Here is a 1,108,437-nt window from a genome sequence, read left to right on the forward strand (position 1 = left end):
TTGTCCTATTACAATTCACTATAGCCAAACTTGAAAGGCATTTGGAACTCTTTCCATATCAGAGACAGAGACAACTTCAGAACAACACAGTGATATTCACACCACACTCCATTACATTATGTTCTCAGAGGCAACACCAATATGAAGAGTCCAGTATCTTCCTTGAGGACTCCATCTTGTCACTTTGTCCAGTTCTAATGAGAAATTTATATGAGATGGATTCATTTTTTGTGCTTTAGTTGTAATTTTTAAACTATACTTGTGAGCTTACAGGATCTGAGAAATAAACCAGCAGATGGAAGATATTTCGGTGTGTCTCTCACACTCTTTCTTGTAAGCTCTGATTTCCAAATAAATAAATAAATCTTGGAAAAAAAAAAAAAAAAGAGAGGTCCTAACCCCTAACCCCTAACTCCTAGGTCAGAATGGTGATTTCAGGTCACCACTGGGGGAGCAAAGGGTAACCCTGGTGCCTGACAAGGCTGTGCACAGAAAGCACAGAAGACACAAAAAGGTTGCACATTGGGCTCTTCCCGACATTTCTTTCTCTCTCTCTCTCTCTGTGTTCCCTTTACTCCAGCGCCTCCCTTTCATGGCAGCTTTATGTCCAGACTCACTTCCTCTTCTGCACAAACACTTCTCCCTGTGGGGCAGCCTTGGGGCAGAAGCATTGGCACAAGATGGCGGCACCATCTGTGCCTGTGAAGAGCCTGACTGGAGACGGAGTCCTGAGAGACTACAACAGCCAAGGAGCTGGAGAAGCACCTGGCTCCATGGCGTGTCAGTGGCCCCTGGCAAGCCTCAGACACAACCCAGGCCTGTCAATTCCTGCTCCACTCGCTCCCCTCCTTGCCTCTCTCCAAGGCCTCCTGCTGGCCCTGAAATGGTGCCTCTGGGGACTGAGGTCAGCCAAACAATCACTGAGAATGCGTATGAAGACGGTATTTTGACACCACTTTGTAGAAACCGTTCCCTCATTTCCTGGTCACGACAGAGCGTCCCAAGGCCCCTCTCAGCCAGGATGGGTGTTCACAGACCTTCACCTGACCTCCTGGCAGGCAGTGGGGCCTTTTCTGCCAAAGGCCGTTTGGCTATATATACTACCGCTCTGGGGCCATACAAACCTATCAACCTAAAAATTAGCTTGCTGTAGATTTACTGTCTTCTGAGTCTTGCCTGTGGTTGGTTACCTTGGCAGGACCCGACCAAATGATTTCACAGTCCTTATACTACCCCAGGTCATGTGTTCCATAACCCTGTTAGGGGAAATGGTGGGATAAAGTCTGAGGAGGAGGATGGAACACAGCTCCCAGAGAAAACCTGAGAAGACTGTACTGCCCCCAAAGAAAATAATTGATTCAAAAACCCAGAGTAAAACCCAAGTCTTTCCCCTACTCTGTCAGCCCCATTAGCTACCAGAAGGAGCACTTCCAATAAGCATTCAGAAAAACAATCATTTCACCTCTAAACTGCCTATAGTGTGAGTTAGAAATAAATTTTAAAGGCCGTTTATGGCAACTAGCATTGTGAAGTATGCCAGTTAGTGGAAACTCCAGGAATAAGCCTTGGCTGTGCTAATGCCTCACGGGGCCTATTTCGTTTGTCTTTTTCAACAAACACTTATTGCAAGCCTGCAAAAGCTAAAAAAGCATAGTCAACCATGCTCTGGCTCTGAAAACTTCTGGATCAAAAAAAACAAAAACAAAAACAAAAAACCCTGTATTATCCTCTATGCTCTGATTTCACTAAACAATTAAGCAAAACAGTGGCCATGGCCAATTTCAGGATGCATAGATTATTCTCCCAGGGAAAAAAAAACACAAAATATTTGAAGACAGTTAGATGGTCCACAAGATTCCAGGCTCTGAGACAATATTGTGCTTCATCTGTTTTAGCTAAAAGGAGTTAGGACCCTCACAGACAAGCCATCCAGTAAGAGCAGGCAACCACAGGTTGTCATTTTTCAACCAAAGCTAGAGACATCCTAAGACATGAGTGCTGATGAGCAGCACAAGACAGAAGAGCTCTTTGGAAGATACTTTTTTCATTTCTGAGAATTCAAGGATATATAGACCTGAGCCCTTTTGGAAATGACCAAGATACTCCACATAGTAGCAAACATTCAACCAGGAAGTTGTACACTTCTAAGGATGAAAAACAATGCCAACATGATACCTATTCTTGTCCTTCTGGAAGCAGAATGATTTAAAAATGTATATATGTGTGTAGATCTGATTGTGTTTGTCTACCTTTCTTCCATCTTTCAGTGTACAACTTACCATTGCTTAAAATACACCCATGGCTTTCCACTGACTTTTACTCTTAACAATAAAAACATTCATTCTCTCTTAGTTCTTTAGCAACTGTATGATCCTCACAATCCACAGAGCCATTCCACAAGCTGTTTCAATTGCTGGAATGACCTACACTCCCCTTCATCTAAATCAGGTAATTCCTCTCTGAAGACTAAGTGTATCACCAAACCACAAATGTAGCAAAGGACCAATCTATGCTTTGGAAGAAAAACTCTAAGTACGGGAAATATCAAGCCCAACTGTCTAAAGATTCAGTGCCTGATTTGCAGCTATACTTTCAGAATGTTGGTACCCAAAATCCTATTGTTACGTGCTCCTGTATGATTTTTTTTTAAATGTATTCATATTGTCTGTTTTCTAGATGATTACTTCTAAATGCACAAGGGCAAGAACTGTGTTCAATTTCTGCTCACTACTGAATTCCCTGTGTTATTATATCTGATACACAAAACGCGGGAGATCCTTGATATACGGTAAAATAAATGAAGAAATAATGGCTAAATGAATGAATGATAAGGCAAATCTCCAGATGCTCATACAGGTGTTGTCTTCCCCCCCCCAACCACATACTAAAATGTCACCTCTAGCAAGAGTCCTTTCCCTGAAAATGTGAAAATTTCCACTTGAGGCCCATTTTTTGGCTAAGACAACAAGTCCAGTAAGTTCCAGAGAGTGTCACAGAAGCTGCCCTCTACCACTGATGGATAGGGAGTCAGAGAAAAAATAAATTCTTCGTCATTTGAATGGGATAACTCTAAAGCAGTGGGTTTCTCAGTCCTGAAGAATTTTCCCATCAGGAAACATTTGGCAACGTTTGGAGACTTTGGGGGTTGTCATAGCATGTAGGGGAAGTAGACAGGGCTATTCTAGCTGCATGTCAGGGATAGAGGCCAGATGTTGTTAAATATCCAACAGCACACAGGCAGTTCTCTGACAAATAATCATCCAGACCAAAATATTCATACTGCTAAAGTTCTAAGGTGTGTGGTCTACACAGTCTCCCACAAAGTCCCCACAGAACAGAGCTTCAGGTACCCACAGTGGTAACTGATTTAGTAACACAGCATTTATAGATGTCCTTCACGTACCTGCCTCACACCACCACTCCACAACTGATCTTTTCTTGGATCATCTACCAAATAAACCATTTGCCCTCAAGTTCTCATTTCAGATTCTGCTTCTGTAGAAAACCAAACCACAAACTTAAGGCACACAAACCTTATGTACCTCAGCAACCTGTCTCTTCCCCTGTTTGTTTATGTAATAAGCCACAGGAGCTGGCCTTGGAAATCCGAGCAATAAAAAGGGATGCTGGCATCTGAGCCTGGCAGCAGCTGTGCTGTAGCTCTTACAGGAAGGCTGTGCCATCTAATAAACTGCCTTGTGGAATGGATGCCCTTCCCATGGACATTTCTGGAGAGCCACTCCGTTTGGAATAGTTACCTGTTTCATTCAGTGGAAGGAAGAAACAATGTCGGGACCTGAAATGAGGGACCTGGTGCCAATCCTGCTTCTATTACTAATTAGATTTCTCCATGGCCAACTTCTCCCTAATTTCAAAAAGTTCTTAGAAATGCATGTGTGTGAAAAATATTGGATTTTTATTTTTTTGTAACAGAATTAACTTAATTTTAATTCCATTTTCCACACACTTCTTGACCCTCCCACTGTACTGTTTCCACCAACTTTAGGATGTTTGAAGATGCTTAGCGAGAACTCTTCAAATCCTAGCATTCTATAAATGTGATGACAGACCAGTCACCTTTCATGTCCCCTGCTCTGTGATCCAAGCCTTGGTTTCCTGCTCAGAGGCCTCTAGCTGCCCCCTGGAATCCTCCCACCCAACACGATCATCCCACAACAGGATCCAGTTGGCAGACCTCCTGCCCTCTTCTCTCTGCTAACACTTACATGATCCACACACATGCAGTTCAGCTCAGTTATGAAAATTCAGCACATCTCTCGGCTTTCATTTCCTAGAGGCAAATCAAGACATAAAGGAGTTTGTTCACTTTTTCAAGCTTGCAAGTTGCAAAACTTAAGGTTCTAAAGTTGCAAAAGTCAAGGTTTAAACAAGCACACAAATATGCCTCAGCCAGCACTGGCAATTTACTAGGTATAAGATCTCAAGTGCAAAGGAAAAATCATTTAACCCTTTCTCCTATTTAACCAAAAAATAAGTAGCAATCACATGTGACAAGTAGAATTATCAAGTGTAAGTTGTATAGGCACCAATTTTGGAAGAATTAGAAAACAATTCAAAATGAGAGCACAAAAGCCCATATTCTTTGCAATCCACACCTCACATAAATAATTGGTTTCTTGATGGTTCCAAAAGCATTTTAAGGGGCAAAAATAACAAAAATGACTGACATTGGTTTACTGCCATTTGTAGTTCCAGTTTTGAAAAGGTTTGTGTAACATTCAAAAGATCTGAGTGTGTAATTTCAGTGAAGATATAAGCATCAAGTCAAAGCTAGAGAATCCGGGAAAACAAACTGTACTTTTCTCAGTGAGAACGTAAGTTTGTTTGTCCACCTTCCACTTATATTTGACAAAAATAGCTATTATTCTAGAATAATAAAAGGTGGGGCCCACCTTTCAGGTGGGTGCTGGCTGCGTGAATCCCGGGGTGGGGAATCTGGTGGGGCTTGGGTCTCCTGGTCTGGGTCCCAGGGCCTGCATAATAGGTGGGTGTCGGATTCGTGACCCCCAGACGTGAAGGATCTGGCGATGCTTGGGACACCCAGTCCAGTTTCTTGGACTCACCAGCAAGAACATACCCTACTTAATGAAGCAGGCGGGGCAGTGGACACAGGCCCTGCTGTAAAAGGAGAATAAGGCAGCACATTTGGCGCTGTAGCAGAAGAACAGAACTAACTGGACAACAACCTCAAACGAATGATGCCAGCAAATAATCTTGGTGAATGGAGCCAATGGATGTTGGAAGGGCAACATCATTCTTGGATTGGTGAAATCGGCAGCATTTCAGAACTATCGAAACCACTTGGACAGAACCCTCAGAATATGTACATTGAGACTCTGGATCGATATGTGGTGACGGTTCCTCATCCCTGGGTACTGGGATGTGCGGAAAGTCGTGAGTGGTATTCCCCTTTGTTTCGCCCCTTACCCCAGTAACTACAAGAAGAAATAGCAAATTTGGAAGCAACAAATTCACCCAATTTTCCCTAAACCTTGATCCTTCCCAGCCTGATCAACCATGTAATCATTATTTTTAAAAATAATAAATTATAAAAAAGAAAAAAGAATTATACAAATGGACAAACGTAGAAAGTAAAAAGGGTTTTATAAAGAAATACTAAATATTCTGTGACTGAAATGATATTCACTAAATTAAAAATTTTAAAAAGAGAAAAAGCATGAAAATTAAAATCACCTACAATTCATACCTAGCTATCATCATTATTTAAGTTTCAAACTTCTATCCAAATAGTTTCTTCCAATATTTTCATTTATAATATCATATGTCTCAATTTATATCTCAATAGCATTTAAGCAAAGATTTTTCACTTTTTAACGAAGTACTTAAAATTTCCTTTGTCAATCTGTGGAAAGCTGATTTAGCCCCGCCCCTCTTGCTGAATGTTTAGGCTGAATCATTTTTTCATCTTTCATAGAAATCTCTCTGAATTTTGATAGACTTGAAGAAACACACTCATTGGTTCAAAGCACTGAAAAGGGGTTTGGACGAAGCTTAGCAGAAATAGAGACCATTAACTATTTAATATGTTTCTCATTCATCCTTACCTAACAAACATGAATGTTACCCTGCTCTAATCCATAGATATGACTAGAATTCTTCCTCTAATGGGGACTTTTTTTCCAGTGGTCTTTGTGGACACTGACTGTTCCTGAGAAGTTTAGCGTCAACATTTTGGGCAGGGGATAATTTCTGGAGTAATGGTAATGTTCCTAATCTAGGTGGACTTTCATAGCTAAACTCAGTTTATGAAAACTTGCTGAGCAACTTCGTGATTTGTACACTTTTCTGTGTGCTTGTTACATTTCAACAACATGTGTGCTTACAAGAAAGTTCTTATACCTCAAAGTCACTGAGTCTGAATTTTCTCAAGTGAATCTTTGCTGTCTTGGGAATAAACTACTGTGAATATCTGGAAATGAGGGTTCTTTCCTGTCTATATATCCTCTGATTTCCTCCACACATAGGGAGTAAGAGCCCATGTAGTCAGGCCACTCCAGACCCTAGGTCTAGAATTCAGAATTCTAAATTTAAGATTACCCCAAGACATACATTTTAGCAAGTTCCTTTTCTGGCTTTAGTTTATTACCTATAAAACCTGCCTTGGTTTTCCCTGAAAAAGGTTAACATCATACAGTTGCAAGGACTGCTCACTGGCGCAGTGGGCACCTGGCTAAATTACCTAGGATGGATTGGTATTAAGTTCTCACCAAGTTAGGGATCTTAGCCAGGGATTTTTTCTAATTCAAACAAAGACACCAAATGGGATGCTGAAGCCCTGCCTTTTGGATCTGACCTCTGACATTCTGGGATTTAGGTACATGAATCCATGTTGCCACCTCACATGTCCTAGCTCTACCACTTTTAGGCTATTTTTCATGGGTGCTCTGGACTGATTCTTCCATGATAGTACATATCATTTAAGCAAGAAATCACAATCAAGCAGAGTATATTCCCACAAATATACAACACAGATATTGATTCTAGTTCTAAAACAGGACCTGTCCACCCTGTGCTCTGTACATGTATGTGACAGTTATTATCTTAGGTCAGCTTAGCCAGACTATGGAACTCAGTGCATTGATCGAACACCAGTTTAGATTTTGCTGTAAATGTTGCTTTGTAGGTGTGATGAATATTTAGAATCAAAAGAATTTAAATAAGGTGCGTCACCTTCCTGGTCAGCCTCATTCTGGTGGTTTTACGGACATATGGATGACAGATATCCTACTGAGTATGCTCTCCTGATTATTATGCTGCATCTGAGAACTGCAGCCTGCCTGGAGGAGCGCAGCCTGCAGAGGAGGCTCCTTCATGTTTTCATGATACTTTTCACTACAAAAAAAAATGTCAAGGAGCATAGTGATTCGGGAAACCCATAAAAGCAGAGACCTCAAATGGCAGAAAACATACTTAGCCTTCATTTTAGAGGTCTTTGCCAAGCATGATAAACACAAGCTGGCAACAAGCCACTTTTAGGAAATAACCAAATAGGTAAGGTTCTGGAAGTCAGGATCTGACAGTGAATACATGACTATTTTTAATCTTTCAGAATGTGCTTTTTTCCATGCATGAGTTCATTTGATCTGGCAGTACCTCTCAGCAATAGAGGCATAAATTCAATTCTCATAAAATTTTGGTCATTTGAAATCCACGGAATGAAACATGGGGAGAAGCAGATTGTGTTCTGCCACTGGAATCCATATGATTTCAGAAGAGTTTGTCTGGCTCACTGGGCATTATGCTTTTTAAATAATCTATGTCATTCAACTGATATTAAAAGCAAAGTGAATGTCTAAAAATAGTTCAAAAGAGAACATCTTCCCTGGATTTTCATGAGCAGGCCCAGAGTTTGAAACAGCATGTAAAGTCTACCCTAAAAAAAAAAATCTATTTAGAAATTGCAATCAATCATTTTCTTTCCTCTCCTCCCTTCCTCCCTTAATCTTTTTGGCAAATTAATCTGAAGAGCTCTGCCCCAACCACCTCATTTCCTGTGTGCAAACACCCTCTAGATACAGACAAATAGATCACTATCACCCTGGGAGTGATCGCAGGCCATTTGTTATTTTCACCTTCTCTTTTGGAAGACTCAGGCTGTCAATTTGTCCTTCCCATCTCTTGGTGTTTTTTTTTTTTTTTTTTTTTTTTTTTTTTTTTTTTATAATCTTTTTTATTGTGTTGTTGTTGACAATCTTTACATAGTTAATTACAGTTAAATCTTGGTGTTTTTTGAGACCATCTTCTTTCAGGACTGCCTTTCTCCTGTCAGAACTCCCCTGACAAACAGACAGCTGCATTCTAGTGTTTGCTAGTTTAGGAAATTGTTTACTCACAGGGAAAATCCGTGCAGTCTGATAGATACTGGGATCTGAACATTTTACTCTTTGAGACTCATAGTTGGGGCTTAAACCCTGCTTTGAGATTTAAAGCAGGTAAAAACCTAATCCAATTTTTTGGGGTTGGGGCCTTTTTGGGTGGTTGGGATTAGATAGGGTCATGAGGGTGAATGTTCCCAGGACTGAACCCTGGCAGCTTTTTAAGACAGAAATGAGAGGACATATATGTGTCCTCTGGTCCCCCACCATGTCATGCCCTATACTCCCAGAGGATTATGCCAGCAAGGTGGCCATCACTTAATGTGGCCCCTGACCTTGAGTCTCCAGAACCATCTGCCAATACGATCCTCTTTAAAACTTAACAAGGTTGTTCTATCATATTATTACCAACATAAAATGAGCAAAGACAACAGTGTAACTCCAATTATCATCTGTGTATGCCAATGATCATTAAGATGATAAGAATAGATAAGGAGGGGTGAGAGGAAGATGATGAAAAGAAAGCAGAGGAAGAGAGGGGACAAAATGGAAAAGCAAATATATCTAATGGTTTCTTTCAGATAGGATCTGGGTCATGTTCATCATTTAATCCTTGCCCCCTTTCTTTTGAAGGTTTGTTGCAGAGTGCGAGAGAGATCACACTGGACCCAGGTATAAATGTTAGGAGGAGTCTTTATTTCCCAAGCTTGGTGACAGCAGCTCCCACTACACTCCAGGAGCTACTGTGCAGAGCTGACAAAGTCAGGGGTTTTTAAACTCTGATCCTCCGAACAGATTGAGAGCCATGCAGTACAAAATTTCAGGCAGGAAGGGAGTTATCAGAGCCCAAAGTTGCGGTTACCTATCCTACCTTAGCACAGCAGAAGGCAGGAGGGGCCAGGAGTGCAGAACCTCCCCAGTAATTTCCGTGCCATCAGTTGTTCTGAATGGTGCGGAAGGAGGAGCAGGGTGCACTCTTCGCGCCTTCAGTTAACTTGAATGGCAGGAGGGGATTAAGAACGACGTTTCTCTGCCCTGTCTGCTGTCAAGTGGGTGTGAGCCATCAATGGCAGCGCCGCATTACAGGTTTATTCATTCATTTGTTTGTTTGTTTATTCAGAGTTGCAGAGAGTGACATGGAGAGACAGAAATAGATCAGTACTGGTTCAACCCCCAGGTAGTCCCAACAGCCAGGTCTGGGCCAAGTCAAAGACAAGAGCCAGAAGCGTCATCCAGGTCTCCAATGTGGGTGGCAGGACCCAAACATTTGGACCATCTTCTGCTGCTTTTTCCAGGCCATTATCAAGGAACCAGATCAGAAATGGAGCATCAGGATACAAAGCGGTGCCCTTACGGGTAGTCTTGTGTTGCAAGCAGCGACTTTACCCACTATGCCACAACGCCAGTCCCCAATCCTTGTCTTTTAACATCATATCCAGCACACAACATGTACTTGTTCAATGTATGAAGAGCTAAGTAATATAAAGAAGAACAAACATGTCTGGAAAATAATGTAGGGAGGAAGAATGGGTGATAGGAAGATGGGTAGACTGGTTCCTATATGGTAATACATAAAGCCCAGTTTTTTGGAGTCAGGATGAATCTTAGTTCTGGAACTAATAAAAAGTTGTGTCACCTTCAGAATTTGGCTAATCTTCCTAAACATCGTTTCCTCATAGGTAAATTAAGGCTTATTATAACCACTATTCACTGTGCCGCTGCGAGGATTAAGTACTACAGAAAAAAAAATTGTTACTATGTTCATGAGTAGCACCATAGCATGAGTTAGAATACCAGCCGAAAGCTAATAGGTCATTGATCTTAAAGTCAGTCTCTTATTCCAGAAATACCTTAGTTTGGTAACCAATGAAAAATTAGGAAGTCTGTTTTGAGGATGGCTGCAATCTTAGGTGATTCAACATGTTCATTTCATGTTCTGACAAGTGCCTCAGAATATAGCAGAATACATTAAAAACTGCTGAACTTTCGGTTTGATCAATGAATTGAACATTTCTTCTGAATATGCAAGGCATAATATAAGATTGTGAAAGGGATGCATCTTTCATCACATTATTAATCCATTACCATGAGTTTCCACTCTCTAGTTAACAATAGAACGTTCCCTGACATCCCAGAGTATTTCCAAGAGCCTCAACACACACAGGTTTGTCAGGGACTCAAGGATCACGGTGCTCACTCAGCTGACAAGTAATCACACTACATGTGCAACAAAGAGGAATTCCCTTTTTGATGACAGATGCTTTGTAGGCACACACCTGCTGGGTTGGGCACAGTCTCATGACCACTCCTGGGAACTGACCCAACAAGCTTTCCAAATAGGCAGGCAAACATTGGTTCCAGCCTATCCATCCGTGTCTTCAATGAAATGAGTGCAGAGCACTCAAGGGATTTGCTAAAGATGCTGAGTGGCAGGAAAGATCAGAAAAAAAAAAAAAAAAAAGCACAGTTGGAGCCCTGGTGCAGACAGTCTAGTGGCTAAATCCTTGCCTTGCACATGCCAGGATTTCATATGGATGTTGGTTCATGTCTTGGCTGCTCCACTTCCCATCTTTGTGCCCTGGGAAAGCAGTAGAGAATGCTCAAACCCTTGATACTTTGCACCCGCATGGGAGACCCAGAAGAAGCTCCTGGCTCCCAGCTTCACACAAGCTCAGCTCTGGCTGTTGCGGCCACTTGGGCAGTGAACCAGCGGATGGAAGATCTTTGTCTCTCCTTTTCGCTGTATATCTGCCTTTTCAATAAAAATAAATGCTAAAAAAAAAAAAGAAAGAAAAAAAAAGCGCGGTAGCCTAGTGACCAAAGTCCTCACTTTGCACACACCAGGATTCCATATGGGTGCCAGTTCGACACCTCACTTCCTTTCCAGCTCTCTGCTTGTGGCCTGGGAAGCAGGGAGGATGGTCCAAGGCCTTGGTGCACTGGCACCCACATGGGGGACCCAGAAGCTTCTGGCTCCTGGCTTCGGACCAGCTCAGTTCCAGCCTTTGCAGCCACCTGGGGAGTGAATCAGCAGATGGATGATCTTTCTCTCTGTCTCTCCTTCTCTCTATATATCTGCATTTCCAATAAAATAAATTTAAAAATCTTTTTAAAATGCATAAGGTCTATGTCTGTTTTTATTATTACTCAGGCAAGAGTGCAAATGCAGTCCCCACTACTACAAATTATGCAGCCGAGTTTCCCACAGTCTATGTCTTAAACCCATACTTACTCATCTTCTACACCTGCCTCCTAATCACTCAACAGTAAAACACTTCCTTTAACAAGAACTCCTGAGTCACCACTTCTTCATCCATTCCATTATTTTACTGATTTGCCACCCCGGGGTTATAATTTATATTGGTATTTGCCACTCCCTTGCCTTACCTAGACTATGGATTTTATCTAACCACATAACCTTTCCCCTAGATCAGAAGTGGAGAGATAGAGATTTTTTTATCCCAAAGCAAAAGAAAAATAATCAATGGCAACCTTCGTGATGGTGCATCACTGTTTGTGTCTGATTTTTAAAAAGCTTCCTCCTATGTCTATGGCTCCTATGTTCCAACAGTCTTTCTTTGAAACTCCAGGAACGAAGCCTTGAATGACAGCAGTTCATCTCAGTTGTACATAAGGACAATGACAGCATTTGATGTGCTAAATTCTAATCAAAGAACTCTATTTCCATTTATATAGTTGTATTTTGGGCCTGGTACAGTAGCCTAGTGGCTAATCCTTGCCTTGCATCCACCAGGATCTCAAATGGGTGCCAGTTCATGCCCTGGGTTGCTCCACCTCCCACCCAGCTCCCTGCCTGTGGCCTGGGAAAGCAGTAGAGGATGGCCTAAAGCCTTTATACCCTGTATTCACATGGGAGACCCAAAAGAAACTCCTGGCTCCTGACTTCAGATTGGCTCAGTTCTAGCCACTACAGCTACATGGGGCCAGCAGATGGAAGATCTTTGTCTCTCCTTTTCTCTGTATATCTGCCTTTCCAATAAATATAAATCTTTTTTTTTTTTTAAAAAAAGAGTGTGTGTCTGTCTCAGAAAAATGTCCTACTCAATAAACAGCAGGCAATAAGGGAAATTTTCCTTTGGCATAGACTGCCAGGAAAGGGGTTTAGACAGGACGTTGGATCCTCTGGGGCATCCTGCTTATCTGAGGCCAACATTTTGGAACTCTTTAGCTGTAAGTTCTGCTGAAAGGTCAATCCATAATCATGGTGCTGGATGAGCTAGAATCTGGTGCCACAACAGCAGGAATTGAATCCCTAGATCTGCAAGTCCAGAGTGAACTTGAGCACCTCTCAAACTCCCTGTGGGGGCCAGCACTGTGGTGCAACTTATTAAGCAGCTCCCTAATATGCTGGTACCTCGTATCAGGGCACTGTTTGGTTCCATTTCCAACTACCTTGTTTCCAATCCAGCTTCCTGCCAATGCAGCTGGTAAAGCAGCAGAAGTTGGCCCAAGTGCTTTAGTCCCTGCCACCACAATGTAGACTAGAGAGAGCTGTGCACCCCTAGCTTCAGTCTGGATTAGCCACTACTGTTGTAGCCATGTGGGAAGTGATTCAGTGAATGAGATCTCTCTCTCTATCTCTTTGTGTGTGTGTGTCCCCCTTACCTCACTCTTTCAAAAGAAAAACTTTCTGTGGCCTGTTTTTTTCTGAGAAATAGGGAAAATGCCTACACCACAGCACAGTGAGGACATCTAATAAACTAGTAAAATAGCTGACTTTCAACTAGAGCAATCAGAGAAGACACCATGGCAGAGGAAAGTTCCAAACTGAGCCTTTTAAAGAGGGCAGGATCTCCACAAGAACAGGGGAGCAGCATGGCAATGCGGACTGTCACAGGAGCAGAAATAGTCAGGTCCAAGGAGTTGATTAGATCTATGGGCACCAGGCAGCACGCAAGAGTTCCAAAACAGAGGTCTCCAATTTATCCTTGAGTTCAGATGTCCATGAGGATTTTAGGATTAGCCTTTTTGCAAAGCAGGATTTGGCAGATGTATTTGCACCATTTGATAAAATCTTAAACCACACAAAACACCAACTTTCACAAAGACGTGTGAGTTCCTGCCCATTTTGTTCAACATGCAACCTTCCCCACAACTATGCAGCCCCTGTTCTGTCCCTCAAATCACTCAACAAGACTTTCTCCAGTGATTCCCAGGACAGCAGCATCAGTATAGCTGGTGTGGTGAGCAGACTGATGGCTACCTACCTCCAACGATGCCTGTCCCCTAATCCCTGTGACCCGTGAATAGATTACGTTACACAGCAAGAGAGAATTAAGTTTATGTATGAAATTAAGGCTGCTAATCATTTTATTTTAAAATAAAGAGATTATCCTGGATTATCTGGATAAAGCCAGTGTAATCACAGGTCTCCTTTAAGGCAGAAGAAAGAGGCAGGGGAGTTAGAACCATAGAGATTCAGTCTTCCTCTAAGAAAGACTGAATCAGCTATAAATAATTTTGAAGATTAAAAGGGGCCAAAGGCCAAGGGTTGCATGTGATGAAAATGCAAAAAATAAAAAATAAAATAAAATGGTTTCTCCCACTGGAGTCACCATAAAGGAGTTCAACTCTATAAATACTTTGATTTAAGCCCAGTGAGTCTCATTTTGGACATGAGCCCTCCCATGCAACACGGTGGAACAGAGGTGTTGTTTAAGCCACAAAGCTTGGGGTGATTTATTATATCGGCCACAGAAAACTAATACAACCTAGCAAAGTGTTAGAAGAGTAAGTACTATCACTGCAACCTAGACTTCTTCAGCAGAAAATCTAAGGGTGGAGCCCAGCAATTTGTCTTGAAACAAACCCTCAAGGTGATTCTGATGCATGCTGAAGTTGAAGAACTGCTCACTAGGCTAAGCAATCACAATTTTTTCCCTGAAGCAAATGTATTCAGACACAGATTTCCAAGAAAACCCAACACCTACAGCTAATGACTTGATTATCCATGATCCAATCTACCAGGCCCATGTCCTGCCTGGACAAACATACAATAGGAAAGGCAACCATATCCTTGGTGATTCAGATTCCTTTCCAGTTCAGGAATTCTTCATTTGGAATTCCAGTGGGGGATGTGCCTGATGCTCCAAACCTATCCTGAACTCATTTCTGCTTCCAGCTAGACTTTTGGTGGCAAGAGTCATTTCCTCTTTCTCACTAAAAGAGGGTAGTGGAAGATCTAAGTAAATCAAAGATTCCTAGTTACCTATTCCCAGATGAAATGATAGACTAGATTTCACAGAACCTAAGACATGGAGAGGTGGAGATTCTTGCAGGTTTCTCCACCCTGAGTATAGGGCATGCTCACCAAAGCATTGCCCCAAAGTGAGTATCTCTAAGGATACAAACCTCACACCTCCAGTGGTAAAACATTCCGTTTTCCGGGAGTTCTAAATGTTGCACCTACAAACTCTTCACCCTGGCAGTTAGTTGTCTTTGGCCCTCATGCTTGATTTCACTTTGGCCTATGCTAACCTCTTTGAAATCTCAGGTGCACACTCACATGCAAGATTGAATCACCATCAGGTTGCAGCCTCTACCACAGACATTTGCTTGTTTTCTCAGCACTGTTAGCCTCCACTGACCTCAAACGGAGGCATGTGTGTAAGCTGGGCAGGAGGTAGGCATAGGCCCTGTTAAAGGCAAAGTGCTTTAAAAGCCTTTGATGAAAGGCATTAGGGCTTGAAATGGTTGTTTCTGAAACACTACACCTCCCTTTTAAGAACTCTTAAGATCTAGAAGGTGACACTCTCTCACCCCAGAAGAATTCAAGCATGAATGTTCTTAGAGTCTCCAATTAAGAATCCAATTCCATGTCCCCAGATACTCATTTCCACCAAAATTACTGAATTGGACCTTTTTTTTTAAGGGACAGACCAAGTCATGCCAAACAGTATCTCAGAGTTAAATAACATATAGTGCTGACAAATTAAGATATAAAGGCTCAATAGCTTTACATCATATACATAACTGTAAATCAAAAGAAAATCACAAACCATTGTTGTGCTACTCACTAATTTACCAACCCAGTTTTCCTGTGCACCTATTATATAACAAGCACTAGAAACCACAACATGTTAATGAAGTACAAAAACACAAAGGTTATATTCCCAGGGCTTTGAAATTCCATTTAAATACCAACTCACCTATCCAGTCATATGAGGTTTTGATCTTACGTTAAAGAATTTCTAGAAATGTACTTGTGGAGCTGGAATGTACCTAGATCCTTGATTCAGATGGCTCAGTGATGTGATGTTATGTACTATTTTTAGGAAAGGAAGCTAGAAACTCAAGACAAATACTTCCTGGATTTCCTAAATGTTGTATGTTAAAAATATCAAACAAAACTTGTTCATGTACACTAACATGCACTGTTAATATAAATGAATAAGTTGTGTCTAAGAAGGAATTATCCAATAAAATGTAATGGGTGTTTTGTTTCATATTTATGTCTTGATGTTCAGCAAGAGATTAAACTTGACAGCTAGAGTCATCACCTACCAGAGTAATCTGTGACCCTGTAATATTCCCTGAAACCTCAACCAGCCATTAGGAGATTTTTCTTCTCATTCCATTTACTAGTAAAAAAAAAACTGTAAACCACTAACTAATGTCATAACATTGACCTTTACTTTTACCCTACAGACTCTACATTCCCAATCCTGGACGATCAGAACATCATTAAGACACATGGGAACCTTCTATAAAAGCAAACTTGCTTCTATTCTGGATTAGAATGTTTGGTTGCAACTGAGACCCCATGCAGCATCTTAGATAAGGACCCAGTTGTCTTCTCTAATGTGAACTAGAACATCAGCTCAAATCTCAAAATCAAAACCACAAAACCCTCACAGTTCCTTTCAGAAACATTTGTCAAACACAAAACTTTCAAAAATTCATATTTTCAGTGTTTATCCCAAGACAGAAACAAAATTGTCCTTCCTGCTATCTGAAATGCAACTTCCTTATGTAACGTTTCCATGTTGTATTTATCAGAATTCTCCAGAGAAACAGAATCTAGAGGATGTATGTAGACAGAAAGTGAATGTGGAGATTGGCACATCCAAAATCTACCTGGCAGCCAGCAGTCTGGAAACCCAGAGAACACCTGATGTTGCTGACCAAGTCTAGAAGCACATACCGTTTCTCATCCTATTTCTTTCATTCTATTTCTTGGGACCATCAACTGATCAGATAAGATTCATCCAGAGACCTCATCCCAAATTTACTGATTTAAATATTAATTCCATCATTTAAAATCTCTATGGCAACACTTAGACTACATTTAGCCCCATAATGGATATTGGGGGGACTCCAGCCTGGGCAATTTGACCCACAAAATTGACATCTTTAAACATCCAGGACTTTTTGAACAAATCATGATTGCATCACCCAGCCATTCCCTTTCCTAGGCTGAATTAAACTGGTCCTTTTGGTCCTTTTCCACAGCGGCAGTCTAGCCTCTCCCTATCCCTTTCCATCATCCCTGCCTCCCTATGTTCATGCTTAGATCTTATTTATGTCTCCACAGCCATCTTCTGGCTTGTGAGCCATTGCATAGACTCAAACACAGTACAAAATACCACAGTGATGAATTTGTGTGTCCCTTCCTGCAATGGTAAGACAATGGTTTCTGTTTAGTGTCCCATATTTTTAAATGATGTCCAAGGCTTGGATTTTGCAGCCCATGTCTTCACTGGCCCCCCTTTTCTAGGTTGTTTCTGGTCATCCAGAGGTTATTATTCTACCTGTTACTTTCTCACAAATTCAAGACCTCCTCCATTTTGAACATGAAAATGAAGAAAAGTTACGACTTGCAGAACACTACACCTTGATATGGAATCAAAGGCAAAAGAAATTATATCTGAAAGCACTGGTGAAACTAGGCATCATGGTGGGAGAACACTCCACAGTCCCATGGGAACAAGTCCACAGGCAAAGAGGCTCATGCAGCAAGAAAGAAACTAAACTGTTACTCCCAACCTAGAAGTCATGTGAATGAGCCACCTTGAAAATTAAGCCTGCAGCCTTATTCAAGCCTTCAGATGGTTCCACTCTGCAGAGTCCTCCAGTGCACACTGTGAGCCCTACAGAGCAGACAAGTCACTGTGCTCACCTTCTCTGAATTCTTGGCCCACAGAAACTACAACATAGAAAGTGGTCCTTGTTATTTGAAGCCACTAGAGTTTATGACAATTTGTTAAACAACAACAGATAATGATTATAGCATATATGTGTGTGACAGTAACTCCTCTTCAATAAAGCAATGACCTAACCGGCTCCAGTCACCCAAAGATCCTACATTGCTACACCAGACACCAAGCTTTCAGCACATGAAATCTTCCAAAACAAATCACATCTATATCATCAAAACCATTAGAATAAATGATCCCCCAAAACTCCTGCTTCCTAAAACACTTAAGAATTCTGTTGCCTTGTAAAGCCATATTGTTGAGCCTAGCATATGACAGGGCAGGTAAATTTAAAAGGGCTTAAAGCTATATCACAAAACAAACATCTCTTAAGAAAGGTCTAAATATTTATTGTCAAGAATGATGAATATTCTGACAATACTAAGCAACACAATTCAGGCTTTCCTTCCTTACTCCTATTTCAGAACCCACCTGGCTTACATTCTTTCCCCGGGAATCTGACAAGAAATTTGGCTAACTCGGGTAATGAATACTAAATAGAAACAGTAAGAGAGGAACTGTAGAGTTGAGACATTTTCTGCAAAAGGTCAGAGTCGGAGAGAAAGTTTCACAAGACCTCCTGGTGGGAGTCTGTAGCGCTATTTGCCTACCCTTGTCTTTGCTCATCTGTATCTAATGCTAAGGCAAGAGCTGTTGAGGCCTCTCAGCAGTGCCATCCCCAGGGTCTCTCTCCTCTCTCCTCCATCCATTCTGCTTGGTCAATCAGATGTCAAGTGTTGTAGGTCAAGCATCAAGATTGAGACCTCTTTCTCCCGGCCATGATGAATTTCAGGCATCAAACGACGTTCTTGCACAATCTTCTTCCCATCCACAGTCCCCTCCAGGGCTACCTGGACCATCACATTCACACCTGGCAGGAAACCAGGTGTGATGTTTCCTGCAGCCAACATTTCATCATTGTTGACTTCAAACATTAACCACCGAGTCCTCATCTTTCACCCCAACGCTGGACTTTGCTGTCAGCCTCAGCCAATTCTAATTTCCCACCAAAATATGCCCTTCTGCTACTAAAGAATAATAGAAGGGAATAATTTTTAAAATATGTGTGGGCTCAGTAGTCTACTTATAGTTCCTCAAACTGATCATGCTAATGAGAGACTTAAGATTCAAAAATCACAAGGATTTCTGCAACGTGCAATTCCAATATCACTCCTGGAGCAGGATCCACAGAAATGAAGGTTGCCATTCCTTTCGATCTTTTCCCTCTAGTGCTTCATGAAGAGATTTGCATTTCCAAGACAGAGCCACGCAGCCACATTGTGTCAATTTCTAGATGCTCACATTGAGTTTGAAAGATTTTAAACAGTGCCAAGAAAGACAAGTAATACTCTTTGGGAGAGAGAAAATCTACACAGCAGGATAGAAACAGTTTCTGCTTCAGCTGGCCCAGAAATCAGCAGCCAGTTTCTTCCAATAGTAAAAATAATTTCAATCGGACTCCTCCTATTGCAAAAACCATTACATTTGTTTATGGATCAGCTTCCCCCCACCCATGGTCTGGAAAATAATTCTCCAGAGCTTTTATAAACAAGTTGAGCGGAGGAGACTCAAAGCCATCCTCTTTCTCTAAAGGAAATTACACCCAGGCCCCAAACCCCAGTGTGCATGAACTCAGTGTCGAAAGAATTTGAGCTAATCCATGCCATTCTCAGTGGCTGGGCCTGCTGATCCAGGCTGGGATGTGAAAGAAGTGGGTGTTTGGGCCCAGCGTGGTAGCCTAACAGCTAAAGTTCTCACCTTGCATGCACCAAGATTCCCATATGGGCACCGGTTCTAATCCCTGCAACCCGCTTCCCATCCAGCTCCCTGCTTCTGGCCTGGGAAAGAAGTCGAGGATGGCCCAAAGCACCGGGGCCCTGCTCCCGCATGGGAGACCCAGAAGAGGTTCCTGGCTCCTGGTTTCAAATTGGCGCGGCTCCAGCCACTGCGGCTGCTTGGGGAGTGAATCATCAGATGGAAGTTCTTCCTCTCTATGTATCTGACTTTGTAATAAATAAAGTTTTTTAAAAACAAAACAAAAGAAGTGGGTGTTGTCTCGTGAAAGAATTGAGCCTATGAAAAGTGGAGTCTCTTCCATTTATCATGTTACCACTTTAAAAAAAGGGGAGGGAGATAAAAGACAACATCCGATGTTCAAATTCTTTGGAGAACGTTGGCCTATTACTCACCCAGCATTCCACATGTTTCATAAGCAGACCTTGGGCAAAAAGTCCAGCTGAGTGTTCCTTAAGTCTTCTGCCAGCACCAATCTGTTTTGGCCCCTAAACCCCAGTCACACCTTGTTCATATGCCAAACCTCTTACTCAGTCCCTATCTGGGATGCCTTCACCAGCTTTGAATTTTTTTTCCAACATTCAAAGTCCAGCCAAATGCTCACTCTTCCTCCTTCACACCTTTTGTAAGCATTCCTGCTAGAAACATCTACTTGCTATGAAAGTTTATAGATCATCCACTCTTTATTTCTACCCTTCACTTTAAATACATATATCATACATAATATATACATATGTATATTAGGAAGGCAGAATTACAGAGCAAGAGAGATGAGACTGAGAGTTTTATCTACTGGTTTATTTCCCAAACAGCCACAACAGTCAGACCTGGGCTAGGCTAGAACCAGGAAATTTATCCAGGTCTCCCATAGGATGTATGGGCCCAAAGACTTAGGCCATCTTACTGCTGCTTACCCAGACATTCACAGGGAGCTGGATTGGAAACAGAGCATCTGAGACTCAAATCTGTGCCGCTATGAGATGTTAGTGTCACGCCTGATAACCCATTGTGCCACAACATCACCTCCTTTCAACATGTTAGTTTTATATATTAGTTTACTAAATTTTTATATATTAATATTAATTTGATTTATTTGTGGGTTTATTCAGTAAAGTTTACTATTTACTAAGCCCTGTTGACAACGTTTGCCTAACCAAGATTTTAAAGCAACCAAAATATGCTGGTAAATGTAGGACTATACTGCTCTTTCTAAAACTGCTAATCTATATATTCTGAAGCTTGTCTTGTTTGAGCCAAATTCCAAGAAAATAAAAAGCTTCACAAACATCAGTAACTGTCTACTTGAATTCACATTTTCACAAATAATGAGGTTGAGATCCAGAGGGTTCCTGCAAAGTTATAGGTTTGTGATTAGGGCTACCTCATGCTTTGTGCTGAGAACCCTTGAAAAGTTCCACATTTGGGATTACTCTACTGAGATCCTAAAGCAGAGAAAAGAACCATCTCTCCAATCCACAATATCCTCAATACTCGAGGTTAGGGAGGTCCTAGTAATCTAGGAGTTCCAGGAGTAATCTAGGTTAAAATATGCATCTAATTGAATGGCTTTTGTATTAAAGGCTTCATTGTCAAATAATGAAATCTAAATCTAGTTAAGATGGGGAAGGGGACAATAAATGGTATCTGTGATTATCTCATAATTTTTTCTTTGGTGCTTTAATAAAAAGTAGGGCTTGGAGCTGGCCTTACCATCGCCTGTAACACCAGCATCCTATATGAGCGCTGGTTCAAGTGCCTGCTGTTCCACTTCTAAGCACCCTGCTAACACACCTAGAAAAGCAGAGGAACATGGCCCAAGCACTTGGGCTCCTGAACCCATGTGGGAGATCTGCCTGGAACTCCAGACTCCTTGCTTAGGCCTGGACCAGCTTCAGTTGTGGCCACCTGGTAGTGAATCAATGGATAAAAGTTCACTCTCTCTCTCTCTCTCTCTCTCTCTCTCTCTGGTTCTCCCTCATTGCCTGTAACTCTGCCTTTTAAATAACTAATCTTAAGAGAAAAAAATAGAGCTTACTTAGAGACAATACTTGGAGTTATGTAATTCTCATGACTCTAGGTCTTCAACACCTAGCAAGGATATATCCAAAGATATCAAATACACATGGATATATTATACCCATGGATAGATTAGATTAAGTAGATGATATAAAGAAAAGAATTGCCATCTCCTGGACTGTGCATTACAAATTTTCCTTGCTTTGAGTGATAATACTTGAAAAAGTAAGAAGTCTAACAATTGTGCTTGCTTTCAACATTATTTGAAAATCATCTTCACCTATGAAATTCAAGGTCTTGGAACTACTGTATAACTAAGGGAGACTTCACTAATTTCAGTGCCCCATGCTGTGTTTTGCCATTTATTTTCTTTCATAGTGTTATCTAAATTATTAATTATGAAAGTACTCATTTGGTATCTATACTGTATCAATCAGCATTAGAGACAAGTGCAAGTAGGGTAGACAAGGAGTCTACAGTCTGGGGAAGAGGCAGAAAAATAAACCATTACCCTGTAAAAAGTCATTGCTTTCCATCTCTAATAGATTCTAGGAGGGAGCATCTGTTCCTGCAGAACTCAACATTGCATCCTTCTAATGGACGATGCCCATATGCACAGTACTTCTCCATTCATTCTTTTTAAATGCTTATTTTTTTTTTTTTTTTTTTGGAAACCAGATTTTACAGAGAAAGGATGACGCACACAGAGGTCTTCCATTGCCTGGTTTATACTCAAAATGATCAGAGCTGAGCCAGTATAAACCAGAAGATTCCTCTGTGTATCCCACATGGGTGCAGGGACCCAAGGATTTGAACCATCTTACACTGCTTTCCCAGGTCACAAGCAAGGAGCTGGACCAGAAGTGGAGCAGCCAGGACACAAACTGGTACCCATTTGGGATACCAGTGCTTCAGGCACAAGCTTAGCTTGCAATGCCACAGTGCTAACCCGTTTTCTCTATTTAGTTTTTAAAAATATGTATTTTTATTGGAAAGTCAGATCTATGGAGAGAAGGAAAGAGAAATATCTTTCATCCACTGCTTCATTCTGCAAATGGCCACAACAGTCAGAGTTGCCCTGATCCAAAGCCAGGAGCCAGGAGCTTTCTCCTGGTCTCCCACACGGGTGCAAGGTCTCAAGGCTTTGGGCAATCCTCAACTGGTTTCCCAGGCCACAGCAGGGAACTGGACAGGAAGTGGAGCAGCTGGGACCCATGTAGGATCCCAGCACATGCAAGGTGAGAACTGTAGACGCTAGGCTACCATGCCAGGCCCTCTATTCATTTTTAAATAAGGGGTCTGAGAGTTCCTTTGCAGTGTCTAGTAAATAAGAGCCCTACGTTCATTTTTACCTTTCTGCTTCCTTCAATCCCAGGAAGCCCTTCAAAAGTCAAAATATATCACAACCTTGGCATCCCATGATTCTCCCCAACTCAGGCACGTTTTAGTTGTGATATGTTGCCCCTGAAATATTTATTTTACTGTAAGACACAGAACCCTTTCCTGAAGGAGATTCCAATCAAGGTACAGACAAAAATAATTACTAGGTCATTCAAAAAGGAAATACATGGCAAGTCACAATCATAAATTGAAATAATCACAAGAGCAATTAAATTTAATGAAACAAAATGGAAAAAGCAATAAAACTGCTTCTTGTGCACAGACAAGATAAGAAGTTTGTCTATTCCAATTTCCATCTCACACTCCAAGTGGGATTTTGTGGCAACACTACCCTTGAACATTTTCTAGCCACTTAGGGTTTATGCAGTGACCCAGTGAGGGGTAGGCTAGCTCACTGACAAAAATAAAAGAGACGATTTGTGGTCTTTGCCAATTTCTGATGAAACCAATAATTCCACTACATCTGATTTTCAAATTTAAACTATTTGGCAACTGACTCACAGAACTCCTGACTGCTTAACTCTGAGTTCTCATCTGCCACTGTGAGCTAGCTCCTGCACACACCATGGGATGACTGGAATTGAAAAGCCACTACTCCACACCTCGACTTCCATCAGTATGCAAGATGTAAGGCTTCTTTAAAAAGCTAAAGTATCTCCTTGAGGAAGGCAGCAACAAGCTAGTATCTCAGTGATTCACTGTTGTTACAACTCTGAAGACAGGATCCAATTGACAGCTTTGGGACCAAAGGAAAAGAAGGCAGGATCCGAACCTGAGCAGACATTGTACAGACCTTGGTAGGGAGATGGGCATTAACTACAGGCAAGCTTCAGGGTATAAAGGGAATGGAAGAGGCTTACAGAGGGAAAGGAGCAATGCTAAAAGTGAAATGATAGAAGAGTGGCACAAAGAGATTTTCCAGAAGAAGAACCAAGTAGAAAATGGACCCATATCATTCCTTTACCTTCAATCGATACAACTGAGTTCTTTATCAAAATCCATTTAATTTCCTAGGAAAACAGAAAATGTTGTTTTCTTCCTGTGGTCTGTCTCCCCAAGAACATGGCCATAGGAATGTGAACTCAAGCTGATAACTCCTTTCTACACATATGGAACAGCTTTGGGATGGGAAAAATTTATTTTTTGAGACTGAAACAAACAAAACAAAACATTCCTGAAGAGAGAAGCTTGGCTTTTGGTTAATGGGCCTGATGACTTGAGAGGGATGAGGAATGGGAAGCATGGGAAAAAAAATTTTTTAATACAAATTGCTCTTCCTATAGAATAGGGCTTTATCATTTGGTTGATGGAGGTCCACTTGTCCCCTAAGCCCCAAGAGCTAGGATATGCTTCCCGAAGGCCCTCTCCAGAGAATGCTAGAATTCTGAGGGCTCCCCGAGTGTTTACTTACCCAAACATACACACATATGCCTCTTTAAGAAAAAAATAGCTAAACAAATAACTATAGGAAATTGGAGAATTGCTAAAAACAAACAGTGAGAAAGCTGCAGTTACAGAAAAGATTTTTGCAAGATAAGATGGCAGCAAAACTCAGATAAGTGATTTTTAATCTTTGGGGTTCTGATTCATTTGGAGAAAAGTCAGGATATTAAATGGTTTTTTCCTGTTTATTTCTCTCTTTACAAAATATTCTTGATCATATGTTAGAATTTTTGTCAGTAGAAATGTTTTAACACATTGTATTTTGCACAAAATTTCAGTAATCTTTCATGGATGTACCTATTTCCTGAATTGGGGATGATGATTTGATTGTTCTCTATAAAAATTAATTAAAATTATCAGTGAAATGCATGCATGCAGCATGTGAGAATTAATGAATAAGGGTTTCTTTCACATATTACACCCCATTCCCTCAGCTCCTAGGGGACCCTCCTTCTACTTTCTCTTGGGAATTCACATCCTCCCTGCAATGGGTAGCAATGCTACTCAGATTTTCATCCAAAGCATGGACTCTGCTCTGTAGCCTGGCCAGCCTAGTGGATTTTTCCAAGTTTCTTTAGGAACTTTTTTGTAAGTCTTCTCACTACAGGTGATATACCATTCAAAGTCCCTGTACAGATACACAGACACAGATATGAGATGCATGGAGATGTATTTTAAGGAACTGCCCCGTACAACTTTTGAGGCTGGCAAACCAGTTTGTAGAGCAGGCCAGCAGGCTGGAAATTCAGCAGAAATGGATGTTAAAGTCTTAAGGCTGAGACCTGTTGTGATGCTCAATGGCTAAATCCTCACCTTGCAAGTACCAGGATCCCATATGGGTGCCAGTTCATATTCTGGGTGCTCTATTTCCTATCTAGTTTCCTGCTTGTGGCCTGGGAGAGCAATAGAGGATGGCCCAAAGCCTTGGGAACCTGCAACCATGTGGGAGACCAAGAAGAAGCTCCTGGCTCGTGACTTCGGATCAGCTCAGTTCCGGCTATTGCAGACATCTAGCGAGAGAACCAGCAGATGGAAGATCTTTCTATCTTTGCTTTCCTCCATAAATTTAATCTGTCTTTCCAGTAAAAATAAATGAATATGTTTTTAATTTTAAAAAAGTCTTAAGCAGAATTTTTCCTTCCTCAGGAAACCTCCAATTTGTCTCTGGGAGCCTTCAACTGGTTAAGCAAGGCCAAAAACATTGTGAATAATCTTTAAGTACACAGATTGTGAATGTTAATCTTATCTGTAAAATACTTCCACAGAAGCATCTGGACTAGTATTTGGTCAAATAACTGGCACCTAGCCAAATCAACACGTGAAAATTAGGCATGCCCTCTCTGACCCCAGACAGGAACTCATTCCCTACAAAACCACAGGGCTTGTAGCTACATAAATGCAGCAGTTATCACAATGGCCCACATCCAGCCGGCTCTCTGTGTCTTCTAGAAGCCCCCTCCTGCCTTCTGCTCATCCCCACCTCTGTGTGTTCTCTTCTAACACATGGCTCTAGCCTGCTTCAAGGATGTGTGTCTTTTGTCCTAAATTTGCATCTGGGTGCTCAGGAGTAAATACCACTACCCAGAGTGCCTTCTCCATCAAGTCAGCTCTCTGCAGGAAAGCAACAGAAGAGAGTACACATCACTTGCGGGCTCCCAGCTGTGTCATCCTGCTTCCTGACTCCAGGATTTGGCCACTCTGCAACCCTACCAGTAACCAGAGCAGAAGGAACAAGACAGGCACTCACTTGGAGCTTCCAGCTGCACATCAATTCTCAAAGCATGGACTAAACCACATTACATGGGCCTAGGAAACACAAGGAGCCACCTTCCCACCTTGCCATCAGGAGAGCTGGGAATATCTGTTGACCAGCACTAATCATTGTCACAAGTCTTCAAGATATCTGCTTAATCATAGCAGGTTGTCATGTCTTGTCTGATCAGATCCCCAGTCTCTTCTCTCTGCTGCCAGGTCCTCCTGAGTCTCCATCATGTGCATACAACAGTTATTCCCTGTCCATACTTTTCTTTCTCTGCCTTTCCTAAGTATCCCGAATCAGTGCTGGATTTTATCATGGAAACACAATTTATACAAACAGCAGCAATGTGTTTCCAGATATAGTTTGCTTTAGATGAGGGTTGCTTGACTTTGGTTTTAGTTTTGCCCAACTAAAATTCATTTTCTTGTAGATTAAACTTTTTAATGTATTTGAAGAAGAGGACAATTTCTGCCCAAGTTTCCTGATCCATTGTCCTTAACCTACACTGCAAATCTACCCAAGACCAACGACCACCCTAAGCTTAACATGGCCCTGTGTTTCTAAAAATAAGCACTTTGACAAGAAGAAATTCTTGTGATAAAATATAGTAAGTAATTAAAGCAATATTTTGCAATGCAGAATAACCCCAATGTGCTGAAACAAAATATTTATAAAACACACTTTATCTCAATTAGCCTCTCAGAAACCCCAAATGTCAGGGATTATTTTAATGTGCACTTTGTGGACATGTAAACAAAGATTCTGCAAGTCCAAGTGCAGCAATGGAACGTCATGGATCAGGCCATGGACTCAGAAGCCCACCAGCAAGCATTTGAATCCTCCCCTCAGCCTAACATTAGTATGTTCTATTACCCCACATGTCTCAGCTTCCTCATTAGTGACTGAGGGCAACATTTATACCTTGCTTATGAGGCAACGCTGTTATTCCACAACAAGGGCTTAACAAAAATTGCCACATGTCAGTTCATATTATGAAGGCAATGGACCACTGAGATCATGGTCAGAAGGTGGTAGGGCCAAAGTTGAAAGGCCAATGGGCTTGCCCGGAGCTTCCACACACTTAAAATCAACTGTACTCTGGACAGTGTGGCCTATCTCCTTCCCAAACAGCACCCTTCCTGGGCTGGTCCTTGTTAGGCGACTCGAAGGCATCCTAATTGACATTTGAAGTTTGGAATCTTCCCTTCATTCAGGGAAGCACCATATTTTCAACAACCCTATATCCATACATACTTCTAAGCAGGCAGAAACCAAAACTATAACTCTCTGAGAGTACCCTTCGCAATCAGGAAGAGCTGGGAGCTGTCTGTGTGGGGCAGAAGAACAGACAACCTTCATGCCCGGTCAAGCCACACACGAAGTTCCTTAAAGGGGCTGCCTCCCACACCAAGGACCACTCTCCACCAGGTCTGAGGCAAGCACCTAGCTACAAGAACACTTCAATGGACACCACCTGGCCACCCCCATAACCAATCTGCTGTCCTGCAGGCAGCTACAAACATGTTGGACCTGCAGAAACCAAGAATTTTGGGCCTTGCCTTAAATGTTGATGCATGTCCAATTTGGAAGCTTAGCTGAAGGAAAAAAGTCAACTCTTCCAGCTGACACCAAAGCTGAAAAAAGGAAGTGCAGGGCCTGTGAGCACGAGCCCAGACAGAAACTTCCTCTCCCTGTTCAGTCTGGGGCTAACTGCAGAGGCCTAATTACTGCCATCCACATTCCAAGTGACTTAAACAACTTCAGTGCTGCCTCAAGCAGCAGGTGGAGTCAAACTTTCTCCTCTGAGAGGTGTAAGAAATCCCAGCGGTGCAATGGCAGACTTTGAGATTAAGCCCTTAATCCATCAACTGCCAGCTGGATAACCTGGGGCAAGATGGTTTGTAAAATGAAGATGCTAATACCTATTGCATGGTGTGAAAGGGAGTTCTCAGGATTTCCTAGCCCCTATAGAAGGAAATCCAGGTGGCCCTTCTAATGAATCAAAATTTTTATTACCTCCATTGTATGTTACTTTGATCACTTGAGGGAACATGCTGGCAAGGAGGGTTATCCAGTCCCTCCCAGGGTTAGCCAGCTTCTAGAGACAGCAAATAGGTTGCCTTTGAACATGTGTCTCATGTGCAAATCAAGGAATCTGGAGCCTGTGTCTCAGCCATCTACTTCCTCTAACTCCCACACATCAAGCCAATCTTTCCTCTGCCCTAAATCTTGCCAGGGCCAGGTACTGGCAAGCAAAGACCATTAAAATTACAGGCCAGAGCCTGCCAAAAAATGACTCCAGCTATCCAATTCTACTCTGCCCTACCTGTGTTTCATGAAGAAATTACAGTACAGGCTCGCCCCATCTGCCTTCAGACTAATCCTAATACTTCCACACGTGGCCCTGCAGGCTGTGATGTGTCTCCTCTTGGTAAACTCTTCTTTTTACAGTAGTGATCTCTCACTGTCATCACCCAGTCACCTCTATTAATCAAATTGCTGGCACAATCAAACACTCCTGCTACTCAAAACTCCTTCTATTCACTCTTGAAACTCTGAAACCAAGTAACTTCATAAAACCTGCTCTTCCAATTACAATTCCAAATAATGCTTGTAATATGCATTCTGGGCCCTAGAGCCCTTAATAATCAAAGATGCTACTGGATATCAGCAGCTGTTTTCACAACTGTCATAAACTGGGTCACTGTGTGGAGCTCCTTCTAGAGACACATATATGTGTATTTGTACGCACCAAAACTCTGTGCAACTGAAGATATCTGATAACCCCAAATGTGGACATGAACAACAGTGCCTCATCAAGTTTGTGGAAAAATGGAATGCAAAGATAAGTTAATTTTGATGCAAAAAGAATTTAAACCCATGAATTTTTTCATTTCAAGTATATCAGTAAAATAGAAGTCTAGAGATTTGCTTATTTTGTATAGCCCTTCTCTGTTTTACTGTTGGTCAGTGGTCTATTTTTAACTTGTTGAACTCTTTGCTTACTGGAGAATCAAGTCTACAACTATCAAGTCAATTAAAAATAGGTCATCACAAAAATTTTCAAAAGAGGAGCTGGTGTTGTGGTGTAAGCCAGCAAAGCCACCACCTGCAATGTCAGGATCCTCTATGGGTGTCAGCTTGAGTCCCAGCCACTGCACTTCTGACCCAGCTCCCTGCGGATGTGCCTAGGAAAGCAGCATCCATGAAAGACACCTGGATGAAGCTCCTAGCTCCTGAAGTCAGCCTGGCCCACTCACAACCATTTGAGGAGTGCATCAGCACTCTCAATCTCTCTCTCATTCTGTGTATGTATGTAGGGTGGAGAGCTCTGTCTTTCAAATAAATAAATCTTTTTTTTTAATTTCAAAAGAAAGAAGATGGAAAGGAAGTATCACAGTCTTAGAATGAGCTATGTGATATCTGTTTCGTATTAAAGTTCTAAGTTTTTTTAAAAAGCATGTTTTTTAAAAGTATGTTTCTGAACTTCTTAAGATCCTTCACAATTTATATAACACACATTAGGATTTATAAAATATACAGTAATACATGAAAATTACCAAATATATTATTACAAGTTCAGAGCAGCAAGAAAGCATTCACAATGTCAGCATAAGTCAATGGAGAACCAAACGTAACAGCTTAAGGAAAACAGAATGTTCTAGATTCAGGCTTAATCTTGAGGCTCACAATGAAACAGGAAACAATCTCTTGAGGTGCTTTGCCAAAAATGTTTCTATACATTCATGAGAAAAACCTTCACTGGGCAAGCTAACACTCAGTGCTCAGCTTCCTTCTTAGAAGCTCTCTCCAGCCAGAATACCAGATCCTGAGTTGTGGCCATACCTCCCATGGGTCATGATACCCAAACCACATTCCCATGACACTTTGAGCCTCTCTTCATACCAGTGTCAACCCATTTTAGCCCATCATCTCACAGTTGCCTGGTGCCCATCTTACTTCTCCCTGAGAGAGTATGTGTATGAGAATGCATTCTAGGATACAGGCAGGGGCATATACCCAGGCTCTGTCATTGATGCTTCACCCACAATCACAGGAGTCACCAAGAAAACTGCTCCAGAAGTTAACCTTGCCAATCAGAATTGGGCCCAGCAAGCTGTGCTCTGCAGTGGCTTTTTTTTTTATTGTTAATTATTTTGCATTATGTGACAGTTTCATAGGCTCTGGGAATCCCCCCATCCCTCCCCCTCCCCTCCCCCGGGTGGATTCCTCCACCTTGATGCAGTATTACAGTTCAAATTCAATCAAGATTCTTTCATTGCAAACATATACCAAGCATAGAGTCCAGCTACTTATTGTCCAGATGGGTTGAACAGTTTCTTGGGGAGACCTTTTCTGGTCTGAAGTTTGAGCTGGCAGAATATCATCACAGTCAATTAAGAGTCCCAATATAACATCAACAGCAATTTGCAATGTTATGGAATTGACATGGTTTTGAGTAACCAGTGTATTAAAAAGAAAAAAAAAAAAAAGGAAAACAAGTCCTAGCCACAACCTATGATTAGCTCATTGACATTTCACTTTTAGTTCATATACAGGACCGGCTGCTCTATACCTTAAAATGGCCATAAGGCATCATTCAGCTGTTTCATGTCCATTTCATCTTAGTATTTAGCCAGTTGTTGTGTTGAAGTAAAATTTTGCTGATCTTGGCAGATTTTAGGATAATCCAAACTGGCTTGTAACTCTAACAAGATATATGTCAACATTTTAGGTGCAGAACATTTTTTTTTGGGGGGGGGTGTGCAGGAAAATCCTCAACACCATGGTGAGGAGTAACTAATCTTTGTGACCCACCCAGCGAGGCATGAGCCAATCCATGCCAGCTCTTTCCTGTCAGATTTCAAGCTCTACTTTCTGTTGTTTATTTATTTTAGGTTTTTGTTTTTTTTTTTTTTTTTTTTTTTTTTAGTTTGTAGGATTGCTTGCTGTGAGGGGTTTTCGAAGAGATCCCGATGGTCATTGCGAGGGAGGGGGGGTCCAGAGGTGGAGCCAGGCTCGGACCAGAGAAAGCTCTCCTCCCTGGGCCCGAAGGACGTTTATTGTTCTTCTGTTTCTGCAGACCACTCAGGGCTTCTGGTTGTCTTTCCAATGACGTTGGTTTCTGCACGGTAGTGTTTGGACTTCTTCCATCCCCTGTGGAAGCTCCGGTTGAGGGTGGGTGACCTCAGAGTACTCGGCCTCCGAGGGCATCCAATTCCCTGTGGCCTCCTTGGCAGTTGGGATATAGTCCTTGTTGCTCGTATTAATAGTTTGTGGTGAAGGTCTGGGAGTCTTCATGGTTGGGATCCAAGCTTCCTCCTTACCACCTGCTCCACTCTGGAGTGCTCCCCTGCTCCACGCACATGACCTCCTATTAAGAGGTTGTCAGGATCGCACCCGATTCCCCCCTCATGCATTGGTATAGTAGTTTTATTGTTGTTTAGTGCTGCTTTGAGTCTGTTATCTATGAATTACCAGATTTGATCTTGATAGGCTATATTGTACTTTTTTCTCACTCTTTTTATGGTCCTGAAAGATTTCCCTGCACTCCCCCCCACTACAGGTAAACATAGCGTATTGAGGGTATAGTAGGTTTTACAGTTTTTCGATGTAGATCTTAAGTATTCTGACATTAATTGTTGGTTTATAGATTATATCGCGTTATCTTATTGCATTGGATACAGGTTATAAGAGATTGCACTAATATTACAATATACAGGTACTATTTTCCAAGTTGTCCTCTTTTCATCTCAGATGAAGGCAAACATGTGGTATTTAACCTTTTGGGATTGGTTCATTTCTCTTAGCATGATGGATTCCAGTCGGGCCCATTTGTCCACAAAGAACTGCATTTCGTTTTTTTTAATAGCTGAGTAGTATTCCATGGAGTAGATGAACCATAGCTTTCTTAGCCAGTCTTCCGCTGATGGGCATTTTGGCTGCTTCCAGGTTTTTGCGATCGTAGATTGTGCTGCTATGAACATAGGCGTGCATGTTGGTTTCTTGTGTAGGAGATGTTTTGGATATATCCCAAGGAGTGCTATTGCTGGGTCATATGGTATGCTGATTTTGAGTTGTTTGAGTATTCGCCAAACTGATTCCCATAGAGGCTGTACAAGTCTGCACTCCCACCAGCAGTGGAGAAGGGTTCCCTTTTCCCCACCTCCTCGCCAGCAAGTGTTGGTGGTATTATGTATGTGTGCCATCCTTACTGGAGTTAGGTGGTACCTCATTGTTGTCTTCATTTGGATTTCCCTTATTGCCAGGGAACTTGAGCATTTTTTCATATGCTTGTTTGCCATTTGGGTTTGTTCTTTTGTGAAGTGTTTGCCCATTTCCCGTGCCCATTTCTTGAGCAGTTTGTTTGTTCTGGTGTTTTGGTTTCTCTGGAGATCTTTGTATATTCTGGAGATTAGCCCTCTATCACCCAATGCCAAAAACCCAATGCCAGCATCATACTAAATGGAGAAAAACTGGATCCCTTCCCACTGAGATCTGGAACAAGACAAGGCTGCCCACTATCACCACTGCTATTCAATATAGTCCTAGAGGTACTTGCAGAAGCCATAAGACAAGACAAAGAAATCAAAGGAATCCAAATTGGAAATGAAGAAGTCAAGCTTTCACTATTCGCAGACGACATGATTCTCTACATAGAAGAACCAAAAAACTCAATACAAAGACTCCTAGAACTCATACGAGAATTTGGCAGAGTGGCAGGATACAAGATAAATGAACAAAAATCAATAGCCATGGTGTATGCAAATGGCCGCAAGATGGAAGAAGATCTAACCAACAAGCTACCATTCAAAATAACAGAGAAAAGCATGAAATATCTGGGAATAAATTTAACCAAAAGCGTAGATGACCTTTATGAAGAAAATTACAAAACACTCAAAAAACAAATAGAACAAGACCTCGAAAGATGGAACAACATCCCATGCTCCTGGATAGGCAAAATTAATATCATCAAAATATCTATACTACCAAAAGCAATATATACATTCAATGCAATCCCAATCAAATTACCCACAGCATTCTTCATCGAACTGGAAAAAATGATACACAGATTCATCTGGAAACACAAAAAAACCACGAATAGCCAGAACCACTCTGAAGAACAGGCACTTAACGGGGAATCACAGTACCGGATCTATGGACATACTATAGGGCAGTGGTCATCAAAACAGCCTGGTACTGGCACAAAGATAGAGAGGAAGATCAGTGGAACAGAATAGAAACAACAGATGGAAACCCACACAGATACAGTCAATTAATCTTTGACAAAAAGACAGACAACAACCCAAGCAAATGGAAAGGTCTGTTCAATAAATGCTGTTGGGACAACTGGTTGATAGCCTGCAGAAACAAAAAGATAGACCCACATCTCTCACCATACACCAAGATCGAATCTAAATGGATAAAAGACCTAAACCTACATCCAGAAACCTTCAAACTTTTGGAAGAAAATGTTGGAAACACACTGCAACACTTAGGGGTAGGCCCTCACTTCCTAAAAAAGACTCCAAAAGCAGTAGAAATCGAGACCAAAATAAACAATTGGGACCTCATCAAACTAAGAAGCTTCTGTACAGCTAGAGAAACAATCAACAAAGTAAAAAGGCAACCCACAGAATGGGAGAAGATCTTCGCGCACAACATAGGTGCAGTGGCTTTTTTAAGTTGCAGATGGGATGTCCCTTAACTGCACTATATATGACTGGCTTTTCCTCAAGAAATGGAAAGCAATCTGAAGAATTCTCCATGTCCAGTTAGATGCTAAAAACATGTCTCTAATTTGATCTTTACTAGACTTCTGCAAACTGATGGTTGTTTGGTTGTCCTTGACAAGAATCATAACAGCAATGCATCACTACAAAGCTTTGTTTCTCCTAAGGCTGTATGTGGTAGAATAAGCATGGGTTGAAGAATCAAAATTAGTTGGGATTACTCGCTGGTTCTGCCTCTCCTCCAACTTGGAGAAACTGAATGTGTCACCTAAGCTGCCCAGAAATGGGAATAATATTCCTACTTCATAGGGTTGTAGTGAAGATTAAGTAACGTAAGTGAAATCCTTAGCAGAGTTCCAGGGATATCACAGGTACCCAGAAATATTACATTTTCTAGCCTAGTACTAGTTAGCAAATACTTTTAAGCTCCTACTTTAAAAAGAACATAATGATATTATCCTTGACTTCAAAATAATAGTAAAAGGATGAAATGATAAGTACATGGCTGTATGAAGGTATATTAGTCAGAATAGATTAGGATATGCTGTAATAACAACTCTAACATATCAGTAATTTAAAATAATAAGCATTTATTTCTTGCCATATCATGCACTTATAATGTATAATAGGCCAATTTCACCCTCAATATCAGCTAGTGAACTTCACTACTGCCGTGGCATGATTCTTATTCATTCATGCTCTCCTTCATTTTCTATCACTTTCTCTGCCTCCCTCTCTCCCTGCCTCCCTCGCTCTCTTTCTCTGATCTATAAATCTGCCTTTGAAATAAACACATCTTTTTAAAAAGATTTATTTGTCTATCTGTTCAATCGACAACTATTTTTAAGTGTTTACCAGTAACAAGGCACTTGTTGAAGGATCTGGAGTTCTGTTGGGAGCAAGGTTTACGTTACTTTGAAATTCAAATTCTAACATAAGGGAAGGCATTGCGGGCTGGCATGGGAAATGGATTAGAAGGGACTGGCTGAAATAAGAAAGTGAAAAAAGAAAATTTTTCACAGTAGTATAGTTCAGTTAAGTAATAGCTAAATGTAGCAAGAATGAAGAATGAATAACTGAACATAAAAGTTAAAGCTGAATGAGTTAAGAATTCCCCATTTCTCTGCTTGAACATCTACATGGACTTCAACACCATTCACCAGGATGGAGAACTCAGAGAGGAAAGAAGGAAGGTGATGAGTTTGTCATTGTTTTTGAATACAGAATTTGAGACATGGCTACATGCCGAATATTCCTAGGAACAAATCAAAGGGAGCAGATATCATGCAGGAGGTTACAGATGAATGATAAGTGCATATCTCTCTCTCCCAAGGCCACGCTAGGGTAACATTAGGGTACTTAAGAAGATATGAATGCAAAAAGACAAGGGGAACACTGACCAACATATTCAACAAATAGTGGCTAGAGGAAGGAGAAAAGTGATAGCTGATGAAGGCCTGGCAGCCATCCTCTCCAGAGATGCCAACTTGGGCAGCAGGCATTCCCGCATCAAGTCACCCTCACAAGAGACAAGAAAGTCAGGGGAGAGGTCCCAGTGCCCAGTTTTAGTATAATTAGAAAACGCATATCAAAGAAGATAGGAAGGGACAAGCTGTCACCTTCCACCTTCTCCAGTTTCAAGTAGTACAGCACAGAAAGAAATGCTTCCAACTTGGGCAGGGAGCAATAAACAAAAAATAAAGATTAGACTTCAGGCTTGAAACCCAGTGTCAGGTCTGCTGCAGTGGAACCAACAGTAGAGGAACCCACAGCCAGTGAGCCCAGACCAGAACCTGTGGTCCAAGCCCTTGCCCAAAGTTGCACCTTCACCACCTCATCATCACTCTCTGATACTTAGCACAGCAAGAATCCAGTCCTCGGGAGAACGGAAAAGTGATATTAGGGCTGTGCCTTGAAGCTCAGGATTGGCAGTAAGCACAGACTTGTAGTCCAGGAGAACTGGTTTACGTTAGCCTATGTCAGTGCCTATAAAGCACATGCCTGGTGCACAACCTGAGACTATGTAGGGCCTGGAAACTGAGACTGATGTGTTGCCTAAGAGACCAAGGGACTGGTTTCATAACTGAACACAGTTGAGCAAGACCTCAGCTGCCAGGTAGTAGGTAGAGATGATGAATTTAGAACTTTGTCTTCAATCTCATAGCTAAGCCAGGCATGCTGAGATGCAACAACATATGAAATCTAAATGCCTTATTCTGTAGACCAGCGTTCAAAGATGTAGCATCTAGGTGTGCCCTGGTATCAGGCAGAGACCTGCATCCTAATAGCTTGGATGCTTCAGTCTGCATCAGATCCAACCTCTTGCAAGCTTGATGAGCATTCATAAGATAGTGCATAGTGCAGTGGCTGTGACACATAGGTGCAACACAACGCAGTTCAGCCTGTATGGTCAAAGGACTAACTTTATTACCCCTCCCCTAACTGTAAGGGAGCAAGACTCCAGCCACTGGGGAGCAGGGCACCAATCTAAGTACAGACCTGCAACCTGGATCTGGTAAAAGCATCACTGGGCTATACTAAATGTCACTGGCCCCTGTTTAGTGCTGGGGAGGGAGCCCCCTGGACATGTCCAGTCCTACATAGAGACCCATAATGCCAGTCAATTGGACTTATACTTGAACCAGCATCATCAGTGATGCCTTGGGCCCAACCTCAGCATGCAACCCATATCAAAGTGGGACCTGTCCCTGCCCCGCACTATGTTGCTCTTACAGTTGTACGTCTTGAGTGGGCCTAGTGGTCACTCCATTTCTCCCCCAGCCTATAGCAACATAACACAGAGACAATAATTGTCTGCTTGGGGAAAGAAAATGTAGGTGGATACCAAGATACTGCCTAGAGATCTGAGACATAAGGGAATCTCATGCCCCTGAGAGACCATCCGCTGGTGTTACTATGTCTGTGACAATGATCCTGTTAGCGTGGTTATCTGAGCAACACTCTGGGCCAGCACTCCCATAATCCTAGCCAGAATAAACCAAGGATTGACACCTCTGCAACCTCAGACCCTATGCAACAGGCTACTGCTGAGACACACACTGCTACTGAGTCTGAGAGAAGTACCTCATGCTGCCATCGTTTGTTGTGGAATAATATGTAGGGACACCATGCAATAGTATCCAGCTGGAAATAAACTGAAAAGTGCCTACTACATTGGCATTTGAAGACATACCTTTAGGAAAAAGTCTTATCACAAAAGGCAGTAGATAAAAGTGACAGAAACAAAGGTCAGGCTTGTGGGATAGAGAGTCAGACTGTTGCCTATGATGGCAGCATCCCATACGAGCACCGGTTCACATTACAGCCAGTGTATGTATGTATATGTATGTGTCTGTGAGAGAGAGAGAGAGAGGCGAGAGAGAGAGAGAGAGAGATCCAGCTTTCTGCTGATAACACTTGGAAAGGCAGCAGAAGGTAGCCCAGATCCCTGAGCCCCAGCACCCAAGTGGAAGACCTGGAAGAAATTCCTGGTTTCTACCTGGGAAACCTTGACTGTTGCAGCTACTTGGTGTGTAACCCAATAAATAATCTCTGCCTATCTCTTCCTTTATCACTGACTTTCAAATAACTTCATACATCCTTTAAAAGCTAATAGAGGGCCCAGCGTAGTAGCCTAGTGGCTAAGGTCCTCGCACACACCAGGATCCCGTATGGGAGCTGGTTCTAATCCCAGTGGCCCTGTTTCCCATCCAGCTCCCTGCTTCTGGTCTGGAAAGGCAGTCAAGGAGGGCCCAAAGCCTTGGGACCCTGCAACCACATGGGACACCCAGAAGAGGCTCCTGGCTTCAGATCAGCACAGTTCCAACCATTGCAGCCACTTGGAGAGTGAATCAACGGATGGAAGATCTTCTTCTCTGTCTCTCCTCCTCTCTGTAAATCTGTCTTTCCAACAAAGATAAATAAATCTTTTTAAAAAGCTTTAATAGCAGAAGCGTCATTATTTATCAATAATAATCTTCATTTTAACTAAGATACAATTTAAAAATAGAGTAGATAAGGGATCCCGGTGCGTTCAAGGCGAGGACTTTAGCCACTAGGCCACGCGGCAGCTCCACTTCCCATCCAGCTCCCTGCTTGTGGCCTGGGAAAGCAGTCGAGGACGGCCCAAGGCTTTGGAACCCTGCACCCACATGGAAGACTCGGAGGAAGCTCCTGATTCCCGGCTTCGGATCGGCATAGCACCAGCCGTTGCGGCTCACTTGGGGAGCGAATCATCGGACGGAAGATCTTCCTCTCTGTCTCTCCTCCTCTCTGTATATCTGACTTTGTAATAAAAGCTAAAAAAAAAATCTTAAAAAAGTAGCTAATTTATTAAAAAAAAATAGAGTAGATAAATGGATTAAAGAACAAAACCCAGTGATACGGTACCTACGTGGAATGAACTTCACCAGAAAAGATTCACACAGACTGAAAGTAAAATGAAAAAAAAAAAAAGACATTCCACAAAAAGGAAACTAAAAGCAAACTGAAGTAGCTATGCTTACACCAGATAAAGCAGACATTAATAAAAAAGCTCTACCAGGAGACAACTAATAAAGAGATTAATCAAACCAGACATACAATCTTTGTGCATTTACATGCGTCTAATGTCAGGGAATCCAACTGAAGTCTAAAGGGAGAGATAAGTTTCAATTCAATGATACTGGGGGACTTTGACAGCTCACTTCCATCAATGGATAGATCAGCCAACTCATCAACAAAGGAGAATCAGAGGCAAATTACAAACTATATACCAATTGGACCTACTAGAACATTCCACCTAACAGATGCAGAATACACATTCTTTCCATCAATACCTGTGGCATTCTCTAAGATAGAAGCACTCGTTAGGTCACAAAGCATGTCTCAACAAATTCAAAACAACTGAAGTTACATCTCATATTTTTCCTGACTTCAATTGAATAGAAGTACAAATCAACAACAAAAGAAACTCTGGAAATAACACACAGAGACTGGAAAACATGTTTCTGAATTAATGATATGCCATTGCAAAAAAAAAAAAAAGAAAAGAAAAAAATCGAGAGAAAAATGTTTAAAGGCTTTGAAACTGCTGCAGGTGTTTGGCCTGGTAGTTAAACTGTTAGTTGGAATACCTGAGTTTCACATAGTAGTGCCTGAGTTTAAGTTCTAGCTCCAACTCCCATTTCAGCTTCCTGCTAATCTTAGGAGGCAATACATAATGAATGGTTCAAGTGACTTGGTTTCTGCCACATTTTTTAGGAGACATGGAGCAAGTTCCTAGCTTACCAGCTTTGGCCTGGCCCAATTCCAGCTGCTGCAGGCATTTCAGGAGTAAAGCTTGAGATGGGAGTTCTACACTCCATCTTATCTCTGTGTTTATCTTTCTCTGTTTCTTATATAAAGAAAATTCTTTGAAGCAAATGAAAATGAGAACACAGGGAAGGGCCCTGCATTCCTATCAGAGTACATGAGTGGAGTCCCAGCTCCACACCAGATTCTAGCTGGCTGCTAATGCTCCAAGAAGCAACATGCAGTTGAGGCCCAGAACTCAGGTGACAGACCTGGACTAAATCCCTGGTTCCTGGCTTTGCTTGGTACAGCTGAGCAAAGAACATTTAAAGGGTGAACTAGCAGATGAGAAATCTCTCTAGGTATCTATCCAGCTATCTATTTTCCAAATAAAAATAAGTAAACAAAAAACTTTTTAAAAAAGGAAATAGAAACACAACATGCAAAACATACAAAAAAATGCTGAATTAAGTGCCTCCATTGAGAAAAAAATAAAACAACATAAGACAGCTTAGCAAGGATCTAGAAAAAAGCAACAAAAAAGAACAAAGTTAATGGAAGGAAATAATAAAAATCAGAGTAGAGAGAAATAAAATCTAAAAAAAATACAAAAGATCAATGAGCAAAAAGAGTTGTTTTTTTAAAAAAAGATAAGGATCAATATATTTTTATTTAAACCCAATAAAATTTTAAAAACTCAGATAAAACCAGACATGAAAAAAAGAATATTACAACTGATACCACAGAGAAACAAAGGATCACTAGGGATTATTATGAACAATTATTTACCTACAAATTAGAATGACTGGAATAAATGCAAGGAATTAAAATTTATGAGTAATTTTATGAATTTATAAAACTGAACAATATTAAGACATGAACAGACCAATAATGAGTAACAAGATTGAACCAGTTATCAAAAGTTTTCCAACAAAAAAAAGCCCAGAACAAGACTGACTCACTGATGAATTTTGCCACATGCTCACAGAAGAATACTGATTCCTACAAAGCTATTCCAAAAAGTCAAAAGGAAAAGTACCCTTCCAGGCTGGCATGGTGGCTCAATAGGCTAATCCTTTAATTTGCGGTGCCAGCATCCCATATGGGTGCTAGTTCGATTTTCAGCTGCTCCTCTTCTAATCCAGCTCCCTATTTATGGCCTGGGAAAGCAGGAGAGGATGACTAATTCTCTGGGTCCCTGTACCCACTTTGGAGACCTGGAAGAAACTGGCTCCTGGCTTCATATCAGCTCAGCTCTGGTTACTGAGGTCATCTAGAGAGTGAACCAGCAAATGGAAAAACTCTGTCTCTTCTTCTCTCTGTAAATCTGCCTTCCAAATAAAAAATAAATCTTTAAAAAAGAAAGAGTACCCTTCTAAATTCCAAACCTTGACAAGACACAGCAAGAAAGTAAACTACACATCAATATATATAATGAAAGTACATGTCAAATTCCTTTAACAAACCACGAACAAATTACATCCAACAAGTCATCAAAATGATTATCCCAGGGCCAATACCATGGCATATCAGACTAAGCCTTTTCCTGCAGTGCTGGCATCCAAATGGGCTGGTTCCAATCCTGATTCCTACACTTCCAATCCAGCGCCCTGCTAATAGCCTGGGAAAGTACTGCAGGATTATTCAAGTCCTTGGGTCCCTGCATCCACTCAAGAAACCCAGAGGAAACTACTGGTTCCTGGCTTTATTCTGGCCCAGCTCTGGCTTTCGTAAGCATTTAGGGAGCAAACCAGCACACAGTAGATTTCTCTCTCTCTCTCTCTCTCTCTCTCTCTCTCTCTCTCTCTCTCTCTTCCCCTCTCCTCACTCTGCAACTCTGCCTTCCCAATAAAAATAAAGAAATCTCACCAAAAAAAATTATCCATCATGTTCACATATCTTCCAGGGATGAGGAATAGTTTAATATTTGTGAATCAATAAATGCCAATACATCACATCAATTGGATAAGGAGTAAAAACAAAATTACCATCTTAATAGGTGCAGAAAAAGCATTTAACAAAATTCAACACTGCCTATAGCCACTGCCTGTAGCACCAGAATCCCAAATGGACAGTAGTTTGAGTCCAGAACTTTCCAATTCTGATCCAGCTCCTTCTAACATGCCTGGGAAAGCAGCAGAGGACAACCTAAGTGCTTGTGTCCCTGAACCCACTTGGGAGATCCAGAAGCAGCTCAGGGCTCCTGGCTTCTGGCCTGGCCCAGCCCCAGCTGTTGCACCTACTTGGGGAGTGGACCAGCAGATGGAAGACCTCTCTTTCCATCTTTCTCCTTCTCTATGAAACTCTGTCTTTCAAACAAATTTTTACAATACTAAAACACACACACAAAAGTAGTAAGTTCTAGTGTTCCACAGCATTGTACAAAGAACTACAAAAGAGGAACTGCTACGAAAAATTAATAATGAGATACAAAGGTTATTTGGTTTGATTAATTTATGCAATTGTGCTGAAATACTATATGGCACCCTATAAAAAGTATACAGATTGCAAGATAATCAGAAATGATTTTTTGAAAACAAAAAAATTTTATTTTTAACTGAAAGTCAGATTTATACAGAGAAGGAAAGACAGAGATCTTTCATCTGCTGGTTCACTCCCCAATGGCCACAAGAGCTGGGCTGAGCCAGGCCAGATGTCAGGAGTATGGGACTTCTTTTGGGTCTTCCAGGTGGGTGCAAAGACCCAAGGCTTGGGCCATCCTCCTCTGCTTTCCCAGGCCACAAACTGGCATTCATAAGGGATGCCAAAACTACAAGCAGAGGTTTAATCTATAAAGTCACCATTCTGGCCCCAATCAGAAAGTTTTTTTAAATGCTATTTTTGGGGCCAGCACAGTGGCACAGCAAGCTAATTCACCATAAGCAGTGCCAACATCCCTATGAAAACCTGTTTGTGTGCTGGCAGCTCCACTTCCAATTCAAGCTCCCTGCTGATGACCTGGGAAAGTGGCAGAGGACGGTTCAGGGCCTTGGGCCCCTGTGCCCACATGGGAGCCCCAGAGGAAGCTCCTGGCTTCAAGCTTCAAAATGGCTCAACTCTGGCCACTGCAGTCATTCAGGGAGTGAACCAGAATACAGAAAATCTCTCTCACTCTCGCTCTCTGCCCTTCTCCCTCCCTCTGTCTTTAGCTCTGACTTCCAAGTAAATGAAAAAATAATAACAATTTTTTCAATAGCTAAAGCAAAACTAACTGATATTCTCAAGTACTTACGGAGGAGCTCATTGGTTCCTCAATGAACATTATTAAGGAAAATTAAATGCTCTCAGAAATCAAAATGATAATAGAACAAAAGCAATAGCAAAACAGGATGGTCATATTGAAAGATATCCTAGAAAGTACATCGAAGTTCAAAGAAATGGAAAATAAGAAAGTCTTAAAGACTTGGTGAATCAATCATAGATGTTCAACAGCTGACTAACAAGAGTTCTAAAATGACAATGGAGTGAGATGATGGAAAGAATTATCAAAGAACCATACCCAAAAGACATCCTAGAATTGTGGACAGATTTCCACATTAAAGGGCCCATTCAAGTACATACAAAGTAATTAAAAACAAATCTGAATTCAGTGACAATGAAACTTTGAAACACTTGAGTTAAAAACATAAATTAAAATCTGCCTGAGAGGAAAAAAAAATAGCATTGTTCATTTCCAAAAGAATGGTAGTTTTAATGACCTAAGGTGGCAGATCACCCAAAAAGGAAACAATGAAAGTTCCAGAAGAAAATGTAGATATCTTTGTGTAGGCAAAGGTCTCATTAAAAAGGACACAAAATACACTTTTTTTCAAAAAATGAATAAGCTAGACTTAAATATATCATTACCATAGTCTTTGTGAACATTGTGTCAATACATAGATCTGACACATTAATTGAATCCAGAATATTGGAAGAATTTCGTCCAAACAATTAAAATAAATAGGATATTCATAGAAATCCACCAAGCTATATATTTAATAACAATTGCCTTAAATTTTTGCATTTTATAATGCTATAATTGGTATTTTTAAGGAAAAAAGTGGCATAAAACTTACCAATGCTACACTGGAATCTAAAAGTCCATGAAGGAATGCACCCAAAATTCTAAAAGAAAATGTTTTTGAATGTGGGATTTGACACTTTCAAAGTGTAATGGATAATTAAAGAAATGTCTCACATGAACAAAATTCAAAAACTTTTTGAACATCCATGCACCCTTTCTATCAAGCATATCCAGAGAATGGGGGTATCAGCATGAAGAGAGAACTCTGCAGAAAGGTACTTAAGAAAAAAAGAGAGAAAGAGAAATGAAACATTTCTAGACATGAGTGAGCACTTGGGAAAAACTAATGATAAATCTGTGACAGAGTTCAGATGAGTAGCTGTTGGTGAGTCTGCAAGAAAGAATTCAGGCTTGTCACTAACAATGGATGGAACATGATGATAGTGGAAAACAAAGAGTACCATAGTCTTCTCCTTGGATCTAGAATTCATCATACAAATGTAATTAGAGTTGATGGTTTCACACACACAAGAAAATAACCATTTGAAAGGCGATCAGAGAGAAAATTGGGGAGATCCAGAGAGTTTTTCTATGTTAGCCTCAGACATTAAAGATGATACTGGAATTGTTGTACTTAAGGTATTATCTTTTGCCATGGTAAGCAAGGTCTTTAGAAAGCAGTTTGACCAAATCCCTCAAAAATGGGTTGACCTTCTGTCAGTTGCTGACTGCCTGACCCCTGCCACGCTGCCCCGTGGAGTGTGACCTTGGGCTCCTATCTCTCCTTTCTTGGCTTACTCTGGCTCCCATTCAGACAACCTTATGCTTACTTCATCCTGAGGCTGGGTCCCTTGCCTCTTGCCCCTTGTCCTTCTCCAGGTGCCTGTCTCAGTGCCACCTTATCTGCTCTTGCAGCTGGCATGCCCACCTCCTGCCACACCTTCAGGAACACTTCAGCAAGCAGAGGTGGCTCTGCATTTCCTGACAGCATGCCAAACCCACAGCCGTAGAGCTCATCAACAAACATTCTTCAATGAAACTGCTATCCAGCCCAATAACACAGTCACTGTGTTCACAGACACAGCAATGTCTTGCTGGAAATAAAAGTACCAGTTCCTCAGAATAGGAAGCAAAATAGGGAGACTGGCCATAATAATGCCTCCAGGCTGACCCCTGAATGAGCCAGAAAGTTCTATAAATACAAAGGAAAGTCACAGAAAATGTCAACAATTAGCACTTATGAAATTAAGGACATACCAGAGAAACACGCGGCTGATCCAAATCACCAGATGACTTGAATGGACATGTTATTTTTGTAAAGAAGCTGAAGACCAAGGGAAGCTATGTAAATATAGAGGTATCTACTGAGTGCCTGCAATGTGTCGCATTGAGAATATTTGCCTGGATTAGTGTACTTAGCCTCCCCAAACCATGCAAGATCAATATTATTATTCATATTTTACAGACACAGAAACAGTTAGCAGACAGGGTATGTAATTTGCTCCAAAATCCCACATCTAAGAGACTGGGGTTTGAACCTGAGCTATCCCTCTCCAGAGTTACACTCACAAACTCACACTGCAATGCAAGGAATATAGACCACATGCTCTGCAAGGGTTTCCTGGCTTGGAAGCCACCTAGCTCTATGAGAAATAGACTAGAAAGCCTCTAACAGAAGATATGGGAGCTGACCAAGAAAATGAACCTTGACACAGGTACCCAGTTTCTGCTCGGTGAAATTCTGGTAGAAAATTCTGGAGGTAGGCATACAGGTATTTGTAAACATGCAGCTAACAAAGATACTTTTAAATCATTTATTTACTTATTTGAAATGCAATGACAGAGAGGATGAGACAGAGGGAGATTTCCAATTCATTGGTTCACTCCTCAAATGGCCACAATGAGTATGGCTGGGCCAGGCGGAAGCCAAAACCTGGAATTCCATCTGGATCCCGCACATGGGTGACAGGGACACAATGCCTGGATCATCTTCCACTGCTTTCCACGGCATGTTAGCAGGCAGCTGGAACCAAAGTAGAGCAGCCAGGACTCCCACTGGCATTCATATAGGATACCAGTGTTCCAGGAGGCATCTTTTTTTTTTTTTAAGATTTATTTTTATTGCAAAGTCAGAGAAGAGGACAGAGAAGATCTTCCATCCAATGATTCACTCCCCAATTGAGCTTCTTTTGGGTCTCCCATGCAGGAACAGGATCCCAAGGCTTTGGGCCATCCTCAACTGCTTTCCAGGCCACAAGCAGAGAGCTGGATGGGAAGCGAGGCTGCCAGGATTAGAACCGGCACCCATTTGGGATCCCAGCGCATTCAAGGTGAGGACTTTAGCTGCTAGGCCACCACGCCGGGCCCTCCAGAAGGCATCTTAAGCTGCCAAGCCACAACACCAGCCCAGTCATAGTAAAGTTTAACCTAGCACAAATGAAACCACAAAAAACCTTGGCAAATATTTCTGCGCCTATGCAGACGAGCTCCTCATTGTCGGTATAGATATCCTGCAAGGTTACTTATCCTGATACAAGCTGTAGCCTTCAGAAGTCCAAGGGTCCAACATTCAGGAGAATGTTTGTGAAATTTATCTCAAACCTGGAGCCTACCATTCAGAAGGCTTTGTGTGCATTTCTACAGAAATTTCTTCAAATAAATTTTATTAAGCAATCAATTCACATCAAACATGATTCATCTGGAACTTTCTGATGAAATTGCCCAACTTAACTGTACAGTGTATAGCCCTAAAGAAATCCATCTCCCCCAGCCCCTCACTCCCATTTGCCATAGGGAGGGTACTGAGACCTGTGCTGACCAGCACAATTCTTCCCAGGAAGGGTTCTTGGCTCAGCACCACTGAGCAGAGGGCCTGTGGAGCTTGGACTTCAGCATTAAAAAGCCATGTGGCTCCAGTCGTTCTTCACTTGTTCTTAGCTCAGGACCTGCAAGCAGTTAAGGTTAGATTTCACAGCTGGTTCCTGAACGCAGCAAGCTGTGAGCTCTCCTACCAATGATCCAGAGCCCTCTGCGGAAGGTGCTTCCTGCCTGACTTAGCCAGGGTAGAAGTACACCCTGTTGGCCACAGAGACAGAGTGCTCTGGAAAGCGTCAGCCCACCCAAAGGGGGTGCAGGTCCCTTTGAAAACATTTCTCTGAGCCTGCTCAGAGCTGAAGACAAAAACCGTAACACATGGGAAGGACCAACATCCCACGCATGGCTGACTGATACTATCTGGGTGTTCTGCTTTCAAAAACATTTGGCTTATACAAGGAAAACGTGTTCCTGTCACTAACTGTACCCGGAGAAAGTCATTTACCCTTTCATTGTCTCAAGGATCTCATCAGGAAAAGTGGAAATTGAATTCATGACTGCTGAAATCTACACTGTTTAGTAATGACAATTATCAAAAATGATCCCAGGGGACCAGCACTGTGGTGTAGCCGGTAAAGCCACCACCTGCCACCGCCAGCATCCCATATGGGTGCTGGTTCTTGTCCTGGCTGCTCCACTTCCAATCCAGCACCCAGCTAATGGCCTTGCAAAAGCAGCAAAAGATGGTCCAAGTACCTGGGCTCCAGCTACCCATGTGGGAGACCTGAATGAAGCTCCTGGCTCCTGTCTTGGGTCAGGTTCAGTCCTGGCTGCTGCACCTATGTCAATAGTTAACTAATGAATGGTCTCGGGGCTCTGTGTATGTTTGTGTGTGTGTGTGTGTCTAACTCTGATTTCAAATAAATAAATCATTTTTTTAAAAGTAATCCCATATTGGCGATTTCATGGTTCAATACACAAACACAGACACACACTGTGCACACACCCTCACAAACATTTACTCATTCATTTGATAAATATTTATTGCCTGCTGTTCAAGACACTGAAGATTCAGCAGAAAACAATGTCGATGAAGTCCTGCTTCATTGGCACTAACTTTCTAGAAGGAACAGATGTAAACAATAAACAAATACATGCCAGGTGACAATAACTGCTATGAAGTAAAATAAGAAGGGCTAGAGGGACAGGTGTTGGGTGCAATAGTTAAACTTCTGATTGCGATGTCCATGTTTTTGTTAGATTTAATTATTTTTAGTTGAAAGACAGGGTTACACAAACAGAGAAGCAGAGACAAGATGAGACACTACAAGAGAACAGAGAGCAGGAGAGAATGAGTGAGATTTTTTCCATCTGCTAATTCACTTCTCAAATGGCTGCAACAGCCAGAGCTGGGCCAGTCTGAAGTCAAGATCCAGGAGCTTCTTCCAGGTCTCTCAATGTGATTGCAGGGATGCAAGCACTTAAGCCCTCCTCCACTGCCTTCCCAGGCCATTAGTGGGGAGCTGGATTGGAAGCGAAGCAGCCAGGACTCTATCAGCACCCAGAGGGGATTCTGATGCCACAAGCAGAGCCACAGTACCAGCCCTTTGTGATGACCATACTTTACAGGATTGCCTGGGTTCAATTCTCCGCTTTGCCTCCCATCCATCTTCCTGCTAATGTATACCCTTGGGGCCAGCAGGTTATGACTCAAATACTTGGGTCCCTTTCACCCAAATGGGAGACCTGGATTAAGCTCCCAGCTTCTTATTCAACCTGGCCCAGCCACAGCTGTTGTGGAAATTTGGGGAATAAACTAGCAGATGGAAGATACCTCTCTGCTTCTCCCTTTCAAATAAGAGAGAGAGAGAGAAAGGTAGAGAGCAGAGCAAGGTACAATGGGGTTTTTGGCTATGTGATCACAGAAGGCCGCCTGGTCTAGTGACATAATGAGAAAATACACATTTCTAGAAAATACATGGTAGGAAGTCAGCCATGGAATATTTTAGGCAAGGAGGTCCCAGGCACAGCAAAACCACATGCAAATCCCTGAGAGGGAACCATCTCTATCAATTCATTATTCTGGAGCCTGCAAAAAAACTCATGTGGCTGAGAGAGACTTGACGGTGGGGAAGACATGGACATGGAAGAGAGACCAAGAGGCGGAGTGGAAGGAGGTGATGTCAGAAAGATAATCCAGGCCTGATAAAGTCTTGCTATTACCCTGAGTGATTTTTTTGTTTGTTTGTTCATTTGTTTTATTTTTCATGGAAAATCAGATATACAGAGAGGAGGAGAGACAGAGAGGAAGATCTTCCGTCCAATGATTCACTCCCCAAGTGGCAGCAACAGCCAGAGCTGCGCCAATCTGAAGTCAGGAGCCAGGAACCTCTTCTGGGTCTTCCCACATGGTTGCAAGGTCCCAAGGCTTTGGGCCGTGTTCGGCTGCTTTCCTAGGCCACAAACAGGGAGCGGGATGGGAAGTGGGGCTGCCCGGACATGAACTGGCACCCGTATGGGATCCCAACACCTGCAAGGTAAGGACTAGGCTACCATGCCGGGCTCTGTTATTCTGTATGAGATAGGAAGCCCCTGGAGGGTTTTGAGTCTTGGAGTGGCATAATCTGCCACCCCCAAGCATAGACTCCTTCTGCCCTTTGGGGTAAACAAACTTAGAGAGACAAAAGTAGAAGCAGGGAGACCATAGGAAGGAACAGGATAATTCAGATGAGAATTGATGGTAGCTTGGACCAAATGCCAACAGCAGAGGTGATAGGTGCTGGATGTTTGAGTGTGTTGGAAGTCAAGGCAATGGCATTCGCCACTGTGTAGTCTGTGGGGTCTGAGCTAAAAGGAGGGGTCGAAGATAACACCACGCTTTTTGGCTTGGTCGATAGAATGAGCAAGTGTCCATTTCCTGGACTGGAAAAGACAATTAGAGAAATGTAATTGGGATGGGGAAATAGGAGTGTAGATGTCTATCTTTTGGCACATGAAGCCTGAGATGGCTTTCAGAGATACCTTATGAAAATATAATGTTAACATCACATGTTTCTAGAATCTTCTTTGGAGAATAATCTGAAACAGAATCCCCTGTGATGACATCTTTTACTTGGAAACTCCCCCAGATTCTACCTGTGACAGGTGCCAAACCGGAAAACATTTAACTATCTGTTATCCAGGCGGTGAAAAAAAGCACTAATGTGTAGCTTTCACCCATTTCCATGGTGTAAATACCCCCCACTAAGGCCAGTATCAAGTTGCCAAAGGAGTCCTTGGATGCAGACAATGGGATGATGATCTGCCCAGCTGGTTTCAGCAGCAGCTCCAGCATACTCCATGCAGATTTCATCTCCAGGCTTTCCTCAAATGGAGGACGAAAAGACAAAGTAGGAAGAATTTCAGGAGGGAAGGTGATAGCCTTGAGGCATTATCCTTTAAACACCTTAACAGCAATTTTGAAAAAATAATAATAATAAAGCAGGTTATGTGAAAGCCAGAGGCATTTCTATTACAAACAGCTGCCTTCCTGTGGCAAATAGATCGAAGATCTGACATTAATTATCTCTAATGTAAAACAAATTTACTCTCAAATTTCGATGGGGGTAAAGCAGGCCAGGGGAGGATGGGAAGCCTAGCCCAGTCGATGGTCCTCCAAGTCCTCATTTCTGGTTTTGGAGTCCAGTGTTCCTTTCTGAATTAGTCAGGAAATACCTGAATCACCTACACATTTAGGATGAGCAAAGACATTGCTCCAGGCTCTAACTTACTCCTGGAGAGAACTATTTTCTCAGGTTGAGGAATGACACTAGGTTTGCATTAGCAAACTCTGTTGTCTGTTCAGCAAATTAAGAATTATTAGGAAAGGCTTTATTTCCTCCTCCATACTGGAACAGGGAGATTTAAATATCTCTGCAGATGGGGGCATTTTGGTTTTTTTTAAGCAGTTCATGTCAGGCCCCACCCTCAGAGATTCAGGTTGCACGGGGCTAAGGTGAGACCTGGCCAAGGATGTGTTTTAACTGCTTCCCTGCCAGTCCTACATGGAGTCAGGGTTGCGCTATACTAAAAGACCAAGTGATGAGCAGTTAGAGTCACACAACAATTTTTGGAAAAAGTGCTCAAACACAGAACACAAGTTAACTTGGTGAGATCGAAGAGGATGGGACTAAGAATTGGTGAATCCCACGTTCTGGTCCTATTTCTAATATCTGGCCCATGCTGCTGGAAAAGCTACTCCAAAACTAGGGACTTCAGGCAGCTTCCAGCAGTACTCATGCCCCTAAAGGCCCCTAACAGGTATGTCTACTAAAGTCAGTAAGTCACAGGAGCTCACTTTGGCACCCACTAAACAGGTGACCTGTGGGACCCAAGGGTGGGTTACCAGAAGAATGACAGCATGGTTGTTGTTTGCAACTAATCAGAGAACACCAGCTCTTTGATAACAGGACTTCTCCTGCGAAGGAGTGTCCAGGCAAAGTCAGGTTGAGCCAAATGACTGCCCCAAATAAACCAAATAAATCCTCTGCCCAGTATAAAGGGCCCAGGTTGACACAGTATCCTGGGTCTTCCCCATTCTCACACCTGGGCAGAGTTTCCTAGTCTCCTCACCTCACAAGGACACAATAAAAGTGATGGGAATCCAGTACTCTTCCAGCCACTAAAGTTCCATCTGGTGCCCAATCTAAACCATAAAACAACAAAGGTCAATTAAGGAATGCTTTCTAACATTAAATAATACTTTACTGCCTGATCTTCTGAGCTAGTAACCATAGAGTTCCCTACCATGAACTTGATCATTAATGGCTGCTCACACCACAATCCTCAACATAATGGCAGTCTGCATGTTCTCCACACCTCCTGTGCTTCCATTCAGACCAATCCCATCCTCTATCTCCACCCCACACATCTTTCCCCAGTTCACATGTAGATTCCAAAGCTTGGATCCAAACGGACAAGGAAAACACAGCAGACAAGAAAACAGAATGGATGGAGCATGGCTGGCCAGGGCTGGTGCCTTAATGAAAAGAGAAAGGCCCAGAAAATGAGTATGAGGATTACAAGACTGCAGACAAATCTTCATAAATGTAGCCCAGGCAAGGACAATCAGGATGTGGTGCCTGGCACCCCTGGAGGGACACAGCCACTAGAGGAATCACAAGTGACTCCGGGAGGCAATAGCAACCTGTACTGATTGCATCGGAGACATTCCAGCCCATCTCCCTTCTCCAAGCGTGTCTCTTGGGGAGCTGGAGAGGAAGGAAGGCTCAACTGCCAGTAGTAGCAGAGGCTTTTGATTAAGGAAAACAAATGGAATGGAAGCTTTGTCTTTTAAATCCCCCTATACAGTTTTCCAGAAGAATAATGTCGATTAAAAAAAAAAAGCAGCAAAAGAAAAAAACAAGTAGACACATTCAAGGCTTCAGCCTGGAAGGCCAGATGGGAGAAGCAAATAAATTCAAAGCTTTCAACAAGAGAGCCGGGCAATGCTGCCAAGCCAGACAGGGGAGGGATTTCTCTGTTTTCCTTACCTCTTTTCTCATCCAAGAGCACAAGCTCTGAATTTCATGGAAATAGATGGGGGATTGAATCAGTCACACTCACCTGTGAATCCTTCTGAAACACAATGGTTGGCTTAGCACATCTGGCCTTTGGCCTGTGCTTGGGCCTTCTGCCTGAAAATATGCTTTGCTTCACCCTTGGGACTCACGTGTCACCTCCCCCACAGAGCCTCCCCAGGCTCCCCCAGGTAGTCTCTTTTCTCTCTCACTGGTTCACTCCCCAAATGGTTGCAATGACTGGAACTGAGCTGAGCTGATCTGAACCCACAAGCCAAGAGCTTCTTCCAGACCTCCCATGCGGGTGCAGGCCTCGCAAAGCTCCAGGCCATCCTCCACTGCTTTCCCAGGCCTCGAACAGGGAGCTGTATGGGAAGTGGAGCAGTGGGACACAAACCAGCACGCACTTGGGATGCCGGCACCTTGACGTGGAGGATTAACAAAATGAGCCGTTGCACCGACCCCATCCCTTCTCTTTTGTTTTCAAGGCCGTGATACATCTCCCCCAAAGATGTACTGTCATACTGTCATCTAGTTATATGTCTGTCTTCCCAACTAAGCTAGGGATTCCAGGAAGGCAAAAGTAAAGTGCTGCCCATCTTCTCATTTTTTATGCCTAATAAATTTCCACTAAAGGGAGCAGAGAATTGGACAGACACAGGTGCCAGGGGAACTCAAAGGGAGGCTATTGTCCTAAAATTAATTTCTTCAGAGGGTGGCAGAGCAGCCAGCCTACAAGACTTTCCTACAGATCCCAGATCTTTTCTTGCTGGAAGTTTGGAAGGACTGTCAGCAAGATCTGTGCCAGTCTCCTCTGTCTCCATTTATCCCTGCAGTCAGGAGACAGGAAGAGAGCGACTGCACTCAAGGACAATGAACTCAAGGACAGCAAACACCTTCACTGCATTTACTGCTGGCAGGCATCCCTGGCGATTAGGTTTCCTATAGAAAGTAGCCACTGAGACAGGAACATTGCACTCCTCAATCCTGGTGCTGTTTTCACAGAAATTGACAGAAACTTTAAATATCTGCTTTCTAGTCCTTATGTCGTCAAAATCCACCCTTAAACAAGCAAACAAACAAACAAAAAAGCCAATAGATATTGCAGAAGTTGCTGACACCAAGACTCCAGGGAGGTTTCTTAACTGAAGGGGTAACCGAGTGTAGACTGTTTTTGTTTTTTTTTTTTATCAGCAAAGAGGACACTAAATCAGTCTATCCATTATTTTAACTATGTAACAGACCAAGTAAAAAAAAAATCAGAAAAATACTTGGGTTTATACTTAATGGATCTGAAAACAGAGAAGTTCTGTGAGATTAATATGAAAAGCATATTAAGTCAAATTGCAAACACCTCAGTATGCTCCCTTTAGGGGAAAGAAGCACAAGGCTCCAGGATGAAGCACACACGTTTGAGTGTAAGACAGACCTGAACTACCTCCTGCTCTCCAGCACACCAGCTGGGAGACCCTGAGCAAGTTGCCCAACCCCTCTGAGCTTCAGTTTATCTTGTTATTAAACGGGGCTGTTGGATGGCTGACTAGGGTGCTCTGCACAGAAAAAATTTCAGCCCAGTGTTCACCCAGACAAAGCAGATAGGTGCCACTGTTAACAGAAATTGTCAGTCATTACTATCATCGTTGTCATAACAAAGCAAATGGAGCCAGCAGGAATTCAGGAAGAAAGAACTGGATCCACTTTCAAAAAGAATCTCCTGAATTTTCTGCTCTAGCTCTACCTTATGTTTATCAAATACATTGGTCTGTCTTTTTGCAGGACCCTCAGTAATGAAAGAAAGATCCAATTATGGTCATGGAATTTACCAGGAGAGCAGTCACACATGGGATCTAATGGTTGAAGCAAAAGTGTTTCTCTTCTGAAGATTCGATGACCAGCACACCCCATGGCTGCAGAGTTCTGTGAGATTTAATTATTCATCAGCTTCAGGAAGCCCAAGGGACCACCTACAAGGTAAATTTCTCTTCAGAAGTCACATCAGAGTTTCCACCCACCCTGCCTTCTGCAGTCTGGAGGAGCAGCATACATACTCCAAGAGGAGGATTGGAGGGCTATTGGAAATAAAGTGCCATTGTCAATCACTCAATCCAAGTTCATGAACTTCAGTGGTGTCAATCGCTGAGGACAGCCCCCGCCACTAGAAACTTGAAATATTGAGCACAAAAAAAAAATCATCCTCTATTTTCTTCTAGGTTTTCAAGGGCTAAAGCCCAAACATTTAAATGCAGCATATGGGGGGGTGGGTATGTGTGTGTGTGTATGTGACAAAAGTGGGTCTGAGGATGATGAGCCATGTCTCAATACCTAGTTCTGCCCATCACATCAAGGGCACTCCCGACATGCACAAATCATGTCATTCATGTCAGAAAACAACAATTAAAAAAAAACAGCCAATATACACATATCAGGTACTCATAATCATATAGATGCAAATGAATGCCAAAGGTAGATTTCTATGACCCTCATTTTCATCTGACTTTAAATGTATAGCCAGGCAATTGGATCATCAATTTTTTTTGCCTTTCTTTTTGCAGCTAATCAATATTTACTTTTTTTAGTAAATCTCAATTACAATATAATTGTACTCCATTTGCACAGGCCAAATAATGATTGTTGAATTATACTTGCTAAGAGAAAGTAACCTTCCTTTGATGAAAACCACTCTGGATAAAACGGTAGATAATGACTTACCATGTATCTGTCTCCACAAAAGCTATACAGGTGTGCATATCTGAATATATGCATATATGTAGTAATATTATGTGTCTGTGTTTAGTTATACACTCATACAGATATATAGATGGAATTGATTTATACATATACTTATATTTATAGGGACAATAATGTATGTATATATGTATGGACCTATGCACCCATACTAGAGGGATTGAATAAATTCCTGTGTGTGAACCATATACATGTGTGTTCTTGTGAAGCTTCATCCTCACAAAAGAATTTGTCTCACGAACCCTGTCTGTTGCTGACATACGGCCCTGTTTTAGGAAATATGTTTTCCATTTGTATGGTTTATTATCCCCTATTGTTTCCTTCCTTGAGTAAAGAAATGCTGACCCTATGGCTTCTTTCCTTCTCCCTGCAGGTCACCTACCCTCACCAGGCAAGGCCAAGTTTTTCCCTTTCTTAGAAGACAGTGACACACCATCCTTCCCCAGGCTACATCAGAGAACTCCACCCCAATCCCAAGTGACTCTAGCTATGGATGACCATTTCTTTGCCCTCAAGGACCTTTCTTAGCCCTAGCTGAAGGTTCACACAGGCAGCCTCTATGGGACGTATGACATCTAGACCAATAATGCCTTATAACAAAGCACCTCCTATAGCCAGAGAGCAAGTCACATCCATTAGGGTCTTAGTGGAAGTCATCTGTCTCCCTGTGTTAGAGTCCCTTATGAGGGCATGGGTTTAAGCTCTGGCTTTTCTATAAATACAGCCATGTCACCCGTCCAAAAATACGGAATATTCTCCAGCTTGTAATGGATTTGCATTCTATAGAGATACATGCTCAGTTTCCTGAAGCCAGATATGTAGGATGCCATGCCTGGATTCTCTCTCACTGGCCTGGGGTTCTCTCCCAAGCACATGGCAGTCTTCCTTCCACTCCCTCACTACCTCAGCTTCTTGAGATAAGAGGACGACTGTGCTGCACACACAGTGCCACCATCCCATTTCCCAGTCATGCTCTCAGTAGGTGTCAGCAGGGTTCACCCTTGTCCTGCCCCAGGCAGTTGTCCTTAAAAATGCTCCAACAGCCCACCTGTACCTCCACACCTCTTCCAGGACTTCCTGCACATCCTCAACCTCCCAGTCATGTCCTACAGGACTCCACAATTCTGCATTCTCTTTACACCTCCTTTTCCCTCACCACATACCTATCTGTCTGCTGAGTCCCCCATCCTTAGAAGTGATGAGTGACGAGGCATTACTCAATTTCATTATCACCCTATATGCTTGCTAGTGAAGTGTTAGCCCTTATTCGAAAATAAATAAATAAATAAATAAAAGATCCATAGAGGTTAAAATTAGAAGTGAGATTGTAGGAATGCAGGGCAGGCTTAAAAAGGGTCATTAGAGAGTAAAGTAGTATTTTAGCCCTCTTATGATACTCCCCGAAAATAGCTGCCGACTCCATACCTAGCAGCGTCGGGAGAAGGCACAGATGACCACAGGAAAACACTTCTCTGAAAAGACAAAAGGAAATGTTCCCAGTCCTCGCCCCACCACTGACCTCTCTCCAAGCCACACAGGAAGCCTCTCTCTGCTCCCACGTGGAGGGTGGGCTTCTTCACAATGTGGTAAGGGAGTCCGGCAGACAAACAACACTCGAGGGGCCAGCAAGCCTCATGTGCTTTCCCCCAGGGCATCGCAAAGGAGCCCAAGTGCACGAACTCAGAAGCCAAGCAATCAAAAACACTTTTGGCAGGAATACGAGGGCCATCAGGAAACTAATTTAGATCCTGCCTGCCTGGCTGCCTGGAGTCTGGAAGGAACAGAGAAGGAACAAGAAAATTATGTAGTGAATTGTCAGAAGGCAGGAAAGACCCAAGGCCTTGGTCTTAATCAGGTTCCATGTGAAGAAGTTCTGGCATGGTGCATCCATGAGACCTGCCAAACCTTGAGTAATGGGAACAAACATGGGAGGAGAGTGAGAAACGGCTGAGAGCAACTTGGTGGGGTGGGTTGGGGAGGATGGGAAGTGAGGGCCAGTCTGTGTCTAGGTAGTGCCAAACATCTGGGTAAATTGTAAAATGTGTAAGCCAACAGCTGGTCACTTTGTCTATAGAACAGCAAACATCCCATGTGACAATGTCTAGGTTATACCACTGGGACTTCATTTGGTTTTATGCTTCGATGTTTGTACAGATGCTCAAAAGTTCCTTGAGGGCACAACCAAGGTTTATTTATCTTCAAGGGTCTCCACATTCCAAGTACTTAGCACACGTCTCACCCCTAGTAGTAGATGCCCTATGCAGGTATGAGGAAGAAGGAGGAGGGAAGGAGAAAAGGAGGAAGCCCTGTGTAGATGAGCCTCCCAACTCTTAGTTATTAGGTGACTAAATAATTTATTATCCAAACTGGGACAATACTGTGAGAGTAAAAAGGAATGTTGACAATGGCTCAGAAAAACCTGGCCATATGGTCACCCTATGTATAGAACAATGAGCTGTTTAAAAAAAAACTGTCTTCCTTGTTTTCCAGCTTATTTTCTTTTTTTTTTATATTTTATTTTTTTTTATTCATTGATTACATTGTATTATGTGATACAGTTTCGTTGGAACTGGGAATCACCCCACCCCTCCCCCCGCTTCCAGCTTATTTTCTAACTATAAATAACATGAGCTTGGAGTAGGTGAGGCACAGCAAGGAGATCAACATGGCAGAAGTTGGGATGATAAGTCACACAGACTTCACTGTAAGTGTGCTGAGGAGCCATGGGAAACCAGGTCAGCTACATGAGGGAGAAGGTCTGACTCCTCTTTTAAGAGTTCTGTCAGACTGAAGTATGGTGAATGAGTCACAGGGTACAGGTAACAACAGGCTGCGATGGTTGTCCAAGTGGCAGAAGATGACAGCTTGGGCTGATGGTGGGAAACATGAATGTCGCAGAGGAGGTGGAAAGGGGGTGTGGTTTGGGAAAAGCTGGTCTACGCTGAGTTGCCAGACTTTGTTGATGTAAGGTAAGGAAGGGCATCGGGGGAACCCCCAGATGGTAGTGGTGTCCTTTACTCATTTGGAGAAGCCAGGACAGGTCTGTTGTCTGGTGCCGGTGAGCAGGTTTCATTGGTTTTCCTCTAAACATGGCCACTATACTATCCTCTTAGATCTGGCCATCATGCATAACAGATTTTTTTTAATTGATCTATTTTTTATTAGAAAGGCAGATATACAGAGAGGAGAGACAGAGAGGAAGATCTTCTGTCTGATGGTTCACTCCCCAAGCAGCCGCCAATGGCTGGAGCTGAGCCAATCAGAAGCCAGGAGCCTCTTCTGGGTCACCCACACTGGTGCATGGTCCCAAGGCTTTGCACCGCGCTGGACTGCTTTCCAGTCCACAGGCAGGAAGCTGGATGGGAAGCGAGGCTGCCGGGATTAGAACCGGCACCCATATGGGATCCTGGCAAGCTCAAGGCAAGGACCTTAACCGCTACGCTATCGCGCTGGGCCCCATAATTGATTTTAATAGGTTTACTCAATTAATCTCTCCCATCAGATTGCTGTCCCCCTGAAGACAGAAACTTTGCATTACTCACCAACAGACCTAGCATCTAATATAAACACAATAAATGTTTGCTGAAAATCAAGATAAGTTTTAAAACGACTTAATTTGAGATCTACTATATGTCCAAGGACCAGTGAATTGTAGGACTTTTGGACAAGTCACTGGGCCTCTGTGGTTCTCATTTCAGTAAAATATTTGAACAAGATGTTTGCCCATGTTCCCTCTAACTCAAACATTCTGGGACCATGGTTATGTTCTTTAATGGATCCACATAAACTAGAATGAGTCAAGCCAAAGTCTGGTGTCCAGAGTCATCCAAGCAATTTTTGATCTAGAACTTGAAAGGGAGTTGAGCTCCGGTGCCCAAGCCTTCAAACTAGTGAGTATAGATAAATATACCTCACAAGGAAGGCAACACATCAGGTCTGGCTGACTCCCTAGGGTCTTTGCAGGAAGTACATTATCCTTACCACATGGCACCAGCCATATACCACTTGTCACCATCTTTCCAGAGCGTTATATGTTGTGGTCTGAATACCTTTTTTTTGCATCCATTCCTATTGTTTAATGTTTTGCATATGGTTTACATGCAACAAGCAAAATTACCTTCACACTATAAATGATCGAGTCTGAGATCCTCTGACAATAGAGTACACAACTCCTATCTCCTGTCCCCTGTCCTTCAAGTCCCAGCTCCCAGGTGAGCTTTAAAACACCTTCAAGGTTACTGCTGTGCCAGCAGCTCTGTGATCCCCGGGTCTCCCTGAGTCTACATTTGGTATTCCCAAGTGCCACGGCTCCCTTCATCTTTCCTCTCTCCATGTTAACAGAAAAGACAGAACATGCATAAAAGGAAACCAACCAAGCACCATGCTCTACTACTTAAGACATCCTTGGCTGCTCACAAGAACCAAAGTTCCTGCAAGGAAAGTTCTGAAGCCTGTACATACATGCTGAGTTGACCAGAGTTGTAATGCTATGTACTATAATTCTAAGACCTGCCCCTTGTTCTCAGGGTTAGCCCATGCCAAACAAAAGATCCTGAAAATAAGAATCTGAACCAGATTGCTGCTGAAGGTTCCACTCTTCTTTGTCCAAACTTTGGTTCCAAGCCCAATTCCACATCTAAAGATCAGGACTCTACCTCTGTGCCATCCTCCTGTTCACTGGACCTTTGACACCAGGCCTTTAACTACACTGCCTCTGTCCCTGGTTGACCTGCACCTCTGTTAACACTAGGCATACTGATTTAGCTTCTTTTGGAATCCAAGAATCCGAAGTTTTGCAGGATCACCAGTTCCACTCTACTCTGTACTTTGCCCCTCTGTCCCATGATTGCTCAGTCGCTATGGTTTCCCATGCAGAAGCAAGATCCCAAGGCTTTTGGGCCATCCTCCACTGCCTTCCTAGGCCACAAGGAGGGAGCTGGATGAGAGATGGAGCAGCTGAGACACAAACCAGTGTCTAAATGGAATCTCGGTGCATGCTAGGTGAGGGCTTTAGCAAGTAGACTACCATGCTAGTTGGTACCCCAGTTGTTTTTTAAACACACCAGACATGCGCCTCCCTCAGGGCCTTTGCACGGCCCTTTCCCTTCCCAAAAATAGTCTTCTCCAGATAGCAGCTGGCTCTTTCCCTCTGTTCCTTCAAATTTGCCCAAATGACCTGTGCTTTCATCTGGAAGTCCAATTCCTTTTATCTTGTTCTTTTTTTGATATCTCAATCACATTCTAGCATACTATATCAACTACCTGTCTAGTATGCTAGTCTTTTTCTGTTCCCTCTGATAACATTTAAGTACCAGAAGGGAAGAATCTTTGACCATCTTGTTCAGTGCTTAGAATAGTGCCTGGCATGTTAAATGATTGAACAGATTAACCAATATGAGTTGCATCAGTAGTTAAGAGGCCAGACTCTGGCCTTAGCACTAGGTGAAAATCTCAGCTTTACTCTTTACCAGCCATGTGACATCAAGCAACTTTGCTAACTTTTATATGTCAGTTTATCCCTCTATAAAAATGTAAAAATAACATAATCACTTGCAGAATTGTCTATGAAAAATGTCTCATAGTCTGCTTAGCACGGAGACTGGAATGAAGAGTGGTGTTTGAATGGAACCTCTTCTCAACGATGATGGACAAGCTAAACCTTGGAAAATATCAAAAGCCACCTGGTAGCTGAAGTGGGCAATTTTGTTTATGTTCCAAAGCAAGATGGGAAGGGATCAATATTGTAGCCCACAGGGTTAGGCCACCACATGTGACACCAGATATTCCTTATCATGGTGCCAGTGAGTCTCAGGAACCCTGCTTCCAATCCAGCTCCCTGCTAACATATCTGGGAGAGCAGCAGAACATAACCCAAGTGCTTGTTTCCCTGTCACCTACATGGGAGTCCCCGATGGGATTCCAGGATCCTAGCTACAGTTATCTCTAGAGTGAACCAGTGAATGAAAGGCCTCCTACACACCCTCTCTTCTGCCCCCATCACTCTGCCTTTCAAATGTAAACTTAGAAAAAGATGCAAGGATAATGCAGTGTGAATGGTTCTCTTTTGCGGTTCATCAACCAGCCCTAAAAAGTAACCCTGGGGAAAAAAAGACTAAAGAAATCCACATTCATATTTGAAACAAGAAAACTGCCAATGTGCCCCCTAGAAGGGCCCCCTCCATCTGACTCTGTAAGTCCTGACATTTGTTCATCAAAATCCCAATAGCAGAGATAAAAGACCCTTCGAAGTCCTCTGCCATACCTCTGCCTTCACTGACATGCTTCACGTCACTTCTTTTTGCTAAGGAAAATCAAGTGTTCCCTGAGTATCTGGGTCAAGAACCTCTGGGGAGAGGGTGTCATACATTCTGTAGAGAGGATATCATGGAAAGCGATAGCCTGCCCCAAGCGACACAGTAACCTGAGTGCTGGGAAGGTCTCAAAACCTGATCTGGACAGCAGCAATCCGACCTGGGAACAGACTTTCTGGGGCCCAGAGGCATAGTGGGGGCAGACTCACTCCCAGGGGAGCTGGCCATCAGCCAGGTCCTAAGACTTCTCCATCTTCCTCTTCTCATCTCTCTCAACATCTCAGGAACAGAGGGGTGAAGACACAACCAAGGCCTAGAGTCACACACTCAACCCTGGCAGCCTGAGATGCTCTCCCACCCCAGGTGTACTTTCTGCAGTTTCTAGGGCCAAGTGCTTTCTTCCAAGTCCAGGAGCAGCTCAAGAAGGGACTTCCTCTGAGGAAGCAAGAAAGGTTCAGAAACAGGGTACAGGTATGGCTGACACAATTGGTGACCCACCCACATCCCTTCAGGGCACCCTAGGGGATACATGCCGATGTTCTGCCCACCACTGACTTCACACATCCCCCTGGAGCATGTTGAGCCTGCAGGTGTTACAGAGGAGTTAGCACCTCAGCCCACCCTCCATTTCCTAGAGCTTCACAGAGCTCCTTCCAAGCAGGATGGAGTCCCAGTTGCTTTGATGGGCAAACCTGCATCATCACACCCTCCTTATGAGCCCTCCTCCTTCCCTTGTCCAACCCCCCACTCTCTCAGCAGATCCACTATGTGTCCACTAGGAGAGAGGCCTTCAGAGTTGTGCGTGCACAAGCCAACCCAGACTGCTCCAAAGAATAAAGTTAGTTTAGTGAGCTGCTGTAAAGCAAAACCATTATTGAAAATTCAGTTATATGCACTGCCATGGCCTGAATTTCCTCCAGTAGTCATGCTTTGAAACTGGACCCTCAATGCATTGGGGCTGAGGTGCAGTCTTTGGAGAAGGAATTAGGTTCTAGGGAAAGGGGTACCCTCAAGAATGGATTACCCACATAGAAGAAGACTGCAAAGGCCCCCTTTGCCCTTGAGCTTCATGCTATGCAAGCATACAGCAAGAAGACCTTCACCAGTCACAGACAGCAGATCACCTTGGTCCAGGCCAGAAGTTAAGATGCCAAGGGGGACAAACGTATCTGAAATTGGATTTCTAGGTTCAAGTCTCAGTTCCTCTTCTGATTCTATTTTCCTGCTAAAGCACACCTTGAGAGATAACAAGTGATGGCTCAAGCACCTGGGTTCCTGTTATCATGTAGGAGACCCAGATTGAGTTCCAGGATCTTTTGCCTAGTCCATCCTGGCTATTGCAGATATTTGAAAGGAATGAATCTGCTGATGGATGAGATTTCAACCTCTGTCACTGTCTCTTTCCTGCTCCCTCTCAAATAAAATAAAAATGAAATTTTAAAAGAGAGAATATTATCATCAATGTATAAATAATGCTAACAATAACAGAAGCAAGTTTTTTCACCACTGGAAAACAGAATTATAAATACAGAAAGGAAAAAAAACCATATAATGATTCCTCACATTGGATTTGAGCCAGAGGTAACTATGTGAATATGTGATTATCAACAGAGAGAGAGATGTCAACACAAAACCATAGCCCTGGGCCCTGGCCAACTGAGAGGGCCTGGGAGCAGCAATACTCCACCAGCCTTGAGCATACCCAGTACTCAGCTCTTGGCTTCTAAGCACCATATTCCACGAAAAGAAACCAGGGCTCCCTAAAGAAATAGCTGATTCTAGGGCACAGGAAGTACAAAGGACCCTCTTTGTTCCAGAAAGTTCACAAGTGTTCCAAAGAATGATGGGGTTCATGTGAAAGGAAGATAGATACCAGCTGCAATGAGACCCCATTAGCCAAAGCAGGGACAAAGTGAGCATCAGGATAAGAATTAAAAGCCATTCACTATGATAGGAAATCATGATTCTAATAGAGGAATAATTAGAATTGAATCTTTGGTAAGAAAAGAGATATTTGTTTCAAAATACTTCCTAATGAAATTGGACAATTTCACAAGAAAAAAATAGATTTAGAGTGGGAACATTCAGAAAATACCAATTTAATCAAGTAATAAAAAGAAACAAAAGCAATAGCAATGGTGTGAATTCGTGTTAGTTGATAGGACAGAATGAAAAGAACCAACTTCTGGATTTCACTGCTAAAAATGTATAGTCTAAGTATAAGCATGAGGAAGCATCAGGCAAATCTAAACTGAGGAATGTGCGACAAAAACAAACAAAATAAAACAAGAAAACAAGCAAAAAAATCCTGCCTTGCAAATCTCAGGGGGTGTCAAGATGATATCAGTTAAAGAATGTTCCAAAATGAAGTCTCAAGACAGATAACATCTATACACAGCAGGTGATTCTGGAAAACAACCTTTTTGCTATAAAGAAGTTACCAGGATCATCAGCAACTCTCTGGGTGTCAGGGTTAGGTAGACTGTAAGGCACTAATGCCAGTTTCCTGATGTTTCATGGTCACATTGTGGTTACATTAGAAAATGTCCTTCTTTGTAGAAAACACTGTCAGCAATATTCCAGTCTTGGATACAGCTAGAAATTTGCTTTTAAAAGGCTCATGGATGGAAAAGTTCTTGTTTTAATACTAGAAACCAAGACAAAAATATCTATGGAATCTGCCAAGGACAGGGAAGGAAATGTGAAATGAATGTTTGAAAACAACTAGTAGAAAGATAGCAGTGTGATTTTCTGCTTCTCCCCAACTCTGAACCCAGGTCACCCGCTTCACTATTATCCTGTTTATTCTTTACCTTGGAAAGTTGGCCTTTACTGTTGGTCTAAAGGAAAATGACCCCAACACAAAGCTTTCTGGAACTGAGCACAGCACCTATTGGGCATTCTGGCCTTGCAGAATGGGGTAATGCACCACACCTCACCTCTCCGCATGGGTCGTCAGTGAGCAAAGACCACCAGGTAGAGAACAGCAACTAATCAAGAGTAACAAGGCTAACGCCAGTTGCAGGATACTTGTTTTGCTTGTCATGGCTTCCTGAAAGAACCACAGCTCCAGGGAGAATAAGCAGGGATGGGGAGCTTCTTCCAATACAGGAACACTGTCAGCGCTGAGAGAAGTTCAAAAAGAAAATGTCCTTAACAGAGATGCTGCCAGCTCGAGACTCTGCCCATGCACCCACTGCAGAGGCCCTCAACCTTGACGCATGCTGAAACCATCTGGGAACATTCCTTTCATTTCCTTTTTCCTTCTTTCCTTCCTTCTTCCCTCCTTCCTTCCTTCCTCCCTCCTTCCTTCCCTTCCTTCCTTCCTTCCCTTTCTTCTTTCCTTCCTTCTTTCCTTCCTTCTTTCCTTCCTTTCTTCACAACTCCACTGTAATGGACTTTGTTACCTGTCACTTTGAAGAAAAGTATCTTGTCTCAATTACAAATAACCCCAGAAAGATTTGGCCAAACATGAGTCTGGCCCCCAAGAAGTAATTTAAACGAAATATAAACAGATCAACGAACATTCAGGCATGGCCTCCCACACTAAGTACAAAGACAGAGGAAGAAAGATGCATCTTCCTGGTGCCAGTGGTAAATGTGTTCACTAAAAGTGTTTTTTTTTTTCTGGAGTTGGCAGAGGTCAGCAGCAGTCCATCTCACCTACATTCATTCTTTCACCTGGTCCTCTGTGAGAAGAAATGCACACTAGGTACTAAAGTTGCAGTAAGGGGGAAAGACATTGGCCCTACCACAGGATTGAACTAGGCTTTGCTTCCATACTGAGTCAACTAAGCCCCAGGTTGTAACATTTCCACCAAGTCACTGAAAAGTCAAAAACAAAGCAGTTTGAAAATTCTTCCTTATTGAAGAAATAAAAAGTAAAAAAAAAAATCAAAATCCATGAGATATAGCTTCCACTGATCTTTGTTGGTGAGATATGTCTCCTGTAGGCAACAGATAGATGAGTTTTGTTTTTAATCCAATCTATTAACCTATGACGCTTCATTGAGGAATTTAAGCCATTTACATTCAGGACTAGTATCAATAAGTAGTAATTTGGTCCTGTCATTTTTAGCAGTGGGTTGTTCATTGTTTGACTTAGTCTTCTTTTGTTGTTTTACTCGGCTGTTCTTCATATTTGCCTTTGGTTTTGACAGATGCTATTGCTTTCCTCTGTCAACAGAACATCTTCAAGTATCATTTGTAGGGCAGGTCTGAAAGAGGCATATTCTTCAAGCTTTTCTTTACTGTGGAAGAATTTTATTTCATTTTCTCTTTTTTTTTTGAAAGATTTATTATTATTGGAAAGCCGGATATACAGAGAGGAGGAGAAACAGAGAGGAAGATCTTCCATCCAATGGTTCATTCCCCAAGTGAGCTGCAAGGTGCCGGTGCTCGCCAATCCGAAGCCGGGAACCTGCCAGGAACCTCTTCCGGGTCTCCCACGCGGGTGCAGGGTCCCAATGCATTGGGCCGTCCTCGACTGCTTTCCCAGGCCACAAGCAGGGAGCTGGATGGGAAGTGGAGCTGCTGGGATTAGAACCGACGCCCATATGGGATCCCGGGGCGTTCAAAGCGAGGACTTTAGCCGCTAGGCCATGCCGCCGGGCCCATTTTATTTCATTTTCAAAGACAAATGAAAGCTTTCTTGGGTACATTATTCTGGGCTGACGATTTTTTGCTCTTAGAATCTGCAATATGTCTCTCTATTCTATTCTGGCCTGTAGAGTTTCCTGTGAGAAGTCAGCTGTGAGTCTGATTGCCATTCCTCTTCAGGCCAATTGATTTTTTTTTCTCATGCACATTTAAGGATCTTTTCCTTATGTTCGATTGAAGAGAGCTTGATTATCATGTGTTGTGGCGAAGATCACTTTTGGTTAACTCTATTGGGAGTTCTGTGCCCCTCCTGGATGTTGTTTCCCAATTCTTTCTTCATATTAGGTAAGTTTTCCTTTATTATTTCATTGAATATAGCTTTAAACCCAGCTTCTCTTCCTGTGCCTTCTGGAACTCCCATAGTGACTTTTAATTATTGAATACTTTTTTTAGCTTGACCCAGCTCTGCTTCCACCTTTTTGATTAATTTCTCATGGTGACAAGAAATATCTTCCAATTCTGAGATTTTTTCTTCTGCTTATTCATACTATTCTTGACAACAGGATGCTGGACTCTGCCATTATCCATGTCCACTGTGATGGACTTATGATTGTTTATAGTAGAACTATACTATTATAATAATATAGGAGAAATTTGTGGTGGGGAGGGGTTTTGGGGAAGGGGTGAAGGAAATCCCAGAGCCTATGAAACTGTATCATAAAATAATAATAATAATAATGGAAAAAATTCTTTCTTTTAAGGGACTTGGCATTATTTAACCTCAACATCACTTTCAACTTTCATCCTAATTTCTATATCATTCTTATTGTTTCTCTATTATGCACACTGAATGAAAATGTCTAGATGTCTCTGTTCAGAAGTCAAGGTCATGGAGCAGCTGTGGAGCCTAGCAGTTAAGTCCCACATCACAGTACCTGGGTCCAGTTCCTTGCTCCTGCTCCAGATTCCAGCTTTCTACCATTTCAGACAAGGGAAGTCAGCTGTGAAGGCTGAAGGAATTGGATTCCTGACATCCATGTAGGAGACACAAATTGAGTTATAGGTTCCTGGCTTCTGCCCAGCCCATACCCAGTCACTGTGGGCATTTAGGGAATGAACTAGCAGATGAATAATTTCTCTCTCTTTCTCTCTCTCACTGAGTGGTTCACCACTGAACCCCCTTCACATGGCACAGAGATGGACACAGGTGTTCAATAATGGGTGCTGAATGAAGGAAACATCTAGTAGTAGTTCTGTAGTGAACCTGTTCTCAATCGGTCACAAGAACATTAACTTCCAACTTTCAAAATATGTGACCCACTGTTTTCATTACTTATCCATTTTTCATTTCCAAGTCCAAATCCTAGCCAATGCACATAAACCACACAGGGAAACAATGTCTTAAAAAAATTTCCCCAAATCTTCACATGACTCTGTGCCCACCACACAACATGGTTTCTCTCCAGCTGCCAAACTGCTTCTGCGAGATTTTGAATCTAGCCAATAACAGTAGCTGGTGTAAAAGCTAATCTTAGAAAACACACATCACTTCTCCACCCCTGTAATTAAGACCAGAAATCTGTAACTGAGGCATTCGTAAAACTTGGGTCTCCATGTGCCAGCTTTGCCTTTGGAGTTCTCCTGAATGGGCTAGAGGAGGGGGGGTGCATGGCCAGGATCATGTCATGGGGAAAAAAGTGGACTCAGTATGGGTGCTAGCCAGTGAGAGTTGACCCAACCCAGGACTTTCTGAAGGCCTCCTCTGCTTGATCCATGGTTCACTATTTCTCTATTCATCTTTAATCACGATTTAAGTGCTACAGCTAATCAACTATTTGCAAATCCACAACTTACAAGAGCAAATATCGAAGGGATAATGATTAGTAATGTGTTAGTTTCTTTGAAACTCTGTATTAATGTCTCCAGTAGCCACTTGTAAACACAAAGGCTTTTAAGTTTTCATAAATATATTTCTATTTCACTCATTTTCTCTATCACAGAAGAGACAAACTTCAACCAACTGTTTTCAGTCCTGATACTTGGATTCAAGTCAGAGACAGTTATTAAACTTATTTAGACAGAGCTTATTACTGTGTCCTGATTTATTAACATGTTTACTTAGACAAAGCCATAACCGCAGCTAGGAAGGTACAGCCACTCCTTCCCAGCATCCAAACTTTACTTTTGACTTTAGACACTGCAGTCTATCTGGATGAAGTAGTGATATTGGCAGGATATCCCTGAATGCATTTCAGGAGTGTGTTTCTTTGATATAGCCAAGAAGGTAAAACTGCTGCACTCACATGTGTCTTCAATTTCAAAGATAATCTTTTCCCACTGCTTCCTACTGTGGAGACTTTTTCAATCTGTTTAATACTAGGGAGGAGCCAGGTTGCTATTTTGGGGCTAACTGAAATATTTATGGAGCTCTAATTTACCAAGAGCTATTTGAAATGCTGGAGCCTTAGGAATTGGATTGTTTTTATTAAATGGAGACCCGCAATTGATCATCTAATGGGAAGAGGAAGAACAAATGCCATTCTGATTGGAAGGCTGGTGCACTAGGCAACACAGCCTAGAAATACCAAGAGGACAAAAAGGGTAGCTTGTGGGTGTCTTCCCCATGTCTGTGAGTGTAGCATGTGAACACTGGATAGGACCTTCTGCAGATTTTGCATGTTTTAGGAGAAAACTAAGAACCCAAGACTTTAAATGAGCCATTAAGGATCACACAATGAGTGGCAGAATCAGGACTGGCTTGTTGCCACATTTTTTAAAATTCCAGCAAACAACCACGAACACTACCAGCCAAGAGTATGTGACTGCTGTTCCACATGAGTCAGAGCACAGGGTGGCTAATGTTCTCACCTCCACTCTAGACCCAAGTGAATATTCACATCAGTGGTATTTTTTGTTATACAAATTTGTTCCCAGAAGTGCAAAATCTGCTGTTCAGAGCAGGGTTTCTTAATGTCAGCACCACTGACATTTTGGTGTGGATTATTCTTTCCTGGAAGATTTTTGTTTCACAGAATTATTGGCATCTACCCATTAGACGCAAGCATCATCTAGCTGGATCTCCATACTTTGCCAAATGTCCCCAGGGTTGCAAAGCACCACCCCCTACTTTAAAACTACTAGTTTACAGAGAAGTTAATTCCATATTTTTTGTTCAAGCTTCTCCATAACCATCACTGTACATATACCATGTATTCTATTAGCAGTGAGAAAAGTGGAAGACATAGATTTGAAGAGATAATTGTTTACTGTTCTACTCATTCTTGTGTTCTCAAGTACCTCACACACTAGTTACTACAGAGATTCTATATCCCAACATCTTAGAAATTAATATGGTTTGTACCATTTATTACAAATAGCAAACATTTGTTTGTTAAGTAACTTTCTTTCACTTTTCTTACTTCTAGGAAGTATTCTTTTCCTAATGACCATTGCGTGTTTCTTTTAACAATTCAGAGGTCAGCATTATGACACTGTAGGTCAAGCCACCAACTGTAACACCAGCAGCCCATATTGCGGTGCTAGTTTCGGTTCCTGCTGCTCTGGTTCTAATCTATCTGCCTACTAATATACCTGGGAAAGCAGCAGAGTATGGCTTGAGTGCTTGGATTCCTACATCCACACAGGAGACCAAGATGGTGCCCTGGGCTCCTGGCTGCAGTCTAGCACAGTCCCAGTTATTACAGCCATTGGGGGAGTTAACCAGCAGGTAGAAAACACTTTTGTGTCTTCCCCTGTCTATCACTTTGTCTTTCAAATAAGTTTTTAAAACCTTTTATAAAACCTCATATCCTGAAGAGTACATAAAGAACACAAATGGGGAACTGAAAGGGAATTTGGATAACAGGAACCAAATCAGAGTTAGTTAGCTAGTTAGCACAGCATGGGGAAGGTACTATAGTTCACGATAAACTGGTAAATGTCATATAAAGGGACAGAGAAAAAAAAGCTCCAAAGGGTTTCACTGGTGTAGCAAGAAACAACATGGCACTTAACAGTCTTACTTTATTTTCATTACAAATTCTCATTTTGAAGCAATCCCAAAGGTCTAGGGAATGTGGCGGTTTGTAATTGTGCTAAGATACCAACTTGTGGCTGGTAGGTCCTAGACAGTGGTCAAAGGTGCTAAGCCAACTGACTAGCAGCCAGCAGTCAGTTCCACTCTTTGCTACTCATTGAAAATGTCTACACTGTAATTCAGGCAAACAACTTTCAAAAATGCCTTTTTACTTTAAAAAAAATTAGTCATCAAGTAAGTGATAAAACTTCAGGGAATGTGAGAAAGGCCATTAAGTATAGTTAGTGAGCAACGTGAGGAAAAGCCCAAGAACATTCAACTCTCAGCAGAGAGGCAAATTCAGAGAAAAGAAAGAACTTGTGAATTCTCTCTGATCTCAAAATCTTGGGAAGTCCAGCACATGGTCCTCTGAAATGTCAGGAACTATTATAAACTCTTGCCCAAGGACACCCCAGGGAAAGGTCGGCTGAGTAAGGGCCAGGGTAAGGGCCTTAAGAGCTGGGCTTGGTGAGGAAAGTATGAGTGGGTGGGAGCCAAAGAGCTCTCAGAACTGTCTTCCAAAGGAGTTCTCATTTACCTTCAGTGCAGAAGAGATTGCTGCTGGCACGGTGAGTTCACTGTAGGATGACAGGTGTAAAAGACAGCCAAGTTTTCTGCCTCCCAGACCCATAAGAAGCATATTAGCTACAGAAGGATGCTAACCCTAACATCTGAAAAATAGATCAGGCATGGCAAGTCGAGGAGACTGACAGAAGGTTAAAAATCTGTTTTGGGGCCAGTTCTGTTAGCACTGCAGCATAGTGGTTTAAGCCACTGTCTGTGGCACTGGTAGTCTATATGGACATTGCTTTGAGTTCTGGTTGCTCAACTTCTGAACCAGTTCCCTGCTAATGCACCTAGGAAACCAGAGGAGGATAGCCCAAGTAATTCGGCCCCTGCACCCATATGGGATAAATAGATGAAGCTGCTGGCTCCTGGTTTTGGACCAGCCCAGCTCTGGCTGTTGTGGTGTTGTGGCCATTTGGGCAATGAATTAGCAGATAAATTCTTTCTCTCTCTTCTTCTCCCCTCCTTCTTTACATAATTATGCCTTTCAAATAAATATTTTTCACAAATGAAAGAAAGAAAATGCTTGTTCTGCCTAATCCTAGGCGAAGGGTAACAGATGTATTTTCCAAGACTCACCAAGCTTTTCTGATCATCTTCCCCATAAAGGGCATCACCAAGACCCAAAGAAACCAGACCCAGTAAATGGGCTGTGCAATTCCCTGCCACGGGCCTCTTCACTAAGACCCAGATGAACAGATCAGCTGCATATCTTAATCAAATGAATGAGGAGTGGATTGTCTGCCTGGCTGCATTCCCAACAGATCCAAATCTCCAACAGTGGCTCCCACATGAGCCAGCAGGGAGATATTCATATTGGACTCCACAGCCATTCACTAAGCTGAAGAAAACCCTGCAACTCTGCTTCCTGAAAAAGATTCACTGTCCCATTATGTGCCAGGTAACTTACCCAGTTTTATTTATACTTTGTGACAGCAACATACATATTTATAAATGAGAAGTTAAGTAATTTGCCCAAGGTTACACAATCTGTAAGTGATCTGGCTGGGACGGAATCAAATCTAAAACCCTGTGCTTTCTCTGTGACAGCAAGAGATGTCCAAGATTCAAGAAAGATGCAGCATTTAGGACAAGTCTAAACAAGAGGCTAAGTGAGAAAGACCCGGGAAACTTCACCAAGGCCATATATCCCCATGAGGCCCATCGTGTTGATGTCATGAGAGCACTGTCCCAAGTGGCTACAAGCACTCCCTGTCCCCTAAACCTGCGCTTCCTACTGTAGCCAATCTGGAACCTCCAGGGACTCAATACAGTCAGCCATAAAGAAAGTCAGCCCAGGGTCCCCCAGCAAGACTCCCAGCATGCAGAACTGTTGTTGGAGTTAGGAAAAAATAACTTTTGTCTGACTCCAGGAAGTGCAGGAGGAGGAGGAGGAGGAGGAGGAGGAGGAGGGGAAGGAGGAGGAGGAGGAGCAGGAGGAGGAGGGGAAAGGGAAGAAAAAGCGTGGCTGGCCACTCCGAAGCCTCTTTGACTTCAGGCCTGGCGATGGCATCTCCTTCGCCCACACACGCTCTTACCATTGTGGCGCCATCCACTGTAAAGACCTCCTTGCAACTGAGCTGACTGTAGGGGCCATGCCCTCAACCTGCAAAACCCTGAGCTGAATAAATTCTTTTTCTTGAGAAAGTTTCCCAGCCATGGGCACAAAGGTATTTCATAAACCAGAAAAAATAATTAAAGGAGTTTATTGTGGTGCAACAAATTTTACAATCCATGCACCATTTTTTTCATACTACATATCTCCCATGAAATCTGTGAAGGTGCTCCCTTAGCTTTCATCATAGTGATGGGAAAGCAGCTAATACACATGGTATCACACATCCTCCACAGTCACATCCTCCCTCCTATTCTCTTGTGCCTCCCTATTTTTTGTTTAAAAACTTCATTTTATTTGTTTATTGGAAAGGCAGAGAAAAAGAGAGATCTTAGCCTATTAGTTCACTCCTCAAGTACCTGCAAAAACTACAGCCAGGCTAAAGCTAGGAGCCAGGAACTCCACCCTGATCTCACACACCTTCACAGGTGTATTAGCAGGAAGCTGAATCAGAAACAGCAGCTAGGACTCAATCTAACACTCTGATATGGAATGGCAGTGACACAGGTTATGGCTTAACACGCTGTACCACAATGTTGGCCTTTCTCTCTCTCTCTTAAAAATGATAACTTTATCTATTTGAAGGAGAGAGAACAAGAACACTTGTGATTCAGTTGGATCCACCCAGACAATTCAGGTTGACTTCCCCATGCCCATTTCAAGGTCCTTAACGTCAGCTACAAAATTTCTTTTACCATGAAAGGTAACACATTCTCAAGCTCTAGCATTTAGCACATGAGCATCTTTGCGGTGGGGGCATATCCCATAAATCCTTACCATTCTTGCATCCTGCAGTGTTAGTGTTTGCACAGCTCTGGCCCAGGACTGCCTTGGATTGTGAGCAAGTTGAGGACAAGACCACTCCGGTCTTACTAACAAGTGTCTGACCCATGGAAGGAAGTCAGTGGGAGCTGACGCATGCATTAAGTGCCAAGGTAGCCAAACGTCTCTCCCAATGCTTTTATACCCGGTGAACTGAGATTACTCACATCTCCCTCCTGTCAGTGACTTACTCTCAAAACCTAAACCCCCTGATCACAACTCCTCACTCCCGACACACACCCTCAGCAGGAACAGGGGTTGAGTTCACCCATCTCAGAGTTCCCCTGGCCTTTAGAAAGGGCAATACTGAATGTGAAACGTTTACAAATATTGAGATACTACCAGGGAAGACAGCCCTCAGAAATTCGCCATCCTACCCCAGAATCTCAGGGATCTGAATCAACAGGTGAAGTAGCTCTGTAGTCTGGGAAGCATTGATTGGCTCTACCTTAGAAAGCCCCCAGGGTAAAATTTAAACCATTCAAAAACACAAAATTATTCTGGCAAACAGGTCTGTACATGGAGCTCCACAGTGCCACTCCACATCTGTCTCCTGTTCACCTCCTAGTGTCCCCTCCAGCATTTCCCACCCTCCCAGGAAAAGGAATAACTACATCACACCTTTACCCCCAAGATTTTGTACAACCTTCTGGTAAACTAATTCAGCTTTGAAATGAGCAAACCAAGACTCAGTGACAATAAAGAACTTGCCCAAGGTCATATGACATACAAATAGGAGAATCAAGTTGGATTAGCATAACCCAATCTGGCTTTACTTTGTTGTTGTTGTTGTTTGTTTGTTTGTTTTCATTTTCTTTGAAAGGCAGAGAATGAGAGAGAGAGACAGGGAGAAAGAGAGAAATAACATTTCCATCCGCTGGTTCACTCTTCATGTCTCTAGCAGACATCCAGGACTGAGTCAGGACAGCCATGAGCCAAGAATTTCATCTGTATCTCTCAAGGAGTGGCAGGGACCCAAGCATTTAAGCCATCACCTGCTGCCTCCCAGAGTTTAAATTTAGTAGGAAGCTATATCAGAAGAGAAAGAGCTGGAGCTCAAACCCATTCTGATATGGGATGCAAGTATTTTCATTGATGAGCCAAATACCAACTCCTCTGTATGACTTTGATAAAAGATGAACTTCTGCCTCATTACATAACCTCCAACAGTGTGATGATATGGGTCACTATATAGGCTTTATCGGGTGACCAGAAGCATCCACTTAACGCAGTGCTGTCCTGGCACGGTTACTGCAATATGATTTCTGAGTAGCCCCTGTCCTCCCCTAACCCATTCCTTCTGTGAACTTGGGAACCAGAATTCCTGTGATTTCTAAAACTGCCTTCTCTCAAGATTTACATGTACAGAATAAGGGATTAGGTCAGAACTGGAAGAACTTGCCCAAACGATAAGGATCGGGTTAGATCGTTGTATTAAATGTCCTAAATATAAGACTAAAGCACTAGAAAAGGATTACTGAATCGCCTTTCTTTAGAATCATGCGCAACAGGAATCCAGTGGCTAACTAAAGCTGTTCTCAACTATCTCCAGAGAAAACAAGATGGTAGAATACGGTAAGGACACGTTTAAACAGATGGAGAATCATTAGCTAAGGTGAAGCAGAGAAGCCACAATGGGAAATAGAAGACAGGTCAATGGCAGACGGATACCTGGAGATCCATGGGCATAGAGAATCAGCAGATAGTGGAACGGTGTTGCAGTGACCAGATACCCCAGCAATAGTCAGCATTTGGAGCTCCGCCAAAGGCCTGGTGGAAAGGGGATTCACCAGGAGCTCAGGAGTTCAACCCAGGCATAAAATGTCAGAATTGGAAGACATTTCCATCAACAATGGGAGGAAAATTAAAAAGCTGAAAGAGAAACTGAGTCAAGCTAAGAAGAGTATCCAAGAATTAAGGGACAATATTAAGAGGATTAATACAAGAGTTATGGGAGTTCCAGAAGGCACAGGAAGAGAAGCTGGGTTTAAGACATATATTCAATGAAATAATAAAGGAAAACTTACCTAATATGGAGAAAGAATTGGGTAACAACATCCAGGAGGGGCACAGAACTCCCAACAGGGTTGACCAAAAGTGATCTTTGCCATGACACATGATAATCAAGCTCTCTTCAATCGAACATAAGGAAAAGATCCTTAAATATGCAGGTGGGGGGATCAATTAACATATAGAGGAATGGCAATCAGACTCATAGCTGACCTCTCACAGGAAACTCTACAGGCCAGAGTAGAATAGAGAGACATATTGCAGATTCTAAGAGCAAAAAATTGTCAGCCCAGAATAATGTACCTAAGAAAGCTTTCATTTGTGTTTGAAAATGAAATAAAATTCTTCCGCAGTAAAGAAAAGCTTGAAGAATATGCCTTTTTCAGACCTGCCCTACAAATGATACTTGAAGATGTTCTCTTGACAGAGAAAAGCAATAGCATCTGTCAAAACCAAAGGCAAATATGAAGAACATCCAAGTAAAACAACAAAAGAAGACTAAGTCAAACAATGAACAACCCACTGCTAAAAATGACAGGACCAAATTACTACCTATTGATACTAGTCCTGAATGTAAATGGCTTAAATTCCTCAATCAAGCATCACAGATTAGTAGACTGGATCAAAAAACAAAACTCATCTATCTGTTGCCTACAGGAGACACATCTCACCAACAGATAGGCAGAAATTGAAAGTCAAAAAATGGAAAAAGATACCAAACCAGCTTCCAGGGGACATGGGGGTTGCTGGTTCAGGGTCCACACTCTGGGAACAATTGATCTTAACTTTTACAGGCTCCATCTCCTTACAAACACTGGGATTTAGAAGAGATCTGAGCTTCTGCCCTTGCAAGGGCCTGTGAAGCACCCCAGGGTCAGCCTGGCCGCTAAGGGCACTTTCTCTACCACCACCAGCTCTTTTGCGGGACTGCAATCTTTGAAGCGGGGCTGTGGCACTCTCTCCCCATGCCAGCTGTCAGTAGGGCTTATCTTGTCTCTGAAAAAGACACTAATCACAGAGGCCTCTGTTCACCAAACTACCACCGACTTGGCACCAAAATTTGCTTAATCTTGGCTCAGCTGCTGTCTTCTGAGGATTTTCTTGTCCCACTCTTGGCTGAGCTGTAAATCTTTCAAGTTCAGTCCTGAAAGCCATTTATTTACCATTTGGAGGAATCTACACTCTCTTCCTGCACGTGCTCTTCCTGGATTTCCCTCTATGGCCATGCCCCATCATGTAGCTGAATCAGACGAGGGGACAAGACCGGCCCAACGTACCTGCCCCAGCAGGCGGGGGTACTATAACATTTACTGCTTACAATTATTGGCACATGGTGATAATAAAAAGCAAATAAGAAAGTTTGTTTTGCTACTGCTTTCAAATTTTCTACAGACCATGTACCCCTACTCCCCTAGTCTGCACCAGGAACAGATGGTTCCAACCCAATTCCACCTGGAAAGATCAAAGGTGGACTGTGATTGTATGATCAAGTCCCAGTCATACAAGGGCCATTGCCACAGGGACTCTTTTTTTTTTTTTATTAATTATTTTGCTTTATGTGACAGTTTCATAGGCTCTGGGAAATCCCCCCCCGCCCCCCCCACGCCACAGGGACTCTTGAGGGACGAACCAATCTATAGAGATGATTCCCAGCTGTTACCAAAAACTTTGGGCCCACTACCATCACCACCCACACCAGCCAACCTCAGCACCCAGACTTATTGTCACTCATTCGTTCTCTACCTGAACCCTTCCACCTTCCACCAATTGACTCAAGGATCTATCAAAACCTTTCTCCACAGGCCTCCAAAGAAAGGTAAGACTTCTCCCAGACCTTTTCACCCTAAAAAACCAATCTCCCAGACAGGGCATAGTCTATTGACAAATCATCTTGCTGATGGTGACAATGAAGTCATTCTAGGATTCAGTAAGGATTAATGGAAAAGGCAGCCTCTGGTCAGGTCCTCTCATCCTCCTGCATGCGAGAAACTGTGAATGTCCTGTGACACCTGCTTCCTTCTAACATCCAAACAAAAGGGCCTGAGCCTCATCTCAGGGATCACATATCCCTCCTCAAGAATCCTGAGTGAAGGCTTGGGGAGAATGAGGGTTCTTTTAGGGACACCACACTTATGGGGCTCCTGGGTTCACCATGTTGCCTCTGCTTTTATAGTCTTGTCTGTTCCCAAAATGATGGAGAAAAACTTGTGTGTAGTCACATTCATACTACAATCTGGGAAAGAGAGAACAGGGGATAAGATAAGACTGAAAATGACTCATCCTTGCCAATGTCCTTAAAGTTGCGACTAACTACTCTGTTTCTCTCCCTGGGGCTTTCCATTCTCACCTTCTCCTAGTTCTCCAGTTTCCAAACCCTTATTTATTCCCTCTGCCTCCAAACTATTGGGGGAAATTGAAAAGCACTGGTTTCTTTATTACACTGACCTGTGAAAGTCTGTATTCTTCGCTTTCTAGGAGCTTCCTCTGCTTAAATATAGTCTCCTAAAAGCCACCTTTCCACAGCACAAATTCCAAGGCTCCCAGTATACAGAGGGTCTGCAACAGGCATTTCTGCTTTAAAACAAGCATTCTTCCCTTCCCTGTTACAGCCAATTTCCTCGTCTACCTACAGACCTCAGTTTGATTCTTAAAGCCTAAGAACCATTTCTTTGTGTCAACTCACTATCCGAAGTTACTGACAAATATCTAGTTTTAACTTTATAATATTGTAAACCCATTTTGTTAATTATTGTGAGACAAAAAAAAAACCATGACCCAATCACCCTAACAATTTTCATTTTTGAGAACCGACATTCTAACTTCTGTTCACACACACGTACTTCCTGAAACATCTATGTTTTCCTTTTCTACTTTTGTATTTTCACATGATGCTACTCACAACTTTCCACGTCTTCAATGTTATTGTTTTAGAAGTTGCATAATATTCCACTGAGCTGTTGAGTTACAGTTTATACATTTCTCATTATCAAAGCAGGGAAATTTTGTCTTGTTTGTTAATATATTCCAACCAGTCCTCAGTACATAAAAGGATCAATACATGATCATTGAGTTGAATGAGTACAATTTGTAGATTAATATGTTTTTAATTTCTCATTGTTGTAGGTAGGATGCAATAAACATTTCCTTTGGCATAATTATTTCCCTGATATGGAATCCCAGAGTTATAATAATGAAAATAGCCTCTGCAAATATAATACCAAACCTTTATTACTCAGATTCAACATGCCATGTTCTGTGCTAAGTAACTCACTGTATAACATTATTGAAAACAGCCTTTAAAAAACCCTAATTATCCCAGTTTTATAGATGAAACCAAAGAACTGAGTCACTTGTCCAAAGTTACACAGCTTGTACAAGGCAGAGACTGGATTTGAACTAAGCCCTATCACAGTCCAGACTCTGAGGTCTTAATTTTTACAATGATATGTGGAGCTAACGGTGTGAACAAGCTCATGTCTCTTAGTACATACCTTGCTTTCAGAAAGGGGTATGCTCATTTACAAACACAGATTAAAAAGTTCATACATCCTTATTTAAGATATATCACTTTAAAATACACATACTTTAAGTTTTAAATTTTATTCAATCTAATAACTTTTACCCTTCACTATTTAATTCATTAACATCTAATGTAATCATTGGCTCATTCAAATTTAAATAGCTCATCTTACTCTTCAACTATCCTTTGTTCCTTTTCTCTTTTTCATGCCCTCATCTAAATTGATTTTGCCTTTAAAACTTTCTTCTAGCCAGGCAGATATTTATGCGGATATTCTCTTATTGTTACAGAAGAGGGATTCTATCATAAAATCTGCTTGCATTCAGTAGTAAACACAGCTATTAACCTGGTTTGTTAAATGCTCATTACAGAAGCTAAAACGAATTGTCTAGCAGAGCCCTCTCTGCCCCACTGGCACTGTGGATCATAGATTCAAGTCTCCTAGAGCATGACAGTGAAACTCTCTTAGCTGAGGCAATGCCAGGTTTGGGCACTAAAATATTAAGCAGCTCCTGATGTCCTCAAAGGAGTTCTATCCAGCACAAACAAACAAGCATATTACTTGATACCCAAATTCAGATGGCCATCAGTGAAGAGACACAATATGAGCACAGAAATGGCAGAGATCGCCTCAAACCCAGTTTCTGCCACAGACAAAGTCAAGCCTATTAAAACACCTTTGTAAAATCCCATAAAGACTTCAGAACCACCTCTCTATGATCTGATCTAAAATGTTGCTCATTATTCCAGAGATCACTTCACTCCTGATATTGTAGTCCTTTATTTATTCACTGGAAGACAGAACACTTTTGGCTCTGGATGATGGTTCTTCATTTGTATTTGAAGTGTTCTCAAAGCTTTTAAATAAAACCGTGTTGCAAAGGGCTGGAGGGAAAAACAAACAAAATCTTACAAGGTGCCTAAGATCTTCCTCACCTCTCTCACCTTCCCTCTCTTCATTCTGCAAGTAATACATGCAGACTTAGGGGTGGGAGTGCCAGTCATAGAAGACTGCCCAGCATCTATGCATGTATTTCCATAGTAAAGTACTCCAGGAATTCCTGAAAATTACCTCCCTGGCATCTCATTTGTGACCATGGATGCCAATAATGAGAATGGAAAACATCTTTGGCCAGGGAAGCAAACTGTTTCTGTTCCTTTATTTTACATCTGTTAAGCAAAGCTCTGCTGTCTGGTCTGGAATTAGAAAGGTCAGTTTAAGGTTAAGCCCAAGTGAATGGTCCATCATGGAGTAAACATAGCGAACCCAGGACTATGCGCAATGTTATTCTTTCACCTTCTTCCTGGAATTCCAGAAGTTTTCCAAATGAAACACGAAAATGGACCAAATAATGTAACACTACAAAAATAATGTCAAGAAGAAATGTTTACTTAGGGATTCAAAGAAGAAATGAAGCACACTCACGCTTAAACTATGTGTCCATCTCTGCCTCCCAGCTCTTGTGCTTGCTTCAAGCAGCACATACACTAAAACTGGAAGGATCCCTCCCAGCTCTGGAGCAGTCCCTTCTTCCCTCAAATACAAAAATCCTATAGTTTCTTTTACCACTATGCTTTCCAAAAGCCTTTCATTTCATCCCATTCTGCTATACACACAGAGAGAAAGAAAGAACAGAATAGGAGAGTTGAAAAGTCTGCAAATCTAGTACTTTTCAAACTTGTTTTAAACCAAACAAGTACATTATAGGCAAAATGTATGTGTAAGGTGTATTAGATGGCTATGGTTACTAGAATAGCTTTCTATAAGTCAGTTTTGTGTTACTATAATAAAGTACTTGAGAAAAGAGTTTTATGAGCCAAGGCAAATTTATTTAATTCACACTTAGAAAGGCTGAAACTCCAACTCCATAGCATGGGTTCCTGGCAGGTCTCTCCCTTAGCAGCATCACCGCAGGGTGCACAGTAACAGTGGAAGTACACACAGGAGGAAGCCACAACCCAAACCAGGAAGCCAGAGTCTGGGTGGGGGCCAGGATCAGGCTTTTAGCACTAACTAAAGTGCCCTAAGAAATACTTGAATCCTTTAACAGAACATGCCCCCAATTGACCTATGACCTCTTACCAGGCTCCACCTCTTAAATGTTCCATTCCCCTTGAACTGTCACCCTGGGGACCAACCTCCCAACACATGAAACACTGAGGGAACAAACAGCACCCAAACTATAGCAGGCTTGTAACAGCATGTGTTCTCATGCTGACAGATCTGCAGGTTGATGCTGAGTTGACTTAGGCTACACATAGATGCAATGTTTCAAGATGCAATTGTTTCAAGATATAGGTTTGATTTAGGTCTGTTGCATGCCTGTCATTTTTCTTGGCCCAGTGGCTGCCTCCTGATACACAGGCTTGCAATAAACAGAAGAGCACAAGAGGCCAGCAAGCACACTGAAAGCCTCTACTTACACCCCATCCCCTCACACCCATTAGCCAAGCCCAAAATTGGTAAGAAGCGGAACATAGCCTTCTCTTAGGAGAAAAGAGAAATGAGTAATTATTTTCTGATTAATAATCCAATCTCACTTTAAGTTTAAAAATAGACATAAGTGGCCCTTCACTAGTTGAAAGAGGGATGGCTGAACAACATCTTCTTCCTCACTCCAAATTTCCAGTAAGCCCTCTGGTAGCCCTCAAAGAACACAGCATGATATTCTCTCATTGCACAGATAAGAAAACTGAGACACCAAGAACTTTAATAACTTGTCCACAACCTGAGAAGTATCGGGCACAAGGCCATAAGCAAAAGGATCCTTTCTGAGTTTCCAAACCTGATGACAACTGGTCATTTTCCAGTTTGTATTCATAGTTACAGGGGATTATAACAGTTACATAGTTTACAATTTGTGTAAATTGCTTGCAGCTGTAGAAAATGTTCACAAACCAGGTAGCATAATACAGAAAGAAAGAGAGCAAGCAAGGAATACAGATCTGACTACCGAATCGCGGACTATCCATTTCAGAGCACAAAACTCAGTATCAGCTGCTCCCATTATTGTCACCCACCCATGATTTCATGTGTAGCGTAGAGCAGTGACAGAAAAAAACAAATGGGAAAGGGCATAGCTGAGCTAAATTCTAAATGCATCTTTGGTAGAGGAAAACATCAAGAGGGAGAACACAAAAATCATGTTCCATGTGTTAGAAATGAAAACTTTAAGAGCCAGAAAGACTAGGAAGAGAATTAAGGCTTTCCAAAGGCTCTAACTGGTGAGCACTAGAGTGCTGATGGTCTAAAGATCTCTCTCTCTCTTTCTCTCTCTCTCTCTCTCTCTCTGCCTTTCAAATAAATACATAATAAATAAGTTAACTTCAAAGTGGGAGCAGCAGAATGGGCATTATAGAGCATCAGTTAAGCTTCTGCTTCGTCCACCCAGTATCCGTATCAGACAGTCTTGGTTCAAGCCTAGACTCCACTTCCAACCCAGCTTCCTGCTAACATGCCCCAGAGTTCCAGACTGCTGAATCTGGCCTGGCCCAGCCCTCTCTCTCTCTCTTATTCCTTCAAATAACTAAAAATAAATAGCTAATAAGACTGTAAAGATGTTAGCTAGTAAAGGCACCTGTTAGGTATGGTTAGAGAACTTAGAAGAAAAACAGAAAATAGGATCAATGCTGAGAAAAACAACCACTTCAACAGACACCAGAGGAGCTGATGCTGTGGCAAAGTGAGTAAAGCCACCTCCTAAATGCTAGCACACCATACAGGCATTGGTTCATGTCCTGACCCCTTCTAGCTCAACCCAGACCCTACAAACAGCCTGCAGCAGCAACAGATGATCGCCCATGTTTCCGGCCTCTTCCATGCATGTGGGAAAACCAGATGAGGCTCCTGGCTTCAGCCTTGCCCACCACCAGCCATTGTAACCATCTGGGAATTGAATCACCAGATGGAAGATAAGTCTATTTCTCTCTCTCTCTCTTTCTTTGACTTTAAAATAAACAAAAAATCTTTAAAATAAATAAATAGACACCAGAAGCTGAAGGCATAGCAGGAATCCAAAGAAGGTCAGATATTTTCAGTCATACCAAATCCCAAAGTCAAGAATCAGTGCAGGCCTGGCACAATAGCATACTGGTTAAAGTCCTCACCTTGCACACGCCAGAATCCCAATGGGCGCTGGTTCTAATCCTGGTGACCTCGCTTCCCATCCAGCTTCCTGCCTGTGGCCTGGGAAAGCAGTCCAGCACGGTGCAAAGCCTTGGGACCATGCACCCACGTGGGAGACCTGGAAGAGCCCCTGGCTTTGGATCGACTCAGCTCCAGCCATTGGCAGCCACTTGGGGAATGAACCATCGGACAGAAGATCTTCCTCTCTGTCTCTCCTCCTCTCTGTATATCTGCCTTTCCAATAAAAATAAATAAATCTTAAAAAAAAAAAAAAGAATCAGTGCATGAGAGACTCCCCCTCAGCAGTTGGGTGTTTCAGGGAATGCTAAACACCCAACTTCAGAGAAGAGATGAAAATGGTGAGGCTTTTCCTTGACCTAAGAGTACAAGAGCTCCTGCTCTGGTTCAGCTCAGCTCTCAGCACCTCTACCTCACCTGTAGAGTACACAGCTTGGCCTTCCTGAGTACCTAAGCCGCCACTCTATTCTATGCAAGGACCCCACTGTGGTGATGTGTGCTGTGTATAAGAACTCAGCAGAAATTCAAGGGAACTTCAAAACATTCATGGAAAATGGAACTTTAAAACTGAATTAAAAGATAAGTTTATTCTGTGCCAATTCCAGTACAAAGTCTTTCAAAAGTTCATGGGAAATGTGTATGATGAAAAAACAATCAACTTTTCTTCATCTCCTTCCACCTTTCCACCTTCACAACAGGATGATCTAGGCAATACTGCTCTATTGTACAAATGGGGATAAATTCAGGAACTTATCAGCAGGCAAGGAGTGACTTAAATCCAGGTTCAACCTCACAACCCCATTCTTTCATTACAGTCTCACAGGGCAAAGAGTTGAAAAAGACAGAAAAAAGTAAAGCTATTCTGATCACAAGAAGAACCGGGCACGAGACAGCAGCTACAAGGTATCAGGTGGGCAAAGAAAGGACAGATTGAATCCAAGCTGTCAGAGCAGACATGGGGGTTGGGGGACCACATGGTGGCCTGCCTGAGGTTCAGTGAACAGTGGCTTTGCTCCAACAGACCTTGAGGGCAGAGGCCCAGAGGAGAGCTCCCCAACAGTGTAGGGGGCTAGAAATCAGAGTCCAAAGAGTCAGTGAGTTCAAAGGTGTCGGGGTCAGACACAACTAAGGAGAGCATCTGCAATGGCCACCAAATGCCCTAGCCAAGGCGTCTGCCCCGGCTGTACAAAAAACACTTGAAGACTTTTAAAACTTATTACTGCCCCCATCTCACTCTCAAAAGCTTTAGCTTTAAAAAAAAATGTGCCTTCTTTCATCCTAATACACAAGAACTAAAAGGCCATCACAATTCTGAGATCATGGTTTTCTTTACATTTGAGTCCATGGAATTCCTCCACACTCTACTTGGGTTTTCAATTCAGAGTCCCTGGGTGCTGGCTGATGGTAAAGTGAATGAAAAAAAATTCTCCCCAGGATGTAGAAAAGATGAGTATAATTTTAAACCAAGGAATCTACCTGCTTCTAATTTGGAATGGGACCAAAATAGAGAAGGAAAGGACAGAAAACAGTAATTGTTAGCATTTGCTGGGCACGTATTACGTGGTAAATTCTTTATATGAATTAACTGCCTTAATTCTGGAGGGAACTCTGTGTAATGTATGCCTGCAGTCAGCCCACTATGGATGAAGAAACTGAAGCACAGGGAGGGTTAAAAACAAAACAGAAACAAACAAACACAAACAACTTGTCCCAGTTTGCTTCGGTGTTAGAGTTAGGCTTTGGATCCCTGGAATAACCCTGCAGAGTCCACATTCCTCAGCACTGCCACCCTGTCCTCTCGCAGACTACACAGGAATCGCAGGGAGCAGCCTTTCAAAATAGCTGCCTTTTGAACAACCCACCCCAGACCCAAACCAGCATTGGCATGTGTGCCAAGACTGAAAATGACACGTAAATAGAAGGAAAGGGCGAATCCAGCCGGGCTCTGGATTGGCCAAATGTCTCAAATTATTTGTTTCAAACATTTTGCAATTGGCAAGACCCAAACCGCATTTTTCCAAGCATTCCTGTCCCTGCCCCACCCCCACACGGCCCTGCTTTACATCGCAAGCCCATGTGTGTTTCCTTCAAAAATGCACTCCATATGTCTCTGATCCGTTTACACTTAACTCATCAAATTGTTGTTTGGGAAGAGCTGTTTGCTGCCCATGAGTCCTTCTGAGACTGTCTGTGAGGCCTTCAAAGGGCTCTGTTAGCCTCTTTTCTTAGAAACAGGAAACTACATTTAGCCAAGGGCAAATGAAATTGAAAATGTTGGCAGTGAGAAGGAAGAGGCTGCCAGGCCAAACAGTTTGTTGTTTTCAACATAGCAGACCACAAGGAGGGTCCCCCTGAGGTGATATATATAAGGTCCTAAAAACTTGCTCTCTGGGAACCAAGTTTGGGTTCAATATTGTCTTCAGCCACATTCACAGTCTCTCTGCTGGCCATGGTCCCTAAGTGTCTGGAGAATAGAGCTGGGTCACTAGTGATTCTGGTGGTACTGACATCTTTGGCAGAGCTAAACCCATATCCTAATTTTCTTCCCAAGAAGTTAAGATCTTGTATGTTCTTCTTTTCTATCTGCCTTTAAAACACACACACACACATACACACACACACACACAGACAACAAACCAAACAGTTCTCGAAACAAAACCATTACATCTGATATGGTTTAACTCATCCATGTTTTTGGCTTTAGAAAAGGGTTCTAGTTTTGTTTTATTTTTTTAATTGCTTAAGTTCAGCTAACTTATGTCCCTTGGGGAAACCGATCTATGTAAATGTGATTTAACTAAAGGCGGATTGAGGCACTCACATGTGTTTTGCATTTTCTCATCATCCTGAGCTCTGTACATGGTGAGCAGACTGAAAAATGATGGTGGTCTCATTTCAACATCAATTTTATCCATTTTATCTCCCAGGAATGCAGAATGACGGCTGAGAGAATCTCACTTCCTATTTCCTGACAATCAGAAGCTGATATGTATGGAAACTTTGCAAGTGTGCAAAATTGATTGCATGAATAGAAGATCCAAGAAGATGGCAGGTCTTTAAGTCATCTACATGCTTTAAAAGTTGACCAAAACTTTAGTCAAAGTTTATTTTCAATATTTCATTTCCCTGTTTAAATCAAATCCAACAAACACTGAAGAAATGCCTACCATATTAGTTTTCTGTCATTGCGTATCAAGTTAGTGGCTTAAAACAACATACATTTATTATCTCATAATTTATGCAGGTCAGGAGTCAAGGCATGATGGCTGATTGGTTCTCTGCACGGGGTCTCTTTAGGTAACAATTAAGGTGTTGGCTCGATTGTAAGGAACTGGCCACTCATATCAGGAAGCTTCAAAGGGGGAAAGATCAAATTCCAATTCCGTTTGGGTCATGGCAGAATTCATTTTGTTGTGGTTATGCAGCTAATCACTGTATTTTCTTATTGGCTGCTGACTGGGAACAACTCTCTTATCCTAAAGGCTACTCCTCAGGTCCTTTCTACATGTACCCCTTCACAGTTTCTCTTCAAACCTGACTGCTTACAGAGCCATCAAACTGATAGGTCCCAAGCACATTCAAGAAAAATAGACTGCGTAGGATATGTACACAGAAAGTGCTTCTTGAAAATTACAGTAGCCTTTATGTCAACTTCACAATACTTCTTGAATCGTGGGGAAGATGGGAATATTATAAACAAAAATGCAATCATCTGCCAAGTGGTTTGAGTCTGAATGTTCCATTTTAATTTCAAGAGGGATTGGGAACCTTAGAAGCTCTTTTAGAATTCTGCACAGCACAGTTTCTATGTGCAAATGTAGGAGACGTATCAACTATGAAACCTGACGGAGCAGACACAAGTCTGGCTCCCCCATTAGAATTCCCAAATTCAGACTCTTCCATGACCTTTGTACGGCATTTCCACAGACCTTTTGCATTTGGTTGGGTCATCTGGTGAGATCAGGCAGCCATCTGATAAGATCCAACCTTCCTGCATTCCTTCTCAGGGAGACAAAACCTATCAAGTTTAAAAATGTCCATGAAACACTATTGTAGCCCTTGCCCACTTGCTCATTTCTCCAAACCCCCCTAAAATCATAAAAGGTCCAGCCTGCAGAAAAACTGGGCCTCTGCTATATATGTGCTGCTTCTATCCCCACGTTGGTAGCTGGTCAACTCTTTGGATTTACTTCTCAAATATTAAAACCAATTTGGCTGTGAGGCCACTTGCATCTTTTCTTTGTTCTGTGGCTCTTTCCCAACAAAGCCTACCTTCAAAACACTAAGACTGATAAGGGTAATAGAGACATAACAACAACTGTTCCATGAGATAGAATCCATAACAGAGGTATGTCCAGAAATAGTACAAAATTGATAATATCAACACTGGGCTTTGTAAGATGAATAAGAGTTCACCAGACAAGTAGATATGGGGGAGGGGAAGGGAGGAGTTAAGTAGGATTGTCTTAAAATGGTATGCCGTAATTAACAAATTACCAAAATTTGATTTTGCTAAGAGTTAAGCAAATGTGCTGAGAATTTTTATTTGCTTTTTTTTTTTTTACTGATTTCTCTTCTTTAAAAACAAAGAAAATTGGATGCCTTGAAGCCAGCTTGAAGGATTATGTGTATGTGTTTACAGTATGTTGCCTATGATTCATCTACTTACAACAGTAATGAAAATAACAGTGAAGGAGAAAATGTATGACAAATTAATTCGCCCTGCAAGAAAACATGCCCCTGATTTTCTTCAGACCGTACTAACCTCTTATAGTAAGAAGCCATCCCATCCAGTTCCCTGCTAATGGCCTGGGAAAGCAGCAGAGGATGGCCCAAGTTCTTAGGATCCTGCACATCCATGTGACAGACCCCAGAAGAGGCTCCTGGCTTCAAATCAACTCAGCTCTGAATACTGTGGCCATTTGGGGACTGCTCCTTCACTCTCTAAATCTGCCTTTCAAATAAAAATAGATATATATTTTTAAATGCCTCTAAAAAATACAGCAGCATGCATGTCGACTCTAGAATCCTTCCTGAATGACAAGGAAGATGACAATACTGCATATGAAAATACATGCAGGTGAACTGGATCTAAGTGTTTCGCTTCCATTGCCAACAGGTTAACATCAAATATCTTCTGATTGCTCAGAGCTGTTCTAATTAATCTGCAACTTTTTGGCCTCCCTCCCAAGCCCATGGCAGAGGCACGAGCACTGAGACACAACATGAAGAGACATGAATTCCAAGCGCAATTCAATGTATCCTTTCATTTACCCAGGGTTTTTGGAGGACAAGTGACTTTTCCACTTGCTGGATAAGTAAATTTTCCAGACAAATGAAACATTTTTTTAGCCACAAGATGTTTGAATTTTTATTGTTTAAATATGAGAAATTCTCATAAGATATGGAGTATATTAACAGCATGGGTCCTACAGCCAGGACGCCCAGATTTGAGTCCCACTTCTACCTCATGCTCATTGTGTGATGCGGGGCCGATGAGTGAACTTCTCTGTGCTCTAGGGACAATAACAGTTCCTACTGGATAAAGTAGTAAAGATTTTATAAATTGCCTTATAATAAAACACTTAGAAGAGTGCTTGATGCATATAACTCATTTTAATAAGTATCACCTTCATTACTAGAGTAAAACAATAAAACATAAGAGAGACTCTCCTCAGGATCCTTCATATAAACAGTAAGCAAAATACTGTGTATATGCAAATGCATATGCATATGTATATACATACAATACACATGTACATATTGACACTGCTAATCACTAACTATATAACAGATATGCAGATATAATATATGCATGTATGTGATATATACATATGTGTATGGGAGATATACATATATGAACAATTTACTTTAAATGACCCAGAACACAATTTTTAATGCCTTGTGTTTGCCTTTTGTCTCCTCTCTCACTGGTCCAGATGTTGACAGCCACGTCTGACTGTGTCTGTCTTCCCTCCCTGAGTCGTTCTCTTTATCTCTGGGGAACCACACTACAAAGCCCATTAGAACAGCAGTTAAAATTGAAAGTGCAAAGACCTTAACAGGACTTTCAGAGGTTCCTTTATGAATCAAATGTATGGGCTCTGACATTTGAACAGTGTGTCACCCATTGGGGCTGATTCCAGAACAGTGTTGAACTTGCATGCTAGATCCTGAACATGATCTAAATCTAGTTTCCAGTTGCACTCATAGGTCCTGCAGGCTCTGTGGACAAATCACAGACTCAGATCACATGCTACATCTGGAATGATGGAGAAAGTGGAAGTGAGAGGAGCTTTGACCAGTGAGGCTGCAAACCTTCCTCTTCCATCTCAACCAGAGAAGTGCTGATAAGCATTTGACATCATGAGGTTCTGCCAATTGATAAAGTGTTCCACTCCTCAATCACTAAAGTTGACAACTGCTGTGCTACAAGGCTATGTGTGCCAGACAAATGACATTGAGATATACACTATTTTCTGTACATTTGAAATACTTCAAACTTCAAAAATGATAAAGTCACAAGCCAAACCATCACTAGAAATACACACAAAACAGAGACGAGCATCTATAGAAACTATTTCCAAGTAAGCTACCAACCTATGGCTTTTACAATTTTTTAATGAGCTTAGGCAAACTCAATATCACATTACCAAGTTAAAAGGATATAAATTTTAAATAATTTATAATTCTGAGAAGTCCAAAATGTTAACAATGGATAAAAATCGACAAGATTGAGCTGCATGGTTGGGAAAAGAATTGTTGAAAACAATTTTTCCAGTTTCTTTCTCTTATTTTTTTCCAGAACCCATGCAAAGAGATTCCAACAGCTGACACCAGGCAGAAACACCCCTACCAGGAGGATGGATATTAACATCACAATGATGTTAATGACCTTTCAGCAGCACTCAGCTCACCAGTGCTTTCATTCAATCCTTGCTTATTATCAGTCAGGACTGTTTTGACTTTAAGGAAACAGCAGCATGTGAAACAGTGGCATTTTAAACAAGATCAAGATTATTTCTCTCCCACAGTTGCTGATGTCCGGAGGGGGCTAGTCCAGCTGTGGCATGGTACTTCATGGCATCAGGAACCCAGCTCTTTAATGCCCTGCCTTTGGTGGCTTCCATTCGAAGGTTTTCTACAGTCCAAAACAGCTGCCATAGTTTTAGATGTTCAATTACATTCCAGGCAGCAGGAGCAAGAGGAAGGAATTCCCTCTCCTTGCAAAAACTTCTAAGAAGTTTCATATACATGGATTCCTTTTTTGATAACTCAGCATTTGACTATTTTGCCCAGATTACTTTTTTGAATATCGGTTAAAGACTGGTTCTTTAAGCTCTGAAAATGGCAGCACCTTATTGCTTACTTAGCTTTTGTAATTATATTTTTCTGAGGAAAACAATACTCTATATTGTGAATAGTTAATACATAACTATTGTATGCAAATCTGTGACTGCTGGCAATGTCATCGCCAAGGATAAGATGAATAAAGTTTATTGACTATAAAAAGAAATTTTTATAGTGAATAGAATGCATTCTACTTAAATCATACTAATTATAACTTAGTCACATGATTGCGTATAACATGATTGCATATAACTAAGGATGGGTAATATAGTCTTTGTTCCAGAGAGTTCTATCCCTGGCCAAAAATCAGACATTCTATTGCTATGAAAGAAATAAGAACAGGTGCAATAGCATAGTGGTTAAAGTTTTCACCTTGAACGTGCCAGGATCCCAAATGAGCGCCGGTTCTAATCCCGGCGGCCCCGCTTCCCATCCAGCTCCCTGCTTGTGGCCTGGGAAAGCAGTCGAGGATGGCCCAAAGACTTGGGACCCTGCACCCACGTGGGAGACCTGGGAGAGATGCCTGGCTCCTGACTTCGGATAGGCTCAGCTCCAGCCGTTGCGGCCACTTGGAGAGTGAATCATCAGATGGAAGACCTTCCTCTCTGTCTCTCGTCTCTGTATATGTGGCTTTCCAATAAAAATAAATAAATCTTTTTTTAAAAAAAAAGAAAGAAAAAAGAAATAAGAACAGACATAAATGACCAAAAAAAGTTTCTTCCACATCAACTCATTTTTTACTTATATTTTGAATTCCTGGGTGGCCCTCCTCTCCTGAATTGGGTGGGATTTCATTGTCCACTCTTCTTTTTATTCTATTTTTTTTAAATGAATTTTCAAGTCAATAAAAGACTGCTAACAGTGAGCTAGGTCATGAGTCATACAATGCGAAACTATTTGGCAATAAAAGGGAATAAAGCACTAATGCATGGAAGAATAATGAACATCAAGATAATTATTCTGAATGAAAGCAGTTTCTTTCCCTGAGAAAGTAATTAAGCACATGACACACGATTATATTTATAAAAAATACTAGAAAATCTAAACCAATCTAGAGTGAAGGCAGATGAGTGGTTGTTAAGGAACACTCAATGTGAAGCAGGGGCAAAGGCTTACAATGAAGCACAGAATCTTCGAGACTGCTGAAAATCTGCATTATCCTCACTGTGCTTATGGATTCATGAATGTATGTGTATATCAAAATTCACTAAGTGGATGGGGTGGGCCTTGTGGTACTTGCATGCCATATTAGAGTGCCAAGAACTGAGTCCCACCCAGAATGCCAACCCCGCTTCCTGCTAGCACACACCCTTGGAGGCAGTAAGTGGTTTCAAGTGCCCGCGTCTGTGCCACCCACCATTCCCATGGAGTCCTTGACTACTGGCACTGATCTAACTGTTGCTGGTATTCAGAGGGTGAACCGGCAGATACAAAAACTTACTACTGATAACCTAATGGGGTATAGCAAAGGACAGTACAAGAAGAATAATGACAATAAACGTCTTAAGTGCCAGCACTTCTTAAACAATCTAGAATGAAGTGAGGAATTCTTCCGTACAAAATCACCCAATCTTGATTCCTTCCAAATATTGAAACCTTTTTAAAGGATCTATGATTCAAAACATTTCTTTCACTTTTATTCAATTTCTTGGTAAAAAGACAACTCACTCTCATTGTGAAACTCAATTTATTGGCATTTGAAGTGCATTTTTCATTCATGTGTGATTGCCCTAATTACACTGGCACGTCCCACGCCAAGGAATCTTGCTCATGAAAACAATCTCTGTTGAACATTTCCTTTTGGACTGGGACTGTCTGTGCACTCAAAACAGGCTTTCAGGGCAGGTAGGAAGGTTTGTTGTGATTTACATAATAGTTTGGGTGTCCCCCAAAGACTCAAGAATTGGGGGTTAATGGTTAACAAAGTAATGTTGATCGTTAACAGATGAAAGGTAGAGATGTGATCTAATTATGGCATCTAGGAAGTAGACTCAGTGGGAGATCTTCAGGCCACCAGTGCAGGCCCTCCAAATGAAGTTCTTCTTAGAAGTTGGTTATAGGGCCCAGCATGATAGCCTAGTAGCTAAAGTCCTCACCTTTCACACACCAGGATCCCACAGGGGCGCCGGTTCTAACCCCAGCAGCCCCGCTTCCCATCCAGCTCCTTTCTAGTCATCTGGGAAAGCAGTCTAGGATGGCCCAATGCATTGGGACACTGCACACACGTGGGAGACCCGAAAGAGGTTCTGGGATCCTAGCTTCAAATCAGCTCAGCTCTGGCCATTGCGGCCACTTGAGGCATGAATCAGCAGATGGAAGATCTTCCTCTCTGTCTTTCCTCCTCTCTGTATATCTATCTGACTTTCCAATAAAAATAAATAAATCCTTTAAAAAAAAACTTCATTCATGAGAAGACCCGAGTGAATATGGAAGGAAGGAGAGAGAAAGCAGTGACAGTTCTATCTATTCTTTAAAGAAAAGCAACTGAGCCTCCTGACACAGTGTTTGAGGGATCCACTCACTCCTGAAGTCCTTCAGTATAATGTGGCTTTCATGAGTACCTTATTTCCCAGGGTTCTGGGAGGTACAGACAAGGCAGACGTGTCAGAAGATGGTCATCTAGGCCTTCTACTGCAAAGCCTCAGCCCCAGTGTTTTACAGAGGCATGTCCCAGGACTTGCTGCATCACCTCGGAGAGCTCCCAAGGACATCCACATCTAGTCATGCACCCTTGCACAAATCATTATGTTGACATTAAAAAAAAAGAAGTCGGGGTATGAGACTGAGACCACTCCAGTCTGTCATGATCTATCCAATATTTGAATCCAGTCTGGTGGAATTCCCTTGATTCTTCCCTATTGGCTATACTCTGTTTTGATTAGTAGTTCTTTATGGCATCACTCTTCAAAATTCTGCCCAAGGAAGCCCACTCTGATCTTATTAAATACAGTTTCCATGAAAAACAGCAGGTAAAGGCCTGGTGTCTGCTAAATCAACCTTCTAATATCATCCACAAAGAATGGCCTAGAACTATAGCATGATTTTACAATCACAAAAAAAAAAAAGAAAGAAAGAAAGAAAGAAAAAAAGGAAAGGACACATTTTTAAAGATACTCATACTGTCATTTCTTATTATTTTTTTATTTGTATTATTTCTATTAATTTGAAAGGCAGAATTATAGAGACAAACAGAAATAGAGAGAAAGTGAGATAGAGATCTTTCATCTGTAGGTTCACTCCCCATTGACCACATCAGCCAGAGCTGGGCTACACCAAAACCCAGAGCCAGGAACTCCATTCAGGTCCCGTGTGGGTGAACTAAGGGCTACCATCTACCATCTACCATCTACTGCTTCTCGAGTGCACTAGCAGGGATGAAGAGAGTATCTGGGACTGGAACCCACACTCTGATATGGGATGTAGCCATCTCAAGCAGCTGCTTAAGCTGCTATGCTACAACACTTGTCCCATGTTTTGCTTCCTGACTCATACATAAGGAGTCCTCAAAAAGCTCACAGAAAATGTATTATCGGGAAATCAAGCATCTATTTCAAATTTTTTGCACCAAGACAAACTTTTAACTCCATTTCTGATGAACTTTTGAAGTACCTTCATGGGTTTTTGTTTGCTTGCTTTTTTTATTATTATTATTTTTATTACAGCCAGATATACAGAGAGGAGGAGAGACAGAGAGGAAGATCTTCCGTCCGATGATTCACTCCCCAAGTGAGCCGCAACGGGCCGGTGCACGCCGATCCGAAGCCGGGTACCAGGAACCTCTTCCAGGTCTCCCACGTGGGTGCAGGGTCCCAATGCATTGGGCCGTCCTCAACTGCTTTCCCAGGCCACAAGCAGGGAGCTGGATGGGAAGTGGAGCTGCCGGGATTAGAACCGGCGCCCATATAGGATCCCGGGGCGTTCAAGGTGAGGATTTTAGCCGCTAGGCCACGCCGCCGGGCCCTGCTTGCTTATTTTTAAAGGCAGATTTTTAGAGAGAAAAAGAGACAGAGAGAAATATCTTCCATTCACTGTTTCACTCCCTGAATGGCTACAACAGTCATGGCTGAACCAATCAAAACCAGGAACTTCTTTTGGGTCTCCCACATGAATGCAAGGCCCAAGAACTTTAGCCATCCTCTGCGGCTTTCCCAGGCCATAAACAGTGAACTGGATCAGAAATGGAGAAGCCAGGACACAAACCAATGCCCAAAAGGAAATGCTGGTGCTTATAGGCAGAAGATTAGCTTTTCGAGCCACCACACCAGCACAAAGTACTTACTCATACCTTGCCTTCTTCCACAGAGTGTTTGGGAGCAAAATTCAGGGAACAAATCATTGGCCTGTTTGTTCATCACCTCAGAGGAAAAGCATGATAATAATTTTGAAAAACTGACACATAAAAATAAAAACAGCAACACATACCATGTGCAAAGCTTGAGGAACATACAACAGGTGTTTCTGTACTTTGCCTGGCCCACTGAGAGATACATTTCTCAGTGGGTCCTGGAAAGGATAAAACTGACTCATCTCGGCTCCCCAGCACACCCACACAAAGAACCAACAGGCTGCCTACAACCTTTCCAGGTCTCCACAAAACAGACAGACACCCAGCAGAAACTCAAGCCCCATTGGACAGAAACCCTCTCACAGTTTGCTCCTCATTGCTGTCTTGATATTTGCCTCTGGTTGCTATGGCAAAATCTGGCATTGGAATTTTTCTTGGAACAAATAGGAAATAGTTGTGGGGGAGGTTCAAGACCCTACGCACATTTAGGTTTGGTTATAAACACTCATAGTAAAATAAAGCATTGACTCATTAAATCCAAACAAACAAAAAAAAAATATTTCTTTTTCAATGCCCATTCAAAAGTGGGTCCAGAGGTGAACAGCTGGAGAGATATTTGGTGTTGCCAAGTCACCAACAAAGTGAACTGACAGAAGGCAGTACTGGCCAGTTGGGAGACTGGCCACCCTGTGCCAGGACACACCCTGCCGTGTGAGTGTGTGACTTCCTCAGCTACGAGTGCTAACATCACACAGAAGTGATTTTCCATTTGGAAGTTGATTCTTTTGTGTGGCCTCTCTGAAGAGAATACCCAGGACTGTAATCATTCATATTCCAGCACCAAGAAACTGGAGAAGTTTATGAGGGTATGCAGGCCATGTGAGACACTTTGGGCCCAGATGTGCTGGGTGCTTCTGTGGTTCTGTCCTTACCTAAGGTCACTTCAGTGTTGTCCCTGAATCTCATTTCCCAATTCACATGCACTCACTTGCCTCTTAGAGACAGCTTAATATGTGGGAGGAAGCACCACCAGGGCTCCAGAGAGCTGTGAAGAGCACATGGAAGTCTCCTCTCCACCCTCATGGGCCAGCCAGAGCGGCTGCTGTCAAAATGCAAAGACTGCGACGAGCTGGCCTTGATCCTTTGGCTGGCCATCTGGTTCTAGCTTATTTGGTCCATACTCTCCCCAAAGGTTCCCCAACACAAGCTCTACTCCAGGAAAACTCAGCAATGAAATGTGGGCATAGACCTGACAATCTTAAAACAAGGAAAGCAGGGAAAACAGGCAAAAGGGAACAGGGAGTGGAGCTAAAGAGGTAGTCCATGTGCAGCTGCTTTTCCAGTGCTTACCACTGGTCCCCTATATCCATCTCTGTATGTGTAGCAGCACCTTTTTTATCACACCACAATCTTATGAAGTAATTAAGAACAGTACCCTCACTTTACACATGGAGAAACCAAGGCCCCAAGCGGTACCACAACTTGCCCAAAGTCATCCAGTTAATGAATAGTGGAAATAGTGACACCCCACCTCTAGAATCTTCCTTGGGCCACTCTCCTCAGCTACCTCAGTGCATTAGCATCTGGTCAAAACGGAGGAAGAATGGACCCTCACAGCAAAAAACGAAAAGGAACTTATAAAATACAAGAAAATGTCAATGTAAGACAAAATTATTTTAAGTGCTTCTGTGAAAGAAAACATGTTGCCAATCATGTTAAGACACACTATCACAGCAGGACAGATTCTGGTTTAAGAGATATCCAATATTTAAATATGAAAAAAAAAACGAATCTTAGCAATGATGAATTTGCTATTGAAGTAAGATGTGAACCTGTTTACCTTGGGATGTCCAATGTTCAAAATCTTCAAAACTCTCTATAGTTCTCACTTATGCTATTGTATGTATGGATTCTTGTGGGGAAATGGTAACAGAGAAAAACTCATAGAAACACCCTGAATGAGTGTGGTATGTATATACACACGCACCCATGAACACAAGTGAACAGACATAGGACAATTTTAGCAAGTACAAACTTATAGTTACTCTGCGTTCAGCTACACAAAGAAAATTTAGTTTCACTGATTCCTATAACTCACCTGATCTTTCTCCTGAGCCCTTCATCTTATGAGTGGACAAAGAAAATTCAACATCATCCAATGCAATCATGTCAACAATCTCCAAGGTATTTCAATGGTGCAGTTTTTCTCTCCTGGTTTCCCAGTCCTCCTCTAAGATGGTCCCTGCGGAAGTGCTGACCACTGGCAGCAAGACAGAGGCAGGAGGTCCTTGATCCACATGATTCACATATGCAGGTCCCTGTACCACCCTCCAGTCTCTTCAGTTTCCACCCTAACCAGTGCTGAAGCCTGTGACTGACCAATGTCTCCTGAGTGCTGTCCTGGTGTGGCCAGGGCCTTGCTGACTTAGCTCCTTGAAGTCCCTGTGTGAGATGCCTAACCTCCTGAGATCTGGCTAGGCTTCCTATCTGCGCTCCATTCTGGGCAATCTCCGTGGTGGCAAGCCCTAACTAAACACTCATTGGGCAAAGATATTCATGGCACTCACAGCAGGCTTGCTCAGGGAGCATGAGTATGGCTTCTGAATCTCCACCACTGTGCCTGCCAGCCACTCCATTCAAGTTGGCATACAAAATAAACTGCTTGCCATCCTGGATCTACTTGTGATCCCCTGAGAGGTATGCTCATTGACAGTTGCCTGTGCCCAGAAGACACTAATCACCTGAAGCGGAAATACAAACACTATGTAATCCTGCAATTAGTACTAAAGGATTTAATAAAGATCCCTATCATGTACAGAACAAATTAACATGTATTGCACCCCTAGCGGGATATTCAATAAATTTCCAGCTTAATTTATGATTTAGGCTGGGATTCCATGCAGCTGGGAACAATGCTTATCTTGTTCATAATTATATCTGTGTGTATTGTAAGAATACATAAATATTTATCCAATGTACACTAAAGTTGAGTGAATGTAGAAAAGCAAACCACTGGCATTGAAGAATGATGTCTAAGCCAATGTGTCTTAACAGGGAATAACTTTCCCCCAGGACACATTTTACAACATCTGGAGGCATTTTACATTGTTATAACTAGAGACGTGGGTACTACTAACATTCAGTTCTTAGAGGCCAGTGATGTCACTCAACATTCTACAATGCACAGTCACCCCACCTTGACCCAAATGTCGATAGTGCTAGGCTTAAATAATCCTGATCTAAGGATTAGAGTTAAAGATTATAATGTTCTGATAAATATTAACCACAGGGTCTCTGGGTGAAGGAGGGAGTTCTTATTTACAATGTTTACTAATTTAAATACTACAACCATGCTTGACTTCAAGCTCCAAGACAATACCATGAATGTAGACTTGGAAAAAAGGACATAGTAGAGCCATATTTTATATATTATTTCTACCATATTATGGTTACAATAGTCATAAATAACCTCAAGAGCATAGATAACAATAAAAAAGTATTTAGAAAATTATGAACTCTGAGTACTAAGTTGATAATGAAATGTATGGCAATGTAAGTTTAATTTAATTTAATCTTATAAGTAGCTGTGTTTGATAACTGGCTCACAAAAAAAATCTAAAATTTGGCATTTGCCCTTCAGCACAGCCCTGATTAGGGAAAGTATAATGAAAACAGAATCATGGACATCGTGAAAGGAGGCAACAGACATGATGCAAACACAAAACCATGTCCCAGGCCTTTGCCATGACACTGGGTTGAAGAGTAATAGCAGGGAGACATCTTGAAGCATGGAGTACTGGAATTGCTCAGAGAGGAAAAGACACAGATGTCTATACCCTAATAGTTGTCCCCACCTCTCTGTTTCAAAACATTTATGATCCAGCTTCCTTTCTGTAGCTATCCCCAAGCAACTGTAAAAGATTCTTATTTACCTCTTGTGATGATTAATCTTAGTGGTCAACTTAACTGGGTAAAGGGAGACCCACATATCTGGCAAAACATTGTTTCTCTGTATCTGTGATGATGTTTCAAAAAGAGATGGATATTTGAATCAGTGGCCTGAATAAAAAAGATCTGCTGTCACCTAGTGTGGGAGGATACCAGCCAATCAATCGAGTGTCAGGATAGAAGAAAAGGACAGAGAAAAGGTGAATTCATTCATATTCTCTCCATCTCATTCTCTTGCTCTCTCACTGTCGCTCTTTCTCTCCCACTCTCTCCTTGAATAACACCCTTGGACACCAGGACACCCTTGGACACTTCTCAGGCCTTCAGCCTTGGACCAACAGTTATACCACTGGATGATATAATTTAAAGGCCCCATATCTCAGGCTTTTAAAAAGTAATCTTCAATATGTCCCTTAACACAAAGACATTAGCAAAACTATAAAGACATACAGGGGGAATCAAGAGCGATCCTGACAACCTCTTAACAGAAGGTCATATGCACAGAGCAAGGGGGAGGGGGTACCCCAGAGTGGAACAGGAGGACAGGAGGAGGCTTGTATCCCAACCCTGGAGACTCTTGGATCCTCACCTACGACTATCAGTACAGGCACCAAGGGCTATATTCCAACTGCCAAGGAGACCACTGGGAATTGGACTGCCCTCGTAGGCCAAGACCTCTGAGGTCATCCACTCCCTTTTGGATCTCCCACATGGGATGGAAGAAGTCCAGATCCTTCCTCACAGGATCTAATGTCATTGGAACAACAGCCAGGAGCCCTGAGCGGTCCTCAGAAACAGAACAGTAAACTCCCCTCAGGACTCGGGAAGGGAGCTTTCTCTGGTCCTTACTTAGTTCCAACTTTGGATCCCCACCCTCTCTTGCAATGACCATCAGGGTCGCTCCGGAGGCTCCCCCCGCCAAAAAAAAAAATTAGATTAGATAGACAGAGACCAATAGAGAAAATTAGAACCAGACAGGAAATGGTCATCTTGGACTCACATATACCTTACTAGGTAGGACACAAAGATTAGTTACTCCTCACTAAGGTATTGAAGATTTTTCTGCATACTTCTCCTAAAACTGTTCTGTGCCTCGATGGTTAACATATGCCTTGTTAGAGTTATAAACTGGTTTGGACTATCCTAAAATTCGCCAATTCAGTAAAAATTATGCTTTAATACTATAAACTGCTACATATAAAAATGAAAATAGACATGAGACAGCTGAATAGTACCTTATAACCATTTTAAGGCATATAGCAGCCGGTTATGTATAACTAAAATTGAAAAGTCAATGAAGTAGCCACAGGATGTGGTTAAGAATTTGCATTTTCTAACATATTGGTCACTCAATACCATGTCAATTAACTCCATGATGTTGTTCACGCTATGTTGTGACTTATCGTTGGAGGGGATGATATTCAGCAAGCTCTACTTTCAGACCAGGGATGGTCTCCCAAGGAAACAGTTGAATTTATCTGAACAATAAGATGCCGGACTTTCTGCATGGTCCATGCCCGCAATGAAGGAATCATGACTGGATATGAACTGTACTACTGCAACAATATGGAGGGATTCAATATGGGGGGAGGGCATGGGAAGGGGTTGGGGGAATCCCAGAGCCTATGAAACTGTGTCATAAAACAAAATAAATCATAAAACAAAAAACACAAAGGAAAAAGAAAGCAAATGGGAGAAAAATCTATACATAATTTCTGATGTTTTTAAGAATAAAATGTACAAAACTATCTGGTACAACATCCTACTACTTAGTGCAGCTTTAATAAATGCTAATCACTGGTAGATAGTAAGCTATCTTTTCTGAAGGAGAGAAGAGAACGCATTCCAGCAGGGACACAAACTGTCAGGATTAGTAGTCTTATACCCAACTCCCCGTTTGGAAACCAGATAGTGAAAGCAAGCATGGCTTATATACACCTTCCAATTTATACAAACTTGGATTCCCAGGCTACACACGTGAATAGCATAAACAACTGGTATTGCTGAACTGGATATATTTCTGGACATTAGGAACAAATCCACCAAAGTCTTCAGACAGAAGGTTGGGGGTGGGGGGGTGGGTAGTGTACCTTCACTCTGCAGAAATCAGAGCTGCTGGAGGTCAGAGGGTCCACCAGACCCGGGAAGGTCAGTGTGTCTCTTTCCTCAACCCCATTTCCTCCCTTTTGCTGATATCTTGATATCTGCTTTATGCCCACCTCAATTGACCCACCCTCTGCTCAGTAAGGAGGGGTCTGACTTTCATACTTGCTTTTGTAAAATTTCTCAGTTGGCCAAATCTCTAAAAGCATAGACATATGACAGGGGGAGTTACAAGAGAAATAGTGGATGGAGGTTCACTAAACATTGCTGGAGCATTTCTGGTTATACCCCTTTCCATGATGTGAGTGTAGGGGGCCATGAGGATGTATTCATTTGGAACATGCATCTCCTCTTCCAGATCATGCCTTGGATACCAGGATTGTGAATTTCCAAACACACTGGTCTCCAGATGATTTCCAGAGACTTCTCCAAGCCCATTCTCTCAAAGACCAACCACAAGAAGGGACCAAGGATGACTGTTGCAGGAATACAGCTTGGATGTACAAGCTGCGATATCCACACATGTGTATACTGTACCTTTTTGGTAGGCCTCCCAGGGTAGGATCAGCTAAGAGACAGGCCACAAGCCATGCACTGAGATTCTGTGCTCTCTGACCACCACATTCCACATGGATCCATTAAGAATTCATAAATCCTGGGCCCAGTGTGATGGCTCAGTCACTAAATCCTCACCTTGCAAGTGCTGAGACCCCATATAAGTGCTGGTTCATGTCCTGGTTGCTCCACTTTCCATCCAGCTCCCTGCTTATGGCCTAGGAAAGCAGCAGACGACCTTCCAAAGCCTTGGAACCCTGCATCCCAAGTGGAGACCTAGAGGAGGCTCCTGGCTCCTGGCCATTGTGGCCATTTGGGGAGTGAACCAGTAGAAAGATTCTCTCTCTCTCCCCTCCTTCCCTCCCTCCTTCCCTCCTTCCCTCTTTCTTTTCCTTTCTGTCTCTCCCTTCTTCCTTTCCTCACTCCTTCCCTCCACCATTTTCTCTTTATCTGTAATTCTTTCAAGTTTTTCAAGTTTTTCAAATTTTTCATCAAAAGGCTTGAAATTGTGTGGTGCTCAAAACGGCTTCTGACACATAGTAATCAGTTAAATATTTATTGAAAGAGAAACTATAAGTCTTCAGCCTCACTTTTTCACTTGTGTGACACAACAGACTTCAACCAATGACGGATGTAAATAGGTAAAAACTCTATATATCTTTCACCTAAAAGTGACAAGAAGTAGATGACTCTAAGGTGCATTATACTGAATCTCAGCAGGGTCACGTTCCGGTTACCATCAGTGATAACTTGCTTAATGATGGAACCTGTGGCTATTTCACAAGTGTGCGTAAGTATGACTGACCCTGCCAATTACTATAGTTAGCATTCCTTTTAAATACTGTCAACACCTGTTAAATATTTTTAAAGTCATCATTTAGCCAACAGACTATTCTCATAAATGCTTTCACAAAACCGAACCCAACAGCAATTTCATCTAATAAATTATCATTTATTGTTTTTTTCTCCTTCTTCCAACAATGCATGGCATTAAAATTCAATAGTTAAGTGAAGGAGAATAGCCAATAAAAGGTCAATCAGTGCTACCACTCATATACAAAAGCCAGACAACACCACATAGTTTGCTGTCGGAAATTTTCCTGTATGTTTCAACAAAGTTCTGTGACTTCATACCATGAATCAAATAGTGCATCTGCTCTCAAGTACTTCTGTACTTGGCAGTTACCTCAGAGCTTAACAAATATGCTGTGTCAATGTTTTTATTTATTACCTCATAACTCTTTGGATGGTGACAAACTCTGAGATGACAACAAATATATTGTGATCTCAATAGGAATATAATGTAACAAAAAATGATGACCTAGATCTAAGGCAGGTGAATACCAACCCCAATAGTGGTTAAACTGGGCAATTGTTTTCAATTAGGTCTGATGAAAAAGTTTTAAGCACAGCATTTCTGAAAACCCCTTTGATGTGTGTTGTTCTGTGAAAGTGTTGCTTGTAAGGGGGTTCCCAACAGGAACCAGTCAAAATCCTAAGGGGAGCACGTGACTTCCTATTTTGACTTAAAGTCCATGCAGAGTTCATAACTTTAATTCCCAGTCTCTACGCACATAATGGGATGGCTGGGAAGTCACCCTGGCCAAAAGGACATCTGTAAAATCAGGGAAGTGACTTGAACTTGTGTTCTGTTGGGTTGCTGCCCTCTAGAGAAAAGTAGATGACAAAAATAAAATGGTGCTTATTTGGTCAATAAGGCATGTAAGAGCATTGTCTACTCCAACATAAAAACCCTACAAGAGGAAGAACTTGGGCTTGTCACTGTATTCCTAGTACCTGGACTGTATCCAGTAGGCTGTCAGTAATGTAGCTAAATTAATGAATGGATATTTACTGGATGAATGGAATAATAAAATTAATAGATACGTATGCTTGGAAACACAAGCTAATTTCCCTAACCCACGTAAGCACGTATAAAACACACACATAAAGGGAAGATATTATCTTAACTCTAATTATCTTGTTGATGCTGCCTATTCACGAATAATTTGAGATTTAAATCTTAGTTTCATCTTTTTGCATGTGACAAAAAAAAATCTTGGATATGTAAGGTTTGGTTGAATGCACCAAAACTGTGTGTGTGTAGCACATTGTATTAAATACTCCTACATGAGGACCACTGAGGGTGTTAAGGTCCACAGTCGCAGAAGAAAGGCATATGAGTTCCTGTTTCACTCTGTGTGGATGCCTAAAGTGCTGCTCCAAGACTCTCCTTTATGTCCAAGAACCATCCCACAAGTGAGTTCTGAAGAAAACACAGGGGGCCATCTTCCTTCCCTTGTGCCTGAGTTTAGCTGCAAGGTGCGGTACATTGTTTCTTATTATAATGAGGATTCCCCCAAAGTCCCAGACAATGCCTCTGGGATATATTCGAGGGATCTTCTTATTAACTGCCACCCTGATGATTCTGAGGCAGATGAGGAACTACTTGGGACCCTTGGAGAGCATTCTGGAAGCAGAAAAACTTCTACCCCAGGAGCTTCCTGGAAAGTAATGTCCACATCTGGTTTGGTACCAATCCAGGGCATCCTTCAGGGAAGTCTTCAAGCATTCTCCAACCAGACTTTTAAGTTAATCAATTCTTGACTATGGTAGTCAGGGACACACACACACACACACACACACATATTCCATCAACTGACAGTTTTTAGCTTCCTAGAAGTCTGAAAACTCACTTTGAAACAAAGAACGTTCAAGCACAAGTGGGGCTACACACCCACTCTTCCTCCATAGAACACCCAGTTCTCCATTAAGAATGCTGACATTTCAAAGTGTCACAGAAACAAAAGCAAAGATAATTAGAAAGTTGTCCTGAGGAAAGCCAGTGCTAAAGACCAACAAGGGAGAGGAACAGAAGTTCTGACATCTGAAACTGCCTCTATGATGAAGTCCCAGCACAAAGGGGAGGCCCCAGACAGAACGAGATTCCAGAGAAGTACTGGAGTGACAAGTTCCTGCAACCTGGTAATTTAGAGACGTGTAATGCATCTGTCCACACAATCGCTAATTTCAGAGTCAATGGTATACTCCTTGTAGACAACCTGGAAACCTGCAAAATCCAAGACAAATGGTCTGTTTTCATAAAGGATCTCGACGGTTTAAATCCTCGATCTATCATGCCTGCATGAAAGGATTCTTCTGTAAACAAAGGAGCAAGACCACACTGCCTTATATCAAGACCTTTTCAGCTTGTTTAAAAGGGGGCATTATTTTCCACTGGGCATGTGCTTTCCTCACAATCTCTCTCTCTCTCTCTCTCTCTCTCTCTCTCTCTCTCTCTCTCTCTCTCTCTCTGTCACACACACACACACACACACACACACATACACACATACACACTGCTTTTCTGTGCACAGGACAGAAAATTCTTTGGCAGATAGTTGTACTACTGTATTGCGTTGGGAAGCTTAAGCCTGCAAATTAGATCAATGCTTCTATAAAAGTGACTTCAGTCTTTGTACGAGTTTATCATCAACATCTATGTCATTTCCTTTGCCTCCCTCCCATGCAGCCAATGATCTATCTGCTCCTGGATTTCTCTGAATAAACAAGGATACTCATGCTTCTGTTTACTTGCCCGCTAATATGAATTCAAAACTTATCTTATCGATTATATATACAAGAGACTCAAATCTGGTTCTACTGACTCAGAACCACTAGGCTCAGGTCAAAGGCTTTATGACTCTGATGGATACAGATATGCTACCTACAAATATTAGGAGGAAGGAAGGCAGAAGGACGTCAAGCGGTCATAACAGGCTAGCTTATGCTGTTTCAACACTTCCAAAACCTCCAATGAAAATAAAGAGATTTCTTGTGGCAGATCCTGTAGCACATCAGCTAAGATGATCACATACAGTACTAGAGTACCTGGGCTTGCTTCCTTGCTCTTCTTCAGATCTAGCTTCCTATTAATGCACACTCCAGGATGTGCCACACGATGGTCCAAGTCCTTATCCCTATCACCCATACGGGAGACTCAGATTGAGTTCCAGGCTCCTGGTTTTAGTCTGGCCCAAATCTGGTTGTTGCAGACATTCAGACAATGAACCAGCTTGTAGAAGGACAGCTGATGGAAGATAGCTCTGTACCTGTCTCTCTGTTGCTCTGCCTTTCAAATAAATACATTTTTAAAGAGAAAAAAAGAGGCATTTTTCCAACCTACTGTATAGCCATCATTTTTTGGCAGGATAGCATTAGGATATGGGGCTGAACCATATCTCCACACTCCAGGGAACACTCAGGCTGAGGATGTTGGCAACCAACTCCCATGCAGGCATGTAAGAGCCAGAAAGAAAGTTCTACAGAGTCTCACACCAGCACACTCTGGTTGTGACATGCACTATCTCCATGCATGTTTTATTGCCCAAAACTGATCATGTGGCCCAACTGCCAGTCATCCAACTAGGAAGTAACATCCTACTTTGTGCCACAAAGTTTAAGATCCAGAGAGATTTGGGCAACGGCACTAATGAACACCAACAGGAAGATCCAGAAACTGGTTGCAATGAAGAATACGCCACTGGCTTTACTCTAGAGCAGAGTCAACAGCATCTGCCATTGACTATAAAATCCTTCACAGCAGAGAGTATATCCCAAAACATAATTCAGCCTCCATTCCGACATGTATAAAAACAATCATGAACTTTGAGTTTGCCACGATGGACCAATTGGCTAATCCCTACCTCACAGATGTCAGAATCCTATAAGGGTACCAGTTTGTGTACTGGCAGCTCCATTTACTATCCAGCTCCCTGCTTATGGGATGGAAAAGCAATTGAGCATAGCCCAAAGCCTTGGGACCCTGTACCCAAGTAAGAGACCCGGAAGAAGCTCCTGGCTACTGGTATTGCATCAGCTCAACTCTGGCCATTGCAACCAACTGGAGATTGAACCAGCAGGTGGAGGATCTTTCTCTCTCTCCTCTCCATAAATCTGACTTTCCAATAAAAATAAATCTTTAAAATATTACTTATGTATTTCTTTAAGGTCAAGATTTAGCAATACATATAAGTTGCTCTGTAATTTTTTTAAAAAGAGATTTTTGTGAACTATAAGATCTTTTCTAGATGTTTTCATTTGCTATAAAATAAACATTCTCATATGCTAACTTTAGTGACAAAGTTGGTCAGATATTTCTGGCACTTGGATAGGCAAAAGAACATTTGAAGGATTTCATTATCACTTGTCCCAATCACTCTACATCTACAAATTAATTCCAAGGCAATAAACATGAATTAAATAATGAAGATTTATGCAAAAGGATATTTGGATGGCATTATCATTAATATTCTAAACTGGTAATAACAAATGCTGAATAAAAGTACTGCTGCATTCATGTAATGGAATTTCAGGTAACTATTGGGTAAAATAACTGAACAAGCTGGCATGTTACTACAACAGACTAATATATTACCATTAAGAATTAATCATTATTATATTAAAGTATAGAAAGAACTAGATGAGGTAGCAGGACCAAGTAGAACTCGACATATCATACATTAAAATTCTACATGACTTAAACTAGATCTATATCAAATTCAAACGGTTTAAAGCATCTATGAGGTTTCAGTGGGTTCCACACTTCTAACAATTTCAAAGTTGTGTTCAGATGTCTCACTCAACTCTTGTTTGGTGAATGAAAGGAGAAAAGCAAGAAGGAATGGGAAAGAAAGGAAGTGGAGAGAAATAGGAGAGGACACAGAAGCCAGAGAGAAAGTACACATAGAGAAGAATGGGGGTCGGGGGGGGAAAGGAAGATGTCGACAGCTCCCTATGGTGACTGACGTGGCTTCCCTAGGCTCTCCGACCCTGAGAAGCCCTGATCAGCCTCCTCCGCTGTGGACTACAAAACAGCAGGAGGATAATTTCAAATCTGCCACATGCAAGGACCCACATGAGAAATACAGAGAAGGTTTTGTAACACCTCTGCATACACTCGCAGTTATCTGTCTTCCTAGCACAATGGGATTTAGCATCTAATCAATGCCATTTGAGAGGCTCAACAACTTCCTGGCAAACTGGCTAATGTTTCTAGGATGAATGGCGCTTGGTCTGGCCAATTCCAGGTCAACAGCAGAGACCAGAAAGGTTGAGCCAAGTGTGAGTCTGGGCTTAGTAAAAAAGAACTCTGGACAGTCATTCTTAGGGGTAAAACACAGAACCTAGCAGCTAGCAGAAAACATTCCCAATCAAGCAAGAAACTTGTTTCAACTCAGGAGGCCGCCAATAACGAGACACCACCTCAAGGCCACCAGGACGAATAAGATTTTAAAGACTGATAATATCAAATTTTAATGAGGAAGTAGGGCAGTTGCAACACACACTGCTAACAAAGTGTATAGAATGGAACAAGCACTTTGGAAAACTGGCCCTTTTAATATAATTCTATCCCTGGGTATATATTTAAAGAAAATGAATGCATATGTCCAAGAAAAGAATTACATAAGAATGTTCATAGATAGCCTAGTCATACCTCTTCAGACTTATTTTGCATGTCTCTTTCACCTGACATGAGTGACCACCCATGATTTTCTTATAATACAACTTGGGAGCACAAGATGGCAGAAGACACTTGGCATGTCTGTTTAAGTCCCTCAGAATTGACACACAGTCATTCTTGACTTCTTTCAATTAGCTAAGGCAAAACATATGACAAAGGATTTACTATTGGCCTCTTTTATTCTTCGTCATCTTTAAGAAAAGATGGTGGATAAATTCTCTTTTATAGATGATGATGATGAAGCCGAAAATAAATTTTGCAAGACAACAAGCCTAGTAAACGGCAGGATATCAGTGCAAAAAACTGTATTCCAACAACTCTCACATGGAACCGGAAGATGGCAGATCCTACAGCAAGCTCTAACTTTACTTGTGTGCTTACCACAATGTGCTCTGCAGTGGATTGAGATGCAAACTTTTAAGTAACTTTAAAAAGTCACATACCGTGTAAGATGAGTTATTCTAGGTTTATCTCCAAGCTTATTTCCAGGTATAAATTTAATTCCAGGATTCTGTGATTCACTGGAACACTGACGATGAATCTGTCAATGGCTGCAAATGGACGATTTGCTGATCACAGGGAGTAAGTTTCAATCTATCACTGATTTCAAACTGAGAGACCGTATTCTTGGAGGTTACAGTGAGATGATGAAATCTCTCCATGTAGTGAAATATCTCTCACTACTTAGGGGCCAACATTGTGGCACAGCAGGTTAAGCAACTTCTGCCTGCCATACCAGCTTCCCATATGGACACCAATCTCAGTCCTGGCTCTTCCACGCCTGATCCAGCTCCCTGCTAATGTGTGCCTGGGAAATAAGCATAAGCTGGTCAAAGTCTTAGGGCCCCTGCATCCATGTAGGATATCCAGATGGAGTGCCATGCTTCTGGCTTTGGTCTGGTCCAGCACTGGAAAATGTAATTCATGATTAAAAAAATAAGTGCCTCAGTTTAGGCAAGATTTCTCCTTAGTTTTCACTACAAGTTCCACCCTAGGGGAGCAGTGTACTGCCACTGGCCCATGCCTCTTCTCTGTGTTCTGTGCCTTCCCCACTGGGAGAAAGCAAAGCAAGGCCAAAAGTCCTCTGGGTGTTTGTACAGGCAGCCCTCATTCCCGTGAGAGTAAGAGCAAGTAACAAATCTCCCTCATAACTGTTATTCTTTAAAACAACCACTCAGGCCAGTGCGATGGCTCAGTGGCTAAACTCTCACCTTGTATTCGCTGGGTTTCCATATGGGCACAAGTTCTAATCCTGGCTCCTTCACTTCCCATCCAGCTCCCTGCTTGTGGCCTGGGAAAGCAACAGAGGATGGCCCAAAGCCTTGGGACCCTGCACTCGCGTAGGAGACCCGGAAGGAAATTCCTGGCTCCTAGCTTCGGATAGGCTCAGTTCCAGTCACTGTGGCCACTTGGGGAGTGAACCATCGGAGGGAAGATCTTCCTCTCTGTCTCTCCTCTCTATAAATCTTCCTTTCCAATAAAAATAAATACATCTTTCAAAGTAAACTATTAATTTATGGATAAGTGCATATAAGAATAATGGGCTGTGAACTTGCAACTTCGTTATAAAGTTATATAATTAGCCGGGTTCGGTCGCAACAAAAACCAGGGCACAATACGTAATGCCAAGGTGAGGTTGCCTGTACAGGACATTACCGCGGCGCCCAACCAGCACGCGTGAGAACCAGGAAGGGAGGGGCGGAGCCAGCAGGGGAATTAGGGGTGGTTCCCTTGCTGGACAGCTACTGCCACTGGAGAGCATGAACTGGGATTGGGGCAGACCAGACTGGGCAGGGCTACAACACCTGTGCGCTTCATGCAGACCACATCAGGGAAAAGCCAGGCTGGGCTGATTATTCCTACTGGTGCAAACAAAATTAGAGTGGGTGAGGGGTGTTTGGGCTTAGTCACAGCATCAGCTGGCAGGGGCTGGCACTGGGGTCTAATTCTGTCAAGTCAAACCACAGAACTACCTGGAGAGTGCATAATCCAGGAGTGGGAGAGTACTGGGAGGGAAATAGTGGGCTCCTCCCTCTTGGGTTGCCACTTCCACGGGAAGGCACGAAAACTAGGACAGGGGCTAGGGTGGCTACACAGACACCCAACAGCATCTGTGTGGGCTGCATAGTGGAGCTGGTTAGATGGAACAAAGCTTTAATACCCATTAACATGTACGAGAGCCGAATGGGGTGTGAGACAGACTGGACTACTGCTACACATACTGGCAAACCAGAGTAGGGGGCGGGCCTGGTGGGGGTTATTGTGGGTCGCTCCAACTAGGCTGCAGCCCCCCTGGTTTATGTGAGGGCCGAGTATGTGCTGGGCAGAACCAGGCTGGACTGCAACACCATTGGTTACAGTGGAAGTCGGGGCTGGAGGCAGAACCAACCCAGTGATCGCAACCACCAGCTGATCAGGGCGATGGACTGTGCCGGGCCCTGTACTTGCTAGTACATACAAGAATCTGGTTTGAGAACACCTCAGACAAAGTTTCTTTGGAGATCTCCCAAATCAAAATGCTGGACTCAGAACCCTAACCAAGAAAAGACAGCAGACAGAACAGGTCAATCAACCATATCAGCTATATGTTGGCAGCGAAATATGGGGGCAATGGAGACTCTATGATGGACTATGTCAATCAGTGGATTCTTCAGAACTCATTGTGCTTGGAGTGGCAAGATTGGCAATGATTCATAACTAGTGAACTATCAAAACCACTTGAGCAAGAAACTTGGAGCATGCCCTACATCTGGGACCTGGGAAGGGTGGGAAATTGGGTGGGCCTTCTCCCTTAAAACCCCCCTTTAAACATGAAGGAGACAATATGGGAATAATAGTCTTACCCACTTTCCTATAGCCCTTGAACCTTTTTACCCTAATTAACTATGTAAAGATTGTCAAAAATATAATAAAAAATAAATTAAAAAAAGAAAAAATAATAAAGTTATATAATCACAGAATTACAGTGTTAAAGAAAACGGAGTTTCAAGTTCAAATGGAACCCAGTAGAATAAGAAAATCCTGAGACATTTTTAACTTAACCTCATACACAATGTGGGAATACATGAATTATATGACATTAGCCTATACTAACAAAGTTTTCTCTGGGAGAATGGGAGTTGATTTTTAGAATAGGAGTTCAATTTCTTGGAAAAGTTATTTGATATGCTGCTGTAAATCTCTAAAATGTTTAATTCAGTTTACACTAGTGTACACTCTGTATTAAAGGATTATTATTTTATACATTTTGCAATTAATCAATTTATATACGTAGCTCAATGTGCTATAATAAATATACTGCATATAGCATGATATAAACTAAGATTAAAATCTGTGGAGATATTTTCATCAATGAAATTATTTACAATGCACATAAGTATACCGTTATTTAAAGAAATTTTAAGATAATTTTTCCATAAAATGAATACTTTAAAATTCACACTGTTCTCCAATATTGATTTATATTTTGTGAATTTAGATTCTGAATCCAACTCAGCTTTCTGAAAATATGACACAGCTGTAAAAGTGCCTTCAGTATTAGATTTCACAATGAAGAAACGCATCAGAAAATCGCATATTTTAACATTACGCATAATATGTGAGGATTAAATTGGCCCTTTCTAGTGAGTTCAAAAGTCATTATAGATAACCCTCAGATTTCTCCCTTTGTTTCCTTCTCAGATCAGTGTTGGCTGATACAGACACTTGGTCATGATGAGGCCTCAATTCACAGCCTGGTGCTCTCAGCAAACCATGATGGGCTTCCTCTGTATGGGCCTACAAACACAGTATTATGGTATCTTGGAAGGCTCAACAGCTGTTACTTAATATGATGCTAGACACAATTTGTAACAGGGAATAATAACAGTGCAGCACCATTAGTTGCTCCCCCATTTTCTTTGTTGGCAGAACACTGAGCATCCATGCAATTTCATGACCAGTCCCAGAAGCTGATTCCCAGGCAGTCTATAAGCCAGATATGTCATCCTCTTCTCCTTTGCCAGTGCATGCTCGGGGATGGGCATATGAACTGGTTTGACCAATGAAATGTGAAGAGAAGTTGACTTGTGATTGACAAGAAAGACTTTTCTTCCACATCAAAGCAAAAAAACTCCTTTTCACTCCATTCCCCACTTTCTTCTTATTAGAGATATTGCCATATAAAGACAGAATTATGACATCCATACCACACCATTAAAAAAAAAAGCATCACCTACTCTGCTAGCTCTGCCTTCAGACCAGAGAGGGTCTACCTAAGAAGCCGTTGAACTTGACTGGACAATAAGATGCTGGACTCTAGGTTTGGTATATGCTTGCAACAGGGGAATCTCAACTGAACTTGAACTGTGGTTATGCAACAAGGTGGTCTACAAGCCAAGGCACAGCAATCAAACTAAGAGTTTTCTTTTCTTTTCTTTTGTCTCATTTTTATTTTTTTGCATTTTTAAGTGGCTGTAAAAAGTCAATAAGACAATACTCATATTTCATGGCATGTGAAAATCATGAGAAATTCAAGTTTTAGTGTCCATAAACAAAGACTTCATGGAATACAGTTATGCTCAGTCAGGTACATATTGTCTATGGCTAGTTTAGAGCCACAATCGCAAAAGTGAGTGGTCATGACCAATTATACACCTCGCAAAATCTAACGTATCTGCTGCCTGATCCTTGGAAGAACAAGCTTGCTGACCTCAGTTTTAGTCCTATCATACTCACTTGAAAAAAAATCATTTTTCAATTAAAAAAAACACTGTGCAGAGAAATTAGGACATCATATTTTATACTCTAGCATCGTGAGCTGAAGTTTGGTTTGCTATTTGTCATTTTTTTCATCCTCTGACTATAACCTACTGACAGGTTCTAATCCCCAGACTACCCAGATGGGAGCAGAGAAAAGTCTGGACTAACTGCTAATGAATGTCTGGCTTGAATTCTTCCCTTGGTAAACACCAGAACACATCTGTTTGAAACAATGTTTTGATAAACAGTCCCTCAATCTAAAAGAAAAAACCACCAGTCCATGTCTTGGATACTGCAGTCGTTTTTCTTGTCTGAGATTTGCCATCATATGAAAAGCAATGAAACGTGCTAAATCTGATTTAAAATCTACACGAGTTTTGAGAGAGATTTAGACAATTATATTATGCAAACCATACACAGCAGATTAAAACAATAAATCACTTGGTTTCTTAATTATGTTATTTTGATCCTTTTACATTTGGTGAACAACATATTTTGCTGCATGAGAAAATATATGCAAGCATTTAATACAGTACCTAATACACATTTGTCTTAAAATTAGTTGACCCTGAAAGTGCATGAACCATGAGGAAAAAAGAATATTTGCAAAGCAGTTAATTATTAAAACAGAAAGGGAATATGTATGCAACTTTAATACATAAATGCCAGGAGTTGGCAATCTCCTAGAACTCATTTGAAAATAAATTTTGTTTTACATTTTTGTGGTTTTGGTTTAAAATACTTCATAGAACCCCCAAAACATGCCTTCAAAGATACAATGCCAATTTTGCTTCATGGCATGCCAACATGGTTTTGCCAGTTTATAAATCCTCACATTGTTGGAAAACAGCATAGCATGTTTATCTGCAAAGGATCCCTTTAAGCACGTTAAATTAAAAGAATGTTCATCCCACTGTCACCATTAAGTGCAGGACATGGGCTCACTGTGATACAAGGTCCCTCTGCTGGCTCCCTGTCATCCTAAGACCTCAGTATTTTGAGTTTATCTGCTCCCTCTGCTGCCCAGTTTCAGCGCAATTACCAAACTCTTAATGCTGGTCTGACATCTCATGTGATGGAAGTACACAGGCAAAGAAATAAACACAAACAGCTGTGTTAATTCCAGCAGCTTTCCAACCTCAAACAAGTCGCGGAAAAACTGCTGAATCAAAAGGCAATGAACTCAGAAGCAGCGGCTCAAAACATTCAAGTGGGGGAAAAGCACAAGGGTTAAAGGCAGGAGGTCCTAGCACCCAGGTGGAAAAAAAAAAAAAACCTGTAGAGCGGGCAGGCTTTTAAAAATGGTTGAAGATATTTTCCAGATGAAAACTTTAATGATTACAACATCTTCTGGAAGAATTGATAAGAAACTGCTGATTGTGTTGTTAGGCTCCAAAATTGCCCAAGACGTCACTTCTTACGGACAATTTCTTTGCTCCTTTTGAAAGAAGACATGGGCACTGAATGATTGCCTTAATTTTTAGTTAAGTTTTTCAAATAACTTGTTACCCAACAAACATACAAGTATGTTTAGTCAGAGTTACAAAAAACAACCAACATTGGACATGGCTTTATTCTTTCATTCTTGCAACTCCAATAAATATACTAGATACAAGGGAATCACAAATAAAAGATTTGGTTCCAGTCTTCACAGACCATTTTGTTCCAACAGAGCTGTGACCATGCGTGCACGTGATGGCATACAGTGAGAACAAAGTGCAGGAGGAAACATGCCACAGCTTCCCAGCAGCCACCACAAAAGACCATTCACCTATTAAGGAAGGTTGGGAGTTTTTCTCTGAATGGTTGACAAGCTGCTTCTATCATCTAGTCCCATAGCAATGCTGCCTGAGAGTCACAAAATCCCAGTGTCATACAACAAGCACAGACAGTTTCCAAGTTACATAATGACTACTCAACCACACCATAGTCCAAAAGCAACATACACTCAGCAGACCCATACTATCAATTTTGATCTTATTCCAGGATGGTGATGCTGTATTGTTATGCCAAACAATGGCAGCAAACCACAGCTTCTTGCCAGCCACACAATCACACAATTACTGCACACATAAAATAGGCTTTGTTCTCAATTTGTTTTGCTTTGTCCAGCTGTAGGTTAATGTGTGTTCTGAGCATGTTTAAAGTAGGTTAGGCTAAGATATGACATTCAGAACATGACATGTATTAAATGCATTTTTGACTTAGGATATTTTCAAGTCATGATTGTCTGATCAAGATGTATTAAGTCGGGCCCGGCGGCGTGGCTAGCGGCTAAAGTCCTCACCTTGAAAGCCCCGGGATCCCATATGGGCACCGGTTCTAATCCCGGCAGCTCCACTTCCCATCTAGCTCCCTGCTTGTGGCCTGGGAAAGCAGTTGAGGACGGCCCAATGCATTAGGACACTGCACCCGCATGGGAGACCTGGAAGAGGTTCCAGGTTCCCAGCTTCGGATCGGCGCGCATCGGCCCGTTGCGGCTCACTTGGGGAGTGAATCATTGGATGGAAGATCTTCCTCTCTGTCTCTCCTCCTCTGTGTATATCTGGCTGTAATAAAATGAATAAATCTTTAAAAAAAAGAGAGAGAGAGATGTATTAAGTCGAGGAGCAGCTATGCTCCTGGCACATGTCCAGAGCCATCAGCAAGGCGGCTCCTGGGGACTTTACTAGGCCCACTTACAAGGCAGCAGTACAGGCACACAGGTCAGTTGGCCCTCAGCTGATGTGAACTGATGTTGGTTGTGACTTAACAGGATGGGGCTACTCTACTCTACAGGTTTTTAGACCTCCAGCAAGCTGGCCCAGATGTGTTCTCAAGGTCACAGCAGAGGTGTACAAGACCCAGGGGAGAAAATGTTACCCTCATGGCTCTTGGCTCAAAACTATCACACCCTCACTACTGCTGCATTCCATTGGCCAAAACAAGTCACAGTGTTAGCTCAGATCAAGCGGGTGGGAGAAAAAGACACATCATTTGGTTAAAGGAATTGTGAAGTCACCTGGCAAACAGCATAGATTCAGAGGATACAGAGAAGTATAGAGGACCGAAGCCATCACTACAATTGCCCACCAGGAGAGCCATCTCTCAATTACTTTCTCCTGTTTTTAACCCACCTCTATGATTGGGATTAATTGCAGATGCTTTGGAGTTTGCCTAAAATTAAACCCACCCTCAAAATTCAGATAAGTGTGCCACCCTTGAATACAGATATTCTGTCTCTTGCATCTTTACGTCCCTTGACAATTGCTAATACAGGGCTTTATAAAGATGATGAAATGATATTTGTGGGACCGTTGAACAGCTATGTCTGCATCATTATAAAACTATTTTCAGTAACAGTTGCACATGACAACAGTCTCCTCAGATGATTGTTTTGAAAGATGCCACATTCCAACATGTAAGTGCTCCTGGGTTTGCATCTTGAAAAAAATGACCCATTTGATTTGGGTCCCCTTCCTACCATTCAAGATGGTAAGACAGGTACTTATTACATGGACGCTATGTTAATCATTTGTTTTCTACTCCAATTTCTAAAGCATACTTCCCAATCTTTCATCCATTATATTCAAATGGTGAGGAAATTTGGCAAATAAGCCATTGCCTAAGCTCATGCTGGACTGATTCTTCACTGGCTAGAGAATGACTGTGACAAGTATACAAGGACCTACCTTGCAGGACAGTGGGAGGTTACATGATGCATTCCTTAAAGAAAAGCCTGCAGACACTCCTTGTGTAATATTAATGCTATATATTTCTAGAGCCGACTTCTTTCAGAGACCTCTAAGCAGTTCGTATATGGTTGGCCAGATCCTCTCAGAGTGTAAATTATGCCCCAAGGGCAAGTTAATTGCTTGGAAAGAAGCATTAACTGTTTCAGGTCAGTAGGGTTCCACTTAGAGCACTCCAAGAGGGCAGTAATTTACCAAATAGCACCCCAGTGGCTAGGAAGAATATGTGCAATATAAATGATTCCCAGGAAGTAATTTTAGAACTCCAAAAATCTGGTTAATCGTCTTCTGTTCACACAGTAATCCAACAAGGGAGAGAAGGGGCAAGAAGAGAAAAATAGGTAAAAAGAGGTGAGGCTGGGGATGCTAAGCTTCCCAGACTCCCACAGCTTGTCAGGAACAGAGCTCCAACTCAAACTGCCTCTTCATCCAGCATGATATCTTCCCAATTAGCACTCCAGGATTTGAGGCTTCCAAATTAAAGTTTCTGCAAATCAGGCCTGCAATTAGGGTGAGATAAAGTTGCCCAGAATGCAAAATTCAGGTCCTGCTGATAAATCAGTGAAACTTGTATTAAATGCTTGAGACACTCAAGGAGTCACAAAATGCACACTTGGTTTTATTACTTGCTTCTATTAAACCCATAAATATTAATAAAAAGTGGAGGAGGCAATGGGAGAAGGGGACTAAGAGCAGAGAAGAGAGGCTGTCATATTGCTCCATTGCCATAGTTGGAGATGGTCAAATAGTTCATCTATTTTAGGTAACAGGAGATGAGTCTAGATTGAAGTCTGTTTGTTACATAATTAATACATATTTTGGATTGAAGGTCCAAATATTGAGTCCTTGTTCCAGACTCAACTAACCGCTATGGCAATATTCTTTAACTGTGACCTACAAATTCCATCTCTTTAGGAAGGTTCCAACAGCTCTGCAGAGGTACTAGGTGATCTGCAAAAACCATTAGGAATATAGATATGTTGATTCTTCACTCAAATATCTCTATTTAGCTATCTCTCCCTGCCTATCTCTTCTTCTCCCACTCTTTCTCCCTCCCCTCTATCTAAAAGCAAATCTAGGACTATAATGGCCTTTTAAGGAGAAAGAAAAAAAAAAACCTGATGCTTGCTATGCCTTGGAAGCTCTAGTATGCCATCAGAAACTTCTTTTCAAAATTCAACTCCCGTTCACCTTAACCCCAGCCACCTATAAAGACCCTGAGTGATTTCTTTGAACTTTCACCGATTTCTTGCCTCAATTAAATACACTACTAAATCACAACTGGAAAGAAAGTTGATACAACAGGTGCCCCAACTGCTCCTTCTCATAGACACACACACAAACAATGGTGAGTTGACTTGATATTTCACTTACTTGAACAGTAATGAGTGTGTCACTCCTTTTAGATAAATCACTTCGCCACTCTTTGCTTCTGTTTTCTTGGACATGACTGGAAGTCTCAAGCCCCTCTTAGTTCTAGAATTTCATAATTCTACAGCTGGTATATCTCCTCAAAGTTACAACTTGAACCTAAACTGCCATCGGGAAATTGTAACCTTCAGGACCAAATCATACCCCGTTAGTTTTTGGATGTTCCATGAACTTAGATAAGAGTGGCCTTTAAGCTTTAAGGCCATGGGAGGGGAAAGATAAAAAGAATAATAGCCATGACATGTACAACAGCACATAAAACTCAAATGTTGGTGTCCATAAATAAAGTTTTATTGGAGCGCAGACATGTCCACTCATTTCTATATCTATAGCTGCTTTTGTAACACAAGAAGAGAACTGAGTGGTTATGGCAGAGACTGTAAAACCTGCAAACAAGACCCAAACAGAAAGTGAATGGATAATTAGATGATCTGAACCATTTAAAGAAACAGTCAGAGATCACTGATTGATAAATTTACCTTGCTAATGTCAGGACAGATTTTTTTTTTTTTTTGGTCAGAAATAACTGATTTCAAAAAATTATCTCTTCTCAACACTTTAGAATTGAGAGAAAAGCCTTTTCTCCCTTTCCTTTTTCTTTTTTAAAGTGGTCTGAAGGCAAACGTGTCTTTTCTCCATAAACAAAAGTACTGCTAGTGAAAACGGCCATTAAAAGAGCCAGAAAAGAACAAATCCCTGCCCAATAAAGCAGCAACTTTGAAAAGGAAATTGCCTGCCTAAGTGATGGATTTGATTTCAGCAGTCAGGACCCAAGTTATGAGGGAGTCCAGGGACCCAGGTCCTGGCCCTTGCAGGCAAAGCAGCTGCAAAGCCTCTCTGGGAATATGCAGAGGACTCTCCGGAGATAGCCAAAGGCTGACCCACTTGCTCTATGAACGACAGTCCGAAGGTCCCCAGACTGAGCAGAAGTTATCACTAAGCACTGAGTAGCCCACCAGGGCCCTTTCCAGCCCCCTCAGAGCTCCCTCCTCTCTTGGCCTCCTGACCCCAATCAAGGCCTATTTTGAGTTTCATGGTCTCAGGCTACAAAATAACTGATTTTTGCTTTTTGCTACATTACCTTTGTGTTTTCTCTACACAAGGTCTACAAGATCCTCCATCACAGAGAATGCAGACCACATAGAGACCCACATGAAATTTCTATGAAAAACAGCACCAATGGTGAGATGGGACATTGGTTGGGTTTCAAAGATTTTTCCTCACAGAGAAAATGGGATGCTGTCTCTTGGTTTTCGTATGGATTTCCTATACGAAGGGTGAGAGTGAAGGGCAATGTGCTAGTTCTTAGAATCTGTTGCTGCTGTTGTTGCTTTATCAGAGGATGCTCTTCCTCTTGGGAGCAAAAGCCAGGCTGCAAATGGTTCCCTGCTGGACTTGGCTCTGACCCCACCACAGAACCAACACACCTGGGCATTCTCGAGACCAGGGAAGGTGGAGCACTGGAGGTGTGCAACTGGAGCGCTCAGCTTTGTGGGGTGTTGACACTGGGACATCAGGTCACCCGCTTGTCCCCTGCTGGACCTTCATTCCATGCTGTATCTTCAGATGGAACTTTGGTTTTCATTCATCTGCAGGCGGTAATCATGTGCATAAATGTTCTCTCAAATTTACAATCAATTGAATTCTAGAATTGACTTAAAACTTTTCTTTGAATTCCTGTTTTTAAGACGATCTGCAGGAATTATCCAAAGAAACTTAATGATATGAAAGGGTCTTTATTCTCCAATCTATTAAAATATGGCATACTTCCTCCCTTTACTTTCTGGTCAATGTGGTGGGGGCATACTAATTTTTAAGCCTGTGGGGTCTTTAAAAATATCAACTTCTGGATTTCACTGGTCACGAGATTCTTCTCCAAGAGACAGCCTAGTCTGGGTATGTTTTACTTTGTTTTGTAACCTCCCTGGGGTTGCATAGGAGGGCCACATTCTATCTCCTGAACACCAGTGTACACCTCAGCGAGACTACCTGCCACTTCACATGATGATTACAGGGCACATGTCTGTCTCTCCTTGCAGACGAGAAACTTAGGGAGGGCCTGGGCTTGAGTCTTATTTATCTTTTAGTGCACAGGGCAATGCAGAAATCCCAAGTATTCACCAGAACACTGCACTTCCTAAAGAGGGAAAGCCCCAGAGGAATCCTAGGAAGCTTCTTAATCAAAGGTGGCCAGCTTCTATACCTGTGGCATCAACCCCCCCACCCCCGAACACCAAAAGAACACCAACGGCTGGCCCAGAAATAGGCCCACTCCCACCTCACTCTGACCCCAGGTCTGCTGACCCCAGGCCTCTTAGGAAAAGATCCGTCCATCCCCAGCACCTGGTGAGTACCCAGCAGGGCCAACTAGACTGTTCTCCCTAAAGGAGTAAGATCAACAGAGCTGGGCAGTTGGTAGCAGAGGCTGAAGCCAAAAGGTTTGGGCGAGAGAAGAGCTGAATCACCTTGGCGGCTAAGCCTGTTAGTAGGGATAGCAGATGCCTGCCGCTGCAGGGGCCACCAGTGCACCCAGCCACAGAGCTGTATCCTGAATGACCTTCCAGTTCCTGAACTTCAATCCAGTTTTCGTGAGGCCTGGCTCGGTGGCTTTTCCGGAAGGCTTTTCAGACACGTGGCTGAGTGGTGGAGATTCCGGTCAGCCTTCCTTCCCTAGTATACTCCCATTACTTAGGGTCAGCTCAGAGGTATCAGTCTCCGGTAACCCCAAAAGGACCCATCAGCACAATGCCCAGGGTCTAGCATTTTGTTTGGTATGCAGCAAATGCTAAATATTTGTAGGTGCCTGGACGGTTTGATCATCCCCCAGTGAAAAGCCTGCAGAAGGTAAAAAAAAAAAAATCAGTATGGGGCATTGGGGGGTACTGATTACTTTCACCTTTTAATTTCCAAAGCAACAGTGAACTTCGATACATGCCCGAAACTCATTCCATGAGCTGGTTTCCAAACCCAGATACTTCTCTATCACAAGCCTCTCCAATGGGGGAAATGTCACATTGCGCACAACTGTCGTTCTCATCCTCATTTCAGTGAAGATATGCTTGGATGACTTGATTTTCACTGCACTTAATCTTACATCGTGGTAACATTAGTAAGAACAATTTTCCACCCACTCTCTAACTTCACTGACAAACCTGCAAAGTAGCTGATCTGTGACTTCTAAGCTTCATAATACATGATCCTCTCCTTCTTCAGCTACCCCCCTCCTCCACTGCCACACGCGTTTCCCCTGTCTATTGTCTGTCCCAGCTACTTGAAGAACACACGCTCCCCAACAACCGGATGAGTCATAAAGTAAGAGGTACATGCACGTAAACTGAGCCTGTTTATGCTCTCCCTGGCCTCGGCTAGTAAAATAAAAGAGGTCCCACAGAATTCTGGGCCAGTGGTTTCCGGAAAGCAAGTTTCTGCTTAGCAGAGACATACCTTATTTAGTAAATGACTCAAAAGGTAGCACCAGTTCCACACTCTACCCAGCCCCCTGCGTGTACACATATATCACACACACACATATGCAGCCTGTGAATGCAGCGTGTTTGTGGGTACATCCTCCATACAAGGTGGGGAAGAATGTGCCCTCCTCCTCTCCTCTACCAAAGAAGCTGCAGGCGGCTTCGGCTTCTGCGGGTAGAGAGGGAGTTGGGGAGAGCTAACTAACAAAAGAAACTTCCCAAAGGTCTCACCTCTCCCGTTCAGAAATCTCTGGAAAGGGGACTGGCTACGTCCCTTCTCCCGGGAAACTTAGCAGGTGTTTGCTTTAGGTTCCCCGGCTATTTTTTTTCCCCAAAAATCGGGGTTGAGGGGAAAATAAGAGAGCAGGTTTAGCCCAACCTCCCCTGACCTGTTCCTGATAAAGTGGCCTGGCGCCTCTGGCACCAGGATTTTGAATGTATGTGTGTGTCTACCCCGTGGCTGCTATTGGATTACAACAGCATGAAAATGGAGCCTAGGACGGAGGAGCCCGCCAGCCTCAGAAGCCTTCTTCATTGCCTGCCGTGTAATAGATGATATGCAAAGCCTCTGACTTCAGCCAGCAGATATTTGGAGACCGTGTTGGCCCTAGCATGGGGACTAAACTAATGTGTGTTTAGGTCAGAAAGCGAATCAGAAAAGACACTGGAGGGCACGTCACGGAACGAGAGCCCTATAAATTCATCCTCACTCGCAGTCTCCCCTGGCAAACCCTCGGCTTCCCTCCCTGGGCCGCTCCACGTCTCTCCTTCGTGGACGTGCTAAGGAGGATTCGGCCGCAGCTCCTCGCCTCCTTTCTGCCTTCTGCCTTGCAGAAACGCGAGAGGGCGAGATTCAGAGTAAGACTCCAGCCCTCGACAGGCGCGAGGAAAAGCCCGAGGTAGCCCCGCACCGGTGCAGAGCGCCTTCCCTCCGAACCAGCGTTCGGCTCCCAGGTCAAGCCCCCGCGTGGGAGCAGCGGTCAAGTTCGGATTGCCCCCCTTCAGTCGGGCTGAGCGGAGCTCCGCACGTTCCTCCGGATCTACCCGGCCAGGGCAGGCGCGAGCCGGGCGGCGTCTGCACGCGCTCAACGTTCTCCCTGCACCCCAGGGAGGGGCGTCTCGCGTCACCCACTCGCACCCCCGCCTCGGGAGCTCGGCGCCTCCTTGCTGCCCTCGTCTCCCTCCCCCACCGCCGGCCTCGCCGCCGCCCGACCCCTCCCCTCCCGGGGCCCCGCGCCTCCCCTCCCCCCACCCGGTTCCCGGCCCCGGGATCTCGACGACCAGCCTGCGCTCCTGGCGCCCTCATGTCTTCACGGGACTCCCCGTGCCGGTTGACGTGGTGTTGTCTCGCTCGGATCTCCAGGCAAGACCTCGGCTCCCGTGGCAGCATCAGACAGGCTCGTCCTGTGCTCCCAGCCTTTGCGCCCCAAGGAGGCGCAGAGTGCGGCAACCGCCGCTGAGCCGCCCGCACCGCCCCAGGCCCGTGCAGCCCCCGCCAAGAGCACGGCGCGCGCAGCCGTGTCGCCCCCCACCCAAGGCAGGGGCAGCGGCTGCTCGGACTTGGGCTTCTGGGAGTACGGAGGTCCGACGCGGGAGGTGTCGGCAGCCCTCTCCCTTCTCGCGGCGGCGGCGGCTGGAACCTTGGCCGCCGCCTCCGGCGTGCCCTCGCAGCCTCGCGCAACCCCAGGATTGCGAACTCGAACCCCTGACCTACGGGGCGGGGCTCCGCGCTCCTGCCCTCGGCCCGGATGGGTCTCCTGGCTGGGACTCGGGGCACCTGGAGTTAATGTCCAACTGGAGGTCTGCGGAGACCTGATCCGAGGTGAGCGAGCGGAGCAGGCGGGGAATGGGGGGTGAGGGGAGGTGTTTGCGTCGCCGGCGGGAGCAGCGGGCTGAAGGGTGCACTAGACTGAAGGGTGCGGCTGACCCCCGGGGCGGGCAGGCAGTGAAAGCGGGAAGACTGAAGGGAGTCCTGGGAGGGCGGAGAGAGAGGAATAAGTTGGATGATACAGAGCCAGGCCAGCAACACGGAGGGGCAGGTTGCCTTTTCCACGTGGACGAAGATTAGTGGGGGCTCTGACCCCTGCAAGACCCCGCCATGCCGCAGAGAGGGGCGATCTCCCGCCCAGACTCGATGTGCGGCTCGGGTCACCTCGGAAGCCATCGCCAGCTGCGGAGTGTCCGCGCCAGCTGCAAAGAAGCTCACTGCCCCAAGTGTAACTTAACTGTTGAGCTACTTTTGATCTGTTCAGAGGGAAAGCGCAGGCCCCGGGGAGCGACTTGAGCCGAAGGTGCTGCGATCCTAAAAATAGAGGGCAGCCTCCTCCGGCCAGGTATTTGCAAAGTCATATCCCCTCGCCCTTTTGGGAATCTGGTCGTTAGCGCGCGTGCTCCCGTGGAGGGTCGAAGAGGGAGGGGGCCCTGGGAGGTCCCAGACTCAAGTCCTTCTCCAACAGACTTGGGACTCCTCAGGGTCTCGCCTAGGCCCCCCCACGTATTGGTTCGTGACCTTTTTTGCCCCGTGCTCAGTGCCTCCACCCCAGTAACACCTGCCTACCCACCACTGCCTGGCACCATCTGAGCAGCTATCTGAGTGGTGGTTTGGTTTTCAGCAAAACTGGTGGGAAGAAATCCCCTCTCTCCAATTCTCGCCAGGAATGCACACCTGGGGGTTCCCCCAAACCTCCGGATGCCTCTCTAGTTTTCAGCGCAAGGCTGAATCCGTCTGCAGAGCTGAGGGTGCGCTCCCTGGAGTGCGGGCAGAGGGCTTCCTAGACCCTAGATTGCTGGGCCAGACACAACACTTCCGCCCCCAGCCCCGGTGTGCGGGAGCGCGTGAGCCCTTCCAACTCAGGGTTTTGAACCCTGCAACTTTCCAGTGTTTCGAGGAAGAGCCGCAGCCCTATCACTTCACGCACAACACCGCGTCCCGCAAAGGCCCTTCCAAGTGGGAGCCACGGAGCTTCCGCTCGGCCCCATCGCGGTTTGGCTGAGTCTTCTCCTGGGCGTGTGGGAGGTGTCGCCTTTTCAACAAGTGACAAGTGTCCGGGTGTCCGGGAAGCGCGCCATAGCCCTCGCCCACCCCCGCCTCAGGAGGTTCGGCTGCCCCGGGACCTGGAGCCTGGCCTCGCCTCAGGGCCGCCTCTGCGGCTAGCCTGCGAGCAGCACCCGGCCTTCTTTTTCCTGGCCCCGCCTCGGGGAATCACAGTGGTGGGGAGCTAAGCATGTACACCCCCCCCCATCAGCCAAGGACACCCGGCGCAGTTCAGAAAGGCAATGGATCTTTCTGTAGTTTCTGTCCCTGCGGCCTGAGGAAGCTGCCAAGTTTATAGCCAACACTGCCCCCAAACTCAGCGCCCCAGGCTTGCCTTTTCTTTCCCTAAGACCTGGGTCTAAGGCTAGATGCAAACGCACCTCTAGCCGGGCAGGTACGGGGAGGTGCGGGGGACGGGAGGTTGGGAGGGGGCTCTGGAGCCGGGAGTGCCGCCCCGCTCCGAAGCCGCCGCGGGGACACAGGGGAGGGGCCGCAGAGGGGGTGGCGAAGGAAGGTGTCTAGAAGAAGCAGGTTGCCAAGAAACCACGCAATGGGAAGGGGGAAACCGGGAGAGAAAGAAGAGGGAGCCTGAGCTGCAGGGATGTCGGCTAGGACACCGCAGATCCCCAGGGCTGCTTCGGATTTAAAGAGAGTGGTGAGGCCAGTTATAGTTCTCCGGTTTTCTACTTAAAATGACAACGCAGTCTGTCGGCCCAGTGGACACAGTAGGGACTCGGGCGGTTTCTGGTGCCCCCTGGTGCCGGGAACTCAGAAGCGTCCCGCGGCCAAGGGGCGGGCGGGAGACGGAGCTAGCGAGCAAGCGGCGGGTCTGTAGAAACCGCGGGCTTTCCGGGACTTGCACTCCGCCCTACCCTGGGGGACCCACCAGGTGCCCTACTGGAAAACATTTGTCCAGACCTCACCGGAGGATCGACCTTTGCCTAGCGCAAAAAAAGGGTGCGGGGTTAGCTGGCCCCGACGACTTACTGCGGGGGAGCTGGGTTCTCGCACATGGCGGCGTGTGAAGCGACAAGCATGCGCAGCAAAAGGTGATATAGTTGCGGGGAGGTGGGGGAACCGTAGGAGCAAATTGTACATGAGTTGGGGGCAAGTGATACAGACTCAATCTGGGAAGGCACTGGATGAAGAAGACCCCGATGGACCCAGGGGAGTTGGTTGCATGCGCCATTCCGGGAACCCCTCTCCCCGCGCCCCGCAAAAAAACGGGGGACTGAAGAGCCATTCTGACTGGATGGGGCCCTGGCGACACTTGGAGCAAGGAATGCGCCCTCCCTGGTCCTGGGACGGGAGCTCTTTGGGAACGCTGGCGACACCGATAACAGGGCGGGAGCTGGGAGCCTCCTCTGGCGGGGCGAGGAGTTTTCCACTGTGTCCTCTTCTGCCAGCTTCGCCACACTTGTAATTGAGGATCTCTACGTCCAATTTAAAAAGCCTTCGATAGGCCAAGTGAGGGGAGGAAAACAAAAACAAACAAAAGGGGGAGAAGAAGACACTTTTGGAATGGAGCATTAGCCCTGCGCCTCGCTTCAGGTCTGCATTGCTAGCCATTTTTACATGCACCCGAGACCTGGCACCCAGGGGGGACAGGAGGCACACCTGGCACGCTTGTCTTGAGCCTGTGCACCCTGAGTCTGAGACGCGGCTTTTCCCAGGGTTTGCAAACCTGTTTAAATTTTCCCAGTCCCCACACTCCCGGAGCCTAACAGCTGCAGAGCGAACAAACGGATGCCCCAGGGCTGGGAAATGAATTCATCTCCGTATTGGTGGGAGATGGCGACTAAATTCAGCGCTTTCCCCGAGTGGCTTACACCCAGCCTTGACGCTTGGGGTTCCACGTGGAACTTGGAGGCTAGGGCTATGGGGAGTTCTGGAATGGAGACAGGTGCGCCTGGTTCTTAATGTAAAGAAAAAGTTTCTACATTTAACTGGAAAGTCTTCTCTCCACCACAGGGGGAGGGGGAATCCCCAAAATCCTCTTTACCTGGAGGAGGAAGTTGTTGAGCACAAGTAGCACCTGCATAAATCCCCCAGGATTCTCTGTCTATTCCCCCTGGAGAGGAGAACAGCAGGAGCAAGAGCACAGGTGGCAGTTTACCCCTAGGTGCCTCGGCCCCTCCTCGCCTCCTCACTGGCCCCAAGTCTAGGGTGACTTTCTTGCCACCCCTCTCCCCGCTGCCTATGAGGCCTTCTTTTTAAGGGGTGTGGGGCCCGAGAATCTAAACAGAGACCCCTCATTCACTCATTCTAACAAAGGGAGCCCCAACCCCGCTCCTGGGGAGGGGCAACCTAGGCCAGGTTGCCAGCGCACTTCCCAAGCTGTGGCGCGGAAATACACGTCCAAGCGTGGGTGGGGCTCTGGGAGGGGAAGGGATTAGAACCAGAATCTCGCAATGCTGCATAAATAAGAATCAATAGAGGGTGTCCTGGGGGTGAAAATGGCAGCGGCCATGTTGAGCGCTTCCTGTATACTCCTCTGGAGCTCCCCGTGCGCTATTTGATGTCCATATCCTTAAGAGATGGAACTAGTATTTTAAGTCGAGGCCATGCTTCGAGTAATTAAGTAACTTTAACCCAGATACTCCCAGGTGGGCCCAGATTCTCCAGGTCCCTACTAACTTCTTTTTCCCCCTCAGTAGTGTCTTATCTAGGTGGGAGGGAAGAAGCAAGGAAAAGAGCGCAGTCAGCGGCACCCCTGCCCCAGTCCTCAGCCTTGCCCCGCCTATAGCTGGGAGCTTGTCGGGACCCAGCTGTTTTCACCCAAGGACAAGGTCCTGGGAGCCTACGAGTGTTCTTAGGTTGGGAGAGGAGATCTCTGGTGGGGGTATATTTGGTGTTGGTGTGGGGGGGGTGGACACCATGTAGAGTGTGCCCTCCAGGAAATGGGAGGAGGCGTGCGTTTGCAGCGAGGACTGTCCAGGAATCTGGGTGTCCTGTTGCGGTGTGGAACGGAGAGGGTTCCCAGCCTAGGGGTGCGGGTGGCAATGACTTTGCTTGAAAATCTGACCCTTGGGGCAGGGTGGCAAAGGAGAAGGTCAGGCGCGGCCTGGCCAGGGGAGCAAGAGCTGCTTCTGGGTCACCCCTGGGAGAAGCAAGTGAGGAAGCAAGTGAAAGGAGGGCGGAGAAGAGCCAGGGGAACAAACTGCATGTGTGCAACGGTGCTGGAGGAAGATGGTGACGAGTTTTGAGGGGCCCCGCAGGGACCTGAGGGACGGGGGGGATATCGCGTCCTGGGCACCCGAGCCTAACAAGTCTTCTGCCGGTTCTCTCCTCCGTCTCCCGCTGGCCCGCCCGCACAGGTGCCGCCGCCGGACGGGACTCTAAGATGAAGTTATGGGATGTCGTGGCTGTCTGCCTGGTGCTGCTCCACACCGCGTCCGCCTTCCCGCTGCCCGCCGGTAAGAGGCCTCCCGAGGTGCCCGCCGAAGACCGCTCCCTTGGCCGCCGCCGCGCGCCCTTCGCGCTGAGCCGTGACTGTAAGAACCGTTCCCTCCCCGCGGGGGCGGGGACCGCTGGTGGATCCCCCTCGCCGCCCCTACCCGCCGCCTGCACGCACCTGGTGGATGCCATAGCCCCCCCCGGAAGTGCACCCTCGCCCTGTATGCCTTGCCTGTATAAGCCACGAGCTGCTTTGCTCAGCAGTTAGGGTGGGACGTTCCCCCAGTCCCTTAAACTGCCTGGTGAACAGAGATTCAGACCACGACAGGAACACGCCCAGGTGCCCCCACTTTTTCCCTACCCCATACACAGCTCCACTCCGCCATTTCTAAGTTCTTTCCCTCCCCTTTCAACCCCCCACCAAGCTCTTTATCCGTTTTGTTGTGCCTGCCCAGCCCTGCTTCGTGCTGAAAACAATGCACTTTTATCCTAAACTGCTTCTGCAAGGGAAGAGGCCAGGTTTTTCACAAAAGCTAGAGACAGAAAAAGAAAAAAACGCACAAGGTCCTCAATTTCAAGAACAAATATCTGGAGAGTGTCAAATATGTTCAGAAAAGTTCAGTTCTAGAGAGCACAAGGGGAGATTATGCCGGCTGGAACTAAGGGGGAAAGCTGTAGTTCACCAATGAGTGTGGAGACTAAGAAAATTCAAAGTCAGGGCTGTTCTTGTTAGAGAACGGATTTGTGCCGCTTGCAAGTTGACAGGTTTTAGAATCAACTAGGGCATGTCAACTGTGATCTAATAATGATAAATTTACCAACCAATGGTCAGAAATGTGTTGCTTAAATGGGGTCTTCCTACATGAAGTTATAGTGGCTATCAAAGAGGTATGTGATATTAAAAGGTAGCAGTTGAAACGTTGACATAGCCCCTGAAATAGGGCAGGCGAGCTGTGTGTCACCAGAATTCACATGGTTACTCCTTCTGCCTTCCCCCACTCCCACCCCACACACTGGGAACTATCCCACCAGGTGTTCTGTACTTAATACAGAACCATTAGGATTCAGATGACCCAGTCCAAGTCAGCCATCAGTTAAGAATCCTCCAAGGCAAGGGACCCAGGGGGCAGGAAACAACCCAGGAAATGGGATATTTTATGCTTAATAGTTTCCCAGAAATCCCACAACAAAGAGTGCAACTTTGAAAACTAGGTAGGTTATAACTTCAAGAGTGATTTAGGATTAAAGAGGACATGGTGATCCCTTGAGATCAAGATCCATGAAATTTCATCAGTTGCCTGTATCAGCCTATTTGTGAAGACTTTCCCTTAAGTCACAGTTTAGTGTCTATATCTACATGCACAATGCTTCTTCGGAGCCGCACGCCTGAGAGCTCAGGACCTGGTGCTCCGTTCAGGGGCCAGCCAGGCTGTAGCAACAAAAGGCAGTGCAGGAGGATGGGTCTCCAGCATGGCTGTTCAGGGAAGAAAAATGAGAGTGTCGATCAATTCATGGAGCCTCAGCACAGAGTATCCTGGCTGCCTGAGTTTACTTTAATACTGACTCCTTGTTCAGGTTCTGTGTTCACCTAGCTGTGGGGTTAGAGATGGGTTACTTTAAACTCATTGGACCTTTATACCTGTTCAATAAGAGGCATCTCTGATCCAAATCATCAGTGGCTCTGAGATCTGCCCCTTGGCCTGTATAGTCCTATCCCAGCCAGTCTTTAGGACAAGCCCATGCTCATCGGAATCACCTGGGGAACCTTAAAGACCAGTACTGGATCTAACCCCAAGAGGGTCAGATTTACTTGGCATAGAGTGGTCCTGGGTTTCTGGAAATTGAGAACCTCCCACCCCCATCCCACTCCCAGTGAACCTGATGTGCCACCAGGGTTGTGTCACTAATAGCTTGATGATATCTAAAGAGACACAATCTGTATCTCACCCAAGGTACAAAACGACAAAGCAAGCAAGGTGTTATTTATTGCACTGGGCGGAGGAGGGGAGGAGGCACATTGTAGGGAAGGAGACTGGCTTCCGTTTTCCAAAACTGATGTGAAGTCATCAGTGGACAAGTTTCTGATTACTCAATCTGCATTTGAACCAGCAGAACACACCCAATTCTGTTTTATCTATGGGAAGACCTAATTGATCCTAGAGGAGACCTGAAAGAGAAACATTCCTAAAGAGAAACTCAGCGGCATTCTAAGCCAAATTGATTTCTTTCCAGGTATGTTCAGTTCGGTAGCAAGCTGTCAGTGCAACGAAGGCCAAACAATGACAGTGTGCAGACTTTGGACACTCCACCAGTGTCAACACGCCCCTGTCACAGTACTGACATTTATATCCTGCACTGTACACGGAGCAACTGGCTAAGGCTTAGGTAGAAAAACATTAAGTCATTGCATTTCATTTGAAAATAGAAAGTACCATAAATTCTCAACCCTCTAGTTCCCTTCAAATCTGTGCAGCTTAGGGATCAAGTGAGAGGACTTTGATGTCACATTAAGCGTCCTGTGCTGTTCAAAAGCACTGGTCCCTGACCTGTCTGCACACTCGCCCTTGAGGCTCTGTGTATTCTGCTGGCTCCACTGTGAATGTCCTAAATTTTCACAGTAGGAACTAACCAAACAGGATTCACGGTTGGCCAACTGGCTTGCCTGCTGACTGGCTATAACATGGTCAACACTGCTCCTATCGCACCTTGTAAGTAGTCTAAACTCACAGGCTAGTGGTTTCCTTCACTTCCCCTCTCCCCCACCCCCTCAGACATTCAAGACTTTTCCCTTTAGCTATCCCTGTACATTTACTTTGCTTTTTGCCAGTGTCTTTTGCAAAGGGTGATTAGAGCAGGTGTGAGACGAAGCTGCAAAGTGAATCTCACAGATGCCAGAGCATCTTAGAGCTGAATGGAAATCCTTTGCAGTCCTCAGACTGAAAGCGGTAAAACAGCTAGTTTGAAGGGCCCAGAGATGCATTCATAAGGAGAGTCTGCCAAGCTGGCACCAGAGTTTCCCCAAACCATCAAGATGCACTTTGTATGGAGGGGAAACACTTAAAATGGGAAAAATTTTAAACTAGTAACTAAAACTACATTGCACTGTGTTGTCTGAATTCATTAAAAGCTCATTTTACTCACAGTCACCATCTCAATTCTAGATGTATTTCCCAAGTAAAAGCATAAAGGGTATGTGGTTTTTAAAGCTGTAATCTAAATGAGTCATATATTCATTCGGCACATACTTTATGTGTGCTGAGTACTGTCCTAAGTGCTAGGAATACGTTGGTAAATCTGGTAGTCAGAAGTGGAACATACTTAACAATACATCTGACAAATAAAGCATTAAGGAACCTTGGGCCAGGATGGCAGCCTTAATTTGTGTGTAACTGGAAGCCAAATAGAAGGAAATTAGCATTGTTAAACCATGATTACACCTAAATCCAATTTATTGTAATATAGTGGAATTATATTCTGCTACTTTGGTAGCAAATCACAGTACTCCCTGTAGACACAACCTCTTAAACCAAGCTGGCAAGTTCTCAGGCTATCACACAGAAAAGAAACCCTGTGTAAACCATGCTATAGCTAAAGTATAATTCACAGGGTCACTGTGATGGTCTCCATGCTGTGTCTACAGAAGAGCAGAGTAGAGAAATCAGGGAAGTGCAACAAGCAAGAGCTCAAAGCAGATTAGAGTCAGGATCCCTACCTGTGGAAGGTGGGGAGCATGTTATACCTGCCTCATGACACTGACACGAGGATGAAATAAGAAATGTTTTGGAAAGTCTTTGCTCCATAGACACACACCATAGGGGCCACTTGCCCTCTCCTACTGCTGGCTGCCTCTCCAGGGGCTCGCAGTGAACCCCTTTCTACCACAACATCTGCCAGTCAGGCCACTGCTCTAAATGGGGGCATTTCAGGTAGCACGACCTAGCACAGACAGGAGAGTGGAAGAAATGCAGGCTTGTGAGGAGGCTATTTTGGGCCCACAGTGGGTTGGCCAGCACATAGGCAGGCCAGTCTTCTCCGGGATTCTGCCCCCAGGTCAGCTGCCCTAGCTTTTCCTAGGTGACATAGCTCCATCCTTTCTCTAGTCTCTCAGCCCACATACTTCCCATGGAATTCTTCCCACTGGACCCTCCATGCTCATGTTAGGGAGACCCTCTTCCTCAGGGTGGAAGGAACCCAGGGAAGAGTCACATCCTCCTGTATAGGTAGTAGGAAGCTGTCTGTTTGAGTCTACCTGCATGAAGACAGAGTGTTTCTGTTTTAGATAATCTGGCCAGCCACTGAATGTGAGGTGTTTCATTAAGCCAAGTAGAAAAAAATTTAGTATACCTTCAACCTACCATTTCTCAGCTAGGAAATCTTTTAGTGCAGTAATTGGATTAAATGTTAACCTTTTAAACCTAATGCTATCAGATACAGAATTCAGAATACATATAGTTGATCTACCCATTACTTGTTATTGCTTATGAACCACTTGAACAAATGATACTGTACTAGGTATCTACCTAAACCGGAGGAGGGCTCTGACACTTGGAATTTCATGGGATCAAGAATCTGCATGTCAGTTTGTGGTTTCTTTTTATGTTGTTTAAGAGGCAGAAGGAGAGCAGGCATGCCTATTGACTGGTTCACTACCCAAAAATGCCTGTATGGTAGGGGCTGGGCTGGGTCAAAGGCAGAAGCTATGAATACAATCCAGGTCTCCCATGGGGGATGGCAGGAGTGCAATTACTTAAGCCACTGTTGTTCTGTCTTAGGTACTGACTCAACAGGCACCTGGAGTAAGGAGCCAGAGCCTAGATTCACACATACCCAATACTTCAACGTGGGCTGCAGGCATCTTCAGTACTAAGCTACATGCCCAATCTAGCATTTCTGAGACTTGTAGGGAACACTGATATCTTACTCAACATCCAAGGCCAACATCTCACTGTGCCCCAAGTCTAGATATCTATTTCAAACTCACTGTTTGGAGAAATCTTTTCCTTTTTTGAAATGCAGAAACACAGATAGTCTTGTACCTGCTAATTTACTCTCCAGTGACTATAACACCTAGGACTGAGCCAAGACCAAGCCAGTAGCCAGACATTCAGTCGGGGTATCCCATGTGACAAGAACCCACATATTTGACCAATCACCTGGTTCTTCCCCAAGTGTTCATTAACAGGAAGGTAGGATCAGAAACAGAGCTGGGACTCTAGTCCAGATAGTCTGATAAGAATTACAAGCTCCCCATGTGGCATGTTGATTGCTATGTCAAATGCAGACCTGAGAAAACCACTTAAAGCTGACTTTGAATTCCCAGGCTGATCCAATATCTTGTGCAATATCCTCAAAAGCTCCTGCCTTAGCTGATAAAAGGTATCTGGTATTTTCCTTTCCTAATTTTCCTTTGATCTTAGTTTATTTAGTACTCATGGTCCATAAGATCTTCATTTGATTAAAATGCTTATTTTTTAGTTAATTACTTGAACTTAAACCAAAAAGGAAGTATTAAATGTCTTTCCTGTGCTAGGTGCTGTACAGACTTAAAAGGCAAATTTATGACCTTAGATAACCTGATCTATTTGTAAACCATGGCAGATGGGTAGATGAGTTGGTGGATCAATTGTACAAGTTGATTTAACTGTCATGAGGGTTTTATATGAACCACAGACATGGCAAGGAATGTTAGCACTGAAGTCACTTGGCTTGGAAGTTCAGAGCGCAGAATTCTGAGTTGGTACAAGAAAGATGAATCTTGGGCAGGTTTGGAGAAAGGAAAGGGTGGCATTTTAGTCCAGTGAGCAGGATAGGAGAATTTGTTTCCATGAAATGGAGAAAGGGTAGATGACAGATCCAAGGAAGACAGACAAGTCTCCAAGTTCCTAGCAAGAGGTGCTTAGAAGAGACAGGAAATTCACAGTGTCTTGGCAGGTGAAAGCCGAATTCTGAGATGCTATAAAATTCAGTGGCAGTGGGTGGCTCTGGAGCTGGAGGTGACAGAGAGTAAGAATTTGACTTCAGAGCTACTTTGCACCAAATGCTCTCTAAAGTACTCAGACTGTGCGTGAGTAAGGTTCAAAGCACAGGTATGTCCTGCATTTTGAATATTCTCTAATTTATAAATAGTTTCTAGGCATAGGGCCAGCTGGGTAGCCTATTAGCCCTCAAGTAAGAAAGTAACTGCAAATAAAAACTTACTCTCAATGTTCATGCCACACACCCCTTGCTCTGCCCATGTGGGTAGCTCAGTTTTAAACAAAAAGGTCAAAGTCAGGTAAGCCTGAGCTCTCCAGAACCAGAGGAGATAATGTTTTCCCCACTTGAAAGGTGAAGAAATGATTCCTAGAGAGAGCCCTTGGAGTTCACAAAGCTTGGGAAGCCAGAATTTAGCCAGTAATTTTTGGCTTAATAAAGACTGTGCTCCCAGTTTCATGGACTTAACAGAAGCAACTGGCTTGCTGGAGACAGGTTCACTATCCCTGAAACACAGGTTTCCAGGAAAACCCAACAAGCAAACTCACAGAAAGGAGGAGCAGGGATGCTTACATTTCCTCCACGCTGTATCTTTGACTTCCTTCTGGGCTGCATGGGCCTGCACAGTATTACTTCAGTGCTCAGTCCCGGTTGTTTTAAGGAGAAAAGAATATAGATTTCTCTAAGTGTCCATATCAAGCGAGGAATGGATGCTTCTCAAAATGAAGACAAAATCCCAAGTTTTTATACCCATGAGAAGTCTCCTTGGATAAGCGCATTTGGGAGGGAGATACTGGATCTCAGATCACTCCCATTCTGCCTAGGAAGAGGGGACATACACATGGCACTAAGCACAACCACAAAGTGCCACAGCAGACATCCTCGTGGGAACTGGGGTCCATCTACTCAAGCAAGGACTGAGTCACCACTGGGAAAAGCCCCCAGGGTTAGCTCAGGAGAGCCAGAACCCACTACTCCAAGGCTTTGGTGAGGTAGGCGAGGTGGAAAGGCATGTTTTTATGTGTGGGTTTTAAACAGTGTCCCTGCAAACTAGCCAACAAGAAAGCTGGAAGAATGACTGCACCCTTTTAAGTGGACATTTGAAGTTTTCCCGATGAGTTCCCACTTAGAGACTGTTAATACACTTTAAACAGATTTTTGGTAAGACCTTAGTCCTGCCAATTTAACTTGTTTCAAAATATCTACTAAATCTGTTGGCCCGAATATGTTTATTTTTTGGTTCAGAAAAGGCCTTACCTTCATTTTCACTTCAAACATGCATATTAATATTGAAATGAAAATTGTCACACTTTGGGGACCTTAATTATAAGATGAATACACAGATGGGTAGAAGGACAAGGCAGATAAGCCTCATCACCTAGTCAGTTTTTCACGATTCATATGGGGTTCCAACTCTGCCAGTATTCAACAAGGAACACCCAAAACCCTTTACTGAGTGACCTCTTTGGGGCATTTGTCTCATTTTTTGCTGCTGAACCACTTGTAACATTCAGTACAGACCTTCTAAGAATAAACAGGAGGTCTTACATAACCAGTTTTCAGTCTCATGAAATTTAGCATGTATGCATGTATTCTGCTACTACTCTTGGGAGCCCATACTCTCAACTGTGACAATAATGTTCTTTAGGCTTCTTTTTAATCCCTAATCATACATTACACTTTTTTATCTATTATCTTTATCTTTCTTTTATCTAGAGTAGTTCCCAAGCCTATTCCCCTTCCCTCTGACCTTGACATTTTTGTATAGTTTTGATTCTCTTGCTACTGTCTTCCAAATTGCCCTTCCACTTAGAGCCATCTGATTACTTCCATTTGATTAGATTGGGGTAACACCCCTGGTCTAACGTTCATAATGCCCTGTGCTCATATTATAAAGCAACACATGGTATCAGTTTGTTCCCAGGAGCCCTGCACACCTGAATGTCTTTGGGTGGCACCTGAAGTTGTTTGCCTGGGGCCAGGGCCCCACAGTGAAATGCAGGAGATAGAGGAGAAGCACAGCTCTGTAGGTGAAGTGTGAGGGCGAAGATAAGGAATGTGGGGGAGGAAGGGCACACTGCTTGGGCACTGCCAGGCAGACCAGTGCTAGGGACTGCACCTGTGCAGGTGAAGTAGACCGTGGGTCCCTCATTGCCACCCACACATGCTGCCGAAATTTCACATATTCCCAGAGGGACACTGCTTCAATTCAAAGATACAAAGACATATAGCTTGGTCTGTGGATTCTAAAACTTGTGTGGTTAAATGTCAGGCATTTCCAAAAACTCAGAAGAGACAGCACAGATCCCAAAAGACCTGCACATTCTGCCCCCAGACCACCATGCCAGGGGCCCCAAGCTATGGGCAGAAGCCATAGCTCCCATAGAATGAGCTAGACTGAAAGGAAGCCAAAGTTTGGTCCCCTTTGAGGGTGATCTTGCCTTGTCCAGAGACTACAGGGTTGATCTTTGGGCTAGAATGTAGTTGGAGAATTCTCACAGATGTGAAAAAAGCCATGACACTGGCTTGTCTGAAGCACTATTTGTCACATCCTTTCTGTGGGCTGGATATGGAACAGAATTCTTTCACATTACCATATTCATCTTGACCTGCAAGTAAAGTGTGGCTCTCCCCATTTTAAAGAAAGGGAAAATGGGGCTTACAGTGACTCAACACGATCTAGAGGCAGAGTGTCTGATCCAGTGTGGGATGCTCAGATGTGATTCTCCTGACTGCATCCACAAGTCAACAAGGAGAAAAATCAAGCATTGGAGTTTTGCAAGTGCAGTTATTTTAGAGTGTGCCCATACCTGACTACCTTTACAGTCTTTTGAGATTTCAGTACATTTGTTCACTGGGCAGTAGAAAGTCCCTCCTCATAACCAACCAAAGGCATTTATCAACCAAGTTTAAATAACAATTTTCCACTCTTTTTTCCTGTCATCTTTTAGTCCTTCTTCTCATGCAAGCCCCTAAGGACCTCAGGGTTCTTTTTACCCACTGTTTACCTAGTCCCTTGGGAAGGGTGGAAGGAAGTAGATCACAGAATTCCAGTGGGAGATGGTGGCCTCTCTTTGGGAGGAAGAAAGCTTGACTTCCTACTAGGTTTCTTTGGAGGCTCAAGGCATTACTTGCCCCTAATAATTTTTTTGTGCCTTACTAGATTTTTCACAAAGGCTGTAGCAGAGCTCATGGTGTGCACTTGTTATCACTGGGTGTTTATTGCCTACAGTAGAGTGCTTTTAGCTCACACCAGGGAATCCATGAATTAGCTAACAAATGGACGCCCTGTTGAATGTTTTCCTGCTTTAAAAGCAGAAAAAAATGGGCATTTTCTCCCTGGGGGTTGGGGATGTATTATATTACTGTAAAATTATTAGCATAACTATAATAAAAGTATGGGCCACATAGGCAGAAATCAGAACAGAGCCACTGGATTCTGAGTAGTGAAATGAATACACTGTTCCCCAATGGAATGTTCCTGGCTATTTGTATTCATGGGGTAATTTCCAGCACATTTATTACAAGTTTTCTTAGCTGAGTTATAGGATAACAGTTTCAGATATGATAGAACTAGTAAGAGTGTGATGTTGGGCAAAGTGGCTAGGGATTACAAATCAAATAGCATTTTAGTGGGCAGAGTAGTTTTCACAAGTGCATCCGAGGTTCCTTTTTCTATATTCTGGAGTGGTGTGCATTCTTGATGGTCTTTTTTTCTTCTGTCTTGAAAGAATCCAGAAATGCTTTTTTAAAAAACAACAAAACGCTGCTGTTTTTACAAAGCAAATACTTTTACTGATGTCGTGCCTTACTGTCAACAAACCACTGGTCATGGAATGATTGCACTAGTAGTTCTGGAAGTGGTCACAATGGCTTAGGAAAAGTCACAGATGCCAATTGCCTTCAGGAAAGTGAATGTCGCAGACCCCTCTTATAGTTAGCCTAAGAGAGCAATGACCAGGATGCTCTGTCTGATGCTGGATGAATTCTGTGTCCAAAATAGGAAAGCAAGGATGCTCCTTGCATAATTTAAGATGTGTCAGCATTCATTGCTTTGTGACTAACAAAAAAAAGTTTGAATAAGTGACAAATTCATCATTTTGAAGTAATAGCAGATGGCTAGCAAAACTTCACAGAATTTCTCAGAAATCCAGAACATTCTCCTGGATGACACAGCACACTTCAGGGGTATCTGCTAGTCAGAAACAAGCAGGCATTGACAACCCACAGATGGCCTTCAAGTGCTGGCAGTGGCCACGTCACAATCCATTTTGTACCATTCGCAGTGGGCAGGACTAGCTTCAGTCATGAATTGGAAATGACCTTAACATATTTTAAGCAGCAAAAACAGAAATAAAGTCATGAATACAATTGAGAATTTTCAAATTTTTTTTATTTTAAAAATTAAGAATTTAAAGATAACATTGAGATTCTAAGAAAATGGCCAGTTTGGTGATTTGACTTTTGGGTGCTATAGACTGCCGGAATGCTAGCATGTTGCTGGTCGTAGGATGTGCTCTAAGAGGTCCTTGGTCTATTGCTACTTTTGCATGGAGAAACTGGGGTTAAAGAATGCGTCACACTGGAATCTGGGAGCTTAGAGCTGTGCATGCAGGGTTCTTTCTGTGCATCTTTCCACCTCTCTTAAATAGAGCCCAGAAAGATGACTGTCTAGATGGCTTGAGAGAGGATTGGCTGCGATTATTTCAAGCATAACAGAGATGCTGAGCCAAGAAGTAAAACAAAGAGACTGAATCCTGCTAGATCCTGAAATATCTGCTGTCGGGTTAAAGAGCCTTTGGTGGTGGCTGAGCCACAGTGCTGCCCAGGCAGGCACTTAGAGGTGGTCTCCCTGGCAGAGGTGACTGAAAATCAGTATCTGGCAACACTTTCTAGCCACAACACAGCTTGTTTCCCCCAGGAAGGCCCCAAAGACTAGCATGTTGACCTTCTGTGAGTTAAGGGACTAGTCCAAAGTCACACATCAAGGCAGCAGCTGACCCTGGCCTGGAATCTCAGGCTCTGTCCTCTCCACCTCTGTGCCGAGTCTATCGTTCTGTGCCAGTGGGAGCTAGTGAAGCTTCCGGAGCCAGGGCCTCTCTGTCTGGATCTGCCGCCACTGCTGGCGGCTAGTTTTCCGGTTTTGCCTGGGAAATTGCCAAACCTGCCCCTGAGTGACGTGCAAGAGCCAGCGCACCAGAGAGACACTGCTTGAGTGGCACGGCTTTTCCCTTCGCCACAGCAGCCTGACTTCAGGTCCTACTTAACGTCACCCAAGTTCACACCAGATTTTTGCAACAGCAAATGTATCTCTCACTTCCTGTGCTGCAGTCAGTGAATGTGTGCAGGTGAAAGCAACATGCCTTGCTCTGGTTTCAGTGTTAATGACACCCATGGCATGGGTCATGAAAGGCTGCCTGGGAATGCAATTTTTACTTAGAAACTAAAACAAGTTGGAACTGTGAAACTAAAACAACTAAGTCCACATTTTCCGGGGCCTGGAGCAAAGATCTGTCTTCTCTGAGCCTTAGCTTCCCAACCCTTCAAGGAATTCTTGAGCCCTACTTTCACCTCCCAGGGATGTATCAGCTTAAATTTCATATGAAAATTAGCCGCCGCCACCACCATCCCTGCCCTCCCCCCGGCATCCACCCGAATACTGATTCTCTTTCAAGTGCTCCCAGAAAGCTACTACGGAAGGTAGAGCCTGATAAAATTCTGTTATATGAGGAATTCTAAAGATGAGCCAGTCAGATAGTTCTGAGAATTGTATTTCGCTATTAGTGAAATAAAGCACAGTTTTATCTTTTTGAAAGAGAAAAATAACTGCTCCTCAACTTCTGACATTCATGGGATTCTTCTGCGGTGGTTGCATCCGTCCTCAGCTGGCCTTTCCTTTTCCCATACATATGTAATGTGTGTGTGTCTATGTGGACATGTGTGTGCATGGATGTGTGTATGGACATGCAGAGAGAACCTGTGTTTTGCAGATGCTGGACTTGCAGAGCAATTTGTACTTTACCTGCAATACATGCAGGCAAAGCAGGCCAGATCAGAGGCTCTGCAAACAGCCCTTTCTGGGAGGCTGTGCATGTCAGGACAGACTGCTTGGAACCATGGCAGTCCATGTACTGTGCTCTGTAGCCTTGTCCCCAGCATCAGGCCCCTGAGTGAGGCGTTCCAGGTAGTGGTTGCAGATACAGCTCTCGTCTCTCGTATGTGTGGCCCTGATTTGGTCCTTTTCCTCCCAGGTCCCTGAAGCTTGAGTCTCTACAAGGCAGTAGACAGGCAGAACCTTCTCCCCATCCCCCACAGTAAGAAACATCTGGGGCCTCTCGCAAGCAGATGGTAGACAGGTCTGCAAGACCTGTCTTCTAGAAGAGGGGTCTGTGGGTAGCAGGGCCATGACCCCTTCTCTCTTGGAATCTTCTGCCCTCAGAGTCTATTTCCACCCTAGGTAGGGAGTTAGGCCTTCACCCTTTTGCAGCTTCCCTCTTGGGGGTCACAGGTTGAACATTCATACTGAACACCAGGACACAGAGGGAGAAGGACACCCAGCTGGGAGCATCTAAGTGACTCTGTGATTAGAAGATAATTAATCTGTACTGTTTATTAAGTGCAATCTGATATTGTAGGAGAATATATCCTGTATCATCCATGGGTGCCAGCTTAGCCGAGTTAGTGTTTTCAGTTACATAATTTTGAGTGCAGCTAGTAACGGAGTATTTGGAGTCCTCACCGTAGTCCCTATGAAAATACAGTCAACTCTACAAAGTGGTCCCTATCCCCGAGCTTTGTTCCCAAGGCGACATTACTATTTTGTTCCCCCATAATCAAGGGAGGGCAAGTCTTTGCCATGAAGGGTTTGTCCCGGAGTTTGTGCTCCAGTGCGAGGTTTCATTTGTTTAAATAGCACTGTTTATACAAAGGACACACCAAGGTTAAACCAGTGTAAATAGCTGAGTGCCAAAATATTTGGTCACACTCTGAAGGATGACTTAAATGCATTTGAGCATCCTGATTTTTCAAAAACCTTAGCTTTTAAATGGACATGTTTTCCAAGATAGCTCCTCCAACTGGATCTGGAAAATGAACAAGTGTTGACTGTTTTTTTTTTTTTTTTTTTTTTTTGAGGTTGACAAGTTCTACTATTATGGTTAAGACCAATGAGCGCTGTTTGTGTATGGCATCCAGCCAGGTTCTTTCAAAGAAGACAGTGATACATCATTCAGTCTGAAGTTACAGAACTAACTCAAACCTACCCCTCAGCTTAGTGAATTCCTGGAAAATGGAGGTTGCTGTGTGGTTCTCAGTTTGGGGGAGGTTCTTTGCCTGGACTAAAATAGATACTTCTGCAGAATTCTTCAGGACAGGCTCAGTGAGGTCTGCCTAGCACCCACCTCTGCAGATGTATTTGGCTCCTAGTGATTCCCAGATGCCTAGTACTAATATATTCAGGCTTTCTTTATCATGGAATGTAATTGGCATCAAAGGGCTTGGGATTGTGAATTTAGCTGAGAGAGACAGCACTTATTTGTTCTGTGGTTTGGAAAACACAATGTTGTCATTTGTTGGTTTGCAGAAATCTTATTCTAAAATGTCAAATTCAAATATTTGCTCTATTAAAAAGAAAAGTTCAGTAAGGGTCACCTATAGCCTGAGGTCAGACTTAACAACAAGGTGTTCAAGAGATTTTCGCCAGGGTAAAGAGGAGTGTTCATCAGCTATAGCCTTGTTGCGTGCTTAACTGAGGGCTTCCCAGGTTCCAGCAACACTTTTTGATAAATGTCTTTTATTTTCTTTGTTTGAGCTGTTTTGGGTTCATAACAAAATTGAGAGGAAGGTACAGGGATTTCCCTCATTGAGCCACCTGCTCCCAGACATACCAAGCCTCCTCCATCATCAGCATTCTCACCAGAAGGGGACATTTGCTGCAGTCCCTGACTTGACATTGAACCCGCATGACAAATCCTTATCACCTAAAGTCCATGGTTTACAATGGGATTCACTTTCGTGTTAGACAGATTATGGGTTTAGACAGATTCACTGACATGAATCTACCCATACCAGAATACCTTTTAACTACTCTACCACAGCATGCAAAATCTAAAGTCATTTGTGCATTCACAGAACTGTATGGCATTAATCCAAAAAGCCCAGGTAGAATTCAAAATAAGGACAGGACTAACCCTCCTCAAAGTGAGGCATAAGTATGTCCCAAATATTGTTTTCTTTGTCCCTTGCAATATTTGGGGTTATTTTAATTTAAAAGTATTCAATACCTGGAATTCAAATCTAACTAGACTTTTCTGAGAAACGAAGCCTATGGCATCCACAGAATCAAAATGTCTGAAGAGAGAGAAATATTTTTTGAGAATCTAGAAAATATTTTAGGATAAAAAAGAACACGAAAGTGCTAACTCTGATGGTGTGAGCTTATGTAGCTTATAAGAACTAAAGAGACTCTATACCAGTAACATGGTTCTGTGTAACTCGAATGTTCTCCCACTGATTCATATCAGTTTAGTAACATCTCATCTTCCTTTGTGCTCACTCTTCCGTTGATTGTGAATTGTTCTGAACTTCAGTGTTCTCAGACTCCTAAATCAAGTAAGGAATTCTTGAACAGAGCCAGGGACCCCAGGATGTGAGAATCCTATTATAAACTGAAGAGTTGATGCTGTTGTAGTTTTGGAACTCAAAGATTTTTTGTGTCTTGACTAATCATCTCTAACATATCTGTTGTAGCAGTTCAGTTTTCTCTAGAAGTATCTTTTTTTTAAAAGGCACACCTGTATTTTCCCTATAATTATTTATTTAAAGAAATCACAAACAGCATTAAATATTTCATTTTATTAAAAAAAAGTTTGTCTCTTTAGATCATTTGATTTAAAGGTTTCTTTTTAATTTTTTTAAGGAAGCCTCCTAAAGCAAGGTGAATTAAAAAGCAGTTCAGGGGCCCAGCGCGATAGTGCAGTGTTTAAAGTCCTCACTGTGAACACACCAGAATCCCATATGGATAATCACTTCGTGTCCCGGCGGCACTACTTCCTATCCAGCTCCCTGCTTGTGGCCTGGGAAAACAGTCAAGGACAGCCCAAAGCGTTGGGACCCTGCACCCACGTGGGAGACCTGGAAGAGCTCCTGGCTCCTGGCTTCGGATTGGCTCAGCTCCAGCCGTTGCGGCCACTTGGGGAGTCAACCATCAGACGGAAGATCTTCCTCTCTGTCTCTCCTCCTCTCTGTATATCTGCCTTTCCAGTAAAAGTAAATACATGCTTAAAAAAAAAAGAAAAGAAAGCAGTTCAAAGGAAATGACAGTTCAAAGTTTTCTCCTATTGGCCCAGTCCCCTCTCCCAAATGGAACTTGAGTGCACTGAAATGACAATGCCACTCAGGGCATCATAAGCTCTCTAATGTGATGCAGAGGCGGGCTGTTCAATCTGTAGCCTTTCATTTTCTCACAAAATGAGCCTCAACTGGTTCTTTGAAAAATTGCAAATTCTTTTCCCCTCCTAAAGCAACTTGATTCATTCAGCAAACACTTTTAGAGGCCCCAGAGAACAATTCCTACTCTGAGAACTTGTGGTCCATCAGTGAACCAGTCAGACCAAGTTCCTGCCTCTTTTCATTGGCATTTGATCAGAAAAAGACAAGTAACAAAGGCAGAAATAAGCTGGACCATGTGTTGGGATGTAGTAAGTATGTGGGGGTAGGCGGCAGGGCAGGGGGATCTGGATTAGGAGTTGAGGGAGTGCATTTTAAACAGGGAGGTAAGGGCGAGACTTGTTGGTGTCTGCACTGGAGCAGAGACCAGAAGGAAACGTGGGAGTGGTCCCTGGTGCTCTGGATAAGCAGAGATCAAGGCTGAACACAAAGGCCCATGTCCCTGGCTGTGTCTGAGCTGTACCTCTCAATCCAGATTATTCTATCCCTTAAAGGATATTTGGCAATTTCTGGAGACACTTTGGTTTGTGGTGACCAAGATGAGGGCGCTACTGGCAGGTGCTGGTAGGGGTCAGCATTGCTGCTAACCATCCTGTAGTGTGCGCAGGGCAGTCTAGCCCCAACACCAGCAGGGTTGAACTTGAGAAACCAGGATAACAGGAGGGACAGTAGGAAGAGAAGTAGGAGGGGAGGACAGAGGTAACAAGGTGGAGGAAACAGAAGTGGCCAGGTTAGACAGGGCATTGTGGACCTCAGCTTTTACTGGAGGAAACATAGGGAGCATTGCAGATTTTTGAGTGTTGGGGAGGGCATGACCTGAGTTCACAGTTTAAGTGCATTCCCCTGGCTGCTGGGTGGAAAATAGATCACATTAGAGCAGAGGATGAAGATGGAAGGCGGAAGATCAGGTCGGGGCTATTGTAGTTACACAGGAAAGAGATGATGAGGCTTTAGCCAAGGCCAAAATAGGTTATTACCTCTACAAATGGAATTTTCCAATGTTAAATTTCAGCTACCAAGCAATGAAGCAATCTAGGATTGGAGTCCTCAACCTTTCCATTATATATTATCCACTCACATTATACATAGCAGGCTGCTTCAAAGGGTTTATGGAGAAATGGAATCAAACAATAAGTTTAGAAGTACTGCTTGGGAATTCCCACATCTCACACTAGAGTATCTGCGTTCAAGCACCAGATTCCATCTTCCTGCTAAATGCATACCCTGGGAGGCAGCAGGAAGTGAATCTAGCAGCTGGCTACTGTCCACTCCTGTGCTAGTTCTCTATGGAGTTCCTGACCGCCAGCTTTCACCCCAGTCCAGGCCTGGTCACTAAATGCTTTCAATGATGGGAATTCTATCTCTGTCTCTCTTTTTTAAAATAAGATTAAAAAATAAGCTTGCTTTTGTATCCCAAATTTTGAAATTCATGTAATATACATTTACATGAACTTGCCCCCTCATACATACATATATGGGATATGTGCATGTTTGTGAGCATAACTATACATATAGATATCTATTACATGCGTATACATAGGGTTAAGTTGCCTTAGCTAGGTTTTTTACATATTAGGATACCTGATGTGATTTATTAATTAGGTTTGGTTTATATAACAAAAGAGTTTGACATAGGTTACATATTATTTATATTTTATTTTAACACAGACTTGGGGGGGAAACCCACCTTTATTCTTGCTAACAACCCTTTTGAGATACATATTTCTAAATCACTCAGAACCCAAAACAAAGTAAATTCCCTGAAAATGGGATAAAAGAAGCATAATGGCTTACTACCTAGCAAACAGGGGTTTGAATTTCTTTCTTCTTTTAAAAATCCATTAAGTTGTTCCCAGCATTGGTCTTCTACTCAACCAAAGCAAGCAGCTGCTGAGACATGGCAGGAAACAGCAAAAGACTGCTACTTAGTACTTGCACCCACGGGTCTCAGATGATGGACCACCCCCTCATTGCTCCTCTAAGGTGCCTTCCTGGAGTACACATCTCTTGTCCTGTTTGCAGCCAGGCAGTAAGACCATGTGGCAGCCCACATGTGTCCCCATGCTCAAGTCTGGGGGCCAGCCAGCCACAAACAGTGGTTCTACTTGTTTGTGGCTGTAAGTCACTAAAACCCGTTGGAAGGGCCAATGTTGTGGTACTTGGAACTCCCACATCACATGACAGAGCACTGATTCCAGTCCTGGCTGCTCTGACTGGCAGAGCCCTGACAGGTGTAGGGCATGTGGGAAGTGAACCAGTAGATGGAAAGTTACTCTCTATGTGTCTCTTCCTTTCTCTGTGTCACTTTTAAGTAAGTAAATAAGTCAATTTTTGGAAACAAATAATAAATGCTGTTGGAAGGAACCACTATCCTTTTTCATTAGAGTCAAGCTACTTCAGTAAGTGGCAGGTTCATCTCATTGTTAGTAAGGGACCAGTTGTTTTGCTTTTTCTTCATTTTTTTCAGGAAGTTCTGGAAAAGCATGGAATGCATGAGCTCTGCCTGAGTTCTGTGGGGATGGCTCTTGCATCACATAATCATGTGGCATCACAGACAGTTTCAGTAGACTACTCCGTATTCTAGATGAAAGCAGTCATGTTGGGAGCCTTTAGCCTTTGCCCGCTCTAACACCATATTTCTCAAAGCTTGGACCTTGAATATCAGAATTCCTTGAGGGCTTATTTTAAAAATGCAGATTCATTGGTCCCTCCTCAGACCAAGTAACTCAGGGTATCTCAGGGCAAAGCCAGGAAACTGCATTGCAGTGAATCTTCCGGGGCATTCCACACGTTGAGGTGTGAGAACCGCCACTCTCAGCTACATGAACAGGCCCAGATTTCAGCCCTAGAGGATGGGCCTGCTCACGGCAGCCTCTCTGTAGACTTGTTGCAAATGACAGGTACACAGCTAAAACTTTGTTTTCCACAGGGTAATATGTCACCCACCACGTGAGTCTGCAAAGCACTGCAGGGAGCATTTTGGTCCCTATCTGGTGGGAATAGAGTGGAAGGGGACAGTTACAGTAGTCACTTAGCTCAACTGGCTGACAGTTTTGCTGTGGGTCCCATCGTGGCTGACTCTCAGGGCACCTTGTTCTCGAAGCCTGCCTGGCATGATCACTATGATCTCATGTGACATTTTCTGTTTTCTCCTTGAACAGCAAATATGCCAGAGAATTATCCTGATCAGTTTGACGATGTCATGGATTTCATTCAAGCCACCATTAGGAGACTGAAAAGGTCGCCAGATAAACAAATGGCAGTGCTTCCTAGAAGAGAGCGGAATCGTCAGGCTGCAGCTGCCAACCCCGAAAGTTCCAGAGGAAAAGGTCGGAGAGGCCAGAGGGGCAAAAATCGGGGTTGTGTCTTAACTGCAATACACTTAAATGTCACTGACTTAGGTTTGGGCTATGAAACCAAGGAGGAACTGATTTTTAGGTACTGCAGTGGCTCTTGCGATGCCGCTGAGACAATGTATGACAAAATACTCAAAAACTTATCCAAAAGTAAAAGGCTGGTGAGCGACAAGGCAGGTCAGGCATGTTGCAGACCCATCGCCTTTGATGACGACCTGTCATTCTTGGACGATAACCTGGTTTACCATATTCTAAGAAAGCATTCCGCTAAAAGGTGTGGATGTATCTGACTCTGGCTCCAGAGACTGCTGCGTATTGCATTCCTGCTACAGTGTAAAGAAAGGGACCAAGGTTCCCAGGAAATGTTTGCCCAGAATGGAAGAAGAGGACCAAGAAGGAGGAGGAGAAGGAGGAGATGGAGGAAGAAGAAGAAGGCAGCAGGCATGGGAGCCTGGTAGAGGAGGATCCAGCCACAGAAAACTGGACAGAAGAGAGAGAGAACAAAAGGCTGTCAGGACTCTCCAGGATGGCCGCCCATGTCAGCAGAAGCTCGGGGCTGGCGTCCCTGGCTGCCTGTGGCATCATCCATTGTCACCAGTCGCCGGTGCAGGTGCGAATGCGCTCAGAGAACCACATTCGTGTATCTCTTGTGGTTTGCATTCATATGTCAAGAGATATTGGGGAGCCCATCCACCTGAGGTCCACCCTTTGTCATCACGTTTTCCTGCTCAAAGTCAGAAAGGAGCATTTTCCTATCACTCAGGGATGATATCCCCTGGAAAGGAGAGGTGGGAAACGATTGGAGGAGCAATAGTAATAGCCTTTGAATTGGAAAGGTGAGGCCTGGGGTTTAGTATTACCAGCATTGTGGGGAGGATAACAGTTGGTGGTTGACCCTGAACATGGTGCAAAGGGTGAGAAGAAATTGTTTAGGAATCCAAAAGGCTGTCCTCATGATTTCAAACACACCTGAGAGCATTTCCTTTCTGTCCTTGGAAACAGAAGAGTTGTGGTTTCCGGTGATGGCAGCAGCACTGGTATAGGAGAGCGAGTGGGGAAGACCCGGCGGCTGCCCTTTGGGCAGGCAGCCCAGCCCCCCACCCTGGCCTGTCAGTTTACAGAGAGACAGACGTTACATACCCAGCTCCACTGATGCGTGGTCACCAGTGACCAGACAAGCTAATCGATGCAATGCATCTTGTTTCAGATACAGAAATATAGAGAAGATATTTATTGAGATTTAAGTTATTGTTATTTATTACCATTCACTAATGAATTTCTCTCTCTTCCCTTATTTATTAAAGTTTCTTTTCAAAGGTGCCAAAGTATATGTGCTCGCAAAATGCAAAGATAGGTGACAAGAGGAAATTTTAATGGGGGACGAGGGTCCAGATTTTTCAAAGTATTAACAAGTCTTTCACTAGGCAAAAATCACTTACTTTACCTTTTAAGAAAATCCCAAATCCCAGTAGCTTCCCTAGGTTTCAGTTTTTTCCATTTTTTTTTAAATATGTCAGAAGGAGCATCTCAGGCCATCCGTGTTCCCAGGAGAGCTGTGCAGGGGCAGGGGCAGGGGCACTGGGCTTGATTTCTCCAAGGCCTCACCGCCAAAAATATTCACCATGAGTCAGTCCACTTTCTGTTGATCTAAAGTCTTAGCCCCTCCATGTCTATCTCTCAATAATATGCATAGCCATATTATTATATGCACACACATACACATATAAGGCTAAATTCCTCTTCCTAGGTAATCCTGGATTTAATGCCACACTAAAAATGAACAATTCTGTCCAGGGGGCCAAGGCTCGGCCCTGAGTGTGGGACTCTCCCTCTGCCTGCCAGCTCCCTCAGAAACACTCTGACTATCCAGTATGGCCAAGTGTGTGTGAATGGCCTTCAGAAGTGCAGGGCATCTGTCTTGGCTCAGCAATTGCTGGTGCTGTATATCCAAGATCTCCCCTGGGCAACAGGGGCTGAGGAGGGTGGGGTGCACACATTGCAATACAAGTGCACAGTGCACCCCCCTATGCTCAGAGAACACTGCCTTCCCATGAAAGGAGGGGCATGGGATGGGACCCCTCCACCTCCTGGTTGTAGATTTGCCTGGCAAGAGATGCTTACTCAGTACATATTCAAGAAAGTGTATAACCTTTTTTTTTTTTAATGCTGTTCAGACGGGGGTTTTATCCAGGAGACAATCACTCACTCACTTAGTGGCTGTCAGCCACAAAAAGAGGGAAGGTTTAGCAATTCAGCGACCTCCTGGCCTCCCACAATCATGTTAATTTTACAAAGTTACTAAGAAGCAAAAGCTACCAGATGTCCCCTCTCTGTCACCCTCAAGATCCAAGTTCTCCACTATTCTGTCCCTCTCTGACCTTCCTGCTCTGTCACACAACCAGAAAAAAAGGAGGAAAGGGGCTGCCCTCTCACCCTGTCACTACTCATGGCAGTCACAGCGCCAGGCATCTGGTCATTTGAGAAACACACTCTGGATGTGGCCCTGGGAGCTGTCCATGTCAGAGGACCCCGCTGAGGTGCTGGGTGACATTCTTAGCTGCCTGTGGAGGGTCCCTGTCCAGAGGGGCAGTTGAGTTTAGTGGGTGTTGACAACATGTTCCCAGCATCAACTACACACCATAAAACCATGCTTTAAAGAAGCAAATTGCTATGCCCAATCCACAAAAGGGTAAAGTTTGTGATTGCCATTTGATACCGTAAGGAGTGCACTTCTTTGGAAGTTCTGACTTCTCTGATCTGTCTCAGTCATTTGTGTTATTCAACCAAAGTTCTCTACAGACTTTATTTTTGTACAATATCGTTTTGTAACTTTTTACAAATAAAAACTCATTTATATCGCGTTCTGTATTTCTGTGCTCCCTCACATAGCAGTGGACCATTGCTGCCATCCAAAGCATTAAGAGCCACCCGTTTCCCCACTAGGAAAACCACTGGTTGGTCAATGAGCATGCCCATCAACTGCCAGCATCTAATCATTGCCTAAGTTAGGGGAAAAACAAGAGTTGTTCTTCATTTATTCATTCCATAAACAAATCAGGCCCATACTGTACCAGACATTGCTTGAGGCACTGGGAAGCCAACAGTGGCCAAAACAAACATCTCTGTCTTTGTAGAACTGATATTTCAGGTGGGATGGAGTGAGGAGGGTGGGTGTGTGGTTAGACAGATACCATTTTTAAAAAAGCAAAGCATGTAGCAATACAGGTGAAGAGAAAAGTCATAAAGCATACAACTGCATATTACAATAGAAAATAATAAATTAATACTTAGCTAATAAAAAAGAATCTTCAATAACTGAAGCAGGGGTCCTGCTTTAATCAGAGGTGACATTAAAGCTAGACTTAAGAAACAGATAATTCTGGCCTGGTACTGTAGTCTAGTGACTTAAGTCCTCACCTTGCATGTGCTGGGATCCCATATGGGAACCAGTTCATGTCCCGGTGGTCCAGGTTGCCATCCAGCTCACTGCTTGTGGCCCGGGAAAGCAGTCAAGGATGGCCCAAAGCCTTGGGAACCTGCACCCACATGGGAGACCCAGAGGAAACTCCTAACTCCTGGCTTCAGATCAGCCCAGCTCTGGCCATTCTGGCTACTTGGGGAGTGAACCAGCAGATGAAAGATCTTTCTGTCTCTCCTCTTTGTTAAAAAAAAAAATCTTCCTTTCCAGTAAAAATAAATCAATATTTTTTAAAAAGGAAGAAACAGTCTCAACAAATCAGGAGCTTCCAAGGGCAGAGGAAGTGGCTTATGCACAACCCCAAGGCAGGGAAGAGCATGGATAGAGCCAGCACTTGGTACAACCCTGGGTGATAACATGTCACTTCCCTATTACATTAAGCAGAATCCTGGGATGGCACAAAACGTGGCTAAGAGTTGAGAATATTCTGGTGGCAAGAAAAATAGAGTGAAGAGAGGAAATGTGAACACCAGGGTCAAGGAAGAGCTCGTGCATCCCTCTCAGGAGCACACCCAGGTTATGTCAGACCACCGTGTGATTGTAAAAGGTGGTCCTGTCTAGTGTTCTTATGGTCAAGAGGGGGCACTCAGTGTAGCTTCGTCTGGGATGCCATCCCCTTCTCCATGCAGCTGCTTGCAACAGCAGTCAGTGGAGCCTCTGGGACTCACTGTGGCCTCAAGCATTGAAGATCTCTCTACCAGAGCTACCAGAGAGTGGTGCTAGGGCCAGAAGCCAGAAGTCTAGTGCAAAGTGACCTAAGGAGAAGATGCCAATAAAATAGGACTTTTTCTCACCTTCATTGCCTTTTTTTCTTACAAGATTTATTTAATTTTTTTAATTGGAAATGCAGATTTACAGAGAGGAAGAGAAACAGAGATCATTGCTGGTTCACTTGGTTCACTCCCCAAGTGGCCTCAATGGCCAGAGTTAAACTGAGCCAAAGCCAGGAGCCAGGAGCTTCTTCAAGGTCTCCCACATGGGTGCAGGGTCCCAAGGCTTTGGCTCATCCTCTACGGCTTTCCCAGGCCACAAGCAGGGAGCTGGAAGAGAAGTGGAACAGCCAGGATTAGAACCGGCACCCATACGAATCCTGGCAGATACAAAGCTAAGACACTAGGCCATCGCAACAAGTTCATCAGTGCCTTTTTTGAGCCATTGTGCTAAAGTTGTATTCCCAGGGTTACCAACTGGGTAAAACACAATCCAAAAATTTAAAAATGTGAAATGCTTAAATGATTCTCTAATCAAGTAAGTTTGCAAAACACTGTGTTAAACCGTTAAACAATATCCACCTTTTTTTTTTCTTTTAGAGTGAACATCTCAACAGTTCAGAGGGGGCATCCAGTGTGCAGGGTTCATACAGTGGATTTTGACCTTGAAATTGTTCAGTTTTATTTTATTGCTCATTAACATCTACTGCATTTGCTGAATTGCCTGCTCCTTTGAGCTTTGGAGTGAGCCTAGAGCTGGACTAGACTATCAATAAAGAAGCAAAAGCTATGGGACAGCTCACCATCAAAAGGGCATGTAGTTACACACACATACTGAGGATTTAGACACTCTGGTTCCATGTCCAATATGAATAACAAAACGATTATCCAGCGGTCAAATTTGGAAATTTCATTCAACCCATAAAGGGAGAATGTGTTGAAAGCTGGGAAATCCTTTAGCAATATATATAAAAGGAAACTTTCACTGTAATTTCCCCAGAAATCCTTTCCAAGCTCAAGATGCTTCTAACCACTTGCACTTTAATCAGCCTTAGTCATGAGGGCTTGCTCCCCCTCACAGCCTTCCACGAGGCAAGGCTGCTCTTGCTGCGCATCTGCTTCACACTCCTGGTGCTGAAAGCACTGGAGGAAGAGCCTGGCCACCTGGGCTGTCCACCTGAGAACATCTCAGGTCAGCTTTGCACAGGTAGCTTGAAAGGCAATAAGGACTGAATGAGATACATAAAAGAACCTAAAGGAATAGATCCACTGACAAGATAGAAATAAAAAATTAGAATTTCCTACACCTAAGAAAGACAACCCCATCCTCTTAACCCACCTGGGCCATGAAGCATCTGCTTATATGTTAAGAGGGAGCCTGAGCATTACCCACCTAATCCACTCACCACCACCCCAACACACACACACACACACACACACACTGCCCTTGCAGGACAACAGTGGGCAGACCCAGGTCTCAGTCAAGAGCCTCTGTCTTTTTCCAGTCAAGTAATTAAACGTCAGTCCCACATGTCTTCTTGGAACACATCTTTGTTAACAGAAGTGCTGCCGTGATCCCAGGAAATAGTTAACTCGTCTCTCATCTATCTCAGCCACAAGGCATCCTGAATGAAATTAAAACCAAAGGCTGCCAAGTCATCCCTGCAAATATACAATTGGGAAAATAAGGGAAAATCACACACTTACTCATCAATTACAAGGCATGCACTTCCACATCCCCAGCTCAGGGCAGGTGAGTATAATGCTGATGGGAATGCAGATGCAGGAGTGTCCCCAGATCTTTCCTAGGTGACATGCTGGTGACTGAAGGGTATAAAAAGTGCTAGATTGTCCAGCCAGAGGAACATGTGCGAAGAACTGAAAGGAAAATTAATCATAGACATCTGTAGAGTAGGTTACCATATGAAATACAGGGCACCCAGTTATACCTGAATTTCAGATAAACATGCATAATTTCCTAGTAAAAGCCCATCTCATGCAACATTTGGAACATGTGATGTATGCGACACATCTGATTCTCAAATATTTGTTATTTATCTGAAATTCAAGTTAAGTTGGGCATCCGCATCCTGTAGCTGGATCTGCTGAACTGGGCATGAGGAAGGGCTATTTGAACTTTCTCATGACTATGAACGAGACTCTGATAAGAGGACAGAGGCTGAGGGCAAGGGCACAACTGGGTGTGGGAACACACAACACAACAGAAGGAAAACTATGACCCCCACAGGGGCACTGAATGCTCAAGGAACGGCAGGCAGGTTGTGGGTGCAGAATGAGCTGAGGCATTAGCTCAGAATTCTCAGTGTCTTAGAGTCACAAGACTTTTAAGATATATTGCACATGCATTTAAAATTTATTTTACTTTCAACTGATGGATAATGAATGCACAAATTCATGGGGTACAATGTGATGTTTCAGAATAAATGTACATTGTGAAAGCAAATCAAGCTAAGTATGATTTATATGAGTAAATATGATTAGCATATCTTCCACCTTAAACTTTAATATTTCTTTGGATAAAACATTGAAAATCCTCTCTTCTAGCTCTTCTGAAGTACATTAGATCTAACATAGTACACTATTATTAACTATAGTCACAGTCCAGGGCAACAGAGCTCCAGAACTTAATCCTACTAACTAGAACTCTGAATCTATTTAATACTTTTTAAACCAGAACAAAAGAGAAGATACCAATAGCTTATGCATAATCCAGCCTGGATTATTTCAGTCACATGTTTTAAAAAAAAGATTTATTCATTCATGTGACAGAAAAAAGGAAGAGACATTAAAAAAAAAACCCAGAGAGGCAGATCTATCTTTCATCTGCTGGTTCACTTCCCAAATAGTTTCAACAGCTGGGACTGGGCCAAACCAGAGCTAGGAGCCTGCAGCTCCAACCCAGGCAGCAGGGGTCTATGCACTTGGGCAGTTTTGCTACTCTCCCAAGTCTGTTAGTAAGATGCTGAATTACAAGTAGAGAAGCCAAGACAAACTGGTGCCCATGTGGGACAGTGGAGTCTCACGTCACAGTTTAACTTGTTATGCGCAAGGTCAGCCCCAACTTTTAAGTTGTCTTAGTGGAGAAGGGGCCTACAAAGGCAAAGTACCCAGAATCCACAGAAGCCATGATGCAGCCTGGGTGGGCCACTAACCATGAGTTTCCTGTGGCCGCTGTTACTAGTTTCTTGCTGCTTTTCTCTTTCTTATCTATCATTCAGACCTACCTTGTACCAAACACCTCTACCTGGCCACACTTACAGTGAGCTTGTCTTCCCAAGATGCTACATCTCCTTCCTATTGATGGCAAATAAACGCAGCCATCTCTAATCCAAGACTCAACCATGTGTTTTGAGATCAGAAAACCTGAAGCAGGTGTCTCCAAGAAGAATGGCCACCAGGGAATGGCAACAGAGAAAGAACTAATCAGTTGGAAGGTGGACCAAGTAGATGGGTGGTGAAAGCAGCAGAGAGAAGACCCTAGCCTTGAGGAACTCAGTAGGGATGATTAACAACAATGACAACGACAATGCTGAGAATTTCAGACATCCAGAATAGATACTCTTAATGGGAAATTATTTAGTGTCTGTAGAGGATGTTAATCTACTCTCCATATTTGGATCTTATTCAGTTAATTAATTATTTGAGCATCTATGCCCTGTGGGGAGGGGAGATATATAATGACAAAGCCCCTCAGGGGCTCCCTGATTATAAGGACAGAAACAGAAACATTAAAGCAGAAGGAGGGCACTGATAACAGGCACCGGGGGAGAGAGAGAGAGAAAGAGTGTGTGTGTGTAAGAGAGAGAGAGAGGGAGAGAGAGAGAGAGAGAGAGAATGTAGGGGCTTCCTAGTGGGACTACTGAAGGATGAATGGGCATGTCCCCAGAAAGGCAGCAGGGAGGAGAGGGCTCTTTGGGCACAGGGTACTGTGAAAGCTCAGCCTTGGAGACAACAGCCTGCAGTGCTATGTGCTTGAGCAACCCTAGAGCTTCACTGGCCAGCAAGCAAAAAGAGGAGAGCACCTCTCCCAGGAAGGTCAGGGGGCGAGCATCCATTCCTGGGAAACAATCCTGTGGCCCCTTCACACCTGCCCTCTTCCTTTTAGGTACTGTGTTTCGCAGAGCCCCAGTCTGCACTGCCATCTGTCTCCCCTAGAGATGCTTACTTCCCATGGAGTACTAACAAGCCTGAAAAGGCTTCCAGACCCACACAGCCCCAGATGAACCCTGAGATGCTCTCATGGAAACAGTGGTTCCTTAATTCTAAAGACTCAAGAAATGCTATGCATTCCAGTTGCCTCTTAGGGAGTGACCACACAAATCAGTGTATTAATCAAGGCTCTGAGAATGACTGCAGAAGAAAAATCCACTCAATCTTATTGATCCAAGAATCGCAGAATCTCACTGGACCAAGGAGCACCTGTTAATGACTAATAAAAGTATTCTGCTGTACATAACATGGAAAGTGTTATTCTGTAACCAAAGAAATGAATCTCTAATGCAAGAAGTATGGCCATCATAAGATATCTCCATGCAAGGGACTCTTTCCAGTACACTTTCTGTGTTAAGCCTCATTGGCCTGAAGAACCTGACTGATGGCCACCAAGCTTTCTTATGTGCATTACTGGATGGGCCCTGTGAGCAGCCAGTTTCAATCAAGTTCTCATTTCCTCTGAAGATGGGATAAGGTCACTAGCCTTCATCCTCTGGCTTCACATTCCTCACCCTGGCTGACCCTACCATGGGTCACTGTTGTAGCTGCCATTTTGACTGTGCAACACACACAAATCCTTTCCACTGCTGGACATGTGGTAAAATCACTCTTCGGGTTCCCTCCTGGTTGGCTAAGACCAGCATCTGACCAAGGAGCATGAGCCAAACTGCTGTCTGTTTCTTTTGTGTCTAGCACTTAGTTGCCATTGTGAGACAGACTAAAGTCTCTTTTTTTTTTTTGCCTCTGAGATACTAGCTAGCAGCATTCAAGATGGTGACTCTTGTCAATATTAACTAACTGTGATGAAGACAGCCTCTCTGCCAGGCCAGACACAGCATGGGGAATGAACTATGAGCTTCACTCATTCCAAACCACGAAAGCTTATGGACTGTCTGTCACTGCAGCACAGCTTAGCCAATCCTGGCAGACTCAAGCTTTCAGTGTGATGAGGAACCTGAGGGACCATGAAGAGTAGGAGACAGTCAATCCAAGACAGGAAGAATAGCAGGTGTCAAGACTGAAAAACAGGGTGGGGAGGGACACAGGGAAGGCAACAGAATTGAAGAAGTATCAGAAGGGAGCAACCATGAAGACTCTTCTGGAGCATAATGGCAAGATTTAAGCCATCAGAAAGATTTTGAAAAAAGGGATACATGATTTGCTGTATGTTTAAGGGCTTATTATAAGGGCTGAGTTGGGCAGAGATAATAGAGGAGCAAAGCATAAGGAAGACGATTGGCTAGGAGGCTGTGGCAAGAACCCATGTGAGTGAAGATGGTGACCTGGACCAGGGCATAGCAAAGGTGGTGATGACACCATCTATTCAAGCATGAGTGTGAAGAGGGCAGGAGAGGCTGAGATAGGATGAGCATAATACTGAGTCTGAAGGCAGGGCAGCAGTATCTCTAAGAAGGCCAAGTTAAACCAATCCCTTATGGAAGAGGGATGGAGTCTCATCCTAGACCTTTTCTGCTGGGAAAAGTGGAAAGATAGCTGCTCTCTCCTGACATCCTAACTCTGCAAAAGGTAAAAGCCAGAGCAGGGGCAAGGATCTGAGGGAGTCTGCCAGGCCCTGAGGTCTGGAATGCCATTAAAATTGTGCATGCCAGGCGGGTTGGCTCACACTCCGGGATGAATCTGCCACTGCTCCCTCTGACAATGTTTAGCATGAAATAAAAAGTATGGCTTTCAAATGATACCACGCGGAAGATTCTTGAGCAAATATGGCCAAAGCTTCTCTGCAGAATGTTCTCGGAGCCTGGGATTCCACCCACCTCCAGCCCTCTTTTTCCATCTGGTCCTTCCAGCCTTGCTCTACGGTTCAGCTGGACTGTTGCAGTGGTCTAACAGGGCTCCCACATCCAGCTGCCAACTCAGACACATTCCCAGTCAGAGCCACCACAATATGATTCAAATATGTCTTTTCTCTAGTATTGTTGATGATGTGGTTTTTTGTTTTTTTTTTTTTTAATTAATTTTGTTGTTCCTTTGAGATCTTTCCTGTCAGCCTAAACTCTGCCCTCACTAACTATGGCTATCCTATAAAACCTTAAAACACACTGAATCTTTGTCACCATCTCATTCCGGTACCCTTGCCCAAGCCATCTCCTCTGCAGAGCAGAATGTCCCTTGCATCTTCAGTGGTTCAAATTCTCACCTACTGGTAATGACCACTCACTTCACTGTGATCCTGTGGCCAAAGCCCTTCATGTAGGGATCAGACTCATGCTGAGTCTCTTCTTTTGGTTATTTCTTGTAGCTAACATCTTGTCTTCCTGTGGAATGGGACTCTGCTAACTTGGGGGCTCCTTTAACGCAGAGGCAGTGTGTGGCTTGACTTTAAATCTCTTTTTTTTTTCCAATTAAGTTTCTGCTCTTTTTTTACTGAATTTTTAGAAACATTGTGAGATACAATTCGCTAAAATTTCCACAAGTTTGTCAACTTTTTACAATTTTTATAACGGAAATTAAACATAAAATTACATAGACAGATATTAACATTTTCCTTATTGTTTCCAGCCTTCAAATCAAAGTTAGAAAAGTCACCCCTACTCCCAGGTTCAGAAAACCTCATCCTTTTGCTTTGTTACTCATGAAATTATTTTTAAAATTCATAAAGGAATTGTCACCTGCTGCTATTTTTAAGTAATTTTCATGCTTTTTAAAATAAAAAACAATTAAAAGCTTTTACTACCTTTTTTTCAGACTGAAAAAAAAAGTCTACTTTCCCTTTCTTTACAACTTGGACAATCTTAGGTCTCTTTCTAACTCGAGATTTCTAATTCACAAATTTGTAGCTGTGAAATCTATCTTCCTACTTTAAAATTAAATGAGAAATTCATTTTGAAACACTAATTTATAGGTTAAGACTAACAAAAACTGACATCTTTATGTCAAGATTTTTATATAAAAATGAGTTCAGTCTCAGAATTCTTGCCTGTTTCTAGAAATTGGCACTCCTAAGCCCTACCAGCCAATAAGGAAGGTAGCAGAGTGCCCTCTCTCACGTGGCCCTGGAAGCTGGCATCCTCCAGCCCTGACAACAGCCCACAGATGGACAATCTTCTTCCTCCACCAGTTGACAGTTTACAAGTGTGACCAGTTTCCTTTGCAATGGGAGCCCCAGCACACTATGGTTCAAACTAGCTACACATTTACTTCCATTCAGTGGTTTTAAGTGGAGTGCCAAATCCTCAACACATTTCTTTGTAATCTCTCTGTAAATCTCATGGGGTTTACTCTCATCTAAATTACTGAACTTTATCAACTAATGATCTGGTCCCTGGGCTCCAATTAATTGAAGAAATGCAAAGTGGAAGGAAGCACATTGATGTTTATGCTAATGGCGGTCTGGTCAAACCGACAAGCTTTTCGGTGAAGTTTATTCAGGCAGGTCTTGCGAACAGTGTAGGAACAACCTAACCCGATGGGTTTGTGCACATTCTCATCAAATTCATTAGAGCAGATTGGATGCGACAGAAATTCTGCCTATTGAGCTGCCTGCACAGGCATTGTGGAAGCTACATGCTCAAGTTAGCAGTCTAGTAGATTATTATTTTGCTATGTTTTGTATGCTGAGGGGTCCTGGGCAGGGGGTTCCTAATGTGGCTCCCAGGAGCCCCGTGATAGTGCAGCTCAGCCTGGTCTCCCTGGGACAGAGCTCAGCAGTGGTTTTATAGTCTCAAACTCCATCAGGAGCTTACAGAGACAACCCTATTGGCTCTGGTGGAGGCCATGACTGGACTTCCTCTATTTTCTCCTCCTCCTCCTTCTCACCACAGAGGCAGGCCTGCAGGTCTTCAAATCCTGAAGAGCCCTAAGCATAAGCCTCATAGGTGGCATATCCTTCATAAGCACCCATACTTGTCAGTTACAATGAAGAGAAACTCAAGTCAAAGTGCCTTAAACAATGAAAGGAATTGATTGGCTCACACAACTGAAGAATCCTGGGGTAGATCTGCCTTCAGGAAAAGGTGGATCCAAGTGATCAACTGATGTAATGAGGAATATATTCTTTCTCACACTATCTTGGCTGCAAAAATATACAGCAGAAACTATAGGCCTAGATCTCACCCTCTAAACTACTCCAGTAGCAATAATGAATTTATTATTTGAAAATTCCAGCAGAATCTTAGGGAGGGCTAGTTGTTTTACTAGAGCCAAATGCTAATTTCTTGACCAATTACAATGGTGTAATGGATGAATCATTTTGTCCTAGCCTGTAGTGCACAGGAGAGCTAACCCTAGCTGAGCTGAATGAACTAAGAATATGGGAAAGCAAGATTCTTGCTACCATTTAGATAAGCTTTACCCTCAGTGGAAGTGATGAAAATTGGGTCCCTGGTTTGGCAGTGGTTAGTGAATAAAAGCTTTAAAAGGTAGGGTCTAGTTAAAGGTAATTAAGTCTGGGGACTTTACTCTCATGAACGGATCAATGGTGTCTTATCAGAATGGGTTGTTATAATGAGACCACCCTTCACCCTGTGACGCTCAAGGAATTAGCTCCTATTCCATGTCTCTGCCATTTTATGACCCATCCAGACACCAGCACCCCTGCTGTTTAGACCTTTCAGCCACCAGAACTGTGAGCCAAATAAATGTCCTGGATTATAAAGTACATGATCTCAGGTATTTTTTTATAGCAACACAGAACAGAATGATTCAGTTCTGAAAAGGAAATTGGGTTCTATTTCCTACAGAAAGGGCAAAGAATGTCAAGCAAGCAAAAACAACACGATGACAGAAACTTTTTTTTTTTGGTGATGGAACGTTCCAGAGACATAAATTGGAACTTCTTTTTTTCAGATTGATTGTAACAACAATTTGCTCAAAGAAATAAATGTTTCCATCTTGGTGGACTTGTTGGTCCCTAGCAGCAAGTTCAAATAGCAACAAAAAGTTGGTTATGGTTCAAAATAAGAAATATGAATACTGACCTTTTTTTTTTTTAATAAAAAGGAATACTAGGGTCCCAGCATGATAAATTTAGTGGCTAGAGTCCTCACCTTGCATGTGCCAGGATCTCATATGGACACCAGTTTATGTCCCAATGGCCCTGCTTCCCATCCAGCCCACTGCCTATGGCCCAGGAAAGCAGTCAAGGATGGCCCAAAGCCTTGGGACTCTGCACCTGTGTAGGAAACCCGGAAAGAAGCTCCAGGCTACTGGCTTCAGACTGGCTCAGCTCTGGCCATAGCAGCCATTTGGGGAATGAATCATTGGATGGAAGAACTTCCTGTCTGTTTCTCCTCCTCTCCATATGTCTGACTTTCCAATAAAGAAATATCTCTTAAAAATTTTTTTTTACGAAAGGAATAACAAATGGATGGATAGAGAGATGAATTATTAGTTTAGTTATTTGATTGTGCTACTTATCAGATAGATATTGCTACAATAGACACCATTATTATGACCAGTCAAAGGAAGTTCAATTAACGGAATATCCTACCACAACAGCTCTAATAGGGGTTTACTTATCTCACAGATAAGTGTGATATGTGTGAACATATATAATAATATATGCTACAGAAATAATATTTTTTTGCAAGTAGCTGCACTAATTTGGTATCGGTGTTAATGAGCAAATATTTAACAAAATATTGAGAAGCAAATATTTGAGGAGAAAAGGACATCTGAATAATCTTAAAATATCTCACCCAAGATATCTGTTAATTACAAAGGAGAAAAGTCTAACTTTATAGTAGAGAAACTCACCAGGCAATACCTTAACCAAGTGATCATAGCTAACCTCACCAGTAATAAGATAAATTGATCATATCCCCTAATCAAACATGAACTGAGGAAGGCATATCACTCCTGCATTGTTTTTTTTTTTAATTAAATTTATTCATTAATTACATTGTGTTGTAATTACATAGAATCTGGGATTCTCCCCCCCACCCTTCCCCCAGCATTGTTTTTATAAAGGAAAAAAAAGAAAGGAGAGGAGAGGAAAGGAAAGATCTCAATATAGTCTTGATAAAACATCAGACAAACTCCAATTGAGAGACACAAACATTCAAATCACAGCAGATATTCACGGGGAAAATGGGAAATTTCATTAGGTTTGCAGTTTAGTTAATAGCATTGTATAGAAGTTGATCTCTTGATTTGGATCATTGTACCATCACTGTGGAAGATCTTAGCATTGGAAGAAAATGGAGAAAAGGAATATGAAAAATCTTATTTTTATAGTTATTATGTTAGTCTAAAATTATTTGAAAAATTAAAAGTTAAAAAACAAAAACATCGTGTGAATCTTTAGTAAACTTATAAAACAATGGCTACCACAAAATAGAAATTTTTATAATCATAGATAGACACATGTTTGAGTTTAAAGAAAAAAGAGAACTGTGTGAGTGGGAACCATCGTTTTCTCTAGGAAGGACTTAAAGCCAAGTGATGGCTTTATAAGTATGGGTAAAATTTTGTGGTGTATCCTAACAGAGCAAAGACATGGAAATGTGAGTGAATTAACATGGAATATTCTGAAAGCAATCCAAATTTTTACATAGCAGAGAGACAGGCTTTGGGTTCTAATTTGATCTAGCACTCTACAATTTCAGATTTGGCAATTATCTGGGGGCCTATACAATAATGAGAGAAAAGAAAGCTGCAGCTTGAAAGACATCAGTTGAGAAATGATTCAAAATTTGAGGTAAAGCTCAATCTGCAACAGAAGTCCCCAGGAACCCAAAGGAGATAATGCCTTGTGGTCTTCAGTTCTAGTTAGAATCTTTGGGGAGTAGGACTTGGGAGAACTGAGAGATTCACTCTGAATAAGGGAGTCAGATGGCCTCCCCCCAACCCAACCTTCTGCCTTTAAGATACCCTAAATGTGTCTACCACCTCCAGGTAGACTATCCTTATGGTGAGTAAAATTCCCCTGAAGAGCAAACCTAATCCCACAGATCAATTCACTTCAGCCTCACTCAGAACATGGCGTTGTGCATTCCCCATATTTGGGAGATTCTTCCTTACAGTAGCCTTATTTCTCCCCAGATTTCTAAATCATGGCCACAGACCTTTAACAAGCCCATTATATGCCTCCCAAGTTCCTTTCCTGAGTTTCACTGTCCATCCACTGCCGTGGTTTCTGGGCCATCCCTCAAGCGTGGATCACACGCTATGGACCACAGAACCTGCCTACCCTCCTAGTTTCTTCTCATCCTACCACTTTCTGAGCATTGAGGACAAGAATCTTCCTGGCTCCATCGCCATCTTCCTAGTGTTTACTTGACCTGCTCTTACTAGCTGTTGCTTGAGAACAGCTTCCCCCTTCCTCATCAGAATCCGAGCCTCTCGGGTCCATAATCACTGATACCATTTTGAGATAAACTGCAGAAAATGTTTTCTACCAAGCCCAGACCCCTTCTTCCTAGATTCTGATGAAGATGGGAGCAACAGGGCATAGCCAAAATATTCAAGAAGACAAATGTAAAGCAGCTATGAAAGCCACATCCAGGGGTGTTCAAAGGAAAATTTTCGACAAATTTACTATAGGTTCTTTGAGCAAAGAACAAAATTTACAACCTGGCCAACACTCAGAACCAAAAGAAGGTCCATTCTACAAAATGGTTATGTACCAAAATGGAAGACAAGTACACAAACAGCTTGAATATGGCTAGAGTTCTGCAATTGCATGATCTGGATATGACTTGATCAGTTGGCTGCCTGTGATAGGCTGACATTCCGCTCTTTGTTCTGCTCCTACATCAGGTTTTCAGTTTGTTTTCATACTTAGTTTGCAATTAGGCAGGAACAGAAAGAATGGAGACAAGCTCTTGCTTAATTAATTCAACAAGGGTTTCTCTGACTCCATCTCATGCCACCCAGACCTACAGGTAATTTGCAAGGCCCAGTGGCTCCTTGTTCAAAAATTATTAAGAATCTCAACAGCATTGTATTAAACCAAGCCTAGTTTTTTGAGGAAAATCACCCAGGACCCATTGACTGTTCCTTGAATGAGGTGGACATGTTCTAATTTTCTATGTAAGTTTTGAGGAACCATCAAACGCCTCCACCATTTTACCTCCTCCATATTGCCTTATCAACATTATTATTATTACTATAGCAACTGATATATACTAGCTTATAATAGACTAGTAGTATGAACAGGACGTCATCATCCTCACTCCGTAAATAAGGACATCTTACAAAGTAACTTGACCAAGATCACTCAGCTCAGATGAGAAAGCTTTTTGAAATGCTTCGACTATGACTATGCATACTGGAGAGGGTGCACAAAGGAAGGGTGACTTCAACAAATCCATCAGGGAGCTGCCAGGTGGTGTGTGCTCCATGCTGCCTCTGGGCGTTTATGATATCCCATTTATTGTAGTAACACTATTCTTTGCCTTTGCTATGGTTTGTGCCCCCCCAAAAGGTGATGCTAAAATCTTGTGTTGTTTAGAGCAATGGAAAACAGACGAAGACAGACTTTTTTCCTTTATACACAGACAGTATTTCAAGAATATGCAAACGCCTTAACTTCTTTGCCATCCTGATTATGTCACTTAGTACCTTGAATTCATTATTTTAATCCTTAGGGAGTCCATGCCTGCACGATTTTGTGGAGAGCAAAAGCTTTGTCTTCTTGAAGGAAAGAACACACCCCTCCAACTAGAGTTTAATGGGAACAGGAAGGGGACAGTGAGCCCTGGTGGATGCAAGTGGGAGCAGTGGCCTCCCAAGACGGGGCAGCCTGGGCTTGGGAAATTCCTGCCTTTGGGCCCTGGTGGCAGGGCTGACTCAGATGCTCTCCCACCCCACCCCCTTCAGACATTCGAGTCCCCTATTCCCCATGTCTGCTCAGTGCTCCCATGGAAGGAACTCTGTGTGCCAATATGAGATTCCAGGCCTTGTCACGGCAATTTCTCACTGAAAATTAACTGATCCAGCTTTTGCTTTCATCTCAGTCTTGGGAGCTTAGGGAGGATGGGACTGCCCCTGGACTTGCCCTTGATCTGTAAAGTACAATGACAGAGCCTACAGCCTGAGGCCCAGCTCTTGGACTTGAGGAATCCCTCAAGGCATGACCTCTGCCTGCCAAGGAAGCCTCTGGGGCTCTTCTGCCTTTGAAATGTCCCCAGGGACACCTGGTGCTTTTCAAAAATTTTTTAGGTTAGTTAGCCCCCTCTTCCTGAAACCACTCCTCCTCTCTCCTGTGAAGAAAAATGGTCATTTGAAAAGGACTGCCAATATGAAAAGAATGCCTTTTATTTGGGGGGGGCGGTGTAGAGGAAGGTACCACTTTTATTACAAAGAGTCTCACAAAAATGAAAATAGGATCTCACTACAGTTTTTTTTTAAAGATTTATTTTTTTTATTTTTATTACAAAGTCAGATATACTGAGAGGAGGAGAGATAGAGAGGAAGTGGAGCTTCCGGGATTAGAACCACCGGCCATATGGGATCAAGGCGAGGACCTTAGCCACTAGGCCACACTGCTGAGTGAAAATAAGATCTCAAAAGGAAGCTAGCCTGCCAACTTCCACCTGCAGAATTGGGGAAAGACTGAGGGGCAGGGAGTGCAAGTTTTTTTGGCTTACCTGAGGCTGCAGGGAAGGCACTAGAAGAGAGTCACCTAAACATGTCTAATGTTACCTTGGGAGTCTGAAATGGCCATTTAAATGTCAGCAAGGAAAGAATATTGGAATTGAATCACTTTTAGCTTGACATTTTGGAATGGTGTTTCCAGCTTGGGGAAAAATGTACTGATAAAACAATAGCACCAGGACCAGCACTGTGGCACAGTGAGGTGAGCTGCCACCTGTGATGCCTGTGTTCTACAATAGCACTAGTTCAAGTCCTGGCTGCACCACTTGTAATTCAGCTCCCTGCTACTGAGCCTAGGAAGGCAGTGGAGGATGACCCAAATATCTTGGCCAGATGCAGTTCTTGGCTCCTGGCTTGCATCTGACCCAGCTCTAGGCCCTGCCATTGCAGGTGTTTAGGGAGCATACCAGCACATAGAAGTACTACTCCCTCCCACCCTCCCTCTTTCCTTTGCTTCTCCCTCTTTCTCCCTCTTTCTCTGTAATCCCACCTTTCAAACGAATAAATAAATAAATAAACATTTTCTAAAATGAAAGTGTTTACAGTTCAATTACATAAGTTGCTGGATACACCATTGCTGGACACATTTTGAGAGTCACAGCTAAGAAAAACACAAGCTCCAAAGTGACTTCAAGAAAGGCATCCTTCATTCCAGAGGAAAGTAGTGACCAGTACAACGAGGACCCCATAAGCACATCTCAATCTGTTCCTCTTACAAACGCATTGCCTGTGAGGAAGAGTTCTCTGACTCTGACTCCTCCAACTTCAAGAAGGCCAAAAGAGTCAAAATAGAAGATGACTAAGATAAAGATCCAGAAGAGAAAACCAAGGAGGAGAAGCCAAAAGCCAAAGGGGTCAAAGAGGAGATCAAGTTGGCCTGAGTGTAGCTTTCCAGGTCTGGCTTCTGGCCAACTTCCCCACCTTTCTCCTTTAATTTCCCCATCCTCCCCACCACTCCATCAGATTTTATACCTTCTATTTCTTTGTATTTATATAAAAATATCTTAAAAATAAATATCCCAAGGACTAGATAAAAACCAGGGCCCCAAGGCCAGGGCAGCCAAGCTGGGTACACTCTTACAGCAGCTGCCTTGCCAGCCACCTCTCTCCATTCTTCATTTTTTTAAGCCATGAAGGGTGCCAGGCCTGGGCAGAAGGATGCTCTTTTACACCAACAAAACATCACAAGTGCCAAGGTGTCTGCCCAGCAGGTGTAGAAAGGGCTCCCACTGAGCACTCTAGGAGGGTAGAGGCGGCCGGGTCCTCAGGGACTCCCAGTTCTTTTCAGACTCCCAAGGTAACATTAGACATGTTTAGGTGACTCTCTTCTAGTGCCTTCCCTGCAGCCTCAGGTAAGCCAAAAAAACTTGCACGCCCTGCCCCTCAGTCTTTCCCCAATTCTGCAGGTGGAAGTTGGCAGGCTAGCTTCCTTTTGAGATCTTATTTTCATTTTTGTGAGACTCTTTGTAATAAAAGTGGTACCTTTCTCTACACCCCCCCAAAAGGCATTCTTTTCATATTGGCAATCAGATTTACTTACAAACATTTTATCATATGTTTTGTAAAATCTTTATCTTAGCACAAAGATGGGAAACAAGACAGCTTGTGTAGAAATGTGCTTATTCTCCAGAGGTCTGGGGAGCAGCTGGGACACTGTGTGGCCCCATTCCTGCTCTCAAAACCTATGAGCAAGCACAGAGAGACACACGTGTGCATGTACATGGTAATGGGCCTGACGTGTGGGGACACAGACACAGAATCAGGAGGTAACCCCTAAGACCCGTGGCTCATGCACAAGCCACAGACGCCTGCAAACCTGCTGCTCCTGGCTCCACTTCACCCACTGATGATGCTCTGTGCTTCTGTCCAGTGGCTCAGCTTTTCTGACATTTATCTTCTCAGATTCCTTTCAAGAGTTAGGATAGATAGCTTTAAAAAGGATATTGAATGCTCTTACTACAAGGAAATGCTACATGTATGAGAAGATAGATATAATAAAAGCCTTTGTTTGATTATTGCCTAAAGTACATAATTTATTCTCTGTACCCACAGGTCTAGTATTTGCAGATTTAACTAACTATGGGTCAAAACAATCCAGAATAAAGTTGAAACAAAAGATCTCTATAATCAAAATGATTAAACGTTGGTGAAAGAAATCATCAAGGATACACACAAAAAAGGAAACACATTCCTTGCTCTTAGATTGAAAAATCAATATCATTAAAATCTCTATATTACTAAAAGCAATCTACAGATTCAGTTCATTCTCTGTCAAAATAACACTGACATTCTTTATAGAATTAGAAAAAGCAATCCTAAAATTCATATGAAGTCACACACACACATACAAACACACACACACACCAAAAATCCCACAGAATAGCCAGAGTGAGACTGAACAAGAAAGGTTAAGTTGAAGGCATCACAATACCTGACTTCAAAGAATACCACAAAGGCACATAACAAAAACAGCATGCTAACACACACACACACACACACAAATCAACATGCTACTGGCACGGATACCACTACACAGATCAATGGAACAGAATAGAGAGCCCAGAAATTAATCCATATACACAAAGCCAAATGATTTTCAACAAAAGTATTCAGATCATACAGTGGAATAACGATAAACTGTTCAATAAATGGTGCTGGCAAAACTGTATATATACACATCCAGAGTGTGTGTGTGTGAGTGTATTCTACATGTATATACACATATACATGCTATTCTATACATGATAGCATGAAATCAGATCCTACCTCTCACCACAAAAAACCAACTCAAGATGGACCAAAGACTTAAATATAAAATCTGAGACTACAAAAAAAAAAAAAGATCTGAGAATACGAAGCTGCTGGAAGAAAATGTGGGGAAACACTCCAAAACACTGTTATAGCTGATGACTTCTGGGTAAGACCCCTAAAGCATGGGCAACAAAAGCAAAATTAAACAGATGGGACTACATGAAACTCAGAAGCTTTTGCACAGCAAAGGAATTCCGCTGTCAATACAGTGAAGAGACATCCAACAGAACAGTAAAAACTCTTTGCAAAACCACTTACCTGACAAAAGATTAACATCCTGAGTACATCTGCAACTTAAAAAATTTGTAGGTGGGGGTGACCTAAGTTAAGTCACCACATTCACTCTCTTACAGATGAGGAAGATGAGGCAATAGAAATGAAACTCAACATTTTCTATAAATCACAATATATAACACATTTTTGCATGCATATAAACAGGCCTGTTAAAATCGCATTTTAGGGACACTGAATTCATTCCTTAGCTTTATGTTTTGACTCAATTTCTCAGTCTCAATTACCCCATCTGTGAAACATGGCCATGGAGCCCAACGACTGCAAAGCTCCTATCTAGCTTTGATATCCACCAAATCAACAAGTGTTGCTAACTCCCAGGAAAAAAAAAATGACCCTGGAAGCAGCAGGTCCAGAAGAGGGCTGCAAAAGTGGTGCATTAAACCACTCAAGGGGCTCAGGCTGAACCCAAAGCTGGAGCCAGGGTGGTGGGCACAGACACACAGAAACTTGTAGAGAGCAGGCAGACACCTCAGGAGTAGAACGTTCCTGTAGCCTGGGTGTGGGAAGGGACAAGGAGGGATTCCTGCACTGCACTGCACCAGTACTTCACAACCACAGCACTTGGAATATGTCCTCCAGAGCTCTTGGAAACCTAAGCCCCAGGGCAAGAGTACTGAGAAACTGAATGTATAAGGGGTGACTAGGTCACCTGAGCCCTACCCTTGGGAATGAATGAATGCTGGCATTGCAGGCGTGGCCTTGGTGTTGTAGGAAATGGCTCCTACATGATCAGCTCTATGGCTCTCTTACCATCACACCTGCCCCAGGGGATAAAGTAGCAAGAAGCCCTTTGTCAGAGCCTGATACCTTGACCTTGGACTTTGCAGCATCTGAAACTGTGCGAAGTAATTTTTTAAAATCTAACTACCTAGCCTGTGACATTCTGTATTAAGATTAAACACACTGGGGCAGCAGGGGATGCTGGTACCCATAAATCTAACTTTCAGGGGTTCAAACAAGGTCTTGGGAAAATGAAGTGACCCTTGGGGTGGAATGGCTAAAAGTGGGATTCCCAGAACTCCTGGTACATGGGCCATAATGATTTCAAGTATGTCCCTAGTGACTCATCCTAAGGGCTATCATTACTTCCTGGAAAACTCAGTGAGCGTCTGACTTCACGTGTGTCGCATTCCAGCCACCTCACATGACAAGAAGGAACCACAGGAAAAGAGTGACATCATGAGCCCGTCAGTCAGTATTCAAGCGTGCCCCGCGGACTCCTTACCCAGCCCCCTAATTATAGACCCCAAGGAAATGCTGTGCAAGCACACTTACCGTGTGGAGAAGCCGGTGAGTCAGGCGGCCAGGCCGTTCCTAGAATCCCCGTCGATATTAGCAGGAGGCTTGGGGTAGGGAGGGTCAAAAAATCAATAAAAGCCCTCTCAAGTTTGCTCGACTCAGCAAGGAACACCATTCAAAGTGTCCCTGCCGGCTTTCTCCCCGCAGTCCTGAGATCACGTGAATACGGGCCATGTGACACACCACAAGCCTTTCCCACACCGCGGCTCCTCTGAGGGCGCTTTCTTCCACATGACCTGCAGTCCAGGCCCACCGTTAAGGAACTCTTCCAACGTCAACAGACCCCCCCGCCGCCGGACGCCCCGCCGGGGGTGGTGCTGAGTCCCTCGGAGCACAGGCCCGGCCTTCCCTCGCGGCTGTGCCGCCTCCGGGCCTAGCGGGGCTTCCAGGCCGCCTCGCAGGGCCGCCTCGCAGGGCCGTGACACAAGCCCCACGCAAGCCGTCAAGGCCAAGGAGTCCACTTAAGAGCGAAGGCGAATGTTCACACTTTAAACAACCCCTCGACACCAGCCTTTCTGGTGTTCTTGCTCTGCTCGTTGTGTGAGGCGCAGTCTTCTTCCTGGTCGTGCCCTGCCTCAAATGGAGACCACAGGCGGGACTGGCTAATGCCCTCAGCTCCCAAGTGCTTCGGGCCCTCCTTCCTGGTGGTGGCGTCCCTTGAGTGCTGTGTGCGGACTGGGAGGCTGGTCACTGCCGTCCTGCGGCTGCAGTAGGGCTGCGGGATCCTAACCGCCCTGCCCCCACGCGTAGACCGGAAAGCGCCGCGAGCCCCACGCGGGCAGAACATTCCAGCTGGTGGGGAAAGCGAGCGAGGGGGATTCTGGGAGGGAAAGCCCACCTTTCCCTCAGTCTCACCACCTGGGGAAGACCCAAGAGCAGGCCCACAGTCAGCCTACCACCAGGGACGCTGAGAAAAAGAGTTCGTCCAGGCGAGTGCGTGGAAAAGGACACGGAACGGGGTCCACAGCGCGGCGCCGCCCCGCGTGGCTCCATTTCAGAGAAGCACCACGTGAGGAGGCCGAACTGGCCCCCTGGCGGCTGACAGGCTCCCCTCGGCTCACCCTGTCTGCTGTCCTGGCTCTATCACTTTCCTCCATCCTGTCCTTAGCTCCTGTCACCCAGAGCTGCTTCTCCAGATGGGAGGACTGGCAACGAGCGCCTCTCCCCTTGTGCAATCTAATAGCTCACCCTGAAGATATGCTGAGCGCCGTCTGGCCTCGGCTCAGCCCTGCCGGTTCCCAGCCCAGCTCTCGGCCAGCCAGCAGGGTCCAGCACCCACCAGCTTCCAATTAAAAAGGAACAAGTGTTTCTCCAGACCCCCACTGCGTTCCTAGAGGGGCAACAACAGGCTGCTGTGCAATGGGCTGCTGGGTCTCAAAGTGGCTCGGCCGCTTCTGGAGCTAAGGCCACCAGGCTGGTCTTCCAGAGAGCAGATTCTAGAATTACTGGTAATTACGACTAACCTTGTCTGAGCACTACTGCTCTCTAATGCCAGCCAAAGAGAACGTGAATATATCTCTGGAATGGCGTTCCATAGAAGTGGGAGAGGGGAAGGAATGCCCATGATTTTAATGTGTTGGAGCTGCAAAAATAAAAAATAATTTCCTGTCTCCCTCAGGTTATGAAAATTTACATAATCCTCTCCAGATTGATCACATTGAGCAGCATGCTATGGCAATGTAAACACTTCTGAAAATAAAACAGCTTTTCTAATTAAAGGTCTGGAACTAAAAATCCACCCAAACTCGAAAGGCATCTGGGAAAGAGCAGATCCCCAACCCAAAGTGGGAGGGGAGGTTCTGTGCAGCCTGTCCCAGCTGCAGGAGGCCAGGATGGTCCGGCCTGGGGGTCACATGTGGGCTTCTTCCCCTAAAGGCAGGGATGCCATCCAAAATACTTGACAACTGTTATGGCCCAGGGCAGGGCCTAACGAGAAACTGAATGTTGGACTTCGCACTGGAGTAGGGAGCTGGGGGCCTAGAGGTTCCAGCTGGGCCCTCTTTTACAGTCAGAATATAGAGAAGGGAGTTGGGGAGGTGCAGTTTGGGGTGGCCCAGAGCCTGGGAAACACACTCAGGAAGCTATTTACCCATGGGAATAGAAATGTCACAATGGGCTCAGCCAAGCCAGGGTCTTCCCACTGAGGACTGCGTCTGCTCAAAGGGACCAGGCAAGAGTGCATGGAGAACAAATTCTGAAGCATGGCCTGCTAAGTGGCCAGTTATTGCTGCCACACCTGGTTTTTAATGAGAAATAAACCTCCATATTCCAGTGTGCAAGTTGGTCCTTCTGTGAACTCTAGTGGATATTGCACAATGGGTGACGAAAGGAATTGGAGTCACTCGGGCCCACAGGTGCCACAGAAATGTCAACGCACCAGGTGGTTTCAAAATTCTAGTGTCTCTCCTCTTCCACAGCCTGTGCCTGGCTTGGGTCATTTCTTGGCTCACCTGCGTCACCTCCACAGATTCCAAATGTATGGACACTCCCCTGGTATCCCAGATTGCTCCCTCCCAAGAGTGCCTCGTCCACCTCATCCACAGGCTCAGTTTTATTACTGTGTCTGTAGGACCCAGCATGGAGCTTGGCACCAGTAGGCCCCAACAGGAAGGAAGAAGGAAAGTTTTGTTCAGTTCTCTTCAGTTCCTTTACTGTGATGCTGATACGTGCTACTGCAATCTAGCTTTGTTGGACATACAACATGCTGTCTTACCTAAAGAGGAAATAAATAAGAATGTGCTATCTAGAGATTTCATATTACAAGAGCAAACTGAAATTGTAATAGTCATGGCCACCATGTTGATGCTTTCTTTTCAAATTAAATTATTGAATAACAATTTAAAAAACCATAATGCAGCTCTAATTCTTTCATAATAATAATAAAAAAAAACAAATAAAGGCAGTGGTATGGCATGGCTCAGTAAGTCTCAGCCTGTGGTGCCAGCATCTTCTATGGGCACCAATTCAATCCGTAAGTGCTCCACTTCCAATCCATGTCCCTGATGATGCCCTAGGAAAGCAGCAGTCCTTGGGCTTAAGTCCTTGGCCCCTGCACCCACACGAGAGAAACAGAAAAGTTCCTGGCTCCTGGCTTTGCATTGGTCAAACTCCAGTTCTTGTAGTTATTTGGGAAATGAACCAATGGATGGAAGATTTCTCTTAGGTGAGCCTATTCTTGTATCTCTGTAACTCTGCCTTTCGTATATATAAACAAAATTTAAAGCTTAAAAAAATAGATTTTCAATTTTGGAAAGCAGGTTTATAGCCCTCTGACCTGCAACATTTCACTTCTAAAAATTCAGATATTTTTCAGGTCTCTAAAGAGGTTCTTAAAAAGAAATGTTCCTTGTTTCACAATAATGTGTTTAATGCTTGCAAATGTACACACCTAAAAATAGGATAGTAAACTCTATGTTTTTACCACAATGAAAAAGTTTATTCAAAAAAGTAAAGCAGAAATTATCCTCAACCACCTTGCTTGTGATGGAGAAAGTTGGCACCAGCACAAGATAAAGGGGAATAAGGAGAAACTGAGATGGGTCCCATGTTCTTGGTTCTGGCATTGCACGGTCATCTTGGGAACTGTTGTACTCTAGGGCAAATCCTTTTTTTAGTTTCCCCAGTCCCTTTCTACAGGGATGTCCACTCGTTTAGTGGACAGTTGTTGAATGTCCACTGCCTAGTTCTAAAGATATCATGAAAGTGTAATTTCTGCTCTCGGCTTACTCTAAGTTGCGATCCCAACATAGTTGGCATTGAAGTTACAGTCGGTGGTTTCTATGATTCGTCAGTCTTTAGCCACATTCCTGTGTTGGTCCTCACATCCCTGGGCCACAAGGAATCCAGCCCCATCCTGCCTGTAGTTAGGGATACTCACTAAATTGTTATGCACTTCTCAGGCATGAAAGTATCCAATGCCGCCTCCTTAACTTTCTCCTGACCATGTTCTGTTCCAACTAGAGGTTCTTGGCTTCCCCTGCATAGCCAAACAAAAGCTGCAAGCAATGAGCATCCGTGTGATCTGGACACAAGGAAATGTAAACATATCTCACTCCCATATTTTTCCTAAGTTATGCTTGAGCCGCTGCGCTTCTGGGGATTCACCAAGAAGTAACACCCTCAGGGCTGCTGTAGCAAGTAAAGGCTACCTGCCACACCCACATCCTGAATGGGTACTGTTTCAAGTCCTGGCTGCTTCACTGCCAATCCAGCTCTGCTAATGCACCTGGGAAAGCAAGCAATGGAAGATGGGCCCAGGTGCTTTGGAAGACCCAGAATATCCTGGTTCCTTGCTTCGGCCTGGTCTAGCCTGAACTGTTACAACCATCAAGAGAGTGAACCAGCACATGGAAGATATCTCTGTGTGTCTCTTTATCTCTGTAACTCAGATTTTCAAGTAAATCTTATAAGAATTTCATACTTTCGGGCCTGGCATGGTAGCCTAGTGGCTAAAGTCCTCATCTTGCAAAAAAAAATTGAAGATCACGGTTGCGGGGAAGGGAAGGCAGGACAGCAAGAGCCTTTCATCTTAGATCAGAAACCCATTCTCTCAAACAGTCCATTACACCACAGCTTTCCTGAAGTTCAGAATCACAAGGAACATGAACAGTCTGCTGTCCCGAGAGTGCTTCACAGAGCCGTGTCTGTGACCTCCCATTTCAAAGTCCCCTGGGACATCAGTTGCAAATGCAGATTCCGAGGTCCTTAAGAAACCTAGATGACAGGGAACAGTTCCCAGGGTTTGCTATTTCTAATCATCTTTCCCAGGTGACCAATGGAGGCTAACACTGTAGAATCACTTTCTCCTCATCTTGGACCACCACCCTTTTCCATGGAGCTCACAATCTCTGGAAGTCTGAATCCGTAGAGGGCTGCCTTCCAGGCAAAATGCTTTCAGCAACTTGTAGGACTCCACAAAGCACCATAATGGGCTGTGTGGAGAAGAAAGTCACCATTGACATTTAGGATTTCAGACAAGGGAAGGGTCCCACTCCTGTTTCCCAAAGAACGACAAACGGCTGAGTGAGAGGTTAGTAATGCAGCCTCAACCACAATCATGTGCCACCCAGACAGAAGCTGCCCATGGCCATGACTTACATCCCAGTTATGGCTCTGACGCTGGCAGGGTCTTGGCCTGCATTCTTGTGAGACCAGATCACCTTTCCCGCCTTCCCCATCTGAGGGTTAACAAGAGATTTATGAACAATGTCCATAAAATGCCACCTTGAGGGTACAGGAACCCTTGATCTCAGGGTCAGCTTAGCTACACCTGCTAGTTTAAAAGTACAGTTTAAATCCCTGTGCCTGGGTTTCTTTAGAAGCAAAACAGAAACGCTCTCACCACCCTGCCTCTGAGGGGAGAGCCGGGATAAAGAGGCAGGATTTGCAGAAAGCTGAGTGAGTAGATGACAGGCTTCAGCTCACAGATGCCCTTGTGTGAATTACACACTCTGGGATTTAGGGGGAAATCAAAATGGATTCCACCTGCCGTGGATCACACTTGGGGTCTGGCCGAGCAGCACAGGCCAGGGAACAGAACCAAAGGGGACCAGCTGCCCCTTCTCATCCTGCACCGACGTCTCCAGCACTTGGCCTTGCATTGTTTCATAGTTTTTGCACAGTGAGCTCAGCTGCCTCCTGTCCCTCCTGCTCTGTGCCCTCAGCGCTAGGTGATTCACAGCCAGGATTACACCGTACGGAGAGAATTGTCTGGATTGATCCAGAGAGGAGACAACAACAGCAGTCCTTGCCACCCAAGCACCCAGTCAGTGCACTGCTCCCCTCTCTGTTGCTCCTGGGACACTTTTACAAAGCAGCCTTGACATTGTGGGTGGTTTCCAGAGAGGAGGTTTGAGAGTGATCTGTGCTCAAAATCCTCGAAACTCCGAGGGCTTTCATGGGGCCTCTGACTATTTGCATTCTCCAATGTCTATTTTTAAAAGTACAATCTGAATTGTCTCAGCTTAATGGAAAGGCTCCAATCTGACCAATTATGGTTGAGAAAGTTGCCAAGAGACAAGGAAGAAGCAGACCAGCTTCTCTCATCTGCATTTGAAAGATACAATGAAAATAGTAGAATATGATACACTCCGCTTCTCAAAGCCTTTCAAAGACAAGAGGGGCAAATCAAACCAGAGAAGGTTAGAACTACTAGTGCTGGCAAATTCACTTGATTTGTGCCAAGCAGATGTCACCGTAGGGTGATTACAGTGTGCTTTATTGGCCCTTTGCATAACCATCAAAACTGCCATCTACTGTGTCTGGGCCATTGGTTAGGTCTTTTCTTAAATTACCTCATTTAATCTTGACAGTAACCCTACAAATATGAATGTTTCATATTTGCAGATGGAGACAGTATTAGTTTGCTACAGCAGCAATAGCAAGTTAGTACAGACATGGGGCAGTTAACATCAGAAACGGGCAGTGTTACGGATTCAGAGGCTGCAAGCCCAAGATGCAGGTATGGGCAGGTATGGCATGGCCTGAGGACTCTCTCTTTGGCTTGTAGATGATCTGATTCTCATGCTGGCTTCCCTCTGTGCAGGCCATTTCTGGAGTTTTTTCTTGTATTCCAATTCTTATAACCAATCAGAATGGATGTTTTAGTTGTCTCTTAAAAAGCCCTGTCTCTAAATACAGTCACATGTCAAGGTCCTGGGGTCAGTGTTTCAAAACGTGAATTGGAGGAGGTAGGTTCAGTCCATAACTGGGACAATGAAGCTTGAAGAAGAGAGATGAATCCATGGCAGAACAGGGATCTCACCCCAATGAGTGATTATAGGTCACCGAACCCCCAAGTGTAGTGAAGCTAAGGGTACACTGGGCAGGTCAAAGATTTTGGATTTGAGCCTGACTCTGCCCACCCCCATTAGCTGACAACATATCCTGGCACTGGAGCCTAATCCTCAGGGACCCTGTTTTCTCATCCATGAAATATGGGGCTCAGCACAGATGATCATCAACATCCTTTCCAGAGTAGCAGTCTCTAGTTACAGCTTTGCGGTCCCATTATTCTAAGGCCATCTGCTGCCTTCTCTGGACTTCAGAATGCACGATTACTCATAATGATGAGCTCTAGGGTACTCAGGCCACAAATTTATCGGCTTCCCAAGTATCACAGTACTTCTACCAGGAAAAAACAATCTTCTTGGCAACTGCAGACTTTGACACAGCACACACAATGACACAGGTTCTGAGGCACATCAAGACAAAGGTAAGGCATTGATTGTCAAGCATCTTGAGAGATGAAAACAGCAACACTTGCTCTCCCTGCTGCTCTGACTTCTCCTGACTCAGAGTCCTGGGATTCTCAGCAAAAACAGAAAACGGAGAGCTGACTGCACATAAATTAGGGAATCCTACTCATTGGTGTTGACTGTTTAGGACCCAGGACTTGGAAGACGGGAAAAAAATCTTACCCTAACTACATAAGGACCTCTCATCTAGCACTGGAGCAAATTCATGAGCCTCACCTGTAGGCCATATTGTCAGGGAGAGGGGAAAGTCATCCTGGGGTGCTGGCAAGCTTACCAGATGAAAGAAAGAACATGGCTATGGGGGACAGGGCTGGGCAAGAGAAAGGCTCAAGGGATGGCTCACACACCAGGATCCAGCTCCGAGGAGGGGCCAGAACTGTTGGCAGAACAAAAACCAGAAAGGGTTGGGGTGAAGAAATAGACCTGTGACCTGTTCTTTAACCCTCCTCGTTTCAGATCAAAGCCACATAGGCCAGGACACAGTATTTGTAAGCAGCATTTGGAATCTGAGTCCTTTGGCAAGCCTGCCTACCACTGCCTGGCTTCTCTGAGACAGATGCAGTGAATGTAACACTGGTGTAGTTTTATTGGTCCAAAGGTTACCCACTGTGCCCCTCACAGCATTCCCAAGTCACCAACACTCCAAAAATGTCCTGTATACTGATCTATGGTGGATTTGAACTCAGATCTCCTGACTCCAAAGTTTTCCTCTATATTACATATCTTTGAATAATATTTCCCCCAAGGGGGGAGGAAGGAGTGTTCTTCTTTCAAAAACAAAAGAAAGAAAAAAGTTCCTGGATTTTGGAGGCAAGACTGTTGCTGCCCATTTGTCACGGTTGACACTCTGTTCTTCATAAACAAGGGACAACAGAGTCAAAGGGAAAGGTCGCACAGCACCCCACAAAGTGAACACAGCGCTTTTTAGTACTGGGCAGAGACAAGAGCAAAAAACGGAAAAGGCAGCATCAAAATAGCATATGAGAAATACAGAGGACAACTTTCCCATTATTCTAAATTTGGAAAGATTACAGATGTTACCACAGACATGACCATGAGGGCCATTGTGTCCAACTTGGCCAACAGTGTGGTACAGGAGCTAGGGCAGGGTCACATCTGGCCCCTACGAGAAGCAAAATCAGCAAAGGCAGGGTCCCACCCAAGAAATCCTTAGCCAGATCTCAGACAACCCCACACTGGGTAGCATTCTAACAGAAATGCACAATTAAGGTCTCCCTCTTGGTCGAGTCTCCGATGCCACTGCCATGATTTGATGACAGAGCTGATGTGTTTTCTAAAAAATATGCCCTTCGTGTACGTTCACTCAGTTACTATTGCAAACTACAAGACGTAACAAAAACTATATTGGCATCACATGGTTAGCAACACTCACTCCTGATCTCTGTTCCCTTCCCTCCCTACTCTCTCTCTCTCTCTCACACACACACACACAACATCTCCCTAATTGAATCATAAAACATCTTTTTGAGTGTAGACTGAACGGTTCCTATTGCTTCCATTCTACACAAGTTCACAGTTTCTGTGATGTCCCTGATCTCATAAAAGTACTTAAGGCAGGGTAAATATCTACCCTAGTGATTAAGATATTCCATCCCATATCAAAGTACCTGACTCCAATTTCTTTGTTTGTTTGTTTATTTTTGTTAATTGGAAAAGCAGAGTTACACAAAGAGAGAGGAGATAGAGAGAGGTCTTTCATCTGCTAGTTCATTCCCCAAATGACCACAATGGTCAGAGCTGAGCTGATCCAAAGTCAGGAGCCAGGAGCCTCCCTGGGTCTCCCATGAAAGCTCGGGGCCAGCCTACACTGCTTTCCCAGACTATAAACTGAGAGCTGGATCATAAGTGGAACATGTAGGGCACGACCTGGCATCCATATGGAAAGCTGGTGCCACAAGTAGAGGATTAACCTGCCACTTGTGCCAGCTCCTGACTCCAGCTTCCTGCTAAGCAGGAACCTTGAGAGGCAGTAGTGATGGATTACATAATTAGTTCTGTCACACACATGGGAGACCTGGATTGCATTCCCAGCTCTTGGCTTTGGCTTTGTTCAGCCCTGGTCATTGCAGGCATCTGAGAAATAAATTGGTGGAAAAAATTGTTCTCTCTTCTCTTTGTATCTCAATTAATTATTTTTAAAAACCCATAAATAACAACGAAAAACATGAATCCAAAACTTCTTACTTCATAATTTATGCTACTTCCAAGACACCAGCCATACTGCTCAAGACACTTTGATTAATGCAGTAATTACTATTGTGTCATATGTTTATTGTTTGCCACGGCTGAGGAACTTCAGGGATCTGAGTGAGACACGGCACCATCATCTGGGCACATCAACTCTGTCAGGCACATATGAGTCAGGCAGATATGAAAGAGTCCACTTTCTGAGCCAGCCACGCCACACAGTGACTATAAACAGCAAAGTCATCACCCCATTCTAGGCTTTAGATATCCTGGAATGATAAAGGCAGGGAGGAAGACTTAAATTGGTAGGCTACAACCTCTTAGATGCTGAAAATTAGCAGACCATAGTGCTGGATTGTCCCTCTGTCCCCAGAACAGAAGGTTAAGCTTGAGTGTAGAAGCCAGAGCAGGCCAGGACTGTACAGTAGCACAGCACGTTGGCTGAGGGGAAGGGAGTAGCAGTTACACGGAACTGAAAGCACTAAGCAAAGAACATCACCGTTACTGCCTTATACCCTCTGGACTGTCACAAGTGGCTCAGGACAGTCTTTCCACTCTATGGAATAAACTCTCCATCCCCTCATCCCATTAAGAAAAGTCAAATGATCTCATTGCCTTAAGACAAATTCTTCAAGGAATTTGGAGTTCAAATGTATTCATTTCTAGATAATAGATAACAAGTCACTTTCAGATCTGATGTTTACATTTTCAGCATGTAACATGGATTGGTTGCACTAGAAATTGTGTTATGACAGGTGTTTGAAGCAGCAGTTAAGTCTTTTTTTTAAATTATTTATTATTTTTAATTCATTAATTACATTGTATTATGTGACACAGTTTCATAGGTACTTGGGTTCTCCCCACCCCTCCCCAAAACCTCCCACCATGGTGGATTCCTCTACCTTGTTGCATAACCACAGCTCAAGTTCAGTTGAGATTCCCCCATTGCAAGCGTATACCAAACCTAGAGTCCAGCATCTTATTGTCCAGTCAAGTTCAACGGCTTCTTAGGTAGACCCTTTCTGGTCTGAAGACAGAGCCAGCAGAGTATCATCCCAGTCAATTGAAAGCTCCAACATACCATCAGCAAAAATTTAGTTAAGTCTATAATAGAGTAGGTTTGAGACCCTCCTCCGTGTCTGATGTAGCCTCCTGATAAGGCACATTCTGGGAAGCAGCAGGTGCTGGCTCAAGGAGTTAAGTCCCTGGCACCCTTACAGGAGATCCAGATTTAGTTCTTGGCCTCTAGCTTTGGACTCAGCTGGGTTCAGCCTGGGCTACTGAAGGTGTCTGAGGAGTGACCCAGCAGACGGACGATCTCCCTCCCATCCTGTATCTTTCAAATTAATAAAATAAGTGGAAATTAGTTTTAAAATTTATTAGTTGCTATTCCTGCATAAAACTGCACCAAAATAAGTGGACTTAAATAACAATCACAGTATCTCAAGAGCATCCTGGGGGCAGAGAGCAGAACTCCAAGCTTTGATGGTGGTCTCTGGGGGTGTCTTGTGGTCAGTGTCTTTTTTTGAGTTGTGTTGAGTTGTGATGATGGGCAGCCTTGAGATGCCTTGTCAGACAGCAGGTGCTTCACACATCTTTTTTAAAGTGCAGTCATTTCCCAGGCTTTCTTGATAAATCATTTCCACTCAGTGGCTTCAAACAACAGAAATTTATTCTCTCAGAGCTCTGGAGGGTAGGAGTCTGAAAATGAGCTGTTGGTACAGCCAGGTTCCTCTTTAAGGGAAGCACCTCTTTGCCAACTTCTTAGCTTCTGGTGCTACTCTATGCACACAAAGTTCAGGCATAACATAGTCAAAGCAGCATTATTTATAATAGCAAATCTACAAGCAATTTAGTTTCTAATATGAAAATGGTTACAAATGCCAATATAGCTACACAACAAAGTAACCACTGAAATTATATTTGAGGTTTACAATAAGGTGGGAAACTTACATACCCATCTTAAGTAAAACATACCATAAATCTTACAAATGTGTTTTAAGATGAGAAGAAAATAAATCTCTAAGCTATGTATAAATGAAAGAAAACTGGAAGAAACCTCATCAAAACAGTAGTTCTGTTATTTAAATGGCATGTTCTGGGTAATTCTAGCATAGCATCAATTCTGCAAGATTCTGTTGGCCTAACTATCACAAACTTTGTTCAGATCTGAGACAAGGGGTTTTCTCAGTGGGAGGGATCAGGGAACTGTGGCCATCCTCAGTCTATCATTGTTAAGTCAGTCACAATTTTTCCATGCGTATTATTATAAGTAGGGGCATGTCAAATGTGTTTAAAATGATTTTAAGAAGAGAACACTTAATATAAACTCTGATAACTCAAAAAATTACCAAGAATAGCAAACTTTACTTGTTGCCCCTGAAGCTTCTTCTCCAGCTACACACACACACACACACACACACACACACACACACACTCCAGTGGCAACCTCCCCTTGTCCCCAATCTTCCTCTCAATTTTTTGGTGAAAGAGTATGAACTAAAAACTATAATGAACCTTTACTGCAGCTTGTGGTAGACATCATTTTATTCCCTTTCAAGGAGAATTCTGTTCAATCCTCTTTCCCATTTCCTGCCTGTCTTGCCTGAATGAGGCACAGCTGCTCTGCAGAGTGACCAACCCAAGCTAAGGGAGAGGCTATGGCAAGCAGGCACATGGGCTGCCAGCCTGTCTCCTGCCCATGGGGCCCACGATGGTTACACTGTTTCTTACACGCCTTTCTCAAATGGACTGGAGTCTCATCATACTGGTGTTTAGATCTCATAAAAAAGGATCCACCCTTGGATGCTCCCCTCATGTGATCATGAAGCTGAACTCTTGTTTTTCATGGGACAGACGGCTAATTAATCCTTCTGGGAATAAATATTAAGCTCTAACCACAAACAATATGACCGCCTACAATTGCGAGGGCCAATGCGCTCGAGATTGTAGTTTGGCCTGAGCAAAGCCCGCTGCATAAGACTAGAAAGTTTGTAGACACCCTGCCTCAGGTCAGAAGACCTGGGCTGGGATTTCTCAGAATTTCTTGGTAATTCAGGGTCCCGGACTCCAGTAGAGGAGGAGTAAAGCAATAGGGATGTGGACCACTCTTGGATGTGAATCATCCTCTCACACCTCATTCTCTTCTCATCCCTTCCTCATCTTTATATCTTCTTCTGCCAAGGAATATAAATATGGATAGAATATGCCTTGTTAACTCATTAAATGAATTTGTTGAATATTTCAGAACTCAATGCTTTTTTTTAAACAATATATATTCTAGTGTGTTCACACACACAAACTATACCCACAATCCATGCACATGTATGCATTTATCATGCAATATGAAACACTACAGTAGAGAAAGATACGAGAGCAAAAGAAGGAAATGGTCAGTCCAGGCAGGTCATGGAAAGCTGATTAGGGAATAATTTTATTCTGGTCTCCAAGAAAAAACAAGGAGCTTCTCTGAAAGATGGAGACAGGGAACAAGGCTAACATGCACATAGATATTCAGGGACCAAACAACAAGGTTCCATTTGGGTTCAGTGTGGCCGCCTATTAGAGACGTACGCCACACCTGCAGGAGTTAAAGCAAGAAAGAGAGCGAGAAACAGGGTCCTGGATGACCTTCTGTGCCCTATAAATGAATTAACACTATTGATCTGAAAGTCTTGGCAAAGCAGTTAAATGGATCCATTTTGGTTTTGGAAGACAAACTCTGAAGGCAGCAGGAAAGATGGACAGGACGAGGGTGGCAAGAGGAACACCCAAGACAAAGGTCCTTGAGTGGTCCTGATGACGGCTAAAGTCTGAAGTCTAGAAGGGGTGGTGGAGAAAAAGCAGGAGGAAGGCCTACATGAGAAACTCAGAAGATGACACAGGCAGAAACACGCTAGAAACCACATGGGGTAAAGGGGTTATTCTGCTGATGTTCAAGTCCTTTCTTCGAGGAACTAAAAATACAGGTGACCAAGGCAGAATACTACAAGGTTGTGTGGAGGCAGACAAAGGGTCTGAGGGACGGCCAGCTGATGGCATCCATCAGGACAACAGATGAAAACTCACCATTTATCCAGGTCTGACGTTACAGCTTTCCTTCACCAAATTCCATACTGAATCTTTGTGTATTTTATTACTCTCCCATGTGCAAAAACGAAATCTTCATAAACTTCTCTAGGATGTGGCAGATGATTGCAAACCTGTAACGGTCCACTGGTGCTGTGGGTAACAACAAGAAAATCATCTTCATGTCAAATGTGTCTTCCCTCCCCTTACATCATCACAGACCTGGCTGAGATCATCTCCATCAGGATTTTACTCCTCCCCTCATCCCTCCACTGCTGGACTGTACATACACACACTTCCATGGTGCAATGTTTATATTAAAATGGGCAAAAGATGAGAAGCTTTAGGTGAGTCTTACCTAAGAAGCAATACACTTATAAATCCTAAACAGCTGCAACAAAATATTGGTCTGTAATTGATTTGGGATGAAGTGTGTTGCAACAGGAGTAGAAAACATGGGGGTGGTTTGTTAACTACTGCTGTTTGGAGATCTGGGGTCACTTCATTTGGGCCTTCAGTGGCTATGACCTTAGACTGACATACTGAATTTCGTCTGTTCCATCTGTAAAGCGGGTTTAACAATTTTGCTTACTCATGGGGATTTTGCAAGGATACGATTCACTGATGCAAGTAAACAGCCTAGACTAGTACTCATCACTTAGTTGGCCCACAGCAAATGTTAGCTCTTTCCCTTATCACCTGCCAACCATGGGTTATGCCACAGGGAAGGGAACTAAGATGAAGATGGAGTGGGAAGGAAAAATGACAGAAAAATGGTATTGATTATGGAATTTCTGAGGCCTTTCCTACAGAAGAATGCCCAGTGCCCCTCTGGGAGGCATAAAAGCAATATAGCAGTGGTTTTCAAAAAGGTCTGCAGAGCCAACGGACAGAGTACACGAAGCTCATGGAAACAGGAACTTCCTGACATATTTTTTGGAGAATCATTCCCTTTCATAATTACTTGACTCCACAGAAGAGAGCAGGAGGATAAAAGGCAGTAATTAAAAAAAAAAAAAAAAAACTGGAGGGAACTATTTAACATGCAAAACTATCCCATGTCTGTGAAATCAGTCCACAGAATTTTATTCTATTGACTCATTATTACTTTGGACAAGCTGCCAATATTTGTTTTAGTTTCCTAGTCCCAAAAAGCAGAAGAATCTGATTAACATCCTCTGCTTATCTAGCCTTACATTTACAAAAACACTTGGATGCCTCTCTAATTTAACATCAATAAAAATCAGGTAAAGATGACATTATCAGACTTATTTTTGTAAATTCATTTTTAAAGACCTTTTTCTACAAAATGTTTATTTTGTTTGTGTGTGTGTGTGTGCGTGTGTGCTTTAAACTTCCCAAATGCCCACGATAGCCAGGATTTGGCAAGGTCAAATCAGGATCCAAGAACACATTCCAGGTGTCCCTTGTGGGTGCCAAACATCCAACCCCTTGAGCCATCACCTGCGCCTCCCTGGGAGCTGCATCAGCAACAGGCGGGACTGTAAGCAGAGCTGGGACCCGTAGTGTGTTTATCACCATACCAAATGTCCACACTACCCCTATTTTTCAGAAGTAAGTAAGTTGTGTATATGTGCTGTGTGCCCTTTACTATACCAAATATTCTATTAAGACTATCTGCTTCAACTTTCCTGATCAACCTGCCAGGCAGGTACTGGTATCACCATGGCAAAAAAAGAGAGAAATTTAACAACTCTCCTATGGTAACCTAATCAGTAAAGAGCAGAGCCAGTACTTGAACTCACACTGCCCTGACTTCACTGCCCCTAACCGCCACATTATACTGTTGGAGGATAATCAGACACATGTTCTTTCCTAGTATGGTAATGATCTGGTTTGAACTCAGCCTAATTATTTACAGTCATGTAAACAACTATTGTGACATTATACAGAAATACTAAACTTCTTGATCTTTATTTCCAAATTATGTTGCTAGAATAGCCCAATGCAGATGAACATGTCTATGTACATGTTGCCCTCCAAGGTTATGAGACTCTGTGTAAGATCAGTAATTAACTGAATAGTCTCCAAATACCCTGAACACTCATACTTGGTGATGGGTTTAGAATCTGTTTCTTGTTTACTTGTAATACAGCTTAATAACAGTAGGCAAGAAAATGTAAGCATAACTTTAGTGGAGAACAGCTACTAATCTTTTCAAATAACTCAATAATGTACAGGACAAAAATAGGTTCATAAAAATCTTTTTATTATTATTTTTTTATTTCACAAGCATTAAGGAAAAAATCTTGCTCCATATCCATCCTACTCATGTTGAAAGTCTTCAGATTTTACGTTTTTTCCATTCTGGTTCATTCTTTGCTTCCTCGTCATCAGATTCGACTTGGGCAAACATGGTTTTGGGCTGAGTCCTAAGAGAAAATGTTAAAGAAGAAGAAAAATTTTAGTCTGTTATGTTTGTTATGTTAGACTTTGCTTCTCTCACTGAGTGGGAGGAAAAAAACCTGAAAAATCGATTACATTTAGATTTTTAAATGTAAACCTTTAAACTGCTGGCAAAGAAAAAGGAAAGTGGATATCTTATATTCAGAAAAATAGTCAAAGATTCTTTTAAGATTTTCCTTCTGCAGCAGACTATATCCACAGTTCTCATCTTAAAACGGAAATGCACCAAATCTGGGGGAACCACAGACACACACACACACACACACACACACACACACACACACACACACTTTCTCTCTCTCTCTCTCTCTCTCTCTCTCTCTCACTCACTCACTCACCATCTTCTACCTCATTTTCAAAGACTAATTATGGTCACCAGGTAAGACTCAGCAGGATCTTTACGAACAAAACTCTGGTTGCTCCCGGATTATGGCACAGACAGGAGTGTTAGAGTTAACAGGTTCCTCACAGAATTAGTTCAAGATGACAGCTACTATATATAGCAATTTGAAGCAGAAAACAAAACAAAATAAAAACATGGCCTCTCCTACACCCCCAAACTCGGAGCAATGCATGGAAACCCAAGCACCGAGGAAGACATCACTGTTACTGGTGATCAGATTCTTAAACCAACATCATTGCCAGAGGCCACCGAGCACGCCAGGAGTCTTTGCAGGAGGGTTTTCTATGACTTGGACACACACACCTGGTTCAAAGGCATTCCTTATTATACCACCCACGTAAGAAAGAATTTCAAGGAAAATAAGCCCTTCTTTGTCAAACTACTGCTGATTTCCTTTTAAAAGCAGCTATATAAAATCATAAATATATATTAAAACACTATATTTTTAGCTTACATTTATATTGAAATATAAAATTTTTTTGGCTTATATCTTCATTTCAACTCATTGTATGAGGGTATTTCCAGAATGCTGTGAAAATAATGACAATTCCTTTTATTTGGCAAGTGAGAGTAGGGCTGAAACTTCACATTATCTCTATTTCTTTGTTCTTTTGGGGAAGAAGGTGAAATGGCCCACAATTCAGGCTGATGTTCTCTCACTAGAGTCATGTTTGAGAACTCCCCATGCATGGTTTTGCCCATTCTCTCACACAACAATACAGGGCCCAAGCTGTCCCCAAATACACTGTCGTCAGTTAAACTTCTTGCTGTCACCTCAAAGCAGTGTCGCGGCATCCACACACAGGTCACAGCTCTGACATTTCAAAAAGCAGTTGTGGATTTTCATGAGCCATAAGTTGCTGAATCACTAGAAAGCAGGACCACTGGGTTTTCTCATGCGTTACAGCAAGGCAATTACTGGTGCTTGTCACATACTTCATTTTTTGGCAAAGACACTGACCAGTTAGGTACAGACAAAGCTTTACAGGAACAAGTATGTCTAGTTTAAAAATATCCTTTGAATAGATGTTTGATACCTAGGAAGAGAAAAGAGGTTTTCCAAAGATATATAACGATGTTCCACAGGATGCCGGTTCAATTTTAGCTGTAATGAGATTTAAGTACCAAGAAAGTACAATATCACTTTCTGAGTTTAAAACAAAACAAAAATATGATGGCAGATCACAGGAAGAAAACTGAGAGCTTTAAGAAGATATCATATTCCATCAACTTCCAAAAGCAGTTAGTTTCATAAGGTTAATGACGCACAATGAGGAATACTGAATTAACAGAACTACTTAACGTCTGGTAGAAAAAGAACTATAGAGAGGCCTGAGGGGACATTTTAGATATGTTCCCCCATGGAATAAAAATGTTCTAAAGTCCTGATTAGAAGGGATGATCACAGAGGTATATGTGTGTCTGACAGAATTTAAAATGAGTACACATTGTACTTCATTGTATGGAAACTGTACCTTTTTTTTTTTTTAAAGATTTATTTTATTTTTATTACAAAGTCAGATATACTGAGAGGAGGAGAGATAGAGAGGAAGTGGAACTGCCGGGACTAGAACCAGCGGCCATATGGGATCAAGGCGAGGACCTTAGCCACTAGGCCACACCGCCGAGCCCCGAAACTGTATCTTAATAAGGTTGATTTGTAAAGGTCAAAACAAAGCAAATGAGTAGAAGGTCAAGAACTAAAGAATGTAAAGGTATGTATCCAAGAGCAAACTTTGGCACTTAATTTCCCTAGCAGCCATTATAAAAAAGAAAAATGCAAAACCCACAAGGTTTCCAAAGGAAATACTTTCCTCTTGACCCCTTAGTCACTGACCTTGATAAACTTATGAAGTAAATGCTTACATTACAATCATGTAGCCACAACACTTTCTTGTCCTTATAAGGAATTTAAATTTGGTGGATCTGAACTTGGGTGATAAGGATTCTTTTTTTTTAAATTCCATAATTTAAGCTAATCTTCATTTCTGGATTATTCACAATGTTGGCAGCAAAGTGGCCATGTTATATGTATATAATATCAAATTATGAGCTAACATTCAACTTGCCACAGTCCCCCCTTCCCCACACTACCAAAATCAAGGCACAAACCAGTGTCCAAATTTGTCCAGGGCATGTTTGCCATTTCTCCTTTCATTGTGATAACCAGGTAGGGAATACGTAAGTGTAGAAGCTAGGATTCTACCAATACATAGTGTTGGCCAAAGTACATACCCACACACAAAGGAGCTGAACCATTATGTAATATATGTAATCCTTATGTAATATACAAAAATCAAAATGAATCAAAGACTCAATATCAATATGAAGACCATAAAGCTCATAGAAGGAAACATAGGGAAGAACATTATGACACTATATGATATCTTGGGTATGATGCCAAAGACAAAATGAGAAAATAAATAAACTGGACTACACCCAAATTTAAAACTTTTGTGAAGGAAAGGACACAAAACACAGAGTTAAAAAATCTATGGAATGTATGTTATATGTTGTGTATAAACTAAAATTGAAATGTCAATGAGGTGGTCACAGAAGGTGGTTAAGAACTCGCATTTATTTTTAACATATTGGTTACTCATTACTATGTCAATTAATTCCATAATGATGTAAATTTTTGCTGATGGTATGTTGGAGCTTTTAATTGATCGGGATGATACTCTGCTGGCTCTGTCTTCAAACCAGAGAGGGTCTACCTAAGAAGCCGTTGAACTTGACTGGACAATAAGATGCTGGACTCTAGGTTTGGTATATGCTTGCAATGAGGGAATCTCAACTGAACTTGAGCTGTGGTTATGCAACGGGGAGGAGGAGCCCACCATGGGGAAAGGGTTTGGGGAGGGAAGGGGAGAATCCCAGTATCTATGAAACTGTGTCACATAATACAATGTAATTTATGAATTAAAAAAAAATCTATGGAGTGAAACAAAATATTTACAAATCATAAATCTGGATAAGGGATTAATATCTATAAGATATTAAAAACTTCTACAACAAAAAAACCCACACAACTCCATTTAAAAATGAATAAAATATTTCAGTAGGTATTTTTCCAAAGATATAGAAAAGTTTAATGAGTCCAAGAAAAGAGGCTCAGCATCACTAATCTTTATGCGAATGAAAAGCTAGACCATAATAAGATGCCATCTTGCACTCATTAGAATGGCTACAATAAGAATGACCAGAAAATACTTGTGGCCAGGACATGGAGAAACTAGAAACTTTTCACACACTTGACGGGAATGTAAAATGGCACAGCTATGATGGAAAACAGTATTGCCATCTTCAAAAAACTATCAAATGGAATTACCATATCATGCACCAATTCTACTTCTGGGTATATATTGCAAAAGAATTGAAATCTCAGTGTTGAGAAGATATTTGCACATCCAAATTCATGCTTAGTGGGTAAAAAGAACATAAGTTCTTTCTAATTCATACAAGAATAGATAAGCAAAATGCAGGATACACATACATGGAAGAATAATCAGCCTGAAAAAGGGAATTTTGAAAGCTGCTTTCCCAAAGCTGAACCTTGAGAACCCTATGCTTAGTGAAAACAAGTCAGTAACAAAAAGTAAATACCACTTATAGGAGGCAATTACAATGGTCAAGCTCACAGAGACAGAGACAAATGGTGGTAGCCAGGCAAGGAGTAGAAGGCTCCTGGCTTCCGATTGGCTCAGCTCCAGTCATTGCAGTCACTTGGGGAGTGAACCATCGGATGGAAGATCTTGCTCTCTGTCTCTCCTCCTCTCTGTGTATCAATCAATCTTTAAAAAACTAACTACTGGAGACAAATAACAAAGGAGATCTTTTCCAGAATCTGTGTGCTATGGAAAAATGCCAGAACCCAAGTCCATTTTCAGTGTTTCTAGATGAAGGAAATCTTAGCATAGAAACAAGACAACAAGACAAGATTCTCCTGCAGTTTCCTCCAAGTGCATTTTGGGGTGCATTTGTTTTCATGAGCCATTCAAATTATGAGTGCTTCTGCTCGTGTCTCTCATCTGACTAGGCTTCAGCCTCTGTCTTCTGTACTTCTGCTCTAACGCTCATGCCAGAGTGAAATCATCAAAATATTTTCAGCTGCAATGGAAAATCCACAAATTTTCTTTCATTATGAGTGTTCTGATATGATTCATTCAAAAAGCATAAAGCAAAAAGTGTCTTGGGTACAAGGGGAAATCACTGGTTTTACTTAATCATCAGTGTGTAAGTATAAACCACAAGCTTTTTTGGCTCAGGGCCCATTGTTTATTATGAAGGAAAACCTCAAAGCCAAAGTCAATTATAGCCATGACTTGACAATCTGACACACTTATTAACCCCATTAGAATGAATATGGCTCAGATGACCTCTGACCCAGTCATCACAATTGCAGAATTATTAACATCAAATAAAAGCCTTAACTGAAAGATTCCTCTTGAAGTGATTCTTCCTAGGGAATAGCCAATCAAAGACTTAAAAAAAAAAAATACTGGGGACACATAAGATGAGAGACAATAAGATTTTTCTAGATAAAGTAATTTCTATTTTTGTTAGGATACAAATACAAAATATTTTGAAAATAAACTCAACTTAGATCCCTTAATAGGGCACATTTATGCACAATGCTGTGTGTGAAGAGTTGAAAGACTGTGTGAGGATGGTAAGGAACATAAGTGGAAATTGTGGAAACAGAAAGGGAAGGAAGCAAATAAAACACTATAAAAAAGGCTATCAGCTGCCTCTTGAAAAGCCCTTTATATCTTTTTTCATCAAATGGTAAGTATTTAGAATAATAAGTCTTTTAAAGACAACAGACCCGAAACAGCCCACTCAAGCCTGGAATCCCATTTATAGAACACACAACTGTGTGCTACCATTTCTTTTCAAAATGATCAGCAGAGCTGGGCCCTGGAACAGCCCTACCCACTCCCTTCACAGGAGAAAACTGCATCTGGTGAAACCTACTGCAGAGTATGGCAGCGCAGGAAGTGATCCCAGACTTGTGAGTCCAGGTCCAGTGCTCCCTTTTCTACACCAGGCTGGCTTCATATCAACACTTTGAACATCACAGCCACTCAGTTGTTCTGTCTCTCTTCCCCTCAATTTGGTAACACTTATTTCCTGGGATGTAGGTATCACTTATCTTAATTGAAAGGACAAAGTGTTGTCCATACAGTTCCCAGTCCAGATCCTCTCCCTGAAGCTGGATCCACGAAGCTCCCTGAGGGAGCCGCCTTGGCTGCATGGAATGTGGAAATCCAGCTTGCAACAGCTTTCCAAAGGCAGTGTGCACCAGGGGTCAGCAATGTGGCACAGTAGGCCAAACAACCACCTGTAACGCTGGCATCCCATACTGGAGCACCAGCTCACTGTTAATGAGCCTGGCAAAGCAAAGGAGGGCCCAAATGTTTGGGTCCCTTCCACCCACATGGGAAATGATACAAAATTCAAGGCTCCTGGCTTCAAACTGGACTATATCCATAACCAATTAGAGAATGAAATGGGATGAAAAATCTCTGTATCTCTGTCTCTGTCAAATGAATAAATAAATCTTTAAAAACAAAAAAAGGAGGAGAGGAGAGTAAGAGGAGGGGTGGTGAGCACTGTCAGCTACCCACCTCTCAGAGGAAAAGACGGTTACTTTCTTAAGTTTAAAAGTGTGTTTTTAGGGCCCGGCGGCATGGCCTAACAGCTAAAGTCCTCTCCTTGAACACGCCGGGATCCCATATGGGCGCCAGTTCTAATCCCGGCAGCTCCACTTCCCATCCAGCTCCCTGCTTGTGGCCTGGGAAAGCAGTCAAGGATGGCCCAAAGCATTGGGACCCTGCACCCGCGTGGGAGACCCGGAAGAGGTTCCTGGTTCCCGGCTTAGAATAGGCACAGCACCAGCTGTTGCGGCTCACTTGGGGAGTGAATCATCGGATGGAAGATGTTCCTCTCTGTCTCTCCTCTTCTCTGTATATCTGACTTTGTAATAAAAATAAATCTTTTTTTAAAAAAGTGTCTTTTTAAAGGGGTAAGAAGCTATTGATCTAGAAGGCAGCGGTTGGAGATGAGGGGCCACTGGTTGGACAAGAGCTCTGCTTAGGTCCCCACAGGCAGAACATTCCTGCAGGGTCTGCTCACCATGGAGGGCAGGGACTAGACCGACCCTGGCCTGCCTGGGGCAGGAGGCTCAGAGAAGAGGCCTGCCAGGCTTGTGTTTGAGCTCCCGTCCTGGGTAGAGACAGCAGGACTTTCTTCTCACTTTCCTGGACAAGGCCACGCTCTAGACAAGGAGGCGCTTTTGCTGCTTATGGCTAGCTGCTAGCCTCCTGTCGGGGGCACCTGCTCCTTACCCTCCTATCCTCCAGTGCACAGCTTACCCTCGTCTCCTGCCAGCTTCCTCGTGCTAATAGCTTCTGAGTCTCCCTGCATGTACACCTCTGCAGCCACAGGGGAGATGGAGTCCTGAGGAGGAGGGGACTCCACATTCACCTCACTCGGGGCACTGCTGCTAGCGCCAAATTTAATTATTTGTCCTGCTAGCATGTTTTCCAAATTTCCACTGCTTATTAACCAGTGTGGGAATCAACAGCAGTTTCCTCAAAGACCAGGAGTCCTTGGTTAGGAGTGAACAGAGAAGGGCCAGGTCTGCATTAGCAGTGTCTCCTGTGGCTCGGGCAGGTTTGTCTTGTCCTTTCTCTGTCTCCTGCCTTCTCATTCTTATAGCTGCAACTTTTCAGATAACTACTCCAGTCAGTTTGTCATGATAAACATTGTCCTGCTGGATTCTGAAGCCAATCTGCCTGCACTCAAACCCCAGTTCTGCCACCTACTTCCTTTATGGCTTTTGGTTGAGTTGCAGTTTTCAGTTACTGTGCCCCTAAAACAGGGATGAGAACACCACTTACTTCTTAAGACCACTATGAGAATTAAATGGATGTTATATATGCAATTTAGTCTGGCATAGTATAAATAATACAATAGAAATGTCATTTTGGGGGCGTATGTTTGGGGCAGGAGTTACCTGGTGAGGGATGCCCGAATCCCATATCACAGAGATTGGGTTTGAGTCCTCACTCTGCATCAGATCCAACTAGCTGCTAATGTGCACCCCTGGGAGCCATCAGGTAATGGCTCAAGCACTTGGGTCCCTGCCAGCCACTTGGGATATTCAGACGGAGTTCCAGGCTCCTGGCTTTGGCCTGCCTAGCACCAGCTACCACGGGCTTTTGAGGAATACAACCAACAGAACAGAAGATAACTTTCTTTCCACCTTTGTCTGCATTTCCTATAAATCAATCAATAAATAAATAAGTAAAACCTTTAAAATGCCATCATTATTACATACCTTGCTTTAGCTATCAGGTCTTCCTCATTTCATGTGAGAGATGCATTTTCACAAAGTTGTGTATGAAATATATATTTGGCAAAATAATTTACATGTTAAACAGAACACAGTAGTCTTCCCTTTTTTTTTAAGTCCTGGAGAAAAGTCTTTGTTATGTAAATATTCTTCCAGCACTAGGAATGTATGCAATTGGAATAATCTGTAAGTCTGAATTTTCTTAACGGGTCATCACTTACGGTCTGTTTTCAATGACTGCTTTTCTATCATTAACAAGGGATTGTATGCAAAACAACCATGTAGGGGCACATTTTAAAATGCAGAATTCCAGCTAAGACCCACAGACTGCTCTAGGCACTCAGGGATGGAGTCTAGACATCGGAGTTTTCATCAACACCCCTCTTCCACCTGCCTACTGCGGCACCCAATACAAACTTGACTTGATGAAGGCCCTCACAAAAACCACTCTAAGAAACCCTGTTCTCTACACAGAAATATGGCAGACAGTGACAATTAGCCACCTAAATATAACTCTGGAGGGGAAAAAAAGAAGATATTTTCTCACTGTGGATTTATATCTCTTGCTGACACAAGTAATACATAAATCTTCACTTGCTCAAAGTGACCTCCTCAAACATTACCTACTAACTCAACATGCTCAACATGTGTTAGATAAGACATGCACACTGAAAATTAAATTGACTGAAGCAGCAGTAATGACAGTTTATCTCGCAGGAAAAATGACCATAGTTGACAGAGCTGTCAGCCTGGCAGGCTGCTGGCTGGGCGCCAGGCTCCCACACACATCTATCCCTGTCTGATGTGTAAGCTAATAGCATTCTGGATCCACATCCTGCCCACTCCCCAGCCAGCTCTGTTCTCCTGCCCCCCGCAGCATCTTTTAACAAGCCACTGTAACCGAATCTGCCTGTGTGTGGCTGAACAAGAGTCCCCTGTGATCACGCTATGTTTGAAACTTACATGGCTATTACATTGCTAGTGCCAGAAAGAGAACTCAAATAAATGCCAAGTGTGCACAGACTCCTCATGATCATGACAAGAGAATACAGGTGAGCAGGTGCCAAGTGCAGGCAAGTAGAACTGTGGCATGTCTAACTGTGTTGTTCTGTGATAAATATGAGATACAGTAAATAAATCTTCATTTCATCACTGACAGAAGGCAATTGCAGTGAAGAAAAACAACCAGACACATATTCTCAATTACAGTGACCTTTAGAATATTAGCTTCCCTTCAAACACTTGGCAGTAACAGTGTATATACTCTAGTAGGTGAACACAGGAGAAACAGCATGGAGAGCCTGTCTAACAAAGTGCATGCCCGAGAAAGTGCCATGAACTTTGTCAGTTAAGGTGACAAAACTGGGTGGGAAGAAAGAAATGGAAGCAAGCACAGGGTATGAACGTGTAAGAGAAAGCACTTTATCTGAAAAGTTTGGAATGATTAGGAGTCAAGGAAACTGGTTTTACCCCTGCTAACTGCAGATTTATAAACTGTAGCCCTTCTTCACAAGAAAGATGAGGATATCACAAGCAAGAAGAGGATATCACAACACCTGTTCTACCTACCTTGCAAAGCTACTATTGAGTCAGTACATCATTCAACAGTAAATATAACTAACTTACCTAGAGTACAGAAAAAAAAAAAAAAAACTCAGGTAATGGTCATCAATGATCCAAAATAGCATCAACCTCAATTACTTCTTTTTAAATAAAGGTGAAAACTGGGATGCACCAAGCAGTCTCAGAAGCATAAAAAATCCAGAGAATATTTGGGAAGGAAAGAAATTAACAAATTTCTACTCAACTTCCACTCCATAAAATGACCAGAGTTTCACAGAGTTACAGGTGAAATGTAACAATTCTTAGAAAAGAGATAAGTCTGACAGCATTCAAAATAGCTTGAAGCTAAATATAGAAAAGAAAAACATTCAAGAAATTTTAGGGAGCTACCCTAACACAGGCCAAAGATAAAAAACAACCATGGTGGGGGAGAGGAGAACATCAAAGATGCTGAAAGGGATTGCATTAGGAAATTCAGAAACATAATTCATCAGATTCATGATCTAGGTGAGAAATCGTAGGATCACTTCTACACAGGTCAAGGAACTCAGTGAAGTTCAGCACCCCTTGAGGATGCACACACTTCTGGCTTTTGCAGGGGGTTTTCTCCACATAACATGTTCTTCCTTTGATCTCCGGTTTGCTCTCATTTCCCTAAAGTCAAAGACCACTTTTGCAGAGGTTCCACCCAGACTATCATAGTCCAAATTCCGTTGTCTTTCTCCACCTAATTATTGTATGCCTCCCAGCCCTGTTATAGTTTCTTTCTAGGCATTGACTACCATTTAACATATACAGATTTACTTACTATCTATTAGAATACAGGCTTCAGGGCAATGGTTCAATGGCTAAATCCCGGATCCCCTATCGGTGCTGATTCATGTCCCAGATGCTCCACCTCCCATCCAGCTCCCTGTTGATGGCCCAAGGCCCTGGGATCTTGCACCTGAGTGGGTGACCAAGAGCTCTTGGCTCCTGGCTTTGGATCAGCTCAGCTCAGCTCAGAAAATTGTAGCCACTTGGAGAGTAAACCAGTAGATGGAAGATCTTTCTCTTTGTAAATCTGCCTTTCTAACAAAATTGAATAAATCTTTAAGAAAAACAAAAAGAGTACAAGTTGCAAAATAAGGACTACAGTCCCATATCCTAGAATTGTATCTGACACAGTAAGTGTTGAGTAAATCTTTGTTGAATACACAAATAAGAGATTCTTTCTTATCATCTTCTGTGTGTTTTCAAAGTTATTATGCTTTATGTGGAAATACCACTGGATTGAATAATATGAAGCTGTGATATTTGACTCTTTTCACTTATCATAAAACAAAATTTCATGTGGTTGAATCTAAAAGAATCATTCTTATAAAGATCAAAGTGAGGAACAGATGTGTACTTTCACTGAAATGATTTAGTGCTATTCTAATGACAGTCAACACAGATAGATAAAGAATTAGCAGGTATAAGAATTGAAAAGGGGGAGGCAAACTTTGTATTATTTGTATATGGCCTAATTTTATACCTGTGAACTGAAAAAAATTAAATAAAAATTATTCAAAACAATAGGAAAGTATAATTAATGGTTGGATGCAAAACCAATATACACATATACATAAATAACAAATTTATATAACTGTACGGCATTTCCAATAATAAAGAAGTTATATATCTGGTGGATGAAAAGATGATAGCACAGAAAAATAAAAACAATTAGAAATAAACTTAAAAGAAAAGCTGAAAGATATATGTAAACAGAACTATAAAATACTAACAAAAGATATGATGTAACTAAGTAGAAAGATACACCTTGCTCTTAGTTGGAAAGAATTAATATAAAATTCTACCTAAATTATTATACAAGAAATATAATTCCACAAAGAATGGCACCAGTAATTTTTTTGGAGGGAGACTGTCAGAGAACCTGAAATAAATCAAAGAGACCTGCAAGCATAAACTGACAGATTCTGATGAGAAGAATGAGTTTGGCAGTTGGGTGGTGCAGCCTGGGGGCACAGGATGCCTTAGCAGTGGCTACAGAGGTAGAGGTACCCCCAATGTCACAGCTCCAGTGCCGGTGCAGCCACCCTCGTTCCCTCTGATCCTTCTCTCTTCTCTTGAACCAGGGCTGATTAACCTAACGAAGAAAATTCAAGGAATTTGATAAAGCTGGTGATGACAATCAACACAACAAGAAAGTTGCAACTGCTGAAGTCACTGACTGGTTCAAAACCCAACAAAAGCTAACTGTATGATATGATCAATGAAGTAGGTGCTGGTGGTTAACATCACAAATAAATTTTGGCTATTGTGGGTAGAAAAATGAAAGACACAGAAAATGAAGAGGAGATCCACGAGACATTTCAGGTCTTTGACACAGATGGAAATGGTTACCTCAGCGCAGAAGTAGCTCACATTATGACAAAGGTACATAAAAAACTAGCAAATAAAGTAGATGAAACGACCAGAGAAGCAGATACTGATGAAAACTGACAAGGCAACTGTGAAATTCGTACAGAAATGCAAAATGAAGGCCTACTTTCAACTCCTTTATCCCTCTAGAACATCAAATTGATTTTTTTTAACTTATATCTTACAAAAACAATCATATATTCATTCCTTTTTCTACATAGCAAAACTGAATGTCAGAAGTACCTTCTACACACACACACACACACACACACACACACACACACAATCTGCATGTATTGGTTGGTGGTCCTGTCCCTGAAGAGCAAGTCACACATCTGCTTCACACTATAAATACTTGTACTATAAGCAAGCACTTGGTGGACTCCTTCAAATTCCATTTGCTGCTGATGAATAATAAACTGTGTAGACTACCCAGTTTGTCATGCATGCAGCCTGATGATCAAACAAGCAGGCATTTGAACTAAAAACAAAAAAATGAAAAAAGTAAACTCACTCAATTGGGTTCTAGTCTAGTTTGGTAGGGTTAACTGTCCTAATTGGTTTACTGAGAACAAAAGCATTTACAATTGGTTTGTACCAGGACGATAAGTAGTGAAATGGGTGAAAGAGAATTTGTTGAGAAAGCCCCAGTAGCAGAATGGTCCTCTTGTACTTCTGTGTGCTCCCACCATGGTGACAGACACAGTCTGGTGTCATGTCCACATGTTAGCTTAGTGCTGTATGCATTGTTCTAGAAGGCAACAGGTGTTAGGCTGTCACTATTGACACAAATTTCTAATAATAAACCTTTCCCAAAGAAGATCTTTAGACTTGTTTTTTTCATTTGTTTGTTTGTTTGTTTTTGCAGAAGGCTGGTCTAATTTTTTTCACATTTTATTATTATTATTTTTATCATTTTATGATACAATTCCATAAGCTCCTGGGATTTCCCTTATCCCAGCCCCAATCACCCCACCTAACCTAGTTCCCCTATATCATTACTCAAGTATAGTTCTTCATTAACAGTCATATGCCCATCATTGAGGGCATGGACAATGGCAGAGAGTCCAGCATCCTATTGTCAAGATATAATAAACAGTTTCATTGTAAGTCCATCTTTGTCTGGAAGTAGAAATGCAGACTGCATTCTATCCTCACATCTGGATATGTTAGTCTCCATTTCACAGCTACTGGACATCCCCTCAAATGAAAAGTCATAATACAAAATCAACAATAGAAAGAAAAATAGAAATTTACAATGCCATGAAGTTAAATAACATGTTACTAGATATGACAGTCTCCATTACACAGCTACTATACATCCCCTTAAATGAAAAGCCACAAAACAAAATCAACATCAGGAAGAAAAAAGAAATTAATTAGACTTGGTTTTTAAGCCCTTCTGAAGTATGACTTGGAGTTGACAGAGTAGGCTGCAGTTGTAAACTCTAGCAGAACCTTCAACATCGAAAGTTTATGTCCATTCCAAATTATAAATGTTAGTCAATTTTTTCCAATTAAAAAAAAAACCACTAGCAAAAGAATGAATCCTAGGTTCTCTAAAACAGCAATAATTATTTGCTAATGATCCTTGAAAAAAACAGAACAATTAATAGAACAGAGTACAAAATTAATTCTCATATGTAAATACGTTTTGAATAATATTTCAATTCAATGAGAAAAATTAGGTTATTCAATAAAAGGTGTTAAAGCAACTGTCTGATCCATGGGACAAGATTAAATTGGAGTTCTGCATGATAGGCTTTTATTTGGTCCCCTCAAAAATACTTACCCCAAATCCTTGGAACCTGTGAGGTTACTTTCTCTATTATGCCTAGTGAAATAATCCAGTCCCCAAGAGACAAATATCATGTTTTCCTTGATTTGTTGTAACTAATATACAGAGAACAAAAAAAAAATGTAATGTATATCAGTGAGACTGCCATTTTGAGATTTGATTATTGTTTATACCCCTCATCTATATTCTTGAACAAGTTTTTTTTTCCTACTTGTTATTTGTTGAATTCTTTACCTGATGAACAGTCAAGCCTATGCTTATAAAGTGAATTGAAAGTATGTCATTGGAAAGAAGGGAGGAAGAAAAGAGGGAAAGTGGGAGGGAGTGTAGAATGGAAGTATCACCATGTTCCTAAATATTGTGAAATACATGAAATATATTCTCGTTATATAAATAACATAATTAAAATAAAAAGATAAAAAAAATGCAGCCAAAATTCAGATCAGAGTCATGATAATGACGGGAAGAAAGAATTCCCTAAATACTTGGTAGTCAAGTATGAGTTAACTTTTGTCCAAATATACAATAAAAGTAAAAATAAAATACAGTACACCAAAAAAATAGGAGAAATACCATCTGCAAAGTAAGATTTAAAATAACTGGGCCCGGCGGCGTGGCCTAGCGGCTAAAGTCCTTGCCTTGAAAGCCCCGGGATCCCATATGGGCGCCAGTTCTAATCCCAGCAGCTCCACTTCCCAACCAGCTCCCTGCTTGTGGCCTGGGAAAGCAGTTGAGGACGGCCCAATGCATTGGGACACTGAACCCGCGTGGGAGACCCGGAAGAGGTTCCAGGTTCCCGGCTTAGGATCAGCACACATCGGTCCGTTGCGGCTCACTTGGGGAGTGAATCATCAGACAGAAGATCTTCCTCTCTGTCTCTCCTCCTCTGTGTATATCTGGCTGTAATCAAATGAATAAATCCTTAAAAAAAAATTTAAAATAACTGAGAATATTTGTGATACCTGACACAGAAAGAGTTGACTTGCCTAATTTAAGGAAGTTTTACAAACATGTAAGAAAAAAACAATAGACCATTAGATAAATAAGAAAAAGATGTGACCAGAAAATTCACAGAAAAGACTGAAAAATGACATGAAAGATGCCCAAATTTAAAAAAAACAATTAGAAAACTACAATGACTTACAATTTTCCACCCAATGGATTAGCTGAGATACAAGTAATATTAGCAAGGCTGAGGAGAGCAGGACCCTGGATTAGTTAGTTAAAAAGTCTCTTTTGGAGGAAAATTTGGCACTATCTACACAACATTAAAATGCAAATATTTTTTGACTTAGAAATTCTACCTGTGTTTTCAAACAACAACTGTATCTCTATGTCTGTCTCCATGGAGACTTTCTTTGGGAGGATACAGAGGACCTGGAGCACTTGGAATGCAGCAACCAGGGGTATGTGCAAGGAGGGTTTCTAAATGTCTGCTGTCCACCCTTCAGTACTGCCGTGTTCTTAGAACATGATAGGTATTACATTAAAAATCAGACATAAATTACCCACTAAATTGAAGTTAATCCTTTATCAAAATAATTACTTGTTAGGTTTTATAACTGTAACTTGAAAATTCTAAGGTCAGGTTCCTGGTCTGGGTTGTACAATGACTCTGTACCCAGCAGATTTTCTATTGTTCTCTTCTCAGCGTTTTATTTTAGTCAATGGTAAATTAGGAGTTTGATAGCTCCCATCCATCACATAATTTCTAATATCAACCAATTATCATCAAATAGCATTTTGAAAGTAGTTTGGGAGATAGCTTCATGGTTTTTATGTGTAAATATACAAAACACATTTAGAGCAGTTATCTATCAAAACCATGCCCACAATGTTCAGCAAATGTTAAACAATGGCTCTGTTTTCTTTCCTCTTCTAATCTATGGTATGTTTCTAAACAAATTTTTTGAAGTACTAAAAAACTAATAACAATGTGTCAACAGAAGCATAATTTATAAACTTATCTAACTGCCAATAATGTGTTGACATATATTAGCTTATACACACACAAAGACTATAAAAAAAGGAGGCTAAGTGCATACTACAAGCTGGCCAGCCTTGACATGACCCTCTTAGCTGCTGTAATATTATCCAACTTATTGTTCAGAGATGTTCCATCTGTGCTGCTTGGTTATTAATACATACTGTAAACAACTACCACTGTCTCTACACAGTAAAAGCCTGTCCTGTTACAATTTCTCCAGCAGAAGACACACTGTGGCCCCTATCTATCTCCTCTCAAATCCTATTAGCATTTTCTAGGTAGCTGGCTTTCACTCACAGCAATGGCATCTATCTCCAAAACTCTGGACAGCGAGAGGCAGGGCCCCATTAACAGCCATTACCAATGATCAATAGATAAATGCTTCAGCTGCCAGGTTCTTACCCAGGACAACTCTGTCTGCAGTCTCAAACATTAAGCTGTGGGACGAACCGAGACACTCCTCGTCTGGCACCTGGCTGAAATTTATACACTTACCTGGCTTTAGTACATGCCTCTACTCTGCTGCTGGCTTTCTCTAGGGGCAAGTCACCTAGACATGAATCTTCATCTCAGGCTCTGTTTCTAGAGAACCAAGGCTAGGATGCTGTGCTGCTTTTTGATGAAAGTAACTCTTAATGATCAGCAGCTAAGGGCCTGATATCAGTATACCATGTGAGTTGAGTTGGTCTATGCAGGACATTCTTTTCCAGCATGTGACTGGAAAGGCTATCAGTGTCCAGTTTTCTCATAAAGAAAGATACAACTTCAGCAATATATAGACATCGAAGAAAAAACTTAACATATGTACAACATGTACCTATATAGATAGATAAACAATATATATACAACATGTATAAAAATGCATTCACTGCAGCATTGTTACTAATTGCAAAAATACTAAAAAAACTTAAATACCCCACATAGGAGAGAAGTTAACTAAACTATGATACATCCATACAATAAGGACAGCATAAGAATGAGGGTAACTTCTATGAGCTGACAGGGAGTAACTTCCATGGTATACTGCTAAGTGAAGAAAAGAAAAACAAAAAAGATTATATCAAGTCATATATCTTAAATACACACAACTGTAAAACGTGAACTACATCTCAACACGGAGAGATGTAAACTGGTAAATTCAAATGCTGTAATAAAAAGTAGTTGACATGTTAATAAATAGCATTTCCAGACTTAATTTAACATTTAACTTCATACTAAAAGGTTAATGAAAGCATTTACATAACCAATTATTTTGTGGATTTGTAATAAAGTTGAACTTGACTATTATTATGTTAAGATTAATGGCATTTTACTTCATATATGTTCACACATTGTAATTATACTCCACCATAGATTTTCATATAGAACTCAATAAAAAGACAATGACAGGATTTATACTGTGATACTCTTCATGTAAGAAAGAAAGAAGTAAAAGGCAGTCAAGTATCAATTCTTTGTGACAAAAAGGAAAGATAAATGAGAAACTGAAGAGATTGATTAGTAAAAGGAGGGTATGGGAAAGGTGCTGAAAGCAGAGAGGACTGAGGTAGAGACATGGGAGCAGGGCAAAGAGGGAGAGATACCTCTGACTACATCTCTGTAAAGCTTGGACTCAGGGTTGGCATTGTAGTGCAGTGGGTTAACGCACCATCTGCAACACCAGCATCTCATATGGGCACTGGTTAGAGGCACTGCTGCTCACTTCCCATTCAATTCAGTTACTAATGCAAAAGACAGCCCGGGACCTTGGGCCTCTGCACCCATGTGGGAGACCAGGAGGAAGTTCCTGGCGCCTGGATTCAGCCTGGCCTAACCTTGGCTGTTACAGTCATCTGGTGAATGAATCAGCAGATGAAACATCTCTCTCTGATATCTTCAAAAAATAAAAACTGAAAATAAAAGCTTGGACTCCTGGCATCACCATAATATTTCACACACCACAAAATACAATACTGGGAAACCCTAAAAAAAGAAATGTAAATGGTAACAAATGAGCTGACTGCATTTCAAAGGAACAATGTAATGAATGAAAAAGAATGAAAAAGAAATGAAAAAGAATGAAAAAGAAACTCTCTTATCCAAATAATTTTAGAAAGTAGTATCTTGACTGGATACTGTATGGCTAAAGACAAAAGAACTACACACAAACGCTGTGATATAGATAGAAAAAGTGTTTTCTCACAGGAGTGTGGGTCGGCAATTTTGAAACTACTACATTCGCATACTAGAATTGAACAAATAACAGCTAATTATCTCGCTACTAGAGAAAGATGTCAGAAATACAAAAAAGGGCAAGATCAAATGTACAGGACTAAAATCAGATAAACCAGTTTAAGCTTACAGTTTTAGATACACATATAGAAATGAGATGTGTGTATGTGGAGGCTGATGGATATGCATTTTTCTCCTACATTTGTTAGAAGACAGGACCTATAAACAGTGGCACTGCACCAGCAATGAGCACATCTAGTATTTAGCTCTTGGCTTCTAAACACCATTTTCCAACAAAAGGAACTAAAGCCCTTTGGAGAAGTGGTCAATTTCAGGGATAGAAGGAGGCAAAACATAGATGAGCTTAAAACATCTTGTGAGACTACAATCAAGGAATTTCTCTAAAAACATACTGGAGAACTTATTGAAAAAGACAAGTGAGACCAGTGTTGTGTTGCAGTGGGCACGGTCACTCTCTGCAATGCTGGTATCGCACATGGGCTCCAGTTCATGTCCCAGCTGCTCCACTTTGATCCTGCTTATGATCTTCCTGCTTATGACTTAGGAAAAGCAGTTGAAGATGACTCAAATGCTTGAGCTGCCATTCACATGGGAGACCTAAAGGAAGCTCCTGGCTCCTGGCTTTGGCTTGGCCAAGCTCTGGCTGCTGCAGTCATCTTGGGAGTGAATCAATGATTAACTTTCTCTGTCTCTTTGTAATTGACTTTTAAATAAATAAATCTTTCAAAAGAAAGTGAGAGAAAGAGAAAGGAAAGAGGGAGGAAGAGAGGAATGGAGGATGAAGTAAAGAAAGAAGAAAAGAAGACAGGTGCCACTGTGAAGAAGTTTCTTTCCAAAACAAACAATATGAATAATAAGCTAAATAAACATAGCATGAATACTGGATTTTAGCCTACAAAATACGCATTTAAGAAACCACTAAAAATATCTGAAAAGTTATTAACATGAAGGAAGAGACAACTCTTCTTTTAGGCAGACTTGCATTTATTTACTATAAAAGAATTGGGGGAAACAGAAAAATCGCCATTAGGCAAACTCCACAGTAATAATGTTATAACCAAATCCAGCCAGGAATGTTAAAACTAGACAGCAAAAATTAGAAGAGAAAAAGAATTTTCACAATTTTAAACTATCACCTCTCAAGAAAATATTGGCCTGAAATATAATAATTTTACAGTGGAAACACTTGGAAGACACTGCCTTAACCAAGTGACATGTGACCAAACACTAATAAGATATTTTACCACCATGAAGATTTTTATGTGTTACACTGAGTAGAACGCATTACATGTGTGTGTGTGTGTGTGTGTGTGTGTGTGTGTGTGTGTGTGTTGGTGGTGATGATAGTGGCTTTTTTGCCAAGTATGCATAATTTCATGCTAACATTACAAAAATATCAACCCAACTCAAACTGAGAGAAAGTCTACAAAATAACTCATCAGTATTCATTAAAGGTGTCAAGGCCATAAAAAGCAAGAAAAACTGAGAAACTGTAACATAGAGAGGACTAAAGAGAAATAACAACTAAATGAAAAATGAGATCCTGGAATCAAGAAAAAGACATGAGCAGAAAAATAGGTGAAAACTAAGGCAAGTAGTTTTAGTTCACTGTATTGTAACAATGGCAATGTCATAATTAATTACATGAGTTATATACATATTAACATTAGGAGAAGTTGGGTGAAGTGCATATGTGAATTCATTGTAGTAATTTTGCAAATTTCCTGCAAGTTTAACATTTAGTGAAAATTTCAAAAATTTAAGGGCTGTTATGCATCAAGGTGAAGGAATTCACCATGGGGGAAGGGTTTGGGGTGAAGGGGGTGGGGGGAATCCCAGTACCTATGAAATTGTGTCATATAATACAATGTAATTAATGAATAAATGAATATATATATAAAAAATTTAAGGGCTGGAAATTCTATAGCAATGGAAGATTAATGCAGCTGATTTAATGGCTTTATGAACAACCTCACATCCACCCATGTGAAGTTATCCAAGGCAATCTGGACAGGTAGGGTTTCCTATGCAGTGATACCTCCATATGCAAACTAAACCTAAAGGCTGCTCCTTAACAACCAACCTACAAGCTGCTCCATTTGATTTATCTTTAACTCTTCTCAACCAAGGAAATGCATACAGGAAGTGTTGTCTTAATCAGACATAGAATTGATTTCACATAGTGGTTTAGAATTCTTCATTTTAAGCGTGAGAATTTGCACAGAGGTTAAGAAGTTGCTCAGATGCTTGCATCTCACATTAGGATCCTAGACTCAAGTCCCAGCTCTGATTCCAATTCTATCTTCCTGGGAATCCACAACCTGGGAAGCAGCAGGGAATAGATATCTGAGATTTCTCTCTGTCTGCCTCTGATTTTTTCCCATAAACAAAGTAAATAATTAACAAATCTAAAATAAATAAATAATAAAACACACTATTTTAGAGTCTTAAGATACAAATGCTTAGGCTTTAAGCCTATCAGGACCTGGTCCTATTTTTCATGCCTAAGTGTGAAATAAGAAAACGGAGAAGTTAGAATTTGCAAATGTCATTGTTATGCTTTCCAAATGCATTACACATCTCAATTTTCTACTTCACAGTTATTTTCTTACTTGGAATATGCTGGGGAGACCCAGTATGGGTTGTCTTCTGCGGCTTTGGCATGACGCAAAATGGCTTCTCGGGGATTGCTGTCATCAGTCTTGTCCAAAGCAATGTTCTTCACAATGTAGGATGACAGAGTACCCCCGTGGGTTCCAACGCGGCCACCACGGCCTGTCTCAAACAGAAAAAACTCAATCAGAAGCTGAGAGAACATGGCAATGCACAGTCACACCTGTGATTATCTGAGCTTCGTCTCAGAAGCACAAACAATAGCTTTTCAGTTTACACTCATCATGATCAGAATCAGAGAAAGAAGTTGCCAGACTCAGCTTAACTATGACATCTTCAAATAGGAACAACATTTAAAAAATTACTAGTAGAGGCTGGCATTTTGTTATAGAGGGCTAAGCTGCCACCTACAATGCTGGCATCCTATGCTAGCACATCATTTCAAGTCCAAGCAGCCCCACTTGCCATCCAGCTCCCTGCTGATATGCTGGTTGGGCCTGTTACCCACACAGAGGACCTGGACGGACGTCCAGGCTCCTGGCTTCCACCTGGTCTAATCCTGGGCCATTTGGGAAGTCAAACAACAGATGGAAGATTGATTGGTCCCTTCCTTCCCTCTCCCTTCCATCCCTATACCTTCTCCATTTCTCTCTTCCTTACTCCTTTCCAAATAAATACATCTCAAAAATTTTTAATGTATTCATTGCTTAATTTACAGAATACCAATATGGAAAAATTATAGCTTGTCACATTTTGCCCTTAAAAAAATCCCTCCAATATGATCATATTAAATTAATTAAAATGACAAATATTTTATTGCAAAAATTTCACAGCCTCCCTCCCATCTTTCAAGTGTCTAAGGGTACATGACTATAGCTATCACAGAAAACCAAACAGCTGAACACATAAGGTCACATTATTCAGCTGGAATACAGCTGCCTTAGTAGACAGAGATTCTAGGGGCAAAATTTTATGCCCTGCTAGATTCCTAATGGCTAAGACAAAATCAAATGTGAAAAGTCAAAGAACTCTAAAAAACTAATCTTACAAATCAATATCAGAAGAAACTCAGTAAGTCGGGAAATAGGCAAATGCCAGAGAATCTGTATGGCCAGTAACTGTTAGCAGCCCCTAAACCGAGAGAACAACACTTAGGCCTGAGGTGGCCGAGCTGGTGTCAAAGTAGGAGAGCAATGGGCTGTAAGGATTCCAAGGTGGGTTACTGACAGACTGTAGAGAACTTTTAATCTGAAAATACAGGCAGACAGAGGGAAGCCTATGAAGGTCTGGGGGCAGTAGCAATTTGAGAACCGGAGGAACTGGGGGTCAAAGCTGTGAGCTAAATGAACGGAGATGGGGTGGGGTGAGGGACCAAGATAAGACATCTACTTCAGAGGGTTCACAATAACCCAGGCAAGAATATGACACATAAACTCTTTCTGAGGTGGTAGCTGAAAAAATGTTTAAATAATAATACTTGAGATATCTACGTGAAATGCTTTTACATTAAAATGGTGGGTCAAGGTGATGCAGGCTGAGAGCTCAGGCTCAAAGAAAAAGCTGCAGGCTTGGGAGGCTGGGACAGATGGACATTAATCAGGTGACAAAGGGAAATGGAATTCCAGCAAAGGTATGTGCTATATACTCTCTTGGATTAAGGGGGGGTTTGTTTTCTTCTGGGACCCACTTTCTTAAAATTTCTAAAGATGTTTATTCCTCTGCTAGTGATAGGAACGGCTCCCTTACTTCAACATACAACTGAATCATGGCCTCTTTCTGCCTTAGTGTGAAACCTAATCCAACTTGGATTCTGGTCAAAGTACCCCATGTGTATTAAGCTGGTATTGACAGAAGTGACTTTAATATTGGATTCCATGAACCCAAGAGTTCTTCCAGGGCCACCACTAACAGGGCTCAAGTCAGTCACAGCAGAAAACACCCAGACGCCCTGGGTAATACAGCACAGCAACTCCAATCTTACCAGTTGCACTCTACTACAGACCTTGAAGCAGAAAGTTATGGTGCTAAAAAGAAAATGCTTGAAAACCTCCCTGCAGATTAAAACACATCCAGGTCCCAAAGTCGGCCCCAGTTGCATTTCATTTACCCCACTCTATCCCTCAATTCAGCCAGATCACAGTCACCTGGGCCTGCGACAGGAGGTTCGGGTTTGTGCGACTTCAGGGGATCCAGTCTGTCCTTCTCCAGCTGTTTCCTCGTACTCCGCTGGCGGGGCTCACGGAACATAGGCAGGGCATGCGCTATGAGAAGTCACATTTAAAATTTTTCATTATAATAACATTTCCATTCAACAGCATAGCAAGAGCATGACTAAGTAAAGGACAAAATGGAAGTTATAATGATGGGCTTCATCTAATAATGGAAGACAGTCTTACTGTAACCAATTAGCCACGTTTGTTTGATACCAGACTTATGGTTCACCTCTCCTGGCAGGCAGTGGCACTCAGGAAATGCTGTCAAACACTGTCACGGGAACAGTGTTGAGGCTCCCCATCTACCCCACCGCGAACAGCACTGGAAACTTCCTTTCTGCGGTTTTGGAAAAGAAACGCTCAATAGGGGCAGCTTCTGATTTCTCTTACAGGACCCAGATGTGGATAATGCCAATGGCTTGCCAGTCAGCCCTGAAGTCTCCTCAGATGCCTCATAAACACTGGAATCACTTCACACGTTTCTGAAATGTGACTACCTCACAGGAGGAGCTGACAACACTGAGTAACCGGAAGGGAGGAACACTTAGCCCACTGGAACTGGGATAAAGGTTGCCTGGAAGGCAGGAGTGCCCACATCACCTGGCACAAGGACTCCAGGGGTCTTGTCCCTCCTCCTAGATGATGGACAAAACTGGCAGATGTCAATCAGAGAGGGGTTTGTTTGGCTGCTGTTTGTTGTTCACTTGATGTGGGAGTTAAACTTCAGAATAGGAACCAGTATAAAAGTTAAAAGGGGAAACTGTACAATACTCTAGGGGAAAGGAAGAGTTAGCAGAAAAAATATTAACTACTTTTTAACCAAAATAAATAAGTAATAAACCCACTAGGATAATTTTTTTGACTCTCCCATGTAGGCTGAAACCTCTTAACAGAAATTTCTTCTTGAGGCTAGAGGAAAGGAGGATCAAGGTTTACAGGGAACTTATAGCTTGAATGAAATGTCTGTAACATCTCAGAAACTCCACCAGGGTCTTCCCCCACCCTCTGCCCCCTTTGCCCTGGGAAGCCAAAACCACACAGCACTCCTGAGAACACACTTGCCTCGAGGCAGGGGAGCTGAGAAACCTAGCCGCCCGCCACTCTGGCGAGCAACACGACACAACAGTATTTTTAGGAGGAAGAAAAATAGCTTTTCACTTCAAACGACCAGAGGAATTTAAGTAGGCCGCGTGTAATTACATGAGCTAGTCTGGTTATGACACCGCCTTTAACACTTCCACTCTTGCAAAAAGTGTCATGAGATCTCTGTTGACCACAAGCTCCAGGGGACTTGGTCTTCGGTGAGATCCACCCCAAGGGGAGAGCCCAGCAGGACAGCGCCCCCTGCACTTTAGACATGGAGAAATACAACAAGGCCATCTGCTCATGGTAATCCCTGTCACAGCCCAGATTCCCCTCCTAGCTGCACCTGTCACAGGTCTCAGACTGTTAGCTCTGGCAGCATGTATCTGCCAGACTGATGAGGTTGTGTGACAACCCTGAGAGCAGCCACTCCACCCAGGGAAGCTTTCTGCTCTCAGTCCAGGTTGTTAACGTGACCTATAAATGCCTCTGAGGCAGTCCAGTCTGCGATCGCAGAATTTGGGAGGGAGCTGGAGGAGAACCCTTATCTAGTCCCGCCACTCTACTGATGAAGTTCAGTTGCTCAGCATTACACTGTGAGAGCCAGGCCTGCAGACTGCAACGTCAGTGCTCCTTCTTGTTTATTCTTTAAACAGACTGTTATTCTTTGAAGGACTGCTATGGAGTCAGGCAGTAGGCTCAGATGAGGCTTTTTTAATTCCCTCTGGGGCTGAAAGAACAGACGAGACAACCTCAGATGCAAAAGGTGTAGCTGTTCCATGGCTCACACTCCTGTTCTCACGCTTTTATCATATGTGCCTAAGAGCCGGGGGCTTGTGGATTTTTTTTCCTCAAAAAACATACAATCAACACTACATGAGAGGAGAAGACATGCAAACAACTTACGGGTGATGATGTAGTCCTGGGTTAGGGTCTCGGCTTGTTTCGCCTTCCGCTGGGTTTTAACCACACATAATTTTGCTCCTCTGAGAGGCATAAAAGCAAATTATTTCCTTTATTTGGTCTTAGAAATGGAACATCTACATCAAAAGCATTAGATACTTTTCAGAACACACACTGGTACGCTGTTTTGTGACTTTCTGAGAGATGGCAACAGATGGGGCCCCAGTGGTAAGGGATTAAAACTGAGGGGAAAGCAAGTCTATCAGCCAGTGGTTACAACAACAAAAAAAGGGTTGTCTAGAGCACAGGGTTTAAAAAAATTCCTATAGCAATTGTTTACAAAATTAAGATTCTAAGGAAATATTAACAAAATTTACCCTTTTCACCCTTAAAGGGCAGTGTTCAAATTCTTGTTCATGTCCTAGATGGATGCAATATGGAGGTCTACACCCCAAGTGGCTTATGTTCACATTTCAAACACAAGAGTACAAGCGTCAGGAGTGTTCACCTAGCAGTGTTGCACAAGCATGGGTGGAACACACAAAAACTGCTTTGAACACTTGTCTTCTCAACAATTCATACCTAGCCCTCTCAGCAGAGGCAAATACAAATAATCAAATTTCTTAACACAGGGATTTCACAGAAAGCAGCTTCCAAAAGTACTCATCATTTTCTCAGATGAAACAGGCTCTCTCTCTTCCTAATTACACTGGCATTTTCAATTTCCATATTTAACACACACACACACACACCCACCCCCCAAAATCTTACTAGTCCTTAAGTACCATAATGTACATATAATCTTATTTTATAGGTCTAGGGCTCCAAATCCAGTTTAGAAAACTCTGAAAGAAGTTGGGGCTGTTTTTATTTATAGCAAAATCATGGCCACTTAATATTCATTAACAAAAGATGACTTTCCTTTCCAATCCCCAGAAAGGAAGTAAGATCTCAGAATAGGTTTTAGGGTATGTCAGTGAATTTCGTATGTGAGTGGAAAATTTCAGACCTTGGGAATACATGGAGATTCTTGATTTTGGCATTTGGTGGACCAACGATAAAGTGAAAAAAAAAAAGTGATGCTGTTTCTTCCTGCCTGGCAGAGGATAACACATGACGTGCAAACCAGTAAAATGCTGAAAGTCAAAGAAAGCATCGAAATGGAAGAGCCATTTCCATTCCCCGTAAATGGTCAGGTCCTTGTTTTGCTAATCCCTTACATGCATCACTGCTAACACCACTGTCCAGGATGGCACGCAGAGTGGGCAAGCCCGTTTCCCCCCTTGCTCTCAACATTTCAGCTAAAGAACTGCAAATCCCCAGGAAACTTCCACTTTGAATTCAGTACGGATTAAGGGTGATACCTAAAGCCTCTTTAAAGCACAATATAAGATGTTTGAAGCTTTACCCTGTGCCAGCTGCATTTTCTAAAACGGTGGATTCCTCATCAAAGGGGAAATTAAATGAAAGCAGGGGTGAAAAAAAATCCTTCCCTCCAGTTGTTGTCATCCATCTGAAACAGGCAATACTTTATGAAATACCTCTGACTCTTGTTGGGGTCATAATAGACTTTAGCCAATCCGTTTCCAGTTCCAACCATGATCTGGTTCAGTTTGGGATGCCACAAGCAGCGGACAACACTCTGTGAAGAAAAGGCACTTGTCAATTAAAGAGGCCAAAGGAAAACAGAGAAATCCTGCTAGTACTCTGATGGCTTATTTACTAAATCATATATATCCTACTAGTTACCAGCAACTTTAGGATGCTTTCTTCTAAACTATCACTCAAGATGTACTCTTTAAAGTTCCATTCCATCACTGATTATTTGTGTGAAACCCTATAAAATTAAAAAAGATGAAGGTAGAATTTGGACTGTCTGGGTGGAACCACAGCTCTATTTGCAGTCCAACTTCCTGTTTATGCCTTTGAGGAAGGCAACAGATGATGGCTCAGGAGTTGGGTTTCTGCTGCTCACATGTGAGATCTGCACTGAGTTTCTGGCTGCTGGCTTTGACCTGGGCCAGCCCTGGCTGTTGGAGTGAACTAGCAGATGGAAGACACCTCTGCTTCTGTCTACCTTATCTACCTCAAAAAGAAAAAATAATTTTTCTTAAAAAAAAAAGTTCCCTTCCTGAAAATACCCTCTTTTCCTGATAGTCATGGGACCAAACAGTAAGGTTTCCCAGCTCCATTACCATCCATGTGAGGCTGGCACCACGCAGTGCTGAAGCCACAACATGCAGTCATGCTTCCCACCAGAACAGATTTAGATCTCTGTGTTTCATGCTTCACACACACAGTATATCCCTCTGGATAGCAGATTGAGGCCAGGTGGTTACTGTTTTTAGTTTATAAAGATCTAAATCTCATAGTTTTTTCAAACAGCACACATACTTGTAGGCATATTATAATCTCTCCCTATCTATGAGATAAAGCAGCAGCACAACAACAGAAGGAGAGCAGTGATGCAGAATACACAGACTCAGTATTAACCCAAATGGAAAGCTATTTGAGAGAAGGTTCACTGGCAGCCACGGTCCTCTGAAGCCATTACTGCTGAGAAAAGTAAGCAGAGCTATGGGGTCACAAAGAACCATGAGTTCCCAATGAGAACCACAACTTGCTTTTGTCTGTATCAAGAGGGTAAAAGTGGGAGGGATACTATGAAAAAATTAACCAGAGAAAAAAGATGAAGCCAACAATAGTGGGGCAGAAACACCACATGTCAGGCTCTGCAGAATTCACTCTAACTGAGCAAGAAAGGAGTGTGGAGGTATCAATTCAATGCTCCTTAATAATCTACCTATTGTCAAGCCACATATGGAAGCTAAGCATAAGTATAATAGTCACATTTTCTTCCCTAATAAAACTGCCCACGGTTGGTAAAACGGAATAAAGTGTAGCACCTGATTATGATCTGAAAATGTGAAGAGCAGCCAGACTTCCTGATGCTCCACCACTAAGAATAATTTGAGGACCATGCCCAGACCACAGAAATTTCCAAATAGTCACTGGCAGGTAAATGGAAACAAGAGAGTCATAAATATGACTTCACACAGTCACATTTATGTAATTCTACCTAGGACAAGCTCACCAGCACCAAGATTCAGTTCTTTCAGTCTTTGCTTCAATTTCATTCTTTTCATATCACCCTACATAAATGTATGCTCATGACTTTCCTTTCCTTACTCTTCTTCTCATGGCATACAACACCTCCGAACACAGTATGTGATCTGCTTATTAACAATGTGTGTTGCTTGCCACCTTCACTGGAACATAAGCTCCGTGGACACAGATCCTGATGAATTCTGTTGGAGGCTGTATGCCTGGTGCCTAGATTAATGTCTGAAGCTCAGCAGATGGTCACCACTTACATCCTGCCTCAATAAACTGCTCTGCTAGGTACATGTGAAGAGAATTTTTAAGGCAAAAATCATGACTCTCCATCAAGACTAATCTGATTTATCCATATCATTACATGGGACACTCGGATATCCCACAAACGTAGCTGGTTTAGTTAGTTCCATCCTAATGTGGACCAGCAGAGAGGATGGACACGATGCAATCTGCCAGAGAAGAGAATGAGAGGGGTTTTCAAGGACCCAGAGAAATCTTGAAAATATAGTGATCCCTCTCCCTTGGTTCTCTAGAGGTCTAAGCAGTCTAAAATTGCTGGTTCTGAAATACATTTTCAAGTGAGAACTGAAAAAAAAATCCACAATGTAGGGCAGCAGGCTACCACCACTCTCTTCCTCCAGGGTGAGGGTCTACATGCTAGAGTCAACTGCCCAGGCCAACAGACCCTTGTCTGACTGCTTTCCGGGGAACCCAAGCACCTCTATTCCTGTTCAGGCACTTTACCCTTTAGGACTTAAACCTACACATGGCTGATCAGCGTAACTTCTTCTGGAGGAGCACATTTGCTTCTCTTTCATGTCAAGGCAGAGAGAGGCAAATAAAACCCCTTGAACTAAACAGCCATCCCAGAACTCTGTCCTGTGTGGCGATGAGTCAAAAAAGTAGCTAAGCAGGGACCTATGAGCTGCAAAGGATACTTAAGTCTCAATTGCCCCAAGACTGGTTATTAATCACATACTACAGAGATTCCAAAAACACAGAATGAAGAAACAGAATTCAAAGTTAACGGTGAGTAGGCCTTTTTTTGTGTTTGTTTATTAATACTTATTGTGTGTTTGGCTAACCTTTGTAAACTTTACAGATAACGTGGCTCCACATTTTGTCCTGCCAAGGAAATGCATCTTACAGCAGTGAGCTGGCCATCTGCCAAAGCAAATAATCCCTGAGCCAGGGGCAGAGCTGGGGAGCAAGCAGGACTGCCATGCTGCTAACTTGTCAAATAGACATACCAGTCTTTGCCTAACAAAGGCCCACGTGCCTGCTAGAAGCCTAAAGAACCCTCAGCAGACAAACGAGCTATAAATAGAGTGTAATCACTCAATCAACCAACCATCCCAAAACTTCCTTCACCCTGTTCTTTACGAGATGACTCTTTTGAGCTGGGGACTTGACACCCTCAGACCTGCTGAGTTACTGAGATGGCAGCTCCCGCAGGGGTGGGAGCACTCCTGAAATGCAGGACCCCAGAATAACATCAAGACGTGTGATTTCCAGGGGGCAAAGGCAGAGTTCTCCCATTTTATGGTAAGATTCAAACAGCAGAAAACCACTGTAGCATAAAGGACTAGAATCTGGAATTAGTCTTTTGGTGTTAATCTACCCATTTACTTAATAAATAAATGAATAAATGTTTTATTTTTACATGAATCTACTTCATCTTACAAAACACGTTGACCCACAAATGGCTTCCCTCAATTTATAAAGCCAAATTCCATTTCATCACAAAATCAGGCTCATTCTTTGGAGTCAAACTCCACTTTGATATTACAGTCTTATAAATGGGCAACGAAGAGTGACCATAAACTGCCCCTCAAGAAGAACTTGGCTCCAGCAGCAGCCTCTAGAAACAATGACCAGACCCAGGAGTAACACACAACAGCACTGGAAGGAGCAACAAACTCTCACCGTGCCCTATACAAACACCTTTCCTGTCTGGAGAGGCCAGAGGAAAATACGGGTTTGGGTCCAGGAAGATGGGAGCATCACATTCAGTCAGCAATATTAAGATATCTGTTGACTGAAACAAAACAGGGATTCTGCCCTACAAATGATACTTCAAGAAGTTCTCTTGACAGAAAAGAGGAATAGCACCTACCAAAACCAAAGGCAAAGGTAAAGAACATCCCAGTAAAATGACAACAGAAGATTAAACCAATGAACAACCCATTCCTAAAATGACAGGACCAAAGTAACGCCCATGTATATTAAACTCTGAATGTAAATGGCTTAAGCTCAATCAACGCCATAGATTAGTACACTGGATTAAAAAACAAAACCCATCTGCTTAATTTCTGGAGGAGACACACTTCAGCAAAGATCAGCGGAAACTATATCACATGGGTTTTGTTGTTTTCTGTTGTTTTCATCTCTTCAAAACACTTCCTTCTGATTAAATCATTCAATGACTCGTAGATCATGCAGTGGCATCATTTTCTTCAAGAAGGTTCTTGATTTTCATTTCTTCAGCTACACATTAGTCATTTAATAGCATGTTGTTTAACTTCTTGATGTTGTTAACTTCTTTTTTCTCCCGGATGTTGATTTTGTTTTGTGGCTCTTCATTTAAGGGGATGTATAGTAGTCGTGTAATGGAGACTGTCATATCTAGTAACATGTCATTTAACTTCAGGCATTGTCAATTTCTATTTTTCTTTTTATTGTTGATTTTGTATCATGACTTTTCATTTAAGGGGATGTATAGTAGCTGTGTAATGGAAACTGTCATATCTAGTAACATGTCATTCAACTTCATGGCATTGTAAATTTCTATTTTTCTTTCTATTGTTGATTTTGAATCATGACTTTTCATTTAAGGGGATGTACAGTAGCTGTGAAATGGAGACTAACATTCAGATATGAGGATGTAGGGTGGTATGCATTTCTACTTCCAAAGATGGACTTACAATGAAACTGTTCACTATATCTTGACAATAGGATTCTGGACTCTCTGCCATTGTCTATGCCCGCAATGATGGACATATGACTGAGTATGAAGAACTATATGTTAGTAATGATATGGAGGAACTGCGGGGGAGGGAACTGGGAAGGGGATAAGGGAATATGAAACTGTATTATAAAATAATAACAATAATAAAATGTTTAAAAAAAACAGGGATTCTGAAATTGCCCTTTAAAAAAAGTGAAAAAGCTAAAAAAAAATTCCAAACAGTTTATTTCCTTGGGTAAAAAATTTACTTTTAGAAGCTAAAAAGGAGAGAAGGAAAGACAGAAACAGGTTTATATTTTGGAACATACTGATGAGAGAGCTATTAGGTATCTGGAATTTTACGCTTTTTAATGTAGTTTGAGGGGCCTGGCGCCGTGGCCTAGTGGCTAAAGCCCTCACCTTGAACGAGCCAGGATCCCATATGGCTGCCGGTTCTAATTCCAGCAGCTCCACTTCCCATCCAGCTCCCTGTTTGTGGCCTGAAAAAGCAGTTCAGCAAGACCTTGGGACCCTGCACCAACGTTGGAGAACTGGAGGAAGTTCCTGGCTCCTGGCTTCAGCTCGGCTCAGCACCGGCCACTGCAGTCGCTTGGGGAGTGAATCATCAGACAGAAGATGTTCCTCTCTGTCTCTCCTCCTCTCTATATATCTGACTTTGCAATAAAAATAAATAAATCTTTTTTAAAAAATGCAGTTTGAGGTCTCACAATACTACTACTAATACAGCTCTCAATTTCACTCCATGTCACAGATGAAGAAACTGAGGCTGTTAGAATAGATAAATTTCCCAAGGTCACATCACTTATACAGAGGAGATGGGATCAGTTGGCAGGTTTCTCCAACTGCATGGTTCATTCCCTTATTTTACTCACAAGGCAAAACCCTATTTGGAAAGATGGGAAGGAAGGGAGGTAGGAGATTTTTAATCATTTGTAAAGTCATCTAACCCAGAAGTAGAAATCTTAGCAAGTTTATATTTTAAAGCAGATGGTATTACTAAAACCATAAAAGAAAAAGCCTCCTAGATCTCACTTCACAAATGTTACTATAAAAGACAACAAAGCCTGTGCAACATCTTAGATGTCTGTAATGCATGTATCCAAACACCACCCTTAGTCTCTTAGTCTACATGCTAAAAGAAGCCCTACATCGTTCATAAGTTTACACCTTAAACATGATTAGGTTGAGACACTATTTCCTGATCTTTCCCAGCTGCTGACCCACACTGTAAACCAAACTGCATCTGGTTTGTTTTTTTTTTTACCATATAGTACAAAATGGATAGGTTAATTTAGTGATTCCTTGGGAGAATGAGCCACTTTTCTAAAATAGTAGTAAATAAATACACACATACATACATAAAACAATTTCAAATTAAGGGTCTGCCATCAGCCCATGCAAAAGACGGTCACACAGCTTGGCAGACCAGAGGACAGGCAGCCTCAGAACGATGGACATTCCCAGGACCATCCAATGCATCTGCACAGACATGTGTGCACCCTTAACCCCAAGGTTAAGGATGTGTATCAAGATATGGGCCACAGAAAAGTTTTTAAAAGTCAGGTAAAGCCAGAAGGGTACCAAATCAGAGCTTTGTTCATGCTTCCACAGGACCAAGATTTATTTAATTCAAATAAAAGAACAAAAATGTTTTCTACATTAAAATATTCAACCAGGGAGATGGAAGAATCAGATGAGAATTGTGTTGTCTTCTCCAGGTTATCAGTTTGGTCCTGGTTCCCTCCACTCTCTCAAAGCCTTGCTTTCCCCAAACTTTGAATGACTCTCCAGAATGAATGGGCCTTGGGGGCTGGGCTGCCTCCCTTTCAGTTCAGGAAGCACACCGGGTGAGTAAACTTCAGTCCTCAAAAACAAAGCAACAGGTAGCTGTTGTCCCCAGACTTCTCTCAAACTGAGCACAAGCCTGTCCCTTCTTTCTCCTCTATATTCCTCTACTCAGGGAAGGTTTGCTACAGAACAGAGTTGGAGCAATGGTCATTTTTTTTTGCTGGAAATCTCACCAATCTTCTCCCTTTCCTGTTCCAAATCATTTCCTTTTCTGATAAGCCTGAGAGCAGCCTTACAGTGAACAGAAAAAAAAAAATCTACAGCACTTTTACAAATGTCAGGATGGCTATAGAAAAGTGAGGAAATGTACTACTTTGCACCAGCCATAAACAGTTGGTGCAATGCATGGATTCAACTTTTAAAAAATTGATGTCTAATTACCAGATTAATTTCCATCAAGCCCATGTAAAATGTTTATTAAAATCAATCCACTTATGGTCTGTGCTTTGAAATTTAGGTAACCGCTAAAGCAGCAAAAAATCTGGAACCTGGTAGTTGTCCCTGGCACTAAATGAATCACATCTGTGTCTGATAATAAGCTTGCCGAAGGAATTTCATCACGAGAAAAAGTTCTCAAAGAAAACAGGTCTCTTGGGCAAGGAAATTAAATGCAATTTTCTTCATCTAATTCAAAACACTAAATGTTAGCTCCAATCCCGTTACTTAATGAGAATTTATGAAGGCAAAGAAAGCCCAACTGACTGAAGAAAGACTGCAGTAATTATCCTCATTAACGACACTCCAGCAGCAGCAGACTGAAGCTGGAGTCCACAGGGGGGTGGTCGCCCTACAAGGCACTCCAGCTGGGGCTCTACTCAGTGAAGGTTCCCACTGCTGGCACAGGGTGGGCTACAGGTGTGCCAAGACGTGCAGTGCCCCCCCCCAATCGCTTTTGGCGAAGAGGAGTCCTGCCTGCTGTACCACAGGTTCTAAAAAGGCTTGGGAAGCACTATGAATGGTCATGTTTTGCAGTCTGTTCTACACAGATCCAGGCTGCTTTATCCCTCATTTAAAAAACAGAAATGAGTAAAACTATAAGAAGCATCAAACTTTTGTTTATATGAACAAAATGTATAATCCTAATTCTCTAAGATTAGAAATGTCTGTGGTCAAATCTTACAAATCAAGTATTGAAGCTAAAAAAAATTTTTTAAAAACAAACTACATAACACATGTAAAACTTTATTTTAATACAGTACAGGTGAAGATGTTTTAAATAACATGACAATCTAGCCCTTTGAGAGTTTTACAGTTCCTCCTCCCACAAAAATATTATCTATCACTCAGAAAAGGAAAAACACTATCCTGGGATATATGCTAATTAGAGACCCCCTTCGTCCCCACACTATATATAATTGTGAAAGTTCGGCCTGAGTTCTGAAAGAACAGCTGGAAAACTTATTACCATAGACTATTTATCAGATTCAGGTCTGGAGAAGAAAAATTGTCAGAGAATCCTACATGAAGGCCTTTACTGGCGCACCAGTGGGATGCTTACAACAGAGCACAGACATTATGACATGACTCTATTACATGTTTACACATAGGAACAATGGTATGCCACTCTGAACATTGTAGGTATCTGAAAGTTCAGATTCTCTTCCTCCGCCATCCCCACCCCTCTTATTTTGCTGAGGATGTAGGGATCTCTTCCTCAGGATTCTGCTCACATTAGGCAGTGTTTGCCTCATCACCCAACTCAGCCACTCATAACAATCATATTTACACAAGGAAATATAAGTTTAAATACCTAATAAAATATCAAAATTCAGGGTAGAGAAAGGAGGGGAAAGTTACTATTTAATTAAAAAGGAAACACTGACTATTCCTATACCTCAAGGAGTAGAGACATAGAAATAGATACTTACTTCCAGCTCCCTGCTTGTGGCCTGGGAAAGCAATTGAGGACGGGCCCTGCACCCCTGTGGGAGACCCAGAAGAGGCTCCGGGCTCCCGGCTTGGGATTGGCTCAGCTCCAGCCATTATGACCACTTGGGGAGTGAATCAACGGACAGAACATCTTCCTCTCTGCCTCTCCTCCTCTGTATATCTGACTTTGCAATAAAATAGAGAGAGAGAGACAGAGAGAGAGAGAGACAGAGAGAGAGAGAGAGATTTACTTACAAATACTGACATCAGGGGCTAGCACTGTGGCAAAGAGGGTTAAAGCCATTGTCTGAGACACTGACATCTCATATGAATGCTAGTTCAAGTGCCAGCTGCTCTGCTTCTGATCCTGCTCCCTAAAAATGTGCCTGGGAAAGCAGAAGATGGCCCAAATACCTGGACCCCTGCCTTCTACGTGGGAGATCCAAATGGAGTTCCAGGCTTTTGCAAGTTCATCCCCAGCCATTGAAGACATTTTGGAGGCGAACCAGTGATGGAATATTTCTCTCCCCATCATTCTTCTCTCCTCTTTCGCTACTTCCCCGCAAAACCTCTGCCTTTCAAATAAAATAAATATTAAGGAAAATGATGGCATCAACAAGGTCCAGACTTTTATGGGGTTGAATAACACTAGACTATGGATTAATAGTTATTAAACTGGACAAGTTCTTTTTTTTTGGGTTTTTTTGTTCATGAAGCTGTAGTCAACATGTGATTGGTCTTTCATCTCACATAGTAATTCCAAATGAGATCACTGTCAAATATTTGACCACGGGAAAAGATTCTTCACTCCAGGCTTTGAATCTGTAATCCCACCATAAATACTATTTGAAAAAACAGAATGCTGGTTTAAAAACAAATCATATTGCTGGCATGGATTGGCTCATGCCTTGCTGGGTGGGACACAAAGATTAGTCACTCCTCACCATGGTATTGAGGATTTTCCTGCACAGCCCCCCACCCAAAAAAAAAAATGTTCTGCACATTAAATGTCGACAAATGTCTTGTTAGAGTTACAAGCTAGTCTAGATTATCCCAGAATCTGCCAAGATCAACAAAATTATACTTCAACACAACAAATGGCTAAATGCTAAAATGAAATAGACATGAGACAGCTGAATGGTACCCTATAGCCTTTTCAAGGTATATAGCAGCCAGTCCGGTCCTGTATATAAACTAAAGTTGAGATGTCAATGAGCTAATCATAGGTTGTGGTTAGGACTTGTTTTTTGTTATTTTGTTCTTTGATTTTTTTTTTTTTTTAAACATACTGGTTGCTCAGAACCATGTCAATTCCATAATGTTGCAAATTGCTGTTGATGTTATATTGGGACTCTTAATTGACTGTGATGATATTATACCAGCTCTGACTTCGGACCAGAAATGGTCTCCCCAAGAAACTGTTCAACCCATCTGGACAATAAGTAGCTGGACTCCATGCTTAATATATGTTTGCAAGGAAAGAATCTTGATTGAATTTGAACTGTAATGCTGCATCAAGGTGGAGGAATCCACCAGGGGGGAGGGGAGAGGGAGGGGGATTCCCAAAGCCTATGAAACTGTCACATAATGCTAAATATTAATTAAAAATAAAAAAAAAAATAAAAAAAAAACAAATCATATTAAGGGAGACTAGAGATGCAGAAAAAAAGTGGTAAGTGTATCAGCATTTGTTTCCCATTCTAAGGAAGCATGATTACATTTTTAACAAAATATGATGTCAAAGTCCAATAAATAAATTTTTACTTCAAAGCACAGTATTCTTTGCAAAATAGGTCCGATGAACAGATCATATGCCTTAACAGTACAACAAAAACAATTTATATTCATTAGAATGTAAATTACCAGTATTTTAAGCATCTGCAGTAAATTTGTGTTTCCTTTGCTGAATTCAAACACATTTATTTTTAGTAAGTATAAAAATGGATCATCTATCTCAAGTTTTAAAGATGCAAAGTAAAATGTGTACTTCTTTCATAAAATATCAAAGGAAACATTTATCTCCCGAAATTCCAAATTAATCTAAAAAAATCTATTAATAAAAAAAAGAAAAACAAAACACAAGGGAAGATGAGAGAATAGTCATTACAGTAAGTCTCAACAAGAATATGTAATTAAATGTAACAAAAGGTAAAGTACAATTAACAAATACATTTCACTGAACAGCCACAATATGCCATGTACTGTGCTAATAAGCACGGGGAATATGATGCTCTTACTACACATACGGCACCATTAGTCCTGAGGAAAGCCTTACTCCAATCGGGTCACTAGAGAATTTACAAAAAGCTGAGGGTAGGAGCAAAGATAACAGAACCACTGAGAAAATATGATACACAAGGAAATGTCAATGAAGAACAAGCTTATATTACGTCCTCTTTGACATCAGAAGACTGCGCAGTAACTTTACAATCTTGAGGAAACAGGATGTTGGCCAGCTGCTCTTCAACTCCATGAGGACTATAGGAAAGGATATGGGCTCTAAACATGAGAACGTGAGGCTTAACATGAAGAAAAAAAACCAAAACCCTTCAGGGAGGTTGTAAAATCTTCTGTTAAAGCAAGTCTGATTTTTACACAGAATTAAGCCATAGATCTCGCATAGGTAAAAAGAGACAGATTCTGGAAAATAACATTGAGAACCAGAACAACATGTATTCAACTACACTGGTGGCAGCTGTGTCAGGGCAACACAGCAGCAGAGTAAGACATGACTCCCATTGGGATCAATGACATGATTTTATTTCCTACCATATGGATGTCCATCCAAACGTGCAACTAACTTAGCCACTTCCTCCCGGGGGCATCTGCTGCCATGTGTGCTGTTTCCTCTTGTGCTTCCTATCACCACGGTAATGCCAAAGAGCTTCTGGTCCTCAGAACCAGAAGAAAAACAATCCATTGAGTCTCTCCCTCCGAATGCTGCACAGAGGCACCATAGTCCTGTCTGAGGACTCTAGGAAGTAAGCAATGGTTGGTATGGCAGAAAGAAGACCAAAATTCAAAGTATTCCTAAAGCACAAGCTTGCTCCACTCCAGTTCTCCACCAGCATAATAATAAGTAATATTAAGATAGTAATTGATGACAAATATCAAAATTTTAAATAAGAATAGGGTTTGTCAAAATGAGATTTCCTTTCAACACAGGTGCCATAAAGCCTTGCATAGTTCTGTAGTTGACACCATACCTCAGTATTTTATTCATTATAGACATCTTATATACTATTTTTGTTACATAACCTTTCACTGATCACAGAGTTCTTGGGTATCCCATTGAATTCTGCGTTCGTGGTAAGTGTCTCTAACTTCACCTTAGCCCTGGCCCTTTCCTTGACTTACATGTACTCCATTCTGTTATACACAAATTCACTTAAAGTGGATCACAGAACTAAATGTTACACAGAAAATTATAAAACTCTCAGGAGAAAATACAGAGATAAATTCTGCAACCTATGAGTTAGTCAAGTAATTCTTAGATGACACAATAAAAGTATACAATCTACAAAAAAAAAGGATAAACTTGGCTCTATCAAAATGAAAAATTGATGCTTTGCAAAATATATTGTTAAAATAACAACAGGTGGGCCCAGCGGCGTGGCCTAGCGGCTAAAGTCCTCGCCTTGAAAGCCCCGAGATCCCATATGGGCACTGGTTCTAATCCCGGCAGCTCCACTTCCCTTCCAGCTCCCTGCTTGTGGCCTGGGAAGGCAGTCGAGGACAGCCCAATGCATTGGGACCCTGCACCTGCGTGGGAGACCCGGAAGAGGTTCCAGGTTCCCGGCTTCGGATCAGGGCGCACCAGCACGTTGCGGCTCACATGGGGAGTGAAACATCGGATGGAAGATCTTCCTCTCTGTCTCTCCTCCTCTCTGTATATCCGGCTTTCCAATAATAATAAAATCTTTAAAAAAAAAAAAAAAGAAGAAGAAGAGGAAGGATCTCAGAAAGTTTCCAGGCCAGGAAACTAAAAGATGAGATTAAGTTGGTATAAATTTTTAAAATTCAAAAAGATTTTTTTCTCTAGTTTAATTCTTCACTGAATCATAGGTCATACAGCAACATCACTTTCCTCAAGAAAGTTTTTAATTTTCTTTTTCACTTCTTCAATGACACATTGGTCATTCAGTAGAACGTTATTTAACTTCACATTGTTGTAAATTTTCTATTTTTCTTCCTGTTACTGATTTTGTTTTATGGCTTTTCATTTAAGGGGATGTATAGTAACTGTGTAAGAGTCTATCATACCCAGATGTGAAAAAACAATACAATAGGCATCTCTACTTCCAAATCAAAGATGGACTCTCAATGAAACTATATATATATGAAATATATATGAAATATATCTGGACAATAGGAGGATGTACTGTCTGCCATTGTCCAGATACACTTAGCTGACACTGGCAGGATACATTTAAATAGCATAATGATAGGCTTATGACTGTTTATAAAGGATTCTAATATTATAAAAATATAGGGGAAATCAGTGGGGGGTTGAGGAGGGGATGAAAGAAATCTCAGAGCCTATGGAACTGTATCATAAAATAATAATTAGAAAAAGAAAAAAACTTTACTTTGTAAATTCAACAAACAAAAAGACTAACCAAAAAGAGGAAGCTCTCATCTGCTGATACGTCACTCAAATGCTCACAGCAGCCAGTGTTAGGTCAGGCTGTGGTGAGGGAGCTCAGTCCAAGTGTTCCAGGTAAGCCTAGTAACCTAATTCTTGGCACTGTTACTGATACCTTTCAGGTCTACATTAGCAGGAAGTCAGAGTGAGGAGCTGAAGTCATGTATCACACCCGGGAATGCTGAAGCAGGACACAGGTGCCTTCACCAGCATATTCAACACTCAGCTAAGTAGCAAACTCAGTGCAAAATAAATCAAAACCTATGCAGCATCTGGAAAAAATTTACAACACATACGATTTTTAAAAAACTAGTCTTGGATTTCAAAACATGCAAAATTTCAAAATTAACGTATCTTTTGATTCTGTTTCCACGAACTTTTGCAAGTACCCTCGTACCAAGAGTAAACCCCTGTGGAGTTGGTAGGTTTTTTTTACCCCCTCTTCTGCGCTCAACTGTACTGTTTAAATCCTGAAGATTATTGTTCATTCTGAAACATTCGTAACATGATACCTTTAGGTTCAGTGAGCACCAAGAAGTAATTTAGTCAAGTCTTGGTGATACTAGCCCCTCCAGTTACTGTCCAAATGACATGTATATGGGTGCTGGAGCCATGGTGCAGTGGACTAAGCTTCCGCCTATGGCACTGGCATCCAATACAGGCACTGGTTAGAGTCCCACCCACTCCATTTCCAACTCAGCTCTGTGATTAAGGCCTGTGAAAGCGTCAAGAGTATGGCTCAAGTCCTTGGGCTCCTGCACCCACATGGAAAACCTAGAAGAAGCTCCAGGCTCCTGGCTTTGGATCAGTTCAGCTCTAGCAGTTAAGGCTATTTGAAGAATGACCCTTCATGTGGCAGATCTCTTCTCTCTCTTCTCTGTTCTCTCTTTTTCTTCTCTTTGCAATCCCACATTTCAAATAAAACTAAATATTTAAATAACTAACTAAATTAAACCCCATATGCATGGTGCTTGCTTGAGTAAATTCCAAGGAGAAGATTAGTATCTTTGTGATAGTCTCATAATGCAAATTAAGAAGGTAGTAAAAATGCAATTTATTTCTCACCACATCATACTGTTATCTCTGATTACAGAAAATACTATAGAAAATAGTGTTGACATCATTATCTTGACAGTGGAATAATATCCCAATAGCCAAGGTAGAATTAATACAAGATTAACTGCTGCTAAAAAAGAAAATAAAAAAAAGATATATGTAACTGCTATGGTAGCCGACTTGCATTAACACTATTATCTCCTACTTACTCCCAGGTTCGCTATCAAACACTGGCATCTCTTCTCAATCAGCAAATGCTCCCTATACCAGCACTGAGTAAGTACATTGTCTTATCACTTGACTATGGCAAACATGGGATGGATGGATGGATGGATGGATGGATGGATGGATGGATGGATGGTTGAATAGATGGATGGATGGATGGATGGATGGATGGATGGATGGATGGATGGATGGAGAGATAGATAGATAGATAGATAGATAGATAGATAGATAGATAGAAAGAAAAACATTTTATTACATAAAAAGATGCTTAATGGAATTCCTTTGGGATCTGCATTGTTTAATCTTCCCAAAAAATGAACTACTGTAAAATTCCTTTAGGCTGATATCACTTTATTCAAAATAATATATAATTCAAAGCAACTGTTATCCCTAGTCCACAGCTGCCTGATCACTCTTTAATAAAAATCAGATAATGGAAAGCTAGTTAATCCAAAGCCTATTTTTTTCCATTCCCTTGTGTTTTACATTAAGAAGGTATTACTGTGTTTTAGAAGGCACATAAATGCCAAATACAGTTTTTCAAATTTATTTTCTGTTGGCATTTGCACTACCAATAGCTCTAATCTTTTGTGTATTATTCCTTGTACAAGTCTGGGGAAAAAAAACACTGCTGGACTTCTTTATTTCTAGAAAACCTTTAAGGATATGTAATTCTGACTGAACTGGGACTTTATATCAGTAAGACAGATGATTAGTCTATTCCCAGTAAAGGACAGAAGACCAGGTGAACTCCTTAGCTCTTTGGGAGTCAAGCTTTCACAGGCATGGCTTCATTAATTTGTTTGAAGTGAATTCCCAAATCAGAAATATCTGTATTCAAATGCAAGAACAAAGATATATTCCAAAGCAGTTCCAAGGACACCTGGAATAACCATTTATCTGAAATACCTTTCTGCTCTCCACCATATGTACAAATAACAGAGTCTGGTCATGGCCTGAATGGTAACTGTGCCTTTTACCTGGGTCCCTGAAGGGACTCTTTCCATGGCCCTTTTGTATCCATTTATTCTTCCTCCTCAATCCTTCTGAATTTAAAATAGTAATATTCTTTTTTTACCAGCAGCATAAAAATTCTTTTATGTGAAATGAAATATATAACATTTCATATTATATACATATTACTGTATGTTATGTTTATGTGTAATTCTTTATATCTTGTACATCATCTCACATTTACAGAGCAATTTTCTTAAACATCAAAATTCATTAATTTAAACATGGGATAATCCATAGAAGATAGAGTTAGACAACATTTACTTTCTTCACTGTTTTTGTATCTTTGTCAATGTTTTAGATTTGATAGTTAAATACCCCTTTGGAAAATATATGCACTTTAATAAAATTTTTACAATCTCACACACACACACACACACACACACACACACACACATTCATGAGAATAAGGAGTAGGGATGCAATAAGCAGGCAAATAAACTCATCTCAATCTCACTGTTGATGAGACCCAGTGAAGACAAGAGCTAATACCAAGTAAAAAATTCATTAATTTTTTTCCACTTTCCTCTGCTTGATGAAGAGGAAGATAACTGAAGATGTTCAGCACAGCAAGTCCAGAACACATGTCTACTGCCTCAAACCACAAAGCTTGCTCCCTGACAAACACCACCACAAAAGCTCACAGTGACAGAAGCACCAATGGCTCACACTGTGTAAGTTCTAACAAAGAATATGAATGAGATGTGTATAGTCTAGGTGTATTCTGGAGAACAAGTTGTGATGGAGAGAAGCACAAACCGGAGGTGATCAAATATTCTTCAGATAATCACAGATGGATTTTTTTTCTATAGGAGACCTTTACATTTCTATTACTTATGTTCTATGGTTCTATGGTTCTTGATCAGCTTTGAGAAGCCCAAAGTGGCTAACTAGTTGGCAATTTCCTTTCCTTTTCCTTCAGAGCCCACATCAGTCATGCAAGATCAGTCATGCAAGGCACTTTAACTGTGTGGCTTCTTTCCTATCTTCATTTTGTTCACCAAGTGTATTTACAAAAATAAAGGCTCCTCAGCAAAAAATAAAGGTACTCCTCAGTACCTAAGCAAACAAATGAGAAAAGACATCAGGTTTAGGCACGGACTTTCTGGCCTATTTCATTTTCATTTTTTCCTCTTTGCTCAAAGGAATGCATGCTATTTCCTTTAAATTGCTGTCAAAAGCAAATGATGTGAGGCTGCTACCATCTCAAACAGCACCCAGGCAAAATAATTTTATTAGCTATGTTTAGGTTAAAAGGTATACATGGTAATATGCTGGTACAACTGCGGCCATCTTGGGAGGGAACCAGCAGTCGCAGGATCTTTCTCTTGCCTCTCCACTCTGTAAATCTGACTTTCCAATAAAAATGGGTAAACCTTTAAACAAACAAACAAACACACTGTGTCAAAAACATATATAAAAGAGCCTCACATTGTGATGTACTGAGTTATGCTGTCTCCTACAGGACAGGCATCCTGTCCTGGCCACTCCACTTCCATTCCAACTCCTTGCTGATGTGCCTCAGAAAGCAGTGGAGAATGGTCCAGATCCTTGGGCTCTTGCACTCACTTGGGAGAACCAGATCAAGCTCTGCTCCTGCTGGCTCCTGGCTTCAACCTGGGCCCTTTGGGGAGTGAACCAGCATATAGAACATCTATCTCTCTAACTCTGTCTTTCAATAACATAAAATAAATATTTAAAAACATAGAGAAAAGGCATTTAGTATATTTTAAAGAACTATCTTTGTGACAATTATAGGACAATTTTAGTCAATGGGGAACTAACTGCATAAATTGCTAACATACTCTTACTGAAAATGTTTAGTTCCCTATATGCAGCTTAGTGTCCTAGAATGTAACTACTCAAGGGTTTATTTTGTTTTAGGAGACAGTGTGGGAAGAATATAACCAATAATATCTTACTAAGGTTAATGGATGCACTTAGGATGGACTTATAGGCCTCAGTGTTCCAGTGTCTCATTCCAGCAGCTATTGGTATTAAGAATATGAGATGTTGCCTTTTATGTGAATTAAAACTCAACACCGTGAACACTTTACTACAATGGAGTGTGGTATTTCCAGAGTGATGACTATTCTGATTTTTAAGAGCAAAGTGTCCATGCTTCATTTGTTTCAAGAAACGCAATCTGTTGATTTTTCGTACATTCTGAGAAGCCTTAAAACTAAACACAGCAGGTAAAGGAGGAAATTTAAAGATCCTTTAAGGGAACATTTTACCATATAAACAATAAACAATGGTGTCTGATATTACAACAAAAACAACAACAAAGCCCCCATAAAACCAATACTTTAAAAAGCCTCTTCACGGTACAGAGTTCAAAGTTCTCTGTTCATCATCCATTAAAATGAACCTCAAAGTCTCTTTCTTGACTATTCTAAGAGAACTGAATCCGAACATGTGCTCTATGCATTTACTGAAATTTTTCCTTTGTTAGCTTCTCTGCATTATCTCATCCTAGAGAAACTCACACAAAAAAGTGAGATTCCAGATACTGATAAACAATTCAACAAGGAGACAAGAAAGCCTATACATTGATTTATTTCATATTCATAAAATTATAGCCTCATCATCTAAATAATATATGCTTTGAAAAAATTGCAATTTTCCCCTGCAACTTTTTACCATTATTGTAATACATATGGGTCTAGTCTTAGAACATGGAAAAATGGAATAATGAACAAATTAATGTTGGTATTTTTGTATGTATCTACATCTGTAAAGAAAACTAAATGTTTTATGTTTTCAATGTAGAAGATAAGTCTGAAATATTAAACTTCTAAATAACTGTATCACAAGTTTGGTAGAAGCTGAACCCTACCTTAATGGCTATAATTATGACAAGCAGAATTTTGTCAAAGTTTTCAGTTTTAAGAAACAACGAGAAACCTTGTCACTTTCTGTGAGTATAGCTTTCATTTCTGTCCACAATCCCAGGATCTTCACAAAGTGCACATTGTGAAATTTCTTCTGTTTCCTACATGATAGTCAGCATTTTCTCTTTGCAAATGGGTTAGCACAGAGGGGAATGACATCTCTGGCCCATTTGAAACTCAGATTTAAGCACAGACACACACCAAAAACACTTGCTGGGCAGAAGAGTAAATCGGTCAGTTGGCAATGTACTGATCATTTCTGTGCTTTTTTTTTTAAGTGAAGGTGGGGGGAAGCATCTATCGCTGAGCTGTAAGGGTCAGGGCTTATGCTCTATTAAACAAACAGTGTGGTTCAATGGGTTAAGCCTCCACTAGCAACACAACAAATCAAGCCACCTCTTATGATGCTGGTATTCCATTTGGAGTGCTGATGGAGTTCTACTAGCTCTGCTTTTAATCTGGCTCCCTAAGAATTCCACTAGGAAGGCTGCAGGTGATGGCCCGAGTACATGGGCTCCTGCCACCCACAGGGGAGACCAGGATGGAGTTCCTCACTCCTGACTTAAGACTGACTAGACCCAGCTGTTGCTGTCATTTCACAATGAACCAGTATATATAAGATCTCTCTGTCTCTCCCCTCCCTCTGTCACTCTGCCTTTTAAATAGATAAATTTAAATAAACAAACAACTTCACTTCGTTCTCATGAAAGAGTATACATACTGCGTCAGTGATATCCATTTCAGACACCCTTTGGAAAGTCCTGCGCTCAAAGAACACAAGTTTGCCACTGCCACATCCTCTCTGAACAGATGTACCAGTGACAACGAGTTTATCATCTGGACTGAAACAGCAGTCGGTCCTATGGACAGAAAGAGTTTGTAAGGAAAAGCTTATGTTCCCCACAACAATGCAGTAATATAAATGAATGAAATGAAGCATAAATATTACTGTAATAAGAGCCAACTCCTATGCAGGGTTTAATGTCAAGCATTTACAATCACTTGCTAAATCTTTACAATAATCCTATGAGATAGATGTTATCATCTCTTTTTTATTAAAGAGAAAACTAAGGCAGAGAGGTTAAATAAAACCTGCCTGTCATCACAATTCAAACTTAGGCAGTCTCACTCTAGAATTTTTGCTTTTTAGTTTGTATATGTTAATATTTTTACTTTAAAAAGACTGTGGGAAAAACTCCATATAGGCACTGAGAGTTGTCCGTGGACAAGTAAGTACATGTATGGTTAATGCTAAAAGTAGTGGCTTTCTGGGCTAAGTAGTAGTCACTTTCTGGGCTACTTTTACTACTACTACCATGACTAATATTATTCCCAAATAATTTCAGTTTTTTCAAGTCAGCTTCTTCATGACACAAGGACTGTTGACACCAAATTGATAGCTATTATTCAATAACTCCTGTTATCAGAGCTCAGACCACAGGATTGTGAATAATCAAAAACACAACTCACAGAGGTTATTTAGTTAACATTACTCAAAGCAGGCACAACAACTCATAAAATATCTATGAAATACAAATTCATGTCTGTCCATCTCTTCACTTGTTCTTAAATATAAATGCTCTGTTTTTATAGTTTCCTTCATGAGATGTTTGCATTATCTTCTCACTCTCCCTGTTGATCATTATTTAATAAAATTTCATTTCTAACAAAAGAAAAATTTTCCTAGGGGCCAGCAGTAGAACTTAGATGTCAAGTTCCACCTCAGTTGTCTCAGCAAAATCTTTAAAAGTTGACAACATTGTAAAATGAAGGTAACATTGTTCAACTACCCAAAGGAAGACTGTCAGAACAACTAAAAGACACATGTACACACGAATACACACACAAATGTCATTCTAACTTTAAAAAAAATGTTATCTGAGTAACAGAAGAAATCAACGGAAAAAATAAAATGCACCTTAACAAATGAGATTTCAATCACTTCCTAAAAGATGGAGGATATAAATTAACTTTAAGGTAAAGAAATTTCTTTTCCATTTTTTTTTTGTTGTTGTTGATCAGATATTTCAAGTACCCTACTTACATTGGAAACATGGTGGGAAGACCAGAGGCTGAAAAGAGTGGCTTATTAAATTGTCGAATATCCCATAACTTTAATGTATCATCACCTAGCAGAGGAAAATACAGGGGAAAAAGTCAAAAAGGTGAAATTTACAATAAGAACTCATTCAAGTTTAGAGTTTGCTAAACTTTTGTGAATGATTAAAAGGAAGGACAGCAATGAAGGGAAGGAAAGAGGGAGGGAGAGAGCAGGGAAACAAAAGAAGGTGGTAGATGCATTACAAGCATAGCTTATTTTTTATTAGCTGATCAGGGAGCTTGAAAACAGCAGTAGTTGCAAGAACGGTTGGAAGCTATTTGATAACGAACCAACCTTCCAGACACTACTTCCCCAATTGATGGAGTGTCTGAAGCAAGTAGAAACCCAGACACTCTACAGCACACTTTCAGAGCAGATGGCAGTTCCCCCTGGTATACTTGAGTATAACCTGACTTCTTGGGAAGATCATAATTTAACAGCCCTCAAGACCAACAACAGATTCTTTTTCCCACTGGTGTGTGTGTAAAATTATCCATTAACATTAATGAAGGTGAGCAATGTGACTTCCCTCTGTAAGTGTAATTGTACCTTGCGGCTATTATTCTTCTCTCCACTGGGGAGGACAGCTTTTTCAAGCCATTTAAAGCATAATGAATATCCTTTTGGGGATTCATTTTATTATACTTCTATTGGGCTACTAATTTGTTGCCAGAACACAGACAAGCTCATATAAGAAATGTCTTTGCTGTGATTTGTCCCCAATGCTCACAGCTGATAGCTCACTTGATCTCTTGGGTCCAATAAGGAATCAAGAATCAGGTGAAAATGAGGTGACTGGAGAATTCAATGAAAATCCCTCTCTCCCCAATGACCCTTCCTCTAAAACACAATTTTGGGAGGTACACAAATCTACAATTGGCTGGATTTGGGGCCTACTTGTATTGGGAGAACTTAGTAAGGCTCATCTTTGGAATGTTGCCATATTGGCTTTGGTCTCTAAGAGGGAATAAAAAGGAAGAGAGGCTTATATCCTCAAAAATTAAGAGAACATTCATCTGTATTAATTTCAGATAATCTATTAGGTTCTGGAGCTGACAGTAACACTTATAAAACCCTAGAGACTGTTGAATGGATTTTCATCTACCAAAATCTCTAAATCCAGAAAGGAAAATTGTTAGAATGCATTACATATTGAGAGTTAACTAATTAAATTGCCCAACAGCTATTACAGGGAGTGTTAACAATTATTGCCAAAATAGCACTGACTGAAATACAATTAGTCCTTATAGTAATGATCAATTGGTTCAAGGATTGGATATTTTAGAATTCTTTGGAGAGTCACTTTCTAGCTACCGTCATGTGATTTACTCTTCCATTTAAATACAACCTCACATACTTGGGTGTCCCATATTGATGAGATCTAAGGGTGGCCAAACACATTAACATGAGCATATCTAGCTTTACAAACTGCTAGGATATTTGTTTGACATTTGTTAATGTTATATATCATAATTTTATATATAGAAACACATCAAAAGAGTTTTTAACCTACCTCCACGAGAGGCAAGGACATTACCATCATAGGAAAAAGTCACGCAAGAAGTGTCTGTGCCTGGGATGTGAGCTTGTTTATAGTGAAATTTAGGATGAACCTGTTTGTAAAGGAAAGTAAAGTGTTAACATCTCACCTCAAATCAGATGAGAACATTTTGGTGACAAGAACATTTTATTTTATCATGTGGAAAATGATATATTCTTAACGACAAAGTACTAATTAATCTGATTACAGGTCACTTCATTCCAAATAGGTATCTGTTGGGGGAGGGTTTAAAACTTTCCCTTCTTAAATAAAGAAAAGATAAGGTAAATTCTAGTAGGATACAATTTTCATACTCCCTTAGCAAATGCTGAGCAACACAAGATTGTAGCATTTAGTTCTTGGTATTATGTTTATGATATCCTTGGACTACTTCCCCTATTATTCTAAAAGCAAATACAAATAGTCTAAATAAATACATTATTTATTTACCTAAAAATATGTATATACCAGATATTATAAACATGGTTGTAGATTTTAAACCATTTTAAATGTGCTTGTTGGAAGATGATGATGATAATAATAATACTCGTAATAATACCAGCTAACTCCAACATAACGCTTATTACATCTTAGGCAGTCACACCACTGGGTTTGCCGCATCCCATACTGAAGTGCCTAGTTCAAGTCCTGTGCCCATTTCTGACCTGGCTTACTGCCTGAAAAGCAGCCAGTAATGATTTAAGAGCCACCTAGGTCCCTGTCACATATGTGGAAGACCCATGCTGAGTTCCTGGTTCCTGGCCTCAGTCTGGCCAAGCCTTGAATGTGGTGCAATTTGAGGAGTAAACTAGAAGACTAAAAATCTCCCTCTCTCCTCCCCCGCAACACTCTACCTCTTTCTATTGCCCAAGTAAAAGTAAATGTTGAAAAAATTGTTGCTGAAATACAAACTCTATCACCAAGATGGAAGCAAGCACAAGGCTACATAGAACTCATGTGTACTGACACTTGAATGCCTCCTCACATTTATTTCTATAGAACTTTTCTTTCTCATTGGGATTACATTACAAGTAAACAATTCTAAACAATTCTTCATGCCCATTCATACATTACTTGTTACATTACTTGTTACACCAGAATTAAAAATCTGCTAAGACTATTAATAGGCTAAGACTAAATAAATAAATAAATGCAGTCTAGACTGCTATAACCTCGTCCTTTCCCTCTGATTTTGAAGATAACTCCCCAAGAAACTATTCAACCCATCTGGACAATAAGTAGCTGGACTCTATGCTTGGTATATGTTTGCAATGAAAGAATCTTGATTGAATTTGAACTGTAATACTGCATCAAGGTGGAGGAATCCACTGGGGGGAGGGGAGGGGGAGGGAGGGGGGATTCCCAGAGCCTATGAAACTGTCACATAATGCAAAATAATTAACAATAAAAAAAAAAAAGAAGATAACTGGAATGAAGTACAACAAAATATAGGAATTATCGTATAAAGTGATTTGGAAAAAATCTCTATTAATTCAACTAATAATTATATGCCATATACTGTTACAGGCATTGAAGGATTTAGCGGTGAACAAAATAATGGCCCTGTTATCACAAAGCCTTCATTTTTAAAGGATCGTGTAATGATCAATTAACGTAACAATGAAATTATGGTGACTAAAAGGACAGGTTGTAGAGCCAGACTGTCAAGTTCAAGTTGTTGCTCTACAATTTACTCTCTGTATGACGCTGGGCTGGTTAATCTCTGTTTGCCTATATCTTTCCTGTAAATGAGAATAGCAACAGGACCCCTTCATGTTAGGAAAACGTAATTATACCCATACACTAAGTTAACACAAGTATGGCAAAGCTCTCTGCAGTACAATTCTGCTGTTCCTTTCACCAATATGTAGTATCTATTTTTCTATGCTTTGTATCTAGGTACAGGAGTGAGTCACTTCAGCTAACAGGATGTGCAGCTTTGAAAACATGTCACTCACAGGCCCAGCACAGTAGCCTACTGGCTAAAGTCCTCGCCTTGCTTGCGCTGGGATCCTATATGGGTGCTGATTCGTATCTCAATTGCTCCACTTTCTTTTCTGTTCCCTGCTTATGGCCTGGCAAAGCAGTCAATGACAGCCCAAGGACTTGTGACCCAGGACCTGTGTGGGAGACCTGGAAGAAGCTCCTTACTCCTAGGTTCAGATTGGTTCAGCTCCAGCTGTTGTAGTTACCTGGGGAGTGAAACAGAGGATGGAAAATCGCCCTCTCTGTCTCTCCTACTCTCTGTAGATCTGGCTTTCCAATAAAAACAAATAAATCTTAAAAAAAGAAAAAGAAAAAGAAAGAAAATATGTCACTTAGATCTCCCACAGTGAAAATGCCTGACAAACTCACTTCCCTACTACTAGGCCATGCTTCCCAATGTCTGCTCCCACCAAGGCCAGACATAGGTGCAGGCTATTAGAGAACTCCCAGTTAGCCAGACTGTAACATTTTGGTAGCTCTGTACTGTCCTCCAAACTCTGCACAACCTTCCTATGCTTTACTTTTAACATTATGATTTTTATCAAGACATGGCTTACATGCAATTCAATCTGCCCACTTAAAATGTGCAGCTGATATTTCTTAGTCTATTCAGAGTTGTGCAACCATGACCACAATAAATCTGACTATTTTTACCATTCCAAAAAGAAACCCTCTACACAAGAGTATAGGTCCCCATTTTCTCTCGCCCCTTAGCACCAAGAAACTAGTACTGTAGGCTATAGATAGGTCTATTCTTAATAGTAGTACAAATGAAACCTTCTAAGATACTATCTTTTTACATTCTCAAGGTTCATCCATGTTGTGTGGATCTACCTTTCATTTCATTTTATGGCCAAATAACATTCATTGTATGAATGTACAACATTTTATGTGTCAATTCATCAGCAGACAGACATTCAAGATTCCATTCTTTCCTCCTCTTTTACAAGGGTCTGATCTTCATCATGGTCTGACTTACACTTGTCTTCTCTGGATCCTTGCCAACTTTCCCATATGGCCGCCTCTCCAATAAACCTCTTCAGTGTTTATTCCTGTTCGGCTAGCTCCACCTCAGAAGACCCAGACTAACATAGTAGTGCCACAAGTGGTCCAACAACACACATGGTAAGATGGAAATCACTAGCTTTTGGGCAAAGAAGGTGTTGTGCTAAATAGAGTATGAGGCGCAGACAGACCACAGCACTTGGTAGTGGTCCAACTGCTTCAGATCTCACCAGAGACAACCTGAGTGGAGAAAATATCCTTAAGGATGTAATGTTTTAAGCATTTAAAGAGTTATGGGAAGAAACTCCATCTACAAACACAGCAGTATTGCTGGTTACTACTAAATCATACTGACACTCTGCTGAGAGATGATGAGAAATTGAGGGCCATTAACAGTTAAACATTAAGTAGAAGAACTAGAGGACCACTTCGCAGCTTTCAAGGAGACTGTCGTGTCCTGCTGTGGTAGATTGAATCCAACTGAGCAACAAACAGAAGATTTGCTAGACAGACTTAACAAAACTTCAGGGATATTTAAAAACTCAGCCTAGATGAGTCAGGACCCTAGATAAGGGGAAAAAACAAACCTGGACCATGTAAAAAAATGTCTGGATAGATGCCCCACAGCACAATGGATCCATAACCACACCCTTGAGCCCCTGTAACACTCAGTTTAAACAGGGGCTTCACTCCTTTTGAGTACTCACTCTTTCCTAGAAGCTGGGAGATACTATAAAGGACTCTCCCACAGTTAACAAGTAATTCCTCTTAGCACCTGTACCTATCACCTCTCCTGGATGCCAGGACAATAAATAGGGTTAAATTTCATTATTACTCAGCTGCAAAAATGTTGGGCCAGATAAAGGAGGAAAGAGATTATAAAGAACTGCAACAATTAGCTGCAAACTACTGGCAGGACCTATAAAATATCTCGAGTTTGGATCTTGAAAGTTGGGGTATAATACTAGATGTACTAAAAATTGGGAACCAATTTTTAAACACAGGCTCTAACACTCTGGCAAGGATCACAGGGGATGGGGCAAAATTGCTGCTACAAGCCTGTTACAGGCCTACACGTGCCAGACAAGACAGTCAACATTGTTCTCTGTTTTTGCCCGCCCACCCGACTCTTTTTTTTTTTTTTTCATGAAAGTAAGATTTACAGAAAGAAAGAGAGTCTTCCATTGACTGGTTCACTCCCCAAATGGCCCAAACAGCGGGAGCTGAGCTGACTGGAAGCCAGGAGCTTCTTCTGGGTCGCCCACATGGGTACAGGAGCCCAAGATCTTGAATCATCTCCTGCTGCTTTCCCAGGCCATTAGCAGAAAACTGGATCAGAAGTGGAGTAGCTAAGATTAGAACTGGTACCATATGGGATGCTGGCTCTGCAAGACAGAGGATTAGCTTACTGAGCCATCACACCAGCCCCTGTAGTAAATGTTGTAAAGTAAAAATATCGAGGGCTGGCATGTTGACTTAACCGGCTAACTCTCTACCTCCAAGCACCAGTATCCCATATAAATGTCAGCTTGAGTCCTAGCTGCTCCACTTCCCATCAAGCTCCTTGCTTATGGCCTGGGAAAGCAGCAGAGGATGGCCCAAAGCCTTGGGATCCTGCACCCAAATGGGAGATCAGGAAGAGGCTCTTGGCTTCAGATCAGCTTAGCTCCAGCCACTGCAGCCATTTAGGGAATGAAGCAATGGATGAAAGGTCTTTCTGTCTCTCCTTCTCTCTGTAAATCTGTCTTTCCAATAAAAAAATAAATATTTAAAAAACAACAAAAAATTTAAAAATAAAGTAAAAATTCCATAATCACCATTGTATGGATTTCAGAAAATAGCAAGAAAGGGGCATTCTAAAATAGATAAAATTTTGTCAAGCCACAAAAACAGAGAATCGTATTTTTCATGTGAAGGCCCAGAGAAAATGCCATTCACCAAAGCCATCAGGAATGCAAAGGGATGAGGAAACCAACTTCAATGGCACAGCTCTCTTCTGTAATCCACTGCTAGTATTGGAGCTGGGTCATTAAGAACCATGAGAATCACGGGGCCAGGGGAAAAAAAAAGCCAGTTTTCACTGTGTAAATACCGAAACTAGGAGGGTAATGTTACAATGACTGGCAATATTAGACAGGCAGTCCAGAGGGCTTGATGTGCAGGGAGCTAGAGATATATAGGAAAAAGAAACAAACATGGCATCCCTAGAGACAAAGCAAGAATCTTAAATAATCTGCAATTTTAAAAAATGGAATTGAAGAGCAGGAGATGGAGGGGGGGAAATCATTCACCCTAAAAACGGCTACAGCCCTTTGTGCTGTTTCCCATATCTGAGCCAACAGCAGATCAAAGGTCTACCAACATCAGGGAGAGCTGGGTTCCAAAAAGAATGAAGACTCTAGCTCTTTGGTGCAAGAACACACAGTAATGATTCCCCCATCCTTCCACAAACAGAGGGATAACTGCTACCAGCTTAATAAAAAGTTTCAATTGCTGTTCAGTGTGAGTGCTAAATGAGACATTATAACTAAAGCAGATTAACAAAGTCCTGCAGTGACTTTGACTTGAGGACTTTCATTAGCCTGGCCAAACCTTTCTTAGTACTTCGTTGCAGTTTGAGGATCTTCCTACCCAGTGCTTCTTTCCTTCCACTTTATTTCCTGAGGGCAGATTTGTAGAAACACCTGACCCTCTTCAACTATAATGGGGACTTCTCTCTATTTCCTGGAATTCAGCTACCTTGTGAAAGCATGGTTTAGGCTTCCTAGTTGATCAGATACATGTGCTCAGTCATTCCTACACCACCAGCTGACATTTAGACAATGTCACACACGTGAGTGAGGCTATTGTAGGCCATCCAGGACCAAACGAGTTGTTACTTACAAGCAACAAAGAGCCCAAAAGAAAACAGCCAAACCAGTCCAGACCAGAAGTGCTGCCCAATGCTGTTCAACTGATCAAAAGAATTGTGAATTCAATAGCACGGTAAGCTACCACCTACAATGAAGGCACCCCATGTAGACGCCGGTTCTATTTCTAGCTGTTACACTTCAGTGGAAGACGAACCAATTACTTGGGCCCTTGTACACATGTCGGAGATCAAGAAGAAGGTCCTGGCTCCTGGCTTCAGCCTGGCTCATCCTTGGCCACTGTGGTCACTTGGGGATTGAACTAGGGGATGAAAGATCTCTGTCCCTCTCCTTTCTCTCTGGCTCTCCTTTTTATACCTCTGCTCTTTAAACAAACAAATCTTTTTAAGGAAAACTTGTGAGAATTTTGTCATTTTAAGTCCACTAAGTTTTAGGGCATGGCAAAAACCAATCAAAGTCACATGCAAAGCATGTAAACAATGTTTGGCATATAGTACATGTAGTAAACAATATAGAGATGTTTGTCATTATTATAAATCAGATGATTCTATGGGACTATAATCTTTTTTAAAAGGTTGATTGTATCTCCCCTCCTCAACATTCTACCAAATAATACCTAGCATATATTAAAACCCGTGGCCTTGTAATTTAGATTTATTCAACTTCTCTATGTCTTGTACTGGATATAATTATTATACATCTCTCTTGCCTTCTTTGCACCTGCTTGTGAGAATAAGAATTCTCACTAGTAATGTATTTTAATCCTTGCTGTGGTTGTCACTGGATAATCATTGTCCCTAGGAAGTTACAGTCTGTTTCCAATGAGTTGCAGTTCGTTCTTTAATATATTCTCTAACATCAAGTAAAATGATGACTACAGCAAATAATACAGGAGGAAGTTGGGGGTGGTGGTGCTTGGAGATAATTCAGTCTTGGCAGACATAAAGAAGGAAGAATTGCGCTTACTGGTTTTTCTGTGTGGTACTCTTTCCCTACATTTCTAATCCTTTCTTTCATAATTATGGGGCCAGCACCATGGTGTAACAGGCTAAGCCTCTGCCTAAAGTGCCAGTATCCTGTATGCACTCCAGTTGGTGTCCTGGGTGCTGCACATCTGACACAGCTTCCTACCTGTGGCCTGAGAAAGCAGTGCAGGATAACCTAATTGCTTGGGCCTCTGCATCCACATGGGAGACCCAGAGGAAGCTCCTAGTTCCTGGCTTCGGAACAGCTTAGTTCTAGTTACAACTAGAACCATTTGGGGAGTGAACCAGTGGATGAAAGATCTCTTTCATGTTCTTCTCTGTGTAGTTCTGCCTTTCAAATAAAAATACAATAAATCTTTTTTAAAAATGATAATTATGAGCCCAGCACAGTAGCCTAGTGGTGTCTGGAGTCCTCACCTTGCAACCACCAGGATTTCATGTGAGCGCTAGTTTGTATTCCAACTGTTCCACTTACCACTCAACACCCAGCTTGTGGCCTGAGAAAGCGGTGTAGGATGGCCCAAGCCTTTGGACCCTGCACCTGCATGTGAGACCCACAGGAGGCTCCTGGCACCTGGCTTTGGATCAGCTCAGCTCCAGCTGTTCTAGCCACTTGGGGAGTGAACCAGCAGATAGAAGATCTTTCTCTCCGTATCTCCTTCTCTCTTCGTAAATGACTTTCCAATAAAAATCAATAAATCTTTTTTAAAAATGCTAATTATGTTTCATGTAGAAATGTTTTCCTCTTCCTTCTTTCCTTCTGCAGGAATAATTTAAAGATAAAGACAATGAAATCTGACAAAACCTTCCCAAAAGTCCTTCATCCTCCACAATGTGAGATCATGAAATTCTTAAAGACTGTACAATGAAAGTTTGCTATTGTTCAAAATGTGATTTAGTTCCCCCAACACATACAGTGTTTAAGTCACAAAGTTATGGACTGAGTCGAGGTTTGACTCACTTAGGGTGTCTGGAAAGTGGAGACGGCTATGTTGAATTAGGTTGCTGGGGTGGAAGGCAAAGGGACGAAGTCATTCTGCCTTTGTAAAGGGGTCACATAGCTACACTGAATGTGCTCGCTGACTCTCTGCTTCCTGCTTCATCATACAATCCTTCTCTGCTCACTCTCTGCCAACCATCACCCTAATCAGAGGCTAGACCAATAGGGCAACCTGACCTTGGCCTATGAATCTCCAAAAGTATGAGAAGAAATAATAAAACCTCTTCCATTCTAACTAGTTTCACTCAGTTATTTGTTAGAGACAAAATCTGACTAACGCTCAATGTCAACCACATTTACTGAGAACTCATCTATATACAACACCAAGGTTGGAAAAGGAGGAAAATTTGTAAGACCTCATATTCTTTCATATTTACTGTTCCACCTATAAGCCAAAGATTGTGTCTGGTTTGATGGACACCAAAAATATCTTCAGAACTTCCTGTGCCACAAGCAGAGATGCTCACAAGTTAGAGAGAAAAAGGCCAGGCTGCACTTTGGGCAGGGTTCTCCACTTTTAGCCCAATTTGGTGCAACTGCTGGGATTTCAGCAAACAGCCACAACTTAACATTTATTTTTCATCTAACTTTAACAAACAGTGCAGCCTTCATTCATAACTGGACTGTTGCAATTATGTGCTTGTTTGGTCATCTCAAACCAGGTGACTGCAGTGTGTGACTACCTAAGGCTGTATCTGACGGCCAGCTGGATGCTGCAGCTGCGAGAGAAAGCTCAGCCGCTGAGATGTGTGAGTCACAGGCAGAATATGACGCCACCGCTCTGGAATCTTCTGGCTCCCCATGTGCTTGCAACTTGAAATTCAAGGTGTTTACTTTAGTCCATAAAACAAACCCCTTATGGCTAGGGCACAAGTTACCGTCACATTAATCTCTCTTCTTATAAACCCTAACTGAGATCAGCTGGTATACCAGTTAGGCATTCTGGATTTATACTTCAGAAATCTGCATGCGCGCGCACACACGCACACACACACACACACACACACGAGGAAAAAAAAATCCCTATAGAAGATCCATGCTTTTGGAATTTCAAGAAGTCATGAAACAAAACTGTCTGTCTTGAATTCTGAGAAGTTAATTTATAATGCTGAAGCATCCTACAAAATCATGCATAGACAGGAATGTTATCTGATGAGACTATTTAAATATCTGGTATATTTATTCTTATTTTAAACAAAGTACAATTTCCAAAGGGGACAAATCAGACAACTAGTACAGAATCTTGCAGGCTGGTCTGAGTATCCAAATGAGGATACCATTTAATCATAAGGAGCTATAATTTAGGAAGAAAGTCAGGGAAAAGTAGGAATTCCCAGAGAATGTTTTGTGTAACATCATCATATGGGGGGGTGGGGATGATGGCCAAGTAAGCCTGGGAAACTAGAGTTTATTTGCATACCATGGTCTTGGCTCAAAGATACACAACACACACCAGTATATTAAAAGCCAGAATCTTTTAAAGTGGTAGTCCTGGAATAAATCAACCGCTTTAACTTTTCCAAAGGTTATTTGACTATGACAGCATTTTCTTTTCAGATAGTATATAGTAGTTTGGGTCGAACTAACATTCCCTGGGCCTTAATTGGGGAAACACATATTTAGAATAAGAGTTGGCCAACTTTTTTCTGGAAAGGCCCAGAGAGTAAATATTCATGGGCTTTAAGGACCATACAGAGTTTGTCACAATTATTCACTTCTGCTGCCTAGCAATAAAGCAGCCAAACACAACATATAAACAAATTAACATGGCTATGTTCCAATAAAATTTTATTTACAAAAAGAAGCAGCAAACTTAATTTGTCTTAGGATTAACTTACCTCTGATCTAGCAAGAACATAACCCTTAGGAAAAGGGCTTCTAGTTGCCAAGTCATTGTTAGGTAATGTTTTGTTATTCGACAATTTTAACTTGTAACACTGATGGTACTGACAATAATCATAATAACAACTATGACTGTTACATTTCTTGAACATGTTGCTACTCAGTACAACAAAAAATATGCATTTTCTAATTTCATCCTTAAAAAAGACTCATGAGCCAATCATGATGATCATCTCACTTTACAATCAAGAAAATTTAGATTAAGAGAGGTAACTTAGCCAGACAGGCATGACTACAAAGTACCAGAGCAAAATTCCAAACCCTGATTCTAATTCCAGAACCTGTACTCTTCCCTAAACACCCCTTCATAGTAAATGCCACGGTTCTTCTTTTGGGGGTACACGTTAATTATTATAGTAATGGGCCCCCACTGAATCAAGTCTCCTGTGTCCCCAGGGACAGAAGTTCAAGGAGACAGATAAGAAACATGAAACACATTCTTTGTGTTACTACTTCTCTAAAAACTCAATTATAGGGGCCCGGCGCCATGGCTTAGCCTCTAAAAGTCCTCGCCTTGAACACACCGGGATCCCATATGGGCGCCAGTTCTAATCCCGGAAGCTCCACTTTCCATCCCGCTCCCTGCTTGTGGCCTGGGAAAGCAGTCGAGGACAGCCCAAAGATTTGGGACCCGGAGACCTGGAGGAGGTTCCTGGTTCCTGGCTTCAGATCGGCACAGAACCGACCATTGCGGTCACTTGGGGAGTGAATCATTGGACGGAAGATCTTCCTCTCTGTCTCTCCTCCTCGCTGTACATCTGACTTTGTAATAAAAATAAATAAATCTTAAAAAAAAACCTCAATTATAATTCAATCTAAACTAGCAGTTAGCAGCTCCTTATCTCCATAGGAGTAGTAAAGTAGTAAAACCTTCCTCTCTTCCTAGTTAATATGAGCTGATATACAATAATTGCTAATATTTAGTTGGTGCTTACTATGGGTTAGCATGTTAAGTACCTAGGTCATATGAAACACATATTGTCATCCTCACAGCCCAGGAAAGATATGAAATGCATAAAAGGGAAATTAATCACCTTAGATATTGTGACCAGTAAGTGGTAGAACCAGACTTTGAACTGAGTCATCCTTTACTCTTAACTACAGTTCCACAAGTCACATGCTCAAGGATCTACTACTTTCCACATCTGCAACTAAAGCGCTCCCAGACTATGTCCATGCAGCTCCCTTGTCCCCTTGCTCTTCCCTCTCTAGTCCAGTCCACTCCCAAAATCACCAATAAGATTTGAACGTGAAAAGAGAAATGGTGCAGCAAGAGTCAAGTACAGGATGGCAAGTGAGCACTGTACCAGGAAACAGATAAACTTTCATCCATGACTACACCAAACTCCAGGGCATTAGCTAAAGTCAGTCCATAAACACAGACTGATTAGCACAGCAAGAGCACTTCAAGAGCACAGCAAGAGTGCTTGACAAATTTAAAACTTGGTAAATGACACGGTAATAAACTGCCAATAAGGAAACCCTGTTCACTACTGTGGGTCTCCTGAGCTGCCTTCATGTGATGCTGCCTTTTCCCTTCAATCTTGAACCCTCAGTTTGGAGTAGCAGGGGCTAGGGTTTTAGACTGTCTCTATCACAGAAGAAATACAGATGAGAACACAAGTGTAGCTCCCAATGCAGCTCTTTAATTGAAGAGGAACTTGAAAGCCACTAGGCCAACACCGGAAGCATAGCGCTGTGGAATGACCTGCCTAGACAGGAGGGAAAGCCCGGCGGTGCCCCCCTTTGAAGTCCAGCTGCCTGAGATTCACTGGCAGCCAACCTTCAAAGAGAGCCGATGCTTCCTTCCCTCAGCCTGGCCGCCAAGCTTCCCGGGCAGCTGGGCAGATTTAGCCCCTCTGTGCCCAGCTGTCTGTGAACTCTGGCAGCCAGTTCAAGTGAGGGATAGAGAGCTGCTAGGGAGGGGAGGAGGAGGGAGAAAGAAGAGAGGGTGGCGGGCCCAGTGGCGCCAGGCAAAAGAGGATGCTAGTTTCCTTAGAGTCAACCTCATCAAAGTCATTCAAAAAACCAAGTTTACAAGAGGAGGACAACCTATCTATGCTCAAAGCAACTTTCTAGGGATCAGAAAAATTCAAACACTTCCTTTCAAAATTCAAATAAATGACAAATATACTCTACTGGAGCTGGCCTAGTTACCACAGCAAACAGTCCCACCTCTAAATAGGGATGCAGGGAACAAAGCCAAGGTCAAGAATCAAAAAATGTATAATCTATCGTATTGGGATTTTCCAGCAGCATTTAGTTAATGTTTCTTGGACACATTGGGTTGATTGTTGGCTTTGTTTGGCAGCCCTTTGGCTGCCTTGGCTGCCAAGAGCTGTGACAACTTCTCTGTGTCTCATGTCTGTGCGGCAGATGCTTGAAGAGGCCAGGCATGTTTCACACACATAACACCAACGTGCTGTTATGTTCATCCATTTGAACCATGCATGTGGAATAGAGAATAGTGTATATTCCCAGTTGCAGATACAAAAGAGATACAGAACAGTCCCATTAGTGACAAGCAGTGTTCTAAAGAAATCTAAGCAAAACCAAGATTTTAAATTTGGTAAAAGGGAAGACTATCAAATGACTAGGACAAAGGTAAGTAGAGGCGCTTTCCTGATGGCTCAATTGCCTAATCCTCAAGCTCCAGCATCCCTTTTTGATATCGGTTTGTGTCCTGGCTGCTCTAGTTCCCACCCAGCTCCCTACTTGTGGCCTGGGAAAGCAGTGGAGGATGGCACAAGTCATTGGAACCCTGCACCCATTAGATACCTGAAAGAAGCTCCTGGCTCCTGATTTCAGATTGCCTCAGCTCCAGTCATTGCAGCCATTTGGAAAGCGAACCAGTGGATTGAAGATCTTTTTCTCTGTAAATCTGTCTTTCCAAAAAAAAAAAAAGTAACTGGAAAAGTAGAACTTGGGGGGAGAGAGCAGCGCAGTGGCATTTGAAGCATCTGAAGTTGCCTAGGGCATCAGTATCCCATATGGGCTCCAATTCCAGTCCTGGCTGCTCCACTCCTGATACAGCTCCCTGTTTGTGACCTGGTAGGGCAGCCAAGGATGGCTTAAATCCTTGGGCCCTGCACCAAAATAGGAGACCCAGAAGTAGCTCCTGGCTCCCATCTTCATATCAGCTCTGACCAGTGTGGCCATTTGGGGAGTAAACCAGAAAACGGAAGATAGATCTTTCTCGCTCTTTTTCAAGCAAAATAAATAAATAAATCTTTTCAAAAATAGAAAAGTAGAACTGAAGGTTATGAGCTAAAGAGCAAATCATCAGATTTGCATTTTAGATGGAGTTTTCTAACCACCATATGTTAATGAAGAAGATAACTGAAAGTCAGTAGAAAAATGATCATGACTTCACAAAAACTTCTCTCTAAATTCAGGACAATCTGGCTAGAAAACAAATGCAAGGATAAGCTGATACCTTATACTATGACAAAAATATTCAGAAAGACTATTTTATTAAGATAATTGCTACAAATTCATGCTCTCTGCTCTTCAAATATCTACATGACATGACAGCAAGCAATACATTCAGTGATAATAGAGGCAACATGCCAAACGCATTGGTTAAGTTGAAAAACATAATACTTAGCCCATTGCAAGAGCACCAACTTGTATTTGTTGAAATTCATTCATTCTACAAAAATCGCCATATGAATAGCAGTGTTACAAACAACATCAGCAAAACGGTTCCTCACTCTCAAGCAGACTGATCTTAAAAGGCAAAAGTAAAACCAAACACCTACAATAAACTGCTAATAATGGCAATGTTCACAAGCTATATTAAACTGATAAGAACAGATACTACACTTGATCTTAGCCAAAAGGCCGAGAAGTGATGCAGTGTTCACAAGCTATGTTAAGAAACCATTAAAATGTCAGCTTTTCTTTGGAAGAAGGAATGATAAAACAGAAAAAGCATTGAGAGGATGTTTGGTTGTGGTCTCTGAGCATTAAGTAGGAGAATTCTAAGGATACAGAAGATCTGACTACACTAGAGGACCCACCATATAAAAACCTAGAGTGTGAAACAGCACTGTGCTTCCAGAAGATCAGGTGGGTCTCAGTAACAGAGTAGGGAAGACTTGAAAAAGCAGAGTTCAAATCACTAGTGGCCTTCAATGCTTTTTTTTTTTCTTATGTTGTGCAATGGAGTGAATTTGTGAATTTAGGTGTAGCATTATTATGTTAATATGCTGAAAGAGCACCATGCCGTGATGGAAAGGACAAACTGGAAAAGAGAGAACTGAGGGCAGGGAGATGAGTCAAGAAAGTCCTACAGTAGTTCAGGTGAGGGTCTGAGGCTAGCTAACAGGAGCACATAAGAGAGCAAGTTAAGTTGCAGTCAGTGACTTTGGGGTAGGCAGCTGCAGTTAATTTGTGAAGTAGCAAATATAGTCTATTCTGGGTAGAAACCTGGCAATGAAAGAAGGAGAAGGCTTTGGTTAAATACAATAAATAAAAAGCAGAAATTTGAGCATATTCCTAGGAGCCAATGGGGATGAAGAGGATAACATCACAGGAAAGAGAGTAACTGATAGACTTGGGTCTCAAAGGCAGCAGGAAGGACGCGATCAGGCACACAGATGGAAGGATTAGTAAGGAACTAGAGAGAGACCTCTTCCTGGGAGACTGCAGGCTGGGAGACCAAGGAGAAATGGAGACACGGAAATTTATATGAGCATACAAAAACACAACAGAAATCCAACCTATTCTCCCATGTAATAGAAAGGAGGTAACTGAGTGTGCAGGTGGGGCCTTATAAAGCAGACCAGAGAAGAGCCGAGAAAGTTTCCGAAAACATCCAATGAGATGAATGACGGAGCTGATGAACAAGAAAGAAGGAAGGGAATTCCAAGGTGAGAGGGACTCACAAGACAAGCAGGCCAAAAATCTGCAATGGACCCAACCTATGAAACTGTGCTTTCTGAAGTTGGACTTAAAGGTAAAGCAAAGAAGCCAACAGATCACACTGCACTGACTGTGGAGCAGAAAACAGGAAACAAAGTAATTTACAAATCTTAGTGAAATGCATACTGTGGAAGCCAAATATCTTCTGCCTTGACTCCAAGGGCTAGGTCCCAGAGTTAACTGATTTAAATTTGCTTTTTACAACCAACCAAAGTTGAAATAGTGGTTAATAGAACAGAACTTTAACTTGATGACTTTTTTTGTTTTTTAAAGTTAAAACCATTTTTTCTTTATTAGAGAAAATTACCACATAATAGCGAGAAATGGATGACCAATATTTTGTTCATTCTGAGCACCACTATAACTTATTTTTAAAAAAGAGAGAGAGAGAGAGGGTTCCAATTTCACTCATTTGAAGCAAATGTTTCTTGGTTGCTTTTGAGATTCTCAGCATTTTGACATGCTTGGGAGAACAGACAGAAAACATAATCCCTGCCTTCAAGGAGGCTGAACTATAATTCATATTGTAAGTGTTTTAATAATTCTCCCTGTTAAAATGTCTTGTATTTAATAACTAATAATGTGACCTTTCCACTAAAACCACAAATGTTGACCAAGTAGTAGCTGTCACTGAGAAACTAAACTATGCTTTCATTTTTCATTTATTCTTTAATATGAGGAAGACAGCAAAGAGAAGAAATGAACAAGAACTTTTAACAATCTACAAGCACTCAAGAGATTAGTTTTCTGGTTTCTCCAAATACAAACAAAAAAATTAACACTTCTGATTACCACATTGTGACAACAAAAAACAATGATGGAAAAGAGGCTTAACTTGAAGTAAATAAGATATAAATTATTTACATTAACAAATCAACAGATATAAGCACAGGGATGAACTGAAACAATTCTAATTAAGACAGGCCATGTCATTTTCTCCTACGGGACGACAAATGCCTTTGGGATGAACACTAATCAGTCTTTAGAAGGGACTTTAGCAAAGTCCAGACCTAAAGGAAATTTTCTCCAAATAAATCTTTAGTATTCACCTCTGTCCTGGAAAACATTTGTTCACATGTAAAACTGTTACTGCCATAAGCTCAAAACACTCTTGTAGACTCTCCCGCTCACCTAACGGAAAACTTCTGAAGCTTTGCTATTTACCAATATGTTAAGTTCTGAAACAGGATAGCCACAAGTACGTTTTACCCCAAGACCCTGCACTCCATTCACTGATGGTGGGCATACACCATGGCCAGACACTATGTTGACATCCAGCAATAACTACTACTGACCAAGGATCAGACAAAACTCCACAATTCCTTACCCCTTCATTGAGAAAGGGAAGGGATAAGACACTTACTCTCACCCAACAATGCCTACAGACACAAAGCGGAATTTGGCAGCCACACAAATCCACTGTTCGCTAGATCCACACTGCCCAACATGTTAGCCACTTAGACTTGTAACTGCTGAGAACCTAAAAACTGATTACTATGAATAGGAATTCAATTGTAAATTTCATTTTTTAAAGATTCATTTATTTTTATTGGAAAGGCAGATGTACAAAGACAAGGAGAGGCAGAGAGAAAGATCTTCCTTCCACTGGTTCATGCCCCAAGTGGCCACAATGCTTTCCCAGGCCACAAACAGGGAGCTGAATGGGAAGTGAAGCAGCTGGAACACAAACTGGAACCCATATGGGATCCGGACAGATACAAGGCAAGTATTTAGCCACCTGGCTATCGCGCCAGGCTGTGAATTTGATCTTTATTCAATTGCATTTAAATAGACACACTGAATAGCACAAATCCGAATATTCCAATTAAAAATCAAGATTGTTATATGGGATTAAAATAAAGCAAGACTTAAAAAAAAAGCAAGACTAAACTATAGACATTTATAAGAAACTCATTGTAGGTTAAATACAAAAAGAATGGGAAAATATACACCAGGCAAAATTAAACAGTGGTTGTTCTAAAAAACATTACTAGGACTCAAAACATAGTAGGTAATAAGGAAGGAGTCAACTTAGCAAATACATGTAGTTCTAAATTTGTAGGTATACAATGAAAGAGCCTTATAATAGTAAAAGAAAAAAAAAAAAAGATCTGGCTCAACCCTGGCCATTGCAGTCATCTAGGGAGTGAATCAGCAATGGAAGATCTTTCTCTCTCTCTCTCTCTGACTGACTTTCAAATGGATCTAATGGACAGAGAGAGAGAGAGAGAGAGAGAGAAAGACCCCATCACCTGTCCACTTTCACTCTGCCAGTCATGCTGAGGAGACAGTGAGGACACCTACAACCCAGGAAGAATATCTTCACCAGCAACTAACTCTAGAGGCAGATGAAATGTGTATAGATCACTGACAGAACACATGACTGATACTAAGGAGAAGCTTCTACTATAGAGATGAAGGCTTGATTAGCCCAAATACAATCTGTGTAGGCCTGTTTCAGGCTCTTGCTAAATGCTCTTTGAGTGAAAAAAAAACACTAAATATCAAACTCCAAATGTTTAATTTTAGTTATGTAACTGTTACTACAGCACCATACTACTGTAGTAATATGGGAGGAAATGATGTGAGGGGAAAATGGGAAGGAAAAAAGGAGAGGGCAAGGGAGGAATCCCTATACCTATAAAAATGTATCATAGAAAATAGTTTTTTTAAATAATTTTTTAAAAAGCACAAGAAAACAAAGCTGGAAAATGATTGTGGGAGGAGGTCAGTAGCCTATCAATCTTGTCAAAAATCTGGAATCTCAAGCATGTGGTTCTCTGTATTATCCATTCATTAATATTTCCATTCTGTAAACATCTGAAGCGCCTAAGCACTTTTGAAGCTGGGAGAGAGCCAGACTACACTGATACATAGTGTTTGGGATAAGCAAACAAAGAAGACATTATTTCTCTTCTGGTACACTAGTTCAGGTTTCACAAAGATACCATTTAAGCTTGGCCTAAAAGTGAGAGGGATTTTTCCATAGTCACATCAGGTGAGGCAGGAGAAGTTATCAAGGCTGAGGGAACTAGCTAATGACAGACAGAGAGGTGGGAGGATGCATGACATGCTTTGGAAACATTGTGTAAACTTGTTTGGTTAAAAAATATAAACACAAATCAGAGAAAACTTTACCAGCATCAGACTATCAGGGACCTTAAAGACCAGGCACCAACTGCTGAATCCTACCAGATAAGCCTGCTGCAATGCCTATGCTAACCGACTGGACTATGTTGACACCTTCTCCCAAGGACTACATCTACTAAAGGATCCTCAGCCTTTCTCATTCTCCAGGCAAGCTAAGTATCAGAGTCTTCAAATCTGTACAAATGAAGCAGAAGAGAGAGCTAACTAAAGATGACTCCTGTAACAAGGTAGTGGGAAGTGACCAGTTAATTCTTCTTTGCCCCTATAAAAATAAAGCATATACTGTTGAGTGACATTCTGAAAGCCCTGAAGGAAGACCTGTTGAAGAAAACGCTGTGGTTTCAAGGCAGGATAAAAAGAACCCAAAGTGAGTAGGTAGATGGGCAGCAAAGGGAGTTACAAAAGAACACTTTCTTATCCTCCTCAAAACAGGGCATAGAATGAATGAGGTGGAGATTCTTGAGAGAGTAAACACATGCATAGTTTTGCAATAAAATTTGTGCTCTTCGCTCCATATCCACTCCCCCCGAAAGCTCAGGAATGCAGAGACCAGAAACAGCCCCAAGTCTGAAGTCCAATCTTACACTATTTCATATTCTTCTCTCACCCAAAGCTTTTTTATCTCTAACGATACTGGATGTCTCCACTTAAGATGGAACTTCTTACCTGATATGTATCCATTTCCTGTGTCCTTCCAATCCTAAATCCCTTATTGCCCTGTTAGAGAATTTACCACCTTCTGGCATGCCCACAATGTCTCAATAGGAACATTATGTTATCTTCCTAGGATAATGATCAACTCCACTACTTTTAACTTTATGTGAGCACAACACTCAACAACAGTGGCTAAAGTCTTCACCTTGAATGCCCCGGGATCCCATATGGGCGCCGGTACTAATCCTGGCAGCTCCACTTCCCATCCAGCTCCCTGCTTGTGGCCTGGGAAAGCAGTCAAGGACAGCCCAATGTATTGGGACACTGCACCCGTGTGGGAGACATGGAAGAGGTTCCTGGTTCCCGGCTTTGGATCGGCGCGCACCGGCCCATTGCGGCTCACTTGGGGAGTGAATCATCGGATGGAAGATCTTCCTCTCTGTCTCTCCTCCTCTCTGTCTCTCCTCCTCTGTGTATATCTGACTTTGTAATAAAATAAATAAATCTTTTAAAAAAAAAACCTCAACAACACCTACACAGAACACACAGTTCAGTCCACATCAAAGTGTCACAGTCACATACTGGGGTAGGTAAGAAACAACTCCAGGCCAGGTGTGGAATACAGGTGTGTTCAGGGAAATCATATCACCTCCTCAAATCCATAATAACACCTGTTCAACTTACAGGAGAGAGTTGGTGGGCAGTTTTTCCATGCTGTCTCCCTTGTGTTCAGGCATAGCCCCCCTATAAATTTTTGTTTGTAAGTGAGCAAAAGAACCTGGAGTCAGTAACACTAGAAGTAAACACAAACAGTTTTTTAACAATTCTTGTTTGAAAGATAATCTCAACATTTTGGTTCACCTTCCAAATGCTAACAGCTGGTACTGGGTCAGGCTAAAGCATGGAGTTCATAACTCAGTCTGTGTCCCACACAAGTGGCAGGGACCCAAGACATGAACCATCATCTAGTACATCCCAGGATATGAGTTCCAGCAAACTGAATCAAAAAAAGAGCACACAAGGGCCCAGCATGGTGGCCTAGCAGCTAAGGTTCTTGCCTTGCACACACCAGGCTCCCATATGGGTGCCGGTTCTAATCCCAGCAGCCCCACTTCGCTTCCAGCTCCCTGTTAGTGGCCTGAAAAAGCAGTCAAGGACGGCCCAAAGCCTTGGGACCCTGAACCCGTTCAGGAGACCCAGAGGAGACTCCTGGTTTCGCAATGGCTCAGCTACAGTCGTTGTGGTGAATCATCAGAAAGTAGATCTTCCTGTCTCTCCTCCTCTCTGTATATCTGACTTTCCAATAAAAATAAAATAAATCTTAAGTTAAAAAAGAAGAAAGGTGGGCCCGTGCAGTGGCCTAATGGCTAAAGTCCTCGCCTTGAACACGCCCCGGGATCCCATATGGGCGCCGGTTCTAATCCCGGCAGCTCCACTTCCCATCCAGCTCCCTGCTTGTGGCCTGGGAAAGCAGTTGAGGACGACCCAAACCCTTGGGACCCTGCACCCGTGTGGGAGACCTGGAGGAGGTTCCTGGCTCCTGGCTTTGGATCGGCTCAGCATCAGCCATTGTAGTCACTTAGGGAGTGAATCATTAGATGGAAGATCTTCCTCTCTGTCTCTTCTCTTCTCTGTATATTTGACTTTCCAATAAATGAATAAATAAATAAATCTTTAAAAAAAAAAGAGCACACAGCACTCCAACCAGGCACTCTACTATGGGATACCGACACCCCAGTGGTAACCTAACCACTGCACCAAATGCCCACCCTGAACTTCCATCTTTTTACCTCCACGATTGCTGACAGTCTAACCTTCCTTTCATTAATCTACTATACTTCTCTCTTGTCACTAAACACCATCCTTGATTCACCATGTATTTCTTGACATAATGTGTCTCTCACATCCAACAGCTTCTTTCAGAAACCAGTACAACATCCACACCATCTGAGCTGCCAATAAATGTTTTAGTGCTATAATAAGTAATATTCTCCTAGATGCATATGTGCTTCACAGTTTACAAAAGCACTTTCATGCATGCTCTAAAATTGATGCTTAAAACAACCAATAAAAGAATGTAGAAAAGATATTTCTACCACTCTTTTAAAGATTCATTTTATTTTTGTTGGAAAGTCAGATATAACAGAGGAGGAGAGACAGAGAGGAAGATCTTCCATCTGATGATTCACTCCCTAAGCAGCCACCACGGTTGGAGCTGAGCCAATTCATAGCCAGGAGTCCAGAGCCTCTTCCATGTCTCCCACGTAGGCACAGGGTCACAGGCTTTGGGTCATCCTCAACGGCCTTCCCAGGCCACAAGCAGGGAGCTGGATGGGAAGCAGGGCTGCCAGGATTAGTACCGGCACTTATATGGGATCCCAGCGCATGCAAGGCGAGGACTTTACTGTGCAGAGCCTCTCTAACACTTCTATTGTGCAGATGTTGAAACCAAAAAGGATCAGAAAGGTGAACTGAATCTGCTCTATATCATGAGTCTCACTTGCCAAATTGTTCCTTTCTTCATTCCAAGGTGAAATACAATCTCCTTATGTGCCCTGACCAAATTATCTTCCAAAATTCTTTTTTTTTTGTAAAAATTTATTCATTTTATTACAAAGTCAGATATACACAGAGGAGGAGAGACAAGGAGGAAGATCTTCCGTCCAATGATTCACTCCCCAAGTGAGCCGCAACGGGCTGGTGCGCGCCAATCCAAAACTGGGAACCTGGAACCTCTTCCGGGTCTCCCACGTGGGTGCAGGGTTCCAATGCTTTGGGCCGTCCTCAACTGCTTTCCCAGGCCACAAGCAGGGAGCTGGATGGGAAGTGGAGCTGCCGGGATTAGAACCGGCGCCCATATGGGATCCCGGGGCATTCAAGGTGAGGACTTTAGCCGCTAGGCCACGCCGCCGGGCCCCAAAATTCTTTATTGATCAAGCTACTTCCTCATGTTACAGATTTTCAACGACTGACATTGTAAATAAGAACAAAAACAAGTGTTCAAAGTCAGTCACAACAGTACTCATGTTCTCCTCCACAGTCTAGTTCCAACAAAGATTTCTGGTCTGATGCCTATGCTCCCGGTGAAAATCCCCCACTCTAAATAAGCCTGAATGAGCAGTATCTCTGGGAATGACTTTCATCTTCCACAGCTCTTGCCTAAGCTGTTCTTTCCTCTGGGAATCTGTCTGCCTCTTCTTTCTCACTACATAATTAAAATTCACAATGTTTAGTTTTACATCACTTCTAAGTGATTTCTACAAGACGTTTTGAAGGACATTTAAAGTCCATTACTAACTGTGAAAAATTAATGTATTAAGAATAATTAATAAGAAAGAAAATTCAGTAAGATCAATGCAATTTAAAAATGAAAATAGGGCCCGGCGCCATGGCTTAGCCTCTAAACGTCCTCATCTTGAACACACTGGGATCCCATATGGGCGCTGGTTCTAAACCCGGCAGTTCTACTTCCCATCCAGCTCCTGCTTGTGGCCTGGGAAAGCAGTCGAGGATGACCCAAAGCCTTGCACCCACGTGGGAGACATGGAAGAGGTTCCTGGTTCCTGGCTTTGGATCGGCTCAGCACCAGCCATTGTAGTCACTTGGAGAGTGAATCACCAGATGGAAGATCTTCCTCTCTGTCTCTCCTCCCCTCTGTATATCTGACTTTGTAATAAAGATAAATAAATAAATCTTAAAAAAAATGATAATAAAAAAACAAGAAAACGTCTTGCCCTAAACTATCATTTTTGTATATAAAATGAAAACTTCATGGGCCCGGCGGCGTGGCCTAGCGGCTAAAGTCCTCGCCTTGAACGCCCCGGGATCCCATATGGGCACCGGTTCTAATCCTGGCAGCTCCACTTCCCATCCAGCTCCCTGCTTGTGGCCTGGGAAAGCAGTCGAGGACGGCCCAAGGCTTTGGGACCCTGCACTCGTGTGGGAGACCCGGAAGAGGTTCCTGGCTCTTGGCTTCAGATGGGCGTGCACCAGCCCGTTGCGGCTCACTTGGGGAGTGAATCATCGGACGGAAGATCTTCCTCTCTCTCTCCTCCTCTGTGTAGATCTGACTTTGTAATAATAAAAAAAAATAAATCTTTTAAAAAAAAAATGAAAACTTCACATTTGAAAATTCATTATTTTTCATTTCATGAAAGGCTACTATGTAGCTACAATTCAAAATTCCAGGAAAAGTAAACCACAAAGTAGAAAGTGTTCAACTTCCCCATGTTGCCTGGCTGAAAGACAAAGAAATATCTCAACCCGACACTACCATTTTTGTCCATGAACTCCAGATGGCATAAAATTGGTAAAGAGCATACTTACTGAATTTTACTTTACAATGATTTCTAACAACTTAGTTATTAACAGGTAACCACTGAAACAGGTTACCACTTTTTTTTTCTGAGGGAAAAAAAGTTATTAACTAGTTCAAGTCAATACTGAAATAAACCATAGTGTGCTTCTGAGATATGGCATGGCTCTTTGTGGTGAAGTACCTGAACACAAGAGCTTAGAGGTAGGGTATAATACCTATGTGACAACATTACAACTTTGGTATAGGAGGGTGTTCAGGATGCTTACTCTGAAACATTCATAGAGGGCCAAGCCCTGCTCAACACTGTATAAAAAGACAGAAAATTATGATAATTTAAAATATGTTCTACAAAAAAACAGACAAAACAGTTGAAGGGAGTGAAAGGCATAAATCATTAAAGATGGCAGTAAGAAAATGAACTATAGTTATTTTTTAAAATCACAGGTTTAAATTTTAGTTTCTATATTATCTAATTTGGAATTCAAGTTCAGACAAATAACATTTTTAAATTAGTTGTTTAGCTAAAGATATTTTAAAGAGACTTGTATTTATAAACTGCTAATATGAAAATATCCAAGACATTATTAGCACTATTTAACAAATAGCAAAATTCCAACTGTAAATTCTAAATATTTACAAAACTTCCAAAATAGCCAAATTCAGGTCAAATATTCCTAAATATAAATTTTAGTATGGGGGGACATAATGGCTAACAATTTTAAACGTTCTCTTAAATGAAAACAGGGACAAAAGAGCAAAACTGAAATTTTTAAAGTTTTCAAAAACATTTATTTATTTTTAGTGGAAAGGCAAAGAGAAGCGGAGATGATAGATCTTCGATCTGCTAGTTCCAACTGAAGTGGTGACAACAGTTGGAGTTAAGCTGATATGAAGCCAAGAGCTAGGACCTTCTTCTGGGTATCCCATGTGGGTTCAGAGTCCCAAGGCTTTGGGCCATTATCCAATGCTGCTCCACGCCACAAACAGGGAGCTGGAAGGGAAGTGGAGCAGCTAGGACATGAACCAGTGCCCATATGGAACCCCAGTGCTTATAAAACGAGGATTTAGCCATTGAGTTATCATACTGAACAAAAACTGAAAATTTAAATCCCTTGATGTTACAATAAAGACCACCACTGGAACAATTATCACTGGAGATGTTTCTGAAACTTTCAGAATACTGACAACTCAAGTACAATTTCATTTCCTGAGAACAGCTGGGACATTCAGGATTTTGTGTTACACAGTTAGCACATGAACATTTAGATGTTACAGTCAATAAAGGGCAGTGTGAAATCAGGAACATTGGTCAAGTGAGTTTAAAGAGTGACAGACAGAATACATAATGAAGTCATTAAGCTTATTCTACTGATAGACGATTTTTTAAGGATAACTGTCTGCTGTTCTTGAACACACTTTAACAAGCAGCAAGCACAGTGTTACAATGCTGGAAACACCAACAGATGAAGAAGAAGCAGAGCAGTTGTTTTCTTTCGTGAATGATAAGCTACCTAGAAGAGCAAGCAACTCTCACTTGTGCAGATCCCATGAGAGATTTCTAACATTAGGGCGGGCAGCCTTTTGATGGATGTATCTGGTTACAGTCTGTGTAGGATCAACATAGTCACACATTATATAAAACATAGCTGGGAAAGACCCCCATGGATTTCACTATTTTTTCCGAAATTGCTTAGCAGCAACAAGCACTCAAACAAAATTCAAGCCTTTCAGCAATAAACTTCAAAAACCGTTGCCTATTTTTCTTTTTCATTTGACTAACAGAACAATGCATTAAAAAGTTACAAAAAATTGGGCCCGGCGGTGTGGCCTAGCGGCTAAAGTCCTCGCCTTAAAAGCCCCGGGATCCCATATGGGCACCGGTTCTAATCCCGGCAGCTCCACTTCCCATCCGGCTACCTGCTTGTGGCCTGGGAAAGCAGTTGAGGACGGCCCAATGCATTGGGACCCTGCACCCACGTGGGAGACCTGGAAGAGGTTCCTGGTTCCCGGCTTCGCCCGTTGCGGCTCACTTGGGGAGTGAATCATCGGACGGAAGATCTTCCTCTCTGTCTCTCCTCCTCTGTGTATATCTGGCTGTAATAAAATGCATAAATCTTTAAAAAAAAAGTTACAAAAAATTGACAAACTGCTAAAGAAAGGCAAAAGTAATAATAATAATAAAAGCCTGACAAGATGTTTTTTGAAACTGTAATGGTCACTTCTTAATGAATAGTGACTTTTTAAAATTAGTTGATATAGTTTCTTTGATACAGTTAATACAGTTTAGTTGGCATTTCCACTGCCAAGTTCCCTCCCCATCCCTCTGTTCTCCCCTTCAGTCTTCTAATGAACAACAATTTACCTCTTACCTAACAATGTACTTGGCAGAAGTAACACTTGTCATTTTAGGTTCAAAATACTTCCAGATTTATTAATTAACTAAAAAACAAGATAGCATTCTATTTAGAATTATTTCCATAGTTTCATCTGGATCATGATCTGAAGAAAGCAATGGACCTAGCAATAGCATTCATGCAATAAATACTGGTTGGAATGAGGATGTGGGTCAGTGTCTCTATTTATAAACATCTGATGAAATTAATTAAAGCTAGAAGAATGAGAAAGAACTGCTGAAATACTGAAGACTCATCTTCAGGGAGACTATTGCTCATTCTTTATGCTCTTCCTTTTTCCTATGCCACTCTTCTAGTACTTCTTTTGTATTTCTTAAATGAACAAAATAAAGACAGCCTTCTTACTTTCTGTAATTTAGGAATCAGGACTTGGGAAATTTCACGAAAGACGCCCATTGTGAGACTGGAGGTGAAAGCAGAGGGAAGGGGAGGAAATTTGGGAGACAGAGAAGGGGGACTCCAACACCAACTAAACTGTATCAAAAAACAATTTTAAAAAATTTCTCCTGAAAAAAAAAAAAAGGAGCTCATTGGTACAGGAGACTAATCCTTCATGTGTGGCATCAGCATCCCACATGGGCATCAGTTCGTATCCTGGTTGCCCCACTTCCAGATCAGCTCATTGCTAATAGCCTGGGAAAGCAGCAGAAGATAGCTCAAATGCTTGAGCTCCTGCAGCTTCATGGGAGACCCAGAAAACTCTCATGGCTCCTGGCTTCAGATAGGCTTAGCAACAGCCATTGCAGCCATGTGGGGAGTGAAGAAGCAGATGGAAGTTCTCTTCCTCTCCTACTCTTTGTAAATCTGTTGTTCAAATAAAAATGAGATCTTTAAACACACACAAAATGCACGAAGTATTCCTAGCCACTGTACCCTCAGCTGGATTCTCTTTTTGGATTTGATTATATTTCTTCATTTTCTGCTTGACAGGACCAACTGGTATGTATCTTTTCTGGAAAGTTTCATCCTGGAAATACTCTATGGTAGCTATTAAATAGTATTTAGATACATGATGGAAGTCTTTATGCTAATTTTAACTACATCATTTTAAATCTTGGCAACAGACACTAAGATTACAATGTCAACAATACACAATAAAAATAAAAAATATAGTCCTTATTTTCTAAAAGCAAAGAAGATTATTACTTTCAGTAAGTAAGGCGACAAAGAAATGGACAAAAGAAGAACTCCACTATGCATTTAGAAAGGAAAAACAAGAGTTAAGAATAAAGCAGGGCAAGGGCAGAATGGGTGTTACCAGGGAAAGTGGTGGAGGCAGTATTAGCACAATGACAGAATTAAATTGAACTGATTTCTCGCCAGTAAGATGATCTTGAAATAACCATGTCTACTTTGTGTGATGGCAGGAAGGTGGTAGAATAAACATAGTCCAGGTAAGCTGGCGCCACACTCCCAACAATCATCATATTTGCAAAATTAACATAAATATACATAAAATCAAATGTTACATTGAAAGTTTGCCAGATTCAAGACTTTCAAAGTAACCTTTAGTAACTCCCTCTATCCGCCCCCCACAAACCAACTCTCTAAAACAGTTGCCATGTACAGTAGTTCATCTTACTGTATGGAACAACAATCATCAATTTGCAAATATAAGTGTGTTGCCCACCACAGCAGAGAAAGAGAAGTATTTGCATTTACTAGAACGAGGTAGTCTAGAGCAGGGGAAGCTGGAAGAGAAATTTTAAGTAGAGAGTATGCTTGAATCCGGCAAGTACAGCAGGCAGAAGGACGTTCTTTGGTGGTTGGCAGTGCTGGTAAAATGAAGAAAAACGAGTTTCAAAGATTGCTCCAGGTTGTTTTCTTGTCATGCATAGCATATTGGGAAGTAAGTGAATTGATGAGGATGCTAACTCATGAAGGGACGCTTGACAGGGTGCAGCCACAAACATCCTTGGACTGTTCCTGAGAAGTAAGCATCTACTTCTCTACCTTGCACCTGACTCATATCACTATCTCATCACTAACATACAAAAAGTTTCAATTCTTCAAGGCAACTTCCTTGAAAAAAACAGGAAAGTGCCAAACTTCTTTAATTTTCTCCTTTAAATAACTAATAATTTCTCATCTCACACAGTACTTACAAACTGGAAATGACAACTTAAAATATACTAAAGTAAAATGTAAGTGCAGTTTTAACAACAAAAGGTAAGCGAATACAGAGAAAAAGTACCCATTCAAAGTTTAAAACCAAAATGTAACCTACTTTTAAGACTTCATAGTTGGGCTCGGCGGTGTGGCCTAGTGGCTAAGGTCCTCGCCTTGATCCCATGTGGCTGCTGGTTCTAAACCCGGCAGCTCCACTTCCTCTCTATCTCTCCTCCTCTCAGTACATCTGACTTTGTAATAAAAATAAAATAAATCTTTAAAAAAAAAAAGACTTCATAGTCTAGGGGAAAAAGTCTTTAGACTTAAATGCCAGCATGTTCTTTTAAATTCATTATTGTGATTATTTTTAACTCTATCATTCTCTCAATGAAAGAAAAACCATACAATATAGTCTATTTATCAAACACTAGTGAAAGTCACATCACAAAGAGTAAGGAACATATCTACAGAAGCATTATCATGAAAATACAAGATGGACCAGCACTGAGAGCAGCTGACAGAAATGTTCATTCCCTATTTTAAATCACATTAGGAAATCAAAATAAAAAGCTTTCTTTAACATTAAAGTTTGTTTGTTTATATTTGTCCTAAAGAATGAAAACAAATCAGTGAGATATTCTTGATTTTCAAGATAATACAACAGGGCCTGGCATGATGGCTCAGCAGCAAGTGTTAGGATCCCATATACCGATTTATGTCCCAGCTGCTCCACTTTCCATCCACCTCCCTGCCTATGTTCTGGGAAAGCTGTGGAGGATGGAGAGACAGAGAAAGAAATTTATATCCACTGGCTCAATCCCCAAATGACCTCAACAGTTGGAGCAGGTCTGCTCCAAAGCCAGGAGTTTCTTCCAGGTCTTCCATGTGGGTGAAGGGGTCCAAGAAACTGGGTCCTTCTCTGCTGCTTATCTAGGCCCTTTGCAAGGGGCTGAATTGGAAGTAGAGCAGCCAGGACTTCAACCATCACCCATATGGGATACTGGTGCCTTAGGTGGAAGCTTAGTTTGCTATACATGGCGCCAACTCTGTTTATAGGCATCTTAACTGCCAGGCAAAATGTCCACCCTAATGCCATAACATAATCTTTTTTTCTTAAGATTTGCTTATTTTTATTGGAAAGGTAGTAGATATCCGGAGAGAAGGAGAGACAGAGAGAAAGATCTTCCATCTGCTGGTTCACTCCCCATGTGGCTGCAACAGCCAGTGCCGGGCTGATCCAAAGCCAGGAGCCAGGAGCTTCTTCCAATTCCCCCACACAGGTACAGGGTCCCAGGGCTTTGGGCCATCCTGTACTGCTTTCCCAGGCCACGAGCAGGGAGATGGAAGGGAAATGGAGAAACCAGGATACAAACCAGTACCCATATGCGATCGCGGTGCATGGAAAACAAGGACTTTAGCCACAAGGCTACTGCACAGGCCCTAGAAAAAAACTTTTAAAGCATATTGAAGATTTTTTTCTTAATTGGAAAGGCAGATTTACAGAAGAGAATGAGAAATAGAAAGAGAAAGACCTTTCACCTCCTACTTGAAACCCAAATGGTGGCAACAGCCAAAACTGAATCAATCCAAAGCCAGGAGCCAGGAGAATCTTTGATGTCTCCCACATAGGTGCAGGGTCCCAAGACTTTGGGTCATCCTCCACTGATTTCCCAGGCCACAACCATGAGATGGATGGCAAAATACAGCAATCAAAACACGAACCAGTGCCCACATGGGATGCTGGCATTTGAAGGAGAAGGACCAGGATGTTGAACCATGGCACCAGTCCCAAGGAAAAAAAAAATGTTTACAATATGTACTTCAGAAACCTGAAAGAATCCATAGCACATGCAAGGGGCCAGAGAAAATCACAATAGAATTGAGAGTATTGCCTTTCAAGTCAGACAAACCCAGATTCTCAGCTTAGTTGTTTCTAGTTGGATGACAACAGGAAAGTTACTTAGCCTCTTTAAGTCTTAGTTGTCTTATCTACAGAATGACAATTACAGTAATAATGCAAGCGTAGGCTGTGGTAAGAAATATTAACTATGAAGAGTTCCAATGCACTTTCGGGATGTAGAAAATGATAAACAAACAATAATCATTCTTTTATGTGACATAGGCAATTTAGAAGCAGATGATGACTGAGAAACCTCAGTTGCCATATTATTAATTCTCAGAATTTGATAACCAGAAGTCAAGGGTATATCTCAAACCAAAGGAGTAAACTACCTCATCTTATGATCATCATCAAAGAGTGTGGCAGGACCCAAGCCAAAAGAGTCACTACCTCAAGCAGCTTGTAATCCAAAGCAGATGATCCTGGCATCAACTGCTTGTAAAAGGCCAGAGCTATGGACAGGAAACTGTACAACAAACTTAGACCAGACAGAGGGGAAAAGCCAAAAAAGTGAAGGAATGAAGACTTAAAAATATTCATGCATAAGTAGAGTTTCAGGGTGCACCAAAGGGGCAAGGAAATTATTTAGAGAGTAGTCCCAGAAAGTAGTCTAGCTTTCCTTTGACATACTGCTTACGACAAGAAAACATTCAGGAGAGTTTTGACAAAGCTTCAGAGATGCATAATGATGATGTCTATAACCATTAAGGGGAAAAAAAATCACACTCATATTATACTGATTAAATTATCATATGCCATGATGTGTGAAGTGGTGAAGAAATTTCTCAGGTTTTTCCATGGCATTGTTATGATCATTCTTGAAGGAAAACTCATGGTAATAGACAACTAAGGAAAAAATGACAAAGCCCCTGACACAATGATGCTCTTGTTCGTCATTTAAATGAATACTCTCTTTAGCTTTGTTTTTTCCAACTGAATGTTCCAACTTACTCATACTTTGGGGCAATCAATGAACAAGGAATAACTCGAATTTATTCTCTAAACTTAAAAACAAAATCCATTTAATTGGGGTTGATTCAATAGTTTAATTGGCTAGTCCTTTGCTTACAAGTGCCGGGATTCCATAGGGATGCCCATTCATGTCCCAACTGCTCCACTTCCCATCCAGCTCCCTGCTTATGGCCTGGGAAAGCATTAGAGGATGGCCCAAAGCCTTGGGACTCTGGACCCACATGGGAGAACCAGAAGCTCCTGGCTCCTGGCTTCTGATAGGCTCAGTTGTAGCTATTGTGACCATTTGGAAAGTGAACCAATAGACAGAAGATCTTTCTCTATGTTTCCCCTTCTTTCGGTAAATCTGCATTTCCAATAAAAAAATAAATCTTTTTAAAAAGAAATCCATTTCATTAAATTGGGCATCTTTAAATGTCATGTATATGAAACTAGAAATACTTTTTAAAGTATTGAAGGTGATATTTTAGACTTGTTTCTAGAAAATACAAATTCAATTCCTCCTGAAATCTGTCAGTTATATCTCACCATAGCTGAAAATTCAGATACTGTATAGATTCTAACCATGTCTGGAACAGATTTTATTCAGTAATACACCAACTCACCAAATCTAATCAAAGATCTCAAAAAAAAGATCCCTGGGGCCCAGCGCAATAGCACAATGGTTAAGTCTTGCCTTGCACACCCAGGATCCCACATGGGCGCCAGTTCTAATCCCAGCACCTCCACTTCCCATCCAGCTCTCTGCTTGTGGCGTGGGAAAGCAGTCAAGGATGGCCCAAAGCCTTGGGACCCTCCACCCACATGGGAGACCCGGAAGAGGTTCCTGGCTCCTGGCTTCAGACTGGCTCAGGTCCAGCTGTTGCGGCCACTTGGGGAGTGAAACATCGGATGGAAGATTTTCCTCTTTCTATATCCTCCTCTCTGTATATTCTCCTTTCAAATAAAAATAAATTAAAAAAAATCTCTGGAACACACAGAGAGAATTAGCAAAAGGCACTGTAGAAGAGGACTCAGCATATAAACTCAACTGAAATACAAGCTTCTGTGGCAGTATGAGAAAAAGAATCGTAAAAACAAAAACTGACATTGAAATGCAGAGTTTACTACCTGCCATACACTGCTCCAAGCACTTTAATAGGGGCCAGCCACTTGTGCCATCTTCCACTGCTTTCCTAGTAGCATCAGCAGAGAACTGGCTCAGAAGTAGAACAGTCAGGACTTAAACTGATGTCTATATGGAATGCTGGCATTGGAAACAATAGCTTAACCGACTGTGCCACAACAGCAGCCCCAGTTGTATTACTATTTTTTTAAAGATGTATATATTCTATTGGAAAGACAGATTTACAACAAAATTGGATATACAGAAAGATAGAAATAAAATCTTCTATCCACTGGTTCACTTCCTAAAAGGAAACAATGGCCAGAGCTGAGCAGATCCAAAGTCAGGAATCAGGAGCTTCTTCTAGGTTTCCCACATTGGTGCAGTGTCCCAGGTGTTGGGCCATTCTCTACTGCTCTCCCAGGCCATTATCAGGGTGCTGGATAGGAAGTAGAGCAGCAGAGACATGAACGGGCACCCATATGGAATGCTGACACTTGCAAGGGGAGGATTAGCCAAATGAGCTATTATGCAGGGCCCTGTCCAATCATTCTTTCACAATTATTGGAATTCTATAAGAAGATTAGATATTTTTCTCTATTTATTGCGTATTTTTTATATAGAGTCATGGACATACAATTTAATGCACATTTAACTTTAGTATAAATATCTTTTTAAATATAGCAGTTCTTCAAAAAGCTCATGCACATAAGAAATTAAGCAGCTGAAAATTTTCTATGAATTTTTTGAAGCCCTGCTATATACTGGAAATTTTATTTGGTGGCCACAGCTCTGTCACATATAATCCTCATGTCACAGCTGACTCAGCAGCTTTGAAGAAGCGCTAGCATTAAGAGTGAAAACAGTGCTATTATTCTACACTGCAGTGTTGGCTCCTCTACCTGGTTTGAAGAGTAGTTCACATATATATTCAGAAATACAACTCTAGTGAGATTAATCATGCTGTCTCACTCAAATCAAGCATCCAGAAGGAAATCTAATCCAAAGTGAATAAGGCAGAAAAATACTAGAGTCCTAGTATAACACAGAGCCAGAGGCTCCAGCAAAGGGACAGTACAGACATAGGAGGCACAGGGTCAAGGCAGGAACAATCAATCAGCTAAAACAAGAAAATTAGCCAAGGGAACTCGAGAGGAAAGAATGAGATCTTGGTGAGGTTTGGAAATAGAAATCAAGACTTAGTTCAAAAAAGTAGGTGTGCTTTATCAGGAGTCAGTGAAAGAGACTAATTGGCATGAACACAAGCCTCAAATCTGTGAATCCATTTATTCACTCATTGAGCTGAGTTACAGATGGATTTGAGAACTCTGACACAACATATCAGAAACTAAAAACATCACTACCACTACCTTCCCTTTTTCTCCTTCCTCCACAGGCAGTTCTCCTCACTGTTGTAAGTACCTTGAGCCTCCTGCTGCTCACCGACATCCTATATTCCTGTCATATCATACGTAAGGGTGTACTCAAAGTCTAAGGATTTAATTCCACTCTACACACTTGTTGAGGTTCTTATCACTTCTCACTTGAGACTGGACTCACTAGATAGCCCTTCATAAACCTCCCCTCCATGCACTAGCATCTTGTGCTTAATTTCTTGCAGTGTGTCTTCCATAAAGTCAACACAAGGACTCCTCGAGAAAGTAAGCATGATCATGCATATCTTAAGCTTAAGGCCATTCATTGACATGGGAAAAAACAAGTTTCCAGCTCCACATCATTCCAATACAATTTCACCAGGGAGGGATGGTAACTCTTTGTAGGCAAAGGATAGACATTAATTCGAAAAAGCATATTCACTCTATCAACTGCTTGCTGCCATAAAAAAAAACAGAAAGCAAAACCTAAAGTTCTTCTTAGGTAACAAAAACCATAAAATATTGTATTTGTTTTTTTAAAAAATTGAAAAACAGAGTTCAACCTTGGCAGCTCGGGTGACAGCAGCCCTCTGCAGTGGTAGCAACTTGCTAGAGAAGAGTACCCAGGCCAGGTCAGATCCAATTCCTGGGAGTTGGCCCATGGGCACTGTCACCACACAGTGACCGAGTCCTGGCTGGTAGGAGGCCAGTATGCCTATTTAGCGCCAGGCTCTGCCTGCTGGCTCTAGGGTTTTTAGGGTATGTAACTACTGCCTAGGGACATCCAGGGATAAGGCTAGTGTGAGTGTAGGTGAAGGATGAATTCTGTGTGATTCCTAGCGATGGGGTCACTGAACCTGCTTGCAAGCTTGGGGACTGAGATTTGAGGGTTTGGAGGGGAGAGTTCATAAGTTCTATTTGGGCCAGACTGATTCATCAAGTCACATGGGAATCCTGAGATGGGCTGCTAGCATGGAGACTCTCTGACTGCCACACACCAGTCCACATGAAAGCTATGGCTGGGATCCTGTCTGGCAGGGCTAGGTACCAGTAGCTGACTGAGTGGCAGGAATGGGGGATGGGTCACATCTGGCAGGGTCAAGACACTAACCAGCATGCGACAGAACCAGATCCGAGGGTAGATTCAGTGGGGGAAATGTGGGCCCAACCCTGTGGAAATACAAGTCCTGCTGGTTAGCTCAAGAGTTGGGGTGGTGATGAGCTGAGTTAGGTGTGACCATGAAACCTGCCATCACTTACGGGTAAAGAAACTGACAACAATCTGGGCAGGTCAAGGCAGCAGCACCCATACGTGCATCCTAAAACAGGATCTGGGGTGGGCCGAGCAGCAACTGGAAGGGGCGGACTAGGCAGGGCCAAGCAAACCGTAACTCAAAAGGAAGAACAGAAATCAGGTTGGAGCACAGGTCATGCCAAGCTAGGCTCTTACACTGACTGGTCTGCATAAGCCAGGGACACTAGGCCACAGCATCTGAGGTAAACGCTGAGACAGGTGAGGGGCTATACCAACCTGGGTCACAGCAACCACTGGCATGCGCATGATCTATGGTTGGGAACAGGCCCCATTGGGGAGCTAAGAAGATATCCAAACTGGGTTGAGATTCCCTCTGGTGAGTGTGGGGGCTGCAGGGCAGATGCATTCTGGTCTGGACATGGCTGCAGTCTCCATTGGCACAAATGTGGACTGGACTGGATGCACCAGGCCAGGCTACACTCCAGCACCATCTGGTGCACTGAAGAACCTGGGTAGATGTAGGATGGACTAGACTAGGTCTCTGCCCCTACTGAGCCATATGTGAGCCATGTCTGGGTATGGATAAGCATTGGCTGGGTTGAAACATCCAACAGTAAGAACTGGAATGGGTTGAAGGCCAGTCAGGAAAGGCCACTGTTCCTGCCAGGACAGGAGGTGGACTAAGTAGGGCCGCCTCATGAACCCATCAGTAAGCACAAGATCTGGCAATGGGAGAGGTTTTGATGGAGGATCCTGGGCAACTCCTCTGGCAGGACACAGTCCCTGCAAGTAAGTGCAAGAACCACAACAGGGAGCAGCCCAGACAAGGCCAGAGAAAGATACTCAACAGCATACATTTGGAATAGGTCAGGGGAAGACCATGCTGAACCAGTTTACATCAACCACTGGCGAATCCGAGCACCAGAACAGAGAGTGCGCCGGTTCCGGTATGGTCGCAACACATATCAGTGCACATTACGGCTGGGAGAGGATGCCTGCTGGGCTGGGCTAGGCTATAACCCTCACAAGCATCAGCTGGAATTGAGGGTGGGCCAGGCCAGGCCAGACCAGGCTACAACACCCACTGGCAAATGTCAAGGTGAGGTGGGCTGTGCCAGACTGGGCCACAGCGCCAAACCAGCACATGAGACAACCAGGGAGTGAGGAGGAAAAGCCGATGGGTGCGGGGGAATGTGGAGGGCTCCACTGCCAGACAGCCACTGCCACTGGAGAGTGTGAGCTGGGATAGGGACAGACCAGACCAGGCAGGGCTACAACACCTGTGGGCCTCATATGAGCTAGAACAGCGAAAGTCAGGCTGGGCCAACTGTTCCTACTGGTGCAAGCATAAATTAGAGTGGGTGAGGGTTGGCTGGAGTTTGCTGCAGCATCAGCTGCCACTGGAGGCTTATTCTGTCAAGTTAAACCACAGAACCACCCGGAGAGTGCATGATCCGGGAGTGGGAGTGGCCTAGTAGGGAAATAGTGGGCATCTCCCTTTTGGGTTACCACTCCCACTGGAGAGCATGAAAACCAGGATAGGGGCAGGGGTGGCTAGACAGAACAGCACCTGCCAGCGTGTGTGTGGGTTGGATAGTAGGGAAGGTTGGGTTGCACTAGGCTTCAATGCCCATTGACATGTATGAGAGCTAAATGGGATGTGAGACAAACTCAACAAGTCTGCTGTACATACTGGCAAGCATGGGATTCAGGGTAGGGGGCAAGCCTGGTGGGGGTCATGGGGAGTCTCCTCGACTAGGCTGCAGCTCCCACTGGTTTGCGTGAGGGCCGAGTATGAAGTGGGCAGCACCGGGCTAGACTGCAACACCCATCGGTTCACGTGGAAGACAGGGCTGGAAGCAGAACTGACCCAGCAAGTACAACCACCAGCATTTGCATAAGCTTTTTGGGGTGATAGACTGTGCCGGACCCTGTACTGGCAAGTACAACACAACAATCAGGGCTGGGATCACCTCAGATGAAGTTTCTCTGGGGATCCCTCCAACTGAACTGCTGATCTCAGAACCCCAATCACAAAGAGGCTATGTCAGCCAGTGGATTCTGAAGAGTGTTCATCGTGCTTGGAACAGCGAGATTGGCAGCAATTCAGAACTGCTGAACTATCAAAACTGCATGAGCAGGACCCTCGGAGCATGCCTCACATCGGGAACCTGGGATGGGTGGGAGGCTGGGTGGGGCTTTTCCCTTTGTCTCTCCTCTGACCCCAGATACAGAAAAAATAATATTAATGTGGAAACAATGGTCTTACCCACTTTCCTGTAGCCCTTGACTCTTTGTGTCCTAATCAACTATGTAAAGATTACCAAAATATAAGAATTTTTAAAAAAGAAAAATAAAGCATGCATTAAAAAAAAGAAAAACACAAGTAGTTCCCTATATGATAAAAACAGAGGTATTTGATCCAAATGTGGAAACCTATGTAAATTAGCAATCATGACCAAAGTCTCGCACACAGACACACAGTCCTTATGCTTTATGCTTACACATGACAAGTACCATCCAAGAATTTAGATTTAGCAATCAGTGGATAACTTTTATTACTTTGACTTATATCTTGTCTAACAACAGTGCACTCTTTTATCATTATAAAAATAGTAATTATCACATACTATTCTGCAACCTCAAACTACTATTTCAATGAATATCTAAAATATCTTCCTATCTTTGAAACACATATTTTATGTGTGGGAAAACATTCAAGCCCATCCAAGTATCTTTAGTATCTCCATGTGTTTCAACTCACAGAATTTGGAAAGCTTGTCCTGCTACTAAATGGTTTATAGGCAAATCTTCCTAGGTTTAAAAATAAAAACAGCAAGATGTCATCTCGCTACTAGGTCTAGTCAATGATAAAGAATACCATTTAAATTATGGGCATTTAAACTTAGCAAAAAATGTTTTAATTATATGCTATTTCTATAATCTTGATTCACTAGCTCTGTGATAAAATATATAATGCATAATATATGAATTATTTCCTTCAATGTATAAAGACTTGACATAAGATTTTCCACAGGGGAGCTAGATATAAAATCTCAAAGACTTCTAGTACAGTTCATTTAGGCCAGAGCACTTGGGCTTATGGCGGAGGGAAAACACTCACTGCCTGCTTACAGGCTCAAGTCTACACTGGTCTCTTCTTCAATGTGTTTTCCATTTTCATTCTTGTTAATGAGGACAGATGACCTATGTTCCCCTCCTCCTCTATTTTTTCTGCTTCTACTCCCTGCTCAGCCCCCTTGAAGGGAAACACATAAGAAGTAGGACTTTGCAATGTGAGCATTCTGCCATTGATAACAGGCATTTCCTTTGGTAGAGTACTCAACCTCAACAAATTCATCTGTAAAACATGACTAAGAATACTAACCTCACAAAGCTGTATAATGAGCAAGCACACTGAAAACATTTAGAACAACTTCCAGTATCGGGTAGATAAAATATTAGCTGCTATAATAACTATCATTATTATTATTATTACTGCCACCATCACCATTACCAATGCTGAGGTAGGTTAGCAGTGAGAAGAAGGTGAATTCTCTGACCTAGCTCCGGATGTTACATTAGAACAAATCTAATTGATTTCTTGCAGCAAACTGTGTTGATGCAGCTCAGTAATGCATTAAGAACATTTTTTTCTTTCTCTTTTTTTTAAAGATTTATTTATTTTTATTACAAAGTCAGATATACAGAGAGGAGGAGAGACAGAGAGGAAGATCCTCCGTCCGATGCCTCACTCCCCAAGTGAGCCGCAACAGCTGGTGCTGCGCCGATCCGAAGCCAGGAACCAGGAACCTCTTCCAGGTCTCCCACGCGGGTGGAGGGTCCCAAAGCTTTGGGCCATCCTCGACTGCTTTCCCAGGCCACAAGCAGGGAGCTGGACAGGAAGTGGAGCTGCCGGGATTAGAACCGGCGCCCATATGGGATCCCGGGGCATGTTCAAGGCGAGGACTTTAGCCACTAGGCCACACCGCCAGGCCCAAGAACCTCTTGACTGGGCCCAGCGTGATGGCCCAGTGTTTAACTCTTATGCTTGTGTGTGCCAGGATCCCATACGAGTGCCAGTTCTTGTCCTGGTGCTTCACTTTTCACCCAGCTCCCTGCCTGTGGTCTGGGAAAGCAGTGGAGGATGGCCCAAAGCTTTGTGACCCTGCACTCATGTGCAGAAGACATTTCTGTCTGTCTGTCTGTCTGTCTCTTAGAAGAAGGAGGAGGAAGAGGAAGCGAGCAGAGGGGAAGGAGGGGGAAGAGCAGGAGGAGGAAGAGAAGCAGGAGGATGAGGAAGAGGAAGAGGAGGAGAAAGAGGAGGAGGAGAGGGAAAAGAAGGAAAGAAAAAAGAAAAGAAAGAAAGAGAAAAAGAAGGCAAATTGTGACTATGAATGACTGAATAAATAAGTAAAAGCACTTAATGATCTTCAACTAAGCACCAGGCAATTATGCACCCTCACAACAGATATCTATTTAATCGCTACAGCCAAGCGAAATACTATTCAGATAAGGAGACTGAGGTGTGCAAGGCACACCAGAGCTGCCTCTAGGAAGCTTATGGAAGAATATATAAAGAATAAGTAATATGGGCTAATCTGGAATGTTCACAATAGCTAATATTAACATTGCTTCTATGAAAAACAGTGTTCCAGGCAATCTAATCTATGGACTTTCAGAATATAATCCACTTACTCACTGACTATAATCATTCTATTTTCTAAGTGTTAACTGTGTATAAGCTGATTTTTACAACAATGATTTAAATTATTTGAGAGTTGGGCCCGGCGGCGTGGCCTAGCGGCTAAAGTCCTTGCCTTGAACGCCCCGGGATCCCATATGGGCGCCGGTTCTAATCCCGGCAGCTCCACTTCCCTTCCAGCTCCCTGCTTGTGGCCTGGGAAAGCAGTCGAGGACGGCCCAATGTATTGGGACCCAAAGCCTTGCACCCACGTGTGGGAGACCTGGAAGAGGTTCCTGGTTCCTGGCGTCGGATCGGCATGCACCGGTCGTTGCGGCTCACTTGGGGAACGAATCATAGGACAGAAGATCTTCCTCTCTGTCTCTCCTCCTCTGTGTATATCTGACTTTGTAATAAAATAAATAAATCTTTTAAAAAAATTATTTCAGAGTAGAATCTGTGTTTTCTCTTTAAAACTCAAGCCATCTAGTTCAGTTGAATAACTAATTTTATATAATTAATAATAAAAAAAAAACACCCACAGAAGGAATAGACATAGTTCTTCCTGAATCTCCGTTCCCCCAAGACAGAAAAGCTGCTATAAAACAGAAGCCAGTCTGGCTTCCAGTCTTGCTCTTACACGCTCCTGCCATGATGCCATCCTCCAAGATGTGACACAGCCACAGGCCCCCCACCAAAGTTAGCACCAATGCCCTTGAGCCTCCACAATGTCAGCAAAACATGTCTGTATTCTTTAGACATAATTCAATGTTAAATAAACTGCAATGATAATGATAAGAGGACTAATACGGTAGAATATGACTCTAAATTCCACAGATTCAGTTACAGAATACTCTACATCAAGATAAATGCTAGATGGCAAAGGGAATAGCACCAAATATCAGTGAGTCTCAAGTAAGAAAGTTCTATCTCTTAAAAAATCTCTTTCAATTCTTCCAAATATACTAAGCATAAAGGTTTGAATTGATATTAATTTACCTTTAATATCTGCATCAGAACTTGTTAATATCACCTTTTTTTTAAAAGATTTTTATTGTTATTGGGAAGCCGGATATACAGAGAGAAGGAGAGACAGAGAGGAAGACATTCCATCCGATGTTTCACTCCCCAAGTGAGCAACAACGGGCTGGTGCGCGCCAATCTGATGCCGGGAACCTGGAACCTCTTCCGGGTCTCCCACGCGGGTGCAGGGTCCCAAAGCTTTGGGCCGTCCTCGATTGCTTTCCCAGGCCACAAGCAGGGAGCTGGATGGGAAGTGGAGCTGCCGGGATTAGAACTGGCGCCCATATGGGATCCCAGTGCGTTCAAGGCGAGGACTTTAGCCGCTAGGCCACGCCACCAGGCCCTAATATCACTTTTAAACATGGAAAAATATTCAACAGCAGAGTCTTTGGCAGATAAAAATATCTAGCTAGTAAGTGCAACCATTTCATTTTTTATGTATTTTTCAAAGTTGTGTTCTATTAACACCAACATATTTTTAAAATATGTGGTAGCATCATAATGTTTCCTTTAGAGATGGGACTTTGTGGAATGATTACTTAATAGGTATGCAGTGTTTTTGTGGGTTGATGAAATAGTGTTGAAACCAGAGTCAGCTGGTGGTTGCACAATACTGTGAACCCACTAAATACCACAGAATTACGTGGCTTAAATGTGTGCTCTAAAAGGTTAATTTTGTGTTATGTGAATTATAGCTCAATCTTTAAAAAGTACTTAGATGTTATATAAGTCATTTTTGTCAATCAAGTGAACCAGATGGAGACATACAGACATGTCAAGAATTAACGTCAGCTGTGTGTGCAGACAAGTGATGTCGAAGAAACAGACTGTCTTAGAGCAACTGAATTGAATCAAGACAGATGAGGTAAACTATATGAAGCTAGTAGGTAGAGTCTTGTATACTGATTTGGTAGCTTTTCAAGACACCAGCAACGCAGTAGTGTATTCTAATCACAGATTTCTGGTGGTTAGAATACACGTATCAGATTTCTTCAAAAGTTTAGGCCAAAGTCCCAAGGCAGGAGAAAGATGTTGCATTCATCTACCTCCTGTTACAAACATCTGCAGCTCCTCCTCTTCCCTCACCACTCAAGCACCTGCTGCCTCCATGATGACCTCTGCTCACTCAGTGCCTTAGACCATTGCTTCTATCATGGATTCTTCAGTTCAACTTCTATTTTCTACGTCAAGAGGCTTTAGCTATGGTTTGAATACACACTAAACAAGGCTGCTGGGAAGACTGAATTATACTTGGGGGAATGCTTAAGAAATGTTTTTCAAAGTCTGGATTTTAACTCATTAATAGGTAATAAAATCAATTCAGCAGATTATGATCAACATTTAAAAACAGAAGAATAGAATGAAGGAAATATCGGTGTTCACTGCACGTTGCAAGATTAGGAAATGTTATGGTGAACTTTTTCAGTTTTTTATGTCTCTGTGTGTGCCAAGATATGTGTATAGTCTGTCCCAAATAAAACTCAATTTCTTCTAGTTAAAAATATATAGTATTGCAAGACAAGTGTGTATATTTTCAAATAGAGAGGTGCAAGAATTATTCTTCAGGAAAGAAACAAAACAAAACAAAACAGGGTCACCATCAGACGAGGATAGTGACTAGCTCCTTCTTCACCTTCCTCATGAGCATAGTGCAGCTAGACTGTTTTCACACCCACGACAGACCTTCCCCACAAAGGAATACTTCTTACCAGATCACTCAGAGTGAAAATAATTCTTTCTGCAAGTTACTATAAAGAAATTTTGGCAGTAACTTTAAAAATGAGTCTTAATTAAAGTTTGATCCTTGTATGATTTTTCAAGACAGAGCTGAAAGCCACAAAAAAAAACTGATGAAGACGAAAACTGATAACACTAATATCTAGAGTTTTCACGTATCTAACATATAAAGAAAGGTTCTGAGAGAAAATGTGGTCAGGTATTAAAGTTTGGGAAATTAGTAAAGGAAAACAATACAGACAGGACCTACTGCAGTGCCCTTTGGTTTGCAAGCTCAAATTATCACTGATTGCATCACTTCTCCAGTTGCAATGAATCAAAGAGTAGGTTAAAAAGGAATGCACACAGACCACAGGACTGTTTCACATTTTTGGCTCGGGCTTTACTTTCTGTATATAAAAGCCCTACTAGTGGCTCTATTAAATGAACATTTAACATTTACTATTTTGTTTATAATGGTTAAAGCAGTAATGTTTGGCCTCATCAGCTTACAAAATAAATCATAGCTGTCCTGAAGCTGAGAAACATGGCCCAGGAAGTATCTCTACTACAGAGAGGCATCCCTTATATAGGCTTTCTAGAGACTATAGTACCCTGCACAGAGTCTGACCATTTTAGACGACCTAACAGTCCTATCGGGACAACTGCAGAGGACTCTGTACATGTGTCATGATATCAAGTCTTTTGTTGTTGTTTTTGAGAACTAAAGAGTACTTTCTCCAACTGCCAGTTGATAAAAGATATGAATAGCTGAGTAGTATTCCATGGAGTAGATGAACCATAGCTTTCTTATCCAATCCTCTGTTGATGGACATTTTGGTTGCTTCCATGTTTTTGCAATTACTGATTGTGCTGCTATGAGCATAGGAGTGCATGTTGGTTTCTCATAAAACAAGTGTTCTGGATATATTCCTAGGAGTGCTATTGCTGGATCATACGGTATGTTGAATTTGAGTTGTTTGAATATTCTCCATACTGATTTCCATAGAGGCTGTACCAGCCTGCAGCCCCACCAGCAGTGGAGTAGGGTTCCCTTTTCCCCGCAACCTCGCCAACAAGTGTTGTTGGTGCTTTTATTCATGTGGGCCAGTCTTACTGGTGTTAGGTGGTACCTCATTGATGTTTTAATTTGGATTTCCCTTATTGCCAGGGAACTTGAGCATTTTTTCATATGTTTATTTGCCATTTGGGTTTGTTCCTTTGTGAAGTGTTTGCCCATTTCCCGTGCACATTTCTTGAGTGGCTTGTTTGTTTTGACTCCATGGAATACTACTCAGCTATTAAAAAAAACAAAATGCAGTTCTTTGTGGCCAAATGGGCCAAACTGGAAACCATAATGCTAAGGGAAATGAGCCAATCCCAAAAGGTTAAATACCACATGTTTGCCTTAATTTAAGATGATATGATGTTATGTATAACATGTTATGTTATGTATGTTATATGTTGTGTATAAACTAAAATTGAAATGTCAATGAGGTGGTCACAGAAGGTGGTTAAGAACTCGCATTTACTTTTACCATATTGGTTACTCATTACTATGTCAATTAATTCCATAATGATGTAAATTTGTGCTGATGGTATGTTGGAGCTTTCAATTGACTGGGATGATGCTCTGCTGGCTCTGTCTTCAGACCAGAGAGGGTATACCTAAGAAGCCGTTGGACTTGACTGGACAATAAGATGCTGGACTCTATGCTTGGTATACGCTTGCAATGGGGGAATCTCAACTGAACTTGAGCTGTGGTTATGCAACAAGGTGGAGGAATCCACCATGGTGGGAGGGTTTGGGGAGGGGTGGGGAGAACCCAAGTATCTATGTAATTGTGTCACATAATACAATGTAATTACTGAAGTTAAATAATAAATATAAAAAAAAAAGATATGAATAAACATAAAATTGCTCAAAATTAGCTCAAAAAATAACAAAATCAAAGCAGGCTTCCACGTTTCACAACCTCTAAATTCTCAAATCCCAAAAAACCTTCTTATCATTAAAAAAGCAGGTACCATATGGGAATGATGAAATGCAATCATTCCCCAAATTTAATTCTGTTTTATGTCAGTACACAACTACTTTAAAGGGCATAATTATGAATACTGTGCAAGAGTGAGTTTTACATTAAACGCCATTAGTCAACTCTAGCTTCTTCAAAACCATCCTCAGGATCTACACATCACATTCTACCATCACTATGCTCATCCAGGAAATTGCCTGGATGTCTGAAATGAACCCAAAGAAGTCTAGCTGCTTCCACTTCTCTACATACATAGGTACCCTCCATGCAGAAGAGCCAGGATGACTACTTGAAACATGAAGCATGGATCAAAGCATTCCTCTTCTAAAATCCATTGAATGGCTTCAGAAAGTACCCAACTCTTTTCCATACCTAACCAGCTCCTGTGTGTGGTCTGATATCCTCTCACTCCAACCTCTCTCATTCACTCTTTGTACTGATTTGTGAAAGTGGAAAGAACAACTGAAAATGCTTTACTTCCACTTTCCCCTTGGGTGCAAACTTCTTAGACATTCTCTTCTGCTCCTCAATGTCCTAAGACTTTCTGGGGCAGGGTGGCTAAGTCAATCTTGGTTTACACTGGGCGGACAAATCTGTGCTATTCTAGCAATTAGTCAGCAGGAACTCCTGACCTTAATTCTCCCTTTCTATATGTAATAAAAGTAAACTTGGTTTTCATCTGCTATCTTTTAGTGATTAGTCTTATTTCTCAATCTATTTGAAAACAGGTAGAGAAGAAGTGTGCTAAATACAAACACTACTAAAACCCTTGGGTTCAGCAATGTGGTGCAGAGGGTTAAGCCGTAACGTGCCAACTGTGGCATCCATATCAGAACCAGTTTGAGTCCTGGCAGTTCTACTTCTGCTTCAACTCCCTGCTCATGTGCCTGGGAAAGTAGCAGAAGATGGCTCAAGTGTTTGGGTTCTTGCATGCATATGAGGGACTCAGATGAAGTTCTAGGTACATAGCTTTAGCCCAGACCGCCCTGGCTGCTGTAGATATTTTGGGAAGTGAACTATCAGTTGGAAGGAAGCTTGCTTTCTTTCTCTTTCACCCTCTTCTGTTCTCTCTCTTCCTTCCCTTTCTTTCTGTCACCCTTTCAAAAACAAGCAAGCAAACAAAACACCTATACAAACAAACATACAACGCATATGCAAGGCGAATGCATCCTATATGGAGAGTACAGAAAACCGTGACATATTCATCTATGGAGGGTATAGTTACAGGTAACTTATTTTGCTCATATGCTTTCCTATATTTAGATGAATACTGTGCAAATAAGCATGGCTTCCTCTTAAAATCAGAAAAAAAAAGCAAAGTTACCTTCATTTGCATGTCATTAAAAAGGACAAGGCTTGGACCCAGGATTTCAGAAATCATCATGACCCATGTTTCAGATACATAATGTAATGAAACTGAAAATACTTATCAAATGACTGTTTCTAATTATGACTATGCGCAAGGCAAATAAAAATATCTCACATTTTGCAATAAATAGTTCATTCTGATCTTTAAATTTTGGTTAAATTCCAGTTAACAAACAGTGACAAATCAGAATTATATTACTTTCTTGATTCTACATAGCCACTTTCAATACAGTGAAAATAAATAAAAATTAGACTAACTGTTGTACTTGTCATGTTTACACTCTATAATAGAAACTTTCATTCAGATATTTAAACTGGAACTTTTGGTTTAAGACTGATTTCCATTTTACCCATCCTGTCAACACACTTCAATAAATATTCATATGTTTTGTACTCCTATCATAGCATGAAATTTTAATTCATCTAGCTTTATATGAGTTAAAATTAAGAATGCATTTTTAACATCTTTATAAACACTTGTGTTAACTGAATTTTAATTTATCTTCACACAGTTTCATCAGTGAGTGATTACATTTACATTTCATCCTTTCTACTTGCTAATATCTATGCATGTAGACAGTGTATAATTTTCCCTTTTTAAGGATACTGCACAAACTCTACATGTCAAAATTAGAGTATGAAAGCAACCTGCAGGTAAATTTAGGCTGCAGATAAATTAAGCTGTTATAATTTAATCTAAAAATTCTTATCAATCTCCTACTTTGTATGATTCACATACCAATGCATGCAAAGTAAAAAAAGGAAAACATCCTTCTTGCCCAAGAGCTCACAGCACTGACGGAAACTTTGTCAATTTAGGCAGTAGAAATTATTGCCTACCTAATCCCATATTTCAAGGATTTAAAAATTCCATTGTAAATACAATTTTGAAAACAATATAATTCTCCTAACAATGAGAATAGATGAAAGAGGGGCCTAGCATGGTAACCTAGTAAATAAAGTCCTTGCCTTGAAAGTGCAATGATGCCACATGGATGCCAGTCTGTGTCCTAGCTACTTCACTTCCCATTCAGCTCCCTAGCTGGAGGCCTGGGAGGGCAGTAGAGGACAGCCAAAAGCCTTGGGACCCTACACCTCCATGAAAGACCTAGAAGAAGCTCCTGGCTCCTGGCTTCAGCTCAGCTCAGCCACAGCCATTGCAGCCACTTGGGGAGTGAACCAGCGGATGGAAGATCTTTCTCTCGGTCTTTCATTCTCTCTGTAAATATGACTTTTAATAAAAATAAATAAATTTTTAGGAAAAAAAAGAAAAATAGACATAGCAGCCCATACAGTGTAGCAATCTAATTCTCTGCCTGAGGCACTGATATCCCATATGACTGCTGGCTCAAGTCCCAGCTGCTCCACTTTCAATGCAGGTCCCTGCTAATGCCAGCAGAGGAGGACCCAAGTACTTGGTTCCTGTACCCATTAGGGAAACTCAGAAACCTCCTCGTTCCTGGCTTTGAACCAACCCAGCTGTGGCTGTTGTGGCCATTTGGAGAGTAAACCGTAAGATGGAAGATTCTTTCTGTGTCTCTCCCTATGTCTATAATTCTGACTTTCAGGTAAAATATATCTTTCAAAACTTTCTTTTTTTTACAAAGGATAGATATAATTTCACTTTTTTTAGACATCTTTATCGAAGTATGATTTGCAACAGTGAAAGTCATCTAGCTGAAGTCACTAAATTCACATTTTACAAACAGGATCACAGTTTTAGAACATTTCCATTGTGGTCATGCACATCTAAGCCATAAAGCTATGCAATGCACAGCTGTTGGGGCAGATTTTTGAGAGAGAATTCTGGCTTCTTAACTCTCTGGCTGCATGACTATGGACAGGTTGTTAAACCTTTCATTATACTACTTTAGTTCTCTCATCTAAAATATGTGGTTAATGGTAGTACCTGCTTCCTGGTACTGTCCTGAGAGCCACGTGAACATGTATATGAAACACAAGTGGAAGTCTCTGGGACAAAATAAGTATTCAACAATATTACTGATTGTTAATATTATAGGCTTTAAAACCTAGTCACTGGAGAATGATAGGTTGAAAACATTATCCATGCAAATAGGCACCACTACATAATGAACCAAAAAATCTATTTCAATATACTTACTTGATGACAATAAAATGTGATGAATAGTAACATTATACTTAGAAATAAGATAAGTAAAAACCAATTTAAGATTAGACCTATGATGCTCTAACAGTGTTCATTATTCAACAAACATTTATTGGTACGCAATGTCATCTTAGGCTTAGGGAAACGGCAAACAAGATTTTTTTAAAAAGCTTAATAGGTGATAACATAAAAATAAAAAATAAAACAAAATTGTTACACAATTTTAAGTTATATGTTAGGAAGACATACAGCAAAGCAATGGGGCAGATACCAGGACAGGGAGAACACATGGGCACTATTCTAGTTTGGCAGTTTGGTCCTTCAGTCTTCATACCCTCTCTCTCTGCTACTACAGCCCTTGTGGTGTTTTGAGATGACATTTCACCAAAGGACAGAATGAGAAGTTAGCAGCCATGCCCGCGGAAAAGCAATAGAAAATGCATATATGCAGCAGAGCTACCAAGTACAAAGGCCTGAGATGTGACCAGACCTGGTAACTGATGACCAGAAAGAAGGTAGTTTGGGACCTGCACCATAGCGTAGTGGTTAAAGTTCTCGCCTTATACGTGCTGGGATCCAATATGGGTGCCGGTTCTAATCCTGGCAGCCCCACTTCCCATCCAGCTCCCTGCTTGTGGCCTGGGAAAGCAGTCGAGGACGGCCCAAAGCCTTGGAACACTGCACCCGCGTGGGAGACCTGGAGGAAGTTCCTGGCTCCTGGCTTCAGATTGGCACAGCACCGGCTGTTGCGTTCACCTGGGGAATAAATCATCGGACAGAAGATCTTCCTCTCTGTCTCTCCTCCTCTCTGTATATCTGACTTTGCAATAAAAATAAATGAATCTTTAAAAAAAAGAAAAAAAGAAATTAGCCTGGAGTTCCATGAGCTACAGATTGGTGAAATGGCCTGGACAGCTGTACTTTCACTATTTGAACTAAACCACCACCACCTATATAACAGTTTCAGTCAATGTCACATCACTAACAAATCTGTTGCCTGAGCAAACTGATTGTCCTCGTGGGCCAAAGCATGACAAAACACTCTCAACTTATTAGAAAGAAGAGAATTTAAGGTAAAACATCTAATTGCTTATTTATTTGGAAGGGAAGCGCTGTTAAAGGGAAGGACAGACAGAAATTCACTCTTAAAGTGCTTGCAATAGCTCCCAGCTGAGGCCAAAGCCAGAAGCCAGGAAGCAAATCCAAGTCTCCCATGTGGGTTTCAGGGACACGATTATTTGAGCCATTTCTGCAGCCTCCCAGGGTACACACTGACAGGAAGCTGCAGTCAGGAGTTAAGTCAGGTGTCATCCTCAGGCATTTCAATATAGGATGTTAGACATCCTAACATGACATAGAGGTATAGGGAAAATGAACAAGGGTAAATGAGAGGACAATTATAAGGAAACAAAGTATCACCTAGTCTGATTTTTAAAAGAAGGTTTTAATACTGGGCAAACGGAGACTCTATGATGGACTATGTCAATCAGTGGATTCTTCAACGACCTCATCGTGCTCAGAGTGGCAAAATTGGCAGCAATTCATAACTGGTGAACTATCAAAATCACCTGAGCAAGAATCTCGGAGCATGGCCCACATCTGGGACCTGGGGTGGGTGGGAAACTGGGTGGGGCTTCTCCCTCAATATCCCCCTTTACCTCAGATACATGAAGGAAACAATATGGAAATAATAGTCTTATCCACTTTCCTATAGCCCTTGAACCTTTTTACCCTAATTAACTATGTGAAGATTGTCAAAAATATGATAAAAAAATGAAAAAAAAATAAAATGTTTTACATGTAACTGGCAGTACTTGAAAGGAAAAGTAGCTAATTACCTGAATTCAATTATTATACACTGTACACATAAATCAAATTACAACACTGTACTCTATAAATAAGTATAAATCATATACAATAAGGAACAATGGTTTTTTTAAATTATTTTTTACCTAAAGTCACAGTAAGAAAGAGAGACAAAGAGAAAAAAAAAGAGAGAGAGAGAGAGAGAGACATCTTCCATTCATTGGTTCACTTCCAGATGGCCCCAATGGCCAGAACTGAGCTGGTCTGAACTGGAAGTCAAGAGCTCCTTCTGTGTCTCCCACAATGGCGGAGGAGCTCAAGGCCTTGGGTTATTCTTCCCTGCTTTCCCGGACCATAAGCGTGGAGCTAGATCAGGAGGCGGAGCAGCTGGCGCACAAACCAGCACCCACATGGGATGCCAAGGTTGTAGGTGGAAGCTTAGCTCAAAAAACAGGCTTTAAAAGAGTTTTTCTAACTATATACAAAATGAGGAATACTCAAAGTTCGGAAAAGGATATAAACTAAAAAGCTGTAGTGGCATTCTGAGTAAACACACTCCACAAGTAGTCAAGGATACCATTGTAGTGAAGACTGTTTAGGACAGAACAAAGAGGAACACGGCCAGTCAGCAATCACTATAAAAGTAATGATGACTAGAATTCAGAAGTTCATCCCCTCTATAGAAGACTGAGAAGGATGACATCCTTGACCATGTATGGAGCCAGCAGGAAACACAGCCAGGGAAGCAGGCTAAGAACAGAAAGGCAGTGTTGTCCCTTGTTTAGGACAGGAGGAAAACTGGCATCAAGAGACCATTTCAAAGAATGAGACTGTAAAGGAGGGAAATGCCGGGGGTGGGGAAGACACTCAAAATTTAATTTATGAGTCTTACGACATATTTTAAAACTACAAAATTGTTTTGAAGAATGACTCCTGATAAAGCCTCAAAATACTAACATTTCGCCTTCATATCTCTCTTTTCCTTGTGGTGGTCCTGAAGTGGGATGACCCTGATGGAAGGAACAAGAGGATTCTCTCCTTTCCCACTGTCATCCCTGACTGCTCTTTGCTGTCCTTCCTATTGAGCTAAGAGTCCATGGTCTTACATTCAAGTAACTGTCTCATCAACATTCTAAATTACAAGACTGCATTATTCTTGTATGGTTCCTATTATAGTTTTTCTTGGCCAAATTTTAGCATCCTGTCTATATTCCTGGTATCCCTTCCCATCTGGACAGTCACTGTTTTCCAGTTCTGAGACTTTCTCAGGGCAGGGACTTACTTAACTATGCCTCACCTTAGTCCATCTTTTTTCCTCTATACTTTTTTTTTTTCAGAACTTTGTAAACAATTACTGGGCTTGACCCTTTAACTCTCATAGCTTTTCCACTCATTGCCTTTTTTAGTCTATCTGCTAGTTTTCCTTGGCCACATTTAATTTCTAGAAGATACCAATGTTCCTATGGACTTTACTTCCCTGCTGTTTCTATTTTCCAAGACCTCTCACTTGATTACTTTTTTTTGGTATTATTCTTAGTTTCTTAGTTTGCATCATTCTCTCTTTCCTCTCTCAGAATATTAATCATAGAGGCTTTTGTTCCCTTAAAAATGTCTTCTATTTCCTACATCCTCCTTCCCCTTTTTTCTCTCTCCTTCTACCCTACAGAAAAATAACACAATCATTTAAAAATACAAAAATCTTTCTTCGCTTATAGACCATACAAAATCAAGTAGTGGGCTACATCTGGCTCCTTGGTGGCAGATTTATAATCCCTGGTATAGGCTTTGGAGACAGGCTACCGGGACTGAGTCCTGGTTATGCCACTGTAGCTCCTAGGCAATTTAAAATCTGCAGCTGGGTCTCCTCATTTATAAAATAATAACAATACTGACATCACAGGTTTGATATAAAGATTAAGTGAAACAGTACATAAAACGTGTTTAAAATATTATCTGGATAGGGCCTGACACAGTAGCCTAGTGGTTAAATCCTCCCCTTGTATCCACCAGGATCCCATATGGGTGCCAGTTCGTCTCCTGGCTGTTCCACTTCCCATTCTGCTCTCTGCTTGTGGTCTGGAAAAGAAGTGGAGGATGGCCCAAAGCCTTGGGGCTCTGCACCCACTTAGGAGATCCAGAAGAGGCTCCTGGCTCCTGGATTTGGATCAGCTCAGCTCTGGTTGTTGCTACCATTTAGGGAGTGAATCAGCAGACAGAAGATCATTCTCTCTCTTTTTTCATCTATTTATAAATCTGATATTCCAGTAAAAATAAAAAAGGACATATTATCTGGATAAAAGTAAGTATTGTGAAGATGATAATTACTCTGACAATGGAAAAGGGAGGACAGGAGGAAGGACAGCTTTATATGAAAGTTTTCACCCATCTCAGCTTTACCTGGAATACAAAGCCTCTCTAACAGACTCCCTGTACAAGTACCATTTTGCTCTTTACTGGTGAGGAAAGACCTGTGGTCTGGATGCACATGGAAGAGCAGGGATTTCCAAGATAAACCAGCTCACGCTTGTCTCTCTCTGTCTCTCTCTTTCTCTCTCTCTCACTCACTCACTCACAGATTACCCACATGACGGGTAAGCTTTCTCCAGCTGGCTAAGTCAGTTACCATTTATGTATCTGGTTTACAGCTTCCAAATGTATCCTGACTTTTGTCATCTCTCTGCTGTCATCTTCTCCCTGATTCTCTTCATCAATACAGAATTATGCTTTTAAAAATGCCTTTCCTATTATTTCAGTGAAGTTTACAGAGGGAACAGGATTAAATGAAAGAGTTTAACCTATTCTGTTTAGCCAAAAGCTTTAATTCAATTATTATATTATCCTTGACCTCAAATCACAAAGTTAAAAACTATCTATTTAATGAGAACTTTTTCATATAACTTTCCCAAAAGTGAGGGTTTTTTTCATTTGACAAATGTTAACCAGAACAACATCATTAAAAGTTAAGAGCTTTCATTAAAATAACTGACAGAAATTTAAGTGTAGAGTCTGCAAGTGATTTTGCAGTTATGATAGTTATTTGTGTTTTGAATCAATGAAATATCTTCCTGAAAAGTAATAATTGAAAATCATGGCAGTGAATAATACTAAAAAGATGGTCACTCTGAGCTGTTTTCTCTTGAATATCCATAAAAAATAATTAAAATTCAAGTATCTTCTCAGACATAATTAAATTTCAGGTCCATAGCATTTTAATTTATTTCTTATTAATTTCCGTGGATGCCTGTGGTAACAAGGGACCTATGTTGTCACCTTCCTAATCCATATTTCTAGTACCAAGAAATCTGTGCAACTGGATTCCTAAGACTTCTACAGACAGAGTTAATAAACAGTATCCTGAGATCTAACTTCACCTTTCTGCAAAAACTGTAAGCAGGCTAGGACCTACGAAGCAAAAGGGGTCAGTGCAACAGATGGTAAGGAGCAGTGTGTTATGGCCTGACTGTTTTAAATACATTGCCCAAAATCAGTCTCCTAATAACCCGACGAGGTCTTATTTCATATATACAGAAAGTGAGACACAAAGTACATAGGAAACTGAGGACAGACTCTCATAAAGTTGCATATAAGGAATAAAGTAATCATGTGTCTCATGCATTGTTTATAAAATATGCTACAGAAGCATACAGCTCTATGCAGACTTCTGGCTGTACATGCATGGTTTTCTAGACTCCCATTATTAGGCCTATCGAAAACACAAAAATGTTTGAATTTTTAACATTGTTCTTTGTATTTTTCAGAGACAGACCACTTTATTCTTCTAAAAGTTGGACAGGCGAAAACAGGAATTTGCAAAATAAACCAGTTTGTGTGTTCTCTCTCTCTCTCTCTCTCTCTCTCTCTCTCCTCTCTCTCCCTCTCCCCACCTCCTGCCCCCATGTCTTCCTCTCTGCATGTAACACTGTCTTTCAAATAAATCTTAAAAAAAAAAAAAAAAGAAAGAAAGAAAGAAAAGAAGAACCCTTCTTTATGAAATTCTTTCTTCTCACTAATGGTCAATGTTAAAACACATACTTACTGAACCTCCCTAAAAGTGAAAACTGTGGCTATAACAGCTTTCTAAGAATACCCCCCAAAAAGGATTTACAATAATACCCATTAAACAAAAGTAACTAGAGAAAACAGAAAAAAAAAAAAAAAACAACTGTGAGAATTTAGCTTGAATGAGTTTGAGGTATGAAAGAAAAATCAGAACTACATTATGAAAATTTAACAGAAAACACTGAAAAAACAAGTTTCCAAATCTTGAAAAGTATCTTTAACAGAATAAATGCATAGCGGATGGCATCCAACAGAGAGAAGTGAGGTACTCAAGGGCTATTTTCTCCCCAGAACAGTCTTTTATTCTGCCTTATTTTTATTTTTGGTACTTATCATCATATCAAATTGGCTTGCTGCTGCTTTTAAAAGACTGAATCTCAAAGGAGCCTTTTCAGTGTAACTTTTTATGCAGAACAGCACTGTTCTGCTTCGTTAAGTAAAATATCAACATTATCATTCTGCAATCCCCATTAATCCTGTTGCTTATTCAAACTGTACACTTCCCAGGGGCCCAGACTCTGATTGCCAGCCTGGCCTCCATCTTACTTAACTCTTCTGCATTTGGGGCACAGCCCAAGTTACCATGTGGTCATGAATTATGTTGTAGATTATTCTCTAAATTTTTTTTTAACAAATTAACTTTCTTTTGTGTGGTTCTTAGCAAGGTGGCTGATACTCCAAAATCCTATATGAAACGTTTTATAGGTTGAAAGACACAGATACACAGATGTGGAGAAGAGCACAGAAAGAGACATACCAGGTAATTATTTGATGGTAAGGGTGGAGAAGAGAGGCAATAGACAAAATAGTAAAAATTAAAAGTTTGAAAATAAAAATTCTTTAAAAAACCACATATTCCATGCCATATAAAATTATGATTCTATTTAAAGAAATTTTGAAAAAAATTACAAATTAAAAGTTGTATATAACTATGTAAAGATTGTCAACAACACAATAAAATAGATTATAAAAAAAAAAAAGTTGTATAAATTCATTTACAAGGCTCGATTTTGCTATCCAAAGAATGGACTGCAAATTATCTGTATAAGTTAAGTTGACATTTTTAACCTATATCTTTGTAAACATGCAAGAAAGAAGAGAAAAGGTACAGAAGGACATAAACCACATCTTTAACACTGGTTATCTGACAACAGTTAGAGACATTTAACATTTGTGGTGGGCTGAATCAAACCTATTACTGGTGACTATCTCCTATATTCTCTCTTTTGTGCCTGTTCTCTTACTCACCACGGGTGTGTTGTTGAGAAGTTAATCTCTTGGTATGACTGCCAGTCCTAGCCTCCGCATTCTCTGATGCATTTCTTGGCATGGCTGAGAGTAAAGGAACCGACATGTCACTGACCTAGACAAATGTCCCTGTGGTATCGGTAGGCTTGGAACGTAAGTGTTAAAGTTTTGTGGTGTGTAGTGAATTTTCAAAGTGTCAGCCCTAAGATATGGGCAAGGGTTGCTGGTCAAAGGACAGCAGGATATACTCAAATCAAGGATGGGTTACATTGGTAGTGCTTAGAGCCAAATCACAGCTGAAATATTACTCCCTCCTATCACTGTGTCTGGGAAGGAAGAGCTCCATGGATAGCATGGGTCACCATTTGAGTGACAAGAGTTCAGCCTATAAAATGACTGCAGAGTAAATACAACAAATCGTTTTAGTAAAGAGTCTGACTTACCGATAGCTATTATAAAACAACAAAATTGTTTTGAGCAGAGTAAGCCCAAAAATTAAATTTGAAAGTTTTTTACATGAACAGAAGAAGCTATCAGATATTCATAAGACTTTACATGTTAAATTACTTTAAAAGCCAGAAATTATACTTTAACAAGACACAAAAATAGTTCTTAAAAATTCACCTATTATTAAGGTAATTGAAAATCTGTAGTGCATTTAGACATCATTAAGACTGATAAGAGAGGGCCGGGAGCAATGGCTCAATGGCTGAATCTTTGCCTTGCAAGCTCTGGGATTCCAAGCAGATGCTGGTTCATGTTCTGGCTGCTCCACTTCCCTTCCAGTTCCCTTCTTGTAGACTGGGAAAGCAGTAGAGGACGTCCCAAGACTTTGGGACCCTGTACCTGTTTGGGAAACCCAGAGGAAGCTCCTGGCTCCTGGATTCGGATTGGGTCAGCTCTGGCCACTGCAGCCACTTGGGGAGTGAATCAGCAGATGGCAGATCTTTCTCTGTCTTTCTCTGACTTTCCAATAAAAATAAATAAATCTTTAAAAAAACAAAAAAATTAAGGAGAGCAAAACTTGTCTTAAAATATTTCCTCTAACCACCAAGATTAATGCACATGAACATGTTTACACACACACACACACACTGATTGCATCTTTTCACAAACTCAGAATCGTTTCATGAATCTTATTATTTTGTAATGGCTTCTTAGAAAGGAATTGGCCATCTCATTTTATGCTACCTTTATTGGAATACAGGTATTCACTAATTCATTCAAAAAATAGTCACTGCAAATCTACTATGTACTAGGCAGTATGTTTTGTTATAGGACTACATTAGTGAGCAAAAACAGACATTTATTTCCCTCTTGGAGCCAATATTACACTGGAGAGAAACAGCCAATAAAAACACAAAAACAGCATGTCAGTTGGGGTTCAACATGGCAAATGAAAACAAGAGGAGCAGAGAGTGTAATTGGAGGGGAGAAGGCTGCAATTTTAAACAATGTGGTCAGAGAAGCCTTGATGAGAAGAGGAAACTTGCTCTCAAAGAACTAGGAAAGGGGAAAAGTCGTAAGAACATGTGGAAGAAAAGTTGCAGAGTGAAGAGTTTAACAGGAGCATAAGCCCTGGACCAGGTGCACACTGTTACTTCTCCAATGTCTTCTCCCACTGTTCTGCTCCTCCCTCACTTTACTCCAATTAGGAACTGCCCCCCTTGTTATTTCTAAAATAATTATACTGGTGAGTACTGAGTAGGGAGACAGTGAGGCAGTGTGGACTTGCAGAAGCCTCTCGAAGGGGTCTTTCTCACCCTGAAAAGCAGGGCATTATTCTGTGAAGGAAAGGAACCCTTGGCAAAACAAAACAAAACAAAACAAAAAAACACCATCACTCCAATAATACTTGAAAGACATGTTTTATATCTGTGCTTTTCATTAAGTAGTCATTACATGAAATTGTTGGGTATTTCAGTGAGGAACTGAAAGATTAACTGTGTTTTACTTTAATAAACTGAAATGGTCAAATGTAGCTACTATCTAGTACACTGGCCAGCATAATCCTTCAGGATTCATCTTTAATAGAGGTACATGACATTCGCAAAGATTTAAGTTGGTCTAATGACAATTCTATGGCCACACCTGGCAACTGTAATAACTTAATCATCACAAGGCATGCATTAACCATTATCTGCCATGTGATTCTTTGGCAACTAAATTTAAAAATTGTTTTTAACTACTGTTCAAAGGCTTTCTTATTTCAGTTCTAATGTTTACCTGTGATCAAATTTTTATTGAAAAAAGAGTTAAACTTTTTCATTTGTTTTCATATCAAGTTGTATTTCCTGTTGCTAACTTTTTCTTCTAAATCTGATTTGTTTTCATTTGATATAAATTAACATACAAACAAAAAATATTTAAAATATAAATATAACAAAGAGGAATGGAAATAATAAGGCACACATTGATGTGTTATTAAGTTCTAACAAAATGAGATCAAAGACTGAAGTGTAATTACTAAAATGGTTTAAGTAGTCACATGTCTATTTTTCACAAAATAAAGTATCAGAAAGAGATACTCATATTTCAAGACAAGTGCAAGGTTAACCTTCAAAAACCATATTAAACTGTTTAAAAGCATACGGTTCTAAAACAAAGGCACGTGCATACACCCTACATTAAAATATTACTACTAAAGCAACACAAGAAAATTGTGTATTTTAGAATTTCTACATTTGAATCAACAGCACCCAGAGACGATGAAAGCCAGCTACTAAAAAATTTATTGCTTGGTAAAAACTCAGTTTACAATTCAAAGGAGTTTTAAAATCTCTGTGCTGTTATGAAGCTTTATGGGGTTTACAGAGGAGATGAAAACAGAAATAAAAAGATCTGACAAACAGAAAATGCCATAGATATTTCCAGCATTATCAGCATGGATTCCCCCACACTACCCCACCATTACTGTCTACCTTATTCCAACACAACTGATTTTAACTCATCTGCCTGAAAAGACAGCTGGTTTTCTAGATGTTAATGTTCTATTAACAAAGCTGAAAAGAATATAATTTTTATGACTTGAGAAAACAAACTAGAATGTAAACTCTCTGAGGGCAGGAATTTTTGCTAAGTATTCCCAAAGCCATGAACAATGCCTGGCATATAGTACATAGCCAGTAAATACTTACTGAACTAATAACTTGACCAGTTTTTTGCTAGAATAAAAAATCCAAATTATGTCATTTGTATAAACATGAACAGTGATAACCGAGAGTCAAACTTTCTCATGTTACCACTGAAACATAAATAAAGCCCCTTTTAAAGCACAGAGTAATTTACAGAATGAGTCAAAGGTTTTTCATATGCACTATATCTATGCCCCTTCCAAGTCTAAAATTCACATATCTGATTTATGAACTAGAACTGTATAAGAAAAACCTAGAAGCTATTCAAGTGGAATGTCACAGAATATTAAAATATTATTTGGATTACTATACAAATGTATCATCCTGGACTATTCATTCTCTTGTATCTTTTAAAGAGTATTTTCTAGCTTTCTGCTTAGGCTTCTTTGATAATACTGTCAAACCCTTTACTTTCAAAAAAAATGGAGATGTTACATAATAAACTGTACTGTGATTTTTAAATTTTATGCCAGGAGAGAAAATTCATTTTAAAAGTAACATGTAAGACACCTTGGAAAATACTGAGATGGAATGCTCACTGAAATGTTGTTTACTGCAAAAGTTCCAATGTTTGATCAACTAACACTGAAGTTTAAATTAGGCCTAAACTCAGGAAATTGACCTTCATAATATTTTAAAGCGATGTTTGTCTTTATAAGGTCTCCTAAGAAAGATTTAAATGCCCTTGACTTACAGTCAGATTTCGATCCCAGATCTGGATGCTTCCATTCTGGCAGGCAGCTGCGACAAGGTTTCCATCTCTACTATATGTGCAAGTCGTGGGAATCACTTTTTTACCCTGCACTGTCCGTGGTTTAAACACACTTTTCTGCTTCTTTGGATTTTCAACTTCCCATAGCCTTACAGTCCTAAAAAGAAAGAGATGCTCATTTACAAAGGAGGATTTTAAAACAGGGAAGACTCCATAAGCAGTGCCTTGTCTTTTTAATACACATATCTAAAAATCACTAAAAGATAAAACAAGACATGCTCCATGAAACATTTACCATTTATAGATGAGGTTACCAGCAGAAATCATGTGAGCCATTTACTTCAAATCTATCAGTTACTAGCTCAGACCCTCTCAAGTGGTGATTTCCAATTTCTTCTTAACTATGTCTAGATCAGTAAAACTGTAACCTGCAATATTTACAAGAAAATTCAATCTAATAATTACTTCAACTGAAAATAATTTAAAGCTTCAATTAGAGGGAAAAAATTTTGGATGTGTTTGAATGGAAGCAAAACCCAAATACAGCATGTCATAAATATGTCAGTAGGGGCAGGTGCACTGCTGTGCCAGCATCCCATATGGGACAGGTCTAGCTCCAGTTACTAGCTATTGTACTCATCTGGGAACTGAACCAGCAGACGGAAGAGTCTCTCTCTCTCTCTGTGCTTTAACTCTGCTTTTCAAATAAATAAACCTTAAAAAAAAAATAGGTACATATTCTCGCAGGTTATTTGTTTTCTTCACTGATTGAAACAAGTTAAAACAGAAGAAAGGAAAAAGAGTAAGCTGCAAACAATATAAAAACTACATCAACATCAGACAAGACTTCAAAACAAGAACATAATCAGAGTCAAAAAGTAAAATTACATAATAATCAAGACTCAGTTGGTCAAGATACATAACAACTCTAAATGCATATGCCTCTCATTACAGACTTTCAAAATACAAGAGTAAATTTGATGGAAAAAAGGCATACATCCACATAGCTCAAGACTTGCAGAAACTGTTAGAAAAGAATATGCATCAACTTCCTCAATCAGTAAGCACATAGGACACCTGAAACAGAATATCACCTGACTTGAGCTGATGTTCTTGCACAGCAACTGGATTTACATTACTTTCACGTGCACAGAGAATATACATCAAGATAGACCAACCTAGACCATTAAGAAAAAAGGCTGAAACCATACAAGGTGCATACACTATCAAAAACTAATAAGCAATAATATCTAGAAATATATTTCATAATATTTAGAATTAAGGCAATATATTTCTAAATGATCCATGTGGCAAACAAAAATCATAAAGGGTACTACAAATATTTTCTAATATAAATATGTGAATACAATGTCTCAAAAGTAACACTGTTCTGCTAAAGCAATACACAGTACAGCATTCACTGCAAATATTAATAGGGGAGAAGAATATCCTCAAATCAACTTCCAGAGGAAATCTTCAGAAATTGATTTAAAGGGGATGGCAAGATAAAATCCAAATCAGCAGAAGGAAAAATAACAGAATGAATGAAACAGAAAAATTGGAAAAGAGAGAGAGAAAGAAAGAGAGAGAGAGAGAGAGAGAGAGAGAAAGTCCAAAGTTGATTATTTGGGCAGTGAACCAGTGAATGAAAGATATTCTCACTCTGCCTCTCCTCTGTAAATCAGCCTCTCAGATCAAAATAAACAAATCTTTTAAAAAAAAGGTAATGGAAAAAATTTACAAACAACTTAACTCAAGTATATTTAATAACTTCCTTGAAAGACACAAACTATTTAAATTCATTCTTTAAGAAGCTAAATACATTATTAAAAATTTTTTCAGAAAGAAAAGTCTAAATGGATTTTCTCTTGAATTCCAACATTTTGAAATGTTTGACAGCATTCTATACAAATTATTCCACACAATTCTTTACAAACTTTTCCAGAAAGTAGGAGAAAGTTTTCTCAACACGTTCTTTAAGGTCAACAAGACTCTCATGAAAAAGTCCAAAGTGCCTACAACAAGCCTATACACCAATATACCCATTAAACAGATACAAAAATCCTTAGCCAAACACCATCAAATTCAAGCCAACAACTTGAAGAAGCCCCAGCTTGCATTCATGAGAAGACCTCTGAGAAACCTAGGAATACAGGGGACTTCTTCAACCAGGTGGAGGACACCAAGGAAAACTTAAAGTAATATATTTGAAGCAGAAAGGGTAGATGCTTTCTTTCTCTGCTTGAGAACAAGTCCATGATGCAAACTTAAAGCATGTCTATATTCTGGAATTGCCAGTCAGAGAAATAAGGCAAAATAAAGAGCAAATAAAGACTTTAGGATTAGAAACAAGAAATAAAAATGTCTTTATTAAAAGATCGCATAATCATGTATATATATAAACAATCTCAAGAATCTACCAGAATATGCTTCAACTAATAGGTGATTTTATTAGCATAGTCACAGGATACAAGTTCAATAACTGTAAATTTTAAGCTTTTACTTATTTGTATTCATTATTTGAGAGAGAGAGGCAGGCAGACAGGGACAGGCTGAGAGACCGTCCCTCTGCTGCTTCATTTCCCAAATGCCAGAACCAAACTCAGCCTGAGCTTCCATTTAGGTGACAGGAACACGGTGCTGGGTTTTCCCCACTGTCCTCCAGGGCATACATTAGCAGGAAGCCAGAACTGTAAGTAGAGAGAGGATTCGAACCTAAGCATTTAGACACGGAATTGAGGGTGGGCCAGGCCAGGCCAGACCAGGCTACAACACCCACTGGCAAATGTCAAGGTGAGGTGGGCTGTGCCAGACTGGGCCACAGCGCCAAACCAGCACATGAGACAACCAGGGAGTGAGGAGGAAAAGCCGATGGGTGCGGGGGAATGTGGAGGGCTCCACTGCCAGACAGCCACTGCCACTGGAGAGTGTGAGCTGGGATAGGGACAGACCAGACCAGGCAGGGCTACAACACCTGTGGGCCTCATATGAGCTAGAACAGCAAAAGTCAGGCTGGGCTAACTGTTCCTACTGGTGCAAGCATAAATTAGAGTGGGTGAGGGTTGGTTGGAGTTTGCTGCAGCATCAGCTGCCACTGGAGGCTTATTCTGTCAAGTTAAACCACAGAACCACCTGGAGAGTGCATGATCCGGGAGTGGGAGTGGCCTAGTAGGGAAACAGTGGGCATCTCCCTTTTGGGTTACCACTCCCACTGGAGAGCATGAAAACCAGGATAGGGGCAGGGGTGGCTAGACAGAACAGCACCTGCCAGCATGTGTGTGGGTTGGATAGTAGGGAAGGTTGGGTTGCACTAGGCTTCAATGCCCATTGACATGTATGAGAGCTAAATGGGATGTGAGACAAACTCAACAAGTCTGCTGTACATACTGGCAAGCATGGGATTCAGGGTAGGGGGCAGGCCTGGTGGGGGTCATGGGGAGTCTCCTCGACTAGGCTGCAGCTCCCACTGGTTTGCGTGAGGGCCGAGTATGAAGTGGGCAGCACCGGGCTGGACTGCAACCCATCGGTTCACATGGAAGACAGGGCTGGAAGCAGAACTGACCCAGCAAGTACAACCACCAGCATTTGCATAAGCTTATTGGGGTGACAGACTGTGCCAGACCCTGTACTGGCAAGCACAACACAACAATCAGGGCTGGGATCACCTCAGATGAAGTTTCTCTGGGGATCCCTCCAACTGAACTGCTGATTTCAGAACCCCAATCACAAAGAGGCTATGTCAGCCAGTGGATTCTGAAGAGAGTTCATCGTGCTTGGAACAGCGAGATTGGCAGCAATTCAGAACTGCTGAACTATCAAAACTGCTTGAGCAGGACCCTCGGAGCATGCCTCACATCGGGAACCTGGGATGGGTGGGAGGCTGGGTGGGGCTTTTCCCTTTGTCTCTCCTCTGACCCCAGATACAGAAAAAATAATATTAATGTGGAAACAATGGTCTTACCCACTTTCCTGTAGCCCTTGACCCTTTGTGTCCTAATCAACTATTAAAAAATTATCTGTATCTATATTTATAGATACAGAGAGAAAATTTTAGAAAGCAAAGAAAAAAAAGAAAATATTACAAATTCCAAATATTCTGAAACTCAAAATACTTCTGCTACCAAATATGTCAGGTAAGGGATACTAAGCCTATACCAAAGTTCACTTTTCAAAGCTATCAAATCCACTGCCTGACAAAATCTTAAGAATTGTACTAATCAGTGGCTGGCAGAGTGAAGTAGCAAGCTACTCCTCCCCCTATGACACCAGCATCCCATATGGAGTCAGCTCTAGTCCTGGCTGCTCCATTTCCAATCCAGCTCCCTGCTGATGAACTAGGAAAGCAACATAGAATGGACTAAGACATTGGACTTCTGCACTAATGTAGGAGACCTAGAAGAAGCTCCTGGCTCCCAGCTTATAACCAGTCCAGCTCTGGCTATTGTGGCCATTTGGAAAGTGAACCAGCCAATAGAAGATTGTCTCTTTCTCTCTCTCTCTCTTTCTCTCTTTCTCTCTCAGTGTCTTTGTCTCTCTTTCAAGTTACAATAAATAAATCTTAGGCAGGAAAAAAGAATTGTAATGACTAAATTTTTAACAACTAAGGAATAGCAAAATATAAGCTCACATAAGGGTTTGTGCACAGAAAGGCAGTCATCAGAGTAAAAGAGATACTGTTAGCTGCAACATTCCAGTATGCAGTCTCCTTTCTTAAAGTTCTTACTTTCCAGCATCCCTTGCAGATACATACATGGGATGAAATGTGCCAACTGTTTGAACTAATGAGGTTCCAATGAAACAGTACTACAGGACTTGGAAGAAGTCCTCTAAAAGATGGCTTCAAATTCCTCTTCATTCCTTCCTTTTTCAGCAATTCAGATATGATTAATTAGAAACTAGTACATCTTGCCTAAGCAGCAAAAAAGATAGTACCTGGTTCTTGATGACTCCAGAGCCATCAAACCAGCTTTGCTGTGGCTGACAGTAGGCCTCTCTTAGAGACGGCAAGTACATTTGGTTATATACATATATGTACGCAAGTCAGGCTTATTGGAGAATAATATACAAAGAACACTCATAACTTAAAATCTACAATTGTATGTTTTTAACAATACATGACTTTAATCTCTCAGAAACCTGTCTTTATAATATCCCTTTAGAGATTACTCTATTTCACCTTTAATTCTTGGCAATTAGTAAGCTATTTTATATCCTTACGATTTGTATAACTGGATGTATGCAACTAGCAGGCATTTGAGCCTAGCTTCTTTAATTTAGAATATATCTAATTTTGTTTTACATATCAGCACATCATCATTTCTTTTGTTGTTGAATAAAATCCCACCATATAAATAAAGGATGAAGAATGTCTGGTCTGTGGGCAATGTTAAGGCCAACTATATCATGTGGTCTGTCCCTGTAAGCAAAACTCAAAATTCAATACACCTAGAGCATGCTCATTTTAATGTAAATAGCTCCTTTTTGTCCCATGCATGATGGTATAAATATCAAAATGGTTCTTAAAAAAAAGTCCCAACACAGGAAAAGCACATTTTACTAATTCATTTTTTTTTCCTCCTAGATCAAACACCTAGAAAACAGCTGGTCATAAAAACGTATATATGTCTAACTTAATAAAAAACTGTTTTCCAACATGGATGTTCTGGTGTGGACATCTGGAGTACTGGGGTTAACATCCCATTTGAGATGCCCACATGCTATATATATCAAAGTGTCTGCATTTACATTCTGCTTTGCCCAAAATGCTGTCTTCATACTGAAGCATACCCTGGGAGACAGTAGGTAAGGCTTACGTAGCTTGGCTTCTGCCACCCATGTTGGAGATTGGATGGAGTTCTCAGGTCCCAGCTTTGGCTCTGGCCAATTCCCAGTCACTACACACATCTAGCAAGTGAATCAACAGATAGGAGTTCCCTCTCTGTGTGTCTCTATCTCTTTTATCCTTCTGTCATTTTAAGTTTTTTTTTTTTAATCGCATTCCCATTAAGAATATATAAGCATTCCAATGGTTCGACATCTTCATCTGCACTAGACATGAAGAGTTGTGTTTCTGAAAATCCATTCCAATAGGTATACTGTGATACTGATTTAACTTCTATTTCCAAAATAACTGGTGAGGCTGAGGATCTATCCATGCACTATTGGCACCTGTGTTCTCTGCTTTGGTGAAGTGTCTCGTCAAGTCTTCCAGTCACTTTGACTATGTCATTTTTTATTTCTAATTATTCAATTTTAGTAACACTTCACATATTCTGGATACGTTATTGATAAGATAAGGTTATGGCAAATATTTTCCAAGTCTGTAGCCTGTTTTCATTGTTTAAAACCATTTTTTGTAACAGCACACATTTTAAATTTTGATAAAATCTACTTTATCACTATTTTAGGTATTGTATCTAAGAACTCTCTGCTTATCCCAAAGTCATACTCTCCTGCTTTCGTACCAAAAAAAAAATCATATTTTTAAGTTTTAGAATAGCTCTATGATATCACTGAATTTATTTTTAGATATAGCATGAGAGAAATGGGAGAAGGCCGATTTTCTAGCATGTGGATACCCAACTGTTCCAACACTATTTTCTATCTGAACATTGTAAAGTATTCCTGGTATTATAAAGTATTCCAAATGCATTCTGTATTGCTTACTTGTGTTTTATTTCTGCTCACAGTATCTCTCCTAGTAAGTACAAAAAGATGAGAATTACTGTACATCTTTTTACCCTTAGCTCTACAACAGTGAGAATAAATTATGATAGTTTCTCTTTTTTATAACTGAACATCTCCAAATGTCAGATGGTACTTCAGAATTATGATATGAACGGCCCCACACAAGCCTGAAGTATCATTATCTGGCTTGTTTAAAGTTTTTCATCTCTAAGACTGGGATAATAATACCAACAGTGAGGGGCTGTGAAGATTAAATGAGATTAGGGGTGTAAACATATCTAGGACAATCCTTGGAACACAGTGGGCACTCAATAAACACTAGTTCCTTTCTGCTCTTCCCTTGGACCATAAATGAAATATCAAAGCTAATAAATTCAACAATGAAGTATCTCCACTTATTTTAGTGGTATATTAACAGGTTTGAGCTAGTTATCAAAATAATGGAAAGGACAAAAGCAGTTTATTTAGCGTAGGGATGCATGAAATATAAATTAATGCAGTATCTGATAATGACTAATTACACTATGATTTTATGGCTCTGATTCTCTGAATCTGTGCCTAGAAAAATGGATGGTAAAGTGCTAGGCCATTAGGTAACTGTCAAAACATTTTATGCTGAAGACACATATTTTGAAACTTGGAGTGAAATCTGGTCTTATAAAATTAAAACTGTGTTTTGTAAAAAAGATTTAAAAATAGAAAAAGTATCTGCCTGGGCCTTTCTGAACCTATAATGAAAACATCTAGAAGACAAGAAAAAGACACAGGTGGGGTCATTATACTGCCCCAGGCACAAATGCTTTCTATCTTAAAATGTTGAATTCTTTCCAGATGCAAGTTCTAAACTTTCTGGCATCTGCTGCATAAACGCATCACGGCATTTGGCAGAAGTCAAGGGAAGCATTAATTTTGCATGAAAATCACTTAAAAGATCTTGGTTTAATTTTTCTCAAAAGACTACACAAGCAACTTGAGTGATGTAACAGTCTGAAATTTGTTGGCACTCTTGGCATAACAAATCTTACAAAACTTGTTTGCAAAAAATGCTCAAATATTAAGGTGCTGAAATTCTACAGAAATTGGAAAAATGTTCTGGCTTCTATATAATGCCATAATAATCTTTCTAAACACGCATCTGATGTGGAATTCATATACATATACATAGTACATACACACAGTACTTGCAGCAAGAATACAACCTCGTACAGCAGACATTTACTTGAGGTTAATGTTATATTTACTGAAACTGTATGCTTCTAAAACATTCTCATGAAATCTAGACTTATAAGCAAATGGTTCAAGAAATACCCAGTTTATCTCTTTCATTTATGGCTAAGTAATTTTTATCAAATGTGCCACAACAATTCAAGACAACAACAACCTAACAGTCTTCACAATAACTGAATCTAGCATGGTGGTTATACACGCATGAACTGTGGTTTTAGACCTCACTTCACACCATATAAAAATGAACTCAGACCTGGATCAATAGCTCGATTGGCTAAACCTCCACCTGGCAAGAACCAGGATCCCATATGGGCAACAGTTTGTATCCAGCTTCCTGCTTATAGCCTGGGAAAGCAGCGGAGGATGGCCCAAAACCTTTTAGATCGGGCTCCTGAGTTCAGATCGGCTCAGCTCTGGCCATTGCAGTTACTTGGGGAGTGAACCAGTAAACAGAAGATCTTTCTCGCTGTCCCTCCTTCTTTCTGTAAATCTGCCTTTGCAATAAAAAAGAAAAATTTTTAAAAACCACAGGCGCTTCTGTCACAAGTGGGAATGCATGGATTTGAGATCCAATTTCATTCCTGACTGCTATTTCTTGCTAAAACAATCTCTGAGAGGTGGCAATGATGGCTCACGTTACTGGATTGGATTGTGGGAGACCTGGATTGAAATCCTAGCTCCTGGGCTCGGCAGTGTGGCCTAGTGGCTAAGGTCCTCGCCTTGATCCCATGTGGCTGCTGGTTCTAATCCCGGCAGCTCCACTTCCTCTCTCTCTTTCCTCCTCTCAGTATATCTGACTTTGTAATAAAAATAAAATAAATCTTAAAAAAAAATAAAAATAAAAAATGGTTCCCTTAAAAAAAAAAAAAAAGAAAGAAAGAAAGAAATCCTAGCTCCTAGCTCCAGCCCCAGTCAAGAGCCCTTGGGGGAATCTGGAAAGCAGGAGCAGATGGTATCACACTCACTATCTTTGTGTCTCACAAACACACAAAAAAATTTAAAACTCAAAAAAAAAAAAGGAACTAACTCCAAATGATCATAGCTCTTAAATAAAAGAACACAGAGGGGTAAATATTTGGGCTGTGCTCACAGTTCTAGATGCAGGGAAGTCTAAGATTAAGTTAGCAGCATATACAGAATTTGGTGAGGGTCCACTTCACAGACATTAATGTGTGCATTGCAACTTTTCATAGCAGAAATATATTTGAGGGCATAAGAGAACTAATCCTCTTCCTAGGGCATTGAGGGCATAAGAGAACTAATCCTCTTCCTAGGGCATCTGTCCTCATGCCTTAATCATTTCCCTAAGGCTGTACCAGATAACACAGGTTGAACACTCCTTACATAAAATTCTGGCACCAAATGCATTTCAGATTTCACCATTTCTCAAATTTTGAAAATTTCCAATCCCCAAATCCCAAATCCTGAATATGCCAAAACCCAAAACTTTATTTTTGTCTCAAGATGTGTCAGATGTGCTTTGTGGACGACAGATGCTTAACCTGTATCATCTCCTAGGCTTCAGGATCTTTTTTTTTTAAAGATTGATTTATTTTTATTACAAAGTCAGATATACAGAGAGGAGGAGAGACAGAGAGGAAGATCTTCCATCCGATGATTCACCCCCCAAGTGAGCTGCAACGTGCTGGTGTGCGCCGATCCGATGCCAGGAACCAGGAACCTCCTCCAGGTCTCCCACGCAGGTGCAGGGTCCCAAAGCATTGGGCCGTCCTCGACTGCTTTCCCAGGCCACAAGCAAGGAGCTGGATGGGAAATGGGGCTGCCGGGATTAGAACCGGCGCCCATATGGGATCCCGGTGCGTTCAAAGCGAGGACTTTAGCCACTAAGCCAAGCCGCCGGGCCCTCAGGATCTTAACATAAAAATTTGGTAAAGACACAAAGAGTCACTTCCAGCACTGACTTACCACATGACTCAATAATTTCACTTCTAAGATTCTATACAAAAGAAGTGAAAGCATACTCCACTCAGCAACTTTTACATGAATATTCATAACATAAGAAATATTTATTCATAACAGCTAAAATTTCAAACAACCCAAATGTCTGTCAACTGGTGGGCAAGTAAAACATGAAACTGTTTCAAACGGAATATGGCAAAAACAAAAGAGGCAAGGTAGTGGCTAAGTAAGCTTCCCTGAGGCTACCATGACCCTCCATAGCCAAGTAACTTAAAACCAAGAGGAGAAATGTGTTTCTTCACAGATAGAAAGATTATTAACCGACTTATTTCAAAGTAGAGTCACACAGAGAGAGCTAGAGAAAGAATGAGAAGGAGGGTGGAAGACAGAAAGAGAGAGGGAAACGGGTAAATGAGAGAGAGAGAGAGAGAGAGAGAGAGAGAGAGAGAGAGGAATATCCAGTGGTTTGCTCCCTAAATGGTCACCGTGGCCAGGTCTGCGATAGGCCAAAGCCAAGACCAGAAAGTCCATCCTGGTCTCCATGTGAGTGGCAAGAGTGTAAATAAGGCCATATTCCACTGCTTCCCAGGCACACCGGAAGGAAGCTGGATTGGAAGCAGAACAACTAGGACTGAACTTAAGACTCAAATAGTGGCTTCATTCACTGCCACAACGCTGCTCCTCTACCTCCATCTGTACATGGTTTTACCCCTGTGTGTTGTTTTCCTTTCTGTTTCTTTTTTTTTTTTAAAAGATTTATTTATTTTTATTACAAAGTCAGATACACAGAGAGGAGAGACAGAGAGGAACATCTTCCTTCCGATGATTCACTCCCCAAGTGACTATAATGGCTGGTGCTGAGCCGATCCAAAGCCAGGAGCCAGGAACCTCTTCCAGGTCTCCCACACGGGTGCAGGATCCCAAAGCTTTGGGCCATCCTCAACTGCTTTCCCAGGCCACAAGCAAGGAGATGGATGGGAAGTGGAGTTGCCGGGATTAGAACCGGCGTCCATATGGGATCCCAGAGTGTTCAAGGCGAGGACTCTAGCCACTAGGCCACGCTGCTGGGTCCTCCTTTCTGTTTCTTATAAGAAGACTTGCTGCATATAGTACCCAACAGATAAGCTAGGGTGGCCCCATCAAGAAACTTAAGAATTATCTGAAAAAAAAAATATTTTTCCAAATTAGATGGATCTGATGTGGACATATATTCCAGGCATTTCCATTCAACATGAACCTCAATGTCTAACTCCCTGATGATGCCCTCTGACACTAAGAAAGCAGTGGAGGATGGCCCAAGTACTTAGTTCCCTGATAACCACATGAAAGACCGAGATAATCTTTGTAACTGTTTGGGAAATAATCAAATGGATGGAAAGCTCGTGCTTGCTCGCTCGCTCTCTCTCTCTTTAATAAATAAAACCGACACATCCCAAGCTGAACATAGAAACAACACAATACTGGGCCCAGCACGGTGGCATCCTATATGGTTGCTACTTCGTGTCCTGGCAGCCCCACTTCCCATCCAGCTCCCTGCTTGTGGCTGGGAAAGCTGTTGAAGATGGTCCAAAGCCTTGGGAGTCCCAAAAGATGCTCCTGGCTTTTAGCTTCAGATTGGTTCAGCTCCAGCTATTGTGGCCACTTAGGGAGTGAGTCAACGGACCAAAGATCTTCCTCTCTGTCTCTCCTCCTCTCTGTACACCTTACTTTCCGATAAAAATAAATAAAACTTTAAAAAAAAGATCATCATACTACACGACAGTATCTGCAATATCAATAAACAGCAAATATGTACAAAGAAGATTCACAGGATGTCTAGGGTTAGAGACAGAAACAGGGAATGATTACACATGGTCTCTTTCTGGAGGTGACAGTTGTAATAAACCAGACTATTGTCTGTAAATATATCAAAAATCATTGAATTATCCTATCCTCTTCTAGTTTCAGCTGGAGTCATTACAGCTGAAAATCTCAAAAATTCCCATAGGCAACATTTCCTTGGGTCAAACATGAAAAAGTTAATGAAAGAGAATTGTAAGATACTATCAATTTAGTATATACAGCAATATTCTTAACAGACAAAAATTATTCCGTCTTTTATAAAACAAATAACTCTGAAGTTCCTTATGAAGCATTTTTACAGTCTTTTAGTTCATTGAATAAAAGTGTTAAGAGAAGTCAAAGCTTGGAATTTTTTTATTTGTAGGATTTGGGGCAGATGGTAAGCCTAGCTTTTAGACACTATTTGGGATCCCTATGAGTCACACTAGAGCACCTAGGCTTGAGTAATAACTCTACTTCTGATTGCAGCTTTCCACTAATAAGTACCCTGGGAGAAAGCAAATGATAGCTCAAACACTTCGGTCTTAGTCACCCATATAGAGACTTGGAATGAGTTTGGCTCTAGGTTCCAGCCTCTCCCAGCAAATGGTAGCTCTTACACATGTACGCATTGTTTCTCTTTTTCTCTTTCCAAAAATTAAAATAAAAAACATAATAGCATCAAAGAAATTAAGGATCCTATAAAACACTGAGTCCCAGCCCAAGTGATCTGTTAGATCATGTTAGAAGAAATAATACTCAACAGCTTTCTACCAACATTAAGTTAAAACCCTGTAAGTTCTTTGCACAAATAGAATACTCTCACATCAAAAAGCTTATGGAAAATATGGATTACCTTTTCATTCCACGTTCACAGATTTTTGCAAAGTTCTCTCATATATAATACATCATAACTATATCTCAATAGGTAACATTAATTATAGTAGAGGAGAAGGGAGAATAAAAACGCAAGGTGAAAAGCGGAGGAGAGAAAGGTGAAAGGCAGGGCAAGGTGCTCAGAGGCACATCCCAATATGTTGACAAGATAGGTTCCTTTTGTCTCCAATAGCTTCTTTTAACTTAACCTATCATTAGGTTCATAAAAACCTAACCCACTGTTCTAGAATAATATCCACAAGGAGATACTAGGAACTGTTCTTCCTAGACTTACAATAAAAAATGTTCCACATCTACTTCAAAAAAACACTATATAGAAACCTTCATAGACCTTGTACTCATATTTTCTTAATATCTGGCATAAATTTATACAAATAAAATGCTTTCAACAAAATTAAGCTCCTATACCAAATGTCTATAAATTAGTAAATATGAAGGTACCTCAAATATGTAATTAAAATGCACAATAAAAAAGTGTGCACGGATTTGAAGTTTCTTGCACCAAAACAAACTTAACATTCAGTTCAATTTCCATGAATGTTTTGAATCCTCTCATTTTATTTTAAATTAAGATTTATTAATTTTTATTAGAAAGTCAGACTTATAGAGATAAAGAAAGATATATTGATCTGCCATCCACTGATTTTCTTCTAAGAGGCCTCAACAGCCAGAGCTGAGCTGATCATCGAAGCCGGAAGCCAGGAACTTTTTCCACGTTTCCCACATGGGTGCAGAGTCCCAAGGTCTTGGGCCATAATCTACTGCTTTCTCAGGCCACCAACAAGGAGCTGAAAGTGAAGTGGAGCATCCAGGACACAAACTGGCACTCATATGGAATACTGGTTCGTGCAAGGCAAGGATTTAATCACTGAATCAAAGCACTGAGCACGAATCCCGATATTCTACATCAGTATCATCAACTCTGTTCCTAAGTTTCCCTGATATGTTCTTTATTATAGTTTGCTTTTGCTGGGTCATGAGCATTGTTATGAATCTGAAGAAACAAAGATGACTATGACAGGCCCTATCTTCAAAGAAATCACATCCTAGCAATAAGCAATAGGGCAACAATTTGGCAAACTTCATTAAATACATTCTGTGGGCCAGAGAATTTGGTAGAGACAGTGTGACAGATAAGTATCTGTCCTCCTAAAATATGAAATCTCCTAACAGAAAAGTGGAAAAAAATGCCATCAGAGGCAGCCACCAAAAGAAAAGAAAACAAGGCCATGGGAAGGAGTCCACAGAAGTGTGACTTTGGAGACAGCTGAGATGCTGTGGATAAAATTCACAGATTGCTAGTGGGAACTAAATCCTAGAAATTGATTTAGAGGCTGCAAAGATGAGGGGGTTCGAAAAAGCAAAGTCTGTTTGAGGAATAAAAAATAGATTTCCTTTGACAACTGGATATAGTACATAGCAGGCATAAATGGAAGATGAGATTGCAAGAGTTCTTGGTAAAAATCAGATTACAAAGGTATCCTGTGAGATATATAGGGTTCTGGGCTCTATATTCCGGGGGGCTGCAGAGCCACTGGATAGTTATAAAATCAGATAGGTGTTTCTAGAAAATCACCTGGACAGCAGAGGAGATGTTGGCTTGAGGGCACATGTAGTAATGATTCTGATGGAGGAGGCTAACAGCAGGTTCAAGTTCAAATGCACCCAGGTGGGAAATCTTATTATATAGAATGGGGTTATAGCAATACAATCAACATGTGGAGATATAACTGTGGGAACTGTGCAGGCAGCACCCCAGGAACAGAAACTCAGAGGACATGCATCAAAAAGGAAAGCAATTGGAGAGAAGAAAAGGAGGTAGGAAGAGAGGTAGGACCAGACAGTGTCAGGAAAGCCAAGGCTGGAAAGGCATGTGGAACAGAAAGAGTCAAATTCCACAGAAACATGCAGTGGAAGAAGTGAAAGGTCTCACAAATACGTTCAAGAGCAATGATATGAACAAGAATCAGAGTTCCATGGAATGAAGAGTAGGAAGAATCTTGGGGACAACCAGGCAAGAGTTCTACTTAATTGCAGATGTGGACCAATAAACGCTTGATAAGACCAAGAGGGGTGGGAATACGGAAGAGAGATCAAGAAGATGAAACATTCTATTTCACTTCTAAAATGGTAAGGAAAAGACTTGTGAGGTACATATGAAGGACAGAATTTATAGCAGATGAAAAACCACAATGGAAATCACTGGCAGGAACAGTGAATGGAACAGTGTGGGGGAGGGAGGGTGTGTGCATGCACATGAACACACACCTGAAGACGGAAGTGGAAACAGGCTGGACTAGACTGGAAAGGAACAAACAAGGGCTCGGGAAGAACCAGACTGAACTCCCTCCCTGCACAGTGTGCCCCAGAGCCTATCTGGGCTGATACGCCAGCAACGAGTCAGGAGAACAGTCCTGTTGTTCACACAGAGAACCTGAGAAGACGACACTAGGGAATGAACTTAAAGTATGCAAGGTGCAGAAGTCCTAACAGTATACATTTCTGACCAATCAGAAACGAGAATGTAAAAGTCACAACAGAAATCAACTGTTCTGGAGCTGAAATAAGGACATACAGAAAATTCCTGTAATTCTCCATGCTCTTCCACAAACTTGACTAGGGAGCAGAAAACTCACAAAGAATCTAACTACAGCATAAAGCAAATTGTTCAGTTCTAGCCCACTAAAAATTACTCTCACAACATATATCAAAATAAGAAATGGTGGATTGATTTGGCCTCAATCTGCGGAGATAAAGAATGCCTGTAATCACTGATGACTGTTCTATATATGTTAAGTAGTAATGCTATTTTACTACCTTGTGACAATAACAAAATAGGACGGCTGGTGATACACAGTACAGGAGATATGGGGGCCAAGGAGAAATTACCGTGGTTGCCACAGGATAAAATGGGCATCGCCGTCCTTACAAAAATTTGCCTCTACCTGCCCCGAACCACATGTGCTGCTCCATTTTTGAGAACTGCCTCTGAAATACAATACATATACAAAACTCGGATTCAACCAATCAAGTGTAAAAGCAGCAGATTTCACATCTGTAAAACAGATTCTAACAAAAAAAAATTATGTGCCAAAGGGTGGTTCAGTGCAAATTTGAAAATGAGATAAATATTCTTCTTTTGAAATGGAATGGATGGTTCTCTTGACCAGAAAATTAAACAATGCTTAATCAAGTTGTAGAGCTAAGAAGTGAAGTCAATGTTACTTTGGAAGTTTACACTAAAAATAGTGAAACATCCAATATTTCTAACAAATTAATCTACAACAGAACTCTTGTACTGGAGGAGTATTTCCAGAAGCCATGAAAAGGCAAAATGTGTTTGATAATGAATCCAGAAAACTGGATTCATAGAATTGAAAATAATCTTCATAAAAATTAAGATCTGGACTCACATCAGTCTGGCTAACATGTAAGTGTTCATAATGTAGCATGCACTGATTACAACTGTCTGGAGAATAATAATAATATGATATTATCTCTATTTTACAGAGAAAACTAAGGCACACAAGGATTAAACAATGATTATTTCAGTTGATTGGAATAATCAACCAATAAACTTTCTGTCAAGCTACTTAGCTATCTACCTTGTATTTTAATCAGTAAAGCCTTGACTTTTTGGACTGATGCGCTATATTATTGATTCAAGCAATACTTTTACTAAAGAAAGAACATTGCAAAGCTGCAATATATGTAATACTAATGCAAATAAGGCTGAATATAATCTATATTTTGCATCTTTTAAGAATTTTTTAAAATCTTACTACTGCAAAATTTATTAGAATGCAAGAATATAGATGTGGGGCAAACGTAGTGGCCTACCAGGCTAATCCTCTGTCTGCCAGCACTGACACCCCATATGGGCATCAGTTCATGTCCCAATTACCCCGCTTCTAATCCAGCTCTCCGCTAATAGCCTGCAAAAACAGCAGAGGATGCCCCAAATCCTTGGATCCCTGTACCCATGTGGGAGACCAGAAGAAACTTCTGCCTACCAGCTTCAGACACACCCAGCTCAGCCATTTTGGTTATCTGGGAAGTGAAACAGGGAGATAAGCTCTCCCTCTTTCTCCATCTTTGTCTGCAACTCTGACTTCCACGTAAAAAACAATGTTTTTTAAAATTCCAAAAATAAGAATACAGATTCACCTATTCAACAAAATACCAACTTTCCTTCTCCCAGTGAAGACAGCACTTTTCAAAAGAACACAAAAATAATGGAGCCCACCCTAGAAAAGCCTGTTTTTTCCAATCCCTTAAACTTCTCCATCTCCCAGATCTTGCAGATTTTTGTTCATAAGACAAGCATTTTATTCTTGAATAAGCTCTATTCTACTCTATTTAAATATCTCTATAAGACAAATTTTTATGCATAGGGAGAGTGGAATACCACATAGGAGGCACAAAGTTCAAATGGGGGAACTAAAAAGTAGAATCCAGACAAGGATTGAAAATTCATAATAGCATAGCTTAAACCTTGCAGGAGCTGTAGACTACCAGAATGAAGAGTGCAAGTGGAACTATGCAAATGGCATTTCTGATAAGAAAAAGAAAAGCTACTTGGGAAATGGCTACACACAACCTCAGGTCACGCAGATTAGGGGTGAACTTAGCACACTCTCTATCTACTTTCCCTTGACTTAAGATCTTTGAGATTTCACTGAGAAGCATGAAGAAATGTCTGCTGTTTGCAGTGTTATTAAGTACAATAATAGCACTATGCTAGGAGACTGACTGATATTATCTACTTTTAAAGGTTTATTTTTATTTATTTGAAAGGCAGAGTGACATGCCCACATGCCACAACACTGCCCCTCACTATCTGATTTTAAACTCACCATTATGAGACTGGTGCCACAATCACTCCAGTTTTACAGAGGAGGTATAGGAAGTTACATAACAGTCACACAGTTAATAGTGAAAGTGTTAGGACTCTATTCCACATCAGCCTGGTTGCACATCCCTTACCTCTACCTAAATACCTATAGCATAACCTCAATCTCTGGTTGAATAATCACTATATAAAACTGGGCCAGACACTGTTAACTAAGAGAATACTTTTGGGCTATATTACTACTGATTTTATTTTCAGGAACCATGAAGGGAAAAGGACTATTGAGAGTTATTCATCTGGCTTCCAAGGGTTATATTCCACTATAAGTCTCCCCAAAACACGAAAACTCTTAACCTCATAATTTGGTTTTCTCCGATCCCAACAGCTAACTAGGCTACATAAAGTGTACAGTACTACATTTAAATTGATTCCAAGAGACACAAAGAACAGAATACAACTGTTACAATGATCTGTCTATCCTATAACTGAGTACTGATGCCATCAAACATAAAACATTCTAGTAAGCAAAGTACTGCTCCACAAATTAAAAACCAAAAAAGTTTTCATATCCTTTGCCACCCACAGGAGATCCCACATTGGGATCTAGAATTTGAAATCTAGGGAAATATCTCCTGACTCATGGCTTAAGAAGGAACATACCACCCAATATTCAGCAGTCAGCTAAAGAAAAAGGAGCTGTTTCCATTTAACTTCATATTCCCTGGAGTAAACTGCCAGCTTTAGCCTGTTTCCCAACCTTAGATCTATAGTTTTTGCACTTCAGTTGGGGTGAGGACAAGGTTCTACGAATTGCCTACAATGGTGTGTGTGTGTGTGTGTGTGTGTGTGTGTGTGTGTGCGTGCACTTTTGCAGAGATCTACAAACACACACACACACACACACACACACACACACACACACACACACGCAAAGGCTTAAGGCATAGCTCCAGGTAACATAAAGCTTACTCTGGGCTCAAGTAAGACTTTTTCAAGAGGTGGTTTTATATTTAGACTGCATTGCTTTGATCCTCTCCTAGAATACCTTTTCTTGAATTATATTTCTAGGTTCTGTATCGACTTCCATTAAGGGGTTTGACAAAAACAGCAATATGAATATAACATGCGAAATTACTAAGAGTGAGGATAATTAAGACACATATGCCTACTTCAAAATCCTCTCTCCCATCAGCAGAACCTGTAGGATCTTATTTGGAATTGACATTCTCTATTGTAATTTTGTTGCTGTTTATTTTTAAATTTTCTTTTTGTTTCACTAGAAAAGAAAAGATGCTCAGTTTTAAACGTTAAAAAAAATATCATTCTCTCCCAATTTGCTATGTGATCTTGGACAAGTCAGTTAGGTTTTCAGAGCCTCAATTTCCCAATCTGAAAAGAATATTTCAGATTTTAAGGAACTGAACAAGAAAATATACATAAAGTATTTAACTCAGCGCCTTGTGACTAGTGCATGCCCAATCAGCACAAAATTTTCTATAATGTATATTAAGGATACTCTACATCAGTCAGTGTTGGCTAGATGAGGGTCCTTACTTTCCCATTGCCTTGAACATTGTTCAAATGTTGTGTCACACTATTATTTTGACCATCTTCAAATTATTTTTTAATGAGGCAAGATGCATGAAAACATATAAGCAAACAAACTAATAAATCAACAGAAAAAAATAGCAATATCTGTGAACTGAGTTCTCTGTCTACTTGTCAAATGGCCCTTTTCCCCAGGATATACCCTCCCTCACCTGGACTTGGGGTAGGTAACATGCATTTCAATTCTTGATGCCCCATTCTTATCTAGCTGCTGACGAATCCTACAGAGGATGGCCCAAGTGTGTGGGTCCCTGTCACCCTGCTGGGAAACCCACGTGGAATTCTAGGCTGCTGACTTCAGTGAACTAGTAGATGGAAGATCTCCCTGTCTCTTCCCTTCTGTCTGTAACTCTGTCTTTCAAACAGAAGGAGGAAGAGGAGGAGGAGACAAAGAGAGGACAACAATGAAGATGAAACATCAATAACTTCCTAATTCATAGATTGGATTTTTTAAAAAGATCTGTTCTGGAACAGTTTAATCTTTCAAAGCAAAGTTGAGTCAAAAGTCAAAAAAAGAAAAAACAACAAATGACTGATGTTCATGAGAACTAAAAACAAGCTGATGAAGTCATGACAGACTCAGTAACATGCTATTCCTTTGAGGTGAGTGCTTACATTCTAAAACTTAACTTCTACAATTCAATGAAGAATGCCTCAAAAAGCAGTTATTAATTTAGGATAGTAAATTTACTTGCATCAATTCCTGGAAAAGAAAAAAAAAACAGTTTCCATCTTCCATTGTACATACTGGAACCATAGTAACGGCAGGTAATATCCAGGCCGACTTAAAGTCCTCTTCCTTTTCTGACCCAAATAAATGGGAATGTGCCATAGCTATCGTGTGTTAAGCAGATGGGATACTAAAGGGGTTGAGCAGTTGGCCAAAGACAAAGGGGAAAAAAATTCAAAATGTAAGCCAAAGAAGCTTTCCATAGCTGCTTGGCAGTACAGCTTCCAAATAAACTATCTTAATTTGATTCACATGTTGACAGTGAAAAATTAAAAACAGAGCAATAAAAAAGGTCATTAAATAGATAAAATTATAAAGCAATTTTAGTACTACACATGTTGATATGAGTTTCCATGGATACTGTAATTCCATATTTATAAGAAGATATACATTGACTTGGGGATACAATCAATGGTACACCAATTTTTAAGAAACAAGTATTTTAACAAAAAGAAGGGTATGACTTCTAAAGAACTGGTAGAGTAAAATCCACTTTAACTACATTATACAAAATCTTAGAACAAAATTAAAATGGAGTGCTAAGGAAATACAAAAATGAAGACAAAACGCAAATGATCTAAAGAAAAGCATGCTGTAAAATGTTTGAGGGATTTCCTATTTGCAAAAGCTGCTGTTTATCACAAAAATTCCATGGTGAGTGTCCAGTCCACTGAAAGTTCTAGAAAAGAAAATGACACTATCTTGGATTACTCATAATTATGAAACAAGTAAAGATTAAAACATCTGAAATTTCAGACTATATTCAAATCTCTATATCAAATGTTGTCAAAATTGTATTTTGTGTCATTTTTCTTTTCTAAAACCAAATATACTAAAAAAAAAATACTTCTCTTCTTCCTTTTCACCCTCCCTCCCTCTTCCATTCAGTCAAAAAGTATTTATGGTTCTACTTATATGCCAAGCACTGCTCTAAATGCAGAAAACATAGCACTTACCAAAACAGGCAAAAATTCATATCCTTTTGAAGCTCAGAATCTCGTTATTTGCAGTAACTCATCTGCTGTTTCCTTCATTCAAGTACCTTTTGATAGTGTGCCTTCAAGGAACATAGAATATGAAGAAACACACTAGGAATCTAAACAACCTGAGGATTAAAAGTATGCAGGAAAAATAATACTCACTCCTCCCTCTCTCATCTCTCCATCTCTCAAACAAATAAATATTTACTCTAAACAAGCTATTTAAATGAAAACAAATATGCAGAAGAGACAGGTGAAGTTCAAGTTAGTGCCCACTTAGGGAAGGAAGCAACTCCTGACTTCTCCAGGTTGAATAGATCACTTCTGTGTTTCTAGGAGATTAAATGAATTAACATTTCTTCCATGAAACTTGTCACACCTTAAGACATTTTATACTTGGAATTATCTCTTCTGAATTACACTGTGAACTCCACTGTCCAGCTTTGAACTCTCTCTGTACCTAGCATTCAAGATCTGTGCCTTTCAAATAAGCTCAAATAAAAGTACATTGAATCAATTATCCTTAATTATACGAAGAAAATTACCCAAAATGTTATATGTTCATGAATAAATAAGAAAACCAACACAAACTTTTCATTTCAATAAATCAGGAATTACTAGGTAGACAGTCAAGAAAACAATGTGTTACTAAAATGTCATAAATAAGATGCAATTACACCTGAATAATTAACTACTAGGGGACTACTTCCGCATGCAATTACTGCTACTCTGTAACCTTTCCTGAAATCCCTATGGTCTCACAATAAAACAAAATAACAATGCTCTCTGATGCACAGCCCAAAGGCAAAGCAAAAATCTTAAATGTTGACATGTTTATAATTCTTAAAGTTCATTAGTTTCGTTCTTCCTCTTCATTTTGCACATTTGATTTCTCCCTTATTTGTACTTCTCTAACATTTTTTGCTGTATTTCATATGCAACCTTGTTTTCCCTCACTCAGCCATTTTCTTGAAACTAAATTCTGTAAGATCAGCAATGACTATTTAACTTCCAAATGAAACAGTTATGTGCATCCCTGATCTACCTGCCTCTTTCTACAAGTCTTTCCTTCTTCTTTCAATTTCCTGTCTTGTGCTGAACTGCATGACTTTCATCTTTAAACAAACAAACAAACAAGCAAACCTGGTTGTTCTGAGATAGAGTACAAATCCCTATAGTTTTAAATACCACTTATGTAATGACTCTTAGTCCTAAATTTACTATCCTAGAATCTATCTTCCTGGCTGCAATTTTAAACTATCAACCAGATACACTTTTTCTGTAGGCACCTAGAACTTGATGGCAAAAACAGAATGTAATGCCTTTTCCTTTAGACCAGCTTCTTTTCCTAACCCATGTGAGAATCAGTTTTAAAGAAATTACTCAAAGCAGGGGTCTCATTCATCCTTGACTCCTTCCTCTCCATGCTCACAATGTGTAAGTAGATCTAGGATAAAAAGCATCAGCTTGCCTCACAGGTTTTTTTCTCTTTCCTGTGTTCTCAACCAAAAAGTTATTTCCTTGGAAAACAAATTTTCCCTAACTCTATCTAATCTCTATTTTGCATATTTTCACTATCATCATTATCATTTTGTTCTAGTCTACCTTACTGCTTTAAAAAATTTTTTAAATATCATATTTTATTTGAAAGGCTGAGTGACAAAGAAAAACAGACTGAGACAGAGACATAAAGAGAGATCTCTTCCATCTGCTGGTTCCCCAAATGACCACAATGTTTCAGAGGTGAATCAGTAATATGGAAGGCCAGCATTGCAGGTGGCAGTTTAACACAATGTGCCACAACTGTAACACTAACATATGCTTGATTACAATCCACAGATATCAATTCACTAATATGGTTCTCCCTTGTAAGATCGGAAGTTGTCTTATTCACTAGGATCCCATAAAATCAAGCCCAGAGTGAGACACAGAATCGACAACAATAACTCATGACTGAATAGATAACTAATGAGAAGGCAGATTGTGATGAAACCCATCCTGAAAAGCACCTCACTTCTATCCCTTTTTATGCCAAATGGCCACCAGTATCCTGAATTGAGTCATCATTATATGTCACCTACACTTAGAATAAGCCCTATGATTATTATTTTTAAGATTTTTTAATACGTTTTAAGAGTCTACTTTTTAAAAGAAGACTCCCAGTGGAACTTCTAAATATATCCAGACAACAAAATATTAAAATTTCTACCATCGGCTATACCAACCGTGCCATGACCCATGTAAAAAACAAAGTTGGATTCATTTCTCTTTCATCTCTAATTGTAAGTGGTTGTTCCCTCATGATGTACTTTGTTAATATGGCTAAGAGGTTGTTTTGCTCATCTTCTTAGAAAACAGTTTTTTTCTTGTTTCAATTTGTGTTTTGTTGTTTTGTTTCAAATCTATTTTTTTAGAGATTTATTTATTTTTATTGGAAAGGAAGATATATTGAGAGGAGGAGAGACAGAGAGGAAGATCTTCCATCCAATGGTTCACTCCCCAAGTGACCGCCAGAGCTGGTGCTGCACCAATCTGAAGCCAGGAGTCAGGGGTGTCTTCCAGGTCTCCCATGCATCAGTGCAGAGTCCCAAAGCTTTGGGCTGTCCTTGACTGCTTTCCCAGGCCACAGGCAGGGAGCTAGATGGGAAGCAGGACCGATGGGATTAGAACCAGCACCCATATGGGACCTCGGCGTGTACAAGGCCAGGACTTTAACAACTATGCTATTGCGCCGGGCCCCAAATCCATTTATTTTTGTTGTGATTTTTACAATGGGATGCTGAACTCTTTGCCTTTATCCTTACCTTCATTGTCAGGAAACACTTAAATAATGGAATGATGGACTTGTGACTGTTCATGAGGGACAGACTACCCATTGCAATACTAAGAAATCAGTGGGGGAAGAGGATTTGCGAAGGCTAAGGGGAAATCCTAGAGCCAATGGAACAACATCATTAAAAAATAATTTTTAAATTTATATAAACATTTTAATGATTTATTTATTATTTTCATTATAAAGACAGATATACAGGGAAAAGGAAGGACAGAAGATCTTCAATTTGCTTGTTCACCCCCCCAAGTGGTCACAACAGCCAGAGCTGAGCTGATCCAAAGACAGGAAACAGGATCTTCTTCCAGAACTTTCACATAGGTGCAGGGTTCAAAAGCTCTCAGTTGGGTGTTCAGAGGCTCTGATAGAGCTGCACGATGTTCAGAGGTGCCTGATCCAGTTCCTAGCCCCTGACCTTTCACAGACGGTAGCCTTGGTCTGAAGCTGTGGCTGTCCTTGTTTCCTTTCCCTGAATCTTTCACAGGAAATTCCTGCCCCCTCTCTCAGCACCCACATCCTGGAAGACCATATGAAACAGTAACAAATAACAAGAGGCAAGAAGAGAGTTCCAAGGAGGAAGTGGTCCACTTCGAGGAGGATTGCTGAGAAGTCAAGTCAGCTACAGAGAGATGACTAACTAGTGAATTTGGCAAAATGAAGGTTATCAAGAACCCTCAAGAGATCACTTGCAGCACAATGATGAAAAGCAAAGTGAATTGGAATGACAATGAGTAAAGAACAAGCAACTATCCACAACAAACTCACTGTGGAAGTTTTGCTGTGGGGAACAACTGAAGGGTGAAGTTAAAGGCGAAAGAAGATCTCCTGTACTTTCTACATTAAAGCCAAAACATTAAAAAAAAAATTAGCATTGACCCAAAGTGAGCCAGTAAAGAAGAATGCTGACATGCAGAAAGGTGAGAATGGCAGATATAAAGCCCTTAAGTCAAAACAGCTCACTTTTCTGAGCTTTTAAAGTAGCGGAAGAAATCGCAAGAGAAAGATTCCAGATTAGCTTACATAACACCTCGCTATAACAAGTGCTGTGAAAGAACAGTACAAGAATTTCAAAAAGTATAACAAAAGAATTTAATTTAGACTGAGGAAGCAAAGTTTATCAGAAGAATGGAAATAGGAGGGTTCAAGGAAGGGGGAAGAAGAGTAGGTGATCCAGCCAAGGAATAAGAAAGTATGAGTTATTAAAGGACTAGAAAAAAAGGACCAATTTATGCAAGGTCATGTGAGAACTGATAAACATCTTAGATCTTAGCCCAAAGCCTAAAGATTTTAAGTTAGGGAATTATAAGACTTGATTTGTGATTTTTAGAAAATAACACTACATTGACAGTAGGGAAAAAACAGAAGTGAATGATCTATGGAAAGCTGATAGTGTTGAACTTGGGCAAGTGAATGCATTCATTCATTTATTCAAATCAAATTGAATAGCAAGAGAAAGGAAATTGATTCAATATGTATTTCTGAATGTAGATACCCCATGACTGGTGAATTCTAAGACTGTAAGAAAGGCAAGTTATCAAGAATACTTCCTAGGATTCTGCTCATGCAACTGAACGAAACTGGATAAGAGGCTCAGCATGGCGCCCTAAAGGCCACAGGTATCCAGTAACCCCCAAGGCTGTTCCAGTCCTACCTCAACAATCCCACCATCAAAGGAATTCACAGCACAGGCTTACACAATGTAATTCTGCTATAACGTTCAACCATCTCACTTCACGCTTGAGGGAAGGCATTGCCTACTAGAGTTGGAATCTGGTCATGCATATTAATGCTGCTCTCTTGACCTTTACATATAACTTTACACATATTTCATTGACAGGCCATAATTCCTCAGCCCAGCAATTTATTTATGGGCAGTTTCTGAAGCTGTTATCACTAGCTTCTCCACTAGCTTTCACTGAAATTAGAAATCCTAAATTAACCTGTGGAGGTCTTTCCTTCAATTACCTAAGACTATCATCAAACTTCATAAATCAGATCTTAACAGTCCTTGACCTTTTGTTTTTCACTGCAGAGGTCATTTTTCCTACAATTCTAAATATTCTTTATGTAGAAGTACAAGAAATTATCAAGTCCCAAACACTGCATCAATAAAATATCAGAAAAAGTATACTAAGAAGATTTCGAGTGAATGAAAATTTTAACTACCAGAAAGGATGGAGAAAGAATATTACAAATTTTCAAGATTACAACAAAATATCTAAGGGAAACAAATTTTTTTGCATTCAGTGTTGCCATTGTTGCATGTTGAATCGAAGGTAACAATTACTCACAGACATTCCTGTGGACTTTAAAGTGACTCTCACGCAATGTAAATTCATGGAGCACCTTAATTATGCAGCATGAGATGGTACAATGTGCTCAGCCCAAACCCTTATACAGACTTCATCCTCTACAAGCCACGGACTCCTAAACTCGTAACAGGAATAGACTCCTGTATACTTTGAAACCTTCATGAACGACCTTTTGTTCTTGTTATTTCAAAGGCACAACTATAAGAGGTTCCAGGAGAGCCAGAGAGAAACTGAGACAAGAGATGGCCCATTCACTAGTTCACTCCCCAAAATGCTACAAGTGGGGCTAGATCAGGCCAAAGCCAAGTGCCTAGAACTCCATCCTAGTCTCCTACATGGGTGGGAGAGGAGCAAGTGTTTGGAGCCTATTCTACTGCTTTCCCATGTGTATTAGAAGAGACTTAGATAGGAAATGAAGAGCTGGGACTTGAACAGGCACTCATACAATATACTACCATTACAAGTACTAGTGGCCTAACCCACTGAGCCACACCAGTCTCCTGAAAGATTCTTTGTGACTCAGAGGCTTAATACAGAGAATAAGGATAATCTATTCTCAATCATTCAGTAAAATTCCCCTATTTACTTCCAACTCTCCAATGTTACATAATACATATCATAAAATGGGATACAGTTTGTGCTATGTCTGCTATTACAAAAAAGAACATGCAATAAAGTTCACACAGACTTAGAAATTGTGCTTTTTTAGTGACTTTTAATATACAATACTAAATGTGTTTTCTGTCTAAGACTTTATTCGAAAATCAAGCATTCAAATTCACAAATAGGGGTAGGCATCATGGTGCATCCCATATTGGAGTGCTAGCTAGTTTAAGAAATGGGTACTCCACATTTAACTTAGTTTTTTCTGGTGTGCCTGGGGGGCAGTGAATGACGGCCTAAGCACTACTGTTCCAGTCACCACAGCAGAACTTGACGGAGTTCCTGGCCATTGGTTTTGGCCTAGCCCAGTCCAGGCTGGTGTAGGAATTTTGGAAGTGTGCCAACAGAAGAAAAATCTGTCCCTCCCTGTCACTCTATCATTCAAATACATATATAAATCTTCCTTTTAAAAACTAACTTAAGGCCGAGTGGCGTGGCCTAGTGCCTAAAGTCCTCGCCTTGAACGCACTGGGATCCCACATGGGCGTCGGTTCTAATCCTGGCAGCTCCACTTCCCATCAAGCTCCCTGCTTGTGGCCTGGGAAAGCAGTCGAGGATGGCCCATGCTTTGGGACCCTGCACCCGTGTGGGAGACCTGGAAGAGGTTCCAGGTTCCCGGGTTCGGATCAGCGCAGCACTGGCCGTTGCGCTCACTTGGGGAGTGAATTATCGGATGGAAGATCTTCCACTCTGTCTCTCCTCATCTCTGTATATCTGCCTTTGCAATAAAAATAAATAAATCTTTAAAAAAAAATAACTTAAAGTAACTTACAGGCGCAGCATGGTAGCTTAGTGGCTAAAGTCCTTGCCTTGCATGCGCTGGGATCCCATATGGGCACCAGTTCTAATTCCAGCAGCGCCACTTCCCATCCAGCTCCCTGCTTGCAGCCTGGGAAAGCAGTCGAGGATGGCCCAGAGCCTTAGGACCCTGCACCCGCGTGTGTTGGAGACCGGAAGAAGCTCCTGGCTCTTGGCTTCAGATCAGCGCAGCACCAGCAATTGCAGTCACTTGGGGAGTGAATCATCAGACAGAAGATCATCCTCTCTATCTCTCCCTCTCTCTGCATATCTGACTTTGCGACAAAAATAAATCTTTAAAAACAAAGAAATAAAAATAAATTATTTTTAAAAAGTAACTTACTACAACTATAAAAGAAATTTTTAAAAAAATCATAAACAGGGGTTCAACAATGTAGCCTAATAGCTGAAGTCCTCGTGTTGTACTCCAGGGATCCCATATGGGCGCCGGTTCATATCCGGGCTATTCCACTTCCCATCCAGCTCCCTGCTTGTGGCCTGGGAAAATACTCGAGGACAGCCCAAAGCCTTGCGACCCTGTAATCACATGGGAGACCCGGTAGAAGCTCTTGGCTGATGGCTTCAGATCAGATTAGCTCCAGTCAATGCAGCCACTTGGAGAAAGATCTTTCTCTCTCTTTCTCTTTGTAAATCTGACTTTCCAATAAAGAACAAATTAATCTTTAAACAAACAAACAAAAAAAGGTATCACAGTATGCCAGTCCTAAATGAATGAGTACATATTTGATGAACTCAGGAATTTACTATCCTGTTAGGATACACAAAGATACCGAAAATCAACTGAGAATCTTAAGCAGCTATAAATGTGACATAGCTTTGAAACTAGAACAAATAATTTTTTTGGAGGAAAGGTTCACAGAATAGAGGACATCTGAGAAATATCTTCAAAGAGGAATGGAAATACAGTCAGTACAAAGATGGTTAAAGAGCATTCTAAGTGTAAGGAACAATTTGTACTTGGAAACACAGGGTATGCACATGCCTAAAACCAAAGGACATTCTTCAAAATCACTTTACTTGACCTCAAAAAAAAACTTTTGGCCCTAATCACCATCCTCATAACCCTGATTTAGGAACTGTTGTATTCCTATGACTTTGCACTCTCTTAATTTTCTTTCTATCTCTCTGCTGGAGCTTATTCAATGTGCTTGTTAGATTTCTCTTTGTTTCTTAAATATCATCATTTTCTCAGTATTCATTCCTAGGCTCTGTTTTAACAAGTAAAACATACCCTGCCCAGCTGATCTCATTACCTTTCCACAGTTTCAACTATCATTTATTCATGATTGTCAAAGACGGATCTCCAAAACGGGTTATTTCCTGAATTAAAGGGTAATCAAGAAGCTATGTATTTAGCCAGGTACTGGCACAAAGATAGAGAGGAAGATCAATGGAGCAGAATAGAAACACCAGAAGGGAACCCACACAGATACAGTCAAATAATCTTTGATAAAAGGACAAACTATAATCCAGGCAAATGGGAAGGTCTCTTCAATAAATGCTGTTGGGACAACTGGTTGATAGCCTGTAGAAACAAAAAGATAGACCCATATCTCTCACCATGTTCTAAGATCAAATCTAAATGGATAAAAGATCTAAACCTGCATCCAGAAACCTTCAAACTTTTGGAAGAAAATGTCGGAAATACTCTGCAAGATCTAGGGGTAGGTCCCTACTTCCTAAGAAGGACACCAAAAACAGTAGAAATCGAGACCAAAATAAACAAATGGGACCTCATCAAACTAAGAAGCTTCTGCACAGCAAAGGAAACAATCAACAAAGTAAAAAAGCAGCCCACAGAATGGGAGAAGATCTTCGCGCACGACATAGGTGATAGAGGACTAATCTCCAGAGTATACAAAGAATTACAAAACAGCCAAAACACCAAAATAAACAAGCCACTCAAGAAATGGGCACGGGAAACGGGCAGACATTTCACAAAGGAACAATCCCAAATGGCAAATAAACATATGAAAAAATGCTCAAGCTCCCTGGCAATAAGGGAAATCCAAATTAAAACATCAATGAGATACCACCTAACGCCAGTAAGGGTGGCCCACATGAAAAACACCAACAACACTTGCTGGCGAGGTTGCGGGGAAAAAGGAACCCTACTCCACTGCTGGTGGGGCTGCAGATTGGTACAGCCTCTATGGCAATCAGTATGGAGAATATTCAAACAACTCAAAATCAACATACCGTATGACCCAGTTATAGCACTCCTAGGAATATATCCAGAACACTTGTTTTATGAGAAACCAACATGCACTCCTATGTTCATAGCAGCACAATCAGTAATTGCAAAAACATGGAAACAACCAAAATGCCCATCAGCAGAGGACTGGATAAGAAAGCTATGGTTCATCTACTCCATGGAATACTACTCAGCTATTAAAAAAAACAAAATGCAGTTCTTTGTGGCCAAGTGGGCCAAATTGGAAACCATAATGCTAAGGGAAATGAACCAATCCCAAAAGGTTAGATACCACATGTTTGCCTTAATTTAATATGATATGATGTTAAGCATATCATGTTATGTTATGGATATTATGTCATTTGTAGTATATTAACTAAAATTGAACTGTGAATGGGGGGTCACAGAAAGTGGTTAAGAAATCGCATTTATTTTTAACATGTTGACTGCTCAATACCATGTCAATTAATTCCATAAAGATGTTAATTGTTGCAGATGGTATATTAGTGCTTTTATTTGATCGGGAAGATACTTTGCTGACTCTGCCCTCAGACCAGAGAGGGTCTTGCCAATAAGTAGCTGGACTTGTCTGGACTATGGGATGTTGGACTCTATGCTTGGCAAATACTTGCAGGGAGGGAATTTCAACTAAACTTGAACTATGGTTATGCAGCGGGGTGGAGGAGCCCACCATGGGGGAAGTGTGGGGGGAAGAATCCCAGATTCTATGTAATTACAACACAATGTAATTAATGAATAAATTTAATAAAAAAAAAAGAAGCTATGAAGCTATGTATTCATCTCTATCAAGTATCTGTTTAGCATCTCTGTGTTTATCTATCTTTAAAGTGAATGGGATAGTAGACCATGCAAGCTGCATTATAGTAAAGATGTTTGTTTTGTTCATTGACACACTTCTAGTGTCCAAAGCACACTAATAATAATAATACATGCACCATTAATTCTTGTGAACTCCTGACTGATGGAGTACTTGCTGAATGCTGCTTTGTTTTTAAAGATTTTTTTATTTATTTGAAAATCAGAATTACAGAGTACAAGGAAGCACAATACAAGAAGCTTGATCCAGGTCTCCCATATGGATGGCAGGTGACCAAACAATGGCCATCTTCTGCAGCTTTTCCCACGCCATTAGCACGGAACTGGATTGGAAGCAGAGCAGCAGAAGCATGAACAAGTGCAGATATGAATGCTGTCGTCACAGGTGATGGCTTTATCCATTACACCACAACGTTAATCCCCCTGCAGCTCTTCTGGCTGATACAGTAAGTGCACAGTCACTCTGCATCTCCCACAACACTTAGAATTATATACGTAAAGGGCATATTTGAGATATGGATCAGTCACTTTCCAATTGCTGTGTGCCTGTTACTCTTACTATACACTTCCCCTAGGCAGAAAATGCGTTCTTCATTTCCTTTGTACTGTGTTCAGGGGGAAAGTTGTACATGCTACCAAATAGACTATGAGATCATTAACTAACTGGTAAATAATACATTGCACTTACTAAAACCAAAAAGAGTAACCAACAAGTTGCCTGGTAAACATGCCTTAAAAGATTCCCATATACTTTTTTAAAAAGATTGATTTATTTTCATTGGAAAGGCAGATATGCAGAGAGGAGAGACAGAGAGGAAAATACTCTGCCCACTGATTCACCCCTTAAGTGGCCCTAACGGCCAGAGCTGAGCCAATCTGAAACCAGGAGCCAAGAGACGGAGCTTCCTCCAGGTCCCCCACACGGGCACAGGGTCCCAAGGCCTCAGGCCGTCCTCTACTGCTTTTCCAAGCCACAAGCACGCAGCTGGATAGGAAGGGGAGCGGCCGGGAATAGAACCAGAACCCACAGGGGATTCCCACACATGTAAGGTGAGGATTTGAGCTACTGGGCCACCGTCCCGGGCCTCACATTTACTTTTTTTCTAAAGATTTATTTTTGTTGCAAAGTCAGATATACGGAAAGGAGGAGAGACAGAGAGGAAGATCTACTGTCCGAAGATTCACTCCCCAAGTGTGCGCAACAGCCAGTGCTGCGCCGATCCAAAGCCAGGAGCCAGGAACTTCTTCCAGGTCTTCAACACAAGCGCAAGGTCCCAAGGCATTGGGCCATCCTCGACTGCTTTCCCAGGACACAAGCAGGGAGCTGGACAGAAAGTGGCGCTGCCGGGATTAGAACCAGCACCCATATGGGACCCCCTGCATGTTCAAGACCAGGACTTTAGGCACTAGGCCACGCCGCTGGGCCCCTCACATATACTTTTTAACACATTGAGAATTAAAATGTCTTCCCCCCAAAACCTTACTTGGCTACTATGATATCCAATCCCGTCAGTGATAAAACTTTGGACAGCAGCCTTAACTCTTCCCTCTCCAGTATATTTTCCACTTTTTATTCTGTCCTATGGATTTTGCCTTTTACTTGAATTCATTCATTTCTCTACAAGTCAATTTCTGGTGTCTTCACATATAGTACTATCACATTTAGCACAAATCACTTCAATATATTCCTAACTGGTCTTTCTGCATCTAGTCTTGATTCCTTTGTTCTAGCTTCCCCAGAAAGATATATCCCATAATAACTTGCGTGGTCTGGTTTCTAATATATGCTAGATTCATTGCTCACCAATAACCATTTATTCTTTATTCCCAGCCACATTTAACAATTTATCATGTCTCAGGTCTCTACATTTCCATGCCTAAAATGCTATTTCTGTTCCCTCCTGCTAACTAATTCCCACTCACCCTGCAGACTTAAAATATCATTTCCTAGGGAAATCCACTGATACCTCAACTATCCCCCCTATTGCTGCTGTCATAAGAAATCCCACCCCACTACATTTTAATTTGCTGTTCACTAGTCAGAATTTTCCTGGACTATAAGCTCACAGAAGCCATTGGCACAGAGCCAATGCATAGTCTAAATGCTCAAAATAACGTGTTATGACTAAACAAACAAGAAAATCCTTAACATATTTCATCAAAACACTGAGCACACATAAGATTAAAATCTTAACACCAACTAAGAATATCGGGGTACACTTAAACAAGAGATTGACAGAATTATGATTTCTTATGAAGGACTACACTACTGTAGTAAAATTGAGATAATCCGTCGGGAGTGGGAGTCGGGGGGGCGGGAAATCCCAGCCTATATGAAATTGCACCACATAATTCAAAATTCAAAATAAAAATATATTTTAAAAAAACTTAACATAGCATGTAAGACAATCCTGAGTTCCTGCTTCTAATAACGTCCCCAAAGCAAATAATACATGAAATGCTGTTGTCAAAGGAGAACAAAACATTATTTGCAAGAGGGTAGTTTAATCCAACAACAATAACAACAACAACAACAACAACAAAAAACTAGAGGTGGCCAACAACAATAGAAACAAGGTTTTTTTTTCCTTAGGTTCATTAATTTTGTAAAAATATCATTCAGAAAATTTTTTTGGAATAAAGTAAGTGGCCAAAAGCAAGCTGGTGTCATTTGTGTTAGTTAGACACTGCTGAATAACAACCCCAAACCTAGTAGATTAAAACTACACTTAGTGCTCTTAATTCTACAGGCCAGCTGGCAATTCCATGTTGGTTGTGCCCTCATAGCTCTACAATAGAATATCACAGGTTGACAGCCACCCTTGGAATATTTGTGGCTGCCTGGTTCTTTAAATATTTTTTAATTTATTTTATTTTATTGGAAAGTCAGATACACAGAGAAGAGGAGAGACAGAGAAGAAGATCTTCCGTCCAATGATTCACTCCCCATGTAGCTGCAATAGCTGGAGCTGTGCCAAACAGAAGCCAGAAGCCAGGAGCGCCTTCCGAGTCTCCCACACGGGAGCAGAGTCCCAAGGCTTTGGGCTGTCATCCACTGCTTTCCCAGGGCTGCCTGTTTCTTGAAGCGACATGGTCGAACACACTCAGCAGCTTATTCCAAGCTGTTTCTCATGTCATCCAGACAGAGTTCCAACAGCAAAAATGTACAAGGCTTCTAACGCTATTGACACATCATCTCTGCCACAGTAAGTCACAAGGTCATCCAGAGGCAAGAAATAGGACCTTATCTTTACAGGGTCACATGACAAGGGTCACAGACACAAGGAGGCAACAACAAAGGCCACAGTTTTTGGCAACATTCCACACACTATCTAATTAATACCTATCTGGCCCTACACATACAACTACATTGAGCAGTTCTGAAGATTCATAATGAGTATGCTATAGCAAGAAGTTAAACAGCAGTATAGTAGACAGAGAAGTATATTCAAAAAGACCTCACTGATCATAACAAAAGTTGAAAGACTTATGCCAGATCATTTACTTTATGTGGTATCATTCCCTACTAATTTCAGAGAATAGCATATGTACAGCAATGCATTCTGTTCACTATTTTTAATTAGGCTTGAGAAATGAATACGCTAGCAAATTGTATCACCAAGGAAAGGATTCAATTAAAATAACCAAGGGCTAAACCAAAGTTAGAGCTTTTTATTCTACAGAATATGCATAGAAGCACTCACTATATCCTTGTACCACATGGAGGAGACAGGTAAGTTGACACATACGGCCATATGCAGAGTTCCTCTGACAAATACATATAAACCTGGCACCTACCAGAAAGAAAATTAAATAAAAATGAAAAAGTACTTTAATATGCACCAACTGATAGAGTAAAGCATTTTCACCAACACTAAAACTGTGTTGGGATTGAATTGGTAAACAGAAACCAGAACCAAATTACAGATAAGCTTAAAAGCATGCAGATCTCCAAATCCAAGTGATATTACTGGGTGCACTTGATCCTTGGACTATGTGGCCTAGTTTTGCTGGATGACCCTCTAATTTCTGAAAAGTGCCACAGGATCCTACCAACAACGACCTCTCCTAACTCCAGCATGGGAACTCTCAGCATTTCCGATGTGGATTTTAGAGACAAAGATAGAACACTTAAATCTGCCAAGGCTGAAAGGCGTATCACTTTCAAAGGTTAAAAAAAAATCCACCCCACCCCCCTTTTCTGACGACTACCCAATTACACAAGCCAGGCATGATAACTACAAGCAGTGAAAGAAATCTTCCTTAGGTATGAACAAATCTGCTTATTCAAATTCAGGAGAAACGTGTGAGATCACAGTGATAAAAGGCATCTTTCAGGGGTTACAAGTGGAGGAGCTATTCTAGCACAAGGGCAGGGGTGTGGAGATTAACATAAAACCTGAATATACTGCTAGCACTTCTTATTAGAATCTGTTTTATGTTTAAGCAGTGTAGCTTCTTAATTTTTTATTTTACATGAGCATCAAATTATATAAGAGATTTATTATTAAAATTCTGTAGGCAGAACAAAATTTTGTAAAGTGAAACCCATTCTTCCTCTGAGAGCTATTATAAAACCTAACATGTGTATCTATCTATAAGCATGCCCCCAAGATCATGGGTTTAGGTTAGATTTTTGTATAACAACAATAAAGGTTGCAATATGATGCCCTTTTACATGATGATATTTGTTTTTCTTCCTGCCCAGCTGATCTAGGTTCTATGTACCTCTGTCCAGTAACCAGTAAGTACAATATGTTAGCCCTCTCGTTTGTTATTTAAGATTCAAATGAATGTTTTAAGTTTTAAATTCAGAGAAGTAATCTCAGGTACGAATTAAGGAATGAAACACATGTTCAACCTATGAGTTCTTCCAGCATCTTGACTGTTGAAGGGATACTCCATTATAACCAGAGAAATAATGGGAGAAGGCATCTCAACTACAGGAATAATCACATTAACAACTGCTATGGTTAATTTCTGGAGATCCCAAGAAGAAGCAGAGAAGCCTTACAGTGATGTTCTTTAAGCATGTCTTTCTCCTGGAATTTTTATATAGTCAATTTTTCAACAGCTTCTTCATTCCACAGACATGTTAACACAGTTTTACACAACAGTTTTAGGATGACTCTGACCGTCCCCAGCTAAACTGAATTCTAAGTGAACTGTAAAGCAGATCTCCACACTAACAGAATCTTTGGTATAACTACCAAACTTTCTTTCTCATTTTCAGCTGCACAAAATTAGTTTTACCCTTCTATTACAAGTACATAGTTGTGATTCTTAATCCGCTAGTCATTCAAACAATCAGGTTCCCAAACTGCACAATTAGCAACGATCTACTCTGGTGGGCAAATAAACATGATCTGTAAAGAATGTCAATTTCTTGTGTGCAGAGAAATTTTAAAACTAAGAAAAAATGTAAAGTTTACTTTAAAGATTTTTAATCATTACCTCTATTATAACTACCATCAAAATATTTATTTGTATCATTAAGTGTACTCCAAGTAACCAAAAAAAAAAAAGTCATTGCATTTATCCCTATAGATGATATTAAAGGAAAGAAATCCTCACCTCAAAGTTTCAAAACTAAAACGAAGTAGATTCAACAAAATCATACTAAACAGCACTAAATAATAAGTGATACACCACTATGCCAAGTTAAAGTACATAGTGATGACAATCTGTTGTTTATAGCAGGAGGAAAGCAGAACCTTAGCAGCAGATTAAATATTATAAATATTTAATGCAACTAGAATGTAATTACATAAATCATTAACATGAAGAAATTGTATTGTCAAATTACTATCTATTTCTCCTTCAGTGCATCATTTAAAAATTCCTAAAGTAATGAGAAGTAAATTAGTGGTTCTCATGGGTCATAGCGGAAGAGAAATAAGGAAGCGACCACACAAGGGAAGAGGTTGCCTTTTGGAGTGATGGAAATGTTCTAAAACCGGGAGCATACTAAAACCACTGAGTTACACACATTAAAAGAGTAAGTGTTGTAGCATGTGAATTATATCACAATAAAGTTATTGTAAAAGGCAAGTAATACTAGCATATTAATTATACTAAGAACTCATAAAAACAAAATGCAAGAGGATATATGCTGAACATATTTAAATCTTCTACCTATAAACTGTTTTATCACTGGAAGCATTACTACTTTGACCTAAATAAACATAAACTTTTAACAACTTTTCAAAACACAAAATGACACTAAATAATCGAATATTTTAACATCTTGATGGATCCATTTGAAAAAGGGGAAGGTGTAGTTAAATTCAAGGGGGCCACATAATATAAAGACACCTGTTTTCCTGGGAATTAACATTGTAAATACAGACAACATAAGTAATTTCACACATCAAGTTGATGTTCAATGAAACAAATCTACTCAAGTTTCTTCTTTCATCAAGATAACAGTCTCTAGATAAATGACTATAGCTCATCTGAAGATCAAAAGGGAATGACTTTTGCAGCAAAATATGCCTGCCAGCTAAGCTATTTCACTAGCTCAGTTACTAATGACACAAAAGCACTCTTCCATGAAGCAGCACACACAAAAAAAAAGTACATACCAAGAAGGGATTCTTAAAAGAGCTGACTGTCAAGGTTATAAATTGGTTTACAACTTTTATTCTTTTATTTAGATTACAGAGTTTGATGTATGCACAGGGGTAATATTTTTGAATTGCACTGACAAACAGCACAATGTATTTTTCCTTAACTGTACATTCTTCCCAATTAAATTCAAATCCAGCCAAACTAAAGGTTTCCTTTCCTTCTTACTATTACTCTACAATATGAGTATGGCTCCAACTGGGACATCAAGAAACAGCAAACTCTGTAAGGCCAACATCTTTTGCTCTCATATAAACTGGTTCAGTTTTATGCTAATATTATTTATCAAAGGCTACAAACTTTATTTAAATTATAACTACATTAGTTACTACAAATGTTTATGCATAAAAATGTGAAAACATTTCCATCACTTCAAAAGGCAACCCTTTTCCCTTGTGTGGTCGCTTCCCTATCAGATACGCCATCATTACAAAAGGCATCATGATGCACTTTTCCATTCAAGTGCAGATGGAAGCTATTTTTGAATGCACAACTTGTAGGTGGTGCTTGGTACAGCAGTCAAAACACCACTTGGGACAGCTGCATCCAAATCAAGAGACCCTGGGTATTGAGTGTTTGCTCCCCTTGTGAATACAGCTTCCTGCCTATGCACACCTTGGGAACAGAGGTGGTGGCTCAAGTGCTTGGATCCCTGTAACCCATATGGAAGACCCGGATTGAGTTCCAGCTCTTGGCTTCATCTCTGGCTCCAACCCTGTTACTGTGATCATTTGAGAAGCAAACCACCAAGAGGAAGAACATTCTCTAACTTTCTCTCTCTCGCCCTCTTTCTCTACCTCCATCCCTCTGTCTGCCTCTCAAATAAATAAAACCTTTTTGAAAAGAAAATACAACTTAAATTACATAAAAGGTTGTATAAAAATTACGTAAGGTGATGTTAAAATCTGACGTTTTGGGATTATATAAAAATGAGTAGAAAATAGATGAACTTTACATTGACGGATAGTTCCACATTTTAAGATTTACAACAAATATTCTTGTGATACATCAAAAAAATTCCTAATTGTAAAAAGATAGGAAAATCCACAAATTTATAACCAAACATCAAGCATTCTTCTAGTCACTCAATAAACGTTATTTGCTCTAGGTCCTGAGACTTTAAAACATTTTACTGTGCTTTATCCTGAGGCTGTAGAATATGATCAACTATGAGTTATTCATCAGTTACAGTCTTAAATCTTAATATTCATGTAGGCTTACATCTAAATTTTTAATAAAATAAAATCATTTCAATCTTTTGAAATCTGCCAGCAACTTGATAAAAACTAGTCAAGAAAATGATAACCACAATTCATTTTTCATAATAAAACATTGGGTAGGTGACAAATCATGAGGCTTTTCAACTGAAATCTCTAACAATGCCAGAAAAAAATGTGTGGCAGATCTTCTTTCCATGTAAATTAATCATGGAAAATAAGCCAGATTTTGTGGCCCTCAGGACAACGATGATCTGGGGAAGAAAATTAATTCTAGCTGCCTTACATCATTATCGTGTTCTAATATTTCTCTTCACTGGGAAGAAACTGGTCTAGCACGGGGAAATGGAGTGCCTTCGGAGAACAAGAACTCTGAGGTCACCCACTCCCAATTGGATCTACCACATGGGATGGAAGAAGCCCAAATCCTGCCTTGCAGGATCCAAGGTCATCGGAATGACAACCAGGATCCCTGAGCGGTCAGCAGAAACAGAAGAACAGTAAACTTCCTTCGGAACTAGGGAGAGGAGGTTTCTCTGCTCCTTGTCTGCTTCCAACTTTGGGTCCCCACCCCCTCTCGTAATAACCATCAGGAGCGCTCCAGAAACCCCTCAAAACAAACAAACAAGCAAACAAAACTAGAATAGATAGAGAACAACAAGGAAAGCTTAGAACCAGACAGGAAACGGTCAGCGGGGATGCACTTATAACTCACTGGATGGGACACAAAGATTAGTTACTCCTCACTGGGGTATGGAAGATTTCTCTGCACACCCCTCCTAAACATGCTCATCTAAACTGTTGACATATATCCTGTTAGAATTATAGAGTTAGACCACCTGAAAAACAGCCAGGTTCAGCGAAAACGTGCCTCAATGCTATAAACTGCTAAATACTAAAATTAAAATAGGCATGAGACAGCTGAATAGCAATCTAAGCCATTTTAAGGTGTATAGAACACGGTTGAATGTAAACCAAAATTGAAATGTCTATGAAGAAGTCACAGGTTGTGGTTGAGAACCTGCATTTTCCTATTAACATATTGGTTAATCAATACCATGTCAATTAATGCCACAATGTTGTAAATGGTTGGAAATATTATGTTGGGGCTTTTAATTGATTGGGATGATACTCTGCCGGCTCTACCTTCAGACCAGAGATGGTCTCACCAAGAAACCATTGAACTTATCAGGACAATAAGATGCTGGACTTTATGCTTGGTAAATACCTCCAATGAAAGAATATCAACTGAATTTGAACTATGGAAATGCAACAAGGTGGAGCAATCCGTCGGGGGAGGGTGTGGGGAGGGGCGGAGGGAATCCCAGTGCATAAAAAATGTATCACATAATGCAATGTAATTAATTTAAAAAAATGAAATGCAATAAAAATATGTTAAAAAAAAAAGAAACTGGTCTAGAATGAGTGAATTAATAATGTATCTCTGCAGCAGGTAGACTAGCTGAGGGGATAAAAGGCAGAATAGGAACAGATCTCAACAGCAAAGAATCCTGATCATTGTAGGACTCCCCAAAGTCATATGAATGTTTGAACCCCAAAGTCTCATGCTAATGATTAATGGATTAATGCTGACAGTTGGTGGATTATGGTGGAGGAATGATTCAATTGTGGCATCTGGAAATAGGGTATTGTTTGGATTGGATTAGATTCTTAGAGGGTGGCACACTGTAACTTAATCATGAAGGCATTATGAAGGGAGACCAGCCTGCTATGATTATTTCTCCAAATCCACCTCACTATTGCCAGCCTCTGTCAAATGCCAGAGTAACAGAGCTATCTAACCTTGGACCGTGAGCCTCCAACTGAAGGCCTTCCCAAGAAGCTCCTCTCACATATTTTACAGCAACAAAAAGCTGGCTAATACATTCTGACATAGCAAAGTAACATAGACTGGGTGATCTGAACAAGAGCAATTCATTTTTTTTTTAGCTTTGGAGGCTATAAGCTCTAGCTCAACATCAGCAGGATTGGTTTCTACTAAGGTCCTCTCTACTTAACTTGAAGATGGCCACCTTGTTGCTCAGTCCTCATGTCTCTACCTTTGATATACATGCCTCTGCCTCTTCTGAAAAGCCCAGCTGTCATGGAGTAGAGGTCAGCCTTGCAGTTTCAAAATCATCTTAACTTCTAAATATACCCATACAATTCCTTCCTCAAATACCGGGATTTGGGCTTCAAAACACTTCAGGTCAACACACACTCAAGTCTGAAATGCCGTAGCAAAGAATCATAAAAATCATAAGCATCAAAAAACTCATTAAGCTGAAGATGTGAATATGTTAAGTTTACTTGCTATAGAGGCAGAAGCAGTCCTAACAGATCTGAGCCAGGCTTGAGATACAAATTACTGGGTAAGCAATGAAAAAACATCACTCGAATAATGTAAGAATGTGATTCATTCATCAGATGATTCATTCATTACCATTTTTAGAGTGTCCATATTTATCAAATCAAACCTTACACTGTGAGCTAAAATCAAAGCATAGAATAAAAATATATAAACATTAGGACTCCTACTTTATTTCCAAGATTTGCTATACAAATATTTCTTGTAAAAAACCCTAAAGTTATGAGTATGTTGGATAAACTGTCAGTAATACTCACGCATCATTTGAGCAAGTCATAAATTCTCCCTTTATTTTAGGATGCCATGAGCCAGTATGAAGCATTGCTGTGTGACCCTTAAAAATATAAAAGAAAAGATGTTTTTAAAAGGTATGATAAAAAACTGACTAGAAAGTGACATACGCTTAAAACTTTACACTCTTCTAAAATACACACCGTTTTAGTTACAAACTACAGTCACTTGATTCCAAATGTATCTGATAATATACCTTACTTATTTTAATTCACTTGAGTACCAATTCATAGAAATTAACACGGTGCTTATACAAAACAGGTGCTTAATAAGTTGGAAACTGAGTAAAATATGATATGCACTCCTTAAGAAAAAACCAGAAATAAAAAAAAAAATTACCATGAAAGACAAGCCTTTCTTAAAAGATCCTGACTCTCCCTCAATGAAAAGCAAGATGAACAGAAAGTACTTAGAGATAGCTAGGTGAAGGCTAGAGTTTGGGGTAGAGGTGGAAGTGGGGAGAAACAAAGATTAGGGAACAAGGAGTTGTAATATCTGATACTGTACAAACAATCTTCAATCAACAATGCATCTGTAAGAATAAACACGTGGACACAGCACGATATCCTAGTGGCTAAATCCTCACCCCGCATGAGCCGGGATCCCATATGGATGCCGATTCATGTCCCAGCCTGCTCCACTTTCATCCAGCTCCTTGCTTGTAGCCCAGGAAAGCAGTAGAGGATGGCCTGGGAAAGCATAAAAGGATGGCGCAAACCCTTGGGACCCTGCACCCCCATGGGAGACCAGGAAGAAGCTCCAGGCTCCTGGCTTTGGATTGGGGCAGCTCCAGTCATTGTGGCCTTTGGGATTGAACCAGCAGATGGAAGATCTCTCTTAATCTCCGTCTTGCCGTATATCTACCTTTCCAATTAAAAAAAACAAGAATCTTAAAAAAAAAAAAGAGAGAGAATCTTTTAGAAGCATAGAAGATAGACAAAAAGAAGGCTATGTAAAGATGGAGGCAGAGACTGAAATGACACCATCATAAACCAAGAAACACATAACTCACCAGTAGCTCAAGAGGCAAGATCCTCCTACTGGAGGAAGCAAAATCCTGCCAACACCTCAACTTTCCACTTCTGGCCTCCAGAAAAATAAAAAAATACATTTCTCTTGTCTTAAGTCATGAATTTGGGTTAATCAATTAATATACTCTTTGTCTAAGATCAAAAAGATCATTAAAAACACTGAATTCTGGTTAATACATTTGTTTCTTTTTTTGCAGTGGTATGCATTGCCAATCCTGAAACTGCTTTCAATATAATGAAGAATTCGGCCAATGAGGAAATATGTTAAGATAACGGGAGTCAAGTTTCTCACTGTTAGAGGAAAGTGACAAAACTAGAAAAGGAAAAGAGAAATGAACTCTGGTGTTTGAAATTAGAAATATCAATATGAACTGGTGATTGTTTTAAGAAGTATTTGCTTTTTGTATTCGTATGCAATATCTGTTCACATTTATGGAGGCAGAGTGTCAGATTTTAATATCGGTATACATTGCTTAAAAACCAGATGAGGGTACTTGGTAAAACTGGAACCTCAAACATCTATCATTTCCTTGCATTAGCAACATACAAAATCACTTCTACCGGTTATTTTGAAATATACAACGAACGGTTGAACATTAGAAGTTATTCCACCAGGGGATCCAATCACAAAGAGTGGGACCCAGCTTTAGGGACAAAGAGGTACTACGTCCCTGTACTCATTACCCATCTCCATCTCCAATACCCTTCCTCACCTCTGGTAGCTACTACTTTACTCCTGACTTCTATGAGATCAGCTTTTTTAAATTCCACATATAGGGGAAAACATGTGGCATTTGTCTTTCTGTGCCTTTTTTATTTCACTTAACATAATATCCTCCAGCCTATCCAAGTTGATGCAAACAATAGAATTCCATTTTTATTATTGTGAAGTAATATTCCATTATCCAAACACTGCACACTTCTCCTTTACTCATTTTTCTGCTTATGGACATTAGGGTTGATTCTGTATCTTGGTTATTGTGATAGTGCTACACTAAACACAGAAGTGAGTGATATTTTTTCAGCGCACTGATTTCCTTTCCTTTAGTTATACACCCAGTAGTAGTGCTAATAGATCACAGGCTACTCCTGTTTCCAGTTTTTTGAAAAACCTCCATACTATTTTCCACAATGGCCATGTTAAGTTACATTTAAATCATTTTAGAACTCATGAATTTTATTGGGTAGATATAAAACAGGTGTCTGTGTTTGAGTACACAAATTTTCTCACATGCTGAGAATGTCTATAAACAGTACATTCCTGCAAAAGAAGCATAGAAAATCTACTTCCCAATTATCACTCCTAACTAAAAGAAACTAGGACTCCTTGAGGAACTTTCCAGATAGTAGGAAAAAAAGCAAGATAAATATGAAACTTTTTATTGCGCTAAAAAGTAAAAAAGTACTATGAAAATTATTGGCACATGTTAAAAGGATAAAGCCCAGAGAGAAGGAACTTCTGCTGGCTAAATACGGAATAAGGGTATCAAAACAGTGCTACTGTTGCCTAGAATTAGAACCTTGAAAGCAAACTACTACCATACAGAACATGCCAACAGATGCAAATACTTCTCTCTCTCTCTCCCTCCCCCCCTCCCTCTCTCTGCTTTTCAAATAAATCTGAAAACAAAAAAAAAAAATTAAAGCTAAGATTTTTTTTTAAAATGTACTACCTGTGAGCAAGGGGACAACATAATTACACGTATTCTTTTCTAGCCATGAAAAACATAAATCCCTTCTGTTAGAGAATTCCGTCAAAAAACTGAGCCTTATGGAAGACAGAGACTGTCTTCAGATACAACACTGCCATGTAATCTAGCTTTAGCCATCAGTTTACACGAGCTGTGTGCAGCAGTACTGCAACTCATGATGCTTGAAAGTGGCAGTGGTCTCGACCATGGCATTCAATTGTGGCCATCACAATATCATCAGCAAACCAGCCCCACACCATAGTTAGAACTGTTCCTGCATAGCCATCTTGTGTGTAGCTCCCAGCCTTTCCAGCACTCTTATTACTTACAGATCAAACAGACCCCAAATTTGCGACATGCACCTGATTATGAGTACCGAAATTCTGCTTCCAACCACAGAATGAGTCAAAATTTCCAAAAGTTTTGGAAAATTCCACTTGTACTCAAGATGCAATTCACACACACACTCCACCCTATTCCTCCAACTGATTTCAACAACAACAAAAAAAACTCAGAACAGAATATATAAGCAACTACTAAAACATTTGTGAATGGTGGATGGAAGAGGTAGAAAATTATGAGAAAAGGGCCTTAGAACGTCCAAGTAAAACTGAATATATCTGGGACTAGTGTGGTAGCCTAGTGGCTAAATCCTCATATTGCATCCGCTGGGATTCCATATGGGTGTGGGCTAGTGTCCCAGCTGCTCAACTTCCCATCAAACTCCTGGGAAGGCACCCAAGGACTGACCAAAGCCTTGGGACCCTGCACCCACATAGAAGACCTGGAAAAAGCTCCTGGATTGAGGTCAGCTCAGCTCCAACTGTTGCGGCCACTTGGTGGGAGGACCAGTAGATGAAAGATCTCTCTCTCTCTCACCTGCTCTTTGTTAGTCTGACTTCCCAATAAAAATAAATTTACATATAAAAATGTGTGTATATATGTATATATGAACATTTATATATGAACACATACAAAGATATAATTGGTGTTCATGTGCTCTTTCAACAATGGAAAACACAAGTAACCAAAAAATCAACAAAGATAAAGAAAGCATGTATAACTATACTGAGCAACTAAACTGGCAAATATATTTCATTTAGCAATTGCACAAAATGCATTCTTTATTAGTAGAAGCAGAATACTAGCAAGATAGGTCATTTTTTTAAAAGATTCATTTATTTTTATTGGAAAGTCAGATTTACAGAGAAAAGGAGAGACAGAAAGAAATATCTTCCATCCACTACTTCAGTAGTCAAGTGGCCACAAAAGCCAAAACTGAAACGATCCAAAAGCCAGGAGCCTAAAGCCTGCTCCAGGTCTCCCACACAAGTACTGGGTTTCAAGGCTTTGGGCCTTCCTCCACTGCTTTCCCAGACCACAAGCAGGGAGTTGGATGGGAAGTGTAACTAGCACCAGGTCTCCTGGCCTGAGTTCTTAGACCCACCCATGAGGTAAGTGCTGAATATGTGAACACTGAGGGCAGGAGATCCGGCAGGGGTCAGGTCACCTGCTCTGGGTCCTGGAGCCTGCCTACAAGTGTAAAAGACAGAGCAGTGATTACAGACCCTGATGCACTGACCTAATGGAGAATATGACAGCTCACTGGCTACCACAGCAGAGGAAGGAGAACTAAACAGATTAGATAACTACCCTAACCAAACAATGACAGCAAAGATCTGGGTGAATGGTGACTTGAGGTCAAATATGACAGCCAATGGACATTGGGAGGCTTGCCCCACCCTTGGATCAGCAAAATCAACAGCATTTCTGATCTATCAAAACCACCTAGGCAAAACCCTCAGAACATGTACCACACCAGGACCCTGGGTTGATATCAAGTGGTGGTTCCCCATCACTGGGTACTGAGACATTTGGGAGGCTGGGTGTGACTTCTCTCTTTCTCTCTCCCCTTCCCCCAGAGACAAGAAGAAGAAACAGAAAATTCTGAAACAATGATTTCACCCACTTTTCCCTAACCTTCGATCCTTCCCACCCTGATCAACCACATAATGATCACCAAAAAATAAAATAAAATAAAATAAAGAACCAGTGCCCAGATGGGACCCCTGTGCATGCAAGGTGAAGACTTTAGCCACAGCGCTATCGTACCAGGACCCCGCTTTTCTTTTTAAGATGTAATAATTTAGGGGCCTGGCAGCGTGGCCGGGATCCCATATGGACGCCGGTTCTAATCCCAGCAGCTCCACTTCCCATATAGCTCCCTGCCTGTGGCCTGGGAAAGCAGTCGAGGACAGCCCAATGCTTTGGGACCCTGCACCCACGTGGGAGACCCAGAAGAGGTTCCCGGCTTCGGACCGGCACAGCACCGGCCGTTGCGCTCACTTGGGGAGTGAATCATCGGACGGAAGATCTTCCTCTCTCTGTCTCTCCTCCTCCCTGTATATCTGACTTTGTAATAAAAATAAATAAATCTTTAAAAAAAAAGATGTAATAATTTATTTGAAAGGAAGGCTACAGAGAAGAAGAAAAAACAAAAGGAGTTCCTTCTTCCTCAGGTTTACTCCCCAAATGGCCACAACAGCCAGAACCAAGCCAAAGCCAGGTGTCCTCCAGGTCTCCAACAGCTACAAGAACCCAAGGACTTGGGGCGTCCTCTGCCACTTTCCCAGACACACTAGGAGTGAACCAGATCAGATAGAAAACATTCAGAACATCAACTGGATTCCACACTGGATGTCAACTTCACAGACAGCGTCTCCAACTGTTGTGCCACAGTTCCGGCCCCAAGAGACATAATGTTCTAGGTGACAAAAAGTTCAGTACATGTAAAGGAATTAATTAAAAATGCTCAAAATATGTTCCCAGACCCTGAAAGAATTAAACCAGAACTTAATTACAAAAAGAAAGCAGACAAATTTGCACATTCTGGATATAAATATCATACCACTACTTCATCAATGGTTCAAAAACACAAGCTCAAGACAATCCGATAAAAATGAAACTACAAGGCTCAGTGGTTAGATCCTCTCCTCACACGTGCCAGCATCCCATATGGGTGTCAGCTCATGTCCTGGCTGCTCTACTTCCCATCAGGCTCCCTACTTTTAGCCTGGGAAAGCAGCAGAGGATTGCCCAAAGCTTTGAGATCCTGCACCTATATGGGATACCCAAAAGAAACTGCAGACTCCTGGCTTTGGACTGGCTCAGCTCCGGCATTGTGGCCACTTTGGGAGTGTACCAGCAGATGAAGATCTTTCTCTCTGTCTCTCCTTCTCTCTGTAAATCTGACTTTCCATTTAAAAATAAATAAATAAAAATTAAATTAGAAAAAGAAACTAAAACATCAAAAAGCTTGTGAGATGCAGCTAAGGATATTGGAGTAAATAGTATAACACTACACACTTCAATCAGTAAATACAGGTTTCCAAGTAATTAAGTATCCATTTCAAAAAGTTTAGGCAAAGAAAGCAAGGAGAAACAAATCTAAGGGGGAAGAGCTGAAATCATTATTACAAAGAAAAAAGAAAGAAAACTAATGATAAAAAAAGTTTATTCTTCTAAAACAATGAACCAAATTGGCAAACTTTTCACTAGATCAATGAAAGAAAAGCAAAGCAAGATACAAAATATCAATATCAAGGAAAAACAGGCAGTGTATCACTACTGACTAAAAAAAAAAAACACTGCTAATAACTATACACCTAAATTTGATAACCAGAAAAGGACATGTTCAAAAGATGTTACAAATGATCATAACTGTCACAAGAAGAAAGAACTTGAATGGTCTTACATCCATTAAATATACTGAACTCATATTTAAAAGCTTTCAAAAATAGAAAACAGAAAATTTCAGGCCCAGATGGCTATACTGGCAAATTCTACCAAACATTTAAAGACATAACAACACCTTTTCATAATACTTTCCAAAAATAGAAGAGTCTGGTTGGTATAGTTTCCGATTCATTTTATGAGACTAGCATGATTCTGATAGCATTATCAAACACAAGATAACCTTAAAAAGCCATAAACCAATGCTTATCAACATAAAAGCTAAGTCTTCACAAAATATAACATACCATAAAAAAAGAATAATATAGCAACCAAAAGGAGTTTGATCCAAGAGTAAAAGTCCAGTTTAACAATAAAAATCAGACCATGTACATCCATTAAGGAAAAAAAATATATAGCAGGAACATATCTCAACATAATAAATCCAAGCATAACAAACCCACAGCCAACAGCACAATGAACAAGGAAAAGCTGAATACATTTACGTTAAGACCTGAAATAAGACAAAGACATCCATTCTCAAAGCTTTTACTCAGTACAGGACTAACAGTTTTAGCTGAGCCATATAGGCAAGAGAAAGAAATAAAATGCATACAAAAATGAAAAAAAAAATCAAATTATCTCTGCAGATATTTGTTTCATACAGACAGATGTAGATTCCTTCAAAAGACTACTTGAACTGGTAGATACATTTAGTTAAGTTGTAAAAACAAAATATATAAAAACCAGTAAAATTTTTAAACACTAGTAATAAACTAAAGGAAAAAAACTATATGCAAGAGCAATCCCATACACAAAGCTACAAAATGTGACCAAAGTGTAGCATAGTCTGTAAAGCTGCCACACGGTCCTAACTGCTCCAATTCTGATCCAGCTGCCTGCTAACGTGCCTGGGAAAGCAGCAGATGAACACTGGAGTACCTGCCACTGTCATAGAAGAAGCAGACAAAGTCCCAACTTCCTAGTTTCATCCTGGCCCAGTACCTTCCCGAGCATCCATTTGGAAAATGAACCAGCAAATGGGAAGATGGGTAATGCTCTCCTCTTTCTGTCTTCCTCTCTTCCAGTAAATTTGCTTCTCAAATAAATCTTTGGGGAGTAAACGTTACAAAAAAATATGTATAAACTTGGAAAAATATTAAACGACCTATACGATGAAAATTATAAAACACGACTAAAAGAAATCGAAAAAGAAAAATGAAAAAAAAAAATCTCCCATGATCATGAATTGAGAGAATACCAAATGTCTATAATATCTCAAGCAATTTATGTTCAATATAATTCTCATCAAAATAATAATTACATTCTTCTCATAACTACAAAAATAACATTAAAAGCCTTTAAAAAAAAAACAAAGGACCCTAAATTAGCCAAAACAATCTTGAAGAAAAAGAACAAAACTAGGTTTGGATGTTATGGGAGGTCAGATTCAGAGTTAACCTGGAGTTGTTTAGGATCTCTCCAAGGAGAATTCATCTGTTTCACTGCTCACATAATGAATTGGGACCACAGGCTGCAGCTTCCTCCTTACGGGTTCTGTGATTCTGTGCTATTTTTAAGAGCCATTCTTTCTTACTAACCCTGCAAAGTCAATAGGCGGACTTAGAGAGGATAGTTCCTGACTCCCAGGTTACACTGGGCATCCTAGGTCTGGCCCTGCTGTGAATGTAAACACAGCCCCTCTAGTAAGTATCTCCGGTGCTGGCTGAGAGGGTATTGAGAATACCGCTCAGACTGCAGCTCCGGTTCTTTCACAATGGATCTCTTGGCCAGCCAATTAAAACTTTTTGGGGGATGAGCACAGCACAATTGCTCAGTGGCTAAATCCTCACATCACACGTGCCAGCATCCCATATGGGTGCCAGCTCGTATTCCAGTTGTTCCACTTCCCTTCAAGCTCCCCACCTAGGGCCTGGGAAAGTAGCAGAGGATACACTAAAACCTTGTGACCCAGCACCCCATGTGGGAGATCCAGAAGAAGTTCTTAGCTCCTAGCTCCTGGCTTCAGATCAGTTCAGCACCAGTCACTGAAAACTTGGGGAATGAACCAGTATACGGAAGATCTTTCTGTCTCTCTTTCTCTCTGTAAACCTGCCTTTTCAATAAAAAAAGAACATTTTTTAAAAAATAACTTTTTACTTATAAGAAAAAAGTTTTAGTACAATTAGGCAAGAAAAAGAAATTAAAAGGCATTAAGCTTATATGGGAAAAAATAAAACATTCATTCTAAGAAACTATGACTCAGCCCAGCACAGCAGCCTAGCAGTTAAATCCTCGCCTCGCATGCACTGGGATCCCATATAGGTGCCAGTTCTAATCTCAGCGGCCCCATTTCCCATCCAGCTCCCTGCATTTGGCCTGGGAAAGCAGTAGAAGCTGGCCCAAACCCTTGGGACCCTGTACCCACATGGGAGACCCAGAAGAAGCTCCTGGCTCCTGGCTTCAGATCGGCTCAGCTCTGGCCACTGCAGTCACCTGGGGAGTGAACCAGCAGACAGAAGACCTTCCAATCTGTATTTCTAACTTTCTAATAAAAATAAATAAATTTAGTAAAAAAAAAAATGCCAAGGAACCTTTAAAAAAAATTCCTAGAATTGATAAATGAGTATAGAAGGTTGCATGGTACAAGGTCAACAACAAACAGTGCTTCTATATACCTGAAAGCAAAATGAGAAACAAACAAACAAAAATTTAGAAGTGTCATTTGTAACAGCTCAAAAACCAAAATGCTTAGGTGTAAATCTATTTAAGCATAGCATCTATGTCAAAATCCATAAAATCAAAATAAAAGAAACAAAAAACTTCAGTGAGAAAGTGTACTATGGGCTAAAAGACCCAATATTACTAAAATTATTTTCTCCAAGGTGGTCTTTAGTTTCAAAATAATCAGTCATAATTCCAACTGGATTCTTTATGGATATGGACAGGATGGTTCTAGAATGCAACTAAAATGCAAAAAAAAAAAAAAAAGAATCAGCAAAAGTTTTTTTTTTAATTAATACAAAACTGGAAGAGTCATCCAAATTAATTTTAAGAAATACTAAAAAGCAACAGTAAACAAGACAGGGCAATATCAGTGAAAGGACAAATGCAAATGAAGTGAAAATACAGAGACCAAAAATAAACCCATGCAATTACAATCAACTGCTATTTGGCAAAATTGAAAAGACAATGAAATAAAGGACTATCTAAATTGCGCTAAAGGGGCTGACACTGTAGTGTGCCAAGTAAAGCTGCAGCCTGCGGTGCCAGCAACCCAGATGGGGCTTAGTTCAAGTCTCAGCTGTTCTACTTCCAATCTAGCTCCCTGTTAATGCACTTAGGAAAGCAGCACCACATGGTTCAAGTGCTTGGTGTCTGTACCCATCTGGGAGACCAGGAAGAGGTTTCAGGCTCCTGGCTTCAGCCTGGTTCAACCCTGACCATTGTGGCCATTTGGGAAGTGAACCAGTGGATGAAAGATCTATTGCTCACTCTCACATGCTCTGTAATTCCTTCAAAAAATAAAAATAAATCTTAAAAAATATATATTGTGCTAAAGTAACTGGTCAATCAAGCCAATACAAAACATGTAACAGTAAAACACCTACAAGAATATTAGAAAATCTTTGTGACATTAACTTGGGCAAAGATTTCTTAAGAATAACCAGATGTGTCAAAGGCTGAAGAGACTGAGAAAATGAAGAGTACAGATCATTGGATAAGGCATGACAATAGGGCACCACAAAGAAGCAAATTAACTCTGCACATACTATACTAAGATACTGAAAAACTAATAATGAAATACAGTTGGCTTACTAAAATCCATAAGATTTTCAGGATCCTTCTGAACAGGGAGATTTGCCAGCCTATTCTTAAGAAAACAAAATAGAATGTTAAGGACTAGAAGTTTGTAAATAACTGGTAACTTTGCTCCATGAAATATCTGCCTCTGGGTCAAGGCACAGCTCTGGATTTATATTAGAAGGGGTCCAACAACCTAAGATGGGCCCAGCCTTTAGGACTTTGGTACCATACTGCTTTGGTCTTCCCAGTCTTGCACACTACTTCAACCTTCTCATTCTTCCTGCGTTTAGCTCAGCTTCTCGGCTGACATCTCCACCTGACATCCCAGCCAGTTCCTAGTGTCCCAGTATTTTTCTCCTCACTCGCAGAATCAGGGACTCCTCTACAACTGATTGTCATTCAATTCAAGCCTTAGAATCTGACTTCTAGGGCCTGGCAATATAGCATAGCGATTAAAGTCCTCACCTTGAACACACCAGGATCCCATGTGGTCGCCAGTTCAAATCCCGGCGGACCCAATTGCCATCCAGTTCCCTGCTTGTTGCATGGAACAGCAGTCGAAGATGGCCCAAAGCCTTGGGATCCTGCACCACGTGGGAGACCCTGAAGAGGCTCTGGGGTCCTGGTTTCAGATTAGCTCAGCTCCAGCCAGACAGAAGATCTTCCTCTCTGTCTCTCCTCCTCTCTGTATATATGACTTTTTAATAAAAATATATAAATCTTTAAAAAAAAAAAAAAAGAATCTGACTTCTAGATTCTGCCCAAACAGCAAGTTAACACTTCATCCAGCCCAGCAAGCCTTGAAGGCAATCCCCAGAAATAGGGCTTTCAACCCCAATATTTGTTGACTCCTAGGATATGAGGCGTATTTTCTAAGAGGATCATAAGAAAACAATCCCTATTAAAAAAGACATTAAGACAAAATAAACCTGGGGCCACCTAAACTGTCGAGAACCCAGAATAAGAACATTAAAAATAAATAAAAGAAAGAACACTAGTAGTAGGTTACTGAAAAAAATCTAAAAGACCATGAATGTTGTTTCTTGTTTGTAAAGATAGGAACATGACAAAGGCAATGGGAATGTTAAGTGCCCTTGTGTTAAAACAGTGACCAAAATCAGTCATAACAAAATGAAGTTCAACCAAGGATTCTTAAATGAATCTAAACAAATTCAGTACCATGCTAACATTAGTGGAAACATTTTAAAGTGACACCTTTAAAATTAGTTAGTTAGTGATGAAAGCACTTTCTTTTAATCAACTAAACTAGTTTGCTCCATCTAAACAAGACACTCCTTAAAAAATAATTACTTCAATAAACATTCATAACTGAAAATAAATTAGAAGAAAGAATAAAGCAAATAGTTGTTTCTTATAACATGTAATACACTGAATAAAGAAAGGCTTGGGCTTGGCGGCGTGGTCTAGTGCCTAAGGTCCTTGCCTTGATCCCATATGGCTGCTGGTTCTAATCCCGGCAGCTCCACTTCCTCTCTATCTCTCCTCCTCTCAGTATATCTGACTTTGTAATGAAAATAAAATAAATCTAAAAAAAAAAAAAAAAAAAGGCTTTTACTTGGCTATGATCAATACTGGTTTATCCAAAACACACACACACACACACACACACACACACACACGTGTGTGTTAATCTGTACTTATGTCTCCACATTTTGTGGCTGCCCCAATGACAACAGCCATGTTAAACAGCTGCTTGCTGCAATGTCACTTGCAGTCACCAGATGAAGTGAGGCTCCGTGACTCACAACACAAAGCACCCAGAACCTACTCCTACAAAGAGATGAAATGCAGCAGAGAATACACTGTAAATCGTCACCCAAGAGTTATTCTTAAACGGAGCCTATGTGTTAGTTTTCAGGAAAAAAAAGATATCTCCTAAAATTGTCAGCAAAATTTTCTGTAATAAGTTTTACCAGAGAAAATATTAATTGGCATATTTATTTCTCTACACAGACATGTTTTAGGCTTTGTGAGCCAAATGGTCTCTGACACAACCACTCAGCTCTACCACTGTCACATGAAAGGATCTGCAGAAAATATTAAATGAATACATGTGTATATATTTTGTCACAAATTTTCATTTACTAAAAATGATATATGCTAGATTTGATCCAATGGCCAGTTTGCTAACCTCCATTATAATCAGTCATTAAATGGTGACACTTTCTACTTCAAATTCCTCTGAAGCCACCAACTGTATAAACTCTCTGCATGGGCCCGGCGCAATAGCCTAGCAGCTAGAGTCCTCACCTGTCCAGAAACCTTTGCAAAAGTAGTCTCCTTTCACCTATAGTGCTTATTGATGCAGCTAAGGGGCAGTATACTTGCATACTCCCCACATGGTTGCAATGGCCAGAGCTGAACTGGTTCAAAGCCAGGAACTTGGAGCTTCTTCCAGCTCTCCTACACGGTTACTGGGGCCCAAGGACTCAGGCCATCCTCTCCTGCTTTCCAAGGCACATTAACAGGGAGCCGGCTCAGAAGCAGAGCAGCCAGGACTTGAACTAATGCCCATATGGGATGTTGGCACCACAGATGGAGGCTTAACCTATTATGCCATGGCACCAGCCCCACAAAAAAAATCTTCTTTGTGTTAGCATTCTTTACCACCTACATAGACTAAACATTAATGAAATCATGCATTTTGGTTCCCTTTTTTACAAGACTTCTTTCAACTAATCTTTCTTCTCTCATATTTCATTGTAAACAACAAGACACCAAGCAGCACCTTCAATATTTTGCTTACAAACCTCCTTAACTATATTTCCAAATTCATTACTCACAGGTTCTGATTCCAGCTTCAAATAAAGTAGCATTTTCTCTAAAATCAAATCCTTTTTATACTTAAACTCTCTTTTGCCAGGAAGAATTCAATTGCTTCTCTTTTTTTTTTTTTTTTAAGGGAAAAAAAAGTCACAGAAAAAGAGATTTTGATTGGTTGGCTTATTCCTCCTCCTAGCCAGGTCTTCTGAGTGGAGAAGCAATCACATGCCTCTACCCGCTTCCTGCAGCAGTGAGAAGATCCAGTATCCAGACCTGGATTTCTAAACTGAATTCCCTACTAGAATGGGTGGGGAGTGGGAGTTTGTTGTAGCAGTCAGGGCACTGTTTGCAATGCTGGTATCCCTGATAAAAATGTCTGGGTAATGCCCCAAACACTTTGCTTGTGATCCAGCCTCCTGCTAATCTGCACACTAGAATACAGCTCAACGACCTGGGTCTCTGTCATCTAAGCTGGACATGTAAATTGACACTGAGGGGCAGGGAGATTTGTATTATTGGAATCCCATATCAGAGCTGCAGTTAAAGTCCTGGCTACTCTACTTCCAAGGCAGCTCCCGGGTAATAGGCCTGAGAAGGTAGCAGAAAATGGCTTTAGTACTTGGGGCCCTGACACCTGGAGTTCCTGCCTCCTGACTTCAGCCTGTCCCAGCGCTGATGATTGTAACATCCATGTTGGGAATGAGTAGCAAATGGAAAATCAGTCATATCTTTTTCTCTCTCTTTTATACATACTCCAACTTTCAAAGTCAGATATATGGACAGGAGGAGAGACAGAGAGGAAGATCTGTCCACTGATTTCGCTACCCAAGCAGCTGCAGCAGCTGGCGCACGCCAAGGCAAGGACTTTAGCTACCAGGCTATCATGCCGAGCCACCAAATAAATCTGTGAACTGGGTTTACAACCCCTGGCTTTGGCCTGGCCTGCATCTGGCTATCATAAGCACTCAGAATATGAATTAGCCTTCTCTCTCTCTCTGTCTCTCTCTCCCTCTCTCTCTCTCTCTCTCTTTCAAATAAAAAAAAAAAAAATTTAAGGAAAAATGGAAAAAAGTTGTCGTGGCTCACTGAGGAAACAGGTAATAACAGCTAATACCTTAGTAGGAACAAATACAAGATGAGGGAACCATGTGTAGCTCCTTGACGCCTAGGGAGTCTGAGCACATTTTCATACGTCTATTAGCCATTTGAATTTGTTTATTTCCTTTTCCTATTTCTTCACAGGATTGTTTGTTCTCTCTGATATAAGGCAACCTTCAGGCAAAATATAAGATTAATAGCCCATCTGATACTGTTTTTGATGCAACACGTGGGTTTTGATATTTTTGTTTTTTATTTTCATTCCTTCAAAAGTTTTTCTCTTACTAAATTCTTCACTGACTCACAAATCATACAGTAGCATGATTTTTCTCCAAAAAGGTTTTTTTCCTTTTTCATTTCTTCAGCAACACATTAGTCATTCAGTAGCATGTTACTTAACTCCATGGTGTTGTAAATTTTTTAACTTTATTTTTATTGTTGATTTTGTTTTATGGCTTTTCATTTAAGAAAATGTATAGTGACTAATAGAAACTATCATAACCAAATGTGAAGATACAATGAAGTATGTGTCTCTACTTCCAAATCAAACACAGAATTCCAATGAAACTGTTAAATATATCTTGACAAAAGGATGCTGGACTGTCTGCCACTGTCCATACATGCAGTGTCAGGACACACTAACACAGCAGAATGATGGACTTACAACTGCTTATGAAGGGCTATATTGATATAACAACATAGGGGATATGAGTCAGGGGAGCAGGGGATTTGGGAAGGGGGCAAGGTAAATCCCAGAGCCTATGGGATTGCATCATAAAAACAAAATAAAAATAAAAGATGAGCCTGAAATATCTTTTTAGAAACATGAAAACATAAAATTCCAGAATCACACACACACAAAAAAATAGAGACATACCAAAAGGACAGAGCCAGTGTTACGAAGTTCATATTAAACTAAAAATTCTAAACATTCAGAAAATGGAAAAAAGCACAATATACTTCAAATCACTGCACTATTCAGAGTTAAGTATGTGTTAAAATAATTCCTGATTGGGATCAGAGTACTAAAATTCAGGTTAAGAATAAATGATTTCGGGCCCGGCGGCGTGGCCTAGCGGCTAAAGTCCTCGCCTTAAACGCCCCGGGATCCCATAGGGGGCCAGTTCTAATCCCGGCAGCTCCACTTCCCATCCAGCTCCCTGCTTGTGGCCTGGGAAAGCAGTCAAGGACGGCCCAATGCATTGGGACCCTGCACCTGCGTGGGAGACCCGGAAGAGGTTCCTGGTTCCAGGCTTCGGATTGGCGTGCACCGGCCCATTGCAGCTCACTTGGGGAGTGAAACATCGGATGGAAGATCTTCTTCTCTGTCTCTCCTCCTCTCTGTATATCTGACTTTGTAATAAAAATAAATCTTTAAAAAAAAAAAAGAATAAATGACTTCCACATCACTTATAAGTGACATGATATGGCTTCTGACAGCATCCCTGTTAACTCACGTTAGATCTGTTGAAAACAAGATCCACAGAAATTCCCTATTTAGAAATATTGAATGTGAGCTCAGGAACATGTTAAATACTGATTTAAGTCTAACTATTGCAAAACATACATGTAATATCAAAAGTTATTCTTTTTAAAAAATGATTTATTTGAAAGTTAAAGTTACAAGGAGCAAGAGAAAGAGAGAAAATTTACATTTTTATTCTGTTGTATATGCTATTTTACCATTATTGTGAAAATGTATAACTGATACCTTTGGTAATATTAATATCAGATTAAAAGAATAAAAAATTGTAGAGTAACGCATAAAAAAAAGAAGAAATGATTCTTGAACAGAATTCCAACATATGAAGCAGACATGATGGAAACTTCTCTGACTTCCAGGTTTCTCCAGTTGTTTCTAAAAATGTAGTAGCTGCAAAACCTTGTTTTTCCTGCCCACAGCTTGCAGCCTACTCTGGGTTTATTAGGGCTCCATTTTAGGCTCTCATATGTGCAGAAGGTCAGCTTTTGGCTCTTCTTCCTAACAGTGGAAACAATGCCAGCTCTGTGGTCCCTGCTTCTAGGCCAGGGCTGAGACATACAGGTGCCTCAGGTGCCACTGCCTATGGGTTGCTGGCTTAAAAAGAAATTCTGTTCATTAGTAAGAGCTCACAGCCTTTTCTATCCACTCAGTGTGACGCAAAGTAGAGAATGAGGAAGGGGATATTCACCTATCCCAGTTAGGAGGAGATAAAATGGGTGAGTTGGTTATTGGAGCAGATGCTTTGGGAATTGGCTCTGGGGGCCAACCTGGTAGGATTTCTGGAGGGCCTATCCTACCAGTGACAGACTAACAGGTAAGTATGGTAGACATGATAGGCAGCAGTCCAGACCAGGCTACACACCCACACAGAAGTGTGAGAATCAGAGCTGGGGGTGGACCAGGTAAGGTGATCTTGCCAGGAACAGGCCCCCTGAATCAGAAGATCACTTTAGACCAACAAGCTCCCCAGTCTCAGAGAACATCCCATAGACAAGTGGTCTGACCATGGAGAACATGTTGCAAGACCAGGCCACCTCCAATGCTGACTCAGAAAAAGATGAAGAACATATCCAGATGCACATGAAAGGCAACTGGCTCCTCTAATCCAACAGAAGACCTCAAATGTCTCTTCAAAAGGTGGAAAGTAAAGTAACTAGTGTAACACTTCAGGCCAAGTTCTACAGAAAGCACCTAGGCCTATGGATACTCTGAAGTAGACATGGACTAACAACAAGCCTTAGAACTTATACAGAGAAAACAGTTAAGAGTCCCTGTGAGGATAAAAGGAGTATGTCACCTCTTATACAATGAAGCCAACAACATCTTTGAGCAATCAAGATGATGCAGGGCACCCAACCATAGCCACTGAAGGAAAAAGATCCAGCCAGCAATAAAGATTTACTAAACAAGGGTCAGAACCAAGACAACTACGCACCAAGCTTAGGGCCACAAGCCAGAGGTCACACCTCCCCAGCTCTATGCCAATCCTACCCATTTACCACTCAAGTCACAACCAGAGGACATTCTTGACCACCCCTTCAAAGCCCCTGAGGCAGCATCAAGAGACCTCTTCCATCCCACAGCACGAACGCAGTCAAACAAGGAGCAGTGCACTCTCTTCTTCCATTCCCTGCACACACAGTTCTCTGCACCTCCCCACAACCCTCTCCATTCCAATCAGTGGCCAACCTGGGTCTGCAATACCCCCACCTTTATAATGAACATTAAAAAATAAATTTTAGAAAAATCACATTGTAGCCTATCAGTATATACAATTTTATATTGTTAAAATTTCATAATGAAAAAAGAAAATTAATTTGCAACAACATGAATGGAATTCATGATCATAATTTTAACATAGTTACAGAAAGGCAAATATCAATCAAATGATTCTACTCATCTGTGGAATATAAAAAAGCTGAGTTCATGGAAGCTCACAGCAGACTAGTGATCACCAAAGAAAGGTGAGGCAGAGGGTAACGAAGAGGAGGAATGTGTTCCCAGGCACAAAGTCAAAGCTAATTAAAAGGAAAAAGTTCTCATGTACTATTACCTTAAGGATGTATTTTTCCTAATAACATTGTACAATATAATTCAAAATAGCTTTAAGAGGACATTAAATATTCTCACAAAGAAATGATAAACATTTGTGGTAAGATAACATAAATATCCTGAGTTTATTATTTTTTTAATTGCAAAGTCACATGTACAAAGAAGAGGAGAGACAAAGAGGAAGATCTTCCATCTGCTGGTTCACTCCCAAAGTGACTGCAACGGCTGGAGCTAAGCCAATTCAAATCCAGGACTCTGGGTCCTCTTTTGGGTCTCCCACACCGGTGCAGGATCCCAAGGCTTTGGGCTGTCCTCAGCTGCTTTCCCAGGCCACAGGCAGGGAGCTGGATGGGAAGCTGGCCTGCCGGGATTAGAACCAGTGCCCATATGGGATCCTGGCACATGCAACACAATGACTTCAGGCACTAGAATATACCAAAACATCATATTATAATCCACAAAGATGTACAATTACTACCTTTCAATTTAAAAAAAGAAAAACCAATGCTTGAAACTATAATCCTCACTAAGGTTAAGTGACACTTCACTGGAGTCAAATGCAAAGCAGTCTGAAATATACCGCACTAATTTACATCCAAAAACTCCCTGCGGTGCTTGAATTAGAATTGGTTCTCAAAATTTGTGATAGTTATGGTCTACAAAGTTCTATCAACTCTGAATTAGCAAATTAAGACATATGTCCCTGCAAGCACCACGTTTTCTTCAACACACATTGCTTCATGTGTGTTTTTACTAAAGAATGTCTCCTTTAATAGATACAGACATGCATTTTATAGTTGCATCATTAACACTGAACTTGTAGCGAATGATGCTAAAGTTCAAGCCTAATGAAACTTTTCTAATACACTTATTTTCACAGACTTTTTCCTCCTTGATAACACTATACATCACTACAGCATTTCAACACTATGCATAGTGGTCACTTCAAACAGCAAAATCATCACCAAAAAAGCATAAAATCAGAAAAAATCTTGAAACAAAAATAGGTCACAAGAAGTAACCTGATCACAGAGCTAACACAAGAGGACAGAGTATTGTCATGTTCAAACTCAAAATTGCTGCCAACTCTGTAAGGATAATCATGGAAGTGTGACGAGCACTGATATGAAAGTGGCTATAAGAGTATCATTTGGTCAAGTTCACAAATACCAAATCCACAAATAATCAGCATAAACTGTAATTTAGAATATCAAATTTCAAGAAAGTTTGACTAGAAATAAAGTATAGAAATTTGTGTATCAGAAGTGTCAGGTGGGGGAGGCACTATGTGGCTTAGAAAGTAAAGCAGCTGCCTGGGATGCCAGCCTCCATATGAGTACTAGTTAGAGACCTGGCTGCTCCATTTATGATCCAGCTCCCTGCTAATGATCATGCAAAAACAGCAGAAGATGGTCCAAGTACTTGTGCCCTTGCACGCATGTACGAGACCTGGAAGAAGCTTCTGGCTCCTATCTTCAGTCTGGCCCAGACCCGGCCATTGTAGCCATTTTGAGAGTGAAGCAGCAGATGGAAAATCAATCTCTCTCTCTCTCTCTCTCTGTCTCTGTCTCTCTCTCATTCTGTGTGTGTGTGTGTGTGTGTGTGTGTGTGTCTTCTCTCCCTAACTCTGCCTTTCAAATAAATAGAAATAAATCTTGAAAATAGTGTGTCAAGCAAGAAGGAAAAAGATTTACAATTAAGGCCCCAATTCTGCATCAATCATATTTACTGACACTTTGATATATCTTTAGTAGGTTGCAGCACTGTTCCCAATCTATCAAACTTCCCTATATACCAACGTTCACCTTGTGATTCTGCAGCTCCTCCCTAGCAACCCCCTCCACATTTCTCCACTGAATCGATGTTAGGCACAGCGATGATAGTTGCTTTGGCTGACTGAATGGTACCACACATGACATAAGCAAAGACTTGAAATGTACTTTCAGATCTGGAGCTTCCTGGTGTTTCTGTCCTTACTATGAGAAAAACATGCCCTGGGCAAATCTTCGAACCAAGGCACAATAAAGACTCATAGAACAGACCTAGACTCTATCATTTGGAGGCAGGAACAGTCAACCTGTAACATGCTGGCAAGAACAGGAACTGCCACTTTAAAAAAAAGATTTATTTTACTTACATGAAAGAGTTACAGAGGGAGAGATATAGAGAACATATCTTCTGTCTACTGGTTCACTCCCCAAATGGCCTCAATACCCAGAGCTGAACAGGCTTAAGCCAGGAGCCTGGAACTCCACGTGGGTTTCCTACATCAGTGTCATGGGGCCAAGTACTTGGGCCATCCTACACTGCTTTCTCAGGACATAAGCAGGGAATTGGATCACAAGTGCAGCAGCTGAGACTCTAAACGGAACTTACTTGGGATTTTAGTATTGTCCATGATCACTTAACCCATTATGGTATGATACTAGCCCCAACAAGTGCTATTTGAAGTCATCAGTATTCTAGCATTATAGTGGCTACAGATACATCTAATGCACTTACACATCAATCTCAAAACATCATTATCTCATTAAAAACTTTATATATCCTCTTTCCTTCATGTCCTATAATAGCTGCAAATTTCCAAAGATAGCTGCTTCAGTATCCCCCACAATCTTTTAGTTTCATCTTGACATTCACAAATCAAATGGTGGACTTTATCTCTCCTCTTCATGAAGTTTACCTGATCCTGGGATGTTATGTAAGAACTGAAGCCTGGGGCCTGCTGCAATAGCCTGTTGGCTACATCCTTGCCTTGCATCAGCTGGGGTTCATATCCCAGCTGCTCCTTTTCCCAACAGGCTCTCTGCCTGTGACCTGGGAAAGCAGTATAAGATGGCCCAAAGCCTTGGGACCCTGCACCCCCGTGGGAGACCCAGACCATGTGGGAAACCCATGAGAGAGACCCAGAGGTTTCTGGATCCTGGTTTCGGGTTCATCAGCTCTGGCCACTGCAGCAACTTTGGGAGGGAACCAGCAGACTGAAGATCTTTCTGTCTCTCCCTCTCTCTGGAAATCTGCCTTTATAATAAAAAAAATCTTTTTAAAATTTTTTTTAAAGAACTGAAGCCCGATGTAAAGGTATCTATAGTCTCCATGTACGTCTTTCAAGGAAGCCAGCTTCTAACTCGAGGACTAATTCCACCTAGACTAGCACAACAAGAATAAACTAGACAAATGGAGAGGGAGTAGATGGGGGAGACATAGAGAAGCAGTCAGCCTGAGAAAAAGGCTAAGAGTGCAAGCAGGTAAAAGATAAATAAAAAAGATGCCACAGAGTAGAAGAATGATCGCTAAAGATCTCAGTAATGCCATTTTGAACTTTACTGACATCCAAGTGCCCCAGCTGACAATATTCAAATTAGCAGATTCTCCCAGAATAAACTTACTGTTTTAATACACTAACATTTATGGTGAATTATGACATAGAGGTTCAAACAAGCCATTAATAAATGTGTGCTGAAATCATCAAGCTCATTTAAATATTCTGTTTTGTACTTACCTTGGTGTTGGCCATGTCCACAATATATTGGTCTCCCTTTATACATTCCATTACTTCAAAACCATCTCTGTCAATCACCTTGGCCTGAGAGCTTCCAGATACAACAAGTATCATGTCTCCCGTGTTACTATATTGTAATGATTTGATTTGATGGCTATGCAAAAGGAAAAGAAAATAACCTGGTAAGACTCTGAGCATAATATTTACACTTTAAACCAACTTAAGTGCTGCCAGAAAAAAATGTTACACAGCTGCACAAATTGATAATTTTACAAAGTCAGAAACATGGACCTCAAATGGACCCTCAATATACACTGGTTACCTGTGTGAGCACTCTCTTCTCATTCTGCATAGTAATCTATTAAAGCATACTCTACTAACCTTGTACCTTCAACCCAGCAAATTTTCCCTATGTGAGCTGTTGAATCTTCTGGCTGTAAACTAGAAGAAACAAGCAGAAACTGTCTCAGCTCTCTCATTCCTTGATGGTATAAATTTATCTGCACCCCTCTTTTTACCTCCTGTTCAATTACAATGGTGAAAATGAACTACTTCCTGGCAAAGGCAAGTCACAAGACCTATATGCAGGATCCCCTCATTCGCAGTTTTTCAGAAACTTCTATGTTGTCTCTTATTCCATTCACAGTTAAATAATTTGAACGAATGTTCAAACTTCCTAATCTCTTTCTTTATTTCTCTGATAAAATACTATCCTTCCCACCCTCACCATTCCACTGAAACCTACCTTGTTACTGTGGATGTTGTGTAGACTATGATATACTACCTGCAGAATTAAAATACTCAGTTTCCTAGCTTCTAGAATTCTGTCTACTTAAATTGAACAGATGAATCCTTAGGAATACCCCTGAGTTACAGAGAGTTGCCCTCACCAAAGGGTGTGTTACTCTCCCAGAGCGGAAAGTCCAGCCCTGCACACTGCAATCCAGGGTATCTCAGAAAGGTTATTCTCAGTTTAGATTTCCCACAGAAATAGCTGAAGATGTCGAACAACTCAATTTCTCTATCATCCTAACACTATTTCTTTTGCAGCCTCTTTCATACAGGTTAATCTCAGAAACTGCTGCTTAACACACTTCCTACTTGCAAATCTTGAAATAACAAAGTTTGTTCTGGGGAACCTGACATGAAAGAGAAAATACCAAAAGATGCCCTGTGAAGGTCCAGTGTGGTAGCCTAGTGGTTAAAGTGCTTGCCTTGCACGTGCCAGGATCCCATGTCGGCACTGGTTCTAATCCTGCTTCCCATCCAGCTCCCTGCCTGTGGCCTGGGAAAGCAGTTGAGGATGGCCCAAAGCCTTGGGACCCTGCACCCGTGTGGGAGACCCAGAAGAGGATCCGGGGTCCTGGGACTGGCTCAGCTCCAGCCACTGTGGTCGCTTGGGGAGTGAATCAACAAATGGAAGATCTTCCTCTCTGTCTCTCTTCCTCTCTGTATATCTGACTTCCCAATAAAAATACAATAAATTTTAAAAGATGCCCTGTGAAATTGAATTCAAAGTGAGATTTTGATATGTACAAACCACTAAGTAGCTAGCAATGAGGAACCCACCACTGGTGTTAACTAGTCCCTAATATGCTGTAACAGTGCAAGTACAATTGTTAAAACTTCTGTTGGTGAAAGAGAAAGCATGGCAGGTGCAATATTTCAGGCATTTGAGAAGTACAGAGAAGTAATTAAAAGACTAGGAATTGGATAGCCGTTGCTAGGAGCAGTCAATTCAATAGAGGAAAAACAATGAAAGCCTGAATGTGATAAATCACTGATTAAAGACTATACAGTAAAAGCAAGCATATATAGACAGGGTTATGGGTCTTTGACAGCTAAATGGTACGCAGTCTTTTAATGTGGTAAAGTATGGCCTCTTCTGCTGAAAAGAATTAGAACCACATAATATATTTCTTTCTGAACCAAGGCTATATGAATTTTTCTGTCCTCAGTTTGAATACATTTTTAAGAGACCCAGACAACATGGATCATCAAGACAAAAACATCAATGATGCACAATCTTAACAAAATCATGTTAATTAGATGAAAAGTGACAAAAACAATGGTGAGATACAAGTTCCCCTAGAGATCAAAGATAATCCCTAGAAAAGATCAAAATACTGAGTCAAGATGGATATGAACAGACATATGAACTTAAAGACAAAGTTGAAGGGCTCCGTATCACATATTAATCCCAGGACCAACCTCAAAACAGACGATATATACCAAGCAGATGAAATTACTTCACCAGCTGAATGAATAACAGCAAGCTGTTGTCATTATCTACCCTTTTGCTAATGCAGTAGCCTTACAAATTAAATAGCTAGGGTGGTAAAATAGAAGTTAGCCACGGACCCAACATCAATTCTCCACAATCATCTGCTACTGCTTCTTAAAATACAATCTGCCAACAACAGAGGCCTATGGTGAGCTCTCCCTTCCCAAACTTGCATAACTACTTAGCCTTTTATAAGTTCAATGTGTAAATTGTAAGACATTAACATAAAGGCTTATGTGTTTGAAATATAAATTATATATGCATACGTGCGTGCGTGTGTATTGTTAAACATGCAGTGAACTGACTGGTGATGTCTAATCATATGTCGTGCAATGCAATTAATTTATCCAGACTGCATTATTATACAGAACAGCACACATTATCCCATACCTCTGTGTCCTCTTTAATACCTAAAACTGTGTCTAGAAATTTCACCTGTCTTCAAAAATGATATACCTCATGATATCCATACTGTTAATTTCTCTGCTGCTATTATGTATTAATAACTTTTAAAGATTTATCTGCTGTTATTGGAAAGGCAGATTTACAAAGTGAAGGAGAAATAAAGACCTTCCATCTGTTGGTTAATATCCAAATGGTCAAAACACCCTGAGCTGAGGTGATCTGAAACCAGGAGCAAGAGCCTCCTCCATGTCTCCCATGTGGGTACAGGGTCCCAAGGACTAAAGCCCTCCTCTGCTGCCTTCCCAAGCCATAAGCAGAGAGCTGGAGGGAAAGTGGAGCATCCAGGACATGAACTGACACCCATATGGAATACTGGCGCTTTCAGGTGAACGATTAACCAGTTAAACCATTGCACTGGTTCTGTAGTGATTTTTTAAAGTATAAGACATATTTACTACTTAACAATGAAACAATGGGCCTGGCACAGCAGCCTAGCAGCTAAAGTCACTGCCTTGCCTGCAACGGGATCCTTTATGGGTGCTGGTTCTAATCATGACAACCCCACTTCCCATTCAGCTCTCTGCTTGTGGCCTAGGAAAACAGTAGAGGATGGCCCAAAGCCTTCAGACCCTACACCTGCCTGGGAGATCCAGAAGAGGCTCCAGGCTCCTGGTTTCATATCAACGCAGTTCTGGCCATATGGCCGGTTGGAGAGTGAATCAACAAATGGAAGATCTTTGCCTCTCTCTATAAATCTGCCTTTCCAATAAAAATAAACAAATCTTTAAAAATATATATATGGGGCCCGGCGGCGTGGCCTAGCGGCTAAAGTCCTCGCCTTGAAAGCCCTGGGATCCCATATGGACACCAGTTCTAATCCCGGCAGCTCCACTTCCCATCCAGCTCCCTGCTTGTGGCCTGGGAAAGCAGTTGAGGACGGCCCAATGCATTGGGACCCTGCACCCGCGTGGGAGACCCGGAAGAGGTTCCAGGTTCCCGGTTTCAGATCGGCGCACACTGGCCCATTGCGGCTCACTTGGGGAGTGAATCATCGGATGGAAGATCTTCCTCTCTGTCTCTCCTCTCTGTATATCTGACTTTGTGATAAAATAAATAAATCTTTAAAAAAAAAAAAAAGAAATCTACCCCAAGAAGACTCTGCTAACCAGAAGTACAATGACCAAGAACAAAAGGAGAGACAGAGGCACAATGAATATTACTGAAGACTCCTTTGCAAAGGATTAGAAGCGTTTGCCAACCCCAGAATTAACTGAGGAATATATCAAAAAAACCAAAGGCAAATGTGCACAACAGCCCATACAGAAACCAACGTCATCGGAAAGACAACCAGAAGCCCTGAGCGGTCCGCAGAAACAGAAGAACAATAAACGTCCTTCGGGACCAGGGAGGAGAGCTTTCTCTGGTCCGAGCCGGGCTCCACCTCTGGACCCCCACCCTCCCTTGCAATGACCATCAGGATCGCTCCGAAAACCCCTCATAGCAAACAATCATACAAACTAAAAAAACCTAAAATAAATAGACAAACAACAAAAAGTAGAGCTTGGAATCTGACAGGAAAGAGCTGGCATGGATTTGCTCATGCCTCGCTGGGTGGGACACGAAGATTAGTCACTCTTCACCGTGGTGTTGGGGACTTTCCTGAACACACCCCCCCCCAAAAAAAAATGTCCTGCACCTTAATTGTTGACAAATGTCTTGTTACAGTTACAAGCCAGTCTAGATTATCCTAAAATCTGCCAAGATCAGTAAAATTATACTTCAACACAACAAATGGTTAAATACTAAAATGAAATAGACACGAGACAGCTGAATGGTACCTTATAGCCCTTTTAAGGTATATAGCAGCCGGTCCTGTCTACAAACTAAAATTGAAATGTCAATGAGCAAATCATAGGTTGTGGTTAAGAACTTGTTTTTTGTTTTTTTTTTAACATACTGGTTACGCAAAACCATGCCAATTCCATAATGTTACAAATTGCTGTTAATGTTATATTGGGACTCTTAATTGACTGGGATGATATTCTACCAGCTCTAACTTTGGAACAGAAATGGTCTCCCCAAGAAATTGTTCAACCCATCTGGACAATAAGTAGCTGGACTCTATGTCTGGTATATGTTTGGTCCACCTTGTTGGGAGTTCTGTGCCCCTCCAGGATGTTGTTTCCTAATTCTTTCTCTAGATTAGGGAAGTTTTCCTTTGTAATTTCATTGAATACATTTTTAAAACCCAGCTTCTCTTTCTGTACCTTCTGGAACTCCTATAACTTATATTTGGCTTTTAATAGTGTCTTATAATTTGTGAATACTTTTTTTTAGTTTGACCTAGCTCTGCTTCCAGCTTTTTGTTTGTTTCCCCATTGTTGAAGGAAATGTCTTCCAGTTCTGAGATTCTTTCTTGTGCCTCATTCATTCTATTACTGAGAATCTTATATTTGCTCTGTTGTATCCTTCATTTCCAATAATTCGGCTTGATTTTGTTTCAGTGTTGCTATTTTCTGTATGACATGTTCCTTAAGTTCCTTGAACTCCTATGTTATGTGCTTCTCGATTTTGAAAAGAAGCTTTAAAACAAGTGGTTTGAATTCTGTATCCCCCATTTAGTATTAATAGTATTAATTTTAGTTTTCCCACAATTAATACTATTAGTAGTATTACTAACATGAATAGTATTCTTATATATTATAGAATTAGTATGATTCATTTCTCAGCGACACTTTAGTATTCAGTAGCACATTTAACTTCACGGCATTGCAAACTTTTTTCCTCCCGTTGTTAATTTTGCTTAGTGGCTTTTCATTTAAGGGGATGTATAGTAACTGTGTACTAGAGACTATCATATCCAGCGGCATGTTAACTTCACAGTGTTGCAAATTTCTTTTTTTCTTCCTGTTGTTTTTTGTTTTTGTTTTGTGTGTGGCGTGTCCCTTGGGGGAATTTATAGTGACTGTAGTGGAGACTGTCATGTCCAGATATGAAGACATTCTCCACCTGCAAGCAGTGGCATCTCAAATGAGCACCAGTTCATGTTCCAGATGCTCCACTCCCATCCAGCTCCCTGCATCTAGCCTGGGAAAGCAAGAGCCTGTTGCCAGGTCCTTGGACTCTGATGCCAATGCGTGAAACCTGGAAAAGTTCCTGGCTCCTAGCTTTGAATTGGTTCAGCTCCATTCATGTGGCAATCTGGCGAGTGAACCAGTGGATGAAGATCTTTGTCTCTCCTTCTTTCTGTAAATCTCCCTTAGAGGTCCTGGTGCAGTAGCCAAGCAACTGAAGTCCTTGCCTTGCAAGCACCAGGATCCCATATGGGTGCCAGTTCATGAATGAAAACATTAAATATTCAAAAAAGAAAAAAATATATAGAAGGCATCAATACTAGAATAAAGCAGCAATGGACATTTGGCATAACAGTTATTTACCCCCTCACTTGGGATGACCATGCTCCACATCAGAATGCCTGGCTAGAGCCCCAGTAACTCCATTTCTAATCCAGCTTCTCACTAAAACATACCTGGGAGGCAGTAGAGTAAGGCACAAGTTTCTAAAACCCATGTGAGAAACCTGGGCAAGATCCAGGTCCTGTTAGTGACCTGAGAAACATTGTGGCCACTTGGGGAATGAACCACTAGAATGAAGATCTTTCTGTATCTCCTTCTCTCTGTACATTTGTCTTTCCAATAAAAAATAAATCTTTTTTAAAAAGACAATTTCCACATATTATTACATGTGGAATCTAACAAAATTCGAGAATGCTACCATAGTTTTCTGAGGCTGGAATGATTAACATGATAAGAAGGGACAGGGAAAGGGCAATTAATTAAGTTATAATTTGATAAAAGAAATAAGTTCTGGTGATCTACTGCAGAGTAGAGTGACTACAGGCAACAACATGGCACATGTTTTTCTTTAAAATAAAAGCTAGAGAAAGGTTCTGTTGATAATCCTAAATTTAAATTAAACCACAAAGTGGTACCATGAGACAAAAAATTACACAATCAAATATGCCAGTTATCAATTCATGATCTCTTCACTCCAAATTCACCCTTCATTGCCTGCTATGCAAAAATGGATTTGGGCCCTTTAGATAATTTTTTCCTTCTCGGTTGGCATGACATAAGCTTATCAGTAGAAAATGCTGGAAAGACATTTCGGGAGGAAGTGGTTTTTCTCCCGTACCTACTGCACTCACCATGGCAGGCTCCTGTACCACACACAGCTTCTCCAGGACCCACATCCATCACCAAATGTGCTTTCTCCACTGTCAGACTCTTAAAGTGCATGGCAGTCAGCAACACCCAGCAGTTTCCCCCAGCACCCAGCTAGCGTGGTGGCAAAGTAACCCTGGTGGGACAGATTTGTGGCAAGTTCTATCTTAACTGCATCACAAAAACTTCATGTTGAACGCAGCCATGATTTCTCAACCAGGGTCAAGATTTTCAACCCACATGGCCTCTTTCTTGAATGATATTTCTTAGTCTCTGAGGAAGGGGACGCTCCTTTTATTTTTCCTTCCTGTATTCCTTAGAATTCTTCTTATTATTTACTAATCAGTCACTCATTAGTCCAAATCCATGCTTTTGTTAATAATTCTCTATGTTAAACTTCTGCTCAAACTATATGTGACTATATGTGACAATAAAATCAATAAAAGCAACTCCTGACAGATCAAATTTCAGACAATTAATCCAGAACTGAAAAAAATCATGGGTTGTTTAGTCATAGATACACACACACACACACACACACACACACACACACGGTACTAACTCAGTCTCCCTGCAAAGAATTAGACTTAACTATTAGCTAACAAGGTATATCTGTTAATGGTTACTCCCATTCTGGGTAAATGGTGACTAGCAGTATGATCAAGTACTATAAATGATTATGTTGGATTCTGGGTTTATGTGTCTATCTTTGTGAATTTCTATTTTTAAGTCAAAGTGAAAAGCTAACACAACAACAAAATTTAGTAAGAGAAAGGAGTACAAACAGTGGCTCCATTTCTCTGGCCAACAACTCTACCAAATTGCCCTATTTACATTTGAAGGAAAACCCACAATCTCAGCAATCCCACACTAATACCCATCTTCCTTTTAATCATTTCCCTCTGTTTTCACTGTTCATGTGCTCTCTGTAGTCCGCTTTGTCAACATTAAAATGAAACATTCAGCATCAAGCTCACCATTCCTATCCCACTTCACTCTTAATTCTGCTAGTCACAGAGTTAAAAGGATGGGATTAAGAGTCATTAGACACAGTATGAAGGCGAATTAAAAGTCCTGTTAAAGGGGTATAACATCTGCTCCTCAAATTCCTGCTGAAACAACTAAGATTTTGATCAAAGAGAAGAGAGAGAAAGCCAATCTGACAGTGAACTGGAGTCATGAGGAAGTGAATTTTCTCTCAGGGAGTAACTCTGACACCATAGGAAGGCGTAGTGACACTGCACAATTCCTTCTGTGAAGTTATTCATGGGGTAAGTGGGAGAACTTGAGTGTAAGTGGAGGGGAGTGGGAAGGTGAAGATTGAGGATCCTTTTAAGTAGTTTTTGCTTGGCTAGCAAAACAAGCTGGGACATGCAAGACAGATAAACACAGCTGTTTGGGGCTGTCACTTGGGACTCGGGAGCCAAGGTGTCCTGCTGTAGTGAAAAGTGCACCGAAATGTGAGTCCAAGTAGTTGCTCTCTTGCTAACTGTCTGTGTGATGGTGAGCAAGCCCTTCAGCTTCACAAGACTCTGTGTCCTCATTCTATAGGAATTTCACGGCAGAGACAAGAAGGCAGCGCTGTGGAGAAAGGCTCTTGAGCCACCAAATCCATTTTACTAGCTGTATAACTTTGCTGAACCCTGGTTTCCGCTATTGGAAAAAGGGGGAAAAAAAGACAAAAAAATAATACTTATAGATTTGGACAAGAATCAAAAATAATAAATATAATGGCCCTGAGCAAAGTACTTAAAACCAATATTATATTTTTTCCTTTATGTCCAGGGTCTCTCTAAGATTATTTTAGCAGTTAAAATTTTATTAGTCAAATGAAATGTTTTCCAAATTCATTAGAAGTAAGACTCTGGCACATGTTTTAATTATTACTAACCAAATACTTGGAAGAAATGTTTTGACATCTTTTCTGATTTCCTGCACCTGCCCTAAAAATTCAAGAACTGTATCACATGTGGCTAAAAAATTCTTGGGAAAACAAAGCAATAATGATGAAAGAAAATACAATCAGACTTGTATGCTATCTTCCTATTACTTCTGATGAAACTATTCCTTCTAAGCATGCAATCCATATTATCTAGTGCTTAGAACAACCCAAAAAAGCGAGAGACATGACACAAAACCATTAGGCTTCTGTATGAGATTATGAAAAACACTAATTTTTACAAGTCAAAAATAAATCTTTAGCTACTACAAAATTGTATATTTCAAATTTAAGAGCAGATTTCTATTACAAAATTAATTGAGTGCATATCACCTATTGACTTAGCATACTAACTGGCAAGCTAGTGGCAACTTCACAAAATAATATTTGCCAAATAACACTAAAATCACAGAAAATTTCTACCCATGTTTATGCATAACAAACAGAATCTATAATACCTTTCATCAAAATCAACATTCTTACATGGAAAGGAGATAAAATGACCATACAAATCAAGTATAAATCAATAATTCATGACTTTATACGATTTCACAGTAAAGTAACATTTTAACATAGGAAAATAAGTGCCAATGACGAGATCTAAATGCATTTTTATTCATTTTTTAAATTATTATTTTGATTTCTGATGATTTTCATATAATTGATTAGGGTGATCGTGATTTGGGTCAAGGGCTATGGAAAGGTGGGTGAGATTACCATCTCCACATTTTCTTTTTTTCCTTCCTGTATGTAGGTGAAGTGGGGAGACAAGGAGAGAAGCCACATCCAGCCTCCCAAATGTCTCTGCACCCTAGGATGGAGGACAGCCATGCTAAACCACTCCAGGGACCCCGATGTAGGGCACGCTCTGAGGGTCCTTCTCAAAGGTTTCAATAGTTCAACAGTTCTGAATTACTGTCAATCTTCCCACTCCAAGCACGATGAAATCTCTCCAGAATCCACTGGTTGACACAGTCCACCTTAGAGTTTCTATCTGCCCAGTTATTCACTGCCAACACTTAGCTGGGGTAGTTGATTGATTTGTTCTGTCCTCTGTCCTCTGTTGTGGTACCAGGTATCCTATGCAGACTCCAATGTACTACAATATCCTTCATGTGCATCTGGATGTTCTCTTGACAGAGAAGAGGAATAGCACCCACCAAAACCAAAGGCAAATGTGCACAACAGCCCAGTAAAATAACAGAAGACTAAATCAATGAACAACCCATTGTTAAATGACAGGAACAAATTACCACCCATTCATATTAACCCTGAATGTAAATGGCTTAAACTCATCAATCAAACATCACAGATTAGTAGACTGGATTAAAAAACAAAACCTACCTATTTGTTGCCTTACAGGAGACACATTTCACCAACAAAAATCAGCAGAAACTGTACCTCATAGATTGATATTTTTGTTGTTTTGTTAGTTTCGTCTCTCAAAACAGTTTCTTCTGCTTAAATTATTCACTGACCCACAGATCATACAGCAGCATCATTTTCTTTTTTTTTAAAGATTTATTTTCTATCAAAACCACTCTGCTGGCTCTACCTTCAGACCAGAGATGGTCTCCTCAAGAAACTGATTAACTTATCTGGACAATAAGATGCTGGACTTTTTGCCTGGTAGATGCTTGCAATGAAAGAATCTCAACTGAATTTGAACTGTGGTAATGCAACAAGGTGGAGGAATCCACCATTGGGGGGGGGAGGTTTGGGGAGGGGTGGGGTAATCCCAGTGCCTATAAAACCGTGTCACATAATGCAACGTAATCAATAAAAAATAAATAAATAAATAAAAACAACTAATTAAAAAAAGATTTATTTTATTTTTATTGCAAAGTCAGATATACAGAGAGGAGGAGAGACAGAGAGGAAGATCTTCCATCCAATGAGCCACTCCCCAAGTGACTACAATGGCTGGTGCTGTGCTGATCCGAAGCCGAGCAGGAGCCAGGAACTTCCTCCAGGTCTCCCACATGGGTGCAGAGTCCCAAGGTTTTGGACCATCCTCGACTGCTTTCCCAGGCCACAAGCAGGGAGCTGGATGGGAAGTGGAGCTACCAAGATTAGAACCGGCACCCATATGAGATCCCGGTATGTTCAAGGCAAGGACTAACCACTACGCTAGGCCATGACGCTGGGCCCAGCAGCATCATTTTCTTCAATAAGTTTCTTGATTATCTTTTTCATTTCTTCAGCAACACATTAGTCACTCAGTAGTATGTTATTTAACTTCATAGCATTTCCAATTTCTTTTTTTCTTCCTGTTGTTAATTTCATTTTGTGCTTTTTATTTGAGGGGATGTGCAGTAATTGTGTAATGGAAACTATCATACCCAGAAGCATGTTATCTAACTTCATGGCATTGTAAATTTCTATTTTTCTTGCTGTTGCTGATTTTGTATTGTGGAGTTTCATTTAGGAGAATGTATAATCACTGTGTATTGGAGACTATCATATCCAGATGTGAGGCATGCATCTCTACTTCCAGATCAAAGATGGACTCCCAATGAAATTATACCTTGACAATAGGATGCTAGACTCTCTGCCATTGTCCATGACCGCAATGTATAAAGAACTATACTATAATAATAATATAGGGGAACTCAGTGGATGGGGGAGGGAACTTGGGAAGGAGGTAAGGGAAATTCCAGGGCCTGTGGAACTGTATCATAAAATGATGATGATGATGATGATGATGATAAAAGAAGTAAAATTTTAAAAAGCACATAAAATAGAAGTGACCGATGCTGTGGTGAAGCAGGTAAAGTTGCTGTCTGTGGTGCCATCATTCTATATGGGCATCAGTTCAAATCCCAGCTGTTCCACTACTCATCCAACTTCCTGGGAAAGCAGCAGAACAGGGAGCAAGTGCTTGGGCCTCTGACCCATATGGGAGACCCAGAAGCAGCTCCTGACTCAGACCAACTCAATTCCAGTTGGTCCCCACATCATTTGGGTAGTAAACCAGTAGATGGAAGGTTTCTCTATCTTCCTCTCACTCTCTGTAAATTTGCCTTTCAAACAAATAAGCAAGACACAATGAAAAAACATCTTGTATTCTAATGAAAATAGAAGTCAAGAAACCTACATGCTATTATTATACATAAAATACAAAATTGTTCCTTGGTCATTTCCACATATGTGGAAGGTCTGACCAGAGGTCTTAGTAGCGAGTTACTGGATCAAATGATGTGTGTGTAAGTTGGAAAAGATTAATCGCCCTCTACAAAGTGGTATCAGTGTACAATGCCATCAGCACCAGTGCTTGTGCCATATATGGTCTGAATGTCCCCACCAAAACTCACATTGAAATATAAATCTCAACTCCTCTGGCAGGACACAGTCCCTGCAGGTAAGCGCGAGAAGCATGATTGGAAACAGCCCAGAATAGGCCATGGAAAGTCTCCCACTGGCATGCATTCGGCATGGGTCAGGAGCAGACCAGGCTGAATCAGTTCATGTCATCCTCTGGCAAATCCGATCACCAGAACAGAGTGTGGAATGGGCCGGGTTTGGTTGCGACAAAACCAGTACACATTCTGGAACGCCAGGGCGTGGTTGCCTGTACTGGATATGAATGCAGCACCCATCCAGCACACGTGAGATCCAGGAAGGGAGGGGCAGAGCTGGCGGGGGGGTTAAGGGGCTGGTCCCCTCGCTGGACAGCCACTCCCACTGGAGAGCGTGGGCTGGGATAGAGACAGACACGACTAAGCAAGGCTACAACACCTGTGCGCTGCATGTGGACTAGATCAGGGCCACAGCATCAGCTGGCAGAAGCTGGCACTGGGGACTAATTCTGTCGAGTCAAATCACAGGACCACCTAAAGAGTGCATAAACCGGGACAGAGAGACCTGGGAGGGAAAAAGTGGGTTCCCCCTTCTTGGGTCACTATTCCCGTGGGAGGGCATGAAAACTAGGACGGGGGCTGGGATGGCTAGATAGAGAGGTACTCAACAATATCTGTGAGGGCTGGATGGTTGAGTTGGTTAGATAAAACTAAGCTTTAATACCCATTGACAAGTACCAGAGCCAAATGGGATGGGGGACAGATTGGTCTTCTGCTACACATACTGGCAAACCAGGGTAGGGGGCGGTCTGGTGGGGGTTATTGTGGGTCGCCCCAACTAGGCTGCAGCTCCCACTGGTTGATGTAAGGGCCGAACCAGACTGGACTGCAACACCCATTGGTTCCAGTGCAACTCGGGACTGAAAACAGAACCAACACAGCAATTGCAACCACCAGCTGATCAGGGTGATGGACTGTGCCGGGCCCTGTGCTTGCTAGAACATACAAGAAACTAATCTGGGAATACCTCAAAGTATCTTTGGAGATCTCCCCACCTGAACTGCTGGACTCAGAATTCTAACCAAGAAAAGACAGAAGACAGAATAGGACAATCATTCATCTCAGCTACATGTTGGCAGCGAAATATGGGACAAATGGAGACTTCATGATGGACCATATCAATCAGTGGACCACCTCATCGAGCGAAACTGGCAGTGACTCATAACTGGAGAACCTTTAACTCCACTTGAGCACATATCTCAGAGCATGCCCCACATCTGGGACTTGGGGTGGGCGGGAAACCAGGTGGGGCTTCTCCCTCAATATCCCCCTTTACCTCAGATACATGATGGCAACAATATGGACATAATAGCATTGCCCACCTCCCTATCCCCCTGAACCTTTTTTTTTTCTTTTTCTTGTTTTTCCTTCAACTATAGTTAACTATGTAAAGATTGTCAACAACAATACAATAAAATGGATAAAAAAAAAAAAAAAAAAAGAAATATAAATCTCTACCTTAACAGGTTAAACCAGGTGAGATCTTTGAGAGGTGAATAGGTCACAAAGGCACAGCTCTCCACGTGGGTTAACCCATCTGAGTTACAGGTTAATGGCCCACTTCAAGGGCATTTTTGTTTTTGTTTTAAGATTTATTGATTTTTATTGGAATGGCAGATTTACAGAGAAGGAAAAAGGTCTTCCATCTGATGGCTCACCCCACAAACAGTTGAAATGGCCAGAACTGAGCCAATCCAAAGCCAGCAGCCAGGCGTTTCTTCCAGGTCTCCCACGTGGATGCAGGGTCCAAAGATTTTGGGCCATCCTCCTCTGCTTTCCCAGGCTATAAGCAGGGAACAGAACAGAAAGTGGAGTAACAGGGACATGAACCAGCAGCGCCCATACGGGATGCCAGCGCTTGTAGGGAGGGGATTAGCCAAGTGAGCCATTGTGTTGGCCCAAGAATGGATTTATTAGAAAAGCCAAAAAGCTCCGTATTTTACCTGAGTACCCCTCCAGCCTAGGACAGCTTGTGTCACCATGGGACAACAAAGAGAGTCTCTAACAGTAAGAAGGCCCACTAGGTGCAGCACTCAATCCCGCCTCCAGAACCACAAATTAATCAAACTCTGTTATTTAGTGACTACCAAGTTTGTGATATTCCATTACCGTAAAAGAAAGCAAATACAGCTTTTTTTATCTAAGTCTTAACATCCATATTTCACATTTTGCTCCTGGATAGATACTTTCAAATTGTTCAATGGGGAAAGGTTGAGTGATCACGTTCTCTCCTCCCTGGATAGTATACGATCTTTCCACTTTGGCCCATCTACAAGTAATAAATGTGGTACCTGTAGGCATTTTAAATTGTCCTTCATCAATTGCTAGTGAAGTTGAGTGTTCTTATCATGTTTAGTGACCACATGCATTTCTTCTGCTATAATCTATTAATTAATTTTCTTTGACCAATTTTATTTTATTTATTTATTTCTCACTATCCTTACAGATTTACAAAACTATATGCATTATGGACACCAGCTCTTCACTAATCATGAATGAAATTAAAACCCAGAGACATCTCAGTACATAACCAAAAAGAATGACCAAAGTTTAAAATATCAATAATATTAAATGTAGGTAAGTAGCTTACACAACTAGCACTCTTACAAACTGCTGATAAGAAAATGATATAGGGCCTGGTGGCGTGGTCTAGTGGCTAGAGTCTTCATCTTGAACGCATCGGGATCCCATATGGGCGCCGGTTCTAATCCCGGCAGCTCCACTTCCCATCCAGCTCCCTGCTTGTGGCCTGGGAAAGCAGTCGAGGACGGCCCAAAGCTTTGGGACCCTGCACCTGTGTGGGAGACCCGGAAGAGGTTCCAGGTTCCCGGCTTCGGATTGGCACAGCACCAGCCGTTGCGGTCACTTGGGGAGTGAATCATCGGATGGAAGATCTTCTTCTCTGTCTCTCCTCCTCTCTGTATATCTGACTTTGCAATAAAAATAAATAAATCTTTAAAAAATAATAAAATGATATAGCACTTTGAAACAGTTCAGCACTGTTTCACACAGTTTATATTTATTATACAACCCCACAATTCATACTTAGCCACTTACACAAGGATACTAAAACATCTTTCCACTAAAAAAAAACCTGTACAGGATTATTTACAGAGCTCTATACATAATACCTAAAAACCAGAAATAAGCCAAATGTCTATTAGCTGATGAATAAATAAATGATACTATAGCCAGAGGAACGAAGACTGCACAGCAAAGAAACCAAAACTACTGAGGGAGGAAAGAACCAATCACACTGATGAGGACCTACAGGTCAGCTCAGACAAGCAGACTGACTACGAAGGGCCTAGAGGGAGCTCAGGGCATAATGGGATTTTTTAATCTGCTAATTGTGACAGTAGTAACAGAATTCTACACATTTCTCAAAATTCACAGAATTATAGTTAAAGAGAGTAAGTTTTATTTATGTAATTATAGCTGAAAAAAATGACTTTTTAAAAGGTCATGAAAAGCAATAGGGCAATGAATAGGTATTCAACAACAGGTTGTAGCCAAAGAAACAAAAAACAAATAAAAAAGGTAACCAGAATTGAGTAAGAAAGAAGAGAAATGGACAACTGATAGGAGAGTCAAAACTAGATAATTTATACTCCTAAAAAAGAAATCAGGACAGAGTCATTCGTTCTGATTTCTAGAAATAAAAAATTTTGCATTTCTGAATATAGGACGGCTCCAGAAGGTGAAATAAAAGGTAAAGATGTTTTCTTCTTCCTTCAAACTTTGAAACTGAAAAGACAAGTGCAATGTGCTAAAAATAAGCTTTTGCTCTACTCAACAGAAAACAGATCTTATAATATGAAAAATTCTATTATTCCCAACTTATTTAAAAATATTAACTTGCTACTACATGCCAGGCACTATTCTCGGTGCTGGAATACAAGTAAGCAAATGTGAAAAACATTTTATTTCTGACAGTTACAAGTGTTACGAAGAAATAAATCAAGGAAATGAGAGAGAGCAGGTGGCGCTGTAGAAGTGTGGAAAGGAGCTGTTTTTGACTAACGGTTAGGAAAGAATCAGACATTTGAGCTGAGACATGACCCAAGAGAAGGTTATTGGTCCTTAATTAAAAGAATATTCTTAAATTATGTAACCTGATGGCAGTTGTAGTGGTCAAGAAAGCTAAGGAAATAAGTAAAAAGCTATCTTAAGTTTATAAGCAAAGAGAGGGCGTATCACTTTCAGGTAAACAGTGTGTACCAGAGAGTATTAACTGTTCTTCCTATGTACCTTCCCACTTCATTTCAAAGTACTCTGAGGATGCACAAGGACAACAACCCCATAATGAACACACTAAAAATTCTTCTTCACTTGGAAAATCACAGGAAAGCTCTGTGCATCCCCAAGGCTAACCTGACCTGCAGGAGAATGACCTGGAATCTCATAAGCCCACTAACTTCACAGCTGCAGGCATCTGAACCTCCACCTTTACCTTTGCTTTAAAAAATATTGATTGATGTACTTCAGGTGGCCTGCCTGGGGTCTTCTCGCCTCTGTACAGCTGGCAGCAGCAGAGGTGACTCCAGATTGAGCCCACCTGGAATCATCTTGATCCTGCTTGCCCGGCAGGAGCAGCATTTGACTTCACGGGGCCTGCTCGGGGTAGATGTGAACTGTGGATGGAAACAGGTCTGGCTGGGAAGCTAATGGGAATCCCACTGGTGAGCACAAGCACCAGATTGAGGACAGCAGCCTGAGCTGGACACGGCTACAGCCTCGCTCGCTGTGGGTGTGGACTGGATCTGAGGAGAGACACACTGGGCTAGACTCAAGCACCCGCTGATACTCATGAGAGCCCAGTTAGGTATAGAACGGGCTGGGACAGGTCTTGACTCCCACTGAATCACGCGAAAGCTGTGTCTGGGTGTGGACCAGGAATGACTGGTCTGCAACACCCAATAGTAAGAACCAGAATGGGTGTGGGCCAGTTGAGTGAGGCTACTGTTCCTGTCAGGACAACAGGGGGACAAAGTCAAACTGGGCAAAGGACCCACAAGTGTACCCGAGATCTACCACTGGGCGGAGACCTGAGAGAGGAGCTTGGGAAACTCCTTCATCAGTATGCAGTCCCTGCAGGTGAGTGCAAGAACCAAGGTAAGCAGCAGCCCAGACCATGCCAGGTTACAGTACCTGCCAGCACGCATGTGGGTCAGGTCTAGGGGCAGACCCGGCTGGGCCAGTTCATCTGCTGGCAGAACTGAAAACCAGAACAGGGTGCAGGAAGGAACATACTTGCTGGATTATTTTAAAATAAACTAGGCAAGGTTAAAGCTTGTACATATTTTTTTTTAAAGAAAAGAAAAAAACAGACTACAGGCAGCTTTTCGACACAACAATTAACTTGAAACTGGGATGCCCACCCAAGTTCCTAGGCTCAAGTCCTGCCCTCACTTCTGATGGCAGCTTCCTGAGAATGCACGCCCTGGGAGGAAGCAAGTAGTGGCTCAAAGTGGTAGGTTCATTATCACTTAACTGAGAAACATGGATTGCTTCAAAAACATGGACTTTATTTGGGAGTTATCTCTGTCTCTCTGTCTCTCTCTCTCTCTCTCTCCTGTCCCTCTCATTCTCATTCCATTTCTCAAATAAATCAAATAAATTTCTCATTAAATTAAATAATGGTGCATATCCAGCTTTCAAATTTTTTTAAGTTAATGAAACTGAAGAAAAGAAACATACATTTCATTTTACATTCATGGAGGCAGTACAGTCATAGGATATACATCATTACAGATGGAATTCAAATGAAAACAGCAACATATTAAATCAAGTGACTACATACCACTCACAGGGCTGAAGAGATCGAAATGCCTTAAAAGAAGCATCCATTCCAGCAAAATCCCAAAACTTCACATCATAGTCATATCCTCCAGTCACTAAGCGGGCACCTGAGGGATCCAGACCCAAAGCAGATACCTGGTTTGAAAACACAAAACAACTAGTCAGAACAAAATTACTTCCACTCTTAGAATTATATCTACAAAATTCGTGAAATCTGTTCCCTATACATTAGTAATTTTTAAAGTATTTTTAAAAGTCACCACGGATCATTTTTAAAAAATGAAACTCAAGTTTAAACTATTTTTACATTGAAAAATTATATTTTCAAAAGAAAGAAGAAGTGGTTTTTTAAGCACCATTTTGGGAGAAAAAAAAGAAAGATGGAAGCTTCTCTATCCTTAGTGTAACATAAGCAACAACACAGCCTAACAAATCAGATACATATTTATATACCTATATTTGTAAGTCAGATACACATTCTCCTCTGTCAAAAAAGGGTAATAGCATAAATACAAAGTTGATTATTCTCCCAGATAAAGGCAGAAGATGCTAAGTTCTACAGCAAAGTGACAAAATGAGAATACTACTAGAATTCTAAATATTTTAAACTCTTTTACATTTACTGCACAAAACATCAAATCAAATAAAAATAAAACTCTACCAACATAAAAAACAGCATTAAAATGTACAGCTTTTACCTTTCGCTAAAAGAACTAATTTTTTCTGGTCCCACTGACTGCATGACCCAGCTGGGTCGGGGCCTGGGGCCTAGGACATGAGGCCACACAGGCAGGGGTAAATAAGGAGGACCATGAGTACCAAGTGGAACTCCTCCAGTTTATGAGATGGACCCCTCAGATGAACTAGAAATAGGTTTCTGAACCTGCAATAGGCAAGGCCTACATCCCCAATCCTTCAGCAAACTTTGATTAAAAGGTCTGAGCTTTCTGAGGGCAGAATGAAATGGCATAGGCAGGTAGGTACCTAGCTAATGGTCACAAGAGGGAAGCCAAGCCTCCCCATACTCTATGTAATCCTATCTACCTACCTGTCAATCAAATGGCTCCTTGCCCAGGATATACTTCCACTCACCTGGGCCCTGGTGCTGGATCTAGGTAACTACTTCCCTTTCCAGGCTCATAAGCCTGGCAATGGAGAGAAGTGCTCTCTCTCTCTTTTCCAAAAGACCACAGCATAGATTTCCACTGTCTGGAACATCAAATCAACCCAAAATAAGTTGGCATAGATCTGGAACCTTTCCTACCAGTCTGCATCAAAAGTCAGACAGGCATGCTGCAGCAGCTCAGCTCCGCGAGATGTGCACCGGCTTCCTGCTTCTGGCCAGGGAGAAACAGTCCATGACATGGGCCCCTGCCTTGCCCAGGGGAGACCTGAATGAAGCTCCTGGACCTTGACTTCAGTTTAGCCCAATTCTGGCGGTTAAGGCCATCTACAGAGTAACTAGCAGATAGATCTATCTCACTCTCTCTGTAACTCTTTCAAATAAATTTAAATAAAGAGAAAGAATTCACTTGTGTCTCCCTAGCCTTCTTTCAACAAGCTTTAGACTTTAACGCAAAGTCACTCAACTGATTCAATAACATATTAACTATATAAATGGCTACTTACCATTTTATTCTATGATTATAAATCATTTACCAAAATAGTAAAAATATTTCTAAAAAATTAAGCGATTACAAGAACCATACTTCAACCTTTGTTTAGGAATCAACACTAAATTAAAAATCTTCCAACTCATTATCCTTTACCCATTTTTTAAATCAAAACATTAGAATAACTCTCTAGGGCCTGGCGGCGTGGCCTAGCAGCTAAAGTCCTCGCCTTGAACGCGATGGGATTCCATACGGGCGCCAGTTCTAATCCCGGCAGCTCCACTTCCCATCTAGCTCCCTGCTTGTGGCCTGGGAAAGCAGTCAAGGATGACCCAAAGCTTTGGGACCCTGCACCTGCATGGGAAACCCGGAAGAGGTTCCTGGTTCCCGGCTTCAGATCAGCACAGCTCTGGCCGTTGCGGCTCACTTGGGGAGTGAAACATCAGACGGAATGTCTTCCTCTCTGTCTCTCCTCCTCTCTGTATATCTGACTTTGTAATAAAATAAATAAATCTTAAAAAAAAAACACTCCCTACCTAATTCCCACTTAATAATATTTTCGTCTTCTTTGTGAGTTGCCCAACAGCATCCATTTTCACTACAGCCTGCTCCAAAAGATAGGCTTGGAAAGAAATTTGGCCATCAACAAGAATATTAGAAAGGAAGAAAGGGCCCAGCGTGATAGCATAGCGGCTAAAGTCCTCCTCTTGAACTCGCCTCTGGAACCAGCCATATGGGCGCCAGTTCTAATCCCGGTAGTCCTGCTTCCCGTCCAGCTCCCTGCCTGTGGCCTGGGAAAGCAGTTGAGGACGGCCCAATGCATTGGGACCCTGCACCCGCGTGGGAGACCCGGAAGAGGTTCCAGGTTCCCGGCTTCAGATTGGCATGCACCGGCCCGTTGCGGCTCACTTGGGGAGTGAATCATTGGACAGAAGATCTTCCTCTCTGTCTCTTCTCCTCTGTGTATATCTGGCTGTAATAAAATGAATAAATCTTAAAAAAAAAAAGAATATTGTTTTCATAAAAATATTTGTTAACTGCAAAAATTATTATTCCAATCAGAATGTAAAAATACATAGATAAAATATCTTAATTTTAAATATTAAGTTTTTTTTTAAGATTGATTTGTTTTTATTGGAAAGTCAGAATAATAATTTTTGCAGTTAACATAAATATTTTTATGAAAACAATATTCTTTTTTTTTTTAAGATTTATTCATTTTATTACAGCCAGATATACACAGAGGAGAAGAGACAGAGAGGAAGATCTTCTGTCCAATGATTCACTCCCCAAGTGAGCCGCAACGGGCCGGTGCATGCCAATCTGAAGCCGGGAACCTGGAACCTCTTCCGGGTCTCCCACGCGGGTGCAGGGTCCCAATGCATTGGGCCGTCCTCAACTGCTTTCCCAGGCCACAGGCAGGGAGCTGGACGGGAAGCAGGACTACCGGGATTAGAACTGGCGCCCATATGGGATCCCGGGGCCTTCAAGGCGAGGACTTGAGCCGCTAGGCCACACCGCCAGGCCCCGAAAACAATATTCTCAAAAGAAAATATTTTATGAGAAAAATGACAATGTTTTAACACCCATGTCTGTTTATCATTTACATAATTTCTAGTTCTGTCTCAACTGATGTTTTCTCTCTTAATATGAGATGATTTTTGTACTTCTTTATATGCCATTCAGAAAAAAAAGTAGTTTCATTGAAAATGAAAATATGATTTTATCCTTTCATTTCATATGCATATTTCACTCATTCAGTAACATTCTAGTGCTTTTACAATAAAATACAACATTCATCTTATATCTCGACTATGATATAAATTTTTCAACAACATAATTAAATTTAATTATAAAAATAGACTCTATATACTAAGTAATACAGACTGTTTTTAAAGTTCATTTCTTATCTGAACTTTCTTCTGAAAAATGAACAAACTCAAGCCTTTTACTGATACAGAAATAAAGTGTATTAAGAAGTTTCCCACACACAAAAAAACAAAACTGTATTTGAGTTTCATTTTTTCTTCTACTTATACTGTTTCTGTATCAGTGACAGGGAGGCATAGTAAAGCCAACAATAATAATGGCAATAAGGGTTTCTATTATAAATGAAAGGCAACAGCTAATTTGACCAAACATAAAATCTTTCTCCTTGCTTTAATAGCTATAGCTTTTACGACATAACTGATTGTGCAACTAGCCTTAACACAAATATATCTTATTAGTTCATTTGTCCATGACAGTCCGGTTGTTAAGAGAAAAAAGGCTCATCTTTTAACTTACTGTTTTAGTGCCATGCCGCAATGTTATCTCATGTGAGTCAGGAATCTTCCGGATAGGATTCTGAAAAAAGAAAATTCCATGGTATTAACAAATAATATAGTGTCTTGGAGAATAACTTCACATCTCATTCAAAGGAAACACAATGCTAGAAATGCTAGAAAATTGCATCATTGGATTGATTTTCCTACACAAACCTTAAAGAAGTAACACCAAAAAAAAGGCTAAAATGCTCTTCTCAAATATTTCTACCTAAAAAATACCTAAGAAACTGCAGACTGTAGGAAATTATTTCTTTGTTTTAACACAATTTAAATTGTTAATGTATTCCAAACATTTTTTAAAAATCAGTACTTGCTAATAATATAAATCATTAAAAAAAATCAGGAAGGGTTTTTTTTCTTATATTTTTTCCTCCATTAAGTTACTTCCCATTCAGCTCTCTGCTTCCGGCCTAGGAAAGCAGCAGGATGGCCCAAGTTCATGGGCTCCTACACCCACATGGGAGACTTCACGGAGGCTCCTGGCTTCTGGCTTTGCTTCAGCTCGGATCAGCTCAGTTCCGGCCATTATGGTCAGTTGGGTAAGTGAGCCAGCAGATGGAGGATCTATCTCTCCACTGAACTGCACTTAATAACTACCTTAGGAGAGTTAGGGCTCTCAGTTTCCAAATTTGTGAACTACAAATAATAGGTCTAACAGGTTACTGTGGAAAAAATGCTTTACAGGTCCTCACAGAGTTTGGAACGTGTTAAGGCTCAAAACGTGACAGTGACTATTTCAAGGCTTATCTCCTAGCTCTCTGCACATAACATCCTTGTCTTTTTCCCAGGGTTCTCTTCTCTCTCTCTCCTAGGTAAAGACTCAATTGTGATGTAACCTGCCCCTGGAAGTACTTTTCAACATTTCAAATTCTGATTAAATGACCCTTGTATATAAACCCTGACAATCTTATATTTATATTAACTAATTAGCAAAACTTATTCCCAATACATTGCAATTTGTGACCTTTCACCCTGTCCACCACTCATTAACCAAGTTACAAAATGAAATTTCTGAAAGATGATATATAGATCTACTAATTCTGGACTCCGGTCCACAAAATAGTTGATATAAGCAGATATTACAAATGGATACAGTCCAATGTCTAGCTTGTTGATCACATCAGAGTGTAATTTCAAATGTATCCTCAAATATTGATTAATGATTATATCCATTAAAAAAAAACAGGCTCAGTGATATCAGCTCAGGCCTGGTGAAAGGCAAAGAGCAACTGAGTGTTTCCAAAAAATTAAAACCTTTTTAAGCTAAATTATTGTATCCTAAACTAAAACACAACTGAATCTAGAAATAACAGCAAAATAAAGAGATTTTTTTTTTCAAACAGGTTTCAGCTGAAAAGTTTGTATTACCTTACTGCTGTAGATAACTGAAGCAGAGATGAGGATCCATGAGGTCACTGAAGGCCTGGCATACTAGCTTAGCGGCTAAAGTTCTCACCTCGCACACACAAGGATCCCATATGGATGCCTATTCTAATTCTGGCTGCTCTACTTCCCATCCAGATCCCCACTAGTGGCCTGAGCAAAGCAGTCGAGGATGCCCAAAGCCCTGGATCCTGCACACGTGTGGGAGACTCAAAGGAAGCTCCTGGCTCCTGCCTTCGGATTGGCTCAGCTCTGGCCATTGCGGCCACTTGGGGAGTGAACCAGTGGATGGAAAATCTTCCTCTCTCTCCTCCTTCTCTCTGTATATCCAACTTTCCAATCAAAACAAATAATCTTAAAAAAATAAACTCTGGACTATTCTTGAATTGAATTATCTAAAACACTGCTGCTTTTTAATTTGACAACAATGCAAGCAACAAAAGATCCTGTGTAAGAACTAAATACTCTTGCAAGAATCACAACTGTTGAAATGTTTCACTTAGAGAAGATTCTATTATTCCAGTCTATTTATTTATTTATTTATTTACTTTTATATCATCCAACATATAAAAATCCCACCAAATTACTGGGATAAAAATTATTGTATTTAATTCAATGCAGAGATAATTTCTAACATTTAGAGAAAACAATTACATGAACAGAAAACTTAATATTTACATTAGGAGTGAATTAAATGTTTAAGTAAATATTTGTATGTCATATCAAGATTTTACTGGAAATCATGTAGGCTTATAACTCAAAAGAAGCCCATATAAATGGCATAACTAAATTATCTAAAATAACAGCAATACATCTTTTGATACCATATCAGTTGACACTGACTTACTTCTCCAGAACTTTCACTAACGACTTTTTGAAATATGGTTTTGTGTGAAAATTGCTGTAACAATAAAATATTTTTACGATTTTCCTGCCAAAGAACATGTGACTTCAATGAAGTAATTTATTACCACAATTCATAACAAAAGCTACAGTCTTACTAGAAGACGGGAAAAGATATTTTTTATTTTCTTTTGTCAAGTTTTTCATTCATTGGCTTTAAATGTCAACCAAGGACTATTTCAGTTTGGGCCCGGTAGCGTGGCCCAAAGCCTTGGGACTTTGCACCCGTGTGGGAGACCTAGAGGAAGTTCCTGGCTCCTGGCTTCAGATCAGCACAGCTCTGGCCATTGAGGTCACTTGGGGAGTGAATCATCAGACGGAAGATCTTTCTCACTGTTTCTCCTCCTCTCTGTATATCTGACTTTCCAATAAAAATAAATAAATCTTTAAAAATATATATTTTCAGTTTGAAATGAGACAACAAATCTAGCATGAATTTCCTGTTCCTTCACAATTTGGCAGGTTCATTCCCAGACCAGGTCGCAGCACCCAACCAGCACAAGCAAGACCCAAGCGGGGAGGGGACAAAGCTGGTAGGGCGATGTGGAGGGCTCCCCTGCTGGATCACCACTGTCACTAAAGAGCGTGAGTTGGGACTGGGGCAGACCAGACGGGACAGAACTACAACACCTGTTGGCCTCATGTGAGTTGGACCAGGGAAAAGCCAGGCTGCACTGACCGTTCCTACCGGTGCAAGTACAAGTCAGAGTGGGTGAGGGTTGGTTGGACTCTGCCACAGCATCAGCTAGCAGATCTAGGTGTGGGGATGGGCCCAGCACCTCCCTCAGTGGGCACCTCCCTCCTGGGTTGTCACTCTGTCTGAGCTTGAGAACCAGGACTGGGGCAGGCATGGCTAGACAAAGAGTGGTACCCATCGGCAAGTGTGTGGGCTGGAAAACGGGGCTGGTTGGGTTGAACTAGGCTTCAATGCCAACTGACTTGTATGTGAGCTGAATGGGATGTGGGACGGACTAGACAAGTCTGCTGTACATACTGACAAGTATGGGAACCGGGGCAGGGAGTGGGCCTGGTAAGGATTATTGGGAGTCACCCCAAGTAGGCTGCAGCTCCCTCTGGTTCACGTGGCTAAGTGTGTGGTGGGCAGGATTGGGATAAGTTCCAAAATCCATTGGTTTGTGTAGAAGACAAAGCTGGAGGCAGAATTGACCCAGCAACTGCAACTAACCAGCATATGCATAGGCTGACAGGAGCGATGGACTGTGCCAAAACCTGTACTGGAATGCACACACAAGAATCTAGTCTGGGATCACTTCAGACAAAATTTATTTGGGGATCTCCCACATTTAAACTGCCAGACTCACAACCCAACCATGACAAGAATTGCAGGTTCCACGGTCTGACCGTGGAGTCCAAGTGTCAAAGCTGAGATGCCTCAGTGGCTCACACAGAGCAGTGAACAGCATACCAAGGTGCACATGGAGAATATGGTAGTACATTGGAGCCTGCATAGGACACCTGGTACCACAACAGAGGACAGAACCAAAACAGAGGACAGGTCAACTATCCCAGCCAAGTGTTGGCAGTAAAAATCTGGGCAAGTGGAGACGCTAAGGTGGACTATGTCAACCAATGGATTCTAAAGATTTCATCATGCTTGGAATGGCGAGATTGGCAGCAATTCGGAACTGTTTAACTATTCAAACTACCTAAGCAGGACCCTGGGAGTATGCCCCAGGGATGGCTGGGAGGATGGGTGTGGTTTCTCCCTTTTTCCCTCCCCTTCCCCCAGATACAGGAAGGAAAAAAGAGAATGTGGAAACAATGGTCTTACACACTTTCCTATAGCCCTTGACCCTTTGAGTCCTAATCAACTATGTAAAGATCGTCAAAATAAAAAAAAAATTTTAAGTCACAATTCCACTTTTACCTAGCCAAAATCTTATCCCATAATTAAATTTTCTCAAAAATGCAACAATTAGCATGAGTTGTTTTTTTCTCAATTGTACAATCTTTCATTCTATAACCACTCAATATAATCATACTACGCAAAAAGACAAGGCAAGAAACTAGATTCTACTACAGTATTAAGAAGAAAAGATCCTGGATGTGAGGGTGATCTGGCTGCAACATCTATCACCCCACTGATCGCCAGGGTTAATTCGGCTGATCTGGCTGGCTAGGCGGGAGTGCCCTTCCTCCCTCACCGCTCTATGTGCGTCCCTCCCGAAGCTGCGCGCTTGGTCGAAGAGGATGACCATCCCCGCTAGAGGAAGCCCGGTCTTCAGTCAAGGGCATATGAGTAGCTGCACTCCCTTGCTAGAACCTCCAAACAAGCTCTCAAGAAGAAACATCTCCTAACCTATCTAGTGTGTAAGTAGTTAAGGTAGAAAAAGGAATAAAATCTAAATGGTACAGAAGTTTCTTTTCGGAGGATTAGACAGTGATGACCATTACACGACTCAGTGAAGAAACAAACATACCTACATTCTATACTCAAAAGTGGTGAATTTTAAGATGTATAAATTATAATCTCAATAATTATAATAAAACATGTAATAAAGGCAAATCATAAATCCAAAGATTGTCCAAACAAGAGGTATTCAATTGTACTTCTGTGAGTCACTGAAGGCTTTCATACAGAAAGTTCTCTTTTCAGAGAGAAAAAGCGAGATCCTGCACAATGACAAAGTTCTTCCTCAGTGAAGGAGACAGGACTGCCACGGTGCACTCTGTAAGGGTCTCTGCTTACATAAACAGCCATTCGAACGGAGCTGTACCCAGGACTGGCCAGCATCCAGATGAGGCAAAGCATGTTGGAATGCATACCACAGTCACAACAAGGACTTCATACTTTATAGAGAGAGAGCACGAGACAAGTGCATGGCAGATAACCCTGAGAAAGACAGTTCATGACCAACAGCAAAGTAGGCCAAAATGACTAAGGACGAATTTGGAACAGATCCTTGAATTTCAAGCCTGGCTTCACCGTAAATGGTAAATTACGGGTGGCCTTGGGGAAGTCAATCAGCACTTTTGGGTGAACATCAGTTTCCCTGGCTGCCCCAAGGAGATAGTGGTACCTTCATTCTACAGAGGAACTGAGAGAACTAATTTATCTGGAGAGCTTGGAAAACTGCTGCAGGAAAGGCGTAGTCACTAGGCCACTAGCCACTAGCTGTCAGCATTATCATCTGAGTCTAGATGTAAGCACATGCTTTATGGTAAGCGAAATAAAAGAGGCCTACAGATATAAAACTGTGGGTTCACAATGATTTCCACAGTTACCAAAGCATCACTTTTTATGACGGCGAAAACTAAAATAATGCCACTAATTTCTTCATTTAATAAAAAAAGCATTTAATCCTGATATATAGCACACAAGAAAATGTGGGATGCCCAAGTGAATAGACTCCCTGATTTTAATCCAGCTCAGAAGGGACAAAATTATCATCCAACAGCTGCCTGGTAGGTTATCTGAATCAACTTGGTGGTGTTGGTTTCATTTCAAATTCACAATTAGCTGCACTTTTAGCTTCTAGAACTAAGTAACAAATAGCATGAACATGCCTTCCCAAGTAAGGATCAAGGTCCACAAACTAATGGGAAAGGTTTTGTTGGTACTGTTTTTAAAGTTACGTTATCAGTTTGGTATCTCAAAAATATAAAATTAAGATACAAACTTTATAATCACAAAAAGAGGAAAGTTCATAATTCTACTGAAAGACAAATCATATCAATGTTGGCCATCATCTGAGACAGTCAAAGATCAAAATATCAAGAAATCTTTTTCAACAATCTCATAGGCAAATCTTGCACCTTTACACATGTAAACAGAAAGGGCAGAAGATCAAGGGAGCTGTTTTGCTTTCAAACACTGTGTTTATATCTCCTAAGCTGAAAAACTGATACATCTGGTTCTGTGGCTATTTTCAGCAACATTTAGAGAAGTACATAAAGTAATTATGTGATTTTGCTCTTCTTTGGAATACTTGGGTGGGGCCCAGCACAGTGGCCTAACAGCTAAAGTTATCACCTTGAATGCGCTGGGATCCCATATGGGCCTTGATTCTAATCCCAGCAGTCCTGCTTCCCTTCCAGCTCCCTGCTTGTGGCGTGGGAAAGCAGTCGAGGATGGCCCAAAGCCTTGGGACCCTGCACACATGTGGAGACCTAGAAGAGGCTCCTGGCTCCCGGCTTCAGATTGGCTCAGCTCTGTCCGTTGCAGCCACTTGGGGAGTGAATCATCAGACGGAAGAACTTCCTCTCTGACTCTCCTCCTCTCTGTATTTCTGACCTTACAATAAAAATAAATAAATCTTAAAAAAAAAAAGAACACTTGGGTGAGGGCGAAAGCTGGTGCTTTGGCATATCAAGCTAATCCTCTGCCTATGGCACAAACATCCAGTCTGAGTACTGGCTTATGTCTCAGCAGCTCCACTTGTGATCCAACTCCCTGCTAATGGCTAGGGAAGACAGCAGAGGATGGTCCAAGACCCTGGGCCCTGCACCTGCATGGAAGACCTGGAAAAGGCTCCAGGCTCCTGGCTCCTGGCTTCAGATCACCTCAGCTCCGGCTATTGCAGTCATTTGGGAAGTGAACCAGCAGATGGAAGATGGATTGATTGATCGATCGATGGATCTCCTCCCTCTTTCTCTGACTCTTCCCTTCTGTCAGTAATTCTGACTTTCAAGTACATAAATCAATCTTAAAAAAAGAAAGAACAGAACAGAACACTTTGGAGCATGTGTGTTGTGGTGTAGTAGATAAAAGCCACTGCCTGCAATGCTGACATCCCATATGGGTGCCAGTTCAAGTTCTGCATGCTCTACTTCTCATTCCAGTCCTCTGCTAACGGCCTGGGAAAAGTAGTGGAAGGCGGTCCAAATGTTTGGGCCCCTGCTGTTAACATGACACCAGGATGGCACTCCTGGCTCCTGGATTCAGCATGGTCCAGTGCTGCCCATTGCAGCCTTCCTGGAAGTAAACCAATGGATAGAAGGTCTCTGTCTCTCTCTCTCTCTCTGAGTTTAAAAAATAAATCTTTCAGGCCCGGCGGCGTGGCCTAGCGGCTAAAAGTCCTCACCCTGAACGCGCAGGGATCCCATATAGGCACCGGTTCTAATCCCAGCAGCTCCACTTCCTGTCCAGCTCCCTGCTTGTGGCCTGGGAAAGCAGTTGAGGACGACCCAAAGCTTTGGGACCCTGCACCCGTGTGGGAGACCCGGAAGAGGTTCCTGGTTCCCGGCTTCAGATCGGCACAGCAGTGGCCGTTGCGGCTCACTTGGGAAGTGAATCATCGGATGGAAGATCTTCCTCTCTGTCTCTCCTCCTCTCTGTATACCTGACTTTGTAATAAAAATAAATAAATCTTTAAAAAAATAATAAATAAATCTTTCCAATTTAGAAGGCAGAATTTCAATGAAAGGCTCAGAGGGAAGAGAGTAATCATGATCACAGTCAAGGATAGCCCTTCAAATTTTCCTCTATGCCACTGTGAACTCAGTAGTAAAAGAGACAATGTGACTGCTCCCAGAGAACTTGTATTCTTGTGAGACAATCAACCAATTAACAAAACTGTCAGATCCACATACCACAAAGCAATAACACGGAAACCAGTGCAATGGGTGGGGGGTTATTAGATAAGGTGGTCAGAGAAGATCATGCCTGAGCAAAAATCCCAGGAAAGGGTAAACAGAAAGACTGCCTAGAAACAAGAGCAGCTGTTCAAAGAAAAGCAGAAAAGTCAGCGTGGCTAGAGAATGAGACAGGGAGCGGAAAGGGATTTACTCAGTGGGACTTGCAGAGGCCAAGTCATGTAGGACCCTAGAGGCCAAAAAGGCCAGAGCTTGGATTTCTTGACAGTGTGACACGAACACAAAAGCAGAAGGCTCAGAGCAGGAAAGTGACAAGGCCTGACATATATTTTTAAAACTCTGGGTTACACTGATAATCAAAGAAATAAACGTTATTTGATGTTGTAAATACAAATCTTAAATAATGAAGACTCTATCCTTAAAATTACTGCCACTAAAATGCATTCTGTACAGGTTTTATCCAAAAAGGTTAAAGAATCTTTAAATATCTGTGTCACAGTTGTGTCAAAAAGATTTTAAAACTATCCCAACAATAATCAGAGCCTCAAACTTACGTGTCTCAATCTGTACAAGACATTATTTATAAAACATGGGATTTGGGGTTTTTGGTTTTTATTTTCCTCCCACTATAGACAAGGAACCGTTGGGGGAACAATGGATTCTTGCCAAAATGCTTCTATTGCCCCCTAGTGCCCATTCTAAAGAATGAAGACCTTCACATAACAGCAGCTTGGAACCAGGAACAAATCACTAAATCTTGGAATAGAGCTTCTAGCATCCTCTGCTGACAAAATCTTGCAGGTGTAATTAAAGTGCTGTTTTAAACAGTATTAATTCCCCCATGAAGAGAAAATCATTAAGCTTCTGTACGCTATTTGTTTTAAGCTTTAATTCCCAGTCAGCTTCAATTAAACTAAAAGTGGTCATTAATCAAATATTGGTAATACTGATGAGAGCAATAAACAAATACCAATTTGCAGTGGCTAATATGCCAGCCCCTGGGCTAACTGCATGTGAATCATCTCACTGTTACCAAGTCCTTGTACACTAACACAGATTTTTGTTCCACCTCGAACTCTTCAAACATTCCCTATCTAGGAGGGCAAGAGACTGACTGATACAGGTGGTTGGCAAGAACCATGACTGAGAGGATGAGGCACCTCGGCCCAGGAGACAGGGCAGCACAGTGGCAGCCCAAGCTTGGACTCGCCCCTGCAGAACGTGCCAGCCAGGGAGTCAGACAAAGTTCATGAAAAACAGGTGCTCTCAACTAAAAAGCCACTGCTACAGCTAGCCTTTAGTTACAGTCATAAAAATCCAACTCCCAGCTTTCTGTAGTAACAGGAACCAGAATAGCAAGGATAATAAAAATCCTCAATAATCCCAAAGTCTCCATTTAATTACGTGTTACAATCTTCTTTACCTTAAAAAGACTAAGGAACAGACATTTGGCCTGAAAGCTCAGATGCAGCTTGCAATGCCCATGTACCACTTCTTAGTGTCTGGGTTTGGAGATCTGTTCTCAGTTCTTGTTTTCTGCTAATGCACAACATGGGGCATATGAAGCAATGACTCAACCAGTTGAGGCCCCTGCTACCAACATGAGACCCTGAACTGAGTCACCAATCCACAACTTCGTATTAGGCATCCGAAGTGAACCAACAGCTTGGAAAGCTCAATTCTCTCTCACTGCCTTTCAAATAAATTAAGTAATTAAAAAAAAAAAAAGAATCATACACAAGAATGGTTTAAAAATACTTTTCACCTTTCTCTGACTCTTTGCTTCTAAATTTTTGTTACTTACAGTTCCAAGAAAAATAGCAAACTTTCAAATCTATTTGAAAACACAATTTTATTACCAATGTAGATAAGCAAAAATGGAAAAGAAAATTAAAAAGCTTGTCATCAAGAGAAATTATGGTAAACATTACAATAATCAACCCAGTGACTTACACTGTCAGTAACTGAAATAAAACGCATAAAAAATAATCACATTCAGGTATTACAGTATATGTCTACTATATGTACTCGGGAAATTTTCCTTCTGATTCCAGGGGCAGGTGTTTGACACAGCACACAGGACACCACATGGGATGCCTGCATCCTAAGCTAGACTTCCTGGGCTCAAGTCCTGGTTCTGCTTTCAGTTTCAGTTTCCTGCTAATGCACACCCTGCAATCCACAGGTGATGACGACACAAGTCCTCTGGACCCTGTCACCCATGTGGAAGACCTGAACGAATTCCAGGCTTGTGGCTTACCTAGACCAGTACTAACTGTTGCGGACATTTGGGAAGTGAACTATCAGAGGGAAGGGCTCTCTCTGGCTCTCTCTTGTCTTTCTGACTGTTAAATAAGCTTAAAAAAAAAACACACACACACACAAAAGAAGAAGAAAATTTTATGATTCACTTATTTTTATTTGAAAGGCAGGGTTACAGATACAGAAGCAGAGACAGAGCTCTTCCATTTGCTGGTTCACTTCCCAAATGGCCACATCAGTTGGAGCTGCACTGGTCCAAAGTCACGATCTGGGTTTCCCATGTTGGTGCAGGGGTTCAAGGACACAGGCTAGTCCCTGCTGCTTTTCCAGGCCATTAGCTGGAAGCTGGACTGGAAGTGGAGCCACCAGGGCTCGAATCAGCACCAAAATGGGATGCTGGCACCATAAGCAGAGGCTTAGCCTACTACACCTGTTGTCACATCCCCTTTGCTTTTTTAAAGATTTAGTAAAAAAATATTTTTCTCAAGATTTACTTATTTTCATTAGAGAGACAGATTTACAGAGGAGAGACAGAGAGACAAAGACCTTGCATCTACAAGCTCACTCCCCAGATGGCAGCAATGGCCAGAGCTGAGCCAATCTGAAGCTAGGAACCAGGAGCCTCCTCCAAATCTCCCATATGGGTGCAGGGTCCCAAGGCTTTGGGCCAACCTCTACTGCTTTCTTAGACCACAAGCAGGGAGCTGTAAGGGAAATGGAGCAGCTGGGACATGAACCAGGACTGATATAGGGTCCTAGCACATGCAAGGTGAGGATTTATCCACTAGGCTATCGTGCCAGGCCCTACAATTTTTTGTTAAAAGACTGATTTCATTTCCTTAAAATAGAGAGAAGGGAGAAAAAGACCTTCCACTCACTGGTTCACTCCTCAATGACCGTACCAGCTAGAACTGGGTCAAAACAATTCAGGAGCCAGGAATTCCAACTGTCTTGTGATAGTGGCAGCAGCCCAAGAACTTGAGTCATCTTCAGTTGTTTTCCCAGGCACATTAGCAGGGACTTGGTTCAGAAGCAGAGCAGCTGGGGCTCCAACAGCATTTATCCGAAAAGCACACTGTGCCACAGCACCAGCTGGTATCGCCACATTGTGAAGCTATCCGCATTACCCACCATCTCTACACTAACTGAAACACTGGTGGTCTTTTAAGTTAGAAAAATAAAAGGAGAAAAAAAAATAAAGGAATTCTCAGGACTACTTTGTCTGCCCTCTGAAAGTTTCAGAATTAACTTAATTTATCAAGCTTTGCAATACCAATTAGTGCATACTTGTAAAACTAAGAGTTGTCACAAACCACTAACAGCTTTGTCTTAATTTCTATATAATTTTAGCAATATTTTCTTTTAAATACATTTATGAAAGACACGACATAACCATTAAGAAAAAAATTTGTTTCAAAAGAGAACCACTGTGGCATGGACAGGCTCTGGGGTATGCCAGTTTGGGCTATATTCCACCATCCACCAGTGCTCGGGACAGCCAGAGTGGGTTTGGGACAGGTTGGGCTAAGTTTCCACTTGCACTGCGTCAGGGCACGGATTAGGTTTGGCTGGGCTGTAACACCCAACAGTAAAAACCAGATTTGCAGGGGCCCTGGCACGATGGCCAAGCAGCTAAAGTCCTCGCCTTGCACCGAGATCCCATATGAGTACCGGTTCTAATCCCGGCTGTCCCACTTCCCATCCAGCTCCTTGCTTGTGGCCCGGGAAAACAGTCAAGGACAGCCCAAAACCTTGGGACCCTGCACCTGCTTGGGAGACCAGGAAGAGCTCCTGGCTCCTGGCTTTGGACAGGAGCAGCTCTGTCCGTTGCAATCACCTGGGGAGTGAATCATTGGGTGGAAGAACTTCCTCTCTGTCAGTTCATAACACCCACTAATCCGAGAACCAGGATGGGGTACAGGATAGGCTGAGTCTAGCCATATCACCAGCCAGTTCACATTAGGACTGAGACTGGGAGCTGACTGGGCTGGGCTGGGCAGCAGCTCCAACCAGCATCAGCTGGAATGTGAGCAGATCAGGACAGGCCAGACTATAGCACCCACCAACAAATCCCAAGGTGACACAAGCTACGCCAGACTGGGCCACAGTACCCACCAGCACATATGAGACCAGGATGGGAGGTTGAGCCTGGTAGGGGAGCAGTGGGGACTCCAATGCTAAGTCACTACTCATGCTGGCGAGCATGAGAGTTAGAACTGGGGGCAGGGGCCCGGCGGCATGGCCTAGTGGCTAAAGTCCTCGCCTTGAAAGCCCTGGGATCCCATATGGGCGCCGGTTCTAATCCCGGCAGCTCCACTTCCCATACAGCTCCCTGCTTGTGGCCTGGGAAAGCAGGAGAGGACGGCCCAATGCTTTGGGACCCTGCACCCGTGTGGGAGACCCGGAAGAGGTTCCAGGTTCCCGGCTTCGGATCGGCGCAGCACCGGCCCGTTGCGGCTCACTTGGGGAGTGAAACATCGGACGGAAGATCTTTCTCTCTGTCTCCCCTCTCTTTCTAATAACAATAAAATCTTTAAAAAAAAAAGAACTGGGGGCAGACCAGACTGGGCAGGGCTACAACACCTGCTGGCCTACATGTGAACCAGGTTAGGGGGAAAACCAGGCTGGGGTAGCTGACTATATCCACTGGTACATACGTGAGCCAAAGTAAGGGCAAGCGAGTTGGGCTTTGCCACAGCATTAGCTGGCTAGTGCTAGGACTGTGCACAAGTCTTGTCAAGCTAGACTGTAAAACCACCTGGAGTGTGCAAGATCCAGGGTGGGGATTGGGTCCAATGGAGGGGTTGTGGGCTCATCTCTGATGGGCTCCAATTCCCACCGATGAACATGAGAACCAGGACTGGGGGTGGGTCTGGCTGGACAAGCAGTAGCATCCACAGAAATGGGAGTGAGCTGGAGGGTGGAGTCAGCTAGGTTGAGTTAGGCTTCAATGCCCAATGACATATAAAAGACACCAATGCGATATGGGGCAGACCAGACCAGTCCACTGTACATGTTGACATGCACAGGAACTAGGGCTAGGGGGCCAGTTCAGTGGAGGTTATTGGGGGTTGCTCTGACTGGGCTGCAGCTCTCCCTGTGGTACATGAGGGCCAAGCATGTGTTGGGCAGGGCAGGGCCAGGCCACAACACCCATTGGTTTGCTGAGGATGGAGGACAGAACAAATTAATCAGTTACTCTAGTGACTCTTGACAGCAAATTGCTGGGCCAAAGGAGACTAAGAGGTGGACTATGACAGCCAATCAACCTTGGAAAGATTTCCTCATCTGTAGAGCGATAGCAGCAGCATCTCAGAACTATCAAAAACACATTAACAGAACCCCCAGAAAATGTTCCACAATGGGGAAGCTGGGATGATATCGGGTGGTAGTTCCGCAACCCCCAGGGTAATGCAATGGTTGTGAGGCTGGGCATGCTTTCTCCTCTTGTATCCCCCTCTCCTCCAAATACGAGAAAAAGAAGAAGGAAATGTGTATACAAGGATCTCATCCACTACCCACTGATCCTAGACCCTTACCACTCTGATCAACTATATAAACATCATCTAGATAGTCTAGTGGCTAAAGTCCTTGTCTTGCATAGGCCAGGATCCCATATGGGCACCAGTTCAGGTTCCGACAGCCCCACTTCCCATGCAGCTCCCTGCTTGTGACCTGTCGGGGACAGCAAGGCCTTGGGACCCTGCACCCACATGGGAGACCTGGAGGAGGCTCCTGGCTTTGGATCAGTTCAGCTCCTGCTACTGAGGCCACTTGGGGAGTGAATCAATGGACGGAGGATCTCCCTCTCTAACTTTCCTCCTCTCTGTATATCTGACTTCCCAATAAAAAATAAATCTTCAAAAAAAAACTAAAGAAAAACCAATAAAAATAAATAAACAAAAAGAATCATTGAATATGATCTTGAGAAAACCAGAAAGCTCTTGAGCTCCTGATAAATGTGAATCACAGCTAGGAAAGGTTACAGTTCCCACATGGGCCTCTGAACCTCCTACCGTCACACCAACATTTCTCTACGTAGCTGCACTTTCGGTCTACTCATGGTATCAGCTCCGAGTCAAAGGCCTGACCTTTTCCAACTCTTCCTAGTAACAGCATATTTTCCCATCATCAAAAATCCAGTGTTGCACACTGGGTCTTTGTTTCTTCTGTTCACTCTTTCTAGACATTAACTGACCTTCCCCACCAAAATGTAATCTTCTGCAAGGATCATCTGAAATTCACCTTCTCTGTGAGCACTCTGGTAGAACAACATATAAATTCCACTTCTTCCAGAAAATACTCATCATGTTCTGGATCTAATCTCATCATCTTTATCTCTCTACTTTCCCCTAGCAGAAAATATTCACACACTGTTCACTGACATTTCACCATTCCATCTGTACCTGCATACACTTTAGGTTTTGCTAACATGATTTCTTTATTTATTCACTGTGTTTGATTGATAGATTTATTGTATTAGAAAGACGGTTTTCAGAGAGAGGGATAAACAAGGTGGTATCTTCCATCTGCTGGTTTATTCCCTAAATGCCTACATTTTCTTCTTTTTTTTTTCACTTCTACTATTTTGAGGTTGTATGTTTTCTTTATAAATCTTTGGGCAGTTACTCTGAAAAAACTGTAACTTGCATACTGCACTTAAATTTAGCTGAAGCTAACTGAATACCTAGCCTACTCCCAAACAATATAAAAACCTCAATTTATTGAACTCTTGGAGTGGGCAGTTGATAAAGTGGTATCTCTGCCACTTGGGACACCCACATGAGGAATGGAGGGTTATAGTCCCGACTCTGGCGTTCCACTAGCCCTCCCTGCAGGGCAGCATGTGGAAGCCCAGCATCTGGGTCCCTGACACAAACATGGGCACCTGGAATGAGTTCTTGGCTACTGACTTTGTCCTGGCTCAGCATCTGGGGAATGAAGCAGTAGACTGGCATTCTGTTTCTCTGCTTTAAAACTATTTAAAAAGAGGAGGGGGAAATGAAGTCTGATTCCACTGATAGAATCTTCCACTTCATCGTAGATGATAATTAGATTTGTTTGTTTTTAAATCTCCCTGAATGTATTTAATATTCTTATTTACATTCAATGAATATATAGGTATAACAGAATATTTTATCCATTTCTATTTATCATATCACTTCCTTCTCTCCATTGACTATTTCTGGTTCTAAAGTTCTTTCAACAAGGGCTGTCAAAAGCTAATTCAGATTGTTTTTCACTTATTTTTAATTTGTTCTCTCCTATGAGAATGATATAGTAGGAAACTAACCACTATACAGTTTTAAAGATATTCCTCCAAGGAACTCTTAAATTACCACTAAGACTTACTTCTTCATCATCATCTCCTTCATCATCACCATCATCATCATCGTCATCTTCATCACAAAGAGGTGGAGGCAAAGGACCCAGAATATCTTGGTCCATTAGATGATCTGGTTCCCCTACCACTTTAGGAGGCAAGGGAGGGCCAATTAACTCATCATCAGAAGAATCCGAACTGTCTTCACTTTCACTACTGCTTGTATCCCTGAAAATACAGAAATAAACTCTTACCTCTGCTGCAACAAAAGACACACCCTGGAGAAAATACTGATTTCTCAGGAAAATCTGCCTTTCCTTTTCACAACAAATGGGTTTCTAGTATTGTCAAGAATTATTGTGTATTTCAAAGGCTAAAACATTCCAAAGTTTAGAGGTCAGCGCTACGGCACAGCCAGTGAAGCCGCGACCTATGGCAAAGGCATCCCATGCAAGTTGGAAATCCAGCCACTCTGCCTCTGATCCAGCTCCCTGCTGACGGCTTGGGAAAAGCAGCAGAAAATAACATGAGTGTTTGGAACTCTACAGCCATATAGGAGCAGTGAGGGCAGCACCTGGCTCCTGACTTCAAATTGGCCCAGCTCTGGCCACTGTGGCCATTTTGGTCATTTATTGGATCCAGCACTATGGCTCAACAGCTTAATCCTCCACCTGCAAGCACTGACATCCCATATGGGCACCAGTTCATGTCCAATATGCTCTACTTCCCATCCAGCTCCCTGCTTCTTGCCTGCAAAGGTAGCAGAGGATGATCCAAGTCCTTGGAACCCTGCACCAGGAAGCAGGCTCCTGGCTCCTGGCTTTGGATCAGCTCAGCTCTGGCCACTGTGGCCATTTGAGGAACGAGCCAGTAATATTTCCCTCAGTCTCTCCTCTCTATAAATCTGCCTTTCCAATAAAAATAAATAAACCCTTTAAAATTTTTATTTACTTATTCGAAAGATCAATTGAGAGAGAAGGAAAGACAAAGAGAAAGGGAGAGAAGAGAGTGAGAAAGATCTGCCACCCACTGGCTTACTCAGCTGGCTGCATCAGCTAGCGCTGGGCCAGGCTAAATCCAGGAGCCAGGAGTTTTATTCTACTCTGCCATTTTTGGCTGCAAAGAACCAAAACAAATGATAGTGAAGCATTTGTTTAAAGATATTTTCATTCTGATTGGATATTTTATTTAGATTTGTTTTATTTACTTTTTACAGATTTTTTAAATTTATTTTAAAACAGTTACTAAGAGACAGAGAGGTCTTCCATTTACTAGTTAATTTTCCAAATGGTTACACTGCCCAGGGCTGCACCAGGCTATAGCCAGGAGCCATCAGCTTCTCCCAGGTCTCCTATATACTACAAGCACTTGAGCCATCTTCCACTGCCCTCCCAGGTGCATTAGCCGGGAGCTAGGTAAGAAGCAGAGCAGCCAGCCCTCTCTCTTCTGCAGCCCTTCCCCACTTCTCTCTCTCTCTCGTCTCTCGTCACCTCCACCCGTTCCTGCCCCACTGAAATAAAACTTCCTACAGTAATTAAAAAAAAAAAAAAGGAAAGCAGCCAGGTCTTGAGTCAGCACCTATATGGGTTGCTGGCTGTGTAGTTGATTTAATCTATTATGCTACAATACCAGCCCCTCATTTTCTTTTCTAAAACCAATTTCCATGAAGAATCTTACCCAAAAAGCTTTGTAAAAACTTGGGGGAAATGGAAAAGACAGAAATGTCTAAATAAGCATGAGAAAATGTGCAAAGCTGGGCAAATCTCTTATTTTATATGGTTATATCCTACCAGAAACAAATATCGACTTAAACATTATCTAGAATATTTTTTGAAACTCAATCCATTAAATCACAAGTTATTTTCATGTCCTAGGAATACACACTGCTTAAAATAGGAATAAAACCACACAACCTTTTAATATCAAGAATTTTGACTCGGGCCTGGCACCGTGGCCTAGTGGCCAGCTAAAGTCCTTGCCTTGAATGCACTGGGATTCCATATGGGCACCGGTTGTAATCCCGGTACCTCCACTTCCCATCCAGCTCCCTGCTTGTGGCTTCGGAAAGCAGTCGAGGACAGCCCAGAGCCTTGGGACCCTGCACCTGCGTGGGAGACCCAGAAAGAAGTTCCTGGCTCCTGGCTTCGGATCAGTGTAGCACCGGCCGTTGCGGCCACTTGGGGAATGAATCATCGGACGGAAGATCTTTTCTCTGCCTCTCGTCCTCGGTGTATATCTGACTTTGCAATAAAAATAAATAAATCTTTTAAAAAATAAAGAAAGAATTTTGACTGCATAGTGCTGGGAATATCTAGAATATTATACTGCAACAAAAACTTTTAAAGAAAATCTGGTGGGGCCAGCATCATGTCATAGTTGGTGAAGTCTTCATTTATGGTGCCGATAACCCATATGGGTGTTGGTTTGAGCCTCATGTACTCCACTTCAGACCCAGCTGCCTCAAAATGTGCCTGGGAAAGCAGAGGAGGGTAGCCTAAGTCCTTGGGCCCTTCACCCACATGGGAGATACAGAAGAGGCTCCAAATTCCTGGCTTTGGAACAGGCCACCTCAGGCTGTTGCAGCCATCTGGGAGTGAACCAGCAGATTCAAGACGTCTCTGTCTCTACACTCTCTGTAAGCCTGCCTTTCAAAAATAAACAAACAAATCTTTCTGGAAAAAAAAAAAAAAAAAAAAAAAAAGTACCTGGAAGATGCTTTGGAGCAATCTCTAACTGCATTTGAACTTGAAGATGTTGGTTCAATATCTTCATTTTGTCTTCTTAACTCTTTCTCTCTGTTCATTTCTTCCTCTTTTTCTCTTGCTTCTGAAAATATAAAAGAAAAATTTCCAACACTTAGAATTCAGAACTTGTTAGTATTAGAAATGCTCAAAATTAACCATCAGAAAGATATTAACATACAGTGCCACCAGTAACAGCAAAAAACTACCAACCAGTAGCCAAGCCGTTGTGAAAGAATATTGCAGTTTCACAAAAGGTTAAACACAAAATGACCACCTGATCCAGCAATCCAGCAAGGTTTCAAAGACATCTTTGCACACTCATGTTTAAAACAGCACTACTACAATGGCTAAAACGTGCAAGACACCAAAATGTCCATCTATAGACAAACGAGTATGGGAAGGGTGATATAGTCATATGATGTAACACCAATACCACCCTGAAGAGGAAGAAATCCTGCTGTATGCTGTAACTTGGCCCGACTTAAATGACACAGTTATCACTAGCAGTAACTGAGAATGCTCAGAGACAAAGCAGAGTAACAGTAATGAGAGTTGTCTTAAATGAGTATAGAGTTTAGTTGTTGTTTTGTTTTGTTTTTGTTTTTACCAGATAAACAGTTACAGAGATGGACAACACTGATGGCTGCACAACACTGTAAGAGTTAAGATGCTAAAATGTAGAGTCAGCACGGTGTTATCGTAAATAAAGCCAGTACATAGGATGCCAGTACATAGGATGCCAGTATCCTATATAGTTTGCATTCCAGTTATTCCACCTCCAATCCAGTTCCCTGCTAATGTATCTGGGAAGGCATAGGAAGATGGCCCAAGTACTTGAATCAGGCTCCTGCTTTGTCCTGGCCCAGCCCTGGCTGCTGCAGCCATTTGGAAAGGGAATGCTAGGATGCAGGATCAATCTAACTCTATCTCTGTCTCGTTTTCTCTGCCTGTAACTATAATAGAAAATAAAGAGGAGTCAGCTCCCTGGCAAACAGGCTAAGACTCCATCTGTGGCACTGGCATCCCAGTTCAAGGGCACCAGTTCAAGTTCCAGCTGCTCCACATCTATTCCAGCTCCCTGCTTATGGCCTAAGAAAATAGCAGAATAAGGCACAAATCCTTGGGCCTCTGCTCCTATGTGAGAGACCTGCAAGAAGCTCCTGGCTCTTGACTTTGGATTACCCCAGCTCTGGCTGTGGTGGTCATTTGGGGAATGAACCAGCACATGGAAGATCTCTCCCTTTGTTTCTCCTCTCTGTAACTCTGCCTTTCAAAGAAAAATGAAGTAAATTTTTAGATGTATATAATATAAAGGTTAAGTATTAAGACATACTAAGCAAAATCAGCAAGAGTGAATAATATGTGAATTATGATGGGGTCTGAATGGCTGCATGACAAGCTAATCCCTTTGCCAACACAGCCATCTGCAATGCTGGACCAATCCAGCTCACTGCTGATGGCCTGGGAAAATAGCAGAGGATGGCTCAAGGCCTTGGGCCCCTGAACCCAAAAGCAGCTCCTAAGAGATCCAGAATAATTTCCTACATTCTGGGTCCGGAATGGTTCAACTATGGCCATTGCAGCCATTTAGGGAGTAAATCAATGGATGGAAGATTTGTCTCTACCTCTCGCTGTAATTCTGACTAAAAGTAAAATAAGTAAATCTTCAATGTTTATATAAACTATGAAGGGACAATGTAAAGTCAGGTCATATGTAAAAATGAAACATTCAAAGATAAGATTTTAAGTAATTCATTTTTAATTTTTAATGCTTTCAAACCTAATCCAGTACTCAATTCATAATTCCTGAATTTTCTACACTGGCTTTTTAGTCAGAGATCATAGGGTTGTTAACTTTGGAAAAACAACTATAATTTCCAACTTTTTAATAAATTTTTTCCACTGATAATATCAAACCACTGAGAAGAGGTCATAAGGAGTGAAATTTTAGGAATAGCTTCTCAGTTGCCACAGTCCTCAATATCCAGAAATAATCTATAACATTTTCTTCCTCCATTAAAATATGAAACACAATACACTGAAAATTAAGTAGTCCCAGAAGACATTTACCAATTGGAATGGGTCTTCCTGTTGCTAAGAAGCTAAGGATGAGCTGTGAGAAAGTGGGACATGTCCTTAACATCAAACACACAGACAGACCCTTTAGGAAGAGGTAAGTAAGGCATCAATCTGGAGCTCTAGTTTCTATTGGTCAGTCTATGCTCCCCAAAGGGCTGCAGTGGGTCAGAGTCAGGATGCAGTGTCCAGATTTAAGACAGCCTGCGCAGCTCCAACCTCACCGGGCTTTTTCAGTGGATCCTCTACATCCTCTCAAGGGAGAGTGGAGGGCATTGAACCTGAGGGATCAGCTTCTCCCTCAGGCGTCAGGGCCATTTCTGTTCTTAATCAGGAAGGAATACTGAAGCAGATGTTATTAGCAGACTACTTCACTGGTGTTCTCTTCATATTTCTTGCTAGGAAAATGACAATTTCCAGAGGCAGCACTGTGGTGGAGCAGAATAAGCTGCCACCACCCATGACACCAGCCTCCCACACTGGAACATCAGCTCATGAACCAGATGTTCTGCTTCTGATCGAGTTCCCTGATAATGCACTTGGGAAATCATCACAAGATGGCCCAAGTACTTGAATCGCTGCCACCCACATGGGAGAGCTAGATGGTGTTCTGGGCTCCAGGTTTTGGCCTGAATCGACCCTCACCATTGTGGCCATTTGAAGAATGAAACAACAGATGAAGATCTCTCTCTTCTCTATCACTCTGCCTTCCAAAACAAATCTTGAACAAAATCCTTATTGCTAAGGCAAAACAGTCCCCCTTCTGGCTATGGTCATCTGCACATAATTAAATCTTTTGCTAACCTGGGAACAGCTTAGGACAAGTCAATACCCTGCACCAGGCACAGCAAAAGAATGGGAAACACAAGTTCACATCCTTCACTTCAGGACCCAGGGAAGAACTGCATTCTACAATTGTCTTCTGAGAAACATTTTCTTATTGGAACTACTTTTAATTTTGCAATTTTTATAACTTTAACCGAAGTAACCAAACGTATCTTATCCAAAAAATAAGAGCAAATACTATGGACATGTGGCCGTGTATATAGGACTAGTCTAAGCACTCCTTGAAGCTGGTGTTGTGTGTTGCAACACAGCAAGTAAAGCTGCCATCTGCAAGCCAACATCCCACATAGGAGCCAATTCCAACCCAGCTCCCCGGTGATGGCTTGAGACTAGCAGTGGGAAACAGCCCAAGTGCTCGTGCCCCTGCTATACATATGTGGGAGACCTGTAAGTTCCTGGGTCTGGCCAAGCCCTGGTGGCTATCTAAGGAGTAAAGCAGTGGATGAAAATCAATCACTCTCTCTCTCACTCTCATTTTCACATAAATAACAGAATGACAGAGAGAAGTACTTCTTTAATTTTCAAAGCTATGTTAGTAGATACTATTATCCCTCTGTACCACTGTTCTCAGGAATTCAAGACATAAAGATAACTTGTGCAATTAACAGTGGTATTTAGTTAGCACAGCAGCAGACTGAGGTCTGTATTCACAACTGGATCCTTACTTTATGGGATCTGACCTACTAGGCTATAAACTTACCACCAAGCCTGCCCCCCCGAACGCTTGTAAAGTGCAGGCTGTAACTGCGTGCTTATATCTCAGACTGCGCTGAAACTATGATTTCCCATCTGGTTTTCCTTACAAGCAGTAAATACTACAAAGTATCTGCCTCATGCTAGTGAAGCACCTAACTCTTAATTTAATATTTTAATGCTACCAAAGATTCAATATTTTCTATTCACAGATGTTGCCATTATTAACTAATGCTCCATGAAAGAAAAAAAGGAAGACATTTTAGAAAAAAGAAATTTATTTTTTCTCATTGCAGATTATGAATACAAATTCAATGGACTAAAATCTCTGAGATATTACTCATTATTACCCAATGTGGACGAAGGAACACTATAAAAATTTATCTTTCCTTAAGAAAAGCAAATTAACTCATGCCCTAACAGCTTTTGTTCTTCCAATAAACTTATTTTATGATATTAACCTATTATACTTGCAGATTGATACATTTTAGACAATCCATATTTGCAAAAGCATTTTATTTGTATGTAAATTTGTCCAAGTTAGCAATACTATCAAAACGGCCACATCCCATGAGGACTAATCATCACACAAAGAAACTACAGCAATCATTTAACCAGGACAAAAATGAAAAACAAAATTAAGCAGAGAGTTAAAGTTACCAGATATGAAAAAATAATTTTTTTCTAATGGTATTCTTTTCACCCGTAGGAAACAAATACTACTAAACTGTTTCATTTATTTTAATTTCTAACAATTCACTGGCCCACCAATTTTACATAACTTTAGACCTGCTTAATGACAAAATAGTATAAAGCAAAATATTAGGTGGGAACTTATCTGTATTAGTCATATTTCTTCATTAAATACTTCAGTTTGGCACCCAGCATAGTAACCTAGAGGCTAAAGTCCTCGCCTTGAACATGCCCGGATCCCATGTGGGAGCCAGTTCGAATCCTAGCACCTCCACTTCCCATCCAGCTCTCTGCTTGTGGTGTGGGAAAGTAGTCAAGGATGGCCCAAAGCCTTGGGACCCTGCACCTGCGTGGGAGACCCAGAAGAAGCTCCTGGCTCTGGCTTCAGATTGGATCAGCTCCTGCTGTTGCGGCCACTTGGGGAGTGAACATCAGGTGGACAGAGGATCTTCCTCACTGTCTCTCCTCTCTGTATACCTGACTTTCCAGTAAAAATTAAATAAATCTTTTTTAAAAAATTTAAGTTTCTAATTACTACATAGTAAGCTGTTAGACATATAAGAATGAAAAACAATTTTCTATCCTCAAGAAATGAACATTAAATTAATAATAATTCTTAAACTGTTATTGAAGCACAGGCAAAAACAATTGCACCCAAACAAAAGCGGAATTACTAAAAATATGTGAGCCATGCCTGGCTGAATGAGGAAGAATTAGAAAGAAAATGCTTCAGGTGAAAAAAAGGAGTTTCTAATTTTTGTGTATTTACTTTCATCTTATAAAGCCAGAGTGACAGATAAAGACAAGCACTCAAAAATTCACTCCCACAATGCCTTCAACAACCAGGGCTGAACCGGTCAATGGCAGCAGCCTGGAGCTCAGCCCAGACTCCCCACTGGCAGCAGGGGGCCACACTGTGCCACCATCCACTGCCTCCTACAGTGTGCATTACCTGCAACTTGAACCCAGTCACTCCAAAAGGGGACGTGGGAATTCCAAGTGGTGATTTAACTGCCACCCCATAAAGCTTTGTGCTAATGAACACCCTGGAAGGAACCTACTGAGATGAAGATTCAAGTGCTGAGGTTCCTGCCGTCCATGCAGCACATGCACTCTGTGAGTTCGGGATTCATGGCCGCAGCCTGGCCTACGACCAGCTGTGTGCAGAGAGAACTAGTAGACGGAACTTCTGTCTTTGTCTTTGTGCTTCAAACAATAATGAAACATTCTTTTAAAAAATTCTAAACTCATCAAATTTAACCAGAAAGATTTTTCAGAATAATTAAAGCATTTTGTCCATCTTACAAATCCTACCTTGCATCATTTATTTTCCAACTATGTAACAGGGAAAGTTCATAATCCCTCCAAAGCACAAAATCTTCCCACCCACTTATCTCCTCACAACAATGCTAAAAGAGGGTCTACATCTTTAACATGTCACAGATATTCTTCACGCTTCGATGAGACATTAAAGATCATACTGTATACTTTACTAAGATCTTATAATACTTGACCATTTTTATTAGAATATTAGCAATCAAAACAGTTCATACACAAACTAGTTATGCTCCTGGCTCCTGGCTTCGGATCGGCACAGCACTGGCCGTTGCGGCCACTTGGGGAGTGAACCATCATACGGAAGAACTTCTCTCTGTCTCTCCTCCTCTCTGCATATCTGCCTTTCCAATAAAAATAAATAAATCTTTAAAAAAAACAGAAAAAGAAATTTGGGCAACTGCAAAACGGGACTGTTCACCAGAAAGATTAAGTTATTTGGTGATTGAAACTTTGATCTCCTCCCATCAGCCTCTGGGAATAGGGGCAGCAAGAGATTCAGCTCTACCTGCTGTATATGATGGATCTCAGAACTGCTGACCATGTGGAACAGGGGCACTGCACCCAGAGTGGACACTCCATACAACCCCAATCTCACACCGGCTACGCAGGATGGGTCTCAGCATTGCTGACCATGTGGAAGAGTGGCACTGTACCCAGAGAAGACACCACCAATCTCACACCTTGCCGAATTAATTATTTCACCCTTGGGTGTTCACCTGTATGCTCTGTAATACCATTTATTCTAAACCAGTAAGCATAAGCCTCACTAGCAAATTACTCAATCTAGGAGGAACACGGGAACCCAAATTTATGGCCAAGCAATCAGAACAAGTCTTCATGCAGTATCTGTGATTAGCATCTAGAGGCAGTTTTATAGGAATTTTTAGGTAAATGAGGACTGAACACACACCTGCTGTCCACTGTAGAACCACCTGATGGATGAGGAGAAAATGTGAGCACATCTAGTGTGTCAGGAGTGGAGGGAAAACTCCAACATACCATGTGTGAGGAATGAAACAATGAGTGAAGAATGTGAGAGTAGACCAAAGTGTGACTTTTCCTATTTCTTACAGGTATTACAGTTAACTTTTTAAGAATTCTCATCCTTCTAAGAAACACACTACCGGGCACATGTTGTTCTATGGGGGCTGAGCCACAGTTTATGATGCCACCTGATATCCCGCAACAGAGGGTCAGTTTGAGTCCCGGGTACATCACTTCAAAACCAGCTTCTTGCTAATGTGTCTAGGAGCACAGCACATGACATCCCAAGTACTTGGGGTCCTGTCACCTGTGCATTGAGACTGGCTCCTGGCTTCAGCCCAGCACAACTGGAGTTATACTCACCTGTGCAGGAAAGCAGCAGATAGGCCTCAGTCTTGCCTTCATTCTGTCACCGTGTTTCAAATAAGCAACTTTTTTTTAAGAAACACACCAAGTTATTTATGTACAAAATGGTATGTCTAGAATTTGCTTCAAAATTATCTGATACTGGGAAAGCACAAGTAAATAAACACTTGCTGTTAATTGTTACAGTAGGATGCAAGTCAGAGCAACACAGTATGGTTCGTTACTGTACTTAGGTTTTTAAAATTTCAAACAATTACACAGAGATGTTTTTGGGGGGAGGGGGTTGTTTGTTTTTAAAAAGTGTACATAGACAGCTGTTTTTTCATCTCTTACAAATATTTATCAGGAGCAGCACGGTTGCCTAGCAGCTAAAGTCCTTACCTTCCATGTGCCGAGATCCCATATGGGATCCTGGCCACCCCGCTTCCCATCCAGCTCCCTGCTTGTGGCCGGGGAAAGCAGTGGACAGCCCAAAGCCTTGGGACCCTGCACCCGTGTGGGAGACCTGGGAGAAGCTCCTGGCTCCTGGCTTCGAATCAGCTCAGCTCCTGCTGTTGCGGCCACTTGGGGAATAAATCAACGGACAGAAAATCTTCCTGTCTCTCTTCCACTCTGTATATCTGACTTTCCAATAAAAAAATTAAATTAAAAATTCTTCCTATGCCCAGCACAGTAGCTTAGCACTAAGTCCTTGCCTTGCATGTATCAAGATCCAATATGGTCATGTCCCGACTGCTCCACTTCCCTTCCAGCTCCGCTTGTGGTCTGGGAAAGCAGTCAAGGATGGCCCAAAGTCTTGGGACCCTGCACCCACATGGGAGACCAGGAAGAATCTCCTGGCTGCAGACTGGCTCAGTTCCAGCTGCTGTAGCCACTTGAGGAGTGAACCAGTGCACGGAAGATCTCTGTCTCTCCTCTCTGTATAGCTGAGTTTCCAATGAAAATAAATAAATTATACATATGAGAAAATAACTAAGTTATTTATATATATATACACATATATATATAAAATCCCCCACCCCGAGGCCAGCACCAAGGCACAGCATATAAAGCCACCATCTGCAACGTCAACATTTCATACGGGGCCAGTCCCAGCTATTCCATTTCCAGGCCAGCTCCCTGCTAATACACCTAGGAAAGCAGAGTAAGATGGCCCAAGTATGTGAGCCCCTGCACCCAAGTGGAAGACCCAGAAAAACTTCCTGGCTCCTAGCTGTGGAGGGGCCCAACTCTGGTTGTTGAGGCCCCCGGGGAAGGAATCAACAGAGAAGATTTTCAAATACATTGATAAATCTTTAAGAAAAAATAAAAGTTTTAATGAAAAAATATTCTTAAAAAGATAAGAATAATTTCATGTCAAAGGCACTGCCTAAACAGTACATATTATTGCTATACAATTTACAATTTTTAAAATAAAAAATAGCACCATAATAATTTAAATAAAAGTTTTCCCAAGAGTGCTGTCAGTGTAATTTCCAGCCCCTTCTACTCTATCAAGTTACACCTATTCTTTTTCTAATGCAAGAATGACCCATGCTGTGGTATAGAGGGCTAGGCTTCCACCTGTGGTGTCAAAATTCCATGTGGGGTACCAGTTCAAGTCCCAGCTACCCCACTTCTGATCCAGTTTGCTGCTTATGGCCAGGAAAGGGTCACAGAATGGTCAAATCCTTGGACCCTTGACTCCACATGGGAGACCTGAAAGAATATGGTTTTGAACTGGCTCAGTCCCAGCCATCGCAGTTATTTGAAAAGTGAACCAGCAGGTGGAATCTCTCATTCTCTGTCTCTCCACTCTGTAACTCTGCCTCTCAAATAAAAATAAAATAAATCTGGCACCAGCGTGGTGGTGGTGCAGCATGCCAATACTCTGCCTGTGGCACTGGCATCCCTTGTTCTGGTTGCTCCACTTCCCATCCAGTTCCTTACTGGCCTGGCAGAACAGCAGCGAATGATCCAAGTCCTTGGGACTCTGCACCAACGTGAAACACCCAGAAGAAGCTCCTGACTTCTGCCTTCAGATCAGCTTAGCTCCAGCCATTATGTCTATGTGGGAAGTGAATCAGTGGATGGAAGATTTCGCTCATTCTGTTTCTCCTGCTCTCCATAAATCTGCCTTTCAGACAAAAATAAATAAGTCAATAAGTCTTTAATAAAAATAATAAATATTTTAAAAAGAAAGCTCTGGGACCTGATGCTATAGCCTAGTGGCTAAAGTCCTTGCATTGTGTGCACCAGAATTCCAAGTGGGTGCCGGTTCATGTCCCAGCTGCTTTAAAAAAAAAAAAAAGAAAAAAAGTTCTGAATCAGATTCACAGAAAGCAATCTCTGCGGATGCCCCTGGGATAGCACCTAGACCTGTCAACACTCTGCTACACAAGCCATCTGGAACGCAAGCTTGCATTATAGGGCTGACACAACTCATTAAAGCAAGGATTCAAGAGCAGCAGTCACAGTCAGTGTGTGTCCCAATTTCTATACTGTCTGGGTCATATTCAGTGGTGTACACAGCTCTGAGAGCCACCGCTGGCCCAGCCTTCCAAATACTGGTTCCGCTGTAAGCAGGAAAGAAAAAATGAAACGAGAGTCAGATCAAGGTGAGGAGAGGTAATAACTGCTGTTCTGATTCCAATCAACTGAGAATTCTTGTTAGTTTACAGAACACACCCTAAACAACTTCAGCACTCAGACGCTGAGTACTCTGATCCTATTTAGTTGCCACTTCTAATATTTTTTTTTTAAATGTCTTCAAGTTCTGCTTCCAAAGGAACCAGCACATACGGTCTTTCAAAAATACTGAAACGTTTTTTAACTTTTTTAAATTGTCACCTTACTGACATAAAGTACGTACAATATTAAAACCAATTATAAGACAAGTGGAACATCTTACCCAGTGTTTTCCGACTTCTTTCCACAGCTGTTCTTCGAGTTTGCTCAAACATTGCTTCCAAGTCAAATGTGCGAGCTTTTTTACCTAAAACAGGAGGAAGCGGCAAACTGATTATCTTGCAATAACCTGGCCAAATTTCACATACTCAATATTTACAGCTTTTGAGCAATAACCACTTTATCTAATTTGCAGTTAAGTTGCAATGTTATCATAAGATCAAAAAATGGGCTGGTGTCATTGTATATGATACAAAGTGTCACCAATATCCCACACGAACATCAGTTCAAGTCCTGGAAGCTCCACTTCTGATCCAGCTCCCTGCTGGTGGACTGGGAATGTAATGGACGGGGGTCAGAGGGCCCCTGTACTTATGTGGGAAACCCAGAGGAAGCTCCCAATTCCTGGCTTCAAACCACTCCAGTCCAATTGTTGCAGCCATTTGGGGAGAGAATCAGAAGATGGAAAATTTCTCTCTCCTTCTCTCTAAAACTACTTTTCCAACAAAAAAAATAAACCTTTAAAAAAAAGTTCAAAGAACCAAGATCACAAAGAATAGTTAATGAAATCTCATCACTAAGTACGATAAACCAGCCCAACTTCCCCACCTCTTCTAATTTACTGAAATTCATAGCCCTCCAAAAAAACCTGCTGGGCCCAGCGCCATAGCCTAGTGGTTAAAGTCCTTGCCTTCCATGCACCAGGATCCCATATCGGAGCTGGTTCGTGTCCTGGCTGTTCCATTTCCCTTCCAGCTCCCTGCTTGTGGCCTGAGAAAGTAGTCGAGGACAGCCCAAAGCCTTGGGACCCTGCACCCACATGGGAGACCCAGAAGCCCCTGGTTCCTGGCTTTGGATCAGCTCAGCTCCGGCCACTTGGGGAATGAATCAGCGGAGGATCTTTCTGTCTCTCCTTCTCTCTGTAAATCTTTCTAATAAAAGCAAATAAATCTTAAGGAAAAAAAAAACACTGGTGTGAGGGCAAGAATGAAGAACATCCATACCTTAATCCTCGGAACCTGTGAAGCTTCACAGAGCGTGAGAAGGACTTGGGATACCGCAATAGGCTTAAAGATGAAAGGACGAACTTCAAGAGCCATACTTTAAGGAGCTACACACAGTCTGAGCCACAGGAAGGAAAGAGACCACAGTCCTGCTGCAGACTAAGGAGCCTGCCATGACTCTCCACTGCCCCTCCTGCCTCCAACTAACCCCTTCACGTCAGCCCTGACGCCCAGAGCAGACCAATCAACAGAGCTCATCTGAATCTGAGGCAATGAATCTGTGGTGTTTTCAGTTGCTAAATTTGCGTTTACTATAGCAGCCACAAAACAAAACGATACTAAAACCTTCACAACATTATCTTAATCATAATGAACCAAACACTATATAATGAACCAAACCATGCGTCAGGGGCCCATGGACTCTGACCCCGTCCATTACCTTCCCAGTCCACCAGCAGGGAAATAAATGTATGAATTAAAGCAACAGAACTGGGCCTGAGAATAGGTTCTGGCGCAGTGCTTAGGACATCACCTGCAACACCTGCATCCCTTTAGAGGCTCAGGCGCCAGCTCCTCCGTTCCTGTTCTTTTATGTAGACTCTTTGTTTATTTGAAAGTCAAAGTTACAGAGAGGGAGAGTTACCTTCCATCTGCTGGCACACTCCCCGAAGGGTCACAAATGGTCAGCACTATGCCAGGCAGAATCCAGGAACATTTTACTTGGAATGCTTTTGACAAGCCTGGCTCAGTGGCCTAGTGGCTAAAGTCCTCACGTAGAATGCATTGAAATCCCACATGGGCTCCAGTTCTAATCCCAGCAGCACTTTTCATCCAGCTCTCTGCTTGTGGACTGAGAAAGCAGTCAAGGGCAGCCCAAACCGTTGGAATCATGGATCCACATGGGAGACCTGGAGGAAGTTCCTGCCTTCGGATCAGCATAGCACTGGCCGTTGTGGTCACTTGGGGAGTGAATCATCGAACGGAAGATCTTCCTTTCTGTCTCTTCTCTCTATATATATATTTATCTGACTTTGCAATAGGGATAATTAAATTTTTATAAAAAAAGAAAAAATGTGTGTTTTCTAGATTTTCTATGATTGTCTTTTTAAATTAAAGGAGGAATTCTGAACAAAAAGCAAACAAAAATAAGCATTATTACTACTTTTCTGCAAATGTAACTATCCACTAAAAGCTGGAGGAAGGCCTTTAGCCTAGTAGTGAGGACATATCAGAACCCCTGGGTTCCACACCCACCTCTGAATCCTGACCCCAGCTTCCTGCCAGTGCAGACGCCTGGGAGGCAGGTCCAGCAGCTGGGGACCCACCACCCACAGAAAAGATCCCTACAGAGCCCCCGGGGCAAGTAGGTGGCAAGTGAACAGCCCACGGAGGGACACCATGCTGACACGTGTGGCATGCATCCTCAAGGCATGCATGGAGTGACTGCATGAAATGAGAAAGCAAATATTTACAACTTGGTTTTTACGAGGTTCCTGTTTAAATGTGAGACTACCACGGCTGAAATCTTTCTGTCTGCCTCCCACCGTGTTCCAACTACGATTCACACAGACTCAAGTGAAGATTCTGGAGGAGAAAGACTTGAATAAAAAAATCCTGAGCAACCACTATCCTGTCCACTTCATGGCCCGCTGGTGAACACGACTCACTCCTTTGCTATCAATCTCTCCCACAACAAACCTCCTCCTCTACCTGGGTCCCCTAAACCATCTTCTGGCTTCCCGGGTCCCCTCTGTTGGTCGCACCATGGAAGACAAACAAACCGTGTACAGAAACAAGGTCTACACTGCGGTCAAAGTGAATTCGGAGCCGCCCCACTGAGAGGTGCGCGCGGCCGCCGTGTCAAGTCGGCCTGTTCCCACGTCCCCCGACCCCCGACCCAAGGTTCTGGGAACCCTACCCGGAGAACACTGGGGTCCTCCAGTGGGGAACTCACTCACCGAACCCCGTGAAGCCCATCGTGACCGCTAGCTGCGGGTCCGGACTCGAACCGTCTGCGCCAGTCGCTGCGGTGAAAGACAAAGCAGGCCTCGTGAGTGCGGCGCTCCCCAGCACGGACGACCCCCGCCCACGAGCGCCTCACAGAACCCACCTTCGCCGGGTCCCGAACCCTCCATGGCCGCAGAGCTCAGAAACACCGGCAACCCAGACAGACGCGGCGCGACCGCCACTAACCCGGCAGGAAGTCACGCCGCCGAGCGTCCGCGTCGCTTCCAGCGCCAAGAGCGGCGTCTTCCACAAAAAGACGGCGGACGCTGGAGCAGCGCCGCCCTAGTGTGCGGGCGGGGAAATGCGGCCGAAGGTGCGACGCTGGGCGGAAAAACTAGCCTGCACGCTTCTTAAAGAATGAGATTTACCGCAAAAAAAAAAAAAAAAAAGCACACAACTCTAAAAAGAAGCCCTCGAGCTCCCTCTCCTGGCGTTGTATCCTTCTCTGTGGAAAGCCCTCGGTAATTCTCCGGAATTTTCAAATATTTTGACTCATTTATGTATTTATTTCAGAGGCAGAGAAAGAGCAAATTCCTATCCACGAGTTCATTCGCCCAATGCCCAGGAGCCCAGAACTCCAAATCCCCCAGGGGGGCCATGCAACCTCACAGGGCACACCTAGCAGAAAACTAGAATTAGAAATGGAGCTGAAATTCTATTCGGATCAAATAGCAGATGCTGGTGACTCAATGCGTGTCATACTAATGTTCAAAATACATATTCCAACTCCACCCTCTTTGAGTGCACCGTAATGAAGAGATGAGTATCCACTCCATGCCTTTTAAGGTAATGCTGAAGGAAATCAAAAACATCTGAGTAAGCAAAAGAGTTATTAGAAAATGCTCTTTGGGGGCCAGGTGCGGTAGCCTTGAATGCACTGGGATTCTATATGGGCGCTGCTTCTAATCCCGGCGACCCTGCTTCCCATCCAGCTCCTTGCCTGTGGCCCAAAGCTTTGGGACCCTGCACGAGCATGGGAGACTCGGGAGAAGCTCTGGCTTGTGGCTGCAGAGGAATTCAGCTACAGCCATTCCAGCCCTTTGGAAACTAAACCAGTGGGTAGAAGATCTCCATCTCTCTAAAAAACTGCCTTTCCAACAAAATAAAAATTTAAATATATATAGTTCATGATGTGGCGAGCTTGTAAACAACTAGCTCATCTGAACAATCAAGTAATAGAGCTCAGCATTGTGGAACAGTGAGTTTAACCACCTATCAAGACTCCTGCATCCTGCGTCAGACTGCTGGTTCAAGCTCCAGTGCCCAGCTGATGTCCATGAAAAGCAGCTAATGATGCTTAGCTCCTCCCAGCAACATGGGAGGCATGGTGTTCCGGGCTCCTGGCTTTGTTCTGGCCCAACTCCAGTGGTTGTGGATATTGGGGGATTGAACCAAGCAGCTGGAAGGGTTTTGTCTCTGTTTCTGTTTCTCTACTTCTCAATTAAAACAAATAAAAATATTTGAGGATTTGTGGTAAGAAATGATGAGGATTTGTGGCTTGAAATGAAACAAAACATTTAAAACATCTAAGTGCTAAAAAAAGAAAAAAGTAGCCTATAATCAACCGATGGTAAAAGACAATTATGATCATTAAAGAAAAATCACAAGATGTCATCATGATGGAGAATGAAGGCAACAACTGCACCACTGAAGATTTCTATGGCACACCAATTTTTTTCTGCTTGTGTTTGCATGAAATATATTCATAAACAAAATTTTTAGTTTACATTTTATACTTTGAGAAACTGATTTTTTTGAGCAAAGTGAATTTTTTCATATCAAACAATCAGGAGGCATAATATTAGGAACCAGAATTTGTGGGATTTGATAATGTAATCATGAATGAGTTACTTGGCTTCTATGTGCTTAAACATTCTCATTCTTAAGTGAATAATAACAGAAGATATCACATCATGATTTTTCCAGCTGCTTAATTCCAACAAGTCAGAATGATACCTGGTAACCAGTAAGTGTTTGCAACTGTTAATTTTGGAATTGGAAGACACATAAACCATCCTTGATACTGCAGAATTTTCATATTATTGATGAGAGTATTATTTAGTTGTTTATACCCATGGGAAGCCAGTTGGTCAACTTAAAATAAAAAATAGGAAGCTACACCAATGTTGATGCTCACGGTATGGATTATACACTCCTTAAAGAGTATCCACCATATCAAAACTATTCTCATAGGGTAAGACATAACTCGTCTTTTCACTCTATTAACATTGAACTTGTGATGCAAAAAACAGTGAAGTTAAAAGGTAAAATGAGGAACAAGAGAATTTTAAGAGTTTAGTTGAGCAAATAGTGATTCATGAATCCTCTACGGCATGCCAATGCTTGGAGGTGGAGGATTAGCCAGTTGAGCCAATGTGCCAACCCCTAATTTAGAAATCGACAGTTTCTTATGGGATAAATCAAAAGGAAAGTTCCTAGAGCTTAGCTGGGTAAGCCCAAGTACTGCGGAGAAGCATAAGAAAAAGGAGCAATGGCTGACAAGAAAGGTTTCCTTTCTGCAAGTGACTTGAGGGGATAAATCAAGCTGCCTATCTACTTATTTAAAGGCAGAGTTAGAAAGGGAGAGGTACAGAGATCTTCCTTTACTATTTCACTCTCCAAACATCCTGGCATTTTTAAGGAGGGTCAGCTGTGTAAGCATCATCCAGATATATTCTTCATAATCTGGTAAATCAATAACAAATTTATTCTAAATCGGCCCATTGACTTAATTTTATTTATTTATTTTTAAGATCTATTTATTTTTTTTGAAAGGCAGATATACAGAGAGGAGGAGAGACAGAGAGGAAGATCCTCCGGCCAATGGTTCACTCCCCAAGTGACCACAACGGCCGGAGCTGAGCCAATCTGAAGCCAAGAGCCAGGAGCTCTTCCTGGTCTCTTAACACGAGTGCAGTGTCCCAAGGCTTTGGGCCGTCCTCTCGACTGCTTTCCCAGGCCACAAGCTTGGAGCTGGATGGGAAGCAGGGCTGCCGGGATTAGAAGCGGCAACCATATAGGATCCTGGGCGTGCAAAACGAGGACTTTAACCACCACGCTATCACTCCGGGCCCAGCCCATTGACTTCAATATTTTTGCTTCTGCAAGTACAATCTTAACTAAACTTCTGTATATAAAAATACCTGTGTTGGATCTGGCATCATGGCAGAATGGATTAAGTGATAGCCTAGGAACACATAGATCCCATATGAACACTGAGTCAAATCTTGGCTGCTCTACTTCTGTGCCGGACTTCCTAATCTGGGAAAGCAGCACAGATGACTCGTGTGTTTGAGCCCCTGGTCCTTGATTCAGCCTAGCTCAGCCCCAGCCATTGCAGCCACATGTGGAACGAAACGGCTTTGGAGGGTTTCTCCCTGTTTTTATTTTAGCGGAAAGTGAGATATACAGAGAGGAAGAGAGACAGGAAGATCTTCTGTCTCTCTCATCCACTAACTCAGCCTTTCAAATGAAATAATTTTTATGTATTTATTTATATATATCATTATTTATATATACATATATTTATATATTTATATGAATTATACACAAATATACAAGATTATATTTTATATTTATTATTTCTATGCATATAAGAATATTATTATTCTTATTATTATTTTATTAATTATTTATTTAACCACTTGGGAAGTGACTCAGTGGACAGAAGATCTTCCCGTCTCTCTTTCTCTCTGTATTTCTCACTTTTTTTTTTAAAGATTTATTTGATTCTATTACAAAGTCAGATATACAGAGAGGAGGAGAGACAGAGAGGAAGATCTTGCATCCTATGATTCACTCCCCAAGTGAGCCGCAACGGGCCGATGTGCTGCGCTGATCCGAAGCCAGGAACCAGGAACCTCTTCCAGGTCTCCCACGCGGGTGCAGGGTCCCAAAGCATTGGGCCGTCCTCAACTGCTTTCCCAGGCCACAAGCAGGGAGCTGGATGGGAAGTGGAGCTGCCGGGATTAGAACCGGCGTCCATATGGGATCCTGGCGCATTCAAGGCGAGGACTTTAGTCACTAGGCCACGCCGCCGGGCCCGTATTTCTCACTCTTTTATAAAAGGAATATTTTCAAAAAAGTTTTATGTTACTAATATTATTATTCTATAATGTGAATTTATACTACTCATATACTAGAAAAATTTAGCTTTATTATTGACATATAAATACTTGGTTATCTAGTATGGTCTACAGCTGACAATTTTTATTTGGTAGAAAACACACTGAAATGTGATGCCCTGGCTTGCTGCTTTTGATTTGCAACAAAATATACAACTGAAACGTTTTAATTCCACCAATTGGGCAATCTAGCAATACTGGTCTAATATAGTTGCAAAGATAGAAGGTTTCCAAAGGTTTCACTATTACTCATTTACATGCTACCTCCACTACAACATTCAAGCTGAGTAGTGAGTTCAAGGACCACAAGGCCACAAAACCCGGTTTTAGTGTCTGGCTCTTTTTTTTTAAAGATTGTATTTATTTATTTATTTATTTATTTATTTATTTATGTATTTATTTATTTACTTATTTGGAAAGGCAGATTTACAGAAAGGAGGAGAGTGACAGAGGAAGATCTTTCATCCACTGATTCATTCCCGAAGTGGCTGCAATAGCCGGAGCTGAGCCTATTCAGGTTTCCCACATAGGTGCAGGGTTACAAGGCCTTGGGCCATCCTCAACTGCTTTCCCAGGACACAAACAGGGAGTTGGGTGGGAAGTGGAGCCACAGGGACACAAACTGGCACCCACAGGAGATCCAATGTGTGCAAGGAGAGAACTTTAGCCACTAGGTTTCCTTCACTAGTACAGAGATTCTAAAATGTTTTGGTCTCAGGACTTTCCAAGAGCCTTAAAAATTATCCTGTTTTCAACGTGTAAGAGACATGTTTTATTAAATTCTTAACTCATCCCTGCTTGTGGCCTGGGAAGGCAGTTGAGAATGACCCAGAGCCTTGGGACCCTGCACCCGCATAGGAGACCAGGAAGAGCTCCTGACTCCTGGCTTCAGATTGGCTCAGCTCCGGCCGTTGTGGTCACTTGGGGAGTGAACCATTGGCCGGAGGCTCTTCCTTTCTGTCTCTCCTCTTCTCCGTGTATCTGCCTTTCCAATAAAAATAATTAAATCTTTAAAAAAAAATCTTAACTCATAGCATAAAAATGTAAACTCATTTAAAAATCGAAAAAAAACCTAACCTATTGTCATAAATAACACAATTTGATGTGAGGTCATTATAGTTTCTAAAAGTAAAAGCGAGAAAAATGGTATTTCGCATCTTTATGAATATCAATGTCTTGATTTAATGAAAGCTGGATTCTTCTTATCTATCTATTGTCAATTTATACACTGACAGGGAGAGACAGAAAGCTTTCATCTCTTACTTCATCTCCCTCATGGCTCCAGCAGACAAGTCAGGGCCAAGCAAATTCTTGAGCCAGGGATTCCTTCCTGATCATCCAAATGGGTGGTGGGAACCCGAATCCCAGGGACATGAGTTGGAAGCTGGATTAGAAACAGTTCAGTCAGAAGTTGAGCTGACAATCTGATATGGGACTCTGGTCTTGTAAGTGGCTTGGCTGCTTAATCCAATGTGCCATAACACTAGCCCCTGCTGTCAATGCATTGGGACCTTTTGTTTAACTTGAGCGTATAAAGAAAAGCTGGCCTCAGTTTTGTAGTTGGAAACTGGAGAGTAATTGCAACAGTCTTTTAAAAACACTCTATTTGGGCCTGGAGCCATAGCCTAGTGGCTAAATCCTTGCCTTGCACACGCCAGGTTCCCATCTGGGTGCCGGCTTGTATCTTTGCTGTTCCACTTCTCAAAGAACTCCCTGCTTGTGGCTTGGGAAAACAGTCGAGGACAGCCCAAAGCCTTGGGATCCTGCACCCACATGGGAGACCAGGAAAAAGCTCCTAGCTCCTGGCTTCAGATGAGCTCTGCTCTGGCTGATGCGGTCACTTGGGGATGGCAATCAGTAGACAAAAGATCTTCCTCTCTGTTTCTCCTCCTCTCTGTAAATCTGACTTTCCAATAAAAACAAATTTAAAATAATTTTAATAAAGAACACAGTATTTATTCTTTGCAAAGTGAAATTTGAAATCAAGGTTCTGACTCCTCCACATACTAAAAAGCAAAGCTCTAATTTTATCGTTACCAAGAACTGTCCATTGTTTTTCTTCAAGTGACACTAATTTTCAAGAAAACCTTTGCGAAGTGCATCTAAATAGTTATACTTTGTGTGTCCTTTTTTTTTTCTTTCATTAAAACAGGCCACACCACCAAAAAACATCAAAGCGCAAAGAGAAAAGTCTAGGAATGTTCACACACAGCTAACTCCGTGAGGAATGTCGCCTAATTCTGGTTTATGTGCAATCTGCTTCTGACAGTTCCTGACTACCCGTGCACGCCCGGAAGAGGCATTCGCCAGAAGCACCACAGTAACTGCTGCGCGGTACTCAGGCAGGAAACGTTGAGATTCGACTCCGAAGCCTCTCACGCGCCCAAACCCACCGGCATCCCGGCAGCCTCCACTGCTCGCCCGCAGCTCCCGTTCCCCACATCCCACCCTCCTCCTCCCCATCCCGTCCACCCCTGTCCCGCCCCTTCTCTCCCACTCCTTCTCCCTTCCCTTTATCCCTTTCCACCGACCTTCCCTAGACAACCTCTTTGCCTTTCCGCTCCCTCACTCCCCAAGCCTCTCTATCTTTCCACTGGAACGCGCCTTCCGCCCCCTTGCTCCTCCTCCAACGTCCAGCTTCAACTTCCCAGTCCTGAAACGGAGTCTGCCACTCCTCCCCCGGAGGAACCGGAAGCGCGTCATGACCAGGCGCCAGAGCGCTCGTTTGGCGCGCGCGCCGTCGGCGGCGGTACTGAGATAGTGTCTTGGTTTTTCTCTCAATTGTGTTTTGTGTTTGATTTCTTTCGGACCTTGGTACCTAGAATTTTGGAGATGCCGTCGTCGTTGCTGGGCCCGGTGGTGCAGGCTTCCGCATCGGCTGCAGCCTTGCAGGAAGCGCTGGAAAATGCCGGGCGCCTCATCGACCGGCAGTTGCAGGAAGACCGCATGTACCCTGACCTTTCCGAGCTGCTCATGGTGTCTGCCCCGAGTGAGTGATGGGGGGTTCTTTGTTTCTTCGGTCATCCCTCTTACTCAGCCAGAAGGACCCTCGCCTGTTTAACCGTGGTCCTTGTCTTCAGAGTTGGTCTTGGCAAAGAATCCTGGGAGGTTGAGGGCGATGTTCTAATGTAACTTTAAGGAATACCTGTCGTTGTCAACCAGCCGTTTTCACCCTCTTCTTAGGAGGTTGTTGGGAGGGCAAGTATGAAGGATAATTTCCCAGTTGGAGCAGAACCCAGCAAAGACCCAAACCCAATCCCGGTAATAGAGGATCCCCTAGCCAGAGTCTTGTTCTGGCTCATTCCTAGTGTTAGCATCTCAGTGAAGAAGAAATGCACTATAATATCTATATATATATATTTTAAATGTAGAGTTTGTGTAATATGAAGTAGTGAAAGATGTTGGAAGAACAGCCAAATGAGGTGCAGATGAATAGGGAAGGTGAAGGCAGAGAGAGAGTGCTTTATAGATCCCTAGAAGGGAGTCTGGAGAGTAATTCGTTTAATAGTTTTAAATTATGACCAGCTTGTCTAGGCCAAAGGAATTACAAAAAGTGACCCCATTGTGAGGTGGAAATTGTGGGAGGGAAACAAGTGTAGGAAAAACACAAGGTTTTTTGAGTAAGCAAGAACCAAGGTAAGCTAATGAAGACACAAGTTGAATCAAAGACACCTCTCTTGATTTATGAAAATTGTTCAGTGGTAGACTTGTTGTTAGACAAATATTAGAAGCGAAGATAGTATTTAACATATTGGTTACTCATTACTATGTCAATTAATTCCATAATGATGTAAATTTTTGCTGATGGTATGTTGGAGCTTTCAATTGACTGGGATGATACTCTGCTGGCTCTGTCATCAGACCAGAGAGGGTATACCTAAGAAACCGTTGAACTTGACGGGACAATAAGATGCTGGACTCTATGTTTGGTATACGCTTGCAATGGGGAAATCTCAACTGAACTTGAGCTGTGGTTATGCAATAAGGTGGAGGAATCCACCATGGTGGGAGGGTTTGGGGAGGGGTGGGGAGAACCCAAGTATCTATGTAACTGTGTCACATAATACAATGTAATTACTGAAGTTAAATAATAAATAATTAAAGAAAAAAAAAGATTTTTTATTTTTAATTGGAAAGACATACTTAACAGAGAGGAGAGACAGAAAGATCTTCCATCTGCTGGCTCAGTCCCCAGGTGGTCACATTGGCCAGAGCCGAGCTGCTCCCAAACCAGGAGCCAGTAGTTTCTTCCTAGTGTCCCACGTGGGCCGTCACTACTGCTTCCCCAGGCCACAAGCAGGGAGCTGGATGGGAAGTGGAGCAGCTGAGATGCAAATCAGTGCACATATGGGATGCTGGTGCTTGCAAGGCAAGGATTTGGTCACTGAGGTTTGGTGCCAAGCCGATAGTATTTGTTCGTGATAGTTACATACCAGATTGCCTGTTAGCAGCTGTCATTTTGGCGACATTACTTGTCATTGTTACTTGCTTTGCCTTCTTTTAGGGTTAGCATTGTGGTTGTAGGCCACCAGCATCCCATATTGGTGCCAGATTGAAATATAGCTGCTCCAACTTCTAATCTAGTTCCTGACTAGTGTGCCGAGAGAAGCAGCGAAGGGTGACCCAGGTGCTTGGACCACTGTCACCAGGTACAGGCTGAGTAGACTTGTACTGAGTAGCTACCTGTTGCACTTTGCAATAGAATGCTTGATGAAAGTGCTTTGTAAAACTGGTTGTCCTTGCATCGAGGACGGTCCAGTGCTTTGGGACCCTGCACCCATGTGGGAGACCTGGAAGAGGTTCCTGGTTCCTGGCTTCGGATTGGCACGCACCGGCCCGTTGCGGCTCACATCGGATGGAAGATCTTCCTCTCTGTCTCTCCTCTCTGTTTATCTGACTGTAATAAAATGAATAAATCTTTAAAAAAAAAAAAAAAAAAAGAACTGGTTGTCCTTCCCAAGAAGACACTCCTCGTAATTTTTTAAAGATTTATTTATTATTTTTATTGGCAAGTCAGATTCACAGAAAGATGAGAGAGAAAGATCTTCTGGCTGCTTGTCAACTCCGCAAGTGGCCTCAACAGCCAGAGCCGAGCTTATCTGAAGCCTCCCGGGTCTCCCATGCAGATGCAGGGTCCGAAGGCATTGGGCTGTCCTCGACTACTTTCTCAGGCTACAAGCAGGGAGCTGGATGGGAAACGGGGCCGTTAGGACACAAAATGGAATCCATATGGGATCCCGGGCTTACAAGGCGATGACTTTAGCCATTAGGCAACTGTGCCAGGCCCATTCCTTGTAATTTTTGCATTTATCATATTCATAATGGGGAAAAGTCAAAATTGAAAAGACTTGGGTTATTTTAATGTTTAAATGGGGAAGATAATAAGCTGTTATTCCCTATATGTGACTTTTATTGCCTGGTTATTATTTTTTCAATGTACAGATTTCTCTATATTTTCCTGTTGAGCCTTACTAAAATAACTGAGAAGAAGCACTGAGCTTTTCACTTAAACATTTTCTGTGTTATGGAGTAACCTTCCATTCAGGACTGCCACCAATAATTGTCCCCTGGTTAACTGGGGATTTTTCAGGCCAGGCGTTGTGGTGTCACTTAGATACCTGCGTCCTGGATCAGATGGCTGGTTGGTGTCCTGCTGCTCCGCTTCTCATCTGTCTTCCTGTTAGCACCCCAGGGAGGGCAGCAGAGTATTAAAGACTTTGCTGCTTGGGCCCCTGCCTCTGTGTGTGTGTGTATGTTTCTATGTCACTCTGCCTTTCAAATAATTAAAAAAAAGATCTAAAAAGTAGTTTGCAAAAATGAAGTGCTCTGTCACTGAAGAAAGCAAATATTCTTGGGCCTACTTTGTGTCTTGGCTCAGAACTATCATTCCTGTCACCGTGGAACTCTCATATGCCCACTACAGTATTCGGTGGCTTGCTGTTCTCCGTGCCCATTGATGAGCATTTGTTAATACAAATACTCTTTTTTTTTTCCCATTGTAGATAACCCCACGGTTTCTGGAATGTCAGATATGGATTATCCTCTGCAAGGACCTGGTTTGCTCTCTGTACCCAATCTTCCAGAGATCAGTTCCATCCGAAGAGTTCCTCTCCCACCTGAACTTGTCGAGCAGTTTGGACGTATCCTTGTAGCTTGTATTTAACTATTTGAGAAATGTGAAAAGTTGCTGTTTTCAGGATTAGAATCCTTGTATTACTGAATTGTATGTAAGTTCATTTAAGGGTTTTATTTAAAGTATGTGTATGTGCATGGATGTTTTGCTGCTTTTCTTAAATGGTGAAATGATAATGATTATTGAACTCAAGTGAAAGTTGTAATCGTTGAAACACATTCCAAAGAATGAGACTGAGCTCTTTGTGCCTTACATCCACACAACCTCAGATATGCAGTGTAACTGCATGATGGGTGTGTTCCCTGCTGTCAGCAGAGCCTGGCTCACCATTGACAGCGACATCTTCATGTGGAACTATGAGGATGGGTACGTATCGAGGCCTTTACTGCGAGTACAATGTCATATCCTCCTTATTGTGGCCAGCGTCCTCATTAGAAGCTCCCTGATGCTTTATGATTCGTCACTTAGCATCTGGGTCACTGCTTCTCGATAGACATACTGATCATCTGGGGATATTCAAACGTGGAGTCTCCATTAGTGTTTTGAATGAGGCCCAAGAGCCGCCCTTTAGAAGCTCCCAGGTAATGCTGTTGGTCTAGGTTTTTCTCTATTTAGTAGCAAGGATCTTGGTCTCAAACTCTTAGCCCAACAATATGAAATAGAATTTCGGATATGACTTTGTTTTCTTGTGTGTCTAATGTTTTTTTCTTCAATTGTTGACAGAGGAGACCTTGCCTATTTTGATGGACTCAGTGAAACTATTCTTGCTGTGGGGCTTGTGAAACCAAAAGCTGGTAAGAAATAAGACTAGAGATGAGGAATGGCATTTTGAATTGAAATTTTATTCCAGATTGCTTCTGATGAGAAATATGTGAACTGATCAGTGCTGTAACGATTTAGTCTCTTTAATTGTAAGCTTCTGCCTTTTAAATGTTAAACCATGTTCTAGAATTGTATTCTGCTTTGTGCTGCTCTTTCTTGGCTCATCTAAAGTTTTTTACATTACTGAATTTTGTCTCCACGTTATTTTACTCTTGATAGTTCATATCCGTGAAAGCAGATTTGAAAATAAAAAATCTTAGAAAAGCTGTGTTACTTAAACAGTTTATTGACTTACTAATATTTACTTATATAAATCTTTACACATAGTAATAGATTACACAGTAATAGATTAAGTAATGGAGTCAAACTTTTTTATATTATTTAATCAGTAACTCATTTGACTTGAAAAACTGGATTTTTTTTTCTTTTAATAATTTCTGTATTTTGTCTATTTTAAGGCGTCTTTCAGCCGCATGTACGACACCTTCTGGTTTTGGCAACCCCGGTGGACATAGTAATTCTTGGACTCAGCTATGCGAATTTGCAAGCAGGTATAACAGCCCACATGTTTTTAGTTATTTCTAATTAATTAATTTATTTGAAAGAGGAAATCTGGTGAAACAAAGAATGAGCTCTTCCATCTGTTGCTTCACTCCCCAAATTGCTGCAGGAGCCATGGCCAGGCTGGTAGCCAAGAGCTTCTTTTGAGTCTCCCACATGGATTCAAGGCGCTGAACACTTGGGCCATCTTCTGCTGTTTTCCCAGACACATTAGCAGTGAGCTGGACTGGAAGTGGAGAATCAGAACTTGTTGAATACAGTGGCCTAACCATCTAGGTCACAGCACCAGCTGACATATATGTTTATTCTTTTTTTTTTTTTTCAGATTTATTTATTTCTACTTGAAGGGAATTTCTTTCTCTTTATACAAAGAGAAAAACACAAGGTCCTTCACTCACTGATTTCACTGTCCAAATGGCTGCAAAGGCTGGAGCAGTGTTGATCTGAAGCTGGGAGCCAGGAACCTCCTCCAGGTCTCTCATGTTGCTGCAGGGTTCCAAGGTATTAGACTGTCCACTGCTTTCCTAGGCCATAAACAGGGACCTGGTCTGAAAGTGGAGCAGCCAGGGTGTGAATTGGTACCTATGTGGCATGCTGGAGCTTTCGGGAAAAGAATTAGCTAGTTGAGCCATTGCACCGGCCCCCTTAGGTTTTTTTGAAACAATGTGCTGAGGCCTGGTACAATGGCTAATCCTGGTACAGTTGGCTAATCCGTGGCTTGTAAGTGCTTCCATCCTATCTGGGAACCAGTTCATGGCCTGGTTGGTCCATTTCCATCCAGCTCCCTGCTTGTGGCCTGGAAGAGACCTTGCACCCACATGAGACCTGGGGGAAGCTCCTTGCTTCCTTCTTCAGATCAGTTCTGGATCGGCCATTGCTGCCATTTGTGGCACGAGCTAGTGAATTGAAGATCCTTCTGTCTTTCCTCTCTGAAAGTCTGCCTTTTCAGTAGAATTAAGTGAATCTTTAAAAAAACTAATTAAAGAAAAATCACAATTTGTTGGTGATTAAAGTTAAGATCTGGATGAATTAAGTGATTTCAGTGATTCGAATGATTATTTTTATTAGCTTTTTAGACTCCTTTCCAAAATTTATAATTTGAGTTTTTAAATTTAATTAAGTTTTTTTGCTGTATTATTGCTACATTTTGCATGGTGTCTTTTTTTTTTACTATGTAAAATAAAAGGTTTTGTAATACTTTTACTGTACATCACTATGTGTGTACTTATGCAAATACTGTAGCTCACATTTAACTTGAATTAAATTATTTGAGATTTCTTTGCCTTAAAGTATCTTACGTTTTCAAGCATTTTAATAAGAGTTCAGTAGGAGTCAACAGTTCTGAAAATAATCTAGAGGTCATTTTTTTAAACTTTGTAGAAGCTAATAAGTGATTGTTGTGTTCTTTCTTTTAAAAAATTAGGTTCTGGAATTCTTAATGACAGTATGTCTGGTGGGATGCAGTTGCTTCCAGATCCTTTATATTCTCTTCCCACTGATAACACATACTTGTTAACAATAACGTCCACCGACAATGGCAGGATTTTCTTGGCTGGAAAAGATGGCTGCTTGTATGAAGTAGCATACCAGGTAAGTTTTCCCTCTGTTTTTGTGTGTATATACATACAAATAAATGCATAGTGTACTTGTGCAAATTTTGTCTTAATTGGATTGTTTTGCTTCTCAATTGACTTTCTGTATAATTAGGTTTTAAAAGTCTGTGTTTCATAGATAGTTTTGATTATAGGTCTAACTCACATTTCAGTAATAATGTCCTAAGTTTTTTTATAATAATTTTATGAAGATTGGAGAATTTTATTAAAATCAGTATACAGTAGTTGTTATGAAGAAGTTACTTACTTGTACAGTCATCTTTGTCTTTCTTCTAAGGCAGAGGCAGGTTGGTTCAGCCAACGATGTAGGAAAATAAACCACTCGAAGAGCTCACTTTCTTTTCTTGTTCCTTCTTTACTACAATTCACATTCTCAGAAGATGGTAAGTAAAAAATTTCTCCAGATGTGTAACACATCTTAGTATTTTCTTCAGAAATTACCACCCACTGTTTCATTCCCTAAATAGCCTCAAAGGCTGGAACTAAGATCACCCAAAGATAGGAACTAGGAACTTCTTCCAGATCTCCTAGGTGGGTGCAGGATCTCAAGTCTGTAGAACATCCTCTGCGGCCTTCCCAGGCCATAAGCAGGGAGTTACATCAGAAGAGAAGCCAGGACACAAACTGGAGCCTGTATGGGATATTGGTGCTTGAAGGTGGAGGATTAGGCTGTTGAGTCATGACACCAGCCCCATTAATTGACTTTTTTTTTTTTAAAGATCGATTTATTTGAATTGAAAGGCAGATTTACGGAGAAAAGGATAGACAAAGATTTTCTATTTGCTGGTTCACTCCCGAGTTTGCCACAGGCTGGAGCTGAGCTAATCCGAAGCCATGAGCCAGGAATTTCTTCTGGGTCTCACATGGGTTCAGGGTCCCAAGGCTTTGAACCATCTTCTACTGCTTTCGCAGGCCACAAGCAGGGACATCAGCCAGTGTTGATAGGGGATCCTAGTGCTTGCAAACTGGATGATTAGTCAAATTGAGCCATTGCATCTTGTCACCTAAATTGACATTCTTAATCAGAATTATATAAGAAAGATTTATGTAGTTTATTTGAAAGGCGAAGTTACAAGAGAACAAAGGACAGAAATATTTTATCTGCTTGTTGACTGCGAGGAGCCAGGAATTCCATGGTGCAGGGTTCAATTGCATGGTTGTTCTCTGCTCCATTTCCAGGTTCATTATCAGGGAGGTGGATCACAAGTAGTGTAGCCAGGAATCGAGCCAGAGTTTATATGGGTTGCTGGTGTCACAGATAGCAAGCACCTTAATTTGCTGTGCCACAGTGCTGGTCCTGGAACTATGTTTCCAATTTTTTTTTAAGATTTATTTATTTTTATTACAAAGTCAGATATATAGAGAGGAGGAGAGACAGAGGAAGATCTTCCATCTAATGATTCACTCCCCAAGTGACCGCAACGGCCACTGCTGTGCCGATCCGAAGCCAAGAGCCAGAAACGTCCTCCAGGTCTCCCATGTGGGTGCAGGGTCCCAAGGCTTTGGGCCGTCCTCAACTGCTTTTCCAGACCACAAGCAGGGATCTGGATGGAAAGTGGAGCTGCCGGGATTAGAACCGGTGCCTATATGGGATCCCAGGGCGCGTTCAAAGTGAGGACTTTAGCTGCTAGACCACCATGCCGGGCCCAACACCAGTATAATGGAACTGAACTACATGGTGAAGGACAGGGAAGCCGTTGTATGCAAATTCTAATTTAGCAACTGACATCTGTTATAAGTGGTTACTTTGTTAATTTGTTAACTGAGTTGTTTTTCCTTTTTTTTTTAGATCCTATTGTTCAAATTGCAATAGATAATTCCAGAAATATTTTATATACAAGATCTGAGAAAGGAGTAATACAGGTATTAACATACTACCATTAAAGGTTAAAATCCCTGCTTTTGTGGTTTTGCTTTTTTGTTTTTTTGACAGGCAGAGTAGAGAAAGGACACAATTGTCATTCAGTGATTCATTCCCCATGTGCCTGTAAGACCTGGGGAAGGTCCAGGTCAAAGCTAGGAGTCCAGAACCCAACCTGGTTACTTGCACCTTAATTGACGGGGAAGTATTTTAGCTCTCACCTGCTACCTTCCACAGCTCAGCTTAGCAGGAAGCATGATTACAAGGGTGTGTTTTAACCAGTTTCCCCAATGTCTGCCCATAAATTTTTTTTTAAAGATTTATTTATTTTTATTGGAAAGGCAGATTAACACACAGAAAGATCTTCAGTCTGCAGGTTCATTTCCCAATTGACTCAAGAGCTGAACCAATCTGAAGTCAGGAGCCAGGAGCTTCTTCCTGGTCTCCCACATGGATGCAGGGTCCCTAGGCTTTGGTCCATCCACTGCTGCTTTCCCAGGCCACAAACAGGGAGCTGGGTGGGAAGTGAAGCAGCTGGGGCATGAACTGGCTCCCATATAGGATAATCAGCACTTGGAAGGTGAGGTTTTAGCCACTAGGACATTGCACTGGGCTTCAGATCCCTATTTTTGACGAAGACGAATTTCCTGTGAGTTCTGTGTTTGAGGAAAAATCAAAACAACTTTTAGGGCCTATTATAATGAAATTTAAAATCTCTGATGTTTACAAAGGTTTAGATATTAGCGAATTAAAGGATCCTTGAAAATGTATTTTAATATAATACATATAGTACATGAACATGTGAAATGAGAAGGTGAATTGTTTTTTTATTCACAGGTTTATGATTTGGGCCATGATGGACAAGGAATGAGCCGAGTTGCCTCAGTTTCCCAGAATGCTATTGTTTCTGCTGCTGGGAACATTGCTAGGTAGTAATGGCAGTGTGTTGTAAGGTTTCATTTGTAGGCACAATTATACTGTTTTTACCTGTAATTATGTACTAAAAGTGTCCCATCCTCAGAATATATCTAAAAGTTGAGGAAAATTAAAGGTGATAATGTAGTAGGATTTGCTTCAAATGGTTCTGTGAGACATTTATTTTTGTGTTTGAAAATGGGATAAATCTTACAAATATGAATGCAAATACACCTTGAGAGAGTTTTTACCAGCTTTTGCCGATGTATTATTTTCCTTTAAAAATTAGTTTTAAACTATTCAATTATTAATTATTAATTAAAATTCACTTTAGTAAAAATTTTGATGGAAAATATTGCTTAAAATTTTTAAGATACTTAAAATACAAGGTTTTGTCTCTTCCTTATTTTAGAACCATCGATCGTTCTGTTTTCAAACCGATTGTTCAGATAGCAGTGATAGAAAATTCTGAATCCCTGGACTGTCAGTTACTGGCTGTTACACACGCAGGTATGTCGTTTTATTCATAGGAGTAGGTCTGGTATTGCTGTTTTGGCACTGTTTATATTTAGAAGTTTATGATTAGAAATGTTTTCACTTCTGTAATAGTTATCAAACTGTCTTAATAATTCATCAAATTAAAGTTTTGAAAGAGGAAGCTTTGTCTAATCTTGTCTCCCCATTTTGCAGCATGAAAAGCCAACAGCCTCGTATTTAGTGAAGGAGCCTGAACTGGAACAGGCTCCTTTAGCTTGTTTCAGTATTCTTCTGCAAATGTGCTAATTCAGCTCTGAATTCCAAGAGACATTTTCTTAGAAATATTTTTCAGCTACTTTTCTATATGATAAGATTAATTAGGAAAGTGTTAATATGCATTTTACAGAGATTTGTGTTTTTCTGTTGAATTGTTTTAATACACATGATCCTTTATTTTCTGTTGCTGATAAATCATCTTATCTTTTGTTGAGGTGTTCGGTTGTATTTCAGCACTTGTCCATTTAGACAGCCACTAGCCCGTCCTAACACACTCACCCTGGTTCACGTGCGTTTACCTCCTGGATTCTCTGCATCGTCAACTGTAGAAAAGCCCTCAAAAGTACACAAAGCCCTTTATAGCAAAGGTAAGTTATAAGATATTCTGATTTTAGGTGGGATTCTTAAATATTTTTAATGAGAGGATGTTTTGAGGCATTTTAAAATATATTTTAAAATTTAATTTTTAGTTTTGATGGTGTTTACATAGTAGACCAGAATGAGATCATTTTCTAAATCTTCGTCCCCCCTCTTTCCTCCTGTATCTAGGGGAAGGGAGAAATTAGGGGAGAAGCCACACCTAGTGTCGCTGCCACCCGAATACCAAATACCCACCTGATGCCATCCCAGGGTCCCCAACTGGGAGTGTGCTCTGAGGGTCCGCTAGAGTGGTCTTGATAGTTTTGAAATGCTCTCAGTCTCACTAATCCAAGGATAAAGAAATCCTTCCAATGTTCATTGGTTGACATAGTCCACCTTAGTCTCCATTCACCCGGACATTTGCTATCAACGTTTGGCTGCCGTAGTTGTCCAGTTTGTTCTGCTTTTCTTCCTCTGCACTGGTACTAGATTTCCTCTGTAGGCCTCAGTGCACTGCCCTATCCTCCACGTGCATCTGGGCATGCTTTCCAGTGTTCTGTCTTAGCCATTTAGGAATTCCAGTTCTGACACTCCTCAGTCAGACCACAGGTCCTACAGTTCTCCCCATGGTTGTAGTTCTGTGTCCAGCAGTTCATTTGGGAGGATCCCCACAGAAACCTCATTTGAGGTGATCCCAGATCTGATCTTGTGTGTGATTGTCAGTACAGGGTCTGGCTCAGTCCATCACTCATGTCAGCCCACACAGTGGTAGTTGTAATTGCTGGTCAGTTCTATCTCCAACCCCATCTGTTACATAAACCAGTGAATGCTGTGGCCCAGCCCAACTCTGCCCACCACACACTTGGTCCTCACATGCAAACAGTAGGAACTGCGACCTAGTTGGGGCAACCCCTAATACCCTCACCAGTGCTGTTGGGTGCTGTTGCCCAGTCTGGCATGGCCTACTTCAGCATTTGCCAGCGGGTGCTGAAGCCTGGTCCCGCCCTACCTGCCTTCAGTTCCAGTTCATGTTGGTGGTTGTCACCACCTAACCCAACCCTAGCTAGCTCTAGTCTAAACCCTAAGGTAGACTCAGCCTATTCTGCTTCCCATCCTGGTTCTCAGATTTGCTAGTGGTTGTGATGTATCGGCCCAGCCTGGCCTGCTACCAGTCCTGACCCATAACCTGGCCTGGCCTGGTCTGGGATTCTCCCAGCCTTGGTTTTGTTGTCACCTGCAGGAACTGCATCTTTCTTTTTTAAAGATTTTTTTTTTTTTAATTACAAAGTCAGACATACAGAGAGGAGTAGAGACAGAGAGGAAGATCTTCCGTCCGATGATTCACTCCCCAAGTGAGCTGCAACGGGCCAATGTGCGCCGATCCAAAGCCAGGAACCAGGAACCTCTTCCAGGTCTCCCACACAGGTGCAGGGTCCCAAAGCTTTGGGCCGTCCTTGATTGCTTTCCCAGGCCACAAGCAAGGAGCTGGATGGGAAGTGGAGCTGCTGGGATTAGAACCGGCGCCCATATGGGATCCCGGGGCGTTCCAGGCGAGGACTTTAGCCACTAGGCCACGCCGCCGGGCCCAGGAACTGCATCTTGACAGGAGTTTTTTTGAGGCATTTAAAAATAGTTTATAAACACATTTTCTAATAAAGTTTGAAATTTCTAGTTTTTATCTGGATGTTTTTATTATATATACTGATGTACTTTGACTATTTTTAATTACTTTATATGTTAAAATTTTTTTATCCAGGGTTTTTGATTTATTTAATTTAGCATGTTTTCAGCTTTGTATTTGAACTCACTTGTCAAAATCAGAATTATACAGAATGTAATTGATGACTTAGTCAGTTCTTTTGCAGTCTTCCTTTGACATATTATAACAAATTGTACATATTAAACTTTCAGGTATTTTACTAATGGCAGCTTCAGAAAATGAAGATAATGATATTTTATGGTGTGTCAATCATGATACATTTCCTTTCCAAAAGCCAATGATGGAAACCCAGGTACATGATCCTGAGATTTCTTTTTTTTTTTCTTTAATATTCATTTATTCATTAATTACATTGCATTACATGACTGGGATTCCCCCCCCTTCACCCCAAACCCTTCCCCCATCATGAATTCCTTCACCTTGATGCATAACCACAGCTCAAGTTCCGTTGAGATTCCCTAATTAAAAGTTTACACCATACAGAGTCCAGCATCCCACTTGTCCAGTTCAAGTTCAACGGCCTCTTAGGGAGGCCCTCTCAGATCCTGAGATTTCTAAACTTGGTACTATTTTAAGTGAAGATCAATAGTCTAAGGAGGCGTATCTTTTATTTTACTGTGTCTTCCATATTTGTCAACTTTTCATCCCTACACTGAAATATATGAGAAAACCAGCTTTGTAAAGAGCAAAGATTTATTTCGCTGCAGTTTTGTAAGTTCATGTCCAAGCTCGGTTAACGCCTTGTACATTTCCAAGATAAGTGTAATCTGTATTGGTAGGTTTGGTGCTCATATTTTGCTGACACATAGACTGTAGTTCTATAGGAAGTTAAATTTGGTTTTTAAAAAGTATTTTAGTCTAAAATACTTCACCATATGTAATTCAAAGTATCCAAAAATATTATATATATGTATGTATACGTACTGTGCAGTCTTATACAGTACCATTATGATACTAAAGAATGTTAACTATTTCCTAATATAAATGAATGCCTACCTCATTATATTTCCTCCATTGTCCCAAATTTCTGTAGGTGTTTTTGGAAACTAGAACTTAACCATATGCTGTTTTATTTTTTTTTAAATAATAGTCCATGTCTTTGAGAACTCAAGTATTGCATAAAATAATATGATGTATAGTATTTAAGAAAAAAGTTAAGAGTTGGTGCTGTGATGTAGCAAGTGAAGGTATAGTAGTGCTGCTTAAGATTTTAGTAAGTGTTCACATTTATCTTAACATTTTGCTTCTGTTCTTTACTGAAAAGTTGGGCAGTATGAAGATACTTGATTTAAAGAGTAGGGTAGTGTTACTTTATATTCATACTAATTTACTAATAATTTTCAAATCTACATTCACAAAGAAATTGAGTTTGTACTTTCTTTCTGTAAGCTTTTGCTTTGTATGACATAAACAAGGTGAGTAAAATGTTTATTTTTGTTGCACAGATGACAACCCGTGTCGATGGTCATTCCTGGGCTCTGTCTGCAATAGATGAACTGAAAGTAGACAAGATAATTACACCCTTAAACAAGGATCATATTCCAATAACGGACTCGCCAGTTGTTGTACAGCAGCATATGCTACCTCCAAAGAAGTTTGTTCTTCTCTCAGCACAGGTGTGTTTCTATCCTATTGTGGAAGAGAAGCAGTACTTAATGATTTTCTCAAATCCTCCAAAGTAGTCACTTAATGAAATTTTTCAGAATCATTTAGGAGTATTTTATCCTAGAACTTTCAAAGGAATAGTTTGTAAATACTTAAAAAATAAAATGCTAAAGAAAGACATCTTTTCTGAATTAGTGTTTCTGACATGTTTGGCAACAATAAGTAGACCCTCAGGTAAATTTTACTTCTACTAGTAAGTAGATGTTTCTTAACAATTTCCTTATTAAAAACAGGATAATATTTTAATTTTTGAACAGAATTTTAAAAAAAGTAATAGGCAGTATACACAGTGAAATCTCATGCCAGACATATTGCCTCTAGGCTTCCGTAGTGTCAGTGTTTGAGTCCTTGCAAAGATTGTTATGGATACACAAGTAATACATATTTCAAAGCAAAAGATAGCATAGTGCATACACTATTGTATACTTTGCACTTTTTAAAATGATATTTGTTTGTTGTTTGTCAAAGTGCAGCATCAAAGAAAGAGGGCAGGAGAAGGGAAAAGTGAAGGAGATGTCTTCCATTCACTGCTTTGCTCTCCTAAAGACTGCAATGGTCAGGGCCTTGTCAGGTTAAAGCCAGGGTCCAGGAACACCGTCTAGGTCTCTTACGTGGCTGGTAGGGACCCAGGGACTTCGGTCATCGTTCACTGCTTTCTCAGGTATTTTAGCAGGATGCTGGGTCAGAAGCCCAGCAGCCAGGATTCAGACTAGAGCTCCAGTGTGGAATACTGGTGTCCAAGTATTATCTCAGTGCTAACTCCTTATATTTCTTGCATTTCAAGCATCCATTTTTGAGCTCTTTCTATATTAGTTTATACTATGCTTTCTAATTCTGTTTTATATTTGAAAGATATTCCTGTGTATGGATGTATCTTATTGGACCTCTATTAATAGATTATCTCTTGGAATTAAAAGCACAATTGTGGAGCAACCATTTAATGTAGTAGTTTAGATGCTTGTTAAAAACTTTGAAAAGTTGGAATGGCTGGGTTTGGCTCTCCTTCTCTCCATAAATCTGACTTTCCGATAAATGAATGAATAAATAAAGTTTAAAACTTCTTGTTTGTATTCATTGGAAAGGCAGATTTACAGAAAGGAGAGGTAGAGATCTTCCATTCATTGGTTCACTCCCAAAATGGCCACAGTAGCCAGAATTGAGCAAATCCAAAGCTGGGAGCCTGACCTAGGAGCTTCTGGGTCTCACATGTAGGTACAGTGTCCTAATAGTACGTGCCATCCTCTGCTGCTTTCCCAGGCCATAAGCAGGGAGCCGGATTAAAAGTGGAGCAGCTGCTGGGGCCTGGCACATTAGTCTAGCACATTAGTCTTAAAGTCCTTGCCTTGCACGTGCTGGGATCCCATCTGGGCTCATGTTCATATCCCAGCAGCCCTGCTTCTCATCCAGTTCCCTGCTTGTGGCCGAAGAAAGCAGTGGAGTATGGTCCAAGTCCTTGGGACCCAGCACCTGTGTGGGAGACCCAGAAGAGGCTGCTGGCTTCTGGCTTCTGGCTTCAGATCAGCACAACTCCAAACGTTGCGGTCACTTAAGGGAATGAATCATCAGACGGAAGATCTTCCTCTCTGTCTCTCTTCCACTCTGTATATCTGACTTTACAATAAAAATAAATCTGTATATATAAAGTGGAGCAGCCAGGATGCAAACTTGTGCCTATATGGGCTGTTGGTGTTTTTAGGTGAATAATTAGCCAATGCACTGGCCCCTTTGCTCTTCAGTAAAACAAACAAAAAAATTAATGCTTCTGTCAGTTTCTTTTTGTTTTATCTTGTACTTTAAATCATGGATTTGCTTGGTATGTGTATATTATAGATATGGATCCTACTTGTTTTTCTTAAATAATACAAATATGATTGGCTAATAATTAACTGCAATAGATTGGCTTGAGGGGCAGATTTAGGAAAAGAGCAGTGTTTTCTTATTTTCTGTGTGAATATAGAGATTATTCTAGGCGTGAGTTGAAATATAGATGATGTTTTTTTCTTTGTATTTAAGTTATTTTGTATGTATGTTATTTTTGTTGTTGTTTATTCAGTAAGTTAGTGGACAAACTTACTACTGGCCAAGCTTGGTAAATCTGTTGTTCTCTTTTTTATGGCTTTGTAGGGGAGTCTTATGTTTCATAAACTTAGACCTGTAGATCAACTGAGACATTTGCTTGTGAGTAACGTGGGTGGAGATGGAGAAGAGATTGAAAGATTCTTTAAATTGCATCAGGTAATTATACTTTTTTAGTTTTATGATGTTTTGAATAATGAAACAGTGTGAATGGTAGTTGAACTTAATGTAACTCAAGAAAAAACACTGCAATAAATAGATAATCTTAACAATCTGTATGTAATTATATGTGTACAAAATTTTGAGCAAGATTAATGCTACAAACATAAAATCAGATTTTTTTCTGTTATTGATAAGTTCTTGCTGATGTGTTTTGGTATTCAATTTATGTGATAGATGCATTTTTATTAAGCACAAAATCACAAATCAACTTTATGTGCTTAAAGATCGAGAAAGAAATTTGAGATAATAATTAGGAGACATCTACTGGTTACGCAAAACCATGTCAATTCCATAATGTTACAAATTGCTGTTAATGTTATATTGGGACTCTTAATTGACTGGGATGATATTCTACCAGCTCTAACTTTGGACCAGAAATGGTCTCCCCAAGAAACTGTTCAACCCATCTGGACAATAAGTAGCTGGACTCTATGTTTGGTATATGTTTGCAAGGAAAGAATCTTGATTGAATTTGAACTGTAATACTGCATCAAGGTGGAGGAATCCACCAGGGGGGAGGGGTGGGGGGATTCCCAGAGCCTATGAAACTGTCACATAATGCATAATAATTAATAAAAAATAAATAAATAATTAGGAGACATCAGTGTTTTAGAGCCATAATTAGAAATCCTGAAGTAATGCTGAGAACACCTAGCTTAAAATAAAGCATGTCAGATATATAAATTAAATATGTAGACTGGTTGAAATCACTTCTGTTAAAAATTGCAGTCACACTAAGGTAGATTACTTGGATTCTCTGGGATTCAGTGCTACTAAAAGGGTGTCGTATGGAGCTTAGTATATGCTCAACTCTACACATAGTGCCTGACCCACGACAAGTACTCGGAGAAAAAGGAGAGCCAGCAACCAAATCCAATGCTAAATGAGCAGAGAGCATCCTTTACTACTACTACTTGTGAGAAACTTTAAAACAAGAATCGTTAACTCTGGTGTTTAATAGTTGATTTCATTTTATCAGAAAGTATTTATTGAGCAACTATTCATTGCCTGGCACTGATAGAAACACTGGCTGCACCACTCAACACCTTTTAAAATACTTAGTATGAAGACAATAATATCTTTTTTGTATGTTTGTTTAAAAGGAAGATCAGGCTTGTGCAACTTGCCTTATCCTTGCTTGCTCTACTGCTGCCTGTGACCGGGAAGTATCTGCTTGGGCTACTCGAGCTTTCTTCAGGTGAGTGAGTGTTGTGGTGTGCTGGGACACTTCATTGAAAAGGTTACACGGTTGTTTTGATCATTCAAAACCTGGTTAACCAATTAAGGCATATATTGACAAATTACTAAAATATATTTACAAAACGGTGACATCTGGAAAAATTATGTTAATGGAAGTGATGAGATTAGCATCGTGTGTCTGATTACTCTTACTGTGCATTATGATGCCTACTTTGTAGTTTGTTTAAAATTCATTTATTAATTGAAATGTAGATTTTTCTCTGGGTCTCTTTAAATCTACCTTTCCATTAAAAATAAAAAAGTATTTAAAAGAAAAAGTTAGTGAAAGAGGAGAGAAATCTCATGTCTACTTATTCACTCCTCAAGTGACCACAACAGCCAGAGCTGAGCCTATCTGAAGCTTGGAGCCAGGGGATTCCTCTAGGTCTCCTACATGGCTGCAGGGGCTTAAATGCTTGGAACGTCCTCTACTGCTTTCCCAGGCCACAAGCAGGGAGCTGGATGGGAAGTAGAATAGCCCAGATAGGAACCGGCACCCATGTGGGATCCCAGGGCATTCAAGGCGAGGACTTTAGTCATTAGGCCACAGCACCAGGCCCAAAATAAATCTTTTTAAATATAAATAAATAGGGCCAGGTGGCGTGGCCTAACGGCTAAAGTCCTCGCCTTGAACGCCCTGGGATCCCATATGGGCGCCGGTTCTAATCCCAGCAGCTCCACTTCCCATCCAGCTCCCTGCTTGTGGCCTGGGAAAACAGTCGAGGATGGCCCAAAGCATTGGGACACTGCACCTGTGTGGAAGACCTGGAAGAGGTTCCTAGTTCCCGGCTTCGGATCGGCACGCACCGGCCGTTGCGGCTCACTTGGGGAGTGAATCATCGGATGGAAGATCTTCCTCTCTGTCTCTCCTCCTCTCTGTATATCTGACTTTGTAATAAAATAAATAAATCTTTAAAAAATAAATAAATAAATAAACCATGGTACTAGCCTAATTTTTAAGTATCTATCCCACGTTGTTTTGTTTTGTTTTTTTAATTTACTTTCTGTTTCTTTAGTTGCTAGGCTACCATGCAGCACCCTCTACCTTGGTTTTTATGTTGTTTCTTTTTTTACTTTCTCAGACAATATGAATTTGTATTTATTTACCGTCAGTGTTGAGTGAATCTGAATCACTTTAAGGACACATAGTAATCCAGGAGATCTGTACGTTGTGTTTATTGAAAATGCAGAATGATAGAGAGTGGGAGAGTTAAAGTGTTCATTCACTGGTTCATCATTCCAGATACTTGTAACAAGCAGAGCCAGGACCAGGCCAAAGTCATGAGCTCCATCCGGATCTTCTGTGTGGTAACAGGAAGGCAAGCGCTGGAGCCACTGTCTGCTACCTTCCAGTTGCGTTTAAAGGAAGCAGGAGTGGGAGCAGAGTAGCCAATATTTGTTATCACATGCAAAGCATTCCAAGTAGCAACTTAATACACAGTATTCAAAAATGTTTATATAATATTGTGTAGCTGTAATTTAGTATTAGAAATCATAGTGCCACTTACTCATCAATTACATACACTGCAGATCTTTTTTTAGAAGTTGCCAAAGTCCTTTATGATTCTTCCTGGTAGCAGTTTGAAATCCACTTTTACTGAATATGTATTTATTTTGTATCTAACACTGTCACCATAATACTTTGAAATCTGTAATGCTTAAAATACTTATTTAGAAACTGAACAGGACTAGAAGCAATTCCACCTGTTAGGATGGATAGTTTTTTTTTTTTTTTCTTTCATTTTTTTAAAATTTATTCATTAATTACATTGTATTATGTGACACAGTTTAGGATGGATAGTTTTACTGACTGAACACAGCCTCTGTTGTTCTACAAATAGGTACGGTGGTGAAGCACAGATGAGATTTCCAACCACTCTTCCCCCTCCGAGTAATGTTGGCCCCATCCTGGGATCTCCTGTCTATTCTAGTGAGTATGATATAATGAAATCAAATTGCTGCTACTATAGTTTGTAGGTTGGAAGCTATATTTCAGTCAACAGAGTTTTTCACTATTTGCTGGTTTTATCTAGTGATGATGATACTAATATTGAAACCCTATTGTGTGCTAATGAGCATAGTATGTACCTAGTAATATTTATGGAACTCATTTGACATTTATTTAGTGTGACAGAGAAGTGTGATTTGGTGAAATGTGTTTTCCAGTGTGAGGAATGTGAGTTACTGGGAATGAGAGGAGTCGCTGAGTTAGGATTGTCTTGTGAGTGCTACTATTCCTCACTTTCATGCTTAGATACATCTTGTTGGCAGACTTTTGATCAGAGTGAAGAGACTAGGAAATGATTGTATAAATTTTCATATTCTTGTTCCTTTACTTAGGTTCTCCTGTCCCAAGTGGTAGCCCTTACCCAAATCCATCCTTTTTGGGAACACCATCTCAAGGTATGTCTTCTTGTTGTTTGAATTACTGATTCTGATTTTCCGAAAAGTTAACATTATGTGTCATCTGTGATGTTTAGTGTGAATATTACTGACTTGCAGTCTTGCCTTGAAAATGAGTGTCATCTTTCTGTACCAGCAATGTCAGGGCACACTTAAATAAGAGACTGATGGAATTATGACTCCTTATGAAGGACTATACTATTGTAGCAATGTGGGGAAAACCTGTTGAGGGGTGGGAGTGGGGACTAATCCCCAAGAAAATAAAAGAAAAAGAAAATGAGTGTCATTCAGGTTCTAGCGCAATAGCCTAGGGGCTGAGTCCTTGCTTATATCCATTGGTTCTCATATGGGCACCAGTTCATATCCCAGCTACTTTAATTCCCATCAAATTCGGCTCTCTGCTTGTGGCCTGGGAAAGCTGTAGAGGAAGGCCCAGACCCTTGGGACCCTGCACCTGCAAGGAAGAAGCGGTGGAGGCTCTAGGCTCCTGGCTTTGGATCAGCTCCGCTCCGGTTGCGGCCACCTGGGGAGTGAACCAGCAGATGGAAAATCTGTTTGTCTCTCCTTCTCTTTATATATCTGCTTTTACAATAAAAAAAATTTAAAACTCAGTAAAAAATATGTATATAAAGAAAGAAAAGAAGTGTCATTCATAGAAATTATATCCCAGCAACTATTTTTGGTCCTTGAATTCTTTTACCTCAGACAGCCAAGCTCTGGCCATTGCATCCCTTTGTGGAGTGAACCAGCTAATGGAAGATCTTAGTTCTTTGTCTCCTTTCTCTATACGATCTGCTTTTCAAATAAAAATTGTATTTATTTAATTATAATTTAAAAATTTATTTATTTTTATTTTAAAAGCAGATTTACAGAGACAAAAATCTGCCATCCACTGATTCACTCCCCAAGTGGTCCTAACGGCCAAAGCTGAGCCAATTAAGAGCCAGGAGCTTCGGGTCTCCCATGTGGGTGCAGTGTTCCAAGGCTTGGACCCATACTCTACTGCTCTCCCAGGGCACAGGCAGGGAACTTGATGGGAAGTGGAGCAATTAGGACACTAACCAGTGGCCATATGGGATCCCAGCACATGGAAGGCAAGAACTTTAACTATAAAGCTATCACACCTGGGCCTAAAACTAAACATTTTTTTAAGAAAATTAAATTAAGTATTGATTTATTCCATCGATTGTATCATAGTCCAATCTTTCTGTTAAGATACAGCTTGGGATTTTGATAATTCTGAACTTTTGTGAATATATTTTGATTATTTTTTACATCTATGTGTGTGTAAGGTCTACAGCCTCCTGCCATGTCAACCCCAGTGTGTGCTGTGGGAGCCCCTGCAACTCAGGCCAGCAGTGTGGGTTTGACTGGACCAGAGATTGTGTACTCTGGGAAACACAATGGCATTTGCATATACTTTTCTCGAATCATGGGGTAAGTTTTTCATGAATTCTGCTCAGCTCATCCTCCTTTGAGTAGTAAAATATGTTTAACTCTGAAGTTGGTATCAAAATCTGTGTGTCTACATATTAGAATATAGCATTCAGGCTGCCCCCATCGGCTCCGTGACATGTGTCTACTAATCAGCTGGGCAGTTCTGATCTGGCTGCTTGCTCAGGCATGAGCACTCAACTGTGACGCTCCAGAATGCTCTGTGTGTCGTGGCAAGACTATCACCTGTTGAGCTTGATGTCTGTTGCTGATCTAGAACATATCTTGTCCTCCAGCATGCCACTTGATGGTGACAGAGGACTCTTTGATTTACTTGGCCGAGTGTCTTGATGCCAAGGCTCAGAACTGGCCTGCCACTCACTTTGCCACATTCACTTGGCCAGAGGGAAGTCTCAGGTCCAGCCCAGATTTGGAATGTGGGAAATTGACTCTAGCTCTTTGTGGGAGAGACATTGAAAATCATGTTGAAGGTTCAGTGCAGTAGCCTAGTGGCTAAAGTCCTTACCTTGCACGTCCCAGAATCCCATAAGGGCGCCAGTTCATGTCCAACAGCCTTGTTTCCCATCCAGCTCTCTGCTTGTGGCTTGGGAAAACAGTAGAGAAAAGCCCTAAGCCCTTGGACACTGCATTTCCATGGGAGACCAGGAGGAGGCTCCTGGTTTTGGGTTGGTGCAGCTCCAGCCATTGCGGCCGCTTGTGGAATGAACCAGCAAATGGTTCATCTGTCTCTCCTCTGTATATCTGACTTTCCAATAAAAAAACAAATAAGTCTTTAAAAAAAAATCATCTTGATTATGATTGGATTTGAACTGTAACACTGCACGTAGGTGGAGAAATCCACCATGGGGAGAAGGTACAGGGAGGATTGGGGGAATCCCAGAGCCTATGAAACTATGTAATAAAATCAAATGTAATAAAATAAACAAAAATAAAATAAAAATAATCTTGGAATGGAATATATGTAAGGCAAGATAAAATATTGTGACCATTTGTGTAGTCAGTCTTTATTAGCTCTCATCTAGATTTGAGGTACGTTCTTTCATCACATTTGCTTAAAAATGTGAGACATTGTAGTACCTTGTTTATTTTATATCTATTCATTGATTTGTGTATTAGAAAAGGAGAATGGGGCCCGGCAGCATGGCCTAGCGGCTAAAGTCCTCGCCTTGAATGCGCCGGGATCCCATATGGGCTCCAGTTCTAATCCCGGCAGCTCCACTTCCCATCCAGCTCCCTGCTTGTGGCCTGGGAAAGCAGTCGAGGACAGCCCAAAGCCTTGGGACCCTGCACCCACGTGGGAGACCCGGAAGAGGTTCCTGGTTCCCGGCTTCGGATCGGCACAGCAGTGGCCGTTGAGGTCACTTGGGGAGTGAATCATTGGATGGAAAATCTTCTCTCTGTCTCTCCTCCCCTCTGTATATCTGACTTTGTAATAAAAATAAATAAAATCTTAAAAAAAAAAAAAAGGAGAATGACAGAGAAGAACGAAAGAGGGATCAAGAGGTCTCACTTCTGCTGGTTTGCGCCCCACATGGCTACAACGGCCAGCACTGGAACAAGCCAAAGTCAGGAGCATGGAACTTTATCTGACTGTCCCACGTAGGTGGCTGGGCCTGGGTGTTTATGGCGTCCTCCAGGACTTTTGAGAGACGGGGAGTACATTAGCCAGGACTCAACTGATGTTCAGATGTGGTGTGCCAGCATTGTAGAATGGGACTTAACTCACTGCCCAACAGCAGCTCCTAAAAACTCTTTTTAAATTTACTTGTTTTCATTATGAGCTCCTTACTTGCTGTGTTATCCATAGCCTTTTGATTCTTCAACAGTTTCTCACTCTTCAGCAAAACTTGTTGGGAATATCACATTTGGACATTTTCCTGTTTTCCGTTTTTGTGTATAGCTTAATGTGAAATGAAATCCATCAGTAAGAGTTAAAAGCTGAGTAAAGCAATTACCTTTCTATGGAAAGAATACACTACATACCTTAGTTGATTTTGTCTGTAACACAATCCATTAAAACATTTTTTGTTTCAGAAATATCTGGGATGCCAGCTTAGTTGTGGAGAGAGTGTTCAAGAGTGGCAACAGAGAGATCACTGCAGTAAGTGTGGAATGGTTCTGCTATTTATACAACTAATTGATGGAATTAATGATTGGCCAACTTGATTAACATTTCCTGATGTTACTAATCAGAAACAATGATTATTTTGTGTACATTTCTGTTCAACAAACTACCCATCCTTGGGTTAAATCAGTCTGGGTTAAACTGTCTGAGTATATGTAAAATATAATAATATTTCCAAGCCTGATACTTCATTGTAAAATGCGAGACTAATGTAGCTCACTTGTAAGTTTGTTGAGGACTGAATAGAATCATTGTTCAAAATTTTCCACTTAATATTTTGACATATACGTAAAAACTTCTTGGATACAACATGTATTTCATTGCACTGGTATTTTCTCTAGTGCATAATTCATATGATTAAAAATTAAAGTAGTAAGATTTTTTTCTTATTCTAGAATATAAACATAATTTGGAATAAATGTCTTCCTATAAAATGAAAATACTGACATTTTTAAGCTACTGTATCCTTTAATTTTTACAAATTTGTTCTTTTTAAAAAGTTTTGTGAAAAAGCTAAGTGAAAAACATAGTGAGGGAGATCTCTCAATCACTTCTTTACTCTCCAATTGCCCGTAAGGACTGGGCTGGACCAGGTCAAATCCAGGAGCTGGGGACTCATTCTGGGTCTGGATGAGATGGATCTAGCTCCCTGAGCCCAGTGTACGTGTTGTTAGGAAGCTGAAATGTGGAGAGGAGCTGGAACTCAAACCTAGACATTCTTGAATGGGATTTAGGTGATCCCTGCCCAGGGGTGTTGTATCGAACACATTTTCAAGAAGAGGAAAGTATTTACCTGACACAGTATGTGATTTAATTTATACGATGTTACTGTTGTTTCTTTAGACTGAATGACTTATTTAAAAGAGTTATACAGAGAGATACACAGAGAGGCCTCTGTCTGATGGTTCACTCTGTAAGTGGCTGTGATGGCTGGACTGGGCCAGTCTGAAGCCAGGAGTCCAGGAGCTTCTTCCAGATATCCTATGTGGGTAGAGAAGCCCAAAAATTTAGGCCATCTTCCACTGCTTTCCCAAGAACATTTGTAGGGAACTAGGTCAGAAGTCCAGGAGGCAGGGCTCAAACTGGCACTGCAGGTTTTACTTGATACACCATGACATCAGCTCCTAAAGGAGTTTTGAGAACAGAAAGACTAAATGTGGTAAACGTGACCCCTCCGAGACAGGCTGACTACTGACTACTATGGGCATCAAGAAGCTTTCCTGGTGTTGGAAATAGTCTATATTGTAATCTTGGCAGTGTCTGCAATCATGTGGAAAGCAATCAAGATGTTGGTTTTTGTATTTGCATCAGTTTTCCTGGAAAAGGAGGGGAAAGTTATGTGTATCCTTTATTGTCCTTTATTCCAGTTAGCAAGTGTGAATTGATTATTAGAACCATCTTCATATTTAAATAAAATATATGTCAGTGTTAAAATTATTACAGTCCATTGTATGGTATGTGTTTTTTTTACATATGCTTTTTAGTGTTTCTAAACATGATCTTTTCTTCAGATTGAAAGTAGTGTTCCCTGTCAGCTGCTGGAATCAGTGTTGCAGGAACTAAAAGGTTTGCAAGAATTTCTGGACAGAAACTCCCAGTTTGCAGGAGGACCATTAGGAAATCCAAAGTAAGAATAAATCAGATTTACTTATTTGGTTTTTTTCGTTTTGTATTGTAGTTTTTGTGATATAATTCATATAGCATAGAGTTAACCTTTCAAAGTCTACACATCAGTGTTTTTTAATGTATTTATTAGGTTGTGCAACCATTATTATTGTCTCCTTCCAGAATCTTCATGACAACGAAGTACTATGCCCGTTAGCACTCACTCACTACTTTCTCTCCTCCTTTCCCTGTCAACCACAAGGCTTATTTCTTTCCTATGGAGGTGACTATTATGTATATTTTTGAAGTATGTTCTAAATGAACTTTTTTAATGAAATCATAACTTAGATATCAAAACCTTTTAACATATCATTAGCATATTACAGATCCATCTCTTTCTTAGAACATAAAATCCTGGACATAATTTTAACAGACCAAGTCTAACAGTACTTAAAAAGAAAAGTATATTATAAGCGAGTTTTATCTAAAAAATTTAAATTTGGTTTAGTATTTCAAAAATCTGCACTTTGAATGTTTGGCACTGGATCTAAAATTATGTAGAATGAGCAGTGTATCAACCTGATGCAGGTAGGAGTGAAATATTTCTCTGCCTCACCATTGAAAGAGCTCTTTCTTAAAATCATTAAAGCATTCTTTCCAAATTATGTTTCTTGGAACAGTGAATCTGTGTGGGAAAAAATACATTGGAAACAAATGAATTAGGTAAAACCTTCATACTACACACTTCACTTCCACTTTGACTTATTGGAGAGAATGATATTGTGTATTATAAATATCCTGGAATATACTGTGGTAAAGACACTTGTTTAAGCCAGGATTGTTCCAGAGTGTAGGAAGGACAGCATCTTGTATTGCTGTGCTTGTTACTAAATAGTAGAGCTAGTGTTGCATGACATGCACAGTAGGGAAAGCTTCTCTAGGGTAACCAAGTGTCTACACAACAAATGATCTCTTACAAAGAGTTCGCATGTACTATTTATTTGAAAGGCACAGTTACTAAGAGTAAGTGGTACAAATAAAGATTCCATTTGCTGGCGCATTTCCTCAACGGCTGCAGTGGCCAGAGCTGAGCTGATCTGAAGCCAGGAGATAAGAACTTCTTCCTGGTCTCCCACGTGGGTGCAGGGTCCCAAGGTATTGGGCCATCCTTGCTACTTTCCCAGGCCACAAGCAGGGAGCTGGATGGGAATTGGAGCAGATGAGACAGAAACTGGTGCCCTATCGGATCCTGACACTTAGAGGTGGAGGATCAGCCAGTTCAGGCAATGTGCTGGTCCCCCAAAAAATTTTTTAAAAGACATGTTGTGGGGTGGGCATTTGGCACACTAGTTAAGAGTTGCCTTTCTGGTTATCCTCATCCCATATGGAATTAACTCATGGCTCAGGTCTTGACTCCTGCTTCGAATGTAGCTTTCTATCAGTGTGCATGCACCCTGGGAGACAGCAGATCCTGCCTCAAGTACCTGGGTCCTTACTGTTCCATTTGGGAGACCATGGTTAAGTCTGGCATCCTCATCTTTATCAGCTCAGCTGAAACTTACCTGAGGAGTGGACCAGCATTTGGAAGATCTTTGTCTGTCACTATATTTGTTCTATATAAATAGAGAAAGAAATTTTAATTCCATGAGCTCTTCCTTATTTGCCAGTTTTTCCTTTTTATGGAAAACAGAACTTAGAATGATAACCAATTTTTTTTAAAGATTATACACGTGAAATTGTACACTATATGTGTTGCATCTCAATAAAATATTGGAAACCCACACATGCATATTCTGCAATTTCTGTTTTCAGTACCACTGCCAAAGTGCAGCAGAGGCTGATGGGATTCATGCGTCCTGAAAATGGGAATTCCCAGCAGATGCAGCAGGAGCTGCAGAGGAAGTTTCATGGTAAATTATGGCTTTTGATCAGTTACATGTATATGACCCCAGGAAGGAGTTTGAATAGGAAACTGGACTTCTTCAAGATGTCATTGACCTGGTAGCACAAGTTGGTTTTGTTAAAATGTCATCAATAAGAATGGGAAAGTGGGGTAATTTGTGTACCAGATACTTCCAAAACTTTTGGCTGTGCATTTTAAATGTTTTTTTTTCTCCACCAGAAATCATATGGTACACAGCTTATTTTCTTCTGCCTTGCCTTACTCTCCCCTCTCCTTTTCTCCCCTCCCCACCCCTTTATTCACATGAAAGGCCCCTTGCTAATGGCCTGGGAGAAACTGGAAGACGGCCCAAGTGATTGGGTTCCTGCTTACTCATGTGCAGATTGGAAGAAGCTCCTGGCTCATGGCTTCAGCCTGGTCTAGTTCTGGATTTTGCAACTTTCTGGGGAATGAATCAGCAGATAGAACACTTGTTTCTATCTTCCCTCTCTGTAACTCTAACTTCCAAATAAATCTTTAAAAGAAAATAAGCATACACAAAACTTACTTGAAAGTCAGAGTGACAGCAAGAGATCTTCTATCCACTAGTTAACTTTACAGATGGCCACAGTAGCTGTGGCTGGGCCAGGCCAATGTCAAGTGTGACAGACTCCACCCAGATCTTTCCCCATGGGTATCATGTGCTCACATACTGACTGCCTTCCTCCTCTGCCTCCCAGGTGGATCAGGGTGGTATGTACATACAAGTACAGTAGCCAAGACCATTTTCTGTTGCATTGAGCATAGGATGCTGATGTTACAGGAATCATCTTCACTCGCTGCCTTACCTCACTATCCCCACTTTTTTTCTTTCTTATTTTTTGCAAAACCTATGTCATTTTGTAAAACTTCATTAGTTGTGTTTTTTTCTTCAGAGGCTCAACTGAGTGAAAAGATTTCACTTCAGGCGATCCAACAATTAGTTCGAAAATCATACCAGGCACTGGCTTTATGGAAACTGCTTTGTGAGCATCAGTTCACTCTCATTGTGGGAGAACTTCAGAAGGTAGGATTCCGTAAATAAGAGACTGATGGAATTATGCTTCCTTATGAAGGATTATACCACTGTAGTAAAATGGGGAAAATCTGTCGGGGTGGGGTGGGAGTTTGGGGGGAAGTCACAGTCTATACGAAATTGTAACACATAATTTAAAAATTCAAAATAAAAACATATCTATATAAAAATAAAAGAAGGTAGGATTCCCTCGCCCCTTTAGGATCATACTATTCATGATACAAGCAAATTTTTTTTTGTCATAAGTTTGTTATTCTATATTTGGACTTAGGAGAGGGTTATGTTGTTTACAGTAAAGTGTGTTATAAGAAGATGCATGAAAGCAGGATAACTTTATGCTACGATTTTGTTAAATCTACAGTTTATAGTAATTTAGTGGGAATGTGAGAATTATTAAACAGTGGATTGTAATTTTTTAAGATTTTATTTATTTTTATCGGAAAGGCAAATATACAGAAAGAGGCAGAAAGATTTTTGTCTGCTGATTCACTACCTAAGCAGTCGCAACGGATGGGGCTGAGCCTATCAAAGCCAGGAGCCAGGAGCCTCTTCCGGGTGTCCCGCGTTGTTGCAGGACCCAAGGCTTTGGGCTGTCCTCGACTGCTTTTCCAGGCCACAAGCAGGGAGCTACATGAGAAATGGAGCAATTGGGATATGAAGTAGCACCCATATGGGATCCCGATGGAAGCAAGGCGAGGACTTCAGTCACTAGACTACCACCCAGCCCAATTTTAATTTTTTATTTTATTTACTTACTTTTTAACGATTTATTTATTTTTTTATTGGAAAATCAGATATATAGAGAAGAAGAGAGACAGAGAGGAAGATCTTCCATCTGATGATTCACTCCCCGTGCAGCCACAGCAGCTGGAAGTGACCCAATCTGAAGCCAGAAATCTGGAGCCCCTTCCAGGTCTCCCATGTGGGTGGGTGCAAGGTTCCAAGGCTTTGGGCTGTCCTCGACTGCTTTTCCTGGCCACAAGCAGGGAGCTGGATGGGAAGCAGGTCCACTAGGACATGAACCAGTGCCCATATGGCGTTTGCAAGACGAGGACTTTAGCCACTAGGCCATCGCTGCAGGGCTTGGATTTTAATTTGGAAACTTGATGAGATAGCACTCCTCATCCTTAAAGAAATGTGTATAGATCCAAATTTTGGCATGTAGTTACCAATAACCAGCTACGTAGATTAAGCAGTCCTACTTTAAATAACAGTGTTTCTTACAGGAAATGAATGGAGAAATAGAGAAAATCTTCATCTGTTGGTTCACTCTGCCATATGGCCACAGTGGCCATTTTAGAAGTTGTTCCCCTAGTTCCTTTCCAGTAGTGTCATGTGAGTGGTTTGGGGTTTTTTTTATTGGTAGTTTTGTTTCTTTTAAACAGATACTTTATTTTCTTTTTAAAAAATTCAAACTGCTATGTTTTTAATTATGGAAAGCTCCCTTTCTGGGGTGGTAATTGTGAGTTTTTATTGGGTGAGGATAAGTTGCTTTTCAAACTAGGTAGTATTTGTGAACCATCTTCAAAGCTCCTTTGTTACCCCCATTATGTGATCAAACAATGCAAATTGTTGTCCAATTTTGAGTATTTGTTGAAAAATAATTGTTGAAGTAAGAAGAGGTAATAGTGATATTGCTAGATGAATATTACAAATCACATTAATACTTTATGTTTTTAAGATTTATTTGAAAGATTTAGAGAAATTTTCTACCTATTGCTCACTCCCCAGAGTGAAACAGCAGCAGGATTTGGCCAGGCTAAAGGCAGGTTTTGTGTGGAAATAAATAGCTTTGTAATGTTAATGTAATGATCTCCTTACACTACTAGGAGTTTCAAGAGCAGCTGAAGATCACTACCTTTAAAGATCTGGTAATCAGGGACAAAGAACTCACCGGGGCATTAATTGCTTCTCTGATCAACTGCTACATCAGAGACGATGCTGCTGTTGATGGCATTAGTTTACACTTGCAGGATATCTGCCCCCTTCTGTATAGCACGGATGATGCCGTCTGTTCTAAGGTATGAGGCTTTCTTACCTATTTTAGTGTTTTCTCTGGGAACTGTTCTTGGTATGACATAAAACACACTATAATGGGAATTAATTACTTGGTTTACGTGAAGTATGGCCTCAGATAAATGTTTTCATCTCTCTTGACCCTAGAATCCACATCTAAAAAGAGAGTTGTTAGATCTATGCCAACTTTTCATAAAGACTCTTTGATAGTATTTGTTAGTATTTAATATGTTACAAATTAAGAAAAATCACTAAGTGTGAAATGAAGGAAATTTGATACTTAGGGTATTTCATTAGAAGCTAAGAAAAAAATTACTAAAACTTTAAACAAATCTGTATTGAATAGAGTTAATGGGGCAATTTTTATTGATCCTTTCCTACAGGTGGAAAAAAAGTAAATGAGTATCACATGGACTGCCTGCTGACCAATAATACATTGACTAGGCAAAAGAATTGCCTGACAAAAGCTATCTTTCTTAACATATTTGTGAGAGGAATTAAGAATAGCTAGGATTTTTTGGTCAAAATTTTTTCTGCCTAATATTAAGAAGAAGTAAGTTTTGTAGTGTTGTTTTTGTTTTTAAAGAAAATAAACCATTTATTAATGTAGAGATGCACAAAAATTTATGTTGACAAGTTCTATCACTCTGCTTAATTTAATGTATTTTTAAGTTCTTGTCATCTGTTCTAGGCAAATGAGCTTCTGCAGCGTTCCCGACAAGTTCAGAATAAGACTGAAAAGGAAAGGATGTTAAGGGAATCGTTAAAAGAATACCAAAAAATTAGCAGCCAAGTGGACCTCTCCAGTGTCTGTGCTCAGTATCGCCAAGGTGAGAAACAAGACCCTTGTCACATCTGTTACGTAGAGGCTGGAGGACAGCGTGTGACTATCACGAGGTGCAGATGAAGGCTCAAGTGAGAGAGGCATGCTCCATTCTGCTACTTGATGATGATGCTGTAACGTCGAACAGAAGTTTTCAGGCTGCTTTTTAAACTTGAAATATGTAACTTTGTAACATTGGAGCTTTAATTTTTTTTTTTTTTTAAAGATTTGTTTGTTTACTTGAAAGAGTTATGAAGAAAGAGAGACACAAGTATAGATAGACCCCTTCTATCCACTGATTGCCCTAATGGTCATGGTGGGGCCTGGCCAAAGCCAGGGACCAGAAACATCATCCAGGTCTCCCACATGGGTACAGGTAGCCCAAGCACTTGGGCTGTCCTTGGCTGTTTTCCCAGGCACTTTAGCAAAGAATTGGATTGAAAGTGAAACAGTTAGGACTCAAACCAGTGCCCATATGGAATGCTAGTATTGCAGGTGGCAGCTTAAGTGGCTATACCATAACACCAGACCTTGCGAGCTTTTTTATCCCCTTAAACTACTGTATCTATTAGATTGCTTCCTTAATTACATTTTTTAATTTTCTTTTAGAGATTTATACAGATAAAGGGAGAAGCACTGAGAGAAAGAGATCTCCCATTTGCCGGTTCATTCTTAAACAGCTGCATCAGCTGGGGTTGGGTGAAACTGCAGTTGAGAATCAAGAACTCCAGTTGTATTTCTCCCATGGGTGACAGGGCATGATGTATTTGGACCATCTTCTGCTTTCCCAGGCACATTAGTAAGGCGCTAGACTGGAAGTCGAGCAACTGGGACAGGAGACACACACACACACACACACACACACACACATACATAACGAAAAGAAACAATAAAAGAAAATAAGAAAGAAAGAAACAAGAGATGGAGAGACTGCACATGCACTGATTCCCTTCCCAAGTGTCCGTAGACAGGTGTGGACTAGTTTGAAACCAGGAGCTAGAGATTCAATGCACATCTCCCATGCAGTTGACAGGAACCTAACTGAGCAATCATGTGCAGTTTTTCACATTGTACCCCAGCAGGAATCTAACAGAACTGGGACTGGATCCTAAGAACGCTGACATGAGTTGTAGGTGGAGGCTTAACCCCTAGACAAACACCTGATTCTTTAAACTTACTTTAAATCAAATTTAATATACCTATTACCTATTAACTCAGGTATTATTTTGGATTCTAACATTATTTCCAATGAAGGAACTGAAACGCTCCTTTTTGTCATGTGAAATATGAAAGTATTTTCTAATGAAGGAATACATTTAGTAGCTGACTTAATATAAGTATGTATAGTATATATACTTGGATCTTTTTTATGTGATGGATTCATCAAAATATTTTTCAGCCCTTTTCAAAAAAACACTTATTTATTTATTTATTTATTTATTTATTTGAAGATGAGTCTTACAGAGAGAGAAAGGGACAGAGAATGAGATTTTCCATCCTCTGGTTCATTATCCAAATGATCACAGTGGCTAGAATGGACTTGGTCCAAAGCCAGGAGCTTCTTCCAGTTCTCAACTTGGATTCCATGGTCAATGTACCTGGACCATCTTCCTCTGATTTTCCAAGCAAATTGACTTGAACTAGCACCCAAATAGGATGCTGGTGCAACAAGCAATGTCTTTACTCAATGTGCCACAAGTTTAGGCTTTACTCACTACACCACAACACCAGTCCCCATCAGAAATATTTTATAAGGGCCTAGCATTGTGGCATGATGTGTTAAGCCACGGCCTGTGACTCCAGCATTCCCTGTGAGCACCAGTTATATTTCTAGCTGCTGAGGCCAACACCTCAGCCCGTGGTGCTGCTCTCACATGTGGATGCTGGTTGGAGTCCCAGCTGCTCCATTTTTGATCCAGCTCCCTGCTGTGGCATGGGAAGGCAACTGAGGATTGCCCAAGTCCTTGAGCCTCTGCACCCATGTGGGAGGAAACTCTTGACTCCCAGCTTTGGATCAGCCCAGCTCTGGCTGTTGTGACCATTTGAGGAGTGAGCTAGCACTGAAAGATCTCTCTCCTTCTCTCATTCTTTCAGGCAAAATAAAAAAAAAATCTTTTAAAATTAAAAGTAAAATCTTGGGGTCAGCATTGTGGCATATCTGGCTAATCCTGTGCATGTGGCACAGGCATCCCATATGGATGGCTATTCGAGTTCCAGCTGCTTCACTTGCAGTCTAGTTCCCTGCTAATAGGAAAGCAGTGGAAGATGCGCAAGGCGTTGGGCTGTGCACCCAATTGGGAGAGCCAGAAGAAGCTCCTGGTTTCCAGGATGCTGGCCCATCTCTGGATGTTGCAGCCATCTGGGAAATGAACCAACAGGTGGATGATCTCCTTTTTGTCTCCCCTTCTCTTTCTGTAACTCTGCCTTTGAAGTTAATCTTTAAAAAACAAAAACATGTTTTATGCTGTCTGTCATTACTTTGTGGTGACTATTGTACAATGGAGTTATAACCATGACTTATTTTTATATACCACATAAGAAAAAGTATAATTTGGTAATATGCTTTAAATAAAATCTTTGTACTTTTTCTCTCGTTAGTGCGTTTTTATGAGGGTGTAGTAGAACTTTCTCTAACTGCTGCCGAGAAAAAAGATCCTCAGGGTCTTGGACTTCATTTCTATAAACATGGAGAACCAGAAGAAGACATAGTTGGACTGCAAGCTTTCCAAGAAAGGTGGGTTTTATTACCTTAACAGAATGACACCTTTAGAGCTACTAACTTGTGTGTAAAGTTTTGATTTACAGTACGAGGGAATTAATATTTCCAAAACAATTATTCCAAAATAAAATTATTCTTTCATTTACAAAATGACTTCTTGTTCTTTCTCAGTTTTAGTTGGATTTTTTAGCCTAGCAATAAAATTTTAGTCTGATAAATTCTTCCTGGCTTATAAATATTTTTAAACCTGCCTTTGTCATTTTTTTTTTTTTTTTTAAAGATTTTATTATTATTGGAAAGCCGGATATACAGAGAGGAGGAGAGACAGAGAGGAAGATCTCCCATCCGATGTTTCACTCCCCAAGTGAGCCGCAACGGGCCGGTGCGCACCGATCCGATGCCGGGAACCAGGAACCTCTTTTGGGTCTCCCACGCGGGTGCAGGGTCCCAAAGCCTTGGGCCGTCCTCCACTGCTTTCCCAGGCCACAAGCAGGGAGCTGGATGGGAAGTGGAGCTGCCGGGATTAGAACCGGTGCCTATATGGGATCCCGGGGCTTTCAAGGTGACGACTTTAGCCGCTAGGCCACGCCGCCGGGCCCCCTTTGTCATTTTTTGAAGACTTTATTATCTTTTCATAACATCACTGCTTTCTTGTTCAGTGTGAACATTTGTATTTTCCTTTAAATGGTAATTTATAACTTTTCATAAATTTGCACATACTGTTGGAAAAATGTATAAAATGTATAAAATGTGTTTTGCTAATGTTTTTATGATTTTACTCTCAACCAAACATTTCTCAAAGTTGCTGAAAAAGTATGTGATGTTTATTGTTTTCTATTTAAAGATTTTTCACTTAGTTGAAAAGCAGAGTGATGGACAGGGAGGGAGAGATAGGCACTGATCTTCCACTGCTGATTCATTCACTGTGACTGAAGCTAAGCTGGACCAAAGCCAGGACACAGGAACTGCACCTAGCTCTTGAGAATCCAAGTGGGGTTCACGTATTGGGCCGTCATCTATTGTTTTAGAAGGCATATTACCAGGATGCTAGATCGGAAGAATGACAAGTAGTCAAACCTCGCTCTAGTATGGGATGCTGGCTTTGCAAGCAGTGGACTTAACTCGTTGCACCACAGGGCCAGCCCTGATTTGTGTTATTTTTGATAGCATACATACTGTATGTATTCTTCAAAATGGACCTTAAATTCTTTTTATTTAAATTTGAAAGGGTTAACACATTGGTTTCTAGTTTGGCAATATAATCATTCTTTTCCTAATTTTTTGCAGATTAAACAGTTACAAATGCATTACAGATACACTTCAAGAACTGGTAAATCAAAGTAAGGCTGCTCCTCAGTCTCCCAGTGTACCCAAAAAACCAGGTCCCCCTGTTTTGTCATCTGACCCCAACATGCTGAGTAATGAAGAAGCTGGACATCATGTAAGGAACATGACATATTCTTTCTTTCTGCAGCAGTATACTATATTGGAAGTCCTGTGTTCAAGTGAGAAAGATGGTTGATAAAGTTACCATTTGAAGATTTTTTTTCTTGATTTTGCACTGGGATTTGTGGGGGCTAAAATGATACAGTGTCTGGAAACAGAGCTTTTAACTATGCTAATTTTTGCTATTTTCTTTTAGTTTGAACAAATGCTTAAATTGGCTCAGCGATCGAAGGATGAGCTGTTTAGTATTGCTCTTTATAATTGGCTAATACAAGCTGACCTTGCAGATAAACTGCTACAGGTACAAAAAAAATTCTCATGTTTTTAAGCAGCATAATAAATAATCTTAACACATATATACTAGAAATTCAGTTTCTCATCTTTTGCCTACATTTCGATATTAGTATGCAGCTAAGCAATGTATCTTTTCCAGAGGGGCAAAGTTGACAGTTGCTCACTTTTTCTTACTTTTTGAGTGCTGGTTAGGATGAGCTCCAGCGTTAAGTTTCTTTGTGATTTCACTTATAACCTCTGACTGTTGACTTAGTAATTCTCAGCCTGTGAAATAAATACAGAGCACCTGATAATTTCAAGGATACCTTTACACCCAGAGTCAAGAAATAAATAACTATGTCATCAGTTACTGTATGATTCATACTGTGGTAAATGTTTATCAGTCTAACTTCCATTTAGCTATTGAAACAAAATTGTACCTTTTATAATCTGTTAATGTTGTATTTTTTATTTCATGAAGCAAAGCAAAATTGTAGTTGTTTTAAAGTATACTTTCTACGTATAAACAACAAAATGTTCACATTTTTTGCTCATCTATACCATTTCCAGATTGCCTCTCCATTTCTGGAGCCACATCTCGCTAGAATGGCCAAAGTTGATCAAAACAAAGTCTGTTACATGGATTTACTCTGGAGGTATTATGAGAAGAACAGAAGCTTTAGTAGTGCAGCTCGTGTTCTCTCCAAATTGGCTGACATGCATAGGTATGATACACTCACTGGAAGGATCATGTGAAGACTAACTGAATTTCAGAAAGAAAACATTTAATTTGCATATACATTGGTAGAATTTTTATGCTTATAGAGATTTACCTAATGGTTCCTATTTTTTAAATTAAATTTTATAAACATATGAGAAGCAGTAAAGGAGTATTCATCAGAACCTCTCTATTCAATACTTTGTGAATCTTTTTTATTTCAATTTTTATGTATTTTAAGAAAAATTGGACCCGGCACAGTTGCCTAGTGGTTAAAGTTCTTGCCTTGCATGTGCCAAGATCCCATATTTGTGCAGTTTTGTGTCCTGGCTACTTCACTTCCCTTCCACCTCCCTGCTTGTGGCCTGGAAAAACAGTTAATGACAACCCAAAATCTTAGGACCCTGCAGCTGTGTGAGAGACCCGGAAAAAGCTCCTGGCTTCAGATAAGCTCTGCTCTAGCCATTGCCGCCACTTGGAAAGTAAAGCTGCGGATAGATCTTTCTGTATCTCCTTCTCTGTAAAATATGACTTTCCAATTTAAAAAAAAAGATTTTCCATCTGATAGTTCACCCTGCAACAACTCAGGGGTGAGCCAGGCTAAAACCATGATCCCAGATCTTAATTTGGGTTTTCCTTGGGTGGCAGAAATCTGGCTATTTAAGTCATCAGTTGTCTCCCAGAGTATGTCTTTAGATTCTTTGTTAGTAACAGCACAGCAGTCATTTTCTTTTTCTTACGATTTATTTATTTTTATTGAGAAGGCAGATTAATAGAAACAGACAGAGAAAAGGATCTTCCATCAGCTGATTCATTCCCAAAGCAGATCCAAAGGCTGTAGGATCCTCTTTCAGGTATCCAGTGCAGGGGCAGGGTTCCAAGGACTTGGGCCATCCTCTGTTTTCCTAGGCCACTAACAGGGAGCTGGATGAGAAGTGGAGCAACCAGGACATGAACTGGTGCCCAGATGGGATTTCAGTGCTTAAAGGGGGATGATTAGCCAGTTGAGCCATTGTCTTTTGGCTGCAGTCAATGATTTTTAATGAACAGAAAGATTGTGTTTCAGAGGGTTTATAATTATGTTTTATTAATCAAAGATCAATTTCTTCCTCTGTCTCAGCTTAAATTGCTGAAATGATCTTAAAGCCTGTGTATTGAAACTTTTTAAGATTCCTGTTTAGATATAATTGAGATTTCTAAATAAATCTATCATATCAAAGACAATTGTATAAAATATTAGCAGACTAGAGCGGAGATGTTCTAAAGCCCGGAGCCAGGAGCTTCTTCCTTGTCATCCACATGGTTGCTGGGTCCTGAGGCTTTTGGTCATCTTCTACCAAAGCAGGGACGAGCCACAAGCAGGGACGAGCGGGAAGGGAAAGGGAAATGGAGCAACTGGGACACGAACCTACGCTCATATGGGATCCTGGTGTGTACAGTTTGAGGATTTTAGCCACTAGACTACTGCACTTAGCCCCAGTTTAGTTCATATTTAAGTGGTCACTGTGTTATAGTATTCAAGATGAAATATGATAGAGCCAATATTAAGGTACAGATATGAATATATTGTAGTAATAAGAATTTCCTTAACTTTCTTTTAATAGAATTTAAATATAGTTACCTAAAGTTTAAACACAAGAAGTTACTTTCTGTATATAATCATAAAAATTACTTTGTTGTGGGCCCGGCGCCGTGGCCTAGCGGCTAAAGTTCTCACCTTGAACACACCGGGATCCCATATGGGCACCGGTTCTAATCCCAGCATCCCTGCTTCCAATCCACCTGGGAGGGCAGTGGAGGACAGCCCAAAGCCTTGGGATCCTGTGCCTGCGTGGGAGACCTGGAGGACGTTCCTGGTTCTTGGCTCCGGGTCGGCACAGCACTGGCCGATGCAGTCACTTGGGGAATAAATCATCGGACAAAAGATCTTCCTCTCTGTCTCTCCTCCTCTCTGTATATCTGACATTGTAGTGAAAATAAATAAATCTTTTAAAAAAATTACTTTGTTATGAATCAGTCTTACTAATCAGATTTATTTGGAAAAAAATGATAAATTTTCAAATTCAAAGTCATTTGGTTTACAGTAATGCTTGACATATTGCTGCTTTCCTAAGAAATCATGTAAAAATACGATTTTCTCTCTTAGCACAGAAATTTCACTTCAGCAGCGGCTGGAATACATTGCTCGAGCCATCCTCAGTGCCAAAAGCTCCACTGCCATCTCCTCCATAGCTGCAGATGGTGAATTCCTACATGAGCTGGAGGAGAAGATGGAGGTAAGTGCCGGGATACAAGCGCTGTGTCCACAGCCATGCAGGGATTCTGCTTTCTAAAGAAGTCATTCTTATTAATTTCCTTCCACATAATTTCATTTTCACCCTTAGATAAAGATCTTAGATTTTCAGGATACTAATATTTAAGACATAAAGACTTTAACATCAGGTGTTAGTAGTCACTCCTCAAGTACCTACTGATATATCATAGGATTCTATTTTCTGCCCAAACTAGGTTGCCAGGATCCAACTTCAAATACAAGAAACTCTACAGAGGCAGTATTCCCATCATTCTTCTGTGCAGGATGCAGTTTCTCAGTTGGATTCTGAGCTAATGGACATAACTAAGGTAATAAAAAAAAGCAAGTGTAATTCTTGTTTATGTATTGATTTAATTTATTTAGCAAGAGTAATTATTTCAATGCTTTTTTTTTTTAAGGTTTATTTATTTTTATTGGAAAGGCAGATATACAGAGAGGAGGAGAGACAAAGAAAGTTCTTCCATCCAATGGTTTACTCCCCAAGCAACCACAATGGCTGGAGATGAGCCAGTCTGAAGCCAGGAGTCCCTTCCAGGTCTACCATGTGGGTGCAGGATCCCAAAGCATTGGGCCGTCCTCGACTGCTTTCCCAGGCCACAGGCAGGGAGCTGGATGGGAAGTGGGGTTTCCGGGATTAGAACCAGCGCCCATATGGGATCCCGGTGCGTTCAAGGCAAGGGCCTTAACCGCTCTATCACGCCAGGCCCCCTCAAAGCTGTCTTAGTATTGAAACATTACTTGTTATTTTTGCATTGTGATTTCCTGGTAACGATTAATCCAGCAGGCCTGGCGTGGTAGCCTAGCAGCTAAAGCCCTCGCCTTGAATTTCCATATAGATGCTGGTTCTAATCCTGGCAGTCCCGCTTCCCATTCAGTTCCCTGCTTGTGGCCTCAGAAGGAAGTCAAGAATGGCCCAAAGCCTTGGGACCCTGCAGCCACATGGGAGACTTGGAAGAAGCTCTGGCGTACTGGCTTTGGATAGGTTCAGCTCCAGCTGTTGCGGCTGCTCGGAGAGTGAATCAACAGTTGGAAATTTTTCCTCTCTGTATATCTGACTTTGTAATAAAAATACGTAAGTCTTAAAAAAAAAAAAGATTAATCCAGCAGTGTAGAGAGCAGTGGATGCCTGCTCCCTCTGGGACTTGGTTTGGGGCTGAGCCAGGCCATAACCGAAAGCTGTGTGTTACTAAATACATACATACATACATACATACATACATACATATATATACACACACACACACACATATATTCATTTACTTATTTATTGAAAGACAGGGCCCGGCGGCGTGGCCTAGCAGCTAAAGTCCTCGCCTTGAACGTGCCGGGATCCCATATGGGCGCCGGTTCTAATCCCGGCAGCTCCACTTCCCATCCAGCTCCCTGCTTGTGGCCTGGGAAAGCAGTCGAGGACGGCCCAAGGCTTTGGGACCCTGCACCCGCGTGGGAGACCCGGAAGAGGTTCCTGGTTCCCGGCTTCGGATCGGCGCAGCACCAGCCATTGCGGCTCACTTGGGGAGTGAAACATCGGACAGAAGATCTTCCTCTCTGTCTCTCCTCCTCTCTGTATATCCGGCTTTCCAATAATAATAATAAAAAAAAATCTTTAAAAAAAAAAAGAAGAAAGACAGTATCACAGGGAGAAGCAGAGAGAGAGAGAGAGATCGATCTTCTCCCCTCTGGCTTCTCTCAGGTGCTCCACTGCCAGGGCTGGACCAGAATCTTCATCTACCCCTCATGTGTGGCACATTGTTATTATTATTCCAGGCACATTAGCAGGAAACTGTATCAGAAGTGGAGCAGCCAGGACTCACACCAACTTTGTCACTGCAGACAGTGAGTGGCTTTATTCACTGCACCATAGTGTCTTTGCCACCCCCATTGTACCACTCTGAGCAGTTCCTACATCAAATATATGCCGCTGCTTTTCTGTTGTTTTCATTGAGTACTTAATTAGCGATTTCTAAATGGTGACCTGTGATTGGATGTTTAATTTTGGATTTTCTCCCACAGCTTTATGGAGAGTTTGCCGACCCTTTTAAACTTGCAGAGTGTAAACTTGCAATAATTCATTGTGCTGGTTACTCAGACCCAATATTGGTGCAGACCCTTTGGCAAGATATCGTAGAGAAAGGTGAGTGCTGATTCACATATTAGCATACACCATTTAGTGACTTACTGGAGGAGCACAAGCTGCTAGTGAGGAATATATATAAGGTCCATGAAAGTCATCTTTACCTTGGTATAAAGTTAACATCTGGGACATCTGGGTGGGGTGAGAGTGATGGTACCTGAATGTTTGGGAGGATGCTCAGTGAAAAGGGTGCCTTTTTTTTTTTTTTTCTTTTGTACTGCCTAATGAGGAATACTAACACATCTTCCTCAGAGTTTTATAAGCAGTAGCATGGTCATAGAAAATGTATCAGATGCTAACAGAAACACAAAATATGCTAACTAGGTTGATATGATAGTCCTGAAGTATTTTGGATACTGAAGCAAAGTGAAATTGCTCATGTTCTTTGTAAGCGTTTTGGATTTTTAATGACATGTTTCTTTACAGAACTGAATGACAGCGTAATGTTGAGCTCCTCAGACAGAATGCATGCGCTTAGCCTCAAGATCGTCTTGCTTGGCAAGATCTATGCTGGCACGCCTCGATTTTTTCCTCTAGGTAAGTAGTAAGTAGATACTAATTGTTTTATTTTGCTTTTGATGGTTTTCAACAAAAATGAAAAACAATAATAGTCTTTACAGTGACTTTGTTACTGTTTAATTTAGCTCACTGTAATTGTTATAGTTTCCTTTTATGAGGTCTTTGCTAACCTTCGATGTTTTCCAGTTAGAAAACAATGAATGCCACATTGATCCATCTGTGAAATAGAATATTATGTACTTTTTGTGTTCTGAAAAATAATTCAGAAACATAAAAATTGTCAAAATACAGTCTTATTTTGTCTTTCTTGTTTGTTTATTTAACACCAGTCCAGATGGAGAGCTCCCAGCCTCTGACCTTCTCCCTGTTACAATTAGATACTTTTTCTTGTTGGTTCAGTATTAAATCAGAAAAATATTTTATCAGAAAAATAAAATAGTATGCACATTTACATATACACACACATATGTTAATAAGTATATGCTGTGAAAGGAATAGTTACAGCAAGAAAGATAGGGAGAGATTGTCCCTCCGACAGCTCAGTCCTCAAATGGCCACAGAGGCCTGGGCTGGGCCAGACTGAAGGCAGGAGTCATGGCGCTTTATCGGAGTCTCCCACATGAGTGCAGGAGCCCAAGTACTTGGACCGTTTTCCTCTGCCTTCCCAGGCACATTGGTGGAGAACCTGGTCAAAAATGGAGAAGTCAGGACTTAAACCCACACACAGGTCTGCACTCCAGGTCATGTCTTAACCCACTCTATCATTATGTTCGCTACAAGGTGCTTTATTTTTTCTTTAAGGTAAAAAGTAAATATTTTCTTAAATATTTATTTTTATTGCAAGGGTAGATTTACAGAGACAAGAGTCAGAAATATCTCCCATCTGCTAGTTCTCCATACAAATGGCTCCAGTGGCTAGAGCTGATTCGATCTGGTACAGGATCCCAACCACTGTTTTCCCAGGCCACAAACAGGGAACCGGATGGGAAGTGGTGCATTTGGGACACAACCTGGCACCCATATGGGATCCTGGTGCTTATAGACAGGATTCGTCTATTGAACCATCCATGCCATTTCCCCTTCCTCCCCCCCCCCCTTTTTTTAAGATTTATTTATTTTCACTACAATGTCAGATATACAGAGAGGAGGAGAGACAGAGAGGAAGATCTTCTGTCCGATGATTCACTCCCCAAGTGACTGCAATGGCTGGTGCTGTGCCGATCTGGAGCCAGGAGCCAGGAGCCAGGAACCTCCTCCAGGTCTCCCACATGGGTGCAGGGTCCCCAGGCCCCAGGCCGTCCTCGACTGCCCTCCTAGGCCACAAGCAGGGAGCTTGATGGGATGCAGGGCTACTGGGATTAGAACCAGCGCCCATAGGGGATCCCAGCCACTAGGCTACCACGTCTGGCCCTAGTTATATTTCTCGGGTTATATTTCTCATCTCTTCCTATCCCCAAGCCCTAGGCCACCACTGTTCTATTTTCTGTCTCTATTTATAATTGTTTCTAATAAGACCTTCTATTTATAATCAAGAGATAATTTGTAGGTCTGATGTTATGGTGTAGTGAGTGAAGCCACTGAATGCAGTGCAGGCATCCCGTATGGACTCTGGTTTGTGTCCCTGGCTGCTGCAGTTCTAATCCGGCAGTTCCTTGCTAATGCCCTGGGAAAAGCAGCAGAGAATGCCCAAGTGTTTGGGTTCTGCCACCCATGTGGGAGACCTGGATGAACCTCCTAGCTCATGGCTTTGGCCTGACTGAGCCCTAGCCATTGCTGCTATCTCAAGAGTGAACCCAGAGATTGAAGAAAACATTCTCTGTAACTGTTTCAACATAAAAATAATTCTAATGTTTAATCTTTTTTCTTCTCTAGATTTCATAGTACAGTTTTTAGAGCAGCAAGTATGTACTTTGAATTGGGATGTGGGCTTTGTAATACAGACGATGAATGAAATTGGAGTGCCATTACCTCGACTCCTGGAAGTCTATGATCAGCTGTTCAAATCACGGGTAAGGAAAATATGAAATAAAATAAAACTTTTCAGTGGATATGTCATTAAGGATTGTCAGTATGGGCACCAAGGACCATATACCGACTGCTAAGGAGATCACAGGGAATTTGAGTGCCCTCGTAGGCCGAGAACTCTTATTTCAGCCATTCTCTATCAGATCTCCCACACGTGATTGAAGCAGCCCAGAACCCTCCTAGGGCCTAATGATATCAGAACAGCAGCCGAGAGCCCCAGGTGGTCCTCAGAGATAGGAGAATTGTAAATTTGCTTCTGGACTCAGGAGAGCAGCTATCTGTTGTCCTTACCTAGTTTCAATCCTGCCCCCCCCATCTCTCTTGCACTGTCCATCAGGGTTGCTCCGGAGCCCCAAAATTAGCTCAGATAGGCAGAGAGAGACTAATATGGAAAGCTTAGAACAGTCGAGAAGAAGTCAGCTTGGGTTTTCCTAGACCTCATTAGGTAGGATGCAACGTTCAGTTACTCCTCACTAGCTAAGTTCCTGGAGATTTCTCTGTGCACCTGCCTAAGACTGTTCTACTCTTCAGTTGTTAATATATGGCTTGTTAGAGCTATAAGTCTGTTTTGATTATCCTAAAATGCATGAAGTTCTGTAAAACCTCGTTTGAATACTATAAACTGCTAAATATAAATATAATAAAATAGGGCCCGAGGCGTGGCCTAGCGGCTAAAGTCCTCACCTTGAATGCCCCGGGATCCCATGTGGGCGCCAGTTCTAATCCCGGCAGGTCCACTTCCCATCCAGCTCCCTGCCTGTGGCCCGGGAAAGCAGTTGAGGACGGGCCCAATGCATTGGGACCCTGCACCCATGTGGGAGACCCGGAAGAGGTTCCTGGTTCCCGGCATCGGATTGGCACAGCACCAGCCGTTGCAGCTCACTTGGGGAGTGAATCATCGGATGGAAGATCTTCCTCTCTGTCTCTCCTTCTCTCTGTATATCTGACTTTGTAATAAACTGAATAAATCTTAAAAAAAAAATAAATAAAATCTTTTGGAAGAAAAAATAAAACTTTTATTTAATAATAAAATGACTTTTTGGATAAAGTCAGGTAGTTTAATTGGGTAAGTACCTTATCACTCAATCTAGTGGGAGTGGTAGTACAGATTTGTTTCTTTGGTCAAGTTTTAAAAGTTATACTCCAGACTTTTAAAACTGATAATGGGAGTTAGACTGTTGTATATCAAGATTAACATGGAAGTTTTAAAATTACTAGTATATGGTCCTGGTGCCATAGCATAGTGGTTAAAGTCCTCGCCTTGCATATGCCTGGATCCCGTATGGGTGCCAGTTCTAATCCCGGAAGCCCCACTTCCCATCCAGCTCCCTGCCTGTGTCCTGGGAAAGCAGTCGAGGACGGCCCAAAGCCTTGGGACCCTGCACCTGCATGGGAGACCCGGAAGAAGCTCCTGGCTTCAGATTGGCTCATCTCCAGCCATTGCAACCACTTGGGGAATGAACCATTAGATGGAAGATTTTCCTCTGTCTCTCCTCCTCTCTGTATATCTGCCTTACCAATAAAAATAATAAATACATCTTTAAAAAAATTACTAATATAATTGCATATACTTTGCTGTTGGTGCAACAGATATTGCAAAACACATTGCATCAAAAATTTAAAAGAACTGGGCCTGTGTGATGGGTCAGTGGCTAAATTCTTGCCTTGTATACATTGGAATCCCATATGGGCATTTAGACCCTAATGACTACTTTAACATAAATCAGTGTATTGGCCTTGTCATGGTACAGCCAGTTAAGCAACCTGTGACTTCAATATCACATATGAGTGCTACTTGGAATCCTAGCTACTGCACTTCTAATCTACCTCCCTGCTAACATGCCTGGGAAAGCAGCAAAAGACTCTTTAATATTTGGGTTTCTCACAAATGGAAGACCTTGACAGAATTTCAGGCTTCTGGCCCAGCTTTGACTGTTGCAGCCATTTGGGGAAGTTAATTAGCAGAGAAGAAATTTTAACATTCTTTCTTTTTTTTTTTTTTTTTTAAAGATTTTATTGTTATTGGAAAGCCGGATATACAGAGAGGAGGAGAGACAGAGAGGAAGATCTTCCATCCGATGTTTCACTCCCCAAGTGAGCCGCAACGGGCCGGTACGCGCCGATCCGATGCCGGGAACCAGGAACCTCTTCCGGGTCTGCCACGCGGGTGCAGGGTCCCAATGCATTGGGCCGTCCTCAACTGCCTTCCCAGGCCACAAGCAGGGAGCTGGATGGGAAGTGGAGCTGCCGGGATTAGAACCGGCGCCCATATGGGATCCCGGGGCTTTCAAGGCGAGGACTTTAGCCACTAGGCCACGCCGCCGGGCCCAACATTCTTTCTTACTGTGTAAATCTGCCTTTCAAATAAATGAAATGTTTAAAAAGGAAGATCAGCTGATACCATTAGGCTTCCAACTCATTAAATAATATCTTTGCCAGGATCCGTTCTGGAACAGAATGAAGAAACCACTGCACCTGTTGGATTGTATACATGTACTGTTGACAAGATATGTTGAGAATCCTAGCCATGTCTTAAATTGTGAGAGGTAAATATAAATTAAATGTTGAATTCTTAAGTGTTCAAACACTTCTAATAAATACCTTGGTAGCATTTTTGGAGAGAATATAGGAAGAAGTATATTTCAATTAATCATCTATAATCATGATATTCTAATTATGTTTGTGTCATATTATTGGCCATTTCAGTGGATATTTTTAAGAAGCCAAAATATAAATAGTTTTAAAAAATTCAGCTCTTCCTACTTCCTTTTAGTATAATCTTTTTAAGTTTTATCATACTCTGGTGAGTTTATTATGAAGTTTTTTTTTTCCTCTGTTTTCATTCAGTTGCCATTTACTTAGTCATGCAATCCTTAACCTCTGTGGAATTCTAAGTAAGATTTAGCAGAAGTTGGAGGGGAAGAAGTCTTTAAAAGGAAATGTTTGTAAGTTACAGTAAGTTAACCAAGTGTCTTCCTTCACAGGAGAAGGTTCACCAACCTCTGTCTGGATGCCGTGTGTGGCTACCTGGTTGAGCTCCAGTCTATGAGCTCTTCAACAGCAGTGCAAGCCATCACGGGCAATTTCAAGTCTCTTCAGGCCAAACTGGAACGGCTTCATTAATACTGTGATGTAATTTCATATGTGCATTTTGATCTGTAAAATAAAAGCTGTGTCCACACACTAAATGTTCTAAGACTTTAAGAAGAGTTTTAATAGAAATGGGTTTTTAAATAAGTGACTAATGTCTACAAATAATGCATTTGTCAAATGACTTCTTTTTTGTTATCACTTTCCCCTTTGCCCCGATAATTGGGTTGAAAAATCAACTGAAATGGGGCTGGTGCTTTGGCATAGTAGGTAAAGCTGCCACCTCAATTCCAGCTCCCACAAGGGCTCCAGTTTGAGTCCCTAGGACTCCACTTCTCCCAGGGCACACTGGAAAGCAGCAGAAGATGGCCTAAGTCCTTGGGCCCCTGCACCCACAAGAAAGACCCGAAAGAAGCTCCTGGCTCCTGGCTTCTGTCTGGTATAGCCACCTGGAGAATGAACTGGTAGATGGAAAATTTCTGTCTCTCCCGTCCTATATAACTCTGCTTTTCAAATAAAACAAATCTTTCAAAATAGTAATAATATTAAGAGTTTAACCTAAGGATAAAAATATTTTAAAACCATGGTTTAAATCGTGCTTCAGTAGGCATATAATTTTCTTTAAAATTTTTTCTTTGAAGATTTATATATACATGTTTGAACATCTGATAAACTTGTAAGTAATGTTCTGTGTCCTGAAAATATGTGGGGGGGTCCTTCCCATAATATCTGCTCTTTGGTATCCTGACAACTGAGCCCACCAACGCTGTTCCAAATGTGTGCTTCAAAACAGTAGTGTCAGAATCACATGGGGTTCCACTTCCGACCTGCTTAGTCAAAAACTTTGGGGTTTTAACAAGCCCCCAGGGAATTCTGGTACTTGTCAAGTTTGAAAACCTTCCTTGTAAAAGATACTGCTGATTTCAGCTTCCTATCTGACGCCTCCTCCCTGCTCCAGAGTAACCACAATATACAAGGGTTACCCAAGCTACGCAACTGCAAGAATAAAGCAAAATTCCTAGTTATGTTGTTTTTGATCAGTCTTTAACAATTTTGAAATAACTAAACAAGTGACTTATAAACAAGGAAGGAGGAGAGTGGCGATGACTAAGATCAACCAAAAGGTAAAAGTTGAACTCCTTCACTTCTTTTAGGAAAATAATTGTCTTTTACTTATTGTCACTATTGCCTGATTCATAATTTTTAAGTATATTTAGAAAATAATTTTTCTTAGTTTGTGCTTTTACGGAACCCAGAGTTCTCCACATTTTCTAATTTAGCTCCATTTCTCCTTTAATCTTATAATAATGTGTAATGAATTGAATATTACTGCCTCTCACAATTTCAGCTTTCTAGTCTGTTTAGAGTTTATATGAATATGTAAAATAAATGTACAGTATAATCAGTTTTGTAAATTTAAGGTTCTGTTCTGCTCAAATCAAAGCAAATGCTTAAATGCAGCAATTTTAGTATGACTCCATTTCTGCTAAGGATAGGTAATGTATAACTTCAGTGTTATTTTACACACATTTATATAGCAGCATAGTAATCTATATATTAAATATACTCAGCTCGCAGTGTTGAAGGTCATCTTTAGTAAGGGTTATACATTGGCACATTGGATGGTTGGAATCTGAGCCCTGTCCCTCTTATTCACATCAAACACTTTGAGAAAGAGTAAAAACTACAGCACCATGGCAGATACAATGTCCTTTGTGGTGTAAGATCTCTATAAGAAAAGAAATTAAGTCTCCTAATTTCTAAGATGTTAACATCTAATTACTCAAAAACGGTGCACATTAGTTCTACTGCCTCCAAATCCAATTAGCTATCAGTTAGTTTTTACATTTACTTAATACCTCCATATATGTCTAGTTATTTTTTTTAATGATTTATTTTTTACTGAAAAGGTTGGTTTACACAGAAAAGGAGAAACGGAGAGAAAGATGTATCATCCACTGGTTCACTCCCAGAATGGCTATAATGGCCAAAGCTGAACTGATCTGAAGCCAGGATCTCCTTCTGGATCTTCCATGTGAGTGCAGGGTTCCAAGGCTGGGTGCCATCTTCCTCTGCTTTTCCAGGCCACAAGCAGGAAGCTGGATGGGAAGTGGAGCAACCAGGACACGAACTGGTGGCCATATGGGATCCCAGCACTTGACAGTGGAAGATTAGTCAATTGAGCCATCGTGATGCCTACCACCCCCACCCCCACTCATTGTCTTAAATTCAGGGTTTATTTTAGTTAGCCATTTTCATTTGGGTGCTTATAATGGTGTCCTGCTTCCAGTTTGATCTCCTTCTTTCATTTTTCCAGTTGAGGAGCCAGTGTTCTTTTAAAAATGTAAATCTTTAAATATATTATGTCCTCTTCTCCCTCAGAATAAATCATATATACCTAGGATAGCAGATAATAATTCCACTGCAATTTATTAAGCCAAACTAAAAAAAAAAAAAAAAAGTGAATTTTGACAAAGAATAATTTATTGATCTCCAAACGACAAAGTCCTCGCAGTTCCGAACTATTTGCACACGGCTAGATCCAGAACCTCCATGCTTACCTTTGACTAGCTCAGCTCTGCCTCTGTGTTTGTGCAGTTATCTCCATACTGCTTGGGAGAACCTGAGCAGTGTAACATCAACTAGCTGATTGTAACTCAGAGGTATAATTAACAGAGAAGACCTAGGAAGGGCTCTGTCAGGGACTGAGTTAAAGGCTCAGTCTGCAGATTTAAGGGTGTAAGATTATCACCCACACTTCCCTAAAGAATTGAGTCCTGGGGGGGGGGCTGGATACATTGGCTCAGTTAGCTTAATACTTCACCTACAATCACAGGCATCCCATACGCGCGCCAGTTCGTGTCGCGGCTGCTCCACTTCACATCCAAGTTCCTGCTTGTGGCCTGGGAAAGTAGCAGAGGATGCCACAGAGCCTTGAGACCCTGTGCCCATGAGGAGGAAATCTGGCAGAAGCTCCTGGCTTCGGATCTGCTCAGCTCTGGCTGTTGTGGCCGTCTGGGGAATGACCAGCAGATGCAAATTCGTTCTTTCCTTCTCTCAGCAAATCTGCCTTTCCAATAAAAATAAATAATTTTTTAAAAAACAAACAAAAATCTTCTGATTTCCCAGAAATGTGAGCAGGGAGCTAGATTGGAAACTGAGTAGTTGGGACTTGATCTAGCACTCTGATAAGGGATGCCAAGATAGCTGGTGGTGGCTTAACCCATTGCACAACAATACTGTCCTCCTTCGAGGATATTTTTTTTTCTTTGTTTTTGACACACTTTACATAGTTAATTAGGGCAAAAAGTTTCAAGGGCTACAGGAAAGTGGGTAAGACTATTATTTCCACATTGCTTTTTTTTTCATGTATCTGGGCAGAGGATATTTTAATACACTTGGGAATTAATTTTATTATATTTGTTAAATTTTGTGGCCTCACAAACTATCAGGATTCAAAGAGGCACTGAAAAAGGTGTGTGTGTACATGTGTGTGTCTGTCTTTACAGTGATTTGACTTCATGGAGTCATGGGATCTGGCTTAAACAGTCTTTGCATTTGATGCTGGAACTTGAAGTTCAAATGCAGTCAGGCTGCACGGGAAGATGCAGCAGATTCAGAGTACGGATGGGATGCGACCCTCAGGAATGAGCCAGAGAGCTTTGGATGGTGGACTAACACATCAGTCCTCACTGCTTCCCCACTTGGTGGCGTTGTTGTCCTGCAGAGGCTTAGGGCCTTCATGGAGCTAGACTTAACACCTGCCAGGAGATGGAGGCTGAAAGAGCCTCAGGGAAGCTGGAGCAGATCCAAGCCCTGACTGTCTCATAGCAACTATATAGGCTTGGATATAGTTGATAAGCCTGCAAGTGTGTGAGTTGCTAAACAGCTGCTGCTTCACTTCCGGCCTTCAAATCTCCAGTAAGAACTTTGACTAGAGGCCCAGCACAGGAGCCTACTGGCTGAAGTCTTCACCTAGCATGTGCCAGGATCCCATGTGGGTGCTGGTTCATATCCCGGCTGCTCCACTTCTCATCCAGCTCCCTGCTTGTGGTCTGGAAAAACAGTAGAGGATGGCCCAAAGCCTTGGGATCCTGCATCTGTGTGGGAGACCCAGAAAAAGCTCCTGGCTTTGGATCAGCTCATCTTTGGCTATTGCAAGCACTTGGGAAGTGAACCAGTGGGTGGAAAATCATTGTCTTTCCTTCTCTGTAAATCTGACTTTCCAATAAAAAATAAATAAGTAAAACTCATTAGAAATATTACTGCTAGTTGAATCGAAGAATAAATGTACAATATATAATACTTGGTAAATCACTATGTTTTTGGCTTGTATTTTCCTATATTTAGAGGACATACATTCTACTTAAACAATGTGTTGGGCTGCTGCCTCATCCCTTTCCTTTACTGTCTCCTGCCTATATCGGGGGCCAAGTGGAGCAAATGACTGACACCTAATACCCGAGAGTACACTGTGATGTTCACATTACAATGAATCACCTAACTATATCTCAGACTCTGATAATCACCTAACAATTTCCTAGAGTCTACCCAAGTTGTAAGAAAAGTCTCACTGTAAATTGAAGAGAAGTCCTTAAAAAGTGCAGGGAGCCTGGCACAGTAGCCCAGCAGTTAAAGTCCTCACCTTGCATGTGCCAGGATCCCACATGGCTGATTCATGTCCCGATTGTTCCACTTCCCATCCAGCTCCCTGCCTGTGGCCTGAGAGGGCAGTTGAGAATGGCCAAAGGCCTTGGGTCCCTGCACCTGCGTGGCAGACCCAGCGGAGACTCCTGGCTTTGGATCAGCTCAGCTGTGGCCACTGTAGCCACTTGGGGAGTGAATCAGCAGATGGATCTTTCTGTCTGTATATCTGACTTTCCAGTAAGTAATAAATAAATCCTTTAAAAAAAAAAAGTGCAGGGCAGGTGAGGCAGAGGCTGAAATTGAGCTTTCACGCTCTCTGGCTGCAGCCAGAGACTTGTGAACTATGAATCTGATTGGTCATCACATGGCTCCACCTGAAAGTCCACCTGGAGCACCACCACATGGCTGTACCTCTAACTGCTTCAAAGCCTCCTTAAGATATTTCTTGTCTCCCCATATCCCAGAGACCACAGTTGTACCTGGAAATATTACAGTCATGACATTATCACCAAACTGTTAATAACTCAATCTGGGTCCAGTGCGGTAGCCTAGTGGTTAAATCCTTGCCTTGCAACCAGTGGGATCCCATGACACCAGTTCATGTCCTGGCTGTTCATCCCATCCAGCTCCCTGCTTGTGGCCTGGAAAAGCAGTAGAAGATGCTCAAGGCCTTGGTACCCTGCACCCATGTTGGAGACCTGGAAGAAGTTTCTGGCTCCTGGCTTCAGATAGGCTCACCTCTGGCTGCTTGGGGAGTGAGCCAGTGGACAGAATTTCTTTCTCTGTCTTTCCTACTCTATAAATCTGTTTGCAATAAAAGTTTAAAAATAAAAATATATATTTTTAAAATCCCTATTGGTCTGTTTTGAACTTGCTTTTTGAAAGGCACAAAACAGAGATACCTCCAACCCGTTTGACTCCCCAAATGTCTGTAATGGCTAATACTGGGCCAGACAAAAGCTGGGAGCTGGGCACTCCATCCAGGTCTCCAACATGGGGGTAGGGATTCAAGCATTTACAGCATCACCTGCTGCCTATGAGATCATGCATTAGCAGGAAGCTGGAATTTGAAGAAGAGCCAGGACTCAGACACTTTGGCACTCTGATGTGAGATCAACAGGTGTCTCAAGCAGTCTGCTCAGAGCTGGGCCAAACGCTTGCCTCGTGACTTTTGAATAGAGAGAAAACTCATCCCCTCTTCATGGTTATCATTATTGTGATACATCACTCCCATGTTACAAGTGTTGTGTAATTTTTTTAAAACAAATCACATTCACAAATCAAACCGCCAGCACTGCCAGAGCTGAGCAGGAGTGATTTTTTTTAAAGATATGTTTATTTTTATTGGAAAGTCAGATATGCAGAGAGGAAAGAGAGAAAGGCCTTCTGTCCGCTGATTCGCTCCCCAAGTGGCTGCCACTTCATACAGATTACATCTCAAAACTGAGTTGATGGTACTAAGGAAGTGGAAATGTAGTTCACTTTGGATGTCCAGGAGGTAGACCTGCTAGGAGGAACTCCTTAGCACCTGGGGATGTGCCCTAGCAGGGTACTTCTATGAAAGAGTTTGTTCTATGAACCTGAATTGGGCTCAGTCGTTCTCCCTGCTTCCTGGCTCACCTTGTGAAGGTCCTTGGCTTATGCTCCACCATCCCCACCCTCACCAGACTGGAATCAACAGATCCTCACCAAGAAACTTTGGACCATGACATTTCAAAAGCACAAGCCAAAGTAAACCTCCTTCCTTCTCAAATATCTTGATTAGGTTTTTTTGCTATAGCAGCAGAAAGCTAACCCACATTCCCATTTTTATTTACTTAACATTTACATGGAGAGAGATAAAGACAGAAATTCAGAGCTGGGACTTCAACCATTGTCTTTTGTTGGTGGCAGGAACCCCATCACTTGGAGCCATCACTAGTGCCCTCCTGGGTCTGCCTTAGATTAGAACCAAATGAGAGCCACATCTGGGGAATCTAGGCACTCCATGAAGGGTGAGAACACTGCTGGGCTAACTGCCTACCCCTTACATTTTAAAAGACTCAATAAGTGTATGAAACAGCCAAAACCCAAATTACATCAATTAATCCATTAGCCACACACAACAAAATCACAAGCCCTGGCAGACAGTCAGAGGTCCAAGGTTTGTGGGACAACCAAGATTGAGTTGCAAAGTTTTACATCACGTTGGGACGACAGTGCCTCAACAAGCAGCAGGTGGATATGGCTCAGAGGTTTTTAAAATTTGTTTTGTATACTTTGGGGTTTGATGAGCTCAAAGAGGCAGTTGTATATTGAAGGTCTTGGGATTGCCAGTCAGAACATGTTCAGGGCTAGGACACTGTGATGCGGGATGCTATGTTCTTAGGAAATCTCTAAGATAGATATGAAGAGTTCTTGCAAGGAGTCACAAAGGTGGGAAAAAAGAACAAAAAGGAAAAACCTTAGCTGAATGTGCATTTTATTCTTACCTGAAAAAGGGGTGTGGGTCCTTCTAACATGTATTCTTTTACTTTTCACACCTTAAGACCTAGAAATGGAAACAGACTTGTGAGGGAAAGGTCAGAATTTCTTCGCTCCTCAGTTTTTTTTTTTTTTTTCCTTGAGAGTTGTGATAATTCTAGCAAGATTTAAACAAGAAGTTCATGAACCACATTATTGAGCTCTGTGCTGAGACGTTAGTGTCCCAGGTGCAACTTCATCCTACACAGCTGGGAGTCTTCCTGCAGGAGTCGCTGGTTAACTAAAATGAATTCAACATAAGAGAGCTCCATTGGAAGGGGCTGGGCCTAAAGAAGAGTATAATAAGGTAACGCCTTCAACAGCTAGGCTAACAGAACAACGACATGGGAAGATGGTGCACGGAGAATCGGGAGCAGGACACTGCTACACCAAACGCTCTTCCAGGCCAGCTCTTCTCTTCCAGCTCTTCTCGGGCTGCCCATCTGTGGATCCCTTGCAGGAGGTAAGAGCAGTGTAGTAAATCAGTTCCTAGGAGGGCGGGTACTGCTTCCTCGGGGTTCTGAGTGGCCTGCCAGACACACGGAGGGCAGTGTACACCCCTCTCAAGGTCTGTGTGTGGGGAGATCTCCGCTAGGGACGCAATGTCCTGTTAAGTACGTATTAGTTCCCTGCTAAGAGCAGCAACTCCAAACAGGAGGGTCCCTGGGGCGAATACTGAGTGCCTGACGGGCGAGGGGAAGGCAAGCGCGGGTTTCAGGCAACCAAACCGAGGACGCCGGATTCTTGAGGGAAGGATTGGACGGAGGCGCGAGGCAGCGGCAGTAGGGAACAAGCCGGCGCCGGCTTCCCGCCCGCGCTTCCGGTGGCCCGGAGCAGGCGCCCTGGCGGCGTCCGCGCCGCTCCCCGTCCTCCGCCGTCGCCAGGGCGCAAGCTGCCGCCGGGCGCGCGACGCCGTTGCTCGGTCCAGTTTCCTCGCCCCGCTTTTCCGGCGTGGGGTGGACTCGGCTCCGGAGGAGGTAACTGCTCGCTGGTTTCTTCCCCCTACGCGCTCCGGCCCTTCTGCCCACGCCATCCGGCCCTAAGCGGCCTCGGCCCTCTCCATACATCCCTCTACAGAGCACGGCCGCGACCTGCCTCTTCCCGCGCCATCGCCAGGCGCACCCGGCCGCTCCTCAGCCTGGCCCTCCCGTTAGGCTCGCCCCGCCGCTTTGTGCCGCCGCCGCCGGGGCACACGAAGGCTGACGGGGTCTGGGGTCCTCGAGGGGTCGTCCTCAGCCTGGCGTGGCTCGGTCCAGGTTCGCCGCTTTCGTGGGTGTTCCAGTGCCCGGGCAGTACCCGGTCACCTCAGACGTGTTCTCAGGGGATGACGGGCGCAAGGCTCTTGTCTCCTGGAAGCTTCTGACATCACCCTCACTGGTGATCTGGGGATCCGTTGAGTGCTGAGAAAGGGGCTTGATATGCCGGGCTTGTGAGCGGTGGAAACGCTGAGCTTGAATGACTCTTGTGAAATTGAGTTTATCACCAAAAAAAGATCTTGTTACCTTTTTTGTGAGGGAGGTATTCTTCCTGACTTTTTGGGGGGGAACATCCCTGAGTTTATTTCCCTTAGGCTAATTTTATGTGTTTGTGTTTGTTTCTTATGTATAAGAAGCATTGTTTTGAGAGGCACTTAAATATATAGCAGAAAATAAACTTTGCTTCATCCCAAAAGGTGTTTTTAAGAGTTCTGAGAGATGGGAAGGTGAAGTAGGTGGGTTTTTTTATTTAACATATTAATTACAGAAGTTCTGTTGAAGTGTATATATTATTCAGTTAACTTATTTGAAAGGCAGAGCGGGCATCAGAGCTCCCTAAAAACAAGAGCTGAGGCCTGTTCAGGCTGAAGTCAGGGTTCTGGAAGTCCGTCTGAATGTCCCTCCTGAGAAGCAGGGTCCAAAGTACCTGCTGCCTCCAGGGTTTGCACTATCGGGAAGCTGAATGTTGGAAGTGGAACAAGGACGATCCCAGAGGCTCTAAGGGAGTGTGTATCCCAAGCCATGTCTTCCCGGCCCGCCCTTTCACAATGGGATATGTCAAGTGGAATTATAAGCTTGTTTCAGTGCAGAATAATTTGAGAAAAATGTCCCCAAGCCCCCATCCCCCAAGTTTTACAACTGTATTATGACCAAACTGGAGGGTTTCAAAAGTTTTTTGTACCAGAACAAACTTTTAATGCTAAACTTTCTGTGTGCTTAATATGTTTGTTTGAAAGACGGGTTTTGTCCTTAAGTGCCTACGACAGCTTGGCTGGACCAGTCTGAAACCAGCAGCTTGAAGCTTCGTCCAGCTTCCCTCTTGGGTTGTAAGGACCCCCAAGTCCGCGTTAGGAAGCTGGAATTGGGAACAGAGGCAGGTCTGGACGTAGGCATTCCGATGTGCAATCTTGGGTAGCAACTGTAATCCACCCCAGAGCTGCCGCTTCAAATATTTTAAAAATTACTGTTTTTAAACAATACTTGGAAGGTAGAGTTTGAGAGTCTGAGAGAGGGGTCTTTTATCTGGTTATTCACTCTGAAATAGAGCTGGGTCAGTCCAAAAGTGAGAACCGCAGTAGAGTGGCAGAGACCTGAATTAGCATTGGCAGTGGATGCCAGTGTTGCTGGTGGCAGCTTAACTTTTTTTTAAAGATTTATTTATTTTTATTACAAGGTCCAATATACAGAGAGGAGGAGAGATAGAGCGCAATGGCTGGTGCTGCGCTGATCCGGAGCCAGGAACCAGGAACTTCCCTCAGGTCTCCCACACGGGTGCAGGATCCCAAAGCATTGGGCCGACCTCAACTGCTTTCCCAGGTCACAAGCAGGGAGGTGGATGAGTTGCTGGAATTAGAACTGGCGCCATATGGAATCCTGGCGCATTCAAGGCCAGGACTTTAGCCACTAGGCTACTGTTCTGGACCCAGCACGTTAACTTATCACACTACCATGCTGATCCTCTAGGGAAGCTTTTTTTTTTCTTCAAAGATTGTAAATCTGCCTTTCCAATGAAAATAAAGAGAGAAGGAGAAACAAAACTATCCTCCATTCCACTGATTGACCCCCCAAGTGGTTGTAATGGCCGGAGCTTAGTCTATCCGGATCCAGGAGCCAGCGGCTCCTTCAGGTCTCCCCCACAGGTGCAGGGTCCCAAGGCCTTGGGCTGTCCTCTGCTGGGGTGTCCAGCAATACAGTCATGGGATCGTGGTGGTTGCAGGTGATCTAGCCGCGGAGCATCACACCAGGCCCAGCAATGCTTCTGGATTTGCACTAGTTTGCACTTTTTTTTCATGATTTTTGGGGTGAGGGCAGTTTGAATAGTTTACAGTGTGCTTGAAGGCTTTGTGAGTTATTCCAGGGAGCAAGCTACATTACCTTTTTTTGTTTTCCTTTGTGGATGAGATTTTATTTGGTAGTTTATACACCTGCCACCCCCTCAAATGAACGTATCTTAGGTCGTGAAATTCACCCTAGGCCAAACAGAATGTCAGTGTCTGGTATTTTTCTGTGACTCGGCCTAAATACATTTTTATCTTCTCCAGGGATCCTTTTGTACTGTATGTGTGGCAGGTGCAGTTCGAGTAGCCGACAGCCTGGGTTTGAATCCCGGCTATGTCAGTTGATTTCCAGAGAGTGACCTTGGGTCAGTTACTTAATTCTGTGCCTGATCTGTAAAATGGGGGTAATAAGGGTAAGTGCTATGACCCAGTGGGTTAGGCTGTGGCTAACGTCCCAGCTACTCACCATTTCCACTCCAACTCCCTGCTGATGTGCTTGGGAAAGCAGCAGCTAATGGACCGGAGTACCTGGGCCTGTGTCACCCAGGTTGGGAGACCTGGATGAAGTTCCAGGATCCTGGCTTCAGGCTGGTGTAGCCTCGGCTGGTGCAGGCATTAGGGAGTGAGTAGAGGTCATTGAATTAAACAAGCTGACACGTGCACAGAGGTTAATGTCTCCTGAGATGTTTGAAATTATCATTAACCTTGATCTACCTGACCATGTGTGTTTATACTGAAAAATTTTTTCGAAAGACTTTTCTTTCCCTTTTGGTCAGAGGTAAGGTCTTTTTTTTTTTTTTCCTGTTTCTGGGGCAAGGAGGGAGATAAAGGGAAAATCCCCACCCAGTCTCCCACCCAGTCTCCCACCCATCCCAGGGTCCCCGGCATGGGGCATGCTCCGAGGGCACTGCTCAAGTGCCCTCAAGATAGTTCAACAATTCTGAATTGCTGCCGCTACATTACCTTTTATGATTTAGTTTTGGCAAATGCATAACATTAGTGCTGTTATACACTGAATTGGAATAGTCAGACTTGTAATTTCATGGGAGGAGGCAGAGAGCAGAGTGTTCAGTAGGAGAAATGCTGGTCACACTGTGTGTGTGGAGTGGGAGGCGCTGTGGCTGTCTTTGAGTAACACAGTGTGCCACACCAAGGCAGATTCCATAGAAACAGTCCAGATCCTTCTCTATTTCACTTGTCTTTGCTTCCTGTTCGGAATGAGGTACTGAAGATATTTGACAGTCATGTAAAAAAGAGTTAAATTAAGTCGTTGAAAGATTTAGCAAACATTGGGAATTTCTGGATTAAGAACTAACTAAATATGGGCTGTTGATAATTGCTATCCATTTGGCAGCATCATGTGAGTGGTTTTACCTGATCCGTATCTGAAGCATGGAGATCAAATTAGAAGTTCTAACATCAACAAGTATCAAGCAGAAGAAACCTTGGCCACGAGTCTCCTGGTTGGGGCAGGTATATTTTTCTTTATGCAGAAATACTGGTTTTATATGTGTTAAATGTGAGTTTGCCTGTAAAATGTAGCAATGTTCTGTGCCTTTAAAGAAAGAAATGAAGCATTATCACTAAAAAGATTATTGGTCCAGTGAGCAGGGTTTTATTAGCCCGGGTTTTCCTGTATGTTAAGTGTTCTTTCTTGAAGAATACCTTGCTTTCCAAAAAAGCTGTCTTTTTTTTCATGTGTTTAAGTACGTTGGGATTTGGGATGGCATATATTACAAAGGATTACTTAGTCTTAATTTTTCTCTGCTGGAATAGGTAGTATATGCCTACCCTGCTGGTTTTCCTGAGTGTTCTTTTTAATGATTTATTTACGTGAAAGGCAGAGTTGACAGAGAGAAAGGGAGAGACAGGGCTTTTTCATCCTTGGTTCGCTCCCAGGATGGCTACAATAGCCAGAGCTGGGCCAGGCTGAGGCCAGGAGCAAGGAGTTTCTGTAGATCTGTAATGGGGGTAGCCGGGGCCCAAACACTGTGGCCATCTGATGCTGTTTTCCCCAGGCCACTAGCGGGGAGCTGAGTGGGAGGTGGAGCAGTTAGAACATGAACTGGCACCTGTATGGGATGCCAGAATCGCTGGTGGAAGCTTATGCCACTACACCACAATGCCTGCCCTAAAGCATCCTTATAACTGGGAGAGGTGAGATAGTCACAATGTTAAATATCCAGGGATGGCACACATGATGTCTGGGGATTCCTCACCTTAGGGACAGTGGGAAAGCCTGTAAAATCCTCTTATAATTTGGATAATGATTATTGAGATTATATACCTTACTGTGAGAAATTTTTCAGTTACCTTACCCTGGGAAAGATGTTCTCAAACGAAGCTTCATGAGAAGTACTTGTGGAGGTTATGAAAAGACAGCTGGGTCCTGCTCCTGAAGTTTCCAGTTTGGTAGCTCTGATACGCATTTGGGTGATTTTTTTAAGGTATTGTTTCTTTGAAAGGTGGAGTTAAAGGAAGAAACAGAAATCTTCTGTCACCTGGCACACTCCCCAAAAGGCTGCAAAAGTCACACGTGGGTTAGGCTGAAGTCAGGCCATTCTTATCTCCATCTGGGTGTAGGGTCCCAACTCCTTGGGCCATCCTCTGCTGCTTTCCCAGGCACGTGGGCAGAAAGCTGGATCAGAAGTGGAGCAGCCAGGACTCAGACTGGCATCTACACTGGCTCCCTGTGTTGCAGGCAGCAACTTAGCATGCTGCATCACAATACTGGTTTCTGGATAATTTTTATATATAGTTTTTTAAAAATTTATTTTATTTGAAAGAGTGAAAGAAAGACAAGAACAAGAGATTTCCCATCGACAGGTTCATTTGCTTGCAACAGCTAGGGCAGGGCCAGGCCAAAGCCAAGAGCTGAGAACCCAGTCCAGGTCTCCCAGCTGCGTGGCAGAGACCCAAGTATTGAAGCATTACCTGCTGCCTCCTGAGGTGCACATCGTCAGGAAACTAGAATGGAGAGCCAAGGCTTGAACCCAGGCCCTCTGATTATCACAAGAAGCATCTTAACCATGATACCCAAATGCTTGCATAATTTGATTTTTTTTTTTAAGATTTGTATGTATTTGCTGCTTAAATGCCTGCGGAAGCCAGGTCTGTGGCAGAGTGATGCTAAGTCTGAAATTTAATCCAGGTTTCCCATGTGGTTTTTGAAGACCCAAGTAATTGGGTCATCATCTATTGCCTCCCAAAGCACTCATTAGCAGGAAGCTGGAATTACTCAGGTCTCTGAGTATATACTCAGACATTCTGATAGGGGTATGGCGTCCTAAGTGGTATTTTAACAAACTGTGTCAGATGTCTGCCCCACAGTAAATAGTTTAAAAACTTGCTTGTAGTGCTGTTAAATCAATGAGAGATCAAACTACAGGTCGCCCCAAATTGGAAAATATTCATATATTGTTGCACTTCAAAGAAACTTAAGTGCAATGATTAGATCATCTTACTTAGTAATTTTTTTACAAAATTTATTTTTATTGGAAAGGCAGATTTACAGAGAGAAGGGGAGATACAGGGGAAGATCCTCCATCTGCTGGATCACTCCCAAAATATCTGCAATGAACAGAGCTGAGCTGATCTCAATCCAGGACTCGGGAGCTTCTCCTGGGTCTCCCACACAGGTCCAGGGTCCCAAGGCTTTGGGCCATCCTACATTGCTTTCGAAGTCCTAAACAGAAAAGTGGGTTGGAAATGGAGCAGCTGGGACTAGAACCAGCCAGGACTAGAATTAGAACCCCGTATGAGATCCATCACCACACACAGATTAGGCTGTTAAGAGATATTTTTTAAATAAAGAACAATCTTTAAGATACTTTAGAATATCAGCCTAATCTTATGATTAATGGTACAAGTGTATAATCTTAAAGGTTATATTGTCTTCCTTTCTGGAGTACTTTAGATAATACATTGAATTAGCTTCTGGAGTCTCTTAAGGTTGTCACTTGTTTTTATTTTTTAGGAAAATGAAGCTGTTTTTCTGTTGGATAATAAATTCATAAATGAAATTAATCTGCTCTCAGGAAGGACGAAGAAGAAAATTCCTAGTGTGCAGCCTGTGTTGAAGGATGTTACTGTCCTGACAACCTCTAGTAATGGTGAAGTAATACAGATATTCTCAAAAGGCTAGGAGAATTTTAACAATTTAAGGTAACATTGAGAGAAATGTTAGATTATAAAAATTGTATTTCATTTCTGGGAACAGCTGCCTGGCTGGCTGGGGTACTCGCTACAGGGGACCTTTTTATTTGGAACAAAGATCAAGATTGTTTGAAAACCATACAAGTCGCTGAAGAACCTAAAGAAATAATTAAAGCTACTGTAGGTAAGAATTCTTATTTAAATTGGCTTAACCAGGAGAAATAGGAGAAAAAGCTGCAGAAGCATTTCCCTGTCACTGTTTTCAAACTCTGTCTGTATGTGTGCCTGTGTTACTTTTGTGTAGATTCAAAAAATGTGTGGGGTATTTAGTTGTGTTACCTAGATTGAGCTTCAAGATGGACGGTCTGGCCTGTTGTTTAACATTTCTGTGATAGCAATGGATTCTTGGTATCAAGTAATAAGTATTTGATAAGTGATTCTACTATTTGTACTTTTATTGCAGATTTCTTAGTGTTGACATCCTGAATGTAATGTCAGTGGGTATCTTGTTTTAAATTGAGAGAAAGTGTTTACTTCCTTGCAGGAAATTTAGACTTCAGAAGCTTTTTTTTTTTCCCCAGCATGCTCCTTCAGATTATACTTGTATGTGTCTGGAAATGGGAAGAGAATTCTGCTTGTAACTCTCTCTGGATGCATTTTTCTCTGGGAGCATTCTGAATCCTCGACAATCTTCTCTTCTAAAAGCCTGTCATTAGTGGGCCGATGGTCCCAGATCAGACCTGGAGAAGCAGTTCTTTTGCCTTCCCCTGAAGATAAAGAAGCTGTAGTGAATGCTGTTTTTGTAAAAAATGAGGTAAAATCCAAATGAGAGAGGATGCTATGGGAATTGGAAGTCTCGTCAGGAAAGACACCCTGTGTGATACCTTTTTAGGAGAGTATAATGGCAATGCTGTCAGCAGTTACCATTAACTGTCATAATTGTATAATGATACAAAAGATGTTTTCATGTCTTAAATCACATTGTAAAAAATATTTTTTATTTGACAAAGAGAGATCTGTGTTCATTGCTGGTTCACTCTCAAAGCAGTCTTGGTCGGGGTGGGATCAGGCAAAGACAGGAGCAGAGAGCTCTCTCCAGGGTTCCCGAGTGGGTGCAGGTGTCTGAGCATTCGGGCCATCCTGTGCCAAGCACATGAGCTGGGAGCTGGGTTGAAAGTGGAGCAGCCAGAACTTGAACAGGTTCCTGTGGGATGCTGAAATTGCAGGCGGCAGCTCAACTTGCTGGGCTACCGTACTGGCCTTTCAGATCACATTCGTCAAAAAGATGTTGATTTTTGAACTTAGAACTTTTTTCTTTTTTACAAGAAAGATTTGTTTGAAAGGCACAGTGTCAGAGATGGTGATACTCCATCTTTCCTCTGCTGGGTTCCTCTCCACATGTCTGCAGCTGGCACTCATGTGTTGGAGGTGCTTGAGGTGGCAGCTCAACCCACTGTGCCACAATCTGACCCTTTCTTGTTTCTTAGCTTAAAACTATAAGTTGTTTAGTAATCTCATATGTTAAGATTAGTGATACAGTATTAAATAAGCCACTGAATTCCCAACAAATAAGAAATTCATTAAATAAATGAATTTTTTCCATAGTTGCTGGATATTCTTTGAGTACATAGATTAAAATTATATTTTATAATCTATTGTTAGAAATTTGAACATTAATTATATCCCTCGCTTCTTGGGGTAATGGCCTAATTTAGTATAAAATTACTAAGAAGAAAATATAATAAATGCATTTCTTCAAGTTAAAGCTACAGTAGGGGCTGGTGCGATTGCTCGGCTGGCTAATCCTCTGCCTTACCTGCCAGCATCCTATATGGTCTCTTGTTTGTGTCCTAGCTGCTCCACTTCCCATCCAGCTTCCTGCTTATCACCTGGGAAAACACTGGAGGATGACCCAAAGCCTTGGGATTCTGCACACATGTGGAAGACTTGGAAGAGGATCTTGACTCCCAGTTTGGGATCCACTCAACTCTAACCATTGCATCCATTTGGAGAGTGAACCAGTAGATGAAAGAGCTTTCTGTCTCTCCTCTCCATAAATTTATCTTTCCAGTAAAAACAAAAACATCTTTAAAAAAGCCACAGGCCCAGCATGGTGGCCTAGTGGCTAAAGTCCTTTCTTTGAATGTGCCAGGATCCCATATGGGCGCCAGTTCTAATCCTGGCAGCCCTGCTTCCCATCCAGCTCCCTGCTTGTGGCTTGGGAAAGCAGTCGAGGATGGCCCAAAGCCTTGGGACCCTGTACCCATGTGGGAGACCTAGAGGAAGTTCCTGGTTCCTGGCTGCGTATCGGTGCAGCACTGGCTGTTGTGGTCACCTGGGGAGTGAATCATCAGACAGAAGATCTTCCTCTCTGTCTCGCTGCCTCTCTGTATATCTGCCTTTCCAATAAAAACATTTACTGTGGCTTTTTTTTTAAATTTTTTCTTAGAACTTGAACTGAAGTCTGCTTTTCTATTTGGGACAGGCTCCTGGCTCAGAACAAAATATTTTATCCTTAATGCTAAGAATAAAAGCATACACATTCTTTATGAAGTTCATGGAAAATGAAATTACAGGACTTTGTTTTTGGTACATAAAATTTTGAAATTCTTGCAATTTTTTTATTTTATTTATTTTATTTTATTTTTTCTGATTTTTTTAATTCATGCAGTTTTTGCACAATAAATGTTTTTTGGTATACAGGCAAGAGCCTCGTATTTTTTGTTTTATTTATAATTAGAAATCTATGCTTTTGTCTTTATAATTAATTTGGAAATTAAAATTTACTAACGTGTATTTTATTTGCAGCTGTTTGGTGACTGCTGCCTCTGTGCGTTTAGCTTTTACTCTGGGGAATGCCTGAGGCTAACATTTCTGGCAATTCGATGGCAGGAGAATGTGTTTACGCCTTTAAGGTAAGGCAAATGCTTCTGGGTCATACATACGTAATAAAACTTGTAATTGTTACAGATTTCATCTTCTGCGGCTTTACAAGTCCTTGCTTCTATGATTTCATTTCTTTTTTTTTAAACATTTTATTGTTATTTTATAATACAGTTTCATATTCCCTTATCCCCTCCCCAGTTCCCTCCCCCCCAGTTCCTCTATATCATTACTAACATAGTTCTTCATACTCAGTCATATGTCCATCATTGCGGGCATAGACAATGGCAGAGAGTCCAGGATATGATTTCAATTCTCAATATTTACCCCAGATGTTCTTCGTATTTTGGTTGTGTTTCTCTTCTTGAAAATGAAAACCCACAAAAGAGAGAGATTGTATCTTACAGGAATTAAATTTAAAAAGAAATATTTGGATTTAATGTTGCACCTGTTAAGTGTTCAGGTTTGGGGCATGGGTTTGGTCCATCTTTCAGTAGAAGACCACTTGGGTGACCTGCTTCCTATGTTGGAGTGCTTGGTGTGATTCCTGATTGTACTGCATCCAGTTTCCTCCTGATGCACCCAATGAGAAGCTGTCATGATGGTTTGGGTGCTTGACCCTTGCCCCCCATATGGGAGATTGGTATTGGTTCCTTCAGCATGGGCAGGACAAGCCTGGACAGTCCTGGATGTCACAGGTTTTTGGAGTGCACTCTCTACCTTTCAAATGAAAAAAATTATTTTGCAAGCTTAACAAGATTTTTAAAAAGTGTTCTGAAAAGCCAATAAAATAGAAAAGATACATTAATAATTCAACAAAAATGTTTAAGTAGGACTTGTTAAATGTTTTGTTTGCTTTTTCTTGTACTAGCACTTTATTAAGGTAGTTTGCCCAAAGGAACAAATAGTAAGTGCCCAACTAAATGGACTTTGACAAACAGACACCTGTGTGACCATCACTGAGATTCAATGTAGAGCATTCACACTGCTCCCCAAAATGCTGTTTTCTACTTCTAAAATTCTCAAAAAATGTTTGCTACCGTGTGAAAGGATGTCTGTAGAACTTCAGCAGAATGAACTCTGGTTGTGAAGTTATTTAACAGCTGCTCTTCTGTGGTGTGTTTGAAACTTGGGAAAGATTGCTAACAATCCTGAGTACATGTGACATGTCAGGATTTAGGCAATCTAAATTTGTAATGGACCATTTATTTAAAATAAAAGTTACTGGGACTGGCAATGTGGTACAGTGGGTTAAGTTGACACTTGGAATGCTGGCGTCCTGTGTTAGTGGTGATTTCAGTCCTGGCTGATCTGCTTTGATCTAGCTCCTTGATGATATGCCGAGGAAAGCAGTAGATAATGGCTCTGAGTACGTGGGCCTCTGCCACCCATGTGGGGCCCCAGGGCGGAGTTCAGGATGGTAGAGGTCTGGCCTTCTGATCTGGCGGAGCCCTGGCTGTTGTGGTCATTTGGGGAGTGAACCAGTGGGCAAAGACATTTCTTTCACATTTTACTTTTCAAATAAATAAGCTGATAAAAAATATTTTTAAAGTGATTATACTTCGTTTGCACTAATATTGTTTCCTTAGATTACCATTGCACGTCTGCTGGGCGCAGCACAATTGTGCTCTGTGCGATCTGAGTCCTAAGTGCGCGTCCGTGAAGTCAAGAGGAGCTCTCATTTCTGCCTTTTCGAGAGATGGCCTTACCCTGGCAGTAACTCTGAATCAGAAAGACCCGAAGGTCAGTAAATACAACCTGTCTTGGAAAGTCATCTATGAAGAGGAGAGTTTATTTTTGAGAGATTTTCCATTAAATTTTTTTTTTCTTAGTACTCCTTTTCATTCTTTATACTATTGTTTTTCTCATCCAACTTGACATTATGGATTGGTGGAGTTATTAAATTGAGCCGCCAATGTATTTTTAAAGTTGGTGTATGTAAATAAAGAGGATAAGTGGCCCCTTTTCTCCCTTTCCGGCTTCGGTTCCCCCTCTTATTTCCCTCACCCCCCCTCCTTCCCGAGCCCCAATTAAAAAAAAAAAGGGTAAGTAGGGCGGTGTTGTGGGTAGTTCTGTCTCCTGCACCACCAAAACCCCATTTGGGTGCTAGTTCACGTCCTAGCTGCTGCTGACGGTGTAGGAAAAACAGTGGAAGATGGCCCAAGTGTCTTGGCACCTGTGAACCATGAGGGAGACTCAGATGAAGCACTCTGGTGAAGCTCTTGGCTCCTAAGAGCCAGGAGTGAATGCAGACAGTGCCCACTTCAGGATGTGGGAGAGGCTGCTGAGTAGGACTCTGGCAAGCTGTGGAATCAAGAGTGGCCTGGAAGGATCTCAGATCTTCGTTGTGGATTCTGATATGATTCAAGTTTGTTATGATTTAGTGTGGTCCAGTGCTGGTTTTGAGGGCAATCCGGGAAATGATCCAGTAGGTAGAAGGTCTGTTTGTCTCTCCTCTCTCTCTCAGTAATTCTGACTTTGAAAATAAATCTTAAAAGAAAAAAAAATCCTTTTTTTTTTTAAAGACTTATTTATTTTTATTACAAAGTCAGATATACAGAGAGGAGGAGAGACAGAGAGGAAGATCTTCCGTCCGATGATTCACTTCCCAAGTGACCTCAACGGCCGGTGCTGTGCCGATCTGGAGTCAGGAACCAGGAACCTCTTCCGGGTCTTCCACACGGGTGCAGGATCCCAAAACAATGGGCTGTCCTCGACTGCTTTCCCAGGCCACAAGCAGAGAGCTAGATGGGAAATGGAGCAGCTAGTACACAAACCAGTGCCCATATGGTATCCTGAGGTATGCAAGGCGAGGACTTTAGCCACTAGGCTATCATGCCAGGCCCTTTTATTTATGTTTTTAAGGTTTTTTTTTTTTGGGCCCAAGGCGTGGCCTAGTGGCTAAAGTCCTCTCCTTGAACGCCCTGGGATCCCATATGGGCGCCGGTTCTAATCCTGGCAGCTCCATTTCATATCCAGCTCCCCGCTTGTGGCCTGGGAAAGCAGTCGAGGATAGTCCAAAGTCTTGAGACCCTGTACCCATGTGGGAGACCTGGAAGAGGTTCTTGGCTTTCGGATCAGCTCAGCTCTGACCATTGCGGTCACTTGGAGAATGAACCAGTGGACAGAAAATCTTTGTCTTCTCTCTGTATGTCTGACCTTCCAATTCAAATAAAATTAATTTAAAAAAGTGACAGAAAAGGAGGAAAGAGTGATAATCTGTTTTTTGTTTCTTTGAGGAAGTGTAAATATGTTGGACTGACTGGTTTTCATTGCCTAGCAGGTTGGGAAAGACTCCCTGGATAGTTCATTTATGGTTTCTTGATGTGATTATGTTTCTAAGTCTCTAGAGTTAGTAAATAATGATTGAGATCATTTGAGTAGTTTTGTTTTTATTATCGTTCTAGGCAACTCAGGTATTATTTATAAACACAGTGAATTTTGCTACTGTTTCTGGTAGCCTTAAAGGCTGTAGTAATAAGAACCCCGTGGTTCCAGCTACGCTTGTCAGGTAAGAACTCTTAGCTATTTTACGTAGTGTTTGTATTTTTCATTTCCAGTAGCCTGACAAATTGAGCACTATAATAACTCAGTAGGTTCGTAGAGATACAGAATTCAACCTGTCTTCAGTGTTTGTGCTTGAGAAAGCCTTAAATATTGTAAGGAATGAGGAGATGGTCTGGAGGTGTGGAAGACAAGTCAATATGTTTTCATTGCATTTCTGTGTCCTAGGACTGACTGGAAAGTCCATGCTTTTTTTCAGGAAGGTTGGGGTGGTTACTGCCCATTACAAAGCTGTCGTCCTTGCATACTGATCAGTAGCAGCATTGGTGATTTTGGATGGCACGTGAACCACCGCCAGGACCTGTGGAATTGCAGAGTGTGAAGATTCCTCTTGAAGCCCTGACTCTGTTTTCTTAGCAGTTTCCCATGAGGTTCTCCATATTTTCAGAATTTTCAGGTCCAACCTGCTTGGCCTCTTCATTGTTTTTTTTGCCTTCCCAAAGTTCCTTTGTGAAAGCATCGCTGATGTCCCTTCAGAGGTCTGTTGGACTTAGGGTGTCTAAAAGGAGAAACTACTTTTTGTTCTTACAAAAGGAAGAGACCAGGTCTGCTTTGGGGTGAGGGAGGATCTGGCAAGCTTGCAGACACATAGGTGGCCTTGAAATCTGTCAGTCGATACTGAATAACCAAAACGCTCACCTCTTTAAGGAGTACTCTCACTTTTAGACTTGGCTTATGGATCCAAGTATATTTTCAGTTACAATTTGTACTAGATGTTCATGAGCAAACATTTTCTGTTATAGGAAGTGACATTCATGAAATAAGTGTGGCAGTTCCCACCTAGCCATTGTTTTGCCCTCTTTATTTGAAATGTCTTGCCCCTACTTGGTATAAGTTTCGTACAAATTGTCAAGGACAGAGTCCTTTCTAACATGTCCTTTGCTCCTTCCAGGTCCTATTGGATAGGTGACATCAGCTGGACTCATGATAGTCTTTTTCTGGCTTGTATATTAAAACGTGGCTCCTTGCTTATATTGACGTGCCAAGGTGAATTGCTAACGTTAATGACCTCTGGTTGCTCTATAGAATTTGGGCCGGCAGAATTTATTCCTCTTCATCCTCTAATAACATACAGGTGAGACATTGAAGTCACTGGAATTGATATGTAGAAGTTTCAGTTTGTTTGTGGAAGTTTTTCTTTTGTTATTTCTACTGTGTATTTTATTTTTCACAAATCTTTCAAGTTGTCTTATTCTTTCAGTCTGCTGTATCAGTATGTTTGTTTATATTCTTTTATTTCTTTTTGTGGCTTAATCCTGGTGACAGTTGACATTGTGACTATGTAAGTACAAGCTATTTAACTATTCAGTACCACTAAAAATTTGATTAGAATTGTACTTAGAATTGTATTTAAAATTTGGCATATAGGTTTTCCACTTTTTGCCTAATGGGAAAAAGTTCACAGTAGATAAAACACTTTAAAATTTAGCATATTTTAATTTTCAAGATGATTTGTTCAATTGGTTTGATAGGCAGAGTCAGAGTCTCCATTCTGCTGTTTTATTTCCCGAATGGCTTGAAGGACCAGGACAGGGCCAGGATCCAGGAGCTGTTTCTGGGTCTCCCATGTGGGTGTGGGTGCCCAAGTGCTTGGGCCATCCTGTGTTGCTTTTCCAGGCACATTAGCAGGGAGCTGGATCAGAATTTGAACATTTGGATCTCGAACTGGCACCCAAATGGGATGCTGGCATTGCAGGTGCAGCTTACACTGCATGCTGTGTTTTAGTTAAAAACAAAACATAACTCATTTCAAAAGGTAGAATAGCAGAGATGGAGATAGAGATTAATCTTCCGCTAGTGACTGGTTTGCTCCCTAAACACCCACAACAACCAGATCTGTGCCAGGATGAAGCCTGGTTCTAGAAACTCCGAGTCTCCCTTGTGGGTGGCAAGGACACAAGTAGTGTTTGTACCTTCAACTGCTGCCTCCTAGGTGCATTAGCTGGGAACTGCAACAGAGCAGCATACCTAAGACTGGAAACAGCACTAAAGGGGTGCAGGCGTCCCCACTAGTTGCTTAATACAGTGTGTCCCAAGTACAAGAGTCAAGTATTGGTTCTTCTATTTAATAGTTGTGTGACATTTTTTTTAGCGTTTTTTTCTTTTACTATGGAAAGAGAATCCTCTTAGGGTTGAGGGAATGAAGTGAGGTAGTGCTGGTATGTAATTATAAATCACCTAACTATTCTATAGAGTAAGTGCTCACTAAATATTTGTTACTGATTTTGATTGTATTGTTTTTGTGTGGTTAGTTCTGTATATTCAGCTATTAACAAAATGGAAAATTGAGATGTATCTATTCTCTGCTTTATGGAAAGGAAACTGAAGTGAGATATGACCTTGATTTATGTTAGCAAAAGGTAATGCCCAATTTTTAGTCATAGATGCAACAAATGGGGAAAAGTCATTATTTCCTGCAAAGTACTTGTTTTCCTTCTTCGGGTCCAATTTATAATTGACCAGAATTTCTTCACACTCTTTAAAGGGATTTAAAAATTTCTTCACACTCTTGAAGCCTTTCAAAATTGTTCCCATTATAAAAGTAATAGTCATTATTTTACTTTAAAAAGTTGTTTATTTAAAAGATCTTAAATAACAGAGCTCTCACCTGTTGATTTCATTTTCCTAATGCCTGCAATGAACCGAAGCGAGGAGCGAGGAGCTCCAACCGTGTCTAGTGTGAGTGCCAGGAACCCAGTTACCAGAGCTGTCAGTATTGTCTTCTACGGTGTGCGTTTGCAGGAAGCTCAAACCAATAGCAGAATCTGGTAGTCTGGTATTGAACCCAGGTTAAACGGAAAGATCGTAGAGTGTAAAGTCTTGTGGTTACAAAACTAAATTGTGTAGAAGATGAAAGACTTAATTTTCCTGTTCAGGCATTCTTTTGTAGTGATTTTGTAGGGTTCTAAAAAATTTCTTTCATGATGTTTAATTACCTGAAAGAGACAGACACATGTAGAGACAGGAAAAGAGAAGGGTAGAGGGGTGTCTTTCATCCTCTGGCCCATCCCCCTAATGGCTGCAAGGCTGGGGTTGGGCTGGTCCAAAGCCAGGATCCAGGAGCTTATTGCAGGTCTCCCATGTGGTTGCAGGAACCCAAGGTTTTGGGCCATCCTCTGCTGCTTTCCCAAGCACTGCAGCTGGAAGCTGGACCAGAAGTAGAGTAGCTGGAACAGAACTGGGGCCTGTATGGGATGCTGGCATTGCAGGTGGTGGATTTATCTGTTAAACTACAGGGCCAGCTCTGGTTGTACAGATTTTTGTGCCTTGTATGTTGTATAATTTAATACATTACATTTGAATTATTTCCTAACCAGAAAAAAATTAGTGTACTAAGATGATTTGTCAAATTTATATAGCCCCATGCTTTATAATAGGTGGTATCAATCAGAATCCAAAATAACAGTAAATGAGTAAACTTAAGTGGATACTCACTGAAATTTAATCTTTTTTAAAGATTTATTTTTATTGGAAAGGCAGATATACAGAGGAGGAGAGACGGGAAGATCTTGTGTCTGATGGTTCACTCCCCAAGTGACCGCAATGGCTGAAGCTGAGCCAATCTGAAGCCAGGAGCCAGGAGATCTTCTGGGTCTCCCACGCTGGTGCAGGGTCCCAAGGCTTTGGGCAGTCCTCAACTGCTTTCCCAGGCCACAAGCAGGGAGCTGGATGGGAAGCAGGGCTACCAGGACTAAAACCGGTGACCATATGGAATCCTGGCACATGCCAGGCAAGGACTTGAACCACTACGCTATTGCGCTGGGCCGTGAAATTTAATCTTAAACTGATTTTAATTTTACTTGTAATTGACCTTTGCATAAATCCTGTTTCTTTAAAGCACTTGTGCTGAAAGCTCTTAGTTGTGTTCCTGTAAGTATATTTAAATATATTAAAGAAGTTGGGCTTGGGCGGTGTTGAAGCACCCACAAGGGTTGCCTGCCTTACATACTCAGTTTCATAGTGCTTGAAGTAAGTCCTGGCTCCACTCGTGATTTCTGTCTCGAAGTGGTGCATACCCTGGGAGGCAGCAGGTGGTGGCTCAAGTCTTTCAGTTCATGCCACTCACGTTGGGAGACCTGGATGGGTTTCCCAGCTCCCTGATTCAGTCTGGCTCAACTCTGGCTGCTCCGATGTTAGAGGTGTGAACTAGCAGATAGGGGATCTCCCTCATTCTCTGTAACTGTCTCTTATGAAAGGTAACTGCTTACCTCCTTTTAATAATAAAGGTAGACTGCTTTAATTCTTTTCTGAAATAGGTGGAATATGAATTGAAAGCAAAGTAGAATAAAAACAATTTGGGGGCAAAAATCAAGAACACACAAACTGAAATATTATGTAATCACATTTTCCTGATATCCGGATATGTATAAATACACACCCTTAACCTTTTTGTGTGTGTTTCATCTGCTTGCTTCATCATAATTATGCAGCTTTTATTTAGCTTTTTGTTTGGATAAGTTTGTTTCTGTCTCATTGATTCTTGAATTTTGATATTTGTTTGCTAGACCACAGCATTTCATGGGTCAAGATTCAAAGAATTCCGTAGATTCATCAGCTTCTGAGAATGACCCTATGAGACAGAGATTTTCTGTAAAAACACACTCTCAGCTACCCTACCTCATTGCTTCTGACGGTTACATGGTCACAACCCTGCGGTTTGTTGATAGACTGTCTCCATCCTTGCTCATGAGATCACTGCTGCTGGACTCGACCCTGAGGCTTGAGAAGGCCTATCAACGTATGTCATCCCTGAAGGTATCGTGCTTTTTGGTTCCACTGGTGAAAGTCCACTTCTTTATTCTTAAAATTAAAACTTGTATTTATATCTATAGTTAAGTATAGCTATCCATAGTTTCTCTTATTGCATGTAATAGAATTACATATATAATTTCATCTTGGAAATCTCTTCTCCTATAGCCAAAAAGCAAAGGGTTGAACTTACGATCACTGGATTCCCTGAGGTCTAGCCTATTAAAACACCACGGAATTGAGAGTTCAGTGGATCACACTGTCCCCAGGTTTTTGCAAGCAAGAGAGACAATGAACTTGAATGGAAACACAGAGGAAGTTCAGGTACCTGTTCACTTTGAGCATTTCCATTTTGACTTTTGAGAAACACATTTCACATTTCCCCTATTGAAGGGAAGAGAAATTAGAAAACAGTGATTCCAGTTACTGGTATTAAGTGATACTAAGTAGATACCTTTTTCTTTCATAATTAGGACTTCGAAGCAGAGGAAATGAATGAAGGCAAATACTTTCCAAACCAGTTATTTTCTTTTTGGAACCAAAAACCTGACGAGCAGTTCAGTAGTATCAAGGAGGGAAGATTGGAATTTGCGTCTATGTTTGATACGATACATGCAAAGGATGACAGCAAGGAGGCAGACAGACCTGTTAGAGAGCTGCATGCCATCCAGAGAAATCTGCTGTCAGCATGGGCCATAGGCATTTCAAAAAATGTGACAGAAAAAAATACAATGTTAAATTACACAGTGGTTTGTATCACTCATTTTTTCTACGTTCTTCAATTTATAAAGTGTCCTTTTCCTAAACTTGATCTTCCTTTAAGTGAGACCAGAAAACATAATGCGTGGCTGCTTTGTATCTTTGAGTTTTTTCTTCAGTGTTTGTCCATCCAGTATTGGGATGTGAGGTACAGGCAAGATGTGGGATATTTGATCAAGCTGACCTCAAATACCATCAGACTTTGTCTGGATCAGCAACAGAAGGGTCGGTTCTCAGAGAAACTTTTAGCCTGTTTTTATTTACTGAGAATGGTAACTGACAATTTAGATGATGTGTACAGCCTTCACCATGAAGTTATTTCATCAGCTGACGGAAATAGGACAGCAGATCAAGACTCGTTGGTGGTGCCTGTTTTTCAAATGTTGCAAGACCGTAATTCTCATGGAAACTGGACATGGAAGTCATCTTTCAAGATTCATCCACAAGTAACACGTGTTCAACAGCCAGGACATAGGTATAAGTATTTACGTTAATATTAGGAAACCATTATCATAGATTTTTTTTTTTTTTGCTGTTTTAAAAAACAAATTTCATACTGTAAAATTCACTTACACATATTTCAGTAGATTGTATGGTGAAACCATTAGCACTAATTCAAGAACTGTTTTTATCTACAGAAAAGAACCTTGTGTCTGTTAGGGTTAAACATTTTTTATGATTGATTTTATTTGGAAGATGGAGTTAAAGAGACAGAACGTTCAGTAGTTTATTCCCTAAACGGCCACGATGGCGAGGGCTGGATCAGGCTGGGGCCTGGAACTCTCTCCAGGTCTCACACCTGGGGGACAGAGTCCCTACTCTGTGGTCTTTGCATGCTGCTTTGCCAGGCACATTCGCAGGGAACTAGCCTAGAAGTGGAACAGTGGTGACTCGAACCCGTTCTCATAACAGATGTCAGATTCACAGCAGAGAGCTTAACGTGCTGTGCAACAGTGCTGGCTGCGGGCCTGGCGGTGTGGTCTAGTGGCTAATGCCCTCGCCTTGAACGCCCCAGGATCCCATATGGGTGCTGGTTCTAAACCCGGCAGCTCCACTTCCCATGCAGCTCCCTGATTGTGGCCTGGGAAAGCAGTCGAGGACAGCCCAAAGCCTTGGGACTCCTGCACCCACGTGGGAGACCTGGAGGAGGTTCCTGGCTCCTGGCTTCAGATCGGCATAGCATCGGCCGATGTGCTCACTTGGGGAGTCAATCATCAGATAGAAGATCTTTGTCTCTCCTCCTCTCTATATATCTGACTTTCCAAGAAAAATAAGTCTTTTTTTTTTTTTTTTTTAAAAACAGTGCTGGCTGCAAACCTCTGTGTTATTTAAAAACATGTATATTTAATATATCATGTTCCTGATAAATACAAAATCTTTGCTAATTACATATTTTAGGATGTATACCAACCATACATACACATACACACATAGTCTTTATAATCAATGGTGAAATTCAAAGACCCTGGTTAAGTACTATTGAAGACTGACTGGAGATGCGTTCATCAGTTGTGCAGGTGTATTTTTTGTATTTACTTTGCTTTGTTTAATTATTGGACCTTGCACTGTGTTTAAATCTGATCAGTTTTTCTACGTATTATTCCATATTATAGGGTGCTATTTTGCTTGTCAAAGGTAGGCTACCAAGGGCACTAAGCAGGTGTGAAATTTTTTTTAATGATGACCTTATTTTATTTGCAGATTGGTTGTTCTCTGGAGATTATTGTACCAGAAAACTTTATGGTATCAAGCACAGTTAGGTCAAAGAGTTCCAGAAGGTGATAGACAGTTAATTGAAAAGATGGCGTTTGAAGCATCTACTGTCAAGTCCTTGTTGTGTTGCATACAGGCTAACTTACAGACTGCTGGAGACCGTTTGAACCACACCTTAGAACTTACACCTATCAAGGGTCAGTGTTTCCTTGTTTTTTTTTTTTTTTTTTTTTTTTTTTTTTTTTTTTTTTTTAGATTTGTTTATTTGAAGGGCAGAGTATTACACACAGACACATACAGATTTCCATCCGTTTGCCCGAAGTCAGGAGCCTGGGATCCCATCCAGGTCTCTTAGGAGGGTAGCAGGGGCCCAAGTAGTTGGGCCATCATCTGCTGCTTTCCTAGGCACATCAGCAGGGAGCTGGACTGGAGCTGGTGCTCCCTGGTAGGATGTCGGCATTGAAGGAGCAGCTTTCCTTGCTGCACCCAAATACTGACCGCCGCGTTATCTTTCTAGCAGTTTCTCTTCTAACCAGGTTTGCTTTCTTAAATTGCTTGTAGTTGTTTGTTTTCAAACATTTTTTTTTTTTTACTGAGTTGTATCTGCTGAGTTTTTAAATGAAGTTCCAGAAAGCAGTGTAATTAGGGCTACCTGTTTGTTCAACCTTCCCAGGTGAAGAGTGTTTCCTGTTAGGTGAATATGAAAAGTGTGTTGATTGGTGGAATCAGGCACTACGAGAAGCCCAGGAGAAAGGTAGGAGAGTAATGAGAATGATATGTGTAATGATTTTGTTGGGAACAGGTTTTTTTTACTTGCTTTAGAACTTAAGCATAATTAGAAATTTCCAAATGATCACAGCTCCTTAATTCCCAAATAGAGTGTATGTTATAGGCAACTAGACTTGGAAATGTTTAAAATTTGTCTTGAAATTCGTAGCATGTAGAGTATTCACAGGGATCTCTGGGTCAGTCTTGTATCCTTTGGTTAGTGATGAAAGTTGTGATAATCGACGTGGAAAAATGGGATTTAAGTCATAAATACAAGATTTTTTTCTGTACTTAGAAGGATTGCAGATTATCTAAAAGGAAACTATTGGTACAATATTTCACCACCTTCTTACAGACATAGAAAAATTACAAAGCCTCTTTAATTTAAAAAATTTCCTATTACACATTGAGCTAGTTTGGGCTACATGAAATATTTTTTATTGGAAAATCGGATTTTACAGAAAGATCTGTTCACTGATTCACTGCCCAAATGGTTGTAATGGCTAGAGCTGAGCCAATCCAAAGCCAGGAGCCTGGAGCTTCTTTTGGGTCTCCCATGTGGGTGCAGGGCCCCAAGGTTTTGGGCCGTCCTCCACTGCTTTCTCAGGCCACAAGCAGGGAGCTGGATGGAAGTGGAGCCGCTGGAACTGGCACCTACATCGGATCTTGGTGCATGCAAACCAAGGATTTAGCTTGTAGGCTAGCACGCTGGGCCCTACATGAAACTTTTGTGAAATGCATAGGGTTGCAGATTCTGTAGATAATAAGGCTCTATTTGCAGATGAAATGAAATTCTCAGATTGTGACCCTGAAGATAACCCCTATTACAAACTGTTATATGATCAAATTTGGCTAAAAACTGCATTTCTTAACTGCTGTGGTTCTGTTACTCATTTACCTACTTAGGCAGTATTAAGTTTGAGAGAGCTAGAAAGAGTTCCCATCACTATTAAGGATCTTCATGAAGTGCTCACCTCTGTCTTCCAGGCATTAGACCAAGAGTATTGCCAACATACTCTTAGGGAAGCTTAATTATTTGCCGTTTCAGGAGGAAGGAGGACGTGTTTTCTTCAGACGCGCTATTATCTTTCTGTATTATACTGCTACCTCTATAGTTATAATTTAAATGATGCTCAAGGATTATGTGATCTACTAGTGAGGGAGATACTGAGATGGTCCCAACTGCCTGTAAATGAACACGACGATTGTCCAGGTATGTCCTTTTCACCTGTAGTTAGATTGTCTGTGTATCAGTTGTCTGTACAGCCTGTTGGGTGAGGAAGCTTCTATGATGACAATTCTACGACATTGGATGTAACAGGAATCGGGTTGAATTTTTGGTTTTCAGCGTTTTGCCTTAGGATCCTCAGGTTGTAGCAACAGCTGCCGGTTGAGCTGGTATAGTTGTTTTCTCACAACCGTATTTGTTAGATCTAACATTACATCCTCAAGTATTTTTATACCATGTTGTTATGTTTTGTTTGTTGTGGAATGTTACGAAAATCATTTCTCTGAGACGTTCTAAATCTTCTTTTAATATTGAAGAGTCCCCAGGTTATGTGGATAGCCCTTTTTCAAAGAGCTGCGTTTCAGCTAATCAGAGGAAAACATGAATTTGAATGAGACCACTGATAATGACTAGAGGATGATAGATCATTGGATGTGTGTACTATCCAAAGGAATGTGTCTGAAAGACTAAATGAGACACAACTATGTTGGTGAAGTCGATCTTAAATGTTTAATGATTGTTGTGGAAGAAATTTATACTCATTTTATATTAACAGTATGAGAGTACAAAAATTAAAAGTCTACTTTTTTCCTCTACGGTCTGCCAGCTTATGAATATTATCAGAGATGTTTAGTTTTGTCATCTTTTTAAGTTTAATAGCATGAGTATTTTCCATTTTTGATAAATATTCTTCAAAAAAATTTTTATTGGAAAGACAGATTTACAAAGAAGAGAGTCAGAAAGATCTTCCATCCACAGGTTTACTCCAAAAATGACCACAGTGGTGGTCAGAGCTGAGCTAATTTGAAGTCAGGAGCCAGGAACCTCTTCCAGGTCTCCCACGTGAGTTCATCATCCCAGGCGTTTGGGCCATATTCCACAGCTTTCCCAGGCCATTAGCAGGGAGCTGAATTATAAGTGGAGCAGTGAGGACTTGAACCAGCACTCATATGGGTTGCCTTTGTCACAGGTGGCTGTTTATTCCACTGCACCACAATGTTGATCCTAAAGATGTGTGACATTTTAAATGACTGAAAAGTTCATTTTATGGTAGTATTATCTTTACATGATTTAACTTTAAAGATTAATTTAACCTGTAGTTGCTAATTTGTTTAAACTTCTCAAAAAAGTACTATTTCCCCCCTTAGTTTTTATTAATTTTGGTGTCAGATTTTAGAGGCAAATTTTAGAGGCAGAGAGAAATAGAAAATGTGAGTAGCTCACTTTCCAGTTTCCTGCAGCAGCCAGAACCGGACCGGTTTGAAGCCAGGATTCCAGTCATGTTGAGTCTTCCCCTGGAGTGGCGGAACTCAAATCCCTAAGCCCTCACCTTCTGCTTCCCAGGTATTAATGGGAAGGTGGACTGAGAAGCAGATCTGGAACTTGAACCCGGGCACCCTGATGTGAACTGCAGGCATCCCAAGCCCTGTCCACCACACTGTTAAATGGCCACCCCTACATAATAGAATTTAATTTAAGACTATTTGCCCCTCGCCCCTTGCGTTAGCCTACCAACTAAAGTCCTCACCTTGCATGCACTGGGATCCTGTATGGGCATTGGTTTGTGTCCCAGCAGCCCCGCTTCCCATCCAGCTCTTTGCTTGTGGTCTGGGAAAGCATTCGAGGATGACCCAAAGCCTTGGGACCTGCACCTACATGGGAGATCTGGAGAAGGCTCTTGGCTCCTGGCTTTGGATTGGCTAAGCTCTGGCTGTTGTGGCTACTTGGGGAGTGATTCATCGGCCGGAAGATCTTTCTCTCTCTTGGCTCCTCTTTATATATCTGACTTTCCAATTTAAAAAAAATCTTAAAGACTGGTTACCAAGTGATTTTCTGGGAAAGAAACATACTTTTCTATTGTTGGAACTACATAAGCACTAATGTTTAGTTTTTATTGTGTTGAGTTTTTAAATTTATTTTAAAATGTCAGTTTTCATTCTTAGTGTATTTGGTTTCCTGTTGGGTCTGGCACACATGTCCTCCAGTCCTGCTGATGCTTTTCAGAATCAGCCTGGAAGCTTAAATGTGACTTCTCCCTTCTCCAGGCACTCACCTTCAGCTTGCTGCTCCTTCTAGCCATGCGTTTTTTTTTAATTCAACTCAGCCACTGATATTAATAAGTGTAACTCCCAAACCAAATGGTACAGGAAGAAATACTAAAAATCCCTGTTTGACTGCTTTTCAGATTTTGCGGAAGAGCCTTTTCTGCCCCATACCAAAAAATGTTGAGCATGCAAGTCTTTTAAGGATGGATTATTTCATGTATATTTCTCCATTTAATAAAATGGAAAAAATTGTTTTAATCAGAAGATAGAGAGACATGGAAGGAGATTTTCCATCTGCTGATTTAATTCCTAATAATATCTGTGACAACCAGGTCTGGGTCAGGCTGAAGCCAGGAGTCAGGAAATCCCAAATGGATGGCTGGGCTGTTTCCAGTGTCTTCTCAGGCACATTTGTAGGAAGTGGGATCAGAACCAGGACAGGTGGGACTTCAAGCTGCACTCATACATGGGATGCTAGTATAATAACAGGACCTATAAGATAGCTGTTGTTATTCTTATCTTCAGGAAATATAAATACAGGGTAGTTGGTACAGTCCTTAGGTGGCCATTTCAGAAAAATGCTGTAACTGTCATTTTCTTTGCGTATAATGTTGGGAACTCACGTGTAACTATTTTCTACTGGTTGGATCAGAACTCCTCTGACAATTGGCTATGTTCCTTAGTTTCTGAGACGTGTCTTAGTGAGTTTGGAGTGACTGGACGTGTCCATCCAGAGGCAGCAGTCAGAGCTGTCCAGGCCATGGCTCGTTTCATGGCTGCCTATTTCACCAATCAGCTGCTCTGCATTTTGCCACCTCACAATGTGAGTGTTCTTCCTCCAGTCCATATGAAAACAGGTAAGGCAGTAAACAAAGGACTCACTTTGCTCTTGCCACTTGTTTTAAGTGTGCTGTTCCCCAGCTGACCTTGGCAACATTCTTGCCTTCTCTGTCTCTATCCTATTCTTGTGGGTCCGTATCTTGTAAATCTATGTTTGGATTTATTTTCCTTTGTGTAATCCAAGGATCTGTAAATCATGCCAAAGTCATTTGTCTCTCCTGCCATCAACAAAATGGATTCTGTTTTGACTCTTCCCCTCCCTCACCCAAATTGCTAACTGAGGCCTTCTGAAGGTTGAGGGCACCAGTGACACCTCTTCTCTCTGAAGCAATCAGGTGATCATGACCTTCTGGTCTGCAAGATTACTGGATCATTAGTGATGTCAATCCTCAGGTACCCATGGAGAAGCTGGATATAATTATGTGTAATACATATAATAATTAATACCTTATAATGTAATTATTCTATGGAAATAGTTCAGTGCTAGGATCATGCCTGACATATTAGAGATGGCTCAATGACTAATTCTAAATGGAGTGTAAGTGGTAATGGCTTTGATATGTTATTTTTTGTAAGTTTTTTTTGTTATTTGTCTAGAGTTACAGAGAAGCAGCTGTCCCATCTGCTGGTTCACTGCCCAAGTGGCCACAAGAACTGGGACTGCAATAAGCCAGAGCCAGGAGCCCAAAATTCTGTTTCCTACATGGATTGTAGGAGCCCCCAGCCCTCAGCCATCTTGTACTGCTTTCCCAGGTGCATTAGTAGGACCTGAATCAGAACTGGGACTCAAACCAGTGCCCATATAGGTTGTATGGTAGCTTAACCCAAATTTGATTTTGTTGCACGTGAATTTGTTTGTGTTTTTCTTTTAAAGACTTATTTCTTTATTCAGAAGAGTCAGAAACAGACAGGGAGGGGCTGGCATGATAGCTCAATGATTCGTTCTTTGCCTGCATCCCATTGGGAACCAGTTCGTGTCCCGGCTGCTCCACTTGCCATCCAGCTCCCTGCTTGTGGCCTGGGAAAGCAGCAGAGGATGGCTCAAGTCCTTGGTTCCCTGCACCTGTGTGGGAGATCTGAAAGAGGGAGCTCCTCCGTCTATGACTCAGGCATCCCTTATGGTCTCTGGTTCTAGTCCTGACTGCTCCAGTCCTATTTAGTTTGCTGCTTACAGCCTCGGAAATGCGGTGGAAGGCTCAATGCTTTGTCCCTGCATCCAAGTAGGAGACCTGGGAAAAGCTCCTGGCTTCAGCTTTGGACCAAGCCAACTCTGGACTAGGCCAGCTCTGACCAGTGCAGCCATTTGGGAGTAAACCAGCAGATGGAAGACTGCACCCCGTACCCCGTATTCTGTCTCTCTGCTTCTCTCTCTAAATGTACCTGTCAAATAAAACTTAAAACCAAAAACAAAGCTGTTGCCGCACTGGTTTAGTGTTACTACAGCCCATTTTGTGAGTAATTGCCTTACTGTGGCTTTCTATAGGAACTCTCAATTCAAGGGATAGATATACCCATGTAGGGAGTTATGCTTTTGGATACACGAGTTTGTAATTACAAATATCCATGTTAATCTTTGCTCACAGAGCAGTCCCTGCGACTTATACCTCTGCAACACTCTAAGGTGGCCGCTGCTGTTAGAACTCAGAATCTCTCCAGTGTGTGGACTGTTGAATACGCCCTGGAATTACTGTTTATTGGTGGCCTGATTCCTGAGGCTGTGTGGTTGGCACATAAACTTGGAGATTGGAAGACATCTGTTTCGATCGGTGTGGCTTTCCAGTTCTGTAAACATGATAGCAATTTCACAAGGTATGTATTTTTAGCGTAGTATAAGTTACAATGCAATATAAAAATGTTCATTTAAAGATTTCTTACATCTCTTATTGCTAGCATTTATATGCTAAATGGAATCCTTTGGTTTAGTTTGTCCAACAGAACTTTGTTTACTGATAGAAAAGAGCTTTGTTTGCTGTCCAATATGGTAGCCATTAATACAGGATACTTCTGAACCCTTGGAATGTGGCTCATTAGATCCAGAGTTTAATTTTTAATTTAATTTTAATTAATTTTTAATAGCTTCATTAGTTAGTATTACTGTGTTAGTTGTGTCTAATTTAACTCATTTTTATGTTAACAATGCCCTTTAAGAATTTATAGTCAGTGTGGAGTATTTATCCTGAAATAGGATTTGAGTTTTAAGCAAATTAAACTTATTTCTAATTTTAACGTTTTGATTATTATGGTACTGTTGTCTCTTATGTATTTTTCAGTTCACCATAATATTAGTTGAAAGGCAGAGTAAGAGAAAAAATGAGTAGGAAGGTGTTTAGAATATTAATTGTGGCAAGCAATACAGTGTTTACTCAAATTTTTATTTTCAAAATAGGACAAATTCCATTGTTTTGTAAAATTTTATGATTAGTTCTTTTATGAAATCTTTCATTTTTTAAAATTTGGATTCATTTTTCTTAATATAATGTCATTTTAGGTCTAGAAAAAAGGATCTGAATCTCCCATTAAGTATGACTCCAGCACAGGTTTTCCAGGAAAAACTGAAGGGTTTTTTGGGTCAGCCAGCCTCTGTGGAAGCAAAAAATGAAATTCGTTCAAAATGTAAACAATTTACAGGTGTGTTATGTGCATAAGGTGTGATAATTGTATCAGGTTACAATAAACCCTGTAATTTTTTAAACCTTGCTAGCATGTATGAGTATACTAACACTTTGAAATAACCTTACCAAACATAAAAGTATGATATTTATACTTCATTCTGGGATCAACCAAAATTTTTGATGGCTCTAAATAGGAGTATTAATGACTGAATGACTTTCTGATTTTCCATACTTTTCTCCCCATCTCAGGTTTATTTGTATAGACAACACAGTACTCCAGGGATTCACACCAGTTTTTGTGTCTGCACAGTGGCCAGCAAAGGCTGTCACTACAGAGCCTTCATGGGGGGAAGGGCACCTTTGGGAGGAGGCCTAACTAAAACTGTGCTACAAGTACAACCTGAGCCTGGGCATTGGACTGGGTTTGGGCCTAGTCTTTGCCCTTGACCTGAGGAACTTTGAAAAACGTACAGTTGCAAGTCTCACTCCTTGATGAAGTTCTACCCCCTCCATTTCCTTGCATTCTCTCTGTGGAACATGTTCACATATATACAGATGTTATGTAGCTGAAGTCATATCTTACATAGGGCCATTCTGTATGTATTTTTGAACTTCCTCAGTAGATCTTATTAATTTTTATCAGCGTGCAACTGTGATAGACTAAAGAAGGGATGGGAATTTAGCCTCCAGGGGCCATGATGCCTGTGTTGCATGTTGCAGTGCCTGGGTTTGCTGCCAGCTCCTGCTTCTGGCTCCCCGCGTACCTCTTCCTCTGCCTCCTCCTCATGCAGACATTGGGGCCATCCATGTGAAAGACCTAGGTCGATCTCCCAGCTGCCAGCTCTGGTTTGACCTGGTCCTGGCCATTGTAGATATTTGAATGGTGAGCTAGAAGATAGAGTGCTCTTTTTCTGTCTCTATGATATTCAAATACATGACATAAAGAAGAGAAAAGGAAAATAAATTACTATTCCATGGTTTACAAATTCTGTTTTGGAGTCATTCTTGGCATTCTTTTTTCTAATAATTTTTAGTATTTTTTGACAGTGTCATATGCCAAGAATATTTTTAGTGCATAGTTATGTCTTACATAATTTGGGGTAAAAAGTTGCACGTGCTGATTTTCTCTAAGTTTAAAGTAGCAGAATAGCATGTTGGCCAATACGTTCATTCGTTCTTGTGAATCGACTTTCTCAGATTTGAAGTTTTATTCTCCAACAAAGATCGAACAGAAGTTTTAACCAGATTTTGTGTTTGATAGATCCCATTGAGGAGGAAGATGCAAACCTGCTGTTTGGTTCAGTGCAGGAAGTGCTGAAAGCGTCGGTCATGGCGGATGCGGATGTTCTCTCGGAGCCATTGCAGCTTCTGATAGACTCCGCCAAGGACTTCAGTAGGAGGCTCTGGGGCTTGGTGCCAGTGGGCATGTACCTCCCTGCTCCACCGTTGTATTGTCCCCAGCCAGCTGTGCTTAGTGAAGTAAGTGTAGTATATTCTTGTGATTCATTTGAAGTGGATTTTGTCTGTTTTTTTAAATAAGAAACTTGTATATTGTCTGATAGTTTACTAAGCTACTGTGCAACTTTCTCTATACAGTGCAGTTGATAATAGTAAAAGTTGAATAACTCTTTTCTATAATGCTTGGGCCCAGTAGTCTTTCCTGATTTGGAAGTTTCTAGACTTTGGAATGATTGTAAAAACATAATGAAATGCCTTGGACGTGGGTCCTAAGACAAATAGTTGAAATTCACTTAACTCTGTTATATACCTTTATATGCATATACCGAAGGTGATATTACACAACATTTTAATTCAATTTTTTATTGATTTATGTATTTGAAAGGCAGTGAGGCAGTGACACAGATAGTGGCGGGAGGAAAGAGAAACAGACACTTCCATGTGCTGATTCACTTCCCAAATGGCCACGGCAGTCAGGGCTGGGCCAGACCGAAGCTGGGAGCCAGGCGTCCTGTGCTAGAAAGGGAAGGCGCGTTCTTGACAGGAACTCTTTTAGCTTTTGTCAGTGGAGACGAGAGTGCCTGGGTGTGGCTGTTGGAGCTGGAGACATGTGACTGAGGTTAGCTTAGGCCTTGGCATTGCTTGAAGGGAGAGAGAACACTCAGCATAGCCATAGATGAGATCTCAGAGCCTGTGCCTCTGCATTGCTTCCGCTGTCTTAGGCACGTTCTCATCTGAGAAGCCCTAAACATTAACCTGGCTGTGTTTTCGCTTTAGATTTTCATGTCTTCTGAATTACCAGCCACTGAAATGATTTCATTTTCCTTAGGAAGATGGTGATGATCTTCCTCTAAAAGCTGAAAAAGACAATCGCCAGAAGGTGTCTGGAATCCTCCAGCGTGTTCTCCTGCTTTTCCGAGCTGCTCGGTGTTCCGTTCCTGTGGCACAGTGGTATATCTTGCAGCTGAGATGGGCAAGAAAAGTCATGCAGAAGGTATGGGAGTGTCTGGGTCACTTAGGTACCACACTGAACCATTGAGGTGTTTGGGTACGAGGGTCCTGAAAGTGTTCATGGAAAACGTGTGTTGTAAAACAGCTGCACCTTTTTTTTTTTTTTGCTTTTTGTTTTAGATTTATTTTTATTGGAAAGGCAACTTTACAGAAAGGAGAGTCAGAAACATAGTTTGCTGGCTCATTCCCCAAGTGGCTACAAGGGTCAGCTGAGCCGATCCAGATCCGGGAGCCAGGTGCTTCTTCCAGATCTCTCTCAGGTGCAGGGTCCTTAGGCTTTGGGCCACCCTCGACTGCTTTTTCAGGCCACAAACAGGGAGCTAGATGGGAAGTGGAGCATCTTGAACTAGAACTGGTGCCCAGATGAAATGCTGGCACTTGAATGCAGATGATTAGCCTGTTGAGGTATCGCACTGACCTCTTATAATTCCATTTTTGGAATATTTCATTAAAGTACCTTCAGAATTATTCTATAACTTTTTAAAGATTTATTTATTTGAAAATCCAGCATTACACTTTTTAAATTGTGTGCATTGCAAAGGTCGAGTTAGAGATTTTCCACCCCCAAATGACCATAAAGGCCAGAGCTGGACCGGTTTGAAGCTGGGAGCTTCTTTCAGGTCTCCCATTTGGGTGCAGCTGCCCAAACACATGGGCTGTTCTCTGCTGCTTTCCCAGGCACATTAGTAAGGAGCTGAGTTGGAACTGGAACAGCCAGGACTTGAATTGATCCCATATGGGATGCTGACGCTGCAGAAGTGTCACTACACTGGCCACCATATCTGAACTCTTCAGACATCGAAATGTGGACTTTGTACTGTATTAGATTTCTCGCTTTTAAAAGACACTGGTTTTTTAATTCTGGTTCAAAGTATTTTAATAAAAATTTCTTATTTCATTTTATGACAGAGTTCACATTGATTTTAAAGGAATTGTTACATGGGAGGAGAAACTTGTATCTTCCATCTGCTGATTCACTGTTCAAATGGCCACACAGCCAGGACTGGGCAGGACTAGGCGATTTTGAAACCCAGAGCCAGGAGCTTCATCTGGGGCCTCCACATAGAACCAAGTGTTTGGACCGTCTTCCATTGTTTTTTATCAGTCATAGTAGAGGGAGCTGGATTGGAGGTGAGGCAGCCAGGTTGCAAACCAGTGCCCATATGGGTGGCCGTTTAACCAACTGTGCCACAACCCCAGGCCCAGTTTTCTCTTTGTATCCTAAATAATTTGATACTTTTAAACGTATTTATTATCTCAGTGTCTGTGTATCAGAAGTCTAGACACAGCACGGCTCAACTGGGTCTGCTTAGGATCTCAGAGTAGCAGGACTTCTAAGCTCCCCTAAGCTTTAGGGGCAAGTTGTTTGTAGGTTCTTGGTGGTGGCACAAATCAGTTCCATGTGGCTTTGGCCTGGGTTTTCCCAATTGCTTGCTGGCTTGATCATTCTGGCTCCTACTGCTAGCCTGTTCACGTATCTGACCACCCTTTCTAGGTTTGTGACTCTTAGACTTTTATGTATAACTGCTCTCGCCCTTTTTTTGCTTTGTTTTGTTAAGAGACACCAAGTAATTTGTCCTGTGTCAGAGTCTTGTTTGGTCATTTCTTCAGTAAATGTTTGTGTTCTGTCCTTTTTGTTTCCTGTTAACCATTGGTTAGTCTCTACTTACACAGGTAGAGAGATTTGGTAAGATTCGGATTGTCTTCAGAACAAGTGCTTCACAAGTGTGTGTTAATTCCCTGTTGCAGCTTGTTAGGTGGTGCATGGGCCTGTGATTTTATTGAGGGTAAGTTTGGGTCATGTCACACCTTCCTTCCGTCAGGTTCTTCAGCAACCCTTGGCTTTCACCTGTGTCACTGCTTTACCGATGATCCTTTCTTGAAGTCATGGTTTTCAGCTTTTGCTAAATGGTGACTTTCTGTCATTACTTTTTTTTAAAGATTTATTTTTATTACAAAGTCAGATATACAGAGGAGGAGAGACAGAGAGGAAGATCTTTCATCCGATGATTCACTCCCCAAGTGAGCCGCAACGGGCCGGTGCTGCACTGATCCTATGCTGGGAACCAGGAACCTCTTCCGGGTCTCCCATGCGGGTGCAGGGTCCCAATGCATTGGGCCGTCCTCAACTGCTTTCCCAGGCCACAAGCAGGTAGCCGGATGGGAAGTGGAGCTGCCGGGATTAGAACCGGTGCCCATATGGGATCCCAGGGCGTTCAAGGCGAGGACTTTAGCCACTAGGCCACGCCACTGGGCCCTTTGTCATTACTTTTAAAAAGTTTGCATCTGTAGACACAGGCTTTAAAACTTGTTTTTAGGTATCACACATAAATCTGTGTTGGATAAGATTTAGATGCTTAAATTTTAAAATTTTCTTTATTTTGCCTGTGGGAAAAGCCAAGGGCAGATAGCGTAGGAGTCATTTGTAGAGGAAAAATGGGTAATAAGAGAGTGTTAATGATACTGCCTTTTCCTCTTTTTGAGATATAATCTAATGCTTTGTGTTAAGATTGTGAGCTAAGTTTCTGCAAGGACAGCTAGCCTCGGTGTGTTTTCCTAGGTCTTAGAGGAACTGTTTTTTTTTGTTGTTGTTGTTGTTTTGTTCTGTGTGGTTGCTCTCACCTGCCTTGTTCTTTGTACTTCCCTTAGAAAATGATTTACATGACTGACAGTCGACATATTGTATTGTTGTTTACTTTCAGATTCGAATGAAAGGATCCCTTCCTGCATTGGGTCCTTTCCCTGAATCCTTACTCAGTTACTGTAAAGGGGGCATAGCATTCTTTAGACCAGGAGCGACTGGGGACCGCAAACTTGATGAAGTTTCCATCACAGCAATAGGTTTGTTGCAAATGAATCTCTGACTTAGAAATTTGGTTCAAATATAGATAATCATCTATAGTTTTTTTATGTGAAAGTTTCTTAACCTATTTCCTTTGTTGCAAAGTATATTAGGTGAACTTTTGTTTTTCCTAATAAGTAATTTATTCTAACAGCTGTGGAGGTATTTTTTTTAAAGGATAGTCAAACTTTATTTAACAATAAATTAATAGCAAGTCAAATATTGATAACACATGCTATATAGCAGACACTTTTTTTTAGGGTTGGTTAACCTTCACATCAGCTGTGGAGGTATTAAAGAACTTCAAATATCCTCAGTAAAATCAAAGTTTAGTTTTGTGCAAAAAGCTTATAGAATGCATGAGTAGTTTTTCAGTAATATACATTTTCTTTTTTTTTTTTTTTTCAAGATTGATTTATTTTTATTGGGAAGGCAGATTTACAGAGAGAATGAGAGACAGGAAGATCTTCCATCTGCTGACTCACTCCCCAAGTGGCTGTAATGGCCAGAGCTGAGCAGATCCGAAGCCAAGAGCCAGGAGCTTCTTCAGGTCTCCCACGCGGGTGAAGGGTCCCAAGGCTTTGGGCCATCCTCTACTGCTTTTCCATGCCACAAGCAGGGAACTGGACGGGAAAGTGGGGCCACCAGGACACGAACCGGTGCCCATACAGGGATCCTGGCATGTGCAAGGCGAGGATTTTATCTACTAGGCTACCATGCTCGGCCATTTAATACTTTTTTAAAAAACATTTACTGATTTTTGGTATTGTGTGCTATTGGATGAAGCTTCTGCTTGCAGTGATAACATCCATGTGAGTGCTGGCTTTTGTTCTGACTGCTTTACCTCTGATTCAGTTCCTTGCTGACAACCAGATCGAAGCCAGGGTCCAGGAACTCCATCCTGGTCTTCTGTAGGTAGCAAGGGCCCAAGGGGGCCTTTATACACTGCCTTTGTAGGTGCGTGAAGAGGAAGCTGTTCTGGAGGTTGGAATATTCAGAACTTGAGCTGGCACTCCAATATGGGATGTTGGTATTGCAAATGATGACTTAACTTGCTGTACTTCAACACTGGCCCTTATTCTGTTTCTTAAAATAATATGACAAATCTTAACATACTTTAATTTGTAGGGAAAAAAGGCAATTTATATTATGTATTTTTTTGTTATTTTGAAAGTGTTTTCTTTGAAGAATGTGTTTTTGAGAAAAAACTGTCATCTGCTGGCTTACTTCTCAAATTCCTGCAGTGGCTTGGGCTGGATACGGGCCTTAGCCAGGAGCCGGGAATGCGATCCAGATGTCCCACGCGAATTAGAAGGAGCCTGGAGTTAGCACCCAGCATAGGTACTCCAGTGTGAGATGTGGGTATCTTCATCTGCATCTTAACCAATAAGCCAAATGGCCATCCTGTACGCTTTTATTAGGTTGTTTGCGGGCATCATTTACTGTGTATGTTTTCTAGTGTCAATCAGTTTTCTGTTAATGGTCTAAAAGTTCATCAAGCACTTAAGATGTCGTTTCCACTCCTGCAATGTTATCAGAATTTGATGGTGAGGGAGGTGGGCTGTAGTGTAAAATACCTATAAGGTAATCCTGATCTTCCCCCTGGAACTTACAGAATTTTTAGAATATCTGCATTCTGTTCAGTCTCCATGTCAAATTACTTACAAGTAATTTCTTTAGAAATTGAAACTGCTGAGTTACTATAGAAATACACTCATTTAGAAAAGTCAGGGGTTAAAGGAATGGACAGGAATTTGAGAGGATGGTATTTCTCCCTGCCTAGGAAGAGTTTTTGTTAACCACAGAACAGTAGAGAAAATATGCATTAATTGCTCATACTTAGTTATAGTAATGAAGTTTAAGATTGACAGAGCAGTGGAAATTTTGGTTTGCTGGTTAGATTGGGGACCTGTGATTGTGCATAGTAAAATCATGTTGTACAACAGAATGTTGTACTCATAGTAAACCCTTTAATATGTGTTTTGGGGGCTGACATGGTCATATAAGAGACTGAATCCTCTACATGCAGCCCAGCATGGACACTGGTTCGAGTCTTGCCTGTTCTGTTTTTGATCCAGCTCTCTGCTTATGGTCTGGGAAGGCAGCAGAGGATGGCCTAAGTCCCCAGTGCCATGTACCCAATTGTGCAACCTGGAGGAAGCCCCAGGCTCCTGGCTTGGAAATAGCTCAGCTTTGACTGTTGCAGCGGTTTGAGGAATGATCCAGTGGATGGAAGATCCCCTTCTTTCTCTGTCTCTCCCTCTCTTTGTAACCTTGACTTTCGTGTAAAAATAAATAAATCTTTTAAAAATTGACTTAAAAGTATTAGCACCTTGATAGGATATTCAACATATATTAGATAAAAAAACAAACAGGTTACATACAAAACCAAAATAAAACAGAAAATAAAAATCTTCAAAGTTACAAACCAAGTAAAATGATAATATAATTGATATTTTATTTACTTTACAGATACATTTTCAACATTTTCATGCTTTTGAAATACATGAAATATATTCTCAAATTCTGGAAGATCTTTGACTTCCATATAAGATGTTAAAATGAGTATGTTTTTCTTTCATGATCAATGAGGTGGAGATACTTATTTTTAACAGCACTTCATTTTTATGGTGTTCATGTATGAACTGAGTGTCCCTTCATATGTGCACCCCTGCTTCAGGTTGCTTCAGGGAGCTCTGTGCGTTGTGTTGGATGCTGCACGTCCGTGATAAGTTATCCTATAGTTGCAGACAGTATCAAAAAGCAAGAGAAAGCATCAAGACAGAAAAGGTACTTGCCTGCTCAAAAATAAGAATGAATAAATATAACTTGGGAAATTACCACATAATGGTTTTATTTGTATCAGAGTTTTCTTTTGAACTCATCTTGTTTTATCCCTCTAAGCTGGAAGGGGAATGACTCTTTTCAATCTTCATTCAGGACCTGGAAGTCGAGTTTGATTCTTGTATGGTTGAGCACTGCCTCAGTGCAGTAGATTGGGCTTACAGAATGCTGCCTTTTTCTCGGTTTTTTAACATTGAGGAACTTATTCAGGATATAATTTTGAGCCTTCTTGGAGAATTGCCACCAATCAGAAAGGTAAGATGATTGTAATCAGATTTTAAAGGATATTTTAATTTTTAGTGACTCATTTGGGCGGCAGAATGACAGAATAAAAGGAGAAACAGAAGTATTCTATCCACTTGTTTACTTCCCAGATGGCCACGACCACTGAGACTGGGCCGACTCAAAGCCAGGAGTCAAGAAGTTTACCTGAGTCTTCCATGGGGGTGTCAGAGCAGGGAGCTGGACTGCAGGCTGACACTGCAGCCGTACTCTGACGTGGGGTGTTGGCAAGTTGTGCTCACTGGGTACCTTTGTCCTGATAGTGAAAAAGTAGTAATGAATATATTTGTGATTTGAACTCAGATATTTGAGGAATGGAAACAAAAAATATTGTTCATAAAACTCAAACTTCTTTTTCTGAAGGTAGCAGAAGTATTTGTGAAAGCCTTCCCCAATCCTGAGGACATAAGGGTTCCTTTAAGAGAGAAATACCATTCTCTTCAGCAGCGACTCCGGCACTGTGTTGTGAAAGGTATTTGTTATCTCTGTCTCAGATAGGCAAGGTGCTGAAGATTTTCCTTTAGTTTTGAACGCATTTAATTTTATTCCTTACATGCCATAGCATTTTTGCCTTTCCCAACAGATAGGAGTATGAGACAGTAAAGACACTGGCTCAGTGGAGAGCTGATTCTGTTGTTTTAGGGCAAGACAGAGCTGATTCCATGTCCTGGCTCTGTGGCTCAGTGACTGTGTGACACAGGGCAGCTTGCTCAGTCTCTCTGGTCCCTGTTTCTTTTTCTGTAAAATGGATATAGTATTACCTGTTTTGCTGGTTCTTTCCCCAAATGGCCACAGTGAAGCCCGGAACCTGGAGCTGCTTCTGCTTCTTCCATGTGACTAAGCACTTTGGATGTGCTCTGCTACTTTCCCAGGCTGTTATTAGGGAGCTGGACCTGAAGTGGAGCCGCTGGGACTTGAGCTAGTGTTCATAGGGAATACCAGTGTCCTAGGTGGTGGGTTAACTAGCTGTGTCACAGCTCTGGCTCCTCTGATGGCACATTAATTCATTAACTAACTTTATTTGTGATTTATATTTTAATATTTTTTGATATCCTGTAAAATGTCCTGACTATAAAATTTATTTTTTTATTTATTTATTATTTTTAATTCATTAATTACATTGTATTATGTAACACAATTTCATAGGTACTTGGTTTCTCCCCTGACTATAAAATTTTTAAAAAAAAGCAGCTTAAAAATTTTTCTGTAGGTATCCTTGAAAATCTTGTTTTGCTTTTAGCTATTACTTGTACTAAGAAACAAATTCTTTTTAAGATCACACTCCACTCTGGAAACAAACTGGAAAGAATGCTTGTTAATCATTTAAATAATTACATCTCTGATTTTTTGAAATTGTTGGATAACTCCAACCTGTGCACACTGCCCCCTGCCAGGCATTTTTCTTCTAAGGAAGTCTGAACTGTTTGTTTACCTTCTGCAGGTCTACTGTAAAACACCACTGATCATTTTTCCAGCACACAAATAAGATGACTTGACTTGTGGAAATGTGGAAATAAGCCTTAGTTTTTGCATAGGTTGCATATTCCCAGGACGTGCCAGAATTGAGGGACCCTCTTAGGCCTTGAGTTGAAGCAATCTTTTCTTTTTCTTTTCCTTTCCAGGTCCCCAGACTGAGGAGATGATGTCTGTCATCATGCATTCTGTCCGCAAAGTGAGTGTGAAAGCCCTCAAACGCGTGCAGAGAAACATCGGGTCGTTCGAGATGAATATATGGGAACCTGCTGAAGAGAAGCCGGAAGAGACTGGAGGTCTTGACAGGTTCTCCCTGGGGACCAGCCTCAGTAGGAGCACCCTAACGGATCTGGGGAGTTCCCTGACTCACAGTGAGGCCGACACTGCAGAGACGCGCTCGGAAGCGTTTTCTGTGGAAGGGAGAAGTAGCATGTGTCTCTCTCAGAGGTACAGTGGGATCTCCCCAACAGGGTCCACTTCTCTGGGAAGCTCAGCGTTTTCATAATCTTCTAGTTCCAGCAACCCTCCCTGTTGTTGGTATAGCCGTAGAAGTGACAAGTGCTACTTGTCCTGGCCCGAAGAGTATTAGGAGTCAAGGGAACACTGTACGTCTAAAGTTTGTGTTAAGTAATTGAGATATGAGATTATATTACTGTCTGAAATCACGAACTCAAAATGAGTGGAGCATTGTTCATTATTTCAGTCATTAAGTTGTTTGTGATTATTGGAGTGACCATATTATTTTTAAGGATTTCCAAAGAAATACATTATACATTATCTTTCAGCCCTGTCTATAAATTGTTGGAAGACTCTCACTCGTTTAGACTCCTTTTACTATGATTCAAGCTTATTTCTTTAAGATTCTAGTATTTTCATTTCAATTTATCTTTCTTATGACTTGGAGCTAACCTTTATGAGTAAAATTATATCTACTGTAACTATGTGCTTAAATCATATCAACCATTTTTAAATGCCATTATTCACCTTACAAAGCAACTATGCTTAAATGTTATCCTAGGAATACTATGCCAGTTGCTTATTGTGCATTTTCTGTGACAAAAGATGTGATGCCTTTAGCCCATGTGCGTAACATCCCTTCTCTGTTGAACGAACTGAGGACTGCTTGAAGTAAGGTGCCTGTCCAACAGGTTTCATAAATGCTGCGAGAGACCACGCCTCTTGTGTGGTCCAGCAGAAAAGGGCGGTCCTGCTGGTTGCACTTGGGATGAGCAGACCTGAAAGGGATGGCCCTAAGAGGAAAACTAGCAAACAAACCCTAAATTAAGATGGATATTCATGGCTTGTGATTCTTATTTATGAATTTGTACTTGTATTCATGAATGCGGCTCTACTACAGCACTATTTTGTTCCTCCCGGAAAAAAAAAATCTTTTGTTCTATAAGGAGATTTCTGTGTATTTATGTAAAAGGTGGTGAGAAAGAGGGAGAGATTTCTCATCCATTGGTGTGTTTCCCAAATCCCCACTAGAGCTAGGGCTGGGCCTGGCAGGAATCAGGAACCCAGAATTCACTTCCACGTGGTTGACAGTGACCCAAGTACTTGAGCCATCGCCTGCTGCCTGTCTTGTGTGCTCAGAGGAAGCTAGATCGGGGCAAAGCCAGGGCTGTACTCCGGGCACTCAGCTAGGGCGTGGGCCTCCCATTGCAGTGCAGCCACAGTGCTAAGCACCGCTCTGTGATTGAGGCACAGAAATGATCTGAGACTTAATGGAGAGAATTTTTAATGTCAGTTCTAAGTTCAGTGATAGTAATTAAAGAATCTTTAATTTTGCCTCTTACCTTTTTGTTGTAGAAGTGCCACCAATCCTATGGACTGGACATGGATTGGCAAGCCTGGTGATAAGAAGGAAAGCAATCAGAACCTACAAGGAAACACTCACAGGAAAGATGAAAAGTTACCACAAAATGGTCTTCCTGTGATAGGTGTTTGGGAATTTGAACGTGATGATGATGAATATATTAAATTCCTTGATCTCTTCTTGAGTTATGTTCTGGAAAGAGACCTACAGAATTCCAGGAATCCCGGCATTCCATTGCTCACCAGCTTTTCTGGACAGCTTAGAGAACATGAGCTGAATTCTTTACTTTTTGATGTACATACAACATTGAAGCGACGCCAGGGCAAGACCAAGAGCCAGAGTGTGTTCAGAGCTGGCTCTTGCTTTGTTGTCTCTCCCGAGTGTCAGGATTCGGAGAAATTTTCCTCCTTATGCGAGGAAAGCGCCCTCCATTTAGGACAGCAGGCGCTTTCATCCTCAGTTCTGGTTCATCCGGGGATCAGGCCTCTTTTAGAGAACCGTATAAATGAAGTCAGTGGAAACGAAGGTAGGAATGGATTGTTTGGTTTAAAACAAAATTCAGTTTACAGAGTACAAGCTGATCGTCGAGAGAAGCTGCAGACCCTGAGATCATCAGACCTGTCTGGAGCTCCCAAGGGCACCAAAACAAAGAGATCTATTTTCAGAGCAATTCAGGAGGGTGACATGAGCCCTCAGGAGGACCTTCCTCTAGCACTCGGCGACACACTGGGCCGGGTGGGAAGACTGCTGGAGTGGATGATAAGGTGGTCTGACAGGAGACTGCTCTGTGACCCTGGCACACTGCAGTCATCTTGTGGGTATAGACCAGTGATTCGTGTAAGGACCTCTGCAGCCGCCATCCTGACATCACTGTGGCTTCTGGAACAGCCCTATTTTGCTATGTACAAGGCAAGAAATGCCAGTATTAAGGTATATGCATCAGTTGTTCAATTACAAATGAAATCTTGTATTTTGCATTTTATTCTGCTAAAGAATCACTTGGTAGTGGGAAACAAATGACAATGTTCATTGTAATTTATATCACCTCTTTTATTTTTTTAAGATTTATTTATTTTTATTGCAAAATCAGATATACAGAGATGAATAGTCAGAAAGACCTTCCATCCAGTGACTCGCTCCCCAAGTAACCGCAACAGCCAGAGCTGAGCTGATGCGAAGCAGGAGCCAGGAACAACTTCTAGGTCTCCCACATGGGTGCAGGGTCCCAAGGCTTTGGGTCTCCCTCGACTGCTTTCCCAGGACATAAGCAGGGAGCTGGAGGAGAAGCAGGGCTGCTGGGAATAGAACCGGCATTCATATGGGATCCTGGCACATTCAAGGCGAGGGCTTTAGCCGCTAGGCCACCTCACTGGGCCACCTTTTTTGCCTTCAATGGTTCCTTTCATTCTTTTTTTTTTTAATGATTTATTTTTATTGGAAAGTCAGATCTACAGAGAGAAGGAGTTACAGAGAGGAAGATCTTCCATCCGATGATTCATTCCCCAAGTGACCTCAACGGCTGGTACTGTGCTGATCCGAAGCCAGGAACCAGGAGGTTCTTTTAGGTCTCCCACGTGGGTGCAGGGTCCCCAGGCTTTGGCCCGTCCTCGACTGCTTTCCCAGGCCACAGCAGAGAGGTGGATGGGAAGTGGAGCTGCTGGGATTAGAACCAGCGCCCATATGGGATCCCAGGCACGTTCAAGGTGAGGACCTTAACCATTACACTATTGCGCCAGGCCGATTCCTTTCATTCTTAAACGTCATTAGTGAAGTCTTCCATACAAAATGCTGGTTTTTTTTGTTGTTGTTGTTGAATGAAGTGAATGAAGCCTATTTTTTTGTTGTATGAAAATGCTATCTTGTAGCACAGATGTAGTTCGGGTTCTCTGCGCATTCTTGCTTGAGTCTTTACCAGGTGGGCAGTGAGTTCCTTTTCCAGAGATTGGGGTTAAGGAAGTTGTGGTCTTGGAGATGATGTCAAAAGTGGCCATGCTGCCCCTGGTGGAGGATCAGGCTTTGTGTCTGGCAGCCATCTGCAGCAGCTCCAGCTCCTTAGGCACTGAGGCCTCAAGGTCAGGTGCAGGAACGAGCTGCACCACCTCAGAACGCAGTGGCCCGACCCATACAGGGGACAGTGTAGGGCTTGCTGATGTTCCCATGGTATTCTGTTGCTGATGTTATTCCTGTGGCATGGGAATGATGGATAGCTTGGCCGGCATGGTGGCGCTCTCAGATGAAAGAGGCTGCTGGCCCTGGAACACCCAGCACCCAGGTCAACATGGCCATTGGTCTCTGGTGATGTGTGTCTCTAGCCTGGTCCACTGACCAGCTTGAGTTGATTTTTATAGGCCTACTCTTCAAAATGTCACGCTTTAAGGTATGCCCCCAGGAAAAAGTGAATGACCTCTGGTTCTTCGATGGAGTCTGGTCTTCATGTCCTTGCCCAGGCAGGCCATTTTGGTCATGGGGATCCATTCTGTGTTACTGGCCTTGCCTCTGCAAGCTCTGCAACCCTGGCCACAAATGCTGCTGTGGAAGCCTCCAAAGTCTCCCTTTCAGGGCCTCTGGGGTCCCGTGCTCCTCTTGCGGCCTTCGAGTTGTTCACTGTTTCTCATGTTCTTAGAGAAGAGTTGTGAGGTTTTTGAGTTCTGTGTGTTTCTATTTAAAAAAAATGAAAAGGGAAGGAAGGGAAGGAGATAATTATGACTGATACTACTTTGAAATTTTAAGTTACAGGTTTGGATTCAGATGGAGAAGCAGGTAGCTGCCTAGATTTTATTACTGGTGTTTCATCATATGCATTGGGGGGGTTTTAAAAATTATTTATGCAGAAAAGGGTGGAGCCAAACCTTAGGAGGGCAGATGAGTGTCAGAAGAGCTGATGATACTAGCTGATTTTTTTTTTCTCATCTGTAACCAGTGGCAAGTACTTTCATTCTAAAATAGTTGTAGGTTAAAGCACATGAATTTGGGGGCCAGTATTGGGATAGCTTGTGAAGACACTGCCTATGCTATCAGCATCCCCCATGGCTGCCTGTTGGTTACCCCTCTGCTCTACTGCCAAGGAGCCTCTTTGCTAATAGCCTGGGGGAAAAGCAGCAGAAGATAGCCAAGTGATTGGGCCTCTGCCACACTTGTGGGAGAACTGAACGAAGCTCCTGGCTTTGTCCTGGTGCAGCTCTGGCTCTTGCAGACATCTGGGATATGAACCAGCAGATAGAAAACATATCCCCATCTCCCACTCATTAAAATCAGTCAATAAGTCTTACAATACAGTGTGAATTTAAGGATTTTTTGGGGGGGAGGGGTATATATTTTCTGAGATTAGTTTCTATTGCCCCAAGTTTCTCTGTGTAAGGTTTATATAACACTGTATTTTTCCCCTTAATATTTGTAAGTATTTCTATGTTGTGGATGCATCAGTTAAGTGCAAGTAAAGAGATAAATTTGTGCTATTTTTAACAATATTTTTCTTGCTGCCACATCAACTCGGAATAACTATTGAATATCTTTATAAAAGCAAAGAGAACAAAAATGAGAATATTGCATTCCTGTTGCCATTGTTTTGTGACCTGAGAACAGTGACAACATACATATCTTAAACATTTACAAGGCAGATTTCTGTGGAATAATAGTTAGGGAGTCATTTTCTTTTGCAAGTAAAGATTTGACAGTTGTCTTAGCATCGCATGTTGAGTAGTAAATATTTCATACAGAAATAAAACAATCAGCAGAAGGTATGCACAAAGTATGAGTAGTCTTAAAATATGGTGAAAAATAAGGGGTCCAGTAGTAAGCACTACATACTGTAAATGATTTTGCAGGTGCTAGGAAATCATTCCGCTGGGTCTCAGACTGGACTCAGTCCTGGGAGGGAGCTCAGAACAGATGCTGGCTGTTCAGCTGCAGCAGCTCCGCATGGAACTGAGGCAAGAATTAATCAGAAGCAATCTTGTTCCAGTATCTACAAGTAAGTTGCTGATAAACACTGTGCTTTTCAGTAGAAGATACCTGGTTTGATGGTGTTCGGGCTTGAGAGTTAAAGGAATGAGCATTAACTAGAGAAGTAGGAAATGAGCTTTCTGAAGTGCATCAACTGTCATTATAAACCTTCCTTTCCTGTTGGTCTACTGCATCATTTGAATAAGAACTGAGTCATCCTGAATGATGCCTTTATTATATGTATTTCCCATTTTTTATTTTAAAGGAGTATTAGGCATAATGTTCTTGAGCATCAAGACAAAAGTCCTTATGGCATGAAGATTATTTTCTGAAAATAATTATAAATGTCAGTTATCTTAATATTTTGAGTAAGTAAAAATGAGACTGTTTAGGCATTCATGGAATTACCTCTTATGGAGCTGCTACTATGTACCAGAAACATCTGTTTGAAAAAGTGTGAAAAGGTTTTTGCTTTATCTAAAAGGATGAGTCAAGTGAAAGCAAGCCCTGTAGCTCGCAAGAGTGAATTGTAATTTTCAGTGTTGCATTTCCATCAGAAATCCAATGGAAGCAGAAGCCCCTGAAATAGAAGAAACCAGTGACGAGATTATCTCCATCTCTTGTAACACGGAAAAGGAGCATGTATGTGTCACTGCGGATGTGTTAGAAGTGGAAACATTTACACAGGAGGAAGTGGGTGTGCACTTATCAGACTGTGAAGGTCAGTTCACTTGGTTAATTTGAAATTGGTACATGATATTGTCAGAGTTAATCTTGTCTAGTCTAATGGCCAGGGTAGTTCGTAGTCCAGAATGGAAAACTAGAGAATGTGGTATTTATGAAATATAGATGTCGAACATACTCATTTGTAACCTTTCTTAAAATTTTTCATCTACTGGAGTCAGCAACAAGAGAGAGATCTTGCTTCTGCTGATCTTCTCTGCAAATGCTCACTACAGCCAAGGCTGAGGCCAGACCAGGGTCTGGGAACTCCGTTTGGTTTTCCTGTGTGAGTGGCAGGAAGCCAAGTCCTTGCACCGTCATCCACTGTCTTCCCAAATACATTAGCTGGGACTTAAACCAGGTGGTACAATATGGGATGCAGGTTTAACCGCTGTGCCTCAGTGTCTGCCCTACATTCTTTGGTTTTAATAAAGCAGGACGGTCTAATGTATTTTTAAACTTTGGCCTTTTTTTTTCTAAATGACTATTAGTCTTCTTACCTTGCTTACGTAATCATTACAGTTCTCTTAATTTCTGTGAACAACCTCTATGAACCCTTCCCCCTGCTCATCTTCCTTAAGATCGTCACTATCTTTCAACAGAGGGCATTTGGTCTAGGAGTTAAGATGCTAGTGAAGATGTGGCATTTGGGGCAGCAGTTAAAATGCTGTTCAAAGCGTGAGTCGGGATGGGGGCAGATCAGAATAGGCAGGGCTGTTACACCTGTGGGCATCATGTGGGCTAGATAAGGGAAGGGCCATGGTGGGCTGACTGTTCCGACTGGTGCAAGCAAAAACTAGAGTGGGTGAGGGCTGGTTGGGCTAGCCACAGTACTAGGTGGCAGAGGCTGGCACTTGGAGCTAATTCTGTCAAGTCTAATGCCAGAACTACCTGGAGAGTGCATAATCTGGGAGTGAGTGTGGCCTAGAAGGGAAATAGTGGGCACCTCCCTCAGGGCTACCATTCTCATTAGACAGCATGAACACCAGGACAGGGACGGGGTGACTGGACAGAAGGGCACCTGCCAGTAGGTGTGTGGGCTGATTAGTAGGTTGGTTGGGTTAAGCTGGGCTTCAATGACATGTGCGAGAGCTAAATGGGATGTGGGACAGACTTGACAAGCCTGCGGTGCATACTGGTAAGCATGGGAACCAGGGTAGGGGGCAGAACTGGTGGGGGTTATGGGGAGTCGCCCCAACTAGGCTGCAACTCCAACCGGTTTGCATGAGGACAGAGTATGAAGTGGGCAGGATCGAACTGGACTACAACACCCATTGGTTCACGAGGAAGACAGGGCTGGAAACAGAACGAACCCAGCAATCCCAACGACCAGCATGAGCATAAGCTGATTGGTGTGACGGACGGTGTCGGACTCTGTACTAGCAAACTCGCACAAGAATCAGGCCTGGGATCATCTCAGATGAAGTTTCTTTGGAGATCCCTCCAACTGAACTGCTGATCTTAGAACCCCAACCATGAAGAGACTGTCAGCCGGTGGATTCTGAATAGGGTTCATTGCGATTGGAACTGAGATTGGCAGCAATCCAGAACTGATGAACTATCAAAACTGTATGAGGAGGACGCCTCAGAGCGCGCCTCCCGTTGGGGATCTGGGATAGGTGGGAGGTTGGGTGGGGCTTTTCCCTTTGTTTTTTTCCCTGACCCCAGATACAGGGTAAAATGATATTGATGTGGAAACAATGGTATTACCCACTTTCATCCTGTAGCCCTTGACCCTTTGTTCCCTAATCAACTAAGTAAGATTTTTTTTAAAAGATTTATTCATTTTATTACAGCCAGATATATACAGAGGAGGAGAGACAGAGAGGAAGATCTTCCATCCGATGATTCACTCCCCAAGTGAGCTGCAACGGGCCGATGCGCGTCGATCCGAAGCCGGGAACCAGGAACCTCTTCCGGGTCTCCCACGCGGGTGCAGGGTCCCAATGCATTGGGCCGTCCTCGACTGCTTTCCCAGGCCACAGGCAGGGAGCTGGATGGGAAGTGGAGCTGCCAGAATTAGAACCGGCGCCCATATGGGATCCCGGGGCTCTCAAGGCGAGGACTTTAGCCGCTAGGCCATGTCACCGGGCCCAGTAAGATTTAAAAAAAAATAATTAAAAAAAAGGTAATGAAAAAAATGCTGTTCAAGATTCTCACATTCTATAACCAATGTTTGGGTTCTACTCCGGCTTCTCTTTCCATCCTGGCTTCCTGCTAATGTGTACCATGGGAGGCAGCAGGTGATGGCTCAAGTTCTTAAGCCTCTGCCATCCACATGAGAGGTCTAGATAGAATTCCTGACTTCTGGCTTCAGCAAAGCCCAGCCCTGGATGTTGTAGGTATGTGGGAAGTGAACCAGCACATAAAAAGTGTATGTATCTCTAACCTTTTCATTCTAATGTTCTGCGTTCTAGTAGTTGAAGTTAAGTAAAATTAAAAAGTTTAGGAGGGGCTGGCATCATGGCATGGCAAGGTAAAGCCTCCACCTGCAATGCCAGCATCCCATGTGAGCACTGGTAGCAGTCCCAGCTGCTCCCTTTCCAATCCATGTCTCTGCCACACGGGAAATCAGCAGAAGATGATCAAGTACTGGGTCCCTGCACCCACCTGAGACTGGAAGAAGCTCTTGGCCCCTGGCTTTGACCTGGTGCAACGCAGGCCTGTGGAAGATACTTCTCCTCTCTAATTCTACCTTGTGTATAAGTAAACTTTAAAAAAACATTAACAAAATTTTTTGGGGGGTGAGGGGCATATTTGTTACATAACTTGTTTCTTGTTAATATTCTGAACCATGTAAGATTCAGTAGATGGTTTTTCAAGTAATTTTCCCTTTTTTTATTTCCTTCTAGAATATGCTAGAGATACTGGAGGAAATCTCCAAAGTCCCAGTGTTGCCATTTGCAAACTGACTTCGCCTCAGAAGTTGGAAAAAGAAGTAAGTCAATCAACAGTGAATACAATTGCTCGTCTTGGGGCTGCTGCTTAGCCTGGTGACTGGAACATTTGGGATGCCTGCATGCCACATCTGTGTCTGGTAGAAGTCACAGCTCCAGCTCTTGTTGCCAGCTGCCTGCTATTGCAGACTCTGGAGGCAAGTAGCTTCTGTGAAACTCAAAATACCCATGACAGTAATGTGTCTTTGTTTCACTCTGTTTTGGGGCACCATGAATTTTCACAGCGTTTCACAAAATTGCTCCAGTTCCCCAGGGATGAACCATCAGAGACCAGTAAGGAGGAAGACCAGACTGGCCTGGAAAGGTAAGGTGAGACCTGCAGGAATTGTGTCAGCAGCTCGTTTGCCTCAGTGGAGCTTCCTGTGGACTTTTTCTTCATACTTTATGATACATACTTAATGGCAGTTTTGTTTTTCAGTCAAAATGTGATTTGTAGCTGTGGTCAGTGACTTTTTTTTCAGTGATTCTTGTTTCTCAGTGATTTTTTTTTTTTTTTTTGTTATGTTTCTGTATTATGGTAGAATAAGCAATGATGTCCAGAATGCCTTTTGTTCTCTCATTATCAGCCTTATCAAAGTAAAATAGTCTTAGGTAGACAGGAATATATTCAATTTCTACTTATAGGACCACTTTCGCATACCGATTACAGTTTTAGTTTTTCATTTTTAACACTAACTTTGTTATTTGAAAGTGTTAGAGAGGGACAGAGGAAGATCATCTTTTTGTTAGTTCACTCCCCAAATGGCTGTCGCTGCTGGGGCTGGGCCAGTCCAACCCAGGAGCAAGCAGCTTGTTCCTGATCTTCCATATGAGGGAAGGGGCCCAGATACTTGGGCAATTTCTTTCTTTTTTTTACTGCTTTTCCAGGCATATTAGCAGGGAGCTGGATCAGAAGAACAGTGTAGACTTGAGCCAGTGCTTATATGGGATGCTGGTGTTGCAGGCAGTGGCTTTAAGTGCTGTGCCACAGTATCTGGTTGATTTTAAATGAATACAGGAGCCAGACACTCCATTCAGGTCTGTCACATGAATGGTGGGGGCACAAGTACTTGGGCTGTCATCTGCTGCCTTTCCAGGCATATCAGAAGTCCTTGAATGTGGCCTGGAAATAGGGTACTGGAACTCAAATTGATACTCCAATGTGGAATTTGGATATCCCAGGCAGTGGCTTAGCCTGGTACATCAGAATATCTACCCATTTATTTATCTGAAAGAGAGAATGATATTTTCCACAAATTTAATTCCCAAGTGCCTGCAACAGTCACGTCTGGATCAGGTTGAAGCCAGGAGCCAAGAACTTCTGGATGTCTCGTGTGGGTGGCAGGGCCCGCGTACCTGAGCCATCATGTGTCTTGCAAGTACATTAGCAGAGATTTGAATCACAAATGGAGTAGCCGGAACGTGAACCAGTGCTTGGATATGGTGTGCCAAGCAGCGGCTTAACTTGCCACGCCACAACAGTTGTCGCAGTTGCCTTTTTGTGGACTCAGAGAGCACGGATTGTGCACCTGTCCCTCACTGTTGGGCAATGTGCAGCCGCCAGAGCACATCAGGGCTGTGATGCACATGTCCTCTGCTCGCTCACTTCTGGCTTCAAGATGATTAAAAGGCAGTTTTTCTGTGTTGCGGTTAAGATGTGATTTCTTACTGTAGGATTTTAGAAGTTTTAGAGGTACCTTGGATAGGAGAGGCAGCATAATTACTTTCCTTACTATTTCAGCATGCAGTTTTGTTTTACTATGGATAATTCACCAAAAAGAAACACTTAATATCATATACCAGTATAACTAATTAGATATTACTGTTCATAAAAGTTAATCTTAGAGCTAGTGTTATGGTGTTGTGGTTAAAGCTGCTTTCTGCAGGGCTGACATCCCAAGTGGCTGCTGGTTCATTTTTCCATCTGTGCTGTTTCCAACTCTCTGATAATGGCCTGGAAAACCAGTGGAAGCTGGCCCAAGTGTTTGGGCTCCTGCCACCTACCAGGGAGACCTGGATGACGCTCCTGGCTTCAGCCTGGTCCAGCTTTTGCAATCATTTGAAGAGTGAACCGTAGGTGGAAGATCTCCTTCTCTTCACTCCAGCCTCTTCTGTACCTGTGTCTCCTTGTTTGTAACTCCTTTTTTTTTTTAAGGTTTATTTATTTTTATTGCAAAGCCAGATATATAGAAAGAGAAGGAGAGACAAAGATCTTCTACCCACTGGTTCACTTCCCAGGTGAATACAGTGGTCGCCCCTAAGCTGATCTGAAGCCAGGAGCCAGGAGCTTCTTCTTGGTCTCACACGTGGGTGCAGGGTTGCAGAGCTTTGGGCTGTCCTTGACTGCTTTCCCAGGCCACAAGCAGGGAGCTGGATGGGAAGTGTGGAGCAGCCGGGACACAATCTGGTGCCCATACAAGATCCCGGCACTTGCAAGTCAGAAAATTAGCCAATTGAGCCTTCACACTAGCCCTAATAAATACATATTTCAAAGGCTGATTTGTACAGCTTCAGTTGTGAGAAGATGCAGGTATGCTGAGCGCAGTGTTTGTCTCCGTCAGAGGGAGCCTAGGTCCCAGTAGTCCTCTCATGTCCTCTTAGTTTATACTCCGTTTTCACTACTAAACAGGAGGGTTTAAGTTGCATGTTAAGTCATCCAGACTTATTCTTAGCTTTTGTTTGGATCTGTGACTAATTGCTATGGAGACCAATGTAAACAGATGGTAATTATGAGCTAAGCATTGCGTGGGAGGAGAGGCTGTTTATACTTCAGATGGGTAGTTATTAGATCACCTGGACTTGTGATAATTCAAAGAGTATCTTGCTTCCTAATGACTAATTTTTATTTACAGTATGATTGACGCCCTCGAAAACCCTGAACATGCCATTTCTCCCTCTTTTAGGGCAAATACAAACTCAGAAATGTCTAGGTAAGTATTTTTGCCTTTTACAAATCAGTGAGGGAATGCAGTGATGCGTACTATACCATTTTGAAATAATTACTGTTTTAACTAAAACCAAGAAACGGTGGAAGCCAGTGAGGCGTTGACAGCGCCCTGGACACATCCTCGTTTTTCTGTGGTAATGTTGGATTTTTTGTGGCATCTATGTTTTCAAGAAACTGTTAAAATAGCTGATAAATCAAGTTTTTTCTGCAGTTAGAAACAAAGGAATAGTGTCTTGTGCATTATAGAAACATGTAACTGGTGTTCATTTCTGGCTCTTCACATTTCTAACTGCATTGGAGAAACTTCTCCCTCCTGCAACAGTTCATCCACGGCTGACTTTTAAACTTGCACAGAGGGCCCGGCATGATAGCCTAGCGGCTAAAGTCCTTGGCTTGTATCCACCGGGATCCCACATGGGCGCCAGTTGTAATCCCAGCTGCTCCACCTCCCTCCAACTCCCTGCTTGTGGCCTGGGAAATCAGTCAAGGACAGCCCAGAGCCTTGGGACCCTGCATCTGTGTGGGAGACCTGGAAGTAGCTCTTGGCTCCTGCTGTGGATTGGCTCAGCTCCGGCCACTGAGGCCATTTGGGGAGTGAATCAGCAGATCAAAGATCTTTCTCTGTCTCTCCCTCTCTGTAAATCTACCTTTTCAGTTAAGAATAAAATCTTAAAAAAATAACACACTTGTACAGAAGTTGCACATTGTGCTAAGTGTTGAATCTTGTCAGAATCATAGAAATTTAGCGCAAATTTACTCAAATTTTACATAACTATTCTCCTTGCTCCTTTTTGAAAACACAGCACAATAAAGTTGTCTGAAAATAGGCAGATCAATTACAGTGCCGGCTTTTTGTGGATTTGCCAGGTAGTTTTGTTATTAAGTTAATTAAGTACTTGATGAAAGGCACATATTACTGTTGAATGAGTGAATAAACTTAAATGCAATTTAGTATGTTCTTTTCATTTTAGAAAGTTATCGATTTATTTTAATACCACAATTGCCTACTTCCTTGTTTAATTTATGACATTTATTTACCTAGAAAATATTGAGCACCTGTTAATGTTGAAGGACTCATTCTTCCAAAGTTATATTTAAAAACCAGAGCTTGTTTTGACCTTAGTGTTCATTTCTTAAAGTAAACACTGAGGGTTTTTTGGGATTGATTCACAGTTTTTTGAAACAGATTTATGGGTTTGAAAGGCAGAGTTGCGGAAGGAGAGGGGAAGAGGCTATGGCCTCTTTCATCTGCATAAGTCTTTTTTTAAATTGGAAAGGCAGATATACAGAGAGGAGAGAAAGATCTTCCATCTGCTGGTGCACTCCTCAAGTGGCCGCAACAGCCGGAGGTGAGCCGATCCGAAGCCAAGAGTTTATTCCGGATCTGTCACTCTGGTACGAGTCCCAAGGCTTTGAACCTCCTTGATTGCTTTCCCAGGCCACAGGCAGGGAGCTGGATGAGAAGCAAGGCCGTTGGGACAAAATTTGCCCATACCGGATCCTGGTGCATGCAAGGCGAGGACTAGGCTACCGCGCTGAGCCTCATCTGCAATAATTTTACTAATGCAAAAATTAAGTATTTTTGGGCCCAGTGCAGTAGCCTAGTGCCTAAAGTACTTGCATGCACCAGGATCCTGAAGAACCTCAGTGTTTTCTGCTTTTGTGATTTCTGCCTTGCTTGGCTGGGGGCTGTGTGAACTCCCGGCCTGATGGCCTATGTGACACCTGGCAGGCCACCTGGCAGGTCACGTAGGCAGAGCACTCCTCAGGAAGGACGTACCTGGTGTTAGATAAGACTTAGTGTCCTGGACCCGAGGCGTGGCCTAGTGGCTAAAGTCCTCGCCTTGAACGCCCCAGGATCCCATATGGGTGCCGGTTCTGATCCTGGCAGCTCTACTTCCCATCCAGCTCCCTGCTTGTGGCCTGGGAAAGCAGTCGAGGACGGCCCAATGCTTTGGGACACTGCACCCGTGTGGGAGAGCTGGAGGAAGTTCCTGGCTCCTGCTCGGCACAGCACTGGCTGTTGTGGTCACTTGGGGAGTGAATGATTGGATGGAAGATCTTCCCCTCTGTCTCTCCTCCTCTCTGTATATCTGACTTTGTAATAAAAATAAATAAACCTTTAAAAAAAAAAAAGACAGTGCCCTATAGCCCATCATTTGTACTTTTTGCAAGTTGCTTGCTTCAAACATACCAATAGAAGCCTGCCAACTTGCTCTTTTTCAAAGTTAACAGATAAACCAGTCATGTCTGTATGATTAAATGGAATTGGCCTGAAATGTATAAGAACCCTGTGCTGTTTAACCTTGCCCCCTTTTTTCTGCCCTGCTGTTCCTGCTGCAGCTGCTCCTCCCCCCCCCCCCCCCGCAATCCCCCAGTGGGCTGGAGGGGGGATTGCTTGGAGACCTAAGTTAACCTGAATAAACCGCCTTTATGCTTTAGCACCGACTGTAGACTCGATATTTCCGGGGAATCTCAAAATCCAGCACAACAATCCCATATGGGCGCACTGGTTACTGACTGTGGCCCGGGAAGGCATTCAAGGACTGCTCAAAGCCTTGGGACCCTGCACCTGCGTGGGAGACCCAGAAGAGGCTCTGGCCTCCTGGCTTTGGATCAGCTCAGCTCCGGCTGTTGTGGACACTTGGAGAGTGAACCAGGGAAAAGAAGATCTTTCTTTCCATTATCTCCTTCTCTCTGTAAAGTTGCCTTTCCAATAAAAATACATAAATCTTTAAAAACTAAACGTTTTTAAAAAATTTATTTTTATTTCAAAGTCAGATATACAGAGAGGAGAGACAGAGAGGAAGATCTTCCATCCAATGATTCACTCCCCAAGTGACCACAACAGCCAGTGCTGTGCCGAGCAGGAGCCAGGAACTTCCTCCAGCTCTCCCATGTGGGTGTAGGGTCCCAAAGCTTTGGGCCGTCCTCAACTGCCTTCCCAGGCCACAAGCAGGGAGCTGGATGGGAAGTAGAGCTGCCAGGATTAGAACCAGCACCCATATGGGATCCTGGGGCGTTCAAGGCGAGGACTTTAGCCACTAGGCCACGCTGCCGGGCCCTAAAAACTAAGTATTTTTAAAATGCATTCTTCATTTACTTTTTCAAGCTTCTATTTTATTTATTTTTTAAATGTTATTTGAACATCAGAGTTAGCCTGAGAACCAGAGAGTGAGTTTCTGCTTGCTTGCTCACTCCTAAATTGATTGCAATGCCTGGGGCTGTGACAGATTGTAGCCAGGAACCAGGAGCTTCCTCGAAGTCTCCCACCTGGTATACAATCTCAAGCATTGGACTCTATTCTATAGCTTTCCCAGGTTCATCAGCGAGCTGTGGAGTCTTTACAGTTTATTGCAGTGATTGGATATTTCTCAAATCAGATGTCTACAGACACCAGACAGGTAAAGTGTGAACTGTTCTAACAGCATAGGTAGGGACCACTGCTGACCAGACAGGGTCCCCAAAAAAGGTGTTGAGATGACCAGTCAGAGAAGTTCAGGGACTGATGGGTGCTAGAGAAACGGGCTTCATAGTCGAGAGTTTTCTGAAAGCTGAAGTGGTGTCAGCATGTTTAGATCACAAACATCCATTTTTTATTGGTGATGTTGATGAATGTATTTTTTTGTTATCTCAATGCTTTCACGTAGTGCACAGATTTCTGCACGTAAAGCGGAGTCTCCAGCCCCACCCCCAGTACCAAGTGGAATCAGTGTTGCTTCACAAACACCTGCAGCTCCTCAGCAGACACAGGACCACGAGCATGTGGCTCTGTTACCAAACCCTTCCGGTTCTGTTAGCCAGCTGCTCCAAGATGAAATGTTGAAATTGGTTCAGGTAAGCATATGGTTGTATAAATACACAAGTTTTACATAATATGTATGTAAATTGAAAATATTGATAAGCTTGTGGACATATACAAGATGGAATTAAATTGCAGCCAATTTCTGTGCTTTGAGTACTGCTCATCATCCAGAAATTGCTTCCCTAGGGCCTGGAGTCTAGGCTGAGCTCCCCGTTTCTCACCTCTTAGGGCTGTATCTGCTCACAGTGGTGAGGTGGGGAAATCAAACTATGGGCCTCTACTCCAAAGTCAGGGTTATGTTGTGACACAGGCTATTGCCTCCTACATGAACTGGCCCCTACTCTCCTATTTTAAAATCTTCAGGGGCTCACCGTGACTAAATCATTGCCTTGCATGCATCGGGATCCCATATGGGCATCGGTTCATGTCTCAGCTGCTTCATTTCTCGTCCAGCTGCCTGCTTGTGGCCTGGGAGGGCAGTAAAGGATTGCCCAGAGCCTTAGGATCCTGCATTTGAGTGGGAGGCCAAGAAGAAACTCCTGGCTCCTGGCTTTAGATTGGCTCAGCTCCAGCTATTGCAGCCACTTGAGGAGTGAACCAGCTAATGAAAGATCTTTTTATCTCTCCTTCATTTTGTATGTCTGCCTTCTCAATAAAAACAAATAAATCTGTTAAAATTTTCACTAAATTTCAGGTGCAAATTTGTATACTCTGAATCAGTTTTTAAAAGATTTATGTAGTTATTTGAGGACACAGTTACAGAGAGAGAGCATCCATTGCTGATTCACACTCCAGGACTGGACCAGAAGGAAGCAAGGAGCTGACAGCTCCTTGCAAGTCTCACAAGCGGGTATTGGGGACCCAAGTATTTAGGCTGTCTTCTGTTTTTTTTCCCCCAGGCCATTAGCAGGGAGCTGGGTTGGAAATGGGGCAGCTGGGACTTGAACTGGCACCATGTTTGATATTGGCATTGCAGGTGGAAGCAAGCTAGTAGTGTATATGCCAATACTTCCCAAGCCTTTTTGCACTTGAAAATTTTCAGGTCATCTTTTTTTTTGTTTTGTTTTTAAGATTTTATTTTACTTTCATTGGAAAGCCAGACATACAGAAAGAAACAGAGGAAAATCCTTGATCCATTGATTCACTAGCCAAGTGGCTGCAATGGCCAGAGCTGTACTGATCTGAAGTCAGGAGCCAGGAGTCTGTTCTGGGTCTCCCACATGTGTGCAGGGTCCCAAGGCTTTGGGCTGTCCTCTGCTGCTTTTCCCAGGCCACAAGCAGGGAGCTGGATGGGAAACTGGGCTGCCAGAAGACAAACTGTTGCCCATATGGGATCCTGGCGGTGCAAAGTAAGGACTCTACCTGCTGGGATTCGCACCGAGCTCAGTTTCCAGAATATCTTAACAAAGTTTGCCCTTGGCTACTTTCCCTGTTATTCTGATATAGCGGTTAATGAGTGACTTGCCTTTGGTGCATCTTCAGGCTGCAGAGATGATTCTAAATGTGCAGCAACATGTGGAAATCGCTGTTAGCTGCCTTTGCCTCTCACCCAGGCAGCCCTTCCAAGTCTTCTGTTTATTTGAAGGGTAGGTTACAGAGAGAGAATGAGATTCTCCAACTGTTCACTCCCTGAAGGCTGAGGCTAGTCCAGGTGAGAGAGCCAGGAGCCTGGAACTCTGTCCCGTTCTCCCACCTAGATGACACGGGCCCAAGGACTGGATGCATTTTCCTTTGCTTTCTGTGAAACATCAGCAAGGAGCTTTGTTGGAAGTGGAGCAAGTGGGACTCAAACCTGTGCCCGTAAAGGATGCCAGTTGCAAGAGTCTGTCCCCAATCCCTCACTCTTCACCTGTGTGCGACTGTTGTCTTTCTAGGAATCCATTCGTCCATCTTTCCCATTTCTCTGCTCTCTCCCCTCCCTCCCTCTGTTGTCTGTATGTCCTTCTCTCCATCTTCCTGCCCACCTTTCTTATTTGAAAGACAAAGCGAGAGGAAGAGAAAGGATCAAAATCTTTCATTAATTCACTTCTCACATCCCTGCAACAGTTGGGCCAGACTAGAGCCGGTAGCCCAGAACTCAGTCCTGTTCTTCCACAGGAATAGCCAAGGCCATCATCTCTTGCTTTCCAGGGAGCTCCTTAGCAGGAGGCTGGATCACATGTGGAGGAGCTGGGACTCAAACCACGCATTCTATTATCGGCATTTCAAGCAGCATTTTAACTGCCGCACCCAATGCTCCTTTCTGGGACTCCTTTAATTGGCTTTCACTGCATTGCATCCTTCTCTAGTCTGGATGTTTATAAAAAGTATAAGTCGCAGGTCTCATTCATGAGTTAATATTCATTCTCAGTTAAGAGGAAGCTCTTTTGTTTTCCCTTAAAAAAATAAAAAGCAACGTCAGAACGGGGGTTTGGCCTAGAGTTAAGATGTCAAGGTTCCCACAACCCAAAGAGGAGTGCCTGGGTTACATAGCCAGCTGCGGAGTCCAGCTTCCTGGTGTTGAAGGACCGAGACACAGCAGGATGATTTGGGGCTGGGTTTCTACCATCCGCCTTGGTGTCTGCTGGCTTCAGGCCTAGCCTGTCCTAGCTATAGTGGGTACTTTGGGAATAATCCAGCCAATACAAGCTCAGTGTCATACAACCTCCATCCCACCTGACTCTGTCTAATAAAGCCTTGGTATTGTATAAAAAGAATTCTTGCTTTACTGCCTGCTGAGCACTTTTGAATCTGCCAGATGAGACGAAAGTATCCCTATTACAGTATATTCAGATGATCATTGCTTTTCTATTTTCATTAATTTTTAACATGTCTCTGATTTCTGTTTTGTTTCAGCTGCAACAGATCAACTTCTTGAGCTTAATGCAAATAGTAGGATCTTCCTTCTCTAACCTGCCAGATATACATCAGCTTCTACAGCCGTCTCAGCCTGTGTGTTTACAGGGAAGCCAAGCATCGAACCCCACAAACAGGAATGATTGTGTTGAAGAGAACAGCAGAAATCCTAAGGAAAGTTCTCGTATGAAGCCACATTCGATGGGAGGGTACAGCAAAGAACCTGGCAAGGATAGCCCTCACTGCCAAGAAGGAATTACCCAATCTGATCAAAACAACGATGGGAATTTACCGGTAATGCATAGGACAATATCATCCGTGTCCTACTAGTTCCACTGTACATCCCCCCCCAATACATATTGAATGTCTCCCAAATAAGCAATGTGTAACATATGCTAAACTTACCCAATATCACTCTTCTCTTCCAGAATGTTCCACGTGGGAGTATTCCTTCAGTTCATTTAGGCAGCCAAACCCAGAAGAGAGAACCAACTCCAGCATCTGAAAGCTTGCCACCCTCAGGGTCTGCCGTAGCTCCTGTTGGAAGTACTCACCTCTACCTTCTGTCCACACCTTCTGTTTTTCCGAAAACACCTAGACTCCTCCCACCTGCAGAAACGTTTAGTCCTAGTGATGGTTTTCCTTTGCTTCAGTTTCTGCCTAAGCAGGAGTTCAGACCCCTTTGCTTACCTGCAGTTCCCATCAGGCCTCTGGCCCAACCAAGAGAGGCTTGGAGAGTCTCGGATTCTTTGCAGCCTCCTCTGACCCAGACTGTAATGTGCCCTCTGTCAGTATCTCCTTGGGATGGAAGCCAGCATAATGTGGAAGCCGCCTCAACAGCTGCTGGGAAATGGGCACACACTGTGGCTAGAGAGATCCCTAAGCAGGTGAACTTGGATTGGGATGCTGGACCTGCAAATGTGACACCTCAGCAGGATTCTTCAGTAACGTTAAGTCCCCCCAAAATACCTAATATTCAACTGGGGCCCCTGGAGATTCCTCCTCAGAATTCCCTTGGACTCCCCTTGTTACACCTACAACTTCCTCCTCCTATAGTCTCAGCGACCTCCAGGGCATCAATTGCAGTTCCTGCAGTACCCATCAGAGCTGTTGCAGAGGAGAGCAGATTTTCAGGACTATCATTGCTTCATTCATGCCTATCTCCAGAAAATACGGTAATTAGTTCTTGTCCATTGAGGATGCAGAAGCAGGCATTCTTCATGTCACCAGTACTGTATGTTCAATGAAGAGCTGTTACACATTTCTATTTTAAAAACAGTGCTTCTGTTTATGGCAATCAACATAAAAACCAAGTTCAAATAATACTGTATTTCAAAGGTATTTGGTTTATCTGGCCTATCAATATGTTTATTCTCAGCTACTTGAAAGGCAGAAAGAGATCTTCCATCTGCTCCATTGCTTCCCTGTGCCTGCATCAGCCAAGACAAGGTCAGGCCAAAACCAGGAGGCTGGAGCTCCACCTGGGTCTCCCCTGTGGCTGGCAGGAGCAGTGCTTGGGCTGTCTCATGGTGCATTCCTAGGAAGTGGAGCAGCTGGGAGCCAAATGAACACTGACTGGGGAAGCAGGTGTTGCAAGTGGCAGTTAATGTGCCGCACCATGTTGCTTGCCTGCCCATTACTGGACTCATTCATAGTAATTTGTTCTACTCAGAGAAGAAATAAGTACAGTGAATTGCCCGCTAATCATACTCTTGTGTGGGGTGCATGTGGAGGTAGTGACCCAGCACACATATTGATCAAGGTTCCTAGCCCTTGTGATATGGTTTTCTTTTTTTTTTATTTTTTTTTCCACGCCGCCGGGCCCGTGATATGGTTTTATTTGAAGCATTTGGAGGTTATAATCATTCAGTGATCCTAGGGTTTGTTTCAGCTGTACCTAAAGCAAAATGGTAGCTTTATGACCCTGCCTCTTGAAAGATATAATCCTTGATTTATTAAAATTCAAATTGTTTAGGTTGCAGCTTTGTAGTAGTATCTTACTAATTCATTCTTCTTGTGTACTTTTAAGCTTTGAACATGCTAGTAGAAAAGTAAGTTACTCCCTTTTTTATTTTTAAAATTTATTTATTTTTATTGGAAAGGCAGATTTACAGTGAGAAGGATCTTCCATCTGCTGATTCACAACCCAAATGGCCCAAATGCTTGCAGCTAAGCCGATCCACAGCCAGGAGCCAGGAGCTTCTTTTGGGTCTCCCACTCAAGTGCAGAATCCTAAGGCTTAGGGCCGTCCTCCACTGTTTGCCAGGCCATTAGCAGGGAGCTAGATGGGAAGTGGAGCAGCTGTTACAAGAATCAGCGCCAATATAGGATGCCAGCACTTGCAGTCTGAGGATTAGCCAATTGGTCTGGCCCCAGAACAATTATTTCTTAGAAAAAAATATTTACCATGCCTCCTTTTTGTCTGAACACAGGACTAGAAGGTAAACAGATTAAAAGAGTGAAATAAGAGATTTTGAGAATAATTTTTAAAAAGTATTTATTTGAAAAGCAGAGTTGCAGAAAGAGATCTTCCCTCTGTTGGTTCACTCCCTAAATGCTGCCAACAGCTGGACTCGGTCCACATTGACGTCAGAAGCCCTGGGTTTCCTCCAGGTCTCTTCGTGGAAGCAGGGGTCTGAGGACTTGGGCTGTTTCTGTTCCGTTCCAAGTTGCATTAGGAGGAGATGAGCTGAAATTGGGATAGCAAGAATTGGGGCTGATGTCCATATAGGACGCCAGCATTGCAGGAGACGTAATCTAGTACCCTGAAACGTTGACCCTGCGTAGACAATTTTAAAAGATTTACTTATGAGCTAGCTTTTAAAGTTTTATTTATTTGAAAGGCAGAGTTAGAGATTCACCTTTCATGCACTGGCTCGTGGCCTGTAACAGCCAGGGCTGGGCCATGGTGAAGCCAGGAGTCAGATCCAGCCTGGTTCTCATGTGGGTGCAGGGGCCTAGGTACTTGGGCTGTCTCTGGCTGCTCTCTCAGGTGTGGCAACGAGGAGCTGGATCAGAAGTGGAGAAGTCTGGTGTTAAAGTGGCACCCCTCTGGGGTGCAGGTGTCATAGGCAGCAGCTTCACCCACCATGCCACAACGCCCCCTCCTGCCATGCCCTGAAGAATTTTTAAGCACAGGTTTTGTTTTTTAAAGTTCTCCCCAAGTTCTCATGACCTTGCTTCAGGAGTTGTAAGCACGCTACTCAACCGTTCTGGATCTCTAGGCTTTTACATCCTCCCTTTGAAATCACCTTAAATGAAATGTCAGACATTGTTCGTTCCTGTTGCTTAAAAAGATCAATATTGCAATATGGGAATAGAGTGTGGAAGGTGAGGATTTCTGTGCGAGGACGCGCAGGGCGGTCTGGAGTGCTGGGCAGCGACACGGGCGCTCGCCTCGCCAGTCCACATCCGTGTGGCACATGTGATTTGTTCTGCCTCTTGTACATCAATCTGTAGAAATGTTTTTCTCAGTTTCTTAATATGTGGAACAATTGAGTTTATAATGCTTATTATTTTTTTGATGTTTCTTCTAGTTTAAGAAGCCACAACTCATCCCACTGGAAAACCTCCTTGCGCTGAAACAACGCCAGCAGAAGCTGACACAGAATTTATTTGAACAAGGTGATTCTGCGCAGCTGCAGCTTCTGAAGGCCAAAATCGAATCGTCTGAAGTAAGGCAAGAAAAGGACAGTAAAAAAAGGCAAGGTTTAAATGGTATTTCAGTGTCCTGTGCCACCAAGTTCATTATTATTTACACTCATTTGTCATTAAGATGCAGTTTATCTGGTTTCGCCTTGTACACTCTTAAGTAGTTTCACATTCAGTTTCCTGTTCAAGTGTCATTTTTGAATATATCTTGTAGTGAGCAAAATTTCTGTACTGTGGTGCTTGGCACCGTGGCATAGGAAGCTAGGCTTCTGCCTGTAGCACCGGCATCCCATATGGAGCCAGTTTGAATCCCAGTTGCTCCACTTCTGACCCAGCTCCTCGCTTATGGCTTGGTTAAGCAACAGAAGTTGGCTAAAGTCCTTGGGTCCCTGCACCCGCTTGGGAATCCTGGAGGATGCTCTTAGCTCCTGGCTTCAGATTGGTTCAGCTCCGACCATTTGGGGGGTGAGGCAGTGACTGGAAGATCTCTCTCTTACGTGTTTGATTTTTCAAATAATAATAGTCTGTTTTGACAAAATGTTATATTGTAAAGCAAAAACTATCACTTTCTCGAGGAATTTTATCCTGCTCATAGGCTGGAGTACTTTACTCTTTTCTGTAACAAGATGCATGTTTGGTGCCATACGATAGTCTTGGTGCTATCTTAGATTTGATGCAGTATCTATCAGGTGTATTGTTTCCTTATTTTTAAAGATTTACTTATTTGAAAGGCCAAACTAGAGGGAGAGGGAGAAATCTTCTGTCTGATAGCTCACTCCCTAAATGACTGCAGCTGCTGGGCTTGGCAAGACCAAAGGAAAGAGCCTGGGACTTCATCTGGGTCTTGGACCTAAATACTTGGGCCATTTTCTGCTGCTTTTCCATGCCATTAGTAGAGTTGGCACCCACATGGGACACTGGTATCGCAGGCTGGTATGCCACAGTGCTGGTCTACTCATCATTCCATATTCTCTTTTTTTTTGAAAGATTTATTTATTTTTTTTTATTACAAAGTCAGATATACTGAGAGGAGGAGAGATAGAGAGGAAGTGGAGCTGCCGGGATTAGAACCAGCGGCCATATGGGATCAAGGCGAGGACCTTAGCCACTAGGCCACGCTGCCGAGCCCCTCCATATTCTCTTAAATGAAGATTCTCAAATGAAACAGGAGCATTTATGAAGAAAATCGTTTAAACATACTGTGAAAAGTGCATGAGAGCAAACGAAGCTGTGACAGGCTTTTGGTGTCGCAGTTAGGGTCCCAGCATCCCCCACTGAAGTACAAGGATGGGATGGCTGGCCCTGAGGCCGGAGTCCTGCCAGTGTACGCCCTGACAGGCAGCAGGACTGGCTGAGAGTCTGAGCTCTTGCTACCTGCATGGGAGACCCAGGCTGGGTTTCCACCTTAGTTCTGGCCACTGCAAGCAGATAGGAAATGAACCAGCAAACTAGAGCTTTCTATATGCTCCTCAAATCATTAACACAAAATCTGCAGAGCTCTTAATACAGCATTTTACTTACAGTGGGTGTTCACTGCTTACATAAAGCATTAATGAATCTAGGAAATAATTTTTAAAAGATTTATTTTATTGGAAAGGCAGATTAGATTTACAGAGGGAAGGAGAGAGAAAGATCTTCCATCTGTTGGTACACTCCCCCAAAGGTGGCAATGGCCAGAACTGAGCTGACCAGAGGTTCTTGCATCCACCAGAGATTGCCTCGCCAGGTCATCAGCAGGAAGCTGGATGGGAGGAGAAGCAGCCAGGACACAAACTGTCACCCATATGGGATCCCAACTCAGTGAGGCAGAGGATTAGCCAGTTGAGCCATTATGCTGGCTTTAGAAAAGAATTTAAAGTTATGCATTTTCAAACTAAAATGATCACACATGCTATTTCTAGAAATGGTTCATTCCTCCCATCTTTTCCACATCACTCCATCTTGAAGCTGTCCCTTTACTGTTTGGTTATCTGTTTCCCCTCCAGTGGAACCTCAAATAGGGAAGTGCAGTCATCTGGTAGGATTTTTGCCACCAGTTTTGAACCCGCAGTAAATAGAGTTGAAAAATGCCATAATGGTTCTAACACAATAAATACAATGAAAGATATAGCCTGTTCCAAGATTTCCATTAGTAATACCTGCTGTTTCTTTGAAAGATTTATTTATTTTTATTGGAAAGTCAGATATACAGAGAGAAGGAAAGACAGAGAGGAAGATCTTCTGTCTAATAATTCACTCCCCAAGTGGCCGGAATGGCAGAGGCTCAGCCATTCCGAAGCTAGGAGTCGGGGGCCTCTTCTGGGTTGCACACACAGGTGCAGGGTCCCAAGACTTTGGGCCATCCTCGACTGCTTTCTCAGGCCACAGGCGGGGAGCTGGATGGGAAGTGGAGCAGCTGGGACACAAACCAGCACCCATACAGGATACAGGTGCATGCAAGGCAAGGGCTTCAGCTACTAGGCTACTGCACCGGATCCAGTAACATTATTAACAGTAATGGAGTAAGTTAATGTAAATTTCACATTTCTTTGATTTTTTCCTTATGTTTTTCTTTCATCAGAAAATGTTGCTCGTATAATTAAATACTACTAAATGTAACGCAGCATAATATTGCTCATTGTTCCCCTGCTGTGATACAGACATAAAACTGATGATACTATGGCGAGCGTGAGTGTGCTCCATGCTGTGCTGTTTTGGTTAACAGGCAAAGGCGTCGAGCCCTGAAAGAGCTGCAGGCAAAAAGCTCCGAGAAACTGAAAAGAAACCCAGCTGTCACTTCACAACCAGAGGATTCACTCACTAAGAGCGCTCATCTCCAAGCGGCTGTGAAACCCCAGGTATTAAACAACCAGGTTCTTTCCCGATTGGCGCACACACAATTTGGCTTGTGTTTGTGATTTATTTCATCTGATGGCTGTTGGCCTTGGACTGTGACTAGGACAATGCCGATGTCGCTCAGTGCGCAGGTTCCTGCTGTTCCTCCCTAAACCATCAGGCCCTTGGCTAGGGGTGTGAGAAGCAGCTGAAGGGAAGGCTGGAACTGCAGTTAAGAGCCTGTCTGCGATTTTTCCCTGTGTTTTCAGTCATCCTGCTTTGTCTTGTGACACCCTGATGTGTGTGGCATGTTACCAGGGCTCCTATACAGTCTGACGTATCTCTAAGGTGCCTCTGGGATTCCCAAATACAGATTTGGGAAACCGACACTATTTAACCTGTATTTTAAGTCCGATCTTAAACCCCTACGGATTTTTTTAAAGGCCTGCCTCAAGAGTGTGTGTAGAGGCATGTAGTCAGATTTCATTGTTACAACTTTTCAAGATTTTATTATGTAAAAGTCAAGATGGCACAAGGAGAGGGAGCCAGAACCCGGAGATCTCCCATGTGCTGATTGTCTCCCCAGAAGGTCACCGCAGCTGGGCCAAGCCATAGGAGCTTGCGGCTTCATCCTGTTCTCCCCTGTAGGTGTCAAGGGCCCAAGGACTTGGACCGACTTCCTCCTTCCCAATTGGATTAGCAGCGAGCTGGGTGGAAAGCCAAGTGATTGGCACTCAGCCCATGGGATTACAAGTGTTACAGTCGCACATAACTTAGTAACTTCACACTGAATTGGTTGACTCATGCATTTCATGAACTCTTTTCTAAAGTAATTTGATGGCACATAACTTGATGGGACAGATAATGATGCTCAGAATGAAAGTGAGCCTGTATTTAAGGATTCTACAGTCTTCCTAGCTATTGGATTTTTTTCCCAAAATAATAGATTTCTTCGAGTTAACCATAGTTTGTTTATTTGGATATTCATTTAGGAACAGCAGGAGCATCACGCTTCCCAGCCTGTGGATGGGTTTGATATTCCTTTTGGTATGTATACGCGTGATTTACATTAATACCTAAGTTTAGAGTTAAAAATCAGCTTCTAGAATTGTGTACCAGAATGTGTTTATTATCTTTGGCAAGGCATAGGGTGTGTGTGTTTGTTTCGCTCATGTAATTATTTTGGGAGGCCAAGAGACGCACAGTCCCACAGAGCAGGAGCGCTCTCATCTTCTGGTTCAGCCCTCAGATGCTGGCAGTCGTTGAAGTGGGAGCAGGGAGTAGGGAGCTTGGCCCAGGGCTCCCTGTGTCTGACAAGTGACCGCCTGGGCCTCCAGGCCGTGTGCTGCTGGGAACCCAGAACTGGGGGTCGGAGCTGGGCAACGAGCCCAGGTCTCCTGTGAGGGATGTGGGCGTTTTCCACCACGAGGCCAAATGCCCATTCCTGTGTGTGTATGGATTGCTTATTCATTAAAGCCGTGCTGGACAGGGTGTGGCCCAGGGACCAGGTCTGAACCACTTGCGTTTCTGCAAATGAATATTTGTTGGAACATAATCTAGTCCATTTGCTCACTCACGTCTGCAGTAACTTTGCACAGTTCAGCTGGATAGCAGTTACCACCGAAACCATGTCATCCTTTGAGTCTGAACTATGTATGATCTGGCCCTTGACAGAAAACACTTACTGACCCTGGCAGCGGAGCAGTATGGTTACTTAGGATTTCTCTCTCTTTCTCTATTTCCGTATTTTTTAAAGATTTATTTAATTTTACTTGAAAGGTAGATTTTTACAAAAAGAGAAGGAGAAGTCTTCCATTTGTTGGAACTGAGAACTGAGTTGATCAGAAGCCAGGAGCTTCTTCTGGGTCTCCCACGTGGGCGTAAGGTCCCCAAGGCTTTGGGCTATCCTTTGCTGCTTCCCATTCAGCTCCCTGGCCTGGAAAGTGGAGTGGCCAGGACTCGACAGGCGCCCACATGGGATGCTGCTGCCACAGGGTGGAGGATTAGCATGCTACACTTCAGTGCTGGCCCCAGTTACTTAGAATCTTAAATAAGATGTATGAGCTCTGAATGGAAATCAGTTATGGCAATGTCTGGGACTGATTTCATTACAGAAAATAGATTCACATTAAATATAGAAAAGCCACTTAAGGAAAAATAACTGATTTTATGGATATTGAATTGTTTTTTTTTTTTCTTAAATTGTCATTGTGTTTCTAGATAAGTTTAGTTCTTAATACCTTCTTCTCAGTAACTCCTGTACATCCAGCATGCTCATTGACTAACGGCCACTGGCTGATTTGCTCACCTGTGCTTGTAGGCTTTTGTTCCTATGACTAAAGCTTTGCACTGTTTTTATGTAGTCTCTCATCTTTGTTTTGTACTTGTTCCTTAAATTCAGTTTGTGCAGGTTTTAAAGTGGCCTCTTCCTGTTAGTAATACCACCATTCTATTGATTGACCCCAGTTTTTCCTTTGAAATTCACCCTTGATTTATCTGTCAGCCTCCCCTCCCTGCATTCATTTAGTTTTTAAATGATGGGGGTCCTTTCTTCCTCATTTGGTTCTCTCTCCCTTTTATTTATTTATTTGTTTAATCAGTTTGCTGTGAACCAAATTTTGTTTTTCTTTTTGCAAAGATATTGCTTACTTACAGGAGAAAATTTAGCAACTAAGTGTCAGAATATTAAAAGCACATATCTTGTCTCGTGTTAACTGGTATTACAATGTTTTCAGGCCTGACACCTGCGTTTGTATGTATCTGCATTTATGTGTAACTGACATGGTTTTATGTACCAGCATTAAGTTAAATTTTCCAAAACACTAGGTATCCTTCCATAATGGTTTTTTAATTTTTAAAAAAGATTTAATAATTTATTTCAAAGGTAGAGTGACAGAGTAGGGGATATAGAGAGATCTTCCATCTGCTGGTTTACTCCCCACAATGGCTTCAACAGTCAGAAACCAGGAAAAGGGAGCCTCCTCCAGATCTGCCTTGGGACTTGGGCCATCCTCTGCTGCTTTCCCAGACACATCAGCAGGGAGCTGGATCAGAGGTGAAATAGCTGGGACTTCCACCACTGCCTGCATGGGATGACAGTGCCAGAGGTGGCAGCTTAACCTACCAATGCCATGGCACTGCCCCCTCACTTTTAAGAAAATATATATTTATTTTTACGTGAAAGGCAAAGTGACAGAAGACAGGGAGACGGGGAGAATGTCACGTTTTTTAGGGACTGCATGGTACTCCTGTGGCTGTGTGTTGTAACTGTAGTTCTCTGGCACTAACTGGTGTCCTGCTGTATTTACTTGCTCTGACGCTGCCTGCCTGCAGTGAGTGCAGGTGCCGCAGCTGCAGCGCTCAGTCCTGCAAGAGTGCTCTGCTTAGGAGCCAGCTGCGACCCAGTCACCTGCATGTCTGCTACCATGAATGACGAAAGAATTCCTACCGCTCAGGAAATCCCAAGAGTCTAAGGAACTCACAAACCAAGGTCAAAGGCTAAATACGTCTTACCTTTTATTCTATCACAATAGCTGATTCGAATCCATCACCCCCTCCCTCTCTGCCTAATTATTTTCTCCTACAGTCCCCATCTCCGTCTGTGCTCTCTCCAACCTAATCTCAGAATAACATATTGATACTGTAACTCTTAGTTTCTCCTCTGTCTTCCATCCTTCACCACTCCTAGGTACTTACTCCATCTGTTGTAACAGCCTCATTTTCTTCACATACATTTTCTCAAAAGGCAGAATGACAAAGACTCGCCCATCTGTCATTCACCAAATGGCTGCCATGCCAGAGATGGGCGGTGCCAAAGCTGGGAGCCAGGAACTCCCTTTGGTTCCCTATCTGGATTGGAGTGGCCTAGTGCTTGGGCCACCTTCTTGCCACCTTCCCAAGCCCATTAGTAGGGAGCTGGATCAGAATTGGAATATCTGGGACTTCAGCTGGCACTCCAGTGTGGGATACTGGTGTTCCAGGAGGCAGCTGGTAGCGTGCTGTGCCATGGTGCTGGCCCCCAACCTCATCTGAGTGATTTCCTTCAGTTTTATTGACTCAAAAGGTTGAGAACAAACTTTTCCATAACAATAGCATGACCACACTATTTCTTCATTTCACTGCTCCCAGATCTGCTTTAGTCAGAGCCCATCTCTGTTTCTGGCCTGGATGTACACTTTTCTCTGAAGTTCAGTTTTGGTCCCACCTCCTTCAGAAAGTCCATTTTTGTAACATCCTAAGACTCCATGCTCACCTCTTGAGCTAAGTACATTGTTTCTGGGCTTCCAGAAAATCTTTTGGATTTTCACGGATGGCTTCTGATATTTTGTTGTGTTTTAGAAATGCTACAAGATGATATTAATTCTTCAGCTGGACTGCATTTCATGGCTTCTGTAAGAAAGAAAGCTACAGGAAGCCAGGATGCAAGTACAAATACAGACCCAGGTAAAGTGCTGTTTCCTTGTTTAAAAATGTATGTGTTTCATCATATTTAACATATGTAAACTTAAGGCATTGTCTTTAAGGCTATGATGTAAAAGGAATTTTTAATCATTCTGCCCTTCCCAGGTATATGGTATATGTTTTGATTCTATGTTAACTTCAGTTAAAAAAAAAAAAACAGATAGTTATTCAGAACGGACATGGACTCCCACCTAAGTCAGTAGGAATAATGCTTTGAATCAGATTCTCTCTGCCTTTAAACTTCCTTGGCTGGAATTCCGTGCGTCAGGTTGCGAGGCCCGGAGCTGAGGCTGGTAAAGATTGAGGAGGATACAGGTGTTCTTGCTGCCAGTTCACTCCCCACATGCCTGCAGTAGCTGGTGCTGGGCCAAGCTGAAACTGGCCCCAGGAACTCAGTCCTATACTGCCATGTGGTGACAGGGGCCCAAGCCTTGGGTCATCATCTACTGCCTTTCAAGGCATGCTAGCAGGAAGCTGGATTGGAAGCAGAGTAGCTGGGACTTTGACTGGCGTTCCCAATATGGGCTGTGCATATCACAGTGGTAGCTTAACCCACTGCACCTCGGCACCCGCCCTAGGAATAGTATTTTGGATGCTGTTTTAGTCATCTGTGTGTTTTGCATATTTAGATACAGCATATGCCACAAATTCTTCCTTTACTCTCTGAACCACTCTTCTAGAAATTGCTCTTTCCTGTGGTTTTCCTGTGAGAATTTAACCTACATTAGGTCCCAGTGTTTCTTTTTTCCAGGTACCTTTAAGCACTGTTTAGAATGTATCTTTTTTTTTTTAATTCATTTTATGTATTTGAAAGAGTGTTGGAGTGCCCAGTGCAATAAACTAGTGGTTAAATCCTTGCCTTGCATCTGCCGGATCCCATAAGGACGTCAGTTCATATCCTGGCTGCTCTACTTCCCAGTTAGCTCCCTGTTTATAGCCTGGGAAGGGAGTAGAGGATGCCCAAAGCCTTGGGACTGGCACCTGCACAGGAGACCTAGATGAGGCTCCTGGCTCCAGATCGGCTCAGCTCTGGCCATTGTGACCCCTTGGGGAGTGAACCAGAAGTTGGAAGATCTTTCCTCTCTTTCTCTCCTTCTCTCTGTATATCTGCCTTTCCAATAAAAAAAAAATGAATCTTAAAAAACGGTGATGGAGAAGGAGCAACAGATAATCTCCCATCTGCTGGTTCATGCCCCTAAATGATGAAAACATCTGGGGCTGGTCCAAGTGGGAGCCAGAAGCCTGAGACGGCATCCAGATCTTGCCATATACGTGGCAGGGCCAGCTGCTGCTGCTTTCCCAGGACCTGAGCAGGGAGCTGGATCAAGCTGAACAGCTGGGATTCAATAGTTGCAGAAAAAGCTTTTGACAAAATCTAATGCCACTTCATGCTAAAAACACTAAAGTAGACACTGAAGGGACAATCCATAACATAATAAAAGCAATGTATGAAAAACCCAGTGCCAATGTCATATTGAATGGGGAAAGATTAGAAGCCTTCCCGCTAAACTCTGGAACCAGACTAGGATGTTCACTATCACCACTGCTATTTAACATAGTACTGGAACTCACAAATGCTATTAGACAAGAAAAGGAGATCAAAGGAATCCAAATGGGAAACGAGGAAGTCAAGCTGTGTTTGCAGATGACGTGAGTCAAAATAGGAGAACCAAGGGACTCAAAGAGTCAGTTACAACTTACACGATAGTTCAGCAAAGTCGCAGGATACAAGATAATGAAGAGACATCAACAGCCATCGTATGCGTCAACAACCCCAAGGCTGGAGAACTAACCAGCATGGTGCCCTTCAAAATTAGAGCAGAAAACAAAATACCAAGGAATAAACCTAACAAAGGATGTGGAAGATCTATATGAGGAAAATTACAAAACATTAAGACAAGAACTAGAAGACTTCATGCTCTTGGATGGGCAGTCAGCATCATCAAAATGTCCATATTACCAAAAATAATGTATACATTCAACAGAGTCCCAATCAGAAAGGCAGATTTATAGAAAGAAGGAGAGACGGAAGATCTACCATCCGCTGCTTCACTCCCCAAGTGGCCGCAATAGCTGGAGCTAAGTCAAACTGAAGCCAGGAGCCAAGATTCTTCTGGGTCTCCCATGTGGGAGCAGGATCCCAAGGTCTTGGGCTGTCCTCTAATGCTTTCCCAGACCACAAGCAGGGAGCTGGATGGGAAGTAGAGTAGCTGGCCACAAGCAGGGAGCTGGATGGGAAGTAGAGTAGCTGGGACGCGAACTGGCGCTCGTATGGGATCCCAGCGAATGCAAGGCAGAGTAATAAGTAATGCCTCAGGGAATATGCTCTTGCCTAAGAGCCTTGGTTAGTCATTGATTTAGCTCACTAGTTGTTTTTTTTTTTTAAAGATTTATTTATTTTATTACAGCTAGATATACACAGAGGAGGAGGAGAGACAGAGAGGAAGATCTTTCATCCGATGATTCACTCCCCAAGTGAGCCGCAACGGGCCAGTACGCGCCAATCCGATGCCAGGAACCTGGAACCTCTTCCAGGTCTCCCACGCGGGTGCAGGGTCCCAAGGCTTTGGGTCGTCCTCGACTGCTTTCCCAGGCCACAAGCAGGGAGCTGGATGGGAAGTGGAGCTGCCGGGATTAGAACCGGCGCCCATATGGGATCCCGGGGCGTTCAAGGGGAGGATTTTAGCCGCTAGGCTACGCCGCCGGGCCTGCTCACTAGTTTTTTTTTTCTTTGTCAATTTGGATCAAAAAACAGCATTGTTTTAAAATTTGTGTGTTTTTTTTTTTTTTTTTTTTTTTTTTGTCTGGATGAGGTTGAACCATGTGAGATGTTTTTCATGTGAACAAAAGCACTGCCTTTGTCTGCGTGTGTCTTGGAGCCTCAGAGGTTCTTTGTCTTGACCCTGTCTCATCTTGTCAGTCTGGACAGCTAGTTAGTAATAGTTGATTGTTCACCTAGGCCAAAGCCCAGCAAGTAAATAGAAACAAAATCTTCGTTTCTATCATTTTCGGTTGTTAAGTATACCTTTCTTCCTGTGTTTATGTAGAATATGTGATTATCTATATTCATATGTTTAATTTTTCCTTGTGTTTGCAAAAATCCTTTGTTTTTTCTTATGCCCATAAAGCACCTAATGTGTTAGAGAACAAGGAAGCAGCTTCTCCCGTACTTGCTCCTGAAGGTGGAGAAAATCGACACGTCACTCCTTCTCCTCCAGGTACAGCTTGTGTTTTCTCCGAGAACAGCTGCCTACTTAGATGGCGCATATGCATGCACGCTGGTGAACAGGTCCGCATCGCCCTTGGAAAAGAACCAGCGCCTGGGTTGGAGGCAGTGGCACATAAATGCTTTCATTTCATGTTTGTAAATGTTTTTTATCAGTTTATGCTTTAAACTCAAGCTTGTCGGTAAGTTTCTAGTATTCAGTTTGACAGTGAGTTGCAACATGAAATGCGGACATAATGCTTTCTTAAAGATAAAATGCTCATGACTGGTGGTTGGTGCAGTGTCCAAATGCCGCTTGGGGTACCCACATCTGAGTAGCTGGGTTTGAGCCCAGCATGTGCTCCCAGTTCAGCCTCCTACTGGTGCAAACCGTAGGATGAGGTGGGTTGGTCACTTGCTCGCCTCGGTCATTGCTAGAGGGACCCACATTGGTACTTGGTTCCTGGCTTCAGCCTGGCTCATCTTCAGCTACTGAGGCAGCATTTGGGGCATGAACCAGCAGTTGGAACATCTGTCTGTCTCTTTCAAATAAAAGTAGACAAAATGCTCAGAGATGATCAGAGTCCTAGAATCAAATGCACAAAGTTCAATTGCTAACCAACTACATTGAGCCTATTTGTTGTTGAGTGAGAATAAGTACTTTTTTGAGATCAGTTTTTACCTATTCATTTATTTTTATTTGAAAAGCAGCATCACAGAAAGAGAAGAGACAGATGTTCCACCCACTGGTTCCCTTCTCACATGGCTGCAATGGCTGTAGCTGGGCTTATCCACAGCCAGGAGCTGCTTCTGGATCTCTCAAGTGCGGGCAGGGATCCAGGGACTTGGTGCATCCTCCACTACTTTCCCAGGCCAGTAGCCCAAAGGCAGGAGATAGGACTGCCTCTAGGCTGGGTAAGGAAGACCAGCAGGGCCTGTTTCAGTTGATTGTTGCTTCCTTTGTGCAGCATTTCCTCAGCCAGGGTGTAGGGCAGGATCTGATTTGAACTGAGGAAGATGTTAGCAGCTATCAGAGAAAGGGAGGAAAGTTCCGGTGATCCACCTTGGGGGACAAAGTTGAAAGCCAGAAACTTTCATCACAGTGAGAAAAATGAGAGTCATTTTGTGTTGAGCTAGGAAGTGCTCTGGAGAATAAACAGCCCTAGAACGGAGGAGCTGGGACAGTGGCACAGCAGCTTGTTCTCCACCTGTGGAGCCAGCATCCTGTTTGGGCGCCGGTTCTAATCCCGGCAGCTCCACTTCCCATCCAGCTCCCTGCCTGTGGCCTGGGAGAGCAGTGGAGGATGGCCCAAAGCCTTGGGAGCCTGCACCCATGTGGGAAACCTGGAAGCGTTTGCCTGCTGACTTTGAGTCAGCTCACCTTCAAGCACTGTGGTGTTTGGGAAGTGAAGCAGTGGATAGAGGATCTCTCTCCTCTCCATAAATCTGCCTTTCAAATAAAAGTAAAATAATGCTCAAACCAACTTGTATTCTGTTTTCCTTTATATATATATATAAACTTATGAACATGGAGCTTCTATTTAGATCTCCTAGTATTTTACAAAATGTGGTACTAACTTGATATTCCTGGTCTTTTTTTTTTTATTATTTAACCTCTAGAGCATGAACCTTTGCAAATTCCTCAGCAGTTGGTTCCAGATGTATGTCTAAACCCCGAATTTTCCCTGGAAGTACAAGAGAGGGCTTCGTCACCTTCAGCCTTTAATATGACAACAAATTCGGTTTGTGTTTTATTCAGAAACTTTAATTTGGCTTTGTGCTAATATGGGTACTGGTCTTGTAGACATCATGTAACTGGGTGAAATGAGTAGCTTTGACGGAAAGGAAAACATCAGACGCTAAGACGGAGCGTTTACTTGCTAGAGCTTTCACTCAGGCAGCACACACAAGCTCTGCTGGCCTCATGGTGCGAATGAAAAAGTCAACCTTGTTTTGCAGAGCAGCCATGGAGAAGAAAGCAGCAGCCGCCTCTTTGACATTACTTCGTGTTTTGACATAGGCGGGCCACGCTTACCTGGATGTGATGGACATTCAGGCTGATGAGCTGCTGCAGGAGCTGGCCGTCACCGAAGGGCCTTCCAGTGACAGCATGCCCGTGCAAGCCCCGTCAGGTGCCGAGCTGCACCACCTGGCCGCGTCAGTTACTAATGCTGTTCCTCCACACAAGTTCAACAGCCAAGGTCAGGGTTGTCCCCTCCTCCTTAAATAAGTACCTTTTGAAAAATTTAGTTAGGCATTGTTACCCTACTTGCAGCTAGGCCCCACAGTACTTTTGCATGTTGATGTTCACGGAGGGAAATGTTGTGTTAAACCTTGTTTGAATGCTTGTGTGACTTTGATTATTCCGAATAGACTGTGCCAGTTCTGCTCTGGGTTTACTCATACCTGCAAAAGAGACTCCAGGACTTCTGGAAGGAAAAAGCTGGAGAGAGGCTGTTACAGAAGTGAAGGAGCCCAGCTTCTGCTCAGCTGTACCACCAGCCAGGCTGCACGAGAGAGGTGAACGGCCGAGACAGCCCTCCCTGCCCTGAGTTAGTGGCCGCCGTTGTGGTCACAACCGCCACTGGGCGTTCCAACACTGGCCCGCCTGCAGTGTGTAAAATCTGTAACTGTTGCTCTGTGTGTTTCCTACAGTTTGGAAAGGTGAACCTTTTATTTTTAGAAATTACTTTAAAAAAAATATTTATTTTTATTGGAAAGTCAGATATACAGAGAGGAAGGTCTTCTGTCCACTGATTCACTCCCCCAAGTAGCCGCAACAGCGTGGATGCAGTGTCCGAAGGCTTTGGGCCATCCTCAATTAGTTTCCCAGACCACAAGCAGGGAGCTGGATGGGAAGCTGGGCTTGCTGGGATTAGAACTGGCGCCCATATGGGATCCCAGCATATGCAAGGTGAGGACTTTAGCTGCTAAGCTACAGCACTGGGCTCGAGTTATTTAGTTTTTTATTTTTTTTAAAGATTTTATTATTATTGGAAAGCTGGATATACAGAGAGGAGGAGAGACAGAGAGGAAGATCCTCCATCCGATGTTTCACTCCCCAAGTGAGCCGCAACGGGCCGATGCGCGCCGATCCGAGCCGATCCGAAGCTGGGAACCAGGAACCTCTTCCAGGTCTCCCACGCGGGTGCAGGGTCCCAAGGGTTTGGGCAGTCCTCAACTGCTTTCCCAGGCCACAAGCAGGGAGCTGGATGGGAAGTGGAGCTGCCGGGATTAGAACCAGCGCCCATATGGGATCCCGGGGCTTTCAAGGTGAGGACTTTAGCTGCTAGGCCACGCCGCTGGGCCCGAGTTATTTAGTTTTTAAGATTTTTCTTTTCCCTTTAAAAGGCAGATTTATAGAGATGGGAGAGACAGAAAAGGTCTTCCATCTGCCAGTTGATTTCCCAGATGGCCATAATGGCCAGAGCTCAGCTGATTTGAGGCCAGGAGCTAGGAGCTTCTTCTGGGTCTCCTAAATGGTTGTAGGGGCCTGAGGACCTGTGCCGTTTTTTGCTGCTTTCCCTGGCACATTAGCAAGGAGCTTGCTCAAAAGTGGAGCAGCCAGTACTTAAACATACTATGCCAAGGCACCACCCCAATATTTTTATACCAGCCAACTCTAGAAAATTAAGAGAAAAAGCACCCAGGAAATATTAAAGGAAAATATGAATTAGACTCAGAGCTTTGAGCCTGCTGAATTTGAGAAAATTAAAGTTGACTGAAATGGAATGTTTGTTTAATGAAATGGTATGCTTTGATCCTGGAGAGGTGGACAGGAAAGCTTGTGTGTGTCTTTTATCCTGTTGAGCCATTTGGCTGTTGGCAGGATCCTGGGATACTGGGGATGCTCTGAGGGGCTCAGAGAAGGAGTAGCAGCACATTGGTGGGGTCTCAGATTTTTTCTGTGTTTTATTTTGTTTGAAAGGGAGAGCCAGAGGAGGACAGGCAGAGACTAGAAAAGATCTTCTGTCCGCGAGTTCGTTTTCCAGCAGCCCGCAGCAGCCCAGGATGGGCCCGGATGAAGGTGAGAGGCAGGAACTTTGTCTCCCACGGAGGTGGCAGGGTCCCTTTAACTTGAGCCATCAGCTTGCGGCTTCCAGGATGTGCACTGGCAGGGAGATGGAATTGCAAACAGCCTAGACTCTGCCCCCGGCACTATGATGCGGGAAGTGGGCCACCCAGACGGTGCTGGTGCCATTCCTGTGGTCTGGACTGGTCTTCTGTCGCTGTGTAGATGCAGCCAAACCGGAGCTCAGAGCGCGGAGCACGGGAGCCGCCTGTGCGGAAGGGGAGCTGCTGCGGAGCCGGCCGCGGGAGACGCCTGCGCCTCGGCCTACTCCCAGCCCCGCGGCCCGCTGCCTCCAGCGCCTCGCCGCCAAGCTTCGGGAGATTGACGAGCAGCTGCTGGCGGTGCAGAACATGGCCCAAAGCATAGAGCAGGACTTCCCCGGGCCCGAAGTGCTGGGTCTCCACAGTACCCAGGTAGAGTCTGGCCTTTTGTTCTGAAACTGAGTTGTTAGATTTGTAGGGATGATGCAGTTTGAGACACTTGATTTTTTCTTTTCTTACTCTCTTTTTTATTTGAAAGTCAGAATTACAGAGAGAAAGGAAGAAACAAATACGATGTATAATGACTTGTAGCTTGCACTATTTTTTATTTTACCTGTAGAATTATAAAGTGTTATAAAACAAAGTAATATGTATTTAAAACATTTTGCCATGCATAGGCTACCTGTGTATTTATTTGTTCCTGATACACCTGAAATAAAAACTTTAAAGTTTATATCTATTCCAATATCAAGAAAACAAGAATGATTATAAAGTAACAAATATAATAAAAGTATTCTTTTTCTAAAAAACCCAGAATAACAGCCATTGACCATCTGGTCCTGGTTCTCAGCTTACGTGACACTCAGCGAAGGTGCAAGGCAACATCTCGTCTTCTGGATTGATCTGTCATTTTAGCGCGTATTGGATATTCCCATTTTCTTCATTTGTTGCATTAATAAGTTTAAAACTTACATTAAAAATATTTGTCATTTTGAATATCAGTGTGTGAAATCTGTAACTGCTGCTCTGTGTTTCCTGCAGGTGAACCACAGTGAATTGTCTGCTGGCTTTGAATTTGAAAAACCATTCCCTTCAAAAACCATGAGCGTTTCTGAAGAAGGTGTGTTGCGGGTGGCAGGGCCTGGGCGGACACCTTGTTGGTTGGTCTGAAAGAGCACTGTTCCTTGGCCTAGGAGAACCGAGAGGAGTTCTGTGGAAGCCCAACCCTTCCACCTCCCAGTTTTTAGTTGAGGATTATTTTTACAATAATGTTATTGGCTGCTCCCTCTGGCCCTATTCTGCCCCCTGAGAGGCCGGTCGTGTCCCCCAGCGTGGATCCCGGGGTGGGGCAGGCTGAGCGGTGTGTCCCTGGGTCCCACGTTCCTGGCTCCACGCAGCCGAGGGTTGCCAGGGCTGCTGCTGGCGTGGCTGTGGCTTGGTGACGTCATGTCAGCTTGCCGTCTGCGTTCTGGTTCAAGGGCTAGACAAGGATTGTGCTTGTTTCTGAAAGGATGAGCCTGGAGTGGTGATGTTTAGTTGTTTATACCTGCACTTACTTTCTCATACAGTCTGGCCAAAAAGAGCTTTTCAGTCTTTTCAAAAAAATCATCTCATCTGATACTGTTTTCTAATATCTTAGGTCTACCCTGTGGTTTTAATTTTTTTAAAAAAAGATTCTAACTCTGCCTTTCAAAGAGGAATAAAGAGATGAAGAGACAGAATGGAGAGAGATCTTCCACCCGCTGGTTCATTCCCCACCCAAATGGCCGAATGGGCTGGAGCTGAGACGATCTGAAGCCAGAAGGCAGGAGGCTCTGCCAGGTCTTTCCCAGGCCCAAAGAAGGGAGTTGGATCAGAAGTGGAGCAGCTGGGACCCTAACTGGTGTTCTTACAGGATGCCAGCGCTGCGCACAGCTGCTTGATATGCTTTGCCATGGTGCTGGGCCTGTATAGCCACAGCTTAAAAGATTTCAATTTCATTATGTAGAGTCTGTGAGTGGCAAATTTTCCCTTTTTTTTTAATAACTCACTGTGCTATAGTTTTTTTGTGTGATAGCTTATTTATTTTGTGGTAGATTATTTAAAACAAAACTCTAGGATGATCATTGGTTTCCAACACCACTTTGAATATATCTACTGCGGTTTCCCTTAAAAATTGGGGAGCTGCCACTGTGTGGTAGTTTACACATAGAGGTGCCTGCATCTCAAATGGGTACTGGTTCAAGTCCCAGTTGCTCCGCTTCCAATCACACTCCCTGCTGATGTGCCCAGGAAAGCAGGGGAGAATGGCTCAAGTCCCTGGGCTCCCTGTGCTCACTTGGTCTAGTGAGTGGAGGGGATCCCAGTTAACCCCCAGGATTCATAGCACTCAGATTTTGGAGTTGGGAGTGAAGGCGGATGTGAGGCCCAGGTGCTCTCCGTCTTGGATGTGCATGTCTTAACTGGCTTCTTAATCACTTGGCCAAATGCCTGGCCCTGTCTACTGACCACCTGTGTGCTGGTAGTCTTCATGCCCTGTTATCTCCAAATGCCCTAACAAGTGTTAAGTTTCTCTTGCTGTTTTGATGCAGTATGTCCGGCTGTCCCTCTCCCGACGAGTAGCGATGCTGCCCCAGTTGGATGGTTTCCCACTGGGAAGTTTTCTTGTAGCGTGCTTGGGAGGACTGCGCCAGCCTGTTGTTCGCTCTGAAAACGCTCATTATGGACAGCTGAGAGCTCGCTCTGTTCCTTAGCTCTTCTGGGCACTGTTCATTTCCGCCTCTTCTGTCTTGGTGGAGTAGCTGGGGAGGTCTGGGGAGCTCGGTGGAGTAGCTGGGGAGGTCTGGGAGCTCTCGATCTAGTTACCGCGTCTCCCTGCGCTCCTCTCAGCTGCTTCACCTGTTCAATCCCTATGACTTTGTTTTCTGCATCTACATTTTTAATATTTAAAAGTTCTACTTTTTTTCCAAATCTAGCTCTTTTAATGTCCTATTCCATTCTTTTATTATGGTTTCTATGCTTTATTAAAATTTTATTATAAGGGGATTTTAAATTTCATATTTCTGTATTATTCTGTAGAAATCCGTCAGAATACCATATTAAACCTTCTGACCTATCTTTGTTGCCTGTGAAGGTATTAGCGATTGTTACACTTTAATAGGTGATTTCGGGGTCGGGGTCTGTTTTCTGTGAAGTATAATTTATACTCTCACTCAGTGCAAGTCCTGGCTCCTGGGGATGAGGAAGATCAGAGTGACCAGGAGGAGACTTCAGCCCAGCTGTCGGGAGCAGAGCCTCTGTGTCCTCAGCAGCCCCGCGTGCTTCCTGGTGCTGACGCAGCGGCCAGCCCCTCCAGTGGGCAGCACACGCCTTCTCCCGGTACTGTGCCTCGTCCCTGCGAGCCCTGCCCACTCTCCGTCACAGTGTTCCTGAGCTGTGTTGGCTGGGCCCGTCGCTGTGTGGGAGGTTAAAGCTGGTACACAGTGTGCAGTACTGGAATGCAACTGACTTTCAAACAGCGCAGTACATCATCAGTCCCTGAGGCTCTGCCAGGCTAGACAGCCCTTGTGACAGACACGATCCTGGTGGAAGCTGACCCGTGGCATACTTTTGTTATCTCTGTCTTAGGGTTGAAGATGTTGAAATGTGGATTCAGTGCCACTTTTGGTTCCGTTACACCCAGAAGGGAAAATGACGAGTGATATGCTTTTGTATTACTTGACATATTTTGTCATGACCAACAGGATATAGTAAATGCAGCCTTTTAATCTCAGAGTATCTTGAAAATTTTTTCCTTAGCTCTCAGATGCTGAGGGTCAACAAAAATTATTTTACTGAGTGTTTGTTATCATTAATAAAGTAACATGAGCAGTAATAATACCCTCTTTAAATTTTTTTTAAAGATTTTTTATTTTTATTGGAAAGTCAGATTTACAGAGAAGACAGAAAAAAAATCTCTCTCAAAAAAAATCTTCTCTCTAAATCTGTCTGCTGGTTCACTCCTCAGGTAGCCACAACAGCTGGAGCTGTGCTGATCTGAAGCCAGGAGCTGCTTCTGGAACTCCGTGCTGGGCCGTCCTCAATTGCTTTCCCAGGCCACAGGCAAGGGAGCTGGATGGGAAGTGGAGCTGCCGGGATTAGAACCTGCGCCCATTTGGGATCCCAGTGCGTGTAAGGCGAGGACTTTAGCTGCCAGGTTATTGAACCGGGCCCAATAATACTGTTTTTAAATGCATTGCTGTTGCTTAAAAAAAAAAAAAAAGCTATTAACAGGATGACTTTAAAAACTTAGGAGTTTTCTAAGTCCTCCTGAGGGCGATAATGGTTTCCCCTCGCCTAAGCCGTGTGTGACTGCGTGTCCAGGGCAAAGCCCCTTGCTGGGCGTCTGCTTCCTTTCTATGTGTCCCGGTCTCTGGCGGCTTTCCTCTTCCCTCCCCGGGGAAGGACTGACCCCCCAGGTTCCACAGGACCTGTGATGCTGGGGGAGCATAGTGCTGAGTGTATCTGAGGATGTTACACTCTGTCTTTTACCTCAGAGTTCATGGAGAATGCTGGGCAGAGATGGACAAGGCCTGGGGAAGTGTGGGGACACAGTGTGGTAGGTCTGAACTTAGCTGACCTTCGAAAGAATGAGGCCCTGCAAAGCACTGTGGGAAACAGAAGAAACATGACATTCTGAAATACAGCTGGAGGTATTCAGCGACTAAATGGCTAAAGAGGAGGTTAACCAGCTGTTCAGTATCGCCAGATAGGAGGAGCAGAGTGACTGTGGTGTCCACCTCTGGAGCATTCCGAGGCCCAGCCCAAAGGTGAAGGTGATCCCAGCTTAGGGGTGTGGCCGCATTACCGCCCGAGCAGGCCGTTAGATGAAGAGATGGGTGCGGATGGACGTGAAGGCCTGAAAGACCATGTGAAAGAGCCTGTCACTGATTGCCTGTTCAGACCCAAGTGTCTGTTCTTTGCAAGCAGGAAGGAAAAAGGGGAAACACCAAGACCCCATCCTGTGAACTGTTACCTGTTAGAGAGCCCGAGGAGATCCCAAGTGAGACAGGCGAATGGGCTTGGTGGAAATCTGTAAGAAGTGAGAGGCTAACACCTTCATGAACATCATAGTCAAGAATGAGGAAGGAGTCGTAGGGGCTTTCAGTGTAATATCAAGTAGATGTCGGATCTGGTGCGATAGCGAAGTGGTTAAAATCCTCACCTTGAATGTGCTGGGATCCCATATGGGCGCCAGTTCTAATCCCAGTGGCCCCGCTTCCCATCCAGCTCCCTGCTTGTGGCCTGGGAAAGCAGTAGAGAACGGCCCAAAGCCTTGGGACCCTGAACACATGTAGGAAACCTGGAGGAAGTTCCTGGCTCCTGGCTTCAGATCGGCGCAGCACCGATTGTTGCAGCTGCTTGGGGAGTGAATCATTGGATGCAAGGTCTTCCTCTCTGTTTCTCCTCCTTTTTGTATATCTGACTTTGCAATAAAAATAAATAAATCTTAAAAAAAAGAACCTCACATGCTCACCCTCCTCCCTTTTTTTTGAGAAGTGATATCTGTGCTTTTTTCTCTGTATTAACATGTTTTCCCAGGTTAACCTAGGAAGATTAAATAAATTGTCTGCTTTGAAGACACATACTTGATACTGAACAGGTTTTAAAAAAAGCATTCCTTTCTGTTTGAAGTAAACTGTTCCTTGGATTTAAATTGGATATTTTCCAGAAGGTGTGTCACACTGCTGGAGGGGCTTTGTGGCTATCGTGCTGTTTGAAAGCCAGTTCATTCCAGTACTGCACACTGTACTGAAGACACAGACATCACCTGGGCGACTGCAGTACGCCGGACACAGATCAGTACTGCAGACTCTGCCTTAGGTGTGAGAGCTACAGTGAAAACAATGCATGCAAGGAGAACTCAGATGCTCCAGAAGGGTTGCACCCCAAAGGTATTGCACAGAGCACGCAGCATGGAAAAGCAGCAATCCTAACATGTAGGCCACGTTTACTACCAAACAGCATATTCAGTATATAGTGACATACATATCTTTTAACAAATGTGGAGGTTTAAAAATATGTAAAATTCTCAATGTGGAAATATATTAATGACTTAAAGAAGACCTGAAATTTTTAATTGATAACATTTCTTTTTTTTCAAGGTGCAAATAACAGTGAGGAGTTTGCTGACAGGTAAGTATCACAAGGGTTCATTCTGGATTTGGAGTCCGAGTGTTGGGAATGTGCTAATGTGTATGTGCGCTCACGCTGCCCGTGTTCAGGGAATGTGGTCAACTCCCACTGAGCCGAGAATTGTCAGGGACCTTTCTGTTGGAACAGAAGCAAGTAGACGATGGACTCCGTATGCTACAGTTTCCTTTACTCAGTGTGTATTAAGTTTCAGCAGCGAAATTTGTAGAAATTCTTTTCTTGGTCCCTAAGTTACCTTTTTAAACACATCTGTCAAGTCATTAGCTGAGAGATAACGGAGAGACAGCAGCCACAGTAGATGTGTTCATCATTTTGTGTTCAGATCCTCTGGCAGGGCGTAGTTTCAGTGTGTGCTTCTGCATATGTAATGATGCTGTGGAAGCTGCTTTGTTTCTCAACTTGCACCGGCCAATGCAGCCTTTCCGTAGATGCTCTCCAGGTGACTGGGCTGACGGACATCGCAGACATTATTGATGATCTTATAACCGGAGGTGGAGTTTCCAGTGAAGAGCTTGGCCTAACAGAACAGCAAGCTAAGAGTATCTCCAGGTAAACTTGGGAGCATTCACTTATTTCTTTTGAAAGGCAGAGAGAGGGTGACAAACAGAGAGCAAGCAAGGGGTGTGCGGGGGTTCTCCCGTGTATTGCTTCAGTCCCCAAATGCCCGTGCTAGATTGGCAGAAGCTGAGAGACAGACTCTGTCCAGATCTCCCACAAGGGAGAAAGGATCCTGGAGTCCGGCCCTTGAGCCAGGAATCAGCCGGAGGCACTGATGGGAGATGTGGGTGGGCCTGCTGATGGTAGTTAAATGCTTACCTCCAAGAACTCACTTTTAGCCTATTAAAAATATTCCCAGTTTTTGTGTTTGTGCTGCATCCGGAAAGACCAATAGAAATGTGTAACTGAGAGTTGCAGGGGACAGTCTGGGAGTCAGAGATGTGAGGAGCAGTGGAGGGGGAGGATCAGATGTGGCTGCACTGTGTGCCGGGGAAGCTGGCTGTGAGGACCCGAAGCCCCGAGTTCTTGCCTGTAGGTGCTGGGGTCGGGGTCAGCAGAGGGCTTTAACGTTGAACTGGAAGCCAGCAGAGAACCTGCTGCGGGACTATGGAGATGACAGAGCAGAATGCAGGGTGCAGGTTTGAGTAAACACTAGAGACTGTCAGGCAGTGAGAATGACAGCTTTTCCACCTGGAAAAGTTGAGTTTGTGGTGCTTTTTCTTTTAGCAAAGTAGAAAAATTGTCACTTTTACCCCTTTCACCTAATCCTGACTTTTTTCAGCCACTTGACAGCAGACAGGGACCCAAATAATTGAGCCATCATGTGCCACCCCCAGGGGTGTGCGTTAGCAGGAAACAGGATCGGGAACAGAGGCAGGACTTGAACCCAAGGCACTGCAGTGTGGTGTGAGGGTGTCCCAAGCAGTGACTCAGCCACTGAGCTACCTGGCTGCCTGAGAATGCAGTTTCAGATGTAAGGTGCTGGGACAACATTCAGTGGATAATATCCACTATATACTAGTCTTAGGTCTTCTGAGAAGCAGATGCTAAGGTGAGATTTAGATGAGCGAGAACTTAGAGAAGCACCTGTGAGGGCAGTGGTTAGACTGCGGGGCTGACGTGGGTCTGACCCTGTGCTGGTCTCCAAGCTCATGCCCAGGTTCAGCATTTCATGAAGAGGACCCATAGAACCCAGCACAGAGTCACATTCAAGGCTGTAATTTATTACAAAGCTAGCTGAGGAGGAAAGTACACAGGGTAAATGCCAGGGGAACACGGCACAGGTCTCCCACATCCACGCCCCTTCCCAGTGAAATCACGTGGGATACAGTTCCCCCAGCCACAGCTGTGACCTGTGTGAACGGCTCCTGGGCACATGGAGTTCAACTGAGGGGCGCTGTCTGGCTTTTACCAAGATTCCAGACTCCCAGAGGGAAAACAGGTGTTTACATCAAGCCATATTTTTTGCATTTGTGGCCTGTCATCACTGTCGGGTGGTGTCTTTGCTACACACTGGCCGATGTGTCTGTCCCAGACCTCCAGCTCACACTGCTCATTTTCACAAGCTACTCCAGATTCAATTTGCATTAGTTTGGATCCTCTAAAAGTAAAAAACCAGGAGCCCTAATAAGATCAGGTACAGAACAGACTGGTGAAGTACGTGTGAGTAGAGGGAGAAATCGGGAGTGGTAACAGGCGTCAGAGCTTGGGGAGGGTGTGAGCAGTGCTTGTTTAGGAGAGAGGGCAGAGAGGCTAGTGCAGGCCAGAACTACAGACAGCGCTGGAAAGGTGGTCAGACCTGATCCAGAGTCACCACGAGTCCCCTGTGTCCTGCAGAATGGGCCAACCCAAACACTCCTGCCAGGGTAGTCAGTGGTATGGCCAGACTCTGTGTTCTAGAATCTTGTTACCAACAGGAGCTGGAGAGACCCAGAAGAGCTTGCTGCTTGCAAAAGTCTCCTGTATACCGCAGGAAGTGAGGGGGTCTGGGACATAAAAGATAGATCAGAGTCCAAAACGGAGATCTGAGAGAGTGAAAGGCAGGGCAGGAAAGGAGCCAAGGTGGGAGGCCGCTTGTGTTGAGACCCAAGCAAGGGACCCAAGTGTTGTGGTTCAGTCCCAGCCACCCTGCTTCTGAGCCAGCTCGCTGCTACTGTGCCTGGGAAAGCAGCAATGACCCAAGTGCTTGTGTCCCCTGGCCCTGTGTGGGAGGCCCAGAGTTCCTCACTCATGGCCTCAGCCTGGCCCAGCACCACCTATTGTAGCCATTCAGGAATCGAACCAGCAGATGGAAGTCCTCTCTCCCTGTGCCTCTGTCACTCTGTCTTTTTTTTTTTTTTTTAAGATTTATTACGCAGAGAGGAGAGACAGGAAGATCTTCAGTCTACTGATTCAATCCCCAAGTGGCCATAACGGCTGGAGCTGTGCCAATCTGAGTCCAGGAGCCAGTAGCCTCTTCCAGGTCTCCCATTCAAGTGCAGGGTCCCAAGGCTTTGGGTCATCCTCAACTGCTTTCCCAAGCCAGAAGCAGGGAGCTGGATGGGAAGCAGGGCTTCTGGGATTAGCCCATATGGGATCCTGGCATGTGCACGGCAAGGCGTTAGGCACTAGACTGCTGCGCCAAGCCCCTCACTCTGCCTTTTAAACAAGCAAATAAGTAAACTTTTTTTTTTTTTTTTTTTTTTTTAAGATTTATTCATTTCCCTCACTCTGCCTTTTAAACAAGCAAATAAGTAAACTTTTTTTTTTTTTTTTTTTTTTTTTAAGATTTATTCATTTTATTACAGCCAGATATACACAGAGGAGGAGAGACAGAGAGGAAGATCCTCCGTCCGATGATTCACTCCCCAAGTGAGCCTCAACGGGCAGGTGCGCGCCAATCCGAAGCCGGGAACCTGGAACCTCTTCCGGGTCTCCCACGCAGGTGCAGTGTCCCAGTGCATTGGGCCGTCCTCAACTGCCTTCCCAGGCCACAAGCAGGGAGCTGGATGGGAAGTGGAGCTGCCGGGACTAGAACCGGCGCCCATATGGGATCCCGGGGCTTTCAAGGCGAGGACTCCAGCCGTTAGGCCACGCCGCCGGGCCCATAAGTAAACCTTTTTAAAAAAGGAACCACTCATAGGGTTTGAGGAAGGTAGAATTGAAAGCAGGTGTTGGTATTTCTTTTTTTTTTTTTAAAGATTTATTTATTTTTATTACAAAGTCAGATATACAGAGAGGAGAGAGAGAGAGAGAGAGAGAGGAAGATCCTCCATCCGATGATTCACTCCCCAAGTGAGCACAATGGCTGGTGCTATGCCGATCCGAAGCCGGGAACCAGGAACCTCTTCCAGGTCTCCCACGCGGGTGCAGGGTCCCAATGCATTGGGCCGTCCTCGACTGCTTTCCCAGGCCACAAGCAGGGAGCTGGATGGGAAGTGGAGCTGCCGGGATTAGAACCAGCCCCCTAAGGGGTCCCGAGGAGTTCAAGGCGAGGACTTTAGCTGCTAGGTCACGGTGCCGGGCCCAGGTGTTGGTCTTTCTATGAACCCCTTTTTCAGCGAGTTTCCGGGACTGACTGGACTGACTGACTTGCAGGTCCGGGTGACTGCTTTCCAGGAGGGGCGGACTCTCAAACTAAATGCTGGTTAGTCATGATATCTGCTGTGTACATGAAAATTTAGGAGCCAGTGAAACCTCGTTTTTTCTACATCTCAGGATTCAGCGTTCTGGCAAACGTCCACAAAGAACTGAGAAGGAGAGGAGAGAGATCCAAGTGTGGATGAAAAGGAAGCGGAAAGAAAGGATGGCAGAGTACCTGAGTGAGCTGGCGGAGAAGCGAGGGCAAGAGCATGCGCCCTTCTGTTCCCGAAGCAACCCAGTGAGTCTGCAGGTCGGGGCGATGGGGTCATCATAGAGCGTGCCTGGAGTTTTTGTTTTGGTGCCAAGACCCAGAAGCTGTGTCTGGTTTGCTCCTGTCAGATACTCAAGAAAAGGGTTTGTGTAATTTGGGTGAATTTTTTTAATCAGAAAAGTCAGTATTTTTCTCTAGTCAGAAAAGTTAAGATTTTTCAGAAAGTGTAGCAGGATTTTGTACAGACCATGCTCTTGCTTAAACTAGCTCCAGTGCCTGCTTGTTTGCCCAGTCTCATGGTTGTAGCACTCACGGAGGCTCAGTGGGTGGGAGTCAGTAGCAGCTGGATGACTGTATGTATAAACGATGTTTCAAACGTTCTGCATTAGTTATCTACGAAGAATTTTAAAAGTAACATTGTCCAATCACGTACCTGCAGAATAGTGACTGTGTGTGTGTGTGTGTTGGGGAGGTTACTTTATAAAGATTTCAGGGACTGGTACACAAGCTAATCCTCCATCTGTGGTGGTGGCATCCCATAGGGGCACCGATTCGAGTCCCAGATGCTCCACTTCTGATCCATCTCCCTGCTGGTGGCCTAGGGAAGCAGTGGAGGAAGGCTCAGTGTGGGGACCCTGCATCCATGTGGGAGACCCAGAAGAAGCTCCTGGCTTCGGACTGGCTCTGCTCTGGCCATTGCAGCCTTTTGGGGAGTGAACCAATGGATGTGTCTCTCTAACCCTTTATGTGTCTCTCTAACCCTTTCAAAAAACTTCCTTTAAGGGACCAGTGCCATGAGTATAAGTTCTGAGTCCCTGCTGCTCCACTTTGAGTTCAGCTACCTACTGATGTGCCTAGGGAAGCAGTGGAGGATGACCTATGTGCCTGGGCCTCTGTACTCACGGGAGAGAACCAGTGGATGGAGGATCTCGCTATGTGTCGTTCTCTCTGTGTTGGAACTCTGCCTTAAATAAGTTTTTGAAAAGATTGCTTTTATTTTTTGAAAGACAAACTGATACAGAGTTCTTCTCTCCTCTAGTTCATTTTGCAACTAGCCCCAATAGCCAGGACTGGGCCAGGCTGCAGCCTGCCACTGCTAACTCCATCTGTATCTCCCATGTATGTGCAGGTGCCCAAACCCCTGGACCAATTTCTTTTAAGATTTAGTTATTTTTATTGGAAAGGCAGATATACAGAGAGAAGGAGAGATAGAGCTGGACCATTCTGAAGCTGGAAGCCAGGAGCTTCCTTCAGTTCTCCCCAGGCCACCAGCAGGGAGTGGGACTGGAAGTGGAGCAAGCAAGACTCGAACTGGCACCCATATTGGTTGCCTGCAATGCAGGTAGAGGCCTACCATGATGCCAGACCCCGAAAGGGTGGTTGCAAATGTCTGACTCATTTTTTCTTCACCTAAGTTCTTGGTCAGACCACTCATAAGAGTGAGTATAACATAAGAATTTCCTTTCATAAAATATTCCTTTTTGGGCCCGGCACCGTGACCTAGCAGCTTAAGTCCTTGCCTTGAACGCCCCAGGATCCCATAGGGGGCCGGTTCTAATCCCGGCAGCTCCACTTCCCATCCAGCTCCCTGCTTGTGGCCTGGGAAAGCAGTCGAGGACAGCCCAAAGCTTTGGGACCCTGCACCCGCGTGGGAGACCTGGAAGAGGTTCCTGGTTCCCGGCATCGGATCGGCGCAGCACCGGCCGTTGTGCTCACTTGGGGAGTGAATCATTGGATGGAGGATCTTCCTCTCTCTGTCTCTCCTCTTCTCTGTATATCTGACTTTGTAATGAAAAATAAATAAATCTTTAAAAAATATTCCTTTTTTTCTGATTTTAATACAGGTAACAACTCCCCTTTTGCAGTAATGCAATAGCTAGTAAAACAAACTGCATTACATTTATTAAGTTGGATTTTACTTTTTTGTTAGTTGTATAAATTTTATTTTTGGTTCTTTTTACATATTTGATTAGGGTGCGAAGGGTCAAGGCCTAGAGGCTTTGAGATTCTTTTTTCCTTCCTGTATTTTGCGGGGGTGAGGGGCCGGTTTTACTTTAACTTACAAATTTTAGTATTTTCATGTTTTGTGCTAGCTAGGTTAGGGGGCTTCATCAAATGTTTACACTGTTTCCTAGGAGCAGAATCCCACCTAGTGATTCAGTGACTAGGAAGGCACTAACAGGTTATTTCTTGGCAGTTTTATATGACCTCAAGGGAAATCAGACTGAGGCAAAAGATGAAGCGCGAAAAAGACAGGTGAGTGTGGCTGCACCCTGAGTGTTTCCTGGAGCCCGTTCTCCCTCAGCTTAGAAAATGCCTGAAGAATTCTGTTTTCCAGAATATTCTCTTTTTTGTTGATAAACAGAAAACTGCAGGATATATCACTGCAAGGAAAACCATTTGACTCACTTCCAGCTATTTCTAGAATTTGCTTTCAAATATTTCTTCCCAACAGTTGTTACGACTTACCTTTGCTGTCCCCATTCCAACCCCAGTGCCGTACTTTCGGGAACTGTCCAAAGTACAAGTACTGTCAGTGATGCACTTGCTGCAGACTGATGAACAAGAGACTTTGAAAACACTGAGGAAGTAAAAGCGCAAATGCCAGTTCCTCTTGAAGTGCTGTGTGTCCTCAAGAAACTAGAGTGTGAAGTAAACGATGCTTCATGTTTGCCCGAAGGTTGCTGCTGTGTGACCACTACAACCGTCGGATCTCACAGGCATACACTCTGATGAACGAACTGCTGTCTGAGTCAGCTCAGCTCCCGGGAGCCACACACACACCACCGCCCCCCAAACCCAGCCCGGCGCCGTCCCCCAGGTGGCACCATTGCCCTTCTCCAAGGAGGTAAGACGAGGTCAGCCTGTCCGTCTGGCTGTGCGCAGCCCTGATGAGAAACGTGACAGTTTGTAACCACATGTTTTCCACCTACCTAAAGTTAAGATGGAAAAGAAAATAATAGCTACGTAAACATGAAGTTTTTTAGGTTTGTAGAATTAAGGAAATAAGCAAAAAAATGGTATTAATTTTCTAAGTAAGGTTTAATAAAGCACTTCAGTATGCCTGTTTTGTTAAAATTTGCTTCCGTAATTTTGCTACTACTTTTTGTCATTGTCGCTCATAGAACCGGCAAGTCTCCATGAGCTAACCAGTTCTTTCTGATTCCCTTCCCACTCTGCTGTCAATCTCACTGGAAGCATAGATATTACTATGTATGTGTAATTTCGCTTGCAGCAAGTTTGGAGGGAGTCATTAGGCAGGAATTGAGCAGAATGCTAGAGAAAATTAGTGTGCATAAGTGATTAATAAATACATAATTGTGTCATTTTTTAAAAATAAAAATTGGAAAAATTCTTATGGCAAATAAGTATGTATGCAAATTATGTCTTGTGATGTGAACATGAGTTGGGAGTACACAGTGTTAAAAATTACTTCCTTTGACAAAAAAATGTATTAGAATTAATACTTGCATAACTTGAGTGGCTAGAGGAAATGCCACTAACACACTGTCATCACTCATGTGTCACTTGGAATGGACTCTGAATACCAGAGATCTCCTTTGAGCCTCTTCTAGAATGTACGGGGGAAGCGTGCACATGCATAGCTGCCAAATACATAAAGATCAGAAATAGGGAGAGATTACTAAACACGTCCTGAGAAACGGAATGAGGTTTGAGGTTCAAGGATCATTGGTTGAGGGTTTTGTACATTGTCACTGAGGCACAGAATAAGCAGTATCAAGTGGACGGACTTGTTAAATGTGGACATGTAGCTGATATAAACTTTTAACAACACGACAATCTACTTTAGGGAGAATCAGCACAGTCACAGCTGTCCAGTAAACCGACCTGGAAAATGCAGATATACAAGAAAACCAAGTTGCACCAATAAGAAGAAACCTTTTGGGCAACTTCAGAGTTCACCTTGGGCACATGGTAAGAATTAACAGCCTTTCTGTCTTGTGTAATTTGGATCACTTCCTTCTTGTCTATGAAGATGTGTTATCAAGAAAGGCTGTGAATCTTAGCAAAAAAGGAACTCTGATTTCAATACAGAGTCAGAGATCGATAGACATAGCTAGAGGAGGATTTTGTGTCCTGGCTTTAGAATAAGCAGGCCCTAGGAATCCTTTTAAAATTGTATTTGAAAAATAGAGGAGAGCCCGGCACAATGGCTCAATGGTTAAATCCTCAGCTTGCAAGTGCTGAGATCTGCTGGTTCGTGTCCCGGCTGCTCCACTTCTCATCCAGCTGCCTGCTTGTGGCCTGGGAAACCAGTAGTGATGGCCCAAAGCCTTGGGACCCTGCACCCCTGTGGGAGACCCAGAGGAAGCTCTTGGCTTCAGATCAGCTCAGCTTCAGCTCTGGTGGCTACTTAGGGAGTAAACCAGTGGACAGATCTTCTCTGTCTCTATTCCTATTTATCTGACTTTGCAATAAAAATAATTTTTTGAATATGAACTCCTTAAAAAAAAAGGTGGGACAGCCAGTAGTCAAAATGTCGCCTATTTGACATGTTGGCCTTGCAGGAAGTGGCTTTACCCACTATGCCATAATGCTAGTCCCTCAGCCTGCCTTTAACAAATTTTCCCGTATTTGGGGTTTGATCACTAAAGTACAATGTATTTATAAAATTATTACACATTCAAAATAGATACAGCTAAAATTCATAACAGCTAACTTATGAGCCAAGTTCTTTTTAAACTCTTCAACTATAATCTTATGAAATAGGTTCTGTTGTATTATTTTAAAGATGAGAGGGGCCCGTGCGGTAGCCTCACAGCTAAAGTCCTCACCTTGCATGTGCCCAGGAACCCATATGAGTGCCAGTTCTAATTCCGGTGGCCCTGCTTCCCTTCCAGCTCCCTGCTTGTGGCCTGGGAGAGCAGTCAAGGATGGCCCAAAGCCTTACAAAAAAAAAAAAAAAACCAGGCCTTGCGTGATAGTTCAGTGGTTAAATCCTTGCCTTGCACACGCCAGGATCCCATATGGGCACTGGTTCGTGTTAAAGCTGCTCTGCTTCCCATACAGCTCCCTGCTTACGGCTTGGGAAAGAAGTAGAGAATGGCCCCAAACTTGGGGACCCTGTACCTGTGAGAGACCCAGAGGAAGCCTTTGGGAACATGAACAGCACATGCAGGCGTCTCTGTCAACAGATACCATCTTCCACCCGGCAAATAAATAGAAACCTTAAAAAAAAAAAGACCTCATAGTTATTAAGGAGTACAAAAAATATTCTCTATAACATAGATAGCAAATGGTTGTTGCGGATTTTAAGAATCCTTAATCATTCTCTTGATAAAATTTAACTGAGGCATTGACCTAAGTGTTCCCTGCTCCTAGGTTTCTTATAGCCCTGGCTGTTCCAGTCGCCAGTGATGTTGAACACAGTTAGCTTGACAAAGGATGCTAGCCTTCATACTCGGGGATTCGCTTGGCTTGGCTTCTTTGGTTCAGATCAAGCACCAGTTACGGCTCCTACTGGGAGCAGGGCTTGGGCACAGACAGAGGGGTCAGGCTTCTGTTTGCAAGGCCTCGCCAGTATGTTCTGTGGCAAGTCCTGTTTGCACATAAGGCTGTAGAAGTGTGTCTTTGCAGGATCCGCCACCTGGACCACACAAGAAAGAGCTGGCAGTGCCAAACCTGCAGGAAGGAAGCCTATGAGGTCCCCAGTCACCCTCCAAAGAGGTAAGCATAAAATAATCTTTTAAAAAATTTGGTGCTAACCCTAAAATCATAAAAATAAAAAAGTCCAAACATTCTAGAATGAAGGGTGGCTGTGTTGTACAGTGATTCAGAGAAGCTGCTTAGCGGTTATTTCATTTGGAGTCCTACTTCACCACCTACTCTGTAACCTTGGGCAAATTTCGTGTAAACTTAATTTTTCAATAATTAAACTTTGAACAATAGACAACCAAACAGAAAATTACCAAGGAATTAAACTATACTAGAGGCAAAAATGGAGTGAACAGTTAATATATAGAGCTTTCCATCCAACATCAGAGATCGGGCGCGTTCAGGGTGGCATGGCCGTAGACTCCATCCAACATCAAAAGAATACATATCCTTCTTAGTATATCTTAAACATTATTCAGGGTAGTTTTTAAGTTGGGACATAAAATAAGTCTGAAAAAATGCAAGAATAAACCTGGCCCAATAGCCTAGTGGCTAAATTTTCACCTTGCATTCACTTGGATCCTATATGGGCACCTGCTAGTATCCTGGCTGCTCCATTTCCATGGAGAGCTGCCACCTCATGGCCTGGGAAAGCAGTAGAGGATGGCCCAAGACTTTGGGACCCTGCAGATTCACAGAGACAGGAGTTGAAAGATTCTGTCACCTGGCTCATTCCTCAAGTGGCTGCAATGGCCAGAACTGAGCCGATCCAAACCAGGAGCTTCTTGTGAGTCTCCCAGACAGGAGCAAGATCCAAAGGGTTTGGGCCATCCTTGACTGCTTTGCTGAGCCCGAAGGGAAGTAGAACCACCAGGATATGAACCGGTGCTGATGTGGGATCCCAGCAGATGCAAGATAAGGATTTAGCCACTAGGCTACCGTGCCGGGCCCATGCTGCAGATTTCCATGAGGGAAGCCAACAGAGGTAAATTCTGTATTAAAAAAGACGGCAGGCAGGTTGCAGTTCTGTGACATCCTGTCATTCACCTGTCACTGGGGACACCTCATCCCACACTGAGGTCTACCTTCGTTCCTTGTCCACCTTCTGAGACACAGATGAAGTTCTGACCCCCTGGCTTCAGCCTTGCTCTAGCTGGCTGTCCCGGTCACTGGGAGAGTTGGCCAGTGGATGAAGGGTCAATCACCTTCTCCCCTCCATTGCTGCACCCCCAGATGGACTAACACTGTGCCTGAACAACAGAAAAAAACTCAACTCGAAGAGAGGAGGATATAAGAATGCTAGAGAACAGAGAAGCCATAGAAAATACCCATGAACCTAGATTTTTGAGACAGTAAAAAACTGACAAGATCTTAGATGAACTTAAATATGTAAATTCAGAGCTGATAGTGGGAATAATTATGCAGAGATTTCATAAACTAAAAGTATGGGTCAAAAGGAACTATTCTATGCCAGTTTAATAATTGAATGGAGGAAATTGAATAATTCCTGGACAGACAGTCTACTAAGTTTGGATCAGAAAGCCTAGATAGATCAATAAGAGATTTAAGATTTAAAACTCCAACAAAAAGTTTAGCACCAAATGTCTCTATAGCTAAATAAACAATAAACTTTTAAAGACGAATATCAGTATATCAGAAGTTTTTTAGTAAACATTTGTTTTTATTTGAAAGGTAGAATTGGTGTGAGGATGGACAAGATATTTCCCACCCAGTGGTTCACTCCCCAAATGCCCTCAGCAGCCGGGACTGGGCTGGTGTGAAGCCATCAGCCAGGAGCTACTGCTGGTCTTCCAGCACTTGGGCCATCCTTCGCTGCTTTCCCAGCCCATTATCATAGAGCTGGATTGGAAGTGAAGTATCGGGAGTTGAACTGATGCCCATATGGGATGTTGGCAATGCACTAACCCCCCAAATCAATAGTTTTTAATCTCTCCCAAAAAATAGAGCTGAAGGGGATACTCTGAACACATTTGGGGATTCTAGCATTGTTTTAAAAACTACCTGACACAGCCACTGGGGAATATTGACGGAAAAACACTCAGTAAAGTATTAGCAAAGTTAATTAAACTTTTGGAAAGTTTATTGATTAGCATGTATCATCTTTCCAATGTTTAATCAAGCAGGGTTCATCCGCAGCATACAAGGCTGGTTGTTACACACAAATCAGTGTGTTACAACATAGTAGTAGGCTGAAAGACAAATGACCAGTTGACATGGTCAGAAATAAACAGAGGGGCTGGTGTCGTAGCATGGTAGGTAAAGCCTCCACCGCAGTGCTGGCATCCCATATGGAGGCTGGTTTGAGTCCTAGCAGCTCCCTTCCAGTGCACCTGGGCAAGCAGCAGATGATGGCCCAGATGGCCCCCATCCTTCGGCCCCTGCAACCCTGGCTGAAGCTCCTTGCTTGGTCCTGGCTTGGGTCTTGCTATCAGAGCCATTTGGTGAGTAAACCAGGATATGAAAAATTCCCCATTCCTACCTCCCCAATTCTGCCTTTTCCTGCCTCAACTTCCTTGTCATTATTTCAAATAAAAAGAGGTAGCCAGAATTCGGTTTCTACTTGCACATTGCCAGACAGGGTATCTGAGATCTCTAAATGGACTGTATCCAGAACTCACAACTCACATTGTAGGTAAAATGTGACTGCTGTTTTTGTTTTAATGATGAAAGTCACAAATTAACAAATTAATATCAGTCTCCATTCATTTATGCTTTGTTCTTTTCCCTTGAGTTCAGGTTCTAATGTTGCACATCATAGTTGGCAACATACAATAAAACGAGGAGGTGCTGGGCTTGTCCCGCGAACGCAGGAGGCACGTGTGGAGTGTGAGAGAGAGGAGGCCGTGGTGAGTCCCTGGACGTTACCTTCCGAAGTCCAGGCGATCCTTCAGCGGAGGCACGGCTCCCTCTCCCCGGTAAGCGCCGGTCTAGGCTGCACTTTCTGGTGTTACAGCTGACTTTTTGTTCTAGGGGGAAGGAAATGTGGAAATACCAAATGATGAGTTGGATCATTTTGAAGTTGTGATTAAGGTGTGCACCTTCTGGCGTCATACTGGAGCGCCTACCTTCTGGAATCCTTGCCTTGGGGGGCTTTGGATGCCCCACCCGTTTCGGGGTGTCTGCACTTGAGTCTTAGCTCTACTTCCAAGCCGGTGTCCTGCTGGGGTATATTCTGGGAGGCAGCAGATGGCTCAAGTATGTCCTGGAAGGAATTCCAGGCTCCTGGCTTCAGCTGGGCCATCAGCAGCTGGTGAAGGCATTTGAGAAGTGAACCAGCAGATGAAAAGCAGAGAAAAATCGTCCAAGTTAAATTTAAATAGAAAGAACACACACAAATCTCCCATTAGTTTATGCTTTTAAACTAAAAAAACAAGGAAACCATAGTAACATCTCATAACCAGTACCAAATCCCATGTGTGCCCTCTGATTATGTCAGATGCTGTTCACTGTACCTTCAGTCCAGGCATGACTGACCATAGCCAGCTTCCTTCCCTTAAGGAACGAGCAACTCTAGAACCTTCAGAAACCTTGATTCACATTTTAGATAGTCCCGAAGGGAAAAAACTAAGACCACAACTGACTGTTTTCCCCATCTCCTAGGATTTGTCAGCAACTGAAGGTGAAGAGCTAAAGCTGCCCTTTGGGGCCAGGGGCACGGACAGCGTGTCTGAGAGCACAGGCAGCATCCTGAGCAAGCTCGACTGGAACGCCATCGAGGACATGGTGGCCAGTGTGGAGAAGAGTCCCTCTGTGCGCTGGCCGCTGGACCTGTGAGCGTTGGCCAGCATTCCTGAAGACAGGCCAGCCCCTCAGGAACGGGACCTGGGGAGCAGCAGCGCAGGAAGCAAAACGACTTGCCAGCCCGCGCCCTGTGACTACATGGGGGTAGTTCCTTCAGGTGGATAATAAACATGGACCAACAATTCCGACTACTTGGAGGAAAAAAGTTAACTATAAACGTTATGTTCTTTGACTTGTCTTTAGATGTAGTTTAAAATATATATACCTTTCGGAAGAGTTTACATAATATTAAACTACTTTTAATAAAAACCTTATTTTTTGCCTCCTTTTTTGTTACATTGAGTTTTGAGAGCCAGCCTTGAATGGGTGAACCTGATTGTAACAAAAGTCAATACTGTACCGCTTTATACTTGATATATTATACTTTCACATTATCCGTTATACTTACAACTAAACTAGTTTAACAAAAGGTCTTCTTTGTAACTATTCTCCCATTAATGTGTAAAACTTCAGCTGTCAGAGCAAGTCATTTCCACTGCTTTTTCCTTTCCTGTCAATTTCTATGTAATATTTTCCTTCAGCTTAAAGAACATTAACATTTCTTGTAGCATAGGTCTTAAAATGTCTGACTTCACTGACCCAAGCATTTCCTTATTTTACTCTTGGCTTTAAAAAATTTAAATTTTCTTTTGTATTACACAAGCCATACAACATGTTTTGACATGCCATACTGGCACCGGCCTACGTCCCGGGTGCCCGACTGTGACCCAGCTCTTAGTCTAGGACAGCAGCTGCCTGAAGGCGAGTCTCGCACAAAGTGCCATGCTTCTGAAGCTTGCATCCCATGAGTCCTGGCTGTTCCATTTACAACCCAGTTCTCTGCCAATGTGCTTGGGAAAGAGCAGATGGTCCAGGGGCCGTGTGGTAGTGTAGCAAGCTAATATTCGCCCTGAAAGCACTAGCATCCAATAAGGGCAATGTTTAGTATCCTGGCTGCTTCACTTGCGATCCATCTCCCTGCTTATAGCTGCAAAAACAGAGGAGGATAGCTCAAGTCCTTGTTTCCTTGCACCCACATGGGAGACGGAGAAGAAACTCCAGCCTCCTGACTTCAGATCAGCTCAACCCTGGCCATTTTGAGGAGTGAACCAGTGACTGGACAATCTCCTTTTCTCTCTAAAACTCTAATAAGTAAAGGGTACTGTTTAATGTTTAAAAAGCATAAAAAGGTTGGGCTTCCAACTTTGACCTGGTCCAGTTCTGGACACTGCTGCCATTTGGAAGGTAACATAGCAGTTGGAAGATCTCATTGTCCATCTCTGTAACTCTGCCATTTAAAAAATAAGGGTTTTGTTTGTTTGTTTGTTTTTTAAACTTACCTAGTTGTATTTGAGAGGTAGAGTTATAGGGAAGCAGAGACAGCGAAAAATCCTATATCCACTGGTTCACTGACTAAATGGCCAAGGGCTGGAGCTGGGCTGGTCTGAAGCCAGGCGCCCTCCCTGGGTCTCCCACGTGGGCACAGGAACCCAAACACTAGGACCATCCTTTGCTTCCTTACCAGGTCAGCTGGGAGTTCCATTAGAGGTCAAGCAGCCAGGATTTGAACCAGTGCCTATATGGGATGCTGTTACCACATGCGAAGCTTAACTTGCTGTGCCACAGCATCAGCCTCTAAAATAAATCCTCAAAAACAGAACAAAAGCCTGCTGAGGTCCTACAAGATGCTCAGCCTTGTCCCTGAGCCCTCTCCACAGGAAGCAGGAGGGTAGGCGTCCCTGAGCAAGCTGGCCCGGGACTCTGGGACACTGACACGCCTGGCACACCCCTTGGGCTCAGGCTGGTGCTCTTGCACTCGCATGGCCCACCACTGGACACAGCTGGCATGAATCTGCCCTAACTAAGGATGCAATCCCATCAGCCCTGCAGTTCAGCCCAACACTGATTACAGCTGAAGCGGCTACATGGAACACTAAATTGCTTATCTAGAACCACAGCAAATACAGCACATCCAATCAACATCCTAGAACACATTACCAGCACGGAGTCTTTAATAGAAAAAACATGCCATAAAACTGGAAGATTAACTGACTCACTAGACATGCTAAAAAAATATAGGGACACAGGAAACATTAAGGGAAAATAAACATGATGTCACCAACAAAATAACCTGAGCAACAGATGAAGAAATTGAGATCGATGAATCACAAGAATATTTTTTAAAGATTAATTTATGGCCCCAGTGCGGTAGCCTAGCAGCTAAAGTCTTTGCCTTGCACACACCAGTATCCTATATGGTTGCCAGCTCTAATCCTGCAGCTCCACTTCCTATCCAGCTCCCTGCCTGTGGCCTGGGAAAGCAGTCGAGGACAGCCCAAAGCCTTGGGACCCTGCACCCGCGTGGGATACTCAGAGGTGGTCCCGGGTCCCTGGCTTTGGATCGGCACAGTTCTGGCCATTGCAACTGCTTGCGGGGGTGAATCAACAAATGGAAGGTCATCTTCTCTGTCTCTCCTCCTGTCTGTATGTCTGACTTTCCAATAAAAATAAAGTTCAAAAAAAGATTCATTTATACATTTAATTGGAAGAGCTTCCATCTGCTGGCTCACTCCCCAAGTGGCCACAACAGCCAGGCCTGGGCCAGGCTGAGTGAGGAGACATGACCTCCTCCTCAGTCTCCCAAGTGGGTAGCAGAAAATAAAGTACTCCAGCCATTGCCCACTGTCTCCAAGAAGCATAGCAAGGATACAGACTGAAAGTGAAGCAGCCAGGACTCAAACTGCACTTCAAAATGAGAAGTTAACATTCCAACCTAGTGGTTTAATCTGCACCGCAATGCCCACACTCTCCAAACAATTTTTAAGGAACCAATAAGATAAATCATAATAATTCAACAGCATTAGGAAGACAGTTTATGATAGCAATGAGAAATTTACCAAAGAGAGATCATAAAAAAATTTAACCTGAAATCTTAAAGCTAAACCATTGAATGAATGAAACTAAAATATGTTTCAAGCCTCATTAGTAGAAATGAGCAGGCTTCAGAACTTAAAGACTATTTTTTTCCTATTCAGGCTAAAAAAAAAAATGAGGAAGACCTTTAACATTTATAAGACACCATCAGATACGCATTCTGGGTGTTCTAGAAGAAGGGAAAAGCATATGAAACTGCAAAGTCCTGAAAGAAATCCATGGCTAGGCAGTCCAAAGGAACGCGAATAAACACTCGCTCTCCGAGACAAGCCTAACAAGTAAAATCAAACAAAATCCAAGACAGAGAATTCTGAAAGCAGGGAAAGCAAAGTATCAAGATATCCATAAGGAAAGCCATATTGAATTAACAGCTGCAACCCTATAGGCCAGGAGAGAGAATAGGTTGAAATTTTCAATGTCTTCAAAAAATTGCTGACCAAGAATACCAGTACCCAGCAAAGCCATCCTTTGGGAGTGATGCACAAGTAAATAATTTGTACGACAAACGCAATTGCAAGAAATTTACAACCACTCCACGGGTTGACAAAAATGTTTAGAGGAGTTCACGTTAGAAGCTAAAGCTCACCACTACCGTGAAAACACAGCAAAGCACAAGCCTTGAGGCTAACCCCCACCTGCATTGTTGACGCTGTGGGGCCAGTTGAAGTTCTGGCTGCTCTGTTCTACAGTAATGTGCCTGGGGTAGCAGTGTAAGGCGGCCCAAGTCTTTGGGACCCTGCACCCATTTGGGAGACCCAGAAAAAACTCCTGTCTTCCAATTGGTCCAGCTCTGGCCATTGCAAGCCATCGGAGGAGTTAACCAGTGAATGGAAGATCGGTCTCTACTTTTATCTTTGTAAATCTGCCTTTCAAATAAAAATAAATCTTTGTTTAAAAAAAAATCATCATTTATGGAATTTCTTTTTTTTTTTTTCATTTACGGAATTTCATTGTTGGTTTCTACTGAATCCTTTTTTCCTGGATCTTGGGTTACAATTTCATATGTTTATTAATTTTCCATTGCATACAGTGTATGCCAGATTAAATATAATAAACTCTTGATTCTGTTAGGTAGCCTGAAATGGCATTCTTTTCTTTTCTTTCTTTTTTTTTTTGAGACTAATCATGTTAGTCTAATGTATATCCCAAATCTCTCTAAATTGGTAGAAGACAACTTTCAAAATATCTTTTCTGTAGATATTTTCTGGGTTTGGCATTAGGCTTTTAAGACCTTATTCTACAGCAAAATTTTAATATGAAGACAGGCCCTCCTGGAGTATTAATGAGGTGTTGGTGCCACACTGTGACTAGACTGGGTCCCCAACAGCCTCTCCGCTCAGCCTTTAGAATCCCTGCCCTCACAGCCTGGGAGCGCCTATTAGAGTGCTGCAGCTAAGCCAAGCAGCTTGTCTCCCAGGGAAGTCCTACCTGGACTTTAGGCAAGATGATGTCAGGTTTGTTAAGGAAAAGGCAACAGTTTAGAGCGCAGAGAAAGGAAAGGTCTTGTGGTGAATCAGGAAACAGATTAGTTCTGTGTCACTTCTATCTTACAGGGCAAGCTCCACCTTCGAGTGGAGCAGCTCTGAGCACCATTAACTTAAGACTTGGAGTTTAAACATCTGTATGAGAGGGAGGCATTTAGTTCAATGCGTAGGATGCCATTTGGGATGTTTGCATCCCATACTGGAGTGCCTGTATCCAGTCCTGGCTACTCCAATTCACATCTAACTTCCCACTAAGGCACACACTGGCAGGCAATGATAATGGCTCAAGTACTTATGTTAGCCACCTAGTTCTCACCAGAACTATTTCTTGCTGTTGTGGGGAGTGAATCAGTGGATGGAAGATGTCTCTCTGTCCAACTCTCTCTGCCTTTCAGATAAAATGAAAATAGATGTATCCGATGAGTTGGGGAACAATGTAATTTTCGATTAGAATTATGATGAAGAAAAAAAAAAGCCCCATAACTTTGAAATACTCTCTACCTAACTTTCTTTCTTCCGTTGACCTACTCTATAAATTCCAGCCACTGATCCTCCAAAACTGGCTTTGCTTCCTCAGTTCAATGAGAACATGCAGTCTGCCTGGACAGGAGCTCATTGTGGAAGTCAGGAGAACATCATTAAGCATTGTGGCTAAGGCATTCACAGGACTTACCTCTTGAGCTTCCCAGATCTCGTATGCCACATACTGTCCAATGTCTAACAGGATTTGTCCCACATATATTTGGCCCAATTTTATGGTTACTGCAGCTCAGCGAGTGAGGTACTACTAGTCATGGCTGGAAGAAGTCTTCTCTTTATGTCCACACAACAATCCTGAGACAGAAGAAAGAAGGATGAATGTCAGCAGAGGACCAATAATCCCAGGAGATCCTCCGTTTGGTTACTATATGTTGTCTTCCTTGACTGACTGAGACCACTTGGCTCAGTGTGTCTGAACACACAGCCAACACCTAAATGAGTGTTTTAGATGTTCTGCTTCTGTGGAAAGGCCACTGGATGTCACGTTCTCCACACGTGAAAGAAAAAGCAGTTTCCACAAGTAGACTTGAAGACTTACACCATGCCCAGGCTTGAAAATTGCTCAATTCAGCTTCCCAAAACCTTTTTAACTATTTGAAAATAAGTTATATGTCTATCAATATGGTCTGTCCCTAAGCCAAACCCATACTGTGTGTCCTGCTGTCTGTTCTGGCTGGGTCTGGAATCTGTCAGTAGAGAAAGCTCAGGTGCACGGTCTCTGTTCCAAGGATTTTAACTCTATGCATTGATGTCAGCCTTACCTTCTCACTTCAGCAATACATTTATGGCCAGCACTATAACAGGAAATGCTTGATGAACTAATGGCAAACCATTATAGTTTTTTCCATTTTCTACTTCTCAACATGTCAAATAATCTTACACCATGCTTTGTGTCCTGTTAGAAAAATCTTGCATTTCTTGGAGAAAAGCAATCAATAAACTCCTCCTCCTCCCAACACTGCTCATACTCTTACCATTCATGTGAACTGAAACTCTATACAGTTAAGAAGATCTAATATTTCATTTTCATGCAAAAAAAAAAGAATCTGGGGAATACCTCAGGAAAAAAATGCCTTGTTAGTAAGGTTAATTTCTGAGTTATGAATCAATGACCTGACTTGCAGGTCTGGGGCCTTCTGAGAGAGAGTTTTTTTTTCCCTTAGTTTTTGTATTTGTTCTTATTTTATTTGAATGATGGGGTAGGTGGAAGAAGAGAGAAAGCGCTTCCATTTACTGATACATTCTTCAAAAGCCAGCATCATCCAGGACTGGGCCAGGTTGATACCTGAAGCAAGGAACTCCACCTGGGTCCCAATGTGAATGGTTGGGACCCAAATACCTGAGTCATTACCAACTGCCTTCCATGATGCAAATTAGCAGGAAATTGTACTGGAAGCAGAGCAGCCAGGACTTGAACCAGGCACTCTGACATGGGAAATGGATGTTCCAAGGGCATCTTAATTGCTATTCCAATGTCTGTTCCTGAAGAAAGAATTTTTACATAGCATTAAGAACACCCAGCACACCAATTTAAAAAACAGCATTGGGTCTGCTGCTATGGCTCAGTGGCTATATCCTCACCTTACAAGTGCCAGCATTCCACGTGGGTGCTGGCTCTAATCCTGGCCGCTCCACTTCCCATCCAGTTCTCTTCTTGTGTCCTGAGAAAGCAATAATGGATGGCCCAAAGCCTTGGGATCCTGCATCCAAATGGGAGACACAGACGCTCCTGGCTCCTGGTTTTGGATTGGCTCAGTTCCAACCATTGTAGCCTTTTGGGGAGTGAACCAGCAGACGGATCTTTCTTATCTCCTTCTTTCTGTAAATCTAACTTTTCAATAAAAGTAAATAAATCTTTTTTAAAAAGCTAGCATTTAAAATATGTTCAGAGTCAGCCAACATAAGAACAGGCTGATGGGGGTGAGGGGCTTATATTGTGGCACAGTGGGTTAAGGCCACTTACTATGCCAGCATCCCATACTGCAAGCTGGTTTTTAAGTTCTTGTTGTTCTGCTTCCAATCCAGCTTTCTACTAATGCACTTTGCAAGGCAGCAGATGATGGCTGAAGTACTTAGGCTCCTGTCAGTAATGTGAGACCAGGATGGAGTTCTAGGCACCTGGTTTCCACCTGAGCTGCAGTAAATTGGACAGTGAATCCAGATGGAAATCCCTTTCTTTTTCTGTCACTCTTTCAGACAGGTAAATTCTTAAAACTGGAATTAAAATAACATCAATGTTAAGAATTTTCTTTGTTTTTTTAAGTATTTCTTTATTTTTATTGGAAAGTCAGATTTACAGAGACAAAGGGCTTCCATCCACTGGTTCCACTCCCTGAGTGGCCGCATTGGTTGGAGCTAAGCCGACCCAAAGCCAGGAGCTTCTTCTGGAGGAAGCACTTGAACTCAGACAAGCTAATATGAAAGGCTGATGTCCCAAGTGGCCATTCAACTTTTGCAGCACAATGTCTACCTCAAGAATTTATAGATTCTATAAATCAATGCAAACAAATAAAATGTTGTTAGAAGACAGCCAGACTATTAGAAGATAGTTAAAGAAGCAGCAGATGTAACAGAGCCACAAACAGTGTAAGTTGTGCTAAGCAGCATGTTGAAGTGTGAGTTTGAGACTCCAATCTGACAAGCACAAAGAAGTGGTTGATGAACAGTCATGGCTGTAGTCTACACATGCAACAGCTCTAACTCATACCTGGAGATCCCAGCAGCAAAGCCCGTGGCAGAAGCGGATCTTCCCTGGCGGATTACCTGGAACGGATGTGAGCACTCTGGTCCACTGGCCAAACCTGGTCCACTCCTTGTTCTTGCAAGAAAGGTTTTACTGAAATACAACCGAACCATTGTTTAGACAGTGTCTCTGGCTGCTCCTATGTAACAGTCTATGACAGAGTTGTAACAGGGCAACACAGACCTTCAGACACACTAAACCTAAATTAGTTTCTCTAAGGTAAGTCTGTTGACTGTTGCACTACAGGGGAGACCACCAGGGCCTTCTATACACTTTAAAAAAAAAGATTTATTTATTTTTATTGGAAAGGTGATGTACAGAGAGGAGACAGAGATCTTCCGTCCGATGGTTCACTCCCCAAGCGGTGGCAATGACTGGAGCTGAGCCAATCTGAAGCCAGGAGCCAGGAGTTTCTTCCGGGTCTCCCACGCGGGTGCAGGGTCACAAGGCTTTGGGCCATCCTTGACTGCATTCCTAGGCCACAAGCAGGGAGCTGGAAGGGAAGCGGGGCTGCTGGGATTTGAACTGGCACCCATATGGGATCCCAGTGTGTGCAAGGCGAGGACTTTAACCGCTATGCTATTGTGTCAGACCCCTTCTATAAACTTTTTAATACCTTCATCTAAAACCTAACTGGACAGTTAGGCACTACTATATTCATGGAGAAAAAACTCACCATGGAAAACAAAAGCCAAATTAAACAGGCAAAATAATAAACAAACCAAATCATGGTAAACAGAATCAATTTTCAGAGATTTGTTTTTAAGATTTTAATCTGAAATGCAGTTTTATAGAAGGAGAAAGAGAGAGAGGTCTTCCATCTGCCCGTTCATTCTCCAAATGGCCGCAATGGCCAGCTGAGACAATCTGAATCCAGGAACCTGGAGCCTCCTTTGTCTTTTATGTATGTTCTGGTGCTCAGGCACTGGAGCGGTACTCTGTTTTTACAGGACTTAAGCAGTGAGCTGGATTGGAACTGGAGCAGCCAGAACACAAACTGGTGCTCCATATGCGATGCTGCCCACACAGGTGGAGGCTTAGTCTACTGTGTCACAGCACTGGCCCTAGAATAACTTTTAAAAATTAAATTGGCATTCTCAGACAATAAATGATTCTCAATTCTCATATTTCTATAAGGCTGTTCCTGGCAGAATGGCAAGAGTCTGATACCGTTCTCTTTTCTTACATAAGTATACATTGAAAGCCAAGGAAAAGTGAGCTTATTCTCTCTGACCCTCATCTTGGGGATTGAGACAATTAAGTGACAACAGTTTCTCTTGGTAAGCTGCCTCTACAGGCGAATATCTGCCTGGCAGGTACTCCACGTAGCAGATGGACTGCAAAGTTCAGATCTGGGAAAGATAGCCGCCAGCTGGACTATAGTTGATGTAGGCTACAGTCCGTTCTTTACTGACAATAAACCTGGTAATTTTATATCTGTTTGACTCCAATTTATTGATTGGAATCACAACTCCAAGGAATATCAAAGAAGGATCCTCATTCTATTTAAATCTGAAAACCTGGGACCAGTGCAATGACCCAGGTAAGGTTGCCACTTGCAATGCAGGCATCCAATACGGGCACCATTTCAAATCCTGTCTGTTCCACATCTGATCCAACTGTCAGATAATGGTCAGGAAAAGTAGTGGTAGATGGCTCAAATCCTTGGGCCTCTGCTTCAATGTACAAGACAGAAGCTCCTGGCTTCTGGATTTGGTCTGGCTCAGTCAAGCCATTGCAGCCATCTGGGGAATGTATGAGTGAGTGGAAGATTTCTCTCTCTCTTTCAAGTAAGTAAATAAATAATTATTCTTAAAAACAAACAAAAAAAGGGCATGGTGTGGTAGACTAGTGGCTAAAATCCTCACCTTGAACACACTGGGATCCCATATGGGCACCAGTTCTAATCCCGGCAGCCCCACTTCCCATACAGCTCCCAGCTTGTGACCTGGAAAGCAATCGAGGACAGCCTAAAGCCTGGGGTTCCTGTACCCATGTAGGAGACCCAGGAGAAGCTCCTGGATCCTGGCTTCGTATTGGTGCAGCTCTGGCCATTGCGGTTGCTTGGGGTGTGAATCAACGGACAGAAGATCTTATTCTAAGTCTCTTCTCTCTGTATCTAACTTCGCAAGAAGAATAAATCTTAAAAAAAAAATTGGACAGTTGATGTGTTAGCTATGACTTGTCTTTCAAATAAACTTGAGGATTTTTTAAAAATTTGATGAAGTTACCGTACGAGAATAACAATTATAGAACAAGAAAAAGCATTTCAAAATTTAAAATAAAGTGAAGATAAGTTTAACAGTTAATAGATGTTTGAGAAACTTCCAAAAAAGATCCAGCAAAGAAAGAAGGTAACAAACAAAAAAACCAAAATTTAACTGGGAAAGTCCAGGAGGAATATTTTAGTAACAGAAATTTCATAGAGGATTGCGAAGAAAAAACAGCGGGGGGCGGGGTTTAAAAAATAGAACCAAGGATCCAAATAGAACCAAGGAGCGGGGTTTAAAAAATAGAACCAAGGATCCAAATAGAACCAAGGAGCGGGGTTTAAAAAATAGAACCAAGGATCCAAAATAGAACCAAGGATCCAAATCCAAGCATCCTACAGCAGGCCCTGTCCAGCAAATTTCCAAAAGAGATCTGCAGGGAGGGATATCATTATAAAATTTTGCAATGACAAAAGCAAAATTATCTTTAAAACCTTTGCAGAGGGAAGACATAGGTAACATACAGGAGACAATAATCAGAGTGGTATCATCTCACTTCACAGCAACAACACAGGTTAAAAGAGTGAAATTTTTAAAAAGGAAAACTCAATTTTGAATTCTAGATCCAGCTAATGGATTATGAAGGGTACTTAAGGGCAACTTCATGACCCAAAGATTCAGAGAATTTATCCCTGTGCACCCATTTCTAGGAAGTTCCTGCAGGACATACTCAAGTACATAGAATACATTGTTTTTGGAATTATTTATGTGAAAGTTAGATCTACAGAGAGAGGGGGAGAGATCTTCATCTGCTAGTTCACTCTCTAGATAGTCACAACTGCCAGGGCTGGATTGGGCTGAAGCCAGGATCTTCTCACAGGTCTCTCATGAGGGCGGCAGGGCTCAACAATTGAGCCATCCTCTACTGCTTTTCCAGGCCATAAGGGAGCTGGATCAGAAGTGGAGCAGCAAGGACAGGAACTGATGCAAATACGGGGCCACTGCGGCTTTCCCTGGTGTACAACAAGCAGGCCCACTAATTGTTTGGATTTGAGTCCCCTGGCTTTGTTTCCAATTCTGGCTTCCTATGACTATGCACCCTGGAAGGTGGCAGTGGTGGCTCCAGGATCTGAATTCCTACAGCCTGCATGGAACAGCTGAGGATTTGTTCCCTACTCCTGGTTCTGACCTGGCCCATCCCTGACTATTGTGGTCATTCAGGACATGAAATAGCAGGTAGAAGAGCTCCATTTAGGTTTCTACTTTTTAAGCAGATAAAAAAAAAACTTTAAAAATACTTCTTTTATTTGAAATACAGAGAGAGGGAGAGGAACAAGGGAGGAAGGAAGGGATGAAGAGGAAGGAAAAGGGCGGGAGAGAATCTGTCACCGGTTTGCACACTTCCCAAATGGCGGCGATGGCCAGGGCTGAGGCAGTAAGAAGCTGGAAGTCAGAAGCTTCTTTCAGGTCTTCCATGTAGCTGCAGGAGTCTACGGACTTTGCCACTTTCTCAGGCCATTAGGTGCTGGAAGTAGAGCAGCCAGCACCAAAACTGGTACCCATATTGTATGCTGGCGACACAGGAAAAGGATTAGCCCATGTTGGTCCTCCAAATTTTTGGTAAACAAGATGTCTGTGCTTCCTTGTTTATTGTAGTATCTATTCATGACACCACACTATGGACTCAATCTACGGGTCAACCACTACAGATCAAGAAGCAAGTGCTTGTTCATAATGGGATACAGAAAGATGAAATCCTAGCATTTGCCACCACATGGGGGAAATCCAGGTGATATTAGGTTGGGTGTAATAAGCTAAGCTTACAAACACTCCAGTGCTGGTCCCTGGAGTGCGTATTTGTAATTTAAAGGTTGGGAATAGGGGCTCCAGAGAGGTTGTGTGTCCACATGGAAAAGAGAATGAAAAATCCAGTACAGCTTTGTTATAGCCCTAGAAAAATCAGTCTGAATTGGTGCAAAACAACAGTTCCAAAAACATTGCTGAAGGGGAGGTAGGTCAAGGCACAGTTACAGGCAGGCAAAGTCTTGAAAAATTTGTGCAAAATGTCAACATTCTTGCCTTCAGGTTTAAGCTGCAGCGTTGTTGTTTTTTTTTAAATGATTTACTAATTTTTGGCCTTGGCGTGATGGCCTAGCGGCTAAAGTCCTTGCCTTGAACACCCCGGGATCCCATATGGGTGCTGGTTCTAGTCCTGGCAGCCCCACTTCCCATCTAGCTCCCTGCTTGTGGCCTGGGAAAGCAGTCGAGGACAGCCCAAAGCCTTGGGGCCCTGCACCTGCGTGGGAGACCTGGAAGAAGTTCCTGGCTTTGGTTTGACACAGCACCTGCCATTCCAGCCACTTGGAGAGTGAACTATAGGACATATCTTCCTCTCTGTCTCTCCTCCTCTCTATATTTCTGCCTTTCCAATAAAATCTTTTTAAAATATTTACTTATTTTTATTGGAAAGGCAGAGTTAAAGAAGGGAGAGACAGAAAGATTTTCAATTTGCTGGTTCATTCCCTGGATGGCTGCAATGGCTGGAACTGAGCTGATTTGAAGCTGAGAGTTTCTTTCAGGTCCCCCAAGCGGGTGCAGGATCCCAAGGTCTTAGCTCATTTTTCTCCAGATGCTGCTTTTTCAAGCCATATGTGGGAGCAGAGTGGGAAGCTGAGACATGAGCCAGCACTCATATGGGATGCCAGAGCTGGCAGATAGACAATTAGCCTGTTGAGCCACTGTGACACTGCTGGTTGCATATTGAAGTGCGAGTTCAAGTCCTGGCTGCTCTGCTTCAGAGCCAGCTCCCTGAAAATGTACTTGAAAAGGCAGCAGATTACTCAAATGCTTGGTCCCCTACCACCCACTGGGAATACAGGACAGAGTTCCTGGCTCCTGGATACAGCCAGCCCCAGCCCCAGCTCTTGTGGCCATGGGGAGACAAACTATTGGAGGTTCATTCTCCCTCTGCAGTCTGCCTTTCAAACCAACCAATCATTCTTTTAGATGAAAGCATTTCAAAGGAAGTAAAAATTTCCATTGTTGATTTGGCTATTAAAAAAGCAAAACAGGAGCTTGTGCCATGGCATGGTTGGTTAAGCTTTCACCTGGGGAGCCAGCATCCCATGGGGCAATGGTTGATGTCCCAGCTTCCCCACTTCCCATCTGGCTCCCTGCTTATGGCCTGAGAAAGCAAAGGAGGATAGCTCAAATCCTTGGGCCATCCACCCATGTGAGAGACACAGAAGTTCTAGGCTCCTGGCTTTGGATGAACTCAGCCAAGGCCATTTTGACTATTCAGGGAGTGAATCAGCTAAAGCACAATCTCTTTGTCTTCCATTCTCTCTGTAACTCTGTTGTCTCAACTGTTCCACCTGCAGTCCAGTGCCTTGCCGATGTCATAGGAAAGCAACAGAGGAGGATCGCCCAGGTCCTTGGACTTCTGCACACAAGTGGGAAGCCTGCAGGAAGTTTCTGGCTCCTGACCTCAGACCAGCCCAGCTCTGATTGTTGAGACCATCTTGGAAGGAACCATAGTCTGGAGGATCTATCTCATTCTCCCTTTCTGTAATTCTGCCAAGTAAAAATAAAACTAAGTCCCCTCCCTTTTTTAAAAAGTCAATTTCAGTAACAGTAACAAAAAAGTAGACAAGAAAGAAAACGTGTAATTCATAGCATGCTAAGCAGTAGCTCAAGCAATATTTAGACTTGTACAACACATTAAGGCTGAATAATATACGGATAACCATATGGAGAGGACAGGTAGGAGAGCCAAGTCATAACCTAGCCTAACATTCTTAACAATAAGAGAATTACTGTTTTTCTCCTTTCTTGATAATTTCATATCTTTTAATTCCTTTCATCACTTCAAATTATAGTTGTTCCTCATGTACAGTTCTTCAGATTAACCAAGGTGTAAGACATGTTGTCTTTTATGTGGATACATTACCCTGAGACTTACCTTATTCACCAAATTTTCCTAAGAGAATTCCTATTACCTCACCTCAACTTAAATAACCAACCAAAGCTATGACTGAAACAGATACAACTACTCTCCTTATCCTACCATCAGTCTATCCCAAGTGATCATCTCTCATGTGGGTTACTATGACCTCTTTGTTACAAATTAAGTTGTACTTGACATTTAAAATTGCGTACTTGGAACTAGCATGATAGCCTAGTGATTAAATCCTCACCTTGCATGTACTGGGATCTCATGTGTGTGTCAGTTTGTGTCCCAGCTGCTCCACTTCCTATCCAGCTTTGTTTGTGGCCTGGAAGGGGAGCAGGGCATGGCCCAAAGCCTTGTACTCATGTGGGAGACCCGGAAAAAGTTCCTGGCTTCAGATCAGCTCAGCTCTAGCCATTGCAGCCACTTGGGGAGTGAACCAGCAGATGGAAGATTTCTGTCTCTCCTTCTCTATGTAAATCTGACTTTCCATAAAAAAAAATCTTCTAAAAAGATATAATTGCAAATTGAATTCCATACATGCAAATTGTTGTTCCATCCCCACGAACTTTACTTCCTTACTTGCTTCCCATTGCTTGTATGATCATTCTTAACAAGGCTTGAAGAAGTGGGAATTGGCCCTTGTTTATTTCCTCAGCCTCCTCATTCTCTCAATTTTATGTCCATCTATAGGAACTGTGAAGCTTCTGAAAGCTATATTCACTTCTCTTTACCGCCTTTGCAAATGCTTTGACTTCTTTTTTCCCCCTTCTTTTTTTTAAGATTTTATTATTATTGGAAAGCCGGATATACAGAGAGGAGGAGAGACAGAGAGGAAGATCTTCCATCTGATGTTTCACTCCCCAAGTGAGCTGCAACGGTGCTGCGCCGATCCGAAGCTGGGAACCAGGAACCTCTTCCAGGTCTCCCACGCGGGTGCAGGGTCCCAAAGCTTTGGGCTGTCCTCGACTGCTTTCCCAGGCCACAAGCAGGGAGCTGGATGGGAAGTGGAGCTGCCGGGATTAGAACCGGCGCCCATATGGGATCCCGGGGTGTTCAAGGTGAGGACTTTAGCCGCTAGGCTAGGCTGCTGGGCCCGCCCCTTATTCTTTGAAACTAAATTATCATGCCCTGCAGGGGTAAAATACTAGTTGAAATGGTATATATTTATATAATTATATAATATAATAACGTATAATTTCCTATTTTATACTAGTTCAGCCTACATATAGTATCCATGTCCCCGATTAGGTATCAAGCATTATATGAAATTTAGGTGCATTCAGCAAGTATCTATCAAATAGGGAACCTATAAAAATTTTAAAAGTTGGGTCCACTGCAGTGGCCCAGTGGCTAAAGCTCTCGCCTTGCATGCACTGGGATCCCATATGGGCACCAGGTCATATCATGGCTGCTTCACTTCCCTTCCCGCTTTATGCTTACAGCCTGGGAAAGTAGTCGAGGATGGCCCCAAACCTTGGGACCCTGTGCCTGTGTGGGAGACCTAGAGTAAGTTCCTGGCTCCTAGTGTTGGATTGGCTTAGCTCTGGCCAATGTGGCCACTCGGGGAGTGAACCAGTGGATGGAAGAGTTCCTTCTTTCTATAAATCTGACTTTCCAATAAAAATAAGTCTTTTTAAAATCTTTAGGAAATCATTGTTATATGTCATTATTCAGATTTCCTAGTGAAACCACTAGCGTAACAGTTCAGAAGCAACAAGTCAATGTTTTGCTTCAGTTAGAGTGCAGAATACACCTTGCTACTACTTGTATTTCTTCAATGCTAAACTTTATCTCTTCCCTTTAATTTGCTCCCAAATCAACACACTGTGTCTTTTGCCTAGAACAGCTCTCTCAGATACCTTATCACTCAGGGGCCATGAGTTTGGTGCCATGGTTAAGGCCACTTGGGACAGTATCATACCATTTTGGAGTGTCTGGATTCAAGGCTTGGGTCATTCCTATTTTAACTTCCACTAATATGCACCAAGGAAAGGAGTGGGTGATAGCTCAAGGGTCCTCTCTCAAGTGCCACCCAAGTGTGACACATCTTGAATTCTTGGTTCCTGGTTTCACATTGCCTGATTCCAGCCATTGTGGGCATCTGGGGAATGGGAAACCTGTATCTACACTGGATATAAATAAAATCATATATATCCATTTTTCTGTATTATCCAATTACTTCATTTATTACTCCCATTACACTAACTCATTTATTTTATGGAGATTTCTGAAACCTCAATCCAACTTTTTCAAAGAATCTCTTCAATCTCTATCAATCCCCCAATCCTGGCTCATGATAAATCACTTTCTATGTCAGGCACCTGAGCGTTACTGGACAAAAACAGCACAAAAATGCAGTCTGGCATCACCACAAATTTCCACACTACAAGGTCTGAGTTCTTTGTATGCTCCAACCTTAAGAATATTGTGTCCTGTTGAAGGTCTTCCTCCAGTTCTGAATGTGGCTCTTAAGATCCTTTCAATGCTTTCATTTGGATTCACTTAGAAATTTCACTATCTTTAACTCCTCTTTTGCCTTGCCACTCTCCTTCAAGATTTTTATTTCTTAATTCTCATTCATCTCCTGCTGTCCTCTCTGAAATTACTCAATTAGGGTTACATCCAGAATGTCAGATTAAAAAATTTGGGGTCTGGCATTGAAGCACAGTGGGTAAAGTTGCTATCTGTGATGTAGGCATCCTTTATTAGGTGCCAGTTCATATCCCAGTTGTTCCAATCTAGTTGTCAATGACCTGTAAAAAGCTCCTGACTTGGGCCTGGCCCAGTCCTGATGTTTACTGCAATCTAAGGAATCAATCAGCAGATTAAGATGTTTGTTATTCTTTCAAATAAATCTTAAAAAGTTCTCAAATCTAGTACTTCATCTTATGTTACTCTTTGTTGAAACTGGTTCTTTGATTTCTGCATTCTTCCTTCAGTCTTGTACTAATTTCTCTGTATCTCCTCCAAACTCATTTTCTTCTACCGTATTTTCTATTGGCAATCTCCACCTTTTTGTGTGCTGCTCTTAATCTGCAGCATATGATGAAGACAATCTGCTTGCCCCAAGTGTTGACATTTTAACACTTTCTGAACATTTGAAGTTCCCATACTCACTGACTTTCTTTTCTAAGATTTACTTATTTTCATTGGAAAGGCAGATTTACAGAGGAGACAGAAAGATCTTCCATCTGCTGGTTTATTCCCCAAATGGCTACAATGGCCAGAGCTGAAGCCAATCTGAAGCCAGGAGCTTCATCTGGGTCTCTAATGTGGGTGCAGGGTCCTGAGCACTTGGCCCATCCTCCACTGCTTTCCCAGGCCTTAAGCAGGGAACTGGATGGGAAGAGGAACAGTTGGGAAATGAACTGGTGCCCAATATGGGATGCTGGCACTTGAAAGTGTAGGATTAACCATTTGAGCCATTGTACTGGCCCTCCATTTACTTTCAACATATTTAAAATTGTCTAGTCACTTAACTAAAATCCCAATTAACTATTCTTAAACTTGTTTTCATTTATTCCAAATATTAATTTCCATTTTTATTTCCTTATTATATAAAAAAATCAAACTTCATCTCTACTGCCATCATCATCCTAGTTCAGACTCTTCGAAGTCTATGGCATCATTATCTCTTAGAGACTTCCAAATCTATTCTCTATATAGCATGGTGAGCTTTCATTAATTCCTGTTTTTAAATAAAAGCCCTACAATCAGGGCTGATGTTATGGAGTAGCATGTAAAGATGCTGCCTGCAGTACCAGCAACCCACATGGGTGCTAGTTTGAGTCCTGGTTGCTCCACTTCCAATCCAGCCTTGGGGGAAATCAGCAGAGGATGGCCCAACTGCTTGGGCCCTTGCATACATGTGGGATATCTGGAAGAAGCTCCTTAGTTTGGACCTGCCAAGCTCCAGTCATTGAAACCATTTTGGGAGTGAACCAGAGAATGAAAACTCTCTCCTTCTCCTTATGTGACTTTTCAAATCAATCAATCAATCAATCAATCAATCAGTTTTAAAAAAAAATCCTCTTTCAGCTATGCATTAAAATCAATGACATTATTATAATATCAAAATTCATTTCTCTATTAATTTGTTACAGTTCTTTTCTGACATTATACTGTATGGCTCCCAGTTTTTCTACTTACCATACTGTTTCAACTTCTAGATTTCCATCCTTTGTTTCCTGGAACATTATAATGACCCAAATATATGCAATATAATTATGCATTTCTTTAAGAAAATAATGTGTTAAATTGTTTTATTTATCAAGCTGCATTTTACAGTTGTTTCTGAAAAACACTGATGTAGACTATGTGTTCTGATTTCAAAGACACTTTACAAATCCAAGTTTTGGTCTTCTATATCAAACCAGATGATACAGAAAATAGTTAAAAAATAGAACTAACACAATAAAAATATCACATTTACTCTTCTTCATTTATCTAACAGAACTGCAGGCATCACAGAATTTAAGAATATAAAAATGGATCTTTTGAAAAGGTATTAAAACAACAACACTGTCACTAAGCAGCCTATACTCAAATCTTGTATCAGAAGACTGAATGAAGACCTTCCAAGAAAAAACTGATCTCTGTAAGAGCAAATGGTAGGGTTGCTAAACTCTGCTGTTAAGACATATGTAGCTAGGCCTGGAGTGATGGCCTAGCAGCTAAAGTTCTTGCCTTGCATGCACTGGGATCCAGTTCATATCCTGGGGTGCAGCTCTACTTCTCTTCCAGCTCACGATTGTGGCCTGGGAGAGAAGAGAACGACCCAAAGCATTGGGACCCTGTACCCATGTGAGAGACCCGAAGAAGCTCCTGGCTCTGGATCAGCTCAGCTCTGGCCATTGCAACCCCTTGGGGGGAATGAACCAGTGGATGGAAGGTCTGTCTTTCCTTCTCCCTGTAAATTTAACTTTCCAATAAAAAACTAAACAAATAAATCTTTAAAGCACACGCTCGCGCGCACACACACACACACACACACACAAACACACACACACAGGCATGCAACTTTTGAGTATGAATTCACTTCTCAATTAATTTTACCTCCTTCACAGGATGCATTTTGGTTATAACATGAAACCTAAATATGTAGCTCATAGATTCCCAAAACAGAATAACAGAATTGAGGTGGGGATGAGCAAAATACTATGAAATTGTATGCATCATTCTACATATGAATTTGCTCCATTTTCTAAGGAGGTATTTAACAGCTCTCATTAGATTCTCAAGGGGATTCATCAATTCAAAAGTGCTTAAGAACACCTCAAATAATTAAATAATTTTTCAAATCTATCATATTTATGAATCCATAAATATTTTTAAAACTATAAATATGGATATCCATTATTGGTTTAGGGCTTACAATAAATTTAGATTAAAATGATTCCTTTCTGTTCTTTGTTCCAGGATCCAAATCTAATGAAGCTAACCCATAAATACATTTTATATATTGAACATTTATACTACTACTTTTTAGAGGAAAAAAAGGCTAAAAACAATGTGATCAAGACAAAGTAACTTCTAATTTCCAAGTTTCTACATGTTTCAGACTAATCAACAACTGAAAAGGTCTTAAGTTAAAAAAAAAAAAGTAGGGGAGCTAAGCATGTGCCATATGATTTGGGTGCCGGTTTATTTTCTGGCTGCTCCAGGTACTAGTTCTCTGCTAATGGCCTGGGACAGCAGCAGAGGATGCCTCAGATCCTTGGGTCCCTGCACCCCTGTGGGAGACACAGCAGAAGTTCCTGCCTCCTGGCTTTGGATTGGCTCAGCTCTGGCCATTGCCACCATTTGGAGAATGAACCAGGGAATGGAAGATCTCTGTCTCTCTTTCTAACTCTGCTTTTCAAATAAAAATGAAATATTTTTTAAAAAGATAGGGACAAAATTCTGTCAAACAGAAACATTAGTATCTGTAAGTTTTATAATAAAAATTACAGCCTGCTCAAATTCATTTATTTCAACAAGTATGTAACACAAAATTAGTGACCAAAAAAGGAATTTTGATTATAGGCCATCCTCTGGCATTCAACTTCAACTTCTTTACTTTAATTCTTTACCTCCAATTGCCCACATGGCATGTCAACTCAAAGGATTGTACACTGGTTACCATCTTTCTGAAAACTAGATCTACCTCTTTATTACCATTTTTAATGAAACTTTTGTTCAGAATTATGAATCTGGAAAAACAGATCTATTATCATACATCTACTGTAAGTTTAGAAAAAGGATTTAAGAATAAAAAGGCAGAAAATGGGGACAGGTATTCTACCTGGTGGTTAAGACACCATTGAAATTCTTGTATTCTCCATGGGAGTCCTTTGGCTTGACGCATGGGTCTGTCTCCTGACTCCAGCTTCCTGCTACTGCGGCTCCTGACTAGGGCTGGTTGTGATTGCTCAGCTAACTGGGTTTCTGGCAACCCACAGAGACTGGAACCTGCACAGAGCCTGTGGCTCTTGGCCTCAGCCTGTCACAGCTCTGGATCTATGATGGGTATCTGGAAAATGAACCCACAGACTGGGAAACTAGAAAACAACTGTTATGCCTGTATTTAGAATCAATTATTTTCTTAAGAAACTAAGGAAAAAACAATTCAATTTCTTCGAAAAAGATCAGTAATGGAGAAATAAAGGGCAAGTTTTGTATTTACATGTTTGAAAAGCAGAAAGATACCTAAAACACACGCACATATTTCTCATCCACTAGTTCACTTCCGCAAGTGCTTGCTATAGGCCTGGGACTACGCTGGAGTGAAGTCAGGAGTCGAGAATTTAATCTAGCTGTCCCATTTGCCCCCTCTCCCCCAGAGTTCACCAACAGGAAGCTAGAACTAGGGACACACTCAGATCCTGAATTCTGGCACTCTGGTATGAAATGCAGGAATTTCAAGTTGCATCTCCCCTGTTGCACACACCAAATGCCTGCCCTGGTAAGTTCTATAAAGCTGTAGAGTGACACACTAAAAAAACTGATTAATACTCAAAGGTAACATACACAGAATATGCTTGTTTCAGAAAAACAGACTGTAATACCTGGGGCACAATTCAAACTTGATCACAAATTCAGAATGATTTTAACACATACATGGGGGTTTTCCTAATAACATTCTGGAGTAATTTAAATAAACTGATGAGACAAAATAATTATGTGCGCAAAACATCACTCTGAAAACATACAATCAGGGCCGTTGAAAGAAAATGGTGAGTTGATGGTACTGACCCACACCATCAGGTGAAACAGATTTCCCGACTCCTTACACAACAGGAATTTGGTCAGCGGCTTTTCTTTCACACCAACTGTCTAATACGGTTAATAGCAAGGGCTATGGTCAGAAAAAACTTCAAATAAATAAAACCAGTAAAATCAATGTATAATAAATAATATGCTTCTTTTGACAAAGATGGGGATTAAACTTTGAAATGAGAAAGGCAAAACAGCAAGAAGTTCAAACAAGTAGAATTTTGAAGAGCAAAAGTCACATCATATTACATTATTTCATGGGTTTGATGCGTTTTGCACTTACAAAACAACCCAAGATCAACTTAAGAATCTTATCAACGGTTCAGAAAATACAAGCCATCTGGACATTAGGATAGTGGCCAACATGTGTTTTTGGTGTAACCAGCAGTGGTGTGAGGGAGAGGAAGAATACATATATTCCTGGTTAAGTTCACTTTCTGCATGAAAATATTACAAATTTTCTTGTTGAACATCATACTGGACAAATCCATAGGGGACAAAATTCAGTTTGACTTACCTGTCTTCAGGAGACATATTGCCTGTGTGCTTCATTTACCTGCCAACAATTCAAATATCAGCATATCAACAAAGTAAGCTATACCTGACTCTTCTCTAAAGGCTCAGTATTTCTTCCACTAGACCTTACAAAATTCAGTTAAATTTTAGACTGAACTTTTTGCAATGTGTGTTTTGGTACACATTATCTTTTTAACAGTAGCTTTTTTTTGTTAAAATAATAAGCAATTTGAATAAGATGCTAAATTTTCAAATTTATATATTTAAATAGGTTTCTGAAAATTTTTATATACAATACAAGTTTTCAATATAAAATAAAACATGACACAATTTACTACATCTCAATCTACGGAAACAAATCAACACATTACAAATTAACTTTGTTAATCTTGAATATATTTGAATGATTGATTTTGTGTATTTGATTACCAAGACCTTAACTTTTTTTTGTTAAAAGCTAAAAAGAATCTGAGAAATTATCAACTCTTTGAAAACTTTGGTTTGTATATTCAAGAGTTAAAGGCCTATGCATCTTATAAAAAGTGGAATATATCAGCGTTAATAGGTAAAATATTGAAGTTTAGAATATATGAGAAGTCACAAAACTAACAATTCATTAAATTCTAATGCATGGCAACCTAACAATTCACTGATTATCTAATTAAGGCAAGAAAAGTGTTACTGTTATTCGGCACCCACTTTCAAAACAGGATTCCCAACTGTATATACTACTAGGATCTTCCATGAACTGGTTTACTTTCAGTAAGGAAACACTTTCTTAATGTTTGATTTTCTTAATGTTTGACTAGACTAGTGTGATACAGTTTCTTCACATTTAAACTTAAATTATTAGAACATTTATTATCAAATTCCTGAATTTTTGATCCTGTATTCCTTATCAACAAAAAGTGGGAAAAATATTTAACTAGCAGTTTTTGTGAGAATTAAATGATAGGCACATAGCTTTCAAAACTTACAGTTTTACTTATATTTTTATTCGTTAGTATTGTCTAGGCTAGATTTATATACATATATGTTCTAACATTTTCTCTAAATGGTATTTCACTCTTTTTTATATATTAGGTTTTCAAATGCTACCTCAAAATTTGATAACAAACTCCAAGGTGGGGCATAGTTAGCTTTGTTCCAAAGAGTTCAGGGTACAAGAGGGGGAAAAAACATGTAATTAAGTGGAAGAAAATAAATAGAAAACATTTTTTAAAAGAAAGTATTCTAAAAGGGTTCTACCTAGGAAAAAGCTGCTGGAAAGTTATTTTCACAGAGATTTCAATAGGTGTTTACAAAAACATAATTTATGGCTATGTCACTATTCCTCACAAATTAAATACCTTCACTTTTTGTCAATCTCATAAAATTCAGCATTTTAGAAGTCATCTTTTCCAAAGTGATTAAAAAACAAGTACACACTTGTAAAACAAACTGAAACAGAAGTCATTCACTATTTTTCTGGTGTCAACCTACGCAAATTAATTAGTTTAAAAAGTCTTTCCCAACTTCAGTTTAAGGTATTTGTCATAAGCAGTGTAAAAATGACAACTATTCTCAAAAGATTTGTGATAAAAACTTTTAGAATAGGAAATGAGTAGGTCAATTAGTAAAATTACCCTTTTAGAATTAAAATTAATTTGTGAAACACGAAAATGTGAAGTATCGTACGCATCAGAACTCTACTGCTAAAATAACACGACATCATTTTAATCAAGAGAAACACTGATATCCAAAATAGCAGTTTTTTACCTTTCCCCAAGGTTTAAAAAATAAATAATACCATCATGACATCACTAGAAAGAAACTGAAGCATACAAGGAATAAACTATAGTTTCTTTTATATCAAAATGTACTCTTGCAAATGTGTTTGGCACAGTGCTAAATTATATATAGTTAATGCTAAATATTGCAGGATACAATAAAACCCTGGCATTAATTACTTCAACCTCTTATGGGAATGAAAATAAGACACCAGTTATTCAGAAGTCAGCCTATACAAACTGTATAAACAATATTTTATGTTTTGCTTTGAATACCAGTGATATAATAAATTTTACATTGAAGACTGCAAAATAATATAAATGGATTTAAACAGATCTTTACAGTAAGAAATTCAAATGGAAACAGACAAGTAACAAAGAGAAGTAAAAAAATTTATTGCAGTATTCGCTCCACCAGATTGCCTGGGGATCCCTTTTCTTGTATTGTTTTCAGGGTGACCTAATACATCAAAATCTACATTTACAAAAACTCCTTCTGCAGATAGGTCATAGATACTGCATGCTTTTTTTTTTTCAACAGAATAAATTATATATCCAGGAGATTTTTGCCATTTTACAGCCTGGAAAAAAACAATGCTTCCCTGGAAACTGGGCTAAGCTAAAGAAAGCCATCCGCTGCTAGGTTAAACTCCAAGAACACTTTATTAAGAACATTAACAGACTAATTTCCAACATTCACTTGTTTATTTTTTTAAACAGAAAGGTTTTTTTTCCAAGATATAAACAATTTTTGTTAAACTATAATACAGTGGGAGTAAAAATGAACTGAGAATCTGTTTCTGCTGCACAACAGCGAAGGGAGCTCCCACAAAAATGTCTGCCCAACATTTCCTTCTTGGTTCCTGCATCCCAGGTTCCACTCTTCAAAAAAATCGATTTTTTTTTGCCAGAATGTTGATATTTCAAGTTTTTCTGCCATTAAAAAAATTCCTGTAAATTTGGCTGCATGTACAAATTCATTAGCTGGAAGTCCCATCCTTGGCGGCATACAGGGATCGTAAAGTCTGAACAACTTTATTAGTCAGCTTATTAGCACTCGTTAGAGCAATTTTTTTGTAAATAATGTCTGACTCTTTTATAGTGTCTACCCAAGGCACCAGTTTGCGGCCATCACGGCGCTTAGCCTCAGTCCAGGAGCCACTGTAGGAGCCTGCCATCCACTGAACACTGAAGCCATTGCTGGTTTTCTGTACTACTCTTGCAATTTGTGGTCGATCTTTGTACTTTGGACAGCAAATAGCGATGACATCCATGACGTCAACACTTTCATTCATCTGTGCTGCCAACTCCGTAGAGTCTGAATTTCGTTTTGACCTTCTCAATGACTAAAACATTGGGAGGGGGAAAAAAGACCAAGTGTTACACAAAATAATTTTAGTGAAATTATTGTTTTTATTGCTTTTAATCCCTTGACGCCGGGAGCTGGGATTTCCCGGCACACTTCCATTGCCGGCAATGAGACGCACCGTGACCGCCAGCGCCAAGGGGTTAACATATACTTGTAAAACCATATAACTCTTAATTTTGTACCCGTGTCTTTACTCTTAATGATATATAAAATTATATATACATATGAACCATAAAGCTACATAAAACTTAGCAACAATAAAAAGCATAACACACATTAATACAATTCAAAGAAAAATTAATAATCCTTTATGCTGGATAAATCTTATTTCTTTTTTTATTGTCTTTTATGTTAAACTTTCTACAAAAGGATGTATAAATGGTTAGGTAGAGAATCTCTATCTACAAAATTTTTGCTCTTAGAAGTATTACATTACTTGGTGTACATTTAATAGACTGACATATATAAGCACATAAAAATCATTTTACGTAATACGCTGCGAAATACGTTGACTCCTCCTCCGCCTCACCCCTGAAGTGCCTCCTCCTCTATCCTCCCCATCACTTTCATCATCTTCTGTCTCTGCTGCTGTATTATTTTTAGGGCTGCCTCCTCCAAGCAGCGAGGTAATTGCTTTGTTCCGAGCATTTGTACTAGCTGACACCTCCCCTTCTTCCTCTTCTTCATCAGGGTCTAGATGTTCCATGAGAAGTTTGAACTACAAGAAACAAACATCAATTCAGAGCTCTAAGTAAAAAAGAGTCAAGCAAAACTGCCAAATTTGTTAAGTGGTTCCTAAGGTAGTAGTTTGGAATGGGTAAAACAGACCTTCATTATTGTCTGAATTGGGGCTGGTAAAGAGTTTCTGTAAAAGGTTATGATCATAGTTATTTTGGCTTTGCAGTTCATTCGGTTCTAGTCACACATAACTCTGCCACAGTAGTGTGGCACCTATAGACAATACATAGAAAGTAGACAATACAATGGGCATGGTTGTTGCTAAAAAAAAAAAAAAAAAAAAAAAAAAAAAAAAAAAAAAAAAAAAGCAATATGCTGGATTTTGCCCAAGTCATGGTTTATTAACTCTTGGGCCAAGTCATTACTCAACCAGGTAATAATAATTTCAGATTGTCATCTTTTAATTCTCTATCAAGATAAGATGATTTAAGTAGCAGCAAGGATGGTGAAAAATTTAAGTGAGAACAGACAATCAAATTTAAAGCACATGGTTTGTCAAGTCCATGAACATTAAAATCACAGTGTAGATGTCTTTTGTGGTTAAAAAATAACAAAAACAAAACAAGACCTTTATTTTCATGTTCAGATACTTGCTTTAAGTAGATTAAGTTGTAAATTTTTAGTTGTATTTATTACGTCCTCCAAAGACTTTACAAAAACATTAATTCTTTATGCAGCAAAATAAGCATGTAACATAGAATTTTGAGTGTATAATTTATTGACATTGTTTATTCCCAATATTGTGTAACCAGTACCAGTATCCACTTTCAGAGCTTGCTCATCACTAAGATACTTTATACTAAGCAAAAGCTGGGAACTGGAAACAATTCAGGTCTCTCATGCGAGTGGCAGGAGTCTAATTACTTGAGTGGTCAGTATTGCCTCCAGCAACCAGGGTCAGGTATTGAATCCAGACACTCCAATATGGGAAGCAGACATAGTAACTAGTACGTCAAATGCCTGCCCTCACATACTTCTTGAGTGTGTGTAAGCATATGCTTGTATTATTTGTGTAAGAATAAATGAAACAGTAGTACCTCTCTAAAAAGAAGAGGAACAGAATGTCCAAACAGCACAAGAGGACAACTGTTACTATAACTTTTAATTTTTGTTAAAACAATTAGTGGGATGCTGTCCCCTGCTGGTAAAAATTATGATACAGCTGGTATAATGGTAAGGACAAGCTTACATTTAGCGACTCATTCAAACTAGAGAAATACATTATCTTGATAGGTCATAAAGTTTACAGGAAAAAGGCATGTCCCTTCCAAAAATGGGTTTTTCAAAAACTCCACAATGAGAAGGTTTTAGTACTCACATCTAGATACTGTTTCACTATGCTCCTCTTCACATCTTCAGTAATTTTGGAATTAGCCATATCACTTCGTAAGAAGTCCAATGTTTGTTTGGGATGAAAATGAACTCCTGTTTTTCGGTTTATCGCTTTATCATATACTTTCGCAGATTCAGATGGAGAGTATTTCTGAATTTTACTATTTTGGGAAAACAAAATAGAAATCTTTGTGAACTTTTCAGTACTTACTTTAAAATAATTGTAGCTAAAATCTTCTGTTACCAGATTGAGTATCTTAATCCAAAATGCTTGAGACCAGAGTGTTTTGGATTTTAGACTTTTTTTCTGTTTTGGAATATCTGCACATAAACATTGATATATAGTGGGGATGGGACCCTAGTGTAAACAATTTTTCCCAAACTCAGGCCACATCTTTTTATGGGCAGCAAAGATCCAACTAAGTGAGCCACAGCTTGTTGCCTCCCAGGATAATGTGTAACAGAAAGCTAGAATTAGGCATTGAGCTAGGTTCGAGTATGTAGGTACTCTCACGTGATATTCAGGTGTTTTACCCACAAGGTCAAATTCCTGATTAGTACCTGCAACCCATCATGAAGTTACGTGCAGAATTTTCTACTTGTGTTGTTATTCTGGTACTCAAAAAGTTTTGGATTTTGGAGCATTTCAGATTTTGGACTAGGGATGCTCCGCCTGTAATTACACTGATGTTACACATATTTCAAGAGATGAATTTGACCGTTAACAATTACTAAATGGAAATAAAGAAATAAAAATGAAAATAAAAGATACTATTTTCTTAAATACAGGCCAAGTGATGGAAACACAGAAAAGAAATCTAGAGAAATCCAGTAACAGATAAGCAGCACTGTCTCAATGACACTCCTCGTGCGTGTGACCGTGATACAACTGCAACACTTACCAGACTGGCTCACTGCCATCTACTCCATTGTCCCCTAACTACTCATTCTTTGCAAGCAGCAAGAATGACTTCATAAATTCTGCTTCAGATTAGTAATTTTGCTTATACCATTTCCAACTCCTCAGCATCGTCTCAAAATCTTAAGAGGTTTTAAATTACATTTAAAGCATTTTTTTAATTGAAAAAGATTTACATAGAGAAGGAAAGACAGAAATATCTTCCGTCCACTGGATCTTCACTCCCCAATGGTTGCAACGGCCAGAGCTGAGCCGAAGGAGCCTCTTCCCCAAGAGTTTGGGCCATCCTCTGCTGCTTTCCCAGGCCATAAGCAGGGAGATGGATGAAAAGTGAAATAGCTGGACACAAACAGGTGCCCATATGGGATCCTGGTGCTTGGAAGTGAAAGATTAGCCACTTGAGCCATTGTGTCAGCCCCTCTAATGTAGATCTGAAATCTCTGTTGTTTCCTAAAAGAGTAGAAGTACTGGCCACTTTATACCCCTCCTGTTATACTGCAACAGATGCTGGGAACTTGAGAAATGTCTATTTAAATCACATTCAATGACTTCTTTATACAACATTCTTCCCAGCTGCCTTGGTGTACAGGAATCACTTCATTATCTGACTTGCTATTAATCTTCAGCTTTGTGATGGCTAAACTAACGAATGCCACAAATGACCAAAATATCACAGGTTATAGGCAGAAAAGAAATAGTTATAGTGACTAGATGTTGGTAAAGCTGTGAAGTATTTACAATCATGACTATTTTTTTTTCTATATCTTACTTTATTTAAAGCACATTATTGTACTATTTGGATTCTGTCAGCGCCCAGCCTGTTTTTTTTTGTTTTGTTTTGTTTTTAACGGTTTTTACTTCATTGTTCTTTAAAAGTCAAATTTGTCATTTACTTTAACATTAGTCCTTTTCAAGGAAATCAACAAAAGTAGTTCTTCATTTTGTAGTGCATTATCTGTCACGAGGTAATGCAGTATGTTTCCCTTTAAGAATAGAATGGTTCAATTACTTTACATTATAGAGAATATTATATAACAATAAAAAGGAAATCAACCTTTCCTAAAAGGAACATTTCTAATGTTAAAGTAAACACAGAATCAAAACTGATGTCATATTTATTTATTATTTGAACAGGGCAAAGTTCCCCCTCCCCTCATTGCTTACCTATCAGAAAATCCACAGAGATTCTTCAAATGTTGCTTTAACATTAGAAGCAATAAAATACCCTGGGAGACATTTGCAAATTCAATTAAAGGAGCTGAATTTTCTGGTAAACATTTCATCACTGAATTTATATCATCTTCTGAATCTGAATCTGAATCCGAATCTACACGCTTTCGTGACTTCCGAGGCCTGGAAATTTCTTCTTCACTCTCACTTGACTCATTTTCTTTACTGGGTGATGATTTTCTCTCTTTCCTTTTGTCCTTTACCATAGACTAAAAGAAAGAGGAAATGATTTGGTTTGAAAAATGATAAAAACAAAATGCCAGTAAAACTTTTTAATAAGTAACTGGAGATACAACTTTTGGGGATAAAAATTAATCAAAACAAAATCATCTCCTCACCCAGAGCAACTCCCTTGAGAAAATCTTGAGAGACATGGGAGTAACTTAAAAGGGAAATATTTTTTAATACAGATAATAATGAAATATTAACTAGGGAAAGTTACTAACTTGGTACATGGGTAAACTACTATAGAAATAAAAATGATTATAATGAGATTGAGAAAAATACAGTAGGCTTGACCATCTCCAGTTTCTATCTAATTTTCCATTTCAAGAACTTTTAGCAAGACAATATACAGATTCCTTAAGAATACTTTAGTCCTAGTTTTTTTGTTGTAGTTTTTTTTTTTTTTTTTTGGTACTCCATGAAAATGTTAGCTATTAGAAATAAAATCAACTGATTGTAATGGGTTAGGAGAAGGACCACATTAACAAAAACAATTATGCAAAATGCAATTGTTAAGAAGTATAATCCCGGGAAATTATTAACTTGTCAAATTTAATGTGAATATAACACTTGGGATTTAAATGCAGGCTGTTTTAGTGATTCTACTTTGGAACCTGTGATTGGAGAGCTTGCTTGAGGCCAGTTCTTTGGTTGTTTCGTTTACACTGGGAGGCTTTGGGATACTGCTGCAGTTTCAATCCTTAGGTGTCCTAAAGAATTCCCCTAATTAATAGCCTGAGATTTGAGCACAACAATTTTGCAGGGTGAAATTTACTGGTATCATCAGGAACATAGAAATACTCCAACCAAATTATGAATAATTTTTATAGTGCTTACTATGTGCCTAACATTACACTGGGTGCTTTCACAATTAAAATTAAATCAATTTTATTTTTTTCTAAAATTATGGCAGAACAGTTTTTTTTTTTTTTCTTAAAAAAAAAACACACAGAAATTTAGTAGAGTTTGGGTACATGATATACCAACTCCATCTTGATGCTGTTGTGGAGAGAGCAATGATGCTATGAATTTTGCTTTGTTCTGTCTATCAATATACATCCTGATATGCACTTCTGTGATCCACAGCATTACGACATTTATGGAACAGCAATGTGCTATAAATGGGGCTTAAATGGATATATGAATGGGCAGGAAGCAAAGACTAGTGCTTAGAGTGAGAAAAAACAAAGGAGTGAGATGATTTAATGATAGAACAATTTATGTATGTATGCCAGTAGAGCTAAATGATCTACTCATGAAATTGCTTTAGCTCTTTTTTTTTTTTTTAATTTTATTATTATTGGAAAGCCGGATATACAGAGAGGAGGAGAGACAGAGAGGAAGCTCTTCCATCCGATGTTTCACTCCCCAAGTGAGCCGCAATGATCCGAAGCCGGGAACCTGGAACCTCTTCCGGGTCTCCCACGCGGGTGCAGGGTCCCAAAGCTTTAGGCCATCCTCAACTGCTTTCCCAGGCCACAGGCAGGGAGCTGGATGGAAAGTGGAGCTGCCGGGATTAGAACCAGCACCCATATGGGATCCCGGGGCGTTCAAGGCGAGGACTTTAGCCGCTAGGCCACGCCGTTGGGCCGCTTTAGCTCTTTTTGAATAAAAATGAAATGGTGACCTACTTCCTCTCCTAATTAAGTGAAATTTAGAAGGATTATATATACCTGTGAACATAAAAGAATGGGAAACAAAAGAGTGAAAATAGCATGCCTGTACTTTTACAGATGTATTAAGAATAGTAATGTGTGTAACTTACCTCCTTGAATGACTGCAGTAGGTTACTACCAGAAACTGAGAGTGTAATGTCTATATGATGCATTATAAACAACGGCTCTTCCTGTGTCTGGTATGGAAAACAGGCTAGATTGTCTGCTATATACAAGAGCATAGTCACTTCTGTTTTCTGTAAATTTAAAAAAAAGAGGCACAAATATTTAGTGGATACTTTAGAAACCCATCCAAAAAACTTTTTTCGAAAAAATACTACAGGGCACTTTCACCTCAGTTAGTGAGACAGAGAGAAAGAGAAAGAGAGAAAAAAAAAAGGAGAGAGAGAGAGAAAGAGAGAGAGGCAGAGGAGACACACAAAGAAAGAGGGATAGGACTGAGTGTAGGGCTGGGAGCAATGAGCAGGGAGAGAAAATGAGATTTTTTTTAAAAAAGGAGGCAGGAGATCAGAAATAGATTCTACAAAATAGTCTTATAACCATTTTAGGAGAGATTTTGTAGTCAGTTACACCATGCTACCTCAAGAGGGATGAGGTGAAATTTTTAGTGCACCAAAGCAAAATTCAATGACATTTTTCTTAAGGAGTATATGGAATCTTTAGGATAAATCCATACCATATCAGAAAGTATACAAATGAGTTCATAATTGCTATTGTGTTTTGAAGAGTTTAATCCATATGGAAGATCAGTTACACACAGTTACTATTCTGCCCTCTAAAACATGTGGCAATTATAGTACTCTAGGTGGGTTGAAAAAAAAAAACTCCCAAATTCCCATAATCATATATTTGTCAGTTTCTTCTATATGTCTAATTGAGAACATCAGAATTTTACTGACAATGTTGTCAGCTTTATACTCCCAAAACTCTGAGGCAGGCAAAATGTAAGCAAAAAATCAAGTTTAACACTAACTGTTCACATTCAAAGTAACTCTAAACCAGGACTTTCCAGATTTTAAATATAGAATGCAAACAGAAAGGCATTATTACTCAAATTTCTGGGGCAGGCATTTGGCACAGCATTTAAATTGCTACTAGAGACACCTGCGTCTTGAGCACCTCGTTTGATTCTTGCTCCTCTACTGCTGATCCAGCTTCCTGCTACCGTGCACCCTTGGAGATGGCAGGTGAGGATTAATGCATCAGGGTCCCTGACAGCTACATGGGAGACCAGGGGTTCCAGGGTCCTGGCTTTGGCCTGGCCCAGCCCTGGCTGTTACAGAAATTTCAGTGTGAATAAGTAAATAAAAAATCTTTGTCTCTGTGAAATAAAAGCTGCAACAAACAAAATCAAATTTATAAATTTATAACTCAAGAAAAGATAAAAGTAAAAAAAAGTAAAAACCAAACAAATGTCCCCCAGCCATCTACGACCTCACCATTCGGACAACAAAAAATCTAACACCAACAGTAGCAGTAACAAAAATTTCATAGGTGAGATGGTATAAACTTGCTATCAATATTCAGAAGAGATTCTCACTTTTTCATTTTAAAATATGTATTAGTACGTACATTTATGGTTGAGGAAATGTAGACATAGAACCTACCTTATCAGTTTTAACACTGCAATTTCTACATGTATACATTTCCTACTTAACACTTTATTAAAACTCTCTGAAATTCTTTAACTGTGGTTCTTCCCATTCAAAATCAAACTTCTTTCTAAAGAAATACGCTGCTCCCTTCATATCTTCTCTGCCATTTCAGGAAAATCTGCTTTTGCCCCTCACAGCTTCACTATTTCTGTCTACCAAGTCTGTTAAACACCATACCTTGGTTTTCACTTGGTATTCTCCTTGACTTCTCAGTGGAATCTAACTGTTGTTTTATTCCTGAAATTATGTTTTTCCTTAATTTTCTCTTCGAAGCTCTTTGACTATTTCCCTTCTATGTCCTTCTCAATTGAACTCTTCTTCAAACTGCTTTCAGCAAGGGTCCTGTTATTTTCTCAAGTATCCAAGACAAATGTATTCCAGTTGTCCTTTGATTCTCTCTCTCTTACATAGATATCCTCAACCTGCTGGAGCAGCTGAGGCTCAAACCAGAACTCCTATACAGGATGGTGGCTTAGCCTGCTGTGTCATAATGCTGATCCATTTCCTATTTTTATCACAGAAACATATATCTTATTTCTGCTATAAAACATTAATGTCCTTTCCTGCTATTTATTCTGCTATGGTATTGATCCCTAAAACCTTTGCTGTAATGTTCCTAATGCTTTCTTTAGGACTTGTCTACATGATTTTATTAAAATGGTTTCTATTGCTCTTCATGATACACACATACATATAATTCCTCCATATGATTTCTCTATTTCCCACAGATTGTTTACACTGTACCTTTTTTTAAAAAAAATTATTTTTATTGAAAAGTCAGATATACAGAGAGGAGGAGAGACAGAGGAAGATCCTCTATTTACTGTTTCACTCCCCAAGCAACCACAATGGCTGGAGCTGAGCGTATCTGAAGTGGAGCCAGGAGTTTATCTCTGGGTCTCCCACAGGGGTGCAGAGTCCCAAGGCTTTAAGCCATCATACTGCTTTCCCAGGCCAGAGCAGGGAGCTGGATGGGAAGCGGGGCTGCCGGGATCAGAACTGGCACCCACATGGGATTCCGGCATGTGGGATTCCGGCAAGGCACTTCAGCCGCTAGGCCATAGAGCTGGCCCTACACTGCATCTTTAGTTATGTTTTCACACATGTCTGTAGTATCCTTCTTTCATGATCTACATAACAGATCCATATCATCTAATCCCTCTAGATCTTCAGTCATTTATTCCTCTACTGACATCTTTTGTTGGAGATAGTCAGAATAAAGCACTGCAATATGAGAGCTGACATTTTTAGTACAGCATTTACATGCTGGGATGGCAAGATTTTCCAACTGATGACATAGAATGGGTAGTGATGCCACACAGGAATGAAACTCAGAAGAGACCCAATGGAAACAATGTCATCAGTATGAACCAATGTCACTTAAGATATGCAGATGTCAACCACTATTTATTTGCGCTATTTTGTGTGCTATTCTATAGAGCAAAGCACTCTGAGGGTAAGAAAAACGACATTATACTGTGTTGTACTCTCAGTCCAATGTCCTGTATATTATGAAACCTTATGATGCAATGATGATGATGGTTATGATAAATTATATTCTAGGCATTTCTGAAATAAGTCTCTGTAATATTTATTTACTACATTATACATTCAATAGCTTCATGGAATACTTTAGAAAGAGTTCTAATAAGATACCCAAATTCTGCTAGTTATAATTGTGTTTTACTGAAAAAAGTTGATGTCAAGGTAGCAAGTTACTGAAATAAGAAAGCATCTTTTGTTCTCTTTAAAGCAGCTATACACACGTACTCACTTGTTACTTTGATGTGGGTAGATAGTACATCTGCCTTTCTTATTTAATCCTCTAACCTCAGGGCAATGGCTTATATGGTAACATTTGTTTAAAATGAAGTATTATATTAAAAGATAAAGAAAGAATAAAATAGTCTTTTTCCTTGCTTACCATTCTGGCTAGCATAACTAGTGCAGTATAATAGCCAAAAGTATCAAAAATGGAACTACACAAAAGTGACTCAGGAAGTTAAGTTGAACACAAAGAATCTCAACAGTAAAAACAGTAAAAACTTGGAACATTTACTCTCAAGCAATATTTGGGTTCTACAGAAATGAGGCAAATTCATCTGACTTAAATGACGGAATAGTGATGGACTGTATTTGAAGATATGATGTGACAGAACCTATTATCAAAGCCTACAAAGTATCCATTATAAACAATTACATGCTTATTCCTCATATTTATTCTCACATAAAAATTTCCACTCCACTCCTGTTTTAACTGTATACTTTGAAGATAACTTTAAGGATTAAGGAAATACATTTAATACGGTAACTGTCAATACACACACAAAATGTGCAGAACATTTAGTTGCTTTAAAATAGTAATTTTTGATGCTTACTGCTGTGTCATCAAAGAGGTTGAGTAAAGAAATAAGGAACGCTCGTCTGTGTTGGCGGTTTCCCCGGATCATGGAGTAGAGGTGTGAGCACAAAGCGCTTGAGGACTCATCTTGTCGGAAACCCCTCACAGGGTCTTGTAGGCACGTGTTGATTGCTTGTTGCACCTGATAAGACATCTTCATGCCAGCCACTGCTTTCATCTGAAATCAATAAAAGCTTCATTCTCATCAGGAAAACTAAAGTCAAGTTAAAAAATATATTCTGAACATGACATTCTGAGCTACCTCATTTTTTAGTTTTCTTATTTAAAATACTGAAATAGCAAAATGAAGTGCTGGAAGGAACATTAGTGATCATCTACTACCACTACTTCATTTACTGAATGAGAAAAATGGAAGCCTGTAAGAGCTGTCACTGCTAAGACCACACACATATGGTGGAGAACCCAAGCTCGGTATTTTTCATTTAGTAATGCTTACAGACTGTCATCCTACACCATTCCTTTTCAAAAGCACTTTAATTATGAATGGGTGAGGAATATTTACCAAAGAAACGGTTTATTTAAGAAAGACGCTTAAATTTAGGTTCTAAAATTTAAAAATACATACATGAATGAATCCAGCATATTTTTTGTCTATTTCCACAAGCTGCTGATCAGCCTTGTTCCGCATAGCAGGTTCTGGATCTGTTCCCATAGCAATTAAATATGGGACACACTGGAAATGAAAACAAAGGATTTATAAGACATTACAGTAGCAAAATTGTTTATCTCAACATATGTGAAAACTTGTGTATCTGGGATAAATGAACTTAACTATACAGACCTTTCTATTATAGCTATATTGTTACATTCTTTAAAACATGATCTCTAGTTCAAAATAAGAAAGTATCAGCAAAAATATTTATGTGACATTTGAACAACCTCACAGTAAATTTAACAGTTTTTCACATATAAATTGCTTACACACTAAGAATAAACATCTAAGTTTATATCTCAAAGTAGAATCTCATGTTTCTAGCTTTAATACAATAAACAAGTATTTATTTTCTATATTTAAAACTAGGAAAACATAATTTTACCAGCACCCATATGGGATCCTGGTGAGTAGAAGGAAGGATTTAGTCACTAGGCTATTGTGTCAGGCCCCTCTTTATCTTTCATTTAAAAAAAAAAAGATTTATTTTATTAAAAAGACAAGTATACAGAGAGGAGAGACAGACAGAAAGATCTTGCATCTGCTGGTTTACTTCGCAAGTGGTGGCAATGGCTAGAGCCAAGTCAATCCAAAGCCAGGAAGTAAGTGCAAGGCAAGGACTTGGCTATCATGCCAGGCCCCTTCTTACTTTTTTTAGAATAAAGATTTATTTATTTTTATTACAAAGTCAGATACATAGAGAGGAGGAGAGATAGAGAGGAAGATCTTCCGTACGATGATTCACTCCCCAAGTAACCGCAATGGCCAGTGCTTTGCTGATCCGAAGCCAGGAGCCAGGAACTTCCTCCGGGTCTCCCACGTGGGTGCAGAATCCCAAAGCATTGGGCCGTCCTCTACTGCTTCCCAGGCCACAAGCAGGGAGCTGGATAGGAAGTGGAGCTGCTGGGATTAGAACCAGCACCCATATGGGATCTCGGGGCGTTCAAGGCGAGGACTTTAGTTGCTAGGCCACACCGCCGGGCCTCCCTTCTTACTTTTTAAAAATTATTTAAATCAATCAATCAATCAATCAATAAATTTATATCTGAAAAGCAGTTACAGAGAACAGGAGAGAGACAGATCTTCCCTCTGCTGGTTCACTCCCCACATGGCTACAATAGCCAGGGTCGGCCTGATCAGAACCCAGGAGCCAGCAGCCTTTTTGGGTCTCCAACATGGCTGCAGAGGCCCAAGGAGTTCAGTCATCCTCCTCTACTTTCCCATTCCTTAGAAGGGAACTGGATCAGAAGTGGAACAGCCGGGACTTGAACTGGCTCCATATGCGATGCCACCACCATAGGCAGATTCAGCCTATTATGCCACTGCACTGCTCTCTCATTGTTCCCCTAAAGTCAAGGAGTGAAGTGGATCTGAATCAAACAGCAGTGAGAAAGTCATAAGTACTAACACAAACATTAATCATAGATGTCAATATGTCACTAATCGAAAAGGATTATGAGATTAAATGTTGGATTGGGAAATAAAAAATGTATATCCTACGTGACAAAATTTCAAAATGAATTTTGTATTAGATAATGTATCAATGCTAAATTTCAATACATTATTGAGCCATTATTGCATTATGTTTGTTAAAAAATGTATTTTTAGAAAATATATGCTGTAGTGTTTACAGATAAAGATCCATAATATCTGGAAGTTATTATGAAATGATTCAGAAAAAAGTCAATATATAAAAAATGGTTAATACAGGTACAAAATAAAAAGTAATTAATTCATGAACCTTGTGTGCAATTTTTTTGTAACCAGCAAATTTTTTAAAAAGTAAATATAAGACCAAGAACCCAGTAAAGAAGTCTAACTATTTAAAAAAAGTGCCTCAACACTGTGAAAGTAGTTTTAATGATAACTCTGAGTCACAACAACTGACTAAATACTTATTAACATGCTTTTTTTCCATGATACAACAAAGAATACAGCATCTTTAAATACAGCATATTTTAGAGAAAGTTCTTAGAAAAAGTCAAGGTCAGATTTTTTTTGTTTCCAATTGGTTTCATTACAACTGTGCGTATAAAATAGAGTATATAGCATCAAGGTGGAGGAATCCACCAGGGGGGAGGGGTGTGGGGAGGGGTGAGGGGATTCCCAGAGCCTATGAAACTGTCACATAATGCATAATAATTAATAAAAAAAAATAGAGTATATATTTATTCATCTGTGTTCTGTCCTTTGTTACTTAAAAAAAAGTAAGGACTTTTTATTCTCCATTACCCAAACCAATCCCTCAGAGACAACCAGGTTATTCTGAGGAGCTCAGCCTTGAAAAGGTTAATAAGCATGAGCTTTATAGATTAACAGACCTGTTAAACAGCTCTACCTCTAGCAAGCTGTGTGGCTTTGGTTAAGTTATTAATTTTTTTTAAGTTATTAAATTTTTAAAGGGAAAAACTGATAAAAATTTCATTTTTTAAATTAATGGTACACTCCTGATTATAAATTTTAACAGCATCAGCTGTCACGTCAGTAACAACATATAAAGTGTTTTTTTTAATCATTTACTCTTCTGTTTGAAAGGCAGATTTACAAAGGAAAGAAAAAAGAGAGATCTTCTATTTGTTGTTTCAGTTCTCAAAGGGCCACACTGGCTGGAGCTGGAACAATCTGAAATTAGGAGCTTCTACGGGATTTCTCACTCAGGTGCAGAGTCCCAAGGCTTTGGGCCATCCTCTACTGGTTTCCCAGGCCACAAGCAGGGAGCTAGAAGGAAATGGGGTGGCTGGGACACAAACAGGTGCCCATATGGGACGCTGATTCTGTGGGTAGAGTATGGGTTTGCTGTGCCATCATGTTTGAAAAAGATTTTAAACATCTTACTCTTTCATTTATTGAAAGGCAAAGCGAGAAAATGAGAGAGAGCGAGACGGAGAGAAACAGATATTTTCTGGCTGTTGTTCATTCCTCAAATGTCCGCAATTGTCAATGTTGCCTCAGGTCAAGGCCTGGAACTAAACTCCATCTGAGTCTCTTATTGGATGCCTGGGCCTAAACACTTGAGCTGTCATCCATGGCTTCCTAGTTTGTGCATTAAGCAGAAGTTGGAAACAGCTGCAAGTTGAACCCTGGCATGCCAAATGATAAGTGGGCATCTTCAATGCTAGATAAAATGCCTGCCCCACTAACATGTTTTTATTACATTATCTGGTTCTCCTATCAATGCTTTGAAGTATTGACTGGCTGATGTTATTTCTTATGTAAGCATGAAAAATGGAGTTTAGATTATGTAATTCACTTTTCTGTGAATTAAAATTTTACCTTGATCAACAGATTATGGTTTTAAATCAGTTAACTCTTGACCTTATATACCACCAGTTCATAGCAGTAAGGGTAGATACTGGTTAAAATGAATCTGTCATTTCCGCTTTGAAAATTTACTCGAATACTTGATCTATAATAGACATTGGAATGAATACACAAATATGGATTTTTTTTAATAGTAAGATACAGGAATCCTTTAGCACAAGTAAGAGTAAAGATTAAGAGGAATAAAGAAAATACTTATTCTCTAAGTAACATCATAAAATGACGATTTTGCTATTTGAGTTAAGTGCTGCTGTTACAAAACATGCTTACCTGAACTGGATGAATAAGACCTTGGTTTAGAGTCAAGGCAATGACATTCAGGGCAAAATGGCGTACACTGGACTGGGTGTGAAAAAAGGCCTCAAGCACCTGTTTGAGGTAAAGCTGCATGATGGAACTACTCATCCCTGAGGAAACATCACCCATTTCTTTTAAGTCTTCCTGTTTTGCAACTTTTTTCCCTACAAAAATAAACATAGAAACATATACCATATATACACAAACTACATACTCCCCAAATATCAACAAAATATCACAAAACATTACAGCTAGCGTTCTCCCTCAATTTTTAATTTTTTTCAAAATTTACTTGAAAGTTGTGGGTAGAGGACAGTGAGGAGAGAGATCAATCTTTCCTCTGTTGGTTTACTACCCAAGCGCCCCACAAGCTGAGGCTGGGTTAGTTAGGAGCCAGGAGCCATGAATTTAATACAGTTGCCCCTCTTCAACTGCTGCTATTCAGGGTATGTGCCAGCCAGAAGGCTAAACTGGAAAGGGAGTGTCTTAAGTGAAGCCATAACCACTATGGCAAACACTTGCCTTCTATCTGGTGTCTATGTCAGGAGGCCCCCTTGAGATGACTCTTTTTTCAAAAAGTTAATGCTTACACACATATAGTTAACTGAATTCTTCATCTCAATATTTAAGGAAATTTAGATAGCTGGATTAAAGCAAATGAGTCACAGAGGATCATACTGTACCCTATTTTCACTTTTCACTTACAGTCTCTATCTGCCTGCTGCATTCGTGTGTCCTCTTCTTGTAGATAGGTCTGGAGGTTTTTTAACACTTGAATTTTTAAGTTTACGGAGGAGTTTTTATCAGACAAAATATTATTATACAGATTCTTCACTTCTTGCTCAAACATTAGACTTGGATGCTGAATAAAGGCAAATCCTAAAAAGAGGAAAAAACTTCATATATTTATATTAAAATTTAACATAACATTTAATGAAAATGTTGATAAATGATATAAACAGCTCCTTATTTCAAAAAATGAAAACTTAAAAATGACTGGAAGAATATGCTGGTGGCCTTACCTAGAGCAGTATAACAGCAGGCACTTCTTTCCCAATGAATTAAAAACAAGAAATTGCATTTCAAAGGAGAATTTCAACAGAGGAAACCTTGAGGGAGCAGGGCCTAGTGGCTAGGGGAGTGGATTAGGAGTCAGGAGTCTTGGGTTCTATTCCTGGCTCCACCACTGACTTGTAGTGTAACCTTGGGAGAGTCACATAATCTCTCTGTGCCTCAATTCTCCATCTGTAAAACGGGGACAATAACACTTACCACCCACCTACCTCAAAGGGATGTTTACAGGATTTAAGATATTAATGGCTGCAAACACTTTTCAGATTTCTCAGAAGATACTACATTGACAGTAATTACTAAAAATGTACACATGTCCATTTTATGAAACAGATGAAAACAAACTAGAGATTAAAAATATCTTCCTTTTTCTTCTATATAGCCTTACAATTTATGAGGCCATTATGCTTAATTCTATAACCACTAATCATGAAGTATTATTAGCCATGTTTATTTATACACATGAAATTATTTGTTACAAAAGTAATGAATGCCAGTAATGATATTTTTAATATCAAACAACAAACTAACAGCATAGAGTGATCAAATAACTAGCCCAAGGTCACACAAGATAACGATGGCCCAGGCAAGATAGCTTTTAAAAATGTTCTGGAGGGACTATTTTCTGAGAAATGCTGTTTCTTTAGATAAAATTTCATCTATTATTTATTCTGAGCCTGTTAATTTTGCCATTCGATATATATATATAATCAGATTTAACATCTAAAGGTTTATATACATTGGCTTGAAGTTACTAATATTGTACTACTACAACTTCCTAGTAAGCAATGTCTGAATTCTTACCATGTTCTCTAGGCAGTTTTCTGGAAGATATGGAGGAGAAATGCAGTAATAAGATTTCAATTTATGTTCAGATACTATAAACATGTTTTAATGAGGGAATAGTACAGTATCTTTTACTACTTATCTCTGCTTAAAAGAATATAAGATTAGTTAAATTATAAGTCTTGGGGCCGGGTGTGTTAGCCTTGTGGTTGGGGTTCTCGTCCTTCACGTGCTAGTGTTCCACATGGACACTGGTTCTAATCCTGGCAGCCGTACTTCCCATCCAGCTCCCTGCTTACGATCTGGGAAAGCAGTTAGAACAGCCCAAAGCCTTGGGACCCTGCACCTGTGTGGGAGACCAGGAAGAGGCTCCCGGCAGGCGCAGGTCCAGCTGTTGTGGCCACTCAGGCAGTGAATAATCGGATGGAATATCTTCTTCTCTGTCTCTCCTTCTCTCAGTATGTCTGACTTTCCAATAAAAATAAATAAATCTTTAAAAAATTATAAGTCTTGAAAATGTTTCCAAAATCAAATTTTCAATTAAGTTATTGAACTTATACTGTAGTCTTACATGTATCTGAACGAAACAAAAATCTAAAAGCTGGATAGATTACTCCTCTTGTAACTAAAAAAAACCAGTACATTCAATTAGATGCTTAGAGGCTATCCTCTTCCCCTTTTCTAATTCTTTTTCAGACAGTCCATGCAGGTCTACCTGTAAAACATCTTTTTATTCTATTAATGCTCCTGGAGAAATAACAAATAAGTATGCATTTAAACTGTCCTCTTGATTTGGTTAGCATGTAAAGAAATTCTTGTTTAGATTGTCCATTGTTTTAACTTGATATGGCATGTAATGACTAAGCTCTGCAATGCAAATGTAAAATTCTTCTACATCATTTTCCTTTATCAAAGTGCTCTAAAAAGATGCCCTATGAAGTAGGGGTAGCAGAGAGTAGTATTATCTCTGCTAAAGAAGAACTGATGAACAGAGAAATTAAGTGGCTTGCTCAAGGTGACCCACAAAGTTATTGGCTGAGCCAAGAATGGAATCTAGGTGTTTTAATACCTCAGAACTCCATTCTATTGTCAAGAGAAACATATTTAAATGCATTAACATTTTATATTAACAATATTTAAAAATTTGTTCCAATCCTTAAAGAAATTTAAGCTTAACTTACCTAGACCAATGATGGCTTTTGTTTGCACTTCTTCATCTGAATGTTTTGTAAAATACATTAATAACTCAAGTACTTTATCTTTTATGTTAACCTAAGAAGGGAAAAATCACTTTTAAGTATTTAAGAATGATTCACATCAATTTTCAATTATAAAGGAAAAAACAGTATCTTAAACAGAATGAGAATTTCTAGATGTGAACTTTACTAAAAATAAATTACCAAGTCCATTTACCTTAGAATAGTGGCATTCAAATTATCACTATGTGGCAAAACTTGTGCCACAATGTAAATTAATGTATCACTCCATTCCCTGAGAAACTGAAAATCATGTCAGTTGTTTTCCCTAAGTAGTACCTGTACTGTTACAAAGCTGATGGAAGTGATGATAAGTTCACATCTTGTCACACACCAGTAACAAACGGTACGAGTTCAAGAACCACACTTTGAATAGCAATGTTTACAAAAATTCTCAGTAAAGCAGACTACACAAAAATGCTGCATCCATTCTGGGTCATTACATTCATTCTCACGCCACTGGAGCCACACAGTTCTATCTTACAGCATACTAAGTAAAATTATAATCTTTACCTTACTGTTCCCTTTAAAATCCTCCAAATCAAAATCAAAATGCCGACATAGAGCTCCAACAGTGAAAAGAGATCTCAGAAGTGCTGGTTTATTTGTTAAAAGTGATGTGTTATTTGGGTCTTCTTGATGCTGACTTTTTAATTTTGAAATGGCACCTAAGAAGATAAAGTCATATTTATTTATTTATTTATTTATTTATTTATTTTTTAAAAGATTTATTCATTTTATTACAGCCAGATATACACAGAGGAGGAGAGACAGAGAGGAAGATCTTCCGTCCGATGATTCACTCCCCAAGTGAGCCACAACGGGCCGGTGCACGCCGATCCGAAGCCGGGAACCTGGAACCTCTTCCGGGTCTCCCACGCTGGTGCAGCGTCCCAATGCATTGGGCCGTCCTCGACTGCTTTCCCAGGCCACAAGCAGGGAGGTGGATGGGAAGTGGAGCTTCCGGGATTAGAACCGGCGTCCACATGGGATCCCGGGGCGTTCAAGGCAAGGACTTTAGCCGCTAGGCCACACCGCCGGGCCCAGTCATATTTATTTATAATAAGCCCCTTAGCCTTTGTGGGTTCAAGTACTTAACAATAATGAATTATAACCAGTTTTTACGTAAGTATTTTGCCTGAGCATTAGATATATCTAGCATTACGAGAGCATTCCTTAGAGCAACTAACATAATAAAAAATTTTAAAATTTTATCTTAGAGATACCTATGATGAGATAAATTTCCAAAGTAATGATCATGTGACCTTTAAAGGGATACAAGACATATCTGATACTGCTTCTAACAGTGGACCAAGGAGGACAATCACACTTTTTTATTACTATCTGGATGTTACATTTTATTATATGTGTTAAAAATAAACTGGACACTCTGAAGGACTCAGTAATAAAATTTTGAACTCTGGGCATTGAACTTACCATAGTATCTATTGAAGCAGGCCCACACAAATTTAAAATTTTGTGTCACTTTATTTACAACAGCCCCAAGACAGCTCACACAATGCTGCACTACCTAAAAGATACAGAATGTTATAATTTGACCAAAGTTAAAAATGAACTTGCCAAATTTTAAATTTTAATATTTGCTTAAAAACATAAAGACAATGGAACTTAATTCTGACATACAGTATTTTAAAAGTTATTGCGAATTACATATTAATCAGCACAGACACGGTCAACTAAATGCTTACAGTCATGCCATATTTGATGATTAGCTTCATCAGATCTTCTTCAATAGTGGCAAGGAAAGTTTCACTTGGATGTTCCATCAGTGGCACAACTAGTTCTAGGATTTTTGCAACATTGCAGATAACCATGAAATCATTTTGTGTCTAGAAGGACAAAATTAATGCTTTATGAATATCTCAAAAAGAACTATATATGTAAAACTTAATTTGTGGGCGGGGTGGGACATACTTTTCAAGTTTCTGTTTTAAAACAAGGCCATTAGAAGGCCCAGCTGTGCACAGCAGATCAAGCTGCACGTGCATTACAGGCATCCCATCATGGAGTGCTGCTTCCAGTTCGGGCTACTCTAATTCTGTTTAACTTCTTGATGATTCCTCAGAGTAGCAGATCACCACTCACATGGAAGGCGAGAATGGAGATCTTGGCTCTTGGTTTCAGCCTGGTCCAGATCTGGCTACTACAGCTATTTACAGAATGAATTAGTTGACAGAATATCTGTCTCTGTCTCCCTTTCTAACCGTCACTCTACCTTTCAAGGATACACATTAATAAATCTTAAAAAACAAAGTTATATACATATGTATACACACACACACACACACACACACACACACACATATATATATATATATATACACCCCATATAAATCTGATGTAAAAAGTTAGAAAAATAACTTTTCAAGGTATGGAAGAGCACTTGATAGTGCATCAGGTATCCGGATTTCAATTCTGCCACTAACTTTGCCATGTGCTATCCTAAAGTTACTTTTTTTCCTAAAATGCAATGTGAGTCAATTCTTCTATTTTAAATAAACTATTTATTTATTTATTTATTTATTTGAAAGGTAGATTTACAGAGGGAAGGAGAGATAGGGAGAGAGACCTGCTGTTCACTCCCTAAATGGCCACAACTGGAGCTAGCTGATTTGAGGCTGGGAGCCAGCGGCATCTCCTGAGTCTCTGCCGCGGTTATAGGGGTCCAAGGCTATCCTCTGTTGTTTTCCCAGGGTATAAGCAGGGAACCAGACTGTAAGTAGAGCAGATGGGTAACAAACTGTGTCTCATATGGGATGCCAGTGCTAGCAGGCAGATTATTAGCTTATTGAGCCACAGTGCTGACCCAATATAATTCAATTCTAAACAAAAATTTTAATGCCCACATGAATTTTACAACTGGCACATGGGTTACAGGTACTAGGTTAACCTACTGACAACAGTGACTATTTAATGTATTTCTCATCTTCTGCTACTCTCCTCAAATTTTAACTTAAATTTTCAATCCTAGAATTTGTAATTATTTTTTCATTGAATTTTTTTTAAATCAATTTATTTGATAAGCAAAGAGACAAAGGCACACAGAGAGAGTTTCCATTTGCTGTTTTGTTTTTGTTCTTTCTAGTTTTATTTCAACAAGTTACAGAGAAGGAGGGAGAGATCTGTCTGCTGATTCACTCCCTAGATGGCCACAATGGACAGTGCTCAGCAAGGCTGAAGCCAGGAGCCAGAGTTTTTCATATGGGTCTTCCACGTGGTGGCAGGGTTATATTCCAATGCTTTCCCTAGGCCATTAGCAGGAAGCTGGACAGTAATGAAGCAACTGGTACAAAAATTGGCACCCATATGGGATACTGGTGTTGTAAACAGCTGCTGTACCAATATGCCCCTAGGCTGGCCCCCTTACCTGTAGATTTATTGCCCAAAATGTACATTATGGCAGAGACTAGGCTGAGATTGATGCTAGGAGCTAGGCACTCAAAATGATAACACTCATGTTGGTGGCAGGAATCCAGTTATGTGAGATATTAATGCTGATTTCCAAGGTCTGCATTAGTAAGAAGCTGGAATTCAAAGCTACAGCCAGATTCAATGCAATGTACTCTGAGATGGATGCTGGTACTGGCAAGTGTTTAAGAGTACTTTCAAATCTCATATTACTTAAATGTCATTAGCGTATTGTTAATAATTTGAGGAGTAGAGATGAGACACACATACACAAACTCCCATCTGCTGAGTTTATTTCCAATATGCTTGCAATGGCTCCTATCTGAGGTGAAACCCAGCAGCCAGAAATTCAACCAAGGTTTCCCACATAGCTGACAGGAAGCAAAACACTTGAGCCATCACTGCTGCCTCCCAAGGTTTGCATTAGCAGGAACCTGAATTAAACCAGAGTTGAATTCAAGCATTCTAACATGGGACACTGGTGTCTAAATACTTAGGCCAAATACCCACTCTGCTATATTATTTTACAGAAAATGTTTACCTTCCACATTTTGTTTTATACAAACAAGGATATGCTAAGGTTAACTAAAAGTTACAGCTTAACATGTTTGGTATGATACTATATTTTCCACATTCATTATACTATTTTATTGGAAAAACATATTTTATATGAAAGATACCAAATTAATAAAAACAGGAACTTTGCTTCTTTCATCTTTGAAATCTTAACAACTGCAGCATTTATTAACCATTTACTGAGGGTTTAGCTAAAGGAACTTAGACAGATGGAGTCAACCTTATTTATGATACATCTGAAAACTGATATTTTTAGATAACTTGCTACATTATATTAGAGACCACATATTTGAATAAGTGATACAGTTGATTTATCAGAATGTGAGACACATTGACTCTTAAATTGAAAATCTTACATGTTTCATATAGGAAAAAAAAAAAAGACAGCTCTGTACTTACACTACATTTAGTGGTAAGGTATGGCTGCATAGTCATAGCATGTTTAACCATGAGTTGGGGTCTTATTTTGCTGAATAAGAACAGAGTGGTTATGCAAGCTACCAATCTTCCAGAATTCACGCCTTTATTGTCAGAGTCTGAAAAAACAGAGAAATAAGAAACTAAAATACAACAATGATACAGACTATTATTGAAATTACTTAATATTATCCTCTGTAAAAATTCAGAGTAGGTCTCAAAGTAATGGATTGGTACTTCTTATGATACCGGTATCACTCTATCCTCCATTTTGTTCTATTTTATTCCATTTTGCTTTATTTATCTATTTTTCAAAGATTTATTTTTATTGAAAGGTGGATATAGAGAGGAGCAGAGACAGAGGGAGAACTTCCATCTGTTGATTCACTCTCCAAGTGGCCACAACGGCTGGAGCTGAGCCAATCCAAAGCCAGGAGCCTGGGGTTTAATCCAGGTCACACACGTGGGTGCAGGGTCCCAAGGCCTTCGTCCTTGACTGCCTTCCCAGACCACAAGCAGGGAGGTGGAAGGGAAGCAGGGCCACTGGGATTAGATGCAGAGCCCGTATGGGATCCCATTGCACGCAAAGAGAGGATTTCAGCCATTGGGCTACTGCACCAAGTCCCTCAATTTTATTATTATGGAAACTTCATATACTACAGATAAAGGACAAAGAGGTAACAGTGTGCAAAGCAAATTTTCCACTAGGAGCAGTAAGCCTGATGTTTGAAAAAAAAAAAAAAGGCAACCTTGCCCCACCCCCAAAAAACAAAAACAAAAAAACCCAGAAGTTGGAAAGTTTAGGATGGGCTTTTGGAAAACAAAATGTTCATCATTAAAAATCACATGGGAATAAAGACAATTTTAACTGAGGCAATAAAATATTTCAGGTTATTGCAAAAACAGCTTTCACTGTGGGTGAAGAAACTTAAAAGAGTGATAAATGGCGAAATTAGTCTAATGTTTTCCTAGACAAAATGTTGCTTCACTGGACAAATGTTATTGATGAACAATGATTTTCAGGGGTGCTAGAACAAGGATAAACAGAGGTAAGAGAATAAGATAATAAGGAGAGGAAAAGTTACACACAGAAAACAGTAGAGAAAAAAGCATTAAAGAAAGAAGCTATAAAAATACTACTGTCGTTGGCTGTTTTTCTAAGTCATACCAGTTGTTGACCTTGTTTCATGGTTTCTCAATTATGGAAATGTGTAATGGTGAGTACTGGGGTCTACCACATCCAGATGTGGAGGTATAATGCAACATGCGTCCCTGCTTCTGGATGAAAGATGGATTCCCAATCAAACTGTTGGACATGTGTAGACAATGGGATGCTGACATTGTCTGTACCAGCAACGTTGGGGTACACTTAAATAAGATACTGATGGAATTATGATTCCTTATGAAGGACTATACCATTGTAGTAAAATGGGGAAAACCTGTTGGGGGGGGTGGGAGTTTGGGAGGAAATCCCAGTCTACACAAAATTGTACGACATAACTCAAAAATTCTACATATATACATATTTTATCAACAGTTTCCTCAGATACTAGGAATAGTACTTTTTTAAACCTTTTTGAGGCTACTCACCCCTAGTTTTGGAGAATGACTGAGTCTGACTGTTATTAATCATTAATGTGCATTAAGAAGCCGGGAGTATTGTTAATATTGTGTGCTTTAAGCAATGAGCTGCCACTCCTATATTTTTACATATTTGGGAAAATTCACATTTATTACTGATAAGCAGTGTGGCAGATGATACACAATGTTAAGTACTCAAAGAAATTGTGATTTTTGTTTCAACATACATCTAGTTCAAGTTTAAAAACTTGGTATAACAATTATAAATAATATGAAGACAGTACCACAAGTCTTAGAAATATTTTTATGATAAGCAATTTTATTTTCAAGTAAAGCTTTATATATATGATTTTACAGATATCATACAGGTTTCTGGTGACTATCATTTGCTAAATAAATATGAGCTCCTAGACTGAATTTTATTCCTATTGAATGTATATCTACAATTATGTTATTGAAAGATATGTAAACAGATGAAGACGATGGTTTTATCATACAGCTCTTGATAATTTTAGTCAGCAATATAATCTTGGATATAATATCAGACAGACAATTATAGAATAAAACACAAAACCAACAGCACTGAAAAGTAAAATCATTAATTATTAGATAAACAGAGTCACAGGCTGAAAAGAAAAAATGTACCCAAATTATTTTAAAATAGTTCATAAAATTAATGAAAGAACCAGTATGCCTTACTGGTAAAATGCCTTACCAGCTAGAGATTCTTCATATTTGAGAATGTGCTCAACTAGATTATCAACAAGTTGAGTACAAGCCTTCTTCACAGGTTTATATGAGGAATCCTCTTCAGACTTCAGTAACTACATACGTACGTTAAAAAAAAAAAAAATCAATGCACAATTATTCATCAGTGAACAATATTCTAAAAATGTTAAATGTGTTCATCAGTAATGTACTTTGTCAAAAACAATTTAATAATGAAAGTTTAAGTTAATAAAAAAATTAACACTTGGAAATAAAACCCAGGGGTTGGTGCAATGCTTCAATTAGCTAGTCCATCTCCAAGCTCTGGCATTCCATATGGATGCTGGATTATGTCCTGGTCTTTCCACTCCAATCCAGCTCCTGCTTATGGTTTGGGAAACGAGCAGAGGCTGGCCAAAACCTTGGAACACTCCACCCATGAGGGAGACCTGGAAGAAGCTCCTGGCTTTGGATCAGTTCAGATCTGGCTGTTTTGGTAATTTGGAAAGTGAACCAGTGGATTGAAGAACTTTCTGTTTCTCCTTTTTCTATAAATCTGCCTTTCCAAAAAAAAAAAAAATCTTTACATGACTACATGTGAAATTCTATAAAAATATAATCAAGTAATTAACAAACACTTTCAACTTTACTATGAAGTATTTAAATTGTTGTGTATTGGATCACTGCTACACAGGAAAGGTGACTTTTCCTTTACTCTAACCAAACACAGGATTACTGAAACTACATGTAAATTATACATTAAAATTTCTAAGTATAAAACCTAATGATGGGGCCCGGCGGCATGGCCTAGCGGCGAAAGTCCTGCCTTGAACGCCCCGGGATCCCATGTGGGCGCCGGTTCTAATCCCAGCAGCTCCACTTCCATCCAGCTCCCTGCTTGTGGCCTGGGAGGGCAGTCGAGGACGGCCCAATGCTTTGGGACCCTGCGCCCGCGTGGGAGATCCGGAAGAGGTTCCTGGTTCCTGGCTTCGGATCGGCACGTGCCGGCCGTTGCGTCTCACTTGGGGAGTGAATCGTTGGACGGAGGTTCTTCCTCTCTGTCTCTCCTCCTCTCTGTACAATATCTAACTTTGTAATAAAGTAAATAAATCTGAAAAAAAAAAAAAACCTAATGATGGATATCTTATATTTTGCCTAACAATTATTATTTGTCTAATAACCAATTAGTATCTTTTCACTAATAAACAATGGTAGAAAATGTTTTGATAATGAGATGAAGATAGAGATCAGCCTAATTATATCTAAAAAATAAATCTGAAAGCACAGTGCTGTGTGCATATACATAGAGATTTTCCATTCTTTGATTCAGTCCCCAAAATGCCTGGAAAGGTTGGGCCAGGTTGAAGTCAGGAGGCGGGAACTCTGTTCAGGTCTCCCACATGGGTAGCAGGAACATATCTACTTGGGCATTATCCACTGTCTCCCAGACCCATTAGAAGGAAGCTGGTCCAAGCTCAGAGTACCCAGAACTCAAATCTAAACTGATATGAAATGTGGGTGCTCCAAGGGGTGATTTAACTTGCTGGGCAACAATATCCATCCCCAATTCAACAGTCTATGTTTTGTTTTGCTAACAGTCATCATTGATATACTTCTGGTGTATTAAAGAAAGGCAGTTTGCACTGATTTCTTTGAACACTTTCAGTGCTATCAAACATAACTTTCTACAGTAATGGCAATGTTCTCTGTGCTGTGCAATATGAGTGTACCTGAAACATGATTTATGTGATTGAAGAATTGAAAGTAAAACTTCATAAAAATGCAGTTGACTAATCCTTGATTTCAAGAAGTTAATCTTTCTTGATGCAGCCAGAATAACAAAAACAGAGCTTCCTCCTCTAATTTACAAAAGTAATTCAAATAAAGTAGACAGCTACATTTTTTAGGGCTTTCAACATAACCATCCTTTTCCTATTCCATAACTCAGTCTCTCTTACCCTTGTTTTTCCATTTTCTTACTCACAATTTCAAGTATACACAGAAGGATTACTCAAAAGAGTTGGCTTCTGATACATCTAAACTTGCATATTTCTTTAAATTTCTTAACAATGCTATATAGTGAAGCCAACTCCAGAAAAATTCTAATAATGTGTATTCCCCAATGTGCTCCTTCCCTATCTTTTCTCCCTGTACTACTTTCAAGCACCACCAGCAATCAGTTTTTAAAAATAATTGCTTATGGAGAAACAACTGTTCCATGCCTGTTTCTTCTCCCCAGAATGAGAACTGTCATTTTTCTTTTATAGGAAATACATACATTATATGTAGGCTTATCTTCTGGGTCTATTTAGCACTGATACATTTTACTATTCTACCTTAATTGCTCTATCTTTAGTTTTAAATTTTATCATATGACAGAAAGAGCTGTCATCTTGTGGCTCACTCTTCAAAATGCCTGCAATGGCTAGGGGTGCAAGGTGTTGCAAAGCCAGGGGTTAGAAACTTGTTCACTCATGTGGGCAGAAGGTGACCATTTCCTTAGTATCACTGTTGCCTCACAGGGTCTGCATTTCATTTGGGTTCTAACAGGAACAGATGAAGTAAAGATTACTTTCAATTGCACTGCCTGCACATTTCACATAAATTAACAAAAGGCCGATCTTGGATCATAGGCAGTTAAAATACAAAGACTTTTAAGAGCAAATAAAATTTTAGGCAGCTATCCTGACATGACAGGGTTTTCTGAAGGCTTTTATGCAGATCTTCTTAGGACTTCTACTGAATTTAGACAGTGGTTTATATAACAAGGATTCTGGGAATACTGTATTTAATGAATGTGCAAATCACTGACCTTTTAAAAAATCAATCTATTCTCCGAACAAAAATTAGAAATATCTAGAATTGTGTTGGATAGAATGAATGTATGTGTATGTACACACATGGAAAAAGAATGCTAATTGTTCTTTACAAGAATTTGCAATAAAAAATTAATCTTTCTATCTTAGTTGTTAAAATTTCAGCACATATATTGAGATAATCACTAAGAGTGGTTATGTCTGTCACATATACATTTATACATTTATATGAGTTTTCCTCATTTCTTTAAATCAAATTTTGCTGCTACATGAAATTGTACCATAAAATCTCAGTGTCACTAGTAAACAGAATTGTAGACAGAAACTAAAGTAGGAAAACAGAATAGAAACAAGCATTCATTGAATGGGTAACAACTGACTAAACACATCTAGAGAATAAACATGCAATAAATGTAAAACTGCTACTCTTCATACTTGTCAATAACTGTAAGTAAAACATATTTTATTTTGTTCTATGATACAGTTCCACAGGGTTCTGGGGTTGCCAATGCCCTTCTCCAAGAAAACTTATTTTTTAAAAAGCTGAATAACTGATTAAACAAAGAACAAGAAAAATATTTAATCTAAAAATAAAATGAAATTTTCCTAACAAAAAGCAAATACTTTGTACAGAATTGAGGTCTTTTAAATCATAAAGTCTATGAAGGAATGATCATCTATTAGATTTCATGTTATCAAAATTTAATTATTAAAACAATACTCACATTTTGAAGTAGTTGCTCAAACCAGTCATATCCAGTGTCTCTACATGCAGCAACCTAACAAGGAAAAGATGTTAAATTATCAATATGAGAAATCTATTTTTACAATCTGAAAAAAAAAATTCGTACTTTTCAGTACAAAGTGTCTTTTCAAAAAGTTCATTTTCAAGTAAATAGTATTATCAACAATCCAAACACTAACCAATGTTACATAATTTTATTTATTGGGATGAACTCATTCCATTTCTTCTTTAACTAGTAAAATCACTGAAGGAGAATCTTCCAAAATGCCTTCTATTGGGTCAGCATCACCTTAATTTCAAAACTAGATAAAGATACAGCAAAGAAAGAGAACTACAGACCAATATTCCTGATGAACATAGACATAAAAACCCTCAACAAAACACCAGCTAATCAATTTCAACAACACATCTTAAAGATCAAAAACAGGAACCAAGGAGAATTTAGAATTTAACCCAGGGTTGTAACAAGTGCAGTTTAATAATAAATCAATAATTTGATATCACATTAATAAACTGAATAAAGACCATGTGACTACGTCCATAGATGCAGAGAATGCATCTGATAAAACACAACATCCTTTCATGATAAAAATATCAAACAAATTGGGAATAGAAGAGACATATCTCAACACAATTAAGGTAATACATAGCCAGCATCACACTGAATGGAGAAAAGTAGGAAGCATTGCTTCTGAGATCTAAAACCAGAAAAATTTGCCTACTTTCACCATTATTATTCAATACAGTTCCAGAAGTATTAACCAGAGCCATTAGGTATGAAAAAGAAATCAAAGGGATACAAATTGGACAGCAGGAAGCAGAACTCTGCGGATGATGTAATCCTTCATAGAGAGGAACCAAAAGACTCTAAGAGACTGCAAAACTCGTAAGAAGAGTTTTGTAAAGCTGTAGAACGTAAGATCAATACACAGAAATCAATAGCATTTGTCTTACACAAATAATGCCTTGTCTAAAAAAAGAATCTGAAAGATAAGTTCCATTAATAACAGCTACAAAAAACATTAAATGTTGTGATAAATTTAACCAAGGATGTGAAAGAGCTCTATAATAATTACAAATGCAAGAAGATAGCACCCAAAAAGGGAAAGGAATAATTTATGTTCATGGATAGAAGAGTTAAAATAATCAAAATGTCCATAATACTCAGAGCAACTTTCAAATTTAATACAATCCCAATCAAAACTTCAAGGATATATTTCTTAGATATAAAAATTGGTCCTAAAAAGCATGTGGGGAAAAAAATGAGATCCTGAATAGTTAAAGCAATCTTAAAACAACAAAACAGATTTGGAGGCATCACAATACAAAATCTGAAGACACATTACAGGGCAGATATAAATAGCCTTACAAAGTCAAAAAACAGAAATGTGGAACAATGGAACAATGAGAAACTACAGAAACATAACCAACTAATCTTTGACAAAGAAGCTAAAAACACCGAGAAATCAGTTTCTTCAATAAATGAGACTGGGTAAACGGCATTTCTGCATTATGAAACAAGGCCTTTATCCTACACTCTACACAAAAATCAACTCACAATGGATCAAGAACTTAAACTAAGATCAGAAACCATTAAATTATTAGAGGAAAGCAAAAGAAAACACTGTACTACACTGGCTTAGGAAAAGACTTCTTGCTAAAGACTTCAGAAGTGCAATTAGTAAAAAAGATTATAAAAATTGAAAAATGTCCATCCCAAAAAAAATCTTCTAACAAAGTTAAGAGGCAACTGAAAAATGGGAGAAAAGAATTCAAACTATACATTTCTGATGAAGGATAAATATCCAGAATATAAGGAACTCAAACTCAACAATAAAGTAATCTGGTTAAGAAATGGACAAAGGACATGAACAGGCATCTTTCAAAGAATGAAATAGAAACAGACACATAAAAAAATGTGCAGGATCACCAGCCCTCAGAAAATGCAAATAAAAACCACAATGAGGTTTCATCTCAGCATTGTTAAAATGGCTATCATCGAAAAATCAAAAAGCAGCATTTGCTGGTCTTTGGTAGTGGGTGTAAAGTCATATAACTGATATGGAATACAGTATGGAGAGTCCTTAAAAATTTGAAAATAGATCTACTATATGAATCAGCCATCCCACTCTTGAGAATTTATCCAGTGGAAATGAAATCACATGAAAGAGCTATCTGTTCACCTGTATTATAGCATAATTTAATTAGTAAGATATGTAATCACTCCACATGTCCATCAAGTGATGAATGAACAAAAATGCAATACATATATGTAATGAAGTACCACTCAGCCATAAGAATCAAATCCTGTGCTTTAGAACAAAATGGATGTCACTGGAGACTATTATTTTTAGTGAAATACACCAGTCTCAAAAATATCAATACTATAATTTCCCTCTGATTGTGGTAACTAATATACAGTAATAACAAAAAAGTAATGTATATGAATGCAACTGACATCTTGAAGTTTGATTGCTGTTTATAATGCTTGTTTACACTCTAATGGAATAGTGGTCTTTCTACATTTTATTAGTAGAGCTCCTGGTTTACAACAACACTGAGTTTTGATTACAAACTAAATGAGAGTACGTTATCATAAAAATAAGGGAAGTAAGACAGGAAACAGGGAGAGAGAAACGTTATCACTTTATTCTTGGAATAATGTATGAAATTCATAAAATGTATTTTCTATATATTAATAACGTGAAAAAAAATTAAAATTTACATCACATGTTTAATAAATACAATAAAACTAATCTAAATTCATATTTTTTGGATAAAGACAGAATTATTACATTTGCTATTCCTGAACTGTATCTATTTTTCCTCTTTCCTTCTCCCTGTTTTCAGCTGTTGCATAAAAGGGAAATTTTCAGAATTAGTACTTCACATTAATGAACATGAAAAAGTTTGGCTATGAGAACAACCTCACTTTACTTGCCTCTTTTTAGTAGCATCAAAATGTAAGAGGAAAGAAACATAACTGTATGTCAAAATTAATCAAATATCTCATTAATAAAGGATGATTTCAATTAGCTGTGCATCAGTGACCATACACTTATTTGAACTTTTCTTACCACATCAGTGATATTTAAAATTTTCCTTGTCATTGCCTCTTTGTCATTGTGTGGTGTTGGAGTAAACCAGAGTTTTTGGAATGTTTCATTCACTAATTTCTAGAAGAAAAAGACATACAAATTACCTAACTAACCACAAGGAAAGGAAATTTTCAACCCCAAGTTCTCAATACAGTTCAATACAAAGTTGTAATCACTAATGAAAACACCAATTGACAGAAATTTTTATGATTTGCATCACAGTTTTCTTAAATGATCAACTAATTTTTCAACATTATGAATTTTTAAAATTTGGCAAAAAATTTAAACATTTGAATGAGTGTTAAAACAATCTGAATGAAAGTTTTACATGGTACACCCTCACGGCTTTTATTTTTAGGTAATTTTATTTGATTTTTTTTTTTAAATATTTGAAATGCAAAGAGCTCTTGTGGTTAGTTTAGTCTCCAAATGTCTGTAAGGACCTGGGCTGGATCAGCCTAAAGTCAGGGGCCAATCTGTGTCTCCAAGTAGGTGCCAAGGACCCAAGTGCAGGAAAGCTATTTTTAAATGCTTCCCGAGGTGCTCATTATCAGGAAATTAAATAGAAAGCAGGGAAATCAGGAATACATTTTACTGTTTTTGGAGAACTTATTATAGAGTTTTTTAAGCTTCAGAAAAAATAGGGACAACCAAATCAATGACAACACATATATGTTAATCACGAATTAATTTAGGATTAAACTTTTAGCACAGTTTTTATTGACTAGAAAATTAAGCACATAGCATTTGAAAATCAGTTTTTATCTGATGGCTAATGTTTGAATAATAATGCAAACCTCTATAATGACATAAACAAATATCACAATTGAATTGGTCAAGAAAGAATAATTTATGTATTAATACAAAATTTAGAACTTAAAATTTAAATTTTGACATCAAAATTGTTGCTTCATTTGTAAAGTTTTTAATGCACATTAAAACCAACAAAATTTAGCAGCAACAAGTATCTAACTTATTTCCGATATTTAAGAAAGTAAGTGTTAAGGTGACTGTTTCATCTTACCTTAATGCCTTCCTCATCATTGACTCTACGAATCATTTTTACACACATTTCTGTAATTTTTGGAAATGTTGGTTGTTCAATGCAGATATCTCTTAGAATCTTTATTACCCTTTTCCTGACACTGATACCAGTATCCTAAAATCAGAAAGGTATTTTTATGTGTTAGCAAAACTGAAATGTCTTAAGTGTACAAAATTTGATAGAATGAACTTGGAAAATAAGGATCCATTATAGTCAATACACATACTCACACACACACACACGATTTATTTACTTGAAAGTCATAGTTAAAGAGAGTGAGGAAGAGACAAAAAGAAATTCTCCATCTGCTGGTTCATTCCCTAAATGGCCAAAATGGCCAGAGATGGGTCAGTCCAAAGCCAGGAGTTGGAAGCTTCAATCTTCGTGTTTTCCCAGGCATATTTTCAGGGAACCGGATAGGAGGTAGAGCAGTAAGGCTATCAGGTGCTCATATTGGATGCCGGCACTGTAAGCGGCAGCTTTACCTGTCATGACATGATTCTAGTGCCTATATTCAATATTTATTAATGTGATAAATGCAGTTTATATCATTGTTCTTTGCATGTTGTTTTATCAAAAATCATTTGTTACTGTACCACCCTTATATAACATTACTTATTAATACTATTTTTACTTTATTTGAGAGGCAGGAAGATAAAGACAGAGAGACAAAGAGGGACTTTCTGTTCATTACCTCCCCAAATAGCCACAACAGCCTGACACAGGCTGAAATTAAGAGCCTGAAGGCCATCCTAGCTTCCCATGTGAGTGGTAGAGCACTAAGTACTTGGGTCATCAAGTTCTGAAGGTATATATGAGCATGAAGCTGGGTTGGGAGTGGAAGAATTCAGGCACTCTGAGATGAGATGCAGGTATCCTAATGAGCAACACAAAATGCTGAGCCAAGCATCTGCTTTGTTTTATTTTACTTATAAAATATGACATACAAGAAACGAAACACATTCTCTGGTTTTACAAGATAAGTGATTAAACTGTAAGCTTGTCTGGCACTTAAACAGCATAAGACAATGTGTGACAAAAAAGCTTAATCCAGACTTAGTGCTAATTTAACATTTAAAGAAAACATAAGAAACAAAAGTACAAAGTAAAATAAATGACAATGAAATAACAAAACTGACCTGGTCTTTTAAGTAGAGTCAATGTTGTGGGGAAGTACATAAGAGTAGGAAGATAGTCATCAATTTTAAGCAATGACCACCAAATGTCATGTGAAAGGCACCATAAGAAAGAGAGAAACTGACATCTACTTGCTGGTTCACCACAAAAAATGGCTGTTCTCCCTGGGGTTGGGGTAGGCTAAAGCTAGGAGCCAGGAAACTCTAATTCAAGCCTATCATTTGGGTAGCAGGAAGTACTAGAGTTATACCTGCTTCTTTCCCGGTGTATCATCAGGGATCCAGATCAGAAGTGGAGTAGCCACTTTGGGGACAACTGAAAAATCTAAATATGAAGTGGCTGGTTGTTACAGCTTACTTTATATAGGATAGTATTCTTGTTTTTTGATGACATTGAAGTATCCATGGAAAATGTCATAAAATATTTGTAATTTAATTCAAAAGAATCTAACACGAACAGATCAAATATGGATGTGAGTTTACTATATACTTTTTCTTAACTGAAAATACTGTTGTGGTTGATTATGTGGCAAAGGACGCTAAGCAGGGTTAAACTGTTGGCTGTGATGCCTGCATCCTATACTGAAGTGCTGGTTAAGTCCTTGCTTTTCTGTTTTTGATTTAACTACCTACTAATTCACCTACAAGGGCAGTGGAAAACAGTCCAAATATTCAGGATCCTGCCACTCATGTGGGAAATTGGGATGGAGTTCTTGGCTTCCGGCTTCCACCTGATCTGGTCCTGGTTGTGGCAGATGTTTGGGAAGTGAAGCAGTGGATGGAATATCTTTCACTCTCATCTCCTCCTCACTTTTCCTTTTGAATAAATAAATAACTCTTTACAAAAACAAAGAAATATTCTTTAAAAAGATTTTGATAGTAGAAATTTACTTTTGAAAAACTAAACTTTTCATTTAGTTCTCAAAATGTAAATGAAAGGCATCAAGCAATAAGCAAAACCACTAATTTCCATTATGTGGCCTCATAGTCCCTAAGCATTTTAGGACATTTTGTTAGAGTCAATGCCAAATTTCATTAGGTATTTGAAAATCCTGTTAATTATTACTCTTTGGTTTTGAAAAGACTGAAAAACTAAAAGTAAAAAAAAAAAGGCCTATTCAAACTATTTTAAATACTTTCTAATTTCAAAATATTTTTATTCAGAGTGGGAAAGACATTCAGACAGAATTCTCACTCGCTGGTTTACTCCTCAAATACCCACAACAGTTGCAGGTGGCGAATGCAGCAGACAGCCAGGAATTCAGTCCAAAGCTAACTTAGGCATGGAAGGAAACCAATCACTTGAGACATCATCCCTGCGTGTCAAGGTCTACATTATCAGGAAGCTCAAGATCAGAACGTGGAGCCAGGTATTGAATCTGGTATTGTGAACCAGGTATTGAAGCAGGGATGCTGATGTACTTGCTAGGCCTGCTCTGTTTTTTATTGTTTTTGTTTTATTTAATAGGCAGAAAGACAGAGTTTTCATTCAATAGTTCACTTCTGAAATTCTAGCAATGCTTGGGATAAGCCAGGTTGCAGCTGGGTGCTAGGAAACTCCCCAAATGTCCCGTGTGGATGACAGGACCCCAATTATTTGAATTATCATTAACAGAGAGAGATTAGGAGCTGCAGCCAAATATCAAGGCCAGGTATTTCAACATGGGACCATTAGGCTAAATATACAAATTATTCTTCAACAAAAATTTTATGCCTAGCTGAAGCTGAAAATTTTCTCAGTCACACAATAATCTTAACCCTTGGTATTTTAAGAATACCCAATCTTATGCACTAACACATAAATGAATATGACTATGATAGGTCATGTAGTGATTTCAAAATTCTTTCTTAATACTAATGCTACCTTTTTATTTTTTATGAATATGGTACAGGGCAACAGAGTTCCATGATGCAAGAAAAGTATCTTAGAGCAATACTTCTTTAAAGTTTACGTTTAAGCATCAAATAACTTTCTGTGTTAAACTGCAGATACCTGAGCAAACGATCCAGCAATAACAATACTAATATTATGTATCTCCACTAATATACTTAGATATAGGTGTATGTTAATATTCTAGGTACCTATCTATATATATTCTTCCAAGTGGTTCTGATCATTTATTCGTCACAACCTGAAATAGTCAAAAAGTAATAGAAACTGAGAAAAGAAATTCTGCCAAACGTCTGCTTTATGATACTGAGCAGTGGTCCACTTGAAAATACATGCTTTATAGGGCCCACCGAGGATAGCCTAGTGGCTACATCCTTGTTTCACACGTGCTGGGATCCCATATGGGCACCAGTCCATGTCATGGCTACTCTACTTCTCATCTAGCTTCTTCCTTGGGGTCTGGGAAATCAACAAAGGATAGCCCAATGCCTTGGAACCCTGCACCCACACAGGAGACCTGGAAGAGGCTCCTGGCTCCTGGCTTTGGATTGATTCCACTCTGGACATTGCAGTTACTTGGGGAGTGAACCAATGGAGGAAAGAGTTTTCTGTCTGTCTCTTCTTTTTTCTGTATATTTGCCTTTCCAATAGAAAAAAACAAAAAAAAAAACCCTCAACAAAAAATAAAATGTATCCTTTACACAGTGCAGAGATTAAAACTACACATATATAATTGACATACTGCTTTTCTAGCTGAACATTTTAAAAGCAGATAGTCAAAAGGCAAAATTATATTGATGAATCACAAAAACATCAAACATACCAATATTCGTTCAATTAACATGTCATAATACTGTTCAGCAAGCTGAGGTCGGCAAAGGACAAATCGACCGAGTAATTCTACAGCAGCTTCTCGGACACTGGTAGAGTTATCCATCAAACGTCCATGAACTCCTCGCTGCATATCAAGCTAAATAAACATAAAGATAATTTATACTTAATAAAGCTATATTTTAATGGAAATAGAAAACCCAATTAAGAAGAATTATTTTTGCTCTCTTTACCCTTGCAAGGATACTGGGGTCTACAGCAACAACCTCAGATAAACACTTCATGGCTTTTGTTCGAACGGCAATTGCATTTTCACCAAGAACTCGTAGGATCTGTCAAGCAAATATTGTTATTTTTGTAAATCTTAGAATATGTAACACTTAACAAAATATATTATGAAAAACTGTCTCCTTTACATCTAAAGAAATATTGATATAAACTTGAATGTATATGTAAATGATTGTAAATTATTTACTGATCCAAAACTGTAAAGATTAGCACACAGGGTAAGTGAGGAAGGCATTTCTGTACTTTGGGGACACTGTTTTACTTTGGCCTTCTCAAAACTATTTTTGTTGGTCTGCTTCATTTTCAAGAATATTCAATCTCTCTAAAAGTTCATTACGTGTATATCTTTCATTAGGGACATTTGATAACTGAGTATTTTTTGTAATACCATCCATTCTACCCTATGATATGTGTGCATATTCATATATACATATCCACTTATTTTAAAACAAGAATCGACATGTAAAAGACAGTAGAACGGGGCTCGGCAGCGTGGCCTAGTGGCTAAGGTCCTCGCCTTGATCCCATATGGCCGCTGGTTCTAATCCCGGCAGCTCCACTTCCTCTCTATCTCTCTTCCTCTCAGTATATCTGACTTTGTAATTAAAATAAAATAAAAATTAAAAAAAAAAAAAAAGACAGTAGAACAATTTTAACAAATATGACATACAGAAATTCTATAATCTGTCCATGCTTAGTAATGGACAGACACAACTCCTCAAGCAACCAGACTCAGAATATTAACATCTCTGTATGGTAAGCATTGGCCTGGTTTACCTGTGTCAAATAAATATCAAAGCTCTGGGCAAACGGCCTCATGGAGGCCAAGTATCGAACAATTAAGCAAGCATCATCATAGTCCACAGTATCAGAGTTCATCCTGCAACCAAAAAATTCACCAACATTTATTAATTTTTAGTAACTTATGTACACAGATATCAAAGAAATAATAGAAAACATAAATACACTTTCTGTCTGGGCTCTTACTTCAATGTGCTGAACTGAGAAGGTGTGGTTTTAATAATGCTTCTAAGAAATTTTTTCCGGTTTTCAGCTCGGTGCATAATTTGACCAGTTGTCTCAATTTCTTTTGCATGATGTGTTCCTTCAGATGATTCTTCATCTTTTTGTGATTTCATTGCTTTCTCTGTTTCCAGAGTCGTGTCACGGAACCACTGGGCTATATAAAATTTACGAGAAAACTGGAGAGACATTAACCAAACTTGAGCATTATGAACTTAGCAATAAAATTTCCCAATCATTAGTTAAACTATGGTACTCACAACTAGGAACACAATTTTAAAGCTTAAATTAAAATAGTTTTCATCAGATAAGAACAGCTTAAGATTGTCCAATGTTTTGGAATATACTTAGTGACAGAAAGCATGCTTTATTTACTTTCAATACTTGTATCAATGATATAAAAGTTTTGTTTGAAAAACAAATGGAATAAGCACAGAATACTACTATCAACTAATTAGCCAAGGATATATCACTGAAGACAATGAATTCAGATGGGTGGTAAGTCAACTGTAAGTTTGAAACAAACGGATAAAATGCTGAAGGTGGAAGACTCCATCTGTTTTCAAATCCTGCCTTACTTCTGTGAGAATACATAGTCTGATGATGATAGAAATAGATGAAAGTATGCTCCTTTGAACGCAGATCAAAATCCTGTACTAGACAGCTGGATAGTTTGGTAGTTTCTAATCTCTTTTAATTATATATTTCCTCATTAAAAGAGTAAAAATAAAAATACCCATGTCTATTTTCTAATATATACATTTTATTACAAATCTATTACATTAATAAGTTGGACACATCACATAAAACATGGAATAAAATTTAAAAATGAAGACATAAAAATATCTGGCCCTTATGTATACTGAGCCATCAATGACCAAGCCAAGATTCAGTGGTAACCTATGGTAAGATTTCAAATATTTCTTACTACTCAAAGTTTGGTATACTACAATAGATATAACCAGGTTTCAATGTAAGACAAACTAAATCATAACTGCTAGTGTCCCTTTACTTTAGAATCAACATTCCAGACAACTTTACTGTTATTATTCACATCAATTTCAATTATTTTCAGAACTAAGACAAACACATATGCAACATCCCATCTCCAACAAGAAGAGAATCCTACCACTAGTGAAGGGTCAGTCTCAGTGTTTTCATCTAGGTAATCAAGTAATGCCTTTTGCAACTGTTGGATTTCATCTTCGCCTCCTGAGACCTACAGAACAAATCAAGTAATAAAATAGATATCACTGATGTGCTTCTAAAAAATCATCTATTTGTTTACACAAACCCGAGGAGAAAACTGACATGTGAAAAGTGAAAATGTCACTACAGAAGGTAAGAGGAAGAAACAGAAAGTTGCTTTTTATTCAAAAAAAAAATTTTTTTAAAACTACATGCCTTCTTTTTTTGAAAGAGCCCATTAGTAGATGATAAAGATTACCAGAATTAATGTGCTAAACCTTCAGAGGTAGGAACCACTGGCACTGGTTTTCTGTTTGAAATAAAGTGAGAACCCCAAACTTCAAATCGCATAAGTGGTAAATGCTATTATCAATGTTTCGTCATGTGTCAGTGCGTTTTATAGAATGGGGAAGTTTTTCGTAAAAAGAGTATGTTCCTTTGAAACATTATTTAAAAAAGAGCATTGTGGAAGGGAATAATTAATATGAAGATAGCATATTTCATGTAAAACATTAAATATTCAATGGGTGATGCTATTTTTCCATCTAGGTACAGAAAGGAACAATCTTTTAAGTTTTATCAAGAATTCCACAGACAGAAATTATCTGTGAACTCATGTTCATCCCCATACCATGTGAAATGTCAAATACGTACATAGATACGTAGCATACAGTCTGTCGAATTGATTATATCAATCTACATAACCTAATTATATAATATATTAGAATATTTCCAAGTTGAATACAAAGACCTGAATAACCATGTTCTGGAAGTACAGGGAAACTGATACATTCAGAAATTGGTCATAGCACTATGAGTAGGCACACTTAAATTTCCAAAGGCAACTGAGAAACGTGTTAAAAGCCACAAAGATCTTTAGGAATAATACTCTTCTTGAAGTTGTACAAGCACAATCTACATAGCTATATGTAGCAGAAAGAGGTCTAAGGAACACACTGAGGAAATACTAAAAGCTGTATATACTGAACACCATGGTGTCTGCATTACCATTCACTGTCACAAAGAACCAGAATTCCTTGGAGAAACAACTGATCCAAGGGCTGGGGCAGGGAAAGCAAAAGATGGGTCAGGAAGCAAAGGGCAGGACAGAAAGAATCTTCAAAAAACTAAGGGGCTATGTCAAAGATCATAAAACTTGTTTACAAAGGACTTCACTGGTCAAATAATGTACTATAATCTATTAAACAGAAGAGGAATGGCAGCCTCAAATGAGGGTTAGTTGAAAAATTTCAAGATACTTATTTTTTTTTGGGCCCAGCGGCATGGCCTAGCAACTAAAGTCCTTGCCTTGAATGCCCCGGGATCCCATATGGGCACAGGTTCTAATCCCGGCAGCTCCACTTACCATCCAGCTCCCTGCTTGTGGCCTGGGAAAGCAGTGGAGGATAGGCCAAAGCTTTAGGACCCTGCACCTGTGTGGGAGACCTGGAAGAGGTTCCAGGTTCCCGGCTTCAGATCGGCGCAGCACCAGCCGTTGCGACTCACTTGGGGAGTGAAACATCGGACGGAAGATCTTCCTCTCTGTCTCTCCTCCTCTCTGTATATCCGGCTTTCCAATAATAATAAAAATCTTAAAAAAAAATTAAAAACATAAAAAAAAAAAAAAGATACTTATTTTTTGGGAAAAAGACCTGCAGGTGGAGGATTAGCCTGATACACAAGTGTGTGGGTCACAAGACTTTATTTCCCCCCTAGGGAGGATACTAAGAATTCATACATTTTTTAAAAGATTTATTCATTTTATTACAAAGTCAGATATACAGAAAAGAGGAGAGACAGAGGGGAAGATCTTCCATCCGATGATTCACTCCCCAAGTGAGCCACAACGGGCCGGTATGCGCGCCGATCCGAAGCCGGGAACCTGGAACCTCTTCCGGGTCTCCCACGCGGGTGCAGGGTCCCAAAGCTTTGGGCCGTCCTCAACTGCTTTCCCAGGCCACAAGCAGGGAGCTGGATGGAAGTGGAGCTGCCGGGATTAGAACTGGCAGCCATATGGGATCCCGGGGCTTTCAAGGCGAGGACTTTAGCTGCTAGGCCATGCCACCGGGCAAGAATTCATATTTTTAACAAATTTGCAAGTGAGGTCAACACTGGGGCTGCTAGTCAAAGGGAATTGTACTTTGCAAACCATTTTACAAGAAAATTTTGGGGCAGTGGTGATAACATGTCTGAAACTTTAAAAGACAATCTAAAAACAAACATGCATTTAAAGACCCACATACATATGTATTTTGAGGGAATGACAATGCAAATGCTATAAATCAAATAAGGGATTCAATGGAGACGTAATGGGAGTTTTTTTGGGACTACTATTACAATTGCTCCATAAGGATGACATTACAAAAAATAAAGTGAAATAGTTAAGAGGCCTTTCCATTAAAAAAAGTGCAGAAGCATAAACTATTCCCTCACTTATTTTGAAGGAAAAAAAAAAAATGAAGAAATAAAATGCTACCCCTGCAAGAGGAAAATTCTCTTTTATAAAGGGAAAGAAGGCCCTCCTTCCCACTCCTCAATATAAAATACACACAACTACCAAAATAACAAACTCATCTGACTGGACAAGCTAAAATTATCTCAGTAAATTAGAGATTAAAGAAACCAGTATTTATACAAAACATGCAGAAGTGCCCACTGTATTTTACCCTTTTCATTCTTTTAGAATTATAAGATTTTTAATCTACAAAATGAAATGAAAACCCTCTAAGAATATTTAAAGAAAGTAATCAACTATTATCCCCCAGTTTTAATTCTTTATTTCAATACCTGCTTCAAAATTCGTTCTATAGACCCCTGATCCATTTTGCTTGTAACAGCATCTTTTCTTAGTCGAGCAGCGACAGTTCCGAGGTAATCAAGAGATGCCACTCTTAACGCCATCTCGGTAGATTTATTACTGAACTGATGAACCTAAACATCAAAACAGTTTTCCATTAAGTTAACAGATCTGTAATATCTCTTTAACAGAAATAACAGGCTCCCATTTATGCTTTAGTGTTCAAATTTAAACCATTTTTCTCCTTGTAGAACTCCATAAAGTAATTTTTGCCTTCTTTATTTGATTTTTTGGAGTCTGAGAATTTTTACTTGTTAACAAAAAAACAGATTAAGCTTCCTTAAGAACACAGTAATTAAAAAAAAGTTCAGCTGTTTATGCAAATGGAAAACTGCTAATAAAAATTTCTTACAGTATAATTTTAATGCCTATGAATCATAATAGTTTCAGAGCAGTATTAACATAAAAATAAAGACAAATCACAATATTTCTTTACATTTGCTTACATTACAACTAGAAATTGTCTTGTAATTTTAGAAACACTCTTAAAGGTGATAAGAGTTAACATTAACTGATTTCATGCTTTGGAATAAAGTATGATACATTTTGACTTAGTGCTGAAATATTTTTAAATAATAACATTTCCACACCCTCCCATCCAATATTATAAAACACTATTTTCTTACATAATTAAATGAAAGCACTAAAACTCACAATATTCCAAAGTTTTTTCATAGAGTACAATATTATGCAGTTATGCACATGCAAGAATAGAGATGCAATGTTCATATTTCCTTACACATTCTTAAAGAATTCATCATCTGTGAACCAGAGTACATCCTCATTATGTTGTCTTCTAGTAATCTAATAATCTTTAAATGCTATACTCTTACCAACAGTCTCCCTAACAAACTAAGGAGTAGTTCAGCAGCTGGCCATTCAGGCTTATTGACTGTTGAAAGAAGGTCTTGAACAAAATTTTCAAACAGTGGTCTGTAATCTTCTTCACCTTGTTTACTACCACATCTGTTTAAAAAGAAATAACAAAAATTATGTCAACTTTTGTGACATGTCTAGCAACATGCTGAAATTTTGTTAACTAAGTCTTTTTTCCTGTATTTTGTATAAGGCATGAGAGTACACTAAAAAGTTTTAAAAATATTTCTCAAATACCATTTCCCCCTAAATTTAAGAAAATACAAAATTTTATATAAATACATAAAATACATTAACTAATATTAAACACTACTTTCTGGTAACACATCTTACAATATTTTTTTCTTCTCCATAGATTACCCTAAATTCTTAAACAGGTTAAGAAATCTCTACCAACTCTTCTATCAAGTAAAATACTCCAAATTTTGCTGATGAAAAATAATAGAATTCTGAATGTTTACAGAATAATATCTAAGCAAGTTAAAAAAAGTTTAGGCTTTCAATACTCCAATTTGTCTTACTTTAAATCACATCAGAAATTAAGGACCAGAGAGATGTATTCAATATTCAGGGTAATAAATGAACTATTCTGCATACTATGGAATATATAAAAATCAGGTTCCCGTTACTTTAACTCACTTTTTAAGGAAGATAGAAAGGAAGTTTTGGGCTGTTCGCATAGCTGTTTCATATGAATTAGTAATGACAACATCCTGGTCAACCTAGGGAGACAACAATGGATTTATAAAGATAGAAGAAGTAATTAACAAACAAGCTGGCTCAGTTGCAACTGCAATAAAAATATCATAATTCATTTTAATTTATGAAATAATCTAAGAGTGACAAATATGGTTAACAAATACTCTTATAATCTAGCATGGCAGGTTTGTTTAGTATTATCTGTTTTTTAAAATTTATTAATATGAAGAAAAGAGATTTTACATTATTTCATAGGTAAAATTCCAAGAAGACAACCATATTTCCCTCTCCAAGAAGACAACCATATTTTCCCAACCCCCTTCTATCTTCCTTTTTAAAAAGTTTTTGCAAAAACAATTTCAATCTACTCTATAATCACAGGATTAATGTACCATCAGACATAATGCTGATGAGAATGATTTGTATGCCATATAGATATTAAGAAATCCAAAAGTGCTAATATTTAACAAGAAGCTTAAAGCTCCTAATAAAAATCTTTAGCTTTCTACGGATACGGGTGTCTCCCTACATAAAAGTATAAAGACATAAAACCTTGAAAAAATATTCCTTACTTTTTTATTGGAGTCTTCTTCTGAATTAGAGTCCTTTTCTGATGATGGCAAGTGTACTACACACTGAATAAGTTGTAAAACCAGTGCTGTAACCATCTGAATATACATTGGTTCTCCATCCATATCACTACTGTTTAACCTTTAATGAAGAAAAAATTTAAATTATATGAAGTATGAGGATAAGCATTTTGATTTCAAACAGCACCTAAAAGCTTCAGGATGCTTTCTTTTTTTACATTTCCTGGCATTATTTCTTTATAATAGCACTCTCAAATTTATTTTTCATAAATTAGGAAAATAAATGCTGATGCATGTCATATAATTACAATGTCAAAGAAAAAAATGCAAGCTTTAATATAAATCTCTAGCCTTTTATATTTTTATATACTACAGAAGAAAATTTATAATGTAAAATGAGGGATGCATCTTAAAATTGTTTTTAAAAAAATTATTTGTGGGCCTGGCGGCGTGGCCTAGCAGCTAATGTCCTCGCCTTGAAAGCCCCGGGATCCCATATGGGCGCCGGTTCTAATCCCGGCAGCTCCACTTCCCATCCAGCTCCCTGCTTGTGGCCTGGGAAAGCAGTCGAGGACGGCCCAGTGCCTTGGGACACTGCACCTGCGTGGGAGACCCGGAAGAGTTCCAGGTTCCCAGCATCGGATCGGCATGCATCGGCCTGTTGCGGCTCACTTGGGGAGTGAAACATCGGATGGAAGATCTTCCTCTCTGTCTCTCCTCCTTTGTGTATATCTGGCTGTAATGAAAAAATGAATAAATCTTTAAAAAAAAAATTATTTGTGGGCCTGGAACAATGGCTCCGGGGCTAAATCCTCACCTGGCATGAGCCAGGATTCCATATGGGCACTGGTTTATGTCCAGATGATCCACTTCCCATCCAGCTCCCTGTTTGTGGCCTGAGGAAGCAGCAGAAGACAGTCCAAAGCGTTGGGACCCTTCACCCACGTGGGGGACCCAGAAGAGGCTCCTGGCTTCGGATTGGCTCAGCCCTGGTCATTATGACCACTTGGGGAGTGAACTAGCAGATGGAAGATTGTCCTCTCTGTCTCTCATTCTCTTTATAAATCTGCCTTTCAATAAAAAATAAAATAATTCTTAAAAAATAATTGTTTATATATTTAAAAGGCAGAGTAGCACAAAGAAATAAGAGACAGTAAGGGAGAGAGAAACAAGTCAGACTGTGTTAGGTCCCATTCACTGGCTCCTTAGCTCAAAACAGCTGGAACTAGTCAGGCCAAAACCAGAAGCTGGGAACTCAACCTAGGCATTCTTTTTTTTCCCCATCAAGATTTATTTATTGGGCCTAGCGGCATGGCCTAGCAACTAAAGTCCTTGCCTTGAACGCGCCAGGATCCCATATGGGCACAGGTTCTAACCCGGACAGCTTCACTTCCCATCCAGCTCCCTGCTTGTGACCTGGGAAAGCCGTAGAGGTTGGCCTAAAGTCTTGCGAACCCCGCACCGGTATGGGAGACCTGGAGGAGGCTGCTGGCTTCAGATCAGCTCAGGTCCTGCCATTGCGGCCACTTAGTGAGTGAACCGGCAGACAGAGGATCTTTCTCTGTCTCTCTGTAAATTTAACTTTCCAATAAAAATAAATAAATCTCTTTTTTAAAGATTTATTTATTTTTATTACTAAGTCAGATATACAGAAAAGAGGAGAGACAGAGGGGAAGATCTTCCGTCCGATGATTCACCCCCCAAGTGTGCACAATGGCCGGTGCTGTGCCGATCCGAAGCCAGGAACCAGGAATCTCTTCCAGGTCTCCCACATGGGTGCAGGGTCCCAATGCATTGGGCCGTCCTCGACTGCTTTCCCAGGCCACAAGCAGGGAGCTGGATTGGAAGCGGGGCTGCCGGGATTAGAACTATTAGAAGCTCCTGGCTTCGGATGGGCACAGCTCCAGCTGTTGCAGCCACTTGGGGAATGAATTAACAGATGGAAGATGTTCCTCTCTGTCTCTCTCCCTCTATATATATGTGACTTTCCAGTTTACCAATACTAACGATTAAGTTCAACTCCTTTATTCTGGTTCATGAAATAATTTCAGAACTGCCCTGACTCTATTACTCCTCTCATAAACCAGCAATGATTTTGCTTTCCAGTTCAGTTTTGGTGGCCGGCACTGGAAGAGGGTGGGCAGTCTGTGTTTAGACATCACAGATGCTGCTGGTTGTCTTGTGAGGCACAGGACAGACCAGTACAACAAGGTATGAGCTAATCCAAAGTGTTAGGCTGAGAATCCCTTTGGTAGATCTTTGCAGTTGAGGATTACAGAATTTGTTTCCCAAAGACATCATCCTATTTCACACATCTAACTGTTCTTTATGCTTTATTGATCAAATTCTCTTTCAGTGTTAAAATAGAAATCAGACACTAGGAAGAACAGATGTTTGATGGTGACAATATAATGGCATTTTTTAGTATACTTGATCTCTGCAATCAATTAGTTACCTGAAGTTCCTCAAACTCCTCTTGCTAGTTGGCAATCTTGCAAGTGAAGTAAAAATTTCTTCCAAAATTAACTGCCTATGTTTTTCATATCTTGAAAATACCTGTTAGTAAGTATAAGATTCCAAAGTAAACTTGCTTGACTTAGTAATAAAACTGATATAATAATAGCAGGTGATAAAAGATATTTGCCATTTAGAATGAAACTATTTCTAACATATTGTATAATGACTTCAGATAATTAGGTCTATTTTTCTATTATCAATTAAAGTATTTTCTTTAAAAGTCAAAGAATACTAATTAAACTAGAGGTACAAAATATCCTGAGTATAGAAAGACAGGATATGATTTTTAAACCATGCTGATTTATAATAAATATTAAGGAATTATTAAGTGAAGTAATTTTAGTGTATAAACATCTGATAGGACACAGCCAAACTGTCTTTATAATGAAGTAAATCAACTAGAAAGCAGGAATCTGCACTGATGTTTTAAAAGTCTGCATTAAATGACATCAACATTATTTCGGAAGCACAGTAAACAGAAACCAAACTGATGGTACTTACTGCAGTGACTAACTTAATGGCACATAACTGTAGTTCACTGACATTTTCCACAAAAAATGGTGTTATTCCCATTGATGAAACCTGGGGAGTAGAGGGGGAAGGAATCAGTAGCCAACTTTGATTTTAGTAACATTCAATATCATCAAATTCCAACATACTCATGAACTTATAGGGAAACACTAGAAGGACATTTTCCCTTGCCTCATTTAAGCTATGTTTATTCCTTTCTTTGTAGCCCTTTATCTTCCAGCACATTAGAACATACACAAGGCACCCTGATTCATAGCTGCCACTTCTCTAGCAGTCACTTTTCGATTTATGAATGCCACAGGGATATAAAGAAACTAGCATCTTGTCCTGGACGAAAATATTTTGGCATATCATAAAGGGTATCTTCCAAACAGTGGTGAGTTTGAAAATTACATTGTATTCACCTGTCTTCTCTACAAAATATTTCTTAAGCTTCTCTTAACATTTATTTTCCAATTTAGATACAACATACTCTGAACAATAAAAGTTAACAGTGTTGCTACTATCATTCAGTAAGCAAAATACTAGATTAAATCAGATTCTCTTCTTACACCATTTTGTCTGAAAATACACAAAATGCTTACCAAAAAAAAAAAAAAAACAACAAAAAAAACACCAACAATAACCAAAAAAACTTACCTGAAGAATTGTTGTGTCTGTAAGAAGCTGTATCTCCAGCAGTTCTGATAAGCTGCTAACAATGTCACAAACTTTGTTATAAAGCATTACTATTACTCTCTGCTTATGAGTAGAACACTTTGCCCGTTTGGCCTTTGAACTTAGTAAGCCTCCTAAAATGCAAAAATTTCAAGACAAGAAAAATAACATGTCTTTTGAATTAAGAGAATATACTTGTTTTAACTAAATAAAAATTTAATATTTTAAATAAAACTAGTGATTAAAGAGAATTTATCATCTCTATATTAGAAACAGTCATAATAACAATATAATGGCACATATTCTGAATTCTTGCTAACTAAAAAGTATTACAATACCTTTATTTCTATTTTTTGTCTATTGAAGCAAGATAGTAAAACTGTACTTTAATTATTATGAAATAGGTTATTAAACATAATCATTCCTGAGCCTCAAATTAACCTTCCTCTCTTTAAACAGAGAAGTAATTAACCATCTGATTTTTTTTTTTTTAATAAAAGTTGACAGCAAAATAAAATGAGATGAGCGTTCAGCCTAGTAATTAAGGTGTCAGTTAATACAAATGCATCCCACAGCAGAATGTACAGGGTTGACCCTGGTTCCGGCTCTCAAGTCCAGCTTCCTGCTAACATAGGGAAGCAAGGATGATAGTCAGAATAACTTGAGTCACGTGGGAGACCTGGACTAAATCCTCAGGACTTAGCTTCAGCCTCTGACAATCTCCTGTTGTTACGGGCATTTGAAGAGTAAGTCAACAGATGGGGGCTCGTTCTCTCTCTTACTCTCAAAGAAATGCCAATTAAAAAAAAAAGTGTATACATGTAGAATCAGTCCAAATAAGATAAACATTGGATAAAATCAGGGAGGAGTGTAAATGGAATTGTAAATTAGCATTTGCGATTTTCCCTAACCAGCAGAAAATTTGTACTGGGGCAGATATTATGGTGTAGTGGGCTATTCCTCCACCTGTGGCAGCTGGTTTGAATCCCAGCTGTTCCACTTTCTATCCACCTCACCGTTGGTGTGCCTGCAAAAAAAGCAGGATTACACCAGTTCTTTGAACCCCTTCACTCATGTTGGAGACCTGGAATAAACTCCTTGCCCCAAGCTTTCAAACAGTTCAGCTCTGGCTATTACAGCCATTTGTAGAGTGAATCAGCAGATGGAAGATCTCTGTTTCTTCTTAATTCTGTTTTACAAATTAAAAATATATGTATATTTGTAACTTCTTTAATATAAGTTGCTATCTTTCAATGCTTGTAACCAGTTTTTCAGATTCGGAGTTATTTGAGTTTTGCAATATCTGAATAGGTTTTACCAGTTGAGCACTCTTATTCTGAAAATTCAAAACATTCTGGACTTTTGGCTTAGGGACGCTCCAACCTGAGGTGGCTAAAAAATTTACAATTAAACAAGTACTATACTATCAGTTCTATGTTCTAGTTAAATCCAAAATCAAGGTCAGCATTAATCACAATTTACGTAACCTAGTAATTTTGATGTTATTCTAAATTAAGCCAGTCTGACTCAGGAACATGGCAAATATTTACAACATATAGAAATCATCAACATAAAAGAGAAAACTAACCTCCATGAGGATCTAATCTGTAAACAGGATCATACTGGGGATAAAGTGTATTTTGCAAATGGAATTTAGTGTATTGTATAACTCTTTCAATTACATCCTCAATGTACACAGCTTTTGGCATGTTAGGGGATGTCATAATGTTGATAGTTGTAAGACAGGCATCTGCTGATTTTGTAACTCTTTCCATAATAAGGTCTCTCCACAGCCTTTCTTCTTCTTCAGTATCGTTATTCTAGAAAACAGCATGATGTAGGTAAAACAGAAACAAACTGATTTGATGATTGAAAATCTAAAGTAAATAAAGACTTTTCACTGATTAAAAATAGGTTTTTGATGCATTTATATTCATTGGTATTTTAAAAGATAATGTATTCTGCCAATTTCACCTCTTGATGATACTCTCCTGACAACACTATAGCTACTTTCATCTTCTAAGAATCTTAGCCAGATCTATGACGTTAGCTGATGACTAGAACTGCATACAATTTAAGTTTGTGCTTTGGATACAAACATTATGTTAGTTAAAAAACTATAACATCTGTGCTTACTTTGACAGCGCTAACTAAAAAACTATAACACTTATTTGCGGATGTAAGAATAAACCAATTTAACAATGGAGGTTGAGACTTTATTTAGACAGTAAAAAGTTGACTGGATCATGCTTAATCACCTTTTTTTAAACAGCACTGTATTTTGAAAAGTGGTACTAAAAAAATAGTATAATGTGGATTCCTGAAGACTTATTGTCTAAAATGGGTCATTCAAATAACTGACAGAAGACTTCATTTTATTTAATAATCAGCAACCTGACAATACAATCAGGAAGTGCTTTTAGTCTTACAATGAAGGTGAAAATTTTATCATACCCTTTTTTTAAAATGAAACATAGACTTTATATTCTGGGACTACTTTCATATATGCTTCCGATAGCTTATATGCTGGGAAAGCAAACAATAGTGCCCCAAAATCTGGTTACATTTCCCCACTGTTTATTTTTTCTTATTGTTTAAATTACATGTATACGGGGCCCGGCGGCGTGGCCTAGCAGCTAAAGTCCTCGCCTTGAAAGCCCCGGGATCCCATATGGCCGCCAGTTCTAATCCCGGCAGCTCCACTTCCCATCCAGCTCCCTGCTTGTGGCCTGGGAAAGCAGTCGAGGACGGCCCAATGCATTGGGACCCCGCACCCGCGTGGGAGACCTGGAAGAAGTTCCAGGTTCCCAGCATCGGATCGGCATGCATCGGCCCGTTGTGGCTCACTTGGGGAGTGAATCATCGGATGGAAGATCTTCCTCTCTGTCTCTCCTCCTCTCTGTATATCCGGCTTTCCAATAATAATAAAATCTTTAAAAAAAAAATTACATGTATATGTAAAAAAGAAAAAAAGATAGCTTGTCTTTCGGAAAAGTCAATTAAGAAGGTTCATGATTCCTGCCAAACATTAACATTATAACATGTTAAACATCACTAAGAGTTTGTGCCATGAAAATAATTCTACTGTGACTGAATCATTTTTCTGAAACTCTAGATTACTGGTATACCGGTAAGTATCCAGAATTTCCTGGTAAAACATTTAACTTTGTTTCTGTGATTTAAAACTATTTAAGAGAGATAGTAATTGAAAGTAAAGATATTTAATTACCTATAGAACTAGTCCACCCTATACAGATCATTTAGCAATCCTTAGGGGGGAGGGCTGTAAAAACTAACATTTCTCACAGAATAAAATGAAGTACATATACTAAATATAAGAGAACTTCAAAAGTTCATGAAAATGTGCCAGCGCCATCGTTCAAAAGGTTAATCCTCCGCTCACAAGTGTTAGCTTCACATATGTGTTCAGGTTCACATCCCAATTGCTCCACTTCCCAACCAGCTCCCTGCTAATAGCCTGGGAAAACAGTGGAACATGGCACAAGGCTTTTGGAACCTGCTCCAGCTCCTGGCTCTACACAGGCTCAGTTCTGGCCATTTCAGCCATTTGAGGAGTAAACCAGCAGATGGAAGATCTTTTTCTCTGTACTTTCTGTATCTCTGCCTTTCTAATAAAAATAAATAAATCTTAATAAAATAAAGTTGAGATATAAGGATTAGCATTTTAGTGTATTTCAGGAAATCAACACAAAGTTCTAAGGATGATCAACAAAAAGAATTACCATGTACTATCACCTTATCAATGATGAAGACATTAAAGAATAGCTTTCCAAACGGAATAAATTTAAATGTCTTTGCTAGTTCTTTATATCAAAGCTGCAAATTGACAGTGTGTAAGATTAATTTTTAATTACTAAAAGAGAAATTTCATTAGCAACATAAATGGACGTAACTAGCAACTTCTGGTAACAAGATCAAATCAAGGACATGTGAGATTTTCCTTACAAAGCAAAGTAGCCTAAGACAAAACTTTTTACCTTAACCACATTAAGGGCAAAGTTAACAACAGATTGTACACTTACATGGTTTAACAAAGTGGAAAGCTTGGAGCCATCCTGAATATTCTTCTCTAAGATATTTAGGACTTTCACAGTTTTTTCAGTTGAAAGCTAGAATGCAACATAAATGTTTAAATCAATCACTGGCAAAACTAATCACTCAAGAAACATCTTGTACTATTATTTTGAGCTCTAAAATGCATAACTATTATCCGTTAGATATTTTATTCAAGTTGAATTATGTACAAAATTAATCAGCTGTTTGTGAAGAACAAAAAGATGCATATAGAATGGGCACATACATGTTACTAGCTTAATTCCCATTCATCTAAGATAGACTGAGTTTATACTGATGTCTACACTTCTCTTGTGACAGCGATGCTAAACTGGTACATGAACACACTGAAGATTCTAGCCACTGAGTTAACCATCACATGACCTCCATACTATCATGTAAAGATAAACAATAAAAACTGTGGATGATAACTTATGTTAAATAACAGTGCTTTAGTTACCATGTAGCTTTTAAAATATCTACTTATTTCTTACATAGAAGGCTTTCTGTGTTCAAAAAAATTATACTTAATTTGGAGTTTGTCAAGAGGTAAAGGAATTGACATTCTCTTTCTAGATACTTAGCATGGTTCTAGGACATTCAGTTAAATAAATTTCATTAGGAACTCAATGGGAGATCAAATAGCAACTAACATTAACTATAGTTTCATTAACTTGTACTGATGTATACAGAAAAAAACTTTCCCCATATATGGTTTTATTTCACAACAGGTTAAAACTGCTGAGACTTTTGACAAAATTTTCTCACTTTGAAAACAGTTGGCAAATTTGCCTTTTTAAAGTTAGCAGTATAAGGTATATATAATTATGGAACTTATCAAGTCTTACCAAGTAGTCCCTAAGAAAGGCAATGACACTTCATAAAATTGCTGGCATGGCCCTATACATTAAATAAACCAACACATTTCTAAATAAACACAGTAAGTCACTGTGACCAGCACACTATCCTTGGTTAACAAAATAGTATATGGCTAAAAAAAAAAAAAATCAAGTTCACATTAGAATTGCTACTTAGAATATAAACAATATTTAAGCAAATGAAAAATAAATAATCGGTTATATTTAAAGCTTGTAAGAACATCAAAATGGGGATGAGCAATGTGGTTAAGTCACTGCTGAGGGATGGCAGCATCCATTTTGGAGTGCTTCCACTCCAGAAGCAGCAATGACAGGTCAAATTCTCTAGTTCCTGCCACCCATGTGGGACACCTGGATGCAGTTTTGGCACCTGGCTCTACCATGGGGAAAATAAATCAGGCAATGAAAATTCATTCCATTTCTGTCACTCTGCCTTTCAAGTAAAGAAACAAAGCAACTGCAGAAAAACATCAAAACATTTTCCAAGATAAAGTTGTTCAGATTCAACTCCATTAATCTTTCATTAATTCTTCTACTAGTTTTAAGGAAGAAATTCTTGGGACCACCACAGTAGCACTGCAAGCTAAACCTCCACCTACAGGTGTTGGCATCACATATGGGTGCCAAATCATGTCCCGGCTGCTCTAGCTTTGATCCAGCTCTCTGCTTAAGGTCTGGGAAAACAGCAGAGGACAGCCTGAGGTCTTGGGCCCATGGACCCAGGTGGGAGGCCAGGAAGTAACTCTTGGCTCTGTCAAGCTCTGACTTTCAAAAACAAACAAACAAATAAAACAAAAGAATAAAGTCTTATTTCTACATTATGTACAGAAAGCTAAGAGCAGTCCTGTATAATTTTGGATAAGCAGGATTCTGGTTAGTAAAGTAGAGGGAAACTGTCTCAAAATTGTACTAAGCGACTTCAAAAAGTTTGTAGAAAAATCGAATTAAGTTGTTTTAGTGCAAGCAATTTTAAAACTCATGCACAATATTTTAGAATATACACCTTTTATGAGCTTTTTGAAGACACTTCCTATGCCAAAAGTGCAGGTATTAAGTGGTGGCTTGATAAAGATCGTGTGAAGCACACCCTTGATGCTACAAGTGTCTGAAGGCATTAACAGTGAAAAAAATTCTCTGCTCTTACACGAGTGCATTAGAAGTAATGTGTTGAACCTGCCCTTTTACTCTTTCATGTATCCTAAATGACTACATAATGTCAAAAAATGCACTGTATTTATGTATTTAATTCATGTATTTGAAAAAATAACAACTGTGAAGAAAATTAACTTATGCTTTTTTCAACACAGTGCATTTTTAGTATAATTTGCAGAGTATTTATTCAACAATTTTGAAAGAATTTATTCAGAATCTCATAATGCAATCAGCTATTAATTATTTTATGCAACCTTTGTAATTTAACCTGAAAATTTTAATTTGAAATGTTAGCTTTAACCAAATTTTCAATTTTACTTTAGTGAGATACCTTATCCATTATACCCATTGCTTTAATTTTGGCGGATTCACTGCCAAGTTCATTAAGCTGATGTTTTCCTAAGAGCAGTTCCTGTGGAATTTCATCATCATCACCTGAAAAACCAACCAAACAAAAACATTGTTTAGGTAAAATAAGTAGCTCAAAATGGTAAGTTTAACTTTAGTAAAAATTTTGGACATACAAAATATACACACAAACACCACAATAACAACAATGACGCCTCCATAGACCCTTAAGAGATAGAGAAATTAAAATTAGGGTTGTGAGTTGTGTAGATGTTTTAATCTTTACTGGTTTAGATATTCTACTATTGACTCTTCTCAATCATGCTCTGTGCCCAGAGGCTGACTTGCATGGGCCACATCAACAGTGTCCCATGCTCTTTGTTTTGCTTTAGGGTTCAGCTGGTGAGGTACCCTGTCAGAAGATCAAGGACAAGCAAAGTTAGGTCAGGATACTTATATTCTTTGTAAGAACTTCCCAGGCTGGCTCGGTCCTATGACCAAAAGTACTGCTTCTTCCAAGGCAGATATTACTCTATGCTTTTTCCTACTACATGCGTTCTGGTAACTTCTTTAGGGAGTAGGGGTAATGACAGCCTCACGCTGTTAATCCTGGTTTCTGGCCCTATTTCCTCCCATTTTCATCAGTAACTCCTTTCCAAAACACCCTACAGTGAGAATACCTCCCTTTTTGGACCCTAATGATACAGAAGACCATATCTTCATACAGAATTGGAAGTTTTAGAAAAGATGAAACTGACACTCTAAATCAAGAAATATATTTATAAGAATAAAATCTCACCGAATAAATATAGTGATCTATTTTTTACTTCATTCTTGACTGGATGGACTGATTTTAGAATCAATGTATTCTATATGGCTTTTGTATAATTAGGGATTAATATGTTTTTTAAAAAATTGTCTGTTTTCATTTGTTTGAAAGGCAGAGACACACAGAAAGACTTCCATCCACTGGTTCATTTCTCAGAACAGTTAGGGGGCTGGGCCAGGCTGAAGCCAAGAAGGCTTAAAAACAATCCACATCTTCCCCTTGTGGGTGGCAGGGACTCAAAGCACTTCACCGCAGCCTCTCAGGGTGAACAATAGCAGGAAACTAGAATAAGTAGAGCCAGCAATCAAACACAAGCACTTTGATATTGCAGGAGCTCCAAGGCAAAGCTTAACCACTATTCCAACTCCTGTCCCAGATTTGAAGGATACAGCGAATAGATCATGTTCTGTATCCTCTAGAATAAACAGCAGACAGTTAGACACAGCACAAGTAAATTATACTTTGTTTTACCAAATGCAGTAAAATCCATATCTTCCAAATTGTCCAATATATTCTCTATCGAAGCTGTGAATCTTTTAAAAGTTGAAGAGTCCATCATTTCTGAAAGAGATTAAGAGAAAAAAAAACTTACATCCACATTCCAAGTAGACAACTTAAGACCATGAATGAATAAATTACATAAATTATTACCTTCAGGTGTTAGTTTTGGTTCATAAGCTTTCCTTTTCTTCTGTTTTTCTTTTTTCTTCATTTTTCTAGCAACTGAAGTGAACAAAAAGAAATGCTTAAATGCAGCAACAACTTTCCATTTAAATTTCTAAATTCTTCCTGAACATTTGTTACTTATACAACCACTGCAAATCCAAACTAAGTATATACTTCTTAAAGTTTTTACCCTAACAATCAGGATTTAATTAACTCATAAAAAGATATTCCACAAAGTTGAAACCCTAAATTTAAATCAGTTTATTTAAAATATTCATTCACACTGATGAATTACCCTCACTAAGGCTGGGAGGAGGAGAATAATCTTCCATGTCAGAATCTGACGGACTTCGGTTCCGATAACGACCACCACCTGAGCTCCTTCTTCCTTCATGAGAGTGACCACTTCTCCTATGATCCCCGGAGCTTCTTCTGTCACGCTCTTCATACTCCCAAGCTTTATCATCATCTTTTTTATGTCGTTTCCTAGAGGCTAGAAGCAAACCCCCATGACAAATAATTTACCTCATTTAAAAAGAATATTAAAATCTCTACTTTACAAATGAACCCCATGGGAGAGACACTTCATTCTATGGGTGTAAGAAATTCTGGATAGTTCTGCCTATCCAGAAATTTAAATTATAGTGTACAAGTAGTTTCCCTAATATTAAAATACTCTGTCCAAATGTAAAGATTTTTTACATGAATTAGGGAGTGCTAGTAAATTCACATAGGATCTGCATATTAAACCACTGTTCAATGAAATGTATTCAGTTATTTCAATAAAGATTATACCTAAAATTCAAGAATAATTAAGGCTTGTAAAGTAGCCTTTATTTAGATTTGGATGAACAAAAGAATTATTTGAAAGCATTTAGATTATGAACAAGGTTGTGCAGGGTTTGGAGAAAAGGTTTTAAGGAAATGTCACAAAATATAGGCAATCATGCATATAATCAATTAACAGCTAAGTTAAACCTACAATGAAGTAATAAATTCCACAGACTCTTGCAAATAGCACAAGCCTACAGACACAGACATGGAGTAAACTTGTATGGTTGTAAATATTAACCTACCAAATTAAGTTCTCCAACAATGGACTTGGAGATAACCTAAGCTTATGCATGCTACATAAGCATGTTTATATATGTTACCTTCAGTCTTTCCCCCATCCTTCCAGAGGTCCAAGCATTGTGTTAAAAATCACCAGTACTGACAGGAGCCTCTGGGCAGATGTGGCAAACAGATTTCATCTGATACATCAATCTGGTCAACTGGTAAGAGTTGCCTAAAACATTATGTTGAAAATAATACTGAGCCTTGAGAAAGCATTCAGCAAGAAAGCGAGAGCTGAAGGGCAATGCTAATGACCATATTTACCATACTCACTCTGAGGTGTAGGCATCACCATGTTAAACCATGGTAGAGAACTGTGTCCTACCAAGATCATACACTAGTTTTAATGGTGTGACCACTGCTGTTGACAGCTATATACTTTCTACTCTGTTGTTGGACTCCTTGTGACCACACTCCACCCATCCCAAATCCTGAACTGTGATGAAAACACAAATGGCTAAGACAAATCACCTGGGTCCCTTACTTAGTTTCAAGGATGCCAATCTCTAGTCCATGCACTTCACCCAGGCTTTTATCACTGTGTCTTTATGTGTCGACAACGAATGTTTGCACCCTGATTAATCTTGCCCTTACATGCCACCCAAAATATTCCTATTCAAGAATGTAGTTTGGTTTCTGATTCTGGACACTTCTTCCCAAATTGGGTAGTATGGCATCCAAAGAAAATTTTCATTTCTTCTTTGTGGTCATAGGTTTGGCATAGTAGCAGAATTCAAAATAAGACCAAATTTAATGGGACAGATTGAAATATTCAATTATTTTAATAATTAGGCATAAATTTATTTAAGAAGCATGTGAAGAAGGGTGATATTGCCTCTCTTCTTTAATCAGAGTGTGTCCTAATACAAGGAATTATTGCATATACTAATACATGTAGTAGTTATGTGTAAGTAGAAATAGGATTTGACAAGAAAATTTTTTCAAATATACCGTGATCTCAAACATGAAGTTTTATGGTACCAAAATGAACATGACCCAATTCAGTCTTGAACTTTAATTCATTTTAGAAATCTAGTCCAAGCATTCAATCTTATAAATAGAAAGTGACTGAAAAAAAATCATTATTGATTATGCATAATATACTACTGATAGTAACTATTTATAGGTCTTGGGGATTTTTATTTCACATTCTTGAAACTTGAGGCAATTTGGATAAACATGAGGTGGCAAACAAAACAAAAAAACTTTTATGACATATTTTGTTGGCAAGTGAGGTTACTAAGATCCAAACTCAGAGCAGCTAGATTGTTTTTTCTCCATTTCTCTTATTACCTTAAAACAAGCAGAGGAGGGCAAGGGGCTCAACAGAAGACATGTAAAATACAATTTGGGTGTTTTTCACCTTCTCTTTCTGAGTTTTACAACTTTCTTTGCTGAATATTTCCTCTTTCCCATTTTTCCCAGGCACCCAAATGACCCTGAATTTATGTTACAGCTACTGAATTATGTGGGTCAACTTTTACAATCTTTTCCCCTATGTTTCAACAAAACTATTTCTGCAAATTTTAGAGTCTAGAATGGCAACTGGATTAAATTGCAGAAAAATTCTAAACTTCAAAATAAGTCTCTTCCTCTCAAAATAGCATAATGCTTGCAACTAATGTTCTATGATTTTACAGTAGGTATTATGTGGTAATTTTCATTGATTTTTGTTGTGGAAAAAATAACAATTTGGTTGTTTATGTCAACTAAATGGACTATTTTAACACTCAAATATATGGCACAGTATCCATTTTTTTTTTACAAATGTTATTTGTATCAAAGTGAATCAAGAAAAACAGAAAACTACACTGAGATTTATTTTAAAACACAGAAAAACTTTCCTTTTTTTTCTAGCAGAGGCTGAAACTCCTGCTCCTACTTCTTAACATTAGTTTAGGAATAGCCATAATGGGAGGCATACTTTGAATACGAAGCTATATGCTCCCACACAAGAGATAGTATCTCAGAATATCAAGGAAGAGAATACTGGCTGTAACAGTGACAAACACATAGCTTCACTCTTGTGTATCTCTATATCTGATAGTCATATTTTATTATTCTATCCTTTCTACTTAACTGTAACATAACTTCAGAATTTTTAACAACTTGGCAAGACAGGCAGTTAAAGTGGAAGTTAATATCAAACTATAATTAAGGAATGACTTCCTAGCTATTGCAGAAATGTATAATATTTAGTGAGAAGAGAAAGGGTAGAGGAATGTGTACAAAAAGGAATGAATTTCTAGGTCACCAAATTTCTCCTCTCACTTTGCAGAGGCAATAGTCCCCATATGACCAAAATGTTTGATTCTAATTCAAAAAAAACTTCAGCAATTTTTATACTGCATATAAATACATCTCACAACACAATATTGTAACAATTATACACATATTTCAATGTCAGAATAACTTTGCTGTATATTTTATTTCAACTTGAAAATTTGTTCAAATTTGTTCCGCATTCATATACTATTATCACTCAATAGCTCACAATTTTAAAGCTCAGAGTATATGAACATTGATTAAAAACTCTGCAGAAGGTGAAGGGCTTCCATCAACATACACATTTAAGTATGGCAGCATGCATCTGTCCTTCCTGCCCTTGCTGGTCACACCTCAATCTACAAACACTAGGTGGAAAAGGTAGAGCACAATGGTGGTCTTCCCACTTCTTTTGGTCATATGACTAAGTCAGTTGGCACACAAGTGAAGATCTCCCATAGTCTGTTTCCACTGAATGGCGTTTAAGTCAAACAAGGTTGCTGACCCCTCTTGGCTAGGCTCAATTCTGTTGCTCCAGAAGAAGGAAGATAGGGATAAAAGAGAAGAACTTTTTCAGTGGACCAGTAGGAAGACAGGCGAGGTATAGCAAGTCTAGTGCAAGGACAGGTGGTCACAGTGTTGTAGAGAGGTAGCTGTGTAGTGAAGAAGCCAGCTCTGGAAAACAGTGAAACAAGGGAGGAATTCCAGGACACAGCTGGGCAAAGGAGAAGCCAGGTCCAAACCACACAGATAATCCGCAATGTGGCTAATCCATTCATAATTTAGTGCGAGTATGGTTTTTATAGTTCTTCATCTGGCTATCTCCTATGTGTCCTTCAAGACTCAACTCAAGTCTCACCTCTTCCAGTAAGCATTCCATGAACCCCCAATTCTAACATTTTTAAAATGTCAGTCCAGTGTGTTACCACAGCACTCTGGACTTAAACTATTAGCATTGCACTACAATACTTCATTTACATATTTCCCCCATTAGACTGAAGATTCTTTTTTTGAGAACAGGGGCCAAATCTTATTTGTATTTTTATTATTAATGCCAAGAATACAATAGGAGGTCAATCAATGTTTGTTAAATTCTTAGACACGTATCTGGTTTTTTTTTTTTATCACTAATTCTAACTCATTTAAAATTTTTTTCTTGGTGCCAACTGATCTCATCTTTCGCATATTCTTAAGGAAAACAGCCGACTATACTTTATTAAGAAGTCATTTTTCTTTTGCTACCCCCCAAAATTACAAATAAGACACTCTGTTTTATATTTCCAAGTAATAAAGTAATACTTACATTCAAAGGCTTCATCACTATCATTATCTTCATCTGAACTGATTTCAGCATATTTTGGCTTTTCATTAACTGTGCTACGCTTGCGTTTGTTCATTTTCACCCGTTCACAAAGTGGCATTGTGGATTCAATTTCTGCCAGGAGTTCAGGGGGTAATTCTTTTAACACTGATTGATCTATACTACCTATTAATAAAAGGCAAGAAAACAATTTATATCTGAATATCAAAGAAAAAATTTTAACTAAATTACTCACAAAAGTGTTCTTTATTTTCTAAGTGACTTATCAAAATAAAACATGCTCATTTAAAGTTATAATGCTCTAAGCCCTAAAATTAATTTGTATATATATGTAATTTAGAACATTCATAAAAATGGCATTAAAATATGGCTTTTAGTGTAAACATTTTGAAACACATGTACAGTTTTCTATAATATACATTTCTATGAACTTTTGAAGACCCCTTGCATGCAGGAATTTCATGTGCTTTTCTGGCACCTGAAAGAAAATGTTTTATGGCTTATTGACTATTATTTTTAAATGTCTATTAACTGTTGTTGGAAAGGCACATCTGCAGAGAGGGGAGTCAGAAAGGAACATCCTCCATCCACTGGTTCACTCCCCAAGTGGACGCAATGGCCGGAGCTGAGTCAATTCGAGGCCAAGAGCCAGGATCTTCCTCCAGGTCTCCTGTGTAGGTGCAGGGTCCCACGGCTTGGGCCATCTTTACTGCTTTCCCAGGCCACAAGAAGGAAACGGGATGGAAAGTGAACAGCAGGGATATGAACTGGCACCAATATGGGATCCTGGTGCATGCAAGATGAGGATTTAACCATCAGGTTATTGTGCTGGGCCCTTTTGTATGGTTTATTTTTAAAGAGCATGAGCAGCTCCCAAAGATTCTTTAAATCTATTTTCAATGAACTTCTTGAAGTCCCTTGTATATATGTAGAAATATGTATGTATGTATTTTTCTGACATAGTAACTTAAAAGAAACATGACACTGCTATAAAAATGAACGGCAGTAACATCACCAATTTTTGATAAAATGTATTCCTTGACTAGAAATATTCTGAATATGTTAGAGATCACTAGTATCAGCAAGTGGATTTGTGGTAGATATTAAGTATTTAGCTTACATTCTCTTACTACTCTAATTTGTGTTACAAACATCTGGAGTAGACCTGTAAACAGTTTCAAATTAATGTTATTTCTCAGTACAACTAAGAAAAGCTGAAGGGCAAGCACCACCTCCTTTTTTCCTCTACAATCTCAGGGTGGCTGGGACAAAAGCTTTACATATGCTTTAATCTGTCACTATCTAAATGAGAAACATGATAATGCTTTCAAAACATGATAATCCATTATGAAGACTTTCTTCAAACAGACAAAACCAATACATACAGAGGATAACAGACACAGATAAAGCAAATAAGTCAAAATATTAGAAAATGCAAATATCTATAACTAAAAATAAGTTCCATATTGTTAAGTTCATATCTTCCTTTCCAAAGAGTAAATAGAGTAAAAATATATAAACATGATACAATAATAATGAATTTTCACACTAATCCTACCTGCGTCCATACAATTTCTATAAAGAAATTGTAAAATTCTGACAGTTTAAAAATAGAGGAGTAGTAAAGCTATTTATTCAGACTATTCTATCTTAATGGCTAACAAAGATGACATTTTTGCTTTACTTACTCATGCAAAATTTTTAAAGAAATAAAGTCTTACCTGATAACTGTTATTATGAATTAGAGTAGAGTAACACAGAGGTTTATAGAAGAAAATACTAGCAACTTATAATCAATATTAACACCTTCATTTATGACACTCAAGTGGTAGCAGTGGTTATATAAAGAGTAAAAATAAACCATGACAGAAAACTAAGGAGGCTCTAATTAACACATATTTCAGTACCTTGACAATATACTATCAAATAATTCAAGATATAGAAAGCAAAGTATTCATTTTAATAAAATAATCCTTTTTATATTTTTGAAGCTTATTCATGTGCACAATTTCTTATATTCACTTATAGATATTAATTCCTGCATTGTTCCTAAGCTGCTGTATTTTACAGACAAATACAGACATTTGCAACATTTTTAAAATGGACAATTGTTTCTGTAGTATTCTAAATACAATCTTTTACGGTTATAAATATGGGTAACCCAAAGTCTTTGCCCCTTAATCCATCACAAGTCATTTTTCTTTTTTGTAAGTTTAATATCAGCAGAATGTAAACATGATTTTGTTAAAAAAAAAATTTAAAGGCAAAAGAGGAGAGAAGCAACAGATAAGACCACTCACTATCTTAATCCCTAAATATCCACCAAACAAGGTTCAAAAGTGTGAAGTGGGAACTAATCACAGGTCTACTACTGAGATGGTAGAGAACCAATCACGTGAGGCTTCACTGCTGCCTTCCAAGGTTGGCCTGAACAGAAGCTAGAACCAGGCCCTAAACACAGGCATTCCAATGTAGGAAGTGAGGATTTTTATCTGAGTTACATTCAGCACACAGGATTTTTAAACAAATTTCCCTGATAGTTTCACATTAGTTAAATTCACATCACAAAAGCCATAATGACTCGTTAATATCCCAGAACTAAAATTATCTTGCAGACAAGTACTCAATGGGTAATCAATGGTTAATGCATGTGTGTGTACTTATACTCTCCATAGTGGATCAGGATGCTACTAGAGCAAGCACTCCTTTTACAAAAATTGTTCCTTCCTGCCGCCGCCGCCGCTGAACCGCGCGGAGGCGAGGCCCGAGTGCGTTCAAGATTCGGCTTCACTCGTAACCCACCGCCATGGCCGAGGAAGGCATTGCTGCTGGAGGTGTAATGGACGTGAACACTGCTCTGCAAGAGGTGCTCAAGACCGCCCTCATCCACGACGGCCTCGCGTGTGGCATCCGTGAAGCCGCCAAAGCCTTAGACAAGCGCCAAGCCCACCTCTGTGTGCTAGCATCCAACTGTGATGAGCCCATGTATGTCAAGTTGGTAGAGGCCCTGTGTGCCGAACACCAGATCAACCTCATTAAGGTTGATGACAACGAGAAACTTGGGGAATGGGTAGGCCTCTATAAAATTGACCGAGAGGGGAAACCCCGTAAAGTGGTTGGCTACAGTTGCGTAGCCGTTAAGGACTATGGCAAAGAATCTCAAGCCAAAGATGTCATTGAAGAATACTTCAAGTGCAAGAAATTAATAAATAAATGTTTGGCTTTAAAAAAAAATTGTTCCTAATGATCAAACACTGATATTTTGGGTCTCCTATTCAATAATTCACATATCAACATTTATTTGTGGCAGAAGGGACCTCAAAAGTTCATAGAAAACTGAAATGAAAGAAAATCAGAATTTTCTTTGAACTTATTGGACTTTCCTAAATTAACAAAGATTCTATCAAGTTTCATAGCATTGCTACTTTCTAGATCATTTTAACCTCTGCACAACTTGCAAAGTTAAAATCACATAGTGTAAGAACCAAATGTTTTATTTCTGATTCTGATTTACTTAATTTCAACAAGAAATTCAGCAATGTATTATCCTAGAAACATGAATACTATTTTATTCTGAATGGAAATGTCTAGTCCACATACTTTCTTTGTATGAAACATTCATTTAAGTTGACTAAGCTAGGTCCCCTGATTCAAACATGAAATACTTGATTTTCCTATTCTCAGGCTCAAATTTTTTGATACATTGTATCAAGGATCTCAAATGAATAAACAATGAGTACTTAAAAAAATGCTTCTAATGTTTTAAAATTATTTCTCCTGAACTAGAAAATAATCCTTTAAACACAAGCCTGTTTCACTCTTTTTTTAACTGATTGACAATTTTGTGGGAGGCTGCTGTCTGCCAAGCTATTTGCTTCGACACTGCAGACTACCAACTACATTATTTACATAAGGAATTGACCACCATCAAATTTTAAGTTATTGTCTTCAGGAAAAATGCTATTTCATCACAATTTTGTTAGGTACCATATTTTCAGCATATATGAACACACATATAAGTATTCAATTAAACACAATGCATCTTTCTATATTACTGTTGAAGTTATGATTAAGGAATGCATTTACTGCTCAGTGTACCACATTTTAGAAATCGTAGATTTCCAGTACATATCAATTATAATTAGTACATTGCTAGAATACTTAAACCCTAAGTAATTAAAAGACAAAGTTGCAAAGATTCACTAATTTGATAACTAGCACTGTGGTTTGCTTTTGAAAAACAGGAAAACAAATTTGAGGTTAAAATAAATCACCTCAACTAACAAACTCTTTTGTTTCAGCCAATGGAAATCAGCTATGCTCAGAAATAATACTAAGAACATGTCATAGAAATCTTCAGATTTTATAAATATCCCTAAATCCTGGGCAAGCATTAGTATTAGTTCAGTGACTTTTTTTGCACAGCTACCAAATAACTTAGGAGTATCAACAAACAGAGTTTTAATTTCAACTATAGGTAAGCAGCGGCAAGAAGAACAAAAGGCAGAAATCCAACAATGCACACTATCACTATGTCCTCTTTTGATTGTAAGTGAGCCTTAACTGTTTGAAAATACAAGCTTTTTTTTTTTCTTTTTGGTAAATGGTTCCTAAATGCAAAGTTGAAGCCATTGACAGTGAGTACATTCAGGACTACACACTGATGACAGAGCTCTGAAAAACAGCAGTTGAGAAGCAGAAACAAAGGAGGCAACCTGAAGATAAACTGGAAAAAAATGGAATTTTAAACATGACTGGGACACTGAGTATTCTTCCACCCTGTCCCAATCCTGTCCCAAACACACACACACACACCCCAAACCTGACGGTAAAAAAAAAAAGAGGTATGGCACTCTGTTATGCTCCAAAATGTACAGTGAATGAAGGGAAATTGAAAATGAGACAATGAAAGTTTCTGAGCTCACAAAACATTCGCTACAGAGGAAGAATTTAGATAAGCATACTTAAGCAGTTTTTGAAAAAAAAAGGCAATCAAAAATTAAGATATCAGCTTTTGCACTAAGAGAATGAAGATGAGTGCAGTGAAATTCAGTAAATATCACCAGTTGGCAGGGTACAGAGGGGATCTGTTTATAACTGAAGGGGCAAGGTTTCAATATACAGAAAAGAGGATCACATATTCTAGGAGAAAAAACAGTAGATAAATACTGGTTTCCACTTTATGTAATGGTTCAGGAAAACTCAAGTGATTCATGGTTTGACAATAGGGCATTGAACAGTCTAAAATTTGGTAAAGAGACAGAGACTCCAGGTAGTAGCTACAAGCTGGCCAATCATACCTCTCCTGAAGCAGAGGTGATTAGGGTCAAAGCTGAAGCTATTGTTTCTAGTATCTCTGAAAACTCTTGAACAATAACCTGAGACTAGCAAGTCTCTTTTGAACGTTTTCCAGTATCTGTAAAGCTGCAAATTGTGACATTTAAAAACACATTGTAAAATCTATTTTGTGGGTTTTGATTAGTGGTTGCATTTAAAATTTTAATTTTTACATCTAAGGCTCAGTGATTTCTTACCTGTAAATAAAATTTTGTTCATTCTATAATAAAATTGTATTAGAATTCAGTCACATACATTTGTTTACAAATGATCTGTTGTTGTTTTTAAACTACATTAAAGATAAATGGTTCAGAAAGCCCAAAATAATTGGCTCTTTGGTTCTTCATGGCAAAAGTCTGCCAACTCCTGATCTATACACATCATTTTTTTTTTAAAGATTTATTTATTTTTATTGGGAAGGTGGATATACACAGAGGAGGAGAGACAGAGAGGAAGATCTTCTGTCCGATGATTCACTCCCCAAGTGAGCGCAACAGCCGGTGCTGCGCCTATCCGAAGCCAGGAACCTGGAACCTCCCCCAAGCCTCCCACATGGGTGCAGGAACCCAAGGCTCTGGGCTGTCCTCAACTGCTTTCCCAAGCCACAAGCAGGGAGCTGGATGGGAAGTGGAGCTGCCAGGATTAGAACCGGCGCCCATATGGGATCCCGGGGCATTCAGGGCGAGGACTTCAGTAGCTATGGCCACGCCTCGGGCCCAAATACACATCATATTTTATTAAGCATAAATAAGATGCCATTTACCCTGTAAGTGCAGTTAACTACGTTCTACAGTTTAGATAACTGAAAATGGTTTATCTAATGAAGACAAAGCTTGTTTGTAGCAACTCGAAGAAAATTTAGTGAAAAGGATAAAAGATTTTAAGAAAATCCAGTTTTAAGCTTTGTAGTTTGATACCATTTCATCATTGTTCAATTACAAAATTACTACAAGGTAGAACTAGAAAATGAAAATGTGCTTTCCAGAAAATGTCCTATTTAAATAACAATTTACTACTTAACATGGACGGTAGATGGCAGAAATCAAATGGTTCTTTTGTTGACATGTATATACCACAATTAAAAATATATATTGTTGCAGTAATATATTTAAAAACATACTAATTATGAAGAAAATATACATGAAGAAACTGATTCCAAAAAATTACTTTCTTCATTAGATAAATTCAGTTAAAAGGTCAATAATCTCCATTTCCTAGAGAGCGGGTAAGAATTGGGTAGACTTTGGACCTAATTTTAACAACATTCATTTTGCTCTCTTAACCATGTTAATAAGGTGAATGGATACTGGTTTCTCTACCATAAAGTGAACTAAACCTTGAAAAAACAATTAATATTTACTTAGGATTTTCAGCACTTTTTTTGTACTATAATTTATAGTGAGTTTAAAACAGAATTTTCAAAAGAAGGTCCTACATAATCCTGAGAATACTAATTTTTCTTTTTTGGTATTTATTTATTTTTATGGGAAAGGCAGATTTACAGAAGGAGGAGAGATGGAGAAAGAAAGATCTTCCATTTGCTGGTTTACTCCCCAAGAAGCTGCAAAACACGGAGCTGAGCAGATCTGAAGCCAGGAACCAGGAGCCAACTGCTTCCTTCAGGTCGACTTTGGGCCATCCTCAATTACTTTTCCAGGCCAAAAGCTGGGAGATGGAAGGGAAGCGGAGCTGCTGGGATACAAACTGGGGTGCCCATATGGGATTCCTGCACAAGCAAGGCAAGAACATAAGCTACTAGGCTATTGTGCTGGGCCCAAGGATATTAACTTCTTAGGAGGAAGGGAAGTGATTCTCTCTCTCACAAACACAAATTTTTAATTGGAAATTCAGATATACAGAGAGGAGGACAGAAATATCTTTTGTCTGCTCATTCACTCCCTAAGTGACCACAACGGCTGGAGCTGAGCTTATTAGAAGCCAGGAGTTTCTTCTGGGTCTCCCACGTAGTTGCAGGGTCCCAAGGCTTTGGGTCATCCCTGACTGCTTTCCCAGGCCACAAGCAGGGAGCTGGATGGGAAGCAGGGCCAGTAGGACACGAACCAGCACCCACAAGGGATCCTGGAGTGATCAAGGCAAGGACCTGAATCACTAGGCTAATGCACCGGGCCCCAGTTAACCATATTTTTTTTTTAAAGATTTATTCATTTTATTACAGCCAGATATACACAGAGGAGGAGAGACAGAGAGGAAGATCTCTGTCCGATGATTCACTCCCCAAGTGAGCTGCAACGGGCTGGTGCACACCGATCCGAAACCGGGAACCAGGAACCTCTTCCAGGTCTCCCACACAGGTGCAGGGTCCCAAAGCTTTGGGCCGTCCTCAACTGCCTTTCCAGGCCACAAGCAGGGAGCTGGATGGGAAGTGGAGCTGCCGGGATTAGACCCGGCGCCCATATGGAATCCCGGGGCTTTCAAGGCGAGGACTTTAGCTGCTAGGCCACGCCGCCAGGCCCTCCAGTTAACCGTATTTTAAAATCCACTTTATTTATATTATATTCATAATATATTCATAAGATATTCATCATATTAATATCTATTATCAGGCCTTTTTAAAGGATGGCTTCATTTACTTTTTTAGAGTAAGAGGGAATTTAGTACCTTAAAGATTATTTCTTTCTGATTTTGAGAGAACCTTTATCTATTTATGAAGAAATAATTTTTAACATACTAAGTTTTGGCCAAAGTTTTCTACATAAGGAAATAATGTGCACACATTTTCAAAACATCGTCCTGAAATTACACTCAACAATAGGAAGGTACACATCATGTCAGCCTCTGCAAAAATTATTCCAAACACTTCCTAAAGCTATCATTGATACTGTCTTTAATTCAGCATTTAAAGTTACATTTTTTATTTAAAAGGTAGAGAGTGACAAAAAAATTTTCTACCTGCTACTTCCTTCCTCCAAATGATCACAGCAACCAGGCTGGACAAGGATAAAACCAGAAGGGACTTCAACCTGGATCTTCCACAAGAGTGGCACGGACCCAAATATTGGAGCCATCTGTAGCTGCCTTCTAGGGAGCAGGGAGCAGGATTTAAAAGTCAACTAGCCTTTGGGGATTCAAAGGAGGTACCCATTGATTTGAGATGTAGCAAACAGTTGCTACATAAAATGCCCCTACTTAAGCATTTTAGAAACGCATCTTATAAAACAATCAATTGAATTAAAATAAATTTCCACTGCAGCATCACTGAGGGCTAGTAAATATTACAATCTACTTCAAATAAACCAAGAACTTTCATAATTCATAAACTTATGCTATAACTCCATTCTCAGAAACAGAACTTACTCTCAAATTTACAGAAGAGTCTTATTGTTGATTTTGCAATCTTATTTAAAAGACAGTAACAGACGAAGAGCCAGAAAAGAGAATAGGTAGGAATGAGAGAAATAAAAAAAAGACCATCCACTGGCTCATTTCTAAAATGCCTGCAACAGCAAAGGCTGAGACAGACCAAAGGACCAAGCAAAGTCTCCCATATAGATGGCATGGACCCAGCTACTTGTGAGTCATCTCTGTTGCCTTCCCAGGTCTATCAGTACAAAGCTGGATCAAAGAAAGCAGGGTAACTTGACTCAAATCAACACCTCTATGTAAGGTGGGTGCACTCTAGCAGTGGCCTAAGGCACATAACATGTACTCAAAAGCTGAGAGTCTTTAACATAATCTGTTTAAATTGCTTAGCGGTAAGTAAAAGGCAAACAGTTAGTTGTGTGTTTTGGTGACCAACTCTCAGCAGGATAGCTTCTACAGTAGATAACAGAGGTTTAACAGCCGCCCCTAAAAATGACTACAATCACAAGCTCATCAAATGAGCAACAGAGTTTAACCATTGCTGATTATTAGAGCTGCTACGTACATTCCTAGTGAATATAATTTCAGCAACTGTTTTCCCTTTTAGTTTAAATGACCATAAATAAATGATCATAGAGTGTTTCTTGAACTGAGTTCAAGTAATGGAGACCAATACACTAACTGCCAGGGGCAGGAGGAAGTAAAGCTGTATATAGCTAACATATTTTGACAGTCTATAGTTTTTCATTAAAACTAAAAAAAAAAAAAGTACATTGTAATTACTGACATCGGCTGTTAAGATACAAGCATTAACAGCTGATGAGGGTCTCATGACCACTAATTTAATTTGGACAAAAATTGTACATTAAGGAACTATTCTGATAATCAAAGGTTAACAACAAAGTAGTTATGGGGCACTTAATACTTTAAAAGGAGATATTTTATTTACATGCATTCTGAAATGAATCTAAGCATTGTAATTATATTTTTTGATAAATAACCTCCCTTACATTTGCAAATTACAGTACGTATTTGTATACAGAAGCATGCCCATGTACACACACTCTAAAATCACTCTAAAAGGCAGACACCCAGTTTTCTTACAGACACGACCAAATGAGGTATATATAATTGTATTAGTAGTACACTTACAGTGAAATTTGTGTTAGTGTCAAAAAGTCATTCATAGGCAATGAAATCACACATGAAAAACCCAGTAGAAATAAAATCGCTATTAATTAAGAACTATAATTCTTGATGTTCTTTAAGCATTTGTAGAAGATAATTTGTGAGAACACAGCTCAGAAAGCAAGGCTAGTACAAGCTGACAGAAGGCAGGGAGGAAAGGATGGGCCACAGCCAAGAGACCAGAGGGTACCACTTTCCATCTTTCATCTAGACCTTCTAAAACTGTGTAGTTACACTCTTTTACATTATCTCCAAACTTTAACCAAAAATGTTTAAGTAAAATCTGGATTCATAAGCAAAACAAAACAAAACAAAACACTACTGCTGGTGCTAGCCCCCACATTGTACAATCTCTTTCATATTAACAAGAAATTTTGAAAAAATACATTGACAATAAAAGGCTACTTAATAATGCAATGTTAAATGAACTTTTGTATGTCTGATAGTTATAATTGAAAAGGTAAAAGTTTTGGCAATAATACTGATTAGGAAGGCAAAAGCTTTTGGTTTTGAAAGATAATCAGTAAAAAGTAAATATTCAATGAAGACCAAGGAAGAATAAAAAGAGTTTAGTCAAAAGTCACTTCCTGGAATATACTGTTATTTATAGTAACACTGTTTTCAAAGAGCTTTCGTCGGGTAATCAAGACACAATAATAGCATAAAAACATAATAACTATTCCACTTTGCACATCTCCTTAAACACTACAATGCTATATAACACCACTTCGTGCAATAATGCAAATATTCTCTATCTGTGACACCCAATAGCTGAATATGACTGCAGAAGAAACAGTTAGGTAAACTTAATTTCTACTTAAATGGCCAAAAAGGGGCTACTGGCTGCAATTCTGATGGCATAATGACAGAATTCATATATCTGATACATTTACATTCTAATGAAATCTCACAGAATTGAACTTCAGAATCAAACATTTATTCAGCTCTACTGCTTTTAAAACTATTATCTTGATATTTTTAGAATTATGGTACATATAGGCTTTGCCACATAGTGCCATAAATATATTTTAAACCCTGAGGACAAATAGAAACACCAAATTACATTTTGTATACAAACTAACAATGTATTTGAAGCATTTAAGATCCTTCCAGCACAGCTATTGGGAATAGTACAATTTGAAGACAAGCAACTAATCAGAAAATTTACTTCAGTGATCACAAACACATTACCAAATACCCCCACTCCCAAATTTTATTATTTAACCCATGAGACAAATATCAATCCACATTGTCTTTGCATAAAAAGAGTAAATAATTTCCTAAATAAAAATGCCTCTCCAGAAAATGAATTTGACGTAACTTTCAAAAGTTAGGAAAAGTCAAACTATTCAATAACTAAAACAGAGATATGTTTGAAAGAATTACATATTTAACATTCTTAAGAAAACATATAGTAATGATTTTCATATACCATAGAGCTTTGCCTGGACACTGGACATTAAAATTCAATTTATTACCTCATTACAGAATAAAACACTCTCTAGCCAATATAATTTGCTAAATACATTTATTTCAACATCTCATCCATTTGATCAATAAGCAACTTTTAAAAATATCTGAAACAACCAAACAACAAAAGAATTTATTCCTGTGTAATAAAACAGAAATAAACCTGAAGAGAACCATGAGTAGTTCCAAGAGCTGGGAGAAAAAGAGTTCACTCAGAACTTTTTCAGCAGTTCACATGACAACTTACCTATATTTCTGGAAGTAACTCAAATTATCTTATTAGAAAAATTTTAATCAGCTTTTAAACTTTTATTTTTAAAATAATCAGCAGTCTTACAGCTTAAAACTTGTGAAAGACAAATGACATCAGAAATGTTCTTACCTTTGTTTGATTTTGACGGCTTATTCTTGATAGGTTTAAGCGAACTTCTTGATTTATCCTCTCTATCCTTAATAAGTTTCTGAACATCATCCAAAGACAGTTTTTGCAGAACTACTACAGGCTTAGCTCCTTTATTTAGATCTTCAACTAGTCCCATTTTTTCTACTTTGTCTTTCTGATCTTTCATATCCAATTTTTTTGTTTCCTGAGTAATATTGCCATCTTTATCCCTCTTGATTTTCGGAATAACAAAATTTTTCAATGCACCAGACCTGCCCCCCAACAAATAACTTGGAAATTCTGCCTTATTGTCAGGATGTGCTTTATTACCGTCTACTTTACTCTTGTTCCCCTCTGTCCTTTTGTCATCTTTACTATTTGGTGACTTAAAACTAGGTTTATCAGGCCTTGATTTATTAGAATCTCCTTGTTTAACACGAGGACTGTCAGGTCTTGATTTTTGTTCTCCCGAAGACAGTCTTTCCCGTGAGTCCCCTGATTCATGCCTATGTTTTCTTTCTAGTTTATCAGTTTTTGAAACATCAGATTTAATGCCATGCTCGTTTCTACTAGAGGATCTCAATGTTTCTGGTCTTCGAACTCTAGACTGATCCCCTCGATGTCGCTCTGATTCACCTCTGTCATCTAATTTTTGTTTATTATCATGGTCACGTCGTAGTGACTCAGAAATAGATCGCCCATCAGGTCTCTGCTTTAAGGCTTCAGCTCGCTCTGACTTTAACCGAGGTGATTCAGATTTAATATCCTGTTTATGTTTAGACACATCAGGTTTTTTCTCTGTTGACAGTTTTCCAGAATCCCTCCTATTTTCATGCCTGTGTTTTGGTGTTTCTGGTCGACCCTCATTTTTCTGCTTTGGAGTTTCAGGCCGGCTCTCACCTTTTTGCTTTGGAGTTTCAGGCCTTCCATCACCCTTCTGTTTCGGGGTTTCAGGACGCACATCACTCTTTTGTTTCGGAGTTTCAGGGCGGCTTTCACCCTTCTGCTTTGGAGTTTCAGGTCTTGATTTTGTTGTTTCTAACCTGCTATTATTTTGTTTGTTATCATTTGGTTTTGTGTCAGATGGTCGGTTCTCATTCTGTTTAGGCTCGCCTATGGGGTTCTCATTTTGTTTGGATTCAGTTGTTCTGCTCTCACTCTGTTTAAGTTCTTCTGTTTGGGTTTCAGTTTTAGTTTCTGTTTTATTTTCATTTGATTTTGTCTCTACCAGTTGGTTTTCATTTGGTTTAGATTCTGACAATCTACTTTCATTTTGTTTCATTTCACTTTTTGAAAGCTCTGAATCAGACTTTTTTTTAGGTGTCTCAGGATGGTTTTCTGGTGTAGACTTAAGACTGCCAATAATGTCTTCCTGAAGAACAGAAATAGGTGCATCATTACATGGTTTGATTTCTTCAGGCTTTTTTATGGAGTCTGAATCCTGAGATATAGAAGCCTGAGAGTCCACTCTTCCTGCCTGATGAAGATCAATGCTAACCATTAATGCTGGCCTTGACCCATTTCCCGTAGAACCCGTCTCCTGAGAAGCTGGTCTATTACCTCCTGTAGCACCCCCAGCCTCCTGTGGGTAAGAATCTTGTTTTCTTTTTTTCAAAGGCTTATCTGAAATTTAAAGATAAATATTCAATATCAGTAATAGATATGTATTCTTGATTATTAAAAACCATATGGACTCTGACCATCTTTTTAAAGTCAAATTTTTTAAATGTAGTGAGTATAAATACATTCATATAATAGCAAGCATGAATTACATATGCTTTTAAAACCAAGAATTGTGAAATATTCATGTTTGCTGGAATTCAGTATCACTGAGAATACTATAAAGAATTTATAGTATACTTTTTGAATATATAAATAAAACTATACCATGACGAAATTCGCTACATCAAATAAACATATGCTTATACTTGTATGTGTTAAGAAAATTGAAATTCTTTCTCTAAGAATAAGGCAAACTTGAAATAGGTATACTACCAGCAATAAGGTAAATGAGGGTATTAGTAAAACAAATAATTTTACTATTGTTCATAATTCTTTGATCCAGGATTCAAATTATTCAATGTGTTGACAGCAGAGAAGCAGTTTAAAAGCTAACACACAATGTTAGAAAGAAGCAAATTTAAAATAAGGAGCAACATATATTGAAAGTACAATCCATATAGCATGTAGGAACTTTTAAGGTGAATTTCATCCTAAGTAACTTCCACTAAAAACTGCTTCTGTTTTAAGACAACAGTTCTAGGGGGCCTATGATGGCTTTATAAAGAAATAATTACAGTTCCATGGAAATGCAAGCATGAACATACACACCCTACTGGATAAAATGTCAGGATATTTTTGACAGCTCTATGTTTCTAAATATGATTCCACTTCTAACACAGAGATTTCCAGGTCATTTTCTACAAACTGAATCTTCAGTTCACACCTTGAAGTTTCATCAGCTTTTATTCACTTCAATTCTTCACTGTGCTTTAAAAATAATTTCTACTAATTTTAAGAAGAACCTCTACAATCTCACATTTATTACTGTGATTTATCAATTAAGGAAAATAGTACCACAAAGTTAGAGGACTGACAACTTTTCTAAAGAACAGGTCCTTATTGTTAGTGAATCAAATTCTAACATAAATTTCAAATGTTAATGTTTCTTTCATACAACAATGTTCTATCATTTTGCAGTCAAAGTGAGAAACAGTTTATTTTAGCTAAAAATACAGTGCAATACAGTTAAAGTTTGCAAAGACAATAATAAAACTGAGTCATTCTGCTCTGATTACTCATGAAGGTCAATTGGCAAAATGGACTTAGTAAATACCAAAATTAGTTATTAGATTGCTTTCTCTAATTAAAATAAACACGATAAGAATTTACAGAATGCCTTCTGCATGAAATCTAAGAACAAAGCATAAAGAATACTAAACTTATAGAATCCTTTTAAAAAAGCATCTTTTCTATGTATCATTTTTTTAAAGATTTACTTATTTTTAGTACAAAGTTAGATATACAGAGAGAGGAGGAGAGATAGAGAAGATCTTCATTCCCCAAGTGAGCCGCAATGGGCCGGTGCACACCGGGTGCAGAGTCCCAAGGCTTTGGGCCGTCCTCAACTGCTTTCCCAGGCCACAAGCAGGGAGCTGGATGGGAAGTGGAGCTGCCGGGATTAGAACCGGTGCCCATATGGGATCCCGGGGTGTTCAAGGTGAGGACTTAAGCCGCTAGGCCACGCCGCCGGGCCCTCTATGTATCATTTTTAATTTATTTGAGTAGCAAAGAGATAGGGAGGGAGCAGAGTGAGAGAAACAGAGTAAGATGAACAAGAAGGCAACAGAGGGCTCCTATACACCAGTTCATTATCCAGTGGGCAGGACTATAATTCAGGTCACTTCAGATAGCGGGTGGAAGCCCAATTACTTGAGCTGTCACTGCTGTCACCCAAGGTCTGCACTGATGGGAATCAGGAACCAGGAACCAGACAAGAGAACAGAACCTAGGCACTATGACGTGAGGTAGGCACCTTATCCCTAAGCAACATGTTGGATCCACTAAGTGCTCCTCTGTTTGAAAATTAGGTCACATAAAATAAACTTTGCATTTTGCCAGAGAGCATAATAAATAATCACCATCTCCTAGACAGAATTTTAATTACAATTCCTTAACCTTCATGACAAAAATCTAAAAGTTCATACAGTATAATCTAAGATTTCTATATTTTCAGTAAAATCGGATTTAGGTATCTAAATTTAGGATATTTAAGATGTTTGTGGTTTCTTCTGTTAATGTAAGTGATCTGGATTTTAAAAAAAATAATATATTTTACAGGAGTAAAATCTAAAGAGTTACAAAATACTTAAGAGTGTATAAATCATTAAGCTCAGTTCAATTTACCCTCTGCCAATAAAAAGCAAGTTTCACAAGTAATTTAATTCTAAAGATATCAAAATGTTTTATTATTAAACTATGGATCCTAGTATTATTTATTTTAAAAGTACAAGAAAGTTGGGCTCGGCAGCGTGGCCTAGTGGCTAAGGTCCTCGCCTTGATCCCATATGGCCGCTGGTTCTAATCCCGGCAGCTCCACTTCCTCTCTATCTCTCCTCCTCTCAGTATATCTGACTTTGTAATAAAAATAAAATAAATCTTTAAAAAAAAAGTACAAGAAAGCTTATGCACATAAGCAGAATATTAAAATGAAAAAGATAATTTTTCTACATTATTAAAATTGCTTAAGTTCTATCTTTTTCAGTTCCTGGAAAATATTTCACATCTAATGTAAAATTCAGAACATTTTCATCATTTGTATTTGAATTCTTGCCTACCTCAAGAGCATGCACATTCACTTTCTGATTCAATTCCACTATGAACTTACTCTGTAAGGTGGCTCATTTCTGTCCATCCATTTTTGTTACCAGTCTTTACTACGTCTAACCTTCATCTAGTGAAGGTTATTATTCTAGCAATAATAATAGAAATAATTGTAAGAAGAATAATTGCTCCAAGAAGTATAACTGTAGTATTTGGGAAACTGATTACCTTTAAACCCTCTTCATCTTTGGAGATTGTAAGATTAGCTATTAGAATGCATATATTCTGAAGAAAATACATACAAAAGGATATAATAATTTTAAAATCAACAACTCTTGTCATCAAGATACGAATATTTTGAAGAAATATCTGCCCTTTAAAATTTTCTGAATTCAATTACGTCTGTAAGAAGGAAACTTACTATTGTATACAACTGCATGTGATAACTGGAAGCATCTAATGCACAAAGCACAAGAGTCACATACATGATACGCAATCATGAAAAATGAAAACATCTCACCCTTTAAACCAGGCCAAACCATTCTTACCCCAAATCTCAAACTCTTATTCCAAATAACAGTGGATAACATGGATTGAGTATTACATATTAAAATGGTTGGGAATGAAATGTTTCAGATTTTAATTTTTCAGATTTTGGAATATTTGCATATATTCTACTGGCTGAGCATGCCTAACACGAAAAGATCTGAAATACGAAAATCTATCAACATCCAGAACATTATATATTTCAGATTTCCTGAACAGATATGTTCAAAGAGTAATTTATTTCTTATGAGGGCTACAGTGCAAGATTATTATAACATTTTCTAACACACTCTTATTGAAGCTAGATCACTCATTGCACTTATAACATGGAAAGTGGACCTTGGGAAAAGATGAAATAGGCAAAGATGAACAAAGGAAGCCCCTCTTTGACAAAAGAAAGAAGAAATTTTCAGCAAAGGAGATATTAATGTCTGTGATAGGTCACCTCAGAGGCAAAATGAAGTCTTTTAACATTAATTGATGTAATGATAGATGTTAAAAGTATGAGCAAAAGGATTGAGAAAAAGTCCTCTTAAGATACTATAAAATACTGGGTTACAGAGTCACCGTATCAATAAAAAGAACTGTCCAAACAGATAATAGACCAAAGGGACATACATATCCAGCAGCTAGAGTACATTAAGAACCATCACAGCTTAGGCAATATGTTCTTTAAGGTTACTCCTTGTCTTGAGTTACACAATTAACAGCTATATTTTTTTAATTAAATAATCCCATTTATAAGATAAAGCTTTGGGTGTCTGATTATTGAAAAGAATACTTCACTCATTGCAAATGAATAAACTGAGAAAGTTATGACCTAAAGCAGAGCTCACAGTAAAACTCTGTAGGTCAAACAAGTAGTCTTTGTTTTGTATAACCAATTACACAATAGTTGCAAAAAAAAAAAATCCTGACCACATTAAATATTAACCTTACAGTTTAGTCCTAAAAAGCAAAAACTGACAATTTTGAATCATTATATTGAATAGTTATGAATTAATTTTTATAAAACTCCCACCTCAGATAAATTTTCTTTTTTCTATGAATCCTCATCTGCAATCTTTCATCTTTCTAACACCTTAGGTAACTTCTTAGATTAAATTACTATCATACAACACAAAACTAAATGCAAAATGACAGGTGTCTAAAGTGTTAGGTTGGTACTTAATCCCAAGTTTTCAAATAAATCCACGGAACAACAGGCGCATGTCTTTCAAAAAACAAGTTTAAAATGACAAGAGTAATAAGACATTAACAAAACCTACTTTCATCATTACAGTACCAGATAACTATCAAATTTATGACAACCCTGCTCAACTTTTCAATTTTCTCTGCGCTAGCCACATATTATAGAGTACAGAGCAAACTGTTTATAGATTACTAAAACAATTACGAATTCCTATAAAAATGATGTATAGTACATTTTTATTTACCCAAAGAAATAGCAGCAGTACAAAATAAGTTTGCTAATGCATTTAGATTTATTTATTTATTTGAAAGGAAAGATCTTTGATCTTCTGGTTCACCACCCTCATGGCTGTAAAGGCCGGTTGAGCCAGGTCAAGGCTAGGAGCCAGGACCTTAATCAGGGTGTCTCACAGAGAGCAAAACGGGCCCAAACACTTGGGTTATTTTCTGCTGCTTTTCCCAGGCCATGAAAGAGAACTAGATTGGATGTGGAGCAGCCGGGACAGAAACTGGTGCCCACATTAGATGTGGGCTATTTTACAAATAGCTATATCAAAGCATCAGTGCCTGACCTTATTTTCATTCCACTTCTAAAAAGTAAAAATTGATTTCAATCAATATCATTCAATAAAAATTCAGGAAAGTACAAAAACATTTATGATTTTCTATATTTTTGCATGAACAACAAAAATCATCTAAAGGGTTCAACTTCTTTGGAGAGTACAATTTTCCATAACAAGACATAATGTCACACTAAATTCAGTTGTCAAGCCAGCTAATATTTCTTAGTTAGGTAATCACAATTTTGGTTTTTTTTTTTTCCCAAAATTCTCATTGGATTCAGGAATCCTGAGAGGATTAATATAGAAGAAAGCAAAACAATATTGCTCTCTTAATCTGATATGGATAGGCCTCTAAGACAGATTACAGGACAAGTTAAGGGTATTTTTAAAGTTTTTGAATAACTGATTTTAAATCATTGCATACATAAACTTCAAACTTTTTGTTTTTGGTTTTAATTCCACTTTTCATAAATATTCTAATGTAACCTTATACTTAAGAACCTGTACACTGCACACTGCAAACTAAAGACAAAAAAAAAACCCAAAAAACAAAAAACAAAAAAAACCAGGCATAATGTCAAAGACCTTCTAGTTAAAGAAATTTTGTTCAATAATTACCAAGAAATAAAATCTATCAGGTCACATATAAAAACATAACTAGAATGTTTCAATCATAAAATTAAATCACAAAGTTTGTCTTTGGTTTGGATGACTGTATGAATATAAACATTTGTAAAGTCATCAAATTCCTCAACCACCAAGTCAATCACTAATTCCTCAGGCTCTTAAAATATTCAAGGGAGTGTGTACATAGTGTATGGCAAATAATCTAGAACACAGTAGTACTACGTTTTTTGGTAACAAAGCACAACAAACCCATTACTACGTCCATTCTAACATACTAATCAAGTAAAAGGCATTCTAAGATTTGCTATTTAGTATCAACTTAAAACTCTTCCTGTGTTTTACTCCCCCTCCTTGTTAAAAAGTACTAAGCAAAGTAAAATAAAAAAACCAAAAATAAAATGGAAAACACATTGTTAACTTCATAAATAAATATAGTTCTCTAGTAAGCATATATGTTAACTTTCCTTAAATGTATCAGATGAAATAATCCTATAGCACTTAATCCTTGACATCAAAAGCTGAAAACAAACATCTACGTTAACTTTATTTTTCATGTAATGGAATTTAAAACGCATATTCTTTAGCAGAAAAGCACAAATAAGAAAAATCACACACTATATAACTGATGAGAGACCTGCCATAGAGAAATATAAATCTTAGATAAAGTGAACTATGAATATTAGTACTTCAAATACACAATGAGTCCTCAAAAAGTTCGAGGTAAATGTTTAAAATAAAAATCATCTCACAAGGTTTTAAATGTCTTGCATCATTTTGTAAAAATATGTATTTATTTATTTGAAAGTCAGAGTTTCAGAGACAGAGAGGTCTTCCAGCACTGGCTCACTCTCCTGATGGCGACAGGTGGGACTGAAGCAGGCAAAGCCATGAGGCAGAAGCTTCATTTGGGTCTCCCACATGGGCTGCAGGAGCCCAAACACTTGTAATCCTAGGCTGCATTCCTCATACCATTAAAACGGCACTGGATTACAAATAGAGCAGCAGGGACACAACCTGGGGTCACAAGCAGTGGTTTTACCCACTATGCTTTAATGCTAGCCCTTAAGGATAACTTTTAATTCCATTTCCCATGAATGTTTTGAAGAATCAATGTATTTGAGAGGACTAAACATAAAAATATAAGAAAGCAATTAAAAAAGTATTCAAACATTGTAATTATCCATTTGATCAGATGATGGAGTAAGAGATTATTTTACCTTTATCTTGAACTTCTTTTGAAAAGCGCTCCCTTTCAATGGCTGATTCTCTTTCTATTCTTTCAATTTCAGCCAATGCATCCAATTCCACTTCATCATATATAGGTCCCTGTTGTGATACCTGTTGCTGATTCTGTACCACAGAGGTCTGGGGTGGTTTTGTAGCAACTGAAGTGTTCTGTTGTAAAACAGGCACTTGATTTGCTGGAAGGAATGCTGTTTGTTCTTGCTGCGACAAACATTGAGCAGCATTTAGTGGGCGATTTACATCCTGTGGAGTAATGGGTGTTTTTGAAGTCTGTCCTGGATACTGCACATTAAATGGAATATCATTTTCTGAGACATTGCTATTTTCCATACCAGAAAGCATATCTTCTTGCTGGTCCATATCTGAAGACCTTACACGAGATAGTCTTAATGTAAGTTTAGTGGAGTCCTTGGACGGGGAACTAATTATATCATACATTGCAGCTTTCTCATTCTGGTCTTTTTCATCCTTGCCTAATTTCATTTTCTTCTGTTTCTTTTGTTTTCTTTCTGGAGAATCTAGCAAGATGTCTGGGGGAACATCTCGAGGTGATGAACAAGGTAGAGACTGAGACTGTAGAATTAAAGGTGGTCTTGATCCTAGGAAAATAATTTGACAAGAATGAACAACTGTGCTGGTTTTATATATTCTTATAGTGTGACAAACTTTTGTGACAACATAGTAATACTAGAATGAATATTAACTTATCTAATAAAACATTTAGTAAAAGATGAAAAGAAGCCCTCAAGTCTTGCCCCGCACAGTTGTTAAGCTAGTTGTTAGACGATCTAGGTTTGAATGTATCGAAGTATAAATATTTAGCTATAAAAGGGCAAAAGAGCGTATTGTTTGTAAAGACAAAACAACTCGAGTATTTTACCTATAATCAACTTTTGCTAATTAAGAAAATGGATAATGTCCCTGTATCTAAAAGTAACATTTGGTACTTTGTCAAGCTGCACAAAAATAAGAAATTAATTCCAGAGTTCACTGACATGAGTATTACTAAGAAATTGCAGAAAAATGATAGCTATGAGAGCCCTTCATTTACTTAAAAAATTGGTAATAAAATACTGAATTATGCCTTTATGTGGGTCTTTTTTCCATTCACTTATCATTATTCACATACTCTTTCAGCTTGCTATCCTCCTCAGAAAAAATTTCAATTCCAGAAAATCTTAAGGCTCAATTCTATATGATACAAAAAAGTATAGAAAAATACAACACTCAAAAAGAAAAAAATCTCCTACTTTAAAAGTATTAGGTGACGAAGAAGGGCATTCAGGAAAAAAAGTAAACTATATCTGAGTAATATGAAATCTGTAAGAAATTATTTTAAAACATCAGTCATTGTGGTGCATATTAAGTGGTTCCCTGCAATCCTAGCTTCCTATACTGGATGCTTATCAAGTTCCATCTGCTGTGCTTCAAATTTAGTTTCCAGTGAGCTGATCTGGGAATACAGCAGAAGACAGGCCCTGCCATTCAGGTGGGAGATCAGCATGGATTTACTGTCTCTTGGTTTTGGTTTGGTCTGGCTCTGGCTGTTACCATCTGGAAAGTGAATAAGATAAAGGAACATCTCTCTTTCTCACTCCCTCTCTGCTATTCTGCATTTCAACAAACATATAAATAGTAAAAATTACTCAAGATAATAGCTTTACATAAAGAATTACACCTAGATCTGTTTAAAAAATTTTCATGACTTGTACATCCTATCTCGCAATAATGATGTATGTTAAGTGTTACATGAAAAAGTAAATTTCAAGAGAGTTTGGCTCACAAGTAAAAGATGTGATAAAGATGCCCTGAGACTGCTTTAGTACAAATACTAGTTTCAAGGTTTATTAATCAGGAGGTATTAACTGAGCTTCTAAGAGACATCAAAAATGAACCGACACTTCTGGACAATTGGATTTGTGTCAACTGTATGATGTGTTTTGTATGTAAATTTTTAATTTCAACAACATTCTTGAAGATTTTCATCTACCACCATTTAACGGAAGACATTTATGAAGCTTACAGAGGTTAAAAATCTGCCCAAATATGTAGGCAGTAAACTTAAAAACTTAACCATACTTTTCTAAATCTGAACTATATACTACTATGATTTTCTATTAACTGTACGTTTTGGGGTCAGTCTGTTGACACAGTAAGATGATCCGCTGCTTGCAATGCCATTATCCCATGTGAATGCTACTTCAAGTCCTGGATGCTCCAGTTGCAGTTCATTGTCCTACTAATGTGCCTGAAAGCAGCAATAGTGCTTGGGCCCCTGTAACTCACATTAAAGCAGAAGTACCTGGCTCCCAGCTTCTGCTTGGCCCAAACCAAGCATTTTATTTGTGAACCAGCAGATGAAGATCTTTCTCCCTGGTTCTTCCACACCGTCAGGGACAGATGAGGTTGGTTAGGATGCTGGGTGTGGCCCACTCCCCTTTTCACCCCCCTTCACTCAGATACAGGAAGAAGAAAAAGAAAATTGGAAACAACTGTCTCATCCACTTTCCACTATTCCTCAACCCTTCACACCTAATCAGTGGTCCACAAGGCATGAATCCTCCTAAGTTACGTAAACATCATCAAAAATAAAAATAAATATATTTTTTAAAAAAGTTCAGGCTTCTGCTCAACAATGTATGTATGAGATTGAGTTTATCTAAAGTGATCTGCCCAGCTACCTACCTACCCACCTATCTCATCTTTAGAGTCTCAAGGAAAATGGTTGGTTCCCTTAATGAACCACGCTGCCATATTAACCCTCCCCGACAGTCTAACATGTGCAGGATAAGCACCCTACTTTGACGGCTGACTTACAAAACCAGAGTTAACCTGGAAGCTGCTTCCTCTTTTTCTCCTTTAGATGCAAAGTTTTTAATATTGAAACATAAATACAATCACAGAATTAAAATGGTTCATAAAAGTTCAACTTTCATTTCACGAAGAATGTCCTCAACTATATCTGAAGTACTATTTATGAAAAGTGTATCTTCACAAGACCAGGATATGTTTTAGATGCCTGCAGTTAGAAATTATGATGTATTAAAATAAAATGTTATCAGCTATAATTAATTACAGCAATTTTTATAAAAGCAAAATATTTATTTCCATGATTACCAAACTCTAATCTCAAGTTTTTTTTTTTAAAGATTTAATTTTTATTGAAAAGGCGGATATGTAGAGCGGAGAGACAGAGAGGAAGATCTTCCGTCCGATGGTTCACTCCCCAAGCGGCCGCAACGGCTGGAGCTGAGCCAATCCGAAGCCAGAAGCCTCTTCCAGCTCTCCCACACGGGTGCAGGGTCCCAAGGCTTTGGGCAGTCCTCAACTGCTTTCCCAGGCCACAGGCAGGGACTAAATGTTACAAATCTGTGAATCTGTTGTAGACAGATGACCATGCAAGTTTCTTTGGGATTCAAATAATTGAAGCTAACACATGTTAGTATATGGTAAGTTCTTGGAAAATGGTTGCGATGATTAGGGAAGGACCAGAGATCATTCATTTAGCTTAGAATTAGAAGATTTTAATTAGTAGAGATAAAGTAGATGTGAGAGATTCAGAAAATTAACAGAATTGGCTAGACTTGATAAGTGACCATAGAATTGAGAGAGTACTTTATAATGATGTCAAGTTGGTTCAGAACTGCAATGTCATTAAGAGAAATTTGAATGGTAGAGAGAAGAGTTAAAATAATTCTGAGAAGATATTTGGCAAGCCAGTGTTGCAATGCAGTGGGTTAAACTGACACCTATGATACCAGCATCCTATGTGTGCAGGTTAGAGTCCCACCTACACCAATTCTGATCCAGCCAGCCACTTGCTGATGTGCCTGGGAAAGCAGCAGAGGATGGGCCTGTGCTTGTGTCCCTGCCACACATGTGGGAGATCCAGATAGTGCTCAGGCTCTTAAATTAGGAGCTCTGGCCCTTGCAGCCCTTTGAGGAGTGAACTCATGGATAGACGATCTCTGTCTTTTTCAAATAAAAAAGATAAAGCTTTAAACAAAACAAAAAAAGAATTTGAAATAGTGTATAGAAATGGAAAATTACAACTTGAGAAGTAAAACTACAGTCAAAGACAGATGTAGTAGGAGTTAATATTATAATGCAGTGGGTTACACTGATGCGTTCAACTTTGCCACCCCATATCACAGTGCTGGGTTGAGTTTTGGCTGCTCCATTTCCCATCCAGCTCCATTCAGATACACCTGGGAAAGTAGTGGAAAACTGCCATGATAGAGACCAGGATCGAGTTCCTGGCATCCAGGTTCAGCACAGATCTGGCTGCTGCAGCCATGTAGGGCAGTGAACCACAGACAAAAGATCACCACTTACTCTGCTGCTTTGTCTTTCAAGTAAAAAGAAAAAAAATTAGGAGTACTGTTCACAAAAGAAATCAATGCTGTCATTAAAACTCTGTAAAGAAGCCAAGAAAAAAAGTACAATGGAGGATATATTTTTCCAAGTGGTGGGGAAGACTAATAAAAATTTTCAGGGGCCCGGCACAGTGGCCAAGTGGCTAAAGTCCTCGCCTTGAACACACCAGAATCCCATATGGGAACTGGTTCGAATCCCAGCAGCCCTGCTTCCCATCCAGCACTCTACTTGTGGCCTGAGAAAGCAGTCGAGGATGGCCCAAAGCCTTGGGACCCTGCACCCACATGGGAAACCCAGAAGAAGTTTCAGGTTTCTGCCTTCAGATTGGTGCAGCACCAGCCATTTCAGCCACCTGGGGAGTGAATCATCGGACGGAAGATATTTCTCTCTGTCTCTCCTCCTCTCTGTAAATGTTTGACTTTGCAATAAAAATAAATAAATCTTTAAAAAAATTTTTTTTCCAAATGTGTAACAAAGATTAGGAAGGCAGAGGTCTGGTGCTGACATTTGGTATAGCAAGTTAAGCCTCTGCCTGTGACTCACAAGAGTTCTGGTTCAAGACCCAGCTGCTCCATTTATAATCCACTGTGCTGCAGATGGTCTGGTGAAGCAGCGAAAGATGGCCCGAATGCTTGAGCCCTTGCACCTACATAGGAGATCAGCAATAAGCTTCTGGTTCCGGGCTTCCACGAAGCCCAGCCCTGGCCATTGTGGTGATTTAGGAAGTGAACCAGCAGGTGGACATTTTCACTCTTCATTTATCCTCTTTTCTCTCTATAAATCTGCCTTTGAAATAAATATAAAACAAATCTTTTTTAAAAAAAGCAGCAGTAGCAGAAGCAACTTACAGTTCAGACCATTGGTTTTAGATTTACTTATCAGAACAATAGTGGGTATACCTGAGAACACTACCAACAATTTACTGTGCTATAAAGGAAGTAGAAGATGAATAAATAATTAAATAGAAGATTTAAAGAGCTGTATGTGCTAAAAACAAGTTTTTTTTTCCTATATTGTGAAACAATAGAGAAAAACTTTTTGGTATCTCCTTTAATAAGTTTGTGCTTTTGACGCGAAATATGAAATATGCTAAAAGAAATTTTATTATAGCAATACCTTTCGGAGTTCCATCACTTCCAGCAGGGGAGCAAACTGGCTGTGGTGATCTCAAGGGAAAAGATGTCGCATTCCTTATTGTTGAAGAATCTCCATCCTGAGAATACAGTATAAATTTATATCTTGAATAGCAGGAGAGGCTTTACAGAAAATTAGAGAACCAATAGAAGACATAAATTACTGACAAAGTGTTGAAATTCATAAGCATAATTCCTCTGCACTTTCCTGTTTTCTTCTTGGTATATTCTAGAAGAACTGAAATTGTATCCAAAAGACCCAATAGTCTAAATGTGGCAATGAATAAGAAAATTGGCATTACTAGTATGTTTCGTTTTTGCTTGCTGCTTTCTGTCAAAGGAGGTATGAATATCCCATCAAGATGTAAATGTTTTGAGGGTATAGTCCATTGCCATCTCCGTTATCTTTTGAAACATGTAACTTACATAAAAACATAGCCAAATTCAAAGCAAGAGAAATGTCCATTTTTGGTGTATTTTAATGACATTAAGGTAACATAAAAAAAAATTAAGGTAACGTTAAATTCCAGTGGAAAATTATATAAGTTTAGAGGAAAAAGGCTCAAGTACTAACAAGAAAAAGCATATTATTCAAAATGAATATTTTTGTGTTGAGTAGTGTTAAATTAAAAGTGAAATCACTGTTTCAAAAAACCACTCACTACATGAGGGGGTTGGTAAATTTTCTATAAAAGCACACATAATGAATATTTTATCATTTATAGATCATCTTTAAATTGTAGAACAAAAATATTTGTTTATATGATAAATGAAAGGTTTATATTATTACCTCAATGATAACAATACATTACATACTTCATTACTTAGCCTGTGCACCATGTGTAGGTAGTCATCACTTGAACCATGTCTAGGATTATCAGCATGATGATTAGCTGAACTGCCAGACAACGGACCAGAAACTTTATTATCGTGTATGTTTCTCAAACCACCTGCAACAATGGGATTTGATACCGATGCTGAAATTAATAAGAATTTTTTAAAAGTTTATAAGCTGTTGAATTTCTTAGAGAAGAGCTGTACACAAGAAAAATTTGTAACATACAGAAATTACAGAGAATAATAAAACACTCCTATTCAGCCTATTCAGTTTGGTAAAACACTGTGTGTGCCACATGAACATAAGCAAAATGTGAAGGCCATCATTCATGCTCTCCAATTATCTGTACATTTCCATCTTCTGTTCCATTCCACATTTTCCCTAAAACCACTTTTGACTACAGAGTTCATTTTTTTTTTTTTAAGATTTATTTATTTTTGGAAAGGCAGATATACAGAGAGGAAGAGAGACAGAGAGGAAAATCTGTGCTGATTCACTCCCCACGTGACTGCAATGGCTTGAGCTGTGCAGACCCGAAGCTAGCAGCCTGGATCCTCTTCTGGGTCTCCCATGTGGGTGCAGGGTCCCGAGGCTTTGGGCCATCCTCGACTGCTTTCTCAGGCCACAAGCAGAGAGTTGGATTGGAAGCCGGGCTGCTGGGATTAGAACCTGTGGGATCCTGGTGTGTTCTTGGTGAGGACTCCACCTGCTAGGCCACTGTGCCGGGCCCTACAGAGCTCATTCTATCTTTGCCTATTTTTAGAACTTTGCTATAAATGAGCATGTTATTAAATAATACATACAGATGTTTGGTACATTTTAACATCACAGAAAATTTAATCAGCATTGAGATATATATATTATATTATACTAGTTTTAAATTTATTTTAAATAACATGTATTCTACTCTAACAAATATCATCTGTTGAGTATTTACACTGCTTGAAATTTTGGTATCATAAACAATACTGTTATGCATATTTTTGTAATGACTCATTTTACAAACATTTATGCATGACCCAATGTGCTGGTATAGAATGCTAATTCTCTGCATATGTGCATCAGTTCTAATTCCAGCTGCTCCACTTCTGATCCAGTTCCCTGTTTAAGCCTGGGAGGCTGTTGAATATGTTCCAGGTCCTTGGGCCCCTGTATTCATACGGGAGACCTGGAGAATGCATCTGGCTCCATGCTTTGTAGCAGCTCAGGTCTAACCATTACGGCCATTTGAGGAGTGAACCAGTGGATGAAAGATCTCTCTTTCTCTCTCTCTCTCTGTTGTCTCTTTGTCTCTGTAAAATCTGCCTTTCAAATAAAAACAAATAAATCATATATAAAAGTACCATATAAACACTAAGTACCACTACCTAGGAGTAAAACTGCTCATTTAAAAATTTCATTAAAAATAACAAATCACTTTTGAATACTTGCGCTCATTCGTACTTCTCAGTAGTACGTTAAAGTTTTCATACTCTATATCCCTGCCAACAATCATGCCATTCTGAGGGTGAGATATGTCTCTAAGTCACTTTAGTTTGCATTTCTTTGGTCACTGGATGAATCCAAGCATTTTTTTCTTGTGTACTGGCTATTCAGATTCTTCCTTTAACAATAACAAAAAGTCACAGAAAGCCTTCCATAATTTACTTTGAAAAACTAGGATAATACTTTGAAAATAAATAATATATTAAAGACATATTTAAGATAATTGCTAAATGTAGACTGGATTATAAATGAAACTATAGAGCTGTTCATATTTAAAAAAAATTTTCACAACAGGCATTCATATAGGAGAATCTTCTAGCAGATATACTTAAGGTCAAGTATCATGATGCCTTTTGGTAAAGCACTGTCTGTACATAGTTAAAATTTCCTGCATAACCATTTTTCTAATACAACAGTAGAAGAAAGTTATAAATGTTATCATTCTCATACTCTAAGCTGCCTGATTTTTATACTGTTTTCTGTCCTACTGACCTATTTGTCCTTAAGTATCTGAGCATTTCCAAGAAATGACTCATTACTGAAAAGTCCTAAAAGTTTCTTTCTCTTTTGATTTTCTGATTTCAAATATTCTTCTGGACAAATTGGGTTTATTTTGATAAAAATATCTGCACATTATTCAGAGTAAAAGTTTTTGTTGTCTTTCACAATCATACATATGTGGACACTAACAAAAGAAACAGTGGTACCTTTTCAGTATTTCTCTTATGATGAATTACACCTAAAATGTTTCTCATACTTCTGTATGTAGAGTATATTGATAATTTGTAAGGATTCAGAACCTACATAAGTTCAGAACTCACACTGAGGTTACTACTTATTTTGAAATAATCTATTCCCAGTATGTGAGCTGCTTCCTAGTTTCTCCTTTGATTGTTACATAAAATGGTCAGAATGCAATGATTATTGGAAATCAGAAGTTGAGTTGATCACTGTCACAGATAATGACGTTAAAAAAAGTTTGTAAATTAAAATGTTTATAACAAAAGAAGTTTTCAGTCCAGTGTGGTAGCCCGGGGGCTAAAGTTCTTGCCTTGCACACGTGGTGGGATCCCATGTGGGTACTGGTTTGTATCCCTGCTGCTCCACTTCCCTTCCAGCAAGTAGCCTATGAAAGCAGTCAAGAACAGTCCGAAGCCTTGGGACCCTGCACCCAAGTGGGAGACCCAGAAACTCCTGGCTCCTGGCTTCTGCCTGGCTTGTCTCTGGTCACTGTGGTCACTAGGGGATGAACCTAGGATGTAAGATCTTTCTCTTGTCTTTCCTTCTCTCTGGTAAATCTGACTTTCCAATAACAAGAAATAAACCTTAGAAAAAAAGTTTCGCTCCTTCCGGCCTCCCTTCCCTTTTCTCCTTTCCCTTTTTCTCTCCACCACCTCTACCCTGTTCCTGCCCCGCTGGAATAAACCTCCTAAGATACAAAAAAAAAAAAAAGTTTCAACTCTCTCCAGAATAAAAAAAGCAATAATATACACATGGGAATTAGTAACTATTTCTGTTTAAAATGTGCTACTGGCAAACAAAAACATGGTGTTTTTTATATTTTATATCCACTTTTATCATTTTCAACTTTTCTACTTTCTAAATCATGAATTTCTATATAATAAATTATCTACTTCGCTGAATTAACCTGTATGTTTTCAATTTCTAATGATGTAGTCTGGATGTTCAAAAAGGTTTATTAACAACTATACAGTAAATTGCTGTAAAAAACAAATTACTTTGCATGGAATCACAGGTGATTAGGTATTCCTAATAAAGTAATAAAGAGCTTCTTACCTTGCTGCATCTGTGGATGTGCTGTGTAACTTGAAGGATGGGAATATGGCATGTATCCTGCAGGGCTTTGTGGGGCATAGGGACTAGGCACTGGGCTATTTTGTTGTGGCATAAATCTGTTCCCAGAGCTTGTCTGTGGTGGCACAAACCGGCTGAAACCCAAAACCCAAATAAAGAGTTATTAGGAATTAAATAAATATACTATTTGTTGAAATTTCACTGCCTTGAAATCCTCACACTTTATTTATCATAAACATACACACAAAGAAATTTCATAAAACAATCAACATATAAAAATAATTCATAACTCATACCCCTTTGACTTATACTAATGTAAAAACTGAGGCAAATAATTTAATTTACATATATAAAAGCACCAAGGTGGTTAAGGTACACACAGCCATGTTCCCTAAAATAAATTATACATGGGGCCGGCATTATGGTGTAGCACATTAGGCTGCCACCAGCCCATATGAACATGGGAACAAGAATCCGCTATTCCACTTCAGATCCAGTTCTTTGCTGATGATTCTTGGAAAGAGCAGCAGATGGTCCAAAGTGCTTGAGTCCCTGTACCCGTGCGGGAGATCAGGAATAAGCTCTGGATTCCTGGTTCCAGTCTGGCACAGTCCCAGCAATTGCAGCTGTTTGGGGAGCAAACTAGCAGATGAAGATTTCTCTCCTGTCCAAGCAATAACCATGTCCAACCCTGCTCAGCTTTCGAGATCAGACAAGACTGGTATATTAAGAGTGTATGGTTGTAGGAAGAGCTCTCTCACTCTAAGTCCACCTTTCAAGCAAATAAAAAATGTTTAACTATAAAAACAATTTCAACACAATGAATTTTCTTATTTCAGAATAGTAATTAAATTAGTAACATAAAAACTACCTCCATTAGCATAGTGAAGTATTTTCACATAGAACATTTTAAGGCAAATATTCATGTGGATTATTAGTATCTGAGACCAAGCATACCAACTATTTAACTACATACTTTTCATCATCATCCAAATGCATATGCTTTATAACCACAAGCATATTCACCACATAAGTGATTTAATAAATGAGGTATGAATATACTTTTTTTTTTTACCTGGAGGGGCTATGTGAGATAGTGGTTTGTTGATAATTGGAAGATGCAGGACTACTGTGCATGGAATTCTGAGAAAGTTTGTATTGAGACATCATTCCTATGTGCACAAAAAAGCAGATGCTACTTTAACAGCAAATTATTTAAATCAATGAACTCCCCCAGCCCCCAATAACACACATTCAAAAGGTTTTTTTGGACCAGTGTTTTAAATTTGAAGAGCAAAATGCACACTCTGTAATGTACAAATTTTAAGCAAAAGCAATATGAACTAAAACATCAGTTTACATATAATTAATCTAAGACCTGAAAGTTATTCTTAAACTGTATTTACCTATTCAATATTATATAATCCAGACTTAAAACTGAACAGAACTTCTAGAAATCACTTGATTAAATCTGTGACCAAATACCATACACTGCTTACCACAACAGGTCTTTGGGCAGTCATTTTAATACATGGAATGCTTTATCATATATTTATATGTATTTCTGCTTAGAAACAGTTTCATAAGGCTAAGTGTTTCACTGTGGAAAATATTTTTACAAATCACAACATGTAATCAATTAATTTTAAATAATAGCTCATGTTTTTAAGAAGTAGGATACATAGGAATTAAATATTATTTTGACTAAAAAATGTAACTGATGGATAATTAAGTTTTTAATTGAGTGTTTTACTACCCAAATTAAGGTTACAATAACATCATACATGTTGCCTTGGCAGATTTCTTTTATTATGGAAGGGGATTTCAAAAAATTAAGGAGAATGCACAACTTTCAGTTCCATTTTCCATCAACATTTTGAAGCCCCCTCATATTTACCACATGCTGCCAGACATTATACTTCGATTCCATTAATATTTTTCCCAATTATCTCCATTATTTTCCTCCAGTTTGAGAACTCTAGTTTTCTTTCACCATTCTTATCTGTGCCTAGCTTGATTTCTGGTGAAAGTGCAACTCTGTCCTGTATATCTGTCCTCATTTTGCTAAAAAGTTAAGTGGCGCAGAGGCATTCTTTGTAGCTGCATTTTGGGGAATGGATAGCAAATACATAATTGCTTTAAAAAACACGAATCACACATAGTTACCTAAGATCAACAACCTTAATCATTTTGAAAACTAAACTAGAAAGAAGGAAACAGAATAGTAAGCTTCACATAGGTGACTGCAATAGAGTAAACACAAATGCATCTGGCAATATTCTTGCACAGTTAAGCAATTAACTATGCCACACCTTCCTCAGTGGTTTAAACTATTCCCTCCTCAACTGTTTAATCTGTGGAGCTGAGCAAGTACTGGGGCATGTCACATTCTGTAATCTTCAGAACAGAACAACGATTCTAATGCAAAAGTATTATGTGCATAATTTTTATAGTTATTATACTTTTTATGCTGCTACTATAGTATGAAGATCCAATAAATTAAAGATGAGTAAGAATATAATCCTATATTAGTACTAAAATCATGATTTATTTATATATACACATACTTCTTCCGAATCAATTCTTTGATTTTCTAAAATTTCAAATCTCTCTGAATAATGAATGCCTTCTGAAATATTTAACAAAAGTAAAATACTTTAATTGTAAAATTTTAATTGCAAAGAAATTTAGTTACATATTAAGCTACAAGAATATATTTAGTTTCTTTCTTGGTCTTACCTTGATACAACATATAAACACAGCATTCCTAGAGAACAGATCAGCTTGTTAAACAAGCCATTTGAACTGAATTACATGTCAATCAAGTATTGATACAGGACTAATACTAAAAAAATACTGTAAAATGCAATAAATAGGAATCTCACCACTTGGTACATATCTGTTCTGCAGGCTTTTCTCCCTGAAAACGTTAGGACTCCTTGCCAGGACAGCCTGCAACAAGACTGGTATGTCGCCTTCAGGATCATCGCTGCCAAGGTTATCTTTCAATTCTCTGGTATTGAAAAAATACACAAAAAATTAAAACTTACTATGATTTATCAGAAAAAGACTGTTAAATAAAAACAAATCACCTGAGGATGTCTGGCCACGTGGATTTTTGAAGATGGTATCTTGTTTTATTTTTAAAAAATTATTTATTTTGGGGTCAGTTCTGCGACTTAGTAGGTAAAACTGGGACCTGATGATGCCTGCATCCAATACAGGCACCAGTTTCAGTTCTGGTTGTTTCACTTCTGATCCAACCTCCTGCTCATGGGCTTGAGGTAGCAGGGGAGGATGGCCCAAGATTTTGGGCACCTGCAACCACGTGGGAGATCCAAATAAGACTGCTGGCTCCTGGCTTTAGCACCAGCCATTTAGGGATTTAATCAGCAGACTGAAAATCTTCTTTATGTCTCTTCCCCTCTTCCTCTCTCTGTTACTCTACCTTTCAAAAAACAAATTTTAAAAATAATTATTTATTTGAAAGGCAGCAAAGTTACACAGAGAGACCTTTTAACATCAGTTGGTTCATTTCCTAAGTGGTCACAAAGGCCAGGGCTGGGCCAGATTAAAGCCATGAGCTTCATCTGTGTGCTGTGGTCCAACCACTTGAGCCACCTTCTACTTCTTAACCATGTGTATTGACAGGGAGCAGTCAGAAATGGACCAGTGCCTATATATTCCATATGGGATATGCTGGCATGATATGCACCAGCTTAACACATCACATGACAGCCGTGGTCTTGATGGTAATCCTTTCAAATAGAATTATCAAAAATGATAGGACAACTAAGGAGAACATTTCTTCCCCCACCCCTTTATCATGAACATGCAAAAAAAGCCCAAAGTATTATTTTACACAACTGCCAGTTTTATCCAATGTTCAATTAGTTTTAAAACAGAAAATAGTTTATTTTACACTCAAACTAACAGAAAGGTATAGAAGTGATAATCATGCAGCAAAACTGATTTAGAGGCTTTGAATGAATCTTCTTTTGTATTTGAATATGAATAAGGCCTGATTTTCTGGGCATGGCCTCCTAATGGCATACTGTTGATAAAAATACAAGAGCTGATGTATTTTTCCCATCATATATTGTTTTCTCAAATAAAGTCCAGCAGTGGGGGTAATTAATTAATTAATTAAGTAATTAAGTGAAGTACTAATTTTCAATAAACTTCACAATGAATGGTACTTTAAATAATTATGAAAAGTGGTAATAAAATCAAATAAAGACAGGTTCAATGGACCAAACAGTAAAGGCCTTTATATAAAGCTAGCGTTCAACGCGGAGATGCTATAACCTGCTGGTTCACTCTTGGAACAAACACCATATGAGTCTCCCATGTGGGTGGCAGCGGCCCAGGCACTTGAGCCACCATTTGCTGAAGGCAAAGCTGCGAGCTGAGGTATCAGAACAGGAATCACCATTTCAATAGGGGATCCTGCATCCCAAGCATCAGCTTAAGCTACTTAGACACAACACTACTCCTGAGCCCAATTTTAAAGCAGTGTTCCTTTACACCCTGGATCTTGGAAAAGTTCATGGACTATTAGTGTCTTTTTTTTTTTTTTAAGTTGTATTTATTTTTCTTGCAAAGTCAAGAGTTACACAGAGGAAGAGAAAAAGAGACTAAGAAATGAAAATCTTCTATTTGCTGGTTTACTACCCAAATGGCTACAACAGCTAGATCTGGCCCAGTCCAAAGCTGGAAGGATGAAGCCTCATACAAGTCTCGCATCCGAATACAGAGGCTCAAGGACTTGGATCATTCTGTGCTGCTTTTACAGGCGGTAAGCAAGGAGCTGAACACAAACTGGCATCTATATGGGATATCAATCCTGGCAGGTGGAGGATTAACTTGTGCCAACTCCCATGTTGTCTTTTCAATTAGTTTTTAACTTTTTGAAGCCACTTCAAGTATGTGCTATTTTCCAGACCTCTTTATATATTTATATATATAAGCAAAATATAATATATATATATTTATTTATATATTTATATTTATATATTTAAGCAAAACTGTTGAATGTATATATAGGCATAAGAAATGTAACATTAAACATGGTAGAATTTCTGGAGTGACAATATTACATCATACTTTTTCCTGATTTTATCCAATTAGTTTGGCTTCTGCATCAGAAAATCCACACTTAGTTTTTTACTTTAGTCATCAGCTTTAAAAAAACATATACTCAAAATAAAGCACTGCACTGCATCCAATGGCTGCAATTTCTCCATTATAATCAGTTTTATCATCAAAATTTTTAAAGATTTATTTACTCTTATTGGAAAGTTGGATATACAGAGAAGAGACAGAGAGGAAGATCTTTTGTCCAATGATTCACTCCCCAAGTGGCTGCAATGGGCAGAACTGAGACTATCTGAAGCCAGAAGCTAGGAGTTCCTTTCGGACATGGGTGCAGGGTGTCAAGGTTTGGGCCATACTGGACTGCTTTCCCAGGCCACAAACAGGGAGTTGGATGGGAAGTGGTACCGCCAGGATTAGAACCTGTGCCCATATGGGATTCCCAGTGAGTGCAAAGTAATGACTTTAGCCACTAGGCTATTGCATGCGGCCCTCTTTTCTTTGAAAAAACAAAAAAGCTATATAAAGTCAGTTTATGGTTATAGTATTTTTTAAATTCAAAAAAGTTTTTAAAAATTTATTTGAAAGGCAGAAGAGATCATCTACCCACTGGTTCATTTTCCTAATGACTACAACAGCTGGGGTCTGATCAGGCTAAAACCAGAAGCCAGAAACTCAATTTGGGTCACTCACATGGGTAATGGATACAACTCCTTTGCCGTCACCTGTTATCTTCCAGGATGTGTATCAGCAGCAAACCAGAACTGGGAGCAGAGCTATGACTTAAATCCATTCTGATAGGATGCAGGCTTCCCAAGCCACAGCACCAAGTCTCTTTCTGCTAAATAGTGAGTATGGGACTGGCGGGGAGGATACAAAACTACCACCATTTAGTGGAATATGAAGCAGCAACATTAAGATATCTTTACTCTTCAGATAACTTTTATAGATACTATATGTACTGCTTTTGTTGTAAAAATAAATTTCAAGAAATGTACAAAATATTTATAAATGTGCTATATACCTCAAATCAATTCAGATGTTATAGTAAATTTCAGGAAAACCTAATTCTAACTTGGTAGAAGCCTACCATGGAGCTTTCCTTTATTTCTTAATATACTTACGAAAACCACTGTCTGCCTATTCCAATAAAACTAGCAGCAGTGCCGAAGTGTTCAGGAATTGTAGTGGCTCTGTAATACTATGAAAAAGGGAGATGGCCTCATAGAAACTTTAGTTTCCTGTAAAGCTTGCAGATTCCAAACAACTTTCAAAGTCGCAAAGATGTCCATAAAAATAAAGTTACAACTATAGTTTCAAAATAGCGCTCGCCCTTTTAAATCTCATTAAAATCCAGTCACAGTCAGTTTACAGTCTCACTTAGATTTTGATGGATTTTAAACATAAACCACATATCCAAAATCTTTTGAAAAGGAAAACCAGGAATATACTGATTCTCTTAGTGAGATCAAAATTTTTCACTTTATTTTAAATATAAACTTGATCGTACTTACATGTGATCTGTTGATACCTGGTTGAGGCTATGGACAAGTTGTGAAATCAAATTGTCATCCCTACAGGCCAAAAGGCAGTTCACCTCTTCTGCTATTCTTGCATTAAAGAGAAGGCTCTTTGTAGTGGTGGCAGGTAAAGGAGATGGAAGAGGCAGCTGGTTCAGGACTAAATGGAATAAAATCACATCATCAGAAACTGAGTACTATACCTACATTTCTTTCGTGCTAACAACAAATTTTTGGGATTCAATTATAAATATCGATGCAACAAGTTATTAAAAAACATTCCTCCAAGTAAATCAACCCCACAAAACTGCTTAAAACATCAATTTGGTCATTAATAGACAGTTGTACTCATTTTCTTTACATTTATGCTTGTTTTTCATTGCATAAGTTTTCATTTGCATTGATACATGGCTAGTCGAAACAACAGTTAAAGTTAAGCAATATTCAAGGTAAACAATTCATTAATTTGAATTATTTATTCTTGTAAGATTTTTCAGAATCACCTGTATTTTCACACAAATAATATTGACTTTATTAAATAGGCATGGAATATATTTTTTAAAAGCTTATATGCAAAAATAAACAGTACATATCAATAGGAAAGTATTAAAATTTAAGGAAAAGAGTTCTGGTTTCAGATACAAATTCTTGACCAATTCTTTCCTTTTCATCTATTTTGAAAGGAAAGAAAATAAATAAGCTAGAAGAGCTTAAATTCAGCCATTTATTGTCTCATCACCTAATGAAAATTTGTGCATTTATCCATAAATTTATCATTAAGAAAACTAAAATCTCAGGTGTCTTTGTTTTGGGATTCATTTCTAATCACGCACACAGTATAATTATCATGCTGCTCAGCTCCAACACATTATAGGTTTTACATTACAAGAAACAAAATATGGAGGAGGATCCGTGCAGTGGCTCAACTGACTAGTCCTATACCACCAAGTGCCAGGATCCTATATGGGTGTCAGTTTGTGTCCCAGCTGTCCTACTTCCCATCCACCACCTGGGAAACCTACACCTGTGTGTGAGACCCTGAAGAAGCTCCTGGCTTCAGATCAGTCAGCTACAGCCGTTGTGGCCACTTCAGGAGTGAACCAGTGGACTGAAGATCGTCATCTGTCTCCCTTTCACTCTGTATGTCTGCCTTTCCAATAAATATAAAACAAATCTTTAAAAAAGTTTTTAAAATGGTAACTGAAACTGTCTTTTGAAGAAGTAAGTCTAACAAGTGAACCTATCTAATTTCTTAGTGATGTTTACTTTGGATGTTTATTTCTCATGGGTATCAACAGCCTACTTTGACACTTTAAAAATTTATAATACTGGGCCCGGCGGCGTGGCCTAGCGGCTAAAGTCCTCGCCTTGGAAGCCCCGGGATCCCATATGGGCGCCGGGTCTAATCCCGGCAGCTCCACTTCCCATCCAGCTCCCTGCTTGTGGCCTGGGAAAGCAGTTGAGGACGGCCCAACGCATTGGGACACTGCACCCCCGTGGGAGACCCGGAAGAGGTTCCAGGTTCCCGGCTTCGGATCGGCGCGCATCGGCCCGTTGCGGCTCACTTGGGGAGTGAATCATCGGACGGAAGATCTTCCTCTCTGTCTCTCCTCCTCTCTGTATATCTGTCTGTAATAAAATGAATAAATCTTTAAAAAAAAAAATTTATAATACTGCCAGTCTTTTATAATTGTTTAAGGCTCTTGGAATTCTTTGACCTTGGTAATGGTGCAAAATCTACCTTTATCATTCTACCTGAATATAAAGGGGAAGAATTGCATAAAAAGGAAAGGTAGAAAGTGATGACATTGCACAATGTTTGTATAATACTGCACAGGTTATGTGGCTTTAAAATAAAGAATTGAAAGAAAGTAAACTTATGAGATTTTTTAATTCAGTTCAGTGTTTTGGAATCAATGTATAGTGAAGGATCTTCATGAAATTAACAAAAAAGTGTTAAAACTTTCACTAGCAGGGAGGTGGATGGGAAGAGGAGTAACCGGGACATGAAACTGGGTCCCTTATGGAGTCCTGGTGCGTGCAAGGTGATGCTTTAGCCACTGAGCCATTGCAATTTTTTTTTTTAACATTCTACATAAATTTCTACTAAGCAAACTCATGCTTCAATTTATCTTATAGATTTATGTAACCTTCAGTGCTTAATTTTGCATTTATCTGTTTATCATGTAAGATCTTTTAACAACACATACAATTTTTAATGGGTCTTTATGAGGAAACACAAAAGTAAAGATTTATCTGTAACTGGCTGGCAACACTAATTTTGCTACTTTCATACATATCTCAAAAAAATCAAAGGCAATAATGTATCACTCAAAATTCGAAATTTTAACAATTTTCTGTTACTTACAACCTTGCTAATCATTTTGTAACAGTTTTACTAAAAGGCATTAACACTCATTTCAACTTAAAGTAGATAGTCAAACTTACGGTCTGTGAGACTAGCAATCCCCGCAAGAGTAGTGATGGGGACATGGGGCATATCCCCATTCATCCTGAAGTTCTGGAATGGTGTTGCCTATAAAAGTACTTAGTTCAGGTGCCAGCTGTCATTACTTCCCATTTCCCAAGCACTGAAACACACAAAAAATGTCAAATACAATACCATTATGGAAATGCTCAATTACTATAAAAATTAAAAATGTCTGCTTTTATTGCTCAACCTATGTTACAATAATAGTCACGATTTATGTATCACTTAAACCATGTCAAGTGCTTTACACACATGAATCCAATTACGTAGGTTGTGTTTTCTATATTTCATTGATGAGGAAATTAACTGATGGGGAATTTAAAGTACCTAAAACAGCAAGTAGTAAAACTCAAAAGCAATCTACTTCTAGTGACTTTTTAATCACTTGGCTGTATTGTTAAAAGACAGGAGTATTCAATTAAACTGCAAAAAAACTATTAATTTGCTCCCATTTTATAAGCATATTAATATTTTAGTGTCACCATTTAACTTCAATTTGCCTAACCATGACTCTCCTCACTTTGCTAACATAAACCATTTTCTCAATCAAGTTTATGAAATCAGATCCTCCCAAATTCACATTGTATTTTCCCATCTATATGTACTTCCTTAAGACATTCATCCTACCTAGGAGACTCACTCATGCTTTGCTCCAAATCCACTAATTTCTTCAAGATCCCATGGGTGTTGCACCTCAGCCCGATCCTGCCTACTACACACTCAGCCCTCATGCAAACCAGTGGAAGCTGCAGCCTAGTTGGAATGACCCACAATAATCCCCACTAGGCCTGCCCCCTGTCCTGGTTCCCGTGCTTGCCAGTATGTTACAGCAGACCACTCCAGTCTATCCCGATTCCCATTCAGATCTCCTACATGTTACTGTGCATAAAAACCTAGATCAAACCAACCAGCCCACACACATGCTGGTGGACACTGTTCTGTCAAGCCACGTCTGCCCAAGTCCTAGTTTTCATGCTTTCCAGTGAGAGTGGTAACCCAAGAGGTATATGCACATTTCTTTTGTAACTTCCTATCACAACCATTCAGGCAGTTTCACTAATCTGATAATTTAAATGTCTTTAAATTCCACTTTATATTCTCCAGAAAAGAAACTTCATTTCATCTTTTCTTTAACATCAACTACTTTTCTTATGTTTTAATGAAGATGCTTAATAATGAAAACAGTTTAAAATGACGCATTAGGTTACATTCATGTGACCATATAAGTACCTTTTGAGCTGTATCCAACACAATTCACTAGCATTTCTATAATATTCAGCTCTTTGTGATGATGAACTCACAGTTCTTGTGTGTTACTGTGTAAAATTGTTAAACACAAGCACAAATAAATGTCAATAGTTTGGAAAAGGGAAACAACCTTGAGCACGTATGTCTTTGAAAATGTATTAGGAAAATTGTAACAATGATTTTTGAGGGTGTGCATTCTGAGATTTGGAGAATTCCTCATTTTATGTACTTCTATCTTTGTTGTTTGGACTTTTGTATGATTAGCTTATTCCTTAACAATTCAGAAAAACTGATAAAAATGAAAAAGTTCTAATATATGTACCTGATTTCTGTGTCATTTAAATAATTATGAAACATGTTACACAGCTGGTATGTCAATATATTACACTAGGTGCTAAACAATAATACTCAAGTTGAGCAAATTAACATTCAGGCCACAGTATATGAAGTTTATAATTTTTTTCCATTTGCTGATAAAGCAAATTTAATTTTTTAGTTAAGACTGAATAGCAGACAGGAGGCAGAAAGTTAGGCTAGGAGAATACGACAGTACTAGCCTTTAATAATAGCTGGAAATATCTAATGCAGGAAGCTAGAAACTCACAAACTGACTAAATTGGAAACAATTACAATAATAGTTATACAAATGATCCTTGGGGAATTAAAAACAATTACATGTGTTAAACACCCTTAACATAAAAATCAGAAATCTGAAACAGTTTAAAATCTGAAATTTTCTTATGACTTACATGACATAACAAGTGGAAAATTCTCTCCCTGAATATGTGTGACACACTGTACTCAAAGTGCAGGTGCACTAAAAGGACTTCCTAAAATGACCTTCAGGTTATGCCTGTAACGTATGTATGAAACATAAACAAATCCTGCATTTAGACTTGGGTTCAATCTGATCGCGGACATGCAAACACTCTTACATCTGAAATCTAAGATACTTCTGATTCTAAGCATTTCTGATAAGGGTTACTCAGATAATACATGATATAGGCAAGAGACAATATTGTAGCACAAATTTTATTTTAGCACTTAAGTGATAAAAGTTGTATATATCAGAAGGTTGTAAAGATTATCACTGTTTTACAAAGGTAAAAATGTAACTAAATACTTTGGGTAAATAGCACAGAGAACTGGGATTTGAATTCAGATGTCTCTAAATAAATTGTATATCACCACATGTCTAAAAGATGTAAAATTGAGAAATACCTACACCAATATGTAGGTGTGTGACAGAAACAAAAACCAATTCAAATCATCAAAATATCAGTAAAATATTTCAGACAAGCTTTTTGTTCACTCCTCAAATGGCCTGTGGTGGCTTGGAAGCCAGGAGCCAGAGCTCCATCTGGGTCTCCACATGGATGGCAGGGTCCAAGTGCCTTTGGGGACAGCTGGTTTATAAATCGAACAGCCAGGACTCAAACCAGAGCTCAGTTCACATGGTATATAGGCACCACAGTAGGAGGCTTAATCCACAGAGCCACAAAGATAGCCCTCATATATACTTTATATGAACTGACTTTAACAAAATTTCACCTCTCTTTATGTAGTCTCAGTGGATTGTACAATTAGGCCAGCAGAGTCGGTACAGAAACTCCAATATCACAATATGCAAAAATACAAACTGTATCAGAAATAGATCTAAGCCCAGGAATTCAATCATTTAAGCATTCCTTTACAGAAACGTCAAGGAGAAAATTTTCAAATTTTAGTATTATTGGGTTCCTCATCTACCCCTTCAAATAGCTAAACAAACTCTCTATCTCCTCTCTTTTACACTGCAAACAGACCATCTTCAAGCCCCTAACAAGAATTAAGAGTGTATTGTATATGTCATCTCCTACAGAACAGCAGACCTGAACAAATAATCAGTTTCTTTATAACTGAGGTTTAGATTTTAAAAAGTTTCATTATTAAGATCAAAGCTCAAATATGGCCAAAACATAAGATTTGCAAATTATTTACTCATAAATCTAAAAAAAAAAAAAGCTACCGAAATGATAATTACTAAATTAGCCACAAGAGGGCTCACGTTCAACTACTGTAAATAATGGAAAAACTAGAAATACAAATTTTCTAAAGTCTATGCATCAAAAGTTAGGTGGATTCTTTGATACTGGTTGTTTAGCACTGTTAACAAAGAAAAAATATATGTGTAAAACTTCATTTACATACAGATACATTTTTCTTTGGATTGTTAAAAAACTTGCATACACAAAGATTTAGTATGAAAATAACATACGCTTCAGATACTTTAGGAAATACTTTCAATTAGCGAAGATCATGAATTAGAATATACTTGAAAGAGTAACTTAGAAAAAGTTAAACATAAAAAAATAGCCCAAACCTTGGATTATTTATGCATAATTTGCACACCCATTCCATTCTGCTTTAAACTATTCAAACACAGCATTTTAAAATCTCTACTCTTCTGCACCCTGAGTTTTCCCTCTTACAAAATCATTCCAGCTAGCACAAGCTAGATATATGCTGTTAAATCCCTTCTCAAATAAAAACAAAGCAAAAAATCTTCTGAATCCTAAATCCATCTCCAACAGTCGCTTAATTATTCTGCTCCTTCTCACAGCATTCAGCTTTATTCAGTTGTCTATATTCATCTCAACTTCTTGTGTTGTTCAACCCATAACATGTCAAAAAGACTTATTTATATTGGAAAGGCAGATTGATAGACAGAAAGCTCTTCCATCTGTTGGTTCAATCCCCTAACGGCTGCAATGGCTGGGGCTGAGCCAAGAGTAGGCCAGGAGCCAAGAGCCCCTTCCTGATCTCCCACTTGGGTGCAAGGGCCCAAGACCTTGGGCAGTCTTCTGCTGCTTTACCAGACCAGAAATAGGGAGCTGGAGGGGAAGTGGAGCAACCAGTACAACAAACTGGTGCCCATATGGGATCCCGGCACTTGGAGGTGGAGAATTAGTTATTGCACTACCCATAACATATTTTAAATTCTTATCATTCCACCAAACATCTTGCTGGTTAGGAATAGCACTAACATTAAAAAATTCAACAGATAAGCCTCAGATCCCTAGGGATTTAGTTAGCATCCAGAATTGATCACAATTTCCTTCGTGAGTAATTCTACACCTGTTATTGCACAACAGCATGTGATTCTAGGTTCTCCTCAAGCTGGGTTCTCTTACAATTAAAATTTTTTAAAAATTTCCATTATCTTTTAAAGAGCTGAAGAGCAACCTTTTTTTTTTTAAAGATTTATTTATTTTTATTGGAAAGGCAGATAGATAAACAAAGAGGAGGGGAGGAGACACACAGTGTCCGATGGTTCACTCCCCAGGTGGCCGCAACAGCTGGAGCTGAGCCAATCCAGGAGCCAGGAGCCACTTTCAGGTCTCCCACATGGGTGCAGGGTTCCAAGGCTTTGCGCTGTCCTCAACTGCTTTCCCAGGCCATAGGCAGGGAGCTGGGTGGCAAGTGGGGCCGCGTGCGTTCAAGGCGAGGATTTAAGATACCAGACCATCTCGTTGGGCCCTGAAGATCAACTTTTAATGTAACTCTACTTTATCTGTTTATTGTCTTATTTTTTTGGTATTACATAAGCAACTTTAGTTTAACCCAAATTCTCAAAGTTCCTATCCTATTTTTCTAGAAGTTCTACGTTTCTATTGATATCTACAATCAATTTAAGTTTACTTTTATATGCAGTGTGAGTTATGGAATAAGTTTTTTTCTTTTTTGAATGTAATTTTATTATTGTTCCACACCGCTTGCTAAAGAGTATCCTTTCTATACTGTATTGCCTTTGCACTGTTGTAAAACAGCAATTCTATTTCTTAGCTCTTTATTCTGTTCTGATGAATATATTTACATTTCTTGATAACAATAACCATACTGTCTTGGTTGCTGTCACCTTGTAAAGGATCAGGCAATTAGATATCACTGTCTTAAATTTCCTTTTTTTTTTTTCTTTCCCTAATCTGTTCTGGTTCAGTTTTAAATAGTTACAGATGAGTTTTAGAAATACCTTATTGGACAAGTGTTGGGACCGCTTGGGATGCCTGTACTCTCTGCACAAGAAAGCCTGATTCCAGCACTCCCTCAGATCTAGCTAACTTGCTACACATGTGGCACTCTGGGAGGCAGCACAAGACACTGAAATATTTGGGTTCCTTCTACTCACATGACAGGCCAGGATGGAGACCCTGGCTACTAGCTTCAGACTTGAAGTCTTGTCTCTGGGATATGTGGGTGAGGTGTGAGACAGCAGTTGGAAGGTTGTCTGTTTCTCTGCCTTTCCGATAAACAAATAAACTTTAAAAAATGATCCTGTCATAGTTTACGAAATTGCTGGGAATATGATGGTAGTGTTCTAGACAATTTTTGAGACAAAGTTTGTCTTCCTTTGGTATTGATTTTTGTTTAAACATCCAGGGAATTCACCAATAAAGCTATGTGGGCCTTCAGTCTTCATTGTGAGAAAGCTTTAAATTATAAATTTAATTTCTTTAATAAGTAAAGGGTTATTGAGGTTATCTATTTATATTAATGAATATCATCATTTCATGTCTCTCAAGTGTTTGCTCATTACATCTGAGTTATCAAAATTACAGGCTTAACATGTAGTATCTCCCATCTTTCATGTATACATACTACGGCCATCTAACTCATAGATGATGCTGAATTCTGGTAAACTTAAACATTGCCCATCCTACAGTGCTTCTGGTCAATTTCAACCACTTCTTTTTTTTTTTAAGAATCTAATACTAACTTCTTTGATTACAGTTTTCCTGCATTTAGTTCCTTGTTTTCTGGCTGCATCTTTTTTTTTTTTCCTTCCTTCTGTCTACTTACTTTGGGTGGAATGTGTTGTGCTTTTTCTATTTTCTTATGGAGAAAGCCAAGGTTACTGCTTCCAGGGCCGCCTTTTACATAGGACATACAGTGGTATCACTGTATTAAAGTACAAATATGATTAGTAGCTTGACAACAAGTATCCTTTCCTTGCATCTACAGTATTTCACCATTACATATGATCTAAGTGTAAAATTAAAAAAAAAATTATATCAGATAAAGTCTTCATCCACTGAGAGCTTTTATCTTGAATAAATGTTGAGCTTAAAAAAAAGGTTTTATTTTTTATTGGAAAGTCAGATATACAGAGAGGAAGAGAGACAGAGAGGAAGATCCTCTGTCCATTGCAAGTGACCACAATGGCTGGTGCTGCACCAATCTGAAGCCAGGAGCCAGGAGCCTCCTCCAGGTCCCCCACACGGGTGCAGGGTCCCAATGCTTTGGGTCATCCTCAACTACTTTCCCAGGCCACAAGCAGGGAGTTGGTTGGGAAGAGAGGCTGCCGGGATTAGAACCAGTGTCTATGGGATTCTGGTGCTTGCAAGGTGAGGACTTTTGCTGTGAAGCTACTGCGTTGGGCCCAAATGTTGAACTTTGAAGAATGTTTTTTATTTAGGGAAATGATTCTACTTTTCATCCTTATTTTTCTTTTTCTTCTAAGATTTATTTAACTTTTATTGGAAAGGCAGATTTACAGAGAGAAGAAGATATAACGATCTTCCATCCACTGGTTCATTCCCCAAGTAGTTACAATGAGCTGAGCTGAGCTGAACTGAGCTGACCCAATCTGAAACCAGGAGCCAGTCTGGGTCTCCCAATGGGTACCGGGTCCCAAACATTTGGGCTATCCTCCACTGCCTTCCCAGTTCACAAGCAGGGAGTTAGAGGGAAGTGGAGCAGCCGGGACACAAACCAACACCTATAAGGGATCTTGGAACTTTCAAGTAGAGGAGCAGCCAATTGAGTCATCATGCCACGTCCTGGTAACTTTGATATCAGTTATGCCAACCACGTAAGACTAAGTGAAAAATCATTCCTTCTTCTGTTTTAAAAATGAGCTTGAGTAAGATCATAAAATTACCATATTAATATTTGAATATTGTGGCTTCTGTAGCAATTTGCTCTTTCATTTCTCAGACTGTTGGCTTGCAGTCTGTGATTTTTAAAATTAGTTTTAGTATGCACTTTTCAATTACGTTAAGATTTAAGAATGGATTTGGGCGGTTGGCATTGTGGTACACAGCAGGTGGGGTCTCCACTTGGGATGCAGTGGGCACTGATTCAAGTCCTACATGCTCCACTCTGTTCCAGTTCCCTGCTAGTACACTTAGAAAAGCAAATGGCCCAAGTGCTTGGATTCTAAAAATGGGAACCAGAAGAAGCTCTGGGCCTTGCAGCCATTTCAAATGAATAAAAAAAAATATATAAATTTAATGATAAATAAATAAGCATAATTTTTAAAAGGATGGACTTTGGTTCATTCATTGTAAGGTTGTTTTCTACTTCATTTATTAATGCTCTTATTTTTAAATATTTCACTATTTATAATATCTATTCAAAATATTGAAGCATATATTCATAAAAGGCTTGTATACAAATGTTCAAAATAACTTTGCTCAGAAAGCCTGAACTTGGAAACAAGTTAAATATCAAATCAGTCATACAAAGTCTCCTAACAAAGAACAAAAGAACCAGATAATTTGTCAAATCCAACCAAAGAGTTCCAGAAAACTGAGATGGAATCCTTCCCAAATTTAATCTACAAGGCCAGGACTATCTTGAATCCAAAAGCTAAACAATGATATAGAAACAAAAATAACCTATAGCACCAACAACTTTTATGAACATATATGCAAAAATTCTCAAAAAATTACTAGCAAATCAAACTCCAAAAGCACTTCACTGTGATCAAGTACAATTTGTTTATTCTAGGGTTACAGAGATGGACTGAAACACAAATCTATAAACAAAATGTCACAGTGGCAAAATGAAGGCTGGATATAATTGTCAATAGGTGTAGAAAGAGCATTTGACAAAACTGAACATCCATCCATGATTAAACACCCTGAACAAAGTAGGTATAGCAAGAATATATCACAACATAATAAAGTCTATTCATGATGAGCCCATAGTCAACATCATACTGTATGGAGAGCGTATAAGCATTTCCTTTAAGATCTGGAATGTGACAAGATTATCTACTCTCATTGTTCTTATTCAATATAGCACTAGAAGTTTCAACTAAAGTAATTAGGAAAGATAAAGAAAGGAAAGGCATACAACAGGAAGGGCGCTTGTCAAGTTATTTGTTTGCAGATAAATAGCTTAATGAATTCAGTAAAGTTGCAGAATACAAAACATACAAGAAAAGTATGCTTTTTATATACCAATAACAAACTTGCCACAATAGAAATTATAAGAGTAATCCTACTGACAGTAGCTACAAAAAATAAAGTAACTTCGAGTAAATTTAGCTAGGTATATGAAAGATCTTTAAAATGAAAATTACAAAATGCTAAACAAGGAATTTAAGAAGAGATATAGAGAAGGAAAGAATTTCCATGTTCACAGATTGGAAGAATATTATTAAAATGTACCTCTCAAAGTCATTTACAGATCAAGGAATTGCTCATTAAGAACCAAAACCAATGACATTGTTCTTTGAACATGAAAACATAATCCTAAATTCACATGGAAACAAAAAAGGGCCAAATATCCAAAGCAATCTTGAACAAAAAAAATTAATGCTGGAGCACCAAAATACTTGATTCTAAAATACACAACTGTAACAAATAGCACGGTACTGGTATATAAGCAGAAACACAAAGAGCTATCCAAAATAAATCCAAGGCCAAGTAATTCCCCATAAAGGTGCCAAAAACATCCACTGGGTAACAACAGTCTCTCCAGTAAATGATGCTAGGTAAACTGGATACTCATATGCAGAAGATGACCCCTTACTTTGCATCCAACACAAAAATAATCTAGAAGTAGATCAAGCATCTGAAGACCTAAAGCTATTTCAAGTAGTGGGTATAGTAGGCAGTTTTTAGGATAAAACCTCCAAAACACAAGCAACAAAAGCAAAACTAGACAAACAGAAGTTTCTGCACAGCAAAAAACAGTAACAAAAAAACAAGCAAAAAAAAAAAAACCAGATTAACTAACAGGATGTGAGAAAATACCTACAAATTAGTCCTCTGACAAATGATTCATATAAAGAATCTTTAAGGAATTGAAGAAAAAAAAAAAAAAAAAAAAAAGAACTCAACCCTCTACCCCTCAAAAAAAAAAAAAAAAAAAAAAAAAACCCAAGAAACAAACCCAACCCTGTTAAGAAATGTGCAAAGGACCTGAACAGACATTTCTCAAAAGAAATACAAATGGCCATCAAGTAAATTAATAAATGCTCCATAACAAAACCACGATGAGATACCATCTCATTGCACTTGAACAGGCTACTACCAAGAAGAAAATAAACACTTGCACAGACATGCAGAAAAGGGAACCTTCTTCATATACTGTTAGTGGGAATGTATACTAGTATAGTCATTATGGAAAACTATAAGAAAGTTTCCCCAGAAAACTAAAAATAGATCATAACTCTATGAACCAGCTATCCCAGTTCTACAAATGTAAAGGAAATGAAATCAGCATTTGAAAAAGATAGTTGCACTTTCATGTTCAATGCAGCACTACTCACAACAGTCAAGCTATAGAATCAAGCTGGTGTCCAGTAATGGATGAATGGATAAGGAATATGTGTATGCATACACACACATATCACACAAAAAGTACAGAGATACACAACAGAGTTCAAACAGGGGAAATTGAGATTCTAAAATCACAGCAAGAAAACAGAAAGATACCATGTTATCTTTGAAAAAGAAATATTTGAACTTAGAATGGTAAATGGGGTATGGTTGGGGGAAAGGGTATAAAAGATTGGATAACAGGTACCAAAACACCGTGTCATAACTAATAAATCGTGCATTTCCCATCCAAGTACTAACCAGGCCCAACCCTGCTTAGCTTCTGAGATCAGACGAGATCGGGCGTGTTCAGGGTGGTATGGCCGTAGATAAATTCTTGCATCTCTAATGTCATAATTCACTGACTGTATAAGATTGCAAAAGAAACTATCTTACAGGGAACTTTTAATTTTCTTGATGAAACCTAAGTACAAAAGAGAAATGGAAAGATTTCTCAAATGTATTAATACATGAATTCTTACACAAAATACAAAAGCAAATTAGACTTAAAATTGAAACAACAGGTGGTTTAGCTTGGAGACTGAAACAGTAGTGAAGTGGTCCACATCCCATTTTTGAGTGCTTGAGTTCTATGACGGGCTCTGGCTCCAAAACTGCGCTGGTTCCTAATTTCTAGCTAATTCAAACAAACTCGGAAGACAGTGGTCGTGGCTCAAATAGCTGTGTTCCAACCATTAATGTGAGAGAATTGGAATGAATTCCTCCAGCTCCCAGCTTTGGCAGGCTAGATCCATGTCTCAGTCATTTTGGGTATCTGGGAATTAACTCAGTGAATGGGAGCTGTTTCTCTATCTTGTCTCTCTGCCTCTCAATCAAATGAACTAATGAGACAAGAAGGAAGCAAAACTTTTTATACTGGACAGAAGATCTTTCCGTTTTTCCTTCTTTCTGTCAATCTTTCTTTCTAAGAAAAATAAAGCCTTTAAAAAAAGATTAATGCTAAGTAGAAAGACAATTGCATACTCCTGAATATTTACAAAAGAAAACTAGCACTCATGCAAAAACCTGTAGGAAGGGTCGCCATATCTTCAAATGCAATAGTAACAACTCAAAAAGCCCAAATGCCCTTCATTCAAAGAATCATTCCATAGAATACTACTCAACAACAATACAGAATTATTGATGCATATGTCAACTTGGATGACCTCAAGAAATTTATGCTGAATGGAAAAGTGCCAGTTTAAAAAGGATACAGACTAGAATCCCACTTAAGTAACATCCTTGAATTAATAATATTCTAGAGTTGGAGAACAAATGTTGCTTTTATTGTTAAAGATGGTGTTGCAAATGCATAGCTACAATAACATGGTACAAGGGAATGAAGCTTACAGTGGCAGAACAGCTCTTTATGTTGAAAGTGGAGGTGGTTACATGTGACTATGTGAATAATAAAATAGAGCTATCCATCCTCAACTACCAGGAAAGCACAGACAACTGGTTAAGAAGATCTTGGATTGTATCCATGTCTAAATTCTGATTTTAAAACCATGGTAATTTGAAATTCTGTGACTAGGGGAAGTAAGTGAAGGGTTACCTGATTCTCTGTACATCTTTTTCTAGCAGTTTAAGACACCAGTTAAGACACATATGCCCATTTTTGGGGTGACTGGGTTCTGGTCCTAGCTCTGGCACTGTAAATCTTTCAGGCAATTCTAGTATTTGCTAGCTAATGTGTAACTCATGGTCTCCAAAGATTGTTGGGATATTACCCAACAATTTTCATTTCTAACAATTTTTCTTAATGATGTTATTACTGCTGTTGATTCGGGGACTAAGTGGGTTCAGAGATGTCACCTGTAATGAATTTTGAAAACCAGGTGCAGGAAGAAAATGGGAATGGTGTTTTGGGTCTAGTGAAAAGCAGCTACAAAGGCAAATAGGCATGAAACTGCATGAAATGTTTAAGAAATTTCAAATTGCAAATTTCATTCCAGAATTAGTACAATAGAAAGGTGTGAGGAGTGAGGAGGTCTTAAAAAAGTAGGCAGGAAACAGATTATTAAAAAGCCTTATGCACCAAGGAGTCTTAACATGACTGAAAGTTCCAGGGAGCCACAAAAGAATTTTATAGAGAATGATATAAAACATGTATTTTAACATGCTGTATTGCAGTACCAGAGATAACACAGCATGTACAAACTGTAAGGTATAAATAACAGAAATACTTGCATGCGAATGAATCAGTGAGACCCTGAGTCAAGACAGGGCAAAGTGAAAGTGAGGAAGAAGTGGATATACTTGGATGTGGTGAAGAAGAGAGGCACTGAGGATAACTTTAAGGGTCTGGTTTTGGCAGTTAATGGCATGACTGATACAAACAAAAGCTCACAAATTTATATTCACATGCCTCATTCCGTAAGAAACTGAGGCAATTTGCCCATAAAATGCATTTGATGAAAACAATCAGGTGAAAAATTCAGGATGAAGAACTTACAAATTAAACAAAAATGGCACAAGGAAAAACACATTATACTCTTTCCCAAAATTGTCAAGAGTTGCTCTTCAAATGAGGCTTAGTTTCCCCACTGAGTAAAAGGAAAAAGAAAGTATCCAAATAAAGTCTATCAGTAATTGTTCAAAAAGACAGCTTTTAAAAGATGCTGTAATCTGACAGAAATTTCACCAGTAAGACTTCAAGATGGCTTGGTATACGATAATAGAAAGAGACCTTAACAAAATCCTCCTTGCCTCCAACCCTGATATCTGTTCTGGAAATTTTTTTTCTTTGCTTTTTAAATCACACACTACAACAATTTCAGAAAAGCAATCTCCGAGGAGTCAAAATAATACAATCCATGTATGCAGTTCTCTAATAGCATCATTTAACCTAAGAGTAAAGTTCTAAATAATCAAAGCAGTAGACCTCTATAAAAGCATCCAGGCCTACATTACCATGTTTTTTCAAAGCTGGGTTTCTTAAAATTTGATGGCCAAGAGTATACAGTTGATTGTAAACATGAAGACACCTCATACACAGATTTTAAAAAGAATTTTTTTTGCAACATCTTCCACAACTTTTTGCAATTACCCTCAGCTAGAACAATTCCCAACTCATTCAAAGAGGCCAGTATTATGTTGTTAGCAAACTTACACAACATGAGACAATGATAACACGAGAAAACTGCACACTAATATCACTCTTGCACACGATACAAAAACTCTTTTAAAGAATACTAGCAAACAAAATCCAGAAACATATAAAAAAGATAATATATTTTGACCAAGTGGGATCAATTTTAAAATGCAAATCTGATTAACTATTAAGAAATCAATGCAAAGCATACTATTAACAAAGAACTCAAACAACACGATCATTTCAACAAACACAGAAACAACCCATTCATTACAAAAACACTCAGAACTTAAGAACTGAAAGATCTTCAACCTAATAAAGCCATTCACAAAGTCTACAGCTAACTGGCCTCCCATATCAGCAGCAATGAAAGGACATCTGTCTTACTGCTTTTACTAAATGCTGTACTGTAAGTTGTGGCTAGTGCAGCAGCACCAAACGACAGCAAACAAATTTTAAAACCTAACAAAATAAACTACAGAAATTACATAAAAGACTGAGGCAATTGAAATTGCTCATTATCAAATGACATTATTCTGTAAGTTTAAAATCCTAAGGGACCACCGAAAAGTACTAAAATAAACAAGCTTAGCAAGATTACAGGAAGTAAGATTTGCCCGAAATCTTGTTGATCAATAAACCAAAATCAATTGTATTTTCTATATTCTAGCAAGAACAAAATTAAAGCAAATATGATCAAAACAGAATCTCAATATTAATAAATAATTTTTGAAGAGTTCGGGATTTAGAAACTTAAAAAAAAAAGTTCAAGATATGTAATGTATACTGTCACAAACCATGGTAAGAATCAAGGTCTACGCAGCCCATACTCAAGGAGTGACTATTAATATGGCATTGGTTCTTGAACGGAAACACAGATTTAACACAGCTCTTTTCAAACTCCCCCACTGTCTTTTACGTTGAAACAAGTGTTACTGATTTTATACGGAAATAAGAGATTCAGAAGAAGGAAAACAACTTCAAAACAAAGTATCAAAGTTGGCAGATTTCTTTTTTTTTTTTTTTTTGCTTTATTTATTTTATTTTATTTTTGTTGACAATCTTTACATAGTTAATTACGGTAAAAAAAAAAAAAAAGGTTCAGGGGGAATAGGGTATAGTATTATGTCCATATTGTTTCCATCATGTATCTGAGGTAAAGGGAGATATTGACGGAGAAGCTCCACCCAGTTTCCCATCCACCCCAAGTCCCGGATGTGGGGCATGCTCTGAGATCCTTGCTCAAATGGTTTTAATAGTTCTCCAGTTATAAATCGCAAAGTTGGCAGATTTCTAACACCCAATTTCAAACCTTAGTTTGAATCTTCAGTAATCCAGATACTCAACAACAGGATGAAATATGAGGATTGAAAATGAAAGAACTGCCTTGCACAAGAATGGCAAAACAATTCAGTGAGACAAAGGACAGTTCTGTCAACAAATGATTTGCAGACAACTGGAAATATATATATGTAAAAAATGAACAGACTGTTATCTCACTTCATGCATAAAAAGTAATGCAAATAGATCAAAGACCTTATTCATAACAACCAAAATTGGAAATGTCAACTTACCAACCAGTATACAACCAAAACAAGGATGTCAATACAAGAAAATATCATTCAGCTATAAAAGGAATTAAAAATTGAAACATGATATTCCATGGATGAATCTCCAAGCATGCCAAGAGAAAGAAAGCAGATGTAAATAAGGTAAAAGGAAAAAAAGTAGATTGGCCTTGAAATACAGAAGTGGTGTTAGGATTGGACACTGCCAACAAAGATGTGAAGTAACAGAAGTGGTAATACCAAAAACTGTTGAGTTATACACTTATCATAAACTTTACCTTATATATATTATACATGTTATGTATAATATAAAGTAGAACTCAATAAATTTTAAAATAAAACTATGTTTGGATATTAATTACTTTTACCTAGCTCTAAACATTTTTCTTTAATTCAATATTTTTCTCTTAAACAATGTAACCACATGTTTAAACATTTGTATACTTGCCAAACACAACCAATTTCTTAGACTACAAAATATTTTATTTGGTTTTATTAATTAATTCTAGCTTGGCTAAAATTTCTTGAAAGAAATAAGGACAACAATGTTATTCAAGCAAGCTTACATACTGTCATCTGCATATATTAAAGACTCTTTCACCTACTCTAACATGATAACTGCACTTGATATGATTATCTCACTTGGGATAAAATCATTAATACATGTGTGGAAGAACTAAGAGATGAAACAATCACTCTTTCAAAATGAGTTGTAAGGATTTCTAATCCTCCGACTACCCTGGCTTTCAGAGCATGGAATGTGAACTCACTGAAAGGAGAGGTAGATGATATATAAAACAAAAGAAAGCAAACATCAGAAAACATCCAGACAACAACTAAGCATATTATTATTTTTTTCATCCTATGAACAAATTTCTTACTCCATTTTGTTGATTCCCTACAAAAAGGGAAGGTGGTTGTTTCAGAGTCTTTTACAAAAAGTTTATCTCAGTTAATACACAAATTAGCTCTACGAAAAATTACCACAGGGGTCATCACTGCTTCCCATGGATGAGATTATGGGACAAGGCTAAGCATCTCTTTCTCAGGACTTAGTAGGTTTTTATTTTGTTTTTTAAGATACATTTTTGGGGGGGTTGATGCCAAAATATAGCAAGTTAAGTCTCTACCTGTGGTACCAGCATCCCATATGGATACCGGTTCATATCCTAGCTGTTTCATTTCTTATCCAGCTCCCTGATGACCTGGGAAGGCAGTGGAGGATGGTTTGAGTGCATGGGTATCTGTGCCCACGTGGGAGACCAGCGAGAGGCTCACGGCCTGAGAATGACCCAGTTCTGGCCATTGTGGCCATTTGGGGAGTAAACTAGTGGATAGAGGATCTCTCTTCCTCTCTCTGTAACTCTGCCTCTCAAATAAAAGTAAATAAATCTTAACTGTTCATTTCTCCCCAAGTTACTCCTCAGTAGTTTAACACAACATTCTGTTAAAATATAGGTCCGATCATGCCATTCCTCCCTGCTCAAATTTCTTTAAATAATTTGTACATTTAAAAAATGAATTATAACATTTCTTAACCAAAAATTAGCTTTTCTCCACTCTCTAACACATAAGCCTATTTTTTTTTTATTTTAGAAAGCATTATTTAAGACATTTGTTTTATAAATTGCTGAGAAAAACATGTTAGATCAGAAGCAAAAAAATAGAAGAGGATCCTCCTTTTCTTCAGATTCCACACACCTCTAACTCTTGCTCTCAAGAGAATGAAAGGAAAGGACATGGCATTACTGTTAATCATTAAAGAAATTATACATAAGAATATACACAGTTAGAGGGTAAAAAACAGTGTTGATGTTAACAAAATCAACTTTTAATTTCCAATAGCCAATAAATATTTTGGTTCAGCTCCAAAAGATCAACTTTATTTGCTGCTCTGAGTCTGTACTAATTATTAAAATAATATCAATCAATTCATTTGCCACTAAATTTATACATCTAAAAATTACTACCAGAATTTAGTGAGTCAGATTAAAAACAGTCAAAATTTCTTTGCTAGCCCTCACAATGAGGTACCATCTAAGTAACACCCATCCCTTTTAATCTGGGCTCACCTTTGTGACTTGCATGAGAATGATTACAAAGCAGCAGAAAAAAACATGAGTTCCATAGGTTAGATTGTAAGAAATCTTATAGCTTTTACTCAAGCTTTTTAAAATACTTTCTGGGAGGCCTGATGTACCATGTTAAACATTAGACTACCAGAAAAAGCTATATGAGATATTCTGGGACCAAGTACTCTGGCTGGTATTTCATGCGAGCCTAGACTTCTGGTTATTTCCAGTAAGATGGTATTTTTGTGGGCAAAACATCTTCAACCATGCGGATCAGTCCATTAACCAGCTAAAGAAAAGTAATCCCATTATATCACATGAACAAAGGCAAACCCTGACTGTATTCTGGGTGCACAAAATTATGACACATAAGAAAATGACTGTTACTTTAATCCATACTAAATTCTTGGTATAGCTACACACAGTCACAGATAAATGAAATGTAGTTATAATTTCTATTAAATTGGAGGGACAAAGAAAGTTTTAAAGAGGTGGTATGGCATTTACGGAATAAGTCAAGAAACGGATTTATTTTCAGATTCAAGAAGGTAAAGGCAAGGGAGCAGAGTTACTGAACAAGTCATCAATGAATGAACTGGACTTGGGAACAGCTATGAGGAGTAAATTCATTAATGATACCTAGCAAAACGAACAAAGCACATTAACACAAAATTATGACCCTGAGGTCTAGGAGATTTGTTATGGAATAATGTGCTCTTGTTCTATGTGGAAAGAAAGAAAAAAACAAAATTAGAAGTATGAGTGGAACGCACAGTAATGAAGCAACAAGAAAAATCGAAAGCTATGTAGGATGTACAGGCAACAACTTTCAAACAACAAGGGACTGCAGCAGCACACAGGTTTTAAAATTATAACTTAAGTAAGTTTAAGGCAATTAGCCTTTTTGAAGATTTTCTAATATATAAAATTAGGTTGGGACCAGTGCCTGCAATTCCAATATCCGATGTGGATGCCAGTTTGAGTCCTGGGTGCTCTGCTTCCAATTCAACTCCCTGATAATGTGCCTAGGAAAGCACAGCAAGATGGTTCAAGTTCTTAAGTCCCTGTATTCACGTGGGAGCTCCAGGCTCCTGGTTTCAGACTGGCCCAGCTCTGGCCATTGTGGCCATTTGGGGAGTGAAGCAGAAGATGCAAGAGCTGCAACATCTAAATCAGGAGCTTTATTTGGGTATCCTACATGGGTAGCAGGGGCCCAAGTGCTTATGCCATTTTCCACAACTTTTCCAAGGCCAGAAACAGAGAGCTGGACTGGAAGTGAAGCAGCTGGAACATGAACCAGAACCCTTACAAATTGCTAGCATCAGAGCTGGTGGCTTTGCCTGCTAGACAACAGGGCCCACACTGCTACAGAGGTGTTAACCTCTGCATTTAACATTTGTGGAATGCCTGTACAAGTGGACAGAATGTTTACCAGTACTTTAAAAAGTATTTTCACTTAAAAATGCAATTTGGGGGTAGGGGAAGGCAGTACAATGGCTCAACTGGTTAGTCCTCCCTTTGCAAATACTGAGATTCAATATGGATATCAGTTCAGGACAAGGCTGCTATACTTCCCATCCAGCTCCCTGCTTGTGGGCTGGGAAAGCAGTGGAGGATGGTTCAAGGCCTTGGGACCCTGCACCTGTGTGGGAGACCCAGAAGAAACTCCTGGCTCCCGGCCATGGATTGGTTCAGCTCTAGCTGATGCAGCCATTAGGGGAGTGAGCCTGAGAATTGATGGAAGATCTTTCTTCCTGTCTCTCCTTCTCTCCATAAATCTGTTTCCAATAAAATATATAAGTTTTTTTTTTAAAAATGCAATTATAAGGGACAGCACTGTGGTGTAGCAAACTCAGCTGCCACTTGTAACAGCAGCATATCACATAAATGCCGGTTTGAGTCCTGGCTGCTCCACTTCCAATCTTGTCCTGTCATTACACCTGGAAAGCAGAAGATGGCCCAAACGCTTGGGCAACCCATGTGGGAGGATGGATGGAATTCCAGCTTTCTGGCTTCAGCCTGGCCCAGCTCCAGCAACAGCTACAACTGAACCAGCTGATGAACAAGCTGTTTCTCCTTCTCTAACTCTGCCTTTCAAGTAAGTAAACAAGCCCTTAAAAACCAGGCAATTATTGCTTCTTTACCTGATTCTAAAGATGCAAGACTGATATACCTAATTCACAGTTAGTAACAGATAGGTAAGTATACACATTCAATTTTACTATAACAGCCAGAGCTGTAGATTAGTGAGTAAAGCTGCCACTTATAATGTCGGCATCCCAGATGGATGCTAGTTCGAGACCCAGTTGTCCACTTCTAATATGGCTAAGTGAGGCCGCTGGCATGAATTGGCACCCATATTGGATCCCAGTGCATGCTAGGAGAGGATTTTAGCCACTAGGCCACTGCGCTGGGCCTTAAACCAAGACTCTTAATCACTGTACTTACTACCTCAAAGAAATAAAAATTCCATAATAGATGTTACAAGATTGTACAAATTAATATGAACAATAAAATACATTACTACTCAAAATAATTTGTTAAGTAATTCATTATATTCCGATTCAATGTATTCAATGCTACCTGGAATTATGGTAACAGTTATTAAAGATTAAAAATTTGGATATTGGTTCAGTGGTTAGATTTATATTCAATGTTAAAAGCTAAAAGCTATATTCACGGAGTTCTGCATTATCTAATTTAATGTGATTGAAAATTTAATAATGTTAAGAAATCAAACAATTCCAATGATGAAACAACTGATCTCTGTGAAAAGCAAAAAAATAAATAAAAGTGGACAAACTTTAACACTGCCACCTATAGGACAACTGGTAGAATACACACAACTAACTTGTAACTTGCAAACAATTCTCAGCTATTTTTACTAGGAACTTATCTACAATGGAAATAAAACATCAAAACTGGATCTCTGTCCACTCAGTTTGCAATTCTTAGAGAGTTTATACAAAGTGTACAAATGACAGTGAACATTTTTATAATCTAAGATGTTAACTGGCCCATCACACCATACTTTATAAAGGAAGTCACGACAGATGGAGATTAATTTTTGTATAGAACCGCTCCTAGATGTGAAATTTTACATATATATTCATCAGAATGTCTAAATTATAAAGTATTATAACCCAATGCCAAATAATTCTCCAGAGTATAAAAAAACTGGTCAATTTTTACCAAGAGTCAGTATTTTTAAATAACAATGACTTATCAGCACAAAGATTCAAAGATGACTCTAGTTACCAGGTTAAGAGGTATCAACAAACACAATGCCATAAACTTATACAAAACAGAAAACAAGAAGCATTTACTATTTTAAGGTATAACATTCTTGGCCTACAGAAGCTAGCTTTTTCAGTAGTTCCAATTCTTTCCTTTGGAATGTACTTTTTAAACTTTTTGAAAAATACTTTAGGTGATAGAAAAGAAACCTCTCGTTCAAATTTTGTATTAACTTACTGTCCTATCATCAGTCACACTTACCAATTTCCCTTAGCAAAGGTAATGTAAGGTAGATTTTCTAGTGGTTTCATTTTTATGTTTTTAACTAACCTTCCATAGTATGTAAAATGAGCAAATACGAATCTCAGAGTTATCTGCCATACTTTATAAAATAAGCAAATTAAATTCATGACTTTGTGAAGTAAAAAAACTGTTCTACATAGCAATTAGGAACACCAATAAGAAATCAGAAGTAATCCTACAGAAATTAATATCCAATATGCTTGACACTTTGCGCATTTCATAAAGGTTAAAACTATTCAATAATGGCCAAAGAAAACAGAACTTGTTATTCTGAAAAAATATTTAGCTTCTATGGATTCAAAAACTTATTTCTAAGAAATAGTTCCCAAACTGGTCAATTTCAGAAGAGGTTTCATCCATGCTATTACAAGTATAATTTTTTCTTAAAGATTTATTCATTTTTATTACAAAGTCAGATATACAGAGAGGAGAGACAGAGAGGAAGATCTTCCATCCGATGATTCACTCCCCAAGTGACCGCAACGGGCTGGTGCTGCGCCGATCCAAAGCCAGGAACCTGGAACCTCTTCTGGGTCTCCCACGCGGGTGCAGGGTCCCAAAGCTTTGGGCCGTCCTCGACTGCTTTCCCAGGCCACAAGCAGGGAACTGGATGGGAAGTGGAGCTGCCGGGATTAGAACCAGCGCCCATATGGGATCCCAGGGCGTTCAAGGCGAGGACTTTAGCCGCTAGGCCACGCCGCCGGGCCCACAAGTATAATTTTTAAATTCAAAAATCAAACAGGTTTAGTGTATGAGGCAAAAGAATATAGAAATACAGTAAAAAAAAATTTTTTTTTTAGGAAATGGATCAAAACCAATGGCCATTACATAAAAACTAAGGGAGTTGCAGATGCACAGTAACAGAAACCAGTAGCATACATTTTAAGAATTGTACTGAGGAAAACAAAACAATAAAATATTAACCATTTCTTATTCCTCATTATTGATGACTTACCAATTTTAATGTAATTAAAAAGCCCTTTTCAAAATGTATCAATTTTGTGGTGGTCACTCCTTTTGGAAACTAGTGTATTCATTAAAACAGCTTGGGTTTTACTCTGCCCTAAACAAACTTTTATCTAATCAAAGGCAAACTAAAATCCTGACTACTTTCTTTTCGAGATACAAAACTGGGACAGCACTGGCAAAGTAGACTTGGCTCAACAAGTCCTAAATCATCACTTTCTATTTTGCACTGGCAATAATATAAAGAAGAACCATGAGCAGAGCAGATGATATCGTCACGGGATGGCAAGGAACGAGGCAGGCACAGCATCCTCAGACAACAGCTCTATTCTGACTATCACAATAGCATACATATGACACTAAATTAATAGTTCCACATAATAATGGTTCTAATGGCAATTTTGATAATTAAGATTTTAGCCTAGATTTACATTGCTCATTCTATTTTCTTTTTTTTTTTTTAAAGATTTATTCAGTTTATTACAAAGTCAGATATACAGAGAGGAGGAGAGACAGAGAGGAAGATCTTCCATCCGATGATTCACTCCCCAAGTGAGCTGCAACGGGCCGATGCGCGCCGATCCAAAGCCAGGAACCAGGAACCTATTCCGGGTCTCCCACGCGGGTGCAGGGTCCCAATGCATTGGGCCGTCCTCAACTGCTTTCCCAGGCCACAAGCAGGGAGCTGGATGGGAAGTGGAGCTGCTGGGATTAGAACCGGCGCCCATATGGGATCCCGGGGCGTTCAAGGCGAGGACTTTAGCCGCTAGGCCACTGCACCGGGCCCTGCTCATTCTATTTTCAACCTAGTACTCAACTGGATGTAAAACAGATTCATGCAAATATCAGAAATGGCTTTTATAGATTTTGAAATATATATACCTTTTCCAGGAATATATATTATAGTTAAGTATAGGAACAAAAATGGATATAGGATTAGGTGCTCCTGTAGAGTAGTGGAGAGGCAGGAAAAAAAAAAGCTAAGACAATTAGAAAATATTTGGCATTGATGAGAGAAGCTAAGTCAACCAAATTTTTTGAAGACAGGTAAAGCTGACCAATGGATGACCAATAACAACATGTAAGGGAGATGATCTTGACTGACCAGCTCAAAACAGTAAGGGCAAAGGACAACTGTGACAGTCAAAATGGACAATGGAAAAGGACAAGAAAATACCTAAGGTGAAATTATTAGGAAGGGGTTGAGGAATATTATACATGTCTGTATTCATGATGGCAAATATGATTTGAACATTCCAAGAAATAGCTTAAAATTATGAATAAATCATTTTAACAGAAGAAAGTAAATACAGGCAAAAAAATGTGTTTCATATCATCAGAGTGTTTTTAATTTATTCATTAATTACATTGTATTATGTGACAGTTTCATAGGTACTGGGATTCTCCCCACCCCTCCCCAAACCATCCCCCCATGGTGGATTCCTCCACCTTGTTGCATAACCACAGTTCAAGTTCAGTTGAGATTCCCTCATTGCAAGCATATACCAAACATAGAGTCCAGCAGCAAAAAAGAGCATCAGCAACTAGATTCTGAAGCGTGACCCAATAAAAAATTAAAGCATCAGCTCTAAACTTACAAGTGTCAGAAGTTGAGTCATGTGTCCTAAAGCAATCTTTTCATCATTTATTCAATTTGTTTCATTACACCATTTCTGACTATCAGTACACTCTTATTCTTTTCACTTAAAAATATTTTATTGATTTGAAAAAGTATAGGGGGGAAGTGAGAAAGAGAGATTGATCTATTCACTGATTACTCCTTCAACAGCTGCAGCAGTCAAGTCTCGGACAGGCTGAAGTTCCATCCTGGTCTCACATGTGGGTGGCAGGAACTCAAATACTTGAGGCATCTGTTGTTTCCCAGGTACATTATAAGGAAGTTAGACCAGAAGCCTGAACTTGAACCAACCCTAAAGCACAAGATGAAGATACTCAAAGCACAGGCTTAATTAACCTACTATAAAATACCTGCCTTCAACATCTTTCTTTAAAATGACTCTTTTCAGGCCAATGTTAATGGCATAGCACATTAAGCTCCAGAAATGCTGGCATCCCACATTAGGCATCAGGCTGAGTTTTAACTACTCCACTTCTGACACAGTCTCCTGCTAACTGCTTAGGAAAAGCAGCAGAAGATGGCTAATTGCTTGGGCACCTGTCATCCATGCAGATGTATGAAGGTTGTTAAGGACATCTGGGGAGTAAAACAGTGGATTAAGTTCTGTCTTTCCCTCCTCCTCTCTGTAATTTTGTGTTTCAAATAAATAAGCAAGCCTTTAGCTTAAAAACAAAAATGGCTGTTAAAATGCTTAGACAAATTGATAGGATGCTGAAACAAATGTTTCCCAATTGACACAAATTTAAATGTACAAAGAGTTCAGCCAGTCATCAGCAATTTATTCTTTCCTAGACCCTATAAATACCTGCATCTTTGTTGCATGAGAAGCTTTTTTCTGTACTTTTTATCAATGAAATAAGGGTATAATGTGAAATGGTTACATATTCCTTCCTGAAATTCACATCCTGTTCCTTAAAAAATGATATATCAGCTAAAAAATGACTAACAGTTTAGATCCTAGAAGTGGTAAAACAGTATTAATATTATATGTACAAAAGAAAACTGCAGCGAGCTTCAAATGCCACAATTCATTTTAGAATTCATAAATATAAAGGTAGAATATCTAACAACGTAAGTTTTCAAAGACGTCTAAGATTACTAGAGTCTGTATTTAGCTTACTGAGTCACTTAGCATCAATGGCCAGACACGATCATGTAGTAAAATCCTAATTATGTGAGCCGCAAGTTCAACGGCATTAAAAACTTTTATCATGCAATCTGCTATGTCAGGAAAAAAACCAAACAAACAAACAAAAAAAACGCTTTCCTTGGTAAACAAAGCATAAGTCATATGAAGCTAGCATCTTGTTTTCCAGCCATGCACTTGCCATGCAGAAACTCCGTTCACAAAACCGAAAACTCTTCTCTATCACAATCATTCTGTAAATTTCATCACAGGATGTGTTCAATATTATGTTTTCCTTCTTTTTAAAAAAGATCTTATTTATTTTTATTTGAAAGGCAGTCAAGCAGAAAAGGAGAGACAGAGGTATCTTCCACTCGCTGTTCACTCCCCAAATGACTGCAATGGCCAGAGCTGAGCCAATCCAAAGCCAGGAGGTTTTTCCAGGTTTCTCTTGTGGCTACAAGGACCCTAACACTGCTTTCCCGGGTGCACTAGGAGGGAGCCAGAACAGAAGTGGAACACGCAGGACCTAAACTAGCAACCATGAAGGATGTCAGTGCTGCAGGTGGAGGATTAACCTGGTAACACCAGTGCGTCAGGCCCCAAAATCATGGTTTTCAAACAGTGGTCAAAATAAATTTGCAGAAGCTGATGATAAAACTTAAGAAGTAAAGATAATGTGGAACATAACATATGGAAGAGCTTTTATTCTGAAATTTTACTTTTTCGACTTTATATTCTGATATTCAAATGTCCTTTCATCATTTTAAGACTTACTCTCTCTCTCTCTCTCTCTCTCTCTCTCTCTCGGAAAAGCAGATATACAGAGAAAGAGAGACAAAGAATTTTTTAAAAAAAATCCTACATAGCTGATCAGGGTACAAAGGGTCAAGGGCTACAGGAAAGTGGGTTAAGACCATTGTTTCCACACTAATATCATCATTTCTACACCCCCCCCCCGTATCTGGGGTCAGGAAAAGCCCCACCCAGCCTAGGTCCCCGATGTGGGGCACGCTCCTAGGGTCCTGCTCAAGCAGTTTTGATAGTTCAACAGCTATGAATTGCTGCCAATCTTGCTGTTCCAATCGCGATGAAATCTTCAGAATCCACTGGCTGACAGTCTCTTCATAGTTGGAGTTCTGAGATCAGCAGTTCAGTTGGAGGGACAAAGAAACTTCATTTGAGGTGATCCCAGACCTGATTCTTGTGTGCATTTGCCAGTACAGTGTCTGGCACAGTCCGTCGCCCCAATCAGCTTATGCACATGCTGATCGTTGCAATTGCTGGGTCAGTTCTGTTTCCAGCCCTGTCTTCCACGTGAACCAATGTGTGTTGCTGTCCAGCCAGACTCTGTCCACTTCATACTCAGCCCTCACGTAAACCGGTTGGAGCTGCAGCCTAGTTGGGGCAACTCTCCACAACCCCCACTAGGCCTGCCCGCTACCCTGGTTCCCATGCTTCCCAGTATGTACCGCAGACTTGTTCAGTCTGGCGAGCCAAAGATCTTACAAAATTCCCTCCCCAACTGACTGCAATGGCTAGAGCTGAGTTGATCCAAAGCCAGGAGCCAAGAGGTTCTTCCAGGTCTCCCACGTGTGCAGGGTCACAAGGCCTTAGGCTGTCCTCTACTGCTTTTCCAGGCCACAAGCAGGGAGCTGGCTAAGAAGTGGAGTAGCCAGGATACAAACTGGCACCAATATGGGATTCCAGTGCATGCAACGTGAGGACTTTATCCACTAGTCCACTGTGCTGGGCCCTGCCCTTCCTTAAGGAATCATTGTCTAAAAGTGTTTATTAAGCAGCACAAAGTTAGTCTACTTATATTAAAAGTTAGCTGGTTGGTAAAGTTCACTTGAAACACAAAATGTGGGCCCAGTGCAGTGGCCTAGTGGTTAAAATCTTCATCTTGAACGAGCCAGGATCCCATATGGGCGCCAGTTCTAATCCCAGCAGCCTCGCTTCCCATCCAGCACCCTGCTTGCGGCCCAGGAAAGCAGTTGAGGATGGCACAAAGCCTTGGGGTCCTGCACCCGCGTGGGAGACCTGGAAGAGCTTCTGGCTTCGGACTGGTGCAGCACCAGCCATTGCAGTCACTTGGGGAGTGAATCATTGGATGGAATATATTTCTGTCTTTCCTCCCCTCTCTATGTATCTGACTTTGCAACAAAAATAAATAAATCTCAAAAAAAAAAAAAAAGCAAAATACAAAATGTGGGGTAGGCTTTTGGTCTAGTGATTAAGCCCACAGTTACGGTGTCTGTATTTCACAGTGGAGTACATGGGTTCAATTCCCAGCTCTCGCTCCAGATTCCAAATTTTTCCTGAATAAAGACTCTAGGAAACAGGTGATTTTTTAAGTAATTGGGTTCCTGCCATAAAAATGAATGAATTTCCAGATCCTGATTTCAGCCTGTTACAATTGTCAGAACTGGCCTTTGTAGTTGTTTTGGATAGTGAACCAGCAAATGAGACTTCTGTTGTATCTATCTGCCTCGTGAAAAATAACACAGAGAATTTTTAAATGTTCTAAAAATTGTGAGCCCTTCTTTTAGTGAAACAAATAGCATTAAGTATCCTGACGTTAATTTTTAAAATGAAAAGGGGGCCCAACATGGTAGCGTAATGGCTGAAGTGCTCGCCTTACACAAGCTAGGATCCCATTTGGGTGCTAGTTCATATTCCGGTGGCCCCGCTCCTCTCTAGTCCCTGCCTGCGGTCTGGGAGAGCAGCTGAGCACTGCCCAAAGCCTTGGGACCCTGCAGCCACTTGGGAGACCAGAGGAAGTTCCTGGCTTCGGATCGGCTTAGCTCTGGCTGTGGCTGCCACTTGGGGAGTGAATCAGCGGTCGGAAGATGTTTCTCTGTCTCTCCTCCCCAATTAAAAACTTCTCTGTGCCGATCCGAAGCCAGGAACCAGGAACCTCTTCTGGGTCTCCCACGCGGGTGCAGGGTCCCAAAGCTTTGGGCCGTCCTCAACTGCTTTCCCAGGCCACAAGCAGGGAGCTGGATGGGAAGTGGAGCTGCTGGGATTAGAACCAGTGCCCATATGGGATCCCGGGGCGTTCAAGGCGAGGACTTTAGCCGCTAGGCCACGCTGCCGGGCCCAATAAATAAATCTTAAAAAAAAAAAAGAGGAAAGGAAAAAACATCAGGTGGGCTGAAACAAAGAAATAATAGAAAAAGTAACAGATTTAAAAACTGAGAAACATTCACAAATCACTAGAGTCTCTAAGAGATGATTTAGGAAGCAATCTTTTTGAGATAATCAACTATCAGTTATTTTAAAACTATATAGAATCCATTTCTCAAAAATTACTTATATGAGAATGAGAAAACAAATGAGCGTGCTCCCCTTGCCCCAGTCAGCTGGCTGGTTATCCAAACGCCTGGTTGGTGCAGCAACCAAGAACACAAGCCAGCTCACCCACATCTGTGACAGCAACCCAATTATCTGAGATATCACAACTGCTTCCTGGGCATGAAATGGAATCAAGTGTCTAAAAACTTATTTTTAAAGATCTGTTTTTATTTGAAAGGCACATCTGCAGAGAGAAGGATAGATAGAAAATCTTTGACCCACTGGTTCACTCTCCAATAGGTTGCAATGACCAGAGCTGAGCCAATACAAAACTAGAAGCCAGAATCCTCTCCCAGGTCTCCCTCGTGGGTCCAGAGGTCCAAGGCTTTGGGTTCTCTTTCGCTGCCTTTCCTGGCAACTAGCAGGAAACTAAATTAGAAAGGAGCCACCAACCAGGACTTGAAACAGTGCCTATTAAGTCATGCTGGCAAGAGGCTTAGCCTGTATTTCACATGCTAGCCCCTAAAAATTCACTTTTAAAAGAGCAAGAAAACACTCCAAAATGTATTTATTTGAAAGGCAGATTTATCTAGAGTGACAAGAGGCACAGAGTGAAATTGGCTGCAACAGCCAAGGCTGTGCCAGGCTGAAGTCAGAAACTTTATGTAGGTCTCCTACATGGGAAGCAGGGGCACAAGCATTTGGCCATCCTCTCCTGCCTTCCCCAGATGCATCAAGCAAGGAGTCGAATCAGAATTGGAGCAGCCACAACACGAACTGGAGCTGAGATGCTGGTATGGCAGGTGGCAGCTTAATCTTATTTTGCCCCAGTACCAGCCCCTTTGGGTGATTTCTTCCAGTTAAACTTAATTCTATGAAATTCTACTGCTCAAAAACTCAACAAACCAAACAATGCAAGTTTGCACCAAACAAGAGATTCCCAAAGAAAGGTAAAATACAGGAGTTGGCACTGTGGCATAGTACTGCTAGCATTTACAGGGGTGTCAATTCGTGTCCCAACCGTTCTTGGCCTGGAAAATGCAGCAGAAGGTGGCCCAAATGTTTGGGGCCCTGACACCCACAGATCAATCCAGACGAAGCTCCTGGCTTCGGCCTAGCCCAGTGTAGGTTCATGTAGCCATGGGAGAAGTGTACCATCAGATAGAGGATCTCTCTGTGTTCTTTCTCCCTGTAAATCTTTCAAGCAAATACATCTTAATTTTGAAAAAGGCAAAATTCAAAGGAAACTGTAAAATTTCCATAGGAACTGAGAACACACCTTTTAAAACTTTTTTTTAATTCAGAGAATACTGAATATGAAATTAAATCTTCAACACAAAACCAAATTAAGGGTTATCTGGCTCTTCAACTAATACCCACTGCACTCCTGAAACCAACTTCTTGCCACTAGAAACAGGGGACTCTCCCAGGACTACAGTTTTCAAAAGTATTAAATGCGACAACGAAGAATTGCATAGAAAACACCTGATAAACATGAACTTAAAAAAAAAAAAAAAAACAGGCAGGAGTTAAGTTCTTCGCTTGGCAGTTCAGATAGCTGCAACTCACACTGCAGTGCCTGGACTCAATTCCCGCCTATGGTTTCTGGCTGGAGCGGCCTGCCACCCATACGGGGAAGATACAGACTGCATTCCTGGCTCCCCACTTATACTCTCATCCAGCCAGTTACAACCACCATGAGCATCTGGATGTAAACCATTAGATGCAAGGATCTCTCTTTCTCTGCCTACCTGCTTGCTAAAAGGGGGAAGACAAGGGCCTGGTGTGGTAGCCTAGTGGCTGGGGTCCTTGCCTTGCACACACCAGGATTCCATATGGGTGCTATTCTAATGGACCTGCTTCCCAACCACCTCCCTGCTTGTGGCCTGGGAAAGCAGTCCAAAGCCTAGGGACCCTGCACCCGCGCGGTAGACCCTTAGAGGGACACCAGGCTCCTGGCTTTGGATCAGCTTAGCTTTGGCCAATGCGGTCACTTGGGGAGTGAGTCAGTGGATGGAAGATCTTCCTCTCTACCTCTCCTCTTCTCTGTATGTCTGACTTGGCAATAAAAATTAAAAATTTTTTTAATTGTAAAAATAAGGAGGGAGGGGACAGGAGATGAAGGGGGAATGACACCTTACAAATTTACTTGTATTGTTAACACCCAAGGGCCAGTGAAAAGAACACAATAGTAATGAGAACCGAAGTAACACTTATTAAACAGGCATACTTCTATGGTACTTTAAACACTTCATTTTATTGAATCTGTGTAGATCAAGAGCATACATCATAAACTAATTAGAGTTTTACTCTTTAATTCCCTGTTAAAGCAGGTTGGATATCTGTTTAATACATGTATTTGCCATATTAGGCTCAATTCTAATGCAGATTTAAAAACAGAAGCTTAAACTTGAAGAATAATTATCACTGCTTCTTAATAGATTTAAGGTTTTCAATCAGTAGAAAAAAAAGGATGAAGGGCCAGCGCAGTGGCACAGCACAGTAATCCTCTATCTGTGGTGCTAACATACAATTTAGTCAACAGTTTGTGTTCTAGCTTCTTCACTTTTAATCCAGCTGCCAACTAATGAGCTAGGAAAAGCAGCAAAGGAAAGCTCAAGTCCTTGGGCCCCTGACCCCCCATGTGGGAGGCCCAGAAGAAGCTCCTAGCTCCTGAATCAAATCTGCTCAGCTCTGGTCCTTCCTTGCAGCCTTTCGGGGAGTGAATCAGTGGAAGGGAGACCTCTCTATCTTTCCTTTTCTCTGCAAATCTGCCTTTCAAAAACAAGAATAAGAAACCCCAAATTTTAAAAAACAATGAATGAATCTCAAGAAAAATGTGCAAAAGGGAATGAAAAGATTGATTTATTCTGGTACAAAAAAGAATTTTGAAATCTATACAAACAAGGACTTCAAAATATGAATTAAAATACATGTCGCAAAAAAATCAACCATTCATGAATTCCAACACATTTTGCACCAAAACAGACTTGTTTTAATACCATTTTTGCATGTCCTTTTTGAGATACCTTTTGTGTCCATTTAACAATACTGTTTGCATTAATGAAATTCAAGTTGCTAATCTTAACTTCCTTGCTTCTCTTGTTTTGTACTCCCTTCTCCCCCAACCTCTTACTTATTTCTTCTTTTTTAATTTCTTATTTGATACACATATAAATTAATAAAAGAATTGGGAATTCCTACTAACCAATAACATTGATTTCATATCCACACATACACATGGCTGATACAAACACTTATTTCTGCAACAAGCTGTTTTAAATACTGAACCACAAGTCCATTTTTTAATTGCACTCTACAGGCATATAACCTAGCAGAAAAATGCTAACATAATTAAGTGGCTGAAACTTTTTCTTCTGGGCTAACTTTGCTTTTCAATAGAGCAAAAGCTTGTTCAAGCCATGAAAGAGCTTTCTATCTTGTAACTATTGTTAGACGAAAGGATTTGAAAAGTTGGATACGAAAGGATTTGAAAAGTTGGACACAATGAACCAAACTAAAGAGCAAATATACACCACCCCAAGAAAAATCAGAATGTAAATTAAAGCAAATAACCAAGGATACAAGATCAATATGTAAAATCAATTGCATGCCCATACACCACCAATGACCACCATGTAAATGAAATTAAAACAAGTCTGATTATAAAAGCATTAAGAGAAAATGCTTATAAACAAATTTTAACAAAAGAAATGCAAGCCATATGCTGAAAATACACATGCAAAAACTACAAAACTATGTCCAAAGAAATAAAGGTCTAAAGAAGAGAAAGGCTTTCCATGCTCACGGATTAGAAGATTTAACACTGTTAGGATGGCAATACACCCAAATAATCTGCACACTCAATACGATTTCTATTCAAAATTATAACTGCCCCCATTTTTTTTTTGCAGAAATTGGCAAACTGATGCTAAAACTCCTGTAAAAATGAAACTGATCCAGAACAAAGAATTCCTGAAAAGGAATAAAGTTGGAGGACTCACACTTCACATTTTATCTTACTACAAAATCACAATAATCATGACAAGATAGTCGTGACCTAAGATACCACTACAGATGAATAAAGAGTTAAGAAATAAACTCTTACAATTTTTGCTCAACTAATTATTTTCTTGTTTGTTTAAGATTTATTTATTTTGGGGCCCGGTGCAGTAGCCTAGCATCTAGAGTCCTCACCTTGAACGCATCGGGATCCCATGTGGGCACGATAGTTCTAATCCCAGAAGCCCCTCTTTCCATCCAGCTCCCTGCTTGTGGCCTGGAAAGCAGTTGAGGATGGGCCAAAAGCCTTGGAACCCTGCATCCACATGGGAGACCCTGAAGAAGCTCCTGGCTCCTGCCTTCAGATTGGCTCAACTTCAGCCACTGCAGCCGCTTGGTGAGTGAACCACTGTACGGAAGATCTTCCTCTCTGTCTCTCCTCCTATCTGTATGTCTGCCTTTCCAATAAAAATAAATAAATCTTAAAAAAAAAAAAAACATTTGTTTTGAAAATAAGAATTAGAGATCTTTCATCTGCTTGTTCACTATCGAATAGAAAGCAATGGCCAATGCTGGATGAGGCTGAACAAGGAGACAGGCATTTCATCTCAGACTCCCAGAGTACAGGAGCTCAGGCATTCTGGCCATTGTCTGCTGCTTTCCCAGGTGCATTAGCAGGAAGTTCAGCTGGAAGTGGATGCTGGCTTTGCAGAAAGTAGCTTCACCTGTATATGTCACAATCCTGGCCTCTCAGCTGATTGTTGACAAGCATGCCAGGAACATTTAAAGGGGAAAGAGTTTTTTCAACATATGGTAGGGTCAAAGATGCACAGACAGAATAATAAAGCTAGATCTCTACCTAATAAAATACAAAAAATTAACATGAAGTGGATCAGAGACTTAATATAAGAAATAGAACTAAACACATATGGAACTTCACAAAACCATGGATTACAACGGTTTCTTAGATATGATATCTAACATTCAACAACCACAGAGCTGTGGGGGTGGGGAAGAGAAAATAAAAGCGTACAAGCTTTGAGGGACATTATCTAGCAAATTAAAAAAACCCACAGAATGGGAGAAAGGCAGTTTGCAAATATTTTCTGATAGGGAATTTGTATCCATAATATTTTAAAAAACGGGTAAAGTCAGATAACAAGTAATGACACAGATGTGGAAAACTGGAACTTTTCCATACTGCAGCCTGAATATAAAATGGTGTAGACCCAAGAGTTTAACATAATTACCTTACCACTGAGAAATTCTGCTATGTATGTACCTAGAACTGAAAACTTGTACACACAAGAACTTGCACATTTAATAATAGGATTATTCATAACTAAGGTGAAAACAACTCAAACATCCATCAAATGATAAAACATAAACAAAATTTGGCTATCCAATGAATATTATCCACTTTTCAGTATTATTTTATTTTATTTTTATTGGAAAGTCAGACATAGGAGGACAGCCTGAGAGGAAGATCTTCCATGCACTGACTCACTCCCTAAGCAGCTGCAGTGGCTGAAGTTCAGCCAATCCAAAGCCAGGAGTCAGGTGCCCCTCTCAGGGTCTACCGCGCGGGTGCAGGGTCTCAAGGCTTTGGGCTGTCCTCCACTGCTTTTCCAGGCCACAAGCAGGGAGCTGGATAGGAAGTAGGGTTTCCAGGATTAGAACTAGCACCCGTATGGGATCCTGGAGAGTGCAAGGTGAGGACTCTGGCTGCTAGGCTACCATGCGGAGCCCTGGTGCCTGGTATCTTAGAGACCCTCCAGAATATCCCATGGGAAAGGATGACTACTGCTTACTTAAAAACATTTAATTGTATACTTCGAAAGAAGGAAAAAAATTATTTTAATTATTTGAAAGTAGAGTTATACAGACAAAGGAAGAGACAGAGAAGTTGGTCGTTCATCCCCTGGTCTACTCCCTAGCAGCTGGGAGCTATACCAGGTTGAAGCCCGGAGCCTGAAGATTCTTCTAGTTGTCCCAAATGAGTACAGGATCCCAAGCACTTGAGCAATCTTCCACTACCTTTCAAGCCATTAGCAGGAAAATGGATCAGAATTGGCACAGCCAAGTCTCAAACCAGCACCTTAACCTGCTATACCACAATGGCAGTCTCCTTCAGAGGGAATCGTAAAGTTCATCAGAACTTCTTCAAGCTAGTATTGGTGAGCTACATCAGTTGCTGGCAAACATTTGCTCAAGAGTCCAATCCAGCCACAACACTTATTGATCACTTTTCACAGGCAGATGTTGCCTGCAAAGAGTTTATAGTCTGATAAAGACAGGACAAATAAGGCAAAAACAAAACCAAATAGACTCATAATTTGATATAGGATGAGGAAGATAGGAAAGTCAGCATATAACTTACATAAGTACCTACTCAAAGACACTTACAGAAGATAAAAAGATATGAACTGAAACAGGAGAGGGGGGAATGGAATTAAAAACAAAACAGAAGTGATTCTGACATGCCACTTCCTTCCAATGAAAAAACCTGAGAACTGTGACACCAAGAAGGTATATGGACTTGGGTATAAAAAAACCAGGGGATAACATTTTGATTAAAAGGTGTGGGACAAGGCACAAGTCTAGAATTAAGACATCTTTGTTCCACTTTGGATTACTTGGGTTTCATTCCCAGGTCTGGCTCCTCACTCCTGCTTTCTGCTAATACAGAGCCTTTGGGGGCAGCAGCAATGGCTCAAGTAAATGGGACCCTCCTACGCACAAGGGAAGCATGGACTGCATTCCCAGCTTCTGGCTCTGTCATGACACAGGCCCAGCTGTTGCAGGTATTTGGGGAGTGATTCAGTGGATGGGAGGATCACTCCCTCTCTCTCAGGACATCAGGACTTAAAACATAAAAATTGGGCCCGGCACCGTGGCCTAGTGGCTAAAGTCCTCGCCTTGAACGCCCTGGGATTCCATATGGGCACCGGGTCTAATCCCGGCAGCTCCACTTCCCATCCAGCTCCCTGCTTGTGGCCTGGGAAAGCAGTCGAGGATGACCCAAAGCTTTGGGACCCTGCACCCACGTGGGAGACCTGGAAGAGGTTCCTGGTTCCTGGCTTTGGATCGGCGCGCATCGGCCGTTGCGGCTCACTTGGGGAGTGAATCATCGGACGGAAGATCTTCCTCTCTGTCTCTCCTCCTCTGTGTATATCTGACTTTGTAATAAAATAAATAAATCTTAAAAAAAAAAAAGAAAATAAATGACCCACATGGATCGCCACAGGTAACTCTAAAAAAAAAAAACAAAAAAAACCCATAAAAATTAAAACGTGTTAAGAAGGACAAAAAATGAGCCATCAAATACAGTGGGTATATTTGCCTAATTGATATATGACCATATAATTAAGATATCTAACATGAGTAAAATCAAGTATCTCATATAAGCGATTTGGGATACTTGGTCTATAGTACACATCTAAATTGTGTTATGAAAATGAACTTAAATATTTTAATACCAGTGAAAATTGAGTTATTTGCCAACCAATCAAAGTTGAGCTGATCTGGTAACTTTTTCTTTCTTATCAAATTTCTTTATTTCTAATAATACATTAGAAATGCCAAAATCAGCACAACTAGTTTTCACTAGAAAACATATTTGGGGACTGGTGTAATACCATAGTGGCTAAAGTCCTCGCCTTGAACACACTGGGATCCCATACGGATGCTGGTTCTAATCCCAGCAGTCCTGCTTCCCATCCAGCTCCCTGCCTGTGGCCTGGGAAAGCAGCTGAGGATGGCCCAAAGCCTTGGAGACCCAGAAGAAGCTTCTGGTTCCTGGCTTTGGATTGGCCCAGTTACGGCCAATGCGTCCATTTGGAGAGTGAGCCATCTGTTTCTCCTCTTCTCTGTATATCTGCCTTTCGAATAAAAATTAATAAATCTTTTCAAAAAAAGAAAATATATTTGACAAGGATTCTTTCTCATCAAATCACAATCACAAGGTTATCTATAAACTAAAAAGTTTATAGATTTACTGTAAAAAGTTTGAGGATTTACTGTATGTACATATCTCAGGTTCTTCGGGTTTTTTTGTTTGTTTATTTTGGGTTTTTTTTAAGATTCATTTATTTGAAATGCGAAGTGACAGGAGAGGCAGAAGAGACAAAGAGATCATCATCTGCTGCTTCACTCTCAAATAATTACAATGGCCAGGCAAGCCCAGGTCAAGCTAGGAGCCAGAACTCCAAGCAGATGTTCCTCAATCTAGATAGCAGGGATTCAAGTATCTGGGCCTTTCCAGGCACATCAGCAGGGAGCGGATTGGAAGTAGAGTAGCTTGGACTCAAACTAGTGCTCATAAGGGATGTCAGCATCACAGGCAGTGGCTAAGACATCCACTTCGACACGTTACTGTATTGTAAAGTATATCTAACACACTGCATTCAGCTTGGTTTTTGGGTAAACTCTTTAGACAGACACCTTTAGGAACAGATCAACTTACACTTTGATTTTGTTCCACCCACTGCTACTCAGTTGTGCTTGATCTTGCTTCCATTTTTTGCAAATTCATTTACATAATCTGCTGCCCTAAATTCTCTTCTCAATTCTACTACATCCTCTACAGTATCCAGCAACTCTCTCCATTCTTCAGAACTAAACACATCACTCCATTTCATATTTATTTTTAATTCTAATTCATTAATAATTCTGTTCACACGATTCTCTGCTCCTTTATATTTTTATACAGTAGAATAAACAAAGGATTCTTTTAGGCAAATATATAAAATTCAGAGGGAAGCTGAAGAGATAGTCCTGGCATCAAATGCCTGGTATTCATTGCTAAACACACAACAGATATTCAAATAATTCTTGATGAATTCTTAAAAAACCTAACAGCTAAAAAGAAAACATACACTTATCTTGCATCTCCAGAAAAGAGTTAAAGTTTGAAAACATATCAGGTGTCTCTGATGTGCCACCTCTTCAGACAAACAAAGTACATTTGCTTCAATGTACTTAGATTTTAGGAACAATTTTCATTTTGACCATATCAGCTGGTGAATAGTTTTTGATGAATAGCTTTGAATGCTTTAACACTTAAAAAACAATTTACTCACTTATTGAAAGGCAGAAAGAGAGAGACAGACAGGTTTACTCTCCAAATGCCACAACAGTCAGGGATGGAGCAGGCAGAAGACGGAGCTGGACCTTCATCTAGGTTTCCCACTTGAGTGGCAGGAATCCAACTAATAGGGCCATTTTCTGCCGCCTTTCAGACACATTAGCGGGAAGCTAGATTGGAATGGGGGTGGGGAGCCACACTTGATTCCAGCTATCTTGATTTGGTTTATATGGGTATTCCTAAGGGTGACTTAACCCACTGAAACACAACACCCACTCCTAACACGTTTGAAAGATCTGACATTTTTACTATTTTTAAAGTAAATCTTCGATTATATTTGCAAAGTTAGCATCCCTTCTCATGAAAAAAGTATCACAGCTCTCATTATATCTCTGATTAGAACTGAAAATGTAGTCTGACATTAAGGCTGAAGCAAACATGTACTTTAAGATATAATACAGCCCTGAACAAAGCATGGGGAAAACAGTCTTATTATTTTCTGGTAAGTTAAACCCTTAAGAAAAAAAAAAACTTTGGATCTATCATATTATTTTTTTTTTTTTTAAGATTTTATTATTATTGGAAAGCCGATATACAGAGAGGAGGAGAGACAGAGAGGAAGATCTTCCATCCGATGATTCACTCCCCAAGTGAGCCGCAACGGGCCAGTACGCGCCGATCCGATGCCGGGAACCAGGAACCTCTTCCAGGTCTCCCACGTGGGTGCAGGGTCCCAAAGCTTTGGGCCGTCCTCTCCTGCTTTCCCAGGCCACAAGCAGGGAGCTGGATGGGAAGTGGAGCTGCCTGGATTAGAACCGGCGCCCATATGGGATCCCGGGGCTTTCAAGGCGAGGACTTTTAGCCGCAAGGCCACGCCGCCGGGCCCTATCATATAATTTTTAACCCCAAGACTGGAAATCTCTTCTAGGTCAGCCTTGAAAGTAATCTTCAAATAATCATTAAGATATACAACAGTCTGACTACTAAAAATTTCAACATTTTTTTTTCAAAATATGAAAAATGTTAGACTTATTCATAGGCAGTCAAAATGGAACTATTTTATATACCAACCTCTGATGCTCAATTAAAAAATTAGTACTCAAAACTGTTTCTTCATTTTCATTCTCCATTGTCCAATCTACCTCTATAGACTCATTAAACTGTAGCCAGGTTAACTCTTTAATTTCTGTTACAGGTTTCCTTCTCTACATTCGGTCTTCTTCACTGAGGAACTGATCAACTCCTATGTCTCCTTAATCTCCTTTTTCTGCCTACTGTACAATATTTAAAATTTATTAAAACATACTTCATTACTAAATCATTTCCTGGTTTTCCACTGCCTTTACAATACAAAACTGTCAGTATAGCATACATATATTCCTCCACAGTCTGCTTTCTCAAGCCTATGCTGTAGGTTTAACCTATCTTCAGTTTTCAAAATCAAACAAGTTCAGCTAATGGGCTTTAAAATATATGTATGAACCCTTCCAGGCAGGCGTTCCTGACTTCTCCCTTGCCACACCAGTATCAGTTAGGTGACACTATCCCACAGGACTGCTAAGCCGCCCTCTGTGTATTCTGATCCACAGCACTTAGAGACCATAACATGATCTGTTTACCTGTCCATCTATAACCTTTATTAGACTGTAAGATCCTTGATGAGTAGGCTTTAGTCTTTTCATTTCACCATTCCCAAAGACATAGGGACTATTCACTATTTAATGACCAAGGGAATGAAACTGAGATGTCCACATCACACACCAGATATTCTACATTTCAAATAAGACAATGTCATCAGTCCTACCTAGAAACTGACCTTTTTTCATTTTTTGCAATTATGCTCCTATCTAGAATCTCTATCATTTTCTGTAGGAGACTCCTTAAACGGTCAACATTCCAAATCAGAGCACTGGTTCTGATCTCAGCTACTCGACCCCGAGGTTCAGCTTCCTGCCAATGTGCCTAGGAAGCCAGCGGAAGACAACCAAGGTGGTTGGGGTCCTGCCACCCTTGTGGGACACCAGGGTGAAGTTCCTGTCTCTGCTTTATTTGGCCCAACCCTGTCTGCTGCAGCCAGTTGGGTTGTGAATGAATAGACTGAAGATTTCTTCTTCTATATTTTTCAGTCATTTTGCCTTCTAAACAAACAAATAAATTAATCTCAAAAAGAAAAAAAAATCTGAAGCCTTAAAACCATCTGACAATTAGGTGGTAACACAGCTAGGTAACATCTGATCCTGAACATCCCTAGGACAGCCACAAGTTTACTATAAATCATAACTCATTTTAAATTCCAACTTGTTCCCCCTGCCTCATTTGGATACCAAGGACAGTGCAAAATCGCTCTGATATACACTAGGAACAACAAATAATTGGAAAAAACTGAAGAACAATGAGAAAATCCTTTCCTTTTCCAGCTGATACTTCTCAATTCCCAATCCATATATCTAGATTATGCAGGTCATTTTAGGTTTTGTTGCTTGGCAGTAAGTGTAAAGGTCAGAAGTAGAATAGAGTAAGAGGACTAAGAAAAACTAAAGACATTTTGGGTCTGGCGCAGTAGCCTAGCAGCCAAAGTCCTCTCCTTGTACAAGCTGGGATCCCATATGGGTGCCAGTTCTAATCCCGGCAGCTCCACTTCCCATCCAGCTCCTTGCCTGTGGCCTGGGAAAGCAGTTGAGCATGGCCCAAAGTCTTGGGACCCCACACCCGCGTGGAAGACCCAGAGGAAGCTCCTGGCTCCTGACTTCGGATCGGCTTGGCTCCGGTTACTGCGTCCGCTTGGAGAGTGAATCATCAGATGGAAGATCTTTCCCTCTATGTATCTGACTTTGCAATAAAAATAAATAAATCTTTAAAAAAAGAAAAAACAAAAAACAACTCAGGACATTTCTAAGTACAGAGCTTTCTCTTAACAACTAAGCAGGCCTAACTAACCAAATACAAATAGTTAACTAAATCCTGTAATTTCTTGTTGTCAGTGCTGTGGTACATTTTCTGGGCTTCGTGATTCCTTTCCCACATGAAACTTCTCCAGTATTTAGTGGCCTCATTCATTCTTCCCTCACTCCAATTAGTCCTACACTCCAAAACTTAAATATATTCAAATACATTTATTCAACAAATGTTTGATGACTGCTTAGTAATCTGCCAGAGGGATCTAAAGACTTGTCAGACTCCCTTCAGCTTGTGTAAATTGTTTTGGTATTGATACCATTTACTCCAAAATACAGTAATATATTATTTCTTCAGTTGTGAACTTTAATGATGGAGGTGCTTCCTTAGTTTTACAAGACAACACATTAAGACACCCTTCATAGAGTTGATACCTCCAGGTTCCAGCATCCCATATGGGTACCAATTCGTGCCCTGGCTGCTCCACTTTGCCAAGCAGCTTCCTGCTTCTGACCTGGGAAATCAGTGGAGGATGATCCAAAGCCATCCTTTGGACCCTGCACCGGCGTGGGAGATCCACCCAGAAGAAGCTCCTGGCTTCAGACTGGCTCAGCTCTGACCAGGGGATGGAAGACCTGTCTGTAAAGATCTCTCTGTAAATCTGCCTGTCCAATAAGATAAATGAATCTTTTAAAAAAGTCACAAAAGATGTCTTTCACAAAAAGAAATACTCAGGATTATTTAAACCATAATTATAAGGAGAAATTTTGTTCAAATTGGGATATGGAGTGGTTAACTTCTAAAGAAGAAAAAACATCAGATTATAAAATATACTGAGCAATTACTTCTAAATTCATAAACAATACAGTCACAACATATTTGACTGTTAGTAATAAAAATCTTTGCATACCTAGTAACTGAAAAGTATCACATCCTATTATAGCTACTTCAGGATTTCTATTGTCAGTAATACTTTTCTTGCTATATTCCCAGTTTTGTTCCTACTCAAAATCCAGCTCCTGGATATATAAACACACAGCACTGAAATGAATGAACACACAGTGGAATGCAGTGTGCTTAAAGAAAGATAAGGAAAGATAAAGTCCGAGTCAAAGTGTTCTAGCTGATACAGGGTTGTAAGTCAAAAGACTCAGATTTTAGATAAAACAAAAATGTGTACAGAAGACAGTAACATTTAGCTCATGAACTGTGAAGTTATTGAAGATTACATCTAAATTTTAAGCAAAGTAACACATAACAATACTAAATACATATTTCTTTTACAAATAATTGCCTCCACATATTTCTTAAATGCCAGTGTTGCTCAATTTGGTGAGCTATATGTTCAGGCCCACTCTCAGAATAAAAAAATATTGAAGAAAGACTAAATTCAAGTGATATCCAGTGAAGTACTACAAATGTCAGAACTAGGGGATGAACTTGATCATGGATTATCTCATTTTTAGTTTGCAGTTTGGGCAACTGTGTTAGTGGCACAAACATCAACCTAAGAATAGCTCTCCTTCCTTTCTGATGATGCAGGCTGTTGAGGATAGGAAAAGATTTGACAGATGAATTCAGACTGATATCCATCTGAAACTCCAGCATTTGTGGGACCACTAGGAGCTGCATGGCAGACAGCAGGATCTAACTCAGGAAAAAATGCATTTCAGGGACATATCTGGGGGTCATCAGCATACTCATTCAGGTAATATGTAACAAATCATGTGAAAAGATGAGATCAGAAAAAGAAAAGAGAGCTGAGGTTTTTAAGTCCTTATTATTTTTACTCCTTTTTCAGGCTTTATGTGCTATATGCTCAAAATATACAACATTACCTATTTTACTTACACTGAGAAAAAGGGGAAGATCTATTTTACCTGCCTGGCATTTACTAATACAAATAAATGCCATTTAGTAAAAACAGCAATGCACTCAGCTAAATCCTTGCCTTGCATCTGCCAGGATCCTATGTAGATACCAATTTGTATTCCTGCTTCCCTACTTCCCATCCAGCTCCCTGCTTGTGGCCTGGGAAAGCAGTCGGGGACAGCCCAAAGTCTTAGGACCCTGCACCCACGCGGAAGACCCGGAAGAGGCTCCTGGCTCCTGGTTTCAGACTGGCTCATCAGCTCTGGCCGTTGAGGCCACCTGGGAAGTGAATCAGAGGACGGAAGATCTTTCTGTCACTCCTTTTTCTCCATAAATCAGACTTTCCAATAAAAATTTTAAAAACATTTAAAGAAAAGACAGAGAGAGAAAGAGATTTTTACTTTCTGGGGCCAATACAATGGTTCAACTGGGTAATCCTCTACCATGCAGCGCCAGTATGTCCTGGCTACTCTGCTTCCTTTCAAGCTCCCTGCTTATGGCCTGGGAAAGGAGCAGAGAGGATGGTTCACATAGGAGACTCAGAAGGGGAACCTGGCTTCTGGTTGCAGATTGGCTCAGCTATGCTGTTGCTACCATTTGGGGAATGAATCATAAGATGGAAGATCTTTGTCTCTATCTCTCCTCTCTGTAAATCTGGCTTCCTAATAAAAATAAATCTTAAAAAAATAAAAAAGCAAGAAACAATCATTCTGTCAGGAGCTGGAGCTTGTTACAAATGGACACAAAAAACCACTTTGTGGGGTAATGGAACCATCATGACTGTAGTGATAGTTGTTGCAAGACTCTATGTTTATCAAAACCCATCAAACCATACACGTAATTTACTGTGTAAATTATACCTTAATAAAAGTGACTTAAATTTTTTAGATAATTCAGTTGTCAGATCACTACTTTGGTTGAATAGCATTTTTAATGCACTAAAATGTATTTCTGATTATAGCTCATTTATCTGCACCAAATAAATAAAGTCAGCAAATAAAATTAAAACCATAATAAATCTATTTACAGATTAAAAGAAGAAAGCACTTTGATATCTATCCTCTTGTTACTACCAATTACATTAATCAAGGAACCAGGACAAAAATCCCTTCCTATATTTCATAATTCTTATGAAATAAGAATATAACAGGTATATAAAATGTTCTTACTCCAAAAGCAAAACACCTCAAGGATGTAGCCATAGCCACGAAAATCCAATTTAAAATTAACAGATATATGTTTATCACTCACTAATCCTGGATTTAGAGATACATCTTTATCAAATATAAAACCTAAAGATGAAAATAAGAGTTCCTTGCCCTCACAGAGGCAAATGATTTGGTGGACAGACATAGCATTAATTTATTTTATCAAAAAGTAATACATATTGCAGAAAATGGAATTCGTAGAAAAACTTCTACCGGGGGAATAAATGGTCATGAAAAGCAATTCTAATCTTCAAGCTAACATTGTGAAAACCAAGGCATGTCTACAGAAGAAAGGCAGAAACACTATACATATTCACAGTTCATGTCAATGGTGCACAGCAGCAATATTTTGAACTTAGGAGGAAGATCTCTGATTCTGAGGGCTTTCAAATTGCTCTAGGTTTCATCAACAGAAAGAATGCATTATAAAATCTTCCATATTAACAACAACCAATCAATACCTGTATTGTTTAATACACTATGTAAAACCTACAGGAAGATAAAGAAACGGATTATTACACAGATAGGGAAATATACATAAGAGAAAGAAAAAGTAAAAAGATTAATACAGTTGAACAAAAGTTCTCTCATTCGTATCTTTCAGGACAACTTAAAGGTAAGTCAGAATCTCCTGTTTTCAAAGGGAAAAGAAGGATGCCAAAGTAGTTATTAGGCCATTACATTACTTATGCCTCTTATCTTAAGAGAAAAAATTATTTGCCATGGATTAACAATTTAAGAATAGCATTAATAATAATACCATTAATTATGATTTAAATTCATGTAAAATGTTAATCTGCCCATTGCCAAAGAAAAACGAAATTACATATAACCTATGCTCACAAGATCAATTTTTCAAAAGGCAGAGAGCACAGCAGCAAACACCTGAGCAATCATCTCTGCCTGCCAGGCCTGTTACCACGAGGATGCTGAGAAGAAAGGAGAACTCAATATACCTTACAAGGTAGGTCACAAAAATTAGTTACTCCTCACTAAGGTATTGAAGATTTCTCTGCATACCCCTCCTAAAACTGTTTTGCGCCTCAATTGTTAACACATACCTACTTAGCGTTATAAGCTGGATTGGACATTCCTAAAATTCGCCAAGTTCAGTAAAAATTATGCTTCAATACTATAAACTGCTAAATATAAAAATGAAACTAGACACGAGACAGCTGAATAGTACCCTATAACCATTTTAAGGTGTATAGCAGCCGGTTGTGTATAAACTAAAATTGAAATGTCAATGAAGTAGTCACAGGGTGTGGTTTAGAACTTGCATTTTCTAACATATTATTGGTCACTCAATACCATGTCAATTAATTCCATAATGTTGTAAATTGTTGTTGATGCTATGTTGTGGCTTTTCATTGAATGGGATGATATTCTGCCAGCTCTACTTTCAGACCACGGATGGCCTCCCAATGAAACTGTTGAATTTATTTGGTCAATAAGATGCTGGACTCTATGCATGGTACATGCTTGCAATGAAGGAACCATGAGTGGAATTGAACTGTACTACTGCAACAATGTGGAGGAATCCATCATGGGGGAAGAGTATGGGGAGGGGATGAAGGAATCCCAGAGCCTATGAAACTGTGTCATAAAACAAAATCAAATAAATTAAAAAAAAAAAAAGGAGGAACAGGTGAACAGGCGCTGGACCACAGGGTGTGGACACATCAAGAGCTGCTCAGCACTGTGCTGTGTCACCTCAAAACCAAAGAGTCAATTTCTTTATCTGAAAATTGGCAACCCATATTCCTCTCAGGTACAAATAAATAAAAGTATGTTTAAAAATTCTAAGATTTGAGCCAGGAGTGGACGAAACCTAGTGACTAAAGTCCTCACCTTGCATGCTCTGGGATCTCAAGTGGGGGCTGGTTTGTGTCCCAGTGGCCCTACTTCCCATCCAGCTCCCTGCTTGTGGCCTGGGAAAGCAGTCGAGGACGGCCCAATGCATTGGGACACTGCGCCCGCGTGGGAGACCTGGAAGAGGTTCCAGGTTCCCGGCTTCGGATCGGCGCGCATCGGCCCGTTGCGGCTCACTTGGGGAGTGAATCATCCGACAGAAAATCTTCCTCTCTGTCTCTCCTCCTCTGTGTATATCTGGCTGTAATAAAATAACAAATCTTTAAAAAAAAAAAAAGTCTAATGTTGTTAATAAACTTCGGCTACTGACCATCAAAAAAAAAAAAAATTGTGACCTTAAATGTGTTATGCTTAACAAAAGGGAATCCAGCACTCTAAAATTGTGAGTATAGCACATCTGGAGTTCTCAGAGAGCACAATGTGTATAAAAGCACGTACGGCCAGCGCTGCACAGTACATGTGGTATAGTAGGCTAGGCTTCAACCTATGGCACAGCATCCCATATGGGTGCCAGTTTGAATCCTGGCTGACCCACTTACAATCCAACTCTACGTATGGCCTCAGAAAGCAAGAGAGGATGGCTCAAGTCCTTGGGCTGTTGTATCAGGCAGGAAACCTAGAAGAAGCTCTAGGCTCCTGGAATCAGCAAAGCTCTAGTCCTTGCAGTCCTTTGGGGAGTGAACTAGTGGACAGCAGCTCTCTCTTTCTCCTCGCTGTAAATCAGGCTTCGAAATAAAATAAACTTTAAAAAAAGTATAAAACAGCATAGTAATAAATCATGATGTTAACTTCATGAGGGTTTTATGCAAAAAAAATTTTTTCTTTTTGCCATAGGACAAATAATATGCCAAAGTTAAAGGAGTTTTGTATATCTCAGCTGACGTTATACACATATAAGGTGGCAAAGCAATTTACCTACATGAATTATTTTGGAAGTTTAATATATTCTTAGAAGCTTAAAAAGAATATTTTTATGAACAGTAACTGAAGAATCACAATAAAGTCCAGAAAATAAAATACCTTGTCAGTTTTCTAAAGCTATCTATTTTATAAACACTTCTTTCTAATAAAATCTACAATACTTATATGTAAAAAAAAGTCGCTATCCTACCTAAAAGCCTGTTTCTATACATAGATTTTGTGTATCATAGTGATATACTTTTTAAAAGACTATAATCAAACATCAAACCCATTGCAGCTGAACAAAACAGGTTATTATTAATCTTTAAGTCCTCTTGAGGGGACGGGCACCTGGTGCAATGCTTAAGACACCACTTAGGACACTCACAGACCATACAGCAATGTCTGGATTCGACTCCTGGCTCTTGATTTTGGTTCACAGCTTAATACAAACCCTGGGACACACCATTAACGGCTCAACTGGTTGGGTCCCTGACATCCATGTAAGAGGCATGGATGAGTTCTCTTCCTTGAGTACATTTATGGTCTCTCATATAAAATAAGTAAACAATCTTGATATACCTTTATAATATACATAAGATAAACTGTGTATTATCCGCTGGTGAGTCTGAGCAGAGTGTGAGTCGAGCCAGGTTCGGTTGTGACACATACTAGTACACAATAAGGAATGCCAAGGTGAGATGAGCCGTACCAAATGTGGTTGCAGAGCCCAAACAGCACATGTGATAATCGGGGAGGAGGCAAAGCTGACAGGGGAATGTGAGCTCCCCTGCAGGACAACTACTTCCATTGGAAAGTGTGAGTCGGGATGGGGGCAGATCAGAATAGGCAGGGCTGTTACACCTGTGGGTCTCATGTGGGCTAGATAAGGGAAGGGCCACGGTGGGCTGACTGTTCCGACTTGTTCAAGCAGTGAGGGTTGGTTGGGCTAGCTGCAGCATTAGCTGGCAGAGGCTGGCACTTGGAGCTAATTCTGTCAAGTCTAATGCCAGAACTACCTGGAGAGTGCATAATCTGGGAGTAAGTGTGGCCTAGAAGGGAAATAGTGGGCACCTCCTTTGGGGCTACCACTCTCATTGGACAGCACGAACACCAGGACAGGGGCAGGGGTGACTGGACAGAAGGGCACCTGCCAGTAGGTGTGTGGGCTGGATAGTAGGTTGGTTGGGTTGAGCTGGGCTTCAATGCCCATCGACACGTGCGAGAGCTAAACAGGATGTGGGACAGACTTGACAAGCCTGCGGTGTGTACTGGCAACCATGGGAACCAGGGTAGGGGGCAGAACTGGTGGGGGTTATGGGGAGTCGCCCCAACTAGGCTGCAGCTCCAACCGGTTTGCATGAGGACCGAGTATGAAGTGGGCAGGATCGAACTGGACTACAACACCCGTTGGTTCACGAGGAAGACAGGGCTGGAAACAGAACGAACCCAGCAATCCCAACGACCAGCATGAGCATAAGCTGATTGGTGTGACGGACGGTGTCGGACTCTGTACTAGCAAACTCGCACAAGAATCAGGCCTGGGATCATCTCAGATGAAGTTTCTTTGGAGATCCCTCCAACTGAACTGTTGCTCTTAGAATCCCAACCATGAAGAGACTGTCAGCCAGTGGATTCTGAATAGGGTTCATTGCGATTGGAACTGAGATATTGGCAGCAATCCAGAACTGATGAACAATCAAAACTGTATGAGGAGGACGCCTCAGAGCGCGCCTCCCGTTGGGGATCTGGGATGGGCGGGAGGTTGGGTGGGGCTTTTCCCTTTGTTTTTTTCCCTGACCCCAGATACAGGGTAAAATGATATTGCTGTGGAAACAATGGTATTACCCACTTTCAAAAAAAAAAAAGATTTAATGCGCAAAAAAAAAAGAGTAATCAAAAAAAAAAAAAAAGAACAGTTGAGTGGAAAGCAATATACAAAAGGACTCCCAAACAAAGGCATAGAAACAGTTGATGGTTCTGTTGATGAACTAAGTAACTCTACCCTAATCCTGTATGACCCTCAGCATATAAAGTCTGATGCCACTAATAAATTTTGGCTATTGATCATCAAAAAAAACAACAAAAAACTGTATTATATAACAAAGTCTGTAATTTTCATCAAAAACCATTTTGGGCCTGGTGCAGTAGCCTAGTGGCTAAAGTCAAACACGCTGGGATCCCACATGGGCGCTAGTTCTAACCCTGGCAGCCCCTCTTCCCATTCAGCTCCCTGCTTCTGGCCTGGGAAAGCAGTAGAGGACAGCCCAAAGCCTTGGGAACCTGCACCCATGTGGGAGGCCCAGAAGAGGTTCCTGGCTCCTGGCATTGGATCGGCCATTTGGGGAGTGCTTCAACGGTTGGAAGATCTTCCTCTCTGTCTCTCCTACTCTTTGTATATCTGACTTTCCAATAAAAATAAAATAAATCGTTTTTAAAAAAGCCTGTGTTATTGGGCCTGGCAGCGTGGCCTAGCGGCTAAAGTCCTCGCCTTGAAAGCCCCGGGATCCCATATGGGCGCCGGTTCTAATCCAGGCAGCTCCACTTCCCATCCAGCTCCCTGCTTGTGGCCTGGGAAAGCAGTCGAGGACGGCCCAATGCATTGGGACCCTGCAACCACGTGGGAGACCTGGAAGAGGTTCCAGGTTCCTGGCTTCGGATCGGCGCGCACCGGCCCGTTGCGGCTCACTTGGGGAGAGAATCATCGGATGGAAGATCTTCCCCTCTGTCTCTCCTCCTCTCTGTACATCTGACTTTGTAATAAAATAAATAAATCTTTAAAAAAAAAAAAGCCTGTGTTATATAAAACTTGAAGAGCAAGAATGGTAAGAATAAAAAACAGGGATTTCAAAATTCAACATACTCAGGTTTAAAGCCTACACCTGCTACGTTTGCCAGGGAAAGTTTATTACATGTGATGAACATCAACTAATTTCCATTGGTAAAACATGTACATTACCAATAACTTAGATGGGCAGTTGGGAGATTCAAATCATACAATGTAGAGTGGTTAAGGTCAATTGACAATCAAGCATCAACTTTAGATCTTTTCTCCACTTTCTTGCATTATAGCTGTGTGACCTTGGGCTGGTCATTCAATCACTCTACACCTTTAGCTTTTCACATAACCAAACTCAAGCTATCCCCTGAGGAACTGAGAAGCTTCATATAAGGTTGCTGGCATTGCAACCGACACTTACAAACCACTCAATAATATCTACAGCAAAAACAGCAGAATGCCTCACACACGAATTATTTTTCTGATCTCAGTTTCAAGTTACTTTAATTGCATCTAAAACTCAAACTCATTCCCAAAAACAAAGATTCACAGTGAAGGATAATAAAAAACATTTTTAAAGTTACCTTGTCACCAGAATTCTCCTATGGTTTATGCAATGGCAACAGGTATGGTATAAAGGCACACCTCCCAAGTAGATGACTTTGAAAATATCAACACTGTAAAATGAAACTAGTAGTCATATTAATTTAGAAATTCATCCAATTATACTACAATTGCTCATGTGCATGTGCATTTCAATGAATGAAAATCACTCTCCAAAGCCGAGTTTCCCCTTTCTAAAAATAGATGCTTTAGGGCCAGCACCTTGCTGCAGTGGTTAAGCCATTCCACCGCATCCCAAACTGGAGTGCCTGCTCAAGTCCTAACTGCTTAGCTTCTGATCCAGTTTCCTTCTAATGCCTCCTGGAAAGCAGCAAGCAGAAGATGGTCCAAATACTGGGGTCCCTGCCACCTATGTGGGAGACCAGATGGAATCCTGGTTCCTGGCTTTGACCTTACCCAGATGTGGCTGCTGTGGGCATGTGAGGGGTGAACCAGCGAATGAAAGCTCTGTTCCTCCCAATCCATCTGACTTTCAAACAAGTTAATCTTAGGAAAAAAAAAAAAAAGCTTTGACAGGTTCAACCCAATATAAAAAAAACTCAAGTAGAAAAATTCACAAACGGCCCAACAAAATTGAAATGTGACAGTAAAGATCTACTGGGCTTAAAATGTTACATGCACATATAGTAGGAACAAAAAGCTGGTGACGCAATGAAATTAAGAGAAATTCATTGCGGTGCAAATGCTAAAACCCGTGCAAAATTTTTCATAATATGCCTATCTTACAAACTTTCTGAAGTATCCTTGTATGGTACGATTTCTATTCTAGCTTCTTTGCCTGAGGTATACAGTTTCTTTGATGACAGGACTTGTAAGTACTGACTCAACTAAGCAGAAGAAAATGTTATGATTATATCAAAACTAAAAATACAGCACCCTAAATCTTTTATAAACATAAATCATATTAATCATTTACTAATTATAAGATCAAGGTCAATTTTCTAAACTTTTCCAGCTTCAATTTCTCCATTAACAACAACAACAAAAAAAAAACCCTTGTGGGTAGTAATTGCTTCTACTTCATAGACTTGTTAAGAAATATGAAATGCGGGCTCAGTGGCACAGTGGCCTAGTGGCTAAAGTCCTTGCCTTAAAAGCCCCGGGGATCCCATATGGACGCTGGTTCTAATCCCGACAGCTCCACTTCCCATCCAGCTCCCTGCTTGTGGCCTAGGAAAGCAGTCAAGGACGGCACAAAGCCTTGGGACCCTGCACCTGTGTGGGAGACCTGGAAAAAGCTCCTGGCTCCTGGCTTCGGATCAGCACAGCTCTGGCCATTGCGTTCACTTGGGGAGTGAAACATCGGATGGAAGATCTTCCTCTCTGTCTCTCCTCCTCTGTGTATATCTGACTTTGTAATAAAATAAATAAACCTTTAAAAAAAGAAAAGAAAAATGAAATGAGGGCCTGGCATGGTGGCCTGGCGGCCTAAGTCCTCGCCTTGAGCACACTGGGATCCCATATGGGCGCCGGTTCTTATCCTGGCAGCTCTACTTCCCATCCAGCTCCCTGCTTGTGGCCTGGGAAAGCAGTCAGTCGAGGACAGGCCAGAGCCTTGGGACCCTGCACCCACATGGGAGACCCTGAAGAGCTCCTGGCTCCTGCCTTCGGATCGGCACAGCAACGGTCATTGGGGAGTGAATCATCGGACGGAGGATCTTCCTCTCTCTCTCTCCTCCTCTCTACATATCTGACTTTACAACAACAAAAAAGAGAAATATGAAACGATATACTACTCTGAGGACATACTTCACACAATCCCTGGCAATAGTAAGATCCCCAAGTCTCACAGATTGAAATCTTAAGCTTTATCAAGAAATATTCTCTGCTAATAACATTTTGAGAATAGAAAAGAATATTCCTTAAGATATAGCACAAAGTGACAAAACTCAATTAATTAAAACTGACTTCAAAACTTCCCTTAAAACAAAATGCCAGATAACAAAACTAGCTAAAACTCTTCTCTCTGACTTTGTTAAAATATTCTGGCCAAATAAAATATCATTTAAGTGAAAATAATTGCTTTAAGAGATATGGCTTTTAAAACTGACTTTATATCAACTAGAAACCCTAAAATTCCACTTCAGTTTTTGAAAGATTTGATTTGAAAATCAAAATGACAGAGGGGAAGAACAGCAACCAGTCATCTGCTGGTTCCTTCTCCTAATGGTGGCAACAGCCAGGATGCACCTGGCAGAAGTCAAGACCCGAGAACTCTGGCACCATTTCCCACCTGGGTGGCATGAGCCCAAGCCCTTGGACCACCATAGGCTGCTTTGTGAGGCACATCAGCAGGAGGGTAGAAAGCAAGCAGTGCAGCACAGCTACTCCGATACGCGAGGCCAGCATCACAATCATGGCTGTTGAACCACACACTAACACTAGTACCTCTAGTAATTCTTCAAAATACAATTTAAAAACTCAAACCATTCAGCAGGTATTATATTTATATTCTTCACTACAAAAACAGTGAAATTCACTTACATTCCTTAATAAGCACATATGAAAATAAAAGCGATCAAATACCACATACACAGAATTTTTTATGTAAAATTACTATTTTCAATTTAGTGAAATATAAACAAAAAAAACAGATATCACCTCTCTTTGGAGGAAGGAAGGAAAGGAAAAAAAAGAGAGAAACACTTTGAACTCACACCACTGAAACACTCACAAGTGGTATTACTGTCAGCCCTAAGCAATACTTCAAGACCAAAGCTAAGACATTTCTTAAAACAACACAATCTAATAAAAACTAATAAGTGTCAGGGAATCCCATACTCTTCAAATGACTCACTGTATGAATCTACATAAATCACGTGGTCTGTTTCAAGCTTTTTATCAAAAAAAAAAAAGAAAAAATTTTTCTAGACACTTCATTCTCAGAAATATGAGATTCATATTCAATGGACTCATGTCACCTTGAAAAAGAACCAATTTAAAATAAAAATAAAAATGCAACTGCTGAAAACAGGAAAAACTGCATAAAAAGTATATTTTTAAAGGCTGTAAAAACCATAAATTTTCAAAAAAGTCAACATGGTATGCACAGGACACTGAAATAAGTATCTTCAACTAACCAGTTATCAAGCTTTTCATAAAGGTTGCTAGTCAAGTTTCCTGTTTGCTATAAAGAAAAATGTGATAAGCAGAATTGAAACTGTGAAAAGAATTATCCTAAATCAAACACTTCATGTAAAAATGAAATATTAATGTGAAATTTTTAAATCTCTTACAAATTACACTTTTCCTAATAAACAACAGAAAGTTAAATGAAACTATGACATTCAAACTCTCAGGTTTTACGCATGCTTGCATTACTGCATCTTAAAGAAGGTAAAAATACCACAATAGGGTATGCCAAAATCTAAGACAGCACAGTTCAAATGTTTCTATGACAGCTTGATCACACATTGGTGCCAAAAATTTATAAATGAAATTAGTTAGGCAGACTTAGGAACTAAATATTGGAGCTGGGCAGTTCAGTTCTAAATAGAGAAAATTTTATATTTGAAGTGGTAATAGCCTTGCTCACTAAACTTTTTAAATTCAATAATCACCATTTTGCAGAGTCAAAATGGTTTATTATCATAGTAAGAACTTTCACTTTTCATCTCGGAAGAGAATCTCAAATAGACAATCTTACTTCAGATACAACCTTTTTGTTTCTAAAGGTGGACATCTGTAAAATGATCTGCAACACACAGGCTCAAAAAATGCTTTCAAATAGGTTTAGCAAACAAAATTTTAAGGGCTTTGATGAGAAGACATCCTATAGATAATTTTCAAAAAACTAAAAATAATTATTTAGCTTCGATTTACTAGAATTTATTTACTTTAAAACTGTCTTCAAATAAGACAAGTTATTGGCACCTCCCCAGATTCAAGAGAAATAAGCCTACACTACATTGTAATGCTGTTGAAATTTCCTTCAAATATATTAGGAAATGTTTCTCCAAATAACCTAACCAGAATGATAAGACTGCTAGAACAATTAATGGCTGCCTCCATTTATTTATTTATCTTTTTATTTTAATGTAATGCTGGAATGGCTACTGATACATAAATTTCCCAGTCAACAGAGGGGACTATCCTAGTTACAGAAATACAAATTATTCTGTTCAACTAAGTTATTAAAAATTTAAAGTTCAAGTTCTGGCTTTACTTGAGTTTCACAAAATGTTTTATCCTTTTAAAATAATAGCTTTATAAATGGCATGAATCAGAAAAAAACTACTTTCTAAAGGTACCTTAAACAAACGTTTATGCTATCTTAATGAAAGATATCATCCAATCTACATCTCTCAGAAATTACTAAGTATACAGAATTGGGGAAATAAGATGAGAAGAACTAATTAATCTACTTCCAAAGTCTCAAGAAAATCAATCATGCAAACCAGTATCTAACATATTGATTCAAACGACTGCAATAAGATCCCTGTCACTATAAAATTATACTCTAAAAATAAGTTGCTTCAGCTGATGAAAATTAAGAACTTTCCTGTTACCTTTTGTAGAAACACGCCTATCCCTTGACACACGTCCCAGTATTTTAATTAAATAAAAGTCATAAAGACAATCATAGGAACAGGAGGTCCTTTGAAACGTTTATGATGAACACCTTACCCGCCCCACCCTCGGCTTTCTCACACCGTGAGGTGTCTCTCCCCTCAGCACTCCCTCCCTGGCATGCCCCCCACCCGCCGCAGGCCTGAGGCCCCACAGCAAACAGTGTCTAACAGGAGCAGGCAGCACAAAGACAGGAATGGGAGATTAGTGGGAGGGAGGGAGGCCGGGATTGGGGCTCAGCAGGAGCTTCAGGCTTTTTAAAATTCAAACTGCTTCCTGACCAATACAAATCACGGACACGCTACTGACTACTACACGGATTTATAGCATTAAAAACATGCCTAGTACGTGACAGCTATATTAACTTCACTCTTTTAAACATTTATCCGTATGTTTGCGGGAAATGTGGGCCAATTCATTATAAAGAGGATGCTAAACTCAAAAAATAATCTCCACAAAAGTTACTTAGTGTACATGACAATAATAATTTAATAAGACACAAAGAATTCGGGCCATTGTAACACTCTCCAGTAAAACAGGGACTCTGCTGAGAAGTGTTGCTTCATTTTAACCAAAGAAAAGTTTTCCTTCAGACACTACGAAAACAAAGTATCAAAATGGTCCAACTCAGGTACCTTGATTTTTCAACATAATTTGTATGACTGAGGACTTTTAAATTGGTGCTTTCCCCCTTACACTGACCAATACGACCAACGTCTGGACAAACTTAAGCTGGGTAAACTACAACTTGTTAAGATAGGACTGATCTTTTTCTCCAGCATTTTACAGCTACGTTTGACCTATTAAAATGACACCTCTCTCATTACACAGTCAAACATCATGGCACAAACAGCCAATGACAATCCTGGGACCTCAAGAAGATGTGCCCTGACTTGTGAGGATGGCACCTTCTACATGTATAAGGTTTGTGAACTTCCTGAGGGTTTAGAGTGAAACTTTTCATTTCTGCCCCTTTTAGAGAAAACTGGCTGTGCCCCATCCCAGCACCATTCTCCGAACATTTAAAATTCTTTATAGGCTCGTACACGTTTGGGTCAGGAAGTACCTGAGTGTTTTACGTACAGCCGTTTAAAACTGTCCTTACATAACACATACAAAATATAAAGTGGCGGAGTAAACCTGTCAAGAACTTTACACTTGTCTTTGAATAAAAAGTCCATGTGCAACACACACACACACTCACACTGTCAAAGAACATAAAAGCTCTGAGGTGGGGAGGGGGCAGGCGGTGTGCAGTGTACCATCCACTACGATTTCTTTTTCTGTTAAATATTCATGTGGACGATTTAATTCCTTCAAAAAGAAAAACGAGTCTTTCTGAACTTTCCAACGTCCACACCAAGTTTTACAAAGAGAAAAAAAGAATCACCCCCGGATCCGTGTCTGAGTATTTACATTTGTCTCACTAACTGAAACTACTTCCTCCCTTCGTGGGGTCACAGGGGGAAGAACGGGGAGGGGGGGTTGTTTGTTTCACTGGGACGTTCCCCACTCCCAGACCGGGAAAGTTGTAAATATGGGGACGATCGGGCACAGTCGCTGCTAGTTGTATTGTTTCCGCCTCCTCGCTTAGCTACGGCTCCTCTCCCGGGCGAGGCCTGTCACCGACCAGCAGCAAGTCGCTCCGCTCAGCCCGGAGCTCTCCTAATCCCCGAGCTCAAGTAGATTCCGCTGGCCCGCGGCCTGCACTCTCCGCCGGGCCTACGCCTCCCCGGCCGCCCCGGCAGGAGCCCAGTCCCCGCCACCGGAGCCGGCCGGGGAGCGGGGCTACCCAACCACCGCCACCCAGGGCGGCTGCCACCAGAGAGGAGCCAACTCCAGAGACTCGCCGCCAGTGGAAGAGACCTGGGGCCGCTGAGGAAACGGCGGGGAGGGGAGCGAGGAGGAGAGACGCTGAGGACCTGGCGCCGCCGCCGCCGCCGCCGCCGAAAGAAAGAGCAGGAATTTACCTGGGCGAATCGGCGTCTGAATCCGAGGGGAGGCCGAGGCCGCTGTGGCGAGAGACTATAATCCGGGCCGGGAGGAGGGGGGGTGGCTACGGCTCCTCTTCCGTCTCCTCAGTGCGGGGAACATGTAGAGCCGGGGGGAGACCAGCCGAGAAGACAAATCGCTGCTTCTTCTTCCTCCTCCTCCTCCTTCTCCCACATAGAAACACTCACAAACACCCGACCGGGGGGCCCGAGCTACCGGGGGGGCATCGCCGCGGGCCCGGGAACCAATCCTCCTGTCGGCGGGGGCGTCCCTCCCTGCGGCTTGGCGGTGTCGGGTGAGTCGGTACCGACGGAGGGAGGGGGGGAGGGCGGGGGGAAGGAGCCCTGTGTGTGTCTCTCTCTCTCTCTCTCTCCTCTCTCTCTCTCCTCTCGCTCTCTCTCTCTCTCTCGTTCCGTCTCTCCCTCTCAGAACAAAATGCCGACCGGAAGTGCAGCTGCAGGAATGACTCCCTCCGCCGGCGCCAAACACTAACAACCACCCCCTCTTCCCCACTCCACTTCCGCCACCGCCGCCGCCGCCGCCGCGGCCGCCGCTGCTGTCGCCACTCGGGCTCGAGTCCTCGGCTGAGGCGGGCCTCTCGGCGCCGGAGCCCGGGCGGCCGGGGTGGCGGCCCGGCGGCGGCGGCGGCGGCCGAGGCTCACCTCTGCGGCCCGTCTCCTCGGGGCGGCCCGTGGAGGTGGCGGGCGTTGTCGAGCGTGCGAAGCGGCGTGGGGGCTACGGGCGCGGGCGGCCCCCCGGTTCTCGGTGGACTTGAGGTGCCTGGACGAGGCTGACAGGAGCCGGGCCCGAGTGCGATCGGTGCTTGTGTGCGTGGTAGGGGGACGGCCAGGCCGGGCCAGGCTCGCAGGCCGCGGAGGGCGGCGGCTGGAAGCCCAGCTGGTCGTCGTTAGCTCTTCACGGAGCTCCGCTCCGGGGGCGGCGGCCTGGAGGACGCCCGCGATGCGACGGCAGCGGCTGTGCCTCGTTGGGTTTTTCCTTTGATTTATATTTTTTAATGGTGTCCCTGTGGCCAGGTGGATGGATGTATCGTACACCTTGTCTTTTTTTTTTTTTTTTTTTTTTTTTTTTTTTTTGCGAGGCCGGATTTGGACGCCCGTGCGACTGTTGTTTCTGCGGAGTTAAGAGCGCAATCCTGGCAAGTCACGAAGACCACCCCCTACCCCCTCCTCAGCTGCATTGACTTGGAATCGTGCTTGTGATGCATTTATTTCTGGAAATGGTGCTGTGTCTGCTGCTGCTGCTGCTTTTCGGTGGCCGGCTGGTTTGGGGGCTCTTCCCCAGCAGTCGGGATCGAGGCCTGTAGGCGACGCTGTGGCTGACGAGGAGCCGGCGAGGTGTGTGGGTGGAGCCGAGCGCGGCGGCCCCGGACCCGGGGCGGACCCGGGGCCAGCGGCATTTTCTTCCTTCGGTTCGACACGCGGAAGCCCCGGACAAGGCTGGAGTACAAAATGTGATCAGACGTCCACGTATCGTGGGTTTTGGGTTTTTTTTTTTTTGTAATCTTTTTACTGTAATAACGAAGTCACTTCATCGTATCCTGGTTCTATGTAAAAGTTTCTTGTGTAGATTTTTTAAAAAGGGCTATTCTCCAGGTTAAAAAAAAGTGCAGTAGGTAAGCGAATTTTACTCAAATGTGATGGAATTTGTTTCACATTGTTAAGAGTTAAATCAACGTTAACTGGGGGCATTTGTGTCTGTACTAGTGAGCTAAAAAAAAAAAAAGTGGGGGTGGGAAAACTTGCCTACAGGTGATTCCTTTGATCCGAACCTCCCCCCAGGGCACTAAGGTCTAGTCACTCCTCTACTCTAACCCTTGACTGAGGACTAGGGACGCGGGCAGGTAGGGATGGGGAGGGTCTTCTTCCCTCTGCCTGGTTCCTTAGTTTTCCCTGGGGTTTGGTCCCTCACTTCCAGTGTTTTGTTCAAATACGTTAGTGCTTCCATAACCCCTTTCTCATTTTATCCTTCGGACATTCTTCATGGCTTTTAAAAAAAATTATTATTTCCTCTTCCTCTGGTTGAACATATCCTCCAGATTTTTTTTTTTTCCCTACAGGTGTTAGGACCGTTCCTAAAGTAAATGCCAATTAGTAGATTCTGAATATTTGGTTCCTAAGTGAAAGAGGATTCTAAGGTCCTTGGCAACCTCCCTCCCCATTTCTGAATACTGCCCTTCATTGTATTCTTAATATGTATTTACATGTTATGCAGCACTTTTTGAAAGATGGTGCCAACGGTGGGAAGATATCTAGTGGAATAATGCATGATTACTGCAGAGCTCGGGAAAAGAGAGCCGTCTGACAGCCCAGCACCACACCAGCAGCCCACACATGGACGATCTTTACTTGGCTTTAGATTTCTACAGGGGCATGCAGGAGAGTGGATTCATGAATCACCTGGTCATAGACCTTGTGACAATTACCCTTGCTCACCCTCCCGGCCAGTCTGGTCTGTGTCTCACTCCGTACACGCTGTTTCCATTGGATTGAAATCTATGAGAATTTGGTTGACTCGACCCAGATTCAGCACCACAGGAATAGTTCATTCAGCAAGTATTTATTAGGCACAAAATGTGTGCCAAAGTGATTAAAAAGGTGCTTTTTTTTCCCTGAGGCTATGAGCTCTCTATAAAAAGGCCACATACGCTGCTTTACTCAAACATTACTACTTCGGTTATGCTGTCGGGCAAAACAAGTGCGCGTGAGGTGTATTTTTGTAGTTTTCTTAGGAAAAAAAGGTTTCCATGAAAACTGAAGTCAGGTTTAGTGTGGGTGTCTTATGGTAGCATTAGATATATCAATAAATTAATTGAAAATCACTTTGAAAACTAAAATGGTGATATATTTTATATCTTAATGGCTGGAGGGGAAGTCTTGATATGAATTTAAGGAGATCACTAAACTAGAAGCTGTTTAATCACCCTTTTCCTATATTTAACATTTTTTGACTTTTAGCTTTGATAGGTATTTTTGTAACCTTTATCATAATGAAACATTGATTCTAAGAGCTTTAATATGCAGATGGATCAGAATGGGTTTTCACTCACTTTCAAAGTGCCAGTGTTTTGTTCGGTTTTGTTTTCTTGGTTATGGCAGCACAGTTATTCACCTATATTCTTCCTTAAATGTTATTGCTAAACCATTAATTTAGCATGTCCAAATAATTGCAGCTGATAGAATTTACGGTTGAAAGTTTTGGCATAATTGCAGCATTTAATTTGAAATTTATTTTTTTTGAGATGAATTCTAAAAATAAACATTAAGGACTAGATTAGGTACCAGTTAGCTTTATGTTAGGCACCTCATTTGCGTACGGTAGTGAATGAAAATAAGCTCACCGTTTTTGAGGATTTTAGCATAGATATTTTATATCAACTTTTTTCAGATTGTAGAATTATTTCAATTTATCCCAGATATTTCCCCATTAAATCAATTGATATTTTGCTCACTTATTAAGTGTGCAAGTTGAGAACTTACACAGATTTTATTTATCAAGTGTTTTCTTGATTTCATTTTTTTCCTTTTTAAAGTTCCCCAATAACATCAATGTGTTTTGCCCAAATCATTTAACTCTTTGGTGACCTTATATTATAGGTATCTCACTGTTATATCCTTGATTTATTAGTTTTAATCTGAAGTGTATACAGCTCAATGGCCTTTTTTTTCATTTTTAGATTTTTAAACTTATAATCTGTTTACTTTAAAAGTAGAAACAGAGACAGATCAAATACCTGCCAGTTGACTGCCCCAAATGCCCGCAGTAGCCAGGGCTGGGCCAGGCAGAGCTAGGGTCTCCTATCTGAGCAGGAGGGATACAGCTGCTTCTGCCAACACCTGCTGCCTATGAGCAGGAAGTGGGAATTCAAAGTGCAGCTTTGTCTCAAACCCAGGCACTTGGAAAGTTAATGCAGATGTCCCACACATACTCTTTAATCTCTGCGAAACACCCCCACCTCTCAATAAACTTTTATCTGAACTTATAGCACCTCCTTGCCATAACCAAGTTGCATGACTCAGTTTTATCTGCCAGGGATGTCCTTATACATGAACACTAGATTGCTGAAGATTTAATAAGAAAAAACTTTAATGGGTGTTAAGTATTAACTGTATTGGATGTCATCAGGAATGAGTAAAACTGGCAGATTATGAATTTTGTTTTTACTGTAGAATATCTTCAGGAAAGCATGCAATTTGCCATAAAATGATCAAAATAAAGATTTTTAGAAAATAACTTTCTTATTGTTCAATGCCTGCTCATTATCCTTTGGTGATCATCTCTTAATAGGAACAAGTTTTGTCTAATTATTTGAGAGAGTGTTCCTATCCCTTGGTTTACTTCCTAAGTACTTGAAACATTTGGGACTGGACTGGGCCAAAGTCAGGAATCAAAAACTCAATCCAGGTCTCCCATATGGGTGGCAAGAGCCCCGTGACTTGAGCCATCACCATTGCCTCCCAGGAGTCTTGCATTAATGGTCGGCTGGATACTTAAGCCAGATCTGGGGCTGAGAACAAGGTACTGCAGTACAGAATGCAAGCATCTTAACCAGTTCCTTAAGTGCTCAGCTAAACACCTGTTCCTCGCAACAAATTTTTAAAAGATTAAAAATGAGAAATAAGGGCTCGGCAGCGTGGCCTAGTGGCTAAGGTCCTCGCCTTGATCCCATATGGCTGCTAGTTCTAGTCCCGGCAGCTCCACTTCCTCTCTATCCCTCCTCCTCTCAGTATATCTGACTTTGTAATAAAAATAAAATAAATCTTTGAAAAAAAAATGAGAAATAAAAGGTACAGGAATAGGTTAGTTTAGACTATCCAAATATTCCATATTAAGATAATTATTTTTAGGGTGACTTCAAGAACTTTGTTAAAGAGATAATTAAGGATGTTGATTTTGAAGGCACAGTGATAGGAAAAGACAACTTTTATAAATTAAAAAAAAAGACAACTTTTGTAAGTCTGTTCTTATTGTAACTTTCAGTGCAAATACAGTATTTGAATTTGTGTTCATGAAATATTTCATCCATCTTTGTTAAGAGTATAGAAGAGTATAGAAGAATTACAACCCTGGATGCCTTTATTATTATTGGCTTATACTGGTCCTTTAAGCATTAAATTTTTTTTTTCCTCTTATTTATTTGAAAAAGAGAAACATGGAGAGACAGAGAGGTCTTCCATTCACGCTGCAGGGCTGGGCCAGGCTACAGCCAAGAGCCAGGAGCTGCTTCTGGGTCTCCCGTCTTCCCCTGCTTTCCTAGGCTCGGTAGCAGGGAGCTGCTGGACTTCAATCAGTGGTTAGGGGTAGGTGCTGTGAATCAGCAGGTTAAAGCCACAACCGGGGATGCCCACATCCCATGTCAAAATGTCTAGGACCCAGCCCTGCCTGGGTTTCAGATCCAGCTTCCTACTCGGGCAGCATGTGATGACCCAGGCACTTGCATTCCTGCCCCTCCTTGTGGGAAAACCTGGTGGAGTAACCCCTGCCTTCAGCCTGACCCAGTGCTAGCTATTGAAGGCATTTGGGGAAATGAACCAGCAGGTTTAACATCTCTGTCACGCTACCTTTCAAATAAATTTTTTAAAATAAGCTTTGTCTTTTCAGTAATCCTTTTTGCATGTAATTATGAATATTCTCTCAATCTGCTATTCATTTAAAATCCTGTGACTTAGCTATATTGTTTATATTTTTTGTGTGTGCCTGATGTTCTTAAATCAAGGTCATCTAGAAAAACTTATTTATAAGACTTACCAATTTATTTTGAAAAAATGAACCATTTAAAGTATAAATGAAGTATATATAAATAAAGTATAAGTTAAATATAAATTTGAAGTATAAATGAAATATAAAGCATAAAAATGCTCATTTTAACTGCTCTTTTGAATAGGTATAGTGTGTAGTCAAAAGCATCTAATCCAGACCAGAGCCGGCACGGCTCATGTACCATGTAGGTCACGAAATAAATGATTTGTGACTAGCATTTTTACTTACAGTGTGGAAAACAGAAAACCTGAGAGTACATCATAGGTGGAAAGATATGTGATTTAAAATACTCATTCCTTTTGTTTATATGCTGTATTCCTGTGCAATAAGTCTTACTATGGGCTTCCTTAGAAGGAAGAGATTTGATACTGGCTTCAGAAAGCTAATACGGAAAAGGGTGGAAAGTAAAGAAACGTTGATACAAATGTCTAAATTGTGAGAATTATTTTCCTAGTGGATATGCGTTTGCTGTATTTAGATCTATGATCATTACTGATCTGTCTTAGCTCATTTTTAAGGGTTTATTTATTTTTGTTTGAAAGAGTCACAGAGAAGGAAATTCAGAGAGAGAGAATTTTTATCACTGGTTCACTCTCGAAATGGCCAAAACAGCTATAGCTGGGCCTGTCTAAAGCTAGGAACTTCTTCTGGGTTTCCATGTAGGTGCAGGGGTCTCTAGCATTGGCTAATCCTCTGCTGCTTTCCCAGGTCATAAGCAGGGAGGGATAAAAGCAGAGCAGCCAGGACATGAACCAGACTCACATGGATGCTGGTGCCATAGGTGGAGGCTGAACTTGCTATGCTTAGTACCTGCCCCTTAACATTTTCTAATCTAAATGTTTTATTCAGCAGAAGAATAAGTATGAGATAAATTGTTTCTATTTTTTTCCTACTTTGTCTTTAGTTTTTTAGTATATGTGCTGCCGAAGCGAGCACACTTTCTCTTTAGTTTTTAAGCTAGTGTTTGTTAATTTGTTACAGAAGGCCAAAGCAAATTGCAATGTTTAGTAAAGTAATTAGAAGAATATTCCAGGGACCTGCAACATGGCACAGAGAGTAAAGTTGTTGCCCGCAGTGCCTGTATCCCACATGGGTGCCAGTTCCTGTCCCAACTATTCCACTTACAGTCCAGCTGCCTGCTAATGACCTGGGAAAAGCAGCAGGATATGGTTCAAGTACGTGGGCCCCTGCCACCCATTTGGGACCTGGATGAATCTCCTAGCTCCTGGCTTCAGCTTGACCCCGGCCTGTCCTGGGTGTTGTGGCCACACAGGGAGTGAGCCAGAGATGAAAGATCTCTGCCTCTGACTCTCTCTTCTGTACCTCTTTGAAATAAATAAATAAGGCTTTAAAACAAACAAAAAATGTTATTGCTTAAAAATGACAGAAACTGCATGCCTCCTAAGAATTAAATTTTAATAATGTGTTTCAATGTAGATAAAAGTAACTAAAACTCTCTTTTACCATCAATTCATATATTGAAATAAAGGTAATTAAATTGTATACAGACTCTAACAGAGAGAAACTTGATGGAATTGTGTATACAATTTTAAAAGGGGGCATTGTGTTGTAAATGTGGAATGAAGTGTGCAACAGAAAAGAAAATCAGGATAATCCTATTAAACATTTCACCTCCTGTTTCACATTGGTTGTTTGGTGCATGTTTCAGTATTGTAACGTTGCTGAGGCTACTTAAGAAAGCACTAATAAAATTTTTGCTTTTCAGATATGTGATTCCAGGATCCTTTCATTTGTGGATGTGTGAGGCCTGGGTTGGTTAAAACCTTGTCTAAATTAAGGAAGGGATTCTATTACTAACCAGCAGAGGGAGCCGAGTCCGTCTTGGAAGGCAGGAGTACAAAGGAAGACCACATGACTTCCTGTTTTGAATTTAACTGTTGTGGCAGCTAATGTCTTAAGCTGTTTATCAAAAAGTCAAGCAAAAGGAGAAAAAAGCTACCAGTATAACCCAAGGTGGAGAGGATCACACTTTTTTTTTTTTTTTTTTTTTTTTTGAGGATCACACTTTTAACTGTCAAAATTGCCATGCAAGAAGCAAATTCTTTAAGGACAGCCAAGGGAAGCATGTTGTGTGAAATAGAAATCTTTTAAAACCAGGTGTTAAAAATTGAGTAAGACATGCAAACATTAATAGTAATTTTCTTTTTACTATGGTGAAAATGTATCAGAACACAGCAATAATTTGCCAAATATTAAGTACATTGAAGTACAAGTATAAAGTGGAAACAATGCCTTAGTCACTATGAATTGCTAGCTAGTCAGCTGTAATAGTGACCATCTCTTATTAATTCTGTTTTTGCTTAAGGCTGAAATTTGGTCTAAGTAGACAAATTTAAAAATTATAAAGATATAAATAAGAGACCTTACAGTGATATGCACTTAATCTACAAAATAAGGGATACATATTAATAGAAAATATTGACAATGCATGGAGATGATATAAAAATAGAAAATGATTTTCACTACCCTTTATAAACACAGCAAAGAAAGTACCTTTCTTGTGGAAAACATTTGAAAAAAAAAGCATTTGGAGAAGTAACAGCTAAATGATAACTGTGTGTCAGTTCATTGCTTTCTAAGAGCCTTACAATGCTTGGTAAAATGAATTCACATTGAACAGATATGATCTACTTAATGTTAAAGCTCTTAGCTGACTATATCAAATTAAAATTTTAAAAATCTAACATTTTCTAAATAATTGAAGTTATAATCTAGCTGTTTCTTTGAAGGTTTGTGAAGCATACTGTCCAGATCATACAAGGGCAATCTATTCTGACGTTATTTTAGCCATATGTACAACTAGGAGTTGTTTAAAACTGGGTATGAGAATATGGGTGGTGGATAGGGGCCTGTGTTCAAGCTACAGGGTTTCTTTTTGAGATAATGAAAATGCTCTAAAACAATGTAGGAATGAATGGTTGCATGTGTTGATGACTATTAAAAACCACTGAATTGTACACTTTAATTGGGAGAATCACATAGTATGTGAGCTTCATCTCAGTCTAGTAAAGAAAAAACGGACTCAATTTCCACTTTGTATTTACATACTGAAAATACCTATTATTAGATTTAATTAGATTATAATTAGATTTCCCTAATTTCAAGAAAGAGAAAATACATTAACACAAAGACTTAAGTGATGTAAGAATTTGGTTACAGCACTAGACATTTCAGAAATATTAATGCAATCATATCAATCCACTACATCAGAAAACACATAGTTGTCTAAAAGGTATTCATCATCCATCTCTTGTAAAATCTCACTGAAAGGAAACAGTGGAATAGAAAATTACTCGTTAAATGATGCTATGATAATTCATTGGACATTTGAGAAAAAGCTGCTTAGTATCCCTTTTATCTGTACTGAATCTCATACACCTTAGAAAAAAATAAGATTGATACCAAATTTTCAATGATTAAGTATTTCAAAGCTAAAATATGAAACATTTTAAAAAGAAGATATGAATAAGTTACATTACAGACCAAGGAATCTAACATTTCTTGGATCACTAAATGGGAGATTTGTTGTGGTGGCCTAAGCAGACTTCTGTGATGAGCGATGCATCAGGCTTTCTGCATTTGTTCCTTACAGTCTGTGTAGGTCTGTATTTTTGTGTGTGCACGTGTATGTGAAGACCTCTCAGTGAATGGACTGCAGAAGCAGCAGTGGTCCCATAAGATTGTAATGAAGAAGAAAAACCTAGTAGAGGTAACCTAGTATTTCCACTGTGCCTTGTAAATTTTTAGACATGTTCAGAAATACAAATACCATTATGACAACTGCTTACAGTAGTCATACAGTAACATATAGGCTTGCAGCCTAGGGACAATAGAATATACCATGTGGCACGAATGTGTGGTAGGTTATACCACTTAGGGTTGTGTAAGTAGAATCTTAAGATGTTTTTACAAAGATGCAATAACTTAACACATTCTCTAAAATATATCCCTGTTGTTAAGCAATGGCAGCATTAACATATTCTTAATGTATCTTACTCTTGCTGTTGTTAGAGAAAGTATCTTCCCCTAACTTGTCCTCTAATTGCAAGCTGTATAAACTTGAACAGACACTATGTTTGTCAGATGGCTGGCTCACCAAATGTTAGTATTTCAGTGAAAAATTAAAGGTTTCTGGCTTTAATGTTCCTCTAATATGCATATATTATCAGGGCAATAAAAAATCTATACTTTGGAATAAAATCTAGATACAACCCATCGAGTATAAATTGACATAGAAATCACACATTTTTAAAAAACTTAAACGTTTTTTATTTGAGAGAGAGTGTATCTCTATTCCTAGCTCACTTCTCCAATGCTCAGAACAGTGAACCAACATTTTTTTATAGGAACCCAACTACTTGAGCCGTTTAAGTATTACAAGTTCAGATACCTAGATACCAGTTTCACACTCTAGGGCCTGGCTCCATAGCCTAATGGCTAAATCCTCACCTTGTGTGCTCCAGGATCCCATGTGGCCACCGGTTCATGTCCCAGCTGATACACTTCCCATCCAGCAACTTTCTTGTGGCCTGGAAAGGCAGTATAGGATGGCCCAAGACCGTGGGACCCTGCATCCACATTGGAGACCTGGAGGATGCTCCAGGCAGATTGGCGGCTCAGCTCTGGCCATTGCAGCCACTTGGGAATTGAATCCGTGGGCAGAAGATCTTTCTCTCTGTAAAATCTGCCTTTCCAATAAAAATAAATCTTTTAAAAATTAGACTCTAAAATGTTACATTGTTTTTATGTCTAGCCTTTGCCATTACTAATTGAAATTTCATTTCTTTGTGAAATGAAGAGTTTCATACAAACCTTGAAAATTTGGATTTAAATAAATAATAGAAATGTGGGTAAATATAAACATTATGTCTTTGGGGGGCAGGGAGGGCAGACCAGCCTTAACTTCGCAGACGTTGGCTAGGACACCTTCCTCTCCTGCCAGAATGCCTGGGTTCATGACCTGACCCCATTCTGAAATCTTGCTTTCTGCTAATGTGCATCCTGAAAAGCAGCAGCTAATGGCTCAAGTACTTGAATCCTTGTCAATCATGTGAAAAAAACAGATTGAGTTCCCAACTCCTGACTTTGGCCTGGCCCAGTCCCAACTCTTACAGGCACTGGGGCTTGAGCCAGCAGAGGAGAGTTTATTCTCTCTCTCTCTCAAATTAAAAACAAAACAAAACTTAACTACACAGTTTTTTTTTTTATGATACACATCTTCGGGAATTTTTTGAAGACCCCCCTTACCTATTTGAATTTCTTTTCTATAATAAATATAAATCACACTGATAATACGGAAAAATACAAATTTTCATTAAAAAAAACCTTTTTCATAGCAAAATAGAAAAATAGAATGTTGCAATAGAATGTTGCAAATAGCTGAGGCATATAGGCCAAATTGGAAGAAAGCAGCTTCAGCATTCTCCCTTTCTTCACCTTACTCCTCATTTCTTCTACAGCTCTACCTGCTCTCCTGTTCAACCCCATGAACTAGTTTCTCCCGCCTCCTCTCCATCACCTCAGTTCGGCCCTTGGAGTGAAACATTTAGTACTGTCTTGCCCAGTTTGGCACTTCCCCTTCTGCTACCTCCTAAATGATAAATGAACACTGACCAATTATGAACTGAATTAAACTTTCCCCAATACTATTTATCCTATATAGGAAACTAATACAGGCAGCAGGGAACCATAAATCATAAGTCAAACCAAAAATAATAAAAGACCTCATACAGTCATCTGGATGAAAGGGGTGTAGATATAAACAGAGCTAAAACACGTCATTGCTGTCAGTCTGCTTTGCCGAGGTTTTCACCAGTTCCCCATTGAGAAGTAATTGGCAGTAACATCAAAATCACACTCCAAGGAGCAGTTAGGATGTGGGTTAAAATGCCTACATCTTTTTTTTTAATTTATTCATTAATTACATTGTATTATGTGACACAGTTTCATAGGTACTGGGATTCTCCCCACCCCTCTCCAAACCCTCCCTAAAATGCCTACATCTTGCATCAGAGTACCTGAGTTGTATTCCACATCCTGGATCCTGGTTACAGCTTCCTGCTGATGTGGAGCCTGAGAGGCAGCTCAGGTTATGGTAAATTATTTTGGTTCCTATCCCCTCTGGGGAGACCTGGTTTGAGTTCCTAGTTCCTGGGTTTGGCCTCGGCCCAGTCCTAAATTTTGCAGATAGATGGGGAGTAAACTAGCAGATAGAAGCTCTCGCAGTTTGTTTTCCTCTATCTCTCTCCCTCTCAAGTAAATAAACATTTAAAAACACAAGAAAATCACACTCTGGTGCCAGCACTATGGTGTAGAAGGCTAAACCTCAGCCTTTAGTACCAGCATCCCCTGTGGGTGCTGGCTCAAGTCCTGGCTATTCCACTTCCAATTCACCTCTCTGCTTATTGCCTAGGATAAAAGCAGAGGTTGACTCAAGTCTGGTTTCCTGCACCCAAATGAAAGACCCAGAAGAAGCTTCTGGCTCCTAACTTACGATAAACTCAACTTCCAGCCATTACAGCTATTTGGGGAGTAAAACGGGATGGAAATTCTATCTCCTCTTTCTTTGATTCTACCTTTCAAATAAAATCTTAAAAACCACACAAAAATCTCTTTTTTTCTCCACTCTCCTTCTGCCACTATGGCACGGGGTAAGAGTCCTTTCTATCTCAGAGCCCCCTCCCGTCACTAGGACAGGAATCTCCTTTCTTAACTTTTCTAATAAATCTTGCTTTAAAAGTTAAAAAAAAAAACCACCAAAATCACTCTATAATTTGCATATTTATAGTTATATTAACTTTACACTTTACTATGTAGTTTTGTCTTTCTTGATTAAATCAGTATTTTTTTCTAAATAAAGGTGCAAGTTAAAGGAATCCTATGCGATCCTATTAAAAAAACATGGTAAGTCTAAAGGATGTGATCTCCATGGAGGGCAACTTACAAAGATACATGGACATGCCTTTCTTCTTTGTATATGTTATCTGGACTAGAAACATTATATCTAATGGTTGAGCTGCTTGGAAGTATCAGATGAGGATGTTGAAAGGAAGACCTGAAAACTTTGCCTTTTCACTTACTCATGGAGGCTGCGCATGTTTGGTAAGAATTCTGAATGTAGCATTTCCTACACAGACAAATCACTCAACTCGCTAAATTCGTTTCTTCTTTAAAGTAGGCAAGCTAACATATGGCTAAAGGTAAGAGTTAAGGAAGATAATAGTTGAAAAGAGTTAGCACAGTGTGTCGCACATAATCAACTCTAAATGTTTAGTTGGTTGTTACTGCAAGTTTTAATTCTGATCCTGATATAAGGCAAGTTACCCCCAAATAACCCAGTACTATCATATATATGATGAATGTATTATTTAGCAATACAAATCAAGAAACAGCCCTAGCTTTTTTTTTTTTAGGATTTATTCATTTTTTATTGCAAAGTCAGATATACAGAGAGGAGGAGAGACAGAGAGGAAGATCTTCTGTCCAATGATTCACTCCCCAAAGCTGCGCTGATCCGAAGCCAGGAGCCAGGAACTTCCTCCAGGTCTCCCATGCAAGTGCAGGGTCCCAAGGTTTTGGGCCGTCCTCTCCTGCTTTCCAGGCCACAATCAGGGAGCTGGGGGGGAAGTGGAGCTGCCAGGACTAGAACTGGCACCCATATGGAATCCTGGTACATTCAAGGCGAGGACTCTAGCTGCTAGGCCATGCCACTGGGCCCAGCCTTAGCTTTTTAAAGTAAGGAATGCATGCATATGTTGTGACTAAGGCTTTATAAATTAGTATGTTTCAGTGATGAATAAGCTTTTGAAGATGATTGGCTTACTTCACTGAGAATTTATGGGAAAGGAATAGCTGTACCAAGCCCTCATTCTCAATTTACCTTCACTAGAGTCTCGGACACTAAATGACTATTTACACCGAAGCTGTCAGGGAAATGGTATGTATAGTACAGTTATTGCTAGTTACATGTGCTAAGATACAAAGACACTATTCTTTCTAGAGGTTTATTATTATTTTTTATTTATTTTTATTGCAAAGGCAGATTTACAGAGAGGAGAGACAGCAAGGTCTTCCATCCATTGATTCACTTTCCAAATAGCCACATTGGCCGAAGCTAAACCAATCTGAAGCCAGGAGCCAGGGACTTCTTCCTGGTCTCCCACTCAGGTGCAGGCTCCCGAGGACTTGAGCCTTCCTCCACTGCTTTCCCAGGCCACAAGAAAGGAGATGGATGGGAAGTGGAGCAGGTAGGACATAAACCAGCATCCATATGGGATCCTAGCTCTTGCCACAGGAGGATTAGCCAATTGAGCCATCGCACCATGCCCCAAAACACAATATTCTTAAGACTTAAAGTGGTCTAAAATAATTGTTTAAAACTGCTCATATCTTCCATCCACATTGATTAAAAGCAAAAGATCAAAATGAGATCATCACTACAGTGGAAAAGTAGCGTGAGTGCCATTGCCCACTTTTCCTTTACTTGTACAATAAGATAGTAACCGTGACCCCTTTAAATCTTTCTGGTTCAACGATTTGAGGGCGAGGGCGAGGGCGAGGGCGTGGGCCACCGGACCGCCAAGTGTCTCCACCTGGAGGCAACGTGGTGGACAGAAGCCTGGATGTGGGCGTCACTTCACGCTCACGGTGAGTCCTCAGCCTCTCTGTTCAAGTTCTGGAACTTTGAGCAAGTTAGTGTCCCCAAACGAAGCTCCAGTCGGTTTTCCAGAGACACGCAGGACACGCAGGTAGGAACTGAATAAGAGTTTATTTCTGTCAGACGTACACGCGTCTCTGGTCCCGAAACCCTCACTTGCCCCGTGGAATGGCTTCATTTGCGGGGACCAAAACTCTGGGCGCGTGGATTGTTTTTCTTAACAAGAGCTATACAGATCGGACTCTATTTCACTTCATCACACATCTAATACGTGAAGTAGTGCATCTACATGAGCACGGCGCTGGCTGGGTTAACAGGTTTTCCTCCCGCTTGGGTCCAGAGCTTCAGGGATAGTAAACGGAGCCTGCCTTCCCAGAGCTCCCTCCGGGCGCCTCCCGCGTGTCGTCCCGGCCCCGCAGCCCCCACGCTCGCCCTGAGGCGCGAGGTCCACACAGGAGCCCTCACAGCTTCCGCCGCGTGGGAGTGCGCGCGCGTGGGCGGAACGTGGCAGGGGGAGGCTGCTAAAGACCCACAGAACGAATGTTTGTCTTTCCAGGAGATACACTAATAATGACTTTGTGTTATTAGATAAGTACTTAATGACTGAGAAGGGACGGGGGTGTGTGTGGGGCGGTGAAAGGCGTCTTACCTGAGCGGGAAGCTCCGGATAAAACCATTTTCCCTACGAGTTCTGATTTGAGAACGTAGGAGAATTTCACCTTCAAAATTTTACCTCAGATTCAGTTATGTTACTACACATATGCTTGTGTTATGATTTTTTTCTATTAAATGCATCAGTGAGGGTGAAATCCTGTTGGTGGAAATGGGGCTAAATAAACTCTATTTTTAAGGGAATCCCCCCGCCGCTCCGGGAAGATGGAACAGCCCACTGGCGGTTCCCGGGGTCCCCGCGCCGCTCTGCCGGTGGCGGGGCACCTGGCTGGCAGGCTGTGTGTCCCCGTGGGTGGAGATCAGGGAAACAAGCTCCATAAATTGTGGCAAGGCGAAGACACTTTTCTGACTTACAAAGTTAGCTTATCCTGATATATTTTTTAAAAATATACGTAATGAAAACTAAATGAGGAAACTTCTTAAAAACCATGTGAGCGTAGATACTCCAAATTACAAAAACCAATTTTAATTTTTGCTTCTTAAAAATTGACGATATAAACTAACAGGGAGTTTCAATGAAATATAAGGCATTAAACGAACAGTCATTAAGTATAAAAATTGTAAAAAAAAAAGAAATGGAACTGTGTTCCCAATGAGGATACTTTTTTGTTTTTCTGAATTTAATTGTAATACACGATAACTGCTTGAAAAATCAAAACTATAGCCAAAGGCATATAAGAAAGTAAAATCTTCTGAAATCTCACCACACAGAGATCAACAAGGCTAGTTTTTTGTGAAATGATTTTCTAGTAACCTTATAATCTATATACACATTAAGAATGCCTAACTGGGCCCGGCGGCGTGGCCTAGCAGCTAAAGTCCTCGCCTTGAAAGCCCCAGGATCCCATATGGGCGCCGGTTCTAATCCCGGCAGCTCCACTTTCCATCCAGCTCCCTGCTTGTGGCCTGGGAAAGCAGTTGAGGACGGCCCAATGCATTGGGACACTGCACCCGCGTGGGAGACCTGGAAGAGGTTCCAGGTTCCCAGTTTTGGACCGGCGCACATCAGCCTGTTGCGGCTCACTTGGGGAGTGAATCATCGGACAGAAAATCTTCCTCTCTGTCTCTCCTCCTCTGTGTATATATGGCTGTAATAAAATGAATAAATCTTTAAAAAAAAAAAAAAAGAATGCCTAACTGAGTCACTCTGTGTTTTGTATGCTAGTTTCTAATGATACAATATGTTCTGTACATATTATGTAAATGAAACATAGAATCTATTTTTTCATATGACAAGATAGCATACCAAAACATGAAATTACTTGACCCATTTTAAAGAATAGCATATAAATAGTAGCATGGAGAATATCCTTGTGCATACATCTTTGAGTATTTGTAGGGCTGTTACGGATAAATTTCCATAAGTGAAATTAATGGATTGAAAACATGTATTATTCTTAAAATTTGGCAGTTTAACTGCTTTCCAAAAATTGTATCAATTTACATTTCCACCAAGTAAAAGAGAATGCTCATTTTGTAACACAGAATTACTGTTATAAAACCTTCAGATCTAACAAAGCAAAAAGATTTTCCTTTTTTCACTTTTTTTATTAACTTTGTTAAATAGCTTTTGTTACATTTATTCTACACTTTTATGTTTCCATCTTCATACATTTTTATGTCACTTGCATGTTTGTCTTGTAGCAGCTACCTCTCTTAATTATGAGATAACTGAATGTTATGAATATTAACCTTCTTTGTATTAAATGTAAACATGTCTCCCAATTTGTTATTTGCCTTTTTTCATGGTGTATTTTAGGAAATTTTATTTAAAACTGTTAAGTCTTTGTATCTACCATTTTTGTAATACTTGTCTCTTCATTACAGAATTGTACTTTTTTAGCATTTTTACTTTTATTTTAGATTTGTTTATTTTTATTGGACAAGCAGATTTACAAAGTGGAGAGTCAGAAAGATCTTCAACTGGTTCATTCCAAAATGGCCTTAATGAACAGAGCTGAGCCAATCTGAAGCCAGGAGCCAGGAGTTTCTTCTGTGTCTCCCACATGGGCTCAGGATCCCAAAGCTTTGGACCATCCAACTGCTTTCCCAGGCCACAAACAGGAAGCTGGATGGGAAGTGGAGCAACTGGGACATGGCGCCGGCTTGTGTCCTGGCTGCTGCACTTCCCGTCCAGCTCCCTGCTTGTGACCTGGGAAAGCAGTCAAGGACAGACCAAAACCTTGGGATCCTGCGCCTGCATGGGAGTCCTGGAGGAAGTTCCTGGATCCTGGCTTTGGATCATCTCAACGCTGGCCATTGTGGCCACTTGGGGAGTGAATCAGCCGATGGAAAATTTTCTTTCTGTCTCTCCTTCTTTCTGTGGATCTGACTTTTTAATAAAAATAAATCTTTTTTAAAAAAGGTTGGATGCATATATGATTTTCATTGAGACGTCCTGAGAAAGGAAGACTTACGTAATTGGGTCCTTGTCACCCACATGGAACTCTTGGATTGTGTTTGTGCCCTTGCCTCCAGTCCTGGTCACTGGAGTTTTCAAAAGTGACTCTTCAGGGCCCGGCGGCGTGGCCTAGCGGCTAAAGTCCTCGCCTTGAACACGCCCCGGGATCCCATATGGGCGCCGGTTCTAATCCCGGCAGCTCCACTTCCCATCCAGCTCCCTGCTTATAGCCTGGGAAAGCAGTCGAGGACGGCCCAATGCATTGGGACACTGCACCAGCGTGGGAGACCCGGAAGAGGTTCCAGGTTCCTGGCTTCGGATCGGCACAGCACCGGCCCGTTGCGGCTCACTTGGGGAGTGAATCATCGGACGGAAGATCTTCCTTTCTGTCTCTCCTCCTCTCTGTATATCTGACTGTAATAAAATAAATAAATCTTTTAAAAAAAAGTGACTCTTCAGATATAACTTTCTGTTTTATAAATAAGTATATAAGTTAATTAATGAAATTTAAAGTAAATCATCTCAGATTAGCATTTGCTGTCGAATACCTATTAAGTGCAGGGCACTTTTCTTGTTGTCTAAAGAATTAAAGGTAAAATAATCAAGCTGTCTTGAAACATCTAGCAGAAGGGCAGGAAGGAGCATGTTCTAAAAAGTTAGATGTAGTGCTAGATAGTAATAAAAATACAAAGGAGGAGGAATTTCATGTGCCAACTCATAAAAATGGATGGTGTCAATAGTGAGTACCTGAGTTCAAACTTGCCACGCTCTTAAAACTCTTTGTAAAGGAGAACAAGCATGAAAAAGTGAATATTTGGATAATGAAATCAGAAGTGTATATATCTTGGGTCAGGTTAGGGTTACTGGCTGGAGAGCGTTCCTAAGCTGTAATAAGCAGGTTCAAACATAGAGCATAGACTGCAGCAAATTTGTTGAGTTCCAAAGATTTGAGGCGCCCATGTTTTGGTGCAATTGGTTATCCTGTATGCGCACTGGGTCTAGTCTCATCTGTTCCACTTCCAATGCAGCTACCTGCTAATGCCCCTGGGAAAGCAGCAAAGATGGCTGAAATACTTGGGCCTCTGACACTCAAGAGGGAGACCCAGGATCCTGGCTTGGGCCTGGTCCACTACTGACCATTGCAGCCATTTGGGGAGTGAAGCAGAGGATGGAAGATAGCTCTCTCTCCTCTTTGTAACTGTGCCTTTAGATACATAGATAAATTGTAAGGGAAAAAAAACTTGGAAATAACTTACCCTAGGCTATAGCTTGTTTTTCTAAATTAATATTTCAGTCTTAATAGCAGACATTTAGTCTGGTAGTCTAGCTACCTTTCCACATCAGTGTGCCTGGGTTCTACTCCTGGGTGCTAACTGCTGATCCCAGCTTCTGACTGATGTAGACCCTAGGAGGGAGTAGTAATGGCTTCTGGATTGTGTACTCTGCTCCTGGTTCCTGCCCCGACTCAGTCCTGCTTGTTGCAGTGCTTTGATGGAGTGACCCAGCAACTGGAGCTCGTGTGTGTGTGTGTGTGTGTGTGTGTGTAAGACTCTTTCTCTTCCCTTCCAACATGTGGCTCTTCCAACAAATTTTAAAATTTTTCCATCCCAGTCTCTTCTGTCACAAATAAGAATAAGGACCTGAAGAAGAGTGGAGTAAGGAAACCTGAAGGACAAAGACAACTTTTCCTTCACTCAATGAAGTGTTTATTAAGTAGCTGCATATGCCATTTACTCAATAAAGAGCATGGTGCCATGTAAGTGTACACACAGATTATGAAGTGATAACGCAGTGCAAAATCAACAGTCAGATTCCACTATGGGCATGCTGGTGACTTCTTAACCACTGCACCAATACTTGTCCCTCCACTGACTTTTGAGACCTTGTGTGTTTCCAGTTTACTTGGTTATGTGGTGGCTATGGTACTGGTGTCTTGCCTTCATTATGACATGACTTCCTGTTTCCAGACCATTTTGACTCTAACTCCTGAATTTCTGTTGTAGAAATAGATCTTCTTCTTGGATCTCTTTATATCTAGCTAGCATCTAGCTTCCCATCTAGCTAGCATATTTGAAGGAATTATTTAGATCTGTCTGCATTAGAAGAGAGTTCTGTTTTGTAAACATATTATCATTGAGTGGGAAAACATTCTGAATTATTGCTATGACTCCTTTAAATTTTCCTATAGAGAGCTTAGCTTAATTGTTTCCTGCCTACTGCATCTGCTTATGTCTGCATATTGCTAGCTACTATGGTATGCAAAGGAAAATCACTTTCTTTCTCTCTGTTTTTAAAGATTTATTTTATTGAAAGTCAAAGTTACACACATAGAGGGAGAGACAGAGAGAGATCTTTCATAAATTGGTTCACTCCCCAAATAACTACAGTGGACAGAGTTGGGTGCTAGGAGATTTTTCCAGGTCTCCCACATGGATACAGTGGCTAAGACCTTGGGCCACCCTCTGCTGCTTTCCCAAGCTATTAGCAGAGAGCTGGATTGGAAGTGGAGCAGCCAGGACTTGAACTGGCACCAATATGGGTTGCTGGCATCACAGACGGAGAATTAGCTTGCTATGCTGCCACACTAGCCCTAGAAAATCACTTTTAAGTAGCAAAAGCTAACTATTTCCTTTATCTTTCTCTGTAGATTTTTTTTAGTAAGATTCTTAATTTTTCTCTCATGCTAATGGTTAGTTTATTTTTTCAAGTAGATTGGGGCTAATGTAAAATGTGACCAGAATGTAGGAGAGAAAAGCACATTAGTGGTTTCCATTATTTACCTGATTCTCTTCCCCTCAATTAACTTGGAAACCTTTACAGTATTTGATGTTTCTATTTTACCTTTGAGGGAAAAAAAACTCTGTGGTTGAAAATACAAGATCACAGGCCAAATGCAACCTTTGAGGCAGTGTTTTGTTGGCTTACAGCATGTTTAAATCCTTTTGAGCCAACATGTGGAAATTGGGAGCTACCATATAAACATTTAGCCCTCTTGCTTCCTTTTAAAAACCAGAAGACTCACCCACTCTGAGTGATGCCCTGATGTGGCACCTTTGGGCTGGGCTGGTTTTGAGAGGGGTCATGCTCTTTCCATTTTGCTAAGAGCCAATTATCTCTAACCTATTTCTTCCCCTGACTAGCTATGTCTGCTCTTAGCTGGGTATTTCCGCTTGCAACCTTCCTAAGTCATCCTCTCTCCATGCCCTTTGTCTTCCACCAATCCCCGGGGGCTGTGAGATCACATTTTTGAGAGATTCATTGTTAGCTATTGAGCCTTCTGGAGATTCAGGGGAGACAGAGCAATGGGGGGTCATCTGTTTAAGTCATTCAGGCAACTGCTCCATCTCAGGCGAAACTGGATAAATTCCTTGGTGGCCATCAGATTTAAGGGAATATTGGGCCACTGATTGGAGAAACTCCTTTTGCCTACTAGGTCCTGGAACTAATAGGTTATGCTTAATAAGCTAGTGAATGAGAATTTAAGATGCTGGTTGGAAATATCTTCAGCAAAGTGTTTTATTCTCTATTCAATGTAATATTGGTGAATAATGGGCAATTAGTTATATTAGTTACTCAATACTCTGGTAGCTAAGTGTTTTCTTTAACTATTGAAATATTCTGAAGTTTCCCAGAAGAATCAGAAACTCCCTGCCCTCTGTCTCATTTAGTCATCTCTCTTAGCAGAGAGAAAAGAAAAAGCAGGCTCCCTGGATGGACTGGTTCCTTCCTTCCCTTAGAGCAAGTGGTTTCCCTCTTTAGGACTCAAGGTGACAGGCAATGATGATCTGCAGATAATACTTTTACTTTTTCATGTGGGGTATTGAAAAGCAACTCCCCCTCCCCAATGGTGCATTTTGTGATTTTTTTTTCTTCAAAGATTCTTTTTTTTTTTTTTTTTTTTTTTTTGGTCTTTGAAAGGAAGATTTGCATAGAAAGGCAGAGATGGAGGAGAGATCTTCCATCTGCTAGTTCACTCCCCAAATAGCCCTCAATGACCAGAGCTGGTCTAATCTGAAGCCAAGAGAGAGGAGCTTCTTCTGGGTCTGTCAGTGGGTCCGGGATCCCAAGGACTTATGCCATCCCCTGCTGTTTTCCCAGGCCATTAACAGGGAGCTAGATAGGAAGTGGAGCAGCTGGGACACTAACTGGTGCCCATATGGGATGCCAGCACCACAGATACTCCATCTCAGAGTATTATCTACCTGCAATTCAACCTGTATGCAAAGTAAGTCTCCTGAAGCCTGTGATTGTCCCTTTCTAAGGAGAGAGCTTATTATCAATGCAGATTCCTGGGTACTGCCTTTAGTCACCTCAGTTTCATCAATTCTGAAATGGTACTGAGGATTCTATAACTTTCCCAAGCCCTGCAAGTAACTCTGTTACAATGACCTCTGTATCCACATTTAGAAATCACATTAAGGATGTTAAGTTTCCAAGATCCTTTGCCCAAAACACATTTTAGTATCAGTGCTGGGTTTGAGAGGAAAGAATGAATCATTTTAAGGTTGGCACATCATAGACAGAAGGATGGAAGGGGTACTTAATTCTTTAAAGTTCCTTGATGCTTCCCTTATAGTAATAAAATTGTATCAGAAATGAGGGCTTGTTTATAGGATAAGACAGAAAAATTAATTGAAGAGGAAGCATTTCTCTTGAAAATGGGTGATTGTAAGATATTATATAGTGTTTGAAGTTGAGTAGAACAGGCAAGGTCTCATGTTTTAATTTTCAGAAAATTAATTAAGATTTTCTGCTGTAAGTAACAGAATGACCAGCCAGGATTACATGATTCATAAAGACAACTTTATGTCTTTTTTTATTAATTATGTTGCATTATGTGACACAGTTTCATAGGCTCTGGGATTCCCCCATCCCCTCCCCGTGTCCTCTCCCTTTGGTGGATTCCTCCACCTAGTTGCAGTATTACAGTTCAAATTAAGTCAAGATTCTTTCATTGCAATCATATACCAAGCATAGAGTCCAGCATCTTATTGTTCAGATAAATTCAACAGTTTCATTGGGAGACCTTCTCTGGTCTGAAGATAGAGCTGGCAGAATATCGTCCTGATCAATTAGAAGCCCCAGCACAACATCAACAACAATTTACAACATTATAGAATTAATTGACATGGTATTGAGTAATCAATACATTATAACAGTGCAAGTTCTTAACCACATCCTGTGACTACTTCATTGACCCTTCAATGTTTGTTTGTACTCAGCACTGGCTGCTATACACCTTAAGGTGGCTATAGGGTACTATTCAGCTGTCTCGTGTCTGTTTTCATTTTAGTATTTAGCTGTTTAATGCGTTGACACATAATTTTGCTGAACTTGGTAGATTTTAGGATAGTCTTAAACTGGCTTATAAATCTAACAGTTTTAGGAGGGGTGTACAGAGAAATCTTCCATACCCTGGTGAGGAGTAACTAATCTTTGTGTCCTATCTAGTAAGGTATATGTGGATCCATGCTGATCGTTTGCTGTTTGGTTCTAAGCTTTCCTTGTATTTCTCTGACTATCTATTTTTTTTTTTTTTTTTTGAGGGGAGGGAGGGAGGAGTCTCCGGGGCGATCCTGATGGTCATTACAAGAGAGGGTGGGGATCCAAAGCTGGAACTAAGTAAGGACCAGAAGAAGCTCCTCTCCCTAGTCCTGAAGGAAGTTTGCTGTTCTTCTGTTTCTGCAGATCTCTCAGGGCTCCTGGCTGAAAGACAACTATATGTCTTTTTTTTTATTTCCACATGAACATAATATTTTTTTAGACTTTTTTTTTTAAAGATTTATTTATTTTATTACAAAGTCAGATATACAGAGAGGAGGAGAGACAGAGAGGAAGATCTTCCATCCGATGATTCACTCCCCAAGTGAGCCGCAACGGGCCGGTGCTGTGCCGATCCGAAGCCGGGAACCTGGAACCTCTTCCGGGTCTCCCACGCTGGTGCAGTGTCCCAATGCATTGGGCCGTCCTCGACTGCTTTCCCAGGCCACAAGCAGGGAGCTGGATGGAAAGTGGAGCTGCCGGGATTAGAACTGGCGCCCATATGGGATCCCGGGGCGTGTTCAAGGCGAGGACTTTAGCCGCTAGGCCACACCGCCGGGCCACATGAACATAATATTTAATAAGAAAAATTAAGAAGACCACAGTTTGAGAAATAAAATAAGGGCACAAAAGATTTTCATATCCCCAAATAATTTCATTATTATACATGTTTGATATTTTATGTTAATAGCCAGATATCAAAGAAAAGCATTGTTATTTTAAGAACATTTCTGATAATTACAGAATGTGTTACAGCTATGTAGTGTTGTGATGTTTGTTTTGTACTTGCAATTGTAAAGACAACTATATGTCTTAAAGAGCAAGAAGCCTGGCCATGCTCCAACCATTGTGGTTACCTGTGGAGTTAACCACCAGATGGAAGATTTTCTCTCTTGCTTGCTCTTGTGATGGCTCCTGCTGTCTGTCTGTCTGTCTCTCTCTCTCTCTCTCTCTAGTCCTGACTTTTAAATAAATTTTTAAAAAATCTTAAAAACTTGGTCAAGGGGTTAGCACCATGGTGTGTTATGATAAACCTCTGCATGTGGTGCTGGAATTCCATATGGGAGCAGATTAAAGTTCTGGCTGCTGCATATCCAGTCCAGTTTATGACCTGGATTTGGACTGGCCTAGTTCTAGCCATTGAGACCATTTGAGGAGAGAACCAGAAAAACAGAAGAGCTCTTTCTCTCCTCTCTGTAAATCTATCTGCTTTTCAAATACAAATAAATAAATCATTAAAAACCTAGTCAAAGCTAGATCACCCCAACAATTGACAAAACAGGATGAAATCACAATTGATAATTCAATTAATGGGTTTTGAATTGCCAATTATGATTCATACCCTTCTTTGAAATAGTACTTGAACATGTCAAAGATTCTTTAAACTGCAATAAATTAAAAAAATGGGAAAGGATGATGTACAACCATATCTGCCTCAGTTTTGAAATGATCCTTTGGATTTCAGTGCCTACAGAATCCCAGGAATGCATTGAGAATGGGATAATAGAGTGGGAGGAAGGGGTGATGGTTGGAATTGTTTCTGGGGATGTTGATAGGGTAAAGTAAAGTGGAAATTTTTAAGAATTCACTGGAGAAGAGGCTGCTTTTGATATTTTAGTCAGCAACCTGAACTGAGGATAATTTGATGGGAACTAAATGTCTTTGTGAATCTTGCATTGCCACAAAGTATAATAAAAGTAAAGTGACAGCAACCTTCTAATATCTTGTGTAAACTAATGAATGACATTTTGATTATTTGCAAAACCCTTCTGTAAGATTACCTTTTTGATAATTTAGCATCTTACAACCTTCTACTTAATTATAAAACAAAGTATAGTTTCCCCTTCTTACAAGTCACTCACATGAAAGGCTACAGTAAACATGGTGTTGATTTGATCTTCAGCCCTGGAGACCATACAAGATATTTAGATGTGCTGGAGAAATAAATGTCAAACACAGATGCAATGCTTTAATGTTTTGCTTTGTTCCAAAAAAACTTGAGGTTGCTTAAGGGAATTTCCCTAATGTAAAAGTAGTAAGTAGAACTGCCAGTCTAACACCTAAACAGGACAGTTTGGTGTTGTTTCATTGTATATGATGCAATGAATTTAATCTTATTATTTCAGAATTAAACTCTAAATTACTGTAATTGGGAAATGTTTGCTTTTATCTACTGCGTCTTCTCATTAAAGTTGCTTAAAACAAAAGAATATTTTTATTGTGTAACATAATTTCAAAATGCCTAACTTGAAAATCATTTATGTAAACAAACTTAATGGTGACTTAAGTTTTTACTGTATAAAAATTGTAACTATTTCAGAAGCAGAGTTTATATCTGATAGTAATGAATTTTTTAAACATGTAGAGACTTTAACATAAATGATATTAAAGAAAGAGACATTGGTTCATTTGACATTTTAATACCTTAAAAGATATATGTTGACATTTTATGTGTAAGTTAAATTTTACTTCAAGTAAATTGGAAATGGGGTTGTTTCAAAGTAGTACAAAGCAACACTTCTTGATTTTAGTATGTCTTCTTAATAGTGTCATTTTTTTAATTTAAGAAATTTATTATTTATTTGAAAGGCAGAGTTATAAGAGAGAAATGGACAGAGAGGGAAAGAGGAAGAGAAAGAGAGAGATCTTTTGTTTGCTGGCTCACTCCTCAAATGACCACAGTGATTAGGAGCCAAGAGCTTCCTCTGGGTCTCCTACATGGATATTAAGAGCCGAAGCAGATGGGCCATCTTACACTGCTTTATTAGCAGGGAGTCGAATTGGAAGTGGAGCAGCCAGAACTCAAACCAGCATCCAAATGGGATACTGGCACTGTTATCACCACAGCACCATTCCCAGTGTCCTTTCCGGAAAAAGAAGCAAAACAAAATAACAAAGCAAAACAAAATGCACCCAATAATGTAATATCTTCTTCAACTATAGCCTTTAAAATGGCTTAATGATAGCGTTTCACTTGAATTTTTTTCTTTTTTGGTTAAGCAAATAGCAGAAAATATTTTAATCACCTTTTCCCTTAAAAATGTGCCAATGGCTTAAAAATATAATCTTCAGTGTTTTGTTATAGCGTATCAAATTCATTATAAAGGAAACTATTATGGAAAACAAATGAAGCCTAAATGGTAGATCGTCATTTGGTTGTTTTGCCATCTAGATATGTAGTGGGTATGTATTTGTGTCTTTGTGTATATGGTTGGCCCTTTGATCCTAGGGTTTGGCCTCTCCAAGTTTACATCTGCACTAAATAATTATAGCAATTTTTTTCACTAGTCCCTGAACAATATAGTAAGCCAACTATTTTTATACATTGTTTTTAATTTATTTATATTTCTTATTAGAAAGTAAAATATACAGAAAGGAGGAGAGACAGAGAGGAAGAACTTCCATCCATTGATTCACTCCCCAATGGCTGCAATGGCTGGAACTGTGTGGATCCGAAATCAAGAGCCCAGAGGTTCTTCTGGTCTCCCGCATGGATGCAAGGTCCCAAGGCTTTGGGCAATCCTCAGCTGATTTCCCAGACCACAAGCTGGGAGTTGGGCCACCGGGATGGAACCAGTGCCCATATGGGATCCCGGCACATGCAAGGCAAAGACTCTAGCTGCTAGGTTACTGTGCTGGGCCCTATAGCATTTACATTGTATTAAGTGTTACGAATAACCTACAGATGATAATACAGGAGGATGAACTTATGGCATATGCAGATAGTTCACAATTTTATGTGAAGGTCTTGAGCATCTGTGGATTTTGATATCTAAGGTGGATCCTGTAACCAATGCTTGGTAGATGTAAAGTGATGACTACACATGTACATATGATCGGAGAAACCTGCCACAATCATTTCAAGCATGATTTTTAAGAACTGAAAAGTTCATTAATGATCTTATTTAGTCTTCGTTTGTTCAGAATTTTTTTGATTATTTGGGCTAATGACGGCTAAAACGCATAAATCACTTAAAGAATTAACCTAAAGAGATTCAATTAAAGAGGAACAATGTAGCAGTGAGTATTTGGCACAATGATTAAGATGCCACATCTCTTATCAGATTACCCAGGTTCAAGTCCCAACTGTGCTTCTAAATCCAGCTTGTTGCTGATGTGCGCTCTGGGAGGCGGCAGATAACGCTTCAGTACTTGAGTTTCTGCATCTGAGCAGCAGACCTGATTGAACTCCTGCTTTGGCCTGATCCAGCCATGGCTGTTGCAGACATTTGGGGAGTGAATCAGAAAATGGGTGGTCTCTCACTCTTTCCCTTTCCTCCCCCCTCCCTCTCTTTGTTTGTGTGTGTTTAACTGGGCTGGGCCAGGCCAAACTCAGGAACTCAGAACTCCATCCAAATATCCCATGGAGGTTTCAAGGACCTAACTTTCTGAGTTTTCATCTGCTGGTCCCCAGCATTGCATCAGTAGGAAATTGAATCAGAAGAGGAGTAGCTGGAACTCAAAATGGCACTTTAGTAAGGAATATGCACATCCCAAGCAGCAGCTTAACCTGTTGCACTACAATGCCTGCCCTGTTGCATTTAAAAAAGAAATAAAAATTTTAAAAGTTTTAAAGGAGCATTGTAATCAAGCATGGGAAAATTAAGGTTAGATTTATCAGCAATTATCAAATGTTAAATATTAATGAGCAGTGCATAAAAGTATATCATTCACTTGATTTCTTTTAAATTTGCTTGCATACATCACTCTTATCACATGATAGTGTTACTAAAATGAAGCTATTTTATTACAAGTTAGGTTTTGAGGGGCTGATATAGCGGATAACTACTGCCTGTGAGGCTGGCATCCTCTATGGGTGCTTGTTTGATTCCTGGCTGCTCCACTTTCAATCTAGCTCCTTGCTATGTGCCTGGGAAAGCAGCAGAATGTGGTCCGGTGCTTAGGCCCCTCAACCCATGTGGGAGACCCAGCAGAAACTCCTGGTTCCTGGCTACAGTCTGGCCCAACCCTGACTGTTATGTCCATTTGGGGAGTAAATCAGAGGATGGAAGATTGCTCTCTATCTTTCTAATTCTGACTTTCAAATGAGTAAAATGGATTAAAAAAAAAAGAAGTTATGTTTTTGAAAAGGGTAAAAAACAGTAGCTGGAAACTTTATGCTCTAATAAGTAAATATTATCTAGAGTAAAACCTTAGGTAGAGATTATCTAGGGAAAAATGATACTGTTAGAGACACATTGTAGGTACTCAAAACACAGATGGGGAATGAATGAATATGATAGTTTCATTGGGTGGCAAAATCACACGCAGAGTCATGAATAAACATCTTGGACATTGTGAAAGACAGTGACATCATTATTACTATTACTAAAGGGTAGCCACTTGATTGGCATACTTTGTTTAAGAAAAAGATGAAAAACCCTTGGAGAACAAAAGATGGTTGAAGAGGGGTTTGTCCAGTGCAACAGAAATAACAGCTTTATTATTGCTCTGTCTAAAAATGTTTGATATGATTGAATCAAATATGTATCAAAGGATGGTTACACACAAAGTTTAGTATTATAATCAAATTAATCTTCTGAAAAGGTCCATCTGATACATAGGAAATGGTAGCCATAATTGTATAGCTTAATCTGAAAGCAATAGTAATGTTACAATCACACAAAAAATAGACGTATGAATTACAGTAGGTTAGACATCACGGAGCTGAATAGAGAATAGGATGGAACCTACATGGACAGGAAGGAGATGGGGTCAGTGAGGGGATACTGAGTTCTGTAAGCTACTCCCACAGTATTAGAGAAACTCCTCAGGGAACCTTGCTTGTTTATATGTCTACTTTCTGCTACTAAGGTTGCCCATGATTTGATGTTCTGTAAAATTCTATCTGATGGGGTTCTTATCAAACTCAGAAATTCAGACAGCAAAGATATGAAAGACAGAATAAATAACATATTTCCACTAGTGAGACGAAACTTAAAAGGCAGCTTAGATTTTAGGCTCCTGACTGAGGGCAGTGATGGGCACACAGGCAGAAAGTGCAACGACTGGTATCTTTCCCGTGAAAAGGGGCTGAGAAATCTCAAAATCCCCTTTTCTGTCTTATCTCAGAATTATGTCTATTTAAAGAAAAAATCTTCCTGGCAAAATGAAGGGCTGTTCACCTGCTCCCCAATTTCAAAATCCACGAGCGAGCGAGCGAGAGAGAAAGAGAGAGAGAGACTGTCTACAAGACAATAAGGACAGAGTAGTGATTTTAGAGAGAGCACTGAAATTGTTAATATGCTTTGTATTTCTAATTTGTGTATTATCAAGAGTTCCAGGAGAGGTGAGGACTAGCAGTAATGAAATGTGAGCAGAGAAACCAGGGAAGGATGAATATTTACAGCTTTCTAAGTGTGCTCAGGTTATTCATGGTATTTCTCTTAGTATTATTTATATTGTTGGGGAAGCTAGGACATAGATCTTCAGTGTAACAGTTGGACTTCAGGGTAATGACTACTTGCTCCTCTTGAAGTTTTGATTGACTGGATTGCTATATGGACTAGTGATTTGCTATTTTTAGTGGGCCATGTTATCACCAAGCTTGGTTAATAAAGACTCCTTAATAAACCCTAGGCTTGTCTGGCGTGATCTAGCTCGCACCCCACAACAGAATATCTGATGGTGGAGGCATGTGAAAATTTGGGAGAGATTGTAAGTGAGCCTATCATTCAAGTTTCATTCTTTCACAGAGTATTTGTTAAATACCTAGAATGGCATCCAAGCCATTATACAGAAACAATGCAATTCTAACAGAAATTTCATTGGGATTTTTTTCCATGGAACTTGACTCCTGACGCTGGACCTACTTCCTGCTGCAGCTTCCTTAGGCCTTTTCAGCCCCAACTGAAAGGACTAGAAGAGGGGTTGATATGCATTTAGAAGAAAATGTCTTTCCTACTATTTACAACTAGGTGGTCCCAACTAGAGACCATTATGCTCAGTGAAATGAGTCAATCACAAAAGAATAAATGCCATATGTTCTCTCTTATATAAGGAAAGCAGCATGGAAAGTGTAACTTCAATAATCTGATCCGTGCTGTTTTTCGTTCGTTTGTTCGTTTTTTTGGCTATATCCCATGTGTTTTGATGTTTTTTATTTCAGTTTTGTTTATTCCAAATACTTTCTTTTCTCTTGTTGAATTCATCACTGGCTCATGGATTACACAGTGGCATCATTTTTCCCAAGAGACTTTTGTGTTTCCTTTTTGTCACTCATGTGTTGGTTACTCTGTGGTATGTTTTTTTCATGGTGCTGTAATTTGTTGTTGATGTTGTTGTTGTTGTTGTTCTTGAGGCTGTTCTAACTCATACCAGTTGTTGACCTTGTTTCATGACTTCTCAATTATGGAAATGTATAGTGATGGAGTACTGGGATCTATCATGTACAGATGTGGGGGAATAATGGAACATGCATCCCTGCTTCCAGGCAAAAGATGGATCCCAGTGAAACTGTTGGCCATGTGTAGACAATGGGATGCTGGACTGTCTGACATTGTCTGTACCAACAATGTCAGGGTACACTTAAATAAGAGACGGACAGAATTATGATTCCTTATGAAGGACTACACCATTATAGTAAAATGGGGAAAATCTGTTGGGGGGGTGGGAGTTTAGGGAGGAATCCAAGCCTATATGAAATTGTACCACATAATTCAAAAAATCAAAATAAAAATATATTTAAAAAAAATTTAAAAACAAAAGAAAATATGTCTTTTCTTATCAATTCACCTTCATTGACAAAAATCAAGCAAGACTCATACATTTGAGGCAGGGCTAATGACAAAGGTCAAGAATAATCCAAGGATACTGGATCTAATCTAATCTCATTTTCAGGGTCAAGAGGACACTCCTTGAATTTACATTGAGACTGCCTGTACCTTTGTATATGTCTTTGCCTCCATATATAGGGTCAACAGAAAATCCTGAAAATTCCTATTCCTTGTCCACCAGTCTTTCTGCCAGTACCTGCCTTGGACCTGCTAAAATTAACCTCATGTTAAAATTTCAGTAGCACCAGACCAGACTCATTTCTTATTTCCCATGTCCTCTATTTTATTCCTTTGTCCTACTTGTCCCTAACTTGTGAAACTTTTCACGTTGTGTTCATTGGAACTCATGATCCATCACTCATTCACTGCCCTGCATCTTCAACCTACTCTAAAAGCTCCTCTCACTTCCTTGCTCTAATTAAAGCCTGACTCCCTCCTGAGCCAACTCCGTCACTGTCAAGCAGTAAGATGCTTTTTTTCTCCAATATTCCTGGGGCTGGTGAAGGAGGATGTATCCTTCTTTATACTCATCACTGCTTTCAGAGCATTCTCACTCTCTGTTCCCTGAAAAACCACTCAGAGGTCGTTAGACTTTGTCACCCACTTCCTCCACTATTTCTCCTGGTCCCCTGCGTCAGTGCCCTTCTTCTCTTTTCTGTATGTGTTTTTAGACGTGATTGGGCACGTTCAGGGTGGTATGGCAGTAGACTCTTTTCTGTATGTCTTTTTAAATAGCAAGATCTGGGTTTGGAGCTTGCGCTGGCCTCAGGCAGGCCGGAAGCAGTCACCCCACCCCCACCCTGGGATCTGTTGGGAGACCTGGGATGGGCTAGGTGGCATCACTCGCTGCCTGCTGGCATGCACAAAAACTAGGCCTAGAGGGCCTGCTGGCATACCCAGGCCATAGTACCCATCAGTGAATGTCAGGGCAGGGGATGGAACATGCAAGGCTGAGCCATGACACCAACTGGCACACGAGAGAACCAGATCTGGGGGTCAGATACTGTAGGGGATTTCTGGGCTATCACTTAGGTTATTGTACCCTTTCACCTAGGTTATTGAACATGTCCAATAATCTCGGCTTCCAGTATGCCTTAACTTTCCAGTTCCACAATTACATCCTCACTAGCAATAATTACAACGGTTCTATAATCTCAGTTTTCTGCATACCATTCCCTGACAAGTTTTCCAGCTTGTCCCTCTAAATTATAATCCCAGTGTATCTTGGATCCAGCTAGAACATACAGAACTTACAGTCCTTTGATCCCACCATGTTTTCCCCATTTTCCTTCTTATCCAGCTTAGATTCCATAGTCCCTGTCTATCACTACTTACTTTCCGTCATCCTTACATCCTTTGCCCTTTGCTCTCATCATGTTGCCTTAGCAAAACAACACCTTGATTAATTCAGCTATTTCCTGTTGTGTGCCTACACCCACACAGACAAAAGTAGCTGGGGGAAAACACATCCTTTTGCTTATTGGGTCAATTTAAATTCATGATTATTAACTTCACATGGGCCCTTGATGATTTCAGAAACAATCCTGTATTCTCTTATTCCATTCACTTCTTCACCCTCTTCACAATGAAGATCTGAAACTTTCTTATGTCTTCTCAAACCTGCAAATGCCTCCTCTCGGAGGATCTCATTCAGGGGATGTGTCATTGTTAGATTAAGTCTGTGCTGTTTTTAAAGGCTAGTCCCAGTGGGCAAGTCCTGTTGAGCTGGACTGCAGAACCACCTGGAGAGTACAAGATCTGGGGTGGGAAGTAAGTCCAGTAGGGAAGCTGTGGGCACTTCTCTGATGGGCTGAAGTTCCCACTGGTGAGCATGAGAACCAGGACTAAGGGAGGCCCTGGCTAGACAGGCAGTGGCACCCACTGGTATGAGTGAGGGCTGGAGGGCAGAGTTGGTTGGGTTGAGTTAGGCTCCAATGCCCAATGATGCGTACAAGAGCTGAATAGGATATGGGACAGACCAGAGCAATCCACTGCACATGTTGGAAGGCACAGGAACGAGAGCTGGGGGGGCCAGCCCAGTGTGGGAGTTAATGGGGGTTGCTCTGACTGGACCACAACTCCTGATGGTGTACGTGAGGGCCAATGTGTGGTGGGCATGGTTGAGCTGGGTCACAGCATCCATTGATTTGTGTAAGAAATGAGGTTGGAGATAGATTTGACCTAGCAATTGGAACTGTCATTGTGTGTGTAGGCTGATGTGGGTGATGGAATTAGCTGGATTTTGTACTGATGGGCACACATGGAAGTCAGGTCTGGGATCACCTCAGAAGAGGTTTCTTTGAGGGTCCCCCCAACTAAACTGCTGGACTCAGAACTTCAGCCATGGGGAGAATCTCATGGTCTGGCCATGGAGTCCATGTGTTAGAACTGGGCCTCTTCAGTGGCTCTGATGGAGCAGTGGACGGCATGCCCAGATGCACATGAGGATATGGAAGTCCACTAGAGCCTGCAGAGAACATCTAGTATCATAGCAGAAGAAGAAGGGCAGAACAAATTGGCTAACTACCCTAATGAAGCTTGACAGCAAATATCTGAGCAAATGGAGACTCTAAGGTGGATTATGTCAGCAAATGGACTGCAAGATCGACAGTATGTCAGAACTACTGAAACCACTTAAACAGAACCCTCAAAACATACTTCACATTGGGGACTCTGGGATGACATCAGGTGGTTATTCCCCATCCTTGGGTTCTGAGGCATTTGGGAGGCTGGATGAGGCTTATCTCCTTATCTCTCCGCTTTCCTTACATACAGGAAGAGGAAAAAGAAAATTTGGAGACAATGGTTTCACCCATTTTCCCTCGACCCCTCCCACCCCAATCAACTATATAAACATTGTCAAAAAATAAAATTAAAAATGAATAAATAAAGGGAAGTCCTATCCTTTCTTCTTTATTGAGGTACAGTTCTTCCAACTCTTTCCTATTGCTGTAGTTCAAATGTTTGTCACTTCCGAGAAAATCCAGCATCCAGCTGTGAAGACATATTTAACAGTTTCACTGGGAGTCTTTTTTTCTTTTTTCTTTTTATCAGGAGTGGAGATGCATACTGCAATGTATCTTCACTTCTCGGTATGCTAGTCTCCCCTATACCTTTCCTTTAGAGATCATTTCTTCCCTCAGGATCTGGTCACAGACTTTACATGGCCTGTAGCTATCAAGTTTCTTTAGTCTCTTTAAATCTATAACACATACCCATCCTTGTCATTCATTTGCAAGATTTCTCTCATAAAGTCCAGAACAGCAGTTTTGTAAACTAGTTCCGAATTTAAGAGTAATATTATGTTTTTTTCTCTCATGATTCGATTGATGTTAACCATTTTTGATGTAACTACTGCATAAAGTTCAGGTTAGCTTTAACATTTTGCAGATTTTCTTTGCTTTTTGTGAATTTGTTTATTTATTTGAAAGAGGGAGATATCAAGAGGATGAAGAGCTATTGATTCACTCCCTAAATGGCCACAAGGCCAGAACTGGGCAAGGATAAATCCAGGACCGTGAAACTCTATCTTGGTCTCCCACATGGATAGCAGGAGCCAAAGCAATTAGGTCATCTTCTGCTGTTTTCCCAAGCACATTAACACAGAACTAGATTGTCAGCCAAGAAATTGGGACTTGAAGTGGCATTTACATTTGAGACACCGGCATCACAAATTGTGGCTTAGCACTCTGTACCTTAGTTTCTCTTAATAAATGTTTTAGCATAAATATTTTCCAATTCAATCAAAAGCACATTTTCAATAACTATTTTCTTTGTTTATAGTGCAATTTCTCTAAGAACTGTTAATCATGATGTGTTATGCTGGACTAATTGTCATGAGTAAGAAATCCTCTGCAGATGAACAAAATATGTATTTTCATGCACAACCTTTAAAGTCAAGAGTGATGTGAGACAGGCGATTCAGATGCAGTTTGAGATAACTAACACCTATATCAGAGTATCGGCTTTGAGTTCTGGGTCTACGTCCAATTCCAGCTTCCTGGAAAAGGAAGCTTCCAATTTTATGTACTCTGAGAGACAGATAATTATTCGAACAGGTGATGGTTCAAATAATTGAGTCGCTGCCACCCATAGGGAGAATTGGATGGAGTTCTGGGCTCCTGGCTTGGCTGTTGTGGGCATTTGAAGTGAAGCAATAAACAGATGATCTCTGTCTGTTTGCCTTTTGAATAAAGTAAATGAATAAAAAAGTTTAAAAAACAGTGATGTAACATAAAATGTGGGTTTAATTGTCTTAAAATATTTGTGCTTTTACTGTGTACAAACTCATCCAAGTTACACACATATGCTGTGTGTAAAGGCTAATAAATGCACTATATTGCTTTTGTTTAGGTGATAATAGTTCCAGTAATTTTCAGTAAATCTTCAGTCTTTGCTGTTAATAAGGCATTTGATGAAAATTGCCAAAATTGTTAGTTATAGAAACAAGGATTAGAAGAAGATGTGAAACAGGCTCAATACTTGTGTATAATATTTATTTACAAATTTTAAATGCATTCTTTACCATCACAATGGCTGCCACTTATTGAATGTGTGCCAGATCATTTACATGGGTCCCCTGTAATCAGCACAAACACTCTAAGAGAAAGATATCATCATAAGTACTTTGCAGATTCAAGACAAAGGAGCTTTTAATCATTGTACTAAATCTCTTTTGTCAATCTACAAAAGTTCTAGATTTTATTGTCATGATTTATGCTCTGGTACATTCTATATTTCAGGTGTGTGTGTATGGAAATGTATGTATATGCTTTTCTTGTGGAAAAAGAGAAGAACAAAGTTGGTTGTACATCCTTGTAAAACTAGTTTTTGCTGTTTTCTCCTGATAGAGTCTTTTATGTTCTGGGCAGAGTCCTGAGCCTAGTTTGTTTTTTTCTGTTTATTATTTAGCTTCTCCACAAAAGTATTAATTTTGTGTAAATAATTATACCAACAGACAAGATGGCTAGGAAAGAAAACTGCTGTTAGCATCCTCTGTTTGTTGTTGTTGTTTGTGTGTTATGTTTTATTGTAATACTAGAGTTCTTCCATCTGCTGGTTCACTCCCCAAATGGCCACAAAGGATAAAGCTGGGCTGATTCAACGGCAGGAGCCAGGATCTTCTGAGGCTCCCACTTGAATGTAGAGACCCGAGGACTTGTGCGTTCCTTCACTGCCTTCTCTGGCTGTTGGCAGAGAGCTGTATCAGAAATAGACTGCTGGGAGGCGAGCAGGCACCCTTATGGGATCCTGCCACCACAGGCGGTGGCCCAGCGTGCTATTCCACAGCACCCTCCCTCCATCCCCAGGCTGACATCCTCATTCCTAGTAAGTGTCATTTTTTCCTTAGGCTAAATTGCCATTTTGACAAATTATCATTTTTATTGTCATAGTTTTTGAGGTAGAAAATAAAGTGTTAAATCCAACAATGTGAGAAACTAATTTTAAATTTTAAAGTCAAATTCTGAAATGAGTGTTATAATGATTAGTTAGGTATTTCTTTGGCTTATTGTGTAAAAATCTTTAAAATAAACCATGGGTAAATTTGTAAGTTTAAAATATAGATATTTAAAGTTTCTAATGCATGCAGCAAACTTTCTCATCATTTGTGTTTAGTAGTCAAAATGCTCTCCAGAAAACACCTGTAAAATACAGTAGGAATAATTTTTAGTTCAAATCATCACCCAACATCTGACTTTAATTTCTGCATGTTCCTTATTATAACAGTTTTATGCTGGATGTATTAGTGCAAAAAGATTTGAAGGATTGAAAAAAAATAGAGTGTGGGATAAAAGTTTACTTGAATATTGTCACCAAGGAAAATTTCTCTAGCTATGCAATCTGATGGAGGCAGTTGAGGGAGAAAAAGACTGCTGGCCATCCCCACATGCCTAAAGGATCACCGAGAAAGCCAGTATCTAAGTGCAATGTGCTATAATTTAGTATGATGGTTTAAAAGTGTGATAAGAGGCAGGCAAAATGTGGTGTCAAATTCAAAATAAAGTGTGGTGATCTGCCTTGTTTTCAACTTGTTGCTATCTGATGAAAACACTTTTCCATAAACGAGACTGATGAACAGATGGTGCTAATAAGGCCAATTAAGTGCTAAGCTTCTGGGAATGTTTTTGTTGAGTGACATCTTCAGACTGGTTTCTGCTAACACGCATCTTAAGCCATGTGCTTCTAAGGTGCGGGAGCATTGGTAATTATGGTCACCAAAATGTTCATTTTTGAGGATACAGACTCAGATAAGACAAGTAAAATCCCTTGCCTCAGCTCCAAAGATAGTGTGTGAAGTTGAGTGATGAGATTCAAACTCTTTTGGAACTGTAGGTAGGAAGTCAGTCTAGGTTCCTGGTTTCCAGTAGTTGGTGCATGAAGGGATTTTTCTCTCGTCTCCAATGGAAGGAGAAATTTACAAAATAAAACCAAAAAACGTAATGGATTTTGGGAGTTTGGATAGAGAGCTTTTTATTTCTAAGCTTTTACTTTTTCTCCTGAAGAGGCATACAAAGTTGAATTAACCATAACATATTATCATCATCATTGATTAATGAATCACCTTTCATTTTCTTCATTTTTTATCATTAATAAAAGTAGTTATCTGCTACTGAGTTTTAAAAATTATTTTATTTTATTTTGATGTTGTTTACATGGTTGGGAAGCAAGTATGCCTCTGTGGATCACTGATTAGGGTGGGGAGAGTTGAGGCTTGGGGGAAGGTATCTGGTATAGGAAAGGGAGCAGGCCACTTACAGCAGCTAAACCACATTAGCACCCAGGGATGGGGGCTGCCACTTGATGTCATCCTAGCAGTGGAACATGACCACTGCCTTGGGACCATGTACTTACATGTGGGAAATCTGGAGGAAGTTCCTGGCTCCTGGATTTGGATCAGCTAACTCCGACCGTTGCAGATGCTTGGGGAGTGAACCAGCGCCCAGAAGATCATTCTCTCTGGCTTTGTTGTAAAATCTGCCTTTCCAATAAAAAGAAATAAATCTTTTAAAATAATTTTAAAAATCATTTATTTCACCATTAGCCTCTGGGTTATTTCCAGAATCTTGCTATCATGGACACAGCTGCTATGAACATTCTGATCCATCTCTCCTAATGCATAGATAGAAGAATTTTCCTGGAATGTACATGTGAATAGGAGTGTAATGTAAAATAAGCATGGCTAAGTCAACCAATTATGCCAAATTGTCTTCTCAAGTGTTTCCACAGTTTTATAAAATAATGTCAGATTGTTTTCTAAGTGGCAATATTGAGTTGCATTCCTACCAGCAATGAACAAGAGATCCTTTTGGTTCACATACTCTCCTTTTAGCTTAAAAATAGCTATAATAATTGATACAAACACAAACCTTAGTACTCTACCAACGAATTTATCTTTTACATCATCTTTATTATAATTTCATCTTTTTTGTCAACATAAATGCATTGAATGTTTTAGTTAAGAATTAGTTAGCTTTACAAACAAAACAAAAGAAAAGAAAACCTATACCAACATAGTTACATGGAGAGAGAAAGAGAGAGTTCTTCCATTCCTTGGTTTACTCCCTAAATGATTGCAATGGCTGGGGCAGGGGAGGCCAAATCAAGAGCCAGGAGATGCATATAGGTCTTCTATATCAGTACAGTGGCCCAAGCATTTGAGCCGTCTTCCATTGCTTTCCCAGGCACATTATCAGGGAGTTGGATCAGAAGTGGAGCTGCTGGAACTTGAACCATGCCCATATGGGATGCCAGCATCGTGGGCTTTGCTTGCTACTCCACAGTGCCATTCCCTGCACTCACTTCTTAGCTGACCATATCTTCTTGCATTCATTTATTTTTTTTTTTGATTAATTTCTTTGTTTCTCAATCTATGCTTCAATAACTTTTCTTCAGTTAAGGTCTGTGGGTTATAAGCTTTCAGAGTTTGTATGTATATTTTTGCTATGTAATAAACCTCGCTTATTTAGGAGCATGAAACAGTAATAGCCATTTTAACAAGTCAGCCATCTGGGATGGGCTTAATGGGGAGGATTTGTGTACCACTTGGTGTCACCTGGAGAAACTTAGTAGAGTGATGAAGGAATTATGTCTAAGATGGTTCAGCCATGTGAATGACCAATCTATGCCTTCAGATGGGGACTCAGGGCTGAAGTTCTTTATCCTGGCCTTTTCATGACAACACAAAATAGCATCTGTTCCAAATGCAAACATCTCTATTGTAAATGAGATGGTAAATGCCTTTTCCAATCTGGCTCCATACCTCGCATTAGCATCACCCATACTGTATTCTTCTCATCACAAATGTCACAAAGCCTCATCTAGTTTCACGGGGAGATGTCATAAAATCCACCTCTTAGTAGTTTGCAAACACCTGTAAGCTAACAAATTTTATAGTCACTTAAAATATGCAATATAAAGATTCATTCTCAGTTGCAGAAAATTCTGTCACTTTCTCTAGTCTATATTTCTAGAGCTGCTATCAATCCGTGCACCTACATCTCACAACTTCTTTTACATTTTCCATCTGTTTATCTGTGCTGAATTTTGAGCTGATTCTTTTTTTTTTTTTAAAGATTTATTCATTTTATTACAGCCAGATATACACAGAGGAGGAGAGACAGAGAGGAAGATCTTCCGTCCGATGATTCACTCCCCAAGTGAGCCGCAACGAAGCCAGCCGATCCGAAGCCAGGAACCTGGAACTTCTTCCGGGTCTCCCATGCGGGTGCAGTGTCCCAATGCATTGGGCCGCCCTCGAATGTTTTCCCAGGCCACAAGCAGGGAGCTGGATGGGAAGTGGAGCTGCCGGGATTAGAACCAGTGCCCACATGGGATCCCGGGGCTTTCAAGGTGAGGACTTTAGCCGCTAGGCCACGCCGCCAGGCCCTTGAACTGATTCTTAACGGTAAAGGGCAGTGGATCACCAGTAGCTCTCATATGACATTGTTTAGATGATTCATTTGAAGCTCTTTTAATTTTATACGTCATGCATTTCATGAAAAAAAAGTCAAGGTAAAAGAAAAGACAAATGTAATCACAGGAAAAACAAAGGATAACAGTAATGTAAAGATATTTGTTTGACATTATTTACTTACTTATTTGAGAGGGAAAGGAAGATAGGGTAAGTGAGAAACAGAGGAAGACAGCAAGCACTCACATATGCTGGTTCACTCCCCAAAGTGGCCAGACTAGGAATTCAGTAGGTGGTAGGAATTCAATTGCCTGAGCCATGGCCAGTTCCTCCCAGGGTTTGCAATAGGGGAAACTAGAATTAGGAGCAAGAGGTGAGTGTAGAAACCAGTTCTGGTAGATGAGACATGTAACTGTGAAGCAAAACATGAACCTCAGCAGCAATTTTAAAGTAGAACTGCACAGAATAAGATAAAGAAGCAAGCTAAGAAGGGTGATTTATTTGACTTATAATTGTCTAAGAAATGAGTGTTAGTGTAATGAAAAATTAACCACATTAGCATATTAAAATTGCTTAGATGATCCCAAAGGAAATAATTAATATTTCAGACCTTATAGTACTGTTTCTAAAATGATACAGAAACAATAATTTTACTACAATGTAAAAGCAAAGATTTTGTCTCTGAATATTTCAGTAAAGTAATAAAAACAAAGATGTTTCTATTTTACTTAACAATTCTGATAGTTTATCTTGTTATAGACCCTCTGTATCAATTTATGAGTATGTTTGGTTATTTTCTGCTATTACAGATTATGTGGCGACTTTATCTTTAACACTTTCTGTTTAATTATAAAAAAGAAAAATAATAGATCTAATTTATCATCTTTATCAGTTGCTGAGAACAGTCCCAGGAAATAAAATGCTACTCTTAGACTAAGCACTTACTTAACTTACATATGAATGCAAAAGGGATCTAAAAACCAATGGAAATTTCTTGGTAGGCTACCTATCCCCTAAGAAACGAAAAAATGATAAAATATGTATTCATTTGGCATGTTTAGTTTCCATAGTTAGATTAGTAAATTATAAAATAGACATTGGTTTTGTGAATAATGTTTCTAAACTGTATGATTATGTGTTCTAATAGAATGGAGTATGTTCATGAAAAACAGATCAAGGAAGATTAGAGTCTTTTTATCCACATTCTAACTGGTATTATAGAAGACTATCTCAATTAAAACCGAAGAAAAATGGAGAACTTTTGTAAATTGTCTTCAGGCTTTATTTAATTTTTTAATACTTTAATTTTATTTTTTATTCTTGATGATGTTTACATAGTTGACCAGGGTGAGACCGTTTCTTCCAAATCTTTCCCACTCTTCCTCCTGTATCTGGGGAAAGAGGAGAATTTAGGGGAGAAGCTACACCTGTCTCCCCACCACCCCAGTACCCAGGGATGGGGAACGGCCACCTGATGTCATCCCAGGGTCTCCAGCGTGGTGCCTGCTCTGAGGGTTCCGTTCACCTGGTTTTGATAGTTCTGCTGCTCATCCCGCGGATCTTTCTTTCTTTCTTTTTTTTTTTTTTAAAGATTTATTTATTTTATTGGAAAGGCAGATGTACAGAGAGGAGGAGAGACAGAGAGGAAGATCTTCCATCCAATGATTCACTCCCCAAGTGGCTGCAACGGCTGGTGCTGCGCCAATCCGAAGCCAGGAGTCAGGAGTTCTTCTGGGTCTCCCATGTGGGTGCAGGGTCCCAAGGCTTTGGGCCGTCCTTGACTGCTTTCCCAGGTCACAAACAGGGAGCTGGATGGGAAGTGGAATAGCTGGGACATGAACTGGTGCCCGTATAGGATCCTGGCACATGCAAGGCAGAGGATTTGCCAATTGAGCCATCTGCCAGGCCCAAGGTCCATCTTCTTTAACTTACTCATACTGTTCAGTGCATCATTCCTGCCTAGCCAGGGGATGATCCAGGGGAGGAGCTTTAGATTTTTTAAAGAAGATTTATTTGTATTTGACAGGCACGTTTACAAAAAGACAGAGGGAAAGTCCTTACATTTGTTGATTCACTCCCCAAAGGGCCACAATGGCCAGCACTGACCTGATCCAAAATCAGGAGCCAGGAACTTCATCTGGGTCTCCCAAGTGCATACCAGAGCCCAAGGACTTGAGCCATCCTCTGCTGCTTTCCTAAGCAGAGAGCTGGATTGGAAGTGAAGCAGTTGGGACATGAACTGGTGTCCATATGGGATGCTGATGTTACAGGCAGAAGATTACCCTGATATGCCTTGGCTCCAGGAGGTAGAAATTTATTACCAGACACTAGGAATGGCTGGAATCTCTGCATGACTACAAATCTTACATGAAGTTGTTGGATTTTTTTTTTAAAAGATTTATTATTATTGGAAAGCCGGATATTCAGAGAGGAGGAGAGGCAGAGAGGAAGATCTTCCATCCGATGTTTCACTCCCCAAGTGAGCCGCAATGGCCGGTGCGCGCCAATCCGATGCCGGGAACCTGGAACCTCTTCCAGGTCTCCCACGTGGGTGCAGGGTCCCAAAGCTTTGGGCCGTCCTCGACTGCTTTCCCAGGCCACAAGCAGGGAGCTGGATGGGAAGTGGAGCTGCCGGGATTAGAACCGGCGCCCCTATGGGATCCCGGGGCGTTCAAAGCGAGGACTTTAGCCGCTAGGCCACGCCGCCGGGCCCCGAAGTTGTTGGATTTTGCAAGAGACAAATAGGGTGAGTATGTATGAGCCAAAAAGGAGTAAGACTAAGAATCATGAAGAATGTGGAAACAATGGTCTTACCCACTTTCCTACAGCCCTTGACCCTTTGCACCCTAATCAACTATGTCAAGATCATAAAAATAAAAATAGTAATAATTAGAAAAAAAGAGGAATAAAGGCAGAGCATCTGGGACTCAAACAGTCCCTCAGATATGGCATTCCACCATCACAAACGGTCACCCAACGTAGACCCCTTTCCACCACACACATGTCTATGGTCTCCTTTTCCTAGATTAAAAAAAAAATCATGTAAATGAAAGGAATGCATTTTTAAATACTTCCCAAATGGTGAAAGATAAGGGATTTCCCTCACCAGAATATTGGAATTACTTGCTTTAATGATCAATCCTGTGAATATCTTTTCCCACAAGTCCATTGCTGTGAATCTAGGTAAAGCAGGTTTTACTAATCATTGCAAACACTCTGCCCTATTCTGCCAGTAGTTAATCAAGGGCTAATCAGTTGTCCATGACCACATTAGGCAGGGAATCTAAAGAATCTTGTTGTTTGGACCCAGCGCAGTAGCCTAATGGCTGCAGTCCTTGCCTTGCATTTGCCGGGATCCCATATGGGCATGGTTCTTATCCCGGCGACCCCTCTTCCCATCCAGTTCCCTGCTTGTGGCCTGGGAAAGCAGTCGAGGATGGTCCAAAGCCTTGGGATCCTGCATGCATGTGGGAGACCCAGAAGAAGTCCAGGCGCCTGGCTTCGGATTGGCGCAGTTCCAGCCGTTGCAGTCGCTTGGGAAGTGAATCAGCAGACAGAAGCTCTTCCTCTGTCTCTCTTCCTCTCTGTATATCTGCTTGTCCAATAAAAATGTCATATTTCATAACAAAGCTGGTGATGATGAAAGCAATTTTTTATCATTTATAGGAGCTTTTGCAAAAGCATTTCTGACTTTTGGGGGGGTACATTCTGTCTTCAAAGCATTCTATTGTAAATTGTCAATCAGTAGGATAGCTATGAAGAAAGAGGACAATAGTTTCACAATAAGGATGAATAATAGAGAAGATAAAAGATATCCTCAACAGACAACCCAGTCAAGAAGGAAATTGGAAAGTATTTAAAGATGCTGATTCATATCAATAGGCCATTCTCTGGGAACAGACATCTAAAATAACATTTCTATAGAAATTTCCTTTGTGGGCCCAGTGCGATAGCCCAATAGCTAAATCCTCACTTTGCAAGTGCCAGGATCTCATGTGGGCACCGGTTCTTGTCCTGGCTGCTTCACTTCCCATAAAGCTCCCTGCTTGTGGTCTGGGAAAGCACTTGAGGATGGCCCAAAGCCTTGGGACCCTGCACCCACATGGGAGACCCTGGCTTCGGATTGGCTCAGCTCCAGCTGAACCAGCAAATGGAAAATTTTTCTTTCTGTCTCACCTTCTCTTCATAAATATGATCTGCTTTTCCAATAAAAATAAATACTTTTTTTAAAAAAAGAAAGAATAAAGAAGTTTCCTTCAGCCACACAAATATATTTTTGGTGACTTGAGAGCCATGGCATTTTAGAAAACTAGATGAATGGTTTATCAACAAAAGGTAGTAGAACTATCTTTAACTACACTAACAAATGTGAGAGTATTTAGCAAAAGCAGCTTTTCAGCACCTACTGTATGTACAGACCATGGCATGGATGCTGTTTGGCGAATTGTGTAGCATCTAATCTGAAGCTGTTTTTTTTGTTTGTTTGTTTTGGGCCCATTTGGATAGATGTGGAATGAAGAAATATCCTCAAAAGATTGTTGGAAATAAAACAAGATAATAAGTGTGACGGGGGAGGGAGGCAGGTGTTCGGCACAATGATTTTAACTGGCCATGCTGTTATTGCAGAATGGATTCATGTGTCAGGTCAATGGCAGATAAAGAAGACTGGAAAGTGGGAATAAGGAAAAGAGGTATTTCCTCCCTTCTTTCTGCTTCAGCAGCATCTCCAGGAGCAGTTAAACCTTTTTTTAGGACCTAATGCTCCCTCTGTTAGGCCAACTGTGATTCTAGTTTCTGCTGGTTAAGTCTGGCTCTGGTTCTAATAACCGTGTCCTCTATTTGACCTTTGAGCCTAGAGGTGCCAGAAGCTTTCTACTGTCTCTTGTTTCATTTTCAGTTCTTCCATCACCTGTGTGGCCAATTCCCTTTATCAACTTCCCTCCATGACAAATAAGTCCGTATGTTTTCTGGTTGAATCTTGACCAAGATAAAGAGTAACTTTCAAAATGAAATTGTGATAGTATAATGTGCAATACAAGCAACAAGCAGAGGGCCCATCACAGGTCCCAGGGCTGACTGACTTTCACAAACTCAGCTAAGAAACACTAAGGACATTTTTGCTGGGTCCACTGGAGCTGAGAAGGCGAGCTGTGGATTGTATTCGGATAAGCGGAAGAATCATTCAAGAGAAAGAGGACCAAGGACTGGGTCACATGGTTTCTGAGAAGCTGAGAATGTACTCTTGATTTCAGAAAGCTTTTGCTTTTTTAATATCAATTTGCATAAGGCTTACTATTCCTATTTTTGTATTTCTTGAGATTCCTTATATCCTTTTCATAAATGCCACCTCATGGGAATAAGCCAGCTGGGAAATCTGTGTTTTTTGAAAAAAAATTTTTTAATTGATACAGTAATTATACATATTTATGGGGTGCAGTGTGGCATTACAATAGTTCTATATGATGTATAAACAATCAGATCAAGGTAACTGATACATTCATCACTTCAAACATTTATCATTTCTTTGTGTTAGGAGCATTCAAAATCCTCTCTACTAGTCATTTAAAATATATGAATAATTGTAAATCATGGTTACACTGCTGTGCTATGAAACATTAGAAGCTATTTCTCCTATTCAACTATACCCCTGTACTCATTAATCATTCTTTCCCAATGCTATTCTTCATAACTAGGACACCATAGGTATCCCTACACACATATACACACACAGACCCCTTTCCCTGTTTCAGTTGCACTTAAAAATTCATAGCTTTGGCAATGCAAATTATATGTAATTGTGTTTGGAGTAAATTACATGAGCAAAATCTCATGGATGAGAGAAATACAACTCTTCATCCCTGCTTTAACTAACTGGGGTTTATTCATCCCTGCTTTAACTAACTGGGGTTTATCAATGTGACTTCCAGGTTTAAGCAAACATATTGTAAGTTAAATATAGTTGGAATTTTATTCTATATAGTTGGTTAATAGCATTAGTGGTCCCTGAACCTACTTTAAAGTAAACTATAATATTTAAAAACAATGCAGCAACAATCATTGAATTATAATGTACTAAAAAGTAATTTTATAAGAAACATCTCTCCTCCATGTCCTAGGCCATGCTACCACTTGTCTGCAAAAACTGAGTCAAGAAGAAAACACAGTCAATGAGGACTTTTTTGGACACTGTCCTGCAATTTCTGAAGATAAACTTTTGGTACACAGAGCACTTCTGGGTCATAATAACCAAATACAACATGCTCTTTGTGTTCTAGTTTGTCTTGCTGTTAGATGTTATTAGTTCTCAATCCAGAAGACTCTCGGTGCTACACGCCTGTGCTCAGTAACTAGGTACATTCTAAAACAGGCTGGATTCCATTTCGCTATTTCAGTGTGAAATATAGCAGAGAAGGAGCTTGGGTGAAAATGAGGAAGGAGCTGTCAGAAAAAAAGTTGCAGTTTAAAAGTTCTAAAAATACATTGGTCAGCTTCACTATCTGGAATTTGGAAGTTTTGGTTCTTTAAAAAAAAAACATTTTGGGACAAAAGTGGGTTTTAGCTGATTATACAAATTCATTTGTTGCCAAAGGACAATGTGTGCTCTGATGTACTTTTAAATCACATGTAATCATATGTCTTTTAATATCTTCAACTATATAATTTATGATGACTTTAACCGTAGAGATTGTATAGCCCACATGTGAAACCATGAGTTTCTCTCTGTTCTGAATACTAGGTGATAGCAATGAATCTTAATAATCATTCATGCATTCTGTATATTTGGCTGTTTTTGTGAAATGGCTGAATATTCAAATTGAGACATAGAATGTTGTTATTATTATGTGGGAGGCGTGGCAGCATCCCAACTGGCTTATGAACCACATGGCCAAATGTCTACCCTTGGAATGTTATCTTTTAAACATGTATGCTATTAGAAACATTCAGTGCTTCTTAGTTGGGACAAAATTCATCTCAGGCTTCCAGACCTGTTTGTCTCTTAGCTTATCAAAAAGTTTATGGAAAAATGAAGTTAGAAAATAATTGGTACAAATTATTTTTGAAATAGTTCTTAAAATTATATAATGTTTTGAAGACTCCTTGTACTTCTCTAAAGTGTCACTTTTAAAAGTGATTTCTTTGAAATTTGATTTTGAGAAATTAATTTATGAATAATTGTTGCTGTTCCACGGTGATGGACTTGGTGCATGGAGGCAATAATAACACGCCTGGACTCTGACTGATGGTCAAAAGCTGAAGTTTATTAGTGGCATCAGACTTTATACACTAAGGGTTATATGGGATAATAGAGAGAGTATTGAGCTTATCAACAAAACTCATCAACTGTTTCTATACTTTTGTTTGGAACTCCTTTTGTTTTGTGGATTCTACCAAGTGTTCTCATTCACATGCTGTCTACTCAACTATTCTCATACAAATGTTATCCAATCAGTTATACAAAAGGTATCCATTCAGTTGTTATCACACAAATATTATCCAATCAACTGTAATCCTGTGCTCATTGACTTTCCAGGGTCACAAATAATGTAGCTCCTACAAATAATATAGCTTTCTAAGGAATGTTTAAGTAATACAATAGGTGTTTATACATTTTATAGTTAAATATGTTTTAAAAAATGATTTGTGAAGATTGTGCTTCTTGGGTGCTGTCACCATAATAGGAACTGTACTAATATTCTTTGTTGTTGTTAGGATCGAGCATTCAAGTTTTTCATTGCTTGGATTCCTTGAGCATTCTATATTTTGAGATCTCTTTTTAAAGTTTTTTTATTGTTATTATTATTTTGCATGATATGGTTTTGTAGTATAGGGATTTCTTCCTTCACTTCCATTTCCTTCCTCCCTGTTCTTCCTCAGCCCAACCTTCCCTCCCTCCCCCATATTATTACGATAACATAGTCCTTCATCAACAGTCACAAGTCCAACATTCTACTATTTAAGTGTATCATGACATTGTAGATATAGGCAATGGTAAAAAATCTGGTGTCATATTGTTAAAGTCTATTTAACAGTTTCATTGGAATTCCTCTTTTTATTTGGGAATAGAGATGCATGCTGCAACGTAATCTTCACTTCCCATTATGCTACTCTTCATTCTACAGTTAACCTTTGAGAATATATGTATATATACATGTGTGTATCACATGTATATATACACACTGTTAGTTGTTTAAAAAGATTAGAGTTCTAGTTCATACGATATTACGATATTATTACGCGCAGCTAATTCCCACAACCTGGTCCTGGTTCTTTACCGTGAGCTGAAACACACCAGACGCAACGAGGTATCTTAGGAGGTTTATTCCAATGGGGCAGGAACGGGTAGAGGTGGTGAAAATCAGGAGGAGAAAAGAGGGGAGAGGAGAGAGAGCAGAGAGACAGAGAGACCAGAGAAGGAGGGATAAGAGAGAGGTAAGAGCAGGATAAGAGCGGGGTAAGAGTGGGGTAAGAGAGGGAGGGATAAGAGAGCAAGCCGCACCTGGGGAGCCTTTTTGTCTTCCAGGTGTAGGGGGTGGGGATTGGGAGGGATTGAGGCCAGGCCCCCAGGGGATTGGTGCCTGCAGGTGAATGCCTAGGGATGATTGGCGAGTGGGCAGAGTTGGGGAGGGGCTGGAAGATTGGGAGGTGGGATTCAGGTGGAATGCCAGGTTACATCTGATTGGTGGGTAGCTAGGCCGGCGGGAGTTTCGTGAGCTGTGAGGAAGAAGGAATGGCACCGTCCAGGGAAGGATATTGGAATAACTCCTTACACACACACATACATGTATACATACATGTTTATATACATATATACATACACATACATGTTTACCTGTATATCTATTTGCATTGTATTTTGCATAAAAGTTGCAGAGAGACTATATCATATTGGTCCTTTTGGAATTGAGTTATTTCACTGAGCATAATGATCTCTAGTTGGGACCATTTTGTTGCAAATAGTAGAATTTAATCTTTTTAAATGAAATTTATGAAATACTATGGCTGAATAGTATTTCATGGAGTAGATGCACCAATTTCTTTATCCACTCCTCTCTTTTTGAGGTTGTTTCTATTTATTTGTTATTGTAGATTGTGCTGCCAAAATCTAGGGTTGCAGGTCACTTTCTCATATGCAGATTTCACTTCCCTTGGATATAATTCAGAGTGGGATAGCTGGGTCACACAGCAGATCTGTTTTCAATTGTGCTAGCACTCTCCATACTGACTTCCACAGTGGCTGTATTAGCCTACGCTCCCACCAACAGCCGAGTAGGACACTTTTCTGCCCACATACCCTCCAGCAGGTGTTGTTAGTAGATTTCCAAATGTAGGCCAATTTGGCATTAAGTGGAACCTCAGTGTGGTTTTTGTTCGTGGTTCCCTAACAGCTAGGGAGCTTGAGCATTTTTCCATGTCTGCTACTGGATCTTCTTTCAGCTAGAAGTATGTGAGTCTCTTCAGCAGCTGCTGAGAACTCTGGAGACTTGGTCAACTGTCCTTAAGTTTTCTAGTTTGGCTGCCTGGCTTCTCTGGCCTGCCTTGACCCACAGAACCACTGGGTTCCATGGTTCCTGGCAGACTCTGTACTGATTTCAACGCCGTGCCTCTTTAGATTGGCTGAGGCAAACCAACCAAGAAGAGTCTACTTTTGTCTTGCTGTTCTTTTCCACCCCATCCCTTGTGTTCTAGTACATTATGTATTCTGTTTGGGTCAGAATCCAGTTCTTTGCATCATGGGTACCCATTGCTATCCTACAACACTCAGCATTTTGATTCCCTGCTTTTCTGAAAGCCAATTTGACTCCCATTCGCTTTATGTCTTTTGAATGTCAGACTTGAACAGATTTGAACATGAGTTCTTGACATCATTCCTGCCTTTGTTTCTTTCATAAACAGCACATTAGTGTGCTAGTTCTGGCTTCTCCTACTGCCTATGGAGGAGAAACTATCTTCCCAGGCAATGTGTTGAGTTCCTCCTTCCTAATTTGATCTCTACTACTCTTGAACTGGGAATGTGGTACCTCAAGATTGCTCAATGTTCATTGTACCTTCTGGCTTACTGCTTTCCATCATTACCAACTGGCATTATCTCCTGTTCTAATTCTACTCCAGCCATTTGTTGAGCCCCTCAAGTTCCAAAAATAACAACAGGAACTGAACAGTTTGTCTTATTTTATTTTTCTACACGTCCAGTTGTGGAATTACAGCTTTCTCTAGATCTGGCTGCTTAACCCATCAGTGCTTAAAGTTTTAACATGATAAACTATAACAAGCCATCCAAAGTGGAGATAATACAAACAACATTCATCAAAGTCTTTGGCAGGAAATACAAAGCTGAATGACATCTTCACATAAATTTCTAAACTATGTTTTAAGAATTAACACTGTTTCAGGAAATCAGTCACAAAAAGGCTAAATTAATTATCAACGTGTTTGGGAGTATTTGGCCTGGTGATTAAGATGTCAGTTAAGATTTCCATGTTTCAAATCAGGGTATGGGGTTTGATTCCCAGCTCCAACCTCTGATCTCATTTGGCTGATAATGCACACTTTCAGAGATTGTAGGGGGATAGCTCCAGTAATTAGGTTGCTGCAGCCCCTGTGGGAGACCTGTTGTGTTCCTAAATCCAAGCCTGACCTAATCCAGGATTAAACCAGCTTTCTGTCTCTCATATCTATGTCTCTGTCTCTCTTCCTGTCAGTAAAAATAAATAAACAAACAAACAAAAAAATAAATAAATGAAATAAACTGAAAAAAATTTATTTTTTTATCATAACACTTTTCTTCACTATGAAGTGAAAAAATTATCTGCTTGTGGACGAAATTTTTTTCTGGAACTACTTTATGCTTCAACATTTAAAATTCAAATGAAAACTAAAATTGTGGAGGGTGGGTCTCTCAAATTCTGTTTAATAAAAATTTCATCTGCAAATGATCCCTTTGTGTCTGGTATGGTGGCCATCTTGTTGGATCTGACTCTAAAAGCTCCTTCTGTCCATTGTTAAGGACTATAGTTGGGATTGGTGCAATGACTCAACTGGCTGATCCTCCACCTACAAGCACTGGCATCCCATATGGTTGCTGGTTTGTGTCGCGGCTGCTCCATTTTCCATCCAGTTTGCTGCTTATGTGAAAAGCAGTAGAGGCTGGCCCAAGTTCTTGGCACCCTGCACCCATGTGAGGGACCCAGGAGAAGCTCCTGGCTGCTGGTTTCAGATTAGCTCAGCTCCTGCCATTGAGGCCATTGAAGGAATGACCCAATGGATGTGAGATCTTTCCTTCTCTTTGTAAATCTGCCTTTCCGATGAAAATAAATAAACCTTAAAAAGAAAAACAAAAAACCTCTAGTTGTGATGTGCTTGGTGGGGAAGTGCTGCAACTTGAAGGCATTCTTGGAGTTGGTGAGACAGTGAAACCTAATACCCATGTGATTCAGACCACAATGTTATATGTCTAACTAGATGTGTTGGATCTGGTCTTCTAGTGCTTGTTTTCTAATGCAGTACCTTGTCTTGAAGAGGCTGAAAAACCACAGGTCTGATTTCTCAGACTCATTTGCAGGGGTCTTGATATTTATTAAGGATTGCTGGTGAGATGCATTTGTGTGAATACTGGAAACAAGACATAAAGTGGAGGTTGCTTTATATTGTTATTGCTATTTTCTGCTGGCCAAAACAGCAACAGTTTTTTTTTTTTCTCCCACAATATTCCAGAATCTGGTTTCCAGTTTTGTGAGTATTAAACAGCAGCTGTACGTCAAACAGTGGCACCTGCACATTCCAATGTTGTTTCACCTGCTTTTGTGTTGAAGGGTAGTAGCAGGAGTTTCTTGGTTCTTGTGTTCCTCATACCCCATGTGTATGCCTTTGCCATGCCCTTGATTAAGAGGAATATGGCCAAAGTGTAAGATGGAAGTATTGGCATACCAACTTTGAGCCTAAAACTGGGGAGGCCTTGTGTTTCTGCTCACTCTTGTGACATCATCATGCAATGAATATACCTTGGTAAACCTGCTGCGTCCGGGAGGTGGCTGTGACACACATAGGGCAAAGCTACCTCACACCTATTGGGATGGCTACTACAGAAAAAAAAAAAAAAAAAAACGTTCAAAACCAAAGAATAGTAAGCAAACGTTGGCAAGGACATAGAGAAATTGGAAACCTTGTGTGCTATTGTGGGAATGTAAAATGGTCCAGCTGCTGTGGAAAAACAGTATGGCAGTTTCCCAAAAAATTAAAAATAGAAGTATCATATGATCCAGCAATTCCACTTCTGGGTTTATACCAAAAGAAATTGAAACAAGAGATTTAAAGAGACATTTGTACACCCAATGTTCATATTAGTATTATCATGAGAACCAGAGGGTGGACGAAATCCAAGTGTTTATCAACAGACGAATGGATAAATAAAGTGTAGTATACACATACAACTGAATATTATTCAGCCTTAAGAAGGAGGGAAATGTTGACATGTTATAGTGTGCACGAATCTTGAGATCATTATGCTTCCTGAAATAAGAGAGTCACAAAAGAGCAAATTTTGTATGATTCCACTTACATGAGATACTTAGAATAATCAAATCATGGAGATAGAATGTAGAAGAGTGTTAGGGGTTGAGGGAAGGGAGGATTGGGAATTATTGTACAACGGGTTTTAGTTCTGCAAAATGAAATGCTTTCTGGAGATGGAAGATGGAAGATGGGTATGTAACAATGTGAATGAATATACTTAATGTCATTGAACTGTACACTTAAACATGGCTAAGGTTATGGAATTGCTGTTATGTGTGTTTTAATACGCTGAAAGTTATTTTTTTTTTATTTCCAAGCTTTGGTTGTCTGCACTAGAAGCTGAATTATTTCTCAGATGTGAGCACGGATGCTGGGAAAGACCGTACCCATTATGCAGAATTAGTTCTCCCGACAAGGCCTCTCATTTGCTCTCATGAACAACATTGCACTCTCAGTAGAGGATGCCTCATTAAGATTGTGGTAGGACCTTTCTTTTTTTGCTGTTATAAAGGGGTGTTTTTTCTTGATCTGGGTGATAAATATAAATTAAAGATCTGATTCATATGGGCTCTGATTTCCGAAGTTGTTTTCCTTGGTAAGTCCTGCTTTGGTGAACGATACTTCTAATAACTCCACCTGATAATTCACAGATATGACTGAACCCCTCCCTGCCTACACCCCTCCCTGATGGGCTTGGGGTGGTTCAACTTCACTAGATTCAACTATGGCATCTAATAGCACTGGTTACAAGAGCGTTGAAGAATGAGGGGAAGCAATGATTATTTTCTAGTTGTTCTTCAAGTTATTCAATCAAATGCAAATTCAGGTGCTGCTGATGGAGCTTTTTGAAAAGTAATGTTGAAGAGATTAACTTGTGTCTACCCAAGAGAAAGCCCAAGGGTTCTAGCCTGCCCATGCCTTCCTGACCACTTGTGAATAATGTTGAGTCTGTGCCCTTGAGGTTACAGCCTCTTTGTGATTTGCCCTTCTTTAACTGCTTCTGCTGCTATAGACTTTGTGTGTTTTTTTTTAAGATTTATTTATTTTATTATAAAGTCAGATATACAGAGGAGGAGAGACAGAGAGGAAGATCTTCCGTCCGATGATTCACTCCCCAAGTGACCACAACGGCTGGTGCTGCGCCAATCCGAAGCCGGGAACCTGGAACCTCTTTCGGGTCTCCCACGTGGGTGCAGGGTCCCAAGGAATTGGGTCGTCCTCTACTGCCTTCCCAGGCCACAAGCAGGGAACTGGATGGGAAGTGGAGCTGCCGGGATTAGAACCGGTGCCCATATGGGATCCCGGGGCGTTCAAGGCGAGGACTTTAGCCACTAGGCCACCCCGCTGGGCCCTGCTATAGACTTTGGACTTGCTTGACCCACCCCCACAATTTTGTACATATCCCTCCCACTGATCTTGCTTCCCTGGTTGAACCCTCACTGATAATACACCTCACTAGGGGAAACTGTTTTTAAAAAGCCTTTGGCTGAGTATCCTACCTTGCTAGTCTTGCCCAAAAGAACTCAGACTTTATGTGTGGAGATATAGTCAGCCTCCCAGAAGAGAATGGCGTGGGAGAGCCAGGAGCTGGGACTTGTAAGGCTTTTCCTTCTCTTTGAACAACAGTGGGTTTAGGCTTGAGCCTGCAGAAGGACGGGATCACATATATATGTGCCCTCTTTTCCAAGCCCTCCCTCATTTCCCCTGTCATCTCTGGCCCTCTCTTCACAGCCTCTTTTAAGACTCTGCTGGTATGCATTATTCCTTCCTACCAGCAGAAACAGTTCATATTCATCCACCACTTACTCTGTTGCACAAATCTCTGGGCTCAGGCTTTGGCTAGATACTTAGAGATGCTCCATTATCTGCTCTGGCTTCAACTTTAAAAACAAAACACTGTGTGAATGACAAGACTTGTGAGTCCATTGGAGGCTCCTCACCTGTGAACACGGTGGGTGATCTCTTCATTAGTGACCTAAGAAACCAGGAGCCCTCACCTAGAAATTACACAGTACACAGTCATGTTTGATAAACTGAGATGGCAGCAGGGGGAGGTGATGAGAGTAGAGAACAAATGTGGTTTTGGAGAAGCCCAGCAAAAGTGTAGCAGGAGATAATGGTTAGAAGATGAAATACGAGACCTAGATTTGCTCTTTATTAAGTGCTTGTGCTGGTTATGCATGTATGATAGGGTTATCCTGAATTAAAGATCCTGATTGAAATAAACGCTAGATCATCTTGGCTATATTATGAAAAAAATTATCTAACTATAGTTGATAACATTTAGTTTTGGCTCTGAATTCTATTTCTTCCTCCTCCCAAAACATTAAAAGGAAAAAGTTGCTGGGACTGGTGCAGTGGCATATCAGGCTAATCCTCCACCTATGATACTGGCATCTCATATTGGCATTAATTCATGCCCTGGCTGCTCCACTTCCAATCCTGCTCCCTGATTGTGTCCCAGGAAAACAGCCAACGATGGCTCAGGTCCTTTGTCCCCTGCACCTGTGTGGAGACCCCAAGGAAACTCTTGGATCTTGGCTTCAGACTGAATCAGCTCCTACTGTTGAAGCCATTTGGGGAGGGAACCAGCAGATGGAAGATTCTGTGTGTGTGTGTGTGTGTGTGTGTGTTCGTGTTCTTTTCCCTGTAAATCTCCCTTTGAAATTGAAAACAAAACAATCTGTTAAAAAAAAAGTCAGTGTAGTGAGGCCTGGGGTGAGGAGTCACCTTGAGCCCTGCCCCCCACTCTTCCCATAAACTGTGTTCTCTTGTGTCTTATATGTTTTCTGCACCACTGAAAGAACAAACAGTTCAGAGTCTAACCTTGAGAAACTCAGTCTAACTTGGGAGATGGTAGATTGTTAAAAAGAGTCCTAATAAAACATAGCAGAAACGCAGAAAACAGCACAACAGCAGTCTAAGGCATGAAGATAGAGGAAAGTGCCTGAAAAATGAAGCAGAGATCTCCAAATGCAGAGATATGACAAGGACATTTCCAGAAGGAAGGAATGATACCAACTGGGAAGTTTTTTTTTCCTGTCTTGTTATAAAAATTGACAAGAGATGAATGTGTAATCCAGACAAGTTTTACTAGGGGTTTATGCTCCAGCACAAGACAGCATGGTGGGAAGAATGTTCTACCACCTTGCTCAGTACAATGAGCTGTGTTGGTGTCAAGAGGTGTGGCAGCTTCCCCGCTGCACCTAGTGCTTTGATTTGGATCTGGTTCAAGTTCTGGCTCATCCCACTTGGCACACAGCACTTTAGTTTGCCCACAGCTCAGTGCTCCATAAAAGTACAATTCCTTCTTCCGCACAGGACACGCTCCAGATTGTGGTGTTACTCTCAACTGCCTCTCCAGGAAGGGCAGATAACCATTAAATGATGTTCTGGGCATTCGTGTGGATTGGGGTGAGTCTCTAACGGTAGGGAGTCTTCTGTAGTTAGGATGTGAATGCTCCTTGTTCTCCATTGGATTGGAGCTGAATGGAGGTTGCTTCCTGCTTCTATACTTCTAGCCTGAGGCCCATCATGTCTACCCTAGTTGTGATTCTTGGAAGTTTATTTTTAGGCCAGTAAATCTTGTGAGGTTGGTTGGGAATTTGAAAAGACTCCAAATGAGTTCCTTGGCAGCTGCTTGGGAAAGAAAATCCATTTGGAAAGTTAATATTTTGGAGAAAAAATTTTAACTCATCTTTGAGAAATTATCACTAATAAATGTTTCTTACAAATTGGAAACTTCAATGAATAAGCTACCTAATTTGAAAGTAATACCCATAGGAAGCATTAATGGGGGTCAAAGCACAAATACAAAGACACTTGAGTATATTGCTTTTTAATTAGGGAAAGAGAATGCCTAGAGTTCAAATTTCAAAAGCAATTATCATGCAAGTTCAGGCAATGTATGAATTCAGGCCTTGACTTTTCATCTAAAAAAAAAAAACAAACATAATTTTCTTTGACTTCCTGACCTTACCTTAAGTGTGCCTGTAATATGAGGATTTCTGCTGAATTTGGGTTAGGAAATTGTATTACTTCTACAATGATTAATTGGAGAACTATTTCATATTCTTTTTTTTTAAATCTATTTTATTGTATTGTTGTTGACAATCTTTACATAGTTAATTACAGTTAAAGAAAAAAATAAAAGGGTTCAGGGGGATAGGGAAGTGGGTAATACTATTATGTCCATATTGTTTCCATCATGTATCTGAGGTAAAGGGGGATATTGAGGGAGAAGCCCCATCCAGTTTCCCGCCCACCCCAAGTCCCAGATGTGGGGCATGCTCTGAGATATGTGCTCAAGTGGTCTTAATAGTTCTGCAGTTATGAATCGCTGCCAGTTTCGCTCGATGAGGTCGTCCACTGATTGATATGGTCCATCATAAAGTCTCCGTTTGCCCCATTATTTCATATTCTTTTTATGGAAAAGATTTTTTTTAAAGATTTATTTATTTTTATTGGAATGTCAGATATGCATAGAGGAGGAGAGACAGAGAGGAAGATCTTCCATCTGATGATTCACTCCCCAAGTGGCTGCAACAGCCAACGGCCGATGCTATGCCGATCCGAAGCCAGGAGCCAGGAACCTCCCCCAGGTCTCCCACACGGGTGCAGAATCCCAAGGCTTTTTTGGGCTGTCCTCGACTGCGTTCCCAGGCCACAAGCAGGCAGCTGGATGGGAAGTGGAGCTACCAGGACTAGAAACAGCACCCACATGGGATCCCGGCACGTTCAAGGTGAGGACCCCAGCCGCTAGGCCATGCTGCCAGGCCTGGAAAAGATTTTTAAATATAGGTTTGTGTTTTGCTGCATATGTTGTTGATAGGAGAACATTTTTTCACTCGAATATCCATATGTGGGAGATTAGGTACAATGAAGGAACATAGTAATGAATGTGCAGTTCTTTCCAGTTACGCTGTTTGTTAGGAGTTATGTTAAATTCTGGGTTACTGTAGTTGGTGAGATCTAGTAATGATTTGACCTTCCTTTGATGTCATTAGCCCTATCTTGCTACTCAGACATTAGCAACACTCAAGCTCTTCTCTCTTGTAGAAAACAGCTGTCCTGACACAACAGGTGGGGCGGCCTCTTCCCATGTCAGCACCACATTTGGGCACCATGTTACTCAATGTTACTCCATTTCTGAAGCAGTTCCCTAGGAAAACAGCAGAAGATGACCCAAGTCCTAGAGCCCAGACACTCATTTGGAAAACCAGGATGGGACTCTTGGTTCCTGTCTTTGGCCTGGCCCCACCCTGGCCAGTAAGGCCATTTGGGGAGTGAACCAGCAGATGGAAGAACTCTCTATCTTACCCTGTCTGTCTCTGTTACTCTGCATTTTAAATAAATAAAAATATGTTTTTAAAAAAACATTTATTTTTAATATTGCTTACATAGTTCAGAGGGATGCATGCCCATCTGGGTTTCTGATTAGGGTGGTGAAATTTAAGGTATAGAGGAAGGTGAGTGAAATGAATATTTCCATTTTTTTTCTCCTATGTTCACAGCAGGGGAATGGGAAGGGGCTACTCCTGGCTGTCAAATCACATCAGCACCCGGGGGGGGGGGGGAACGGTCATTTAATGACACTTTAGATAACCCAATTTGAAAAAAAATGTTCTGAGAGTGTTACTTGAGTGATTTTGATAGTTTGGAGGCAACATTGGCTTTTTTGCACCAGGGTTCAGAAAATCTTTCCAAGATCTGGGCCTGGTGTGGTGGCCTAGCAGCTGAAGTCCTTACCTTGAACACCCTGGGATCCCTTACCAGCACGGTTCTAATCCCGGCAGCTCCACTTCCTATTCAGCTCCCTGCTGTGGCCTGGGAAGGCAGTCCAGGATGGCCCGAGACCTGGAGGAAGTTCATGGCTTCTGGCTTCAGATTGGCGCACACCGGCTGTTGCGGTCACTTGGGGAGTGAATCATCAGATGTAAGATCTTCTCTGTCTCTCCTCCTCTCTGTATATCTGACTTTGCAATAAAAATAAATAAATCTTAAAAAAATAAAAAGAAAAAGAAAGAAAATCTTTCCAAGGTCTATTGGCTGACCATATCACCTTAGTGCATTTATTAACCCATGAACATGTTGCAAAGCTTGGCCAGTCGAGTGGTCTAACCTGTTTTGCTTTCCATCCTCTGATGGGGTACCTGACATACTCTATTGGCCTGGATGATCTGGCTGTCATGTCCCCTGTGTGCATCTGAGCATGCTGTCCACTGCACAGACATCAGCAACTGAAAAAGAAAATGGCTATTTAAGCTACAACCAGTGATTAATGTATTGTGAAACTAATGAAGGTTTAGCTTTAGAATGCTTCAATTTCATATGTCCTTTTTACATGTTATACATGTTGGAGGAGCTACAAGCATTTCTGGGACATTAATGAATTCTAGATTGGTAGTTGGTTTCCCAAGAAATCCTCCCATTTAGGAGTATTCCCTAAGCACCTTTTTCCATACCAATCTCATGCTCAAAATATGTTCTGTTTTCCGTGAACTTTCTGGGAAAATGGTGCATTTGTCTTTATTAAGTGAAGCAGAAGAAACAGGGCAAGGGTTATAAAAGTACACTGTCAAAGAATCAAATATGTATATTTACTCAAATCTGCTAAAATTATATATGGAGAGGCAATAAAAATTATTTCTTCCTTCTTTTTCCCTTTTGGATAAGTTCCTTTGGAGAGAAGAATTTCCATTTAATCCATCTTTTTATTCTACTTTCTACCCCCATCTCCAGCATATAGTAGTTGTGTTTGAATTTTTTTTGAGTCAATGACATGTTTATTTAGTATGTAAGCTGAATAAACACTCCAGGCTGATCTATAGCCATTGTTTATTAAGCTTGTTAGATCTAAAATCATATATACATATTTATTTTTCTGAGGAGCCATGCATGCAATTACACCATGCATGTTACTGGTTGTTATTTAATGCTATCATAGAAATTGTTTTCACAACTGTTCTTGGAGACTAGACTCTTTTTATATTTACTTAGAATCAAGTGTTAGTTTTTTCATATCCTACTGGGTGAACTGGATTCTAGAAGCCGTTTCGGGAGGATGTTGAGGATGTAAATGGTATCTCCTTCCCAGAATTGATATATGCTAGTATTAGTAGAGATTCTTAAGATTTTATTTATACCTTAACAATAGGCTTTTGTGAAAACGCTAATAATTCATTTTTACAAATGGGGTGATATGTATGTGTGTGTTAGCAACACACTTGACCAATAGTATTAAACAGCCAAGAAAAAGTCATGACTCATCTTGAGTCATGTCCATCTTTTTGATTGATGAGTGATTTACATGGGTTAAGGCAATTACATTCTCCAGAGTTTTTTTTTTTAAAGATTTATTCATTTATTTTATTACAGCCAGATATACAGAGAGGAGGAGAGACAGAGAGGAAGATCTTCCGTCCGATGATTCACTCCCCAAGTGAGCCACAATGACCGGTGTGCGCCGATCCAAAGCCAGGAACCTGGAACCTCTTCCAGGTCTCCCACGTGGGTGCAGGGTCCCAGTGCTCTGGGCCATCCTCGACTGCTTTCCCAGGCCACAAGCAGGGAGCTGGATGGGAAGTGGAGCTGCCGGGATTAGAACCGGTGTCCATATGGGATCCCGGTGCATTCAAGGTGAGGACTTTAGTCGCTAGGCCACGTCGCCGGGCCCACATTCTCCAGAATTAATAGGTATGGTATATTTACATTCAGTATGCCTTCTTTCAAAAGTTGATTACATAATTTTGCTTAGGATCAAAAGATATTTGGTCTTGAAATGCTCTATGCTTTCTGGTCTCCATAGCTTTGGTTATCATTCTTCTGGAGTGGCAACCACATACTATTTTCATACACCTGTTGAGGTCAGGCTCCTGTCTTTAAGAAGTCCATGGCAAATACACTCATTCTCTCTCATACAGTGTTGTTCATTATAGTACCATTTACCTCAGGCAGGTTTTCAGTGAAAAGTATGTAAGACTATTTAGAGAAGAGTCAGGATCAGTGAGTAGGAAGCCATCTAGGTACAAGTAGAGAAGTAGGTGCTATTTTGGAATGACTAATCAATAATAGGATTTTTTTAACTTTTAAAATTATTATTATCATCATTTTATGATACAGTTCCATAGGCCTTGGGATTTCCCTTGCTTCCTCCCCAAGAACCCCCACCACCCACTGACTTCCCTTGTATTATTACTATAGTATAGGTCTTCATAGACTGTGATATGTCCATCATTGCGGCCATGGACAGTGGCAAAGAGACCAGCATCCTATTGTCAAGACACAGTTAACAGTTTCTTTGGGAGTTCATCTTTGATCTGAAAGTAAAGATGCATACTGCATTGTATCCTCATATCTGGATATGATAGTCTCTATTGCACAGTTATTATACATCCCCTTAAAAGAAAAACAGTCTTAATGCCTTTGCCACATTGTACAAAATGGCACCTGATGTGCCACTGCTAGAGTTCTTGATCTGCTGGCCGTCAGGCCTGGGGGCTACCCGGACCTATTAGGATGCCACGTTGTTGCAGTTCACCGAGCCAGAAATGAATTCACTCCCAGCTTAATGCATTCTCAGTCCTGTCCCATAGCCTTTGTCTTTCTAGACAAAATGGTGCCTGATTCGGCTCTAGGGGATGGACTGGGCTGTGAAATCCACCCTGTTCCTGCACCACTCATCTGGGACCTACTGCTCTGTCTCTGCTACTGGTCAAATCAAATAGACCAGGAGGACAGGCAGTTCTTTGTGTTCACCTCCTGAGTGCAGGGTGAATGTCTCTTCCCACCTTTTGCTGGTGTAGTTTTGGCTGCTGCTGCAATTCAGATCACCGCTTGTTGAATGCCACTGGATTATCAGTCACTGCAACACCATGCCGTTGTGTCTGCTGCTTTCCTGTGTCTGTCAGTCTCCAGGTGCCCCTCTGTTGTCGTTCTGTCCTCTCTTATTTCCTGGAATGTGCCCTCTCTACTTCACATCGGCTAATGTTTCTCTGGCTGTTTAAACATATTCTTACCCTACTCTGCCATCATGATTCTCAATAATAAGAATTTTAATGGTACTGAATTGGAACTATGTCTTCAGAATTAATCCTCTCTTCTTCATTCACTATTATTTTTCAAGTTCTGATATTTTTAAATTATTAATAGAGATGTGAGCTATAAATTGTGGTGTCTTAAATAAAATTGTTACAGGCTTATGCATTCGTACTCAAGAATATATGGGTCAGATCAAATTAAATGAGTTTAAATATTTTTAAGCAACTTTGAATTGCCTGCCAGCCTGACTGACTCCAGACTTCTTCAGGTTACAGTAGTCATACTGATGCTAAATGAGTCAGAAAGCCTCTGCCACTAGTACCACTGCTAAAACTCCCATGACATTCCTGCCTGATATAGAATTGTTGCTGTAGAATAAAGCAAATATATGAGTTTTTGAATCAACCAAGATATCAGAAAAAATGCTTCTACCTTCCGAGTCATGTGCAAATATATCTGTTGGGCAAAAACCAAGCCAATTCAAAACAAACAAAACCACAACGAGAAATCTGTCTTTGAGGACCCTAGCTGAGAAGGAGCTTGAGAAATGTTGTTTGTAACATCCATAGCCTTAGCTGTATAGAGGACACATCTGGTTGGGTGCTTTGTGTCTGTATTTCTGTAAGTGTTCTTGAGCTTTGCTTTTCAACCCAGTTAAGTTTCTTAGACACAATTTGATTCTTTTAGGTCTTACTTTTACAATTTATTAGACTACTTTTATACTAAGGCTGGCTATTTCCCTCTACTGAGGCAAAGCTTTTCAACTACTCTACCCAGTGCCCTATAGATTATGATGCTTTTCCCATGTGATCGATGGACACAAATGCAAGCTCTGTGTATTTGTCAGGCATTGCTCCCTCTAATTCTCCCGCTTGATCTTTCCCCTGCCTGGGGGAGTGTTTTCCTCGCACACATAGGGTGATCATTTCTCTGCTAAATACATGGGGAAGCCTTGCTGACTCCCTGGAAATTTTTCCTTTGTGCATATCTGTCCTCTCTGGAACAGTTGTATGCAAATTCTGCCACCTGAGTCTCTCGTTTCATTAGCTCAGGGGGTCCACCTGGCTGCACCTGGGCTTTCTTTCCCTGCCCGGCAGCCTGGAAACTCTCTCAAGTCAGTAAGCTAGAGCAATCAGAAGGTTTAGTTCATTTGTTTGTTGTTTCTCTGGGTCACTATTTTTCATTGTCTGATGTCTCATGTCTTTAAAACTTTTTTTTCAAATACAGTACTGCTCTGTGTCCTTTATGGTTGTTACACATGGGAAAATCAATCTGGTCTCTATTATTCTATGTTGCCCTTTTATTGGATTTTTGATGAGAGTTGTGTCACATAGTTTGGGAAAGCATTTCAGCTAAATATAATACTATTTTCCAGGTGATGCTATAACACCAATAGCCATTTTTCCTGTTTCTTGGTGGTGGGATATATGGTAATACCAATGAGCACCAATCCATTCATCACATTCTTTATTTTTTTCTGTACATTTAGCTTTTCGATCAGTAGTTGAGTAAATAAAGCATTTAGTAAGTTTATGCAGGAGATTACTGGCAGAAGTATGACACATAGGAAAGAAATCTGTATTCAGAATGCATCTCTATTCCGTTGGGACAATTTATATCTGTGATGGGAAATTTTCTGTGGCGGCAGTTGGCCATCAGATGCTAGCTTACACTACAACATTATGAACTCACTGCTGGTTTCTGCTGTTGCTAGATTGAGCACTAACAATGGAGATAACCAGATCAGTTTTTTTTTTCAATGTAAGATTTTTTTGAAAGGTGGAGTTACAGAGAGGGTGAGGGAGAAACTGAGAGACAGAGAGAGAGTGAGAGAGAGAGAGAGATAGAGAGAGAAAGATTGATTTCCTCTCTACTGGTTCACTACCAAAATGGCTGCAATGGCAAGAACTGGACCAAGCTGAAGTCAGGGGTCAGGAGATTTTTCCAGGTGACCCACATGAGTATAGGAGTCCAAGCACTTGGGCCATCTTCAGCTGCTTTCCTGGAGCATTAGCAGGGAGCTGGATTTGAAAATGGAACGTGTAGGACTCAAATCAGTGCTCAATTAGGATTGCACCATTACAGGCAGAGGCTTTACATTCTACAGCACAATGTCAATGCAGACAGTTCAGTCCTAATGAAGCAACATCCATTCTGCCCCCTTGCACTATGCAATCCTGTTCCTGTAGCCATTGAGGAGTACTGAGATGACTGAAGATAATGTCAGACAGATATTCCTAGAACAGTTTTTACAGATCACCAGATTTGTGAGAGCCTTAAGTGTAGTGGTTGACTTTTGGTTAGCATTCACACCAGACACAATTTATATATATACCATTCAGGCAGTGTTGCAGGAATAACATGCCTTTGTAGTACATTGCATCACTTGTGGCTTGAACACTACAGGCTGGATTATTCTGATGCTTTGCATCCGCATTGGTGTGGATGTTGATGCTGATACTGCTTGGGTCTCAGCAGGCTGCAGACTGGAACATCTGTGTTGGCTTTTCCATGTGGCTGTTTGGCTTCCTTTTAACATAGTTACTGGCTTCCAGATGTGAGCATCCCAGGAGGACCAGAAGAAAGGTGCATTGTCTTTTGTGATTTAGCCTTCAAAGTCACATGATAGTACTTCTGCCCAGGCCTGCCCAGTCTTCTCAGTGGAGGAGTGTTGCTGTCACACTGTACAGAGCATACGGTTATGATGGTATGGGCATCTTTGGAAAATATAGTCAGCTCTGCTATCACACAGCTCTTCCTCAGCCTTAATCCTCCATTCTTGTTTCATTCAAGGACATCTGGCTGTATTGGTAGCCCTTATGCATGAATTAATGTTTATGTCATTGTGGCATTTCTATTTCTAAGCCAAGAGGATAAGCATATGTAATGCATTACATTCTGCTCACTTAGGGAACTTATCTGCCTTATTGCCCATCATTGTCCACATAAATAGAACTGTAATGCCAGTCCACTTACAAAAAGTGCCAACATATTATGCAGACTGATCTAAAAACTTGTCACAAATTGTGTTATTGCCCAAGAAATTATCATAGGGGATTATTTGTGAGATGAGGAGGTTGTGGTATTTTGTCAGGAGTGAAAATACTAACAGCATAAGCCATGTGTTTATTACAAATATTGTATCTTTGGAATCTTTCTGGATTCTAATCTTTTTCTGTAAGGCTGGGAAGTAGGTCCTCATGACTTTAAGGTTTACTGGATCCGCCCATGACAGGAAGTTCATTTGAAATCTGCTGGTTAGGGGCTGGTGTTGTGGCACAGTGAGTTGAGCCATACTCATGACTCCGGCATCCCATATGGGTGCTTGTTCTGGCCTGACTGCACCATTTCTAGTCCAGCTCCCTGCTAATCAGCCTAGGAAAGCAGCAGAATAATACTCAAGTAATTGGTTCTCCACTATCATTTTTTCCTTTTTTAAAGATTTATTAATTTTTAAAATTGGAAAGGCAGATATATAGAGAGGAGGCGAGACAGAGAGAAAGATCTTCAATCCACTGATTCACTCCCCAAGTGGCTGCAATGGCTGGAGATAAGTTAATCCAAAGTCAGCAGCCAGGAGCTTCTTCCAGGTCTCCCATGCAGGTGCAGGGTCCCAAGGCTTTGGGCCGTCCTCCACTGCTTTCCCAGGCCACAAGCAGGGGGCTGGATGGGAAGTGGGGCCGCTGGGATACAAACTGGTGCCATATGGGATCCTGGCACATGCAAGGGAGGACTTTAGCCACTAGGCTATCACACAGGCCCCAGTTCTCCCCCACCCTTTAGGGAGGCCTATGTGTAGCTCCTGACCACTGCGTCTGGTTGGGTAGTGGACCAGTAGGCAGAAAATTCATTCTTTTTCTATAACTATGCCTTTCAAACAAGTAAGTCTAAAAAAAGGAAAAAAAGCCAGTGGTTAGCCATTGTTATAGTAGGCTAAATAATGGCCTCCAATATGTTGATGCCTGAATCCCGAGAACCTGTGGGTGCTATACTATAAGGTGAACATGACTTTGTTTGTATGTGGATCTTGAGATGAGAAGATTACTCCAGACTGTTAGGAGGGACCCAACAGAATCACAACATTCTAAGAAGAACCCTAGGAGGATGAGAGTGGGAAGGGAAAAATGATGTGAAAGTGAAAACAGCTATTCACGTGATGTGTTTTGAAGACAGAAGAAGCGCCACAGCCAATGGAGCTGAAGAAAAGCCAGAGAATGAATCTCCCTTCAAGCTCCCAGAAGGGACCAGTGCTGCCAACACCTTACTTTAGCTCAGGAAAACAATTTCTTGTACTAGGATCCAGTAGTAAGCCAAAAGTTGTTTCTCAAAAGAAAAGTAGTTATATTTTTTGGGCAAGCACGCTTTCCTATGAAATTCTAGGAGGCTGGGCAGTGATTCTTTGAATGTCATTTTTCAGAGCAGCCTTTTGCAAACTTGGTTGGGCATGCTAAATCATCAGAGACATTTGTAAGCCAAGACCAGCTGGAGAGCTTCTCCATTTCTTGGCGCCATCCAAAACAGGCTGCCTTGAGGGTCACTGAGTAAATGGACAGGAACTACATACTTAATGTGGTATGTTATCTCTAAATCCCAAGAGATCCATTAAACATTGTGCTCTTTTCATGGTGGGAGAGGGTGCAAAGTACTGCACCTTTTAGAAGAGATTGTATTAGTGCCCAGACTTCCAGATAACTCACACAAGTAGCAGACCCGTGACTGTATCTGGCTCTGGATGTGTACAAAGGAATTGCAGTCTTGTTAACCATTTGTGACATTTTCTTTCAAGCCCTTTTCTTTTCATTCGTGTCTATACAGATATTCTGACTTTTAAATTCTCGCCCAGCTGCTCTTTATCTCTTTTTCCTCATAACAAAATATACAGTGATGGGTTAATTGATTCTGACATCTACACTCTCAACTCCCACCCACAGAGTCCCCTGTGAATTGAATGAAAGAGAGAGATTCTGGAGTGGGAACACACAAAATATCGATAATAGGCATCCTTTTTGAAGCTTAGTTAAGCCAGATGCAAAAAGCATGATGAATATGACTTGTGTTATTTTGCCTGTAGATTGGGGAATTTGCAGGTGGGTCTGTCTGACTACCAGATTCTTTTATTTCTGAACCAGATGTGATCACAAAAACAAGAGGCACACATTAGCTATGTGTATATTTGCATGAATAAATCCTTCCTTGTTAAAGCCCAAGGATGGGAATACTCAAAGCAGGACCCTCTTTTTTCATTTAAGAGGAAGGACTGAGACATCTTTACTGTTGAATGTATAGTTTTTTTTTTTTAAGATTTATTCATTTTATTGGAAAGCCAGATATACAGAGAGGAGGAGAGACAGAGAGGAAGATCTTCTGTCCGATGATTCACTCCCCAAGTGAGCCGCAACGGGCCGGTGCACGCCGATCCAATGCCGGGAACCTGGAACCTCTTCCGGGTCTCCCACGTGGGTGCAGTGTCCCAAAGCATTGGGCCGTCCTCAATTGCTTTCCCAGGCCACAAGCAGGGAGCTGGATGGGAAGTGGAGCTGCCGGGATTAGAACCGGCACCCATATGGGATCCCGGCGCATTCAAGGCGAGGACTTTAGCCACTAGGCCACGCCGCCGGGCCCGAATGTATAGGTTTTTAAAATTTGTTTTATTTGTTTGAAAACAGAGAGAGAGAGAGATAGAGATAGAGAGATCTTTCATCCACAAGTCAAGTCCCCAGATGGCTACAATGGCTCTGTAGGTAGGCCAGGCTGAAGCAAGGAACCAGAAACTTTATCCAGATTTCTCACATGGAGCAAGCGCCCAAGCACTTGGGCTGGCCTCCACTGCTTTCCCAGGCACATTAGCCGGGAACTGGATTGGAAGTGGTGCATCTGGGACTTGAATGGGTACCCATATGGGATGCCAGCATTGCAGGCAGTGGCTTAAGCCACTATGTCTCAATTCCCGCACCTAATGTATAATTTCTAGGGAAACTAAATATTTCCAGTTATTTATTATTTCTTACCAAACCTGGGTATTTACAGTTCTATCCATGTATGAATACAGGTTCCTCTGTAAGCTTAGTTCTTTGAAAAAAACAAATGAAAATTGGAAAAAAATTCAATAGTCTGTCTTGTAGAAAATATACTGAGATTAGATAAAATTGAAGCGTGTATTTGTAAATTTTCCTTTATTTAAAAGAAAAAACTAAGGTTCACTGGAGACTCTTAGAAATGGGGGTCTTTTTTTAAAAAAAGATTTGTTTATTTTTATTACAAAGTCAGATATACAGACAGGAGGAGAGACAGAGAGGAAGATCTTCCGTCCGATCATTCACTCCCCAAGTGACTGCAACGGCCGGTGCTGGGCCGATCCGAAGCCGGGTCTCCCACGCGGGTGCAGGGTCCCAAGGCTTTGGGCTGTCCTCATCTGCTTTCCCAGGCCACAAGCAGGGAACTGGATGGGAAGTGGAGCTGCTGGGATTAGAACCGGTGCCCATATGGGATCCCGGGGCGTTCAAGGTGAAGACTTTCACCGCTAGGCCACGCCGCCAGGCCCAGAAATGGGGGCTTAAAAGATCTATGGAAAATTTTTCATTTTGTGGGTAACATAAAGTTCTAAGGACCTCATAGAACTGGGCCTGGAATTTCAAATAGCTTTTATGTTTTGTTTTTTTTTTGTCTCACCAGAGAGAGAATTATTGCAAAAGAAAAACAAAACCAAAACACGGTTAATAATGGTATCTTTAAGCAAAAGCATAATTGATATAATGAGATATGAACCAACTTAAAAAAATTAAAAGTTAATAGGCCCAGTGTGATGGCTTAGTGGCTAAAGCCTTGTCTTGCACATGTTGGGATCCCATATGGGTTCTAATTTGTGTTCCAGCTGCTCCACTTCCCATCCAGTTCCTTTCTTGTGGCCTGAGACGGTAATAGAGGACAGCCCAAAGCCTTTAGACCCTGCTCCTGTGTGGGAGACCCAGAAGAAGCTCCTGGATCCTGGCTTTGGTTTGGCACAACTCCCAATGTTCTGGCCACTTGGGGAGTGAACCAACTGATTGAAGATCTTTCTCTCTGTCTCTCCTCTTCATAAATCTAACTTTCCAATAAAAAATACATCTTTAAAAAATAAAAAGTGAAGTATACTGACACATGCAACAACATGGATCAACTTTGAAAACGTTATGCTGAGTGGAGGAATATAAACACAAAACACAACATGTTTTACTACTTCATTTGTGAGATGTATTCAGAGTAGACAAACCCCATAAAGACAGAAAACAGATTGAGTTTAGCAAGGCTGAAGAAGGGGAAAGAAAAATAACTATTAATGAGAATGAGGTTTCTTTTTGAAAATATTCCAGAATTAGTGCTGATGGTTACACAACTCTGAGTATGCTAAAGCCCATTGAATTTATGCTGGAAATAGGTGAATTTTATGCTATGTGGAATATTTCAGCAGAACTTTTATGTAAAGAAATCAAGGCAAGAAATCAAAGGAAATTTTCCTAATGAATCACTTCTCAAACTTTTAATAAGATGTAGCACTTTTCTAAGCTTTTGAAAAACAGACACAGGTAGTAATACTAGCAATGGTTTCTTATCATGTTCATTTAATTAATATGATGGGTAGTCTAATAAAATGAAAGATGTTACCAACAAAACCAGGGATTTGTACTTAATTGATTCAATTTTCAAGAGAGATAAAAAGAGAGTTAGGGCCAAACAATTGGCCCTGTTTAATTAAACTGAATTATAAAGGCCTCAACAAATATTAGGAGTAGCGACCCTAAAGAAAGCTAGCATTCTTTCCAACCGTTTTAACTACAGTTTCCAATGAGTTAATTAAATAATTTGAGAGTCAGGGAGACAGAAGGCTCCCATATACTGATTCATTTCTCAAATGCCAGCAACAGCTGGGACTGGGGTGGCTGAAACCAGGGACCACGGACTCATTCTGGTCTTTCCTACTTGTGTTATAGCAGGAACCCAGTCACCTGAGCTACCACGTGACCTCATTTGAGTCTGCATTAGCAGGAAGCTAGGTTCAGGAGCCAGAGGCAGACACTGAGCACCAGTACTTTAGCAAAGGATGTGGTATCTTCATCACTCAACTAAACACTTACCCTTCCTTTATCCTTTGTAAGAAAATTTCGGTACAATGGATACCTACTGCTACCTTCTAGAATATTACTAACATTGCTCTTGGCAATTAGGGAAAGTTTTCATTTTATGTATGCATGTGTGTATGAGTGTGTATTTATACAAACACACACACACACACACACACGAACAATTAAACCTCTTAATAAACAAGCAGGCCTTTGTTACAGTTACCCAGTCCTCATTAAGCATCATGCTTATAAATACTTAAGTAGGACTGAACACAAAAGAAAATCAAGCCATGTAATAAGTTGAACAGGTACTGCAGCATCTATCTTACATCAATTTTCTTCTCTCTTGTCACTGGAGCTGTATTATTGGTGAGGTGTTGCAGGCAGGGATGTTTACCTTTAAAAATCCATGTGTTGAAGTCCTAATTTGGGGTTTATTTGTTTGTTTAAAGATTTATTTACTTTTGGGCCCGGCACCGTGGCCTAGCGGCTAAAGTCCTCGCCTTGAACGCCCCGGGATCCCATAGGGGCGCCAGTTCTAATCCCGGCAGCTCCACTTCCCATCCAGTTCCCTGCTTGTGGCCTGGGAAAACATTCGAGGACTGCCCAATGCTTTGGGACCCTGCACCCACGTGGGAGACCTGGAAGAGGTTCCAGGTTCCCGGCTTTGAATCGGCCCAGCACCGGCCGTTGCGGGTCACTTGGGGAGTGAATCATCGGATGGAAGATCTTCCTCTCTGTCTCTCCTCCTCTGTGTATATCCGGCTTTCCAATAATAATAAATAAATCTTAAAAAAAAATTTATTTACTTTTATTGGAAAGTCAGATTCACAGAGAGGAGAGATAGAAAGATCTTCAGTTCACTGATTTACTCCCCAAGTGGCTGCAGTGGCTAGAGCTGAGCCAATCTGAAGCCAGGAGTCTGGAGTCTGGAGTCCCTTCCATGTCTTCCACATGGGTGCAGGGTCCCAAGGCTTTGGGCTATCCTCTACTGCTTGCCCAGGCCATAAGGAGGGAACTGGATGGGAAGTGGAGCTTCTGGGACACGAACTGGTGCCTGTATGGGATCCCAGAATGTGCAAGACAAGGGTTTAGCCACTAGACTATCTTACCAGGCAGCTAATTTGGGTTCTTAAAAGATTAAGGGAACCATCATGATGGCTGTACTGGTCAATCCTCTGCCTGCCAGGCATCCCATATGGGTACCTGTTTATGTCCCTGATGCTCTGCTTCCCATCCAGCTCCCTGCACATGGCCTGGGAAAGCATTGGAGAATGACCAGAGTCTTGGAACTTAGTACTTCCATGGGAGATCTGGAGGAGGTTCCTGGCTGCTGGCTATGGATTGGATCAACAATGGCAGCTTTGGCCTTTTTGGAGGTGAACCAGCAGATGGAAGATCTTTCTATGTCTCTCCTTCCCTCTATAAGCCTTCATTTTCAATAAAAATAAATACAACTTTATAAAAATATTAATTAAGGTTAAATAAGCTTACTAGGGTGAACCTTAATTAAATATGATTGGTGTTCTTTTAAGAAGAAAAAAAATAGGTGACAGTCACAAACAGAAGAAGGACATGTGAAGACCAAAGGCAATGTGCTCTTCCATGAGCCACAGAGAGAGACTATAGAAGAATCTAACCCCTCCTACACTGTGATCTTGAACTTCTAGCCTCCAAATTATGAGAAAATAAATTTCTGTTTAAAGGATCCATTCTGTGGTGCTTTGTTATGGCAATCCTAGCAAGCCTATGCAAAGAATATACAAAAAGAGAAAAAGTTGAGTTTTTTTTTTTTTTTTTTTCAGTTCCTGTATAACAAGTAATGCCACTTCACAACATTCAGGACAAGGAGGTATAAACGTAGAAGCTCTTCTGGGCTGTTTAATAACATGCTCTAAAAGAAGCTAGAGTTAGCTGCCATGTGATTTTTTTTGTCTTTGCTCTTCCCTTTCTTTTTGCTTGGAATAAGAATATGCAGTGACTACTGCAGCCTGAGACCAAGATGCAGCATCCCCTGATGGTCAAGTGTATCCAGTGACACGGTAGGGTCTTTATACCAACTCTAGAATGCTTTAATGTTGAGAAAGAAAAACCTCTATTTTCTTTGAGCGTTATTTTTTTCTTCTTTCAGATTTCTACTAAATAGAAAGCAGTTCCCAAAGATACCCTAGATATTTAGTGATTTTTCGAAACTTCCTGAAAATGAGAACTGTGCTATATTGGGATGAGTTGAAAAATCTAATTGGAAGCCACATGGAACAGAAAATTCCTTTGCTTTCAACCATCTGCTTGGTGAGGCAGTTACTGTTTTCTCATTTGTGAGCAAATTTCAAATTAGTTTAATATTTAAATTAGATAAATAAAGACTTAAAATAAATGTGGGTAATGATATTTACACATAAGCATATTTCAAAGAAGTCATGATTTGGTCATCCACACGCTTATATATAAAGAAGTCCTTCACCATGAATCACTAAGGTAGGGTTCAGAGTTGAATCACGGATTTTATTCTCTTGTAAGTTATCATGTGCAGGCCATGCTGATGCCTGGTCTCTGTGTCCCATTTGCCTGTGTGGTCTGTGAACTAGCTATAGGTCTGCATACTGTTGCCATTTAGCAAAGAGATGGGAGATAAGAACTTGTTCCTAAATATAAACCAACTATATCATTAAGCATAGCTTACATGGGGTGGAAAGTTGGGTGCAAGGCTTCTTAATGGAGGAAGAAATATGTTGTTTTATCTTCTAGGGCAACTGCCTTATCTTGTTGCAAATTGGTACTTGGTGTATCGCTAAGAGGTGTATCAATCAGCCAGTGGTTGTGAAAGATCTGATCGAGAATGTTTGCCCTCTGCAACTCATCAGCCTATAAGTCTACTTGAAATCATATTTATGGTAGGCCCAGACTGTGATGATGTTGAGTCTCAGCTCTCTGACCAATAACTCATCTATGTTCTGAGAGACTCCAAAAAATTGTCTCATGGTGTTTTTTTCAGTAGAAAGTCACTCAGCTTCTTTCATTCTGATCTGCTAGTAAATTGTTCCAGTACAGCCTCTGCTGCTACTATTCCCTGTGATGAAAGTGAAGTGCTTTATTATTTAGGATGCATTTGGCTGCAAGTAACAGTAGATCCACCCAGCAGTATATTCAACAGTGAATACTTTGATTTATTATGTAACTGAAAACCGAGAGAAAAGCATTTCTAAATGGGTAACTATTCCAGTAGTTATATCTGTAGATAATTTCTTTGCATCCTGATTGCATCCATTTTTGTGAATTCACTTCATGGACTTTGCTGTAGTGAGTGACCACAAAGTCTTTGCCACTCTTACCATCAAAAATAACATCATGAGCCTGCGTGTTAGCCTAGTGGCTAAAGTCCTCACCTTGCATGTGCTAGGATCCCATATGGGCACCAGTTCATCTCCAGTTACTCCACTTTCTGTCCAGCTCCCTCCTTGTGACCTGGGAAAGCAGTGGAGGATGGCCCAAGGTCTTGGGACCCTGCATCTGCATCTGCATAGGAGACCCAGAAGAAGCTCCTGGCTGCTGGCTTTGGATTAACTTATCTCCAGCCATTGCAGCCACTTGTGGAGTGAACCAGTAGATAGAAGATTTTTCTCTGTCTCTCCTTCTCTCTGTAAATCTAGCTTTCCAATAAAAATAAATCAGTCTTTTGAAAAAAATAAAAAGAAGGTCATGCCCTCTTTCTCTTACATCTGGGATTCCTCCATGGCTTATTTTAGCAAATAAAATGTGGTGGGAATGGATTGAAATTATAATGCAGAGCTGGGCCTTCAGATATCTGCAATTTCTTATTTTGTCCTCATGGAACCCTGCAGACAGGCTGCAAGGAAGTCCAGATTGCCAGGTTCAGAAAACTGCCTGGAGAACTGAAGCCCCTGACCCTCAGCCACACCTGATTTCCTGGCCAGAAGTCCCCCCACCCCATCATCTGCCTGCCATCTAGTCAACATCTTTCTATATCTACCAGCTGTCCCAGAATACTGGTTAACACCACACAGAGCAACAAAACCATATAGGCAATCCACAGAATCATGAGAAATAACAAATCATTGTTTTAAGCCAATATGTGGTCTGCTATGTAGCAACAGATAACCAAAACACTTGGGAATAGATAATTGCCTAGTCTTTCAAAGTAAGTGGCAATTTACTGAAGTCAAACACAAAAATCTCAATTATGTTGCAATTTGTTTTATTGAGTTATGCCTTCACAAAAGTATGTCAGATGACAACTAAAAGGAAAAAAAAAGTGTGTGTGTTGGCTTAGTTCAACAGGAGTTTCCTGTTTCTGAGATAAGAAGTGTATGTGTGTGCCACATGGATCTATTCCCTCCAGAATCACCTTGCATTTCATGGTTCCCAAAGCTATTCCCTTCACTTTTACCTGAAGCTGAATCTAACAGTCCTAGAACTTCTGCATGTAATTAAAAGGGACCCAAGCTTTTGTTGTGGAAAAAAACAAAACAAAACAAAACAAAACATGAGGCCAAACCTAAGACTTCTGATTGTGAGCCTCATTCCACTGCAGCACTGTTTGAGAGAGCTTTGCTGCTTTCTTGATTAGGCTGGATATTCCAGAGATTACAGTAGGCTTTTCAACACTGTTTGGGCCTCAGTTTTAGTAATAGATCTCTTAATGTGCTACCCAGTCTCTATGTGTGCTTTTGATTTTTTTTGAACTATTTTTATTGCAAAGGCAGAAAGAGAGACAGAGAGGAAGATCTTCTGTCTGCTGGCTCACTCCCCAAGTGGCTTCAATGGCCAGAGCTGAGCTGATCTGAAGCTAGGACCCAGGAGCTAAGAGCTTCTTCAGGTTCTCCCACATGGGTTCAGGGTCCCAAGGCTTTGGGGCATCCTCGACTGCTTTCCCAGGCCACAAGCAGGGGGCTGGATGGGAAGTGGATCACCTGGGACACAAACCGGCAAGACATATGCAATGCCAGGACTTCAGCCACTAGGCTGCCATGCAGTGTCTCCTCTGCCGCTACTGTGGCCAGGTCTTCTTTTGATCATCATCTGGCTGCTTTAGCTTGTAAAGCAACAAATTCTGAAGCTGAATGAATATTAAGTCCCAAGTTCTGTCACATCTGTATTCCCTCCCATCATTACTCTCACCAATGAAAGAAAAAGGGGCTATAACTTGAACTTTCTCCAAGTGGTATAAAATGCTGTAATCATCAGGAAGTTTCAGTACATAATCTGCACATAATCTGGATATGATCCTCCAAGTGCACAATTACTATTATTTTGTTTATTTGGACTAATTCTTAAGCATCTATGTCTTTTCATTAGAAGAGAAACAATAAGATAAGGTTGATTAACATATGCTTTTCATTTGAGAAATTTGGCAAAATTCATCGAGACATGAATTTTTTAAAGAGTTTATTTATTTGAGTGGGAGAGAGAGAGAGACAGAGAAAGATGAACTTTCATCCATCTTCTGGCTTATTTCTTCAAATATCCACAACCATTGTGGTTGGACCAGGCTGACTCTGGGAGCTGAAAACTCAATCCAGGTCTCCCATGTTGGTAAAAGAGACCCAGATATTTGAACCATCACCCGATGTCCCCTAGGGTACAAACTAGCAGGAAGCTGGAAACTGCGGTGGTTCCAGGACTTGAGCCCAGGCTGTCTGGCACAAGATGTGGACATCCCAATCCATGTCTTAATTGGTAAACCCAATGCTTCCTCAAGGTGTACATTTCTTGTCTTTTGAAGAAAGGTGATTTCTGGCTTTGACTGGCTGAATTTATTCTCAGTGGAAAACTTGGAGATTTCATGTGATAGCAAAATGGATTGTTCATTGAAAAAGGAGTGAGAGTAAGGTGTGAGTGGTGGAATCAGATAAATAGGATAGGCTATATGGATCCTGAAACAAGGTTTGTGAAATCTTCATTCATTCAAGGCCAAATGTGTATTTACTGAAAACAACACATGGAGAAGATGGGGAGCTAGAACTCATTTTGTTAAGCTAAGGCTTGGGAAGCATTATAATTGGAGATCCACCTGGTGTGTTCAAAGCAGATTACACAGAGCCTGTTAAACAGCAACTCATTTGTCTGCTCTGGAGATTAGTCCATACCTAGGAACACAGCGTGGTTGGCTTACTAGTAACCAATCAAACCACAGTTTTGTTCTCACTCACAAGCTAATTCAGGCTCTCTCTCTGTCTCTCTCTTTCTCTCTCCTTCCCGCTTTCTCTCCCCACCCACCTCTCTTAAACACACATGTACACACACACACAGTTTTAATGAATATTTGGTAGGTAGAATAATGATAGCAATGGTACCACTGGATAATGGTGCCTTTATTCAATAATTCACCATTGTTTGAATCTATGGACACAGAAGACTACCAATTGTGATATATTTTAACCTTAGGAAAAAGTAGGATATAAAATTGTGTCTCCATTAGGCACATATATCTATCTACTTAATACATACATATATAGATATATGTGCAGGTATGTATGTATAATGTATTTGTACCTATAGGCAAAACTAAACCGAATAAATCAAAAAGTTTCACTTTTGGTATTGAGTTTGGTAACATTGCAGAGTACAAGGTGTTTCTAGAACATGGACAGATTATTGAAAGAATAATTTCATGGAGATAAAATTGCTTTTTCAGGGCCCAACATGGTAGGCTAACAGCTAAAGTCCTCACCTTGCACACACCGGGATCCCATATGGGCATGATTCATGTCCTGGTCACCCTGCTTCCCATCCAGCTCCCTGCTTGCAGCCTGGGAAAGCAGTCGAGGACGGCCCAAAACCATGGGACCCTGCACCCGTGTGGGAGACCCAGAAGAAGCTCCTGGCTCCTGGCTTCTGGCTTCGGATCAGCTCAGTTCCGGCTATTGCAGCCACTTGGGAAGTGAATTAGTGGACAATCTTCCTCTCTGCCTCTCCTCCTCTCTGTATATCTGACTTTCCAATAAAACCAAATAAATCTTTTTTAAAAAATTGCTTTTTCATGCTGTCCACTCTGACTTTAGAATCAAAATGTAATAGTCTCCTATGGTTCTGGCTTTTGATTCCAGTGTGGGAAGTTTGGAGTTCCTTGATAACATTCTTCATACTTCAGTAGTATAAGGAATGGGGTGTATACACAAGTAAGGCTGATTTATGTAAAGCAAAAAGATTCCATCAAATATTGACCAAGTTTGTGATATGATGGTAAGTAGAAAAATTGGGCCACAATGTGATCAATAAATAGAAAATCTCAGTTATAATGATGAAAAATAATATAGTATGTGATTTTTCCCCAATGGTAGCATCATGAGTATGTGCAATTTTCTTCCTAGTTTTGGAAGGATTATTACTAACTATGCATACTTTAGAAGTATAAATACTCTAGTTTGGAAAAGTTCTACAGTGGGAACATTTTTCTTTTCTATGAAGAAAAAAACTTTCCAATACAAAATTATAGATATTTGAAAATTCTGACTTTTTGAGCCTTTGGGACCATAATGCAGTCTTATGCTACTGCCTAAGAAAGATATGGGTCCTGGTTTCAAAACCTGTGATGCCTTTAGACATGTCCCTCTCCAAAGGAAGCATTCTTTTCCCTTGTCTCCTGAGGACTTTCCCATCAATGTTTCATTCACTTTGAAATGGAAGAAAATTGTTATAAAACTTTCTTCTTTATTTTTTAAAAAAAGATTTATTTATTTTTATTGGAAAGGTGGTTATATAGAGAGGAGGAGAGGCAGAGAGGAAGATCTTCTGTTTGATGGTTCACTCCCCAAGTGGCTGCAATAGCCGGAACTGAGCTGATCCGAAGCCAGGAGCCAGGAGCCAGGAGCTCTTCCAGGTCTCCCACGCGGGTGCAGGGTCCCAAGGCTTTGGGCCATCCTCGACTGCTTTCCCAGGCCACAGCAGGGAGCTGGATGGGAAGTGGGGCCGCCGGGATTTGAATCAGCGCCCGTATGGGATCCCGGTGTGTGCAAGGTGAGGACTTTAACCACTACGCTATCGTGCCGGGCCCTCTTCTTTGCTTTTAACTTGAGATATTCTGCTGTTTTCTAAGCATCTACTTCCCTAAGTCAGTCTGATGTTAATACTTACTTGATTCCCAGTTCTTACTTCCAGTCACTTCTATGAACATCAAGGCGAATCCATTTTAAGCTTTTTTTTTCCACTTAGTTTTTAACCATTTCTTTAAATTATGTATCTTTAATTTGTCTTTCAGATAGTACATTTGAAATCTGTTCTTTTCTCTTTCCAACCACAGAGCATTTTCTTGGATTCAGTGAAATTGTTGTAATTTTATACCGTCTCTGATAACTGTCTTACTAGAAGAGCAAGCAGTTAGACATCAGCCACAGCTGAAAGCTGCCATGAAGCCTTGTCTCCATGAGTTAAATAACCAAACTGCAGCACACTTCAAGGGCCTCTTCCAGCCCTGGAAATGACTGAATGGTATTGCTGCGGAGTTGACAGCTGCTCAATGACTGACATAGATCGAAAGAAGGAGCGAATTGGCACTAGTGGCCAATTTGATCACAAGATAAACATGGTGTGTGGTGAGGGGCTGGAACCCAAGAATGATTCTGGAGGTTTAAAATCACCCACATCATTACTGTACACGCCACTTGTCTCACCGACTGTTTAAACAATTGGTAACTCCTTTTGGGGGCTTTTTATCCAGTCTGACAGTCTACCAGAATCTTCTCCCTTTTTTCCATCACCTTTTTTTTTTTTTTTTTTTTTTTGCTTAGGGATTTCTCCCTTCTTTGCTGTGACAAAACAAAACTTGGTTCTCTCCTAAGGGTACCAAGTGTTCCGCTGCCAAAAATTTGTCATAAACGTAAATTCTCAGGTTCTACTTTGTATCTGTGGAGTTGGGAAGTTGTGGTTAGGGTTCAGCCATCTTTTTTTCCTGATACACAGTATGGTTTGACTATTGACCTACAGGAAATGGAAGCAGCTCAGAAATATTTGGGAGAGTGGGAGGCAGCTGTTTGGTCTACTGGCTAAGATGCCTCTTTGGGCTCTCAAATTCTATATTCAGTTACCTGGGTTTCAGTCTTGGCCCTATTTGCAATTCCAGCTTCCTGTTAATGTGTACCTGGGAGACAGCAGGTTGATAGCTCATGCAGTTGAGTTCCTGCCACCCACCTGGGAGACATGGATTGAGCTCTAGGCTCCTGGACTTAGCCTGGCTTAGGTCTGGCTGTTGTGTGTGTTTGGGAAACAAACCAGTAGACAGAATTTTTTGTTCTCTTTCTATCCCCTTGCTTCCCCTTTTCTGTGTCTTTCAAATAAATAAAATAAACAAACATTTAAAAATGCCTGGTGAGGCTGACGTGATGGCTCAGTTAGCTCATCCTCTGCCTTACAGTGTTGGCATCACATAAGGGCAGCAGTTTGTGTCCTGGCTGCTCCACTTCACATTCCAGCTCCCTATTGTGGCCTGAGAAAGTAATGGAGGATGGCCCAAGGTCTTGGGACCCTGCACCTGTATGGGAGACCCTGAGGGGTTAGCTCCAGCCACTGTGACCGTTTGGGGAGTGAACCAGCAGATGGAAGATCTTTATCTAGGTCTCCCATTCTCTCTGTAAATTAGCCTTTCCAATACAATAAAATCTGTTTTTAAATGCCTAGGATTATACACTAATTCACAGAGTACAAAATTGTAGCCTCATTCCTTGATAGGGTACCACTCTGTGATGCTGTTCAGGTCCCTAAGCTCCTCATAGGGTCAAACTGGAACTGAACCAACCTCAGGTCTCAACCAAACTTCTCTCCTGTACTATGTTGCTCCTTCATTCTCTTAAGGGTTTAATTATGTTCCCCAAAAGACATGTTGAAGTGTTTTTCTCCTTTGCCTGTGTGTGATCTTGTATGGAAATAAGGTTCTTATCAATTGATCATTAAAATGAAGTCATCCTGGTGTAAGATATGATCGGTGTCCTTACAAGGTAAAGATGCAGGGGTCTCAGAAAGGGTGCCATGTGAAGATGGAGGCGGAGACTGGAGTGACATGTCCACAGTTCATGGACATCCAGGGTTACTGGAGATCACCAGCAGCAAGGAGGGACTAATCCCAGGACACCTCCATCTTAGATTTGCTGCCTCCTGTGCTGTGTGAGTCAGTGTGGTTTTCCTTTTTTTTTTTTTTCTTCTTGAGGTACTTTGTTGCAGCAACTCCGGGATAAAACAGATGGATATTCAGCTGCTCAGGTTCCCTTCCTGCTCCTCTGGCCCAACAATCAATTGCCTCAGACTCTGTTACTAGGGAACCCAATAGAGGACAGTGAGACTTTCCCTTCCTACTTACTGGAATTTCTTCTCTGATAGACACGTTGTGACTTTGAGTTTCAGCCACTTTGCTCTCAAAGCCTGTTGCCAATTTAGCAAACTTGCAAGATCAGCTGACTGCAATGATGCAAATGCTTAGTCCTCTGCCGACCATGTAAAAAATCAAAATGGAGTTCCTGGCTCTTGGCTTCTGTCTGGCCCTGCTCTGGCTGTAGATATCATTTAGGGAGTGAACCAATGAATAGAAGCTCTCTCTCTATCATTCTACCTTTCAAATAAGACAAACAGATCTTTCTTTAAAAAAAATCTGACATTCTATGGCAGCACACATCAAAATGCATGACAGCTGGTTCAAAGTTGTTTTCAAGTGGTGCTAGTGTTACACAGGTGAATACCTGGTTTCCTTCATAACCTCACCAGCTTCAGGTGGGTCCTACACACTGCTTTGGGCACTTTCTCTCAGCTCTTCGACCTGCTCAGTCTCACTCCCTACTCTTTTCGCATCTCCAGCTTCTTCCTCACGTTTGCTACCTGTGCCTGCTGGCTGTACAGCGCTGTGCTTGAGATTCAAAGACCGATGAGACCATTCTCACACCCCACGACAGGAAGACTGGACCACAAACAGGTAATTATAGTCCAAGTTGACAAGGGCAATGGCAGATATCTGTACAGTGGGCATTATTAGAATGTAGAATGGGGAAACCAACCCCGTGGTATTGGTGGGAGAGAATTAGGCAAACTTCCCAAAGGGCAGTGATTTCTGAGTTGTTTTTGTAGGTAAATGACATTGAGCCAGGTTGTATAGATTATCAAGCTGAGAGAATTTTGGGTTCACAGGGTTGTACTGACCCCTACACCACTCCACATCTTATGGTAGAGTTGGCATGGCTCTTGGCATTCACTGATTTCCATTTGGTGGATGGGTCTACAACTTCAGGTGAGTGACTTCTGACTTTCTGCTGCATTTGGAAATCCAATCTCATAGCACAGTGTGTGTGCTTGAGAACCCTGCCTCATCTCATGGGTCACTTCTCTGCCTGGATTCTGTCTGATGTCAGATACGAGGTGACAGTCCCTCATTCTCTGTCCATACATACACTGCTCATTTGCAACCCTGGAGTTGCTTATGGACTCTACCAAACGCCTCAATTCTGGGTTTTTTACCCATCTGGAGGTGTGGAGCATTTCATGCTCTAAGAGGTGAAATTCAGATCAACTGCATATAGAAGCCAATGGGTAAATTCTTACCTTTCTGTCATGATGAGATGCAGCTGATAGTCCTTAAGGGCTAAGTCCTATAGCCTGAGCACTCAATAGGCATCAGCAGTGGTCGGTTCCAACTGCATCCTTGTGTTGGCTTTCCTGATTTTCCTGTCTTGCTCTCCTTTTTCTTTTGCTCCTGCTCCCTGGGATTGCACATCTGAGTCAAATAGCATCACATAACTAAATATCTGGGACCCATGGAAGGTATTAAGGAGAAATGCAAAGAGTGTTGATGAGTTTTGGTGAGGCCATTTTTTTGGATTTACTCCAATGTAAACCTTCAAGTGATTTTCTATCATAGCTCATGTTTTGTTCTTCTAACTGGTGCTTTCCTCAGATGAAGCATTCAGTAAGATATAACTAAGGAAAATAAACATCTGACCAGAATTACTATAATGTTCTTATAATGAAAGGACAGCTTTTAAAAATAGTGTGCATTAAAATCTAAGTTTCCTAAAACAGCTTTTCCAAGATAACAAAACAAAGTAGTGACTGAAGCTACCCTGACAGGACTGAACTCTTTTCGGTTCAATGTTGAATAATTCTATACACTTTAAGGCTGAATTTTCTTCACTTAGCTTAATTGTCATTTAGATGAATGGAAAATAGCATGTTACTAATTCCAATTTATTTTGCTTTGATATAGTTGAAATACATGCAGTGGAGAACAAAAGGTTATATGATCTGAGAACTTTTCTTTTTTTGTTATTCATATTTTGCTATAATTGCTAACATTTAGCAAATTAACCAACCAAATTACAAAGAAAATACACAGTTGACATTTTTCTCATAAAAGGAAAATATGAAACAGTATAATTACAGGGCATAAGAATTATAAATTTGTATGGTCAATTTTTGCCTTTTTTGTGAAGAAATATATGATGTCAACCTTTACAAATAGGTTTGGTTCTCTTATGCAAAATTATTAAATCTGATTGCCCAGCTTTGAATTATTCTCTTTTACAACAAATCAGATTGTATTATTCTCAACGGGTAGGTTTTTCTAAAATCATCAAGGAATCTGGTAGTTTTTAAGTGCTGTGACATCTTTCTGTTAAAAATGGTCTGTAAGGTTGGCTGAGGGGGATAGTGGTGCATAGATTGGCTGTTAATGAAACAAAATAAATTCAGAATTGTTTGTGGGAGGAACAGAATTTGTGAAGCTTGTTACTGTAAGACACAAATGCTTAGGACCTTCTTTCCTTTACAGAGGGAACTATTTCAGGAGTTATGTGTCATCTGGCTTCAATTCTGTATCTAAAACCATGGTTGAGTCAGGCCTTAACCAGAGACAAAATAGGTAACTCTCTCTGAGGTGAAGGGTGTACAAATGTGTGTATGAACTTCAGTGTTTTCTTTAGGCATTTTTAAGAAATTAAGAGGGAGATGGTGTGGTGGGGGAAGGGAGAGAACTCCCACCTGCAGACTCAATCTGCAAATCGCTCACTTTGGCCACGGTTCTGAAACTATTGCAGGCTGTCTATAAAAATGCCCCATAGTAACTTCCTGAGAGCCAAGCCCAACCTAAGTGCAGTCCTACCTTATGGATGGGAGGGACTTGCCTACTGGAGTCTTGCCTTAGAATGAAGCTGGGATTGGCAGCTGCAGCCAGGCCTCGAACTCAGGCACTCAGATCTGGAATGTGAGCACCCTGTCCAGAGTCTTACCTGTCTTCTCACAGGCAGAAGAGAAGCAATTTTACCACTCCCTGGGTGTTTGAGTGGCATTAAAAGGATGCGAGTCTAAAAAGTAGTAGGAAAATGGGGTAGGAAAATGTTAGTGGTCTCCACTCTACATATTTATTCATTCAGTGCCTTGCCTTTCTTTAAAATGGGGATAATGATACTGGCCACTTTACAAGGTTGATGAAAAGAATATCTAATTACTGCTGGCAAAACACTTTGAAAATATTGAGTGCTGTCTCCAAAAATGCTAAATAATAACTTCCTGATGCTGTTGAAAGAATTAATTAGGGGATATTTGCTTGGAACCTTGATCTTCTAATGAAAAGTGATTCTCCTGTTGCTATTTTTGTTTTAACTATTATTTTGTGCTATAAATTTACTGGTTAACGAGAATCATGTTTGACTAGTTTTTACACAGAATGTTAATTTTTCTTCACAATATGTGATCCTTATGAGCTTGTAAAGTATTTCACCCAATGACATCTAACAAAGTTGACGTCTGCGTATTTCATGCTGTCCACCTCAACTTCCTGGATGTTCTTGCTTAAGCCGTTTCTTTCATGGTCAGCTTAAGATATTACCCTTAGTGATGGATTAAGGATTTTCTAGCTTCTTGTATTTCTTCCACTGTTTTTTTTTTTGTTGTTACCAGTTACAAGAACTTGGATTAAGAAATGGTTAAAAAATTAGTCTCTGCTTTAAAAAAACTAGTGAGATTATGACTTCTAAAAGAAAATTGTCATTGTCATTTTCCATACTTTGTGCATGTGCAGGCTCCTCTCCCAGGTTATTTTCTTTGTAGCAAAGGGGACTGCCTGTGGAGCATTCTTATCCCAAAGGGGCTTTGGTGGAATTTTATTTTCATTTCTTTATAATAGACATAATTGCTGTAAATCATTTTGTCCTTTCCAGAATACTCTAAGTAGAAATTGGGTCAGCTGAAATAGAGTTGATTCTAGGAGCTAAAGAATTCATTTATTTAAGGATGTTAGGTGGCTCACAGAATGTATGGGCAGCTGCAGATAGAACCATGCCTGAATAACGCCCATGTCATGGTGCAGTGTGTCTCCTGTAGGCACCGATGTGGCAGCCTGCACTGCATATATACCTGACACTGGTACAGCGCAGAGACTGCCAGCACAGCTGTGGTCACTACTGCCGCTGAAAATCAGGTGCTGCTGCCATCAGCACGAACAGCCACCTTCACATCACTGCAGGTAGGCTCTCCTCCTTTAACGTATGGAGGGGATGCATCTGTTGAAGGAAGCCAGCTGAAGCTCCTGTGCCCAGCGCAGGGAGGCTGAGAAACCTGGAGTCCAACATTTTCTGCTGTCTAATGGGAAATGGGCTGTGTGTCAGAAGCAGGGAGGGATGTTGGTCAAGAATTGCAGAACGTAGGGGCTGGATGGCCAAAAAGAATGATGAATGTCTCTCCAGGCAATGAAAGAATGCCCCCCAAAATGTGCAGTTGATCCCTCGTACTTCCTCCTGGAATGAATATATAGATGTTTGCAGTGTTTAAGATTTATCTTCTGTACCGTTTAAACTTGGAAAAGTTAAATTTCACTTGGAAAACAATTCCATTACCAGTCTTAATGCTCTTTAATAAATGCCCTTATGGATTTTTTTTTCCTCCTATACATTTTCTACGAAACATTTCCTTTGAATATAGTAGATCTTCCTGGGGGCAGACATGTGGCACAGCAGCTAAGATGCTGCTCGGAACATCCATATTCCATAGTGGTGCAGGGTCCCAAGGCTTTGGGCCATCCTCTACTGCTTTCCCAGGCCACCAGCAGGGAGCTGACATGGGAAGTGGAACAGCTGGGGCATGAATCAGAGCCCTTATGGGATCCTGGTACATGCAAAGCAAGGATTTTGTCAGTAGGCTGTCGTGCCGGGGTGACTCAGAAGTCAGCCTCTCTGGGTTTGAATCCTGCTTTGTGTCTATTGGTCCTTGATGATCAACAGAAACATTAAATCTTTGTAAGCCTCAGTTCTTCTTCTGTGAAATGGGAGTATTTAATAGCACCTCTCTTTAGGGAACAGTGTAAGGACTGGTCAGTGTAAAATATAGGCTAGTATTGGCAGGTCTCTGCTCTCAAAACAGCACCTTGGACACTGCATCCTCCAGTGATGCCCATGTGCTCACACAATAGGGAAGCAGAAGGGGAGAACTGACGTTGGAGAGACATTTCAGTGGTGGTCTTTTTTACCACACATGAGTTTGGGGATTGAATGGCAGGTTCAGTCAATTGAATGACCCAGCCTTACTTTCCTGTAACTCTTCCTTCTCCTTTCTGTTTCATTTCCACTGTGTCCCACCCCATCTTTGCATGAAGAGGAGTGGTAGAATTAAACTGCTGAAACAGCAAATATTTTGGAGGTGACTCAGTAAACTGAAGCATTTAAAGAGTGAGAGAAAAAAGATAAGCTTGTGCCTGGGCTGTATTAAGTACTCAATAAATATTATCTGTTATTAGAGTGAATTGGGAAGCCTTGATGAACAAGGTTTTTTGCCTTCTAGAAACATTTATTTTAGAAATAGAAATTGATATTCTAGATTGGGTTGTCCACCTTTTCTCTGCTTTCCCACCATGCATGCTTGAAAGTCAGTCTTATCACACCTCTTATGGTATGTTATTGGATGCATGTTTTCCACCTTCTCCTTCTAGAACTGTTGTTTGCCTCCCATTGCATTGTCTTAATAGCACTGGTCTCAAAAAGGACTACAGTGTAAGGGAATACATGTTTTAGTGTCATGACATAATCTAGACTGATAATCTCTGCTTGGGCTATGGACTCAAACTCCAATTCAGTTTTGTTCAACTCAAAATAGTTATTGAGCACCTATTTTCTAGGCTCTGTCCTAGGTACTTAGAACATAGCACAGACCTAAAATAGAGGGGGAACATTTCTCTGTAATGTGTTGTGGCCATTATCCCCTTTTTATGGGAGCAAAGAAATGAATTAAAACATTGTAACAATCCTCCAGGATGCTCTTTCTGCTTTTCATTGGCACTCACTCTGCACAGCTCAATTGATTAAGTGCCCAGTTAAAGAACTTGGGGTACTTGACAGAATAAATTGGGACTATTACAGGCCATTGAGTGTGGCCTCAGTTTGTAAACTCTTGGCTTGCAGATCAATAACTCATAAGAACAGAACAGCTCTGAAAAAGTTACAACCTGTAATCCATGAGAATACTGTGGCTCAGGAGGCCATAATGGGCATGTAGGAGGTGTGTTGGGTTATTGTGACCAGAAAGCTTAGCAAGATTCTTGAAGTACAGCTATGCTGGACCTTCTGGGCTCCTACAACCCACCATGATCAAATGGGGGCCAGGTACTTGTAATGAGTGTGTATAAAAGATCTTCAGAAAATGTATTGTGAATAAAAAAAAAACCACATATGGGCTTCAAAGCTGTTTTGCACTAAAGTAAACCAATATTTTAATTCTATTTTTATATGAACTTTTTGAAGTACTGTTGTAGAATTGGGGTTTTGAAAGATGTGAAATGGATTGCTGGTTTGGTGATACATTTTACTGTTGGAGCAGATATATGCTGGTTTGATATAAAATACAAAGTTCTTTTTCTTTTACAACAATATGCAACTATTATCACAGGATCCAGCTATTGACCCAATTAATATTGATTACCTATATGATAGAATATATATCCTCTTTGTCTCTTGAGATACCTACTCACAAAGAGGTGTGTATGTGTATATATGTGTGTGTATATATATATATATATCAGTAAATCCATATGTGTAGGGACACAGATGTACACAATTGGTCACTATTTAGCACAGTAAACCTACAGAACTTACTTCCATATAGTGCCTAACTTTTTTTTTAAGATATATTTTATTTTATTACAAAGTCAGATATACAGAGAGGAGGAGAGACAGAGAGGAAGATCTTCTGTCCGATGATTCACTCCCCAAGTGAGCCGCAACGGGCCGATGCGCGCCGATCCAAAACCAGGAACCTGGAACCTCTTCTGGGTCTCCCACGTGGGTGCAGGGTCCCAATGCATTGGACCGTCCTCTACTGCTTTCCCAGGCCACAAGCAGGGAGCTGGATGGGAAGTGGAGCTGCCGGGATTAGAACTGGCGCCCATATGGGATCCTGGGGCGTTCAAGGCGAGGACTTTAGCCACTAGGCCACACCGCCGGGCCCTAGTGCCTAACATCTAAGAGCTGCTAATATGATAGTCACTCTGCCTTCAGTAACTGCTGGCATTATTATCCCAAAGTTACTGTTAAATTACTTGTTTGGGTTTTGGCTCCCCAGGCAGTCCCTGAGCTTTTCAGGCCCAGACAGTAGAGCAGGCTCTGCTCCTGCATTCATCACACCTTAGTGGCAATCAGCAGGAACTCCTAAGCAGCTTCAAAGGGCCGCAGCGCTTCAGCTGGAGCAGGTGACATTTCTCTGAATGCCACTGCCTGTTCCGCAGTTGCAATGTATTTATTGTCACAGAGCTCTCATCTGCGGGTTCACATCCCCAATTCACCCAACAGCCAGGGCTGGGCCACGTTAAAACCAGGTGCCAAGGACTCCATCGGATCTCTCCCAAGGGTGGCAGGAACCCAAGGACTTAGGGCATAACCTGCTGCTTCCCAGGGTGCCCTGGAAGGGAGAAGTGGGATGCAGACTTCCAAGGCTGATTAGCCCCTTTGCCCAACACCTGAATCTTTGAATGTGGACTGTGCTAGTGCTTCCTGGACTTCGGTGGGTCTGCAGATCACCTGGGAATCTTGTTACAGTATAGTTTCTGAATCATTAGGTCCAGGCCAGGGCTTGAGAGTCTATGCTTGTGGAATTCCCACGTAATGCCCAGCCGAGTGTCTGCGGAGCCCTGGATGGGAGCAATATGCAGCACCACCCAAGATCAGATCCTTACAGAGGTGTGTGAAAGAGTCCTGCAGCTTGCTGACCCCTGGATGCCCCGCAGCCCCACCCCAGGCCTTTCTGGCCTCTGGGTTGTTTGTAGCACTAGTTAGGACACGCCCCGTCCCTTCTCCCTGTGCACGCTGTAGGCCCAGTAGTTAGAGCCTGGTTGTAGGCTCCAGCCTCTAGGCAAGATGGACAGTTTCCGAGTGGTAGCTGGAGGACCGGACAGACCGGTTCTACCTGTCCTGCTCCGGGGGCTGGATCCAGTGGCAGGCAATCAGTCGCAGGTGGTAAGTGCCCTTCTCTCCTGCCTCCCACTCGTTTGGTTTTTCCACCTGACACTCCAGAAGCCACACAAACCAAGTCCTCAGCAAAGCAGCTGGTAGGGTACCGTCTCCGGCGATGAGTGTGAAACCATTCAACCCAAAACACAAACAGCAGCCACTGACATGTTTGAAGAAACGCTACAGTTGGATGGCGGCACAACCAAAACAGAGGGAGCGCAAGGCAAGGAGGGAACGCACTTGGCCCAGTTGGGTTGGAGCAGCGGCTCGTGTTACACTCCCTCTGCCAGTTAGCGTTGTGGGCGTTTGTTGCTGTGTTAATTACAGCTCTTCCTGAGTCGGAGGCGAGAACAGCCCTGGTGGAACCGTTTCAAGCACAACGTTCCACCAGGAAGAAAACAACTGCCTTCCTCCTCCCCAGCTGGGCAGGGATCCCACCGCGCATCGGCGGCCGCCAGCACCAGGTTGTGCTTGCTCGGGCAGGTGCGTGCGCCCAGAGCGCAGCGACGCACCTGCCGGGCTGGTGCCCAGTGCGCAGCCCGCAGCCGGGAAAGCGGTCTAGCCCCGCCAGCCGCCGAGGGCGGAGTCATGCTCAGCTGACCTGGAGCCTGGCCACTCGCTGACCTGCAGGGTCACCTCACGGCTCCTGGGAACTCCCAGGGTGGTGGCGCAGCAACGTGGGAGAGACTGTCTATGGATGGGATGGTTGAGTGGCGTGAGTGATTCAGAAGGAATTGGGAACAAATGGGACAAAGTGTATCCAACAGGGTGGGGAGTATGTAGTCTTGCAGACACAGTGCCCTGGCCCCAAATTCCATCTCTGCTCCTTATCAGCTGTGTGGCCTTGAGAAGTTGTTCTGCTTTTCTGAACTCTGGTAGCCTCACACTTACCCTGCGAAGTCCTGAAGAAGCAGGACACATTAACTGTCCCAGTGGAGGAGTGGTTTTCAAATGCTATTTCACAGGTAGGAAAGCTGACTCTCAATGTTAAGGAAGATGCATGAAGTCACACCCTGATGAGCTGGTAGCGGCAGGATTGGTAACAAGATGGTCTGGATCCCAAGGTTACCCTCTGTGTACAACCCTGATTGCTTCAGGTGCATGTAAAGTCTCTGGAGAAGAGCAGGCTGGGGACCTGTGAGCAGCCTGGTGCTGGCTGTCCCTGGCACCACTCCTGACTGCAGCTTCTTGTAGCTCATGCACACCTGGGAGGCGGCTCCAGTACTTTGGTCCCTGCCACTCCCATGGAACCTGGGCTAAGCTCCCTTCTCTTGGCTTTGACTTCCGCTGGTGGGCTGTTGGAAGCCTTTGGGAAGTGAAATGATAGATGGGAACATTCACTGTCACTGTCATTGTGTCTGTCTGCCTCTCAAATTCAAAAACAACTATTTAAAAGAGAGGGAAATAGGGTGGCAGCTATATTATTTCCATTTCTCTAGGTGCATAAACATCAAACTGCTCATTAGGATGAAATGGACTTGCTGCCCACTTGGGCCAGGAAATTCCTGCAAGGCAACTGGACAGGAAAGGTGAATGAGGATCCCAGCTCCAACCCCGTGACCACCTTGCTAGGAGTGTCCATAGCCTCAGCATGGCCGGATATCCCAGAGACTCAAATAACTGATCCCATAGGGTCAGCATGCCCAGTGAGAAGGGACATGAGCCTGTGACTATAAAAGCACACAACTGATATGTCCACATCATGGTGTAGGCCTCTGAAGGGTAAAATTCTTAGAATCGACTCAAAAATTGCCATTTCCAAGCTGTGCTATGTACTCCAAACTTTTATGCACACCAAGAACTGGTCTTGGGGAGGAAGCTAGTGTACAGCAAACATTTTAGGAAAAAAAAAATCCTCGAGTAATGCTACTATACAAAGATGCCTTGCATGTTTTGGGTGATAATCATCTTTCTGGGATAATTCTGTCCTTATTTTCAGAGTTTTGTTCGGAATAGTGTAGGGACTGTGCAGGAAACCATGAGCTTAGGCAGTAGGTGAGGCTGGGAGTGGCATACCTGGCCTGTGAAGAATTATGAAGGAGGTGTGGGAGGCAGATATTGTTTGTTTGTTTGAGAGCAATCTGCTTATTTTTCCTCAAAACAACTCTCTTCATCAGGATAATTTAGGGCTGACTGGATGTCTGTGCACCCTGACTTGGCTTCCTAGTCACCGTTGTAAAGGATGATCACAAATGCAGAAGCCTAAAATAACCAAATGCCTCATCCTCCATTTCTTTAGATCAGAAACTTGACACCAATCTGTCACCAGGGTGAAAAGCAGTGTATCAACCACGGGAGTATGCCTTCTCTGGAAGCCCCAGAGTGAATCCGTTTCCTTGCCAGAGGCTGCCCACTCCGTGGCTGGGATCCCTTCCTGCATCCTGAGCATCCCTCTTGAATCTCTCCCCAATGCCCCCCTTCTTGCTATTAATAATTCTTGAGGTGACGTTGTGCTCACCCACAGAATGATATCCCTGCTCTAAAGGCTTCCTATTAGCAACCTTCATTCCATTTACAACTGTCATTCTCCGTTGTCACGTAGGGTAACACAGATGGGCTCTGACGAAGAGGGTGTGGACTCTGTAGGGGCCATATATTCTGTCTGTAATACATGCCAGTTGCTTTGGCAGCAGGAACAGCCCTTTGTGCATAGTACTTACTCCATAGAAGACATTGCCTTTTTGTGAAAGGTACCATTGGCAGGAACTTCTTGGTCATATAGAAATGTGTTAGGGATTAAGCACTGTGTCTGACTAGTTACACTATTTTGGGCCAATTCTGTAACTTCAAATTACCAATCTCTTCAGCTGTAAAAGGAGGATAATAATATACCTTCCTTAATAGAGTGCTGTTTGAGTTAAATAAGATAATGCCAGAAAAACACTTAGCACAGTGCCTAAAAGGTTTTTGGTTATTATTATCAATATGTGTTATAGGAATTGCTTACGGTTCACCCTTACAGAATGTGGAGGGTAAGACACACTCAAGCTTTGCCTGAGTGTGGAAGAGGACTTCTCTAGCAATAGAGCGTGAAACATACAGCTTCATGCCTATGTACTAAGTGGGTAAGTGCTGTTGAGAGAAGTGGAATATAATATTTCCAACAAGGGAAGGGTCAGGAAAGGAGGAAACAGTACTAATGCTGGAACTGGACTTAGGTAAAGGAGAAGGTGTTGGGCACATGAGTGTGTACTCGCCATGTAACAAGGTGGCAGGTCATTGGCTGACAACAGGTGCATGTACTTGGCGTGTTTGTTCACCCACTCCTTCCCGCCAGGATGTTTAAGGGAAGCATGGACTGTCAGGCTTGAAGGGGCTAGGCTGTGGGAAGTCTGATATGCTAGATTTAAAAATATATATATTTTTATTACAAAGTCAGATATACAGAAAGGAGGAGAGACAGAGAGGAAGATCTTTCATCCACTGATTCACTCCCTGATTGGCTGCAATGGCCGGACCTCTGAAGCCAAGAGTCAGGATCTGGGTCTCCCACGTGGGTGCAGGGTCCCAAGGCCTTGGGCTGTCCTTGACTGCTTTCCCAGGCCACGAGCAGGGAGCTGGGTGGGAAGCAGGGCCACTGGGATTAGAACCAGCACCCATATGGGATCCCGGCGCGTTCAAGGTGACGACTTTAGCCGTTAGGCTACTGTGCCAGGTCCTAGCTTTTTTTTTTAAGATGTATTTATTTGTCTTGCTAAGTCAGATATATAGAGAGGAGAGACAGAAAGGATGATCTTCTATCTGATGATTCACTCCCCAAGTGATTGCAATGGCTGGGATGATTCACTCCCCAAGTGATTGCAATGGCTGGAGCTGCCCCAATCTGAAGCCAGGAGCCAGGAGCTCTTCAGGTCTCCTATGTGGGTGCAGGGTCCCAAGGCCTTGGGCTGTTCTTGACTGCTTTCCCAGGCCACAAGCAAGGATCTAGATGGAAAGAGGGGCTGCCAGGATTAGAACTGGCACTCATATGAGACCCCGGCACATTCAAGGCTAGGACTTTAGCCACAAGGCTACTGTGCCGGGCTCAGCTAGGTTCTATAATTAAGCATTTTCCCAGTGATGGGACTGTTTCTGTTGCTTAAGCCACCCAGTCGGTGCCTCCTTCAGGGACCACAGCCTTTGGGACACCTCTCCATCTGGGTGCAGGGCATCCCACACTGGTCAGTGCCTCCATCCTAGCAGCTCTGTTCCTCAGCCCCTTGGGGCGGGATGAGGAAGGGAGGTGATTTGTAGTTACCAGAATTTTCCCTGAGAACTGGACAAAGAGATGAGCCACCTCTGCTGACAGTGCTGCATGTCTCAGGAGACAGTCCGGAGAGAGGGCGCTGGTGTCTGAGCGGGGCTCGTGGAGCAGTGAGCTGGTCAAAGACACCCTTGAGAGGGCCAGGCTCGCAGCTGTCGGAGGACTGCTCTGCCACCTGTTCAGAAGGCTGTCCCTGCAATGGAATCTTGCATATGCTTTTCTCTGAGTGCATGCTCAGGACAGAGGGAAAACAAGCTCTCTTCATTACCAAGAGAGAAAAATGAGACTATTGCATTTACAAACCAGAATGTTCTTTTGCCTCAAAGAGTGATTCTAACTCCCAGTTGGGTCCTGTTGTCTTAAAAATTATTTCATGGGAAAGGCAGAGAGGGAGAGAGGAAAGAGACAGACACAGATAGGCGGAGAGAGATCTACTTGTTCATTCAAATACTGTAATGGCCTGGACTGAGCTAGCACAAAGCCCAGATCTCTAGGTTGAGGGTTAGGGACCCATGTATTTGAGCCATCACTTGCTACTTGCCAGGGTGCACATCAGCAGGAAGTTAGAATCGGGAATGAAGTCAGAACAAGGCACTCCAACATGGGATTTAGTCATTCCAAGCAATGTCATAGCTGCTGTGCCACAGATGTCCCCTCTCCCACCACAATCTACCATGCTGTTTTCTAAGACAAAGTGCCCTGAGGGTTGAAGATCTAGGCAGTACTTAAACAGTGCTCAGAGGAAACAGGCAGAGTGAAGGAATCACACACCACGTGGGAAGAGCTTATCAGTGGAGGGGTGGAATAGCTGCTGCCTGGAATTCCTCTTAGCCCTGCTGGACAGGTCCCAAGTCCTGACCTGCAGACTCGTGGGTCAGTGAAATAGTGCCCTTGGCCACTTGTATGTGCATTAGAGCTGGACTTTATGATGAATGGTGGCATTTACAATGAGGGAGACACTGGTGAGCCATTCTCCCTCTCCCCAGAAGACAGGATGAGAGAGCCTGCCAGAAGGTGGAGAACTATGGTTAGAACCTGCTCCTTAGGGCCATTTCAAGAGTTAAGTTCTCTAGCTCCCTCCTCTGGGCTTCTATGGTACTACCATGAAGTTTTCACGAGCCATTTGACAGTCGAGGAAGGATTATTTATTTGGCTACATGCTCCCTGCTATCAATAGAGATAGAATGGGAACCCCCAAGGAACTCAGGTCTCATTTATCTGTTTCTCTGCATCAGCATCTAAAGGCGCTGGTTGAGCATTCAGTGGATGGGTGAATGAATGATTCGCTGTCTCTGTCCCTTGAAAACTTTTATATCCTGTGTTGTGTTGTGTGTGTGTGTGTGTGTGTGTGAGAGAGAGAGAGAGAGAGATAGAGCGAGAGCGAGAGCGAGCGAGAGAGAGAGAGAGAGAGAGAGAGAAAGAGAAAGAAAGGGGAAGGGAGGGAGGAAGGGGTGCTGGGGGAGAGGCCGTGGGTAAGACTCCTGGAAATGACTGATGCTAGGTTTTGTCATCCCAGACAGCTAAGAACTATGTGAATAGAGTAGATGAATGTCTAGCATATGTTGATGATTTGGACATGATGATTGACTAACAAAGGGCTGAGAAACACAGGGACTTGCCAGAAGGAGAGGCGTGTCTTTCTCTCTAGAGATTTTTAAGGAAGGAGACTGTTACACCTGTGAGATGGGTGTGGGCAGCCTGCTGACAATGGGAACCATGTGTGCATACTTGAGGGGGCAGTGTGGCTGCCACTTCCTGATGCCAATGGCTTGCCAACCGCTGCGTGCATGTCGACTCATTTGAGAGGAATTTTGCTTTCCCCCATGCTATGGATGGGAAAACTGAGACATTTATTCACAGATTTGCTAGCCATGTTTATGAAGGTCATGCTGTGTGCTAGACATTGTCCTAGGCTCCCAGCACACACCAGTGATAAGACACTTGCACTCTGTGCACTCGTGGAGATTAGACTCTAGCAGGAAAGAAACAAAAGATACAAGGGTGATGACTTCACAGGGCACTGTTAAGGGTTATCGTAGGAAGTGGGCCCCTTTAAAAATTATTTATTTCTGCTTGAAGATTTACAGAGAAAGAAGGAAAGACATATCTTCCATCTGCTGGTTCATTCCACAAATGGCCATAATGGCCAGAGTTGTGTTGGTCTGAAGCCAAGATCCAGGAGCTTCTTTCTGATCTCCCATAGAGGTGCAGGAACCCAAGGGCTTAGATCATCCTCTGCTGCTTTTCCAGGCCAAAGCAGGGAGTTGGATGGGAAGTGGAGCAGCCAGGACATGAACTAGTACCCGTATGGGATGCCAGTGCCTCAGACAGAGGTTTAGCCTGCTATGCAATGGAGCCAGCTCCACAAGTGACCTGCTTCCTATTAGGAGCTCATGAGACAGTAAAACATGAGGAGCAAACCATCCAAGACAATGGCCTTGGTTCTTAGGGCTGCACGGCAGCCACAGCACAGTAGGGCTTGTAAGGATTCCATAATAATAAGCACAGGTTGCTAGACGAACATGCAGAAGGTGGCGTCACTGCTGTGGTGTAGTAAGCTAATCCTCTGCCTGTGGTGCTGGTATCCGTATGGGTACCAGTTCTGGTTCCAACTGCCTCACTTCTGATTTAGCTCCCTGCCTGTGGACTGAGAATGCATCAGAAGAGGGCTCAAGTCCTTGGGCTCTTGCACCCATGTGGAAGACCTAGAAGAAGCTCCTCAGGAGTGAGAACTAAGAAGACCCCTAGAAGTTAACTGTGGCTACAATATGGGTCTTGAGTGAGAAATGAGGCCACGGAGGTAAGCAGGGGCCTGACCCTATAGGTGATAGGAGGAGGTGTAGCCCTGATCTCAAGCAAACCAGGAACGATGAAGGTCAGGGGTGTCTGACGAAGCAGGAGCAGGTTAAGTGACTTGTAACCAGAAAGTGTCACCCCTAGGATTTGATCTAAGATTCAGTTGAACTCTAAAACTCATCCCATGGCTCCTGTCCCAGGTGGAGCCAGAGAGGAAAAGGCAGTCCCTTCTCACCTTGAGGCTTCCCATTTTCTTCCGTAGCAGCCCCAGAAGATGATGTACCCAGATTGGAGATGCAGATGCCCAAGAGTAGTTTGATGGTGCTGCACCTGCTCCCTGGCCACTGCCCCCAGTGGGTTCCCCAGGGGGAAAGTTCTGCTGTCTTCAGGCTGATGCCAAGAAGCAGCCTGGGGTGGAAGGTGCTGGATGTGTCTGTCTGAGCGCCGTGTACTGCTGTCCTGCCACCACTTTGAGAGCTGTTTTCGCATGGTGGGAAGAGGAGGCTTGACTTCTCTGCCACGCGAGGCCTTGCTGGGTGGCTCTGAGGGGCAGATGCTCGAGCTTTGTGTTGCCTTGTTTTCCCATTTACCTCCACACAGGAGGGTTGCCCGTGTGCCAGTGAGGAATGAAAGCTGTATGCCGCAGTCCCATATTTTTTAGACCCCCCCTTCAAATGGTGAAGTGCTTTCACAGTAAACATTTCTCGTGATTGCTCAAGGAAGTTTGGAGAAGTCAGTTTGTCCTCTCCATCTTTCTGTGTTCAGTCTGCTCTTCTTGTGTTGCCAAGGTGCAGTCAGACTGCCTGAGTGCAGGCTGTGAATCTGATGTTTTCAAGCTGGTGGCACTGAGTGGATTCTTGTACATGTCTGTGCCTTTATTTCCCTTTCTACAAAAAGAAGTGGTGAGCGTGACAATGGTAATTTCTATCTTACAGTATGATTGCAATGATGGGATGACCAAAGAGGAAACATACTTAGGATGAGAGCCAGCACATGGGTAGGTGCCTCATGGGTGTCAAGCTACTCTTGTTATTTAGGGTGTAGCAGAAGAATTTAAGATCCCAGCCATCAGCTCCACATAGGCTTTTGGAAAGCCTATGGAGAGAGGACTTGTTGCACCTGTCAGTCTGACCCTGACTCCACCTGTAGTCCTTCACAGGGCAGGAAGAGAATTCAGAGATGAGACAGGTGCTGCTGAGGGTCAAAGGAAGGAAAGTTTTGGTGGACAGTCAGAAGCCCGTGCATAGCACAAAGTAGCATGTCTGTGTTATATGTGTCTCATTAATCACCTCCAACTACTCCCTGGTCAGTGTTACAGCAAACAGTGTGGAAGAGATTGCGGAACCAGCACAGGGAGTGTGGGTGGGCATTTGGTGTGGTCCGCATGTGGGGTGTCTGAGTTCAAATCCCAGCTCCACTCCAGATTCTAGCTTCTAAGGCACACCCTCAGAGAGAGCAGGTGATGAATGAATCAACTACTTGGGTCTCTGCCATCCATGTGGGCATCTTGGACTGAGTTCCAGGATTCTGGTCACAGCCTGGCAGTCCAGGGCATTTGAGAAGTGAATCAGCAGATGGAAGAACTTTCTCTCTCTTTCTTCCTCTCTTTCTTCCTCTCTCTCTCTTCCTCTTTGCTTTTCAAACAATAAATAAAAAATATTTATAGAAAGGAATTAAAACATACATTTAAGGAAATCAATGTAACTAATGCATATAACATGAGAATTTGGCGGGGGAGATGGGATTTTAAAAGTTGCAGAGAAAGAGGCAAAGAGAGGGATTTCCATCTACTGGATTATTCCCCAGATGGCTACAACAGCCAGCACTAGGTCAGGCCAAAGCCAGAAGCCAGGAGCTTCATTCGAGTCTCCCACATGGGTGGCAGGAGCGGAAACTTTTGGACCATCTTCTGTTTTTTCAGTTCTTCACCAGGGAGCTGGCTTGGAAGTAGAGCAGCCAGGACAGAGTTTGGTGTCCATGTGGGCTGCCAGCATCACAGCAGGCAGTTTTACTTGCTGTGTCGTAATGCTGACCCCCTTCAGCTTTTTCTAAGTTGCAGGGAATGTGCCATTGGTGAGTATTCTATTGTAATGTGGCTGGCTTTCTGCGAAGGCAGGATGAATACCTGTTGCTCAGAAGTGTTTTAATGGACAGCTTATTCTGCAGCTCTGGATAAGTAGTGACTTTTACTTCCTTCTGAAACAACTTTATCCAGAAGGTTCAAGGTGGAGGCTGCTTTGTGATTCTTCTAGAAAGAGGCTGTGGCAAGCGAGGTCTCAGCAGACTACACTGCCTGCGAATGTGCAGGTGACTACTGAGACAGCGTGGGGGACAAGAGCGGGCATATGGTCTTCATTGGCACAGTAGAACAAAGTAATTAAAAATGTCTTAAAATGCAGAAACCCCCCAAACTGTAAAATATATCGTGGTGGATGTCAAATTAGCATTTTCTGCCTCTTTTTAACAATGCCATAATCTCATTAATCTACAGAAGGAACTAAACACATGGACTCCAACCAGTTGGCTGGACATATGTTGCACATTGGACTGGCCATTTGGCTGGATTAGATTAAAGTGGGGAAATGCATGTGTGTGTGTGTGTGTGTGTGTGTGTGTGTGTGTGTGTATAAAATGTATTTGGGCACTCAACACAAATCCGGGCCTGCCTATTACTTTTTGCACTTTTTTTAAAGTGGTAGATGTGTAAGTGCCAAAAATGCAATATCAACTTGAGGTGTTTTTTTTTTTTTAAAGAAAAAGTGTAAATAAACTGTGCAGAGGAAAGGGACAAAGGATTGGAGCTGGAGAGCTGGGGGACAGGATGTTAGCTGCCCTCAGATCATTAGCCACATTCATGTTGGACCATCAGTGTATGGCATGCAGCTCACTTTTGGGTAAGGTGGCTCAAAGCTGATTCCTTTGAATGGTATCCTCTACTATTCAGAGTTTTGGCACTGTGCTTTGTCTTAAATTTCATTGCTAATGGCTATTACAATTTAAGAGTCTTACAAATTTTCTGGAAAACAAAGTGGATCTATATTGCTCACCTACATGGATCGATCGTCTCACATTTTCAGAGTCTGCAGGACATGCCCAGAGCATTATTCAAAAACATTTCAAGAATTACAGCTTGAACGTGACCCTGTAAGGTGTTTGCAGTCAGGGCAGGAGCATAACTAGTTTTCATGCTGTGTCGGTGTGGCTCCTTTGGATGATTTTCCAGTGTGGTTGAGGTCAGAGGTGCTCATGGAAAAGGCTGCATTTGACAAGATGAGGGCAGGGTGGTGACAGGCAGAGAAAGGAGGTGAGTAGGAATGGTAGATGAGAGAGTACTGGAAGCTAGGCGAAGCAGAGTATTGGCCATGAGTTAGGGCACCATTTGGTGGGCAGGATTGAATGGCAGGTTAGGACTGAAGGGAAGTCGAGGCTGTTGAAGGCCTCTGAGGAGAGGAATGACAAAAATGAGGGTTTCTTAGGAGACAACATACTCAGGAGAGTATGTGACACATGAACTGGGTTCATGAAAACATCAGTGACAAGGCACTCTTGGGGCTGGCTTTGTGGAGTAGCAGTTAAAGCCGTGCCTGCAATACTGGCATCCCATATGGGCACTGGTTCATGTCCCAGCTGCTTCACTTCTGATCCAACTCCTTACTGATGTGCCCAGGACAGCAGGTTGGGCCCCTGTACCCACGTGGCAGATACAAGTAAAACTTTTGGGTTCCAGGCTTTGGTCTGGTCCAGTTCTGGCCATGACAGCCATCTGGGGAGTAAACCAGCAGATAGGATCTTTCTGTCTCCTGCTCTCTAATTCTTTAAATACATAAATCTTTTTTTTTTTAATAAAGAAGATAATGATGGCAGATCAGGTGAGACATGATGCAGGCATCCTCTGAAGAGGGGCAGGAAACCACAAGGGAAGGGGAGTCAGGTTAGTGCAAAGGCCCAGGACATGGATGTCACACTTGGCTGCTTGTCACGTGATGGGCAGAGAGGGCTCAAGTTGCTGAGACCAAGGTAAGCTGCAGTAGGGGCTGGCTGGGTGTGTACCAGCCGGACACAGGCCTTGTGTTCTGTTTCTAGCTACCTAGTACCGCCCTCCAAGGATCAGACACTCTTGTGAGGCCTGAAACTGTCCTGCCTCTCCTTTCCCCAGCACAAGCTTTCATGTCTTCACAAGAGCGTGACACCAACTCTTCCCATCAGTTTCACAAGATTGTCGGCCAAGAGGGTGCACGGGGCGGAGAAGTGTGTTCGGAAGAATTTTTAGGACTGCTGCTGTAATGATCTCTCAGGAATTTTGAAGTGAAAGTATGCTGCCAGTGACTGCTCACCCAAAGTGGTGGGGCAAAGTCATTTTTGCTGTAGACGGGGTGCACTTTTGACCTCTGCCCTACATCCAGGGTTCAGAGATGAGTGAGTCAGTCTCAGTTTCAGGACAGATAGTAGTGACTTAATTTCATTAATCTTTTTTTTTCCTTTTTGTGACAGTAGGATTTTCAGAAGCGGAAATGAGACCTCTGAGACTCTTGGCATAGAGATGGTAAATTAGAAATCTATCCATGAAGACTCCTCTGCATTTAATTAAAATGACAATCTCCAGGGAGTTCAGTGGATGGTGTAATAAACCCATCGCACAGAACAGCTAAATGTGTAGGCTGTAGGCCACATGGGTTACCATCACAGGAACATTCTAGTGGTGTATGCAAATGTTCAGAGATGATTCTTTTGGAAGAAATGATTGCTCGGACTTCTCCCCGTGACTCCCCGCTTCCTTGTTATTAGAACTCTGAGCAAGGCAGCTTGAAGCAAAATGTTACTTCCTCAGCCTGCAAAAAGCTGTCAGGTCAGCATAAACATTTTGGGGTTTTCCTAGAAGTGGAGGGCAGGGAGGGGCTGCAAGAGCACCTCCCCATCTGTGTGATGGAAACTTCTGGGGTGACTGGATGCCTCAAACTTTACTTCCCAGCCAGGGCTGTGTGGCAAGTATTCACCAAAGCATGAGATGTGTTCTGTTCTCAGTCGTGTTAGATCTTCTAGGGGTTCCCCCAGGAATTCCCTCAAAGTTGTGAAGGAAGATAAGCTCCTTGAGGGTCAGAAGAGGTCAGGGCCATGCAGGGGGCATGTGGATGCTTATAACATCATTCCCAGGCATGCAAGAGGATCAACTGAACAATTGCCTGCTGTAGCTCTTGGAATTCCAAGCCTCACCTGTGGTTGCCTTGGTAGGGCCAGACTAGATGACTTTGTGGGCCTTCTGTGGCCATAAATCTGCCATTCCCCACCCCTGCTACAGGTGAACTTCCCGTTCTTGCTGGGCGGCATCTCTATTAGCTACTGGGTAGTGAAGGGGTGTGTGTGTGTGTGGCATATTTTCATGAGATGTGACACACTCCCATTTCATGTTTTGCGGGTTTAATGGATTACACTAAACATCGCAGCTGTATCTTTTTGATGTCGTGGTTGTTTTCTGTTAAGTCTATGCCTCCTTTCTATGACAGGAATATTATTTATTTAGCAACAGCCTGAGAAACTATGAAGCCTCTGGCAGGTGATTTTTAAAACGCTGCCATCGTGCATTCCCTCCCTATTAAAAGAAGAGAGGGGTGTGCTCCTCATCAGCCGAGGCAGGAAGCTGGTGTAGCCCCTGCGGATGTGAGTGGCTCAGACACTCTAGAGTGAGCAGCCACCCCTGAGCCCCAGTTGCCTCATATGCCAAGTGGCAATGTGGAAGGTGAGAGAAGGCATAGAGGGCTGGAACGGTGTCTGGTACCTGAGCGGTGCACAGGCAAGGTTAGTAACGACGGCTCCTAGCTGGCATGTGTGGGTGGGATGTTGCTGCCTCTGGTCGGGGTGGAGATGCCAGGCTGCCGATTGGGACAGTCTATTTCCATATCTGGCTACAGGGCTTCCAGTCTCCTTCGGGCTCCTGGTGCTTGCCAAGCTTGCTGTGACTGCTCTTGGACTTGAGCAACCTGTGCTGACCTGCTTGGACTCCAAGGACAATTGCTGCCTCTGCAAGCTTGTGTAACCTTGAGCCTGGAAGCCAGTGAGATGTGGGATCTCAGGAAGTCTAGCTCAGCAACCATCAGGGCAGAGTGGTTTCAGGATTGAGTTTAGGGGTCAAAATCTTGCTCCCTTCGATCAGTTACTTTACTTTGCTGAGCCTCAGTGTCCTTGTCTGCAACATGGGAACGGGGATTTCCATCTCCCAACATTGGTGTGAGGACTGACATGGGAAGAGACATGGGGTAATTAATGTACCTTCCTCCATGGTTAGCTGTTGCTACCAGAGGAACCCTGGCTCTGTCACATGGTAGCTATCTATGTGATCTTGGATTATAAACCACCCCCCAAATCTCAGTTTTGCTCTTCTGGAAAATAGGATTAACAATAACCTTTACCTCATAGGATTGGTAAGAGTTCTATGGTGTTGTGTTAAGTGCTCAGCTTAGAATGGTAGTAAGGACCCTCACATATTTACCAGTCCAGAGTGAGTATCCCTTATGTAAAATGCTTGAGACCACAAGTGTTTTGGATTCTGGAATATATGCATATACATAATGAGGCATCTTGAGGAAGGGGCTCAAGCCTCAATACCAAATTTACTTACATGTTCTGTATGCCTTTTACCTACCTAGACTGAAGGCAGATTTATATTGGTACCTGCATTCTGACTATGACCTGTCACATAAAGTCAGGGCAGAAATTTTCCATTTGTGTCATCACATTAGAGTTTATAAACTTCTGGATTTGGGTGCCTTTGAGACTTTGGGGCCTGGAATGCTCTACCTATTTCACTATTCCACTGTGATCACAGGCAAATTTTCAACTTCTCAGAGGCTCAATTTTTGCCACTTGTAAGACTGGAATGATCAGATCTGCTTCTGAAAGACAGGAGGACTGGATGCAAGAGTGTGCGTGAGGACAAGGCCCGCCATGGGCAGTCGGCAAAGCGAGCTCTCTGTCACGTTAGTCTTGGTACTAGAGTAGTCTCACTGGCCTGGCTGGGGGCTGTCTGCGGTCAGCCTCGTGCCTCTCATGCCTTGCTGGAGCCAAACCACATTCCCCACAGATTGGACAGCTTTCCAGAGTGGATTCTGTTCCAGGTGTCACCATGCAAACCAAGCCCAGTGCAGACACAGACTGGCATAATGGCTCTGCACTCAGCACCCCCAGGGCCGCAGTGGTGGCCTGGCCCTAGAGGCTGCACTCAGCACCCCCAGGGCCGCAGTGGTGGCCTGGCCCTAGAAGCTGCTGTGTTTAATTTCTGGAGGTCTCCAGACAAGCACCTGACATGGATGAGGCACGTTGGCCCTGGCAGGCCCGTGTGCTGCCACTGGCATCTGTCTGGCATGCTGTAGCAGCAGGAGCAGCAGCAGGCGTGTGCTTCCTTCCTACCTGTGTTACAGCAAGAATTCACCAGTCCCAGGCGCCAAGGGTGCTGATGCTAGAAGCATTGGTGTTGATGCCTCAGGACAAATGCCGGAAAAGCCTCTGCTCGTGTGGCTGGTGGGAAGCGTGGGGCCTTGTTGGTTTCAGGCTGCGGGGGAGTTCCTGAGCAAGCTGGTCGGCCTGGCCTTGGGGATGCAGAGATAGGCTGAGCAGGCGGGATGGTGATGGGGCGGATTGCACGGAGGCCAGAAGCACAGATTCCACCCCTATCACCAGTCCCCAGATGTAGCTGCCTCGCGTTCCAACTGTTCCTGGGTTCCAGAGACAAGTACCACCTTTCAGAGATTCCGCACAGCTGGCAGAATATGCATCTGAGCTCCAGCTTCTGCCTCCCTTTCTCCATCCTGGTGTGGCTGCTTCGTGGGCCCTGGATCAGTTCACCTGTGCGTGGCCTGGTGTCCCCTGTAGTCCTTCTTCCTGCATAGGCCCAGCTTCTCCAGCAGCTCATCTCACCTGGTCCCAGCTCAGCTGCCCTCTCTTCCTCTCTCCTGGAAAGTTGCCACTCTTTAGACTGAATTACAGTCTCTCCATGTCATTGTCCTGCAAGCCATCAAGCCAGTGAGACACTTTGCCTTGGTGATAATGGCAGCAGTGCCTTGCTGTGGTGCAGCTCTTTGGTTCTTCCAGAACACATTGAGTTGATCTTGTTTTTCACATATGCACATTCGTCATCCCTACCATGCATTTTCTTGAGAACTTTCCTTACTTGTCAGCTTAGTATACAATGTCTGCCCAGCCTTGCTCTACTCCCAAGGGTCAGCAGTATGGAAAGCCACAACAGCATGAGCTCTGCAGCCTTTTGCATATTACGTAGCCTCAGTTTCCATGTCTGTAGTATGGATGTAACAATGGCACTACTTTCTTAGCATCTTTATGAACACATGTAATCCTATTAAATTCCAGCACAGAATTAGGAGCCCAGTGTATACTGGGGATGTTAGAAGTGTGATCTTTTGTACTTTCCCATAAGTTCTGACTGCCTCCTTTCACAGGCAAAGAAGCCAAAGCTTGCTCTGAGTTTCAAATGTGTAAAGAAGTGGGGTTCAAATCCAAATCTTGTTCTTTGCATGGAAGCATCAGTGTTAGAGGCTAAGCTGTAAGGAATGGAATGAAGAGTGAGAACTGGGGAACACAGAAAAGTGAGCCCAAGAGATGAGGCCATGCTAATTACTTTTATGCATGGGTACTTTTAATAATAATAATAATAATAAACAACTAGCACTTAGATAAACTATTCTGGAAGAATAATCTTGTATTGGGGATTGCATATGGTCAAGTATCTTTTGCATTCGTTTAGTGCTAGTGTCAGGTACTGCTACATTCAAAGTTTTCTCAAAGTGGAGGAAAGCATTTTACTTAAAGAGGAACTTTATGATGTTCCCAGAGCAACATGTTTGTGACTTTGTGACTTTTTGAATCAGTGCCCTCTGGTGGTAGAGTTTGGAAACCATTATGTTTATTTATTCATTTATTTTTCTTAAAGATTTATTCATTTTCATTGGAAAGGCAGATCTTACAGAAAGAAGAAGCAGCAGGAAGAAAAAGTCTCCACCCACTGGATCACTCCCCGAAAGGGCCTCAATGTTTAGAAGTTAGCCAGCCCGAAGCACGGATCTTTTTCCTGGTCTCCACTTGGGCACAGGGCCCAAGGGTTTGGGCCATTGCCTGCTGCTTTCCCAGGCCACAAGCAGGGAGCTGGATGGGAAGTGAAGCAACTGAAACTAAAACCAGTGTCCATATGGGATGCTGATTCTTGCAGGTCGAGGATTAGCTTGCAATACTACCACACTGGCCCCGCTGTTAGTTTTTTTTATAGAGAGTAGGCACAATTGAGGGGGGAAAAATCCTCAGTGAATGATCCTCTGGCATTTCTTGCAAAATATCAACAAGTTAACATTTTTATTCACATAAAATATCCTTACAAAGGTCCAAACTGAGAGAAGCAGGTGACTTTTGTACAGTTGCTGGGTAACTTTGTCCCTAATGGTTGAGGGTGGAAGATACTCTGAAAACCAGTGATTCCATCTTAGATGAATTGATGTCAAGGAAAATTCACATTGGCTCAAGATTTCCACTTTCGGGGCCCAGCAGGTGGATTGGCTAATCCTCTCCTTCAAGCACTAGGATGCCATATGGTCACTGGTTAGTGTCCCAGCTGCTCCACTTCTCATCCAGCTCCCTGCCTGTGGCCTGGGAAAGCAGCAGAGGTTGGCCCAAAGCCTTGGGACCCTGCACCCACCTGGGAGACCTAGAAGAAGCCCCAGGCTGCTGGCTTTTCATGGGCTCAGCTCTGGTCATTGTGACCATTTGGAGAGTGAACCAGTGGATGGAAGATCTTTCTCTGAGTCCCTCTTTCTAGACTCTGTAAATCTGCCTTTCCAATAAAAGTAAATGAGTTGTTAAGAAAAAAGATCTCCATTTGCTGTCTTTTCAGAGTGACATTATAGAGAACGATGAATAAGAATAAACTTTTCATTTCTTTCTTTTTCTGCATAAAATGCACTAAAAAAAAAAAAGAGAAAAGACATCTAAATCAAACTCTGCTCAAGTTTATCTAGAGTCATTTTGCCCCCATCCTTGGCCTGAGACCAGATGAGGCCACCTTACTCAGATGCTCATCTGCAGACAGAGCTCCTCCTGGATCTTGTGTTTCTGGGGAGAGATTCGATTTGCTGAGCTGATGTGAGCAGCTGCTGCGGGCTAGAGCTTGCCTCAGTGTTTCCCAGCCTGTTAGCTCTTCATGGCAGTGCTCTAAGAGAAAGATCCCAAGAACTTGCCAATATGTTGGTGTGGAGTTCCCGCTGGCCTGTGGCAGGGCCAATCCTGCAGCCCCAAAAGAGCCTGGAAGCTCAGCTCTGCCCCCTACTGATATTAAGACTGAAAATACCACAGCCCAGGCTTATGACAGTGAGATTTGCACGCAGCCACACCTAACAGCCCTGCACAGCTCCTGCAAGCAACAGTAGCCTTACCCCTAGTACAAACAGGGATTCCCCTGGGGACTGCCTTAGAGCTGCTAGACCCAGAGTAAAATTGCCCACACAGGGTCCCCTGACTTTACCACCAGGTGCTGGTCAAGCTTTATAGCTTCTGAGACCTAATATATAGGCGGGTAATGAATGATAATAGCTCCTAGTAGTGATTTTGAATCTTTTTTTTTTGAAAAAGTATTTTGTTAAAAAAATACTTAGACCTTGTTTTCTCTCTAATGGTTGAAAGGAGGATAATATCGACCTTCTGGACCACACTTCCATAAGGTCTATTCTGCGATTTTTGTTTCTAGAGGTCTATTCTCTGTAACTACTAGTGCATGTGATAAAATATACATGTACATGAATGAGAAGGTTCCTGGCAGTATAGTTTATACAGCACAAAGATACGGAAACCCTTTGGTATTCTTCCTGATGGAACAAAACACAATGACTTGATCCCTTGTATGTTCATATTACAGAATCAAGCAACTGAGGAAACCCAGGAAGTGATTGGATGTGCCAGTGTTCCCATGTATGAGGCTAGAAATGTTGCTGGCATGCACTGTTCAATTTGACAAAGTTGTAGACCAACATATGTATATATGTATGTATTTAAAAAAATCTATGTATCTTCATAAGGAAAAAGTTTGGTAACTTACCTTGAAAGCTTAACAGTGGGTGAACCCCTCCCTGGCCAGTGGGGGGTGGGGCAGGGACAGGAAAATAAGTGAGTAGGGTGCAAGGGTTTATTTATTTTTAAAGGTTTATTTATTTGAAAGATTTACAGTGAGAGAGGGAGAGACAAAGAGAGACAGAGAAGTCTTTTCATCATGTTTCACGCTTCCCCCATGATGGTCATATTAACCGTAATTGAGCCAGGCTGAAGCTAGGAGCCAGGAGCTCCATCTGTGTCTCCCATGTGAATCACAAGTACCTGAGCTGCTATTTTATTTTAATCTATTTATTGGACCTGGCACAATGGCTCAAATGGGTACAGGGTCCCAAGGCTCTAGCCATCTTCCACTGCTTTCCCAGGCCATAGGCAGAGAGCTGGCTGGGAAGTGGAGAAGCCAGGACATGAACTGGTGTCCATATGGATGTTGGCTTTTTCAGGCAGAGGATTAGTCAGTTGAACCATCACTCCAGACCCTTAAATTTAAATAATAATAATAATAAATGTGTGAATTTTGGAATTAAAAAGAAGAAAAAATAATACTTTCTATGTATTTAGTGGCAGTGAAAATATCAGAAGACAAATTCTGCCCATAACGTAGATGGAGTGGAGCATTTCGGGTCCATTTCATCAACTATCCCCACAACTCCCTATCCCACACTCTCCCCTGGCTAACAGCACCTGAGCTTCCCTCAGATGGACCTGGGCACCAAGATGCACCAAGGTTGGATGCTGTAGAGCCGGCAAGCAGCCTCTCTACTGCACTGCTTACTCTTCCCCTCAGCTTTGCTCCATGTCTCCAGGGATGTGCCCATGTATAGAAATTCACAGTGGAGAAAGGAAGTGATGTGACCTTGGTTAAGTTCAATGTTTGGTTAGGAAGCATCATAGAATAAAGTCCAGTTCAGCAAACTGAAGGGAATAAGTATCTAGAAGGTTCCCTAGGTCTCAGGTGGGTGCCCCTTTCCCTAGAAGATTGGTCGCTTCAGTAGGCGGGTTATAGAATCATGGTGATTTCTGCATGGGCCGGCAACGGGCATCAGGAATGTCAGAGGTTGGTGGTTCCAAGGCACAATGTTAGTGTTAGAGGATCTGGGGTTACCAGATCAGGAGCCAACATTCAGACATAAGGAATAAAGTTACTTAGACGGGGCAGTAGCGAGGGAGCAGTGAGCCCTTAAAGCAATACACAAGTATTGTAAAGGCCTCGCTCTGTTGGCTGGGTCAGGGGCTTAGTGCTGGCCCTGCCTCTGCATGGGAAGGGTGAGGGCTTAGATTCTGCAGGGAAAAGGGGCATGCACAGGTGGCAGCTGCAGGTGCCTCGAGGTGAGGAATTTTGTTTCTTCTGGTTTTCAATCATCAGAGCTTCTTGAGAAACTGAGTAGAGAGTGGGTGTTGGAGTAGGGGTGGAGGGTTTAGGGATAGCTCAGTGAATAAACCAAGTTGTCCCTTCTCTACTTGTAGGACTCCATTTTTCTTTTTCTTTGATATCTGGAGCATGATGGGATAATTAAGACCTTGACAACCTAGCAGGTGTTGGAAAGACCAGCACATGACTGATCTGTCAAGAAACAGCATGTGAAACAACGCCTTTAACTTCCGCCTTGTCTGCTTACAGATACCTCTTTGTCGTCTTGTAGCATTCTCACTTCTAGTCACATTGACTTAATCACAGTACCTCAATGTGCCCGAGGGCCTTCGCACAGTCACTTCTCTTGGATTGGATCAGTATTCCTCAAGATAACCCTGTGCTTCTCTCTCTCTCTCTCTCTTTCTCACTATCTTCAAGTTTGCTCAAAAGCACATTATCAGGGAATCCTATCCTGACCACCCTAGTTTATGCAGCAGTATTCCAGCTGGGCGCTGTCTTTGCGCTTCCGCTCTACCTCCCAGATACCCATGAAGCACTTGTGTCTGAGATGCCAAATGCAGAACAAATCAGAGTTCTTGTGGTTGGTAGGCACTGGAATTTCTGCATTTGCTGCCCAAGATCTGGAGCTAGGTGACCCATTGCTGATGGAAAATAGCAAAATGCAAATTCTGTGGGTTAGGCTGAGAGAAGCTGAAATAGAAAGAGCCTGAGAAACCAGCTGGCTGTAGCAACTTGGTATTTAGAACCCATGGCCTCAGGTAGAGGACAGGAGATAGGAGAGGGGACGTCAGGGATACCTAGCCAGCCTCCACTTTGGTACTAATCCCACCTCCTCAACAGCCCTGAGTAGGGTATTCTGGGTTCATGAAATCTCCCATTCTTCCTCCCATCTGATACCTGCTCAATTGCTCGGCTTCTTTATCCTGCTACCTGTTCCCTGTGAATTATTTTTTCTGAGATCCTTTCCCTAGAAAAGCGTCTGTATCCAAATACTGGCTCAAGTTCTGACCCGTGGGGAGCCCGACTTAAGACGACTGGCTTCTCACAGCTTCAGTTAGCCACAGTGCAGCCAAGAATTCTGATTGGTTAGCTGAGGGTCACATGTTCTAACTGGGTTTTTGATTGACACCTGTTGCTTCAACTTGCTACTCCCTCCCAGATACCCAGTAAGCTTTGGACTAGAAAGGCAGAAAATCTCCAACCTGTCATGCGACAAGTGTAGTCCCAGGGACTGAGACCATTAGGTTGAATGAAGACCTTGGCCCTCACAGCTTTTAATCAAGACAAAAGAGACAATAATTCCATGTGCAACTACTTACAAACTGTGGAAAGTACCAGGAAGGAAAAGTGCAAGACTCAGTAAATGGGAAGTAGCTGGGGAGAGGAAGTGATGTACTCACTGGCTCTTATGCAGAGGGTGAGTTGGAAAGACAGCAAGGGTGACACCCACAGTAGGAGATGGAGATGAAGATGACCCTGCAGGTGGAGAGAAGCGACAAAACTCAGGAGCTCCCTAAGCATCTGACTCATTGCCCTTGTACTGGAATCTCGTCCTCACCAGGTTCCTGCCCTTGCCTTAGGTTTAAGACCAGCCAGCCAGCCTATACCACAGTTACATCATGACTCAAAAAGACTTCAGGAACTAAAAAAGAAAGAAAGAAAGAGTGGTGGCTTGTAATCTGAACTTTTTTTTTAATTTATTTTTGTTGGAAAGGCAGATATACTGAGAGGAGGAGAGACAGACAGGAAGATATTCCGTCCGATAGTTCACTCCCCAAGCAGCTGTAATGGCTGGAGCTGGGCCAATTTGAAGCCGAGAGTCCGGAGGTTCCTCCAGGTCTCCCATGCAGATGCAGGGTCCCAAAGCTTTTGGCTGTCCTTGACTGCCTCCCCGGCCACAGGCAGGGAGCTGGGTGGGAAACAGGGCCGCTGGGATTAGAACCGGTGCCCATATGGGATCCCAGAACATTCAAGGTGAGGACTTTAACTGCAACGCTATCGTGCCGGGCCCTGAACATTTGTTCTAATCTTCATTGGCTTCCCTCTCCTTCTTCCATATTTTCAACTTTGACGTTCATCTGTAGGCATCTATTTAAAATCCAAATATTTGGAGCCTTAGAATAAAGAGTTTCTTTCTTGGCTTTGGGAAAATGTTGTCTAAAACATATGTCCACCTGTGACATTTCCCATCATTCCTTTATTCCTTTTGAGGGCAGAGGGAGACTATTTCCAGGACAGTCACTTCTGGAACCCTGCTCCGGAATTGATACTGACACTACTCACACATAACAAGGTAAAAAGAGTTCAGAAATAGATCTCTTCAGGCAAGTGCCATGGTGTAGTTAGTAGATTGTTTCCACCTGCAGTGCTAGCATCCCATATGGGCACCAGTTCTAGTCCCAGCGGATCCACTTCCAGTCTAGCTCCCTGTTCATTGCCTGACAAAGCAGTGGAGGATGGTTCAAGTCCTTGAGCCCCTACACCCTCATGGGAGACCTGGAGGAAGCTGCTGAGTTTGGACCAGCCTAGCTCTGGCTGTTGTCGCCATCTGCGGAGCGAACCAGAGGATGGAAGATTTCCCTGTCCCTCAGCTTCTCTCTCTAAATCTGCCCTTCCAACTGAAAATGAATAAATCTAAAAAAAAATGTTCTTTTGCGATTTCTCGTTAATGGAGTGTGGCCTCAGGTGATTATTTTGCAGTGGCAGAGTCTTAATCCTTACCCTAAAGTCTACCAGATGTTGCCAGTTCTTCACTCCCTCAGACTGTTCACGTAAGAGCTGCTGGTGGGAAGGGAGAGGTCTCCTAACTGTTGCTTGCCAAGGGTCCCATCAGTGCTGATCTACACTTCCTCTGTGCAAGCGTGATGAATTATTTGGGGCTTCCCTTGAGTATTTCTCCCACCTGGTTTCCAAGCAGTGGAAGACACTAGAGCTCAGGGGAAAGTCCCAATAACTCCAGCTCTGTACCACTGGCTGTGGCTGAAAATGAGGCCTTACAACCTAATAAACCCAGTAGACATGGTTCTAATTAGCCAGATAACTCTTTCAGGTAGCACCTTGTGAAGACTATCTACAAGTTTTTATAAATGATGTTGCTTAGCATGCAAAGGGATGTCCCTTTTGTCTTGGGTATCCTCTTGTGTGTAATTCAGTCTTCAGAATCCATCTGGCACTTGCCCCTTGGCAATCCTCCCCTCCAGACATGCCTCTGTCTCCAAACTCTATTTGGTGACTATTCTATTTGTTTTTATTCTTTTTGTTTCTACTCTTTGTTATTTTAAAAAATCATCTTCGCCTATCCCTTAATCCCTTAATTCCCATTCTATATTCCCTGACTTAGTTTGTTCCCTTGCCCTTCTTTTTCAGCTGATTTTATTTATTTGAAAGAGAGAAAGAAAAGAGAGAGTGAGGGATCTTTCATCTACTGGTTCACTCCAAAACAACAACAACAACAACAAAAAACGAACAACCAACCCTGAGCCAGCCCACACTCAAGCCAGTTACTCCATTTGGGTCTTCCACATGGTGCCGGGTACTTGAGTATTTGAGCCATCATCTGCTGTCTTCCAGGCTGGCAGCCAAGTAGCCAGGGTACCAATGGGGCACTCTAATGTGGGCTGTGGCTGTCATGAGTAGTGGCTTAACCTGCTGGGCCACAAAACCCTCCCCTTCCTTGCCTGCCTTTCTCCCCCTCTCCCTTTCATTTCCCCCTTTCTGTTGCCCTCTGCTACAGCACAGGAGTCAGCTTTGACCTCCAAATAGCCCGTGTCACATCATCTACACAGTGGCACAGGCAGCTCCTGCTCTGAATGGAAGGTGACAGTTCTTTAAATATTCCCCTTAGAGACTGACAGCTCTAACCCAAATGATATTGCCAGTTAAAATGATCTTGGCACAGGGACTTCAAGACTTAGCACTCATTGTGCTGTATTGGAAAGTAAAACTGATTTGGCAGCCTCATTAGAGGACAATCAGCCCAAATCTTCCATTTTGGTTTCTCAAAGCATAGCATGCGTGTGTCTGGAACACAGGGGGAGAAAAACCACCTGTCCTCCCCAGAGTTCTGTATTCCTTCTAGGTTCATGGCTCCCCTTACATCTGTACTCTGTTAAGGCAGAGAATGACTCATGGGCCACCAGGCCTATCAGCTTAAGTGGTTTCTAATTGATTTCAAAATCTGTGAGAGAGCCCTATTATAGAATTTGTAATCTCAAGGCTGCAGTAACAGGGTACAGATTGTGTGGGCCAGTAGATGCTGGGTTAAGATGTTCAGTCTGCATTTGGTGACAATAGCACTAACAGCTGCCACCTGCTGAATGCTCAGTGTGTGCTAGACAGTTCTAACTTGTTCAATCCTGAGGCAAATACTGTGGCTTATGGGGTTATGCCATTGCCTGGGATGCCAGCATCTCAAATGAATACGAGGTCATGTCCCAACTGCTTCAGTTCTGATCCAGCTCCCCTGCTAATGTGCCTGGGAAAGCAGCAGAAGATGGCCTGTGTGCTTGGGCCCCTGCAGCCATGTGGGAGACCTGGAAGAAGCTCGCAACTCCTGGCTTTGACCTGGCCCAGCCTGTGGGCATTGTGGCCATCTGGGGAGTGAACCAGAAAATAGAGGATCACTCCCTCCTTCTCTCTGTAAATTGTTAAAAAGATTTTTTTTCCCACTTTTAGCATGAGAGAGAATATCGAAAGTAAAGTAATTTTTAAAAAATGACAAAATCAAGATCGGAGCCCAGACACACTGGCTTCAAATCCTGTGTTTTTAATACTTCCCAATCCCAAAGTCTGCAGGCTATGGGCAGCTATAGAGGGCTGCTAAGTAAAGTTGACATGAAGACAATAAAGTTTACATTGTGTTGCTGGAAACAGCATTGTTGATGGACAAGCAAGTAACAGTTTTTATAATAATCCTAATATGTGAATTAGGTTGAAAGCAGTAACTATGAAAAGCTTAGGAAGTGAGAGCTGCTGTGAAGGGTGCATTTGAACTCACTTGGGACCTTAGAGTGTTCCCTGTCACAGAATGGGGATAGTGGTATGCTTAGAAGTCAGGGTGGCCAACAGCACCTGGAACTTGCATGTGGCCTTGAGATGTTGGGCTGCTAAGATTCCAAAGGTGCAGAGACGAAGCCCAGCCCCGATTCCTAATCACTTTATGGTGATAAGGCAGGCTGCTGCTGGGGGGAATGGTTATGCTCCGCAGGGCCAGCAGGCCAGAGAGTGGGGCTCTTGCTGAGAGATGTGAAGAGATGAAGAGAGCCACCCTGTGTCCTTCCCACTGCAGTGCCCATTCTCCGGTGGGCCATGTGCTGAAGAGAGCATGCCTGGCAGCTTTCTTACAAGTCCTTGTGGGCGGGGCTGGGAAAAAGTAGCATGGAGGGCAGCTTAGGGGAAGAGTGTGCACTTCCGTCTTCATGTCCTAAGACTTCCTACTATGGAGGAAAATAAATCAGGTGAGCCGGTTGCAGATGTATTTGGAGAAGCCAGCTGAGTTGCAGTCATTGCACCTGCTGAGGGGCAGCATCTAGGGAAGAGCTAGGAGTTGAAACTCCAACCCATGTTCTACCCTACAAATATTTTTAAGAGTTATTTTTATTTGAAAGGTTGATTTGCAGAGAGAAGGAGACAGAGGAATGTCTTACGTCTGCTGGCTTGTTCCCCATTTGGTCAGTGCTGAGCCAATCCAAAGCCAGGAGCCTCTTTTGGGCCCCCCAGGTGGATACAGGTTCTCAAAGCTTTTCCAGGCCACAGCAGGAAGCTGGATTGGAAGTAGGATTGGAGCAGCTAGGACATAAACAAGTGCACATTTTGGACACCACTTGAAGATTGAGGAATAGCCCACTGAGTCACAGTGCCAGTCCCACCCTACCTTTGAGCTGTGGGACATCCAACTTGCCCAGCTATGTACTCAAAGTTGAGGTCATCAGTGGGGTGAGATTTGAGGACCCAGGGTTGACATGTATCAACCATGATAATGCTTCTTTTGCATATCCAGCATTCAGTTACTCTCGAGTTCTTTAGTGTCATAATCTGCCTGTTTGCTCATTTTGATAAGACACAACGTGATGTGTTCGAAGCAGTGAGCTGAAAGGAGTTGTGAAAATAGACACCTGACTCCCACCCCAAGTGATTCAGTATTTGATAAAATGATGGAATCTGAAGCTCTGATTATTGCGAGAAAAAAACAACCTCTCTTTGACAATAAACAAAATCAAGGGCCTAGTGCATATTAATAGTTTGGAGGTGTAGGTGGAACTATTAATGTTCTTGAATAACATGTAAACACTTCATCATTTTAATTAACAAAGTCCTTTTTTCTTATAATTTTAGCAGGAGGTGTCCCAGGGTAAAAGCATAAGTCCTGGATTTATGTGAATGCAGTTTTTCAATTTCATCACTGAAATTTATTTTTTATTTAACATTTGTTTTATTTTTATTGGAAAGACAGATTTACAGAGAGAGATCTACGGTCTACTGGTTCACTCCCCAAGTGGCCGTAATGGCCAAAGCTAAGCTGATCCAATGCCAGGAGCCAGGAGCTTCTTCTGGGCCTCCCATGTGAGTGCAGGGTTCCATGGCCCTGTGTCATCCTCTGCTGCTTTCACAGGCCATAAATGGGGAGCAGGATAGGAAGCAGAGCAGCCGGGACACTGACCAGTGCCCATTTGGAATCCTGGTGTATTCAAGGCGAGGATTTAGCCACTGAACCGCCGTGCTGGGTCCTCATCACTGAAATTTACAATTAGTGTTCTCCCAGTGTGAAAACAGATGGCAAAGACTTCACTTGTTGTCAAAGGCATTATGCCAGAGATTGAACCTTTCTTAGGTGGATTTGAATAAATTCCCGAAGTTATTTGTCATGATATGTCATCTCCTAGAACCTAATCTGTGGCAGGTACTTCTATTAACAAAATTTATATACTCAAACACAGCGGCTCAAAGGAGCCAATTTTCATTCTGGTAAGTTGTAATTTCCCCCCTCCCATTTTAGCCCATTGACTATATAGGTAAGATTAGGTTTGTCTCAGAAAACACAGTCTATGAGTCAAAGTTTGCATATATCTTATATCCTAGCTGAAGAATATCTTCTCAAATTTTTAAGACCTTAAAAAATGAATTGGGAAAGATAACCAAGCCTTGGTTTAGTATTTTCCTTAACAGTCTTCAGTTATCATTTTGACATCCCCAACAATGCCAAATTGTTAGACACTGTCCTTAAATGATGTTTAAAATCATACATTACTTTTTAAGTGTAAAGAGCTGTTATATGAGCTTTCAGACAAGGCCAAGCTTCTCCTACATTCCTGATGGAAATTAGACCATGAGGCTAATTCCTCCCTGCTTCTAGAAAATGAACTGGGTAACCATGGGCTTGGAACCCACACAAGGGTTCCTGCAGGAAGAGGCCTCACACAGAAGTGGCCAGTCACTGAAAGGCACGACATGTGGCCAGTGACTTGCCATCACAGTTTGTTTTGGGATGGATGGCCCTCTTACAGTTCATCAAGACTATAATGTCTTGAATTTTTCTTCTCAGGTTCTTTTCATCTTCAATTCATTGACTCTATTTTATATAATGATGGAGGATTAGGGGACACAATTTCAGATCTGGACTGAGCACTCTGGATAAGGCAGGGGTGAGGTGCACCTTGGTTGCTTATGATGCTACAGGTTTCCAAAGACCTAGGGTGTCTAGAGAATCTCTAAAAATTAGTCTTAGTAGAAAAACGAACGTGGCTGGATAATTGGTACAGAGTGAAGATGCTGCTTGGGAAGCCCACATCCAATATCAATGCCTGGTTTGAGCCCCAGCTCTTCTGCTAATGTCCACGTAGGGAAGGAGCAGGTGAATGTTCAAGCACGCATGGGTCCTTGCCACTCATGTGGAAGACCCAGATCCAGTTCCTGACTCCTAGCTTCAAAGCCTGGCCCAGCCCCAGTTGGTGTGGGCATTTGGGAGAGTGAAGTCACAGATGGAAGATGTTTCTCTTTCCCTTTCCTTTCCTTTCAAAGTAAAAGAAAACACATAATGTTTCAAAAGTCTTTTAAAAACACAACACACACACACTCACTCTACCACTCCCACCCCACTCCACCCCACTCCACCCCTTCCTTATCTTGGGATCCAGGAGTCTAGGAGGTGATATTCTCAACATTCATTCCAGTCATACAGTTGGTCAGAGAGCCACAGCTTGAGAAACTCTACAGATGGAGCTGTAGCTACATGGCACTTTTAAAGTTCAAGGAAATTAGCTTTTAAAGTCCTGACTTTTGTTTGTGTAGGTTCTGTCTCAGTAACCTCAAATGAAGGAGGGAAGGTGGCTTGGTGTCTTCTCTAGGAGACACCGTGAATGATTTTGATGACTTATGTAGCCTAGTTGGGGGCTGCAAGGCAAGAGTGAATATTCTCAGAGATGTAGCCTGGTCACAATGACCAAATAAAGTGTAAGAACACTGACCCGTGCTTGCAATAACATGTTGTCAGCTCACTTTTTCTGCATTGATTTGTTTCTTATTAACTCACAACTGAGCCAGTCAATTAGCTAAGAAACAGCAATCTGGAAAAGCACAGAGGATGATGATGGAAGGGAATGGGGTTACAGTTGATCCTGTAGGAGCAAGGTAAAGAGTGACAGCTCCAAGCAGTGAGTTCCGATGCACTAGCAGCTACGTAAGCACAGCAGCACTCTCAGGCTCAAGATGCCGTTGTGTGGCTTTCATATTTACATCCTTATTATTCTAAAGGCTGTACAGGCCGAAGGTACGTTAGACCACAGGATAGGCAGCATGGACATGTGTTAACGTGGTCTACGATGGCTTACCTTGGGCAGGCAGTTGATGGAAAATAGTCATGGCTCTTAAAGCTTCTAGGTCATTTAACAAATGTTTCTGTGCACTGGGAGTAGGGCTTCAGAGGCCTGGCTCATGTTTTGTGTTGACCACCATCCAGACAGCTGCCTTGAATTTCCCAGAGTCAAGCTGAAACTGGCTTTCAATTTCTGGTTGTAGCAGACAGATGTAGGCAGCTTTCTAATGTTTTGGGCATTTGTTGTCTTTTGAATGGCCAACTCACTCCCTCGACCTGGAGACTTCAAAGTCCTCATTAATTACTTCAAATCCCTAATTTCTATCTCAAAACCTGGAAAAGAACTTAATGAAGATGCACTTGGGAGAGGGACCTTTCCCCAGGAGTTACACAGTGTCAGGGGGAGACCATCAGGCAAGGTACAGGTATTGGGGTCCCTGCTTCTGATTTCAGAGCCTTTTACTTCTTTCTCTAAGTCAGTTTCCTCCTCTGCGAAAGAAATTATTCTGTGTCCCCATATCCCGAGCCTTCATGAAATTGAATCTCAGTTATGGAAAAGTCCCAAATCAAACAGATCTGAGGAGGCAAACAGGTTAGGGAGAAGCCCTCTGTCAGAATTTACTGCAAACTGTATAAAATATTAGAGTCCTAAAAAGCAGACACCAACATCAGTCTAGGGGCTTATTGTAACCCCTGAGTTTGTTTCATAAAGCGAAGCCAGAGACAAGGGTTTGTGTATAAGTCACTTGATTTAGGAAGTGAGCTCAGGGCACCAGGAGAGCAGAAGCAGGAAAAAGCCAGCACCTATTAAGTTGTGCTACTGCCTTTGGCCACAGTGGTGGGCTACTGGAGCGGATCCTGCTGGTACCCTCTGAGAACTATGAAGAGTGCATCTCATGGGATGGGCCTGTGGCACAGATTTAAGACACTGCTTGAGACCCCTCATCCCATATCAGTGTTCCTGGGCTTTGAGTCCCAGCTGCACTTTCGATTCTAGCATCCTGCTAATACATGCCCTGGGAAGGAGCAGGTGACGGCTCAAATACTTCCTGGGCTCCTCCACCCACATAGGAGACCCACATGAGGCTTTGGGTTTTGGCCTGGCCCAGCCCTGGCTGTTGCGGGCATTTGGAGAACGAGCTGGAGGATGGAAGATATTTATAAAAATGTAAGTAAAAATTGTTGAAAGAATACATCTCAGAATTGTCTCTGCAGGGAACCCACTGGGTCAGACATCCACAAGCTGCCTTCCTGAGTAAGGGGCAACCCCAGGAATTAACTCCATCCAATGACCAGGTTTGCACTAGTGCTTGGTGATTCCTGTAGATGTTGCAGGTAGAATTCCTAGATAAGCATACAGTAAGGTACACTCAGAAAAACCAGAATCAAAGGTTGGATCTGGAGAGTGTGAAGTGGACACAGTCACGCATAATACAGTGCTCAACAGGCAGGATGATGAACAAGTTGGCTTCACCCTTCACACCTTTTTAAATGACAGACTTCGGACCATTCTTCCATTGACTGGACATGGGATTGGGTAGCTTCCTTGTTCTCTTGCTCTCTGACCTCCAATTGCATGTATCCTCTTCCTTGTATTTTAATATCTTAAAGTGTTTTAATTGTGCTTCCCTTCCCCATGAGACACTGGTCTCCTTGAGTAGTTTAGGACTGAGTTGAAGCCTGTTGACCTGAGTTCACTTGGTAGATGATAAATTCTTTCTTTATAAGTGTGATTATCTTTACAGGGGCCTGTGGCATCTTCCTACTCTGCAACTATATTGAGACCCTCACCAATTAATGGGGCTTGGAAAGCAGCAGTTTTAATGAGGGGCAGGGATCTGGGAGCACAATGCCAGTGCCTCAGGGTGGTGTTCGGTTTTCATCAGTAATCCATTCTGTTCTTTGTGTCTGCTCCCATTCTGATTCCTTTACAGCCAGTAGTGCTCAGAAAGGACACGTTTAAACTGAGCTACAGCCTCTTCTTTACATGTGCTATGTGTAAACAGACAAGCCACAACAACAAAAAACCACACACACAAAGATACTGGTCCTTCCTCTGCTTAATGCTTTCCCTACTCAGCTGCAGTCCTCGCCAGCTGGAGATACCATCAAGGTGTTGAGCAGTGCCTAGGAACTGTGGTAGTGTCTCAGGGGACTAGCATTTGTTGAAATCTTTCTGCTGGAGGATCTGCAAGTGAACTCAGTGTTGCTTAGTGTGAACCTAGAGCCACTTACACAAGAATGCTCGCGACAACCATATTCAGAGTGTAGCTGGGATACTGGATGGTTCTCAAAAGGCATTCATATTATGGTTGATACGAACTCAGCTCCCAGAGGGAGGGCTGTAAATAACCTGTGATCACAAGCTATTTCCCATCTAACTTCTCACTCTAGGTTTTTTTAAAGGATTTTAAAATTTTTATTGGAAAGGCGGATGTACAGAGAGGAGAGACAGAAAGATCTTCCATCCAATGGTTTGCTCCCCAAGTGGCTGCCAACAACTGGAGCTGAGCTGGTCCAGAGCCAGGAGCTTCTTCTGGGTCTCCCACAGGAGTGCAGGGTTCCAAGGCTTTGGGCCATCTTTTGCTGCTTTCCCAGGCCACAAGCAGGGAGCTGGATGGGAACTGGAGCAGCCAGGACATGAACTAGTGCCTGTATGGGATCCTGGTGGATGCAAGGTGAGGATTTAGCCACTGAGCATTACACCAGGCCTTCCAGCTCTAGCTCTAATGAAGCAGAATCTCTCGGGTGGGTGCCCAAAACCTGTGTTTAATTCTTACAGTTTCCTAATAACCCTGAAACTTGAAAATCACTACTTAGGAAATGGACTTTGAGGTAAAGATATACCAGAAAGAAATAAATATGAGAAATGATCGTAGAATGTATACCATTCTTTAATCCTCTGCTTCCCATACTTATCTCTGGTCTTCTGGAAAATTCAGTGCAGCATCATCATTCAGAATGTGGTGATTTTGTTAGTGACCTGGTCATCTTTTCACCTGCTCTCGAGCAGGTGTGTGTTATTTTCTTTTCTGTATGCTTTTATGTTCAGACTTTTCAAGAAATTCTGATCAGGCAGGATTGTCACCATGCAATACAGTATGCTCCAAATGGATAACATTTCCAGCCAAGTTATTTCCTTGGTAACTGATCTTGCTTATGTTTGGTTACAAGTATTCATGACTCCTTTTTCATGGACACTCATCTTTGGTGCAAGGATCTTCACGTATGGCAGCTTAATGAAAAAAACACTAGATAGCTTTAATCACATCCCTCTTATGGGAGTTGTGTGCATGGCCATTCTCTTGTACTTTATTATTATTATTTAAAGGTTTATTTTTATTTGAAAGGTAGAGTTAGAATGTGAATGAGAACTAGCTATATTTCATCTGCTGTGTTACTCTCTGTAATGGCCAGGGCTGTGCCAGACTGAAGCCAGGAACCAGGAGCTTCTTCTTGGTCTCCTACATGGGTACAGAGGTCCAAGCACTTGGGTCATCTTTGGTTGTTTTTCCCAGGCCATAGCAGGGAGCTGGATCAGAAATGGAGCATATGTGATACTGGCACCACAGCTGGAGGCTTAACTGGATACAACAAGGTTCTGGCCCCTAATTATTTGTTAGGACAGGAATGAAACATGAGTTCTCAAAATATTATCTAGAGCTGTGTCACATAAGAGCACATAGTAATTGGATATCACCTGTGCCAGACATGTTTTGCAGGCATTTCATTAGCATACATACTTGTGATTCTCAAAAACAAATATGGGTAATAGATGTTCTATTGGCCTCATTCTATACATTGAAAAATTGAGGGACCAAACTTGCCCAACAGTTTTATATGGAGGAACCACAAGTGGAACCCAATGTGGTTTGGCTCCAAAGCCTTTGTTCTTTACGATTGTTGGGGTCATGACAGATGAGTAATGTGTTGTGTGTATGTGTGTCTGTGGGGAGAAATAGCAAAATGTTAAGAGGGAGAATGCAAGGCATAAGTGAAGTTAGAGAGGCAAGGATGTGTAGAAATATTCATTGGTATATGTTAGGAGAAGTAGTAGGAAGACAATGACAGGTGCCACAAACCACAAAACAGAGCTTAGCCAACCTGGAGGACCAGATAAGATTCCAGCAAAAGGTCCTGAAGTTTCTTTTCCTCCTTTTCTGACTTTAAGAAAGAACTGGAGATAGCTTCTAGTTGTCTATCATTCCTTCTGAAAAGACCATATGTGAAACATCTTGCTTCGGAGCCATCAATCTCCATCCTAGCCTTAAGACCTGGCTCTACTTGACAAAGATTTGAGAATTCAGGTGAGACCGGAAAGCTTGCTTTTGAGAGTGGGTAAGGAAAGAAGATGAAGGGGTTATGGATACATTGTGAAAGAGCATGAAATTTGCAGTAGCAAATGGAAGGAATGGGAGACTGCCCTGAGGATATGAGGATATGCCTCCTGGGATCCAAGCCCAGAGCAGCTCCTAAGCCTACAATCTTGCCTCCACTAGAGGTCCAGACAACTACTCCAGTAATTTAGGAGAGGGAGCTATTGAATGATTGGGAATGATTATCTCTACTTTCTTTTTTGTTAGTAGAGAATGATCTGGTCTGCTTGTGTGCCCCAGTGCTGGTCCTGAACTATCTCCTACATCCTTAACCCTTTCAGTAAAACACAGCAGCCAATGAAATATCCTTCGTTCTGGCCACACAGGGACCTTGGCAAAGAGCTCCTTGGTGTTTCTGAAATGGAACCTTTCACTTTTCTTTTCCCATCAATGCCATCGGAAGTAATATGGGAGATTTCATTTTAAAAATGTCATTCTCAAATCATAGTAGATTGGTGTAGATTGGGGGTGATTTTGAACCATTCAGACTGGGGCAGGAGGATGCACCAGCTGACTTTTGATCTTCCTAATTCTGAGCAGACAACTGGGCGGTGTGAGGGGTGGGTCCTACCCATTACTTGGACCCCCAATCAGTTTTGGTGCTAAGATGGGACTTTGAAAGAGGAGATGGGATTCTCTGGGTCATTTGTTTGTTGGAGAAACACAAAGACGTTTTCAGGCAGAACCATGACTCCAGGGACCACAAGAGGTTTGAGACAATCAAACACGTGATGGGAAGGATCTCTTGGAGAGGTCTGACTGTTCGTCTCCACTGGGACTCCTCTCCGCAGCACATCATTGACTTCAAGGCCAGAGGCCATGAAAACACCTCCCTGAAGACAGTAAACTCTCTGTTTTCTAAAGTGAATGGAAAAAAAGCAGGGTGTTTTGGTTCCCTATATCAGTTTCCAGAAATGAGTATATCGTGCAATGTGCTTCAAACTACAACACAATGGAATATAATTAGCCATGTCTTGGATGATTCAGAAGCTCCTCTGAGACCTTGTCAATATAAATAGCAAGTATTTTGTGCTGCACCTGGGTGAAAGGGTCACTTCTCAGTGACTTCTAGCAAAGAGTCAGAAAAAGAAATAGAAGCATTTTTCCCCATTGCAGTGTATTTTTTATCATCCAACCAATTGGACCTTATAGTTTACCTGTAACTACCAAAGGATTTTACAGGCATGTGGAGTAAATACAGAAATGTAAGCTGTAGGCTCATTAGTTGCAAATGGCTATGTCTACATAAATTCTCTGTCGGGGCTGAAAACTGAGTGCCCTCAGTATCCTCTCCACCTGCCTCCCCCTACTCTGCAAAGGCCGAGAACCAAATACCACATATCCCAGGGCCCAGGCCCCCTCGCTGTTAGGCTATACGGGTCCAGGTTTGGACAAGAGGGTGTGATGAGGTAGGTAGCATACGTCTGTTTCTGCTTTGATTTGTGATTGGTCACAGTGACACCTGCAATGTGGGTTACAGGGATCTCATTTTGCAGGTGATGAAATGTCTAGCCTAGTGCAGAGCCAGCTTGCTGTTCCTGGGAATTTCCCCCAATGGGTGGCTTTCTGACATTGACAGTCACACTGTAGTTCAGGATGTGGCTGTTAATTCCTCTTGGGTAATTCAGGAGTTCTCTTGGTAACCCAGCTCTATGTTGTGGCTTTGGGAGCTATTTCTGAAATCCCAACCTTAGTCTGTTTTTTTGGCTCTCCCATGATTCAGTGACATCTTTCATGCCTTATTATGGTCTATTCACACTTAGACTGGCTAGAATAGCTTATTTTCTCTGCTACTGAATCCCGATTGTGACTGATATTGGTACCAAGAGGGTTGCAGACAGTGGACTCAAAATTTAAAAATTGGAAAATTGGAAATCTGGCTGTTTTTTTGGACTTGATGTGTTTTGAAAGGAGCAATGATTAGGTTAGAGTTGGAATAGAATGCTGGCAGGGTGGCATGCAGTGGCAGAGTAATGAGTTAAGTCATCATCCACCAGTCAGTTGGAATGAAGTTTCTAGTGAAGGCGAGGCTTTAGTGGACTCTGCCTGCTGATCATCATGGAGAGAGCGAGAGTGTGGAATATGAGGGAAATGGAGTTGGAAGGCTGTTTCTGTAAATACTGGAGAACTTGAAGAAAGAAAATGGTGTGCTAGGGATTTTCATTTGATTGATTTCAAGGATGATCCAGAGAACCAAGGACCTTGTGTTTTAGAGGTATCCTTTATTTCACATAGGCAAAGAAAGCTGTAGCTTATTTTATAAAAATGTAATTTGATCCTGTGATTGACAATAAAAAGATCACATGACCTAACAACACTATGAGGTATATCTTATGTGGGAGTTTTGAAATAAATTTTCAAAGAATGGGGCTTGCAAACTGAAATGGGCCATTTGGGCAGGTTCATTCGAACCTGACTTTAGATCCCTTAAATGCCTTTGAATCCCCTCTGACCAGTATCTTTCTCATCCCTTCTCTATCAAGGCTACTCCAGCCTACATAGACTTCATGCTTGTAATTCTAGACTTATAGTTAAGCCCTAGCATGCTTCAGAAGGGCATGTATAATGTCTACCTAGGAATACTAGGTTTATACAGTTAAAAAATGATAAGATTTTCTAATTTATGTCAGCAAAATCTGATTTTGGTGTGGGAATGGATTATCAGAATCTAGGTCATATAGGAAGAATTAATTTTTAAAAATGATTTATTTAATTTTTATTTGAAGGATTTATATAGAAGGAGAGACAGAGAGATGAAAATCTTCCATTTGCTGGTTCACTCCCCAAATAGCTGCAGTAGCCAGAGTTGAGCTGGACCAAAGCCAGGAGCTTCCTCTGGGTCTCCTATGTGGGTGCGGGGGCTCAAGATCTTGAGCCATCCTCTGCTGCCTTCCCAGGCCATAAGCATGGAGCTGGATTGGAAATGGAGCAGTGGAACACAAACAGGCATCCATATGGAATACTGGCATTTGCAGGTGGAGGATTAGCTTGCGGAGCTATTGTGCCATACCCTAGAAGAACCAATATTTTATTGTATTTTTAAAAGATTTAATATCGTTTATTTTAAAGGCTGAGTAAACAGAGCGGAAGAGACAGAGAATGAACCCTCAATGGCCACAATGACTGGGGCTGAGCCAAGCCAAAGCTAGAAACCTGGAGTTCCATCCTAGTCCCTTACATGGATGCAGTGGCCCGAGGACTTGGTCCACTCTCTGCTGCTTTCCCAGGTGTATTAGTAAGGAGCTGGATTGGAAGCAGAGCAGCTGGGATTTGAATCGGTGCTCATATGGGGTGCTGTTGCTGCAGGTGGTAGTTTAACTCCCTAAGCCACAATGCCAGCTCCAGAAGCAACGTTTTAAAATGTCTTGATTTATTGATATGAGTGTATATTTCAAGGATTCTGGATTTATTTATTTATTTATTTATTTATTTATTTATTTATTTATTTATTTATTATTCTAGGCATTGTTACAACTCTGTAGGCCAGGGTGAAGGCAGGAGATGCTACTGAAATGGCCATTTTGATAACACTGGGTTTGTTGACATGCTAAATGACCAAGGACAGAAAGCAATAGCAAATGCCAGAAGCGTGGCAGAAGTGGGAGCAAAGGGCCAGGTGGATCTTTGTGGGCTGTCAACTGAGCGCTGCGTTTCTAGGGATGTATAGGTGACAAGTCTACCAGGATATCTAGCAGCTATGTCTAACTCTATATATCAACCAATCAGTTATATAAAATTCTGGAAAACTGAGACCCAATTTTAATTGTAGTGATGGAAAGGCAAAGGCTTTCATCTAAGGAGTTTATAAACGTGGGCCCCTGAGTGAAGAGGAAGCCAGGGTGCTGACGTTCTGACAAGAATACAGTGTCAATTTTCTTCCTAACCTTGTAACTATTTAATAACTCAGCTCTGCACTGGGGGGAAAAGGGAAAAATCAACATGTTTGAAGGCTTATTGGATTCTGACTTTGATTAACATTAATCCCTGGGACCCACTGTGAGTCATGGAAAACACTGTGGTTCTCTAGAAGTGAAAAAAAGATGGAATCTGGGCCCGAGTTTATCTCCATAATCCTGGCAGGTCTATGAAATCATCCTGTGATTATTTCCCCACCTCATGGATGCACTGTTGGAGTCGATATTTCGATATTTGGAGAGTTGCCACCATGGCTCGGTGGAAGAAAGGCTGTGAGCTGTGAAGGCACGAGTGGGAACTGGAGCTGCTTCTCCCTGTGACAACAACAGAAATCTACACAACTCCAGGAAATTCATGGGGATTTGCACCATTATAGAAGACAGCAGGGCTGGTTATTTCTCTCATAATCTGCTGTTAGCTCACCTGTTTGACATCTACAGGAAAACCATGAATCTTGGAGCTCACCAGAAGATTACTGTAAAATTAATCAGATAGGGACTATAATTGTATTTGTTGCTTCATACCTCAAATTAACACAGCTTCTGGTACATGATATGGAGCTCTAAACTTGACAAATATCTTTTTCTCCCCTGTTCTACTTAGTACCGAATGCCAGAATTTGGTGTATTTTACCTCACAGAGATAACCCTATCCTATCTGCGCTATGTGAACTTCAAATTCTGAGTCGTATTTTTGTTGCTGGGATATTGGATCAGACCATGAGATTGTACTCCATATCCATTCACACTTTTCTTCTGGAGAACTTCGCTTAACTGCAGAAGTTACAGTCAAAAATGCCGTTTCCTGGACATTCTTGCAGTTAAGCCTTTGGGTGCCATCGAATCTGAGCCAGTTCAACGTGTGTGTGTAAGATGTAGGAAGCAAAAATAGGCTGAGGCTGCACTTTTTGCTGCGCTTGCTTTTCTGCAGGAAGTGCAGGCCAGGAGAGATGATTTTTCTTTCTGGCAGTAGCGTTAGCACAGGTGCGGGTGATGGCTAGCTGAATTGGTGAGTAAGAGGAGCATCCGAGCACCAGCAGGTATCACAAAACCCAGTGCGACTTTCTACTGTGGCTGCTCTCTCACAGTCGGAGCCTCTGAGCAGAGCAGTGTCGTGTCCTTCTGAGCACACCAGAGGCAGAAGCTCCTTGGTAACTACCGTGCACTGGGCTCCTCTGTTTCTGAAAGCTTGACTTGGAGGCTATGTCTTCAGCTCTTTCCATTATTCAGTGAGTCATTGAAAACCCCGTAATAAACACATCTTAAAAATTATTTATCTAAAAGAGGGCAATGTTTCCTATTGCTTCAATTCCCCAGGGGCCACAGCAACCAGAACTGCTGAGCTCATTCTGGATCTCCCTCTTGGAGGGTAGGGACCCAAGCGCTTGAGCAGCAAAATTAGCAGAAGGTCAGAAGCAGAGCCGGAATTTGAACCCGGATACTGATATGGAATGTGAGTATCCCAAATGCAGCCCCACTTAAATGAACTTTAACAGACTCAGTTGGCTATGAGTTAACTTGAACCAGTGTAAGGCTGTAAGAACCCACTTGCTGATGTGGCTTCCCCACTATTGTTGATGGTTATGCCTTTGGTTATTCTGAAGAGAAACCTGGCAAAGGATATGTGTCAGCTTATGTCTTCCATTTCTCTTTCACCTGCCTCTGGTTCTGATGGGAAACCGGAGGGGCCAAAAGAAGTGAGACCGAAAGCTGCTGAGGCAGTCAGAGATTAATGATGGAGTTTTCAAAATTCACCTGCATATTAGAATCAACTGGGAAACTTTAAAATTCCAGATCCCTAGGCTGTCCCAGACAAATTAAGTTAAACTCTTCTGGTGTGGAGCCCAAGATTCAGAGGTTAGCAAATCTTTGAAGGGCTTCCAATGTGCAGCCCAGGCTGGAGAGCCACTTCCGTTGGGAAGTGAGAGGGGTATGAATAGCAGTTGTGGAGAAATAACCCACCAGTCAAGCAGTACACTTACTACCTTTCTGTCCAGAACTCAAAATAAGGTCTCCTTGAGTTACAGTCAAGGTGCTGGCAGGGCTGATCTTGTTTCTGGAAACTCTGGAGGGAATCTGGTTTCTTGTCTAGTTTCAAGAGTTGCCTGCAGGCCTTGATTCTTGGCCCCTTTCCATCTGCAAAGCTGGTGAAGGCTGGTGGAACATTTCTCACAGCACCTCTCCCTGGTCTACCTCCCTCTTCCACTTTTAAGGAACCTGATTGCAAGGAGCTCACTGAGGCAATGCTAAATCCTCTCCACATTTCGAGTTCTGTTGGTGGATAGCGTTAGATCCTTGTTGCTGAGTGACCCAACATAGTCTTAGGTTTTGGGGTGGATATGGATAACTTGGGGCCAGGTTTGGTGGCCTGGCAGCTAAAGTCCTCACCTTGAACATGCTAGTTCTAATCTTGGCAGCTCCACTTCCCATCCAGCTCCCTGCTTATGGCCTGGGAAAGCCCTAGGTTCCTGCACCAACATGGGAGACCTGGATGAAGCTCCTGGCTCCTAGGTTTGGATTGGCTCAGCTCCAGTCATTGCAGTTACTTGGGAAGTGAATCATCAAACAGAAGATCTTCCTCTCTGTCTCTCCTCCTCTCTATATATCTGACTTTGCAATAAAAAATAAAATAAGTCTTAAAAAAAAGATATGGGTAACTTGGGGAGGACCATTAGCAGGCTTGTTTTAAGGAAATAAGGCACAAGCATACTGAGAAAGAGACAGCCTAGGTCTCCTCTATACCTTTTGAATATGAAGAGGCTACTAGAGGGTCCTCAGCCCTCAATGCCATTATGCTGCTAACTGCTGATTAACAGGAAGCCCGGCGCACTGTGGATGCACGCTTCTATAAGAAGCAGAGGAGACTAAATCACTAATAACTAGGTAACTTTTTTTTCCCTTCCCACTTTTGCTAATTTACAAAGCCCTGTGTCAGTGCCTCAGAGCTCCAAAACCTGGTAGGTGGGCTGTTGACCTGGGCAAAGCAAAAACATTCAGACCATCCAGTTGGCTCATCTGTGTGTGGTTTCTTGGGCTCTGCTAAGGTATCAGGAGGGACCTACCAGCTCCTTGTTTCCCTGCTTTCCAAGAGACATTTAACATGAACCATTCAAAATTGAGAAGTATTTATGTGGCAGATGTTGTCCAAAGCATATTGCTTTCTATCTGGTGACCGCTGGATGCAGGTCAACCCATCTAAGCTCCTCTGGGGGCCACAGGTGGCAGTAAATTCATCTAGCAGATTTGCTAGGGGAGCACTGGCTCATGAGAGTATTTCTGGGATTTTTTTTTCTTTTAACCTTCCTGAATAACTGGTAATACCTGCTTAAGGCACTTGTGCCAAGAGTACCGGAGGCATGATCTGTGACATAAAACGCCGTGAGCCTAGCATTCATTTGTTGGCAGGCTGCAGCAGGTTCTATTTCCCCAGGAAATTCCTGGCTGAGCCCCCAGGTACCCTGCAGAGGCTCACAGTGCCGCTTTGCCCTTCTGGTCTTAAAAGCATTTAGATAGGCTCAGAACAAGCAGCTGCAGCCCCCAGCTTGGCACGAGCCTCCTGGACTGCAAAGTAGTCATCGAGGTAGCCTGTGGCCACACTAACGGAAGGGGAGGGGGGAGGGAGGAGGAATGGAGTCAGGGTGCAATGATAGGATCACCCTGGGGTGGCTTTCTGACTTAGTGGCTGTCCTAGCCCAGACTCAAACCTTGCCCTTCTGTGTTCTTGTTCCTGCAATCTTGCAGCTGAGGCCAGAGGCCACTTTACAGGGAGCTCATGGGAGGTCTTGATTGCCTGGGCCAGGAGAGAGGACCTTTCCATAGCCAGTTAAGTGAATGGTCCCTGGAAGTATAATAACAGGATTGAATCCTAGAAGTAAGTAATAGGAAAAAAATCATCATCACTAGGTCTTTCATTTTTATAAAGAAACCAATAAAGGTCACTGCATTTCCAATCTTGGCACATGGTTTCCGTTGTTTTAAATGGAATTTTAGCTCAATCGGCAGCATTAGATCAAAAGGTTTCTTTGAATTGTGCATCTAGGATAGAAGCAGCTATCCCAAGGGAAACTTGTAATACTTGCCTCTGATTTTTTAAAAATAGTGAATGAGCAAGTTTGATATTTTAAGAAAAAATAGTTATTCATTTATTGAGAAGGCAGAATAGTGGAGAGGGAGACAGAGAGAGAGAGAGATCTTTCATCAGCTCATTCATTCCCCAAATGTTCGCAACAAGTGCCCTGGGCTAGGCAGAAGACAAGAGCCAGCAACTCCATCCAAGGCTCCCGCGTGGGTAGCAGGGACCCAAGTGCTTGGACCATCTGCTGCTGCTTTCACACTGCGCATTAGCAAGAAGCTAAATGGAAAGCAGAGCAGCAGAGACCCAACCCAGTGGTCTGAAATGGGGCTCCAGCAGCTGCTTAACCCACTGTGCCACAAAGCCAAGTTCTGAGGGGTGGAGGGGGAAGCCTCTTCCTGTGCATGCCACCTCATTTCTTGCCCTGCCTTTGCCTAACGCTGGATGGAGTTTCCATATGGGTCTAACTGTGGCAGTAACAATACCACTGGCTGTGAGCCATCAAACCTTCCCTTGCCAGACACCGTGGAGCACCCTGGGGGTTGGTAACCTCACCCACTCCTCCGGGGGCTTGTGGAATGAGCTGAGCCTGACAAGGTGTGCAACGGCTCTGCTATGTCCTTTGCCAGCATTCCAAATGATAAAGTTACTGGTCAAATATTTGCAATTTGTTTTATACTTAAAATATGCTGGCTAATATGATAATGTCCACAAAAACTGAACTAGAGCAGACTTGTAGGGACTTGGGAGTGTTGCCTTATTAGTATCTTTTTTTTTTTTTTGTCATTTCCCTAAGCAATAATGGAAGTTGTAGAGACTGTTGTTTCATACTGAAATTTGACTGCTGTTTTCTGCACAGCAAAACAGATACTGGCTAGATGTGGGCAGGATGAGTAAGAGTGTAAGAAGTAGGCAGGTGCGAAGCTATAAGCTGAGCGTCTATTGATAGGTGCGATACTAGCCATGATTCTCAATGCTTGGTCCTGGGAGAAAGCGAAAGTACCAGCACTGGGGTGCTACATGCTCATGCCCCAAGCAAGTCCCTTCAGGTTGGCTCCAAAGGGGAGTTGAGTTTTGTTTTTTCTTCTTCCTAAAGTATACCTTCCTCACTGTTGTAGCGACCCCAGTGTGTGCAGTTTCTCAAAGTTCCTCTGCTTCACATGTGAGTCCTGAAGGTCACCTTCTAAGTCAGATGTGCAGGGGCTCCATGGACCAGCCAGCGTTTTCCTTTGTCAGGCAGCTGCGTGTTCACACCTGGGGGCCCAGAGCCAGCCTGCTCAGACACAGGGCCCAGGGCCAGCCTGCTCAGACACAGGGCACTGGGGGAGCTTGCTCAGGCATAGGGCCCAGGGCCAGCCTGTTCAAGCATAGGGCCTAGAGCCAGCCTGCTCAGGCACAGGGCCCAGGGCCAGCCTGCTCAAGCACAGGGCCCAGGGCCAGCCTGCTCAGGCACAGGGCCCAGGGCCAGCCTGCTCAGGCACAGGGCACTGGGGAAGTACGGTCTTGCATCAGACCCTGAGAGTCTTTCATCATGTGTCTGTGACAATGAGGCTGACGCAACAGAACGGAAGGGCTGGCAGCGCTGGGAGTTAAGTCACCATGGCAAAAGAGAGCACAGAGAGGAGTCCTCAAAACACTCTCTTGAGGCATTCAAATTACTAGCTGCTGATTGCCAGAGAGCATCCTATGTATGATTGATTGACTGACTGGAGAGGAAGGGAGGGACAAAGGGAGAAAGGAGAGAATGAGGGAGGGAAAAAAGTGAGGGGAAGACAGAGAGAGGAAAGGAGAGTATTAGAGGGCAAGTGCCCCTCCTTTAGTTCACTTCCCAGAAGTCTGCAACAGCTCAGGCTGGGAGCCAAAGCTGGGAGCAAGGAACTCAAGCCAGGCCTCCCAGCGGGTGGCAAGATCCAGTTCCCTCCACCATCCCTGCTGCCTTCCAGGATCTGCAGAGAAGGAGGATGGGATCAGGAGCCAGAGCCAGGCACTGAGCTCAGACACTCTGTTGTGGGTTGCTAGGCTAAACCCCCATATCTGATAGCTTTTTTTTCACATTTTACATTTTATTGTTATTACTATTATTATCATTTTGTGATGCAGTTTCATAGGCTCCTATTATTTCCCTTTTCCCAGCCCCAAGTTCCCTCCCCCCAACCTAGTTCCCCTGTATCATTACTATAGTATAGTTCTTCATACACAGTCATATGTCCATCATTGCGGGCATGGAAAATGGCAGAGAGTCCAGCATCCTATTGTCAAGATACAGTAAGCAGTTTCATTGGGAATCCATCTTTAGTCTGAAAGTAGAGATGCACACTGCATTGTATCCTCACATCTGGATGTTAGTCTCCATTTCACAGCTACTGTACATCCCCTTAAATGAGAAGTAATAATACAAAATCAATGATAGAAAGAAAAATAGAAATTTACAATACCATGAAGTTAAATAACATGTTACTAGATATGACCATCTTCATTACACAGCTACTATACATCCCCTTAAATGAAAAGCCACTAAACAAAACATCAGGAAGAAAAAAGAAATTAACAACACCATGAAGTTAAATAATATGCTACTAAATGACTAACGTGTATGTGAAGAAATGAAAATACCTTCTTGCAGAAAATGATGCTACTGTATGATCTATGAGTCATTGAAGAATTTAATCAGAAGAAAGTGTTTTGAAGAGATGAAACTAAGAGAAAACATCAAAACCCATGTGATATAGTTTCTACTGATTTTTGTTGGTGAAATGTGTCTCCTGTAGGCAACAAATAGATGGATTTTTTTTAATCCAGTCTGCTAATCTATGATGTTTGATTGAGCTTAAGCCATTTACATTCAGATAGCTTTTAAGATGACCTTAAAAGGAATAGAATTAAGTCACTTAGAGGAAAGGTGATGGGGGTGTAGGAGATGTATCAGCCTTTTATTTTTTATTTATCTTTTAAGAGTTATTTTATTGAAAAGGCAGATTTTTGAAGAGAATGGGAGACAGAGAAAAGATCATCTATCTGCTGCTTCACTCCCCAAATGGTTGCAATGGCTGAAGCTGAACTGATCTGAAGCTAGGAGCGAGGAGCCTCTCCTGGGTCTCTGCTGTGAGTATAGGGTTACAGGTTTTGGGCCATCCTCTACTGCTTTCCCAGTCCATAATCAGGGAGGTGGATGGGAAGAGGAGCAGTTGGGATATGAACTGATACCCACATGGGATCCCACCACTTGAAGGTGGAGGATTAGCCAATTGAGCCTTTACATAGGCTATGAGAACCCTAGTCTTAGTTTTATTAATGTTAGCAAGATCTGGATACTTTTTTCATCATTGTCACCAAGTTGTGAATGAAATAGTTAATTTTTAAAAAAATTTTTTATTTTTAAAAACAATTTAGTCGGATGAATAATGGCCTCCAAAGACACCCAGTTCTAATCCTTGGAACCCAAAAATGTTCAGAAAAACCCACACATATTTCAGGAAAGTATGTTGGTAGGTGTCAGACACTCGGGATGGAGAGATGATCCTGCATTTGCTGTGGGATGACAGGGCAATCAGAGGAAAAGAGAGTTGACTCTGACTGGCAGAGGGGCCTGGGCGGGCAGGAGGGAATACAGTGTATTGCTGCAGACCCTCTGATATTGGCTCAAGTGACACTGACTTCAGACTTCAGGCCCCTGGAGCTGGGAGAACAAATTCCTGCCACATAGGCCGTTAATGTTGCGTTTGTTTGTTAGAACCGCCACAGAAAACAAATGTACTTGCTTAATTCAAACTCAGTGAAGTGGATGGTTTCAGAGATACACAGGCAAGAAAGAGTTAACAGGGCTTGCCAGTGGGGTAGGAAGTGAGAGAGGGAGGTGAAGGAAACTGTGGTAAACTTGAAGTACTTCCCTATTGAGCTACTCTTTTATAAGGGAATGAATTTATTTTTTAAAAATATATTAAATATTCTAGTTTTGTTTGCTTGTTTTGAGGGGTTTCTGGAGCGCTCCTGATGGTTATCACGAGAGGGGGTGGGGACCCAAAGTTGGAAGCAGACAAGGACCAGAGAAAGCTCCTCTCCCTGGTCCTGAAGGAAGTTTACTGTTCTTCTGTTTCTGCGGACTGCTCAGTGCTCCTGGTTGTTGTTCCAATGACCTTGGATCCTGCAAGGCAGGATTTGGACTTCTTCCATCCCATGTGGTAGACCCAATTGGGGGTGGGTGACCTCAGAGTTCTTGGTCTCCGAAGACACTCCATTTCCCCATGGTCTCCTTGGCAGTAGGGATCAATACCATGTCAATTAATGCCACAATGTTGTAAATGGTTGGAAATATTATGTTGGGGCTTTTAATTGATTGGGATGATACTCTGCCGGTTCTACTTTCAGACCAGAGATGGTCTCACCAAGAAACCATTGAACTTACCAGGACAATAAGATGCTGGACTTTATGCTTGGTAAATACCTCCAATGAAAGAATGTCAACTGAATTTGAATCATGGAAATGCAACAAGGTGGAGCAATCCGCCATGGGGGGAGGGTGCGGGGAGGGTGTGGGGGAGAATCCCAGTGCATAAAAAATGTATCACATAATGCAATGTAATTAATTTAAAAAAATGAAATGCAATAAAAATATGTTTAAAAAATATATTAAATAAAAGGCAAAATGATTTAGCAGAACTCCGATGTGATTTAGAACAAGGAGCGGCTGCAGAACCTCAGTGGTTTTTCCTAGTGTATTTCTGGGGTGTAACTGAATATGTGGAATTGACTGTTCCCTGACCCAGTTCCAAATGTGATTTCGTGATCAGATGCCAAACTGCACTGGGAGTCCTACCCATACGCCTAAGTTGTTGTCATATACCTGTTTCCGATTTCTAAATGCTTAACGTAAGTTCCCTGCTCCTCCTTCCCTTCCTTCTATAACAAATGCAGGTCTGTGATGAGTACCACATGGGACATAAAGCTCAGACACTCAGCTTTTATTTTTAAGGAAATTTCATACTGGCTTTAGAAAGAAGATAAAAAAAAAAACAGGGAAGCAGGTGATCTGTTGTATGAGATCACACCATAAGCTTGGCATGTGTGTGAGTAAAAACCAATAGGATGTGTTGTGAGATGCCATTGCGAACGCAGATTTCAGTGACACTGACCATCCAAGGGTAATTCAAACAGGACACTGTTCAACTCTTCCCACTCCTCTCCCACAGTTGTTCTGATTGGCTGCTCCAGTATTGGTTTCTGCCATTCTGAAATTGTTCCTGTGTGAGAGTAACTGCCAAACAACTATCTTTAACATAGGAAATATGAAGAGTCCTACCCAGGGACTTTGCCAATAGCTCCCATTCCTGCTGCAAACTAGCTCCAGGTACAACATGCCCATACTCACCTGTCACCTGAGAACATCTCTCTTAGAACACAGTGGGCCTAATATCCTTTGTGTTTTATTTTTATAGATTAATTTATTTGAAAGAGTAACAGAGAGGTCTGGGCCAGGCTAAAGACAGGTGCTGGGGTCTCCCCTCCCATGTGAGTGGCAGGGGTTCAAGTACTTGGGCCATCTTCTGTTGCCTTCCCATGTATGTTAGTAAGATGGAAGCTTGATCAGAAATGGAGCAGCTGGGACTTGAATCAACACTCTGATATGGGATGCTGGCATGGAAAATAGTCCTTAACCTATCATGTCACCATGCAGCCACCAATATGATGCCAAAGAGAGACAGGATTAGGAGTTGAACCAACTGCCTATCCTCAAAGCCTGCAGGCTTAGCCACTGCCTTCCAGAAAGAGAAGGGTAACTAACCCTGCTAAGCTTTGTCTTGTGCTGGACTCTTGGTAAGCACTGTCACACTCACTGTTTCGTGTAATCCTCATGACAGTATTTAGACATAATGTAGTCTCTAGTTTTGTGGTAGAAAGAAAACAGCAGCTCTGAGTGGCTAGGCGGGTTACTTGAGGTCACACAGACAGCACACAGCAGTAGGGCTGGGACTCCAACCCGAGTTTTTCTGACTCCAAGCCCCATGCCTCTTCCATGATTTCGGGTGATAAGGAATAGAGTGTTTGGGGACACAGTGCTGGGATACCACTAAAAAGTGGTTTTCTGTGATCTTGGAGAGCCTCTTCCTGGCTCCATGTTGGCTTTGTGTGGGTCACAGTCACCCGCTCGCCCTTCCCTGCAGCCCCTGTCTTCTCCCTCTGGGGTCCTCTCCTACCTCTCCCTGGCCTCCTTTCCCCTCCATCCTTCAACCACTTAGGAATCTCATTTTTAATTTCCATCAATAATCATGAGTTCTCATGCTCTCTCCTGATACATTCCCGTTTCCACACTGTAACTCATGTTAAAGTGGTTTTGTGATGAATGTTTCTGTTTTTTGAGCCCATGCTGAATTTCCTGAAGGTGGGAGCCACATCCCTACTTTTCATCTGTTTTAGGTTCTGGGCTAAGGAATAGGCAATCTGTAAGTATTTCTCAACTCGCAGTCCTCTCTGGTTGCCCGTCAATGTCCACTGCAACTTCTCCCCATCGTGTCATTGCAAAGGCATTCCAAGCTGCTTTCCATTGGTGCCAACTCACCCTCTGCTTCCTGCCCTTGGCCTCCCACATATCATGTCCCAGGCTCAGAGGGAACTCAGGGACTAAGGCTGTGCTGGCTGCCATGATGAAGTTTCTATTTCTGTTGTTCTCCATTTGAGTCCCCCTCTAGGGACATGTAGCTTTCCAGCCTGGGAAATAGAGCTAACATCACCAAGAACTGCCTTCTAAGTTTAATTTCATCTTAAAGAAAGCCAGTTCATTAATTTAAAAAGATTGTAATAAAGTTGCTTCAAAGAACTAGCTTCTATATCTGGATAGATTTACTATCCAAAGAGGGAACAAATGTTTCCTCCCTTTGAAATCAGTACTGGATAACTGGATAGTGAACAAAAAAAAAAAAAAAAAAGAAAAAAGAAAAACGAAAAACAAAGCCAACCCCCACCCCTCCGAAGTATATTCTTGAGTTTACAGAAACCAAGTCTGGTGGAAAAGATGTGTAATTCATTTCCAGGCAGGTCATGGCTCACACACATTCGTTCGCAAACTGCCTTTAGCAAGTACCAGGCAGGCAGTCTGTATCAGCACAGACACACCTCCCATGCAGTGCTGGGCGGCAGGTCCCTTGCAATAGCGTTCACGTCTGTAGAGCACAGAGGACAGGCCGAGGTGGCTCGTTACTGAATCATCTGAATATCCTTTCACAATAAGACGCCAAGTGGAAAAAAATCCTTTTCTCTTTTCTCTCTCCTCTCTCTCTCTTTCCTTCATTTTCATCAACTTCAATTTGATTGTTTTCTTTTCCTGAAACTCTGGTAGCTGTCAAGAAGGTGCTGCTGGAAGCCAAATGTGGCATTTGAAGAGCTTTGGTTGTTGTCTAGGAATAATGTGTCTATGGCTCGGGGACAGCTAAGTGAAGATACACTGCTGAGACAAGGCTTGTTCTCTGTCTTTCCTTCCATTTGTCAAAAAGACAAAAACCTTTCTGGCCTCAGTCACAATGCCTTGAAATTACTTGGAATCATCTTCCACCTGCTCTTCACCTCTCTGTTATCTAATGCATGTGGCAGGGCAGAAGGTGATTACAATTTAATATTGTGCTTGTATTGTCAAAATTAATGGTAAGACAGGTGTTTAACCTTTGATTAAAGTTATTAGTACCCATGAGTATAGATAATGGAGTTTCACAAATCTTTTTCACAGCAAAATCCCAAACTTAGCCCTTGCACGTGAAAACACTGACAGTGAAGATGAGGCCTGACCTGAAATATGTTTATCCTTCCATTTAGAAAGGTGAATAGCCCATTCATTAATGAAATTTCTTAAAGTTTCTCCTTGTTCTGCCAAGCCATAGAGAATGTATTTTTCAAAAGTCCCCATTTTTCAGAGAGGGAAACTGAGACTAATTAAGAATTTTGTTTTCTTAACACATGTGGGTATCAGCTGTATGGGATAGTCCACCTGTAAGCCTCCTTCATCCCAGGACCATCTTCAGAGCACATAAGGCTCTCCTCAGGCTAGCCGTGTGCTCTTGACACAGACCCGATGCCTACGCTGCTTGTGTGTTTGACATTAGCGATGAAAAAGGAGGAACCAGAAGAAGATTTCTGTTATTTTAACAAAGTTCATCAAGTGGGAAAAGGTGAATACTCCATCCTCCTTGCCCTGGCAGTATGACCAACATTTCCCTCTCCATGTCTCTCTTCAATCTTCATCTCTCCTATGGGAAGATTCTTCATGACAATGCTGTGACGGGGCAGCTGAAGTTCACGGTCACTCAAAAAGTAATGCTGGGGCATACGCATATCAGGTAACTGAAAAGCAGCAGTGTCGGAGGTGGATCCTAAGAATTCCATATACACTGAGGATGCCTGATTCAAGTACTTTCCATCTGAGTCAGAACCACCTTCTAACTAGAGTGGTTCTTGGCCACTCGGGTGTTTCCTTGAGGACCTTTAAAAATACATGAGGACATCCATTGTCATGGCAACAGGGACATGAAGATGGGCAATGGGGAAGGTGGGACAGGGACCTACCAGCATTTGGTGTCTAGGGGTCAGAGATGCCAAATTGTAGCAGTTCTCAAGGAAGGCTGCCCAAGGAATCGTCTCACCAGAAATGCCTTATAATAATGCCTGTGCTGAGAAACAATGGGAGGAAAAGGCATTATATGTAAAGTAGTCGTCATCATATTTATATTTATTATAATCATCATTATATATTTTTATTTTCTTTACTGTGTGCCAGGCATTAGACTCTGATGGTGAAATGTAAGCACTTTTGCCCTAAGGAAGCATAAGGTTGATGGGGGAGAGAGCATATTTTGCCATGACAGCAATAACCCAGGAGGCCAAGTGAATAAAGGAATGCTCTGGAAGGATTTTCGAAGCTCAGGCTGCATCTACCACCACTGAAGTTGAAGCTGCAGTCAGCAAAGAGAAGGTGGGCAGAGTGGTTTGGGGACGCAGCATCTGTTGCTAAGGCCTGGAGGTCAGAGGGCATGGTGGCTTGGTGGGAGGAGGGGGGCGAGACCAGAAGGTCAGTGTGCTCCCACTTCCGAGGCGAGCTGAGTGGGGACTAGGGATGCAGGTGGAGGGGGAGGTGGGGTGCAGGCTCCTGAACTGTGTAGGAGCCCCGAGAAGCCTCACTGTTTCAGCTGATGGAATTATTGCAGGAGTGTTCAGCAGGGATGGCATCCTGGAATGAAGTTTTGTGAGCGCCCACATTGTTACTCTCTTCAGACTTGGACAAGTCCACTGAGGAGCCGCTGGAACCAGTCCTCCTTGTGGTTGCATGGCCACTGTGTGCTCCCAAAGGCTGGCCCATTCTATCCCACCTGCGTGTATCTGGTCATCAGTGCTGTCATCAGCCCCTTGGCGAGGAGGGGCCCTCCCTGGGCAGAGATCTCCCTCTACTTCTGAGATCAAAGGCTAAGCTGAGGACTAGAGAAGACCGAAGACTCTAGAAATAAATGACCCAAGTTGAAATTCCAGCTTTACCCTTTGTTCCCCCTGTGCCCTCAAGTGGGTTTTTTAACCTCAGCACCCTCATCTGTGCAGAAAGACCATCCCATGGGGGGTGTGTAACGATCAGAGAAAGAGCACATGTGAAGAGTGCAGCACTCGCCAAGTGGCAGCTTTTATTCCAACAAGGAGGCAAGTTTAGTTCAAAGGTTGAGCATGTGCCCTCTCAAGCCTTATGGATAGTTTGCAAGTGAAGTCCTGGGACTTGTGACCTTGGGCACCTACTTACACTCAGCCCACCTGGTTTTCCTCATTAATAAAACAGAGGGTGTTGATCGTCTCTCTTTTAGAGGGCCGAGCAGGACTTGATTTTAACCATGAAAACTGTCAGAACAGCACTTGGCCTAAGGTAAGCGCTCATAAATATTTCACTAGTTTTGCTAGAGTGAGCCAGACAAGCAAGTGGGAAGGAAGTCAGAGTCTAAACTTTGAAGAAGGAGAGAGTGTTTTACAATGACAGGAGGGTAAGGGAATCTGTATTATTTGAATGCTTAATAAGTACCTGGAACATATCATTGCAAGAGTTCTCTGGAAGGTTAAATATGACAAGGCACCCCAGTGCTCACACAAGATGGTTGCTGCCTCTTCCATGTGTGGCAGCTGAGTCTCACAGAGTTTAAGTTATTAACTGGTGCAGGCATCAGGGCATAGGCTATGAACCCTGCATGTCTGACCCCTGCGTCTTTGTGCCCCATCTCCACCTTGCTGTGTCCAGCTGTGTGAAGTGATGTGATCCTTAAGGGAGTGAAGGTACCAGGAAAACGATTCGACTGGCATCAGAAGGGATGCTGGATTGTCACCTCCAAGCTTTCCTTCAAGACACGAGGGTGCCTGCCGGCCTCTACACGACCAGCAGGTGTCAGTGCTAACAAGGAATTCCTCCGCTGGGCTCTGCAGAGGTAGGTCTTCGTCTGCCAGGAGCACGGCAGATACAGCCTTGCCAGGAAGGTTAGCCTGGTGGTAGTGCCCTTCTTCCAACGGGACTCTGGGTCAGAGGGATGTGTGGAGAACTGAATTAGGGAAATGGTGGCAGAACATGTGGGTCTTTAAAAGGTCATAGTGTCACTTTCTAAGGAATCATTTGTATTTGAAGGATGGAAGTTTCTTAAAGTTCGTTAATTCTGGCAATTGAAGTTATCAATTGGTTGGTTATTGGTTATAGATCCGTAAAATGTTGGAACTGTGGCTTTACATTAGTGAATAATGAAATGCAGTCTACCACAGATGCAGACTTTAAAAACATATACACAATTTGAAATGTCCTGAAACAATATATTTTTTTTACACAGGTGACATCTTCTATAGTTTCATTTAAAAAGTGTTAGTTGGGACCCACCAAACTGATAAACTGTAGTTTGGAAAATGCTGACTTAAGAGATGATGCCATGGTATTGTTTTAGATGGAATCTCTTATGTTCAATGTTTGAGAAGACTTAATTTTCAGGATTAGAGGAAATGAATGGAGAAAACACCTGCTTTGGATGTAGATGATGATGTTAGGGATTCAGTTCTCTGAGCCTCAACCTTCCCACATGTAAAAATGGGTAGTATTAGGCGCCCACATGGGAGGGTGGCAAGCATGTGGGGACCTGGAGGTGCAGGCTTGCTGGGGACCTGAGGGATGGTTCCGGCAGGGATATGCAGGAACCTGGGGGCCTGCACCCAGATGGGTAGAGTAAGCCTGGTGATTTCCCCATGTCCTTGGTCCCAGGAGAGGTGGGGACAGACCTAGGATAACGCACTGGCCTTGTGCACTGGTGGACCAGGCTTGGGGAACTGTTAGCAGGCCTGGGTTTTGGATGTATGGAGGGGTAGGGTCCTGGGTGGACACACATACCGGGAGTTTGGGACCTGGTTGGCGGGCAGAGCTCCACATCACTCCACTGGAGGCCAGCACATCACTCCACTGAGGATTGGGCTTAGGAAGGCTGCACTGGGGAACCCAAGTGCTCCTGGGCTCAGGGACTGATTAGGGGAAGGGGATGTGAGGGAAGGAGGAGCGCTGAGGGAGTGTGTTGCCACTGAGGAATGACTTCTGAGAGACATCCATTGACAAAGCCACTGTACTTGGAGGTAAAGGAGGGGGCTGAGACCGACTGGTTTGGAGGGGGAACCCAGTAACTTAATCCAGGTGGCACGAATCCAATTACTTGAACCATTGCCAATGCTTCCCAGGGCCTGTGTGAGCAGGAAGCAGATGTCAGGAGCTGGCCTGAGTATTGAACCTGGGTATTCCAATGGAAAATGCAGGCATTTAAAAAAAAGATTTAGTTATTTGAAAGTCAAAGTTATGAACGAGAGGGAGGGGAGAAGAGACAGATTTTCCACCCACTGTTTTGCTCTGTGAAGGGTCACAATATCCCTAAGCCAGAAGATTCATTCATGTCTCCTACATGGGTGATAGGGGCCCAGACACTTGGGCTATCTTCTTCTTTTTAAAAGGTATTATTATTTGAAAGGCAGATTTTACAGGGAGAGAGAAGGTCTTCCATCTACCATTTCAGTCCCCAAATGGCTGCAGTGGCCAGAGGTGAGCTGGGCTGGAGCAGGAAACTAGGAGCTGCTTCTGGGTCTTCTATGTGGGTGCCAAGGATTTGAGTCATCCTTTGCTGCTCTCCTAAGTCATAAGCAGGAAGCTGGATGGGAAGTAGAGCAGCCGTGACATGAACCGGCGCCCATATGGGATGCTAGTACTTTGGGGTAGAGGCATCACATCGGCCCCCATCTCCTGCTGCTCTCCCACAGCCATTAGCTGGGACCTGGATTTGAAGTGGAACAGCCAGAGCAAGAACTGGAGACCCATGTGGGGTGCCAGTGCCTTGGGTGCTGGCTTTTCCTGCTATGCCACAATGCTGGACCCCAGGTATAGGCATTTTAACCTCTTTGTTGCTAGGCTAAACACCTGCCTATTACACAAACATATCTGCAGTAAGTGCAGTCTTGACATTAGATAAGCCTAGGTTGACTAACACTAAGAAATAGTTTTAACAATTTTATATTTTTTAAATCCTTCCTTTTTCTGTTGTAAAATCAGTTTTTGCTTTACATGTTTCTGAAATAATTATTTGAAAGGCAGTTACAAAGAGAGGGAGAGAGAGAGAAGAAGAGAACAAGAAATCTGTGTGTGGCTTATTTCCCAGATGGCTATGTGTACATCTAGGGGCTGAAGCTGCAGCCAGGCGACTGGAACTCCATCCAGTCTCCTACATAGATGCCAGGAGCCCAAACACGGGCCATCTGCTCCTGCTGCTGCAGGTACAGCAGGTTCAGGAGCGGAGCAGCCGGGACTCAAACTGGACCTCTGACGTGGACTGCCAGCATCATAGGCAGTGGCTTTACTCACTGTGCCACATTGGCTCCAACCTTTATGTATATTCTGGAGGGAGGAAGAGAGGGAGAAACAGAGACAGAAGGAGAGACTGCTCCCCATCTGCTGGTTCCTTCTACCAGTGACCACAGTGTCCTTGTTCTGAATCCAGGAACCAGGAACTCACCCAGCTCTCCCAAGCGGATGTCAGGACACTAACCACACCAATCATCAATCCCCACTGCCTCCCAGGCTCTGCACTGGCAAGAAGCTGGGGTCAGGAGCCAGAGTACTCATCTCCCAGGTGCTCTGAGATGGATGTGCTGTCTTCAGGGTAAGGTTAAACTGCTCCTGGGGTTTACGCTAAGACAACTTGCAGAGGTGTGTTCCAGAAGAGATTTTCTTGTGCTTGCACTCCTTTCAATCCCTCGTGTCAGAATCCACACCACTGTTACTATTTTCTTGGGCCAGATGCATGTCTTCCTTTCCCCACTGGGTTATAAATTCCTTGGACCCTCTCGCTGGTGCCATGTGGGTGGCTACCTGCCTTCACAGCCACTGTGGCAAGGCAGACGAGCAGCTGAGGCTGTGGGAGGGTATCACATAGTTACCAAGCATCAGAGCCAGGATTCAAACTCAGTCGTCTGAGGCCAAGGTTGGGGCTTGAACCTTCAGCACTCATGGCCTCTCCCTTTTTTATGGCCTCCTGGCACCCACTAGCTCAGCACTCACATGTTGTCAACCTTCCGCAAACATGGCTTATTGGTTGGTGGGTAGACCCAGGACTCTGGTCTGATTCCCTGCAGAGGAGTTGTAGCCTGAATTGCTACATTCAGCTTGCAACTGAATGTTCCAGAACCCTGGGCCAGGCTTGTGGGGACCTGAGCTCAGGGTATAGAGGTGAGGGAGTGTTTGCGGGGGAGATGATGCGCACGGGGGAATGGAACAGGGGCCTGGGAAGTACAGCTAAGGGGTCTGTGGTGCTTGCAGCATAATTTTGGGGGAGGCAGAAATGGAGGAAACTACAGGAAGAAGGCTGGCTAGACATCCAAGGCCAAAGTCACTTGAATTTCATAAATGGATCTGTGAGGGAAACCTAGAAAGTGGAAAATTAGGTTTTAAAGACTCTGGAAAGGTCTGTAGAAAGAGAGCCGCAGTGAAAATGTCCCTGCCACCAGGTCCCATTTTCCTAAAATAAAAATGACCTCATGTGGGCAGGGCTTCATTGCCATGATTTTTTCTCCTTGTCAAACTATGCTTTCACCAAGGCTGCTCATTTCTCTTCAGAAGCTAGGATAATCAGAAAGAAACGGGTGGAACTTAGGCTGATTCTCCAAATAGGATCTTGTTTCAAGTCAATAGCTTTGAAAGCTGGTATTATGGAGAGAGATTTTCTAAATTCCATTTTCTCCCTTCCTTAATAAGAGCTGGGCTTTGCGGTGTTTTTCTGGAAGGTTCCTACAGAAATAGGAGGGGGCAGCAGGAAACCCAAGGAACTAGAAACAGCTGGAAAGAGAAGGGGTGACGGAAGCTCCTGTCCCAAGACAACAGGTGCTGCAGGAGCTGGGCGGAGCCCTCAGCTCTTCCCTCTGCCTCTGCTCTCTGAGCTGGGTGCCCTGAGCTATGGGATGTGGCGCCGCTATTTGAGCCATGGGTGGTTGGGAGAGGTCTGACAGGGCCCTGCCTTCCTGGGAAGAAATTCCAGGGAGGGATGGAGAATAGGAAGAAGAGGGAAGGGAGCAGAAAGGCCAGAGGATTACACTGAAAGAGGCTGAGGATTGAACTAGAAAAAGGAGCTCCTCGAGACTTCAGTGGGAAAAGCCTGGGGCTGTTCACCCAAGGGCCAACAGCTGGGCTAGTTGTTGTTTGACGGGGCTTTGGTGACACACCTAAGACCAGGTAAGGTACAAGCCACAGGCATTTCTCATGGATCAAGGTGCGGCAGGTTTGACTGACTGTTGAGGGCTGCAAGAAATGGCTCATCCTCACAGGGTGGAAGGCTGGAAGGCCAGGGAACTAACAGCACACAAGACCTTCTGGACCCCAGACCTGGTGGCTGTGATGTCAATGTCCACTTCTGAAAGCCTTGCCTGACCATTCTGTCCCCCTCCAGGCTCAGCCTGGTATGGCTGTTGTTCATGATGGTGATTACACATGAGCCTGTGTCTTAGTTTAGGATGCCACCTCCTTGCAGGTAGCTGCCTGCTCACCACGGCCTTACCCAACATTGGCTCCACACATGTCTCAAACCTGCCTTCCTTGGGAGCATTACAGCTCCATCTTTCAAACTTACGTTTTTTAATTTGAAAAGTAGATTTACAGAGAGTAGAGACAGAGAAAGATCCTCCATCTGCTGGCTCACTCCTCAAAGGATTGCAATGGCTGGAGCTGAGCCTATCTCTGGCCAGAAGTCAGAAGCTGCTTCTGGGTCTCCCATGTGGATACGGGATCCCAAGGCTTTGGGCCGTCCTCTGCTGCTTTCCCAGGCCACAAGCAGGGAGCTGGATGGGAAATGAACAGCTGGGACATGAACCGGCACCCATCTGGGATGCCAGCACCCGCAGTTAGAGAATTAGCCAGTTGAGCCATCATGCTGGCCCCTAGAAACTATCTTTAAGACCTCTTGAACTTCCTGGCCTCCTGCATACAGTCACCTTGGAAATGAGCGCTTCTAGCTAGGCTCGTTGGCACTAGGGCGTAACAATTCAGTCCTTGCTAATTTGTCCCACATTTGTTAACAAAACACAACTACACAGAGGGAGGGCTCTTTCTGTGTGATCACCGAGTGTCCATTGTCCATTCCTGGACCTGGCACATGCTAGGCGCCCAATACATACATGCTCAATAAGTGGCAGGCTGCCTTTGCATATTGTAGTCCTGTGAGCAAGCTTACTGGTGCACTCCAGCCCCTGAAACAAAGCCTAGGCCACTGACATCACCTTCCTTTGTCCAACTTTCCACAGTCCTAGCTGATAGGAACGGATCTGGGGTCCCTACAGGGTGCCGGGAGGGTGTGCACCTTGTCCCGGGCATACAACTCACAGGCGAAGCCAGGTTGAGAATCCTGATCTGGATCTGAGAAGTGGCATTTCTCGGGTTCCCAGGGCGCGGGGACACGCCTGGAGGACCGCAGGCAGGCTTCCGGCTCGCTGTCCCTTCCCACTGCCCGATTAGGGCTCTGTGCTCCGGCCTGGGGCCACGTGGACACGGTCTCTGCCGCAGGGGGGCAGCAGCTTCCCAGGCACCGAGGTGGCCAGGCACGCCAGCCCCGCGCGTTCCCACAGAGCCGGGCCAGGCCGGGCCTCCCTTCCCTTCCCGTCGGCATGGACGGTGGCCCTGGGAGGGAGGCAGGGAGGTGGCTGGCACGCAGAGGGGGCGGTTTTGTTCTCTGGGAGAGGAAGCCGGGTGGTCTCCTCAGCGTCTGATTGTGCCCAGCACAAAACCCCCATGCAGCGCGGTGCTGCTGGGAGAGCCGGGCACAAAGGCCCCGGAGGAGGCTGCCAGGGGCTGCGGGGCCCTCCGGGAAGGGGCCTGGCAGGGACCCCGACGCCCGTTTCCAGGGCGGACAGCCCGGCCGAGACCGAGGCCTGGGGAGCCACGCTCCTGCTCGGCTCCTCCATCCAGAGCGTCCCGGGGGCTGCTCCTCACAGAGCAGCTTTTGTTGGTAGCATCTGAGGAGCCTTTCCTGAGGGCAGGGACTGTGCAGGAGGGGGCGGGGTGTGCGCACACAAGGGTCCCGGAAGAAAGTTCGGGAGGAGTAAGTTTGTTTGGTTGCATGTTTGACATTCATGTGTAGTTAAGTACGTGTTTTCTAGGAACTCTTGGAAGACTGTGTGTGTGTGTGTTTGGTCTGTGTGTTGGAACCATGTGCCATGAGGAAGTGGCGACCGTCGTTTGTGCCCGGTTTAGTTGGCCCTTGAACCCAGGCGACAGGAACACCCCATGATACCAGGAGAGGGCTGTTGTAGATGGCAGGTCTCGTCCAGCCTCCGTGCTTACACGGCGGTAGCTCCAGGAGTGGCAGGTGCGGGTTTCTAGAAGCACACTGCTGTTGCTGATCTGAGTAGCTTAGCTTTCTAACGTATGTGCTGAGCTTCTGGAGGTTTTTTTTTTTTTTCTTTTTTACTTTGGCTAACTGTTGCTGGCTTTAAGGAAAGAACGCCTGTCTGGCGAGGTATTGGCATGCATTGGCTGAGGAACTTGGTGACAGTTTTCAAACCAGTCCTCAGTTCGGTGTGCCGGGCTGAGGGGTCTGCAGTTGCTCCTGTAGTAGCTAGGAGTAATTCAAAGGATTTGTGGGGAGAATGGGATTAAAAGGTGTTTATTTTGGTCCAGAAAATTGTAAAACCTATGCACATGAAATGTGTCTTCAAAAAAGATCACGGAAAAGGTATATTAAGAATACATTGTTCAAGGAGCCAGTATAACGACGTACACCGAGGGTCTGGGTTGGCGTCCCAGCTACCCCATTTCTGCTCCATTCTGATCCCTGGGAAAGCAGCAGAGGACCACTCCAGTCGCTGGGGACCTGAACCCGTGTGGGAGCCCCAGAGGAGGCTCCTGGCTCCTCACTGGCCCAGCCCCGGCTGTGGTGCCCATCTGGCGAGTGAAACAGTGGAGACCCTCTCTCTGCCTCTGCCTCTGCTCTCTGTAAATCTGCCTTTCAAATAAAAATAATTCTTTGAAAAAAAAAAAAGGAAAACGCTATGCATGTGTTTCAAGATAAGCAACTTTTATTTTTTCCATGATCTTTTGGAAATGCCCAGATGTGTCTGGAAGGTCCTGGCTGGCTGCTTTCAGCATTTTTTATGATACCTTGAACCTGTAGACTCGTTACCTATAACAGGTTCACTGCCATTTACAAAAAAAAAAATTATTTGAAAGGCAAAGTGACAGAGTGACACACATGTTCGCCCTCTATCTGCTTGTTTATTCCCTGATGCCTGTAGCAATCCGGGCTGGGCTCGGCTGAAGCCAGGAACCCGGTGTGGGTCTCCCATGGGGGCGGCAGGATCCCAATGGATATCGCCTGCTGATCCTCGGGCATGCCAGCAGCGGGCTGGAGCAGGAGTACAGGATGTCTGGGCCTCCAGCCGGACCCTGGAATAGGAGAGTCAACCCAGCTCACCCCTCGCTGCCCTCTTTAACATGGCTATGTAAATGCTATTGTTAAGTTGATGATTTGATGCCCTCTCTGTAGCATCAGCTGGGCCTTGTTTGTGCCTATCCACCAGCCTTGGCTAACAGAAGGGGTCTTTTGGGGGGAATAATTCCCACTCACAAAGGTTTGAGTTCCCTAAAGAAACTTTGAAAAATGCCTCCTTGCCAACATGACAAATGGAAAATGATGGTCTTTAAATAGCACAATATGAAAAAAAGGGGCTATTTTTCTAAAAGGTGCCCCCTAAATGAAAAAAATGTGTCCATCACTGGAAAACAAGTGTGGAAATGTCAGATGCTTCAGTCCTGTATTGGATTACAGAAATATTCTGTGTGTGTGTGTGGGGGGGGCCTGTGGGGAGAAGAGGAGAAAATCAGAGAGGGGAGAAAAAAACAGGTGAGTCCTGGTGCTATTTCAAGCACGGGTCAATGCAGCGCTGTCTATTTCAGACAGTTCTGTGAAGTCTTAAAGGTGATCATGAGCTTCTTACATCTTAGTGTAACATGTTAGTGTCCCCAAGAGACAGCCAGTACTAAACATCAGATCTGGACCACATTCTAAGGTGTGTTTTTGCCCTCAGAAAGAAATCAGAAATTGGGGTGATTAGACAAGACTAGCCCGACATGCACAAACTCTTTGACCTATAATATTCAGGTAATTGAGGCCAACAGAGGTGGTCTTGAAATCTTCATTTTACTTACATGCAAGGTGGTCAGATTAATACGTATGCCCCATACATTTTCTACAATGTGCTTATATTATACACACCCTATTACTTTATAGTAAAACTTGTTATTACTTATTTGAAATTCCGATGTCACAGGGATGTCTGGTAAGGTATCTGCCAACCCTCCTTGTGTGTGTCGGGTTCAGCAAAAAGCAGGTTTTAAAATAGAAGGTAAGGTTAGCAGTTTGTGGGTAGTTATCGAGAGGGATCGACTACAAAATGTTACTATGCCACCCTCTGCTGGGGAGACAGGATAGAGACTCCATCGGATGCTGAAAGGCACAAGGAAGCTGACACAGGGGGTGCCCAGAAGGAAAGGGGTTCTTTTCGGAGACAAGAAGGAACTTCAGACCGTGCGATGGCCTTCTCAGACAAAGTCGGAGTTGCGGTCCTTGGAACCGGGCGCTGCTGAAGCCGGCTTGTCTGCGAGACCTTCAGCTGCTCCGGGGAAGAGCTGCGTGCCCATCGGCCCAGGGTGAGCTCCCCCTGGTGGCCCCTTTGAGTATCACTCCCCCAGTTTGTCCCGGAAATTTCTCCCACTTTCCCCCCCAAGACACTGCCTGTCAGCCCACTTCGCTTTTCCTGTCTTTTTCTCCTCCTTCCCCTGTCAGCTTATTCATTCAAAGCCTGCCCTCTGAGTGACACCTAGCGACTGCTCTGGCCCAGGCCGAGGCCACACAGAGCTGTGCATTGTTGCCCGAGTTTTGAGACCACCCAGGCGGGTGCCCGAGCAGAATGAATGACAGCTGCTGGGGTCAAGTGCCCAGCGGGCTTCTGCCGGAACGGGGGCGTGCGCTGCCCTGGTGGCGTGGTCCCCACAAAGGACCCCCCCTCCCGGCGGGAACTGAGTCCTTCCTCCAGCCCCACGCAGTTAACAGCGCTACGGGCTTCGGGTTCTTTTTCCCCACCGGGTGCATAATAAGAAAACCCGCAGGAAGCAAGATTTTACTGGCCAGGCGAAACTTTTGCTCTTGGGGGAAAGGCGTCCTGCTTAAGTGGCTGGGGGTGGTAACAGGATGGGGTCTGGAAGCCAAGCGCCTTAGCCCCCCAGGGTAGATTCAAAGTGTAAGTCACAGCTATCTATTTTAACGATGCACGCCTGAACTGCTCCCTGGTTGCTTTTGGGACGCACTTCTCCGCCCTTGCATTCACTGTGTCTGAGCTGCCATGTGCCTCATCCCAAAGGGCTTCTCCCCTGGCTCCCACAGGTGACAGAGCAGAGCACGCTGCACCCCAGACGTCCAGACAACCCTGCCCAGGAGGGAGGCGCTTCCGTGAATGGCTCGCTGTCACCCTGCTGTCCAGCCCCCTCCTTTTCCCACCTGGACCATGCAAGTACCAGATGTGTAACATGTTGGGTGGATTTGTTATCTTTTTTTGGTCTGAGACCATTTTAGAGAAACTGGTGGAAAGCAAGGGTTTGTAGCTTCCAGAAAAAGCCAGTGCAGAAAACTGCTCATAACTTTCAGGTCTGTGAGCCTGTAGACAGGAGTCCAGAGACCCTGCCCGAGAGTGACTCCTCTTTCCCCTCCCCCCAGTTAACGGTTGGATTGAGGGGTCCCTCAAGCACAGCTTCAGTCCGCTGTGTCTTGACATGGCCTACCCTCCCCTTATTGAGAAGGAGCCCTTGGTCATTCTTGGCCAATAGAGCGGTTCACTGGCATCATGGCTGTTTCTGGAATAGCCCTGGAGATCTTTTCCAGCTCTCTCCACAAACGGCAGCGAGTAATCATGGAGATAAATCTACCTCATTTGAAGGTCAGGCAGGAAATTAGTTTTTGGGGAAGAATTGGTTTCAGTAGCACAGTCCTCGAATTCCAACGTGGAAATGATTCAGCATATCTGAGAAGCTGGAATCTGACATGGCTGAGTAGGTGCAGACAGTTCACACACAGGGGTCCCTTCCCCTCCTGGGACCAACCATGGCCAGCCCCAGGGCTTGGGCAGGGAGAGGCAGCGAGGGCTCGTTTCCCTGGGGCTGGTTCCCCCAGCTGGTCCTTGCAAGATGTGACCCGGCCGTGAGGCGTCCTTGCCCAGCCATCCTGAGCTCGTGGCAATACTTGCATGTGAACAGTTCTTTTCTTTCAGGAAGAATAAACACCAGTAGCAAAGTTGTGGATGTAAAACTTTTTTTCTTTTAATTGGAAATATTTCTACAAAGTAATGTTTCCCAGTCTGCACTGGGTGCCTGTGCTGGGGTGGTGAGTTACCCTAGAGGACCTGCTTTCCAGAACAAATGGTTAGTATAGAACAAAAAGATCACATGATGTCACAGAATTGATTTGACATGATTAATTTTTGCCCTACTAGCATCATGACAACCATGTACATTAAGTTTTGTAGTGTTTCCCAAATAGAACCTGGGTGTTACATGATTGCTGTTGAGGCCTAGTGTTAGCTTTTATAGGCACATAATGCTTGGGATCTATATCAAAAAATCTAATTGTATATCAGAGGCTGCATGTCTAGATTTTCTGCTGGTTAGCATAATAAAGTTCATTTGTCACCACTTTTAGGCAAACTCCAAGGCAGCTGGGATTGACTGACCACTCCCACCGAGTGTCTTTGACTGGATATTCTTGAGGGCCATGAAATCTAGAAATCCCGTAGCTGCCTCACCTGAAACTGCTGTTTCGTCTTGCAACCTCGCTGACATTGTCACAGTACTGATTCTTCTGCTACCATTTCTCTTAGGGACACAGACAAAACAGAAGCAGATGCCACTCCAGCTGCAAGTTCTGAGCGATCGGGTAAGTGGAATTCAACCCAAAGAAATATCCTGTTTCTCTCCTTCCAAGCACTTTTGATTAAAGTCATTTTCAGATAAGAGACCACCCATGCAGTGCATGGATCTTAATTAGGGAGTGCATTCATTTGGCTTCTATAAAGTGTAGCAGTGAGTTTATATTTTCGTACCTAGACTTCCTTGGGGGGGGGGGGAGTGGTTTTAAACTGGAGAGAAGAAATGCTTCAGATTAAAAAACAACAACAAAAAACAACAACGGTTGTTTAAATTCTTCCTAAGACCTTTCCTCTCAGTATTTGCATGACCATAAACTCCGTTCTTTCTGGCTCTTCAGTGTCCTGTGGTAAGAAAATGAGCTCCCTTGCTGGTTCCCCATTTTTCTCAAAGTCTGTCAGCAGTGGAGTGATAGGGGACATTTGCCCCCGAGTAATTCCTTCAGACTGGGATGGCAGGAAAGAAGGGTGTCTTTTTCTTACTGGGAAAGCCTGAGCGAAGGATTCCAAGAATGACCCCCAACTCCTAGAATGGCCTCCCACCTGGTACATTAGCTGACCATTTTGGACACGAGACCCAGGGAACCACTGAGCCATCCTGCCCCTATTGGGACATGTTAAGTGCCCTTTTGGAAAGCTGCATGCTCCATGGAGTGGTATTGTTTGGAAGCATACCTGATGCAGGGGAACCAGAGGGCGGGCTCTCTCACAGAATGGCAGGCATCTGGGTATGATGTTGGGTATCTGGGGCTCATGGACAGAGGATACCGTGACTGTGCAAGGCCACTCAGAAACTTCATTTTGGCCCCTCTCCAGGTTGCTAGATGTCTGTGTATATTGTCCCACTATTAATAATGGTACAATCAGAAGAAAAAGGTAAAAAAAAAAAAAACCCTTCTACTGTCACCTGATCATTGATTGTAGTTCAGCAAGTTAAGTTTTGAGACTAAAAACCCAGTTGGGCTGTAAGGGACTTAAGTGTTTTTAACCAGACTATTTTTTTTTTAACTTAATGAAAGATCAATTTATGGGGTCATATATCAGATAAATTAATCAGATCTCATCAAGATTATTTTTGGTATACCTTGTTAGGTAAGACAAACATGACATGATCTAGAAGTTTTAAATGTGGGTGAAAATTGTACATTTTGGGTCACTGCCAAATCCTCCCTTGTGCTTGGATTAACACCTTGTAATCCTGTTGGAGTAGGGAGGACAAGGGAGAGGAGAGGCCTGCTGGAGAGGAGGAGCTGTCGGGGAGGGACTCATTGTGTGATGGTTTTACAACACCTGGCGCTCACGCGAGACTTCTTTTACATTGGCCTACATCTTGGTTTCACTGTCAGTGGTTTTCTCAGGCTCACTGTCCTGGGCGATCAGCTGGTAGGGCTTCTTCATTTCATTCTCTTCAATCACCGAGTTACCCATTTCAACGTCCCGGTTCTTCAGTTCATGTCGTGACAAGTGCTCAACAATCCCAGCTCCCAGAGAGTCCCCCAGAACGTTGGTGGTGGTGCGGAGGCGATCCCTGCGGGCAGGGTGTGGAGGGAAGGGAACATGAGGCTCCTTAACAATTTCATTTCCATTGGAAACTGACCAGAGAAGTCTCTAGAAGCAGCCCTTCGGACTCAGTTTGGTGTCTCTCCCAAATGCATGGATATATAACCGACAGGCAGCATTTCTAACAGTAGCTGCTAAAAGTTATAAGAATATAGAGCTGATTCATTTTAATCAGTAATGTGATTGTAGTTAGCTAGAGTCCTAACTCGGGGGTGGGGAGGGTGGGGATCCAAGTTCCTCTTTGTTTTGGGCTGGCTTGCATCTAGACCAGTGGTTCTCAGTGTGACCCAGAGAGCCATTCTCAGAATGTGCTGCTTTCCCCTCTCTCTCTCTGGTGAGGTGGGATCCTGCAGAGACTGTGTCATGTGTTCTGTCACAGTGCACTGAACGACTTCCAGGGCTCCGGCTGACTGCTATTAAGTGGGACAATATTGGTATATAATCTATTATCTCCCTTAAAATAGAAATTTTAACAATTCATTTCTATAATCTGACAGATATTTAAAAATGTCTATTGATAGTCATTTTATTTGAAAGGCAAAGAGACATGGAGAGAGTGAGCTTTTATCTAACTCATTTACTCTCCAACTGCCTGCAATAGCCAGGCTGCCCCAGGCTGGAGCCCAGAGCCTGGAACTACAGCTGGGTCGTCTCTCGGGTGAGTGGGAGTGAACGAAGCACTTGAACACATTGTTGGGAAGTTGAAAGGGAAGTGGAGCAGCTAGGACTTGAATTGGGCATTATGAAATAGATTATAGGCATCATAAGTGGCTATTTAACCATGTGCCAAATGCCTGCTACTTTGACAAAATTGGTTGTTGTAACCCAGAGATAAAATGCTTTCTTGGTCCTTCAATACATTTTTAAATGGACAGCTCAAAAACTTTGAGAACCATTGCTTTGCACCATAAAAGTGAGTCTGCACACTGGGAGAGCAGACTGTGGCCAACGGTGCTGTGTAGCGCCCTTGGTCATAGCCTTCATGGCACCACCAGCAAGTAGCAGGCATGAGCATTCCCATGTTAAAGAGGTGGAAGGGGTAGTGGTAGGGTAATTTGCCCAGTTTCACACTCTTCATGCTCATTGGTTGGCATCAGGTCAACATACATTGCCTCCAACACCTACCGTCTTCCACTAGGCATTTGTTTTAGGTATCCTGGGGAAGATTGTTCTAAAATGGGAGGAAACTTGGGAGCGCCCAGGGGCAGAAACTGTTACTTGGAAGGGCAAAGGAGAATGGGGCAGGGATGGGGGCTGGGGCTTAGGGTCCGAGAGCAGAGAGGGCACGTTCATGCAGGTTTCCCTGGAGCCAAAGGTCCTGTCTGCACAGCCACTCCTGGCTCTGTCGGACTTGGATGGGACAATCTGGGCTGCATTATGCCCTTGGAATGGGAAGCACAACGAGGAAGGGCCTGAGCCAGCATGCAGCTCTGTTCCAGCCACCATGGGCCACGTTGTGCAATGCGGACACGGCCTTGCCGATTTACACTGGCTTCACAGCCTCTGGGTTTCCCAATCCCTGAATGCCTTCCTGGAGTGAGAAGGATAGCTGCCAGATGTGCCCTCCTGGCTGATAAGGAAGCTAGAGCACATGGTGTCTGGGGCTTGTTTCAAGGCAGGGAAGACCTTCTAACTGCAGGTCTGGCTGCCCCTCCTGGAGGACCCCTTGACGGCAGGCTGTTCAGTGCCTAGCGCAGCAGAGAAGGGGACCCTCCAATGTGAAGTGGCATCCAGTCTGAGTACTCACAGGAACCAGTCCACTGCGATGATGAGTGTGATGTCATCAGTGGGCAGGCCTACAGATGTCAGCACGATGACCATGGTGACAAGGCCAGCCTGAGGAATCCCAGCTGCTCCGATACTCGCGGCTGTGGCTGTGATGCTGTTGAAAGAAATATGGAAATGGGAGATGTGTAAAAAAACGTTTCCCAAGTAGAAAGTGTGCCCTGAAAAACACACACAGGGGCCCAGTGCAATATCACTGAGGTTAAAGCCCTAGCCTTGAACGTGCCCAGAGCCCATATGGGTGCCGGTTCCAATGCCAGCGGCCTTGCTTCCCATCCAGCTCCCTGCTTGTGGCCTGGGAGGGCAGCTGAGGATGGCCCAGAGCCTTGGAACCCTACACCCACATGGGAGACCCAGAAGAAGCTTCTGGCTCCTGGCTTTGGATTGGCTCAGCTCCAGCTGTTGCAGCCACTTGGGGAGTGAGCCATCAGACAGAAAATCTTCCTGTCTCTCCTCCTCTCTGTATATCCACCTTTCCAATGGAAGTAGATCTTTGAAAAAAAAAAACACACACTCAGGGCTAAGGCCCGGCTTGCTGTGCTGGTGGGAGAGGACATGATTCATGTATGTGTAGCTGAGGTTTAAACAGTCAGTGAGCCGGGGATCGTACTGTTCTTTGTCATGTGCAAATCATACGTCAAGGGAGATGACGTATGACCTTGAGTTGGGTCTAGCATGCCTTTTTTAAATGAAGCAACTGGAGGCTGTCTGCTTTTGCATATCCCTGAATGCATTTTGTACAGTATAAAATGCCACAGAGTTGATTAGATTTGGCTCTAGTCATCTCCCTATTACATGGAGGGTTGTAAAGATCTTGAACTTGCAGGTAAAGCTGTTCTCTTAGAGATCCATCCTGACCATGTGAGACAGAGGAGAGAAAGATGCAAAAATGCCCAATCAATCAATTTTGGGTCTAGAAGAGGATGTTTGTTGTAATCTTATTTTAACTTGTCTCTGTGCAGCATAATTTCAAAAATAAAAATTTGTGGGGGACACCCCCCAACCCTGCAAAGCGACTTAAGGTTGTATTTTGCAGATCAAAGTAATTAAACAGCCCACAGTAATGAAGGAAAAAAAGCTGATCTGGATTATGAGGGTGGAAGTCTTCTGTGGCCTTAGACATGGTGCGTGGTGTTGTCCCAGAAGCCGGAGTGGGGAGTCTGCGTGAATATGCCTGTGGTGCCCAGAGACAGCCTGCAAGGTGGCCAGAGAAGCTGGCAGAGAAGCTGCCTCTCCCAGGGGAAGCTGAGGGACCGGGGATAGGTATGTAAAGGGCAGGTACTTTTCACGAAGCACCTGAAATGCAGCAGTTAAAAAAAAAAAACAACTCTCTGTAAAAATCTATTTCTCAACCTGCTTGTCTGGTCATCTAGCTTACACTTCCTAAAAGTCAACCCCCCAGAAAAGCTCATCTACTTTTTCAAGTACATTTTCACTTTCTAACCTTACCTATGTAAGATAGCATGTTTTTAATGCTTTTTAAAATACAATGTATATACGAAGTATTTTGTAAACCCTAAAGCGTATCTTAAATGTGCTGATACACAAATTAAGAGGCAGATTAGGGATGGTAGGATTCCATTCAGTGTAAACAAGAATGTATGTGTGTTTATCTACTCACAGGAGGTCTTTCTAAACCCAACACGCAGCACGGTCACCTATAGAAAGAGCGAGGCCGATACAGCGGCAGGCAAGTCTCCGTTTTTACCCTCTGTGCTACAGACCTCAGCCTTTTGTTTGCATAGAACTTTCCTCGTACCTGATGGTAATAATCTGGCCAAAGTTCAGTTCGAAGTTGTTGACTTGAGCGATGAAGATGGCGGCCAGGGCCTCGTACAGGGCCGTGCCGTCCATGTTGATGGTGGCCCCCACAGGGAGCACGAACCTGGTGACGCGCTTGTCCACGCCGTTGTTCTCCTCCAGGCACTTGAAGGTGATGGGGAGGGTGGCAGAACTGGGAAAGCGAGATAGCTTGTGTCAGCTGAGGGGCTGGTTTCGACCCTGTCTAGTCTCCTGGACAGACAGTTCCTTCCTGTCCCATGTCCTAAAGGGAACTAAGTCAGCACTTGTGTGAACAGGGGAGAGGGGTTGGCAAGCGTGGGGCCTTTCCTGGGGTCATTGGGCAGCTCTCCTTGTGCCTGGGTTCCTCTGAGAGGTTTCCCCTTGTGAGTGCTTACCCATCACGGCAACCTCCCTCAGGCAAGGCCAGCTGGGAGCGGGGGAAGACAATGGGCAGGAGAGATGGCTTCAATATTGTCCCCACAAGGACGCATAGCTGGCCATTCTGTGAAGCCCACTTAGATCAGCTTAGCTTCAGAAGGGAAAGAGCCAGTTCAGGGGCTGGCATTGTGGCACAGCTCGCTAAGCTGCTTGTTGTAGGGCTGGCATCCCAACTTATAGTGCTGGTTTGAGGTCTGGTTCTCCGGTTTCTAATCCAGCTTCCTGCTAATGCAATTGGGAAAACATGTGGTGATGGCTCGAGTTCTTGGACCACTGCCACCCACAGAGGAGACCTGGACAGTTTCTGGCTCCTGTGGCCAACTGGACAGTGAACTAGTGGGTCCAAGATTTTGTTTCTGTGTCTCTCCTCCTCTGTCAATCTGCCTTTCAAACCAAGAACCTTAAAAAGCAATTATTTCTGGCAGCTTCAAACCCTGAATAAAAGATCTCCTCCTCCTTTCAACCACAGGGGCTCTGGTTCAAAGCAGAGTTTCCCAAACCCATTGAGGCGTGGGTGACACAGGTACACCCACCTTGACGAGGTCCCCAAAGCTGTGATGAGGGCTTGGAGCAATCCTCCAATGAAAACCCACGGGTTCTTCCGTGTCACCAGGAAGTAGAGGAGTGGCAGGACGATCACGGCGTGGATGAGCAAGCCAACGATGACCGTCACTGTGTACATGGCCAGCTGCCCCCCGATCACACCCATGTCTTCCATCTCGACAATCTTCCCTGCAATCAGGAAGAGGATGCCCAGAGGGGCGTACCTGTGGAGAACAACACACAGGTGACTGGGTCTGATGGGCCATTTCCTGCCAAGTACAGACTGGTAAGAGAAGGAGAGGGAGGGGTTTCAAACATTTTTGCTTTAGCTCCTATTCAAACTTGTAGAAACTGGGTCCTACATTATGTTTAAGGGCCCCCTGGTTATCACAGAACTGGCTTTTGGCTTTTCCTCTCACTTGGGATTGCTCTGGGACAGACTACCTCCCCATCTTTAATACTGTGGGGAAAAGGCAGGTCTAGAAGTTTTGTTGTGCACCTGTTTTCCTAGATAGACGTATTTTCCTCAGACCTGGGTCACTCTTCTGATCCTCCGAGACCACCTGCCCTGGACTGACATATAAGGACCTTGGCAGATATCCTGTATGCCTGAGCTGGATTGCCAGTTAAAGTGAGAGGCACAGAAGGTCATGTCAGTGTACAAGGTTTGCACATTAGTTCTTTTACTCCATGGCCCCTTTCCCCAGAACTCCACAGCACAGATAATATTCTTAGTACTCCTCAAATCTCCTTTCTCTTGAGGTCTACTTATGAGGAAAAATTTTTTTTCTTAGAGTACAAATAGAAAACTAGCACCATTTGCCATAAATAGAAGGTGACGAAAATACATTCAGAACTATTCAAACGAATAATGTGCACATACAGACCAGCACAATCAGGGGTCCTAATGAAGGAGTGTTACCCCCGGGTTACTGCATTCGGGCATATTTCCCTGCGGACTAAGTAATTCACAGGCACGGGAGGACCCTTGCTGCTTACTGGCCTTGCCACCCAGCTTCCATGTCCCTTGCCCTGTACCATAAACCACAACCAAGCTCATGTTACCGAAAATAAAGGAGCCAGTTGCCTTCAAGGAGACGAGTCTGTTGGCAACTGTGGAGAACTGATTTCAAATTGGAGAGAAAAAAAGGAAATCCAACAATGCTTCTTTAAAAGTACAGGCCAGGAAATCGCAGGGGTACCTGTTCCCAGATGTCATCACTCAGGCCTGGGTGTGGGGGTGAGTGTATTGCAAGGCAAGCTACATGTGAGGTTCATTCAGTCTTTGAATGGGCTTCTTTCACAGGAGAGGTGAAAGGTGCAGGCATTTTAATAATGTGAAGATGAATGTTCACCCTGAGCCCTGCCCGGACTTCAGAGGAGCCTTCCCGTTGGAGACCCCGTTCTGGTACATCTTTGTGCCCTGGTTCATATCCCTCTTGTACTAGCTGCTGAAAAAATGGATTTCTCTGGTTCTGGTGGCATAAGGACAAAGGTCATTTTGGATCATGTCGATGAGTAATCGCTTTCCTTAGCCAGGGACGCCTTCCTGCCTCGGGCAGAGAAGAGCCTGCATTGAAACATCAAGGAGAAGCTACTCCTCAACCCGAGGCCCACGCCAAGTAAACAGTTCTCTCCCTGCTGGAAAGAGAGCTTACATTCCAAGGTCAGTGTTCTCCTGGAGAACTGGCTTTTTATTTTATTTCATGCTTTATGAAAGGAAGTTTTAATAAACCATGCTTGGCATTTTCCAGGAGTCCTACAGGTATGGCAACAAAACTGCCCTGTGTGTTTAAGGCTGACCCAGAGAGACAACCTCTGTTCTTTCCAGTGGTCTAGGGACTTCTCTCTACATTTGCTGCCTTCGGCTGGGAATTCCCTCTACATGCCTTTGTACAGTTGGCTTCCGGTCTTTCCGGTATTAACAAAACATAGTCACTTCTCCAAGGCCTCTCTGTACCATCATGGCAGCACATTTCATGCCTTTTCTCCAGTCACTTGCTGTTATTTTTTTCATAGCAGTTGTGACTAAAGCATATGGTTGATGGATTTGTTATCTGTCTTCAAAGCATCTAAGATCTAGGACATCAATTTTTTTTCGTTGCTAGATCCGCAATGACCAGCATCATATGATTAGTGTATAGTAGACTTTATCGATAGATGAAGTCATGACTACATAGATCTAAAATGGAGGAGTGAGGAGTGGAATTCCTTTTCCACTAGGATAAAATGGACATCTTTCCAAGACAAGGCCACGGAACGTGTTAGGAGAGGCTTGCAGACATATCTAAGGCCTTGGTAGGCTCAGAAATTGAAGTGTGTGTGTGTGTGATAATGAGATCACTGCAGCCATTCTACCTGTTGGCAGCTCCCTCAATACAGAACACCTGCTGATGGCTATACACATCCTGAGCAAATGGAAGTACATACCACATAATCACGGCCACTAGTCTCATGATGGCTTCATTGAGAGAATCAAAGAAGTCTCTCAGGGCCTGTCCCTGCTCCTTCATGTTTCCAATCACGAAACCAAAGCACATTGAGAAGACCACGAGTCCCAGGGCATTGACCCCATTCACAGATCCCGGAACCGGTACCAACTCCTCGGTGATCCGTGTGAGGGTCTCCATGGCCTCGGACACGTTGTTAATCACAGCACCCACGAGTGTTTCATTGGCCTGGACGGGCACTCGAAAGCTTTTCTTCTCATAGGTGGTTTTAAACTTAAAGATAAAAGCACAACAGGGATTAAAGGTGATTTCCATTTGTTCTTTATAATTCTCTGCTGTCCAAATTTTCCTTAGTGATATATACTGCTTTGTGTCCTAAGAATAAAGTCATTTTCTCCCTCCCTTCTTTCCTTTCCCTCTATCAGCTCACTCATTTATCCTGTGGCAACCCCCCCACGACTTTCTCAAAACACAAATACATAGAAATCGTCATATGTAACAAAATTGTAACTAAAACTTTGCTAAAGACACACTAAACACACTTGTTTTTGCTCTTTCAAAACTCAAATAACTATAAATTGAATTTTTAAAAGCATAATATTCTTTTTTGTGAGGATGATGCTATAGGCACACACACACACAAAATCACCAAATATCCTCTCAAATCCCACAGCTATGAATAAAATAACTGTGCTAGTTCTACGTTGCACAATTGCTGAGCTGATCCAATCAAACAGGACATATAATACCTTAAAATTATAAAGTACTCATGTCTGCTAATGATTTCCACTGACCAAGTCCTCCAGAGATCAGGCTTAGTTGGAGATTTCAGTGGCTATGAAGTGTTCCAAAAGCAACACTCTTCAAGCCATTCCTAATATTATCAATGCTTACGATAGATGCTTAATAGTTGAGGATGACAACTTACTTTCTCCAAGTCCACAGTGGCATTTCTCTTCTACCTCAGAGATGGTCTTTTCCCCATAGCTGCTGCATAGATGCCTCTGACGGGAGACACTGGGTGCATTACTGTGGTCATGGGACGCGAGGAAGCCCATCCCGCCAAGATTTTAATGAAAGGAGAATGCCTGGCATTGGTGGCATGGGTTATAGCATCAGCGAGAGTGAGACTGTAGGAATGAGGACTGATCTAGGCTGGGGAAGCGTACACAGCCCACCAGGAAGTGCTTGGCCCTCTCTTTACCAGGAATAAATAGGGGACTCTCTTGTCTCCAGGTAAACCACTCTTCCCAAAGATATGGCCAGCTGTACATACGGTGGGCACCCCTAAATGATCAGTGGGACGGATGGGTAATTTCAAGCAATGACAATAGACTGGCTTGTCTGTCTCGTATTTGTCAGCTCCCAAATCTCTATTTCAAAGGTTGTGTATGAGTTCTGTGGCTTGTACAGGGTAGATTTTTTCCATCCTGCTCAGCCTTTCCTATGCCTCCCTGCACCTTAGTTTGAAGCCTGCTCAAGAACTGGAATCTCATTTGCATTCTGGTCTAAGTGAAGCAGATCTGGGGAGATACATTTGCTTCCCCTTCAAAAGCAAATTCAGTAAATCTGCTCGAGTCAGAATTTTTTCCATCTGAAAGAAGTGGAAATCAGCAGGTTGTTTTTTTTTTTTTTAATATCACTGACCAACTACAATTATCAGCCCGGGTGCTGGCGTTGGCTATTTGAAAGGAGTTACAGTTGCTTCCAAACATGTGAAATTAGAATTATTAGAATATGACCCCTTAGATTTTTTTAAAAGAAAGGATTGTTTGAATTTTTCAGCATGCAGATATATCACCTACTAAAGTCTTCATAAACATCTTTAAAAAGGGGGAATTAAAAGCGATGGCACCATGACGTAGCAAATTAAGCCAACATCCCATATGAGTGCTGGTTTGAGTTGTGGCTGTGCCACTTCCATTCCAGCTCCCTGCTCATGGCCTGGGAAGGCAGTGGGGGTATGGCCTCAGTGTTTGGGCCCTTGTACCCGCATGGGGGGCCTGGAGGAAGCCCCTGGATTCAGACTGGCCCAGCTCCAGCTGTTGTGGCATGAACCAGCAGATGAAAGATACAGCTGTCATTTTCTGACTTAACTCTGCCTTTCAAGCAATCTAAAAGACAAAAAAGAGGAAATAAAAGTCCAAGGGAAGACTTGAACAGGTAAAGCCCAGTCGCCAGGGTGGGCATTTAGCCTAGGGGTTAAGCTTCTAGCTGTATCCTGTAATGGAGGGCTGGTGTTGGAACTCTCTCCCTCTCCCAGCTACTTGTTGATGCACACAGCGGGGATGACTCCAGTTATTCTGTCCTTCATGGGAAATCTAGATTGGCTTTCTGGCTCCTGGTTTCAGATTGGCCCAGTCCTGAGTACTGTGGGCATTTTGGGGGTAAACCAGTGGAGGGAGTGAACCTGTGGGGAGAGCTCTGGCTTTTTACATCTTTTTGGAAGATCTACTTATCAAATAAGTAAGTAAACAAAAAGCCCAGTTCTCCATGAAGTCAGTGTTTTACCGAGATTTTAAGCAGAAGGGTTAAGGACTCACCACTGGAGTGAACTGGCACTTTCTGCAGAAATGCTTGGGAAGTGTTATTTAACTCACAAGGGCCAACTATTTCCTTTTAATATTTTAAGCAAAAAAGCTGTTTTATGGCATGAATTTAGAGTGAACTTTGTTAATTTTATCTCCAAATATTAAAGTGTTATGTTTTTTAAATACTTATTTTCTACTTGAAAGGCAGAGTCTCTCTCTATGACACACACACAAACCTTGCAAGAGCCCCAAATTCTCTCTGATTCTGTCTTCCTCATGAGCAGCAGGGAGCCAAGCACACAAACTACCACCTGCTGCCTCCCAAGATTTACCACTGACAAGAGGAGTGGCTGGGATCCAAACCAGCACTCCAGTATGGGATGTGAGTGTCCCATGCTGTCTGCCTTAACAAAATGTGTTTGTATGTACAACACAGACAGGGCTTGCTTGGCTAAGAGGCCAGAAGGACTGGACCTCACTGGTCTCCAGGCAACAGCTCAGCACCCTGAATATCCCTGTCCGAGAAGCAGAGTGGAACGGTGCAGAGAGGACAGAATGTGGTTGGAGTCAATACAGTTGAGCTACTTACTACCTGTGAAAACTTGTCCCTGTTCCGTAACTTCCCTGGGTTCTCAGATGAGTTGTCTCACAGTGAAATGAAGACAATGATACGCCCCAGAGTTATGTGAGGACTAAGTATAACATGCCTGGCCCAGAGCAGGCATCCCATAAATGATAATGACATTCGCTTCTGATAGCATTCCCCTTTCAGATCTGTAAGACCTTTTGTAGACTTGTAGAAATAGATCAACTGATTTTTATATTAAACCCAGATTCCAGAATATTCTAACTTTCCTGAAGGCAAGTTGTAAATATATTTTGTGTTGGGGTGGGAGACTTTTTACATGTGAGGAAGTAGAAGCAGGAGGAAGATCTCTTAATTAATCTCCTTAATAATAACAGAGAATCAATGAGAAATTATATGCAAGACACATTGTATCAGGAGACTAAGAAGTCTTCAGTGTAAGGTCAGAGTCCCTCTCCTGGAAAAGACACTTTGAAAAAAAGTGCTTCCCCTCTGATTGGCAAGAGTAGTTCTTAATGTAGGGATGTAATATCACAGAAAAACAGACTGTACCACTTGGTTTGGTATGCCAAAGAGGAATCTGAACGGTGAGTTAGTGGCTGTGTTTACCTGTTTAAAGCAGGCTTCCACCAGATTTGGAGGGAACATGTTCCTGCAAAGAAACGAACAATCACGTGAAAACCTTCCCATACTGTAAGTTTGCTTCTTGAATATTGTTTCATTATGACTAAGGTTGGGAGTATATTGAATCAAGCAGTCAATGGACAGAGATTTTGCTGGATTTGATGACTTGAATACACCCCTAAGGACTAGCCAGGTAAGTGAAATTCCTTAAGGACCATCAACTCATCTATCCTCTTAGGAGGCAGGGGGAGTCTTCATTCAGTCATAGTGTCATTAAAACCCTGCTCAAAGGAAGAATCAAACTGGGAAGGGCAATGTCACTGGCCATCAATATTCTGGCTGAGGTGCTATTTAGCAATGGCTGTGTTTGGCTATTGCCCTGAGTAGTCTAAATTAAAATCATGGTCAGAACATGGTTATCCTAAATAATAAATCCTCCTGAAATCCAGGTGATGGATACTGCCACTGAATTACTGGAGATTCTGAGGCTCTTTGGTGGCTGCTGGAGAGCTCGACCACAAAATTTGAACTGGTGGGAGCCCGAGAGGTTGTTCAGAGTTGCCAAAGCGTCAAGGAGGGACAGAAGCACATGGTGCTCTGAGGGATCAACCAGACTCGATATAACAGGATTCTAGCTCTCCGAACAGTAGAAATTATAGGGAAAGAAAATATAACAAAACACTCCTTCCTGATCCAGACTACTTGAGGACAAAGTCCATAAAAAACATACTGACAAGTTTTAACCAGCTATATGAGCTGAACGAACACATACTAACTGAGGCTAAGTTGGTAGGAAATGTCATTCTGATGAACTAAAGAAGGCTGATGCTTACCCAGACAGATGTTGCAAAGTCACGCATGGGTGGACTGAGACACATTTCTCTAGGAGACTTAGTGTTCCCTAAATCTGAATCTACCTTCCACAGAACGATTCCTTGGTTGGCATGTGAACCCAATGCTTTAGAGGAGTGATTTTCCAATGGTCAGTGGAGAACCCCTTAGAGTCAGTGTTGGTGATTGACAAAACAATCACTTTGCTGGGAAGAAGGAAAGATGGGAATAAGGGAGGAAACTTTGGGAGGACAGGTTGGCTGGGGCTACATAGTGGGTGAATGCTAAACAGGTGGGGATCTAGAGGCCTGTGCTGGGATATCTTCCACTTGCCCTTCTCAACTCATCCTTCATTCTACTCTATACGTCCTAGAAAGCTGAGCCCTGTGGAGTGCAGTCTGTGGGTTCTGTTGCCTTCTGGCTTCTCATCGAGATTGACCGAGTGGCCTGCACCAATAGATCACAGGCTGGAGGGAGACCAATTCCATGTGTATATTTTCTTGGCTCGCTCTTTGATGTGAAGCAGCAGTTCCTCTCCTCAGTTAACGATGTAGCTCCCACTCTGAGCCCCTCTCCTTTAGCCGCAGCTCTTCTGGGTTCTAGCATCAGCCACCTTCTTGTGCCTCTTCACAGCTCGGGGTGGCAAAACAGCTTTCCACTGTGCTGTTCTCTGGTGCCTCATTATCCACATAACTTGCCTTAACCCACCCCCTCAATGCCTTTGCACACTTTCTCCAGTGTCTGAGTGTGGTATGAGTGATACAAGAACAGGTATAGAGACAGAGAAAGTGGGGAGATCACAGTATGACTTCATAGTTCTATATTAAGCCTACTGTATCTAGGTCTACCCCAAGCATTATTTAAGATTCATTTGTAATGGGTGTATATTTTGTTCAAACAACAATGCTGAAGCCAGACTGGAATCTTTACTATTAATCTATCAATTCCTTTCTTCATAGTACAAGAGGAAAACCTCAGGACAAATATGACCAAATCATCTCCAGTGTTCCTTCTGGAACTTCATGGATGTGCGTAATAGATGATAGAGATCACGAGTTTTCATCAGCAGACTTCATAACTAGACCACACTTGAATAAAAAGGTGGATTAAGAATCAGTAATTTTTCAAGGTGTATGTCGGAACAGAGAACTGAGTGACCAGATTCTGACTCTTAGAAACAGCACTCCCTTCTCTCATTTTATGAGACCAGAAAACATATCCTTCCTTTAGCTTCTGCTGAAAAGCAGCAAAAATGTGCCCTTCCTTTAGGCCTGGCAAGGCCAGTTGAGTCAGATACCTCTTCCAAGGGTCCAAAAGAGAGGAGATGGGCAAAGTGTACTCCAAGGGACGGGCTTGCGAGGACCTACCTGATCAAGTCCAGGAAGGCATCTGCAGCTGTCACTTGTACAATTTTGCCTTCTCTGTGCATGTTTTCCTTTGTGCCCTTTCCAGGATGGATGATGATGACAATGATTATGCCAATCACCACAGCAATGATGGTGGTAGTCATGTAATAGACTACTGCTCGCATTCCCATCTTTCCTGACGCCTTACTATCTAGGGCCGCCATTCCTGGGGAAGGCAAACAGAAGATTTTCAGGTAATCAGTTCCAGGGAGTTCTACAGTGGAAGTCAGTGGCAGCAGTATTTCCTTCTATAGTCCCCTGCCCTCATCCCACCTGGCAAAGGGATTTGTTGTTGTTGTTTTTATATATATACATCTTGGAATTTGGCCCCAAACTTACAAAGCATCATAAATGGTGAAGAGGAAGAGCAATAGAATAGCTAGAAATCAACTGCATCAGCAAATACACAATCAACTGGTTTTATTTGTTGTGATTTTTTTTTTCCTCCCAGGGGTTGATTTCACACACAAAAATCTGCTCTCTGATAATTTCAAAGTACAAATGATTTCCTAGTTAACTGTTAGCTGGGGAAAACAGTGTGAGTAGTGAGTATATGTTGTGGATATAAGGAGAAATACTTTAAAAATTTTCTGGCAAGTTAATGCAAGCACTAGTGATTCACACAGATGGACACATTCAATTCTTTCAAAAGAAATATTTAAGTATTTGGGAGTTGTATTTTTCCAATGTGTAATTTAAGCTATCATTCTGATCACCTGTTTTCAGTTAGTATTAAAGTAGACATTGGGATAAAAGGTCGAAGTTCACAAGCATTTCCTCTGCTGTTTCATTTATCTCACGCAATCATAATTTAAAAATATATACATTTTGGTGGACGTTTTAACTGCACAGCCTTTCTCTGCTGTCCAAGCAGGTGTATAACACCTGAGTGTGTCTTGATCTGCAAGACACCCTCAAGGTCCACCTCTGGCCAGGTACTACCTAGGTTTAAGAAGGTGCCATGCCTTTCAGATGGAGGATCCATCTCTCCCTCTCTGTAACTCTGCGTTCCAAATCAATCAATATTTTGAATATGAAGATCTCAAAAGATTAAATTAGTTGTTTCCTCACTTCCTTCTTCATCCTTCCCAATGAACTAGATTATTGAAACTAGATAATATAATCCAATTACACTTTACTATTCAACATGTATTCAAAGAGTATGCTTTGATCCTATCAATGAGGAGTCTCAGATTCTTAAGTCTTAATATTTAGGTAATGACTTTACATTAACTTATACAGGATATTTAAAAATATATACCAAAAAATGTGATCACCACATGGTTGGGTTTGCTTAATTAAATTAGGTGTGAATTGAAACCATGACATCAACTCATCATTTCATTTATATTTGAATATAATTTTCATGATATACAATTATTTTTAATTACAAACTACAAAGCAAATTTAAAAACAAGTAACTAAAGTTTTTGATAACAGCAAGTAGAATAGAGGAGAAATTAAAATCTGGATTGTATATACTTAAGTTTACGGAAAGTTTGCCCTCTGAGAATACCAGCTGCAGCTTCTATAAATGAAGAGGTTAACTTTGGCATTGGGGTTCAGTGTGTACTTCTCCTTACTCGCTCCTGCTCGTTTTCAGGAAACCCAACCTCTATTAAGATGGTACCACTCAACCACATTATAAGTGGACTAATCCACCCTAAAGTATCCCATCCCTCTTTCCACTCTCAGGTCTGATTCACCTCTCAAAATATCTAGACTTTTCTATGCTCAAAAAAAGGGAAGGGGCTCACTCTCCCATAATTGCCGGAATGTGTCACCCCCAAAGCCTGTCATTCTCCCAGCTCTTTTCCCTACCAGCCTGGGGAGCAGGATAAGCACAATGGGCTGGGATAGCCTTGCGAGCAGGGGCAAGCAGCAGGGTTTTCTTCCTCTTTCTTGTCTGTTCTCATGCAGCTCTCTTCTGAGCTGCAGCCCACCATTCCTGGCTACAGTGAGTCAAAAGGAAAGCCAAGTGGTCAGGACAGCATGCTGGAAACCAAATCCACAAAGAATGAGGCTTCAACTTCCTCCCTCCCCCATGGCAAACTGTTAACCCAGTACTCATTTTAGGCCTGTCAACTTTGAGAAATGAAGCTTGTAGCTTGTTTAATTAGAAAAATCAATGAAAAACTTTTCCCACACTCCCTAATTCTGAATCAGTGAATGCCAACCATCAAGGCACTTTGGGGGGCAATAAACACAGAATCAACAGTCAACACAAGGTCATTTTCCTTTAAGAAGATCATGGATTTTCCATGCTGGTCCTTCCCCCAAGGAGGTCTGCAGCCCTGCTTGCCCACCTCTGCTCCTGGTACTCCTGCTTATGAAACTGAGGAGATCACCAGGAGCAAGGCCACACAGGTGGCAGGACAGGAGTGGCAGAGGTGTCCAACCTGTTAGCACACACAGTGGCCTTCGCACTGCTGGAACCAGGTGAGGAGCTCTGGGAGACAAAACCCCAGGCGAGCAGGATGTCATTCGTGCTGTGCCTCATCTGACTCTGACCATCGACTCCTCCTGATGTCATGAAATACCAGGCTTGCTTCATCCTGACGCTAAACACAGAGCCTGGCTAGGGACAAGGGCAAAGTCCTAAATCACTGTGTCAAAATGGGAACTTTGGCAGGAACATCCTAAAGGCTAAAGAAGGAGGAAAGTCCACTTAGCCTCATCACTTGAAAAACAAACGGGATGAAAGGGAACTGGGGCAGTGGGAAGGTAGGAAGTCATCTGGCTATGTGAATACTGGTGGGAGTGTCTTACAACAGCCATACATTCATCTCAATCCATGGTTGAGAAGCATTCCAGAGCTGGTCCCGCAGATAATGATCTGAACTGGTCTCTTTGTCTTCATCTGGTCTGGAATTAGCTAAACTAGCTCCATTCGAGACATGCTGACATCTTTATTATAAAGTTAATCTGCCATCAGAGTCAAGTCACTCTTAAAGGAACCCTGGGACACTGCTCCAGGGGCTAAGGCGGCTCTTCCAGTAAGGAAGACATTGGTATCTTGGGGGTTAACTTTTACGCTGGTCCACTGACTCACCAAGTGCCACCTCTGACCGATGGTACATGCTCTTTTAACTTCAGGACAGCTGGGTAATGCGAATGTTGCCAACACTATTTTATGGGTGAACAGGTCAGAGAAGGTAACCGATTCGCCCAGTACTGCATAGTAAGTTCAAATGAATGAAGTATGGAGGGCCAGGGAGACTTCCTGGCTGAGCACTTGGACTTGACTTTCTGAAAAGCTGTCCATTAGTAACCTGTCATCAAGCAAGCAATGATTTCTGTACAACAAGTTAATGTTTACCAACGAGTTCAGCACTGAAAACAAATGGAATGAGGCACTTTATAGAATGGACATTAAAACTTTGCTTCAGACACCTGGAAATTTTAAGCAGCATGCACTTGGGGAAAAGCGGAAAAGGGAATTTCTTGACACAAATAGACAATGACCTCTTTTTTTTTTTTTGAGATTACACTTGAAATTTATTGCTGAGTAAAATGATCAAACCTCTTTCAGCCATTATCCAGAGCTAATCACAGCATTCTGAGTGTGGGCTCAAAGTTTTGGACTGTGAGTTCACTAATGTTCTGTTACAGATTATGTTTAAATTTATGTAAAACTAGAGGGGAAATGAAGGGGAAGGGAACCTTGGTGAAGGGCATGGGCAATCTTAGAATCTATGGAACTATATCATAAAACAAGGTAAAATATTTTTAAATGTAAAAACCCCACATTTTCTTTTTTTTTTTAAAAGATTTTTTTAAATTTTTATTACAAAGTCAGATATACTGAGAGGAGGAGAGATAGAGAGGAAGTGGAGCTGCTGGGATAAGAACCAGCGGCCATATGGGATGAAGGCGAGGACCTTAGCCACTAGGCCACGCTGCCGAGCCCCAAACCCCATGTTTTCTAACAAAACTGAAATACTTACTGGAGAGTGTTTCATATTTCAATGATTCTATTCATTAACAAAATGGCTCATTGCTATTCCTTTCAGAGAATAAATGATTTTTTTTTTTAGTTTTTTTTCTTTCTTTCTTTATTGTTTTTAATTCATTAATTACATCGTATTATGTGACACAGTTTCATAGGTACTGGGATTCTCCCCACCCCTCCCACCATGGTGGATTCCTCCACCCCGTTGCATAACCACAGTTCAAGTTCAGTTGAGATTCCCCTGTTGCAAGCATATACCAAACCTAGAGTCCAGCATCTTATTGTCCAGTCAAGTTCAACGGCTTCTTAGGTAGACCCTCTCTGAATGACCTCTTTATTTATGAAGATAGTCATTTGCTAATCAGTTTCATGCAACAAATATGCACCAAATTAGTGATTTTTTTTTGAGGAGCAGGAGAAAATATTTCATAAATATGTATGTGGAACTCTAAGTCTGTATTATAAATTAGATTTCTTTGAGTGTAATACTTGGTATGAATACTTGGAAAAATGCAATATATATTCAGCCAAGTATTGAAGACTAACACAAACAATGCCAGTTTCCAAGGGTCTATCATTTGCTTGGATTTTAACCTCCCATCTGCTGAAAACCTCTTTCACATTAACCTAGCATAGTATCCCACTCCTCAAACCACTTCCTCTCCTCCACCTTCCGTTACTCCTCCTGGTTCTGAAATGTGGACTCTAGGGAAGCCTTCTGTTTCAAATTGTCATTTTGCTTTTTTCGCAGGATGCTTCCTTGTTCTTCCTGGGACCAGGCCCAGGCCCAGGCAGGACAGCGAAGGGTGATGGCAACTGCTGTACTTAGGTTTTAATTGTATTCTGGAAGTGCTGCTCCTCTGCAAAGCACTTCTCCAGAACTCATCTAATGAAAGCTGCCTGTTTGCAGTTTCAAGACGGGCAAATTTACAACAAGGAAATCAAGCACGGGGTCTGCTGTGTACCGTATTCATGGGAATACAAGGTGCTGGAGTTTTAAAAGGAAATGTGAAACTCTACCACTACGTTCCATACTACAGGTGGAAAATGGGCTTCCCTGTGCCAAGCGCTGCTCACTGCTGCCAGATGTAGGACCCACTGCAGAAATCGGAAGGAGGAAGCGAGAGAGGGGAACCAAAAGCAGTGAAGGGATGAAGTAGCACCACTCAGCAACTGACCTGAAATCTGTGTCTAAGGCCATATGAAGCTTTCCTGCCCTCTAACACTTCCTATTGGCTCCTTTATAGATTGTTAAAAAAGGAAAGTTCTAGGGCCTGGCACAGTAGCCTAGCAGCTAAAGTCCTTGTCTTGCATGCGGCGGGATGCCATATGGGCACCAGATTGTACCCTGTCAGCCCCACTTCTGATCCAGCAACCTGCTTGTGGCCTGGGAAAGCAGTCAAGGACAGCCCAAAGCCTTGGGACCCTGCAGCCACATGGGAGACCCAAGAAGCGCCTGGCTTCTGGCTGTGGATTGGCTCAGTTCTGGCCATTACAGCCGCCTGAGGAGTGAAACAACAGATGGAAGATCTTCCTCTTTATCTCTCCTCCTCTCTGTATATCTGGCTTTTAATACTAAAAATAAAATAAACCTTTAAAAAAAGTTCTATGAATCTATGGGATCTAGAATTGAAGGTAAAGAGTGCTTAGATTTCATTTTTGGTTGGGGCACTATGTGCCCTTTCTAAGCCTTGGTTTTCTCATCTAAAATATTAATCTGTAAAATATTAGTCATTTACCTTGTGAAATCAGAGAAACCACCAAGAGGACTATTGATAAATGACATTATCACTCCCTTTCCTAGAATTTTAGTGCCAAGAGACCAGAGTGATCAGTTTCATTCATTCCTGTACCCTCAGTGCCTGGAACATGGGAGGAACTCAATGATTATTTGCCAATTCATCAGTCTTATTATTGCTTCTATTGTTCAGCATAGAATTACTCTATGAATTTCAGGTACTAAAGGTACATTTGTTGGGCCCAGCGCAGTGGCCCAGTAGCTAAAGTCCTCGCCTTGCATGCGCCGGGATCCCATATGGGCACCGGTTCTAATCCTGGCGTCCCCACTTCCCATCCCTGCTTTTGGCCTGGGAAAGCAGTTGAGGACGGTCCAAGGACTTGGGACCCTGCACCCGTGTGGGAGATCTGGAAGAAGTTCCTGGCTCCTGGCTTCAGATAGGATTAGCACTGGCCGTGGTAGCCGCTTGGGGAGTGAATCATCGGACGGAAGATCTTCCTCTCTGTCTCTCCTCCTCTGTGTATATCTGACTTTGCAATTAAAAAAAATCTTTAAAGTTACATTTGTTTTATGTTGAAATTCTGACCAATTTTGGTCATTCATTCCACTAAGTTAAAGTGCAAGTTCTGTTTTGTCTGGAACTCTGAGAGTCAGACTTTGTGGGGAGGTGACATCATACCTAGTGTCACCCTGAACTTCATTCCCAGAGGGCACAGGTAGCTGGGGGGTGGGGACACTCATTCACGGCAGTGTCCTCCTACAGGTCTGAAGGCTGGCAAACAGCCACCACCCACCTTGGTCCTCATTTATGTTCATTGCCTCCCCCAACTCCTATACTTTGTTCCCTCTTTTACTAGTCGATTTCACTCTTGCACATGAGCCCATGGAAGTAATTGTTTTATTCTATATATCCACAAACTAGAAGGAGTGACTACATGGAAAACAACCAACAATGCAGAGGCGAGAGGCTGGGTCTGAATGAGTGCCGACTATGTAGATCATAAAACTGACAGGGAGGTCCCGTCACGACCGGTATTGTCAATGAACACAGAATAGGATGGAAAAGTCCAGTGCACATCAAATGTGGTAAAGGTAAGGGCCTTGTGGAAATGCTCTTCAGATCTGGGTCTACAGGAGTGTACCAGGTCACAATGCACAAAGCATTGGTCACTGTAGGTACCAACCAAAAAACAAACAAAAAACTGCAAATGTAAGCAGCTCACTTTTATCAAAGATGACTCCTAGTGAAGACAGCTAAACCAGTTCCACCAAGAGCCGAGCACAACTGTGTAGCATTCAGTCAATTAAATCACAAGTATTTTCACACACGGGTTTTCATCCTGGCCAACGTTTCCTTCCTATTATAGCTTTTCATAAGATCACAGAATTTGACATTTCATTAGCACAAAACACTAGCTTTCTAAAGTTGAATTGCCCAAAAATGACAAGTGAGGCTTCCTTAACAAATGTGTTGCTTATGATGGCAAATAATCTGTCAGGCAAATTGATTTTTTAATTTGACCCTTAAAACTTGTCAACAAGTCTTTTTCTTCTAACTTGAATGTTCCCTAGGACAATGAAGAACAGAAAAAGCCAAAGAGAAAAATCCTCTTTTGAAAAAAAATTGTCAAAAGGAAAAATCAGTGAGGCAGACAGTATTATTAGTGCAGAAAGATTCAAATAAATCACTTTTGACCTCAGTCTGGTTAGGCTAAGCAGACATTCCCTTTCCCCGGGCTACAGCTGTGCTCTGGGAATGAGCTTTTGTGTAAGGAAGCATCGAGGGTAAACTGAGGCCCTCTACCCACCACCACTCACTCCGATATCCTGGCACCCTCTGGCTTAACCTTCGGGATCCCAGTTTCCTCTGCAGGTAAACCAGCTGGTAGGAACTCTAAGTGGCCAAGTTTTGCTTCTTCCTATAACGGACTTGCTCAACTGACAGGCTCCTCTTACGGCCCAAAGCAGTCACACCATGGTGGCTGTAAAGCTGTTGGCCAGACAGCTCACCCCAGGGACTTCCTGCCACTCTCAGCAAGGTCGCCGGAAACTGTCTCGGAAGGGCGCAGCTCCCACATCCCCTTCTCAGGGCCCGTAGCAGCTCGCGCGAGGCCCACAGGGAGGTGATTTAGATACCCATCTACCCTCCACATTAGCCCATCCTTTGCTCACAGTATTGGAATGTGCCACACAATATGCTTTTTTGAAGAGGGACCAGAGAGTAATTCATCTTCTTTATGTGTGCTAAGCAGAGCAAGAGGGAGAGCCGAGGCGGACCCACGACGAGCTGGGGAGTTGTGATTAGGAACAGCTGACGGCCTCAGACCAAGACCCTTTCTCTGCTTACCTCATTGTAACAGCAGAACACAAAGGAATGACTGTCCTCCTGCCAAGATTCAGAAACCGACCGCCAGAGAAAGTAGCCGCAAAAAGCAAAGCATGTGTCGTGCAGAGTGGGGGATGGGTTGATCAAGGCGACTCTCGCTTGGACCTGTTGGACCTGGCCTTGGACAGACATCTTTGTTCCTGGGGGAGAGGTGTGGGTGGGCGGTCCGCTAGATTCCACTGGGCACACTGGTGTCAGCAAGGAAAGGGGAGAAACTCAGCAGCAGCTAGAGCGAGGAGGGCAGCAGGTTGCTTCAGCTGAAGAAGTTCTTTGAGGACCAGAGGTCCCCCGACTATTTATTTATTTGTCACAAAACAATCATGACTTCCAAAAAGAGTAGTTTGTATTTTCCCAAACTGCCCTCTTCCCTCTGGATTGCATTTCTTGCTATGGATTAGACCTTGTCACATGACTTTCTTAGGGAGTTAATAGGGGGAGCACATTTCCTCGCTGGTGTAATGCTGAGTGGCCATGATGGAATTATGTAGTGGGGCTCAGTTTGTTAAGAGTGTCTCAGGTTGACTATAGAATGTATGAGGCTCCCGGATGGGGTGCTTTTCCTTCCTGCAAAGGATCTGTCCCTCGCAGAAGAAAAAGAAATGAAAGTCTCGTAGATGTTGAAAACAATACATGGGGCCCTGCGCAGTAGCCTAGTAGCTAAAGCCTCACCTTGCATGCACCAGGATCCCATATAGGAGAGGTTTGTGTTCTGGCAGCCCCACTTCCCTTCCAGCTCTCTGCTTGTGGCCTGGGAAAACAGTCAAGGTGGCCCAAAGCCTTGGGACCCTGTATTCATATGGGAGAAAGCAGCTCCTGGCTCCTGGCTTCGGATCCACTCAGCTCCAGCCATTGTGGCCGCTTGGGAGTGAACCAGCAGACTGAGGACAGAGGATCTTTCTCTGTATCTCCTTCTCTCTATATATGTGCCTTTCCAATAAAAATAAATCTTTTTAAAACTAAATTTATCTTTTTTGAAAGTATCTGAAAAAAGAATATATGGATGCTAAAAACCAAGTCAACTGGCCCAGCTTCCCAGAAGAGCAACTGAAGCAAGAGTGGGACTCCAAGCCTTCCTTAGCAGAGAGGTTGGGAAGCAGTAAGTTCCCAAGCTCCAAGGAGCCACACATGTCCACGTGAACCTTGTCTGTTCAATTTCCCATTCTTCAGCATCAATAAGTTCTGGAACTAGGACCTAATCTGAGAACTCTGAATTGAATTTTATTCTGAAAACTAAAATTTAGTTTTTTCAAAATGATGCATTGCTAAAAAAATAACCAGAAAGCAACATGTATCCACCTTATCTATTTTCTACATGAAATCTACATGTGACTTTTACTATATAAAAGAATGGCTATAATTAATTGCACAATATTTATAAAAATTCAGATTCACATATTGCCGGTTAACAGAGTATTCAGGGTTACATCTTTGAGGATAGTGCTAGGGGGCTAAGAAGATAAAGACTGTGTAGATAAAGAGTTGATACTAGGCGGAGAGATGAAAAAATAGAGAGACCAAAAAGTAGAGGAACATTTAACAGAAAAATTTCTATAGGCACTTTTATCTTGGTGCATTTCTTGGGCTAGGGCCAATAACTCCCCATTTTAGTTTTGGTTCATTTTCTCAGCATTTAAAAGCTCATCAATCGTTCTTATCTAATCTATAAAGGAATGGTCACACCCAGGGAGTGGGAGATTATTCTTCCAGCTACCTGAGCCAAACAATAAAGCAATATCACTTTGTAGGGTGGAGGGGAAAAAAACACCAACTCTTAAAAATTTTGGGATTGGTCAACTTTTCTCATCTCTGTCTTACTCATAGTAAGAACATTCTCTCCTTAGAACAGGAAAAGGTACAATTTTTGCCCCTTGCTCCGAGGGTGACAATGCAAACAACAGGACTGACTCATTCCCAACAGAGTCTGCAGACAATGGCCAATACTCTCTTCCTGCCACGGGAGCAGCTGTTTCTGCACAATCTACCGTTTACTCCTGTCATGTCTCTGTGTGCAGTTACTGCTTCTCGGCTTCATGTTTTGATGTTTTTCCCAAGTATTTAGGACAGTCCCTTACATGCACTTCATTTATCCTGAACAGATTTCAGAGTTCCAGGAAGATGTACAGAGAAAGGATGTGGAAGTAACATCTGGTTGAACTGAGGTGGATGCTGCTTGGGAAGGGTTGGGAAAATCTTTGAACCTGGAATTTCGGTACAAGGCAGTTGGAGATGCTGTCATCGCTCTTCAGGGCGAACACCACTAGTGAGTGAATTCACCTGGGCAAGATATGATCACTACAATGACATGTACACACACACACACACATAATTATATACTATATATAACATATGTCTATACATTCTATATATGACTATATACCACTCTTAAACATAAATATTCACATATATGAGTGCAAGTGAACTAGTATAAATGACTCCAGGCAAAGGGAAGCAGAGTACAAAACACTAATTTCAAATGAATAATTCAAAGGGCTGTGATTGTCTCATCACAAATAGAATGAATTGATAAAGGTAGTTGAATTACACTGTTTTTCCTGAAAGTGACTATTAATTACTTCTACAATTAAAATTTTCATTTATTCATGAATTATTCAACATTTACTAAGGACTTTTTAAAAAACAAAAAATATATTTTTTTCTTTGAGAGGCAGAGAGATAGAGTTCTCACCTCTTCTTTCTTCCCCCAGATGCCCACAATGGTACCTGAAGTCAAGAGCAGACAACCCATCCCAGGTCTTCCACATGGCTGACAATGACCCACTCGCTCTATCAGCTCAGAGTGTCATGAGCAGGAAGCTGGACTAGAAGAGGAGGAGCTGGGACGTGAACCTAGGCACTCTGATACGGGAAGCCCAAGATATGGAGATCCCAATGGATGCACCAAACACCCTCCAGGTTTAATAAAAAAACAAACAAAAACCTGGCTGTATTACAATCAATAAGATTTAAAAATTTTACTATGGAACTGCCCTGGAGAAATAAGACATATGCAATTACCTAGAAGAGTGTGTGGTAATGGAATTAGGAAAAAAAAAAAAAAACAGAAATTTGTTGGTGTGTCTAGGAAAGAAATGGCTGTAGCCACAGTGAACGCAAGATACTGCTTGGTTTGAATCCTGGCTCTCCTACTTGTAACTTTTGAGCTTCTTGGTCAACACGGTTGTTCTGAGAATAAATAAATCAACCTGTGTGATGCTTTGGATCAATGTCTGCCACATGGTCATGGCTATGTTCTTGTTTATTTTTTAAAATAAACATTTTTAGCTATGACGGGCACCTTAAAATGTAAGAATTCAGTAAAAGAGGAGCCTGTGCTAAGTGCTCCATCTTCCAGATAACCCTACATGGTGAGAACTAGCAGAGGTCGGTCCTCAGAGAGCAGGAAATGGGGAGGTTAAAACACTTGTCCACCACCACACAACTACCGAAGTGGCACTACTGCCAACTGAACTTGGCTCTTTCTGGACTCCAGTGGATCCTCTGTATTGGACCTTTTGATTTGCATTGGCTTCATCATATTGTAGCAAGAATCTGTTTAATGCATATTTTAAAGGATGCCCCATATCACAATATGAAATGTATGTATACTGCATAGCGACAGGCAATGCCATTATTTCCAACAGTTTACCTATGGCTCCATACTCCGGCCCCCAACCTTCCCTGAACTTTGCTTCCCAATTAACGCTGCCCCTATTTTTCAGGCCAGCTAGCCTGCTCCGTATTCCCTAGCAGTGCCTGGAGTTTTCCTATCTTTGCATCTTTGCTTTCAAGGTTTACTTTGTGCTCATTTCCTGTGGAAAACTGACAGCTGGTCCAGCCCCTGAATTCCCACAGCATTTGCTTTGTGCTTCTTGGCATCATAACCTGCTTTGTTTTACGGTCATGTGCGTACCTGTTGGGCTTGCCATTAAAATTTTCAACTCCTTGAGGCTAGAGTCTTACACGAGGCAATGTCTCCGAGTGCCTTTATTGCCTGCACCAGTGAACACAACAGGAATACAATAAATGTACTTTGGATCAGATTCAACACTCTTAGTAGCTACTCTACTTTGCCAAGGTCCTTCCTGAACGTGCTCAGAGCTGAGCAAGTAACTCCTGATGCACAGTGTCCAGTGTAGGGGACAGGGGATTAGTACTATTTCTACGGAGGAAGCATGGAGCTATATTCATTCTTTTCACCACTACTTCCCACTGTGGGCTCATGTGAAGCTTCTAGTCACATGGACTGCTGCCAAGCCCAGTTGCTCCCCATCCTGTAGTAGTTGCGTAACTGCCTTTTGAATAGCAAAGCAGGAATGTACATTTATCCCCATGGTCCAGCCTCATCGTGTTGGTTTCCGTCCAGCATTGCAGCCCATTGAAGTCATTCTGATTTACGACCATAGGCATATGTAGCAGAAGCCATTCTTTTGGAGCTTATGTCATCTGAAAACACAACGTAGGTGTCTTCTACATCTGAGTCACTGATAAACACGGGACAGGACATGGTTTTCTAAAAACTTCACTAGGGTGCGTCACTGAATATGTTTCCAGGTTCATTTGAAGTCTCAGACACTTCTTTTTAAAGGATTTATTTATTTATTTGAAAGGCAGAGTTACAGAAAGGAAGAGAAATAGAAAGAGGGAGGAGAATCTGCTGACTCTCTTCCCAAATGTTTGCAACACCTGGGGCTGGGCAAGAACAAAGACATGAGCTTGGAGCTCCATCTACGTCTTATACATGGGTAGCAGGAGTTCAAGTACTCAGGTCGTCTTCTGCTGCATTTTCAGGTGCATTAGCAGGGGCTGGATAACAGTGGGGAAGTCAGGATTTGAGCCAGCACTCACATGGGATGTTGGTGTGACAGGTGGCAGCTTAAACCTACCACACCTAAAGCCTCACTCTCTTAACACTCTTGGGATCTAAATGGTCAGCCAGTTTCTTTCTTTAAAAAAAAAAAAGAAAAAAGATTTGTTTCTTTTATTGCAAAGTCACATATCCAGAGAGGAGCAGGAGAGAGAGGAAGATCTTCCGGACAATGATTCCACTCCCCAAGTGACCACAACGGCCGGTGCTGCACCAATCCAAAGCCAGGAGCCAGGAATTTCCACCAGGTCTCCCACACAGGTGCAGTGTCCCAAGAATTTAGACTGTCCGACTGCTTTCCCAGGCCACAAGCAAAGAGTGGGATGGGAAGTGGAACTGTCGGGATTAGAACTGGCACCCATATGGGATCACAGCGTGTTTAGGGTGAGGACTTTAGCTGTTAGGCCACTGCGCTGGCCCGGTCAGCCAGTTTCAAACCCACTTTAGGCCCTGTTTTACTATTGAAGGTATTAGGGAAGACTCGGCAATTTTTGAAATAATCAAAACAAAGTATATTTGAAATTCCACAACTAAACAGTATTACGAAGATAGAGCATTTTTCAAATAGATGGGACTACTGGAAGGCATTTTCTGAGAATCCTGTAGGCCTGACCTTGTAACTGTAGGAAACGAGCCCTGTTCCCTGGAAGAATCTATAATATCAATTTTGAAAGGTTCGAGTGTGCTGGGAAGGAGGAATGCCACTTCACTTGGGCAGAGGTGAAAAGACATCAAGGAGCAATACAAACTAAGTTACACACATGGAACAGGAATAGCATCCTGACTATTTGAGGTTTTAGAAAAAATCACTGCATAACTCATCAAAAATTTGGAATATGCTACATTATTAAAAAGTCCATTATTCAAAAATATATGCCTTGGGCCTGGCTCAGTGACCCAGTGGCTATAGTCCTCACCTTGAATGTGCTGGGATCCCACATGGGTGCCGGTCTAATCCCAACAGTTCCACTTCCCATCCAGCTCCCTGCTTGTGGCCTGGGACACTGCACCCACGTGGGAGACCCGGAGGAGGCCAGAAGATCTTCCTCTCTGTGTTTCCTCCTCTCTGTTTATCTGACTTTGCAATAAAAAGAAATAAATCTTTTTAAAAATGCCTTTAATCTTCACTTTTACTTCTTTCACAATTACATATCAGCTTGTGATATTGCATGTCATGATTCTTCAATTATAGAAATACATGATGGTCTGTAGTTATTACTGTATGCCCAATGCCTAATGCTGTAGATTCAACATCTTTATTACTAAAAGGATGAATTACAGGTCCTGCAAGCTCAGCAAGACCTGTAGTTATTTAAACAACTCTATTTAAATAAGAATACTTGAACTGTATTTAGATAAAATGAATAAACAACTGTACTTAACCCACAAATGACTGGGTTATTTATATATACTGTAACATCATCTTATTACAACTAGGAATGAGATGCCATTGTATAAGGAGCTCTTATTCTCAAGAATTGTTCTGTGAGCCCGGCATTGTGGCACAGCGAGTAAGGCTACATCCCATTTGGACACTGGTTTGTGTCCTGGCTGTTCCACTTCTGATCTAGCTCCTTACTAATGGCCTGGGGAAGCAGCATAAGATGGCCCAAGTATGTGGGACCCTTCCATTCTGATGGGAAAACTGGACAGAGCTCTTGGCTTCTGGCTTTGGCCTGACTCAGTGCTGGCTGTTGCGGCCATTTGGGGAGTGAACCAGAGTAGAGAAGGATGCCCCCATCTCTCCATCTTTCTCTCTAACTCTTTCAAATTTAGTAAGAAGTAAATCTAATACAGATATTTCATAGTCTCATTAAATAACCAATTGTTCCTACATAATATTAAAAATTAAGTATCTGATGTTAGAAATCTGACACTATTATAGCAAGCTAAATATTTTCATGTCAAAAGTCACCATTGGGGCAGACTTCTAGCAGAATGGTTAAGATGCTTATTGGGATGGGCCCGGCATGGTGGCCTAGCAGCTGAAGTCCTCACCTTGAACGTGCCAGGATCCCATATGGGTGCTGGTTCTAATCCAGGCAGCTCCACTTCCCATCCAGCTCCCTGCTTGTGGCCTGGGAAAGCAGTCGAGGACGACCCAATGCATTGGGACCCTGCACCCATGTGGGAGACCTGGAAGAGGTTCCTGGTTCCTGGCTTTGGATCGGCACAGCACCGGCTGTTGCGGCTCACTTGGGGAGTGAATCATCGGATGGAAGATCTTCCTCTCTGTCTCTCCTCTCTGTATATCTGACTTTGTAATAAAATAAATAAATCTTAAAAAAAAAAAAAAGACATCCAGGTTTGGTGAGCAGGGCCAAAGAACCCAGGAGGTTCAGTGATGTACAAGAGAGACTGCGAGTGAATAGTGAGACTGGGATACAATGAAGGCTGCCTGGCCTGTGGTTAGAAGCCTTAAGAAGCTTCAAACTGGAAGCTAAGACAAGTCTAAGGCAAATGAAATTTTCTCCATCAGGGAAAGTCACGGACTCTCAGCCAAGTGAGCTTTCTTTTCTTCTTCTTTAAAATATTTGTCTGAGAGAGAAGGGGGAAATATGTGCATTCCTAGCCGCTGGACTAGGAATGAACGCATCAGTTGGGATTGGACAAGTCCAAAGCCAAGAGCTGGAAACTCAATCTGGGTTTCCCAGGTGGGTAGCAAGGACCCAACTAACTTGAGCCACCACTGCCTGCCTTTCAAGGCATATACTAACAGGAATTTGGAACGGGGAGGGAACAGGGACTAGAACCCGGGAATTCCAATGCAGGATGCCAGTGTCCTAACTGGTGTCTGAACTGCTGGGCCATATACCTGCCATGGGTTTTCAATTTTATCACAGGAAATAGTTTCTCCAACTGTCTGCTCAGGGTCACCCAGGACAGTTTCTCATGCAGAAATATGTAAGAGCTGCAACGAGGCGGGGACAGAGAAAGCAGCAAGGAGTTTCAAAGGGAACATGCAACATGATCCCTGTAACCAGCTATGGTTTCAGTGCCAGAGCCAAGGGCGGCCATATGAATGCCATGGGATGGTCCAGGCCAAGACTGAGGATCTTGTCCTCTCTGGGCAGACCCTAGATGGAAGTGCCAGGAAGGGCCCTACATCTGATCCTCTCTGGCAAGGAAGCTGAATGAAAGGAGCTTTGCAGTTAATGTTCATGGGATGGAAGCAGAATGCCAGTAGTAGCAATCACCACTGTTAGTCTGGTGACTAGATTCAGGTCACACATGCTCACTGCCCTGGTCTCCACTGCAATTCCCAGCAGGCACGTACAACAAATATTTTAATTACGACCGCTATTATTTCCACTCCATAAATGAGCCCCAAGTGCCAGAGACTTCTCCCACAGTTAGAGAGGGCTTTGACTGGTTTAGAATCCTAATCCTCTACTCCCAAAGACTATGTTCTTAAGACCTAAACAGAAACTACCACAGACAAGTATGCACTTGCTGCAGACAGGCCCACCACCATTCAGCAGGACCCTGTTCAACCTTTCTGATGCAAACGTTTTGTTTCTCTGCAGAGGAGAGAGATCCAGGGCTTGGTGTCCGGGTTGAACAGTTCTGTGACTTCCCACTTCAGCACCTTGCACACAGCTAGCCTGAGGAGCTCAATAACGAACAAAGAAGCCCAGGTGGGCATCACTGCAGCGCCTGACTGCCAGCGCAAACACAATGTGACACAGAAGGGGATGAAGTGTGAACCCATGGCAGATGCTGTCCAGACTAGTTACCACGAGTGGGGAGAACACTCGGAGCCATGCAAGGTTTGTCAGGACAGAAAAAGAAATGGGCCGTCCACAGCATAGGTTGGACGCCACGTGGATGCTTGAGCAATAACGCTTGAATATGTAGAAATGTGAAATACTTGGAGCAGGGAGAGGAGTTTGTAAAGAAGTAGGTGAATGGGATACCATAAGCAGGGAACTCATATGGAAGCGACCCAAATGATCCCTCATTTTGAATGAACCTTCCCACTGGCTCAGCCAAGCACACTGCATTTTCTGTTCCTGCAGGTAACTCATGGCCTGCTCCCCAGCGGCCTCCTCAGAATGGACTGACGCCTTCCTTACTCTTCACTCGCCGTCCTCCGCTCATCTGAAACACACATCTCCAGGACTCGCTCCAGTTCTGGAGACAAAACTGAGCTTTGGGGTTCAGAGCTCACAAGCCCCAGGGTTAGTACAGCATTCCTCAAAAACAGCATGCAAGACTGAGAAAGGGACACTGTTGAGGATGAGGAAGAGAGGGGCCCTGAAGCAGTGGGCTGGGGAAGCTGCAACAACCTGTGAGCCAGGAATTCTGGCAACACTGCCGGGACTACTGGAAAAGCTCATCCCAAAAGGAGGAGCAGGATCAGGGCCAAATAAAATCTGCCTGTGCATGTTAACCAGATGTAACTTTGAGAGGCAAGAATTCTGTGATGGTGATGTTGTCAGAACCGATGAAGAGGTCAGGAGAACTCGGGAAGAGGCAACCAGGGAAGCAAAGGTTAAGTGTCTACATGATGTGGCAGCACATGGAAGGTTGGAAGGCTGAGCTGGTCCTAATTGCCAGCCACAAAAACACCCAAGTGCATTTCTCACAATGCTGCCAAACACCTAATGTCTGTCCAAATCTACTACAAACCATTTCTTCAGGGAGGGAAGCGAGTCAGCCAGGGAGGCTGCCTCCACGTGGCAAATTTATGTGCAGACTCACTAGATAACAACATTATGGATCACCAATGTGCAGCAAAATGAGGGGAGGAACTCAATCACCCAAAACATGGAAGGTCAGTTCCTCTAAGGGGTCAGGGACGTACTGCCCTGGGGAAATGCATTAAAAACAAACAACCAAGCCAGGCAGCTTCTAGACTGGGCTTGGTAAAACCCTACCTGCGCTCCCCAGCATGTCAATTCTTAGTGCCCTTCCCTAAACCATTACAAGGTTTGTATTTTACAGGAGCCATGCCAAGTTTTCAAATTCATCTTTGAGAAGTATCAATTTTATCTTGTTTTCTGGAAGACACGCATAAGATTCCTAAGAATTTTTCTTGGCAAAATTGTCTTCTACTGTGCTTTGTACTCCAGAGTTATCGTGTGAGAGTAAGAAAGTCATGTGATACAGTGGTATTAGTAATACACAGCTATATTGGATTACTTTCTTTTTACTAAACCTCTGTGGCCTGGATGTGGCTCTGTGGGTAACCTGGGATTCTCCAGAGGTCTGTAGGAGACATGATTTTAGCTCTTTCTGTAACTGTATACCTGTTATTGAGGCAGAGGATGAAAAGAACACAGCACACACACATTGTTCTATTGTTAAGCTGTAGGACTAGGCTCCAGGGGAGGGAAGATGTCTTCTCTCTCTGAAATTCACCGAGGGCCAGCTCTTCTGCTCAAGTGCAAACACACCTTCCAAGCTTTGAAGACAGAGGGCCCTAACTACTGAGGGGGAGTGAATGGAATGTGTGTGTGTGTGCGCGCGTGTGTGCGTGTGTACACGCATGCCCACACCAGTTGAAGGCAAAACTGCCAAAATAAACCTTTCCTCACATCCGGAAATGCCTGTCAGGGAAGCTAACTAGCTGGCAATCAGAAAACTCCCATGCAAGGCCGGTTTCAGTGGTAGGTGCACATGTACACACACACACACACACCCCACGGCTTTAGGAGACATTCCATCAAGTACTCACAGAAAGACTGAATCTGTGAATCTTTTCAGGAGAATCATAGCAAAGTTCTCTTGTGTAAAAAGAGAAACATATATGCGCGCGCGCACACACACACACACACACACCCCAACCATATAACCCGGCAATAGGGTGCATTCCTCTGAGTCTAAATGCCGGTTTTTTCCTGGTCTGATATGGCCCAAGGCAGCAGTAGAGTAGTCACCGGGACTTTGGAACTTTGATCCTTCCTCCTTCTCGTAAGACTTTCTCTGAGATGCGGGTATACAACCTGGTGGTTAGGACACCTGCATGCCATATGGGAGCGCTCCACTCAGACCCACCTCTGAAGCAGCAGTTATGGCTTAGGTAATCAGGTTATTGCCACCCACATGAGACTTAGAGCCTGGTCCTGACTCCTATCTGGCCCATGTCCAGGCCAGATCTGGGAGTGAACCAGTAGGTAAGACAGGCCTCTCTGATTCTCTGCCGCTCAAGTTAAAAAGAATGAATAATAATAATAATAAAACACTGAATTCTCAGAGAAATGTTACATGCTACAAACATCCAAAACTCTTTAAAATGTGGCTGGTGACTTCATAATAATTCTCAAAAAATGACTGCTATCATCCCCCATGACAGAATACTGAGATACTGACCCAAACGGCCCCTACTCTCATGACACTTTCATGGTTGGCTGAAGATAGAGCTTATCATCGGGGCTGCCCAATTACACTGTATACTGGGAGGTTTCCTGGAGGAAGTGACATACAAGGTAAGACAGAGGGTATGCAGGGGCTTGAGGGGAGAGGCACGAGTCCTGGGGGATCTGGGGGTGGGGACTGGGGAGGAGGAGTGTAATCAACTAGAAGGACACACAGGAACTACCCAAAACATGCTGAGATATTCAGCTTTTATTCTAAAGGCCACACGGGGGATGAGGTCAGAGTGGAGTTTTAGCAAGATCAGAAGGTCTTCATGTAAAAAGAGGTGGGTAGTGGAAGAGCAAGACCCTGGTTGGCGGGAGGAAGACAGAGACGAGAAAGAAGTTATCATGCAAGGGTACTTCACAAAGTTGGTGAGCAATGGAATTAAGGCCTAAGTTCACTGTGGTGTAAAATTTTGAAGGCCCACAGTTAAGGAGAGGGTTGAGTTCCTGGTCCTTAGTTTTTACGCTTACCTGGCCTAAGGAAAAAAAATCCAACCAATCATTTTAAATAGCTTTTCTACTTTTTCTGAATCTAAGACAGCTAAATTCATCTTCATATTTCCATTCTTAGAGCAAGAATCCATTTATTCTACATACTCCCACTGACTTCATGGTAATGAATTGTCTCTGTAAACTCTTAGTAACTTAAAAAGGACCAGTGGCTCCTTTTTGGCAGGGAGATGGGGTAAGAATTATGAAAGCTTTGTCTACAAGCTTATTTTGCCAACAGTTCTAGTTATACCTATTTGTTGGCTGACTCTGCTGCTCTTTCTCACTGTAGGCATATGGAAGTAGCAATTGCATTGTAGCACAGGATGGTCCTAATTCGATATTCATTGGTTGATTAATTTATACCAGTTCCCAAATGCTGTGGTTACTGAGGCTCTTCAAAGTGCCCTCCACCTGTGGAATTCTGCTTGTATCTCTCTGTGACTCTCACAAAGAGGACGATGTTAAAAATAAAAATTTATGAAAGAGGCATTAATGCATGCAGAGAGCATGTAGCACTGCTTGGGATGACCATAACCCTCCTTGCAGAGCCTGGTGTGTATCCCAGCTGCTTTGTTTCTGACTCCAGCTGCCCGCTAATGTTCATCTTGAGACACAGTGGGTAATGGCTCAAGCCTTTGGATCCCTGTCACCCATGGCGGAGGCACACATTGAGTTCTAGGCTCCTGGCTTTGGCCTGGCCCATTCCCAGCTGTGGAGGGCATTTGAGGAGTGAAGTAGCAGAAGGAAGATATCTGTTTGTCTGCCTTGAGTAAAATGGGAGGACCAAAGGTGAGAAAGAGAAAAAAAGTGGAGAGCAATGAGGGTAAAGGTGAGGGAGAAGACAGCAAGAGGGAGAGAAAGACAGACTATACAAGACTGTGGAACAAATGCAATGTATGAATACAGACTGACTCAAACTCTACAAAGAGAAAGAAAATGATAAGCTTCCAAAATGGACTAGAGGACATTAAAAGATTATTACCAGTTTTAAAATAAGTGATAATGAGTATGAAGATTATGTTGTCTGCGGGAAAGAATCCTGAGAGGCAGATAAATGACTAACAGGAACCGGCCTTTTACTCAGACTATAGGAAGTTCCTACCCTGTGTTCAGGAGGGAGGGCTTCTGCTCTCATCCCAGAGACACATTGGACAGTTCCACCCAACATTCAATCTAGTTTCCCCATCTGCCTCTGCACTAAGAGGTGGATGCCCATAAAACAGGTAAACAACACTCACAAACTCCCATCTGTTTCCAAAAATCTCTTCGTAAAAGTGAAGTTCATGTTTCTAAAATTTGGAACAAAGTTTAAAGGCGCTCAAACAATCCATGGTGGAACATTTTATGATTCATTATTTTTGGGTAACTGGATTCCCAACTAGGAAGGGACAACTTACTCAAGGGCTAGAAAATGAGAAAAATTAGTATTAGAATAACCCTTGGAGTCCCTTAACCCATAGAAGTTTACATAGCTTCCCCTCACCCTCACTACCAACAGCAAAAATAAAAACAAGAGATTACATTAAGCACTATGCATGATTGGAAGAATTTTAAAATCCTTCAAGTATGTTGTAATTGAAAAAAATTTAAGAGCCATGGATCTGGACTTGAGATATTTTCTCAAAGTAATCTGTACCTTGTCTTTTTCACACAGTCAGACTTTATTTTACAACAAATCTGGTGGAATGAAGTTCCTGGGAGGGACAGAAATATCTGAAAGTCAAATCACAAACTATAGAAAAGGTACAGCCCTGCGTTTGATGTCACTTTTCAAACTGCCTTGTTGCCCAACAGAAGATAGGATTGTATTATCATCTGGAGGCTTAGAAGTAGGAATTTACACCAATTGTCTGGGTTTTCTTTTTTTTTTATTTTGTTTTGTGATAGAGATCACAAAATTCTCAGAGAATCAGTTGCCAGTGATCCAATCAGATTAATTCAGCGAGGGTGAATTTGTGACTTTTACTGTTAAGCACACAGAAAGAATATAAGAGCGGCATTATCTAATCAGTACTGCTCATTGTATGTGGTGTAGACATAAGCGTTAGGTGGGCTTTGCGTTCTTACTTTTTCCCTTCCACTAAAATCTTAGTAACAGTTGAATCACAGGTCATTAATGTAATTCAGGTCATGAAAGATCAAAGCCCTACACTTTTTCCCACTGAATCTTTTCACAACACATGTGGTAAAAGATAAAAATTGGTATCTCTGCTGACTACTCATTCTCTGAGCTGTTCATGCTTTTACAAAGCCCTTTCCCAAATCTCTTTCCTGGTGAAGCTGCACTTTTTCCTGTGATATGGACTCTCTGTATTTGTAGGGGGTTGGTAACAGTGACTAGTACCACAAGGCCAAAAGAGTTTAAAAAAAAACAGATTTTGCAGATTGGAATTAACTGAACTATATTCCAACTTACATTAGTAAAAAGTTTACATTTTGATATTAAAGTTTGTTGCTCAGAGTAGCATGGTTCTTCCTTCAGACACCCAGGATACAGAAATTTGCATTCATTTCCTTTCAGCACCAAGGCAGTGTCCTCCTCCTTTAAAACTTAATAATGGAAAGGCGTTTAGACAAATAATGGTTCTTTGTACATCTAGCCATGTGCTTGGTCCTCAGAGAAGGGACAAGTACAAATCAAATGGTAAGCTTACTGCTAATGAAAGCCTTAATTACAAGAACAACCTAAGTGATCACACAGACATGCAGACTATTCTACATTAACTCTTACTCTGCCATTCCACAGGAAACAGTGCACAATTAAAATAACAGGGCCAAAGAAAGGAGAAAGGAGAAGTGAGTGGGTACTATAGTGCAGTGGCTTAAGCTGTCAGTTGGGATGTCCCGATTCAGGCCCCGCCTCTGCTTCTGATCTAGCTTCTTGCTAATGTGCCTGGAAGGCAGTAGATGACAGCTCAAGTGCTTGGGCCCTTGCTACTCTTGGGAGTCTGGGCTGGAATTCCTGTCTCCTGGGTTTAGCCTGATCCAATCTCGGGGTATTAGTTGTGTCTGGGGAGTGAATCAATAAATGAAAGATATCGCTCTCCCTTTCAAATACATATCAAACAAGATAAGCTAATGAGAAAGTTACTGAATAAACTGTGATAAAAGAAACTGTTCCCTTTTAAAGTCTAATAATTTAGAGTAACTGCTGCCTTTTCTCAACAAGGGATTTCAGTTGTGAGCACAAAATAAAATAGATCCTTAAGCAAAAGCCATTTAGCAAGATTTGCTGCCTTCTGATGTTGACAGAATTATCTATCCATCCATGGAGAAGCTATCAGTTCTATCTTAATTTTTATACACGGCTCTTTCAGCGTGAGTTGGCTGACTGGTGGAATATTAGCAACAACATTCCAAAGTGAAACGGACTCAGATTGCATTTACACAGTGGGCTTGTTTCCACCTCGCGCTCTTCCAAGCGATGTCTGCAATCCGTCTGAATGCCAAAGGAAATACTCTCCCCAACAAAAACCTCTGAAATGGAGTGTATCTTGATTGAATGTCCAGAAGGAAAATACGTATTTTGCAGGATTGAGGATGCTTTGGTGCAGAGAAACTCACTGCAAACCATTTCATTCATGTCTTTCTTCAAAGTTTGCATTGTGACTGGCATGCAGCTGAAAATAGAAGTTGGTCAGCAGTGAGTGTTGGTTGAGAACTCACAGTGCTCGAAGAGTATTTTAAGAGAAAAGTGATCCAAGTAGATTCAAACTACCAAACATCCACATATTTCTAGCAATGTAATCAAAGAAAAACAAATGAAAATGTGTTATTCTGTAGTGTCCCATGGGACTACATTTTACTGGAAAAGACACCAGAGTGTTAGGACTTTGGAATGGATGATTTCAAAGGGGGAACAAGTCACTCATGGGACAGGTTCTATGTCTGGCCTTTAGACCCCAGCAGCACAATAAGTTGTGCTTCTCTCATGGTGCACTGAGGCAGGGATGATTTGGACCTGCAAAATGTCAACAAACTTTTTTCTCACAACTCTTTGAACATTATTCGTGTATAATATGAAAACAAAATTCTCCAAGGTTTAGGAACCGCTTGGTGAAATTTTCTCCTTTGAGAGACCACAAATATGTCACCAAGAAAATGTTTTTGTTGGGGGAAAATACCTTTCCATTAGGGAGCTGAATCATCGTTATCAACATGAACACTCGCTCACAGAGTGGCTTTAAACCCCTGGGTGGCTCCTAGTGAGGTGCTAACAGCAAAAACTCCAGCAAAATAGAGACAGACTGTCTGCCTTCATGCAGCTTGCACTTGGGGAGCCACTGAGAGCAAGTCATGGGCTGGAGAACAAAGCATACACACAGCCCAGAGTGTGGTTTTGTCCAACCACAGCCGGCAGACGGTAACTGAGCAATGTCTAACATTTAGGTTTCCAAAAAGCTAGGATATTTTGTTTATCCTTTGCAGGGTTTTTAATTTTATGCCCCTTGTGTGGATTTCAACACAAAAGAGATAATCGGAAAAAGGAACATAAACAGAGGAAACCAACCAGCAACCCTTAGTGAAAGAAGCCGGTCCTTGTTATTCAGGAGAGTCCGCACAATCCTCTATCAGTGTTCTCTGGAATTCCAGCATATCCTCGGACCAACCCATAGCCAGCCGGCCCCCTGCCCTTGCACTGACAGAGGCTTTGAAGCCAGACACTGCTGCCTCTTCTGACACCGCCTTCACAAGCATCTTTTTTCCCCCCTTTTACTGCATAGTTTTCTTTACAAGTATTAAGTGGCTGACATTTAGTTTACATCAGTTTTTTTTTTTTGTGGAGCAGCTTCTTTCATGAACACAAAGGAATGACTTTTAACCAGCACATGAAGAAACTTCAGAAACCCTGTGGAAATGGACTGAGAGGTTAACTTTATTTTGGTGCCAAAAATGTTGAATTTTGTGCATTCAAACATTTTCCAAAAAGATGATGAAAGATGCACATTATGAAATATGAAAAAAGTATGGATTTTAAGATTTTTTTTTTGCACCAAAATGAAGTTTTCTTTTAACTCTGTTTTCCCACAAACTTTCTGAAGTACTCTTTTACATTTCTTACATTTCTGAAAGATGTCAGCATGGATGTAGATGTATTCAGAAATTAGTCATAATCTACACTACGACATACTGCTTGAGTAAAGGTAAAGTTTCTGCAACCCCTGCTAGGAATTCATGACATGTGATAAAAACCGAATGAAAGAACCCCCAAATGACTGGGAATGCTCAGTTTGGCTTTCCTGGGAAACTTCACTTTGGCTGTTTCCTACTGATGGGCAAAAGGCAGTGGAAATCATTTTTCCAAGATGCGGAGTCCAAGCCTTGGGCTGGGGTGCTTTGTGGAGTGGGGGAAGGGTCCCAGAGAACACAACCAGAGGGGCTTTCTTCCTGCAGACAGCGGGACAGACACCTTGGGGAAGCAGGCACAGACTTTCTCTGGATTGGAAAGAACTGACATGGGGGCTAGTAAGCTAAAGTGAAAAGCATTACAGTGAATATATAATTCAACATTGTGGTAAAGGACCCATACGTAACTTCCAGCAAAAGGCCATTGTGTCACTGGAGCTGAACCAGGAGCCAGAAGAGGGTCCTAAACTCCATCTCGTGCCAGTGAGGTCTGTCTCAGTGCTCCAGTTTTGGCATCCACATTCCTTGGAGGGAGCCCTGTGGGGGACCCAGAGGTTGTCTTGCCACAGTCTGCATTTGTCCACACTCCCGCCTTGTCCCGCCTTTGCACAAGCGCAGGGGCGGCTCAGGGATGTCTCCACTCAGATTTCTCTTCACCACCCCAAGAACGAACACTCTGGACGACTCATCCCGGAAACAGAAGGCAGCACGTTCAGTACACCGTTTCACTCACATGGCTTTCTTCCGTCGCACAGAACTATAGCCTTGGTAGGTTACACTGATAAGCAAGCACCATTCAGAATGCTACGTTCAAAAGTATCAACATTAAAATACTACACCTGTCTTATTTTTTAAAAATTGTGGTTAAAAAAAAAAAGTGCAAAATTTCCCACCATAATCATTGAAGTGTATCGTTAAATGTTAGGTATAATCAAATGGTTGTATTACCTCTATTTTTCAAATTAACTATTTCTATTTATTCTAACTGAAGTACTTGTTTTAACATAACAAAAAATTGCAATTGATGACTTTACCATCTATTTTAATGGCTTTTCAGCAATTATTTTAGTGCAGCACAAGACTTGCTGTTCAACGTTAGTCATTTTTTAAATGAAAAATACACAACCGTAATGCTCAGATTGTGTGCTTCACGACTTTAAAGTTTTAACTAAAAGACAAATATGAGGGCCCACCACAGTAGCCTAGTGGCTACAGTCCTTGCCTTGCATGAATCAGCATCCCACATGGGCACAGACTCTAGTCTCGGCTGCTCTACTTCCCATCCAGCGCCCTGCTTGTAGCCTGGGAAAGCAGTTGAAGACTGCCCAAGGTCTTGGGACCCTGCACCCGTGAGTGTGACCCATAAGAAGCTCCAGGCTCCTGGCTTTGGAGTGGCTCATCTCCAGCTGATCTACATGGGGAGTGAATCCGTGAATGGAGGATCTTTTTCTCTGTCTCTCCTTTTCTCTGTGAATCTGACTTTCCAATAAAATTAAATTTATATTTTTTAAAAATTACAAATATCTACAAACAAAACAGTTTCTCCATGCATAAGACAAAGTGTATTACTAAAGAAAAGTTTTTGTATTAGATAGTATCATTTGTTGAGTTTCTTTTTTAGGGGAGGGAAGATGTCCACAATACAATAATAGTAGTATAGCACTAGTCATTTCTTCCAGTGTTTTATCGCTGGCATTCTATTTAATAATAAACACTTAAGAGCTCTTTTTTACATAGTGGGTATATGGTAGGTAAAGATCCCTCAAGAATGTTTATAACTGAATTATGACAAACAGTAATTTCAGTACAATCTATCTGAAAGCTTGATAAAGCATATTTTAATAGAAAACCACTGCAATTTGATAATATAACACAATTAAAACAGATAAAGGATGCTTCTTTTAGATATAAGTGCATGAACAGATACTAAGCATCACTAGCTATTAAATGCAGACTATGAGGCAGTGAGGCATCACTTCATACTATAGCAGAGATGCAGAATAATAAGATAGTAAGAAGTGTTGACAAACAGGATAAAACGCTCACACACTGCTGCTGGGGACATAAAATCAGCAGCCACCTTCAAAAATGCTCCAAGAAATTTTCAAAAGTTTGAGCAGTTACCATGAGCTAGTGATCCTTCGCCCAAACACATAAACAAAAGGAAGACATATCTACAAATGTTTAGAGCAGCATCATTTATATAGCCTAATAATAATAATAATAATAATAATAATAATAATAATAATAATGGCCTGACATGGTAGCCTAGTGGCTAAAGTCCTCGTCTTAAATGCAATAGGATCCCATATGGGCACCAGTTTGTATCCCGGCTGCTCCACTTCCTTCCAGCTCCCTGCCTGTGGCCTGGGAAAGCAGAAGAGAATGGTGCAAGGACTTGGGACCCTGCACCCACATGGGAGACCTGGAGGAAGTTCCAGGCTCCTGACTTCAGATCAACTCAGCTCCGGCCGTTGTGGCCACTTGGGGAGTAAACCAGCACATGAAAGATCTTTCTCTCTGCTTCTTCTCTCTGTAAATCTGCCTTTCCAATAAAAAAAAATCTTTAAAAAAATTTTAAATAAAAATGAGAGCAACTCAAATGTCCACCAGCTAATGAGGAAAAAAACCAATGTCTCCATTCAGTGGAATATTGTTTAGCCATGGAAAGGCATGAAATTCTGGTATATGCAACAAGGACGTTATAAGGGAAATAAGCCAATCAGAAAGGTCCGAATAGATGATGACATTTATGACGTGTCCACAAGAGCCAGATCTCTAGAAAGTGCACTTGCCTAGTGATTTGCCTAGTGGCAAATCCAGAGACAATGGACAAGGAATACAGGCTTTCTTTCTGGGGTGATGAAAATCTTCTAAAATCATGATGCATGCATACTTCTGAAAGTATACTAAAAGCTATTAAGTTGTACACTTTAAAGAGATAAATTCATGTGTGGTTTTAAAAATAAGATAAACTACGTCTGATCATTTTAGAAATTTTTTATCTAAACAAAAGTGTCTTTATTATAAAGTAAGGTTTGCCTTTTTAAGGGTTTGTTTGTTGTTGTGGCTGCTGTTTTTTTTTTTTTTTTTTTAATTTGGGAGAGAAAAGGAGAAAAGGAGAAAGTAAAAGTTCTCCCTTCTGCTGGCTCACTCCTCAAATGCCTGCATGGCCAGGACTAAAGCTGGGATCCAAGAATCCAACCCATGTCTCCCCAGTTGGGGGCAGAAGCCCAATTACTCGAACCATCATCTGCTGGCAAGAAAATGGAGTTAAGAGCTACAGCCGGGTATGAAACTTGGAAACTTTAATGTGGGACTCAGGTGTCCTCTCCAGTTGAAGGTCTTTCGTCTGGTTGATTCACTCCCCAAGCGGCTGCAGCTGCTGGAGCTGAGCCTATCTGAAGCCAGGAGCCTGAAGCCTCTTCCAGGTCTCCGCTCGGGTGCAGGAACCCAAGACTTTGGGCCATCAATGATTGCTTCCCCAGGCCACAAACTGGGAGTTGGATGGGAAGCAGGGACTCCAGGATTAGAACTGGTGCCCATATGCGATCCTAGCACATGCAAGACAAGGGTTTTAGCTGCTAGGCTACTGCACTGGGCCCCTCTGCAGCATCTTAACAGTGCTGGCCTAACACCCTCCAGTGCTATGATCTTAAGGAACAAGGGGAGGTGGTGGCGTCGTTCGCAGAGTTTGTTTCTAGCAATGGGAAGTTCTATATTCACTATTACCAACGCATTTTTCACTTAAGTAAAAAGTGTTTGCGTGGGGTTTATGAAACTTTTCAGATCCTTGAGCTCACTTGGGAGTTTTCGAGTTCAGATGCTTATTTAATGGGAAATTATACCATGACTTCATGTCATGTTCCCATAGGACATCTGCATTCCAAAAGCTAAATCCAAATGGTTTTATAAAATCAAATAATGATGCTGTGTGCCAGGAAGAAAAAAAGGAACACATTAAGGTTAACAAACTCATTTCTCCCAACTTGAAGACTTCTTAGAATTTTCTTTATTCTTTCTTACCTTTTACTTGACCAAATGTTAACAGAAAAAAGGGCTTGAAAGCTGTTAAGTATTAGATCTAAATTGTGTTTGAAATGGTCTGGCATGCTTTGACTTAGCGGTTGACAATACTTGGGGAAATAGCCCCTCCCAGTTTTACCTCTCACTGCACACGAGGCTTATCATCTCACAGTAAATGTATTTGTACTTCACCTTACAGAATTTGAGGCAAAATATTTTTTATCCATAGGAGTGTTGTGAATTTTGTTTAAGGACTACTGCATTGATGTCTGGCTCTAAAACTATCTTTGGAGCCTATGCTAAAGGAAAGCTTTCAGCAGTGTTGAGAGTATCAAGGTAAGACTACTAATTTCTATTCCAAAGTACAAAAGAAAATGGCGGCGTGGCCTAGCAGCTAAAAGTCCTTGCCTTGAAAGCCCCGGGATCCCATTTGGGCGCCGGTTCTAGTCCCGGCAGCTCCACTTCCCATCCAGCTCCCTGCTTGTGGCCTGGGAAAGCAGGAGAGGACGGCCCAAAGCTCTGGGACCCTGCACCCGCGTAGGAGACCCGGAAGAGGTTCTAGGTCCCGGCATCGGATTGGCGCGTACCAGCCCGTTGCGGCTCACTTGGGGAGTGAAACATTGGATAGAAGATCTTCCTCTCTGTATATCCGGCTTTCCAATAATAATAAAATCTTTAAAAAAAAAAGAAAATGGCTGGGCCCAGCGTGGTGGCCTAGTGACCAAAGTCCTCGCCTTGTACATGTTGGGATGCCAAATGAGCACTGGTTCTAATCCTGGTGGCCCCACTTTCCATCCAGTTTCCCTGCTTGTGGCCTGGGAGGGCAGTCAAGGATGGCCCAGAGTCTTGGGACCCTGCACCCATGTGGAAGACCTGGAAGAGGCTCCTAGCTCCTGGCTTTGGATCAGCCCAGCTCCGACACTTACAGCCACTTGGGGAGTGAATCATCAGATGGAGGATCTCTGTCTCTCTTCCTCTTTGTATATCTGACTTTCCAATAAAAATAAATAAATCTTTAAAAAAAAAGGCCAAGATTCTAGTATAGATGCTATTAATATCTTCATTTCCCCTTAAGTAACTATTGTATAGTTAACTATGCTGATATTAAAGTTTTTTCTATAGATCAATATTTTATACTTTTGAAAAAAACTTTATTATCTACTATTTGAAAGGCAGAGTAAAACATAAAAAAATACAGGCAGAGAGAGGGAGTAGAGAGAGACAAACAGATCTTTTCTATCTGCTGGTTCTCTCTTCAGTTGGCTTCATTGCTGGGGCTTGGCCAGACTGACGCCAAGAGTTTCACCTGGATGTCTCATGTGAGTGCAGGGACCCAAGCACTTGGGTCATCCTGTTCCTTTCCCAGGCTCATTAGCAGGAGCTCGATCAGAAGTCCAGCAGCCCTCACCCATATGGAGGTCAGTATTGCAGCTGGTGGTTTACGCGATACCCTCACTATGCCATAGCCCCAAACCCAGAACATTTTATGACATAATTTCAGAAAGTTAGCTTTTAAAATAAAGCTCCTAGCACAAACACCCTGGAGAATAGTACATTCAAATTGTGCCTCAATTACAATTAAGCTAATAAATATTAAAGCACAGGAACATATTACAGAAAATTTGCAAAGTAAAGAAAGGATTATCAACACAAGTGACATAATCAGATTACCATACTTTTTCAGAGTAGGAAGGACTTTGGAAAAAAGAGCAAGTACACAAAGTGTGCACGTGGACACTAATTCTGCCATAATGAAAAACTCATGTCCCCAAATTTCATAGCATAAATATGCTATTGCATCATCTCCTACTAAAGTTGTATCATGTTTTGGCTGCAGGAGGTTTTTGGTGATTAGCATAAAGCGCTAGTACAGAAACTTATACCATAAATGGAGAGAAAAAAATCAAGCTTAGCTTGCAAGTGTTTTTTCAAGCAACTGCCAGTGCTTGGTATAGGTGTTATGTGTTTTTAATGGGCCATTAAAGAACATGAGCTATGCCAACATCATTTTACTGTATCACCTTCTGTTGCCTTTGCTTTTATAAATATAATGAAATACCTGGTAATTGCTTCAAAAGAAACCAGTGGTGGGAAGGGATACAGGTCAGAGTGATATAGGTGGGAATAGAGTTACAGGGGGATTACAGATGAAATAAAATTGTATGTTTACGGGGCTGGCATGATGGCTCTAATAGCTAATCCTCCACCTGCCAAATGCTGGCATCCTATGGGCACCAATTTGTGTCCCGGCTGCTCTACTTTCCTTCCAGTTCCCTTCTTGTGGCCTAGGAAAGCACAGGATTATGCCCAAAGTCTTGGGATCCTGCACCAGTGTGTGGAAAAAGCTCCTGGCTTTAGATCAGCTCAGCTCTGGCCATTGCAGCCATTGTCAACCAGTGGATGAAGACCTTTCTCTCTCTCTGCCTCTAAGTCTGCCTTTCCAATAACGGTAAATAGGGTTTTTGTTTGTTTTGTTTTTTTAAATGGTTGCTTCCTATAGTTTTCTTCCCTTCCAGCATACTGAAAAGTCCTGGTACTATGGATGTCATGTTAACAGGTTGGATCTAGAAAGTTATCATCTTGCTCTGCTCACTTAAAAAAAAAAACAACTATATTTAAAAAGCAGGAGGAGGGAGAGAGAGAGGAGAGAGACTGCAATAGTGTTCCCACCTACTAGTTCATTGTTCAAATGCTACAACAGCTGAGGTTGGGTTAGGCTAATGCTACAAATTCAGAACTCAGTCTAGTCTTGCACATAGGTGGCAGGGGTCCAAGTGTGTGAGCCATCACGCGCTGCCGTCCCCATGTGTGCATTAGCAGGAAGCTAGACATGAAAGCAAAGCTGGGACTAAAATCTCCAAGCAGAGTATTAATCATGATGTCAAATGCATCACTCCTCTTGATTTTCTTATAGAATTCTTCATAAAAGACTAGCCAACATATTTTCTGATTCATTCACTTGCCCTTGGAGGCTCAGAGAGCTTGGTCACTGACCACTTCTAATCCAGTATCCTATTATAGGAAACTCCCTTGATAACTTAAGGGAAGCTATTTCCCTTTGAAGAAAACCCAGGTGGAAACTCAAGAAAAACCAAGATGGCGAAACCTGTCTCCCCATATGAGAAAGCCCATTTTTGAACAGTTCTGTGAAGGTAAGAGTCTATGCAAAGTGATGAGGTAGTGCGTTGTTTTCAAGGCTGGGCAGTTATGGTTGTTTCAGGGATCTTCACCAAGAAGCTAAAAGAAGTTCCTCTTGCTTAGTGCAAGTATTTGCAGAAACAAAAGGCTTGGGAACCTCGAGTCTTTCCAGACTCAACATCATTCTGGCACATCAGTCCGATAGCAGAGGATACCACAACACCAAAGCTGACTTTCTGCTTATCTTGAGATGACCACTGAGCAGAGGGGAGACAGGATACTGCCTGTGACACTGGCACAGAAAGCCTACTGCGTTCCCCATCAGCTGGAGAACTATAAAGCAATGTTAGTCCCCAAAGCCCCTTTCAGCGCAAGTGACTGGAGAATGCTTGGAAGAAAGAGGGTCTGAAATTGGGGCACTATTTGCACATGGTGAAATTAGTGTGAGATAGCATGAGAATATTTCAAAAAATTCGCCCTGGGATCACAAGGTAAATATTGGTACACAGGTTTTGAAATTCATGCATTGAGTTTTCCCAGTGTGCACTGGACATGGACTTCCTGAAGAGCTGCCTCACTTCAGGAATAACCTCCATCCCCAAATTTTTCCTGCACCCCTGGTCCTCAGGTACAAACCTCCAGGTTTAAATTCAATGGGAACTTACTCTGCCAAAAAACATCATCCTATCAATAGAAGGAAGGCACCGATTCCTACCCTTCAGAGATCTGAGGACATTATCAAGTTGATCCTTTAAGAGGAGGAAAAAAAGAAACTCTTATTTTTCTTAGAAGTCAAGAAAGCTTTAAACTTTTTATTTTTTTTTAAACTTCAAAAACTTTTTTCCAAATCAGAACTGGCTAAAAGCATGGGCTACCAGTAGGCGGTTAGCTTAGCTGCTAAGACAGCACTATCTCACTGGAGACGCACATGGCTTTGAAACCTGACTGTCCTGACTCTGGCTTCCTGCCAATGCTGACCCTGGGAGGCAGTGATCATGCCTCCAACAATGTGTCCCTGCCACCCATATGGGAGACCTGGACTGTATTGCCAGTGCAGAGCTTTGGACCTCTCCAGTCCTGGCAATTTTAGGCATTTGGGGAGTGAATCAGTGGATGAGAGCTCTCACTCTGTCCCTCAACTAAATAAAAAGTCCATAATGCAAATCAGACACAAAGCCATTGGCCAACCGGAAGCTGCTGCAGTGAACAGCCGAGCATTGCCAACTCTCTCAGGCCTAAGTCCTTTGGAAAGTGGCCTACTATTCTGCCAAGCCATGAGCCTGGGGCCTCTCAGCTTTCTACTGAAGAACTGTTCAGTTTTTCACCACAAAAATCTTCACAAACATCTAATTCTGCAGTTTCACTGACCATAAGCTTTGTTCCTCTAAGCCAATGGTTTGTTGCAGCTGGTTAAAGAGCCGATGCAACCTCAGCCTATATTGAGACCACTGTCCCTTCCGAGGTACAGGACACAGGAAGTGCCAGGATCAGCTCTGGGAACACAGTGGCACATACAGACGTGGCCAGGGAGGGGAGGACTGAGGGGCACAACATAACTGGAACAGCCAGCTTGTGCCCCTGAGACAATCAGGTGTGCTCCTGCTATCGGGTGGAAAACTGCCATCCTTGGTGACTCCACAGGGCACAGGGAGGGTCTGGAGGTCACCCTGCAGGAGCGGCACACAGCTCAGCAGTGGCACCAAGACAAGGTTCAGGCAGCACTGCACGGCCACCTCCTGGGGTGCTGCAGAGCAGATTGCAGCTCAAGTATGTTTGTACAGTATCACTTCTTTTACTGCAGTTAAAATCCCGTCAAGCACGTCCCCCCGATTCCCATTTGTGCAGCCACATTCCTTACGGTAGCTTTTGCTGGGAAACTTAAAGGGCTTATCTTTGGTTCCTGTTGCATGTAATGGTCAAAGACTCAGGTTGAGGAAAGTAACGAAAGAGTAAAAGCAAATGGCTTCTCTTCCTGCTTACAGGATGATTTCCTGGCAAGGAAGCCTGGATGCTGGAGAGACAGGGGAAGAGAGACGGCCTCCTACTTCCTTCCCTACTTCTCCATGCAGGTCCTACTACCTGTGTTCCCACTATCCTGAATGTTGCAATCATGGGGTCTAACAATCAGATAGGATCCTTGTCTTCTTTTTAAATTTTTATTTGGATTTATTTGAAAGGAAGAACGACTCGGTGAGCACACGGGCAAGAAAGAGAGAGCAAGAGATTTGACTACTGGTTCACTCTCCAAATACCTGCAACAGTGGGATAGTGCCAGGTCAAAGCCAGGAGCCTAGAACTCCATCCTGGTCTACATGGGAAGCAGGGATCCAGGCAGTTTCTGCCTTCCCAGGTATGCATTAGCAGGAAGCTGCAGGGTAAGTGGAGAAGCCAGTACTGAGACCCAGGGACCCTTCTATGGGACACAGGCAGCCGATGTCCAGCTCCAAAACCTTGCCTTCCCCATTTTGCTATCTTCTGTCCCAGGAATGTCCCCAGTATATAACCTCCTCAGCAAGTACCTTCAGAACAAAGGCGTCTTCAACAGAAGAGTAGCTTCTGGAATGACCACACTTCCATGACCAAAAAACCAAATCCATGAAAAACACAAAGTAGCAACTCATAAAATTCCCTTTCTACATAATAAAAAGCTGGTTACTGCTTTACACACATGTACACACAGTGGCTCCTCTCACTATATCCTACTTGCACCAGCTCTGAGGAGGCGTATATCTCGGCCTCCTTCGCTCCTGTGAACAGTCCTGGAAACACAAGGAGGCAGGAGCAGCCTTCTGGCTGCCGAGGACCTTGGCTGAAGCCTCCTTAAGATCGCTTGGTCTCAAGGCTGCTGTGGAGTAGGTCCGAGTGCCGGGATAGGCCGTTTGTGACTCACGGTTGGCCAGAGCTTTCACTCACAGTGTGTGAGAGGCGTGTGGAATTTGCTGCCCAGCAGACTCCAGGGTGCCACGCAGTGGGGCCCAGTCTCTCAGGAAGACAGGGCAGTTGTGTAACCAATGATAATATTTAGAGCTGTGCAGCTGTGATATGGTAATCAAGCCCCATGCTGCAGGGCAGAAACTACTCTCCGCTAGTGGTGCGGAAGGAACGCTCTTGGGCTTCCAGTTAACTTCAGGGTTCCTTCAACTGACACTAATAGGCAAGTCGGTGCTGTAGAGATCACAGACAAGTGAGGCTGTGACAGCCTCCTCGGGTTCTCATTTGCATGCTGCACACTGCCAGAACAGCTTCTCCTTCTGCTGCTCCTGCAGCCATCAGCCACCACACTAAAGGAGCACCTGCCATATGCCAGGCAAAGATCCTCGCAACAACCCACAATACCCACATCTCTCGTAGCAGAGAATGAAATTCAAACTCCTCGCCTCTTGAGATACCTTTGCATTTCAACGCAGTGTGGACCAGGAAGTAAGAAGGGGAAAAATCCATAGACTATTTCCTATCCTGAAGTGCTCAAAGGATTCAAAGCGGCCTCAGCTATACATCAATGACTAATTTAAAATGTTAAATTTCTCTTGAGTTTAGCTCTTATTTTTGCAAGACTATAACCAATATACCCAAGAGCAAAGAATTGTCCAATTCATTTTCTTCGGTTTTTGTTTCTCTTGTGGGAGATGTGACTGACTACACAACCTTAGTTTCCTTTTTTTAGTGTTTATTTTCCATAAATTTCATTTCCATGTCTGCTTCAGAGACAGATCAGCTTAAGACCACTTGGCGGTGGTTTCTACCCATTCGGTGGCCTGAGCCATGGGGGCTGTTGACCTGTCTTCAGTGGGGAACTGCTGAACGGGTACAGAAGGCACCTGCATGCCTTCAGACCGGTCTGCAAACTTGGGCTGGTTGAGCAGAAGTGAACTCTGGACTGAGGGCGGTCCATTCACCCTGAAATTCCCCTGTGGTCACAGCCTTTTCATCAGTGGTCTACTCTTCTTTTTCAGTCTCCTCAGGATCTTGGTAGCAGCAAAAATCAGTCATGACCACTTACAGGTTCACAGGAGATGACACCAAGCATGTGCCGAACCTCGTGGGCCAGGATTCAGCACATCAGATCCACCAGTGGACTCTTGTTGCATAGGATGGCAATGTCCATGTAGTACAGAGAAAAGTCCACGCTGCAGAGTGATGGTGGGCAGGTTCACGAACGATGCCTCCGTGAGGAACCATGGTCACTCCTGGGATTGGTCACCACCGGGAGCCGTGGCTCCTGGAATGTGGTCTGGATCTGGTTAGCGAAGGTTCCAGCAGTGAAATGGCCAGTGATAGGAGTAACTCCTCTGGCCAGTGTTCTGGGAGACAACACGCTGACATCAGCAGGGTTTGCAATTGCAGTGCACTGCCAACAGAAGCTTCTCTCAGGTCCTTTTTTTTTTTTTTTTTAAAGATTTTATTATTATTATTGGAAGGCCGGATATACAGAGAGGAGGAGAGACAGAGAGGAAGATCTTCCGTCCGATGTTTCACTCCCCAAGTGAGCCGCAACAGGCCGGTACGCGCCGATCCGAAGCTGGGACCAGGAACCTCTTCCGGGTCTCCCACGCGGGTGCAGGGTCCCAAAGCTTTGGGCCGTCCTCTCCTGCTTTCCCAGGCCACAAGCAGGGAGCTGAATGGGAAGTGGAGCTGCCGGGATTAGAACCGGTGCCCATACGGGATCCCGGGGCTTTCAAGGCAAGGACTTTAGCCGCTAGGCGACACTGCCGGGCCCCTCTCAGGTCCTCTTGAGGTTGATGATGTGGAGGCCATCCCTTTTCCTTCTTTAGCTGTGCTGCTGTTCCATCTGGAATTCAAGGTTGATGTTGGCCAGGTGGGTCCTGTGGCCAGGAATTTGAGGACACTCTCCTCCCTGTGCAGGACGTCAAGGGCTCCAGACATTGCGACAGCTTCCCTGTAAGCTATACTTGAAATCAAAGGCAATGCCATACGGACCCCTTGCCTGGGAGTGTGGACAGGACTTTGCTCTTTCTATAACAGCCACTTCCCAGAAAAGGAGCCTATATTGAGGTATAACAGTTACTATTTTTATTCTGTTTTCTCAGGTAAAGCAGCCACGACAGATTCAAATTTGTTTTTGTTTTGGACAGAATTGCTTCTCAAGGGCACATGGGTTCTAAAGGTCTCATCCTTGAGGACGTTCAGGAGGAAGCTGGGTTACTTGGAAGGGACATTTGTAAGGATGGTTTCCCAAAGGGACAGAAGCCCAGTGGTTCTGGTGGTATGAAACATCAGCCTTCATTATGATCATGTAAGTCTTGATTTTGATTCCTAGTTCTAGCCCCTACAGAGGTAAGAATTCAAAGCAGAGGCATAAATATATTCACAAGCGAGAAAGAACAGGATTTGGTTAGAAACAGTGAACATATATTCACGCATTGGTAATGGGCAGCTCCACACTGACAGATTTCCACAAGAGCGCCAGAAAGTTGGCTGAGAGTATGGGAGGAGGCCAGGGAAGGACCCGCAAGCGAGGTCCAGAAGTCAAAAAGCAAAATTGAAAGCTTCTCTCACGTGGATCAGCATCTTATGTAAGGTAGGGATGTGGGCGGGGATCCTAACTGAATATACAAACAGGTTGGAGGTCATATGTGAAGCTTTCTGGGCATTTGATGGAGCCTCCATGTGGAGTTTAACTTCTGTGTGGTCAGTATACAGCATTCAAAAACAAAATTCTCCTTTTTGGGACTACAGTGAACCAGGCTTATTTCTCTTTTACTTGGAACTGGAATGGAATTTGCGTGTATCTTGCACGAGTTGAGACGCAGGGCATTTCTCTCCTCCAACTTCCTAGGGGACATCTGAGTGTGCTCAGTGCCTAGAGCCCAGTGACCAGCTGTGCGCCCCCAAACACTGCTGCTACTTTTACTGTAGCTACTCCACACTCACCTCCTTTACTTAGAATTTACCCCACTCCACAGCTGTCTACCAGAAGCTCCCCATTTCTGAGAACTGGGGTGATAGCCAAGATGGCTTCTCAGGTGAGTCACTGAGGGGCTGTGCACACTCAGAATGAGAACTGAAGCAAGCTCCAGGTCTTCAAGATTTGTCAGGAGGAGGTGGTAGGTATGACCACACAGCACAACCAGACATGGCATTTAAGTACTGTCCAGTGAACCAAATCGGGCTGAGCCAGCCAAACCAACTCATACTTTGGGCATGAAATATCCACTCTGGATGCCTATCTTGACCCAGTCAATAGGAGTGATAGCCAAATGTCTATAGTATGGTATGTTGGCACAGGCACGATTCTCCTTGTTCAGGAAAATACGTACCTGAGTAAAAATGTATCCGTATGGCTTCCCCCCCAGCGTCTCTCTGGGAGTTTCTGGAATGTTAGTACATATCAAGGATGTTTGGAAAGATTGGAATTTCAGATTCAGGAAAAGGAGACAGTGGCTTAGAGGGGTATCAGAATGAGAAGTCAAAAGTACACACTTGAAGTATAAAATGTGCATTTTGTTTAAGTAAGTGCATAGAAAATGTCCTAGAATCTTCCAAAATACAGTGCCTAGGACACACACAATAATGTTTTGGTGCATTTGATCTTTTATCTGCACAGCCTCTGGGGAGTTTCAACACTGGAGTACTGAGTCTTTGAAGCCTGCTCCCACTGGGAAAGGCTTTCTGTGTGAGCTTGATCTCTGAATTCTTAGCCTGGTGTCCCTACCAGGTGCTGATCAGGGCAGCTACTACACAATGGAGTTACAGCCATAGGGTGGAGAGGTTTTTCAATCCTCGTTTGTTTAGCTGGCAATACACATGGTGTTCAGGTGGCCACTGGCTGAGTTGGGCAGCAATGGAAAGTCAGTGAGAGCCTGCTGAGTGCCTCAGTTTAGCAGTGCATTGCACATCATTGCTAGCATTGACATTAAAGCCTGAATCCTGATGTCAGTAGCTCAAGGGGCGAATCAGGCACACTTTTCTTGGTTTATGTTTTGTGGACTGGAACATTTAAACATCTGAAGATTCTTTGAAAATTTTTCAATTTTTGGATTCTCTTGGCAAATATAAAGATCTGGCCCTTGCAGACACCTGGCAGCAACGGGCTGAAGCTGAGCAGCCTCTCTTCCCAGGTCACAATTGTCTCCTAGCCTTTCCTTCTCCCCCATTACTGTGCAGCACAGCATTCTCCCCAGTTACCATCACATGGGCCCCTGGTGCTTTTCTTGAACAGAAATAGTTCCCTGAATCCATCAAAGTAGGAGAACAAAAACTAAGTAGGAAGGGCAGCTTTACAAATACACATTCACCATGTGCTTGACCACTGCAGGCACTTGAAATTGCTTTTCTACTCTAAAATAATGGAGTCCAAGTTTGTTCCCCACCCAGGCAGCACACTGTCCAGTAACATGACACAGTACACACAGGGATCCCTTAAGGGTCTGTGTAATTTTCAAAAGCTCTCCCCTTTCCTTCTCCCTGCATTGTACCCCTAATTTTTAAATTTAGAATCATTAGCACTGAAAACCAAGAAGGAAATTCTTATTTAATCATTCATTCTAATTGATCCCAAGTATCTAAATTATTGTGCAGCTTGGAAAGTACACTGTAGAGGCTGACACCTTAAAAATAGCTTTGGCAAACTAACTTCTGCCCCTCGGCCTCCTCGTCTTAACATACTCCTAGCCAAGAGTAAAGATTTTCTTAATGGTTCTATGTGGCATTTCTCTAGTTTGCAATTAAATTATATTTTAAAAGTTCATCTTACATTGATTGTTTGAAGCTTTTAATTCTGTTGTCTTTAACAGCAGAAATATTAAGAAATATTGGTCATTTATATATTTTTGCAAAGATTTTTTTTTGCAAAGTTTCCAACCAAAGCCCTTGTTCCTTCAAAAAGTCAATGATTAAGTATGAAAACATGAGGAAACCCCACTTTGAGTAACAAACTATGGGCTGGGACTGCCTGAAGGGGAAGGAATACTTTTTTTCTCTACTTTTCTAAAGAATAACATAGCAGGTTAACAGCACAAGTACTACAAAGTAAAATCCTCTAAACATTGGTTTCATTCATGAAGAGGTCCTGACCTCTGAGATAGTGGGTAGAAGGACAACTAAGTTTTCATATAGCATAGTTTGCCCCAGGAATGAGAAGGAATTCCCTACTCTACTAAATAAATGCAAGAACTCTACTCTAGAAGTGTTTCTTGCAATGAATTTGTTCCTCCACCACCAACACACACACAAAAAAAAGAGTAAGAAAACAAGAATGTTCCCTCAAAATCAGCATTTAATATCGTTTCTCTGATGAGAACAGTAACTACTATGCCCAATCCTAGTCCAGTTACACAAAGCAGCACCCCAAATCATGACTGTTTTATGGGTGATTTGCCTTCCATTGGGAGCACAAGCACATGCAATCACTTGTTTAAGGCCCTGGGCAAGTAGAAGCCAGCAGGAATCTGCAAGGCATTGAGGAAAAATTTGACATAATTCTTGTCCAAGCAATGGCCAACCCTCCAAGGCATGTAGTAGCCAGAATGTTACCCCATGACTTTTAAGCTGTACTAAGAAGTTCTCATTCCACAGAGTTCTTGTAAGAAGATCACTAGGATCCTTGAGCACCCCTGGGAGGGGGGAAGAGAATCTCAGAGAGTTCATTCAGAGGCAGAGAGGGGACGGAAGCCAACAGGGTCAGTAATACCTGCACTCTGGGCTTTAGTTACAAACCCAGAAAGCATCCTGCTCAGGCACTGCCTACAGAAACCCCTTCTCCAAGTCAGAGATATGCTGTAAGGAAACAGGAGTAGGCAGGATGGAAAGCATAGTAACATTTTTCTGCAACTTCTTGGCTCCATCCATGTTCACCAATCACATACGCAAATCACTTGTTTTGGCCATGCAGGAGTAAATTGATACCTCATGGACACAGAAAGTAGAATCCTGTCCTACAAAGCTTCATCTTGCTAAACATCCAAGTATCAACTGACAAAATATCCAGATTACAGAACCTCCCGCTCCCTCCCCACGCTCCCACCAGCGTAAGAGGCATCGGGGTCGGGAAGGGGGGACAACTGGAGAAGGAAATGAAATCATGCGGGTGCACCAGGAAGAGATCAGTGTTGGTGGCAACAGAGTTGGTGAGTGTGTTGTGGGCATTACCTCTTGCTGGGGCTTCCAGGAAGGCTCCCGCTCAAGTCCTGCTGGCTCTGAGAACAAGCATTCTTGCATCAATAGCTAATAGGCTGTCCAACCAGATGTTATCTGGGTGGGATAAGAGGGTGAGAAAACAGACCTGTTGTACGCTGTTGTCAACTACATCGCTGTGGCGAGAGAAGGCTGGTCGTGTGGTGTTTAGCTGGGCACCTCTTCCACGGCAAGGCAGACCACATTACATTGCTGCTTAAATCCACTTCCTCTTGTGATTGGTAGAACATGAGCGTTATAATCATTCATGCATTACTAAAGCTTCTGTGCCATCATTTTGAAGGGACATTAATTTTTTTTTCTAGTACAGAGCATGCATCCAGCAGAAAACCTTAAGCATTCATTGGCTTTTGTAAGCAATCTTTTGGAATAAGCACCAAATAACTGCAATGGGGTACCTGTGACAAGACTGGAGATGATTAGCGGTAGGACCAGCATCTGCAACATCCGCATCAGAAGCTCCCCAGGAAAGGAGAAGTACTTGACCTCCCGATAGCTCATTTTGTACGGTCTGAGGGTAAATCCAAGGATTGTACCTGAAGGTATGAAGAAATGAAAATAAATTCAATCTTTACAAGAAAAAAAATCAAAGCAACAGTTCTAGATAAATGAGTAAGTGTTTAGCTGGTGGCTACTCATGTCTGGCAAGTGCAAATTTATTCAAGCAGCAAATATTTGTGTAGCTTGGGGAGCAAGGGGTACATTTATCCCTGCAATCATTATCTAGAAGGGTCTGACTGTATCCAGGGTTTCAATTCAAACTTCTAGAAAAAAAAAATCTCTGGTTTGAGTAAATGTAAAATTTCTTTGTGTAACTTGAATGTAGCAATACCCATTTAGCTATGGCTCAGTACAGTTATAAAGATTGGCACAAAATTAAGAAACAAATCATGCATTCTCAAACAAAGTGATGTGGGGTGGGGAAAGGCCTTACAATGAAATTCCTTTATAACAACAATGTTGGAATTGCTAGCATAACCACTTGCAAAGGGTAGCCGATTTTATTCTCATTCCAATTAGGGGGCAAAAAAAAACCAACGTCGTGTTCACATTGTTAATCCATTTTCATCATCTCCTGTCTGCACACCACATTCTCTCACTATGTCTACATGGCCTTGACATTGCTTTGGCAACGTATTGTACAGACTTGTTCATGGCTGGCAAGAGAAGACTCCACAAGGAGCAGAAATTTTTCTCCCAAAAGTTTCCTCTGAAAAGTTGGGGAAAGATACAAGAGACAAAAAAACAGTTTCCTCAATTTTTCCTCTGCTTCTGAAACTTGGAAATACATTTTCAGAATAATTTTATAAGTCAGTCTAAATTGCACATGACACTATTGACATGTGCAGACATTAACAAAGGCATTGAATAAATGTATTGTCTCTCCTCTCCCTAATTTGAAAATGTATTCATTCTAATATTAACAATCTTTTCAAAAATTTGCTCTGCTATTATTACTACATGTAATTTCATGAAAAGAAAAAAAAGTTCACATAAGTGATCAAGAAAATACCTAGTACTGAGTTAATCAAAAGCAAAAGATAAAGGAGAGAATACAGGGTAGAAATACGTTTTCCCAAAGAATACAAACTGTCCTTTGCAGATTGAACTATACCAACTTCTTATGAATTGGGTTTTTCATATGAAATAGGACACCAAGTTCATCTTGTTAACTGTAACTTCCATTTCATATCCTACGTCTCAGCAATCATGAGGTATTGACTATAAACATGGGGTCTTCAAAAAGTTCATGGATAATGACTAGTACAATAAACTGCAGAGGTTTTTAATTTTTTCTATACCAAAATTAACTTCCAATTCTGCTTTTCCAGAATTTTTGGGGGAAGCAATCTCATGCCATGATAGTCTATGATTCTATGTGACTAGAAAATCCAGCTGGCCAAGTTCTCAGGGCCTCCAAGGAACCATTGATTCTCCCCTCCTCCTCTCCCACCCCCTACTACAAGGTAGCAGTAAGGTGCTCACGAGAAGAGCTGGTCTAGAAAAGAACAATTGGAGGCCAAAAGCCCACAATGGCTCTGCTATGAAAGAAATAGCAAAGAGTTAACGTTTCCTGATCTACTATGTGGCGGGCACTGGTATCAGTGGTTTACCTGTGTCACAAGTCTAACCCTCCTAGTAATACCGTTGGTAGGTACTATTACCACCAATCGACGGATGGAGAAACCTAATCACAACTAACTTACAACTTCCTCAAAGTCAAACACGTGCAATCGGCAGAGCTAGGACTTAAAGCCAGGCAGTTCCAACTCAGATTCCATGTTCATGAACCACCCTACAGGCTGTCCACCTTCTCCTGTAGCACCAAGACAGCCAACACTAGCTCACTGACCAGTTTCTTTCAGAGTGCTCCAGAACATCACTAAACACATGGAAATCACACAGAATTCACTTTTCCATATACAATTACTATAAACATCACTTTTCAATCTCATGGTATCAGACCCAATAACTGTTTCAGGATTTATTTAATTGTTGAACACTTATGTTTCCATTTTTCACTTCTAGGAAGAACACAAAAATGGATACACGCAAACTAATTTACATGGAAGGGTATTTTTTGGTTTTTGAGAAAGGCAACCAGTGGCTCAAAGGATCTGACTACTACAATTCATGTCATCAAATGAGTAAGTCTATTTCCTAAACTCTCAGCAACAGACTATTATTTACCATAAAGAGAATGCTAAAATATTTTATTTCTATCATGAATAAATAGTATGTCTGCTTGTTTTATTTTGTATTTAGTATCTAATGATGTTGATAACTTATTTCCACCAAGCACCTATCAAATCCTATTAGTTATATATTTTTTAAAAAGATTCATTTATTCTATTAGAAAGTCAAATTTACAGAAAGAAGGAGGGACAGAGAAAAAGCTCTTTCATCTGCTGGTTCACTCCCAGATGGCTTTAATGGCTGGAGCTGAGCCAATTCGAAGCCAGGAGCCTCCCCTAAGCCTCTCACTTGGATTCAGGGTCCCAAGGCTTTGGGCTGTCCTCTACTGCTTTCACAGACCAGAAGCAGGGAGCTGGGTGGGAAATGAAGCAGCCATTACATGAACCAGCGCCCATGAAGGATCCTGGCGCATGAAAGGTGATGATTTAGTCACTAGGCTACTGTGCCGGGCCCAGATCCTAATAGTTTAAGTGGTTATGTAAATGTGTGTTTGTGTTTAGACTAGGTTCTTCATATAATACAGATAATTATTCTTGGCCTAGGTATAAAATAATTTGTTAGAATTACTATTCTAATTTGCATGTCCTATTACTTTAAAATATACAACTGTTTTACATTTTTGTAAAATCATGTATGCTTTTTATTAGATGATTCCTTTAAGAGTTAAAAGCTTTGAGTTTGGTGCTATGGTTCAATGGATAAATCTTCACCTTGCAAGTACCAGATTCCCTTGGGTGCCATTTCATGTCCTAGATGCTCCACTTCCTCTCCAGCTCCCTGGTTATCGCCTGGGAAAGCAGTGGAGGATGGCCCAAGGCCATGGACCCTGCACCTGAGTGGGAGACCTGGAAGAAGCTCCTAGCTTCCGACTGGCTCAGCTCTGGCTGTTGTGGCCATCTGGGGAGTGAATCAGCAGAAGGAGGATGTTTGTCTCCGTCTCCCCTTTCTCTCTAAATCTCATCTACCTTTTCAATAAAAATAAATACACCTTTTAGAAACAAGTTAAAAGTTTTCATTTCCTGCTCTGCTCAAGCTTTGATAAACATTTAAATTCATTTTTCTTTCCTTGATTCTTTACTATTGAACCTTTATTTTCCTTAATTTCTAGTTTATATTTCATTCTGATTTTCAACATGTGATTTAACACAGCAGTATCCATAACACATAGACTTGGTAACAAGTGATAATTCACCTTCCCATTAAATGCAATTTTACCAGAAGTATATGCTTTCATATTTTAGATACATTTAAATATTACCCATTATCAAACTTACTACCAAAAACAGGTACAATAAAAACAAGCAGTTCATTTAGTTATCTGGAACTTGAACATATCAAGTTGTTAGGAATTTTAGGTATTTTCAAATAGCAATTAAAACTGGGCTTGGTTTTACAAGTCTGTCTAAATTGGCTGTTTGTTATGAGAAATGTGTTTACTAGGGCTACAGATTAAGCCACCACTCAGGATGCACATCCCATTTCAGAGTAGCTGCGTTCAGATTCCACCTCTGCTTCCAATCTAGCTACCAGCTGGTGTGTGCCCTGGCAGGCAGGAGATGATGGCTCAAGTCCGAGTTCCTGTCATCCATATGGGAAACCAGGACTCAGCTCCTGGTTCTGGGCTGGGCTAGCCTGAGCTACTGCAGGCAGTTAAGGAATGACCCTGCGGGTGGCAGGTCTGTCTCTTGTGCCAATCAAACTTTACCTTTCAAGTCAATGGAAACAGACATTTTGTAAAATGCATTTACTCACATACAACACTAAGAGTAGACAGACTGCACAAACAAATCTAATTTATGATTTATAAATCATTGAGAGAACTGGCTGCTCTCCTAATGACATAGGGCCTAGGAACAAGAGATAAATCAGGATGGATAAAGGAAACAATTAGTCTAAATAATAGGATATATGATCTCTTCTCCCAAAATCTGACTTGTGTCAACACCATCTCTACAACCCATGTACAGCCACACCAGCTATACTCAGCCTTTCCTCCCTTAGGGGTCTACCACCTTTTCTCCTCTTGTCCATTGCATCTACATTTCCTTACTGCAACTAAATTAAGTAAGCTGGCTTAGTAAGTGAACTCTAGGTAGCCTAGGTAGTCTGTTAATACCCCAATCCACTACCTAGATATCCAAGTCAAAAAGTAGGACAGCCAGGCAAGGCAGGCTCAAGAGGTGGTGATTCTTTTTAAATGTTTACTTATTTTAATCTACTTGAAGGGTGTGTGTGTATGTGTGTGAGAGTCGAGAAATTTTCCATCCTTTAGTTCATCCCCCAAATGCTCAGAATAGCCAGTACAGGGCCAGGCCTAAACCAGGGTCAGAAACTATTCATGTCTTCCATATGGGTGACAGAGAATGGAGTATCTGTGATACCTTCTGCCTCCCAGGTGCATTAGCAGGAACTGGATCAGAAGCAGAGTAGCCTGGACTCAAACCCAGCACTCCAACATGGAATGCAGGTGTCTCAAGCATAGGCACATCCACTGCCCCTGCCCCTATTGTCAGAACTAATATGTGCTTTGGCATGGAGAATTCTGAACAAAATCCAGTGATCTTTGTATTATACTTTTAATGTCTCTCAAACACAAACTTCCTTACAGGATAAGTCCGAGGATAGTTTTTTAAGATTTATTTATTTTTATTGGAAAGTCAGATATACCGAGAGAAGGAGAGACAGAGCAGATCTTCCGTCCGATGGTTCACTCCAAGTGAGCCACAATGGCCAGTACTGCGCCAATCTGAAGCCAGGAGCCAGGAGCTCTTCTTAAGATTTATTTATTTATTACAAAGTCAGATATACAGAGAGGAAGATCTTCCGTCCGATGATTCACTCCCCAAGTGAGCCGCAATGGGAAGGTGCTGTGCCGATCCAAAGCCGGGAACCAGGAACCTCTTCCGGGTCTCCCACACGGGTGCAGGGTCCCAATGCATGGGGTCATCCTCAACTGCTTTCCCAGGCCACAAGCAGGGAGCTGGATGGAAAGTGGAGCTGTCGGGGTTAGAACCGGCTCCCATATGGGATACTGGGGCGTTCAAGGCGAGGACTTTAGCCATTAGGCCACGCCGCCGGGCCCGCCAGGAGCTCTTCTATGTCTCACACGTGGGTGCAGGGTCCCGAGGCTTTGGGCCGTCCTCCACTGCTTTCCCAGGCCACAAGCATGGAGCTGGATGGGAAGTGGAACTGTTGGGATTAGAACCGGCGCCCATATGGGATCCCAGCACGTTCAAGGCGAGGACTTTAGCTGCTAGGCCACGGTGCTGGGCCCGAGGATAGTTCTTATATGAGCCTGGAACCCATGCTTTCAGCATCACTAACTCCTACATTGTAGATGCCCTGTGTAATAACTCAACATCTTTGTACTCTTTATAGGTCTTACTTGTTGAGAAAGTCAAAATATGATTAGGTCACTGCTTAAAATGGCAACGCCAGGGGCCAGCACCATAGCAATAGTAGCAGTGCTGATATCCGTTATGAGTATCAGTTTGAGTTCTGGCAGCTCTGCTTCTAATCCAGCTTCATGTTCATGTGCCTGGGAAGAAGATGGACCAAATCCTTGGGCTCCTGCCCCCATGTGGGAGACCCAGAAGAAACTCCTGGCTTTGATCTAGTCTGGCTCTGGCTATTGCAGTCATTTGGGAAATGAACCAGTGGACAGGAAGATCTTTCTTTTGCTCTCTCTGTGTATGTGTGTCTCCTTATCTAACTCTGCCTTTTAAGTAGAAATAATTCTTAAATAAAATGGCAATACCAACTCCCCTTTTATGGATTTATTTCACTAAATGTACAGTTTGAATAGCCTCACTTTTCCCTCTACTACAGATTTTAATCACCGAAACCCATCAGTAATCAAGGTAGAAAGAACATTGAATGAACACATGGCTTGGGGCACTCATTCCTAATAATATCTGATACAGCCATGGAGCACACAGTAGGTATGGCCACAGATCTATCGCAGCTGTTGTCATCCACACCTCACAGGCTAAGAATCCATCTGTGCACAACTAAATTGCCAAAATCATGCAGCTGGCATGGAGCGAGTTCCCAGGAGGCTTAGGCAGGACTCAGCTGCTTGGCACGGGCCATGGTGAACGGCTGAGGTGGACTCCACACCCAAGAAGCCCAATACCAGAGCTCATAAGTTTCAGCCCCTCTACTCAACTCACACCTCTTAGAAATAAAATACTACAAATTCACAGAGCCTGAGGCCTGTTCTGCCCACCTTTTCATTCTGTTTTTGAGTCAGCTTAACTAGATCTAGATAGAACTTAAGATGGGGGCAAGGTTTTGTTGCTTTTGCTTAAGGAAGTAAATATCTAGGGTTTTTTTTTTTTCAACCTATATGTTGAATGAATCAACAAAAGCCATTTTTCTTCAGCTTTTTGTTCAGACCCAGTAGGGGAGGTCAGTGGGAGGGTCAGCCAGTCAACAAGTATCAAAGCAAAAATTGCTTTTTGGGGAAGCAGTTTAGGTTGCCAGTGACGACCCAGCCCTGCCATGAAGAAGTCGTCCTGGAAACGTGTTCCCCTAGCCTGGTGTGCAGACTTCTGCGAGCTCTCCCACTCCGCCCTTTCCAGTGCTGAGGGCTGGCAGGTGCAGTGTGGGAATCCTGTTGCCCTCTGGCACAGTAGCTCAATGGCAGACTGGGATTCTTGAGTGGCACCGCCTGCAAACACACTGATGTCAGCCCCAGAGCTCATGCAAAGCTTTCTGTCCCCTTCCCCAATCCTCAGTGCAAAAGAACAGAACTTTCGGTATTGGGAACTCGGCAAAACTAAGAACCAGAAAGACCTCCCAGCAGAATTTGTTAGAAATGAACCAAACTTTGCCAAGTTGGCATTGAAGTTAACAATATGCAATGGAGGGCCTGGCACTGTGGCCTAGCGGCTAAAGTCCTCGCCTTGAACGCCCCGGGATCCCATATGGGTGCCGGTTCTAATCCCGGCAGCTCCACTTCCCATCCAGCTCCATGCTTGTGGCCTGGGAAAGCAGTTGAGGATGGCCCAAAGCTTTGGGACCCTGCACCCACGTGGGAGACCCGGAAGAGGTTCCCGGCTTCGGCTTTGGATCAGCATAGCACCTGCCCTTGCAGTCACTTGGGCAGTGAATCATTGGACGGAAGATCTTGCTCTCTGTCTCTCCTCTGCTCTGTATATCTGACTTTGAAATAAAAATAAAGAAATCTTAAAAAACAATATGCAATGGAACAATATCCCACTTGCTCTCTCTCACCCATACTCTCACAGTATTCCTGTTTTAGGATTTTAGCAAACTTTCAGCATCTAGGAGATTCAATGTGATCAAAACTAACCACATTGGTGGAAGGCCTGTGGATGAAGATGCATCTCTGCTTAATCACTTGTTCTCTTCTAAGGAGGGAATTCTGAAGGGATTGTCTCCCCGGGGACTTTGTCCAACAAACACTTCTTTGGAAGATTAAATATCATCTTGCTTTCTAAACCAAGACACAGTATACTGTACACAGAGCCTCAGAAAGAATATATCTTTGGCTTGCTTTGTGAGGCCAAACACACAGGTTGAAAGTTAAAGACCTGGTTTAAGTATCTGGTTCATATTTAATCTGATAAAACTATTGAAAACATTCAGATGCTGCACAATAGCCAAGAGCAAAAGAATGTGGCTTGATCTGAAGTAAAATTTGGACCCAATTATCCAAGTTAAATTTTACAAATATTGAAATTTGAAACAGTTAGATGTGACAAACATTCCTGTCCTATCTACAAAACCTGTTATGAATATATTGGTAGACTAAAGTCTCCTAGAGTTACTACACACAATCCAAAATCCTCTAAGAGCAGTATCTCAAAAAAGTTCTGATACCAGAAGAAAATTTCCACGTAACACAGGCCTTCATCTTGAGAGAACAGCCTCACATTGGGAGGCAAACGTAAGGAAGCTACCAAGCACCCGGCCCAGATGAGCCAACTAGCATTTACATTGTACGCTAGTCCAAGGCCATTCCAATTCTCATCCAGAGAAAAGACTGGCCTGAAGAGCTTCAGCTAGGAAGAGACAATGCTGTGCACTTGTAATCAAAATGGCATGTGGTAAATCATAGTTCCAAAGATTTTTATTGCTAGTACGTCATTGATTTTATGTAGCAAAATGCTACTGTTTCCCAAGGAATATCTTTTATGTAGGAAAAAAGTTGCAACAATCAGGTGTACAGTGCAACGTCACAGGTATGCCATCCCATCATCTTTGCCAGACTCTACTGGGCAGAAGCTAGTACCGTGTCCCCCCTGGACTTTGATTACATATGGACGTGAGCGGATATGTTGGCCATAGAAAGCTGCTTCTGGTTGGTAGAGAAGAACTCCATCCACACCCTGTGTTTCAAGTCTTTTTGTGATCCTGAGGACAAGTCCTTTGCCTCCTACACCTCCATTGTTTTTTTCTAATTTACACACTATGAAAACTTCAAACTGAAGGTCACTCTCCTTGTCTGGATAGCTGTTGTAGTCTTTTAACTGGTCTCTGAATCCAGATTATAACCCCATAGCTTATTCCCAACACAATGGCAACGATACATATTCACCAAGCTGACTTGTCAGGCTTAGTCCATACGTAACTTTCTAAACAGATTTAAGAGGCAGAGAGAATCTTTCATCTGCCAGTTCGCTCTCCAAATGGCCACAACAGCTAGAGCTTCCTTCATGTCTCCCACATGAGTGCAGAGGCTCAAGATTTTGGGCCATACTCTGCTGTCCCAGGTAATTAGAGGGACACAGATTGGAAAAGAAACAGCCAGGAGACAAATGTGCGCCCACTAGGGATGCTGGCATTAAAGGTAGCTTAACCTCTGAGCTAAAACACTGGTTCCTTATATTTTTTTAAAGATTTATTTTTTTTCTGCTTTTCTGACAGAACAGTTATACATGGAGAGATGTACAGATTGGATAGGTAGGGGCGGGGGCAGAGAGCAAGTGACAGTGACTGCAAGAGAATGGTATCTTCCATCCTTCTGCTGGGTCACTTCCTACATGGCTGCAGCAGCCAGGTAGAGCAGGTTGAAGTCAGGAACACAGACCTCCATTCTTGTCTGTTACATGGGTGACAGGGGCCAAAGTGTTTGGGCCATCATACACTGCTTTCCAGACACATTCATTAAAGCTAATATATACATAACTGTCTTAATGAGGCCTTCCCTGGACTTTCTTCTCCCTCAGCTACTTTTGTTTGAACAGCTCTTATCACTTTCCACAATAAGAGTTTTCCAATGTATTATGTATGATTATTTTTACTAAAATATACGTTCTACACAATCAGGGTAGTTTATATTTTATTTAAGTCAATTTGGTTCACTGATGTGTGCACCCTAAAACAGTTCCTGTCATGCAGTAAGTACTTAACATGTTCAAGAGCACAACTTGCTTTCTTTTAGCCAGCCAGTGTCCACCAGTGTCTGGCTTCAGCTTGTGTTGCACACACCCTGAAGGCAGGTGCCTCCTTCCCAGTAAGTCTCCTTCTCCAATACATTCTGGTAGCATAGGAGCCTACCCTAAGGGACATCTTTCATTCTACATTGTGTGACTTCTCTCTGGTTGATCTGGGCCACTGGATATTGATTACACCATGTCTCATGGACTTAGGTTTCTAATTCACCAATAATGCATAATGGCTCCTAATCCCTACTCCCTTCTCTCACCAGGGAGTTTTGAGCGAGCGAGTAAGTGTGAAGGCATCTAAAGGCCATGGACCGAGGGTCAGAGATGAGGGCTCTAGTACCCATTCTGTCAGTAAATTAGGCTCAAGGATTTTTTTTATGTAAATGACTTAATCTTCATATCAAACCACAGGATTTACTATCATTGTCTCATTGATCAAGAAATGATTGCAATCTAAACAGAACCAACCAACTTCCCAATGTTATACTGCTACGAGTTACATAGCAGAATGGGGTGTTCGCTTATTCCCTGTTCTGCAAACCACACAGCCTCTCCAAGCCTTTTGTCAGTGTATAATGGGTGAGAGAAACTAGGAGAGGCATCATCTCTTGAATTTTAATATTCTCAGCAAGATGCTCTTGAGTTTAAAAGAACCAGGTAGGGGTGTAAAGTTCAGGGGCTACTATTTGAGATGTCTGCATTCCCATATTGGAGTGCCTGGTGTACTTCTTTCAAATTCTGGTTCTTCTAACACACCCAGAGAAGCAGTAAACCATGACTCCAGTACTCGGGTCCCTTCACCCATGGAGGGTTCCTGCCTTCAGACTGGCCCAGCCCTGGCTGTTGTGGGTATTTGGAGAATAAACCAGTAGATGTAGGATTTCTTTTTCCTATCTGCCTTTCAAATAAAGTGAAAATAAGTAAAAAACTATAAACTGAAAGTACTGTATATCTTAGTTACCTTCTAAGTTCATTGTTTCTTCCAGTGAAGTTTAGATTCCTTAAACATGCAACATGAAGTCATTCAATGAGTCAAAATTTTTCACCAATTTGATCATTATCACTTCAATGTTAGGTGTGCCATAAATCATCAGTTGAGGGATTAAATAAAAGTTTCCGTTTCAGGACTTGGCCCAAGTTTCCAGGCATTTTCTGGTGAGAAGCTATCACTTTTGGTGGCATGTTCCCAAACCTCCCCCACTTCCTGCTCCAACATCCTTCAGAGGTTTGGGGCCCCTGGTCTGCTTCACTCTTTCCGTTGGCATTTCCTGTTGCTGGGGGGTGGGAAATACCTACTTGAGCCTTTTTCCACCAGAGGAGCCTTGAGCAGCCCTGGTGATTGAGGACCAAGTGAGGTGTAGCTACAGACCAAAGTCCATGTGGCATGTAACTTGAGACAACCAGGGCAAACCATCAGATTTTCTGCAAAGTCTGCTGCTCTCAAAATTGTGTCAATAAGGACTGTGTAAATAGCAGTTTCAGGTCCTACAGGTCTTCCTAGAAATAGCAAAGAAAAATTATACTACCATAAAAATACAAGGGAACTCACTGGGGAGAGAAGGGACTTGGGGAGGGGGTAAGGGAAATCCCAGGGTCTATGGAACTATATCATGAAATAAGTAAAATTTAAAAAAAATAAGAAAAAATAGTCAGCAATATTATCTGATTGCCAATCTTTGTTCCAGGATATATTTGAATGCCCAAAGTTATGGTTTCAAATGCTGCAATCACATGCTAATCTTTTTCAATAAAGGCTTTGCTGTGTGTTCAAATTGATCTAATAAAGTTCTATGCATTTCAATAAAAAATAGCAAAGTCAGTCAGCAGATGGGGGGCATTATGGCTCAGTGACTTATGCTGCCACTAGATGTGTACATCCTGTATCAGTACTGGGTTTTAGTTCTGGCTACTCTGATTCTGATCCAGCTACCAGCTGATATGCCCGAGAGGCAGCAGGCAACAGTCTGAGCACTTGAATTCATCTGGCCTGGCCCCAGCTATTGTGAGCATTTGGGGGAGTGAATAGAAGATTTCGTTCTCTCTTCTCTCCATCTTTCTGTCACTCTGCTTTTCAAATTAAATACACTATCAGAACTGGACTGGTTGCCTTCCTCTCTGGATAAACAAATACTCTTTTGAGCGAGTAGAAACTAAAAGTGAAATGTATTTGTAGCCTTTTCCGAGTTCCCTGCTACATACAGCTAAAGTGCCCCATTTCCATCCAGTCCCTCTTCTGTTCTTTCAGAACCTCTGCTGTGGTCACTTCCAGGTCTCTGGCAGCACAAATAGTAAATCTCTCTGCTATTTCCTGAGTTTACATTCAGCGCCAGGGTCAGCCCATAATATCTGTGTGTAACCCTAACCTTATTGGCACCAGTATTCCATGGAATTATCACAACGTGGAACTGGACCTGAACAAGTCAGGGTTGGCCTGGATGCCAGGGGCTCTGACTTCCGTAGTTTTATTTCCAGATATCTTTTATTTCTAAGAGCCTTTGACACACACTTTCAATTTACAACTTTATTCTGCTGTATTGATGGGTGGTGGTGGGTGGGAGGGCTCAAAGGGAGTAATTAAAAACTGATCCCCGTTCATCTTGTTTAGCTTGGTGGAAGAGTGTGGCTGATAAAGGAAACAAAAGTGCTTGCAAAGTTGAAAGCATACAAATAAAAGCTCTGGGTATCTGAATCAAACCCAGGATTAGATGCAGACAACTCAAATAGCTGCATCTCTCTGATTCTGTGCTGAAATCACATATTTTTTTCAGTGTACCAATTAAAAACAATGCTTATGTATTTGAGGGGTAGAGTGATAAGGAAAGGAGAAATACAGATAAGAAAGATCCTCCATCCATTGGTTCACTCCTCAGATGCCTTGCAGTACTTGGAACTGAGCCAGTACAGTCAGGAGCCAAGCAGTCCAGCCTGGTCTCCCATGTGGGTGGCACTGATCCAAGTACTTGAGCTACCTTCCAGGGGCATTCACAGGAAGCTGGATTGGAAGCAGAGGCAGGTCTTGATCCCAAACACTTTGATAGGGGATGTGAACGTCAACAGCTTCAGCTTCACCTGTTGCACCACCACGCCTGCACACCTGTACTTTCAGGTTTCCTCAGTTTGTGTGTCTGTCCAGGCTGCTAGAGTGGAACAGCCCACTCCTGCTTACTCCTTTGTAAAACTACATGGTTTGCATAGAAAATCTCTGCACCTTTACAAGGTCCAAATTAGCAACAGTTGTCAAAATGAAAATCTATACACCTTTGGACCCAGCAACTAACTTCGCAACTAGGGTTGTATTACTTAAGTGTGCTTTACCCAGGAGAAACAAGATGATTCATTATATCATTTCTTAAATACTAATACTGAAACACTGAAAATAGCCTATGAATTGCAAATTGCATAAAGTCACAGTACCCTTGCACAGCCAAAGAGACCGAGAATCTGTACATTCTTCAGAGGCATATTGTACCAGAGGGAAGCAAGCAATGTAGCAAGCTGACTAAGTATTGTGCTATTTGTGCTATAAAAAGGTCAAAAATTAGTAAACCTATATTTATACTTTTAAAATAAAGGCATAAAGACAAGGGATGACACAAAAACATTCTGAGGGCAAACGTAGGTGGGACACTGAAATCTTTCTGAACTCTGATTTTGGACTATGTAAATTAGATTCACAGCTTAAAAATCTGACTAAGCTCTATTAGACATCACTTCTACTAGATGACATTAAGCCATTTCAAGGATGAGTTTGCTCCTCCTCAATCCTGCTTTAGTTCACTCCCACGACAAGTTTACTTTTAGATTAGGAACAGGAACCTCACTAGTGTGCCCAGATTTGTAATGAGTGGATCATTTTCCAATCAAATAGTTTCTGGTTTTGGGAAGGAAAAGAAGTCTGAAAAACTAAGTCCACTATTACGGGCCTGAGAGCCACTTCAACCAGTGCGGGCTTGGAGTTTCAAGTATACCAAAACAAAAAATCCACCTTGAAAGCCACTTGGCAAAGGTGCCTTCTCTCATAGCCCATCATCCTACATACAGCACTGCAATGCAGTGGTCAAAGCCCTGGACAGTTCACTGAATGCCAGCTTCGTTCTCAGGACTACTTCATTGACTCCCATCGGGCCCGGCGGCATGGTCTAGTGGCTAAAGTTCTCGCCTTGAACGCCCCAGGATCCCATAAGGGTGCCGGTTCTAATCCCGGCTGCTCCACTTCCCATCCAGCTCCCTGCTTGTGGCCTGGGAAAGCAGTTGAGGATGGGCCAAAGATTTGGGACCCTGCACCTGCATGGGAGACCTGGAAGAAGTTCTTGGCTCCTGGCTCCGGACTGGCACAGCACCGGCCGTTGCGGCTCACTTGGGGAGTGAATCATCGGACAGAAGATCTTCCTCTCTGTTTCTCCTCCTCTCTGTATATCTTACTTTGTAATAAAAATAAATAAATCATAAAAAAAAAAGGACTCCCATCACCTGATGAGGACCGAGGTCACAGGCAGTCTCAGAGTAGATCCAATCTCCTCCTTGGTGCATTTACCCTCCCACTGATTCAGAGATAGAGACAACGGCCAAGTCTCCAGTCACACCCTTGTTTTAAACATAGGACTTCAAGCAACAGGTATCTAAAAGAGAGACCATCTTCCCAGGGTGGGAAGTGTAGCAGCCGCCCATTTGTGTTCTCTTTCGGAATGAAGGAGACTCAATCCAGGAGGTTCCGAATGAAGCCTCTCCTGCTAACGGTTGGCTGTCATTTCTCTGGAAAGCAGCAGCTGTGTGTGGCCTGAAACCACTGTTAAAGAACTGAAGAAGTCTCTTTGGGGCCAGAGGGAGAGGATGAAGATGGGAACTCGGTCTTGAAATTCAAAGCCTGATTGTGCCTTTCAACTCACTGCTCCTAAATTGTCCTTCAAATCTTTGGCACAGAGGATAAAAGGGAGCGCCTACACCACTGTTTCAGGGTCTGTCTTGGTTTCTCTAAGCCTCCTGGGAGTTTTATCTTTCACTTCTTGGTTTTAAAACCTCTTGATCTTATTTTTTCCCATAAATGTTTTTTTTTTTTTTTAATTGGAAAGTTAGATATACAGAGAGGAGGTGAGACAGGGAGGAAGATCTTCTGTCCAATGATTCCCTCCATAAATGGCCACAATGGCCAGAGCTGAGGCGACCTGAAGCCAGGAGCCTCTTCCAGGTCTCTCACACGGGTACAGGGACCCAAGGCTTTGGGCCGTCCTCAACTGCTTTCCCAGGCCACAAGCAGGGAGCTGGATGGAAAATGAGGCCACAGAAAATGAACCAGCACCAATATGGAATCCCAGAATGTGCAAGGCAAGGAGGACTTTAGCCACTAGGCTACCATGACGGGCCTGTGTCTTTCCTTTTAAAATGAAATTATTTGAGACAGAACAGAAAGGCATACACAGAAATATCTTGTCTGCTAGTTCATTCCCCCAACGTCCACAATTGCCAGGACTTGGCTGGGGCCAGACCTGGAAGCTGGCAATTCAATTCAGGTCTTCCATAAAGATGACAGCAGGCTAATCCATGGTGCCATCACCTGCTATCTCAGAGTCTACATTAGCGCAATTGGAAGCCAAGAATCTAACCTAGGCTCACTGATGTGGGATGTGGGCATCTTAACTACCAGACTAAAAGCCAGCTTCTAGGCACCTCTCTAGATTGAGCAAAGTGATGTGAATACTCTTAATTTAGGGAATACACTGTAGGTGACTTTCATAGCACTGAAGCTGGACATAAAACTCATTATAATACCCAATGAGTTTAATCACTAAACTTTGTGCCTCTGAAGTGTTCTGTGTGTTGCCTACTTCACAATAATGAGACAGTTCCCCCGTCTGCCAAACCAAGCACTGATGATTGACAATATCCCAGTGTTCTCAAAATATCAAGAATGTATCTGAGATGCACACCTTGGGAAAGGGGCACCAGCTCTGCTCGTGTCCCTCTGAATAGTGTAAGCACTACCGTCTTGTTCACGCCAGGATAGAGCAAACTTTTCCTTCCCTGATCCGTGAACAATGGGCAGAAGTGGCCTCCATGGAAATGTGTTCCATGTGGGGACCTGGAACACTGGTTAGGTGACATTTGTAGCCCCAGGACTTGACCGCCCTTAGGAAAAAGCAAATTAGCTTGGAGAGAACAGTGCAAAAGCGTGTGAGGTACCAGTCCGAGAAGGTTCTCACAATGATACAGTGCCAGGAATTACAGATCAAAACTTGCAGCTGCTGTGCCATATATTCTGACACTGCAGGACTAAAAGTTACAAAACTTGGAAGATGGAAGCAGACAGTAGTCCAAACTTACTCTACAGACAAGGAAATAAGCGGTTCAGAGATTTCCTTTAAATTATAAAGCTAGTGAAAGCCAGAGCTGAGCCTATAGTGTGTACATTTATACTCTGAATGCTTTCTCATTTGCATTCCAGACATTTACTGGGTGAGAACCAAGAGGGAGGATTGGCCATGGGTTTAAATTGCTACCCAGAGAACGACGGGAAAGCACTTCAAAAACTACCACCAGAAAAATGGAAGGCATCGTTATTGCAGGTAATTGTTCTGCTTATTTGATCATCTACAAAAGACACTGGAAGCTGTCTGCTCAGTTTTATCGCTGTCTCAATGAGCAGGAAGAAAAACAGCAAAATAAAGGCCAGTGATAATTTTAGAACAATTTCACGCCACCTACTCCCTGCTTCAAAATCACCTTAACCAGACACTGTGGGTCTGTGCCCACCCTGCTGATGGGTAACTGAGCCATAGAACCCCCAAGATGTGGGTGAAAAGGGGAAACAAAGAGGTGGGGACTCCTCAGATGGTCCCAGGTAGAACAAACAAAACATGCACCACTGAGTGTATTCCAACAGTACTTATTTGTGCTTTTTGAAGATGCTCCTTTCTTGAGATAGGCATCTGCTCTGGGCACTCCTTCCACTAAGTTGTCTGTATTGTGTTAACAGCTATACTTTCTGATTCTGCTTGGGAAGCTGGATAGGAAAGGGACAAATGACGGTGTCCCTTACTCTGAGGCTTTCATTTCTCTTTCAAAGTCCTTTACAACTATTAACTCCCTTCCTACAACTGGCTTGGGTCTTTTCCACAGACAAGGGAATAGATGCCACTTATAAACCTGCACTAGGTAAATGTCTTCTCCCATCCCTGCTTCTCAGCCTATGCAGTTTCCTGGGCCTAATGGGTCTCCAGTAGACCCACATCATCCCATCAGAGCATATGCCATCTCAAGCCATACCGCAGATGTTAACAAAAGATGGCAGAGGCCATAGCTGTGGGAACCTCTCCTCCCCCAGTCACCTCAAACTCCTCCGCCCACCTCATTTCCAAAAAGGGTTAAAGAATCCGTAAGTCAGACTGGAAATCTGTCTTCCATTCTTTGCATTCCTGTTGTCCACTCTAAGTGGATATGACTCATTAGGGGCTTCAGAAGGCTAAGACCATCAGGATGGGTGCCACAATGTCCCCCAACACTAACTCCATGCTTGTAGTGGTACCACTGCCAGTTGGTTCAGCCCAGCAGCTGAGAGTAAAACACAGCAGTTGACCTGCCTAGCTGACTGGGTCTGAGGCGCAGAGCACCTCTACAGCATTCCTGAAAGAGGACTGCTCCCAGGCAGGAAGGGTATTCACATAGTTTCAGAGTCGCTTCTGCAGTGGGATAACCTGATTTACAGCTCAACAGTCACCATCATTAAGCACAGCACCAATCCAATTCAGTCAAGGGATGTAGGAATACCTCCCAGGTTCTGACTCTAGCACTGTATGTGCCCTGCAGCTGAATCCTGCAACTCCAACTAAACAACTTCCAAACTGAACTTGCTGTCTATAGGTGCTTTCTACCTTCATGGGTGCTACCCAGAAACCACCTGGTCACTCGTGCAAACACCATCGGGACTGGTACTGTGGGACAGCAGGTTAAGTCAGTTTGTTATGCAGTCACCCCCATAATAGAGTCGTTCAAGTCCTGGCTACCCAGCTTTCAATCCAAATTCCCATTAATGCACCTGGGAAAGCAGAGGAAATGCTTGAGACCCTCCCATCCAGAGACCTAGATGCAAGTTTTGGCTGCTTGTTTCAGCCTGGGCCAGCCTTGGCTGTTGCTGCCACTGAGGGAAGCTCTCTTGTTCTGCCTTTCAAACTAAGTCATTAAAAATGTATATATTTTACATTTTATATTTACATGTCACATTTTACAAAGAGAAGGAAAGAGGAAGATCTTCCATCCCCTGATTAACTCCCCAAGTGGCCACAACAGCCTGAGCTGGGCTGATCCAAAGCCAAGAGCCTCCTCTGGGTCTCCCACGCAGGTGCAGAGTCCCTAGACCCTCGGCTTCCTCTACTGCTTTCCCAGGCCACAAGCAGGGAGCTAGAAGAGAAGTGGAGCAGCCAGGATTAGAATCTGCACCCATATGGGATCTGGGCACACACAAGGCAATGATTTAGCCACTAGGCTACTGTGCTGGAGCGCCAAATTAGTCAATTTTTTAAAATAAAAGAAAGTAGAACATCAGCCTGCAGTCAAATGTTCATTGAATCCCCAACTGAGCATCTCCCATCTCTCCCAGTGAGGAGCCAGTGCAGACCACTAGTTAACTGCACTGAAAACTAACGGATACTTCCTAAGCCTGGGGACCAGCACCTGAAACAGTGTGGGAAACAGTAGGAACTCTGGCCTGGTGCAGTGGCCTAGTGGCTAAAGTCCTCACCTTGCATGTGCTGGAATCCCACATTGACGCTGGTTCTAATCTTGGCAGCCCCACTTCCCATCCAGCTCCCTGCTTGTGGCCTGGGAAGAGGCTCCGGGCTCCTGGCTTTGGATTAGCTCAGCTCCAGCAGTGGGGGGTGCTTGGGGAATGAATCAAACAGAAGATCTTCCTCTCTGTCTCTCCTCCTCTCTGTATATTTGCCTTTCCAACAAAAAGAAAAATCTTAAAAAAGAAAGTATCAACTCTATGAATGTCAGCTATGGGATTAGTATCTGTTTCTTATTTGTAAAATGAGAATAATGGAATAACAAAAATGCCTCTGAGTTATTAATGAAATAACATGGTTACACTTAAAGATGACATTGCTTGGCGCACACACACAGAGCTAGCTGTTACGGTCTCCAAGATATGTTGAAGTTGTAACAACGGAAGGAACTGAGGTCCAGGGGACTCCACCACCTTCTTTAGGATCACATGACCATGTGACAGTCCCAACTGGTGGATTCATGCAGGCCTAATCTTCAGCAAAGCCCTGCTCTTTTTCCATCCAGATGGCGTATCTAGGTCCCCCTCCCCAAGTAGCTGTTAATGAGAAATGAAACCGCTGAAATACCAGAGATGTCACACACTTGTGTTACACGTTTTCAAACGCTCAGAGTTCACTGCAACCTTCTCTACTGCCACTTTCAAACTTTGTGTATTCCTTCATCCTCTTCCTCGGCACTCCTCTCCCACTAAACCACCCAAAAGCAAGAGATCCCAATTACCAAGTGATCAGATAAACAATGTTTAACAGCACTGAGTAATTTTTAAAGAGTAAAAACTTAAGCATTTAGTAGAGCATGACTAGGTAATGGATTACATATGAAGTAAAAAGATCCAAACTATAGAAAAATGTATCCAGAGGGAAATGATGTTCCTTTCACTGATTTCCCCAGAAACCCAGTTTGTTTTAAGGGGCAACCAGTTTCTTAGACATCTTTCAGGAGACAAAACAGAATTTCGCTGGACTTTAAATCAACGACAAAGAATATTAGAGAATGTGGGAAAATGGTTAACACTTAAGAAGAATGTTTTCTTTCCTGAGAAGTCATTTTTCCTCAAATCAATATAAAGGACAACTCAAATGCAAAATCTGTATGTGTGTGAATGTGACAAGATCCACATCAAAGATGCTAGCAGGTGGACGACACTTCTCATGAAACACACAAACTCAATGTCACTGTTTACAGATTCCCACTCCTTGCAGCCAGTCTTATCATCCAGTCCTTCACAATTATGGGCCTGAGATTTCCTTTCAATTGTACTGTTTAGCCCCTAAACAGGGAAAAAGGAGGCATTCTGTGATCTGAACATGGCAAAGGACTTGTCTTTCCCTCTGCAAGATGTCTGAGGTCATCACAACTCGACTACCACATTCTGAAATGAGAAAATGTTTGCTGGAGCAAGAAAGGTTTCATTGCTGTCAGACAGGTGTCCTGGAAGCCACATCTAATCCTGTCCTAATGAACCCTTTGGAAGGGATCTAACGTGTGGCACTGTTTTCCCTGAGGGGACTAACCTACTCTAGTTACCTGGGCTAACTAGCATGGCAGATCCAGACTTCAACATCATTTAAAAATGACATCCAGGGCCTAGTGGCTAATGTTCTTGCCTAGCATGCGCCAAGATTTCATATGGGCACCAATTTGTGTCCTCACTGTTCCACTTCCTGTCCAGCTCTCTGCCTGTGGCCTGGGAAAGCAGCAGAGGATGGCCCAACGCCTTGGGACCCTGCACCCATGTGGGAAACCTGGAAAAAGCTCCTAGCTTCTGGCTTCAGATCAGCTCAGCTCTGGCCATTGTGACCACTTTGGGAGTGAACCAGCAGATGGAAGACATTCCTGTCTGTGTGTGAATTTGACTTTAACAAAAATAAATCTTTAAAAAAAAAAAAGATATCCCAATTGAACAAGTGGGTCTATGATGATATTTGCAGACACAGGATTAGTAATGAAATATTTATAATTTTTTATCCTGAATATACAAGGGTACTGCAAATACTCATGGAAACAAAATTAAGTTTACTGGCACAAAAATCTGAAACCTATGCAATTTTCATAATATGCATTTGCCACAAATTTACTGAAAACCTTTCATATGGATTCACATCTCTACTTCAATTATATTTTCCCTCGTTTCCTCAAGTGTACATTGATTTTATTTCAAACTGTTAGTTAACAAAAGCACTCATAATACAGATTTTCCCAGTGTTTACTAAAAACAATGAAAGCTAAGAACTTGTAATAGCTATTCTTCACAATAAATCTTTGGGGTCACTGTTAATATTTTCCATTTTTTCCCAAATTTCATAGCAAATAAATTAGAGTTGGTGTCCCCAACTTCTCTTCCTCTTATTTCATTGAGGGCTGACAAAACCTAGGGACAATTTGGATGAAGTCCTGGGTTGCCACTGGGCCCTCAATGGAAGAGGCCCCAGCAGATAACGGAAGGGCTCTTCCTCTCTCCCAACTCTGTTGGCCCCTAACTTGTCTATTTGCTATTCTGAGTCGTGGGTACAGATTCAGTAGTCTGACCATCACTGAGCCCTGTTCATGAATTTCTTTGTCAGTGCCTTCTTGCTGCTTTTGTCGCCTCAGTTTCCATTAGTAAAGCCAACTGCAAGGGCATCCAGCCAACTTATCTCCCCCAGCTCAGCCAACTCTTAACTGCAGTTCTCACAAATGTTAGGAAAGGCCCCATGGGGCTAGGAAGTGATCCCAGAACTCCTAGAGAAAATGGATTCTTAAATCCTGGTATGAGCTTCCGTTAATTAGAGATGTGATTTCTTTGTGCTAATCAATTAAGAACTTCCTTCTCCATCTTCTGGCTTCCATGTTCAAGTTTTAGAACTTTTCAATTCCTCTGTTCTTTAATGGAAACATTTCTATCTTAGAAATAGAATTCATCTAAGGGTCAGCCTCTTGGCACAGGTTATACCTCCACTTGCAACACCAGCATACCACACTAGAATATAAGTTCAAGTTCTCTGATCCAGCTTCCTGCTAATATGCCTGGAAGAGCTGTAGGGGACGGCCCCAACACTAGGACCCTCCTGCAACTCACACGAGTCCTGTGTGAAGTTTCCAGCTCCTGGCTTTAGTCTGGCTGTGTCTGACCTTTGCGGTCATTTGGGAAGTGAATGAGAAGGTAGAGAATCTCTCAGGTTCTCCCTCTCTGTCACTCTGCTTTTCAAGTTAATAAACCTTTTAAAAAAATAAGTGGAACTCTTCTGGTATTTAGAACACCATTCTGAACAGCTGCTTCTGCATCTTTTCTAAACACACAACTCTGTTACTGAAACCTCTTATCTTACACATATGGGATTGTGAAATAGATGGATTATTTTTTAAGAGAATGAAAGGTGTGGCTTAATTGTTTATAGAATAAGCTTTTTGTTAAGTTTAAACAGGTAAATCCTGTGGTAAAGTAGCAGTACAGTGTGAGTGCATCTAGCACTGCTCACTACCTGGTCTCAAGTGATAAAGGGCAGCAGCTCTCAAAAGATGTCAACTAATCAACAGCACCGAGGGCAGGATGGCCAGATGAGGAGAATAGCGGCCGCTGGTCTTGGACTGACTTTGACCTCCCACTCTAGCTTTTATTAGCTTTCCCACAATGGACACACCTTTGATCTCGCTATGATCATTTTTATCAATAAAATCCTAGTAATCACACATATACACTCATTTCACAGGCTTGAGGATTTAACGAGTACATTTATGTAAGTTGCCTAGAAAATAGCTAGAACAGTTCTATGGAAATGCTTGCTTGTATTGCTGTTGCTTGGCTCAATAATGCCTATGATTTGGAGCAAAAAAGGAAGTGAAGCATAAGACATTTTGTGTCAACTTGCAGGGCAATCACATGGTACTGAAATACTTCCCCTGGGAATATATTCAAACCTAGAGACCTACTATAGGAAAGTCTTCACTTCTCCCAGTCAGAACAAGTTATCTTTGGACATCTCAAATTTATTGAATCACCAACAATTATAAAATCAAATATACACAGATGGAATGCATCTAATGTCTTGTGACAAACCACACTCTGCAGTATTGTCTATAATTGAAGAATCTTGTTTTCATGGATGAAACTATTCATATGCTATAATTTTTAATTAAATCATTAGCTCTATATAGTTGTCCAGAGAGGTTGGGAAACTCCATGAAACAGATTAAAACTGTAGATGGAGGATTTTTTGGTGGCCGAGTGGTATAAAATCAAATCAGAACTTTTTTACAACATGGTATTGGCTCAACACGCTTGCCAATCTAAGGATTCTGAGATTGGTTTGGTCAAAGAATTCCAAATAAGTGGCTTTTCTCAGCTACATTTTAAAGTAGGATCCATGCCACTCCTAAAGTAATAAACTATAATTCAGATACCAATCAACCCAAACGTTTTATTAGTATAACCACGCTCTGTTGGAAAGAAACTGAAATGTTTCAAAAAAAGGGTATAGCTTGTTACAGCAGGCTCTGTGAGGCAATGAATGAAAGATCTGTGTTCACATTTTCCCCAATTTATCTTTCCTCATTGCTGGGTGGGAGAGTGCAATCACATAAGAAATTTGGCCTCTGCATCCAAGTGTTGATACACAGCTTCCCGTCAGCACCAGTTAGAGTATAATTACTATCAGGCACTTGCATCTCAACTGAGGGAAATTAAATGTACAAATTAAAATGAAAATGACATTTTGTAATAATTATATTTTGGCCAAATCTAGATCATGTTGCTTACGTTTGATAATTTAATCATTAGGCATGAATGGTTGAATGATCACTTTTAGCAGTCCATGAAAAAGAAAACCTGATTAACATCCTTTCTCTATCCAATCAACCGACTGACTTAATGTTTAGTGATGCTTCTTTCAGATTCTCATGTGTTTATCATACCTTGCTCCAAACATGCCAACAAACTGTCATTTTGTGAAACAGAAATCTTCCAGTTTAGAGGAAAGCTTTGGCTATCATTGTGAATACCTACAACCTGTCCATCTGATAATGTTCCCAGGCAGCCAGATGTCAGAGAAACAAGATAGTTCCTTTTGTTTTACGCCCAATGACTCACCCACAATGACAGCGGTGACAGTGAGCAGCACAAAAGCATTCCGAAACAGGTAACTTTTAACATCCTCCTTTGTGATGTTCTGAACTTTCTTCTTGGCCAGAAGCGTGCGTTTCCGGACTCCTTGCTGGAATCTCTCCATTCTGCCCCCAATCCGGGCCTCTTCTCCATTGCCTTTAGTCATAGTTATTTTTATTCCTAGGGAGTGACTCTTCTTTGCACTTCAGTGTCTCGGAATTGCCCCCAGAAAGCCCAAGAGCCTCCTTGGTGTGAGAGACCACAACTGGAACGGGAGAGAAAGAGACAAGGGTTACTGTCTCGGAGGGTGAGAGGTCAGGGAAGGCTGTTGGCAGACTGCAGAGTCTCAGGAGGAAGCAAGGGTGGGTGAGCTGCGGTGCCAGGCTTCAACTCAGAACCCAGGAGAAGATTGCTCAGAGCCAGGTGTGACAATAACCCTCAACGCCACACTGTCTCCCACTCCTTAGCCAAGCGTCTTGCATAAGGAAGGCATTTAATAAAAGTCCACTCAAACTGAAGGCACAGGAAGTGCCCGATAATTCCTTGATAAATCACACACATGGTTGAAATAACAACCAGGTCAACAGACAGGATTAAGATACTGAGACGTTGCAGTTGAGTCTCTGTTGTATGGAGTAAAATAACTGGCTCTTTGCTTCATTAACAAAAAGCCATGATAAAGTCAACTAGCAAACATAGTCATAAATAGAACTAGGTGTCCCAGGGACATGGGAAATACTATTGGCTATTTTAGAGGGTAACTTTTTTTTTCCATGAAAGAAGCAAAGTGCTCTGGGCAAATCTATAAATGGTGTCTCTTTGCAATTCATTTTCATTTTTATCACAAGTGTAAGTAGAAAGTAGTATTTGTCTCTGCGGCAAACACACTTGAGTCTTCGGAGGAGCTTTCATGGACTTCTAAGTATTCTAAAATTTGGGATGATTTCTAGAACAGATAAGGAGATGAACCCAATTTTCATTCCAAACATTACAGCGTGTGGTTTCTGGTTTCGTCAAAGCATCTTAGGGTATTCAGACACAATTAAGTAGATCTTTGCCCTGGGTGGAAATCAGTGGTTCTGAAAACCCAAGGGATTCTTTCTGCTGCTTTGCAAGTTTTCTCAATCCAGTCTTTGCCGTGATCAATTGCAGTGAAAATCAGCCATGCCTGTGAAAGTCTCTGGCAACACAAGCAGCCAGCGTGTGTGACTGTGGGGGGAGGTAACTGGAAACCCAGGGACTCCTCACAGCTTTTGACAAGTCCAAAGGTGAAGGAAAAAAATATTCTCTTCACCAGTTTGACATTTAAATAAAATTGCAGGTTGGGGATCAGTGATAATAAGCCCTCCAACTTGTTTAAGACTTCACACCAGATTAAAAGCTTAGAAGCGCAGAAATGTAGGGGGAGAAGGGAGCGACCAAACTTTCCCCCTGATAGCTCTGATTCCCTTTATCAGCCACTTTTCAGCAAGCAGGCTCAATCTTGATTCTTCTCCATATCACTAAACCACAAGCTACTCCCAATACGCACTCCGAACATGACTCAACTCCCAATTTCGAGAGGATCCGGCACACAGACACCACACGCTCACTATGAGAAATTACTAAGCCGACTTTACCAAAATGGCTAGCTTTTACTCCTGCTCCTCCTCTGCTGGGGAACCTCGGCGGGGAAATAGGACGAGAACTGAAGTCCCACAGCACGGGACGCTCCACTTACCTCTTCTGAGGTTGAAACGGGTGGGAAACTTCCCAGGCAATGACAAGGTGAATTCCCCAGCAGGTACCACGGAGCCCTAAAGCGCAGCGAGCCACGCGGGCTAGCCCTGACAACACTCATGTGCTCTCAAACTGCAAGTTACTATCAGGCAACTTAAGAAAAGGGGAGGAGCCTGCGGCCGGCAGAGGGGGAGTGGAGGAATGAAAACAGCACCGGGGAAAGAGGGAGAACCCTGAGGTTTCTGGAATATTGATTAATCTTGGCACAACCGAAACGGGCTTGCTAGCTTTGTTTTACTCCTTCAACTGCTTTCACCCTTTGTCAGCTCGCTTCCATTAGAAATGCAAAACCGGGACCAGGAAGAATTGCAAAATAAGGAGCGCGCGCGCGAACTCACACACACACACACACACACACACAAACTCAGCAAGCGTCTAGATTAGAACATTTCAAAGACTTTTCTAAGGCCAAGTTTAATCACTGCACATTATTGCAGGTTTCTTCCCTTTCGCCTGGCTGAACCACTGCTAATGAAAATAAGTCTTTCGATTTTGAATTGGGAAATAGCTGACATTTCTTGGGAAGACCCCGAATGTGATATAACAGAGAGAAAAATGCTTAACAAAATTCTACAAACCTTCCTAGAGTCACTCAAAACACAAGCTGAGACATGCTATATTATAGTATTTAAAAATCCATTCCAACAAATCTAATTTAGCTCCGATCGCATGCCTTACAGACACTGAAAGACAAAAACACCAGGATTTCTGCCAAAAGAAAAAGTATATGTTAAGACTGAGTGCCAATGCACATTAGAAAATTCAGGATCTCAAAAGATAGGTTGCTGCCAGGTGCCTCATTATCAAACAAAGCTAAAATCCCCCCTTTTCCTCCCCTCTCCATCCCTCCATTTATAGCAATCAGAAAATTCTCTTGGCCTCTAGAATATAACAGATACTTCAGTTTATTGTTTTCCAAGGGAAAAACGATTGAGAAGATATTTAACACTTTTGTGCCCAACTCACCCCTAAAATGTAAAACATTTTAGCACAAACACAAGTCGATTAGAAAACAAAATTCACCCAAAAAAATCAGAGTTCTGCATTCTTGTTCACCCAACTGCAGAGCCCTGGTGCAAAGTCCACCCAGTTCTTACGCCCGTTATCCGGTCATCCAACCGGAAAGTGGGTCGTTTCCCTCTCATTAGCACAGGCAGATGTGTTATAAGGAAGCCTCTGGTCAGGTTCAGCTATTTCCCATCAGCTAAATTGGAAAGCAATGATGAATCATCTAAATACCTTAAAATAACTTAAAAATTAGTAGCCACTGTAACTTTGGAATGATCTTTTAAAAGATTTATTTTTATTGGAAAGGCAGATAGAGTGAAGGGGAGGCAGAGAGAAAGATCGTCAGTCTACTGATTCACTTCCCAAGTGGCCACAATGGCCAGAGATGCGCCAAGCTGAAGCTAGGAGCCCAGAGCCTCTTCCAGGTCTCCCACGCAGGTGCAGGGTCTCAAGGCTTTAGGCCATCCTCAAGTGCTTTCCTAGGCCACAAGCAGGGAGCTGGATGGGAAGTGGGGCTGCCGGGATTAGAACCGGAGCCCATATGGATGCACAACGAGGACTTTAGCTGCTAGGCTATCGTGCCAGGTCCTAGAATGATTTTTAAGTGCCAAAAATGTACGCTCTTGACAACCATAGCCTTTGGTGATCTTCCTTTCTGTTTTCCTAAATTAATAGTGTCTGTATCACATGTCTTAACAGTTATACTGTGTATTATACTTCAATGTCCCTCTTTTATACCAAGTTTTGGCTTCTCAACTAAGTTGCAATTTCTTTGAGGCCGAGAACCTGTCCAATGCCAGGCACATAGTAAACATTAAACAACTCTTCACAAATGGAAGGCATCATATTAAGGTGTGGGATAAAATGCTTTTCAAACACCTGGATTAAAACAAAATTTGCTTTTATGTCGGTGCCTCCGGTCTAAGTGTATGGAGCAGATCTCATTTTTCAACACAGTGACTCTTTTGGAAAAAAGGGATTTTGTTCACTATACCAGGCCCTACCTGAGTAGGCTTAGGGGGTTAGGACTAATTTATTCAGGTTTCTGGTGGAAATGGCTTGCATTTCAAGGAAAATGGAAAGAAAAAATCAGATGACTAAGTGAAATTTTCAAGCCGAACGGACTTTCTGCTTTGTTCCTGCTTTTTCCCAGAGACAAGAAAAAAGAGCTGGAGAGCCACACTTGGGTTAGCCTAGAGATGACAAGACTCCGGTCCAGCTTTTTCTTTCTTTCCTAGTCTAAAGTTTGGTTGAAAACCATTTTGTCATTTCAGTCTGTCAGACATTATGGAGGTCTGGTGTTCCTGGGAAATAACTCACCACTGAGAGTTTTGTTGGATGCAATAAAACCTAAGGAGAAAATGAGATGCAAAAAGGGTCTCAGTTCAGAGTTCATCCAAATTACAAGTTTTAGTCTGGAAGAAATAATTGTGAATTACTTATTTTAAGTACCATTTTCTCCTTCTGGAAAGTTATTACAATAATGCCCAGAGGCAACCTGGATTTACTCAGATTTGTACCTTCCCCCCCCCCCCCCGCTACTTTATAGGCAAGGCCTTTGGAGCTTTACAAGTTCTTTCCTTCATAGAAACGCTACATAAACGAGAGATCTATAAATTATAGACTAGCCTCTGTACGCTTGTTTCACTTACAACTCCTCGGAGCAAGGACACAAGAGTTAGGAAACCCTAGTAATGCTGACTCCTTGGAATGGCAAAAATGCCAACAGATAGACAGCAATATCATCCCTTTTGAAACATGTCAAGATTCATCTGCCATGTTGTGTCCTAGGGAAATTTCCTTCTTTGGGGATAAAAGTGCCAGTATGATAAGAAACTACGGACGAAGCTTATTCTCCAGAGGAACACTTCTGTTCATTCAAGTATGAGAGATTGTGGTGATAAGCAACTGGTGATCTGAATACAGAGCAAGACAGTCAAATTCCAGCCTTTAAAATTTTTCTCCAATACAAGTGTAAGTAGTAACAACAAAAACCTGTGGTGTGTTCTGGTTAATTTAGATGTTTGACTGGCTTTTTAGTTTCTATTTAGACAGAGAAATCAACTATATAAGTGAACAATAGTTCACCCTTATCAGATTCATTCACTTTTTGGCTATTCAACAAATGTGGAGCAACCAACCATACTTCAAACAGTCCTTTTCCTCAAGGACCTCCAAAACATACATCTGTAATTATCATACAGTTGGCCAAAGTAGGGCCTCAGAGTTCACGGAAGCTGTATGCTCAGGCCCCTTTTTCCATTAGCCTGCCCGTAAGACCAAGAACAGCTTGACACTGTGCCCAGTTCCCCACTGTATCTGATGCCCAGCATGATGCCCTAGGTAGCAGACACAGCACAACACAACAGAGAGGGGATTCGAATTCCTGTTAGAGAATAGATGAGCAGACTTCCAGACATCAAATTGAAGACCTTGAACTTTACTCCTAGGCTATGGGGAATCTCAGAATGTAAACATAAGAGTTAAATTTTAGATGGAGTAAGAACATTTTCTATAAGAAGAGTTAGGAGGTGCAGCATTAACAAAGTGGGAGAGTGCCCATTCACATTAAAAACCGATTGCATTGAGAAAATACAGTGACTCATAGTATTAACGCCCTTCAAGAGAAAGAGAAAGAGAAAATTGTCCACTCACAGGGCCACTCCCTGGGTAGCTGCAACAGCCAGTGCTGGATCAAACTGAAAGCGGGAGCTTCCTGTGCGGCTCCCTTGTGGGAGACAGGTAACCAAACACTAGGGCCACCTTCTGTTGCTTTTCCCAGGCCATTTGCAGGGAGCTGGATCAGAAGTGGAGTAGCTAAGACTCCAACCATGCCCGTATGGGATGTCACCTGTGGCAGTTTTGTCCACAACACAATAGTGGCTTGATGGCCACATCCTTACAGTACAATCTTACCAGAACTCTTGGCCTGCCTGACACACTGTAATTAACATCAAACCTCCAGATGCGTTTTGACCTTTGATGGGTTAAGAGATCTGAGCAAGGGTGGAGGCCTAGTAAACCAACATAATGGGGAAGACAGGGAGACCCTTATGTTACACCAACAATTTTTAATTACAAATTAGCTAAGAGTTGTACATAACAGCATCGTTGAAAACTAAGACAGTTCCCCCATACTAAAGAGGGTCTGCTTTGTAATGAAGACTTAATATTGATTCCATCAATATTGAGTTGTTATTGATAATTATTATAACATTTCCCTTCATTGCTCAACATTAGCCAAACCTCTGTAGGAACAGGCTTACTGGAGAGGGATCCTGTATGTTATAGGACTTTAGCTGAGTATTAGCAGCAACAGCAGCCTACACTTTATGAGCCTTCATTGATTTATAAGTACTTTTATGCACATTGTCTGAGTCAATCTTCAGCATAATGATTTGAGGTACAATCTATTGTTACTGTTCCTCTATAACCAGATGTTTACAAAGATTTGTAGGGATTATGCTATTTTCCCAGGACCACAGTTCTTAAAACCTCTTTGTACTTTATCTTTTTTTTTTTTTTTCAGTTTCCAAAAGTGACCCCTAGTAGCTTTTATTATAGACACACAGGAAAGAGTGTAAGGAACATTAAAAGAAGGCCTACTACATGCTACCTCCTTGGGGACATTAGCAGCAAAGCCCTCCCACTCTCCAGACTCAACAGGGCTGATGGCCCTTCCAGGTGCTCCCAAAGCTCACGTGAGTGTTAAGTTTCCAGTCATTACCACTCTGTACTGTGGTTCTCCCTCTGCAGACTGGAAGCCAGGTGGGCAGTGATAAAGGCTGCAAAGACAGGAGCCAAACAGAAAGTGCTTTGTCCGGGAGCTGGATAAATGGATACAATGTGCTCCTAGACACAGAAGAGCTCATCAATCCACCTGTAATTCTGAGACTTGAAAAACTAAAGATCCTTTTTGATCAAATACAAACCAGATCCCAGCAGGGCTACCCTAAGGGAATGGCTGGGTAGGAAGATGGTGGGGGGGGGGGCGGGGAGGCTACTCAGAGTGGTTCACAGAAACTGTTCAGGCCCCTGGCACCTTTTCCAGTCACAGACTTCCAACACATCTGAGTTGGGAACCAGGAATGAAAAAGGAATTCAAGTGCTTGTGCGGTAATTCCTTAGAGCCTAGTTCAGGTTTAAAATTGACATCCTTGAACTTGTAGTGTTAGTGTTTGCAGTCACTAAACCACATGCTCCCTCCCCTCCTAATTCTCAATGTCATCCATAAAATTAGGTTGGACTAGATTATTTTTCTCCAGTCGTTTTCATTATGTCACGCCAATAATGGGCTTGCTGTATTCATTTTGGTCTATTTAGCTAAGGACACAATTTTTATATACACTCAATGATTAATGGTTTCTCATTAGGTTTCCCTGCCTCAGATTAAACACAAACATAATACAGTCCCCAAAGGAAGCTTATTGAAGGGTAAGGGTTTTATGAAGTACCATGATGACATGAATCTTTTATAACTGTTTACTGGTATAGAATCATAATTACAGCAATCAAGACAGATACACATCTTTTCTAAGAAAAAAAAAAGTAATTATAATTTAAAAGCACACAGCCCAAAGTTGCCATCACAAAAACGACTATTATAGCAACTATTTCGCATTTGGACATTTTTTTGGCAGGAGGTTTGGGCATTGTTTATTGTGAGTCAGAAACGGGCACTGAGAAAATATGCAAATTTTGCGAGCAACAGAAAATGCAGCTTGGAGTTGAGAAAACAGGGTGAACGATGGAAACTGTCTGGACTTTCGGCACAAATCAATCCTAGCAGCTGAAATAACTTTGGGTCATCGGGTGCTGTTACAGTCATGCGGGGGTAAGGCCAGGGTGTTTAGTTTACATGCTAAAGCATACATTCAAGACTAGTGTTCCCTGAAGTCCATCTTCTGCTAACGCCGTGTTTATGGATGGATTCCAGGCTGAAAGACCAGAGCAGGAAGCATTCAGAATGGTTAACAGTCCTGCTTCCCTGGCCACAGCAGTGGAAATGCTATCACTCAGAGACCTTCACGCAGGGCTGGAGCGAAGGCAAAGGCCAGCCTCCCACCTCACCCAGCTGCACCTCAGAAGAGAGCATCATATTTGCTGAAGTAAAACCGATGGGGCTAACCAGCTTGCTCCTACCAGTGGGCCTCACGTGTGTTTCTATGAGGGGCTACACAAAGACCAATGAACTTTTCAAAGTCTCTTAGATTGAACAGGTGAAACCAGGAGATGTTTTATAGCATTAGAGAAAAAAACACAGATCAGGAGACCCAGGCTATGTAAGTTTGGGATGACACCGTAGGAGGTCTTCCCATCAAAATGAAAGGAAACCTGAGTTTCACACTATTTAACCCTTTATACCAATGAGTTTCCATGATGAAACAAATATGGCAGTTAGGAGCCTGAAGTGGGTGTACAGAGCCCACAGCCATTCTTCATGCTTCCTCTGCTTTTTCTTCCTTTAAATTTTTTTTCTTTCTTTTTCCTCTGCCTTCTACCTTCCCCTCTCCATCCCCCTTATGTAAGGCACCGGCTCAGCATCTAGGCCATAGCATATTCTAAGTTGCCAAGGCCAAATATAAAAATGACTTCGGGGCCCGGCGGTGTGGCCTAGCGGCTAAAGTCCTCACCTTGAACGCCCCGGGATCCCATATGGGCGCCGGTTCTAATCCAGGCAGCTCCACTTCCCATCCGGCTCCCTGCTTGTGGCCTGGGAAAGCAGTGGAGGACAGCCCATTGCATTGGGACACTGCACCCGCGTGGGAGACCCGGAGGAAGTTCCAGGTTCCCGGCTTTGGATCAGCGCGCATCTGCCCGTTATGGCTCACTTGGGGAGTGAGTCATTGGACGGAAGATATTCCTCTGTCTCTCCTCTGTGTATATCTGGCTGTAATAAAATGAATAAATCTTTAAAAAAAATGACTTTGGGCCCAGCACGATGGCCTAGCAGCTAAAGTCCTTGCCTTGAATCAGATATGAGTGCCAGTTCTAATCCTGGCAGCCCCATTTCCCATCCAGCTCCCTACTTGTGATCTGGGAAAGCAGTCAAGGATGGCCCAAAGCCTTGGGATCCCGCAGCTGCATGGGAAGCTTGGAGGAAGTTTCTGGCTCCTGGCTTTGGATCAGCACAGCTCTGTCACTGCGATCACTCGGGGAATGAATCAGAGGGAAGATCTTCTTCTCTGTCTCTCCTCCTCTCTGTATATCTGACTTTGCAATAAAAATAAACATTAAAGATTGTAGTATTCATGTTCTCAGAACAAACCACTCAAACTGGCAAGAGGACAGAGAGCACCAAAGTAGTGAGATGGCAACGAGTTATAGTTATGGTTAGTTTTAGTAAATCCAATCACAGGATGAGGGGGTAGGAGGGGACCCTCAGGATTTCAAGCGATTAGATTGAGAGGATGGTCCTATGTCTTATGACCCTGTGACCAAGCTGAGCTCCAGGACAGACTTGGGAAATGAAATGGACAAATGAAATGGTTTGTTCCCAGTGAATGGCAGAGTTGAGATCAGAACCTAGTATTAGTGTCCCTGGCCCTAATCATTTTTCAGAGGAATGCATTGTCCTTTAACCACACCAGCACTCGGAGAAAGCCTGGGATCACAGGATTCATGTATGACATGGCTCAAAAGCCAAAGTTCTAAAGCTGCACTGCCCAGTGTGGCAGCCATTAGCTACATGTAGGCAATGAGTACTGCAGTACAACAGGAATGGATCTGTTTAAAATATACATTGGATTTTTGAAACTTAGTTTCACCAATTAGAATGTCTAATAACTGGTTAGTATTGGTTATTATAATATTTTAGATAAGGTCAAATGAATTTTAATATATTTAACTCCTTTCTGTATTTTTAAAGTAATTAGATAATATTTTTTCTGCTTACCTGTATATCTGTATTTATTAAAAAGACTTATGGAGAAATAGCCAGGGAGTCAGGAAAGGGTAAGGGGCTGACTATCAACAGACAAGACATGTCTGTTGCCCAAATCCTATCACCTCCCGGCCCTGGTCAACATGGCTGAAGACACAGCAGTCACTCTTAATCTTGCAATCTACCCACCCCAAATCCTGTCTCCTTCAGATCCTCAGTAAGAGCCTGTGCCTTAGTTAGCACCACGCCTACCCCATAAAAGGATTAACCCAGCCCTTACGTTGAGGTTTTTTCCTTGCCTTTCAATAAATCCTGCTCTTCTATTCACATCAACCTATGGCTCCTGTTTCTCATACGTGGCAAGACAAGAACCTGGACTAGGTCTAGCTGGTGGTCCAAGCCCAGCCAGGGCTCTTGATCCTCACCATAAGCTCATTCCCCAAATGCCCACACAGCTGGGGCTGGTCTAGGCCAGAGCCAGGAATCTAGAACTCCATCAGGTCTCCCCCATAGGGGCAGGGACCCACATACTTGAGCCATTCTTTTCTGCCTTCCAGGATGAAGTAGCAAGAAGCTGGATCAGAAGCGACAGAGCTGAGATTTGAACAGGCAAATATGGAATACAGTCAGCCTAAGCTGCACCTCAACACTTGCCTCAGGAAACATTCTCATTAGAGAGCACTGTGTTAAAGTGATTGCTCTTTATGGAGGAGTCCTGGGAAGAGGAGAGAATTGGCAGGGCCAGGGAAAGCCTGTTTCTGGCCACCATGCTCCCAATTTATTTCAACAGAGGAACACATGGTAGGAGTATTTTGGCCTCTGCTCAGACTCAATGCTAACGGCGAGAACGATAATAACGAAAATAGCAACCCCCAAGTCTTCTCTGTGTTAGGCGCAATTCCAAGCAATTTGTATTTGCTGCATTTACTAGTCACAGTAACCACAGTCACTAGGTTCTGGTAGCCCCGCACAACCAATGAAGTGAGACAGACTCTGAGACTTCAGGTGCCACGCTCCTGAGCTGGCTAAAGCCATTGGAGTGGCATTTCACGCCACTCCTCCTGCGGTCAGCGCCCAGGTACCACCAGTGCTGCTTCGTGGCAACTGACACTCCTAAGGAAAACAGCAGCTTAAGAATTCAGCGAGCTTCTACTATATTTGAAGACAGTGGAAGTAAAGTGGGACAGGCTTACAACAAGGATCTCACCACGAGGTAGGAAAAATAGGCACCGTGAATAATAGGACAGAGCGAGACCTCCCGAGGTAGATTAACCAGAAGTTCCCGAGGCCGACCGGAGAGAGGGATGGGTCCCGTGGAAGAGGCAGAGTTTCTGGAAGAACTGCAAAGATGAGGACTTTTTTCCAGTGTGAGGGAGAGCTAAGAGAGGCAGTCCAGGAGAGAAGAGGGGGAGAGGGTGAGCTCAGAAAAGCAGTGATGCCCAAGTGCAGGCCATAGTTGTTCACGTCAAGGAGAGGGAAGAATCAACAGCACAGAGACTGCTTCCTCGACAACAGTCACAGCATTTTTTAGGTTAGGGGGAAAAGATCTGGAGCAACTTCCAAAATCAAAGCTCGGCTTGTGTTAAGTGCAGTCTGTGGAATGGTTATCTAGCTTTTTTTTTTTTTTTTTTTTTTTTTTTGGTCATGATAGCCGTAACACCAATTTGGAGAACTAGCTAAAAGGAGTAAATCCAAGTGTAACACGACACTGGGAGTGACTCCCTGGTGGCTGGCTCCCTTCCATACACTAAGATGTTTATTAACAGAATGAGGGAGCCCCAACACTCCCATCATTGCTCGGTTCAAAACCCGGTTTTTCCTGTTAACTTTAAACCTGCTGTGATGACGATGGATTCACCAAGGCACACAGAGAAGTCTAGAAAGCAAAGCAATTGCACAAGACATAGAAGATAGCAACTAACTTTACTACACTTTCCATGGGAATTCCATTTCAAATGTCTGTTCTGCTTTTCCAACGTACTGTTGAAAACAGAACTCACCTCTCCGGTTCTGGATGCAGTGCTGGAGTCGTCTTTCTAGACGGCTGCTAGAACTGATACCTTCCTCCACCCAAACCAGCAGGACAAAGAACGTGCTCCTCCAGGTTCCGCTTTTAAATCCTTCCAGAAACTTGAAACCACCAGGTGAAGCCTATTGTTATGGAGCCATTTCGTGATTAAAATGCGCTATCAATCTAATCCCAGCTGGGGATTGCCTCCTGTTTAAAATTGTGTGGGAGTGAGTGGAAGCAGGTGAAAGGAGGCCTGCAGGGGGGAGGGGGAAGGTAAATTTACTCCAGTTTGACTCTCCATTGCATCAATCTTTTACTGAAAACTTTTTGTAGTGGTCAGCAGCCAGCAAATCCGACTCCTTCCATAGCTGGCCCTGCCCCTGCTCAATGGGGCTGCCTCGCTGGCACTACTTTTATCTATCAGGAATGTCTGGACTTCCCAGCTACACACACACACCCTCTCTCACACTCTCTCATCACAAATCTCTAGAACCTGAGCTCCTAGCCAGGGAGAACTCATCAATTCCTTGTTGACCCTTTCAAATGAAGTCTTTTTGATGAAATGTCAATCCTTCAAGCTACTGGGCAGCATGGAAGCAGGCTCTTGCTTTAGGCGTGTCTTGAGTCCCTAGGAACTACCTAGTGATTTCAAAATGCACCTGTCTGTATCAATTGAAACTGGTGTTGCGTGTGTGTGTGTGTGTGTGTGTGTGTGAGAGAGAGAGAGAGAGAGAGAGAGAGAGCGCAAATCATCCCCAAATGCCTGCAACAGCTGGAGCTGGGGCAGGCAAATGCCAGGAGCCTGAAATTCCATCAGGCTTTCTTATGTGAGTGCCAGAACCCAAGCATGGCAACTCTCACCCACTTTTTCTAGAATGCACATTAGAAGGAAAGTAGAATTGGGAGTACAGCTTGGTGTTCAAACCAGGCACTGTGACCAGAGGTGCAGGCATCCCAAACAGTGGCCTCACTGCTATGGGGAAAGTACTAGTTTGTTTCTGTTTGGGCAACAAATACGTACCGAACACTCTGTGCCCAGCAGTATTTACGATGTTATGGATGATGTGATGCACAGAAAAGAGGTATCCATTTGCATGAAGCTTACATTCTAGTAGGGGAGACAGACCTTAAACAATCAAAATGCTGAAAACTTTAGGAAAGGATTTTGACACATTCAGATAGAAAACCATTGTAGGGATGAATGCAGAGTAAAAGGGATCTTTTAAAAGGTTAAATCTGAAGAGAATGGTCAGTAGGTGAAGAGACTGGTTGGGAGGCTCCTGAAAATGCCCCAGATTATGGTGATTATGGTGGTTTGGATTGAGCTGGCTGGCTGCAGAGGCGGTGGCACAATTTGGGAATATTGTTTGAAAGAACAGCTGTTGGGATTTTATAGAAAGTTAAATGCAGGGTATAAAAGGGCAATGAAAGATGAAAATAATGTTTAAAGTGTTAAAGCTACTTTGTGAGCTCGACATTGTAGCCTAGTTGCCAAAGTTCTTGCTGTGCATGCACTGGGATCCTATATGGATGCCAGTTTGTATCCCAGCTGCTCCACTTCCCATCCAGCTCCCTGCCTGTGGCCTGGGAAAGCAGTAGAGCATGGCTCAAAGGCTTTGGACCCTGTACCCATGTGGGAGACCCACAAGAAGCTCCTGGCTCGACTTCAGATCAGCTCAGCAACGACCATTGTGGCTACTTGGGGAAAGAACCAGTGGACAGAAGAGCTTTCTCTCTGTATCTCCTTCTCTCTGTATATCTGCCTTTCCAATAAAAATAAATACATCTTTTAAAAAAATAATAAGTCTTTAATTTTTAAAAAAGCTATTTTGCTAAACATTATACATGTTCAGATACCAAAGAGCATTACAAAAGCCGGAATGACATCTAACTAAATCTGTCTTTCTGTATCAGTTGAATATTGGTAGCCAATTTTTTTCTAAGCATTTATCAGCTCCCTCAGTAACTGAAGGAATGCAAAGCAATGTAGGAATTTACTGGTTAGGGGAAAGGCACGGAGTAGACTTGTCTGGGGTGTGGTCAGGACAGGAAACCAAAATTTGAGACATTCAAGTGGCAATGTTGCACCACTGTCCTCTAAGGAGGTCTATAGGGAGTTAGATACAGGAGAAGGAAGGCAGAGCAGACACAGGGTTTTATCAGCATCTGAACAGCGTGAGCGTAGCTAGAGAACAGATAACCTAGCAGTAGGCCTTGTGAGCTCTCCAGTGTCTACAGATGGAGAAGATGGGGAGACCAAGAAGGTGACAGACAAGGGAGGAAAAGGCAGAATTAGTGCCTAATCTCCAAAATAAATTCTGCAAGACTTTTAAATACAAGAGTCTCAGATACTTTCTAAATGTAACGCAAGGCTAGAATACCAGGGGGTTTGATTTCAACTTCATCTCTGAAATTCTAAATCTTTCCAGGATTACATACCTGCTGAGAAAACGATTACGTCTCTGAACAGTCTTGGGATTGCTTTCCCAAAGGAGGCTGTAATTTCAGGGAGTGAGGGCGAGGTGTGAGATCAAGTCATGGCATGGGGTGCTGCGTTCCGTGGTGGAGTGCTTCTTTCAAATCCCTGGTGCTGTTCTACTTCCCAACAATTTTCTTGTTAATACCTTGGGAAGGATCAGGTGATGATGGATCAAGTATTTGGGTCCCTGCCACCCACATGGGAGACCCTGGTGGGGTTCCTGGCTTCCGTCTTCTGCCTGATCCAGTCCTGGATGTTATAGGCATTAGGAAAATGAACAACTCATGGAAGATCACTCATAATCTCTCTCTCTCTCTCTTTCAAATGAAATGAAAATGAAAGTTATTTTTTTTCTTCAGCTAATCAGTACTGCCCAGGGCCTTCTGGCCCAGTGTGAGGTATGAACAATCAGGGTGTTGCCTTTCATCCCCAGCCTGCCAGCTGAGGTGTCCTTTGGAGTCTCTTTGTCTTGAGTTGAAGAGCACAGCATTCTTTTCATACTTTGAGCAATCTCAGCTGGGCCACAATACTAACTGGACTTTGCATTTTGCACTTTGCTTTCCTTTGTCTTCGAGGTTATCTCTGAGACAATGTTGATCCTGAGTCTGGAGGAATCTTCCGTAGGGTCTATGGATAGAATTCATTGGTCTGTGAGATTGAATAGGAATATGGCTTCTTTGTTTTAATTAATGCTGAGCTGAAGTTCAGTAGTTTGATTATGGATATATGCAGCAAATTGCATTAGTTAAAAAAAAAACAAAACTTTTTTTCCCTTTGTCACCAATGCACTTCTCCCATCTGCTGGTCCAACACACACACACACACACACACACACACACACACACACACACACCCTCATATCCCTCTCCAACCTGCTGACTCATTCCCCAAAGGCCTTCAACAGGTTAGCAGGTTAGCTGGGGCAAGACCAACACTGAGGCTGAGAGATGGGACCTCAATGAAGGTCTCCCACGTGAGTGGGTGGCGGCAACATAATCCCTCGAGTCATCACAGCTGTTTTGAAATGTGCTAACATGCAGGAAGCTAGAGTCAAGAGCTGGAGCCAGTTTTGAACCCAGGCAACTCCAATGTGAGATGAGGCTTTTTTTTTTAAAAGATTTATTTATTTTTTTTATTGGAAAGGCAGACTTACAGAGACAAGGAGATACAGACAGAAAGATCATCCATGCACTGGTTCACTTCCCAAGTGGCTGCAATGGCCGGAGCTGAGCTGATCAAAGCCAGGAGCCAGGAGCTTCTTGTGGGTCTCCCAGGAGCTTCTTGTGGGTCTCCCAGGAGCTTCTTGTGGGTCCTAAGGCTTTGGGCCGTCCTTGACTGCTTTCCCAGGCCACAAGCAGGGAGCTGGATAGGAAGCAGGACCTCCAGGATTAGAACTGGCACCCATATGGGATCCTGGCGCATGCAAGGCAAGAACTTTCATCGCTAGACTACTGCCTGATGTTTCATTCTTAACTGGTGTATTAACTGCTGGCTCAAGTGCTTGCACGAAATCATATTTATCTTAGCAGTACCTGAACTCAGTCACCATTAGAAATCACAGATATTTTCATACTGTCTTACATTTACTTGGCATAGCTCCATATGTCATTGATGCTCATCAGTGCTTGCATCCTCATAATTCCCTGGCCTGATGAAGAAGCACACACACACACACAACCACACTCCAAGGAATTGGCTTCCTTTGAAATTGTCTGCAATTGGCCTTCGATAGGAGATGATGGTTTAGAAGGCAGAGTAACCTGTATGTATGACCGCATGTCCAGTGGGTGTCTCTTCTGGGCGTCACACCATTCTCTGGGACGGGACACTAACTTCATCCACAGTATGTGCTCTTGTCTGAGGTTTTATATTTTTTGGTGGTGAATCTGTTTTTATTGTTTTTTTTTTTTTCTCCATGATTTTCAGGTTTTGAGTTTTTCTTGGAAAGGCCTTTCCCAACCAAAAGTTAGAAAAGTATGCTGAACTTGCCAATATTTCCTTGCGACAGTTTTATAGGGCTTTCGCTTTGTTTTGCTTTTCGTGTAGTACTTTAATCCAATTGGAATCTTTTTAAATGTCTGCTGTGATGTAAGAATCTAGCTTCTCTACTTGTTTTCTTAAAATAGGGGCCAAATGTTTCAACGCTATTCTATCCACATGCACACTTACCGATACAGTTGATGTAAACTATACGTATGTATAATTTTATGTTTTGACATAAACATACACCCATGACATTATTATCACAATCAAGAAAGTGAGCCCTTTTAGTTTTTAAATAACTATTCAATAGTTAATATATTCATATAGTTCAAAATTCAAAGCCACAAAGTGTTTTGTTGTAAAAAAGTTTTTTACTCTTATCCAATCTATTCATTTCTTTCTCACGGTGCAGTCACGTCATAAGTTGCTGCCATATCTTTATAGAGGTATTTTATTCATGTTTAAGCAAATAGATGTACAGTACACACTCACAAACATGACATACAATAATGTCTTACGCCACAGTTTTCACTCTTCTGCTTTTATCTTGATAATATATCTTGGACATCATTCTATAACTGTATTTGGAAAGATGCTCATTCCCATTTGCTTCTGATATGTATTAGTTTATTCAAATTCAACAAATACTGATTGAAATAATATTATGCATGAGGCCATTTCTGAAACTCTGTTGAATAAAACAATCCTCTCCCTCATGAAGGTCACATTGTAAGTGGAGTCTGTCTTTTTTTTTTTAAGATTTGTTTATTTTTATTGAAAAGTCAGATATACAGAGAGAAGGAAACACAGAGAGAAAGCTTCAATCCACGAGCTTACTCCCCAACTGGCTGCAGTGTCTAAAACTGAGCCCATCCAAAGCCAGGAGTCAAGAGCTTCTTCTGGATCTCCCATGTAGGTACAGGGTCCTAAGGCTTTGTGCCATCCTTGACTGCTTTCCCAGGCCACAAGCAAGGAGCTGGATGGGAAGTGAGACCCCTGGGGCACGAACTGGTGTCCATATGGGATCCCAGGCATGCAAGCTGAAGACTTTCACCGCTAACCTACCATCCCGCCCCCTCCCTTTTCTACTTATTTTATATGACATCTGTGTCACTAGTAGATTTCCACACACACTTGGGTCTGTCTCTGGGCATTCTACCCTGATTTATTGATCTGCCTGAATATACAGTGCATTAACCTCAGTGTTTTAAATATTGTAGGTTTGTAATATAGACTTTCCGTTCTTACTTTTGTTTTTCACAATTGTCCTAGTTATTCTTGCTTGTTTAGTTTTCCACATGACTTTAGAATCAGCTGGCATAGTCCAATATGTCATTAAATCCAAATGTGAGAGTTCTTCAAACAGTCCATGGAACATGTATGTAATGAAAAAAAAAAGAGGTATGGATTTCAAATTCCTTTTCCCACTACAATAAATATCCTTTCATTCAATCTTCTACACACTGTTTGTAGTAACTAGGCATTTGGTTGTAATTCCCCAAGAAACTCAATATACAGGATTTCTTTTCTCTGTCCAAGCTCCGAACACATTGAGAAAAGAAGATAAATAAGTAGGCTTTTGAGTAACCTTCAATGGAGACAAAGGCGGAGAGAGCAGTTAAGTATGGTCTGTGGACAGGCTTATGAATTAAATCACAGAATTGGGAAGGTCTGCTGTACCTTGGCCCCAACAGCCACAGGCTAACGGGATCCCTCGTCCAGCGAGTGAAGCTCTGACACAGGTGCTTGCTCTTATGAGGATTTATTGAAGGACAAACTAATTACATAACATAACAAAACAAGAAATCCAAGTATAATACAGAAGGGCAGTAACTACAGCATATTTACAGGCTTCCTCTTGTACTACTACTACTACCACTACTCTACCACTACTCCTCTTTGTTCTTCTTCCTTTGTTCTCTCTCAAACTTAGGTTAAAACCCTATCAACAGCCAATTGCAACAGGGCTGCTTGGCCATGCATCAAACACACCAATCACAGCCTTGATCACGCACACACACACCAATCACAACTCTGATCATGCGCACACCATGCAGACTGCATGAGACCTTGAACCAATCCTCTACAACTTCCTAAAACTTGTTTACTGCCTTTGTGCCGTGAGAAGACAATAACAAGCGCCATCTTGGGGCAAAGTCCCGCTCTCCACAACAGGCAAACGTAGTCTGAGGTAGTCTGAGGAATATTCCTTAGTATAGAAGTTGTTCAACTGGCTCCTGTGGCCTGCTGACTTTTAAGAAGAAGGAAGGAATTAGGCCAAAAAGAATCCACTTTCCAAATGTTGAGGTCAGGAGCAATGGATTCATTTCAGCCTCCACATGGATGACAGAGACACAAGTGTATGGGTTATAACCTGTTGCTTTCTCAGGCACACTGACAGGAAACTGGAACAAAAGCAGAGCAGCTGGGACTCAAACAGGTACTCTACTGTGGGATGTGGGCTTCCTGAGCGGCGGCTTATCCTGTGGCACCACGGTGCCAGCCGCAGGAGCTCCTCTTCCTGATTGGCAGTAGTGAGTCAGGGTTTGGAGAGAGGCACCTTAGGAAGTAATCCTCCACAGGGAAAGAACTGAGTCTTTTCCTTCTGGGAGTTTGATGCTGACAGGAGTCAATCAGGAACACGCTTTTTCGAACAGACATAATACACAGAATTATTCAGAACAGACTCAGAAAGAGACCTTCATGTTCTACAGCAGTTTATTCCATTTGCCAAGGTTTTCTTGGCAACTAATCAACCAATGCCCTAGATTAATTATTTTGGTGTATTCTCTTGCTCCAACATAAACACAAGAGAAATCAAGAGGACACATTTCTCCTTTGCTTTTTTTCCTTTCTTGAAGTGATCTACAACTAATCTTTCACAGCATTTTATAGACAAGTGCTCCTCAACTGAACATTTAGCTGCTTTCTGTTAGAACTGGGATTGTTAGGGTTAAGCCTTCCCAGGGGTACTAGCTTCAGAACAACATCACCCTCCCCCCATTTTTTTTTCACATCAGTCCTGTGGCCTGGATCTATTGGACTCTTTTTTTTTTTAATGTTACTTAATTGAAGCTGAAATCATGCTATACTACGTGTAAACACGGGTCACTTCACCTAGTAGCTCCTTCATTTCTTTGAGGGTATCCATGAAGTTACTGCTGTGGCATCTGAAACTGGAGGACACTGTTTCTGATTTGTCGAACATCAAAGCAGACTTGTCCAGAACGTAGGCTCTACTTCTCCTACCTCTATCCTGTGTGATTTGGTTTCACTTGAACAGGCTCGCAGTGGGCCAAGCCGTTCCTTCCAGGAATTGGCTGGCTCCTTCTAACCTACCTGCTCCTGTGTCTGTGGGTGGTGTGTCTGTTTTGGCTCCTCCTCCTGCATCTCATCCCATTCTGAAATACATGACTCCATGGAATTTCACTGCATTATTCCCAAACATATGGTCTGAAATGAAATAATGCTTATTTTTACATTGATATTTTCAATCAACAAGGTAGCTGCACACAAGAAGAGAAAGAATAATTTTAAGTATATATCAGTATTGGAAAAGAAAGGGAAAAATTAATTTAATTTACTGACGAAAAAAAATATCAGCTTTATTATATAACCTCCCAAAGTAAAAATGCAAGTCACGATTGCAAAAGCTTTCCTGGTCTTTCTTTCCGTATATTTTGCTTTTATGATTTTTTTTTTTCAAGTTTAAAAATCCTTCTGTAAGTGCCACCAAGTTCAAGCACCCTCCACTTGAAGAGCTTGTTAACGCTCATCACGGCATCTGTGTTGGATTTTGGGCGGCCCACAGAACTTCATTAAGAAGAAAAGTTGGCTCCGATTTCTTCTTTTTGTCCCCCCACTTGAGAAAAATAAAGGCTTTTTAAAAAATCATTCTTCAGCTTTCTCCTGATTTGTGTTTATTGCTTAAAGTTTTCCCAGGAAAGGGCTGAAGGTGACCCTGGAACAGTTGAGGCATTCTGCTCAATTCTCTTTCTGTCCAAGGGCTCCAGATAAGAGCCCTGAAGGAGGGAACACATTCAGTCTTCACAGCAGGACGTGGGTACTTTATAATAACCTCTCCCACAGCCCCAAGCTCCCCGCACTCTTCACTTTGTACCCGTCCCTCCAACACAGCACAAAGGAAGACTTTGAAAAGTGCCTGGATCCCACATCCCTGCTGGGAGCGCAGGATGCAGGATACTGCACAGCGGTCTTCAAAAAGCCCGCTAATTTTATTTCCGTCTCTGATTTCTGGGCCACAATCTTCTGCTTGAACAAGGGGAAGAGCAGCTGTGTAAATAAATATGGATGACTGCCACAGGCCAAATGCTTTCCCTGATGCCCTCACATGGACTCTCTGTTGATGGTATATAGCATGAAGATCTAACTCAAAGTGCTGTGAGATCTGCCATTCTCTGGTAAGAAACGTGTCGGATATTAAGCACCCAGCAGATTATTCTGTATGTAAAAAAAGGGATATGGTGATTAAAAAAAAAAAAAAGTCTAACTGTGTGTGTCACATCCTTGTAATGAGGAACTTTCAAAAATTTGATTTTCCTAAAATTGATGTCTGCCAATGACAATGGAAAAATTCCCCAACATTGGAAACTTGGTTCAAATTTTGGGAAGTAAAAAACTTTACAGATTTCTTCCACAGGAAGAAAGAGGACAGGCAGAAAACTAATAAGCGAACAACTGAGATAAGTTATAAATTCTAGGGAAAGAAATAAAGTTAGACAAAAGCAATGTGGAGAGGCCAACAGGAGGCTTCAGCCCGACTTAGACACGGCTGTTGGTTGTTGTCATTTGGGGGAGTTGGCCAACAAATTTAAGACATGTCCCTGTCTCTCTTTCTCTCACTCTGTAGCTCTGCCTTTCAAACAAATAAATAAACAAGCATAAATCTTAAGAAAAACTAAAAGCAATGTGAACTAGTGTTGCAGATGTTGGAGGTGTCAACGGCTGTGGCAAATACAGCAAATGTATTTCTTCATATTATGAATGATTTTATTAAGAAAGTAGCTTCACTAATAGTCAAAAGAAATCAATGAGGAGAAATTGGTTAGAGGTATTTGTGTGATGTGGGGTTTGGGCTCACTAGGAGGAGAGGAGAGCACCGAGTGCTCCCCACTTCAGGACGGCGTTAATGATTTTCTGAGACGACAAAGAGAAACCTCAGCTAAGAAATGATTCTGCCTGCAGATGGTGACTTCAGCCATGCTGTGATGCAAGCAGCGGGCCCTCACCAGATGCCAGCGTCATGCTCTTGAACTCAGCCTTCAGAACTGTGAGATAAATAAACCTCTCTTCTCTGTAGACTTTCCAGGCTGTGGTGTCCATTTACAGCAGCAGCAGCAGAAAACAGAATAAGATACCCTCTTTTCCACTTTCTCAAAGTCTAGTGATGTATCTGATATTTCCCTGGGAGTAATGCTTTTTTAAAAAGCTTTCATCATGCCTTTAAGCAAACAAAGCAAACAAATGGGTGGATATTTATTCTTTGTAGGACATTTGAAGAATATTGCATGTCTTACAGTGTTTGCTGTCCTGCGAACACGTGCACTACTGCCTGATGGTCAATAGCCGAAGTTCATTAGTATCATCAGGGTCACATGGGATAAGGGAGGAAGGTTTGAGGAATTTACATATTGATTATGGGAGTTCCCATAGCCTTTCTATAGATCCCAACAATTGTTCCCACACCTTTGTCTGGAGGTATCTGTCTTAGTTTTGTAAGCTAGGCTCATAGATACAACCAGTTGTCCTTCCACAGCGGTGTAGCGGATAAAGCCGCTACCTGCCATGCCGGTGTCACATATGGGTGTAAGTTCATGCTCTGGCTGTTATGCTGCTTGTCCGGTTCTCTGCTAACGGCCTGGGAAAAGCAGTGAAAGATGGTGCAAGTGTCTGTACTCCTGTCACTCACACAGGAGAGTTGGATGAAGCCGCTAGCTCCTGGCTTCGGCCGGGCTTTGACCCTTATAGGCAACTAGGGAGTGAAGTAGTGTATGAAAAATCCTCTCTTGCAGTCTGTCTATCTGTCCCTCCCCCTAACTCTGCCTTTCAGAAAAATTAAAAAAAATTTTTTAAAAGCCTAAGTATTCAGCTGTTTGTCCTTGGGCAGGAGTGCCCCACCCTTGAGTGGACCGGCCAGGAGACGGTGGCCCAGATCCAGGCTCCTCTGGCGTCCCTGGAGGGCATTGCTCAGGAGGATCAGGTCGTGCTCTGCGGGCAGCCCCCTGCAAGATGAGGCTGTCCTGGCCCCGAGCTGGGTGCAAGCCCTGAGCACGCTGGGGGTGGCCTGACGCATGCTTGGAGGTAAAGTCCATGGCTCCCTGGCTTGCATATGGGAAGTGCGAGGTCAGACTCCCAAGATAGCCAAACAGAAGACCCTCTCCAAACAGGCCCCCTCCAAACCGCGGATGCAGTACAACTGGTGCTTTGTCAACGTGGCCTCAACACCAACTCCTAGGGCCCCTGGCAGCCCTGGTGTCCACTAATAAAGCTGCCTCATCCTCTAAAAGAAAAAAAAAAGCTACAAATTTCTACCAACCTTGAATAATCGCTTTATAAAGCAGAATAATGTAATATATAAAGTTGTACATCTGATTTATAAAAGCTAACAGGGTAATAAAAACATTTTTTCTAAAGTTTCCAGTGTCTTTGCTTGTGGGTATTGAATAAGTTACCTAATCTCTCTGAACCTCAGGATCCTGATCTATAAAACAGAGGTAACAGCGGTACGTCTTTTACAAGTCCTCTGTCGGGACCAACTACAATAATGTATAGACAGTCCTTGGTTAGTGGTTGATATATGGAAAGCACTCATATGTTAGTTAAAATTAATGTATCTCAAATATGAAACAAAAAAAATTAATGTAGTGCAGACCCGGTATGATAGCTTAGTGGCTAAATTCTTACCTTGTATCTGCTGGGATCCCATATGGGCATCGGTTCGTGTCCCGGCTGCTCCACTTCTCATCCAGCTCTCTGCTTGTGGCCTGGAAAAGCGGTAGAGAGGGGCTCAAAACCTCTGGACGCTGCATCTGTGTGGGAGACCTGGAGGAAGCTCCTAGCTCAGCTTCGGCTGTTGAGGCCAGTGGGGGAGTGATCAGGTGGGCAGAAAATCTTTCTGTCTCTCCTCTCTATAGATCTGCCTTTCCAAAAAAATAAAAAAGTATTTTTAGAAAATTAATGTATTCGATATTTTACATGAATCTATTACATTAAATATTATCTTTCATGAGTCATTGAACAGCTATCATTGCATGACAATATATATCATTGCATAGCCATAATGTGGCAATAGGAGTTCTTGATATTATTAATGATTTTATTAAGAAATTAGCTTCACTAATAGGCATAAAAAGTCAATGTGGAGAAACTGGTTACCTGGTTACCTGTTTTGGATATCCATATTGGGTAAAGTTTTTGCTGCTAGGCCTCTTTGTAGTAAAAGGCCTTCATTATAAAACTGTTTACATTTTCAGATGAAAGTAAATTCTTTGACATGGATATGATTGTCAAGAGTAAGGGAGAGACTATTAGTGGGGTTCGTTTTCTCATTCAACTCAATACAAATTTTTTATGACCTCTTAGAGCCACCTTGGATGCACAGCCTTTGGGAAGGGTTAGTCTGGGGCTAGTTTCTAGAACAGCATGGGTACAAAGAGAAGGGTGCATTAGAAGACTTCAAATCTTCCTTTCCCTTCATTGCAAATTCTCAAAGGGATAGGAATCACTGAACTGGGGAATCAGAAGATTGGGGGTCCAGGTCCAGTTGAACTGCTCAGAGTTCTGGTGGGCAAGTCATCCAATATCTCTGAGAGCCCTAGGCTAAATGACACATTGGACTTTGCTTCTGAGTGTCAATATTGCTTTCTGTAGTTCTAAGACTCTGACAACGGCACAGCTGGGTCAACTTGGCACACTTCCTATTTTGAGTGAACAATCTGACTCATGAAATCACTCACTCATTCATTCATTCAATGATATCTCTTGTCCATGAACTTCCAGCTAAGTAGGAACACAGGGTTAGTCAAAAACTATATTGATACATTGTAATAACAGAATTTAGTACCAAACCTCATGTAAAGATAGAGGGAGGATGTAGGCAGACAGGTCAGATTAGGAACACGTTCGTCTAGGAGAAAAAAGTCAGCCAACCTCAATCCTTTCTATGTTTCAGCAAATTCTAAGTACTAATAAAAACTATGGATTTCCTATTTGTCTTTGGATTTCCGTTCGTCTTTGAAATCTCTTTACGGAGCAGTACTGAGGAGCACCTCCAGAGAGGGAGAGATGAAGTGAGTATAAAAATGGACCACCCTTGGCCAGCCCTTCAGGGATAGTGATGGAGAGACAGCCACAAAAGTCACCGAGGTTGTGGGAGGTGGCAATAATTTACACATGGTGCCATGGGAACCACGGGGAAGGAGTGAGAGATCTAGGGGAAGTATATTAGAGCAAGCACTTGACCTGGAGTTGGTGGGGCCACCAGCAGCTTCAAGGTGGGGCCAGGTTCAGCCTGGGTTACCTGGAGGGAAGAACGTGTGTACAGCCCGAGGATAGCAGACAGTGAAGGTGATCTTTTCTCTCTGCCTCCTGACATTAATCTCTTGGTTTCGGTTTATGCACCATAAAGCATGAGTAATATTTCTCCTTGAAGGAACATAAATGCCTCAATGTGTCTTAAGGCATTTGGCAAATGACAGAGCATTACTGTGGTTCTATAGGGGGCAGAATTGGAGCTGGGAGCGTAAAGAGCTGCCTTCTCCCCTAGGCTTTTCACAGCGGAAGTGGCAGTTACCAGGGAGCTGTGGCACTGGGTGAGAAGGGCACTGTCCAGCAGCACTTGCTGGAACAGGGCCTAATGGTGCTGAAAGCACTCAGAGGAAAGGGAAATGGAACAAAGGGGTTGAGAGACATGGCCAGCTGACCGTGGCCTAGTCAGACCTGGTCCAAGGGCCAGCAGGGACATGGTCTCAGGACAGAGAGCCACCTAGCAGTGCAAAGGATGTGACAGACTGGTCATCTCTTTTTCTTCTCAGTCCCTCCTTATTATATGCTAAAGGTAAAAGCTGTGATGAAAGGGCTGTAAAAGCAAGGAGTTCAGGGAAAAGATAAACTAGGTTGGCTTGCCAGGACAGTAGCAAATGGGACAGTTGGCCTGAGTGCTGTGTCCTGGGTAGTGAGGGAGAAAGTGCTTGAGATGCGCTCAGCTCTGTTCACCTCCAAACAAACATGCAAGGGCCACTCCTGGCCACCTTCACCCCTGAAGTCCACCCACACACAGTAGGTGAGAGAGAATGAATTTTAACGTAGAGTGCTTTGAAGAAGAGGTGGGGAAGAAGAAAGAGGAAAGAGAGAGAGAGAGAGAGAAAGAGAGAGAGAATGTAGAATATCTTAAGGCCCTTCACATGAGGCACCCAGAGAGAAGAGAGACTCCCATAACAGAGTTATGAATGGCATCTCCTTAGGTACCAAACACCTGCCAAAAGTAGGTGGTTGTTTTGCGGATAGAACAGGACTCATGCAGTCCTTGAGATGTGTTGTCTTGGCCACTAGGCCACGCTGCCGAGCCCGAGATGTGTTGTCTTGGAACACGTTTCCTATGCAGGTCCAATGCAGCAGCTTTCTGTCCTGGCATGTTCCTTCTGGGTAGTTTGTGTGCTGAGTTAGATCACTGGCTAATGCTGCTTAGTAGACTAATCCTCCACCTGCAAGCATGGGCATCCCATATGGACATCAGTTTGTGTCCTGGCTGTTCCACTTCCTATCTGCCTCCCTGATTGTGGCCTGGGAAAGCAGAGGAGGATAGCATACAGTCTTGGGATCTTGAACCCATGTGGTAGCTCCTGGCTCCTGGCTTCAGTTCAGCTCAACTCTGGCCATAGTGGTTATTTGGGGAGTGAAACAGTGGATGGAAAATCTTTCTATCTGTCTCTTCTTCTCTCTATAAGTTTTCTTTTCCAATAAATAAATAAATCTTTAAAAACAACTTGGTAATTAAAAGGTTTCAAAAGAAACGTAAGTATGGGCTATAATTAGTAATATTAGATAAATAGGGATGGATGAAAAATCCCTAATGAATTTTTATAAAATAGTTGTTTTACTTTGAAATGGAAAAATATGAGTTAGTAACAGTTCATGTGAAACACACATTTCCTATTTTAGCTTTTTAGATTTTACATGTAGTATAAGCCAGGAAATATGTGACAGGGTTGACAATAGAAGTCAATTGTTAAGGTTGTAGCAATAAGGGTATTATTGCAGAAACATAACCACAAAGGGGCAAGAACTGGCAGGCAGGAGGCAGGCACTGGGCACAGCAGTTCAGACACACTTGAGATGTCAGTGTCGGACACCTGCCTCTGTGTCCCACATCCATCTCCAGCCCTGGCTTCGGGCTGACTCACATGCTGGGAGCTGCATACAGTGTCTCAAGGACTTGGATTGCTGCCAATGCACATGGGAGTGCCAGATTGAATGCCAGGCTCCTGGCATTGGCCCGGCCCTGTGCTGGCTGCTATGGGCATTGGAGAGTAAACTAGTGCATGGGATATCTTTCTCCATCTGTCTGTCTGCCTGTCTTTCTCTTTGTCTTTCAAATAAAAAAATCTAAAAAAAAAAAAATTGGCAAACGGAACACTAAGAGCATTCATGACAGGGCAGGGTCTGGAAAGCATGCTGATTTTTCTAACAATTTCAAACAAATGGGAATTGTTGAAGGAATTATGGTAGTTTTTTTTCTAGAAACAGTAATAATTATTGTTAGAATTTCTAATTCTAATTTAACAGCTTCTTTGACCCAAAGGTATACTTTAATTTTTTTTATCCCTTACAACACTCCCATGTGTAGATCTATTCTAATTTTACAAAAGAGGAAAAATTGGTTACACAGCTCAGAAAACTAATAAAGAAAACATTTTTTAAAGATTTATTTATTTTTTTGGAAAATCAGGCATACAGAGAGGAGGAGAGACAGAGAGGAAGATCTTCTATCCAATGATTCACTCCCCAAGCAGCTGCAACGGCTGGTGCTGCGCCGAACCAAAGCCGGGAGCCAGGAACTTCCTCCAGGTCTCCCACACAGGTACAGGGTCCCAAAGCTTTGGGTCATCCTTGACTGCTTTCCCAGGCCACAAGCAGGGAGCTGGATGGGAAGCGGGGCTGCCAGGATTAGAACCAGTGCCCATATGGGATCCCGGCGCGTCCAAGGCGAGGACTTTAGCCACTAGGCTACCATGCCGGGCCCAGGAAGATCTTATGTCCACTAATTCACTCCCTAAGTGGCCAAAATGGCCAGAGCTGAGCTGATCTGAAGCCAGGAGCCAGGAGCTCTTCTGGGTCTCCCATGTGGATGCAGGGTCCCAAAGTTTTGGGCCGTCCTCAGCTGCTTTCTCAGGCCTAGGAGCAGGGAGCTGGAAGGTAAGTGGGGCTGCTGGTATTAAAACCAACGCCCATATGGGATCCCGGTGGGTGCAAGGCGAGGACTTCAGCCTCTAGGCTACTGCACTGGGCCTAAAAACTTCTGTCTTGTACTTTTGGTTCCACCAGAGTCACTTGTAATATCTACATTCAAGGAACAATTTTTACTCTAATTCATAGTTAAATCTGAAAGAGACCCAATGATAATGCCTATATCTTTTTCCAACTCTAAATAGTCCCTCTTTCGACAAGCATGTGATACAGGAGCTTTCTGTGAGAAGCCAACGCATCCACATGTGAATGAGTGGGGACAACTCACCCCTTCTGCTGACTTCTGCTGTCCCTACTAGCCACTTGGTCTACCCGTCAGCTATGTCCCGGTATGTGTCTGACCACAGCTGGAGAGAACCATAAAACCACAGATTGTCCAGCATGTGGGAAATATGAGAAATTCCATGTTGAGCGTACTAGAGGTCTTCAAAAATGCTCATGGAATATGTGTATTATGACAATACTGGGCATGTATTTCAACTTCTCCTACATCAAAACAAACTTATCATTTACTTCTGTTTTCTCATGAACTTTTTAATGGTATATTTGCATGTAAAATGGATGCCAGTTATAAAGGTTGAGCAGTACTAACACAGATGGTATATTCAGAAAACAGCATGGATTTTTTTTTTTTTTTGGTCACTGGCTGTTAAGTAACTCTACAAAAAATTTTGCAGGAAGACCACTCAACTGTAATGAGCTAAGAAACTAAAGCAAAAGCAAAAAAATGACAACAGTGAAGCACAACTGTAAGCCTGTAAGACCAGTTAGGTTTTGAACATTCATTTCTCAAGCTAGTCATTGATGAATATAAAATGCACATGAAATGTTTGTTGACATTTCCCATCCATCAGAGGACTTCCATGATGTCAGCAAACATACATACAGAGGACACACATCTGCTGAAGGCAGCAGCACCTACTTCAAAGTTAGCTTATTTTAAGAGGATTGTTCTAAAAGAATTTCAACATGTGCACCAGTGAAAAGGTTTGTTTATATATTCTTTGGAGTAACTGGATTTAGATAAAATATCAATTTCTCTAAATTAATTGTAGTCATTTTCAATACCTAGCTTTCCTGTGCATGCACAAATTAGTATTAAACTGTTACCATTAGCAGTTTTGCAAATAGTGAAATAATTCCAGTTTTATATCAAGGTTGTCAGATTCTTCAAAAGAAAGTCAACAGGGTAAATTCTTGCTCATGACTGAAGTTTCCTTCCTTGAGAAAATTCATGGGATCAAAGGGAAGCGTTCAGAAGTTCATTTGCTGAAGGTGAAGCATATGACACCATTGCATAGTGTGATAAATCTTACTAAAAATCAACATTGAAAATGATATTTTCTGTATCTGTATAGTTGTGAAGATAAATTTTGGCAGAGCATAGCACTATGGTAAAAATTATGTTGTAATTGTTATATTTATGTAGCAAAAATGTTAGTAAATTGATTGCGTTGTACTTACAACCTCTAACTCCCTACAAAGCAATTTGAATATTTTACCAATTGAAATGGGAATTAGTAGTAAGCAAATTTTTAAAGATTTATTCATTTTATTACAAAGTCAGATATACACAGAGGAGGAGAGACAGAGAGGAAGATCTCTGTCCGATGATTCACTCCCCAAGTGAGCCGCAACGGCCGGTGCGCGCCGATCTGAAGCCGGGAACCAGGAACCTCCTCCAGGTCTCCCACGCGGGTGCAGGGTCCCAATGCATTGGGCCGTCCTCAACTGCTTTCCCAGGCCACAAGCAGGGAGCTGGATGGGAAGTGGAGCTTCCGGGATTAGAACCGGCGCCCATATGGGATCCCGGGGCGTTGAAGGCGAGGACTTTAGCTGCTAGGCCACGCCGCCGGGCCCACTAGTAAGCAAATTTTTAAAAGAAGATTTATTTATTTTTATTGGAAAGGCAGATATACAGAGAGAAGGAGAAGCAGAGAGGAAGATCTTCCATCTGATCCCCAAATATCCACAACGGCCAAAGCTGAACTGATCCAAAACCAGGAGCCAGGAGCCTCTTCCAGGTCTCCTACATGGGTGCAGGGTCCCAAGGCTTTGGGTTGTCCTGACTGCTTTCCCACGCCACAAGCAGGGAGCTGGATGGGAAGCGGGGCTGCCGGGATTAGAACTGGTGCCCATATGGGATCCCGATGCAATCCAGGTGAGGACTTTAGCTACTATACTATTGTTCCAGGCCCAGTAAGCAAATTTTATTTATTTATTTAAAGACCTTATTTATTTTTATTGGAAAGTCAGATTTACAGAGAGAAGACGAGATAAAGAGCTTCCATCTGCTAGTTCACTCCCCAAGTGACCACAATGGCTAGAACTGAGCCAATCCAAATCCAGGAGCTAGGAGCTTCTTCTTGGTTTTCCTCGTGGGTGCTGGTTCCCAAGGCTTTGGGCGGTCTTCTACTGCTTTCCCAGGCCACAAGCAGGGAGCTGGTAGGCAAGTGGAGCAGCTGGAACACAAACCGGCTCCCATATGGGATCCTGGGGCTTGTAAGCGAGGACTTTGACCACTAGGTTGCCATGCTGGGCCCAAATTTTACAAAATGTAAATAATTTTTGTATGCGCATAGAGTAACTGGATTTTTTTTTGTTGTAAGGCTAATAACCTTTCAATGTGTTAACATCTTCTTTTGTAAGCATATCATTTGCATTTAAAAGGAAAATTAGATTCTGTAGACATAATGACGTATTAAAGTGTAGGAAGCATTCACAAAAAAATATCAACCTTGGAGGAAAACAGAACTTCACTGCAAACCTTGTGTCTACACAAACTAGAGAAGGTAAAAGAAAGATTCCACAGAGGAAGAAATAGATGCAGAAGAGAAACTTGAGTCATTTCTGTCAACCACAAGAAGTCATTATACTCCAGATGACCATGTGGGTCTAGCCTTTTTCACAGCTGCTGACACGAGGTATTAGCCAGTGCACTCCTTCTCTTTCACACCCAAGACCCTGAAGTTAATTCAAGGATTTCAAACAAAGGGAAGTGAAAGGAAAAGATCAGATCAGTATGTGCAAAATGCCAACAGTCAGCTGTCTCTAGAGCAACTTCTTTCAGGCACAAATCATTATTCATAAGTACACATAGAAAAAATGCTTACTCAAATCCGAGTGAAAGTTTGTTCCTTTTAAAATTGGGTGATGGGGCCCGGCGGCGTGGCCTAGCGGCTAAAGTCCTCACCTTGAACGCCCCGGGATCCCATATGGGCGCCGGTTCTAATCCAGGCAGCTCCACTTCCCATCCAGCTCTCTGCTTGTGGCCTGGGAAAGCAGTTGAGGACGGCCCAAAGCTTTGGGACCCTGCACCCGCGTGGGAGACCTGGAAGAGGTTCCAGGTTCCCGGCTTCGGATCAGCGTGCATCGGCCCGTTGCGGCTCATTTGGGGAGTGAATCATCGGATGGAAGATCTTCCTCTCTGTCTTTCTTCCTCTCTGTCTCTCCTCCTCTGTGTATATCTGGCTGTAATAAAATGAATAAATCTTTAAAAAAAAATTGGGTGATGAAGCTGATGGCTAACAAAAATAAGCAAAAACACCAGTATAGCAATGTATATTTTCACTTTGTCATGCATCACATATTGGATAGCACACATGTTTGAGCTTTGAAGATTTGCTTGGCAAGTCAGCCTAATAGTCAGCCTTACTAAAGAAATCTTCTTGGGCCTAGTGCAGTAGCCTAATGCTTAAAGTCCTCGCCTTGCATGAGCTGGGATCCCATATGGGTGCTGGTTCGTATCCCGCCTGCTTCACTTCCTTCCAGCTCCCTGCTTGTGACCTGGGAAAGGAGTAGAAGATAGTCCAAGGCCTTGGGACTCTGCTTCCATGTGGGAGACCAGGAAGAAGCTCCTGTATCCTGGCTTCAGATTGGCTCAGTTCTGGCCACTGCAGCCACTTGGGGAGTGAACCAGTAGACAAAAGATCTTTATATCTACCTTTCCAATAAAAAGAAATAAATATTTAAAAAATAAATCTTTATGCTTGCATTTTACTTAAAATCATTTCAAAGTATTTATTCCAATTACTTAATAACAGGAATAATAAAATGTTTAGCTTTTAAAGTATATAAGAATAACAATTATTAGAAAGAAAGCTTGCTAGCAAGGACATATTGTAATTTATTTGTGCAAGACCACAGGAAGAAGCAAGTAAATGAATTGATGAAAACCTAAGTGTTAATAGTACAACATATGAAAGAAATTTTCTGATGATTTATTTTTTAATTTAAATCAATATTAAATTCTAAAATGGACTGAAATGTAAAAGCTTTTGTAAACTTCGTAGAATCTGAACCTTACTAAATACTTAAAAGAATCATAAACATCATTTTTACCCTGAGTTTTATTGTCTAAAAAAAATTTTTTTTTGTTAGAGAAAGTATTCTTAAAGTGATGGGTCAGGGCAGATAGTACCTGTGAACATAGTTGGTCTAAACTATTTACTGATACTAATTGAAAAAGGTAAAATTTGAGAATAACTTCTAATAAGAGATCTGCATTGTATTAGCTTCGTGTCACTGAAATGACATGTGTAAAATATGTGAAACATGTGACGCAGAATGAAATATGTGAAACAAGCCACCTGTGAAGTGTCCTTCGGCTCACTGTTTTGGAGGTTCACAGTCCATGATCATACAGCCCCATTGGTTTGCCGTCTGCTGATGCTCCTGCTGGCAGAGTTTCACTTCTTTCATCTGCAACGAAGAAACAAGCCAACTCAGTCTTGCTGACAGGGAACTCATCATTGGAGTGACCAGCCTAGCCATTCAGTGAGCTTGCCCACAGTGATAGGTACAGGAGCTACTCAGAGAACCCAGGTTTCCATGGACTGGATAGTCAGACTTCCTTTCATGGGAAGAAGCAATGCTACAGCGTGCACTTTATTTCCCCAGCTGATGACACAACAGCTAATTATTTAACAAACCTTGAAGTACATGGCTTTAATCAAGAATATGCCTGGGACATAGCTGCAGTTTCGGCTTTTCATGCCATGTCCGATTGCCTTGCTAATTGTGTTGATCTTGTTTCCAACCAAGAATTCTATTTTCTGGGCAGAACTGGTGATGCTAATGACATCAAGAGTGAACTTGCTGGGCCTGGCGTGGAGTCCTAGCGGCTAAAGTCCTCGCCATATGGGCATCGGTTCATATCCCAGCCGCCCCACTTCCCACCCAGCTCCCTGCTTTTGGCCTGGGAAACCACTCGAAAATGGCCCAGGGTCTTGGGACCCTGCACCCGCATGGGAGACCAGGAAGAAGTTCCTGGCTCCTGGCTTTGGATCAGCTCAGCTCTGGCTGTTGCAGTCACTTGGGAAGGGAACCATCGGACGGAAGATCTTTCTCTCTTTATATATATTTATCTGACTTTGCAATAAAAATAAATAAATCTTAAAAAAAAAGAGTGAACTTGCTCCTCTTCAAGTACAAAAGCCTGACAAGAAAGACCAATGTTTATCATATCAGTCACATGTCATGTTATATCATCATACATTAACTAGGAAGCAATTTTTGGAAATAAAAAAGAAAGCTAGTCAATAGAGAAAAAAAATCTGTTCTTTGCTTGAAAAGAAATAAGCATATTAATTTCAAGAAACTTAGACATTGTTATAACACCATGATCTAAACTCTGTGGTATCTATTGAAATTTGATTTCTTATCCTAATAATGTCCTTCAGTGCTACATTATTTCCCAATTCAGTATCTAATCCAACATGCAGCTACAGTCATCAGATTTTTTTTGTCTCCTTTAATCTGAAACAATTCCTCAAGTTTTCTCTGTCTGAAGCTTGACATTTTTAAAAATGGAACAATTTTCTTGTTTTGTAAAATGTCTCTCAGTTTGGGCATGATTAGTTTTAGTCACTATACCATACACAATGTCAATTTCTCTTAATATTAGCCATGTTGATTTAGACCATTTGGAAAAGATGTTACCTGTCTGATCTTGCCTGTGTAACATGAGATATAAGGGGGTTATTTCAATAAGTTTGTGGAAAATGAAATGAAAAGTTTATTTCAGGATAAAAAGTTGTGAAATCCTTGAATATCTTTTCCACTGTGACCTTTTCCATGAATCTTTTTCCCCTTACAGTTTCTAAGAGCTACTTGGAGATCACATAGATCAATCTTTATGTTTAATATCAGTTGATTTGGTTAACTGTCCTGGTTTGGTCAACAGGCGCTTTTTGACAGTGACTCCTTGTCTTTTGAGGCTTCGTATATAAGCACACCTGCTTTTCAGCACGAGCCACAGCAGGGTCATCTGGTACTCCTTCTGTTCAAACCCTAGAAGCACCCTTTCCTCCAAAGAGCTTTGAATTTTCGGTATAGATTGGGACTTGTAAACCAAGATCTGGGTACCAGATGTGCCTGTTGTTATATATGAGTCATTGCTGTAGGATCTCCCAGTGGTGGTGGTGCTAACACACACACACACAGAGACTTGGCTTTGTTTTCTAATTCATGATTGTAAAGAGGAACAAAGATAGTTAAGAAATGGATCTAAAACAGTAGACAGCAGAGTCAGTGGTAACTTAGGACAACAGTGGATGTTACATTCCTTACAGATCTTAGTGCTTTTAGGGTAGTTTTTGAGCAGATCTCACTTACTGAGATGGACAAAAATCTCTGTACAGTCATATAAGACTGATTGTTAAGAAAGAGACATTTTGCAATATCCAGTTTTCTATTGTATCAGCTTGGGCTTGGTTAGGCATTGAGAACAATATTGAGGATGCCTGTTTGGGAAGAGGTATACAGAGAACTAAACCAATTAAATATGCCAGGAGTTACTGCTTCCGTGATCTGTTTTTATTCTGTTTGTTCCATTTGTTGTTTTTGAAATGTTTATCTGCCCTTGGAGATTTCTGTAATGAGAACATTTTTAAGAACTTCATTTAAAAAAAACTCATCAGTTTTTTAAACAGTCACCTGTTGACATATAGTCAAGACATAACTCACAATGAAACATCTGCTCTTTGGCATCAGTTCACATCCAGCAGGCAAAGCTTGTCTGCTCAGTTGCCTTTTCCTGCAGTCTGTATTTTTTTTTTTGAAGATTTTATTATTATTGGAAAGCCGGATATACACAGAGGAGGAGAGACAGAGAGGAAGATCTTCCATCCGATGATGATTCACTCCCCAAGTGACCGCAACGGCCGGTGCTGTGCCGATCCGATGCCGGGAACCAGGAACCTCTTCCAGGTCTCCCACGCGGGTGCAGGGTCCCAATGCATTGGGCCATCCTCGACTGCTTTCCCAGGCCACAAGCAGGGAGCTGGATGGGAAGTGGAGCTGCCTGGATTAGAACCGGCGCCCATATGGGATCCCGGGGCGTTCAAGGTGAGGACTTTAGCCGCTAGGCCACACCACCGGGCCCTCCTGCAGTCTGTATTATTTGAAGATGTCTCAGATCGAGGATTCAATTTTTTCATCTTTACAGAGGGGTCATGTGATCCAACACACATTTTGTCTGTGTTTTTCTGCCTTCATCCACCAAAAAGGACCAAAATGCCCTGTATTTTCTTCCTTCAGTGTTGGGATAACCCTTTCTTTGCTCCTCTATCTCTATCATTGTTCTCATCTACTTCTTAAGATTTTACCTGCTACCTGCCTGGACAGGTAAGGGAAGAATTTCAGTTAATGTCTTCATGTAAAATTTTAGTTGAATATATGAGTAGTGTACAAAGTCTAGTAGGGAAGATACCTGTTTAGAGATGACAATGTTTGAAACAGATGTTCTAATGAAGGAGGTTGAGCCCACAGTGCTATGGGGTCTGTGGTAAGAAGCTCACTTGGGAGGCCTGGGAAAGTTTTCTGTGTTATTAGATGCTTAAAAAAGCATGGGCATCCAGTTGAAAGATAAACAGGTGCTAAATCACAAAATAAATAAATAAACAAATAAATAAGTAAATAAATAGGCGTGTTAAAGAAGGCAATACTGAATCCAAAATAATGGGAGCCATTGAAAAACAAGGCCTCTTCAGGTTTGTATCTTTGAAAACTCTGTCTAGTGACATCATGGAAGAGGAACTGTAGGCGGTAGATCTACAGGAACCCAGCTGAAGCAGAATAGTGAGAAGTTGTGGGGTTTGAAAATGGGGACAATGCAGAAGAGATAGAATCAAAGACTGTTTTCAAATGTGGACTGCACGGTGCTTGGTAACCAGTTGGAGGGAAGATGGAAAGGCAATAGTGATGAGGAGTTAGGAGTCTGGGGTGTAAAGGTGGCACCAGCCAAACGAAGACATATGGTGGGTAGATGAGTAAGATATTACAAGTTCATCTTTGGATTTGGATTTGAGGTTATAGAAATATAATAATTAGAAGCCTAAGTGTAGGATCAGAAGAATAATTTTTGTTTTCATCCATATACCTGGTAATTTTTAGTCCTGTATGTTTTTTCCCAATCATACTATCCTTGTCATAATTTTCCTTTTTTAAAAAAATTATTTCACCACACATAAGTACATCCCTAATGCCTTAGTAATCATATCGTGTGAAGTTTTCTTAAAAGATTTTATTTATTTATTTATTTATTTATTTATTTATTTATCTTGGAAAGACAGACATACAGAGAGAAGGAGAGACAGAGAGAAAGAGCTTTCATCCGTGGTTTACTCCCCAAGTGGCTGCCATGGCCAGAGCTGAGCTGATCCGAAGCAAGGAGCCCAGAGACCCTTCTGGGTCTGCCATGCAAGTGCAGGGTCCCAAGGCTTTGGGCCGTCCTCCACCGCTTTTCCAGGCCACAAGCAGGGAGCTGGATGGAAAGCAGGGCTGCTGGGATTAGAACCGTGCCCAATTGGGATGTCAGTGTCAAGGTGGCCTACCCCACTGCACCAAAATGCCAGCTAATGGATTATCATTTATGTGCTTGGCCCATGACTAGGAACAGGATATAATTGCGGTTGAGCATAACATATGTTAAACAGTTGATTATACAGAATCAAGTCGTAAAACAAAGAATAATACACCTAGGGCTGTTTCTCTGACATAGTGGGTATAGCCACTGTGCCAGTTCGAGTCCCAGATGCTCTACTTCCGATCCGGCTCCCTGCTAATGTGTCTGGGAAAGCCTGCTAATTTGTCTTGGAAGATGGCCTAAGTGCTAGGGACCCTGCACCCAGATGGGAGACTGAGAAGTTCCTGGATTCTGGCTCCTGGCCTCGGATATGCACAGCTCCAACCACAGAGATCATCTGGGGAGTGAACCCACAGATGGAAGACTTTTCTCCCTTTCTCTGTCTTCCTCTTGTTCTCTGTGGTTCTGCCTCACAAATCTAGTCAGTCACTCAATTTTTAAAAAAGGATAGCATAACCTTTGGAATATGAGAAAAACAGGTAATATTGTAGAAGAGTGCAGTGAAGAGAAAGCGAAGAAAGGAATTGTATTTGAGCAGTGTCGTGGGAAGGGTGGTGCGGCACAGGTGTGGAGATGAACAGCTGCATGGGAGAGTGTGGAAGACTGCCTCCGGGAACCGAACACTGTCCAGCACAAGACTCATACCTGCAAACCCGTTCACAAAAGATTTACATCCAACATGAAAGGACACTGCAGGTTTAAAGCAACAGGTAGCAGATGAGCCATTTAAAAAATGGTTTTTTTTTTCCCAGTACCTATAAAACTGTGTCACATAATGCAATGTAATTAATAAAAAAAAAAAAAAAGAAAAAAATGTTTTTTTTTTTTTTCTGGATGAGTGGAGAGCTTGGAGTCCCAGATTATTCTTGTATTGTTCGAAGATTTCCTAGTTTTCATGAAAAGCAAACTTGCTGGACACACACTGGCCTTTTGTGGTTGGGTGGTTCTAGCATTTGCTGCGACTATAGGAATGAATTCAGGAAAACGGTCCATGCTTGCAGTGAGTAGCTGAAATCTGCAGGCATTTTATCATCAATGTGCCATGTGCAATGGCTTTTCCTCAGTGTTTTTGTTTTTTTAATCTGTATTTGCTTCAACCTTAGAGACTATCTGTTCAGTCACCAGAAGGGATACCTTCAAAGAGTTTTCTTGGATAAGGTCCACTCTTGTGGTCAGCCGTGACCTCCTCTTACTGTTCGGGGGGCCCTGGCTTGGTGTTGATATTTTAGCTCTTGTTGGAACAGAAAGCAGAAAGGCCCTTCTTTTGACTGTTTTTCATTTTGGAACACACCAGAAACCCCCAGGTAGCTTGTGAGATTGAAATGGTTTCCCAGGGTTGGTTGATTTGTTTGCTTGTTTGTTTATTTTTCACTTTAGAATAATTCATTGTTCTATTTACTTTCAAGAATCATCAGAGACAGCCAACTGTTTAAAATCCTTATAAACATAGACTGGGAGAAAGGGGAGGCATGAAGCGGGCAAAATCACTTTGCTGGCACAAAATCTGAAATTGGAGGAAAGATGAACAGAAATGTTGGTTCAGATTTTCCTAAACTAAAATATGAACAGGAGGTTTCTACCTAGTAATCATAACACTCCTTGCATAGAAGTTTTCACACTTATCTCTCTTAGCTGTCTGTTCAAATTTCAAACTTTTTACAATGGGCTCTGTATTCCCCTATTTTATTTATTCATGATAAGCAAGTCCTCTGGTCGACTCTGCACCCCTTGGATGAGAAGTCCCATGGCACAGTACATTTCTTTTGCCTGCCTCTTCCAGCTGTAAGGGCAGATTTGAAGTCCCCGAGTATAGTGTTCCTGTTCTCCTCCCATAGCAAAACTGCTCGTGCAGATTCAGTTTTAAAAGTAGCTGAGAGGTGAAGCAGCTGGGTGTGATGGGACTTGGGGCAGGTGTCTTGTCGCCGTCCCAGAGAGTAAAGCAAGGCAGGGGACAGGACCTGCTTCCAGCACAGGCCTCCTCTGCCAAAAACAACTTATTCCCTCAAGAACCTCTGAGTCATGTTTCTTAATAGGACTCTTATGGTTTCCTAGCTGCAACTTTGTCCCTTCGAAATGAAAGCTTATTATATTTTTATGTGAAATTTGAGTTTTGAGGTCATCTTTGTAGATTGATTCATCTGCTTCATGCTCTCCAGGCATTTCTGAAGCTCAACTAAGCAATATCCATTTGTGGGACTAGATTTTAAACTCCACACATGCAGAGACTGAATGTCTGTTTTCTTCACTGCTGTTTTTCCAGTGGCTGGGCTAGTGAATGGTGCATTATTCCAAAATGATTGTTTCTTGAATGAACAAATGAATGAGTAAATGAATGATGTGTTATTCCCAAATAGTTCTACTAAGGAAGAAAGGCTGCCAGAGACATTAACTCTCTAAAAACCATAGCATATGTGGTCATCCAGTTTTCACGTCATGGCAGAGTAGAAATAAATTGGAGACAGGGAGGTGGTATCCCATTAGAGAAGAGACTCTGATTGAAAAAAAAGCCGGGGGGAGGGGAACAGCAGTATAGAGACTGATAAGGGACAGGCTTGATTTTAGCAAAGTGAGAGCATATGAGGCTATTGAGTTCAAGGGCAGAGCACCATATACATTTTACAAGCACTGAGATCTCTGGATTATACTAATATTTAATAGTTGAGTAGGCATTGAGAAAGTTCAGTTATGTAGAAATTGTATTTACCTGAACTAGTCCATTGCTTTATGATGCTGGGCCGCTAAGGTATTGGTACTTCCTGGTGTGTCGATTTTATTTCCTCTGAACAATTTTAGGAAAATCCACCATGTTCCTTGATGTAGGTAAAAATTAATCATACTTGACTCCACTCCTTGTTCACAGAGCAGGACAAGGTGCTCCTCAATGGCACTGGCGACTTCTGAAGAAGGAAGATGAGTAATTCTTAACCCTTGGAACACGACGATCTTCAGACACAACTGTTCTGGAAGTTGCCTTTAATTAGGAGAGAATCAGAGAGAGAAAGAGCAGCCATGACAAGAAATAATCCTAAGGATAAGGGGGACAGAACTCGTGAAGAAATAAACATTCCTAGTAATTTTATAGGAGAGAAAAATGAAGACATGCCAACCAGAAAGGATAAGCAAGTTTTATTCAGGCACTGGAGTGACAGGTGCTTGCCAACAAGGAGCTGGGAGTCCTCCAAAACTTTTATGTTCATGACACACTGAGGGATATTTACTTCAAATTTCTAAATGAGGAGAAAAACATTCCATGTTGCAAGCCATAAAGGAATCTGCAGTGCAGACCTGAATATCTGAGTTTCTATTCTTTCCTGTTTGTTTGAAGTAGGCACCAGGTTGTCTAGCTCGGAAAATGCTACTAGTTAACACTGAAGGGAAAATATATGCCAAGCACTGACTATGTAATGTGAAATATCAAGGAACTCCTGCATTCAAATTATGGGAAAAGGACTTAAAGGTGGGGCAAAAAGGATAAAACAGGAGGGTCTGGCACAGCAGAGCAAGCTAACCTTGTCTGCAGGTACTGGCTTCCCACATGGGAGTTAGTTCATGCCCAGGATGTTCCTTTTTTTTCTTTTAAAGATTTATTTATTTATTCCTAAAAGATTTATTTATTTTTATGGGAAAGGCAGATATACAAAGAGGAGGAGAGACAGAGAAGAAGATCTTCCCTCCTATGGTTCACTCCCCAAGTGGCCACAGTGGCTGGAGCTGAGCCTATCCAAAGCCAGGAATTTCCTTCCGGGTCTCCCACGTGGGTGCAGGGTCCCAAGGCTTTGGGCCATCCTCGACTGCTTTCCCAGGCCATAAGCAGGGAGCTGAATGGGAAGCGGGGTGACCAGGATTAGAACCGGCGCCCATATGGGATCCCAGGTGTTTAAGCTGAGGACCTTAATGACTACACTATCACACCGGACCCTGAAAGTTTTTTTCATTATGCATAAAAGAATTAATTCACCGTGTTTTGGTCATGTAAAGAAAATGTAGGTTCTTAATTTTTCTGCAGCAGATCTAACCTGTGGGTCACAGGGGATAACAACTACTTCATGAATGGTTTCCACATTTCTTTAGTAACATACTGGCCTTCAGGTGTGATGCTCAGTGTTTTGAGCATACTCTCAAAGATCATCCCAGGATGTGTCCAAGTCTTGGAGAATGGAAACTTTTCCTGGCGAAGGGGAAGGAGGCCTCAGACACAGGGCTTCCTCTTTGTCTTGACAGTTATCTGCCATAGGATGCCAAATCAGCTTTGGTTTCCAGTTTGGTGACTTGTTTTTTAAATTCCTTTCTCTCTCTCTCATACACTTTTCATATCTGGAAGGATATTGTCTCTTCTCTGTTGTCTGAATCCTCAATGGCATAACTAAGGGAAAAAATGAGCTTCTCAATAATACATATGTAAGAGAGAGTCCACATTAGCTGATTCATCTCATGAACACCTGTAATGGCAGGGATTGAATTAAACCAAAGACAGGAGCTGGGAACCCGATCCAGAGTTCCCACACGGGGGCAAGAACCCAGTCCCTTGGGCCATCACTGCGGCCTGCCGTGATCTGCACTAGCAGGAAGCTGGAGCCAGAAGCTGTAGATTGAATTCAGGAATGTGGACATCTTAATGGCTAAGCTAAACACTTCTTTCTATTTGTTTTTTTTAAATCACCACAATTGGTAATCAAGATAAGTAAGAATGTATAAGAAGCTTCCTAGTGCTGGTGAAAAAGAAAAGGCCAAATCTAGAATATAATGAAATCATATTAGATGTAACAGTTCCAACAATGCAGAAGATACATTGTTATCATATTGTACATAGTACATATCATTTTAAAATTAATACAAAATGAAAATTAAAAATAAAACAACACAATTCTGAATGAGCTGTTATTTAGGTTCCATAGCTCTTTCACACATTAAATTTGTCAGCTTATTTTACTAAACTTTACACACTGTAGATGTTGGATAAACAAATGCTTTATGAATGAACAAAGTAATGAGTGGGGAGGGCAAGCACCACTGATGGTGAAGTTGCACTGTCTCTTTCTGAACTAGGAATGTGCAGTTACACAATTATTTTAGTAGCGAGCCTAGCCTCCAGACTGCCTCCAGTACAGCCCTCCAGACTGCAAGGAGAATGGGGAGAGCCATTGTCAAAGAGTCAGAAAATTAGAACTTAGTATTGATGACAGCTACATTTGATTTTTTCAGTGGCTGGATTTCCAGTCGCTATGGTGATGTATAGAACCTCTCCAGGATCGCTGAGAGCTGGGAGCATTGGCCATTGGTTTCAGAGCCTTAGCATGTAACACTGTTTAGCCCACACCAGAAATCTCAAAGCTGTTTGTTGATGGTTTTTTCTTAGAGTTAAAAATCAACTCTTTTGTGACAAATAACTACTGTAAATTTGCATAATGCATTTTATGCAGTTGGTGATATGTAACTAGTTTGGACTCTCAGATTTGAATTATATTTAAAAATTAAGTTATTGAAATAAAAGTGTGACTATCAAGTCATTATAGGATATTTTCCTCAAAAAATAACTACCTAAAGAAAATGAGACAATAAGATTCACCAAACTTCTAACAAAAGGCTTAATAGTCTGGATTGTGAAACCAACCTACCTTCTTTCCTTCCTTCCTTCCTTCCTTCTTTTTCTCTCTCTTTTGTTTTTCTTATTTATTTACGTATTTATGTATTTATTTATTTATTTAAGATTCATTTATTTGAAAGGCAGAGTTAGAGACAGAGAGAGAATTTTTCCACCTGCTGGTTCACTCACTAAATGGCCACAACAGCCTGAGCCAAGCTAGTCAGAAGCCAGGAAGCAGGAATTTCTTCTGGGTCTTCCACATAGGTGGCAGAGGCACAAGCACTTCGTTTGTTTTCCACTGCTTTCCCAGGCACATTGGCAGGCAGCTGGATTGGAAGTGGAACTTGAACTGGTATCCATATGGGATGTCAGTACCTCAGGCAACAGCTTTACTTACTATGCTACCGTGCTGGCCCTTGGATTCTGTTTCTGTGTTTAGATAGCATCTATCCATGACTTTCAGCTTTCATTCAAAAGATGAAAGAAGACCAAGTATTTGGTGTAGAGATTAAGGCACCACTTGAGATGTCCACATTCCACACTGGAGTGCCTGGATGTAAGTGCTGGCTTTACTTTGTATTCTAGCTTTCTGCTAATGCGTACCATGGGAAGCAGAAGATGAGAACTCAAATACCTGGGTTCCTGCCACCTGTGTGGACACTTGGATTGAGTTCCTTCTCCTGTCTTTTGCTTGGCTCTGGTTTGGTTGTTGCAGACATTTTAGGAATGAACCAGCCAACAAAACATTTCGTTCTTTCTGTGTCTGTCTGTTTGTCTTTCTTTGATTTTGAGATAAATAAATATATAAATAAATTTGAAAGGATTAGTTGGTGAATGACTATGTTATTGGGGTTATCATCAATTTTGACCAAGGTTTTAATCCAAGAATGGGTGCCTGATCCCCAGGAGCAGGCAGACACTGAGGCAGGGGAGTGCATCATATTCCCTTGACAAATTTGGTCTGTAAGATACAGTGTGACTTCCAAGGGTATGGATGATGGGGTTAGAACAAAGGCAGTGAACGAAAAACCACCCAAAGGGGATTACATCATGCTAAGATAATTCTGTGCTGCAAAGGAACACTCAAAAAAAGTTAAGAGGCAACTGATAGAATGGGAGGAAATATGTGCAAACTACGCAAGTGATAAGGGATTAATATTCAGGATCTATAAAGAGCTCAAGAAACTCAACAACAATAAAACAAACAATCCAGTTAAGAAATGGGTAAAGGAAATGAATATGCATTTTTCGAGGAATGAAATTCAGATGGCCAATGGATATATGAAAAAAATAATCAAGATTACTAATCATTAGAGAAATCCAAATAAAAACCACACTGAGGTTTCACCACACCCCCAGGAAGAATGGATATCATCTTACAATCAAAAATTAATAAATTCTGGCAAGGGTCTGAGGGAAAATACCTCCTAATAGACTCTTGATATAAATGTAAACTAAACTAGAACAATCATTATGTAAGACAGTATGTAGATCCCTCAGAAATCTGAAAACATATCTATCATATGATGACCCAGCCATCCCATTACTGAGAATTTACCCAAAGAATATGAATCAGTATATGAAGGAGTTATCTGCACTCCTAGGTTTATCACAGTAGACCTTGCAGTGGCTAGGATGCAGAGTCAATCCAGATGTCCATCAATTGATGACCAGAAAAAGAAAAATGTGGTATATATACTCCATGGAATACTACTCAGCCATAAAAATGGAAATCCTATCTTTCACAACAAAATGGAAACAACTGAAAGACATTATGCTTAGTGAATAAGTTAATCTCAAACATACAGATACGGGCCTGGCACAGTGGCCTAGCAGCTAAAGTTCTCACCTTGCATGCGCCAGGATCCCATATGGGTGCCAGTTCTAATCCTGGTCACCCCGCTTCCCATCCAGCTCCTTGCTTGTGGCATGGGAAAGCAGTCGAGGATGGCCCAAAGCCTTGGGACCCTGCACCCACGTGGGAGACCCGGAAGAGCTCCTGGCTCCTGGGTCCTGGCTTTGGATCGGTGCAGCACCGGCCGTTGCGGTACTTGTGCAATGAATCACTGGACTGAAGATCTTCCTCTCTGTCTCTCCTCCTCTCTGTATGTCAGCCTTTCCAATAAAAATAAATAAATCTGAAAAAAAAAGGAACTAAAATCAACAATGACAAAATGAACAAGCCAATTAAAAAAACAAACATACAGATATTACATATTTTCTCTGATATATGCAAGTTAGTATATAATACAAAAAATGTATAGGAATGAAATGGACATCTTATGATTCATGTTTTTAGACCTTGTTTATACTTCATGGAATAGAACTGTGGTCTTCCTACTTTGTATTTGTTTAATATTGTGGTTGGTGGTGACTAAGGGTGTGATTATAGATTGGACTGAAGTATGTCTTCGCAAAAATCAAAGGAAAAAGAAAACAAAGAAAAAGAGGGATTGAAAGGGGACAAGGAAGAGGAAGAAAATTGTGGTTATCTTGTTAGAACTCTGCCCCCAGAATACATGAAATCTGTTCTCTTTATATTAAGAAACACTAAAAAGAAAAAAATGATGATAGTTTCTCAGCCCATTTACCCAAAATCTCCAAGCACATGTTAAATACAAACTTTGGTTAAAATAATTAAAAAAGAACAGCCTGCATGGGTGCCCTTCTTGGTCTACTTCTACTCATAGCTGACATTAGAAGACTTTATACAGGATTCTCCTGTACACTGGTGTGTCTAAGACTTGCTACATTTATCTCAAATTTATCTTTCAGAGTTTTCTTGGGATTATTGGAGCTGTGTTGTTGATCTTTTATCTCTTTGTTTAATTATCAGTGTCATAGTCAATGGGACTGCTTAAATACAATACCTTGGACTGGGGGATGTAAACCATAGATATTTCTGGAGACAGTGAAGTACAAGGGCAAGTGCCCAGAGATTTGGTGCTTGTGAGGCCTGCCTTCCTGGCTCGCAGACAGCCGTCGCCTTGCTACATGCTCATATGACTTCTCTGTGAGTTTGCCTATGGAGAATACATGATCTGATGTCTCTTCCTCCTCTTATAAGAGCTCTAATTTAAGAATTTGTCATGCCCTCCTCTAGAACCAGTCACTTCCCAAAGGTCTGACATCTGAATATCTTCATCACACTGAGGGTCAAGAGTGTCAGCAAATGCACTTTGATGGACATAAACGTTTAGCCCTTAGCTGTTTCCTATGCACTCATATCCTTCACAAACTGTTCAAAAATTATTAAATTGCTTTATATTTCTGTTGAACTCCCCCCTTCTCAACAGGCAATGGCAAACTCTGTCCAATTCCATGAGTCAAATTCTGGACCACGATTCCAGCAATGCATCATGATTCAATTCCAGATTTTGTCATTGAACATATTAGGATGAGATGTCTAAGTTCAACCACTCAATAGTTGAATCTAGTTTGCTCATCTGCAAAAAGGGCCTGATAATGAAAACAACGAGCCATACATACACTATGTGAGATATTGCGCCAAACATCTTGTGTAAACACCCCAGTTAATCCTCCTGAAAATTCCTAAGTAAGTGCTATCATTATACTCACTGTAGACTTAGTGGACTTAAGCTACTTACTGACATTACACAATTTCTTAGTCAAGGAGGGTGTTTTCAACATAGTTCTGATTCTAAAACCTAACAGTCATAAGTACATTTTACATAAGAAGCTGTTTATCAATTGCTTATTTGTGGTTATTATTTTTAATCATTATTGAGGATGAACCTACCATTTCCAATTTTTTCATTCAGTCAGTCATTTTGTATATGGGGTTCCTACCACATGATGAGCGAAGAATTCTGGCAAGGCCCTGGCGAAATAGACAAGGCTACTATCTTCAGGCTATTCATAGTCTAAACGGAAGCAAACAGGAAAATGGATGGAATTGTTTCAGAGAATTCTAAGTGATCTGAAGAGAATCAGAGGTGATGAAGGAGTCGAGAATGACACCACGGGTAAGAGGACAGTAGGATCCACTAGACGGGAGTTGGAGGGTCTGAGGATGTTTGGGAGGCAGCACAAAACTTCACTGAACATGCCCCTGTCCTAGTGTTTGAATCTGTGAACATGTTACCCTGCATGTCAGAAGGAGAGTAAGACTGCAGATGTTATTAAGACAGGGAGATTATTCGGCATTAACTGGTTTTTAATCAGAAGGATTGCAAAAAGAGGACAGACAGAGCTGGAAAATGTCAGGGCAAGGCCATGTAAGAAGCACTTGGTGCTCTTGTGTTGGCTTGTAAACCATGAATAAAAACGGAGGAAGCCATGGGGCTTTCTGATGAATTTGCTATGAGGGGATTCAGGGGCACAGACACTGAAACTCTTTCCTGCGTTTCCCACTTTAGGATGTTGAAGAATAAATCACTGGCACCCTCAAATCCTCAGCTTCTTCAAAGACCCTACGCTAATCCTGTATTTATTATTTTATATTATTCTTCTTACATATTTATTCCTGGAATTGTATGTATTTCAAGTTCCTAAAAATGGGTTTGGGTGGGACAATTTCCTAAGCTAAGTCTCTCTCTCTCTCTCTTTCTCTCTCTCTCTCTCCTCTTTTAAAATATTTGTTTATGTGAAAGTCAGAGGGAGAGACAGAGGGAGAGATGGTCCACTTTCTGGTTTACTCCCTACATGGCCACACTGACCAGCACTGGGCCATGCTGAAGCCAGGAGCTCCATTCTGTTCGCCCACATGGATGGCAAGGCCAAGTAGTTGGGTCATTTTCTACTGCCTTTCACAGGCCATTATCAGGGAGCCGAACTGGAAGTGGAGCAGCTGGGACTCAAAACTGGTGCCCATGTGGGATGCTGGCATCTTTACCCTCTATTCTACAATATCTGCCCATGGATCCATCTCTTTAAAATATTTCTACTTGAGGTCAGAATTGGTCCAGCTAAAGCAGGAATGGGCTGCAGGTGGAAGTAAATGAATTCTCAACTGAATGGTAAAGAGAGAATGGAGTTTAGCTGGGGATTACTAGTGATATCCTAAGAGGAAGATAGTCCTTGTCAGCTCAGCCTAGCTAGTGCTGGTTCTTTGCTGCACAGTGACAGTGAAAGTGGCAACCTCCATGATGCTGGAATCTGAACATCAAAAAATAAACATTAAGGTGTTTGTATAGGGCCAAGTACTGAGTGCTACCTGAAACTCTCAAAATGGAAACCTGTTTTTTTGAAGTCTGAAAACTCAAAGGTAGCTTGATTGGGTACAGGGCCAAGAAAAAAAATTTTTTTTAAGATTTATTTTATTTTTACTATCAAGTCAGATATACAGAGAAAAGAGGAGAGCCAGAGAGAGAGAGGGATCTTCTGTCCTCTGATTTACTCCCCAAGTGGCTGCAATGGTCGGAGCTGAGCTGATCCAAGCCAGGAGCTAGGAACCTCCTCCAGGTTTCCCATGCAGGTGCAGGGTCCCAAGGCTTCGGGCCATCCTCAACTGCTTTCCCAGGCTACAAGCAGGGAGCTGGATGGGAAGCGGAGTGGCTGGGATTAGAACCGACTCCCACATGGGATCCCTGCGTGTGCAAGGTGAGGACTTCTGCTGCTAGGCTACTGAGCGGGGCCCAAAAAATTATTCTTCTTAAATCATTCCCACCCTTACAACCATGGCTCCTTGTAGTTCACATCAATTATGTGTTTTGTCAGTGTGTGCCAAACATTTATGTACAAGGTAAAACACATCACACACTTAAGGAGATTGGTTGTCTTTTGAAGACAACAAGTTTCCTAGATTCAGACTGATTTCCTTGGAGCGAGGAGCTACACTGGTGGCCTTCAGGACATGGTTGATGACTGAAGATTATAGCTTGAAAACCAGGCTCTGGGCTTCTCTCTCTGCACTTGCAGAAACAATTCCAGGGAGATAGAGCGACTTGCGTGTGGCTTCACAGCTAATTAGAGACAGTTCTAGCACAGAATCCCCGGCCCCGGGCTTCCTTGGGCTCCAAAAAACTCAGCGTGGTTCTGTCCCTCAAAGACCTTTCATTTGCAGCGATTCTCTGCCTGTGGCTCTTTCTCTGATCAGGGGTTTTATTGATGAAACAGACTGACAAAGAGATGGACTTGAATATGGCCTTTGCACAGGGCCGGAGGGAAATGTCTTCTGTGTAGGGCTTCGGGGGTTTTTTGCCTGGAAGTGGCCCCCACAGGGCAGGAAGTTTCTTCCCCTTGCTCCTCTCTCCTCTGAACTGCGGATTCAGTCATACTTATTTCTCTTCAGGCCCTTTTAGTTGCTGCCTAATGAGACCGGTGGTTGCTGAGTGCTTGATTGACACATGGTTATGTACAGCTTGTATTCATCTTCCTGAGAAAGGACATTGGACAAGAAAGGATTGCCCAGGGCAACCGTGGTGGCATTTCTGAGAGCAGCAGCGGCATTCCCAGCAGCTCTGTTCCGCACCCCAGTGGAAGGAAACACCAGGCGGGACAGCGGATGGCGCGAGGCAGGCTCCTCAAATCATTAAAATATCTTGCGCTCAGTCTTTGCTAACCACCCTTCAGATCTGCTCCCAGTTTCCAGGACACCTGAGCCAACACGAGGCCGGAGGGAAACACTGTTGGAGCAAAATCCAGTTATAAAAGAGTTACAACATTTCAATTGCCCTAATGGATCAAACAACACTTCTCCAGCAGATTTGGGCATCATAATGAACTGATCTCTCTGAAGCCACCAGCTCAGAGATGTACATCTTTGGCATGTCTACAGCAAGGTCCCCAGCAAGGTTCTTAGCGGCTTGGCCAAACACTTAGAATAGTGCTTGCTGGGCATGTGGCCTGACCAGGATGGGAGTAAGCTGGCTGGGAATATTCAAAAAGTTAGGAATAAAGAAAATGCATGTTGCTTCCACTGTGTCCTGTGTATCAAAGAGGGGAAAGGGTGGGCAAGTGAGGGAGCTTTTTCTGTTGGTAGCATTTTGAGTAGCCCTAGCTAAACTTGCTCCCTGTCCATGTCTCCTCTTTCCATTGGAATTCTGTGTACTTAAGTATGCATACAACAGAGCATAACTCCTTGTTTCAGGTGAATCTTAGAATGATTAAAACTTTTTCACATCTAACCTTTAAAAGCAGAGTTGTGATTTATAGAGCAGTCTTTCAAATTAAAAAACAAAAACAACTGCATTTTTATTGAGGTACAACTGACATAAACAGGATATAACCAAGGCATACAATATTATAAGCATTAGCATATTTATATGACACTGGGTGGTGATAAAATTGCCACCATCAAGATAATAAACATTGTCATAACCATCACCAATTTTTCTATTGCGCTTTCGTAATTGTTCAAAATTTTCTTATCAATTATTGAGGTTTGCAGACTGAAATTTAAAATTATAAATATGGACTTTGAAAACTTCTTGAAGTTTTATCAGTTTTTGTTTCATGTTTCTTTGAAGCTCTGTTATTATCTACATACATTTTTTGAATTGCTATTTCCTACCAACGGCTTTATCAATATGTAAATGTCTTTTTCTGTACCTGGCAATATTCTGTACTCAAAAATTTGCCTGATATTAAAATTGCTATCTCAGCTTTATTTGGGTTAGTGTTAAGATGACAAACGTTTTCCCATCTGAATTAGTTTCCTGTGGCTGCTGTGACAAATAATAAACATAGTGACTTAAAATAACACAATTTATTATCTCCTAGTTTTGGAGGTCAGAAGTCCAAAATCAGTCTCACTGAACTAAAGTCAAAGTGTTCATTCCTTCTGGGTACTCTAAGGAAAAATGCATTTTCCTGACTTAGCCTTGGCACAAAGCTTCTTCATACCAAAAGCCAGTGGTACAGCCTCCCTCCTGGGCAGATGGGGAAGATCTAAGTGACACTGTGGTGAATGTTCTGTACATAATTCAGGTGGTGCTATCACCACGTTACATACTAAGATGTTTAGGGACAGTCAGCCTGGAGCAGTGAATACTCTAGAAAACAAGGTGGTTCCGTTGAATTGTAGAAAGAACCTTGAAACAGGGGCATAATGATGTGATATGAATGTATAGCAAGACTTAGCTCTTTCCAGTCCTGTGAGGATGCTGCTCACAGAACTGGATATGAACCATAGTCAGTGGGATGGGGCTACTGCTAAGGACCCACCTCAGGTGCATGTCATCAGCATTCATTCTGTCTGGGGGAAGGAAGACAAAACAGGTACAAAGAGAAGAATCCCCCCACCTTCAGCAATGGACCTGGGAAGATATGGGGTTGTAAATTGAAATTTTAATTGCTTAATTAAAAAAATTTCTTTTTGCTTGCAAGACCAAAAGACAAAGAGATTGAAACAAGAATATTTTCTGTCCATTAGTTTACTCCCCAGAAGCCCCCACAGCCATGGCTAGGCCAGGATCAAGCTAGGAGTCTAGAGCTCAGTGCTGATCTCCTATGTATGTGGCAGGAACTCAAATCCTCGGGCCGTTATCTGCTCCTCCTAGGGTGCACCTTAGCTATCTCCCAGGGTATGCATCAGTAGGAAGCAGGATTGGTAGTGGAGGTGGACTTCAATCCCAAGCACTCTGATGTGGGATATGAGTGTTTCAGGCAGAGTCTTAACAGATGCCCCAAATGCCTGCTCCTAGAGTTGTTATCATCTGTTGGAATCTCCTCTGATCTTAAACATGGTTGTGTCAGTCTTCTCACACCCTAGGATTTTCTTTCAGGAGCTGAGAAGTGTCTGAGGATGGGCTCTGTGTACTCTGTCTAGCTGTCCTCAGCCCGTTACTAAAATGAATTGTATAAGTCCTTCAGTTCCCTTGCCCCTTGGATTTCACGACTTTAAGGTACAGGTTCTGACTCTTGGTGTTCTCAAATGGGTGAATGCTCCAATTACAGCAGAAGTTGGCTCCATTATACACTATTTGGTGCCTTCTCTTTCCTGTCTCACTTCCTCTCTTCTCTAAAGTTCCTTGAAATCACCTCTCTTCCAATGTCCTTCTGCTTGAGTGCTGTATCAGGATCTGCAACCAAACCAAGCAGGCAAAGCGAAAGGGGACATGAACGTAAAGAAAAAAAAATCACATCTGGTGCAATCTCCCACTAAACTCAGAACATCAGAAACAAGGCCGAAAATCCCACACTGCAACTGTAAAGGCTCTGAACTATAATGGAGTTATTGGCAAGAAAAATGATCCTTTAAAAATTCCCTTATGACAAGGATGAGAGATCTTTGAAGGAGAAAAATGTCCTGACTGCCATGAGAAATGCTTACTCAGGAACAGAAAACAGATGCTTTGCAACCCCTTTCAGTGGGGCTGGGAGTCCAGAGGGCTTTGACGGTTCCAGGCGTGTGCTTTATTTGCTGGCAGTATAGTTTAGACTTGCCAGAGCTCCCGGAGTTGCCATAGTATTTATAAACAAACTGTGTGATAAACTCCGGGGTGGTATGATGATGCTAAGGGAAGTCTGGGGGAGGCAGGGTGCTCTTGCTGGGAAGCAGGCTTGAGAAATGACATCTTAAAAAGGTCACAGAACTCAAAGCAATGGAACTGGTTGCCTGCTGATTGCGACCAGCCCTCGTTTGCTCTCTAATCCCTTCCTCCCTCTCCCCTGCAGATTTTTCACCATTCACAAAGAGGAGATAGAAGTGAAATCATATGAGGAAATGTTCCTGGTGCCAAACATGACAAGGCCAGAGGCATAGCCTCCTCTTGGGGTTTGGAGGAAAGACAGCTTAATAGGATAATTTCCTGCTGCTTCGGCTACCTTGACCAGGCCTGCTGAGAAGGATTCAACCCACCGAGAGTTCTGCACGCAGTGCTGCACCTGGTGCTGGATGCTTGGAAATACAGGGATAGCTAACATACAGCTTGCGTCTTCAGGAGACCACTGTGAGTGGGGAGACTACAGGACAATGAATGAAGAACCAGTCACATAGAATTACCACTGAGGGAGAAATGGATAACTTGGGATGGGTTTGCTATCCGTGAAGGGGAGGAGGAGTTAATAATAATAAAAATAGTTACCAAGTACTTAATATTTCTAGGTATTATTCTAATTGTAAACCTATTAAAAGTGGCTTCAAAAAGTCCACGGAAATATATATAACTTTTAGCTACATTTTCACGGACATTTAGAAACTCCTTTGTATAAAATAGCATGAGAGTATTTTAAAAAGTTCATGGAAGTTTGGCGCGGTAGCCTAGTGGCTAAAGTTCTTGCCTTGAATGTGCCGGGATCCCATATGGTCGCTGGTTCTAATTCCGGCTGTTCCACTTCCCATCCATCTCCCTGCTGGCCTGGGAAAGCAGTTGAGGATGGTCCAAAAACCTTGGGACCCTGCACCCACATAGGAGACCCGGAAGAAGCTCCTGGCTTTGGATCGGCTCAGCTCCAGCTGTTGCGACCAGTTGGGAAGTGAAATAATGGTCAGAAGATCTTTCTCTTTGTATCTCCTTCTCTAGAAATCTGCCTTTCCAATAAAAATGAATAAATCTTTTTAAAAAAAGTTCATGAAAATAAAACATACAAATAAGTTTATTTGGGTGTAAAAAGTTAAAAATCTGAGTGTAGCCTTTTATAACATGCATTTTCAATAGGTTTTTAGAAGACCTCCAGATGCAGGGGTTTCAATTTTTTTTGCAACTAAATAACATTCTCTTTTTAACATACAATTTTATTTATTTATTTTTATTTGAGAGGGAGAGAGATCTCCCGTCTGTTGGTTCACTTCCCTAGTGTCTGCAACAGCAAGGGCTGGGCCAGGTTGAAGCCAGGAGCCTAGATAGAAACCTGGTTCTCTATCTGGAGAGCGCACACATGAGCCTCCCGGTGGCTGCATGATCAGAAAGTCGGAAGACAGAATGGCGAGCCTAAAACCTTGACCCTCAGGTATGGGAAGCAAACATCACAAGCTTCATTGCTATGCTAAATGCCTGTCCCTAAATCTATCTTTAGATTCCATTTTCCATGAACTTTTGGAAGCATGCTTGTATAAAAACTACTTTTATTCTTGGAAGAGCAAACTGAGAAGTCAAGTAACTTGTTCAAGGTCCCTCAGTGAATACTTTTCCCCAACTTTTTGACCATGTAGCCTGCGTCCCTCCTTGCTTCCTCTGCCCGTGCTCTCCTTTCCTTCTCTGTTTCCCTGTCTATGCCTGCCTGTCTGCCTGCCTGCCCACCTTCTTCCTTCCCCTATATCCCACCTGGCCAAGAGAAAGATCTCATCCACTAGTTCAATCTTCAAATTCTCATAATGACTGGGACTGACTGGGCGTGGGCTGGTGCTGATGCCAAGAACCTAGGACTCCCAGGTAGGTGGCAGGAACCCAACCACTTGAGTCATCACCACTGTCCTTGGGTTCTGCTTTAAGTATGAAGCTAGACTCAGGAGCTGGGGCTGGGTACAAAGCTAGAGTTCTCAGATGAGGGATGCAAACATCCTAACTAGCATCCTGACTGCCAGGCTAAGTGCCTATCTCCGAGTGCACCATCTTAATGACTACACAGTACTGCAGGGAACCTTCCCAGTAGGCTGAGGCAGGGCTATAAGTATGGAAAGTCAAATTGAATTAACAACCTTTAAACAAATCATCTGCAAGTGTTCCATAGTTCTGGATACAAAACTAGAATCCTGGAGAGCCTAGAGTATTCATAAGTGAAATGATCACAGAGTGTCTGTTGCACATAACTTAGCTTGGAGAAAATTTTTTGGAACTCCCTCACCTCTCAGAGATGGGGAAACAGTTTTATGTATGAAGAGCTGCTGTTTGGGTCTGTTGGGTTTCTCTCACTGTTAGGTTCATTGTTATGACCCAGAAAATGAAGAGAACTGAGAGGTCTGAATAAGCAGAGCTCCAAACACAACCTGGAATGCCAGGCAGAGCCAAGAGGAGGCCACTTTTTAGGGGAGAGAATGCTCAGAAAGAATGAGCATATTTCTAACCCAGAGTGAATTTTTATAGTCCAGAGAGATTGGGTACACTCCAGGCAAGAACAGCCTTGATAAGGACAGGCAGAAATAAGGAGAAAATGGATTTTCAGCATGTAGGTGGCAAGGAATGTGACTTGGCAAGCTCTGATTTCAACAAGGCTTCCTCAACCAGGTTGGGAAAGGGCCGTTTCTGCTAGAACCAAGGAGGAGCTTACGAGATGACCTTGACTTCGGCCTAAGGCATGGAAGACAGCTGTGTTGGCCAGAGGCAGAGTAGCCTTGCAGATGTGGGGCTCCAGTAGGCGTGTGCCGCTTGGCCAAAGGAAAGAAGGCAAGGATTGCCCAAATAGACTTGTTTGAACTCTTTAGACTGAAGCCAAGCTACTGAGTAATGTGTCCTAGTGCTCAACTATCCTCACCAAAACAGCCTCACACTGTAGCACAGTTTTCATTTGGGATCCTGAATTGACAACATATGTTAGACTTAAATCAGAACCAAAGAGGAGAGGAAGGTAGGGAGCTGGCCCTCAATATGCATTTCAAGATTCCTTTCTTTCAACCTCTCACATAATAATAATAATGATGATGATGATGATAATAATAATAATAATAATAATAATACATGTAGTAGATGAGGGAAGGAGGGCTGGAAAAATGGCGTAGCAGACTAAGTCTCTGCCTATGGTGTCATCATCTTTATGGGTGCTTGTTCAAGTCCTAGTTACTTCACTTTTGATCCAGCTCCTTGCTGATGGCCTGCGGAAGTTCAGAGGATGGCCTAAGTCCTTGGGCCCCAGCACCCATGCGGGAGACCCAGAGGAAACTCTTGGCTCCTGAATTTGTACTGGCTCAGCTACGTCCATTGCAGGTATTTGGGGGACCGAACCAGTAAATAGATCTCTCCCTCTTCCTCCTCCATCTCTTCCTCTTCCTACTCTCCCTTTTTCTTCTTCTTGCACTCTGCTTTTCAAATAAAAATAAATGATGAAAAATGTAGTAAATGCACTTAAAAGATCACAGAGGTCTATGAGATTTACGAGAAGGAAAGTAAACAGTTGCATAAGGCAGTTGCTGTGGTGGATTATCTTAGCTCTGTCTCCAAAATATACAGCTTTGATTAAATTTTTTAGGATTTATTTTTTTATTTGGAAGTCTGACTTATTAAGAAAAGAGTAACAGAGACTGATTGAGACAGAGCGAGTCAGATGATCTACCCACTGATTCACTCCTCAGACGACCACAACTGCTGGGGCTGGACTAGACCAAAACCAGGAGCCTGGAACTCCATTTGGGTCTCCCATATGGGTGGCAGGTGTCCAAGTACTTGGGCCATCTTCCACAGCTTTTTCAGGAACATTAGCAAGGAGCTAGATAACAAAAGTGGAGCAGCTGGGACTCAAACTGGTGTTCATGTGGAATGCTGGTATCATAGGTGATGCCAGCTCCTCAATCAACTCTTATTTTTACTATATCTTGATTTCTTGGCATAAATCAAATGATTCTATTCTTTTACATTTATAGTTTCTTCTTTACAAAACATTCTCTTCATGTCTCCTCTTAGTAGATAGTTGTCTTCAATCTTCAAATTTGGTCAGAGTTCATGTTTCTGCTTTTTTTAGTCTTTAGTTGGTGATCTTGAAATACTAATTCTAACAATCAGTGTAGATGGGATGTGGGCTCAATCAAGAATCTGTCAAATTGGCCAGCCAGTCAGTCTTTCCATTCATGAATTAGGAGAGGCCTGATGCCTATAGTCACAGACTTACTTACATTATTTACATTAGGGTGGGGGGTGGAAAGAAAATAACCCCCTTTTTTTTTGATGGACAAAGAGCAGGTCCCCAGGCCCTCTTACACTTTGAAGCAAGCTGTTTTCTATTGTATTGTTCTAGGTCCATTCCTTCAGAGTCATGTCATCAATGGGGAAAATCATAGCATCTCCAGGATGCAGAGCAAAAGGGGGTGCAATCTGTCCATTAAATGCATGCCTGCAGTTGAGGGCAGAGGTCTAACAAGAATCCTCCTTTCCATGCTCTATGGACATGGAAATCCAGATGGCAGCATGAAGGGAGCTGCAATGATCGGTACCAAAGGAAAAGTTGCCCAGCTTCTGAGGTGCGTTAACCAATAGTTGAGGACATCTGGCCAATGCAGAAGAGCTCTTCTCTGGAGCAGTGACAGGTACAAGGCAGCACATACCTGAATGGGAGTGGATCTCAAGGAAGTAGTTCCAGGAGTGCAGCTTCTTTGGGTATCAGCTTCTCTTGGCTTTTCAGTAACTCATACTGTGTGCCCTATTTCATAGCTTCATTGCCAACCAAGCCTTGGAATATCTCACAGTTACTTAACAGCCGCAGGGAAGTCCCGTGAAGAGTGTCTAATTCAGGCATGGAAAGGAGTGGCTGGCCTTGTATAGGATTTCTCTTTTAGCAGCATTTCCCACAGAGTAGCAGACTTGGCCGTCAATGCAAGGTGTTCATTGAAGTGAAAAATTCAAGTCTCTTCTAGATTTTCCAAATTAAAATGTCTTGAATGAGAATAGATGTGCAAGGGAATTTCCAGTTTAAAAAAGGTTTCAAGATAACTCATATCTATGTTAAACACTGGAGAAAATCTAGTCACCTATTTCTTCAAGATGATGCAATTCACCCCCTTCCCAGACTTCTCCCCTTCCCCCTCCCTGCCACCAAGGTTTGATTCAAAACATCTGAGATGCAGTCTGGGGATTTGTATTGGGCAAGCACCCTTCAGGAAGGTTTGAGAAACTGTCTTAGCCTAAGGGATACAGAGGCAATAAGTGGCTGGCTCTGGGCTGTTTTACCTGGTTAACCCTTAGAAATACCTGAGAAGTTAGTTCTAAATATACACATAAAGTTAAAGTTATAAATACATACATAAATATTTATATGTATAATGTATATATATTTATGTATATTCCATGCTGATGGTTTAGATGGGGGTTTTGAGGGGGTAAATTCTTTTTCAGATAATAATAATTATGGCCACTTCTGGGCAAGAGGGATGATCTCTTCTTCTTACATAGGATACTTCTCATCAGGAATGTACTTGAGAAACAATGTGGGCAATTTCATGTCAATTTATAATACCAAGCAATCTGGACTACTTTTCCCCTTACTTGTCACAATGTAGACTTGTGGTGTGGATATTTTCACTCTGTCACTTTGCATGAGGAGGCTAGGGCTCAAAGAAGCAATCACCTGTCCAACTGCCCACCATCTGTGTGTGCATGGCTAGGGGAGCAGCTCCTTGTGCAGGAGAGTAAATGAAGAAACATTTGCCCAAGGGATTGAGGTAACATCAACATGAGTCTCCTCAATGAGTGACAAGTCGTATAGGATTGGGGACAGAAGAGGAAGAAGCTATTATGATGCTAATGTGCTTATTTCTATCATTATCCTGCTGCTGCCAAATGACCTAAGTGAGATATTTCCTTTAAAACCCCCTCCCCCTGGCCCTCTGGCCTCTTTTTCTTTTATGAGGAACATGACCTAGACCAGCCTACTTTCTATGAATGCCCAAACAAAACCATACGTCACAGTCCTTGATGAATGTTAGGAATAGTCAGAACTGCACAGAATATTTTCCTTCACACAAATCTTCCTGACCATCAGGAAATGATCCTGAATGTTATTAGCACCAGTGAGTGTGGCCAAGTGGACCAACCTACCCAGATCCTAACAGCAGTGACAAAATAGCCACTGACATTTCCCAAGATCTTAGGCGCCTAAGGAGGTTGGCAAGCTGTGGAAGGGATTTTGTTTCCTAAAGCTTATCATTGAAGCCTAGAGCTAATGATTCCTTAAAAAGATTTATTTATTTGAAAGAAGGAGGTGGGGTGTGAGAGAGAGTTGAGAGGGAGATTAGAGAGAGAGAAAGAGGGAGAGAGATTTTCCACCTGCTGGTTCACTCTACAAATGGCCCCGACAACCAGGCCTGGGTTAGGCTGAGAGCAGGATCCTAGAATATCAACCACGTCTCCCACGTGAGTGGTGGAGACTCGAGTTCTTTAGTCATCATCTGCCACTTTCCCAGGCACACTAACAGGAAGCTGGATTGGAAGTAGAGGAGCTGGAATGTGAACCGGCACCCTAACACAGGATACAGGCATCACAGGTCATGGTTTGACCCACTGAATCACAATGCAAGCCCTTGCATCAAATAATTGAAAAACAAAAATTGAGTGACTTGTTAAATAAGGACTTTCAATGATGTTTTGTGTCCAACACTAACTGACACCCAATAAGGGATAAGTAGACTCTCTAATCCTAATGTGATTAAGGGCCCTGTCTTGTACTTTGGACTCTGCCTTATGCTCTTATTCACAGCCACATCCATCCCAGCCAGAGAAGTCCTGGGGAGAAGCAACAGACTCATAAAAGAAGGAGCCACAGGGGCCTTGACACTCTTCACCAGGCCCATACTTGGAATTCGTGTATCAGTGTTAGTTGTTGTCATGAAGAAGAAAAGAAGAGTAGGGGCTATAGTGTGAGTTGTAGAAACCAATCCAACAGCGGCTGGCTCCCTGTGAGCTTTGATTGTATTGACCTACATTTCTTTGACTGCCAACTTGTTCGAATCAAGAAATGGCATAGAATTGCTGGCATTAGAATTCTCTTTACCACACACTGGGAAATAATCCCAAACACTTGGAGCAAGATGTGCAGCTGAGGTTTAGCCAGGTGAGGGATAGAAATTACAGAAGGGTGCAGGGCGATGAAGAAGCCCAGAATCAGGAGCAGGTGCATGTTTCCTAAGCTCTCCCATCAGTGTGAGCATAGTCCCCGGGTGGGCACAGGAAAAGGGAAGAATGAAGGTGAAGGGGAGGAAAAGAGAGTGGGCTAGGAGGAACAGAGAGTAATGGGAATTGATGCATGAAAACAAACTCTGAGGAGGAAGAGAAGTGAGATGTGGCTCAGCTTTCATGTTTTTGAGGTGTGTGGACACATGTGCCTGTAGTACCTAGACATACATGCATGTGTGAGTGCCCTACACCCTCTGTTTGTTGGCTTCTAGCCATTAAGCAAGTCAAAAAATAATTTTTAGATTATTCATCTTAATCATCATCTATTTTTAAAAGATTTATTTATTTTTATTACAAAGTCAGATATACAGAGAGGAGGAGAGACAGAGAGGAAGATCTTCCATCCGATGTTTCACTCCCCAAGTGAGCCGCAACAGGCTGGTGCGCGCTGATCCGAAGCCGGGAACCAGGAACCTCTTCCAGGTCTCCCACGCGGGTGCAGGGTCCCAATGCATTGGGCCGTCCTCAACTGCTTTCCCAGGCCACAAGCAGGGAGCTGGATGGGAAGTGGAGCTGCCGGGATTAGAACCGGCGCCCATATGGGATCCCGGGGCGTTGAAGGCGAGGACTTTAGCTGCTAGGCCACGCCGCCAGGCCCCAATCATCATATTTTAAAGTGTAATCAGTTTATTTCTTTTTGCCTTTGTGAATTCCTTTGCTGAAATCACATTACTATGTACCACATTAATGGATAATTTTAGGTTTACTTTACTCATGTTTACTTTTTCCCTCACAGCCATACCTTTGACCTCTAATTGAACTTAAATGTCTTTCATGGTGGTGACAGTACTGTTTACTTCCAAATCCTGAGCCTGAAGGACCCTGAAATACCCTAGTGTACGCTTTTTGCATATCCTAGGTGCTGCATGAATGCCTAGTTGGCTGTGTCCCCATAGGAAGGAAATGGTCCATGGCTTTCCTGGAGAGTGCTCAGGGTGGCTGGAGATGGCCACAGGCCCAGAAGCAATTTGTCCTGTGTGACCTTTTGTCTTGAATTCCCAAATATTCTGCCGCATTACAGTCATCTGGTCCCAAAGTGTCAGTTTCTCTGGTCCTGGGCTTCCCTGGCTTGGCCACCTCTCACTTGGGACCCTGTGATCTGACTGCCCTTGTGGTCTTTTTTCCATGTTTGTGCTCTGAGTGACACTGTACTCGTACAGTACTTCTAACTAATCTAACTTTCTTGGATAGAGCCCAACAAGGGCCCCTGTAACCCTGAGCTCTGAGCCAAGGGAGTCATGTCCTAGCAAAGGTTCTCCTAAGCAAAACACCCAACTGCATTCTTTACAATCTGAGAAAATTCGATGAATCTTCCAGGATTGCCATCTGCTGAAATGCTTTTCTCACCAGCCCCATTCTGTTGGTTAGTGAGGTTCTTCATTCACTCTGAAATACTCCCAGACCTGCCAAGGGAGAAGGAAAGCACCCCTGGTGACTGGCGCACCTCCCCGAGAGTTCCTAAACATCACACTAAAAGGCAAATGAAAGGAGGAGATCCTCCCAGATTGGCTGCAGAAGTGTTTTAAAATCTTGGCATCACCCATGAGACACTAGGAGAAGGGTGAAGCCCCTCTCTTGCGGGGACATGGGAAGACTTGAGGGGATGGGGAGTAACTGTGTAATGTAGACTATCTAGCAGCATGCTATTTAATTTCATGGCACTGTCAATTTCTATTTTTCTTCCTGTTGATTCAGTATTGTGGCTTTTCATTTAAAGGGGATATATAGTAACTGTAATGGAGACTAACATATCCAGATGTGAGGATACAATGCAGTGTGCATCTCTACTTTCAGACTAAAGATGGATTTCCAATGAAACTGTTTACTATATCTTGACAATAGAATGCTGGACTCTCTGCCATTGTCCATGCCCACAATGATGGACATGTGACTGTGTATGAAGAACTATACTACAGTAATGCTATAGGGGAACTCAGTGAAGAGGGAGGGAATTGGGGAGGGGATAAGGGAAATCCCAGGGCCTATAGAACTGTATCATAAAATGATAATAATAATAATAATAAAAAGAAGTAAAATTAAAAAAACCAAATATATAGAGAGGAGAGGAAGACCTCCTACTTCTTGACTGTGACATAGGTATGATGCATGAAGCTACAGACTCCATCTGGGGACCATGAAGGAAAGGCCAAATAGAATTACCAGCATCTGAACACCTCGATGGCTTCTTAGCATCAGAAGACAAAGTCCTTGTTTTTTTATTCACAGTGAATGTATATCCTGTGGCACATATGAGATTTGTCTTAGTGTGTATACACAAGGAGGAATAAGTAAATGGAGACATAGAAAAGCAAATATAAGAGCACTTTGGAGACTATTTGTATTATCATATGTAAACACGCATTATATTTGCTTTGTTGCATATAAGGGTAGTTCAAAGAGTTTTGGGAAAGTAGAATGAAAAGTGTATTTTTGTGCAAAGTATTTTGAAATTTATGCATTTAAAGGGAGTCTTTATAGAGTTCAGGGAGAAGAAGTTATTTGGGGCAATGATTAAGATGTTGCTCTGGACACCCACATCCCTTATCAAAGTTTCTGGTCTCAAATCCCAGTTCTCTCCATTCCAACTCCCTGCTAATGGGAACCTTGGGCAGAAACAGGTAATAGCTTAAACAGTTGAGTGCCTGCCACCAGTGTGGGAAATATGGATTGGGTTCCTAGCCATGGCTGTTGTGAGCATCTGGGGATTCAAGCAGCTGATGGGAGAGTTCTCTGTCTTGTTCTGTATCTCTCTTCCTTTCAAATAAAGTTAATAGAAAATTTTACATAGCAAAAAAATTCACGGAACACATGTTTTAACTAAAATTTAATTAAAAATTAGTTAGGGGCCAGCGCTGTGGCATAAGTAGCCTAAGTTTCCACCTGCAGTGCCAGCATCCTGTATGGGCACTGGTGCTCATCTTCTGTGTAGGTGGGAGAAGGCTAAGTAGGGTTGAAATGACAGGCACAGGAGATAGAGTGTGCTTTAGTCACTTGCTGGGCCCTCACTGGTGGAGGTGACCAATCTCAATGGGGCTAGGGATGAATTTAGATTGTGTGTGTGTGTGTGTGTGTGTGTGTGATTGACACACACAAAATGTGAGGAACTCCCATATACTGTGGGTGGAAATGGAAGCAAGTGTCATTATTATGAAAACAGTGTAGGGGTTCCTAAAAAATTAAAAATAAACTTACTCTATGATCCTGGAATGAATTTTGATTTTGATTCTGAAACTGGACCTTCACAATTTCTTGCCCTAATGCTTCTTTTCTAAGCACTCTCCTTCTTTCTCCTTCTCTGTCTCCTCCTCTTCTGTTTTTATTGTGTTTATTATTTCAATTACACTACTCGTGCTTCTTATATTTGCTTGAAACTATTCCATTTCTAATATTTCACCAGCTATCGTAGAATTTATACCATGTATATTTAATTATTTATTCAACATTCTTTGGTTTCTTCCCACATATACAAGGATTTAAAATACTCCCAACCATCATTCATGTAATTTTTCCTTCGTATTTTAACTTAACTTCTGTTGTGGATTTTCTAAATTAAAACTTCTTCTGTTTGTTTGCAGGGCAATGCCTTTTAATTTCCTTGCTCATTATTTTTTTGCTTGTCCTATTTTTTAAAGATTTAAAGATTTTTAAAGAAATTTTATTGGAAGTCAGACATACAGAGAGGAGATTCATTTGATTCACTCCCCAAGCAGCTGCAATGACCGGAGCTGAGCTGATCCAGAGCCAGGAGCCAGGCGATTCTTCCGGGTCTCCCACGCAGGTGCAGAGTCCCAAGGCTTTGGGCCATCCTTTACTGCTTTCCCAGGCTACAAGCAGGGAGATGGATGGGAAGTGGGGCTGCCAGGATGAGAACTGGTGCCCAGATTGAATCGCGGTGCGTGCAAGGCGGGGACTTTAGACACTAGGCTACTGCGCCAGGCCCAAACATGAACTGTCTTTTAAAAAATGTTTGTCCAGGGCCATGCGTGGTGGCCTAGTGGCTGGAGTCCTTGTCTTGGATATGCCAGAATCCCAAATGGGCACTGGTTCTAATCCCAGAAGTCCGGCTTCCCATCTGGCTCCCTGCTTGTGGCCTGGGAGGGCGGTGGAGGAAGACCCATGGCCTTGGGATCCTGTACCCACATGGGAGTTGTGGAGCGAGTTCCTGGCTCCTGACTCCTGGCTTCAGAGTGGTGCAGCTCTGGCTGTTGTGGTCACTTGGGGAGTGAATCATCGGACAGAAGATCTTCCTTTGTCTCACCTCCTCTCTGCATATCTGACTTTGCAATGGATCTTAAAAAAAATGTCCATTTTTATTTTTGCTTGAGATACAAATAGAGAAAGAGATTAGCCATACACTGGTTCATTCCCCACATGCCTACCACAGCCCGGAGTGGATCAGGCTGAAGCCCAGGGCCCGGAACTCTAGGCTGGTGTCTCACATTGCTGGGAGAGACTCAAGGGCATAGTAACAGGAGGCTGGACTGGAAGCAAAGAGGTGGGACTCCTCTAGCACCCTGATATGGGATGTGGGTGTCCCAACTAGCACCTTAACTCTATGCAACACAATACTTAACCCTAAACTACTTAGCTTATAATGTCTATTTTATATATGTGGTACACATGTATGTAACATGTAAACAAATTCCCTTAGCAAGGTGCCCAAAGCTTTGGGACCCTGCACCCGTGTGGGAGAGCTGGAAGAAGCACCTGCCTCCTGGCTTCGGTTTAGCTCAGCTCCAGCCACTGCGGCTGTTTGGGGAGTGAACCACTGAATGAAAGATCTTCCTCTCTGTATCTCCTCCTCTCTGTATATCTGCCTTTCCAGTAAAAATAAATAAATCTTTAAAAAATGTTTAAAACTGCCTTTGTTGTGCATCTGTTTGGTGGTTAAACCAAGCAGTGCTCTGCCATCCATACAGGCGAGCGTATGACAAGGAGGATTCTGCAGTGTTTTCAGCAATGGCTCTGCTCTCTAGACAACACATTACCGAAACTTGTTTGCTTCTGGAGTTCATACTGAGTTAAAACACAACCACATAAAGTAAAAATGAAATAGAAACATGAGATGATTGGACAAAGACTGACACTCTGTATAGGTTTTTTTTGGGAAAAAAAAAAAAAACTACTTTGGATTCAAGTATTTATTGGGTTGGGTAGAGGGTCCAGGCTTTCCAGGAGTGCCGGATACAATACAGGGAGCAGCCGTTGGAGAATGGCCGAGTCGGGAAATGAAGGATCACTTTGCCAGAGGAAGCCACAGGAGCCTTGGTGGGCCAGAAGGTAATCGTGAGAACTGCTCCTTGGCAAGGTGATGTGGGTCGGCTATCTGGGTCATGAAGAGTTCTCTGCGCCTAATGTGTTTTTAATCACATTAAACCACTCTGCAGTTCTGACATGGGTGATTTACGACAAGTTCAAAGTGCCATTTTGCTTTCATATAATAATAAGTTCACATGTAGTACTTTGCAAAGCGAAGGACAAGTGGGAGAAATGCTCTTTTTCCCTAAGATGCTAAAAACAACACTTGAAGGTGAAAGCAAGAAATTCAGGAGCCAGGCAGCGCAGGGTACAAACCCTCCACGTTGCTGCAGAGAAACCACAATGAATAAGATCTGTGCTAAGGGCCGTCTGAGAAATTCCAAATGCTATATTCTCATTTGGAGAGAGTCTGAGAGTATGGGGTAACTTTGACTCCAAGTTTTACAAGTGTAATTGACCTTAGTACCCCTTCCCTGCCTCTCCCCAGTGAACTGGGATTCTTTGATGTTTTGGTTGGAAGCAGCAGAAATCAACTCTAACTAAAAAAGAGCAAACTAAAATGTTCTGTAAGAGTACTGGGAGCCTGCAGGTTTGACAGGAAGCTGGAAACTTTCTCCTCAGGTGGTTGACCTGATGGCTGACATGACTTGCCGCGGCAGGGACTGCAAGGACTGGAGGTGGGGGGGCTTAGATATCAGGCAGGGAGGGTCTGTGACCTCACAGATAAGGAAGTTGAAACAAGCAGAGGGGTCTTAGCTTACTCTAAGCTACCCAGCAGCGAGTCATGGCATCCTGCAGTAGCTGTTAGTGCTTCTTCTCATGCTCATCTTTTCTTTAATGAGTAGGAAGTGTTCCTTTAGGAGCACTACACTCCCATCACACATGAAGGACTCAACATCCTGAGTAGTTGCTTGGCAACCACAAGCTTTTTCACAGACATGCTTAACTTCTGCCTCAACCTTACTCAGTAGGAGACCTTACATTTACATTGTGTGTGTGTCTAAAAGATTATTTAGCAATTATTTCCAAAACTGGCAATGATTCTGGCATGTTTCAACATATTGCCACAAAAGAAAATTTGTGGGTCTTTTCAAAGTTTGTAGTTTTTCACACTCATGATTCATAGAGAGACACATCCTTATCCTTTCTTCTTTCCTATTATCTCACATCTGGAGAAAAATTACTCATCTTTGAGACTCACTTTCTCTATAAAACATTATCTATTGTCTCATTACCATCCTAGCCTAGAACACAACATTGTTAGTTAACTTAGAAATAAAGTTTCAGTATAAGTATGTCTCAAATACTATACAAGATACATTTTTCTGGAAGGTATTTTTCATGTATCTGAAGCTTAATCCAGGGATCCTGTATATGTGTTTGGTAAACGTGGCATGCAAAATCCACCCTAAAGATGACAGATAGTTTGTTTTTTTTGTCCCCTTCCCCAGTGCCACAGGAACACTCCTCAGCACTGTGCCCTGCTCGCCACCAGCACTCCATTGCCTTTGTTGTTTCTGTTCTCTCCCAAGGAGGCGTGTCCTTGTGCCAACATCACCTGAATTCTACCCTTAAATCACCCTTTCCTTTTCCATAAGTCTGTAAATGTAACAACAGGTGCAGCCGTGTGTTTATAACCTAGCAGCTGGACAGAACTGACACTTAACAAACATTCAATTTTTTTAAAGAAGAAACAAACAAACAAACAAAAAACCACATTCAAACACAAGCTAATGAGTAGAAGTAATCAATGAATGTTTTGGTGGAATTTGACAATCGTTAATTTGGGGTTAATAATCCCAGGCTCACTCAAGCTTCAATTGACTTCATTGCAAATGGGAGTAATGTGTTTTTTCTGGGCCTGTGGGACTGAGAAGGATCATGGTCCTGGTGCCCTTGCAGCGCATGATGGCCTGTGAGGGCTCACTCGCGGTTAGCGCACTCACTGCACAGTGGGCGGGGAGCAGGAGGCTCCGTGGAGAGCAGCGTTCTACAAAAACACAACCTACTTTATAAAGCACTTGGGTTTCCCCTTCACCCATTTTAGGACAAACTTTTAGTGGATTATGCCCTTTTCTTCCTCCTTTCTTTCTTTCCCTCTTTTTTCTCCTTTTACTCACACTTTCATTTCTTCTTACGTTTTCCCCTTTTGTAAGCAGTGACGGGAATTGAGTCTCACAGCCTCCCTTTTGGTGCCAAGCAGAATTTATTTCTTCTTTTTCCCTCTAGTCTGAGAAAGGGAAGTCGAGAGGGCTGGGGTCTGTCTGTTTTACTCATCTGAAGGGAGGCTCTTTGTTAGAATGGGAATAGTTTTCCTGCTTTCTGAAGCATTTTGGACAGAATGTCAAGTTCTCATTAGTGACTCAGAAGTATCATTATGGACTGTGATCTTGGAAAGACACGGGGCTCTGAGATTTTGACTTAAAAAATTATAACTGGAAGACAGGAAAACTTCACTGAGTAGGTAAGGGATTAACCAAATGCTTTAAGCTCCCTTCACCAAATGGAAGAGGGTTTTGTTGGAGACAAGAAGTCAGCAGATCATGCAGCACCTTGGCTGAGAGAGACAGACTTTCAGAACCCAGCCTCACCCAGCGGCATGCCCTGCTTGCAAAAACAAGACTGGTCCGTGTGCCGATTTTAACCTTGAACTCACATCAACGTGGAAAGTTAGGTGCAAAGGGAAATGGTTAAAAGCTGAGGACTCTTAAGTCAAACTCTTGGTCTACATTCTAGCTTTACCTCTCACTAGCTAAAAGATCTCAGGGAAAATGCTTGACTGCATCTGTAAGACTGGAGCACTCCATGCAGCATGGAGTTGTTCTGCGGGTTAAACGCAGTAATACATGCAAGCGAGCATGGTGCAGCAAAGTCTAATAAATATTAACTGAGAACTTGTACTTTACAGATATGGGAAAATTAGACACTAGCAGAGCCAAGATTTGATTCCAATCCCACTTTTTTTTTTTTTTTTTAATAATTTCACCACTGAGACACTGCCAAAGGAGAAAGGGAAAATGGAATTTGGGGCATAATCCTTTAGATCTTCAAAAATATTTCCTTATTCAGAAGTAATAAAATTTCATTAGTTGATTGGTTATGGTGTAGGTTCTGTTGCTAAAACTCAAACTGTCAGTGACTTAAGTTTACATTCTTATCAAGAACTGGACTGAGCGTAAGGAGCACATAATGACGTGGTGGCTGCGTCATCAGCAACTCTCCTGCTCACTCCCTCTTGGCCTTGGTTGCTCTATCATCTCAATGTGTGACTGGTTATCCTTGTTTCACCCACCATAGCCACATCTCAGCAGAAGATGAGGCGAGTGCGGACCTGACCTAGAAGTTGTTCATATCATTTCCATTCATATTCATTCAGTACATCTAACTGCAATGGAAGATTACAAATATGGTCTTTATTCTGTGCAGTTGCATGTTCAACTGTCACTGAAAAAAAAAAAAGGAATGGAGTGGATGTTAGGCGCAGTAGTGAAGTCACTTTTTGTCACATCTCCATCCTTTATCAGAATCCCTTGGTGTGAATCCTGGCTCTGCCTCCAACCCAGCATTGTGATAATGGGAACTCTGGAAAGAAGCAGAGACGGCTCAAGTCCTTGGGTCCCTGCCACTCAAGTGGGAGAGCTGCATTGAGTTCTTGGCTCCTTGTATGGGTTTGGCCTAGTCCTGACTGTTGTAGGCACTGGAAAGTGAAGTACCAAATGAGAGATCTCTCTGTCTTGCTCTCTCCCTCTAGGCCTTTCAAATATAAATAAATAGATATATTTAAATAAATAAGTAAGTGGGAGCTTAGGTGAAATAGCTTCTCCAAAATAGCTGATTCATTACTTAAGTCCTATTTCCAAGCTGCATTGACAACCAGTGCTACTGCTATTCAACACATGCTACTACATTGTCAAAATATGCTAAGTTGAATGGGCCTCTTTATATTTCCTTTGCAATTTGTAGACACAAAGCAATCCCATGGTTCCCTGTTTATCGTACTTTCATTATCTTATCTTTCCAGTCTTAGTGGCAGGTTGGTCAGGGGCAATTTTGTTGGCTAACAGTCTAGCTTTCAGAACATTTTCTTCTACACACTTATACATTTGGCATTAGCGCTTTTTGAGGTAGAATTGTGTGTAATACAAAAGCAAACTGGATTGAGTGAAGGTGAACTTAGCACAAATTTTGTGATAAATCCACAATGACTAATCAGGGGTACTTCTGACTTATTTCCTGATTCTTAATAAAGTTACAACAGCTGAGATTGCTAGATAAAAAAATCTTTGTGTTACAAGAACAAGAGTGAGGTACAAGGAGATCAGTGATGGAGAGAATTAAGCAATCAGAAAAATAGTTTTGTAGTGGATTTTGCCAGAAAAAACCCCACCTATCAAATACCCAGTACTTAAGGATAAAAAGATAAAGCAGATAAGTAACATAACAGAAATAAATATGGGAAAGTACAAAAAGCCAAGACTCAATGCAATCTTCTTGAATCTTTAAATATAATTAAAGCCCCTGAGTGTGGACATCTGGAGTGTCTGTTGCAATCAGGTTTCATTCAAATTTAAAACTCAGTTTGCGGGGTGGGGAAGTCTCCAGTTTGTTAAGGCTGTGGTTAAATGAAAGTTGGGAAACACAGCCTCTGGAGTTAGTATGCGGGTCAGCCTCCTGCAAGCTGAAAAGAGGCCATTGAGATGCTGGTCACCCTGATCTCCCTGGCAAGGAGTACAGGGGAGCTGAATGCTGGTCTCCACGCAGACCATTCTAATAACTAATCCTTTTTGTAACGGTCGATTTACATGTTAGAAGATCTAAAAGGCAGGAAGCAAAGAAATGGGCTTTGAGTTTTCTTCCTTAGATTTTGTTTCCAATTAATCTTTCTGAGACAAGAATTGCAATCCACCCCAAACTGTTTTGAAGCTTTCAAGAGCAGGTTTTGCTACTTCGGACAAGATGCTAACACATTAAAAACGAAGAAAACAACTTGGCGTTGTGTTGAATATCTTCGTTCCATAAATATGAAAACAACTTCTCAATATCAAAGGACAGTACAAAAATTCTATTTTCCAAGTAGACTTTTGGCAGTTTACTTTGAAGAGCAGGACTTGAGATGACTACCCGAATTTTATGGAGCTGAAATAACTGAGCCCAGAGATGTCCAGCCATTCCCCCAAATGTTGCTCAGCAAATCAGGGTAAAAGTTAAACCTCTGTCTGTTGATCCCTCACTGCACCCTCTGCCACTTCATCAGACACATTTGGTGATGGAGAACATGACTGATTCGTTTCTCTGTAATGTCTAAGAAAGCCAGCATTTTCTGGGAGCGGAAAAGTTTTGCAGGCAAAGGAAACACTTGCTTCTGAGAAGAAGAAGCTGTCCCTGCCCCTGAGGAGAATCTGTGAATACGATCCTAAGGACCACGAGGCTGTGTTTGCTGTCCCAAATGCTTTCCTACCACAGTTGCCTCTGGATTGGAGGTCTTATCATTGCTATTTCTTGGGGCAAAAAGATTTAGCAAATGGTAGTTTCTCTAGCACACAACGGCTAAAATGTAAACTCTCTACTATCATTAGGTCTTAATATTCAGCAGGAGTGGTTATAGCTTTTCTGGGGGGGGATTATAGATATATTTTAGAATTTATTGAAGCTGTGACACTTTTCCCTATGAGCATGCAAAGTTGTAACATCCAGGGATCTTCACACTTTGTGTACCCGTCTTTGGATCAGGTTGAAGGGCTCCTGCCTTTAAATAGGCCTGTCTTGTTTACTGGCCTGTCTTAATCTGTGGAGTGTAATGGGTATGAAGCTAATTTTCCATGAGAAAAAAAGAGGCCCAAAGGAGCTTCCCTGAGTGACAAGAAGCCAAGACTGAGTCCTGGCTAAGCTGGCGGGAAGGCAACCAAAGAGACAAGTGAGACAGAAGGTTCTCAGGGGAGTTTGGAGGGAGGCCAAAGACAAACTTCTCAACTTCATCACCTTGTCTAGAGTTGGCCATCTTTATGATTTCCAGGCTTTCTGAATGTAGTTCGTCAGCCTCTGAAATGGTTCCAAAGTCACGCACCTTCTTGGCATTCTTCCCTAAGACACAGTCCCTCAAAGGCAGCCCTGTGCTGCTGAGTGAGATGTTTAAATGAGAGCCACGTCCTTGCTGCCTGGCGTCTTGCCACTGAGGCTGCTCGTGGGTCTTTTGGGCCCCTACAAGGGGTGGGAAGTTCCTTGGAACAGCTGCGGGAAGATGATATATCCCCACAACCTAGACATGATCTTGGCAAGCAGACTAGGTAGTGATGTGCTGATAAACATCAAAAGCAGTAGAGAATTCCAAGCAAGAAAGTGAACTGGAGTAACTCCAGTGAGTCAGTTGATTTTATTTCTTAAAACAGAAGGTGATTTGTACTGCTCAGCAGGATGTGGCTGAGTGTGTGAATGGATCCCTATAAGCAGGGGAAAGAGCTGCTGCAGAGCAGGACCTGAGCCACTGGGACTTGTGTGCTCCCTGGACCCCTTGGTGTTTCCAAACAAGTGACCTTGAGATGGTATGTGAGGGATGAGTAGCCATTTGAACTGATCAACGCTGTAGCAAGTCAATAATGGGCTGTGTGATTCAGGGCTCCACAGATGCCATCTTCCCTTCCCCCACCCCCCCGTAATGATCAGTTTCTCAGATGGGAGCTCTTACATGAAGAAAGGGACAGTGGAAGAAAGTTCAGTAAAAAGTAACACGGTTATAAGGCTGGATAATGCGAAGTCAGGTGGCTGTATCTACCTAAAAATTCTTAACAGAATTTATGTAAAAGGTTCTATAATTTGTACTCTACACAGGGTAGCCAGAAATCCCATGTGATTATCTAGTACATCCAAGTAATTGATTTGATGTTTCGTTTAATTGTAAATTTAAATAGCTCTGCCTGGTTAGAGACTACTGTACTGCACAGTACAGCTTTGGCTTTAGGGCTGGAATAACTCAAGCCTGGATCACAGTATTAGTTCTCTGCTGGAAATTAGCATTAATCATTGTTCATTTCTCCACTCCCTTTATACCTGGACCTTACAGGGAGTGCAGTATCCTGATTAGTATGATGAGCCTAGGCTCCCGGGGCTTCTAGACTCGTGTCAGACATCCCGCCTCTGGAACATCTGAAAAACTCCCCTACAGGCTGACGGGAAGCATGGTAGTTCCTATTTTGCTCTCATGACCGGGTTGCTGATCTTCCCTGATGTGGTACTTCCCCATTCCACTTTGGTCTCACTCCCCTGGGGACATTTCGGCTTACGTTCTCTTTCCTTCTATTTGAAGTTTCTGATCTTTCTTTTTATCAATTACTATTATATTGTTCTACTTTCCTCTATTCTTCAGTCTACAAAATGGACATTTTAGGTATTCCCTTTTTCAACAGGAGGCCTTAGTTAAAAATGTATAAATCATCATGAGGTTATATGAAAGAAGGAAGAAATGTTAACAGGGGAAATTATGTTGGACTTGATGAAGGTCAATTTCCTCATTGTTCTAGAATGAAGGGCTTGAGTGAAAACCAATGCTGTTCATTCTTCCTCTTATTTGACAACACTTATATGCCAGGCACTGATGAGGAAGGTGAGAACACAGCAAAACAGAAGAGTCTCTGCTCCCTGCAGTTAATTTCTTGGTGTGGATCCTTGACTACAAATGAGAATCTAGCAAAGAGGTAATGCCAGTGGAGACAACTGTTACCAAAAATGGAGTTGGGTAAGAGGATATGTGGTGAGTGGTGCTTTGTTAGAAAATTCTCCCTGAGGGTTGATACTTGACTTGAGAGCCAGCTTAGGAACACCTGAGTTGAGACAAAGGACCAGAGGCTTGTGATTACCTGGAGAGTAATGTATATGCAGAGGTGACAGTCAAGGTCTGAAGCTGGGGCTCGGTTTGGCTTGTCTGAGGAACAGAGAGTATGCAACAGAAAGAGTTAGAGCAGGTGAGTCAGAAAGGGAGTCAGAGTGTGCAGCATGTTCTAGGTTGCAGGATGGACTTGGATTTTCCCTAGTTTGCCAGTGTGGGACCTTCCTCAATGCCAGCTCTGACTTTCTTGTTCTCTGACATCTCAGATGCCTTTAAGCACGTAATGACCAAGGCTGGTTTTGTTGAAAGGGATGGGGAACTTCTCTGTTCCAGGTCATCATGGCCATGTGAGTGGGCAAGATTAGTGCTGACAGGGATAACTCTCCATCCCTATAAAATGTGGACATAGACATTTCTATGTAAAACTTTCTTAACTAAAAAAACTGGCAAAAAATTGAAATGAAACACACACACACACACACACACACACACACACACAATACAGGTGAAAGGAAACAAGTCTCCATTTAATATCCATTCCCCCAGTCTGCACCATTTGCATTAGACATTCATTTCCAAGAAGTTTGGATTTCCAGGTAAAGTACCTCAGAGAAAGAAAACTCCAAATGACATCCAAACAAAATCACCAGGGGACAACAACCAGTGTCATTTTCGCCTTAAGCCTAACCAAATAGTAGACAAACTCTACTTTTAGAAAGCAATCCCTCCTTGTTAGGAAGTAAGTAAATGGTTGAAATAGGTCATTGCTTCTGCTATATCATGGAAGCAAAACATAAATTTTATAGAATATTTTAAAAGACATTGGATAGATAATTAGATACTATGGTTACCATAAAGATCAAACTCTAGTTTCAAGTTTATTTGGAAGAGGAAGGGGGGACATGGTGAGAAAGACAACACACTCCAAATTCTCTTCCAAATGCTTGCACAATTAGTTCTGACTCAGGCCAAAGCCAGGAGCTGGGAACTCTGTTCTTCAATGGAACCCAAATACTTGGGCCATTGCCTGCTGCCTCTCATGGTCTTCACTATCAAGAAGCCTGAGTTGAGAGTGTAGCTAGGAGTTGAACCCAGGCACTCTAATACAGAATGCAGGTGTCTCAAGTGGTATCTTAACCTCTGTGCCTCGCATTCACCTCCGGAGCCTCTTGTAACTGGCAAGCGCACCAGCATGTCCCTGCCCACTCTCCTAAAATATCACACATTCAGGTGCTCACTTGTCGCCTTCTATACCTCAAAGGCAGTTGCAACTCTATGGGCTAGACTGTAATTTCTCACATACCCTCTACAAAATATGTTGCTTTTCTTTTCAGCTTAGAGTGGCTGTTAATATGCCAACCAATGCTTATAAAAATCAAAGTCACTAAGGATACATGTGAATTCTATTTCTTGATTTCTCTTTCCTTCCCCACCTGGTCTTTAAGACATTAGGAAAACAATCAATACCTTCAAATTTACTTATGGAGTTAATTCTTGATAATCTAGGATGGGAGGGAGGTTATGGGTTATGCCTTTTACCTCACATCAAACAAAACTAAGAAATTCCTTTGTGATTAACTGTAGTCAAAGCACTTTGGAGGCCTCCCTCTGAGTACCTTGTGTAAGGCTGAGCCCAACCCCAAAGCAAACTGGAGACATGCTGTCGGAGCAGCCAGTGGAGGGTCCCATCTGTTTCTTTCTTTTTTTTTTTTTAAAGGTTTATTTATTTTTATTGGAAAGGCAGATATACAGAGAGGAGGAGAGTCAGAGAGGAAGATCTTTTGTCCAATTGTTCACTCCCCAAGTAAGCGCAATGGCCGGAGCTGAGCCAATCTGAAGCCAGGAGCCAGGAGCTCTTCTGGGTCTCCCATGCGGGTGCAGGGTTCCAAGGATTTGGGCCATCCTCAGCTGCTGTCCCAGGCCACAAGCAGGGAGCTGGATGGGAAGCAGGGCCGCCAGGATTAGAACCGGTGTCCATATGGGATCCCGGTGGGTTCAAGGCGAGGACTTTAACCACTATGCTATCATGCCGGGCCCAGTCTCATCTGTTTCAATCAGAGCAGTTCAGTTGGTTTGATCTATTTCTTCTGGTACTGACAGATCATTGTCTGAGGAAATTTGTTCCAGTTCTGTTCTATGACTTGTATCCAAGAGAAGACTGTAGATATGTGGGGCACTGGAAGACTTAAGGACAGCTGTGCTCAGAAATGCAGAGTGTGTTCTGTCCACTGAACTCTAGTCCTTGGGAAAGCCAGGCATTAATAAGGCAGAATCTTAGTCTTGAAGCAACTGCGGTACGGTATGGGCTATCAGAGCAGTGATTAGGGATCAGACACCAAGGAGGGTGCCTGCATTCCCACCACAACTCCAGACACCATATAGGTCAGTGGACAGATTGCTCATTCTCTGTCAGACTCCTCCCCTTCTCCAGGGGTATGGTTATTAAGCTAGACTCAAAACACACAACAGAACATGATTTCCTGACCCTCTTTGCAGCACTATGTAATCAGCTGGTTGAGTTCTGGTCTATGTTATGCTAACAGGCATGGCATGTGCCCTTTCCTGCAATTGTAGCTCTCAGTCTGCTTGGGCTGCTGCAACAAAGTATCACAGAATGAGTAGTATTTAAATAGCAGAAATTTATTTCACTGGGAATTCTAAGATTAGGTGCTGGTGGGACTGGGTGTAGTGAGGGCTCTCTTGCTGGGTTGCAGATGGCTGTCTTGTTATGCCTAAAGGAGGTGATGCGACAGAGAAATTTCTTGAATAATTTCTTTCTGTAAGGAGTCTAAGCCTATGAAGAGGGCCTCATACTCATCTAAGCTTAATTAGGAGGTCCTATTGCCAAATACCATCACACCAGGGGCCAGGGTCTCAACATTTGAATTTGGTAGATACAAATGTTCATTCCATAACAAGGTCCTCCTAATATTTCATCTCCTTTCCTGTGGAATAGGGATTATAAAGATGAGCCATCTTGGAACTGGTGAGTAAGGGCACCAACCTAGACTGGCACAGCAGCAGGTAGGAGTGTGGGGTCCTGGTTAGTTAGTGAGGGGCTGCTATTCCAGCTCCAGCTTCTATACTACAGACAAACTTCCAGCTGGTGTAATCACTGTTACTTTTGGTCTCCATTACTGCAATCTACTCCTAGCCTTAGTCATAGGTCTTAGAAGTGAGGTACAAGTACCTCTGGGGAATATATGTCCACTGTGGCAGAGGAAAACCTTTAACATTTTAAGGGAGTCAACTTCCAGATTGTCCAAAGCTTCGCCAAGAATGTTGATGACAGGAGTGGGTGTTTGGCATAGCCATGAGACGCTGCTTGAGATGCCTATCATACTTTACTGGAATGCCTGGTTCCAGTCCAGGCTTCACTTCCAAATCCAGCTGCCTGCTAATGTGCACCCCGGGAGGCATCAGGTAATAGCTCAAGTGCTTGGGTCCTTGCCACACACATGTGAGACTCAGCTAGAGTTTTGGATGCCTGACATTGGCCTGACCCAGCCCTGGATACTGAAGGTATGTGGGCAATGAGCCAGCAGATGGAAGATCTCTCTATGATAATACTGATGATTATATCTACTCATAATTAAAAATTAAGTGTGTTCTAGGCACTTACAATAATCTTTTAAATATATCTGAAGTCATATGTATTCTTTCCTAGAATGAATCTGTCTTAGGACATGCTTATAGTTGAAACTGCTTCTCTTTCTCACTCCACAAATATCCTTCTCCTTGTTCAAAACAAGGCATAAATCTCACTGATTCCAAATTTTTTAATGAGGCCTTTCTTTCGAGTAGTCTTTCTCAAATTTTTTTCATTATTACTTCCTAATAAGCCCTTTAGACATTTTTTCCACTCTATTATAAAATTTTAATACTGTAGATATATTGTACATATGTTTTCATGTAGTATGTACATATTTGTGTTTTATACCTAAAAAGAATAGGATTTTCTTTTGTCTCTCAAAAAATCAGCTTTTGAGAAGGCATATCCTAGAATTAAAAAACCTATGGGATCTAATAAACTATTTGCCATACTGATGTTATTATGGAAAATCAAATGACTGACTTCGGAACAAACCTCTTTCAACTCTCAAGATTTCTGACTTTTTTTTTTTACAAAAGTTCAAAGGATATAATTAAACTGTCCATTGATAAACCATTAAAATTACTTCAAGGATTTCAAAGAATTGAACACTACTGGTATAACAAAACTCTTAAATTTCTGCAAAATTATCTGTATGAATGGTTTTTCAGGACTTGCATATGTAAAAGTAGAAAATATTAATATAAGTTAATGGAGAAGTCTTATTCAGTAATATTAAATATTGCTCAACCTGTCCATCTGGAGATGTATTTATGATACATTTTACCTACTGTTCCAAACGCTCATCACCAATTCTGACTTAAAATAAAAAGCAAATAAACAGCAAACCAATGGAAGAGCTGTGCATAGGCAATGATGGTAGAATACAACAAGCTAAGAATTATAACTGACTGAACAATCTGTGCTTGAAAAAAAGGAGGAAAAAAGACATTGGTCAATTCAGGCAAGTGAGTCCTTTTCCTCCTGCTGGGAGGGCAGACTGAGGAGAGTAAAGGGTTGAATTCAGCAGACTCATAAACCTGCAGCTGCAGACAGGCTACCTGGAGATACTCCTCGTGCAAGTTGAGCCTGGGTGTTTTCAAATCTGTTTGGTAATGAGGAGTTATCTCCCTTATGTAATGAAGGCCTTATGCTATTTGATTTACAGCTTCCCTCAAGATGAGAGATTTGTTCAGTAATCCCCTGGATTGTGGCTAAGCCCCCAAGGGCACATTAATCTACTTCACGGTACCCAGGGTCCCAGCTCAAACATCTCCAGCTCCCTCTTGGGTATGCAACTGTGATTTCTTTTGTTTGGTTAACACATCTCTTCAACACTGGAGCATTCCAGGAGAACTCTTTGGTGTGACTCCCCAATGAGTGAGGTTAAAAAAAAGGGGGTGGTTATGAAGATTTTGCAGGCTTTATCCCATGGTAGAGAATGAGAAGTGTATCATCATCTTATAGTTGGAGAAAGGACAGGAAATACGCCTGCTCAGCCTTGGTCACACATAATCAACCTGTGAAGAACTGCAACAGAACAAAAACTATCCAAATACAGGAAACATGTTCCATCGTCCTGTATCCTAATGCCTAGCCAGGCACTGAGAATATTGTTAAGTGTTCAACTTGCACTTGTCAATCAAGTAAACAGATAAATGAATGCTCCAACTGCATTTTGGATTCAGACTGAAAAGGATTGGCAAATGGGCAATAAACCATAATGTCTTCTCCTTAAATCAAACAAATGATTTGATTAGCAAACAGGAAAAAATAGAACACCAGCAGCTATCTATTTCTACCAACATATTTGGGTGGGTTACAGCAATGTTTAAGTAAACATAATAAATAGGAAAAATGCTAAGTAAGTGAGATGCAAAAAGTAAGTAGAAACAAATTGTTCACTTATGCTAGAAACCAAAATGTATTACAAATATTCAAGACTGGGGACTCATAAAACCTTGTTGGACTACTCTCTGGTGTTTCCAGTTTAGAAGTGATAATTCTCAGGCCCAGCTCTGTTAACCACAAGGGTTTTAATTTCATCACCAGAAGCATCATGAAATTCTTCCTCAACTTCTCAAAACAAACTGTTTTAATTCACTGTGTTATTCTAAAATCAAGGCAGTAATGGAGTAGGAATGTTTTGAAATCAAAGAAGCAATGGCAATGTCACCCAAAAAAGTTCACCATGTTTCTTATCTAGACAGACAAATGCTTCTGGAACACTCTCCAAACCTAGAAATGTACTGCAGAAAAGTAAAGAAGAAAATCCCCAAGATTTTTTTGTCCCTCTCTTGCAGGGCTGCTATTTGGAGTTGAGTATTCTTTACCAAAGCACAGAAGTGGTGAATTTTACTTGATTAGGGAAGTCAAATTTGCTTGGATTGGCACAAAGGAAACAGTTTTGCTTTACTGAATTATTTTAAATAATTGGAAGCATCACTAATGGTCAGTGTCGCAAGGCATTATTAACAGAACTCAAGGAGAATCAGTCATTAAGACCTAAAAGCAAACCTGGCCTAAGGAACTGATCAAGAGAGACAATTACAGTCTCTCTAAAGTGAGAAATCAGAGTTCCAAGGTTTTTTATCCACTTCCCTTTTCCACTCTCTCAAGGGAATCCGTCTTCCTAGTTTCTATCTTCCTGAGCCCTTGCCTCAGGTGCCTTCACAGCTGCCCTTGAATCCAACTGTACCCTGTTCCTTTCTAGACCTGTATCTCCTAACAGATCCCCCATCTGTGCTTATCATTATGATTGTGTTGGTCTAGTGCAAACTTTGATCCAAGCCACAGAGCTGGGATGATATCCAAGTCTGACTTAGGTACAGTGCTGGAAATCATCTACTTTTTGTCAGTATAGAACATTTGCAGATATTTGTTCAATGCCATGATCTCAAGCATTATGCAAGAATAGAGCTGCTTTATGATTTTTCCCCTGTTGGAAGTGCATTTTATCTTACTGTGTACCTTATTTCATTCTCTCTGATCCTCCAGGTTAAATCCAAGAAGGCCTTCAGTAAGTGTCTTCTAGGTATCCAAGAATAAAGCAGGCCAAGAACCATTTTTATTCATATCTGTTTCCTAGTGTTTCTAACCCTAACTCTCAAGCTCAAATCCTGTTGTAATATAAACAAAAACAGAAGAACCTATCCACTATTACTTACTGAAGGATTTGCCATGAGTAAACCTGAATCCTACCTCCAGAAATGCAATAGAATAGGTTTGCAGTGAGGTAAAAACAAAATCAGAACTTTAACGTGTAGTCCAGGTCACTTAGACAGGTGGACAAGTACTGAATTTTTGAGGAAAGAGAAGCCCAGAATCCTAGCAGCTGAAAATAGTTCCAGTAGGGAAAAGAGCTCAGGGAACTTGGATATATAGCCCTATCGCACTGGATGAAAGAGAAAGCTTCAGAGTATAGAAATATCCAAGATCTGTTAATTCTGTTTTAGACTGCTGTTTACTACTCTCTTATGCAGCATAGAAGTGAGGGAGAGTAAACATGGTAGCAGACAGCCAAAGGCATCCCAGTTTCTCATATTGTGTCCTGCTTATGGCCTGGGAAAGCAGTGGAGGATGTCCCAAAGCCTTGGGATCCTGCACCCATGTGAGAGAACAGAAGAAACTCCTGGCTTTGGATTGGCTCAGCTCCAGTCATTGCGGCCACATGGGGAGTAAACCAGCAGATGCAAGAGATCTTCCTGTCTCTCCTTCTCTCTGTAAATCTGCCTTTCCAATAAAAATAAATAAATCTTTTAAAATATAGTTATTTTGCTGCAAATAAGTTTGAAATCCATGCATAATATTTTCATAATATGCACTTCCATGAACTTGAAGATGTTTTAAATGCATAGGTTTCAAGTGTTTTCACTCCACAATAAACTTCGTTTAATTCCATTTCCATAATGCCCATCAAACAATCAGTGTACTGTGCTTAAAAGTCCCATGAGAGATGGGGCTGGGGGTGGAACTGACCAGCTATCTGCATCCACTGGTATGTGCAATGGCTGGTACAAGTGACAGACTGAACTTGACCCTGCACTGGATGATGTATACAGTGTCAAGTGTGAGTTCATCCCAGGTGAGGTTTCTTGGGGGGACTCCCCAACTAGATTGTTGGACTCAAATTCTGGTCACAGGGACAATTACAAGATCTGAGCTTGGACTGCATATGTTGGAACAGAGCCTCCACAGTTGCTGATGCCTATGCAGTGGATAGCATTCCCAGATGCACATGGGGGGCAGGCCAGCCAGCTCCTCTAGGCAAGCAGAGGATATTGAGTGCTTTATCAGAGTATGAAAAGCAGAACGAATCGGACCACTCTCCTGGCCAAGCTTGGCAACATGTTCCTGGGCCTGTGGGTGCAGGACAGTGAACTTGGCCAGCCAATAGACCTTGGAAAGATTTTCTCAACCCTGGTGCAATGAAGCCAATGACACCTCAGAACCACCAAAACTGCTGAAATAACACCCTCAGAACACTCTTCCCCACTTTGGGGTCTCTAAGGCATCATCAAATGGCTCTCCTCCCATCCTGGGTGCTGTACTGGTTTGACAGCCAGAAGTGGGCCCTTCCCCACCTGTGGATACAGGAGAAGAAAAACATGGAAACATTTGTCCCACCCACCCTCCTCCAGGCCTCCACCCTCCACACCCTGATTAGAAACCCACAAGGGCATGCATCTCTCTCAACTATGTAAGCAATGTCAAAAATAAAATTTAAAAAGACAAAAATTTTAAAAGTCACTTGGAATAACTCTTTACATGTTAATACATTACAAACCTCACAGTGTTATATGAATGTTCCCATCTGTTTTTTATAATGTTGAACATTTTTAAGATTTATTTATTTAAAAATCAGAGTTATACATTGAAAGGGAGAGACAGAGAGGAAGGTCTTCAATGGTTCAGTCCCCAGATGGTTGTAACTGCCAGGGCTGGGCCAGGCTGAAAGTAGGAGCCAGGAACTTCTTCCAGGTCTCTCACATAGGGCCATAGGCCCAAGCACTTGGAACATCCTTCTCTGCCTTACCAGGCACATTGGCGGGTATCTGGATCAGAAATAGAGCAGTGAGGTCTTGAACTAGTACCTTCATGGAACACAGGCATTAAAGGTGGCAGCTTTACTCACCCTACCACAATGTTTGTCTCAGATTTTAATTATTTGTTACTGTTTTAAATCAGTTTATCTTTTTGAACATGTAAAATATTATTATTGTGCCATTTCTGTTTCCATAAACGAGTGCTGTCATCCCCTGTCTAAACAGGCCATCTCACAGTAAAGTTACTATTCAGAAAAAAAACCACAGTAATGCAGTAATAAGTGAGCTGCATATCTCTACAAACTCACTTTTCAGAAGATTAACACTGGAGGCTTCCTTTAAATGAAAGCTAAACATTCTAATCAGTTGGCTATCCAGGCCTAGCAGTAATAGCAAGGTTGGGGTTGAACTCGATCTGGAATTGCAAAGAATGTTTCAAGGCATTCATTTTTGCGGTGTGTAGAATAGCATATGTTCTCTAACTCAGGAAACCTAAGTGCAGAATTAATGAGAGGTTTCATGGTTCTCTAAAAGAACATCTTTCCAGGAATTTATTACTCTCATTTTGGCATGTGATCTTGCAGCAATTCAAACTAGTTGGTGGTCAGTTCAGAAACTTCATAACGTCTTTTAAAAAACTCTGCCTGAACTTTGTGCACTTTTGTGTTATATGTCAATAAAAAGTTTGGAAAGAAAGAAGAGAAAGAAAAACATCTAGCTCTGTTTTAAGTTTCACATGTTATAGGGCAAATCCAACATACCCTTCATGCTTTACCTGCAGTATCTCCTGAACATGTAAGATATATCTTTTTTTAAAAAGATTCATTTATTTATTTATTAGAAAGTCAGATTTATGGAGAGAATGAGAGACAGAGAAAGATCTTTCATCCATTGGTTCATCCCCAAGTGGCTTCAATGGCTGCAGCCGAGCCAACCAGAAGCCAGGAGCCAGGAGCTTCTTCTGGGTCTCCCACGTGGGTACAGGGTCCCAAGGCTTTGGGACATCCTCGGCTGCTTTCCTGGGCCGCAACCAGGGCAGTGGAGCAGCCAGGACACGAACCGGCAGTCATGTAAGGCGAGGATATTTACCACTAGGTTATCCCGTCAGGCCCAGAAGATTTGCTTTTATCTCTGGAATTGGGAAACTGGGGGGCAGTGGTGGTAGTAATGAAAACACCTCTTGCTGTGGAGGTGGAGTCTCTGACTCCAGAACTCATCCTTTCTGTTGTTGGCAGAGATCCTGTACCATGTTTTTTTTGTAAAGATTTATTTTATTTTTATTACAAAGTCAGATATACTGAGAGGAGGAGAGACAGAGAGGAAGTGGAGCTGCCGGGATTAGAACCAGTGGCCATATGGGATCAAGCCGAGGACCTTAGCCACTAGGCCACGCTACCGAGCCCCGACCCTGTACCATTTAAAGCGCGGCTTTCTCAGCCACAAAGCATGCAAAATATGTTTTGTGACAAAATGTGTTGTCAGGAAGATAGAATAAGAAAATGCACCTGAAAAGTGCTTTGTTAACTGCATGAAGTGTGAAGACCTCACAGGGTTTGATGTATTTCTGTGATTTTTCGGATCTGTTATGTTACTGTTACTTGGCTCTCTGTGTTCTATCCCTGGCTGCCAGCATGCCTTTACCCCAGCTGTCAGAACCTCCAGGTCACGTCTCCCCTTGGCTGCCCTCTGCCTCTCAGCTCCCTTTTGCCTTTCTGCCTTCAACTCCTGCTATTCTGCTACTCTTGTTCTCCCAGACACTGGAGTTCCTGCCAGTCTTCAACCTCCTCAAAGCTTTTGCTGTTTGCTCCGCTGGGAAGGTTTCCCCTCTAGACATCCTTGTAGCTGACTTTTCCACCTCCTTCCAGTCTTTCCTTTTCAATGAAGTTCTCTTGGCCATCATGTTAGTTATACCCCTGGCACTCCACAACCCTTCCTTACTATGCATATCTGCACAGAATTTACACACATATGCATTATTTATTTCAGTTATTATTTGCCTTTTCCTACTAAATTATAAGTGCTAGCAGGGCAGAAATTTTGCCTGCATCTAGAAATTGCCAGTACCTAGAACAAGGTCTGATACGTCATGGGCGCTGAATAAATATTTTTGGGATGAATAAATGACAGTCTCCAAGTCTCACAACGAAATGGAGAAAAAATGGGAACTTGTATTTTTGAACACTTAATATATAACTATACAAAACTGAGCTCTATTGGAAAATTCAGTGTATTTCTTCCTTTTCCCCAGGATCCTGATCATCTGAAAGATATGTGTATAATATCTTTGCCTCTTTAAATAATCCAGGAATCCTATTTCCATCTTGATGAAAAAACAGTAAATTCAAGAATGATGCCATTCTCTAGAGAAATAGAGAAACTAGACACTACCAGGCCAATTTGATCCAGTGCACTCGTGGACCATGTACTATTGTTTCCCCAACTTGGCCCGCAGAATTTTCCTTAGCACCATGTAATTTGGTTTTGAAGTACCATATTTTTGGTTTTAGAAGGTAAAATCATGTATTACTCAATGGTATTTCTCAAACTGTGGGCCAGGGAACGCTAACTCCAGGAAATGCTAATCTGTGCTCAAAAACACAAAAAACAAACAAAAAAAACTAAGAGCTATGTGGTTCTGAATCATAGTATATATTAGCATATTAGAGGTAATGACAAGCCACACCCTTTGCACAGGTATAGGAGATGGGTGAATTTAATTCACTGGCTCTACTTACTGAAATAAGGAAAGGCTTTCTTATTCTCTTATCTATTAATACTCCTGCCCAACTCCCAGAGAAGAAAATATGAATAACTTCCAATGTTAATGATATTTTACTCAAACTTTTGTTGAAAGAGCCAGTACTGAGGGTCCAGCATGATGACTCAGTGGCTAAATCCTTGCCTTGCAAGCCTGGCTCCTGGCTTCGGATCGGCTCAGCTCCCGCCATTGTGGCCACTTGGGGAGTGAACCAGCAGATAGACGATCTTTCTGTCTCTGCTTCTCTCTGTAAATCTGCCTTTCCAATAAAAATAAATAGTTCTTTAAAAAAATAATAAAAGATTCAGTGCTGAAACAAAATGTAGTCAGGAGGTTCATGACATCATGCTATATTATTTGTAAGACTCCTATCAATTTTGAATTCTGCTATGAAGTGTTTATTTTATCTGAAATGACATTCTGCTATTTAAAGGTATGACCTATTTGTGCCCATGAGCTGTAACTTTCAGACTTCCTGCAGATCTCCTGACTGTGTACATGTTGTTGTGCTACTGAACCCTGTTTAGTTCCCTGCAGACTCACCTAAGGAAGAAACAGCGGTTACAGAGTATCCTTTATGTTAAGTACATGTTCTCAAAGATACTCAAATTTCTTTCAGAGGCTTTGTTGATGAAGTATTTATGAAATATTGCTCCCTGCTTTATGCCAGGAACTCCTTTAGGCAGCATGAAGATACCAGAGAGAAGGAGACAGAATACGTTTTTGGAGCTTTCATTCTAGTAGAGTTAGGCAGAAGTGACAAGGGATTAAACCAAATAATCAAGTGTTGAGAAGGTGGTTTTGTGACAGCCCAGACAATAAAGGATGACCACAATAATGCTAAATCTCCTGAAACATTTCCGGGACATGCCCATAACTTTGGGTTCTCAGAAAGTCCCAGGAATGTGAGAGTGCTTATCGCAAGAAACTATCTCATTCCTGGAGGGGAGCTTGCTTTTCTTTTACAGCTCAGGCAGTAAGCTGATTGCCCCAAATTGGTTTCTGTACATGGAATTGGAAGGGCCAGTTTGCCTGGTTTATTTGTTCACTACTAGACAGGATGTAGCTCTTCCTGATTGGGTGGTTTAGAGTGTAGGATGCCTAAACTAATTGGGTGTCTGTTTTGTGCCACTACAGTGGACTAGACAATTTGTATTGTGCACTGATGTAAGCTGGTTGACTGATTTGTATCATGTGCCATTGCTCTCTTAGTTGATTGTATAATCATTACTTAAAAAACCTCTGAACACAGCTTACTGGGGCTCCTCCTCTCTTCCACTTACAGTGGTATGGGACAGTCCACTGGTCAGCACTGGCTGTTGAATAAAAACTCCTGAGTTTCAGAGAGTCTATTTCTGACTCATTTCTGGAAGAGGTTTGGTCAACTTACAACAGTTTTAAAAGGGAGGAGCAGCTGAGACAGAGAAGCAGGGGTGTGTCAGTACGCTTCCCACGAAAGCTGGAGTGCTGGGAAGGAAGGATGCTCTCGGGGAAGATGTGTAAGCTGAGATACAGGCATGATGAGGAACTGGCTGTGCCAAGACTATGAGAAAGATCTTCAGCCTGATGGTTCACTCCCCATGCAGCCTCAATGGCTGGAGCTGAGCTGGTCTGAAACCAGGAGCCAGGAGCTTCTTCCAGGTCTCCCATGCGGGTACAGGGTCCCAAGGTTTTGGGCCATCCCCTACTGCTTTCCTAGACCACAAGCAAGAAGCTGGATGGGAAGCAGAGCAGCCGGAACAGGAATTGGTGCCATACTGGATTCTGGTGTGTGGAAAGTGAGGATTTAGCCACTAGGCAATTGTCCCGAATATTGGACTTAATACCTCAATAGTGGTCTACTTTTTATCATCTGTCTCTAGGGTACAGTCACACTCTCAAGAGTCTTGGAGCTGGTTTTGGGGCCTGACCTGTATCCATTTCATGATCTTTTTCTTCATGCATATGACTCCATTATGTAAAGATAGTAAAATTTTTTTCCACTCACCAGTTGATGGGCATTTGGGTTGTTTCTAGCTTTGGGTGATTCTGAATAAAACTGGTATAAAACCAGGGCCAGCACAGTGGCATAGCAAGCTAATCTTCTGTCTAAGGTGCTGGCATCTCACATAGGCACTGGTTGATGTTTCAGCTGCTCTACTTCCAATATAGCTACCTGGTAATAGACTGAGAAGGCAGCGGAGAATGGCCCCAGATCTTGGGTCCATGAACCCATGTGGGAGACACGGTTCCCAGCTCTTGGCTTCAGGCCAGCCCCACTCTGGCCATTGTAGCCATTTGGGGCATGAACCAGTGGATGGAAGATCTCTCTCTGTGTATCTCTGACTTTCAAGTAAAATAAATACATTTAAAAATTTTTCCATAAATCTTTGACAGATCTTTTTGTAGACATATATTTTCACTTCTCTTGAGTGAATACCTGTGAGTGGATTGCTGGGCTATATCGTACATGTATATTTAACTTTGTGAGAAATGGCCAATATTCTCCAAAGTGACTGTAGTAAACTGCATATCTTAGCAGTGTAGGAGAGCTCCTCTAACCTGCATCCTCGCTTGCACTCGTATTGCAGATTTAAAAACTGTCGTTAATCATCTGATAGGTAGAAATTTCTCTAATTACTGATCAAAACAATTGAACAAGAAAATCATTCTTATCAAAACACAACTTGAACAGGTTGAATGAAATTTTTGCAACCTCATTTACATTGGCAAAAATTATGGTTTGGGGCATGTGTTGTAACACAGCAGATTGAATTATCACTTACAATGCTCAATACCATATTGGAGTGACAGGGTACCTGCTACTCTGCTTTTGATTCAGCTCCCTGCTAAGTCACTTGGGAAGCAGTCTATGACAGCTCCAATCACCCATGTGGGAAACCTGGATGCGGTTCCTTGTTCTTGGAGTCAGCCTGGTCTGAACTTGTTCGTTGTGGCCATTTGAATAGTAAGTCGGTAGATGGAAGAATTCTCTCCCTCTCTCTCTCTCTGTCTCTCTCTCTCTCTCTCTCTCTCTCTCTCTCTAACAGGTTGCCTTTCAAATGCATAAATAAATCTTTAAACACTGTAAGGATATATGTGACCCTCCATTAGACTCTAGCCCAGAGCCCACAAAGGTCCATCTCACTCTGCAGCTCCCTCTACAAGAAAAAACTCCCTGTCCTTGCAGCCTTGCCTTCTCCTCACCAGGAGTGAAAAAAGAGACAGCTGCCATCCTGAGGGTCTACCAGTCCCTAGTCCAGTAAACAGGACCTCAATCTAGGTAGCTCTCTTTGTAAAGACTCTATGAGCCCCTTAGAAAAGCAGTGGATGATGCTGAGAAGAAGGCGAGAGCAATGGAGCCTTCTAACACCATCATCATCATTATCTTCATCATCATCATCATCATCGTCAACAGACACTTGCTCAATTTATCCCATCCCTGGTGAGATCCTGGTAGAGCTTCCAATTAGTAATGAGATCCTGAGTGTGGGGGACAGGGGACAGTTGGCCTACGCACAGCACTGGCAGCCTTTCCTCACAGGGAAGAGCGTGAGATTAAGATGACATATAATTAGCCTTGAGTGATTTAGACATTTCAGTAGAGTAGAAAGATACCACCAGTGGAAAGTGTAACGCCTCAATTTCCAGTTCAGCAGAAAAGGTACTCAGTAGATGCCTCTTCCTGATCACAAAAAATGTGTCCTCCTTGGAGCCATGGCATTCTGTGATCCACCTGCTTCCAGACTGGGGTATAATATTTGCTGGTTTGGCATTTGGAGGACTTTCAAGTATTTAAGGGCACTCCTCCTTCCTCTCAGTTAATGTTTTCCTTTGAGGATCATAAAACCCTTGAGAAATGTCAAGCTTCCTTTTTCAGGTTTTCTATACTGACTGCAAGATCTTATATTTTTTAGCCCATCGAATTAATATGAGCTATCTTCTTACACACATTAAACTGAGCAAATTAACTTTTCCTAAAGGCTGTAAAATATTTATAGCCAACTAAGCTGTCAACTGCATCTTTTATGTTCATTTAATATCATTTAGTGATTGTATAGAACTGGACAACCTGAAATCAAATTCTCCTTGCACATGCCAGGATCCCATATGGGTGCCAGTTTGTGTCCCAGTGGCCTCACTTTCCATCCAGCTCCCTACTTCTGGCCTGGGAAAGCAGTCAAGAATGGCCTAAAGCCTTGGGAACCTGAACCCGCATGGAAGACCCAGAAGAAGCTCCTGGCTCCTGACTTTGGCTCGGCTCAGCTCTGGCCGTGGCGGCCACATGGGGAGTGAATCAACAGATAAAAGATATTCCTCTTTGTCTCTCCTCCTCTCTGTATATCTCACTTTCCAATAAAAATAAATAAGTCTTCTAAAAGACTATCAGCTAAAATACATAGAAAATATTTTAATTATGCACTTAAAATTTAACTGACTGGTAGAATTTCAACATGTGGAGTACTCTGAGAGTGTTAATTCGGGTTTCACTTAATTTTAATTGTATTTTCATCTTCTGGTTCAACTCCCTAAATGACAGCAAAGGTCAGGGATGGGCCAGGTTTAGGCCAGGAGTAGAAACTCCATCCAGGTCCCTCCGGTGGGTGCAGGCATCCAAGCCCTTGGGAAATATTCTGCTGCCTCCCCAGACACAACAGCAAGGATCTGGATCAGAAGTGGAGCATCTAGTTCTTGAACCTGCACTCATAGGATGTCGCCATTGCAGACAACAGCCTAATCCAAAGTGCTACTCTGCTGTATTGTTTTCTTTTAAAAATATTTTTAAAGATGTATTTATTTTTATTAGAAAGTCATATCCACAGAGAGGAGGAGAGACAAAGATCCTCCATCTGCTGGTTCACTCCCCAAGTTGCTGCAGTGGCAGGGGCTGAGCTGATCTGAACCAAGGAGCCAGGAGCTTCTTTCGTGTCTCCCAGGCATGTGCAAGATCCCAAGGCCTTGGTCATCCTTGACTGCTTTCCTAGGCCACAAGCAGGGAGCTCGATGGGAAGTGCAGCAGCATGGATATAAACTGGTGCCCACAAGGGATCAGTGTGGAGTGTGGAAGGTGAGGATTTAGCCACTAGGCTATCACGCAGGGTCTTGCTGTATTGTTTTTTTTTTTTTTTTTAAGTGATGGAATATCACTTCTCATTATTCCAGGTCACTTACTAAATTCTGGTTTTCAAGAAGTGAGTCTATAATTTGCTATCACTTGAATCTATAATCATTGACCATTCCCTTGTAACTCTACAACTTTCCACCAGTCTGAATAGTGTTTAATAATATGCATTACATTGCATAGTTCCTCAGTTTTTTTGCATCTTCTTTTATTGTCCCCATCTGGCAAAATTCTACTTCTGACAATAAGCAAAATTCAACTTGTTCAGTGCCTGTACCCACCCAGGGGTAGGAGGCTGCCATGTTGACTGCTCTCATATTATACTTACAATCACTTACCTAAAATTAGTCTCTAACGATACTTGTTGATCAGGCTACATTTCCCTAGTCCACTAACATTCCTATGCCTCTAACTCTTAAACTTTTTCATCTTCACTCAAATCTCCATTTTGCAACACTCACTGCTAGCTGATAGCCTTGCTTCTTTCTTCTCCCAAACAATAAAAACAATCAGATGGAACCAAGACTGGCTCCCACTCTGCAGACCTTCATGTAGGTCCACTGCGCTTTCCATTGCTCCATAATAAATCAGCCCAACACTCTGCAGCTTGAAACTACTCAGTTATCTCATAGTTTCTATGCACCACAGATTGAGTTCCCTAGGCCTGGATTCTTCAAGCCTCATGATTTTTTTTTCTGTACCTGAGTGGTACAGCTGTGTCCCAGACAAAAACATTAACTAATGACATGTTGGATGGGAAAAGCCATACAGATTTTCATCTGTATATCGAATATGCACTGGATAAAATGAACATTTAAGTATTAGCAAATTATAAAAAAATTCCCTGAAGCTTTTTAAAACTTATCTTATTAGAAAAAATAATGTATTTGGAAGAAAGAAGGTGGGGATCTTGCCTCAGCTGAAACAACTTTCAGATAGATCAATGATCTAATTGTAAAGAAGAAAAGCATAAAGTACCAGAAAAAATATAAAATAATTTTTTATCATCTTCCTTTGGGAAAGATAATCAGATGTAGGAAACAAAACCCATAAGTCACATAAGAAAGACTGGTGAATGTGATTACATAATAGGGAAAATATCTACAAGGTGAAGAAAATAATAAAATTATAAATTAGGACAATATTTTTAACTGCTGTAATAGAAAAAAATGATATAAATATAATTTTAAAGGTCTGACAAATCTGTACATAAAAGGTAATTAGCCTAACATGATAATACAAAAGTATGGAAAAAATACAATTGAGAAGATGTTCAGATTTATTTATAATTAGAGAAATGCAAATTGTCGCTGCAACAAATACACTTACTTTGAGTTCAGCACAGTTTGCTCAAGGATAGCTGACAAGCAGCAGGCCTATAAGAATTGATAGAAGTGCAAGGATATGTACTGCAGAACCTGGCACAAAATGAGCACTGAGGAAGGATTAACTAAATAGATGCTGTTTACAACAGCAAGACTTGGAAACAATCTACATGTTTCCCAATAGAAGACTAAGTCAAGCTGACACATTTGAAAGAAATAGGCACTTAGGGTACCAACAAAGATGTCAACGGATTCCAAGTTTAATAATTGAGAAAAACAAGATGCAAAAAAAAAAAAAAATCCCACGGATAACATGCACATCTATTGCACAAAAGGCAATATAGTTAAAAATGCATAGCCTGTCTCTAGAAGTATTCACAAGAAATCAAGAGAAGGCTGCCTTTGAGGAGAGGAACTAGATGTCTGGGTTATGGTAGAAGAACATAAAATACTTTTCATTGCATACCCATCCTCTCTTGCCCTTCCACATTGTTTTTTTCATGTGTGCTATCCAGTACATGTTTAAATGAATGAAAATAGTCATGCTTTTTTAAAAAATTAAATCATCCATAAGAAACAAAGAAAAGTACAGTATTAGAGAATGAGCTGTTAGTCACTACATGTATTTAGTAGGCCTGAGGGTGGGGGTGGGGAGTGGTATTAAGCACAAAGTAAGTGCAGGGATGTGAGTACAGGGTGGGAGCCAGCTCGCCTGACTTCATCTTTTGCTGTTGACATGGTTGGGGCCTGAGGCAAGTGACTTATGCCAGTTAGATCTGGATAATAGCGCTTAATACTCAAGCTCACTAGTGTATTGTGAAAAATGAATTATTTGATGTTAGCAAATGCTTTGAGGGTATAAAGTTTGTGCCAGGTGGAGCTGCTCCGACCTGCGTGCTGTGGGAACCGTGACCATGGAGGCAAGGCTTTGAGGACACTTTCAATCCTGTCTGGCTTCACAGATATTTTCAAAGAGCTTCCAAATGTTTCTTAAATACTTGTGTTCAAAGAATTAGCTCTTGTTTTCTGATTCTTCTCTTACTTTCCTTCAGAAGAACCCAAGACCTAATAAGCAAATGTTGAATACAAAGATTTTTAGAAAATGGATTCTTTGTAGAGAAAAGAAGCTATGTTTAACATGTAAAATGGTGTATCATTTAATAAAGAAATGACAGACCCCTCTAGAAGTTACAGTGGCTGAAGAACTCGTGTTGACTTTTGGTCAATACATATTCAATTATATTAAATATAACTTTCTCAGAGAGAAATGTAAAGTACAAGAAAGGAGAACCTCAGGAAATGAAAATGCTGGCTGATAATTTCCCAAGGGACCCTCAGATTACTGCATTTCCTGCAAGCAATAAGCTGACAATTCCCTTTCCTGTATCACATTTGCAGAAGTGTTTGTGGAACTGTATCATAAGATGATAAATAAACAAATCAATAAATAATTGTGTCTGCGAAAAAGAGAAATGATTGTAGCGTTTAACAGCCTTGGAAGATAAGAGATAGTGTTCTCCAGAACAGATTCCAAATCTGCTTACTACAGTTCCTGAACGAATCAGAGTCTCTAGATTCAGTTTCCCTCTCATAATGCAATCACAGACATGTACTGTGTCACCTGCTCTGTGGTAACTAGGCTTGGTGAGTAGGTACAATAATGCTAATATTCTGGCAGTTACTGTGAATTACAAACTTTTTTAAAAATCCTCTTTAAAAAATTATTTGAGGCAGAGAAACACACACACACACACACACACACACACACACACACACTGAGAAAGAGAGCGAGAGAGAGCTTCCATCCACTAGTTCACCCCCAAATTGCTGCAATAGCCTGTACCAAGTTAACCAGTTTTTGATCCTGGTAACTGATTTCTGTTAAAATCAAGATTGGGGGTGCAGTTGGTTTATGCAAATCTATTTTTTTAAAGATTTATTTTTTTTATTGGAAAGTCAGATTTATAGAGAGAAGAGAAAGATCTTCCAGTCACTGGTTCACTCCCCAGGTAGCCACAACAGCTAGAGTTGAGCTGATCAAAAGCCAGGAGCCAGGAGCTTTCTCCAGGTCTCCCAAGCAGGTGCAGGGTCTCAAGGCTTTGGGGCATCCTCTGCTGCTTTCTCAGGTCACAAGCAGGGAGTTGGATGGGAAGTAACGCAGCTGGGACACAAACCGGTGCCCATATGGGATCCCAGCACATGCAAGTCTTAAACCAGTAGTCTACCATGCCAGGCCTGGCTTGTGCAAATCTAAAGAAAGAACTGTAGCACTGAGCTGGGGTGAGCTCCACACATAGAGGACGAAGAGGCACTGGGTCAGCAGTGGCAGCACTGCAGACAGGAAAGAAGGCTCGCCTTGCTCATCTGACACAGCTCTGGTTAGAATCCCTGAGAGCTGTTTTCATCACTGCCTTGTTGGGGAGGCCCTTGGAAGGTGATGAGACACGCTGCCAAATACGTGGACACCATTTGTTCGGCTCCTTCAGTCTTCAGTTTCTCAACTCTGAAGCCTGTTACTTTTATGTGACATTTCTTTTCCAAGCTCTTGGAATATCCTTGGGACCCCCAATGATACAGTGAGCTCTGCCTGCTCTGCTGGGCCCCTAAGGGTTCACTGCTCCCTATGACATGCAGGGGCCTACCCTTGGAGCAACATCCATTTCCCAGGCTGTTGGACAGAATTAATGGCCAAGAGGGCCATGGGCTTCAAAGGCCCGGATGAGCCCCTGCAGTAGGTCAGCCCCTGGAAACATCTATGATGTGAGCAGACACCTGGACAAACACAAGGGGTGCGCTACAGTTTTTTATTACTGCAACTCATTTTTCTGAGCATTAGTTGCCACAACTGTCTTCTCATCACTCATATCATAAAGAGGCTTTTGTGTTGCTGGGGGCTGGGGAGGACAGTGGAGGTCAGATTAGAAGACTTTTCCAGTTAGTTCTTTCTGCTTCAGACACTCAGCCAGCTGGTCCACCTGGTCCATCTGGACCTTGATGTATCCACTGAAGATAGGCACCACAGTGGCCCTACCACTCCTTTCCCATGTCACACTAACTCTGTACTGCCCATATGCATGGCTTTCCAGCACTTGATCCACTGCCTGCTCCTGCGCAATCATAATACACATTTGTTGAATGAATAAGTGAGCTATTAATCAAGCTCCTAGATTCACTCTAGAACAAAACTAGGTATTTAGAAGTTGAATCCTTTTTTTTTTTAAGTTTGTGTCCCTACTAGAAGCAAGCTCTAAAACACAGATCTGAGAGACATTTATTTGGGAAGTGATCCCAGAAATCTGCAATCAGAGAATAAGGAAAAGCAGCTGGCAGAGCGTGTCTCATTCAGCAAGTTGCCACTGAGAACTATCAGGGTGAGAAACAGCCACCTCGAGTTGCTTCATCCAAAGGGTGAAAGAGGTAGAGTAGATAGGCTTCTAGCCACCTAACTTGGATGCTCATTGGTGGAGGACAACTCTGGAGAAGTGTTCATTTTAGTCTGCTCTGTGTCCAGGCAGCATGAGCTCTTGGGATTAGAGAGAAACTCCAGACCAAGAGTGCCTTGGCAGTGGTAAGTCAAACACATTTGCTGTGTGCGCAGTATTGTTCCATTCACTGTTTCCTTCCCCTCCAGTTTTTCTATACAATTGACTGTCAGAGAGAGACTGAGCAACACTGGTTGCTTCAGACACAGGGATTACAGTAAGTTCCAAAGTCTATGGCCTAGGACAGGTATTCTGCACTGGTCACTATTCTATTAGTTCTGTGGCTAATGGATATGCATTTCAGACACTAAGTCAGCAGGGCATTCTGGTTGCCTGTGATTCTCTTGTCCTTCATTTTCACACCTCAGCATCATGCTTTAGTACTCAGAGCAGTGAGAGAATAAGGCTTGTGTCTATCATTGGAGGGGGTTGGGAAATTTCTAGGAACAGCAGTGTCTAAGATCAGAAGAGTTGAAGATATCAAGGCTACTCCAATGTTCTCTAAAAACTGAGCACACTGAGCCCTTAAAGCTCTTATCATCAGTTCTTCAAGGGAGTTATTTTTGCCGTTGATGAGTGTGAGGAGCACATGGTGCAATGCTTTGCCAAGTTCACACACAAAATCAGGATAAGAAGAACTCCTAATCCCTGCACCTATGGCCCCCCATGCTGCCGCTCACACACCTTATTCTCAATGGCTCAGCGGAATAACCACTGGAAGGCCTGGGTACAAACACAGGGCAAATGCAGGATGGTAGTAAATGATTTAGTGGTGGAGATGGAAGGTAGGTATGAAAACAGAAGTGTGGCTGTTATTAAACACCTCCTATGTTCTGTGTCTTACAGTCATAGCTTGTTAATCTTCACAAAATCACTAGGAAGCCAGTATTACAGTACCAACAAAATCCAAATGCCACAATCTTCTTTTAATAATCTTCTTTCGATTTTTCTTTGTAACTGATCTCATCTTGTGCTGGGGTGTCAGTCTCATAAAGTAGCAGGAAATCAGAGACAAACAGGCAAACCTAAACATGCCCAAGAAAGTAGCCATGTTGCCTAGCGATTGACTTATGAAGACAGTAGTTTCATCTTGTTAACAACCTAAGATATATTGCTTATATGAGCACGAGAATGCTCATTCACCAGCCTCTAGCACACTAAGGTGATCCTGGGCATCTGCTGCCAGGGACATCTCCACCTCCATTGAAATTCTGGGTCCCTCTCTGAGGTCTCTTTCAGATACAATGTATTTTTGATATAAGCATCATGCTAAAGCATTTTAATAAACACATTTAGCAGGTGAGACCAAGTCAAGAGCTGGTTCTCTCAAAGAAGCAGGATCCAGAGGAAGAGCTTGGAGGGTAAGAGGCAGGAAGGAGAGACAGAGGTGCTGTCACAAGGGTGTTTGAAAACATGAGGACCTTCCAAGAAGGCAAGCACAGCCTGAGCTATGAAGGGACCCTGGGAGCTTGGGTAGGGAGCGGTGTCATGATTAGGACTAACTTCCTGCAGTAGTGCAACAGCCGCTGCGGGAGGTGAGGCCAGCCTGGGTGGAACAAATACTGAGATTGGTGTTGACCCAAAGGTGGTCTTTTCATGCTGTCTGTACTCACAGCATCGTAAGGTCAGAGCTCTGTCTCCTGATCCCTGTTCAGACCTCCTGTGTCAGTTGCAACTTGCAGAACACATCAGTGTTCTGAGGCCAAGGGGTCCATTTCAGGCCTCTCAGAGCTGTGCTTTCTTTTGATTCTGCTGTTCTTGTTCTATCCGAGTGGGACTTCTGTTCCCACTCTGAAGGCCACTGTTACGTCCTATTCACTCTCAATGGCTCATTTAGTTCAGTGGGGGTTTGGGTTTTGAGAAAGTTTTTTCTTTTAATTCTTTTTTTATTCTTTTTTTTTTTTTAAGGGTCATAAAGAGCTTTAAGATGCCATGCGTGAAAAGCTCTGGATAAACGCGACTTGTACTGGATTGTAAAGTCCTGCATTGTTCTGACCTTAATTCTTTGTGTGAGACTAGAATCTGCAATTTCCTTTTGTTTGAGGCAGAGGCAGAATACTAACTGACTGAAGCCTGCAAGCAGGGACTGCTGTCCCTGCACCCCGAGCCTTGGGTGCACTCTGGGAAATCAGTCGTCTCTGAGAAATTCTCCTTTGGGTCTAGATTGATTTTCCTGACTTTTGCAGGAAGGTAAGGCCCTGTTTCTGTGAAGAAGAAACACATTTTTGCCTTTTGATGTAGCATCTGGGGGCAGCTATGGCTATTGCCTGTGGTCACGCACAATTATTAACTACAAAAAGCCCTCCCTGTAGCAATCCTGCTCTGAAGTTCTCCAGTCTTAACTGGTGTCCCAGTTGGTGTAGGTGGGGAGTCATTCAGGGCAGACTCCTTTCGGGAAACTGTTTGGTTCTGACAGTTCATTTCTCCTCTCTTGACGTCCATGTCAACAAATTGCCCAGGCTCACACCAGCATGGCTCAGTGTCCCACATGTTTGCCAAGCTTGCCCCTGGCTCCTTGTCTCTACCCCCACACTCTTCTGGAGTCCTCACTTTTCCATTTTCCTCTCTGGCTGGGTCCTGCTTCCCTGTTGCCAAGCCCCACTCCTTCATAACATTCACCTTCATCTGAGACTCTCAATCCTGCTGGCCTCTGCTCATAATCACAAAGGCATATTTTAATCTTTCCTTGACTTGAGAGTTTGCAATTCTGTGAAAGATTGTAATGTAACACGTGCTTTCTTACTTGCCCACAATGAAGCAAGAGCTTCATGAGTTCCCACTGGCTGGTATTTTGGTTGGTTGATACTCTGGCTCCACCTGTTCAGGTGTCTGAGACAGTGTCTTGCTTGTGGGACTCGAGTTGGTGGCGATATTCGTGGGATTATTTGAATCCATGCTCCATCTCAGCAGCTAGAAACAGTCTTTCCTTTGGTTTCCAGCAGAAAAAAAAAAACCCACTCTCAGCAAATATTGTTGTGAGTTTGAAGATACTTCTTCTAAATTAAAAAAAAAGTTTTTAATCAGCATACAGTTGTACATAGTTTTAGGGCTCACTGTGACACAGGTATATACAATGCATAATGATTGCACCTGGGGACTGCTGTATTCATCACTTCAGACATCATCATTACTTTGTTTTGGAAATATTCAAAATCTTATGAATTAATTATTGTCAACCAGTTATCCTACAGTGTTATAGAATATTGGAAGGTATTTCTTTTATATGGCTGCAACCTTGTCATAGACTTTCACCAACTATTTTATTCTTGTTGTCCTAAATGATTTATTGAATTACTTAATTGAAAGCAGAGAGAGAAAAAGGGAGAATGAAACTGTTAGTTATTTTAAAAAGTTAAAGTTCTAGTTGTTATGATATTATGATATTAGGTGTAGCTAATTCCCGCAACCTGGTTCTTTACTGTGAGCCGAAAACACCAGACGCAAAGAGGTATCTTAAGAGGTTCATTCCAGTGGGGCAGGAGCAGGGTGGAGGTGGTGGGGAGGCGAGGAGGAATGGGAGGATGTGGTGGGAGCAGAGGCAGGAAGGAGGAGAGAGAGAGAGCCGCACCTCAGGGGCTTTTTGTGACTCAGGTGAGCCTGCAAGGTGTGGGAATGGGGGGATTGGGAGGGATTGAGGGCAGGCCCCAGACTGTCACAGGTGATTGCCTAAGAATGACTGGTAAATGGGCGGAGTTGGGGATGGGGCTGGGAGATTGAGGGTGAGATTCTCAGGTGAAATGCCTGACTGATGGACGGCTGGACTGGTGCGAATTTCGTGAGCTGTGAGAAAGAGGAGATGGTGTTGGGTCCAGGATGCAATATTCTAATAACTCCTTACATAAACTCCTACCCTTTCACCTGCTGGAAAAGTTTTCCATCACTCCCCAAATGGCTGCAACATCCAGGGCTGAGTAAGCTGAAGCCAGGGGACAAGAAGTCCTTCTGAGTCTCCTAGAAGGACAAGCACTTGGGTCATCATCTGTTGCCTCCAGACACATTAGCAAGGTGCTGGATTGAAAATGGAGAAATCTGATACAGGACGCCAAACAGCAGCTTAACCAATTGTGCCACAGCACTGCTCCTCACCAAACATTTCATATGGAAGGATGGTTACATGGCCAGGAGCAGAATCTTATTGTCTCTGTCCACATAGCAACACCAAGTCCCTGTGCATGAAGGCTGTGTGTTGGTGGCCACCTTCCATGACTTATTACGGTATTTCTTCCGAGCAAATGCCATACTTTCTCAAAGAATAATTCCAGTAAGTTCCCATTGTTCTCCTTATTTTTGCAGTGTCACTAACCAGTAGGGTTGAGTTTGTCCTCCCTGGGTCCAATTATTAAAAGTGTTTGTCACAGAATGCAGCCACTCTGAGAACCAGGAATTAGAGAGATTTCAGATATTTGCCCACCTCCCAGTCAGTAGACTATCAGAGACTATGTTCCCAGAGTTAGCACTGTGGGATACCAAGAATGAGGTATGGGCCCCCAGTAAACATTGCCAAAGTGCCCCTCATGGTCTGGGCATGGAAAAGTAAACAGGTCTGGCAGACGCAGAGTTTGGCAGCTCAGACTGACTCCCACTTCGCCACCAGGAGCTGTTTGAGTGGTATTTGTTTCTCTGGCTGGGGGCTCTCACCAGGTCCCAGCTTTCAGCCTCTGCTTGATTTGATTTTTTTCGATCCCCTTTTACTTCCTCGTGGCTTTTAGTCCTGTAATTTCAGGACAGTGGAGATTTCATGTTAAGGTGAAATAGCACTGGTACTTGGCTAACTGCTATTGAAATTCAAAGGCTGTGTTTCACTTGTTTGCAAAGAGCCTCCTCTCAACTCCCAGGCTCCCCTCTCTTGCTCAGCCTTTTGTGCTGTTCCTCAGATGTGCACACATTTTAAATAACATTCCTTCCTGAATTTGTGCCTTCATGTCCCCAGCTTCTGTGCTTGGGGACTCTCCAACTCCCATCCTTTTTCTTGCTAATGTTTCCCTTGCTGTCCTTTGTTGACAAGCCAATTTATTCAGCTCCCGTCTCTTTTCCTCCCCTCTTTCTTTTTCACTCCTCAAACTTCTAACTGAAAAATACTCCTCAATTGTATGTGTGTGTGTGTGTGTGTGTGTTTTGGGTCTAGGAAAATAAACTCAAGTCTTTATGATGCTGGGAGAAGTGAACGATTTTCCTCAACAAATCCCCCCAAATGTATATATATTAGTGTGGCCAATCTGGACACAGGTTCACAGCTGTGTGGCTTGCCAGGTGCTGAAAAGGTCACTAGAGCTGTCGCTCTTGATGTCTATGTATCAGCCTTTCTTCTTAACTGAACCTGGATTTGTCTGGAGATACAAAGTTATGGAAAATAAGTGCCATCCCTATTTCCCAGCTATGAATCATGACTGATCTAAGTAAACTTGAAGCTTCCATCTCCCTTGTTAATGATTGGCTTAGATATGAATGTATGAAACAAGTCCAGCCAATGAGAATGAAAGAGAAGCCTGCCAGGAGATGATTGGAGGAACCTGGAAAAGGTTATTCTCCTGGGAAGTGAAAGTCCTGACTGTCCTCTACGCTGTCTGGAAGCTGTGGCACTGAGGGCTGCTGCAGGCATTTCAGAAATATGTACAAGAGGACAAGTCTTAGGGAAAAACCCTTCTGCTGTGGACGGCACAAAAGGAATATAAAAGGAAGCTCATTCCTCAGTGGCTCCCTGCATCTGCTGAGGATGTTTTACTCTATACTTGTTTTGAAGATAATAAACCCCCCTTGGAAGCCAATTGTTTTAGGGTTTTCTAGTTTTTGCTATCTAAAATATCTTAACACACATAACTCTTACTTTCTAAAAAAGTTCCTCTGGAGTTCTCTCTCCTGCCTTCTCTGTGATTCCCATGCAGATCATCCCATCACTATGATGCTGGTTTCTTATTTTGCATCACTTTTCATGTGTCATTGTTCTATATGCTTCACATAAAATAACTCCTCAAATCCTTACAAAACCCTTTAGCAGCAAACAAAAAACAATCACCCAAGCCCCAACAGCAAGTAAACAGTGGTGGGATGAATACAGGCAGTCAGGTGCCAGAATCAAACAATGAATATCTTAATGATCGACTTGTTATCAGGCCAACATCAGTTAAGTTGTATTGTTTCTCCAAGCCTGGTTTTCATTTCTATGCAGTGGAGACTATCTATCACACAGAAACAGGAAGACTAAGAGAGAAACTGGGAAGGTCCGAGTTCTAGTCCTAGTATTTCTCATACATTTCCCCACTGGTTGAATAATAATAATACATATTATTCTTTTACAGTGAATGGAGTACTAGCACTACCTGATATCAACATGACTTACAGAGCTACATTTGTCAAGATAATGTGGTAGAGACAGACGAAGTCATAAGGGGTTATTGCCAATACTCCTTACCGTAAGTGCTAAGTCAGTGATCATGGTTTTATGTGATTTGGGAAACTTTACAATGCAGATTCAAAGATTCAAAAACTTGCCATTTTTGTGTGTGAGCACAATGAAGCATGGGCAACCACGTAGAAGTGTGACTGGCCCAATGTCCTGCTGTAATAGATTTAAACGGGAAAACTCTGCAAGGCCTACCTCTTCAGATTCTTTTCGCCCTTCAGTTATACCACTTCTTCCTACCAGGTACGGGGCAAGATTTCTGCTAGCATGTGGCTCTTAATTTCTTTATAGCCATCTCTTATGCAGGAAGGTGAGAGAAAGCTAGAGTAACTTTTTTGTTTTTATGACTGGCTTTAGGGAAAAGGGGTTCTGATTTTGGGCAAAGTGGCCTCACAGGAGAATGAAGGCTGAAACTCCACAGGCAGGGTGAAAGTCACAGAGAAATGTTGTTTCTGAGGCCTTCACTCTTTGGCATGGTTTTGTGAGCCCCAATACCAAATACTGATTCATAGGCAAATAGACAAATTGTTGCTAACCATTTGAAAGCATACTACTTAGCAATAAAAAACAAACCAATTATTGACATAAGCTATAATCTGAATGAATTTAAAAATAACTTCACTGAAGACAGATAAACATGAGTAGATACTATTGAACCTGTTTATATGAAATTATAGAAAACGTAACAGTCTATAGTGGCAAAAATCAGATCAATGTTCTGCTGGGTATAGGGGGACTGACATGGATCAGGGAATTTATTTTATGTGTTTGGGAGTTAATCATGATCTTGAGTATGGATAGTTCTGAAGGCATACACATATATCAGAGTTATCCATTTACACATTTTTTTTGTTTGAGGTTGTGGGGAGAGAGAGTAGAAAGAAGAGGGAGGAAAGAAGGATGGACAGATAGAGGGAGGGAGAAAGAGGGGGAGAGAGATCTTATTTTCTTGTTCACTCCCCTACAGCCCACATAGCCAGAACTGGGCCAAAGCAGTTATGAGACAGGGACTCAATTCAGGTTTCTCAAGTGGGTGGCAGGGACCTAGCCACTTGATCTCCAAGTGCTGCATTGGCAGGAAGCTAGGACAGCTAACTGAGCCAGGAATCAAATCCAGTCACAACGATAAGGAATGTTGTATCATAACTGGTAGGCCAAATGCCTGGCCTCAACTATACATTGTAAATATTATAGTTCAATGTATGTTAATCATATCTCAATAAATCTGTTAAAAGTTAAACAACTGAAATACATTGTTACCTCTAGGAGACAGACTTTGGAAGTTTCTGTTCTACTTTCTTCCAGTTTTAAAGTCTGCTCCAGCGAGTTGTATAGCAGAAAATTAATATATATAGTGAAAAATAGCAACTGGCATAAAAATATTTTACAGGGCTAGGACAGCATGATTGATTTTACAGGAACACTGAGTTAAATAGTCCTTTGTGGGCTCATCTGGGAACCCAATCACCATTTATAACTGGGTTGCTGTGAAAATATGTGCTTTCCATTCCAAACACTGATCTTAAGTTGAACTTTTAGAACAGTTGTATTTTCTTTTTAACTCCCTTAGCAGCAAGATCCTTTGTTTCAGGTTTTGCTCGCAGGAGTTTCTCTTAGTTTCTTGTGAGTATTTATTTTTCACAGTAGAGTAAAATGATTCACTAAAAATTGAAGCAATATTGGGTGTGGGAAACACACAAGATGAGGACTGGGCCTGCTTGATTCCCCAGGAAGAGCTTTCAATGTGGTTATAATCGGAAATGAGACTATAAACACGGCACCTTGTTACTGTGAATGCCTGCTTCCCAGAGTAGGTAGCCCTGGCGACAGAACTGCCTGGTGAACTAATTGCCTGCTCCTCCACACAGCTTCCCTTGACCTCTCAAAACCGAAAGCCTCATGCAAGGTTCCCATGCAGCAGAGCATCTGTCACTTCAGAGGCCATATCAATTCTGTCTATTGTCTCCATCAGACCTGTTTCTGCCTAAGTTTTAACTATGATCAAGGCAAAATGAAAAAACAAAAAACAGGTGGAAAATATCTAAATTGGTACGTGCTGTGGTTTGAGTGTGTCCTGTTAGAATCTGAATTCTACAAAGTGTCAGGTTTGAGAAATGGGACTCAACAGGAGGTGATTTTGTGAACTGATTCACACCCTTCTTTCCTAAGTGAGTTCTCAATCTCGAGGGACTGCGTAAACTCGAAAGTGAGTTGAAGAGACACAGGTTCAATCCTACTTTTCCTCAGGTGTGCACCAGCTGCTCTTCTGCCCTCTGTCATGAGTTGAAGCATCATGAGAGCTGTTCAATATGATCTTGACCTTTCCTGTCCCAAGAATCATCAGCCAAAATAAACTCCATTATAAGTTGCCCATTCTCAGGTATTCAGTTGTAGCGACAGGTTGGATTAAAACAATAGGACTCTCATCAGTTCTTCAGGGAGTGGATAACTATTACATCCAGCTGGATTTACACTTGCTGGAACTTAAATGAAAATTCCTTAGCCCTTTGGAACAGGGAAACCAAGGGAAAACTAAGAAAGCTGTGAGCAGATTTTTCAGAATAACAAAGATTAAAACTCCATTTCTTACTATTGCCTTAGAAATCTCACCCATGATCAGGAATACAACCTGTGCACATTTGTCCTGTTGTAAACGGCTCAAACTGGACAGTAAACTCCACACATCCCCAACTAACCAACATAGACTCAGGAAGCTTTTTCTTCCTGTAGTATTCTAACAATACTTATGATACTATGTTCAAATTTCTGACTTCAAAGAGAACACTTTTTTCTTCTGTGAATCTGACCCAGCAACTAGCAGAGGTCCTGGAACACAGTAGGCACTGAAAGATGTATACACAAACATCCTTTAAAAAAGGTCATGGAAAAAGATGATATGAAAACACTACATTGGATTTTGGAAAAAAATTTGTACCAAAATAAACCTTTTTATTGAATGTTCTACAAACTTTTTGTAATATCCTCATATAGTTAGCTCTCAGCATCTGTAGATTCTGTATCCACACATCCAACCAACTGCAGATTGAAAATATTTAGAAAATAATTTTGTTTCAAAAAATACAAGTTTTTGTCTTGTTATTCTTTCCTCAATAGTGCAATTCAACAACTTTTACAGGACCCTTACTTACATTGAGCACTAAGTATTATAGTATAATCTATAAGGAGGATATATACTCCTTATTGTACACTATACTAATTTTACTATCTAATTGTAATACACTACCTAATTTAATTTAAGAGACTTGACTATCTGAGGATTCGGGGATCCTTGGGCTTCTGGTAATCCCCCTTGGGATTGTTGTATAACATGCAGATTGCTTCATTAACAAGCTCCAAATGCTTAATGAAATAATTCAATTGTCCCGCTGGAATGATTGATGAAGTTATATCGGAATAACCCAAGAGATTTCTCATTATTTAACATCATCTGTGCTGCTTTTTCTGTCTTCCTCTTCTTCCTCTTCTTCTTTTTTTTTTTTTTTACAAGTTCTTGGGATGCAAAGGGGGGAAATACAGTATTACAGTTAAGGTTTCGCCATTCTGATCCCTTATTCCCCAAATCACTGACAGCTTTCCAAAAATTTCTTGTTGGAAAATAATTTTAAGCCATTCTTTCATTCAAGAAGAATGAAATTTTTGTCACTCAGCTTCTTAGTTATACGCAATACAAATCAACTAACTCATTTAAAAGGAGCAAAAGAATGCATTAAAGACAGCTCATAGACTCTTACATCAGACCGGAGAATCAGTCACGTACAATGCCCAGGTGTTACGGTGAACCCATCCTGTCAGAGACACTGTTCCCAGTACTGAGCCACCCCACAACCAATCTCTCTTAAGCAGGCCACGCTCTCGGTGCTGATGCTGCTGCCATTCCTGCCTCGGGGACAGGGCGGAGCTCTTGTCACTGTGGTAGACTTCATCAGAAGAGGGTGAGTGGTCCTGCTTCCATGCATGACCAGTTTCTAATTCCAATCCTAGAGTGCGCATAATCCTGTGGTCTGCGCTCTGGCTACAGAGACGTTGGGACAGCATGTCTGTGGTGTGTTCACTCTGGATGCCTCAGGTTTCTCTCCTGGGAGCAGCGGAAGCAATTGAGATGCTAATGCTGATGATAGCCTCTACCAGGTTGTTACTATTTCAAGGAATTGAGAACTATCTTCAATATACAGTTTCTGAGAACCAATAATACTCCAAGTGACAATGAGAAAATAAGTGACACTTGAAATGTGCATATGACAAGCACTGGAGAGTCATACATAGAAAACTATGGGTGGGCATCCTTAAGTCTGTGATTATTATAAAATTATTATAAAATTACATGTATGGGGCCCGGCGTAGTAGCCTAGTGGCTAAAGTCCTTGCCTTGCATGCTTCGGGATCCCATATGGGTGCCGGTTTGTGTCCCAGCAGCCCCACTTCCCATCCAGCTCCCTGCTTGTGGCCTGGGAAAGCAGCGGTGGACAGCCTTGGGACCCTGCACCTGAGTGGGAGACCCAGAAAGGCGCTGGGCTCCTGGCTTCAGATCGGCACGGTTCTGGCCATTGTGGCCACTTGGGGAGTGAATCAACGGATGGAAGATCTTTCTGTCTCTCCTCTTCTCTGTATATCTGACTTTCCAATAAAAATAAAATAAATCTTTTTTTAAAATCGCATGTATCAAATGTTTCTATTATGCAAAATGTTTGAGAACTGAGATTTAGACTCTAGTCTAAACCCCTCCTTAGGCAGATTAGACTAATAAATTGAGTCTCAGCAAGTAGCTTGTACCCAGGGGCACCAGGGCACTCTAGTAGGGAAGGACTAGAAATGAAGTCTAAAATTTCTCTAAAGAACATCTTTAAAAACAACCCAGGGAGAAAGGATAGTCTCTTCAACAAATGCTGCTGAGAAAAATAAATATTCACTTGCAGAAGTAAGAAACAAGCCTTTCTTCTCATATGAACCTTTCATCTCATATAAAATTGGCTCTAAGTGGATCAAGGATCTAAATCTATGCACATAAAATTACCACCCTACAGGGAACAGGTGTAGGCAGACCTCTTAGATAGGACACCAAAAGCATACATCATTAAAGCCAGAATAAAGAAATGGGATTACATCAAGGGATATGGACAATAATACAAGGAGACTACCAATAGAATGAGAGAAAATCTTCGCATACTACACAACAGATAGGGGACTAATACTCAATATATAAAAAGAGCTTCAGAAACTTAATAGCAAAACAAACAACCCCATTAAAAGATGGGCAAAGGACATAAAAAAACGTTTCTCAACAGATGGAATTCAAAAGGTTAACAGACACATGAAAAAAAATGCTCAGGCTTCCTAGCTAGTAACAAAATGCAAATGAAGCTACAATGACATTCCATCTGGCTCCAACAAGTATGACCTACATACAGACATCAGCAAACAACCATTATTAGTAAGGATGCAGAGGGAAAAGGCATCACTGTTGGTGGGAATGTAAATTAGTACAATCACTTTGAAAGAAAATGTGGAGAGTGCTTAGACAACTGAGAATTGATCTACAATATGACCCAGCCACCTCACTTCTTGGAATATATCCAAAGGAAATGAAATCTACATTGAATGCAGCAACCTAAAACCCCTTATTTATAGCAGCACAATTCACAGTAATGAAAACATGGAATCAAACCAGATGCCCATCAATAGAGGAATGGATTAAGTAAGAGGTTTCTGGTATATCTACTAGCCATAAAGAGGAATGAATTCCTGCCATTTGAAACAAAATGGTCCCAGCTAGAAATTATCATGTTTAGTGAACTAAGCCAGTCCCAAAAGGACAATTATCATGTTTTCTCTGAAATGAGACAGCCAATACACAAAGTACAATATATATATAAATAAATATATACATACATACATACATATGTATATATATACACATGCTAGTGTCTCTTGTACAACTCACATACATGTATGCATGCATATATGCACATATATATATTTACATAAAGATGAACTATACAAGGGAGACTAGCATACTGGGAGGTTAAACATACTATGCAATATGTGACTACTTCTGAATAAAAGTAGGACTCCTGGGACTAGTGCGGTAGCCTAGCCTTGCATGCACCAGGATCCCACGTGGGTGTCAGTTTTAATCCCGGTGGTTCTGCTTCCCATCCAACTCCCTGCTTGTGACCTGGGAAAGCAGTGGAGGACAGCCCAAAGCCTTCAGACCCTGCACCCAACCCAGAAGAGGCTCTGGGCTCCAGGCTTTGGATGGGCTCAGCTCTGACTGTGGCAGTCACCTGGGGAGTGAATCATCGGACGGAAGATCTTCTTCTCTGTCTCTCCTCATGTCTGTATATCTGACTTTCCAATAAAAATGAAATAAATCTTTTTTAAAAAGCAGAACTCCCAACAAAACATATAAATACACCTTTACATTATGATACTAGGTTTTGTAGCTTTGCCTGTACTTAACAATGTTATGATACATTTAAATATCAGAAAGTTAAGCTTGTAACTTATCTTAAGGGGGTATACTATTGTGACAATATGAGCAAAAATGGTAGGAGGGAAAAATGGGGAAGGAAGTGAAGCAGGGTGAGTGATGAATTCTTACACCAATAAAACTGCATCATGAAAAACAATAAAATAATCATAAAAATAAAGAATATCTTCAAAGTATGAAGTATAATTTAAGTGCATCTGTCTTACAACAACCAGATTTATCCACACTGAAGTTACTACATGTTTACTGTTAACACTGAAGTCTACTCCTGGGCTTAAACTTCAGCTTCACTCCAGCAGGCTGCTTTGTATTGACTTGAATCTTATTTACCTTCTTTATTTTGCTTACCAGTAACTTAGCCACGTCCCCTATAAGTCAGCAGCAAATCAAGTCACAAGTCAGAAGGCCCTAGTTTGGGCAACCCTTCAACTCCAGCTATGTGCAGGCTCACATGAGGTTTCCCAGTTGAGCCTCTGTGTTCAGATACACAGGTCTTCCTCAGAGGGCCTTGCTTCCTGTGCTGAGCCACCTAACCCCTTGCTGCACATGGGCTACCATTGAGAATGCTAACTGCATGGTCCAACCGGCTGTCATGACTCAAAGAATGAAAGGAATTCTGAGCACATCTACTTCACTCCTTGCATGAAATATTTGTGTCTGCATTTTCTTTCTGGGGTCTAGACTTAACTGCGCTCTTTGGAGAGACATTTGCTTAACAACCTTCTAATCAAGTTACTTATTCCTCATATGTTATCTTTATTTTCCTGAAGTAAACCAAACAAATTTTCTCCTCATGAAAGGAAGTGAGTTGGGCAGAATTTCTAGGTCATGGGCAGCTCACTGATCTTTCTGTTCCCACTGGTATTTATCCTGGGAAGCGGGTCTTGGTCATGTTCTGGTTTGTCATTGAAAGGTGTTAGAATGCTATTCTGTTGTATTCCTCACGCAAAATGCTCATAATGCCTCAACTGGTGACACCCTATTGCTCTTGAAGTTTTAATAACTTTCCCTTACCTGGATTGGATTCTATAGTATGTCTAATTTGATGTTTCCAATGGTTTCTCTGATATAATTAGGAGAGCACCTGTAGTGGACAGGGACTCCAGAGCTGAGGGATCCACAATTAACCTGTCTGCTTCAGTAAGGGAGCTCATTTTTATTTCAGGAAACATAAATTGGCCACCTATGGTATGCTCAGACTGAACCAGGGCATGTGTGTCTGGGTGATTATAGTTTCATAGCTTTACTGACATCCATCGACACAGCTAAGCCTTTGAAAATTCACAGGAGAATGCATTTGCTGCACAAATTCTTCAGTTTGGACCTAAACAGCTTAGAGATGGGAGACACATTAGGCTACCTCTAGTGTTCAGTAAAGAATGCCTTCTCCAGAATTCAAACACAAACCATTCAACTTGAATGTATGTGCCTTGTGTGAGGGAGAAATCCCTTCTTCCACCCGGCATGGTTCCATCTACCAGAATTTTTGTAAGAATTAAACAAAATATTAAAAATAAGGAAGCTAGCATATAATATGCCCTCAAATAACTATTAATTTCTTCTGTATTAAATTGGAAAGTTTTTGATTCCTGTATCTTCCACTCTTCTTGGTTCTGGTTATCCTTCCTGAGTCGGCATGAGACAAGTGTATTTTCTCCTTCACATGACAATCCCTGACGTATCTGAGATGGTTTCTTTAATTTCATCTCATGTTTACTATAATCATGACCTCAGAGCAGCCTGCCATGATGGGCCTCAGTTATTCTGTCACTGTATTTGTTCTCTTTAAAGTGCTTTCCACAATCTGAACTGGTCTTGCTTTTGTATTAGTTATTTCCTACTCAATAACTAGAAAATGAGCTGTTTGAGGTCAGGGATCTTTTGTAGCCCAGAATCTCTTCTGCCTAAAACTGTAATTAGAAAGTACCCCAAAACTATTTGATGGTTAGTAGCTGAATGAGTAAGTGAATAAATTTGTAACTAAAGTCTTAACAATCATTTCTTGTAAGATTTGATTCTGCTCTGTTTCCTTTACTCAGGTAACCAAGTGGGTAACCAAGCAGAATAATAGAGGAATTAACTCAGAGCATGGAATACCTACTAGCCACCTCATGTTTTCTTTGCTTTGGATTCTTGTGATATTCAGAGAAAAGCAAAAGCTGTTAGGAATTCTTATATGATACCTTGTCAACTTTTTTTTAGAGTTTTAGCTTTTTTCCTACAGAAAAAATTTCTAAGTCAGACAACTTGATCTTGAAGGTATCCTGAAGCTCAGCTCAATATGGAAGTATATTTCTTTTCTTTATCTTTAATTTGAGAGACACACAGAGATGCTCTATCCATTGCTACTCCACAAATACTGGCAATAGTGAGGGCTAGACTAGACGAAGACAAAAGGGTCCAGAACTCAATGTGAGTCTCCCACGTGGGTGGCAGGACATGAGCCATTGCCTGCTGCCCCCTAGCATGCATTAGGGGTCTGGATAGGAAGCAGAACAGCCAAGGCTTGAACCAGACATTCTGATATGGATTCAGGCATCCCAAGTGTCAACTTACCCACTAAACCACACTCCTCCCCACTCAATTAAAGTATAAATGAAAAAAAAGTAGTCTCAGTGTGGTTCAAGGGCATTTAAGAATTGGTCATTCTCCAATAGCAAGGAATCAGTAGTTTCCAAATTTATATGTAGATCTGAATCACTTGGGAATTATCTTTCAATTAAGTCATCTTTTATGAGGTATAATTTATACGCAATGAAATGTACATGATTTAAGCATGCAGTTAGAAGAGTTTTGGCAAAGGTATACAGCCATGTAGCCACCACAACAAAATGTAGAATGTTCGGGTTGCATGAAAGTTCTCTCATGCATCTTTGCAGTGACTCCACACAACCCCGACCTGTGTAACCACTGGAATGACTTCAATCACTGTAGACTGGTTGTGTCCCAGCACTTCACATTAGTACCTGCATACCATGTGCGTGCATACTTTTACTATATGGATTTTCTGCTCAGAATCTTGTTTTTGAGATATGTTTATGTCCTTGCTTGTGTAAAGCTTGTTCTGTCTTTAGAACTGAGTAACTGTCCACTCAAGGAGACTTCTCTAATATTGCATTCTGGGCTCCACTATTGCTCCTGCCATTAGCATCTCTGAAGTTCAGAAATCTGTGAGTTTAACCTGTTTCAGAGGGAATCCTCACACAGAAGTTAAGTTTAGGTACTTTTTAATTAGAGGGGATTTCCTTGTCAAGTTTCAGTTTTCCCACAATGCAACTGTGGCTAATAGCAAATGAGTCACAAATTCTTCACAGATATGAGCATTCTTGTTCCTAACAGACTATCTCAGCCAGATACTGTGGCCTTTTGTAGCCTGTGAAGTTGCTGGAACCCATAACAAATTCCAAAGGGCCAGCTCTGTAAATGTGTTTTTATTTCTAAGATATCCATAAATTGAGTTATGGGCCCCAGTGTTCACAGGTTAGTCTATATAATCTTAATCTGTAACTGCTAATTCCTGCCATGGAAAAGCAGAGCTGCTCTGAGCGCTCTCTGTTTCAGCCCACCTGTTAGAATTACCTGTGACAGTTTTATGAGTTGCTTTGCTGTGTGGTAAAACTTTTTTTCCTCCCTTAACAAGTGAGGGAAACCTTCTTTGATTACAGTACACAAACGCCACCTTCAGGAGGGAAATAGAATGTTTTTGTTAAATTACAGGAACACCAATTATTGTTGCAAACTTGAAGTCTACATTTTAAAACTGTTTGATATTTACAACCATTGTTCCAGTCCCTCCCCCACTCGCCCCACCTCTAGCCTATGGCCGAGGGGTGGAGCTAGCCCTCTAGCCCGGGTCTGGAGGTTCCCACCTGGCGGGCTTACCCCGGGGGTGGGGGAAGCGGTAGCACTTGGGCCTGGGAAATAGCCAGGGACCCCCTCACTGCCTTGCGGCGGTGGTCTTGGCATGCTGAGTCCTCGTTCTCGGGTCCGGCCTGGTTGGGCCGCTCCCCCAGGGCCGCCCTGAGCCCTGATTATGTTGGGTTTTTTACTTGATTGGGATGATACTCTGTTGGTTCTACCTTCAGACCAGAGATGGTCTCACCAAGAAAACTTACCAAGACAATAAGATGCTGGACTTTATGATTGGTCAATACCTCCAATGAAAGAATGTCAACTGAATTTGAACTATGGAAATGCAACAAGGTGGAGTAATCCACCGTGGGGGTGGGGGGAGGGTTTGGGGAGGGGTGGGGGGAATTCCAGTGCATAAAAACAAATGTGTCACATTATGCAATGAAATTAATAATAAAAAAAATTGCACAAAAAAAAACTGTTTGATAAAAAAAAAAAGATTATTGAGCTATTTTAGTTTTAGGCTCAGAAGAAAGTTTGCTAACAGGTGCAGAGATTTCCCATAAATTCTGTTCCCCGTATACACATAGCATCCACCACTATCAACATCCCTCATCAGATAGCTTACTTGTTACAACTGATGAACTTGTTATTGTCTCCTAAGGTCCACAGTTCATACTGTTTCATATCAAGTGTCTGATAAATGTATAATCATTTTATCCACCACCATAGTTTTATATAGAGTAATTGCACTGCCCTGAAACCCTCTCTGTCCTACTTAGTCACACCTCCCTTCTCCCGAGGCCCTGGGAAGGGATCATGGATCCTTTCACTATCTACGTAGTTTTGCCTTATCCATAATATTATATAGTTGAAATCACCGTTTGCAGTTTTTTCAAATTGACTTCTATCATTTAGTATGCATGTGTCTTTCATATGTCCTGTAATCATGCTAAATTACTTGCTAGTATTTTGGCTACCAGAGTTTTAAAATTGATTGAGATTTTGCATATTTAATCATATAATCTGCAAGCAAATATAGGTTTATGTATACCTTCCCAATTTGCATATCTTTTATTTCTTTTTCTCATTTTATTAACTTAGCTAGGACTGTCAGTATGGTGTTGAAAAGGAGCCTTGAGTATAGACATCCTTGCCTTATTCTTGATTTAATGGGTAGAGCTTATGCTTTCTCAACCTTGACTATGTTAGCTGTCGGTTTTTAAATAGATGTTGATACCATTTATTTTGAAATGGTACATGTGTTTAATCAAGTACGCAATTACTTCAAAAAACTCATGAAAGGGGCTGGCATTATTTCGCAGTATGTAAAGCTGCCACCTGCCAGCATCCCATAAGGGTAGAAGTTTGTGTTCCAGTTGTTCCACTTTTGATCCTACTCCCTGCTAATGACCTAAGAAAAGCAAGAGAAGAGACCCTTAACACTTGGTTCTTTGAAGCTTATGTGGGAGACATGGAAGAAGCTCCTGGCTCCTGTGTTCAGCCTGGTCCAGGGCTGGATGTTACGGTCACCAGGATGGCGACTGGCAGATGAAGAGTTCTCTCTCCCTCTCCCTGTAACTCTTTTAAATAAATACATAAGTCTTTCTTTAAAAAAAAAAAAAAAGACTTAGCGGGCCCGGCGGCGTGGCCTAGCGGCTAAAGTCCTCGCCTTGAAAGCCCCGGGATCCCATATGGGCGCCGGTTCTAATCCCGGCAGCTCCACTTCCCATCCAGCTCCCTGCTTGTGGCCTGGGAAAGCAGGAGAGGACGGCCCAATGCATTGGGACCCTGCACCCACGTGGGAGACCCGGAAGAGGTTCCAGGTTCCCGGCTTCGGATCGGCGCGCATCGGCCTGTTGCGGCTCACTAGGGGAGTGAATCATTGAATGGAAGATCTCCTTTTCTGTCTCTCCTCCTCTGTGTATATCTGGCTGTAATAAAATGAATAAATCTTTAAAAAAAAAAAAAAAGACTTAGCGCCCAGAGCGTTAGCCTAACGGCTAAAGTCCTTGCCTTGAATATGCCGGGATCTAATATGGGCACCAGTTCTATCCCCGGGGGCCCCGCTTCCAATCCAGCTCCCTGCTTGTGGTCTGGGAGGGCAGTAGAGGACCCCAAAAACCAAAAGCTTTGGGATCCTGCATCCGTGTGGGAGACCTGGAAGAAGTTCCTGGCTCCTGGCTTCAGATCAGCAGAGCTCCAGCCATTGCAGTCACTTGGGGAGTAAATCATCAGATGAAAGATCTTCCTCTCTGTCTCTCCTCCTCTCTGTATATCTTTCAATAAAAATACATAAATCTTAAAAAAACCCTCCAGCTCTATTTTAAAAATTTATTTTTATTTGAAAGGCAGATGTTTACAAAAGAAGGAAGAGAGAGAGGAGAAAGAGAGAGAAAGAGAATGTCTTCCACCTGCTGTTTCACTCCTCAAAAAGGTTATATTTGAGCTGTACTGAAGCCAGGAGCTAGGAGTCTCTTCCTGGTCTCCTATGTTGGTGCAGGGGCCCTAAGACCTGAGCCATCCTCCACTGCTTTTCCAGGCCATAAGCAGTGAGCTGGATCAGAAGTGGAGTAGAAGCCAGGATATGAATCAGCACCCATTCAGGATTCCAGTGCCACAGGCAAATGATGAGCTTGCTATACCACCATGCCAGCACTGGTAAATAAATCTGCTTTTAAAAAATCATGGTAAGTGAAATCAAAACGCACACTTATTTTGGTTGAAAATGTTTGAAATTCATTCATTTAAGGGGTTATCAAAAATTTACATGCTGCAAAGAAATTATGCATAGATTTCAAAACACGTATACACAAAGATAAATGTATCTATAAATTTCTATTGCCTACACACATTTTGAAATATCCTCATCTTTTGAAAAATTAATCAAAAATAGAAGCATTATTATTCAATGTCACATTAAACCATTAGAACAGGTTTATCAGAAAATTTTAAAATAATTATTTTTATTGGAAAGACAGATATATAGAGAGAAGGAGATACAGAGAGAAAAATCTTATTGTTCGCTGGTTCACTCCCCAAGTGGCTGCATCAGCTGGAGCTGAGCCGATCCAAAGCCAAGAGCTAAGAACTTCCTCTGTGCTTCCTACGTATGTGCAGGGTCCCAAGGCTTTGGTCCGTCCTCTACTGCTTTCCCAGGTCACAAGCAAGAAGCTGGATGGAATATTCAAACTAAGAAAGTACACTTTTGATCTAGTTGATTATTTCATTTTTCATCCTGTCCCTTAGAATGTGAAAGAATATATATAAAATTCAAAACATTTTGTCCATTGTTAGTTTCATGGTGATGTCAATAATTTGTCATGTGTTTTATATGACTAATCCTGCAAATAAATTATAAAGAAGTTTAAGTCAGTAAACTTAGAAATCCATTAGGGATTTAAGGGAGACATTGGGAATAGCCAAGAGACAATGCAAAGTCAAGAGTAATTAGTCATCAAAATGAGTGACAGTGGTTCTAAGTGCAAAAAGAGGTCAGGGAAAAGGCAGACCAGTTTGGATTGGAGGAATCCAGAAGGGTCTTAGAAGGCAGCAAGGAAATGAGTCATCGTTTTAGTCAGATTCTTGTTTCCACAACAAATACCCAAGGTAACTAATCTTATAAAGAGAAAAGGCTTATTTAGCTCACAGCTTTGGAAGTTCCAGGTCTAAGATTAGGCAGGCTTATTGGTTTATCCTCTAGTGAGGGCAGCAGAAGGCAACAGTAGGGGGTTTATGTTAGAGCAAAAGGTCACATCTTGAGCCAAGAGCTGAACTCAGGTTTACAGCAACTCTTCTGAGAGAATTAAATTATGCTGCAAGGGGACATTGCCAATGACCTAATGACATTCCACTAGGACCCACCTCCTAAGGGTTCCAGTACCTCCCAAGAGTACCACCTCAGGACTAAGCCTTTAACAACATGTAAGTCATAGCAGTCCGTAAACAGCAAGTTGGAGGTCCATGCGTGAAAGGAACACAGAGGGAAATAATTTTCCTTCAGGCAGTAAGTCAGAACAGCAAATGACTTGAAACTGGGAATAAGCATTGCATGAGTAATAACAGTAGAGCATCAAAAGAATGATCATGAAGTCTTACACAATATGGAAGGTAGATTTCTTCTTGAGGTGTAACTGTTCATAGTTTTATTTTTCAAATAGCAAAAGAAAGATTTTTTTAAAAAATACACTTTTTTCTTAAGAAAATTTTTTCTTTTCATTTTCATTATTATTATTATTATTATGTTATGATACAGTTCCATAGGCCCTGGGATTTTCCCTACCTCTCTCCTAATCTCCCAACCCCTGAGTTTTCACAAATCATTACAGCAGCATAGTTCCCCATAAATAGTCATAAATCCATCATTGTGGGAATGGACAATGGCAGAGAGTCCAGCATTCAATTGTCAATTCGCATCCAACAGTTTCACTGGGTGTCCTTCCATGATCTGGAAGTAGAGATGCACACTGCACCGTATCTGTATTTTGAGAATCAACTTTCCTAAGTGTGAGGAAGTCATAAAAGGGCACAAACACATTTCTTTCTTTTTCTATAGAACTAACCTCTTACAGAACTTCCCATTCTAAAAAACAGTGCATATGCATATGATCTCTTGAAGAGTTTTCTTTATTTGTGTGATTCAGGTTTCCATTGATTAATTAGTAAATTCTACAAGTGAACCAACGGCTTATCATTGTTCTCAGGGCATTTAGAGTCCATTCGAGAAGACAAAAAGAACAAGACACTTCACTAGAATGCAATACCTATGCATGGGAGCGGGCAACCCACAGCAGAGGGGCCTAACATGATCTAGTGCATACAATCGGTAGCAGGAAAAGTGCTTTGGGAAGAGTGCAGCCAGGACACAGAACCAGTCCTGCCAGAACACACACTGATCCAAGCCATGACCAGAGGGAGGCAGAGGTGTGATCTTAAGAACTATGAATTTTATCAAAAGAGCAAGATAAAGCCACTGAAGAATTTAAAGACAGAGGAGAAAAAAAAAATGAATATAACAAAAAGTGGCCCCCTTTCTGAAACACAGAGAAACTTGCCAAGGATTGTTTATTAATACACAGCAACAGCAAATCTTAAAGCTCTCCTCCAATACTGCCACGTATTTGAACAGTCATCTTATAGCATTATATTTTATTTTGGGTAAGGGTCAAATGTGAAAAAGAAAATTAAAAGCAGTGTGATTCTTGGGCTTCTGCAGGGCTTGGAGATTTCCATGAGCCAGGATGATTTGGCATAAGACTGATACTTCAACCTCAGCTGTAGGCAATGGCCTAGGTTGTACTGTACTTAGACAAGTGTGACACTGCTGGCAGAAAAGCAGCCAATAGCCGGTGGACATCCTGGGCCTGGGTAATGCCAAATTTGTGTTAACTTTAACAGTGTGCTAGCACAGTTCCCTACACTTGTTTTTTTTTTCTTCTTCTTTTTTTTTTAAGGATATTTGACAGGCAGACACAGGTACACCAATGGACAGGGACTCAGGACCTGTATGCTAGTGTGTGGACCCTGGGTGGGTGGGCGAAGCCCCAGGCTGGCGCAGCCTGGGCTTGGGGATCTGCGTGCTTCTGGACATGCGGGGAGGTTGTGGACTGCACAGGGAAACGGGTCTGGAGATGTGTGGGAGGGAGGACTACTGAGGGAGAACATGATAGGTGAGGGGGTGAATCCTGATGGACTTCCACCAACCAGGCTACTGCACTCGCAGGTAAATGAGGGAGCTGAGATCAGGTAGTTTGGAGGCGGGAAACCAGAGGATCTTTTGATATCAAATCAATATACCCACCACATGGGATACCTGAGCTGGGCTTATTACTATCAACCACTGTCTAGTGATGCACATGAAAGACATGACTTGGGTATCCTGCCTGGCAGGGCTCAACCACAATAACTGCCAGCCAGTGTCGGGACAGGGTGTGTACCATGTTAGGCTGGGCCATGACACTAACCAGCACATGAGAGAACCAGGCATGGGAGTAGATTCTGTGGGGGATTATGGGCTCACCCTTATAGGATTGCCATACCAGCTGGTTTGCTTGAGGGCTGGGGGTGGTGATGAGCTGAGTTGGCATGACCATGGAAGTCACCAACCCTGATGGGTACTGCGGTTGCAAAGAGGCCAAATCATAGAACACTGGCATGTGCAGGAGCCAGGATGGGGTGTGGGTCATGTTGGGCCAGGCTAGGCAATGACACCTACTGGTTTGCATGAAAGCCAGGGATGGGGGCAGGCTGGTCAGGGCTAGGCTGCAGCACCCACTAGAGAGGCTAAGACAGGGGACGGGCTATGCTAGGCTGGGTCAAAGCAACCAAGGGAACATGCAAGATCTGTGGTTAGGAGCAGGCCTAATCGGAGAGCTAAGGTGATGTCCCAGCTGGGCTGTGGCTCCTACTGGCAAGCGCGAGAGCTGGAATAGGGTGGCAAACTTGGCTAGACATGGCTGTGCTATCCCTCAGCACAGGTGTGGACTGGGTTTGGGGTGTGCTCACTGGTGTCCACAAGAGCCAAAGTGAGTGCTGGACAGTATGGGCTAGGTCTCAGCACTTGCTGAACCATATGAGAGCTAGGTATGTGAGTGGACCAGGCAGTGGTAGTCTGTAGCCCCCAACAATAACAGCTGTAATGGGTGTGGGTTGGTCAAGCAAGGCTGCCATACCTACCAGCACAGGAAGTGGGTCAAGTTTGGCTGAGCCAAGAACCGACTGATGTGAGCGAGATCTGCTACTGGGAGGAGAGCTGATAGAGGAGCTTGGGGAACTCCTTTGTCAGGACACACTGGAACACTGCTCCCACTGGTGAGCAACAGCTAGGACTGGAGGCAGACCAGGCTTGGTAGGGTTACAAAGCCCGTTGGCCTGCATGTGAACTGGATTGGAGGGAAAGTAATGCTGGGATAAGTGACAGTATCCAATGGGGCATGCATGAGCCACAGTAAGTGCAGGCTGCTTGGGCTTTGCTGCAGATTGGCTAGAAGGTGCCAGAATTGTAACAAGTCCTGTCAAGCTAAACTTCAGAATCACTTGGAGAGTGCAAGATCTTGGAATGGGAGTAGACCTAGTAGGGAAATTGTGGGTACCTCTTTGAATGGCTGCAGCACTCACCAGTTCACATAAGAACCGGGCTTGGAGGCAGGCCTGGTGGAATAGGCAGTGGCACCCACTGGCATGAGTGTAGCCTTGATAGTGAGATTGGTTAAGCTGAGCTAGGCTCTAATACCCATTGATGTATACAAGAGCTGAATAGGATGCAGAAAGACTGGACCCATTTGCTGCACATAATGGCATACACAGGAACCAGGGCTGGGTTGCAGTCCCCACAAATGTGTGTGAGGGATGGGTTATAGTGGGCAGGGTTAGGCTGAGCCACAGTATCCATTGGTTTGCATATGAGTTAGGGCTGGGGACGGAACTTACCAGGTGATTGCTACCACCATTGTGTGTAGGCTGATATGGATAATGAATTGAGCTAGACCCCGCACTGGCTGGCACATACAGGAGTCAGGGCGGGGTCACCTAAGGTGAGGGTTCTTTGGGAACCCCCTGACTGTACCACTGGACTCAGACCTGCAACAATGGTGAAAATCATAGGATCTGTGGTCTGACTGTGGAGTGCACGTGTCAGAACTAGGTGTCCTTGGTTGATGAGGCCTGTGCAGTGCCCAGATACTCGTGGGGGACAGGACAAGCATTTCATCGAGGCCTGCAGAGGATGTCTAGTACTATGGAGAGCAGAATAAATTGGACACCTCTCCCAGTCAAGCTTTGACAGCGAGTATCTGGATGAATCAGCACCCTAAGGTGGACTATTTTTTTTTAAAGATTTATTTTATTTTTATTACAAAGTCAGATATACTGAGAGGAGGAGAGATAGAGAGGAAGTGGAGCTGCCGGGACCAGAACCAGCAGCCATATCAGATCAAGGCAAGGACCTTAGCCACTAGGCCACGCCGCCGAGCCCCTAAGGTGGACTATTTCAGCCAATGGACCTTGGAAGGATTTCCCTAACCCTGGAGCAATGAAATCAACAGCATCTCAGAACTATCAAAACCACTCCAGCAGTACCCTCGGAACATGCTCCACATTGGGGATGATGGGATGACATCAGGTGGCTGTCTCCCATTCCCAGGTCCTGATGCGATTGAGCTTCTGAGAATGGTCCTCTCTGCTCTCCACTTCCCTCAGATACAGGAAAAAGGAAGGAGATTGGAGACAGTTGTCTCATCCACTCTCCCTCATTTCTCGACCCTAATCAGTGGTTCACATGGGTGTGCATCCTTCTCAACTGTGTAAACATCATCAAAAATAAAATGAATTTATTATTAAAAAAAAGTTGGAAAAAAGACTGACACTTCAAACCATGGAGAGTGTTTTTATGGTGTCCATCAGAAAAGGTGGAAGGAAACTGCCACTGTTGACAGTGGTTATCTCCATTACCAGTGATTTTATTTTATGGTTTACATTTTTTAGTAGTCTAAATTTCTGTATTATTTGCATATTCTGAGAAAGGATAATTTTTAAATCAGAGTAAAATAATGGAAACCAAGTTAACGTTTCTAAAATTTTTCTCACTATTTTTATCCTCTACTAAAATTGCCATCTGTGAGTATCCAAAAGACTACGGTTACAGGTCACTTTCTCATATGCAGATTTCACTTCCTTTTGATATGTTCCCAGAAGTGGTACAGTGGGTCATATGGCAGACCAGTTTTCAGTTGTCTTAGCACATGATTCCCATAGTGGGTGCACTAGTCAACACTCCCACCAATGGTGGAGTAGGGTATCTGTTTTCCCACAAGCACACCAGCAGTATTGTTAGATTTCCAAATGTGGCTTGTAATCCTATATTTATAGCAGTGCAATCTACAATAATAAAAACATAAAAACAACCCAGATATCTGTTGAAAGAGAAATGGATAAAGAAACTGGTACATCTACTCCAAGGAATATTACTCAGCCACTGTAAGAATGAAATCCTACCATTTGCAACAAAATCATCCCAACTGCAGACTATTATGCTTGGTAAAACAGACAAATCTATAAAGGACAAACAGCATCTGTTCTCTCTGACATAAGGTAACATTCACAAAAAACACAAAACAAATAAATATATAAGTAAACATGTATATACATATGTTCCCATGGATGAACTACATAATGGAAACTAGCATCCCAGGAAGTAAAGATAAGTTGTAGCATGCATTTCTAGTTCTGAATCAAAGGAGGACCCCCAATGAAACTGTTCAATATACCTTGACAACAGGATACTAGACTTTCTACCATTGTCTAACCTACAATGCCATAATACACTTAAGTACAAGAATACTGGACTTTTTGACTGTTGCTGAAGAATTATACTGCTGTAATAATATGGAGGGAAAATGGTTGGGGCGGGGGGAGAATGAGGAGGAAGATTGAGGGGACAGTCCCTATATTAGCAAAACCATATAATGGAAAAATATTAAAGCAAAAAGAAAAAGAAAAAAGACCATGGGGAACATATTTTGATTCATTATTCATTACTTGGAAAAGTCCTGAGAAGTTGCATGGAAGAGATAAAATCCATTTTAGCTTTGACTATTATAGGTGCTGCACTTCCTTCAGTCTGCCCCTCCCTTCTGCAGTCTTAATAATGAAATTCATGCCTTTCTTCAGATTTAATATTCAGTCCCAGTGTGTGACTGAAGCAAGCTCATGCAACTGACACAGTTTTCCTTCCAAAGTCCTGAGTTCCAGTATCTCAGAAAAACACACTTGGTGCTGGGGGGAGAGGGGAATTGGCTCTTGTCAGGTTTTCAACTTAATAGTGACTTGTTCAAGTCCTTCCTGAGCTCGTCATGGGCTCCCTCACTTTACCGAAGAGATCCAGAGAGGCTGAGCAACTTTACTAGAGCCATGGAGCTAGTTAACGGCAGAACTGAGTCTAAATCCACATTATGCTACTCTTAGGATATTGTCCTCCCTCCATCCTGCTGCCTGCCTGGGGAGAAGGTGACAGAAGAGGGCAGATACAGGATGATGATCTCCTGATAGAGCAGACAGGATTAGGGAAGTGGCAAGGGAAGGGTGGAAATGCACAGGGGAGGAAAGAGTGGGTTGGGGGTGATGCCAACCCCAGGGTTAAGACTCAAACAACTTGGACTAGTCCAAATGAGGCCAACAAGCCGCCTTTGATTGGCCCATCCGGCTTGGTTCTCCAAGCTGAAGTCCCTGCATGGTGCCCAGCTGGCAGGATGAAAACCATTTGAAAAATATCCGGAAATTGCTACTCACTAGGGAGTGAGTATCTGTGAAAAATCCTGGCCGCAAATGAGCTGGCGGGGGTTCAGCGACTTGTGGGTCACCCTGACACAGGAGTTTGTCTGAAGGAGTTCCGGAACTGTTTCCCAGACGGGACACTCTGCTGCTGGAACTGCTTGGGCCTAGTGAACATTTCTGAAGAACATTTCTCTAATGCAGCAGACATGTTCTAGAAAAGCTGCAGGTAAAGCAGAGTCTTGAACTCAGAATCATATTTTTTTTAATGCATGTGTGAACAACCTTGTGTTAATTTTCTGAAATTCTCTTTGAAGTGAAGTATTTTCCAAAAGAATCTGGATTCTTGACAGAGAAGATCCAAGGTCATACCCAACCAAGGCCATGAGGGAGAATAAATCTCAGGGCACTGAGATGTGACTGACACCTTTGTACACTGCTGCTATGGGGCAATTGGTAAGAGGCAGCGATAGACTCTCTTCCCTATGTTCTCACAGTGTTTGAGTTTCCCAGCCTCTTGTAATAATGACTCGTTAAGAAATCGACACCTGAAAATCTAACCCAACAATTAATTTACCCTTCTCTGTCCCAGATTATTCTAAACATCACTGATCATTTCTCTTTTCGTTTCCATTTTAGTGTTCCTCAAGAAAGTACCAATAATGTAATATGCATAAGATATCATGTAAATATTTTTTATCTGGGCTCAGAATTTAAGTTCTTTTTTTAAAAATCTCATTTGTGAATGGGCTTGCTAGTTTGCTGTTTCCCCTGATTTTTTCACCTGCTGGATAAGATCAAACTATTCACCAGATAAAGGTGCTCTGGGTTTTAATGAAATGAACAGAACAAAATATTCATTCACCATCTGAATGAAATGTATAAACTGTTCTGTTCATGAACTTTTACCCTCTTAATGACCTGTCTGGTGGTTTCTGTTTATTTTAAACAGGTTCAAGACCACATATGTTAAGGAAGAAAAGACTAGAATTGGAATGTCCTTGCCATCAGTATTAATACCCAACTCCAGGGTGACTGAAAGAATCCTAGAGGAGTCTCACACAGGCCCTGAAGCAGAACCCCTCAGGACTCAGGCCATGATTCATGCAAAGACTTGAGTCCTGCGTTCCGTCCTACACGCATGCTGAGTAGTACAGAGGTCCTCTGAAAACAGACTTGAGAGTCGGTGTGAGAGAAAGAGGCTTTGGGAGGCTAAGAGGTATTACAGAGAACAAATGGAGAGGAATTTCAAGTAGTGGTAAGGTTTGATAAGATTTAAATTTTCTTAAGTGAGCACTGGGCAGTCTCACTCAGGAATTTCCAACACCCTTCAAAGAAGTAGGTGCGAGTATCTACTTAGGAAGCTTAGGTTAGCCCTGTTAGCCACAGAATCCCGTAGGGTTTTGTTGTTTTTCAATCATGTGATTACTGATAATTCCCTTGGTAATGTTATTTACATTGTATAAATATAGGCACTCTAATTCTTTTAAAATTCTTACTTATGTGGGCCCGGCGGCATGGCCTAGCGGCTAAAGTCCTCGCCTTGAAAGCCCCGGGATCCCATATGGGCGCCGGTTCTGATCCCGGCAGCTCCACTTCCCATCCAGCTCCCTGCTTGTGGCCTGGGAAGGCAGTCGAGGATGGCCCGATGCATTGGGACGCTGCACCCGCGTGGGAGACCCGGAAGAGGTTCCAGGTTCCAGGTTCCCGGCTTCGGATTGGCGTGCATCGGCCCGTTGCGGCTCACTTGGGGAGTGAATCATGGGACGGAAGATCTTCCTCTCTGTCTCTCCTCCTCTGTGTATATCTGACTGTAATAAAATGAATAAATCTTTAAAAAAAAATTCTTACTTATGTGCACTAACTTCACTTGACATCCACCATTGTGAATGAGCAACCCATTTAAATGTGACATACTTTAATCCAAACATTCCAAAGCTCCATATGTATCAGAATCACTGACGAAGAAAATTCTCATTAAAAAAATAAGATCTCCAGTGTTATCCTAGAAACTGTGACCCAGGGGCTCTGCATTTTCATGTGTAATTCCACTGGTGCAGATGTACATGTTCCCTGATTGCCCCTGGAAAGAGGCTGATAAAAAGACACTTTGATGGGACCTATCCAGAGACCTGTGGACACTGACCTCCCTCAGGCTTGTGACCCAGGCTTACCAGCCATGGCTATGCTGTGTAACTTAAGAGAGTACCAATTCAGTTAAAAGATTAAAATCACAGTTCCTGTCATAGAGTGAATTAAAAAATTTTAAAATCAGGGTTCTTTTCTGATTCCCACAAATGGCTGCTCATTATAATACGGTAAGAACTACCTAATGAAAGGGAGTCCTGCAGTGATTGTCTTCATAAGCTAAGGGCTGATTTTGTGGAAGGCATCTAGTTGAAGGAGAAGAAGGAGAAGTGTTGGGGAAGCTTTAGGAACTAAAATTTAATTCAGTGAAAAGATGTTAATAGAGGCTGTTAAAAATTAATCAGACTCTAATCTGTGGCAATAAGTATGGCATTATTTGAGAGTTACGATAAAGGGGCTGTGTTATTATTAGTTGATCAACTAATTGTTTATTAATTGATACATATGGATTAGTGCAAAGGATTTTAAAACTAAGCCTGGATCAGATCCTGCATCTCTTGTGGTATGCTCTTGGAAGTGTGATTTAACCTTGATAAGGTTAACGTGACAATAAAACAAATAACTGCTCAGCGCAGCACTGAGCAGGTGCGTGTGTGTGTATTTTCTTCCTGCTCCTGTTTCTGTGTCTAGCATTGCTCCAGGGATCAGGAACATGAGAATGTGTTTCCTCTCTGGGAGCTCCCTAACTAACAAAGTGAGATAGCACGACACGCATGGGCTAATGTGTTCCAGAGCAGTGAGGGACTTGCACCTCTCCCTAGGGGTTAATGCGTATCATCATACCAGGCTCTTAAGCTGCCTGAAATGGAAGAGACTTCTCCAACTCGGAGTAACTCTTCATCTCGAGGAAATACGAAGGGACAAATTGGAACTAAGATACAAACCAAAGGTCCGATTTCCTTTAGTACTATTTTTTTCCTTTTAATTTTATGTTTTGGGCACCTATAAACCCAAGGTAGGAGACTGGCATCTTGGGATGTAGTGTTAGTGGGCATAATTTTCCCCCCATTAAGTTCACAGTATATGGGGAGAGGCAGAAATAAGTAAAAATATACATTCCATAGCACCCTAATATTGATTTTAAGCAACAACATCTTCTCATTTTCCTGTATTGCTTTTGTGTTTACTTTGATTATTAAAACTGACTTTGGCTGACATAGCACTTCTATTCTTGGGATTCCTTTTTTTTTTCTTTAAACTACATTTAATGAATTTTATGATACAGTTTCATAGGCTTTGGAATTCCCCAACCCTTCCCCAAACCCTACCCCCATACTGAATTCCTCCATATTGTTACAGTAGTACAGATCATAACCAATCATGATTCCTTCATTGCGGGCATGGACCATGCAGAGTCCAGCTCCTCTGCTTGTGGCATGGGAAAGCAGCAGGAGATAGCCCAAAGCCTTGGGACCCTGCACCCGAATGGGAGACTCAGAGGAGGCGCCAGGCATTGAATCGGCTCAGTTCTGGCCTTTTTGGCTGCTTGGGGAGTGAACCAGTGGACAATGGAAGATCTTTCTCTCTGTCTTTCCTTCTCTCTGTAAATCTTACTTTGCAATAAAATAAAATAAATTTTAAAAATCTATGATTTAGGGCCCGGCGGCGTGGCCTTGCGGCTAAAGTCCTCCTCGCCTTGAACACCCCGGGATCCCATATGGGCACCGGTTCTAATCCCGGCAGCTCCACTTCCCATCCAGCTCCCTGCTTGTGGCCTGGGAAAGCAGTTGAGGACGGCCCAATGCATTGGGACACTGCACTCACGTGGGAGACCTGGAAGAGGTTCCTGGTTCCCGGCTTCGGATCGGCGCGCATCGGCCCGTTGTGGCTCACTTGGGGAGTGAAACATCGGATGGAAGATCTTCCTCTCTGTCTCTCCTCCTCTCTGTATATCCGGCTTTCCAATAATAATAAAATCTTTAAAAAAAAAATCTATGATTTAAGCCATTGACATCAATAACACTACTACTACGATTAGCCATTTATATTCATTATTGTAAAAAATCTGCTAAAAATCCAATGGAAGTAAAGATGTATGATTTCCTTCCTAATTTATTTAGGTCCAAATCCCATTCAGGCCAGAAACTCCTCTTCTGGAATAGGTTTAAACAATATATATAGTTCTCAGAGCTCACTATCCTGACTCCAACAACTTTTTGAATATTGGACTAAGAAAATATTGGTGTGTGCAGCAGTTACATATTTTCCAGAAGGTGTCAGACTTGCATGTCTGAACAATGAAATTCACTTGCTGTTGGTTTGCTTCCCAACCTAACAAAGCTCCTGGTTTATTTTCAAGATAAGCAATCCAAGCAGGCTACTATACGAAAATGAGATGAAAATGGTTGTTTCAAAGAGAAAGTGCTTTCATGAAACCAATCCTACACAAAGAAAGTGCCGTTAAAAGTAAGAAACTTTGTGGCTGAAAACTGTCTAAGGAATGGAATTGTCTCCATGTATTCTCAGCATGAAGACAGGATTGATGTTGTCAGTAGGGATCTGACATTGTGGGGTTCTAAAAATACATCATAGACAACTTGTGCTTGAAGAAGGATAACTTTTATCCTCATAGAGAGTCCAAAAAGTGGAGGATTATAAATCAGAAGAGATGCTGAAAATCTAGATGATAAGCTGAGGGTTTTAGGTACAAAGCACGGATTAGATGATGACTTTCCCTTTCATGCAAATTGTATACTCAGAACTTTTCAAACACTCTCAGAAAGAATTTATTGGAAATCTATCGCATTGAATAAAAGATGTTTCCCACGGAAATCACTTATCTTATAAGAACTGTGTGGGTTTTCAACATATCCAGGACATACATATTTAATTTTAAGTGAATTTTCATACATAAATGATTTATTAACAAATTGATAGATTCTATGTTCATTGAATCTGGAGAAATTAGTTCAATTTTAATATTATAATTTCTGACTGATCCTTATTTGAAAAATACCTCTACAATTTCCTACAGTATTGTTCAAAATGATTTTTCCTCTTTAGAAAAGACTAATGTCAAGCTTGGCCAACTGACTAGCTTTCATTACTGAACTACCAGCAGAAAGTGACGTTTGTTAGATCCAAGTAGAATTTTACATAGCCGCTGGGTGGTTCTGCCATCTCCTTTTTCTTTGCTCTGTTCTGAGAATGAAATGTCCTAAACCAAGACCACTCCTGAAAGATTAGATTCTGAAAACATCTCAAGTTCAAACATCCTTATTGACCCAACTATACTCAATATTCAATTTTTGTTTTTAAAGATGCTTATCTAAGAAAACATATGATTATACTTACATGAAGTTCAAAAGTAGCCAAAACAAAGGTATATCATTGAGTTAAAACTGTGTCTTTTGAGAAAGAATGGAATGATAATTGGGTTGGGGCAGAAGGACTTCAAGCAGTGGTAAGTAGTTTGTTTTTTGTCCTAGATAGACAGATGAGTGTTCGTTTTATGATAATTCACTTATATATTTGTTTATTTTTTTCTCTAAATGTGTGTGCCACTCCCCAAATTGAAACTTAAAAAAAAAAAAAAAAAACCCACAGTGGCCACAGCTAACCAAAAAAGCACAAGGAATTTCAGATCTTGAGAATGGACAAACTCTGACTTTCAAGGACCACTCTGTTGCGTACAGACAAAAACATTATTTCATTCTTCCTGACTTTTATGGGAGAGGAACCAAGTTGCAGTTCAATCTACTATGTTCCTCCTCTACATTGAGTTATCAGATGTTCTTAGTTTTTTCCAGTTTATGCTTTTTTTGGTAGCTTATCTGGGGAAAATGATAGTAGGTAACTATATAATTATATATCATAATAGGATTTGATAGCATTTGATCAGGTAATTATGTAAATTATGTAAATGATTAACTACACTGTAATAAATATCCTAACAGAAAGCAGTTGAGAACGGCCCAATGCATTGGGACCCTGCACCCGCGTGGGAAACCCGGAGAAGGTTCCTGGTTCCCGGCTTCGGATCGGCGTGCACCGGCCGTTGCAGCTCACTTGGGGAGTGAATCATCGGACGGAAGATCTTCCTCTCTGTCTCTCCTCCTCTCTGTATATCTGACTTTGTAATAAAATAAATAAATCTTTAAAAAAAATAAATGCCCTAACATTCAGTGTCCTGGGTATATTAGACCCTATCTCTACCACACAGTTATTAGCTCTCAAAGAACAGAGTCCCGATGTACCAGGATAGGAGAGAAAGGAAGCAAATTAATTTGCCTAATAAAAATTTATTGGGGCTGGTGCCGTGGCTCAACAGGCTTGTCTTCTGCCTGCAGTGGCAGCATCCTATGGGAGTGCTGACTCATGTCTTGGCTGCTCCAATTCTGATCCAGTTCTCTTTTTTATGGCCTAAGAAAACAGTGAAGGATATGGGAGACCAGAAGGAGGCTCCTGGCTCCTGGCTCCTGGCTCCTGGCTTTGGAGTAGCTCAGCTCTAGCCACTGCAGCCACTCAGGGAGTGGACCAGCAGAGAATGGATCTCTCTCACTCTCACTCTCACCTCTATAAATCTGCCTTTCCAATAAAAATTAATACATTCTTTAAAAATATCAATAAAAACAAATAAATCCTTAAAAAAAATAGACCAAATGAATAATATCAGTGGCAAATCCTCTGTCTGCAGCCTACATTGTACTCAGAAGTTACTCAGTTCTGGGAAGAATCTGACTCCAGGGCTCACTCTGATCTTGCTATCCCTTACGTGACTATTCACAGAGCCTTCAGCAGTGATGCAACTCTGCTACCACCAGGAAAATGAGAGTTGATCCCCAGAAGTTCTTCTCAGTATGAATTCAAGCACTTCTGAACTGCTTTGGCCAGATTTGTGAGGCTGCTGAAATTCTTCTTAAAACAAAAGACTTATTTATTTTTATTGGAAAGTCAGTTATACAGAGAGGAGGAGAGACAGAGAGGAAGATCTTCCGTCTGATGACTCACTCCCCTAGTGGCTGCAAAGGGCCGATGCTGAGCCAATCTGAAGCCAGGAGCTTTCTCTGGGTCTCCCACACAGTTACAGGGTACCAAGGTTTTGGGTTGTCCTCAACTGCTTTCCCAGGCCACAAGCAGGAGAGCTGCATGGGAAAAGTGGCTGCCAGGACACGAACTGGTGCCCATATGATATCCTGTTGCATACAAGATGAGGACTTTAGCCACTAGGCTACGGTGCTGGACCCAAGGCTGCTGGAATTCTAACACTGACAGCTGTGCTTGGGGGCTCCAATAAGGGAAATAAAGAACACAAAGGGAACTGGACACTGCTTCCTTCCTCCACAAGGCAGACAAAGACACATTTCCAAAATATATTCCCTACCATACAAAAATCCAAGGAAAGAAATGCTGGAAGATAACAGACTTGTGGTTTTAATGACTTTAGCTGGGCTTAGAACAGTTTAGGACCATATTTCCCAGTTTCTCTTGTACGTAAAGTCTTCCCATGTGTCTAACTTGTAGCCAATGAGATGAGAGTGGTTGTAAATGGTTTCTATCTGTCACATCTTAAAAAAGAAAAGGCAAGGCCCTCCTCCTTATCTCCTTTATTCCATCCTTCTAACTAGCATGTGGTTTGGTTGTAGTGGCAGAGCAACAAAGGGAACACTCTATCAACGAAAGCTTTGACCTTGATATAAAGAATGGGGAAATTTCTGTGTTGGATTAGTTCTCATTGTGTTCTGTTTTGCAACATGAAGCCAGGCGAGCCTGTATCTTAAATAGTGCAGGCATCATCTGGCCTAGATGGAAGGAGAGGGAGGGGTGATTTCTTTTTATTCATTGATTACATTGTATTATGTGATAGAGTTTCGTTGGAACTGGGAGTCACCCCACCGGGAGGGGTGATTTTTGACCATAAGGCAATACTTAATTAAATGGCTAGAGATGTTTGTGGCTGTCAGGTTTGGGGAAATTGAGCAGATACTGTTGGCATCTAGTGGGTAGGGGCTAGTAACACTGCTAACCAGCTTACAATGTTCCAGGTCAGTCCCATTCCCCACAAGAATTACATAACCTGAAATATCAATGGCTCAAAGGTTAATAAGAGTGCCCCAGTTAGTAGTTAGAAGAGTCCAAGTTCAGAGAGACTGAATGACAGGTCTTGTTGCCAGGTTATTGGGGCTACAGCCATTGCCTAAGATGGCCAGACCATTGTTTTATTTTTAGATTTGTAAATGTACCATTTCACTGGCCCTCAAATTAGATCCACTTTATTTTTTCCCATATTTATTTAATAAAAGTTCATAAAAGGAGGTAGCGCTCTTGAAGGATGTTACGCCCTCTATCTAGAGTCTACACGATTGATCACCAAACTTTATTTTCAAAATTTTCTTGAGGCAGAGACAGAGACAGATATATCTTCCATCTGCAGGTTCACTTTCCAAATGTCCATAAAAACTAGGAATGGGCCAGGCCAAAGCCGAAAGCCCAGACTTCATCCTGGTCTCCTACATGGGCGGTTGAGACCCAAGAAGTACTTGAGCCATCATTTGTTGCTTCTAAGGATGCACGCTGCAGGAAGCTGGACTGGATGCTCTGCAGCCAAGTCTCAAACCAGGCACTTCAATATTGGCATATTAAGTGCTTGGCCAAATGCCTGCCCCATCACTTTAGTTTTATTGTACATCTCTTTCATATAAATCTCTAGGCTGGATGCCAATTTCAAATATAGTTGTGAAATTAACACATGTATAGTAATGGAGGACAAATAATGCACTGGAGAAAATGGTAGTATACTCAGAGGAGCTCCTGCAATGAGTGGGTGGACACTGAGTGGAGAAAGAGAACCTTGGTTGGCTACGAGGGACGATTGAGCATGGTGTTAGATTTACAACTTCCAGCTCTGTGGACTCTGGCTGACTGTGATGGGGTTTGGATGCTATGGCTTCCACTCAGCTTTTCACGTCTTGCACAGTCCCTCAGCACAGATTCCTTCCCTCCTTCAGCATCTGTGATGGACTTATGCTATGTTGCTCTGCTCAGCACTCCTCTGCCTTTGAAAGGTGGCCACATTCCTTGGCAAGACTTCACTTCCAGATTTTAGATGATCATGTTGGAGTACCAGTCATATGCCTGTTTTAAATATATTCTAGATTCTGCCCTTGTAGATTCTTTCTTTACCTGTCTGGCCTGCATGGTTGCTTCAAAGGGTCCCATTTCTTTTGGCTTCTACCTTGGGTTTGGCCAAGGGGGTTCAGAAATAGGTGGCAGGATGGAGAGTAAGGGACATTTTTCTCTGGGTGACATCTTCACTAGCTTGGGGACAACTGTATTCTACTGACTGGGTTATCCTCCATCAGAAAGGCTTCAAGGTAGCTAACTTTCTCTGCTATACCCTTCTGGCTTCAAGATAGTAAGGACTCCTTCTGTATTATTCTTGGTATACTGCATGACCTCTAGTTAGTTTCTACTGTGATAACACTGTAAATAGTCCTGTTAATGAACAGTTCTATAAGTCAGCAGTTTACTTGCTGTTGGAACCTTGACTGCCATGAAAAGTTACTCACATGCAAATAAGAGAGTACACAACTCAATGTGGCCCATGGAATTGACTGTGTTGGTTTGTTCACAGGCTAGGTATCTAACATAAGGTAGAACCAGCCACAGCCCTTTTGTGAGGTCCGGAGTAAGGCACTGGAAAACAGTGACTTTTTTTGCACCTGGAATGAAAGAAGAGACCACCTGCTCATGCTTTCCCCTCTCCTACCAGTGGAGGGAGCCCATGTTTGGTAGGAGAGAATGATAAACCCAGAGAGATGTGAAAACTAGCCCTAGATTCCTGCTCCAGTTACTTTTTTTTTTTTAGATGATATTTACATAGTTGATCAGGATGGGAAAGATCTAGAATTAGGGAGATGTGGGTGTGATCAGTGTTTCCAAGCTTTTGATTTCTTCTTTCATTTCTGGGGGAGTCCAGATACTTCTGAGGCCCTTCTTTGCAGTTGAGTGGACCAATAAATCTTTTTTTTTTCCCTGCATATTCTGGTTTGACTAAGGTTTCTATCACTGGCAGAAATAATCTTGATATGTAGTATGTTGATCCACTTCCACACTAAATATTGCCTCTGTAAAAACCTGTTTCCAGAGTTTTTGTTGTCACCAAACTGTCCAGTTTTCTTCAGAAACATCCCTGAGGGGACTATAACCCAATTTGTCCAGTATAAAGAGGATAGTAGGAGACAAACATAAATATTTTTTAAAATTTTATTATATGACTATTACTCAGATTTTCCTAATGCCCCTATGACCAAAAGAAAAAATGTCCCTTGCATGTGCAACTGCAAACATCCCACTTCCCCTCTCTGCAAATGACCAGGGAGGACCAAATAGGCTCTTTCTTGAAGTGATAAGAGCTACTCTGGGGAGCAGAAACAAAATCAAAACAACCAAAATGAAAAAGAAAACACTGGAATCCCAGTTAAAAACCTGCACAAAAACACTGATTCTTTCAGTCACCTAACCTCTTTGAGCTCCAGCTTTTCCTCTGGTTATCTAAGATCGACTTGGACTGACTCATGTGCTGTCTAGGAAATACACCTATGTTGAAAAGTATTTCAGTATCTTGGGATAATGGGCAAGGAGAGAGTTTCTTTTTTTTCCCCCTTGGAAGTGAAGAGAGGCATGGGAACTCTTGAAAAAGCAGATATACAGATCTACAGATAATTCCAGATTATAGCTATTTTTTGTTCTTCAGCTGATAATCCTGACTTGAATTGGAGGGAAGCAATGCTGGTGGTAAGAGATGGAATCTGAAGCACTCTCCCACAGCATTCTCTGAGGCCTGCCTCATGCTCCTCACCCTGGGAGAACTATCTAGAATGTGCTCCCAGCAGTGTCTCATGCCCTGTCTTCAAGATTGGTCCTGAAAATCCCCTACCATGGGGATAGGCACTGTGAGATAGTGAGTTGAGGCACTACCCGTTCTGTCTGGTTCTAATCTTGGCTGCTCCATTTCTGATCCAACTCCCTGCTGATATGCCCAGGGAAAGCAGTAGATGGCCCAATGCTTGGGCCCCTGCACTCATGTAGGTGAACTGGAAGAAGCTCCTGGCTTTGGTGTAGCTCAACCCAGGCTGGTTTTTAGCCATATGGGTATAAAAACAGCAGATAGAAGAGTTTCGTTCTATCTCTCCTCTTCACTCTATAACTCTACCTTTCAAATAAACACAAAATAAAAAGAGAAAAAAGGAACTAGGGCTTTTATTGGGACTATTTATTTAAAAGAAAAAAAAAACAAAAAGAAAAGAAAAGAAAGGAAATGCCCTACCAGGAAAGCCAGCTTCTTCTCAACGTGCGGGAAGGCACAATTCCAGAGCAATATGAAAAGTCCCAGAAGATAGGTTATATAGCAATTACCTAGAAAGAAAGAAAGGAAGAAGAACCTCCTGATTCTTCAGGAATCCCTGCCCCCCAAATAAAAATAAACCCAGCACAAATAAGACAGGGAGGTTTCTTTCGCCTCTTTTCCTATGTGATTCTTTCCCCTCTGACCACACCCCAACCCCAAGGTTCCCCTACACTGTCTGGCATTGGCCTCAGGCCGACAAGCCTCCACAGTGCAAGGGCACACATTTTCCTGCTGTTGATCACAGCACACCCCTAGGTCTCAGCTGCAATCCCCCTAGGATATGCATGTTCCTTGGGCAAAGGCAGACACAGGGGAACCAGATGTATCCTTTTGGTCTACACTTCAGTTGATGTTTCAATTCTGCAATGTTTTTTTTTAGTGGCTCTGCTTCACAAACAGCATTTAAATATATCATGTTATTTTTGTTTCCCAAATATGACTCTCTAAAGAAAAGGCCTGTGCTGTTTGGTAATTTGCAGGGCATGACTGCAGTGGATAGACATTTTATTTGCATTCTTTATGTGGTTAACCATACATCTTTAGCCTTGAAAAAAAAAGCTTTCTAGTCAGGTTTAGAACTTTGAAACTATTTTTTTTCTCTATGCTTCGATTTCATGAAGTATAATTTTTAAAAGGGGACTGATTCATGTGCTAAGGATTCAAACTATCATTCTACATAAACTGTCCAGTGAACTGAATTAATATTTCTTTTATTTAAACAAGTCGATACATATCTGTATTGTGCTCTTCAAAAATAGCTGTTTCAGTAACAAGTATCACAATGCATTGCAGTGAGATATTATTAGGTCAGATAGTGGGAACAGGTCCCTGTACAGAGGGCAAGAAAGAGATTATAAATAAACAAGCCAGGAGAGGGCTCTCTTGTAACTCCAGAGAATTCTGAACACAAAGAATGCTAGAGGGAAAACAACATGATAGCATTGTAAAGGGCTCAAGAGGCGTACACACACACACACACACACACACACACACACACACACACAAACACACACACATTCACCATCACTATCACCACCACCATCACTTTTCCACTGTATAACCCTTTACAAAAAAAAGTAAGCCATGGAAATTTCCAGCGTTACTGAAAAGCAATTTCCAGTTTGTTCTCTGCTTACTGGACTTTTATAAATCTTTATAGTATTTGCAATCTACCTATAAAATTTGCCTTATGGGCCACACCAGACTGGGCTACAGCACCTGCCAGCACATGTAAGATCTGGGGAGGGAGGGGCAAACCTGAGAGGGAGGCAATAAGGACTTTCCTGCTGGATCAATGCTCCCACTGGTGAGCATGAAAACTAGTACTGGTGGGCTTGGTGGCGTGGCCTAGTGGCTAAGGTCCTTGCCTTGATCCCATATGGCCGCTGGTTCTAATCCTGGCAGCTCCACTTCCTCTCTATCTCTCCTCCTCTCAGTATATCTGACTTTGTAATAAAAATAAAATAAATCTTTAAAAAAAAAAAGAAAGAAAACTAGTACTGGTGGCAGACCAGGCTAGCCAGGGCTACAACACTCGTTAGCCTGCATGTGAGCTAGGTTAAAGGGAGAGCCAGGCTTGGTTAAGTGACTGTGTCCACTAGTGCATGCATGAGCTAGAGTAAGTGTAGACTGGTTGGGTTTTGCCGCAGCATCAGCTAATAAGTGCTGGGAATGGGGGCAAGGCCTGTAAAGCTGGACTGCAGAACCACCTGGAAAGTACAAGATCTGGGGTTGGGAGTAGGCCTAGTAGGGAAACTGTGGGCACCTCTCTTGATGAGCTGCATATCCCACTGGTGAACATGGGCACTAAGGCTGCAGGTATATCTAGCTGGACAGGCAGCAGCACCTGCTAGCATAAGTGTGGGCTGGATAGTGGCATTAGTTGGGCTGAGCTAGGCTGCAGCATACATTAGTTTGTACAAAAGCTGAATAGGATGCGGTACAGACCGGACCCATCTGCTGCACATACTGTCATGTGCAGGAACCAGGACTGGGAATGGGCCTGGTAGGATTGCTCCAACTGGGCTGCAGTTCACACTGGTATACATGAGAGCAGAATGTGTGGTGGGCAGGGTGCACTGAGCCACAACATCCATTGGTTTGCATAAGAAATGGGGTTGGAGACAGGGCTGACCCAGGAACTACAACCACCAGCATGTGTGTAGGCTGATGTGGGTGATGGACTGGTTAGCATACACAAGAGTCAGATCTGGGGTCACCTCAGGTGGGGTTTCTGTAGGGATTCTCCACAACTGAACTGCTGGACTCAGAACTCCAATCATGGGGAGAACTGCAGTATCTGTGGTCTTATCACAGATTTCATGTGTCAGAACTGTGTCTCCTCAGTTGCTGAAGATGGTGCAGTGGATGGCATGCCCAGATGCACATGGAGGATACGGCAGTCCACTGGGGCCTGCACAGCACATGCAGTACCACAGCAGAGGATGCAGGGCAGAACAAATTGGGTAACTCTCCCAGCCAAGTGTTGATTGCAAGTATCTGGGTGAATGGAGACTCTAAAATTAACTCTATCAGTCAGTAGACCTTGGAAGGATTTCCTTAACCTTGGTGCAATGAAAACAACAGTATTTCAGAACTATCAAAACACTTGAGCATGCTCCATATCAGGGACCCTGGGATGACATTGGGTAGCCATCCCCCAACCCTCGGTACTGATGCAGTTAGGATGCTGGGTGTGGTTTTTCCCCTTCTTTCCCCTCTTCCTCAGATACAGGAAGAAAAAGTAACAATGGTCTCATTCACTCTCCTCCATTCCTCAACCCTACTCACTATTGTCAGTGGTCCACATGGACATGCATGCTTCTATATATATATAGTAACAGCTGGAATATAACAGTGAGCAGACTGTAATGATATAATATAAGCAGCAGTCAACAGATGAAGAGAGGACAAAAAACGGTGGGATGGAAGACCTGAGCTATTTTCACAGAATACTTGGATTGGATTAGAAAGGATGGGCGTAGTTTGACATTTGGGGTTGCAAAGATAGAATACAAAGAAACAATAAGACCCAAAGCAACTAGAAGAGAAACAAAGATGGATAAAATATGGTCACTGGGCTCAGGTAACTTTTCTGGCCCTCTCAGGTAACTTTTCTGGCCCTCAAATTTGGGAGGAAATAGTGACTAAATGATGAAGGGTACCTTTGGGCTAAATATGAGGAAGAGAAAACTCTCTGAACAGTGAAATTGCTGTGATTTTACATCTTATGGCCAATGCTGCAAAAAATTAATATATATCACTTTTTGGGAGATGGTGGGGGGGCGGGATTTCCCATTTAGACTGCAGTGGAAAGCTACTAGAATGCTCAGAAATAAGCTTACAGAATTATGGACTAGGGTTAGATGAATTATTGAGTTCTTAATTTCTAGCATTTCCTTGGGCTCAGAGTTAACTATCATTTGACTCAGTAAAACATACTGCCTCCTTAAATGGAAAAATACTCAGATGGTGGAAATTTCATATTATTGACCAGCAGGGAACTGTTGGGCTGTTAGTGACTCCAGCTGCACTGCATTCTGACAATCTCACTAAAAAGGTTGTTCCAGCCCACCATTCCTCAAATGGCTGTTCCAGACAGGATGCATTAGAGGATGGCACAAAGTCCATGCTTTGGAGTTCAGGCTGTGAAATAACAGCACCTGATTTTGAATCTTAACTCTGTTATTTACCAGTTTGTGAAAAATCAAGTAGTGACTTGGCATCACTGAACTCTGAGTATCATCAAGACTGGATACGATTCCTACCTCAAAAGGTTGTTAGGAAGATTATACTTCACCAAAAAGACATTCAGAGCTTGGCACATAGCTAGAGCTCAGAATATATTACCTGTGGGTAAAATAAGGAGAAGACACAAAGAGGGACTGGCAAACTCTTTCTCAGAGGGCTAGGAGATGGAAGAGCCCTTTACCCCTCAAACAGACCTCTGCTGGCTCTCTGTCCAGACCTGGCAACACCCTGAACAGATCCCAGAGCCAGATGAACCTCCAAACCCCTTCAACCTGCCCCGATTACCTGAAAGCTTGAAAATGTGGGGCTTTCCAATTATGTAACCCAAGAGCTGCAATTTGTTGGTGGCCAAAGCTCATGGCTGAGGGCAGATGCGCCAGCAGTTTTCTGCCGGATCTGTAGGATCAGCAGGTCCTGTGTGCCAGTGCAGGGAGTGACTGTGAGACTGTGTGAAGGGTTTCATGAAAAGCCTCCTAAAGGCATTGCTTTCTTCACCTCTTCAGTGGAGGTGACTTTCCAGACTGCACGTGATGACTGTGGGAATTCAACAAATGTACCACCTAGCATGATGACAGAGGGCAAGTAGGAACTCTGTAAATACTGCTTCATTTTTTTCTGTGACCATGCCCTGGTATCATGCTGCCTAAATCACTGTCAAAGTGCTGACTACATGTGGCAAGAAAACCACAGGAAAGCACTATTCAACATTTTTTCTTAGTGTGCAATTGTTTTATCAGACCTCCTAGCACGGCTCTTTGCACCCTGGTTGTACCAAGTGGTCAGGGTTTGGAAAAGACCTGAAGAAGGTGAAGATTGATGCAGCAGGGGATTGTTTGGGAAAGCATCTTTCAGCAGAATTGAGATCAGTGAAAGGACTAGCGGTGAGAGTGGACATACTTAAGGTCAGAGTAGCCATAAAACAGCTTCGGAGACATGCCTGGCACATCTGAGAAGTCATCTGAAACACTTTTGACAGCATGTCCTTTAAAAAGCATGGAACAACCTGGAAACTTGTGCAACCCAGTCTGCCAGGCACAGCATGCATGCCCAGCACAGTGGCCCTAATCCATGCTTATCTAGCAATACAATGAATCTGCCCAGACCGAGAGCTCCCTGGTTTAAAAAGCAGCTGATCTCATTGCAGAAGCTGTAAACTGCCTTCTTCGGTTCACAGTGTGATGCCACCTGTGCTCTGAAACAACACAAAAGCCCTCCTTTCAACTAATGGGCACCATTACTTTAGCCAAGGGCACCTGTTAGGTAGCTTGGCACAAAGCAAGAATAGGATGCCCAGTACAACCTTTTCTCTGCAGTCTTGGGGCCAGCATTGCTGCCATACTTCTAGGAACTCAGATATAAGCTACTTCAAGAGATGGTCTCTTGGGCCCAGTGTGGTAGCCTAGCTGCTAAAGTCTTGTCTTGCATGCCCGGGATCCCATATGAGCACGGTTCTAATCCTGACGGCCCCACTTCCCATCCAGCCCCCTTCTTGTGGCCTGGGAAAGAAGTCAAGATTCTGAAAAAACATCCCTAAAAGAATTTTTCTGTGGCCATTGCTGTGGTGTAGCAGTTCAAGCCACCAACTATCTCTGGCATCCCATGTGGTTGATGGTTGGAGTCTTGGCTACCCCACATCCAACCCAGCTCCCCGCTAATGCACCTGGGAATCCAGCAGAAAAGGGCCCAAGTCTATGGGCCCCTGAACTCAATTGGAAAACGCGGGTCAAAAATGTAGTTCAAATTGAGACTGAGGGAGAGGTATAAAGAATAACTTGAATTGATATGCTTTTGTGGAAAGCAAATAGTAAAAGTTATATGAACACATTTCACAATACTTCCCTCAGAGTAATTTTGTCTTTATGAATTTGTATTTATTTATTTTCATGTTACTTTGAAATACAAAGAGAAAAAGAAAGAGAAATGTTTCACCCATGGGTTCAAGCCTCAGTTATCCAGAACAGCAGGACTAGGTCAAGCCATGGTCAGGAGCCTGGAACTCAGTCTAGATCTCTCCTGTGAGTGGCAGGGATTCTTTCGCTTTGCAAAATCTCCTACTGTGGACTGAGTATTTGTCCCCACCTTTCCTCGACCAAAATTGATGCTGAAGCCAAAAGATGGCTTTTGGAGGTGGAGTTTTGGGTAAGCTCCTGAGGGTGAAGCCCTCATACACAGGGTTAGAGTGCCCTGTCAAGAAGAGACAGGAAGAAACTGCTTTCTCTCTATTCTAGAAGGACAAGGAATTGAATGTACAAAAACCACTTCCTAACTCAATGACGCACTTTCCATGCTTGCCTCTAGATATGCCTTGCTCACTGCTGTATCCTCAATTTTTTTCTTATTGCTTAAAAAATGTTATGTTTTTAATATAAAACTATATAAACAAACATCAAATCCAACAGCATGGGGTCTCACAGCCAGTGACAAAGATGTTGTTCCAAGCAACAGGCAGCGAATTCTGAGATAGCTGGAAAAATATGAAAAACACCATAGCCTTATAGTAAGCATTTTTTTTACTTCTGATAAAAACATACTTGATCTGATAAAAACTGAATTCTAGCAACTACCGATTGATTATATTCACGCATGTAGGAGTTTAAAGAAACAAAATTTATATGGTCATATGTTATATGATTTATATGTTAAGGGCATAGAAAAATAATAAATAGCTTTATTATAATGTCTTTAGGTCTTTGATTTTGGTAAATAGCAAAGCAATATTTTCAGGAAAGTGAATTTTATAAAACAAATGACAAAAAGCAATGATTAACTCAAAATTGTTTGTCTTTGAGATGATCTATAATTGAGTATGTTGATATTATCTCTCCTAGAATGGATCTGAAGACTTCTTTAAGGTGTGTGAGAAAACTTCAGATGGCATGAGTATTTATTTGATCAAAAATAATTTTAAGTGTGAAGTCACTATTAGTGTGTTCTCTTTTCTTTATCACTTAAAAAGTATTGTTTTCTGTTCAGGTGTATGTGTGCTCCCTGGTTCTGGTCAACAGCTAGAGATTGGAGGGGAGGCCAAGCCCTGACACACTTAGATCATGGGAGTATGTCAGGGTAGCCCAAACTGACTAAGACACTGACTAATCGTCTTTTAGAAATATAATTGATGAAATAGTACAATCATGTACAGTTGCAAAGTAATATGTAAAATGGCTGATTGCATTTAGTATGCCATCTTAATGTAAGTTTCAGCTTTCTTCCTCTGCCTTGGTCATACACTTCTGTCAACAATAAATGTTTGAGAAATACCACAATGTAGGTTTGTTTGTTTAAAAATTATATTAATGTGCTGATACACTAATACATTATAAGTGAACATTTTCTTTTCATTAATTCTTTACCACATTAATTTTCTCCATACTTTAATACATCTAGAATTGCCTGTTCCTTGTACCCTCTTAATCAGATTCATAAAGAATTATTTTTCAGAGCTATTTATCATAAATTTTTTAAATATGTAAAAATAGTCATGAAGGCATAATGAATTCCTATGTACCTATTACTCAGGTTTAATAATTCTCAAATTATGGCCAATCTCATTTACACTTCCCATATCTCTCATCTGAATTATTTTGAAGCAAATTCCCTTCATAGAATAATTACATTTTAATACAACAAAATTACATACTGTGCTTAATTAACAAAATAAAATGAGTGAAAGAAGAAATAATAAAAGAAAAGGAAAGAAGGGAAGGGGAGAGCAGGAGAGACAAAAAGGGGAGAAAACAAGGTATGAAGAAAGGAGGGAGGAATGTGGTTAGTTATTACTTGTTCGTGCAAATGTAAATTCAAATGAAGTTACAGAGTTGGCTGTAAGTGCATTCGAATTACTTTGAAAATGTTCCCTGTTAATACACATTTCCTTGAGAGATCTCAGCTGTCCTGCAAAGCCATTGGTGTGGATGCCTAGATACTGCAAGCCTTTTTCAGATCATGTTTAGACTCTGCAGGAACACTAGATCCTACTCAAATAGTGGATGTTATGGAACCAGAACCACTTTATTCAGGCTTTCCTGGACATTTAAAACAAATAAATAATGTAAAAATTGACATTTTTCTGAACTTTGATTTTATTTTAACTTGGGTTCAAAGACAACTACGAAAGATTTAGTACCAACACATAGCCAAGGTGAAATTTCAACCACAGGAGGATCATCAGCTAACTTTTTGGCAACCTCAAGTTTAGATCATCATTTCCAAAGCATAAAATATAGGACCCCATTCTTATAGAGGCTGGATGAATAGAGAAGAATTTAGCTGCGCTGAGGCCAAGACTTTCAGCCTTTTATTAATGACCATGGACTCTCCTAACCTCCAGAGGGAGCCCTTTAGCAGGCAAATCTACAGTGTGTCACTGAAAGGGCTAATATTTGAATGGCTAATGCAATGATTATGGAGTGAGGAACTGTTTACAATAAGACCAAATGCTGGTGCTCACTTCATTAAAGATCAATGGTAGGAATTTCAGAATAATGAACACCTATGATTCTGGTGCTTCCTTAGTGTGGCCTTGTGGTTCCACGAACAGAACTAAGCAGTCAAACAGTAATCTCTAATGCAATCACGTACATCTTCTTTGTTGTTATAAATGAAAATTATGATATTCCACAGTCAGCTCTGCTACATGATAAACGCTGTGAGCTTAAAATAGTAACAGAACTTTGGACAATTACAAAAGCCCACCTTTACAGGTATTAATGATATACATATAACAAAAGCCATTCTGAGATCTTAAAATTGAACAATTGTATCCTCAGTGTCTCCAGCATTGGTATTAAGGAGGAGTAATCTGGGAAAAATCTGCTGGCTGATAAAAAAGAGCAGGGGATCGAATATTTGAAATTGACAGCAAAATCTAAAGCCTTACCAACATTCCATTAGCCTTCCATTTATAATGCCATTTAATAATCTCATGCATCACTTAATTCCAAGACATTTTATCTTCCTGGAGACTTGGAGGTGTTTACAGAAATCGAAAGTTCCAGCAGTACATTTCCATGAGCTTACCAGCAGCTTCAGCTGTAGCTTTTAGAGTTCACGTGTGTAAATGAGAATCCATGCAGGTTAAACTCAGCTCTCTGATTGTTCTAATTACAAACAGAGGCACAGAGGCGAGATATTTAATTACTGTGTCCTCAGTCTACCTTTAGAATCTCTACTTTGGAAACTATTATTCAAAGCAACTCTAATGCTATTTCTTGCCTGCCTCTTTATGCTAATCAGCCTAGTCCACTTGGCTC

General features: G+C 41.6%; 7 protein-coding genes, 2 long non-coding RNA genes and 2 pseudogenes across 16 annotated transcripts; 5 read left to right on the forward strand and 6 right to left on the reverse strand.

Annotated features, from left to right (window-relative positions):
* Positions 1-121,255: 121,255 nt before the first annotated feature.
* On the forward strand, positions 121,256-146,614 carry GDNF (glial cell derived neurotrophic factor). Of its 3 annotated transcripts, none has more exons than XM_004583656.2 (3): positions 121,256-121,730; positions 126,260-126,436; positions 144,920-146,614. In XM_004583656.2, exons 2-3 carry the CDS (start codon positions 126,286-126,288, stop codon positions 145,402-145,404), a joined length of 636 nt encoding a protein of 211 aa, XP_004583713.1. In that variant the 5' UTR covers positions 121,256-121,730; positions 126,260-126,285; the 3' UTR covers positions 145,405-146,614. The 3 variants fall into 3 exon arrangements, with proteins under 3 accessions (XP_004583713.1, XP_004583714.1, XP_058536034.1); XM_004583657.3 differs by having other exon boundaries at positions 126,260-126,358; XM_058680051.1 differs by lacking the exons at positions 121,256-121,730; positions 126,260-126,436 and adding an exon at positions 126,523-126,678.
* Positions 146,615-183,324: 36,710 nt separating this feature from the next.
* On the reverse strand, positions 183,325-409,648 carry WDR70 (WD repeat domain 70). Its single transcript, XM_058680126.1, has 19 exons — positions 409,597-409,648; positions 404,313-404,491; positions 404,161-404,226; positions 401,203-401,286; positions 391,278-391,398; positions 388,602-388,800; positions 373,105-373,164; positions 369,207-369,340; positions 351,194-351,347; positions 329,980-330,056; positions 289,116-289,290; positions 231,265-231,364; positions 229,695-229,779; positions 228,372-228,510; positions 209,556-209,656; positions 208,018-208,097; positions 205,960-206,076; positions 203,815-203,977; positions 183,325-183,422 (listed from the first exon to the last, which is right to left on the reverse strand). The coding sequence occupies exons 2-19, from the start codon at positions 404,335-404,337 to the stop codon at positions 183,335-183,337; spliced, it is 1,968 nt and encodes a 655-aa protein (XP_058536109.1). The 5' UTR covers positions 404,338-404,491; positions 409,597-409,648; the 3' UTR covers positions 183,325-183,334.
* LOC118758223 (U2 spliceosomal RNA) lies at positions 244,740-244,895 on the reverse strand (annotated as a pseudogene).
* Positions 409,649-410,909: 1,261 nt separating the features above from the next.
* Positions 410,910-456,997, forward strand: NUP155 (nucleoporin 155). 2 transcript variants are annotated; one of them, XM_058680123.1, is made up of 35 exons: positions 410,910-411,322; positions 414,336-414,473; positions 414,736-414,832; positions 415,190-415,260; positions 415,747-415,839; positions 417,273-417,439; positions 417,740-417,845; positions 419,252-419,325; positions 420,161-420,252; positions 420,651-420,748; positions 421,207-421,359; positions 423,263-423,363; positions 424,517-424,687; positions 426,861-426,971; positions 428,138-428,232; positions 430,115-430,203; positions 430,614-430,676; positions 431,969-432,113; positions 434,166-434,232; positions 435,768-435,883; positions 437,674-437,771; positions 438,679-438,809; positions 440,648-440,839; positions 441,526-441,664; positions 444,256-444,391; positions 445,664-445,817; positions 446,019-446,123; positions 446,666-446,820; positions 448,960-449,089; positions 449,322-449,435; positions 451,141-451,261; positions 451,688-451,798; positions 453,653-453,789; positions 456,245-456,351; positions 456,790-456,997. In XM_058680123.1, exons 1-35 carry the CDS (start codon positions 411,166-411,168, stop codon positions 456,926-456,928), a joined length of 4,173 nt encoding a protein of 1,390 aa, XP_058536106.1. In that variant the 5' UTR covers positions 410,910-411,165; the 3' UTR covers positions 456,929-456,997. The 2 variants fall into 2 exon arrangements, with proteins under 2 accessions (XP_058536106.1, XP_058536108.1); XM_058680125.1 differs by lacking the exons at positions 451,141-451,261; positions 451,688-451,798; positions 453,653-453,789; positions 456,245-456,351; positions 456,790-456,997 and having other exon boundaries at positions 448,965-449,089.
* Positions 456,998-464,941: 7,944 nt separating this feature from the next.
* CPLANE1 (ciliogenesis and planar polarity effector complex subunit 1) lies at positions 464,942-559,757 on the forward strand. Its single transcript, XM_058680127.1, has 55 exons — positions 464,942-465,021; positions 468,652-468,770; positions 471,274-471,409; positions 471,517-471,636; positions 472,034-472,266; positions 474,261-474,367; positions 475,925-476,078; positions 477,743-477,846; positions 478,792-478,974; positions 482,405-482,654; positions 482,817-482,972; positions 483,122-483,882; positions 485,109-485,317; positions 485,794-485,874; positions 486,937-487,101; positions 489,845-490,018; positions 491,585-491,810; positions 492,490-492,629; positions 493,875-494,092; positions 494,901-495,065; positions 497,785-497,923; positions 500,605-500,714; positions 500,865-501,023; positions 501,414-501,522; positions 502,673-502,970; positions 504,336-505,272; positions 508,167-508,312; positions 508,842-509,005; positions 511,860-511,945; positions 512,189-512,268; positions 514,796-514,873; positions 518,541-518,727; positions 521,531-521,824; positions 521,959-522,705; positions 525,067-525,233; positions 527,886-528,018; positions 528,988-529,042; positions 532,334-532,438; positions 535,585-535,674; positions 537,282-537,403; positions 537,682-537,862; positions 538,035-538,181; positions 539,590-539,688; positions 539,899-540,146; positions 540,756-540,834; positions 542,910-543,071; positions 545,837-545,867; positions 546,303-546,434; positions 550,080-550,242; positions 552,413-552,471; positions 552,896-553,063; positions 554,027-554,151; positions 555,814-555,903; positions 558,589-558,767; positions 559,453-559,757. Exons 2-55 carry the CDS (start codon positions 468,690-468,692, stop codon positions 559,624-559,626), a joined length of 9,906 nt encoding a protein of 3,301 aa, XP_058536110.1. The 5' UTR covers positions 464,942-465,021; positions 468,652-468,689; the 3' UTR covers positions 559,627-559,757.
* A 23,338-nt stretch (positions 559,758-583,095) lies between these two features.
* On the reverse strand, positions 583,096-738,133 carry NIPBL (NIPBL cohesin loading factor). 4 transcript variants are annotated; one of them, XM_058680016.1, is made up of 47 exons: positions 737,996-738,133; positions 683,035-683,177; positions 680,581-680,746; positions 676,858-676,985; positions 675,048-675,144; positions 673,955-674,106; positions 670,651-670,784; positions 669,818-669,914; positions 664,297-664,923; positions 655,830-657,452; positions 644,114-644,296; positions 639,725-639,922; positions 639,415-639,486; positions 639,235-639,324; positions 637,918-638,021; positions 635,526-635,612; positions 633,071-633,302; positions 631,465-631,616; positions 630,796-630,876; positions 630,233-630,333; positions 627,760-627,898; positions 627,128-627,210; positions 626,446-626,578; positions 625,543-625,686; positions 622,697-622,786; positions 621,532-621,746; positions 621,322-621,424; positions 620,490-620,588; positions 620,249-620,395; positions 616,378-616,512; positions 615,333-615,431; positions 612,236-612,289; positions 608,702-608,810; positions 606,388-606,524; positions 603,693-603,833; positions 603,421-603,514; positions 602,497-602,651; positions 601,909-601,999; positions 599,576-599,749; positions 598,844-599,034; positions 595,166-595,273; positions 594,557-594,757; positions 590,613-590,759; positions 588,557-588,831; positions 586,460-586,634; positions 584,933-585,121; positions 583,096-584,380 (listed from the first exon to the last, which is right to left on the reverse strand). In XM_058680016.1, exons 2-47 carry the CDS (start codon positions 683,096-683,098, stop codon positions 584,015-584,017), a joined length of 8,382 nt encoding a protein of 2,793 aa, XP_058535999.1. In that variant the 5' UTR covers positions 683,099-683,177; positions 737,996-738,133; the 3' UTR covers positions 583,096-584,014. The 4 variants fall into 4 exon arrangements, with proteins under 4 accessions (XP_058535999.1, XP_004583710.2, XP_058536001.1 ...); XM_004583653.3 differs by having other exon boundaries at positions 670,651-670,811; XM_058680017.1 differs by having other exon boundaries at positions 584,238-584,380; positions 584,892-585,121; positions 670,651-670,811.
* Positions 646,868-647,375, forward strand: LOC105941735 (small ribosomal subunit protein eS12-like). Its single transcript, XM_036493733.2, has one exon. It carries the CDS (start codon positions 646,938-646,940, stop codon positions 647,373-647,375), a length of 438 nt encoding a protein of 145 aa, XP_036349626.2. The 5' UTR covers positions 646,868-646,937.
* A 75,179-nt stretch (positions 738,134-813,312) lies between the features above and the next one.
* LOC131483133 (uncharacterized) lies at positions 813,313-826,217 on the reverse strand. Its single transcript, XR_009247545.1, has 3 exons — positions 826,083-826,217; positions 818,959-819,161; positions 813,313-813,527 (listed from the first exon to the last, which is right to left on the reverse strand). It is a non-coding gene; the product is annotated as an uncharacterized LOC131483133 (long non-coding RNA).
* A 62,722-nt stretch (positions 826,218-888,939) lies between these two features.
* Positions 888,940-969,605, reverse strand: SLC1A3 (solute carrier family 1 member 3). Of its 2 annotated transcripts, XM_004583651.4 has the most exons (10): positions 969,460-969,605; positions 967,725-968,004; positions 944,168-944,305; positions 902,490-902,694; positions 900,277-900,319; positions 896,531-896,823; positions 894,091-894,324; positions 893,097-893,291; positions 891,300-891,434; positions 888,940-889,520 (listed from the first exon to the last, which is right to left on the reverse strand). In XM_004583651.4, the coding sequence occupies exons 2-10, from the start codon at positions 967,903-967,905 to the stop codon at positions 889,316-889,318; spliced, it is 1,629 nt and encodes a 542-aa protein (XP_004583708.2). In that variant the 5' UTR covers positions 967,906-968,004; positions 969,460-969,605; the 3' UTR covers positions 888,940-889,315. The 2 variants fall into 2 exon arrangements, with proteins under 2 accessions (XP_004583708.2, XP_058536008.1); XM_058680025.1 differs by lacking the exons at positions 944,168-944,305; positions 967,725-968,004; positions 969,460-969,605 and adding an exon at positions 943,725-943,826.
* On the forward strand, positions 890,114-894,293 carry LOC131483120 (uncharacterized). Its single transcript, XR_009247532.1, has 3 exons — positions 890,114-890,210; positions 893,083-893,270; positions 894,171-894,293. It is a non-coding gene; the product is annotated as an uncharacterized LOC131483120 (long non-coding RNA).
* LOC105941734 (small ribosomal subunit protein uS2-like) lies at positions 938,333-943,424 on the reverse strand (annotated as a pseudogene).
* Positions 969,606-1,108,437: the final 138,832 nt, after the last annotated feature.

Source organism: Ochotona princeps, chromosome 23, assembly GCF_030435755.1.
Source record: "Ochotona princeps isolate mOchPri1 chromosome 23, mOchPri1.hap1, whole genome shotgun sequence".
Taxonomy (NCBI): domain Eukaryota; kingdom Metazoa; phylum Chordata; class Mammalia; order Lagomorpha; family Ochotonidae; genus Ochotona; species Ochotona princeps.

Excerpts from the sequence above, each read along its gene's own strand:
- NIPBL (XM_004583653.3), bottom strand. The coding sequence starts at position 683,098 with ATGAATGGGGATATGCCCCATGTCCCCATCACTACTCTTGCGGGGATT. Across the intron at positions 616,513-620,248 it reads TGTTAATTGAACGAATATTG|GATACTGGTATCAGTGTCAG; the intron begins GTATGTTTGATG and ends TTCTGATTTTAG. Across the intron at positions 595,274-598,843 it reads GTCTTATTCATCCAGTTCAG|TGTGTCCCATATTTAATTGC; the intron begins GTAAGCATGTTT and ends TTTCATTTCCAG.
- SLC1A3 (XM_004583651.4), bottom strand. The coding sequence starts at position 967,905 with ATGACTAAAGGCAATGGAGAAGAGGCCCGGATTGGGGGCAGAATGGAG. Across the intron at positions 894,325-896,530 it reads CTAGTGGCCGTGATTATGTG|GTACGCCCCTCTGGGCATCC; the intron begins GTATGTACTTCC and ends TGTTCTCCACAG. Across the intron at positions 889,521-891,299 it reads ATCGCAGTGGACTGGTTCCT|GGATCGCCTCCGCACCACCA; the intron begins GTGAGTACTCAG and ends CCCTGCCCGCAG.
- CPLANE1 (XM_058680127.1), top strand. The coding sequence starts at position 468,690 with ATGGAGATCAAATTAGAAGTTCTAACATCAACAAGTATCAAGCAGAAG. Across the intron at positions 485,318-485,793 it reads AGAACTTACACCTATCAAGG|GTGAAGAGTGTTTCCTGTTA; the intron begins GTCAGTGTTTCC and ends CAACCTTCCCAG. Across the intron at positions 495,066-497,784 it reads CAAGAAAAGTCATGCAGAAG|ATTCGAATGAAAGGATCCCT; the intron begins GTATGGGAGTGT and ends GTTTACTTTCAG.
- LOC105941735 (XM_036493733.2), top strand. The coding sequence starts at position 646,938 with ATGGCCGAGGAAGGCATTGCTGCTGGAGGTGTAATGGACGTGAACACT.
- NUP155 (XM_058680123.1), top strand. The coding sequence starts at position 411,166 with ATGCCGTCGTCGTTGCTGGGCCCGGTGGTGCAGGCTTCCGCATCGGCT. Across the intron at positions 424,688-426,860 it reads TTGTTCTTCTCTCAGCACAG|GGGAGTCTTATGTTTCATAA; the intron begins GTGTGTTTCTAT and ends ATGGCTTTGTAG. Across the intron at positions 445,818-446,018 it reads ATGAAGAAGCTGGACATCAT|TTTGAACAAATGCTTAAATT; the intron begins GTAAGGAACATG and ends ATTTTCTTTTAG.
- GDNF (XM_004583656.2), top strand. The coding sequence starts at position 126,286 with ATGAAGTTATGGGATGTCGTGGCTGTCTGCCTGGTGCTGCTCCACACC. Across the intron at positions 126,437-144,919 it reads CTTCGCGCTGAGCCGTGACT|CAAATATGCCAGAGAATTAT; the intron begins GTAAGAACCGTT and ends CTCCTTGAACAG.
- WDR70 (XM_058680126.1), bottom strand. The coding sequence starts at position 404,337 with ATGGAGGGTTCGGGACCCGGCGAAG. Across the intron at positions 208,098-209,555 it reads GACCCCAACAAGAGTCAGAG|AGGAGCAAAATTATGTGTGG; the intron begins GTATTTCATAAA and ends TATGCCTCTCAG. Across the intron at positions 183,423-203,814 it reads GTCTCCCCAGCATATTCCAA|GACTCAGCCCAAAACCATGT; the intron begins GTAAGAAAATAA and ends ATTTTCTCTTAG.